This window comes from Erpetoichthys calabaricus, chromosome 8, assembly GCF_900747795.2.
Source record: "Erpetoichthys calabaricus chromosome 8, fErpCal1.3, whole genome shotgun sequence".
NCBI classification, from domain to species: Eukaryota; Metazoa; Chordata; class Cladistia; order Polypteriformes; family Polypteridae; genus Erpetoichthys; species Erpetoichthys calabaricus.
Genome location: NC_041401.2, coordinates 76,556,649 through 77,671,413, shown reverse-complemented (window position 1 = coordinate 77,671,413; position 1,114,765 = coordinate 76,556,649). Strand labels below are relative to the sequence as shown.

Below are 1,114,765 nucleotides of genomic sequence, written 5' to 3'. Positions count from 1 at the left end.
ATGGTTAACAGTTACAGAAGGTGAAAGAATATAAACAGTTTAGAAGATGGATTACAGACCAGTGGGATTGCTTAATGGAGATAAAACAAATAGATAGAGCAAATGAGTTTGTGGAACTGTAAAGAATTCCTGAGAAGGAATCTGAACATTGATCTTAAAAAGAAATTACTGATAACGTCCATCACCCCATTGTTAAGTTTTGGTAGCGACACGTGGCCATACGTTTGCATACACATTGGCTGTAAGTCATGCTTACAACTTCAGGAATCATCCATGCTGTTTAAAGAGACAGTCTCCTTGGTGTATATTAACTTCTGACCATCTGAAAATCTTACATAGTGGTTAAATGCTGGAATAAATGTATACATCATTATTGGGAGAGAAAATTTTACAAAAATTAAATGAATTGCTTCATAACATGGTATGTGTGAAGTTGGAAAATTTTGAGTTTCAAAGTCTTTAGCCAAGATGTATGCAAACTTGTGGTTGCAACTATTGGGGGGCCAAAAAGCTTTTAGACGTTGTGCTGAAAAAGGATAATGAAAATTAGCTGCACAGAGGAGGCGACACAAGAAGAAGTGATGAAGAGGATAGGCATAGAAAAGAGTATGGTGTAGGGGATGACAAATGGTGCAACTGGTGACAGAAGTAAGCCAAGAAGGAACAAAAGCCAAAGAAGAACATGGAATGATGAAATAAGCAGTGGTCAGCGTTGTAAGAATGGGTAGAAAGAAAAAAATAGGCAAAAGATAAGAGGAAGTGGAACATTTTGTGGTTAACCAGTCTTCAGATCAAAGAAGGAACACAAGAAGAAAATTAACTATATTCACCAGAACAGAGAATTCAATCAAGCTTGTTAATTCTATACACCTAATATCTCCAAAAACAACATCCATGCATCCATCCTTTTTCCAACCCGCTATATCCTAACTACAGGGGTCACGGGGGTCTGTTGGAGCCAATCCCAGCTAACACAGGGCGCAAGGCGGGAAACAAACCCCGGGCAGGGCACACACGCACACCCACACACCAAGCACGCACAAGGGACAATTTAGAATTGCCAATGCACCTAACCTGCATGTCTGTGGACTGTGGTAGGAAACCGGAGTATCAGAAAAGAACCCCAAAAACAACAACACATCGATAACTTTCAAAATCAAGAACCAAAAGCAGACAAACATCTGCTTAGTGCATCTCTGAATTTCATCATCACTAATAGCAGTGACAGATTGCATTGTAAACAAAGGCTGGTAGAGTGTGCATTTTTATTTTCAAAACACTTATGTTGAATTCCATGATATTTCTATAGGTTTTATATAAAAATCATTGGTGAACAAAGGTAAAAGGTTATTCACAGTAGCAGCGAACACTAATGCTGAAAGGAAAACGTGGCTGATAAGTGGACAGAGTGGATGGCTGTAAGGCAAGAATCATTTAGTTCCTCCAGCTGCAGGGCCACTAAAATGAATGTTGCATGCATGGAGATTAGAAGTATACAGCAGTGTGCATACGCCATCCCATGATTGTGCATTGCAGTATATGAGTAGCGTACACCCACTTGCAAAAAAATGAAAGATTGTATTGGATGTTTACTTGTTTAGGTACATAACAGCAACTTAGTCCACAATATGCCCTCGGGACTGTCCGAGTCTGCAAAGCTGCTGTAAACACAATGCAAGGATGCTAGCCCATGTTGACACTATTGTTGTTGGTGTTTAATTTCTGCAAATAACTTGCGATATGAACCCATGGGTTACATAGAACATGTTGGGAAGTCACCACATTGACATAAATGTATGGCCATGCTTATAGAAACATTACAGAAATACCTTAGCCTTGTTGCATTAAGAATTATCCTAACAAAACAGTCCATTTAGAGATGCTTACACTGTTTTGCAATGAGTAGTAATTTTCAGAAATATAGTGTCATTTTAGATGTTGTTCTGCTCCTACCAGGAAACCAGTATGTGTCTTGATAACACCACACACTATTACTTAGCTGCCATCGGCCTGCACTGTTCATACTTGGCATGTTAAATCCATGTAATCCTAAGGGTGCTGGCAATGTCCTGGTCCACCCATTAAGCAAGTCAGCGTAAAGATTTGTCAAGTCCTCCTGGGTACCCTTTGCAAATATGCCATTCTATTTTTGTATAGGAGCAGACCTCAGTTGGGTTATCTGGTAATATACTCCATTCATTACAAGGCATGTAATGTAGCTTCACTACAGCATTCAGGAGCCAGAAATCCATCCTGGACTGGATTCAAGCTTAAGTGCAAGAGCACTTACCAGGGGCCTCATGTATAAACGGTGCGTACACACAGAAATGTTGCATACGAATGTTTCCACGCTCAAATCGCGATGTATAAAACCTAAACTTGGTGTAAAGCCACGCACTTTTCCACGGTACCTCATGCCCTGGCGTACGCAGTTTCTCCGCTCGGTTTTGCAGACTGGCGGCACCCAGCGTCAAAGCAGTGCTACTGTTCCTGTGTGATCACCCTTTCTTTCTTAGATCCACATTCCTGACGCGGCTTTATAAATACACTGAAACTAACTGCATATTGTTTATTAGTGTAATGCATCTGATTGTAATTAACCTGTAGCAATATAATGGTCCAGGGAATAGCCATAGTATTCCAAATACCATAACTGCTTTAGTGTTGTTACTCTCAATGCATCTTCTTCTTCTTTCAGCTGCTCTCATTAAGAGTTGCCACAGCAGATCATCTTTTTCCATATTACTCTCACTGCACCACTCGGAGTATTTATATCACTGTATCTGAGTGGGGAATCACAGCAGCAGCTGATTGGAAAGAGAATTATTGGTATACATCATGAAGCAGACGCTGACTCAGCCACGGCAAAACGTTTCCGAGACTTCCCAGTACGGACATCGCGGTTTAGAAAAAGTTTCATCCCAAGAACTATAAACGCACTAAATCAGTCCATCAAGTGCTCCTTGTAGAACTGTTTGGACTCACCTCACTGTAAACTTGGGATACAGTTATAATATTGCACAACCTGCGCCACTTTATAAAGCGCGTATTTACATATGATGACGATATCATTTTTAAGATGAAATGCAGCAAAATATGTTGATTATATTATACAGATAAAACTAACTTCATTTAAATAATCTGTATTGTTAATAATTAAACATGTGAGGACAAGGTGCCGCAGCGCTAGCTAGTTCAGGGATTGTTCCTGCATTGCATTGTATTCTTGCTCGTGCTGACGCGACACTGGAAGGATAGACGGATAGAATAATTAAACATGTACTACGAAGATATTTCAATGTTCCTTAAAAGTTTTGAAGAATTGGGGCTCTAAGCTTACAGATGGCTTCACGTCTATTACAGAGCTGATTGTGTGGCGATTGGGTATTTGGAGAAAGAAAAGTAAGGACAGGAAATGGAGGTTAGTACATTTGAAAGAGATAGTACTGCTGCAATAAATTATTTCATCGAAGGTTGCGCATGGCGCAGCAAGCCTCTTGCGTGAGACATGAACAATCACTACGCCACCGTGTCCCATGTTTAATAACATGCTTTAACTCCTATCATCATGAAAAAGATATCACGTATACATCTCAGTATTTTAATTACAGTATTCAGAGAGCTGTAATATCACGAATGTAATGGATTCTGTGTCCTGTTGGAGAAAAGGAAAGCCCGTTTAAGAAGCAGGTAGTGATTCACACACAGGGCACATAGAAGATCAAATACAGAACAAAGCATTTAACGTGCTACTTGAGAAACTAGTAAAATAAACGATTTTAAGATGAAGTTTGTGATGTTCTACTTTAATGGCAAAATAAACTACGTGATTAAAGTGGAAATTTCGAGATTAAAGTTGACATTTCATGCTTTTTTTCCCCACTGTGTGCCTATTTTTTTTGTCTGTACCCTAATAAGCTTTCATATGACACTCAGACGGTGGGCTACGACTTGCCTTTTCACGGCGACTTTGATATGTGATTTCTTTTTTATTTCGGGCACCGTGTGACTTTGTGAACTTGAGCTTTCGAGTTTCTCCGACACTCTGTCACTTGATCAACTTCCTTTTGTTGATTATACCACTGTTTAAACCAACAAATTGTACGTTTTTCCTTTGCCTCCATTTGGTATTCACTGAAATTCTTATATTTTCCCCCGTGCTTTTCCCATTGTCTTTTCACAGAAGGCTATTTATATTGATTTGCATATTCAAAGAGGCGTAATTCTGGGAGGAGTTGGGGCGGGACAGAAGGCGTGTGCGTTACTTTTCATGCTGATTAGAATTTATGGAGCGGAAGAACGTGGAAGTTTGCGTACGTACAGATTCCTGCGTCTGGAATTTTCTGTGCGTACGCACATTCCTGCTTTTGTGCTTACGCCATGTTATAGTGTGAGTTCTATGCATTTTACATGTACCAGTTACCTAAAACACTAATCTCCAAGGAAAACAGGGAGACCATGCTAACCCTACATAGACGCAGGCAGCCTAATTGTATGCTTCCTAACTGAAGTCATGGTTTTAGAAACTTTAGTCGACCTCACTGCTACACTCATTATTACCTCATTATTCACTAAACAAGACAAAAACACGGTGCAGGTAAGGCATTGTTTAGATGTATCGGGTCAACCTGTAACAACTGAAATTCCCAGCACTTGTCCCAGTACAAACAGATACATTATGCAAATCACCGTGCAGTGTGGCAGCAGAATAGCCAAAGGTGCAAACAGTCATGTAAGCACTTTTGAGTGATTTACTTTGAATATTCAATAGCCAAAAAAAAAAAAAAGCAAGCAAATGCCACACAGAAGGCATGCCAGTCTGGTATTCAAAACAGGCCCTAATGTGTTAGCAATACTGGGAGATGTGATAATGGCTATGAAGGACATCCAGATATCCCTGCACACACTAGCTTAATAAAATGTATAGGAAAAAAGGCTTTTCATATCCGAGAAAGCCAAATGGAAAAAATAATTTTATGATTTTGTGTCCATTTAATCGGTGGAGGATCCTGAGAGCCAGTTGCTTTAGGTCAACCAGGCTCTAACTTCGCTAATTCCAAAAAGATCATGGTAACAAATGGTGGTTTATTTTTTCCATGAAGCTTTTGTTAACTTTATACTGTATTTCCTGCCCTCCTGTGCCTGTTTGCTTATATTGTTAGCTTGATTTCTCTTGTTTCATCACCTACCAGTATGATGCTTCCTAGGTATATGGAGAGGTTTCTGCGATCCTATGCTCCTTCTTGACCACTCAGGCTTGCTGTTTAATGGAATCTGATGCTGCCACCTCTACATGGTATCAAATCTCAGTACAAACTCTCTTCATGTGTAGCTCCTGGCTGCTGGAGTCAGCTATCCACCTCTGTATGACATTCTGACTCTCTTACTGGGATAAGAAGCTTTTGAAGACTGTTGTATGGTGAATTTCTGTCTGGTATTAGCCGTTAGGTTTTGTGTAGGGTAGCTCACTTACATTTTACTCCGAGCTGTCCACCAATGTTGATCAATTTTGTACCCTTGTCCTGTTACACCAAACGGTCTCCCACAGCGATGTTTACTTGATTATGTTGACTTCTTTTGTAACTCGGCTTGGATGAAAGTGTCTGCTAAGCAAATGGGATATTAACGTTGATTATTATTTTGGTAGCAGTCAGGAGAATGCATTGATTTTTTGTGCTCCCCTGGTCACCATTTAAATAGATATGTCTGCTTATCGTTATTTTTTTTTACTGTTATGTTGCTTTGACTGTTCATAAACGGGCTTCAGAGAACAGTGTTAGACAATAAAAAAACGAATATTTTGTTTTCCTGTACATCAAACATATGCTATTTTGAAAATATGGCAGTGCTCAGACTGGCAGCTCTAAGGAAGCTCCTAGCCATCATGCCTTGGAGCTTAGCCCCAAAACTTAATTTTATTTTTCTGCAAAATACTTTTGCAAAAAACGGGTCCGAGCAGTGACACAATCACTTATTCGTCGGCTCCTGGCGACTGCAGAGCGATCTCTGGCTAAGACACGTCGGGGAGATGCACCCCTGCTCCTCCTCCCAGGATCACTGCGGAATACAGTACTACCTCACTGGGTTGCTATGGAGATCCTTGCAGACTGCATGCCGAGTGGGGTCTGATACGTATATACGTCGTTTATTTCTTGGGAGGCTGCCAATTTCAAGATCAATATTATGCGTATCAATAAAGGTGACAATCAGACATAAGCGTTAGTTGATAGGACACAGTTACAAAAAGTCATAATTTTTCATAACATCCCTGCTCCCGGCAACACTGACGAATATAACAATGTGCTTCATTTTTTATGCGTAAGTTCTACGTGCAGGAGGGGCGGCTTGGCATTCCTGGACATTTCCATCGCATTCGAGCGGATGGCGGAAACGTGCGCTTACAGCTGGCCCCTCGCTGGTGTCCTTAGAAAACCCCTCTGCTGGGGCCTAGAAGAGGAGGTGTAAACGCACACGTGGAACAAGACGGGGCGCATGCGCATTACACTACCGGCGTTTGCACCGCGTGAAGCGGAGCGTAGAAACTACAGACAACATGCAATTGAATTCAAACGAGAAAAAAATTAATTCACTGAAAACGAAACGGCGGTTTCATATTTCAGTCTGTCTCTTTTTTTCATGCGCCACAAACAATGAGACTGAATTGAGCAAAGCAGAATCCTTGAAATATGGTTGTATTCAAACAGCGCATTTGATCTGCCGACGTCTAAGTTCTCAATCGCGCTTTCGACTCCACCGCACCTTTACCCGACACGAAGGAATCCGCGACTGGGCGTGGTCAGGAACACACCAGACTTGTGCGTCACGCGCTGCTCGAATGCCGCCCCGCTGGGGGCGCGTGGTGTGGATTCGACCACGCCTCCTTATTGAACTGGCTGGCCGCACCCAAGATTGTGCAACGGCAGTCGTTTGTGGCGCTCTTCCTGCTGTTGCTCCTGAGAACGGTGTCAGATTTCGAGTCCCCCCCTTTATTTCAGCAGGTCACTGACTTAAGCGTGGTACGGCAATTTTCAGGAGTTTCACAATGAATCTGCATGTTACTTTACAGACTACGGCACGAGCCGAAGGGGAGGGGGGAGAAGAATCAAAGCTGCTCCCGCCCACTTGCCGGACGCTCTTTGTTTCACATCTTGATTAACGATAACGGATTAGAATACTGTCTGTCTTCATTGTGTCATCCATTCCCTCCACCAATTTCAGATGGAAACGCGTCACCCGCAGCGGCGGAACATTCCACAGGACTTAACAGCGTGCTCTTGGTGGCTCCTTTAAATGCAAATGACGCCTTTGCAGGCTGAGCTGGGTGTCCATGTGGACGGGCACCATGCCTTGTTGTTCTGCGCGTTGATAGGCTCGCACGGTTCAGCGTGTTTTAATAAAATGCAAATACCCTGCCATGTAGGGCTAACGGTAAAACCTGGAGTGACATAGCAGCTTTTTCGCATCACATTTTTGGCATGCCGTTACAAACGCAAGCTAGTCGCAATCGAGCTTATTTTGTGCTTCTCTGCAAATTTTAATCGTTCCTGCACGGTGATATGAAAACATGTCGGGTATCTCTAGTTACAAAAAATCCGAACTCCACTACAATATGGAAAACCCAAAGACTGAGTGCTGAGTGGCGACCTTAAATTGTCAGTGTTCCCCATTATTAATTTGTGTATTATTTAAGACTAGTCCTTGCCAATCTTCCAGTACCCCAGTAAGGACCCTAATTTTGGAATAAGCAGGTTCTGAAACATTCCAGTGAATGCAAAAATGGACAGTTCTCTATAAATGTATGCCTATGGAATAATGTCTATAAAATGTCACAATCATCCCAGCAATCATAGGGAGAAAGGCCATTGCAGGGTAACATTTAAATGTGCCTCCTAAAATACATTCACACCTGGTCCTATGAAGGTTTATTACTATCCACAGGACCACCTTTTTGTCCAAGAGTCTCACCTACCATATTTCTTGTTGAACCTGTTACCTAGCTTATGTAGGAAAAAGCTGCAATTACAGAGTGCAGATTACTTGTTTCTGAACTATTTATACAATCTCTCACATAAAACCACCAAAGAAAAATAGCACAGGCTAAACTTAAGTCTTTAATAGGAAAGAAGAACTTGTTTGACAATTCCTACTCTCTGCTGACCAGCTTTTACACCCACTCAGGCATTCTCAACTTTTTACCTGCTCTAGTTTCATGTTTTTCCTTCTCTACTCTTCTTTCTTGTCTATAACTCATGCCTGCTTCACTTTACAAAACACCCTAATTACGCTTTAATAGCTGATGTGTCATTAAGTTCATGCCTTTTTAGTATAAACCTGACCTCATCTTACAGCCACCTTCAACTCTGTTATTGACAGCAGCAGCTCTCAAATATCCAAGCCAGAAGTACTTATTTGTATTTAAGAGTGAGTTATTGTTTCTAATTTACTCATGTACAGTATCTATATGTGTGTATAATAATAACAATAATAATTCTTTAGCTCTTCTCTCATATACAAATAATGTATAATTTATCACGTGGACATATGGTCCTATAATAAAATCCATCCATCCATTTTCCAACCCGCTGAATCCGAACACAGGGTCACGGGGGTCTGCTGGAGCCAAACCCAGCCAACACAGGGCACAAGGCAGGGAACCAATCCCGGGCAGGGTGCCAACCCACCGCAGGACACACACAAACACACCCACACACCAAGCACACACTAGGGCCAATTTAGAATCGCCAATCCACCTAACCTGCATGTCTTTGGACTGTGGGAGGAAACCGGAGCGCCAGGAGGAAACCCACGCAGACACGGGGAGAACATGCAAACTCCACGCAGGGAGGACCCGGGAAGTGAACCCGGGTCCCCAGACTATAATAAAATGCTACAAACAACCTTTGATTACCTTTTGTTTACAAACATAAGAACTAACCCTTGATTAAAAATGTTTAACACGTATGTACCGTGTCATGAAGGATTATCAATTGATGGGCTTATGAGGGCTGTGCTTTAATCACAAACTTTTCTCTCCACTAGTAAAGTGCACACCAGGTTTCCACTACCTAACTTTATCTGGTCATATAAACTTTCAGCAAAGATCAAGATCATGGTTCTAGCCCTATTTGTTTGTGAGTAATCTTGTGACAGATGGACAGACATTAATATTTTATATAGAGATTTGTGAGTGTACAGGTGCATTGCAATAAATTAGAATATCATCGAAAAGTTAATTTATTTCAGTAATTCAATTCAAAGAGTGAAACTCATATATAGATTCATTATACACAGTGATATATTTCAAGTGTTTTTCTTTTTCATTTTTCTGATTATAGCTTACAGGTAATGAAAACTGAAAATTCAGTATCTCAGAAAATTAGAATATTACATAACACCAATATAATAAAAAAAAAAAACATGAATACAGAAATGTTGGCCTACTGAAAAGTATGTCCATGTATGCACTCAATACTTGGTTGGTGCTCCTTTTGCATGAATTACTGCATCAATGCAGCGTGGCATGGAGGTGATCAGCCTGTGGCATTGCTGAGGTGTTATGGAAGCCCAGGATGTTTTTATAGCGGCCCTCAGCTCGTCTGCATTGTTGGGTCTGGGGTCTCACATCCTCCTCTTGACAATAGCCCATAGATTCTCCATGGGGTTTAGGTCAAGCGAGTTTGCTGGCCAATCAAGTACAGTGATACCATGGCCATTAAACCAGGTATTGGTATTTTCAGCAGCTTGTCAGCAGAGGGAAGCATGAAGTGCTCTAAAATTTCCTGGCAGTTGGCTGCGCTGACTTTGGACTTGATAAAACACAGTAGACCAACACCAGCAGATGACATGGCTTCCCAAATCATCACTGACTGTGGAAACTTCACACTGGACCTCAAGCAACTTGGATTCTGTGCCTCTCCACTCTTCCTCCAGACTCTGGGACCTTGATTTCCAAATTAAATGCAAAATTTACTTTCAATTGAAAAAAGGACTTTGGACCACTGGGCAACAGTCCAGTCTGTTTTCTCCATAGCCCAGGTAAGACACTTCTGACGTTGCCTCTGGTTCAGGAGTGGCTTGACACAAGGAATGTGACAATTGTAGCCCATGTCCCGGATACGTCTGTTTGGTGGTTCTTGAAGCACTGACTCCAGCCGCAGTCCACTCCTTGTGAATCTCCCCCAAATTCTTGAATGGACTGTGCTTCACAATCCTATCAAGGCTGCAGTTATCCCTGTTGCTTGTGCACCTTTTTCTTCCACATTTTTTCCTTCCACTCAACTTTCCATTAATATGCTTGGATACAACACTCTGAACAGTCAGCTTCTTTAGTAATAACCTTTTGTGGCTCATCCTCCTTGTGGAGGGTGTCAATGACTGTCTCCTGGACAACTGTCAAGTCAGTAGTCTTCCCCATGACTGTGTGGCCTACTGAACCAAACTGAGAGACCATTTAAAGGCTCAGGACACCTTTGCAGGTGTTTTGGGTCAATTAGCTGAGTGGAGTGTGACACCATGAGTCTACAATACTGAACTTTTTCACAATATTCTAATTTTCTGAGGTACTGAATTTTGGGTTTTCATTAGCTATGAACCATAATCAGCAAAATGAAAAGAAATAAATGCTTGAAATATATCACTCTGTGTGTAATGAATCTATATAATAATGAGTTTCACTTTTTGAATTGAATTACTAAAATAAATTAACTTTTCAATGATATTCTAATTTATTGAGATGCACCTGTAGAATACTTATGAGCTGATTTGTCATGGAGCAGCAACCTGTCCAGTTTGGACTTCTGCTGCTTTAGAATAACCTCCAAGCTCCTACAGACTAAATAAACAAGTTTGGTAAATTGATGGGAAAAATATTCAATATTTACAGTTAGAGATGCCAGTGTTAGCATTAATTGAGTATGTAAAACGAGTTACAAAGTCTGCTGTATTGGTGCAGGTGGCGGAGGTTCAAGCTGTCCTTTTCTTAGCTAGATCCACTAGTTTTTTGTTTTTAACAAGAATTGATTACGAATGCATTGAAATCGCTTCAGTTTTTTGTTTTTTAACCCAAAGTGGTTCAAGACACCCTCGCCCAGCAAACGATATACTAATCAATGCGTCTTGATGTCTAATTGTGCAAGACGTCAAGCTTTTTTGGTCCTCTACTCTAGATCCAAAAAAGCCTAATTTATATGCCATTTTTGGATCATGTTTTATGCAGGAAAGGGTACCCTTATGATAAAGGTGTCTTGAGAAAAAATGATCAAAAGGACTTGAAGCTGTGCATGCCACATCACCTGCAAATGGGATATAAGGTGTCAAAATTACTCCTTTACATAAAACTTCGAAAAAATAGGGATCGGTAGTATAAGCATTTGGAGTGTCACTTTATGCTGTTTCGAGGTTACAAGTTCTCTAATAAAGTAATATTTTTTGATATTGGATTCTTTATCAGTGGTCCCAACCCTCTAAGAACCACTCCCAGATGGGTGAAAACGACAAATTATCAACATAAGCACTTTTGGTTTCCTTTAAAACATTTTCAAGGACAGTGATTATTACATGATGTTATTTTTGAGTTTTGATCCTTTACTAGTGATCTAGCCTTCAAGTGGCCTCACATGATAAAAGGCAAATTTCTTTAACAATTGAAAATATTAAACATCATGCAGTAGATTATTACATTTCTAATGAGCACTCCGAATCAGGGCGTATTACGCTAATTCGGACTTTTTCTTTGCTTACGTACGGAAGGATAACTCGGCAGGAGATTTGTTCCAGTCGCTCCAGGGTCACTTAAGAGGGGATCCGCTCCAGGTCTCCACTCTTGCCATAGTATTAGGGAGGCGGGGCCACGAAGCCGGGGGGCGGGGTCTGCTCTGGGTAGCTGTTCATCTTGTGTTTTCTGTTACTCTCATCGCCATCTTGTTGCAACCCCTTTCCTTGTCTGGAGGATATTTCACACGAGAGGGGGATCCAGATTTCTTTCTCTCAAAGAGTGACTAAAATTTACAGGGGCAAGAATAAGTGAACGGAACAACAGAACAGTGTGACGCTCAGACAACCAGCCAGCCGCCTTCCTGTCCGCCCTATTAGATTCGCTCCGGAGGCGGTCGAGCTGCATCAAGGACGCGCGATGAGCATCGAGACGCTGTTGGAGGCAGCCAGGTTCTTGGAGTGGCAAGCCCAGCAACAACAGAAGACACGTGGTAAGCGGGAGGGGTAGAGAGTAGGGGGGTGGTGAGCAGACACGTTAAAGAAACAGCACTAGCTGCGACTTAGACTGCCTTTATGTCACAAAATTAAGAAGTCGGAGTGTACTGTGCAGTGGATTTCTAGCAGTGTTCTCGCTGTCTTTCTTCGCTGTAAGCCGCCAGTGTTCTAGTGTTCCAAAGAGCTTTGCCGCTTCAGTGCTAAAACTGCACGTAGACCACCCCCGCCCCCAGGGCGACCTTCATTGTTACCTCAATCGTAAAGGGTCCCCGTGCGTCTGTGGGAAGGGCCGTGGTAAGCACTCTACTACGGCGCCGCCTGACTGCTGCTTTACATAATGCCCTGTCATATGACACCCCGGACCGGCCTACTTATCCTTCTTTCGGCTGCAGGGTCTAGCCACGCGGGCTTTTTGTATGGACCGAATCTCTGCGGTTCCATTATCAATTCGTTTTACTACGGGTCTTAAGTTAGGAATTGGGCATTCCTGTTTGACATCTTTATTTACGCTTTCTACCGTGGTGATGCGCCGCCATTAGTGTTGCAACCCTGCGGAAGGATTTGGCTGTTCTTGACGGATGACGTGTCCACTCGGGCCCGCCTGCCGATCTGCAACCTCGTGGCTGGGCCCCGCCCTCATGACCACGTGCGTGTCGGGTGTGTCGCAAGTGGGAGGGCTTTCGCTTTGAGACTCTTCCTCTCCGCCCTCCCGCCTTTACATTATATAACGCGCGTAAATGTGTTCTCTTTCGGGGCCAAAAAGGGCAGTCCGCAGCAGCGTGCAGGTTCATTCTCATCGTACATGAAACAACTTTCATAGTAACGTGGGAAGAGACTTCAGATTAGTAGGAGCCAGGATCGATGTGCGATTTATAAACCTTTCCGCAAGTGCCAGATGGGAACTGAGCCAGTGAACTTTGCGATCTTACAGCTGTGAAAATGGAAGGTTTACTGTGATACTCTGAGTTTTAATTTAGTGATTTGCGTTACATTTATATTCTATGCAATACAGATAAGTCCTTAAGTGTATCCACAGTAACCATTCACAAAGCAAAAGGCTTATTTAGTATTAATCCATAGAATTAATTACCTATTTGCCAGCAGTGTGTCAGAAGCAGAGGAGACTTCAAATACAAGTTGGTCTTGCAGAATTCTTTCAGCATAAGGGTGAATCTGGCTGGCAATGTGGTGTAGTGGGTAAGGCTTTGAACATTAAACAATTAAGTTGTAGGACGATATCCAGCCGCTGACACTGTGTGACCCTGAACAAGTCACTTCACCTGCTTGTGCTGCAATTGGAAAACCGAAAGAAATGTAACCAATCATAAATGTTGTAAGTCACCTTGGATAAAGACATCAGCCAAATAAGTAAATGTAAATCAATCACATGCTTGAGGCAGCAGTGGAAATTAAGGGGAAGTACATTTAGGACTAAAGCTGGAAAGCACTTATTTACGCAAAAAGTTGTAGGAATCTGGAACAAAACGCAGAGCCATGTATTAGATGCCATGACACCCTTTAAGAAGCAATGGATTGTGGTATAGAGACAGCTTGGGTATTAGCTAAAGAGACAACCTTGTTGGGATGAAAGTTTTCCTTTTGTTTGTCAGATTTCTTATGTTCAGTGTGGCATAGTGGTAAAGCCTTTGAACTTCCAATCTTGAGGTTACGGGTTCATATCCCAATACTGACACTGTGTGACAATGAGCAAGTCACTTGATTTGAATACAGATAACACATGTTAGTATGTAAATTTGATTTAGATAATTTTTTGGATAGTTTCTCACAACATTTAGTAGGAACATAGATGTAAGCACTCTTGTTTTTCTTTCTCTTAACTGGAGAAGTGTGTGTCGCTGCAGACTGAATGATGGGGAGAGGATCCAGCCCTTCTCCCTGCAGTTCTTCATACACTGTGTGATTTTACTCAAAAGGTGCTATCACATATTTTCAGAATGACCATAAAGACACAGTACTCTGAAAGTGAACCAAATTATTATAACTGGCAAAAGTAAGAGTTGAAAATGTTTGTTGTAGTTTGTGTGAAAAAGTTTTACAATGATGTTATTGACAAAGTAATGCAGGAAATAACCAGAATGTACTTAACAGCAACAAAAACAAATATAATGTTCTTGTTGCATTATGGAAGTGCAGTTCAAACAATGTCATTATGGGTGATATTGGGCTTGGACTCCCAGAATGTTCCTAGAGTATCTAGAATATATCTTGTAATGTTAGACGACAATGATTTTATTGGAGGGCCAATTTAACATTAAGATAGTACCACAATTCTGGCTTTTCTTTTTGGACTATTTACTCACTTTGCATAAACCCTGTATTATTCTTCTGTTAACACTGTCTACATGATTAAATGAATGAGGGATTCGATAGGTGTCATCACATTTATGTTTTTTATATTGTGAGCCAAATGTCATCCTTCAAACTCCATCTTGAGTTTCTCCTTGGATACCTACTTGTTAGAAATAAAATTGAAATGCACATTTAAATGATTCAGTGGTTAGATTCCCATGTCCATATCTCTCTATTATAATAAAAAAATCCTGGGACTCTCTCTTCTGTTTCCTTTTCCGTTGTCCTTTTGGTGTCTACTCAAAGCACCGTGATGTTCCAACAATGATGGATGGATTAAAAGCCAGAAGTCTGTATGACCATCAACATCAAGTGACTCCGTGAGAACCCTAACTACAAAGAGGACTATTTCATTTATGTTAGGTAGAATGCCCAGAGGGGACTGGGCGGTCTCGTGGCCTGGAACCCCTACAGATTTTATTTTTTTCTCCAGCCTTCTGGAGTTTTTTTTTTGTTTTTTCTGTCCACCCTGGCCATCGGACCTTACTCTTTTTCTATGTTAACTAATGTTGTCTTATTTTAATTTCTTATTTTGTCTTTTATTTTTCTTTTCTTCATTATGTAAAGCACTTTGGGCTACTTTTTGTATGAAAATGTGCTATATAAATAAATGTTCTTGTTGTTGTTGTTGGGACAAGACATGACTTTTTAAGAGAGATACTTTCATGTCCCGCGAGATGAGACTTTGTGCTAAGAGATTTAGCCACGACCGGTGCCGGAAATAAAAGACAAAGAGTAGATGACAAAGTAGAACATAGTAAAGAATTCAAAAACTTTGGCGCAATACACATGCAGAACAGGTTCGAGATAATGGAAGTACGAAAATTTGAAAGTCTCAAAAAATGATAGTAAAGATCGCATTAGCACAAACAAACGGAAATTATTACTCGGTGAAATAATGGAACAGCGAAAAGAGATTGAATATATTGTTCAGATTTAAACTTTTAATTCAGAGACTTGTAGATCATCTAATTCGTTTTGCCATCAGGGAAAAAGTAGTGTTTCTTCCCAATTAAGAGGCGTATCCGCAAGAATTAAAAGATTTGTTGTTTGGTGAAACAATTTACTATTTAAAAATGTATTGGATGTGCCCAAAATCAAAACTGGGTTGAATGACGCTGGTGGTGTAATTTTCATGAGATTTTAGTGATTGTATGATGTCTTATTAATGTGCCCATTAGTTTTGTCCTTGGTTTTAAACTCTGTAGTCTTCTTCCAAGAAGAGATTATATTCTTAAAATCTTCCTTTCCTAATTACACTATGAGGTTCTGTTGTTAATTTTTTTTTATGAAGAAGGTAATGTGATTTGATATACTGTTTCTGACACATACCTATCTGCTTTAATGTGTGTGAAATTTCAGAATAACCTAGTAGCTCTACAGCATATATACCAGAACTGCTTAAAATGGTATCAAATTTCTGTCAGCTGAAGGGATTTAAACACTTTGATCCGAGTGTTCTAATGAAATTTGGTAATGCAATAAAACAGTATACACACACTCATGTACACAAACATTCATACTGTAGAGTTCACAAATAACAAATAATCTAACAAGTGTGCCTCTGGTAAGTGGAAAAAAAAAGTCTGAATTAGCATAAGCCACCCTAGTTCGGGGTGTTCATAAGAAATGTAATGATTTACTTCATGAGGTAGAAGTACATAATAAACAAGAATAAATTTGTCAAATATTTGAAATATTAAAATGTGTGTAACATCACTTACATACAGTCATATGAAAAAGTTTGGGAATCCCTCTCAGCCTACATAATAATTTACTTTCAACAAAAAAGATCTCAAAAGATCTGAAAACAAAGATTGTTCAGTATTATAGTTTAGGGGATGGCTACAAAAAGCTATCTCAGAGGTTTAAACTGTCAGTTTCAACTGTAAGGAATCTATCTTACTAAACCACAGTTAATTTAAGCACAGCGGACGCACCGAAGTGCATGCGCACTGCGGCCTTGGCGCCCACCCCAGAGTCCACAGTCAAACGCTGCCAAAATGCGGCGGCTTCCCAGAGACAGTAGGTGGTGCCCAAACAACACAACCTCTGAGCACCCAAACAACACAACCTGTACAGTCAAACGCAGCGGCTTCCCAAAACGTGGCGGATTCCCAGAGTCAGTAGGTGGCGCCCACACAACACAACCTGTAAAATACACTTGCTCTACTCCACTGTGCCAGGAGGCTCCCACAACGCGCTTCACACACACCAGAAGCAAAGACATCACGGCTCCACAATGAAAGAGCTCAACTAACGGAAAAACAAAACGACCCCGTATGGATAAACACAATGAACGAGCGCGACCACAACGCGCTTTTGACACAGCACAGGCAAAGGAGGCACGTATGCAAATGGAGGGAGCTCAACGATTAGTAATACAAACACGACCCTGTATGGCTATGACCTGTAAACGAGTCCGTATAGATACAAACAATGAACGAAGGCGCCCACACAAAGAAACCGCTTTAGTTCAAATAGGGTTATTGAATTAAGTGGAAACTTTACCATGCCTACGACCTGTGAACTAAACCTGAGGTAAAGCGTGCACGCCAGGTTGTACAACCGCCCGGACGCGACTGCCCACACCACCGCATATACCCTCCATGATATTTTATCATGCAGCGGCTTCCCACCGAGGCATATATTACGCTGTGGCGCACGCCGCAGAGTCAAACGCAGCGGCTTCCCAGGATCAGTAGGTGGCGCCCAAACAACACAACCTGTTCACTACACTTGCTGTAATCCACTGTGCCAGTAATATGGATCACATAACGGTCACAGACTCAAACCCAGCGGTTTCCCCGACTCAGTGGCTGGCACATAAACACCACATCCTGTTAACTAAACTTGCTGTGCTCCACTCTGCCAGCAGTCGGTGTCAGCAAAGGCAACAGAATCATGTCTCCACAAAACAAAACCGCTTTAGTACAGATATGCTTATTTAATTAAATGACATTTCCCCAGACGCACCCACCCTCCATGATATGTCATCCATCCAAATATCGGACGGAACAGAAACTGATTGCCATTCTTGGATTTCCGATTCACTAGCGAATCGCGGGCTTACTTGTGTAATCAAGAAATGGAAGGCCACAGGCACAGTCGCTGTTAAACCCAGGTCTGGCAGGCCAAGAAAAATACAGGAGCGGCACATGTACAGGATTCTGAGAATGGTTACAGACAACTCACAGATCACCTCCAAAGACCTGCAAGAACATCTTGCTGCAGATGGTGTATCTGTACATCGTTTTACAATTCAGCGCAATTTGCACAAAGAACATCTGTATGGCAGGGTGATGAGAAAGAAGCCCTTTCTACACTCACGCCACATACAGAGTCGCTTGTTGTATGCAAATGCTCATTTAGACAAGCCAGATTAATTTTGGAACAAAGTGCTTTGGACTAATGAGACAAAAATTGAGTTATTTGGTCATAACAAAAAGCGCTTTGCATGACAGAAGAAGAACATCACATTCCAAGAAAAACACCTGCTACCTTCTTTCAAATTTGGTGGAGGTTCCATCATGCTGTGTGGCTAGTTCAGGGACTTGTTAAAGACGAGGGTCGGATGAATTCAACCCAGTATCAACAAGTTCTTCAGGATAATGTTCAAGCATCAGTAACAAAGTTGAAGTTACGCAGGGGTTGAATATTCCAACAAGACAATGACCCAAAACACAGTTCGAAATCTACAAAGGATTCATGCAAAGGGAGAAGTACGATGTTCTGGAATGGCCGTCACAGTCCCCTGACTTGAATATCATCGAAAATCTATGGGATGATTTGAAGCAGGCGGTCCATGCTCGGCAGCCATCAAATTTAACTGAACTGGAGAGATTTTGTATGGAAGAATGGTCAAAAATACCTTCATCCAGAATCCAGACACTCATCAAAGGCTATAGGAGGCGTCTAGAGGCTGTTATATTTGTGAAAAGAGGCTCAACTAAGTATTGATGCAGTATCTCTGTTGGGGTGCCCAAATTTATGCACCTTCTAATTTTGTTATGATGCATATTGCATATTTTCTGTTAATCCAATAAACTTAATGTCACTGCTGAAATACTACTGTTTCCATAAGGCGTGTCATATATTAAAAGGAAGTTGCTACTTTGAAAGCTCAGCCAATGATAAACAAAAATCCAAAGAATTAAGAAGGGTTCCCAAACTTTTTCATATGACTGTATCTCAGTGGAGCAGTATATTTTAGTTCTCTTGCATATTTGAAGCTCTATAGAGTACCAACAAGGACTGTTTAAGGATGAGAATGTGTGCAGAGAAGATGCCATGAGGGACAGGGAGTCTACTTCATTGACAGATGTTTGTGAGAGTGTACATGCATCTGAGCATGTGTAAGAAGGACAATTATAATATTCCAGTCGGAAATGCTAGTATTGCTGTGGGAGGTGAGGTCTGAATGTGGTTCTGCTTTTGTAGATTATAGTAGAGTACTAGATACACATACAATTAGGGAATGAATCCCTGGTGTCTTGATGCACTTAACACATTATTTATGGCAAAGGGTACTTGGCTGGAGCCTTATGTAGTGTTTATGTGGAGAACATGCTTCTCGTTTACTTTGTGATTCTTCTCATTTCAGGAAAACTGCTATAAGTGCAAAATCCTATTTGGTTCATCCCATAGTGTCAGCATGTTATTGCAGTTGAGGCATCCTGCCAGATGCAAACCTGCAAAATTCACTGCTGGACGTTAGATCTTAACTGGGGTGTTGGAGGCAATGGATGTTTATTTCTTGGCCTTTTGCCTTTTTTAAATAAAAAAAAAATGTTAGTGCCATAACTGTATGAGACCGCAGAGTTGTTTCCATGTCTGGAGATGGTATATGTTTCTATAGCAACCCAAGCACTTGCCTTTTGTAGTTTTGTTCAGAGGTGGTTGGTAGTGTAGCTTGAGTGAGGGAGGGTCTTGGGCTGGTGGCTACTAAGCAGCATAGCTGTATTTTGTACATTTTGTACTTTTGTTTATGAACATCCCAACAATCATTGAGTACAAGGCATGGAACAACACAGCCCTGTCCTGGATAAATGCATTAAGAAAATGGATGGATGGATTTATGAACATTTCATTTTCCTCGAATGTCCTTATGATGTTGTTAGATGTCTTTTTTGTATATTTGAGCCTAACCAGATACTGTATGAAATCTACGTAAAAACCTCAGTCTCATTTAGGTCTGAGGAATGTGCAAATTCCTGGAAAATCTCACAGGGAAGCTGTGGCTTGTCACCCTGTTGTGGGTCTTATTTACTAGAAGTAATTTCTTTTGTGATTTTTAATGATTTTGTTTCAATAATAATAATAATTTCAAAATATAATAGAATATGCAACATAATGCATTCATGTCACAGTGGTGGGTTTATTATGTGTTAAAATCTTTCTTTATCTGAGTGGATTTATTGTAGCTGTTCTGAAGTGAGAAATACTCACAATAACTTTATAGATATGGGTGGGCATGCCCTGATCTAGAAGGTGAGATGAATTTTCATATTATATCCATGGCCTGTTAATTTCTATTTGTTTGAATTCACGTAAAAAAAAGAAAAAAATATCAACTTTTGAGCCTGAATGTGGGCCTAAGGGATCAGTTTAAGTGGAACCATGTTTACATAGCAAGTGGATAAATTTATAATTCATAGTTTGAAGAATATTACCGTAAATGGGCAAAGAAAGGACATCATTGAAAGACTATAGGCAGATCAGGGTAGGGTGGAATATCTTGGAAAGTCGAATAGGAGGAAAGAGTTGCACAGTTGGAGTAGAGTGAATGGAAATTTGAGGAGAATTGCAGGCATTGTTTTGTCTGACCTGTTTCCTTTTTTTTTTTTCTGTAGAAGAAAATGAGAAGAAGGACAAGCTGTGCTTGGATCGGGATCAGGAATGGAGACCAGTGGAAGTATTGGCAGTTGCTCCACCTTCTGTGTCAGTACGGACAAATCATGTAACTCATGAAGATGAGCCATGCTTAGAACATCAACCTGCAGCAGTCCCACCTCCAACGCCGCCCCCACCAGTTCCCTTGGTTTTTCCAATACCCGTCGTGACAAGCTCACCGGTGCTGACTACACCTCAGACTCCTATCTCCACTCTTTCACCACCAGGGCCACGGCTTAGTCCTGCTGCAAAAGACTGTCATTCTCCTTCTGTTCCACAACGCCTCCCTATTGGTTCTTTGTTGAAAACAGAGTCCAGTTCAGCTTCGCCAATTCATGGCAGCCCCAAGCAGTCCCAGTCACAGCCTTTGGTTCAGGCTTTCTCAGGCCCAGTTGTCACAGCCACCCAACATCATGTAATTCAACCATCAGTCCTACCCCAATCGCAGCCCTCTGCACATCTTTCTTCTAGTTCTGTAGCCAAGTTGGGGAGTGCTGAAGACTCAAGGCAGATGGAGCAGAAGAGACGACCTGGAGGGTACGTTTTAAGAGAAACAAAATCAATTGCTTTATGTGCAAATAAAGCAAATAATCCTGATATCCAGATAGTGTGGAATGTCAGAGAGCATAGCTGGGACAAATCTTAACTACTAAAGAGGAAATCCATGGCTGTAATTTACAAACAAGTTTAGTTATTCTGAAAAGGATAATAGTTTGGACTTAAACAAAAAAGGATGCAGCAAATGCTACAGAAACAGAGGAGATAAGAGTTAGACAATGGCAATGTGGCTGAAGCAGATTCAACTCCAGTTAGAAAGAGAGGTCACAGTAATATGTTTGTCTGTTAAACAAAGTATTTGTAGATTAAGAAAATGTAGAAACTACATCTGATTATAAACTGTATTGAGTGGCCATACACTACTTAGACATTCAGTTTGGTCTTGCTGAGGAGATTTTACTTTTGTTTCTCTGTTCTACATTGGCCGTTAAACTCAGATACTGGTAATTTAACTGTATGTGTTTTAATGTGTTTGTTTTGTAATCTGTCATGCACACTTGCAGATTTTTAATCCAGGGGCACTGCAACTGGTTATAGCAACCCACACTAGATTGCATCTAGTTCTTCCTTGATTGATCACTTTATGTGGGTGGATTGGCTATGTAAGCAGAGCGAACGTGGAAGGGCTTGTCAAGTTAGCATGATTCATGTCCGAGGAATGCTGCTGAACAGGCTGCTAATAATTAGCTCTCTCCGCTGGAGTTTATAAGTTGGTTCCTTTAAACTGCATCCTCAGCAATAAGTTGGGCAGAGACCACCTGAGAGCAATTCAACATCCACCAATGTCATCCTTTTACTAAAGGAGCTCTTAAAGATAAGGTTCTTCTCCATTTGCTAGTCAGAGCTGAAAAAGCAAAGCTACTGCCAACACCAGCACTGGAGCTAAACATTAAGGTCTTATGAATTTGTTATTGGCCATTGTACTCTGTCTGCAGACTTAAGCTACCATATGTGACGTTACTCCACTTTGTATTTACAGGGCTGGGACAAGAGAAGTGCACAACAAGCTGGAAAAAAACAGGTAGGTGTTACTCTTAAAATGTTCTCCATAAGTGGCACACTGAGACCCCTGTTTTTAATAACTGTGTTTTATTGATGGGTAAGCATTCCTGTACCTAAATTTCCTAGTGCCTTTATGCATACCTTTTGGTTTTGTCCTCTTGTTTATTCTTTTTTGGTCATGTGTTTATTATCTACATCTTTTAAATTATAAATTCCCTCTGTCTCCTCACATATTTATGTTATTAAATACATCTTAATTCAGGCTGTCCTCTTTCCAAAAGAAAGACTTTATTTTAGGTAGAATTGCTGCCAAATTGTTGTTAGCGTCCAGATGGAAATCACTCAATTTAGTTACTCCGTGTCACTGGATTTACTCATTTTATATCATTGACAGTTATCTGAAACTCGTATTAATAGAGCATCTGGTAAATCCTTGCATACCTGGGAAGAAGCTGCTGGGTTATTTATTTAGGCTTTTATTAGATAATGGCTCTTTAACTTTTTCGTGTCTCCCTGCAGGACTGGGAAGAGGGAGTGAGGGCAGTCTGAGTTTCTTTTAATATCTAGACTATTATATTTTGTGTACTGTTTGTCTCATTTTTGTATTTTTTCTGTTTGGTCTTTGTGGTCAGATTTCTCGTACTCACTGTATGTATTTGATTAAATGTGCAAAAAAAAATGCATATGTATTTTTTGAGCGTGTATGCACTAATTTATTTAAAATATTGTCAGTATATACAGTATGTAAGTAAACATCTTGGCAATGTGGTTCCAAAAGTAAAGTCCATAAATTTGATACTCTGACAACTAACTCCTACATATATTTGTAAACAAGAAATTCTTCCATTCTTTTCCACAGCCCATTAATTCTGCTCACTTTTGCAAGAAGCCAAAATGTGGTCCAGAAAAATTGCGCACTACACATTTACATTTGTAATGAAATACCAGTCACCGATGGGATACTTAAATCCATTCTAAAAAAAAACAAAAAAAACCTTATACATATTGTCCTTGAAGAAATTAGAATTTTTGAGTTCGAAATAGGTTTAAAATTTGTGTGAGATAAACATCTGGGTTCATTTCATTCTATGTTGCCATGTATTTTTTTTTTTCTTTTTCAAAATATTAACTTTTGGGAAGAACTCATTTGCCAACCCTCTGTTCACAGGCGGGCACATTTAAAGGAATGTTTTGAGACACTGAAGAGAAACATTCCCAATGTAGATGACAAGAAGACATCCAACCTCAGTGTGCTGCGGAGTGCCTTAAGGTACATTCAGGTAAGTGATCCAATGGTATGTGGAATGTGCAGCTGTTAAGAGTGAAGTGCAGGAGGTCTTGGCCATTCTCACCGATTTAGGGGATGGGATGTTGGAACACACACCACTGTAAGTGGACGTGTAGGGGTTGAACCTGTGAACTGTGAAAAGTGAACTGAGGCTAATAGACTTGCTTGCTGTAGTTATATTTTTATACAATTTAACATTTACACAGTTGTGTGATTAGTGTCATTTTTAAATACTATGGTAGGGTGAACAGATTAGCTGACTTCCTTTAAAATATCATTTCTGCTCAGGCCAAGGTTATTTTGTGTTTTGAAAGATGTAGATTTTATCTGTTCCATGTAGGAGTCACTTGCATTTTTAGCCATCATTGATATGTAATGGGGTGGCACGGTGGCGCAGTGGTAGCGGTGCTGCCTCGCAGTAAGGAGACCTGGGTTTGCTTCCCGGGTCCTCCCTGCATGGAGTTTACATGGAATTTACATGTCTGCGTTGGTTTCCTCCCACAATCCAAAGACATGCAGGTTAGGTGCATTGGCGTTCCTAAATTGTCCCTAGTGTGTGCTTGGTGTGTGGGGGTGTGTGTGCCATGCGGTGGGCTGGCACCCTTCCCAGGATTTGTTCCTGTCTTGTGCCCTGTGCTGGCTGGGATTGGCTCCAGCAGACCCCCGTGACCCTGTGTTAGGATATAGCGGGTTGGACAATGACTGACTGACTGATATGTAATGAAGTCAGTTTTGATAGACCTCATACCATTGAACTGTACTGGGGATTACTCATTCCCCCGTTTTGAAAATGTATTTGTAGTAGAGTCCCCTACCATGGCAGCTGGATACAAATAAATGTGTCTTAAAGAAGACTTACCGTAAAGCTGTCACTGGAACAGATAATGGGCTTAAAGCTTCCACTAGATTTAGTAGACTGTTTTTGCATCCTACTCATCATTTAAATTACAATTTTTCATAGAATTGCACTATTTAGTTTAGTGTAGCTCTCTGTTAAGAGTGTGGTTTGAACTGCTTGCATTCATTCGGAGATTTGTGTGAAGTCATGTTTTTTATTATAAATAACTTGCTGTCCACAAAGTTCTTTCTTGTAGATACAGCTGTGCAGTAATGACGAATTTTAGTTGCAAAGAGGCGTACACCTATTGAAGGCACCATGCTGTTTGCAACAGTTCTTTCAGCGTAACATTTGTGGATCAGATTAAATAAGGGAAAGAGTAGGAGTGAGATGGACTGGTGGTTTGTAGATGCCAAACATATATTCCCTCCCCCAGCTGTAATTTGCCCACCTTTTTTTTTTTTGGAAAGCAAGCCTATCAAATGAGTTAATTATGTCATTCTTGATTGAAAGTAGGGGGATGTCCAGGGGCAGATTTGCCCTTTTGACGTACCAGTGACCTACAGCTTTTTGATGAATTAGTCTGTGTGAAGGCAGGTTATCACCAGAATTTCTCACACAAAGAAAACACAGTTGTACTCTCCCAGGAACTCGGCTGGGCAGTCACTGTTGCTGGGAGCACAGTTGCCATAGAAACATGCACAGCTGCTTTATCACTGTAGGTGCAGCACCATACTGTGTGTCTAGGGGCCGAGAAACACGTGAAGATCTGCATGAATAATATAACGAAGTTGGTGTCTGTTTTGCTTGGAACACTCTTATACATAGAATTAGAAATCTTAACTTTACTGTGAGCTTGCTTATATAGTCTTGCCTTAAAAAAGACTTTGCATCAGGTGTATATCGTGTTCACTCGGTCAGTGGGTGTTTGGTACAATTCTTCCTGATAAATGCATCATAAAGGCAGAAGACGACTTTGAAATAGGGTATCTGCTGTTTAGTATATGGTATTTTACACCAAAAAGATCTTCTTGAGTATGGTATATCCAAATAGTGAACCACACCAAACAAAGCATTGCAATTACATATCAACTGCTGCACAACACTAGAAAAGCACTTGTGCATGAATGGTGGTGTTTGTCAACAATATCATCAAAAAGAAACGTATAAAGAGTCCAGACAAAGACTATTTAAAAAAAGAAGGAACAAAGATATCCCAAAAATATCACTGCTGCATGTAGCCTTCAGTTCTCAAAATAAAAAGAGTACAGCATTACTTGTGAACTGAAGGCAACGTGCAGCGGTCGTTAATATGGCTTTATATGGCTAAAGAAAAAGCAGACTCTTTTGCTCTCTGGCATTGTTTGAGGCTTTTTTGGAATACATTTTGTAGAAAGCACTTCACAAGAAAAATCACAACGCTTAGGCAAGTATGTGGGAGCAACTAGATACTTTGGGAGATCTAAGCTTAGAAGAAGTCATGTTGTTGCCTGCCCTCGAGTCTCTGGCTCGTCTCATTATTTGTCTCGCCTGCTGGCTCGGTTTCTCTCTCTCTTTCTCCCTCCCTCTCCCTTCCTACTCTTGTGATTTTTAAATCCCTGTCTGATATTTTCATTCTGGAGATCCCTCCCTCCCTCCTTCCCCCTCCCTCCTGGATTCCCAGACTGCCTCTTCCAGGAGCCTCTACTCCCACGTGAGAGCTGAGCACATGGCTAACTCGAGCTCGGTGACGTCACCAGCCGCGTGCTCGGATCCCCCCTCCTGCTCCATAAGCGCAGGAGGAGACATCCGTGCAGCAGCAGTGGAAGGCCACACCTCATGTTTTATTTGTGTTTCTTTGAAACATGAGCACTGCAAGTGTAATAGAGAAATTAAGCGTGCGCCTGAGGAGGTGGAGGTGAAGTGTGTACATTTACGGGAGAGGGAGAGAGAGAGAGAGAGAGAGAGAGAGACACTGCGTGCAGGAAGAGGGAGAGAAGGACAGAGACCATGTATGAGAGGGTTGAATGAAAAGGTTGCGCCCCTTTGAGTCTGAACTTGGTTACTGGCTATTCCGCAGAATCTTATTAGTTAACAACAAACTCCAAAGGTCTCCGTTGTTAATAGGCTATATAGCTTGTAATCTTTGATTTGCATTTGTTATAAAAGTGAAATGTACAGATACTCAGTGTGGGTGTCTTGGAGGTCAGTAAATAGATGTGGAAAGCGAGATTTGATTCAACTTTATATTACATTTTTTATCTAGAGTTTCAAAGAGAAATGGCTATGAAAAACAGTAAAGTCTAGTGTTTAAGAATCTGAATAACATTATGGGCTCAGATCCACACTTATCCTTGTGCGTTTTGTATTGTAGTCTGTAGTACTAGAATCCAGTAATACAGTCTTCTGCAGTTGCAGTCTTTTTTTTAATTTGTAACTGTAGATACAGTCAAATGTTTAGCATACAATTTTATCCAAGTTCCTATTTCTGCCTGCTAAGTGTAGCTGAAGTTTAGATATAAATCAATTAAAATGAAAAAACATACTTTCTAAAAACTGAATTCCCATCTTTTTCTGTCATAAAGCATAACTTGTAGAGAAAATAAAAAATTTGAGCTACTGAAAACTTGTACATGAAAAGCAGTCCTTCACTAAATTTCTTGTTCCTGATGCATGTTAAGATTTTATATTTTATTGGCTGAATGAAATAGTTGGTTTGGCCAACATAGAAATACTGATATTTTTTTAAACTGATATTACTATTAGCCATGTACCAGGATTGCAGGCAGTGAGTGAGTGAGTGAGTGAGTGAGTGAGTGAGTGAGTGAGTGAGTGAGTGAGTGTGTGTATGAGCGTGCCCCAGTGATGGACTGGCACCCTTTCCAGAGTTTCTGTTTTGCTTTGGCTTCTTGTGACAAGAATTGCATTAACTGGTTCTGATAATGTATGCAAAGTTTAGTTGAACATGAAACTGCAGATGTGATGTAACTGCCTCAATTTAATGTTTAATGAGAAATGAAGGTCGCATTTTAAATAACTTTTCCATGTACAACTTTTAATAATAAAGAATTTTATTATTATTGAGAATCACACACACTATAAATACATTTAAAATTCTGTCATTTTATCACATTATGCAAAACAGGATGGTTGGGCTTTTTCAAAATTTGGTTTATATTTTTAGGATAGTAAAATTCTGCTTGTTCTTTAAATTGTATGATTGACTAATATACGAATGAGGTGACACTTTGTGGAAAGATGATGATATAGTTCCTCCCACTGAAATTTTGAATGTGTTTGGTACATTTTGAAGTAGTATCTTAATATTTGAAGTATTGCAGATAAAGTTGGTAACTAGCTGCATGAATACTTGCATCTAACCATGAAAGAAAATGCAAGTAGTGGCAATTAATTGTCAGGTAAGCAGTCACTATACTATTTAGCTATTCCAATGAATTTTTAAACTTTGTCACCTTCATTAGACTTCCAATATATATGGTAACATTTGTAATGCTGATAATCCTATCATGCAATTTAAACTCTTTGAAAATTGTGCAGTTGCAGTTATTGCACCCTATATCAAGATGAAGGCCAAATGAAAGTGTAGTTGAGGGGACAGTTCTAACAGGATTAAGTAACGGTGAATAACCTGGCAAATGTCCACCTAATTACTTATTTTAATTTAAATTCAAGCAATTCTATGCAACACTTCAAAGAGAATTGACTTATGTATTAGTATCAATATTCTCCTAAATTTTGGTGTTTCCCACCCACATGGCTTCAAGTCCCAATAGGTCTCAAGTAAAAAAACAAAACATTTCAGATAGCACATTATATCTCTAGAGTAAGGCAGGCAAAATTAAAAGCCATGGCAAGAAAAACTTAGCGGTGTGTAGAAGGGCTTATAAATGTCCACCCATGTCTGTGTATGGCCTAAACAGTGTCTTTTGAGCAGCCCATCCTTTACATGTGACAAAAGTACTAAGTTTAACACTGGACTACACAATGTGTGACCCAGACTCAGGTCTGTCAAAGTACATCTTTGCATCTGGGAGTAGCACAGAAGTACTGCTATTTTTATAATTAGCATAAATTCCTAACTACAGCGACCTTAAATTTCAGGTTCAGCCATGTTGTTTGTGAGAGCAGTCAGATCCTTTTTCTTTGGAAATATTGAAAAGGGACATACAGTAACTCCCCACCCCTTTTCTCAACAGGCAAGCAAAAGAAGAAACCCGTCAGAGATCAAAAGTTATGCTCTGCTGTTTTAACTGTTTAAATAAACTAGTGACGGCAACAACAGCAGAAAAGAACTAGAAATTTGAGACTTCAGACTGCTATGATTTTAATGTAATAACCTAGATTGCCAGTTAAGTCACTATCATTGACCTGCATCAAGTCACTTGAATTGGCAGTGATATGTATCTCTGTAAAATTGTACTTTTCAGTGCAATGGAGTGGTGTTCACAACAAAAAATTGATAGATTAAATTCTATTTACAGTGATCCCTCGCTATATCGCGCTTCGCCTTTCGCGGCTTCACTCCATCGCGGATTTTATATGTAAGCATATTTAAATATACAGTATATCGCGGATTTTTTGCTGGTTCGCGGATTTCTGAGGACAATGGGTCTTTTAATTTCTGGTACATACTTCCTCAGTTGGTTTGCCCAGTTGATTTCATACAAGGGACGCTATTGGCAGATGGCTGAGAAGCTACCCAACTTACTTTCTCTCTCTCTTGCGCTGACTTTCTCTGATCCTGACGTAGGGGGATTGAGCAGGGGGGCTGTTCGCACACCTAGATGATACGGACGCTCGTCTAAAAATGCTGAAAGATTATCTTCACGTTGCTATCTTTTGTGCAGCTGCTTCCTGAAACGACATGCTGCACGGTGCTTCGCATACTTAAAAGCTCGAAGGGCACGTATTGATTTTTGACTGAAAAACAAACTCTGTCTCTCTCTATCTCTCTCTCTCTCCCTGCTCCTGACGGAGGGGGTGTGAGCTGCCGTCTTCAACAGCTTTGTGCCGCGGTGCTTCGCATACTTAAAAGCCAAACAGCCCTATTGATTTGTTTGCTAGAGATTGTTTTCTCTATCTATGTGACATTCTGTGCTCCTGACACGCACTCCTTTGAAGAGGAAGATATGTTTGCATTCTTTTAGTTGTGAGATGGAACTGTCATCTCTGTCTTGTCATGGAGCACAGTTTAAACTTTTGAAAAAGAGACAAATGTTTGTTTGCAGTGTTTGAATAACGTTCATGTCTCTCTACAACCTCCTGTGTTTCTGCGCAAATCTGTGACCCAAGCATGACAATATAAAAATAACCATATAAACATATGGTTTCTACTTCGCGGATTTTCTTATTTCGCGGGTGGCTCTGGAACGCAACCCCCGCGATGGAGGAGGGATTACTGTATTTTGTCTAATTCAGACTAAGAATTAACCTCTCTTCTGTTAATGCTACCCTAAGGCAACAGGAAAGAGGAAGAGCAGTTGGAGATAATGGGGATAATGCTATCATATTCAAATTACTTTTTACATAAGAAAATGTGTTTTATGCTCATTTCACATCTTTTCCTTTTCAATTCAGTTAATTTTTGTATAGTGCTCTTCATTGAGTGCAGACTTCCGAATGCTGTGACAAGTTCAAAGACTAATTACATAATGAGCATACATAAAGACACAAGATTTGTTTAAACAGACAGGAAAACGGAGTAGTTTGAAAATGATAAACATAATTGGAGCCTGGCATTATCTGTCAATTTAATTAGTTGTTGAACTATGACCCATTGACATCAGAGGAGAGGAAAACAAAAACTCCAGTCAACAGAAAATAAACCTCTGAGGGAGTCTACAGTCAGTTATAACCGACAAAGTCAAAGACAGAGTCAGACACCCTCAGTCCTAAAGACTAAGACCTAGGCCAAATGGCCACCCATTTTCCCTTGGGCATTCTTCCCTAGAGTCTGTGTTTGGGCATCTTACGTTATCACGACAGACTCTTTTCATCCGTTAATTCTAATGGTTTCAGTATTTTAGATGTCTTTCCATAGGCAGAGAAACAGCTTGGATGTAGAGCAGTGGCACCTAGTGCTAGAGCAGAATACCAAGAAGAGAGACAGAACAGAGGAGGGTTAATTAAAGTTCATACTTACTGTATTACCTATATTTAAAACAAATGACTAACAAACAGATGCATTATGTATAGATAATCAGTAGTTGAAATCGGGATATGCTAGAGTAAATTGGTGACTCTTCAGTCTGGACTTAAAAGTTGAAACTGAAAGGACATCTATTTTAAAATCATGCAGAGCCCTGCAACTAAAAGCTTGACCTTAAACTGTTATTTTATTAATCTTTGGAATCTTTAGTAGGCCGATGAGATCTTAATGTGCACTCCGATTTGTAAGTAATGATAATTTCAGATAAGTGAAGCAGGACCATGGCTATTTAAGGCTTTATATGTATAAAGGAGGACTTTGAAATCGGCCCACAGCTTAACTGGAAGCCAGTGTAAATATTTAGGAATAGGAGTATTGTGGTTGTACTTTATAGTTCTCGTAATAATGTTTGCAGCAGCATTTTGAATGAACTGAAAAATGCACATAGAACGATGCAGACAGCCTGTAAATAATGCATTACAGTAATTAATTGCACTAGAAATAAATGCATAAATTAATTTCTCTGTAGGCTTCATTTTTAAAAAATACCTTAATTTTCAAATATTTTTAAGATAGAAAAAACATCTTGGATAGTTTAGTAATATGTGTTTTAAAAGACATACTGGTGTCAAAGATACCAAAGATACAAATAGCAACCTGCTCAAACCCATTTATTTTACACTGAGAAAGGATTGAAAAGCTAATTTGAGGCAAACGTAGCATACCCAATAATAATAATAATAGCGTCACTTTGAATAGTTAACAAGGATGCAGATTTTTGCTGCATACTAAAACACATAATGGTTCCCAAGAGAAAAATGTTTGTAAAAACAAAATGAAACTTTTGATTATTGTATGCATTTGGAGGTACAGGACACTGATTAACAGTTCCTGATCCTGAAATTCTAAATCAGGAACCGGCTATGAGATTAAAGCATGAAATTACAGAAAAAGCTTTGTGTCATTTTTAGAACTTCTAGCTTGCACCCAATATGTGCTGTATAACCCTGTATTTTTCTGCAACCTGTTTCTGCTTTCTTTTTTCACTACCGTATGTGTATTCTTTATTTAATGATGCATAAGGTATAAGAGGATCACAACTACAGGAATTTTAAATGCTTAAGAAAAATCCAGTCAAGTTGGTAAAGCTGCTGAGTATTAATAGCACCTTTTTTAATTTTAGAAATGGCTGTCTTATTACTCCATGATTTTGTAAACTGCAGTTAGCTGTGACTTAAATGCAGAATTTGCAGATATACCGTAAATGCTTGATTGTGGACTATGATGGCATTACTGTATGTCCCCCAAATGTTGTTCCAGTTTATATTAGTACAGGGTAACATGAAGTTGTTGTGTGTTAAAGTTCTTTGGGCAGCAGAATTTTAGAATGCTTAGGGTCTCAAGTTCACAAACAAATGCTTCTGCTATGAGTCCAGAAAATGTTGCTCTATTTAGAATACTTTAATCAAATTATTTTTATAATGTCTTTGTATTGCATGCATCTTAATTACTTAATAGCTAGAATGTAATGTTTCCAGTAATGAGTGTATGTCTGTGCACTGAATACCTTGGCTTCAGAACAAGCCATTATTCAGAACTGGCACGTTTCAGAATGTAAATGAATACTTGGACAGTGTAATTTCTCAGAAACATTTTATTGTGGGAATTGATATACAAAGTAAATAGGGCATCGGTCTCCTTCCATCACATCTCCCAACGATCTATGTTATGTGTAACTCATTAGACCATTCAACTCTATTATATAAAGAACTATATTGTTGGGATATGAAGTTGCAAAATAAAGGATTGGTAAAGTCAGTAAGTGAACCTTCATTGAAACTAATGGGGTGCATGTCCAGGTTGTGGTTAAGACTGTATCATTCAGCTGTGTGCACTGAGTCTACTAAATAATTAGATCAAATTTGTACTTTTTCTTATTCTTTCACAGCTGAATAAATATCCACAGTGACTGGGAGGGAAAGTTGGTTGGAAGCGACTTGTTGCTCTGTCGACTGCAGATGAATACTGCAGAAAAAAGGGGGGGGGGGGGGCAGATAGAGCTTTGCTCCAAACAGCCTATCACAGCAGTGCAGCATGACCTAATGAATTCAGTTGTCATAGATACAGTGTGGGTTTGTCTGTTGTTGCTGTGGCAACAGGATGGAATATCTGTATCTCATTTGCTGGAACTTAAATGCTGTTCAGGCTTGAAAGCCAAGGGTTGCGAAGCATTTCACAGGGAGGTTGAGGTGATTCTTCTTTCTAGCAGTACCTTCCACCTGCTTGCATCATGTTGCATGTTTCACCATTCTACCTGGGCATTATAGATAGGTGCTCACAGTACAGCTAGGTTTCCAGATTATTTTGTGCTTTAGATGTTCAAGTGCTAGCTGATTTCCCTATCACAAACTGGTTGAGAAGATCTAGCTGCCAATTGTATACTTATTTGTCAAGGCATTTATAAATTACTACTGTCAGTTATTCATTGTTTTACACATAAATTGTGGGACTGAAAGCAAACATAAGTCATAAAGCTACAGTGTACTAGAAGGTCAAGAAGAGAACAGGTGTGGGGTTGAGGAGGAAATTGTGTGTTAAGTATGCAATAATTTGTTTTAATATTTTTCACAGAAAGCAATGTGCAGGTGAGTACACACTGTAAAACTCCGAGCTTTCTTCCACTCCTCGTGTTCAGAACTCTCATGCTGCCTAGTTCAATAATCCTTTCCTGGCTACAGATTTGCCCCACATTCCTTTCTGACTGAGTGTCCTTGGCTTCCCTGGCCATTGCTGCTCCCAGCTCAGCTGACTGCAAGGGGAAAGTGGGTCATTTTTGCCTGTCAGCAGGGCCTCCCTTGCTCACTCTACAATCAGCTTGTTGTTTTGACAGTGCCAGCCAAGTAGACAGTGGTGGGTGTACATCTATGAAATGAGGCCAGAGAGAGAGAGGGTACAATCAGTTGTTCTGTCTTCAGGCAAACAACAATTGATAGCCATAAGAAGACCAGTTAAACATATACATGCAGCAGGAAAGGTTTTAGTCTGCCAAAATATAAACTTATTTTGCTCACAGAAAACCTTCACATTAGAAAAACTAGTGTAATTTTGTTGGACTTTAAAGTTTAAGCAATGCAAAACTCTTGTTGAGAGAGAGAGAGATTTGTTTTATTTCATCTGGCTGGTAGTTTTCATTCATCCTTTTGCTGGTTTGCTGTATTCTCCTGTGTGAGAGGATTGCAGTGCAAATATACTGTATAACTCCATGTCACTGACAACCCAAACACTTTTTATACAGTACTGGTCATTATTATAGGAGACCAATTGGCTCAAGGGGCTAGAACTTTTACTGTCTGACCTCACATAGGTCCTCACACAGCATCAACGGCACTACATTTTTGTTCCTGTATCCCATTTATAAGGACAGTTCTAAGGAGATTTCTCACTTAATGCGTCAACAATAGGTGCATGTATGTGCATCAAATTTACAGTAAATACAAGTTTCTGAGTCAAAAAATTTATGTGAATGCCCTATGAACTCAGAGCTACAGCTGACACGATTCAGAGAATTTGGGTATTTTAGTTTTCTCCTAAGTGTGACATTAACACTTTGACAATTGTATAAAATAAAAAACTATAACCTGGGGCCTCATGTATAAACGGTGCGTACGCAGAGAAATGTTGCGTACGAACCTTTCCACGCTCAAATAGCGATGTATAAAACCTAAACTTGGCGTAAAGCCACGCACATTTCCACGGTAACTCATTCCTTGGCGTACGCAATTTATCCGCCTGGTTTTGCAGACTGGCGGCACCCAGCGTCAAAGCAGTGCTACTGTTCCTGTATGGTTACCCTTTCTTAGATCCACATCCACGGCGGCGGCTTTATCAAATACACTGAAATTAACTGCATATCGTTCATAAATTTAATGCATCTGATTGTAATTAACCTGTAACAATATAATGGTCCACAGAATGGTCAAACTACTGTTCCTGTGTGCTCATCCTTTCTTTCTTAGCTCCACATTCCTGACGCAACTTTATAAATACACTGAAATTAACTGCATATTGTTTATTAGTGTAATGCATCTGATTGTAATTAACCTGCAGCAATGTAATGGTCCAGGGAATAGCCAAAGTATTCCAAATACCAGAACTGCTTTAGCGTTGTTACACTCACTGCATCTTGTTCTTCTTTTTGCTGTTCCCGTTAAGGGTTGCCACAGCAGATCATCTTTTTCCATATTACTCTCACTGCACCACTCGGAGTATTTATATCACTGTATCTGAGTGTGAATCACAGCAGCAGATGATCGGAAAGAGAATTATCGGTATACAGTTTCAAGTACACACTACCTCAACCACGGCAAAAAGCGTCAAAGCCTTTCCTGTACGGACCTCGCGTTTCAGAAACAGTTTCATCCCAAGAACTATAAACGCACTCAATCACCTCACTGTAAACTTGCACTACAGTTATAATATTGCACAACCTGCGCTACTTTATAAAGCGCATATGATGACAATATCATTTTTAAGATGAAATGCAGCAAAATGTGTTGCTTATAGTATACAGATAAAACTTTAACTTCATTTAAATAATCTGTATTGCTAATAATTAAACATGTGAGGACACGGTGCCGCAGCGTATAGCTAGTTCAAGGATAGCTCCTGCCTTGCACTGTACTCTTGCTGGTGCTGACGCGATACTGGAAGGATTGACGAATAGAATAATTAAACATGTACTACGAAGATATTTCAATGTTCCTTAAAAGTTTTGAAGAATCGGCGTTCTAAGCTTACAAATGGCTTAACGTCTATTACAGAGCTGATTGTGTGGCGATTGGAGAAAGAAAAGTATGGACAGGAATTGGAGGTTAGTACGTTTGAAAGAGACAGTACTTCTGTAATAAATTATTTCATCGAAGGTCGCACATGGTGCAGCAAGCCTCTTGCGTGAGATATGAACAATCACTGCGCCACCGTGTTCTCATATTTAATAACATGCTTTCATTCCGATCATCATGAAAATGATATCACGTATACATCTCAGTATTTTAATTATTCAGAGAGCTGTAATATCTCGAATGTAATGCATTCTGTGTCCTGTCGGAGAAAGAGAAAGAACGGAAGCACGTAGTGATTCACACACATAGAGCACATAGAAGATCAAACACAGAAAAAAGCATTTAACATGCTACTTGAGAAACTACTAAAATAAACGATTTTAAGATGAAGTTTATAATGTTCTACTTTAATGGCAAAATAAACTACATGATTAAAGTGGAAATTTCGAGATTAAAGTTGACATTTCGTGCTTTTTTCCCACTGTGTGCCTATGTTTTTTGTTTGTACCCTAATAAGCTTTCATATGACACTCAGACGGTGGGCTACAACTCGCCTTTTCACAGCGACTTTGATATGTGATTTCTTTTTTATTTCGGGCACTGTGCGACTTTGTGAATTTGATCTTTCGAGTTTTTCCGACACTTTGTCACTCGATCAACTTTCTTTTGTTGATTATACCACTGTTTAAACCAACAAATAGTATGTTTTTCCTTTGCATCCACTTGGTATTCGCTGAAATTCTTATATTTTCCCCTGTGCTTTTCCCATTGTCTTTTCACAGAAGGCTATTTATATTGATTTGCATATTCAAAGAGGCGTAATTCTGGGAGGAGTTGGGGCGGGACAGAAGGCGCGTGCACGTGCGTTACTTTTCACGCAAATCGGGATTTATGTAGTGGAAGAACGTGAAAGTATGCGTGTGCACAGATTCCCGCATCTGGATTTTTCTGTGCGTACGCACAATCCCGCTTTTGTGCTTACGCCATGTTATAGTGTGAGTTCTACGCACGGCGTTATACATGAGGCCCCTGGTCAGCTAGAAATGCCTTTTTATTGGTTGAATTGTGTTTGGAATGAGGTCATACACATCAAAATCAATGTGTTGTTTTTCTGAAAAGTCTGGCCTGAAACCCACTTGAATGCAGTGATGAGGGAAGGCGATACGTCACAACTGGTAGTTCTGAATAGTCTGATAGCACATAAACGCAGCATCAGATTACTGCTAAACTCAGATCCACTTTCTGATGAGTACTCCCAGAAATATTATTTGAGAAGGAAAATAAATGTCTGCTGCTGTTCCTAGTTTTAACAATTCTTTACAAGTTGGTGTTTCATTTGAGAATTGCTTCTCAATATTTTACTTTCTCTTTTATCACAGACTTTAAAGAGGAAAGAAAAAGAATATGAGCATGAAATGGAACGTCTTGCACGAGAGAAGATTGCCACACAGCAGCGTCTTGCTGAGCTGAAAAATGAGCTTAGCCAGTGGATGGATATTATGGAGATTGACAGAGTACTGCGACAGACAGTGCAGCCAGAGGACGACCAGGCATCTACCTCCACTGCATCTGGTAGGCTTAATACCTTAGATACCTTAAGTATTAAGAGCCACATGAACTCTGCATAAGTTAGTATCACTATTACTAAAACTTTGGATATGTCTATTGAGAAATTTGTTTTTGTTATCTTTCAGAGGGTGAAGACAATATTGACCAAGACATGGATGATGGAAAGTCTCCTCTGCTGTCAAGCTCCTTGCCCAAAGTGCCTCCACGCCTCCAGCCTGAACTCCTGAAGTCTGTCCCTACCTCCTCCATCCTGTCTCAGCACATCCCTGTCCAGCACAAAGCCCAGTCGCCAGTGTTACCCACTGCTGCAGCGACTGCTGCTCCACTTCCTGCCCAAACTCTGGTAGCTCCGCCAGCTATGATGCCTGCTCACACTCATATTGTTACTACACCAACTGTCCAGCCTACTGTCATTGCTCATGCTGCTGCTAGTGCTTCACATGCGTCAGTCATTCAAGCAGTGAATCATGTGATTCAAACAGGCACTAAGCACATTGCCCACATTGCGCCTTCCAGTTCGAACTCTGTGCAACTTGCTGCAGCCACACAGCCAATTGGCCATATCACTGTCCACCCTGCTACCCTCAACCACCTCAGCCAGCATTTGCCTGCCATCTACCAACAGCCTGTAGCTGTCACTCAGCCCACTGTAATGAGCCACATTGCCCATACTCTCTCTCATCCCCAGGTCAATGGCACAGCCTCTAGCCAACAAACGGCTACAGTAGTTGGAAAACAGGCTACAGTAGGGACCCAGGTGGTGACGCATCACCCCCAGTTAGTGGGCTCCACAGTCTTAAATCCTGTAACCATGGTAACCATGCCCTCTTTTCCAGTGAGTACACTCAAACTGGCCTGAAAATGGAGAATTGGACTTGGGATCATTTTTAATGAAAAAACATGTGGAATAAAAAAAAAATCAGTGGAAAGAAATTCAACAAAAGACAGAATTATAAACTCCATACATTCCGAAGTAAACACCCCACTGCTTCGTCCTTGTGCAGTTCTCCCCACTACCTCGGACACCATCCTTGGGGCACTGGGCCCTACAGCAGAAGGGTCAGTGGTAATTTTGCCTCCGCAAGATCTGCTAATGTAGCCTGGAAATTATTATTTTTTGGCTTGTTTTTGTTAAAGATTGCCCTTTCGTTGTTCCATTGTCTGTAATATGGTGTACATGTAAATATATATTTAACTATGACAAACTGTATGTGAGGTCTGCGTTTTCCCCATTCCTGTGTGTATATATGCAAGAGGCTACAGAGTGGTGGTGGTCACTACTGCTGCAGCTGGCCTGATAATCCATGAGAACTGTCTAGAAGTTAGAGATGCCAAAAACTGAGCCAGTTTTAACTGTGCTTCGTGTGCTCAACTAAGAGGGCCAGGCTGCTTTACATTATTGCAGTTGTGTATATTTATTTGTATATTTGTGAAAGAAAAGTGGTAAATGTCATAGAAAAGCAACAGAGAGATAGATTGATCTTGTGCTTGCTTCTTTGTTTCTCTTGGATAGGCCACGTTAATGGGACAAATAAAAAGCAGCAAGTTATCTACCTTGGCCATCTTGGACCCAGGCTGTATATTTGATAACCATATTGGTAACAATTGGCAGATTCTTGGGTCTAATTGCCGTCATATAGCAATCTCTGATGCACTTCCTTGTAAAATTGACTAGTTGTGTTTTGAATCTGTTCTCTGAACCTGTTTGTCTCTTTGGATAAATAGCGTGCAAACCTATACAATTATGTGTATAATAAAGGTTTCTGCTGCCCCCTGCTGTTTTTAGATGGAATTTCAACCAGGTTTTATAAAAAGTTAATGGCAAAGGCTTTGTTCTCTGCCTTTTTGCTTTGCCTCCCCTTACGAAATGAGTAGCAGGTAGAGAAGGAACAGGTGCGTACTGTTGTATCTGAGCTGGAGGAGTCACTACAATATATGCTCAGTGTGGACCTTTTAAAGTAACCCTAGTTGCACAAGCATGAATTTGCCGGTTTGTGATTTTGGAATAAACGCATCTCTTCAAGTGCTTTGTACGTAAACATAGTGGTGAGCAGAAGAGTAAACAATCCTTTGTGAGTCAGGAAAGGGTCCTGCTGCATCCTGTAAGTTTGCTATGGAAGCTTTAGTATGGTTTATAATTCAACCCTGCAGGTGGAGCTCCAACAGACAAGGCACTTTTTTATGCTGGAATTAGTTTTCAGTCATTTCAAATAATGTAAGGTTATTCCATACAAGGCTCAACACTAAGATTTAGTTGCAACGTTTTATGAATAAATGTCTGCTGTAGCAATTGGTTATGTTTCCTTCTGTTCCTTTTAGACCTGGAATATGAAAGTGGTGTCTTTGTAAAAGTATATATGTGTACTGGGGAACTGTGTATCTCAAATTTGCACCAGTTGCATGAGGACAGACTGTGGTAAACAAACCTAGGGTTACCTTGTGCCAAAACCAGCTTAAGAACAGTTGCACTTTGGTCATCTCTCTTGGCTTCATTAGAATCAACCATGTTATTGTGACGAGTGTGTGTGCATTGTTTTGTACATGTCTGAGTGCAGATGTTAAGTTTATGTGAGTGTAATTGAGCACAGACCAACGCTTGTAACGACTCAGGCCAGACACTTAATGCTCTATTTTGGTTGTTATGTACAGAAAATGTGTCTCACATCTCCTTTTTTCAATGAAACCAAACTAATAAAGGCTGATGGCCAGTTGCTGGTGAATGGAAAATAATGAAATGCTGCACAATTTTACATAAAGCTGCTCTTCAGCCTTCTGTACAGCAAAACATATTAAAAGTCTCAAAGAAATTAGTTGGCCGCTTGCTTGTTCATTCCACAATTTGTATAAAATTAACTGTGTATAGAAATGTATATTTACACATGCATATATATATATAAATAAATAAATATATATATAAATAATTACATATGTGAGGTGCGATTTTAAGAATAGCACTGTGATTGCTGCTGTTTGACACCACAATCGCAAAGCAGTTTTACAATTGTGTGTAGCGGCGCTGATTGCAAACCACAAGGACATTTGTTCCTGTGTTGTGTGCGTGTGTGTGATCAAGAAAAAAAAAAAGAGAATAATATATTTTTTTCTAATGTTGTATAACTTTTTTTTTATGCATAGTTTCAAAAGTCAGTGTCAAATAAATCATTTTTATATATTTTTCAATTTTATTGTTGCCTGTTTTTTTTTTTTTTTTTTGTTTTGCATGTAGATTTTGATGATTTCCCTGTTGAGAGTTTCAAATTAATTTTTCTTTCTGGGACCATGTAAAGTACTGTAAACTATGGGGCTGAATTTACAGGCCTCTTTCCTCATTAATATTATATATATATATATATATATATAAAATAATGTGTGTTTTCCCTATGGAGAAAGTTTAAGTTATATATTGCCTGTACATTTTGGGCTGCATTTAGATTGAATTGTCTAGTATGTTTGAAAAAGAAAAAAAAAGAAAATTCTGAAAATCCTTAATAAATCTTACTACATTTATGACTAATGTGGCCATTTTCAATTGTGTGTTTGTCCATTTACAGCAGATAACTTCAGAACTGTGAGTGTATAAAACCCGTTGCTTTCCTCTGATATTTGTGGAGTCAAATGGGAACACATCCCACTCTGTATATACACAATAACCAAATGGTTAACTGCTCATCAAATTTAACTAAGTACTGGATCTCTGCGTTTGCAATGTCGATACATTTGCAAATGTGAGACATGTAACTAAATATCTGCAAACTCTAAAAGTCTGCATGTTTGACTTTCCAGGGAAACCCTTCTGTCACAGTAATAGCAAGTGTTCAATTTCAGTTTTTCTGTGGTATCTGTTTTACTTGACTGACGCCAACAAGAAGTTCAAAACATTCAATGAGACTGTATTATGTGTCAGAGTATCACAGTTAAGGGCCCCCAAAAAATCAGTTGCTTATCACATCCATAATTTGTCTAGAACAAAACTACAAGAAAAAAAAAAATTTTTTTTTAAAATAATAAAAAATAAGTGGTGGTGTTTCCCAGCAAAGAAGCCATTAGCCTTGACGTGCGAGTTTGTTACACAGTTTATATTAGAATTGCAAATCGGTAGGCTGGCAGTGTAGCTGATCTAACATCACTGGATTTTCTTCATATGTGGGTACATAAAAAACCCTATATAGTAATAGTAATGTTTTTTTATTTGTAGAGTAACTTTCTAATGCTCAAAGAAATACAATATTTAAATTGGAATAACGGAAGCAGATTTAGAGAGTTACAAAACAAAACCAGTAAATAATACTATTAATATTATAATAATTAGAAATCAAATGAACAGTTAAATGTACACTGCATTTCTTGGTCTGCACAATAAAACCATACACTGTAATACATTTCCAATGCATAAGACAAATGAAAAATAAAAACATACTGTAGACCTAGAATTAAATAATGGGGAACTGGTCAGTGGGGGTAAGAATGGTAGCACAAGTGAAATGCCTTTCTTAACACATGAATGTGTATGCTTCCCTTTAAGGAATCTAAGAGATTTAGTGAATGAAATAATAATTATTAATTTTAGGTTGGTCTGTCATCCATGGAGCATAGCTTATTTGGGGGCGGCACCACAAAATTGCCAGCGTCAGTGCACAGGAGGCTAATGATGTAGGAGGTTGCTAATTTAATCAGGTTCAAGGCAGATTATGCTGTAAAGGAAAGCAGCAGGATTTTACAACCAGCCTTACAAGATGCACAGAGTCAGTGGAGATTAATTAGGACACCTGGCATGTGCACCGTACTGCAAGTCTGACTGCAGAGTTTGGAACCAATTGAAGCGCAGATAACAGATTAGACGGGCACCTGCCCTAAAGTAGTTACGGAAATCTGTCCGAGAAGCAATGAAAGAATGGACCAGCTTCTCAATGTCAGTGGAGGTTATTATGGAAGTGAAAGAAAGAAACCTTCTTTGAGACTTTGGAGAGTGATGAAGAAAGACAAGAATTAAGAAATGCTACAAAGTTAGACAGGTTCTCCCATCACAGCAGAGTGCCTGTAAAGCTCTGTTAGAGTGACCGTTGGGTTCCTCCTTGACAAAGGTTCTTCTTGCTCATTTACTCAGTTTGTCTGGATGGCTAATACTAGTAAGAGTGGTGGTGGTTTCAAACTCTTTCCTTTTCACAAATATTGAAGCCACTGTGCATCTGGGGACACTGAAAGATTTAGAAATGATTTCATCCCCTTGCCCTAATCTATGCCTCACAATAGTTTGATTACTGAGGTCTGCAGAAGGTTCCTTGGACTTTATGGCTTGTTTTTTCTCCTGACACACAGTGTGAACTGTTGGACCTTATATACCCAGGTACACATGTGCCTTTGTAAATGATGTCCAAACAATTCCATTTGCTACAGTCAAGTTCTGGACACGTCTCAAGGACAGGTAAAGCAAACAGCATGAACCTGACCACAATTTGCAGTTTCACTTTTTGATTTTTAATACATTTACAAACCTTTCTGAAAACGTCTTCTCACTTTGTCATTACGGGTTATTGAGTGTTGACTGTTAGGCAAAAATGGCAAATGTATCCATTTAAAATTAAATTTACAACACAATGAATTGTGCAGAAAGTGAAGGGGTCTGAATCCTTTCTGAATCCTCTGTTTCTAGTATTTAAAGGCAGACACTGGTTTGAAATGTCATAATCCTTTCTGTATTTACGTAACCATCTTTCACAGTTTCTCATATCAAAATGTGCAGCCTGTAGCACTGAGCCTATTATGCAAATAGTTTAAAACGCAAGGTCCTGTTGTATCATGGTACTGTTATGGCAGCCATGGAGCTTCTTAGCCACAACCAAAGCCATTTTCAACAGCTTGCAGTTCCTTAGCCAGTAAGCCATACCCTGAATAAAACAGGTGGGCCATGCAGGGTCTAATCCTTGAACATTTGCAATCAAATGATCTACTCAAGTTGTCTCAAGATCACCCCTGTAAGCAATATGTTATATTGTATAAGCTGTAGGTAGTATCCATCCCTATTTAATTTTATAAAAGCTGTAAAATAAAATGTAGTTGCATTACATATGTTATTCTTTTTCATTCACTATGACATACAATGTCTGCTCTACACATCTCATTGTTTGATCAGCTGATTTTTTCTTCTTTTACTCTGCTTTTAAGCAAAAGGAGTAGCATAGTCTTTACATTAAGATATTTGAGAAATTTTTGCAACTGTTTTTTTAAGTTCTTAACACTGGTTTCTGATTTTCCTATTAATTAAATTTTTTTCCTGTAGAGGTTTCTCTCTAAATTGTATCCTAATAGAGACAATTAACAAAGAACAGACAAATGAATGCAAGGTGGGAACAATCCTTTGATAAACCTACAGGGTAAATTCAGTTAACTGACCGTGCACATCTTTAGGATGTTATTTTGCTGCAAAATACAATGTAATCTATTGAAATTTAAATTAAATGTCTACATCAGTCATCATCTTTCTGTCTACTGTAAAATCGAGAGAGGAAGCACCAAGCAAGAGAGGCTGTGACACACCAGAATACCAAGGAAATGCACAGAAGGTACCTCTAGGGCAAGAGATATCAAATATTTTTAAATTTATTCTATTATTTGTCATGACAGGTAACATGGCTACTTTTATATAACGCCTTTCACAATAAGTACAATCACAAGGTGTTGTGTAAGAATAAATGTGGTATAAGCCTAGCACAGAATCTAAGCAAGCTAACACCATCCTTGGTGAAGCATGGCAGTACTAACATCAGAATAAAAGAATTATTTTTACTGATAAAAACTGGAAAGCGTTTCAGTAAAGGGGAGAAGTAAATAAACTGTAATACTTGAAAATCCCTCCGGAAAATGTACTTCAATCTGCAAAACAATATAAAATGAATAGATTCACATTTCAGGCTGACAATCCATATTACTAACCGAGAATGCTAAACCGGATGGACGCAGGGACATCCGGCCATGGGCCGTAGCCGCAAAAAGACGTACTGCGCAGGCGCACCAAGAAATGAGGCGCCGCGAGAGGCGGACAAGACCACAGAAAAAAGGAGTGAGCACAGAAAAAAGGAGTCAAACGCAGGCGCCGCACACAGCGCCGCACGAGCAAAACCCCCATATCCCCCCCCCCACACACACACACACAAGCAACGGACGGGACACACAAAGAGGATGATTCAACAAGCCCCTGGCACACAAAAAAAAGCCCGCAAACCCCCCCCCCCACACACACACACACACAAGCAACAGACAGTACACACACAAAGAGAAGGATTTAATACCTTTGCACACGAAACGGGACGCACACAAAGAGGAGGATTCAACAAGCCACAAGCACACAAAAAAAGCCGCGAGCACCACACAAAGCCCATTGGACACGAAACGGGACAGACTACGGACATAGCAAACGAAACGTACACAAAAACGACGATTCAGACCCACGACCACAGTAACAAATAACAAATGACACACAAAGCCCCATTTCTAAATGAACCGTCCGTATTAAACATACGTCATCTCAACACGTTCACAATATGCAGCATAGGTAGATCTCATTACAATGAGGCACTATTAACCGTTCAACCGCAGAAAAAGCTCCATATTAACAGTGAGTGCGATCCTCCTTATTACTTATCCATATTTCTCACGCTCAAGAACAAACAAGTCATGAATTCACGATCACAGGTACAAAACAATACCGCTCGGATAACGGGACCAAACACAATTCACACTATGCAGCATAGGTGGATCTCATTACAATAAGGCACTATTAACCGTTCAACCGCAGAAAAGGCTCCATATTAACAGTGAGTGCAATATTCCTTATTACTTATCTATAATTCTAGAAGAAAAAATGTCTCGGCTCCAAAAACGCAAAGCTCAACTAAAGCTTCTAACTAACGATGTACCTAAAAGTAAAAACTTTATGAACTGCATTAGATCCTACAATAGTTCATTTGCTTTTGCATCTACCGGAGTAAATATCAGGCCACCAAAAGGCAATGGCCCATACTGCTTTCGCATATGTGCACAAATACTGCATCGCATTGGAACAGTGCACCCTGAAACAAATCAACAACGCAAATATGCACAAATCTACATCCTAGATCCACATGACGCAATCAATCAAAGTGCTGCATCGCAACAGGCACGGATTCAAAACGAAACACCTCCCGTCTCAGACATACGTTAACGGCAAGGAAGGCTACAACGGGCTTCTCACAAAGCACAGGCAAATCGAATACAGCTCCAAAACAACACGTCCCAAGTACTACACATGCAACAACGCGCCTCTCAAACGGCCCAAGCAAAACATACACCAGGAAAATTCATTCGGATTAATGAATGTCATTTGCAATCATTGTCATTCAGTTCACTTCCCTGAAGAAACAACTGGCAATACAAGTAATGAATTTACACGTTGTTGTCAAAAGGGTCAAATTAGACTGCCTCCTTTACATTCATATACTGAATATCTACAGAAGCTTCTAACTAACGATGTACCTGAAAGTGAAATCTTTATCAACTGCATTAGATCCTACAAATCGGTATCCACTATGAACATTAACGGTGGCACTGCACGTGACATCCGTCTTGCAAAAATGTTAATTATTGATGAATGTACAATGGCATCCAGTCACTTACTCAACACCATTCATAAACTTCAACAAACGTTTATGAATAATAATATTCGCTTTGGAGGAAAGTTAATTTTATTAGGAGGAGATTTTAAACAGTGCTTAGCTATTCTTCCACATGCCATGCGCTCAGCTATTGTTCAGTGCACCTTAAAATACGCAGACAATTGGCATTGCTTTCAAAAGATACAGTTAGTAAAAAAGATACGATGTCCAGAACCAGATCATAACAATTGCTTATTACAACTGGGAGATGGTACACTCACCAATACAGATGGACTTCACCCACATATTATTACAATTCCTCAAGCCTTTATCTGCGACGACTTAGTTACAGACAGATTTGGAACAGCAATCTCATTAGACCAGATGCCCCTTTTAACAAAACACACTATATTATGTCCAAAAAATATTAATGTGGAAAACATAAATACCCAAGTCATTCCATTACTTCCTGGAGAGACACAACTCTTTCTAAGCTCTGACAAACTTGACTCTGATCACAACAATAACCATCTTCATTGACATTACAAGTTCTGACCTGGAATTACCTTTTACACTTAAACGGCGTGTACAGAGAAATTTTCAAAAACCTTTACACTGTGCCAGACACTTTATTGTTTGCTTTCTATTTGCATCATCTAAACCTTCACACTATTCTATATCTCATTCATACATCATGCTCTGTCATTCCCAACACCAGGGGTTGGCGAGCGAAGCGAGCAGGGGGCGGAGCCCCCTAGTAACTGAAGAACCACAGCCAAAGAAACAAGAAAATGGCTTAGAAACATTTCAGTGAGAAAGCTCTGTCAGATAATTCAGATTTGAGATGACTCTTGGTTAAAACATCTCTGCCAACGTGTGTAAAAGATATAAATATTAGCAAACTGTATAAGCACATGAAGACTGCAGCTTTCCTCCACAGGATGATCTTATTGTATGTTTAAGTGATGTTGTCAGTTCAAGTTTTACTATATAGACATGTACCACTCTTAGACTTGAATTGCTCTTTTTCACAGCGTGTTTCAGGGTTTTAAATCCAGAAAAGAAGTGTGTCACACCTCTGTGCTTTTTATTTTTCACAATTTTATGAAATGGATCTTTAAATGTAAAAATAGATTAGATAAAGGCTTTATTTCTCCCTTATGCCATATATGTCATTTTACTAGAAAGGAGGGATTTCAGTGCTACCCAGGATTTGCTTCCTTTAAACAGCACCAAACATTCAGTTTAATGAGCTCATAAATGAGATGAAGGTTATGATGCTTTTAGTGTTTTTATCTGGCAGATGTCATTGCCCAAGGCAGCATAAATAAAAGCTGATATATTTCAATAAATTTTTCATTTTTTTTTTTTTTTTTTAACAAGTGGAACATCATCAGGGAAAGTGACAAGCACAGGTTCACACCGCAAGTCATAATTCTTATTAGAATTCAACATTCAGCACTCCAGCCACTAAGCTGTACTTCAAACAGCCATCAAACAAACATGTAAAGCAGAATGAAAATAAGCAGCAGCACAAAGTGAACATCGCCTGACACAGATGGACATACCCGGACTTAAAGACATATAACTTACTGAATTACTATCAAGGGTGGGTGGCAGATACATAAATTGTGTTCCATGCTTTTACAGATGTAAATTAAGCTGTGGCTGCTTGCTACTTTGGAATTATTGCCAGCATTGCCATGTATCTCTTTAATGAGAAATGCTGACGGGGCTGAGTGCAGTGCTCCAGTCCTCTGGTCTTTCCTGAATGAAGACGTATTAGCCATCAGCCACGCACCTTTTTGCTCTTATACACTAAATGGTCAAAAGTTTGTGGACACCTGACCATCACACCTATATGAGCCTGTTGGACATGGTCATTAATATGAATTTGGCTCACACTTTGCAGCTATAACCAGCCACCAATCGTCTGGGAAGGCTATCCACAAGATTTTGGTGTGTGTCAGTGAGAATTTGTGCCCATTCATTCAAAACAGCATTTGTAAAGTCAGGTACTGATGTTGCATGAGAAGACCTGGTCAGCAATCGGCGTTCCAGTTCATCCTAAAGGTGTTCAATAGGGTTCGGCTCAGGGCTCTGTGCAGGCCATTCGTGGTCCTCCACACCAAACTCGTCAAACCGTGTGTGTGTGTGGTCCTGGCTTTGTGCACAGAGAACTGTCATGCAGGATCAGAGAAAGGCCTTGCCCAAACCGTTGCTACAAAGTTGGAAGTACACAATTGTCTAAAATGTCCTTGTATGTCGTAGCATTAATTGTACCCTTCACTGGAATGAAGGGGCCTAGCCTAAACCCTGAAAAATTGCCAAGAGACCATTAAAAGTGCTTCACCAATCTTTACAGTAGACACCATACAGACCAGAAGGTAGTGTTCTCCTGGCAGCTACCAAACACAGTTTCGTCCATCAGACTGACAGGCAGCGTAGCGTGATTCATCACTCAGAGAGCATGTACCACTGCTCCAGAGTTCAATGGCGGGCATGCTTTACTCCATCCCAGCTGACAGCTGGCATTGCACATAGTGAACCTAGGTTTGTGTCAGCTACTAGATTATGGAAACCCACTTTGTGAAGCTCCTGGCGCAGTTCTTTTGCTGACATTGCTTTCAGAGGCTGTTTAGAACTCTGTTATGAGTGATGCAGCAGAGATTTTTATATGCTATGCCTTTAAGCACACAGCAGCCCTGGTCTGTGAGTTTATGAGGTCTACCTACCACTTCATGGCTGAACTGTTGTTAATCCTTAATGCTTCCACTTCACAATAATAGCACTAACAATTGACTGGGTAGATCTGGCAGAGTAGAAATATCATGTACTGACTAGTGGCAAAAGTGGCATCCTATGGCAGTGCCACATTTAAAGTTACTGAGCTCTTCAGCATGATCCATTCTATGGCCAATGTTTGCCAATGGACATTGCCCATCTATGTACTTGATTTTACACACCTGTTAACAATGGGTATGGTTGAAACACCCGAACTTAATAATTTGGAGGGGTGTCCAAGTACTTTTGGCCATATGGTGTACATTAATAAGCCAAAACATTTTAACTATTCCCGTATGACATGAATTACGTTCATTATCTTGTAATAATGGTGCAAGTCAAGGGCAGGGATATATCAGACAGTAAGAGGATATTAGGTACTTGTAGCTAACATGCTGAATGATATGTGCGGGTTTAAAGACCTCAGTGACTTTAATAAGGGCCAAATCTTTAAGGCCAATTGACTGGGTCAGAGCATTCCTGAAATGGCATGGCTTGTGAAGAGGTCACTAGTCAGATGTGGTCTGAGGTGGGAATACCACAAAGCCAAAACGCATCAATGCAAGAGATCAATCAAGACTATATAATCTGTTATGAACCAACAGAAAGACTACTGTGCAGCAAACCGCCGATAATTTTAATGATAGTTATGTCAGTCATGATACACAGTCCATCAAACCCCTCTGTGTATGGGACTACATAGCAACAGGTCAGATTGCCCACACTAACCTCAGTCCACCATCAAAATCAACTACAATGGGCAGGTGAGCATCGGAACTGAACCTTGGATCAATGGAAAAAGCTGACCTGGTCCAGTGAATTCTGTTTTCTGTGGATGGCAGGGTATGCAGTGGCGTCAGGAGGGTGGAGCTTAAACCCCTGCTCTATTGTGGCCAGTCCCTGATTCCCAGCTCCTCACTGTCATATGTGACTATCAACAGCCTCAAAACCCCAAATGGAAGTCCCCAACTTCTCTTTGTCATACATGAATATCAACGTCTTCTGAACTTCTGTGCTTTCTCCACCTTCTATATTATTGGATAGATTGACTTCTACAATCAAAAAATAGTCCATCCATCCATCCATCCATTTTCCAACCCGCTGAATCCGAACACAGGGTCACGGGGGTCTGCTGGAGCCAATCCCAGCCAACACAGGGCACAAGGCAGGGAACCAATCCCGGGCAGGGTGCCAACCCACCGCAGGACACACACAAACACACCCACACACCAAGCACACACTAAGGCCAATTTAGAATCACCAATCCACCTAACCTGCATGTCTTTGGACTGTGGGAGGAAACCGGAGCGCCTGGAGGAAACCCACGCAGACACGGGGAGAACAGGCAAACTCCACGCAGGGTGGACCCGGGAAGCGAACCCGGGTCTCCTAACTGCGAGGCAGCAGCGCTGCCACTGCACCACCGTGCTGCCCCTTGAGCAATTCCTTATGTAAATTTGTTTTAGTCCATGTACCAATCCCTTGATAAATCTTGCAATCAGCTTTGAAAGTGATGTATCATGTCATCAGCCCATAAGAATATACTAGACACTTACACCAAGGAACTCAACCTCATTTAGGTTAGAATTGGGTCTTTATAGAAGCCATAACCATCAAAACCACAAGAAGTATTTAACAGACATATACTGTGCTTTCTTAGTCACAAGAGGTGTCAAGAGAAGAGAGGCTACCAAATCAAATTAATCCTGGAGCTTTAACAATTTGTTTTCTTGTCTGCCTATTTTAAATTTAGTTCTGTTCCTTTAAATATCCAAGCCTTGCGAGTTTTTATTAAACATTTTATGGCAGCTTTTGCAATGGGTCAGTGTGAGGTGAGGTACCACCCACCATTGTTATATATAAAAAGAGTTGAGAAAGCTCTTTACAGCCTTAAGAAAATATGACCCCTGAAAGTAAAAACCCATATTTTTTCCTGGCCCAAAACATTTGCTTAGTTGAATGGTCGAGGATCTAAGTCATTAACTGAAATCAATTTCCACATTTTAGCTCTGTTAAGGTAAATACTAGCTTTTTATGGAAGACATACTTGAATATTAAAGGTCAACCTAGTCTTATGTGAGGATGGGTTGAAGTTAACCCTCTCCAACTGTAATAAGACGACTAGAATTGCTGAACAAAAGTATACAGAATATGCTTCTCCTGATGTAATTTTTAACCCTAGCAGCTGCTATCTTAACTATGGTTGACAAATATCATGATAATAGACTGATCTTGGTTAACTTATATGCACATCATATAGTAGTGGTTAAGGGTTTGAACTTCAAACCCTAATGTTGTGGGTTCAAATCCTGCTACTGACACCATGTGACTATGAGCAAGTCACTTCACCTGTCTGGTCTCCAGTTGGAAAACCAAAAGAAATGTAACCAATTGTATCATAAATGTTGCAAGTCGCCATGTAAACCCATCAGCCAAATAAGTAAATGTAAACATCAACAAACAACAATGAATTTTTGTGCAACTTCTTTACATGCGCAACAACACGTAACATTAGATTCTCCTTAGCAAGGATAACTTCTCCCAAAGTAATCCTTGAATTAAATATTGAAGTTTTCAAGACCATACTCCTTTTGTAAATCATAAGTATTTAGGAACTATTTTGTTCTTAAAAACAACTTGCTGTCCTTAGTCAAACTCTTGTAACTATGATGCCACTATAGCTTCATAACTTTAGAGAAAATTGTAAGACGAACAGGCCATTCAGCCTAACAAACTTGTCCTTTTCACCTAGATTGTCCAAAATAGTACAAAGTCAAGATTTAAAGGTTACCAAATCCTATACTTCACCACACTACTTGGTAACTTATTCCATATGTCTACGGTTGTTTGCATGAAGAAAAACCTTAGAAGAAATTTGTCCTGAACAAGTTTCAAACTATGGCACTGTGTTCTTTTTCAGGAATTTCATTTTAATGTAACAGCTGGGATCTACTGTATTAATTCACTTCATAATTTTAAACATTTTGATCGTTTCACCTCTTAATTTCCATTAGCTTAAACTGACAAGGTTCAGCCCATTCAGTCTTTCTTCCTAACTCATCCCTCTCAGTCTTGGAATCAACCTAGTCACTCTCTTCTGGATTTTTCTCTCAACACTGCTATGTCTTTTTTGCAATATGAAGACCAAAACTGTACACAATACACCAGGTGAGGTCTCACTAGTGCATTATATAACTTAAGTGTAATCTCCTCTCATTTATACTAAATGCATTGTGATACATAACCTAAAATCCAGTTCACCTTCTTGTTTTCTTCTGTACACTGTCTTGACACAGAGACTCCTACATTCTTCTCATAAGGGGTACATTCAACTTTCAAACCTCTAACTGCTTATTCATATCTAAAATTTCTATTACCTATTATGAATAGCTTATATTTATTTAATTTACACAAATCTGTCCAGACCTATATTCTGCCCAACTTCCCCTATAACAATTTAGCTGATTCTGCATTAGATAGATAGAGATAGATAGATAGATAGATACTTTATTAATCCCGATGGGAAATTCACATTCACGGAGCTGCTGAAAAAGGCTGCCACTCACAGCGGCGCTGGATGCAATGAATTATCAGTACCGCTTCCATCTAGTTGGGTATCAGCTGCAAATGTAACGAGCCTGTTATTTATATTATTGCCTTGATCATTTATGCATATCAAAAACAGCAGTGGCTCCACTTACAACATCACCTAATTCTGAAAAAGTCCCCTTCGTCATAATTCTTTGCTTCCTGTGACCAAACCATCCTGGAGATCACAATCACAAGTCAGTCAGTCAGTCATTATCCTAACTACAGGGTCACGGGGGTCTGCTGGAGCCAATCCCAGCCAGCACAGGGCGCAAGGCAGGAACAAACCTTTGGACTGTGGGAGGAAACCCACACAGACACGGGGAGAACATGCAAACTCCACACAGGGAGGAGCCAGGAAGCGAACCCAGGTCTCCTTAATGCGAGGCAGCAGCGCTACCACTGCGCCACCATGCCACCCTCAATCACAAGCCTATTTAACTTAATGGCCTACTAACAAATCAATACATTATTACTAGCAGATGATTATTGTATACATCCATATGTGTTAAATGCAATGGAGTTCCACAAACTCTTGAGTTTAAGATTAACTTAAGCAAAAGTGTATTATTTGCACTTAATACTTCAGTACGTAAGTCAAACTTCCTTTAAATGTGTTGCATTAATTCTCATATCTAGAAGACACTACCACACATCATCTTAAATATTTAAAAATAAGTTTAATAACGGAACATGTAAAATTAGGTTCTTACTATTTGATTACTTCCTCACCATATCAACAATCCAACAATAAATAATTTTGTATATATTCCAATTTACATAAACAAGTCTTTCTTTATAAAACTGAATGCAGGTATGTGTGTGTTTATGGAATGGTAGAATTCAACATCTTAAACAAAATCTAAGAGACCAAAAACAGAAAGAATCATGCTCCTGTTTAATTTTCAATTTTATTGTATTGTAGTGACAAGCCATTCCTTTACAAATCTGCAATTTAAAAATTAATCATCACCCACAACACTTAGAATACACTACATTTAACACATGGAAAGTTCATAGCATGATACCTTTAGAGACCTGTATGTGTACATAAATATTGTATTTCCTTTGAACAGTAGTGCCATTAATATAACAATCACCAAAACATAATGTATTTATATGTAAGTTGGAGATTTTTCTAAAGACAACTTTTTTATTCTAATCTACTTTATTTAATCATTACAGAGACTCAAAAACACTATTAATACTGAAAAGATTTTCATAATAACACATCTGTTAACAATGTGTAAAAGTTAGAACTTTGATGTTGAATGGAAGTCAACACCTCATTGAGTACCCTCTTCCTTGTTTTGCAGCAGGTTGGTGTAATTCAGTTTAATTTTTTTCTTTGCATACACATCTTAATTTAGAAAGCCAAAGTACATTCTGGACTAGATCTAGATTGGTCAGAGATGTTTTTAGGTATTTATTTCCCTCAGCTACATGAGTGTAATATTGCAACCAAATACCAAAAAAACCCCATCAATCAAGAGTAATTATAACATCAAATTTAAAATTAAAAATTAAGCACACCCTAAAGGACTGAAGACCACAGATAACTGGAAAACAAAAATGCCAGCATGACATGAATGATCCTAGCATAAACTAAGCTGTTCATCATGGAACACCTTGGGTATTCAACAGCCTCTAAACACAACTGCAAAAGTAAATGCTTAATTTTATGGTATTCAAGAAGGAAATAGTAACAAACCAGGTTCACTTTTAGAATTAAAATAATGATGAACAGGAGCATTAAGCAATGAAAAGATAAGAGGGTCCATTCCTGTAAAGAAGTTTGTGCTGCCCTAGTCAGTTGAATGCCAAAATAACTGTCTATCCCAAGTCTTCCTGGGTACTATGCATATATGGGCATCATGATGTCAGCTTCCATGACTAAGAACCATGTGCAGCCATCATGTGACTTGGATGTCTTGTGGTCTCTTACCAGACATCCAGTCTCTGTTTTTGTCTGTGATGCTCCCTGCAGTTTAGCTCATTTCATCAGTAGTCTTGTGCATGCTTTGCACCCAAAATCTTCAAAACAAGCATAAAGAAGCATTGTCTTGTAAGTTATGGGTAATGTTACATTTGTCAACAAGTTTTATATGTGCCGACTTCACCATGTCCCACCTTTGTAAATATTGTTGAGTGATTTTAACATTCATTTTGATGGTTCCAATACCCCCCTTGCTCTTTATTTTGTGCAAGTGCTCAGAAGACTTATACACATTCAGCATGTTAATTAGGTCCTTGCCATGACTTAGGACAACTTTGCAGTGTTTCTACCAACACGTACACCATAACGTTCAGCAGTTAAGGTGATTAACTCTGGTTGTTTCTCATCAGAATTGCCTCTGGCCTGTCAGTCCATTGTGATGCACTGTCAGTAGGAGAGATTGCAAACTTTATAACAACATTTTGCAGGTCAGTCTTACAAGGCTCACTTTAGAGAAGAAATTAACCAATGGTCAACACTGTCTTCTTCTTCTTCTTTCGGCTATTACAGTTAGGGGTTGCCACAGCGGTTCATCTTCTTCCATATCTTTCTGTCCTCTGCATCTTGTTCTGTTACACCCATCACCTGCATGTCCTCTATCACCACATCCATAAACCTTCTCTTAGGCCTTCCTCTTTTCCTCTTCCCTGGCAGCTCTATCCTTAGCATCCTTCTCCCAATATACCCAGCATCTCTCCTCTGCACATGTCCAAACCAACACAATCTTGCCTCTCTGACTTTGTCTCCGAACCGTCCAACTTGAGCTGACCCTCTAATGTCCTCATTTCTAATCCTGTCCATCCTTGTCACACCCAGTGCAAATCTTAACATCTTTAACTCTGCTACCTCCAGCTCTGTCTCCTGCTTTCTGGTCAGTGCCACTGTCTCCAGCCCTTATAACATAGTTGGTCTCACTACCATCCTGTAGACCTTCCCCACTGAAAATCTAGTCTGCAGTCATGTTATTGTTATGTTGTTAAAGAGAATTCAATTGTTTCTCTCTGCAATTATGTCTCCTTTGGGGTTCCCATTAGCAGGTAAACTACAACAAATAGGAAGTTATTTGTGTTGACATTTCTTAGCAGGTGAAGAAAATGGGAATTAACCCATACTTCTGTCAGTGCTAGCCTACCTCTCTGCCTCTCAGGCTCCTGTTTGCCACATCCAATGAGTGCTTAGCTCAAATGAAAATGCATACAACTATGTTGTCTGCAACCAAACAATGTGCTCTTCTCCAGATTTTTTGATACATCATCTTTTTTAGGTGCATTTGCATATAATGCAAGAAGCACCTGCTGTGATAGCCATGTCTGTCTGTCTGTCTTCCTGCCAATCTGTCTGTCCACATGAAACAACTAAACTTCCTTGTGTACCAATTTTGTTGAAATTTATTCTTCAAAGAAATTTCTAGGGACAGTTTAATTTTCTTTGAGATGTCTCAAACAGATCGTGATGTACAAAGTTTTGAAACTGCAAAATCCTCCATGGAAAAGCATTAATGAATCTGCAAACTACTCAGTCTTAAAATAGAGATACTTCTTGCAACTTCAACTATGAATTAGTTTACTGTTTCAATTTTACCTTGAGAGCGGTTACATCAACTTGTATATTTTACATATTTTCCTTATTTACTCATCCATCAGCCTCTTTGATCCACAATAATATGGCAGGAAAAAGGAGTGCACGTATGTACAAACAGCTTATCCAGCAGCGCGCTTCTCCTGCTGCCTTAGGTGAGTAAACTATAAAAGTACAAAAAAAAAGTCACTTCTCTGGAAATGAATGGAACAGGAAATTATTTAGGTGTACAGTATATGTAAGGATTAATTGACTAATATTATCTGTAGATTATTATTGTAAAAATCCAACATTGTTTTCCTGCATGTTGATAATGTTTGACATAATTAATTACATGGGAAAGGTGCAGCTATCCTAATTAATATAAACAATAGAATGGGGTTAGAAAGGGAACTGCATTTGATCTGCTGCTGGGCACAGAACAAGGACCTTGCTATGGTATTCAGTTTCCACAGTGCACAAAGAGACTGATTATGCTGCACATAGCAAGAAGAGGATTACAGTTTGCTAGAAGAGTTACTTAGCAGTATAGCATACAGTAGACTGAGGTTGTGTTACAGTTTATCTTTACACGAAGAACTGCTCTTGCATCCATATCTTCAGATAAACGTCATCTTTGGTTATTTCAGTTATATAATAAATCAGTCCCTTCCAAAGTTTTTCAGTTAACTTAGTTGCCGAATGCATCTGTATGTTATGTCATGCATCCATGTTCTTACTTGTTTTTCATTACAAAGGAAGGCAAAGACAACAACGGCATCAGTGACTACTGCCTGGGTATTCCCCCACTTCTTATTCCATATTAATTCATGTTAACTGACCTTGCAATATTTTCAGATTCACATTTGCACCACAAAAAAGTTGTGGAAAGTTATGTCAGACTCTCATAAGTGGTTATCAACTGTGATTCCTAGTCATTTAATTTGAAAACCTCAAGGCAACAAAATCCAGCACCTGAAGTTGTGCTCTCCAATTTAAAGTCATGTACTGTGACAATGATCTTAGGAAGATACAAAAATTTAGATCATCTTTCTTCATGAATGTTGCATGCTTTTATATCATCCTGACTTTATTATTTTAACTTACTGCGTGTTTGCAATAAAAACTGTTTGGAGGATACAATTTATTCAAAAAACATACATTTTTATCTAAACAGGAAAATCCATTGATATCACTCCTGTCTTTTTACCCCTAGACAAGTCACTAATAAAAGACAGAACACATTTCAAGATCCTACATCTAGTTTCTGGTGTTCTAGAATATAATACAGTTAACTGCTTTAGTCTTTCTTCAGGACCTACTTAGCAACCATACATTGCATATTTTCCTTTAGATATGGACCATGTAAATAAACCCTTGTTAGTCAAAAAACAAAACTATGGGGAATTTGAATATTCGCCCTGCACATGGATTTTTCCTGTGTACTTTGGGTTCCCAACACATATGAAATACATTTGTTAGTTTACTTAGTGACTGTAAATTTCCTTGATGTAGGGGTGTGGGTGTACTTAGGAACAAAATGACAGTTGAGTCATTTCTGATTCCTGTCTTTCTCAGATAGGCACCAACATCCAGGAATACTTTTAATGGAAAATGGTTCAATAATGGATGATTTAAAAAAAAAAAAAAAAAAGTAAAGATCTGAACTTGACAAGGTTAGATGGTAAGGATGATACAGGGCATACTTGGAACATGTTTTTGAATAAATGTTTCACTCAGAGAATATATTTAATCTCACATAAGCTATACATGGAATGTTTCAAGAAGTGCACTTGGGAGCTTCATATTTTACTTCATACTTTTTAATAATACTTAAAAAATTACAAATAAAACAAAAATATGAGGGAGGCAAGCCATATTGGAGAGCAATCCTGGCTTTGTTACACTCAAGGGAAGAGCCTACCCAAAACCATGCACCAGTCTATTAAAGTCACACTCATGTACACAAACATTCATACTGTAGATTTCACAAATAACAAATAACCTAACAAGTGTGGCTCTGGTAAGTGGAAAAAAGTCTGAATTAACATAAGCCATAAGCATAAGTTTGGGGTGTTCATAAGAAATGTAATGATTTACTTCATGAGGTAGAAGTACATAATAAATAAGAATAAATGTGTCAAATATTTGAAATATTAAAATGTGTGTAACATCACTTACATAACCAGTGTCCTTGAAACAATCTAAAAAGACACCCCACAGGGTTATGTTTGAAATTTGCAATTTTTAACCTTTTGGAAGTGGCTCTTAGTGAGCTAGGACTGCAGATAAAGAATCAAACATCTTTGCTATATATATATATATATATATATATATATATATATATATATATATATATATATATATATATATATATATATATACAACAAAATGTCTGTTGTTCGTGCATCCACAAGAGGGTTGGAATGTCAGATGAACAAAGGCAACAAGGCACATAAAGAAAGAGGGACGTAAGGACTAGAATATCCAGTGAAAATAGGTCCCTAAATGCACAATGTCATTGAAATAGATGCACTTACCATTGTACCGTGGTGTTTGTCTTATTAAACAGACATTTTGCTGTTGCTAGTATTATCATATTTGTGATCAGCAACCACAAAATACCATAATACAACTCTTCGCATGCCAATATTACCAATCCCAGTTTTTCAAAGTTTTGTGAAAAGAAGTGACTTTGACCTCTTGTATTTCATTAGAGGGTGAACCTCAGGGGGTCAGTTGACGTGTCATACATAACCTCTAGTCTTTCTGATCATTTTTGCTGGACATCTATCAGTTTACTCTTTATCATAAGGTGTGTGATTTCCTGCAGAAAATAAGGTCGAAACATGGTCTAACAATTAGAGTTTTAGGGTCTAGATTGCCAAAAACAGGAGCGAATCCCAAAAAGTCTGATGTCTTGCATAACTAGACATCAAGATGAGTCAAAAGGTACATCATATGTGGGGGTTTTCAGTATCAGGAGGCGAAGGGCAAAAAAAAAAAAAAAAGGAAACAACTTAAAGTGATTTCAAAACGTTCTTAAGTATCTCTTACAAGGACAAAATAATACCAGGGATAACCTCAACATGTACAAGGGGAGAACATACAAACTGGACATAAAGAATTCTGGCAGGAATCTTAAACTATAACTTAGGCATTATATGGCAACAGCGAAAGCCCCACTAAAATATGTAATTCCATATGCTTAGAATCATTGTTGGAAATTATTCATAATAACGTGCCCCGCCGATCTGTAATTTGTATATTGCAAATTAATGTCGAAATCACTTGATTAAAAATATATTGTTAAACCTTTTCCTCACACTTACCTCTCACACTCAGCATACAGTACTGTGTATCTGTTTCCAATCGTGTTTTACAAATAGAGCCTTAACGTGAGATTTTTTTGCCCCCTTGTGCATAAACCCAGTTTACCCTAATCTCCTTCGGCTAAACGTCAAGCGGCGAACTCTCGCAGACAGCCTCGCGTTGTTGTGACGTTGGCTCATTTAAGCGCCCGCGGGCTTGCGATAACAAAGTGCATGCTCCTCAACGTCGTAAAGCGAAATGTACGTGTGCTGTTTCATGTTCAATGTGGCGCTGGCAGCGCTGTGGCAGACTATAAATGCTAATGTGCCGGCCCGTTCTTTTGTCGTTCCTTTTGAGGTTACCCCTTTCCCACTGCGTCTCATCAGCCCACGAGTGAAAGTACCATTTGGTGACGAGATCCCTGTGGCGGTGCGACGCGTCCTAACACAACCTGTCTTGCTTCCGGGGGCCGCTGCCAATCCTGGCGTGTCGGTAAAGTGTGGAGCAGTCATGATGGAAGTCCGTGTGCGGAAGAATTTCCTTGGCGTGGGCAGTGTAGCCTCGGAGCTCAAGCTAGGGTCTCACTGTCGGAGCAATGTGGTGGACCGGGAAAGAGGAGATTTGTTGTTCGTCTACCCGCTGCGGGCCTGTGAAACCAGACGTCTGGTGGGTTTTTTTTGACCGTAAACACCAAATACTGGCAAAGTATGAGCTATATGTAAACAAGGAACAAATGTTAGTTTGACGCTCAGGTCTTTGTAATTACTAGTGCATTCATTTCAACGGGGGTAGCAAAACAGGACACTGCCGACAAATCCTTTCTTCTGGTTCCCTATGATTCTTGACAAATAGAATTTGTTTTGTTTATAACCTTACTGCCAGATTTAGGAATGCTCAAACAAGTCCTTTTGAAAAGGAAAAAAATTGAAGCTTTTAAACATTTTATTACATAAATGAAACTCCTTTTCATAAATAAGCATTTGTTTCAAACCTTTTTTTAGCTTGTCATTAACCACCTTTTCTCTTCAAGGCTAGCAATAATGTTTGCAATGAACTAAATGTAGCTGTTGACTGTATTCAATGCTGATGTTTTTGTTGTAACTATGACGTTTAACAATATATACTAGTTTATTATTATGTAGCTCTGGAATTCAGTATCCTCTCTTTGTTCCTCAAGTTTAACATAAACAGTTTTTAATGGCATTTGCAAAGGTCTTCATGGAAATTTGAGCTGAATGATGAAACGTAACTTTTTTGTTAGGTGCTTCCTGGCAAGGTGATCTATAAAAATGTACTTCATTATGTCCCAAGAAAAAATTTGGGAATTATTCGGAGGAGTCATTCAGTTGCCATCCCCATTGAGTGCTTCTATTACAAGTAAGAAATCTTTTCTCACAGCCCTTTTCAGGATGCAAAAAACATCCAGATATGGTCACCACAGCATATCCTAGTTGTTCCAGTTTTTTTTATGAAATATTTGTAATGTCCCAAATGGATAGAATACCATATGTTTTGGACATTCATGTGAAGAGAGGAACAAAGGTGTCAACTGATCACCACTTGGTAGTTGGATTTGAAGCGAGGGGCGTAGGCCAGTCACAGCAGGGAAGCCTGCATAAGCAGTTAATGTTTCCAGAAATGTGTGACTGAGACTATAGTTCGTGAAGTTCCTACCTCCAAAAGAACTTCAACTATGTGCAGAGTGAGGTGAGAAACATCAAGTCCCAGTGGTTTCTGGATTCCTTCACAGTTGCTGTAGTCACTCTCACTCTGGTGGTCTGTGGAATCCGTAGTGGTGAGGCTGCTGGACTTGATGAAATCCAACCAGAGATGTTGAAATCTCTAGACATTGTTTGTATAGTGTGGTTAACAACATCTATTTAATGTTGCTTGGAAGATGAGTAAAGCACAGGTGTGGTGGTCTCCATATTTAAGAAAGGAGATCTGGGGACCTGGGTTCGATTCCCGGGTCCTCCCTGCGTGGAGTTTGCATGTTCTCCCCGTGTCTGCGTGGGTTTCCTCCGGGGGCTCCGGTTTCCTCCCACAGTCCAAAGACATGCAGGTTAGGTGGATTGGCGATTCTAAATTGGCCCTAGTGTGTGCTTGGTGTGTGGGTGTGTTTGTGTGTGTCCTGCGGTGGGTTGGCACCCTGCCCAGGATTGTTTCCTGCCTTGTGCCCTGTGTTGGCTGGGATTGGCTCCAGCAGACCCCCGTGACCCTGTGTTCGGATTCAGCGGGTTGGAAAATGGATGGATGGATGGACCAGAGGGTGTGCTCAAACTGCACACTTCTCAGCCTCCAATGTAAGGCAAAGGTACTGGAGGGAAAAATTCGTCCCAATTAGTTGAGCCAGAGATACAGGAGGAACGATGTGGATTCCATCCCGGCTGAGCTCAGTAGACCAGCTCTTCTTGTTGGAGGGTGCAGGGTAGTGTGATAACCCAGTCCCGTATGTTGTGGGAGGTGCTTCAGGAATATGGGGTAATAGGGCTGCTCTTGCCTGCTATTCTTTCCCTGTATGAACGCCGTGAGATCTGTGTCTGAATACTTGGCATTACGTCAGATTCATTCACTGTGGGTGTCGAATATCATCAAGGCTGTGTCTTGTCACCACTCACCACTTTTGTTGGCTTTCATGGCCAGGATATCAAGACACAGCCAAGGATATGAAAGTGTCCAGATTGGGGGCTAGAGGTAGTATTGATGCTTTATGCAGAGAATGTTGTTCTTTTTGTCTCATTTGACTAAAAGCCTTCAGCATGCCCTTGAGCGATTCTCTGGCGAGTGTAAAGCAGCTGGGATGAGGATTAGTTCCTCCAAGTCTGAGGTCATGGTTCTTAATCGGAAAGGGTAGATTGCTCTCTCAATAGATGAGATTGTAGGGGACAACTGCTCTTAGTGGAGGAGTTCAAGTGTCTTGGGGTCTTAATCTTGAGTGCTAGAAGAAAGGAATGTAAGATAGACAAAAGGATTGAAGTGGTGGCAGCTGTTTTGTGGGTGCTGTACTGGTCCATGGTGGTGAAGCTAGAGCCGAGTCTAAAGACAAAGCTCTCAGTTTACCAGTCAATCTACATCCCTGTCCTCTCCTATGGTCATGAGCTGTGGGTAATGACAGAAACAGCAAGATTATGAGTACAAGCAGCAGAAATGAGTTTCTTTCGCAGGGTGGCTGGGTTTACATTGTGTGATAGGGTGAGAAGCTCTGCAGTTCGAGAGAGCCTCAGAATAGAGTTGTTTCTTCTCGTGACTGAGAGCAAGTTGAGGTGGTTTGGGAATGTTTTTTCCCCAGAACTGCACCACACACATCCCACTTTAGCAGAGAACCTGCGGCAGACCAAGGACACCCTGTAGGGATTATATCTCTCGGCTTGCTTGGGAGTGCCTAGGAATTCCTCAAGAAGAGCTGGAATCTGTAGCTGGGGACAAGGAAGTCTGGGATGGCCTGCTGAGATTATGATCCCCACCAGGAAAAGTGGATGGGAAGATGAGAAGTTATGTCCAATCTCAGTTTTTGGGTTATGCTCACTCTCCAAATTCTTTAAGGTTCATGCACCACCCCAGTTTTATTAACTTTAAGTCCATTTAGATATTGTTTTTGCTGTCCATCAGTATCTTCCTGCCTAAAACCGTCAGCCTTACTCTTGATGATAGACAAAATATGATTCAAGTTGTTTAATGGCCAGCTTCTGTTTTGTCGTCTTTCCAACATTTTGTCAAGTAACCTGCACTCTTAAATGGTATTGTTTCTGTTTAGGTTGCCTTTAGTTTAAGAAATATTTTAGAACTTTTTTTTTGGAATCTGAGTGCTTTAGCTTGGTTTTTGTTCGTTCCTATCTTGAATCTAATACTTCTAAGCATAGATTCTAGCTCCCCACGACTCTTTTTTATTGTGGGGGAAAAAGCTTCAGAAAATAAATGAATGGCACACTAGAAGTTACTGATATGAGTGAGTATTAGAACTACAAGATGCACTACCTGATGAACATTGTTTATGGAAGTTTTTTTTTTTTTCATTTTAGGTTTCATCATGTTTACAAGCTTGTGGCACACCCTGTTTTTAAAACTGCAATTGTTGCAAAAGCACTAGAAAGCCAGCTTGGTTTCCAGCTAAAATTAATAAACAGTAAGTATAGTGGAATTTATGTTGTCATCTAGTGGTAACAATTTAGCTGTGGAGCCAAAGCCTGCAATCTGTTACTGTATTCCAGGGAAGCTAGTGCAGTGTAGACAGGTAGAAAGCAATTTTTCCACTTGAAATCTGGAACCGGACTTCAACTCCTCCACTTTATTTTTTTTTTGTGTTTAAGATTCCTGAAACTGGCCATGAATTTTCTCTGCATGTTTGATTCCTGTGTTATTTGTGAGATCGGCACCTAGTAATCCTTTAGTAAGACATTTGTTATGTTACAGTTACAGACTGATTGTGCTGTTCTGCAGACTACAGTCATGAGAAAAAGTAAGTACACCCCATGAATGTTTTTTTCTTCCTTTTTTTAACATGTATAACAAACAACATTCCACATTTACATTTTGTACATGTGTAATTCAAATAAACATAAATTCAGATTTCACATTTGGAAAAAATAAGTACACCTTTACATTTCTCACTACCTCAGATACAGTACCTAAAATAAGAATAATGTGCACCAGATCAAGTGCAAATGATTAGAACAACATTAAAGAGGATCTTGCCTTAACCTGTCTTCTTTAAATATCAGACATTTAGTTTGATTTGCTATTTTTCGTGTGTGTTGTCACCATGCCTAGATTGAAAGAGCTCTCTGAGGCCTTTCAGGAGGAAGGTAATAGATGTCTGTGGGTCTTGAGAAGGGATGTAAAAAGATCTTCAAACAATTGGAAACTAACCATTTCACTCTCCAGAAGGTCATCTACAAGTAGAGATGATTTTAAACAACTTCCAACTTGTCCAGGCCAGGCCACTCCGACAAGTTTAGCCCAGAAGCAGAATGAAATCTCACAATTTCATCTCATAACCTACAGGTAGCTCTTGCCACTGTTGATGTCAAAGTGCATGAGTTTACTATTACAAAGAGACTGCATAAATTTGATCTACATGGGAAGTGTGCCAGCAGGAAACATTTGCTACCCGAAAGAACAGGGCAAGGCTAAAGGTTTCCCATGGACATCTTGGCAAAGGTTTGAAACAGACTGTGCACACCAGACATCTTTCAAGACCTCGCACCACTGTAAGAATTCTGCATGGAGGAGAGGGTTAATCTTTCTCTCCGTTGATATCAGGGACTAGTCATTTATAAGAAGCATCTACTTGAGGTTGTTTCTGCCAAAGGCAGCAATACAAGCTATTAGAACCAAGGGGGTACCTGCTTTTCCCAAAGATGGGAATGGCATATCTGTTTTTCATTGACTATATCATTGCAAAGTCAAATTTTCATAGTTGTTTTTTTCCCTCAATTACATAAGCTTTATCAAGAGCAGGGGTCTCTCACCTTTTTTTCTCTGTGAGAGCTACTTTTACAAAATGAAAATGACCGAAAGCTACTCATGTTTTCTAACGTTTATTCTCATAGCTTATTTCAACCCAAACAAACTGAATAAGCTTGTTTTGCCTGAAATTTACAAAATGTTGGTGTCCACTACTCACATTTTGCATTAAAACATCACAAAATAATATTTAGTTCACCTGCAAGTGCATTTTGTATGTCTGTATGCATTTTCTAGTGTATCTCACACTACTGAATTAAAACATGAATGCTGTCAAAACAAAACAATGCAATTACAAATACAGAGATATTACTTATTCATTTGTCACTTTATTACATGTCACTGTTTCACTTCACAAGAGTATTCACATGTCCAGTTGCATGTGTGATGTGTTTTTTAGTTAGTGAGATGACTGGCGCTGCATGGAGTCGACAAGAAAGGTGTACTGTATGGTGGAGTGTAGCCACTTTGGTTCACTCTTATGGAGTCATTTAAATGTTCATCTGTCAGTCTTGTTCTGAACTTTGATTTCATGTCAGAAATGGCAGACTCACAGATGTCTGTAGACCCAAACAAAGCAGACATTTTCAGAGCTGCTTGGTGAAGATTCATATAGTTATCTTGTTCTACTAAGCTACAGAAATGCTGAGAATGCTGTTGAGACTTTAACTGCACATTATTTTGAAGGTTTACTAATCTTATATATATTATAAAAGCCTAATAATACTGACACACGAAATCTCCCGAACCATGAGGACTGGGGACTTGAAATTTGGAATGTAGGTTACCCTTGGCCCATAGGTGCTCACTAAGAAACGGTTGTAAAAATTTCGTGATCCAAGCGCAAAATTTCTTAGTTTTTTTTTTAGACCTGTTTGTATGTCTGTCCGCTTTTCATGAGAGAACTACTTAACGGATTTAGATCAGTTTTTTTCTATAATTTGCTTGAACATTCTGTTGATTTTGCGACTTTCTCATCACGCTAAGTATCACAGTTCGCTTGTGGTACCGATTTATTAGCGTGAATCTGAGAGAGACTCTCTCATTGCGCTAAGAATCATAGTTCGCTTGCAGGAGCGATATATTTGTGCTAATCCAAGACGGAAGCTGTGGGCTGAGGGGAGGGGGAAGAGTGACGTCAGTGCTGGGCCCTCCTTACTATCCTGTTTCACTAATACATGGGCAAAGCCACGGGATGGCTAGTATATAGTATATAAAATCCAATGTCTATCTGTCTATATGTCTTTCCGCTTTTCATGAGGGAACTACTTAACGGATTTAGATCAGGGTTTTTTTTTTTCTATAATTGGCTTGAACATTCCGGTTGATTTTGCGACTTCTCATTTCGCTATGTACTGTATCATAGTTTGCTTGCGGTAACGATTTATTTGCTCGAATCTGAGAAACACACAGCGGGCAGAGGGGAGGGGCCTTCCTCACTCACTCGCCAGCTACGGGATGTGTTCCTTAACTCAGCTTAGCTAGTGAACGAGAGAACAATTGAATTCAACTTTGTTTGATATTTAAAATAAAGTGTTACATAGATCTTGATGAGTTTGAGTCCAGATATTCTCTTAAGTGTATGCCACTTTGCAAAGACAGATTGCAATTCAGATTGTGGATCACGATTTTTTTTTTTGTTAAAAAGATCTTGATATGATTTTTTGGAAAGATCGCCCACCCTTAATTTGATTAATCAAGTTTTCAAATTTATGTAGGATTCATTAACCCTTTGGTGAGCTACTTGGAAAAGGGTTGCGAGCTATCGGTAGCTTGTGAGCAACGTGTTGGAGACCCCTAATCTAGAGATCCTGATTAAATGAAGATGAAATCTTGACATGTCTGCGTATGTTAATGGAAAATAAAAATGGGGTGTACTTTTTCACTTGACTGTATATTACTAACCTTGAACTTCTAGACATCCCATTTTTATTTGGATTTGTTATGCTTTATTCACTTATAAGTCAAATAAGAGTAACATGTTATTTTGTCAATAAGAGGAGGTTGCACTTAGTTAATAATGTTCAACACCACTTGGAGAGTTAACATCTGTGATGAAGTATTGCATGTAGGTGAATATCAAAGAAGGTGGAGCAAAGCATACTATACAATGTACACAGTGCCGAGGAAAAGATTACATTAAAAGCAAAAAAAGAGCAATTGGCATTTTGGTAATTTTCTTTCATATTGTCTCTGAAGCCAAGTCCACAAATAAGTTCCACATTTCATGTAGTCATTATACTAGTAATGCATTTTCTTAAATAATTGCTTGTAATGGAATATGCATGAAACTAAGATTATTCCACTGCCTTCTAATTTCTTGTACTAGAGAGAAACAACTATAAATGCTGTCACATTCACATATACTCTAACATAAATAGAAAAAGACTAAATAAATTTTAGCTGTACAGTACTATAAGTGGTGAAAGATGTTTTTTTAATTATTTATAAAAAAAAGCTATTGCATTGGTCTTTGCTAATGAAAAGCTTTTACTCACTTTTTTAATAGATAAAATAATTGTGTCCAGAGAGGCAGCTGTTCAGTTGAAGTGCTTCTTGAATATAAACTTTATTATACTGAAGATTAATGTTTTCTTTTTTTTTTTTTTGGAAAAAGTAAGTTACCATTTGTAAATGATGAATTTTCTTTGCCAGGCACATGGATAGATTCTCGGAAGAAGGAATACCAAATTGGACAAATCGTGCAGTTGCAGGCTATTATTAATCTTGATGATAAAAAGAAAAAGCTTTATGTCAAGTATTGTTTTGCAACAATGTCTCCAAATCATCGTTCAAAGCCTCAGTACGTCTTGGTTGATAATTATGGGTAAGACTTTAGTGCCTCACTGATCATTTACAATTTGCAATCAAGTCTTAGGACAAGAAGAATCACACTTTTACCATGATTTCTGTTTTCCATTTTTATATTGTATGCTATCTCCATAGACCAGCTCCAGTCTGGCTGTCCATTTTCTGTTTGACCTCCTAAGCTATTCCATTTCCAAGTTGTCACTTGTTGGTAGTGAACCACCTCTATTAGAGGCACAAAATAATTTTTGCCTTTTCATTAATGTTGTTGCAAGACTTTACGAAACTCGTATAGCCATTTCAAGCCTGACATTCCTACGAATAAAAAGCCCTCCTACTTTTCTAGGAATATTAAGTAATTTGTATTGGGGTTATAAAAATAAATTTGTTTTTCATTCAGATGCTTGATGGACAGTAAGTTTGGATCTGGACAGTCCCGTTTTGTACCCCCTCGAAAGTACAACATGATTAGAATGGATGTGAAGGCTTTTCAGTTCAACCGAAAACCAAATTCTGAGGTAGGAGTTTGATATAAAATGGATCTCTCAGTATTAGGTTAATAATGGTGTGCATAATGGTTATAAAGAAAATAACTGCTTTCTCTGCACATGTGTTCAGTTAGTCTTTGTGGAGAAAAATTGCAGTTTATGACATGGATTAAAGTGTTGCACTATTGTTGGAAGCCAAATCGTCAAGTTCTCATGATGGACTTTGGTTTTAATACTTGTATATTTCCATTTCAATTTACTTTAAGTGGCAAAAAGTATGCTTTTCTGTTTCTGAGTTGAAAGAGGATTCATTGTGCAGTTTTTGTGTACATTTATCAACATTAGTATGTGGCTGTAACAAAGATTTTTTTTTTTGTCCTTTTTTAGATCTATATTCACTGTTCCATGGTTCTGACAGATAATCATCCACCAACAGAGATGACCAAGTCCTGCAGCTATAACCAAGTCACACAGAGGTATCTCTTTATAAGGATCCAAGTTCTGCATCATACAAGTTAGTGGGTATCACTGGCATGACTATTGATATCCACTGGTAGGGAAGATATACTTAACGTTAATCATTTCTTTTTCCAGATGGGAAGAACTGGAGGGTTTGGATGAAGTGTGCCAGTGTTGTGATTCTACGTGTGGAGAGCGCTTTCACTCATCAAATCCTGGCAAGTAATTAAAACATAGTTGGAGGAATGTAAAGACCTAACAAAAATGCCTGGAGTTTAGTTGGGAAGGAGACTTTAGGTAGGTTTTGGTATATGCTGAGTTGGCACTGATGGATAGACAAGATTCTATGTTCTGTATAAATGTTCTACCACACATTATAACACAAGCTGGTTCTCCATATGTTGTGTTCATGACCCAACTTAATACACAAAACTGATTTCCCCGTTTTTCTGCAGAGCCAGGAGTTGTGGCAAGCAGTACTGTTACGGCATTATTAGTTGCTGGAAACAACAATCAAGAGGCCAGTGGTCTGGTCTGACGCAGGACATCTTTGCCAATGCAGAAGTGACTTTGAGTAGCAGGGCATAAAATTTGCACAGCCTGGAAGAAAACATTGGAACACATTTTGTTTGTATGTTCTTATCTGCAAGATGGTGATATTGCAGGAGCATTCTTGGATATGAAAAACTGGTATGTATTTTTGTTAAACCAAAAAAAAAAGTAAATGTGCTCTGAGTGAGTCTCCTTGGTGAGATGTGATTTTTGATAAGCAACAGGTCTTGATTGCAAAAAGTATGTAAATTGTTATGGGGTAGTTTCAGTATTGCATCTGAACAGTGGGCAAACATCTCGTATGATTAGGTCCTAGTCTGCACTGTTCTTAAAACTGGTTACATCTGAGTTCAGCTAAAAAGCAGGTGCCCATATGTTGTCTTAAATTTGTTAGACTTCTGCACTGTTTTTAATTTTTGAGCTCCTGTTGCAAAAGACTGTCCCTATGACAGAGTAGATAGCAGAGAATTGCTGGACCTGGATATGTACAAAATATTATTTTTGTTTAGTCTTCACAAATTTGACTTGTCAGGCATATACATTCATTGCCTTCATTCATTTAATGCAGTCTTGTTTCGGTCTTGTGACTCCAGTCAGATTTATAAAATCTAATATTTATTATTACTTGAGTGATTCCAGGAAGAGGACATGGATGTTTTCCTTCTCATAAAACGGAATACTTGGGCCCAAACCACAAAGCTAGTTGCCAAGAGTAAAGCAATTTGATAAGACTGCTAAAGAGTACACTTAAAAAAAACATTTTTTTAACATCTTTATTTTATGCAATAGTTTGCAAGTAGAAATAGTTAACATTTCTATATGAATATAATATATAAAGTTATCTGTTACATGAAAGTATTCATAAATGCAATTTTGTATGACAAATAAGTCTTTTAATAAAATAAAATGATTATAAGTTTGCTAAACCCTCCATAGAGATGTGATCCCCGGAAACAAATAAGCAAATGTGATCACAATAGATGTAAAAATCAAATAGTCTTGTTTTATGACAATAAAACTTACATCCTTGCAGAGTAAGAAGACACAGGGTAAATGGCGATTCATTACAGGGCAAATTAATGTTCATCTGCCCCCCTGATGTTGAAGCTTTGTGATTTCTCTTAAGGTGACACACAGTACATTTTAGCTACTTTTACTGTGTCCTGACTTGTTTCCTTGCAAGGAAAACCGTACTTCTAAAACGATCAGTGGTAAGGGCAGAATAAGATATAGATACTGACCATTGGTGGAAGGAGGCATCCCTGCAGCATTCTGTGCTGCAGTGCTAAAAATAGCCTGGCTGACAAACTCAACAGGCTGAGAACAGCAGGGGTTATACTTGTGAATCTTTTGTGATTCTTATTGGCTGTACAGACAAAGTATTTAATTTGGCTCACAGTGTATTTCTCAGAAGTGTGGGAGTGCCATCTACTGGCAAAACTGTGCATTAGCTGAGCACACTGGATTTGTTTTAGTAAATTTATCTACATTGATTTATTTTGTGGTTGCATTGCTGCTGGCTAGGTGTTTAAGAGTGTTTCAAATTTTGGTGTAATTAACAGAAATGCACATGATGGCTAGTTACTCTTTTAATGGAAAGACTAATCAATATTATCTATAAAACATGCATTTTAAGATAACAGTCTTGTCCCTGTTTTCATTGCCATGGTTATGATGCCAGGTGCACATGGGAAAACCAGCTCTGCAGTGTATAGAATGAATGTAGTGTTGTCTCTGTTTCAACATGTATTTTTGAAATCCACAGCCAAACTGGAACTTGGTAAACATCAATATTGACAAACGAGTGCAAACAGAATGGTACTTTCTGTACTCTTTTTAAATCTGTATACACCTGCTATATACATAAGACATTAGCAGAAGGTCATTTTTTTTGTTTCTATTGACAATTGATACATTACTGAAGCATATATGATCGATTCTTTTTAATGTAAACAGATGAGCATTACAACCAATTAAAGAGGTGGCTTGCAACTGCAGTGCACTTAAATGGTTGATCGTCAGCGAAATGTTCTTAGTTTTTAAGCACCTAGAAGGAACTAATCAGTAACTGGGAAGCCTGGATGATGCTGAACACACCATGGACTGCTGAACCGTTACACTGCAGCTGTTTTTAAGCAGTCCACCTAAGAACGCTTGGGCTGGTAGTATCAACAAGAAGACTCACGAGGTACCACTTTCTTGCGAGTTTTTTGCTTTAAATCTGTCACAACTCTTTGTAGCTAATGGTATGCCATGGGAGATAATGAGAGTAGAGAGGTTTGTTTCCTTCAAAAAATTGTCTCTCTGCAGTCCTTTCTTTATACTTCATTCACTGTTCAATGCAGGGATGAAAAAGGTAGATCAAATCCCTTGAATTAATACGGACGTTTAATACTCCTTTTGGCCATGCATCTGCTCCTGGATTTTCTGAAGCATTTCCTGCATTCGTCTCAGCTGGAAGAAAGAAATACATCATTAAAAAATTAGAAACAATGCAACTGTTACAATAGTATACAATTTTCTGTGCTTAGTTATAGTAGGGCCATACTGGAAGTAAGGCTTTGTGGCTAACAGGAAGAAGAGTATGTGGGTATTTTTTGTTATTGCTCAGCTGCTAGCAGCACTTCTGGCATACTGTTAGTTTTTAATGGAAATAAAGGCTCCTGTGTTCAGAAGGAAATGTCATGCTTGCATTTTCCTGTGGACAGTAACAGGGCACTAAAGCCTATCCATGTATCAAAAAGTACAAAGCATGACCGTTCCTGGACAATGGTAACAATTCATAGTTTTCACAGGTAGTGTATGCAGTATAATTCACAAAGTTTTTGTAGCACAGATGCATATCTTGTCGGACTTGTACTAAGAATGAGTGCCCTTTCTGTCATTGAGAAGAATTGGGTAACTTTAAAGAAAAAGAAACCAGTTTATACTAGATTAGAAAGGCCTTATTCTAATCTTAAATCTCAAACGCAATGATGTTATGGCAGGTACAATATTTAAAAGCTTTCTTACTACTTAGTTGGTATCCTATTTATGAATTAGCTTTCACAAGGCTTGTGAAGTATCTGCATCCTCTCAAACTGTGTTACGTTTAGGTTTGAAGTGAGTTTTTTGGCTTGGCCAGAGACTGTCCAGATACATGAATGGACTGTGATAAATTAGAAAAGCTACAATACTTTTACTAAAAACAATGTCAGCCCTGAAATGTGTGAACATTGTAGATCTCTCTGTTGACTTCTAGGGCTAATCATTACACTTTAGGCTGTTTACTAGTGTAATAGCAATTTATACCTATAAAGAGAATCCTTGGCTTGTTACATACCTGTTTAGGAAGTAAATAAATGGCTATCTTTTAATCGTACTGATGCAGGAAAATACAATACTGGTCAAAAGTTTTGGAATACCTGTTTTTTTCCAGTTTTTATGGAAGTGCACATGGTTTAATGTCTGAGTGTTTCAAGAAATATGAAGGCAAAGAAGAAATAAGCAATGACAAATAAAAAAAAAATAAGTAAAGGAATCATTGTGTACAAAATTTTATTCAGATTTTTGATTTATTAATGTGGCCTTCTTATGTTGATATAACAGCCAAACTGTGGTAATCCTTTTGATTCAGAATGCCAGTCAATCTGTGCAAGTCACCAAAAACCCAGACCATCACACTTCCTCCCTCCATGTTTGACAGTTGGCGTCACATACTCAGGAACCATCCTTTCACCAACTCAACTGCGTACAAACACCCTGTGGGATGAGCTGAAGATTTCAAATTTTGATTTGTAGGTCCATAAGAATTTCTTCAAGTGTGCAGAAGTCCATAGCCGGTATTTCTAGGCCCTATTTTGTCCTTTTTAAGGAATGGCTTTCTTCCTGAATCTCACCTTATCAAACCTGCAGCACAAAGTCTTTTCACAGTTGAAACTGAGACTTGTTTTTTTGACCACTGTTTAAGCTGTGTTTGAAGCTGTTGTGCGGAGAGGCAACTATCACGCAAGCTGGTGACCCTCAGAAACTTGTCTTCTGATTGGCTTGTCACTTTGGCTCTGCCAGATCTCTTCTTATCCCAGTTTCTTCCTGTTTCCATTTGCCTTTGGATTGTGCAGAACACGGCATTCACTGACACTTATTTTTTTTCCTAAACCAAAGACCTGCACTTCAAAAGGTAATAATGTTCTGTCATATTTTATTTATTAAAAAATATTTATTATTTGCTGTTCTCTTGCCATTATCACTGGAATGGACAACTTTCTACAGTGTAATATTATCCAAGTGGCTGCAGTAACAGTCTGTTCCAACTCTGCTTTAAAACTGATAGAGGGTTTTTAAGTAATCAACAGAAGTTGGGACACTCGTGCAAACTGTTTGCTTCAACTTCTAAGGCTTAATTTACTTTAATTGCTGCAGAACATCTGTAGGTTGTAACCTATTAAGTGTTCCCTGAGGAAGGCCCATTTGTAATATTCTGAAATTTCCTTTCAATTTTTGCTAACCTAAACTTGAAATTTAAACCTCTGGCAGTTTACTGCTTACCTTTTCACAATTTTAGGCCATTCATTGCATTTCCAAGGATTACATTTGAAGAAAAACTGTAAAAACTGAGGTGTTCTTTCTATGTTGAAGCTCATCACTTTTGAAACGTGAAGATTTCTTGAGCAAATAAGCGCTGTTAAGTACCAAGACCATGCTAAACAGATATTAAGCATTGCTCTTCCAAAACGGCTATGCATCTGAATGACTGGATTTTATACATATTTTAGCCCTCTCGAGTTTGGGATAAAAAGTCTTTAAAGTAATGTTTGTCTGTATATGCATTTTTGGTTGCTGATCCTTGATATAATGAGACCGTGTTGAACCAGGAAGTAAAATTGTATTTTAACTCTGCATTGTTTAATTTCTTCTCAACTATTCTTGCTCATGTTTCATCATTCAAGTAATGTACAGTTGCCAGATGTTTTGTGCCCGAGATATTACTGTCATAGATTACTCAGTCTGTAGCTCTAAGTTTTGATAGACTTGGAGTTTGATTAACAAACTTAAAAACAATGAATTGGACTTTTGGTCTGCTGAACTACATTAATATGGTTTCTTGTTCTGTCATATGTAAAAAGCTGCATTATTATTGTCAGACACAGGTGTAACAATTGAATCATTTCAACTGGGGTAAATTATCAAAAAATAGTGAAAGAAATTACCAGACTGAGCCTCAGATTCAAGGGCTCAGTTTTGGTTAAATTCACCACACCCAGTAATACAGCTGAAATAATGCAATTTTTTAGCAGCATTAATTCAACCTGCAACTTGCACAAGTATTTGTATATATGTTTAGTTTTAGGGGGTACAGTATAGTGGCATAGAAGCTGGATTTGTGACAAAAATATTGTTGTAGACAATTTTACCTCCCATATCCTCAAAGATGTGTTAATCGGATTGAATGGCTAATCCAAAGTGAACCCCATCCCCCATGCCCAATGTTAGTGTGTGAGTGGGCAATGTAATGGATTGGCACCCTCTTTAGAGTTTCATGCCCAGTGCTGCAAGGATTGCTTCTGGCCTCCTATGACCCTGGCGCGGATTAACGGATTTAAAACATTTTTTTTGGCATATTTATGGACATCCACATGCAGGAAAATTAAAACTCATAAATGCAGGGTTTCAGCAAATCAGACTGCAGTTCTACTGAGAATGCTTGGAGGACACTTTCCACTCTAAGCATCGTGTCCATTGTGTCCAGCAGAGTGTTGCTTTTTCAGTGCTTGCAAATGAAGAACTTCTTTTTAGTGACTGTTATATTCCTATGCTTGAAGGGCTATGTAAGCCTGTAGTTGTCTTGTATTATAATCTTTTAGTTGACCCCTAACTCATCATTGCAGGATCCCTTGTGGGGTTTTGCCTTATTTGATTATCAAGAAGAATAATCCCTTTCTTCAAAGGGGGCAGTGGCAAGCACATTTGTTACATTAAAATGTTCTTCTTAGGTCCACCACATCTTCGATGCTATATTCGACTGAAAGCTAATTTGTCAATTCATGATGCTTTTTATTAATGAAAAGCTTTGACTGGTTAAGAGTCTTAAATTTGGACAGACATGTGTAAATTAGAGGCTGATGTGGGATATAAAGACTGCCTCTGGTGATTAAATCAATTTTCCACAACTTGTGAAACTGACCATTGCCATTGAAGGAGTTGTGTCAGAGGCAGTTTTATTTTTGAAAGTTTATATTTTTTCCAGTTATTTGTTTATTTGGTATATTTTTAAACCCAGAAATGTACAGTATATTTAGTGAGCTACATGAATACAAGTACTTTGGAAGAATATCTGTCCATCCAAGTTGGATTCAATTAGTTAATTCCACTGATGAATGAAAATCATGATTATCCACATCATCATCTTCCATATTTAATTCAATAGTTTTAATTATCTTTGCTTAATAAATATCACAAACATTTAACATAGCTTTTCTTGTCTCCAAAAGTACTGCATACACTACACTACAGTGTCTTTAACATTCAAGTCTTAGGTGTTTCCAATGTCTGTAATAAAGGAAGGGAAGATGGGTTTATAGGGTTATTATTGTCATGTATGAAAGGAGACCGAGAACCTCAGGCCCTGGGTGCTACAGTACAAAATGTCACCCAGTAAATACTAATATTCCCCACCCTACATAGTATAATTTCTCCAGAAGAACATAAGATAAAATGTAATAATGGCTGCCATGTCTAAGACTTTAGTTAAGAGGAGGGAATAAGAGTACAAAAGACTCTGGCATTCACATAACCATTTTTAAATTCTCATACACCACCATTGGAAATAAATAAATGAGTGAGTGAGGTATAATGAAACTTAGGAATAACGCTGCTGAATTTTGAACATACCTGTTATCCAGTAAAGTAATGAAGGTAACATTAGTACTGCAGTACAATTCAGAAAATGACAAAAACCGTACTATGAGTATTTCTTAACGTGGACCTTCAATTACTGACTAAATTGAAAGAAACCCGAATAAATTATTTTTTGTACAACTGTGTTCCGCTTTAAGCCTGTGGTGATGCAGTGACACCCTACAGATATTTCTGGTATTGGTATTTTTAGTTTGAGGCAGAGTTGGTGAAAATGAAGGTCTTGTCTTGTTTACAAAGTATTCCTTAATAGGTTATGTTCATAATTGCTCCAAATGTTTGACTTTAGAGCCTGGAAATGTTATATAGTTATTCATATATAATGAAATAGCCCATTAATATCTTGCCTATTAATACTAACACAACTTTATTCTAATTTAGGTCTTTATTTACTGTTAAATATTTAATATACTGTATTCATTATCAGGTACCTGGTTATGCCAAAGGAAAATTAAAGGACATTTTTTGTGGATATGAGAATCATCGTAAAAATAATCTCAAGTCAGAATGTAAATAATAAAAATGTGACAAGCAATACATTTATTCTGTTTACAGTTGATGTTTGTGGGCTCAATTATTGTATGAATTGAATTCATTTGATTCTTTAGATCATAAAATGTACAGCAGGATTGGAAATACAGTATTGCATAAGAACAATCTGTGTGCATTTGAAAAAAATAATTAAAACACTTAACCCATTATGAAAGTTGAGTCTTTATAAGGTCAGTTCCAATAAACAAGGACTTCTTGCCCATGATTTGACTCGTGACACATTTTGCAGGAGAGAGAAGTACTGTAATGGATAGTGATCATGTCACTGACTCTACCAACCAGACAGATCCCAAGCGGAGTCTGAGTCCTAGTAGTTGGTCATTTTGTATCTGTTAGTCCCATCCCCCCGTTGCATTAATTTCCATTTATTTGATTAATCTCAAACATGACAAATATGATGAAGGCCCATCACCTAAAACTTGGTGTTCTTAACTGCCTTTTCAGTTTTTTGGATGGAATATGCTTTTACCTTCATTCCTTTTCACAAAATTGAACTATATGGCATACAGATATATATCTCATAGAACATAAAGTGTGCAACAGGTTTTATTTGATTTTATGAATGTATGAAAACAATGAATTGGAACCCAGCATTCTTGGATAAGGACACTCTCGCTGTGTCCACTCATACAAAAATAAATAGATAACCTAGAAACCTGTCATGGCTGCAGTCTTTGAGGTCAGTCCCGATAAACATTGACTCGATTCCATACTGCTGAAAGCTGCTGCATGTCCATGATTTGACTTTCAGATGAGATCAGTGCTCTCTCCATTAGGGTACATCACTGATAACACCAAACCTGACTGATATTAAGCAGAGTTTCATACCCACAGCTTCAGATACTAAGGAGACCATTTTATGATTGTAGTTACAGGAGTGGGGAAGTCTTTTAAAGCAGCAGCCTCAATAGCAATATCACCATTTGAAATTGTTAGGTTATTAACATGGTACCCCTCCTCGAACCGCCACCTTATCATGGTGGAGGGGTTTGCGTGTCCCAATGATCCTAGGAGCTCTGTTGTCCGGGGCTTTATGCCCCTGGTAGGGTCACCCAAGGCAAACTGGTCCCAGGTGAGGGATGAGACAAAGTGCGGTTCAAAAGACCTTCTATGATGGATAAAAAAGTTGGACGGCGTTTTCCCTCGCCCGGACGCGGGTCACCGGGGCCCCCCTCTGGAGCCAGGCCTGGAGGTAGGGCTCAATGGTGAGCGCCTGGTGGCCGGGCTTGCACCCATGGGGCTCAGCCGGGCACAGCCTGAAGAGGCAACGTGGGTGCCCCTTCCCATGGGCTCACCACCTATGGGAGGGGCCAAGGAGGTCGGGTGCAGTGTGAGTTGGGTGGTGGCCGAAGGCGGGGACCTTGGCGGTCCGATCCTCGGCTACAGAAGCTGGCTCTTGGGACGTGGAATGTCACCTCTCTGAAGGGGAAGGAGCCTGAGCTAATGCGTGAGGTCGAGAGGTTCCGGCTAGATATAGTTGAGCTCACCTCGACACACAGCTTGGACTCTGGAACCAATCTCCTTGAGAGGGGCTGGGCTCTCTACCACTCTGGAGTTGCCCAGGGTGAGAGGCTCCGAGCGGGTGTGGGCATACTTATTGCCCCCCGACTTGAAGCCTGTACATTGAGGTTTACCCTGGTGGACGAGAGGGTAGCCTCCCTCCGCCTTCGTTTGTGCGTATGCACCGAACAGCAGTTTGGAGTACCCACCATTTTTGGAGTCCCTGGAGGGGGTGCTAGAGGGCATACCTTCTGGGGACTCCCTCGTACTGCTGGGAGACTTCAATGCTCACATGGGCAATGACAGTGAGACCTTGAAGGGCGTGATTGGGAGGAATGGCCCCCCCGATCTGAACCCGAGTGGTGTTTTGTTATTGGACTTCTGTGCTCGTCATGGATTGTCCATAATGAACACCATGTTCAAGCATAGGGGTGTTCATATGTGCACTTGGCACCAGGACACCCTAGTCCTCAGTTCGATGATCGACTTTGTGGTCGTGTCGTTGGACTTGCGGCCACATGTCTTGGATATTCGGGTGAAGAGAGGGGTGGAGCGGTCAACTGATCACCACCTGGTGGCGAGTTGGCTTCGATGGTGGGGGAGGATGCCTGTCAGGCCTGGTAGGCCCAAACGTGTTGTGAGGGTCTGCTGGGAACATCTGGCAAAGCCCCCTGTCAGAAGTAGCTTCAACTCCCACCTCCGGCAGAACTTCGACCACGTCCCGAGGGAGGTGGGGGACACTGAGTCCGAATGGGCCACGTTCTGTGCCTCTATTGTTGAGGCGGCTGACCGGCGCTGTGGCCGTAAGGTGGTCGGTGCCTGTTGTGGCGGCAATCCCCAAACCCGTTGGTGGACACTGGCGGTGAGGGATGCTGTCAAGTTGAAGGAGGAGTCCTACCGGTCCCTTTTGTCCTGTGGGCCTCTGGAGGCAGCTAAAAGGTACCGGCAGGCCAAGCGGAATGCGGCTTCAGTGGTTGCTGAGGCAAAAACTTGGGCATGGGAGGAGTTTGGGGAGGCCATGGAGAACGACTTTTGGATGTCTTCGAGGAGATTCTGGTCCACCGTTCAGCGTCTCAGGAGGGGGAAGCAGTGCAGTGTTAACACTGTATATGGTGGGGATGGTGCGCTGCTGACCTCGACTCGGGATGTTGTGGGTCGGTGGGGGGAGTACTTCGAAGACCTCCTCAATCCCACTAACATGCTTTCCAATGAGGAAGCAGAGCTTGGGGACTTGGAGGTGGGCTCCCCCATCTCTGGGACTGAGGTCACCGAGGTGGTCAAAAAACTCCTTGGTGGCAGGGCGCCGGGGGTGGATGAGATACGCCCGGAGTTCCTCAAGGCTCTGGATGTTGTAGGGCTATCTTGGTTGACACGTCTCAGCAACATCGCATGGACATCAGGCACAGTGCCTCTGGATTGGCAGTCCGGGATGGTGGTCCCCCTCTTTAAGAAGCGGGACCGGACGGTGTGTTCCAACTACAGAGGGATCACACTCCTCAGCCTCCCTGGAAAAGTCGATTCGGGGGTTCTGGAGAGGAGGGTCCGTCGGATAGTTGAACCTCGGATTCAGAAGGAACAGTGTGGTTTTTGTCCTGGTCGCGGAACAGTGGACCAGCTCTACACCCTTAGCAGAGTCCTGGAGGGTGCATGGGAGTTCGCCCAACCAGTCTACATGTGTTTTGTGGACTTGGAAAAGGCGTTCGACCGTGTCCCTTGGGGAATCCTGTGGGGGGTGCTCCGGGAGTATGGGGTACCGGACCCCCTGATAAGGGCTTTTCGGTCCCTGTACAACCGGTGTCAGAGCTTGGTCCGCATTGCTGGCAGTAAGTCGAACCCATTTTCAGTGAGAGTTGGACTCCGCCAGGGCTGCCCTTTGTCACCGATTCTGTTCATAACTTTTATGGACAGAATTTCTAGGTGCAGCCAGGGTGTTGAGGGGGTCTGGTTTGGTGGACTCAGGATTGGGTCACTGCTTTTTGCAGATGAAGTTGTCCTGTTTGCTTCATCAGGCCGTGATCTTCAGCTCTCTCTGGATCGGTTCGCAGCTGAGTGTGAAGCGGCTGGGATGGGAATCAGCACCTCCAAATCCAAGACCATGGTCCTCAGCCGGAAAAGGGTAGAGTGCCCTCTCAGGGTTGGGAGCGAGATCCTGCCTCAAGTGGAGGAGTTCAAGTATCTCGGGGTCTTGTTCACGAGTGAGGGAAGAATGGAGCGGGAGATCGACAGGCAGATCGGTGCGGCGTCCGCAGTGATGCGGGCTCTGCATCAGTCTGTCGTGGTGAAAAAGGAGCTGAGCCATAAGGCAAAGCTCTCAATTTACCAGTCGATCTATGTTCCTACCCTCACCTATGGTCATGAGCTATGGGTAGTGACCGAAAGAATGAGATCGTGAATACAAGCGGCTGAAATGAGTTTCCTCCGCAGGGTGTCTGGGCTCTCCCAAAAAGATAGGGTGAGAAGCTCAGTCATCTGGGAGGGACTTGGAGTAGAGCCGCTGCTCCTCTGTATCGAGAGGAGTCAGATGAGGTGGCTCGGGCATCTGATCAGGATGCCTCCCTGGTGAGGTGTTATGGGCATGTCCAACTGGGCAACTGGGAGGAGGCCCCGGGGAAGACCCAGGACATGCTGGAGGGACTATGTCTCACGGCTGGTCTGGGAACGCCTTAGGATTCTCCCGGAAGAGCTAGAAGAAGTGGCTGGAGAGAGGGAAGTCTGGGCATCTCTGCTCAAGCTGCTGCCCCCACGACCCGACCTCGGATAAGTGGAAGAGGATGGATGGATGGATTAACGTGGTATTTAGCATAAAATGATGGGCAACACCATAAAGTAGACCAACATAAGAAGATGTACCCTTTGCTATTGCTTTTAGGAACATAAATGTAAATCACTTATTTTTTAAAAGGGAATCGAGTGGACTATGTTGCTATGACATCATTTGAAACCAATAAAAGTGGCTTGCACATTGCTGCCGATCCATTAATATTCCAAACCTTTAGGATTGTAATTTGTATTCAGCTCCTTGAAAACAGATTCATGATTGAAGGATAGCCTGCATGTATCTTATCTACCACCAGGTGTATTACAAAAGTGTTTCACTTCCTGAAAACTAATTATTTTCTTGCATTGGTTATTGTATTGGCAAGAGGTCTTAGAAGGTCCAAAACAATGTGGTGGGAGAAGATGTAATTTCTTCAGTTCTATGGTACTTTTTCCAATGAATCATGAGAATTATCTGGAAATTACTTCTCATGCCTAGTATATGACAACTAAATGCATAAATTCATCTACTGCATGTTTCCTAAAAACATAAATGTATTTGCAAGAAATTTTCAAGTAGCATTTAACAGTAGGAAATGTAAAAACTATAGGATCTTTTGGATTTTAAAATGTGAGACTTTGATATCTTGCACATAACAATCAAGAAAAAATGTCAGTCCATACTATCCTGTACCTCTTCATCCTTCTGTCGGATCAACTTCTCCGTCTCACTGTCTGTTACACCAGGGGCCACAGGAATTGGAAAATCCGTTCCACTTTCGCGTGTTAATTTACTGTATATAGACATAAGAAGAGAGTTACAGTTTACAGCACAAGTGCAAACATTTATCATCCTTGATTGGTTTCCTTTCTTTGGAATTTAATTTAGGTTTCTGTTTCAATCCACTGAATCCTTCTTTCTCATTTTTCTATCGTGAAGGTGGTTGTTGCCTTCTGCAACAAATAACAAAGCTTTAAATCTAATGACTGCTAAAGTTCTAAGAAAAAAAAAACAAACAAAAAAACAACAATATGGTGGCTACCCTGGATTTGTAACTTTGGGACACTTTTTTCTTTTTGCACTTAAAGCATTTTAAACGTATTTAAATAACATACACTTCTAACCTGTAGTATCAAGAGATACCACTGTAGAAAGACAAACATTTGTTTTTGCATTTGATTTTCTGTTAATTTAACGTAATTGTGCATACTTTGCACAGTATTATTTTGTAAAGGCAACTTGTGGGATGTCTTTAAAGAAAAAATAAATAAATAAAACACTACAAATGAACAGCACTTTAACTCTTACTTGCGATTCCTCTCTTTGACCACCATCCTGGTCATGCTTTGAATGCATTGGGCACGGTAGTTTTCATAGTGTGTCTCTCGAGTTACATCCTTCAAGTCTTGCATGTGGGTGCGCACCAGCATGTTCCTGAGCTTAACAAAATCACAGTGTGCGCTGTTCTCAACTGTAAAATAGGAGAAAAGCATTGGTGTCAGGGAGTCTAGACTTGTAGTCCAAACTGACTTTAGCAGAATGACTGCACTGAAGGGTTATTACTACTGCCCTTCCATATGAAGAAGGCTTCCCTTATTTGGCACATTTGCACATCTATTTCTTCAGTGCCATGACTTGCATTGTGGAAGTAGGGAAGTCATAGGATCTTGGTGCAAAGAACGAATAAAACTGTAGTGGTCTTGTCTTTTAAAATTCCTTTCTTTGTTACTATGAATCCAGCAACTGTCCCACTGCATTGTACACAGCTGTCTAAATTTACTGCATTTGGGGAAAATGTTTAATCTAACAGGTATGCTGTGCTGTGTGGGTGTGTTTTGTTTTTTTTGACCTCCCCCCACCCCTTCCTTACCTTCTACAATGCCCCATGGGTAGAGACGGCCTCGCACTCTCTTTCCTTTTGCTTCTACCACAGTGTTACTGCCAATCACGGCAAATGGAATGCTTTCCTAAGAGTAACATGCAGACAGGTAACATTATTTATAGCTTCACTTATGTTCATATATTTTTTTTAAATCAACCAGATAATACATGAGACATAACCAAACCAACCTCACCAACTCTGTAAATTTACAGCTTCAGTCACTTGGCTTTTCTCTACATTCATAATGGCTAACACGGTACAACACCCTAGTACTACAGCTTCAGTCACTGATATTTCTGCCCACCTTAAGCTCATGGTCTTGCTGCTTGAACTCATCATCTTCATCTGAGTCACAGTCAGGAAACTGATAAATTTTAATACTGTACTGTTCTATCTCCTCTCTGATCTGAAAACAAGAGAAAGTACAGGTTAATTTATAAAAAAAAATATAGATCTATCCCAGTACATAACCACATTAGACTACCTTCCATCATGATTGAATTCAAATAAGCCGTTATCTATAGCCGCCTTTGCTTTGACTGGCAGAGGTTTTAGATGGTTACCTTTGTTCAGCTTTTTGGCACTGAACTAACTTTCTTGCTTTGCAGTGAACATTATAACTTGCGCTTTAGCAATAAAACAATATTCATTCAAAAGAAATTTTGTCCATCTTCATGTTTGAACTAACAAGTCCTTATCCCGTTTTTCTGTGCATTGTCTCTCTCCATGCATTGCATATCGACAGGCAGACATCTTGGTAAGAAAGAGCTGTAATGTATAGTTAAAATGCAGTTAACTTCTCTTACCTTCATTTTTTTTTTCTTCACTTCAGAAGGCGTCAGAGTGTCTGCTTTTGCCAGAATTGGTACAATATTAACCTTTTCATGAAGAGCCCTCATAAATTCAACATCAAGAGGCCGAAGCCTAAAACAGAAATCATCACATAATGTCCTTATCAGTGCATACATATCTATGATTCAAGTTTACAGAATTCGATATAGACTTGAATTAAACAAAAGATCATTTGCAAACAACAAATTGATCAATCAGTTTCCACTGTGGGTTCAAGTATAGGATAACATTGACTGTGCTCTGTTTATGTTCCTGGAGTGTTACAAGAATGAAGGCACTCATTAATGCAAAATTTATTTATTTGGCAAGTGCCTTGCTTTCATATCCCTTCTTTTTCTCTATTGTTTCCTGTTAATGCTTTCTTCAGTAAAGCATTAATAAAAATTAGATTATCACTCCGAAAGGGAGAGTATTCTGTGAACTTTGTAGGAAAGTAAAAGTAATGTTGGTTTCCTGTGATAATATCTAAAATAAAGCAAAAACCAATGCAATAAATGTAATTGTATCCTTAATGGTACTCTTTGGAAGAATATGGTGTACTAGCAGCTAAGAGTAGTTGTATTGTTCATAAGGCTATAAGGGATATGTATCTTTCTATTATTACAATGTTGGATAAAATCTATAGGGGTCAACAGGCCTGTCAGTCTTACAATTGCTACGGTTTTAAGGCTTGTTACTACCCCTTGTATATTTTAAGTTAAGAGTAGTGGAATCTCATAATTAGCTGCCATCCATCCATTATCCAACCCACTATATCCTAACACAGGGTCATGCTTTTTAAAAATTAATTGTAACATTCTGAAATGTGTGAGCAAATTAAACATGCCTTCAAATATATTAATACTTTTTTAGGTGTCACATCACTAGTCCTTTTTTTTTTACTTCTGTTTGTGTAGGTTGTACTCGGTTCCTAATTAGGTAGATTTTATATAATGTTGATATATTTTGCTTTTTTTTATTAGTTTACTAAAAAAGTAACTTTTTTTTTTGTTATCATGCTGCCATGTTTAATAAAGATGGTCTTCTGCAAGTGGTTGAAATCACAAGATTTTGAGGATTTCACCTGCTCTCTTCAAGCTGCAAGTCCTCCACTTCTGTTTATCAATTTATCTTTCCAGTGTTAAAGTGTTTGTGTGCACTATTCCTTGTTCTCTCAGTTTCTTTTTTCCTTCTCTTGAATTGAAATTGAATTTATAATATATAGTATTGGGTGGCGCAGTGGGTAGCGCTGCTGCCTCGCAGTTGGGAGACCTGGGTTCGCTTCCCGGGTCCTCCCTGCGTGGAGTTTGCATGTTCTCTCAGTGTCTGCATGGGTTTCCTCCGGGCGCTCTGGACTGTGGGAGGAAACCGAAGACATGCAGGTTAGGTGGATTGGCGATTCTAAATTGGCCCTAGTGTGTGCTTGGTGCGTGGGTGTGTTTGTGTGTGTCCTGCGGTGGGTTGGCACCCTGCCCGGGATTGGTTCCTGCCTTGTGCCCTGTGTTGGCTGGGATTGGCTCCAGCAGACCCCCGTGACCCTGTGTTCGGATTCAGCGGGTTGGAAAATGGATGGATATATAGTATTTAGGTACAGTTGTTTATATGCTAGCTGAGTGATAAGGACCAAAGTTTGACAGAGTCTCAGCTCTATTTGATCTATAGTGGGATCCTATATACCGGTATGTTTTTGCATATGCAGCAGTGATAAACAGAACCATTTTACATATTACAATTCTTAACACAAGGTAATGCTTAGCTATATGCATAATTAACTGTAACAATATTTAGGGCCGTCTTAAAATATGGGCATAACAGGCACTGGCTGGGGGCCCAAGGAACACAGGGGATCAGGATGTTTCTGATGTTTATGAATGTTTCTGTTTTGTTATCAAAACAGGGGCCCAAGTGCACTACTTTGCCCCGGGGCCTATGGTACTGTTAAGACAGTCCTGACAATATTGGTAAATATGTGTGGTCTACAATCTACATTACCATCTTGAGAAAAATATAAATTTGAAAATTAACTAACTATTTCAGTTAAGAGAACTCCCTATAGTGATTACTGGAAATGTTCCTAAACTTACACAGCAGCCACTTGGTGCGTCTTTTTTTTTTTTTTAAATAGGTGTTTTTTTTTCATTCTGGAAAACTGCTTTTAAAAAAAACTAAATTCTCCCTTCCTAGACATTTGTTGTACTGTTTCTAAATTGAGCTGTTACATGGTCATCCTTCAGCAATTATATCATTCAATACTGGGGGATATAAGTTGATTTTGTTTTGCAATTAATTTACAGAGTTCTGGCTCTAGTGTATAGTTTGCATTTATGAATATAACCCAATAGGGATACAACTACCTGTAGATAGAAAAAAAAAAATGGAACGTCCCAAACTGGAATATGCTGACCATTTTACATAAATGCACATTTGTCTAAAACTGTGACTATTGGTGATATTATACTGAAAATGTGTGCAATAAAACTTAGCTGGGGGAGTATCTGACATGCTTTGTAACCCCTAGCAGTAACTTCTGCAAAGGCAACTAACACAGGCTTGTATAATGTCTTACCCATGGCCAAAAGGAGAGATGAAATAAAGGCAGCAGTGTACTCGGTTGTCTTGAATGTTTTTGCGGTTTAGGCCACTTTCATCCCTGAAGTACTGTTCAAACTGCTGGTCGATGTAGTCCGCAACTGACTTCCAACTAAGTAGAAGAGAAAGAGCTGCCTTTCAGATGGTAATTAATACAAGAGGGAATATATTCTCCTCTGACCTATGGGGGGGGGGGGAAGCCAGAAATGCTGCCTGCATAAACACGTCTTCTTTCTGACCTTTTGTGTTCCCTGCTTTGAGGTAAAACATTAAGACAGTGGGACCCTGCCCTCTAATTCCTAATACATATATTTTCTCTCAAGGCAAGTACAGGCCCAGAACAAGACCATACAATTTTGCACAACTAGCTGCTGTCTGGCATAGCTGGCATGATGACGTGAGAGTTGCAGACCAGCTTCGAGAACTCCACTTTGTTTTTATAGTTATAAAACAGCTAAGCAAAGTGCTTTTTGCCCAGGGAGCCAATACTTTTCTTTGCCTGAATAACTTTTAGGTTACTATAGAAAATGTGTGGAGACATCTGTTCAAGAGGATCGTTGCTGACATACCACTCTGTGTTGTTCACTGCATCTCCAAAGCCAGGTGTGTCTACGATGGTCAGTTTAAGCTTGACCCCTTTCTCCTCAATATCCACGGTGTGTTTAGTGATTTCAACGGTCTGTGTGATTCTCTCTGAATTAAACAGAAGGAAAAATTATTACTTTGAATGAAGCAAAGTGGGCTCAGTTGGAAAAAGAAAACCTAAAAGAAAGGCTGAGGTATTGGGCATCCTGACCTTCAGCATTCAGTAGCTTCCTGTCTTTGTACAAGTCAGTCAGAAAAAGACTGTTAACCAGTGTCGATTTCCCCAGGCCAGATTCTCCTAAAATCACAAGAAAAAACTTGAAACAAACTTTATCTCGCTATCTATAAAGCATAATCTCTTTTTGTTTGTTCTTTATGCACTTCGTTGTTACAGGTATTTCTCAACATAATTCTGGTTTTTACATATAACTTTTTAATTTTTTCCAGAATGGGCAGCCTGAGGTCAGAGTGAGTGGCTAGAAATATTAAAATGTGATCCATTGACAAAGAAACTATGCTGCCATTAGTGGTGTGATGGTTAACACGCCTGCTTGATAACCAAGAAGTCTGGGTTTAGTTTCTAACAATTATATTGATCTTTTTCTTTAATCAAGCATTTCTCTCACTAGTCATGGCTGTGATCTGCTTTTGTTGGGGCTACGCTGTCTCCTGAGTTTTGTGTTCTTAGGAAAAAAAAAAAAAACTAAGAATATTGCATACAAAAAAGGTTTTCAGCACTAACAATACTTAATTTCAATAAGTTTAGGGGTAATAAAGTTTGATACTAAATCACTTTTTCATTATCTCACCATGGGAATACTGGGCAATTTGAGTAGATTTCTATAAAACTTTGTTAAAGTGAATACCATCTAAACTTACTTTACAGGTACAATATAAAACCACTGTTTTTAAATTTATATAAATGGGGACTGGTAAGGGAAGTGAGATGTTCTTTGTTATTAAATCAGTGGTGTAGACAAGCGTGTTTCTTTATAGTCCTACATGTTAGCCTACAGCCTACACTGCCAGTATACTGTATACCCAGCATAGCCACATATTTGTATGTGTGTGTTTTTTAATGGTGTTTGAAGTTTTTCTGGCACGTTTATTCATGCAAGATTAATATTATTCACAGTTGTTACAGATACTTTTTACAGCTGGAACAGAGACAAGTTGAGTGCTCTGTTGACGGTCCCGCAGTGAGATAGAGGCAGGTCACGGTGTTTAAGGTTCACTGGCTTAGCCACCTCATTTGGAAAGTTCACCTACCAGCTAATTAATGGGTTGAATTTTCATTTGTAAAATTCATGATATTTACCTCTAAACCCTTGCAAACTACATTAAAGTAAAATTGATCACTTAGTAGTCTATGTTCAATTTCTGTATTTGTGGCTGTTTTGTCATTAGGATGGTGTACTCTTTTACCTAAAAACGTAAATTAAAAGTCATCAGTTTGCCAAAAAATATTACTTTTTATTAAAAACTGTGTGAAATTTATAGTTTGTTTTATGTTGACTTGTTTTAACAAGTTACCTGCCACCATAAGTGTGAAGTCAAATCCTTTCTTGACAGACTTGCGATGCACCTGGTTGGGCAGAGTGGCAAATCCCACATATTCCTTCTCCTGGTCCTGCCGGCAATAAAAGAATGACAGCGTCAATGTGTTGCACAATACTGGGTGCAGGAGAAACAAACACTTTTCTTTGGTACACCCAGAGACTAAAATAGCTGTGCTGTGTTCAGCACGCTGACCGAGATCCCAGAAGCACAGCCCACTGTGTCATAGACCTCAAGTGCAAGGACCTACACAACTCTGAACCATGCACTTGATGTTTACAAGTTTACAAATACACAGGTGTTTGCTTGAACTTAATATTCTAGTAAAGTGTTATCATAAAAAATAAGTTTTTTAATGAAAAGTGATCCTGATATGGTATTCCCCCCTAGCATTTCTGAATGGATTGGTACATTCCAAGGAGAAACACTAAAGTGAGTGGAATGTTTGAGAGACTTTTTCAGTTATATGCTGCATACTATGTCTACATGTTTTATATATTTTATTTTTCTTTTCTCAAGTCAACTGGAGGTGAAATGATCATTATATATCTATGAAAGAGTTCTGCAGTCACTCCAGCAGTCTGCAACCGTACTGCTTTTTTTACCTAGAAGGCAATACCCTCTTTACTGGGTATTGTACTGTACCACCACAAAGACAAACAAGCCATTACCTGATTTGTAACACCCCTCATTTAAAAATGCTTTTGAGTTTATCCCAAATGCACCACACTTCCACTGAGACATCCAGCCTCCTTTTACATTTTTAAGTGAGTTGAGAAAAAGAAATAGAGACATTCCTGTAATTATCTTAAATTGAAAGGAAGAACCACCCTGTCAAGGAAAGTAATGGGTAGGCTGGAGGGTATGCAGTTGTGTGCTGTAAAGTTCATGTTCAGCCCTCAACCAGCTGCAACGGGCATATCAACAACACAGGCACTTTGGCTAAACTTGTGATTTACACTTTTGTTAAATAAAATTCAAAAGAGGTAGTTAATGTTAGTGCAGTGCAGGTCCTGGAAACATGGTTCAGTTCCTTTCCCTGGCCATTGACCGTGTGGAGTTTGCACATTCTCCCTGTGAGAGGGGGATTTCTCTGTGTTGTATCAAATGTCAAAGACATGTATGATTAATTGGTAATGTCAGTCCATCTAGGGTTGTTTCCTGCCTTATGCAAAGGGCTGTTGGAACAAGTAGACAGAGCCAGAGATGAACCAAATTTGACCTCTGGTAAAACTAAGCCATTGACAGATTTACTAGCTATACCATATGAAACAGGGCAGAGTGGCAAAGGTCACATTCGGACATCATCAATGAGACTAATATGAATGGACTACAAAAGGCAAAGCACAAATAGTACCTAAGATCTCTGCACTTCTTCCACTGATTGCATGTTTGTGTGAAGCCTTACTGACTAGTTATTGGACTTTTCCTCTGCTAAGACTAGATGGTTGACAGGTGTGAAATTTCCACAAGTGACTTTATGTTACTAAGCTTTGCTCAGATGATATGTAAAAATATGTAATATCTTACTGTTTCTTTCCAAACCCCAACCCAAGTCTAAAAAACTAAAGCACGCGATGATGGGCAATGATGCGCCAGTTAGAGTAACATCAGCGTTGCCTGCATTACCTCAGCAGAGTCATATGGATCAAACCGGGCCCAGGGGCTCTTTGGACGGGAAGGGCTGGGTGGGGCCACTGGCGTCTGCGAGTTCAACTGCCCCCGATATCTTTGTTCGCTGTCTAACACTGGCTCATGGCCAGCCTTGCCCGACACTGGAGGTCGCAACAAGGTTGGACTATTAGTCCCTTCCACATTCCCATCAGGGAGAATTTTCTCATGCTGGTGAAAGTCTTTCATGATCCTCTCTAATTCGGCATCTTCTGTATCTTCCTTCATAAAGTAGGAATGTGGCTGTAAGGTTATAAATAGACAGATGTTTAGGGTAAAAGAAAGAAAACAGAAGAAAATGTTAAAAAAAGTCAGAAGAAAAAGCAGGTTCAAGCATTAGAATGATTTCTACACTAAACTCTAGAGAAGAAATAATGTCATTTGGTTTAGTACATTAGAGACCTGGGAATTACAGTGAAAGGTAGCCCTGAACCAAAAAGCCAACAAGCCCAAATTACCCCTAGCAGGTTCTTGACACCCTGATCAAAACAAGTTCATCAACCAACTGAAGCATGCTGAAACAAGATAGCAGTTGTAGTGTGACTGCTTAGTGGCACTTTGTAGCACAAAAACCTAATGGGCATCACCAACATGACTACCTGACTTCATCAGTTGCATACTGGAGACACAGATGCCCAACCTTACACAGTCTTGTATGATTTTTCCTGCACAAGTCTTGGATGAATAATCTACTCGCTCTCTTTCCCTGCTGCTTGACATTGCTGTAGGCACTGTCGTCTTTCTTCACATTTTCTTTTTCTCTCCCTCTGCCAGATGCTCTGCCCACACCACAGTCTTTTCCTGACTCCAAATGGGTGGCTGAAACTGGAGACACTAGAATATGAGTGGCTCTCATCTGCCTCCAGTGGCACCCTAGCATTCCCATAATGGTTAGGTGGTTTCTGGCCCAAACTACAATTCAGTGAGATTGATTTCCTAAGAATAAAACTTAATTTTACACTAGGCGAGCAGTACCAAAATTCTCTGTTAACTGATTATTACAGCTTCTAGTCGAGAGATCTGTGTTGCCTGTTTCCTGTGTATTCATGTGGGAAGAGGGAAGAAGAGTAAAGCGTAGCCATTGCATTACAATACTTAAGCATTTAAAACAAAACTACATTAAAAAAATCTACATTAACAATTGGCATATAATGGTCACATTTTGGAGGCATATTCAAAAATATAACCCAGTCTTTCTGTGAAATAAAATGCAGCTAATATATTGGGGTTGAAGGAAAACCACACTGGAAATTGGGATAGGAGGTGACTAAAAGGGATGCAGCGAAGAACTTCCAGGTTTAAGAGAAAGTTGTAATGTGGAGATATTAATGCACAGGTGATGCGAATTGGTTGCTTTTTCTAGCAAAGAGAGAAGTCTTATAGCAGTAAAGGAGAAGATCAGGTAGGAGAAAGAACAAATCTCTAGGTGGTCTGCATGCACTTCTTGGATAGAAGTCCTTATACCTGATTTTGCCCACCACCTGGTGGCATGAAGAGGTCACTTTTGCTCCAAGATAATTCCCCAGAAATCTGCAGCCCATCCAATGGTGCCACAATATTGCCATCATCTTCAAAGCCTGGTGGAGCAGGGGGGCATTCTGCCATCTCAAGGCAGATATTACAAAAGAGGGGCAAGCAACAGACAAATGTCCAGACAAACACAGGTTCAGATGATATGGGCAGAGTGGGGAAAAGAAGCAAATAGATGAAGTGATAAACATGAACCTAGCTTTATTACCAGAAAATGTATCCACTAACACTGACACATTAAAAGAGTGAAGAAAACACAGTTGTGTGTTCCAGGTTTAGAGAAGTTGCCATACTAAAATCTCAAGAGATCTACTGCAGGAAGCTAATCTGAACAACCATGTGACTTGGAGTAACATCCGGACATTTGCTTCTGCTTGTGCAAAGGTCTCACTAGGTGTAATCATGAAGTGATGCACCACACATTTTGGTAAAAAGCTAATCATACTGCAGAGAATTGTCACCACATATACAGTTACTGGCTTTTGCCACTGTGTTATTCTGCCAAGCCACCCCACCACAACCACCATTTGTGTACACAACACATTTTCATTCAGCATAAAAAAGCAAGCTTCTGAGATTGTGTAAATTACATAGGAAATTGGAAGAACTTGCACCTCTGCACTTATAAACCACACAAAGGACATATCTCACCTTCTGTCTGGGGCTTCCTGATCACTCGCAGAATAGCGGTCTTTTTCTTCACTTTTGACCAGGGATTCATGTCTCTTCTTTCGCTACCACAGATCTGATTAGTGCCGTAAGCTGCACTCTTATATATACAAATCACAGGCACAATTGCCCATCAGGACACAGTGTCCTTCAACCCTATTGCACATGGATATCCCTGTAGGCAATTTCAATTTCAATATGTGCTGCATTATCCCCTCCCTCATATGCAGAGTGTGTCATTCTTGCTTTCTGAGCACTGCAATGCTGTCAGCAAAAATGCTCACCTGAACGAGCTGGTAAGCTGCATTCTTTCTCATTTGGAAAGAGTGGGCTGCTCTGAACACTCTGGTCACATGCTGGCAAACCTCTGCAGTTTGTGCTCTTATAGAACAATGTCTGTACAGTCATAGGCCTTGGCGTCTTAGCAGAGACTCTATAATCTCATCCCTGGTGTGTAGATACTGAGCAGAAGTGAGTGTGAAGTGGAGTGAGGTTGAGTGGAAGGATATAATCTTCTATCATTCATGTGGTCATGATGTGAACATCTGCAATTCATTCAGGGGCAGAAGTACCTTGTGGTCAAAAAAAGAAAACCAGCTACTTGGCTGTCAGTTTTGGCTCCAAGAAGGAAGCAGAAAAAAATTAGTACGCTGTAAAAATGAGTTGGTTAAGCCTGATTAAAAGCTTTCACACTTGCAGACTGAGTTTGTGAACGATTGCCTAGCTAACAAGACGTTGTCAGGGCAAGGCCACAACTAAGGCTGCAAAGGGTAGTTTAAAGAGAAACTCACACTGGCGGGGAGAAAGCAACTTGGCATACAGTAGGGTAGAAAACTTTTCCAGGGTAATGGTAAAGGCTGAAAAGCAGGCTCCTCCATAATAATACAAGGCATCTAACATAACATGGAGGATTGGCTGGTGGCCGCAAGCCATGCTGGTCAATAGGTGGCAGCTAAATATGCCTAACTGGGAAAACTGGTGCCAAGTATGACTTAAAAGAAACAACTGTCTTCCCTCCATTTACTAGGGGGGCACCATATGGCTGTCCCTCCAGTGCAGGAGTATCAAATTCTGCTTTTGGTGGGCAACAGTGGCTCAAAGATTTTGTTTGAGTCAATTATTATTGCTAACAAAACATCTTGTTAGTGTATAGAATTTTAACTGGTTCTTTTCTTCTCATCCAGCAACAAGCCACAGACGCAGATTGTAGCGAGATTGTAATCCTCCTTTGTGTATCTGTTTGTTTTACTGGTATGTCAGTTTTCCTCCTACGTTCAAATAATGTACATGTTAATCATCAACTCAGATTTGGTTTGGTGTGAATAAGTGCAAGTGTAGCAGTGTCACATAAGTGTTGTCTTATCTTATTGTGTGTCTAATTGTGTGATGATGTTGTACTGTCCATAACTAGAAAAGGGAACTGCACCATTAAGGGGCACTGAGGACTGGTCAATGCATGGGGGCAGGAAATAGAGAACAGATGAGGGATTTTCAAAACCAGAGGAGACAGACATAGTGGCAGTTAATTGTCTCTGTCAATAAGGCAGTTTCTCTACACCAAAACTGCCTACTGAGAAAGAGACCTATGGTGTACCTTTCAGAAGTGTTTCACTGAAAGTGTGCTCTGTTCAGGTCTGACACATCCAAAACAGGAATAGCCTAAAAAAATGGGCTGCTAACAGGCTTTGAATATGCAGTAAGAGACAGAGATGTCATTTTCTTACTAGGAAGAGGCTTTGTGGCAGCAGACCTGATCTAATCTTTTCTCATGATAGTATTGGATTGGTACACATGTATAATCGTGTTGTTCTAAACGGGGGTGGTCTTTGATCCCAAAGTGATTCCTGGGATGGGGCAGAAGTGAACCCACAGTAATATTATAGGTGCTTCAAGCTGCAGGGAAGTCAGAATCTGGACGAGAGTTTAAGTGTGAACAATAGGAGTAAGAATAAAAGCCACTGTTTGGTGTGTTTTATGGTATTTTGGAGGTGAGGTGGCCACCTCACCTAGTAGAGATGATTATGTGAAGGCCCCAAGGGAGAGGGTTTTTGTTGTGTTGTTTGATCATTTATTTCTCTCCTTCTGGTCTCTTTAGTTTTTACCTTTGGATGTGCGCTATACATTCAGTTTAAATGGTGTGTGCCCAGTTCTACAAGTGTGAAAGTGAATTACTTAACTATATAATACAACGATAATCTATTTCTGAAACTGTCATATACTCATATAAGGGTAACACTTCTTCTTTACAGCTCCAGGCCCCTGGGCACATGAAATAGTTCAGTCATGACCTGTCTGGAGTATGTATGTTCTCTTCTTGTTTTTTGTCAGTTTTCTGTAGGCCTCCACTAAAAATGTATTTTAAAATGTCTATCACGTGTAAACTGATTTGTGTGTGCCCTGCAATTGTCTGTCTGTCCTTTCTAGGGTTGATTCCTGCTTCTTGGTCTGTACTCCTCGGGTAGGCTCCAGCTCCTTGCAGCCCTTTTATGCATAAACAACGTCTGAATTTTAACGGGTAACTGGCACAGTTGGAAAGAGGGATCACTTTGCAGACAGGATGAATGAAAAATGCAGCCTGCTATTGATGATGACCTCTTCTAAGCCTGTAGGCACAAAAGCACTCTAGACTGGCACAGTGGATCAATCATTTCTAAACCATTGGAAAAATGTCCCAGTGATTCTGGCAGAAGCATCACTCTGTCAGACTGCTCCACCATATGGAGAGAAGAATAGCAAGGTCAGATCACAGTACCAAACCTTCAGAAACCTGTGTTAGTGGATATCACCCATCCTTCCATCTATTTTTATGTCTGCATTTTTGGTCACAGGCCCATCAGCAATGAACTTCAAACAATCAGTCTTTATACTTTATACTGTAACTTTCACTGCAAGTAGCATAAAAACACACTTTATAAAGCAAATAAAAAGACCAATGCACGAGATCCAGTAAGCATTAACTACAATGCAACTTATTTTAAAGTCTAAACTGCATGGACAGTTGTTGTGGTTTATAAAAGTGTTCATGACGGGTACTTTAACCGCTATGGCTCTTTTATACTGGTGAATAAGTTAATACAGTGATCCCTCGCTATATCGCGCTTCGCCTTTCGCGGCTTCACTCTATCGCGGATTTTATATGTAAGCATATTTAAATATATATCGCGGATTTTTTGCTGGTTCGCGGATTTCTGCGGACAATGGGTCTTTTAATTTCTGGTACATGCTTCCTCAGTTGGTTTGCCCAGTTGATTTCATACAAGGGACGCTATTGGCAGATGGCTGAGAAGCTACCCAAGTTACTTCTCTCTCTCTCTCTTGCGCTGACTTTCTCTGATCCTGACGTAGGGGGTGTGAGCAGGGGGGCTGTTCGCACACCTAGACGATACGGACGCTCGTCTAAAAATGCTGAAAGAGTTGCTACCTTCTGTGTGCAGCTGCTTCGTGAAGCGACATGCTGCACGGTGCTTCGCATACTTAAAAGCTCAAAGGGCACGTATTGATTTTTGACTGTTTGTTTTCCTCTGTCTCTGTCTCTGTCTCTGTCTCTATCTCTCTCTCTCTCTCTCTCTCTCTCTGCTCCTGACGGTGGGGGTGTGAGCTGCCGCCTTCAACAGCTTTGTGCCGCGGTGCTTCGCATACTTAAAAGCAAAACAGCCCTATTGATTTGTTTGGTTTTCTCTCACTTTCTGACATTCAGTGCTCCTGACGCGCACTCTTTTGAAAAGGAAGATATGTTTGCATTCTTTTAATTGTGAGACAGAACTGTCATCTCTGTCTTGTCATGGAGCACAGTTTAAACTTTTGAAAAAGAGACAAATGTTTGTTTGCAGTGTTTGAATAACGTTCCTGTCTCTCTACAACCTCCGGTGTTTCTGCGCAAATCTGTGACCCAAGCATGACAATATAAAAATAACCATATAAACATATGGTTTCTACTTCACGGATTTTCTTATTTCGCGGGTGGCTCTGGAACGCAACCCCCGCGATGGAGGAGGGATTACTGTACTGGAAATGCCTAAATTATTAGCCTTGATTTACGTATACACTCTGTATTGCTTACCTATGTGACATTCACTCATCACTCATGTTTCAAACTCAACAATGGTCAGTGGCATGTCACTGCCCCTGCCAGGCCACAGGTCACACTTCATACCTTAGCAGGGGCCTATCATTGCCATGGACACTTACCCTTCAAGGGCTACACTTCAGAATACCTTAGGAAAGGCCAGGAGCCATTTAAAAGAGCTGCACTGCTACTGGGACCTGCCAGTTAAGCATGAGGCTAGCACAAGTCATACAGAGCAATATGACTAAGGCTGGCGACCTCAGTTTTAAAATCTTAGGGGGGACCAGAAGCTGACTAGCTCATCATTACTTCTGAAAGGGCTGCACAATTCTAACAGAACAAGCATACCTCACACCTGAGCAAACCTTCATGACACACTTCAACAAGGCCAGATCTGAAAGAACTAAACAAATAACAAATCACTCAAACAAGTGGACTGTGCAAATGGCATTAATAAACATGGCAAATTTTAGTCAGGAAATATTCAAACTTTCATTATTTTTTTCATTCATTTAATCATTACTTATGTTTACTTGCAGAGAAACCAGGCATTACATAGTATAAGTCAAAAGTAGAAGAAAACACAACCTGAACGATTTAAATCAATGTTTATAAAAGTGAGCTTGGCTCAAGTACAACCAGGAAAGAGGTATTCACGTAAATTAAATAGTCTGTTCTTTAAAAGTATCATGGTGCAGCGTTGATCTGCTTTGTTGTTAGGGCGCATTTTAGGTGGTTCTGCTGCACTTTCATAACATAATGGTTTGGTGTGGCTTCAGGACTGTCTCTCCCATATCAGCTCTGCATTGTCATCCCTCTATTTCATCTGCGTCATGTTTGCTCTCCCAAAAAGCGTGGCATCTGCCTCTCTCAATGGCACTATAGTGTCTTTTATAATACTGTGGCTAGTTGGCTATTTGTAGTAAGATATATATTTGTCAATCTGAAGTTACTTTAAGATAATTACAAGATACAAATGAAACGGTAAATTCCCTAAAAGCCCGTATTTCACATCATCTTACAAGCATGAACACATTGGTTAGTTTATCTGAGCTAACCCTAAACACAGATTATGGTACATCTTCCTTACATTTAATTTATATTTGTATATCCTTCTCATAATGCTATTTACAATAATTTTGGTTACATACACATAATTAAAATTATCTATAGTATAGTTATGTTCTTGGTCACACGATTTATTCATATTAAAGCTACACCTTATTAGAACAATAAAACAATTTAGAGGAAAACGGGCCATTCTGCCCAACAAGACTCGGCACTCCTATCCACTTAATTCTTCCAAAATAACATCAAGTCGAGTTTTAAATGTCCCAAAAGTCCTACTGTCTACCACTCTATTTGGTAGCTTACTCCAAGTGTCTATGGTTCTCTGTGTAAAGAAAAACTTCCTAATGTTTGTGTGAAATTTATCTTTAACAAATTTCCAACTGTATCCCTGTGTTCTTGATGAACTCATTTCATCATTTTTTGATGCACTGTACTAATTTCTTTCATAATTTTAAACACTATTAATCTAAATAAATCACTCATAAATGGTGGGTATTTGAAAAAACAAAAAAAATCTAAGTTTTAATCCCCATTTCAACAGTACATGAAAAGAACAAGATTAGGTTAGCATGAGCAACATGGTGGCAAGGTACTGTCATTGTGGACCTTAGGTGTCCTCACCATGTCCATACTGATTTTCTCAGAGTATGTAGTTTCTGCCCCAATATAAAAGACCTGCATGTTAAGTTTGAATGTTCAGAATGAAAAAGCTACACAGTCAAACTTATGCAGAGAACTGGACAGCAGATGCCACAGAGAAGAAGAAACTTTTGAGGAGAGCCATGTTGGAATCAAGGTTATTAAAGGTCTTTCTTTTTAGGTTAATTTTTATTTCTATATTATTGTTGATCTTACTTGGAAACTCAGTTTAGTTTTATTTTTTCTTCCTAATGTATTTTTAGTTTTAGTTTAGCTTTTACTTCACAAATATAATTCTATTTTATTTTTAAACTAGTTATTTTTTAAGCCAGTGAGCCACAGTTGTAGTGCCATTGATTAATTGGATGTATCAGAAGTACTATGTAACTAAGTACTTTTCTGTATACAATATTTGTAATTTTCTTTTTTAAACCGGGGCTAATAGTATTAGTTCACTTGATCGGATTACTGTGTGTTTGTGTGAAAAAGACTGCAGCAGACCTCTTTACTAAAACATCACTTTGTCATGTTACAAAGGGCATTTTAAAATTGATTTATTCAAAGCTAAAAACTGCTAAAAAAATCTCTACTGTCCATCAAAGTCTAAAATTAGTACTGCCTCAGTATGCAGTGGAATTGAGGAAATTCTACCAACAAAAAAAAAAACTAAAGTTTCTGATTACTTTTATTCATTTCAAAGCACCAACCAGTTGTCTTCTTTTCACATTCTGTAAAACAGCATCTCCATCAGCTATGGAACAAAACAAAAAAAAAAATCTCACTTCATTCTATTCAATAGTGTCATGGCTTCATCGGTTAACTTGTGTCTTTTCTTTTTCACTGATTGTTAATTGTTATTGTAAACTTAATGACTATATGAAGGTGGACAATAGTGTAGACTTTTTCAAAAATACAAGGCTATATACTCATTAAAAAAGGTAATCAGTTTATCCCAGATATACCGTCAGACGTAACACTGCCCCAGTCAACTGATGTGATCAACAGCGCTGCGTGATATTTTTCCCCGTTTCTAACTACGCTCACTTCACTAAAAGGATTACCTCCCCTGCTCTTCTAATTGTGCTTGATTCATGAAGGGAGTAAATGCTCTCTGTGGGTTGTCCATGCACTTAAAAAGGTGGCACTGGTAAGAAACACTGTAATAGCTGCCTTTGATGACACAGCGTTTTTATTGATGCTCTGCCTGATGGGAATTGTAGTCCCCACTTTGACATTTCCACAAGGTTACAAATAAAATGAGGTGGGTGGGGGTTAATATACAGTATATTAAATACACTTCTTACTGGATCAGTTGCGCAAAATTTACAGGTGGCCTCATTTGCATAAACAACCAGCACACCCCATTCTCCGTGAGATCACTGTCAGTGCTGTAGTGAAATGGGTCATGTGTTGCATTAGAATGTCCAATTTGCTGAAACATTATTAATGACATAACAACAAATAAAAAATAAAAGTGTTGGCTAATTTTGTTTTTTCTATAATGTCACCAAATTTCAATTAAACCTGTCAAAGGATTTTTTCAGATTTTGGGGTATTTAGTTTTTCTATTGCAAGTGACTTTTTATCCCTAAATATTGATATATCAAGATGTTGTTTCTACTGTATACAGATAGACAGATAAGTTTTAGTAATCACAAAATGGTTACAGCGATATTATAGAGTTTTGTTTTGAGTCACAAACAGAGACTTGATGAGTACAGATATAGTATTTTTTTTTTAGAAGATTACCCATTCAAAACAAGAAAAAAATAATACCACATACACAATATGTACAATTTTGTAAGATGCTTATATTTTTGATCATTTGCACAGAACAAAACTGTACTTTTCCGTGAAAATTACCAATCCAAATTTAACTGGTATAAAGCAAACAAGAAATGGCTGAAATAGACTAATACTGCAAAAAGAGTAAATGAGAGGAATACGTCTTTCTCCATTACACTATTTGCCTTTCTACATTCGCACCATAAAATTTACTTGTTTATTTTGAGGTTGTGAAAAGTAACAGCTTTTTTCAACTGTGTCACACATGCATGTTTGGGGACCATCTGGAAGGCTCAGGTAGGCCGACTGGCACCATCACTGGGCAAGAGTGGATGCTGTTGCTAACAGTTATCTCTTGTCCCTTCCACAGCGCAGAAACTTCAGCAAGAGGGGGACGCTTTGCCGTGGCCCTTCTGGGCTCAGGCCGATATAAACCGGAGCCTGGCCAGAGAAGAGCCAAGCAGACAGCGCTCACTGAAGCCCAAACAGAACTTACAAGTGCAGGAGGCTCTACCACTATTTTTGTTTGCTGTCTTGTGGACAGTTTATTTTCAGTTTGCTATTAAATGGGGTTGTGGCTGTAATGGAACCTCAGCTGTTTGCACCCGAGTCTGATGAAATACTTGACATGTGTTATGTCACAGTGCCTAGTAGATGAAGCTTGTCTTTGTTCGGCTGAGTATGTTCCCCAAGCTTCTGCCCTTTGCAAGCTACCAATAAACTTTACCTGTAATTTAAAAAGCATAAGTGATTACAAGTAGTCAACAACTACATTCTATTCAGTATGTAGATGTACTGAATCTTTCAACCAGTGCATCAAAGATCTGTTTGTTCTATTGCAGGGCATTGTTAATGCCACAGCACACAAAGACATTTTTGACAATTGTGCACTTCCAATTTTGTGGCAACAGTTTAAGGAAGGTCCTTTTCTGCTCCAGCATAACTGAGTCCCTGTGCTCAAAGCCAGGTCCACCAAGACATGGTTTGATGCATTAGGTGCGGAGGAACTTGAGTAGCCTGCAGAGAGCCACAACTTCAATTATACTGAACACGTTTGGGGTGAATTGGAACACTGACGGAGAGCCAGGTTTTCCTGTTCAACATCAGTACCTTATCTCACAATTGCTCTTTACAGGAAAAAGTTAAGCAGGACTAAATAGTGTAAATATTTATTCATACATTTTGTTAAATTTCAGAGCTGCTGCAGCCCATGCTAGCGCAATCACTGGTGTAAAATCCTTTTTACAATTTATTATTTTATTTTAGTCTTTCAGCTACTTGAATGATTCATTTAAATAGTTTATTTTTCATCTTGGTTTTATTTTTTTTTTTTTACTATTTATGAAATTTTTTATTAATAGTTTTTGTTTTCAAATACATTAATAACCGTGGTTGAAAGGTTATGGTGCATCAAATAAGTCACTATCAGTAAACACATATTAATGCAGTTAAAAAGCTTGTGAAGGGCTCCTCAAACACAACATACAAGTATACAAGCTTTGCACAATAAAAAGCATAAATATAGAAACAAAAAGATTGCTTAGAATCAAATGTAAATCTAACCTGGGTCTGCTCACACGCATGGAACGCCTAACACAGCATGTCTCTAATGGTCTCCCAGGTAATGAAGCACAAAGCATTTTAGTCAATCAAGCCAAAGAGGAGCTCTTTCAGCTCAAGCGACTAACCAAGCTTCTCAATGTGAGGGTATGTCTTCTTCATAGTGAATGTGTTGAATCTGAGTTCCGTTACAAACAATTTCTTTCTCTCTAGATTGAATCAGAGTCAATTACAGCCACAATGAGGGCAACTCAGAAAACCAGTTCTTGTTGGGATGCCACTTTGTCTTCATACGCAATCACAACAAAAGCCATATGCTGAAACCAATCATTCACTGCCTCATTCAGATCACTGCAATTAATGAAATATGGAAAAACAGGATACATTCAACCCCTGCACTGCACCTAATAAAATCAAACTTTCAATAGAACTTTTACAGTTTTTGACATGTGGGCTCATTATAGGGTGGCTTAATGTTACAGTGGATTTGAATCCTTGGCCTGGTCATTGTCTATTTGTTTGTATATTACCCTTGTGCCTGTATGCATTTTTTCCAAAGGTAGACAAAAATGTGTAGGTTAGGTTAGGTTAACAGGTTAGAAAGTGTCACACACATGTTCATGGAAGGTAGCAGGGGGTAATCAAGTGTGCTCCCATTCTTACAGGAGCAGTAAGACCTAGTCCTCTTCCTCTTCTGGCTCCAGACCACGCCCCCTGATGACCTCACTTCCACTTCCCCTCCAGATGAGTCACCTCTTCCATTCCCTTAGCTATAAAAGCTTATCACCTTTGCTGTGCAGTCAGTCCTAGTTTCTCTCGACAGAGTATGCAGCGGAGTATCACGCAGCTCTTTTTCACAACCTGAATATCACAACCTTTTTCTTTGTCTCTCTTTACACAAGGTATATCAATCAAATTAACATATTAAAAGGTTACAATTTTTGAAAACAAAATCCAAGCAATGGATATAAAAGAACGTAATGCAGGATCACACAGCCAAAATACAGGGTTCAAGGATCAGCTTATTCATGTAGGAGTCCAGCATTGGATATAGGATGGAAGGGTGGCACACATGATCCATTGCTCAAGATAGATATCTAATCTTGTGTAAGGGGGAGTGTAGTATCTGTGATTTTATGTTTCTATTGGAACTCTAATTCTCTGCATTTTCATGAAATTGATTAACAGGTCACTGCACACAATCAGAAGGTATACTGTACGGGCTGTGCATAACAGAAAACATAAAACAGTACGATATGAGGGATGGTCTGCCTGCTCCTAAACCTTCAGCATATGCACAAAACTTCCCCTTTCTCACTCCAGGCTCGTTGGCTGTCAAGTATTCTGAGCACACATTCTCTGGTAGCAATAACTGGGACTGTCACCTTGGAATGGTGGAGGGTCTTGTGTGCCTCTGTGTTTGGGACGTGTGCTCCTAAAAGGGATATCTGAACCAAACTGAGGGACCATGGTGTAACAGGAGTGAGTGAAAAAATTCCAAGCATACTACACCTTAGCAATGGAAATTAGCTCATGGGACATGAAAAGTAACCATTTTGGTGTGAGGTGAGAGCTAATGCAAGTGGATAAGATATACTGGGTAGAGACAGTTGAACACATATCTTTGCACACCATTGGCTGTGGAACTAGTCTTATTGTTCAAGGATGTCCTTTATGCTATTCTGGAATCGCCACAAAAGAAAGACGTGAATGCTCATAACCTCCTGGATGGTTGGGGTCCAGTTGAACATTGCTTCATTGAACAGGGCAACTGCCTTAATGTGATTTTGTGCTGTGAAGGAGAAAACTTTGAATGCCTGCCATGCATGTGTATAACTACTGTACTATTCAGCCCGTTTGTTTTTTTTTTTTTTAAATATACCCCCAGACATGGATTCAGTGCTTGTCATGTGATGGATAGACTTGCAAGACCTAAATAATAATAATAATAATAATTCATTACATTTATATAGCGCTTTTAAATGGGCAGTGAGGTTGTGCAGGGAGTTAATAGTAAGATGATTTCAAAAACTTCTCAGTTTGTAGCATCTTGGAAGAGCTTGGGATTATGAAGTCTCACTGGACAACAGTGCCTGATCCAGCTGATGGGACTGTCTTCTCATGTTCATGATTTTCATTGACAGGATATCAAGGTAAATCCATGGCTCAGATAATTTCCTTTTTGACAGCCTTGGCTTACATCTGTTTGTGGGTGATGTTCCCTTAGGAGTGTTATCTCCAGCACACACTGGCGTAATTTACTGTGGTGGTGGGGGGGAGAAGGGCTGCTTTTTTCCTACAGGTAAGGAGTGAGCAGCTGCCCCAAAGTGGAGGAGTACTTCATGCTCTTGTTTATGAGTGAGGGTAAATGCCACAGTGTGTATACCAGAATTGGTATACCAGTGGAACTTTTGTCAGATTGGATCATGGTGCTGAAGTAGCAGTAGTACATGTAGTTGTCATGTGTACAGAGTACATTGAATTCCTTACTTGCTACATGCAATACATAAACATAACTCTCTGAAGCAATAATAAACAATAATGAATTAAAATACATTACTTCATGCTGTTTATTAGTATGCCTGCCCAAGAACAACTGTTGTCCCATCTATGTTTGGTAATACTCCATTATGTTTGAGGAGGAGCTAATCCCTCAGATGAAGTTTCATTTACTGGACTATTTAGATCCCCATCCACACCAATGGTAATTTTCTCTACTTACTAATTAAAAGGATAAGCCTGAGAGCACAATTGGCAAAAATTTGCTTTGTGTGTAGGGTGGATGGGTAAAGTCTAAGGATAAGTGAAGGAGCTTGGGAGGACCCTGGAGTTGAGCTGCCATTTCTCCAGATCGAGAAGAGCCAGTTCAGGTGGTGTGGGCATGCAGTTTGGAAACGTACAGGGAGGCTTGTGTAGTAGTCATGACCTATTGGGAGAAGGCTACCAGGCAGACCAAGGATGTGTTGTAGGGATCATATCTTTTAACTAGCCAGGGAACCTCTTGGAGTTCTTCTGAAAGAGTCAAAAGAAAAGAAAAAAAAATAGAAAAAACAGACTAGGGGAAGGGATTAAAGGTGTCTGTTCAGCCCATCATGTTACTACTGTGTCATAATAATAAGCAGAGGGAAAGTAAAGCTTATAGCCACAGGCCAATTGAATATAACCATAAATTGTATACATTTATGTGCCTTTGGGGTACAGTAGGTGTGACAAAGTGCAAGCAGGCACTCTTCTCTCTGGCTTCTTGTTCAGTTGTACACGACAACTGGAAAAACAACTTCAGGAAGACAATTCCTACAGGGCACAGCAGGGGGAATCCAACCAACTGAATCTAAGGAAAGGAAGCAGAGGCACCACTTCAAGGATAAACAGACATTCTGCTTGTACACTCCCCAGTGTCTTTGTGCCGACTGGCCTTAGGTGACCTCCTCTTAACTACAGTATATAGTTTAGCTAAAGAATACCTTTATTTTCTTAACCAGAAACCACAATTGTGGCATAAAGTATGGAGTCCACCTTTTGTTACTCCTACACCTGCCCCTATCCACAAGAAGCTCCTCAAAATAGCTAAACTGCTCTGCACAGACCCCAGACCACACAATAGTGAGCACTTCCCACTATAGCATCCAAACTTAAGGCAAAAAAAAGACCCACTCTGACAGAGAGAGACCCTGAAGAAAGACACTACACGGCTTCAAAGGAAAACCCATTACAGCAAGTATGCATTTTGAGTGCCTTATCTGCACAGGAAATCTATTCTGAACAAAATTACTGCATTAGGCTCCTTTACGCCACAGCCTGGGCCCTCTAGCCAAGCTGAAAAACAACTCTGCACAGCATTCATTGAGGAAAACAAAGCAGCTTCATGTGCTTCGCAGAGCTCTGTAAGCTGGTATCACTGTGTTGCTGGCACAATGTTGAATTACTGGACACATCTGTCGGACAAAGCCTTCATGGATCAAAGTTTCTTCCATACAGAGCTGTAACCACAATGCACTGGGAGCCAGATGTCAATAAACAGGGCTGAACCCCTCCTAGGTCTTTGAGATGCCTTTTACATCTGGTCACAGATTGCATAGTCTGCTTATAGACTTACAAAATTCCAAAATCAAGAAGTACAAAAGGTTTGGAAATGTTAAAAACCAAAAAACTAGGGGTTCTTGCAGGAAATGTCAAACAATTTAAAATGTGTGGAACTAAGTACAGGATTCAGATGACTAAAAAGGCAATATTCTCTCCAAGTCTCCCCATAGGATGGGTGCAGGATACCGAAGTTCTCTGCAGAGGTATACGAGCAGCTAGAACCCACACAGGAGAAGGAAGGGCATGTCTGATCAAGGACTAGGCATACTGTAGAGTACAACCCAGTGTCTGAAGAGGGCCAAGGGGTCAGTTCCAGAGTGTCTATTACAAATGGTATGGGGTAAAAAGCAATGGTCAAAACAGCAGAATGGGAGGGATGATGGGGCCAAGAGGTAAAATTGTAGCTGACAATGGATGAAACATTAGTTTGGAGGGAAATAAAGCACGAAAGGGGAAACTGGTAGCAAATGAGTGGCAAAGGTGTGGTGTGCTCAGTGTGGTAGGTCATTAGTTCAGGAGTTGGGTTTAGGAAGACCATGGCAGCTTGACAAAAGGTGTGAGGGACAGAGGTGATAGTCAGCCAACATGGGGCGGATGCAACAATGCAACTGGTGTTTCTGTAGGCCAAACCAGTTTTTAGATGTAAAATGAAGAGTGCATTGAAGAAGTAGGGTGACCGCTCAACTGCTAACTGCTACCTTGACATGTGGGGTGAAGCACATATTTCAAAAACATGGGCCTTCTTGCAGTCAATCAGACTCCAAGAGCAGGATTTCAATTTCCCAGAAATCTCTTCTGAAAAGATTTTTAGCCAACATTCCTGACCTATGCTGAATAGCTCAGTGCTCCCTCTTCTGCTAATCTAAAATTAGATCTGGATTAGAGCTCTGGAGACCAACTTGTTTCTTCCCAAATCCATTTGCATTAAAGAATCTTTAAAAAAAACAGGCATGCACAAGACACTAAAGTCTACAACAGAAACACCCAGCTTTGTGTGCACTGGTGCCTTCAATGAAAGTAGACAAAAAAGTGTGTAAGGAGATGTGCAAAGCTGTTGCTGCCTTTATTATTAATTTATATTTCCCAGATGCCATAATCCAAGGCAATTTACAAGATCACAACAACATTTTAATTCTTTATGTACAGTATTTAAAAAAAAAAAAAAAAACACAAAGTGAAGTTAAGCAACTTACTCAGAGTCGTGTTGTATATCTGAGGCTGGGAATGAAGTCCATCCACATTAGCCACTATATCACATGGTATTGTCACAACACTGGCATACAGTGCCAGCCTCTCAACAGCAATTAAGAATAACTTGTGACCCACTTGCCTGGTCCTCTGGCATTATGACACCAGATAGCACAATCCAATTCATGTTACTGTAGGTGTTCTCTCTGTGCCTACTGAGCCAGTACAACACAATCAGTGTGTGCTTGCAGGCACACAATATGGTGGGGGCTTACGTACATTATCAGTGTTACAGAGGATCATGTGTCTCATTCTCTCGCAAGTAACCATTTATTATGAACTCCTGCCCCACAAAAAAATGTGTCACTTTTAAATTTAACAAAAAAAAAAAATGGGCCATTGTTTCTGAACCAGCTTTTTCAATTACATAGACAGGGAAGTCATTGCACATTTTTGGGATGTTACAGGAAGTCACAATCATTAACTGCACAATCATACGTTTATCTAAATGTATTCAATTTCAGACAGTATGGGTGTAAACATAAAGTACATACCAAGACAATTTTTTTTAAAATATATATTACTGCACAGACTGCACTAGCATTAACTAGTTTACAGAAAACATTAGAATTTCACATTGGCACAGAAGGGAACTTTACAATCTTAAAATGCCAGATTAAAACTAAACAATGAGGACCATGCAATTGTGTATTTTCCAGACTCTACACAGAGGGAGAACATATGTTGGATGAGATACCAATCTCCTTTATTCACCACAATTCAGGTCACAAAGCAGGACTCTTGTCATGTCTGGCTTGAAGAGGGGCAGGTTCCTCACTCCTTCCACAATCACTTTCTTACCAAGCAGGTTAAACATCCGGCCCACGACAGACTCAAGCTGCTGCAAATGCAAGCAGGTCACATTTTGTTGCATTATAAAATGTCATCCCATGAATGGTGGAATGTAGCCAAGTTTCTCCTTATGGCAGCATTAGATGCATTGTGAACAGAGGGGCAGTCAGGTTGCTCAGTCCCAGAACAGAACAGTAGTTTCAGCCAACTTCTGGGAAGGCTGCTAGACAGCAACACTGCATTGTTTAAGTGGTCACCATCCCATCACCAGACTGCAGCATGCTCAATGGCTTTAGATGAATTGTGAATTTCCCCTTGGGATTAATAAAGTATCTATCTAGATAGAATAACTGTTGCATCTCTGCTTTACACAAGTCTTAAAACACAGACTGTGCGATTAAATCAAAGCAAACATGACAATCTGTGCCACAACACATTAGTTATTGGTGCAGATGACTGGTTAGAGGATACAGACACCAGAGCTCAAGGACTCCACATCACAGCAGATACTGGAACAACCCTCACCCAACAGCATGGCACAAGAGGAAGATGCTAGAGCTACCATTTGATCCTCAGCTGCCACCACTTTGGGGCAGGGTGAGGGGGAAGCGGCATACCATTGAAAGTGGGTCATTTTTTTTTTCTTTGAGTAGCTGCTTGAAAACAGGAGGATGACGTCTGTGGGAATATGAGTGTGCTGAGAGCAGAGTCAAGCCCTGCAGAAACATTCCCGTCCCCTTGTGCTCCTGCCCCAGTTTCACATCAATGCAGCTGCTCCGTGTGTGAACAATAACTCCTATAGGCTACTCTTTCGTGCCCCAGGCTTGAGGTGGACTGGGTGGTGGGGGATGGGGTAGGAACTTTAAATCTATTTAAAGCCCTCAAATTCTTCAGCATCATTCAGACATGTAGAGGGGTCAAGGTCAACCCTGCATCACCTTTAGTGATGGTAGGTGTTCATTCCACTGTACTGTGTTAAACAGGCCCAGTCACTATGAAGACTCTGTACAGTATAATCGTTGCATGAACTTTCTTGATTGCCTTCCCAGAGGTGCACGTTGGGAGAATGAGCCAGTTTAAAGTAGTGTTTGTGTTACGAGGAAGTAAGCCTATCTAACTCCACTCAGATATGCTGCAACACTCAACTAAATAGTAGTGAAAAAATGCTTGGAAAACTTTTGGATGTTATGCATGCCAACTAAAGTAAATAAGAACTTTAGAAAGTTAACAGAAAAATTGAATGTGGCAAGATCATGCTACATAAACTCCAAGAGATCCTTTTAATTCATACATAATCGTGCTGGTCAATTTTTCCTCCATTCTTATTCAGTCCATGTTATTAATAACTCCTGCAAATTGTAAACAAAATTTCAGTTGTGGGCAGCAATTTGGAGTGTGGAAGATTAGAGAGGTCAACAATTCAAAAGTTTTAGGATTGCACAGATCAGCAATTGTGGTGTTCCAATGTGACCAGAGTGTGATGGTTATGAGGGTCTCAACATGCCAGGGTATGGTGTCACCTTTTGCAGCATTTGGATAATATGGTTTAATTTTCAAGATGTGTCTTCATAACTAAAAATACTTCCCAAGCCTTTCTCCCAGCAGAGCCAAAGGAATGAAGTATATCTTCAGATGAACACTCCAAATAGGTAATCATGTAAGGAATACAAAAGCTCATTACCTGGTACACACCTTATTATTAACCATGGCTCAAGGGTGTGTGGGCTTGAACATTCAATATAAAATGTTAAAACTCTGAATACAATGTGTTCTCCAGGATGTCCTCATTCTTGGAATGGCTTGCCATTTAAGATGGTGACCACATATGTCTAACCCTTCAAGGAGTCGTTTTAGCAAATCGAGACAACAAAGTTGAATTTGCTAGAGTACTACAGTAGTATGTCCTTGGAAGGTTGCCCTTTAATGTCATTTGTTCAGACAGCTTTGTCAGATTCTGGACCTCAGGCTGCTCTTTTCAGTTTATAGACCTACACTTACAGAACTAGTCTCCCTTAATAAATCTCAAATGGTCAATTTTTTCATCTGACCAAATGTGATCCAATTCAAATCTCTTTTGACTGTGGTTCAAATTTCTTTCATTTCTTTTGAAGACAGCATGTGCACGAGCAGCTGTACTCTGGCCATGCTGCTCAGCTCATCACTTTTGCCATCATAAACCCTTCAGCTCTTTCAGCCACACAGCAGAGGTTCCAAATTCTTTTTTTCTTATTCCAGCTGCACTGCTGAGGTAGAACGCACAAACTGGCAGCAATCCAATTGTGTCAGGCCTTAATATTGGCGGGATCCAGAGGCAGTGGTGTGCTTGACTGGGACTATAGAAGTCAAGGTGGAAGCAATTTATTTAATAATTTCTTTTTTACAGACCAGACTGTTATTCTGAACAAACTTATAAAAATGAATAAGATGGGAAGCATCAGAATCCCACACCACAACACAGACAGCTAACCCTGCTGGGAGTTTTCTCTCAAGAGGAACTTGATGCACTCATGGCAACCAGACCTGGGGATACTTTAATATTGTCATTTGTTGGAGCTCTGAAATGTCCCTGTACTAAAGGGAGTGCCTGCAGTTGAAGAAAAAAAAAAAAAAAAGCTGTTTGTCACTCAACTGTAAAGGACAAAATACATGGAAAACTAAGTCTTTAGCACATACTGTGGCCTCTTCAGAATACTGGCCCAATATGGGAAACAGCTTGTGTACAAATAAACAGCAAGCTAAAAGGTGACAATGGAAGGCAAGCCAGAAATGACAAGTTGAGCAATGACAGATTGCATGACAGATGGTCTTGTGAGTATACGCTGAAACAGTACTTGACAGTCTAGGAGAGGGTTCTTCAACTACTTTCTCTTGAGGGGCAGATTACCAAACGATAAAATGTTGGGAGGGCCAGGCATAATTCCTGGCTCTCAGCAGTCACATGTGAACATGATGAACAACACTAAATATATTAGCATGTATCATACGTATTCAGTATTAATGTCAATAATCCCCCTAATCATTCACATTATTACTACTGATATTTAAAGCAACATGAATTACACAAGTAGAGAGAGAAAAAAAAAAGAAAAAACTACTCAGATTTCCTTTAAATGCCATTTAACAATAGTCTGGAGTAACAGCCCCTTGACACTATAAACTATACATAAACAAAAAGTAATTACATTTTATACATTTGTTACAATCACTTAATTTTAGGAAAATAGAATACATCCATTGGACCACATGTTAAATAAATAACAAAATGTTCCCAAATATTAGTTAAAACTCATTCTTTACGTCTCTTCCATCCATTATCCAACCCACTATATCCTACCTACAGGGTCATGGTGGGTCTGCTGGAGCCAATCCCAGCCAACACAGGGCGCAAGGCAGGAAACAAACCCCAGGCACTGCACCAGCCCACCGCAGTACTTTTTATATATGATACACATTTAAAACAGCCAGTACTATATTTGTTTTCTAATGACTACTGTAAAATTGCACTTAATTGATATTGCAAGAGCATGAAAAAGTTAGGTTCCTATGAAGTGAGAGCAATTCGTAGACATCGATGGAGGTGGGTGATATGAATGCTCATTTTTATTACATTAACATGCAAAAGCTTGACTCGCATGTATACGCTGTGGCAAACGTTGTTAGACGAAAAATATCCAGTCTTCTAGGGTTTGGGAACTGGGCCTGGTTCAGTTCTGCTCTAAATTGAACATCCTACAGATTAAAGCACCCGTTTCAGTTCCGAGGATTCTTGCAAGTCTATTCGCTCTAACTGCAGGGAACCTTCATCAGGTGACACAAGCACCAGTTTGGCTTGTAATGCCAACTCTCCTCCCACAACAGTCGTAAAAAATTTCATCACGTCCATGGGACTGTCAAAGTTGTCAAACCTCACTGAAAAGCTTGTGCTTAACTTGTCTAAACCTTCTGCCATTGTTATGGTCATTTGTGCAGATGGAAAGTTATTTATTAAGTCATTATTAAATGAAGCATTTTTGCTGTAGTTAAATCATTTGAGAACAAGTCCAGTTTCTTCTTAAATCCTTTAAGTTTTTCCACAAGACCGCTGACCGTTTTGTTCTTTCCTTGCAAACTAAGATTAAGTCCATTTAAAATGCTGTTCTTCCTGAATGACATGAAGTTCTTGTCTAGCATTTTGGATATAAATGCCTCTGCTTTAAGACGACAGCTGCAGAGAAAAACAAACAAACAATCTTCTACCCGAGTTCACAAACCCATTTAAGTGCATTGCCCTTACTTACCAACCTAACATTGTTATGCACAAGGAAATTGTTATGTTTGGCTGACATATTAGACAGGAGTTTGCGAAACAAACGGAGCTGTAGGCTCAAAGTTGCTCTGATGAAATTGATCATTAACAACACTTTCTATTGTTTATTTTTTTGTTTTTTTTTTTTTAACTCTTCGCCGAGTTTTGTGCAGGGAGAATGCTTTGATGTATCGGGCAATGTAAAGACTTCATTTGCAGTGCAAGTTAAGCCAGGCAAGGACCCTTCCCGCCATGAAAGGGGCGCCATCTGTTATTAGCAGGTTTACTTGCTCCAAATCTACTCAGTTTTCCTCAACAAAATAAAATTTCCCCTGTTGTCTGTCTCTCCTGTGCAATTAGACTAAGCAAGCCCTTGCGAAAGCACTCATCGAAAAATCTCACATACAGACATAGTTGTGCGATTTCACCGCCATTTGGGGATCCGTCAACAGCTAGTGACATTACATTTGCCTTTTTCAATCTTTCTAAAAGGGGTTTCAAAAAACATCACTTGCTAGCACTTCAACTCTCCTCATAATTGTGCTATTGGACATTAGTATTTTCTGAATGGATGAAGTTGCCGTTCCTTGCCTTGTCGTTTGTCACTGCCTCCGCTACAGAAGCCAACATGCATTCTTCCAGTCTGAGTCGGTGAACTCCCAGAGAATCCGTGCTACACGGAGGGTGGCTGACGTAGCCTTTCTTGCTCAGAACATGATTGAATCAGGAGAGCTCGCTTGCCGTTTATGTCTACGAACATTTGAAACTGCTAAAAAATGTGTCAAAGTTTGAGTGCTTTGTATTAAACAGCCTTCTCAAATTATATTTTTTTCGTAACGGCAGCAGACTTGTTAAAGCAAGTGCAAATAGATATTTCTCAGTCACATTATTAAGCTGTCTATTTTCATCGTTGACTCTTAAGGTTTAAAAAATAAATAAATAAATAAAACACACAACATTTGTAGATATTTGCTAGCTGGAAAACAGGAGTAGTGGAATCTTGTGCGCCTCGAAGCTTCACTAGGGGCCACTTCAGAAGCGTCTAAACCTGGTCTGACAGTAAGGGTGGGGGCAAAGAGAACAAGCCATTGATCTGTGGTGATAAACACAGTTGTGGCCCACGGACCGCCAGTGGAAGAGCCCTGCTCTAGGACTAGCAGGAACTGCTTTCAGTACAACTGCACAGTTTTCTCTTGTACATCCACATGAGCATTCATTCAGTGAGAATTCATTCAAGTGTGTATGTGTGTATTCATCTCACGTGCTGGCTTTCCATGTCCTCCTGCCCCAGACGGCACTGAATTCTCTCCCAGAGGATTTCAAAGACTTACTGGTAGTAGGGGATTTGGATACTTGCATTCTGATTACCAGTACGGAGTTCACTTTCATCATCTTGCTCTTAGTCCATCCCCGCCCCCAACACTCTAATCAAAATGCACTCTGGCAGCGCCTCATCATGCAACAAGTTCTGGCTTCCCTTGGGGTATCAGTACAAAAGTGGCCAATTTTTCAGCGGCATCTTTTGGTTTTAGTGTGCCACACTATTAAATAAAAGGTTCAGCATAAGGATTACTAAACTGGGACAAAGCTGCACAGTAGGACATAAATACATAATAGGGTTACATAACTATTTTAGAAGTTTGGATTTCAGAAGAGCTGGGGGGGGGGGGGGGGGGGAACACAAACAAAAACAACACAGAGTAGGGAAAAGAGAACTGTCTGTGCTATCAATGTGGAAATGGCAGAAGAAGGTGGTGCCACTCTTCTCTATGAAGAGGACTGAATGTTACAGTGGCACTTTGTGACTGGCAAAGGGATTCTTGCAGGTTAAGACAGGCCATAACTTAAAAAGTCTGTACACACCATGCCATCCAATGCACTATTCATGAGATATGCAGCTGCACTGGCATAATCAACCTTTATGGATATTGCACGGGGTGGGGGGAGTTGGGGGAAGGGAGACCGACCGACCATACTTTACTGCACAGTAAAAGGCTGCTGCTCAGAAGTAGATTGCAGGATGTAGCTGTACCACTTGCCACCAATAAACAGTCCCATTTCATTTTCAGCAATATTCCAAAAAAAAAAAAAAAAAAAAAGCTTGAATCTCAGGAGGTAGTCCAACAAGCCCTTTTGAAGCGAAGGCCTTTCAGGCAATCTTTAGACACTGGCAGCATTTTTGAACAGCGGAGCAGGTTGATTGAAAAGCAGCACAGCACACCATTTCTTTGAATGACAGTCTCTCCTGCTGCAGCTCAGCAAAGGCTGCAAAGCCTTCGGTTGTATTTTATACAGCAATTATACATACACTGCAAAGCCACTTTAGAATATAGCATTGAACACAATGGCAATTCTTCTCAGAAAAAACAATCACTTTTCACATATAATATGAAACTGTGCAGTAAAAATGAAAACTGAATGAATAGGAGAAACAAGCATGCATTATTTGTAGACACTAGGAGCCTGAAAGAGGCTGAATAGCAAGAAAAGAACAATGCATTGTAGAAGCAGAAAATCAGCGGAAATAAAAAGCTGCAGGACATTAAAGCAAATTGAAGACTGTTTCAGACAATCCAGTAACCAAAAAAAAAAATCTAGAAAGATTGGTGTCTTTAGCTTTGATTTTGAGGATATAATTGTGAAATATAAACAGAAGCCACAGCCTTGCTTTAATTGCCATTTTAACCTAAATCACAGCCTCCATCCTTCAAATAACAAAAGTAAACAAAACGGCACCATTAGGATAATACCAACTGCCAAAGCCCTCTACTACAGAATGTTTGGTTTTTTTTTTACAATTTTTCTTTAAGCTCCTGAGTTGAGAGCCCAGTGTATTAGTTATAGCATTATGTGCATCTTGCATGCCCCGATTAACTTGACTAATTGGAAGCCAAGAGGTTTACATCTGGACACGAGTCCCTAAGGAAGCACTCAAGTTGCGTTTCAAGCAGATCAGGTTTACTGTCAAAATTCACACTAGCAATTAGCTAAAGGAAACGGGGTTTACCGTGGCCCATGGTCTGCACACAGTCCAACTTTGCATCACTGAGCAACTAGGATTGGCATTAGTCCTGGGAGAATGGTGTCAACTGCACATGCTGTTGCTTGTAGTCACTTATGCACAAATTGTCAGACACTGCCATGTTTCAAAGTTGTTTTGTGTACATTGCAGTAAATCCACAAGTCAATCAAAAGCAATAATGGTAGTTTTACATACCCAATGGTGTCTTCTTTCAAATAAATCATAACTTTCTATGTCACCCCTTCTCCCTCTCATTACTAAAATATGCAATTTTCACACGTATATGCCAAGGTGAGCAGTGCATCACAACTCTCTGAAGTCGCTTTTATCCAAGATCCCACACATGATGAGCCACATACAGTGGAAGGCTCATTACTATTGGATTGCTGAGGTTCAAAGCATTCCAGTGATGTAATATGAATGAGCAAACAGACAACTATACATGTCACAGGTGTGTGTAAACAGCAGGAAATATTACATTTTTAGGCACACACTTGTGTCAAGAATACATGGAAATTGTGTGGTCGACTCGCAACAAGACCCGAAGTTTGTGCTGGGGATTGAAAAGAAAACCACAGTTGAGGAAGTCCAAGAAAAAAAGTTACAGAACGCTAGCGACAGGGAAAATGAAGATCTACAGTCAGATTCTGATCAGTTTTGTCTCTATTGAGAACACATTTTCTGAAGGACTCTATGCTATGCTCGATTTGTATGTACTATTTAACTTTGAAGCATTGTGACGTTTCCAGTTCAAGTGTCAATCACCACACATGGAGGCTGTCTGCTGCACTCGCTCCCTATGTTAGTTTTGTGAGCAGTGCCCTTCCAGTTTCACTTATAGTACTGGCAGTATACCTGCTCACAGTTTGACACACCATATGTAGTACATTACAATGAGGAATACTTTAAAATGGTTACATTCTCATTCAAGCTTTGTTTCAGTTCTACAAAGTGTGTCATTATAATTTTTTTTATATTATATAAAAATGAATAAAATAAAATCTGCCGGCATGCAAAGACAAAAAGGAACTGCATAATCCTTCAATCTCATAATTCACCTGCTGATCGGACATAAAAATACAACAAAAAATGAATTAAAATGCTTTATACTACAGTTAGCCATCAATTACAACAGCCTACACTGTGGCTGCCTGGAAGGCCTTGATAAGTTAAAAGGCCAAGTCTACTTGGGGGAGGTTAAGTGCAGTCAACTGCCTTTGACATGAACTCTAAACCTTGCTTTAGTTTGTTCCTTCATCCCCAGCATGCTGTGTAATAGTAGCATGATCCTATCACATCTCATCATCCTATACTCCTCACCACAGAATATGATCCTGTAGATCAATAAACTTTATTGCCCACCACGTCTGCTGTATCCTTCAGAACAGATTCTCTTACTGTTTTTTTTCTGATGAGTAATGAAATATACATGTTCAATTGCAGAAACATTAAGACTCTCTACACGATGGAGTCCTGCAGAAGGACAGCAATATAACTTCATTTGCTGGGCTCTGATAATTTCTCCTTTGGTCCCAGAAAAAGACCTGTGTGCAGCAGGCAAAGTTCCAGGCAGCTTGGCGTTTCCTCTCCAGGCCGCCCTTCCACATCTGTAAGCGTTTAACTCTGAGCTGCCACAGATCGCAGCCGAGGAAACTTCACACAGGGAGCGGCAACTCCTGGCGAGAAGGCTGGGAAAATGAGAACAGCTACAAAGCAGCAGAGATTACACAGCGCCAATCTGTGACAGAACAGTGGTCTTATAAAAAGAAGCTCTCACTATAAAATGAGGAAACACCCCACTCGCCATTTAAAATCTCATGATGGTGAAATCTATACAAAGTACCAAAATTATCCAGGAGGCTATGCTAAGACAGACTTCCCACATGCTCATAGTATTGTTAGAAAGATAATCACAGAGCCAGGCTGAGAGACAGGACACAGCCACCTTTGGCATGTGCTTACAGCCCATCTCCAAGCTTAATCCATTACTGCTGCATAACATGGGTTAGTCGTCTTCAAAGCCCTCATCATTCTCCAGCTAAAGAGAGATTTAGTGGATTATGTCAAATTTGGCTCACACAGCAAATCAAATCCTCAGTATTTTGATTGTGGAATTATGGCATGGTAAGCTTTACCCTTATGGTATTCGGTCAGCAGGATGGCCTATTGCCTTTCAAGCGGTCACTCACTAAGGCACATGGCTTGGTCCTGGAGACTTGTAACGTGGATATCACTAGAGGCAAGCCCATTAATAATCAAACATCAAGAGTGATCCAGTCTGTTGTTGCAAGCCATACGTAAAATCTCTTCAGATTTGGTCAATAGTTTTCCCTTCACAGGATGAAATACTTTCAATGGGAGGGCAGCCCTCTGGTTAAAGGAGTTGTTTTCCTACAATCCAAATTCCACCCCTTACAACTCCAGGCACTCCCAGTTAATAACATATGCGAAATACAAAGGTTTGTCATATGCAAAAGACCTCACCTCTAGGAGTGGCCATATACAAGAGCCAAAAGATGCCCTGAGCTACCAGGTGTGACCAACTGGCCATTAAAATTGTTGCAATTTGTGTGCCAAATGGCTATATTAAGAAGGACGTAGACGCGACATTGAGCATTTAAACAACTTTGGCGCTTTTCATTACATTCCTGCTTCATCTCTCAAGTAGCACAATGATAGCAGAATCATCTCTGCCTTGCTGTGCACTTTGATTAGGAATGAAGTCACGCAATATGGACACAATCATTGATTTACCAAACACTTACAAATAAGAGTAATGCCATATCCGATTCCATGAGGTGTCAAAACACTTCCTAAACTACATCACAACCGGCATCAGAGCTACTTTTGGAGCGGTTTCATTCCCCAGCCCCCCCCCCCCCAAGCACATGCTTTCTATTGGCTGCTCACAGAATAACAGTCAAACACACAAGGAACCCGAAAGGATAAAACACATCTTCACTGGCCATTTAGCGCAAGCAGGATAAGCCATTTTCAGAAATTTCCAATCCAGCATGTTCACATCCTCTATTAGAGCTCATTAAATACAGTGAGGGCAAGGCAGTGAGGCAAGGGTTACTAGCACCCATGCTGTCAAATCTCATTACTCCCAATGCCCGTAGACTTTCAGCTGCACTTAATCCTCTTGGAATCCCTTGCAGGCAAAAGGAAACTCAGGGACTTCACTGGGGGGTATCAAACACAGTCAAGCAGCTGAAGACTGAATGCACTAGGTCCGCTCTTTGAACTCAGACTTTGCAACCAGCTCACTACATGACAGACAGCCACGGTCCCAAGACTCTTACTGATATTTAAAGTTCATTATTTTATAATGCTCCTTTCACAAAGTAATGTCAAAAAATTAAAAAAATTTCACATACAAAGTAACACAACAGAACAAGGTAGTAAACCAAAGGGAAATGCACTTGGACAAAGCAGCAGTGGGCATCTTTACGTTTAAGGCCATGTTACCCATGAAAATATCAGTGAAAAGTAGTCACTTAAAGTTAATAAAAATTCTCACAATACAATACAGTCAGGATAAGCAACCTGGGCGAGAATAACACAGGAAGTTTACAAGACTAAAAGCCTTGTCCCCAACAAACAACAGCAGGCATCAATCTTGGTCCTAATTTTATATAGCTCCTTCCATGGCATAGATAATTCTAAACATCTTTACAGAAAAACAGTAGTGAATTGCAGTTGTAAACTTGGATTTCTGTGATTAGCTGGGTCACCCAATGGCGTCTGTAGAACACATGACATTACAATGCTGAGGTTCTCTAAAGTCTCTGCCTTCATTCGATTTCCAGTCCCCTCTGAAAGCATGCCCAAAACCACAGCTGCCTGGTGACCACACCCTGGGGAGAGTCGCAGTGAGTAACAGAAAAGGAGGCCCACAGGCAAACAAACAAAAGGGAAATAAGAAAAGAGGTAGCACTGTGGGGTCAAAACAAAACCAAAAATCTGGAGTAGGGATGCCCCAATCAAGTTTAAGGCCAATACTAATCACCGATTTCATGTTACTTGATTGGCCGATACGGACTTTTTCCTTTATCCAAAAAAAAAAAAACAAAAAAAATAAAAACACACACCACACACAACTTTCATACTAAGGCACCACCATAACAAGATACACAGAAGCTATATGTCCTATATTAAAAGTATTTTTATAATTAAAACTAGACCAGAGATGTTAAACTTTCATTTTTATTAACAAAATGAAATCCTGTAGACTTACTGTTCAATGACCATAAAATACTAAAACAAACTTTCCTTTAAAATACTGTATATTTGTACATATTTTATTAGTATGTACCTATAAAACCAGGCAGAAAAAATAAAAATGCTTCTCATAATTATAAGCTACAACATTGATTTTTTTTTCCTGTAATGTACCTATCTGAAATAAACCTTTTTTTTTTTTTTTTTTTTTTTTGTCAAAACACACACACACTCAATTTGTATTGGCAATTAAACATTGTTTAAAATTATACATGCACATATATAGGTTTTAATTATTAATTGCACTACAGCTTTTTTTCTGCTAAAGTATACATTTACAATTTTTATACAGGTGTGTTTTTTTTTTCTTCAGTGTGTCAGCTAGACATTCATAATCATTGAAGTGCTATTGTAAACATGGATTACAATTTTAACATTCCAGTACTTATTTCTTACCAAGATGTGTATTGTATGATACATAGCAACAAATGATAAACAAATGTGAATTTCCCCTTGGGATTAATAATGTATCCATCTAAACACATTACACATCCTTAAAAAAACCCCACAAATGTATCAAGTGTGCATACGTTGTTCAACAAGAAAACAAGACTAACATGTTTAATAGATTTATAAGAAAGAATAAGCCTATTGTTTACTAAGCAGCAATTTTAAATTCATCTCCTTTTTGTTTTCCCCAATTAAAAATGTAAGCTGCTGCACTTAAAAAAAAAGCGTGCTGTCCAAACTCATAGTGTCCGTTTTAACTTAAAGGACAAAATTTAGGATCTGAATTATTTTTCTTGTCATATATGTCTAGTTGCACAGGAACACTTCCGATTCCTTTTGGCTGGCTCAATTACCATAATACCCTGCATAAAGGAACACTACAACTAAATTACTGTAAAGCCTAAAAAAGCAGGGGCTGAAAAGATCATTTTTTGTTATCAGCCAATTTACCAATCAAGTCTTTTTCAGTGAAAATCGTCCGCCTTAGATCTGCAGCCAATCGAATGGAGCATCTCTAACCTGGAGGTAGGTCAGTAACACAATGAACTAGGCAAGCTGCAGTGTGGTGGCAGGGCAAGTGCATGAGGATAATCTGCATCAGACACAAACTGCAAAAAGGCATCATGCTGTTCCTCGGGCAAGTGATACATAGAAAAAAGGAGTAGTGGGTTGTGATGTTGGGTCTGCGTAAGCCACATGAGCAAACTGGGTTTTGAGCTCAAACATCTGAAGGAGGAGCTATAGGTAAAATGCAAGCTTTGGCAAGTAGAAAATTTGCAACTTAGCTCCTTTCCTATTACTGCTTTTGGTTCCAAGGGCCGAATTGGAGACCACTAGGTAATAGAATTATCTTCAGGCCAGAAGATAATCTGGCCTGACACCCAAGAATTTAATTGTGTATGTGACATTACCACTGCTCTTACATGCCAGGTCAGACAAAGGCCAGAATACACTAACCAAGAAAAAAAGCCATATTAAATGTGCCCTTATACAGTCATATGAAAAAGTTTGGTAACCCCTCTTAATTCTTTGGATTTTTGTTTATCATTGGCTGAGCTTTCAAAGTAGCAACTTCCTTTTAATACAGTATATGACATGCCTTATGGAAACAGTAGTATTTCTGCAGGGACATTAAGTTTATTGGATTAACAGAAAATATGCATCATAACAAAAATTAGACGGTACATAAATGTGGGCACCCCAACAAGAGATATTACATCAGTACTTAGTTGAGCCTCCTTTTGCAAATATAACAGCCTCTAGATGCCTCCTATAGCCTTTGATGAGTGTCTGGATGGAGGTCTTTTTGACCATTCTTCCATACAAAATCTCTCCAGTTCAGTTAAATTTGATGGCTGCCGAGCATGGACAGCCTGCTTCAAATCATCCCATAGATTTTTGATGATATTCAAGTCAGGGGACTGATCGCCATTCCAGAACATTGTATTTCTCCCTCTGCATGAATGCCTTTGTAGATTTCGAACTGTGTTTTGGGTCATGGTCTTGTTGAGATATACAACCCCTGCGCAACTTCAATTTTGTGACTGATGCTTGAAAATTATCCTGAAGAATTTGTTGATATTGGGTTGAATTCATGCGACCCTCGACTTTAACAAGGGCCCCAGTCCCTGAACTAGCCACACAGCCCCACAGCATGATGGAACCTCCAAATTTGAAAGCAAGTAGCAGGCATTTTTTTTGGAATGCGGTGTTCTTCTGCCATGCAAAGCGCTTTTTGTTATGACCAAATAATTCAATATTTGTCTCATCAGTCCAAAGCACTTTGTTCCAAAATGAATCTGGCTTGTCAAAATGAGCATTTGCATATAACAAGCGACTGTGGCGTGAGTGCAGAAAGGGCTTTTTTCTCATCACCCTGCCATATAGATGTTTTGTGCAAATTGTGCTGAATTGTAGAACGATGTACAGATACTCTTGCAGGTCTTTGGAGGTAATCTATGGGTTGTCTAACCATTCTCACAATCCTGCGTATATGCCGCTCCTGTATTTTTCTTGTCCTGCCAGACCTGGGTTTAACAGCAACTGTGCCTGTGGCCTTCCATTTCCTGATTACATTCCTTACAGTTTAAACCTCCGAGATTACTTTTTGTAGCCTTACCCTAAACCAAGAGACTGAACAATCTTTGTTTTCAGATCTTGAGTTGCTTTGAGGATCCCATGCAGTCACTCTTCAGAGGAGAGTCAAAGGGAAGCACAACTTGCAATTGACCACATTAAATACCTTTTCTCATGATTGGACACACCTGTCTATGAAGTTCAAGGCTTAATGCGCTAATCCTACAAATTTGGTGTTGCAAGTAATCCGTATTGAGCAGTTACATGCATTCAAACAATCAGCAAAATTACAAGGGGACCCAAATTTTTACACAGCCAGTTTTTCACATTTGATTTAATTTCATACAAACTAAATACTGCTTCACTAAAAATCTTTGTTCGGAAAACACCTCAGTACTCAGATGTTCCTAGGAAGGGAGACATACCACTGTTATCTTTTTTATTGAAAGTGGAGTAAATTATTATGCAGGCTGAGAGGGGTTCCCAAACTTTTTCATATGACTATGTGAGAAGACCTAGGTCATCTGTAGGTCTAACACTATGCAATACATAAGAGGAACTGCCAAGTTCACTGTTGGCTCTCAGATTGCAGAGTTTTGTTTGGATAAAATAGCCCCAAGAAGCAGCCGAGTAAGATCAGGATCACTGAGGTAGAAGTGCTTGGAGGAATGCAGCCTTGGTGTCCAGTACTTTAGCCACATATGCACATAGACCTTATAAATGCTCTGCAGAAGAGGAACACGATTAATTAAAACACACATCTTAAGGTGTTCACTAGATTAGGTAAAACATCTATATAAAAGAAGCATTTTAAATTTTAACTAATAAGTTAAATTTCTTAAAAAGCACAGCACATCTGAATCGACGGCCAGAAGATATACAGACGGAGATATTACAGGTCAGGGGTGTGTCCTGCCTACTTTGAAATGACCAGTCACTGACTGTTTAGAGACCAGACCCACTGACCAATGTTCTGAGATACTTAAAATGCTATTCCATCTGTGCTTCAAATCCCAGGACCTCAACAAGCTGCTTGAGAACAAAAAGAAAAACAACAACAACAACATTTATATATATATATATAGCACATTTTCATACAAATGATGTTGCTCAAAGTGATTGAAAAAAGTGAAACAAACATTGTCAATTAAAACTGAGAGGGAGAGAGAAATGAAGAAGCACCAAATCCTACGTCTTGTCCCCACCAGTAGCCAGCATTACGAAAACAATTCAAGGTGTGAACATCTTCTCTGAGGTTACACCCATTGCAAAGGTCATTGCTCTAACTGAAATAAATCTATGGGCACCCACATACTGCATAAGCAAAGTGATATTTCATACTGGGGAAGAATTTCTTTTGGCAAAATAACACTAACAAAAAAACAGGCCACCCTGTACCCCAATGCAGACGGGCACTTCTGCCAAGAAACCTTCATTTGTCAGAAACAAAGCCCCCACTCAAGCGCCCCAGCAACAAGGGCCTGCATCTTAAATTAGACGGTGGCAGGTCAGAACAGCACAGGACCCCACTGGCTCAATTAAATCCAATCGCTGGCACAAGCCACTCGTTTCAGAGATGGTTTTACCATTGGCACTCCCAGCTATGAAGAGTTTTTTTGTGTCCCTAGTGCACAGCCCAAAATTTACAAAGAAGGCTATGTTCAACTGGCATTGGTCATCACCTACCAGGCGCATCCAATAGCAGAAAGAAAAAGTATCAAATCCCAGCAGCCTACCTCTTGGTCTGAGGGAGAAGGATGGCATTCCACATGAAAACAGTAGAATTGAGATGCAGTCGAATCACCAGACAAGGAGGAGTTGGGGGTCAGGGGAGAGAAAGAGACAGGGAAAAAACACATTATAAAAAGGAAAGCTTCAGGACTACAGAAAACTAAGGCTGTTTTACAAGCACCTGTGAACTTTGGCACTGTGGCCCTTACCCCATTTGTCACCTACACAGCAATGTTGTTTCAGCTGCTGGGGTTACTGGCTTAAACCCACAGCTGCAGTAGCACACTTCAGTACGACAGTTGCAAACTCTTGGCCTCAGTGCCACAAGCAAACCTCATGTTGAAATAATCAATCATTGCCATATTTGAGTAAAACCTTACTTTAGGTATCCATTATTAGCAGATTTTAACATCTTTAATGTTGTAGTACATATTGTAAGCCTTTTATGCATGATAAATTAAGAAAAACTAAAGGAACAGATGTTTCAAGAGACTTATTTTTGCTGATAATTTGTTGTTGTTAATAGCATAGTTAAAAGGATTAGAGACTGCCAACATGGGTCTGCAATACATTCTAGAACATCTTAAAAACCCAGGAATCTATGCAAGTATTCTGTTTATGGACTTCAGCTTAGTTTTTAACACACAATCCTCCCTGAACTCCTCTACTCTAAACCCACCAGGTTTTCTGTTCCTGCCTCCACTGGTCAGTAGCTTACCAATTTCCTGTCAAATAGGAAAGAGCAGGGGAAACTCACCTCTAGCTCCCGTATAATCAGCACTGGTACCCCACAAGGATGTGTGCTGTTCCCACGGCTCTTTCCCTCTACACTAAATGACTGCACCTCTATGGTCTTGTTTATACTTCACGCTCAGAATGTGTACGTGCACGCATCTTGGCTGCCACGCATTCATTTGACCCATCCTCTGAGCACATCCTCAGAAATTAACGCGTGCACAAGATGCAGTACCAGTAAAAAGTTGGGCGGGGGCGCAGTGTGATAAAAGGGACGCCAGAGTCTGTTTACTATCTACATGCGACAGAAAGCCGCTATGCGGATCCTACAGGATCGATGTGCATGCTCCGAAGTTTGATGAATGGTTCGATGTGGTGAAGCAAAATGCCGACATACAGATGCATTTGTCATGCTTTTGTATTCAAGCATCGCATAGTCCCGATCGTAATGACACGACACATTAAGTCTCACATACCATGTTTTGTGCCGTCTTTATTTTTTTGCAACTTCACAACAGCAACATAATGTAAAGTGCTGTATTTGAGCCACAGAGAGAAAAAATTAAGGACATGGTAAAAAGGTGTATTTTGTGATTAAAATGGAAATTTCGGCTTTAATCTCAAAATGTCCACTTTAACCTCATAGTTTACTTCATCATTAAAGCAGACCGTCGTAAATGTCATCCCAGTTATTAATCGCTACGAGCTTCTGGGGCTTCCTCCTAACCTGACAGCAGTGGCAAACATCAATAGATCACCACACAGAACACATTAAACATAAGATATTTCAACTCTGCACATTTAGAATCCTTAGATTTATATAGATATCATTTTCATGATGCATTAAAGTACATATGTTATATTTTACAGATAGTATTCATTATTTAAACGAAATTAACTTAATAATTACACACATGGGGTGACATGGTGGCAGAGCAGTAGCACTGCTGTCTCGCAGGGAGTCACATTGTGGATATTCTCTGCCTGGAGTTTACATGTTTTCTTGCTGGGTTTCCACAGTGTGCTCCGGTTTCCTTCCAAAAGATATGCAGATTTGATGACACTAAAATGACGCTAGTGTACGAGCGTGCTTGTATTCACCTTGGGATGAGCTAATGCCCAGTCTAGGGATTGTTTCTGCCTCGTGCCCAATGCTAGCTGGAATGGGCACATCCCTGGATTGATGGATTTAATCATTAAACATCCTTTTCAGAGATATTGCGGATAGGCGTCATCGGAATTTAATGGGTATTTCAGGCAATTCACAACACAGTGAAACCGAACCTGTTCTCAGTGTGATAATATCTTGCACTGCCACCTGGTGGATTCTTCCAGATTTACGTAAAGTACGCATGCAAGTATAAACAGTAAAACACTTGCGTAGTAGGAGTGTCCGCTGGAGCATGCGTTGCGTGAAGTATAAACCTGCCATAACTCCTCAACATGCAAATAGCACAACCATCATTGGACTCCTCAGAAAAGGAGACAAGTCTGTATACAGATTAGTGTAGTCAGAATAATCTGAAGCTAAACACACTCAAAAATGTGCAGATGACAGTGGACTTCAAAAGCCTCCCATCCATATTACCTCTCCTCTTAATACTTAAAAGGTGTCAGTTATGGAAACCTTCATGTTTTTGGGATTTAATTATCTGGGGCTTGACATGAAAGACCAACTGAGACTCCATCATTAAAAAAGGCACAGCAGCAGATGTACTTCCTGCAACAAATGAGGGAATCCAATCTACCACAGAGCTGCTGATTCAATTCTACACAGCAATCATGAAGGCTGTCCTAAGCTCATCTGTTACAGTGCATTTTGGATCAGCAACTAAACAAGAACAGGCTACAACAAATAGTCAGGTCTGATGAAAATATCACTGCCACTAGTTTTCCCACCTTACAGGACTTGTAATATTCTAATTTCATGAAGTGGGCAGGGAAAATCGTCAATAAACCAGCCTCATCCTCTTTGAACTTCTCCCATTTGACAGGTGTTATAGACCAAGCTAAACAAACAATCAAATTTACTTTTGCATTTTCTGTCTTATTGGACACTATCCAAAATTACGAAGGAAAAAAAAAAAAAAAAAAAAAAAAAAAAAAAAAAAACATCAACATTACGGAATAACATCAGTCTGGGGACAAGTGTAATAGGGCAAAGGTACAAAATTGATCATTCCAAGTGAAGAGCCGAGAACAAAATACATGTCAGTTACAAGTCCCAGATTAACAAAATTTAACAGCGAATTTCAGCTAAGATAAAAATTCACAAAACAAGTGATTCTTAAACATTTTGAGTGAGTCGGAGTATCGAATGGAGGTGGGCAGCTCGCTCCCCCAGCAAGGAGCGTCACATGAAAAAGCCTGGGCTGAGATTTGATACCATGCAGAGGTGGCATCACCAGGCCATATTCATAAGCAGATCTCAGTGGTTGAGAAACACAGGACCACAAAAGTGTACCACACACACAATTTTAATTTTTTTTTATATTTGTATAAATTTGTATATAGCCACTTCGTGGATCTGCTGCTCACGTATGGGGAAGCGGATGTACAATTTAAACAGATTGTTATTTTCATGGGAATTGTTACATATGCATAATAGAACTAACTATTTTACATTACAGCGAGTAATTAACCATAGTAAAATGTAATAAATTGAAAGAAAAATTATGTTTCGTGTTGTGTTAGAGGTATTCATTGTATTATACATTTTTGTTCTGTTTGGCTTTGAAATTAACACGCAAACACTTTTTAAAACTTACACTTTTACTGTAAAACTTCAGTAAAAACGATTTTTTGAATTAACTTTTCGTCAATATCGCATTGAATGTTGATTCAGTGCTTGGACTTGCGTTGTCACAACGGAATGTAGAACTGCTCATGAGTGAATATCATTTCTTTCACTCTAGTAAATAAACCAACTTTTTCGAATGTTTATCCTTGTGATTTGTTAATTGTCATAGCAAAAGCTATTCTAATGGGAAACTAAACTTTTTAATACAAATGGCATATCGAGATCACCTTTGGTGTCTAATGTTATCCGCGGAAGATGTACTACATTACTTTTGTTGCCTGTTAAAAATTGTACATGTCAGAATTGTTGGACCAATTTTGAATACAACTAATCTTGTCCTATTGCATAGCCCATCACTCATACATAAATTATGCAACATTACAATACATCCTTCTTTCAACAGTAAGTTGGCTGGTGGAAGACTGGACGGTGTTAACGGTTGTAGATATTTATGGGATAAGTTGAGGTTTTCATAGTCCACAAAAATCACCAACTGTTCCAGCATAGTCTATTGATACGCACCGAACCATTTTGCCATGTAACCGATCGTTAATTTTCACATAAATTCGTATGACTTCATTTCTCGGTGATAGGATTAACAACAGAAGAAATGAGTACACAGGCAATCCTTCGGGATTAAATTCTTCAATAAGATTTGGACAGAAGTCTTCTTTAATTAGGAACTTAAAAGTGAGGAAAACGTAAAAATTTGTAAGAGCCGGGAACGCAGGAACTGTATCTGACAAAAGCATTCACACCAATGAGGCAAGAGGACTGTGGCTGTGGTTGAAAACGGTTGAGAGGAGGGTAGGACTTTAAAAAAATCTCTTGGCAAAAGTCTAGTCTCACAATTTTCTTTTATGTGAGAGAGAGATGGCACAAACCTACTGACCATTCTGTAGGTGACATCAAGGATTTGATCTTAAAATGTGCCACTGTGCGTAGCGTAGTGATCTGAAGAGAGGAGTTACACATGCCCACCTCAGCAGAGTGAAAAACTGATGTGTTGCTGCAGTTTGAATCATCTGCACCGGTCTAAGGACACAAAGGAGTACCCCTGCCAGCAGAGAATTGCAGTAGTCTATCTGTGGGGGGGGGAAAAAAACACAGCCTGGACGAGGAGTTGTGCTGCACATTCTGTCAGATATGGTCTGACCTTGCAGATAAAGTACAGAATGAATCTGCAAGAGTGAGATTGTAGCAACATGGTCCTTGAAAGACAGCTGATCATGAATCACCACCCCAAGGCTGCCTACCAACAGACAGAAGAGCAGTTTCTTTCCACAAGTCAAAGTCATAAATGGTTAATTCAGCTGCCCTTGCTCAGCCCGGGCTCACAGTATCATGCAATATTCTTACATATTACTAGTGCATAATTCAGTATTCATTTAGTTCGTTCTATACTGTATTGCACTTTATATGCATACGTTTACATTCTTTGTCTTGTATTTATCCAAGGTGTTTAATTTCTTATCAAATACATAAGTCTGTCATACAATTATCCTTGGTAGAGTCTATTAAAAGGATTTGGATCCAAACCTACCTGGCCAATAAATGTGATTCTGATTAATAGCGGATTTGTAATGGGCACCTAAAGTGTAACCAATATTTGTTTATTAAAGCTGGACTCTCACTTTTGCAGTCTTACAAAAGTGTTATAAATAATTGTTCTATAGTTTCACTCTTTTTTGTGCAGATCTTAATTTAAGAATTATTGCGGTTTTTTGTTGTTGCAAAGCACTTAGAGATACTTATATGAAAATGTGCTTTATAAATAAGTGTCATTTACAAGCTAAACTTGCATACCCAGAAAACATGACACCGCTTACAAACCGACTTTGCACACATAAAATGGGCAATGTTGGATTGTTAGCAAGTAGGCCTTATCAAGGGGTTCATCTTCACAGGTCATGCAAACCACTCTGTCACAAGAAATTTTTGCAAATTGACATTCACATATTCACAAGTGAAACTAAAGCCTAGCCCCTTCTACCGGGCTGGTTGTTGCTTTGCATTTTATGCTCCCTAGATCAGATCATCCCCCTGCAAATGTAAACTGGATTTGACAATGTTAAGTAATCGTATCCTTTCTATGTGGGTAAATAGAAATTACAACCAAAAGCAAGAGCTGCAGGGGTCTTAAGGGCTACCAGCCTCCTTGAAACAGGTTTCACATAGCCCTCACAAGTCAGCCAACGCTACAGGTTGTCAGATTTCACAGATATTCTTGAGATGATGTGCTTTATTTAGGGATTGGGGGTGGAGTAGATTTACTTGTGTAATTCCAAGTGTCAGTGTTCTAAACTGCACTCTATTCTTTCCAGGATTACTCTAGCTTTTTAGGGGAAAAACTAAAATTTTGGTCTATCCCCCTCATGGGTAGAATTCTACAGTATAGGAACTACTACATCCATTTCGCTCCAACTCTCAAAACAAAGTGATCTTAAACATTAAATTGTAAAACATGACAAATATTTCTTTTCTTTCTTCTCACCAAGAACTCATGGTTTATTGCCCAATTATATTTTTCCTTTTGGACTCCTTTATCTTTAAACCTTTTAAAAAAAAAAATAATAATAATAATATTAAGCCACATGGTCTGTAGCAGTAGGATTTATTGGGAGTCCTTTAAATAAATAAATAAAAAAATCAATCACTTTTCAGTCAAATGAAAGACTCAACCAGAATAAAATCTGTACATAATTTGCACAATGTACAGGTCACTAATATGAAGTTCATTTTACAGTCGTGAGGTGGTTTCATTAGTATTAGATCTCAATAAAAATGCTACCAGATCAGAGACTTTGCATTTCCACTACAAACCAATCCATTCCTGCAACTGAACAATTCCAATGGTTTTGCATGTACATTGCTACATATTTAAGGCCATGCTTAAATCCATACAAGAGCTACAAAAATGGAGTAATGATCAGGTTATTAAAATAAAAATAATGGACACAGTATTAAACATTTATGTCCACGATATGAGATTGTACACTCTCGCTTTTCCATTTCTCCCTTTATGCCTTTACAACTTCAGGGCTTTGCTATCAATTTTGTTATACTTCCATTATGAAACTCTTCACTTTATTCATGGTTTCACCTGCTCTCTCAAAAGGTTTGTTTTATAACCACATCTTCCTTTGTCTTCCTCTTTCTACCTCATCATGTTCTCTCTTCCAGCACACTTCTAGGCATTCCATCATTTTTCATTCTTAACACATTACCAAACCATCTTGGTTCCTTATCAGAAGGTTCTTGGCTTAATTCTTCCCTTATTCTTTGTGTTCTTAATTCTGTCCAACTTTGTTTTTCCTAATACTCTTACATATTTAATTTCTGCTGTTTGAATTATTCCACTATGATTTTCCATCATAGCCAGACTCGGCTATATAACCCAACACAAATTTGGAGAATTTATAAAATGTGTAATTTTGTCATTCTTCCCACTCCACCCCCCTTTAACTGATAGTAAACGTAGCTGGATTTATGTATTCTGTTAAATATTTCCAGATCTATTTTACACCCATTCCAAGTCTATTTCCTTTAGTCTTATTCTTTTTAACAATTCTCCTTTATGTTTTACAAGCATCACTTTACTTTTGGTTTTTATTTATAATCATCTCCTTCTATTTCAGCTAAAAACTTAAATTAAAAACTCTCGACTAATACCATTTGATCCAGGTTCACTTCTGTAGCATGAAGTGTGCTTAATAACAGTCACTAGAACAAAAATGGCCCCAAACTGTTAAAACACACATCACACAGACAATCCACTGCAAAACCGAATGCAAATATTGTTTTAAAGGGACACATCTGTATATAACACTCCGCTCTTAAATTGCTATGTTCAGACCTTTTAGGCCATGAATGTCAAACTCTGGTCCTGGAGGGCCGCAGTGGCTGCACGTTTTCATTCTGATCATCTTCATTAGTGACCAGTTTTTGCTGCTGATTAACTTGTTTTACCTTAGTTTTAATTGACGTGACTCAGGCCCCTTTGTTGTTTCTTTTTCCTTAATTAATTTTCTCGTGGCCTGGAACCCCTACAGATTTTATTTTTTTCTCCAGCCTTCTGGAGTTTTTTTTTGTTTTTTCTGTCCACCCTGGCCATCGGACCTTACTCCTTTCTATGTTAATTAATGTTGTCTTATTTTAATTTCTTATTTTGTCTTTTATTTTTCTTCTCTTCATTATGTAAAGCACTTTGAGCTACTTTTTGTATGAAAATGTGCTATATAAATAAATGTTGTTGTTGTTGTTGTACTTTATTAATCCCAAGGGGAAATTCACATACTCCAGCAGCAGCATACCAATAAAGAAAATATTAAAGAGCAATAGCAATGCAGGTATACAGACAGACAATAACTTTGAATAACGTTTACCCCCCCCAGGTGGTATTGAAGAGTCGCATAGTGTGGGGGAGGAATGATCTCCTCAGTCTGTCAGTGGAGTAGGAAAGTGACAGCAGTCTGTCACTGAAGCTGCTCCTCTGTCTGGAGATGACACTGTTTAGTGGATGCTGTGGATTCTCCATGATTGACAGGAGCCTGCTCAGCACCCGTCGCTCTGCAACGGATGTCAAACTGTCCAGCTCCATGCCTACAATACAGCCTGCCTTCCTCACCAATTTGTCCAGGCGTGAGGCATCCCTCTTCTTTATGCTGCCTCCCCAGCACACCACCACTTAGAAGAGGGCGCTCGCCACAGCGGTCTGATAGAACATCTGCAGCATCTTACTGCAGATGTTGAAGGACGCCAGCCTTCTAAGGAAGTATAGTCGGTTATAATTAATTAGCAGCCAAACAATAATGAGCCACAAAACAAGCCGTCACATGACCAGCTCACTTGTGCCAATCACACAGTATCTGAAAATAAAGTGGAGGTCTCAGTAAGGTTGATCTACAAGGCCACGAAAACATTTTGGTGGTGTTCTTAGAAAAAAAAAAAAAACTAAACAGTTTTGGAAATGTCTGCTGTAGCTGAAAGAGCAGCAACAAGCCGAGGAATTAAATAATGAGTTTAACAGCAAGAGAAATTGGTTGGATTGAAACCGATTGGAGTTTGAAGCCCCAATCTGGCTGGTCATCTGTCAGCTCATGTCATATCTCATTTCTGTTTGGCTACCATTTAATGATGGAAAGAATCAATTCAGAGGACTGGATCCTTAAAAACAGGGCTATTAAACTGAAGGGAAAAGGAGTTAAGTAGCAGTGAAACCTGGTCACGGATTAGGAAAAGGGTTAGAAAGAAAACCTGCAGCCACTGCGGCCCTCCAGGCCTGGAGTTCGACAACCCTGTTTTAGGCAGTGAATCGTGTGAAGTTGACTACATCAAACATCCATAAGCCACAGCTCTAAGGCATCTGTTCAACTGAAAGATGGGTGCGTCACGAAAAACAGTCCATTGTTATTAATATTCCCTTGCTTATTAGTTACCTTTAGAGTGTTTGAGCATATTATGTATGGTTATGTCTTCACACTGATGAACAAGCAACAGAATCTTCTCTTGAATGATCATAATGAACTCATTATAAAGGCATCTAGGGTTTGAATCCTGTGTCTTGCTGATGTTAGACGTTTGCTTGTTCTTTTTCTGTAAACTTAGATTTTCCTCCCACATCAAAAAATACAATTGTATTAACTGAATAAATAATGCTAAAACGACTGTCCCATCTAGGGTTGGTTCACATGATGTGTCCAGTGCTGCTGGGATATGCCAAGGCTCCCTTGCTTTGCAAATCTCATTGCTTAGCGGGCAGCATTAAAATGCCACTGTTCATGTATTTGTTAAATTCGCATCCTTGCCTAAATTTAAAATGATTGTGAGCATTTTTGTGATAGAGATTAACACGGCACCGTGAGCACTCATTTCTTCCTTAGTGAGCCTTATCAGCAGCCACTCACGCTTCATCGGCCTTGTGGTGTTCAAATGTGCACTGGATGTCACAATGTTCAAGCAATATTGACATCATTGAATCAGTGACTGAGCAATGACGACATACTTCACACCTCTAGACTTGCAGCACCCGCTGCTTACTTGAGCAAGCCAGCTCAGAATCCTCAAAGCGATGCTGCGTTGTTCATGATCCTCCAAGGTCAAAACTTTTGTACTCGCCAGTTGACTTTATACCATCCTACATTTAGAGCAATGAAGGGGATACATTACTAGAATCAGCAACTGCTACAGGTTTGACATTTGGCACTTCTACAGAGTCCTGGGTTCCAACTCTGGCTTGTAGTTACGATTTTCACATTTTCTCCAGGTGCACCAATTTTTCCTCCCACATACCAAAAATGTGGTGGATCAATTTAGAGCTTCATCTTACAAGTGAGCATGGGTGCGTGAGAAAATATTTTCTATTATATTGGACAGCTGGCTTATCTTGTCCCAGTGTAGCCAGAATAGACACCAGCTCCCCATTACCCAGAATTGGAGAAGCAGATTAGAAAATAGATGGATGTATGCAAAAGCAGCTTTGGAAGAAGTTGGGAAAAAAAATTGAACAAAAAGATAACCTGTCATATAGCAATTGAGGTATTCCATTATTGCCCAGCTGAGTAATGTATACTCAAATTAAAACCTTGCAAATTTTCCCTGAAAGATTCAGAAAGTTGATTTAATTGGAGTGGAGGAATGAATATGTATGCTCAAGGAGGCTCTCAAAGCAGAAAGTAGACATCCCTGGACTGAGTGTGGCACTATGACACACAGGGCCATAAATTCCTCGTGTAACAGTTCAGTTCTACCTTCATGAATTCCTCCCTCAACTAAGCAAGGACGTTTGTGGTTTAGCGTCACAAATTCAGACAGGCTATATACAGTGCATGTGGAAAGTATTCACAGTGCATCACTTTCCACATTTTGTTATGTTACATAATAAATTATGTTTGTTTTGTTATTTCCCCTTTGGATTAATAAAGTATCTATATCTATAGCCTTATTCCAAAATGGATTAAATTCATTTTTTTCCTCAGAATTCTACACACAACACCCCACAATGACAACGTGAAAAAAGTTTGAGGTTTTTGCAAATGTATTAAAAATAAAAACACTGAGAGCACATGTACATAAGTATTCACAGCCTTTGCCATGAAGGTCAAAATTGAGCTCAGGTGCATCCTGTTTACCCTGATCGTCCTTGAGATGTTTCTGCAGCTTAATTGGAGTGCACCTGTGGTAAATTCAGTTGATTGGACATGATTTGGAAAGGCACACACCTGTCTATATAAGGTCCCACAGTTCATGTCAGAGCACAAACCAAGCATGAAGTCAGAGGAACTGTCTCGAGGCACATATCTGGGGAAGGTTACAGAAAAATTTCTGCTGCTTTGAAGGTCCCAAGGAGCACAGTGGCCTCCATCATCCGTAAGTGGAAGAAGTTCAAAACCACCAGGACTCTTCTTAGAGCTGGCCGGCCACCTAAAAACTGAGTGATCGGGGAAGAAGGGCCCTAGTCAGGGAGGTGACCAAGAACCCAATGGTCACTCTGTCAGAGCTCCACAGGTCCTCTGTGGAGAGAGGAGAACCTTCCAGAAGGACAACCATCTCTGCAGCAATCCACCAATCAGGCCTATATGGTAGAGTGGTCAGACGGAAGCCATTCCTTAGTAAAAGGCACATGGCAGCCCGCCTGGAGTTTGCCAAAAGGCACCTGAAGGACTCTCAGACCATGAGAAAGAAAATTCTCTGGTTTGATGAGACAAAGATTGAACTCTTTGGTGTGAATGCAAGGCGTCACGTTTGGAGGAAACCAGGCACCGCTCATCACCAGGCCAATACCATCCCTACAATGAAGCATGGTGGTGGCAGCATCATGCGGTGGGGATGTTTTTCAGCGGCAGGGACTGGGAGACTAGTCAGGATAAAGGGAAAGATGACTGCAGCAATGTACAGACACATCCTGGATGAAAACCTGCTCGAGCGCTCTTGATCTCAGACTGGGGCGACGGTTCATCTTTCAGCAGGACAACGACCCTAAGCACACAGCCAAGATATCAAAGGATTGGCTTCAGGACAACTCTGTGAATGTCCTCGAGTGGCCCAGCCAGAGCCCAGACTTGAATCCGATTGAACATCTCTGGAGAGATCTTAAAATGGTTGTGCACCGACGCTTCCCATCCAACCTGATGGAGCTTGAAAGGTGCTGCAAAGAGGAATGGGCGAAACTGGCTAAGAATAGGTGTGCCAAGCTTGTGGCATCATATTCAACAAGACTTGAGGCTGTAATTGCTGCCAAAGGTGCATCGACAAAGTATTGAGCAAAGGCTGTGAATACTTATTTATGTACACATGATTTCTCAGTATTTTTTATTTTTAATAAATTTGCAAAAACCTCAACTAAACTTTTTTCACGTTGTCATTATGGGGTGATGTGTGTAGAATTCTGAGGGGAAAAAAATGAAATTAATCCATTTTGGAATAAGGCTGTAACATAAAATGTGGAAAAAGTGATGCGCTGTAAATACCTTCCAGATGCACTGTACATAGCATGTGCTTTACTTGTCCAGGTAATGGAACGCAAGTGCTGTAATACAGACTACCCTTTCCTCCTCGACAGGGAGGCATGCACACACACGTGTAAAAGACAGCTGCTGGATCACTGTCAACCGAGTTGTACTGTCATTTGTATCTTTAAAAGGAGCACAGCTGGCAAAAATTGTAGAAAAGGCTGCAAATCTGGGAATTAAAACAGTTCAACAATCAAAACATCAAGGGATTCCTCAGAGGTATGCATCTGGTTCCCTAGATTTACATTTCTATGTGCATTTTCTTACACAGGTGTAAAGTTTGCTGTCACCTAGCTGAGAGCTGTGCCTTGCACCATCTTTGGGGTCCTCACAGAGCAATGCATTCTAAACCAAGAGCTGCCACTCACTGTTTAAGGTATTTTCAACCTGCTGCCTTGCCTGTCAGCCTCCTCTTTATTCACTCAGCTTCTTTTCTCCCATCACAGACCCTTCAGCACCCCAGAATGGCTCTTTTACTGCCTTGCACGCTTGTTTGTGTTTAAGCAGATGGCGTATTTCACATAGTTTAATTAAAGGCAGGAATGGTTGACGAAACCACCAGTGCCTCAGAATGGGAATGTCTGCAGTATGCCACACAGGGAACTCTGGCCCCCTGAGAATTGCAGGCTAAATAATTTTCCTTCTGAGGTGGGCTTCAGCTGAGGCTTTAAGAAAAGGGAGGCTCTGATGGTTAAAAAGCTGGATGGTTGTAACCCATGAGAAAGAGGGCGATGGCTCTCCAGTAGTATTTTTGGATAGTCAAATTGGGCCACATGTGCCACAGAGCCACAAGTGTTCAGGTGCTCAGATGTTTGTGTATTTTGTTTTTTAGTTAAATAGACAAGAATAGAAAAAAACATTCAGAGGACTGAGCCCAAAGTTGCAGCTTTCAGCTGGGACAGGGTGTCAGCAGTCAAATATCAGAAGGGCTGTTGTGTCTAATGAGCAGGAAATGACTGCAACAGAAATAAAAAGAAAAGCCAAGGAGCACAATAGAGTAAAACAAACAGAATTCCTGCTCGTCTGAGTTTTTTTTTTTTTTTTTTAATATATATAGCAACAGAACAACTGCAGAAAGGTCATAAAATACATATATGTTTGTGGCACGAGGGGGTACAACACAACAATGAGAACTTATGGCCCAACCACAAGCACACATCCATCCACTTTATAAGCCCACTGCATCCAAACCTTTCAAGGTCACAGAGATAGAATTTGTATTTTGTGATAATCTGTGGGACCCACAGTCAGGGGAAATGAAATAGCAGGAAAAGGAAAGTGTAGGGAGTTGCAAATATAGCCACATTCCCCTGGTACACAAGACCTTTTTCCTTCCAAGTGGCCCAAGGAAAAGTCAAAAGGCACAATTTGGCAGACAAGGTGCTAAAGAAAATGACAGGCCTCAACCGTAGTGTCAAAGTGGCATGGACAAGGAGGCCGGAGGCAGAAACATGAGGTTGGGTGAATTAAATTTGTGTTGCAAAGTGGTTCCGGACAGCAGTATTTCTTGCCCACTGAGCCCCTTCTTCACAACTGTGACCTTGTCTGGTGGAGGAAGACGCTGAGAAAATGACCAGATACCCTTCTGCAGGGATATACACTCAGTAACAAAATTTCTTGGGTGGTAGTAACAAGATTTCTTGGGTGGTGCTAGACTGACAGTAAGATAAGAATTGAGATTGTGTCATGCTGGCAACCAAACATCTGTGCAATGCCACAGATAGAAAGTCGTGCTTCTACACTAGGAGCAAGTACTTTTATTCTCTTGCAAACCTCCTTGTGCACAGGTTTGGCAAGGCAGGCTCGGATTTCAAGTTAGACAGATTAGGCAGGATGTTTGGTTTGTTGTTTTATTTTCATTTTGTAAGCACATTGTCAATACTTGTAAAAACCTGATCCAAGAATAATGCTGGTTGGACCGGAAAATTCAAATTGACAATTGCTTAACAACTGAATATTAAAGGCGTCAGAGAGCTTGTAGAGATTATCAAATAGAAAGCGAAAAAGGCGCACACACGAGTTTGACGAGCAAGACAAGACAACAAATGCACTTCATAAACGGAAAACACTCCATTGGGTTCATATTACATGTGACTCGCCAGGTGCCTCCAGTGCTTGGGGTCCGCTGCGGTGCGCGCTCACTCGCGGAGTGGCACACTGCCCCATAAGGCGCAACCCTCCATTAACTGCGCACCTTGCTTCTTGCTGTGGCGTTGCTAATGCTTTGGGGCACTCGGGAGAGGAGAGAACCAATTAAACGTTCCCGCATGAAGTGTAAATTGACAGTGCTGTGTGCTGTTAAACACAGAAGAGTCCCGTTAGAAAAGAAAAAAAATGATTGCCCTGCTTACCATGAATCATCTGGCCTCGATAGCGGTTGCTAGACGGTGAATTTTCCATGGCGGTTTTCCTTCGGGACAGAACGTTCGTGTGTCTTGCCTCGACTATTCAACGCGTTTCTCGCTGCAGTTCCCGAGGGGTATTTGCGCACATCAGCAACAGCTAAGTCCCATAGCGCCTCTTGCCGTAACTCTGCGACTCTGCCTCAGCCGGCGCCGTGGCTTTAAATAGGGCCGGGTCAGTGACGTCACTGACATGAACCCGCCCGTGCCGGAACAAAAACAAGACACACGTGCGGCGTGCGGACAGCTTGCCGTGAGCGTCGAGTCTTGGCTTGCTGTGAGGATGATTCCTCGGTCAGAAATGGTCACAGTAAGTCTCGTGAAAAAAACGTGAACTAGCACCAGCCTAGTCACGTATATTACTGCTTACTGGTGCAAACTTAATGCCTCGAACTTAAAGCTAAACGGAAGTGGGCGGGTCAGTTTTGTTTCTTATTGTGACCGGCTTCAAGTTACTGAGACTAGAAATGTTTCCCTGCAACTCTCGCTTAGCTCCAAGTAAGTGTGCCCTCCTGCGGGAAGTCGGTCAAAATAATATGGAAAGCGTCGAACTGAGGGGTTTGATATATTTCTTCTGATTTGTTTCCCATTCTGTCGTGAGATAAACGAACCCTTCTGAATGGCCCATAAGCGGCTTAATGTTGGCATATCCCAAGATTAATGTGGGAAGAATCATTGACTGTATACTCGATGTATTCTCGAATTTCAGTTCGCCTATCTTATTTGCTTTTTAAAACGAATTGAAAAAAAAAAAATTAAAATATTGTATAGACCAGCAATGGTCCTAAAAGATTAGACTGGGAGTTCATGTGTCCATCGATCTCTCTATTAATTTTCTAAATCTCTTTTATTCACTTTTAGGGTTGAGAAGAAGGTGAAACATATCGCAATTGCATCGGCCCATAAGTAAACAAGCAATTCTTGTTGGTATTGTAGCATATGTGGATGGTGAGTATCATGGCACACACAAGCTTTCTTCTGCCAACAGTTCCTACAACACAATCCAGAGAGTTGCCTTGAAACCTAACAGACACGGCATAGCCCATCTCCTATCACTTTTATTTTGCATAACAAACTCCGACCTGCTTAATCCAATTCCAGTAGTTACGAGTGGTCAGAGCCTTACCTGGCAGACTGGTTGCAATGCAGGAAACTGCCCTGGACGAGTGCATCAGTCCATCACATGGACCACATTCCCACAGCCACCCTTACTCAAAGGGAACCAATTTGGAACTGCCAAGTAACCATACCTGTACAGATATATACACAAATTAGCCACAACATTAAAACTACCTTCCTAATATTGTGTCGGTTCCCCTCTTGCTGGCAAAACAGCTCTCACCCACTATGGTGTAGACTCCACAAGACCACTGAAGGTGTCCTGTGATATTTGACACCCAAGATGTTAGCAGCAGATCCTTCAAGTCCTGTAAGTTGCGAGGTAGGCCCCCCATGGATCTTATTTGCTTTTCCAGCACATCCCACAGATGATTGAGATCTGGGGAATCTGGAGGTCAAGTCAACTCCTTGAAAACTTTGGAATGTTCCTCAAACTATTCCTGAGCAATCTTTACAGTGTGATAGGGCACATTATCCTGCTGAAAGAGGCCACTGCCATCAGGGAATACCGTTGCCATGAAGAGGAGTACGTGTTCTGCAACAATCTATATCTACGTGTTATGTGTCAAAGCAATATCCATATGAATGCCAGGAACTAAGGATTCCCAGAAGTTCATTGCCTCTGCTTGCTTGCCTTCTGCTCATAGTAAGCAATGCACATGCACCTGGCCATTTACATAACCTTAAAGAAAATGTGAATCATCAGACCAGGTCACCTTCTTCTGTTACTCCATGGTCCAGTTCTGGTGCTCATGAGCCTATTATAGGCATTTTTGGTAGTAGACAGGGTTCAGCATGGGCACTCTGACAAGTGTGTGCCTTTGCATCCCCCTATGCAGTAAAGTTGCATTATGTTTTTCAGCAGTTTGTGCTGCACTACTTCTTCTATGGGGTCAGACCAGACCAGCTAGCTTTTACTCCATACAGGCACTAGTGAACCTTGGATGTCCATGTCCCTGTCGCCAGTTCACTCTTCCTTGGACCACTTTTGGTAGGTATTAACCATTGCATACCAGAAACTTCCCACAAGACCTGTCATTTTGGAGGTGCTGTGACCCAGTTGTTTTGCTGTCATAATTTGACCCTTGTCGAAGTCACTCAGCTCCTTAACACTTGACCATTTTTCCTGCTTCAAACACATCACCTTCAAGAACTGACTATTCACTTGCTGCCTAATACATCCCACCTCATGACAGGTGCTACTGTAATGAGATAATCAGTGTTATTCACTTCACCTGTTGTGACAGATCAGTGTATAACATAAGTATGGAAGCGAAGGTTTGTGATACGGTTTGTATATTTGTAGCTAGAAATCCACAGAGAAAATTAATCATGTACAGTGGTGTGAAAAACTATTTGCCCCCTTCCTGATTTCTTATTCTTTTGCATGTTTGTCACACAAAATGTTTCTGATCATCAAACACATTTAACCATTAGTCAAATATAACACAAGTAAACACAAAATGCAGTTTGTAAATGGTGGTTTTTATTATTTAGGGAGAAAAAAAAATCCAAACCTACATAGCCCTGTGTGAAAAAGTAATTGCCCCCTGAACCTAATAACTGGTTGGGCCACCCTTAGCAGCAATAACTGCAATCAAGCGTTTGCGATAACTTGCAATGAGTCTTTTACAGCGCTCTGGAGGAATTTTGGCCCACTCATCTTTGCAAAGTTGTTGTAATTCAGCCTTATTTGAGGGTTTTTTAGCATGAACCGCCTTTTTAAGGTCATGCCATAGCATCTCAATTGGATTCAGGTCAGGACTTTGACTAGGCCACTCCAAAGTCTTCATTTTGTTTTTCTTCAGCCATTCAGAGGTGGATTTGCTGGTGTGTTTTGGGTTATTGTCCTGTTGCAGCACCCAAGATCGCTTCAGCTTGAGTTGACGAACAGATGGCCGGACATTCTCCTTCAGGATTTTTTGGTAGACAGTAGAATTCATGGTTCCATCTATCACAGCAAGCCTTCCAGGTCCTGAAGCAGCAAAACAACCCCAGACCATCACACTACCACCACCATATTTTACTGTTGGTATGATGTTCTTTTCTGAAATGCTGTGTTCCTTTTACGCCAGATGTAACGGGACATTTGCCTTCCAAAAAGTTCAACTTTTGTCTCATCCGTCCACAAGGTATTTTCCCAAAAGTCTTGGCAATCATTGAGATGTTTCTTAGCAAAATTGAGACGAGCCCTAATGTTCTTTTTGCTTAACAGTGGTTTGCGTCTTGGACATCTGCCATGCAGGCCGTTTTTGCCCAGTCTCTTTCTTATGGTGGAGTCATGAACACTGACCTTAATTGAGGCAAGTGAGGCCTGCAGTTCTTTAGACGTTGTCCTGGGGTCTTTTGTGACCTCTCGGATGAGTCGTCTCTGCGCTCTTGGGGTAATTTTGGTTGGCCGGCCACTCCTGGGAAGGTTCACCACTGTTCCGTGTTTTTGCCATTTGTGGATAATGGCTCTCACTGTGGTTCGCTGGAGTCCCAAAGCTTTAGAAATGGCTTTATAACCTTTACCAGACTGATAGATCTCAATTAGTTCTGTTCTCATTTGTTCCTGAATTTCTTTGGATCTTGGCATGATGTCTAGCTTTTGAGGTGCTTTTGGTGTACGTCTCTGTGTCAGGCAGCTCCTATTTAAGTGATTTCTTGATTGAAACAGGTGTGGCAGTAATCAGGCCTGGGGGTGGCTACGGAAATTGAACTCAGGTGTGATACACCACAGTTAGGTTATTTTTTAACAAGGGGGCAATTACTTTTTCACACAGGGCCATGTAGGTTTGGATTTTTTTTCTCCCTAAATAATAAAATCCATCATTTAAAAACTGCATTTTGTGTTTACTTGTGTTATATTTGACTAATGGTTAAATGTGTTTGATGATCAGAAACATTTTGTGTGACAAACATGCAAAAGAATAAGAAATCAGAAAGGGGGCAAATAGTTTTTCACATCACTGTATCTTGTATATGTTGTAACAAGGCGTTATATTGCGCCCGTCCCGACACAGACTGACACTGAGGCACGTACAGTTAGGTCCATAAATATTTGGACAGAGACAACTTTTTTCTACAGTAATTTTGGTTCTGTACATTACCACAATGAATTTTAAATGAAACAACTCGGATGCAGTTGAAGTGCAGACTTTCAGCTTTAATTCAGTGGGGTGAACAAAACGATTGCATAAAAATGTGAGGCAACTAAAGCATTTTTTGAACACAATCCCTTCATTTCAGGGGCTCAAAAGTAATTGGACAAATTAAATAACTGGAAATAAAATGTTCATTTCTAATACTTGGTTGAAAACCCTTTGCTGGCAATGACAGCCTGAAGTCTTGAACTCATGGACATCACCAGATGCTGGGTTTCCTCCTTTTTAATGCTCTGCCAGGCCTTTACTTCAGCAGCTTTCAGTTGCTGTTTGTTTGTGGGCGTTTCTGTCTGAAGTTTAGTCTTCAACAAGTGAAATGCATGCTCAATTGGGTTAAGATCAGGTGACTGACTTGGCCATTCAAGAATTTTCCACTTCTTTGCTTTAATAAACTCCTGGGCTGCTTTGGCTGTATGTTTTGGGTTATTGTCCATCTGCATCATGAAACGCCGCCCAATCAATTTGACTGCATTTAGCTGGATTTGAGCAGACAGTATGTCTCTGAACACCTCAGAATTCATTCGGCTGCTTCTGTCCTGTGTCACATCATCAATAAACACTAGTGTCCCAGTGCCACTGGCAGCCATGCACGCCCAAGCCATCACACTGCCTCCACCGTGTTTTACATATGATGTGGTATGCTTTGGATAATGAGCTGTTCCACGCCTTCTCCATACTTTTTTCTTGCCATCATTCTGGTGGAGGTTGATCTTGGTTTCATCTGTCCAAAGAATGTTTTTCCAGAACTGTGCTGTGCAATCGTTTTGTTCACCCCACTGAATTAAAGCTGAAAGTCTGCACTTAACTTTATCGGAGTTGTTTCATTTAAAATTCATTGTGGTAATGTACACAACCAAAATTAGAAAAAAGTTCTCTCTGTCCAAATATTTATGGACCCAACTGTATAAAATAACCAAAAGACTTTTATTTTTCTTCACCTGTGGGGCACGTCTTCCCCGTGAACCCCACAGGTGATACACAGTCCCAAAACACACTCTTCCCATCACAACACTCCCTTCTGGTGGCGGCACCACCACCACCACCTCCTCCTCCTCCTCCTGTCAAGCTTTGTCCTCTCCTCTCGACTCTGGCTGTTGAGTGGTGGTTGCTGGCTCCTTTTATGACCCACCCGGAAGTGCTCCAGGTGCTGGATCACCTGTTTCCGGTTGCACTCCTGGGTGGGGCTGAAGATTAGCCAAGCTGGGCTCAGGGACCCATGCAGCGCCCCCTGCAGATCCCAACAGGGCTGTGGAGAACTCCATCTCCCATGGAGCCCTGCAAGAAGCTGAGGCACCACCGTCAGCCAGGGAGGCTGCCACCAAGTGTCCCTGGGGAGGTATTGAGCAGCCCATGTTTGCTCCCCCGGAACATACTTCGAGGGGCCGTGTTCCTGGCCATCCGCAACAATATATTATATATAATACTGTATATAAACACACACACAACAGTTCAAGATTTCATAATGAGAAGTCAAATTTTGTTATATCAATTGAATTAGGTTCAGTTGAAGACAACATCAAGACTCAAATTTCCACAAGCAGTCTGAGGTTCAGTTTAAAATTTAGGATACTTGATTACAGGCAACCTCTACTTGACTTCCTTGCGGTGCTGTTCATGTTGTTTTCCTTGTGCTAACTGTTCAGACTAAGAGCAATTTCACTGTTCTCTGTGAGGAAACAGCAGTGAGAAGATTAAGATAATGATTGAGTTTGGAGCTAAGCATCTGTAATGTGGTAAGGAATTGTTCCAATAAAAACCTGATAAACAAAACTGCTGGGCACAGATTGTCACCATTTTAAAGTAGTCATTTGAGGAGTGTAAAGGCAGTGACTGTATTTCATAGCACACAGGGTCAAGAGAGATGGCATGGTTCCTGGGTTTTATAAGTCATTCTGTAGGTTTGACAAAGTTGTATTTTAAAAATGGAATATGGTGGTTATTATTAAAAATAACACCAAAAACAGGACAAGCACTTTGTACATGGAGCCTTTATTAGTTCAGAGCAGGGGCTATGGTGGTTAATTAAGGGAGACTCCTATAGAACTTTGCAACCCTGTCATTCTCACTAGTCTGAGATCCCTTTATCATTTATTTCACTCATGTTACAGGATTCTTGCTATCAGCAAAATGATCAATCAGTGTATTTCAGAGTGCTCATCTGCACTAGAATGCAAGAGTCAAAAGAAGTAACAGGTTTAGCACTAAAACAGTGGCATGCTAATAGAACACTGCCTTTTTCTCAGCATTTAAACTATCCCTAAGCATACAGTACATAGCTCAGGTCATAATTACTCCAGGATGGAAGTCCTAGGATGAGAAGTAAATACCTTCATGATTCAGGTACTTGAGCTGACGAATCCAGTGAACAGCTAAATGGCAACAAGTGACAATGAATAGCTTCAATTGATGGTATGGCCTTACATATCATCAGTACAGGTTTACAGTAGAAAACTGTGTTGTTGTGTTTTTTTGTCATGACTAGTATAATGCATTAGTCCAGAAACAGTAATATTCTTAAGCAGCCTCGCTGTTCTTGATTCGTGTATCGTTAACTGTCTATTATTTGCTACATTGTCTTTTTTGAGGTATGACACAGCTTTGAAAATTCCCATTTTCCTTTCTTTTGAGCCATATTTGTTTACTCATTTAATTAAACAACAATATCATTAAATAAATAAAAAACAAAATGGTAGATTAAATATTCTTTGTTAATCCCCAAAGGGAAATTCAAATGTAACTGCATTTAAAATATGAAAAACTATCAAATATGTAATTGTAAGACAAATCACTGCATTTATCCTACACGAAAAATGACATTCATTTTAAAGTAGGCCGGGAAGGTTAACGCATTAATTTTTGCAATTAATTTGGCCTGTTTAACGTGTTAAAAAAATATTGTCACATTCAAAGCTGGCAACGAGGCGATCGTGTCAGGCAGTGCTTTGGTCAGGGTGGCATTTTCATGTAATTTTTATTTTTTAATAATACAAAACAATACAAAAAAAAGTTGTTTTTACCTAAAGAATCGCACACACATCCAGTACCGTATTTATATACTACCTTTAAAATTTTATGAAATAAAATTTATATTTAAAGGTTTAACATTTCATATTATGGGGTTCACAACGATACGCCACCTGGTAATATGTAGCACTGGTGTTCATTTTCTAGATTTATACACACTGACACAGGTGCAGGGGAGTGAGAGGAAGGGGGGGGGGGGGGGAATAGGGGGTTTTATGGCATTCCTGAAGTAATTGCTAGAGAAAAGTTCCAAAGGTAAAAATGACACTTTTTTTATTACTTAATGTTTCTGTAAGATGATCAGTTCAATGTCACATCATACAAGTGCTAAATAAGTTATCTTTGAGTGGCCCTAAAACCAAAAAAAGTCACTAGTATTTCTGTATTTAACTCGCCAGTCTGCCAGCCAGCTTACAGTGCTAAGTACCCCTTATATAATGACAAAATGGTACAAAATTGTGTAATGATTATCCCTACCCATGCTCAAGTTTACAGTATCATTTTATGCAAAGAACGCTGCATAACCATCCACCTAATGCAGTGTTCGTTTTTAAGCGAGACAGCAGCATCAGAGTTTTTTTTTAGGGTGCCAGAAGCAAAGGTGTAGGTAACCATTTCTGTGGTAGCATGTTTTTGTAACCCGAAAAATCCCAAGGCACAGCACAATTCTACCAACCACAAAAGAATTAAATGTCTTAGACATGTTAAACTAAACTGGATCTCAGAATAACTAAACTATAGTGTATTTGAAGTAGTTTCTGATTTATGAGCCACATACACCTTTTTAATTTCTCAAATATACAGTAATTCATATATACTTTAGACCACATTAATTATAACTGTGCTTTTGGCAAAGGTAATGCATCGATCAGTAAATACTAAATAGCAAAGGCATAGCAGATGCAGCTGACTAGCCCCCAAGAAGGCTTCACAGTGACAAAAAAAGCCTGTTCAGTAGCAATGAGATCACTGCTAATCAAATCCCCACTAAATGATTTATATAAAAGACAAAGCCTGTCACTTAGAAAAACATGAAGGGGGAGGGTAGAACATCTAGGCAGATGTTGAAAACAGGGATGCAGCCTCAGAGACACAGTTACTCAGTACTTGAGAGTAGGCAGATCAGAACCTTATAGACCAGGAGTCTCCAACTCCAGTCCTGGAGAGCTAGTGTGGCTGCAAGTTTTCATTCTAACTCTTTTCTCAATTAGTGACCAGTTTTTGCTGCTAATTAACTATTTCACTTTATTTTAATTGACTTTTCTTGAGACTCTGACCACTGAATTGATTCTTTTTTCCTGAAACGGAACCTAAACATAAATTTGATGTGAAGTGAGCCAACAGATGACCAACTAAGCTGGGGCCTCAAACTCCAATCAACTTCACTTCTTTCAGTTTCTTGATTTGAAGCTAATTCTCGTTGTTAATTAAACCCATTATTTAATTCCATGGCACTCATTCTGCCATGGCAGACATTTCCAAAACTGTTGATATTCTTTTTTAAGAGCACTGTCAAAATGTTTTGTGGACCTGAGCAGATCGACATTACTGAGGCCTTCACCTTTCTTTATTATCAGTTATTGTGTGATGGACGCAGGTTGTTGTTTATGTGTTGGTGCATTTTGTGTCTTAATATTGTTTGGTTGCTAATTAAGGAAAAAAGAAATAATTAAGGGGCCTGAGTCTTAAGTTGTGCATCAATTAAAATTAAGGCAAAGAATTAATTAGCAGCAAAATCTGGTCACTAATTAAGAAAAGGGCTAGAATGAAAACCTGCATCCACAGTAGCTCGCCAGGACTGGAGCTGGAGACCCCTATTATAGACGGTAGGGTATAAAATGTGAAAGCTGCGCATGGCCTTTACAGAACGCGTCTGTGGCACATATGCTTAGGAACCCCAAAGAAACACACACACATGCATTGAGTAACACTTTTTTATTTTTGAGGGAATTTGTTTATTCCAGCATTATCCAAATACACGTTTTCTTCCCTCGACTTTCACTGTTCATTTCCTGAATTAAAGTGCAAATGTTTTTCACAGCTTTCCAAAAAACTGAAAAAGTAATAAGTATGATGTTAAATATATAAAATGCAAAATAATATGACAATAAAAGATAAAAAGGCAAGATTTGAACAATGGTATAAAATCTTTACAGGCTTGCATTGCTCCTATTAAACAAAGCTGACAGACTGGCCACACGGTGGCAGGGCCAGCCAAACACAAAGGCACGGTTGAATTCAAAGATCATCAACCTGAATGAGAAAAGACTAGGTCACATGTACAGGTGCCATCACAACGTCTGAGGATCAAGGACCTCAAATGTCACACTAAAGTATTTCCCCCTTTGGTGTTATCTACACAGTATGTTACAAAATGGCATTCCAGTGATTCTGAACAGGCACAATTGTTATTTTTAACAGAATCTGTCTGCATGTATAGGTGAGCTCAGGGGAAGCCATTTTCTATCTGCATCAGTTACATTAGGTAACATGCTTCCAAGCTTTTTGTTCTTATCCAGTGGTATTTTCATAATAATCTGCTCCCCACATCTTTATTTCCTCCCTAAAGGCCTAGGAATACTTTACACACAGAAAGTGTTCAGCTGTCATGGATGAAACAAATATTATAGTGGAGGAATTAAACAAGCTTTGTATAGCATGCGGTGCACATCATAGATGAATGAGCCTTCCATAAATAAATGGACACAACACTGGCATCTCCTGCTCTGGTGCAATGTGGTCCAGTTTTGCAGTTGGAAAAAAAATGAGGACAATAATCTTTTATTTAAATGCAGATATAAAACAACTGACTTCTCACATTCTTTTATTCTCAAACCCACTTAATTCAATTTAGGGCTGAGGAGGCAAGAGACTATCTTGGCACATTGAAGGAAACAGCCCTGGAAAGGGTGCATGTCCATCTTAGGGCCTACTCAAATTAACCTCTTTATTCACATTAACATTCACATTAAGGCCATTTTAAATGTGTTAGTTAACCTAACCTCTGTCTTTTGGGATGTGACTAGAAAACTACAGTACCAGGAGGAAGGGAGGAAACCTCACACAGGCACAGGAAGAACTTTTAATATTTACACAAACTACATTCTGGCCTGGGATACCAACCAAAGACGCTAAACCTGTGAGGCAGTAGCACCACCTACTACTTTCAATAATAAATGTCAATTCTGGCTGGTCACAAATTTCCAAAATACCTCCCATTATTTTCTGAACCCATAGAGTCCAGTATAGGGTTGCATGGAGGCAAAATCTTTCCTGGCAGCAAAGTGTAAAAAAAGAATTAATTGCACTTGAAAAGGATGCTAGTCCAGAGCAGGGCATGTTCACACACACAGCGACTCAAACAGGATCCAATAGTCAACCTAACATACAGTCTATGGCATGTATCAATTCAAACATAAGCTTCTAAAGCTGACATCTAGGAATGCCTTAAAATTCTGATTTTTAAAATTAGATGAGACTCTGACTGCAGCAGGATCTTAGGGGGCTACCACTCTAGGAGTAAGTACATACAGTATCAGTGGGCTTAGGCTATGTATACTGGGTTTGGCTTCATCCGCACCACCTGAAGTTCATCTTGCTTGAAATATACCTAGACCTTTAGCCAGGTTCTCACTTTGAAAATGCAATCTGGTTGGCTGCTAAGAATACGCCAGACAGACAAATGGAGGTCAATAAGCAACAGCTCACAGTGCCAATTAAATGGCACAGCAGGGACTGAAGCTACTAGTATGCTATGTTAGCATGTCTTAAAGTTTTTTTCCTGGTATAAATAGAGAAAGCTTCCTTTTCACTCATGTACCTTTCGTGCCCTCAATAATTGGTATACTTGCAATATTCTGGCTTTTGCAAGACACTTTTATGATTTTACTATACAGAGGTAAGATTCCCCTGAGCTCTTTCATATTTATAAAGGCTCATTTAGTGATTTGCATTCATAAAATGATGAGCAAGGGCACAGCTTCTTGCTAAATCCCTCACCCAGCCGAACTTAAAAACAGGCTGTGCAAAATAAACTTTAAAGCTATGACAAGCCACAGAGGAATTGGTTTCAACATTATAAAGAAAGGTATTTTGTTTCTGACATGATGTTTCAACTCACTGCTTTTTCAAACTTCTGTTTATGTTGTGTAATCTAGAAGAACATGGTAATCAGAACTACCAAATAAACTTCTTCATTCTGCAAGAAATGCATGGCATATTACTCATTTCATTATTGTGTGTATTTATGTACAGAATATAGTATGGAATATATTTGTGTCACAAAGTAGAAATAAAATCTTAAATATAATTTTCCACCAGTTATACTTCAACATCTTATGTTAAAACTGAAGTAAGGCGTTTCTAACTGTTTAAAGTAAAAAAATAAAAAGTTCTTATTAGAAAGAGAACTTTAAAGTCGTACCACTTTAAGTCTCAACTGTGAATTATCATGCTTCGATTATGTTTAATTCTGCACTTGAAACATCAACTCACATTTAAATAAGGACAGAAAGAAAAATTTACGAGAATGCACCGAAAGTTGCAGCTGTGGTACCAAAGGAAACAAAATGACAGATTATTTCTACTCATCAGTGAACAATAATCTGGGTTGCTAAACTAAGTAAGTCTTTTTTTAAACAGACTGAAAATTAAAAAATTAAAGGCAAACAATTGTAACTATCAAGTTTCCAAATTCATGTTTGAAGAATGTTAAGTAGAAAGCATACTGGAGTGTGGATTAGTAAATATTGTTTGTGGGAATCCCTTGCCCCTCAACCTCAGTTAGGTAATGCAAAGATTTCCTTCATTTCATTCCATTTTTAGGTTTTGTTTAATACAAACTGCAATTTTGAAAAGAGACTATGCTGGCAAAATATGGTGTGCATGCAAGTCACACTCGGGTCATGCTGACCAGACATAACAGCAATAGGTTCATTCGGTTTCTAGTGAAGCAGGCCTACTCTTACGTTTTTTTGTCCTGCATTACGGTATTTTGTGTTTGATCAACAGTGTGAGTGTGCTGTCTCACTCTACACAGGCATCTATCTACCAAGTGTTTTTGGGCAGGTGCCGATCAGGACAGCACAAAAAAGGGCAAATTAGCTATAGGCTAATCAAACTGAACGTTTTCTTTCTTACAGGAAACTACTTGCCTCTAAATATAAGATTACATACGCATTTCTCGTGAAATTCACATTTTTTTTTACAGATACAATTCTAGAAAATAAAAACCCCTGAGTAATGTACTATGACATGGATTGCTTGATTTTGAGAGGATAACCTATAAAAAAATGTGCAAAATGAGTGAACAGAAAACACCATAGCTGGAGTCAAACACAATAGTTTAGCAAAAATACAGAAATGCTTCCTAACTTCTGGTTCCATTTCATTATATGCACTCAACTTTCAAATCTGCCACTGTAATTTTATTCTAAGAAAATTTTTAAATGCAGTTTTTTTTTATTAATAAACATTTTCACTTTGAACTACTTAAGTAAGCCACTATATTCTCTTTAAATAAAACATCTAAGAGAGGTGGGTTTCCATTCAAAAAAACATGTTAACAGATAGACAAGGAAGTGTGTGCAAAGGAAAGTCAGAGATGCAAGCACATCACTCGCCAGAATACAGAGAAGAACAGAGAATAGTCCACTAGATTAAGACAGGCCATACTGTGCATTTCTCATAATGATACAGTTAAACAGAAATGCTCTCTACTTAATGCTTTTGGATATTCAAACCAACTATGTTTCACTGGGTTGCCATGTACACATTCCTAGGTAAAACGAAGATATTACTGTATATATTTATTTTTATATATATTAATTAGATGTGGTTGTTCTATTGTCTGCCTTAGTGTATAAATATTTTAATTAGAAAACCTCTTTTCTGATAATAGTAAAGGTTTGTTTTGCTATTCTCATTACTACTATAAATCAATATTTTATGTTTTGCTATTCCTATTTTCTTATATGTTTTAGCATTTGTAATTGTTCAGGTAAGACTAATTTCATTTGCAACATTTGTTAGCCTTTAAAACCTATGTTAGTAAACCTTTAGTACTGAGGCAGAAGATGGGAAAAAAATGGTTACCTTACTGGAAACACATTAATAAGACGAAATGAAACTCAGGAGGTGGTACAGCCCAAATTATATACACATTTTAACCTTAGAAGGACAGTGTGGAGACCACCACAAAGGTAATAAAGTAAGTTACAGAACAGGTATGCCTTGGAAAGACAACATCCTTAAGTCAAATACATCTGTGTGTTTGTAAACTGTGGTTATACACTGTATTATGGTACAGGTTAGAAATATCAGTGAGGCACCAGTAATGAAAGAAGTATGATAGCAGTCTGGTGTAAATGTGCTGGAAAATTATGTATTATACTGTACATATGTTGTCTTAATAGGCCCTAGTAGTGTATCTTGCATGCAAGCAGCAGAAAAAGAAAGGCAAGTTTTTCAGTACTAGAGAGTCGCATGTCTTTGTATGCACATCAGTAATATGTATCGGGATGCAGCAAGAACATACTAGGCACAAAGAAAACTCCTGAAAATGTAGAGGTTGAACGTATGTATGCCTTTACAACAACAAAAAAGGGTAAGACTGAACATGCTACTCTGCATCAGTTTCAAGAACTCTCGATTATTTGTGCATGCTGGTAACTTTTCTCATTCTCGCAGTGTCAGCCAAAACGTTTTAAAAGGAACTGCTAACACAGAGATGTTACCAGTATATTACCAGTATATGCACATTTTGAAGCAATTCACAGTGTTTACTGTACTTGTGAATCACATAATTTTTGGATTAATGTTGATGAAAGTCTGAATGAAACATGAACATCACCACCTTTGTTTATTGTTTGTGTAAAAAATAAGATGCTCATTATGAAATAAAAAAAGATATATTTTTGTGTCTTAGACTAGGCGAATACCATATGGAACAAACAATACTGCATGTATACACTATACCACCTAATTTGGAGATGAGCCATTCTGTACCCGTTTTCAACACTAGCCTACTGGTTGTATTATTGTGTAAAACTCGTGTTTTGCAAGTATATCATTGATATGGAAACATTCTCTAGTGCTTTTGCCACCAGAAACTTCATTAACAATTTTTAAATCACTCTGCAAAAATAGCTTGCTATTGTTGAATATGCAATATAATGTAGTCCTTATCATGCGCGGAATGCTAGTAACAGTGGCATAATAAACAACAATGGAACCAGAAGTACGGTTGCAAACTATAAAATAACACAAAATGCCCCTAACAGTAGAATATCGTTTGTTTATCAAGTCTGTTGTATCCATTCACATTTTCATCATACATATGTCACATGACTAAGTAAAAACAGTAATTTAGCTAAACAAACTTAAACCGAAATTATTAAAAAAAAATATCTGAAACTCACTATGGATGCATATGAAAATAAATCCCCAGATGTTCTGACAGACATTCGGAGTTTTTAATGTGATAGATGCACGCAAGTATGATACATGCCGGGGAAAGTGCTTCCAAACAGGATAAAAGAATACGTTTTTATGTGTATTGGAGCCCATAGGCAACTGAGCACTGCATAATGTGACCTAAAGATAGATTTTTTTTGGATTCTATAAAGTTATACTGGATGTTTCTTTGTGGCTAAAGGTGGAGGTTTAAGTATAGGGAGAAATGACACTTTGTTTTAAAAAAAAATACAGATATGCAGCCTATATATATATATATATATATATAAAATATTTCTGTACATATTTTCAAATAATTTACATGATAGCAAATTATTTACAGTAAACCAGCCACTAAAATCATAAATATGGAGTTGTATCCAAAAAAAGCTTCAGTATTATGCAATTAAAAAATACTTGAAAATTGAAAAGAAAAACACACATAAGCTTACACTGGCCACAGGCTGCAAAAAACATAGATATGAGCATCTCAGGTGACCATCAGGTAAGTGACTCAACTATATTCAGTCATGCATGTCTCAGTTACAGATTGTACTTTGTGTTTTGATAAAACTAAGCACAAGTAAAACAATCTGATAGCAGAAGTGTAGTCAAAAGCTGCCCATATTATTGGTTAAATAACCCACTACTTCCCTTCACAGGATGTATTCTAACAGCAATGATCCTATTACTGTAATACATGTAACAAATTGACAAGTTTACTCTAACATCAAATAGGCAGTAAACAACAATTTTGTGAAGACTTTCTGCAGTGCACTATTCTGAAAGAGACCAGAGGTCTGTGTTTCTTTACCTAAACTAATGCCAAACAGCCTGTATAACATTGCCCAGTTAGATATGAATTTCCATGAAGCCATGGTAGTTCCGTACTCCATATTATTCTGGCTGCTCAGTGTGTGTAGGGAGGCCATTCTCTGACCGTGTGTGACTCTCCCAGAAAGCCTGGTTGATCTGCTCAAGCTCAGACTTTAAAGGGAGGCGAATTTCCAGGTGCAGCTTCAAGTTTTCAAGCCATTGTTCCAGCTTTGCAAAAGAGGGTCTGCAAAAGACAATAAAATTAATTGTTGTGTACTTATTTATTAAAACATAAGCCATCGTTCACATGACAAACATGCAGTTTAATGTATTTTGTAGTATGACACTTAACATTTTTAAAATGAGAATCCTGGATTCTGGTTCTCACCTTGTATATGCCTCTGAATCAAATAATCATAACAACTTGAACAGGCTCCAAATGCATTTCTCAGTTCAGTTACCAAGTCTCTTATGTGGCTTACTTTTTTTGATTGAAAATTTACTGCATAGTTTCCATATACTTTTAAAAGTTGTTTCATTACATTTTTCTTATTAATTTCTCCCCACAACGGGGGCTAAAATTGAATTATTTGGCTAACTTTGGAATTCTGCGTCTTTTCCATTGGCCTTTGCTACTTTTCTGATTGTTATACTTGACAGACTAGTTTAATAACGCTGCCAGCAATGGCACAAATACAGTATAGAGTAGTGTAGCATGTATGTTCTCAAATTATCTAGTTTTCACATATTTAATGCTTATTTATATATTATTTAGCTCACATAATTGGCCTGTTTAATTATTTACCGTTTCTCTGGATCAAGATCACAACACAGAACAGTAATTGGAAAGAATGAGACTGGGCAATCTGAAGGACAGTAGCGATCCAAGAAACCCTTCACATTCAGTCCAAAGTCCATAGTCCTGGGCAGGTAATCAGGATCAGCATTCACACGGCCAATAATCTGAAAAAACAAATAAATTTATTACAAATCATTAAAACGATGACCATCAGAGAAGCTAGCTGAGGAACACAAATTTTCAAATATTTTGCAGTAGGCTTGTCTTGAAGGACAGAAAGAGGTAAAATTGGGCCTTCAAACTTGGGATATGGGAATAAATGCAGGGCATACTACTTAGGCAACAATGCTGAGAACATAAATTGTGTTTTGCTTAACTGAACTCACCTCACACAAGACGATACCAAAAGAAAATACATCCACTTTTTCATCATAGCTCTGACCTGCAAAACAAAGTGATGTAAATACTGCAGTGTGCACAATAAACTTCCATTTGACACAGTATTTGCATAGAATACAGATATTGTATGTTCTTCAATGCTGTACACTATCTGTATATACTTAAGTAGCACAATGAGCGTTAGTTCCATGCCATATAATCTGTCTTTCCACCAAACAACCACTATACTATGACAGATATCCATTATCTACAGATTATTTCTGCTCTTCTCATCCTGCATACAAGGAAATACTGCATACCGTATGTAGTGAACATACCACACAGAATATGCAAAGAAAAAACATGTTTCATTTTCCATGTAGCTAATATCACAGTAATGTTTTCATTAGGGCTGTACCTACCAGGTTTTCACTATTTGGTTGACTACAAATAGCACATTAATGGAAATGGGATCACTTTCTGACATTATTATGTATTTAATATTGCATTTTTATGAAATTGTATTTATTATTATTAATAGTAGCTCGACACCAAATTAAACAAAAATTATACATTTAAACAGAATTGAAAACTGGAAGATTTAAAAAATATTTTGTATCTCAAAAACATAATCATAACTCAACAGCAATGCAGTTTAATTTTGGAGATAACCAGTATTTCTAGATTCTACCTATGTAAAAACTCCATGTTCTACTTCACAGATATCAACTATTCAGCTTGATCTGGAAGAAGACTAGATCTTCTTGCTGAACAAATATTACTAACAATGCTGAATAATCTTTCACGTTGCTACATATAGCTGGTGTTCCCAAGTATACCTTGGCTACTCTACTGAGTAAAGGAAATCTGAATTGATTGTCTTTCCACCAAGATAAAGAATCACTGTCACACTGTAAACAGCTCTCTGAAATATAATGTAGATTGAATATTATTACTCAAATGGCAACAATGATCAAAGTCCTGCATTGGTTTTTAGATTTTTTGCAAGAGGTTCTGTTGTCACATATTAACTTTTTTCATTGTTATTATTGCAGCTAATGTAATTTCTGAAGTGAAACATTTTACTTTAAAATGTGGGTCAAGTCTAGTTGAAACAATGCGAAATGGATTTGCTTTGAGATCCCAGAATCTTTCGTGGACAGACTTCAAATGTTCCTGAACCACTTGTTTTACTCCATCACCACTTGTACTAGACAACTGATTGTTCAAATACTAAGTGAGGGCCTTACATTCTTCATATGATTGCAAAACAGTTAAAAGGATTTGCATTAAATGGAAGTTAAATTCTTACCTGAGCTTTTCTCATTTATAAAAGAGAATAATCACATGCTTTTCTTTCAAGCATGGAATATGAAGAATTCCATACTGTGACATCTTGCATTAGTTCATGTTTAGGTGGGTTGTGTTGTTTTTGTTTTTCAACTAGTCAAGCCCTAGCATTTGTGGATTTTTCTTTTACATCATGTTAATGAGATTGTTGGCAGAATTCTGAATAAACAGGGAGTCACAAATACAAAACTGAAGAGTGTTAGCAATGTAGCCTACATTTTCTTGGTTTGCATCTCACATAGTGCCTCCTATATTTTATGCATCATCACTGTATTCGCCATCATTCTGTCATTGCAGAAATGGGATTTGCAAATATTTTAGCAGTATGTCTACCAATTACATTTTCACAATGGAGCACAGTTAAGCTCATAAAGGGCCATGTGCTGCATTGAGATGTCCATGAGTCTATTGTAAATGAGACGTCCTTTGCATCATGCAAACAACTTTTAAACTTTTCACAGACATTTTCATACATCTGCAGAAAAATTTTTCAGGAAAACATTTGTGAGATAACATCTCGTAATGGGGCTCACGAACAGCAATTAAATATCCAAAACTCACATTTTCAACTATTGAAATAGGCTGTACACATCTTGTTAATATCAACTGAGCTATTACTTTGTGAACCTTTGAAGCTTCAGTGCTGCTGATTTCCCATGCATTGATTCATTTTACTATGTCAAAAAACACAGTTGTTTTTTGTGAGCAACATGTACTATGAAGCTCACTACTCCCATTGTCCTTCAAGCTCTGATGTTTACATTTTATTTTTCTCATTTCTATGGGATGCTTTCATTTAAGATGGTTTAACAACAGAATTACCAAAGCCTACAAAAAAGCTTGTAATCCCGGCCCACCTAAAATCCTAACCCTCTCCGTCAGCATCTTTTGTGTTGTAAATGTGTCGATCAGCACAAGCAGCAAGCAGCCTGCTATCCCATCCCACCACCAACTCAGAAAGGGCAGAAAGTTCTCTCAGCTCAAGTCTGTTTACTGCGTGTCAGTTGCCGGGAGTTGTACAGGGTACATAATATATCGTTATTTGGAATACATGCATTTCATGTGTGTTCTGTGTACAACAATCTATGTAAACACATCGTTAAAATAGAAATGTTTTTCAAGTTTTAGTAATAATTGACAAAATGTAGACATGAAGTGTATAATGTGTGAAGCCTGAAGTCCAAATATCAAGTAAACACTTTCACAAAAGGTACAAGTATAACAGGACAAGTGAGCTTTTATTCAAGAATATAACTGCAGAAAAAGAACTTGTGTTAGGGTGCGGCATTGACACACCTTTAATACAACCACTTTGGTGGATCAGTGGTAAGAACTATTGACTGGTAATGAAAATGTTGCCGGTTAGATCCCAGAAGCCTCCATTTTGAGAAGTGAACTGCTCTTATTCTTACTATTATAAAATAAAAACATACATTTGTATGTCTGTAACAGCCGGTGTAAATTTATGGCACTTGTAAAGGTTAGCATTTATTATTTTTTTATTAATTCAGTTTTATTCTTTCAGTCACGTTCACGTTTGCCCCAGTCTGACACTGCTGTTTTCAAATAAAGACGTGCTATAACAGAAGTGAACTCGGATGAAGATGAGGGTTCTACATTGGAGAAAGAGAACAGAAGCCCTCCCTGCAAGAAACGTCCGCTCACATGCAAGAACAACACAGCTGCACCAGATGTAAAGGCCAGTCAGTCTGTCCCACACATTTCCTTCTACGAAACGGCACAGCTTACAGAGCTTGCCAAGGTATCGTGCTAAGTACTGTTTGTGATTATGTTTTGTGATGGTCTTTACATGAAAACCATGTATATGTTACTTATATAAAAGCCAGATCGAATGGTATTTACCTATATTTATTTACTTATCTTCCTACAGCGTAAAGTCACAAGTAAACTGTAGAGCTTCCTCTGTTTGATCGACACGGGAATGCTCACAAAGTACATGTGTACTGAAGTGACTGTAGCTGCAGTGGACTTCACTGTACTCGCCTGCCTTATGTATGTCCACAACTCTATCCCTGAGATCTTTAGAAAGTGGCTTGCCACCCATAGTCAGTTGTTTGCTGTCAGTTGCACTACCAAGCAAGGGAATGCTCCAGGAACAGCTGTTTATGCTTCACCAATCACACTGATTACAACTGATCACAGGTGGAAGCTAGTAATCATGGTCTGCAATGGAAATGGTGGTTACTTACACCTGATTGAGTTTGCAAATTTTGTTTAGGAGGGGAGGTGATCCTTTATTAATCTCAGTATTTCTTGTTTTTTATTTTTTAAAATTCCTCTGAACTATAGCTGTGATATCTTTAGGGCTGCAACTTATGATTATTTTGGTAGTCTACTAATCGTTCAATTTATTTTTCGACTATTTTGATGCCTGCGACCTGTGGTTGCACATCCTGTTCTGGGCTCTACTGCATGTCTTACCTCACCTGCACATGTCTGTCAACCTGTGAATGTCACCCTGATGTCTCTGCATTAACACAATTAAAATTAATAATAATCAAATTAAAATAACAACCAATGAAATATATGAATTTTAAAATAATCAGATGTTTTTATATTAGTGTGACCAATAAAAAATAATACATTAAAAGAAATAAAAAAGAACTACATTAAAATAATACAAAACTAAAGTGCACGTAGTCTTTAAACAAAAAACGTGCATTTAACTTAATCAAAAAATACATCGTTAAAACTGAAACGTTTTTCATATTTTAGTAATAAATGACAAAATGTAGACATAAACTATATAATATGTAAAGCCTGAAGTGCAAAAGATCAAATAAACACCTTCACAAAAGGTTCGAGGACGATACAACAGCTTCTGTGGTGCAACGTTAGGAATTGCTGACTTATAATCAAGAGTCCCCCGATTCAATCCTGATTGCCTCGTATATTTACCATTTTGAGTAGTGAACTGCTCTTATTGTTAATATTATACAATAAACACATACATTTGATTTGTGTCTGTAACAGCCACTGTATTAAATGTATAGTACTTGTAAAAGTTACCGGGTTTTTTTTTTCACTTTTATTCTCTCAGTCACGATCATGATACATACTACCACCCCCCCAGGGATCTGACGCTGTTACTTTTTATGTGAAACTGGGAATAACTATAGATGTGAGTGTTTTGAGACAATCGAACTGGAAATTCTCTGATCTGGATGGATAAAAGCTGACAGACCAACGCTGGTGAATCTGCCTTATTCGTATCTCATTGTCACTTGGCTTTTTTTTTATTTAGTTTTGAGTGTTCCTGCTTATGCTGAATTAGTATGCGCCTGACAGAAAACCAGAGACATAGGTATATATGATATTTGGAATTATTCATTTTATGACCTAATAGTACATTTCGGAAAACATTGTGGCACAGATGCAACATTATTCATATTCATTTGCATACCTTCTTGCGGTTGTAATCAGTGACCACATTTTTTTTCCCCCGATCTTGCCCAATCTGCACAGGACTCCAGGACATGCAGAGGAAAGAATGTTCCTCTGCAAGGTGAGCCATGAACGCTCTTCTTTTCTCAGTGGACCCCATACATGCCATGCACAGTACATGTGCTTTGATTGCCACCAGGTCAAGCTTGTTATAGCACAAGCAACTGGCCACCTGCGTAATGCTGCTAGCACTGAATAAGCTCACGCCTTCTAGTGCCAGCGCCCAGCACCGGGAAAAAAAAAAAGAAAGAGACAAGTATATTTGACATTTTAAAGAAATCATTGTATGACCTGAATAGTACCAATCAGAAAACATCATCGCACTAATGCAATAGTATTTGAAAACGAACAGATCGGGTATAAATTTGTTACGTGTAAAAGTTAGCTTTTTTCATTTTTATTTTCTCAGTCTCGTTCACGCTCTCCCTCCCCATCTGATCTGACCTTAACTAACTAACAAACAGCACCAGCATAAATTCTCAAGAGACGGCGGCATCACATTTCCAGGATGCTTTCGTTTCAGTTACTCATGCATCACGGTGCTGCTGCTGTGAAAAGAAAGCTCCGCTTTGCATAATCTGTATTCAACTTTTTTTTCTTTTTCAGTGAAGTGCTCCCACACTTTAGAAAGTTTCTGTCTCAATTTTTTTCCATCTCCTTCCCCTTCCTCTATCCGACTCGCCATTGCAACCACGTTTATTTTCCTCTACATTCTTCTTCTCCTCAGACGTTCTTTCTTCGTTGGTAGGACTGTGTGCAGTCTTGACAAACAGTAACAAACGATACTGCCCCCAGACGTTCATGTAGTGCATTGCAGTTACAAAAACCAATGTGGTTCTTTGTGATTGGGGCCTCTATTGAAGGTTCTGTTTATGACGCGTCAACAATAAAAAATCCGCGTTGACGATTTTTGTAGTCAACATCGTCGATTACATCGACTAATTGTTGCAGCCCTAGATATCTTTCACTTGGATGTTATAGATTACATTGACTAAGTAAGGCTGGAAAAAATATTGGGTTGTGTTTTCATTTAAGGCTGTAAAGCAAAAAAAAATTAGAATATTTCGAAGTGGGTGATTGTTTTTTATACCCAGTATATACTCCCGGAGTTAATTGGGGGTGGGGTTTAACAGGTGTGGTAAGCAGAAATGGAAATATCTGTGAGGTTGATATGTAAAGGCAAAGAAAAAACTTTTGGGAGATTCTGCAACCATGCAGTGTTGCACATTTACAGTTGTAATGTAAACAGACCAATGTGCACATCCTCTGTGAGCGACTGTGTCTGCGCCGCAGTATAAATGGGCCTTTAGAGTACACAACAAACATGCCTTCTGGCTAAAGGTTTTACAAAGCCTCTGGGAGCAGGTGTTACTTTAGACTGGAAGCAGTTTTGAAATAGCAAAAGGTGATTTTAAAGGCCACTCACCAGCAATCGGTATAAAGAGGTTAATTGCATTCCTCCTTCTTTCGCACCCCGGGTCATTATAGCATTTTTAAAATATGATTAACTACTCAAATTTAACAATTAATACCTCATTATCTGGCCAAATACTAATTTGAATATAATATTCAGTACAGCTGTAGTTTTCAATGTCATTTAATTTAGAGACATGTAATCAAAATTAAATACTTTAAACACCAACATCTGCTTTCAAGGAATATTTTCCAATCCTTCCTTACTTTACAGCCTATTCCAGGTCTTGCTATAATATTTTAATTGGGGTAAGACAAGTGGTTTGACATGGCCACTCAAAAAACATGTTTTTTTTTACAAAATTAATGGGAGCAGGCTTTTTTTTGACAGCCTATATGTTCAATACACAGAAATATGTATTTAAATTGATTTTCAAATTCAAGTTTACTGTCTTGTGTACATAGCATATATTGTACATAGTACAATTAAATTTATACTTGCATGTCTCAACAGAACAATAACAATGATCCAAGAAAAGACATACACACCAAGAAAACGTATAGTGTGCAACAGACACACTATATACTGTTTATATACACACACAGTATTTGTAGCTAGAAATCCACAAAGGGAGAAAATTAATCATGTATCTTAAAGTAGTTTTTTATTCCTGAGCTTTCAACAACCTATCAGGTGTCATCATCAGAGGAAAATGATTAGACATACAGGAATCAAAGACAATACTGTATATAGTAAATGTCGGGGGGTAGGTGAGTGTAAGCTTGGCATTAAGAAATTGGGGTTTGGAGGGTGTTGATCATAATGTCTTACTTATTATGTGGGCTCAAGTCCACTGTTAATGGCACTGTCCACTACTGTTAATGGCATTTTCATTTGAAAGCCAAGATTCTGCCAGCTCTCAGGCATTTTTGGTATTAGCCCAGAGTTAAATGTGTGTCTGGTTGAACTTGCATGTGTGTATATCAGAGATTGTGGGTTCTTCCTTCTGACAGCATTGCAATGTTCCTGTATATGTGTTCCGAGTGAGTATACCATTCAGTTCATGCCCAGCTCTATATGCTGGACAGACATCTAAAACACTCACAACACGTATGAATGAAATTAAAATAATAACAGTTTGGAAACAACAATGATAACTTGGGAGACAGAAGGTGATCAGCGCAATTATGGCCTTTTCATGTTCATGTTTGTTTATCATGAAATAGCTCATTTTAACCAAATGCTTTGAAAAATTAGAAAGAAGAAAAGAGAACCGGAGGGCTTAAATTATCTTTACAATTTTCCTATAAAAATAAAATACAAGCTTGATGGAAGTTTGATTTTTTTGTCCCTGTAGTGTGGAAGGAATAAGTGAGTTTTGTAAATGAATACATAATTGGATGTAGTAATTTCCCAGTACCTAAAGGACACTGTCAATTTTGCCTTATGTTTTATTGTGCTTTAAAGTATCAGAGAATATATTTTTTCTTTATCCTTTTAGTAAATCAAGCTTTCTTTACATGTATCTCTCCCCACCTTATCTCTCTTTACTCCTTACCATGGATCATTTCAGGAGCCATCCAGTATGGATTCCCCACCACTGTGTAACGTTTCTTGCGATCTCTGTTCTTCAGTGCTGGAAGTTTGTTAGTGGATAGTTTGTCTGCTTGTTTCTTGTCATCGACCATAAGGCGGGCAAGTCCAAAATCAGCTACAACAACACTCTTATTCTACAATATAAGTGAAAATACCAGCCTTTATGTGGAGAACTGGATAGACACCTATTGCTATGCATAGTATTAAGCTAAAACTTTTACATCAATGAACTTTGACTGGTTAGATAAGGGCCTCAGCTTGAACTTAAACAGAGGAAAGTTTAACAACTAAGCCCCCACATTAAAACAAATCTCATTAGACGACAATCAATACATGGACCTACATACTAACGTCACATCAAGAATATGTCTGTCTATTATCGCACAGATGGCAATTAATATTATAAATTAATATAATTAAGAAAGGATACATAAACAAGGAATGCAAAAGTGACACCTATTAAAATAAATATCGCCATACTGTATGCTAGCAGTTATAGAGACATTACGCCACTGGTATACAGTAGATTAAACTTTATTGTTGTGCACTTTATAATGGTGTGCTCTATGAAAGGAACCGTATCAAATAAAGACTGACTAAAACTAGTACTTACCTCACGGACAAGGCAGTTGTGTGAGTTCAAGTCCCGGTGGATAATGTTCATTGAATGCAAATATGTCTGAGAAAATAACATCACACTTAGTTACTAGTCTACATAATTAGTTCCAGAACTTGAATGTGAAAGTTAATTTAACTTCCATCCATCCATTATCCAACCCGTTATATCCTAACTACAGGGTCACGGGGGTCAGCTGGAGCCAATCACAGCCAACACAGGGCGCAAGGCAGGAAACAAATCCCAGGCAGGGCGGAGTGAAATGAGTGAATTTAATGCAATATGTTCAAAGTAACAAGTGCAGTGGTGATAATATTAGTGACAGAAACAAATGGAACTTCACTACTGGTTTTGTTCACAACCTTCCATCTCAAACAATTTTTTTCTGATAAAGAAAGAGGACACTATAGAGATTGAAGAGTGGAAACATGCTGCATGTTGATCAGACTTGTACATAAGAACTTCACTGTATTCTTCTGTAGACGTGACAGTAAACTTAAGCTTGATACATACTGTATGCTTTATTCACTGAGATCATTGGTGTGAACTGCCTCAGTAGTTCTAAAGGAAATACGTAAAAGGCAAACCAAATGCCAAAAACATTAATAGCATTACTGAAGAGGTCATAGAGAGAAGGTGAAGCCAAAAAAATAACAATACAATCACTTGTCCGTGTTCTACAAAACGGTCAAGTAAAAATGTTATGTACCAGATTGTATGTTATTTCAAACAGAATTTTGAATTCAATGAGCAGAAAACAGCAGGGGGCAACAAAATACAAAAGGGCTTTGCTAAGAGTGTATTTCGCCACAAGATGGCAGCACAACATAAAGCTGAAAAACTGCATCTTTTCAATATTGCTATTTTGTATCAAAAGGCAAAACCAAATAATGAATAAAGTGTGCTTTTAGTTGGTGCACTGGTCTGTGTAAACATTTCATAAGAAAAAAAAAATCTCACCATTCCAGCAGCAATGTCCTTGGCAAAGCTCACCCGTTGATTCCAAGGGTACTTGCTGTCCTGTCAAGAAGATGATGCATTGTATGACAAGTCAACGCAGTACATACTCTTGATTTTTTTTTTACTTGATCAATAGTTCTTGAATTCAGTTCTGCTAATTGCACCTCTGGTTCATGACTGGCTTGTTTTGCAGTCCTGAAACAGGAACTCACCATTTTTTTGATAATGTCTCGTAGTGTTCCACCTTTGATATACTCTGTAATGAAGTTAAGCCTTTTGTCCTTATAAAGAACTCCAATGAATTTTAGTACATTAGGGTGATCCAGACAGCGCATTACTTTCACCTGAAAATGTGAATTCCACAAAAAATGATATGCAATTTTAAACACACTGTCACCACTTGTATTACTCTTGACACAGAGTCTTCCAAGAAAAAAATAGCTTTTATTAAAATACACCCAAAGCAACTTTACTAATTCACTCTACATATAATTTTACTTTAGGAACTAAGAGACAAAAGAAAGCAAATTACTGGGAAATATCATCTGAACTGATATTCCAGTAAAGGTATATTTGGAACCACTACCATTCTGCATCTGGTCAAAATGTCCTTCTTCCACTCACCTCTTTGAGGAAAGTCTTCTGAGTTTCATCATCAAAACGAATTAACTCCTTCATCACCATTACTTCCCCAGTTTCTTTATGTGTGACCTAACCAAAAAAAAAATCAACATACCTATAAGTACTATGAAACCTGCTTTATTAATTTTTTTCTATAAAGTCTGCCTCACTGCTACCTTATATTTACAACAAAAATAATTTTGCTTCAGTGAAGTACTTCATAACACTCTTATTTGACATATAGTATATGCTGCTATTCATACAATACATGCTCTTACTTCTGCACAGCACTTTGATAAAGAGGCAGCCTAGTTCACTTTATACTGGAGCTTGCAGAGGTAATAAAAATGCTGCAACACTGTATTTACCATTACTGGCATTAATAATTTTTGCTGAAAGATTCTTAGAAAACAGCCTAGTTATGTGTTAAGATGCTAATTACAGGATGTCTAAGAATTCTTTTGCTAGAAGGTCAACATTGTGTTCTGTTGTAAAATCCATCCATCCATTATCCAACCCGCTGAATCCAAACACAGGGTCACGGGGGTCTGCTGGAGCCAATCCCAGCCAACACAGGGCACAAGGCAGGAACCAATCCCAGGCAGGGTGCCAACCCACCGCAGTCTGTTGTAAAATCTTTGCATAAATTCACTCAGTTAAGAAGAAGATCCTTTACCTTGATAGCCTGGCCAAAGCAGCCTTTTCCCAGCACTTCACCATGTATGAGGTCTGAAGGACGGAAAATGCGGTGTGTCCTACTTGAGACCACACGCAGGGATTCTGAACGGCCAATATCTTTCTTCTGTGAGTGAGGGGAGCCTGTATTACTAGCACAGGGTGACTTGTCAATGCTGCAGCTCCTCCTGTGTGGAATAAAAACACATCAATATACTTTTTTTATGTTTTAACACTTTCTCTAGTAAATATAGGCAGCAAGATGGTGTAGTTTATAGTGATGCTACCTCTCGGGTCCAGAACACAAAATCCCAGCTAGGTCATTGTCCATATGGAGTTTCCACTGGCTGAGGTTAAGCCAGTTACCCTACCAACAAGCCAGCTACCACGTACAGTCCCCTTGACGTCTGTCAAAGCTACTTTGCCTCAAAAAAATGAATCATCAGTTGACCCAGACCACTGAGTCACGGCATCTCATTTTAACATCACAGATGTTGTGCATTAATGGAATGTAATTGCTTAGAGTTAACAAAAAGCTGCCTCATTCTTGCTAGGCGCCCTTATTGCATTATGAGTGCATTAAAGTGCTCCATTACATTAGGAGAATCAGACATTGCTGCAATTGCCCTTATATGTTGGCAAAAAATTTTTTATGTTTTATGCATGTACACCCACACCATACCAAAACTGAATGTAGCACCTCGTCAGTCAGTTAATGGCTTCTAGCAACACAGACATGACAGAGTAAAGCTTGGCTGAAATATTCCTGACCACTTGGTCAGTTCTCTGATAAGATGAAATAGGCAGATGATATAAACTGATGAAAAAACAAGAGTTCTTCAGTGCAAATACACAGCAATGGCCCCCATAAAATGTACCTAAATGCAGTTTGTATATCATATTCATCACTTCTGAGGTTTAATATGTTTGACATGTCAATGCACATTATAATAATGGCTTGGTGATTTGAATTATTATATACGTGAGTCATCATTTAGCTGATTTGGCTGCATTTCCCTTTTAGATCAAGGGTGTCGTCACTTCCTCTGAACTATTGCATACATAAGGGTCAGAGTTGCCATAAGTATACATCCTCCTGTCAGATTTTCCTTCATAAATCCTAGCTTTTGCAGGGAAAGCTGCTTATGCACATTTTGAGCTTTTTTGTACAGACTCAAGTTTTAGAAATCTGACCCCCAGATCTGTGTGTGACATTCATATTAGGCTAAAGGATAAGTTGGAAGTTATTTCTTCAAAATCAAATATTACTTTGTCACATAAAATTGTGTTTTAAAGTGAAGGATTTTATAATTTTAAAAAACTAAAATGCTATTGTGCTTTAAAAAGGAGGTTAAAGAATACCAAAGTCCAAAAATGAAATCAAAAGCCATACAACTTACTGAATACATCCACTTTGAAGCAGCAAAGAAAACACACCTTTCATGTTTCTGAAGCATGCTTGTGACAAAAGTCCATCCATCCATCCATTTTCCAACCCGCTGAATCCGAACACAGGGTCACGGGGGTCCGCTGGAGCCAATCCCAGCCAACACAGGGCACAAGGCAGGGAACCAATCCTGGGCAGGGTGCCAACCCACCGCAGGACACACACAAACACACCCACACACCAAGCACACACTAGGGCCAATTTAGAATCGCCAATCCACCTAACCTGCATGTCTTTGGACTGTGGGAGGAAACCAGAGCGCCCGGAGAAAACCCACGCAGACACGGGGAGAACATGCAAACTCCACGCAGGGAGGACCCGGGAAGCGAACCTGGGTCCCCAGGTCTCCCAACTGCGAGGCAGCAGCACTACCCACTGCGCCACCGTGCCGCCCTGTGACAAAAGTCATCTTTACGTATTAATTTTTATTGTGCTATTATGCAAAGATATTACCTGATACAGCTGGTATCAAGATGCACATTTGCTCTTCAGTAGTTTAATAACAGCTAGTGAGAGTGGTTGAGCACATGGGTAGCATGCAGTCAAGCGACTAGAACTGTGGTAGTACAGTCTCTTTTTAAAATTGTGTTGCCCTTTGTTTTTTTTTTTTCTTCTTAAAATGACATGAATATGCTGTTGGGGAATATGTGTGCAATCTCAAGAGACAGATCAGTACTCACTTTTTTATACAACTTGCCAGAAGAAGCCTAGACCAGATGTAATGAAAAATGTAGTGACACATACAAGGTACATAACTCTGAATTCAGCAACATGGAGTGCAAACCAGGACTGGTCACCAGTTCACTGTTGAACACTTGCAAACACACATCAGCACACACTCAGGCTGAACTAATTTAGAATCAGAAACAGAAAACCGAATTACAATATGATGTTACACACAACCATGACAGGGAGAGAACTGATTAACACTAGAATTACCAGAGCCTACGAGAAAACTCGTAAATCCGGCCCACCTTAAATCCGTTCGCACCTCTCTGTCAGTGTCTTTTGTCCTATAAATGTGCCGATTAAGACAAGCAGCAAGCAGCCGGCTATTCCATCCCCCCACCGTCGCAGAAAGTTCACAAAATTCTCCCAGCTCATGCCTTGTTTGGTTATCTGGGAGTGAGTGAACTGCTGGAGTTTTAGAGTGGAAATAATAGATCGTTATTTGGAACACATGCATTTCACGTGTGTTCCATTTCTACGGTAATCTGTGTAAACACATTGTTAAAACAGAATCTTTTTCATATTTTAGTAATAAATGTTACAAAATGTAGGCATAAACTATAGAATATGTGAAGCCTGAAGTCCAAAGATCAAATAAACACGTTCACAAAAGGTTCAAGGACGATACAACAGCTTCCGTGGCGTAGCGGTAAGATTTGCTGACTTGTAATCAAGGGGCCACCGGTTCTATCCCTACTGCCTCCTATATTTGCCGCTTTCAGTAGTGAGCTGCTCTTATTGTTAATATTATACAGTAAGCACATACATTTGGTTTGCGTCCGTAACAGACGGTGTACATTTATAGTACTTGTGAAAGTTACCATTTTATTTTCACTTTTATTCTCTCAGTCATGATCACGATACATACTACTCCCCACCCAGGGATCTGACCCTGTTAGTTTTTATTTGAAACTTGGGAATAACTGTAGATGTGAGTGGTGTTTTGAGACAATGGAACTGGACATTCTCTCATCTGGAGGGATAAAAGCTGACACACAAACGCTGGTGAATCTGCCTTCTTTGTATCTCACCGTCACTTTATTTTTTTTTTATTCAGTTTTATTGAGTGTTCCTGCTCACGCAGAATTAGTATGCACCTTATGGTGTATGATGTCAAAAAAAAAAAAAAACACAGACGTAGGTATATATGATATTTTGAAGAAATCATTTTATGACCTGAATAGTACCAAGCAGAAAACATCATCGCACTAATGCAATATTATTTGAAAACGAACCGCGTCAGGTCGGGTGTGACTTTACGAGTTTTCTCGTAGGCTCTGGTAATTCTAGTGTTAAGAGACACAACACAATATTTTTTCTGGGAAGCAATTAACAAAAAAAAAAAAAAACAGCCTGCAAAACATTTAGCTCCTAGTCTACCAGTATTAACAAGCCATCTTCTGACAAAAACACATAACCTGTCTTCCAGATGTGCCTTTAATGTTAGGACTGTCAGATAATAAAAACAGCTATTACACACAAAATAGTGATGCTCTGATCTAAATCGGCCAATTTTTCACTACAAAAGACTTGCTGGTGAATTGGCCAATCACATCTGCTTATTTTAGGCTTTACTGTAATTTAGTTGCAGTGCTTCTTTACAAGAGGTATTATGGTAGTTGAGCTTTCGCACATCTTTCTGTAAACAGAACAGTTAGACCATAGGGAGAAAGAAGACTGGACTATTAGTTTTTACATTAAAGAAAGTGGAGTAATAAACTGAGAAAAAAGGAATTTGAGAAAACTCCTGTACAATTAAACAAATGTTGAGAAAAGCTACCTTAGGGAGTTCAGACTGTTTTATTTTCTAAATTAATTAAAATGAACACTGCTTGTCCAAGTTTGGACGATGAGCAGGCTTGTGTTAAAAGCAGAAGCTTACATTTTCATTTAGAAAAAGAAAAGATCAAGAATTTGAAATTGCTGCTTAGTAATCAATAGGTTCCTTAGCCTAACGGCTCATTTATACTTCACGCTCAGAAAGCGTACGTGCCCGCATCATGGCCGCCACGCGTTCCGAGCGTTCATTTGATGCGTCCTCTGAGCAGGTCCTCATAAATTAACGCTATGCGTGTGCGAGTTGCAGTACCAGCAAAAAGTCGGGGGGGCGCAGTGTGCTAAAAGTTGGAATGTGACGTCATAGTCTCTGTTTATTATCTACATGTGACAGAAAGCCGCTTTGCAGATCCTATGAGATCGGTGTGCGCGTATTGATATTTGATAAATGGTTCGATGTGGTGAAGCAAAATGCCGACATACAGATGTATTCATGGTGCTTTTATATTCAAGCATCGCATATTCCCGATCGTAATGACACGATACATTTTAAAAGTCTCACATACCGTCTTCTGTGCTATCTTTTTTTCTAGGGCTTCCTCTGCTCCTGACAGCAGCGAATCGCCAGCAATAGATCGCCACACTGAGCACATTAAATGTATGATATTCCAACTCTCTGCACATTTAGAATCCTTAGATTTATACTTGACATCACTTTCATGATGAAAAGCATTAAAGTATGTATATTACATTTTACAGATAAATCGTTAATTTCGTTTAAATAATGAATACTGTTAATAATTACACACATGGGGTGACACAGTGGCGGAGTGTTAGCGCTGCTGTCTTGCAGGGAGTCACATCGCTGATATTCCCTGCCTGGAGTTTACACGTTTTCCTGCTGGGTTTCCTCAGTGTGCTCCAGTTTCCTTCCAAAGATATGCAGATTTGGGGATTTGGTGCCGCTAAAATGACGCTAGTGTATGTGTGCTTGTATTCACCTTGCGATGAGCCGAGGCATCGTCCAGGGATTGTTTCTCACTCGTGCCCAATGCTTGCTGGAATGGACACATCCCTGGATTTAATCAATAAACATCCTTTTCAGAGATATTGCGGTAAGGTGTCATCGGAATGTAATGGGTGTTCTAGGCAATTCACAACACAGAGAAGCCGAACATGTTCTCACCATGATAATATTTCGCACTGCCACCTGGTGGATTCCTCCAGATTTACGTAAAGTACGCATGCAAGTATAAGCACTTCAACGCTTGCGTAGCAGGAGAGTCCGCTGCAGCATGTGTTGTGTGAAGTATAACTCAGGCCTAAAAGCAAAATTTGTCTATTTTACTTATAAACCTGTGTGATGGATGGCCGGCAGCTCAACCTGGCCGACACATCCAGGACACTAGATGGCGTCTTCCCTGCAGCCTAGAGGTGCCCCGGATTCCCGCAGGGCATCATGCAAGATGGAGTTTTGCTTCACAACCCTGCTGGGTACCATGGGGACCACCGTGTGACGCTGCAGGGAGACGAGGGGATTTTTGTTTCCTGCATAGCCCGGAAGTACTTCCAAGTCATGGGGACAGAGGAACAGAAGTACTTCCGGGCTGAAGAAAAATACAAGTCTTCATCTGACCCGGAAGTGCTATTGAATCACATGGACAGAAGAACAGGAGCACTTCCGGGTCAAGAACTATATAAAGGACAGGTAGAGACCCAGCAAGCTGAGCCTGAGTTGGGAGGGTTTGCAACGGAGCTGCTGGGAGTGGAGGATTGTGTAATTGTGAATTGTGATTATTGGTTATTGGTTTGGAGAACTGTGGCAATTGTGGTGCTTTGTGCACTTTATTTAAGAAAATAATTAAATTATACTTGGTGCTTTTACAAGTGTGTCCTGAACGTCTGTCTTTTGGGTTTCACGGGGTAACAGCAACCCCTAGCGTCCACTCATTGACACCTGTTAAGAATGTTAGGCTTCTTGATAAACACCTTATGAACATAAGATAGATTTGTGGCTCCTTTAAAGGTTTGTATTGTGTTTACTATCTGTGTGTGTCATACAGTATAAGTATTGGTTAGAAATAAGTACTGCATAATTAAAATGATAATCCATACTTATAATTACACCTCAATAATTATGTCTAGCTGGTAAACTGAAAAAAACTGTTACAGTTAATGATTAACACTGATAAATACATATATATTTACATTTAAGTAGTGTTTAACTATAATCTCAAATAATTTAACTGTGTGATAAATATATTTTCTTATTATAAGATAAGAAAGTGACATGTTTACCACTGATCACAGCTTGTAAAGTTGTTTGAAAAAGTAGCTGTGAATATGCACTTGACTTTAGACTATTAAAACAGGTTCAAATATTCAGCTCAAAATATTACTTGGCATTGCTTTTGGCTTTCCTTGTCAAAGTGTCAAAGTATTTCATACTGGCTCATTTGCCTTGTGATCATCTTCTCTGATACACCATATACAGTCATGGCCGAAATTATCGGCACCCCTGAAATTTTCCCACAAAATGCACCATTTCTCCCTGAAAATTGTTGCAATTACAAATGTTTTTGTATATACATGTTTATTTCCTTTATGTGCATTGGAACAGCACGATAAAACAGAGAAAAAAAGCCAAATCTGACATCATGTCACACAGAACTCCAAAAATGGCCTGGTCAAAATTATTGGCACCTTTTCAAAATTGTGGGTAAATCGTTTTATTTCATGCATATGATTCTCGTTTGAACTCACCTGTGGCAAGAAACAGGTGCTAGCAATACAGAAATCACACCTGAAGCCAGTTAAAATGGAGAAAAGTTGCCTCAACCTTTCTGTTGTGTGTGAGTGTGCCACGCTAAGCATGGAGAACAGAAAGAAGAGCAGAGAATTGTCTGAGGACTTGAAAACAAAAATTGTGGAAAAATACCAACAATCTCAAGGCTACAAGTCCATCTCCAGAGATCTTCATGTTCCTTTGTTCACTGTGCGCAACATAATTAAGAAGTTCACAACACATAGCACTGTAGCTAATCTCCCTGGACGTGGACGGAAGAGAAAAATTGACAAAAGACTGCAACGAAGGATAGTCCGAATGGTGGATAAACAGTTCTAATCAACTTCAAAACATATTCAAGCTGTTCTGCAGACTCAGGGTGCAACAGTGTCAGCTCGAACTATCCGTCGACATCTGAACGAAATGAAACGCTATGGCAGGAGAGCCAGCAGCCAGCGAATAAAGGCGTTTGTAGATAATTTAGATAATAATAGATAGATAATAATAAAATATCTACGTGGCATTGTACATAGTTGTGTTTGCCTTTATTCGCTGCGCCCAATTGAGGTCGCCCTTTTGAAGCTCGCCTTTTTCTGCGCGCCCTTATTGAATAGAACCCTCAGAAATGGTTGAAGACAAAGCACTGGAGAGTTCTGAAGTGACCAGCAATGAGTCCGGATCTAAATCCGATTGAACACTTAAGGAGAGATCTCAAAATTGCTGTTGGGAGAAGGCGCCCTTCAAATCTGAGAAACCTTGAGCAGTTTGCAAAAGAACAGTGGTCAGAAATTCCAGTTGAGAGGTGTAACAAGCTTGTTGATGGTTATAGGAAGCGCTTGATTTCAGTTATTTTTTCCAAAGGGCGTGCAACCAAATATTAAGTAGAGGGTGCCAATAATTTTGTCCAGCCCGGTTTTTGAATTTTGAGTGAAATTATATCAGATTTGGCTTTTTTCTCTGTTTTTTTGTGTTGTTCCAATGCACATAAAGGAAATAAACGTGTATACAAAAACATTTGTAATTGCAACAATTTTCTGGGAGAAATGGTGCATTTTCTGGGAAAATTCCAGGGGTGCCAATAATTTTGGCCATGACTATAGATCTGCTATCTGTCATACTTTTAAACTGCTTGAAAGAAAGTGTTCTATTGACTCAGCTAGAATGTCAAATGATTGAGGAGTATCCAGGGCAGGTAGCTTCATCACCTGATCTGGCGTATAGCATAATCCAGGGCACCAGTTCTTCAATGTTTTCAAAAATATTTTTATTGATATTGTAATCTAAAAGGGCCGTCAACATTGTAATTTCTTCTGATAAATCTTCAATTTTCTCTCTGACATACGTGATAACTTTGGCAGAATCCATTTCATCGACAGTAGTAAGCATTTTTCAAATTAATTCTTGTGCTACCTTATTTAGTACAATTTCTTGCACTGTCCCAATCCAGGTGGTTCATCACACGCTATCAGCGCATACTCCCAACCCCTCTCTCTCTCGCTCGCACTAACATATTGAATTAGCATGAGCAATCAACAGAAGACAATTCACCAATCAAAACACAGTTATGTGTTTGACAAGTGAAGTGACCGTTTTATATCAAGCCATATTTCATGATGTGTTTGGAGGAATATTATGGACAAAATAAAAATATTTTGTGACATATTTATTTATTTACGCTTACATTTTGCAGTACTTTTATTTGTGCATTTATTTAATATTGTCCAAAACAATCCTCCATATATTAACTCCCACCTAACTTATTAAAATATTTTGTCCTCAAAATAATTTTCAAGATATATTTTTTTTTACATCAAGAAAAGAGAATCTTACGTGATCATACGAGAACCGATACTTCCAGCCTCTGAACGTGGTGTCCGCTCTACTGGCCTCATGGGACTGCACAGATCAGAAAGTGGACTTACTCCATCAACTTCTTCCCCTGACCCTGAATCTGAGTTATGGGGATCATGCTCGATTGTTAGCTGCAGCAACCGACTTGTTTCCTGAATAAGCAGGTCAATCTAGAGAGAAAATATGAACACTGAGTCGTAAGTGTAAGGCCAAATTTGAATCCGTGGGCTTAAAAAAAAAAAAAACAACCACACACAACTGATGAACTACAGCCTAGTGGCTCAATGGTGAATCTTGTACTTTTCAAAACAAACATTTTAGAACTGAGCCAGGCCATTAGATAAGCATTTTGATCCACAAATCCATTTTATTTTATGGCACTAAACACTAAAGATTCTTTGAACAACACATACTTTTCAAAAGCTACTAAAGTCACCCTTCCTTATCATTCCCTAGAGTTTCTGGATCAGTGTAGATTTATAGGAACAGTTGCATGGTATCTTTATACCTCATCTAGTGGTACGTTTTTGATTGGAGTGCCATTAATCTCAAGAATCCTATCCCCAACATGAATGGAGTTCTTTACATCAGGGCTGATGCAGTCTGGATCAACTCTGCAGGAAACAAGAAAACAAATTCAAAGAGTTTAATATTATGCTGAAAAGCTCACTTGTACAGCTGAACTTGTGATATAGTAGTTAAAGCTAGGATTGAACAGATGGATATACCCAGCTCTGGCACAGCTTCCCTGAAATTTCTCTGGTCAAGTCACCCTGTCTCACTTCCTTGTCTTTGTTAAATAATTCCACATTGTCTTATTAATTGAAGGATGTGAAATCCAGAGGTATCCAGAGAGAATGCAAGCTAAGATACCAACTAGCTGTGTGTTTCCAAAACTGTTGTTTTAGTATCACTAAGTCAAGACTTGCTTCATGTAACCCCTTTCCATCCATGAGGACTTACTCCTTTACTCGTACTGTGCGATTATGGTCTACTCCACACCCTCCTGGACTGCAGCTCTGATCAACAGACACTGAGAAGCCACGTTTTCCATCAGATGAAGCAGGAATTGATACCAAAGTGACTGTGTGAGGAATCCGAGAGCATGGTGAATCTGGAAGAATCTGTTCTATGACTGGAGTCACAATTGTCTGGTAGTAACAGCGCCCACTACGAGAAGAGAAGACACAATTACTAAAGAGGGCAACAGATGATACTTTTTATTTAAATGGGCAAAGATACAGAGTGAAGGGTGAGCCAACAAACAATAAAATGCAACTAGTGATGCAAATAATGATTAGTATTAATTAAGACCACTATATATCCTAAATATTTTAGACAAGACAACATAATCAAAATACCTTGAATAATACAGCAAGCCAGAAGGAAGTGTAATGACAGAAAGATCTTCTATAACTGAAACTATTTAGGGTTCATTCACTACAAGTATGGCTCCCTATTTCTATGCTTACTATACCATGTGTATTACTATTACTATTATTATTCTGTCATATATACATTGTAAAACTATCAAAACAGAAGGACCCTGAGTTTTGATATTTGATCTAAGTATAAAAATGCGGTAAGTTGCCTATTATATTGGTGAATTTGTGTCATTGTGAGAGGGCTGACTTTTTGTCATTTGCGGGGACCTTATTGTTTAAATATGAAGGGACTTTTTAAATAAATATCATTGATAACAATTAATGTGTCTCTGTGAAGCGTTATTTATGAAACAAGCAGTTGGAGATTGTTAAATAATACTGGATATTCTAGCAGTATGTACAACAGGGTGTAAGACACAGTGGGCACTGGTCATTCTGCTAGACTATAGTGGCACACCAGGCCTGCTAAAAATGCGGAGTTAACAGGATTGTAGACATCCAGCTGCGTCTTTCCCCACTTGCATTCCAAACTAAGTGAATGAACTCCAGCTTGTACCAGGATCTGCTTGGACTTCATCTGATGACAAAGGTGTAAATAACATTTTGAGCTGACTCTCCAGAGGCCCCTCTACAGACGTCTTGAGCCAAAATTTGCAAAAATGGACACAAGCAAGAACAAAGAGCTATTACACAAGGAATGACAACTGATGGACAGAAGAACTTGTCAATGACAAAACACTGATTTTGTAACTGGAAGTAACTTTAATCCAATCAGGAGAAGTTATACATTCCCTTAAAATTCCCTGCACCAGCTTTTGGGACATTCTCAGTCTCTCTCAGGTGGCTCTCTCAATATATGTTTTTTGTATTTACTTATAAGAAGGATACAGCTGTACCTTTAGTTTGCAAAATATGGACCACCTCATATTTTAAATATGTATTTTTCTCCACATGAATAGTTGAAAGTTCTATGTCAAAATATGTAAATAAACTGAAAATTGTTCATAAACTAAAAAAATAAGTTTTATTTCTTCTTCTATATCACCTGGTCCTAGCGTACAATACTCTTCCTCATCTCTAATGTGGTTGATTGCGTTTGCACAAACTAAAGTGCCTTCTGCATAGAGTGCCATGTTTATCAGATGCACTTGCAATGCCTTAGTGTTGTCTATCTGTATTTTAGACATCTTTTTCCTCTAACCACTTGCCAAAATGAAAAAGATCTGTTATCACTTTTGACTAGCAGTAGTCAACACTGCAATTGATTTTGGTGGTGTCATTATGTGAATATTATCTCTTTACAGCTGATGATGAATATATGACATCTTGTGGGATCTGTACTGTTTGAGGTCTTAATCCTGTCTGTGTGCAAGCTGATTTAATAGGTCTCCTGTATTTAGTAGGGCTGAAAAAAATGAACTTGTTTTTAATTTATATTTTATATTATATTCCAAAACAGAACATTACAATGGCATGCTACTCAATTAAACATATAACATTTAACTCCCACCCAAGGGAAACAGATAAAGAAGAGAGACACAAGAAAAAAACACAACTTTTTTAAAAATATGATAAAATATTTATTGGATTAGGTAGTCAAACACAGGCCCAGCATGCATAGTCAAAAGTAATATCAATTAATTCTTGTCATGTTTTAAAAAGTTTTGGATGTATTCTGACACTGAATTTTATTATTTCCTGATTTGAGATAATATAGAATGTTTCTTCCTCCCAAGTTATTGAAAGTGGGCTGGGATGCTTCTAGTTGAACAAGATAAGTCTGCATGCAAGCAGTGTGGTATAGACTGTTACTATTGACTTTAATGCCATCTGGGAGTCCACCAAATATCGCTGTTAATGGATTAGGAGTGACTGAGACATTGAGTCTGTTTAAGAAATAACATAATTTTGTGCAAAACTCCTTATGTAACTTAGTGTATTCCCAAAACATAAGGCCTAGTGATACTGCAGCAGGATGTCAACACTTACTGCCTTGGGTACATTTTGGATACATTTACAGTCATATGAAAACTCTTGGGAACCCCCCTCTCAGCCTGCATAACAATTTACTCTACTTTCCACAAAAAAGATAACAGTGGTATGTCTTTCATTTTCTAGGAACATCTGAGTACTGGGGTGTTTTCCGAACAAAGAGTTTTAGTGAAGCAGTATTTAGTTGTATGAAATTAAATCAAACGTGAAAAACTGGCTGTGCAAAAATTTGGATCCCCTTGTAATTTTGCTGATTTGAATGCATGTGACTACTCAATGATTACTTGCAACACAAAATTGGATTAGCTTGTTGATCCTTGAACTTTATAGACAGGTGTGTCCAATCATGAGAAAAGGTATTTAAGGGTGGTCAATTGCAAGTTGTGCTTCCCTCTGACTCTCCTCTGAAGAGTGACAGCATGGGATCCTCAAAGCAAATCTTAAAAGATCTGAAAACAAAGATTGTTCAGTAACATGGTTGCAAGAACATCTTGCTGCAGATGGTGCATCTGTACATTGTTCTACAATTCAGCGCAGTTTGCACAAAGAACATCTGTATAGCAGGTTGATGAGAAAGAACCCCTTTCTACACTCACGCCACAAACAGAGTCGCTTGTTGTATGCAAATATTCATTTAGACAAGCCAGATTCATTTTGGAACAAAGTGCTTTGGACTGATGAGACAAAAATTGAGTTACTTGGTCATAACAAAAAGCGCTTTACATGGCGGAAGAAGAACACCACATTCCAAGAAAAACACCTGCTACCTACTGTCAAATTTGGTGGAGGTTCCATCATGCTGTGTGGCTAGTTCAGGGACTTGTTAAAGTCGAAGGTCGGATGAATTCAACTCAATATCAACAACTTCTTCAGGATAATGTTCAAGCATCAGTCACAAAGTTGAAGTTACGCAGGGGTTAAATATTCCAACAAGACAATGACCCAAAACACAGTTTGAAATCTACAAAGGCATTCATGTAGAGGGAGAAATACAATGTTCTGGAATGGCGATCACAGTCCCCTGACTTGAATATCATTGAAAATCTATGGGCTGATTTGAAGCAGGCTGTCCATGCTCGGCAGCCATCAAATTTAACTGAACTGGAGAGATTTTGTATGGAAGAATGGTCAAAAATACCTTCATCCAGAATCCAGACACTCATCACAGGCTATAGGAGGTGTCTAGAGGCTGTTATATTTGCAAAAGGAGGCTCAACTAAGTATTGATGCAGTATCTCTGTTGGGGTGCCCAAATTTATGCACCTGTCTAATTTTGTTATGATGCATATTTTCTGTTAATCCAATAAACTTAATGTCACTGCAGAAATACTACTGTTTCCATAAGGCATGTCATTTATTAAAAGGATGTTGCTACTTTGAAAGCTCAGCCAATGATAAACAAAAATCCAAACAAATAAGAGGGGCTCCCAAACATTTTCATATGACTATGTGAGAAATGGGATCTGTAAAATACATTTAGTTGAAATGTGAAATGCTTGGCACATATATATTCTATGCATGGCAGAGTTCCACTCCTTTTCTGAGATGTTAATTGGAAGGTTCCTTTCCCACAATTCCCTTGGATTTTTGAAGAGTAGATTCTGAGACATTTTTATATTTTGTTGAAATGATGACAGAGTCTTCATTAGAGCTAACCAGTATGGTCTCTGGGATTGACAGGGGTGAGAGATGTGGAAAGCTGTTTAGGTTTTTTTTAACAATATTTCTAATTTGCATATAGGAAAAAAGTAAGTAGGTGGAAAGTAAAATTTGCAGCGTAATTATTCACAATTAAAGAACACTAAGTGTTTTAATCTCAAGTGTTATCCGTACTTTAAACAGAGAAAAGGTCTGAGAAGGTGGAAAAAGGTGATTATTGTGCATAAGAGCTTCTCTTCCTTGAAATATGTCCATATTTCAAGCAACTGGTGGACAACTGGATTTCTGGTAAACTGATGACAGTGTTGACTGGAGCATAAAGCAGGGCATACAAGAGAAATTTAGAACAGGATTTGTTTTCATTTGCAAGCTAAGCTTGTGTGAATTCATGAATTTTTGCCAATTTCCAAGATTTCATTGTGCATATATTTGCAGGCCAGTAGTAAAACTGAAAATGAATTAGCGCCCTGCCACTTTCAACAAAAAAAAAAAAGAACATTTTGATAATCAACTATTTGGGTAAATATTATAATGATTAATCAGCGTAGCTCAAAATTATAGCCTATAAATGATTAAGGCCTTGACAATAATGTTTACTGTTGTATAGTAGCTATATCTATTATAGAAAAAAATCTTTCGACAAGACTTTTTAGGAGACGAGACAAGACTTTTTGTAAAAGATTTTTTCAAGTCCCACAAGACGAGAATATTGCCATAATATTTTTAAAAGTCATGCCCTCCTATCAACCATTTTCAAACAAGTCCACGGTACTGTCACCTCTCAGTCTTGTGAATGCTCTTGTCAGACACACTTCTTGCACTCTCAGCTCTTATAAATTTTACCATTTTCCTCACTTTAAGATCCCAATAAAAGATGACGTATTATGTCCAAATCTTATTGAAGAATTTCATCACGAAGTTGTTATCAACAGAATAAATGAGTACACAGGCAATCCTAGACAAGCTAGACTCTCTTGCAACTAATAAACAGTCCGTGCCTTAAAAACATTTGAACCATTACTCCCTACTCCCCCTTCCCTTCCTGTTTTTATTAAAGAGCTTTTTACTGGGCATTCATTTCTATACAGGGGGGAGGGTTATGTTTCAAATTTGGCTGCATATTAAATCTGAAACTAGAATTGGTATTATTTATATTTAAATGACAATGTCTAAAATTACTTCACATTAGGAAAATTTATAATTGTTAATCAACCTGAGTAGCAGAAGAGAAACCATGCAGGCACAGGGAGAAAATACAAAGTCTATACAGGCAACTCCCAGGCCCAGGACTGATGACAGGACTCTGAGCAAGGAAGGTGACAGCAGTAGCCACTGAACCACAGAACCATCCACAATAACAACAGGGAGCCTCCAGGGACATTAATACTTTGGTCACAGTACAATAATATTTAGATTTTTTATATTACAGTATATATTACTAGGGGGCTTTGCCCCCTGCTCACGGCGCTCGCTAACCCCCTGTCCTGCGCTAAGCGGCAGCAAATTCACGTCTCTGCTGTGGAATTCACTTTCACCAAACAACAAATCTTTTAATTCTCGCTGATACGCATCTTCATTGGGAAGAAACACTATTTTCCCCTGATGTCAACACAAATTAGACGATCTACAAGTCTCCAACTTAAGGTTTAAATCCAAACAATATATTTGATCTCTTTTCTCTAACCAGTTCTGCATGTGTATCTCAACAATGTTTTTCAATTCTTTATGACGTTTTACTTTGTCATCTTTTATTTCCGGCCCCGGACGTGGTTAAATCTCTTGGATACAAGTTAAAATCATATTCCTATAGGCAGAAACATTTCCACCTATTACACCTAGCAGGACTCGACTTAATTCATCCCACTTAAATCATTCTTTAATTATGGAAATGGATTTCCAGTACTGCATCATCCAACTCAACAGCAAAACTGAGTATACTCAGCTATGATGCATAACTGTCTAAATTCATCTCCGTCTACGTCATTATGAAATTGACTGTTATGTTTATGGTAAAAGTCTCACACTTCAAATACCATATGAATATTTACAAATTTGCGTTTTTAAAGTTTAACAGCCTTTACCCTGACATTTTAACAAAACATTGTTAAACTTTCACACACAAGCATGTAGTAAAACGTGTCATTTCACCCTACTTTCTCCTGTTCCACACACAAGTGTAAAAACATAAAATGATGTAATTGAACAAAATGTATGTGTGTAAGTACAGAAAATAGGACAGAATGATCAAACTTGTTTGTGTTTTGCGTACGTGACAAAAAGCATATATACTTTCTGGAAGTTTTCTTTCAATGATGTGTGTGACAAGAAAATATACCTTTAGGGTAAGGACTTTACCATTGGAATAATACAAAATGAGTCAGGACGCTATTTTTATTGCTTACGTGGTCAACGATCAGGAGACTAGAAAGCTATAAAAGAACAAGGATATCTGCGCTCGAGGCAGATGAAGTGCGGTGTCCTAGGACTGTATTTCTCTGTCATTTTACCCTTGCCTGGTATGTATCAATAAAAGGTTTTTACTAATTTTAATTTTCTTCTCTGTCTTCAGTCACAAAAAGTGTCCACACAAGCAAGACATAGTGAGCACTATTCAGTTTGCAAATACTGATATAAATTCCACATTAAGTACCTGTGCTGGGGTTCTTTCCTTTTACTTTCCTTCTTTTATCTTTGCAGCTCAAGATAAAACAAAGTTAATAAGGTTGCATAGGGTCCTATCTCTAAAATCATCAAAGGAACTTGGTAAATTTGTGTGTCAACATTCTTTCTTTTAGTTATAGTAAATCATGCACTTGAGGACACTTGTGGAAATTAAAGGGAAGCACTTCTTCACAAGAACAGTCAGAGGAACCTGGAACAAATTACCTGTAGTCATGAGGTTGAAGCAGAAACCCCAACAACTTTTAAAAGTATTCAGATTTTGGACAACGTAACCATTGGTGAACCAAGCAAGCAAGATGCAGTGAATGGTCTTGTCTTATTTGTCAAACGGTTTGTTAACTACAAAAGCAGGTAACAAAAAAATATATTTTTTCTACATTCTGACAGATGGCGCACTGCACATTTTAGCACTGCTGCACATAATATCATACCTATACATTGCACAAAAACTTGCAGAAAAAAGCAATGCACTGTGCATGAATGATGTATCACAATGAAGCAAAAATATTGCAATACTCTACTGGATTGATTTTTTTTTTCCTCATTTTTTGAATTATACCATACTAATACAGGTTGAGTATCCCTCATTCGAAATTCTAAAATCTGAAATGCTCCAAAATTAAAAATTTTTTGAATGCTGACGTGATTTTTTTAAAATTGCTAAGCATATGTAAACATTATATGTGGAGATTCCAAACATTTTTTTTTATTCTGAGTGTGGGGTGGTCTGGTCCCCTGTGAAGCACTGAGTACCACAAAGCTAAGTCACATGAACAAGGACTGGGGGTTGGGTTGGTACGGTGGTATGGTTGTCTCCCATGAATTGCCACTGAGGTTGGGGTGCCCCGTGAAGCGGTGAGCACTACAAAGCACCATCACTCGATTGACTGTTTGGGGGTGGGCACGGGGGGGCTTTGGTGGGGTGCAACCTGGACAGAGGCTGCTTTGAGGAAATTATAACACCTGTGCTACAGCTCAAGTCAAACTGTGTACACAACAGTCAATCCTGAAACGCTGAAGTGCAAAGAGATTTCTGTGGGCACTGAAATACCAGCTAATTGTTAAAAAAAAAAACCAACTGAGATGAGGTCCAAAAACAGGCAAGAGTCAAAGCCATGACATCAAACTACAAGAGGTACCCAACAACCAAGGAACAAGATGTTACTTAAGAGCTGAAGTCAAAAACCTAAATAATAATCCCACTGCTAGGGACTACTTGAGAGAAAGACTGGCCATTACTAAAAAGAATGACAAAGTTGTATTATCCACTGAGAGATGAAGGAAAAGGAGTCCCATCTACATGTCACATCCGGTAACATGACTGTCCTGACTGTTGTGGTTACCCGATTAGAGAAACAATACAGTTAACTAAAAATAACTTTCTCACCACTTAGTCTACTTAACAACAAACGGGAACTGACTCCCAGTGCATCAAAATCCAGGATAAACCCAGAACACAAATATCACAATGTATGGGAATTACACAGTGATCATCTGGATTTTAACCAACTGTAAAACAAATCATGTTCCCCTTGATGTTCAGACAAATTTTGCACTTCCCACTTGTTAATCATTTTAATATAAAGATTTCGGATTTCTTAGTGAGAAGTAGTCAGGATAACTAAAGTGAGCAAGAAAACAACTTTTAATAGTCTGATGTACTGTACTTAGAAACATTTTTCCAAATCCATTTACAATTCTTTTGGGAGTTGTTACTATCCAAAAACACTTTATGTTCTATACACTCCAGGGCAATATAAAAAAGATTAATATCAACCAAACCTACTCACCAGTACAGTTTGGAACGTTCCACAAGTGCATATGTGTCGCCATCTCCAATGAAGGCCCGGCAGTTCAAGCAAGTAAAGCACTCTGGGTGATACTTCTGCTCCCCTGCAACCTTCACAGACAGCAACAAGAGACACTAGTTGGTAGGATTCACATTCAGCTTCATCACATATTTATAGTGTAACAAAGTAGAACATGGAACAAGAAGTGTCAGAATATGTCACCTAATAAAATGTGTAATCTTATCTTAATAAAATATAATCTAAGATGAAGTGGTGTGTTATTTAAATGAAAATAATAAGTACCTGGTACAGAATGTGTTGAATGTCTGAGCAAAACTGATCTCAGGATGTCAGGCATACCATGGTCTGGGGAAGGTAAATGCTATCTAATAGCAAATTTGGTTTGCTATTACTGTATAGTCAATTTGTCATTTATACTCTTCTCTTGTTCATAAATATTTGAGAAAATTAATTGAAATTCAACTGTAGATTTCAGGGGAGAAACATTAAAAAAGAGTCTGGTGAGACTGCAAAAGTAGTCATAAACTGTAAGGGTGAGTGAGCAGTGCCAGTGCATCACAAAACAAATAGTTGTGTGGGTCCTGTTAAATATTTTTTTAAGGATGTATATGAAGTATAAATGTGCACAATACCTAGGGTGAATTGTCCTTTCACTCATGTACAGAAAAAATTATTAGAAGTCTTCTCCCCACCAGTAAGGTCAACAGTTATTCAAGAACAATGTACAGAAAATCAAAGAATCCAGTCAGACATCTTTACATGTCTGTGTCATATAAGAAGTTACATATATTAAAGACAAGAAAATCAACTGACAGAATTCAAAAGTCTTTAAATAAAGGCCAACCACAGAGTGGGAAAATATAACCCAAATGATAGATGCAGTGGTACTTTCCCAGGACCACCCACAGATGACCATCTTTGTCATGAAGCACCTACATGGAGGCCAAAAATGATCACGTCTAGCAGCACTTTTTGAATGTAAAAGTTCTTTACAGTTATTACTTACAGTAAAGTCCCCTGTCCAAAAAAGGGAATTTGGAAAGTACAGAATACATAGTGTGTCTATTGTGAATGTTAAAAAATGTAATATAATAGTGTAAGTGTATACACACAGAGTATATCAACATTAGTAAAAGTGGACAAGATCCAATATTGATCTCTTTTTATTGTGTAATATTTATAATTAATGGCTTTGTAATAATGCTTACACATTATTTTGAGACCATACATTTTTGACATCTAGGATTAAATATGCCAAGTTCCATCTTCCTAAAATAAGTCTAAACATTTATGACATCATTCCCAGTAAAAGATGAATAAGCCATCAGTATTCAGAAAATAAGCTTTATTACAGATTGTGTATTTTCCTTATTTAAACAAAAAAACACAAATTTAAAAGTGACAGCAAATAATATAATTAATTTCACAGTGAAACAGAGTCTATGTAACAACAGAAGTAGCAATTTAACAACATTATAATTCAAGATTAGAGTGAGAAATGCACCATATGCTCAGAAGACAAAACATTTTTGAATATAAAGATGTCGTTTTGCAAGAAACAAGAACAGAATTTCACTTTCGTCACATGGTAATGACAACATGCCATGACACATATCAGAAGTCCCCAGTTATATTCAGTATATTCACGTTATCTCGCTAATTGAAACTGGTGTCCGTTAAGATGATCTGCTGAATTTTTTTGGGTTAATAATAATAATAATTCATTACATTTATATAGCGCTTTTCTCAGTACTCAAAGCGCTATCCACACAGGGAGGAACCGGGAAGCGAACCCACAATCTTCCACAGTCTCCTTACTGCAAAGCAGCAGCACAACCACTGCGCCACCTGTGAGTACAATATACAAACCTACATAAAAACAACATAAAAAACCTAGGTATCCTCCATCACTAGATTGTCAGAACAGAAACATTGTAAAAGGAAGCAGGCACACTTCCTGAAGAAATTAAAGTAACAGGGCCATCAAAAGACATTTCTATCGACTGTGTTAATAAAAAAACAGTAAATGATTACAGGGTTCCGATAAAAGCCCAAAAAGGACAATCTATCTTCAAAGAAGGATAAAGGCATGAAACAGTCATGATACAGTTTTTATAATTAAGAATCGGTAATTTTTTAAAAACGTACCTGTTTATGCTTTCCAATCCACTTAAAACAACAAATCACATCAGCTAAGTCCCAGACATCCACTTCACTCACCATGGCATCACAGAGTAGCATAAAAGAAAAGCAATTTTGTCATACGTGAAGCTGTAATAATGTAAAATAAAAGCTGGTCTAAGAATGGAAACAGTAACTCCTTCTGTTGACATCACTGGACAGCGCATATGCATGTGCCTGTTCTCACACACACACACACACACACACACACTGCTCTGAATGATTCTGCGCTTCCAGCTCTCACTTCCTGCCTGACTCTGCCCACCACTCCCACCTGAGACAGACACACCAAAGAGACAGCCTTTAACTAAGAAGCTCAAACTTAAAGACTGCCAACTCAGTCCTAAATATACACAAAAATATACATGAAACTTCAACAGAATGTCTCACAGCTTTCACCATGAAATTCGACTTTTATTCAAAAACAAGCAAACAAAAAAAAATAACAAACTACCTCTCATTGGCATGACAAAGATGTAAAAACAGACTCTCCTCTTCTGAACATATTTGTACATCAATTGCTAAACCTGTGCTAAATCTCCATAACAAACCAACAAACATTTACGTTTCTGAAAGCCAAACCAAAACAGCCCTGCTGAGTTTTTTAAGCAGAGCAGCAGGAAGAATCATTCCATAACATGATGCGTCACATACATGAAACAGCGGGAAAAGAGCACACTACTCATGGAGGGGCCGCACAGCTTCATCATATTAGTGTGTGATCGGGAAAATATCTACATACCCACAGCTAAATCTCTACTCAAATTTACATATAAAGTGCAAATTGACAGGTGCTCATAACTGGCAAGAAATTATTTATGGCATGCCTGTAAACACAGTTCTTGACAAATGTGAAGAGGTGTCAGGATGGCAAAAACCTGCCAAAAGCAAGGATGCCATAAAGGTGGCAGTGGATAGTCTCCCTGAAAATCTCCACATGAGAGGAACTGAGGACAAAAACACAACTTGACATTCTAGTGCAACCAGGAAAACCAGAAAACAACCTAAAATAGTCAGATGTTATACTATAAAGGCCTCTTACACTACAACTTAACCTTTTGGGCACTACTGTAAGGAGTTTCTGCCATTATTGCAAATGGCTGATGAATAGTGAGCATAGTAGATTTTAATAGAAAGTATTATATGATTAAAAACCTTTATGAACTGAATAAAACACAAAATATTGCTGCTTTAGGGATTCCTCTCCAAAACAAACTGGATTTTACGGTACATGTTATTATGCACAACCCTGGAATCAAGTTTCCATTGTGCCCCAATCTGTCAGCCATCATTGTACCAAGTTTGGATGTCATACCCACAGCATTGCAAAGTTATACTGTTTGGCACATATTGTCCCCCCATTTAGAAACAGTGTCAGGCTTTTGCACTTAAAACAATTTCTCAAAACAGGTATTGCAGCTGCAGCTATATTTTTATTTACTTTTAATATATACACATTAACATGTATGCACACACACTATATGTCACTCTGAAGCAACAAGTTAACAATTTATAACTATATACGTATAACTGCATACTCATTGTGAGATATGGCCGGTCATTCACCCCGGCCAATACCCCCAGGCTGCTAGATGGAGCCCTCCTTGCAGCATGGAGGTGCCCTGAATGCCAGCAGGGAATTATGGACAATGAAGTTTTTATGCACAGCCCTGCTGGCTACCATGGGGACCGCCAGGAGTCGCTGCAGGGAGGCACAAGGACATCTATTTTCCCTACACCCCGGAAGTACGTCCCAGTCACATGGACAAAAGGAATGACGTGCTTCCTGGATGAAAAAGAAGAGTTTTTGATCTGACCCGGAGGTGCTAAGAAGTCACATGAATTGAGGGTTCAGAAGCACGTCCGGGTCACGGACTATAAAGGACTCTGGGAAATCCCAGACAAACGAGCTGAGCTGGGTGGAAGGGTGGCAACACGTCTGGGAGAGTGGAGGATTGATTATTGGTTATTGTTATTGAGTATAGTGGAGTGGTGGTGCTTTGTGCACTTTATTATTATAATAAATATTCATCTTTGGACTTTTACCTGGTGTCTGACGTGTGGTCTGAGGGTTCAAGGGAGCAAAAGCGCCCCTATCTGTCACATCATCCAAACCTTTACTTCCAACATTATCTATCTTGCTAGTCCTCAAAACATTTCTGTTAACCACTTGAAATGGAGACACATTACATTTTGAACAATACTTTAGGGTTTTTTTTTGTCCTCCCATATATCCTCCTGCCTTCTGTTGCTGCTGTCCCACAAAGGCTTATTTATTCATTTTTTGTTGTTGTTGATTTCTTGAATTTCATGCCGAAGTGAACAAAGTACATTTACATACCAGCTTCTTCCAGTGCTGGATTGTGGACGCTGGAACAATGCGTTTGCTGTCAGCCCTGGGCCCCCAGTGCTAGTCACACACCCCACACATACACCTACACCAGTGTTTCTCAGCCACTTTTGGGCTGCAGGTGCCCTTAGTTGCGGTACTAACATGCGACTTGTTCACAGTACAATCCAACTACCATTTCACTGAATGGATCGAAAGCTGTGCAAGACTTTTTTTTATCCTGTTTCTAACTGCACTCACTTCACCAAATGCTTGTTTCATTTAGAAATGGGACACACTAGTGAGTCGTCTACTTGTTCCCATGAGTTTTAAGCAAAATTCATTCATGGTTGTCTCCAAACGTATATATTATACGCCTGGTTCAGCAAAACTAACTCAGCTGTGATGTGCTGCTCACTTCGGCATATACTGTACATGTGCAAATCGCATATTTACTAAGATGACAGATAACATAGAAATATATGATTTATTTGAAAGAAGACACCCTTGAGTATGTTAAAAAAAACAGTACTAGTTTATTACAATGTACACAAACAACTTTAACATATGGCAGTGTCATGCTGACAGTACACCTCATGCCTACTCGTACACCTCATGGCTACTACTGAGCATTTCCATGCTGTGGGTAATTAAGGGGTATAGGATCTACTTTACATTAGCTGAATTTTTAAGTGTAGCTCGTATTGGTCTCTAAATTTATGAAATAACGCTCTCTCACCCCCAATATTCTAAGATCCAGTGGTACACAAAAGGATCTTTCCACTAGCATCCAGGCCTGCTGTTTCACTCCCAAGGAGATTTTTGCTTAATATGTAAAACTGAAGCAAGTGTTCTGGTATCTCATTGAGGCCTTGGCAATGCTGCAATTACCAAATTTCAGTAAATATTAATTGAAAAAGTATTGCAAACAGTATACAATAAAATATTAAAACAAACAATAAACATTCAAATAAAAATAACATTGATGTGGTCATTTGTAAACAATTGTTCAGAAAAGTAACACACAAGCAGTTCAATAATTGTTAAAGGCTTTGCATAAACACTAACAGTGCACATTGCATTTTTGTGTACATAAACTATGACGTCTTTGTAACTTCCAAGTTTTTTTTTGCAAAAAAGACTAGAATGCAATTGAGTCCTAAAGTACTAAATACATGCTTGGAAGCATAACTGGAAAATATATGGGCACAGAGGAATCATGCCAATGTTTATGCAGTTGAACACTGAACATTTATAGCGTCTTGCATCATATTGTAAATGTGATGAAACAGAATTGTAAAATTGTACATAATTAAAAGAAAGTAATGCATTACAGCAGCACACTCTGTGGTGAGGGAAAAACAGAGCCACACTGCTGAAGACTGTTGCCCCTGAATGAACAGTAAAGAATAAAACTGTTCCAAAGGTATAAATATAATTTAAGAGCCACTTCTTGAGATGTTAACCGTTTAACTGGCTACAAAAACCAGTAGAAAAAAATAAACATCACATCACCACTTCAAATGCAGAAGTTCACAGGTTTATACTTGTGCTTCTGGAATTTAGAAATAAGATTCCTTTCAAAATGGTTTGTGTACAGACTTGCATGTTGGTCCTTCAAGTGTTTCAATTTTGCATGTATCTTATGGTTTTCCCATCCCCATTTGCCACAAAGCCAAAGTAGTTCCAGACACCACTCTGGATGCCCTCTTTTTTACCAGTGAGCTGGTAAAAGTTCTCACAGAGCTGAAGCTGCAGTCTTATAATACCAATGAGTGGATGGAAATGGGGCTGCAACTACGGCCATGCTGATTGAGAGCCTACATGGCTCAACTGTCAAAAGCCAGAGTGAACTACAAGTCCATTTGTAAAGTAGACTGTAGAATTGATACCATGAAAAATGAGCACTTAAGGTTTTAAAATGTCAAAATTGATGCTTATCAATATTTCAATACTTTTCACAACCCTAGTACATTATGCTCTCAAGAGTGAACATTAGTGAATTCCTTCATTAATAGATATGTAATTCTACACTCCACAGTGAAATGGATGAAGAGTCAGGACTGTTGATTGTCAGGGGTTAAACACAGAATGATGTGGTTATGACTATGTAACCATTCAAAAGTTTGTGTACAGCAGATGGTTACTAGACTGTCTTTAAGAAGCCTTTTAAACTGTGGCTAAGCTGTCAAATTACCCTAAAATAGGAAAATAAAGGCTTCAGAAAAATAAACTGTATCAGAGGTGGAACTAACTATGGTGAGCATCACTAACTTCCAGGCATTAGATCACTTGGTCCTGCAACAGATTTTACGGTAACTTTACTCATAGTTCAGAAACATATTGCACCACTTTATTTCCCAAGACATAGCAATGACATGATGAAATGTTGAAAAATCTGCAAATTGCACTGATAACTTTCTAGTGGTTCACTTGACAGAGAAATTCAGTCAATCCCCTAGGAGGAATTTCACTCATATTATGCTAACATAGTGTAGCTTTCAAATTGATTGTAACACGTTTTCTTGAAAGCTTTTCAGAATATGCCAGCATCATGATTTTTTTGCCCTTTTCATGAGTCAGAATTGGAGAGAGCTTGTCTGAAAGAGAAACAGGTCAGTTTGCCCAGTGAGGGCTGGGTGGTCTCTTGGCTTTGGAACCACTGCATATTTTGTTTTTTTTTCTCCAGCCCATCTGGAGTTTAGCTTTTTCTCTCCTCTTGGCCACCTGACCTTACTTTATTCTTTGTCACTTAGTATTGCCTAATCTTATTTTTGTTTCATATAAACTACTCTTTCTTCATCTTGTAAAGCACTTTGAGCTACATACACCATTTGTATGTAAATGTGTTATATAAATAAATTTTGTTGTTTCAGACAGAAGTAGATGCTGGAGAGAAAGTATGAAGAACTTATTAGAAATATTTGTTATCATGGTTTTAATGGGAAATTTCATAAGACAACAGGCCTCAGTTATAGTGCCTTTCAGTTAAACGGGTGCATCAGAAGTACTATAGAGTACTTTTCTGTATACCATATTTGTAGTGCCACTGTTATTGGCAGGCAGGGTGGAGAACTGGTTAAGGCTAAGGGACCTAGGACTTCAAACTCTGCAGTTGTGGGTACAAATCCTGCTGCTGACACCATGAGCAAGACACTTCATTGGCCTGTGTTCCAGTTGGAAAAACAAACAAAATATAACCAATTGTAACTCCATCCATTTTCCAACCCGCTGAATCCGAACACAGCGTCATGGGGGTCTGCTGGAGCCAATCCCAGCCAACACAGGGCACAAGGCAGGAACCAATCCCAGGTAGGGCGCCAACCCACCAATTGTAACTCAAATGTTGTAAGTCACCTTGGATAAAGGCATCACTGATATTATTAGGTCGCTAGAGCTACTTACTCTTGAGAATGCTATTGCCCATGAGTAAAACATTCCAGCATTAGATCAATTCCTGTTTTTCCTAGTGATTTGGCTTTTGTTGATGGACATTGCAAAATTTGAATTGAAGCAGGTATTCAGTAGGAATACTGTGAAATCTGACCATATATTATTATATTTACTAGGTGTTTATGATTTTCATTCACTCAAGTACAGTGTTTCTTTTTGTGTTTCTTGTGAGTTGCATGGGGTCCCCCCTTTGAAGTCCACAGATGTGAATGTATATACAAAGAAGTGTTTAAAGTGAATATAAATTAATGCAGGTACCCTGATGTATAATATGAATTGACCTTAACATTTTCTTTGAGCTTTGTCTATCTTTCTACTTCAATTTCATACCTGAATGTAGGCAACATACGTGATCACATCTCTTTTTTCCCATCCAGGACACCACCTCCTCTTCAGTCACCCTGTTGGCTAGTGCTTCTGTTCGGCTGCTGTGTCCTTTGTTTGCATAAAGCACACTCTCAGAGCAGCACAGAGCAAGTAAGTTAGCATAATACTAATAAATAGCAACAAATAAAAGCATACAGGTTGCCTAATTTTCTTTTTTTTCTATAATGTCACTAAATTTCAATTAAATCCATCCATGCATTTTTGAGATTTTGGGGCATTTCTTAGCGGATACCTACTGTTCTAGATTAGGGCTGGACAAAATATCCAATTTTCTATTTGGTTTTTAATAAAAATCAATATGCAAAAGTCATTATCACGATGTTCAGCACTTTGCATTTTCCACAACTTCTTCTGAATTTTAAATAAAATCCACATATTCTTCAGCACTCTTTTTAAGCAAGTTTACACTGACACCGCTCATGTTGCCTGGCAGTGATGAGCATGGGAAAACCAACAAGGATCAGATTAGGAAGAGTTTAGAACAAGTAGGATTAGTGCTGCTGTGTGTAAATGGTTTTCCAGGGATGACAGTTCACGGAATAAAGCCTTTATGGATTAAAAGTGTTACTGCATATGAAAACACATTCCAGACACATGTGGAGCCTGCAATGTGCTCTTCTGCCTCCTCAGTGAAATGGGTTCCTTTTATAAAATGCTTGCTGTTCCTACTTAACTCGTGCCCAGACAATACTTGTACTATGTTAATATCTGATTGGGTAGCTTCTCAGCCATCTGCTAATAGCGTCCATTGTATGAAATCAGCTAGGCAAACCAAATGAGGAAGCATGTACCAGAAATTAAAAGACCCATTGTCCACTGAAACCCACGAACCAGCGAAAAATCCACGATATATATTTAAATATGCTTACATATAAAATCTGCGATAGAGTGAAGCTGCGAAAGTCGAAGCACGATATAGCGAGGGATTACTGTATACAGTATATTTTGAGGTTTCTGAACTGTTTTGGGACCATCTCCACCCCCCCAACAACAGGATGACAAGCCGAAGTGTGATTGTCATGTCTGTGGAGGACTGATTGTCCGTCACAGAGACAATCGCACATTCGCAGCTGCTGCAGCATAGCGCAGCACAAACAACTGCAAACTGATTGTGGTCATGCTGTAAGCACCTGTCGCCGATGCAAGGAACATTATAAATGCAGGGAACAGTACAACTTGGCCATTGAGCTGGCCCCAGCCCTGCCCACTTGCTGTGTCTGCGTATAGGAGAGTGGTAGATCCCACTACAATAAATAACCCTGCCATTCCTATTTCAAGTGGAATAAAGCTGGTTTTGTTAAAGGACAGAGACTCAACCTCATTTTCGGGGTGCAAAACAGTGACTCACGTGCCACAATACACACAGCTCTGGAAAAAATTTAATTACCACTTCAATTTTTTTCTTAAATCAGCATATCTATTTATGACAACCATTTCATTTTAGTGTCTTTGGTGGAATTCCAGCTTAAGCACACCTCATTTGCTTATTTAATGAGGAAAAATATAAAAACCACTGCTGTGGTCATTACTATTCTCTTGCAATAAGACTAGTTTGGATGGCAAATACAGTGCTACTAGTACCTTATATTTAATTGGAATACAAAAATATCTATTCATCATTGCCAAAAGAGTTAAAAAGAAAAGTTCTAGTAAGGAAAAGAAGGGTGCAATTCTGGCTTTACTAACAGAGGGATAAAGTAAGCATCAAGTTGTTTCCATCTTTAAAATTTCAAAGACGGCAGTTCATAAGAACAAGGTCAAGCAGCAGACAGGGGACAACAAAGTTACAGACGGGCAGAGGGCGAAAACGACTCTCCACTGACCAGGATGATCATCAACCCCCTTCAAATGTCACTCAATAACTATAGGATGACATCAAGTGACCTACAAAAAGAATGGCAAACGGCAGCTGGGGTTAAGTGCACAGCAAGGACAGTTCGAAACAGGCTGCTCTTGGCGAGGTTGAAATGATGCAAAGCTAGAAAAAAGCCTTTCATCAATGTCTAGCAAAGAAGAGCCAGGCTGAGGTCTGCTAAAGTCCATAAGGATTGGATCATTGGGGAGTTCAGTTTTCAGTTTTTCCCATCACCTGGTCATCTAATGGTTAGACGGAGATCTGGAGAGTGCTACAAGTCACAGTGTCTAGCACCTACTGTGAAATTTTGTGGAGGATCTCGGAGTGCTTCAGCAAGGTTAGAATGGGGCAGATTTTTCATTTGTGAAGGACACATGAATCAAGCCATGTACATGGTTGTCCTGGATGTAAACTTGCTAACTTCTGGTTTGACCATGTTCCCTAACTCTGAGGATTGGGTTTTCCAGCAGGACAATGTTCTATGCCACACAGCCATGTCAATCAAGGGGAGGATGGAGGACCATAAGATCGAGACCTGCCATGGACAAACCAATCTCCACACCTGAACCCCATTAAAAACCTCTGGAATGTGGTCAAGAAGAAGATGGATGGTCACAACCCATCAAACAACAGTGAGCTAACTGAATTTTTGCACCAGGAGTGGCATAAAGTCACCCAAGAGCAACGTGAAAGACTGGTAAGAGAGCATGCCTGGAAGCATGAAAGATTTGATTAAATGTGAAGAGTTATTCCACCAAATAATAGATAGATAGATAGATAGATAGATAGATAGATAGATAGATAGATAGATAGATAGATAGATAGATAGATAGATAGATAGATAGATAGATAGATAGATAGATAGATAGATAGATAGATAGATAGATAGATAGATAGATAGATAGATAGATAGATAGATAGATAGATAGATAGATAGATAGATAGATAGATAGATAGATAGATAGATAGATAGATAGATAGATAGATAGATAGATAGATAGATAGATAGATAGATAGATAGATAGATAGATAGATAGATAGATACTTTATTAATCCCAGGGGGAAATTCACATACTCCAGCAGCAAAAAATATTAAATTAAAGAGTAATAAAAAATGCAGGTAAAAAAAACAGACAATAACTTGAATAATGTTCAACGTTTACCCCCTCTGGTGGAATTGAAGAGTCGCATAGTTTGGGGGAGGAATGATCTTCTCAGTCTGTCAGTGGAGCAGGACAGTGACAGCAGTCTGTCGCTGAAACTGCTCCTCTGTCTGGAGATGACACTGTTTAATGGATGTAGTGGATTCTCCATAATTGATAGGAGCCTGCTGAGTGCCCGTTGCTCTGCTACGGATGTCAAACCGTCCAGCTCTATGCCAACAATAGAGCCTGCCTTCCTCACCAGTTTGTCCAGGCGTGAGGCATCCTTCTTCTTAATGCTGCCTCCCCAGCACACCACTGCGTAGAAGAGGGCACTCGCCACAACCATCTGATAGAACATCTGCAGTATCTTACTGCAGATGTTGAAGGATGCCAGTCTTCTAAGGAAGTACAGGCGGCTCTGTCCTTTCTTGCACAGAGAATCAGTATCGGCAGTCCAGTCCAATTTATCGTCCAGCTGCACACCCAGGTATTTATAGGTCTGCACCCTCTGCACACAGTCACCTCTGATGATCACGGGGTCCATGAGGGGCCTGGGTCTCCTAAAATCCACCACCAGTTCCTTGGTTTTGCTGGTGTTCAGTTGTAGGTGGTTTAAGTCGCACCATTTAACAAAGTCCTTGATGAGGTTTCTATACTCCTCCTCCTGCCCACTCCTGATGCAGCCCATGATAGCAGTGTCGTCAGCAAACTTTTGCACGTGGCAGGACTCCGAGTTATATTGGAAGTCCGATGTATATAGGCTGAACAGGACCGGAGAAAGTACAGTCCCCTGCGGCGCTCCTGTGTTGCTGACCACAATGTCAGATCTGCAATTCCCGAGACGCACATACTGAGGTCTGTTTGTAAGATAGTCCACGATCCATGCCACCAGGTATGAATCTACTCCCATCTCTGTCAGCTTGTCCCTAAGGAGCAGAGGTTGGATGGTGTTGAAGGCGCTAGAGAAGTCTAGAAATATAATTCTTACAGCGCCACTGCCTCTGTCCAAGTGGGAGAGGGATCGATGTAGCATATAGATGATGGCATCTTCCGCTCCCACCTTCTCCTGGTATGCGAACTGCAGAGGGTCGAGGGCGTGTTGGACCTGTGGCTTCAGGTGGTGAAGCAGCAGCCGCTCCATGGTCTTCATCACATGTGATGTTAGAGCGACAGGCCGGAAGTCATTCAGCTCACCAGGACGTGATACCTTTGGGACTGGGGTGATGCAAGATGTTTTCCAAAGCCTCGGGACTTTCCCCTGTTCCAGGCTCAGGTTGAAGATGCGCTGTAGAGGACCCCCCAGCTCTGATGCACAGACCTTCAGCAGTCGTGGCGATACTCCATCTGGACCTGCTGCTTTGCTGGCACGAAGTTTCCTCAGCTCTCTGCTCACTTGCGCTGCTGTAATTGTGGGTGGGGATGTCTCTCCTATGTTGGTATCAGCAGAAGGATGTGTAGAGAGTGCAGTACTCCGAGGTGAGAGTGGGTTAGGGTGGTCAAACCTGTTAAAGAAGATGTTCATTTGGTTTGCTCTCTTCACGTCTCTCTCGATGGTGGTACCCCGCTTTGAGCTGCAGCCAGTGATGATCTTCATCCCATCCCACACTTCCTTCATGCTGTTGTTCTGCAACTTCTGCTCCAGCTTTCTCCTGTACTGCTCTTTCGCCGCCCTGAGCTGGACTCGGAGTTCCTTCTGCACGCGCTTGAGCTCATGCTGATCACCGTCTTTAAAGGCCCTTTTCTTCTGGATCAAAAGGCCCTTGATGTCACTTGTAATCCATGGCTTGTTGTTAGCATAGCAGCGTACAGTTCTTACTGGAACTACAGTGTCCATACAGAAGTTGATGTAGTCAGTAGTGCAGTCAACAACCTCCTCAATGTTCTCTCTATGTGATCCCTGCAGGATATCCCAGTCTGTAGTTCCAAAACATTGTCTCAGAGCATTCTCAGCCTCCGGGGTCCACTTCCTGAATGTATCTATCTAAATTCTTCCTAAGTTCCTAACATTAATATTGTGTTGTTTAAAACTGAACATGATCTTGACTTTGGTGCATTAATCAAGGTCTAAAAACACTGCATCTTTTTTGTTATTTTGACCAGTTGTCATTTTCAGCAATTAAATGCTCTAAAATGTAATGAATTATTATTATTATTATTATTATTTTTATGTGGAATTTGGGGTAAATATTGTCAGTATTTTATGGAATAAACCAAAATGTTCATGTTTCTCAAACACATACTTATCAGTTGTGAAATCAGAGAAATGGATAATTTTGCAGTGGTCTCTTAGTTTTTTCCAGAGCTGTATATATACTGTATCTGACCATGCACCAGAATGACTAAAAAGGGAGAAAATTAAAAAGAAAGAAAACATCTGACATGACAGTCACAGATTAGATATATTGTCTTCCTCTTCTCCATATTCCTTTGACTCTCTGACCAGAGAACTATTATGAAAAAAAGCTATAGAATATACACATGTACATGTATTCTATTCTGTGGTTTGCACTGTAATGAATCAAGAAGTTTCTTTTTCCTTATATGAAACAGTCAAACAGAGAGAGGGAGAAAGAGCAGTGTTTACTAACTGGTAGACACAGGAGTGATCAATAAGTTTTGAGCCTAAAAGGGTGATTTGTACTGTGCTCATTTCATACATGGCTAAAGATTGTTGCATTTGTAGTTTATAGTGCAGAACCAACTCATGCTACATTTACTCATAATTGTTTTAGTTTGTTGTCAAAGTTATATGATCACTTTAGATTATGTGTCTAATACGTTGTATTTACCATGTAATTACCTGTATAATTAGAGTAACTAGGCATTATTACCTCGTACATACTGTGCAATACAGTATAATGTTATAATTAAGTATTCAATTGTAATTGTTTTTCCACAATTATTTGTATTATACAAAAAAGTATGTATGTATATAAGTTGTACAATAACAATTACAACTGAGTGTTTAACCACACCAGTTACACAGTAAACAACCTTAAACAACACTTTACTTATTATAATAAAAAATGTAATGCACCTATAATGTGACATGATCATCAATAAAAACAAGAGTATCAAAAAAAAAGTGTACATGCCAGTCTAGTACTAAGTAACAGTTAACAATCAAACAGTAAGTTCCATTCTACACTGAATGTAAAGTACAACCTCTTCTTTTTAGAAATACAAAATTGTCCATTCCTATTTTTAGTACCCCTGGTTTTAAACAGATGGTATTAAACAATGTTTTTATTTTACACCCCTGACACTGTGGAACTAAATTTTGTTTAAGATAAGGAGCATGATAAAAGCAAGCAAATACATGCTACAGTAAACTTACAACAGGAGAGCCTGTCCCAAAAAAGGAAATGAACTGGACTAAGCAACTTGGTATTCAGTCTACATCAGCTTATTGTCTTGGCAGTCTACACAACTTGCCAACACTGAGCCCATAAAAATTGAGAGCTGTGGGAAACAACATATATTCTACAGATTATTGGTTTTGTTTGTGCTGCTAACTGTTGATTTTGCAGATGGGGTCTGTGGTAACTAAGCTGTGAAGTGTTACAGAGGGAAACCTACATAGTTCTGGGGATGACATAAAACCGCACAACAGAACTAGTGCTACACAACAGGAAACATTCCAGCTCTGCCACAGACCATATTGCTTCTGGAAGCTGATAGTTACTTTTATCTTAAAAAGGATAAAGTCTAAAATAAGAAATTCCCCCAAGAACAGAAATAGTTGCTTCCTGTTAATAATACATATTTAGACTATCCCAGCACCAGAGTCGAGAAAATTGCTTTCTAATGCACTAAAATATCTGACTAGTATTTTCTAGCTTCAAATAATACTGCACTAAGTTTCTGGGAGGAAAAAAAAAGAAAAAACTTCACTTGACTTGACTGTAACATCATTGTTCTCAATAATTTTCTGGAAAACAGACATATGCTCAATAGGATTTGTAAGATGTACCAAATAAGTGATTTATGAGACTCAGGTAATTATGGGGTGGACCAAAACTGGAAACTGTTCTTGTGCTTCCTAAACAGTGGGAAAGGGTTGTGTCTCATAGAAGTTTGCTTTGTTTCTAATAGTCCTAAGATCTTCCAACACCACAAATTAGCGAAAACTGTAGTGCATGATGCTCAGCTGAACAAATGGTTAAGGGAAAGAGGCCTACTGCTGATATATAGAGAAACAAAGTTTCTTCTTACCATGATGAGACCAGTGGTAATGTGTTCTGAACAGCCATGACACAGTTCACCAAACAGAGTCCAATAATCCTTCTTGCAGAAAAGACGTCCTTCTTTTTCATAATACCAGTGGGACAGGGAGGTATTACACTCACAGCATCTGCAAGGATGAACAGTAAATCAAGTTTAACCAAACTCATTGATGTTTGGACTGCAAACTAACCTTCGCCTCATGAGTACCACACAAGACCTCCTTTCATACATGTTACCGATACAGTGACATGAATGTTAAGCACTTTAAGAAAACCCTAGACAAGTACAGCATAAAATAAAATTATATTTTAAAAACAAATGTAAACTCTTTTCCAATGAGGGTGATGGTGGGTTTTCAAGCTAGAATTTATTTGAACTAGGGATGTCTCAAGAATCAATACTCTGATACCAAACATAGTGATATTATCTTTTTTATGGTATCAGCACTACCGAATAAAAGAGGGCACTGCACTCATGTGAATGCAAGTAGAAAAATTACTATGTAAAGTACAATAATACATGACATAAACTTGAGCTTAAAACTACATCTATATTTACTAAACCACAGTTTAATTTATGCACGGACGGCGGACGCACCGCATGCGCACTGCGCCTCAGAGTCAAACCCAGCGGCTTCCCAGAGTCAGTAGGTGGCGCCCAAACAACACAACCTGTGAACTAAACCTGCTCTAATCCACTATGCCATAATGGAAATTCAGTATTAAAAGTAAGAGTTGTACCTAAGGACACAGCCACAGAGAAACAAAAACGAGACCGCATGGATAAAAACAATAAACAGAGGCTCCTACGACGCGCTTCACAAACACCAGAAGCAAAGAAGTCACGGCTCCAAAAAGAAACAGCTCAACTAACGGAAATACAAAAATGAGCCCGAAAGGATAAAAACAATGAACGAAGGCGCCTACAACGTGCCTCTGAAACAGCACAAGCAAAGGAGTCACGGCTCCAAAAACAAACAGCTCGACGATTACAAATACAAAACCGAGCCCGTATGGATAAAAACAATGAATGAAGGCGCCTACAATGCGCTTCTGCAACACCAGATGCAAGAGAGGCACGGATCCAAAAAGAAACTGCAGAAAGGCTACAAAGTCCTTTAAAAGGTTTAAGACGTTCAGTATTCCAACGAAGAAAAAGCCAAAGACAGGAATGACAGACAGACACTGAACAATTCCGCCAGGTAGCTGAGAACGCATTCTATAATGAGTCCACTGTTCATGAAAATTCATTGGGATTAATGAGTGTCATTTGCAGTCATTGTTTTTGACTAACAATGTACCCGAAAGTAAAAGCTTTATGGAATGCATTAGATCCTACAATAGTTCATTTGCTTTTGCATCTACTGGGGTTAATATCAAGCCACCACTTGGGAATGGCCCATACTGCTTTCGCGTGTGTGGACAAATATTGCATCGGATTGGAACTGTGCACCCTGAGCCAAATCATGACCGCAAATCCGCACATATCTACGTGTTAGATCTAGATGACGCAGTTTATCAACGAATGAACCTGCCTGAAAACAAGCAATGCACAGAGCTGATAATGAAAAACGTAGCTGAACTCATAAACAATCACCCATTAGCTAACTCTATAAAAATGCTACGAGGTTGAAAAAGAAGCCAATACAAAAGCCGAGGCGGAGGGTGTGGCACCAACTAAAATTGCCTTAGTGCTAATAAAGGACAAAGAACAGGACCCGAGACGATACAATGTTCCCATCGTTAATGAAGTGGCAATTGTGTTTCAAAGTAAAGGTGGTGAGCCTCTGTTTCACCGCGATATTGTCATACATTTACATCCTGATGGAACCAACCAACCTAAATTCCAACGCGTGGACATTTGTTTTCCTAAACTTGATACTTTGACATACCCCATTCTGTTTCCAACTGGCCAGGAAGGATGGAGTGCTGGCATTTGCAGATATAAAAAAAAATCAAGCACAGAAAGGATCACGTGTATCAATGAAAGAATATTTTTCCTACAGACTCTCAGTAAGACACAAGTTTAATCCATTAATCAATGCAGGAAAGCTAACTCAACAATACATAGTTGATGTTTACGTTCGAGCTGGATTATGATTCCTAACAGTACACGACATCTACCTAACGACACAGCCACAGAACAACATAGACGAGACCGCATGGATTAAAACAATACACGGAGGCTCCTACAACGCGCTTCAGAAACACCACAAGCAAAGACGTCATTAAACGAGCCCGTATGGATAAACACAATGAACGAAGGCGCCCACACAAAGAAACCGCTTTAGTACAAATGTGTTTGGGAATAGAAAGTGATTGCCATTCTTGGATTTGCGATTCTATCGGGAATCGCAGGCTTACTGGTATAAAAATAGCTCACAGTGGAGACGATACAGCACTGCACTAACACTGTGAAAATAAACCATGTCTGGAAATGCTTTGAGTTTCAGGTGATTGTGGGAAATGTGCTTATACGGTTAGGTCCATAAATATTTGGACAGAGACAACTTTTTTCTAATTTTGGTTCTGTACATTACCACAATGAATTTTAAATGAAACAACTCCGATGCAGTTGAAGTGCAGACTTTCAGCTTTAATTCAGTGGGGTGAACAAAACGATTGCATAAAAATGTCAGGCAACTAAAGCATTTTTTTAACACAATCCCTTCATTTCAGGGGCTCAAAAGTAATTGGACAAATTAAATAACTGGAAATAAAATGTTCATTTCTAATACTTGGTTGAAAACCCTTTGCTGGCAATGACAGCCTGAAATCTTGAACTCATGGACATCACCAGATGCTGGGTTTCCTCCTTTTGAATGCTCTGCCAGGCCTTTACTGCAGCGGCTTTCAGTTGCTGTTTGTTTGTGGGCGTTTCTGTCTGAAGTTTAGTCTTCAACAAGTGAAATGCATGCTCAATTGGGTTAAGATCAGGTGACTGACTTGGCCATTCAAGAATTTTCCACTTCTTTGCTTTAATAAACTCCTGGGTTGCTTTGGCTGTATGTTTTGGGTCATTGTCAATCTGTATCATGAAACGCCGCCCAATCAATTTGACTGCATTTAGCTGGATTTGAGCAAACACTATGTCTCTGAACACCTCAGAATTCATTTGGCTGCTTCTGCCCTGTGTCACATCATCAATAAACACTAGTGTCCCAGTGCCACTGGCAGCCATGCACGCCCAAGCCATCACACTGCCTCCACCGTGTTTTACAAATGATGTGCTATGCTTTGGATAATGAGCTGTTCCATGCCTTCTCCATACTTTTTTCTTGCCATCATTCTGGTAGAGGTTGATCTTGGTTTCATCTGTCCAAAGAATGTTTTTCCAGAACTGTGCTGGCTTTTTAGATGTTTTTTAGCAAAGTCCAATCTAGCCTTGAAAAGTCCATATAAGCCTATTCTTGAGGCTTATGAGCGGCTTGCACCTTGCAGTGCACCCTCTGTATTTACTTTCATGCAGTCTTCTCTTTATGGTAGACTTGGATATCGATACGCCCTACCCCCTGGAGAGTGTTGTTCACTTGGTTGGCTGTTGTGAAGGGGTTTCTCTTTACCATGGAAATGATTCTGTGATCATCCACCACTGTTGTCTTCCGTGGATGTCCAGGTCTTTTTGCGTTGCTGAGTTCACCAGTGCTTGCTTTCTTTCTCAGGATGTGCCAAACTGTAGATTTTGCCACTTGTAATATTGTAGCAATTTCTCGGAATGGTTTTTTCTGTTTTCGCAGCTTAAGGATGGCTTCTTTCACCTGCATGGAGAGCTCCTTTGACCGCATGTTGTCTGTTCACAGCAAAATCTTCCACATGCAAACACCACACTTCAAATCAACTCCAGGCCTTTTATCTGCTTAATTGATAATGACATAACGACGGACTTGCCCACGCCCGCCCATGAAATAGCCTTTGAGTCAATTGTCCAATTACTTTTGAGCCCCTGAAATGAAGGGATTGTGTTAAAAAAATGCTTTAGTTGCCTCACATTTTTATGCAATCGTTTTGTTCACCCCACTGAATTAAAGCTGAAAGTCTGCATTTCAACTGCATCTGAGTTGTTTCATTTAAAATTCATTGTGGTAATGAACAGAACCAAAATTAGAAAAAAGATGTCTTTGTCCAAATATTTATGGACCTAACTGTTATTAAAAACAAAAGCCAAACACACACACTCAGGTTATTGCCACTCATATCTCATAATAGAGTTAGTTTAGAAATAGATTTGTGAGGACAATGATGTGATCCATCAGAAGTGAGTTGTAATCGTTTAGCTTGTAGTGTCACATATTTGTAAATGGAGATGAAATAACAGCAAGATTGATGTCTTTTTAATACATTGTTCCTACACAATCCAATAAAGGAACATAGCTTTTGCATTCATCATCTGATTTTGGTGAGCATGTTTACAGCTGTTTGTCCAAATATCCATCCATTTTCTACCCAGCATACACAGTTCAGGCTTGGGGGAGAAACTTTGCCTACATTTGCAAATATGTATATAGAAAAGTGGGATGTGGGAGGAAATTGCATACTGGCAATGCTAACAACTACCAACTACCAAAATAAATTATTTACTGCTTCAAATTACAAAGCAAGTCTCCCTATTAATACAACATGTACTGTTTAAATAGAAACGCATAATTCATGAGACACACATCAGGATGTGCAAAACAGCGTACTTCATTGCTGAATACAAATATGCAAATGCTAAATCTTTGCAATTTATTGCTTATTGAAGGCAAACATAATTTTCACAAATTTTACTCATTATCTTTAAAATGTAACTAAAGTATTAGATGCACATACTGTATATCTGAATGGTCAAGGAAAACTGACTGAAGGTAATGTCAGACCAGTAAATGACCTGTTTCTGGATCTGAATGCAGGCATAAGCAGTAAAAAAAGTGTGATCACTCATATAGGATAACTTTGAAAATAGCACAACAAAAGCTTTTTTAAACAAGAATTCTGAAATAACTAGGGGGCTCCGCCCCCTGCTCGCTTCGCTCGCCAACCCCTGGTGTTGTGAAATTACGAAGAGTGTAATGTATGAATGAGATATAGCATAGTGTGAAGGTGTAGATGACACATATAGGAAGCAAATAAAGTTGTCTATGTCCAAAAACGGGTGGACATAATATAGTGTGTTGTGTTAAAAGGGGTATTTGGTCTAATGAGATTGCTGTTCCAAATATGTCCGTAACTAAGTCGTCGTAGATAAAGGCTTGAGGAATTGTAATAATATCTGCGTGAAGTCCATCTGTATTGGTGAGTGTACCATCTCCCAGTTGTAATAAACAATTGCTATAATCTGGATGTGGACATTGAATGTTTTGTACTAACTGTATCGTTTGAAAGCGATGCCAATTGTCTGCGTATTTTAAGGTGGACTGAACAATAGCTGAGCGCATGGCATGTGGAACAATAGCTAAGCACTGTCTAAAATCTCCTCCTAATAAAAGTACCTTTCCTCTAAAGGGAATACTACTATTCATCAACGTTTGTAGAAGTTTATCAATGGTGTTGAGTAAGTGACAGGATGCCATTGTACATTGATTAATAATTAACAGTTTTGCCAGACGGATGTCACGTGCATTGCTACTGTTCATGTTTATAGTGGATAGCGTTTTAAGTTTCAGGTACATCGTTAGTTAGAAGCTTCTGTAGATATTCAGGATATGAATGTAAAGGAGGCAGTCTAATTTGAGCCTTTTGACAACAACGTGTAAATTCATCACTTGTATTGGCAGTTGTTTCTTCAGGGAAGTTAAGTGAATGACAATGATTGCAAATGACATTCATTAATCCCAATGAATTTTCCTGAATAGTGGACTCAGTATTGAACGCGTTGTCAGCTAACTGGCGTAAGCGTTTAGCAGGTGTCTGTCGTTGATGTCCGTGACGTGTATCTTTTGCTTGTGCCGTTTGAGAGGCGCGTCGTTGTATGTCCAGTATTTGGGACGTGTTGTTTTGGAGCTGTAACCGATTTGCCTGTGCTGTGTGAGAAGGCCGTTGTAGTTTACGGCGTGCATTGTTTGTATTGAGCCTTGGCCGTTTTTGTATGTCGGTCAGTTGAGCTTTCTGTTTTTGGAGCCTTGCCTGCTTGTTCTCCGGCATTTCAGATGCGCGTTGTAGACGTCTGCGTTTATTTATTTTGTCCTTTCGCTGCCGTTTCTGTATGTCTGAGACGGGAGGTGTTTCGTTTTGAACCCGTGCCTCTTTCGATGCAGCACTTTGAGACGCGCGGTGTATGCGTCTACGTCTATTGTGTCTGTTTATCTGGGTTCGTTTCTGTAACTGTGTCAGTTGAGCTTTGCGTTTTTGGAGCCGAGACATTTTTTCTTTCAGAGTTTTAGAAGCGCCTTGTAGGGGCCGACGTGTATTGTTTTTTTTCTACGTGCATTGCTACCGTTAATGTTCATAGTGGATAGCGATTTGTAGGATGTAATGCAGTTCATAAAGTTTTGACTTTCAGGTACATCGTTAGTTAGAAGCTTCTGTAGATATTCAGGATATGAATGTAAAGGAGGCAGTCTAATTTGACCCTTTTGACAACAACGTGTAAATTCATTACTTGTATTGCCAGTTGTTTCTTCAGGGAAGTTAAGTGAATGACAATGATTGCAAATGACATTCATTAATACCAATGAATTTTCCTGAGTAGTGGACTCATTATTGAACGCGTTGTCAGCTAATTGGCGTAAGCGTTTAGCAGGTGTCTGTCGTTGATGTCCGTGACGTGTATGTTTTGCTTGTGCCGTTTGAGAGGCGCGTCGTTGTATGTCCAGTATTTGGGACGTGTTGTTTTGGAGCTGTAATCAAGCTTTTTCTGTGGTTGAACGGTTAATAGTGCATCAGTGTAATGAGATCGACCTATGCTGCATAATTTGAATGTGTTCAGATGACGTATGTTTAATACGGACGGTTCGTTCAGTAATGGGGCTTTGTGTCTCATTTCTTATTTATGTTAGTGTGGTCGTGGGTCCGAATTCTTCTTTTTGTGTATGTTTCATGTGCGATGTCCGTAGTCTGTCCCGTTTCGTGTCCAATGGGGTTTGTGTGGCGCTCGCGTCTGACTTCTTTTTTTTTTTTGTGTGCTAGGGGCACGTTGCCTCACTTTTTTTATCTCTGTTAGTGGAGGGGATGTTTGTGTGTCGTGGGTCTGAATCCTCTTCTTTGTGTGCGTACTGTTTCGTGTGCTATGTGGCGCTTGCGTCTGACTCCTTTCTTTTTGGTGTTCTAGGGGCGCGTCGCCTCATTTCTTATTTGAGTTACTGGAGGGGGGCTTTGTGTGTAGTGGGTCTCAATTCTCTTCTTTGTGTGTGTTCCGTTTCATGTGCCATGGGCTTTGTGCGGCGCCGGCGTCTGACTCCTTTTTTCTGTGTGCTATGGGCGCCTCATTTTTTATTTTACGTTGCATTCCATCCGGTTTCCGTTGCTTGGAAGGGGGGGTTTTGTGGGGGCGCCTGCGCAGTACGTCTTTTGCGTCCACGGCCCATGGCCGGATGTCCCTGCGTCCATCCGGTTTACCATTCTCGGTTAGTAATATGGATGGAATGTTGATTTCACACAGGAAGTCTTAAGGTTTGGACAAATGTAAAAATGGAGGTACAGATTCAGACAATCGAAGCACCGGGAGTTTGTGGCACTTGAATTTTGAATTATGACTCATCTGTTAAATATTACTCTTAGTACGTATGTTTAACCATCTAATTATATAAATATAAATGTTTCACACCTAACAGAGATATCTTCTGACAAACCCAATTTTAAAAGCATTTTGTTAGAAAAATAGCTTTAAAGAGAGTTTGTTAAAAATAAAATATCCTGAATTATTTTAGATTTTACTATTTCAACAGTACAGATCCATATTACTAAACGAGAATGGTAAACCGGATATGGATGCAGGGACCTGCCCGTGGACGCAGGAGACATAGTGCGCAGGCGCCACACAAAGCCCCCCTCCCCAGAGTGAAATGGGAGAGACTACGAACCGTCTGACATGCCGCAAGCAGGATAAAGCGAGGTCAGAAATAAAAGATAGAGTAGGAAACAAAGTAAAACGTCATAAAGAGGTTAAAGAACGGGGACAAACACATGGAGTGCAGGTTACAGATGATGAAAACTGGAATGCAACAGCTTCAAAAAAACCTAGGCACGAAACACATGCACAGCGAGGGACAGAATATAAAGGCGGAAACAACGACAGTTAAAACGTCCACACCACACAGCGGAGGCAGACCCGGAAGGTGCAGGCGCCTACATCGCGCGTCGGAAGGCTCGGGAAAGTACGAAAAGCAAAGGCGCCTACACAGCATGGTGAAACCCGACATAATACGGAAGGCGCATGCGTTGCCGCCATATTGTGAGTGACACTAATGCGTAGTGAAGGCGCAGGCGTCACCGCCATATTGTGCGTGGCACTACTGCTGAGTGAAGTTAGGAATAATGTGCTGCTTGGTGTGCCACACAAACCCCCCCACAGACTACGGAGTCCATAGAGACTACGAACAACATAACCACACAAACAACAGGAGTCAGTGTCCAACCCCAGAGTAAAACGGGACAGACTACGGAGTCCAGAAAGGGTCACAAATCAATTGGAGTACGGAAAGCGCAAGATAGTACGCAAACACACTACACATCATGATCCACGCACCTCTAATGACCCGCAAGCAAAAACACGATATAGTACAGAAACCCAACAAATACGAACTCCACAACATATCTGAATCACATTACAGTGATACAATCACACAAACAACAGGAGTCAGCGGCACACCCCAGAGTAAAACGGGACAGAATACGGAGTCAAGAAAGGTTCACAAATCAAACCCGACATGATACGCCACCCCAGAGTAAAACGGGACAGACTACGGAGTCCAGAAAGGGTCACAAATCAATTGGAGTACGGAAAGCGCAAGATAGTACGCAAACACACTACACAGCATTATCCACACACCTCTAATAACCCGCAAGCAAAAACACGATATAGTACAGAAACCCCACAATTACGGACTCTACAACATATTTGAATCACATTACAGTGATACAATATTAACAGTGCAACCACACAAAACACAGGCACAACACCTGATGGGTAATAAGAATAAACGGACACTCCGTATTAAAGGTTCGTCATCCTCACACGTGAAACCTATACAGCATAAGTGAATCATCACATTACAGTCATACATTATTAACAATTCAACCACAGAAAACGCTACGTATTAACAGTAAGTGCAATCCATTATCCATATTACTAACGCTAAACAAGGAAGAACTAATGGAGTTACGCTCACAGCTCCAAAACAATAGACCAGATACTGTTAACGCAACGGGCTATATTATGTCCAAAGAATATTGATGTTGATCACATAAATAACCAAGTCATTGCATTACTTCCTGGAGAAAGCCGCCTCTTTCTAAGTACTGACAAAGTTGATTCTGAAGACGAGATTGAACATCTTAATTTCCCCTTAGAATATCTGAACACTATTAACCCAGCCAGATTACCACAACACAATCTTAACCTTAAAATCGGAACAATTGTCATGCTATTAAGAAACCTTAATACTAAACAAGGTTTATGCAACGGTACACGTTTAGTCATCAACACCATGACAGACAATGTTATTGAAGCAAAAATACTTACAGAATCACATCCTAACAATACTGTTGTAATTCCTAGAATTGACCTTACAAGTTCTGCCCTTGAATTACCATTTACACTTGGGCAACGCCAATTTCCCATTAAACCTGCATTTGCCATGACAATCAACAAATCCCAAGTACAGACCATGGAAAAAGTTGGCATATACCTCTCTGAGCACGTATTTGGACATGGACAACTTTATATAGCCTTCTCATGAGTTTGGCGTTCATCTGACATTAAAGTTAAAGTTATAAATACTCCAAACCAAGGAAAACTCATTCAAGGACAACAAACCATCTTTACTACAAATATTGATTTACCATACAATACGTTCTTTACTTCCTATATGCATCATCTACACCTTTACACTCTAATGTATCTCATGCATACATCAAACAATTTCGCGTTACCCAACACCAGGGGTTGGCGAGCAGGGGGCAGAGCCCCCTAGTATAATAATGTTTGGATTTCTATATTTAGTACTAGTTTTAAGCACTATTTCACTATTTTTCAGTTATTGGATAGGAAATAGTACTAGGGTGTTGTACCGTGTTAGCCATTATGAATGTAGAGAAAAGCCAAGCAAAATGACACCTTTTATTGGCTAACTAGAAAGATTACAATATGCAAGCTTTCGAGGCAACTCAGGCCCCTTCTTCAGGCATTCAGGCATTACATCTTGCCTGAAGAAGGGGCCTGAGTTGCCTCGAAAGCTTGCATATTGTAATCTTTCTAGTTAGCCAATAAAAGGTGTCATTTTGCTTGGCTTTTCTCTACATGGATAGGAAATATAAACACAATAAATTTAGAATATGCAAATGGTATGAAAAATCAGGTAAGTCCACCATAATATCATCCTTTATTAACCCTATGCTGAAATTGTACCTAAGTTTATATACGTGCTGATAATTCTAAAAAGTAACTTTTTACCAATACTTTAGCAATAAAAAAAAAAAAACAATTGTTTTGCATATTTTGAACAAATGACTGGATAACAGACACATGGATTATGAGTCGCGAATAACACAAGTGTTTTGTTTTCTTTTTTCCATGGACATTTTTCACATCCACTGATACTGTACAATGCTGCTCACAATCGAGTTCTGTTATGTAATGAACTTTTCTCTCCATTCTGCATGAAAATATGAGATTTGTTTTCAAACTGCCACTACAAAGTACATGTTACTTTTTATATTTTCCTTACACCATGTATCATTTAAGGTGGAGTACTCTTTTAAGCTACTTAATTGGAAGAATCCTAACTACTTGACAATCTTAGGAAAAGGGCCTCTCAGACAAGGAACAGAATTACACATAATATACATTCATTATTCTGCTCAAGAAATGGTGTAAATATTTACACATCTTTCAGGATTATATATACCTGTATCAGGAATAGGACCTTAAAAGTGAATGATGCCATAAACAAGATTAAATTAACTAATTATAAATTTCAATCAGGTTTTAAAACAAATCACAGTACAGAAACTGCATTAGTTAAAGTAGTAAATGACTTGTGGGTAAATGCAGACAGAGGCCATGTATCTGTTCTCATCTTCTTAGATCTGAGTGCCGCATTTGATACCATTGATCACAATATTCTTAGAAATCGCCTTAGTCAGTGGGTGGGCTTCACTGGCAGTGTCTTAAATTGGTTTGAGTCTTACTTAACTGATAGAAAATTCTTTGTTAGTTGTGGGAATAATACTTCAGAGACGCATGATATTCTATATGGTGTTTCACAAGGATCTATCCTGGTGTCCACTGCTCTTTTTGATTTACAGGCTTCCATTAGGTCAGATTATCTGAAGGCATAACATGAGCTACCACAGCTATGCTGATGACACACAACAATATTTATCAATAGCACCTGATGACCCCGACTCTCTTGGTACACTGACACAATGTCTCATTTGTGCTTCTGAATGGATGAATAGTAATTTTTCAAATTACATAAGGAGAAAACAGAAAAGAATTTAGGAGTAATTATTGACTCTGACCTAAATTTTAAATCACATACTAATCAAATTACTAGGACAGCATTTTTTTCACTTAAGAAATATAGCAAAAGTTAGATCCCTTATAACTTTTCAAGATGCTGAAAAAATTAGTTCACGCTTTTGTTTTCAGTCGCCTACATTACTGTAATGCACTCCTCCCAGGACGACCCAAAAAAGACATCAATCGATTGCAACTAATGCAGAATGCATCTGACAGAATTTTAACTAGGAAAAGAAAATCCGAGCACATCTCTCCAGTTTTGATGTCACTACACTGGTTTACCTGTGCTATTTAGAATTGAGTTTAAAATACTGCTTATGATTACAAAGCCTTAAATAATCTCACTCCATCCTATATTGCAGAATGTCTTTCACCTTACACTCCAAACCTCTCCAAATCTAACCTTAGATCTTGAAATGAGTGTCTGCTTATAATTCTAAGAGCTACACTTAAAAGAAGTGGTGAGGCAGCCTTCTGCTGTTATGCATATAAAATCTGGAATAGTATACTGATAGAAATTTGCCAGGCTAATACAGTTTAAAACACTTTAAAAAAAACTGCTAAAAACTCAGTATTTTTACATGGCTTTCTCATAGCTTCATGTTAGCTTAACCCTGATATTCTGTATATGCATTTAATCATCATTTTTTCGTGGCTCCGAAATCCGTACTAATCCGTACTTCTCTGCTGTTCTTTTACCTGTTTTCTGTGGTAGCAATCTGCGCCATCACCACCCAGTCAAAGCACTGTGCAGTCCCTACATTGATGGAATGAAGGCCAGATGTCCACATGACCATCATCATCAAATTCTTCCACGTGAAGCCTGAAAACCATGAGATTGAGATCATTTATATTAGGTAGAATGCCCAGTGGGGGCTGAGTGGTCTCGTGGCCTGGAACCCCTGCAGATTTTTTTTTTCTCCAGCTGTCTAAAGTTTTTTTTTGTTTTTTTCTGTCCTCCCTGGCCATCGGAACTTACTTTTATTCTATGTTAATTAGTATTGCCTAATTTTATTTTTATAATTTGTTTTCTTTCTTCACCCTGTACAGCACTTTGAGCTACATCATTTGTATGAAAATGTGCTATATAAATAAATGTTGTTGCTGTTGTTAATATGATTTCCAACCCTACATTACTTGCTCATCGACTAATTTTGCTTTACTGAAACAATCTTAACTTGTACTCTATAATTAATTATAAAAAACACACTAGCAGTTTATTAAATTTCATTTTTTTTCAACTGTTTGATTTTTAATGAGTCAAATTAAACATAAACACACAAAAAAGTAATAATAACCTGCTTACGAAGAGTACAATTACAGAGAAAGGTAAGCAGAACATAACAAACACATAATAATTTGAAGCATAAATCTGTCTATTTAATGAAATCTTTGCATAGTTCATAAGAAAGGAATAAGCACAATAAACAATGAATTTATAATGAATATATATGTATTAAAATAAGGTATATACAAAATATAAAGTATTCCCAAGACCTTATATACTACCCTCTTTTGATTATCTAACACGTCTTGCAACAAAACATAACAGCCCTAATCAAGAAAACATTGTAGTTTTACAAGTGCCAAGAAAAATACAAAGTAAAATACTTATGAAACATGTATAAAGATTAACAAAATGAAAAAATAAAAAAATACATAACCATCAGAAAATAGATACAACGGAATAAAACAATAGGAAAAACAGACTAATCAGAAAAAACTGTGAGCATAATTAAATCAACCATTCAGTCCTAGATTTATATAGAATACAAATGTAAAAAAGATCTCATGAAGCCTAGCTAGGCATCGCATTAAGAGAAACCAGACACAGCATCACTGGAATCCTGTCTGCTTCACATGTAGTGAAGTGTGGATCTGGCCAGCGCATTTCAAGGAAAAAAAAATCAACTGACCAAAAACAAAAGCTGTTTGAAAAATAAAATTAAACAGTAATCATAAATCAATACAACCAAATTTACAGGACCAAAAGGAAGAAAACTATTTAACCAGAAGTGAAACTAACTTCACCAATGTATAAATAATGAAAAAATCTCGACTGAAGGGCATGCACCTAGCTGAGAAGAACCAAACAAAACACACTTAAAATAAAACACAAAAACACAATTACATGTGGAATGAAAATAAAACGCAGTTTACCTCACACAATCAAAACACGACACAGAAGTCAACGACTAAACGGAAATGAAAGCAAGAAGAAGCAGAACACTTGGAGATACATCACAGAACACACGCCCAATCAAGTGACTCGTTAAAACCAATCGAATGTAAAGTTTTTCACTGAAAAGTCCACTGTGCTTCCCTATGTCACAATATGTTATCAAAGTTACCCCAACAGGGGTGTGGTTTTACTATGTCACAGACGGTGAATCTAAGGTCTGAAACTTTATTAGTAGTGAAGTGCCTAGACACAGAATGTTTCAAAGATTTGGTCCTAATATTGCTTTTATGTTCCACAATACAATGAAGAATGGAGTGTAGGATTTTACCTATGTACAACAAAGAGCAGAGACATAACCAGAGATAAATCACACCTTTGAACTGCAAATCAATCTATGTTTGAGAAAAATATCACCCTGTGGAGTGGAAACAAAATTACCTTTTAGAACATTTACACAAACTACAGATCAAACAGGGAAAATATCCAGGGGAAATATGTTTAAGTGTCCTCACAGAGGGAGTAGAAATAGCCCCATGTAAATAATTACTACATGGTTCTGAAGAAAAAGCAAAAAGAGGAGGATCAGAAAAACCAGGGTGTGAACTTAATACAGGTATATGCCAATGTTTCAAAATAACGCGTTTAATCTGATTAGCATAACAAGAATATGTGAGATTGCACACTATCCTATTAGTAGTCGCGGATATCTTCTTAGATGTAAGTAATAACTCCCTGTTCATGTAAACAGCATATTTAAATACTGTCTTAATGCAGGCTTTAGAGTATCCTCTACTCAAAAAAAAACAGGCTTTCATAAAACTAGCTTGACTAATGAAATTATCCCATTCGGAGCAAATACAATGAATATGAAAGAATTGAGACACAGGTACGCTATATGGACAAAAGTATTGGGACACCTGACCTTTACACCAACAGGGACTTTAATGACATTGCATTCAAATACATAGACTATAATATGGAGTTGGTCACCACCTTTGCAGCTATAACAGTTTCCACTCTTCTTGGAAGGTGTACCCAGAAGATTTTGGAATGCTTCTGTAAGAATTTGTACCTATTCATTCTGTACAGCATTTATGAGGTCAGGTACTGATGTTGGACAGGCCTGGTTCACAGTCTCCATCCTAGTTGATCCCTGTGGTATAGCAGGTCCACAGCTCATGTCAAAAGGGCCAGTTTTAAATAAATAATCGCCAGGCCAGTTTTAAATAAATAATCGCCGCATAGAGAGGGGGGCGTGGTAAATGTGGCAGATCAGTTCCCGGGGTGATTCGTTGATGCGGGCGATTCTCACTTAAGTACACAAGTGAGGAGTCGTCCACATCCGTAATTGTTCCCGGGAGCTGCTGATTGCCACAGCTGATCCACGTCCCCGTAATATATAGAAGCGCGAGGCGGCTAGTAGGGGAGAATGACAAAAAGTAAAAGAAAAGGAGGTTGCAGGAAGCAGTGTGGAGAGAAAGCCGGTGTGTGTGAGAGAGTGAGCAAGAGAGAGAGACAGCGAGCGCAGGCTCGCAGGCAGCTGGACAGTTGAGCCCTAGCAGGGTGTTTGGCCAACACCGAGGGCAGTTGGTAGTGGTCGCTCCCGCTGAGCATTGTGAAGAGTAACCAGTGAGAAGGTTGGCTCACCGTGGAAGACAGCGGGAGTCAGGAGGCTTGGGTGATGGATTCCCTGACGTGAGCGTCATGGTCTGGAGAGTGCTAAACCGAAGCCAGGAATCGGGAAGCCTCCAGACCAGATGAGCGGAGAGAAGGTCAGCTGCAGGAAGGGCGGCTCTCCTGTTGAGAAGCCTGATGGGAGAAGACACTGGGCTTTGTGTTTTTAAAGGACTGCTTCCAGCCATTGTTTTAACCTCGTTTTAAAAGATTTATTTATTGTTTTAACCTCCACTTCACAACTGTTTTATTGGATTATTTATTTATTGAAGATTTAAGGATTTGATAGACACTGCACTATTTATTTGGACACTTTGTTTTTGTTGTTTTAATAAACAACAACACTTGGCACTTTTTTACACCATCCCCTTGGTCCATCTGTTGTGCCTCACTGCCGAGCTCATCGGTGACATTACTGACAGTGTCGGGTTCAAGGGCTCCCAAACGCAAGATGGGAGCATGGAGCAGAACCCGCATCGTCACAATCCCAAAGGTGTTCGATGGGCTTGAGGTCAGGGCTCTGTGCAGGCTAGTCAAGCTTTTCCACACTGAATGCATCCAACCATTGTCTTTACAGATCTTGCTTTGTGCACTGGGGCACAGTCATGCTAGAATAGTAAAGGGCCTTCCCCAAACTGTTTCCACAAAGTTGGAAGAATAGCATTGTCCAAAATGTCTTGGTATGCTGAAGCATTAAGATTGCCCTTCACTAGAAGTAAGGGGCCTAGCCCAAACCGTGAAAAACAGCCCAACACCATTATCCCTCCTCCACCAAACTTCACAGTTGGCACAATGCAGTCAGGCAGGTAACATTCTCCTGGCATCCAGAAAACCTGGACCCGACCATCTGACTGCCAAACAGAGAAGTGTTATTCGACACTCCACAGAACATATTTCGCATATTAAATGCGAAAAAATTTCAGCCTAGAAGAATCTGCAAAAGTTGTACAATAAAATCAATCATATTACTTTGATAGGCCGATAGTTGTAATAAGGTAGTCTGGTTTGTGAGAAAAGCAATATCCTGAAGGATGTTAGTATATAAGGAAGTAATATCCATGGTAGCCATAATGAGGCCATCTTCATATCCTACAGTATATCCTGTAGCAGTCGAATGGAGTGTGCAGAATATCTAACATAAGTGACAATGACACAAACCGTGAAATATGAAAATCAATAAGTTAACAGTTGTAAAATTGAATTCACGCAAGAGTGGCAAGGAGGGTTCTCAAGATTCTTACATATTTTAGATAACAAGTAAAACATTGGGATGCTAGGATGTAAATAACATAATTTTTTCAGTAATCATATTAGCTAACATGGCATGATTGATCATAGAATTAATCAGAGAAGAAATATGAGGAGTAGGATCTCTCTTAAGTAACTCGTAACATGAAGTGTCACTTAATTGTCCAAGACCCTCCTGTATATAGAAAAACATATCCATAACTACAATTGCACCCACTTTGTCAGCTGGCAATATCATATTAGAATCATTTTTCAAATTATTTACTGCATTTAATTCATCTCTAGAAATATTAGTAAATGTTTTATGTTTAATTTGTTCCATGTTATCTATGTCTCTAATCACGAAACAGTAAAATGTAGCAAATTTCTGGACTCACTGGACAGAAGGCATAAACTTATTTTGAAGTAAGTCCCATGTGTTGCATAGCGTCGTGATCTGATAGGGTGGATTTCCCTATAGAGCTTAGATAATTCAACACATGTGTTGAATGGTTGAAATTTAAAGGAGGGTACACAGGTGAAGCCCTTAGACAACATAAAAATATGACGCATAGTCAAAATCTTAGAGGAAATATTAATTATTCCAATCTAACCTGCTTCTTCCTTGTATGATTTTCATGGTGCTGGGGGGAGAGCGCTTGATAAGGTCTGCCTGACCATAGCGTACGTTAGTTTAAAAAAGAAGAAGCAGCTGCAGGCATGTTGTCTCCATTAGAGTCAACAGAAGAAACCGAAGATGAATTGTTTCCTGGGGTTAAAATATTATCTATGTGTATTGACCAGGGCTACCCACATATACATGAAGGTTACAGAAAAATTTCTGCTGCTTTGAAGGTCCCAATGAGCACAGTGGCCTCCATCATCCGTAAGTGGAAGAAGTTCGAAACCACCAGGACTCTTCCTAGAGCTGGCCGGCCATCTAAACTGAGCGATCTGGGGAGAAGGGCCTTAGTCAGGGAGGTGACCAAGAACCCGATGGTCACTCTGTCAGAGCTCCAGAGGTCCTCTGTGGAGAGAGGAGAACCTTCCAGAAGGACAACCATCTCTGCAGCAATCCACCAATCAGGCCTGTATGGTAGAGTGGCCAGACGGAAGCCACTCCTTAGTAAAAGGCACATGGCAGCCCGCCTGGAGTTTGCCAAAAGGCACCTGAAGGACTCTCAGACTATAAGAAACAAAATTCTCTGGTCTGATGAGACAAAGATTGAACTCTTTGGTGTGAATGCCAGGCGTCACGTTTGGAGGAAACCAGGCACCGCTCATCACCAGGCCAATACCATCCCTACAGTGAAGCATGGTGGTGGCAGAATCATGCTGTGGGCGTATTTTTCACCGGCAGGGACTGGGAGACTTAGTCAGGATAAAGGGAAAGATGACTGCAGCAATGTACAGAGACATCCTGGATGAAAACCTGCTCCAGAGCGCTCTTGACCTCAGACTGGGGCGACGGTTCATCTTTCAGCAGAACAACGACCCTAAGCACACAGCCAAGATATCAAAGGAGTGGCTTCAGGACAACTCTGTGAATGTCCTTGAGTGGCCCAGCCAGAGCCTAGACTTGAATCCGATTGAACATCTCTGGAGAGATCTTAAAATGGCTGTGCACCGACACTTCCCATACAACCTGATGGAGCTTGAGAGGTGCTGCAAAGAGGAATGGGCGAAACTGGCCAAGGATAGGTGTGCCAAGCTTGTGGCATCATATTCAAAAAGACTTCAGGCTGCAATTGCTGCCAAAGGTGCACTGACAAAGTACTGAGCTAAGGCTGTGAATACTTATGTACATGGGATTTCTCAGTTTTTTTTATTTTTAATAAATTTGCAAAAACCTCAAGTAAACTTTTTTCACGTTGTCATTATGGGATGTTGTGTGTAGAATTCTGAGGAAAAAAATGAATTTAATCCATTTTGGAATAAGGCTGTAACATAAAATGTGGAAAAAGTGATGCGCTGTGAATACTTTCTGGATGCACTGTAGTAGCATTAAGTCAAGAGAACATCTACTGAGTATAGAACACACAACCTGCAGACAAAATCAGTATTAGTTTTGAAAAGAGTGGGCCTTTTTGAATATGTAATCCTCTGGGAATACAGTACATTGATTTACACAATAATCTTTCAAATAACGAACATGTAACTCCAAACATAATTGTTAATCTTTAAGATTAGAAGAAAAAGCATTAGTATCAGACAGTATCTAGAATATAAGGGTCACTCCTTAGTATATCTATGATTTGACCGACTGAATAACTATAAAGGTATTTTTCCAGTCTAAAGACATGACTTAAGTATCTGCATCTTCTTGCTTTCATTTCCGCTCACTCGACTTCTGTGTTGTGTTTTGATTGTGTGAGGTAAACTGCATTTTAATTATTTTCATTCTATTTGTAATTGCTATTTTTGTGTTTGATTTTATTAAGTGTGTGTTTTGTTTGGTTCTTCTTCAGCTAGGTTCATGCCCTTCGGTTGACTTGTTTTCATTATTTATTTACACATTTTTGTTTCACCTCTGGTTATATAGTTTTCTTCCTTTCGGGCCTATTCTCTTGATTTTATTGATTTATGATTACTGTTTATTTTTATTTTTCATACAGCTTTTGTTTTTGGTCAGTTGAATGATGGATTTACTTCTGTGAGTTACTGTACTTATACATTAGGTAAGATGCATAAATGTATATATGTGTATTTTTCTCACTGTTTTTTGTTATACATATATTTTTTAAGTTAATATTGTGTTGCTGTGCCCTGAAGAAGAGGTTTTATTTTTTTCCTCAAAATGTGTCAGCCAGATCCACACTTCACCATATGTCAAACGGATAGAATTCCAGTGATACTGTGCTTGATTTCTCTTAATGTGATGCCTAGTCAGGCTTCATGAGATCTTTTTTACATTTGTATTCTGTATAAATCCAGGACTGAATGGTTCATTTAATTGTGCTCACACTGTTTTTTTTTCAGATTAGTCTATTTTTCCTATTGTTTTATTCACATTGTATCTATTTTCTTATGGTAAAGTATTTTTTTATTTCTTTATTTTTTCATTTTGCTCATTTTTATACATGTATCACAGATATTTTACTTTGGATTTTTCTTGGCATTTGTAAAACTACAATGTCTTCTTGACTGGGGCTGTTATGTTTTGTTGCAGGACATGTTAGATAATCAAAAGTGGATAGTATATTAGGCCCTTGGAACACTTTATATTTCGTATTTATATACTTTATGTTCGTACATATATATTTCATTATTATTTAGTAGTTTAGCTGATTTATGTCCCACTTATTGTGTATTGTTAGGTTCTGCTTACCTTTCTGTGCTATTGTTTTTAATGAGGGCTTACACAAAAATTTATTATGTTGTTCTGTTGACTTTACATTACATGGCTAAAACAACCAAGTAATAAAATCTTTTTACCAAGAAAACTGGAAGCAGAATTTGTTTGCAATAGCCAGACGAAAGCAGGTAAAATGTTAAAAATTCTTGTATACCAAGAGAACAGCTTAAAAAAACTCATTATTGAAACTAACAAAAATCCAGGGGATCTCTTCAGTCTACTATTGTTCTTTGAATTCATGTCTCCACTCACAGCTGGCCAACTATAAACTAACCCTAGACTGAATTGATCCTAAGAAGTAGTATATGCAGCACACAGTTTATTTGGAGTCTCCTGCAGTTCAAGATTGCAGGAAAAAATAGACATATACTTTACAGTAATATACAGTACAAATTTAACAGTGCATGGATCTTAATGATGGAAACTCAGTTATTTTTTAAATTTGATTATTAACCTATAACAGCAGTTTAATTTTACACTAAATAGATAGCCAATTATAAATTCACACTTAAAATTAAGAGATGTTTTGCACTTTTCAACTGCACTGACTGTCTGGAAAGAAGCCTTTTTTTTTTAAACATCCTTTATATCTTGGGTATGAGAGCTTGGCTTACATGCTTCCTAAGTAACACATGGACCCTTGAGATATGGAGGACAGGCTTTAATCTGAACACTCAACTTTATAATTCGCTTTTATCACACTGTTTGAGAAACACGAACTGAGAACTTTTTTAAGTGGTGTTTTTTTCCAGAATCAGTACACATTGAATAAAGGGTCAATGCTTATAGATTAGCATGCGTATTTTCAATAGGTTAATATCTAATTCAATGTAAAAATTTTACAACTTTTAAAATGTTACTAAAGATAACCTGAAGAACAAAGCATTTATCCCCACATAGTTATAGCAACAGTAAATGGACTTATACAGTGCTACAATATATCAAAATTCTTTACTACTGTATTTTTAGCCTACATAATTGGGTTTACGAACTGAACTTGGACACTGTTATCAAGGTAAGGCACTGAGCAAATTATATTTTTCTCCTATTGCTGTGTTAAGGAATATTAGAGAATTGAGAATGAAACACCATATACTCTACTACAAAGCACAGGATTTGAAAGGTAATTACTGGAGTTTAAAAGTCTTAAATCTGATGACACATTGAGGGAAATGATAAAGTCCCTTTAGAAGTCTTTAATTAGGAGGTAGACTTAACTAGCTCTGGTTAAATACAGCAGTCATATTAAAACTTATATATAGAATCCTTTCAAGGATGAACAACAAAGAAAACATTAGTGAAATGAAAGACAACAGTAAAAGCTTTCATGTAACATCTCCTGAATCCCACAGATGTTCTAGGGGCTGGCAGTTTTAAATGTTGGCTGGATGTTTTAAATCCCCCTAAAAGATACTGTGGTTACTGTGAGGCTAAGTGTGCATGTAGTTTTCTGACTTTTATTAAGGCAGCAATGACCCATCTGTATACAAATCAAAAATAAGTTTTTTTTTTTTATTTTTTATTTAAATACATGGATTCTGTTTCCTCCCACAGTCCAAAGACATGCAGGTTAGGTGCATTGGCAATTCTAAATTGTCCTTAGTGTGTGCTTGGTGTATGGGTGGGTGGGTGTGTGCCCTGCGGTGGGCTGGCACTCTGCCCAGGGTTTGTTTCCTGCCTTGCACCCTGTGTTGGCTGAGATTGGCTCCTGCAGACTCCCGTGACCCTGTAGTTAGGATATAGCGGGCTGGATAATGGGTAATGGATACACAGCTTCTAAATTTCCTGGCTGTTGTCAAATTAACAAAATGTTTGCTAAGTAAAGATCAAACAGTTTGAGTGTATGGTTTGTACACACTGTCTGCCAAAATCCAACTTCTGTGATTGCATGTCCACTAATTCCAAGAGCACATATTGTTCCTTGCCATCAAAAATCAATAACCAAAATCAAAATGATCTCAGCCAAATTTTTTGATGGTGCCACACCTTCTAGCTTTACTGAGTCATAAAGTCCACAAAAAACATGGTTTCTAAATATTTTTTAACCCCCTTAATATTCCGATTTAAAAATCCCCTTTACTAAATATAGCCTACAATAATTTAGAAAGCGAAAGCAATTGACAAATTCTACCAGGAATTCCCCACAGTAATTTCTTTTCTAGCAAATTTAGAAATAAGGGAAATATTTCTACTAGATAGATAGATAGATAGATAGATAGATAGATAGATAGATAGATAGATAGATAGATAGATAGATAGATAGATAGATAGATAGATAGATAGATAGATAGATAGATAGATAGATAGATAGATAGATAGATAGATAGATAGATAGATAGATACTTTATTATACATACAATCTAAACTTGTTGATTGAAAAGAACATGCTAAAACTGAACCTGAATTAACCAGTGAGTTCCAACTTGTTATTGCTGCAAACCACAGGTAGGGTATGGCCCCCTGGTGTCTATGATTACTGCAATCAATCAGTTCTTCCAGCTTGCATACTTGAATCTCTACAGTAAATTATTACCTCCCCTCACTGCCTGTAGTAAATGGAAATGTAAGGATTACATCACCCTTCTGCAGAAAGCATTACCTCATCCTCGGCAAGCTCTTTTCTAACTGGTCCATTTCAATGCCTCCTGAGACAAAAACAGCCAATGGGGAACAGGAAGGCAAAGCAGTGCATTTTAACTCTTAGTGATACACATGAACCTGAATATGACCATGCAGTCACAAGTCTAACTCAAGCAGATGTTATGCTGCTTATTTATTACATTTGTTGGAAAACACAAGACAAAACTGAATATACAGTTTTTGCAACAATAAAGGAGCACCTTTTTAAAATTTTACTGCATCTATACTAGTACTATGGACCTGAGAAAGAAACTTACAGCCTACTGTAGCATAAACTGGGCTGAGAAAAAGAATGGTGAATTTAAATCATTTGCCTCAAACTCCCAGCCCCCCATCCCCTTCCTATCAGCCAGTGTATGACGTCAACAAAATAATAGAATTCGGCCCGCAAATGAACATTCATGTGGCCCCTGTATGACATGACAATACCAGCAGTGGCCCGAAGCCAATTTGAGTTTGAGACACCTGATTTAAATTATCAGCTTTCCTGCAATGTCTAACATGATTGTCACCAACACCTCAGCAGTCCAGAAACAGATTTCAGAATTACTATGTTTCCATTCATATTACTTGATAGCACATTAAAACACCAATTACTAAAGGGCTAAATTTCAAATATGTGCATGTATCCTGAACAACTAACTTATTGACAGCATTTAAAGTTATCACTTTCAGATTTATACACTTTTGATTTTTCACTACCAAATGCTTGTGTGCTTTCCAAAGAAGACTAATGTGAAATGAAACTGAAAATGTATGTATCAGAAAGTAAATAAATGAAAAGACTAATAGCTTCATATAAATCACCTGCAATGAATGCTAGAATACAAAATAACTGACGGTGTAGAGAAGGACAAAGCCTGAGGTGTATGAACAGCCCGAATGGCAAAACAAAAAATTTAGATTTCATATAACATCTTTCTTACCGTGCACAACCACAAAATGATTTACATACAGTAACAGTTGATGATCAAGTAGAGAAAACATGGTAAGAGAAAAATACAATGAAAGAAAAAAAAACAAATCAGGGTTAATAGAACAGAGGTTTTTAGCATACAGTTCAAGGAAATGCTTCAAGGAATGAGGTCCAAAAACAGTAAGAGTAAGAGCAAGCAATTCCACCTTCAGTGTAAACTATGGTGGCCAAGGGTGACTATCAAAACACAAAATGGACACATTATTTAAAGATACAAGCTAGAAAAAAAGTTAGAACCACTGACACAGAAGAGTATGTTGTTTTATACAATGAACAACTTATACAGTGTAACATTCTTACTGAGACCAAACACATTACATTTTTTTAAATCTCATCTTTCTACCTTAAAACGTGCAAAACACTAAAAGTACAAAGTCAGAAGTATAGAAAGTACAATAATGATAAAAATAATAACAATAATACGAACAGCACTCTGCACATGTGTGAGTGACGAAACCCACTTTTGGTTTCACTAACCATTTCAATTTCACTGCCAGACAAATTTAACTTTGTCATCACTGCTGATGAGAGGTGTTCCTTATGAGGCACCATTACTAGGCTAGGAGAAGATGCGTCTACACCGATGCCTGGGTAACAATCGGGCTCGATGCTTACACAAGACATGCCTATACCGTTGCCCGAACAACGCTCAGCACTTACACTGTTGGCACTTCTACAGCCTGAGTAAACCTCGGGTCTTACACGAGACGTGTCTATACCACTGCCCGAGTGACACTTGGGACTGTTTTCACCACTGTTTTCACAGCCTGAGTGACGCTTGGGTCTAACACTAAGGAGGTTAAACCCTACCTAGCAGATACTACTAGAATGCCAAAAACCATTTCCAGAGTCAGTAACATTTTGCCCCTGAGATCATCCTTATAGAACTTCCTCCAGTAGCACCAGGTATTAATGTATTCCTGAGCCTCAATACACTGCAAAATGGCCAATTGATGATAAAACTGTGACCTATTCTAAAATATGCATCAGAGCATAGCATGTTTATTGCTGGTGCTCTACTGCTGCAACTCAAAGATCTGGGGGATCTTCCCCATACTCTTGAGGCACACAGCCATCCATGAGCTGCTCACATACACATCTTCTCTCTTGGCCTCCAGATAATCTAAACCTAGAAAACAGACATCTCTCTAACAGTTTTCAACCCCCATTACCATAGCTGTGAACTCAGTCTGTATCCTGTTGACCTGAGATTTGCATCCTTTTCTAACCCTCATGCTGCCTTGTCAGTCCAGCACCTTGTCTCGAAAATGTTATTTTTCTGATTTGATGCTTGGACAGTTAAAGGCTCTTTCCAGTGTCCAATTATCTGTGATTTATCTTGTGCTCCAATTATCCTGCACTCTTCCTCCTTATATTTTGTTGCTATGAACTGAAATTTTATCTGCTCCGCGTGGAGATTTGTAGGATTTGTGGAACAAAACTGGGATTTGTATAAATAATATTTCATAAACAATTCATGCAGATTACTACATGAAAAGCCTTAGCCTCTATCTCTATAACCTGGATTACGGAGGTTAAATGATGGATGGCTGGGTAGTCAAATGAGGCTCCAGAATGTGTGCTGTCACTGCTTGACAATCAAGGAAGAGAAGCAGTGTCTAGACTTGTAATTCACAAATATCTTAACGGACACTAATTCCTTGGTATTTAAGACAGCACATAGAGTGAAGCCACCAAAATCTGGAGAAGACACTCATAGCACACACAAGTGCCATTATTTTGATGATCTGTGCCTAATTCTAAGACTGCTGGATCATTTGCACCCTGCTGACCTGGTCCCATAATGTCAAGTGCACACCTAATATTAAATTATTCCTTCATCATATATAAAGGTGATTGTTTTAAGTGTGCCTTCTGTTAAGTCTTTTTCATTAGTTTGATCTGAAAAGTATGCAGGAGAAAAGGCACCACTTTGGAAAGTGTTACAGTTACACATTCCACAAGCAATTTAAATATGAGAATTTGCACAAGCTCAGGGAGAAGCACATGCAAAACGTTTATAACTTTGACAGCAGACAAAGAGTTTTCCAAACTGGGTGTATTTTTTATAATCTACATGCCCATGATTCAAACTCTTAGCTTAATTATTTCACTTCACTGTCCTTTAAAAATATTTTAAATATAAGTTTTTGTGAAAAATAAGTAACAAAACATTTTGCATTTTCCACAATTTCCCATTACTTATTTCCCAGCTTATTTAAAAAAGTGGGTTTTGAACATTTGCAGGAATGGAACTTGTTCATATCCTGAGGTCCACAATGTTGTGCTCGTGTGCATAGGTGACAGTATAAGGGCTCTGGTGACGGTAATTCTCTACTGCTCCAGGTAATGCCTTTTCCATTGCTGATGTCACTTCCAGTGTTTGTCCACCTGTAATCTCTAATAGCCAGAAGAACTGGCGTGTTTGGTAGTTGTAACCAGACTTTTATCTGAAAAGACACATGTTAACGCTCTTACCCACATTTTTTTCTCTTTTTGAAATATCAATTATAGGGGGTTTGCCTATGGGTGCCCTAATACTTCTTACGGTCTCTGCTTCTTCATTTCAATCCATATAAGGATCACAAAGAAAGTGTTATAACAAATTAACTGACAATAATAGATATACAGCACAGTTAGTCAAAAATAGTCCATACCATTTAAATGAATTCATCTGAAAACAAATTATTTATAGTTCTTACTTAATGTTGGCAATTTAAATATATTGTATCTCTGGGATTAAAATAAAATTCATGCAAAATTCACTTGGTGGATTAAAACTGATTAGTTTTCATTTGAATAATTGATTACTAGGGCTGAAAAGAAAATATGCTCAATTATTAAAGGATATGTTTGGTATTTTTCATGTCAAAGTTATTTCTTCACAAGCATATTTATTGATTTGCCACATACAACTGTTCTCTAAACTGAAAGTTTTTAATAAATTTAAAAAATTCCTTGTCTGCTCTTGTAGTGTACAATGTGGTTTAAGGTTACACGGTTCCATAGGTGAATGCAAAAGAGCTACAACTCACCAATTTTTCAAGCCAAAATGATGCATGAGTATTGACCCCTATCTTGAGATGGCATACATATAGCAAAACATGTAAGCATGTTGTTTAAGGAAGGGATAAGGCACAAAGCAAAACCTGTTGTGACATTCAGCCATTTTAAAAGGAGACTGGCTATGCATGCCATTCCTGCCTCAGACCACCAGGGTCTGCAGGAGTTTAATACATTCTACCTATGTATTTATGGATTAATTGGTATCAGTGTATGTCAGTGAATTTATTAAATCAAATGCATTGCTATAGGTTCTTTCATTCATGTTCTTTCATTACAATATCCTCAACAACAGCAAAACAAAAAAAGATAATCAGTTTGTGTTGCTTTGATCTGCTCTATAATACATTTATTTTTATTGTTTTTTTTTTGTGTATTTGCAGAACACCACGGAAACTGCAACATGCACATGGTTTGGCGCTTTAGTCAGCGCAAAATTACATCTTGCCTGAAGAAGGGGCCTGAGTTGCCTCAAAAGCTTGCATATTGTAATCTATTAGTTAGCCAATAAAAGGTGTCATTTTGCTTGACTTCTCACTACATTCATAATAGCTAACATGGTACAACACTCTAGTACTATATACGGTAAATTGAATTACAGCTTGGCCTTATGAGAATACTAGCAAAATACCCGCTCTTCGCAGCGGCAAAGTACTGCTTTAAATTTTTTATTAAGAAGAAAAGTAAACCTTTTTAAACTGAGGGAAAATATACCAATAATTATTTGTTAAGGATGTCTTTGTATACCACGTTGTCAGTTCGGCCCTCCGGTTGTAATATGACCAAGCTGTGCGCTGAGCTCACTCTTGAGCATGCAACGTATAGTTGGCCATGTGAAAAGCAATCTTGCCTCAAATCAATGCCAACCCTTTGTAGGGTCTGTCCCTGAGACTTATTAATTGTCATTGCGAAGCAGAGCCTTACTGGAAATTGGAGGCGTTTGAATTGAAATGGGTTTCATCGATAACTTTTCATCCAGCTTATGAGAGTTTAAACATTCAAAAACATCAAAGTGTCCACTACTCAAATCGTCACCTGTGAATCTAAGATGTTTAAGAGGCATTGGCGGTTGTCCAAAGGTGTAAAATATTTGGCCATTTCGGTACACTTGAAAGCGACAACCGAACAATTCAGCGGCAGCCATCAACTCACATGCAGAACCATAGGTGAAGGGCTTAAGCATTTCACTCTTACAGTGCTCCTGTGTAGTATAATTATCTCCTGTACCGTCATCAGTCCACACCTTGAACCTGTCCCAGTCATTCAATACATAAGACACAATGTTCCTCCGGATATCAAGAGTGAGCCTGATATGGCCATGCAATATGTAACACAGAGCATGGAAAAGGCAGGGCATCTCCGGGCATGGAAACCACTTGGTAAGTGACAGTTCTTTGATCGATGGTGATCACCTCTATAGACATGTTAATGGGGGTTCGGTTGGAACGATAAAGGAAATGGGTACCTGAACAATGTAAACTAAGTCTAAAATACCTACACAATAACTACTGTATAATCGTAATAAACGAACAATAAAACAGCGGAGAAGCCGTGGATTAAATAAAAAGGCTGCAGTTATCAGCAGGGAGACGTGAATACCGTGGCAAAGCAAGGAAGGGAATGAAGAGACCGGAGCGACGGACGGCCTTATATAGGCAGGGGGTAGCATTGTAGTGTGCTTCGGGTGGCTGCCTGTTGAATGGGAGCGGTGGTGGGCGATTCACTACATGTCGTTGGCCGCACCGTGTTCGTTCTTGGTGGGCGAACGCACGCTGCAGGCTGCATAGAGTAGTGGAGGTGACTGTGTGTTGGGTGGGTGGTGAACCGCCCCTCGCCACCCCCATTCATTCTCAATAGCAAGCCTGCTTGTACTGTTACGTACATAGCAGGAAGTTGTCTCTTGTCAGTACATCAGACGTGTTGACGACGGGTGCCTTCCTGCTGTTATAGCGTGTACAGTGCTGTGCAGAAGAGCTCATCTTAGCCTTTTGTCTTCACCCTTCAAGAATGTCTCTGAAACACAAATCTGATGCAAGTGCTGGTGATACAGTAAAGAAGAGAAAAACCATCACCATTGAAAATAAAGTAGAAATAATAAAAAGGACAGAGAGAGGTGAAACTCCATCATTCATTGGCAGAGCACTTGGTTATAGTCGGTCAACAATAGCATTTATTAAAATAATGTACCTGTTCTGACTTACATACAAATTCAACTTAAGTACAAACCAACAGTCCCTATCTTGTACATAACCCGGGGACTGCCAGTATAAGGAGGCTCCTTCCAAACAATAACCACCTTCCGTTTCATTCTCCTCCTCCTCCCTTCCTGCAGCCCAAAGATGTCAAATTAAATGGTGAGTACAGTATGAAATTGTTGTTTCTGGTAGGCTAGGCACTTTTTACAACTTTTTGGTTAGTACATTAGAAAAATTATTGGTGTTTTGGTAAATTATGCACATTATATAACCCTTTTTTATTATGAAAAGGTTAAGTAAGTGTTGCTGTGGAAGGTTCGGAACGCATTATGGGTATTTCCATTATTTCTTAAGGGAAAAATAGTCTTGACTTACAACCAACTTGAGTTACAACCAGCCCTCGTGAACAAATTGAGTTCGTAAGTCAAGGGTCCACTGTACTCAGGTGCTGACCCACTAACTACTCTGTAGGCAAGCATCATGGATTTGAACTTGATGTGTGCTGCTATTGGAAGTCAATGTAGTGACCTGAAGAAAGGAGTGACATGTGCCCATCTCGGCTGGTTAAATATAAGATAGGCCGTTGCATTCTGGACCATCTGCAGCAGCTATCACCACCTCACTCCAATCACTTCACCAACTTTCTATTACAGGATCAGGATGATGCTTGGTACAAAATATAAATGAATAAAAAACTCTCTTTTAGTAATGTAAGGATGCAAACATTGCATAAGTAGTTTTGCTCCTCAATGAAACAATTGTGACCTGCGCATCAGTGTTTCAGTCCTATTGTAATTGTACTTGTTCTATTCTATGGAGGTCAAACTGCTATATGGTAGAGATATAAAAAATATTTTGTTGGTGTGGATAAGATGATGACTGTTGATTGTAATTATCACATTACAGGATTTCACGAGTGGGGTTCACCTCAGAATATATTGAACAAAAATGTCATAACTTTCTTTATTTTTTGACATATAAAGGTGACTGGGGGTGATGGCAGGTCCTTTCAGATACTGAGGTATGAATGAGATTTTTCCATCTCAATTATTACTACATTACTAAAAGAAAATATTAAAAAGTACCTAAAACTTAAATGCATTCATTGATCCAATGTTAGGAAAAATCCAAATATCATAGTTTGAATTTTTCAGTCTTATACAGTTTTAAATGATGAATTGTATTGGAGCAAATTCTGCAGTCACTTGATGCATGCAAAAGGTTCTGTTCAAAAGTGACTTAAGATTCTTCAAAGGAGATTTCTAGTTAATCAGCAGTTATTAAGACAGTTAACTGCTGATCATCTTAAATTTGTCTTTAAACTTGGCAACCACTTAATCACTGTAGGTCTTTCACCAATTCTTGTCTATTGTTGAAACATTTTATCCACTGATAAATGATAATCTTACTTAAGCAATATTAAATGTGCATTTCAAAAAGCATTTTAATGAGTCATACATAGTTCATCTACCAATAAACATGCTTAGAACCTACCATTGTCTGAGATTTCAAAGATGTTTAGTCTTTGCCTGCAATATTATTTTAAACTGACATCAAAAACTGTAAGAAATTTCTGCCCTTTAGATTTTGAAGATTTTTTTCTATCAGTTAAATATGGTAATAAAGAGTTTGGACTAGCTGAAATTCAATTGTTACTGCCATTTGACACACTTATATCAGCATTGACTAATAATGTACACTGGCTGGCTATTTACTTTTGATTCTGTGGATTACCATAGCTCTGACAGAAGATTGCGATCAACTCCATGAAACAGTGAAGACTGCACAAAATTGGAATGATTTTACTGTTTTAACAAAACAAAGGACTTTACTGCTTCAGAAAGAAGAATATTCTTCATTTGTGTGAATGTTAACAACATTTTTACATTTTTCATCTAATTTTTCATCTAAACTCTTTTCTTTGTGCATGGAATTTTTAGGAAAGAAGCACCTCTTTTACACTGAATTCGTTATTTAGGTATAACCAGTGCATCAACAATGCTTGCAGAACTGAGGTCTTGGTCACTCCTTTGTGTTTTGGCTGTGGTGGAAGTCTAGCTTTATGGTGGCTGATAACATTTTAATTATCAATTCTTTTATTAACAGTAAGTTCCAAGAATTATTCTACCATTTGAGATTTTCAACATGGTTGGACATGATTCAGTTTAAACTAGTCAGTTTTAATGATATAATTCTGTGACCAAGCTTGAAAGCTTTGTGCATTATAAGACAAAAGGGGGCACATGACAGCATGGGTACAAACAGTGTAGACATGTATCATCCATCCATCCATCCATCCATCCATCCATCCATTATCCAACCCGCTATATCCTAACTACAGGGTCACGGGGGTCTGCTGGAGCCACTCCCAGCCAACACAGGGCACAAGGCAGGAAACAAACCCTGGGCAGGGTGCCATCCCACCGCAGGGCACACACACCCCCCACACACACACTAGGGACAATCCACCTAACCTGCATGTCTTTGGACTGTGGGAGGAAACCCACCCAGACACGGGGAGAACATGCAAACTCCATGCAGGGAGGACCCGGGAAGTGAACCGGGGTCTCCTAACTGTGAGGCAGCAGCGCTACCCACTGCGCCACCGTGCTGCCCACTACTTATTAATAATATAAGCAGAATAAGACTAGCTTTTGAATACATCATCAAGGAATTTCACTCCAATAACAGAGAGTGGATGAAAGAAAAAAAACATCACTTTGACAAGTGTCATTTTTTTTGTTATAGACATTATGTCTTTAGCTTTAAAAGAACCTTCTCAAACATAAAAATAAAAATGAACATGTGAGAAGCAATCAAATTACACACGAGGAAGCATAATAGCAGATGTGATTTATTCTTTTAAATATATTAGGGTTTACAGTGTACCCCTGAGATTCTCAGCTTTCAAGACATACACCCACAAGTAAAGTCAAAAATACAAGCTCAGTTGTTAAGCTATGGCCACTAAGACTGCTGCTAAAACCGAGGACACAAACTTCAATATGGAGACAAACATTAGGGCTGAGCTCTTGCTGCTAAAGTAGAAAAAGAAAAAACTCCCTTGAACTAGGTCAGTCAATCTGAGTTATATCTGGTTCAAGTTACTATTTATGTTTCGGAACAAACTCATCTTCATAGCTAAGCAGATGAGCCCTAATTACAACCATAATGTTAAACAGGTGTCTGTCTTAAGCCAATGTTAACAGTACGTGACTTTTACTCTCGGGGTATATCACACTATGTAAATTTGCACAACTGAAAAATGAACACAAGTCACATTTACTGACTGGGTGCAGACCTTCCAGGTATGATGAATTCAGGCATAGTCTCTGCCCTTTTTTCCTTTCTGTTTTAGTATGTAAAACAACAGACATCAAAAAGACAAACCTTTCTTGCATTGATCCTTATTTATAATCACTGAATTATACACACTGTACTTCCACTCATTGGTTCATTGGTTGTCAGCTCTCATGCACACAGACATTCAGCTTCATGGAAGCATGGCAACAACTGCCAGCTCGACTTGCCAAGATTATGAAAATGAAGGCTATGATTAAAAATCGCTAGAAAAGTCACTTAATGTGACAGACCTGTCTCGAAGTTTGCAAACACATCTGTTGCTCTGTTGATATTACTAAATTCACTGCTATGACCAATACCTCCAGCAGTGGTGAAAACAGCACTAGGGAATTATTTGGCATACATCAGTAATACTCTTAAAAATAAAAAAAGGCAACCAGATACATCCTGGTCTTGGTTATCTGTTACGATCTAATCCTGACAAGATAGTTGTAACTCTAACTCCACTGTGTAGAATCAAATTCATAAAAGTAATATTGTGTCTGACACATAAACAACTCAACATTCTCAAACCACCTTAATTACACTGATGATTGGCAACACTGGGCACAAGACAGGTTGTGGCACCTGTCCGTAGCATTGCTCACACCCATGCAGGACCACTTTGGATAATGTTTAAGCATGTGGGAGAAAAAGCCTACCAGATATGGGAAGAATGTGCAAAATGTACAAAGACAATAACTGGGCACAGGATTTAAATCTAAGATGCTGAATCAATGAGGCTAACCACTTTGTAATTCCTCTACCTGTGAAAGATACAGTTATATGAAAAAATATTCAACTTCTATTTAAAAAAAATACTTTTTTCATACAAAAACAAAACTCACCCCTACAATTTTGCTAATCAGTCTCTTACATCACTGTGAAGGAATTTTTATCCATTTTTTAATGGCAATCCGCTTCACCTCAGTAACACTACAGGGAGCAATACTTGACTTGCTGGAAATCTTTTAGGTTAGATTTGATCACTGCACTACACTCCAATTTCCTCTTTTCTTTAGTCATGCTAATGTAGACTTGCTTCCAAGATTCAACTGTACTTCAGCTTCAGATGTTGGATAAATAGCTTGACAATCTGACACAGAATTCCCTGATGCAAAACAAAATTCATGCTTGTTGCAATGATAGCAACTAATCCAAAACCTTTAATAGAATTCACTGAAATATGAGGATGGTCATTTTTTACCCAAGAAGATTGTTTAATGTAATTACTGATCCAGCCAAAATAAGGAAAAGGGCATATAGAACTTTGTTTCTTTGTTTACATTAATCTTAACTTAACATGCAAACAGAACAATTTCACAATACAGTAATAAAACCTCAATTATCCTTCAGGGTGTGACGGATAACAGAACAGCTGCTTTAAAAATGATATACAGTAGATTAGTTTAGCGAATAGTCATATTTATTTACAAAACAAAACCATTAACAAAACATAGTATTAACAAAATTAATCAATCATATACTATTGTAACAACCAGTGTAATAAGCAAATACAACTCAGAGGTACTGGAGTTTTCTACGTTTTACTTGAAGTCTTCATTCCATAACAAACAGCGCCCTGTCTTATATTTAGTTGTCTAGGTTATGGAGCACACCTCCAAAACATTAAAAGAAAGCCTTCCCTACGAAGTTATCTCCTGCCACTCACGTTATTTCTTTCTCTATACAGTGATCCCTCGCTATATCGCGCTTCGCCTTTCGCGGCTTCACTCCATCGCGGATTTTATATGTAAGCATATTTAAATATATATCGCGGATTTTTTGCTGGTTCGCGGATTTCTGCGGACAATGGGTCTTTTAATTTCTGGTACGTGCTTCCTCAGTTGGTTTGCCCAGTTGATTTCATACAAGGGACGCTATTGGCAGATGGCTGAGAAGCTACCCAGCTTACTTTTCTCTCTCTCTTGCGCTGACTATCTGTGATCCTGACGTCGGGGGTGTGAGCAGGGGGGCTGTTCGCACACCTAGACGATACGGACGCTCGTCTAAAAATGCTGAAAGATTATCTTCACGTTGCTATCTTTTGTGCAGCTGCTTCCTGAAAAGACATGCTGCAAGGTGCTTCGCATACTTAAAAGCTCGAAGGGCACGTATTGATTTTTGACTGAAAAACAAACTCTGTCTGTCTCTATCTCTCTCTCTCTCTCTGCTCCTGACGGAGGGGGTGTGAGCTGCCGCCTTCAACAGCTTTGTGCCGCAGTGCTTCGCATACTTAAAAGACAAACAGCCCTATTGATTTGTTTGCTCTATCTATGTGACATTCTGTGCTCCTGACAAGCACTCCTTTGAAGAGGAAGATATGTTTGCATTCTTTTAATTGTGAGATGGAACTGTCATCTCTGTCTTGTCATGGAGCACAGTTTAAACTTTTGAAAAAGAGACAAATGTTAGTTTGCAGTGTTTGAATAACGTTCCTGTCTCTCTACAACCTCCTGTGTTTCTGCGCAAATCTGTGACCCAAGCATGACAATATAAAAATAACCATATAAACATATGGTTTCTACTTCGCGGATTTTCTTATTTCGCGGGTGGCTCTGGAACGCAACCCCAGCGATGGAGGAGGGATTACTGTACCGCAAACACTCCTGCTTATAGACTCCTGAGTCCCTACTCAAAACTTCCTTCTGCCACACCTTCCTTTTTCTCCCAACTTCTCCTGTCACTCATCTCGTAACAGACGTGTCCGTCTCTTACAGAACAGAAGCTCTTCACCCATTAGCATTACTTATGGCATTCATTACACACTTTCTGCTCCCCAACAGCATATCACAAGCTACCTGCACATCACAATATATGAGCAAAACATACTATAACAGAATTTAAGAAAATTACAATACAGGAGAACATTAAAATTAATATATTAACATAACTGTCAGTGGTGTCCATTTTCAACAAGTTTTTCAATGTTTTCAGCATCTTGCTTTATATCGTTCATCGTTGTTATTCCTACTCTGTAAATTGAAGCAATACTTGAAGCACTTTCACCTTTTCATAAACGTTTAATAATTTGTTTTTTGTGACAACTCCAACACCACACACTTATGTTTATCTGCCACAACAATATATAGTAGATTAATTACAACAAAAGAGAAAAGCTATGAAATGCTATTAAAACTGAAGGCCCTGACAGTTAACGGAGACTGACAGTTAATCGAGTGACGGATAATCAAGGTTTTACTGTTGTGACGGATGGCCGGGGCCCATTCCTGGCCGGGGACGCCTCTTCACCACATCTGCCAGGGGGACAAGGGTGGGAAGCCCAGTATCTCCCCCTGGACGCTAGATGGCAGCCTCCCTGGGTTGCAGCGGTGCTTCGGACTCCCCCAGGGCTTCATGGGGATTGGAGTTCTGTGCAGCTCTGTGGGGTTCCGCAGGCGCCGTCAGGGGGTGCTGCTACAGGAGCTGCTGGGCCCTTTTGGGCACTGGTATCCCCTTACCCAGAAGTGAAGCCGGATGTAAGAAATCAACCACCTGGAGCACTTCCGGGTACCCAATAAAAGGGAGCCAGCGACCATCACTCGGCGGCCAGAGTCGGGTGGAAGGAAGACAAAGCTGTGGAGGAGTGGTGGTGAAAGAAAGAGAGGAGTGTGGTGCCTCAGTGCTTGGGACTGTGTTGTGGCTGGAGGGATTACGGGGAAGACGTACCCTCCAGCTGAAGAAAAATAAAAATCTTTTTGTTTTATACGTGCCTCCTGTGTCAAGTCTGTGCCGGGTCGGGCGCAATATAGTGCCTTTCTTACACTGTACTTAGAAAGGCATCATGTATAAATATTTTAGGGTGGAAAAAATGCTCAAAAACACAAATCCAATTATTAACCTGCCTTACAGTCCAATTTATATGGGAAAAAATTCTTAACAAAAGATTTCAAAATCGGCACTATTTACAATTGCACGTTTCATGTCATTTTACACAATACAAATAAAACAGAAATGTCTATGTGGAAAACAAGTAATAACAACATGGTAAATTAAATGACACTGTACAGAATACTTACTGCACATCATACTTTTATGTTCCAATTACATAAACACTCTTTATGGGATTTCTACAGAAGGATGTGGATTCATGAATAGGCTTTCACAAATTAGTTATTTGGGAACAGGACAATTCAAAGCACAGCTGCGATGAGATGCAGAGAATAATGAAAGAGCTAAAAGGAGTGTAAAAGTCTGAAAGTCTGTCTTTTACACGCTGATAAATTGCCAGACATTAGAAAATCCAAAATATTTTCAAGTGACATAGACACTACGCATTTAGTTTCATTCAGCTGTGCAGTGTGAGTCTGTTCCAGTAAGCAAAATTGGGTTTCTGCATACTCTGTATTATTACATGATAACATGTTAAGTATATTCCACCGAACTTACCTTGCAAAAATACATAGCGATCAGAGCTACACAATATTTCAAAATTCAAGCTTGCCGTACGTTGTATTTTACACATAGGTAGTGATGAGCAAACCCCACTGAATTTGCTTTGCCTGGGGTTCTGTGAAATCATGAAACTTTCTGGGAACTTTGTCAAACTCAGTAAAATGCATTTAAGTCAGTTCTGAAGGATACAATGACCTAGTTTTGAGTGAATTATAATAGTGCATTGGTCTTTTAAGATCTCTAATAGATAGGGAAACCCATGCCACCTATGCTGGACTGATTATTGTGGGCAGAAATGTGACCTGAGCTGTGAGGCAGCATAGCTAACCACTACCATAACTCCCGGAGATAAAATTAATAGAATTAAACATCAGAACACTCAAATTTCTTATAGAAAGGAAGCATGAATTCACTAAGGTTCCCCCCAAACTCCTCCCCAGATTCGACTGCGCATACTCAATTCTATCAAACTGAAAAATACAGCTTGCTTTTTTTCACACTTAATGCTTTTGCTTGTTCACTGCCACTGCTATCAAATGTGTAACACGTACTTGGATTTTTTCAATCTACCTATTTGCATTAACTGCACAGCACTCTGAATAACACTAATAAATAGGTACGTTGTTTTACACACAGGTCAAACACAAGTATAAAGAGGCATTGCCTTTAGGACACGAACACACCAAAACATTGCCAGTTTCCTTCTATATGAGCATTTTTTGTTTAAATGAATTTAGAAGTTTTCAGCTAATTTTTAGCCCACAACTGGGATCTGCATTACATACCCTAGGGTGCTGTATCATCAAGCACTAGCTGGTCTGTGATATGAGGCTTGTCTCGCAAAGCATCATGGGGTGCTGCGAAAAAAAGTTTGTCAAAGCTGACCACACAGCGAATTTCCAGGAAAATGTCTGATGAGCAAAGTCACTGGTGAATGCAGCATATTTGCTGTGAAAAACCACTGACGATTTTCGGTGATCAACACTACTCATGAATAACTGCCATTTCAAAAGTCATTACTCATGAATGGGTCATTGAAAAAGTCGCCAGTTACTATTTGTAAAATAAAACACTAATTTCAATTTTAGTTTGTTCTTACATAGCACATTTACACTGGAAAGTTTAAATATAAAATTTAAATTTGATAAATATAAATTTGCAGATGGTGTAGATCTATCTATATATTATATAATTCACTAAGCCAACAGGGCAAGCAAGACAACCATGGGATACGCACGACATAACCACGCCCGCCAACTCACAGAGACCCGCCCACCAACGCTAAGACCATGGGATACGACGACAACTTACAGAGCCACACCCGCCGACAACTCACAGAGCCACACCCACCAACTCTAAGAATTCACTAAGCCCATGGCAAGCAAGACACACACAAGACAGAGCCACGCCTGCCAACTCACAGAGCCCCGCCCACCAACAATTCCAGCGAGAGTGAAAGCATTTGCCAAGAATGTTTTCATTAATCAAGAACAAAAGTCGGAGGTTCGAAGACGATCACAAACCGTCGTAGTACCGACCATAAACGATGACAACTGGCGATCCGGCTGCGTTATTCCCATGACCCGCCGGGCAGCTGACCGGGTAACCAAAGTCTTTGGGTTCCGGGGGGAGTATGGTTGCAAAGTTGAAACTTAAAGGAACTGACGGAAGGGCAACACCAGGTGTGGAGCCTTTCGCTTCATTTGACTCAACACAGGAAACCTCACCCGGCCCGGACACAGAGAGGACTGACAGATTGATAGCTCTTTCTCCATTCTGTGGGTAGTGGTGCATGGCCGTTCTTAGTTGGTGGAGCGATTTGTCTGGTTAATTCCGATAACGAACGAAACTCCCTACTGCTAAATAGTTACGCGACCCCCGAGCAGTCAGCGTCCAACTTCTTAGAGGGACAAGTGGCGAGGAATTCCCAGGAAGTGCGGGTCATACGCTCGCACTGATTAAGTCCCTGCCCTTTGTACACACCCCCCGTCGCTACTACCATGGTCGGGTGACTTGGTGGATTATAAATAGAAAAGCAGCCGGAACCGCAAAGAACACTGAAACATCAACGTGGCTCAGAGGTGCATGTGGACTGTAGCAGAGACGAATGCGACTGAGGCGGTGTTTGGAAAATTAAACGTCAACGCAACTCACAGGTGCATGTGGACTGTACACAGACGAAAGCGACTCAGGTGAGGAGTTGGAGGCGGGCACATGAGCGACACCCCCCATCGCTACTACCATGGTCGGGTGACTTGGTGGATTATATATAGAAAAGCAGCCGGAACCGCGAAGAACAATGAAATGTCAACGTGGCTCAGAGGTGCATGTGGACTAGTGCTGGGCGGTATACCGGTTCATACCGAAAACCATTTTTTATTTTTTTTTATGATATGGATTTTTCTTATACTGCAACACCGGTTTAAATTGCCTAAACGACGTTCGGAACGTGGCGCAGCAGGAAACTGTTCAAGTGGGGACCTTTTTCACTGCTACACCGCTAAACACAGATTTGCTGCACTAGGGCTCTTTTTCACTACTACACCACCAAATACTGGGCGGTAGCATAGGTATGCCGCGCGGTGAAAATGGACAGAGAGCATTCCGAAACTGAAGCTGACGATAAAGTTGAACATAATCGCACAGAAGAACTTTTGCCGAAAAAAAAGGAATCACGTCCGTTTCCTGGAGATACTTTGGTTTTAAAAGGTCAGATGTGTAAATACTGTTTCTATACTACTGGATAACACTGCAAGCCAAGTTGTACTTGTTTTTGTACTTGCTAGTGTATGTTTTGCTTGTATTGATCCTGCGATGTGCTGGCGACTCGTTCAGAGATGGGCACAACTCTGAATGGATGGCATAATTAAACATGTATAACAAAGATATTTTTAAAGTTCTGAACACTCCGTCGGCTAAGTTAATAACTAGTTTTCATTTCACAAAGACGTTTATCTGTGCGGTGATTGCTGCAGGCGCCTCCTCTTAGTGCGGAGGAAGTCAGTTTAAGAAGCGTAGTGATAAACAACTGGGTCGGGGAACACTTAACACAAAGTATTTGATGTGCTGCATTAACTTGTGACGGGGTTTGAGAAAATCTAGTAAATTAAACATTGATTTTAGGATGAAGTTTAGTTTACAACATTCTACTTTAATTATAAAATAAACTATGAGAATAAAGTGGAAATGTCGACTTTAATCTTGACATAGTCAACATGTCGAATTTATTCTCGACATATAGTTTGTTTTTTTCTTCCGTGTCCATATTTTTTTTTCTTCACAGTGGCCCTAATGTGCTTCCATAGGGCTATACCACAAACAGCATTATAAATGCAAGTTGCAGTTTTTATTATTTATGTATATAGCTTAGCTTGAAGCAAGGTCCATATTAATGCAGTTTGCCTAAATGATGGTACAGTTGGTAAGATGTCATCACCAAGTTGCACTTGTTTTATTTTATTTTAATTTGGTGAATACTGTGTAATGCACCTGGGCTTGAAGCCTTGAAGTAATGGTGTAGCTATCAGTAATACTATTATGTATTTTATTGTTATTATTTATTAGTTTAAATATTATGCAGTTTAATGATGGTAAAATTGTTTAAAAAGTCACTTAAACATGTCAGTGGACAGAGATTGTTAACAACAGAAAGTGTAGTTGGTTTACAAAAAATATTTACTATTTATTCCTTTTCTAAGACGTGTTCAGTGCAATCCAACTTTTGACAAACACCTCTGGATATTTTACTAAGTCTAAATGCCTCTTTGGATGGTTGAAAATATGTTGTCAAAATCATAGTTTAAGCTTTTGCAAAATTTGTTCAATTAAAGGTTCTATATTTTGACTGCATCTGTCATGCAATGTGATTCCTTCTCTTTAGTGCCACCCCCTTGAAAACTATCACTTTATGGGGCCATGCAAACCTGGATTAATACTTGTGTGCACATTAAAATTTCTTTTTGTACGATGTACAATTCTCATAACAGTCTAATAGGTTATTCTTAGCCAGTGTACTGCAGTAATTGCAGTGGAAAATGTGGTTAACATCCACTCATGCATGGGGAAAAAAATACTGTCTAATACCGTGAAACCGGCAAAATTTAGAAAAATACCGTGATATAGAATTTTGGTCATACCGCCCACCTCTAATGTGGACTGTAGCAGAGACGAAAGCAACTTGAGGTGGTATTTGGAAAATGAAACGTCAACGTGACTCACAGGTGCATGTGGACTGTACACAGACGAAAGCGACTCAGGTGAGGAGCTGGAGGCGGGCACATGAGCAAGCGTGACGGCGGTCCTCCAGTTTTCAGTCACGGACAATTGTATGTTGCCCTCTCCAGAGTTCCATCTTTCATTCACCTACAGTCGTATCCTCAAACCCACCCCATTTGGACAACTGTGTCTTTCAGGAAGTGTTCACCCATCAATACATAATTATGCCGCGGGTTGGCTAGTTTCAAATAAAACATAAGCTATTTAACATTTATATGTTCTATTCTGCTGCCAACTGAAACTAGAAAAAGGTGTGTCCATTATAAGGCAAATATGTATTATTCCCTGCCTTTTGGTTGCGGTGTTGGGGGTTGAAAGGACTTGCTTAAAGATTTCAGCATTCAGTTGTTAGTTCTTACCTATCTTAATCCTTGATTTAGAGATGTATCTAATTATTAACTGCCATTATCAGCATTACATCATTGCTTAAACTGTTTGGACAACAATCAGTTCTTGAATACAGTACTAACCTTCTAAGAAAAAAATCCAAAACCTCATCCCAGAGTTTTGAAACATGTGAACTGCATGCCCTCATGAACAATACTTTAAAATATAATAATAATTAAGACACTATGTTACTACCATATTTTTAAATTCAAAATAAAAAGAAAACTGTAGAGAATTATTTGCTCATTGTGTTAAATGGTGATGAAGACAATTTTCTCAGCAAAGCAAATTAACATGCTGGTAAAAATGTGCCAAGATACAACAATGGCCCTTACTATAGGGACAAAATAAGGGTTATAATGCTAATGAGAATTCCAGCAAAACATTACTTCTTGGCACTTTTACACTGCCTACCAGTGTATAAAAAATATCCTGCCATCATATACGGAGAACAGTTATCAAAGGGAAAGCTTTTCTGATCATCCATTTAAGATTTAAAAAGAGCTTTTAAATAGGTAAGATACAAAACAAGTATTAGCTTAGATTTCCACTTTAACGAGGGAAAATATAGTACACTGGTTCTATATACCATCCAATATTATATTTTGGACTCTACAGATTTAACATTTAATGTTCATTAGTTTCATGGTCCTTTTTTATAATTTTGGTGAAATAATAAATATTAACAGTGTCATAAATTAAATAGAACAGGAGGTGGCCCTCATATACCTCGAAGGATTCATCATGGGCAATTTGTTTATAGCTAAAGAGTTCATAAGTAATAATTAATTAATTAATTATTTAATTATTTAATTAATTAATAAAGTTATTTTGAACCCAGGACATAAAACAGGACTATCAATCATTGAAAAATTTTCTTCATTAAATTAGAACAGATTTGAATCCATTTTAAACTGCTTGTAATTATTATTAGTATGAATACATCAAAGTTAGATGCTATGAGTAAAAGTTTCCAATGAATGGAGCAGAATTTAGTGTTTACTGTCTAGTATGAAATTTTACACACTAAAGTAACTGTAATTATCTAACAGAAATATACACATTCTGGTTATGAATAAAAAGCATTGTAATCGTTTGCAGCAACTGAATGACCTCTTACAATGGTATGGTAAATGTCAGGTAGGTAGAAGAATGTTAGCAAACACAAAACAATATTCCACCTTTTCGTCTACAACATCTGCAGAAAATCTTTCATGTTTTGTTATTCATTTAGAAACATTTGCCTTCAGTATAGGCAGTGTGATGCTGTGGATAAAACAAGACCTTAAATAGCAGAATGAGAATTTATTCAATTCCTATCTCTGACACACTGTTTGACGGTAAGTAAATTACTTAACCTGTTTGTAGAACAATTGTAAAACTGTTCTGATGATTAACAAAAATCTGAACTTAAGCCTAAATAATGTGTAATTCCATCCATTCATCCATTATCCAACCCACTATATCCTAACTACAGGGTCACGGGGATCTGCTGGAGCCAACATAGGGCACAAGGCAGGAAACAAACCCCAGGCAGGGTGCCAGCCCACTGCAGGGCACACACACCCACACACCAAGCTCACACTAGGGACAATTTAGGATCACCAATGCACCTAACCTGCATGTCTTTAGACTGTGGAAGGAAACCGGAGCACCTGGAGGAAACCCATGCAGACACAGGGAGAACATGCACACTCCACGCAGAGAGGACCCGGGTAGCGAACCCAGGTCTCTAAACTGCGAGGCAGCAGCACTACGTGTAATTCAACCAATTAAAAACATTTGCTTTAATTTATAAAATTAATAAGGATCCAATATGATTTATATGGTTTTGTCATGACTTCAGGATTATAAACCTTTAGTCATTTGCAGTATGCATAGAAGCAGGTTTATTTAATAAACAGGCAGTGTATCCTATATTTTCCAGTGGGAAGTTATTCATTCATTCATTTTCTATTCCTGCTTATCTAGTTCAGGGTCGCAAAAGGCTACAAAATATCATAGCATCATTTAGTGTAAGGCAGGGCAGTGTGCTAAATTTCAGGGAATGCTCACACACAAATTCATACCTACGTTGCTATTGTGATATAAAATCTAATTTCACTTCCATAACAGACATATTTTGAGTATTTTCTTCTTGTGGGAGAGGTTTTAAAGCAGATTTGAAATTTCAAGAATGTGTATTTTTTCCTTTACTTTGGACAAAAGTTGACAACAAATTTAACCTTTCATTTTTTTTTATCACAAAACAACTGATATTACAAACCCAATTCCAAAAAAGTTGAGACACTGCCTAACATGGAAATAAAAACAATGCAATGATTTGCAAATTTCATAAATCCAGATTTTATTCACAATAGAACATAGAAACCATATCAAATGTTTAAACTGAGAAAATGTACCATTTTAAGAAAAGAATGAAGTCAAATTGTGAATTTGATGGCAGCAATACATCTCAAAAAAGTTGGGACAGGGCCATGTTTGCCACTATGTTGCATCCCCTCTTCTTCTAACAAACAGTCCATAAATGTCTGGGAACTCAGGAGACCAGTTGCTGGATTTTTGGGAGAGGAATGTTGCCCTATTCTTGTCTGATATAGAATTCCAGCTGCTCAACAGTCCTGGTCTTCTTTGTTATATTTTTCATTTCATGATGCAGCAAATGTTTTCAATTGATGAAAGATCAGGACTGCAAGCAGGTAAATTCAACACTCGAACTCTTCTATTACAAAGCCATGCTGCTGTAATAGATTCAGTATGCAGTTCAGCATTGTCTTGCTGAAATATGCAAAGCCTTCCCTAGAAAAGACATCATCTGGATGGAAGCATATGTTGCTCTAGAACCTGTATATACCTTTTAGCACTAATGGTGCCTTTCCATATGTGCAAGCTGTCAATTCCATAGGCACTAATGCAACCTCATACCATCAGAGGTGCACATTTTTGAACTGAGTGCTGGTAACAAGCTGGATGGTCCCTCTCCTCTTTAGTCCAGAGAACACGGCATCTATGTTTCCCAAAAAGAATTTCAAATGTTGATTCATTTGACCACAGAACATTTTTCCACTTTGACTAAGTCCATTTTAAATGAGCAAATGAGCTTTGGCTCAGAAAAGACAGCAGTGTTTATGGATCATGAACTGCTTGATAGAGTTTTAACCTGCACTTGTGGATGGGATGTGAACTGTGTTCACAGACAATGATTTCTGGAAGGGTTCCTTAGCCCATGCAGTGATTTCCATGACAGAATCATGCCTGCTTTTAATGCAGTGCAACCTGAAGGCTCAAAGATCACAGGTATCCAATTTCGGCCTTGTCCCTTGCAAGATTTTTCCAGATTCTCTGTTTGATAATATTATGTACTGTAGATGATGAGATATTCAAAGTCTTTGTAAAAGTCTGCCTGTCTAAGATTCGCTTTTTATACCCAATCATGTTACTGACCTGTTGTCAATTAAATAAATTAGTTGCAAAATGTTCCTCTAGCTCTTTCTTTTTAGTACCACTTACTTTTCCAGCCTTTTGTTGCCCCCGTCCCAACTTTTTTGAGATGCGTTGCTGCCATCAAAATCAAAATGAGCTAATATTTTTCATGAAATAGTAAATTGTCTCACTTTCAACATTGGATATGTTTTCTATGTTCTACTGTAAATAAAATATGAGTTTATGAGATTTGTGATTCATTGCATTCTGCTTTTATTTTACATTTTACAGTGTGTCCCAACTTTTTTGCAAATGGGGTTGTATTTGTGCCCTACATTACTTTGGCCCCAAGTATAAATCTTGGCTCCTCTATGAAGAGTCTGCATGTGTTCTCTACAGTATGTTTATGAGGGTTTTAAACTTGCCCAGTGTAGATACACACAAGCAAGATAAATTATATCTGTATGATAATTTTACTTACTATACCATGTACAATTAATAATTTTAAGAACACCCAAATGTACAGTAATTTTTCCATTTACAACAGGTTTAGACTGGCAGTAAACAGCGTATAGTAGTACATGCACTAAATGGCAGGGAACGCAGATAATGTTCACTGGAGCAGCTTTATATCCACCAAAAATATCTATTTAAAGCAGACTTACATGCTTATTCATGTATATTTTGTACATTTTATTAGCCAATCACTATAGGATTCTAACGTGCAAGTCATGCTCTCCCACAGCATTTCAGTTGGAGAGTGTTGGCATAAGGTAAGTGTCAAACAAGGAGAGAAGAATAGAGTATATCATATTTATGTAAGATTTAAAAAAAACATAATATCAAGGAAGAGGTAAATCTTAAAAGTGAACAAGGGAAAACATGGGATGCTCATGGTCCAACAGGTAAATTCTGCGTACAAACTTACCAAAAGGAGAGAGAAATAACTCCTGTTTTCAAATGATGATTAAGAAAGACCATTCTAGGGTACAAGATGAAAACAGTGTGCTGCTGTTGCAATATTTAAATGGTATCAAGAACCATGTCAAAGGGATTAAACACAAAGAATAGCTCAAATGCCTGGGCCCAACCCACAAATCCATACTTGACTGCATGAAAATAAGCTCCGAAAAATGGAAAATGTTGTTGAAGTGCCAGTCCTTTCTGATTTTTATGTATGCTGCCAGAACTCTCACAGAATTGCCGATCTAGAAATTTAAAAATGTTTAATTTTGATGATACAATTCTAAGTCACATTGAGTGTTTTATTTCTGCTTTCATGACTGACCTGGGATCACAGGTGCTTTATCTTCCCATCTTTCCACTAATGCAGCATGAACCATGGATACTAGATCAAAATAATGCTAATCACATTCAGGCAATAGATAATCAGTAGCGACAGCTCATGCTTATGGACCTGCTTTGCATCAACCTAGAAATGGACGTGGATACATTCTGGTATACTGCTTCTACAATGGGAACTTGAAGAGTTGGCAGCCTTTGTACCGGATGTGCTTGTTTTCTGTCTTTTAAACATTTCTTGTGGACGAGCGTTTTCAAGAAAAGTTAATTAAAAGAAAGTCAGAAAGCAGGCTAATTACAGATGCACTTAATAGACTGATAGAAACTTCAGAATGTGTGAAGGCTAACTGTGAAACAAAAAACATTAAACTCTAGGACATCAAGCAAATTATACCATAACAGGGAGGTAAATTTTCATTTATTCTACTTAATGGAGTCGGAAGGGGACTCTCCTGATGCCCCAATAAGGAATAGCTGGATTACAAAATGTACATTTTGAGTAAGGAATATATATATACAGTATATTTTTATATATTTTTTTAAATTATTCCACCATGTTTGTGTTAGGCTAGGTTGCTAGTGGCCTACTATCAGACGGTGTTGTCAATGCCTAAGTACGTGGACGGAACATTTTAAAAGTGACAATCGAATAGATAAATGTGTTGCAACAAAGTAACACTGCCCCAACCTCAAAAAAGAAAAAAAAAAAAATCATACATACCTACTAATGAAGTACTGTGGTAGAATTGTATTGAGAGACTGGTTCAGTAGTAAAATCACTACTGAGCAGCGCGCAAAGCTGAAACATACCTTCCCAAAAAGACTAAAATCTTTTATTGCTAAAAAATATGGATTCATGAAACACTTAAGTTTGGGGATTTAACACATACTTAAACACTACATGTCCTTTTCTGCTTAATATTTAAAAAACTGATTTTCAGTGCCTGAAACAAAAATATCATAAACAACAAAATTACTGTGCTATATTTGTTATTAAGTAAAATTATGAAATTGCATGAGTGTCTAAAAAAAACCTTGCATAGCACTATCCCGCAAAAACACTGTGACTACTTTGGGACCACTCACGCTAGGACAGTCTCAAGCAACTCATGCTGAACAGGAAAAAGAGAATAAAGCTGCCGGATGGATGAATGGACACTTTTTTCTTTTTTAATATTTTTCTTAATGTATTAGTTCTTTATAAAAAAATATTTTTTGACTACAGTGATAATTAACTCTACATCACTTCAAAAATCTTACAGAAATCTTGCAGAAGTGCAGCCCAAACATAAAACACATGATCAAAAGGCTAACAATATAGCAAAATGTGTTGCAATAATGTACAAAAAACATGCCATGTTTTCAAACCAGAAACAGCTCAGAAAAACCATCATACCTTACATATAAATTTAGCCCTTTAACACCAATTAAGAATATATGGTTTTTGAAACAGCTATAGTTGGAGTATCTTTTCTTTTCATATTTTGGCTGGCTGCAGTTTTTCAAACATCCAGCTGCATGGAAATGCAACAAAGCAATATCCAGTAGCCCTCTTTTACACATTTGATGTAAAAGTTGACAAACCAACTTACTTGACTCTGTTTGCTTGGCTCCTGTACCGCTGATCTCTTCTTGACATGACTATCATGAACTGGGTTCTGTCTGACCATTGGAATCTAGAAAGCAGGTTGTAGCATAGCAGTGGCAACTTGATAAAAATTAATTTTAATCTTAGAAATAAGTACTATCAAAAAAACAGTACTTTCAGTACTTTAGCAGAAATTTCCTCTGTCCTTAGTTGTTCCAGCAGCACTATGCAATTAATAAACGTTTTCACAATTTCCTTTGCTATTGCTCACAGGCTGCTGAAGAGTAGCATCACAGCTGTATGACTTGCAAGTCACACCACACTGCTCAGATAGATATGAGTCTTATGAGACACACAGCTTAAGGGGTGGGGAGTGAGACACACATAAGTAAATAAAGGAAGAGAAGCAGCAAACAAGCACACACAAGCGCGCACACACACACACAAATGTGTGCATACACATTCAGTCAACATATGCTATAAATATATACATACATACATGCACACAAACATTGATAAACACAGATAAGTCACATGTAAACAAACAAAGGAATGGCCATGTGTAAGCAAAAATAACAAAACATTCACCCACAGATGGTCTCATACTAGTCTGTTCAATGCATGTTCACAGCAGACATCCATGGTCAAAAACAAGTACAAACAGATTGAAAAGCTATAAAGACATAAAAAAAAACAGATGCAATATGCAAACCTCCTATTTCTCGTAAAAAGATTAAACTTTCATATGCAAATATTAATAATATGTTTTCAATAACTGAACTGTTGTTTAGTGTCCACAAGCACTGAATAAATAAACTGAATGCCAGTTTTGCCCAGACGATTTGTGTATAGCCAATGAGAAGGGGTAGGGGTGTAGTACTGTTCTTTGAACATTTTTGCAGCAAAAGGTGCATTGTAGGCCGTAAGTCAGACTCAAAATAACTTTTTAGAAGACATTAAAAGCCTTGTGCAAAGGTAATATGTTTAAAAAACACTGTCAGGTTGCTTCTTTAAAACAGTATTAACTACTTGATAAATATATTGTAGTTTGCTTTATAAATGGCAACTCATGTCTAACATCAACATATTAATTGCAAAGAATTACTCCTATAACTATATCCCTTGGCCAAACTACAGTATACAGGCTTTCGCAATGCACTCCTGGATTAATACAGTGCAGTAAAGAATTTTTTAAAATATTTTTTGACATTTTTATGAACACAACAAAACAGATTATCTTTTAAAAAAATAAAACGATTTGAAGGCTAAAAGAAACTGAAAAATTAAGAGATTAAAAAAAGCACAAAACCTTAAGGAATAATATACCAACAATGATCAGTAAGTACAGAAATGTTTCCGACTTTTCAAATATTAGAGAAAAAAAAAATCAAACAGAAAAAATTATCCAAGTCATTCACACATATCAAGGTATCAGGAACATTTAGTCACATATTAAAAATTTGGTAGAATAATACCTGCGTCCTGTCATTTTTCAGTTCTCCGTTGTGCTTCTCTTGTGGCTTAGTCTCTTATGAGTGAAAACAGGAAACCTCCATTAAAGAGAACTATTTGTGGTATTTTGCTTTGAGGTGAAGAGACACATGACACTTCTACACAACTTCTGTATGTTTCTCAGTTGATCGTCAGTGAAAATGTACACTTTAAACTGTAACTTTAAAAAACTACTATAAACAGACATCTGTTACAACAGGCGCAAGATCTAAAGCTTTCTGAAATATAGGAAACAGTGCAGGAAACTGACAGCTTTCCTCTGGCCCCCAATCTCTGCACAAATTCCTCCGCCCCACTTCCTCCTATTTCAGTGAATTCGCACTCTAACTTTCAGATTCCAGATCAGTCCTTATAACACACCCATCTGCCTCCAGATTCCACACCACCTCTGTATCTCACATATCCCAATATTGAAACATTTGAGCTTCCTCCCTCTGTCTGAATATTACAAACCTCTGAATTGGATGATATTAAAAGATAAATGGATTTTACCTTAATTTGTAAAAGAGACACCAGTATGAAGGGAAAATATATAATGTAAACTAAAGAGTGCCTTCACAAGCACCATGTGTAAATAAAAACTAAAAATAAGTTTTAAAAAGATACTGTAAAAGGGAATTAAATAGCTAAGATATATAGCTACAAGATAGTTTTTAAGTTTATTTTTGCAATAAGACGGATAACAAAAAAAAAAAGTCCATTCAAAATGAGTACCATGTAAACTAACCAACTGCAACATAACCTAGCTGAAAAACAACTTCTTATAAAAATAAATGCATGCTTTTAAAAATTGCCAGGGCAAATGTGCTCATGTCCCTCAAACTGCTACTGGCAAAACAAAATTGTGCATTATTAGAATCGGAAAATGACATTCACTCATAAAGGTAGACAAGTATTGAACTAAACAGTTCCTCCCAGTGCAAAGATAAACTTATTTGCCTTGTATCAGTCAAGCTTAAGCATTATCTCATTTTGCAAATATCAGATGCTACTTACTGTAATGCATATAATGTAAATGTGAAATCGTCAAAACTTCACACACTGTCAAAACACCATAAAACTTAAGACCCATAAATTAAAATGCAACAAATGAACACCCACAAACATTTCGGAGGAAAGCACATACTGCTGGTTTATTGGTTCACAGCCTAAAATATTTGCTTCTCTGGGGGCAAAACCTATGTTCAGATAATAGTCAGGGTCGTTATGTTATTGCCCACACCAAAGGTAAATATCATCCAACCATCGACACTACTCCCACTAAAATTTGTTTAGTTACAATGGATAGATGGATAAAAAAAAAAAAGCTAAGCACTATTTATTAGTACTATTTTATTATTTTAAAAGGTCCATCAACCAAAAATGCAACTTTTACGCTACTGAAGTGATAAGAAAGAAGACAAAGTTCACAGATCCTTTTGTTTTGTAGAAGGTAGGGGAAGTACAAGTGGAACTGTATGAATATAGGAAGCTGTGTCAGGTGTAATTTATGTCACTTCTACATTCCAAAAGGATGTACAGTTTAAAATAAAAAAATAAAAACTACAAAATATATAAATATGATCTCTCAGGTGGCAAAAATATATATTACATCCCAACGTAACAAAGTTGGAAAATATAGAAGTAGTACCTCTAGTTACTACAACCAGACTACTTTTATATACAGCCCCCTCCAAAAGTATTGGAACAGCAAGGCCAATTAATTTGTTTTTACTGTGCACTGAAGACATTTGAGTATGAGATGAAAAGATGAATATGAGAGGAGAGATTAGAGTTTCATCTTTTATTCCCTGGTATTTACATCTAGATATGTTAAGCAGCATAGAACATAGCACAATTTGCATCAAACCACACAGCTTTTTAAGTGAGCAAAAGTATTGGAACATGACAAGCGACAGGTGTTTCTTGCTACCCAGGTGTGTGATATAAGATTGACTGTTTATTCATTAAGTAGCCCTGGATATCTACTCTCAGTTTAAGCTTTGGCTTTCACATGTGAAGACTGCATCTGTAGTTAAGAAGGGTAGACCAACATGAAGACCAGAGAACTGTCTTTGGGAGAAAAGCATGCCATTCTGAAGCTGAGAAAAGGGGCAAAATCCATCAAAAGTATTTCAGAAAAATTGGACATAGCCAGTACTACAGTTTGGAATGTCCTGAAAAAGAAAGAAAGCATTGGGGTACTGAGCAACATGCATCAAACCGGCTGTCCAAGGAAAACAACAACAAGTGAGAGCAGTAAAGAAAAACCCCAAAACAACAGTCCGTAACATCATGAACAACCTACAAAGAACAGGGGTGGAGATATCACAGTGTTGGAAGGAGACTTGGAGAACAACAATATAGAGGCCATACTGCAAGATCCAAACCTTTCATCAGCAGTAAAAATTGGAAAGTCAGATTGGAATTCGCAAAAAAGTACGAAGTTGAGCCACACCAGTTCTGGAACAAAGTTTTCTGGCCTGTTGAAACAGACATTAACCTCTACCAAAGTGATGGAAAGGCCTAAGTATGAAGAAAGAAGGGATCTGCTCATGATCCTAAACATACAAGCTCATCTGTGAAGCATGGTGGAGGTTGTGCCATGGTTTGGGCTTAAATAGCTGCTTTTGGAACAGGCTCAGTCATTTTTATTGATGATGTAACTCGATGGTAGTGATGGTAGTAGCAGAATGATCTCAGAGGTCTGCAAAAAAAAATACTGTTTGCCAGTTAATGACCCAAAACACACTGTCACCTCAACAAAGAATTTCACCGGGGGTATTGGACAGGCCAAGGCAACCACCAGATCTTAACCCAACTGAACATGCATTTCACCTCCTGAAGAGAAGACTGAAGGAATAAACCCCATAAAACAGACAATAACTAAAAGATGCTGTGGTAAAAAGCCTGTAAAGGAATAGCCAATGAAGAAACAAGAAATCTGGTAGAGTCAATGGGTTGTAGGCTTGATGCAACCGCAAGTAAGGGATACGCAACCAGATGCGAAGTATTTTTGACTTTAGTTTAGTTGAACACATTCTGTTCCAATACTTTCGCTCACTTGAAAAAATGGGTTGTTTGATACAAAGTGTGATATGTTACTGTTGCTTAACATATATAAATACCAGGGAATAAAATCTAAAACTCTGATCTTATCTCATATTCATCTTTTCATCTCACACACAAATGTCTTCAGTGCACAGCAAAAACACATTAATTGGCCTTGCTGTTCCAATACTTTTGGAGGGGGCTGTACTTACCTCTTCATTAAATACAATATACTGTAAGTAAGTCCTTAAAACAAAAGTCTTTTAAAGTCCTTCTATGTACCTTAGAACCTTAATGGATAATAACACAAGGAAGAACCAACATTATCTTCATGAGAAAAAATATTCGATAAATCATACAGCAAGCAAAAAATGTGGACAAAATCTGGCACAGCATGAAATATAGGACAGAGTGCAAGTTTTCTATTTTTCTTTGGTGATATTTTCATCTTACCGTCAGCTTGGAGTTTATTCTTGTTACTAAAACTATGTACCAGAGTCTCAGCATAAGGTGAAGGACACCATGCATTTTTTCTCCTTTTTCACACCAGACATTTTAACCATATTCTTTTCTTAAGCATTTATAGTTCTGTCACTAAAGTATTATTCCAGGGTCTTCTTGGAGCAAAATTACTCTTTTTTGAGGACTGGCCCTTTCACTGCAGCCCAAACCTTCTTCCCACATTACTATTCTAAGCAATAAATAATTCAGCACAATCAAACTTGTAAATAAGAAAACATTAACTGATACTGTGCTATCACAGTGCTATCATAATAATAAGGGGTTCTGCCAAAAGCCAGCTACTGCCCAATCAAACCAAATAACTTTTCCAAGCAAACAACACACTTTTAACATTACCTTTATCTGACATGCCATCTATCACAAAAGAAATTACATATTGCATAGATAATATATTTGATATGAAAACTGTAATTACTGAGGAAAGACAAATTCATACCATTATATCAAAAAAAGAACTACTGCTTGAGTTGTGAACTATGTGAGTATTGAAAGACTGACACAACACACAGCAATATGCAATTTATGACCTTACTCTACTATCTAAGTATTATGGGACATACACTAGTCGGCCTGTGCTGACACAAAATAAGCATGTTTATGTTAAATGCCTGGTAATTACATGTAAAAAAGTAAATGTTTCAATGTAAAATGCATGAATAAACATTTTACAGTTTCATATACAGTGGAACCTCAGTTCACGAATGTCTCTGAACACGTACAAATCGGGTTATGACCAAAAAGTTCGCCAAACTTTTGCATCTGTTCACGACCACACACTCGGTATACAAACAAGCCAGTTTCCCTTTCGGTTTGTACGCGCCGATGATTTCCGCACGTGTGTTCAGTCTCTCCCTGTGCAGCAAGCAAGTGAGAGTGTGCGCGAGACAGAGACAGACACACATGCGCGTGCGAGAGAGACACGCACATGCACGAGCGAGAGACACAGACACACACACATACATGAGAGAGAGAGAGAGAGAGAGAGAGAGAGAGGGTTGGCCGCATAAGGCCGAGAAGGCAGTTAAAGAATGCACCGGGCTTGTTTTTAAAGAGACTGATTCTAGCATTGTTTTAACCTCGTTGTATTTAATGAAGACTTTTTTCTATTGGATTTTAACCTCCACTTCACTTCTGTTTACAGCGATCGGTTCGTAGCATGCATTGTTGCAATGTTACTTTTCTTGGTTGTTTATTAAATTATGGATTTTTCAAATGTTTAGTTTTTCCCCTGTGCTTAAAACTCATTAAAAAAAAAGTCTTTTGAGCGAGCGGTTCATAGCGTTATAGCGCGAACTCTCGCAATGTTAGTTTTCTCTGTTGTTCAAGGTTTTCTCAGTGTTATTCAATGTTTTTACATTTAGTTTACTATTACATTGTGAATTCTATGATATAATTAACTATATTTGTGCTTAACAATCTTTAAAAAAAGATAGATAGATAGATAGATAGATAGATAGATAGATAGATAGATAGATAGATAGATAGATAGATAGATAGATAGATAGATAGATAGATAGATAGATAGATAGATACTTTATTAATCCCATGGGGAAATTCACATACTCCAGCAGCAGCATACTGATACAAAAACAATATTAAATTAAAGAGTAATAAAAATGAAAAAATAATAAAATCTACATACAGCTCATACGGTCTAGAACGGATTAACTGTATTTACACACAATCCTATGGGGGGAAATTACTTCGGGTCACGACCAAATCGGGTTACAACCAGAGTTTTGGAAAGAATTACGGTCGTGACCCGAGGTTCCACTGTATATATAACAAACAGTAGTAATATGCTTTCTGTTTCAATTTTTCTGTTCATGTATTGCATGTAGGACTGCTCAATTAATCGTAACTTAACCTCAAGTACAATTACTTCTGCCACAGCATACAAATCGCAAAATGTCCCTCACATGCCAGCCACCGTTCCAGTCAGTCTACATCTTGCCACGTGTTGGAGCGTACCTTGCCTCTGCTTAGCTAGCGATACCTGAAACTAACGTTTAACGTTTTTGAGAGGGAGATCAGAGCTATGTATGTTTTAGAGTGATAGCTGCTAATTGCCAGAGATATCACGGCCATGTTCTTTTCTCCCCACGTGGGGGACACTCTCCCATCAGACCTGAACACGATCAGATACAGTGCCAATGTCTATTGATTTTTAAACTTTGTCCTGTTTCACTACTACGTGAGCACAACCGTGGGGGACAGCTAGTAGTGTATAAAAAGAAAGTGTGAACAAAGAAAGAACTGGATCACACTTTAGCATGCCAGCTCGGCATCATCAAATCCTACTGGTTATACTAAGGAATGCCTGCCAAACCTGACTTTCTCCTGCTTACCATGGACATTGTAGTTCCATTGTGCCCAGCCAGCAAAACAAGCCGCAGACAACGCTCAATATTTAGGCCTTGCAGAAGGATCTTGCCATAGAACATAACTACAGAATAGTGGTCAAGAACAAGTTCTCAGTGCTGGGTGACCCATCCAGCAATGTTAATGAGGTCTGGCATACAATAAGTAGTACAATTTGAAAAATGGCAAAGGGCATTACAGATTACAGGAGTCTCCACAGAAAGCTTTGACTGTCCAAAGAGGCCATGGTTGTGCTAGAAGCAAAGGTGCAGGCAAGCCAAAGCAACAACAAGGAGAAATATAAGTAGCTACAGGGCACTTTCTGGGTACTGGCAAAACGTGATAAGGGGAATTGCTACAATTCCATTGCAAGAGAGACAGAGAAAGGCCTAACACACAACCACCTTCAGATAGCATATCGTGCTGTCATGATGATAAGGGTCTCATCAGGTAGCCAAGGGATTGCATTAATTATGAATACAGATAGAACCACCTGATCCAACCTGGAAGAGATACTGCAGCAGAGGAGCACGCACTTTTCCACCATCTTAAACCAGCTGAGCCAAGTGAGGAATTGGACAGCACTGCTGTATCAGCTAGTGATAATCAATCTGTGCACATAGACGTTTCAATTCCCGATGAGGTGCACCCAGCAATATAGAAACATCATTATGACTAAGATGTAGGTCCAGATAGCATCCTTCCAGAGCTCTTCAAATGAACAATGATACCGGTGAGTGTCGCCTACCACAAACTGTTTCTTAAGGTTTGGTCAACTGGGAAGGTTCCAGCAGAGTGGAAAGAAGGTATCATTCATGCACTGCACAAGGGCAAAAGACCCATGACAGAATGCTCCACTTATAGATGAATCAACCTGCCCACAGTCCATGGAATGGTCTTTGTTCATGTCTTTCTTGTAAAACTCAAACTGTTAAGGTTTACTGCTGGCTACTCCACAGAGAATGCTATTCTCACCCCCTGGGTGTTCTCACATATATAGAGAGTTTAATTGTCCAATGCATGTTGGTTATGAAGATGTGAAGGTAGCCTTTGACTTAGCAGACCCGGTGTCCCCCTAAAATTTTTACAAAAAAATACTCCTACTCCTACTCAACTTCATCAAGGACCTCCATGAAGGAACCATTGGCAAGATTAGGATTAATGGTTGCCTCTCCCAGAGTTCTTCAACCTCCTCTGGAGTCAGACAGGGCTGTGTCCTGGCTCCTGCACTCTTTTGCAAGGTCATGGAATAGATTCTTGAGTGCACTGGCCAGAACAATAGTGTCACCTTGTCAAGGCACCACTTTACAAACCTACAAACCTCACTGGAGCAATCTGAAATCAGAGTACCCAGTCTGGATCAGCATGTGTTCAAATAAAAAATGAAACTGCAGGGTTTAAAAGTCACGAACAACATAGGTAACGTCATTGTCAAGGGTCAGAAAGTGGAGCAGGTCTTCGAGCTCAAATACCTGGAAATTGTACAGCATTTTGTGGGCAGGTGCTTTTGGACATCACACACAGAATTGACCTTGCTGCTTCACCATGAGGTCACTACAAGAACTCTGGTGCCAGAACAATATTAAGATCAAAACCAACACCAGAATATATCAAACTTGCATTCTGTCAATCTTGTTATATGGCATGGGGAACTGGACCACACTGGCTTCTGACATACAAAGGATTAATAATATATTTTATTTATATAGTGCCTTTCCAGTACTCAAGGATTTAGTCTTTCCACCTGTGATGTCAATGCCAGATACTTTGGCTTTATTAGTATGACTTTGTGCAGATTTCCAAAGTCATCTCCGTATTGCCCTGAAACCCATCAAGGATATATCATTGCCAGCTCTCACTTTTTGGCCATATTACACGTCTGGACTCTGCTGTCTCAGCTCACAGTGCTGCTGTGGTTGCAACAGCCCAAAAAACTAAAAGGCGTTCACCCGCAGGCTGGAAAAGACCTACAGACATGAGTACAGCAAATTGGTGACAGAATATCATTAATCTTATTTCTGCATCGGAATGCTGCCATCAACCGACACCATACACAATCGGCGCTACAGACCACTGTTGTCGAGGAGTGGCAATGAATGAGATATGCAAATTTGACAAGAACAGGCAATTTTGTTTGCTCAACATTCTCATTTAGACTGAAACCCTATGTTTTAATGCTGAGTAAATGACTTTCTAAGGGCACTGCATCCCACGTAGAAAGCAATTGTTTATGAAGAATAAATAAACATAAAACCCTACTGCAGTGTTCTGCTTCAGGGCCGCTAATATCAAATACCTGAGAAAAGGCAAAATGTATCTGGGGCTATCTTAGCAATAATCACCCCTGAGAGGGTTCCTGAAACTGAACAACTAATTTAGTGGGTATGTGTTGCATTTATAAAAGCTATTCATGGCTAGATATCTAATTTTCCATCTAATTAATCTCGAAGATCCCATTTCAAATGGGCCATTACATTATACAGTCTACTGTTTAAATTTAGAGTAACTACTGCTGAAGGCATGTGTTTATTTCCTAAGGCACTGTTTCTCAACCTTTCTGGTGTCACAACCCACTTTTTCACAAGTTAGTGTCTTCACGACCCACCAAAGAAGGTGGGGCGTCTCCCTTGGTAAATTGAGCACAAACGTCAAAGCATCCCCCTAGGTGAATCAAGCACGAACACAGTGGGTTCTGACCCAGAGGTCAAGAAACACTGTCCTAGGGCATTGACCATGTTTCATCTCTATATGGTTTCCTGCTCTATACAAAGATATTTTACTTCTAAAACTGTGGTCATTATTGAGTGTGATCTGACTTTAAGAAACATCTGTATGTCTCCTGTTGCAACCAATTGACTCTATAATGGTTGAACCTTCATTATATCATAAAACACATAACCAAGAATTTTGTCTAGTTTGATTATATATCATAATAATGATGAGATTAACACCAAGACTCACATTTCTAGTTAGTTACTACAGAGATCATAACTATAGCAACCTATATGTCAAATTACACTGCAAAGAGATGCTAATTCTCTGATTTACTTCATGATCTTTCTTAATTTATGTTTCAGCACTGTGCTTATATTCTAGGTCTTTTGGCTATTTTACATGTCCAATTATTGAACTTAAGGATAAATTAATTCAAGTAATTTCTGTAACTTTCCCACCTAAGTCAGTACTGCACTCATTCATGACTATAAGTAGACAAATTACTTCAGAAGGCACAATAACAAATTAGAAAAAAAGTGAGTACAACTACATGTAAATTGACTCTTAGTGGTTATACTACAGCACTACATCAACACATGTCAAATATAAAGTATAATATACAATATATACAGTATATAGTATAATATACAGGTTATATATATATATATATATATATATATATATATATATATATATATATATATATATATATCCATCCATCCATCCATTATCCAACCCGCTGAATCCGAACACAGGGTCACGGGGGTCTGCTGGAGCCAATCCCAGCCAACACAGGGCACAAGGCAGGAAACAATCCTGGGCAGGGTGCCAACCCACCGCAGATATATATATATATATGTGTATATATATATATATATATATATATATATATATATATATATATATATATATATATATATATATATACATATATATATATATATATGTGTGTGTGTGTGTGTGTTTATATATATATATATATATATATATATATATATATATATATATATATATATATAGATGTATTGTGAGCTGGGGGGCTGATTACACCCTCAGAGAATACAGACACTCCTGGGAAAACCACTGAAAAACATTGACAGACTACCTTCACATTGCTCCTTACCTTACTGGCGGCTTTGTCGCGTGATAAGCCTCTCGCGCGGTACTCTGCTTACTTAAAAGCCTGTACGGGCACCTGTCAGATTTGGAATTGATTTGTTTGCTTTTCTCTCTCTCTCTCTCTCTCTGACATTCTCTGCTCCTGGCAGAACTGTCATCTCTGACTTGTCATGGAGCACGTTTAAACTTTTGAAAAAGAGACAAATGTTTGTTTGTAGTATTTGAATAAAGTTCCTGTTTTTCTACAACCTCCTGTGTTTCTATGCAAATCTGTGACCCAAGCGTGACAATTTATATAAAACACACACAGCCTTGTGTTATTGCCACTTTTGACCCCTTACAGAATTAGTTCAGAAACAGATTTATGTTTGCTTTGAGTACAACATAAAAGCTACCGATTAGATGAGCTGTAATTGTTTGGCTTGTAGCATCACACATTTTTAAGAGAAGATGAAAAGATAATGAGATATTTCACTTTTAATTGTGTCCTACATTGTAGCGTTCATAACAATTAGCCACATGGAACAGCAGCAATCAAAACAAACCTTAAAAAGCCCTCCAAGAGTCACAAAATATTATTATTATAATTTCACAGGATTTCACAGGATAACAAAAGATAATACCGAAGACAGCCAAGAGACTACAACCTCTGCAGCTTCACCATTGCTTCTCCATCTTCTGAGTCACTGGCAGAGCTTTGCTGGCTCATGGAGCTGGGGGAAAAGTGTGGCAGATCAAGTTGCCAGACCCCAGGTAAGAAATGTGAATCAGGGCCTGTGGTAAGACTGCACAGGCAAAGATCAAAGCAAATTACTGAGATGTTACGGAGCAGCAGTGGAGGAGAGTCTCAAAGCTGAGATCTTGTCCTGAAACACTGTATGCAGCATCAGTTCAGTGAAGGAAGACAGTCAAGAGACCAGCACAGCTGCAGCTCCACATAATGAGGTTCACCTGTCCTCACATAATGGACAGATCACAGTGAAGAAGAGTGTTTAACACCTCTGCTGCACTGTATGCCAGCACAGCACTTAATATCCCTGCTGTGTCAATACTCACTTCTGAAAGAGCTTTTCCTATGTTGAAAGAGAGGTCATGGACATAAGGTTTGAATGGACTCTGGTCAAGAATTCTCTGTTTAATGCACTGTAATAAGTTCTGTTTAACATAGCTATCATGTAACAAAATATTCTTTAAACAGGACTATACTCCAGAGCTTGCAGAAAATAAACATCAATTTATGTAAGGCAATCAGGCAAAGAGCGTAAGACTTTGTCACAGCGCATGCTCACAGCACAAACTTCCCCAAATTCAACAAAAGTTGTAATATTAATAGTTCTTGCGAAAAGTCTTTAGTAACATCAACATCTCAAAAAAATAGGCACACCTTAATGTAATAACTTTCTTTACAAGCCAAATGACATTATTTCAAGTTCTGAGACTCTGGGAGAGGTCAATGTTGCAAATGGAAAGGTCATGTCTTGGTTACTTCCTACAGCATTGGTTAACATTCCCACAGTCTTGTAACTAATGTTCATTACAAGCTTAGAAAAACAGTGCATGTTAAAGCACCGATAGTGGAACGCTGCTCAGAGGAAGAAGCTCACTCTGACTGAATAGAACTAAGAGATAAATACAGTTAAAATATGACACGTTTTACCAAAATTCATAAAATTAGAAAAGAGATTACAGATTTGCATGCCTAAAATGAGAAAGGGTAGATTTTATAAAAAGTGTTTAGCTTTAGGCTACATAACTTCATTGTTCTCAGCTATTGGTTGACCAAATTAAGACACCTATGGCACATGTGAAAACCTACAGCTGTTGAAACTATAGCATCCCCATCTCAGAGATCTCGGCTAACCTGATACATTGGACTATAGCATTGCTTTTTTATTTAGGTGACTGTCATCAACAACTTTGCTAACATGCCAGACTGCTCCACTTTAACACTAGAATTACCAGAGCCTATGAAAAAACTCGTAGATCCGTCTCACCTTAAATTGCTTCTTAAATCCGTTCGCACCTCTCCACCAGCGTCCTCTGTCCTCTAAATGTGCAGATAAAGACAAGCTGCAAACAGCTGACTATTCCATCCCCCCACCGACTTAGAACGTGCACGAACTTCTCCTAGCTCGTGCCTTGATTGATTATCTGGGAGTGAAGTGGAGTTTTAGAGTGTAAATAATAGATCGTTATTTGGAACACAGGCATTTCAAGTGTTTTCCATTTTCTACAGTAATCTGTGCAAACACATTTTTAAAACAGAAACGTTTTTCATATTCTAGTAGTAAATGACAAAATGTAGGCATAAACTATATAATGTATGAAGCCTGAAGTCCAAATATCAAAGAAACACTTTCACGAAAGGTACAAATATAACAGAACAAGTGCGCTTTTATTCAAAAATATAATGGCAGAAAAAAAAAGATGCCTTAGTGTGCGACATTGACATTCATTTACTATGACTGCCCCGTGGCGTAACAGTATCAGTTGCTGACTGGGAATCAAAAGGTCACGAGTTCGATCCTGCTCGACTCCCTTTTGAGAAGTGAACTGCTCTTATTTTTACTATTTTAGAATAAAAAGATACATTTGATTTCAGTCTGTAACAGCCGGTGTAATTTATGATATTTGTAAAGGTTAGCTTTGTTTTTGTTTTTTTTATTCACTTTTCTCTCAGTCGCGTTCAGGATCCTTCCCTTCCCCATCTGACACTGCTGTTTACACATAAAGACGCGCTATAGCTCTGCAATGTATCACGATACATACGACCGCGTGTTTTTTTCCCCCAATCTTGCCAGTGCCCACGTGTTGCTGTATGCTTTTTCTTTTGTACTCCAGGACATGCGGAGGAAAGCATAGTAAAGAGCAGTAACTTCAGCGCTATATGCAATCATCAGACACTCCCCATCTGACACTGCTGTTTTCACATAAAGACGTGCTATAGCTCACCCAAGGACCGCCCTTCCTACATTTACGACATGTGTACTTGTGTTGCAGTGTACACACCTCTTTGTGCTATGGTTCCTATTACATTGAACAAGCACCTGTAATTTGCAGCTCTATTCATTATCTCAAAACAAATATATGTGACGTTTTGAAGAAATCATTTTATGACACAAATAGTACCAATCAGAAAACATCGTCGAAGTAAAAACGAACAGCGTCAGATTGGGTGTGATTTATACTGGCGCTGTTACTTAGAGTCAGATCAGAAGCTGAATAAGCTCCTGTTCTGACTCTAAGTAAAAAAGCATGAATTAATCAACAGAAATAACCACGATCAACATTTTAAACTTAACGATTTACAGTGCATACCAATGTATAAATTTTATGTCCGTTTGAGGCTACAAAGAAAAAAAAACACTTCCTCCCCAGCGGGGAATCGAATTCAGGTCTCTACGGCACGGCAGGATTGTCAGTCAGCAAATCTCAGCGTTACACCACGGAAGGTGTTGTAACAGCCTTGAACCTTTTGTGAAAGTGTTTATTTGATGTTTGGCCGTCAGGCTTCACACATTCTATAGTTTATGCCTACATTTTGTAACATTTATTACTAAAATATAATATAATAAGTTTCTGTTTTAACAATGTGTTTACACAGATTACTGTAGAAACGGAACACACATGAAATGCCTGTGTTCCAAATAACGATCTATTATTTTCACTCTAAAACTCCAGTTCAGTCACTCCCAGATAATCAAACAATGCATGAGCTGGGAAAACTTAGTGAACGTTTTGCGATGGTGGGGGATGGAATAGCCGGCTTTTTGCTGCTCGTCTTAATCGGCACATTTAAAAGACAAAAGACAGGTGAGAACGGTTTTAAGGTGGGCCGGATCTACGAGTTTTTTCGTAGACTCTGGTAATTCAAGTGTTAAAAGCTCCTTACAAGGGTAACAGATGAACAATCATGTTTGGCATAAACCCTAGTTTTAGAAATGTTTTCCATGTGCTCCAATGTAATGAGGGCACTTTTGTTTGAAGTGGCATATAGATAGCTCAGCTTTAATAATACAAGTATGTATTTGTTAGTGATACTGTGAAGTTCAGATCAGCTGGGGGTATCAGGGACTTGTGTTATGTACAAGACCCTGTTTTATATTATGGACAGACTCCTAGAGGGTTGCAGAGACTGCAGGCACATGTTGAGGAAGCTCTAACCTGCTGTCCCTGATTGAAGGGGAAACTTGCTTTGACCTGGAAGAGAGCCAGTAAGTGCTTAGAGGTTATTGTTTAAAAAGAAATGCATGTATATAGTTTTTTTTTAAATATATTCATTCCCTTGGCATAACTGCAGACTTTTTTGAGTCACTGATTTTTTCACACTCTCACTGAAAATAAACCACTGTTACCATACAAGATGCCTTCTTTTCATATTACAGTGGAACCTCGAGATACGATCACCTCTGTATACGAGAAATTCAAAATACGAGGAAAGTATGAGCGAAAATTTCAGATCTAAATGCGAGCATTGGCTAACTTAACGAGCCACGACCCAGGCTGTGGGTATAGCTCGCGGCTTAGCGAGGGGGCGTGGTAGCAGTTGCGAGCCGCAATCTGCGGTGTCTGCGTTTCTCACTTAAGTGCACAGGTGGGAAACTGCCCACATCCATGATTGTTCCTGTGGCTGATGGGCTGCAGCTGCCATGTCCTCCCCGCATATATAGATAAGCGCGAGCCGGTTAAGGGGGAGAAGAAGTAAAAGAAAAGAAAAAAGAGGAGAGAGAACGGAGGTTGCGGCAGGCAGGCAGGCAGGCGGGCGCTGTAAGTCGGTGCGGAAGAGCGAGCGCAGGCTCGCGTGTAGCTGAACAGTGAGCTGAACAGGCGAGCCAAACAGCTGAAGCAGGACGGTGTAGAGAAGGTCAGCTGCATTAAGAGTGTCTCTCCTGTTGCACAGCCCGCAGGTGACACGCTAACAGAGAAGAAGCACCGGGGATTGTCATCTGTTTTTTAAAGACTGCATCCTTTTGACATTTTAACCTCGTGTTAAAGGATTGTTATTCTTGTGTATTTTAAACCTCCACTTCACAACTGTTTTAAGGATTATTTATTTAAAGATTTATTGAATGCTCTACTGCACTTTGGACACCTGTTTTGATTCTTTTAATAATCAGTTATATTATTTACCAGTGTTATTTATTAAAGGTAGACTACAGTATATATAATTTATCAGTGTTATTTGTTAGGAAAATTGATTTTTATGTTAATATATTTGGGGTGCGGAACGGATTAACTGGATTTCCATTATTTTCAATGGGGAAGTTTGTTCTAGATACGAGAAATTCGCTATACAAGCTCAGTGCTGGAACGAATTAAACTCGTATCTAGAGGTTCCACTGTACAACAAACCGCACATTAATGCAAGGCATTCAGTGCAATGTAAATAAAGTAGGAAAACAGGGTCTTAAGACTTAGTGCTGCAGACTGATTCAAAGACAAATTCAGGAAGAAAATGTGTTTAGTATAAACACACAGACTCGGAATGGAGAGCTTGCATATCTAAATCAAATCAATAATGAGCAGGTACTGTTACTATGCATCGGTGCTGCTTCCTCTCTGTGGTCATCAGTAAGCCAAGATGGCCCTTATAACCAGACACTTCTCCTCTAACACCTGCCCCTTGCTTAAGAAAGATCATTAGAAAGAGGCATCTAATTTCCTGTTACCAACACCACAGCACATAAACAAGTAGCAGTTACAGGGAATAAAGTTGCTCAATTGCAAAGAAATTTTCAATAGTATGGAAAAACTGTGAAATCACTCTATTCCTCCTAAAGTCGTAATTCTGTTTTTCAAAATCAAAGCAATGTGGGTCACAGACTACTTTGAGAACAGATATTCAAAACATCTATCTTCCAAATCCACTAATTCAAAACAGGGTCACAAGGAAGCTGGAGGTCATCGTAGAAAGCATTTGGGATAAGGCACACACAATCTCAGGGTGAAAACGCACACATATAAAAACACACTAGTGTAAATTTAGCATAGCTAATCTACCTGTCTTTGGAGACAGAGCACCCTCAGGAAACCCATGAAGATATGGGGCGGACATGCATTTAGCACCTAAGATGTGAATCCTGATCTTTTTATTTCAGGGTAGCAGTGCTACCATTGTGCCACCATGTCAGCCAAATTAAACACAAACTTAACACTAGATTCCCTGAAGCCTACATAAATATTTGTAATGCCAGACCACCATAAATTCCCTCGCACCTCCTCATCAGCATCTTTGTTTAGTAAATGTGTCAATCAGCACTGGCAGCAGGCAGCCTACTCGCTCATCCCCCACTAAGGCAGCTGAAGTCCTGTCAGACACAAAATTCTCAACGTGAAGTCACTTTATCTAGGAGTTTAGGTGTCTGGAGTTGTACAGGGTAAATAATATATCATTATTTGGAATACATTCATTTCATGTGTGTTCTGTGTATACAACAGTATAGTAATAATGGACAAAATGTTGATGTAAAGTGTATTATGTGTTAAGACTGAAGTCCAAATATCAAATAAACACTTTCAGAAAAGGTCTAACAAAACAAGTGCGCTTTTATTCAAGAATATAACCAAAGAAAAATAAATTACTCAATTTACATGTTACTGGCAATGTGTACAAATTGAAGCCCAACTATCAATCGATACAAAATAGACACATCCGCTTGGATGGTGCAGAGGTGAGGACTGCTGTCTCGTAATCAAGAGGTTGTGGGCTCAATCCTGAGTCCTCCTTGAATTTACTGTTTTAAGTCGTAAGCTATCATTGTTACTATTATATAATACTAGCAAAATACCCACGCTTCGCAGCGGAGAAGTAGTGTGTTAAAGAGGTTATGTAAACATACTGTATATATACATATACATATATACATGTACACATATCTACATATACATATATATATATATATATATATACATATACACATCCACAAATCTGTGACCCAAATCTGCAAATCTGTGACCCAAGCATGACAATATAAAAATAACCATATAAACATATGGTTTCTACTTCGCGGATTTTCTTATTTCGCAGGTGGCTCTGGAACGCAACCCTCGCGATGGAGGAGGGATTACTGTATACACATAGGAACTATTCATTTATTTTCAGTTAAGTCATCTGCAGCAAACCTTTATAAATGAGGGTTTCTCCTTTTTAGATAGTGCAAACTGTTTCTTCTTCATTGAGGTTTTCTCTTGGAGAGCTTTTTTCATTTCATTGAAAATTAAAGCAGCAACTGCCAAAATATGTAGCTTTCTTAATAATTTTTCAACATTGTGTAAAATAACTTTATAAAGTAACATAAAAGGTTTAAATACTGGTTATCCTTTTACACTAAAATATTACTAAAGAGATACAAAAAAAGTAAAATGTATATGTTGTTTTTCTTTAAGGAGATTAAATATTACTGAAGAAAGAAAAAAAAAACTAAAACAGCCAAATGGGGCTATGCATACGAACTTAAAAGGTTTAAATAAAACAGAAATATATACCTTTATTTTTACTTCCTTAACTTGTGGAGGGTGTATCCTGTAGCAAAGCCCTAAGTTTTTTCGTGAAAGCCCATTTCAGTCAATAAGTCTTAAAAACAGGTGTAAAGATATTGACAATAAGCTACGCAAACCCACCAAGACATGGAATCATTTAAATCAAGGCGCGAGTCGAAAAACACCATCCCATACTATTAGTTAACGATTAACACATTTCTATATGTATTGTAAGCATACAATACAACCGATAATATGTTGAGTTTATTTATCTGGTGTACCGACATTTTTGCGCGTTTAACGGCTGAAATCCAACGTGGTTTGTGCCCTTCAGAATGAAAACAGTTTGCATTTACCTTTTTAATAAAAGGCGAGCTTTTAAGCCTGAGAAATCACCCCGTAAATGCACACGTTTAATTGCACATGTGATAATACTGGTTATCCTTTTACACTAAAATATTACTAAAGAGATACAAAAAAAGTAAAATGCATATGTTGTTTTTCTTTAAGAAGATTAAATATTACTGAAGAAAGAAAAAAAAAAAACTAAAACAGCCAAATGGGGCTATGCATAAGAACTTAAAAGGTTTAAATAAAACAGAAATATATACCTTTATTTTTACTTCCTTAACTTGTGGAGGGTGTATCCTGTAGCAAAGCCCTAACTTTTTTCGTGAAAGCCCGTTTCAGTCAATAAGTCTTAAAAAGAGGTGTAAAGATATTGACAATAAGCTACGCAAACCCACCAAGACATGCAATCGTTTAAATCAAGGCGCAAGTCGAAAAACACCATCCCATACTATTAGTTAACGATTAACACATTTCTATATGTATTGTAAGCATACAATACAACTGATAATATGTTGCGCTTATTTATCTGGTGTACCGACATTTTTGCGCGTTTAACGGCTGAAATCTAATGTGGTTTGTGCCCTTCAGAATGAAAACAGTTTGCATTTACCTTTTTAATAAAAGGTGAGCTTTTAAGCCTGAGAAATCACCCCGTAAATGCACACGTTTAATTGTACATGTGTTAATATGTATGCTTACACAGTATTAAAAGACACTCAACAATTAACGTCATTTACCATCGTTCCCGCGTTTGATAAAAGGCGAGCTTTTAAGCCTGAGAAATCACCCCGTAAATGCACACGTTTAATTGCACATGTGTTAATATGTATGCTTACACAGTATTAAAAGACACTCAACAATTAACGTCATTTACCTTCGTTCCCGCGTTTGATAAAAGGCGAGCTTTTAAGCCTGAGAAATCACCTCGTAAATGCACACATTTAATTGCACATGTGTTAATATGTATGCTTACACAGTATTAAAAGACACTCAACAATTAACGTCATTTACCTTCGTTCCCGCGTTTGATAAAAGGCGAGCTTTTAAGCCTGAGAAATCACCCCGTAAATGCACACGTTTAATTGCACATGTGTTAATATGTATGCTTACACAGTATTAAAAGACACTCAACAATTAACGTCATTTACCTTCGTTCCCGCGTTTGAGTCGTGTTGTAAATCTCTTCCTTGTTTTCAGTTCACGTGATTACGTAGGAGGCGTGATGACGTGATACGTGACTCCGCCTCCTCCACTAGAGTATATGGACAAAAAAGAGGTTCCAGTTATGACCATTACGCATAGAATTTCGAAATGAAACCTGCCTAACTTTTGTAAGTAAGCTGTAAGAAATGAGCCTGCCAAATTTCAGCCTTCCACCTACACGGGAAGTTGGAGAATTAGTGATGAGTGAGTGAGTGAGTCAGTCAGTCAGTGAGGGCTTTGCCTTTTATTAGTATAGAAAAACATACATTTGATTTGAGTCTGTAACAGCCGATGTAAATTTATGGTACTTTATGGTACTTGTAAAAGTTAGCGCTAAAGAAATAAAAGCAGACATGCAAATGCAGCTCAATCATTTCTTCTTGGTGTCTTGTTGAACAAACAGACACCGCAGTGTCTATGGTGGATGTTACTTCTCCTCACACATAGACATTCACATCACCATGTCATTTGAGTGATTTTTTTTATTCAAGAATACAAGAATACAACTGAATAAAAAAATCGTTCAAATGACATGTTAATATGAATATCTGCATGCGAGGAAAAGTAACATCTTTTACAAGTACAGTACCATAAATTTACACAGGATGTTGGAGATTCACATCAAATGTATGTTTTTATTATGTGATAATAATAATACCAGCTCACTACTCAAAGCGCTAAATTCAGAGATAACACGGGATTCAAACCTATTACCTCACCATTGCCTAAACAGTAGCTCATCCACTGCACTATCTGCACAGATTGGTGATGCAGCAGCATTACCACTGTGACAAATGGTTCAAAATGAAATGCACAAACACACATGTATGTAACCGTCTTTTACTTTGTACCGACTGAAAGCTGGGCTTCAGCAACATGTCAATTGAGCTATTTATTTTTCTTTGGTTATATTCTTGAATAAAGGCATACTTGTTTTGTTATACCTTTTGTGAAAATGTTTCTTGGATATTTGGGCTTCAGTCTTCATATATCCTACACTTCACATCAAAATGATGTTGTTATTACTATAACATATGAAAACATTTTCTGTTTTAGCTGTGTGTTCAGCATTTCTTGCCTCGCATTTCCTCTGTCATTCTATATTTACACAGATCATTGTAAACACGGAATGTATGTATTTCAAATCACGGTATTTCATTACAGTAATCCCTCACTTATCGCGGGAGATAGGTTCCAAGGCCGACCGCGATAACTGAATTTCTGCAAAGTAGGGACACTATATTTATTTAATTATTTAACGTGTATTTGGACGTTTTTAAATCCTCCCTGTATTGTTTACAACCCACCATTTACTCTATTAAAAACAGGGACAACTGCTAAGCAATATGAAATCGGTAGATAAGTTTACACTTACTGTATAGCGAAGTACACGTAGCAGCTTGTAGGCGGTCATGACGTCATCGACCTTGTTGCAAAGATTCCTAAAGCAGATTCCATCCAGACTACTGCCTTATCACGTCCACTTGCAACTCATTTTGCACCCTGGTTAAAGGACACTGCGGCCATAGATCTTATATGCTTTTCCTCCTTTTTAAATAAAAAGAATCGATGTCCTGCAGCGGTGTAGCTGTTCCCTTCCTTCAACATATCCAAAACTTTTACCTTTTCTGCAATCATTTGCATCTTCTGTTGGTGCTTGGACACGACCCCTGAAGCATTAGCACGTTAATGATGAATGAGTGAGATGAGACTTCCTAGTTAATGCAACACTCCATCACTGAGCCAATCAGCAGCACACAGGAACTTAACTGCGTGCCCTGATTGGGTAGCTTCTCAGCCATCCGCCAATAGCATCTCTTGTATGAAATCAACTGGGCAAACCAACTGAGGAAGCAAGTAAAAAGACCCACTGTCCGCAGAAACCCGCGAAGCAGCGAAAAATCCGCGTTATGTATTTAGATATGCTTACATATAAAATCCGCGAAGTCGTGAATCCGCGAAAAGTGAACCGCGAAGTAGCGAGGGATTACTGTACCTATATAATTCCTTATAAATGCATCGCCAGATAAACACTTCATCACAGACTTCAGCTGTGAGGATTACAGCAGGGCGATGCCTTCATCTGACAGAATGTGGGGTGGGGGTGTGTAGCAGGCTACGTTTTACTAATCCATATATTTGCAAAACAAAGTGGGCTATTAGCGCAGTGATTAGGAGTTATGAGCTTCTTGGTGTATGTCAGGAAAATTTAAGGAGTTAAGGCACAATGAAAAAAATCGTGAACTTCAGGGATTTTAGTGTTAAAAATGTAAAAATATATATTTTATTGGTCAGTTTAACAATCATTATCTGAGTTTACCACTGTTGTGAGCTTAACCCTCAAATGCTGCTCTATTGCATCAAGAGGCTCTGATTAATAATTTCGGCATCATTTTGAGGGATCATTTTTGCTTATTGTCCAATTCTCAATTATTCCTATGCCCTAAATGGAATTGCTTTCCATTAACACCAGACGGATAAGATTATGAAACTATGCATTGTACATTGCTTATACTACTTTCCTTGAGTGTCAACTTACCTTGCTGAAATGAAAGAATTCTATACCAACCTTGACACCTCAATGGGAAAGCACTGTTTTAAAAAAAAATCTAATTTTGTTTGAGGAAACAGCCTAATGCTTTATGAGAATTTGGCAAGAATGTATTAATGTTGCTTTATAACAGGCCTGCTGGGCCTCTGCCTCTGTTCCATTTTCCTTTTGATGTTTTAATATATGTGAGTAAGTACTTTATAAGGGTACTTTTGCTCACACAGCTCTCTCAACAAGGAAGGAATGGGGATTTATATATAGATAATAGTTGATTCATCCCAGATCTCTTCAGGAAATGGTGTATAAATTGTATTTTTGACTGGATTGTTTTACATATTGTAATATAATCTTTAATGTCAATTAAATTTAACAGGCTATCTAAATAAATACTCTATGGTTAAAAAAACAAAACAAGAGCAGCTTTTTAAACAGATCTGGGCACAATTTATATTAAAAAAAAGATATTGCACAAAAGACATTTAGCAGCACAGCCTGGTCTTGAAGTAAAAATCAGAGCTCTTAATTTGCAATGGGACATAGGTATTTTTGATCTAGAAAAAAAATATACGACAAGCTGCAAAAATTATTTTATCTCCAGCCAAAATGCAGCTTATAAAAGCGATGCAGGAAGGAGAATGAATGTACCAGATGTTCCCAAGTAAAGAATAACGATGCCAAACTTTTAATGGTAAATCTAGCTTCCTGAATATTTATACTCGTAGCACAGTGGCAGCTGCCTTATATGGTAGCATTAGGGCTAAGGTGTATTGTGCTGATGATTTCTTTTCAGCATTTAAAGCATTGCTTTTCAGGATTACTAATTTGAAAGCCAAAATGTGTGTTGTGTTTAACTACAAAACAAAAATGAATAAAGTATATACAGTACAAATGTATACAGATCAGCATAAACTCTAAATGATGTACACCATGCAGACTACAGCAGTACATACATACAGTAACAAGAGGGATACTTTAATTGGAGGGAGACAGCACCAACCATGTGGGTAAGGAAAAAAAACCTGGGGGTTACAAAAAGTGGGCAAAAACTTACAAACAAGATGGCACAAGCAAAAAGTAACCTTTATTTATACAAAGGTTTGTTTTTCATTTTTTTTATTCAATTACATTAATTCTGTGTTCGCTTTGTTTTAACAAAAAATGTAAAACATGTATTTCCAGCTTTGTGTTTTTAGTCTGATTGCACACAGTTTTCAGAAGACATAAAGAAACATAATGACAAAGTGAAATATGACTACAGTAAAAAATACAAAGATATATTCAGGGCAATTTTGAAGTCTACGACAGCAAGTGTTAAGAAGTACATTGTGTCAATGTACTTTCTATACATAATACATTTAACAAAACATTTAAATAATAATCTAAAAATATATCTTAAATTAAACAGCGTCTCAATTTTAACATAAAAATGTATTACAATCAGTGTTGCTCCGATCAGGTACTTTAAAGTCCAATACTTATTACCGATTTCAAGTTACTAGATCGGCTGATTCTGATTTTTTTTTTTTAATATACCTCTTTAAAAAGTTTTACACTAAGGTCCTAAATGGCCAGAGAAGTCTTATTTTCTACATTAACCTGGTATTTTTATAATTAAAACTACACACCACGTGTAACCTGTTGATTTTAATAAACAAAATGAAATAATGAAAATTCTATAAGCTAATTGTTTGGTGACCATAAAAAAAAAATCAGGGGATAGGTCATCAGAACCACTTCCAGTTGCGCAATATTTCTCAAATACAGTGGTACCCTGGTATACGTCTACTTTGGAATAAGTCCAACTTGGTATACGTCCTGTTTGGGCGCGAAAAATTTTGCTTGGCATACGACCTTTGTTTGGAATACGACTCGCGTGCTAGAACACCGCGTGTGGTATAGCGGGTCTGCGGCTTCAAAAAAAGGGCCAGATTTTAACCCGTATAGCCGTGTCGTTCTCCGTGGGCGCGACTGCACAACTGCGGGGAACTTAATGAGGTAGTTGGAGCGAGTCACACCTGCACAGGTGGGCTGTGATCGGGAAGAGTGAGACTGCATTTTTAACCTCGGATTTTATCTGATTTATTTATTGTTGTTTTTATCCCCACAGAACACTTGTTTTTATGGGTATTTGTTAAATAATTATTTATTGAAACCAGATGCACTGCACTTTTTGTTTGGACACTGGTTTTTGTTTTAAATAAAAGCACTTGGCATTCTTGCACTATCCCATGGCTTCATTTGAGAATTGTCCTCATTTGTCAGCTCATCTCGGTGACATTACTGACGCTGTCGGGTTCAGGGCTCCCCGAAAGGACGTATGGGAGCGTGGAGCGAATCTGCATCGTCACACCGCGTGCTACCCTACGCTGCCCACGAGCGTCAGTATGCCAGTTGCTAGCATTCAGTGAACAACCCGCGCTATAACTCTATGTGAATTTTCACGTGATTTTGTGTTTTTTCACGTAAATTTAAATAGATTGTTGAAAAGTATGAAGGTGGCATGCGTATCGAGGACATGGCTGCTACCGTATGCTGAGAACGATGTATCTGCGACTGTAAAAAACAAAGACGTTATTAAAAAGTAAAGTGAGGTTAATTTTTAATTTATTTCATCTAATTGCTTTTGTATTTATGTATTTTAGTATTAAGCAGTGTTTAAATTATTTTATACAACCCCATCAATGTATAATATGCCAATAACAATAGGATTTTTTTTCATGGGAACAGATTAATCAGTTTCCCTTTATTTCTTATGGGAAAAATTCGTTTGGTATACGTCCTGTTTGGTATAAGTCAAAGGATCTGGAACGGATTAAGGATGTATACCGAGGTACCACTGTATAATACCTCTTTGTTTCTCATCATAACTAATTGATAATATCAATACACAATCATTTATCTCTATTTACAATCAAACTTTATTAAAATTATATTGTTGACTTAAGGAGGTTGAAAACGGTGGTGGAATTTTTTCATGAGTACACATGCATTACCTAGATTACATGCAAAGTAAGAAAAGTTACAGTCATCTAAAAACATAGAAAAAGTGCTTAGTATTATAGAATATTTGTTGCAATAAATTGCTAGAGGTAAAACTGCATTAAGCTACATTTAATTATGATAATGATGGCAGAGATAAAAAAAGCATATCATAAAATTAAATGTATTACCATGAACACAATGGGGACATAACTGCTTATTGTTCCCATTGCATCTTTACATGGCATGCTCAATGTTTACATGTTATTGTTAAATTGATGATGTATAAATTAAAATAAAATTGATAATAGTTATTGAAAGAATATAAGTTATATTGAATAGAGTTTTTAATATTGTGTACACATTTATATTTCCATGATACAAAAAATGTGGGTGGTTGTTTATATAAAATAGTTCTTCCAACTGAGTAATTTTTCTCAAATTTCATATCTGTTTGCTTTTTATCATTATAAATATTTAAACAAAATTTTAATCATCTATCTGTAATTATAGCAATAGTTTACTTGAAAATTCGCAAAGGTATTCAGTTAAAGTAACACTTCCAGCAAGCCCAAAAGTTGACAGGATTGCTTACTTTTGATATACTGTAAAGCAGGTGTACAAAATCTTATTGACCTAGGTCAACACGTTTGAGTTTTCATGTTTACACAAGACAGACATAATTTCAAAAATGGTATTTTCTGACTCAGGAAGGTCTAAAACGTTAAAATCTCAAGGTTGAATTTTTTCATGATTCCTATACAGTGGAACCTCGGGTCACGAACGTCTCTGAACACGTACAAATCGGGTTATGACCAAAAGTTTGCCAAACTTTTACATCTGTTCACGACCACACACTCGGGTGACGAACAAGCCAGTTTCCCTTCTGGTTCATACGCGACGATGATTTCCGCACGTGTTCAGTCTCTCCCTGTGCATTCCCTGTGCAGCGAGTGAGAGAGACAGCACGACTGAGTGAGAGCGCGAGAGAGAGAGGGTTGGCCGCGTAAGGTCAAGAAGGCAGTTAAAGAATGCACCAGGCTTGTTTTTAAAGAGACTGATTCGAGCATTGTTTTAACCTCGTTGTATTTAATGAAGACTTTTTTCTATTGGATTTTAACCTCCACTTCACTTCTGTTTACAGCGATTCGTTTGTAGCGTGCATAGTTGCAATGTTACTTTTCTTGGTTGTTTATTAAATTACGGATTTTTCAAATGTTCATGTTTTCCCTGTGCTTAAAACTCATTAAAAAAAAGTGTTTACAGCGAGCGGTTCGTAAGGCTATAGCGTGAATTCTTGCAATGTTACTTTTCTCTGTTCTGTTTTTTTACTTCTAGTTTACTATTATGCTGTGCATTCCATGGTATAATTAACTATTTTTGTGCTTAAAAATCTTTTTAAAAATATATTTACATACAGTTCGTACGGTCTGGAACAGATTAATTGTATTTACATACAATCCTATGGGGGAAATTACTTCGGGTCACGACCAAATCGGGTTATGACCAGAGTTTTGGAATGAATTACGGTCGTGACCCGAGGTTCCACTGTACTTTCTCTATATGAGAAAGTAAAAATTAAATTCCCTTAAAATACATACTTTTTCAATGAATAAAATAGGTACAGAAAATATTTATCCATAATACATACGACATTAAAGAAAATAAAATTCTGCTCATTATATATATTGTGAACTAGACGCTGTATAGCGCCCGATCTGGCACAGACTCAGACAGAGGCATGTGTAAAAAAAAAAAAAAAAAAAGACTTTTATTTCTCTTTGTCTGTGAGCTACGCCTGCCCTGTACCCACAGACACAACACAGTCCCAAAAGCACTTAAATCACACTTCCTTCTCGAACCACCACTTCTCCCTGGCAATCTCGTGCTCTTCCTCCTGATTCTGGCTCCTGAGTGGTGGTTGGCGGCCCTTTTTATAGCCCTGCTTCTGATTGCACTTCTGGGCGGGGCTGTACAGTTGTCTAGGCCGGCTCAGGGACCCATGCAGCACCCCCTGGCGGCCACCCCAGATCCCAACAGGGCTGTGGAGAACTCTATCTCCCATGGAGCCCTGCGGGAAACTGAGGCACCATCGTCAGTCAGGCAGGCTGCCACCAAGCGGGGGAGGTACTGAGAAGCCCATGGTTGCTCCCCCAGAACATATGTAGAAAGGGTGTCCTGGCCGGGCATGGGACCCGGCCGCCCACCACAGTGCACCCCTCTCAGATGAGCTCCATGGGGCTCAGCGGCACGTCCCGCAAGTGCAAAGCTGGAGGGGGTCAGCCTTGCTACAACTGCGGCCGCTGTGGCCACTTCTGGAGGTGTTGTCCAGGGAGGACGTCCGAGTGGCAGGGATGTCGGGACAGCACCCCCAGATCATTTGCTTGTATTTCCACAGGGCAGAGCAACAGATCCAAGGACGCCGACTCCCTTTCCTGGAGAGGACTGGCCCTCGCGGGACATGCCACTGAGCCCCACGAGGCTTATCTGAGAGAGGGGCAATGTGGCGGGCGGCCGGGTCCCATGCCCAGCCGGGACACCCCTTCTACATATGTTCCGGGAGAGCAACCATGGGCTTCTCAGTACCTCCCCCGGGATGCTTGGTGGCAGTCTCCCTGGCTGACGATGGTGCCTCAGTTTCCCACAGGGCTCCATGGGAGATGGAGTTCTCCCCAGCCCTGATGGGATCTGGGGTGGCCTGGACAACTCTAAAGCCCCGCCCGGAAGTGCAATCAGAAGCAGGTGATCAAGCACCTGGAGCACTTCCAGGTGAACTATAAAAAGGGCCGGCAACCACCACTCAACAGCCAGAATAAGGAGGAAGAGGACGAGGTTGCCAGGGAGGAGTGGTGGTGCCAAACAGGAGTGTTTTGCTAGTGCTTAGTACTTGGGACTGTGTTGTGGCTGGGGAGTTCACAGGGAAGACGTACCCTCCAGCTGAAGAAAATAAAGTGTCAGTGTCAAGTCTGTGCCAGGTCGGGTGCTATACAGCATTAAGTTCACTATATATATATATATATATATATATATATATATATATATATATATATATATATATATATATATATATATATACACATACTGTATATATATATATATATATATATATATATATATATATATATATATATACAGTATTACACATACACTCACATATTGATTCAATTAATAGATATTGGCATTTAAATGCTGCTCAAATGTAAACATACATACACTTACATGATTTAATCATTTTTAATCATTAATTGCACTACAGCTTTTTAGTGTTTATACAGCTATAAACACAGTGCAAACCTTTAAAGGAGCCACAAATAGATAGATAGATAGATAGATGGATGGATGGATGGATGGATGGATGGATGGATGGATGGATGGATGGATGGATGGATGGATAGATAGATAGATAGATAGATAGATAGATAGATAGATAGATAGATAGATAGATAGATAGATAGATAGATAGATAGATACTTTATTAATCTATCAAATGTTCATAATGCTAACATGCCTAACTGGTCTAAAAGTAAAATAGACACATTTTGCTGTTAAGTTAACAAGCCTATTGATTACTAAGCTGCAATTTCAAATCTTCTTCATCTTATCTTTGTCCGATTGAAAATATGAGCTGGTCGTATATAACCCAAGCTCACTCATCATCCAAACATAGCAAAGCAGTGTTCATTTTAATTAAAGGACAAACTAAAAAGAGTGTTGAGTTCATTCATTAAAGCTTTTCTTGCCATTTGTCTGGTTGCACAGGATGACTCCTCCAATTCCTTTTTATGTTTATTAGTCAACTTCCTTTAATGTAAAGGCTAATATTCCATTGTTCTCTCTCTGGTACAATCTTCAATTACTGCTCCCACTTTATAGAAAGCTTATAGCAAAAAGACGTATGCTCACTTAACTGACGTAATAACACATGTAAAGGAACACTACAACAAAATTCCCATAAAGCCTAAAAAGGCAGATGCTGGAAATTTTTTGTGATTGGCCAATTTACTAATCACCAGTCAGGTCTTTTTAGTGAAATTCACTACAGGAAACAGTCCTGGACACTCACACTGACCCAGGGCTTAACCTGCATATCTTTGGGATGTGGGAGGAAAACCCTCACAGTCAAACTCCATACGAACAATAACCACGTGTTGGATTCAACAGGCCTCAATGATATTGCCACTGACTTAAATCTCTTATTTCTAAATTTTTTTAGGCACATGCAGAGGCAAATACCGCGGAGGAAAGTTTATACAATTTGTGCAAGTGCATTTTTATTGCCCTCAAAGTTTTAGACAACATGGCCCAAATGTCTCATAACTTGTTCACTATACAACATCAAGTTACATGTGTGGCTGTAATATTTGTTTTCACACCTAAGCATGCCAATGAAACAACTGTTAGGCTAGATTTCCTAGATTACTCAATTTTTTATTTTACATTTTATCACACAACTCACTGATCGAGAATTAAGTAATAAGTTACAAAGCTGGCCTGCATGTGGACAGAGGCAGCTCTGTTTACAAAATGTGGGTCTGTCCTGGCATCACTGTTTTATGTTATGAAAGTATAACTTTACTATAAGATTAATACAGCACACGAGGCAAAAACATCTGAGCATTATGAACCTAAGATGCATCTGACAGATACCAAACCGAAAAAATAACACCACCACACAATATCTGTATCTTTATAAAGAAAACTAAACACATACTGTTACTGCAAAAAACCTTACCACCAATAGAAACGATGAATGAAATTCCCACAGGCTCCACTCCTCTAGCTTTCCAGAGTCTCTGCTGGATCCTGCACAGACAGTCTAGAGGTTTCTGTCATGTGAACAGGTTATTCCTCTCCCCCATAAACCCCCACTATTCTTCTTCTACTTCGGCAGCACCTTACTGTACTACTCTGCTTCAAGCAAAATACTGTGCAAGCACTCTGCCAGGGCGTAACGGATTACATTTTGTCCTTTTCCTCCAGCCCTATTTTAAATCTTTTGAAAAAATTTAAACCCAGCAACATTTCACAAAGCAGACCTACAAGACAGTCTCCTGTAAGTATGCTTCAGTTACCATATCAGCACAGGTAAGGATTTAAGGACTGATTTGTCCTAAATTGTTTTCATTTAGACTTCTTTCAAGAATATCCACATATATCATAAATTAATAAACAATTAGCTGCATCCATTAAAGGGAAGTAAATTTGGCCAAAAAACAAATTAATAACAACTACAATGACCCTGGAGCAATGGAGTGCAAGAGGTTCACAGATAATAGATCTTGCGTATTAAATGAGGATGCACTTTCATTGATCCAATATACTTCCTTTCCAGAGGACATTAACTCTTCTCTCTTTCTCTCCGTGTCCCGCTCTCCCTATCTCCATCTCAAAACTCACAGTACACTGCTCACTACCTCTGCTAAGTCTAGCCAGGACTTAAATTATAAAGAAAAATTGTGGCTACTTAAAGTCAGCACTTTGCAAACTGACTATATACAAACCATTTACCATACATCTTCACTGCAGTCATTCACTTGAAGTAAGGTCAGACCTTCAATCAAGGCTTTGCATTCTCAAAAACTTCAGGTGTCGTTCTTTTTACAGGCTTACAAACTAATTATGCAGTTCTTCCTTTATCCCAATTTTTGTGCACCATTGAGGCCAACAGTTTAGTTTTAATAAGCATGTAGAAAATGAGAGCGGTGGTGTTACGGCAATTTAACCATTTCTGTAAAGTGATATTGTTTCAGGTCTGCCACAATTCCCCTATCACTTACAGTGTCCCTTCCTCTGATAACCCAATGGAAAAAGAACCCCAAATTCCTACCTAAAGCAAACTGAGTGCCAGTCTGTGTTGAGAGCCTGTAGATATTGGTCATCATAAATGCTGTGTTGGCACCCTGCACACACAGGTAAACTGGTTCCTGCTATAAGAAAGAAAAGAAGGGCAGGGAAGCAATGGAAAAATGGAAAAAAAATGTGAACATTTGTAAATTTGACTGGCTAACAGCACATACTCATAAAAACATGGATACCCGTACCACACTTAAAAACTTTCAGCTCTCATTTGCTTTTACTTTTTTAGCGGTTATGCTAAATCACAGCGATAGGACTACTTAGGTCAGTGTTGTGACTATTCACTTATTTTTACAATTGGAACATGGTCAGTTTAAGTCATACTCTCAAAAGCTAATCAGACATGGGCTTAAAATTGGCTTGTGGTTCACAGTCTAATTTCCTGACCACTAAAATGCATATACATGATTAAACATATATAAAAGAAACACTCCTACTTCTGTAATGTCTTAAATAATTCATGATTACATGACAACCCACCAACTGTTAACCCCCCATCCAACAAACCACACCACACCCCCAATCCCCCCCGTCCACCCATCAGCCTACAAACACAAAATCGTCCCTACATACTAAACGAAGACACACATAAGCCTACTGTTTATACCAGGGGTGGGAAATGTCGATCCTGGAGGGCCGCAGTGGCTGCAGGTTTTTGTTCCAACCTTCAATTATTGCTGATGAAGCATTTACTGCTTAAGTGACATTTTGATTCTTCATTTTAGTGGTCTTGCTTGTTAAGGGTCCCCAACCTTAATTGCTTATTTCAGTCCTAAACAGCTGCATTCGCTGTTTTAATGGCTCCTTATTAGCAATAAGACGTAAATGGCAAAGCAGCCAGCAGTTCTCCATCTAGTTTGTTTCCATGTACATCTGTGTGTGTTCATCATGCACTGTTTGATTTAATAAAACACTTAATAGAAAAATGTGACAGACTGAAAATTATCCGTTTTAGGCTTCAAATCATTCGGATAATATCTTTGGAAAGGAAAAAAATCTGTGATATAAGAACCTTGCATTGCAGACTAACAAGCCATAAAATTAAATAAGGGCTGAGACTGGCAAGGATTGGTTTCTAATTAAGCAATTGGGTTGGAATGAAAACCGGTTGCCACTGTGGCTCTCCAGGACTGACATTGCCCGCCCCTGGCCTATACCATTCAGTCATCTGAATCTACTTAGTCCAATTATGGGATAGGGCACCATAGACTGAAGTGGCAACACCGAGCGTGAGGCAGGATCCAACTACTGGTAATGAGCCGACAGCTTAATATCCAACATGCACGCAGCCAATTGAGAACTGACTATCAACCTCCAGTGCATGTCTTTGGGATTTGAAAGGAAAGCACAGAATCATGAAAGCATCCACGTGGAGACTGTGCAAGCTCCACACAAGTAGTGACAAGGCCAGGAAGCAAATTCACATATCGGAGGCATGTAGCAAATCACTGGGCCACTGTTACGCTTATGGCTAAACCTGCATTTATTAAACTTGGTCCAGGCTGCTGTCTCTTCCAACTGTATAATGAGAGGCCAATTTCTTCGTTTGATTACCATATGTCCTTGATTAATGAAGCTTCTTGTTTACTCGTTTTGTTGACATTTCACTATTTTGTATAAATGTCAATACACACTCTAAATACAACAAAAACACAGTGTTTCCAAAATTATTTAATGTAGGAAAATAACGCAATGGAAGACATATTACTTGGAGGAGTTAGATTACCTGTGTTAGGGCAAAACACAAATAACTAAAAAAAATCGAGTGGTCTCCCCTAGACTTTCTCGTATACTCAGATATGGGGATGGATATTTGAGGAATAAACCGCAAGACAAAGATTATATTATGTACATTAAAGACCCATCAACAACAAATCAAATTAATAAAATATTGAACAATTATTATAAAAGTAAAGTTGAATAAATCAGACTCTGCAGCTGCATGAATAAAAGGTAATTAGCAGAAATAGCCCAAACGTTGACTGAAATCTACGTTTAATACCTAATACTTTGGTTGAACTAAATGAAGGCGTACTCAAGTTATCGTGTTTACACACACACACACACAGACATAATTCCAAAAATGGTATTTTCGGAATCAATGAGGTCTGAAACATTGAGATTCATCAAAATAGAATTTTTGGAGGATTCCAATACTTTCCCTATACGAGAAAGTTAAAAGAAAAATAAACTGGTGAAAGTTAATTTCAAGATGAAAAATAAAAAGCTATACACAAAACGTCACCAGGTATGCGAATAATGTGAGAAGACAGAGGGGGTAAATCTAGATAAAGAGAGCTTATATGGATAGTCAAGTGTTGTGGTCTGATGTAACTTTTGTTTTTCATTTCTTAATACTACTGTGATTACAATACTAATAAATTTTCTTGAATTCTTAAGTAATGTATAAATTTTCTGAATGCAGATGAACAATGATATTCTCAAAGCCCCTTCATCCAATTCGGATATGCAGAGATGGCCACCTACCCTGGCATTATTGGATGCAAGGTAGGACACAACCTCGTACAAGGTGCCGTGCCCACTCTCACACTCATCCATGCCAGTTTGGAATCGCCTCGTGACCAAACCTCCATTCCAGCCTGCACCCAACGGTGAGATGGGGTTCTTGGTAAGAAAACGCTTGGACTGGCCAAAGCCGTCGAATATGGATTCACTGGCCCGACTCTGTAACGTGTATCTTCGTCTTTGTGGTGCCTACCTTCCAGAAATCTCTATCCAGGACCTTTCCATGAAATTCGCTTACTCGTAGCATTAAAACTATGCCTGGAGCTCCTTCATTTTCTAATGACAGACAACTTTATTTTTCAGCCTGTGATAATTCATTGTGTGATGCTGCCACATCCCCGCCTTTAAAGCACCACACTATACGCACCATTGCCTGTATCCACCTGCTATCACATGCATCATGCAGTGGAGTGGACCGTTTGATTTGGCAATATAATCCGATTTAATCTTTGAAACGTTTTTGTCGCCGCGCTCGTGAAAGCGTCGTATAACAAAGATTTATGGCCGTTTTTGCACACACATACAGCACTCACGCGGTTCTGCAGTAGTACGCAGACAACAGGGTCACACACTCTTGACACTCTCCTCTACAGACTTGACCACTCATTCATATCTGCCCGAGTATGGGTGGCCCGGGCACACCTCCCAGACTGGACAACACCAGTCCCCCACCAAACCCCCCAACACTGGCCGAATGCTCTCCCAACCCAATGCGCCAGACACGAAGCCGCAAGAGCAACACACCTTCCTCCTCTCCCATGCGCTCGTCCTTCCAGGTGCAGCAGAGCAGCATCAACCGCATTCACCGTCCAGATAGGAGCTCAGAGAGCCGGGCGCTGACAGGTAGCCCTCTGCAAGAGCAGAACCGGGCAAAGCTGGGGCCGGGCCGCGTAAACGCGAGCCGAGCTGAACGCAGCACTGAGAAGCCACAGAGACGCGGGTGGCCGACTGAGTACAATCCCTGGAAAAGAGCGCGTGAGAGAAACGGGAGGTGCGCGCCTACACGGGAGCGCGCTGCGCGAGTGTAATGTAGCGTTAAAGCCGTTGGTTCGCTCTGTCAATATAGAGGAAAAAAAAGGGGGTGGTTGGCAGCCGCGTGGGGGTTGTAAAAAAACAAAAAAATAAATGGTGACGTGTAGTTAATAAATGGGCGCATCAGATGGCACTTGATGAGGTAAGTTGGAATCAGAGTTGTCCCCTACCCCGCCACTGCAAAATTCACGTAAACAGCACGAAATGGCAGCGATATGTTAAGTTTGATGAAAACATCTTCAAACGCATTTTCATTAGCTCCTCTAATTCTCAAATCGTGATCGTGAAAGGCCCGGTATACCCCATGTATTGTGGAAATAAAATTATAGGTTATTCTCCTCATGAACAACGTAAAATTGCTTTAAAAAGTTAACAGCTAACTTCTCCTTTTAACGACGTTTTAAGCGTATGCAGTAAACAGTATACACTTTAGGACAATGACGCTATATTTTAATAGCCAAAACATCCTTATTGGCTTACTTACTTATTTTGTTTGTATGGGATTTGTATTTTTCCCATGCAAAGGTTTGTGGTGAGCGACGACACGGCCTCCTTATTCACAGGACAGTTTACCACGGAGTGACCACCACAAAGGTCATGCGCTGATGGCCGGGATCGTTACCCTTCTACATTCTTCAGTAATTTAACGTGCTATTACAATGTTTACAACAGCGCTCCATTATGTCTTCTTAAACAATTATTTTCCAATATCTTATTTTAAAAAAACATTGCTTTTTGTAGTATGTGAAACTACTAGGTGCTTCGGACCTATTTTCAGCTGAGGGACTGGCTGCATTGGCCCTGCAGTGTTCTCCGCTCACCCTTGTTTGTGTATGCGTGGATATGTACAACATAAATGTTGCAGTGCAGTGATGGGGTTTGAAGGCTATAGACCCTTATTCCCAGCATTAAAATGAGGACCACTTTTTTTTTTATATCACACACTTGCGCTTAACTAAGTTGAACTTTTCTAACTCAAGCCGTTGCAGCAAGATTTATGAGAAGTCCATCACCACTTACTTCCTTAAAGGTAGCCATAGTAGTTTAACAAAAGGAAAAAAAATATCCATATTGAGCACAAGACATTATTTTGTTAGATGATGATAATGTCAGAGAGTATCGCAATGGCCTGATGTCCATCAGACCAGGCACACCACCATCCCATTGTTTGATTTTTTTTGTGAAAGGTGCATGAACTTGCCCAACTCACAAGTCATTAGCAAAAAAGGAACAAACATTATTAGCTAGATAAGTCTCTGTTTATATTGGAGAAGTCAACACTCTCAAATACTGTGGGAAAATTCTGGTATGATGTCTGAAAAATAAAACACGTTAAGCTGTTTATTGTATTTTCATTTTACTTCCGTTATCATTTTCATCAAAAATTGCTTGATGACGTTTGTGGGTAATTTCTACATAGGCCGTTAGAATGCACCTCCCTGTCAGTAAATGCCTCTTTTTATTTCATACTAGGGGGTTCACTCCCTTCTCGCTTCGCTCGCCAACCCCCCGGCCTGCAGAATGCACCAGCCACTTCACATCTCTGCTGCTCACGTTGTGAAGAGGGGAGCTGAACGCACCCCAAGGAGATGCGGCCGCTCCTCCGAAACCCCCTCTTAAATGATGATACAATGGGAAACAAATACAGTTTTTTTTTACCTCCTCTTTGCTTGATCAGCTGCTGTCTTGTTGCTGCTGCCGTGCCGTTGTGGTCTGCATCTCGTGCAGCGCTTCAAACGTTTAAAAGCCTGTACAGCAGCTGCCCTTTTGTTTCACTGCCTTCTCCCCCAGACATCCTCAAACACTGTTCGATTTGTTATCACTATTCCGTTATTTCACCGAGTTATATTTTCCATTTGTTTGCGCTAATGAGATCTTTACTATCATTTTTTTGGGACTTTCGAATTTTCCTACTTCTATTATCTCTAATCTGCTTTGCATGTGTATTGCGCCAACGTTTCTGAATTCTGTACGACGTTCTACTTTATCATCTATTCTTTTGTCTTTTTCTGGCCCCGGGTGTGGTTAAATCTCTTGGCACAAAGACTCGTCTCATGGGACGTGGAAGTGCCTTTCTTAGAAGATCACATCTCGTCTTGTCCCTATTTTTTTTATATAATAGAGAGACATCTCAGTGTCTCAGAAAAAATACCTAATTAATACCAGGAACCAGCTGGAACCAGAATGAAGCAGGCAGCCCGGTTCCAGGGTCTTAATTGATGAACCATAATATTTGCAATCCTGGATTAGATTTTTCCATTGTTTTCCATTGTTTTATGAATTTTATTGTGATATTTTGTGACTCTATTTTGTATCCTCCTTTCTTATGATCACGTCTGTTTTGTGACTGTTGTTGCATTGCCCCCTCCAAGTTGTTTGCGGTTGTTATGCCCTTGAGATCGTCAGACACACTTTCGTCGTGTTCTGCCTGTTTAAGATGGCAGTGTTCATGTTTTGTTATCAGAACACTGTTAGAAAACATTGGAGCTATTTAGGGAAAATCAAACAGGTAAGTGCAGTGTTTGCCCCCACATTTTTGGCTATGATCTTGTTTTTCATACTGAGTTTGACAATCATTTTCATTCATTCCTCCAAATGTTTCTTTGACTTCTGCCTCTTTTTTGATGATTAATGATTTGTGGGAGTCCCCATCATTTTCTGGTCACTGTCTTGCTGAGATGTCTTCACTGATGATCTTGACGCTCTCAATATTATTATTACAAACACAAATCATAAAGGAGGCATTACTTGTACTTGAACTATAGGGGACTGGTTGGCGTATATGCCCACATACTTGCACCAGCATGGGCTATCTAGCCACTGCAGATGATCCAGAATGCAGCGGCCCGTCTTGTATTTAACCATCTGAGATGAGCACATGTCACTCCTCTCTTCAGGTCACACCATTGGTTCCCTGTATCAGCACACATTAAGTTCAAATCCCCGATACTTGCCAAGGGGTCAGTACCTGAGTATATGGAAGCACTGGTGAGGTGCTGGTCAGGTGTGCCAGTGAACAGCGTCTGGTGATGCCGCCTCTGTATGGCTTCAAGTCTCAATCAGGACTCTTTTTCCTGTGTAGTTCCTAGTTGGTGGAAACTGCTGATTCCCTTTAAGAAGTCATTGAAAACCCACCTGTTCTGCGAAAGTCTGTCAAATGGCTAAGGAATGTTGTTTTTGGTCTGTGGACCTGTCATTGTTAATTAATGATTTTTGAATTTGTTTTTTTTAATATGGAGCGCTACACTTGTGATGATCACTTTTGTAACCTGACCTGCTACACTTGTTACTCAATTATGTTGTCCTCCTTTGTAAGTCACTTTGAATAAAAGTGTCTGATAAGCAAATAAATGTAAAAATAAGCTAAAAGAAATTACAGTAGTGCACTTTATTCTTTTTATGGTGTATATTTGTGTTTTTACTCTTCTTTCTGTACACTGTTTGATGCTGTATAGCACACCACTTTTCTGACTATGGCCTACAGCCTACAGTCAGTGTTTCCTTCAGGCTTCAGTTCTGAAGCCTCAATAACTGCTTTTAATTCAGTACATTTCTTAATCCATTTTGTACAAAAGGCATTTATTGCACAGAATATATCTAAGTAAATTAAGCTGGTGTTTAAAATTACACAAAGGGCAAAAAATAATTTGAGCCGACTTGTAATGAGCAGGTTGAAATGCTCATTTGGAAAAGGAATGACAAATAACTAGGAGCTAAAAGCATTGTTTGAGGGGTGAAATGAAAGAAGAGTCAATGGGAATGTAGTGGGTCAACCTTTGCAATGCTTGGCTGATACAATAAAATAATAATTATATTACTGAAATATCAATGGTAAGAGCAAAGTACAGGGGAATTAGGCCATGTCTCTATTTTCATTTCACTCGTCTGCCATTCTTGCACTCTTCACTTCAGAGCTTAGCGGCTGTGGTCAGGGTGTTATGTGGGTGAAGGAGGTGCCGGTCGGTACCATCTCAGTAACATCCGTGTTATCTCAGTGTCCTTCATGTCATTTGAATGGTCACAGCTTACAGTAAAGTGCCACCTTGTTCCTGTTAAAAGGATGCTTGCACTTCTTGATTGCTTTTTGTTTTTTATATGCAAACAATTCTGAGTCCACAAAATTTGTTTTTTTCTCTAGAATTCACGTCATACTGGAGCTTATTTTACTCTGTTGCTGTTAAGCCTTCTATAGTTTCGCTATATTTATAACTTGTGTGGGCAGCATGGTGATACACTGGCTAGCTCTGCTTCCTCACTGCTGCATTATGGTGACACAGTAGTTTGTGCTTCTGCCTCACGGACCCTCTTTTTGAATCATTGTCATTGTCTGTGTGGAATTTGCATGCTCTTTTTGAGTTTGCATGGGTTTCTCCCCACATCCCAAAGACGTGTATTCATTTGATTGCTTTTTCTACATTATCCCCAGGATGGTCTGGTGTCTCCTTCAAGGTTCATTCCTTGTCTTGAGCCTGATGCTGCTGTCTTAGTCTCCATCCCCTCCTAAATCTAAACTTAATTAGGTGGGTTTGGCAGTACTGCCTTATGTAGCTTGTACACATCTGTTCTCTGCTGTGGTCATGTGAGGAATGACAGTTCCATAGGAGAAATGCTAGGGTGCCAGACCAGAACGTCCCCATTTACTCTTTTTATAAATAAAAAAGGGCACTCGATGGCCACTCTGAGCCTCTCAAGTTTAGTTTGCCTTCTTGGCTTTTGGTCTGGCTAGGGATCTCCACCATCTTGCAGACTACTCGGTCAGCAAAAGATGCCCACCTCCAACCAGCTTGGAATTTATGGGCCGGTGGCCACAACAGACAGAGTCAGTTGCTCTTACTGGAGCCTTCTTCTTGGGACTGTGGAGGGATGACACGTGCCCCCTCTTGTCCAACACGGGTATATATACCTCGGAGGAGCCCTGAAGGTGATTCTCTGACACACATGGGGGACACCTGACTCTTCTGCTGGGTATTACAGCCATATAACTATGAACAGAGCTATCTACATTTTCTAGTTGGTCATGGCTGGGGAGGAAAGCCATGTTTTCCTTTGACTTGACATGTTATTTGTTGTTCTCTGTTTAATTTATTCTGGAGATGGATTAAAATTGATCACACCAACAGCAGAGTTGACTTGTAAATAGCAAAGATGAAACCTTCTGCTCCCAAGGGAAGGGCTGCATTACTTCGGCTGATCACTTGTCTTAAGAAACAAATTGCTGTGAATAAAACAGCTCCAAAATGGTGTGGAGAAACAAAGGAGCTAAACAAGACGGTCACAAAAAATAAAAATAGCTTTTCACAAGGTACAAAGTGTATAGGCTGTGAAAAATGAATAAATAACAAACATACAGTGCCAATAAATAAAATGCTACTTAAGAGAGCCAAGGTGCATCCAAAATTCAAAACACACACTGCACATTACAAGTTAGTGGTGAAAATGTACTCATCACAAAATAAAGGTCCCTTCTCAAGAAATGGGGGGCACAGTAGGACCAGCCACTCACAGGTCAATCACTATCACAAGGTTTAGAGAGTACAGGAGATCAGAGGCACAAAAGAGAAAAGACGGAGAAGATGACAAAACATGCAAACCACACAAGGAGTAGCGACATGGAGGATGAAAACTACAGCGCTCCTCAGAAATGTAAAGGGGGCGTCATGCTGCTAAATTAGAAGGCACCTCGCCTGCATTTGGAGCAGAGGGCTGCCAGCTGCCTAATGTCTCCTCTACGCCTCCGGCGTGTGACCGCCAAGTAGCTGTATGATTTTTAAACACTAAAACTCAAATACAAGTTTGATTCTTGCTATTGCAATGTTTGTCAGAGCCGTTACACCCACTTGCCTCATTGATTTGTTGTTTGAATTGGTGCATGTTTATTTCTAATATTTTGTCGATTTTATTGTAATTCTACAGACCCCATTTTCCAGAGCTTCAGGGAAATTGGAGGCTTTGTGTGCCTTAAGGTGATTCCACAGCAGTCATATTTCACCGGATACTGGCAGCCACTGGTCAGATGTGGTGCACCCACTAGGCCCTCTCAAGAGTTCTCCATGCAAGCAGAACCATTCCATTTTACTCTAATGTAATAAGGATGGAAATTTAATCTCTCACCTGAAAAACCAAGGCAAACGCTGTGTCAGCATGTGGAGGCACTTCAGGGAGTATGTCTTTGCAAATGAACCTGACCTCTGACCTCCAGCCTTTCCAGTCATGTCTGTTCTAAGAGCAATAGATTCTAATCAGCAGTTCCTCTTGAGGTCAGGATAATGAAGGTTACTTCACAAGCCAGAAAAATACAATGAATACTAATAAACTACTGACGGATGCCGCACCTTCAGCTAATATCAGAGCACCTTGAACTGGACCGGCTTTTTATGGCCTAGCCAGACAATTACTGTAGAGTGTCTCTGGAAGACTCGCTTCTACTCATTTGGAAGTGACTTCTGGGTTCCATTACCTGCTAAGGTTTTGGCTTTGGTGCAGATTTTACAATTTTGTAGTGAGGGTGAAGGGACAATATGAGGCTATTACCTTTCTTATAATGAAACATGTCCACCTAATAGAAGATAGAAGTGACATTGCAAAAAAGAGACAGACAACAAATCAAACAGTAAAATTACAAATAGCACAATTACATATGCTAAATCATTATCTGTTACAAATCCTGAAAGTTAACTTAAGAATTGGTGTATTCTAGTGGATATGCTTCCCAACTTTGCTCACAATTAGCAGAGTCCTAAAAATTATTCCTAAACTGAATTGTTGTGGGTGTGCTGCCACTAGCTGAGGAGTTCTACAATCAGTTGTGTGGTATTCTTAGTGGGATCCGAACAGTGATAACTCAGTATGTGTTCAGACATTTTTGCACAAGGACAATTGAAATAACAAAGAGTCAGGCCAGGTTCAGCAGCAGTGTACGGCACACCCTGTTTTGTATCTTAGCTGTTTTTTAATTATCTTACAAATAAAACTGAGCTTCTGAGGCTAGGGATCTGCGATTGCCAGTTCGAATCCTCTAAATGTCAGAAATGAGTCTACTCTGTTGGGGTCTTGAGCAAGGACTTTAACCTGCAATTGCTCCGTCCTGGGTATAACGGTAATTTGCATCCAGCCCTGCAGGCAGGACTGCCAATTTACAGGGAAAACGTGGAGGTTGGTGGCAGGATTGGCAATTCAGCCACCTTAAAAAACCTTACACTGTTTCAATGTGGTGCTGAGGTGTCACCCATTGCACAGCTGCACTCGAGTCCTAATCCGTGTAGTTCGTTGTGTGGTGGGTGCAGCGATACGCTCTAAACCCAGCGCATGCTCCCAACCTCTCTCTCTCACTCTCGTGATTAACACCAGTTAATTTTAGGACTGCATCTACGTAACACGATTTAGATGAAGTTTAGTTCAGTTATTTACGGCTAACATCTGACTTAACAGGAGCCTAGTGAGTAGTAACGTTGCTGAATTTGCTAGATATGCAAGAACATCATGTTAGAGAGAAAGATGAAATGTAGGCTAGACAATGGTGAAAATGTCTCAATAAATTGCATTTAACTTTTATTCGTTAAAGGAAACAAACACAATTGCAAAACATTACAGAGTTGGACGCTCTAAATATTATAGTGATGCCCCATAGACAAAAGAAAACACTGCTGCTAGCTGAGCTAGCAACACTACTACTGAGTAGGATGAAAAATCCACGACCGCTCCGTCGCCAGATATTGAAGGTTACAGATTTTTTGGATTTTGACAAACCACTAGCTGAGCTGACTGAAGTTTCCAAATTTTAACAAGCTGGTAAAACATATAGGGTTATTGCTAATAGACGCATGTGAAACAGTGTGTGGCTAGAATACAATATATTAAATGAAAAAAAAGATATGCAGGCATTTCAGGGATAACTTAATTGCAAACACAGACTGGAAATGCAAGGCGCACATGAAGATTATCGCAAGGTAGGGAGTCTGTTTACTTTCACGAAATGGCAATTTAGCAGTGCATTTAAATTAGTGTAAAGAATGATGCATTCACGCTAGATGGAGCAAAAACAACAACCAAAAATGACCCCCCACATTTATATCAGTGTGACTGCATTTTTGAAAATGTATATTTTTAAAATGATTTTATAGGTAACTGTCATGTCTCAGCCAGTGTTCCTCTCCTGGCTGGTGTTCAAATTCATGTTTTATGTCTCTTTTATTCATTCTTTTTTATGTTATTTTTGTTTTTGTCTGTGTATGTAATCTGCCTTTGTTATGCTTCATGTGTTTTGTGGATGGACCTCAAGATGTGGCCAATCACCTGCCAATCACCACCAGGAACTGCCTTCCGCCCTGTAAATCCAGAGGGTCTTCCACAGTTCCTGCACTCTACAGTCAGTGAGTTATCTGAGTTTTGCTGCAATTTTGCCTCTTTGCATGTTTTGGAATTTTTGGCCTTTTAGATGTTTTTCCATCAACTCTGTTTGGATTCTGTATTGGAACATTGTTCTTCTTTGATTGCTTTCTTACAGGCATTTCCATTTTGCCTCTCTTCTCCATGGAGATTCGTTGGGATTGGAGTCCTTTTTGTGAAGAACAAATCTTTTATTTTATGATGATTTTGTACTTGTCTTTAGTACTAGCCAGGGTTTAATGGTGATACCCCCTCTAGTGGGAATCACTGGAAGTATTTTAGACTTTGCTCTTTGGAACTCTTTAGAACTCGAGACTCCTACTGTAGTTCACGAGTGCTAATGATAGATAGATAATGATAACAATGATACAAGGCCTGACAAATTTTTGCCCACTCTGTTCTGGGTGTGTGGCGCTCCTGATATCTATTATCTATGCAAAAGGACGAAGGTCCAAGTCTTTAGAGTCCTGGTGCTTCCTGTCTTGCTATATGGTTGCGAGACATGGATGCTATCTAGTGACCTGAGACAAAGACTGGACTCCTTTGGCACTGTGTATCTCCAGAAAATCCTTGGGTACCGTTGGTTTGACATTTTGTCGAATGAGTGGTTGCTCACGGAGTCCCGAATGAGGCACATTACCTGCATTGTGAGAGAGCGTCAGTTACGGCACTACAGCCATGAGGCGCGTTTCCCTGAGGGTGATCCAGCTCATAAGATCCTCATTGTTGGGGACCCAAGTGGCTGCACCAGGCCAAGGAGTTGCCCACGTAACACCTGGCTGTGGCAGATAGAGGGTCATTTACACAGAGTGGGACTGGACCGCGTGTCTGCCTGGGGGGTTGCCAACCAGGATCCCGAGCTGTTTCATAGTGTAGTGGGTGCAGCAACGCACTGTACCAGTGCATGCTCCCCAACTTGACTTGACTTGTTCAAATTATTCTGGTGACACTACTGGGTTAGGCCTTTTAGATAATAAATACTCCAGCTGACAGAACAAGCTGTTTACCACAGAGAGGAGTGTGAGGAGTGGTGACTGTTTATCTGGCTTCAAGGTAGGAGACACTGGATCTGCTAATCAAACCTCAGTGTTTTGCCTGGTCCACCGCAGAGACCACTTTTTCTGTTGCATCATACTGCATGGTTTCCCTTTGTCCCATGCAGAGGTCACTCTCTGTAATCTATACTGCATAATTACCCGTCTAAGGAAGAAGCAGCATTTTTCTGTTAATGTATTCTGCATATGTTTTTGTCCAGAGCAGACAATGCACCGTCTGCATTAACCAGTTCTGCATACTATATTTTCCATGCATGATGGAGGCCCATTGTCTATTTAAATTACTCTGCATTTGTTCTCCTAACTTGTACTGAGAACATTTTCTGTATTATTTAGTTTTGCATATTTTGTACTCACTGGCAAATACCTCCAGCACATCTAAGTCTCTTTGCTTTTTCTGTTTCCATTGCTGGTGTATCCTTTGTACTTCAGGCTAGTATGGAGCAGTCTCAATGTATTCACCCCTACTGCACATATTCTATTGTCCAGCACAACAGATTCTCCGTATGAGCTCAGTGTTATTGTATTCTTCTTTTCAGTACAGATGTCACTCTATTAATCCTTTCTGCACATTTTATCTCCATCAAGTGCTTAGGGTATTGTCTGTGTTAACTGATTCTCAGTGTTTTCATCCGTTAAGTCCACACGACTCTCTCTGTATTAACTCATTGTTGCCTATTTTATACTATACTCTGAAGAAGACCCCCTGTAGTAATTAACCCAATCTCTTTCAGAGTAAAGAGGCTTTGCTCCTGAGTATAAATTCACAAACCAAGCAGAAACACTGATCCAAGAAGATATTTACGTTTGTTTATTAAAGCAGTTACAATGATGAATTTCCCAATAATATTCAAATGTGCAATGGAAGAAGATTCAATATGCCTTTACCCCGTCATTACAAAAATCACCCAACCCCACACTAGAAGGCTAGACAAAACGAGTTTCTGGCAGGGCGCAGAGACACTCCAAGTACAGTACAGTATATCATAATTAGACAGTTGGACAGGAGGACACACCGACAGACAATAAAAGCTCATCGGCGTGAGCCTGAGAGACACAGCCATGTAGGAAGAAGCTCTAGCACTAAAGGTGGCTGGGGGCACTTTGGCAGGCAAGAGGTGCTGTTACCACAAATGGGGATGACTTTCCAAAGGAAGTTGAGACCCCAATTGTGTGAGCGCAGCTTGGATGCTGTGGCAGAAAGAAGAGGGATAGAACACAATGACCAATTTTCTTATATAACTTACAAAAAAGTAAGAAATCTAAAAACTCAAGTTTACGATGATATAAGTCACCAGCCAAGTGTTCTAGGCTATAATAGCTTCAGTCACCTCCCTCCCCTCCTTCCACCTTTGAAAAAATCGATTAGAGTGTTTTTGCATAACTGGTGGCAGCTCAATGCCCTCTTTGTTTGATCTCAGGCATCTTTTGCTCATACAGTGCTTCAGTCCAAGCTTACAATTCAGTGAGGATCTGAGCGGCCAGTGCAGACATAATTAAGGAAGGAGATGACAGACTGAAGCATTAGTAAACTTAGGATGGGCTGCACCATGGTCTGACTGGATTGGTAGGGCAGTGCTCAAACTCTGTATATACAGAGATTAATCTTCTTTGACGGCACAGAACTAAAGGCTGCATGTCAGAAAGAGGAAATGAGCAGAAACCACCAGGCAGGGAGTTAATTCTGATACAAGCCCAGTTATGTGCCTCAGAGAGAATCAGCTCTGCTGTCTAAAATAAGAAAGGTAGGGTGGTGGCTTATGCTTAATTTTCATAAGAGCCACAGAACTTTTTACTCTGCATGCAAGTCTTAGAATAACACGCACGTGGTTGTGACCCAGAGTTGTGGTACACAAATGTATAGGGCTTGTGGATGTGCAGAGTCTTGTGAGTTGGTATAGCAAAGACACTGCTCAGCCGTGTCCAGTTTCACTCTAGGGAATTTGTGAGAAGGAAGCAATCTTCCCATCAGAATTTACATCACTTAATTTGGGAGGGATGATGAGGCGGAAAAAATACTCCGAGGCCTGGAACTGTGGGGGACGTGGGAAACGGTGGCTTTTTTTCTTTCTTATTTTGTACATTCTAGATCATGCAGTAGCACCATAAATCATGAGGTCACTTAATTCCCAAACTTTCTTTTATTTTCTTTTTCTTCCACAGTATTGTCCTTGTGGACAGCCTGCACCTCCTGTAAAACAGGGTACAGTAAACAGCATTAGAATCAAAACATCTGTGTCCGCGGGGAAGGAAAATGAAGAGCAAATGTTACATTTATCAAGTAGCAATTTTATAGTAAGTAGTACAGATTTTAAAAAGTCATATTAAATTTTCTTTCTCTGCCCTTTACTTAAGCTCATCTCACAAATGTGATCTTTAGAAGCTCAAAGCATGTAACTCGCTTTGAAGCTGGGGTCTCAGAGGGCAGCAGTGGATGCTGGCTTTTTTTCTAACCAAGCTTCTCAACACAAGCTAACTCTGCCATCTATTTGAAACCTTTCCTTTATTAGGCTTCTTGTTTTTCTACTTCTGAACTTGGTATGTGGGTTTAAAAATAGCCTGCAATATCTTGGCTTAAGCAAGATGATGGTTCTTGAAGTTTAATTTTAGCTCACTGATTTGTTTTTCTGTCTTTATACTATTCGTGCAAGGGGGTTTGGAGAGAAAGATGATTCTTTTTAAATACTTTATCACAGTAGTGCCCGTTTTTCAGTATACTGACACAAGTGAACAGATGTGACATCCTGATTTATCAGCAGCTACTATGACATTAATCTGCTTCTGGCTAACGTTTAAAAGAAATTTCAGCATTCAATTTAATCATTAGTTTCATGAAATTGAAAAATTTATTTCAGCATTACTAAGCAATCCCTGAAATATCGAGCTATCTCCATCACCAATTCACAAAAGCCTTCATATATTGTTCAGTGTGTGAGCACTCATGATATCAAGATGCCTTATTAGGAAAGTAAGCAGAAATGTAAAACAGGCAAATGTCTGATCACACGAAAATATGGAAAACTGCCACCTAATTTAGTGGGTCAGATAAAAGTCCGAGGTAGTCACTTTTAAAAGTGAGGCAGGAGTGAAATTCTCTATTTGCTGTCATGTCGCTTGACACAAAGATTCTATAGTTGCTGTCCTGTTGTTTGACACCTATGTTTTAAACTGAACAGTTGAGTATAGAAATGAAAGAACAACAAGCCTATTTAAAAACTAATTCTATTTGCAAGGCCGAATCTGCCTTATTGAGAGCCTGGTGGGAAAAAGCCAGAAAATGCTATGGAAGTCCAGCAGTTAAGCTTGGGACCTCTGATAAAATTAAATATATGATATTACTTAATGGATTTACAAAACACAAAACTTGGTATTACTTTTAGTATATGCATGTCTTACCTCTGTATCCTCCTAGCATGGCCAAGGCCTTATATTGCTTTGAGGGTTTTGCTGTAAAATAAAAAATTAAAAAGAATAAGTAGCCCAATGCTGGTTTGTATATTATATGAAAAGCTGAAAAGGTTTGGCTATGGGATTTGATTTTTGTATTTTTGACCTTGCCTGTATGCGTTCTATGGCTCTTATGACAAACACCTCTTTATTCTACATCCCCTGAGAATGGAAGGTCAAGTCATACCAAATCCATCTAGTATTTACATTCAGTTGCATTTACCTTTTGAATAATTTTATTTATGAAGTAAATGCTAAACTTGTGGCATTTGGATGTGGATCTGACAATATTCAATGCCAAAAATATGCAACAATAAAAAAAGAATAGGTATAGATACTCTATATAACCATAGCCAATAGTATTACAAGTTTCCTTCCATGTCATGAACCTATTTGAAAATATGGAAAATGTCTGAACAAAATACTTGAAACACATCTTTGATTGCTTAGAGCAACCTCTTAAAATTCTACAATTTACGTTATTATAGCTGCAGAAATGGGCAAGGGAAAGAAATGCAATGCAGCACCCACATAACCATTGATATGGGAATAGTATTTCATTTGAAGGTACTACTCAAGTTTTCATGTCAAGTGGAGTCACATTGACAGTTTTCCAAACTGGAGTTTATATTTATACTTTACTTCAAACATTAACTACAATATGTACTTTTGCAGAATATGCAAAATGGACATGTCAGTGCAAATTTGGGTGTTCTGCTTCTCCCCTTCTCCTAAAGCTAGGGAACCAACATTAACAACAAAAATATTCTTTTTTATATTTAGATATCATTTTGTAAACATACAGAGCTGAAGTCCAGTATTTAAAAAAAATGAAGTGTTTATTTCCTAAGGAAATCTATGATTAAAATACTATATTAGGCTTGCTTCTTTTTCTATTTAGAATACACAATTGTCTCCAATAAATGAGTCAATAACAGACAAGAAAACAGATTTATCCTCACCTAGTTGCTGGCCAAGTTGTCCTGGAATGTAGCCATATCCTGAAAAGAATATAAAAAATTTAATTTTCTTGATATAATGAAAAATCTAATTGCAATATGGAGGCAGGGGTATAATGTGTAGTACTGTGAGATGAATAACACTGAGCTTTAGTCAAGGATGTTAATCAATTGGAGTTGATCTCTCCTGGTACATGACTGGGTGTGGGAATGGGGAATAAAAAGGTGACTGCTAGAAAGGCCTTCAGGAGAACTCTTGTAATGGATGGAATTCCTGTATGTAATGGCTGTGGCACAATATCACACACTCTGTTTAACAAACATGGTCCTCAGATTGTAATGATGATGAGGACAAGAGGTTTCTATTTCCTGCCAGTGTTCCCTGGGTCATTAAGTTTTCACTTTACCATCAGTGGATGTATGGTGGTGATACATCAAAAGCAACCTTTATTACCCCTTTTAGCAGTAACCAAGAAAACTAACAACTAAGTAACTAAGTAACAGATTAGAGAAATCTGATTCATCACTGTGCAAATTCCAGTTTACTATACCTCTGCATTTCATCCCCTTTGTACTTAAATTGGCAGCAGTGAAAGTGCATTGTCTTACCAACTGAGTAAACCATCAACTGCAATACTACAAAGGAATGACTTAAGTCTTATGTGCAAGTCCATAATGAAAACAGAAGCAGAAATGGTAGTGTATTTATAATTTTGACTTAAAGGCAAAATTAAGCCTACTTTACTCATAAAATACAATTTATTGATGTATTTTCAAGTAAAGAAATTGTGCTTGTGGGTACATTTTACACAGGTTCTTAAGCTATAGGACATAAATGATGACTATGAGGAAGCATAAAAAAGTTAGTTCCTCAAGCCATTGTTATGTTTGGCTAAGTAATCCACTATATTTACATAAATGGCCTGGTAGAATAAATGTGTGAATAGTGACACTGTAAGCTGCTTCACTGAAACAATGACAGACACAGAGACTTTGCCTGAAGTTTGCATTGACAGACTGGTTGTGTAACAACTATAAAAACTCATACAGATCTGGTCACTTCTCTAGTGTGTCAATTTAGACTAAAGTGATGATGCAGCAAAGCATATGATAAACTGTCCCCAAACCATACATTGCTCATTTGTTACTCAACTTTTACTTTCTCTAGCTATCCAAATACAAATTATTCTTTGACATTATCTACACCCACTGGTTATATTTTACCAGCTTTACTTAAAACCCAAATCTTGAAGTTGATCTACAATAAAGTATGAATCCAAGATGCAAGCAGGCCACTTCTACTAAAAAACTTTGTTTTTATTCATAGAAAAAGTCTATATTCTTCATAATATAAAGTTCTAATTTCCCCTTAGGGACACATAAAGTACATCTCTATCTATCTATCTATCTATCTATCTATCTATCTATCTATCTATCTATCTATCTATCTATCTATCTATCTATCTATCTATCTATCTATCTATCTATCTATCTATCTACAGTTAGGTCTATAAATATTTGGACAGAGACAACTTTTTTCTAATTTTAGTTCTGTACATTACCACAATGAATTTTAAATGAAACAACTCAGATGCAGTTGAAGACTTTCAGCTTTAATTCAGTGGGGTGAACAAAACGATTGCATCAAAATGTGAGGCAACTAAAGCATTTTTTTAACACAATCTCTTCATTTCAGGGTCTCAAAAGTAACTGGACAATTGACTCAAAGGCTATTTCATGGGCAGGTGTGGGCAAGTCCGTCGTTATGTCATTATCAATTAAGCAGATAAAAAGCCTGGAGTTGATTTGAGGTGTGGTGCTTGCATGTGGAAGATTTTGCTGTGAACAGACAACGTGCGGTCAAAGGAGCTCTCCATGCGGGTGAAAGAAGCCATCCTTAAGCTGAGAAAACAGAAAAAACCCATCCGAGAAATTGCTACAATATTACGAGTGGCAAAGTCTACAGTTTGGTACATCCTGAGAAAGAAAGCAAGCACTGGTGAACTCAGCAACGCAAAAAGACCTGGATGTCCATGGAAGACAAACAGTGGTGGATGATCGCAGAATCATTTCCAAGGTGAACAGAAACCTCTTCACAACAGCCAACCAAGTGAACAACACTCTCCAGGGGGTAGGGCGTATCGATATCCAAGTCTCCCATAAAAAGAAGACTGCATGAAAGTAAATACAGAGGGGGCACTGCAAGGTGCAAGCCACTCATAAGCCTCAAGAATAGAAAGGCTAAATTGGACTTTGCTAAAGAACATCTAAAAAAGCCAGCACAGTTCTGGAAAAACATTCTTTGGACAGATGAAACCAAGATCAACCTCTACCAGAATAATGGCAAGAAAAAAGTATGGAGTAGGCGTGGAACAGCTCATTATCCAAAGCATACCACATCATCTGTAAAACACGGTGGAGGCAGTGTGATGGCTTGGGCGTGCATGGCTGCCAGTGGCACTGGGACACTAGTGTTTATTGATGATGTGACACAGGACAGAAGCAGCCGAATGAATTCTGAGGTGTTCAGAGACATACTGTCTGCTCAAATCCAGCTAAATGCAGTCAAATTGATTGGGTGGCGTTCATGATACAGATGGACAATGACCCAAAACATACAGCCAAAGCAACCCAGGAGTTTATTAAAGCAAAGAAGTGGAAAATTCTTGAATGGCCGAGTCAGTCACCTGATCTTAACCCAATTGAGCATACATTTCACTTGTTGAAGACTAAACTTCTGACAGAAAGGCCCACAAACAAACAGCAACTGAAAGCCGCAGCAGTAAAGGCCTGGCAGAGCATTAAAAAGGAAGAAACCTGGTGATGTCCATGAGTTCAAGACTTCAGGCTGTCATTGCCAGCAAAGGGTTTTCAACCAAGTATTAGAAATGAACATTTTATTTCCAGTTATTTAATTTGTCCAATTACTTTTGAGCCCCTGAAAAGAAGGGATTGTGTTAAAAACATGCTTTCGTTGCCTCACATTTTTATGCAATCGTTTTGTGCACCCCACTGAATTAAAGCTGAAAGTCTGAACTTCAACTGCATCTGAGTTGTTTCATTTAAAATTCATTGTGGTAATGTACAGAACCAAAATTAGAAAAAAGTTGTCTCTGTCCTAATATTTATGGACCTAACTCTATCTATCTATCTATCTATCTATCTATCTATCTATCTATCTATCTATCTATCTATCTATCTATCTATCTATCTATCTATCTATCGTTTTGAACAGACATATCTGCACATACTTGATTTGTCTTATACAGTAGGTATCTTCTCCATCTAGTGGATGCAAGCTAAAAGAAGATAATCCACAACTAGAAAATTAAAAAGTTGAAACCTCAGTATGCAACGTCTCACTTAGAATGTACTGAAGCCTACCCTGATGATCTTGCTCTTACTATTTTGTCTCCCAGCCTGCAGCTTTACATCCTTACAACCTTTGTGGTAAAGTTTCTCCAGTCCAATCAGACCTCACTTCTGTTTACAAGCCAAGAATATTGCTGTTGCTTTGGGTCGTGCCTGGACCATGTGAGAGTGTTACACTTCCATATTTATATATATATACTAGTTGATTACCCAGTGGCTTCGCTCAGTGAGTGCAAGGGAAAAAAAATAAAATGTAGTCTATATGTCATTAAATAGTAAAACATTAACATGTAAGAAGTAAAGATACATTAAGCACTACTGGAGTGGTTTTGGGTAAACTACATTTTAAAGGCGCTACAACACAACAGGCAAGTAGTAGATCCCTTGTGAAAGGCGCTACACGACCGCTGTGGTATAGAAATTACATTTTCTATGTGATCGTCCAAATTTTTGCCTGACAACCTTGCACTACATGCCTGTGATTTACTTGTTAAAATAATTAATCACAAAAGCAACCTTGAATGTTGTGGGGTTTTAGTGACTCGAACTTACCTTAAGGGACAGTAAGTAGTTGTGCAGGGCAATTTACAAACAGAGTCCTGCTTCGATGGCACCGATTACACTCATTCGCAAAGATTTCCACTCTCCCAGGAGCCGACAGGGGACTTGAAGTGTCACAAACAGTGCAAGAAGAGAGGACACTGCCCGACATTCCGCACCTCCCAGCATCCACTTTGTTCTCACGACCCCTCGCAGCTGAAGGCGGTCTCGTCTTCACATTGTTTACAGCTCGGCGCAGTTAAAAAGTAGAAAGACGCAAAGCTGTTTTCCTCATCTCTTTTACTATCAAGTAGTGCCAACTAAAAAAAAGTTACAATGTGGCAGTTTCAGCGACAGTCATGTGGATGAATAAATAAAACTTCTCTGTCAGAACGCACCTGGCAGCGGACAGCTCAGTGCTGTAGTCCAGACAGGAGGGGTGGGAGAGGGTGACGCGGGGCGTACACAAATAATAATAATTCGTAAAGACGATATAAAAATGGCGTCCACAAACGAAATGATTAGTTCCTGTATTATAATATGTTCTGTGGTCATAGGTAATTTCCATATCGTGTGGTCATACTTAATTTCCGTTTCATACGTAGTTTCCATATCATGTGGTCATACATAATTTCCGTTTCAAAAGCGAAAAGAATTTTATATATATATAGATATAATAGCACAGCAATAATCTCATTTATTAAAATGGGCACACTGGTAAGTCCTTCTGTTTTGTTCACGTCATGCATGTAGGATCTCTCTTACTTAGTGCATCTTGCTGCTTTTGTTCATCAGACACTGCAGTATTCTTGTGGATTACATTACACACTGGTACACACACTGCACATTTTATCATTTTAAATATACATTATAGCTGTGCTACCTGTCTAGGATGGGGTGTTTTATTGGATTTAGGTCAGGCGTGCGTGGGGGCCAGTCAATGGTATTAATTTCTTCATCTTCCAGGAACTGCCTGCATACTCTCGCCACGTGAGGTCGGGAATTGTCATACACCAGGAGGATCCCAGGACCCACTGCACCAGCATAGGGTCTGACAATGGGTCCAAGGATTTCATCCCAATTTCATTACCCAGTCCATATCAGTATAGATATCCAGCATGATTTTTTTTCCCATTGAGATCTGATCACTTTGCTTGCCCACCCCCAGGTTTGGTTTACCAGATATACAATTTAAAGAGATTGTTAGTTTCATGTGAATTGTTACATATGCATTATTTTCACTTTTACTTTAAAAATTTTGTAAAAACAATACTTGTCCTTTATTTCCGGCCTCGGCTTGGTTACATCTCTTTCTCGCAGGACGTATAACACTGCTCGCGTTGTGAAGGGGGTACGGCTGAACGCATGCTAAGGAGAAGAGGTCAGATCATCTGCTGGCTTTCTGCTGCTGGCAAGCTGCATGTTTTGCTTGTCGCTTGTCATTGTTTTAAGAGGTGGAAGCACATGAAGCGTGTCTGCCAACAGCAATCCAACAACTGCTCTAGGTTAGATGTCCGTGGACTTGTTTTAAATGATGTCTCACTGCCTTGTCTCACGTGACATTGTAAAAACAATACTTGCCCTTTATTTCCAGCCCCGGGTGTGGTTAAATCTCTTTCTCGCAGAACATATAATGCTGCTCGTGTTGTCAAAGGGGAAGGGGGGGGTGGCTGAACGTGTGCTAAGGAGATGCTGTCGGATCATCTGCTGTCTTTCTGCTGCTGTCGCTGCCGACGCACTGCCCGTCGATCATTTTAAAGCCTGTACAGCAGTTGTCCTTTTGTCACTTCGCGTCTCTGCTGCTTGCGTTGTGAGGGGGGGGGGGGGGAATTGGGTTAGGGTGGCTGAATGCACGCAAGGAGAAGCGGTTGGATCATCTGCTGGGTTTCTGCTGCTGGTGAGCTGCATGTTTTGCTTGTCGCTTGTCGTTGTTTTAAGAGCTGGGAGGAAGTTAAAGTGTCTTTCGCGGGACTTCAAATTGTCTTCCAAGAAGATCACATCTTGTCTCCAGCTGTATAAGACAGAAACATATTCCGCACATCACTGGACAGAGGAAAGTTCAAAGTTTAAAAATTCAACTTCAAGAAGATTCGAATGACTTCATTTTCATGCATGATGGTGCCCCGCCTGATTTCCACTTGGAGGTCCGACGTTACCTGAATGACACCATTCCAGGACGATAAATTGGAAGAGGTGGACAACAAAATCTTACTCATCGTCTATGGCCTCTCAGGTCTCCAGACCTTAACCCCTGCGATTTTTATCAATGGGGGTACATTAAAAAAAAAGTGTTTTGTTCCACTTATGCCCGGTAATCTTCAAGATTTGTGACATCGAATTGAGGAAGCTGTGAATTCAGAGACTAGGGGACAGTTGACTCATGTGTGGCAAGAAATGGTCTACCGTTTTGATGTTTGTCATGCTACACAAGGTGCTCATGTTGAGTGCATGCAACCTCAAGGACCATAGGACCAAACTTCGAACTTTTCTCTATCCAGTGATGCGCAGAATGTGTTTCTGTCTTATACAGTTTGTTTGAAATACATTTTTGAAATCTGCTCTTTCATTTTGAATAGTCCTGTATATTTATATATATATATATATATATATATATATATATATATATATATATATATCCATCCATTGTCCAACCCGCTGAATCCGAACACAGAGTCACGGGGTTCTGCTGGAGCCAATCCCAGCCAACACAGGGCACAAGGCAGGAACCAATCCTGGGCAGGGTGCCAACCCACCGCAGGACACACACAAACACATCCACACACCAAGCATACACTAGGACCAATTTAGAATCGCCAATCCACCTAACCTGCATGTCTTTGGACTGTGGGAAGAGCGCCCGGAGGAAACCCACGCAGACACGGGGAGAACATGCAAACTCCACGCAGGGAGGACCCGGGAAGCGAACCCAGGTCCCCAGATCTCTCAACTGCGAGGCAGCAGCGCTACCCACTGCGCCACCGTGCCGCCCCTATATATATATATATATATATATAATGATTATATATATAGGGCTACAAAATAATAAAAAATAATGTTACCTTCCATTTCAAACAATATCACAGCACCAAGATACACACAAAAAAGATAGCAATGTATAGCAAATTTTCAATACTGAACCAGGACCAAATTTCACAAACAGCTGAACAATCTGACCAATATGGTGAAACAGGTAATATTATAATTGTTTTAACGGTGTGATCTCATAACTGTAACTGTAGCTGAATATCTGTTTCTTTGAAATAACGGTAGTTTCACTTTTGGGCAAATATTTCCTGTTAGAGTAGGAAAGATCTAGTACTGACTACAGAATCTCTTCCCCACATTTCACAACAATGCACTTCCACAATGCTAATGATATAGTGTTGTAATTATGTTAACAAAAAGGATGTTTTGGAAAAAACAAAGTTTCTCATTAACAGTTTAACAACCTGTACTCTTTACCCTTTAAAATAAAATAATGCTAAAAGTTAAATAATTTCACATCTTCGTCCGTCATTGAACTGGGGGTAAAACAAACTTCAGGGTGACAGGGTGCCTATTTTACACTAGTGGGTCTCTACATGCGAGAGTGACATCTAAGCATCTTTACAATAAGAATGAAGGAAAGCAAAAGTCTTCCCCTACTTTCTGAAAAATTCAGGAATTTTAAAATTTTAAAAGCATGAGACTCAAGAAGCAGGGATCCACGAAGCATCAGATATTTACAATCTGCAAACTAATATATTGTGAATCCCAGAAGCTAAATACTTAAAACTCCCAAAGTGCTTCCTCCTGTAGCAGATGTTTGACATCTATGGCCCCTAAGTGTTGAAACATCTCTCTGGGTGTGTTATGACTCCCTTCCTGGTAGGGGCGTGGCAGGTGAAAGATCAGCAAATGCAAAATTTCACTTCTTTTTGTCATAATTTCCAGCTATATTAGCCCTTTTCCAGTATCCCTTGTACTTTGAAGACCATTCCACTGGGATTTTGGCTGAGCAATTTAATGTTATAAAGCTAATTTTTGATTTTTGAGTAAATCCTACCATAAGGCACATCAGAAAAATAATATAATGCCAATTCCATGCACGCATTAGAACTTAACAATTTGTTAAGGGTTACACAGTAAAGCAGCAGTGGAATTTGAGTTCTCTCGATTTGTAGTCTAGACCCTTAGTAGCCATATTATATGCTTTAGATTCAAAGGGACTCTAGTTGACATACCTGGATATGCCTGAGGATAGCCACCATATGATGGGACACCACCTGGGAGGAAAGACAAAAAATCTTTAGATTTGTTGAAATCAGTCATGTCATGCCATGCTGAATTATAAAACATTTCAACTCAACAGCAACAACAGGAAAGTGGAAATATTATCTCTACACTGAGCCAGTATTCATCTTTGAAGCATGTGGGTTTTGTTTGTATTATCTTCTTCTGTTTTAAAGCTGACAGAGAAAAAGTAATCTTCCTCACCTTGACCTGCCAAACTTCCATAACCTGAGATCATAAGAGAAAATAAAGTTAATGAATGGATGCAGACAGGTTTTAACACAAAATTTCAGGGGAACGCGAAACAAGAAACAGTAGTGATTAGCAAAAGAATTGGTTTTGGACAGGCTCACTGCTAAAACCATTATAGTCAGGAACAGAATGCTTATTGCTTTGATTTTGTGTCACTGCTTCTTGACTTCTAAATCCATGTGGCTACTAGCGAGGAGATGCAAACCTTACCTGGTTTGTATGCCTTGCTACCCAGTCCAGTTGGATATCTCACACCTGCAAAGAAAAGAGCTGGTCAGATCAGCGACTAGACAGTGGGATAGAAGCACTAACATCCAGAAGAATGTCAATTGACTTATGCAGAAAGATTAGGTCTCACCACTGGATCAACAACAATTAGTACTGGAATTGCTAATGAAATAGCTTTAGTGGCACCTCTGTACAAATCACTCAAATACTGTACCTGTGCAAAATGACTTCGGATGATATTCTTCATCACTCTTTATTCTGATACATCTGCTTATTCTAATACAAAGTCTTGTTGGCCAGAGTCTGGCTTGATGGTATTGCATGAAGATCGGTAAAAACTCATTCAATACTCACACAGACACACATAATCATACAATATTAAACCATTTAGAGTTACCATTTAGCCAGACATACACAACGGAATATGAACTAAGCTGAGAAAAAAAATGCAGACAAGGTAAAACATGCTACTTTAACACAGTCAGTTCCTGGGCTAGGATTTGAAGAATTAGTGCTACACACTCCATCATCATATTTTTGATCAATTAGATTTTATTGTATATATTGCCTTTAAGATACCCTTACAGAACCTTAAAATAGAAGGAAAATAAACCTTTCCAGTGTGTTTGTAGAAGTGTACAGACCATTTAAAGGAGATGTGAACCTACAACCTTGATAAATGAAATCCTCCCTCATAGCCACCATGTCATCCTGCTGACCATTCTTTTTCAGAGCAAGATTTATAAGTTTCAACAGAAACATTTAGCTAAATTACTATAGATGTGAGCCAGACGCTCCATATAGCACAGCACTGAGCAGCTCCTACTTTGTAGTGTAATTATTGCAGCAAACAGGATTTGTTGCCAAGAAATGATTTGCAGCACAGATGGCTACACACTATAAATATAGGCTGATATGTCACTAGACTGACCAGATTCTAAAACATAGATTTTCATTAGAATGTCTCTAAAGAACTCTTTCAGAGCAATAAAAACAGTGGAGTCCAGTTATATGTGAGAAACCATGTTCAATTAATTGCCCAAGATTTTATGTCATTAACATGAGGATCAAAACCTTGTAATATGTAACTATATTTATCTTATAAATATTTGCCCATACAAAAGTCTGAAACTGAGACTGTTAGTCTATTATACCCTGTATGTCTGTAATTTGTTCTAAGGGTCATGGCCTGCTACATTTCCTCAGATTCCAGAACAATACTTAATCTGAGAGCTGCTTGTTGTGTTATTTATTTTTGTTTAGCATTATAGCTAAGTTTATGCTTCTGTAGAACCATCCTCAGTGATCAATTTCCATTGACATCACAGTTAGATTGGCCACTTTGTGCATGACTTCTGTAAGTTCATGTCAAACTTCCTAAAAGTTTAGACTCTCCACCCAAACCACCAGGATCAAGATCTTATACCATGCACTTGGTGAAAAGATAGGAAAGAGGAAATTAAAATATTGCGGTTTATAGAGTGTCCTACCTGTTCCTGGCTGTGCTCCTATACCAACTACACCTTTAGAAAGAACACAGGAAAGTGAAGAAAGGATGAGGCTTCATTACAAAGAATGTTCAAGACCATCCAAGGCAAGAGATGCATTCCTTTCGACCTCCTTAGGGTGACCTACCTGTTCCAGGCTGTGCTCCTACCCCCACGACACCTGCAGAGTGCAAGAAAGAAAGTGAAATAAAAAATCAACTGCCTTATACTGCTCTGAATTGCCTTGACCTGCTTGAACCCATGGTGTGCCTTAGATCATTTCAGTTAATCATTTTATGTCAGGTCACCAAGGCAAGAGCCACATTCTTTTCAACCTCCATAGGGTAACCTACCTGTTCCAGGCAGTGCTCCTACCCCCACAACACCTACAGAGTTCAAGAAAGAAAGTGAAATAAAAGATCGACTACCTTATACTGCTCTGAATTGCCTTAACCTACCTGAAACCTCTATGGCAGGCATGTCAAACTCACTACCATTGGTGGGCCGCTTCGACTGCCATACGTGCATCAGCAGGCCGCACTGTAACAAATACTATTATACTATTATACAAAGTTACTGTAGCTTTCTTTCCAATACTGAAAACTTTAAAAAATGTAACACTTAAAGTTTAAAGATAAGCCATTTATTTCCATACATTCTCCATACAACAGTGTAGAATTAGAGTCTTAGCCTCTTAGCTAGGTCCTTATTATATTATACAATGGGGCTCCACCCCCTGCTCGCTTCGCTCGCCTACCTCCGGTGTTGGGTAACCCGAAATACATTGATGAATGTATGAGATATGTGCCTGCTTTGCTTGTGGCATTTCAGACGCGCGCTGTAGGCGCATGCGTTCATTGATTATATCCAGGCGGGCTCGTGTTTGTATCTCCATCAGTTGTAGTCGTTCATTTTGAACCCGTGCCTGCTTTGCTTCCGCTGTTTCTGACGTGCGTTGTAGGCGTCTATGTACATTGTATTTATCCATGTGGAGCTGTTTGGTTTTGGAGCCGAGACAGTTTTGCTTCCGCGGTTTCAGACGCGCGTTGTAGACACCTACGTCTATTGTTTTTATCCATGCAGGCTCGCTTTTGTAGCTCCGTTAGTTGAGCTGGATCGTTTTGGAGCCGTGACCGTGACTCCATTAGTTATCCGTTGTCTACCGTTAGTAATATGGATAATTGCACTTACTGTTAATACGGAGCGTTTTCTGTGCTTGTACCGTTAATAATGCATCACTGTAATGTGATTCACATATGCTATATGGTTTGGACGTGTGAGGATGCCGTACGTTTAATACGGAGAGTTCGTTTATTCTCATTACCCGGACCATGCTGTGTAGTGTGGACGTTTAGTTCAGAAGCGCGTTGTAGGCGCCTGGGCCTTTCGTACTTTCTCGCGCCTTCCGTACTATCTTTGTGGACCTTTGCGGACGCCGTAGTGTCTTACGTGTGACTCTGGGGTGCAGTGCAGAATCCTCTGTTCTGTGTGGCTGTGTCGTTAGTCGTTAGCTATGGGCGCGTTGTTGCTTCATGTCCTATTCAGAAGCGCGTTGTAGGCGCCTGCGCCTTTCGTACTTTCCCGCGCCTTCCGTACTATCTTTGTGGACCTGTGGGGCCTCCGTAGCCTCTTCCGTTTGACTCTGGGGTGCAGCGCAGAATCCTCTTTTTTGTGTAGCTGTGTCGTTAGTCGTTAGCTATGGGCACGTTGTTGCTTCATTTCTCATTCACGTTAGTTGAGCTCTTTCGTTTTTGGGCCGTGACTCCTTTGTTCGCGGTGGATAAGACTTCGCTTGCGGTTTATGAGACGCGCGCTGTAGGCACCTGCGCAGTATGTCTCATGGTCCCATCGCCATGTACCTGCGTCCATGCCTTCCGGTTTACCATTCTCAGTTAGTAATATGGATTCATTGCTTATATAGGAGCCTTACAGTGTGAGATTTATTTCTTTTGTCCCGACACTTGGCATCTCTTGTTATTAACCAGTTCGTCAATATCAGGCTTGAAATCTTGTGCAGCTGCAACTTTTATGAGGGATGAAAGGTGCTCAACGGTAAGTCTTGAGCGATGTGGGGTTTTGGTAGCTTTCATTAACGAAAACAGTTGCTCACACGGATCTGCACATACGAGGGTGGCAGGTAAGCATACAAGCCTGGTACACCAAATTCATTGTATTTTGCCTTCAGAATAGAATCTGACTGCACTTCAATCAATTCCATTTGGATATTCTCAGGCGCATTCTCAACGTTGTAAGAGAACAGCGCAATGCCCTGTTTGTGTGAACTGAAATCACGAAAATGCTCACTGAATTCATTGCTCAGTAATTCAAGTTGGAAAACAAATCCTCCAAAAATCTAATTTTACTTTACTAAGTTTACTTCAAAGTTTATATTGTAAAATAAGCCGATATGTAAAAATAATTTTACAAACTCAAAATCACAAAAATATGTTAATAAACAACTCACCAACTTCTTGCGTCCACTTCAGATCTTCAGCTGTAGTCTGCACTAACTGTTCGTTACAATACTAGCACAAAATTACATGAAACTAGAGCAAAAAAACGTGAAAATATGTGGGCTATTACTACTCGTGATGGTCAGTTCTGCCCAGTGGCCAGTCTCAGCAGCCCAGTCAGTAGTGTAGCCTTGGCAGGGGCGGCTCTAGGCTTGTGGCGGCGCTGGGCAGAGAAAGAATCGGTGGCCCCTTCGCCTGGCAATGTCAATACGGTATCTTATGCACGGCGGATGGCCACATCCATTGCGGACACTGCATAGCCACCTCGTTCTCATGACATGCTTCTATATACGCGTGTCCGTAATTTGAAAACCAAGTGCCGGCCCATGATATTCTCATTACAGCAGAATGTTATAATACTACATATAGCTTACTGCTCCGACTCTAGCAACATTTGTAAATACAGCGTACTAATTAACAAGAAACACAATGTTTTTCGGCCACATTGCCGTCAGCTGTGTCGTTATTTTCTCTTTCTGTTTTATATTCAATATATATTGGCGTGGCGGCCCCTGGGATTTGGCAGCCCTGTGCAGGTGCACAGTTTGCACATGCCTAAGGCCGTCCCTGCTGCCCGCTGCTGCAGCCTAGCACTTCAGTTGTGACGCTGCGGCTCATTAACTTTGGTCAAGGCTCGTGGCTATACTAGCAGATACTAGCATTTCCGGTACCGTAATGCCATGGGAAAACATGCTTTTGTCAGAAGGCAGAAGTAAGAAAAGTCAATAAGTAACACCGAAGATGCAGAATGATTCAATCACAAACGATAGTAATCATTTTGTACAAGTTCAGTGCTAACTAGAATCTGTCATGCGGGCCGCACAGATTTCTGTTGCGGGCCGCATGCAGCCCGGGGGCAGCGTGTTTGACATGCCTGCTCTATGGTGTGCTTTAGGCCATTACAGTTAATTATTTTATATCAGGTCACCATGGGACTCTTATAAACATGCAGAAAATACAAGAGTGGTGATGGGTATTCTTGTCCACATGCTTCTTTTTCATACCTTGTCCAAGTTGATGGCCATATGGATAGATACCTATACAAAACATAAGAAAGGCAGGGGTGTATAATTCATCTACCTTGTCACACTCTTGAAAAATCACATAGCAAAAAATGGTACTGAATGGTATAACTGGGAAAGGAGGGAAACAGTCAATGTTTGCACTAAGTAAAGCACATCATCAGCACAGACTCTGATTTAGTAATTTCCATGAAACAAAAATATTCCAGAAAAAATAACTTTGTGGGACTTATCTGGTTTAAAAAAAAAGAAGGAAATATGTATTAAAGAATTGTGAAAGTGCTTTGCTTGTTTTGAGAAATCATTACACCCAATTCATTATACCAAATTCAAGGTACTTGTAAGCAAAGGAATATAAACAGAAGTCTATGGGAGCCTCTAACTGTATTCTGTAGATTTCTTGAGCATTAGCTGAGGTCTTATTTTAATTCTGTGAGGCTAATCATCTTCTTCTTAATATTGTGGCCTTCAGGGAATTTCTCCTCTAAGCCACAGTTATATACCTCTCTTTGATTACTGTTTGGACTAATAACCTTAGCAAGGGATGCTAGCTCTGGCCTTTAATATGTTAGGTAAAACTCTACACACTGTTTGGATGTACTGTACATGGAACAATCAAATATAAATGGTGTAGGAGTACCAAGCTTGTTACAGGATGTGTCTCTCTGCCAGTACTAATACCGTAACTGTTCCAAACTGATGCTGACTTCAGACCCCTCTGCCTGTTCTACCCACCAACCACCTACCATCCCAACCTATCTTTTCGTTATTTGTTTTAGATCTGCTACTGATATGTTTATGACTTTTAGAGACCTGTTCATGAATATATTTTTGTTTATATGGGAGATTAGTGGTATTTGGGCTATATACAGTAAGTAGAGACTGAAACAATCCCATCAGTGTGAAGGCCAAACAACATGTTTGTTTCAATGTCTTCTACAAACTCCTGGCCACTTGGATAGGTGCCTGTGCAAAGTGTGATGTGGACAAAAACTTATAAAACCTCTTCATCATCTTGACTCACTGCTTCAGCTAAACAGGAGATATTGTGAGATTAATTTATGTTCAGCATTTGTTGGCTACATAACCAACAGTTTGATTAAACTAATTTGAAAATGTTATGTTATTGTTTTGTTGACCTTTTAACGCTAAATTTAATTGAATGAATACCTGCTTGCTTCTGAGCTTTAGCTGAAGCCACACCTGAAAAGAGACAAAATGAACAGATTGAAACTGAATACAGAAGAACAGGGCACTGAGGCTTCAGGATAGTCTAACTACAAGTTTTAGAAGCCTTGCATTCTCAGTCCCTCCCAAAGGATGACTGGAATTGCTCACATAAAATTTACCACAATAAAGAAAGGAAGCCATACATAATTCATACACACATTCATTGTGCAAGCTACTTATCCAGTTCAGATTTATGGGATGTGCATTTTGTACAGTGGTCACAGATATAAATATATCCTTGTATGCAGAAAGGAAGTATTCTACAATTATTGGGATTCCTTGTATGATAGATACCCTTTGTCTTGCATTTACTCACTTCAAAACCAGAGCACGCACTCAGGGCCCACCCATCCTTTACAGTTCAAAAGTAAGCCTCTCAGACAGCTCATAGATAAACACCCTTAAATCACATGAATGCTAGGTTTTAACTGCAAGGGGTGGGTGGCATGGTAACACAGTAGTTAGGATTGCTGCCTAACTCTTCTAGAGTTCTGGTTTTTAATCCTGGCTCTGGGAATGTCTTTGAGTAGTCTCCATGTACTCATCTTGGCAGCGTGGGCTTCTCCTCTGGGTGTTTCATTTTTCTTCCCACATTGCAAAGATGTACAAAATAGGTTGGGTGGTAATTCTAAATTGGCTGAGGTTAGGATATATGTTTGAGAGGGCCACATTTAGGACTTGTTCTTGCCTTTGCACTTAAATATCTGCAGGCCCCTCACAACCCTGTTTTGGGTTAAGTGGATTCAAATAATGAGTAGATAAAACTGCAAGGAATATAATGTCAATTTCACTTTGTAAAAGGCACAAACAACATGGGCCTTTTTATGAGTGCGCTTACACAGTCTTTTACTGTACATAGCAAAAGACACTCTCTATGGGTCTCCTTAAACACAGCAGTTCAGTGAATATCAATGAATTACTTGAACTGCTAGATAATGAGATTATATAGCACATTTCCAGCAAGTACTACAAGAGCATTACAGTAATACAATACAAAGTCATAAAAATAATGGTATTGATGGTCATGCAAGGACATAGTTGGCACATGGATGTGACAGGACAGAAATACAGATTACTAATTAGCAATCATCAAGCATATTTAAAGGCAAGTGTAGTTTGGTAGACTTTGTCCTGGAATTAGACACTCTATGGATATGAGAATAAAAGAAAGACTTTGCAGGACTCGTGTAAATCCAAGGAAACTCCTTTAATCTGGTAGGGGGCATCAAGGATATCCTATAAATATAGCACCCTGTTGTTGTGTATAGAAAGCAGATAGCTGAGAAGCTGCCATACAGGCCAGGCATTCTCACTGGTTTCAGGAGCTATCAGGTTGTACTATAGCCTGGTAACCTGATATTATACATTCTCTGGAAATGAATGTCAGATGAAGTTTAAAGGATGTTCCTTGCTAGAGAGCAGCCGAATCTAGACTTAAGTGGTGGGGTGGTTGGTACTTAAATTTACAGAGAGGAACAGAAGCCAAGGAGGTGAATGGGACACCATTTGTTTGTTACTGTGAGGTGGAAAAAATGGGGGAGCAATCTTACCTTAAAGGCAAAAGTCTTTTGTCTTTTATTTTGAAACTTTGTGTTCTCCCTTGCTTTGTTCTCTACTGGCAGCAATGAGTTCAAGCCAGGAACCAATCCTGGACTAGACACCAGTACATCACATGACACTTTCACTCATGTGGCCATACTCACTCATAGAAAAAATAGAATCTCCAAAAAGGTAGAGAACCTAAGGAAAAATACACACAGACACAAGGAGAACCTGCCAGATCTGGACTTGTAAGGTAGTTGAGCAAAATGCTGTTCACCGTGTAAGTTTAATTATTCACAAAATGTGAATAATCATCTATAAGAGTTAATGGTTAGACATGCCAACATGCTTGAGGGAAGTGGAGTAGACATCATGAACTGGGCATATGAATGCTACCATTTCCATTGTTCTCTTATAGGTTTATTGCATTTGCCTCTTACTGTCTACTGTAGTACTCAGCCAACTACAGGTATTTGAATGCACCTGAAAGGTTATGCAGTACTGCTCAGACAGTGAAGCCATGCTTCATTCTACCTTTGTCCTGGACTGGCCTTGGTTTGAGATTATAGAGTAAGTAAATATAAACAATGAAAGTTCTGACAGAACATTAAGAAATCACAGAGAACAAAAAACTGCTTGTGGTATGACTGGAAGCCCTGAATCTCAAATAGGGTTATTCACAAGCTTTCAGTACCTAAGTTTACAGATATCCATTGAAATGCTTAGGTGTCCCAAAAAACAAACAAAACATCAGAGCATGCAGATGGTGATTGAGCGGGCACAGCTGTGAATAAAAACATAAATGCTTACCTGCCACTGGCTGACCTGTACCACCTGCAAGATAAAAACACAAAGATCTTACTCCTAGGTTTTTAATGTTAGTCAACTTGATTTGATTCAAAACTACTAATTAGGAGTCATACAGACATACACAAATGACACAAAATTAATATTTAGAGAACATTGAGAAAGAATACCAGTATGACATTGAACAGTTAGGCAAATATAGGCTGTCCAATTGATTTCTTCCTTTCTATCCATCCATCCATTATCCAACCCTCTATATCCTAACTACAGGGTCACGGGGGTCTGCTGGAGCCAATCTCAGCCAACACAGGGCGCAAGGCAGGAAACAAACCCCGGGCAGGGCGCCAGCCCACCACAGGGCGCACACACACACACACTAGCACACCAAGCATACACTAGGGACAATTTAGAATCGCCAATGCACCTAACCTGCATGTCTTTGGACTGTGGGAAGAAACCGGAGTACCCGGAGGAAACCCATGCAGACACGGGGAGAACATGCAAACTCCACGCAGGGAGGACCTCTTCCTTTCTATTTTTTTCTAAAATTGCTTGTCATGTTGTGACAGGGAGTTTTGACACCAGCTGAATGAGTATTACATTTTGGCCTTCAGCTCTTGGGCTTGAACAGTCACACTGAACATTACATAGCTGAGGGATATAAGAAGACAAGATTGTATTTCTACTTGAGGTATGGGGAAGTTTGAATCACAAAGTACAACACATTAGTCATGACTGGGTTAAATATTCCTTAGTGTGAATAAGCCTGGCTTTATGCAAACATACTATATCCATGCTACTCCACAGGGTGGTAGGGTGTGTTCATGGTGCAACATTGCAGAACAAAGACCTTGTCTTTTGAAAACACTCAGTTTCTACTGGTTTCCTTTAACAAACATTGTTTTCAGAATGAGTGGCTCCATAAAATCACATTTCTAGCTATGCCACTTGTTAAAGACACATGCATAGCCAATTAGATTTTTTCTTTTTGCCAAATATTATCCTGCATGTATATGTGTGTGAATAACATTCATTGCATCTTCACATTTCACACTGCCATTGTGGAATTTTGCAAGAAGGATTAGTATCAGGGCGGCACGGTGGCGCAGTGGGTAGCGCTGCTGCCTCGCAGTTGGGAGACCTGGGGACCTGGGTTCGCTTCCCGGGTCCTCCCTGCATGGAGTTTGCATGTTCTCCCTGTGTCTGCGTGGGTTTCCTCTGGGTGCTCCGGTTTCCTCCCACAGTCCAAAGACATGCAGGTTAGGTGGATTGGCGATTCTAAATTGGCCCTAGTGTGTGCTTGGTGTGTGGGTGTGTTTGTGTGTGTCCTGCGGTGGGTTGGCACCCTGCCCAGGATTGGTTCCCTGCCTTGTGCCCTGTGTTGGCTGGGATTGGCTCCAGCAGACCCCCGTGACCCTGTGTTCGGATTCAGCGGGTTGGAAAATGGATGGATTAGTATCAGGAGAAGTATAGTGGTACAATGGTTATTGCTGGCTTCACACTTCTCCAGGGACTTGGGTCCAGTTTCAAGCCCCATCACTGTATGTACTGTATGCTATTTGAAAATTCTTAATATTGATGTAGTGCTTCTTTTAGGAGTGTACTTTTTCTTAACATTTCAAACAATTTACTCTAAATTAGCCTTGTATATGTGACTGTGGTGAGACTGCCCTGTAAATGGTCAGCATGACATTCTTACATTGTACTCATTAGTACTGGTATAGACTCCAGTGTCTCATGACCCTAGAATGAAAAAGGCAGGAAGAAGGAATCATTTCTGGGTGCCTTTCTCAGAGCTGCCTTTGTATTATCCATGTGACTTAGTTTCAAAATAGATTGAACTAAATTTCAATTGTTGAATACTTTGTTTTTTACTTTGTCATTTTGTAAAGGGCTTTTGGTTCCATGTCGGAACTTATCATGACTTACAAACCAGAGCGCACACTAAGATCTGAAGATGCCGGTCAGCTTATGATTCCAAGGATTAATAAAATAACAATGGGAGGTCGAGCTTTTAGTTACAGGGCCCCTAAATTGTGGAATGGTCTGCCTGCTACTATAAGAGATGCCCCTTCGGTCTCAGCTTTTAAATCCCGGCTGAAAACTCACTACTTCAGTTTAGCATATCCTGACTAGAGCTGCTGATTAACTGTACAGACTGCATCTCTGTTGTTAGTCATTAGCACTAAAACATAAGTAACATGATAGTTATAATTGGATACTAACCCTCACCTATTCTGTTTCTCTTCTCGGTACTCAAATGTGGCACTTGGTGCCACGGCCCACCTGTCAAGTTGTTTTGCCTAACTAAGGTAAAGTCATCCCTGATGGAGGATCGCAGGAATCGTAAGGAGGGGTCCTTTCATTGGATTGGCTGGCCCAGCGCTGTTTTAGCCATGGAATGACCAAATGGGGGAGGCAGCTTGATGGATGAGGTCTTCAGGACTCTAAATATATCCAAATCTTCTTATGTGATATCATCTACTGTTAAATTCTGCTCCGTACTTCTAAATTTTTTATTTTTATACTGTATTGAGGATTTGTTCTATTCTGTGTATTGTATTGTATTGTATTGACCCCCTTCGTTTGACACCCACTGCATGCCCAACCTACCTGGAAAGGGGTCTCTCTTTGAACTGCCTTTCCCAAGGTTTCTTCCATTTTTCCCTACAAGGTTTTTTTTTTGGGGAGTTTTTCCTTGTCTTCTTAGAGAGTCAAAGCTGGGGGGCTGTCAAGAGGCAGGGCCTGTTAAAGCCCATTGCGGCACTTCTTGTGTGATTTTGGGCTATACAAAAATAAATTGTATTGTATAGTATGTTTACCAGGAAACTGCCTCACAGCTCTGGAAACCTTGGTTCAATACCCAACCTGGTAAATGTCTATATAAAGTAATCACATTCTTCAAAAATCTGTGTGAGTATTCCCTGTCTACTGTGGTTTCCAGGGTTTTCTCCTTCTGAGTCTCTCAATTGTCTGTGTTTTTCTAATGTAGGTGAGCAAAATCTAACTGTGGTGGCTTGGGTGGTGCTTGGGAAGGATGCCAATTCTAAATATTATCCAAGAAGATATTTAGGTATAGAAAGCCAGTTACAGATGACTGAGCACCACCAGGCATGCTGAGCCTGCCATAATAAATAAAATGATACGTTTCACAGTTCAGAATGACTGTATCTGAGTATCATGACTTGGGTGCCATTCTATAAATAAGTCTAAGATGATGGAGTCAATATAGTATTTATCTTTAAATAGCACAAATGTAGAGTTAGTAGTATTTAAAAACATAGTTAGATGTGGTGATGCAGTAGTTAATACTTTGATTTGGAGAATTGATTTTTCTTCAGGCATTCTAATGTACAAAAGGATGGCATTTTGGTGCAATGGGATGTGCTGCAGCCTTATCAATCCAGTGTCTTTGTTTGAATCCCACACTTAGTTGTTGTCTGTGTGGCGTTTGCTCATCCTCTCAAAGAAAATTTCTCTATGAGTACTCCAGCTTTCCTCTCACATCCCAAAAGATGTATGTGTTAGCTTGATGCTTGATTCTAAATTGTTGTGAAGTATCCAAATGTGTAAATGGGTCTTGTGATGGACTAACAGGTTCCTCAGGACTGGTCCCAGTCTAATCTGTGCATGATACTGCTAGGATAGGCTCCAGCAAACCACAGCTATGACCTGGATTAAGTGGGTGTAAGAATTTTATGTTATTTCAAAGACATTAATACCGAGGTAACTGGTAACTCTACACTGGACCTGTAGGAGTAAATGTAAATCAGTGTGCTTTTTGATCAACAAGAGTGCTCTTCAGGGTTGCTTCCAGTCTTTCATGCAGTGTTGAAAGGATAGTCCCTGTATTTAGAAAATGACTCCTGAAAATGGATACCTGCATGTAGATGATTGACCACTAAGCTGCCGGAAATATTGTGGGTATTAAAATGTTGCTTCTTGCATAATAAATACCAACTGAGCTTGGGGATGTGAGACAGAATGTATATACCTTTATTTATAGTTTTTAATTTTAAATTTTTATAATCACCAATATTTTGCAATTTGTCTGATAGTATTAATGTTACAGAAACAACCATTGGAGAAATAACATTTCCAGTCTATTTTAGGAGAGGATGACCAGCCAGCTGAACGTAAATATGTCTACCAAACATGTTAGGTCTGCAGAAGTGCACATTACTAGCCTTCTACTGAAAACCAGTTGATTATTGTACAAAAAAGATGTGAGGAAACAAAATTATAAGGACTGTGATAAAAAAGCTATTTAAATCTCATAGACGAAGAAAAAGGAGTTTTTATCACCAACCAAAATGGACCTAAACAAATGTACTTTAGAAAATGGTAGTTTCTTTCAGATTTGCCCTGCACCACAACAGCCTTCAGATTTTTTGTGACCCCACTCCCAAAAAGGTCAGGGTGTACATTTCCTTAAGGCCCCTGCACAATTTACATGTTCTGTAATGGAAATGGCCGTGTCATAGTAGTGACAGTGAGATTCAAAGCAAGCGAGAACTATGAATCAGTCACCTGCCCACAGCATTTATTCATTCACTTCTCTCTCTGACTTCCTGTAACTCAACTGTTTTTAACCTTAACCTTTTTCCTACCACAACTCTTCTTTGACACATACGTCAACATATGTTGCCACCCCAGCACCATTTGACTATTTTTGTTTTTAATGTGTGATTCTGACTTTTCAACTCTATCAACATGTGATTATTTTGAGGGTTCAAATGAAGATACCAGGTCAACGGATGAGTGCTTATTAGTAATTTTAAGTAAGTGACCTGCCCATTTTAAAATGTTTGTCTGTGACTCTCTAAGATTAAGACAAGCTTAGAAAAAAGAATGGTACTCTCCTTTATCTCCAGTATATGCTTAGAAGTACTTTTTAAAAAGTACAAAAGAACAAAAAGAATTAAACAGCTATAAAATACTGAGCTGCCTGAGCTAGGCTAATGAAGAACTTTACTGCCATCTTGTGGCAGAATATGATTGGGTGCAGTTACACAGTTTGTAGTTGAACATGTACCGAAACATAACAGACAAGTGCAGGTAAGACAATAATATCAATATCTGACTCTGACAAGTTACAACACACAAACAGAGGAAACGCATGTTTCTTTGGTCAGTGAAACTTCACAACACAACATAAAGAAGCAGACAGGGGAGCTACATGCTAAGGCACAAGATTCTAGATAGATTTAGCAGAAATGAACAGTGAACCATAACACCACCAGAAATAATAAAAGTAACATCTGGAAAACACAGACTCTCTGGCTGGCCACTGGACAGGACTGGGTGTTTCATGGGTTTGGCTGCTCACATGGCCTCTACTTGCTCCAGTGGGGCCAAATTCTTAAGGCACTGAAATATAAACTGCACAAGATGCTGGCGTAATCTGTGTGGCCCTGAGCAAGTCCCTTAATCTATCTATGTGGCGACTATAAAAAAATGTAATTGTACCAAACACCATGGGGTGGTGTGCACTATATAAGGTTCTTTAAAAAATAAGGTTTATAGAACAAAAATATTGAAGAAACAAAACCCAAATCACATTTATTGCAGCAATTTTCTTTCTATTTTCCTTCCACTTTAAATATATTTACATCAAAAGTTCATTACTGGCAAATTCATGGAAGAGTAAATCTAGTCTAATGAAACATAATCACAACCAAGGTAGTTCTCAGAACATGACTTCCAGGCAGTGTGAGGTTTACTGTACAACTGAAAAGTTCCACCACATCAAGTTACTTGCTCAGACCTTCTGCCTAGTGAGCAGCCAACCCAAGGAAGAGACACTGAGGAGAGGTGGAGGAGGAGACACTTACCAACACCAGTATGACCAATCACTGTCCCTTAAAACAAAACATGACACAAGTCATGTTTGAACTTTAGAAGGAAGAAAACTGAAAACCACTAAGTAATATAAAGCTATACAAAAATCATCCGGCAATCCTACTGCAGTGCTGGCTTTGATATTGGTTTATTTGTTGTGATCAGAATTTATAGTAAGTGTGATGGTCATAGGAAGGGGCATACAATGAAATGGCACCATAGACAGCAGCACTTGAGACCTCCTGTTTGACTAAGGCAGGAGTTTCTAATCTCAGCCCTGCAGGGCCACTAAGCCTTCCCACAGGAGGTACTGTTAAACCTCTAGGAGCAAGGTTTGCGAAAACTTTGACTAAATGACACCCTGAGAAAAACAAAAGCTACAATATCTGTAATGCTTGACAAGGTGGGATGAAAGAACTGATGACAAATACAGTAACTTGTTTGACAGAGAGCAGGAACTGATGCTTAATGTGAATATTGGTTGGAGTAATAACTTACAACTTTTGGCTCTCTAGGACTGAGATTTTTGATCTCTGGAGTGCTACATCTGACACAGAGTTTCCAATGTATCTCAATCAATGGAGCAACATGTAACAGTGCACTGGACAATTACATCTACAGAAATGTCACCTTAGACACAGGCATCTCTCATTTTGAACATCAGTACCCAACCTTAAATCTTCATGCAGAGACTGCATCCTCGGACCCAAGCATTTGGGGCAGCAGTATCACAGACAGTAGCACAGCAGTCACAAAAAGTGGCACATCAACAGGCTTAAAAAACAGGGCAGATCTACAGTATGTCCATTATAGACTGAACTCGCTTATACCACCAAGCAACTCATTCTAACTCCCTGTCACATGTAAATGTATGTTTCTTCATTTTTTAGACAAACGACATAGCTTCACACAATATGAGGCTTGCCTCGTTGACATCATGGGGTCTTAACGCACCACACAGCCCAGTAAAGCTTTTTTTTAGCTTAGCAGATGTGATAGGATACCTCCAGCCTGGTCAGGATCAAGTAGCCAAATAGGTGACAATGAGGTTAGTTCCTACAGAGTCTTTAAGTGCTTGAAAGGGCTGTCTATTGGCTTGAAGTATGGTGGATACATCTTTTTAAAGTTCTTTACCAAAAAAAACTATACAGTAGCTCTGGCATGATTGGATAAAGGCAATTTACTTTGATACATTTAGACATGTCAAAAGGACTCCTGCCTTCAACATATAATAAGTGCTTGTTGTTTGACCCAGGCTATGCCAGAGCTAAATAACTATGATAAGAGATTGTTCATGATCACTTGGTGTAAATTGCTGCCCATTACATGGAACTGCATGTTCTAGCTGGTGCCTTATAAAAAACACCTTGAATCTATGGTGCACTCATGTTGGATACTGTGCAGTTCTAACAACAAGTCAGCCACAACAGAGTCACCAAGAGCAATGCGCAGCCACTGCAGCCAGAGCCATTCCCCAGTCATGCTTCGACGGACCCCATCTCAGGACAAAACACCACTCCTCCATTTTTATTCTATACCTGGCATTTGCGTTCCTCCAGGTGCTACTGTTGGCCGCCTGGCTGTAAAATACATGGTGTGACAAGACATTAATTTGAGTCTTATATAAAATGTGTTTTCCTATATTTGATAGTGTGTCTTGAGTATACAAAACTGTCTGTGTTTGGATAGTTCTGGCACATGCCTGTAAATGGGGGTGTTTCATAGTAATATGAACAGTATACTGTATATCTGTGAATTTTGATATATACCTGTATACGTGTGTTTGTATATGTATATTCACTAACATACTTGTACATACATCTGTGTATTTTTTTTACTAAGTGTGCATAGGTTTGTGTATATGAGTTTTTCATACATGTGTGTGTACATGTTCATCTGTGAGTATGTGTATGGTTCTATTTTCTGCTGTCTTTCTGTGCATCAGTCTTTTTATAAATGCTAATGCACTGTATCAGTATTTATGAACATGCTTACTGGCATTTGAAAATGCATGTCAATTTGTGGCAGGAAGTACACTTTTATAGTCTCTCAAGTTTCACTGTTTGTAGTGTGAACAAATAACCAACATCATCCATCTTTATTTTTTCATATCATTGTTTACTGATTCAGGGTTGCGGTGATGACCAGTGTGAGTTAGAGTTCAGGCATATAACCAACATTGGGAAAAAAACTTTCAAAAGAAAGTGAAAAAGCCCTCCTCTCATATTAAAATGCTGAAAGGAAAATCTTGCAAAACTTCATGACAAGATCAAATCCTCTTAGGTGATGACCCAATTGAACCTTTTTGATTCAATGCACAAATCAAGACAACATAGCGAAATGGTCAAAGACAGACCACTGGGCATCTGTGGAGGTGCAGTAAATGGGTGCTTAATGGAAATGTTATCAGTAAATGTAACCAACTGATGATTTAATGCCATGATGTGGAATCAGAGCAATTCCAACATCTACCAGAGAGCAATGTTAGATATTTTGTGACTGAGCAATTAAAAAAAGCTCTTTTACAGGAAGCAATAAATGCATTTACAGTATGATGGGGCCAGGTCTACAGGTTATGACTCAGAAAAGCTGATTTTAGACCAATAATCTTAATCATTTCCACACTAATCACTTTCAGCACTTAGTAGGCTCCAAACACTTTTATTTTAGTGATCACAGTGAAACTTCCTTTTTAATATTTTATTTGTTGATCCCATTGGTTTGTGTGACTGTTGTTTCATATGTGGCATATAGTAAAAAAATTGTGTTTGTGCCTTTTCAAAGTGAAATTGACATTTTATTCCTTGCAGTTTAATCTGCTCATTACTTGAATCCACTTAACCCAAAACAGGGTTAAGTGAGGGGCCTATAGATATTTAAGTACAAAGGCAAGAACAAGTCCTAAATGTAATCCTCTCAAACATATATCCTCACCTCAGCCTATTTAGAATTACCCCTCAACCTAGTCTATATATCTTTGCAATGTGGGAAGAAAATCAAAACACCCAGAAGACAAACCCACGCTGACAAGATGAGAACGTGTTTTGTGTTTACAGTCTCATTCGACAGTGAACAAATACTACAGCATGGGACTAATCTTAATATGTACTACACTGTGAGAAAGATCATTAGAGCTTTTACACTACAGAGTATTAAACTGAACCACATCAGAAATTACAATGTAAATGCATTTTGTTAATTAACATGGGAGTTTAGCTTCTGTATGTGTTTTAGTCCAGCATTTGTTTTCCATTACTAAATATACATTACAATATCGATCAGTACAGCTTTTTAAAATATTTCTTTAACTATGTTTTCCCTTAGATGCTGATTTAGCTCAAATTATGTAGTGTAAATGTGATTAATTTATCACAATAGCAATTTTGCTTCATTATGCATGTTTTACGGGTTCTTTTTCTTCTGAAATTGCTGGTTATGTGTTCACAGATCAAACACTACATTTGTAACAGTGTACAAATAACATGACCAAGACAGCCCTGTGTAGCTGTATGTATAACTCTCTGCTTTATATATATTTAATGAATTACTTCTGTACAGCAAAATTTGTATATGCAGGCTGTGCACAAATAATAAACATGAAAATAATTAAAATTTCTAAATACAAACATATACAATATGATACACATACATAAAGAGAAGCAAAAATCCAGACCAATATGCAGTAGTCTGAATATATGCACGTGCAAATATTGTATGTTGAATTTACCATTTGTGTGTGTGTTTCTAAGAATAAACATGCATACATATGAAGGTAACTTTGCGCACAAGGCTAATACTTTTCTGCTATATGACCATTGCTTATGCTGTACTTATAAATTGCACAGTATGTGTCTGTGAAAGTGCATTTATTTCTTACTGTGTTCTCTGCTTATAAAATACACAGTGCTTATTATCCTTTGTAGCTGCGTCTTGAATGCAGTTTTGTATCTACATTTTACACTCATATAAAAACGAGTCACAGTGACTGTTCTTGTATATTTACAGCTATTAGACAACAGGGAGGTGTTTGCTAAAGTAATTCATGTTTTTAACAACATTTTTTGTAAACTTTGGTGCTTTTCAGTTCTCTCTTTGAAATGCTGCTTAAACACATCAACATATTAGGAAGCAGAAGAAGACCCTTAATGTTGCAAGTGTAATGGAACTCTCATTTTCATGTGAGTGCCTCCTCTTTAGTTATCATGACATTCTAGCAAACAAATTAAAAAAGGACATGAAATACATTGTGTTACGAAGATACAACTAAACCCCACATACATAGGAAAATGAGACAAATGACTGCATGTTCACCACTAGCCAGCAGGCCTGGTTAGTTAGAAACAGAATTCTTAGTTGCTGAAAAATGACAAAGTTTACTTGTAACATTATCAAAAAAAAAATGAAATGCCCCTCTAAGTCTTTTTCCCAATTTCCTAGTGAATGCAGATTGAATTTTATGCTCAAGACTAACAAGGACCCATAGAACCCATTAAAGAGTAAAAGTAAGAAACATTCAGTACCTGGGATCTGGCCCACTCCAGTTGGGGTTCCTGGGGAGACAAACAAAGGAGAAGACAGTCTACTTTAGAACCAAAGTCACATGTAGAAAAAAAGAGGTGGTCATTCTACTCTACAGAATGTAATGAAACTACACCACTAGAATAGCATATTATTTTATCTCTGTCTAGAGTTCAGATAAAGCATGCTAAACTGGTTTGTGAGTGTGGTGTTGCAATCCAGAGAGAATGACTCAGTGTTTTATATTGGGATCCTGTGTATAACAAAGTGTTTGATGATTTTAAGCATGCTTGAAATATATTTTAAGACTCTCATAGAGTAAATCAGAGTCTTCATTAATTTTGAATCCAAACTAGACTGGCATGGTGTTCAAATTTAGACTGAGATACTCACCAAGTATTTTAAAACCAGTCTTGGGGTTTGTCGGAGTGTTCTTAACACAGAAGGAATTTCTTCTGTTGGACAGAAAAGTATGACCCAGTGGCTGATACATTAGTTTTTAAACTCACAGTGTGACTTTGGTCAAGTCACCTGTCCTTTCTATAACTGCAAAATATATAACTAAAACTATGTTATTGTTCTGTATTTCTAAACTCTTGCAGGGTTACAAATGGTGTAATATAAAATAAAGGCTTTTGTCTTAAACAGGTTTACAATTGTGGAAAAATATTCTCTAATGATGAAAATATTTAAAGTAGTTTTTCAAATAGAAAGCAAGCTAGTTTCCCACCTGCTCCTGTTACCACAGGAGCGCCTTGTCCTGGCACAACTCCTGTTCCGGGAAGTACACCTGCTCCAGGCACAATTCCTTTTCCTGGAACTCCTGCTCCTGTCCCAATGCCTGCTCCTGGCACAACTACTGTCCCGGGAAGTACACCGGTTCCTGGTACAATTCCTCCCACGGGAAGTAAACTTGTTCCTGGTACAGTTCCTGCCCCGGGAAGTACGCCTGCTCCTGGCACAATTCCTTTTCCAGGAACACCTACTCCTGTCCCAATGCCCGCTCCTGGCACAACACCTGTTCCGGGAAGTATGCCTGCTCCTGGCACAATTCCTTTTCCAGGAACACCTGTTCCTGCTCCAATGCCTGCTCCTGGCACAACACCTGTTCCGGGAAGCACACCTACTCCTGGCACAAATCCTGCACCGGGAATAACACCTGTTCCTGCTCCAATGCCTGCTCCTGGCACAACACCTGTTCCGGGAAGCACGCCTGCTCCTGGCACAAATCCTGCACCGGGAATAACACCTGTTCCTGCTCCTGGCACAACACCTGTTCCTGCTCCAGGGATTAAGCCACCTCCTGTAGGAATCAAAAGTCACGTTCTACATTAAGTTTATAGTTTTTGAATCAATAATATAAACGTTACTTGACCTGTCCAAACATTCCTACCATTCTGTACACTCACACACATTGCAGCTTCTCCCTACACCTTCACTCTAAGGCATACTCTAGTCAAATAGTTAAATAATAATGCTTCTCAGTTTAGAAATGGAAGATTCCTTCTGACTCAGTGAATAAGACATTAACCTATCCGTGTTCTAAATAAATAAAAAATATACAAAATAATATATAAAATATATTATATACAGTATATATATATGAGGAAAGTTAAAAAAGTTTCCGCACTTTTTTTTAACTCTATTTATTAAGAACTTCAAAAGCAAATTCCATCACTTTTTTAAATAGCCACCTTCATTTGTGATGCAATTTTCCCAGAGTCATACCAACTTTTTAATGCCAAAGTACTACTTCTCCTGCCTTCACCATTTCCAACGAAAATATAAAAGTGCGGAAAGTTTTTGAATGTCCCTGGTGTATATATATATATATATATATATATATATATATATATATATATATATATACACACACATACACATACACATACACATATATAGTTGTGTGCTTGGAATAAGGTTCATTGTATATAGTGTATATATTAATGGTTTGCGTATTCTCAGAAAACAAAGGAATAAGGGTCTCATACCATATTTAGGAGGCTTGGCACCAATCTGAGGAATTCCTGAGAAAGTTAAAAAAAAAAAACCTAAATGATTTCAGCTCAAATCAACACTTGAACACTCTGGACTATGGTATCTCATGTGAAGTCCCTTTGAGTCAAATGAAATAAACAAGGCAGCCAGGATGTCACATATTGCCTGATTTGCTAAAAAATATTTTCTAATAATTACAAATTTCATTATACTGGTGTGTTTATCTAGATAATAATTCCAAATGAAATAGGAAAGGTTTTCCCTAAGCAGAAAAGACATTTTTTATCATGTTTTACTGTTTGGATTTAACTATCCAAGCAGTTTAAGTGAATAACTTCATTCAAGTTTGTGTTACAGAAAAGAGTGGGATATAAATTGGGAGACAAAAGGTGGTCTGACATTTCTTTCTTAGGATGTTTAAACGTAAAGAAATCCCTGACAAACTTCTCCCAATAAACAGCCTGACCAACAAGTAACAAAAACACTCGACATATTGTTAGTTAAGGATGCTACAAACTAAGTTCCTGTATCCCCAGTTGTGTTTACCTTCTCATTTACAAGACAAGACAGCCTTGAAAAGAGAACTCTAGCGTGAAGATTTTGCAGAATCCCTTACTGATGTTACCAGTAACTGTATTATATTTCCAACCAAAGGCATTAATGTCTATTGTACCAAGCATCCCCTGGTCAACAAAACCATAGTCTCTATTGTTTCACAGCACCTAGGATATGTGTTCAGATTTCAGTCTGGTCAATATCTTTTGTCTTTGCAAATCTGGTTAAGTGCCCTCTGCAAGGGTCTTGTGTCCCACCTGGGGTTGGTTCTTGTCTTGACATCAGTGCCTCATAGAATTTCACATTTTCTGTCTCTGCTTTTGTAATGTTACTTACTGTGTGTCTTAATTATTTGAATACCTTGTCCAGGATAAACACCAGGGATACCTCCAGTTCCAGGGATGGTGCCAGGAATGCCTCCAGTGCCAGGAAAGGTGCCAGGAATACCTCCAGTGCCAGGAATGCCTCCAGTGCCAGGAAAGGTACCAGGAATGCCCCCAGTTCCAGGGTAGAGACCTGAAAATTATTAAAATTTGGAAATATTATCTAGAAATTATTGTAATACATCTCATTTTTCTTTGTTTTGGTATTAAGCAGGGAGCTCACCACTCAGAGACTCCACTGCATCAGTCAGGCAATTGGACAGCAGCAAGGACACAAGAGAAAGCAACAAATGTCTGTTTTCGTAAACATAGACTGTCTTCAGTAGAGCTCTGAGGCGACCTTCCCTTAATATTCTTCCTTTATTTTGCCAGAATTGTCATAACATAGGAACCAGCTTCTATAGGATCCCAACTGACAGGGTACATCATAATTTCACAATGGGGCAGTTTGAAACTGCTCATTAACCTAACATGGACTTCTTCAAAATGAAGAAAGAAGCCAGAGTACTTAAAAGACAGTGAATGGAAGTTGAAATTTAAGTTTACTGCCACATGTATACAGTATAGTCAACTTGTTACTTGCATGTCTCCCATAGGCAGATCACTGTAATAAATCCAGCAACAGTCAATGAACGCATGCACTATACATCTAAAAACAACATTCAATGATATAAAGTATATTGCACAACAGACATTCAAGTACTTGTCAGTATGAATGGCTGCATAGTAACTTTATGAGCTGTGGATAAAAACTGTCGGTGTTCATATTGTTGAGAGTGCAATGAACCTCTATCATTATTCAGCATGGAGAGTAAGAAATGTAACTGTGGAGAATGTGTGAGGGCTTTAATAATACAGTTTGTCTTTCTAAGATCACTCTCTGCACAAGCATAATAACATAATATTCTCAAACCTTATTGTCTTCAGGTAAGGAAGACAGAAGTTACTAGTTAAGGTAATTATTTAAGGAAAGTAAGATGGAAGTTGTGAGGTAAGGTAGATATAGTGATTATTAGGGCCGAACGTGCAACGTTATGCATGTTGATCATCATGTACAGGTGAGAATTTCACTGTACTCTGTACATGTGAAAATAATAATCCTTTAACCCTATTAAACTATGCATTAAGAGGCAGCAGTGCTAACCCCTTGACCCCTTGTCTTGGTGCATACTATTTTAGACTGATTATGTCTTGCCATAAGTACTCCAAGCATTCCATTTTTGCACCATGATATACAAAAAATAGAAGATAGAAAAAAAAAGAAATAGTAAAACGCATGCACTGCTCACCATATTTAGCAGCTTTTGCTGCTGCTTTAGCTTGCGCTGCTGCCGCAGCTGCTTGAAGTCCAACACCTACAAACCAACAATACATTAGACCAGCAGGTGGTAGCACAACACCAGTAATACAGTATACAGTACGGTATATGTATTTGCTGTTTCTACTGACAAAAACGTTTCGGGGGATCATAGAGCTCTATTGAAAAAAATTAAAGGTGATATCGCACTGCAAGATAAGCATATAAACATTAGCTTAAGCAAACAAGTGGGCACACAAAAACAAACTTTATAGCATCTTTCAATATGAGCTAAACTCATAGCTAAAAAGGGAAAACTTGTGCTGTCTCTTGTTTTCCACTGTTGATGAACACGGAGACTGAAAGCTCAATTTTATTTTCATGCTCTGGTTGGAGCAGCTTCAGTCTAGTCATTAGTTGGTTCCTATTCTCAAAACAGCTTGAGCTTTTGTAAGTCACAGACTGAATTACTAAATAGGACTGAACAAGCACTGCACAGCCTAAAGCCTAGTCACAAGGCCACACTTCCTCTAGAAGAAAAAAGAGAGAGAAAAATAAAGTGGCATTCTAACTTCAATCAGCATGAAATAGTAAAGTTAAATGAAAGATCAGAGAAGTCTAAAGTTTGTGACAATTCTTACTGATGTGACTGAAGAGCTGCATTTCATCCCTGTGTTTCTCCATATATACCTAAATTAATTTTAGTAGAGTAAAATAAAAATATTCTTCCCACCTGTAGCAGTGGGATACCCAGGTTTTCCTCCAGCTCCAAGGCCACCATAACCTGCACAAAACATAAATTCAAAGTAACATAGCGGAAAGCTTTACTTCTAGGAAAGTAATAATGGAAGCAAACAGAACTTCCCAGATTAATTCTAAGTTTCCATCCCCTTCATGCAAAGCTCTCCCACATCAAGGCCCCATAGAATACCACATCCTGCTTACCAAATGGGTATTGTCCACCATATGGGCCACCGAAGACTCCTGCAGGAAGTAAAGGTGCATTTGTAAGCATCCAGAATCACTTTCTTCAAATTTTCATTTGATTGACAGAATCTTTGGAACCACCAATTCAAATAAAGAAACTCACAATATTTCACCACCTGAACATGTCCACATTTTGGTGAAAAAAATCCCATATACGGTAAGCTGGCATACTGTTAGTAACTACATCTACAACTATATCTTTATCAGTACATACTACATCTATGCACTGATAAATCAGTTAATGTAAAGGGGTATGTGAGAGCTGAGAACTTAGGTCATTTCACAATCACTTGCCAACAACTTGCTCAGTTTCTGCTTGGTGGCACTCCCATAGTCCTTTGCTTGTCAGTAAAGCAACCTTTGACTTTTGAGAATCTTCTCTGATGTGCTTATGCTATATCCTCTACATACGAGGTACATTGGCAAATGGAATTAGGTATGGTGAGTCACAATTGGACTACTGTTCATTGAACTTTAATAGTGAGTGGGAATGTTTATTGAAATTATTGAGCGATGTTTGGACTGGGATTTATGTATACTACAGTGGTCAAAGATAAAATGGTATGTGGACAGCAGAGCACAGGTATTCAGTGGTGGAGCCAGGTGGTCAAAGGAGTGCAAACGGAGTAGTGGAAATCTGAACTGGGAAAAGATGTCTACTTGTTGTCACTTCAAACGTGATCTGGCTTTAATGAAGCATCTCTGGTCAGTAAAAATCTGAACATCATCAAAAGAGCATTAATGATTAGTGAAAATAAGAACCGGGAACACCAAAGGCATGGTGGTCAGATAATGTTGACACTGGAAAAACACAGTGAGATCATTGGGATATCTGTATATAACCATCAATGGACCAATGTAATTGGACACCACTCAAAAGTGAAAAATATGAAATAGAGCAGTTGGAGCCCCATTAATCAGTGAAAATGTAAAACAAAATAAAATAATCTGGACCATTGAGACAGCAGTGACTAACCTGGAGTCAGAAGTGTACCAATGGCGAGGGGACAGAGAAATAGGGTCATGGGGTACATACAAGTGGTGAATACAAATATGCAGTCAGGTCAATGGAGCTTCTGTGGTGTGCAGAATTTTTCCACTATTTTACTGGTCACTGGAAATGTGAACTGGGACAACTGAAGTCACAGTTGTCAATGAAAATATAAAACTGATTCAGAGGATCACCTTTGGAAAATAAAAAATTGGGAATAAGAAACTGTGGTCAAAAGAGTATGGGTGATCAGTGTGGCATCATTGGTTAGAAAAATATATAACTGGTCAATAAAAATATAAACTGGGTTTGAAAGGAGTATTAGGGTTTAGGAGAAACGTGAACTAAGAAGTACAGTAAGGTCAGTAAAAATATGAGCAATCCTTACTGATGCTGAGTGGTTAATAGAATTATGAACTGAGATTAACAAAAATGCCGTAGTTAGTGAAAATGTGAACTGTTATGTCCATGAGCTAGAATCAGAGGAGTACTGGTGGTTGATGAAGTAATTGGATTTTGATTAATTAACTGATTGAAATGTTAGGCAAGGGACTCCTGTCAGGGCCAAAAGTTGACATCTCCTGTTAAATTTGGTTCTGCTTACATTTTAAACACCTTTTGAGTTTTTGAAGATTGTTCAGCAGAATTCCAGAATAATTCTCTACCTTCCCTAAAGCCAAAGCATATTAGTAATGCCACCCACTACTACAGTTACAAACAGGTTGCAGAAATATGGGACAGATAACTCTGAAGGGTCTTTTCGTTTAAACTCTTACTTAATAACTGAATGATCTTAGTTTAGGTAGACAAAACTTGATATCCATTATTCCATCACCTCCTGGTACAGGACTGGGCCACCATGAAGATGATACTCAGACACTAATTAGAAGGCCTCACTGGCTTTTGTGTTAAAGGCCTCTCATCGGGATAAGCTAGAAAAATACATCCATTTAATAAATAAAAGTGGCGCTCCTGTCTTTGTCTTGCAGTGTGGCAAGATCTGTTTGTCTTTGGCCCAACCCATGCTTCCTTTTGTTCAATAATTTGCCATTTTATTACGTATCCTGTCATTCTTGCATTGTTTTTAAACCAATTTTGGCACTACATGTTCACTGGGGTACTGTGCGAATCCCAGCAACATCAGGTGGAATACATGGACAAACCTTATGGTGTGCCACTACATCTCAAGGTCCACTCACACACAAATCAGCATGCAGCATACATAATCAAGCAGCGATTATGGACAAACTTTTTTATAACAAAAAAGAAAATATAGCATTAAAGCCAACTAGGAGAAATCAAAATTTACTCTGAAACCAGAAATGCACCACCAATAATGCTCATGAATACAGAAATTGTACCTAGCACTGCAAGTTTCATCATTTTTCATTTTTGTCATTAATCTGCAGCTAGACTGTCTTTTCAGATTCCTGCTCCAGATAAAAAATAATAGCAAAATTGTTACAGTGAGAATGTATGCAATGATTAATCAATTAATTTAAAGGGAAGTGTGAGATGGCAACTTGTCCCAAAATTCTATAGCCTGCTGGCAACACACCAATCCCTGTTTGCCTTGTAGCTGGCAAAGCAATGGATGTGATGTCTATCAAGCTTTCTAAGACTAAGCAAACACAGTGAGTAAGCATTTCCTTTGGTATGGTGGTAAGATGTAACTCTTGCATATGCATATAGGGCTGCCAAACCCTCCTCACATGATAGTGGGGAACCCTATTTCTTTCAATATTTATGGACCCTGACGCACCATACATGACCTGTGGCCGGAAAACATAACCGTAGTCCCTGATTCCATACTGAGCCTGGTAGGGTCTGTAAACTGAGGTATAAAAATAAAATGAGAATTAAAAGCATGACATTGAAGTAAGACTCTATGCCCTTTTTGATGAGAAATTATGTCTACCAGATATTATCTGTATTTGTTTATCATACAGTATGTCATATGAATAACCTACATTCACTGAAAAGTGTGATAGGCTCACATACAAAGTGCAGAAAATCTTACATTATTACATTAAGACACATTAAACCTCACATTAAGTGTTGTTAATAGTCATCCCAGCTCCTGCTCTATACACCCAGGGAGAGTTTGCAAGTATAACAGTCTAATTTCACCCAAAAAGGATTCAGATTGCCCTAATTTTGAGACCACATGTTTGGTAAAATCCAGTTCAAATTATATGGAATTCTGGGGGTCCTTTTGAGTCATTTAGACTAAAAGGGGTGTTTAATTCTGTTAATTACAATATGGACAGCTCATTTATACAGCTCTATTCACAGATAAGGGCATTCCCTTCAGACTGTCAAACCTGAATCCTGGTAGTGCCCTACTCTTCCACCTGTAAAAAAGACCACATAAAATATTCCATACTTCTGAAGCTGAACTGATTTCTGATCATTTTCATGGCTAAGCTGAACTTCTGCTCACACTCACAACAGCAGATGCAAGCCATTCTTTCAGTTGCTCCTGCACTTGCTGTTCTGATTCCATCTCATATTGGCTGACAACTGTAAAATCTCATTTTGACTCTGATCATCTCCAACCTCAAACAGTTATTTCTTGTCTGCTCCAAGATGACAATGTGTTACTAAAACTATGTGGCATGACCAACAGAGTGTGCCATACCTTGTTGCTTGGGCGCTTTGATGGGGTATCCAAAGGGAACTCCTGGCAGCTGTCCACCTCCAAATCCTGTAGATGTCGAAATGAGAATATGAGTTTGGAAACTTACAGCAGCTTTCTTAAAATCTGCAAGTCATGCACAGAGCCTGGTAACTGTTTTGCATTCATAACTTTGAACACACAATCTTGGATAGTGCTTAGTGTTTATTTTAATGAACGTGAGCATCCAACAACTCCTTTTACTAAAGGTGTATCTCTAAATGCTTACCTTACTAAAACACAGACATCTAAATATTTTTCTTTAAACATGTTTATTTTACAAATCAAGCAGAGGCACACAGTGAATTATGTTGGAATGCTTGGAGCAGACTGAAAGCAGGGGGCCCTAGGGAGCTGCATTTATTATTTTAAGAGGTATACAGTAATTAATTAAGGTGGTACATAATAATTAGCTAACATGAAGTAATTTGTAATGTTAATACATACCACCAAATACTGAATATGGACCTCCAGCACCTAGTAACAGATACAAACACATTATTTTAAAATTATTACAATTTATCCAGGATTTACATTTCAACATAACAAACGTTACAGTTCATACTGTATGTAGTCAGACTCTGACTTAACTAACATGACATCATCCTCTGGCACTCATGCAGATGTGAGACCCGAGCAACTGTCCCCTAGGTCAATGCTGTGCTGTGCATCTGCAGTTCTTGCTCACCATGTGCTCATTCAAGTCTGGCACGCCTAGTAATGCGTTACTCCATCTCCACATCTTCAGATACCAGACCTCAACTCTACAAATTCTGCAAATACTTTGCCTTGCTTGTGGCCCTTGCACAAGTATAATGTCCCATTATCACTCTGTCACTCCTACTAGTGCCCTAACTTTGGCATGCCTCTAAATGTAACAGTTATTTTCCTGCTCTTCCATTTCACATGACACTGTTTACTGGCTGTGGTGGGCTGGCGCCCTGCCTGGGGTTTGTTTCCTGCCTTGCGCCCTGTGTTGTCTGGGATTGGCTCCAGCAACCCCCATGAGCCTGTGTTAGGATATAGCGGTTTGGATAATGACTGACTGACTGACTGACTGTTTACTGGTTTTTGCATTCTTATCTTGCATGCATGCTTAAAATTATGCTGTTGTGCCCTAGAAAAGCTGCAGTTGCTTTAACACAGCTGTTTCCTGTATATGCTGTGTTTTGGCTCAGACATTCTTTAAACATTATACCATAGCTTTCACACGTATGCTAACTCTGTGAACACTTACTATTTCTATGGCCTAGTTCCTGCTGTTCAATATTAAAATTTCTTCCTATGTTGAGCTGCATCTCTGATACTACTGCTATGCCCCACACTATGCTCCATTTCAACCATTCCTATAGAATCCATGCCTCTGTTCTGCTATTCTTCATAACCTTTTGTCATAGTTGCGGCACTACATCTGTGCTCCAACTTAGGCTCTAGCACTAATGGCTCTAGTGCAAGATGACTTTAGATTACCTGGTTTCGGCTTGACTCCAGTTCCAGTAGGAACCCCAGGTACAACTCCAGTTCCTTGATGTGCAACACCTATATTAAAAATATAAGTAGTAATATCTGTGATGTAGAGGAAAAAGATATGTCTGTACCCTTTAACAGTAGAGATGTGACAGTGACACTTTGAAACAAAGAAAATCTTCACTGTTTAGGTGGCAAAATGCATGACTTAAATTTGGAGGGAATGATAAACTTAATGACTACAGTTGCTGAAGTTGTCGCCAAAGGATGGCAGATTACATAATTAGAAATTGTAGGAGACTGCAAATTACATGACCTTCCAAAGTATTATGAACCTGTACCTTTCTGACAGCCAATAATGAGCTATTTGTTAATGCCAGTGCTGTACAAAGGCTTTAGAGATGTGGCGAATTCAGCTGCAGCCCTGGCCTTTTTTCATCTTTTTTCTAATCTAAAACAATGGTATACTGTATATAACAAGTGACATGATACTGATAACTTTTCTTTTGTAAGAGTTTGTAAGAGATGCCCAGAACACCTGCATTCCTTATTCCTCATAGTTGTATTATATACATTGTGCTCAGATGAGCACTAACACACAGAGCCCACCCTATGACTTAACTATGACAGATTGGTACATGTCACAGACTGGTTGGACTGAGTTACTTGGAATATCAAACTATAGAAGTGATAGTCATGGGAGCACACTTTGACAGACCAAGATTATGTAAATGAAGTCTGTTACTAAAAATCTCTGGAAAAAATCATAAAGTGTGATAGGTTTACATGAAAAAGGGGACTTTTAAAAGACTAAAAAAGTAAGACTGCTTTGTAAAGTATCCCTACCTGGGCCCCCAGGAATGATGCCTCCAGGATAGAGGCCAGGGATGCCAACACCTGTGCCAGGAAAAAAGTAGAAATAGCATTATACAAAATACAGAACCAGATAGCTTTCTGAATAATATAGCTAATGATAAAATATCATCCTGTTGCCATAATGTAAAGATACTTTTGACAAGAAAATAAAGATGAATATTGTTTTCTCCTGTAGCTGAACAATAAGCTAGTTCAAAACATTCTTCTGCCACTTCACTACTCACTAAGAAGGAATGCTGCCAGCCCCTCAGTAGGAATGCTGAAAAGAGACTACTCAGCAACTTCATAAACAAGCACCAAAGGAAATATGTTCTTTCCCACTATTCAAACAATTACATTATTGGTTAAAAAGGGGAGACAATAATACATAATTTGACCTGAAAAATCCAATTTAAGATATAAAATTTCAATATCCTATTGTATAGGAACTCATGCAGACTCAAAATATTGCATTCCTTATTGAAATCACAATTGACAGAAGGGAGATACTGTCACACCAAGAGACTCGTAAAAAAGAATAGGTGGCTTTCCTTTCTAAATTATTAATTACATTAATTATTACACTGCTTAACAATATGGAAATACATTACTGAAGTTTAATATGCCTTTGTGGACAATTACACAAACTGCAATACCTTCTCATGCTCTACTCAATGATGACAGGCATTCAAAGAAATACTAAGATCATCCTACCTGGTATTTTTCCTGGTTTGGCCCCAACTCCTGGTCGGACTCCTGTCTGTGGAATTACAGATCCTGGGGTAGAAACAATATAATGGACAGAATAAGAATATAAGAAGTCTTACAAGTAAGCAGAACACCATTCAGTTCATCAAGCTTATGTGGTTTACTAAGAGCTAAATTGTCCGAATATCTTATTCCAGATGAAAATGTTATGATCTCTGCTTCAAGCACATGATTTGGTAATTTCTTCCAAATTCCCAAAACTCTTTGTGTGGAGAAGTGCTTCCTGGATTCAGTCTTAAATGCACTTCCCATTAATTTCCACTCATGTTCTCGAATATGTGATTCGCTAATTAGTTCAGAGAATTTTGTTGGATCCACTTTACCAGTACCTTTGAGAATTTTGAAAATCAGAATTAGGTTCCCGAATAGCCTCTTTTGCACAAGACTAAAGTGAATTAACTTCTGGAGCCTATCTGAATATGACTTTCCAGGAATAATTAGAAAATGAACTATATGCTGCCTAGCCCTTCCCTGTAGTGCTATCTTGAAATTAGGATGCTTGCAGTTTGAACACTATTTCGGTGGTGTGCCCAATGGGTCTAGTTCTGTTAACCTCTTCAAAATGTTTTAGGTAATTTGGAATTTCTATTTGTCTATCAGAGAAGGCATACACTTCTTCAATCCTTCCTTTGGCACCTAATGTACAGAGTCAAGTAATCTCCCCTTCTTTTCTTTCTCTCATTTTCTACCAGTCACAGTGTATGCAAGAACACTATAGCAGACATGCAATTTGTAGACAAAAAGTTAGCAACTGAAATTCTACAGAACATAACATTTTCAGCTCTGCTTAATCCAAATCAGAAACTCAGGAGAACCAGAGCCTATAATGGAAGCAACTGGCACAATGCAGGAAACAGTCTTGGATGGGATGCCAGTGTAGTGTAGATGTTACCTGGCTGGAGTTCAAATTTGTCATGTATGCCTCGTTTTGTTCATTGTTCATGTTAACAGTTTTGATCATTTGGGTTCTATGACGGATGGCCGGGGACCATGCCCGGCCGGGACGCCCCTGCTGCATATGTACCAGGGGAGCAAGCATGGGAAACACAACATCTCCCCCTGGATGCTAGATGACAGCCTCGCTGGGTTGCAATGGTGCCTTGGACTCCCCTAGGGCTTCATGGGGGTTGGAGTTTTGTGCAGACTGTTGGGTTCTGCAGGCACCGCCAGGGGGTGCTTCAGCAGGAGCTGCTGGACCCTTCTGGGTACTTATTTCACCACACCCGGAAGTGTAGCCAAATGTCAGCAATCAAGCACCAGGACCTGGTGCCCAATAAAAGGAGCCAGCAACCACCATTCGGCGGCCAGAGTCGGGTGGAAGAGGACGAGATTGCCTGGGAGGAGTGGTGGTGCAGAGGAAGAGTGCTTTGCTTTTGTGTGTCTGTCTTTTGGGACTGTGTTGTGGCTGGGGGACACGGGGAAGACGTGCCCTCCAGCTGAAGAAAATAAAAGTTTATTTATTTTATACGTGTGCTTCTGTGTCCAATCTGTGTTGGGTCGGGCACATATGTAGCGCCTTTTTACAAAGTCTATGTATTGTTTTCTATGTGCCATATGTTTTATGGGTAGTTTCCCAACTGATGCAGCCACCTGCCCATCAACATTAGGGGACTGCACTCAGCTCTATAAGGGATGAGGAAAACTCACTGTCCCTTGCAGTTTGTTGAATGCAGTGGTGTTGGTGAGTTATCTGGTATTTAATTACTTATTTTTTGATTATGGATTTTTCTGGATTTCTGACCCCTGTGCTCTGTCTTTTGACCATGCTTGGGATTTACATAATGGGACTTGTTTGCCTCTGGATTGCCTTGTTCTTTCAAGCAACTCAGATCTTATTTTTGATCCATGGAGCATATAAAATAAATAAATAAATAAATCTTTAATTATAAAGACTCTATATGTTTGCCCTTTATGCGACTAGCTGGGATTTGAGGGTTTTATCTTCTCTAGTAAGCATTTTGAGTCATTTTGGGGACTATAGTTCACAGCAGCAGGGCATGAAATCTTTCCTGTAAATGAGCTTACTTTAAACAGATAAGTCTGAGTTGTTACAAACACACATGCATCCAGTCTTTTTCTAAAGCCATCTTTTCAACTAATAAGCTACAATGAGCTGAAACCTATCTCAACAGCAAAGGATGCATGGCAAGCCATCACAGTATAAAAGACAGGACATTCCACTCATTGGATCATTTTGTAGCAATCAGTAAACACAACCAAAGATATTTTAAGTTTGGATAAAAATCCACAAAATGAGTTCAGAGCATGGTGAAAAATTAATGTTACCTTCTGCTACACTCTTCTACCTATATAAATCACTCAATAGGCAAGCTTTTTTAATCTTATATTTAAGTATTATGGAGTCTATTCTTTTGCATTGACAACTCTCATAATACAGTAGACTTTGCTGAAGTAATTAAACACAACTGCACTATTCCCCCACAGAAGTTAGACTGCAACCAGAAATGTTCAACATGGTGCCTCTTTGGGACCAGAAACAAGCTATAACATGTTTAAGACCTATCTACACAGGGACTAGAGATTGGTACCATATATATCACAAAAATGTACATATTAGTTTGATTGGAAATTCTAAGCTGGCCTTATGTTAGTAAATTAAGGTGTGTACAGAACATGCACTGCATTGAACTGATGTCACATGGTTTGCTGTTTCTTGCCTTGCACCTGATAGATGTGATTGAGTTTAACTCCCCACAACCTTAAAATCTAGCTAAATAGGTTGAGTAAATGGTTTAATAAAGGGGTATAGATAAATTAGTTTGGAATACATATGCCAGAGCAGTAATGGGAGGAGATATTTTCTGTAGCATGGAAGTAAATGGCAGACTCCGCTAGAAAGAAAGCTAAAAGTTATTATAGCCTTCCAAGAGCTAAACACAACTGATTTACAGCCCACTATGTCCTTTTCACATACATGATTGGTTTAATTAAGTACCTGGGGACACGCCAGGCTGTCCTCCTGTTCCTACACCAACACCAGGCACTTGCCCTGTAAAAGAAAAATTACATGTATTTAGTGAAAGCTTTCAAGTTCACTGACTGCAGAGATACATGCAGAGGAGTAAAACTTATGGTAAGTTTCTGAAAGTAGGGGTACATCTTTTATACCTTTATTAAAGTTCTATGATTTTTTTTGTTGCTCTTTAATCCCATGTTTCTGTAATAAAATTATGATGTAAGCCAACCAGTTGATAAGCTTTACATGTTTTTGGAGATTGAACAGAAAGGAAAAATAATATATTTAGTGGCTGCATCTGCAGCATTACAACTCCTTGTGGCCCAGGCTGTAATAAGAAAATTCAGAACAAGGGTGAATATGTTTATGCTGTCCTCTGTTATCTAACTGGCATTCTATGGTGTTAATTAGGTGAAGGTCAAGAAGCCTGAAAGAAGGAAACAGATGTGACCTTAGAAAAACACCATCTGGAGTTCAGCAAGCATTTTAGCTTTATGTCTGAAGAGGAGGACTATAAACCATAAAGTTGCAAATGCCATTACTACCACTGACTCACTGTTTGACCCTGAGTAAGTCATGCCACCTGTCAGGGCACCACATGTATGAAAAAAACAAATATGACAAATTTATAAAACACCTAATGATGACATTCACTGTGGAAGGGACTCCATCCGCTTAATCTAATACAAGGTGATTTGGAGGGTCAAGAGCCTAATGTGGCAGGTTTGCTTGTGTAAACTGGGTGTGTTTTTTAAATGGATGGCATGGCAGCACAATAGTTACTGTATTATTGTTGCATCATGGCTCAAAAGATCGTGTTGATCCTCTGCACATTTTTCCTATGCTCACATGTGTTTTCTGCAGATATTTCCCATTTGTGATGCCCTTTTTCAATTTATTGACATATATAAAGTGGCTGTCTATGAAAGAATGTATATGTGTATACAAGTGTGTTTTGAAATGGACTAGCATCCTTGGCAGGTTTGCCTGCTTCATTTTTAAAACATTAGAACAGAATGGTGGTTTAGGGACATTTGGGAATATTAGGCTTGCCAATCCTGTTCAAGTCATATCTCCAAAATGACATCAAATTCTGTTTTGAAGATCCCTAAGGTATTACTCTCTACCTCACTACTTAGTAATTTACTTCATGTGCCTATGGTTATTTGTGTGAAGAAAACATTTCTATTATTTGAATGAAGTCTACTCTTAGCAAGTTTCCAACTGTGTCCCTATGTACTTGTTGAAGAATTTGTTTTAAAGTAACAGCTGGAATCCACCACACTAATTTCCTTCATGATTTTAAAGAATTAAATCACCTCTCATTATTTTTGCTTGAAATACAAATGTTTAACTCTTCTCTGTATATTCTGTATTGCTGCTTTGTTTTTGTTGTAAATAATAGTGCAGGAAATACTTCAAGTGAGGCTTCACCAGTGTGCTGTAAAACTTGCGCATAACCTCCTTTGTCTTGTACTCTACACATTGTGCTACACAACCTATCATTAGCCTTTACACTGTCTGGATGTTGAAAGTGATGAGTCCACTACAACTCCAAGGTCCTACTCATAAGAGGTCCATTCAACCTCTCATTGTGTATGCAAATCTAAAGTTCTTACTTCCTACATGTAACATTTTACATTTATAATGTGCAGTGAAAATAAGAGACATGTGCTTTATTGTGTTATGCAGTCTTTCGATATGCAGATGTAACTTACCATTTTGTTTGTAAATTTCATTCACCTACTGTTTTACTTCTATATGTTTTAAAGTGAATGAGAAAGCACTGACAAACCTAAAATGAATTAGCTAATGCTTTGCAGGACTGCTGTGACTAGTAGAAGAGCCTTTTCTGCCATTGTCAGATATAACTTAATTTAAATCAGAGTACTAACAAAATGAGCCATTATTTAAAACAGATACAATAAAATGCATTAAACTGTGGTCTTGTCCAAATTTCTTGGAGAAAACAACACACAGACTCCAGAAGAATTTAAATCCATCTGAAAAGCAGTTACATTAGTCAAGGGGAAGTTACAGTAATACTTGCAGAAATTCACTAAAAACAGGGAACAACATCTGATTTAAGAACTTAGTCTCAGTCTACCAGCACTGTGGCCCTTCAGGACTAAAACTGAGTTGCCCTTTCCAAAAGAGTACAATGACAGTCAATAAGCTTCTTATTAGAGATACTGGGATTCCAGTTCTCATATTAGTTTATTTGCTGCAGCTCATAGCCCAGCCACTTCACAGACTGTGAAACCTCATGATATTCAAAGCTTCTTACCCACTTTAGGGGGTTTAAGTCCACCGAGTGCTCCAGTGCCACCGATCCCAGTGCCACCAACTCCTGTGCCACCAATCCCTGTGCCAACACCTCCTGGATAGAGTCCACCAAATCCCTGGCCAATACCTAAAATTGCAAGCGCCAGTGTAAACAAACATTAATTCCCAACCAGTGATATTTTCATAATGAAAATGAGAACTAAAACTAAAAATATTGTTTTTCGTTTTGCAAGAATGAGAATTGAAATTAAGACAAACAGAGAAACTAAAACTAAATAAAAATTAGTGATATGTGAACAAACTAAAACAAAACCAAAAATTGAGTAAAAAAGAAAAAAACAGCAATCGTATTTTTGTTCAATCTGGTTCAGTTGTGCAGAGGGATTGTTTATAGTACAGATGATCATAAAAGCAAATGTAGCATACGAGAAGAAGAAAAGAGTCTCGGAGTTTTAAGTACAGGGCCAGCTGGATCAGTACTTAGTGGAAGTCCAGCACTTCTCAGGCACCAGAACTGCGCTTCAGTACTGGAACGTGCGGTCAGAGGAAACAGGTGAGGCTCTTCATGAAAAGTAAAAAAACTAATAATGATAACATAAAATACATTTGTCTACTGGCCTGTGTTATAAATTTGTTTTCTGTATGATTCCAATAATTGCGATCATTTTTATAGTCCCCTGTTCAAATACTGGGGAGAAACGACAAGCCTCACCTCACCTTGGACTGCGCTGTCCCTCACACACTGGGTTGATGCATGCAATTGGCATGTGCCTGTTGCTGTCTCTCTGCATGTCACCAATATAATGTTTGCAGACACGTTTATTATACACCCTGACTTTCCACAGTCTGGCTAATATCTTTAACGAATGTGTGTGACATATCTAGTCTTGCTGATGGGACATAAAACCACAGTGAAAAGGCACAAGGTGAGGCAGACATTACTGTGCGGCTCCGAAGGGGGCGCATGTGAGCCCAACAGGTGCTTGTTGCTGCTGTTCTTCTATGGAGAGGCTCTGGGCGCCAATATGTTAGCGATATCAGAAAGTCAAGTGCACTGCAGTAGCCCGTGTATTTTTATTTTATTATTCTGACTGACTGCCAAAATGTAAGATTAAGGCTTTTAAAACTAAAGGAAAATAAGGAGGACTTTTACAAGAAAGTGACAGAGACTTTTCGTGGAGAAGGATAGGAGCTTGGACTTCATTTACAAATGACCATAAATGGTTTTCAATTTTATAAAAAATGCAATCAGACTAAGAAAAAAAAATCCAATATTTAAAAACTAAATTTTGAGCTTAAATAAAATATTCTTTTGTTTTTCTTGTTATCCATTTGTTGAATAGTCTGTATTAAAATTGATTAAAGCATCAGAATTAAGTCTGGAATAAAATTATTTTATTTTGTAAGCCGTGGCCTAGTATATTTGATCTGGTCACAAATCAAATATCAAATATACAGGAGATTTATTGATTCAGCAACACTACTGGTCAGAGAAGGGAGATCTGTGTAGCAATCATGCTATTTAAAATGTTTTGGAAAGCTTGAATTAATGAGCAAAAATATCCTGCGGTGGCGCAAGGGCATGACAGGGAAATGACAACAGGAATCATTGAAGTCAACAAATGAAGCTGTACCTGCTTTGCCTGGCTTGTATAAACCTCCAGTACCAGCTATTCCACCAAGTCCACCAAGTCCACCAAGTCCACCAAGTCCACCAATTCCACCAACTCCACCAGGAATTACTGTAAAATAAATGTATAATTATTAGGATTATTATTATTAGACATCTTCCAAAGGTTAGCCTCATGGAAATCCATTTAAAACTACCCTGTTTGGCCCTCTTTGAAAAGATTAATTCTAAGTATAAATGTAAAACTTATGTCATTGTGGCTCACTTGAAACTGACTTTAATATGCAATTAAATGTGCTTGTCTTACAATAACCCATGTAAGTACTTCTATGATTTGCACTGTGTTTACTTTTAAACTGAAACAAAATGAGGAAATTCTCATTTTGAAATTAAAACCATGTTATAAGGGCCCATTTTTAAAGTAATTCATACTGAAGTTTACACATTTAGACAGCCTTCCATATTAAGGCCAGTTAGAAAGTAAGACAAATTTTGAAATAGATTACAATGACATCGGTTTCATTATGAGTCAGAGATCTGTTTACATGTGAAATGGAGATATTTGTCAAATGATGTATTCTGAATTTTTTCAATGATAAAAACAAGCTGAGGAAGTCATATATTGGCCTGGCATATGACGAAAACACAGAATATTCTTTTTATTGCTATGTTGGATGATTCCATCCATTTCACAAGCCATATCTTCTTCATGTTGAATGTATGTTGAGTTCTGTAACTAGAATTAGTAAGTCAGCTAAATATCACCTCTAGACTTTAATTTTTTCATCACTCCTTTTCCTATCACAAGTTAAATGTAGACTGTTCTTGTGTATATTAAATGTACAGCAATCACATTCACTGTGTATGACCTTAAATCTTGATAAAACCATGGTGTTTTGGTGTGAAAATTCTGGTGGAGCCTGTGAGTATGGGAGAGAGGTGCTATCAGAAAGGAGAAGGCATGCAGTGTGTGTGTGTGATTGACAGAGAGAGACAGATGATCTAGAACTTATAAAGAGCAGGGATTATGAGACCTGCTCCTCTGATTAAATCCATCAACTGCTGAAAAGCCTTGGGAAGCATCCTGGCTTGTATTGACTCACAGAGTTAGGGAAAGTCGAAGCATGTTATGTTACCCTTGACTCTGAGTGAGTGGTGTGAAGCAGAGTCAGCAGTGTGAATGTGGAGGCAGGAGGTATAAACAGATGGGGCAGTATGGAAGGATTTGTGGAAAACTGGTGAAGTGGCAGAGGCGTTGAAGGGTGGCTGATGAAAGAGATGGCCTTCAGTAACTGTAACTTGAGGAAGTAATTGGGAAACCCTGTGCTGCACAAAGTATTAAGCTACCAGTACCAGTGATGATAAAATATCAGCTAAATAATGCTTTAAAAATTACACAAAAAGAAGATCTATAAGTGCATTATCATACAGTTTTAAGCAGCAAAAAGTATATACATCAAATACTCCCCATCAAAAGTAGAAATGAAAAATAATATTCATAAATTTCTAGTTTTTGTTTAATTGGGTAACTGCTAAATCATAATGATGACTACTACTCCAAAATGGTGATATGTACAAGTTCACTCACCCTTTTAAATTGTGCCACCAAAGTCACTTTAAAAGGACTCCAGCCTTCAGTCCCTAAGTCAGAACTGAAAGGTTCAGGCTACTTATGCACATACTGTACATGAGAAGAGGCACACTGAGAACACTGTAGTGTTAAAGAACCATCCCAAGCAACCCAGAAACAGGCTAGCAGCCCAGGCACAAAGAAAATTTCACATACTCCAAAAACAAATATTTTCCTAGATAATAAAATTGCAGTGAACAAATCATGGAAAGCTGAGTTTGCTAAAACATTTTACCAGTATGTAAATTATTGAGGGAAGTTTACTAATTTAATCTTTGCACAATAATGCCATCTGGTGGGAGATGGGGTCAGTGCTCTGGATAAAACAAACATTTTTATCTAAAAAATGCATTTATTTTATGTTGTTATGTTATAATGTCAAATTCCCATAAAAGCAACATAATATAACATTCTCAAACCTGCTCAATCCAATGCAGGATTACAGGTAAACCAGAAGGCATGATTGAAAGCAGAAACCATCCCTAGACTGAGTGCTAGTCCACTATACTACCCACTCCCATAAACCCATATCCACAGGACCAATCTGAGGTCAATAATAATTCCTGTAGCTGTGTTTGTCAAGGGTTTGGAAATAGTTCAAATGCAGCTACCTGAAAGTCTTTGAAGCGGTTATTATGACGTGTATAAAAAAAATGTTTTAGTAAAAGCAGTGAAAGTTCAAAGCAAACACTTCACTCAAAAAATAAGGAAGAATGTTGATAATATGTACAAAAAAAGAAAAGATCTTTTTGTCAATGTTGTTTCTAAAGGATTAAAGTTCTTTAAGTTTATGTATGTTATAACATACACTAGACCTACATTTGGCATATGTACTGTACATATGGACAGAAAAATACATGCGCCTAATGCCTTTCTGTTTAACAGTTCACGTTTCTAACTACAATCCAAGATCATTCTGTTGTCACTCAGAGATAGAGCTGAATAGAGTTCTGTGTACTGTGTACTGTACTGTATTGTATTGTATTGACCCCCTTCTTTTGACACCCACTGCACGCCCAATCTACCTGGAAAGGGGTCTCTCTTTGAACTGCCTTTCCTAAGGTTTCTTCCATTTTTCCCTACTAGGATTTTTTGGGAGTTTTTCCTTGTCTTCTTAGAGAGTCAAGGCTGGGGGGCTGTCAAGAGGCAGGGCCTGTTAAAGCCCATTGCGGCACTTCCTGTGTGATTTTGGGCTATACAAAAATAAACTGTATTGTATTGTATTGTATTGTAATATTAAGATCATTCCATTAATGTGTCAGCTTATGGGGTAAAATGGAATCTTCTATTATCTATGTGAAAGCTACATTCAATCCAAATTAAGGATGCACTATTACAATATCTTCAGGAAAGATGTTGCCTCGAAAGCTTGCATATTGTAATCTTTTTAGTTAGCAAATAAAAGGTGTCATTTTGCTTGACTTCTCATTACATCCATAATGGCTAACACGGTGCAACAACACTGGTACTACAATCCAAATTAAGCAAAAGCTAAGGTAAATTTACAATTAACATTAACTTAAAAGATAAGAAGCCCTAACAGGGATTTGGGACTAAACTGGAGTAGAAATGCATGAACATCTTATATTGGTGTATTTTCTTTAATTTATTTCAGCCTTTTTATGAAATTATTGCTGGGATTTGTGCACTCTTATTGGATTTTTTTATGTTCAATGAATTCCTCTAAGAAGTTATTTTCTAATTAAGACTGTATGTAACAATATGTGAATTTCTACTTTAACTCTCCAATTTAGACATTGTGTTTTCTTACTGGTGCATCCACTTGTTTGTGTTATGCCATAAAGGCAATGGGATAAAAGATTTTTATTTAGGACATGTCTCTGTCCGAGGTTGTGTATATTAACCTTGCTTCTTGCAGTTCAAAATTCTTTTTTTTTTTTTGTTCTTTGGCTCTCCTTTTTATCTCTGAAATTTGCTTCATGTCTTATGGTTTTGGTGTTTTGAAATATTTAACTCCCAGATTCAGTCCCTGTTTGGTCTCTTCTCCTGATCCTTTTTCTCATTTTGTCCTATTTATTCCACCTTATCATAAAAAAAAAAAATCACACGATCAACAAACAGACGTACAATTTTAAGTTACGACTCTCCATATGAAAAGCTGCAGAGCTAAGAACTAAAAGCAAAGAGATTTCAATTTATTTTATATGGCACCTTTCATGTAGTATGGGTTAAAAAACGAAAATATTTCAAACCATTTAGTAGCTAGAGCAGTAGCTTTGATAATCGGACACAGATACAGTTTAAACATAATGAATTAAGCTCTATCTCCCTGAATCTCTGAATTGGATCGAATACATCTGAAAATGTTACTTTATGTTATCTTTTGAAATCTACTCCAAATGCATCAACTATCTAAATTACACAATCGATGTCTCCCTGCATCCTTCAGATATAACTTTAAGCAATGTCTGCGTTGCAATACTTTGAACAAATTTGCTTTCTTGGTCTTCTTTGCCCAAGGTGGCCCAAGGGTGTATATGCAAAATAAAGTAGTCAACTGAGCACTAGCAAGAAGGCAACAGAAAATGAGCTCATAGCTATAAACATACATTCAACCAAGGGAAAAAAACTTAAATCTCCAAGCAGTCTACATGTTTTAAATTTTATGTTAAACTTTTAGGCTTACATAAGCCTCACTATCGCTTGTTCATTTGCTTTGACCAAAAACTGGGGAGGGTGAAGACAATGACAAAATGATTCTTGTAGATTTAATACAAGTGATGGTAAACTAATTGTATCAGACACCCACCTTCCTTCAGAAATGTTTGAGAGGGAACACTAAATCAAGAAGGTCCAGAAAAAATAAATAACATTACCGAAGTGAAATTAACTTAAAGTAAGTCCATCTCCTCTGAAGAATGTAGTGGGGGGTTGGTTCTTACAATGTTTCGAAATTAAAGGCTGGCTAGACTAGAAGGTGGGACGCATGGACTATAGCAAGCAGCCCACTTTCCTCAATGGTGATTTAAGAACCATATCAGACAAAATTTCTTTCATGTGAAATTTTTCAGTAATTAATTTACCTCTGTCTCCTTCATTCATCTTAAAGTAAAAATAAAAATGAATTAAAAAGCAAAAAGAAACATGAAGGCTAACAAGGATAACCTTAGAAAAAATTAAACAGAAAAATTCTTTGGCAGCTTTTTTTCCATTTCCTTGCTGTTAGATGATTTATGGCCTTCGTGACATAATTATGGCACATGGAGAATAAAACAGTTTTCCTAAATCTTGAGCTATTATTCATTAGTTTATTACAATTTATTACAAAGCGTTTATGTGTGAAGATACTTTACAATTTTCTGATAATTTTTATTCCAAAAAATACTTTATGTAGCACTAATCTGAGATATTTTCCATTATAATATCTCTCAAAAAGTAAACACAGGTGTAGGGTTTCAGTCTAGTGACAAACTTGGTGGTCAGTGACAGATATGTTAACTTCATAATTTCAGATATTTTACTCTAGGAGGAAGTGCAGAGACATGGCTCATGACAACAACAAAAATTATCAAATGAGAACTAAATTGGGAGCACTTGCTCCCGGAACAAATGCCATATTTACATTGAACATCTGCTTCTGTCACGTTCTTCTTCTTGAATAGTTCTGCACTTTTACATTTGCAAATTTTTGCTTCTTCTTGACCTGGTTCTGTTTTAAAGGAAAATGGCTTATAATTGGCTGCTCATGAAAGTCCAAAACACTCAGGAGGACTGGTTATCACTGATCTCTGGTGATTCTGCATATAACTATTGGACAATTATAGCACACTCCAAGTGTGATAAAAAAGAAAAATCAAATTAAATTATCATAAAGGAGTAGTATGTAGGACAAAAAGACTATCTTTATTAGATGTAAAACTGCCAGCCATTAGTAAAATATTTTAAATAGCTTATGATGAACAGTTCTCAAACAAGCTGCGTTTGCATGGAGCACTTCCAAATATAATAATAACATTAATAATAATAATAATTCATTACATTTATATAGTGCTTTTCAAAGAACTTTCACTATAATAAATAGGTATGGACATTTGAGCAGTTGCAGTCCATAGCATAGTTCTAAGTTAGAAATGATAATGTTCTGGGTGGTGTGGAAATCTAGGGTAAGAAATGTCAAAATATTTCATTAATATAAGGAATAATCATAAACCCATTCCATCCCTCCTTGTATATCTTTTTGGAATGGAAATTTTGATGATATAAATTGAAAATTATTTGGGTAGTTCCTGTTTTGTATATAATGAAATATATACAATACATACATTATATAATACAATACATATATACAATACAGGCATTTTTTGAAAATAAGACTAAAGAGATATTATTTAACAATGTTAATAAATTGTATCCAGTTAAGTTAGTACTTTCTATTTAATGCAGGGTAAGTGTGATCGAGACCTTGAAAAACTGACTGAATTTGTCTACGTTACTGCCTAGAAGTGGTTGCATCATCCTGTTGATGTTTAATTTTAAACACTATCTATCTATCTATCTATCTATCTATCTATCTATCTATCTATCTATCTATCTATCTATCTATCTATCTATCTATCTATCTATCTATCTATCTATCTATCTATCTATCTATCTATCTATCTATCTATCTAAGTTTAAACACAATCAGAATGACTGTGTACGGCTGAAAGGGAATCTTTGGTGTATGTGTTTGCTTGCTGGATGTTTTCAAAATTGTTTTGGTCTGATTTGAAAAGTTTTGTTCGTAAGCACTTAAGAATAGAATTTTGACATTTTTTTGTATTTTGTAAGTGAAAACATGATAAAATAATATTTACTTAGTAAATATGTATCAGCAGCATGGTGGTGCAGTGGTAGCACTGCTGCCTTGCAGTAAGGAGACCCGGGTTCGCTTCCTGGGTCCTCCCTGCGTGGAGTTTGCATGTTTTCCCCGTGTCTTCGTGGGTTTCCTCCGGGTACTCTGGTTTCCTCCCACAGTCCAAAGACATGCAGGTTAGGTGCCTTGGTGATTCTAAATTGTCCCTAGTGTGTGCTGGGTGTGTGTGTGCCCTGCGGTGGGCTGCCGCCCTGCCCGGGGTTTGTTTCCTGCCTTGCGTGATGTGTTGGCTGGGATTGGCTCCGGCAGACCTTGTAGTTAGGATATAGCAGGTTGGATGATGGATGGATAAATATGTATCAATTATTATGGGTAAAATTCATTTTCATAAATAAAAGTGGTTCAACAATACACCCTCTTTCAGGGCAATTGAGGTGAACTTCAAATATTGTTTAAAGTCTTTAAAGGATTTGAAAAATGCTAAAGCAAACAAAACTTCAGCTGGAGTCTTTCTCAGCAACCATTATTACTTACTTAACAAGCCTCATTGGGATAATCAAAAATCCCAAATCTCTAATAGTACAATTGGTGTGATAGCCAAATGGAGCACTCTTACCATAATAGCTTTTGCAGTGCTACTAGATTGGCCCCTTATTCTACTCAGCTCTACCACTCTATCCCTTTCCTACTTATAATTATAAAAAAATATGTTCACCCTACAAGGAACAACTGAAACATTTTCTGGTATATGGCAGCCCTTCATTAATGTCATCCTTAGCTATCATTGTTCCTCAAGGTATCAAAATAACTGATCACAATTCTTAATTCTCTGGCCAAGACTTTATTTTTTATCTTTATTTTTTTATTTTGCACTTCAGATTTTAAATGACTTACACACATGTGTGTGTGTGTGTGTGTGTCAGGGGCTCATCAAAAGTAAGCACTACCACCCCAGCACACAAGGGGCCGTGATCTAAGAAGACCTCCATTGAGGGCAACAGACCCCACTCCTCCTGGTGCATGAGTTATAAAAGCAGGGCATGAGTCAGATATTACTGTAGTTACTTTATACATATATATATATATATTTTATATATATATACATACAGTATATATTTGTAGATCATTTAGGCCATGGTAGGCAATTTAGCCTGGACATCAGGATACACCCTGCTCTTTACGAAAGATGCCCAGGGATCTTTTATGACCACAGAGAGTCAGGACTTCGGTTAACTCATCTGAAGGACACATTGCCATTTTTTCAGCACCATGCCCCCATCACTGGGCATTAAGATCCACACTCAGACTGCAGGGCAAGTTCCCCTGCTGGCCTCACCAACACCTCTTCCAGCAGCAACTCAAGCTTTTCCTAGTAGTCTCCCAACCAATTGGTCGGGCCCTAACATGCTTAACATCAGGTGGATTACCATGTTCTGAAATGCATGTGATATGGCTGTGGGTCACTTAATTGATCAACACAATAGAAGTAACTAGGTGAAGCATCAACAATTTGATTTCAAATCTCTTATGTGTAGGCTCACATGGGCCTTTGAAAAAAACAACATGTACTTAGGGAACTTGGAATATAGTCATTTTACAAGTGGTTAGCCAATGCATCACGTGGGTTGTTCTAAAGGGAAAAATGGAGCTGGAGAATATTGGTCCTGTGGATCATAGAAATTGGTAGCTAAACAGGAAAGAATCAAACTGGTCCTTTGGGATGAAGCAAATATTAGAAAAGCTGCAAAAGCTCAAGAGTCTTCTCCTGTCTTGATGCAGTCTGACTTCATCCCCAAAGCCAGCACTTGGGAGGAGATGGTAAACATTCAGTAGACAGCAGAAATGTAAGCTGAGCACTTGTGACATATCTACAGCACAAGAAAACTACAGAAGCAGCGTTGTTCAGCTCCTCCTCCCACCCTGTAGCTGTTTATTGACACAGATGGTCATTCCTGATCTGTTCTACTTTAATGGCCACCTCTGCTTCTTGGCATAAGTCTAAAGACAGATGACTAAAGCTGCTGACTCTGCTTGAGGCAAAAGTGTTAAAGTTCACTCCCTGCATTTTTGCTTACATGTGCACTCCTAGATTCCAGGATGGTTTACCTCCCTTGGGTGGGTCTGGCTATCTCATGTTGAATGGCAATGTCAATGTCTCAGCAACTTTGACTCTGCTAACGGTGGACACTTACATATGTCAGGTTCAACTATGCTGGTGAGGAACTGGGTACTGTTACCTTATGGATTTCTTATTAACCCACTGGGCAGTGCTGTACCTGAGAAGTGTACTCAGGACTCTCCATCACCCTGTGTCTCCTTCTGATTCTGGTGTGTCAGAAGAAGCTGAACTTGCCTTCTTTATACCTTCTGATAATAAGAACTGCTAACGTAAAGTTGTCATTTTCATTAATCAGAATGTGGAAAACAAATATAATCATTCTCAAGTTAAGGGATTGGCTGAGAAGATACCGACATGTTGCTTTCCAAAAGAGAAGCTCATACTGCTGGCTTCAGACATTCACTCCATGTATGTGACAAAAGGGCAAAGTATAAAACCTTTAAATTTTGAGCAAAACTATTGATAAAGAGTGGCGTGAATGAAGATCAGTAGAGACAGTTGAGCTAGCCACACTGACACTTGTAGAGTTAACAGGCCATACATTGATAAACTGAGTGTTTTGAACATAGCATAGCACTGAGCCATGCATTCTCCCATTTTTCATGATCTTAATGTGCATAGATTCTGCCCATCAGCAGCACGGACTATTTCAAGTGCATTACAAGCTTTTTACAGAAAACTTATTCACAGTGCCGTGTGAGGCCACTGAATTACTATTAACACTGTGGAGGTATAGTGTAGGGCAGGCCATTACTCATCTCAATAGCCCAAAGCAACTCACTAATTAGAAATTGATGGTTTTAAGGATGAAGGTCAGCCTCTGTAAAACGAAGCAGATGTGCTCTGGGAGAAAGCCACTTGCTTACATAAACTCCCCTGTGGCCTCAATAACTGTTACATTGAAGACTGATATGAGAGAGGCTTCTAGGAGGTGGTCTAAAAGTGTGCCTCTCTCAGAATTATCCTAATTTAAAAGCCCCAATTTGTCTCCTCAGTGCTTTTAACACTCTGTGATCAGTGAAAAGGTTTGTTCTCAGTTGGCAAGAGATATTCAGCATGTGTCAGTGTTGCCTTTATCCTTATTGTAACAGGTCTACCTCTTATGAATATGTTATGAGGTAACTGTAGCATGATAAGCAGTAAGAAAAAGTATTTTTATTGAAGACAGCATGTTTAAATTAGAATGGGGAGACACCACATGATCCTCAGATTAAAGGAAGAAAAAAATGAAAGAAATATCTGGTTGTACTGATGACCAACTCAGGTATAAGAAGAAAAAAAGAAAACTGACACCCCACACTCCTTAGACCTAAGCTGGACTGGCCAACACTGGTGCAGTGGTAGCACTCACAGTGACGCTGCCTTGGAGCAAGTTCTACAGATCACCATTGGCAAGGCACAAAATTTGATAGGAGCTTCCCTCCTAGCTACACCTAAGCCAGACTGACAAATCAGGATGGGGAGCATCTCCCAATTATGCTTCAGTCAGCCCACCTAGCTCAGGCATAGTGGGAACAAGAAAGGAAACAACTCCCAGTTATACATAAGATAGACTACCTTCCAGTTCTGAAATAACACTAAAGCAATTGAATGTCACCTTTCATTTATGCCACACTCAAATCAGTAAACTGTGGTCCAGTGGAGGAAAAGGGGATTTTACTTATGGGTGACCTTGGGTATGATGGAAGACATAAAAAGAGATTCCCCATCTGTAATGAAAAGAGTGACTGCTGCATGGCTCACAGGAATTGATGCATCAGTAGACTTTAAGGTATGTAAAGTGTAAAGCTTTAGTTAGAAAGCTTGTATACTATGTCAAGGCAAGACAGTGAAAAATGTGTTAATGGCACTGGAAGAAAAGACATGGTCAAAAAACAGGTAGGGGTCAATACCAAAAGAACTGCCAAATTAATAAAAAAAAATTAGAACACTAACCCAAAAATCAAAGTCTAAAGCAAGAAAAAACGTTCTGTTTGCAAAACCATTAAGTCAGTTTAAAAAACAGCTGTAAAATCAAATTTGGAATACTAATATCAGATCCTTAGGAAACCATTGAGCTGAATGACGTCAAATGCTGCTCACTCCATGGAGCTGTTGGGATGTATGAGGGTGGCAATGACTGGCGCAAACTCAATAAACACTGCCAGTAAATAACCAAAATGGCATCCCTATAAGACGTTATAAAATTTCAAATTATTATTAACCCTTGCAAATCTCATAAAATCAATGTGAAATTCACATTCCTTGGGGTTCAAAAAACCAGCAATTCATATTAAATTGGTGTCAAAAACTATGGAGAAGGCAGGAAAGAGTAAATGAAAATCAGTCATTATAACAGCTTGTGAGGAAAGCACAATGTGTACTGGACAAGACTGATAATGTAAAAACAGGCACACATCTAGGACTGCACCAGCCTATATCCAACACATACCTGAGACTTGGGAAGAAGGCACCAATGAACAGAGAGAAAGAGTAACATATATACCCTGTTAGAAACCAATCACTAATAACGTTATGAGTCACCATTTTATAATATAGAAAATATGAAGAATAAATGTCTTATACTTATTTCTACAAGCACTATTAACTCCGATACAATTCAGAAAAAGAGAGTGAACGCCTTCTAGAAACATTTGAACAAGGTCACTTCTTGTAGCTCAGGTACTGTGTGAAATAAAACAGAAAGTGTCTCCTAGATACACCTCAAACAGATTGGTCAGATCTGAATCTGTAGGATATAGGAAAGTAATAAATGTAAGTTAAATCTTGTCAGGCTCAGCTTTTGGGAAACCGGAGTGGAAATGCCTCCCAGTTAAATCTTGTACAGCTTTTAGGTGTCAAGCCTGGTCAAGGGCTTGGATGTTTTAAAATAACGCTAAGGAAACAGAAACAGGGCAATGATGTAATCCCAGTGATAGCATGTTTCAACTGCTTTGTGCCACCATGTTGGTGACCTTATGTGTAAGTGGGAGGAGGTTTCATTCTCAGGGGAAGTGTCTCTTTTTTAATGCCATTTTCAGCATATTTCGCACATATCTGTTGCTGTAATCTGATTTTTGCTGTTGGAGGAAGCTTAACAATGCTTTCCTGATTTTACAGCACTCTGCTAATGTTTGGGTTTGTTTATAGAATTTTCCAATGAATCAGGAGGAATGTCTCTCCTCTTGCCAGGTCAATATAAGTGGGAGTGGGGGCACCTTCACACATCAGCAGTTGTCATGCTGATAAGGGACAGGTTTATGAGGAAGCGGCAGAGCCAGACAGGAAGTCCTGGCAAAAATCCATGCCTCCTGAGTTGAAATACTAGAAAAACAAGGCTTGCATGACAGCCATTAAAATGATTCCTTATGCAATCTGTCTAAGTACACTTAATATAAAGACTCACTGAAAGTCCAATATGGGCTATTACCACTTTTAATAAGAGAAGTTATTTATTTTGATTTTTAAAATTGCAGTGTGGTAATGAGATATTTTTTGATTATCTGTAGTACACCTAGACATGAACTCCCTGCTGCATTGATAGAATCTGTTCATCCAATCCCATTTTTATTTCTGCTGCCACCTTCAATAAAAATCATTCCTCAAGGCCTTTCTACTGTAAGGGTTAGCTGTCCTGCCTAACACAATACCCCATGGAATTATTAAAGTTTACCTAATCTAAGTAGTAAATAAGGTAATATCTCACAAACCAATGGACACAGCAACTACAGACATCAGCTGGTTCATCACAATGATTTAGTATCATTGGCTCATATAACCTGGGGTAGACATTCTGAGCAACCTTATGAAGCAACAAAACAGGTTTTCATACCCGGTTTTGGGGGTTTTCCTCCAGCACCTACTCCAATCCCTGCAAAACACAAAACAGACCCATGACAAAGACTAAATAATTGAGTTTATTCATAGCACTAGTGTAATAAAGGTTTCAACCCAATCTCAAGGGTAATGCTGACAGTTGTATGCATCACTCACTAGCTCTAAATTCTCACTAAAATGTTTTGATAAGAAAGGCTGAACCTATGGTACCAAGTGATTATTGCACTTTATAGTACTTTGGAAGATCAATAATAGCTATCTTTGGCACAGTATAATTAATGAGTTGTGAAAAGATGATATGCAACAAGAGATCTGAGAGAGATTAAAACAGACACATGCTGATACAGACAGCATGTGCCAAATTAGAAACTTGAAGGATAGCCACACCATGATTATGTACTTTTAAGAAGACACAGTTTGCTTAAACTCTACTTAACTATCAAGGCAGTTCTGGCAGATCTTTTGAATGCGCAGCAATAGCCATTGTTTAGTAACATGAAATAAAGCTCTCTGAAATGGAGTATAATCAAAGGTGAAACAACCACTTGGTTTACACAAAACATTGGAATTGAAACATAATAGTTTCAAAAAACATTCAAAAATGAATTTTATATCAGTGAACAGAAAACATGATTACTTCCTGAAACAGAAATGTTAAAATACTATCTTACCTGTCCCTATTCCAGGTATACCCCCTCCAATGCCTCCAGTACCACCAACACCACCTATGCCACCGATGCCTCCAATGCCACCGATGCCGCCTACACCGCCGACCCCACCGACTCCGGCAACTCCTCCTGTTCCCAAACCACCTGAAAGAAGTGAATTTTTTTGGACAAAGGAGACTCAGTAAACAGATTCTAAACAACAACAACATAATGACAGTATTCCATGAAATGAGCCACTGCAGTTGGTGATGGCTCTGTGTAAAAGAGGTATTAGAAACCAGTTATAGAACTACTGCATGAAAGCCAGTTTGTCATGAGTTCAAGGCAATATTACAGGTATCACGCAATAAAACTAGTTAGACAGAAGCCCAACTTTGTAATAAATTAAAATGTACCTGGAGATTTTGCTGGTTTATAACCTGGTACCCCAAAGCCTCCTGTGAAAAGAAATAGCAGTTAACAATGATGAAAAGGTTCAGAACAAACAACAGCACAAAGCTCACATGCAGGCACCCCTACAGGACACAAGCCATAGGTCAGCTATTTATAACAGCAACAAAAGTATTGAAGAAGGCCAGTCCAAAGAGTATTTTTCTGGGCCTCAGTCTTCACAAATTCCATGGTGTCACGGCTGACAGAGTCCAACTCCAGAAACAGGCTGATTTGAGTGCACTTTCTATGCATGCAGGCAATAGCCAAGTACCTTTCTTGCAAAATTAGGAAGCTTGTCACCTGGGTAATAAATTTAACTTGGAAGTGGCTGCTGCTGTTTTAATATTTACTGGTCTATGCAGCCCATGGGAGCTTATTGGCGGCTCTTGGCTTTTGACTTGCCAGGTCTGTTAGTGCAGGCTGAGCACGGTGATCCAATTAGAACTGGGAGTGAGTTGCAACAGCCAGTATAAAGCTACACAGGGATCAGACTCGATTTCAAAAGATAATGAATCTGGCCATTGAGAATGAAACACTGAACATTTTATTGTCTTTACAATTTTGGAGGAAAAGTGCAGTTTTTCTGCCTAAAACACAGATAGGTAAATTGATTTGGAGGTCAGAAAAGGATCCTGTCTGTGTATGGTAACACAGAAATGGGAGTTTATAGCATTTCAACAGCATACAGTAAGAATCAGAGAAGGTAACAGGTGTAATAAGTATCCCTCCTAGTTTCCCCCAATAGATTTTCCCATCTTAAGTGAGCCTCAAGGTAGATTGTGATGTCATATACTATTTTGCCATTTCTGGAGACAGGCCTCTTACCTGGATACAGAGTTCCAGTGCCAGGAGGAATGTAGACACCTGCAGAGAGAGATGTGTATTAGAATGGAAGCAGATACTCCATGGGCCGAATTCAGCACCATGGACAGAAGTCAAATTAGCTGGCTATCAGGATCTTACATTTGAAATCAAGCTTCATCATAGTCAAGTGCTTTGAAGGATAAACACATCACAACAAGCATCTTTTCATTTTGATAATTTTTGTTATGGAATATAATTAAAATAAAGTGCTTTTTATTTATTTGTTGGCTGCTTTACTTTCTTCGTTTTGTTAATTTCTGCTAACTAAAGCATGTAGTGTTTTAATCTATGCATACTTAGACCCCAGTATTAATTCATGAATGGGGTGCCTTTTTTGTGGGATTTGAAAGTTTATACTGGTGTCCTCCAATGGTCTACGGTTGTTAGGTTGATTGATGTCACCAATTTTTGCAAAGTGAACGTATATATGAGAACTAGCCATAATGGCACAGAAGAAGGCAGTAATACTGGAAGACAGCACACTGCTTATGGCTGCAAGTTCAAAAGAAAGATTTAAGATTGAATTAAATAACATATTTAAGGTGAAAATACTTTCCCATTTAGAACATTCTGAGTAAGCACTCTATCGTTATTCTAAACTAGTCTTCCTTGCTTTTCTGTATCATGAAGTTTTACTTTAACTTTTGCTCACGAGGTTGCTCTAGACCAAGTTACATATACTTGGCCATGTGTAAAAAATGGTGATGATAGGGCTGCCAACCGTCCTCATTTTCCTGGACATGTCCTCATTTTTAATGCGCCATGGACTGTCCGGGAGGAATTTATAAAATTTTGAAAATGTCCGGAATTTTGAAATTCTCCATATCATTATCATTGGTAAAAATTGAAAGCTGTACACCAGTCAGCATTTGTGGAAGTAGTGCACACAGTTTTTTCCCAGAATATTCACTTCCATTCCGGTAGTAAACAATGCAGATATTGACGAAAATAGTCAAAATCTGTCCAACGTGGCTTTTTCACTTCATCTTTTGAATTCAGCTTTATATTCTTGGCGGGTAGACAGTTCATTATAAATGTTGTTCCTTTCCTTAATTATTTGTAATCCTAATTCACTGTTGCTAAATGAATTTAATCAAAATAGTAATTACAATTTCACATTTTCTATCTGAGATCTCATTTTCAATTCTTCTTTCAGCAACTTGGTTAAACAAGAAATTTCATACAACCAGGAACAGTCCATCATATATAAGTGTGAGTAAGTACTGCTTTGTAATATTTCAATGGAAAATATTGTTATTATCACTTGTTGTTCCAAAATGGATTTATATTTATAAATGAATGAGTCAACTATTAAAGTTTCAGTTACTTAAAAAAAGTCACATATTTATTCTGTCTTATAAATGCAATATGTTTTTAGTTATCAGTTGATCAAGTAATAAGTCACTGCTTCAAGTAATTTAATAATATTTTCATAATTCTTTCATTTACATAAATTCACAAATACCTATTATGTTGAAAAGAAACTGCAAGTTCACAGACTACTTGAACAACAAATACCCTTGTTTTCAAAAGAGCAGAACTGATCAATTAAGGGACTAATGCTGAAAAGATTCAATTTCAGTAGCATGCTATATAAAGATTTCCATTTATATTTATCCAAGAACCCGGATTTACTGAGAAAACTAGCTTCAGTGGAAAAATATAAAAGAATGTGGATAAACGCAAATAAACTAAATTGAATTGAAAAGAGTAAAATTTATTTTTATTTTGCTAGAATTTACCATGTGTATCATTTTGTTAGGTTTACGACAGTTAAGCTATCCAAATAAGAATGGAAGGAATGAAGTCTGTTAATTTAAGAGGTTTGACATATTCAAAATATTTAATGGGTTATTAGTTTACCAGTGACTGTGATTGTGGCCATCATATAATAATTATACTGATAAACTGTTACTAAAGGTGTATATCATTTTAAAAAACCATAAGACACTATAAAGGTGTATTATGGCATTATATGGAAAGGTGACCTCAAAAGTCCTAATTTTTCGACCCAAACGTCCTCATTTCCAGAAAAAGAGAGTTGGCAGCCCTAGGTGGTGATGAATAAATGCCAAAATGTGTAAAGTTTGTCAAGCGATGTAAATGTGGGAAATGGCACATGTGTTTGCATGCTGAAATGTAGTATAAAAATAAATACAGTAGCGAGGTTATAAACAGGTAGGCAATGTGGTGTAGTGGTTAAGGTTTTGGACTTCATACCCTCAAGTTGTGGGTTCCAATCCTGCTTCTGTCACTGTGGAACCATGAGAAAGTGATTTGATCTGCCTGTTTCAGTTTGAAAAACCAAAAGCAATGCAACCAACTGTATCATAAATGTTGTAAGTTGCCCTGGATAAGGGTGTCAGCTGAATAAGTAAATGTAAGCACCCTCATCTGCATTAAGCCCAAATAACTCTTGAGACAGTATCTGTTTCCATCTAGTGGAGAAAATAACATGATGCTACAAAAAATCATGAATATTTCTGCGTTTTGCCATGCTAAGGTGACTCATTAATATTTGTGAGTGGAATGGAGACTTCAGCTAAAACACACAATGCCATGTAACTGAGAAGCTGTAAGGCCAATTTTAGAACACACTGAAAATGAACCGTTAGTTGAATCACGTGATAGTGATGACATTGTGAATTGGCCATTAGAGTTTGACACGGATAGTGAAACTGATGCATACAGCACTAAATGATTAAACCGCTGTGAAATACCTCGTAAATTCAGTTGCATAAAGCTGCAGTGGGGTGCTAGCAGCCATGTGGCAAAAGGGCAAAATGATTGCAATCAAGTAGAAAAACAGAAAAAAATTAGCCTCTTAAGCACCGTTCACAATGCAGCTACTGCCATCCATGTCAGAGGAAAATTGTAAGTCACTAGGCTTACAATAAGAAAAGGGGCGCATCACTTGTGTAGATCAGATGCTGACATTCTACCCTCTTATGCTCAAGCAAAAGAAAAAATATTTTAAGAGAAGTGCTCAAAAGTACACTTTCACTGTCTCGATTGCAATGCGTGGCTGTGCGTAATATCACACAAAGGATGTGAACAATATCTCCATCACTACAGCAGTGGATACTCAATATATCTTTCCTGTTGTATTTATGTTCATATTTTTGTATTTACATGTTTCTGTTAAACATAATAAAATTTTTTTCTTCTTGAAAAAAATTCAGTGTTTATAACTTGTTTTTTCCAGGCTTAAACATCATGGTAAGGAGGTTAATAACTGAAAAATTAAATATTTTTCTATCCATCCAGTAGTTACACCATATTGGAATGTATTTTGTAATACATATAATAATAAAATGGATTGCACTTTTGGCTTAATACTATACTAGCCATGTTACCTGTCAAAGACAGGTAATAGAACGTACTAAAAAATATTTGATATCCCTTGCGCTACATGTACCTACAGTGCCTTTCCTTGGTATCTTCATGTGTCTGAACCTCTATTGACTCTTGAGTGCATTCCTGTACAGCCTGCTTCTCAGACTCTGTCATTTTGGGGCTTCATGCTTGCCTCCTATCCTCTTTTCATGTCTTCCATCATTGAAGGTGACTCTCAGTGTACCTTTTACTCCTTCTCATGTGTTTCACAGTTGCATTTGGATCACAAAAGCCAAACTAACCAGTAACACCAAACCCAAATTGACCAATCAGATTGCTCATAGAGACCGGACACACACAGATCTTAGCAAATAGCATGAGGCATGGTACACCAGTTCATCACAGTGTCCAGTTATACACATAGCAAATTTAGAATCGCCAATTAACCATATATGTGCATCTTTTGGGATGTGAGAGGATATCCGAAATACCTGGGGAAAAACTCATGCTGGTATGTGCATATGTAAAAACTCCTAGCTGTTGTGGTACACAGTAAGCCAGCAGGGCTAATCTCTGCACTGCTGATTGACGCAGCTTTTGGTTTCAATTTTTTACAGCCATTCTTTGATTTCTAAAAATGTTGGAAACATCATTTTGGGAATTTAAGAGACCATGGAATCCAATGGTCACATTTAGTTTTTATTTGTTTATTTTTACTCATATTAAAAATAATTTACATGAAGTTTTTGCATAGGCGCTGCCATTTTCAGATGCTTTTTGTGTATTATGTGTATGGTGTTGCTAGGTAAGTGTGACCAGGAGTGTGTGGCACATGCCATCATTAGGTCAGAAGTATAAAGGTTAGCGTTCTGCATCTCCTGGCGGTCCACTACAGGCTTTCTTTCTTTCGGACTCAGTGTACCTGGTGCACAACACTTTTGCTTCTGAATTATACCTGTAATTTATTTTAGTGCTTTGGTCCAAACGTCTTGAATAACAGATTTGTTGGTATAAACTTCAGCCTGTTTTGTCAATGGTTATCCTCTTTGTCACATGTCTTTTAGACATCTCCTATTCCATTTTCTTTCCTCTCACTACTGCCTGTTTCTGTGCAGTCAGTACACTGCGCTCTATCATTGCTCCAGTATTTAATAAAAATGGTCTTGAATTAATTTTGTTTTTTTCTTTTTTAAAAGCTGCCACTACCAGATTTGCTTTCTTTTGTATAGTGGCTCTTGGCTTTTGGTGGTCTTTTCAACTATGTAACACTGATGAAAGATCCTCTTGTTGTATCCTCAGTCATTCACTTCCACACCTTTTTTTATTACCGAATGGGTTTGATCATGTACCTTTGCTTTGTCTATTATTTTGGGTTGCCTAGCAACTGCAATTATTTGACAATCAGGTGATGCTTGGGATGGTGGACTGATTCAATTTTTTGAGTTCTAGTTATTGCTGGGTTTTAAAATTAAATTAAATTGAAATTTAAATTAAGTTGAAACCTTTTATGTCCTATGGAATTCACATGGTCTTGGCAATTTTGACTTTCACTTTATGCTGTCTATGTCCGCACGCTAATATTTTTGGCAATATGTACAATTGTGGATTTTGACCATCAACCTGCTTTGACTACATTTTTACCTCATTATATTTTACCAGATTGCTGAGTACATTCTTGTGTTCTTTTTTTAGCAGTTGTGAAGATATGCCTGCTAATCTCTGCCTTAGATATGGCTCTTACTAAAAGTCTGCTAGCATCATGGGCAGGTAGTGGCAAATCCAACTTTATTATCACTTGCTCTGAACATAAGATGTGCAGTCAAAATCCTTTGCTGTTATTAGCAGGATAGCTGTCACGCAGGGATATGCAATGAGGACTGAAGAGGAGGTGAAGCATGGTCATGGATGATTACAGAACCAATAAATATATAAAACAGAGCACATCACCTTTCTTGTGTCTGTTCTGTGTTTACTAGCCACTGCACTTTCCTATTGTCAAGCGTACCCCGCTCTTCCTCAGCCTTAACTTGTGTATCTCAAATCCATAAGTTTTTAATAATATGAGAATTGAGTTGAATTGCTGCAGGCATTTAGGGTGTGGTGGGTAAATGAGAACAATGTTACGTGGAAAACAAATATTTATGACTTCAGATTTTGCATAGGGGGTTGTTGCGGGGGTTGTTGTTTTCTATAATTCACATAAAGGATTTCAATACACATATAACAAACAAGTTAGTTATGGATGAAACTAATTTAGGCAGATTAAATAATAAACAGAAGGCACATAAATCAATGCAGATGGACCTGGACAGAATTCAGAATTCAGCAGATGTGTGGGAAGTGAACGTTTATATATATAAATACAAGTTTTGAAATGTATTTTACTATATATAGCTCTAAGTAATAGAGAAAATGGGAGATACAGTAACATAATAGATAACTTACAACAAAACAGTGCAAACTTACTCTACACTAACCAAGTAGCATAACTGAGAGAAATTCAAATTGAAAATGGGAAATTGTGCTCTTCTGCTGGGTTCTTCTTATTCTGCATGCCACTGTAGCTTTTGCAGTGTGTATGGCTGATCTCCAAGTTTACAAATGGACAGAACATCATTACAGAAGATCTCAGATCATGCACTGGAGCAGAAACTGTAATCAGAATCAGAATCTGAGAAGCATTCAAATGCAAAACTTTAAGAGGTTTAAATATGAATAGAAGAACTTTAAATCAAGTCTAGATGATGCTGGTAGCCAATTGTGTTATATCAAAACAGAAGTAATATGTGATCTCTTTTCAGCAGCATTTTGAACCAACTGTAGAGGCTGTAGTGTCTTTTTGGGAGCCCAGAGAAGAAGTCTTTGCAGTAATCAAGACCACAGGTAATACAGGCTTAAACACATTTCTCAGCATCTCACTGGGATAAGAATGAACTAATTTTGGCGATATTTCCTACATGATAAAAGAAACCCCTTGCAACCTTATTTAAATGGAGGACTAAGTAAAGAACAGAATTTAGGAAAACACCCAGGTGTCTTACCACTGGTTTAACATTACATGTAAAGAAACCCAGTTTGCCATAAAAATTAACTATTTGAGCTTTTCTTCCCACAATTTTCTCAGTCTTATCCTGATTTAATAATGAAAAAAATGGAAGAATCAACAGAATTGCATCTAACTTGTAAGAAATTGGCTTGATTACATAAACTACATCAATAGGTGAGACAGAACTATAAATGTGTGTTAAGTTACCAAACTTATTCCACACAAATGTTATGAAAAATATGATGAAATTGAATTATTTCTGCCTAAGGAAATGGAGGCTAAGTGGATAACTGTTAGTTGCTTTTAAAATAGAATGTTGTCATAGATTGCTCCCATTGTAGGCTGCAGGTAATGTCAAGTGAGAGGGTGACCAGATCACAGAAGGAAAGTCCTCACTGCCTAGTCCTGCACGGCATTTGCTAAGTTTAGTGGCACCAATGTGTACAGTAAGTGATAGGAAGTTCTTAGCCTAAAGGGTGCTGCCCTGGAGGCCTGAAGGTGGAAACGAGAAATACTGTACCAGGTAAGAACAACTTGGCACATCCATTTTACAGAACTAGAGAGGTTGCCTGAAGCACTTTGAGCCATTGTTTCCAATTAAGTTTGTCTGAAGTTTGTTGAGTTGCCTTACAAATGATAATGCAATATGATGAACCTGTGACTTTGCAGGGTAGTCACAATCTTGTATGTACAATAATGCCTAACACCACCTCAGGCTATAATAGCCAACATATGCAACTGTACTGGAAATATTAGATCTGGAAGGTATGTTTGGAGAAGGCTTATGAGCAACAGCATAGGGCAGCCATAGTTTTTGAAGAGGGAGGAATATTGAAGGTGAACTTTAGTTTTTTACACTGTTTTTGCATTTAAGGGCTTCCTTACCTGACAGATCGAGGTAATGGCATGTGATTAGTGAGGTTTACGTTTACCACTGCCATTTACTTTATTGTGGAATCATTTTATTTCTGTTCCTCTTATCTTTTGCTTTAACAAAGCTGTTTACTTCAATTTGAGCCTATTTTGGCCACATTTATTCCTAGTTGGAGTGAACCATTGGAGACATTTTGTTACAGTGTTGAATGCCAATTGTTATGTTTCTGTAAGAACATAGTTGCTCAACAGTAAGCTGGCTGAAAGTAAATATTTCATTAACCTTAAGCTTGGCAGTTTTTCACAGAGACAACTGTACTCGATAATGTCTGTTACTAAGAGATCTATTTCCAAGTACCGCTTTGGAGTCTTTTAACCACAATAGATCAAAGCTGGGTCTTTCCGACTTGATCAAACATTGACAGAATATATACTTACATAATAACTGTAAGTAGGCACAGAGACTGGAAAGTAAAGGAGTGACCAGATTTAATGAATGCAACATTAATCAGGTAAACAGGTACCATACAGTCAGTATGTTTAAAAGGGTTTTAAAATGACAAATGCCAGATAGTGAGACCAAGAAGCCCTAGAGACATAAAATTGTAAGATCAGAAAAGTTAACTGAAAATCAGAAGGACATGTACCATCCCAGTAGGCTAGAATCAAAAGCATCAAGATAAATAAGCATCCAGATATATCTTAGTAGGATCAACAATGAAACTCTAGTCTTATTCTTGGGCTGACAGCACTGATACAACGTTTTAGCCTGTTATACAATGACATGACATGACCCAGTCCTTATAGCTGTACATATGTCAGAAAAGCTTTTATCCTGAAGTTCAGCTACATTAACTTTGTTGTTTCATGCATATTTTTACATTAAATTTTAGACCACATTTAATCACCACTTTTTCCTCAATGGCAAAAGTCTGAACAAGTATGCTTCACCTGACAAAGCTAAGGCTATATGGCAGCAGCAAGGATTACACACAAGTTTGCAACATGACAGAAAAGAATTGTCCCGACACCATTAAAATGTAACCTTGAAGTCATGCATGGGTGGTAAATATTTAGTCTGCAGTCAGTCAGGGAACTAAGGGGTTAGCTGCATGGAATGTATGAGCATGGAGTCTTAGTATGAGGCCATACTGAGACAGAAACAGTTACCCAGGGGTCATCCGGGGCCAGCATGTATTAATCTGGGACACTAAAGGTTACCCTGAGGTGATATGCTAGCAGAGAGTGGTAGTATGGGGTCTTGTGCCAGCTGTGTGTTAGAATGAGGTCAAGTCAAGGCAGAAAGGGTTACCCTGAGGTCATATGGGGCCAGAGGGTGTTAGTCTGAGACGCAAAGTTACCCTGAGGTCATGTGTCAGCAGAGAGTGTTTGTCGGAATCCAAACCAAGGCAGAATGGGTTATCCTGAGGTCATGTGGGTTCCAAAATCTACAAGTCTGAAATCTTTACGTAGCAGTGGGGAGGCTCTGCATGGCCTTTAAAAAGTGATATCTATTTGTTTTGGCCTTTCTTTAGAGTGTGACTGTTGAGATCCAGGCCACCTGCCCTACTGCGTGACACCACTGAGTTTCTACTACCCAGATTACAACTCATTTTCATTATTTGGAGCAGGAGTCGCATTCCAGGCCCCCAAAGCCCTCAAGCTGGATAGTTTCCCTGAGGTGTGGGCCTCATTTCCTGTTGCTGTGTTTAGTCTGGGTTCTGTGGACAGTGTGATGTACCTATTTTATTATGCCAGCTTTCCTTTCAAATTTGGCTTCTTACTCCTGCTGCCAAGGTTTTAGCTGCACAAAGGAAAATGAGCAATTCCTCCAATATGTTTAGCTTACATTTATTACAAATGGAGCATGGAACTAATTAACAAGGAGCAATCACTGGGCATGAAGCTAATTAGCATTTCTGTACAACTCTATTCCCACAATTAATTTCCTGATGCAGTCACGGCTTATGTCACCACAGGTCCAGGTTCATTAATAAGACGTACTAATGGCTGAAATAAGCTGTAATTTATTGTCTGTAATTCATTCATTTTCTGTCATTGGATAGACTTAAGTTGTTACTGAGAGGGCAGAATGTGTAATAATGACATTTTTTATTCTCTCTGATTGGCTAGCCACAAGGGTCAGTATTGGGGATTCATAGAGAAGTAATGGTGGTGCAATTTTCTCCAATTGGTTAGACTTTGGAATGCCTGCTGTGATATCAAAAAGCTGTGACAGCAGCGTTAAAAATCTTTAAATTGGTCACATATAAGCAGCGATTGAGAAGACTGTGAACATGATAGCACAGTTTCCTAGATTTGAGGAGTCTGGCACAGAGGTCACCAGTTAGGGGACAGAGAGAAATAATAACATCATTAACAGGTTTTGATTAGCTAGGCATGCTTAGAGGGTCTGTGAGCAGTGAGTATAGGTCATCACTTAAGGGTCGGTGAACCTGATCACAATGTTTTTGTTCTTTGATTACTCAGATGCAGGGGTAATTTCTGCAAGGTCAGTGCACATTTCTGAGTAGCAAAGCAGAGTGGCTATCTTTGAAGAACTCTGCCAGAGACTATAGGGAAAAAAGTGTTCATGGAACAGCAATATGGTTTTCTGATTCAGTGAATATTATTGTCACTTCATAGCCTTTCTGTGGAATTTCTACAGTCTTCCTGTGTTCATATTGATCTATGGTGTCCTCTCACAGTTCAAAGATCTGCTGTTTGGTTACTTTGTGACTCTAAACTGATCTAGTATGATTATGTGTGGGTGTCACCATAATGAAGTGGCTCCTAGCCTTCTTTAAGCCCATTTTAAAATAATTTAGAAAAATTAAAATAAACTGGCACTTCCTTCAATTTGTGAAGATGTGTGGAGAGGCATTTTATTAAGGGTATTGAGGAGTATTCAAATCTTTCCAAATAGTTAGTGAAATCTCTTATTGTGAGTTAATATCAAAAAGAAAAGAAGCAGTGCACAATTATCTTTGTTTTCTTACATAGTATTCTCAAACCCTCTTAATCAAATTCAGTGTTGCTGGGAGCTGGAGCCTGTACTAGCAGCACTGGACACAAGGTATGAAATAACCAGGGCATACATATATACAGTTACTCATACAAATACAAATAGTATGTACAATTAGCATCACCTGACAAGCTTGTATTTGTAGATGTGTGAGGGAGAGTTGTGTACCCAGAAGAAAACCCACACAGACATGAGACACAGATGTAAATTCTGTCTAGACAAGGCAAAGGATTTTAATCCACAATACTTTATCCATGTAGCAACTATGCTTATTTTAAAATGGCAAAGTATACCAATTGAATGTTTTTTAAATGGTTTTAGTGAAATCAGAAAGAATTGAAGGTACTCCTGGATGAGGTGGCAGTTTTGATTACCTATAACAAAATCCATACCTCAACTCTGCACACAATCAGGTGGTTAATTTTCTACAAAAACAGGGCAGACAGAATGCACTTGGAATCTTCTCAGTTGTATGTGAACGGATAAACAACAGGCTGAATCCTGCACAATAAAACTGACTTTGCTGGGGACTGATTGTGCTGAATTGTAAACCAGTGACACACCATTGTCTCTCCTGTACTTTTATGATTTTTGAGTTACTTTATTGAAGTGAGAGTGATGGGCATAAGAAGCTGTAATACAGATACTGAATCCCTTTCACTACTACTCCCTTTGTTTTACCTGAATTGTCCTGGCTGTTTGCTTCATGACACACCCTCACACCTAGTTCTCATTGCTGAACCGTCTTTAACAACTCTTCAATCAAACTCCTACTATTCATCCTTCCTTTTTTAAAACTGCTCGATCCAACATACTGGCAGCACCAGACAATCCTGAATGGTGTGTTAATTCATTATGACAGACTCACACACATTAGCATGCAGCATAATATAAGGTCACGAGTTAGTCCACATCTTTAGAATGTAAAGAGAGAAACTCATGCCGGCCTGAGGAGAACACAGATATACTAGAGTGACAGGAATGGGATTTGAACCCAGAACTCTATAGCTGGGTGGCAGCAGCTATGCCATCCACTCCTATACTCCCAGTATATAGAAACTGATAGGTTTTTCTTAAAATATCTTCTTTTGCAGCTAATGCCAATTTTACTTTAAGTAAAGTCAAAGTTAACATAAAGCAAGAGTCACTGACAGATGTGCAAATGGCATGGAGTATCAGTCTTGCATCCACACAAGGCAGTGATGGCTTGTTATATATCCAGATGTTAGAGAATGAAATCTATACAATGTGGCTTTAAAGCAGGAGCAGGAGAGGGAGAGATGTACTTGGCTGGGAGGTCAGATGCACGCACATTTGCACATGCACACAAATATTTGTGCACACACAGGCATGTATGCACAAGTCTATGACACTGTACTTGGTGGCAGTGACTTTAACAGCCACTCATGCTTTATTTTTATTTTTATTCCTAACTTTTCCACAAACAAAACTTTTCAGCAGATGAAAGCTGAAAACAATACCAAGAAAAAAAAACTGGCACTTTCATTTCTTAAAGAAAAGCAGATGTACATTTATTAAAAAAGCAATTTGCGAAGTAGGGAGGTCCTAACATTGTAGACATTTCTTGGGCCTATTATTTTTGACAAAAGATTTTCTCCAAATATTTTCTTGCATTGACAGCAAAACCTGCCAGCACACTGTGATCTAAGGTGATCTTATACATTCCTATATCTTGTATTGTAATGCTCTCAGTGATACCATTTCAGAATAAAGTATTTAAACAGTAAATAAAAATGGGTAAAAAGGGGTAGTCAGCAAGATACAGTCAGTCAGTCTCTCCCGAGGGTGGCAAACATTTGCCATTCCCCACTTCACTTGTCAGCTGGGTAACTGCTCTTTCATGACTTTCTGAAACTGTTAATTCTCTTGGAATCAGAAGTGAAGAATATTCTGCAGGACTATTCAGTTGCTTACTTTCAGATCTTTTAGGAGTGCTACGTAGAGCATGGAGATATAGTAAATGAAAAAAATGAAAAAAAATCTTTATAAGGCAATTATTATCAGAGATGCATAGCAGATTTCTATATGATTTTGCTGTAGTAAGCTACATTAGTTAGACTAATGCAATGTAGTGAGTAGCTTGACTGGCAAAAGGCTGACAGTAGTAAAGACAGCACTAAAAGTGGCCAAGGACAAGAAGGGAGCCCCCAGGAGTCCTCCAGTTGTAAAAGCAGAGTCTCTCTATTCTTCTGGAGATGGTACACTCTGCCTTGTGTTACTGTTAGGGGTCTGACAGGAAGCCTATAGAATCTTATATATGGAACTCTGTTATGCAGTACGGAAAGTAGACTTCCTGATAAGTAACTGCTGTCCTGACAAACTTTCCTGAAAATAACTCTGCCAGGGTGTAGAATCATCTGGATGGACCTAGAGAGTTTTCTGAAGAGATTGCTGCAGGGCCGTGAAAAGTATGGAAAGTCCTTTCTATGCAAAGTGAACCAAGTACAGTAGGAAAGGTTCTTGCAGTATGTGACAGTGGAGGGGGTAAGGAACTGTTGTCTTCTAGCTGATGTCTAATGGCAGGCAACCTGACAGCCTGCTGGTAGGAATCAAATAGGGATCCACCAGACAGTTATAGGAGCTGCAAGTCCCAGAGGTTTATAGGATGCTACAGGCCTCAGATTTATTTTGAAGTACTGAACCCCCCCCAGTGGAACTCTCTTCCTCAAAATACAGGATATACACAGCAGGCAGAGACATGTGTTGCAGACACTCTAAGTTCACTGGGCTGAATGGAGATACCAAAGTGATACTTTATATTAGCACATGGCTGCTGAACAATACAACCATCAGTCTCAGACATTTCAAGCTAAAATGCCTTATCTCCTACTAATTTACTCCTACTAATTTACTCCTACTAATTACTACTACTAATTTAGTACTGATTTACTTTTTACTTTTTTCCAAACACTTTAAACAAACCTCATAACTACTGTGATGCTGTTTAGCCTTTTCCCAAAGTCATGAAGCACCTGTGCTGTCTTAAAGCTCAGACACAAATGAGAAGGCCAGCATGAACAGCCTGCAGGAGGGTGATTGGATGGACACATCTGACTGACCTAAAGGTAGTTTGAAGAAATAAGAAAAGACAGCAATCAGTGACACACCTCTAACATGTGTGAGTTGAAATATTTAAATGATTTAAAGGAACTGGCAAGACTAGAGCAAAAGAATAGGCTGAAGATTGTCAGTTCAGAGCAGTATAACAGAGACTAAATAATGAAGCAGGAACATTACCAAAATATAAACACAAGGGTCAACAGTAACACTTAACAACAGGCAAAGGTCCTCATGGGAGTCCAAGGATTCAGAACACTCACTAACTGGCCACTGAAATGTGGCTACATGCTCTCTTATAAATACACATTCCTGGCCTATCATATGACTGCCCAATAATGGATGTGGCTGGGCAACTCAGAATGAGAGCTTGAGCCAAGAGCAAGTCACAAGTGAAGACCACTGCCAAAATCATTTAGCGTGTTGAAAGTAGGGGAATGGGCATGGCTCAGACATGTCAGTGTGACAAAAAGCACTTTGAAGGTTTCTGTCCAACTTTACTACTCATAGGGTTTTGCTTTGATGCATACAATTTACACAGAAAATCCTTTTCACTTGAATACTGAAGTAAAAGGCATCCTTTAGGTTTATGTGTGGCACACACACTGGACAAGGATAAGGTTATGTACATCTCTGTATTTTACTGTTATGCTCCCAAGACACACATATACCCATGTCCATATGGACGTATGGAGTGAGGATCTAGAGGACTGTGGAGCTGACAAGTGGTGATGTAATGCAGAGCAACAGATGAAGGAGTCTCTGGGTTTAATTATGACAGCTAAATGTGATTTTGAGAAACACAATATGTTCCTGTCACATGGCTTTATAATGTCCATCCACCACTTTCTGCAACAGAGATAAATATACAAGTGATTTTGGCTACAAACCTTTGACTCTAACATTGCTTCAAGTGATCACACAGAATGAACCACAGCAGAATACAACAGAAGCTAGTCTGGTCCCTCAAAGAATTTGCATGCAATGAGCCATTTGAATCACTTTTTTGTTTCAATTTAAGAACATAAATAAAGTGCCATTTTGTTTTAACAACACCTGGAACACATTAGAATCTTTCCATCTGCGTCACAGAACCTAAAGTATTTTAGAAATTATGCATCAGTGGCATGACATCTGAAGTATTTTAGAAGCTGTATATTAACTTAATAACACCTGAAATGCTTTAGGTATGAGGCCTTAATGGATTTGTGTTTAGTATCTGCTTAAGAAAGGGAATGAAGACTATTAATGCAGCAATAAACTCAGTGGAGGAAGGAACTTAAAACACATTGCTCTTTTAAATTACATGTAGATATAACAATGTTCCACAGGAAATGTGAATCAATACAATACCAACATATTATTGTTTTAGTGTCACATTTATTATAGAAAGTTACTTGATATAAAAATGTCATTTACTGCAGCTATTCCTTAATAGAAATGTCACGACATGAAGTATATTAGCCTTTAGTTTTTAAGTACTCTTATGACATACAAAAGTAAATTAAGATAATATATATATAAAATAAGTTCTAAAGCATTTGTACAGTTATATATTAGTGTCATGAGAATGCCATCAACTAACTTGTACAGTATGAGCTGTAAAGTACTTATGCAGAAACACTGCAACACTCCACCAGTGTTATACACTCAATGATCCAAGCAGGGGTCATATTTTATTAGAAACACGTGTAAGTCATGAACTAGTATTTTGCATTTTCATGTTATCTAATACATTTTCATCAGTCATGACACTGGACATTTTTTATAAACCCAAATGTATTTTACGGCTTTTTCGGTCATGGCGCTAATTATATTTGTTACTATAGTGTATTTCTCAAATGTCAGACCAACATTTGATGCACACTTAATGTGATTTGCAAGGCTTTCAATCAAAGTTGAGATACCAGGTATATTTCACAAGTTTTATATTAAGAGCTCTTTCATAAAGGAATTTCAATTTAATTTCATAACACCTTGAGTAATTTAAAAGCTTTATTTTCCTATTGTGACACCAAAGGTAAGTATGAAACATTTTATTATATGTTTGTATTTCACATATTATATCAATGTTATGGCATTTTCTCAATTTTATGGCTTTTTTATGAACACCATAATGCCAAACAAAGTCCATAAGCTTCAGAATAAGATGTATTTACCAACTAAAGATCAATCTCATTCCACCTAACATAATTTATAAACATGATACCAGTGTTGTAACACTGAACATACGCTGAAGCTGACAAAGGTAGTGAAAGGCTGCGTCACACCTGATGAGGACTATGCAGCCCTGTGTCTCTAACATTCTTTTCAATGGAAAGAACCTCTGCCTATTTTTCCTATATTTTGTAAGTTCTTCATTACTATATTTTCACCAAATACGTTTCAGAAACTTTATGTTATGCATTTTTCAAATGTTATATAAATCATATTTTATATATTTTTAACATTTTTAATAGTTGTTATGACACCCAACATGCTTTACATACTTTATATTAAGGAAGCTTTCCCATATTTTGTAAAACATTAAATAAAGTGTCATGACATCGATTAAAAGGTTTTTGAATACACTGAATCAAATCTTACAAGCTTTACAATATGGTATACTTCAAACACTTTATTTCTTAACAACTAATATTTTTTAAATATTTATATTACAGTGTATTTCACAAACTTGAAATCAACATCAATATACTTCTTTACAATTCTGGACCTGTAATGTACTGTATTTTTGGCTATTTTGCAAATGACAGATCAGTGCCACACCAGCTAATGTATTTTATAAACTTTGACTTAATATCAAGGCACAATGTGTATTATTGAACTTTATAAAGTGTATTTTTCAATTTCTACCTTAATGCCAGGGCATTATGATACTTAATGTATCTTCTTGTTCTTGATGCCTAATATATCCAGCAATGTTTCTATCAAAGTGTTCCACACAAACTTTGCATCTGTGCAACTTTGTAATGGAAATGTGGAAACAGAAAATGAATGGAGAAGGGGATGGATGAATATAACAATGTCATGATTGCTAATGCATTTTTCTAGCAGCCTAGATGTTTATCATCAGTATCAAAGCACCTAATGAATATATATATTTATAAAGTAATTCTAAAAATTGAATTTTTGAGCAACCTGTTATCTCTCTAACTAGTACTAATGTATTTTAATGTATTTCTCAATAATATAATCCCATAAATTTTCACATAGAGGTGCATCAATATTAAAGATCCTTGAACATTTGGAAAATAACACCAATTTCACATCATTTTAAATTTTTTGCAAATTCTGCATTATTGTCATTACATGCACTATATTTTAGAGAATATAGCTAATTTGTAATATACCATAAACATTTTAGAAACTTTGATGCCTGAGGAAATGTTGTTTATTTATTTGATGCCCATTGTGTGGTAAAAGCTGAGCTGCTGACTCAAGAAAATGTACTTAGTTGTCGGAAGGAACAACAAGATAACCAGTTGGCTCCTGTAGTGAAGTTTCTCCTACATGTATTATAGCCCTGTATCAAAGACGGCTTTTAAATCTACTTTTACATTATTTATATATAATAAAGGAGCAACAGTCACTGGTCCTACTCAGTAGTCATTCTAACACCGAAATTGAGAAGACAATTTTTCAAAATTATTTTCACTTTCATTCTAATTTTTCATGTTATTGACTCTGAATTTAACGGCACTCAGGGAATTTATTTCCTTATTTCCTTTTATTTTTTCCTGACGTAACCAAAAGTTTGAACCATCTGGATCACAGAATAACATCAGTAAAAGTTAAATAACTACCTACTGCACCCTCACTCATTGCTTTCTCACAGCTGTGGACATACCTCCTTGCAGTGTGGGCCGGTACAGAGCCAAGAGTAGGAATCCATGAAGGATGGACGCTGCCTTTCTGCTTGCCATCTTGTTACTAAATGCCCCAGACCTGTTACAACCAGCTGGTTTTATCCTCAGCTCGCTAATTACCTCTCACCAGTTTACAAAGGGAAAAAAAAAAAAAAAAAAAAAAGGAAAACACAAGTTGAAAGACAGTGGACGCTACGTAATTAAGAAAGGACGAAGACGCTTGCTTCTATGGTTCATTGCACTTTTTTTCCCTTTAGTCTGCCGTTGCTGTTTTTATTCTGGTCATTCCTGCCAAAAGAACAGCACCGACTGCCAAAAAAGACCCCCCTTTCACATAGCCCCCTCCCTCACTCCACCCCCTTCTTCAGGCAGTTCTGTCTGCCAGACCTTTCTGCATGAATTTGAAGGGAAAGGAAGCTAAACAAGCCAGATAAGGCAATTAGATTTTTGAAGAAGAAGTCTGCGTTAGATTTGAAGCCAATAGAAAATCCAAAATGTCTCAAACACGCGGTTTTACTGCCAGTGCAATCAGAGATGGAGGCTGAAGATGAAAACTGTCCTGTCTGTGTGCACCTGACCTCCCTCTGTCCATGCTGATGGACACTTGATAAGTCAGTAGAAGAGTAGGGCTTTGCTGCAAGTACATTCTATTAGAAGGCTCATGCTTGGAGTAAATTCTGACTTGCACACTAGCAATCCTAATATAGGAAACTCATTCAGCTCTTCATTCACAAGTAAAGAAGAAAGAGAGAGGGGAAAAAGAGACCAAAGTTCAGCCTCCCACTATTCTTCACAGGCCTGTTCCTAGTTCTTCACTGAGGAGAACTCAAACTTAATTAAAAATCCCATCCCAGGGAGATCCAAGTTTATAACTCAGGATTGCATCACAATCCATCCATTTTATGAAGTCACTTTTATTAATCTTTGGGTGCCATAATGCATTTTCACAGTTATTTGTTATTTTTCCTGTACACTTTGACATTTTTGGCATTTGGCAGACTGGTCATTTCTATTACATAAGCACTGTTACTATACAGAAGCATGCTAACACCAGTGTATGATGCTACTAATTTGGATGTAATAAGATCAAAAGCACAGCATGCAGTCATATCTTCACTTGTCTACCTTTTTTGTTGCAAATTAAGAAAGGCTTAGTTAGACAGTGGACTGCTCAGTGGTAAGACCAACTGTGATTATGAGCTGAAATCAGTCTTTGGCTGTTTTCTTGATATTAAGTCTGGTTTGGCTTTTGGTTTGATGCATTAGTCCCATTTGACTTTCTGGCTGTTGAATTGAATGTTGATTTTGCTTAGCTCTGCTACTTAAACAATAATTACCTATCTTTCAACAAAGAAATAAAGCAAAATAACTATCTTTCAGTTGTTTAGGTAGTGATTGCAGGAGTTGAAGTCTATTTCTGAAATGACAGGTGCATGGCAGAACATGGAGTGCCAGTCCACGAAAGGCTACAATGTGCTTTAAAAACCCATTTTAAATCAACCATTTAACATCCTCCTCTTTGGAATGTAGGAAAGAACAAAGAAATCCTAAGAAAATATATATTAATACAATGCATATTTGCAGACTCCACACAGATACTAATCAGGTTATTATACTATAGTCACTGGAGTTACAAGGCAGCCACCCTGACCACTGCATCACAGTGCTACCCAATGTTGGGACGAATGTGAACTGTCATAGATTGATTAAGAGGAGCAGTGGACATCAAAGGTTTAAGATAACACCCTAAGCAGGTATAGAAAATAGACAGAAGCACCACACGTTACCCCAAATGTGAATCAGCATGCTGGGTTTGCTTTATTAAACACAAGGAATATCTGTCCTACCCTTTGCTGACACCACTTCTTGATGAACTGGGTTGTGATATTAAACATTAAAAATTTAAGAAAAAGCAACTGATTGCACAAAAAAATGAAAATGGAATCTGAAGAGCTTCAACAAGTGTTCATTTCAGTTCCTGGCATACAGCTGTTGTGGTCCTTACTCAGATTGGCCATGGTGTTATATCAAGGATGGAGTCACTTGGCTCTCATTGGTCCAAAATGGCATACTTGCATGTTCTGGAATTTTGTAATTCAGTTCATTGTTCTTTCTTCACGTTGTGTCCAGATGAGCTTATATTGGCTCTAGTCTGCTGGTTATCTTGAAATGAATCAATTGGGTCTGACACTGTTAAGCTGTACTGTCATAGACTCACACCATGAAGCATCTCAGTTTGCAGATTTGAACTGTAATGAGCTGCCAGTGGTCAGCTCCAAACCTACAACATCTGGTTTAGAAGCAGTCTCCTTACAGTGTGAGCTAATAGGAAAACTCCTTGCATTGGCTGCACAGAGAGTGTTTCTAAGCGCTGTAAACAGAGCATTTCCTGGTGATATCAGCTGACCTCTCTTCTCTTTCAGCTTCCACCATTTCTGGGCAACCATGCCACTACATAAGGTATGCTGTAATCGTATTTCTTTTGACTCTCATCACCTTTTCCACTTACAGAGGTACTAATACTGGTACTGGGTTTGATTCCTTTGTGCTACTGGCTCAAAAATCAGCCTTTAATTTCAAATTGTTCTGATCCCATTAAGTTTTAAGGATAGTTTTCTCTCTTGTCCTTTGTACTCAGTGTTTACTCTGTGTACCTAATTTCTGCTTTGTATGAGGAGCGATTACATCATGAAAGAAAACATTAAAAAACAAAGTGCAGAGCGCGAAAAAGATAGACAAGCTGGAATGTTGAATGAACAAAGGCAAAAAGAACCACAAAGGATGAGGCATGTCAGGGCTGGCATATCCGGTGACCAGTGGTTCAAAAACAGGGCTGAAACAAACTGCTGCTCGCATTGCCACCACTTATCACCTTGCCTTCAATGTTCCCACCAATGAAACTATTGTTATCAGTGATAGCTGTGGACCTTTAAAAAATCTTGCGGTGGAAAGCATTTTGTTGTGGACCCAGCACACGGTGAGGGATTTACACAGTGCTCTCAAAGGGAAAAGTAATTCTACAGCCCATTCAATCAGAGAAATTCATCCACCAGTTAATAACTTGTCTCCATTACCTTGTCTTGGTTTACAACACATGCTACAACATCTGTCAGGTGTTTTTTTCACTAAATTAGGCAAAATGTCATTCTCCAAGATAAAGCATGAGTGATTATAAAAAGTGGGCTTTACTGACTTTTGCGATTTCAAACTAATCTACAGGTCTGCTAGCGGAAACAGGTTTCCAGACCCCTCTAACTACAGCCCAATTTAGATCCTGACAGTCTTTTTTTGACTTCATCCTCAAAGAATGAGAACTTCTTATGGCAGTTCTGCTCAGACGCGAGAAATTAAGAAATCTTTACATGTTTGGCCAGACTGTTTTTCCTAAAAATAAAGACATGCATTTCTGAAGAGTCTGTCTTAGCTTTTGTAATATTTACTTGACTGTTTAATAAGAGATTTTTCATGGAGCTCCACCATTAATGGGATATATGAATTCCAAACAGTAGAAACACCCTTGGGACATTTTTCTGTGTAGCATACTTTCACACTGGGGAGGGGAGAGGTTAATCACACTTATCCAGGCCCCTGTCTCCTGTCTCCAAGGCCAAATCATGCTGTCAAGATCATAATATACAATCTTTTGTGGTGGACTAGTCCCATTCTGGACATTTGCAAGTGCAAGTTTTTATTTGAGATAAATAAGGGCTGATTAGTTGTAGATAATTGGAAAGATTAAATTTTGAAACAAAATGGTGAAATCATAGTAGAGATAAAGACCAAATGACATTGTGGAATTAAGTGGGAACATTATCCTTAAGAGGCTGAACTATAAAAAATACTGAAGGTTTAAGTGCAAAATAAACAGAAAAATAAGGGACATGCTGATCATATCAAGTGGGAAACATATGAGAGATAGTAAAGCATATGATACCTAGAACTTACTACTACTAAATCTGATATTGGAAAATTAATTAACTGGAACCAAAATAAGTATTTAGGATCAACAGAAGTTAAAACAAAGGTGTAACTGGGAGCTAACATCACTCAGAAAACTGTCAAGGCACAGATAGACAAGAACTAGGTGAAAATTAAAATAACTGATATATTGTTTATTGTTACTAGTGTTGATTAGTGAAATTTGACAAAGTGTTTTTTGTAGCCAATGCCCTGTGTATTTACCCGAGACCTTGTTTGCCAGATTTTTCTGTGAAATCACCTTACAGCTGGATTAGTTGAACATTTTTCCCATCACCCCACAATACTTTGTAAGGCTAGAGTGACATCACAAAGTTGTGGCAACCATGCTCATAACTTTCATGTATGCTTAATGTAAGATCATTGCTGAGCATAGAACTCTAGACTTTCATCCTGCAAAATAAAAACAAAAAACAAAAAAAAAACCTTGCAGTATTTGCATTTGAGGGGTATATTAGCTGACCTTAGTGAGAATATTATAAATACTGCCAATGGATATATAATACTGACACAGTACTGCTTGGCTAATTTGCATGCATAATTAGCCATGTGCTAGGGCTACAATTCAAAACAAACATTAAAGGAGCCCTCCCACTCCCTGAGAAAGAAAACAAATGTCACAGGGTAATAATAATAACGAAAGGCTTATTACTGTTTGCAAGACATTTCTGTCTTCTTCATGGTAGAAAAAAGTGCAAAACATGTGCAAAGAAATTGGAAACAAAAACGAAAGTGCTGTGACTTAAAAACATAGGAACAAGCCAGTCTCACACTTTGCTAGTTTGTGGCCGTTTATTGCATTTTGTTTGTGGTATTGTTGTGTCTGTGTCTTTTGTTGTTTGAGGCATGGTAGTGCAGTGGTTAGCACTGCTTCCACACAATTTGGTCACATTTTTGGCCACAATAAATAGTCCAAAATAGTTGGCAGATACTTTAAAACACCATTACACTATTATAAGCCACTAAAAGTAATTCAGTTCCTCCTTCCCCATTGACTTCAATACATTTTACCAACTTCAGCAAAATACCCAGATATTTCTGTGATTTTGCAGTACTCCCCATGGTTCACTCATCACTAATTGTTATGGTTACGAAAGAAAACAAAATGTTTCCTAAAGAACAAAATATGCTATTGAGTCTACTTGCAGTTGCAGTGACAGGGATGTTTTATTTTAAAAGAAACAGCTAATGGTGCAGACCTATCTGGTTCTGCTATAGCTTTGAGTAAAGGAGTTATATCTGTTTTTATTCTAAAACACACAAGGGTTTTTATAACCCACCTACCCATATGTGCTCAGCGGCCTACCTAACTTAACAAAAGAATGCATGAATTGTAACAAGAAATATGAAAACAAAACAAGGAAATGGAATATTCAGAAAGAATACATAAAGAAAGAAACCTCCAAAAAATGCAAAGGATAACCTCACAAAAAAGCCCACCTTTATTGAAAAAAAAATCTGAAAATGTGGGGTTTACAACCCATTTTTACAAGAGCAAATATGAAGTCAACAGCCAGAAATTATATAATTGTAACCGCAGCACTACAATAGCTTACCAGAAAAATTTAATAAAATAAATAAATATTATTTAAAATTAAAAACTTGTTTCATTAGCTACAGAACTTGACAGCTATTGCATGTGGGCAGCTGATACTACAAGAAAAGTTCAAAGAACATTCTGTTTTTTTTTAAAAGTAGACTGTTAGGTACTGTTCAGATCTTTCAGTTAAATGACTTTTTTCACATGATGTTACCTTTGTAAGTGTAAAGATTGTGTTTAAAGATGTCTGACAGAAGCCCAGATCACTGACATATTGCAGAATATCAAATACTCTGTGTAATTCCAGTGAAAAACTTCTTAATTAATACAATCCGACTGCAAGCAGTTGTGGAAAACCACTGGCATACATAATGAAGCCTGGAAGAAACCTGAAGTACGGTCCTGCTGGAGACACATTTGGAGAATAACTTTAAACCAAACTGTGACACTTTCAGGGAACATTGCTTCATAATGACAGTTCTGTTCATCTTCTTTATATTTATCAATGCCAGGACCTTTGCTCTTTGTGGCATGACATTTAAAGCAAAGGGATGCTTGTGCAAAGCTGACACGATAACATAGGGCCTTTTTAATCTAATGAATGTCAGAGACCCAGGGAATATACTTATGAGCAGATTCGTGAAGAATGATGTGTTCTAGAAATATGAGTTTCATTTCATCACCACTGCAGCAATTCTTGGGTCAGTGCCTCATGCTTTTTCTGTAGCTCTTACTTTAAAAGGCTCAAATGGAGTGGGTTACATTCCTATATGTCTGTATATACAATAAAACTGGACTGGGATAAAACAGGATACAGACACCACTGGAACAAAGCAGTAAAGATTTTGGCCAATCCACAGTTTACGTAATAACCATAATGGGAACAGCCACTTGGGAGGGTGGTATGCAAGACACCTTTCTGTGCTTGTACTAAAGTAACAGATATAGACTGCAGTTGACAGACAAATATAAAGACACACTTACAGAGCCACATCAGAAACAGATGTTCAGACTACTTAGCGCATTGCAGTAATGAGTGAATTACAGAAAACTACATAAACGTGCAAAGCTTTCACCCCAATTTCCAAAGCAATAATATCTAAATGATTACTGAATATCAGTCTTTGAGACCAATTCCTGAAAATGAGTAAAGGTAGATAAACCATTCCAGAGTCTGGGGATCTCTAAACAAAATAATAATTAATATTTCACATGCTATCCAGGTGTAACACTGGCTGGACCAATCTGAGGATCAATAAAATACAGTGTCAGGAATGGGCTTGGTTTCTCTGCTTAGTCCTTCCTTACACCTGCATTTTTGCCTCTGGTCTCTTCCATCTTGGTCTGTTTTGTAGCAAGACTTGTCCATAATGGAGGGACTCGGAGAGTCTGAGACAGTGGCTTCACTTGAGCATTGTACTGTATTTATTACTGAAATGACAGCCCATCCCTAACTTTCTTGTGCAAAAAACATGTATAAAAAGGATTGGGAAAGAACTCATTCCTGACACACAGCTTCCCACAGTATGATAACAAGAAAATAAACATAATTAAAGGAATGTCCTACCCAGTAGAATCAGACCTTGCACATCTTCCATCTCTGTCAAATGACTAGGGGGCTCCGCCCCCTGCTCGCTTCGCTCGCGTTGCAACCCCTGGTGTTGGGTAATTACAAATAGCATGATGTATGTATGAGATATAGCATAGTGTGAAGGTGTAGATGATGCATATAGGAAGCAAAGAATAAACTGCATGGCACAGTGTAAAGATTTATTGGAAAATTTCCTTGTACACAACATTAGTAGTAAAGATGGTGTATTGTCCTTGAATGAGTTTTCGTTGGCATGGATCATTTATAACCTTAACTATAACGTCAGATGAACGTCGAACTCGTGAGAAGGCCACATAAAGTTGTCCATGTCCAAAAACGGGCTCAGAGAGGTAGATGCCAACCTTGTACATGGTTTGTCCTTGTGATTTGTTGATGGTCATGGCAAATGCAGGTTTAATGGGGAACTGTTGCCGTTTAAGTGTAAAAGGTAATTCTAGGTCAGAACTTGGAAGGTCAATTCTAGGAATCAGAACAGTATTGTTAGCATGTGATCCTGTAAGAACTTTTGCTTCAATAACATTGTGTGTCATGGTGTTGACGACTAAACGTGTACCATTGCATAAACCTTGTTTAGTGTTAAGGTTTCTTAATATCATGATTATTGTTCCGATATTAAGGTTAAGATTGTGTTGTGGTAATCTGGCTGGGTTAATAGTGTTCAAATATTGTAAGGGGAAATTAAGATGGTCATTGTCGTCATCAGAGTCAACTTTGTCAGAGCTTAGAAAGAGCTGTGCCTCTCCAGGGAGTAATGCAATGACTTGGTTATTTATGTGATCAACATTAATATTTTTCGGACATAATATAGTCCGTTGTGTTAAAAGGGGTATTTGGTCTAATGAGATTGTTGTTCCAAATATCTCCGTAACTAAGTCGTCGCAGATAAAGGTTTGAGGAATTGTAATAATATCTGGGTGAAGTCCATCTGTATTGGTGAGTGTCCCATCTCCCAGTTGTAATAACCAATTGTTATATTCTGGATCTGGACATCGCATGTTTTGTACCAATTGTATCTTTTGAAAGCAATGCTAAATGTCCGCGTATTTTAAGGTGGACTGAACAATAGCTGAGCGCATGGCATTTGGAACAATAGCTAAGCACTGTCTAAAATCTCCTCCTAATAAAAGTACCTTTACCCCAAAGGGAATATTATTATTCATCAACGTTTGTAGAAGTTTATCAATGGTGTTGAGTAAGTGACTGGCCCGTTTCACTGTTAGGCGGGGATAATCTGATTCAAATATGTTGTGTTGTCCGTATGTGTTGGGTTTTTGTATGATCTCGAGTGTTCGTTTTTGGTTGCTCTTCCGTTTTTGAGCCTCAATCTCGGGCTCGATGGGTGACCATGTGTGGAGTCCGTAGTCTGTCCCGTTTCACTTTGGGGTGTGTGTCTGACTCCTCTTTTTTGTGTGATATGGGCGCGTTGCCTCATTTCTTATTTCTGTTAGTGGAGGGGTGCTTTGTGTCTCATTTCTTATTTATGTTAGTGTGTGAAATCCGTAGTCTGTCCCGTTTCGTGTGCTATGGGCTTTGTGTGGCGCTTGCGTGTGACTCCTTGTTTTTGTGTGCTAGGGGCGCGTTGCCTCATTATTTATTTCTGTTAGTGGAGGGGGGCTTTGTGTGTCGTGGGTCTGAATCCTCCTTTTTGTGTACGTCCTGTTTCGTGTGCTATGTCCGTAGTCTGTCCCGTTTCGTGTGCTATGGGCTTCGTGTGGCGCTGTGTGCCATGGGTTTGTGTGGCGCCTGCGTCTGACTCCTTTTTTTTGTGTGCTATGGGCGCGGCGCCTCATTTCTTATTTTCCGTTGCTTGGAGGGGGGCTTTGTGTGGCGCCTGCGCACTACGTCTTTTGCGTCCACGGCCCATGTCCCTGCGTCCATATCCGGTTTACCATTCTCGTTTAGTAATATGGATACTTAGTTTAACACGATTCCAAACAATACCTAAAGAACACAGCTTTCATGTTAGACTCAGTTCACCTTATTATGTCTCTCAAAATGACTACAACTATACTTTGTCCAGCCCATTAACATCAGTACCGGAAAGTGAACAGTCAGAACATGCACTCAACATTCATAACTGTCTCTGAGGAAAAGAGATCTTGGTTGATATAAAAATGTTATGCAGCTTTCTATTCGATTAAAGCAGCAATCTGAAGAAGCCCACAGTCAAGAGCCTTCTTTAGAGCAAGTGCTTACAAACAATTATTGGTCTTTGTCAAAAAATATCAGGAAATATTCAGAAACTACTCAAAAGGACCACTTACTGTGACGCAGACGTGTTGAAGGGTTAATGTAAGCGCCTGAACTGACCAGAAGACAGCAACGTAAGGCAAAAATCATAGTCAAAAAGTAAAATCTAGGTCACAGCCAAAAAAGACCATCAGGAAGGCAATGAAAACCAAGGAATCAAAATGAAAAAGAGACATAGACAGGGGTGTGTGAATATATGCCTTGTGAACCTGGGTTGGTTTCTGTCTTTTAGCACTACTAGGAAAGGCTTTGCTCCACTGCAACCTCATATTGGAATAAGCAAGTCTGGATAAGGTACCTTTCTATTTCTTGGTCTGGTGCTTTTGGGTAGGATCTACTTCCCTCAATATTTTTAATTACCTCAAACTGGCATACAGCAGTGCTTTCTCTTCCTTTTTTCTTACTATTATGTTTTCTAGGCAACAATCCCACAACTTGAGCCATTTTTGTGGAGGTCCTCCTAACTGGGTACACCATCACAAAAATATAAATGATGCCATGCTACCTCACAGCTCCAGAGATCTTGATTTATTTCCTAGCATAATCATTGTTATTCATTAGTTTAATTTGTTTATTCTTCCACTGCCCATATCAAAATAATGTTTATATTTTTAACTCTAAACGTGCCTTCTATAAGTGTTAATGTTTCTGTGAATATCCCTTTCCATTCAAGCCAATGCAGGCTTGATACCTGCCTTGAAGCCATAGTCCATCTAAAATGGAAGAAGTAGTTTCCAAATTTAAGTGATTGATGGATACATCCTCATTCTCACATTCAGTCATGAACATTCAACAGAAAATAAATGAGATCACAGACTCCTTCTCATGGTTATGGAGCTCACTTTGTGGACCTTTATGAAAGCCTCTATTATGCTTTGCAGTGAAAGGTGACATCTGTAGTACTTAAAGCATCGAGTCAGGAATCCCATTGAGGGTACATGGGTGATCTCTCTTCACTGCTCCGGACAGAAATGGAGATACTTCTGGGAAAAGGAAGGTCTAATCTGCATTGCTTGGTCAGTTATCATGCCCTTTACCAGGTCAAAGACATACATTGTAACTTAATATGTGGTGGTCCTAATGCCCTAGGGCTTGCGGTTCAGAGATTTTGATTACTATGTGGGTAAAGTTTGCACATTCTTCTCACTTTCACATGGGCATTCTCCAAGTTTTCACTCAACAAAACTGCAGGTAAATGCCCTTTATAAGTGAGTGTGTATGTCGATTGTGAACTGTTATTCCACAGTAACTCATATCAAATGAACATACCTTCCTGCCTCTTAGATATGTAGTCTGCATTCTTGTTATCCAGCACTGATCTCACCTACCCCTAAGAAATAATGACATTTAACCTTATCCTGCTGGGTGGCATGCTAGATGGATTTATTTGCCAGACACTGATGCTCTCTAACAGCATGTAAATTTTAGACGCAAAACTCTGCACTGTCTAGTTCAAATTAATCAGCTCCACCACCCTCCCTTAACAGACAGCAGTAATGTGGTGGAGCATGGGAGGCCAAATGTCAGATAAAGCCTAATTAATTATTTTCTATTACCTGTCATATGTGAAGTATCTACAAATACAGTTTCAGTGGTCCTGAATCAGATCATAAGCATTCCCTTCCTAGACTGCATAGTCTTCTCTCCCTCTATCTGCATTCCTCACCCACAACCTGTCTAGCAAGGACTTTTTCTTACATAGTTGTTTTTTAAAAGCAAATTATGTTCCAAAAAATACTTGGCCAGAGCCAAACAGTGACATCAGGATTGTAATAATAATTTCAGAATGTTTGTGGAATGCAGAGTGAAACATGTTTCACATGAGCACTCTGTGGATTTCTCAGGCTTTAGCATGTGTCTCTTAGAGGAAGCAGGTCCTTTACAGAAAAACACAATAGTATCAAGTCCAACACTAGAACCATTGTGGCACATAGTTTCACATGTGACTCTTCTTGGGGCAACTGGGTGGTGCATAAGCCCTATTATATTAAAGTGAGATGCAGATTTAGAAATAGACACACTGCACAGACAAGTCCCTGCTCCACAGCAGCAACATTGTGCAGTGCAGTGACACAGTGCCAAGTCTCTTTTTCAGAGCAGCTGGTTCTATGTAGGGCATTATGACATTGCCAATTCCTTGTTCCAATTTCTTATGCAGGATTGCGTGGTAGCCCACAATGTTTTGGTAAGCAGAAACAGATTTGGTGCAGGTTCTTCTTGTCTGTATAAGGATTTTGTTCAAGGCTGCAGGGTAGAAAGAATATGAACCACAGAAGCCTATTATGTGCAGGGTAGTGTGATGATGGAAATGTTTTAAACAAAGAAACAAGCTTTCTAATACGCAGGAAAACCCACAACTTCTGTTCTGTGTGATTATTTAGTACAGCTTCAACACTTCCTTTACATAATTTGATTAATCAGCTTTTGATATGATTCAAATTTCATTTTGAACCTATAGCTGGAATTAATCAGGTCTTGGCTTACAGTAGTGGTTGGGAGTACAGATTGATATCCATTAAGTGAGCTAAGTATGCTTCTATATTTGTCCCTGCCTTATCCTTCAGTTAAACTGGACAGCCATTGATAATCAAACTAGTATTTATTGGGTCATACTATTAGTACACTTCCAAGGTCTTCATCTTATTAGACACTACTTAGCAACAGAATACTTCCAGTAAAATGGAGGATCAATTGTATAAGTAGCCGCAAGACACCATCTCACGCATCTGTGATCTCCTCCACAATTCTTTACTTAACATGTTTGTCATTCTGATAACATTGATGATATTTCCAAAAATCGCTAATTTGAAAGCAGCTTGCATTTTTTAGACAATATATTTATCAAACAAAAAAATACAAGAATGATCTCATTATGAAAATACAGGGGACAAGAACATTCTAGAATTACTCAGTATAAATTATGGTAAACACCTAGCACTTTTGTTTGGCATTTCACTGATTACATCCCTTAATATGACTTACTAGGACTGATTAAACAGATAAAATTTTGTATGAGAAATATAATGTACCCCTAAGTGTGATGTGAGCTGATTTAATAGCTAATAGCTAAGTGTTATCCACTATGACTTGGTGTGAACTGATAGATCATTGCCGGAGTAGGTGTGACCTGGTATATGGTGATGGAAACAGGCCATACTGAAGATTGTTTTAATAAAGTCTCAAATTCTCTACAATGAACTGTGAGTTTAAAAATATATGAAGTAAGAACTTTAACAAAATTGAAAGGCTGATTAACAACATACTACACTGAAAAAGTTCAAAACAATCCACCATAAAAACTAAGACTGATTAACTACCACTAGATAAGTGCTCAAGGAGCTACTGTTTAACATGTTGAAATCTTTTATTCATACTTTGCTTCTTTTAACTGATAACAGTGTAAACTCTGTATTTATTTGAACTTTGAACTGTTAGAAACTTCTAAAAAACAACCTTTTATTAGCCAGGAGAAATTAAGACTAGCATCAGGCTGGAAAAGAATACACATTTGTAATGTAACTTGACAGTGGCCTTAGGATTATTAATTATTTTTGTAATCAATGTTAATTCAATGTGGAAAGGGGCATTTTAAGTTTGGGATACATGATGCACAGAAAAAAAAAAACACAAGAGCAACAAGAGAAGATCTTCACCATCAATCCATCAATCATACAAGATGTTTGCATTCTCATTGAAAGTGGCAGATAAAAGGCCTCCTCAGACTGAAAAAACTTTTAAGTGGCTATGCACCCAGGCTTGAATAGACTTCTTGTCATCATCTGTAACCTTACAGAAATCTTCCTTAAAATACTCTTTTAAATGCATGTCCTACTTTTTGTTACTATTGGTTTTACTGTGTTTATTAATTTTGCTTTATTTGCAAGTGAGGTTAATATTGGTTCAGCCAAGGTATAGTGACCACCCAGTGCGGGTGACTTGTCATATTCACAACAGGGGGGTTAAAGGGGATAGAAGGAACATCTTTAACAAAACAGGCACGCTGCTTTGCTAAATGGCACTGGTGTTGAGTAACGCTCAGATCTGAAGACACCATTTGGACTGCTTATGCCCAAGTAGTAAGTCTCTCTGCTTGAGTGAGCTGTCCAACAAGTGGATAAACTGTACACATGGGGGCACTATAAAGCAGCTACACAGAAGTCTCATTTTGCTTAAAGCAGCTGTCCACATGCTGATAAAACTATACTCATGGGGCACTATAAGCTAATTTACCTTGCATTCTTCCACATGCCTATAGTTGACCATAGTTATGCAGCATAAGTGAACCAAAATAACAAACAGAGGAACTTCCAGACAATACACCTAAAGCGGATCATTGATGAGTTTTTTTAATTGACTTTGTATTAATAGTGAAACAAGACGCTATATTGGTGCCCGACCCGACACAGATAGACACGGAGGCAAACGTAAAACAAAACAAAATATTTATTTTTCTTCAGCTGACATGTCTTCCCCGTGCCCCTCAGCCACAGCACAGTCCCATAAGTACAGACAAGTCACCAAAAGCAAACACAAAGCACACTGGTCTTCACCACCACTCCTCCCGGCAAGCGTTGTCCTCCTTCTCCTGGCTGGTTCCCAGAGTGGTGGCTGCTGGCTCCCTTTATAGCCCACCCGGAAGTACTGCATTGCCGTCCAGATGGGGCTCAGCAACCCGTGCAGCTCCCTCTGGTGGTGGCCACGGAGGCCCAACAGGGCCGAGCTCCGAAGTCCCATGTCTGTGGCCTCGATGCAACCCAGGTGGGGCTGCCACCAAGCGGTTCCGGGGGAAAGTAGTATGACACCCATGGCTGTTCCCCCAGACCAAATATCGAAGGGGCGTCTCGGGCCGGGCATGGGCCCCGGGCGTCTGCCACAACAGATACTACTACAATATTGGCTATTATTCAGTGCAATTTGGTATGACAATATAACTTGTTATTTGACTTAATAAAGATCAGCACGGAACGTTAGGATAAGTGTATCCTATTTTAACTTGTTCTAACTCACATTTTAGTGTGATTCATTATGATACCACAGCATGGTGACATCTGGTATGATATACTGTGTCTCAACATGACACTTAACTGCACCTCGCTGATTTACTATGAATGATTAAGTTCATATGTGACACTGCAATGAATATACTATGAGTGCACAATCTGTAGAAATGCATAGTATAATATCACACACCTTAGTATGAACTGGTGTGGCACAGCATGGGCTTGGTGTAATTCATTTTGAATTGATGTGAGCTGATGGAACTTGAATCTGTATAACCTGGCTTGAATGAATGTGATGCAGCATGACTGTTTCATGTTGTATGAAGTTCACAGATTTGCTTATAACTCTATATAAAACTGGTAGAGTTTGTTATAAAAAAATTGATTGTTATCATTCTGGGTTTTAAACAGTGTTATTTCATTGTTGTACTTGTTTTTTATTTTCATTTTTACTTATTTTTGCACCTCCATTTTATTTCCACAGGGACTGCTATTTTTGGTTTATTTTCTTAGATTGGTGGTCATATATTAATGGTAGTAATGCATTCCCTGTTGCTACCATGTGATACCTGGAAGTCATGGTCCATGCAATGTCATTGCCTGGGGTGTATTTAACATGGCGGTACTCTACCCACAGCACCTAAGATATTGGATTAGTGACAACCAAAACTTTTTTGGTGCTAGTTAGAGTGAACATCTATTCAAGAAGTTTGGACTTTGCACAACTCTGACTGCAGTTTTTGGGTTAATATTTTTGGCCTAGGCTGCTTGACATTTTGGCTTTGAACTATGGTGGTTTTTGATTTTGCCTTCTCATATCCTGATCGGTTTCTTCCCTTTTCTTACGGTCAATCTATCATCATGGCAGTACAATGACTACATGACATAATGGAACACAGCATGAAGCAATATGATAGGACATGTCTATGGAATAAACTGGTTTGATTTAATGTAGCTCTTTGTAACTCAAGGCTTTTGCATGATTCATAATAATCCAGTGTAATACTGTAGGACTTGATGTTATCAGGGCTCAGGCTGGCACAAACATAAATACATTTTTTAAAAACAAAGACCAAAGTCCTTAAAGGTTCTATTAGTAACATGAGAGCAAAAACAATGGGCTTATTGACAAACTTACTTCACTCAGCTGGTTCTACATGAGAAGTAAGTTAGCATCTGCCAAATTTAACTGACTCCTAAAAAGCACACCCATTATTACCTTACTAAAAAGGCAATCACAAATATAGTGCAATAATTAACACTCTAAGAAGTAGAAAAATCATAAACAAGAATTAACAAAAAAGCGGGTGAAATTGTTCATCAAAAAAGATGCATTGAGTAGACATTTTACCATACTTTCAGGCCTGTTTTAATTGAGGTTGGTGAGAAGTGGCTGTCTTGATGTCACACAATGTTATATAATCACACACATGAAATGTTATGACATGCCAGCGCTCTTCAGTCCTGAAAGAGAATGGAAGATAGCCATTCAAACTTGACAACGTAAGAAAAACAAACAAAAACAGAGCAATAAATGAGCCCAACTTGCTGTAGAATTTGACAGATGAGACAGAAAGATGAGAAAGAGACAGAGTATAGGACTCAAGTAGAAAGGTTTGTTTCTTGGTGCAGAAAGTAATGTCTCTAACTTAATACTAGCAAATCCAATTAACTGGTTATTGACTTTTGCTGAAAGAGCCTCTACACTTGGTCACTGTTCTGGGAGTGGATGTAGAGGTGGTGCATTGCTGCAAGTACTCGGGAGTCAACATCAAAGACAAGCTGGACTGATTTTGTAACATGAGGAACTATATAATAAAAGGGCAGAGCAGGCTCTGTTTTTTAAGAGACTGTATTCCTTTAAAGTGGGTAATGAAATCCTTCACATCTTCTATAATTCTTTGATGGCCAGTGCGATTTTCATGGCTTTGTTGTGCATGGTTGGTAACATTACTTCAAGACAGGCCTACTGAATCAACAAGTTAATTAAAAAGTCAGGTACAATTATGGGATGCAGCTTCTATCTGTCTGTCTGTCTATCTATCTTGATTCATGTCTTGGAGTGATCCGTTTAGATTGAGTGTGACATTTGAGTGTGATGTGGTTTGGTTATATAATTTAATGAAACTTGGCATGGCACTGTGTTCTGGGGAGTCTCAATATATGACTGGTACAAATGAGCATGAGTTATTAAGACTTGACGTGTAGCTTTTCAGTATTTTATCCTCAACATGAGGACTGTGATGCTGTATGATTTCATATACCTTGAATCGCTTTGAGTGATTCTATTTAGCTTAATATGGCTTGGTGTCGGACTCGGTGTAATTAAAAGCAGGTGTCATTTAAATACTATATGCCCATTATGAAGAGAACAAATCTTTTTAGTTCTGTTTCTGTCTCTCCCTTTTCTTTTGAATTTCTTAATATAAAAGAGGGGTGCAGATGGCTTTGAGTAGAGGCACTCAATTCACTTGTTCTCGAGACGCCTTCCTTAGGTCTCAGCTGAAGCCAGTTCGTCTAAACTTAAAGTCTAGGAATTTCACATATCTCCACATATCTTTACAATAAATAAGTCTGTTACTGAAAGTATACATTTTAGTTTATTTAATGTCTGATGCCCATATAAGGGCACAGATCATGTTCAATAAAGGTCTACACAATTTCCGAATGAGCAAGCTATGAAACAGATAAGCTGGCACAGTCTTGCAGCCCCTGCATTCCAAGGAAAGGGTGGATACCCCCACCCACCCAGCCATCCAGCCCGAGCCAGGAGACTCCCATCCCTGCCAACAAATGCCATGGTATCAGTTCTAAGCAGTCCTCAACTTACCCTCAGCTTCCCTTGAGTCAAATCCATCAGGCTGATCGCAGCACTTAGATGTAAAGTCTTCCTGGCAGGATGAGGCAGCTGGACGCCATAACAGAAAAAGTATACATTTGTGTTAAGGGTTCTGCGAGTTCCCTTTCCTTATCACTGAAGTAGAAACGTATGGGTGGGTGAGGGAGATCCATAAATGTGCACACACTTCCTGCCCTTGAGGTACTGGTCTCCTTGCTGTAATTACACAATGGTGTTAAGGTCAGAGCTAAGAAAACATTTCAAAAGGAAGCTTAATTCTTGGTGGTAAACTCATTCTCAGACCTGGTGGACCTACTTCATGTATGATGGCCACAGTTCTGGTTATGTCTTAAATGTGTACATGCTGTTACCAAAAGAATTGTTTCAAATCTCAACTGCTGACCTGAATCATTCAGAGTTTTAGAGCCATGTGGGTACCTACATTTAGGAATGGTAAACTCAATAACATAATTGACTTTGTAAGGTTCTGGCAAACAAGATGTTTCTAATCTAAGGTTGTGAGTGGAGGAATCTCAGCATCTCATTATTTGCTGCTTAAATTACAGGATGTGTAAAGTGTCTAAGTTATGGAGCCCTTCTAAATGAAGTTTCACTGCATGGTCTGTGGCACTAGCTTTAATGACATTTTTTAATAAGGCAGGATGTGATTGGTTACTTCTGAGTCTACTGCATCAGCAGGTGACATGTTCAGAAGATACTTTTATGATAAGTACATATACCAACTGAAAAATCTTCTTCAGCTGACTGATCCGTCCTTTCCAAGTGAGCAAATTTAGCGGTGAATGATTTCACATGCAGTTAAATGACACCCTAAGTATCTAAGCAAAAATACTATTTGACAATGTTTATGTGACAGCAGATTAACAAGATTTCTGAAATTCTTTAAAATGTATATGTTGGTACAGATGCTTTCAAATGTAAGTGATGCAAATAACTTGGCACCTCCCCACCAACAACCCCATTCTAATCCAGAATTAATTAAGACTGACGGTCCCACTTTCATACCACCTGTAGGTTCCACCTGTTTGGACTGCAACTAAGCTGGCCATGAGCAATGCTGTCAGCCCCGGCAAGGAGCAGAGGTGTTGATGGATTGGAGAGACAGCATGATAACAGTAGACAGGAAAGCTAAACACACAGCAAGAACATATCTAGACTTGTTGCCCTCCCAGCCACTCCACAGCCTTCAGTCAATCTGACAAGAAAAACCTCAGGGGGCCACAACTGGCAAGGCATGAGCCCTTTTGACAGGAAGCATGTCAGTGCTTAGCAATGCAGAACCGAACCCGGAGAAGTTTGCCGTCCGCCTTTGAAAAGCAAACAAACCCATAACTGACATAATCAGCTTTATCCATGCTGGCAGACGAGCGATGCAAACATGGGAGCCCAATCAGGGAGCTGTTGTCGTTGGCATTGGAGCAAAATTATTGTTGCAGAAATGTAAACAGTGGGGAGCTGAAACATTTCGCTCTGGGATTAGTGTGGGAAAGACTTTGATGAAGGAAATGGGGTGCTCTGGGGCTGCCAGTTTGATTTACTGCTTCGTACCTGAGTGTTTCCAATTCTTTTCAGTTTCATTGAAGGAACAGGAAGCCAGGAGACTACACAGCCAAGGCTAGGCTTTGCACAAGCATCCAGATTTTCTTCTTGCCTTTTTCACAAATGCTGGCCTCATGCTCTTATACCTCATCTCTCCATTATCATAGCTGCACAAAACAAAGACCTTCAGGACCTTATACAACATTATTTTGTGATATAACATTTGAAATTCTCAAAGACCATACAGCATCAAACAGAAAAAGTTAATATCAAACTTTGTCACCTGATGACTCTCGTGTTTGTTCTGAATAGCAGGGTACTTGAATGGTTAGCGCTGCTACCTCGCAGCTCCAGCAGCCTTGGTTGAGTACAGGCCTACAGACTGTATGAAAATTTCATGTTCTCCCTGTTATAATGTAGTTTTTCTGCTGCATTACAAATACTTTCAGTGTAGGATACTGACACATGTACTTTGGCCCACTGTGAGTGAGAGTTGCTGTGTAAATGAATGTGCTATTTGAGGGATGTGACTCCTATCTATCTATCTATCTATCTATCTATCTATCTATCTATCTATCTATCTATCTATCTATCTATCTATCTATCTATCTATCTATCTATCTATCTATCTATCTATCTATCTATCTATCTATCACATCCAGTGAATACATTGGTCTTAACTGATGTCAGGATTGTGACCACTAAGCACACTTCATGAGGAACAAATAAAAGGGGACACAAGACACAGCAGAGCCCATAAACCCAAAGCCTGTTTTTCCTTCTTCAGTGAAAATGCTGACTTGTATAAAATCATGAGCATAAGGCTAAACCTCACCATTCAGTTTGCTTATAAAAAAGGCCCAGTCCCCAAAGTGACTAACTCATCCAGTATGAGCTTTGACTCTTCATAATTCAGCACTAGAAAAGAAAGGATGGATGAATGTTAAGGATATCCCTGGGCAGAATTATTAGGATCACCCAGGAGGATACTACATGGGCTTTGATTTTGCCCAAAGACTTGGCATGCCAAGACTTGTCATTGTACATGCTTTAAGACTTGTGAAAAATCAATTGAAGCATTAAATGTTAAAAAAAGCACACCATAGTTTAGTCTGTGAATGTCAAAGTGGCTTTACCAGCAGAACCTCCAGCATAGTCCACATTGTAACACTGTATGTGGAAAAAATGATGGATGTCAGTTTTTAACACTCATATATTAAGAAAATGAAGGAATGGACATCTCTTTAATGGCTAACAACCATCTCTCCCTGTTGTTATGATTCTGTGGACTTTAATACTTCTCAATTGCCTTTCTTAGCTTCTACTATTAATGTTTTAAATTATTAGTAAGAATAATTATGTGGCACATTTTTTATGTGCATCGTCATGATGAGTTAGTTGCTATGGACAGCTAATCTGTAAATACCATAATTAACACTATTGATTCAATTATATAAAAAGCGATCCATCAGACATGTGATTTTGTCAATATTACAGGCGTGTGTGTTTAATTCTTGTGCTATAGATTCATGAGGTCAACCCCATCCCCAATGAACGGGTTACACGTGGCTAGATACATATAAAAAGTGCATATAAAAAAATTTACCCCTTGGAGGTTTTCAAATTTTATTGTTATACAACACTGAGTCAGATTGGTATTAATTTGATTTTTTTTGAAACTGATCAACAGAATAAGTCAATTTAATGTCAAAGTGAAAGCAAATTTCTGCAAAGTGGCCTAAATTAAAATTGCATATAAAACACAAAATACATTATTAGAACATTAGAAAAAAAACTATCACAAGAGCAGGCCGTTCAACACAACAAAGCTTAACAACCCTATCCACTTAGTTCCTCCAAATCAACACCAAGTCTAAAATTCTTCTGTCCACCATACTACTTTGTAATTTATTCCATGTGTTTATGGTGGCGGCACGGTGGCGCAGTGGGTAGCGTTGCTGCCTCGCAGTTAGGAGACCTGGGTTTGCTTCCTGGGTCCTCCCTGCGTGGAGTTTGCATGTTCTCCCCGTGTCTGTGTGGGTTTGCTCCAGTTTCCTCCCAGAGTCCAAAGACATGCAGGTTAGGTGCATTGGCGATTCTAAATTGTCCCTAGTGTGTGCTTGGTGTGTGTGTGTGCCCTGTGGTGGGCTGGCGCCCTGCCCGGGGTTTGTTTCCTGCCTTGCGCCCTGTGTTGGCTGGGCAGACCCCTGTGACCCTGTAGTTAGGATATAGCGGATTGGAAAATGGATGGATGGATGTGTTTATGGTTCTCTGTGTGAAGAAAAACTTACAAATGTTTGTGCATAATTTAACTTTAACAATTTTCAACTGTGTCCCATTTTAAAATAATAGTCTTAATTCACTGTACTAATTCCCTTCATATTTTTAAACACTTTCTCTTTTTGCTTAAACTGAAAAAGCTCAGCTCTTTCAATCTTTCCTCGTAACTCATCCCCTGTAGCCCTGGAATTAGCCTAGTTGCTCTTCTCTGTCCTTTTTGTAGCCAGGAGCCAAAAACTGCACAAAGTACACCAGATGAGGTCTCATTAGTGCACTATAAAGCTTGACCATAACATTCTTGGACTTGTACTCCACACATTGTGCTATATGAGCTAACATACTGTTAGCTTTCTTAATTGTGTCAGAACACTGTTTGGAAGTTGATGGTGGTGAGTCCACTATGACTCCTAAATCCTATCATCTTTCTGACCTCCAATTGTGTACACAAATCTAACATTTAATTTCCTGCATTTAATAATTTACATTCACTTACATTAAATTTCATCTGCCACAAATCTGCCCAAGCCTGTATGTTGTCCAAGTTCCTCTGTATATGGATTCTAGATTAAATCTGCCATTCCACCCAGCTTGGTATTATCTTCAAACTTAACTGATAATAATAATAATCATTTATTTAAATAGCGCCTTTCCCATGCTCAAGGCGCTTCATGGAGTCTCAGAAAGAAACCACAGGTATATGTAACATTTGATACAAATGTTTCGAGAATAGAACACTAAAACATATAGATACAGGATACACAAAGCATTAAACAGAATAAAAGACAATAAACAAGAGTAAAATACTAAATTCAATACTAAAAGAAAAGCCCAGCAGATAACAATGTTTGTGATATAACACACACACAAATTATACAGAGCATCTTGACAGAGAGTAGGACTGAAGAGGGGGCAGAATGTCGGGTTAAGTTAAATGCCTTCCTGAACAAATGAGTTTAATGTCATTTATAAAAGAATGAATTGAGTCAGCTGATGTAATTAATTATGGGAGGTCACTCCAAAGTGGCTGGATCATGGTAGTACTCTTGTAGGAGAGTTTTGACTCATCTGGAACTGTGATATAGGATCAGAAGTGGCACCTGCCAGTAGGGAGCTACAATAATCAATGTGGGATGTGATAAAAGCATGAACAAGTTTCTCAGCATTAGAAAAGGAGAGGAATGAGCGACCACGGGTTATGTTGCAGAGGTAAAAGAAAGTACGTTTCTTAATGTGGCTTATGTGGGTAGAATAAGAAAGGAATGAATCAAAAATGACACCCAGTTTCCTTGCATCAGAAGAAGCTCTGGTGAGATCACTGTCAAGAGTGACTGAGAAAGAGCTAATTTTCTTAAGTTGTGCTTTAGTGGCAATTTGCAGGAGTTACGTTTTGTTGCGTGGGTGGCGCAGTGGTAGCGCTGCTGCCTCGCAGTAAGGAGACCTGGGTTTGCTTCCCTGGTCCTCTCTGCGTGGAGTTTGCATGTTCTCCCCGTGTCTGCATGGGTTTCCTCCGGGTGCTCCAGTTTCCTCCCACAGTCCAAAGACATGCAGGTTAGGTGAATTGGCGATCCTAAATTGTCCTTGGTGTGTGTGTGTGTGTGTGCCCTGCAGTGGGCTGGTGTCCTGTCCAGGGTTTGTTTTTGCCTTGAACCCTGTGTTGGCTGGGATTGGCTCCAGCAGACCCCCGCGACCCTGTGTTAGGATATCACAGGTTGGATAATGGATGGATGGACGTTTTGTTGCAATTTAATTTTAAAGAGTTCTGCTCCATCCAGGTTCAAATCATTGGTTACCTGAAGCAGAGCAGTTTTACAGCTGTTCTGTGCCCTGAAACCAGACTGAAAGGGTTCCATCAAATTACTAGAAGTTAAGTAATTATTGAGTTACAAGGCTACAACATGCTCAAGAACGTTTGACAGAAAAGGTAAGTGAGAGATGGGCCAAAAATTGTTAAGATTGTCAGCATCAAGTCCAGACTTTTTTAAGCAATTTTAAAAGTGACTGATACAAAACCAGTGTCAAGGGACGTATTTATTATTATCATAGGAGTCGGGATATGGCATGAAGGCAGGATTTAAGAAGTGTGGTGGGGATGGGTTTACAGTACTCAACTAATTGGCTTCATCTTACAAAGCAGGTCTTTAACAAATGCAGATGTGACTAGTGAAAACTTAGAAAAAAAGCTGAATGAAGTTGGAAGACAGGGAAATGGATTTATATTAGTTGAATTATTTACATCTTTAATTAATTGCAGCAAAGTGAAGAAATTTTTCACAGACTTCGGTGGAAGATGTAATTTGGCCACATGCAGGTTTTAGCAGTTTATTAACTATACATAACAAAACCCTTGAGTTATCATGGCCAGTTTCTATTATTCTGCCACAACGTGTGTTCTTGGCTGCAGTTAGTGCATCCCTGTAACCCCTTTGATGATCAGAGAAAGTCTGGATGTGCACGGTGAGGTCAGACTTACGTGACATTCTCTCAAGGCGTCGGCCAGCTGCTTTCATAGATCGCAATTCTGAATTATACCAAGGAACTGAACACTTAAAGGAAACCTCCTTGTGTTTTAAAGGAGCTGTTTTATCTAGTACTGAATGAAAGGCTGAGTTATAGTAGTCAACAAGACTATCTAGTGTTAATGGAATAGGGGAAGACAGAAAAAGATCAGAAATGGATCCAGCAAAGATAGAGGGACAGATATTTTTAAGGTTTCTGGCAGAAATGTGATGTTTACGGGTAAGAGGGAGAGGAATGAGACAATGAAAAGTACTGTTTTATTATCAAAGAATCCCATTTATATTAGAAACAGCAGCTACCCTAGCACTGACCCCTGAGGGATACAACTCTTAACATCACCAATTCTGATAAGGTTCCTCACACCATCACCCTCTGGTTCTTGTGTTTTAGCCTGCTCTGCACTCATCTACAAACTGAACCCTGAACTTCCACTTCTATTAGTTTGATTTGCAACCTCTCAGGTGGGACTTTATCAACTACTTTTTGAAAATCAAGATAATTAATTTCACATGCACTATTCTGGTCATATATTTGTGTTGCTTCCTCATAAAATTCCAGCATGTTGGTAAAACATCACCTCCCTCATCTGAACTCATGCTGGCTGTTTTTGACATGTGCTGCTTAATCATTTCTTTCATAATTTCTACCATTAAAATACCTGTGATACATGATAAGCTTACAGGCCTATAGTTACTTGGATCTGCTTGATCACCCTTTTTATATAATGGAATAATATTTGCAATTTTTCAGTCTTTTGGGAATTTCCCTAGAGTAAGGTGGACTTTCAAAAAATATGCGTCAAGAGCTTGTGTGTGTATGTACTCACTAACCTCCTTAAGCACTCAAAGATAAATATTATCTGGCCCTGGTGGTTTCTTAGAGTTCACAGTATTTAAGCTAAGCAGTACTTCTCTGTCTACAATATCCAAATCACTCAGCATCTCCTTAGAAGTCCCTGTTACTTCCTAGAGGTTATATTCTTCCTCACATTTGGAAAAATACAAGTTTACAGTATTAGCTATTTCACTGTCTGTATTTTTAAAATTCCCTTTACTATTCCTGATATACTTTACCTCCTTGACTGTTCGTTTACTACTAAAATACTGCAAGAATCTCTGGTCATCTTTCGCCTGATCCGCCATATTCCTGTGTAATTGCCTTTTACCTTAACTAATATAATTTTTTAATGGTGGCCTCATGCTCTTATACACCTTAGTAAGTGTTCAATGTTTTAGTCTTCTATGCCTTACATATATGTTTTTTCCTTTGTAGTTTATTTTTTAAACTTCTTATTTACCCACTGCAGAGTTTTTTTTAAATTTCTCACTAGTTCCAAATGTTGGGGTTAACCTGTTTTGTCTCATATGCAAAACGTTTTAAATCTCGTGCCACTTATCCTTGACTGTCTCTATACATAAAAGCTCAGCCCAGCCCTTCTAGACTTTGCTGCATCTGTTCAAAACTTGCCCTACTAAAGTTAAACTTAAGAGTTTTAGTCTTTGCATCTGCACTCCGCAAAAACACTGAGAAGTGTATTATATCGTGGTCAATTGACCTTAGCAGACCTATCACCTTGACACCCTAAATTCTAACCTGGTTATTAAAAAATACTAAATCTAGACAGGTTTCCCCTCATGTTGGTGCATTGATTACTTCTAAAAAGTCCTACTCTTCTATGCGGCAACTTGTTAAGCCTAGTCCAGTTAATTAAAAATTTAAATCCCCAATGACTTATAGTATCCCTTTCAGAACTTGCTTTTTATGTTCATGAGAATTATTAATGATGCTTTGAAAACACCAGTTTTCTTTGTCTACTGCCTCCCGACTGACTGGTACAAGAAAATCCCCACATATGAGACACAGGTCAACTCATCTTGAAGCCCAGTTATGCAAGACATGTTTTGGGGTTCTCCCCTATATTTGGCTCTCTAGACCCAAAACCCCTCATTTTTAGGCCATCTTTGAACCAAATTTTGTACAAGAAATTGTAGCCTCATGATAAAAAGTAAACCAACAGATGTTTTCAGCAAAAATGATGTGAATGACTTCAAGAAACATCAGCCAATCCCAGGGCTCACCCCATAATGGCAAACAAGAGTTCAAAGTTACTCCTCTTCATAAAAATTTGAAAAATTAGCGATCGGTAATATAGACATGAGGAGAGTTATTTTATGGTATATCAATGATTATGATCACTAATTTGATTAATATTTTTGATATTTGATTCTTTACCAGTGGTCCTAGTCCTATAAGTGCCACTCTCTGAAGGTTACAAATGACAAATTTCAAACATAAACTGGTGGGGTATCGTATTAGACTATTTCAAGAATCCTAACTCACCTATTTTAAGTCAGTGGTTAAATGATGTTATATACTATTTGAAATTGCAAAAAATCTAATTCTCACTGAGAAGATCTGTACAAAACTTTTTCAGAACCTTACAGGATCTAATCAATAGCATTTTAGAATAAGCATTTAAATTGAGGAAGCTGATTCTATCCCCTTTTTTATTCTATTTATTTTTATTTATTTATTAATTTATCTATTTACTTATTTTTAGTAGTTTAAAATTTTACTCTGCTGACCTAGCTGTCTTTTTCACGGGTGGGGGTTGATTTATTTTGAACCTAGTTTTGTTAAACCTGACTTGCCTGTATGGAATGTTATTTGATTTTAATAAAATCAATAAAATGCAAAAAAAAAAATGAAAATCCCCTTTGGGTTGGGTCGAACTGTGAGGTTATGAGCCCGAGAAAGAGCATCATCACTGACATGGAGACAGCCACGATGAGGCTGCAGATTCTTTGTGAAGTCCCATCCACTGTAATTGTGTAACTGTGAACTCACAGCCCATGAGGTAATACCTCAGCTGGTTAATAGCCCATTTTATTGCCAGGGCCTCTCTGTCCACTGCCACATACTTAGTCTCCCAGTCCAGTAGTTTCTAGATCAGGAACATGACAAGGTGTTCAACACCTACAGTCCTGCGTCCAAAGCGTTGGTCTATAAGATACAAGGCAGAGAAAAGTCAGGAGTTATCAATACAGGTGCTGACGTAAGGGTCTGTTTTAAGTTACAGAATGTGGTGTCAATTTTAGTATCCCATACCACCATAATAGGGGCCTGCTTCTTTGTAAGCTCTGTCAAGGATGCTGTCGTTTTGAAGAATTGGGGAACAAACTAACAGTAGTACCCCACCAAATACAGGAACTCTTGAACCTGCCGCTAGGTCTTCAGAAGGGGCCATTTCATGATGGCATCATCTTTTGCACATAGTGGTCATATTGTACATCTTCCCAGCAAGTAGCCTAAATATGTCACCTCCGTCAACACAAAAAACATTACTTTGGGTTGATCAAGAGACTGTCTTCGCATAGTGCCAGGAGTAGAGCTTGCTGTATGTGTTCCTTTTAGGTGTTGTAATAGATGACAATGCCATCAGATTCCATTAAAAGAATTTGCCAATACCCTTTTGTCATATCAAGGGTGGTTTGATATTGAGCATTCCTGAGTCATTCAAAGAACTCATTCAGAAGGAGGTATGTGCATTCTCAGATGACAACCTCTGACTCTGTGATAATGTCAGGTGCAATCAGAGAGGTTCTTCCAAGTTGTTCATTCACCACTTCCACGACAGACAAGGTAGCTACTTCGAACTCTTGTTCTTTGGGAGTCAAATCCATGCCGAAATTAAGGGTCATGTTATGAGCAAAGGAACTACTCTGGCCGGAACAGAGTTTCATGGTCCCTGTCATTCCACGGTTTCAGCAAGTTCATGTGATATACTCATTCCACTGGTCGATGATTCAGTTATTTAACTAAATAATCAACCAGTTTTTTCCCCTCCTTAATTTTGTACGGGCCTTGCCAATATGCAATGATATGATAATTTGGAATGTGAAGTGGGAATGAGAACCATGACTCAATCATTGGGACAGAAGGGTTGAACCACAATTGTAATTGCGAGCCTGTGCAGTTTGCTCATGCTCCATGTTTTCTTTTAGAAAAGGTCTGATTTTTTCAAATCTATCGCTTGTGTGATCTTTTCCAAAATATTAGTGGACTGGAGTGCCTCTTTCTCCTAGCCCTCTTTTAGAATGTCCAATAATCCCGGGGTTGTTGTTCATACAATAATGTAAATGGGGATAAGCCTGTGGAGGCTTGTGGGAGCTCCCGGTATGCAAATAACATGGGGGGGGGAGGGGGTGTTAGCTAATCCCAGTTTAGGGATGCGAACATGCACAAAGACCTCTATTAATTCTTGTATGATGCTTTCAGAATATATATTTATGGCCACAAACTGAGGGTTCAAGGGATTCTACAATATCAACCCTTATATACTCAAATGGAATGTTGATGAGCGAGATAGGGACGAGAGTAACACAATTCTTCCAAGGAATCTGTCTCAGTTCACATTCCAAATTGGAAACATAAAAAAGGTGGACTTCCTCATTAATCCCTGATCAAAAACATCGGAGCTTAATCTGCTCTAGGGTCCTCCTAGCTCCCTAGTGGATGCCTAGTTGGTGGGCATGTGCTAATCTCCAAATTTGCAGGCTTAACAGCAATGACCTCACCTCACCCTTGTGCTTGGCTACACAATACAATAAATCATTATTAATCTCAAAATGCAGACCTGGTGGCATTGGATAAGATGTTCATTGTCCATCTATTATAAGAACTGCATTTCCATTGTTCTCCTTTGAAAGATGCCAGTGATTGCCGAAATTAAAAATGTAAATCTGAGAATGGGTGCAGATTGATGATCCATGATGACTCATTGTCCATCTCCACAGAGATATCTGTGCGAGCCGGTGTTATGTCACCCTCATTATAATGGGTAGCCACATAACCCCACTCTTTGGCTGGCTGATAGCATGGCATTGAGACAGATGAGATTGGTTCTCACCATCTATTATAAGGCCCAGTGTTTTAGAAGGGGTGGTTTGTACTTCTCCGCATTTACTTTGTGACCAGTCCCTCCCCAGTTTTACAGGATAAGGTGGGCTGCATAAGACAACAACCCTAATCTTTTGAGTTGTCCCTTGCTAGGTGATTATACTTGAGGCAGACCTATACCATTAAGTTTCCCTGTGGATACAAGTTAGACTGGTCGATCCAGATTCCCATTGTTGTGTTAGCTGTGACCATGTGCCCATTGATAACTACCACCTTGGTGCAAGAAAGGGATAGGAGATTGGCAGTGAAACAATTATGGTGGCTCTGAAGTGCAATGTGCAAAAAACAAGTTAAATATGCAAAAACACATCAGAAAATGCAAAAACACTGCAAACAATTTGAAACACTTATCAGAAAATTAAAAAACAAAGCAAGATATATAAAAACAAATTCAATACACAAAACCAAACCAGAAAACACAAAATAAATTGAGAAAATGCAAAAACAAATGAGAAAACACAAAAACAAATGAGAAAACAAAAACAATTCAAATACACAAAAACCAAACGGAATACGCAAAAACAAGAAAACACAAAAACAAACTAAAATGCAAAAACAAATGAGTAAATGCAAAAACAATTCAGAAAAAACAAATGGAATAGCAAACAAAACAAATGCAAGCAAAACGACAACTGTGCAAACAAATTGGGAAGCATGAAAAATACAAGATCAGCACATAACTCAAATTGGAGCAGAAAAATCAGTGAAAACTAAACATACTGTACATCACGATTCGATCCCAGCTTTTCAACGAGTGGTGTGGTGGAAGTGAGAATGCAGAAAGTCATCTCTGCTACTCAGCTTGGCACCTGGCTCTTTAAATTTGGATTACAGTACTGACAACTTGCCCTTATGCATGTCATTTGTTCCAACATGGACAATGACTACTAGATCTACCCCTGCTCAGGCCAAGAACATTTCCACTGTTCCAGGGAAGTCTCCTACTTGTGCACCCAGTAGGCAACACACCATTTGACACTATCTGTCCCCGGAGAAAAACTGTGTCTCAACCCAGTTAATGGTTGAGTCCACTACTATGACAACCTCTCTCTTTCTAGGGACTGGTTTTGAGGTGTCCCCATTGGGGCTCCCTATGCCTGCCTAATACCTCAGAGTTTTCAGAGTCACCTTTCACCTCAGCATGGTCCTGAAAATGCTCTCAATTTGTGGTTGATGCCCCAGACAGTGTGCACCCTTTACCTTATGCCTAATTCTATGACCCACCTATCTCTGCATCTCTGGTCTTGAGTCAACTTCTGCACTAACTTAGGGGTGCACACCATCTCCATAAATGACACCTGGGTCAAGTCTACCAATTCTCTACTACAATGCAGGCCAGTTGCTTCTTCCTTCACTTCAGTGACCCTGAGCTCAAAGTACTGGATCAGCTGGCATCTCCTGAAGACATTGCCTTTGAGGAGGATTGACTCATCCAAGCCAACCTTCCAAAAAAAACCAACATATAGGATCAAATCAAATAGAATTTGCATTGTACTAGCCTCATTTTTAATATTTAGCTTTGGATTACTTAAATGCTCAACCCCTATCTATTAAATTTTAATTATTTAATTTAGATTGTTAAAATAATATGCTGTTGCTCTCTTACTAGTGTTAACTTCTCTGAGCAATAAGAACTGTTATATCAAGTAAATCTTTTTACAAACTGCTTCTTCTTACTAAGAAAACTCACTTACTAAATACTATCCATACTACTTTCTTACGAATGAAGGCGTATGCCCTTGCCCTCTACTAGTGTTAACGCTTGACTTTTTCCTAGTGAGGAATTACACTTAACTTTTAGCTGTTGGTTGTTAAGTCGCCAGTTATTTACTCACTGACTTTAGGTTTCTGCAACTGCTTTTTCCACTTATCACTCTGCAGATGATACAAGTTTAAGCACATGTACCATTCTTAAACACTCAGCTATACAGTATTTGCTCCTGTGCATACTGTGAAAAAGCAAAAAAAACCTTCTAATGAGAAAAAACCTACAAAAATTTCCGCATGGCTCACGGCAACAAAAAAAAAACAATTTTTAGGAGCAAAAGTTGTATTTTAATTAACTCTCACACAGCTGTAACACACAACACTCAACACCTCTTCCAAAGGGATGCAGGGATGATGTTGATATACCTGTCTCAGTTTCCAATCGTCCAGTCTCCTTAGAGAATTGTGATTGAAAGTTGTATAACAATAAAATGTGAAAGACGTTAATACTGTTTGTTGGTACTGTATACAGCTTAACTCTTGTAAATGGGCCCTTCAAGTTGCTTTTGATAAAAAAAACTTTAAAAATCATGTTCAAGCTATCTTTAGGTGGCTGACAACACATCAGAAAGTACTTGTTTTAGGCACCCATTCTTCTGCACGGTTCACACGTTCACATGTACCCATGGAAATGAAAGCTGGTCAACTGTGGGGTGTGAGCCATGATGCTTAAAGAGAACCATACTCACCTGAAGTCTTTAATTGAGGCTTGTTGCATGTGCCTCACAAAACCAGAAAAGAGGTAAAATTAGTAAGCAGCCTTTGTCTAGCCAGAGATATCCCCTAACATAATTGACAGATAGTTGGAACAGATAGATATGCCTCAAAAACCCAAAAAAAAGCATTTTATAGCGTGACAACATTTTCGGGATAAAGAAGAGTAAAAAATAGAGTGACAGAAAGGAAAAAGCAACAGAATTAAAGCCACTTAAGGTATCATTACCTTAAGAGTAACAACTATTCTGAACATGCAATGGACTCAAGAAGAATGGAGACAAGGAGGTGGGCACAAAACTTCTGCAATTCAGTGAAGGGCGTGGGTGGCAATGGCCACTTGGGAGGAGGTTGTGCAAAGAGAAGTACAGTGAGGCTCTTGTCTCTCTTCCTGTGATCTAAAAGGTTGGTCAACATCCACATACCGTGCGACTTTTAACAGCTCCTGAGTACATTTTTTCCCTAGAGAAAGTATAAGGTGTTGCTAAATCTCTACTGGTAAGCATAGAATTGGGATAATGCTTTCTATTTAACAATGATGTGATATACATTCTGGCACGCTTTGTACAAAGGTGATTCTGAGGCTCTGAAACAAGCAGCAACGTGAGTGAAATGAAAGTGTGTCTGTCCATTGCCAAGACCCAGTGAAGACTATGGTAAGTCTTACAAGAGGCAGTTACAGACACCATACCCTGTTTGCACCCTCACTTCAGCCACCTTCTTACTGGAGCAGCATTGTGGTTTCCTTGCAGCTGTTCCTCAGTCTGCCCTAATGTACATGGCTCGGGGGCAGAGAAACATAGAACTAACTGACTAAGTTGACAGCACTGCTAGCAGATCAAAGCTTCTGACTGCTTCTGGCTGCGCCTTTATGAATATAAACATATGAATCTACAAAAAATTGAGCCTCTTGAACTTCCTCCCACCGCCACATGCCACCCGTCTCCTCCTTGATGTGTGCTGGCCTGGAGGCAGGAGTGCAGGGAAGAGGAAACCACAAGAAAAAAGCCTGAGAGTCGGGTGACGGTCTTGATTGACTGCTCCTGGAGCGGCACTGTAGGGCTGGCAGACATGAACACAAGGCAGCCACAATAAGAGACATGCTGCACTCCCATCACAGAAGTCACTGGTCAGGTCAGCGGAACTCATTACCAGTGACTGAAGTTACTCATCTGGCACGGTGCTGCAAGTGTATAGGCTACAGGAGGCTACTAAGTGTGGACTCTGGTAGCTGACTAAAACAACACAGACTGCCTCCAGAGGGGTTGGGTTTTATATACTCCAAAGGGGGCCTTACTGCACTCACCCTTCATTCTCACCTAATAATTCTTTACATTTATATAGCACTAAATCTCACTACTCAAAGCACTACAGTGAGTGGGGAGCCATTTCAACTGCCACTAATGTGTAGCATTCATCTGGATGATGTGACGGCAGCCAGTTTTTGCGCCAGTAAGCTCACCACACATTTGCTGTTAGGGAGTGAAGTGGTGAGAGAGATAGCCAATTAGAGACAGTGGATGATTAGGAGACCAGAATGACTCTTTACGAAGGATGCCCAAGAATCTTTAATGACCACAGAAAGTCAGGACATCATGTTTTTTATATCTCATCCGAAGGATGGTGCCATTTTTACAGCACAGTGTCTCCATCACTGCACTGGGGCATTGGGGAAGTGTTCCATGCTGGCTCACTAACACCTCTTGCAAGTAGCACCCCAAGCTTTTCCTTGATGGTCTCCCATCCAAGTACTGACTGGACTCTAACATGCTTAGCTTCAGGTGGATGACGTTTTCTGAAGTGCATGTAGTATGGCTGCTGACCTAGCTCTAATCAATCATATGAGCTGTCCAAGAAACAGCAATAACATAGCAGCGTATCAAGTTCTTTTTTGTTTTTGTGATCATTTTTTTATTAATAAAACGAATAGGAGGTCAACATGCAAGAATGACAAGCAATCAGTATGTGAAATAAACCCAAATTGCACCCTTCTTCCATTCCTCCACTCTGTCCCATGTTCTGCACCATAACACCAGTTACCACAGCAGTGCAAAGTGACACCACTACACCCAACCAAGGAAGTGACGGTATCAAACATTTGGAAGCAACAAAGTATTAGTCATGCAGGGAATCATTGGATGCTCCACTCATTCATGATGCAGAAAACTCCAAAATAATCATATCCAGACAGCAAGTTCTTCAGTCTGTGCCACGACTTTAGCAAAACGTTTCACATTTTAATTTGTCAGGGATAATGGACTAAATTGACACTGGGTAGGGTTGTTTTAATGGGAGAGTGATGGCTACAGCGTTGAGTCTAGGATTTAAATACTGTAGAAGGATAATAGAAGTATAATAGAAGGAGACAATGGCCGACAGTGAGATGAATCGCGTTGCAGTCGTAGTAGAGGAACTCCAGGCACTCGACGAACAGATTCAGAAACTCCTGTCCAGACGAAGATACCTTAGAGATCTGAAGGCTCGGCTGCTGGATAAACCGTCCTCGCCATCTGTAATCGGCGTAACATCAACCCCACGTTGTGCCGCTCAAGTGAACTTCACCCCCGCACCTCGTAGGAGCATCACCGATGATGAACTCGGCGTATTTCAGCTATGCAGGCGGGGGTTCAAGGCCAGAACACCTCCATCGGCACAGGCAAGCATCTTAACTCAGAACCGGTTCGACCCTCTCCGCGTCCCCAGTTCGCCTTCAGCCCCTGGTGATGTAATAGTGGTAGGTGATTCTATTGTTAGAAACCTCAATATCGCATGCCCTAATAGAAAATCGTTTGTTTCTTGTTTTCCCGGTGCTCGTGTCCGAGATGTGATGAGACGTGCACCGGCAATCTACAAGAAGCACAAGAACAGGGTGATTGGAGCAATTGTTTTGCATGCCGGCGTAAACAATATAAGGCACCGACAATCGGAAATCCTCAAGGCTGACTTCACAGCATTAAATTAAAGACACGAAAGAGAGGACCCCATCGGCAAAGATCTTCATTTCGGGTCCACTGCCTCTCGTCAGACGATCAAACGAGTACTACAGTCGTCTGCTAGGATTAAACAACTGGCTGCAGGGCTTCTGCAAGAATCAAGACATCGGATTCATCAACAACTGGGACCTCTTTTGGGAAAGACTGTGTTTTTTCAAGCGAGATGGCCTGCATCCGAACAGTTTCGGCGCCCGGGTCCTCTCCGAAAACATATCTAAGGTAATTTGTTTATCTTGACTATCTATCTCTACTTTTAACCCCTTCCGAAATGCTACTGCTATGCTTGGACATGATAATTGTTTAATAAAATTTTCCATAAATGTGCAAAACATAAATACTGTAATAACCAATCTCAATGCACGTAGAAAATCTAGGCAATACGGCATAAACACCAATAATTTAATTAAAGTTACTACTTTAGATGAACAATGTATTAAAACTATAAAAACAGATTATAGATTAAACAAAAAATACACACAGAGCGGCGCAAATAAAAATAACTTAGTTCCTGTTCCAAATATCAATAACGCACATAGTATTCATCTCTGCCCCTCTGAAACATTAAATATGGCTCTATTAAATGTTAGAGCTTTAACTAACAAGATGTTTTTTATCAATGATCTTATTAGTGATAAAAAAATAGATTTTATTGCACTAAGTGAAACGTGGCTTAGCTCAGATGGTGCAGCTGTTTTAATCGAATCTGCGCTTCCGGATTACAGTTTTACTTGTGCAGATCACCAAGGGAAAAGAGGCGGCGGCTTGGCAAACATTTACTCTAGCCGGTTAAAATGTAAAGATGTCAGTTTTGGTAAATTCAAGTCCTTTGAGTATCTCGCCGTTGTTATCCATGGAGATTCTCATGTTCTAGTATTATCCGTGTACAGACCTCCTAAATTCAATGCGTCTTTCTTTGAGGAATTCTCTGACTTAATGTCAATTTTAATTACGAACTATGACACACTCTTAATAGTCGGCGACTTTAATTTTCATATAGATAATCAGTGTGACCAAAAAGTAAAAGAATTTATGAACCTCCTGGACTCTTTTGATTTGAGACAGCTTGTTAATCAGCCTACACATAAAGCAGGTCATACGTTAGACTTAGTGATTACTAAAGGACTGAAAGTTGATATAAAGCAGGTCATTGATACAGGTCTATCAGACCATTTTCTTCTACTTTTAAATATAGAAATAATGATAGAAAACACTCATGAGAAGCATATTGTTAAAAAACGCTTCTTTGACTCATCAGCAGCTTTAAAACTTACAAACATTCTAAGCAATCAGTCCATTTATAGTGGCAACTATAATAGAGAGGATAATGTAAATAGTAAGGTGGAAAGATTTAATACTAAGGCGAGAGCTGCTGTTGACATAGTTGCACCTGAAAAGACAGTTAAAAAATTTTCTAGCATTGTTATACCATGGAAGACCCAAAGAGTGTCTGATTTAAAGAGAACATGCCGTAGAGCTGAGCGTAAATGGAGGAAGACTAAACTAACTATCCACTATGAAATATTAAAAGTTAAAATAACAGAATACAATAACACAGTCCATCTTGAGAGGCGCTGCTATTTCTCTAAGATTATAAATAACAATGCTAGTAATCCCAGAGTCTTATTTTCAACGATTGATCGTCTGTTAAACCCAGGTAACTCAAAGGAATGCCTCCTAAGTACTTCCAGTAAAACATGTGAGGCTTTTGCTGTATTTTTCAATCAAAAAATTAATGATATTAAAAATAACAGTATATCTCCCCAACACTAAGGATCCTCCTAAACCCCAGTATTCCGTTATATACAAATTAAACTTTTTCACTAGGATACATTTACCTGATTTACATAAAATAATTTCTCAAATGAAACCCTCCACCTGTGCCCTTGACCCAATACCAACAAATTTTTTCAAAGAAGTATCGGGCGTGCTAATTGATAATGTTCTTGACATAGTAAATTCGTCATTAGATACGGGGGTCTTCCCAGACTGTCTTAAGACTGCTGTAGTTAAACCCCTACTTAAGAAAAATAATCTCGACCCCTCTGCTCTTGAAAATTATAGACCCATCTCTAAACTGCCTTTCTTAAGTAAAATTCTAGAGAAGGCAGTCATTATGCAGTTAAATGACCACCTCAATAAACATGCTATTCTTGATAAATTTCAGTCAGGTTTTAGAACAAATCACAGCACAGAAACTGCACTCGTTAAAGTAGTAAATGATTTGCGGGTAAATGCAGACAGAGGTCATTTATCTGTTCTCATCCTCTTAGATCTGAGTGCCACATTTGACACTATTGATCATAATATTCTTAAAAATCGCCTTAGTCAGTGGGTGGGCCTCTTTGGCAGCGTCTTAAATTGGTTTGAATCCTACCTGGCAGGGAGAAAATTCTTTGTTAGTTGTAGTAATAATAATTCAAAGACACATGATATCCTATATGGTGTTCCACAAGGCTCTATCATGGGTCCACTGCTCTTCTCAATCTACATGCCTCCATTAGGTCAGATTATCTCAGGGCAAAACGTGAGCTACCACAGCTATGCTGATGAAACACAGCTGTATTTATCAATTGCACCTGATGACCCCGAATCTCTTGATTCACTAACGCAATGTCTAACTTGTAGCTCAGAATGGATGAATAGTAACTTTCTCAAATTAAATAAAGAGAAAACCGAAATCTTAGTGATTGGCAATAATGGATACAATGAGGCTATTAGAAATAAACTGGATGCATTAAGATTAAAAGTCAAAACGGAGGTAAAAAGCTTAGGGGTAACTGTTGACTGTAATCTAAATTTTAAATCGCATATTAATCAGATCACTAGGACAGCATTTTTTCACTTAAGAAACATAGCAAAAGTTAGACCTCTTATATCATTGAAAGATGCGGAGAAATTAGTTCACGCGTTTGTTTTCAGTCGACTAGATTACTGTAATGCACTCCTCTCAGGACTACCCAAAAAAGACATAAATCGTTTGCAGCTAGTTCAGAATGCAGCTGCTAGAATCCTTACCAGGAAAAGAAAATGCGAGCACATCTCTCCAGTTTTGATGTCACTACACTGGTTACCTGTGTCATTCAGGATTGACTTTAAAATTCTGCTTATGGTTTATAAAGCCTTAAATAATCTCGCCCCATCTTATATATTGGAATGTCTGACACCTTATATTCCAAATCGTAACTTCAGATCCTCAACTGAGTGTCTCCTTAGAATTCCAAGAGCAAAACTGAAAAGAAGTGGTGAGGCGGCCTTCTGCTGTTATGAACCTAAAATCTGAAATAGCCTGCCAGTAGGAATTCGCCAGGCTAATACAGTGGAGCACTTTAAAAAACTGCTGAAAACACATTACTTTAACATGGCCTTCTCATAACTTCACTGTAATTTAAATCCTGATACTTTGTATATCCAATTCATTATAATAACTATTCATGGTGGCTCTAAAATCTGTACTAACCCCCACTCTCTCTTCTGTTTCCTTTTCTGGTGTCCTTTTGGTGGTGGCTTGCGCCACCACCATCTACCCAAAGCACCATGATGTTCCAACAATGATGGATGGATTAAAAGCCAGAAGTCTGTATGACCATCAGCATCAAGTGACTCTGTGAGAACCCTAACTACATAGAGGATTATTTCATTTATGTTAGGTAGAATGCCCAGAGGGGACTGGGCGGTCTCGTGGCCTGGAACCCCTACAGATTTTATTTTTTTTCTCCAGCTTTCTGGAGTTTTTTTTTTGTTGTTTTTTCTGTCCACCCTGGCCATCGGACCTTACTCCTTTTCTATGTTAACTAATGTTGTCTTATTTTACTTTCTTATTATATCTTTTATTTTTCTTTTCTTCATTATGTAAAACACTTTGAGCTACTTTTTGTATGAAAATGTGCTATATAAATAAATGTTGTTGTTGTTGTACTCTCATCATTTGGAAAAGAGGTAAAGAGAACTGCTCCCAAAAGGTTGAAAATAACTCAGGAGAAATGTCATCAATGCACGTGCCTTTTCATTTAGTCACAGAGACCAGAGATTCCTTCAGCTCATCCAGAGTTATAGGAACATCCAAGCACAATGTTTCTTAGTCTGAAGTTAGGCAAATTCAATGAATCTAAGAAAGATAAGCAAACTGAAAAGTAAGAAATGGGCATCTCAGAAAAGAGAATGGAGTAGTAATTAAGAAACTGTTTACTTACAGTATTTGCTTAGAGACATTAGTGATTGTACCAGACTCTATTCAATTTGAAGAAATTGTATCAAATGATTCATTATACTGGAAACAAACTGGCAAGCGCTTACCAGGATTGGCCCTCATAATATTATAATAAGCCCTGGTGTGTTAAATCTGAAATTTTGTTTGTTACACACATTTACCTTAGCCCTAACAGTTGATAGTTGAAATTAATGTTTCTTTTCCAGTAAATATAAGTGAGACCACTCCAAAGCAGAAAGGTGAGAATCAAGTTATAGCTGTCTTTTTATTATTGCATAGGTTAAGATGTGATGAAAAAGAGACAGAAAAGTGAGCCCTGGATAGACTCCCAGAGGATTCCTGCATCCTCCACAGAGCCAGTATTTATCTCCAAAAATTCTTTTAATTTAGCAGCTAATTGATCACAAAATTGTTTATTATTTAAGAGTAGTACATCTCCATCTGCTGGCACAAGTTTTAAGTTAGGATGATGGCATTTAAGAAAAACAGGTGTCTCATAAAAAAAAGAATGCAAGGAAACTTGCCAGCTCTGCTACTCCAGAGCCCCTGCCAGCTGCAGCATCCACCAGACGCCTCGGGGAGTGAGGTGGGCGGTAGGCCATTTATCACTGCATGCTGGCTGGTTGCTATTCAAATTAATTGAGTGGTAATTAAGTTTCAAAGACCTAACTGCTCCTTCCCAGGCTTCGGAGAATTTTCACAGACTGTGACACTAGACTCTACTAAATCTGTGGAGCGACTCCATTAGAAAGTCTCTAAGAAACATTCACTCCCCTCAGTAAATCTGTAAAGATAGTAGTAGGAAAAAATCCACATTATCCCATTAGGGACTTAATGATGCTTCAAGGAAACTCCAACAAAATGTCATGGATCTCTTCACACATGGAGCTTGACACAAAAAATGCACTTTGGTTGACTGTTTCTTAATTCTTGTACTACAGTAAGCCACTTGTACACATACAAAAATACAAACACACCTTTTAGTATATTGCAAAAGCAGTCAGAACCACTACGGAGCAGCAGAATTTGCTTGAAATGCCCACTGTGTAACCCCTGTTTACAGCATGATAGAATGGGGATTAAGCATTTATTTACAGTCCTCAACCCATTCTCACCCAAAGCAGCATATTGGTGCAGTGATTAGTGCAATAGTATAGTACTTGCAGTCCTGCCATACTTACAATATCACTCCAGTTACACCTACAGACATCAGTGATGATGCAGCCAGCCAGTTGAATCATTTGCAACATGTCAACTCCAAGGCATACCTTGCGTACTGTGGTCATAAAACATCCTTGTACTCCTCACACTGTAAAGTTGCAATTGTGTAATTACAGTTAAAGTTATGGTTGTGAGAGGCTTATCTTACTCTATAGTATGTATAACTCTATCCTATTCGTCTTTCACTTTTATCAATAAATTGACTGCAAATTGCAGTCAATACATGATCTTAAACTGGATAAACTGTTTGGACAAAGGATGGGGCCTCTTGAGCAAAGCAAGTGGCTTCCCTAAATTTTCTGCTTCTTGGTTTTCGCTGATCATGATTGTCTAGATCAGCGTTTCTCAACCTTTAAGTACTTGCGACCCGAGTTTTCATAACAGTTTTAATTGCGCCACCTTAACGTTTTTTTTGAAACCCTAATAAAATTTATTCCTATATTTTTTGCTGCTGATACACCGCTACAAGTTTAAAATTTTCCTATGAATGGCGAAATTACGCCACATATGGAAACATTCGCTACCCCTTTTTTGTTACTTTGCCCCACAGTTTGAGAACCGCTGGTCTAGATCTTCACTGACCATGTTACCCTTTAATCATTAAACTATCAACAGTTTGTTACATTAATACTCTATCCTAATGCCGTCTACATCCAGCATCATTGGGCCATATGCTTTGGGAAGGCACTAAATTAACATAATTTTGGACAAAATACTTCTCAGACAGCCTTGGTGCTACAATAACTCCTAATTTATTAACGCCAATGTTTGGTGGATTTCTGGATGGCATTAAAATACACAGGGATATACTGATTGTAATAGCCTGAATCACACTGCTATCATGCAGTCTTATATTGCTTAAATGGAAAAATCCCAACCCACCTTTTATAACTCAGTAATAAAAATAAAAGGCAAATTTCATTTATGATGGTCTGTCTAAAACATTTTTAAAACATGGAAAGAATTAATAGGTATAATTTTAGAATATGTATGCTGGGCCAGTGGTTCATTCTGTTATGTTATTAATTGCTGTGTTATATTAAAAAGATGAAATTTTTCTGTTTGTGTCCATTTTCTCTTCCTCTTGGATGGGGGTTGAATCTTGCTTATTTCCCTCAGTATTTCTATTTATCTTTTGCTTTCTCTGGACTGATTTTAAAGTAAACTGTTGCATCTGTTATGTTAAGATCCTAAGTTTATTTGAGCAGTATGCTATTGTAATTTTCTGCTTTTTGAAAACAATTTTAGAAACAATTTAGCAAGACAGTGATGGAGATGCTAATTCTAATGATTGCACAAATTTTTAATCTTACAAATGCTTGCCAATCAAGTGGCCATGAGGAACAACATTTAAAAATGGTATGGGGAAAATAGACTTTGGGGACATCAAAAAAAGAAATTATATACCCATAGTTCCTCCGTATAAAAGAAGCTGAATTTCGTTAATGTCTTCAAGTTTTCCCGATTGTTTAAATCAGTGGATTGGAAAGACATTACATAAAATAAAGGCTGATTAAGTGATTACTATCTTTAGGCAAAATGGAGAGACATAACAAGAAGTCTTCAATGTAATGAGGTTTTAAATTTGACGTATATCTACTATCAAGTGAACCCCTACCAACACACACCTTAAGTGTCTGCCTTGTGTAAAAGAGCCACTAATTACATGCAATATCACCCCTGCAGCCTGGAAGGACAAGAAAGAGTGTCCAGCCTGGCTAAATATTTCCCATAAGTCTCTGATTATTAATATGGCCAGATGTTTCTAATTGTAGTGTTTTATCATCTCCTATCATATTGATTCATGATTCTTGAGGCTCATTATTGCAGTACTGCTTTTTTAAGAGCGTCTGAGCAGCAATAACTGACAGCAGTGCCACAAATTGCAAGCTGGGCTTAAGACCGTCTACGAAAAGCACAAGAATTTACTGGCGCATGCTCAAGAGTGTAAAATGTAAAAGGTCCAAAAGTTCAAGTCTAAATAATAAAAAGGCTAAATAAGATATCAAACAAAATATGGCTGTTTATGAATTTTATGTGTCTACAGGCAGCAGAGGAAAGACTGGAAAATGTAATGCAAGCAGTGTACTGGGCCAACCTCAGCCAGTTTACTCTAACAATATTTATGGACTGACTAGAAAGCATACATACAGTATACAGTATATATCATTCTCAGTATATATATATATATATATATATATATATATATATGTACTATATATACAGTGATCCCTCGCTATATCGCGCTTCGCCTTTCGCGGCTTCACTCCATCGCGGATTTTATATGTAAGCATATTTAAATATATATCGCGGATTTTTCGCTGCTTCGCGGGTTTCTGCGGACAATAGGTCTTTTAATTTCTGGTACATGCTTCCTCAGTTGGTTTGCCCAGTTGATTTCATACAAGGGACGCTATTGGCAGATGGCTGAGAAGCTATCCAGCTTACTTTCTCTCTCTCTCTCTTGCGCTGACGTAGGGGGGTGTGAGCAGGGGGGCTGTGTGCAGCTGCTTCCTGAAAGGACATGCTGCACGGAGCTTCGCATACTTAAAAGCTCAAAGGGCACGTATTGATTTTTTATCTCTCTCTCTATCTCTCTCTAACTCTCTCTCTGCTCCTGACAGAGGGGGTGTGAGCTGCCGCCTTCAACAGCTTTGTACCGGCGGTGCTTCGCATATTTAAAAGCCAAAAAGCCCTATTGATTTTTTTTTTTGACTGCTTGCTTTGCACTCCTTTGAAAAGGAAGATATGTTTGCATTCTTTTAATTGTGAGACAGAACTGTCATCTCTGTCTTGTCATGGAGCACAGTTTTAAACTTTTGAAAAAGAGACAAATGTTTGTTTGCAGTGTTTGAATAACGTTCCTGTCTCTCTACAACCTCCTGTGTTTCTGCGCAAATCTGTGACCCAAGCATGACATTCTAAAAATAACCATATAAACATATGGTTTCTACTTCGCGGATTTTCCTATTTCGCGGGTGGCTCTGGAACGCAACCCCCGCGATGGAGGAGGGATTACTGTATATATATATATATATATATATACTGTATATATATAAATATATATATGAAAGCAAAGGTCCGTGATATGGTTTGCAGATTTGTAGCTTTTGACTCCTATTTGTAGCTTTTGACTCCTATTTGTAGCTTTTGACTCCTATCAGGGATCATCATCAGAGGAAAATGATTAGACTCAGAGGAATCCAAGGCAATATATAGCAAACAAGGAGGGGAGGATAGGTGGATGTGGTGGGGGGGGGGGGATTGATGAGGTGGAGTTTGGTGGGTGATGGTAATAAAATTATACTTATTATGTGCATGTTCTTCTTTTCAAGCCTGCATATGCTGGGTTCATGTCCAAATGTCTGTTCATGGCATTTTCATTGGATAGCCACGTTTCAACCAGTTCTGTGGCACTTTTAGTATTAACCTTGAATTTTACTTGCACTGAGTCCCATTCAAATGTGTGTCCAGTCAAACTTGTATGTGTGAAAATCAGAGACCGTGGGTCCTTTCTTCTGACCGCATTGCAATGTTCCTGTATACATGTGGCAAGTGTTTTTGATGTTTGTCCCACATATACCACTGAACATACATTACATGGTATGCTGTAAACTGCGTTCTGTGTTTCTGATGCCGATTTCTTGCTTTTATATATATAAACAATTAAAGCACAACTGGATATCCTTAAGTGGAGCTAAACAGGAAACCATCTGGTTTATAGTTCCAAACCTTTGCAAGGAAGCCACATTGATCCCATGTCAATTGATGGTTTTGCGGTCTATGCAGAGCTCTATGAAGTGCACTATATAAAACAAACTACACCTGGTGTAAATGTAAATGAGGTTGACCTTTTCTCATAATGTTTTTTTAGTTTCACAGAGATACAGTGGCCAAGAGAAATGGGACCATGTTGTCTTTTCAAAAGTGGGCCTGGTAGTAGGTCAATATAACAACCTGCAAAGCGAGACCAACATGGTGGCTTCAGCATAGAATAAATATGTATAGTTATGTATAAAGCCATAAAAACTTGTAATTTTCCTTTAGAGAACTTTCACATGTGGTTTTCCTTTAGCAACTTGCCTCCTATGAATTAGCAACAATTGCCTATTGGTTTGAACTCTTGGTGGCCCACATCATTGACTGACTGGACTTGTCTCAAACGCTGAAGAACTATACAAGAAAGGGCACAGCAGACTCTTTTTTTCTTATGAGACTGCACTCCTTTAATTTTGGCAATGACATCCTTTACATGTTCTATAACTCTGTGAGAGGCATTGCAGTTTTCTGTGCTCTGGTGTGCTTGGCTGGCAAAATCACTTCTAGAGTGGCCCACCGAATCAACAAACTAATTAAAAGACCAGGCTCAGTTATGGGGCAAACTCTCGAATCCCTGGAGGTAGAAGTGAAAGAAAGAATGAAGACAAAATGAGTGCCATTATGAACAATGATACAGATCCTCTCTCTTACACACTAACAATGAGTACTTTCAGTCAGCAAATTATTCAGCAGAAGTGTGCCAAGAAACTCTACTGGGGCTCCTTTATGTCAAAGACAATTCACCTGTATAATGCCTCACTGTGACTGTGACTGCCAAGTCAGAAGATTTTTTCTTAATTTCTCTTCCTTTTTTAGTCATTCTGATGTGTGTTCAGACCATAGCATGTCTATCTATCTATCTATCTATCTATCTATCTATCTATCTATCTATCTATCTATCTATCTATCTATCTATCTATCTATCTATCTATCTGTCTGTCTGTCTGTCTGTCTGTCTGTCTGTCTGTCTGTCTGTCTGTCTGTCTGTCTGTCTGTCTGTCTGTCTGTTTATCTATCTATCTATCTATCTATCTATCTATCTATCTATCTATCTATCTATCTATCTATCTATCTATCTATCTATCTATCTATCTATCTATCGAGCCTCTGTAAAAAGCCAAATTTCTCCCTGGTGTTAAATACAGTTCAATCTATCTATAGGCCCAGCCAGCCAGGGACTGAACCAACAAACAGTGTCAGCCATGCCATGATGAGTGTTTTATTGGGATTGATTTCAAGTCACATCAGGAGAAGTTACAGGTTTAAGTGACTTCACTAATGTAGTCTCAAGCTTACTATTCAGATGTGAAGAAACCCTAGCAGAGGAAAATGAGTGACATCACATCCGGTCTTCCTTGTCCCTAATCCATCTGTCTATTCAGCTTAAAAACATGACATTACAGCAAGCAGACATTATTTGACCAACAAGCTTTTTTTAAACTTACCTGTAGTAACACTCTAATTAAATGGGGTGTTTCAGTGTTATGATTTGTTTATAACCTTAATTTTCTCTATGCTTTATCAATTTTCTGGACATTTCCTTTAGTAAAATTTTATTTGGTTTTATTATTTTATTTGGTTTATGTTTAAAATGTCAACAAATTCAAAAATAATGTTACTTTCCTAATTTAGTGTCAATTTCTATTAGAAAGAAGTCCCATTTTGGTTTGGTATTTTTTCCTAATTTAAAGTTGATGTCTATTAAGTAGAATTTTGCCATTTTTGTCCTGTGTTGGTATTTTTTTCCTGTAACACTCTCTTGTTTGCTATGACATAAATTAGAGTTGCTGGGGACATGCCCATCAGAATTGGCTCACAAGCATATAATATCAGATTGGACACCCTACCTTTTACCATAGCAGATCAGTTTAAATACCTAGGGGTAATTATCACAAGTAAACATAAAGCTCTCTATCAACAAAATTTTGCCGTCTGTATGGAAAAAATTAAGCAAGACCTGGATAGATGGTCAACCCTTCATCTCACTCTAGCCGGAAGAATTAACACTGTTAAGATGAATATCCTTCCTAAACTTCTTTTTTGATTTCAAAACATTCCAATATATATCAATAAATCGTTTTTTAAATTTATTATTAAAGTTATTAAAATTTATTTATCAATAGCACCTGATGACCCCAAATCTCTTGATTCGCTAACACAATGTCTAACTTGTATCTCAGAATGGATGAATAGTAACTTTCTCAAATTAAATAAAGAAAAAACCGAAATCTTAGTGATTGGCAATAATGGATACAATGAGGCTATTAGAAATAAACTGGATGCATTAGGATTAAAAGTCAAATCAGAGGTAAAAAGCTTAGGGGTAACCGTTGATTGTAATCTGAATTTTAAATCGCATATTAATCAGATCACTAGGACAGCATTTTTTCACCTAAGAAACATAGCAAAAGTTAGACCTCTTATATCATCGAAAGATGCAGAGAAATTAGTTCATGCGTTTGTTTTCAGTCGGCTAGATTACTGTAATGCACTCCTCTCAGGACTACCCAAAAAAGACATCAATCGTTTGCAACTAGTGCAGAATGCAGCTGCTAGAATCCTTACCAGGAAAAGAAAATCCGAACACATTTCTCCAGTTTTGATGTCACTACACTGGTTACCTGTGTCATTCAGAATTGACTTTAAAATTCTGCTTATGGTTTATAAAGCTTTAAATAATCTCGCCCCGGCTTATATATCGGAATGTCTGACACCTTATATTCCAAATCGTAACCTCAGATCCTCAACTGAGTGTCTCCTTAGAATTCCAAGAGCAAAACTTAAAAGAAGTGGTGAGGCGGCCTTCTGCTGTTATACACCTAAAATCTGGAATGGCCTGCCAGTAGGAATTCGCCAGGCTAATACAGTGGAGCACTTTAAAAAACTACTGAAAACACATTATTTTAACATGGCCTTCTCATAACTTCACTGTAATTTAATCCTGATACTCTGTATATCTAATTCATTATAATAACTATTTATTCAAAATCTGTACTAACCCCTACTCTCTCTTCTGTTTCCTTTTCCGGTGTCCTGTTGGTGGTGGCGCATCTACCCAAAGCACCATGATGTTCCAACAATGATGGATGGATTAAAAGCCAGAAGTCTGTATGACCATCAGCGTCAAGTGACTCCGTGAAAAACCCGAACTACAAAGAGGACTATTTCATTTATGTTAGGTAGAATGCCCAAAGGGGACTGGGCGGTCTCGTGGCCTGGAACCCCTACAGATTTAATTTTTTTCTCCAGCCTTCTGGAGTTTTTTTTTGTTTTTTCTGTCCACCCTGGCCATCGGACCTTACTCCTTTCTATGTTAATTAATGTTGTCTTATTTTAATTTCTTATTTTGTCTTTTATTTTTCTTCTCTTCATTATGTAAAGCACTTTGAGCTACTTTTTGTATGAAAATGTGCTATATAAATAAATGTTGTTGTTGTTGTTGTAAACAGTTAGATTCAACAATAACCTCATTCATTTGGAACTCAAAACACCTATGTATCCAAAGAGCGACCCTAAAAAGACCTCAGGCAGAAGGTAGCATGGCTTTACCTAATTTTCAGTTTTATTACTGGGCAGCAAACATACAAGCCATAAAAACCTGGACACAAATAAATGAACATACACAGGCTTGGTCGGCAATAGAAACAAATTCCTGTAGTACTTCTTTATACTCCCTGCTCTGCTCTCCAATAAATACAAGTTATCGCAAATATACTAATAACCCAATTGTGCTTTACTCACTTAGAATATGGAACCAAATTAGAAAGCATTTTAAGATGGAAAATATTCTATCGGTGGCACCTCTGCAAGAAAACCACCTCTTTCAACCCTCGCAAACATATCCAGTTTTTAATACCTGGAAAAGTTTTGGGATTAAAATGCTCAGAGATCTTTATATAGACAACATATTTGCATCTTTTGAACAATTACGTTCAAAATTCAACCTCCCAGCTACACATTCCTTTCACTATCTTCAAATTAGAAATTTTGTTAAACAGAAACTGCCCGATTTTCCCCACCTTGCACCCTCCACAATGCTGGAAAAAATACTGCTCAATTCCGAGGAATTAAACACCATTTCCGCATTATATAAAATCCTATTAGAGTCCCTACCTTTCAAAGATCCAAGAGGACATTGGGAAGAAGATCTCTTAATCAATATATCAGAAATGGAGTGGAAGGTAGCAAAGCAGAGAATTCACTCGAGCTCCATATGCGCAAAGCACAGAATTATTCAACTAAAAGTTATGTATCGAGCTCATCTCTCACGCTTAAAACTGTCCAAAATGTTTCCAGGGCAAGATCCAACCTGCGAACGCTGCAACCAAGCTCCTGCCTCACTGGGTCACATGTTCTGGGTCTGCACCAAATTAACATCATTTTGGACAAAAAATTTTAAGTGCCTTTCAGACAGCCTTGGGGTCACAATCCCTCCTAACCCATTAACAGCTGTGTTTGGTGTTCTTCCAGACGGACTTGAAGTGGAAAAGGACAAGCAAACGGTGATTGCACTCACTACAGTTTTGGCACGCAGACTCATTCTGTTAAATTGAAAGAATCCTAACTCTCCTCTGATAAGTCAGTGGGAAACCGATGTTTTATATTATTTGAAATTGGAAAAAATCAAATTCTCAGTTAGAGGATCTGTACAAAATTTTTTCAAAACCTGGCAGGATCTGATCAATATTATTTTAGAATAAGAGAAACAACCATTACCGCATTTAACTCCCTTCTCTATCTCTTATTTACATATATATTTATTTCTCCCTTTCCTTTGCTTAATGTTGTCTTATTAAAAAGCCCTAAGCAATTCTCCTTTAGCTAAGCTCTCCTTCTCAGGGTTGGGGTTTGATTTGTTTTTAATTTGTTTGGTTATAAATTGATCTGTTTGTATGGAATGATTACAATAAAAATTAATAAAATATAAAAAAATGAAGAAATTGCATTTGGTTACATTATTATAGATTATGGTTTGACTGACCATATTTGTGAATACTGTGGCAATTTCTTGAAATTTAATCATTTGTTTTTCTGTCTAATGACTTTCAGTTCTGTTCTTTGACTTTGATTTTTGAATCAATCTTTTTGACAAGTCAAAAAATTGGCTTGAATTATTTTATTTAGACCTGTGCTTTGTTCTGACTATGTTTCCTTTTCTTCCATTAACCTTCTACACACTTGTGTGGTGTCAGAACATCTGGCTGGAACTCTAAAATTTTGATGTCTCCTTCTGCTCCTTTTTAAAAACAGAACAAGTGTTACCTAGTTAAAAAATTCAAAGCAACCTGTCATCCAAAAAGATTTACTGGAATAAAATGACTGAAACTGATTTAAGCAGGGGGGCCTGGGGCAAGGGTTGGAGCTCATCCATGGACAGAAATGCTGTCAATCACACAGGCTTGGGAAAAATCCTCTCTCAACTTCTCTGAGATGGTGCGTGACAACTTTGAAAGCTACATGGCCAGGATCATTACTGTAGACAATGGTCTCCCGTCAGACTTCTAATTATCATTGAAATGAAATTCTTCTTCTACCGTGTTAGGATTAGGGAGCAGGTTATTGGGTTCTCTGAAGGAGCAGTGGTGAGAGAGAAACAGGGAAAGTTGGAAAATAGAATGAGCATGCTTACTGGTACTTTGAAAAGTGTATAGTGGATGATCACCCTACCAGACAGAAAAGACAAATTCAAGATCTGTAAAATCAGCCAGAGAGGGTCAGCAGCTTTGTTGTTTTGTTCCCTCTTTTATTTGGTACTTTGTGTTCTCCCTCTCTTCACCCATGCTTTGTTATTTTATTTAAAAAATTATATTTTATGAACATTATTTCTTCCTTGGAGATTTTTTCCTAGATTTAAATGTCTGTTTAGATTCTTCCTAATTCAATGTGACAACAGGGACAAAGGTGTTGGTACCAAAGTATCAATTTTATTAATCTTAATTATCTATTACAGGGTCACAGACAGAATAAGAACCTAGAATGAAGCAATAGTTCATCTCAGAGCAAATACACACTCATTAGGAAAATTATTTGAAATACTATACTAATATTCATATGACCCTCATTTTACTCTCAATATAGTCTCAATTGTTTGTGGCATGAATTTCACAAGATGCTAGGAACATTCCTTTGAGATTCTGGTCCTCTTTGACATGACTCTATTTGTCAGCAGCAGAGAATGCCACTGAAAAACACTGACATTTTCATGAATCCAATATTCTGATGATTTTTGCTTTATGACATGGTGCATTATTATGCTGGAAGTAGCCATTAGAAGATGAATAAATTGTGGTTATAAAGGGATACAAATGATCAGCAACAATACTCAAATACAATAGGGAGTGGAATTTATGTGATAATTGATTGGTATTCATGGGCCCAATGTGTTCCAAAAACAACATTTCCCACACTTTACACCACCACCACCAGTATGGACAGTTGACACAAGGCAGGTGAGATGCATGAATTCATGCTGTTGTCTCACAGGAGTCGGACAAGACACTGTCCTCTGCTCTATCCACCTCAAGGTTCGGTGTATTCTTCATTCTGAGATGACTTTCTGCTCAATACAGTTGTACAGTTGTCTAAGTTACCATAGCCATTCTTTCAAAACTAACTCTCCTCTAACTTTTGGAAGTTTTAGAAAAATTAGAAAAATTGTGACAAGAACAGGCCATTCAAACTAACAAGATTTTCCAACCTACTCATCTAAATTATCCAAAATAACATCAAATAACATCAGCCCCATACTACTTGGTAATTTATTCTGTGTGTCTATAGTTCTTTGTGTGAAGAAAATCTTTTCAGCATTTGTGCAAAATCTACCCTCAACAAGTTTCCAAAAGTGTCCATGTGTTCTTCTTACATAATTTAACTGGGATCTGCTGTACTAATTCTTTTTATAATTTTAAACACTCCGAGCATGTCTCTTCTTAATCTCTGTTTGCTTAAACTGAAAAGGTTCAACCCCTTCATCTCTCTTCCTAGGTCATACCTCTCAGTCCTGGACTCTGGACTTTCTCTAGCACTGCAATGTCTTTTTTGTTATATGGAGACCTAAACTAAACACAGTACTACAGGTGAGGCCTCACTAATGCATTATTTTACTTAAGAATAATGTCCCATGACTCCTTTTGATATATAACCTAACATTCTATTAGTTTTCTTGATTGTTTCTATACACAGTCTTGATGTATATAGATAGTGATGAGTCAACTATGACTTCTAAGTCCTTCTCATAACCAGTATTTTCAACTTTCAGACCTTCCATTGTGTATTCAAATCTAACATTTTTATTTCCAACATGTAATACTTTACATTTACTTACATTAAATATCATCTGCCACAAATATTCCCAAGCCTTTATGCTATCCACATTGCCCTGTAACAATTTAGCTCATTCTAATTCTGAAAATGTTTCCTTCACCATATCCTTTAGCTTCCTGTGTCTGAGGCAATTTCGTACCCATCTAAAGACCACACGCTGAATTCCCAGTTTTAGTTTGATCGCTAACTTTTCATGTAGTCACTAGATCCTAATGGTTCAATCACCTTTACCCCTTTAGTTCTGTCCTGATTATTACAGAATACTAAATCTAGACAGTCTTCCTGCTTGTTGGTACTTATCATATTGTCACTGATTACGTCTAAAAACTCCTGTTCTAGTGCTCCTCTAATTGTAAGGCTAACCCATTTAATATTTGGGTAATTAAAGTCCCCCATGACTATAATATCCGACTTTAAACTTGTCTTTTTAATATTATTAAATAGATGTAAATTTAAACTAGTGTCTGCATTAGGGTGTCTATAACACACCACTAATATATGAGGCCTCAATCAAATATTCTGTATAGTTGAATCCAAACATTCAACCAAGCTGTGGCTCACCATCTGACTGAAAAAGTCTTGCATTTAAATTCTGTTTAACATAAATAACAGCTCAATCACCCTTTTGGTTTTGCCTGAATTTCCTAAATAATGTGTATACATCAATGTTATACTCCTGTCCACCCCTAATAAGCTTATTTAGTCAGGTTTCTGCCATTACTAAATTATTATTATTATTAATATTATTATTAATACTCCTAGCATTAAGGCAAGCAGTTTTAAATGCATTACTTATTCTACTGTGGCACTTTGACTTTGGGCTAGAAGTGAAGTTATTATGTGTATCTGATATTATACTAATGTTCGTCCCATCATGTGAAGTTCTAAATCTGGTCTGTCCTTAACTCTTTGCCCCGCAGTTCCCTACTTTAAGCAATCCTCATTAACCTTCACATTGTGAGACCATGAGTCTCATGGAGATACGGGTAACGAGCCTCTCTGTGCCGTGGATATGGTGGTAATAGAAGCCAGTGTATGCTTTGGGGATGCACATTTACCTGTTTCGCTAGGAGGGGGTTATAAGAAAAGGAAGAAAAAAAAAGAAAAGAAAAAGAGAACGAAGAGTTTATTAAACATACCATCATGGAGGGCTTCGTGCACATCATGCTCGTTCTGTTTTTTTTTTCTGTTTTGTTCACTGGGATTTGCACTGGCATGTGGCACAGGAAAAAATTCAGGGAAGACCACTTTGTCAGTTATACCCCTCAGCATAAGCTGAGCAATCTTAAAATTTAAATTGCAGAACTGAAAGCTTGCCCTCATTTATGTAATTTACTCCAATATGGACAATGACAGCTGGATATTCCCCCACTCCAGCTAAAAGCCTATCCACCCCTTCGGTGGGTTCTCCTACCTTTTACATCCAGTAGGCAACACACTCTACAAGATTCTCTGTCTCTGGAGCTAACCTGGGTTTCAATCCTATTAATGACTGAGTCCTCCAGTGTCACTACTTCTCTCTTTTGGACTAGTTTTAAGGCTATCAAAAAATCTAACTTCATATAGGACTTGCATTGGACTGATCTCATGATTACAATTTGTTTGTCTGACATTTAAGCCCTTTGAAAATTGAATATAACTTAATTATGAATTTAACAAACCACAGTATCTGTTTAATACTTACTGTCTCTCTCTAAGCCCCTGTATTAACTGTTCATGGTATTCTCATCACTTAATACTTTCTAACATCTGACTTACTTAAGCTGCCTGATGAAAGTGTTTTTAATTCTCAGCAGAAGTTCTCATATGCCTGTCTGTTACCCTAGGAAAATCTCTTTGACTCTTCCCCTTTTTTCAATCCAATGCAATTATAAATACTATGAGCGTGTAAACAATCTGCTATTTAAATTTGTGCTGTTTACCTCTCCTTCTAACATCAGTGTTCGCTGGCTTGCACTTAATGTACCCGAGTTTATGTACTTATTTACTGCAAAATCTACTTACTTATTCACTTTACTTATAACTGATATTTATTAGCATGTGCTGTTGACACCAAGACTCTAAACACACTCACACCTGCCTTTGTTCCTGGGTAGTTGAAAAAACAGCAAAAACCCTTGTAAAGAGGAAAAAAGCTAGAAAAAGATCTATCTAATCCCTCTGTGGTGACCAAAAACAACGCTTTAAGAGGCAAGTGCTGTATTTGAATGAGGTTTCAAAGGCAAACAAAATGCAGCACCAAACTCTCCTCTGTACAATCCACCAGCAAGGATCATGTCATCACGCAGTACACTGTATGTTAGGAAAACAAACTCCCGTCTCAAAAGCCTCTCTCATTAACAAGACATTTCTGTCTGTGAAACTGCCACACAATGCATTTTTTAGTTTTTGCACCATTCTGAATAAACTCTAGAGACTACTGAGTGTAAAAATTCCTGAAAGTCAGCAGTTATGGGAATGCTCAAACAAATTTGTTTGACATTAACAATTATGCCACATTCAAAATCACATTTATTTAAGCTCCTGATCTGTATCTGCATGATTTTATCCATTGCATTGCTGCCACATGATGGACTGATTAGATAATCAAATGGATAAGTACACATATAACTACACATTCATACCAAGATATTCATCCTTATATGTAGATTTTTATGTTATTGGAAGAAATCAGCATGGACTTGAGCAGCACATGCAAACTAAACACAGACAATAACAAAGTCAGGAATAAGACCTGGCTGTTTGTAGTTGTAATACATTATCCGGCACATCGCTAATAGGTTTTACCAAAAAATATTGGAAAACACTTTCAGAGGAGGCAAAATGTTCTAAGACAGCCGAGCTGTTGCATTTGAGTGAAGACATTTTGCTTTTATACATATGGAGGTCAAGTAGGCAGAAAGGTGCTGACTTCCTTTCCAAAATGAAGTTTAGCTTTTCAAATTTACAGAATAACTTTGATAGATCAAGGGCTAAAGGTCAAATAGTATAGTTTCATAAATGCACAGATTACATTACAAAGATTCAGTTTCACATATATGCAGATTGGACAGAATGAAAGAAGGGTGGTCACACTTTGGTAATATCAATTCACTTTTTACATTGTAAAGTAAATGTAATCCTTTCAGGAAAGCCACTTTAATGTAAAATCTAGACAGACTTACCAGACTCATGGCACATGAACAGGCTGAACAAACAGTTTGAGGGCTGGAGATTCTCTTTAAAACCAAACAAGTGCTGTGCATATTCAGACTGATCTGTTTCTGAGTAGGAGTGAAGAGATACATAGGATCAGAAATTAGTTGGTAAAACTGTTTAATTTCACATACATATTGCAAAGGCAGATATTGATGAACAAATGCCTAACAGTCTGTAAAATGCTGTGCATGTGCAAAGTAACATGAACATAGTTCAAACAATTCACAGTGGTGTAGAAGTTAGTGTTGGTACTTCGCAGCTGTAGGCTAAATTCCAAGCCTAATGCCTGTTTGTGTGGAATTGGCAGGTTGTCCTGTGTTTACAATCCCAAATGCTAATTAATGCAATTAATGCTAAATGACTCCCATGGAATGTAGTTTTAGTTTCTGCTTCCAAGTAGTAGACTGGCATCTCATTTAGAGTTAATAATAATAATAATAATACAATTTATTTATATAGCACATTTCTCACACTCAAGGCACTTCACAGAGTCTTAGAAAGAAACAGAAGATATATGTAACATTGGATACAAGTGTTTTATGAACAAAACACTGAAATAGATAGATACAGGATATAGAAAGCATTAAATAGAATAAAAGATAATAAACCAGAGTAAAATACTAGATTCAATACTAAAAGAAAAGCCGAACAAATAAAATCATTTGTGATATAACACACACATAAATTATGCTGAGCATCTGGACAGAAAGAGGCTACCACACGCTTAAGACATTTTGACAGTAAAGGTGATTAAGAAATAGGCTGAAAGTTGTTAAGATTGTCAGCATCAAAACCAGACTTTTAAAAATGGGGTTACAGAAACAATTTTATTAGTGGCTGGCACAAAGCTTTTGTCAAGGGATGTATTTATTATTGTGTAACAGTCGGGATTATGGCATGAAGGCAAGACTTAAGAAGTGTGGTGGGGATGGGGTCCAGTACACAAGCAGTTGGCCTTTTCTTACAAGCAGGTCACTAACAAATGCAGATGTGACTGGTGAAAATTTAGAAAAAATGCTGGATGCAGTGGGAAGACAGGGAAATATATAACTAGATGATGCATTTATGTTAGTTGAATTATTTAGATCTTTCATTTTATTGTGGAAAAAGTGGAGGAATTTGTTACAGACTTTGGTAGAGGAGGTAATTGGGCTAGATGCAGGTTGAAGTAGTTTATTAACTATAGAGAACAAATGTCTTGGGTTATCATGAACACTTTCTATTATTCTGCCATAATGTGTTTTCTTGGCTGCAGTTAGTGCATCCTTGAAAGCCCTTTGATGGTCAGAGAAAGCCTGAATGACCACAGTTTGGCCAGTCTTATGTGACATTTTCTCGAAGCATTGTCTAATTGCTTTCATAGACTGTAACTGAATTGTACAACCTCTGAACACTTAAAGGAAATCTCCTTATGCTTTAAAGGAGCTGTTTTATCCAGTGGTCAACAAGACTATCTAGTGTTGATGGAATAGGTGAAGACAGAAAAAGATGAAAAATGTTGTTGAGTTAGGTCCTGCCTTTTGTTTGAAGGTGAAAAGCTTTGGCTCAACCCGACTATGCGCTGGAAAAAAATCTATTTAAAAATAAAGGATGTAAAAAAAAAACTGTAATCACAGTGGGATCAGATTTTAATTTTTATAATGTCTTTCAACCTAAGAATTGATAGGAATTAGACAAGCAGCCAAAGAATTTACACTTATTTTACGTTGCACATTTCACATCTGTTTCCTGTGCTGACCCTGAAGGTTTAGAACATTTCAAAACAAATGATAAATAATCTTTTAGGTATCACATGAATAAGGTATCATACAAGAAAATGACCACATATCATGAAAATTGCCACAGACTGAATGCAAGTCCCAATGAAAATAAATAAAAAAAGAATGAGAGCCTAAATGAGTATGCAATAAAGGCAAATGCAAAAACTCTAAACATGACTACAAACATTCTAAAAATACAATGTCTTTTTACCCCTAGTTTCAAACTTTCTAAATGTTGAGGCTAAGAAATAAATTTCAGGAAAGGGTAGGGCAGTAAAGAACAAGACTGCATTTCTCAAAGATTCTTGGTTTCTTCTTCACAGACACCCATATCTTACTACAAAAGAATTAATGTGTATTCATTATGGCTGCTACAGCTGTTTACATTTGTCATCAAATACATGCAATATGACCAACAGGGGAAAAGTCACTTGGAAAGTCAAATATAATTACATAGGAAATAAGCAAGCGATCTATGACAAAGCTAGAGAGGAATTCTTTTTAAGACAAAAAAACGAAGGATTCACAAACCAGCAACATAGAACTAAGAGCAAGGAAAATTTAAATTATAAAAAGAAATTATATAAAAATCAAACACACCCATGTCAGACTAAACATAAGTGAAGCCTCATCAGACAAATGTCACAAAGGCTAGCAGCCAAGATCCAACAGCCCAGCTGGGAGCAGATGGATAGGCAGGCAGAAGATTAAAAATAACAGGGTGGATCATTAAGACCTGAAGGTGTCACAGTATTTACTTTATAAATCTAAAATGCTTCTCTTCTTAGTAATTGAATAACGTAATCACATCCTGAAATGTTTGACTTAACACCTTCCAATACAGTAAACCTTAGATGCGTTACACTGTGTGATATTTGGGAGAAGTGTTGTACCACACAATGTGTAATACTTCGCTGATGTTCCAAGATCCTATGTACAGTTGTCACAATGATATGGCTTGAATTATACATAAGTCACTTGTTTTGTGTCACCTTATTTTCACACTGAATTCTTAAAGAAAGGTGCTAACTGATCTAGTTAAATTAAGATACTGTGAGCAGAACAGAATCTGGTGGAATATTTCTAATTAGAAATCCAATGTCATGTAAAGACCCCCGTGACCATGTAGTTAGGATATAGAGGGTTGGATAATGGATGGATGGATGGATGGATGTCATGTAAAACTTTTTTTGTAAGGTGCTAGTGGAAATTCACAGACTCCCTGATACATGATCAAGGCAAATCATAAAATGTCCAATGTTGAAAAAGACAAACTTTGAAATAAGTTCAAAGAGAGACACACTTATAGAAACTTTTGGGCTCAAAGAATCCTTAAGGACATGATGAGTCAGATAAAACATAGGAATGTGTGGGTGCTCAACACATAAGAATCCAGTTGCCCGTCTGTCGATTAAATCTCTAGCCAATACTGCATCAACGCTTTCTTTTATTTATGTGACATATGGACTCTTGGAGAGACTATGAGCTGTTCTTAGCAGCCAATATCTGAAGGTTGTCTCCTAGCCTGCTGGATTTATCTGTGTCTATTACCACAAGTACACTGCCTTTGTCAGTTTGACAGATTGCGATTGTTGAATATGAACATAAGCTTTGCCAAATCTCTATGTCCTAACTTAGATATATTAGAAAACCATGTTCTTTATATTGCTTCAATTTTAAAGACATCATTCAAAACCGATTTACAGAAAGTGTCCATATTGGGTTCTAAGGGGACCAAGGGGAGTAACTTCAGACTTAAAAATGTCCAAACACTGTATCTCCTATGATGAAAGTGCATCCCCTTTCCACATTAACGTTTAAATCCAAGTATAAAATTTACCAGTAAAAATCTACTCCAAAAAACTTTTAAAAATGGATAAGAATTTATGAATAAATATTCAAAAGAGCTCAAAATGAACACTCACTGAATTCTTATACCACTTATTTCAAAATATATTTTCTCAGTATGATGGTAATAACTGTTGCTTCATAAAAGAACTACAGAACTACACAGTAAGAATAGATTATAAATTTAAATAAATCAGGAAAAAGTGATTCTTATTCAGGGAGTAATTTAGGCAAACTAAGCCTCCACAAATATCATGTGAAGTCCCCCAACCCGGACTGTATGGTATATTGTTACTTATTGGATGTTTGGGGCTGTATCACACCTAGTATTTCAGAAGCAACTCCTTTCCCCCGCCATCTGTTTAGGTCTGGAGCCAGGACAGTTTTTGTTATGTTCTTTGGCAAAATGCAACATTCCCACTGTTGGTTTTTGACAAAATGTTTCACAAAAGATAAGACAAAGTAAAAAATGTAATAATTAAAATACTAAGAACAATATAGTTAAAACTAAAATGCAAAGGAGAAAACAGACTGAAATTACTTTGAGAACATACAGCAAAGAATATAATGAAGGCCACATCAAGCAGAAGCACAAAAATGTCAGAAAATCATTCTTAAGAGTACACATAAAACGTAGAACACACAACACAGAAATTCATTCTCAGCTGTTATGTTGAAATAACTTCCTGCATATTCTAAAATATCTTAAAAGCATTTTGTGATATCTTATGAATTACACAATTCAAGATATTTCAAATTACTTTCTGTAAAAGTTCCGATATTTTCAACAGGACTTCCTGTCATTTGATATTATCTTGTAATACTATGAAATATTTCCGATTACACAGGAGATTATTTTTAAATATCTGGAAGTGTCTTTGAGATATTTCACAATACATCTGATATATCTCAAAATGGTCCGTGTGTTATGTCACAGTATCACAAACTGCAATCAAGACTTCTTAAAATACATTTCTGATATCTTTCTATTAACTTACTGTATGTTTGAAATATCCAAATTGTATTTTTTGATATCTCAAATGCATTTAACAATGTCTTAAAATGAGTTTCTCCTTGATTTGAGATACATACATTAGATACATTTCAGGATATTTCAAGACATCCAAAAAAATAAAGTTATTTCAAGATATCTGAATATAATTGTATAGATTTATAAAAAGAAAAGTACAAATGTGCTTCTAAAATTGATTTTAGATAATTGCTATACAGGTATATTGACTTTAATTCTGTTATTATTTAACTGTAATTAGCTACAACTGACCGACATCTGAAAAAAGGGATGTAATTTCAAATAATTTACCAAACCAATTGATTTTGTAATTCTATTTTGCTGTATATGCTAGTTTCATTCTACTCTTGCTCTTTCCACTTATTTAAATTAAAACAGTCATAGGGATTATCACTCAAACCAATTACTGCCTTTTTGACAACTGTATGATCTGTCTCTTGGATGGATAACAATGACTCTATAAATGCTTTTCCAGAAATCTTATAATAACTTAATGTGCATTTTATATATTTCAACTGCTTTTCAATATATCTCAAAACAGACAAATTTTACGGTGATTTTGAAAACACTCAAAATGAATTTAAGGTATCTTAAAATGTAAAGATAAATCTTTTTAGATATTTTGAATTGTGTTTCAGATATCTGAAAAGGTAAACTGTGATTCAAGATATAATTTTCTCTCCAACTGCATTCTTCTTTCAATGACCAGTCTCTCCCCACCATCCCTACTACACCTACAACTCTTATCATATCAACTGGAATGGCCAGTGACAAATCCACTTCTGCCTATCAGTGTGGGCTGTCCACAACTGAAGACCAAGCAAGCAGACAACTGAGGAACCTACAGTCAGTAAAAGCTGCAGGACCAGATGGAGTCAGTCCTTGAATTCTTAAGACCTGTGCTGACCAACTTTGTGGTGTCCTCTGTCACCTGTCCAGTCTGACCTTAAGGCTCCAGAAACTGCTGCCGCCATGGAAAACATCCTGCATTCTTCCTGTTCCAAAGAAGGCAGGCGCCTCTTCACCTAACAACTACAGACCAGTGGCACTTATTGTATGCCTCACATCCTGAAGACCTTTGACAGGCTGGTCCTGGAGTATATGAGACCTGTTGTGAAAGACCACCTGCACCCACTGCAGTGTGCCTATTGGACAAAGATTGGAGTGGAGGATGCAATTACCTATCTGCTCAACAAGGCTTATTCTCACCTGGACAAAGCTGGCAGCACTGTGAGGATTATATTTTTTGATTTCTCCAGTGCCTTCAGTAGCCATCTCTCTTAAGGGTTAAGCTCAGAGATATGCAGGTGGATGATCGTATAGTGTCCTGGATAATGGACTATCTGTCAGGCAGGCTGCAGTTTTTGAGACTCAAGGACTGTGTTTCTGATATGGATGTGAGCAACACTGGAGCACCACAAGGAACAGTCCTGTATCCTTTTCTCTTCACTCTGCACCCCTGAAACTACAAATATAATACCAGGATATGTCAGTTGCAGATGGTTCTACACTTATGAGGTGTATTTATAAGGGGGTTGAAAAACAGTATAGGAGTCAGGTGGAGAAGTTTGTTTCTTGGTGTAAAGAGAATTGTGTGCATCTTAACATCAGAAAATCTAAGGAACTGGTTATAGACTATTGCTACACCAGTCTCTTTGTCCGGTCACTATTCAGAGAATGGATGTAGAGGTGGTGCACTCCTACATGTACAGTACTTATGAATCCACATCAGTGACAGGTTGGACGGAACTATAATAAAGGGAAGAGCAGGCACTTTTTTCTTAAGTGTCTGAGTTCCTTTGTTGTAGATAGTGACATCCTTCACATCTTTAACTCTGCGATGGCAAGTATGATTTTCCATGCTGTCATGTGTTGTACTGGTAACATCACTTCAAGATAGAGCCCGGAATCAACTAGCTAATTAAAAGGCGGACTCAGTAATGAGATACACTTTCGACCCCCCTGGAGGTAGTGGTAAAGTGTTAATTAAGTGGTAATTAAAACAAAACTGAGTGCAATTATGAACAATGCTGCACATCCTCTCTCTAGAACATTCAGCTCATTAATTATTTAGCAGATGTGTATCAGGACATACTAATGGAGTCCTTTATACAAACAGCAATATACCTATTTAGTGCCTCTTTGGAACTGTGACTGCCTAATCAGAAGTTTTTTTTTAAAATTGTCTTTCAATTTAGTCATTCTGGGGTGTGTTCTTATGAATGTATTTACAGTAAAGAGCTTCTATAAAAAGCCAAAAAAAGATCCATCAATCTGTCTATCTATGGTTATTTGGCTTACCATATTCCATATGTCTATGGAAAGCCATTGTAACATTAAACATCTTATAGTAATTCCTATGTTACATCTTTATAATTACATTTCACTTGCCAAAATGCATATTAGGGATGTCTGTATACAGATATCAATTAATGCTGTGCTAGCATGATAAGAGTCCAGCTCTCACTGACAATGAACTGGAAAAGGATATTTAAAAATTGTTGGATTGCTGCAATTATATTTTTATTAGTCATAATTATGGCTAGGGTGGCTGGCCCCCTCATAGCTTTAGGAGACTTGCTTTAAATCCCAGGACTGGTCACAGTGAGGAGTTTGCATGTTTGCCCATCATCTACGTGGTTTTACCACCAGATATTCTAGGTTTTCTCCTACATGTCAAAGTAATTAGTTAACTGTCAAGTCTAAATTGGCCTGGTGTAAATTAACCCATGAGTATATGTGAGTATGTCCTGCAATGTGCTGCCGTCCCATATCTAGTTCCTGTCTTGTATTTGCTTTTACTGGGGAATGATCCTGAATTGGCTAAAGCAGGTGCCAATAATGAAAGAAAAAAATGACAATTAAATATATTATTGATGGGTGGCGCAGTGGGTAACGCTGCTGCCTCGCACTTAGAAGACCCGGGTTTGCTTCCTGGGTCCACCCTGTGTGGAGTTTGCATGTTCTCCCCGTGTCTGCATGGGTTTCCTCCGGGTACTCGGGTTTCCTCCCACAATCCAAAGACGTGCAGGTTAGGTGCATTGATGATTCTAAATTGTCCCTAGTGTGTGCTTGGTGTGTGAGTGTGTGTTCACGCCCTGCAGTGGGCTGGCACCCTGCCCGGGGTTTGTTTCCTGCCTTGCGCCCTGTGTTTGGCTGGGATTGGCTCCAGCATACCCCTGTGACCCTGTAGTTAGGATATAGTGGGTTGGATAATGGATGGATATTATTGATGTGTTTGAATGAAAGATATCTAAAGTGCAATCGAACTTTCACCATTCTGTTATTTTTTTCATACCCACATATTCTAGGTCACAGGAGAATCAGGTATCAAGTGCAACGTAGGAACCAACCCTAAACAGAGTAAAAAGCATGAGAAAAGGAGAGTGAGAGAGAAGCCAAGTGGAGTGGTTTTCAGATAACTTGCACATTTTCTAGCAGACTTTGGACTATTTGTAGCTCAAAAGACCAGCCTCTAACCTGAAGTGATTCTTTTCTAACTCTGGTATATGGAGTTATATCTGTTGTGGAGTGCTAGAGTGAAACAAAATATATTTTGTAAGTGCCCATCCTACTGGATAGGTGTGCTGGGTGATCAGACAGATGGACTACTACCCACTAGTCAAAATGGTTTAGTAGCACACATATGCAGGTGGTAATGGAACTATAGGGGCTAGCATTGTCCAGTGAATATACTTCAGAATGTCACACCATATGACTCACAAGAACAGAATAATCTATTCACTTATTTTTCAAACAGAAAGTAGAGCAGAGACAATCCAATACAACTAATTAAGTGTTTATTTTTCAATGTTAATTGTATAAAAAGTTAAATGGGGCACAGGAAGGATAAGGAAAAATGTGAGAAGCTTGTTAATGTGTTCTTTTCTGATAGAGACTGATGCTATGTTCACCCTAAAGCAGAATAATGAATGAAAAGAGAAGCCACACTCACTCCTCAGACTGATTAGTAGAGGCAGGCAGAAAAAAGCTTTTAAAAAAAGACACTTTTTCTATCTTGCCATGCCACCCTTCTTCAACTAACATGTTAGAGATAACAAGTCATAGAGGCTCTCTAGTACAGCTAATTTACACTGTTGATTGTCCAGGCAGAGCGAAGGGGGTCGACTTTCTCCTCTCCATTTATTTAATTTTTGTATTTTGGGAGAATTCCCAAGTAAAGAGGGAAAGATTAGCAAACAAGGCTTTGAAATATGTGACGTCCCGAGACCCAGTTCCTGTACTCCTCTAGGTGAGGTGACTGACTTCCAGTGCGGTTTCACTTCTCTGAAATGTCACATTGGTAAAAATTTCCTATTGTCAAATGACTTGCTTTTTTAGTTCTGGTCATGGATTCTCAGTGGCCTGATCATGTGGCTGTCTTTTGCAGTTTTCTTCAGACCGCATTCCGGGATGTGAGCTACTGCCATGTTTTGGAAAATGAGCAAAATACACACTGAAGAGATTAACGATTTTGCTTTTCTGCCTTCCACATGCCGCACACATGTCAAGCACCCTTTGCAAATCTCTTTCCTTCACTCCTAAGGCCCTCTCAGGCCTTTGATCTGATAATCCAACAACTGAGTTCTTGCTTCAAACTATGGTGACCTTTAGAAATGTATGATAAAATTAGCTAAAATGCTCTGCACTAGAGTGGCAAAAATTTTACTTGCCTGCTGCTGTAATGTTGAGTCATCCATCCATCCATTTTCTAACCTACTTCATCCTAAGCCAAATTGAAAAAAAAGAAACAGATGTAAACTACAATATGGATGTTAGTTCTGAATGCTAAGAAACTAACAAGCATTTTGTAAGAGTCGTCCAAGAGAGGCATGTTAGTAAGAAAGAGGCAGGTGGAGGAAGTGTCAGATGCAGAGGGAGCAATGCTATGTTTTAAAGGTACAACTCTTGTGAACAGGGGCACATTAGAGGTGTGCCAGTGGTACATCAAGCATCCTAGAGTAACCTGCATAAAGAAAGAAACCACATAACTGGTAAATGACAGAACAGAGGTAACTGGAGAATTAAATTGGATGTATCTAAGCCTTGTGTATGAATGGGTCCACATCAACATTTTACAGTTAAAGTGGCCAAGATTGAGCAACAATATCATTCACTTTTGCATTCCAAGGGTGGGGATCTTCAGCTTTATAATGAAACTGAAAGGACACAAGAGCAAGAACGAAGAAAGAAGTGCAATGTTGTGCACTTCAAGGTTGTCCGATTGTTGACAAATATAAGCAGCTGCATTGATTTTGAATAAATTCTATCTTGTGGAATGAGGCTGTAAATGGTGCCCCTTGGGCATTTCTCCTGGGACTGTTAATTTTTGATGATTTTAAAATTAGAGGAATGGCAAACACTGCTGAAACAGCAAAAACAATTCAAAAAGACCTGAACAAGCATCAGAACTGGTAAACACTTAGAAAATGTAGTTTAATGTAGAAAGGTGGAAAGTGATACATGTGGGCAAAGGAAATGCCAATTATAAATGCTAGATGAGTGACACTGGCCCACAGGAAGCTACCTGTAAGAAAGGATTTAAGGGTTTATGTCCTCACCACATTTTCAACATCTAAACAATGTGCAGATTTTATTAAAAGGGTAAATTAAATGTTAGATTAAATTGTTAAAACTGTTAAATATAAACAGAGAGATGTTATACTCAGACTATATGATGCAGTGGTCTAAAACTCCATTCCTGGAGGGCCACAGTGAATGCAGGTTTTCATCCTATTCCTATTCTTAATTGGTGACCAGTTTTTGCTGCTAATTAACTCCTGTTCCTTTTATTTTAATTGACTTGTTTTTAAGATTTGTTTCCCAGATTGTTCCTCTGATCATTCCATTGAATTACTTCATTTCTTTCCTTAAGTGGCACTCAAACTGAAATAAAATGTGCCGTGAGTGAGCCAACAGAAGACCAACTAAGTCAGGGCCTTCAACTCCAACCAGGTACTTAATTAAGCACTGAGTCTTGTTGTTAATTATACCCATTCTTTAATTTCATGGCTTGATGCTGCTCTCATTATGCAACAGCATACATTTCCAAAATTGTTGATTTTCTCTTTTCTAAGAGCACTGTTAAAATGTTTTGGGGCCTTGAGAAGATCAACATTCCTGAGACCTTCATCTTTGTTTATTTTCAGATATTGCATGATGGACACAGTTTACTGGTCATGTTATGGCTCATTTTGTATCTTTTTATTGTTTGGCTGCTAATTAAGGAAAAAGAAACAAGGGATCGAAGTCTTCAAGAGCAAGTCAATTAAAATTAATTCAAAAGAAGTTAATTAGCAGCAAAAACAGGTCACTAATTAAGTAAAGAGGAAGAATGAAAACCTGCTGCCACTGCGGCCCTCCAGGACTTGAGTTTGAGACCACTGATATAATGCATCTGGAGTACTGCGTGCAGTTCTGGGGCCTCATACATAACGGCGTGCGTAGAATTCATACTAAAACATGTTGTACGGACAAAAGTGGAAATGTGTGTACGCAAAAAAAATCCAGATGCATAAATCTGTGCATACTCCAACTTTCACGTCGTTTCACTCAGTAAATCCCGGTCAGCGTGAAATGTAACGCACATGCACACGCCTGCGGACCCACCCCAACTCCTCCTGGAATTATGCCTCTTTGAAAATGCAAATCAATATTACCTTACTGCCGGCATTTCAAGAAGACAATGGCGAAAGCATGGGGTAAAAAAAAAAGGCCTTAAGAGAATGCGAAATGGAGGTCCTGCTAAGTGAAGTAGAGGCAAGGAAAAATGTACTATTTGGTGGCTTCGGCAGTGGAATTAGCAATAAAAGGAAATTGATGGAGTAGCATAGTGTGGCGGATGCACTCAAAAGCTCAGGATCAGAAAATTGCACCGTGTCCAAACTAAAAAAGATGATGTCAGACATCAAAGTCGCTGTGAAAAACAGAGTTGCAGCCCATCGTCTGAATGTCAATGCTGTTTGAGCAGCGAGTTGCTGCAATTATTAAGGACATTCTTGTTATTGGCATTTTAACAGTGGGGGAGGGAGATTCTGACAGCACTGCAGGTGATGGTGAGTTGTAATTTATGTTTTGCTTAGCATTAATCATACTCGTGTAAATAACTTGCATGTGTAAAAAGACAAATAATCAGACAGAAGATGCAGAATGAATTACTGTTTATTCAGTTCCAGACATTATTACAAAAGCTGACCCCCATACTGAGGAAATGGCTCCAGGCAATGATGGCGCGGCTTCTGTGCCAAGCTCATCTTTGGGCACTGGCTGCTCACACACCCCTGCCTTGGAAACCACTGGGCGATCATCTGGCTGTGTGCTAACGGATGCTGTTTTGGAATCACAAAATGCATTAGTGGATGCAGTGACAGATGTTGCCAACAAACTATGGAATATTAAGGAAGTAATGTGTGATAATGACCACAAATTAAATGAATTTGTGAAAAAATAAATGATGCATCTGCTTACTTGCTTTTACATTCTGTTAACTACATTCAATTGACGTTGTAACGCTGTCCTATGTGACTTATTATTTTGTGGGTCAGGGTCAGGTTCATCATACCGCATCTCTTCAGGTACAGGCAAGCCATGACTGTGTTCCATATTATGTAGAACGCTACATGCTTGCATGATGTGACACACTTTCTGTGGAATATAGAGCAGCACTCCACCAATCTTATCCAGGCAGAGCCAATGACCCTTATGTTGCGTTATAGTACGTTCTACCAATGCCCGAGCCTGAGTGTGGAAGTCATTATAATGTTGATCTCGTTCAATCAGTGGATTGGAAAGCCACATCTTCAGCGGGTACTCACTGTCACCTAAGTAATTGTGTTATATGGTTACATCGTACAGATAACGTACAATTTTGACCAAAGGGGTAATATGAAATGTCTTAACTTACCAAGAAGTCAGCCATCACACACAGCACCATTTTCAAGTTTGTTCTCCACACTACTATTTCTCAGGATGAATGAATCATGGGTTGAGCTGGGCCATCTCGCAAAAAAATTAGTGAACCGCATTTTCACATCACAGATGATTTGCACATTAATAGAGTGAAAATGCTTTCTATTTACATAAACAAATTCATTCTGTGAAAACACCTTTATAGCAATGTGTGTGCAGTCGACCACTCCGATTACACTGGAAAAACCGAACGTTGTGGCAAATTGCACTTTGATATTTGCCTGCTCAACCACAGTATACGGAATTCTTATATATCTGCTTGGCAACCAGATAATACCATCCCATACAGCTGGCATGGCACGACTCAGTGATGACCAATCGGTCAGCCAGTTCTCGCTAAAAAGCTCCTGTGGCTGAAAACCTGAGTGTGGACAAAACTTGTAAAGGAGCAGGTAGAGCACAATTCCTCACAGTTTGCCTTTGTAAAGCCGGCACCAATTTAGCACACAGCTCCAAGAGGATAGCTCTTGGAAATCTAAACCGACTTAAAAGCCAGTCATCATCATGTGCCAAGAAATCGGTATGATCTTTGAATATGCTTTCTCTTCTGATTTTTCCATTTGCAATGTCCACCAACAACGCTAAAGCAACCATGGTAGTGGAATAGTTTGGCCATTCTGTACATCATTATAGTGTTACAGATTGATTACAATAAAGTGCCTTAAATTTATAAACGATATACGGTTAATATCAGTGTATTTGATAAAGCCTGCATCATGGATGTGAATCTATAAAAGAAAGGGAAATCACACAGGAACAGTAGCACTGCTTTGATGTTGGGTGCCGCCAGTTTGCAAAATTGAGCAGAAATTGTGCATGCAAGGGAGGGTGCTGGCATGAGAATGTGCATGGCTTTACGGCAAGTTTATTTTTATACATCATGATGTGTGAAAACGGGCGTACGCAACATTTTTGTGCATACGCACCGTTTATACATAAGGCCCCTGGTCACCACACTAAAGACATAGCAGCACTTGAAGCTTTGCATAGGAGAGTGACCAAGTGCATCCCAGGACTTAAGGACTTGTCATACTTCAATAGACTCAGATAATTTAACCTATTAAGTTTCGAGCAGAGGAGAAGGTGTGAGGGACTAACCCAGGTCTTCAAAATTTAAAATAAATGATAAAGTTGATCCAGTGAAAATCTTTCATCTTAACAGTAAATCACAAACTCAAGGACACCAGTGGAAATGAAGAGGAAGTGCATTTTGGAGTTGAGTCAGGAAGCACATCATTACTCAAAGAATGTGAGAATGGAACAAATGGCTGAGACATGAAATTGAAGTAGAAACTTTGGCATAATAATATGAGAAATATGACAAATGAGTGAAGACCATTCAGTCCATAAGGCTAATTTGTTTAGATAATAGCTAAGCTGTCCCAATATCTTATCCAGACACTTCTTAAAGGTTGCCCAGGTTTAGTACTTAGGGATTGGTCCTCCATATTTTTCTGAAACTTAAAAAAAATTAGGAATGTCTCTTTCCATCAAGTCTTGTGTAGTGATTAGTTGTTTTGGGGCACAGCTTTGTTTTCCCGGTTTATATGGTCAAATAATGTCACATGTACACAGTACAGTGATATTCTTACTTGCATGTGCAAGTGAGCATCACAACCTTACCTTGAAATGTTTGTCTTCCTTACCTCAAGAATTCTATCTTCCTTTCCTCAAATATATGTTTTATTAGAACAATTTTGACTTAAACAGGACATTTAATACAACAACATGCATTAGACCTATTAATCTAAAACAGTGATATTCACTGATATGATTTTCAAAATATGACCGCACAAACTCAGCATTAGATTTATAGTAAATTGTACAGCCATCCCCTCCCTATAACATTCTTATCTGTCAGATAGTCTTAGAATCTTTTTTATATACTGTACAAGAAGAAGCACCTCATTTTTATGTGTTCTGACTCCTTACTGGTTTATTGACAATGTTTTCATCTCCTAGTCCCTGAACCTCTTAAAATGTTTACAGTAGCCTTGTGTCAGTATATCAACATTGTAAAGCAATAACTATGCGGGGATGTAAATCAGGTCTACAGATTTTTCAAATGATAAAACAAAATTGATTCATTGTTTGTGGTTTCTAGGCCTATTACTGGTAACATTAGTGACAGACTATGCTCACTCTCTAACTATATAAGATGGAAGAACATACAGTTTTAGTTACATGCAGTTAGTGTTCTAGTTAGTGTCCTAGTGTTTGATCTTATTGAAAAGTTTACTTCATGGCAAATTAGTTAGAGGAAAAGAGCCCAATTTATTTTAAAATAACTGGCTAGAATCTCCTTTATTAAAGATTATTCTTGCTAGTTAGTGCTCTGTTTTTGGTGTTTTGGTTTAGTTTTACTTCTCAGGTTCTGTCTTCTGTCCTTACAAATACAAACACAAATTCCAACCTCTTCCAGTCTTAGGTTTTTTTGCCCAAAGCATTTCCATACAAGTGCTTTCAGTGAAACTGTGAATTGTATATTTCTAGACACTTGTGGAAACTGAGGACAAGTGCACATAAGAAAAAAAACAGGAGATGTCCCTTTATATTGTCATGAACACACAGAAACACACATACACACGAACTAGGGCCAAGTTAACAATGCCAATTCACTTGTACTGCACATTTTTGGACTGTGAGAGGAAACCCATGGATATGAGGAGAATATACAAACTTCAATGTGGGGTTGTTGGTGTAAGTGTGTGTGTGATTCTTCTTTATATATTTCAACACCCTTGGTTTAATCTTAACAAAATTTTGCACACATATTCCACTTTATTCCTTGGAACCCAAAATTTTCACCCTGGAGGTATCTTTTTGGTTGGCGATCCTTTTTACTATATTTAGTTTTAAGGAGAGTGCTTTGTCCTAGATTTTGTGCCTTGAAATTAATTAAACTCATTTATATTTGACTCTGGGAAGGTATACTTTAAGAACACCATTTAAGGAAGTTAGATAGTTCTGCCCTAAAATTACTTACCCAGGCAACGCTGGGTGCTGCTGCTAGTTTATGATGAAGTATATCTATGAAGGATATGCACTTACACAAATTAAAAGATGGCAATAACATAACAAAGCCTAAAAATACTACAATACTATTTCATCATTTGCACTTCTCTTTGGAAATACTGCATGCGCAATTGAAATGACATTATGCTAATACAATAATGTATACTGAAATTACACCTTAGACAAACTCCTTAATTAAACGTGAAAATTTAGAAGATAATGTTAAAAAAAACATTTTGATTGAAATAACCATGCTGATCCCAAATTGCAAACAATTCAAACTTCTGTTTTAAATATATTTTAGCAGACTCTGCCATGTAAACTGATGACGTTATTGAACAAGAATGGTGATTACATTTTTTGGAAATAATGCTTTGCAAAGCAGGAAAGCATAGGAACAATTAGCAAAAAATGGAAAATATTTTGAGATCTTTGGAATTAAATATCATTATGCCGGGGAAGAAAAATGCCCCCACACCCAAGTTCTCTTTGTTTTCATGTAGATTTCCTCCTTCAGATCAAAAGTGCATTGTTAGATAAATTGGTAACACTAAATCGGCCTTGAGAGGAGGAATGTGTGTGAGTATACCCTACAAAGGAGTGGAATCATGTCCAGGATTGGTTTCTGTCCTGAGCTCGTTGCTGCCTGGTTAAGCTCTGATTTCTAGTAAGCCTATAAAATAAAGGGATTCAGAAAATGGTTGAAAGGTGTATATATAATGTGAGAAATCTTCAATAAAGAATGAAGCGTTCACAAAAACAAAGTGTTGGGGACCGTCCCCGTATATTGTCCTGCAGACAAAGTAGCAAATAAATGACCAAAAAAACCCAAGAGGTAACATTTGACAATGTTTATATTACAAAATGGCGTTTTTATACAGAGTTGTATTGTGGGAATAGGAAATGGTTGGCAGAAGGTGACATTGCAACAGGAAGCGGAAACAACGTCGTTCAATGAAAACCGGAAATGATGTATTTTGGAAGCGTTGGAAGTGACGTCATCTCATGCGACCGGAAGTGATGGCCATATTGGAACCTGGAAGTGGTGTTATTTATTTTTCTTCGGTTTTTCTGTGGAGAGAAGAGATTCCAGTAAGTACCACGTGACAACCCTTCATCTTGCGATGTTTCACTCACCTTTAGGCTTTTTGACTGCCTCCTAATCGCACGTGTGTGACATGACCCCCCCCCCAGCCCAGCCCCATCGGGTCACGTGACCTGCACCGGGAGGTCGTTTGGCTCGGGACAGAGCATCCGCGTTGGCCTGCAAGGAACCTCTACGATAAACAACACTAAAATGATAAGGTTGAAGGTCTAAAAACCACCTAGTGACACGGGGATTAGACTCACGGTGAAGTGACATCCACTGCAATGCGGCATGATCAGTCAACAGAGTAAATTCCCAACCCAATAGGTAGTACCTTAACTGCATGATAGCCCATTTAATCGCCAAGGCCTCTCGCTCCACCGCGGCATACTTGGTCTCCCGGTCCAGCAGTTTCCGGCTGAGGTACATAATGGGGTGTTCAGCACCATCGACGCACTGGCTTGACACGGCACCTAATCCTGTGTCCGATGTGTTGGTCTGGAGAATAAAAGAGGAAGAAAAATCAGGTGATTTCAAAACAGGTACTGACGTAAGGGCCAATTTTAAGTCATTGAATGCCTTATCAGCCATGTCATCCCATACCACTTTTAAAGGTGCTCTTTTCTTTGTCAAGTTAGATAAGGGCGTAGCAATTTCGGAGAAATGCGGTACAAAACGGCGATAGTAACCAGCCAAACCCAGAAATGCTTGGACTTGCCTCTTAGTCATCGAACGGGGCCAATTAATGATGGCATCAGTTTTAGAACATTGGGGTTTAACAGTACCTCTGCCCACCAGGTAGCCTAAATATTTGGCTTCACTCAATCCAAAAAAACATTTTTTTGGATTAATATAAAGCCCTGCTAATGCCAGTGTGGAAAGCACTGTTGTAACCTGCATTACATATTCTTTCCATGTGCCGGAATAAATGACAACATCATCCAGGTAGGTGGCACTAAATGAATTGTGGGGCCATAGCAGTGTATCTACCAGACGTTGGAAGGTTGCTGGTGCCCGGTGCAAACCAAATGGAAGAACCCTGTACTGCCAATGTCCACTGGGAGTACTAAACGCAGTTTTTTCTTTAGCGGAGGCCGTTAAGGGAATTTGCCAATACCCTTTTGTCATGTCAAGAGTAGTTAGGAACTGCGCGTACCCAAGCCGGTCAAGCAGATCGTCTATACGCAGCATTGGGTACGCGTCAAACTTAGAGACCTGATTAAGCTTATGAAAGTCATTGCAAAACCTTCATGAGCCATCAGGCTTAGGAACCAAGACAATTGGACTAGACCAGGGGCTATAACTTTCTTCAATAACTCCCAATTCTAGCATTCGTCTAACTTCCAACTCTACTTCCGCCTTCTTTGACTTCGGGAGCCTATAGGGTCTTTCCCTGACAATTACCCCCAGGTCAGTAATGATATCATGCTCAAGCAGAGCAGTCCGTCCTGGTATCTCATTTACAACTTCTGGTATAGACAAGATAGCCATTTCTAGGTCTTGTCGTTGTTCGGGGGTAAAATTATCTCCGAAGTTAAGGTGAGAATGAGACATGAAAAGGGAATGAGGCTGTCCGGAGGAAGGCTCAATTTCCCTGTCCTTCCACGGTTTTAGCAAATTTATATGATATACTCTTTCACTCGGTCAACGATTTGGTTGTTTAATCAAATAATCAACGAGTCCTTTTCTTTCCTTAACTTCGTAAGGTCCTTGCCAATGGGCCAACAATTTAGAATGTGAAGTTGGAACGAGAACCATGACACAATCACCCGGGACAAATTCCTGAATGGTGGTGTTTCTGTTGTAACATCTGGACTGCGCTGCTTGAGCTTTCTCCAAGTTTTCTTTTAAAATAGGTCTAATTTTTTCTAATCTATCGCGTAATTGTGCGATATATTCCAGTATGTTTGAGGTAGGAAGGACCTCTTCTTCCCAACCTTCTTTTAACATATCCAATAGCCCACGGGGCTGTCTTCCATATAATATTTCAAAAGGGGAAAAACCAGTAGAGGCCTGTGGGACTTCCCGATATGCAAACAAGACAAGAGAAAGTAACTGATCCCAGTTTCTCCAATCCTTATTAACTACTTTATGTAACATCTGTTTTAAAGTTTGATTGAATTGTTCTACCAACCCATCAGTTTGGGGATGATAGACCAATGTTTTCAGATGTTTTATTTTGAGTAATTTAGCTACTTCCCTGAACGTTTCCGAAGTGAAGGAAGTCCCTTGGTCTGTTAAAACCTCTTTGGGGATCCCTACACGAGCGAATATCCCTACTACTGTAATTCCCGTGCGATATTTTTTGAATTAGCTGAGCGCAAGGGAACAGCTTTGGGAAATCGAGTGGCATAATCTACTAAGACTAAAATATATTTAAAGCCTTTTAACGAGGGTTCTAATGGTTCTACGAGATCAATAGCGACTCGTTCAAAGGGAATATCAATAAGGGGTAAAGGAACGAGAGGAGCTCGGTCCCTCCTAGGAATCTGACAAAGTTGGCATTCTGGGCACGAAGCACAAAAACGTCGGACCTCCTCATTAATTCCTGGCCAATAAAATCAGAGTTTTATCCTGTCCAATGTTTCTTCGGAGCCTAAATGGGCTCCTAGAAGGTCAGCATGTGCTAATTCACACACTTGTCGCCGAAAAGTGCGTGGTATTAGCAACAACGCATGCACTTCACCCCCGTGTTCTGCCACTCTATACAATAATTAATTTTGTATTACAAAGAAAGGCGTCGGTGGCATGGAATCTAGGGTTGTGTAACCCTCGGTAGATAATATTGCATTCCTTGCAAATTTTAAGGAATCATCGTTCCATTGCTCTCTTTTAAATGATGAAGGGGTAATTAGAAATTGGGCTGTCAAATTTTGTATAGGGTCTCTATTGACCTCAATGGGAGGAGCTTCTGTCACCACGTCCTCCACGTTAACTGTACTAGCTCCCGTAGAGGACGATGGCACATTGACTCCTCCACACTGGGTACCTGTATGGGTCCTAGTGACCGTTGTACACGGTGTGGAAGCAGTCGGAGCAGCATTCTCCTTTATTAAGCCTAAACTTTTTTCAGGAGCAGTTACGTTTTTACCGCTGTTAATTTCATTCCAATCCCTTCCTAATATGACTGGAAATGGAGGATCCTGTAATACAGCCATGGCTATTTGAGTTATAGTGTAATCCACCGAGACCACACATTTAGCTGTTTTATAATACCGGATGTCTCCGTGTATACATTTTAGGCTGGTTTTTATTTTTAGCCACTGTTGTGGTAAAACGAAATGGGAAGCAACAATGGAAATGTTACTCCCGGAATCGAACATTGCCCTCACCTTTCTGCCATTTATAATAACTGCACCTGTATAAAGAAGAGACAAAGGGTTAATCACAGTGGTACAATACCTTTCTCCCTTCACCAACGAGCAGTCCATGGGCTCACAAGTGCAATTGGGTGACAGATGGCCCATCTCCCCACACTTGAAACAGCGGGGAAGGCGGAATGGTTTATCCCTTCTACGGATGGCAGGCTCGGGAGCTTGTCGGGGGGGCTCAGGAGCTGCCCCACGTACCTGTTGGTTACGGTGAGAGAACCGTTCTGATCACCCCGATTTGCAACCCGTCCAGTGGCACTCCACTATTTTAATCAAGGTGTCCATATTATCACAGTGTTGTTTCCGGACTTGCTGGGCGATATGGTCAGGGAGGGCATGAACGAAAGTTTCACATGCCAGTAATTCACCCATTTTATGGGAGCTATTTATGTCAGGCCGTAGCCATCGACAAACCTTGCTCCAATCCTCAAAAGCTTGGGTTCATAGAGGCCGATCTGGCTCGAACTGCCACTCCCTCTCGCCTGCTGTTCCGGAGAAATGCCGTAGCGCTTGAACACCTTGACCTTGAGAGCATCATAATCAGCAGCCTGCTCCTCAGTTAAATTGTAATAAGCCCTCTGCGCTATTCCCTTCAGGTAGAAGAGCCAGTAGGTACGCCCACTCCGACCTCGGCTATGCGTTCTGCTTAGCGGTACGCTCGAACACCAAAAAATAGGTTTCGATGTCATCGCCTTCTGTCAAATTGGTCAACTGCGTTGGCAATGACCAAGCGGTCTCCGTTCGTATGGCAGCGGCAGCCTCAGACTCAACTAATTGCGTCCGAGTTTCACCCATCTGGAGTTTCAACGTGCCGAGATCGCCCATGATCGTCGTTAGGATAGTGGTGAGGTCCTGCTCTTCAGACATTGTTTACAAAAGCAGATCCTACCGGCTACACCAATTGTGAGAAATCTTCAATAAAGAATGAAGCGTTCACAAAAACAAAGTGTTGGGGACCATCCCCGTATATTGTCCTGCAGACAAAGCAGCAAATAAATGATCAAAAAAACCCAAGAGGTAACATTTCACAATGTTTATATTACAAAATGGCATTTTTATACAGAGTTGTATTGTGGGAATAGGAAATGGTTGGCAGGAGGTGACGTTGCAACAGGAAGTGGAAACAACGTCGTTCGATGAAAACCAGAAGTAATGTATTTTGGAAGCGTCGGAAGTGACGTCATCTCATGTGACCGGGAGTGACGTCGTGACGGCCATTTTGGAATCCGAAAGTGGTGTTATTTATTTTTCTTCGGTTTTTCTGTGGAGAGAAGAGATTCCGGTAAGTACCACGTGACAACCCTTCATCTTGCGATGTTTCACTCAACTTTAGGCTTTTTGATTGCCTCCTAATCGCACGTGTGTGACAATAAATATAACCTTGTTCAGGAGCAGACTGCTAAAGTTGAAATTTGTTTTATTTGTAATGTAGGGTGGAATAGATAGCTCTGAATCCAACTTCCACTTTCCCTCTGAACAATAGTTAAGGACGAGTATATCTATCGTTTCAGTTTCCTTTATGTGTGCTAGTTGAAAAGGAGTGGCAGCAGAATATGCCCAGCAAGGAATAAGGTGAGCTGGCAAACACATTATGAAATGGTCAGTGTTGTGCATGAACTAGTTCAAAAGAGTGCATTCATTAAACAAGCTCATTTTTCTAAGAACAGTGAACTTAATGTAACGTATTTGCAAGTGAAGAACTTGAACGTGAGCTAGTTCAGTTATATGTGACATTCTGGATCTGGTTTAGGTGCAGATTAAATGTTTTGCCTTACTCTGTAATGTAAGGGTGGAGCCGAATCCGAATATGGTATTCGGATAAGCACAAATAGTGGATTTTTACAAATATTTATTTAGTACGAATGTTTTGCCATTTATTTGTATTTAGAAAAAATAACGTAAAATCAGATTGACACTGTCTGTGTCTGTCTGCTTGCGCTTAATACTAGAATTACCAGAGTCTATGAAAAAACTTGTAGATCCGGCCCACCTTAAAACCATTCGCACCTCTCCGCCAGCGTCCTTTGTCCTCTAAATGTGCTGATATAAACAAGCTGCAAGCAGCCGGCTATTCCATCCCCCCACCGACTTAGAACGTGCACGAGCATCTCCCAGCTCATGCCTTGATTGATTATCTGGGAGTGAAGTGGAGTTTTAGAGTGGAAATAATAGATCGTTATTTGGAACATACGCATTTCATGTGTGTTCTGTTTCTACAGTACTCTGTGTAAACACATTGTTAAAACAGAAACTTTTTCATATTTTAGTAATAAATGTTACAAACTGTCGGCATATTTTTTAACAATTGAGACTGCAATTAACATGAACAAGTGTCTTTATAACTGTTATTTTTAAGATCCATAACACACAGACAGACAGAGCACTGTGTAATAGAGAGACAGACAGGCAGAAAAGTCACTAGATATATAAATAAACAGAGAAGGCACATGTACTGAAAGAAGATCAACATGTGCGTTGATCCTGCTGCACTGAATAAGCTCACATGCTCTAACATTCCCCCCACCCCCGATCTGACTTTAAGTAACAGCACAAGTACAGATGCAAACCAAGTGTATGTGTGTACTGTATAATATTAACAAAAAGAGCAGCTTACCACTGAAAACAGCAAATATAGGAGTGAGTGGGGATCAAACCAGGGACTCTTGATCACACTTGGTTTGCGTCTGTACTTGCGCTGTTACTTGGAGTCAGATCGGGGGTGGGGGGAATGTTAGAGCGCGTGAGCTTATTCAGTGCTGCAGAATCATCGCAAATGTTGATATTTTTTTTCTTTCAGCAATAGCGCCAGCATAAATCTACACCCGATCTGACGCTCTTTGTTTTCAAATAATATTGCATTAGTGCGATGATGTTTTCACATATATTGCCTCTTTCTTTCAGGTGTGTAATAGAAACCACAGCATAGAGAGAAGCGTGTACATTGTGACAGGTACACACGTTGTAAATATAGGAAAGATGATCCTTGCGTGTGTGTGAACAGTTAACATTTGAATCTGATGATTGCATATAGCGCTGAAGTTACTGCTCTGTACTATTCTATCCTCTGCATGTCCTGGAATACAAAAGAAACAGCATACAGCAACATGTTGGGACTGGCAAGATCGGGGAAAAAAACACGCAGTCACTGATTACAAATGCAAGATGTTATGCAAATGAATATGAATAATATGAATAATGTTGCATCCGTGCCACAAAGTTTTCCGAAATGTATTATATAGGTCATAAAACGAATAATTCCAAATATCATATATACCTACGTCTGTGTTTTTTTTTTTTTGACATCATTCACCATTAGGTGCACACTAATTCAGCATGTGCAGGAACACTCAATAAAACTGAATAAAAAAAAATCAAGTGACGGTGAGATACGAAGAAGGCAGATGAGAGAATGTCCAGTTCCATTGTCTCAAAACACCACTCACATCTCCAGTTATTCCGTTTCAAATGAAAAATAACAGCGTCAGATCCCTGGGTGGGGGGTGGTGGTATGTATCGTGATCGTGATTTAGAGAGAATAAAAGTTACAAAAACACTAACTTTTACAAGTCCTATAAATGCACACCGTGTGTTACAGACATAAACCAAATGTATGTGTGTACTGTATAATATTAACAAAAAGAGCAGCTCACTACTGAAAACGGCAAATATAGGAGTGAGTGGGGATCGAACTGGGGACTCTTGATTACAAGTCAGCAAATATTACCGCTATGCCACTGAAGCTGTTGTCTCTTCCTTGAACCTTTTGTGAAAGTGTTTACTTGATCTTTGGACTTCAGGCTTCATACATTATATAGTTTATGCCTACATTTTGTTATTTACTACTAAAATATGCAAAATGTTTCTGTTTCAAAAATGTGTTTACACAGATTACTGTAGAAACGGAACACACATGAAATGTGTGTGTTCCAAATAGCGATTTATTATTTCCACTCTAAAACTCCAGCAGTTCAGTCACTCCCAGATAATCAATCAAGGCATGAGCTGGGAAAACTTAGTGAACGTTCTGCGACGGTGGGGGATGGAATAGCCGTCTGCTTGCTGCTCGTCTTAATCAGCACATTTAGAAGACAAAAGACGCTGGCGGAGAGGTGAGAACGGTTTTAAGGTGGGCCAGATCTACGAGTTTTTTCGTAGACTCTGGTAATTCTAGTGTTAAGCTGCACCTCCGCTGATGCGAGCATGTGGTGAAGCTCCGCTTTCGCTTTTAGGAAAATGTTGTACTTTGCGAGGCCACTTTATATTTTTCCCTGTTGGACATGCAATACGTGACGCGAATTTTGACTGGCAGCGTAATAGATTAGTTCACCTACATGCTGGTTCCACAGTCACCTTTTGTGTCACACAGTTGGAAATAGAGCAGTAATTTATATGTATATTTGCATCTATTTAATTTGCTTTTTGAATGCAAGGATATTAGCATATATTGTTATACGTGTTTGTTGCTGGGTATAACTCAATAAAGTGTATTTAAATAAAAAAGTCTTTATTATTAATTATTACATAATTATTGTATTTTATTCAAGAACACTGTAATAGCCTAATATAAGGCATGCAAAATTGCCTCACTCCTTAAAGAATACAAAATGAACTGAACATGAACTAGTTCAAAATTGAAATGGTGAACTATTTATTCATTTTAATCTATGTGAACTGAACTTTGAGCTAGTTCTTGTGAGGTGTAATCTTGCACAACACTGGAAATGGTCTTTACTATTATTATTATTTCATATTTGGCAGACTTTAACAAGATAAAATAATTTATAATCATTTACACACACATATATATACTGTATACGCCAAATGTCCCAAAACACACGTTTAATTTCTTCTCTGCACAACACAATGAACAAAGTGCACAAATCACCACCAATAAAGCTCTCAGTCCCTTCTCTTTCTCTCTTTTATCTCTTTTCTTCTGCCACCTCCACTCCTCACTTGCAAGCTCCATCTTCTTCCACCCGACTCCGGCTCCCAGAGTGGAGTGAGGCGGCCTCCTTTATACTGCACCCGGAAGTGCTCTAGGTGCTTCCCAATCAACATCCAGCAGCGCTTCCAGGTGTAGCGGAAGTGCAGCATGTGAATTCAGCTCCTCTTCTAGCAGCACTTCTGGGTGTGGTGGAAGCGCTGCATGGCAATGATCCAGAGCTGTCTAGGAGCCCCCTGATGGTGGCCATGGACCCCCACAGGGTTGAGCTTCTAAGCTCCAGTTATGTGGCCCTGATATAAACCAGGGGGGCTGCCCTCTCATGTCCCAGGGGAGGTACTGCTGGTTATATGACCACTTCCCATTCCAGCGCCCAGACTTAGGCTACTTCTGGTTCCGGCACCAGAGATGTTGTCAGAGGAGGGTCATTTCCGGTTCCCCTGCATCACTTCCGGGTTTTCTCCTTAAATCCACAATCTTCCCAAAATTAACTCAATTCATGTCCGGACTCCAACCATGACACTTCTGTCTACCAAATCAACCCATTGCAGCCAGGGATAAAACCTTTTTAAGTGTGTCGAGTATAATCTTTCACAGTGTCGGCAGGATAATGACCTCCTCGATACACCGGAAGTCGAACCTAAACTAAGACTTGAGACACTATACAAACCTGCAACCCAAGAAAGGTTGGATGGGTAAGTACCGCTCTCGAATCACCAAGAGGGGGTCAGTCGGGGTGTGTCGGGGAAAGCTTGAGTGTGCTTCGACCCACCAACCTGTTAAAGGTCCATGGGAGTATAGAACAAGGACCCACAAGATAGAGACTGGTGTGCCTGGGGACACACTGGGGACTTATTATGGGCTCCCGAGTTTGGGGACTGCCCCTAAACATCCCACTAGAGGAAAGCCTTTTGCTAAAAGTGGGAGAACCCCAGGTTGGCAGGTGAGAAATATGATGGCCTGGACTTTCAATAACACTAAGGCAACTAAAAAACAGGAAGTGGCTTTGTGGGCTAAGGTGGTCAGATGGTTAAGACCCCATGAGAATACTATTTAACAAATAGCGGAGTAGGTATCTTGTGCTTTGCTGCTTCATGGAGTCACACAGACATCATCTCCCTAGCATTGGGTATAGAGCACCTCAGGGCAGAAACTGCTCAGGTGGAATCTAATGCACGTCGGAGGGCTCCGCGAAACAACAAAGGGGTCTGTGGAGTAATACAGAGGAAAGGGCAGTGTGCACTTGCTAATCTGCTAGCCTTTGCACATACAGGAGAAGTGGAAGTTAATGGTCATAAGGTTACATCTTTATTTGACTCTGGCAGTAACATTTCCATTGTTGCTTGCCATTTAGCGTTACCGCAGCAGTGGGTAAAGATTAAGACATGTCTAACCTGTACTCACGGCGATGTCTGGTATTACAGATCCGCCAATTATTACATCTGTTATGATGGTGTTTTGAAAAGATTGGTGGTGGAGGTGATGGAAAACCTTCCATTTCCCGTGGCACTACGGAGAGATTGGTCAGACAATAATCGTGTTATCACAATCACTGCTCCTACAAGAACACTAGGTCACTGGGTCTAGTCACAGACGCAGAGCCAGCGCCCTCAACTTCCTCCACGCCGTGTACTGTATACAACCGGCAGAGAGATGGAGCTTGGCTTCTAATGATGATGGGGAAACACCCCTTACGTTGCAGCGTGACACCTCATCAGTAAGCACTGAGGTCAACTTGATGTCGATTCCGACTCTCTCACACGTCTGCAGTTTCAATTTATGCAGACCCTGCCTTCATTTTAAAGGGAGCAATGGAATGACGACTCCCTTAAATTTACAAAGAATGCAGTCGTTCGGATAGATGGCCAACACACAGCACATCCTATGCCACAAGGTCCCTATTTTGTATTAAATAATGACTTTTTATATCGGTAGCCGAACATGAGGGAGAGGTAAGATCACTGCTGTTAGTACCACTGACTTACCGTTGTCAGGTCTATGAACTAGCTCATACCCACTTCCTGGGAGTCCATCTAGGCCCCAAAAAAACACTGGAGAGGATCAAACTCCGATTTTTTTTGGCCCGGAATAAATGAGGAGGTTCGCTGCTTTTGCATATCCTGCCCAGAGTGTCAATTGCAGCAGATTCCTAGGAGGGATCATGCTCCTCTAATTCCATCCATCCATTATTCAACCCGCTATATCCTAACTACAGGGTCATGGGGGTCTGCTGGATCCAATCCCAGCCAATATAGGGCGCAAGGCAGGAAACAAACCCCAGGCAGGGCGCCAGCCCACCACAGGGCACACACACACACACCAAGCACACACTAGGGATGATTTAGGATCGCCAAAACACTTAACCTGCATGTCTTTGGGAGGAAACCCACGCAGACACGAGGAGAACATGTAAACTCCATGCAGGGAGGACCCAGGAAGGGAACCCAGGTCTCCTAACTGCAAGGCAGCAGCGCTACCCACTGCGCCACCATTCCGCCCTCCTCTAATTTCATTACCCTTAATAGACGTCCCGTTGGAAAGAATCTGGGTAGACCTAGTAGGACCCCTCAAGCCCTCGGCCAGAGGCCATAAATATAATGGTTCTGGTAGATTATGCTACCCCATATCCTGAAGCTGTTCCATTGCACTCAGCCACTTCAAAAGCTATCGCACGGGAAATAGTCTTTGCGTGAGTTGGCATAACTAAGGAAATCCTGACGAATTAAAGGACGCCTTTTACTTATATTCTCTACATTAAGGGAAATGGCCAAATTACTGAAAATAAAACATTTAAAGACATCGATATATCATCCTCAAACTGATGGTCTAGTAGAGAGGTTCAATCAAACTCTCAAACAGATGTTACGCAAGGTGGTCAATGAGGATGGATGGAACTGGGATCATCTCCCCCCCTCATCCTTTTTGCATATTGGGAAGTGCCACAGGCCTCTACAGGGTTCTCACCCTTTGAATTACAGTGAACCCTCGTTTATCACGGTTAATCCGTTCCAGACTCTACCACGATAAATGAATTTTCGCGAAGTAGGATTCTTTATTTATAAATCGAATATTTTGCCAGTTAAGAGTATAGAAAACCTGTTTATGACCTTCTAAATACGTTTTTTAACATTATTAGAACCCTCTAGACATGAAATAACACTCTTTAGTCACCATTACACTCGTATTACCCAATATATTAGACAAAATAAGACATATTAGACGTTACAAATATCATTATTATTATTGTACTGTACATTTAATTACACACACACACAGTTCTTACACACAACCACTAACCTATGAAGGCACGAGCTCAGTAGGAGAGTCTTCAGGTTGTAAGCTGGAGCGCTGATCGCACCCTCAGAGGACACAGACGCCCCTGGGAAAACCCCTGAAACAGCTGACAGTCTACCTTCACATTGCTCCTTACCCTTCTTACTTGCGCTATAATGCGCGATAAACCTCTCACGCGGTACTCCGCTTACTTAAAAGTATTGTGCAGTGCCTCTCAGCTTTGGAATTGGTTGTTTTGTTTCTCTCTCTCTCTCTCTTTCTCTCTCAGACATTCTCTGCTCCTGGCAGAACTGTCATCTCTGACTTGTCATGGAGCACATCTAAACTTTTGAAAAGAGACAAATGTTTGTTTGCAGTGCTCTGAATAAAGTTTTTTTTTCTACAGCCTCCTGTGTCTCTGTACAAATCTGTGACCCAAGCCTGACAAGGTGGTGCAGTATCTTCAGCAGGTGCGTCGTTGTCTTCTTCCACTGAAGGAGTACTAGGAGTAGGCAGTGGGTGTCTGGGTGCGTGGCTGAAGAACATCTTGATAGGCAGTTGCTGGCGCTGTCTTTTCATATGCGTGAGGAGGCTTTTGTAGGGTATTGCCATCTTTGATCATATCCAAGAGTTTCACCTTCTCCTGGATGGTAAGCATCTTCCTCCAGCGCTTAGTTTCATTGTCAGAAGGCTTAGAAAAAGCAGCACGTTTAGGAGCCATCGTGGGGCTTAGATAAAAGTTCTCAGAAAGCGCATGCGTAGTGACGTAAGCGTGTATGAGAAAAAATCACGATAGAGTGAAGCCGCGAAAGTCGAAGCGTGATATAGTGAGGGATCACTGTACTATGTGGACGACAACCCCGAGGTATACTGGATAAATTAAAAGAAGGCTGGGAAGAGGAGGCACTTGCCTCCGTAAATATACTTGAATATATCACACAATTATGCGATAGATTTGCAAAAATTAGACCCATTTTAAAATCTCACATGGAGAAGGAGCAAGCGACTCAGAACCGCGGTATGTCTCTTCAGGAATTCCACCCGGGAGATCGGATCATGGTTTTGGTTCCGGTTCCTACCTTGAATTCTAAATTATTGGCACAATGGCAGGGCCCATATGAAGTTAAAAAGAAGAAGGGCCTGGTTGATTATTTGATTAAACAACCAAATCGTCGACCCAGCGAGCGGATATATCACGTAAATTTACTGAAACCATGGAAGGACAGGGAACTTGATTCCTAAATCTGGTCAGTCCTGCTAAGTCATCGCTCACAAATTAACTCTTAACTTCGGTGATAATTTGACACGCCATAAGAAAACAGGAACTCAAAGCAGTTATCCTGTTTGTCCAAGAGGGAGTGAGTGAACAACCCGGATGGACCTCTCTGGTTGCACATGACATTGTGACGGAACCCGGGGTGATAGTCAGAGAATGCCTTTATCGTCTCACCGAAGCTAAAAAGGCAGCAGTGGAGTTGGAGATCAAATGCATGCTGGACCTTGGTGTTATTGAGGAAAGTTATAGTCCCTGGTCCAGTCCCATCATTTTAGTCGGAAAGCCTGACAGGAGCTGGAGGTTTTGCAATGACTTCCGTATGCTTAATCAAGTCTCCCGATTTGATGCCTATTGTAATAAGAATGTAAGTTTAATGTCACTGTGCTCTATACAAGAAATTATTTTATAAATCCATTCACATGTACAGGCCAGGCCAAAAGGGGCTCTCAGCATTTAGAAGTACTTAGCCAAGCATAAGACAAGATGGACGGAGACAGCTTGAGGAATGTGTAGTCAGCCTAAAGACAGGTGTATGCTATTTTGTCCTCTGTTGGAAGTGAGCACGGGATCTTCTTTCCTTGTTTGGAAATGGACTATTTGCCAATATGGGAGCCTGCACGTGGAGGAACCAGTATAAAAGGCTGGACAGCAGCCAAACACTCCGAAGCCGAAGGACAGATGATGTCATCCGCCCTGAAAATCCTTTCAGCGCAGTGATGAAAGATGGCAGACTGTATAGATCAAGATCCCACCTTGATAAAGTTTGTCATGGCTTCCTCGTCTGTTATGCCGTGTAAATCGTCATTAAAGAAAGCTAAGTTATTTTCTTTTATGTGATTTTTACCGCCGTATTACTATGGGAGGGATATCGCCTTTTATATCATATCTATATATTTTTCAGTTACTTAAATTTCAAAAGAACTTATTCCAACTAGGTAGCTATATTGCCCCCTAAAAGTAAACACCTATCCAATGCAGCACGTGGACGACCTCCTCGAGCAGCTAGGACATGCCAAATTTTTGACCACCTTGGATATGAGAAAAGGGTATTGGCAGGTTCCTTTAACGGATTCTGCTAAGGAAAAAATAGTGTTTAGTACCCCAAGTGGACATTGGCAATATTGTGTCCTTCCATTCTGATTACATGGGGCACCTGCGACCTTCCAACGTCTGGCGGACAAAGTGCTCTGTCCTCATAATTTGTATAGTGCTACCTACTTGGATGATGTTCTCATCTATTCCAGCACCTGGAAGGATCACCTACGGCAGGTTCAAGCTGTATTATGGTCGCTAGCAGAAGCCGGTCTCTGTATTAATCCAAAGAAATGTTACTGATGATTGAGGCTAAATATTTAGGGTACCTAGTGGGCCGTGGTAAAGTGAGACCACAGTGTTCCAAAATAGATGCCATTCTGAAATTTTGACACAGGTCTTGGAGTTGCGTTCAGCCAGAGTGTTGCCAGGGTTGAACACCCCATTATGTACCTAAGTCAGAAACTGCTGGATCATGAAACCAGGTATGCGTCAGTGGAGCAAGAAACTTTGGTAATCAAATGGGTGATTACTCAGCTGAGGTGCTAACTCTTGGGATGTGAGTTCACTCTTGTAATGGACCAAACACCTTTACAGTGGATGGCATTGCACGAGGATTTGAGTCCATCTGTCACAAGGTGGTTTTTAGACCTACAGCCGTACAAGTATTTGGTTGTTTATCGCCGGGGTGTACTGCAATCCAGTGCCGATGCCCTTTCCCAGTGCCATGACTTCATGGACAGGCACACCCAACCCAATGGGTCTGGGCTGAGGGTGGGGTCATGTCATGCACGTGCGAGTAGGAGGACATTGTATGGACCAAGAGAAGGTAATTCCATGCCAGGCCAGGGTGCACTAAACCTTCTTCTGTTGTCTTAGCAGACCAGCCACAGGAAAACCTGTCTGACCCATCCTTGAAGACATTACTTCCAGTTCCTAAGACAACGTCACTTCCGGTTCTGACACCTGAGGCAACGCCACTTCCAGTTCTGGCGCCTAGGCTGAGGTCACTTTTAGTTCTGACACCTGTAGACCCCTGTGACCCTGTAGTTACGATATAGCGGGTTGGATAATAGATGGATGGATGGATATTAGTCATCAGATTTGGTCATCTGCAAATGTTACCATTTTATACACTTTATCTAAATCATTGTGTTTAAAATACTTTGGAAAGAGTACTTTTTCTAAAGCAGGGACTCCACTAATGACCTTACATATATCTGTTTCCTTCCCATTGCACAACCTGCAATCCATCCAGCCTATATACATCGGACTTCCAATACAACTCGGAGTCCTGCCATGTGCAAAAGTTCGCTGATGACACTGCTATCGTGGGCTGCATCAGGAATGGGCTGGAGGAGGAGTATAGGGACCTAATCAATGACTTTGTTAAATGGTGCGACTCAAACCACCTACACCTGAACACCAGCAAAACCAAAGAGCTGGTGGTGGATTTTAGGAGGCCCAGACCCCTCATAGACCCAGTGATCATCAAAGGTGACTGTGTGCAGATGGTGCAGACCTATAAATATCTGGGAGTGCAGCTGGATGATAAATTAGACTGGACTGCCAATACTGATGCGCTGTGCAAGAAAGGACAGAGCCGGTTATACTACCTTAGAAGGCTGGCGTCCTTCAACATCTGCAATAAGATGCTGCAGATGTTCTATCAGACAGTTGTGGCGAGCGCCCTCTTCTACGCAGTGGTGTGCTGGGGAGGCAGCATTAAGAGGAAAGACGCCTCACGTCTGGACAAACTGGTGAGGAAGGCAAGCTCTATTGTTGGCATGGAGCTGGACAGTTTAACATCTGTGGCAGAGCGAAGGGCGCTCAGCAGGCTCCTATCAATTATGGAGAATCCACTGCATCCACTTAATAGTATCATCTCCAGACAGAAGAGCAGCTTCAGCGACAGACTGCTGTCACTGTCCTGCTCCACTGACAGATTGAGGAGATCGTTTCTCCCCCAAACTATGCGACTCTTTAATTTCACCCAGAGGGGTAAACGTTAACATTCAACATTATACATAGTTATTGTCTGTTTTTCACCTGCATTGTTATCATTCTTTAATTTAATATTATTTATTATATCAGTATGCTGCTGCTGAAGAATGTGAATTTCCCATTGGGATTAATAAAGTATCTATCTATCTATCTATCTATCTATCTATCTATCTATCTATCTATCTATCTATCTATCTATCCATTTTCCAACCCGCTGAATCCGAACACAGGGTCACGGGGGTCTGCTGGAGCCAATCCCAGCCAACACAGGGCACAAGGCAGGAACCAATCCCAGGCGGGGTGCCAACCCACCGCAGGACACACACAAACACACCCACACACCAAGCACACACTAGGGCCAATTTAGAATTGCCAATCCACCTAACCTGCATGTCTTTGGACTGTGGGAGGAAACCGGAGCGCCCGGAGGAAAAAACCGGAGCGCCCGGAGGAAACCTACGCAGACACGGGGAGAACATGCAAACTCCACGCAGGGAGGACCTGGGAAGCAAACCCAGGTCCCCAGGTCTCCCAACTGCGAGGCAGCAGCGCTACCCACTGCGCCACCGTGCCGCCCACCTGCAATCCAATTCTATAAATTATCATTGGTGCTGATGGCTTCTAACTTCAAGATTAATTTTCAATAAAGCTATCAATCTTTTTTGTTTTCCAGTCCTACAATCCGAAACAGAGATGGAAGATATCAGGCCGTCCAAAATGGGCTTTAGCATACTGTATGTCTTAGTTCATGACAAAACAGTGGAAATACAGTATGTCAGTGGCAAATAGAGGTGTATGGTGTTGGCGTAGATCTGAATTTTTGTCAAGTGGTTTCAAGGATATACAGCCGCCTAAAGGATGAAACCCTGTGTGCAGCATTTCACAATTAAATGTTTCAGTTCTGCAGCATTTAATATAACATTCATTGCCTGGTGTCTGTTGCCACACCATTGAACCATCTTTTTGACTCTGGCTGCGGTGTGCAACATTCCTGTCTGAGGCCCTTATTGGCCATGTTTGCTTTTCACATGAGTGATAAATCCACTCTGCATCTGGCATTAGAGCAACAAGATTTATGTCCTTCCCCTAACCTTATTCCGCAGTAGGAGGCAAAAATAAACGACCACGTCGTTGAGGTAGCTGGCGACCAGGAGGAAAAAATAAAGCTGCGGAGGGGCTGTGAATTCCTAATGACGATATTCTTGTGAAGCCCAAATTCTGTCAAAAGTAGGGTGTTTGCTTTATTTTTGCAAAAAGCAGGTTTCAAAGGCAAGAAAAATCAGATGCTAGAGGCCAAGGTTATGAACATGAGGCTTGCTGTTCAACACAGTTTTTGGCCAGCAGAGTGCACTCTGTATCTCTCTTTACTTAGTCAGCACCAATGAAACAAATAACAGCTTCTTTTTAATGGCCCTCACATGAGTGTGTGATCAGCATGTGCCTTTTCCCATGGGCCAGGACCACCTTATCCACTTTCTCCATAGAAGACTGCATTCGTTTTCACTTGTGTCCAAGGATACTGAGTCATGTGTCCACTTTCATTTTGGTAAAGCTACTGTATGTGAACTGAGACCTGTATGAGTTACACCTCTTCAGTTTCATGCTCAGTGCTCAATGAAAGAATATCCTGCCCTTCCACTATAGCCCCACCTGTTTTTATTTCATAGTTTTAAAAGGGAACCACCATTTGATTATTCTTTTTAACAATAAAATGTTTAAATATTATGTGTGTTATTTTAAACCCCAGCAATAATGGTTGTCAATCTCTCCCAGCCTGTGGGTGGAAAATACATACTGATTCTCATTTTATCCCCATTTAAGAGTAATACAGTTATGGTCAGGGATACTGGGTTTAGGGCTGTTTGTGTAAATGTGTGAGTCGGGGACAGGCTCTGTGTCTGAGGGGGTATGAAACAGAGAGCTCTTCACTCAATCCTATTTCAGCAAAAGGCATCCACCTTTACTGCAGTCTGTGGAAAGATGTGATGTAGGGTTTATAGTCATCCCACCTATATTAAGATGTCTTGTGACAGTTTTGTAGAGACTGGGACAGCCTTGAAGTTGTTGCCCTGAGATAACAAAATCTTTGGTTGCACTTTAAGAAATGTGAAGGTTTTACTATTATCTTAAAGCAAAGTAAGCATTTCAAGGCATATGATGAAAAGACAGGAAAAGGCACTACACCTCTGCTAGTCTCCTAAAGTTTGAAAAACCTGAGGCTACTGGAGAGAACTAGGCCTGAAAGTAGTCTTAACAGAGCCACAAGAACAATGGAAATTCTGTATGTGGGAATTTGGTGTATGTCTTGTCTAAGATGTCTTTTTGTAAGGGGCAAGGTTGTTGAACTCTGATGTGCCTGGTCTAACATTTGTAATGATAGATGGAGATACCACTTGGAAACACCTGCGGTACCAATGTAGTTCAGGGCAAATATAACTTATAATTACTACATCGCTCTGTAATCTGTGTTTTAATTGGTTATGAAAACATATAAATTCTTTTTTCAGAAGTTTCATATTTTACACAGTTGAGGTAATGCAGCCAGAATTTGGGAGCAATAGTAGACAGAGGATTGAAATTGTGCTTCAGAACTGTGCTTTCAGGTGGATAAGTTGTTCAGTTTGAAACCTTAAAGTTATGGGGACAGTGGTGTGGTTCAGTGGTTGGCACTGCTGCTTCATGGTTTGTGAATCTTGGTTTGGATTCCAGCCAGGACACTTTTTGTGAGGAGCCTTTTGGTTTTAGCTACATGCTCTACCTCACACAAACCAAAGACAGAGAGGTTAGATTCCCTTCATCCTCTATCTTGTCATGAATGGGTATATGACCCATTATTAGACTGGCATTTCATCAGAATTGGTTACTGCCTTGTGTCCAGTGCTGCAGGACGAGGCCTTAGATCTCTGTAATCCTTATTTGGTGGTTTCATTAAATGTGGCTAGATTTTTTCTATACCTGTTTAACTTTTAATTAAAACCGTTGCTTTAACACTTTAACACTCCTTCAACACTTCCCTTGTGTTGGAGAGGTGCCTTTGTTGACACTGATGAAGTTTGTAGTGCTTCTTCTTCTTTTGGCTGCTCCTGTTAGGACTCACCACATCGGATCATCTTTTTCCATATCCTACTGTCCTCTGCATTTTGCTCTGCTTTACCCACCACCTGCATGTCTTCTCTCACCACATCCATAAACCTCCTCTTAGGTCTTCTTTTTTTCCTGTTACCTGGCAGTTCCATCCTTAGCATCCTTTTCCCAATATATCCAGTATCTCTCCTCTGCAAATGTCCAAACCAATGCAATCTCACCCCTCTGACTGTCTCTAAACTGTCCAACCTTAGCTGACTCTCTAATGTACTCATTTCTAATCCTGTCCATCCTCATTACACCCAATGCAAATCTTAACATATTTGTCTCTGCTTCCTCCAGCTCCGTCTCCTGTTCTTTTGGTTAGTGCAAATGTCTCCAATCCATATAACATAGCTGGTCTCACTACCGTCCTGTAGACCTTCCCTTTCACTCTTGCCGATACCCATCTGTCACAAATTACTGCTGACACTCTTCTCCATGCACTCCATCCTGCCTGCACTCTCCTCTTCACCTCTATTCCACACTCCCTGTTACTCTGGACTGTTGATCCCTTCCAGACACATTTTCTCAATCCTCTCCCAACAACATGCCAGAAGTATATAATAAATATTCAACAATCCACAAATGATCCACTTTCTCCACCTCCATTGAGTTTTGTCCATTGCCTCCCGACTCTGACCCCCTGAGCTAAGGCAGCAGGTTTCCTTTTTAAAAGGACCCAGGAGCCTTGCTGGTGAAATGGCATGGCCTTTTGGAAGTATGTCCAGGTTATACACTACCCAGGGAGGTCCTCCCCTGGCAGCTCCCTCTATCATCCCCCAGGCTTCCCTACAGTGATACTGCCACCTAGAATAGTGAGGGATGAACTGCTCCCTTGCCAGTTTCTGTAGCCTTTGGGCATCCTGATCAGGATGGGAACAGTAAATTGTCCCGGCCAGGTATTGGCCCACTTCTTCCATCCCTCTTTTGTGGCATCCCGACTGGGTAAGGAATCCTCTTCTGCACTGGGCAGGATGCCCATCCGTCCTGTGGGGCATGTACAACATGTATTCTGTTTTGTTCCTAATGAACTTCATTCTTCTCCTCTCTAGAGCATGTCCTCATCTTTCCATGGTCTCCTCAACATGGTCCCTACTCTTGCTACAGATCATAATGTCATCAGTATACATCACAGACCATGGGGGACTCCTGTCTAATTTTGTCTGTCAACCTGTCCATCACCATTGTAAAAAATGAAAGGGCTCAGAGCCAGTCCCTGATGTAATCTCACCTTCAATTTGAATGCATACGGCACTCCTACGACAGACCTCGTCACTGTCACACTTCCCTTGTACATATCCTGTACAACTCTTACATACTTCTCTGCCATTCTCAACTTCCTCATACAATACCATAACTCCTCTCTAAGAACTCTGTCATATGCTTTCTCCAGATACACAAAGACGCAATGCAACTCCTTCTGGCCTTCTCTATGCTTCTTCATCAACACCATCAGAGCAAACATCACATCTGTGGTGCTCTTTCCTGACATGAAACCATACTGCTTATCACTAATCATCACCCCCCTTCTAAACCTAGCTTCCACTAGACTTTCCCATAACTTTATGTTGTGGCTCATCAGTTTTATCCCTCTGTAGTTACTACAGCTCTGCACATCCCCTTTATTCTTAAAAACCATTGCCAGTATACTTCTTCTCCACTCCTCAGGCATCCTCTCACTTTCCAAGATTGCATTAAACAATCTTGTTAAAAACTCCACTGCCATCTCTACTAAACACCTCCATGCTTCCATGTGTATGTCATCTGGACCAACAGCCTTTCCATTCTTCATCCTCTTCATAGCTGTCCTTACTTCCTCCTTGCTAATCCGTTCTACTTCCTGATTCACTATCTCCACATCATCCAACCTTCTCTCTCTCTCAATCTCTTCATTCATCAGCCTCTCAAATTGCTCTTTCCATATTCTCAACACACCCTCCTCACTTAGAAATATGTTTCCCTGTTTATCCTTTATCACCCTAACCTGCTGCACATCTTTTCAGGCTTGGTCCCTCTGTCTAGCCAGTCGGTACAGGTTCTTTCTCCCTCCATAGTGTCCAACCTCTCATACAGCTCATCATACGCTTTTTCTTTAGCTTTCGCCACCTCTCTCTTCACCTTAAGCCTTATCTCCTTGTACTTCTGTCTACTTTCTGCACCTCTCTGACTATCCCACTTCTTCTTCCCCAACCTCTTCCTCTGTATACTCTCCAGTACATCCCCATTTTACCACCAGCTTTCCTTTTCTTCCTTCTTCTGTCCAAATGTCATGCCAAGCACCCTTCTTGCTGTCACCCCTACTCTTTTACTGTGGTTGCCCAACTGTCTGGTAAATCTTCACTGCCACCCAGTGCCTGTTTTACCTTCTCCCTGAACTGAACCTTGCAGTCTACCTTTTTCAACTTCCACCATTTGATCCTTGGCTGTGCCCTCACTCTTCTCCTGTTTTTGATCTCCAACGTCATCCTACAGACCAGTATGTCAAGAGTGTTTTAGAGGTGAAAAGAGTGTCATTCAGAGTAATGATTTTGAAGATGGAAATTGAAGGTATGATTACTAATGTTAGTGCATAAGCCCTGCAAGTTGGGTTTGCAGTGGATGAGAAAGAAGATTTCTAGAGTGAGTTGAATGAAGTGGTGGAGAGTGTACCCAAGGGAGATAGAGTGGAGACTGAAGCAGATTTCAACAAACATATTGATGAAGGGAATGGAGGAGATGAGGAGGTGATGTGTAGGTATGGTGTCAAGGAGTGGAATGTAGAAGGTCAGATGTTAGTGGATTTTGCGAAAAGGATGGGAATGGCTGTGTTGAATATGTATTTTAAGAAGAGGGAGGAAAATATGGCTGATGTACAAGAGTGGAGGAAGAGGCACACAAGTAGATTATATCCTAGGCAGAAGGGTCAGTGTAAAGGAGATTGTAGACTGTGTCAGAAAAAGACTCCAGACAGTCAAAAAGGTTTGGGGCAGCCACCCGTATATCATGATCCTGGCTGCAAAAGGTTGAAAATTGATTGAGTTGTTTACAAGACTGAGTCCAAAACAGAACTGAATATGTTGAGGTAAGACAGCGGTTTTAAGGGCTGGTGGAGGAAATGATGTCATCTATGCCAGAAGTGACGTAATCAGAGGTGCCAGACCTGGAAGTGCCGTCATCAGAGGCGCCGGAACCGGAAGGGACGTCATCAGAGCTGCCGGGACCTGACGGGATTTCCCGGGAATGGTCTGCAAAGAACTGAGAGAGACAGTCAGCCCATTCCGCCACCCCCTGCTCTGATGTAGCATTACACCTACTCAAGCCCTTTAGCTGCCTCCTAATCGCACGTGTGTGACAACTGTTAAGTGATGGCTGGTAATGTAGTATAGTTTGGCAGCATAGGATGGTGGTCTGTACGATAACACTGGAGATAAAGAAGAGGAGAGTAGTGCTGAAAACCTGTTTATGCTTATAGCTGGTAGATGGTGTCATATCAAGTAAATAATTGACATTTTGTGCTTTTTGACCATTAGATTAGTGTTCTGGGAGGCTGAATACTTTTGCCAACACAAAATGAATAGGATATAGCATCTTTAGGAAATAAAAATGGCAATAAGAACAAATATGATATCATGTTTGGGGGAAGGGATATATGGCAGCTGTAAAGTATCTTTTTCTTTCCTTCTGGTTTTGTTTTTATAGGCAAAATCACAAGCAATTGCAAGCAGATGAAGGAGCCATACATGTCCAGTGCTGCATATGTTTAAAAAGCAGAACCCTCATCCGTCTACATGTTTACCAAAACAAATTAACACAAGAGGGAAGCTGGTAACTGAATATCCCTCAGAGAGTCAACTCCAGTACTTAAAACTTTGTGGATGAGATCAACACTGAGGTCAATGTCAGGGGAGCCAAGAACACACAGGATAGGGGGAAGGGGATATGCAATATAAAGAGAACAAAAAGCATGACCTGGCTGGTCAGCTCCAGGTAATAAAGTCCCTAGGGCAAGTTGTCCAAAAACTCTAAAAAGCAGGTACAATCCCAGTAAGAGTCACAGTTCTATGAAAGCGCAGATCATCAATGACATGGAGTGTCAGACCAAGCATAGGATCAACCAGATAACTTAAAGGACCCTTCAGAGCCAGAGGGACACATGGTTGTCAGACACCCAAGTACCTCAGAACAAGAAAGGTACTCAATAGTCTCACAAGCCAAAACTTGATCAAAGCTTCTAAGGGGTGCTACACTGTAAGTACAACACATGAAACTTTCCTTACTGAAATGAAACCAAACACTCACAAGATGATTGTAAATTTCCAATTCCAGGGCAACATAATGCCCACTTGGTGGGCCCAGGGAAAATCATATTATATCACATGGTTTCTTTGATGAACCTGAGAAAGCAGTCTAGCAGGAATGTTTCACCCAGAAGAGAACTTCTCCTGGAAGAACAACCCTGGACAAGGAACTACAGCCGCCTGGCTCCCTCTCAATGGAACCCAGGGCACGGAGCTGGAATGCAAACCATCTGGGAGTATGCGTTCTTCCTTAGAAAATCATCTCCAGCCCCAGCGCCCAAACCGAATCAACAATCAGCACATAAAATCAAAAACGTCTGATGGACTCGATTCATCTTAACAGCTGGCCAAGAGGTGAACTCACTGCTCACTGCACAATCGAAGCTTTTTACTGGGAATATTTAAGGGATTCATTATATTACAGGATTTTTTGTTTTTTTTCTGGTCTGTCCGCTTTCGTGTCTCCTGTAACATGTTCCACTTGGAAAGATACAAACAATTGGAGTCAATTTCACAAAACGCAATGCGGTAATAACCCTGAAGGGCAGCACGGCCCCGTAACCTGTGCACATTCAGTATGGATTCTTGTCGCCTGTGCATTTCTGATAAGGCAGATCGTTGACATAACTGCCTGGCGGCTTGCCAGGCATTCAATGCCTTCTCTCTTACTCATGTTTTTACTGAGAGCAAGACGGCTGTTTTTTGTCAGTGCTAATCAGACCCTCAGCCTCTCTGTAGGCCTTCGCCAAGTCTTGTACATTTTGAACGAGACTATGGCAGGCAGATAGGGGGGCTGCTGGCAGGGCCACAATGTTAGATAAAGTTAGGAATTCAGGGGAGTCTCCAGCCAACTCTCTGCAGCCATTTATTCCTTTAATGCCAGGAGTGTCCATCTAATAGTACACAGGTAACACCCTCTCAGACTGCCATACTGGTCATAAGTTGGGCACTGGAGAGGAAGCCGACTTTGCTTAATATTGCATACTGTACTTGTCAGTTAGTCAGTCTTTATGTTAGAGTATAGCAGTAACGTCTTCAGATTGCATACAATTGGTAGGACATGAATACTGCAAAGGCTAGAACAAGAAATGGCACAATGTTAAGGCAAATTCAGAATCAGCTGAGTCTTGTACCAGAAAGATGACAACACACACTCTGCATGGAGATGCAATGTAAGGGGTGCCAAGTCAAATGCTATGACACAAGACTTAAGACATTTAAAGTAATCACATATGAGCAGGTCTGCAGTGGGCTGGCGTCCTGCCCGTGATTTGTTTCCTGCCTTGCGCTCTGTGTTGGCTGGGATTGGCTCAAGCAGACCCCCGTGACCCTGTAGTTAGGATATAGCGGGTTGGATAATGGATGGATGGACTTGCACACAGTATGCTAGTACAAACACAGAATACGTTTATATCAAAATTAGAAAAAGCTTGTATAAATCACTGCCATTTTTTTCTAAACCCCAATGATATCAACTAAGCAAAGCAAAGCTGTAAACCACACCCACAATGTCTTTATTAATATGTGTACATCTACTTCCTATCAGCAAGGTCTAATATATCCACATCTATTTCACTCTTGCCTGTTGCATGATTGCCATTGCACTCAAACCTCACCATGGAGCTCAGCAGTATGGCAGACTCTCAGAGAAGAACAACTGCTTTTCCACATTATGGGGAAGCCAGATAATTTGTAAAATGCATTGGGAATGTAATTAGGGTTCCTCTTAGGAGCGGCCCACTGGAAGAAGTTCTGGAGGAAGACCCAGGACATGCTGAAGGGGCTATATATCTTGACTAGCCTAAGACCTTCTTGAAATTTATGAAATAGTTCTGAGGGTACCCTATCATGTTGCCATCACCACCTGCATGAGGAACTACTATTAGAAAGTGAAAAAAGTTATACACAGGTACAGTACATACATTTGGAAAATGGATTACTCAGGTGTCTTGCATTGCTTAGTGCTACTGTGTCACAGCTCCAAAAGAATGGGTTCAAGTCCTATCTAGTCACTGTATGTGTGGAGTTTGTACCTTCTCTCCATGTTTGTATGTGTTTTTCTCTGGGTACACTGAGTCCCAAATATGTGTGCATTAGTCTGACTGGCAACTCTAGATTGCCCCTTTGATGCATGCATGAATGTGCCCAATGGTGAAATGGTGGCTGACCCAGGGCAGGTTTGTGCCTTCTGCCTAAGGCTACCAGATTGAAGTGATTGATACAACATAGTAGCAAAGGTGAAGGTTAGTGGCACCTGAACGTTTGGTTCCACTGTTCTTGTGTTTTCGTCAGACTGACGCTTGACTCATACTGATGTTTATTCTCCAGGCTCCATTCATACATTTAAATATCATGACTTTTTTTCAATCAGACTTGACTGCTCACTTTCATTCACTGCTGGCAGCCGCCCTTATCTGGCTGTAGCATGAGCTGCATTGTGTGATAAAATGTAGCCACTGACACAGCCTATTATTTGCAATTTTTTTAACAGGATTTGGAGACACAGAACATTCTAATTTAATGCAAAGAAAAAATACTGTTTTAAATAATATGCATCCTTTCTTTCAAAAGCAACAGCACATATACAAAATATTCAACTTACTATGTACAATATACAGGAATAAAAGCAGTTAATCCATTTTATGTATTAAGTCTACACCATATTGAGAAGTGACCTTAACCACAATAATGCTAACTATTAAGAAAATTATGTTAATGTAAAGGCATGTTCTCCCTTTGTCTATTTGGCTTTTCTCTGCCTATTCCAGTTTTTCTCTCAATCCCATTTGCACATTAGGTTAATTGATGAATGGTGTGAGACTGTTCTCTTAAATGCAATGAAGTTCTGTGCTAGTTTGGTTCCTGCCTTAAGCTCAATGAAGTTTGGATAGGGGCCAGCTTTCCAAACCTTAAATCAAGCAAGCGAATTAAAAAAATTAACTGATGAATGTCATGTGACAGAATCTGATTAAAGGACTAACACTCAAAAAAGCATTTTCTCCTGTGTCTTGGAAAAAGCATGCGAACCTCTCAATATGGCTATAGTTAGATAATTTAGAGATGTGAATTGAGAAGCACAAAGTCTAGTGTGAGATGGTTCTGGGACATTCATAGAAAATGGGTGCAGGTTCTGGGGAAATGTGGACATGATTTTGGAATAAAAGTTGATCAAGGGGTTCTTTCATTTTCCCCATTTAAGTAATTTTTGAGATGAAATCAAACCAAATGGGTCATCTGTAAAGCTTCCCCCCCTTGTTTCTGACACTATGTGAGCCCTAAAGTATATTAACAGATGGATCGTCCTCGTTCAACAGCCATGTCTTCAACTAAACATTTTCTGTACCTGCTGTTCAATCTGGCATGTCAGCACACATGAATTTGAACCAATGCACAAATAGATATGTTCAGGACTTGCAGACATGCAGATGTTATTAGGGCTTGTTGAGACTGTATATAAACACATAATGGTAATGCGTGTGCAGATGTATGTCAGCATGTCTACCTAGACACAAAAATGGTCAAGTATGCAGGTATAGTATATTTAATTACTGAACAAACAGGACTTGAGCCAAATGTATAAATAAAAACTGTATACGTTCAGGTGCGAGCAAAGCCTATGGATGTTCTTAGGGCTTCCTGACAGTTTTAGGACAGATACCTGAAAAGCTGCCAATACTATGCTCAGGTTAGGTCAGGTTGGGAAGCATGCACTGGTACTGTGTGTTGCCGCAACCACCACACGAAGAAACAGCTCTTTGTTGTCAAACCCCAGGGAGATACGCAGTCCAATCCCACCCTCAGGAAATGATCAACTCTCTGCTGCAGCCAGGTGGTATGTGGGCATCTCCTTGGCCTGGTTCAGCCTCTGGGGACCTCAACAATGAGGATCTTGTGAGCTGTATCACCTTCAGGGAATCACACCACATGGCCGTAGTGCCATAACTGACTCTCCCTCACAATGCAGGTAATGTGCCTCATTTGGGACTCCGCGAGCAACCGCTCATTCGACACCAAGTCAAATTAGTACCAAAGGAGTCCAATATTTGTCTCAGGTCACTAGATAGTGTCCATGTCTTGCAACCATAGAGCAAAAAACAACAAGCACCCTCTTCCAGCAACCTCGTGACCAGAGGTGAGTAGTAACGTGTTACATTTACTCTGTTACATTTACTTGAGTAACTTTTTAAAAAAAATGTACTTCTAAGAGTAGTTTTACTACACCATACATTTCACTTTTACTTGAGTACATTTGTGAAGAAGAAACGCTCTTACTCCGCTACATTGGGCAACACTCGAATCGTTACTTTTTTTCCATTGTATACGCTAGATTTTTGCCAGAGAGAAGCCGCCAGTGGATCTACTGCATGATTGTTTCACCATTCAGATGTAGCAACAATAATCACAAGACTCCGTTTCACCAATCAGACGTTTATTTTTTTATTTGGAAATAGCAGAATTTGCACATTATTTTATATTTTTGTCTGTCTTATTACAACATTTCTAAAAAATAAATAATTTATTATGATCAAACAGTTACTCAGTACTTGAGTAGTCTTTTCACCAAATACTTTTTTACTCTTACTTGAGTCATTTTTTGGATGACTACTTTTTACTTCTACTTGAGTAATATTTTAAAGTAACGCTACTCTTACTTGAGTACAATTTTTGGCTACTCTACCCACCTCTGCTCGTGACCCCCCATGCTCTCCCAACCTGTCTACTGACTTCATAGGAAAAGTCACCAGAGACATGATTGTTGCTGCCGAGGTAAGTAAACTTTTCAATGAGGTCGACATTCTCTCCGTAGACAGACACACTGCTAATGACTGTGCCTAAGATGTCATTAAAGCCCTGGATCTTGTTTTTTATCCAGGACACTTGCAAGCCCAGACATTCAGACTCCTCACTCAGTCTCTCAAGAGCCCCAATCCAAGCCTCCATTGACTCCGGTGAAGATCACATCATTGTTGACAAAATCAAGGTCGGTGAATCTTTCTTCACCAGCAGATGCCCCACAGCAGCTGGACCCACAACCCTTCCCGACACCCAGTCCATGCAAACATTGAACAGAGTAGGAGCAAGAACACACCCCTGATGAACCCCAGAAGCAACTGGGAAAAACAGAGAGGTTCTGCCTCCACTCTGCACAGCACTCACAGTACCAGTATACAGGCCACCGTGATATCCAGCAACTTCAGTAGGATCCAGCGAAGTCTCAGGATGTCCCACTGAGTGGATCATTTTACGAAAATCAACAAAGGCTGCAAAGAAACTCTGCCGATATTCGCATTTACACTCAATTTGAACCCTCGGTGTCAGGATGCGGTCAATAGTGGACCAGACTGGTCGCTGGCAGGTGATCAGGTGATTATGGATCTAATTGAGGATGACCCTAGCAAACACCTTACCCAGCACAGAAAGCAGTGATATCCCCCTGTAGTTGCCACAATCCAGGCGACCACCCTTCCCCTTCCACATAGGAACGACAAGTCCCACCTTCCGGATAGTTGGGATGACGCCCATCTCCCTAACGTAAGTAAAGAGTGGTTGCAACACCAAGAAGATAGCCTTACCACCATCCTGGAGAAGTTCACTCAGGATACCACAGATCCCTGCAGCCAATCTTACCTTCAGCTTGTTCACCACCTGTACAATCTCAGTGAGATTTTTTAGTTCACAGCTAATTGGAATGTCAGCCTCAAGAACCATGAACCCAGAGATGTCCAATGTCCTAGCCAGAAGATTAGCTTTTAAAAAGCTGCTCAGAGTAGCAAGCCCAGTGGGTCACAATTGCAGCATTATCCATAGGGACCATTCCATCAACTGCCCTGACTGCGACTCTCCAAGAAGGAGATTCAGATGTGTGTAATCATAATACTTTAATTCCTCTAGACGTGTTTCACTAGACCGTAGATGGTGTGTTACTTGCTCCCAGATTCTTCTAACAAACGCCTCCTTATCTGCCCTCAGTGCCTTCATAGCCATCTATTCAGTTCCCAGTACAGACTGTAGTTGCCATCAAGCTGTGCGTTGTGACTCCTCTTCATGATATCCAGGTGCCCTGTGAGATTAAATACCTCCTTCTGGGAGCACTGGCAACATCAACACAACCCTCAGCAGCCTTCAGGATCTTGTAACGGAAGGTCTCCCAAATTACATTAAGATTGCCAGACTCATTAGAAACATCCTGATCTTGCAGTCTGGCTAGGTCCAGCCTCATTTTCCTGGTAGGTGGTAGCCTACTGGACCTAAGCTAGATCTTCAGAGCAGCAAAATCTGTGGTCAGAATTCACAAACTGGGCACTTCTGTAAAACCTGCAGTTCTGAAGGAACCTCCAGTGTCTGCCCATGACAATGTGATCAATCTCCTTCACTGCACAACTAATATTGGAGAACCAAGTCCAATAATCTGGTTTAGGACGCTGGAACCAGAATCCAGTGATTCATAGACCCTGACCTTTTGAAAAGTCAAGGAACATGGAGCCACTTTCACCAGATCCATGGGGACCGACACAATCCATATAGCCAGCTCTGTCAGTTCCAGTAGTCGCATTGAAATCACCCATGACCAAAGGATTGTCACCTCACAGGTAACCCATCAACCACCGAGTGAAGTTGCAAAATAAATGTCTCCTCACCAAGACATCACTCATCGTGGTCAAAAGCATAGACTGAGACACCAGACAAGGCACCCAGGGAGTGCTTCAATCTGAGTCTCATAATATGCTCATTGAAAGGAGTGATATCAGACACCATTGGGAGGTTACGATCTGCTACAGCAACAGCTACTCCCTGAGCATTACAGCCATCAGAGCAACCAGACCAATAAAAGGTGCATCCACCTACCAAAATCTAGCCAGTCCCTGGTCTGCATACCTCAGAGAGTGCTGCCACTGAAATGCATAGTTTACGAGGCATCGCCAAGAACAGTACAAAGCCCATTGGCTTTCTGGGTGTTTCGACTCTTCCAGGGATGAGACTCCTGAGGGCTTTCCCCCAACCCCTTCATAATGAGAGCAGCCTTCCTATGGGCGGCTACAGCAGAACTATTCCCACGGAGAGCAGAAAGAAGTCCTGTTTGCCATTTTGGAGCTGTGTGAAGTTCTTGTTATGTTAATTTTGCTTCCCTCATCATGAATCCTTCCAATATGTTCTTTCTCTCTGGCTCAAGTTGGCAAGTGTTGTTACAGAAGAAACCAAACTTAGCATCCTTCTATTGGGCATATCTTTCTCTCTATTTAATACATACCTTCATTGTCCAAAACATTTAAAAACAGTATTTCTTCCTATATTCTGTAGAGAAAAGCCAAGCAAAATGACACCTTTTATTGGCTAACTAAAAAGATTACAATATGCAAGCTTTCGAGGCAACTCAGGCCCCTTCTTCAGGCATCTTCTGATATATTCTGAAACATACTATTTGAATATTTATAGGCTGAATTTGAATCCTATTACTGCACTGCAAAGATACAAAGTCACAATAAGCTTATGTTCCACTTGCATGTTGTAGACATTCAGCTCTTTGTGAGGATTACATGTATTGGATACAATGACTGCTTACCTGAATGACATAAGATGTTTGTAAACTTTTGGTTCCGTTTTGAAAGTGATTTATTCTATTGTAGTGATCCTCACGGAATACAGGCTCAGACCACTTACACACTTTTACAATAATGGAAAAAATACAAAACCATGTAACCATTACAAAAAGCAGGCATGTCTTTTCAAATATACAGTTATAATGAGTTATAGTCCGGCAGACCTTGGCCAGCAGGCCCCTATCAGCACTGGGGTATCCTATTACATGGTGTAGCACCCACTAGCATCCTTCAGTGTGTTATAACTATCTATCATCATTGATTCCAAAGTTTCCCAACCAATCTGACATTTCGTTCTATGGCCAGGACTAGCCGCTTGGGCAAGGCAGCAGTAGCACTGCAAGATACTGATGAGAAAAAGAGAGTGAGTAATGATGACTGCCATAATTTATTTCAAATAAATAAGTAACAGATGTTTCTACAGTACGAACAGATGAACTAGCAGCTCTTACAAGGGCAGTCCAACCTAAAATAAAATATTGTCAGCCTGGATTCAAATAATCAAACTGAAGTGGCATCCCTTACACCATTGGGGAAGCCATTTCAAAGTCTGGGAGGATTTCTAGTTAATAGCTCTTCATTTGACATTTTCTTATATAACCCTGAGATTGTAAGCAGGCTTCTTCCTGATTGCTATACACTTTCCGAATTATGGACATTAATGAGCCCTCTTAAGCAAAGGGGCTAAAGCCACTGACAGCTTCACATGATTGAAGGAGACAGAACAGGGCCATTTCTAGTGTAATCTTGTACTGAATTCAATGAGATTGGTTCTTTCAAAATGAACCACAAAATCATCTTATCTCCTTCTGTGGCCATCTGTGGAGTTATATTTAATGGTTGCATGAATTTTCCCTGTTAAATCCTAACTGCAAGCCTTACAACAGGTCTAGTTATTTTGTGTGAAGTCTATAAATTCTCTTTGTGCATATGCAAGTTTTTACACATTCCAAATTGTAATTCTAAACTTGCCCCGAATTAGTTAGTGTAGGTATTTGGTATTGTGCTTTGCAATGGACTGGCTTCCCATCCAGGGTAGGTTTTGCAATTCACTCTGCCTCTACTTCACCCTATCAATAGACTAACCAGGTTTAAAAATGACTGACATCCTGTGTGTAGAAAAGAAGTGAACACTTTTGCATGCTTTCATAACTTCTTTGTTTCTCTCTTCCATGCTTTTGTCAAAAGTATCAAGAGCTTACAACAGACTCCAAATGCTTCTTCTAGCTTTCAGTTGATTCAATTAATATGTACACATGACCCCTCAGATATCTTATCTTGCTCAACATAGCTTCACTTTCAAAATTTACTTGCAAAGATGCAAACTATAACTTTCAGGAAAACTGTTGAGCATTGGCAGAACATTACCTTTTAACTTGGTGCCTATTGCTCCCTAGAGATTTGTTCCTGGTGATGCTCTTTCTGGAGACTCTGTCTTTATGGCTTGCTCTTCTACATATAATAATTTAAAAGTCATTCTCCTATTCAGTACTTGTAATGATACTTGCTAGAAAATGTGATTTATAACATGAAGAAGGACTGACTGAATGCCTACATCTTTCCCAATGGTATCAACTTTTTTTGTGCCTCTGCACTCTAGAGCTTTGGCCAGAGAAGTGGCTTTACCCTAAGGGCTTAATTCACTAACTAGCATTATAGTACAATGAATTTCCATCACCAGAACACTGCTTTTTAGTTTGACATTTCCTGGATCTTTTTCTCATATTGATGATTAGTTCCAGAAATTTCTCTGGCAATAGAAGAAGTGTCAGTGATAATTGCATATTATACAGAAAATAACTGATTTAGAACAAACTACCTCACTCTGAAATTCTGATTCACAAGTCTGACAGAAACACTGCCAGTAGAGTAAAGCTAAATAACACTATGAGCTAATGCGATCAGTCTCATTGAACTAAAGACACAGGATTACGGAGACCGGAAGGGTTGGCAGTAAAACTACTAAATGACATCTAAAGTAACCATACTTACATTGGTACAGTTCCAGAACACTCAGGAATGACAGGATTTGACTCATTTTCGTAAACCTGCAAAATACCAATGCCTAACATGATCACATCATGCATGAGTCATAAAAGTAGAATTGTGTGATCAAGAGCTAGTATTTTGCTGACAGGATCAAACTCATACACATTAAGTTCAGGACAATGTAATTAATGTGTGATCCATCACAATAGGATAATCCTGACTATCAGTGTCTGGTAGGATCAAACTCATGGGAGGAAATTTGCTAATTTATGCAAATAACTCAACATAAACACCCAAGTAATGCACAGTGTTAGTTTTTTAAGCGAGATAGCTGCTACAGAGGACTTTTTTAGCTTACCAGGATCAAAGTTGTAGGTAGAGCAGTGTTTTCCAACAGTTTTTCTGTGCTGCCACACATTTTGTAACCTAAAAAATCCCAAGGCACACCACGATTCTACCAACCACAAAAGCATTATATCTCATAGACATGCTTAAATTGTCTGAAGGGGCAAGATTATCAGAGATGCAGCTTGGAGGTTGGCATTTTCAGACACAGCACTTACTGAGCAGTTTGGATGCATTTTCCCAGCTGCTTCGTCCCTATGGTACACCTGGGTAGCTCTCATTGTGCACCAGTTGAAAAACACTTGTTTAGAGTATAATTATAAAGTTGACAGTGATGAACAACTGAAGATGGCATTGGCAGAGTTTTAACACAAGTTGTAATGTATGACCACTTAAGAGATGCTTATTTCAACTAAGTCAGTCTTTAGCAGTTCAAACTCTACAGTCATGTTGATCGTTTAATTTTACTTTGACACATCTGTATTTCATATGCCATACCAATTTGAGAATTAATACATTGGCCTTATTTTCTTATTGCCTTCTTTTCAGCTTGCCTTTTAGGAAGACATTTAAATTCATGTTGTGCTTGCTCGAGTAATATTTTGTTAAAAACTCAGGTTTCAGGTCATTGTTTAAGTTTTTAAAGTTTAAACTAGATAGATAGATGCTTTAGTAATCCCAAGGGGAAATTCACATACTCCAGCATTAAATTTAATGCCATTAAATTTTTAAAAATTCCTTTGCGTTGATTCTACATTAATTTTGTGATTCAGTATATATTTACTTTATGATTTATGTATTTATTTTATGATTGCATGTTTTAATCAATTCCATACAGTTATGTGATTAATTAGTTAATTTTTTTAATCAATTCCAAGCCCTAGCAGAAACACAAACTGCTGCACCACCATACTACTCATCACTAGATTAACGAGTGAGTAACATTTCAGTTTATTTCTCAGGTGACTGCTTTTTGTTGACAGAAATTCACCTGCCACTTTGTGCAGGAGAAATCACTTTTACTTCCTTATATACGAAGTATAGAGAAAGTATAGTAATCATGAAAAAATTTGACCTCGATATTTTGATGAATCTTGACATTATAGACCTCCTAGAGTAGATCGATGGATGAAATTCGGCATGTGGTTGTTACACCACAATTGTAGATCTGTATTAACTTTTGGGCCAAACCCACCACCTGGAAGTGGTACTTTACCTGAACACATACTCGATTTGTTTTTATTCATGCAGCTGCAGAGTCCAATTTATTCAACTTTACTTTTATAATAATTGTTTAATATCTTATTAATTTGATTTGATTTGTTGTTGAAGGTTCCTTAATGTTGTTGATGGTTCCTTAATGTACATAATATAAAAATATATCATTGTCTTGCGGTTTACTCCTTAAATATCCATCCCCATATCTGAGAATACAAGAAAGTCTAGGGGAGACCACTCCCGGTTTTTGAGAATAAAACGGCACTGAACGAGAGACTGACAAAGGTCGTCATACAAGATCAGCATATTGTTGCTGACCAATCACTTTTCCTTTAAAAACATTGTTTAACAATGAGATACAAACAAAAGTAGGTAGGCAAAGACAGTCTGCCAAGTGATGAAAAACTAAATATATTAATGGGTTTTTGTATTTATTCTCTATTTATTAATTTATCTTTTTTAGTTCATATTCACAACTCAAAATACCTGATATTGTGAAAGTAATCCATTAGCAGAATTATATTTTAAAATATTTGTCTCCCTTTTTTCAATGTTTTTCTCTCTCTTTCTCTCTCTCTCTCAAAATACATAGATGAAATATCATATTCATTTGTTCTTAACATCAGCCTTATCATACATATTGCACACCGTGGATTTTTTCTGCCTTGCATCCAAACCTGCAAGGGTAGGCTCCAGGTTTCCTGCGATCCGGCTCTGGATAAATAGGTTTAGATAATGTATATATTGTTCTTAATCTCAGATGCTATCTCTGTCGTTTTATGCCTGTCCATACTCCTATTACCTACTCTTGCTCTGCTCATTATGGGTTTACTGTGCTGCATGTTGGGCTGTTCAAGTTTCACGCCCCTAACCTTGACACTTCATGTTTGTTTTTCTTTGTTTCCCTCAATACAGCTAGGTGGGGTCTGCACATTGATTCAAGTCTAAGAGCCCTGTTCTTCCTAAATCCCTGTGATTTTCATGAGAAAATATTTTTAAAATTATAAAATTGTGTACAATTGTTCATATTCGGTATCTAGTTTTGATTATGCTTGTTTTTATCAGACAAAAACAAAACCAGATAGTAAACCATGTAGTGTAGTAAGCCACTAACATGAAACTCGTATCCAAATCTGTTAAGTGTACTGTACAGTTCTGTATGATTGTGACTAAACTAAAACTAAAAATACACGATGAAGGAAAACTACTACTAAACTGAATTTCCAAGTAAGGTCAGAAAAAATATAGAAATAAAAACTATTATAAAAAGCCAAAACTATAATAACCTTGTTTTGGGCTGTTTAAAAAATAAATTGTATTGTATTGTAATGGCTAATTGGACCCAGTACAATTGGGAAGAGGAACAGAAGAGCATTTACATAATGAGTTATGTAAAGCCTCATGACACCAAGGTCTAACAAGATCATTTTCAGTGAAACAGTGCAGCAGAATACTGGCCAGGACACCTTGACATAATGTAAAACTAGAGAATAATGAATTAACAGAATTATGCTAAAGCAAGGATAAAATACCAGATTATTAGTGAGTCTATGAAGCAAAATGCTGTCTTAATTTCATAGAACAATTTAAAAAACTTCCCAATGGCACATATTATGCTAGTTGTACCACATCCAGATTAAGTGACCTATAATGACCAGCATCAATAAGTAGCCACTTGCCTACATTGGTGCCTGGAAAGAACAGTACAATGAGATTTTATCCAAGATAAAAGAGTGGAATACTAAGGTCATGACCAAGAAAATACGCATTTTATTTGTAAATTGCAGGTTGTTAGACTGCCTTGTCTTGATGCAGTGCTCCAGCTAACAATTTATATCTATAAGTCAACTTTATGTAGAGATTCTGTCTACTTATGTAACTACTTTAGGATTAGAACAAGGCCAGGTTAAATAACTTGTTGAGGTCTGCACAGTGAGTTGAACTGACAGCCTTGTGGTTTTAAAGTTACTAGGGCACACATGCTGCCGAGACCGCACTGTAATCCAATAACATGGCCTACTGTCCAAGATGTATGAGGAATGCCCAAAACATTTTGCAACATTTTTTTTACCTTGGTCAGAATTAACAAGAAATGTCTGAAAGTTGTTCTGTGACTAATTTGAAATGTCCCGCTTACTACTGTAGCACAAAGAACTATCAATTTCCTAGCTCATGCACAGCTGGCCTTCAAAAATGATACAGCATGGTAATGGGTATTCTAAAGTACAGGCAATTATTGAATTTGTTGTGTCAGAAGAAGTACTCAATACTGAACATCCATCCATCCATTTTTCAACCCGCTGAATCTGAACACAGGGTCACGGGGGTCTGCTGGAGCCAATCCCAGCCAACACAGGGCACAAGGCAGGAACCAATCCTGGGCAGGGTGCCAACCCACCGCAGGACACACATAAACACACCCACACACCAAGCACACACTAGGGCCAATTTAGAATCACCAGTCCACCTAACCTGTATGTCTTTGGACTGTGGGAGGAAACCGGAGCGCCCGGAGGAAACTCACGCAGACACAGGGAGAACATGCAAACTCCACGCAGGGAGGACCCAGGAAGTGAACCCAGGACCCCAGGTCTCCCAACTGCGAGGCAGCAGCACTACCCACTGCGCCACTGTGCCGCCCCAATACTGAACATTTATAGGTTATTAAGAAATCTATATGGACAAGTGATAAAAATACACGTAGTCGTTAACTTCTGTGCGATTATACTGACTCACAAGAGACAGTAAAAAAATGAAAACGTCCAGGAAAATCATAAGTCAAAGAAGAAGCTTAATAGCAAAACTGGGAGGCAAGAAAGATCTTTTGTCAAAGACAAAACACAATCAGAAAATTCATCAAGTCATAAACAAATGCAGGGATTGGAAAAACGAGGAAGGATTAAATAATGATCTTTTCATGCAGCAGAATAAGGTTCATCCATCAAGTTCGTATACCCCAGAAATGCCTTGGGTGACCTTTATATCACCGCAAAATTGATGTTACAAATGAGAATACCCTGGGGAATTCTGGGAAAGTTCACCATTGACATGACAGAAACAGAAACTTAAAATGTGGGAAACACCATGCTGTCACGATAAAACAGAATTAAATGATGAACTTTTTCAAAACAGGCAAAATAAAGCCTCAAATTCAAACACCTTGAGGATCAAAAGCTTATAGTTAAATTGATAGGTACTAAGCTGTAATTTACACAAAAAATGTATAAAAGTAGTAGATCACAAGAGTAATCTGCATGCTAAAATATGTATATTCCATCCATCCATCCTCTTCCACTTATTCGAGATCGGGTCGCGGGGGCAGCAGCTTGAGCAGAGATGCCCAGACTTCCCTCTCCCTGCCCACTTCTACTAGCTCTTCTGGGGGAATCCTGAGGCGTTCCCAGGCCAGCCGAGAGACATAGTCCCTCTAGCGTGTCCTGGGTCTCACTCGGGGCCTCCTCCCAGTTAGACGTGCCCAAAACACCTCACCAGGGAGGTGTCAAGGAAGCATCCTGATCAGATGCCCGAGCCACTTCATCTGACTCCTCTCGATGCGGAGGAGCAGTGGCTCTACTCTGCGCTCCTCCCGGGTGACCGAGCTTCTCACCTTATCTTTATCTTATATGTATATTGTATTTTTGAAATGTTTGGGGTTTGATGCACCTATATTCTGAATCTTTCATTTTCTTTGTGTTTTTTGTGTAATAAAATTTTTTATTTTTGTTACTGTCTTGGTTTCACATATATACATGATGCTGTCAACTGTATCACTTGACCAATGTCTTTGCACTGGTGTCATTACAGAAGGTTTCTATAAATACGGCAGTGCTGGCACACTGTATACTAATGTGTATACTAATAATTTAATAATTAGTTTCTAATTCAAATAGGCACTAATGCTAAATTTGTTTCTTTGTTTATAACCATTCCTGACTTTTTACAACAATTTAGAATTAAATTCTGCTACTTGTTCCTGGTTGCCCATACTCGTATTGTCTCTGTTGTGTTTTTTAACTCATGCTATTACTTTTCACCATGGGGTCTGGGTTTCCTATCACACCCTGATCATTTCCTGCTTGTAGTAATTCTCAGAAACTCAGCATGTCCTTAACATTCATGAATTCTGAGTTCTTAGAAAGGATAGGCAGAGCTTCTGAACGCATGTTACTCTTACCGGCCAATGTAAGCAGTCACTTGGGCTTTGCCTTAATGTGCTGATGAACTCTTTCAAGGCAAATGACTGATTACAATAAAAAAAATTGCAGCTGAGCTCTTAGTATCCAGGAGATATACAAACAACATTACTGATGTTTTAGGATATTTAAAAGTGTGCATACGTTGAATTCTATGAAGTTTATCACAAACTTAACCTCAAATCACAGGAAATAACTGTGTTTGGATTTACTCCTCCATTACAAGGCTAATACTGTAAACTTGTCACAGATTGTCACTGATAATAAAATATGGATCTCCCACTTTGAACTGGAGACCAATGGATGGTCAACTGAATGGCATCATCAAAACTTTTTTACATTTTTAGCAGGAAAGTAGGCCTTTGTTTTTTGGGATACAGAAAGAACGATTACATCATGTGGTCAGTCTGTTAATATACTGAATGTACATTCAGACTCTTAACAAGTTCCACAAACATTTATGCAGAGCACAACCTCAAACAACTTTTGCTGAAGTCCAGCTTCAACAAAACAACCCATGATGTAACACAAATTGGAAAACACATGAAGCAATTACAGTACTGGGTGGAATGTTCTTTGCCATGCACTTTACAAACCAAATCTTGCTCCCTCAGATTTCCACCTCTTTTTGTTTGTGTGTGACTGGACCCTGGTGCCAATCTAGGGCTGGTTTTTTGACTCTGGAATCCACATAACCTGAAATGTATAAAATGATTTGGAGAATATTACTTTATGTTTAAACAAATATAAATTTGTTGAAAACCTCCAATAGCAGTCATCACTTAGTGATTTTCTGTGACCTGTAGTTTTAACACAAATCCAAATGGAATGTGAAGCATAACACAAAATAATTATGTCCATTATGCCCATTTAACTGGCTTGGCAAGTGTTTGTAAAACTTCAGTCTACTTGACCACTTTGGTTTCCCAGCATTCATCCTCTGCATGAACATTTGTTTATTTATCTGCTTTATTTTGTAAGCAATTAACATTCTAGTCACTTTTCATGCTTTGGTGGGTCATTTTACGGTCAGTTTGTACCTCAATTGTACTATAAGCAGCTGTTAGCAAACATGACTTTAATACACAACTCAGAGTGATAAATGACAGTTGGGTCTGACCCATAAGGTCACTGATGAGCCACCCCAGGCAGGCTTCTCCTAATTTATAACATACGCTAGGCTTGGCTGGCACATGTAAATCAATCACGATGCCATCATCCTGCAGGCATTTGCTTGTTGTATTCTACTGCGGAGCGCCGGCAATGTTAAATAAAATAAACCCCCTGTCAATGGTGTGCGAAGCACAAAGCCAGCACCATTCCAAAGTGAGAGGGAAAACAATGTTGCTATTCATAAAAAGTGTGCAAAATGTTTACCGCCTCACATGTGCTTATGTGACTCTTACCACAATTTTCCTCCGTCTTAAACAAGATTATAAATGATGTGGGATGGTTTTCATTACATTTTCAAGGCCGCAGTGTTCTTGCCTATTCGTGAGCCACAATAACCGCAGGTTGTAGTGACTGTATTTTTTAATGACCACCAGCTTCAATGATACCTTCCCTTAAACTGACCACTGGTCACAGTCTTTTTTGCCCTTAAGCTAAACAAAGTCCACAATATTTTTTAAAACTACGGTATTCAGCAGTGATTCTTCTTTTAAGGTGGCCACAAGCAACTGTCTTGGCTTTTAGCTGACCAGAGGATGCAACATTCCTGCTCTTAAGGTGTCACAATCTGCATTAATACTGCTCTTAAGCTAAGTACACTGCCTTTCATTTAAACTGACCATAGGATGCATTGTTTTGCATTTTAGTTTACCACTGAATGTAGTGTTTCTTCCATTAAGCCAACTATAGGCCATAATATTCTTTCCACACATTTCTTGCCCTTATACTGACTGGTGGCTGTAGTGGTCTTTCTCTTGTCATATAACTGATCACTGGCTGAAGTGATGTGCTTGTATTGACAACAGTCTATAAACGCTTTGCTCTTAAACTGACTCTCCAATCCAGTGTCCTTGACTGTAAGCTGACCACTGCCAACAGTGTTCTTGCCATTACACTGACTGCAGGCTGTATTTTATCACCTTCAGGCTGGTTATAGTGATTAATACAACTAAAGGCACTCTTGCCTTTAAACTTAAAATGGGCTGCAGTGATTATTTTCTTAAGCTGACCACAGGCCACAGTGTCTTTCCCTTAAATTGACCACAGGTTGTAACGACCCATTCTTAGAGCCGAATGTAGATCCAAATATTTTTCTATATTGTATTTAACTGGCAGCAGGCAGCAGTGACATTGCTCTTAAGCTGATTATTTGGTCAGACTGTATGTCTGACCAAAGACTATATTTTTAAAATAAAGACGCTAACCACAAATACAAATTGGAGGTAACAATTTTCCTGCTCTCAACTGATGAAAAGCATCAGCATTTTAACTTACAGCACAGGTGTAAACTTCCTAATGTCTGTATTATACTGATGCTTTGCCACCTTCTTTGAAACCCCAGGCTCACTCATCTCATATAAAACAACAGTGTCTCTTTCCAATGCCCTTTAATTGCTAACTCAATTACTATAACTTATTCAGATACTTTCTGGCTCTGCTTTTTTCTGTTGCCTGTGTCCCCTATGCTTTCTGAATCATAATGCAAACAATCTCAACAGGTATAACGCGAATTTTAGATGATACTGAAATGGAGAGCTCTGCACAAATTCATAATTATTTCCCATTGATGTGGACCACAGAGGAGGTGACTGCTTTAGATGGAATGGCTATGCTGCAACCCTGACACCTATATCTATGATGCAACTAGTTTTCTTGCACAAATACAAAAACAAAATACAGTTTTCTGACAACTGATTCCAGACTGCATGACTGTAATTTAAATTTTAAATCATCTAAGCTCACAATGTCATACAGCTGACACCTATTATTAGACATGTATGACCTGCCAATTTTGTACTCAGGTATCATAACAGTGAAATGAAGTTGGAGACTAGTTGTATTTAATAACATCCATTAAAGCATCCAATTTTTTAAACCCACTCAACACAGTTTTAGTATTAGAGATAACAAACAGTGCAGTAAAGTGATTCATAAAAAATCTAAATCATAATGAATAAATAGGCTGTTTTGAAATAAACATAAATAGTAAGAAGCACCACCAAAGAAGATCACAAAACTGAAGTTCAAGTCCAATAGTTTTTTTAAGCATTTCCTTGTATTAAAAAAGTAGATGTGGTTCAAAAATAAGGGTGTTGTGGAGGCCCCATTTTGACACACTACAGACTACAGTGATGCTGCCTATGCAATTAGAATAAGCAGTGTTTTTCTTGTTACTAAAACATACTATGCATTAAAAAGGCACAGCATAGATCACGAACTGAACAAGTGGTTTAAAAATAGATTTATAGACATGATGAATTACTGCTGCAGACCTATAATTTGCCACAATATAATGGGAACTCTGAGAATTGGTGAGAAGAGGCCATATATAGATTTGTGCCACTAATTAGACAAATGTTACAAATAATATTTATACATTTTTGTTTATCCTGCTTGAAACCCAGCCACAGGGGAAGCACAATTCAGTGTGTTTCTTCGTGCCGGTCCCAAGCCCGGATAAAAGGGGAGGATTACGTCAGGAAGGGCATCCAGTGTAACATTTTGCCAGATCAATATGCGGACAACAATACAAATTTTCATACTGGATCAGTTAAGGCCCTGGTTAAAAACGGCCGCCACCAGGACTGCTAGCCAACAGGATGCTGGCGGAAGTTGGGCTATTGTTGGCTGAAGAAGGAGAACAAGACGTGGGAGACGTGTCCGGAGGCAGGAGGAGAGAAGGAAGGTAAAGAGTGTGGAATTGAGGGTAGGAACTTTGGATGTTGGCAGAATGACTGGTAAGGGGAGAGAGTTAGATGATATGATGGAGGGAAGGAAGTGGGGGTAAGGCCAGGTGGATCAGAGGTGGATTCAAATTGTTCTCTCATGGTGTGGATGGGAGGAGAAATGGGGTAAGGGTTATTCTGAAGGAGCAGTATGTCAAGAGTGTTTTGTAGGTGAAAAGAGTGTCAGACAGAGTAATGATTATGATGCTGGAAATTGGAGGCGTGATATTGAATGTTGTTAGTGCATATGCACCACAAGTTGGGTGCGCAATGAATGAGAAAGAAGATTTCTGGAGTGAGTTGGATGAAGTGACGGACAGTGTACCCAAGGGACAGAAAGTGGTGGAGTGGATTTCAATGTGCATGTTGGTGAAGGGAACAGAGGGGATGAGGAGGTGATGGGTAGGAATGGTGTCAAGGAGAATGAAGAAGGTCAGATGATAGTGGATTTTGCGAATAGGATGAACATGGCTGTGGTGAATACATATTTTAAGAAGAGAGAGGAACATAGAGTGACGTACAAGAGTGGAGGAAGATTAACACAGGTAAATTATATCTTATGCAGGAGGGTTAATCTGAAGGAGATTGAAGATTTCAAAGTGGTGGCAGGGGAAAGTGTAGTTAGGCAGCATAGGATGGTGGCCTGCAGGATAAAGTTGGAGATCAAGAAGAGGAGGAGAGTGAGGGCAGAGCCAAGGATCAGATGGTGGAAGTTGAAAAAGGAAGACTAAAAGGCTGATTTTAGGGAGGAGGTAAGGCAGAGACACTTGGTGAAAATGAAGAGTTACCAGACAGCTAGGCAACTACAGCAGTACTGGTAAGGGTGACAGCAAGAAGGGTGTTTGGCGTGATATCTGGACAGAGGGAAGGAGGAAAAGGAAGCCTAGCAGTGGAATGGGGAAGTACGGGAGAGTATACAAAGGAAGAGGATGGCAAAAAAAAGTGGGATAGTCAGAGAGATGCAGAAAGTAGACAAGAGTACAAGGAGATAAGGCTTAAGGTGAAGAGAGAGGTGGTGAAGGCAAAAGTAAAGGCGCATGATAAGTTGTATGAGAAGCTGGACACTAAGAAGGGAGAGAAGGACCTGTACCGATTGGCTAGACAGAGGGACCAAGCCTGGAAAGATGTGCAGCAGGTTAGGGTGATAAAGGATAAAGATAGAAACGTATTCACAAGGAGGGTGTGTTGAGCAGATGGGAAGAATACTTTGAGAGGCTGATGAATGAAGAGAATGACAGAGAGAGAAGGTTGGTTGATGTGGAGATAGTGAATCATTAAGTGCAACGGATTAGCAAGGAGGAAGCAAGGACAGTAATGAAGAGGATGTAGAATGGAAAGGCTGTTGGTCCAGATGACATACCTGTGGAAGCATGGAGGTGATTAGGAGAGATGGCAGTGGAGTTTTTTTTAAAAATTTTATTAATTTTATTGTAATCATTCATTTTTACAAAAAATAAGATTGAAAAACAAGTCGACCCCCACCCCTGAGAGAAAGAGCATGGCCAACGGGGTAAAACTTAAATTGATGAGTTTAATAGGCCAGTAGAGATGAATGAAGAGGAAAAAGAAATGCAGAGATAATTATTTCCTCTGTGCTTTAAGAGCTTATTCTGAAATTTTATGGATTACATCCTGCCAGGATTTAAAAAAGATCTGTACAGATCCTCTAACCGAATATTTGATTTTTTCCAATTTCAAATAGTATAAAACATTGGTTACCCACTGACTTAAAAGAGGAGAGTTAGGATTCTTCCAGTTTAGCAAAATAAGTCTGCGTGCCAAACGTGTAGTGAATGCAATCACCGTTTGTTTGTCCTTCTCCAATTTAAACCCATCTGGAAGAACACCAAACACATCTGTTAATAGGTTAGGAGGGATTGTGACACCAAAGCTGTTTGAGAGGCACTTAAAAATTTTGGTCCAAAATGATGTTAATTTGGCATAGGCCCAAAACATGTGACCCAGTGAGGCTGGGACTTGATTGCAGCGTTCGCAGGTTGGATCTTGCCCTGGAAACATTTTGGACAGTTTTAGGCGAGATAGATGTGCTCAATATATAATTTTGAGTTGTATAATTGCATGCTTTGCACATATGGAGCTCGAGTGAATTCTCTGCATTGCTACTTTCTACTCCCTTTCTGATATATTGATTAAGAGATCTTTTTCCCATTGTCCTCTCGGATCATTGAAAGGGAGATACTGTAAAATAATTTTATATATTGCAGAGATGGTATCGGAGTCCTTGAAGTTGAGCAATAATTTTTCCAGCATGGATGAGGGTGCAAGATGAGGAAAATCGGGCAGGTTCTGTTTAACAAAGTTCCTAATTTGAAGATAGTGAAAGAAATGTGTAGCTGGAAAGTTAAATTTGGAATGTAACTGTTCGTAGGATGCAAAGATGTTGTCTATATAAAGATCTCTGAGCAATTTAATCCCAGATTTTTTCCAGATATTAAAAACTGCATATGTTTGCGAGGGTTGAAAGAGGTGGTTCTCTTGCAGAGGTGCCACAGATAAAAGCTTCTTCATCTTAAAATGCTTTCTAAATTGGTTCCATATTCTGAGTGAGTGAAGCACAATTGGGTTATTAGTATATTGCCGATACCTTGCATTTATTGGGGCACAAAGCAGGGAATATAAAGAAGTACTGCAGGATTTTACTTCTATTGCGGAACAGGCCTGTGTATGTTCATCTATTTGTGTCCAGGTTTTTATAGCTTGTATGTTTGCTGCCTAGTAATAAAACTGAAAGTTAGGTAGAGCCATGCCACCTTCTGCCTTAGGTCTTTGTAGGGTCTTTGGATACGTGGATGTTTTGAGTTCCAAATAAATGAGGTTATTGTTGAATCTAATTGCTTAAAAATTATTTATTGATGTATATTGGAATGTTTTGAAATAAAAAAAGCTTAGGAAGAATATTCATCTTAACAACGTTAATTCTTCCAGCTAGAGTGAGATGAAGGGTTGACCATCTATGTAAATCTTGCTTAATTTTTTCCATACAGACAGCGAAATTTTGTTGATAAAGAGCTTTGTATTTACTTGTGATGTTTACCTCTAGGTATTTAAACTGATCTGCAATAATAAAAAGAAAGGTGTCCAATATGATATTGTGTGCTTGAGAATTCACTGGAAAGAGTACACTTTTATTCAGATTAATTCTGAGACCAGAGATCTTTAGAAATTCTGTAAGTGCTGTTAAGACTGCAGGCACAGAATTTTGTGGGTCTGATATATACATTAGCATATCATCTGCATATAGAGAAATTTTCTGTTCCAGTCCTTCTCTGATAATCCCATTTATTTGATCAGCATTTCGACAGTGAACCGCCAGTGGTTCAATGGTGATTGCAAATAGCAGTGGTGACAAGGGGCATCCTTGTCTGGTACCACGTTCTAGTTTAAAGTAGTCTGAACAAATGTTGTTAATGCAAACTGAAGCTTCTGGATTGGTATACAGTAGTTTGATCCATGCACAAATGTTCGAGCCAAACCCAAATTTCTCTAATGTAGTGAAAAGGTATTTCCATTCAATCATGTCAAATGCTTTTTCTGCATCTAATGATAATAATATTTCTGGGGTGTTTGACTTTGTTGGTGAGTATATTACATTAAACAGGCATCGAAGACTGGAGGATAAGTGTCGACCCTTGATAAATCCAGTTTCATCTTATGATATTACTGAAGGCAGCACTTTCTCCATCCTTCTAGCTATGATTTTTGACAGTATCTTAACATCATTATCCAGAAGTGAAATTGGTCTATATGATGCACATTGTAAAAAGTACTTATTTTGTTTAGGAAAGACGGTGATTAATGCTTGGCGAAAAGTTTGAGGTAGCTTCTGTAAATGTTGCTAATAGGAGGGGAGCTAGCTGAGTGGAGAATTTCTTATAAAATTCTGCAGGGTAGCAATCAGGGCCTGCTGCTTTCCCGCCTTGAAGTGACTTTATAGCAGGCATGTCAAACTCACTACCATTGGTGGGCCGCTTCGACTGCCATATGTGCGTCAGCGGGCCGTACTGTAACAAATACTATTATACAAAGTTACTGTAGCTTTCTTTCCAATACTGAAAACTTTAAAAAATGTAACACTTAAAGTTTAAAGTTTACAGAAAAGCAATTTATTTCCATGCAGTCTCCATACAACAGTGTAGAATTAGAGTCTTAACCTCTTAGCTAGGTCCTTATTATATTACTAGGCTCACCCGCCTTTTAAGGCGACCGACTTTTATCCTCAATTTGTGTGTGCTCCATGTGTACATCAGGCATGTAAGTAAAGTGAATGAGAACATCAAAGTGCCCATTCATAACATGTCCCAAAAACCTAAGTTTTTTTATCCCCTCGAGTGCCTGTCCAAACTTGGAGTGTAGGACTCCTTAATAATATACTTGAAACTCATAGAAGAACAACTCTCCCGGTGCCATTAGCTCATAAATGGTACCATAAGTTTGAGACTTTGACATTTCAGTGAGATACTGAAGCTCATTTGTATAAGAGATTCCTGACAGCATCATTGTAAATGGCTGAAACCTTGACCAATTAACTTAAAACATGTCGTACAATGTCAGCCTGAATCTGTACCGCTAAAGACGGAGTTTCATGCACTAAATAAGCTATAGATGAGAATAATCAAGCACCATCTCCCCTGATATTTACTACGCGGTGAGGCATTTGTACTCCATCAACATTAATTATTTCCAGAGACATAATTTTGTCTATTTTTCCGATGGGAGCACCAGAACTCTGCTCACATCGCGTCGCTTCGTACCGCAAGCTGCAAGTAGTAAGTCTGTGATAAGCGGAATACTGTTACGCTTTGCACTCACGGGACGGAAGGACAATGCCGACCGCTTTTATATAGTGTCTTGATGATTGATATTCATTATATTATATTCATTGCTTATATAGGAGCCTTACAGTGTGAGATTTATTTCTTTTGTCCCGACACTTGGCATCTCTTGTTAGTAACCAGTTCGTCAATATCAGGCTTGAAATCTTGTGCAGCTGCAACTTTTATGAGGGATGAAAGGTGCTCAACGGTAAATCTTGAGCGATGTGGGGTTTTGGTAGCTTTCATTAACAAAAACAATTGCTCACAAAGGTAAGTGCTTCCGAACATTGACAGTACTCTCGATGCAAACTTACGGATCTGCACATACGAGGGTGGCAGGTAAGCATACAAGCCTGGCACACCAACTTCGTTGTATTTTGCCTTCAGAATAGAATCTGACTGCAATCAATTCCATTTAGATATTCTCAGGTGCATTCTCAACGTTGTAAAAGAACAGCGCAATGCCCTGTTTGTGTGAACTGAAATCACGAAAATGCTCACTGAATTCATTGCTCAGTAATTTGCAAGTTGGAAAACAAATCCTCCAAAAATCAAATTTTACTTTACTAAGTTTACTTCAAAGTTTATATTGTAAAATAAGCCGATATGCAAAAAGCCACCTGACGTACAATAATTTTACAAACTCAAAATCACAAAAATATGTTAATAAACAACTCACCAACTTCTCGCGTCCACTTCAGATCGTCAGCTGTAGTCTGCACTAACTGTTCGTTACAATACTAGCACAAAATTACATGAAACTAGAGCAAAAAAACGTGAAAATATGCGGGCTATTACTACTCGTGATGGTCAGTTCTGCCCAGTGGCCAGTCTCAGCAGCCCAGTCAGTAGTGTAGCCTTAGCAGGGGCCGTTCTAGGCTCGTGGTGGCCCTGGGCAGATAAAGAATCGGTGGCCCCTTCGCCTGGCAATGTCAATATGGTATCTTATGCACGGCGGATGGCCACATCCGTTGCGGACACTGCATAGCCGCCTCGTGCTCATGACACGCTTCTATATGCGCGTGTCTGTAACTTGAAAACCAAGTGGCGGCCCATGATATTCTCATTATGGCAAAACATTATAATACTACATATAGCTTACTGCTCCGACTCTGGCGACATTTGTAAATACAGAGTACTAATTAACAAGAAACAGAATGTTTTTCGGCCACATTGCCATCAGCTGTATCGTTATTTTCTCTTTCTGTTTTATATTCAATATATATTGGCGTGGTGGCCCCTGGGATTTGGCGGCACTGTTCAGGTGCACAGTTTGCACATGCCTAAGGCCACCCCTGCTGCAGCCTAGCACTTCAGTTGTGACGCTGCGGCTCATTAACTTTGGACAAGGCTCGTGGCTATACTAGCAGATGACGTTTCTGGTACCGTAATGCCATGGGAAACGCGCTTTCGTCAGAAGGTAGAAGTAAGAAAAGTCAATAAGTAACACCGAAGATGCAAAATGATTCAATCACAAATGATAGTAATCATTTTGTACAAGTTGAGTGCTAACTAGGATCTGTCATGGGGGCCACACAGATTTCTGATGCGGGCCGCATGCGGCCCGGGGGCCGCGTGTTTGACATGCCTGCTTTATAGCATCTAGTAATTCTGATAGCGCCAGAGGTTTATCCAGATCCTCCGCACTAAAAGTATCTATTTGTGGTAGCTGTAATGTATCCAGAAATGCATTAGATTGTGTGTTGTCTTCTTTAAACTCAGTAGAATATAAGGATTTATAGTAGTCTCTAAATGTGTGCATTATATTTTTATGGTCAATGATTTCATCTCCGTTCGTGTTGGTGATTACTGGGATTGCATTGCGAACTTCTTGCATGTGGATTTGTTGAGCTAAAAAGCTTATTAGCTTTCTCTCCGTGTTCATAGTAATGATGTCTGGATTTATAAATTAGTTGTTCAGTTTCTTTAGTTGTCAGGAGGTTGAGTTCTGAATGCAGAGCCTGCCTTTTCTTATGTAGAGCCTCGCTTGGAAGCCTGGCATGTTCTTCATCTATTCTTGTAATTTTGCTTTTTAGTTCTGATACTTTCTTGGTTTCTAATTTATTCCTGTGGGAAAGATGTGAAATAATCTGTCCTCTTAAGAAGGCCTTTAGAGTTTCCCAGAGTATTCCTGCAGAAACCTCTGAGGATATATTTGCCTCTCGGGAGAAACTGATTTGTTTGGATATAAATTCTGTACAGTTCTTGTCTGCTAATAGAAGCGGGTTAAGACGCCATCTACGAGGTGTTTAGGAGAGATGGCAGTGGAGTTTTTAACCAGATTGTTTAACACTAGAATTACCAGAGTCTACGAAAAAACTCGTAGATCCGGCCCACCTTAAAACCGTTCTCACCTCTCTTTTGTCTTCTAAATGTGCCGATTAAGAGGAGCAGCGAGCAGCCGGCTATTCCATCCCCCACCGTCGCAGAACGTTCACTAAGTTTTCCCAGCTCATGGCTTGTTTGATTATCTGGGAGTGACTGAACTACTGGAGTTTTAAAATTGAAATAATAGATCGCTATTTGGAATACATGCATTTCATGCGTGTTCCGTTTCTACAGTAATCTGTGTAAACACATTGCTAAAACAGAAACTTTTTTCATATTTTAGTAATAAATGTTACAAAATGTAGAATGTGTAAAGCCCGAGTTCCTAAGATGAAATAAACACTCCCACAAAAGCTTCTCATAACCATATAACAGTTTCCATGGCGTAGCGTGCTAAGATTTGCTTCTCAGACCAAGTGTAATCAAGAGTACTGGTTCGATCCCCACTCACTCCTATATTTGCCGTTTTCAGTAGTAAGCTGCTCTTTTTGTTAATATTATACAGTACACACATGCACTTGATTTGTGTCTGTACTTGCGCTGTTACTTAGAGAGTCAGATCGGGGGGAGGGGTGATGTTATAGCGGGTGAGTTTATTCAGTGCTGCAGAAACAACGCGCATGTTGATTTTTTTTTTCTTTCAGTACATGTGCCTTCCCTGTTTGTTTGTATATCTCTGCCTGTCTGTCTCTGTATTACGCAGTGCTCTGTCTGTCTGTGTGTTATGGATCTTGAAAAAAATAAGTTATAAGGACGGTCTGCTGACTTGGAGCACCACTGCCTTACTGTGCCACAGTGACGCGAGTTCGATTCCCAGCTTTGAAGAAAGTGTTTTTTTTTTCCTCAAACGGACATTGAATTTACAAATTGGTATGCACTGTAAATCGTTAACTTTAAAATGTCAATCGCGGTTATTTCTGTTGATTAATTCATGCTTTTTTACTTAGAGTCAGAACAGGAGCTTGTTCAGCTTATTCAGCTTCTGATCTGACTCAAACAGCGCCAGTATAACTTCACACCCAACCTGACGCTGTTCGTTTTCAAATAATATTGCATTACTTCGACGATGTTTTCTGATTGGTACTATTCGCGTCATAAAATGATTTCTTCAAAACGTCACATATATTTGTCTCTTTCTTTTTTTAAAATGTGCGTTGTAGCACTCAGCAACTGGCCACCTGCATGTTCTTGCGCACACTAAACAAGACAGCGCTATATGCAATCATCAGATTCAAATGTTAAGTTATATAGCACAGAATGGAAATCAGCAGTTCTTAGCATTCCACCACGCAAGCTGTCATATCAACCGCCTACTGTAACTTGCTTTCTTTTTTCTTCGGTTATAGTCTTGAATAAAAGTGCACTTGTTTTGTTATACTTTTACATCAACATATGTTCCTGTGTTTGAGCTACATGGGCATGCTCAAAAAATACACGTGTAATGCCACGAAAAGTGCATGCAGACACTTCAGTTCGCAAGCATTGGTACGACAATGCAGTCACAAGTACACTGCAGAGCTTTAGCGCATCTTTATGTGAAAATAGCATCAGATGGGGAGTGTCTGATGATTACATATAGCGCTGAAGTTACTGCTCTTTACTATGCTTTCCTCTGCATGTCCTGGAGTACAAAAGAAACAGCATACAGCAACACGTGGGGACTGGCAATACTGGGGGAAAAAAACACGCGGTCGTATGTATCGTGATACACTGCAGAACTATAGCGCGTCTTTATGTAAAAACTGCAGTGTCAGGTGGGGGGCGGTAGGGATGGATCCTGAACGCGACTGAGACAATGAAAAGTGAATTTTAAAAAAATAAAGCTAACCTTTACAAATATCATAAATTACACCAGCTGTTACAGACTGAAATCAAATGTATCTTTTTATTCTAAAATAGTGAAAATAAGAACACTTCTCAAATGAGAGTTGCGCAGGATCGAACTCATGACCTTTTGATTCCCAGTCAGCGACTGATACTGTTACGCCACGGAAGCAGTGATAGGTAATTTATATCAATGTCTCACACTAAGGCGGGTTTTTTTGGCAGTGGCTTTTTTTTGTATCTTTTGTGAAAGTGTTTCTTTGATATTTGGACTTCAGGCTTCATACATTATATAGTTTATGCCTACATTTTGTCAATTGCTACTAGAATATATAAAACGTTTCTGTTTTAACAATGTGTTTACACAGATTACTGTAGAAATGCAACACATATGAAATGCGTGTGTTTCAAATAACAATCTTATTATTTCTACTCTAAAACTCCACTTCACTCCCAGATAATCAAATCAAGGCAAGAGCTGGGAAAAGCCTGTTTACGTTCTAAGTCGTTGGGGGGATGAAATAGCCAGCTGCTGGCAGCTTGTCTTTATCAGTACATTTAGATGACAAAAGACGCTGGCGGAGAGGTGAGAAAGGTTTTAAGAAGCGATTTAAGGTGGGCCGGATATACGAGTTTTTTCGTAGGCTCTGGTAATTCTAGTGTTAATGCAATCTTGGAAAGTGAGAGGATGCCTGAGGAGTGGAGAAGAAGTGTACTGGTACCGATTTTTAAGAATAAGGGGGATGTGCGGAGCTATAGTAACTACAGGAGGAAAAAACTGATGAGCCACAGCATGAAGTTATGGGAAAGAGTAGTGGAAGCTAGGTTAAGAAGGATTAGTGAGCAGCAGTATGGTTTCATAATGTTTGCTCTGAGAGGTTTGATGGAGAAGTATAGAGAAGGCCAGAAGGAGTTGCATTGCGTTTTTGTGGACCTGGAGAAAGCATATGACAGGGTTGCCTAGAGAGGAGTTGTGGTATTGTATGAGGAAGTCGGGAGTATCAGAGAAGTATGTAAGAGTTGCATAGGATATGTACAAGGGCAGTGTGACTGGTGAGGTCAGAAGTTGGAGTGACACATGCATTCAAGGCAGAAGTGGGATTACATTAGGGATCGGCTGTAAGTCCTTTTTTATTTGCAATGGTGATGTACAGGTTGACAGACGAGATTAGACAGGAGTCCCCGTGGACTAAGATATTTGCTGATGACATTGTGATCTAGATTGAGAGTAGGGAGCAGGTTGAGGAGACTCTGGAGAGGTGGAGATATGCTCTAGAGAGGAGAGGAATGAAGATCAGTAGGAACAAGACAGAATACTTGTGTGTGAATGAGAGAGAGTTCAGTGGAATGGTGAGGATGCAGAAAGCAGAGATGGCAAAGGTGGATGAGTTTAAATACTTGGGATCAACAGTGCAGAGTAACAGAACTTTGGAAGAGAAGTGAAAAAGAGCGTGCAAGCAGTGTGGAGTGGGTGGAGAAGAGCATCAAAAGTAATTTATGATAGATGGATATCAGCAACAATGAAAGGGAAGGTCTACAGGACGGTATTGAGACCAGCTATGTTATATGGGTTGGAGACAGTGGCACTGACCAAAAAACAGGAGACAGAGCTGGAGGTGGCAGGGTTAAAGATGCTAAGATTTGCATTGGCTATGACGAGGATGGATAGGACTAGAAATTAATACATTAGAGGGTCAGCCCAGGTTGGACGGTTGGGAGACAAAGTCAGAGAGGTGAGACTGCATTGGTTTGGACATGTGCAGAAGAACGATGCTGGGTATATTGGGAGAAGGATGTTAAGGATAGAGCTGCCAGGCAACAGGAAAAGAGGAAGGCCTAAGAGAAGGTTTATGGATGTGGTGAGAGAGTACATGCAGGTGATGGGTGTAACAGAGCAAGATGCAGAGGACAGGAAGATATGGAAAAATTTGATCGCAGTGGCAACCCCTAACGGGAGCAACCGAAAGAAGAAGAAAATGTTTATCTTGCTTGAGAGTGGTGACATGTTGTATGCTTGTGGGACAAGCAAAGTTTTCACTGTACTCTGTACACTTGACATTACTACTACTAGAACTTAGGCAGAACTGTAACATCCATAATGCTTGCTGATTCTAGAGTGACATATTGCAGTGGTGTCAGCTACTTCCAAAGAATTATTCGATTTTGCAATCTGTGCTTCCCCAAGGATTCCCAATTTTATGGTACTGGTGATGCATTTATCTAAGCCACCACCACTGGTTTTTAGTTTCATAAGTTTTCTACTAATTTCCCTTGCAATGGTGTCTGAATGAATGAAAATTACCTAATGTTTTATGTGACACAGTGGAAGGTTGAGCTTTTAGTTACAGGAATGTATTGTTGTGGTGTGATTATTACTGGCTGACTGTTGTGAGCCATGCTCAATGTTGGAGACAGCCAAGCTGATTGAATGCAAAATTAATTTTTCTGTGCTGTCGTTTACTTTAGTGAATGCACATGTACAGGTTGTGGACCACCAAGGCGGGCACCGCTGCCCCAACCTGACACAGATATATGCATAGGCATGACTTCAAAGCACACAGGAATTTTATTTTTCCTTTTCTCTTGTGGGAAACGCCTTTCATGTTCTCCACAGGTATAACATAGTCTCAGTAGCACACAGCTCAACACAGTTCTCTTCCTTTTCTTTCTCTTTTCCTCCTCCACTCCTCCAGACAAGCTTTGTCTTCCTCCTCCCAACTCTGGCTCCCACAGTAGTGTCTGCTGACCCCTTTTATAAGGCACCCGGAAGTGCTCCAGGTGCTCATTTCTGCCAGCACTTCCTGGTGTGGCAGAAGAGCCGCCAAGAAGGGCTCAGCAGCAGCTGCAGCACCCCCTGCCGGCGCCCACAGATCCCAACAGGGCTGTATCAAACTCCAACTCCCATGGATCCCTGTGGGAGTCAGAGGCACTGCTGCAACTTGGGGGGGCTGCCACCGAGTGCTCCGGGGGAGGTAATGCTCTGGCTATGCTTCCTCCCCTAGTCCTTTCAGCGTGGCAGCATCCCAGAAGGGCAAGGGACCTGGCCATATCCCACAAGATATAATGCATTTGATGAAACAGAGCTAATTCCACAATGATACAAACATTAAGGGATGATGCATGATGTAAGACACAATGTGAAAAATGTGCAACAAACAGTTGTAAACTAGCACATAGATCATATGTAGCATCTGATTGACATGGAGGTAACAGACATTACTTACTGAACCAGTAAAGCTCTCATGCAAATTAATAGACTACTACTACCAAGGTATTCAGGGCTTAATCCAAAAGGAGGACTATAGGCTGCATACTTCCAACGTACATCTCACATTTGCTGCAGGCTCTGCTCTTTAATGGTGTTGCCAATAGACAATGGTGTTTCTGAATTAAAAAATGGATATGTGCAATATTCTTCTTCCTAATTTGGCTCCAAGTTGCAGTACTCTTTCTTATAGTCACAGGTACAAGTTTCAGTGAGTCCATAAAAACAAATCAAATGACCTGTGTGTTTCTTCACTGTCCACAACAGGAAGAGGTGTGTGCCAGTGGCCAACATAGCATCCAGAATTCAGTAAAAAGAGGAAATTAGGAAAAGTGAAGTTGTCAGAGAAAGTTTAGTTTCATAAAGTTTAAATAAGCGATGTATTAAACTATCACAAACAGACAGCCCTTTGGTTGTACATGAACCTGAAGTATATTTATGAAATGACTGCATGAGAAGCCGAGGAGTTGAAAAAATGACTTCACTCTAATAGTTCCCTTCAAATTGTAAGGTCAAATGTCCAGCAAAGCTTTGCAACTGAAGAAACAAATATGTTGATTTTCCCATAGCATAAAACAAAAAGAAATCGAAATAGGCTTACTTAACCATGCTATGTGTTGACAGTAATATTATCCAGCATAACTAAAGTTCTTACAAGTATGTGCACATGTAATGCTACATTTACTCAAACATGGATATTAGACCTTGAAATTCTATGGTAACATAATTAAAAGAAACAATTACTGGCCAACATCTAGAAAAGAAAACTGACTGGGCCTTTTTGACACTGTGCAGGTATGTCTGGACAACATCTAACTTATTAAGACTTAAACACTGACTTGTGTTTGGATTTTAGTAGATTACTTCAAAACATGTGACAATTTTCTCTTAATCATGTTGTCAAGTTAGAAATGATCCCACTACTAACACCAAAATTGTGTATCCTTCCTAAGAAACAAAGACCTCATCATTGTGCAGCATATTCAGAACAATAACTCTAACAGTCTCCTTTACAATTAAATCATATATTTACAAACACACTTACAGTAAAGTGAAAAAGTATGTAATATTTTCTGGCTTTACATATCAGGATATAACTAAAAAAATTAAACAAAGTACTCACCAAGCCCTACAGATTTAGTAGATTTAGGTTTGCAATGCACATTGAAATATATAAGCATTTGTTTGAAAAAGTCATGACGGAATCTACTAAAATCTCCTAGTCCTCTTAAAAAACTCACTGTCAGTAAATTTATTTTTTTTATGGACATCCCCATTTTGTGTTCATATTGTTAGGATGCAAAATGGCATTACTATCCCCAGAAGTTTCAAGCAATGGAATCATTAATGCAAAGGCTTATAAACCGATGCCACAGGATTCTCAATCTCCAAGTCTGTGGATAACTAATAAGTACTCTACATGACTTTTCTTATAGATTTTTCTGGAAATCTATCTAATGTTCTGTTCTCTAGATTTTGAATTTTGCTCTCCCTAAATTTGTTCCTGGTTTTAATCCTTGTGCCTAATTTTAATGTTATACTAATTATACCTTCTGAACTCTCTTCTATTACCATGACTCTCATCTTTTATTTCATCAGACAGTCCAGTACGGAAAACTGATATGAATACTGCCTCATTCCAACCAGTGTTAGGAGATACTGTTTTGAATGTACAAGGTAATCCTTTATTGCTTTATATTTTCTTTTTAATTTAAAAATAATAAATGGTTATTGCTTTTCTGTCATGTGCATCAAATATTGTTTTGAACGGCTACAAACCTCTCCTCAATTATTAAAGCTTTCTGATAATGCAGTAACTCCAAAAGAGCAGTTGAGTGTAACTGCAGTCTGCAATGGCAAAAATGGATCTGGATTTTAAGGTAGAGTGGCCGGTTGATATGTTAAAGCCCACTACCATACTATAAAAAATAATATTCTGATCTGATTAATCCAAGATGGAACTGTTTGGCCTATCCATATTACTAACCGAGAATGGTAAACCGGATATGGACGCAGGGACCTGCCCGTGGACGCAGGAGACATAGTGCGCAGGCACCACACAAAGCCCCCCTCCCCAGAGCGAAACGGGAGAGACTAAGAACCGTCTGACATGCCGCAAGCAGGATAAAGCGAGGTCAGAAATAAAAGACAGAGTAGGAAACAAAGTAAAACGTCATAAAGAGGTTAAAGAACGGGGCCAAACACATGGAGAGCAGGTTACAAATGATGAAAACTGGAATGCAACAGCTTCAAAAAAACCTAGGCACGAAACACATGCACAGCGAGATACAGAATATAAAGGCAGAAAAAACGACAGTTAAACGTCCACACCACACAGCGGAGGCAGACCCGGAAGGTGCAGGCGCCTACATCGCGCGTCGGAAGGCGCGGGAAAGTACGAAAGGCAAAGGCGCCTACACAGCATGGTAAAACCCGACATAATACGGAAGGCGCAGGCGTTGCCGCCATATTGTGAGTGGCACTAATGCGTAGTGAAGGCGCAGACATCACCGCCATATTGTGCGTGGCACTACTGCGCAGTGAAGTTAGGAATAATGTGCTGCTTGGGATCCTACAAAACGGCGAACGCGACCCACCGTCTGAAACTGCAGAGGCAAAGCAGGCATGGGTTCAAACCGAACGAGCTCGACTGACGGATATATGCCTACAATGCGCGTCTCAAACCGCAGAAGCAGGGCAAGCACGGGTTCAAAACAACGCAAGCTCCTATAACGCGCGTCTGAAACTACGGCTGCCCAGTGGGCACGGGTTCAAAACGCCGGGGGTAGGCGAGCGAAGCGAGCAGGGGGCAAAGCCCCCTTGTTTCAGTCATATTTGAAGAATAATAACCACCATTCATTAAGTATCTGTTACAACAGTGAAGCATGGTAGTGTCAGCATCGTGCTGTTTGGTTGTTTTTCAGTGGCAGGGACTAGGAGACTAGTCAGGTTTGAGGTAAAGCTGAACAGAGCAAAGTACAGAGAGATGTCCTTAATGAAAATCTCCTCAAGAGTGCTCTAGACCTCAAACTGAGCCACAGGTTCACCATCCAACGTCACAGTGACCCAAAGCACAAAGCAAAGACAGCACAGAAATGACGTAGGGTCAACTCTGTGAATGTTCTTAAGTCGACCAAACCAGACTTGAACTCTACGAGAGACCTTAAAATAGTTTTCCACTGACAGTTACCATCCAACCTGACCTAATTTGAGAGAATCAGAAAAAGAACGACAGAAAATACTCAAATCCAGGTATGCACAGTTTGTCACATCACACTCCAGAAGACTCCAGGCCATAATCGTTGCCAATGGTAATTCAATGAAGTAATTAGAAAGGGTCTGAGAACTTGTGTCAGTGTAATATTTCAGGGTTTTTTTTAATACATTTTCAAAAATGTCTAAAAGTCATGTTTTTGCTTAGTCATTCTGGGGTACTACTTGATAAGGTAAAATCTGAATTTTACAGATTTTAGCATAAAGCTGCAACATTACAAAATGTGAAAAAAGTGAAGGCATCTGAATACTTTGTGAGAGCATTTTATACTGTACTAATGATAATATTCAAATGGAGACTACACTGCATCAGGAGATTTCAATAAATTTCTATAATACTCGACTTAAGGCAGAAAACATTTCAAATATGACTGAAGATCATTCACATAGCACTGATGATACTTTTCTTAACGTTAATTTACATTTTCAGCTTGTCTGCCTGACACAGAATGATAACTAGTGGTTAAATTATTATTTTTTTCCCTAGTTTAGAACAGAAACCTTGCCAGAACTGGGAAATGAATTGTGGTGCTGAGCCAGATGCAATTGAAACAAGGAAACTATGAAGTTGGAAAACTTCTGCAATAAAAATTTCAACTAATTTACAAGCTGTTGGCAGCTTTTTCAGAGGTATAAAATGGGCAGCTTTAGAAAACCTGTCCACAGCTATTAAACCTACTAAGAGAAAGTGGAAGATCTATGATAAAATCTACTGAGATATACACCCAGGATCTGTCTGAGATAGGTAATCGTTGAGGCAAACCAGCAGGAGAACAGCTAGTGGTTTTGGCTCTATAGCATTTTTCACATGCCTAAACCTAATCAGTAATATCTTGAGTCATGGTTGGCAACTAGAAATGTCTGTTAACAAACTCCTTAGCTTTTAATATTCCAGGATGACCTACAAGATAAGAATTGTGACTTGAAAGTAAAACTGTTTTACAGGCTACATCTTTTACATACAACCCAATCACGCTTGTAGGAGGTGCTGCAGTCTCTAAGGATTGCCTAACCTTTTTTTTGAATGCCAATTGCCTACGTTATTTCAATCTTGGCAATAAATCTATCAATCAGTATTAAAGGTTTTAGATATTTTCTAATTTCTCAGAGTGCCAAATAAATCATTAGCCTTAATAAATTTCCCAACTTAATAATATGCAATTACAAAATGAAATCTACTTACAAATAGAAACCATTTAGTTTGACATGAATTTCATCTTTTACCCATTGTAAGACATGTGAATTTTTTTCCGTTGATATAAATAATGAAAGGTAATTCAGAACCTTCTAACCGATGTTGCTAACCTAATAGCTAACAATTCTTTATCTTCAACATAATATTTGTTTTCTGTATCATTAAATCACTTAGAAAAGAAACCTGATGTATGCAATTTCTGTGTGTCTATGGAGTAACACCAGACCATAACAAGAACCATCGAATTTGGCCTCAGTATGTAAAGATGGGTCTGCATGTCTTAGGTCAGGAGACTTAATAAACAGTTCCTTTAAAAAACAAATACTGGCCATATATGATGGACTGAAACAACATTTTCATTTTATTTTCTACTTTTAGTTTTTACTATATTGTTGTGCACACTTACAAAATTAAAATAAGAAGTGTACATTTAAAAGAAAAATAAGAGAAATGATAATAACAAGAGAGAAAACTAATTGTCAAAAGACAGACAGGAATCATTATACCAGAAAATCAATGAAAAACTTCAAATGGTGCAAAAGTCTATGCTCAAAATGGCAAAAGCAAGGTCAATACCAGAACTAACAAACTATTTCCTTAACCTAAAGTAATAAAAATGCAAACACAAGAGATTTGTTTTACAAATACTCAAAACCTTGGATGCTTTAGATATGTTGTCATGTTAAACAGTATTACAGGCTGATGTTACATTATGATGTCACACATTGAACCTCCAACAATCATGTGGGTGAAAACCAGCATCGTAGCCACAAACAGCATGGCGTGAAAAATAGGCCTGAAATGGCAGCACTCCATGATAAAATTCTAATCCTAAATACAGTAGCACAGGAATTGTCATAGCTACTCCTAGATATTTTTGTATTGTCTGGAATTCCCTAGCTATGCACTTTATATGTTTTTTATCTGCATTTGTGCTTCCTAATGCATTGCATTTCTGCAATATGATGCACATGACATTATGATATGACTACATGATGACATCATTATCAGACTATATAATATGGTGGGGTATTTGTATAAAATGTAAGCCCAAAATAATATATATATAAAAAATACTTTTTAAAAACCACGCTTATATTAAGTTGAAAAGTGTACTAAAAAGTAAAAAATAAGTCTCTCATACATCACTCGTAAAATAAAAGCGTGGGTGCTTTTGCTAAGATTATATTGATTGATGAAAAGCGCCCATGCTTTTATTTTATGAGTGATGTATGAGAGACTTTTTTTTTACTTTTTATTACACTTTTTAACTTAATATAAGCATGTTTTTTTTAAAAAGTAATTTTTATATATATATTATTTGCAACTTTTTAGTCTTGGGTTTGTTTTAGTATAATTTTGTAATCAATATTTTAACACTTCCTTTAATATTTCTATCCGTCACTAGCGCCATCTATTGGTGAAATCTTGAACTATTCTTCATATGAAAATTTCATTTCTTAATTAACATGGATTAATTGAAATAATTAGTGAAACTGATTATTGATTCATGTATTGTCATCGGAAGTGAGTAAGTGTGCAAACTTTCAAATCATTTGGACAATAGGAAGTGGGTTAAATATTGATTACAAGATTTGTACCAGACAACAAACAGATGAAGTTAAAAGAAGCGTGGTAATAAACATTGAAATCTATGAAGATTTTTTTCAGATGTTCAAATTTTCCTCTTCTTGTTTTGTTGGTTTAGCAAAAGTCTAAATATTCTTATTTTTTATTTTTAGTTTTTTTGAGAAATGTTTTGAGAGGCACATTGTCCTTTGTGTTGCTCTTTTTTGAGTTTAAATATTTTTCTAAAGGAAAACAGAACAGACAAAATTAATATCAATGTTCTATTAAGAGCTTTAGTACAATTATTGTTTACATCACTTCTCAAACCAAATTCTCTGATAAAAATTGCATGGAACTTATACACTCGGCAGTCTTTTTAAATTTTAAAAGAGCCGTTTACTACAACACCATTTTTGTATCACCTGTACATAACTTTGCCAAGTCAAAGATGATGTAAAAGTGGATGAAGTCCTATCACAATCTTTTGCAGAAACTTGCAGATTACATCCATGGGCCTATCACTCCAAGAAGATAACATCTACTGAGCAAAATTATGATGTTTGTCATAAGAGGGATGATGACCTATCACGATTTCATAGCTTTCCATTATTGTCCAGGTTTGTTAATAATACAACCTACTCTATTTCCGCTCTGTACTTTGCTGCACTTTTTCTTCCCTTTCGTTCATTTTTAAAGGATACAGCTGTCAGGTAAGAGGAAAAGAGGAAGGCCTAACAGGAGGTTTATGGATGTGGTCAGAGAGGACATGCAGGTGCTGGGTGTCACAGAATAAAATGTAGAGGACAGGAAGATATGGAAATAGATGATCTGCTGTGGCAACACCTAACAGGAGCAGCCGGACGAAGAGGAAGAAGATACTGCTTTTAGCTGTTAATCATTCCTTCTTTTCCATTAAGACTAGTGAATTAATGATTTTTGGGAAATCCTGATAATCATGCTATTGAACAGACAAAAAATACAAGTTTAGTAGTCAGAAATTTCACATGAGCAACCTTCAAAGAGGGAACACCTAGTCAAATGATTCAGAAAAAAACATTGCTACCCAGATTTACTAATTAATGATATAACACTGACAATTTTGCCTCTGTCAATAATAAAAAATAAAGAAAATAACTGTTTCAGAAAAAGGCTTTGTGTGTGCAAACCAAGTAGCAAATCAACAGCAGCCTTGTATTTCTCCCAAACACCCAATTGGGAATTCATCTGAATGCAATGAAGTGGAAGGTTAGATGTCACAAATAGGAAAACTCCTGTAATATGTCAACATAGAAATAATGCTATCATCAGAGGACAATCAGAAGAGAGAGTTAGCTTTCAGCCTAGTCCTTTGATATGGCTCTGCTGTGTGCACCTTTTTAAGTGCCAAGCATCTGGGTTATCTCAGGTTTTGCTATCTCACCTTCTGGTCTTGGTTTTAGTGTATTAATCAGGTTTAGTGTTTTGAAATGCAGAATTATTGTTTCTTGATATTCATGATCTGGATTGTGTGTTTTTTAAAACTAATTTAATTTCTGTCTGGGTTTTTGTGGCCCTAGTTTATTTAATTAAATCTTTGTGCTGTTTCTGCTCTTTACTTTTACTTATTTTTACTAGTTTTTGTGGGTTTAGTGTAAATGTATTAATTAATGAAGTCTTATTTCAGTGTCTCTTCTTCCAAGTTTTCTTTAACTTCTTAACTGGTTGTAAATATTACATATTTATATAATCAATCTCAGGTGTGTTTAATTCTGGAATATTTCTTTTTTGGAGACAGGGTTTTCACGCTTTTTGCCTTTTCCTTTACATACTCCCTAGTAAAACCGATTACTTCGTCAGTGGAGTGACAAATCCAGCTGCAGAGGATCACCCAGCAGTAGTCTGACTCTAAGACGGTGAAGCAGCGTAGTTAATCTGCAGATTGCATTGCTTAACTAAATAGGAGCTGGCAATTTTCTCTGTTGCTCCAGAATCAACTAGGACATTAAGAAAAATGTTTTTTTCCCTAAGGTCATCAGTATCATAAGAAAGTTATTTCTTTACTGGATAGAATTACAACTGTTCACCCAAATCACAGGATCTTCAGGCAAGCTTACACGCAATCCCCATAGTTATGGGCCATGATTATGCAAATGGACAGAAATCCTGCAGTAAAAACAAAATTCCTCTTTTTCTGACAATTGACTTTCCCAATTCCACTGGAGATTCCATTTTTTCATCTACAGAGGTAAGTTTAGTCATTAAACTGTAATACATTGTTTTCCAACTGTTCCTTTTTTAATTTTGTGGCTAACTTTAATGTTAGACTAATTAAACCTTCTGAACTCTCTTCTATTACCAGAACTCTCATCTTTTAATTCATTAGCTAGTCCTATAGGGAAAACTGAAATTAATACCACCTCATTCCAGCCTGTGTTACTAGATATTGTTTTGAATGTAAGAAGCTAATCCTTTATTGTTTTATTTTTTCTTTTTAACTTAAAAATTATAAATGGTTATTGCTTTTCATTCATGTGCATCAAATATTGTTTTGAATGACTACAAAAACTCTCCTCAATTATAAAAGCAAGGTCTAATGCTTTCTATTAATGCAGTAACCCTAAAAGAGCAGTTGAGTGTAACTGTAGTCTGCAATGGCAATAATGTTATTTTCATCATGCCTATAAACGCCTCCTGCATAATCCTGTGTACAGCAAGTGGTGAAAAGTAAATGGTCTGGGGTTGCTTTTAACTATTTGGGCTAGGCCCCTTGGTGAAGGGTACTGTTAATACTGTAGCATACAAAGGTATTTTAGACAATTCTGCAATTCCACCTTTGATGCAAACATTTGGGGAAGGCCCTTTTCTGTTCCAGGATGTCTGTGTCTCTGTGCACAAAACCAGGTCCATAAAGATATGGTTTGACAAGTTTGTGTTCTCGTTCAACATCAGTATGTGATCTCACATATACTCTTTTGACTAAATGGGAACACGTTCCTAATGACACACTCCAAAATCTTGTGGAAGGCCTTCCCAGAAGACTGGAGGCTGTCACAGCCACAAAGTGGAGGCCAGGAATATATTGATACCTGTGGTTTTGAAATGGTAATGTCCAACAAGTTGAAATAGATGTGATGTCCACAAAGTTTTGGCCATATAATGCATAAGAAACATTTAGTCAACTTTGGCTTAATTACTGGTGCAATAGTGGCTCCATTTGCAACAGCCTTCTGCAAAGTGCCACATTTTACATCAAGCTGCTGCACCTTTCTGATCATCTCATTAAACTGGACTATGTGGTTTTCCTACCAAATGCTAAACATGTTTCAGGCAACTGTAGGTTAACTGTAGACTGTAAATCATAAAAGATGTGAGTGTGCTCTGCGATAAATTGGCACCCCACTGAGTACTGGTTTCCACCTTGTGTCCACTGTTGCCACAATGGGCTCCTTGTGATCTTGCATTGGATAAGTATGCTAGAAAATGGACAAACTAATGAATAATCCAATTTCATTAGTCATTCCAAAAGCCAAGATGGATTTTGTACATGTAGAAATTTCAAAAGCTTTTGGAAAGTCTACAGTAAATGTGTTTTATACGGATTAGCTTTGTCAATGTCAATTTATTTATACAGCACATTTAATCTGTTTCTCAAAAGAGAGGTTACTGTCAAAAGCAACCCCAAGATTCTGAACTTGAGGTTTGCAAAAGTCCATGAATGAGCCAAGAAGTTCAAGGCCAATTTGAGCTTTGGCTGCAGCTATCAGCACTTTCATTTTGTTTTTATTTAGATCAAGACAATTGTGCAGCCGATTCATTACCTAATTGCACACAGGAATGTAAACCTGTATGTCATCATTGTAACAGTGAAACAAAATATTAAACTTCCTAAAAGAAGCTCCTATAGGATAAAGATATATAGAAAATAAAATAGGACCTAAAATGGATCAAGGATGAACACCACATTTAACAGGATCAGTAGATGAAAAAGAGGAATTGGAAGTCACTGAAAAGTGTCTACCAGTAACATATGACCTGAACCCGTTAAGAGCAGCCCATTTAAGTCCCACTAGATGCTCAAGCTACAACAGTGAGGTCTCATGATCAATAGCGTCAAAAGCTGTATAAAAATCTAGGACGACAAGAGCTTTACATAAATACCTCCTCCATATATTTTGTCCAAGAAGTCATCTTAAGCAGAGTAAAAATCTCAGGTATGCAGCACCAGACAGTTCTTTCAGGCATGTTAAATATTTGGCAGGCTACAAGGGCAAGATAAAAGGAAAAGGAGATGAAATCGAAACCAAAATACTAGGAAAAGTCAAAACTAAAAAGACAAATGATCAACCGACTAAAACCAACATGTGATCAAAACTCAGAAGAACCCAGCCAAAACATCTATTAAATGACATTAAAGCAGCACTTTCAAAAGATTTTTGCATTGAATCCATAAACTTGGACAAAAACTGACTTGTGTCAGTGATGTGATTTCTGAGAGGCTTGAATTTGACAGTAGACCAATGTATCTTAGCAATGAAATCACAAAATGGCGCTGTTCACTAAAAAACAATACAGTGTCATGAAAGAACAAAAATACAACAATAAAATAAAACTATAAGCCCCAGAAGTAAGGAAACTACAAACAACAGTGAAGTTAAAATCAGCATACTGTAGTTCAAAGTCAAAGAAAACATGTAAAGTCCCCAAGAAAAATTGCATTAAACCATGGAAAAAAAGTTACAGGAATTCGCAACACAAAGTCTTGGCAAACATGCTGTCTCTTAAAAGGAGAAGTGAGGCTGTGCAGACAGCAGCAGACAGAACACCAAGGAGAGAACACAGATTCCTCCTACAGAATATAAAAGATTAAGGAAAGGTTGTACAAAATACTTAATCAATGATCTTCTCAAAAGCTATTCTAAAAAGGTCTTCAAAGCTCATCTAAAAGACTAATTCTAGGTACTGAAGTCAGAGGTAAGTTTCTGTTGTCTGAGTAACTCCAAAGTGCCATATTTATAGTTACAGTATGTCTTACATTAGGTCACCTTTACCTTCTGATAACAGTATAATGAGAATCAGAACTCCACATGTTCATATTTGCTAAAAGATAACCATTTCAAGTGTAAATATATCTGGAAATTGTTTGGAAATTGGCCTCTAATGCAGCCAGGCTAAACTCCTGGACAGGATTAAGTGGGGATGAGAATGGATAGATGGATGTTTTTAAATAAGTATGAGGATTGATAACAATAAAAATACATTTTTTAATTTATTTTTTGCTCCTGAAGAAATCAGATATTTGCCTGTTGTCCCGGCAGGATTATTGCAGGCAATAATGTAGCATATGCTAGGCTTGTACAGTAAATTTTCTTCCACAGTACTGTAGGCTAACAGACATATTTTTTCAGCCTTTGCATGGCCCACTTTGAAGGGCCATTTGCAGAACACAATTAAATATGCATTAGTGAATTCAGCCTCTTAAAGATAACCACAACATTTTAAGTGTGAATGCCTTTACAATATTAATTTTAATTACTTAGAATCCAGCTGAGGTATCATTAGAGCATTTACCTGGGAAGAAGTGACCTCTGTAGCTGAGAGACCAGTTTTTATGACAAAGTGCAAGTCAGCTGAAACAACTCTGAGTAAACAGTCACTGAAGTAAGTGACTTCCAGTGCGGCACCTGTAGTTGGGTCAATATGTGGTTCAGGCTAGGTCATCAAGTCTATTTTTTCATGATTAACGTATGAAGTCACTTTCAGCTCCAACCTGGGCTCTGACTCTCTCTCTTAGCTGTTTTTAATCATAATTATAACACCTACTTAATATGTCCAAAGTCTGACCTAATGTATCAGAAGCATTGTGGGCTTTTCTTATATTATAGGTATTTCCGTGGCAAAGCTCCAAGATAACCGCCGAGTATCAGCCAGAAGTGTTTACGACGGTATAGTGAAGCAATAGCTGACATTTGATTTTTGTCTGACAGTTTATTATTTTTGCCTTCCTTAGATTGACAGCCAAGCTATGGTACAATGGTTTAGATGAACCCCCTGTCTTCAAAGCAATAATTGTAGCTGGCTTTCTGCAAAGAGCAAGAATTTGACGAATGCTTAAATATCAAGTGTCACACAATTGCGCATAGGAGACAGCTTATGGTCTCATACACTTGTATTTCCATGCCAGACAGGTGTTGATGCTGTACTCTAACGCTTTCTCCTTTTCCCCCGCAGACTTACAGAAGACCCAGCATCCCAAGTCCTCTTCCGGTCCCCAAAAGTCTCCACCAACCATTTCCTCTTCGGTGGCACTCAGTTCCATCCATCCATTTTCCAACCCACTGAATCCGAACACAGGGTCACGGGGGTCTGCTGGAGCCAATCCCAGCCAACACAGGGCACAAGGCAGGAACCAATCCCAGGCAGGGTGCCAACCCACCGCAGGACACACACAAACACACCCACACACCAAGCACATACTAGGGCCAATTTAGAATCACCAGTCCACCTAACCTGCATGTCTTTGGACTGTGGGAGGAAACCGGAGCGCCCGGAGGAAACCCACGCAGACACGGGGAGAACATGCAATCTCCACGCAGGGAGGACCCGGGAAGCGAACCCAGGTCCCCAGGTCTCCCAACTGCGAGGCAGCAGTGCTACCCACTGCACCACCGTGCCGCCCGGCACCAGTTCTCACCTGCAAAATATTTCATCCCACCATTGGATCCACATATGTAACACTTAGACTCTGGGGTAGTGAGATGAGTATGGAGGGTTGATTTATATCAATGTAAAATGTTTCTGTGTTTCTTTATAGAACATTTATACTTGAACTGGCATATGACTGTGGCTGTATATTAAATGTTCACACTTGGCCACTTTAGAACCATGAGTCCTTAGTCCTGGACTAACTGGTGTATGCTCTCAATGAAGGGTATTTAATGGATTCTGCAGTGAATGCTTTCAATTGGTTGTCTATGTATCTGTTGTCGCAGATATGCCCTCGATCCACCTCTCGGACCCTCAGGTACCACTCCAAACACCGGATAAAAGTGTAATTATTATTTATTAAATAATAATTCTGTGCACCAAGCACTCTACACTCCTCACCACACATATACTCTCAATAATCACTAACAATACCAATCCTCCTCTCCCAGACACTTTGCCACCCTACCTCCCAGCTCAGCTCACTGTACTGGGCTTTCCCACAGTCCTTTTATACACCCTGACCCGGAGGTGTTCCTGCCCAATCAGTCCACAGTTCCTTATTCCTTCCAGGTCAGGGTAAACAGTTCTTTTCTTCAACCCGGGAGCACGTCGTTCCTTCCTGTCATGTGACCGTGACGTACTCCCGGGTTATAGGGCACATAAGAGCCCACGAGCCCCCCTACAGCGATTCCGGGTAGCCCCCACACTACATAGCCCATGAGGCCCTGCTGGAACTCGGGGCACGATCATGCTGTCTGGAGAGCTCCTCCTGGCGGCCTGGGGGTGATGGCCAGAGTAAGAAGCCGGCAATCCACCACACTGTATAATCTGAGAAAGACATTTTTCATATGTTATTCTAACATTTAACTGGAAAGCAGCAAAATGAATGTAAATCAGGGACTCCATATAGTAGTCAGTAAGAAAAATAAGTAGTCATAAGAAAACGTCATGAAGCTCAACAGCACACACTTAACATCTCCAGTATTCATGTTATCATTTTCTGCCTCAATTTGGAAGACACCCCAATTAAAACCTTTCACAATACAGTACTGAAATTTTCAAGGATCTGACACAAGAACTCACAAATAAGGATTTGATGCGCCGACCTTTGTGGGCCAATTCCGAACTTAAGTCTTGAGAAGGGTCACTCTTGTGCAGAAAGCGATTTTTCAGTTATTTTTAAGCTACTCAACATTTACAGTCAGCTCCAAATGCCGAAGAGCAAACATTTCCATATTTCAAAGCCAGGAATGAGAGGCATTCTGGCCTGATGCATGCTAGCCTTGCCCAGTTTTGTCAGTTAAGCACAATGACCTAATTTTTGTGGTTGGGAGGGGGAATGTAGTTAGGAGGAATCTGGAAGAAATCTCTAAGGTGCTGACAAGAACTGTAGAGAATGGTCAAAAAGATATTACCTAGCCAATAGGAAACAGAAACACTAGTTGCTCTTCCTTTTCCAATACCTAACCTTTTGTTCCTGAGCTCCTCCATAATATACAGCTTCAGCAATGGGTTTATTAAAACCATGTAAAAGAAGCATGCTGATGCATTCATTAAGGTTTCTCTCCCCACTGATGTTTCTCTTTTGGAACTGCAGGCAATAAAAGGATATGTCAAGTTTTGTGTCAACCAGTCATATTGAAAATGAAGGTAATGGTTGTCTCATAGTGTGGAAATATTCTGGGTAGCAAACAAGGGATCCATGCATTAACAGTGAGGTGAGGGTCCAAACTCAAAGCATATTCCAAGGATTCTTTCTACAAAGTAAAGATTGTTTACATGTCATACTCTATGGCCATTCCCCGAGATTACTAAAGGATGTTCACAGCAGTTTGAAAGAGCCTTTTGAGTGTGTCTTCTTTTAAGACATGTTGAGGTTTCTTCTTAAGCATTCAAGAAGTTGTAGTTAGCACTCCTTAGTTGTAAGTTGGAAGCTGAGTTAATTGTTCCAAACATGGTGAAAGGTACTTAGGAATCATTGTTTCACTTTATTAGATTCACCTTTAGAGGGAACATCAGTAACCTACTAGTAGTCTCTACTATCAGTGTTTGGGTTTTTGTTTTATTTTTAAAAAATATCAGTTATTTATGCAATGGATGGAAATTGAGCTGAGTTTAATTCCATTCATCACAGTAAGTCTGTGATGGCCAACCTCAGTCTGACCAGTGTTTTTCTGAAGTGAAAATGCAGAGCACCTTATAAAATGTTTGTATTTGAAGGTTTGGGAGTGTATGGGGTGTGCGTGGCCCATTGTATCTGAAATGGTACTGCATCTATGACTATGCTGTACTTTGGAATATGTAATTAATTAAGTACGATACCTTTCATCTATCAATCCAACTTACCATCTATCCATTTTCCTAACCAGGGCAGGTCCACGCAGAAGTAGGATATCCTAAGAACAAAAACATGCCTACTGTATGATCTGATCACAACGGGCATACAAGAATGGGTAACACCATTGCTGTTTCAAATACGAAATCTCAACAGAGGGCATATTCTAGCTTCATTAAAAATATCATGAAATTTTGATGACGGGAAGTTGTCCTTTTGATGAAATGAATGAAAGAAAACTGCTGCAAGGACTCTCAATTGCATATGGTACCATCTATAGCACCAGTCTAATGCTACTGTGATGCATTTCAGCACTCTCACTTCAGGTTATCGTTACACATGTTCAAACCTTATTTGCAAGTGTGGCCATGCAGATACCAGGAAAATAATTGAGTGCAATGTTATTGTCTGCTCTCAAAAGTATTTTAATCCATGTAACTTAAGTTCTGTATGAGTCTGGTGAGGATAAGTGAGAAGTACGAGAAATGTGCTGCCCAAAAGCCTTGCTTTCCACTCTATCCAATCTGTGCCAGTTTAATTGATTTATCTTACTCTCTTCCCACTGTGATATCCTACTCCAGTCGCTCAATTTATTTCATTTTTCACTTTGTCCACTCTACAATTCCAGTCATTTCGTTCACTGCCAATTCAATTTTCTTGCCCAGTTCTACTATTCCCAGTATGTGTGCATGTGCTTCCCTATCCTATTCACTCTTCTCTTCTTGTCATGTCTTATTTCACTTACTCCAAAATGTCTGTGATGGCCAGTGTTAGTCTACTCTCCTCACTCTAGCAGGAGGTATTAGCCTACTGACTTTAATGTTACTCCCACTTGCATATGTCACCCCTTTCCTATTGTCTCCAATGGTCTTGTTTAGACATACAACTCTTCAGCCATATTTGACTGCAAACAGTAAATGTGAAGTGCCCACACTTTTGCCTCACTAAATGACTGAATATAAAATACCAATATAACTAATAAACCAATATAATTAATAATTTAAAGTGCTACCTTTAAAATGATGATACTAATTGGATGATTACTTGACTCCTCTTCCTATATCTGTTGACTTGGATGTAGCATAAACAGATGAGGACAAAGAATTAGTCCCAAAAGTAAGGTTCCATTTCGATTGTGTGGAAATGTTTTCATTTGTGAAGTCTGACTTGAGCCAATCCTGCATGTATTTTAAAAAATATTATTCGTACAACTGGCGGCAACACACCAATCAACACATCAGTCACACCAAGTCATTTGAATAGAAAGCACAAAAAACGGCTTGTGGACAGTCTAACAACCTCATCCAAACAATCTGAGATAACAATTCCTAAGCAAACCCTTCTCACCAAGGCATTTGAAGTAGAGGTGACAGATGCTGTAAGTTTTTACCTAGCCAAAGACGTGGCCTTGGTCAAAACATTTGAAAACCAGGGCTTCAGGGGACTGATTCAAATTGTTTCTCCATGTTTTGACATGCCCAGCCACAAGCACTGTTTCAAATACTGCTATTCCACATCTATACACTGAATGCCAAATTCAAACTGGTAAGAATCTCACTGTTAAATTTTTTTTTGATCTCCTTTATGAAGAAGTTTTCAGGATTGAAAAGTATTAAACCTCCTTTTAATTGTTTTTGGCAGCATTTTTAATTATTTTATACGTGTTTAGCCTATTAAAAATATTTTTCTGTTATTCTATTCATATTTATTACTGAAATATTTGTTTATGTCACTGCCACAGCAGAGCTTTAAAACAGAGACTGAACAGGTTGTTTTCTTTTCAGATAATCTGTAATGTTACTTTTCTAAAGTCTCATACAGTACATTTTGAATGTTATTGTTTTGCACATATCCACTTTATTATTGACATTAGAAATATCAGTCCACTTGGGACAGACATCCATTTTCTTTGTTTTATGTTTAGGTATGTGACTGTGAGCAATGGAGAGGAAGGTAACTGTCTGAAAGAGAAGGTGCCACAATTATTAAATCTAAATACTTTTTAAAGCTGCACCAAGATTATTTGTAAAATTCTTTGGTATTGCACTTTTTGAAAACTAGTTTGGTATTAATTTATATATACTTTTGCTTGTCTTGATGATCTTGTTATGTTATGTTATGAACAGCATTTTTGTAGAAACAGATTTGCTGAACAGTGGTGTGCAAGTAATTTATTACATAATTTCTAGTTTTGTTGGTCTGCCAATTAAAAAATAAAACACACAATCAATATTATGGATCATGTTACTAACTAAAAGTACAGTATTGTGAAGTAACAAAGTACTTCACTGAACACATACTAAGCATGGTGTATGGTGCCCTAAATCAGTCATCCTAGTCTCTGTTTGACACCATAATCCACTCACCCTGGGCTGCCTGTAGTGCCTTCTCCTACATGCTCCATCATTTACTTGATACCCTAAACCTCTCGTTCCATCTCACCCTTGGTGTCCATCCCCACTAATTTCTAGTTTGCCTATAGTGATCATGGAGCTGATGTGAAAGCTTTGGACTCATTTGTGACTTGGCTTCTAATGCCATTACCCCAGTCTGTGTGAGAAGCCCTATCTCAATCATCCTAATCAGTATATCGCATTCTATTCCACTTAAAGAGAGGCAAGAGTGTAGTGGGATCCTCATAACCAGTTTATAGGCACATTAAATTATATATTCAGCTTTCTCTTACTACACTGTTTCCTGAATTAAACATTTGGAAAAGTTTGAGCCTGCAGGCATCAAGTGCATTCCAGCCTGCAAAGCGAAGCTGACAGGATTCATCTGCCTGCAATAAAGAGCTCAAGTCATTGAGGAATAACGACCTACGGCTTGCAAGAGCGAGATCTTAAAATGAAATCATAGGAAAGAAAGCTCCACAAATTGCACAAGCTGCTCTCTTACAGCGAGGGCTTCCTGAGGCGGCACTTTCTAAAGCGTGTGACCGCAACATTTATTAGAATCCGCTTTTGCTGTCTTTACAAAGGCTAATATGAAAGTTTTCCTGTAAGCTGTGCCTTTTCTTGTCTGCATTGCTGGCTGCCTTCTCCGGAATATTTTAAACAATACTTCCTGTTGCCTTTGAGCTTCTACCAAGTCTGTCTCTCTCTAGTGGCTAAATGTTTCTTACATGATTTGGAACAAGAGGGCCATCCTGGAAACATACAGCAGGATATAAACAAGTGTCACAAGGGTACAAAGCCAAACATTCATCTGCTCTCGAGCCTGGTGGCACAAATGAAGTTGAGCCAGGTGGCAGAGCATGAGGGTGAATGGGCAAATGTGAAACGAGTAGCACCAGATCTGGAGATTAATCTTTTCCTTGTATTACATAAAATCCAGGTGAGAATTTATGGATTATACTGAAACCTAACGATCTTACTTCTGGGGTCATCACATATGGCATGGTGTATGGGAAATTATCCATTTTACTTTGGTTGTTTTACCAGTCAACATCAGCCTGCATAGTGGCTTTTTTGCTCAATATTTCATTGAAATAAACTCCCAATTGCAACAAATCTTTGTCTCCCTTATTCCTTCCAATACTACCCATAACACACTCTTCTGCCTTTTCCAAATGAATGATCAACAGTATCACAAAGACGATCATAACTTATCTAGAGCTCCCTTTTCAGTCAAGAGGTTTGACAAGCCTGCAGTTCAGAAAGGACTAGGGAATGGTAGTATTATGCCCAGCCAGTTCACAGAAACCCCCACTGCATATGCCTGTCATGTTAGTCTTGAGATTCAGATATGTATATCATATTCATATTGTGTGCCACCTTTGCAGCTTCTTAAGAAATGCCCATTCACTTCCATAGCTAGTTCTGTAAAACAAAAGTAGTTATCCCCCTCTTCCTCCTCGAGAGGTAAACTATCTAGCCTTTTAAAACTATGTAGTTTGGAAGGGACCTGCCAGGTTACATGTGGGGGTCAGGTCCCAGTATCACTCCATCAGTGCTATGTGCTATCTTTGCAACTGAGACCACCCGAGTGCAGCTGTCCTACTACCCCCCCCCCCCCCATTAGTAACTCCTCCATTTTCAAAATGTGCTCGTTTTTGGCATGCTTTGGTGCAGGAGGAGATTAGCGATCTCTGGGGAAAGAAAGTTCAGATGTCCCTTTGCATTTGGAGCAGATCAAAGGCTTTCACGCCTGAGCAGACTTGTCTGTTTGTTGGACTCAAGTCAACATGACCATCTTTATGACCTCAAGAGGCTGCATTTCAAAAAATGTTTTTTTATTCTTCTCTTTTTAAAACCGATTATTATTCTGATAATCAAAGCAGACTCGTCTAAGGCAAACCTGATATTCAGTTTGATAGGCCAACAAAATGAGACCTGTCTGTAAGATTACTGATATTAAAATACAAGGGTGGTGAATTCAAAAAAGGTTTTGTGCCAGTGTCAAACGCAATCGGTGCTGGATACCTTCAAGGCGCGATACCAGATTTTAGACAGTGCGGCTCTACAGTTAAGAGCCCCGACCTGTACTGAAAGGTCTCAGCTTCTAATGCCATTCTTGCCTCACTGTAAGCACATTTCCATCCAGGATGATGTGCCTTTCTATTACATGCAATACACTGTACATTTAAAATGTGTTGGTATTGTGCTACTTACTGTATGATAGATAGATAGATGTCATGCCATCACTGTGCCTTCAGTCCCACTTTCCTTGGACTATTTGCCGCAGGCCACACCTTCTACTTGTTTAATTGCTCCTGAATCACTTGAGCCTGTTCAGCATTATTAGCTCTCTTATATAAACAGCTTTAGGACACATGTTCAGTGATATTAAACTGGGACTTAATGCCAATTTCTCATTCTCCTTACAAGCCTCTTGTTAAATTTAAACCTTATAAGCTAGCTTTTGATTATATACTTGACTACTTCATTTTCTTTATTTATTCACTTTTGTTTTTTAGACCACATCTCCACCTTATCCAATGATTCGATTCATATTATTGGATCCATCAAAAGGCAATGTCTAGTAATGCTAATCATTCCACTGTAACAGAAGGACTATGAACTGGTGATTGACTGACCTTTAGGGATGAATTATTTTAACAAATGATCCAGAGGTACTGAAAAACAGGTGCAGGATTGTAACAACTGCTTAGAGAACCCTGTAGATTGAACAAAACATTTGTTTGCAAGCATGAAGGAAGAACTGGCTAAGAAACAGGGTGACTAAATTTCAATACTAAATAATATGAGGTGGCACAGAGGACAAATTCCTTTGTTCATTCATCAACCTGGGAAAGACAAAAGAACACACAATTCTTATGAAGGAAAAGTGTTTTTTGACTATTATAAATTGGGAATGGTTATAGAAAAGAGCTAATAGCGTGAAAATGCCCATATACAGTTATGTCAATAATTAATAAGTTCAGATCAACTGGAACTGTTACCAATTTGCCTGAAAGAGGACTTCAGTTTATTTTGCCCCCATGCACAATGAGAATGATGGTAAGAGAGGTATAGAATCACTTTTGGATAAATATAAAAAGCTAGCATCTTGAGGTCACAAAATCTCCAAAACTGCCATCAAATGCCACCAACATGTCAAAAGATTATTTGGAAGGCATGCCAGAAAAAAAGCCTTTCCTGCAATTTAAGCACATTCATCCATTATCCACCGCTTATCCGAGGTCGGGTCGCGGGGGCAGCAGCCTAAGCAGGGAAGCCCAGACCTCCCTCTCCCCGGCCACCTCCTCCAGCTCCTCTGGGACGACTCCAAGGCGTCTCAAGGCCAGCCGGGAGATATAATCCCTCCAGCGTATCCTGGGTCTGCTCCGTGGCCTTCTCCCAGTGGGGCATGCCCGGAACACCCCCCAAGGGAAGCATCCAGGGGGCATCCTAACCAGATGCCCGAACCACCTCAACTGACTCTCAATGCGGAGGAGCAGTGACTCTACTCCGAGTCTCTCCCGGATAACTGAACTCCTCACCCTTACCTCTAAGGGAAAGTCCAGCCACCCTGTGGAGAAAACTCATTTCGGCCGCTTGTATCCGCGATCTTGCTCTTTCGGTCACTATCCAAAGCTCGTGGCCATAGGTGAGGGTAGGAACGTAGATCGACTGGTAAATCGACAGCCTCGCCTTTTGGCTCAGCTCTCTCTTCACCACGACAGACTGTTGCAGAGCCCGCATTACTGAGGATGCCGCACCGATCCGTCTGTCAACCTCCCGCTCCATTCTTCCCTCACTCGTTTACAAGACCCTGAGATACTTGAACTCCTCTACTTGAGGCAGTAATGTGTTCCCAACCCGGAGAGAGCATTCCACCCTTTTCCGGCTGAGAACCATGGCCTCGAATTTAGAGGTTCTGACTCTCATCCCCGCTGCTTCACACTCGGCTGCGAACCGCTCCAGTGAGAGCTGGAGGTCACTGTCCAATGAAGCCAACAGAACCACGTCATCCGCAAATAGCAGAGACGAGATTCTGAGGTCACCGAACAAGACCCCCTCCACTCCTTGGCTGTGCCTAGAAATTCTGTCCATATAACTTATGAACAGAATCGGTGACAAAGGGCTGCCCTGGTGGAGTCCAACCTCAACAGGAAACGAGTCTGACTTATTACCGGCAATGCGTACCAAGCTCCTGCTCCTCCTGTACAGGGACTGAATGGCTCGTAACAACGAACCTTGTACCCCATACTCTTGGAGCACACCCCACAGGATGCTTCGAGGGACACGGTCGAATGCCTTCTCCAAATCCACAAAAAACATGTGGACTGGTTGGGCAAACTCCCATGCCCCCTCCAGGATCCTGGCCAGGGTGTAGAGCTGGTCCAGTGTTCCACAGCCGGGACGGAATCTGCATTGTTCCTCTTGAATCCGAGATTCGACCATCGACTGAACTCTCTTCTCCAGCACCCCTGAATAGACCTTACTGGGGAGGCCGAGGAGTGTGATCCCCCTATAGTTGGAGCTCATCCTCCAGTCACCCTTCTTAAAAAGGGGGACCACCACCCCGGTTTGCCAATCTAAAGGTACTGCCCTCTATGTCCATGCGATGTTGCAGAGACGTGTCAACCAGGACAGCCCCACAACATCCAGAGCCTTGAGGAACCCAGAGTGAACCTCATCCACCCCAGAGGCCCTGCCACCTCGGAGCTTTTTAACTACCTCGGTGACCTCTGCCCCTGTTATGGACGGGCCCCCCCTGGAGTCCTGCAGGTCTGCTTCCTCTAAGGAAGACATGCTGGTGGGATTGAGAAGGTCCTCGAAGTATTCCTTCCACCGGTCAATAACGTTTGCAGTTGAAGTCAGCAGGGCCTCATCTCCACTGTACACAGTGTTGGTGGAGCGCCGCTTTCCTCTCCCAAGGCGTCTGACGGTTAGCCAGAACCTTCTCTGTACCGACCAAAAGTTGTTTTCCATGGCTTTCCCAAACTCCTCCTATGCCCGAGTTTTTGCCTCTGCAACAGCTGATGCTGTCACACGCTTGGCCTGCCGGTACCCCTCAGCTATCTCTGGAGTCCCACTGGTCTACCAGACCCGATAGGACTCTTTCTGCAGCTTGACGGCCTCTTGAACCTTAGGTGTCCACCACCGGGTTCGTGGATTGCCACCACGAGAGGCACCGACAACCTTGCGGCCACAGCTACGTTCTGCTCCTTCGACAATGGAGGCTCGGAACATGGCACAAACATTTAAGCACAAAGTTTGCTAAATGCTACTGTAACTTTGATTAGAACCATGTTCTATGGTCATACAAAGTGAAAAACTAACTTTTTGCCAACAAACACTCAAAGTGGGTGTAGCATTAAAAAGGACAGCTATACCAAAAACAGCCTGATCCTCAATGTCAAGTGTCATGGAGGCTCTGTGATGTTTCGGGGTTGTTTTATTCTAAAAGCCCTGGCAACCTTGTTAGGGAACTTGGCATCACTGAATCTATCAAATTCTAAGAGATTTAAAATTTAAAATCAACACCGCCTCTTCAAAGAAACTAAAACTTGGTCGTTGTTTGATGTGTTAGCGGCAGTGATCCAAAACATATGTCTAAATAAATACAATAATGGTTAAGGAACACAAAATCAAGCTCCTTCTGTGGCCATCTTAGTCCTTGGACTTAAACCCCATTAACAAACTGTGGGGAGAGCTGAAGAGTAGGGTGCACAAGAGAGGACCTAGGACCCTGGATGATCTGGGGAGATTCAGTAAAGAGAAATAGTCTCAGATTCTCTGCTCTTTATTATGCAACATTACAAGATGTTACATGAGAAAACTCAGTGCTGTTTTACTGGCAAAGGGAGGTTGTACAAATTATTAAATGCAGGGATGCAAATAATCATGGCATTTGTGAATTTGTTAAAAAATAATTATTTCTTGATGAGGAATTATTTTTTCTCAGAATAAAAAAATGTTGGTTTTCCCTTGTTTTTTTTTTACACTAATGTAATTCATCAAAAGGTGAAAATGTTATAACCTTTTTATTCTACTTTCCCAGGGGTACCAATAATTAAGGGGGGAGGGGGGCATGTAGATGTTAACAGAATGCTGCTTCATTGACACTAGAATCTTGGATGAGATAATACTCCTCAGTTATTTATCATAATATAACACCGTCAAATGTGCTTAGACCTGTCACAGGAAACAATCCTGAACACGGTGCTATTTCATTTAAGAGCCCACTCAGACACACCAACAGCAACAGGGTGAGTTTGAAATTGCCAATTAACGTAACCTGCACATATCTTGGGGTGACAGAGAAAGCTGAATGTGGGTGTGTAAAGTGCGTGAAATAGAAAGCGATTTACTGTGCAGCCTTTCTTTGTGTTTGTTGTATATCAAGATGTAATTCAAATGGCTGAAATCGGAATGTGATGGTCAACAAAACCATATGGACAGAAAAATCACAATAAATAATGTTTCAGTTTATTCTCAGGTGCATGTGTTTTGTTGACAATAATTCACCTGCCACGTGGCACAGGAAAAATCCTTTCTGAAAATAAAACGGCACCAATCAAGAGACTGACTAGATCATACAAGATCAGCATATTGTTGCTGACCAATTACTTTTGCTTTAAAAAAATCGTTTAACAACAAAGTGATACAAACCTTGTAAAATTCTGGAGCTGACAATGTCTCTACAGTGTCTAACTATGGGTAGGTAGTCAAAGAGTCTGCCAACTGGTGAAAAACTAAACCTACTAATGGGTTTTTGTATTTATTTTCTATTTATTAATTTTCTTTTTAGTTTATATTCACAGCTCAAAATACCAGATATTGTGAAAATAATCCAGCAGCAGAATTATGTTTTAAAATATTTTCCCCCCTTTTTTCAATTTTTTTCTCTCTCTCTCAAAGTAGATAGTTGAAATATCACATTATTTTTGTTCATAACATTAGCCATATCATACTTATTGCATACCAGGGATTTTTCCTGTCTTGCATCCAAACCTGTTGGGTTAGGCTCAAGGTTTCCTGCCATGTGGCTCTGGATAAACAGGTTTAGATAATGTGTATATTATTAATAATCTCAGATGCTGTCTCTGTCGTATTGTGCCTGTCCCTATTACCTACTCTTTCTCTGCTCATTAAGGGTTTACTATTCATATGCATGGACTATTCAAGTCTCACTGCCCCTAAAATTGACACTAAATGGTTTTTTTCTTTGCTTCCCTCAATACAGCTGGGTGGGGTGGAGCCCTATTCTTTCTAAGTCCCTATGATTTTCATGATCACACCTGTCAGAACACAGTACAATCTATTTTCTGATTTTTGATACCTTTTCAGGCCTGTAGGTGGCAAAATTCTGTCTATAAATTGTATGTGCCTGAGATTAAATCAGGGATCAATATAGCTGGTAGAAAATAAAAAGCCCATTATGGGAAATTTTTGAATGCAGTATTGAAGGCATTCATTATAAGCACATTGTCTTGGAGCAAAATATGTTGTGTGGTATAGACATTTAGAGTAAAATTCACCTAAATTTCATTACAAATTAGCCCATGCTGGGCAATAAAAGGAAAAGATAAAAAAGTGCCAACAATCAGCACACATTTGTTCAGCACAAATGATATAGAAAATATTTTAAAAATTATGAAGTTGTATAAAACTGTTCATATTCAGTATCTGTTTTTGATTATACTTGTTTTTATCAAACAAAAACAAAACCAGATAGTAAACCATGTAGTGTAGTCAGCTTCCACTGACATATCCAAATCCATTAAGTCTACAGTTCTGTCTGATTGTGACACAAAACTAAACTCCATAGTAGCTATTTAACCATACCATCTCTCTCTCTATATATAAAATCCAACGCCTGTCTGTCTGTCTATATGTATGTATGTCCGCTTATCACGAGAGAACTAATTAACGGATTTAGATCGGGTTTTTTCTATTATTTGCTGGAACATTCCGGTTGATTTTGCAACTTCTCTCATCAGACAACATATCATAGTTCACTTGCAGCAGCAATTTATTCGTATGAATTCAAGACAGAGGCTGCAGGCTGAAGGAAGGGGGAGGTGGGACCGCAGGAGTAGGAAGCCAGGTGGGGCCATCCTCACTCATGCGCCAACCTCAGTTTGAATCGGTCTGCCACTCTCCACGTGTTGAAGCGTACCTTGCCTCTGCTTAGCTAGCGATACCTATTTGTTCAGGAGATATTATCATCTAGAGATTGTTAAGGAGTAACATTTAACGTTTCTGAGACAAGAGATCACAGCTATGTGTGTTTTAGAGGGTAGCTGCAGATAGCAAGAGATATCTCGGCCATGTGTTTTTAATTTTTTATCCTTGTACACTATTACAGCAAGCAAGTCAAGTATAACCCAGCTCCTGCAAAGTTATGTTCAGTTCAGTTATGTTTGTATCTGTGTCGAGCATTAACTCTTATATGTTTTTAAAATATTATAATGTTGAAAGTAGTTAAAATAATGTAAAATACAAACAATTCTAAGATTCAATGTTTAACTTGTAAATTTGATCAAAATGAATATGTAAACAGTTAAGAATAATTACTAATAGCAAGTTTAATTAAAATGAAGATAAAGTGTTAATTCTTTTGCCATATTGCTGGAAAGGTGGCTGTAGAGGAGTTATGTAAGATTGTGGAAGAGAGCAGGATAAAGAAGGGGAATGGAAGATGAACATGTTGGATGGATGATATCTAGGAAGTGACAGGTAATCATTACATCAGGCAGAATATTATCCTGCCAAATGATGATTGCATGAGCAAAGCAATGATGAAAGCAAGGTTCAGGTTTGAAGTTTACCTATGATCACAAGCGGTTATCTTAATGGATGGATGGAGGATAATTATAAGTAGGTGTGGAAACCAGGGGCGCTCCAGCTCCCCCAATCCTGACCTAGACAGGCAGAGACATACGTTCAAGCACAGAACACATTTATTATAGTGGTGAAGAGCTTTTCCCCTGCTTCCCACAGCAGCACAGTACAATGCACCAAGCACAATACACACTCCTTCCTTTCTCTTTCTTTCTTGCTTTGCCTCCACTCCTCCTCCAGCAAGCTCTGTCCACCTCTTCCCAACTCTGGCTCCTCGAGTAGGGACAGCTAGCTCCTTTTATAGGGCACCCGGAAGTGCCACAGGTGCTCTACAACCTTCTTCCAGCATTACTTCTGGGTGTGGCGGAAACTGTGCCACAAAGGGCATAGCCGTACCTGCAGCATCCCCTGGCGGTGCCCATGGAACCTAACAGGGCTGCTCCATGGAACTCCCAGCATGCCCTCCAGAATATGTGGTGCTGCAGAAACCCGGGTGGGGGGGCTACCCAATAGTGTCCCAAGAAAGATAATGCCCCAAATGTGCTCTCTCTCTCAATCCTTCCACCCAGCTAGTGTCCCGGCTGGTGAATGGCCCTGGCCATCCGTCACACAGGTATAAAATGCAAACATTAAGAAAACCAGATACATAAAATATCTGAAATAACGGGACATTTTTTTAGCTAAAATGAAAACTCTGCCATCTAAACCATTTGAAACAAAATGAGAAAAAATTCAGATTTGGAAGTCTTCCAAGCTTCCAAAAATGATACCTTTTTAAACACTGTAGAAATTCAATTCAGTTCAAGCTTTATTGCCTCAAGAGGGAGATTTGTTTGCTAACAGGGTTGTAATGAATAGCCCAAGACATTATGTAAAGTACAACAGACTAATTTTAACAAAAATACATATTCTCATACATAATAAATACCAGACAGTTATGACCAAGGGTACATGACACAATATTAAACTGTTTTGAATAAAAATAAAACAAATTACTACCAGAAATGGAACGAATAGAGTCAGTAAGTTAGACCTGCAGCTGCCTATTAAAATAAAGCTTATTAATAAGATTAATAGTTGTCGGAATAAAAGAACATTTGGTGCTTTTTCTACTCTGTATCTTATTTGACTTTGGTATCTCTGCATCTGACATGTTGGCAGAAACTGTAATTATGTCTTTGATGAGTGGATGTTTTCTGAAATGATACAATTAATTTTGATTTCCTCGCTCTTTGTTAAATAGTTTAGAGAGGTTTGCTTTTTTGGATTATGATAGTTTTGTTTATTCTGCTGTTTTGATTCAACCAACCTAATAATATATAAAGCTATATGTGGTGCTCTTCAGCAGCCCTAACATAAAAATGTTAAGGAGGCCAATATAAAAAAGGAAAAGCATTACAAAAAGTAAGTAAATACAGAGTAAAGAGTTTAGGAAGTACAATACAATACATACAATCACAATTAAATTAACCCAGGACTACACTTTTCTAGGCCTATATACAAGAGACTTTAAGCCCACAATAACTGGGTTTGACTAACATACTTACCTAGAAGAGCTCACTGCTCCCATGTAGTGCTATGATCTTTGTTTGTTTCTGTTTGTTTTCTACATTTTGAATAATTGTATTCTTATTGTGACCACAACACTACTGCACTATATTGAATCGGTTACTTTTAGGCTGGTGCCATTCTGTTGTTAGCAGCAACATTCATTGTTAATCATGTGTTCAAATATTGTCCGGACGCCTGATGTCACTGCACCATTCTTATTTAAGATGGTTGCATTGCAATGTACATTCAGATCAAAGAAAAATAATTTTTTTCATTTCTCATAGGAGTTAAAGAAAGGCATTTTTGACCAGGGACTGAGTATTTTTTTACCTTGATTTTTTCATTTTTATGGTAGAGGCTAGAAAAACCAATGCTTATAACATAAAAATGAAAAATTCTGTCACTCTTTTTTAGTCACTCCCATATTAAGTGGTATTTTATTTTTCTCTGTGCTTCATTTCAGTATATCACAACACAGACTTCTCTGCTTCTTCTTCTGACCCTATCCTCTCTTCCTCCCAGATGATTCCTTTTTTATCTTCCTCCATCCAACTCCATACTGGACTAGACACCCTAGACAGGACCTTCTGTCAGCAGGCCGAGACCATGTTTGTGGTCAGGAATGATGGTGGGATCTCTAGGCTATCATTCTACATCTCCTCCTACGGGACCTAGGTGGCTATGAAGTCCTACCTGTCTTTACCTGTCCTCCCTGGCCATCGGACCTTACTCTTATTCTATGTTAGCTAATGTTGTCTTACTTTAATTTCTTACTTTGCCTTTTATTTTTCTTTTCTTCATTATGTAAAGCACTTTGAGCCTACTTTTTTGTATGAAAATGTGCTATATAAATAAATGTTGCTGTTGTTTACAAATGATGAGGGAAACCACTTTATGGTATAAGGAACTCCAGGAATCATTATACCTAACTTCCAGAAAACACCTTATGAAAAGTAAATCTAATTGTTCATTCTCATTTTTGAAGTCCAGTTTCCATGCAAGTTGTGTTATTTTCCCCTCAATAACAAATGATGCTGGAATGGAGAGTCTGGGCAACAATTTTCCCATTGATTACATTTTAACTTTAGCAGATATCAATTATCCAACAGTGTTGATTATAATATTTAATAAAGGAAGAGCTTCATACTCTGCACTATGGCCATTCTAATGCTTCAACATGCCTATATTGTACATAATGTGTTTCGCCTACACACACAGTATATCCTTGGCACAACCTCTTTACTGTGATCCCAGAAAATATCAGTTATGAAGGAAATGCAAGATGCACATAGACTTGTGTATTAGAAATACCAAGAGTTTGTAGTCTCAAGCTTTCAAGTATCCTGCATGTATTTTGATTTATGATGGGAGATTCTGGTTTGATTTCTGCCTCATTTCTGACTTCGGCTACTACTGTCCAATTGTATACGGTTTTTGCTTGCTGCAAAGTGCTTCCTGACTACATCCATCCCTGCTGTTTGTTTTTGTTTAGTATGAACTTTCTAATTGATGTTTATCTTTCAGTTTCACCCTTAGCCATTGTTTCCAGTCTAAAGCTATATAACCTTACACTAACTACTAAAGGCTTGTCAGAGAGTCCTTCAGCTGTCATGGCAGAAAATGAAGAGATACATGGTAACATATGGGGCAGAATATGCAACAGCCTTACATAAAAACTGAGCCTTCAGGTTACATGGGCATTTTTACATTGTTTTGTAGTCATTTCTTATTTGCTTTTATCTTGCTGTTTTGCTGGCCTGGTCATTTTATATTATCTTCTAAGATCTAAGAAAGCCACTAAAGGGTATTATCACCTCATTTTTTTTAGTTTGTAATTTTTAAGTGTTTCAGCATTGTTTTGATTTGAAGTATATTGATGTGGTGAATTTACATTTTTAAACTGCCTTAGTCAAGTCATTTGTAAAGTTCGCATGTTTTTTTCTTCTTGATAATTAGTTGATCATTATTCTGGATATGCCAATTTTTTTTTTTTTTTTTTGTATGGTCACCATTTTGTGACTGTTTGTGCATGGCTGCAGCCATGTTTACAACTGTGGAAATGTTGTGACATTTGTGTTATCTGAGTAGTGGATTCTTTAAAAAAACAAACAAACTTTGTAGGACTGGTCACAGGAAAGTAAATCAACTTAGTCAGAAGATTGTTCAATGTTTTTCCTTGTTTCACAGTATTTAGTACACTGTTAGGCACTCACTCAGACCACTTTGGGTTATGGTGTGCAAAGCAAGCCCTTTACAGGCATTACCATAAAAGCCTTCATTTACTCCTAAAAGTTTTTTTGTTATTTGTATTATTATTATTGCATGCTTTTATTCAACTTGCCCTCTCTGTTTGTCTGGGTCAAATTTGCAATCAATTTTTTTCCTACTTTTATTGAACCGATTTCCTTCAAACTTTGCATGCATGCTGATCTCCAGTGACAATGCAACATTCCATCAGTTTTGACCTGGGACCTGTACATTAATTATGTCAAATTTAAATTTCTCATTTCCTTTTATTATACTTTTACTGAATACACATTATATATAGTGCGTTTAGCCAACACACATGTATATGAATTAGTGGTGTTTGTCAAGTGGTTAGTGTGTTGGACTTTCAATCAAATGGTTGAATGATTGAGACCAATGTACACAAACTATTTTTTTTTTATTTTACCAATTTTTCATTATTTATATACAAATTTGGCAAAATACTTTTTTCATTGATTTAGCGATAGTGACTAAACTCGTGGGATGCCCATTAAAGAATTAATTTAATTCAATTAAATGCATAGATTCCTCAAATGATTAAAAAAAAATAACTTACAATTTGAAATTTTCTCTGATTATAGCCATTATCCTACATTATAGCCATTCTCCTACATACTGTAATCAACTTTGTGATTTGTCATTTTCTTTCCATTGTTAAACTGATTAGACTGATTTCACTTTAACAAATCTATGCATTTTCTATCTATGCATGTTCTTCTTTTTGATTCACTACGTCTCTCGACTTACACTTTTGTCACAAGTCCTGAACATTCTTTATTTGAATCAGGTCCTCCCAGTTTTAACAATGGTTCATTAAAACTATTATGTTCCATCTCTGATTCCATCCTATTGAAAACTGCTGCTTCCCTGTGTGGTCATTACACAACTGTTATGATAGTTGTTTTTCAAGTGTTTATAGGACTTCCTCAAGGATTTTCAGCAAAGGATATGTTTGTTTTGGAGCTTTATTACCTGAAGAATTCAATTCCAGCCTTTGCTTTTATCTAGATGTTTTCCTAAATAAGTTCAACAATTTCACCATTATGTCATGATGCCATTTTTAGCATTATCACTTGCTATGGCAATCCATCCAGAACTGGTACATCATCAGAAAAACAGTAGAACAACATTGGATAATGTACCAGAATGTTGTTCTGCAGGTTCTAAATTTAGGCACAACTTTCCTTAGATGGTTTCTGTCCCGAGTTAAGTACACCTCAACAAATAATAATAAAGTGTTTCTCCTTTCTGCTGATTCTGCTCTTTTCTTCCATAAAAGACATATTTAACTTAATACAGTTACTATGGTACTTTAGTTGCCATGACATGTCCATGGAAAACTACCAGGCAAGATGTTTTAGTCTTTGACCCCTATGTTCATATGACTTGCCCACAGAGAAATATCTCTCAAGATATAACAATTTCAGGTCCTGTTTCTGATTATGCCACACCGGTTTGTGATTTGGAGGAAAATGCATTTTTTGTGCTTCCCATTCTCAGCTCTAAACTATTAACTTGCAAAGAGCTACTATCAATCTCACCTCACTCTATTGCTTTGTATTGACATTTGATGCTAATTAGTAGGAATCCTCTGTTATTAATTTTAAGAATATTATTATTTTGAAAAATAAATGATTTGGAACTTTTCTTTGCTTGACTCCTTTTTACTGCTCTGCCATTCACCTTTTAAAAGAGGGAATTTATATTTTTTATAAATTAATAATGATTAATAACACACTTTTTAAATAATATAAAGTTAAAAAGTCATTAGCAAGTGCAATAGTTTCTTTTGCTTTTACCAGGCAGTTGCTGTGTTCTGAAGGTATGCACTTGCCATCTGTTGTGACTCTATATTTGTTTTTACATTTTTTAATACTTTTTTTCATCTTCAGGTTTTTCTTTTGTTATGGATCACAAAGAATTAGAATTTATTTTAATTTTCTACATTAAAACATTTTACCAATGTTACTATTTTTTACTGATTTATTTTTATTTTGCTCCCGCTACACAATATTACCATTTTAAGCAACCATCAATAGTGCATGAGATTAGGACATTAGAGGATTGTCCCCAGAAGTCCCACATAATAACACTATTGACACAAAAGTATATAAACCCGTGTCACGCTTGTCTTGTTTTCTGAGATTGTAGATTTGTGGAAAAAGACTCTCTGATGTTCTATGTTGATGTTTTTCAGGCCTAATGAAATTAGCATTTATGTATGATTTTAATTCTAGTTTGTTTCTTTGGCTTTGACAATAGTACTTTTTGACTTCTTTAACTTATGTTTCATTTCCTGGATAAGTCTTTCACTTTCATTCTGCACATTTTAGCAGTGTCAGAACACAATTCATGTCTCTTTTTACAGAAAAAAACATGAAATGTGTCTTAAGTCACTTGTTTTGACTTCTGCTTTATTATTGATTTCTTATCCTGTTTTATGGTCTTTATTTTATCTGCCTTGGATTTTTGCCATTCTGTCTACTTTTTGGCTGTGAATTTTCCTACTTGTGTTTGCTTCTAATAATTTTGTTATGTCCCATGACCTTGGCTCATGTTGATAAAGCCAAAACTGCAAAGTTGAGGTATATTGTATCTTCAATTTCACCATAAGCAAATTTTCTCGTCTTCAAGATCTGCATACATTTCTAATTATTGGGAAAGTCATGCTCTCAATGGGATTATAGAAATATACACAAAGGATGAGATTTGGTTGCAAAAATAAAAAAGGACCTGGACAAAGCCATAAATTAATTAGCTCTTAAACAGCCTTAGAAGCTCTAAAAACTTTAGCTTCTCATGCGAAAAAATACTGACATTAGAAATCTTCTTTTTCATTTACTTGTCTCCTTGTAACAGCACAACCATCTTGTGCTTTCTTTCTTTTGTTTTAAAAACATGAAGTATGCTCAAGTCTTGCTTCTAGTGAGAATAATTTGATTAGGGACATTTCTGCTCTCTGTTAGTACATTTTGTCTTAGGCAGGTTGTCTTTTTGAATAATACGTAGTTTTAGCTTTAATATTTGTACACTTGGATTATGTGTTATGGCTAAGGCTAATTAGTTCTTTATTTAAATTTTTAGGGTTTTGTTTTTTGCTTCTTAATTTGATTTTCTTTTATATGTACTTCTTACTTTCAGCAATTATTGAAATAAGAAAAATCTTTGTGTGGGACACCGAAAATTGTAACTGTTAATAACAGATTGAGGTCAGATGCCAACAAGACAAAAAGACTGATCGTCTGAACCAAAATGAAGGTCTAAAATCAAAGCAAATATTCAATCTAGAATGGTCTTACTATCAAATCATGTGTACTACAATAAATCTTGGTGAAGCAGCAAAACAAAGTTTTTCTTTATGGAAAAGCATTGGCATATGACAATGCACATTACCAACTGTAAACGGCGCTGCCTGGGAACCTTTCCCAGGATGCCCACAGTGTAGAAAGACAGAGGGAGACAGCTTACACAGGGCTTTGTCTCCCCACTGGGTTATGGCAGTGCCACAGAATCCTACAGGGCATCGTGGGAACTGGAGTTCCTTGACTTAGCCCTGATGTGTTCCATGTTTGCCACTAGGGGATGGTGTTGTGCCTGGGGAGCCTTGCTTTGTCAAGCTCTTGCCTCACCCGGAAGTGTTTTCGGAGTACAGCTTCAGAAAACCACAAGTTGCCTGCCACAACTCCACGAGCCACAGTCAGGAGGAAGAGAACAAAACTTGCTGCAAGAAGCAGAGGAGGCAGGGAGAGAGACAGAGAGAAGGCAGAGAGTGCTTACAGTATTGAATTGTACTTGTACTTGGTGTTGTGGGAAATGCTTAATGGGAAGCATTTTACACCAAATAAATCCTCATGTTTGCCGAACTCGTGTCTGAGACTGAGTGTGTCGGGTGTTTGGGGAGCTGGAAATGAACACAAGTGGCAGGGAACTGTTCCAAGAAAATTCTTGTGTCGAAACCCCAACGCAAGAGCTCTGTGGCATATACAACTTTACCAAGAAGGAGAAAGGAGGGCAAGCAGACACAGAGATAGGTATGTGATGTATTTTAAGTACATATGCACTGGGAGTGTTATGCTCATTCATACCCCCTAGACAACTGATATCCAGACTCCCAATCCCATCCGATGCCCTTTTGAGACCATGGACAAAATGATGACGGTGTCCATTCAATCTACTCCAGATGGGAAAGCCTCTGGGCCCTCTTTGTGAACTATGGCCTCGAGAGCAGCTCAGAGGAACCTGGCAAAATGTGTGTGGCCTTCATACTGCCTGATCCTCAGACCAACAGACAGGAACCTGCAGAAGGGAAACGGGGAGGTGAGTATTCAAACCATCACTTCCAAAGCAGTTAAAGGGTCAGGGAATATGTGCCAGACTCCCGCCAGTAAATTGGTGAAGGTGGGACCAGATAGCCAGCTGAATGGCTGTCCCGAGTCTCTGAGACACCCAACTGAGCATGGGCCAGAGAGGCCAGCCAAAATGACTAACTGTGTTGGGGACATACAGGAGAAGGAAAGAATGTTCCAGCCCATACGGTCTCTATTACAGGTGCTTGACCCTCTTAAGAGACAATCAAGGGGATGGAGATGACGGTCATGGTGCCACTGAAGATGGTGTAGGAATACCTGAGGATGTTTGGGGCAGGACTCTCCACCCAGGTAGATTTGGTGGTGTAGGTGGGTGTCACTGGTACTGTACAGGAACGAGGAACCCAGAGAGAATTGACCCTGGATTGGACTGAAGGGTGGCAAGTAGCTGGGCTTCTGACAATGGACAGGAGTACAGTGTCTGATTACCCGGAGTTGGCATGTCCCACCAGGGAGAACAGCACTCCGAGGGATTTGAGAGAAATATGGAGTTCTGGGTTTCTGTCTGATGCATAGAGTAACCCACATGGTCGTTTTGACTCAGAGCAGAAAGGAGTGCCACATGAGGAAGATCAGGTTTCCTGACACTGCAGGGTGTGAGTCCGTACACTCACGTTCGTCAGATACCATTATCCAGTGACACGGAGAGCCGAATAAAGCTCAGCTGAGCATAGGTAGGGGCAGGGATCCCCATACTACTTCCAAATACACAGGTCACAGGCTCCAAGAAAAGGGCAATGGTTCTACAAGTGCCATTGGCCAGAATATGGCTGGATGAGCTTCCCATATACAATAATAACAACTTTTATTTATATAACATATTATCATACAACAATGGAGTTCAAAGTGCTTTAGAAGTTGAAAAATAGAAAGTATCTATTTTGAGAATGTATCTTTTTCTTGTCCCCTTTCTCCTTTTCCTTGCTTATTCACAAGCTCTAACCTTCTTTCTCCTCCTGCTCTTCTGTTATCTTTTGCAATCCTTTAATCTGAAAAAATTGCTTTTTATTTAAAAATTAATTGTCGCATTTTTGAACGGGCTGTGGTGCCCGGCGGGCATCCATGCCCGGCCGGGACGCCCAGGAGGAGTGGAGGAGGGCTTGTGCCTCCTCCAGGACACGAGGGGGTGTCCTCCCTGGTTGTATTGGAGGCCACGGGTACAGAGCTTGGAAGTTCTACCCTGTAGGGGCCCGTGGCCACCGCCAGGGGGTGCCCTGATGCCTTGGGGACCCTGGACCCCAGTGCTTCCGCCACACCAGGAAGTGCTGGGGGGAAGAGAAGAGGGGACACCCGGAGTGCTTCCGGGTACACAGCCGACACTTCCGCCACACTGGGGAGTGTCTATGGAAGATTGCCGGGGTGCACCTGGAGCACATCCGGGTGTGGATAAAAGGGGCCGCCTCCCTCCAGTCAAGGACAAGAGTCGGGAGGAAGGAAGATGATGTCGGGAGGACGGCAAGGAGGCGGCCTGAAGAGAGAGAAGGCATTGTTGTGTGGCCAGGACTTTGGGGTTTGTGAGCACAATATGGACAATGTCCATCCATCCATTTTCCAACCCGCTGAATCCGAACACAGGGTCACGGGGGTCTGCTGGAGCCAATCCCAGCCAACACAGGGCACAAGGCAGGAACCAATCCCGGGCAGGGTGCCAACCCACCGCAGGACACACACAAACACACCCACACACCAAGCACACACTAGGGCCAATTTAGAATCGCCAATCCACCTAACCTGCATGTCTTTGGACTGTGGGAGGAAACCGGAGCGCCCGGAGGAAACCCACGCAGACACAGGGAGAACATGCAAACTCCACGCAGGGAGGACCCGGGAAGCGAACCCAGGTCCCCAGATCTCCCAACTGCGAGGCAGCAGCGCTACCCACTGCGCCACCGTGCCGCCTATGGACAATGTAAATAGTGAAAATAAACGTGTGTTGGGTGACATGAACGTGTCTGCCTGTCTGTGTCCGAGCCAGTCTCCACAGGGCGTACAAGTCGGGATCAGATTATATGATTGATTGCTTTGGGTTTCGAGACCCGACTTATACATGAGTATATACGGTAATTAATGTCCCTGGCTAATATTTGCATGTATATCTAACATGCTTTGGAGCACTGTATATACATTTAGAATTTCTTATTCTTTTACATTTCAAAATTACTACTTTACCTTCATGACCGGATTTATGCACAGGCTAACCTGGGCTACAGTTCAAGGCCCTGATTAAGATAAATGAATAAACATTTTTTCTATGTTTTTTTCAAAGAAATATTCTTGCCAATCAAGTCCTCTTTAACACCTTTCAGTTAGCCTTGAGATAACTCATTCACCTCTAATTGCACGCAAACCATTCATAAGTTTACCCATCTCTAGTAAACTGCAGGTACAGACAGCTGGATTGCTGAATATGGACTATTGGAATGAAAGTGCATGGAGAAGAAAGAGATTTCTACTACTCCAATAATGACACTAATAGCAGGATAGATTCTAGTTCCAGTGACAGTCATTGATAGATGATCTTTTCTGTCCCAAAATCTTGGTTCAAATGTTACAAACCTGGATCTTACAAAGATCATTGAGATAATCTTCTCACAGACAGTTCCTAGTGCATTACTGTGGCTCACAGGTTTTTACATAGCTAAATGCTTAATCATTTTTCTGGCAGACATCACAGACAAACTGATATAGCGAAGTTCTACTTCCATCTTGGCATTTGGCCATTTTTGCTTTGATATCTTTCATTTCACATGGCCTCTACACCAGAGTATTTCTAAATACATATGTCTCAGTCACTGGAGCGATTGCGTGGTGTTATTTGTTACGTCAACAATGTATTAATGTGAAGACAAAATTGAGTGCTATATGATGAACAGTGCATACCAATTCTTCTGAGACCAGACCATAGCAGACATTCACTCTCTCCTATTCGTAATTCAAGAGGGTCTCATATTTCATATACAAAATGGGGAGTGTTTATAGGTGATCATTGTTGAAGTGAGAGAACATGCTGAAGGTAAAGGAGCATATTCTTTTAAAAAATTTTTATGATTTGCTTTCTGCACATTTTATTTATTTTGATACAAATAATGCTTTTTTCGTAAGCTTAAGCTCCTTTTTGCCCACTTGCAAACCTGTGCTCACTGCAAGGGGCTGACCATATTCACAACTTCCTCAGGCCACGACTGTATTATTGCTGTGCTACTTCAATAGGTAATGCCAAGGTGCATTGTACTGGTGAACTGTTACAGTAGCAAGACTGCACTTATGTAGGTAAGCTCAAGTTCGTAGCAGAGATTCGACAGTCAGTGAGAGGGCTCAGCCTACAAAGCCAAATAAAACTGGTGGTGGCAGAATGAGTACCAGTGTTTTCATACAAAACATACTCTGTGATTCTGACAGAATAACCCTGGTGGGAAGTAAGGGTGCATATACTCTACTGACAAAATGTTGCATACCATCTTCCTGTGATTCATAGCTCATACTACTTGAAAACTGAAATCTCCAAAACCCAATTTCAATGTCATTGAGAGCAATCAATGGATCAAAGTTGTTTTTACTAGGCATGAGGTAAAACATAAATTCAAAAATATGTAAAAAACTTTTTCTGCCCTCTTCTAACAAGCACAAATATGAACCTGAATGCACACTGAGTTAATCTCAAACCAAGTCCTGAACATGTACAGTACGTTAAAAGAAATCCTAAAATTCATAAAGTTCAAAGTAAAGAAAAACAAATTGGCAACATATTATAAATCTTTTCATTTTAAATGCTACTGTGGTAGAGATTAGCCAAATAAGTATCTATTCAGTCGACTAGCAGGTTTATCATTAATGTTTGGTAATAATAATCATTTACAGTACAACCAATGTAAAGGATATATTGTATACAGTATATGAACACACCATTCTGTTTTTCCATTTATTTCGATGATCAGTAATTTTATATGTGTGCTACAACAAAGAATATCGGACCTCATTAACCAAGTCATTGTATGTGGTAATTTGGAAACTGATTGCACACATATTCCTGTAAAACATGAAGCATCCAAACCCACATCAAGTCCTGCATGAGTAAACAAATCAGAACTGGTGGCTTGACAGTATTAAACCATTGCAGATTCTCCAAAATGCTTTCAAAAATTTTAAAAGTAAAGATGACAAATATTTGCCAATACACATTTTTTTTTTTACTTTTGAAAGCTTCTGTGGGGCATTCCATCCACACAGATTTTCTCAAATTACTAGGATGGTTTAATCATTGTGATTAACCACAATTAAAAAAGGTGGGACAGTATGGAAAATGCTAATAAAACCAAAAAGGAATGATTTGTAAATTTTATTCATACTGTAGAATATTGAAAATACTACAACGCATTATTTAATTTTTATGTTATGAATTTGTTTTTTCGAAAATTTACACTTGAATCTGATGATGAGTGGCAACACACTCCAAAAAAGTTGGGCCAGCCAAGTCATTACCACTGTGTAACATCACTGTTTCCATTGCTAACATTTATTAAGTGTTTGAGCACTGAAGACACAAGTTGGTTCACATTAAGCAAGCAAATTTTCCTCCATTCGTCCATTATGCAGGTCTTCATCTGCACAATCCAACAGGGCCTTCATTTCCCATATTTAGTGCTTCATAATGTGCCACATGTTCAGAGACAGGTCATGACTGCAGACAAACCAATTTGGTACTAATGTTCTCCACTTACACAGCCATTTACATGTTATCTAGGCAGAATGTGGTTTGCCATTGTCATGCTGGAAAATGCAGAACCATACATGGAAAAGACACTGTCTGGATGGTTTTCTAAAACTTCTACACATCTTTCTGCATTAATGGTGTCCTCACAGATATGAAAGTTACCTATGCCATGGGCACTGACACACCCCATACCATGGCTCACTGGCTTTTGGACCTGATACTGATAACAGCTTGGATGATGCCTTTCTTCTCTGGTCTTGGGAACATGATGGCTGTTCTTCCAAAAACTTAAATGTCAACTCGCAGGACCGCAAAGCATGAGTTTAACATGGAGAGAACATTCAAAAGTGGCTTTTGACCTTACCATTTAAATACCAAGATTCCTAGAATCCTTAAATTGTATTGTGTACTGTAGAGGGTGAAAGCAAGTCAAATTACTCCAGTTTTCTTTTATTGGCTTTTTCCATACTGTCCAGCTTTTCTGGAATTGGGGTTGTAATTTATTATCAGTGACGTAATGACAAAAATGGTAAAAGTTATGATGTGCATCAAAGATGTTTTACGATAACATAAATGACTGCAGCATAACTTTGATTTTTACTCTGTAATTGATGTCCAGTAATGCTACCAAAACACTGACATTTGTGTTTGAATCAATAATAGACTCATGTCTGTTGACATTTCAACATTTATCCAGAATGCCACGATAATGGGATGACCAAACCCCATTTCAGGTCTTCAGTTTGCATGCATAACAGTACTGATGTGTTTGTCTTGAAGGCATTGAATGCATCATTTAAAGCAAAAGCTGCACTGCTCTGCCAATGTATACATAATGTAAAGAACCAGAAAGAAAACGGGACAGGAAATGAGGAGAAGAAAAAAAAGTTTTCAATTATGTATCAAAGTTGTAAACCAAAAGTTCAGCCCAACCAAATCTCTACCCCAAAAATGTAAACCAAAAACCACTGTAGAATTCAAACAAATGCCATCACTACCAAAGAGTTTGAGATAACTACAACATGAGATTTTCACCAAACCATCCACAAGCTTGGATGCTAGGAAATTTGCAACACCATTCTTTATACCGTTGTGTCAATGCTGTTACATCTGGTCATCAAGGGATAACAACAGTGGTCTTTGCCTACAAAAAAGACTGCCTGAATTACAAAATATCAACACTCATAACTATCATAATGGCAGCATGGTAATCACAAAATATAACATTAAAAGATAACAACACTGCCCTGCGGTGGGCTGGCGCCCTGCCTGGGGTTTGTTTCCTGACTTGCGCCCTGTGTTGGCTGGGATTGGCTCCAGCAGACCCCCGTGACCCTGTAGTTAGGATATAGGGCGTTGGATAATGGATGGATGAATAACAACACTAATAAAAAATTAAAAAGGGCAAAAAAGTACAGAAATGCATTTTGCACTTCAAAAAATCCCTAAACCATGAGAAGCACTAACCATAGCATAATATTTTCAAAACCACTTAATGAAATTCAGGGTCATTAGAATCTAGGGTGACAGCAATAGACTCATGTGAGTTAACAGTTCCAGATAGGGTGCCACTTCATCACAGAGCTCATTTGTGCGCTCACCCATACTCATACCAACAAAGGATCAATTTCCAACCACTAAATAACCTAACTTAAATATCTTTTTGGATGTGTGAGAAAAATCAGAGTACCCAGAGGATAAATCATGTGGTTTTTGGGGAGAAACAGCAAAAAACACAGACAAAGAGCAGACATGAAATTGTAACACCCGACTCTTCATCTGTGAGGCAGCTAATCATCTTGCTGCTGCACATTCTTTTGTGTTATGCTTTATGTTAAATACAGTAAATATTGTATACTGTGACAATCTTAGATCTGTGATCAGAATGAGAACAGCAGTAGCAATCCAATAAACTTCTAAAAGAATAAAATAAACTTTTTACTATAATTGCTTTATTGTAATATAAATCTGAGAGTGCATGTGTTATTCAACAGACTTGGGTGATGAAACATTTTCTGAGATGTTCAGTTTCCACTTAATTTTCTATTTTTTTTTTTTATTTATCTTTCATTTTTATGCTAAATTTTTGCCGTCCAATTGTTCCAAAATTGCTATACATGTATGGGGTGATGCAGGCTATAATGCAGCTGATCCTCTCATCAGGGTTTAGAACTCCTGACAGAGAAAGGTGATCTGTTTTAAGCAGGCATTAATAGTATATATACAGTATAACTGATTTTATGGAAAGAAATTGCAGGATGGTAGTTATTTCAGGCAATGAAAAATGATACTATGCTTTGTGAGTTAATGCAATTAAAAAAGCATTCAAGATGTCATATAAAGACTTATTATATAACATACAATAAGGTTTAATTGATTACTATACTTCAGCCATGTGCTTTTGACTTAGTGTCCATGAACAGAAACTGTCCAGTCTCCAGAAGTCTATAAAACAGGCTAATCTGACCTTATTTAAAGCAGTTTGAAATTTTGTAAATTGTATTTAGTTGAAGCAGCAACCCTTTACTGCAAATTGTATTAGATTTATCACTCCCAAATACAAATATTTCCTATTCTGGGTCATTTTTACAAGGATTTCAGGTACATTGCAAAAAAAAACATTTTTACATAAAACACATATTCAAATTTTACAAAATTTTCATGTTATTCCAAATAACTGATATCTTCTTGTATAAAAACAGCATTGAACTGAAATTTAATATTTTCTCTATTTAACAGATTTTGTCTGTCACTATAAAATACAAAGATATCCTCCTTTTTAAAGGAAATCATATGAATTTTATACACTGAAAATGAAATGTACAATGAAAAAAATAAATCATACATCAAAAAGTATGGCAGCAATGAGTGCCAACCACAAAACCACAGTCATTTCTATTAACATCATTAAGGGACAAAAAGGCTGTTAATTCCTTTCTCTTTAAGTACCGATTTTAAATAATTTAAAACCTTTAGATATTTAAAAAAACATTTATTACAATGAGTATCTGTGAATTAACAGTCTTTTGGCACTTAATGATACAATAGAAATTGCTACGATTCTAGGGTTATGTTATATTATTATCAATATACCAAATGATTGTCATTTTACATTTTTTGGTTGGCACCCATTGGTGGCATACTTTTGCCCATATTATATACCCGTATGCCTATCAGATATCCTTGGTGTCTCAATCACTCCTAACTCTTTAACAGCTGTGTTTGGCGTACTCCCAGATGGGTTTAAAGTGGAGAAGGACAGGTCATAATTGCCTTTATATCACTACTAGCATGTGGACATCTTGCTCAGCTGGAAGAATCCCAACCCCACCACCTTTAAGTCAGTGGGGAACTGATGATCTATACTATCTGAAGTTGGAAAATATCAAATTCTCACTCAGTTGATCTGTTTGAAACTTTTTTAAAATGCGGCAGGATCTAATCAATAACATTTTACAATAATCTTCTGTATCAGGGAAAAGGATACTCTTCCTTTCTGCTTCAAAGATTTGCTTTGTTGGCTGACTCTCCTCTCTTTCGTTTGGGTGGGAGTTGAATTTTGGTTTTGTTATGTTTGATTTGATTATATGGATTGTTATTTGATTTTAATTAAAATTACTAAAAATTAAAAATACAAAATATTAAAAAACTAAATACTGTACATACATTAAAGCCACTAGGCATACATGCCGAAAAATATGTGAATCAGCTTCCTGATTCCTCAAAATAGGGTGAAAGGAGAGGGAGGAAAAAAAAGGAAATGATTGTTCCAGAATGCACAGTACAATAACTATTCCAAAAATTAAGAACACAAGGTAGGACTTTCATCTAGACGTTCTGTGTTCTGCAACACATTATTATTGTATACTAATTAGCCAATTCCTTTGTGCTGCAAAGTGTCAAAGAAGCTATTATCTAACATCTGTTAATATTATGCTAGTTCACATTAGTCAGTTGATAAATGTTGGTTGAGTGTCCCTCTTGCTTCTCAAAGATCATTGTTATATTAGAGTCAGGTGTATTAAATTAGGCTGGTAAACTCGATAGTGGTGTATGGAATGCTATTTGTGCCAATATGAGATAAATAAAAACATAATTACAAAACAAATAAATAATAGTTTATGCATTTTTCTTTGAAAGTAACACTAATTTACTTTTTTAACACTAATGTACTTTTTTAAGAAATTGAATGTGGACAAAGCTATGCACTGAATAATAATGTCACTGTTTCAATAGGTCTGTCTTGTATCTCTGTTCATATGAACCCTTTCACAAGAAACCCTTAGGCCAGTGAAATATACTGAAATGAACAAAATGGTAAGTCGTTTAAAAAATCTTTGGAAAAAATACCCAACCCACCGGGAGGCTGGCTACGCCCCTGTGATGTGCATAACGTATGAGAATACACGGTTGCCTGGTAGGGGTGTATTAGGTAGAAGTACTGTAATGAGGTTAGAGTCTTAGTCCCGCCTTGATTGTATGACAGTTAAATCACTATTTGCTTCAACAAATGTAATCGGCGCTAATTTTATTCGAACTTATCAATAACATTAACAGTTTATTCTTATAAGAATATTACTTACTTGAACACATTATGTACGCCCAAATAACGTGCATGTAAAGTACTTGTCCCCAACCCAGTTTTCACATTTCTCACGACTTTTCCAATTCGAAAACTGTTACATTTAATGTTACAGCAGTATGAATGGCTCCTCGAATAACCAAGAGAAATCGATGTACGTTTGCAAAGTCTGACGTTTACATGTTAAAAATTAGTTGAAACCAATTGCAGGCTGTAGTCGTACTTTTATAATGTCTATGCGTTGTTAATGTCAAGAAAGTTCACTGCCTCCGATGTTAGTTATTAACCAGATTAATAAAATATCTACAGAGACGGAAACACCTGTCCAACGAGAATCTCTGTGTAATATAACGCATCTCAAACACTAATTGCCTACTTGCTTAAAACTTCACTGGCTCAAGAGTGTGTATGGTAACAAAACGGAGTAACAGAATTAGCCTTTTGCACTGATTACTGGTGAGTGGCCCTGAAAGGGCTTAACAAAATATAATTTTAAAAGACTGGTTACTTACTGACTACAAAAACTGAACAGCGTTTGAGTCCACTTTCTTTGTTAACATTTTTCACTTAATGATTTTCATTTAAATCCTAGTGAAAATTGAAAAGCACAACGGCGAGAACACAAAACGCAGCCTTCAGATACGACAGCGCGTGGCGCGCTCTTCCTCTTTTCTGGACTGGCGCACAATTTAAATTTATCGCTGGCGCAAGCGCATTTTTTACTTTTTCTTTTTTTTTTGATCGCAGATTCAGAATAGGCGGTTACGAAGTGGCTAGTCACAGATGGATATAGATATAACAGAATAAATTTTGGATTAGAGTGGTTAAAAATAATAAACCATTGGTGTGCAGTAAAGCAGTAAACGGCAGCCTTGCAAAGCAAAACTTTAAAATGCAATATAATTAAAAGCTTTGCCTAGGTAATTCCAGTCCATATCCGATATTGTAAATACAGCAATAATGAGAGCATGGCTTATGTCAAAGTCAAAGTGAACTTTATTATCATCTCAACCATATACAAGTATACAGATAGTCGAAATTGCGAACCTCAGGGTCCATTATGCATGTAAATACCTTGAGAAATCATGTATTTTTTAAAAAAAATGCACAATACAAGTATTTGTATTATACATCGGGGCAATATTTTCGACCTGTTCTCAGAATCCACTGAAAACGGACTTTAATTTTATAGGCAGCTGGAGCATTTGCACCACTATTGTGAAGACAAGAGAATGGAGACTTTGGACTGTATAAACTCTTTCCACCAAAAAAGACTTTAAGGTGCTGCTCACATAAGAAAACAGGAGTAACCAGCAGAATTCAGTTTTTGAATTGTTGTAGAGAACAAACATAAAACACAGTTGTAGTATTCTCATTCCTTGTGAACCTCAAGCCTGTCTTTTTGATTCAAGGGATTTTCACATCAATCAATGAGACAGGACCTCTTCTTTAACACTAGAATTACCAAAGCCTACGAAAAAACTCATAGTCCCAGGCCACCTTAAATCCCTTTGCACCTCTCCATCAGCATCTTTTGTCTTGTAAATGTATCGATCAACACAAGCAGCCTGCTATCCCATCCCCTCACCCACTGCCGCAGCTCAATTTGCAAAGAAGGTTCTCAGTGCTCAGTGTTTATCTTGGAATGAAGTGCTGGAGTTGTAGAGGGTAAATAATATATTGTTATTTGGAATACATATATTTCATGTGTGTTCTGTGTCTACAACAATCTATGTAAACACATGTTTTTCATGTTTTAGTAATAAATGGAAAACTGTAGACATTAAATGTATAATGTGTGAAGCCTGAAGTCCAAATATCAAATATACACTTTCACAAAAGGCACAAGTGTAATATGACAGCTTCTGTAGTGCAGTGGTAAGAACTGCTGACTTGTAATAAAGAGGTCGCCAGATGTATCTTGGCTACCTCCCAAATATACCATTTTTAGTAGTGAGCCGCTCTTATTGCTAATATTATACAGTAAACACATATGTTTGATTTGCATCTATAACAGCCACTGTAAATTTATAGTACTTGTAAAAGTTAGCGTTTTTTTTTTTACTTTAATTCTCTCAGACACGAACACGATACAACCCCCCGCCACCTCCACCTCAGATCTGACACTGTTACTTTTTATTTGAAACTGGGAATAACTGTAGATGTGAATGGTGTTTTGACACAATGGAACTGGAATTTCTCTGATCTGGAGGGATAAAAGCTGACACACAAACGCTGGTGAATCTGCCTTCTTCATATCTCACTTGAATTTTTCTTATTCGGTTTTATTGAGTGTTCCTGCTCACGCTGAATTAGTATGCACCTTATGGTCCATGATGTCAAAGCCGCACTTACAAAAAAACAGAGACATAAGTATACATGATATTTGGAATAATTCATTTTATGACCTGTATAGTATATTTTGGAAAATATTGTGGCACGGATGCAACATTATTCATATTATTCATATTCATTCACATGCCTTCTTGCGCTTGTAATCAGTGACCCTGTTGTTTTTTTTTTCCGATCTTGCCCACATTTTGATGCATGTTGGTGTTTCTTTTGTACTCCAGGACATGCAGAGGAAAGAATAGTACAGAGAAGTCAGTTCTGCGCTATATAGAATCATCAAATTCAAATGTTAACAGTTCCCACACACCCAAGGACCACCCTTCCTACATTTATGATATGTGTACCTGTTGCAATGTACACACTTCTCTCTATGCTGTGGTTCCTATTACACTGAAGGTGCGCCTGACACTGATTGAGTTTGCTTTCCTGTGGGAAGCAGAAGTCTTGGAACAGAAGCTTGTCGATGTTGCATCCTCTTTTTCTTTTTCCAAAGCTTTTTCTTGTAAGAAGCAACAACGACGTTCCTCTGCAAGGTGAGCCAAGAACGCTCTTCTTTTCTCAGTGGACCCCGTGCATGCCTTGTACAGTACATGTGCATTGATCGCCGCCAAGTCAAGCTTGTTGTAGCACACAGCAACCGGCCACCTGCGTGCTCCTGCTCGCACTGAATAAGCTCACACCTGCTGGTTCATGATGTCAATGCAGCACCAGAAAAAAAAGAAAGCGACAAATATATGTGACATTTTGAAGAAATCATTTTATGACCTGAATAGTACCAATCAGAAAACATTGTTGCATTAATGCAATATTATTTAAAAACTAACAGCGTTAGATTGAGTGTAAATTTATGGTACTTGCAAAAGTTAGCTTTTTTCAGTTTTATTTTCTCAGTCACATTCACACTCTCCCCTCCCTCCCCAACCCAGATCTAACCCTAACTAATAGCACCAGCATAAATTTACACACAATCTGACGCTGTTCTTTTCAAATAATATTGCATTAATGCGAGGATGTTTTCTGATTGCACAGATTTCAATCACTAAGAACAAAGTATGATAAACTCTCATATCAACTTTTCTTAATGCTATGTTAGATAACACCTACATTTAGAAATCAGCAACATAGTAACAGGGATTCACTGAAAAAACACTGCAGAGCTTTTCTACACACTTCTCTACCAGTGCCATTCAATGTGATAATGATATCATATTTACAGTAAGGAGCATTAGACTGAAAAAAAAATACATAAAGGTGGCAACAGACCACCAGGCCCACAATGTACATGGCCAAATCCATATTACTAACCAAGAATGGTAAACCGGATATGGACGCAGGTACATGGCATGCCCATGGACGCAGGAGACATAGTGCGCAGCCGCCGACAGCGAGCGAAGTCTGATCCACCGAGAACGAAGGAGTCACAGCTCAAAAATGAAGGAGCTCAACTAACGTAATTAAGAAATGAGGCAACGTGCCCATAGGTAACGACACAGCCACACAAAAAAGAGGATTCCGCGCTGCACCCCAGAGTCAAATGGAAGAGGCTACGGAGGCCCCACAGGTCCACAAAGATAGTACGGAAGGCGCGTGAAAGTACGAAAGGCGCATGCATGATGCAAGCCCACATGGATGAAAACAATAGACGTGGGAGCCTACAACGCGCATCTGAAACCGCGGAAGCAAAACTGTCTTGGCTCCAAAACCAAACAGCTCAACTAACGGAGCTACAAAAACGAGCCCGCATGGACAAATACAATGTACATAGACGCGTACAACGCGCGTCTGAAACTGCGGAAGCAAAGCAGGCACGGGTTCAAAACGAACGACCACAACTGACAAAGATACATACAGAAGTGAGCCCGCCTGAATACAATTAATGAATGTAGGCGCCTACAACGCGCCTCTCAAACAGCAGAGTGAATAGATAAATGGCAAAGAAAGGAACGACAGACGGCCGATAAACAATTCCACCAATTAGCTGACAACACATTCTGTAATGAGTCCACTATTAGTGGACATTCATTAGGATTAATGAATATACTTCCTTTGTTCGTCATCTACACCTTTACACTCCAATATATCTCATACATTCATCAATGTATTTCGGGTTACCCAACACCGGGGGTAGGCGAGTGAAGCGAGCAGGGGGTGGAGCCCCCTTGTATGTACAATAATGTGAACACAAAGCTACCGCTGCTGCACTATACATAACAGATAGTTCATTCAGAGTGTGCATATACATTACTGCCAATGTAATATTATCCAGCAGTACGTCAGAAAGTGTAATAATGCAGTCTGTTCCAACTCTGCTTTAAGATAGACAGAAGTTTTTGAAGTAATCAAAAGAAATTGAAACATCTGTGCAAATTGTTGGCTTCAATTTGAAAGGCTTAATTTACTTTAATTGCTGCAGAACATCTTTAGGTGGTAACCTATTAGTTGGTCCCTGAAGAAGGCCCATTTGTAATAGTCTGATATTTTCATTTTCAGTGTTTGCGAAACTAAATTTAAAATGTAAACCTCTGGCAGTTTACTGCTTCTCTTTTCAGCATTTTAGGTCATTGATTGTATTTCAGCTGATTAAATGTTAAGATAAACTGAGGCATTGTAAAACTTTCGAGTGGTAGTGTATATATATGCATATGCACATTTTGACCTAAAATTGGGTTTTGGGTGGTAATATATTAGTCTAAATTACTTTGTCCTAAGATTGGGTTTGGCCTGTAACATATATATATAGGGCAAAGTCACACAATGGAGGAATTTGACATACCTGTCAGGCAAGATTCAACCAATGAGTTTGCACATTGTTACTCAGCCTGAGCAGTGAACTGAATACAAAGGCAAGTGATGAAGCTTCTGTGCCTACCTGCTACCCAATGGAGCACCATGGAGGCAACTGAAGGAGCAGAGGAAAAGGCAGAGACATGGAGCAGGAGGAAGGTCTCGTTGAAGGAGACAAAGGGTCTCAAATGAGATGCAGGCAACACTAGTTGACCATGTCATCAACCATGGCTTGAACATGAGAGAAGCAGGTCAACATGTGTGGGCCAATTTGTTGCATTTTACCATGGCTGGCATAATGTAATAATTTGGAAATGACAATGGATACAGTAACTGTGGCCTCTGTAGTGCAATACTTATAGTACCTGTAGATTTAGATATGGTACATTTCACAAAAAATACACAAAGATGAGTAAATGTGTGTTTTTTCAGAAGTGCCAAAAGACTCTGAAAGAGGAGAGGCAGCTTGTATTTAATCCATAAGCAGCAGACCGCAGAGTTACATGCGGACACCAACAATTTCACTGCACACTGAAAAGCAAAATGGATTGCATTTTCCTATCATTGTGTAGTTGGTGTTTATAATGAACTATTCATGTGATGTTTTGATGTAGAGGTTTGATATAAAATACAATTTTTAGAAGAGTTAGTATGGTTTTGAATGAAGTGTGTGATTTACATGAGATGTCTGACTTGTTTTGGATTGTGTGAGTGTTTATGGGTATTGTGTATAGAGTTTGGATAAAATGAGCTATAATTTCAGAAGTGAAGTTTAAGCAGTCAGAAAGAACTGTAATAGAATGTGAATTGAGCAGCACTGCAGAATAATGCTCAGAGACACTGTACTCTACTGTAGGCGTTATCATACACATGCATTTCATTCTGGAAATGATATCATTTCAATTGTAAATCTTAGCTTTTCAAAGCTTGAGAAAATGTAATGATGTTAATTTAATATGCTTAGTCTGGTGATCACTGTTTTCCAACTTCTGTGGGTGCAAGAGGTGTCCAACTTAAGGAACTCTTAGTGACTGCTGATTGGTTGGAGTAGTGTGGAGATAATGAAAGAGCATGCCACTTTTGTAACAATGGGATTTTGGAATCGGTTCAGTGGTGAGATTCACGTAATGGGTGCACCCTTTGTGCAGTGTCCATGTTTCCCTGTGTGGGTTTTCTCCAGGTGGTCTGGTTTCCTCTCACAGTCCACGGATGAGCATGTTACTTGGATTGTTGATGCTAAATTGTCCCTTAATGTGTGTGTAGCTGGTGCCCCTTTCCAGGGATTGTTTCTTGTGCCCAAGACTTTCTGGGATAGACTCACAGTTTCTCTGCATTTCTATTCTGGATAAGCAGGGTTAAGTACTGATTTCAGGAAACAATTGTAAATTAATGACTTACCTAAAGATTACTTTCATGAGGTGTGGATGGTGGCATAAGAAGTGTACTGGTACCGATTTTAAAGAATAAGGGGGATGTGCAGAGCTGTAGTAACTACAGGGGAATAAAATTGATGAACCATGGCATGAAGTTATGTGAAAGAGTAGTGGAAGCTAGGTTAAGAAGGGAGGTGATGATTAGTGAGCAGCAGTATGGTTTCATGCCAGGAAAGAGCACCACAGATGCGATGTTTGCTCTGAGGGTGTTGGTGGAGAAATATAGAGAAGGCCAGAAGGAGCTGCGTTGCATCTTTGTGAACCTGGAGAAAGCATATGACAGCGTGCCTTGAGAGGAATTGTGATATTGTATGAGGAAGTTTGGAGTGGCAGAGAAGTTGTACAGGACATGTATGAGGGAAGTGTAACAGTGGTGAAGTCTGTGATAGGAGTGACAGATGCATTCAACGTGGAGGTGGGATCACATCAGGGATCAGCTCTGAGTCCTTTCTTATTTGCAATGGTGATGGACAGGTTGACAGATGAGATTAGACGGGAGTCCCCGTGGACTATGATGTTTGCAGATGACATTGTGATCTGTAGTGAGAGTAGGGAGCAGGCTGAAGAGACCCTAGAGAGGTGAAGATATGCTCTAGAGTGAAAAGGAATGAAGGTCAGTAGGAACAAGACAGAATACATGTGTGTGAATGAGAGGGAGGTCAGAGGAATGGTGAGGATGCAGGGAGTAGAATTGGCTGAGGTGGATGAGTTTAAATACTTGGGATCAACAGTACAGAGTAACGGGTATTGTGGAAGAGAGTTGAAAAAGAGAGTACAGGAAGGGTGGAATGGGTGGAGAAGAGTGTCAGGAATAATTTGTGACAGACGGGTATCAGCAAGAATGAAAGGGAAGGTCTACAGGATGGTAGTGAGACCAGCTATGTTATATGGGTTGGAGACGGTGGCACTGACTAAAAAACAGGAGACAGCTGGAGGTGGCAGAGTTAAAGATGCTAAGATCTGCATTGGGTGTGACAATGATGGACAGGATTAGAAACAAGTACATTAGAGGGTCAGCTCAGGTTGGACAGTTGAGAGACAAAATCAGAGATGCAAGATTGCGTTGGTTTGGACATGTGCAGAGGAGAGATGCTGGGTATATTGGGAGATGGATGTTAATGATAGAGCTCCCAGGCAAAAGGAAAAGAGGGAGGCCTAAGAGAAGATTTATGGATGTGGTGAGAGAGGACTTGCAGATGATGGTGTAACAGAGCAAGATGGAGAAGACAGGATGATATGAAAAAGGATGATCCGCTGTTGCAACCCCTAACGGCAGCAGCAGAAAGAAGAAGAAGAAGTATGGATGGTGATAGAGCATGGGGTCATCCAACAGAAGAGAGACTGTACAGTTGTAGAAGTGACCAGAAAGAAGAGTGCATGAGAGGAAAGGCCAGAAAAGAGCAACATGTTGTGAAATTGTATTCTGTTTTGAATTTGGGGGAAATCTTACTTAATTACAATCTTAATAAGAAAAATGAAAAGCTACTGTGTTTGTCAAATGTGCATGTAGCATGCAAGAACTGAAACGTGGCCCCTGAATTAACAACTGTGCTCCCTTTCCACTATGCTACTTAAACTGGTTTGTTTGTGAACATGGAGTTGTGAAAGTAATCTCAGAAGAAGGCAAAATCATGCAGAGGAGGATGGAAGAAACTTATAAGAATACTATTTCTTGATCAACTGCTGAAATATTGTCTTCTAATATATGACAATTAAATAAAGCTGTAATGTTTACCAAGTTGTACTGTAATACAACATGGATTCCAGCTTGGCACTTAACGTCACAGATGTTTATTATGAACATATTGCACTTTGCTGTGCTTTTTGAACTATGAGAGATGTTGGTGATGATTTGTTCTTGTGGCTTCTCAATGTGAATATCAGGAGTGTACACATAAATGTGGATTGGTAAAGCATTTAATGAGGTAATGAAGAACATATTTTGTGTGTGGAATTAACTAAGCCTTGACTAGAAAACAAAGCATAATCAAACAAGACACAGAAAACCTAAAAAGGAGTGTCATGGAGGAATAACAAATATGGACGAGGTATTTTTTTTTATTTTGTTTAATGTAAGGAAAGAAAATGCTGCCAGTCACCTGTGGGAATTGAACTCAGAGGTGTTGGTTCATAGACGTGTATCCTATCCACTATGCTACTTTTAAAACCAGTCAGCACCTCTTTCTCAGGTGATACTGTACATTGTACTGTATAATTAGAACAAAGGGCATTAGACCGAGATGGAAGGTAATAATGTAATGTTACCTTATATATATCTATATATATATATATATATATATATATATATATATATATATAAATATATATATATATATATATATATATATATATATATATATATATATATACAGTATATATAATAAGTTGTAAATAAGTTGTAAAAGTCACTTTTCATTATTTTTTGGGAGCAGGTGGAGGGCACCATGTGATAGTCAAGAAATAGTAAAGTTTTATCTGTGCCAAAGAATTCCCCACCAGTTTGTGGTGCAGTGGTTAGCATATCTGCCCTTAAATGAAAAACTATGTGGTCAAATCCTGCCCACGAAGGTTTTTTGTTTCAAAATTGGTTGTTTTGTATGTGGGCGGGGTCATAGTTTATCAGGCATTACCTAAAGTTACTTGGGAAGCAGGTTCAAGGTGGCAGTATGAAAACATTTTTTTTTGCACTAATGAACTGTGAGAGATGCAAGCTGACAAGCAGTGGCGAGCAATAATGACAGGTATATGGAAATAATTGTTGATCATTTAAAGGAAACAGTACAGGTAATAAATGGGAATTGAACTATAATGTACTGTATTGATTGAGAGGCATGCATGCTAACCATTACACCACAAGTAAGCCTCATCTTCAGTTTTTTCTCAGTTGATACTATATATCAGACTGTATTATCTGAACAAAGAGCAAGATAGAGGTGAAAGGAAATAATGGAACTGTGCCTCATATGTGGATTGAGTTCTAAAACTCACTTTTACTCTGTTTTGGAGGCAGGAGAAGTACATTGTTTGACTGCAAAATGCTTCCAAAGGTGTAGTGGTTAGCATAATGGCCCTGAAAAGAAAGGTTTTGGGTTCAAATCCTGGCCATGATGTATTCATTTTTATCATTATGAAATATTTTCTCAGGTATTGCCCATTGTTATTTGGGGAGCAGCTACAAGGTGTCAGCATGAAAACATTTCAATATCCTGGTGACAAGGTAAATATAGAGTAACGTGTTGAAATCTGGATTTTCAACAGATGTAGTTGTGATTCTGAGCCTTAAAAATTGAACATTTTGAAAATGGTATGTGTCCATTGCTCTATGGTGTGTTTCTGTGAAAATAACAAGGAATTGTAGCTGTGGGAGAAATACGGAAAATTCATTTGGGGTTGCCACACTATGACAGAGGGTGTAGTGGTTAGTGGTAGTTGTGTGTTAATAATTCCTGTGATGTCACCCTATGGGCTCATGGAGGAGCACTAAATTGAGGTAACCACACATATCAAATGCTTCTTTGTGAGAGTCCAAAAAGGATCATTTTATGCATTCCTCCGACATCACTAGACCCAGGTATGCTATGCAATTAAACTCAACAGCATGGAAAAAATGAAGATGTCTTTTTTTTCCGCATAAGTAAAATTCTTTGTGTTGTCTGTGTGGTAATAAATGGTCAGTGCAAGTGCTTGGGTGACTAGTATCACTGTTTGTGATCACTGGTGTTGATTGGACAAATTCGCCAAAGTGTTTCTCACAGCAAATATGCCACATTCGCCGGTGACCTTGTTTGCAGTGTAATTTCCTGAAAATTCATTGTGAGGCCAGCTTAGACTCACTTTTATCTTCTAATGCCCCAGTATGCTATCACAGAAGTTTAGCAGCCAGTGTTGCTATGTTAGATGGGACAGCCCCTTTAGTATCCTAATAATTGAGTAAATATAGGGTAAAATAAATATAGTGTAAAAATAGTACATTAATTTTAGAGTCCGGAGAGTACACTAGAAATGACTGGAAAATCTGCAAAACATATAAACACAAAACATGCAATCACAGGGCAACTGGCAAATCGTTGGTGTATTTGTGTCTTAAAAGGTTGTGTCTTTTTGTATGGACTTGTATGTGAGCTGTGTTGAATATGTATGCCTACCCCTTTAATAGTATTACCCAGAGTGCTATTCATTTGATCAAACAGGAAGAAGTGAAATTTCCACATGCTTTAGTGTTGTGCCTATTTGGTAGCAGCAGCAGTGAGCGAGCAAGTCTATAAGGGAAAACCAAACAAATTGAATGTTTGAGTTTGAGAGAGACTAGTACCTGCTAACAAATCTGTCTTCTTTACCTCATGAACTTTTCCACTTCTGAAATTAAATTCTGTCAATTTTATCTCTAGGGGTGCCTGGTGGCACAGTAGTTGGCACTGCAGCCTCACAACTCAGTTCACATTTTTGGACACAATTTTTGGTCCAGAATAATTTGCAAACACTTCTGTAGACTTCAGAAACTCTTTAAAGATTATTGCACCTTAATAATCCACTCAAGTTCAATTTCTTCGTACCCACTGACTTCAATGCATTTGACTGAATTCTGCAAAGTTCCCGAACATTTCCCCAATTTCACAGAACTTAAGAAAAAAACAATTCAGCCAGGTTCACTCATCACTAGTGAGCACAAACAACACATTGCTGATGCCAAACAAACAGAATAAGTACAAACATATTCTACTAAAAATGCAATATGAGATGTATAAAAGAAGGACTTGGCACCAAGAACAGCTTAGTAAAGAAACGTTAGTCTGAGTGAATCTGCCATTCTGAGGAGATTTTCAGGAGCTAATCATTTTCTTGCAACTCCTTTTGAGGAACAATGGGTACAATGATATCACACTTTTCATACCCACTCTATCTGGATGGCATGTCCGGTCATGGTCATTGGAGCCTGGAATATAATGGGAGATCACCAGACAGACAGAAAAATGTGAAAAAAGAATAGTAATAAATGATAACATTTAGTAAAAATTGAACTCAATTTTTGTTAGAACCAGATTATTTTCAAAGCAGAGAAAACTAGGACTCAATTTTGTGCCAGAAGTAAGGTGTCTGTAAGTTTGATTTCTTAATTTACCATGGATGAGGAGGTCCCACTTGGAGTGTAGAGCATTGTGATATTCTTACATTAAATTGGGGTGGAGGTTTCTCCCCCTTAAAGTTTTGAGCACAAACATATATGTAGTGTTTTATGTGTGGTATTGTATATTCTATCGGGTTTGCCTCTGTGTTTGGGTTTGTGCGTATTTGTTCTGTGATGGACAGGCACCTTGTCCTGCTTTGTGCCATTTGCTTTCTGCAACAGGCTGCAGCTGCCCCGTGACCCTGCCCTGGGAAAGCTTAGGAAGCTTAGGTTTGGTAGAGGAATGGATGGATAAATGGAGGGATGGATGTTATGGTAATACAACGTCCCACTCACATAGTATCTGTGATCTCTTAACCTATGAACAGAGTAGACAAAAACGTCATTTAACAGGAATGAACAGGTTTCATGGAGAAAATAAACCTATTGGGATTCCATGATTGGTTATGTTAGGGGAAATGCTCCGTAAATAAAGAATAGTCAAGAGCCGCTGTTAAAAATGAATCAAAAGGTGAATGTTCTTGTGTTACTTTAAAAAATAGTACCACTTTGTGGTCTTGTTTAGTGCAGCATGGCAGACTCACTTGTCTCAACTGAGCAGCCTCTTTTACAAGTTGGGTTCATTTACACAGGTATAAAGCATTTTCATTACACTAATCAAAGAACAGATAAATGGAATGGTCTTCAAACAGACCTATCTCTTGAGTATTATCTCAAAGTTACAAATAGTTATACAGAATAAAACTCTGGTAAATATCTGGTTCATAGAATAAGACTTCTTATTTGTAAACTAGCTCTATTTTGTGGCTTTGCCTGAGATGTTTGTTAAGAGAGTGGGTGTTATTTATACTGCTGTTAATCAGATGTATCAGAAGTGCTGTGTAAGTAAGAACTTTTCTTTTTACAATGTTTGTACAGTAGATTTAGTTTTTTTATTTTTACCATAGGCAAGTATTATTGTTTCTGCATCTACTTTTTTCTTCCTCCCTTTTTTGCTTCTAGTGAAATAATGTCTACACTCACAACCACAGCACCTGGCACCATCACTGGAGCTTTACAGTGAGTACTAACCTTTGAGCTTTGTGTCTTCCTTGAGCTTCCGTGAACTTTGTCCTTCCATTTCACACCTCACTGTACATGCCAATCATGATCCTGTCTCTTTATTCCTGCCAGGAGCACCGCCCCCTTCTTAGTTTTCATTCCAAACAATTGGTTAGTGGTGCTATTTATGTGGCCTATTCATCCCTTTATTTGCATGGATAGGCCCATTCTGAGCGCTGCACAAAGCATGTACATTAACACCATAATAATAAATATTAAAATAAAAATGACATTTGAGTTTAAGAGGTGAAATCTGCATATCCACCCTTAGTGTTCATTGCTGAAATTTAGCAAAGCATTTTTCGAATGAATATGCAGCATTTTCTGGAGACCTTGTTCATTGAATATATTACTGGAAATGCATTGTGTGGCCAGTTTAGGCGAAAATTTTTTTCTAAGCATTCTTGGTGTAGTTGATGGCAGTTGTGTTATGAGGATGCCTCGATGATGGGCCATCAGTGAGAACAGATGCCACTTGCTGTTGGTTTGGCAGTTATTATACTGGAGAATTGTGTGGTAGTTCTAGTAAAGAGGGACAACTGCACACCTCAATAATGAAATGCGTTAAGCTCATTATTATTTTTATAATAGTACATACAGCGCATCCGGAAAGTATTCACAGCACATCACTTTTTCCACATTTTGTTATGTTACAGCCTTATTCCAAAATTGATTAAATTCATTTTTTTCCCTCAGAATTCTACACACAACACCCCATAATGACAATGTGAAAAAAGTTTACTTGAGGTTTTTGCAAATTTATTAAAAATAAAAAAACTGAGAAATCACATGTACATAAGTATTCACAGCCATTGCTCAATACTTTGTCGATGCACCTTTGACAGCAATTACAGCCTCAAGTCTTTTTGAATATGATGCCACAAGCTTGGCACACCTATCCTTGGCCAGTTTCGCCCATTCCTCTTTGCAGCACCTCTCAAGCTCCATCAGGTTGGATGGGAAGCGTTGGTGCACAGCCATTTTAAGATCTCTCCAGACATGTTCAATCAGATTCAAGTCTGGGCTCTGGCTGGGCCACTCAAGGACATTCACAGAGTTGTCCTGAAGCCACTCCTTTGATATCTTGGCTGTGTGCTTAGGGTCGTTGTCCTACTGAAAGATGAACCGTCGCCCCAGTCTGAGGTCAAGAGCGCTCTGGAGCAGGTTTTCATCCAGGATGTCTCTGTATATTGCTGCAGTCATCTTTCCCTTTATCCTGACTAGTCTCCCAGTTCCTGCCGCTGAAAAACATCCCCACAGCATGATGCTGCCACCACCATGCTTCACTGTAGGGATGGTATTGGCCTGGTGATGAGCAGTGCCTGGTTTCCTCCAAACGTGACGCCTGGCATTCACACCAAAGAGTTCAATCTTTGTCACATCAGACCAGAGAATTTTCTTTCTCATGGTCTGAGAGTCTTTCAGGTGCCTTTTGGCAAACTCCAGGCGGGCTGCCATGTGCCTTTTACTAAGGAGTGGCTTCCGTCTGGCCACTCTACCATACAGGCCTGATTGGTGGATTGCTGCAGAGATGGTTGTCCTTCTGGAAGGTTCTCCTCTCTCCACAGAGGACCTCTGGAGCTCTGACAGAGTGACCATCGGGTTCTTGGTCACCTCCCTGACTAAGGCCCTTCTCCCCCAATCGCTCAATTTAGATGGCTCTAGGAAGAATCCTGGTGGTTTCGAACTTCTTCCACTTACAGATGATGGAGGCCACTGTGCTCATTGGGACCTTCAAAGCAGCAGAAATTTTTCTGTAACCTTCCCCAGATTTGTGCTTCGAGACAATCCTATTTCGGAGGTCTACAGACAATTCCTTTAACTTCATGCTTGGTTTGTGCTCTGACATGAACTGTCAACTGTGGGACCTTATATAGACAGGTGTGTGCCTTTCCAAATCATTTCCAATCAACTGAATTTACCACAGGTGAACTCCAATTAAGCTGCAGAAACATCTCAAGGATGATGAGGGGAAACAGGATGCACCTGAGCTCAATTTTAAGTTTCATGGCAAAGACTGTGAATACTTATGTACATGTGCTTTGTCAATTTTTTTATTTTTAATAAATTTGCAAAAACCTCAAGTAAACTTTTTTCACATTGTCATTATGGGGTGTTGTGTGTAGAATTCTGAGGAAAAAAATGAATTTAATCCATTTTGGAATAAGGCTGTAACATAACAAAATGTGGAAAAAGTGATGCGCTGTGAATACTTTCCGGATGCGCTGTATGTATAGTATCGTATAATGCAGGGGTGTCGAACTCCAGGCTTGGAGGGCCGCAGTGGCTACAGGTTTTCATTCTAACCCTTTTCCTAATCAGTGACCAGTTCTCACTGCTAATTAACTCCTTTTCTCTTCATTTTAATAGCCTTGTTTTTAAGGATTCAGTCCTCTGAATTGATTCCTTTTTTCATTAAATGACAACTGAACAGAAATGAGATGTGAAACGAGCTGACAGATGACCAACAAAACTGGGGCTTCAAACTCCAACCAATTTTACTCCAATCACTTTCTTAATGAGAAGCTGATTCTTTCTGTTAATAAAACCCGTTATTTAATTTCATGGCTTGTTGCTACTTTCATTCTGCCACAGCACACATTTCCAAAACTGTTGCTTTTCTGCCTTTTTTAAGAACACCATCATAATGTTTTGGTGACCTCAGAAACCAGCCTTACTGAGACCTTCACCTTTCTTTATTTTAAGGTATTGTGTAATGGGCACAAGTGAGCTGGTCATATGGCGGCCTGTTTTGTGTCTCATTATTGTTTGGCTGCTAATTAAGGAAAAAGAAACAACTATGAGGCCTGAGTCAAGCAATTTAAAAGAGGTAATCAGCAGCAAATAGTGGTCACTAATTAAGAAGATGGTAAGAATGAAAACCTGCAGCCACTGTGGCCCTCCAGGAATGGAGTTTGACTCCCCTGGTATAATGCATCAGGTTTGTCACTTCTGTCTTTACTTTTCTCTACCCCTCTTTGTGTCTGGCACCCTCACTGGGGTTTTAAAGTACGCTTGCTAAGCATTGAGCTTTGCATCTTCTTTAAGCTTTCCTGTCCAGAACACCACTCCCTTCTTAGTTGTCCATCCAGCCTATAGATTAGTGGTACTATTCACGTGGCCCATCCATCCCTTCTGCAGCCTCTTTCATTACATAAAAACCATTCTGAATATGTACATTAGAATCATATTAATAAACATCAACAAATAAAAATGATATTTGGCATTAAGTGGCAGACATCTGCTTGTTTGCCCAGAGTGGTGTAAGTGAAATTTGGCCAAAGTTTTTGGTAGTGAATATCCTACATTTACAGAAGAATTTGCCTTTGTTGGGTACTTTCCTGGAAATGTATTTTGTGTCACTCTTAGCTGTAAATATTTTTCTAAGTGTGCTTGGCAGAGTTGACACCAATTGACATTGCATGTTTAGAAGTGTTACCATAAAAAAAATAAAAAAAATAATTGGCTTCTAAGTCATATATTATTTTTGTATGCCCAGCTGAATGAAATGTGTTATTTTTACTTTTCAGTAATAAGCATTTTTCTGTCCTAAGGCTGCACAATCCTGAAGTTACATATGTATGCTTTTGACTAAAAATGTATGTTAAGATGTAAGTGAAAATATATAAGAGCAAGATATGGTGTGCGCCTAGAAAAGCACACACCATATAACAATAGGGCATCTGTGGCTTTTGGGTGAAGGATAGCAGGGATGTGCTATGGGGATGCCAAGCTGATGGGCTGTTAGTGAGAACAAAAGGAATCAGATTTCCATTGGTGTAAGTTTGGTAGTTATAGTACTGGAAAATCGTATGGTGGTTCAAGTGTTAAAGTGATGCAATTGCACATCTCAATAATTGAAAGCATTCAAGCTCATTATTATGTTTCTAATTGTGCAAATAGCTTTGTTTCCTCACTAGTAAGATATAAAATATATGAACTATTTTGTAATTGAGGATCTACCTGTAAAATTGAAGTTGACAATACAAAAAATAGGCAAATATGGTGTGATGCCGGCAAAAATGACTTTCACAGAAATGGCTCAGGTTACATAAAACGTATTGCAGATCACATAGATTTTGAGAACACTGTAGGATCATGCATAGTCTGCCCATTTCATGAAAATTCTCACGCAAGAGGAGCATTGGACTGTCCTTAAGAAACGTTGTTATAATCATTTGAAAACCCCACAAGAAGTGGCATGGAGTAATGACAGGTGTAATTAAGAACATTTTTTTATTTAAGACAGTTTGGCCCGTCATGAATGGGAATTGAACTTACACTTCCCAGTGGATAGGCGTGTATGCTACCCACTACACTACCGTAACTGGCCTGTGAGTCTGTGTCAGTTGTTATGGTACATTAGACTGTGATAGTTGATCAAAGAAAGAGATTGGTGTGGCAGATAATTGTTTAACATTATCTCATATTTGTGTGGAGTTCTTACCTCACTTTCAGTCTGTTTGAGTGCAGATGGAGGCCATTGTTTGATTGATAAAAACAGGAAGGTGTGAGCTGTCCAAGGAAAAGCCCACACCAAAATATGGTGTTGTGGTTAGCATAGCTGCCCTTAAAGTGATAGTAATGGGTTCAATTCCCAGCCAGGTCAAAGCTTATTTCTTTTTTATGACATATTTGTTATTATATTATCTATATTATCAGAGGATGGGGCCATATTCTATCAGGACGTGACTATTGTTATATGTGGAGCAATGTCAGCATGTAAATATGATTGAAATCTTTTGGGTACTATGTATCTAAAAAGCAATTTTTTATCATTTGGATATTAAAGAGACTGTTAGTTATCCTGGACTCTTATTAAACTGCAAACTTTAAACTGTGAAATGGAATGTGTGCTTTCATATGTGTGTGGTGTGCTTGTGTACAAATGACATTAAATATACTTAATGGAGAAAGAGTGAAAAATCAAGAGGGATTGTCACACCAGGACAGGTGGTATGGAGGGAAGTGGTAGTTTTGTCTCAGAGATTCTTGCAATCTCATCCCACAGGTTCAAGCCCAGGAGGAGTCAATTCCTGAGGTGTGGAGAGTAAGTAGAGACAAGAGATACACTCCACAGGTTCCTGGAACACCCAACCTTCCCTATTTTACATCTTTCCACCATATTCTCCCTTCCTGAACCTAAATGATGAATTATTTTCATCATGGCATTGGAAGGTGTGTGATCAGAGTCCTCATCAGCAGGTGTCCCTTCTTCAAGGAATGGAGGACGCCTGTGAACACATAAGAGCTGAGGATAAGTAGAATGGGTAAGGCATTCCAGGAGGATTTTACAAACATTTTGTGTTAAGAGTAAATCAACTATGTGATGTAAAATACATTCTGTGGCCAAACAGACATGAATGGTTCCAGACTTTTAGCGTAAAATGTGTTTACCTTTTATGTAAACTATAAATATAACTTGCTTTACCCTGGTTCACCATTCACCAACTGTTCTCCCTTTCCTCTATGCTATTTTAAGACTATGCCTTTGACTGGTAAACAAAACATAATCAAATGAGACACAGAAAACCAAAAAAGGATTTTAATGGAGGAATGACAAATATTAAGAATTTTATTTTATTTAATTTTAGGAAAGAAAAAGATGTTGGTCATTCGTGGGATTTGAACTCAGAGGTGTTGGTTCGGAGACATGTACCCTATCCACTATGCTACCATTAAAACAGGTCAGCTCATCTTTCTCAAGTGCTACTGTACGTTATACTGTATAATGGGAACAAAGATCATTAGACCGTGATTGAAGGAAATAATGTAATGTTAACTCATAAATATAATAAGTTGTAAAACTTATGTGTAATTAAGTTTGGGAGCAGGTGGAGGCTACCATGTGATTGCAAACAAGTAGTAAAGTTTTATCTGTGAAAAATGTCACAACCAAGCTGTGGTGTAGTGGTTAGCACATCTGCCCTGAAAAGAAAAGCTTTGGGATCAAATCTTAGCCATGATGTATTCATGTCTATTATTATGAAAACATTCTCCTTCTCTTTATTAAATGTGCATAATTATTTATCCACAGGTATTGGCCATTGTTATTCGGAGAGCAGATAAAAGGTGTCAACCAGAAAATGTATAAATTTACAGGTGAGGAAATAAATATAAACTAATGTTTTGACATTTGGGATTGCAACCGTTTTGGTTTTTGATTCAGGGCTGTATAAAAAGCATATTTTGAAAATTGTATGTGTCCATTGGTCTAATGTGTGTTTCTATGAAAATAACAAGGAACTGTAGGTGTTGGAGAAAAACTAAAATTTGCTTTGGGGCTGCAACACCAAGACAGATGGTGTAGAGGTAAGTGCAAGTTGACTGTTAATCATGTAATATCACCCCACAGGTTCAAATCCAGGAGGAGGCAGTTCCTCAGCAGCAGAAGGAAGAGAAGGCAGCCAAAGCTGGCCCTCCTCACCCTAAAGTATACTGCATCCAATCTGCTTCCCTCTGGGTTACAGTTGATCAAAGTCTTCAGCCTCTGTGAAAACAGAGATGAAGAGCTTTGTTTTGACAATTTTTTTCTACTTTTAACTTTGAGGAACTGGTTGTTCTAAGAATCCACACGCAGACGACCTTTTGTTTGTTTTGACATGAAATACTTTTGGATACAGTGCTGCAATAACAGTCACATCTTTATCTTCAACATTTTGGACTACCTATCTATTGTACTATGAAAAGATCATTAATGACACATACTCACCCCAACCCTCACATACCTAAATGATCTGTTTGTTAACATTAATAACTCCTGGCAAAAAGAAAAAAAAGAATGCTGGCTGCCATCACACCCGGTGTATATCATCATGAGATTCTTGTCTCAGCTGGAGAAGCAAAGGAATGAGTGGTGGCTCTGAGGCTAGGGATCTACACTGGCAATCGGAAGGTTGCTGGTTTGAATCCCGTAAATGCCAAAACAGACTCTGCTCTGTTGAGCCCTTAAGAAAGGCCCTTAACCTGCAATTGCTGAGCACTTTGAGTAGTGAGAAAAGCGCTATATAAATGAAAAGAATTATTATTAATGTGTGCCTCTCTCCAAGGCTGCTTCTTAGCTTTCCATGCCAGAATGTCTCAAGTAACCTAGCTCAGCTTCTCTTTCAAATCAGTTCACATTTCTTGTTTAGGTTAAATACATCAATATGTTGAAATATTTTCCATTGAATATTTAAAGGTTAACCTTTTTGGTTTCCAGAAGAGTCTGCAGTATTTCAGCATCAAATATGGGTGTGTACAGTTACAATACAAACGGATGGATGAAAGCATTTCCGTTATGTTTGTAAGTGTGTGTGTCCTAAGCCAGAAGAGATTAATGACGGTTACTTTAGAGATGTCAAGGAGAAAGCTCAGTGATTACACACTAATGAGAAGATTAAAATATCAGCCTAGCTTTTATGCCTATAAGGAAATTTCTAGTTGTTCACACTCAGTTGTTTTTAATGCTTCTGAAAGTGCAAACTCCCTCATCACATTTTTTATTTGCTACCTTATGTTAATTATTGGCAAGTGTAACTCCTTTTGAAATTAGTACTCTCTGCGCCTGTTTCATTGACAGAGGAACAACTGATAGCTGTTAACTCCAAATCTAAAGTTTCTCCTTTATCAGCAGTAGCATGCTGTGCATCAGCAGCATTAGATCAGCCAGTTAGATCTGTACTATTCATCTGAATTGTCTCCTATGTTCCAAGGTTACAAAAGTGTTCCATTGTTCACTCCCTGTTTAAGATCTTTCATGTCAGTTATTACCTGAAGTATAACTGAAGCAGGATGCCCCACTAATCATTTAATTCATCTATGCATAAACACAAACACTATCTTTTGCAGATTATAAATTTCTGGTTGAAGAAGCACCAAGGCATTAAGTAGCATATAGCACACCTTAATCATGACTTTTTTGTAGAGATTTAGTAGTAAACACCTTTGATTTTTAGATATTGTTGATAGATAGATAGATAGATAGATAGATAGATAGATAGATAGATAGATAGATAGATAGATAGATACTTTATTAATCCCAAGGGGAAATTCACTAATTATGAATCATTATGTTGCTGCATAATAATAACATTGGAATATGAATACTTGACCAAATTCTTTAGATCACAGTTTTTAAAGGTTAACTAATTAAGATTGTGCTAAACAGATGCAGTACCACATCATTTTCTTTATAAGGCAGCTGGTTTACCATCAAGAAAAGCACTCTGCTTAACCCACAATACCATCAAAAAAGACAAACTGAGTTACTGCCTCTGCATTACAGGGATGGTCAGTGGCAGACCCAGAGTTTTGAACTGAGAGAGGCAAGCTCATTATTGGTTTGTGAACTATTCATTCTTTTTGAATGACTTTTTTCAGTGAATCATATGAATCAATTTGTGAGCATGAACACATCGGTTCAATGGAGCTCAACAGGACTAAGGCTAAACCACATGCATGTCCTGCGTGGCGTCATCATTGTCTTCCGTTTCGCTGCTGCTGCCCACTTGCGGATTTGTGAAGTGCAATGCATAAGAACTGCCTGACTTATCAGTTGTTTACTCATTGTTTCATGAACGAGTCAGTAACCCACAATCAGTCTTAACAATTTTCATTTATTTAATTCATGAACAAGACTCTGTCCAAGGATCAGTCTGATTCTCGTTCATTTGATTTGTGAGTGAATCAGTATGAGTTGCACAATTCTCATTCACTTGGAATTTTGTAATGTAACATTCTATTTTAAATTTACACCTTAATATTGTTTTCTTTTATATGAATTATCATAATGGTATAATTAATTATATATGGACACACACACAATTACACATATATATGTAAAAAAACTATCTCTAAAAATTAATCAAAAGAATTGATTCAATAAAATGGATAATTTGAATTAATTCAGTATTGAATCAAAATGCCCATCACTAATTAGTGGGCCACCCTAAATCCCCCCTACCCTGGTTGATCAGTTTTGGTGGATGGTAAGTGGTTTGGTGGTTGATTGGTTGCAAATGATGCTTTGTTGTTTGGTTTTTGATCGGTTTTGGAGAATTAGGGATTTGGAATTAGGGTAGCACTCAGGGTGAGGGTTTATGGGTTTTGATGGGATTATGGTCTATAGAGGGGTTTTTCATGCATTGTTTTTGAATTCCTTACTGTTTATTTAGACTTTTGTTTTTATTTTACTCATGGTGACATCACGTCAATTAGGCTCAATATGCATCATACATTGGTAGTCCATGAGCATAGTTACTGTATGTGTAAGCAGGCATTGTTTTGAAGATAAGCAAATAAAAAACATAGAATGCTTTGTTTAGTGCAAAGGGAAGTAGGGCCAAATACCAGAGAGGAAAAGGCTTAAAGAAAAACCATCCATCCATTTTCCAACCCGCTGAATCCAAACAGGGTCACGGGGGTCTGCTGGAGCCAATCCCAGCCAACACAGGGCAGGAACCAATCCACCGTAGGACACACACACCCACACCAAGCACACACTAGGTTCAATTTAGAATCGCCAATCCACCTAACCTGCATGTCTTTGGACTGTGGGAGGAAACCGGAGCACCCGGAGGAAACCCACGCAGACACGGGGAGAACATGCAAACTCCACACAGGGTGGACCCGGGAAGCGAACCCGGGTCTCCTAACTGCGAGGCAGCAGCGCTACCACTGCGCCACCGTGTATAAAAAATGTTCTATATAAATAAATGTGGTTATTTGAAAACTGATTCAGGCTGGTACTGGTCCAAAGGAACACTAGGACATTAGTTTAGCAATTTAGGGTTATTGACCTTTGCATTTCTGGATTCTGTCTATGCTAAGATACTCTGAATTTGACAGAAATTTATGGAATCACCCTTGTTTTGTATTTTTGACTGACAGAGGCTGCCTAAGTTTTGGCATACAAAAAATAATAAAGCAAATTTTTAGAAAAAGTTATTATTTTTATTTAGTCTTTTGTGCTTTGCTATGCTATGGCACTTAGTTATTATTTTTATTTAATCTTTTCTGCTTTGCTAGGCTTTGACAAAGTGCCACATCTCATTTTCAAATGAAAGCATGTTGCTCTGTGTTGTTGAATGGTGGCTTTTAAATCACATGCCTGTAAAAATGAGTGCTAATGTTTAAGTGCTTAGTGTTTTTTCCCCTGATTTTCTGATGCCTCACATTTCAGATTTGGTATGATTATACTTACCTTTCCCATGTGCACATGTCTATGCTCTTCAGTGAAATTTCACCTTCTCTGTTTCACTACATCCCCTTTCTTTAGTTTTTCCCAAAAAAAGTCAAGACAATGTCAGAATTCTCCCCAAGCTCTTCCTCTCACTGCCCCTATCACATGCTGCTAATAGCTGGCCAAAAATGTGTCCTTTAGGTTGTGTTCTTGGCTCTGTCTGTCTTGTTGCATGACACTGTTACTTTAATTATCTAGCTGTTGTGTAATGAGATGACAGGGTATACTTAAGCTTTGCATTTTCATTCTTTAGCTTTCAGTCAGTGTGCCTTTTTGCCCATGTTGAACCTTCTGTGGATTGCAAGCTCTGTTTATTTTTAGCTTTTGAAGGGGAAAAGGTCAAGGAAAAAACACTTGGTGATCATGGCTAACTGCAGACTGTGTGTGTAAAGAACGGCAAAACACAAAGATGTAGTAAAACCTGTCCTCTAGTCTACACAAGCCCTGATGTAGATGCATATACCTGAAGATAAAATGACAATACCTACAGGAACATGTCAAAGAAAATCAGCTGGTGAGCAGCATTTACTCTAGCTGTGGCTTTGCAAGAACTGAATAGTATGAACTGTAGTTTTCAGTCTGACAAGTTCACATACTGTAGTAATAGGCTGCGCTATAGAGCTGCAAGTGAAAGATTTCCTTAGGATCATTAGCTACATTAGGTCTAGTTTTTTTCCTATTTATCCTTCTCTACCCGTCTTGCAAAACATCAATTCAAGCATAAATGTACAATGTGCTTTTATTTTTAAAAAAATTGGCATTTGCCACTTATTGTTTTTTTTTTTTCCCAATAGACATGCAGCAAGCAGCACCACAGTTACCACGATGCCAGTCACAACTCTATGGACAGCATGGTCAATCTATTGAGTTGATGTGAAGGATTGTAAAAATACTATTTTCTGTATAAGATACCTAAGCAGGTGGAGCATTTACCACAAAGAAAAATAATATGTACATATATATATATATTGTACTGTAAAATAAGGACACAAACACCGTCAAAGGTTTTGGGGGATTCCCCCATATGCTGTAGTGCAAGCAAAGGACATGATGTCTTCACAGACAGAGTTCAAATCAGAACTGACAAAAATGGAAATGAAGGCGGTATAAATAGTAGATTTGCAGAAAGTGATGTCATGGGTGAAAGGCATTCTGTAACCGGAAGTGACATTATGAAGAGGAGGGGTCTTGAGGGTTGGAACCGGAAGTGATGTTACTGTGTGGATTCTCCAGTTGTTCTGACGGGAGAGTGGAAAAAGATAGAGGGCAGTGCCAACCCCTGGTTCGGTGGGTAACTGCATCTATTTGAGCCTGTAAACTGTCTCCCAAATGCACGTGTGTGACGTATATCAGGCCTTGAAAAGTTAACACTTTCATTTTTGTAATCAATGTGGCCAATTGATTGTTGCATCAAGGGCAAGCAATGAGGCGATCGCCTCATACTGGTGTTCATTTTCTTGATTTATACATACTGTGACAGATAGGGGCGCTCTCGTTCCCTTGAACCCTCAGACAATACGCCAGACACCAGGTAAAAGTCCAATAATAATATTTATTATGACAATAATGTGCACAAAGCACCCTCCTCTCCACAATACACCTATAAATCAATACAAATAACCAATAATCAATCCTCCACTCTCCCAGACGCGTTGCCACCCTTCCACCCAGCTCAGCTCAATGTCTGGGATCTCCCACAGTCCTTTTATAGTTCTTGACCCGGAAGTGTTTCGCTCTCTCTGTCCATGTGACTAGGAACACGTCCGGGTCAGATAAAAACTCTTCGTCTTCATCCCGGAAGTACGTCATTCCTCCTGTCGTTGTGACTAAGACGTACTTTCAGGTTATAGGGCACGTAAGAGTCTCTGGGCCTCCCTGCAGTGTCCTCTATTGGCCCCCAAGATATCCAGCAGGGCTGTAAAGGAAATCTCCACTGTCCATAATTCCCTGCTGGTATTTGGGGCACCTCCATGCTGCAGGGAGAGCTCCACCTGGCGGCCTGGGGGTATTGGCCGGGATGAACGGCCGGCCATATATCACAATACCGACATAGATGCAGGGGAGTGGAAGGAAAGTGGGTGGGAAGGGGGTTTATGGCAGTCCTTGTGCAATGCTAGAGAAAAGTGGCAAAGGTAAAAATTGCGCTCATTTTTTCATTTCACCTTGACTCAATGTCATACCATATAAGAGCAAAATCAGTTAACTCTGAGTGGCACTAAAACCAAAATAAGTCTCTAGTGCCTCTGTGTGTAACTTGCCAGTCTGTCAGGTAGCTTGCAGTGCTGAATGCCCTAATATAATGATAAAAATTTTAAAAATACAAGTATAATATTATCCCTACCCATTATTCCATTTTGCAGTATTTTTCGCTAATTTACAGTGGTGTGAAAAACTATTTGCCCCCTTCCTGATTTCTTATTCTTTTGCATGTTTGTCACACAAAATGTTTCTGATCATCAAACACATTTAACCATTAGTCAAATATAACACAAGTAAACACAAAATGCAGTTTGTAAATGGTGGTTTTTATTATTTAGGGAGAAAAAAAAATCCAAACCTACATGGCCCTGTGTGAAAAAGTAATTGCCCCCTGAACCTAATAACTGGTTGGGCCACCCTTAGCAGCAATAACTGCAATCAAGCGTTTGCGATAACTTGCAATGAGTCTTTTACAGCGCTCTGGAGGAATTTTGGCCCACTCATCTTTGCAAAATTGTTGTAATTCAGCTTTATTTGAGGGTTTTCTAGCATGAACCACCTTTTTAAGGTCATGCCATAGCATCTCAATTGGATTCAGGTCAGGACTTTGACTAGGCCACTCCAAAGTCTTCAGTTTGTTTTTCTTCAGCCATTCAGAGGTGGATTTGCTGGTGTGTTTTGGGTCATTGTCCTGTTGCAGCACCCAAGATCGCTTCAGCTTGAGTTGACGAACAGATGGCCGGACATTCTCCTTCAGGATTTTTTGGTAGACAGTAGAATTCATGGTTCCATCTATCACAGCAAGCCTTCCAGGTCCTGAAGCAGCAAAACAACCCCAGACCATCACACTACCACCACCATATTTTACTGTTGGTATGATGTTCTTTTTCTGAAATGCTGTGTTCCTTTTACGCCAGATGTAACGGGACATTTGCCTTCCAAAAAGTTCAACTTTTGTCTCATCAGTCCACAAGGTATTTTCCCAAAAGTCTTGGCAATCATTGAGATGTTTCTTAGCAGAATTGAGACGAGCCCTAATGTTCTTTTTGCTTAACAGTGGTTTGCGTCTTGGACATCTGCCATGCAGGCCGTTTTTGCCCAGTCTCTTTCTTATGGTGGAGTCGTGAACACTGACCTTAATTGAGGCAAGTGAGGCCTGCAGTTCTTTAGACGTTGTCCTGGGGTCTTTTGTGACCTCTCGGATGAGTCGTCTCTGCGCTCTTGGGGTAATTTTGGTCGGCCGGCCACTCCTGGGAAGGTTCACCACTGTTCCATGTTTTTGCCATTTGTGGATAATGGCTCTCACTGTGGTTCGCTGGAGTCCCAAAGCTTTAGAAATGGCTTTATAACCTTTACCAGACTGATAGATCTCAATTACTTCTGTTCTTATTTGTTCCTGAATTTCTTTGGATCTTGGCATGATGTCTAGCTTTTGAGGTGCTTTTGGTCTACTTCTCTGTGTCAGGCAGCTCCTATTTAAGTGATTTCTTGATTGAAACAGGTGTGGCAGTAATCAGGCCTGGGGGTGGCTACGGAAATTGAACTCAGGTGTGATACATCACAGTTAGGTTATTTTTTAACAAGGGGGCAATTACTTTTTCACACAGGGCCATGTAGCTTTGGATTTTTTTTCTCCCTAAATAATAAAAACCATTATTTAAAAACTGCATTTTGTGTTTACTTGTGTTATATTTGACTAATGGTTAAATGTGTTTGATGATCAGAAACATTTTGTGTGACAAACATGCAAAAGAATAAGAAATCAGGAAGGGGGCAAATAGTTTTTCACACCACTGTATGCAAAGAATGCAATATAACCACCCAGGCGAGAGAGATGGTACAGAAATCGTTTGTATGCCAGAAGCAAATGTGTAGACCAGTGTTTTCCAACCTTCTTCCTGTGGTGACACACGTTTTGCAACCCAAAAAAATCACAAGGATTCTACCAACTACAAAAACATTAAATGTCTTACACTTGCTTAACTGTCCGAAGGGTCTAGAACATATTCTGAAACTCCTGAGACTATACTAATATAACCCTTTCTGTCTTGTTATGCTACAGTTGGAGAAAGTGCCAGGCCACAAGCACACTTGAGAATTAGAAAGAGATAAAAGTGATCAAAAAGGCTGGTGTGAAAACAAGAACACTAAGATAATCAGTCAAATAACTAAACAGAATTTCAGAAATCTGAGAATTCCTACTAGAGGCATTGAACAAGAGTTTCAATGGTCATCCAAAGTCTTTTATGTCAGGGGTTGCCAACTCTGGTCCTGGAGGACCACCATGGCTGCAGGTTTTCATTCTAACCCTTTTTTTAATGAGTGTCCTGTTTGTGCTGCTAATTAATGTTTTGTGAATTAATTTTAATTGAATTGCTTGTTTAAGATTTGCTCCCCTGAATTTCTTCATCATTCCTCTGAATTGTTTCATTTCTTTCCTTAAATGGCACCCAAACAGAAATAAAATGTGAAATGAGTGAGCTAACAAAAGATCAACTAAGTCAGGGTCTCAAACTCCAACCAATTTCACTCCAGCCAGCTACTTAATGAGATGCCAGTTCTTGTCGATAATTAAACCAGATCTTTAATTTCATGGTTTGTTGCTGCTCTCGTGGTGCATTAGCAGACATTTCTGAAATTGTTGATTTTCTCTTTCTAAGAGCACTGGTAAAATGTTTTGTGGTCCTGAGCAGATCAACATTCCTGAGACTTTTATTGTTCTTTATTTTCAGATATTGTATGACGGACACCAGTTTTTTTGGCTCATTTTGTATCTCATTATTGTTTGGCTGCTAATTAAGGAAAAAGAAACAATTAAGGGGCCTGAGTCTTCAAGAGCAAGTCAATTCAAATTAGCTCAAAAAAAGTTAATTAGCAGCAAAAACAGGACATTCATTAAGAAAACTGTTAGGATGAAAACCTGCAGCCACGGTGGTCCTCCAGGACCGGAGTTGGCGACCCCTGTTTTATGCTGCCATGCTTTTGACGATGGCATTTATATCTTTGAATTTGTAATGTCATGTTGCATAACTTCAAAAGCCATGCCTCCAGCTATGGACTGATGAGCCATGCCAATAGCACCACAAAATTAGTTTAGCTAATAGCTAAGATACCCTTATATTTCATCCATATACTTCTTAAAGGTTGCCAAGGTTTCAGTTTTAACTACATGTTTTTTCTGTTGCTGGCCCCTTGTGAACTGTGATTATCTTTGCACTATACAACCAAGAAACCTTCAAGGAGATCCAACAGGAACAGTTAATTCTATTTAGGAGTAATCAGTATCACTGTAGTTGATGTTAAGTAAAGGCAACTTATGTGTGCACCTGATCTGAAATATGATTGGTTAAATTAGAGCTCAATTACGATACCCCTTTACAAATGGTATGCACACTTAAGAAATCAATGAACCATTTTTTTTACCCTGAAATAACTAATTTGTTTCTCAATTAAATATAATTTATGTGAAAATCTAGAGCATGAAAAAGGTCTGACATGATGGTCTGATTTCAAACACTTCTTCTTATTAAGAATATTTGTTTAAGCATTTTCTTTTTTGTTTAAATTCTTTTGGTAATTTGTTTTTGTTTAGTATTTTTTTTAGATGTTCTCATGCAGGCTATAATCACAGTAGGATAATACTTGTACTGCTTGCTAACTCAACAAGAATGAACAAGTACTTTCCTCAAAGCTACAGGAATACTAGTGAAGCCCAATAAAGCCTTCATTGATGTGGAAGAATTAAAAATGGAGTTATAAGTATCAATGCTTGTGTGTGGTAGTGTAATTGAACCTGTGAAACATGTACCTCTGTTAATTGCAGCTGTTGCAAATCATGTTCATGTTTTGGCAGGTAGTTTTCAAATTCAGATGACAGATACTGCCCTTCAGTCTGACAACGACTAGTCATTGATGTGGTGACTAAATGGACAAAATTTCCTTTGTGGCAAATAATGAAACAACCAATGAGTGATTACTATTGACTTGGGAGAGATTTCAGCACAGCCTTAATAAAGAATAATATGAACATCAGCAATTCTCTTGTTTGTTTTACCATGTGTATATACTAAATGTTTTTTATTTTTTAACCAAACACTAAACACTGCTTAAGATCAATAAAAAAATTATTATTCAAACATTATACTATCAGTGCCACATAAATTGGTGAATACCAAGATTATTCTGAATATTTTCAGTTGCACAAATTATTTAAAACTAAATTAGAAACAACACTTTTGTCAAATTAAGTTTCATTAGAAAATCACTTTATCAGGTTTGTGACATTTGCTGTTGTGAATTTATGTTTTCATTATTATGTGAAGGCAGGGGTGGATCTACCATCAGGACATTCTGGGGTGTGTTCCTAGGGGCCCATGATGACAAGGGACCTTTTTTCCCAAAGTTTCTGTGTTTCACGTAAATTACCAAAGGGGGCCCCACTTGATGAAGAGGTTGAGTCTTGTGCCATAATCAAGAGTATGAAATACTGTTTTTTTGTTTAAGGTGCTACACATAATCAATAAGACTCTGCTATTGCTTAGCCTGTGTTCTAAACCACAATTAGCCAGTGGACTGAACTAAGCACACCTACAGTAATTACTAATGCCTAGAGATTGCATTTCATTCATTCCATACTAATCAGTTATGTGTCATATACCTGTAACTAAAACAGATGGGTGAAGGGTTAATTGGACAAAAATTGTGGTCATGTCCACTGAATTAAGAACTTTGTTATCACAGCTAGATGGTCTCATCGTTGCACTCTCAAAGCAAACGCAAATTATTTATTTTTATTTCTGCACTAATTCTACAATAGGATAAATTTTATAAAAACTGAAGGTTCTTTTATCTTGAAAGTGCAGCATGATTTAAACTTTTATAATAAGAGGAGACAATGAAGTATGATGAGTTGGTGAACCATCTTAGTAACACCGTTTAATCAACTGAAAGAAAATGAAGAAAAAAAAATAATGAAAACATGCAAGAATATAAGAATTCTGGAGGCTGCAATGACTTAGAAAATATTCAAGTAAGATCTCTGCTGAGCAGGAGCTACTTCTCCCTCAGAAGGGTTCAACAATGAATGCCTGCTTTTGATGAATGGTGTAGGCAAAGGTTTTAAGTGTGCCACTGTGCAATCTGTGAGGTTTATTACAAAACGCATTATTTTACAAATGATTATTTCTTTATTGAAGACACACACACACCAGCTTTGGGGCGTGAAACTGGCTAGGAAGATGGACAGAAATATGTGAAAGATAATCCACGTAGGCTGTTTTAAAATGCTGACGTTTGCTGACCAACGGCTACTGTCTGCAGAAGCCATGAAAACAGGGGAAGGTGTTATTTGGGCATAGACTGTTGGAAGTTGCCCATACCTGGCAAATATGTAAATATGTTAGTGTTTACATGGAAGAGGATCCATCACAAAGCAAGAAGCCAACTTAATGCTGCACCCCGCCCTGCTTGTTCGTATCACAGTTAGTATCCCCACACTGAAGACTGAATGACACCTCTACATTCCATTGGCTTCTCTCCGGGCTGGATATGTATGTATAAATGAATTATGCATTGTATTCTTTGGGGTGGAAATTAAAAGTAAGTTAAATATACAGTATATATATCTCTTTTTTTACCATATTGCTCTTGTCTGATTATTTCCACCATGGTTACTAAAGGGATATGTATGGTTCCAGTTTGTTCTGCAATAATAAAAAACATAATTCCAGGAAGCGAGCGCCCCCTGCTTGATACAGATGGCTTGCTTAAACAGAGAGGTTCCAAAAGGTACAGGGGAAACATGTCTTCTGACTGGCATACTCCAATAATACAGAATTAAACGGGGAATGTGTTGGCAACAGTGCTCACTCTTGACTCGGAATGGTGTGCTTACCTTGCGAGAGCCCTGCAGGTGTCCCCTAAGTATATCTACCTGATATTTTAATAAAATAAACCAAGCATGATTTATATATATAATAGATGTGATACCTTCAATCTCATTCTGAAATTCAAAGGCTGTATAACTAAATGGCAAACCTGTAATAAATTATTTCATTTCATTATGAATTCTTTACAGGACTTGTATATATTGTTAATCTGAATTGAATGCATGTCCTTTTCAGACTCTCTGTGAATGCCCGAGTTCATGGATGCCTGACATTTACAGATACTATATAATTTAATAAAACTGAAAAAATATCTTAGAAGAGGAAGACTTGGGGCCAGAGTAAACTTACATGTTCCCTAAAAAGGCTATGGAATTTGTTAGGAGCATAATTTTCATAGACTGAGACACAATTATGCACATCTAAGCAGGGGAAGCCACCAAATGTGACTTTCAAGGGACTCTTTAGCTCTCTTGATCCGGAAATGTTCAGACAAGAGACAATCATGGCACACTGTACCTAAAAGTGTCAAGAACAAATATACAATCTAGAGGAGTTTGTGTTGGCAGGTTAAATTCCGGAGAGGTATGAATTTTTTCTAAGGAATATCAGTTGGATTTTCAGCCTCAATCCAGGCTGTAAATCTTACAGGAGGAAGGACAGTCTTAGGCCTTGAATACTCATCATCTCATTCAAATTGTCTGTACAAACCATCAGACTTTTGATTGTTGTCCCTGTGATGATATGAAATGATGAGGTTCAAGAGACGTAGGAATAACATCCATGTAGCATTACAAGCATTTAGGTGGGTACCCATGTTTAGATACACCAAATTCTTGTTAGATGTGTAAAGAATTAAAGGATTTTGACTGCCATCTATGCAATACTACTATTTTGTAGAACTAACTTTATAGAGAATATTTCTTGTTTCTTAAGGAGTGGGAAAGCCCATCTGCCTCAACCAAATCATGAGCGGGAAAGTTGTCATTAAGCTGGAGACTAATTGACCAACATAAGAGCAAGGGTGATGATTGAAAAGAAATGACGATTAACTAAAACCAACTACAGAAGAGTGAAAATTCAATTGTATCAGCAAGAAGAAAGAGGTGGCTATCGGTGCCAGTTCTTCAGCACCAACCATAAAATTAGCCCATCTCACAGAACATTAGATAATTGAGGAGCTTTTTGGCAGGTTAAGGAGGCCAAATAATCTGCAATGGAATGTTCATGTATAGTGTGTATGAGGAGGGTTTTACTGAAGTACACACAACTGAAGTTCCAGTTTCAAATGGGTGACTGTGGGAGAGTAGTTAAGGTAAGCCTAAAAGTAGTCTAGGAATTGTAAATTTGTTAACATGATTGGATTTGATGTACTAGAGCAGGGGTAGGCAACGTCGGTCCTGGTGAGCCGCAGTGGCTACAGGTTTTCATTCCAACCCAATTGCTTAATTAGAAACCAATCATTGCCAATCTCAGACCTTATTTAATTTTATGGCTTGTTAGTCTGTGCAATGTAAGGCTCTTATATCGTAGATTTTTTTCCTTTCCAAGGATATCATCCAAATGATATGAAGCCTAAAACAGATCATTTTCAGTCTGTCACATTTTTCTATTAAGTGTTTTATTAAATCAAACAGTGCATGATGAACACACACAGATGTAATTGGAAAAAAGCTAGCTGGAGAACTGCTGGCTGCTTTGTCTTTTACATCTTATTGCTAATAAGGAGCAATTAAAACACTGAATGCAGCAGTTTAAGATTGAAATAAGCAATTAAGGTTGGAGAACCGTAACAAGCGAGACCACTAAAATGAAGCATCAAAATGTCACTTAAGCAATATGTGCTTCATCAGCAATAATTGAGTTCTCGTTAAGGAACTGGGTTGGAACAAAAACCTGCACATACTGCGGCTCACCAGGACCGACGTTGCCTACCCCTGTACTAGAGGGTTGGCTCTGGCTGTAATGTACTAAACCTTTTTCATACCACCTGAACAATAGAAGAGGACATGGGCCACCAGATGGCTTCTTTCAGTGCTCAAGGGCTATGATTTCAATCTTGTCTGGCACTATTGAACTGTCACTACTGAATTGAGTGAAAGCTTGGGAGTGTTCTTACAACTCTAGTTCCTTCTTTTGTTCACTTTTCTATTTCAGTGCAATGGAGGTAATGAGGTGTATGAGAACATGATGATTGCTACATTTGCTGTGAAAAACGGTCCATGTGGCTCAGTCACACAAAGTACCTACAAGTAAGGCTTGGCTGGGTTGGCTTGTCAGCTCCACTTTGATCTGTTTGTCACTGTCACTGTCATCTGTGGTTTGTCAGGTTGTTTCTAATGCAACTATTCAGGAAACCAGAATGTCAGTGTCGAAGCCATTGTGTATACAGTAGCACCACCTCCTCCTGTAATGAAGCTTTGTCCTCTGGACTTGGACATTCACATTGCAAAAAAGTACACAACTCCTTAGCTCTAGGTTTGCCTTGGGAGTGGGACTTCTTCCTTCACCTGTTTTCAAGTGAACGAACTGCTATAGAAAGGGTTACTGATGTAGTTAATTGGAGGGACCATTGTCTTTGGCATGATCTTAAAAAATACTTGGATAATAAGATATAGCATTGATTTGACTTTATTGCTAATGTTAAGGTTTTTGGCCCTTCAGCTGTGGACTAGTCAGAGTAGACTCCTGTGCACTATGCTTTAGGAGTACCACTCCCCTGGATGTTGGCATTATTAGGCCATATTGAAAGTTGACCTTTTGACAGCTGAAATCCAAAAGGGCTATACTTACCATCTGCAGTAGTTTGGCTGCAGCATTCCGTCCCATTTTCCAAAGAGGCATTCTTCTCTTTCTAGATTACTCTTACTACTCATACTATACTGCCACAGACTACCCTCTCTACAAAGTTATTCGAGACCCTGTGTATGTAGAAGTGCATGTCTTGTATTGGACTAATCCTAACTTTGTTCTGCTGCTGGGTGACTGCTGGGCCACACTTTCTCTTGCAGGCCCTAGTCAGACCTGCTGGAGTCTTCTGGTTAATACGCAAGGGTGGCAGCTACTGCTTGGAAAAGTCTTAAGGTTAATGTTCTAGAGCTAATATTATAGTGTTTGCCCAGATGCCCATATGCAAAGGATGACTACTTGACCAGCTTGGTGGCTGTAAATTACAGTGTTGGGGTTGCATATCCCAGTCACTACTGGAGATTTGTCTTGAAAATGTTTATTTTGTCAATCCAGCTGCTCAGCAGGCCCTGGCTTAACAGGTAGGTTGGAGTAAAAAGTGGTGTGTGCAAATGGAATTGGAGTACTCTGCTTGTGAGATGAGCAAATGTGGGTGGTGATGTGTTGCCACTGCCACCTTTTGAGGAGACTTGAATCCTAGTCCAGGAAAGTGAAGTGAATCCTTGTCTCACAATGCTGGAAGTATAGGGTTTGTTGTTCCTGGGAAACCACCCCTGCTCAAGGGAAGGCAACCAGATTTATTTCATGATCCTCACTAGTTTGTCTTCTGCAGATTTACATCTGCAGAAATCTACATCTACTGCTGCAGACTGCTATCATTCTGCAACACTGGACTGTGTTCAGAGCTGCCCAGGAACACATGAGTAGTGCCCAGCTAAACCAGGTTGGAAAAGGGCAATATAAACACTCCAATAGAACAGTTGAAGCTCCATCTGTATTCATTTGCTGTAGAGGTGGGAGATCCAGCACCTCCAAACAGGCATTTGTTTGTGTTTGTCCTAGGAGTTAAATCAGACTAGTAATAGAAGTGGTAACAAAAGGTTTTTCCCATCTTAGGATTCTTCAGAGACATAGGCCAGTAAAGGAAAGCATCTGCTTCTGGGCGGAAATCACTAGTACACAGTGGTGTGATTGTCCTGAATGCTCCAGGTGCATAGACCTCTGAACTGAAGCCAGGAGGTGAGGAACTTTTCTATCTACCATAAGCTAAATTGGTATGGCAAGGGTTTCTGTTGGCAAGTGACATGTCTTCAAGGGTCTTAACTAAAGGTTTAAATTGCTTTCACAGAAGTGTTGTCTAGCTACCCTGTCTTGGGAGTGGCTGCTGGCATGATATTGGTCTTCTTGGCTCTCCTTGTTGGAATGAAACTCTATAGGCAGAGAAATGGGAGAAACTGTGATTGAAAAGTTTTAAACAAGAGATTAACTGAAAAGGTGTGTAGCAATTAATGCACTGACTGTTTTGCAAAAGGCTCTGAGTTGGGGGGCGGGGTTCAAATGTAAGATGTCCAGAGCCAATGGGATTCCCGTTTATTGAAAGCACCTTGTTTGCTGTCAGACTTGCACAAGCTACAGATACCATTTAATCACAATTTTCAGTTAGTAATTCTCTGCCCTGGATTCAGTAAGTGCAGACATTTCATATTTGTGGTCAAACTTGTATGTGTCCTACTATAGATCAGCACATTAGATGGTGGGTTGTTTGTTCCGCAGTTCGCAATCCTCTTTCCCAGTGGTATTCCACAAAGTGTGCTTATGAGATGGACACTTGGATCAGTAAGCCTAGTTTTCCAGTTGAGGCTCAGTCAGTTTATTAGAGCCAAGGGTTTCTCATAACTCAAGGCAGGCTTTGGCAACCCACAGTTATGCCTGTACTCGTGAGATTTAACTAGCCCCAGCAACTGGTCTAACATCAATCAGGACTCAAAGCACAGAGGAGGTTGCAATATCTACAGATTGAGTACCTGTGACAAAGTGTGAAACTGAGATGTATTATGGGACAGCTTTGAACAGTTAAGAGTTCTATTTGTCAGAAAATTAGAACATTTACCTGAGACAGTGGTGGTCTTAACAGTTGATCAAGAGATAACAGTTGATCTATAACACAGATGCTTTTGCTAGTAAATATAGGGAGGTTGAAAGGCAATCTAAAGCAGACCGATTACTTAAGTACATTATGGTTCATAATTTGTTGCATAATTTAAACAGTATTAACATTTAAAAACTAATCATTAGTTTGTGAATGATATCCTTGAAATGCTTAACAAGTCATCTGTAACACTATGAAGTGTATTTGGCAGCAAATGAATTATATATAAGAACATACTTCCAAATTACTACAATATACAGTACAGTCATTAGCAAACATTGTGTATTTGCCAACCTAAAGTAAAGCTCCAGCTTCTAACACTGGTGTGATGCCTTAATGTCCTTCCTGCTGAAGGAATTTCCCCTCATCAGAATGTCAGATTAGCTATGACTTGTCATACACGTCAATGTCTTTTAAAAGGACTGAACTGTGTATTTTAAATTTTGATTTGATAGCTTAATTAGCTTGGTGGTGGTTTCACACAAGTGCTGCTCCTATGATAGTTTTGGAGAGCTTAAATAAGTTTAGTGTAGCTGATACAGATTTCTGGATGCATTTTACATAGATTAATTTGTAAAAAGAAATTCAAATTGATGGAAACATTTTGTATGGAGGTCCTGCATTGGCTGCAGTGAGTTGACTTTGCAATGTATGTCTTCATGTAATTGCATAGTAAGTTGGTTTTTGCAATTCTAGTCATCTGGAAATGCCAAAGGGCCACTGCTGTCATTTTCCTAATTGTTATAGACAATGAGTTTCCTCATTCATTGGCTTTTAGACGTATCATGGCTGAGTTTTAAAGCAAACAGATTTGTGTATTGAATTTAACCACACACATCTGTATGAAAATTATCATTAGTACCAGACTTGACAACCTTTGTAATGAGTGTTTCTATTTTACTGGCATATCTTCAATTACAGAACATTTTAAATTAATATTTTACTTGGGACACACACTATAAACTATTATAAAATGATGAAATCCTTTTAATTGAGCTATGGAATTTAATAGTTGCTCTATTTTACAATGTACATACAAACTACCATGACTTGTACCAAATGATGAGGGGCTTTCTTTGTAATACATATTTGTGCTGGTTTAAGTCCTTCATAGTATGCGACAGCAGCACATGATGATTGGTCCTAGAATTTTTGCTTTTGTACAATAACATTAAAGTAATTTCAGTGATGTGTAGAGGTTTACTGACTTTGAATTGCTACTTTTTTATAATTGAATTTTAACATTGTGGAACATACTTCTTATAAACGTTTCTTTGTCTTCCTGACAATATGGGGATGGATGAAAACTTTACTGTAATATATTGCCCATTTTTCAAAAAACAGTATATCTTATAATGCTTTACAACGAACATCAGATTAAATGGCAGTGATAATGCAGTGATATATAATTTAAATTCCTGTCACTGACAAAAGGTGGTGATAAATGACGTTTAATGACAATTGATTCATTTCTTCTAATGATACTTCATGTTGCAATGTTTTATCATTTTGTAACGAACATTTAAGATTAATTTAAATGAGATTTCCATAACTTCAGATATGCTACAAAAAACTCTTGAACCTTGCTCAGTGGTGGTTTCTCATTGAACAGGAATTTTATGAACTCTCAATCCCCAACACTCCTCTAAGCTTCATCTTTAGCCTGGTAAGGACCAGGCTAAGACATGTCTCTTAGTTGCCTTGGTTATCAAGTGTGGCTTGCTGTAATCCTCTTTGGTGGAACAAAATGCTGCTCAGATACACACAGCGTCTCAGTTTAAGCGAGGATTACTCTCTAAGCGTGTTTCATGGAATACTCCCTTGATGCACCCTATAAAGCCTAGTCTCTCCATAGCTAGTCATATTTACATTTTAAATCTTTCTACAATGTTTGACTTGTAGTCCAGCTCACTCATCTGTGCTCAGTTTTCTCTTAGCATAAAGATTGGTGGAAGCTTGACTATTTGCTTTATCATTCTGCTGATAAAGTATAGACAACATAGCTTTTCCATCTGCTGTGATTCTTGACATTCAAAACTAATATATTTTGAGCCCTGCATACATTTGAAAATATCTAAGAAGTAGCTGTGGAGATTTTTGTTGTCTAAAGTTCACACTGATATTATAGGCTGTGTATAAATCAAAGTTATATGCAGTTTCAGTCAGTGGAGTATGTCAGGCTATTGGTCAAAAAATAGCCTACATTGTTGGGTGGGTTTAAAATTAAAAAAATAAAAATAGTGATACAAAATTGATGGCTCTTTGCTTACACCACCATTTCTCAGACTGTAATGGAATGGGCACCAAAAATATCAACCGAGATAGCAGTCAATTTCTCTGACAAGTTTGGTACAAACCTTTTTTGCCAATGAGTTGCTGATATTCTGTAATATGAATTCTGGTTGCCCTACAGGGGAGTACTGTGGTATTGCTGGTAGCACACCACAGAATATGTAGACTTTAAGGAACAAGTAAAAAAATAACCCACACTCAACAGCAACTAGTTAATGATGTCACTAAGATGCAGGAAAAATAACAGGAATAACTGCCAAAGAGTGCTGTTATTTGTGGTCCTGGCATTGGAGGTTAGAAAACTACACAACTTCATGTTTGCTATGATTAGGAAACCCAGTTCTTCTGAACATTGAGAACACATGGTGGGGCACAAATTGCTCCAAAGCTCCAGAGAAACTAAGGTGCCCTTCTAAAAAAGGGTTGGTGATATGGACTTTTTTGATCAAATGTAACTGGAAAGCAAATTTGTTTCTAGCTGTAACAATAATGAATAGATAGATAGATAGATAGATAGATAGATAGATAGATAGATAGATAGATAGATAGATAGATAGATAGATAGATAGATAGATAGATAGATAGATAGATAGATAGATAGATAGATAGATAGATAGATAGATAGATAGATACTTTATTAATCCCAAGGGGAAATTCACATACTCCAGCAGCAGCATACTGATACAAAAAACAATATTAAATTAAAGAGTAAAAAAAATGTAGGTAAAAACAGACAATAACTTTGAATAATGTTAACGTTTACCACCCCCGGGTGACTAGACCTGGGTAATTTCTAGTTCTTCAGAAAACTTTATTTGTAGTAACTTTGCCAAGGAATGTGGTCTTGAAATTAAACTGTTGAAACTATCACTGTATGTTGTGTGTATTCAATGGGGCTGAATTGAAGAGGGCTTAGTCAAGTTTGTCACATTACAAGCCAAAGTTAGATTTGGTAGTTAGTATTTGGAGGCCATTCTACATTCCTATGTTGTTTTAAATGTGCTATATAAATAAATTGACATTGACACTGACATTTTGCGTTGCATTCCAAACGGCACCTCATAACAAGTAATTCTAGGTTTTCCATGGCTTGGTAGACATTTTCCTGTTGGCTGGGAGAAACAAGAGCGTATAGTTTGGAGCCCATACAGTTTTCAGAACTAATTTCAAATTCTATTGGAATATTTTTGTCCTTCAAAAAGTATATTAAAAATTCAAGGATGTGTTTAATAAATAAGAGTCCCTTTCTCTTCCCCCTTAACATTACCCATGTAATTGTTCCATAAATCTTTTATCTGGTGTACTTCTACCTATCAACTTCCAGAAAGTGTTAAGGAGCAATTTAGAAGGCTAACAGCCACATTTAACTTCCCAGCAACACAAATTTTCCACTACTTTCAAATTAAAAAGTTTGCTAAAATAAACTACCCAATTTTTCAATTAACATCTCAGAAAAGGAGTGGAAGGCAGTCATGCATTGAATACAGTCTAGCTGTATATGTGCAATGCATTCAATAATTTAACTTTTAATCTTTTATCCATCACATTTATTTCATGTATCCAGGGCAAGATCCAACCTGTGAATGGTATAGTCTATCTCCAGCCTCACTGGGCCATATGTTTTGGGGGTGCATTAAATTAAAATAATTTTGGACAAAAATCTTCAAATGCCTATCAGACAGCCTTGGTGTCACAATCACAATGTTTGGTGTACTTTCAGATGGGTTTAAGTGAAAAATGACAAATTAAGTGTAATAGCCTAAACCACATTACTTTTTGCCCTTGCTCTTGGCTCTCGTTTCTTTCTTCTCATTCTGCTTTGTTAGGTTTTGTCTTTTTTTTGTTCCTGCTTTCTTTTTTAACTTTCTGATTATTTACTTTCATTTTTGTTGTTTCACTATGAAGCCATTTGTTGTGTAACTTTGACGAATTGTATACATTGTTATTTTCTTCAAATAAAATAAACAAAAAAAGGCTAATGGCATATTAGGTTATATAACACAATATGTAGAGTATAAGTTCAAGGAAGTTATGCTTAATCTATTATCATGAACTGAAGGAAATCAATATATCAAGGACTCACTATTGGGTATAGTTGTCCATCCAATATGTTTATAGGGATGGTTTAAAAAAAAATTGCACCTTTGCATTGATTACTGTGAGCCTACATCTGCCTTTGATTTCATCCAATCTTGATCTAGTTACTGGGTCTACCATCTTCACCAAACCCCAACTTTGGGGTACATATATTTTCATACATATCATAATGGGTAATGATATGAAGACAGCTTTTAATACTACCTAAGGCCATCTTGTCATGGGATATGGATCAGATAATGCTCCACAAGTATTTCAATGCTTTGTTAATTATATTTTTTGTGATTTATTGGATCATTCAGTTCATTGAACTGAGGAGCCAAATCACTGGAAAATACATAAGAGTCCTGCTTCTCCAAGGGGTGAGTCACACTAGCATAATATGAACCTGAAAGAAAGGCCATACTGTCTCTGCTATTCCATCCATATAGAGACTGTGCTGGAGAAGTGACCATGCCAGACCAGAGACCAATCAAAATACTAAGACAGTGAGATCCTAGTAGTCTAAGCTTTGTGATATTTGCCCCTACACCACCAGTCAGAGACCACATCTTTATAGAAGCACATGTTTATTTTAAGCACAAATAACACAGTCCCGCACAACACACAGTGCTCCCAGCACACAATCACCCCTATTCCGGGCTTCTTTCAATGTCCGTGGCCGCCTTTCCTCTCCTCATGGGAGCTTTGTCCTGCTCCCACTCCCGACTCCAGCTCCCAGATTGAAGGGAGGCAGCCCCTTTTATTTTCTCTTGGATGTGCTCCAGGTGCCTGACGACGTTCTTCCGGCAACACCTCCTGGTGTGACGGAAGTGCTGCCCTTTGCACCGGAAGCACTCTGGGCGTCCATGGAAGGATCATCCTTCATCTTCCCGGGTGTGATGGAAGTAAATATTTTCCCGGGTTCCTTGAGGCTTGAGGCGCCCCCTGGCAGAGGCAACGGGTCCCAACGGGTTGGAACCTCCTTGCTCCTCTCCCGTGGCCCTCTCCTGATCCAGGGCGGTTGCCCCCTCATGGCCCGGAGGACATAAATGCCACCTCCTGGTCCTTCCAGGCATCCCGGCTGGGTAAGGACTCCAGCCTCCTGTGACAGCTTATTGAATTTTGAAGACTTATTGCAAGATGAACTGCTTATTATCCATGTTGTATCATGAAATACATTTTATTCTGCTTGTATATTGGGCACAATTACAAATCTTAAGCAAATTTTTGCATGAATAAAAATATAAACCTTCTCTCCTGCCTGTTTTGCAACTTGGTCTTGTTACCTGTGGTTATAGATATAAAAGGGACAATAAACATATTAGGGTGATTTTTGGGATTTGGGGGGATATATTTAGGTCTATGTAGTATTTATTTATAATATTTATTCATTTATTGTATTTATGAATAGCACCTGATGACCCCAACTCTCTTGGTTCACTGACCCAATTTCTTACTTGTGTTTCTGAATGGATGAGTAGTAATTTTCTCAAACTAAGTACGGAAAAAACAGAAATCTTAGTTTCTGGCAATAATGTACATAGTGAGGTATTAGAAATAAACTTGATGCACTAGACTTAAACGTCAAGATGGAGTTAAAGAATTTAGGGGTAATTATTGACTCTGACCTAAATTTTAAATCACATATTAATCAGATTACTAGGACAGTATTTTTTCACTTAAGGAATATAGCAAAAATTAGATGCCTTATAACTCCTCAAGATGCTGAAAAATTGTTTCACACTTTTGTTTTCAGTTGACTAGATTACTGTAACTCACTCCTCTCAAGACTACTCAAGAAAGACATCAATCACTTGCAGTTAGTGCAGAATGCAGCTGCCAGAATCTTAACTAGGAAAAGAAAATCTAAGCACATCTCTCCAGTTTTGATGTCATTAAATTGGTTTACCTGTGCCATTCATTTAATTGACTTTAAAATACTGCTTATGGTGTAAAAAGCCTTAAATAATCTAGTCTGCCCTTTTGGAATGCCTGTCACCTTACACTCCAAATCGTAACCTTAGATCTTCAAATGAGTGCCTACTTATAATTCCAACAGTTAAACTTAAAAGAAGTGGTGAGGCAGCCTTCTGCTGAGTTTTTACCCCCAAGCTGTTAGACTCCTTAACACCAGGCTGCCCCCTGGGACCTTCCACACGGCCTCAACCACCTCTAAAAACAGAACTTTTATGCATGTGAGCCACTGTCCTGCAAAGACGAGTGTGCAGGTAGGAAATAACTGAAAATCTTCTACCGACTCTTGTTATCCTTCTGCTGTGAAACATTCTGACCTGTCATTGTTTACACATGTCTTAAACAACTTTTATCATATACTGATAATTTCTGTATTATCTATACCTATTATTTATTTATTATATTACATATCTTACACATCGATATTGCTGCTACTTCTTTGTCTTGTCTTTGCACAATGCCTTGTCTTGTTTGTGTTTTAATTTTAATTTAAATTTTAATTCTATTTTTAAATTATTATTTGCACGTCATGTTGTTACACTGTGGACCCTGAGCTTCACAATTTCGTCTATCTGTATACTTATATATGGTTGAGATGACAATAAAGTTCACTTTGACTTTGACTTGACTTTGTTATGCACCTAAAATCTGGAATAGTTTACAGATGGAAATTCACCAGGCTAATACGGTGGAGCATTTTAAAAAAACTGCTAAAAACCCAATATTTTAACGCGGCTTTCCCATAGGTATATTTTAGTGGATCCCTGTTAAGCTATATGTGCATTAAATGATCATTTTCATCAATCCATACTAATCCCTATTCTATCCTGTTTTTTTTCAGTTTTTTCTGTGGTGGCGATCTGCGCTACCGCCACTTGATCAAAGCACCATGCAGTCCCTACATTGACAGATTAAAGGCCAGATGTCCACACTACCATCATCATCTAATTCTTTCTTGTGAAGCCTGAAAATCATGAAGACTGATTGAGATCATTTATGTTAGGAAGAATGCCCAGTAGGGGCTAGGTGGTCTGGTGGCCTCGGATCCCTTGCAGATTTTGTTTTTTTTCTCCTGTTCCTCTGAAGTTTTTTTGTTTGTTTGTTTGTTTTGTTCTGTCCTCCTGGCCATCTGTCCTTACTTTATTCTTTGTTACTTAGTATTGCCTAATCTTATTTTTGGTTCATATAAACTTTTCTTTCTTCATCCTGTAAAGCACTTTGAGCTACACCATTTGTATGAAAATATGCTATAAAAATTAATGTTGTTGTTGTTGTAAAGAGTCTAGGAGGGAGAACATGGTTACCTTGAACCCCTTTACAATAAAACACTTTCTTTTTACATAATGATTGCTATTTTATTTGTTAGCACATACAGAAAATAGTCAACCATGATGTATGACAGAAGCCAACATTTAGAGTTTTTTGTTTTAGATTTTTCATTTATTTATCATTGCTCTCGCTTGTTCCAGTTTTTCAACAGGAAGACATTTCACCATTACCAAACAACCTATAACTGTGAGATTATGTCTGGTTGCTGTCAAAAGACCAAATATTAGTAATACTACTCCTCCTGATCAGGACTGGCCATATTTTCGAGTCTGTAATGACCATTTTCTGCTAGGGGATTATATATGGTATCTTTGCCAAGAAAAGACTCTTTTTAAGAAGACAGGATTTCACTGGTAAGCTCCACATACTGCAAAGTATTTTACAAGTTTTTTTAGGGTGAAATATTGCAGTGATGTATTATTTTAATTTCAGCATAATAATAGGTCTTGGTATTATAAATATATCTGCTCTGATGGCAGTGCACACCATTTTTTACAATTTTACCACCGAATATCTCCGAGTTTGTATTATATTATAGGAACTGGGTGATATTTAGCAATTCTACATGCTCTTTTTTGCTTAAGAGTTTTATATTCTCAAAGTATCTCTTCTGGATACTGTTGTTAATATATACATTGTTCTGTCTCGTGGAGACATAATTTCTACTCTTCTTCATCCTTGAAAAAAACTATACCCTGCAATCAATGATTTAAAGATAGGATGAAATATGTACATATATTACAAAAAAATCATGAATGTGTAGCTGAACAGCCTGCTGATGTAATCGGCAGTTTGGCCACTATCAGTTCCTCCACACTTTGAATCTATTTATCATGCACACCATACATTACAAAAATTATCTGACCACTTGAACATACTTTAACTGCAGCAAGCAAGTTCATGGAACTTATCTTATGTGTATGATCCAACATCATCAGAATGATGAAATTAATCAAAGGGTAAAAAGATGCAAATTTAGAATTGTGTAGGTTTGAAAAACCTCAGGAATTACTCAGAATCAACACTAGACTTTAAGGTGCGAGAAATCTATCAACTTCATTTTTTGTGTACATTTTTAGAATTTTTATTTAAAAATTAGCAAAGTATCCCTTTAACAATTATTAGAAGAAAAAACATAGTGACATGAAAATGTTATGCTCTCTGTTCCCAAATATAGAATTTAATAATACAGCATATCAGCAGTGTTAGTGAGTATAAGTCCATCCATCCATCCATTTACCAACTCGCTGAATCCGAACACAGGGTCACAGGGGTCTGCTGGAGCCAATCCCAGCCAACACAGGGCACAAGGCAGGGACCAATCCCGGGCAGGGTGCCAACCCACCGCAGGAGTATAAGTCTATTATTGTAAAAATTGAAACAAAAAAATTAAAGAAGCAAGTAATTGGTGCATTACATTCACAGAAGGGTTTGAATACATTTATTTCAAGACTGTAGGGTTCAAAATAAGGTAATGCTGAGGAAGCCAAGTATTTTCAGCCAAAGCAAACTTAGTGTTAGAAGGAAACAGCTACAAAATGTCATAATTATGAATAGAAAATAAAGTTAATTCCAGGTACTGCTTTTAAGTTCCTTTTAGTATAGACATGGTGGCACTGTTGGCAACTGGTTAAGAGAACATTTTATATAATGTTACTCCCCACTGAAATTTTTCAATATATGGAATCCATCTGTGTCCACATGATATAATTTTGGAAAATGTTTTTGTATAGAAATTGGCAAAGTAATTCCAGCTGAATGTCCTATTTTTGTCAAAGCTGTTTTTATATTCTTACAAGAACATAACAAGTTTTCCAGGATATTGTCAACTTAAGATTTGATGGTCCCCAAGGTGGTGCTTTCAAATATACTACATGGTAACTTGTTCCGTGTTTTGCAGGTCAAAGTGTGAAGAAATATTTTCTAACATTTGTGCAAAATTTACTTATAACTAACTTTCAACTCTGTCCCGATGTCCTTGTTGAAGGTGTATTTTAAAGTAACAGCTTGTACTAATCCTACTATCTCCTTTTATAATTTGAAATACATCTAACATGTCACATCTTAATTTCAGTTTTCTCATACTGAAATGATTTAACTTTGTCACTATTTCCTTATAGCTAATTTGCTTCACTACTTGAATAAGTCTTAAACAATTGTCCTTGGACTCTCTCTAGTATTATTATGTCTTTCTTTTAATTAAGAGTCAAAAATAACACTGGAAATTCCAAATTCCAGCCTCACAACTATATAGTATAGGTTAACTATTACCCCTTTAGTACCCCACTGAGTACAGGTGCCATCTAACAGAATTAAAAATATAGCGGAATCTTGTCTAATGTAAATTTAAATGTCAGCAGAAAGTAAATAAGAATGATAAGCACAAATAAAATCAGTGCTGTGTTTCTTTTTATGTATGGCGTGGAAAAGAGCAAGAGACTCTTTTCTTATACTGTTGTAGTCACTCTCCTCACTTTCTCACCTGGATAACAGTTTGTGTACTTGAAGATATTACTTTAGCGTATTCTTGTATGCAAAAGCTCCCAAATGCAAGTCAATCGCTAGTTCTTGAGCTAAATGTAAAACTAATTTCAGCATTGTTTTACTCTGCATGCTGTAGACCAGGGGTCTCCAACTCCAGTCCTGGAGAGCTAATGTGGCTGCAGGTTTTCATTCAAACTCTTTTCTTAATTAGTGACCAGTTTTTGCTACTAATTAACTATTTCCCTTTATTTCAATTGACTTTTCTTGAGACTCTGACCACTGTATTGATTCTTTTTTCCTTAAATGGCACCTAAACATAAATTTGATGTGAAGTGAGCCAACAGATGACCAACTAAGTTGGGGCCTCAAACTCCAACCAACTTCACTTCATTCAGTTTCTTAATTTGAAGCCAATTCTCGTTGCTAATTAAACCTGTTATTTAATTCCATGGTGCTCATTCTGCCATGACAGACATTTCCAAAACAGCTGATTTTCTTTTTTAAGAGCGCTGTCAAAATGTTTTGTGGACCTGAGCAGATCAACATTCACTGAGGCCTTCACCTTTCTTTATTTTCAGTTATTGTGTGATGGATGCAGGTTGTTGTTTATGTGTTGGTTCATTTCGTGTCTTAATATTGTTTGGTTGCTAATTAAGGAAAAAAGAAATAATTAAGGGGCCTGAGTCTTAAGTTGTGCATCAATTAAAATTAAGGCAAAGAGTTAATTAGCAGCAAAATCTGGTCACCAATTAAGAAAAGGGTTAGAATGAAAACCTGCAGCCACAGTAGCTCTCCAGGACTGGAGCTGGAGACCCCTGCTGTAGGTTATTGGAGATCCAAAACAACCCCACAGGAACCCAATGCTTTGCCATCATTTAATTCACCTTGATTTCAACTTTGTGATTAACTCAATATACAGAATTATTTAAGAGACTTTAGAGGAAAATGTGCAGCCACCCATCCAACACATTAAACCTGACAAAAAATAAATCATGCCACAATTAAGAACAAATTCCAACCTGGAGGTAAATCGCTAAAACAGAAGCAAATTGAGATTCTGGAAAGAAAAAGTCCAAGTTCACACACCTGCACCTGTAAATAATATGGAGGAATCTTAATAGAAATGTGCATAAACAATTGCATACTAAAATCAATATACGGAAATAGTATTGTAATGAGGATTAAGCCAAAATTTATTCAGTAACAAGTAAAAGACTAATTAATGCACACAGAAAAGTATGACATCAAGTCATTTGTGCTACATTCTCTGTCTCCTTTTTGGGTCCTTCAGACAGAGGCCAAAAAGGGAGAAACATTAAAGTTTACATTTACTGCTTTTGATGTGGACTAAGCAAGGTGTTTCCTCCTAGCTAAAACATAAGGAAACTGAATCATATAAAAAGGGGTAATCAGTCACTTTTCTGTTGGTGGGTTGTGTGTATGTGGCAGTAGCTTTAAGCAAAACCAGACCTTTTCTTCTGCAGTATTGTTATATTTTACAATATGCTATAGTCTCCACAGTACCTGAGAGCTTCAATGGCTAGTCCTACTGCCCTGAAGCTAGAGAGTCCTAGAGGCTAGACTTAAATCCTGGTCCAGGAACAATTAGTATGGATTTTGTACATTTTTCCTGTCTGCAGTCGTTTGCTCAGAGATTTAGATAGATAGATAGATAGATAGATAGATAGATAGATAGATAGATAGATAGATAGATAGATAGATAGATAGATAGATAGATAGATAGATCTTTATTGTCATTGTCACTTTTACAAAGGAACAACGAAATTGAATTTCCAAATATTTACACCCTCAGCCCCACAAATCAGCCCTATATGAGTGTGCCTTGCCATGGACTGACACTCCATCAAAGGAACATGCCCAAAAGCTGGCGAGTGAGTGAGGAAGGCCCCTCCCCTTGGCCCACTGCGAGTTTCTCGGATTCGCACAAATAAATTGGTACTGCAAGCGAACTATGATACATAGCAAAATGAGAGAAGTCGCAAAATCAACCAGAATGTTCAAGCAAATTCTAGAAAAAATCCAATCTAAATCTGTTAAGTAGTTCTCTCGTGAAAAGCGGACAGACATACAGACAGACAGACATTGAATTTTATATATTATATATTAGTAAACCTTCAAAATAATGTGCAGTTAAAGTCTCAACAGCATTCTCAGTATTTCTGTAGCTTAGTAGAACAAGATAGTTATATGAATCTTCACCAAGCAGCTCTGAAAATGTCTGCTTTGTTTGGGTCTACATACCTCTGTGAGTCTGCCTTTTCTGACATGAATGTCATGAAATCAAAGTTCAGAACAAGACTGACAGATGAACATTTAAATGACTCCATAAGAGTGAACCAAAGTGGCTACACTCTGCTTGTTGACTCCATGCAGCGCCAGTCATCTCACTAACTAAAAAACATATCACACATGCAACTGGACATGTGAATACTCTTGTGAAGTGAAACAGTGACATATAACAAAATGACAAATGAATAAATAATATCTGTGTATTTGTAACTGCATTGTTTTGTTTTGACAGGATTCATGTTTTAATTCAATAATGTGAGATACATTAGAAAATGCATACAGACATACAAAATGCAGTTGCAGATTAATGAAATATTTTTTTGTGATGTTTTAATTCAAAATGTGAGTTGTGGACACCATCATTTTGTAAATGCTCAGGCAAAACAAGCTTATTCAGTTTGTTTGGGATGAAATAAGCTATGAGAATAAAAGTTAGAAAATATGAGTAGCTCTCTGTCATTTTCATTTTGTAAAAGTAGCTCTCAAGGGAAAAAAGGTTGGAGACCCCTGGTCTAGACAGTCAGTCATACAGAGCAGTCATACAGTGCAATGTGATTAAGCAGTCAGCAATGTAAAAAAATAGATGGACAAGAACTCCAGAAAACTAAAATTAAACATATTAGTCTTCATTTTCTACAACATTATTAACAGCATACAAGGCACCTTTTAAAGGACATAAGAATGCAGCATTACACTCATAGACCAATTAGTACATTGGGTAACACTTTAGTTTAAGTACTGCAAAAATGCAAGTATTACTCATTTACTCTTATGGAACAAGACCTTAATAAAGGTTTCTTTTGGTCTTCGTAACACTTAAAGCATCAGTAGATGGGTTATTCATCTCTGTGCTGTGCAGCATATTGACATGGTGGTAAAATTACTTGTTAATATGAAAGATTCACAGGGCTTATACTAAATATGGAATAGGAAGAGAAACATGTCTCAGTTAAGACACCTCAGACCAAGTAGGTGACGTTGCATAGGTGAATAAAGACTTGAGTGATGCTCTATAAGTGTTATGAAGATCCAAAGAAGTGTATTTTAAGGTCTTGTTATATAATTGTAAATGAATAATAGATGCATTTTTGCATTACCTAAAGTATTACTGTACATTGAATATCAAAACAACAAATCGACGTTCTAAAATTAAAAAATGAACCTCAATTACATACTACTAGGTGTGACGATGCCGGTCCCCTACATACTCCCTCTTCCCACATGGGAGTCTGCTGAACCAACACCGTTGATAGTTATGATCGAGATGAGCTGACATATGAGGACAATTCACTGATGAAGCCAGAGGACAGTGGAAAAAGTGCTCAAGTGCTTTTATTAAAAACCAGTCAAAACAAAAGTAAAACCAACAAGTGTCAATTGTGCAGTGTTCAAAACAGTACATAAGTAAATCCATAAAAATCCAGTAAAAAGTGGGGATAAAACAAAATCAATAAATAAATCCATTAAAATCTGAGGTTAAAATACAGACTAACTCCCCCCGATCTCAGTCCACTTCCTTCTCTTTCACCACGACTCACCCATTGCGGAGACTCAGCAGCCACAAGCTCCTTTCGGCTGACCTCCATCTTGGCTGCCTCCAGGCATCACGGCCAGACGCAGCGCCTTAATCACATGCCGCAGGAAACCAATGAAGCAATTAAGAACGATCGCACCCGCATGTGCAGATGTGACTCGCCCAACTACCTCAATAACTCCCTGTGGTTGTGCAATCACGCCCAAGGAGAGCAACATGGCTCTGTGGATTTATAACTGGCCCTTTTTTTTTGAAGCCGCGGAGCCGTCATACCACACTAGGTGGTACTAAAACCCTTAACAGGAAGCAGTGTTGTCAAACATTAATTTATCAATATACTAGCTATAAGGACAGGTAATACAAAAATGTAAATTACGTGACCTTTGCTATCTCTTGCCTTATGTTGTACCCTCAGAATTCCACCTATGTGTGACCTCTGTATCCTTATGTATCTCAGCCTTTCTTGCCCAGTCCTTCCTCCTTCAGTTATATTCCTGTAAAGCTTGCTTCTCAAACTCTGTCATTTTGAGGTGTGTTTCTCACCTCCTGTCCACTTTTTGACTTCAACCAGTCGTTGATGGACCCCCATTACTCGCTGTGGAAACATCTTTTAAATTCTTGCGAATAATTGAATACTTCCCATGTTTGAAGGTGATTCTTAATGTTCCTCCTATGCCTTTCCTCTTTATCCTTGTATGTGTCACCTTCCCTTGCTTTCCTGTCTTGATTGTGTTTGACGGAGCAATCACAGCGAAATGGATTACTCAGACCAAAGCCAAACTGACCAATCAGATTGCTCAGTGGAACCAGACACAGATAAACGTTAGTGTTTTATGATATAGATATTGATTCTGAAATTTTGAATTGGTACCAATTCTCATTTCCTGTAATATCGCTCATATACATATCGGATGTCCTTTCCTACCTTTTTTTTTTTTGACAGCAACTTTAGACATATTGATTACAAGACACACGCACTTGTACACACACACTCACTACCTTCTCTTACACACTGTGGTGTTGTTCAAAATTAGCTTTCGGCTTTCACAAATACATCTGCAGTAGGGCTGTCAGATTATTCAAAAATTAAGTTTCAAATGCTCACAATAATAATAAAAATCTATTATTTGAATGTAGTTTAAATATTCTGGTTGCTGTATATATGTTTGAACTATATGTGCTTTTTCATATGTCTTAATCTTATACATATTGTTACTTTTTACTTACAGTACGTCTGCAAGAAAAATAGTGCTTATGGCTTGTAATCGTGAACAGGTGTAAAACTGCTGTATTCGAATGAAACCGACACCTAAGTATACAGTCCTTAAAAAAAGGATTCTCTCTGCATATAAACTGTAGTGTGATTTGGAGTTCCAAATATGGCAAAAGAGTGTGTGAAGTTTCCAAAATATCCATAAAGCTGGCTAAGACCTTTACTTTTCTATCCAGCAGAGCCTCACCTTAGCCTGACTAGGACCCAAATGCTGCCTGCTGGTTAGTAGAACAGCTGTACATATCATAAAAATATGGGTGGGGTGAACCTAAATACTTGGCTTGTATAAAATAGGACAAAGAGGAATCTGCTAAAATGAAGGATTTATTTAATGAAAATAAAAAACAGAATTCATAAGTCAATAAGGTAGCTTTGAAAAAAGTTTGAAAAACACCAATTTAGTTTGAAACAATGTTTACAAAAAACAATATTGTTTTTCTTGCATTTTTTGCGTTTTACTAACATAAAAGTTTCAGAAACTTTTGAACCAGTATACTACCTCAACGGCAAAATTATTTTATTAATGAAATAAATTAATACTGTTATCAGTGTTTATAGAACACCACACCAGTGTCATTTATGGCATTTTAAGTAATTTTGGTAATATTTTGGAGCATTTTGAACAAATGCACTCCATCAAGAAGAATCTAGTCATCTTTATATAGTTTTATCTTTTTTAAAAAATACAAAGTGATCTTTAGTTTTTTTGTGTACCCTCATCCCTGTTGTAAATTTGGGGTTCCTTAGTACAATAATTCTAAAAAATGATTCAAAATACCCACTAGAGAGAGAAAAACCATCAAACTCTGACTAGTAATGAGAGGGTAAATGTAAAAGATTTACTGCATTTACAACAAAAACGCTCTGTAATAATATCCAAAGAGCACAAAAAAGCCCAGAAGGTGTTGCCTAGCAAATGAAATCCAATAGCAAACAATTCCCAGAAACACAAAATCGAAAAGAGGTCATAAAACAGAGCAAGAGGTAAAAATCCAGAAAATCCACCATTAGTAATCAATAATTAAAATCTCAAAAAATCACCAACACCACAAGCGCATTCTGTGAATCACAAGGGACTGTAGGTTTTCCACAGCTTTTATAGGGCTGAGGGAAGTTCCTTTGTAGGTGGCCTTGCCTCTTGGGGACTTCCCATAAAACACATGGTACATAGAAAAAGATACATAGACATATACAAACTAAATGACTGAGAATGTTAACATAAAATGAACAAAACAGACATAAATGAGAAATCTGAACCATAACACCCCCAAGGTACCCAACATGGTATTTAATATTGATACATTTTAAAATATTGTATCAAAGCTAGAAATTTCAAAACAGTGACTATATTAAAGGGCTGATTCTACCATTTAGGCAAAATACAATTAAAATTTGAGGAGGCAGCATTTTTTTAAACAATACAGATTCTAACTTATAAACACTCAGATTCGATACAGCCGTCCTGTTCCCAAAATTCCTAGGCTACAATATAGAAAATAATAATAATAATAATAATCCTGAAACTAGTATAGCTTATGATATGCGGACACAGCAAAATTAAATTAAATCAAAACAACAACAGGACAGCAGCTCCTTTATGTATTTCTAACGGCTGATTTATATAATATTATAATCACTTTGAAATGGGCTTACATTAAAACTTGTGTCAAACTTGGCAAATATTGTTCTCTGTTGTTAACGACCATCTATGATATTTGGTGTTGTCAAGCTAAAAATGTTCTCCATAGTCCTTCCTTCACAGGAAAACCTCTCAGAGGTCACACAGTGATTGGATAGTTATATTGCATTATTTGCATACATTAGTGGGTATACAGTAAATAAGAATCATGGGTCAATGTTTAAAGATAATCAGTATGGCAAAAATGAATTGATTTATTGTGATTATATGAAGCTTGTGAAGTTATTTCAGTAAACTAAATGAAACTTCACAAGGATATAATGAAGTATTACACATATAACAGTTGGAATATCTGTTCTGATGCCATGGAAAAAAAAACTGTAGTAGAAGGTTTGAAGACAAGAGCAATAAAGTGTATAACTGAAATAAAGGGTAAAAAAGTCTAAACAGGTAGTGCATAATGAGGACTAAGCCATCCATTAATCGTTTGTCATACCCATTAAATCCTGTCCTAGCATCTGGTAGAAAGCAGAACCAACCCTGGATTGTGTATTGATCCATCAGAGGGTACGGTCATACAAAGTGGTATAATTAAGAGTGACTATTTAAGCTAAGACACTCATGTTTTTAATATGTAAAGTCTTCAGGATTCTCAAAAACATCTATAAAGTTGATTCAGCTGATTACCTCACGTGAATAGTGGAATGCATTCTTGAAAGCACCCGTACATTTTAAGTGGAAATGCATTCATGACAGAAATGAGAAACACAAGTTTACACAAAGGGTCCTGGGAATATGAAACAAACTACTAAGTGATGTATAAGCATGAATGATATATTAGCATTTAACAACTTGTTGGAAGATATACTGGGAGAAATTAGCTGTTAGATAATCAAATGAATTCCATAGACTAAGAGGCCTTCTTTCATGTAAAGTCTCCTAAACTGTTATGATCTTATTCAGTGTAATTTATTTAATCTTGCTATCACAGCAATGTGATTCAATGACAAGTTAAAATACTTATAGGAAAACTCAGTCTTTATAAATCATGCTCGGGTCACAGAATTGCACATAAACACAGGAGATTGTAGAGACAGGAACTTTATTCAAACACTTCAAACAAACATGTCTCTTTCAGAAGTAAAACAAGCTCAGTATGCGGTTAGTTCTCATTTAAAAGAATAGACAAACATCATAAGGGAGCACAACAGGAGCAGGACCCCAAACAGGAGCAGAGGATGTCTGGGGGAGGGGAGAGAAACAAAGCAATCAGGCAAAAAGACAGGTGCTGTTCAGGCTTTTAAGTATGCGTACTGCAGCACGAGAAACATATCACATGACAGAGCAGCCACAAGTAAGCCCAGCAAGTAAGAGAGCAATGTGAAGGTAGTCTATCAGCGTTTTTAAGAGGGTTTTTTTTAGGAGCGTCCGTGTCTTCTAGGGGTGCGTTCAGCCCCCCTGCTCACACTATATACACAATGTGTGTGTGCTGCAGTGTGTTTGTGTAGGCATTATTATAATTGAAACTGCTTAACCCAATTCAGCATCATGTTACTTTGCCAGACATTATTGGGATAAGGGATAAGTTGGCAGGAACTGACTCCGGAACAGGGTACCAGTATATCTCTAGGCACACTCATGCAAATACCAACACTTCATAATTCACCTCAGGACAATTTAGGGTGTGAATATACTGCATGGTTTTAGTCTGAGTTGCAAGCCACAAAGTGGTTTTTCAGATGATCACAAAATTGCAAGAAAGTCACTGAAAGTCGCTACTTACAAGGTGTGAAATACGTTACTACCCAATCCAGTGTCCCTCCTTCACATCCAGGGGATCCATAGTGCATCCCATAACTGAGCCAGGCTTTTTTTATTTAGCTTGTTGATTCAGTGGGCATCTCCTGAAGTGATGTTACCAGCCCAGCACACCACAGCATAGAAAATCCCCCTGGTCATCACAAAATTTTAAAAGATGTAAAGGATGTCACTCATCACATTAAAGGAGTGGAGTGTTTTAAGAAAAAAGTCTGCTCTGCTCTTTCTTATATAGTTCCTCTTTGTTATGTGACCAGTCCAACCTGTCATTGAGATGGATTCCCACGTACTTGTAGGAGTGGACCACCTCTACATCCACTCCCTGAATAGTGACTGACACTTTGGTGCAGTGAAAGTCAATAACCAGTTCCTTGTTTTTTTCTGATGTTAAGATGCAGAGAATTCTTTCTGCACCAAGAAACAAAGTTTTCCATCTGTCTCCTATACTTCTCATCTGCCTTATCAATACACCTCGTAAGTGCAGAATCATCAGAAAAATTCTGCAAGTGACATGACCTGGTGTTATATTTATAGTCTGAGGTGTACAAAGTGAAGATAAGGAAAAGGAGACGGGACTGTTCCTTATGATAATCCAGTGTTGCTCACATCCTTGAGTCTCACAAACTGTGTTCTCCCCAACTGACAGCCCATTATCCAGGACACCATTGGCTTGCCCACCTGCACATCTCCCCTTAACATGTATGGCTGGGTGGTATTGATGGCACTGGAGAAATCAAAAAACATAATCCTCACAGTGCTGATGGCTTTGTCATGGTGTGAATAAGCCCTGTGGAGAAGACAGATTTAGATTTTATTTATCACATATATACTCATAGGCAAATACCATAAAATGCAGCTCAGTGAGCAACCAGTACGGTGCAACAAAATTAAAAACTGTACATTAAAAATAAATTTAAATATTAATAGGTGCAGATTAAAAATCCTCAAGTAATTGTATATCACAAATACACATTAGATGCAAAATAATTGTTAAACAATTATTAAATAATAAAAATATTTACAAAGAAGTAATAAATTGATTATTTTTACAATTTCAGGAATGCCTGACAAGGTGACCATTTGTTATTTTTATTGCCTGTGAAATGAAGCTCTTTCTTATAATTGAACTCTCCACTCCAATCGTTGTCCAATAGACAAACTGCAGCGCAGTTCAGGAAGTTAACTTTGTTCTTCTAACACCTGAGCCCTGGATTGTTTGAGTCCAGTATTTATGCCCAGTCCATTCCAAACCTCTTTCATGTTTTTCTCAGTGAATTTTTTTTCTACTTTAGCTTTGTAAACTGTTCCTTCAGAGCATTGTAATTATCTGTAAATGTTTAGTCCTCATTATATTGTTTTTAGCAAACGGTTTCAAAGGAGCTTCAATTCTGTAAAATGAGTATGAGTGTTTACCAGGAAAGTATTGTAATGGTGCAGACAAGTTACATCATCCATGGAAAAGTCACCCATAGTATGAGCAGGCATTCCATCACCAGCTGCAGGGGGTGCCTATGAAAATGGCAAGTCTGCAGTGTTGTAAAAAGAATTCAATCTAGTCAGGCAATGGTGAGTGATCCTTTTAAGGATAGCAAGCCACTTAAAAGAGCCATGTAAGAAGCATGAGGATCCATTCTGGCACTCAGATAAGACCTACCATCCAATTCAGAAAAGTGCAAAGTACTGCAGAGACCGCAATGGGCCTGTTTGGGTCTTTGGAGGAGTTGTTAGTGAATCTTAAAGCTGAGATACAGAACTGGAATGTTGGTTGTAGTGTCAGTACAGCGAAGGAAAACAGCCAAGAGATATATCTGCAGCTCTACTCAAGAAAGTTCCCCTGTTCACTTGTAATCAACAGATCACCGCACAGGAGTGCAGGTACATGACAGCTCAGCATTTAACATCCATGCTGTGGGGCGTAACAGCAAGGTGCTCAAAACTGCTGCTGATGTGCTTTTGTCACAGGCTGCATGACCACAGTAGAAACAAAGATCACATTTCAAAGAGTTGTGCTCCATTTGAAGAATTTGAAAGTGATCGCTGGGGACAAGGACTTCAAAAGGAGGGCTATGTATCAGCTAGAGATGAACTACCCATAATATGACCTGGCATTCCAACACCAGCAGCAGGGACACATATGAAATGGCAAGCCTGCAATGTTGCAAGCAGAATTCCATCTAGTTTGGCAATGGCAAGCAGCCCTTTTAAGAATAGCAAGCCACCTAAAACTGCCATTGAAGACCCGGCGCTAAAGTACCAACTGTATAAAAGCTGTTTACCTTCAAACTCATTAGCAACTGAAATGGTTCATTTTCTGTTTACTATGTTGTAGCTCATTTGTTGCGGATTCCTTAATAATAAGCATATGCCTCATAATCAAACTAGCTTCTAAGTAGACTGTTTTGATCTTTTGGTTGTTAGGTTAGACTGAATGATCCTATAAACTAATTTGTTTGCACCACGTGTAGAGAATGGACTAACGTGAATAAACTGACCTTTCTTTGAGAAAAATTGTGTTACCAAATGACGCTAGTTCTTTTCTTGTGCAGACTCAAACTTTTCTTGTCATTCTTTTCTGTAACACTCAATACGACTTTCAATTTCAGCAAAAAGAAAACACATTTAATTAAGTTTGGATAACAGGTCTGTGGAAAACCGCTGTACGAATTCAACTTCATTAAAAACCAGGCTGAACCATTCTGCTAAAAGAAAGGGGGGAAATTTTATGTAGAGACTGCCTGGATTCTTACTTTTGGCAAAACAAACATTAAATCAAAAGTAATTTGTTTTTAATTTAATTTCAATGACTAGCTAATAAATACTGCTAAAATTATGTTCCAATGTTTTTGACAGCTCCTGTCTGATATGGGCCCTTGAAATTATCATAACCCCTGCTCCCCCCCACTTATCATGGCACTCCTGTTGACAAGATACAATTTTAATTTTTGGCAAATACAGGCTGAATGTGATGTAGCCCACATCAGAAAATTGACATGTTATGGATTGAAAATATGACAAATTTAAAAGCCCCTGTTGTTGACCAAGCATTGATACCCCTTGCCTACAGCAAAATAATTAAATTCCTCTAATGGAAATATGTGGGCTGTCAATTAAACTCTAACTTGATTATCCAGCCTGTCTGCACAACTCTGGCTCTCCCTCTCATCTGCCTCATTAAGTGCATTTTTATTGTACAAGGAAATAAACATTAATAGTAATGCCTTGGAGAAGTGTATACTTGAAAGAAAATGTTATGAGATAAAAATGGCCTGAGGTAGAGGGTTTCCATATGCTTCCAACCACAGATTAGTAGGTTTTCAATAAAAGTGTCAGCAGCACTTGTCCTCATGCCAAGAACCCCTGCTGTCAATATAATTTTACCAGGGTTTATAGCAAATGTCAAACACTAACCAAAGCCAAAGTTACGAGATGTATAATGTATGTTTCATTGGTCTTCTTTTCTTCTCTTTAGAACAGATAACTATCCAATTAGAGTTGTGGTCTATAAATATTTAACAAAGAGGAGATCATACTTCATGAGAAAATAATGTGGTTTTGGAAAGGTCACAGGAGTGGCTGACATTTTAGCAAAGGAAGTTTCTTTCACACTTTGGATCACTTGGATTTGCTGCAGAGAATAGCCATAACAGAAAATTACAGCAGAATTCTTTGCAATCTACTGACCACACAGATGTGTTACAGATCAGCTCCAATCCCATTTCAAGGCAAAAATTCCATCTTATTTGGAGTTGGTTAAGTACTTCAGAGAAAGTACTTTAGTTTTGCTAATTAATAAACCACTGTAATTAGGTATGTTTTTGAATTGGGGAGGGACGAATCTTAAATCTGGTCACACAGTGTGACAGTGGCTGACACAATTACTTCACAGCTTCAGCACAATGGGTTCAAATCCCCAGCTTGTACTTCCTTTACTCATGCAAGTTTTCCCTACATATACCATATAGGTCAAGTTAATTGATACTTCAAGTTGAGTTAGCAAATATGACCTAAAAATGGACAGTTGCCACTTTAAAGGTTGATACCTATTTTGAGCGCAACGCTGCTATGAGCCAAGGACAGAATCAAGAAAGGTTAATAAAAGGGTAAGTGGAACTAGTGCATCAACAACTCCTGATATTTCCAAGATCATTATTGTTAAAACTGAGGAGTGCCCTTTGTGCTGTCAGAAAATAAGAAATTTGATGGAATTTAACTGAAATTGACTCTTTTTAAGTTTAAGTCAATGAGGCACATGTTTTGGCAATTCTATCAATCAAAAACCCTGTTTGAAAAAATCTTAACAATACCACAACACAAAGTCATCTGCAGTTATGACACAATTTGCTTCGGGCAGCAGCAATGTAGAAGCCTGCCTTCTCTGATTCTTCTGTCTATAAGGGAGTTCCACCTTCCAGAAGTCATGTAATGCAAGCAAGATGATCTTTCAAAGATCTCAGAGAAGACTGAAGTGTTACTCAGAGCAGAAAGAAAGGATCTTTCATTTAACATTTCAGAAAAGGGGTGGAAGGCAGCCATGCATAGAATACACTCTAGTTCCATATGCACAAAGAACTCCATTATTCAACTTAAAATCATCCATTGAGCGCATGTATCTCAATTACAACTATCCAAAATGTTTTCAGGGCAAGATTCAATCTGTGAACATTGCATGTTTTGGGTGTACATGAAATTAACATCATTCAAGACAAAAATCTTTGGATGCCTGTCAAACAGCCTTGGTGTCACAATCCCTCCTAATCCATTAACAGCTGTGTTTGGTGTTGTTATGGTGTATAAAATCTGTACATTTTGGTTTAATTTTCCATTATATTTTGGTCAAGATAAAACAACAGATGAACATAATTAAAGACAAATCAAAGCAGGTTTTATTACACCTCACTTTTAAAACAGCTGTTTCCAACATTGAAAGGAAGACATTTCTGGTGGCTCAATTACTTTATAACGTGGGAAAGGAAGCCTGAGCTGATACCTCAGGCTATTGATTACTTTATGGATGGACATCTGGGACAACAATTGGGTTTATGGCCTGGGAAAGGGAAACTGAGGCAATATCAAAGAACTTTAAGAGTTTGAGCAAAATTCATCAATCACATTGACAGCCAGCCAATCAGGTGCGTGTGTTGTGAAACCAAGGCATGACAATTCATAATAAATATGCCTTGGTTTGAAAGAGGAAGAAGAGCAGAAAGAAGGAGAAGAAGCAAAGAGAAGAAGTAGAAGAAGAGGAACGGACGAAGACGGCACTGGTTGTCAGAAAGGTATCATGAACATCGATTGCTAAATCAAACGCCTTCCTGGGACATTCATCCTTGTCATCTGTAACTTTTTCGTAAACTTTTCCTAAAGACTATATATATTCAGACTTTCCTATCAGTACCTATTTTCTATTATTCTTTGTTCCAGTGGTATTATTATTATTCTTGTAATAAATACCATGCTGCTTTTAACTTTTTATGCTTTGTCTTAATGTCTAGAGTGATTGAATTAATAAGTTAGATTTCTTTGAGCACCTGGTATAGCCAGATTTTTTGCCATTATTTCTGTGCTGTGAGGTTTAAAAGGCTGAGAGTGAGGGCGCCACTCAATAGAAGGGACAGTAAGATAAAAAAAAGGTATTCTTGGCTGATGAATGGCCTATAGTCAAGAGTGCTGAGTCTTTGTATGTTTAAATGTATTCTTGTAGACCAAAAGTAATATTTAGGTCTGAGATATCACTAAAACATCGTATGTTGTCCGTGCCGATAATAATTAAGTCTCTTGAAGTGCTGAGTGACAGGCTGATGTGTGGTTTAAAGTGCTAAGGGTTAATCAGCGTGTGTGTGTCATTCATGGGGAACTGTTGTGGTTAGGGTCTGTGTGTGTGTTTATCTATGTGTGTGTGTGTGTTCATTTTAAAGTGCAACAGTAGACCAACCCGATAACGAACTTGACGAGAACATTTACCCTTGAGAAAACAGGTAAAGGGTAAGTAGAGGGAAATACTATGATAATACAAGTGTACTTCCAGACGGGCTTAAAGTGGATGACAAACAAGCTGTAATTGCCTTTACCTCACTACTAGCTTGAAGACTTATCTTGCTCAACTGGAAGAATCCTAGCCCACCTCTTTTAAGTCAGTGGGTACTTGATGCCCTATATTATCTGAAATTGGAAAAAATTAAGTTCTCAATCAGAGGATCTGTTCAAACTTTTTTTAAATATGGCAGGATCTAATCCATAACATTTTACAATAAGCTTCTATATCAGGGATAAGGGTACTCTTCCTTCCTTACTGCTTCAAAGATTTGCTTTGTTGGCTGTATCTCATCTCTTTCTTTTGGGTGGGTGTTGAATTTTGGTTTTGTTTAGTTTGATTTGATTATATGGCTTGTGAGTTGCTTTTAGTTAAAATTAATAAAATAAAAAAAGAAAAGCAAGATTATAAGGAAAGCAGACAAACTGCTGGATGATATGAAAGGTATGAGAGACTGTTACAAGTAATATTAAAAATGGGAATGTTAGTGAGCATAAGAAACGTAAAATTTAAGAAAATATCACAGAAAATAATGGTCATTGGGAAAATGAATTGAAATTTGAAGAGAATAACAGTGATAGAAACATAAGATAGATTTGACCACAGTTAAGGAGTGGTGCTGGAAAAATGAAAAAAATAATGGTTTTCTACAGGAATATGGAGGGCAAGCAGAAGTAAGACAAGAGTCAAGGAGTGCTGTTGGTGATGAGATGTGAGGAGAAGCTGTATTACATACAGTACACCATACAACTAGAGAATCATATTATTTAAGCAAAAAAATATTATCTGAACATCAACTAACGTTTCATTGAACCAAATTTAGAGAAGTGAACAGTGAAAGAATGTTTTATACTGAAATTGCCTTAATAAAACCTCACATTGTTGGCTGTTAATGAGCGCTTTCATGTCTCTACATCAGTATATAACTTCCTTCCCATTTTGGTCACCTCCACCCACTTCTGACTTAAATATGGTAACAGATGTGAGAAAAAGACACAATCCTGCAAGCAATTTATCTTTACTGCTCCTGGCTTGAACAGATGTATGATTAATTATTCTATTATACCAAATTAACCTTATTAAACCAGCAGAGAAAAGCATCCCCGTGGGCTCATAATATTGGTGTAATGCTTGAAACACTTCCATCTGTTTTTTTGTTATGCATGTGTTTTGATACACTGTCATCACTGGGCTGTTACATAATTGTGAAGTCATATCAATTGTGAGTAGTGGTGTCTTTCCTAAGATACATACAGTTATATATATATATATACTGTATATATATATATATATATATATATATATATATATATATATATATATTGTGACACTAGGGGTTGCTGTTGCCCCGTAAAACCCACAGACAACACATCCAAACACCAGGTAAAGGTCCCAGTAATATTTTTATTATTACAATAATGTGCCCAAAGCACCTCCACCTCCACAATACTCAATAATAATACAATTATAATTAACAATAATCCTCCTCTCCACCCAGCAGCTCTGTCACTCTTCCTCCCAACTCTGGCCCTCTTGCTAGGTTTCCCACAGTCCTTTAAATTGTCCTTGACCCGGAAGTCCTCTTGTCCTTCAGTCCACGTCATTCTGTAGCACTTCCGGGTCAGATAAAGAGTTATACTTTTCTTCAGCCCAGAAGTACTTCAGTTCTTCCATCCCCGTGACTTGGGAGTACTTCTGGGTTAAATAAAAATCCCCATATCTTCCTGCAGCATCCCACGGTGGCCCCCAGGGTCCCCAACAGGGCTGTGAAACCGAACTCCATCTCCCATGGTGCCCTGCGGGAATCCTGGGTACTTCTATGCTGCATAGGAGACACCATCTAGCAGCCTAGATGTGTCGGCTGGGATGAGTTGCCAACCGTCCATCACAATATATATATATATATATATATATATATATATATATATATATATATATATATATATATATATACGGTATATATATATATTTATATACTAGTTGTGTAAGCCCATGCTGTAAAAAGCCCAGAATCCTAATCCTATTGTAATCGTCAGAAAAAAAATTTAATTGTAGAGATGTCAGGTAATTAAAAGGAACACTCTGGGCATCTCTCTCCTAGGAGGTTTCGTTTTGCCGACGTGCTCACATCACTTGTGCATTAGCGGCTAGGCGTGTGTCTCTTTCTTTAGAGGTTTCATTTTGCCAATGTGCTTGCCTCATTTGTGTATTAGCGGCTAAGCGAGCATCTCTTTCACCGGATGTTTTGTTTTGCCGACGTGCTGGCCTCGCTTGTGTATTAGCAGCTAAGCAAGTTTTCTGTTTTCTTGAATGTGGAGCCCTTACCCAGACTCCACCTCTCACTTCATGGACAGACAGACAGACACACACACAGAGCGCAGGGCTTTGAACATTTACAAGCTTGTACAGCAGCTGTCCTTTTGTCTTACTGCCTTGTCTCGCTGGACATTAAAGTGTCTCCAAGAAAATCACATCTCGACCCAAGAATTTTTTTTTATAATAGATAGATAGATAGATAGATAGATAGATAGATAGATAGATAGATAGATAGATAGATAGATAGATAGATAGATAGATAGATAGATAGATAGAGAAGGCATGGGCAGGCTGGCATACTGGCTAGAATGGATGGTGGTTCCCCAACAAGCCAAAAGATGTTTATAATGGAAGGATATAGGAAGACATCCTCGCAGTGACGTGTATTCCCCTGTACACTGAAGTGAAGTATCTCTCTTGAGGAGCTTCCATTTGTGTACCTGCAGGGCAGCATGAGAACTGTAGTCCCAATGGGCAGCTCTGTTGGGGTATTTGAGTGATGCTAATGGGGACCTGCCAAAAGGACACTCCTCTGTCCTAGGCAGTTTCTGCCTAACTCAGAAATGCTTCTTGGTGGTAACAAAGTTGCAGCAGAAGCACTCCCAGGTACTGGCTGAAAAGGAGCTGCTCTGTGACCCCCATGTGAGTCAGATTGGGGTGTAAAGTTGGGCAAAGAAAGAATTAATAAAAAAGAAAGGAAACTAGTTTAAAGAGATAATCTGTAAGAAAGTATTTGGCACAATAAGTTGTCGTAGTTGTGTCAGGAGGTTGGGGCTCAGTTACACCTCCTATATATAATCTATATATATATATAGATAATAGAAGCACACTCAAAAACCTGGAACTTTTGACTATTTTTCACTTTATCGGCTTACAGAGTACAGTATATAAACAGAATATATTAAGTGACTGAAATAATATAGGAAGATGTGTGTGTAGTTTGTTCTTGCCTCGTGCTCCTCCAGTAAGCTCTGGCCTATCCCAACAACCCTGTTCTGCAGTAAGAGAGTTAGATGAATGATTTTTCTAAGTTCATTTTTTGATTCCTGGGTATTCTTTGTTACTAATCAACATCCTCTTTTCAAAGGGCTTCCTGTTTTTTAGTAGACACAGCACTTTAAAGGATCAAGTTTAAAGATAATGTTACATACAGTAGTCTTGAGCTGTATGTGCATCTCAGATTTAGTGTTCCTATTTTGTTTAATGTTGTATATCAGGTCATTGTTTCCTTTCATATGTTGTTTTTACATGTACTGCATGTGTCTGTTATTAAGGGGTACACAGTTGGTTATGAACAAAGGCATAACAAGGTTATCACAGAGCAGAATAAAGTTCCATGATAGGCTTTCTAAACATAAATAGACACATATTAGCATAGAGGGAAAAACTTTACATGCCATTTTGGGAAGATAGGGACTCCAGAAGGACAGGAGGCAGGGGGTAAAAAGACAATCTAAGTTGTAACATGTGATGTTCCTACAGCACTAGAAGGTGGACAACCTAGTAGTACTATACAGACATGAGATTAGACCTCCTTCTAATAGCTCCTGATGTATCTCCACACTTCAGAGCATTCAGCTTTTCAGGAATAGTTCTGCAAAACAGGCTCTCAAGTGCTCATTCCCTAGAGTGTGTGCCCCCCAGCACATGGATAGTGAATACTGGCTTTCTGTCAGGTCTTCCTAATTTTGTCTTTATTTGACAGCCTGGACTTAATGTCCCCCAGTCAGATATCATTCTAATAGCTAAAACAGATAAGCTTCATAGAATGATGACACTACTTGAGGAGTTTGTTATTACCCAAGAATCATATGATTGGCATATTTTGTGAAGACTCGATAACATCTTCTGTGCCTAAGTGTACAATTTATTGATTTCATTCTTACATACAGAGACACTACAAAGTCCCAAAAATAATACAAAGTCTTAAAGTGGGGTATTGTTGGGTCTGGTTTGTAGAACTGTTGGCTCTGTTATGTTCACACATGCACTCAACTTGGCAATTTACTGGTGAATTTCTGGGATAGCCTTTTCTTTACAGTTTTATTTCCAATTCAAGTGTGTAGACAATGAGTATGGAAAAGGCATGGCCAGTTTGTCTGTGACATCTTCTTTATCTAGAAAACCTGGATATTGTTGTGACAATCATCATGGGGCTGAAGTGGGTACCCTTCAAGTTGAAGTATCATGACCCTCTTTAACAATGATCATTGACCCTTGATCATGAAAACTTTGAAGTACGTGGGGAGTGGCAGATACTTCACTTTTGAAAATGTTACCCAGCAAGTAAAAAAAAAAAAATCACAACTAGTAATTAGAAATTCAGACCCTTGACCTACCTGGAATTAGTCTTAGTTAGTAGCTACCAACTTTGAATACTATCTCCTTATTTATGCTATTATTTATAATAATATCTGTTTGCTGTCCTACTTTATCTGACTCTAGTACAAAGTCATATATGTTTGTCTTCTTCATTTGTCTTTTTCCATGTTAAATGTTTTGGGGAAGAGTTTTGCAGTTTAATAATTGACTGAAGTGTTACTCAGTATATCCAAAGAAATGTATACATAATAATGGGACACCTGTTCTGCACAGAGACAGGGAAACATAATACAGTTCAAATTCCATAAACCAGTGTCAAGTAACTAGGTCAAAACATGTGCTTGTTCAAAATCCAAGTAAATAAAGAAGTAAATCAATAAATAATAATTTGGTATGCATGGAAATATTAAACTATAAAAATGTTATAAAACATATATTTGCAGTGGTAGTACTACTGCCTTGCAGAAAGAACATCATAGGTTTGTGTCCCGGGTCCTACCATCATGATAGAGCTTTGAATATTATTATTATTATTATTATACTCCCAAATTCCCATTGGGATTAATAAAGTATCTATCTATCTATCTATCTATCTATCTATCTATCTATCTATCTATCTATCTATCTATCTATCTATCTATCTATCTATCTATCTATCTATCTATCTATCTATCTATCTATCTATCTATCTATCTATCTATCTATCTATCTAAATTCAATTTAAATTTGCATGTTTCATGAAAATTAAAGCATTAAATCAGTGATACACTTTCAGAAACAATGGAATGAGTTGCATCTTCATAAGGTACTTTACCCCTGGGATGGGTAGAATATTTGTCCTCTTATAATATCATATATGAATATGATACCCATGATGGTGGTAGAGTTCTCATACCCCATGAGGATGCAGTCCCAGGAACAATTCATTCTGTTTTTATCTGGGAGTACACTTTGAAGGTTGAATGGAGAACAGGCTAGTCTATAACAGCCTTAGTCCATCCAAGAGACTCAGGTAAGTAGCAGGAGGAGCACCTCTCCTATTCAACTTGTATAACTTGTATATTTCCCATTGGGATTAATAAAGTATCTATCTATCTATCTATCTCTATCTAAAAGAGGGAATGCTGGAGATGAGTGGAGCTGCAACACATTTTCAAATATCTTTATGGGAATGCAAATGGCAAATACTACAGATCTCTTAATGATGATATTATAATATAAATTATTTTTCCTGGAATGCCTTGTATTTGCAAGGTAGTGATCAAACTGTCAAAATATCCGAAACCTTAACATCTGAAGTACTTTTTGGTGTCTCATTTATTTTATTTAAATCTACATTTTAACAACTAATGTTAATTTAAATAATAATGATTAATATGACAAATGATTTCAAATGTTTGTCAGGTAGTATAAATATAGTCCCATCCAGTTCATAAGCATTAATATCCTTGAAGCCTATTTTGCACAGAGTATTCTTTAAACCATCCATCTGTAGTTGCAGAAGCTGCAATTTGACAATATGGTATTGCTATAACCTATAGATAGAGTTACATTTTTTGGGCTGATGTCTTTATCCAAGGTGACTTACAACGTTTATGATACAACTGGTTAAATTTCTTTTGGTTTTCCAGTTAGAGCACAGGCAGGTCAAGTGGCTTGCTCAGGGTCACACAGAGTCAGTGGCGCAATTTGGATCCACAACCTGTGAGTTTGAAGGCCAAAGCCTTAACTACTACACCACACTGCTTACCTACCTGTAGAAGCTGCCAACAGCTTATTATGATAATTATTGTTATTAAAATGATATGAAAACTAAAATCTAAAATATCATTTTATGTTCACACAGCAAACAGTGAATCTTTAATAAATACTATATAGAGCCATGAATCCGTTTACACAAATCAATATATGAATATATTGCTGTTTATATCTGTATTTGTTGCCTGACAGATTATGTTAGGTAGTTAACTGGGAAATACTAGAAGTAGAAAATACAAATTGGTAATAATTCTTCATAATATACACTATTCAAATGAGAAGTTTACTGCACTGAAATGGTGGCGCTGTTGATGTACCCAGCTATATATATATATATATGTTGGATGTCTATGGGAGATGGTCGAACCAGCAATATGCAAAGTACAAGTTGAACAATGCTATGGTGACAGCAGAAAGGAGCTGGAGGGTCACCATTCCTCACAAAGAACAGGATGATCATAGGCTTATCTATGAACCGCATACAAAACTCTGGTTGATCCTGCAGCTATCACAGAGTGTAGTTAAGCAGGCATACTCTCATAAAAGTCAGGTTATTAAGGCAGTTCTTTGAATATGCACCTAATAAATTATACTTTCTATTTATGAACTTTGGATTACATATGTTGGCTAAAACTGAAACATTAGCTATTAAAAAGGAAAACAACCTCAATAAATGGCAAAAAGTTCCATGTAATTGTCTTCAAATGTCTGGCCGCTTTGGAGAATAAACTGGATTTGGCAGAATAAACAGCTACACCCCCAGCACTTTTTTCTCACTGCCTACATTGAGAAAGTCAGAGAAGTTAGGCCTTAAGATTCAAAAAAGGGATTTGTTTGGTGCCCAGTAATTCTGTTGTAATGCAATAGGACATAACAAAGGCTCAACATCTGCGGGGATGAATAATAAATATTGAAGTTCAGCTAAAGCCTCTTTGTTTGTCAGAGGACAAAATATTTGTTTAAAGTGGTCAGTTTAAATTTGCACCACACCGCACCCCCGCACCACAACCCCTTTTGCAAATAGTATATCCACGTCATTCTAAGCAGTCACTTTAGGTCACTTAGTTCCAGCAGACCAGTTCATGGACATGTTTTTTTTTTTTTTCTTGCAGTAGGTTTAATTCAATAAACTGACCCCATATGACTGAGTGTGAGAGGGTGTGAGTGTGCCTTGCAATGAACTGGTACCCCTTCCAGGCTTGTGACATTGGGGTGATCACATCTGGATTCGTTTCAGTGCTTAACTGAAGGTTGTTTGGTTTTAATCGGTCACATAAGGTTGTGAGTGGCACCATGGCAATGTTTAGTGCTGGGGCCTCATTTCACTTTGAATTCTGGACAGATTATTGTTTGTGTGTAATTTTCACATTTTCACTGTGCATGTGTTTTATCTCCAGATCGTATGTGCTTTATTCTCCCATGATATAGTTCTGACCTGGCTGTCATAAATAAATGAATGTTTGGGAGTAACACCCTATCCAGAGTTGGTTCCCATCCTGTACCCAATGCCACTGGCATACAGTAAGACACCAGTTCCTCATGATCCTGAACTAGAGAAGCACACTGGAAAATGAATGGGTGTAGCATTCAGCCTTTATTTCATATAGGGCCATTCATAGAATTATCCATCTCAAGGTGCTTAACAAAGTAAACAACAGTCCATTTCAAGATAAACAGTTAATAATATATCTTTCAAAAACAAATTGACAGTCTGAGATTCATGTGTGGTAGCATTAGGACAAGTTACTGTAAGTTGTAACAGAAAAATGAAGAAAGAATAACATTACAGTCAAGGTAAATTAAATTCAATAGTGAAGATGTGAGTCTTTAGGCGAGATTTGAAAAAATCTACTAGAATAGATTTACATACAAAAGGGCTAAGACCTAAAAGGAGAGCTCCTAAGAGCAGGAGCCTACAAATCAAAATTAGCGTTTGCCAAAGGTTGTAACACGTGGTGCTGGAATTTTGACAAGGCCTACAGCAGTGGATTTCCATTGCCTGGTGATTTCAAATGATAAAGGTAACAATGACAGGTAATTGAGGGTGCTGAAAATAATGGCATGGTAAGGATGAAGGAGAACAGCAGTAAAATAAAACTCTATTTGTAATGTAAAAAAAAACAACAACATTCAAAATCCTTAGAGCTTGGAGGAGACAAATTAGTCATCATTTTAGTTATTTACAGAGTGTGGAGTTGTGTGCCTTCATGCATATGGTCACTGCATTATCATCATTGGTTAAAGGTGTATCATTTGATGTGATCCCAAGAACAGCAGAAACCAAACAGAGTCAGATCAACCCCAGGGGGCAATTTAAAGTTAATCGCTTTATTTGTTTTGACCACACTGGCTTCTTATTTTTCCCTCTCAAGTGTTCAGTTTAAAGTCAATTAATTTTAATAGGTCACATTCGGTTGGCTTATCGTAGTTTCAAAGTAATCTGTTTTTTAAGTGGTCACATCAGTTTTGGTTTGTATTAATTGGACCGTTCACGTTCAGCTCTTTTAATCAATTGCAACTACACAGCCTGTTTAAGAAGAAAATTAAAGAAATGTAGTTTCAAGTGCAAACGTCCACCTAAATCCATCAGCACAATGACTGCAGTTCTTTTAGTTGCATTCATATATAACACAAAAGGATCTACAGCAAGAGCCATATCTGTCTGTCTGTCTCCGTGTATAACACATGAAACTACTCAGTTTCTTGTGGACTGATTTGGTTAAATTTTGGCACACTTATTCTTTAAGGAAATTTCTTAGGCAGTTCAGTTTTCAATGAAATTTCTCAGTCACGGCATATAGATAGATAGATAGATAGATAGATAGATAGATAGATAGATAGATAGATAGATAGATAGATAGATAGATAGATAGATAGATAGATAGATAGATACTTTATTAATCCCAATGGGAAATTCACATTCTCCAGCAGCAGCATACTGATACAATAAATAATATTAAATTAAAGAACGATAATAATGCAGGTGAAAAACAGACAATAACTTTGTATAATGTTAAATGTTAACGTTTACCCCCCTGGGTGGAATTGAAGAGTCGCATAGTTTGTGGGGAGGAACGATCTCCTCAATCTGTCAGTGGAGCAGGACAGTGACAGCAGTCTGTCGCTGAAGCTGCTCTTCTGTCTGGAGATGACACTGTTTAGTGGATGCAGTGGATTCTCCATAATTGATAGGAGCCTGCTGAGCGCCCTTCGCTCTGCCACAGATGTCAAACTGTCCAGCTCCATGCCAACAATAGAGCCTGCCTTCCTCACCAGTTTGTCCAGGCATGAGGCGTCTTTCCTCTTAATGCTACCTCCCCAGCACACCACCGCGTAGAAGAGGGCGCGCGCCACAACTGTCTGATAGAACATCTGCAGCATCTTATTGCAGATGTTGAAGGACGCCAGCCTTCTAAGGAAGTATAGCCGGCTCTGTCCTTTCTTGCACAGCGCATCAGTATTGGCAGTCCAGTCTAATTTATCATCCAGCTGCACTCCCAGATATTTATAGGTCTGCACCATCTGCACACAGTCACCTTTGATGATCACGGGGTCTATGAGGGGTCTGGGCCTCCTAAAATCCACCACCAGCTCCTTGGTTTTGCTGGTGTTCAGTTGTAGGTGGTTTGAGTCGCACCATTTAACAAAGTCATTGATTAGGTCCCTATACTCCTCCTCCAGCCCATTCCTGATGCAGCCCACGATAGCAGTGTCATCAGCGAACTTTTGCACATGGCAGGACTCCGAGTTGTATTGGAAGTCCGATGTATATAGGCTGAACAGGACCGGAGAAAGTACAATCCCTTGTGGCGCTCCTGTGTTGCTGACCACAATGTCAGACGTGCAGTTCCCAAGACGCACATACTGAGATCTGTCTTTAAGATAGTCCACGATCCATGCCACCAGGTATGAATCTACTCCCATCTCTGTCAGCTTGTCCCTAAGGAGCAGAGGTTGGATTGTGTTGAAGGTGCTAGAGAAGTCTAGAAACATAATTCTTACAGCACCACTGCCTCTATCCAAGTGAGAGAGGGATCGGTGTAGCATATAGATGATGGCATCCTCCGCTCCCACCTTCTCCTGATATGCAAACTGCAGAGGGTCAAGGACGTGTTGAACCTGTGACCTAAGGTGGTGAAGCAGCAGCCTCTCCATGGTCTTCATCACATGTGATGTCAGAGCAACAGGCCGAAAGTCATTCAGCTCACTAGGACGTGATACCTTTGGGACTGGGGTGATACAAGATTTTTCCAAAGCCTCGGGACTCTCCCCTGTTCCAGGCTCAGGTTGAAGATGCGCTGTAGAGGACCCCCCAGCTCCGATGCACAGACCTTCAGCAGTCGTGGCGATATTCCATCTGGACCCGCTGCTTTACTGGCACGAAGTCTCCTCAGCTCTCTGCTCACTTGCGCTGTTGTAATTATGGGTGGGGATGTCTCTCCTATGCTGGTATCAGCAGAAGGATGTGTGGAGGGTGCAGTACTTCGAGGTGAGAGTGAGAGTGGGTGCACATTTTAAAAATTCCAAAGAAATGGCAAATTTGAGAACTCATTTGTTTTAAAACTGAAATATTCTGTGTGATTTAGTAAATTATTTCACTGTCTCAATTTTACATTAAGAGTGGTTGTTTTATTTTTAATGTAAAGTATATGTATTTTTTTACCCATTTAACAGCTGTTCGTGGAGGCAAAACAGTTAAACACCTGTAGTCGTTCATGCTGAAGCAAGTTTACCCCGCTGCAGGACATTCGATAGAGTGGAGCCAGATTGTAAAGATGGAGAGCCAGGTGTTACCCTAAAAGAAAGGTATGATATTATATGATAATGTATTTTTTCAATCAATACAGTAGCAAGGCGGGATCTAGGGGAGAGTTCAGGGGGGCAATTCTTCTCTAAAAATCTGCATTGTCCCTCCAATCACATTACAAACGTGTAATTGTGCCACATGAAACTCAAAGGGGGCCACCCTTGCTATGGTTCTCAGTTGTGCTTCTGGCAACATCAAGGAAAACATCCCACCCCCGCTCTTCAAACCTGCTCCTCAAAACATCAAAGTGGATCCTAACTACAAAAGTAACCCCACACCCAATCGCATTACCAACTCCCCCACCAGCCTTACCATACCAGGGGTAGGTCTTATTATATACTAACGGTCTAGCTTCTGCTTCATCTCTGTGGTTGCACAGCATCAGGTGTGAACGTTAGTAACAGCAGCTCAGCTCTTCTGCTCATTGAAATCAAACCACATAATTGGCATGGTGTTCATATCTGTAAACATACAAAATAAAAGCAACTTAACCTATGTAGAAATGTATGAAAGATTATTTAGTGACACTACACTGACTAAACGTATACTCAGTGTTTCTGGTACCATAAAGACAACTTCACGGCTGCATTATCTAAAGATTATATGATTCAGTATTTCTGTGACACTGTAATTTATCAGCAAATGCCACAATGATCTGCTAACTATCATGTTCGAATGTAGCCAACAATTTTAGCTTCTAACTTGAGCATGTTAGATACTTTTTTGAAAAATATTATGTTTAAAAAATTTGAACTACAGTTAGCCACAGTCCCTGGACACTCTGCCCATCCAACAACATCTAACAATAGCACATCAATCTTCAATCACTTGAGTTGGAATCTCCTGTTTATGAAAGCAATTCCAGCCACATGACATTGTAAAATCAAATGAATATGATTCACTGTTGCTAAAATATGTAATACAGAAAATGGTCAGAGCAAACTCTTTGATGTAGTGGTTAGAAAATTTGAAAATGCTCCAACTTTCAAACCTGCTAACCAAGTCTCCAAATGCAGCTGAATGTTGGGACGTGCATACATTTTCATACTGCTGCTTCCAGATGGTACAGTGGTGTAGTTACTCCCTCACAGGTCCAGAAGTTTTACATCTAAACCTGGTCAGTGACTGTGTGAAATGTGCACATTCTCCCTCGGTCTGTGCAGGCTTTTTTTCTAGGTACATCTGTTTTCCAGTCACATCCAAAAAATGGATGTGTGAGATTAACTGGGGGGATAAACTGGCTGCCATTAATCAATATGGATGTGTGCTTGAATGTTCCCTGCCATAGACTGCTGCTCCGTTCATGACTTTAGTCTGCTGTTGCAATCCTGAATTGGATTAAGCAGGTAGTGAAATCGGATGCATGAATTTCTGCTTCACATTTCACTATGGTAGATGGAGTTAATGTACTTTCCTGTTTCGTGTGATCCATAACATTTGTGTAGAAGAAAAGAGTTTAATTACATCAGCTATCTCTAAGAACAACACATCAGTCTGACCAACTTCATGTCGAACATCAGGTCAGTTCAGCTTATTCTCAACTTGTTTGAAGGACAACATGTTTTAAGTAGTCACATGAACATGGACTAATTTTAGACATCAGACCAAAATTATTTGTTTGAAGCCATTAAAATAGATTATCTTGTGTCAATATATTATTTTTAGGGGATTTGTTTCAGCAGTCTAGTTTATTTCCTTTCATTTTACAGAGGTCACCATTGGATCACTAAATTCTCCCAAAGTCTCTTTTAGGGAGTCAGTTACAGCCATAACTATGCTCTACATTTCTGGTCAGTGGCAGTTTTACAAATCTGAGACTAATGTAGGATTTTGGTTGAGAAGTATCTTTATTGCTATGTGTAAATATCTAAAATCTTGATTAGACTCCAGTTTCACATTATTAATAAAAAGAGCTTGTATGGGGAGGATATGGTGGTGGTGTAGAAGTAAATTCCTTGAGAATCATGGGTGTCTTATTACTCTGCTCTTCAGTACACTCTGAAATCATTATCCTTGGCAGGATTAGGCCCTTGTTTCAAAAGCTTTGCTTTACTATGTCATTTTAACAAAGCATTAATAACGTTACATTATCTATCCTGCAATTAATCTCTACTAATTTATTTTAGAACCTCTTCACAACTGCTGGGTTCTGCATTTTTGCAAAGCAGTTCTGCATGTAAACTGGAGTAAGTCATCAGACAGTCTTGCATAAACACTGAATAAATTCAATTTTAATAATACTTCTCTTGTAATGAAAAGCATGGAAAATTCTCTTAGTTTAATGTCTGTTTCTTGGCCTCCATCTTCTGTTGTATTAGGATCTACTCCAGACCTCATTCTCCACTTAGCCCTGGCACAGAGACTCCCCTGAATAAATCTACAAAGAATGGCAATGACCGTCCAGTAATGCAGCTGCAAAGATTTCTCACAAGGACACAATCCAGTCTCCTTGTGGTGTCTCCACATGTTTATGGCAAATGTCATAAATGAAATGAACACTTGTGGACGAATACCTGTCTGTTTCAGCTTAAAGTTATTCCTGGTGTGCTATTCAGAAATTGTTTCACCATGAGAAAGGTTTCATATAAATAAAATTTGTTATTATTATGTACTCCAAGAATTTCCAGATCACCACACTTTTAATAGTTTCTGCTTTTATTTAGCATTAGTTAATCTCAGGTTATGTTCATTGAGTATGAGTTGCTCAAAGGAAAATGTCTGTGCATGCAGTAGAGACTGCTGTAATGGTGTGCGCCAGATGAAGATTCAGCATGCCCATCAAGTGTATCAAGAGCAAAACTCTGACATATACTTACTACATGCTGTACATTGGCACAAACATATACATTTGTTCTTAAAACTGTTCTCCTAACACATGGGTGTCGAACTCCGGTCCTGGAGGGCCACAGTGGCTGAAGGTTTTCATTCTAACTGTTTTCTTCATTGGTGAGCCGTTTTTGCTGCTAATTAACTTTTTTGCCTTAGTTTTAATTGACGAGACTCAGGCCCCTTAGTTGTCTCTTTTTCCTTAATTAGCAGCGAAACGATAATGAGAAATAAAACAGGCCACCACATGACCAGCTCCCCTGTGCCCATCACACAATATCTGAAAATAAAGAAAGGTGGAGGTCTCGATAAGGTTGATCTGCTCAGGTGACCAAAAAATTTTGACAATGTTTTTAGAAAAAACAGAAAAATCAGCAGTTTCAGAAGTGTCTGCTGTGGCAGAATAAGAGCAGCAACAAGCTGTGAAATTAAATAATGGGTTTAATTAACAGCAAGAATCAGCTTCTCATTAAGAGACTGGTTGGAGTGAAATTGGCTGGAGTTTGAAATCCCAGTTTAGTTGGTCATCTCTTGTCTCGTTTCACATCTCATTTCTGTTTGGCTCTCATTTAATGAAGAAAGAAATCAACTCAGAGGACTGAATCCTTAAAAAAGGGCTTTTAAAATGAAGGGAAAAGGAGTTAATTAGCAGTGAAAACTGGTCATTAATTAAGAAAAGGGTCAGAATGAAAACCTGCAGCCAATGCGGACCTCTATGCTGGAGTTCGACACCCCTGCCCTAACACCTTAGAGTCTTATGGGTAAAAGGAAGACTAAACAGCACATTGTGTTTTGTAACTGCTGTCAACCCTTAAACAGTAGGCCAGGGAAAAAGGAACTAAAGAAAAACTTTTGAATTTTTGTGATCTTTTGCCAAAAACCAAAATAACACAAAACATAAACATTATGAATGCTTCAAGTAAAAATTAAAACCATAGTTCCCACTGAAGTCAAAAATTAAATCTATACAAACATTAATCTTGTAATACAGGTAAAGTAATACTAAACACAAATCTCTTTTGTTGCAGATATACTGTAAATCCAAAGCAGAAAAAGCAGGGTCTTTGTAAATTAGGGTAAAGAAAAACAACTGTGTAATCTGAAATAAAGTTGGCACATACAAAGTTATCTGAAAAAGAGAATTCAAAGTCTCGAACACTCCAGCCAGTGCACATACAGCCAACAGCTTCATCCCACTATGGCAACATTTCATGTAAATATTGGATAAATGTAATTTGCATTCTAAAAGATTATTCCGCTTCTGAAAGAGTATAGTATGTAAGACTGATCACCATGTTCATTTTGACTCTTTCAAAGAGCTTGTTTAACACATTTCAAAAATAAACCCATAGCTGCTTAAAATTTAAATACATAAATAAACATGATTATATATTTAAATAAATAAAGATGTGAAGATATAAAGCAATTCAGAACTGAATGAAAATATATGTGTAAGGTAAAAGCAACCTAAAACTGAGAGCATTCCGTTCTTCATGATTAAAATCACATTATCACCTTTAAGGACTGTTAATGGGTGCTGTAGGTTAAAGGTAACTTTAGCAACAAACATGCAGAAACGGAAAGCTGCTCATATCCACCACATGCTAGCCCGACCAATTCACCTTAAACAGCCAATATATATAACCAGAGAGATTGCTGATATGGTAAATGATCAAAAACAAATCTACAAGTGTAAGACAGGAAACACTTGCTATGTCACGTTACATGACATTTGCATTGATTTTCACTTGTAGACTTCATTTATATAAATAATCTTAGTGAGTCAGGTGCTGTGAGCAGTTACTCCCAAGACCAGTTCTCATGTAGTCTGACATCCCCCACAACTCATTGCAACTAGTCTGTGGCTCACCCTAAATTGTAGGGGAGGGTTCTGAGATTATTCAGTCATTTTCTAACCTGCTTAGTCTTGAACAGGGTCGAGGGGGTCTGCTGGAGCCTTCCCAGCTACCATAGGGCACAAGGCAGGAACAAACCCTGGACAGTGCCAATCAATTGCAGGTTGAACACACACACATCCACACACTAGGGCTAATTTAGCAAGCCATTTCACCTAACTTTGAACATTGGAAGGAAACTGGAGCACCTGGAGGAAACCTACACAGTCATAGGAAGAACATGCAAACTCCACACAGGGAGAACCCAGGATGTGATTCCTGGCCTCCTTACTGCGAGGCAGCAGTGCTACCACTGTACCACCGTGGTGCCTCATCTAGAAGTACAATGCATAATTGTATTGAAAGAGGTCTGTGGCAACACATGTTTGAATAAACAAAAACAAGTCTGAGGATCTGTGGGTACAGCCATATGGTGTTTGGTGAGGTGGTGAACTGATTGTTAAAATTAGGTTAGTTGCCCTGTATTGGCACTCCACAAATAGTAATTAGGTTGCAACATCCACAGGGGTATTAAAGGGAGCCATGATGAGAACAAAATGAAAGGGGAATAAGTAAAGATGAAGTCCAGAGGTTAAAGGAAATAAAGACAGAAAAGGAGTCAGCATTGTGGTGGAGCTATTGCCATTATGGGGAGAAATCAAGCGTTTGGGAAGTGAGCACAATATAAACTAGTGATTAGCACTCTTGGGGCAGGGTTGCTCCTGCTGAACACCTTAGGAGTAGAAGTAGCCAGCTGCTAAGAGTGGGTTCTCGCAAACGTCAAGGGAAGGCAGTGAATACATGAGCCAGGCTTGGGGTGCTCCAGTGAGTACTGCGTGAGGTGACTGAGGCCCAAGCTGAAAAGAAAAATGACTGTGCTTGTTGGTCGATATCTGCTCACGCTGGGGAGATTGATAATGGTGAGCTAAGGAGACATCAGTTTTAAAGAAAGGCACTAAGGCTCATGTGGTTTTGAAAGAAGATCCTGATTGTGTTTTAACCTTCGGATTTTAACTGCTTTGTTGGTTTATTTATTTTTTGGACTTTTTAACAGCAATTTTGATTCTTGTTTTGTGGATTATTTATTGAAGAAGACTTCTACTGCACTTGTTTTTGAACACTGTCTGTGTTTTAAATAAAAGCACTTTATATATTTGCACTAACCCCTGCTTGTTAAGTGTTCTCATTGCACTGGCTCATCTCGATTCATGACTATTGAGGTCCTGGATTCATAAGGGTTAAGATAGCTGCAACCAACCAGTCATAATGTATTAGTGTAATTAGGAATATTTTAGACCTCAGCTGCAGAAGAGATGGTCATCTATCTGATGTCTTATTTTTTTTACAACAATACAATGAAAAAAAGATAAGGCTGTGACATCTAGAAACCCTTTGCATGTCACCACTTCTGTCAGGCAATATGTTATTGGCTGTCAGAAAAAGATGTGATCTTGTAAATCTTGTGAAAGTGAAACTGTGCTGGAAAGTCATCATATAAGTGTATAGTCTGACATCCCCAGTGATTTCTAGTCATGTAAACAGGCATATTCAGGCAACAAGATCAGAGAAGGCAGTCGTCTGACTGGAAGTCATATAATGTGACATCAGCCTAAGAAGAATCTTTCAAATGAGTGTTCAGTTGTATGCAGTTTGTTTAAATGCAGCAACTCCGCATCTGTACCTTGAAACACTGACAAGATTTTAATTTATCTATGGTTGATCTGAATGTGTATCTCGTTCAGCAGAAAGTGTCTAAATTTGTCACATTTAAAAAGAGCTGTTTAAGACTTGATCGCTTTGCTGTTTGATCATGGGAACACCCCCATGTTTTACAAGTCATGTTATTAATGTGGCCACACATCAGATGGTTAGGAATCTATGAATTTTCTCACTATAATCTAATGGGAGTTAAATCTTACTCTGTATAGCAAGACAATGTTAATATTGTATTTCAAGAGGCTGACATCAAATTTAAAATGGAAATATCAAATATAAACCATATTATAACAGCAGTTTGAACTATAATATCAAGAAAACTGTAGAAATGCTAAAATGATCTACACATTAAATAGCCAGGTTTCAGCTGATCGCTTAAGAGGGTTCTTTAAAGTAAAGAGTTTGTTAGGGATTAGGGCCTGAGCAAACAATTCACACTAAAAATATAATAGTGAATGTTGTTTTGACTGTTGTTTTATCTTCTTTTGTTTCACCTTTTAGATAAAAATGTCATGATTCTGAGTTATAGCTTCTTTGCAAACAGTTTCATTATTAGATTTATTGTTGTTATTTTCAAGTTTATGACCCATTTTGGAATGTTTTCTAAAGTGACCTACACCATTTTGTAGTAACATTGCATGTTGCTTGTGTTAGCTATTCCAGTTGCCAGTCATGTGTCACAGAGATTATATGATAACTCAGTGTCATCACACTTCACTTATTTAAGATGGTGGTGTGCAGCAGTCATCCTCTGTGATGTCCAACTGAATGTGGACTTGTGGTTTAGCTATTTGTGTAGGAGCAGACACAAATAGTTAAAACTGTATGTTCTAACCTTAGAAGTGGGGAAGTGCAGGTGGTGCTGTCATTCATGAAGTGGCACAGGAGTGTGAAGCGATAGTAGACATGGCGAACAGACCCACAGATGGGAGTAGCAGATGTCAGGGGTTCTGAGAATGAGGAGAACTGTGCCAGAGTATCGAAGGGGAGGAACACATTGAGAAGTACTCTTCAACATGTCTTGTAGAGAATAATCGGGGTAGAGACGTGTGTTGGATCTGGAGGAGATGCCGATTTGGTGTATTTCTGTTTTTGGGGTCGTAGTAGGGTATTTTTGGGGTTGAGATAAATGATTTCAATTTTCAATTAGGTCTTGTGCATTTTAAGATTTTCTTTTCTTTTTTTATTTAAAGTGTAAGCCTATGCAAAAAATAATCTGCCTGAAGAAAGTGCACAGTGACATTTGTGACATTTAACATAATTCATTGCACTGCTTTTAATAAATGAGAATATTAAGTATCACTATAAACCCACTTGTCTGTATATGTCTTAATCTCTCTGACACTCACTTGGTTTTTGAAGTACAAAATGCTCCAACATGGTAATGTGCCCAAAGTCGTGACAGTTTGTCACATCATCCTAATGTTGGATCTTAATGAAAAAACATACTTTTCTACAGATTGGTTAGGAGAAAGAAACCTAGCTTAGTTTAGGGTCTCTAACATGAACCTCATTTGTTAAACACTATTGTTCCTGGAAGATGCTTTTTGGTCTCTCAGTTTAGTTTGACTTCTCAGTTAATAGGTCTTCATCCTATCTTCTAAACTTTCATTTGCCTTTTGCCCTTATTGTATTTTCAATTTGGCAGTATAATACCAAAAATGTTAATCTCTTTCAGTCGTTGGTACTGTATGTTGTGGCCAAATCATTTAACTGAAAAAACTTATCTTGATTTTTTCCACAAAACAAAAAGTCCAAAAAACATGCAATGAATTACCAGTTCAACAATACAGAGTTCAACTGGCTTAGAATCCTCTTCATGCAAAGTGAACCTTGGTCAAGGCTGGTGTGTTTGAAGGCACAAACAAAAACTGAATCTGTAGCAATAAAGGGCCATCATAGCCAATTCATTAAACTTAGAAAATTCTGTCTTTTTTCCATAGAGAGCAAAAATGAGCGTTAAACCAAAACATGTAAAACACAGCCAGCAACTGGAAAATGTTTGTAAATGCCTATCAGCGTCCTGTGTTTCCATTAGAAATAACATTAGCTAACTTATCACTGTTGCTTTGTGTTCTCTATTGCAGCTGCTATGGAAAGCCTTTACCCTTAATGGTTACCTTGTATTAGTCTACTTTTTTCCTTAAAGAATTTATGGCACATGAAACAATCATTATTGAAGGATGAAAATTGTAAGGATGGAAATTATTACATTTTGTCCAGAAAAAAAATACACTGCACAGAGCTAGCAGCAAAGGTGGAAGAGAGGTGTTTGACATTCAAGTCAAGTTTTGACCAGAGCAGAGGGGCTCTCTGAGCTTTGTATAATATCCAATGAATCTTTCCCTAAAGCAACTCGTTAAATTAGTTTTTGTGCAGAGCGGTACACAGGATGTAAATATTGCAAGAATAAAATACACATTAAGCCAAATAAAAAAAAAATATATATATTGTGGCACGCGGCTGGGGGTGTCATCCACCCGGGACACCCAGGAAGACAGGAGGAGGGCTCACGCCTCCTCCAGACAGCGAGGGGGCAACCGCCCTGGTTCTTTTGGGGGCCACGGGTACAGAGCTGGGAAGCTCAACCCTGTAGGGACCCGTGGTCACCGCCAGGGGGCGCCCCCATGCCTGGAGAACCCTGGTGTGGCGGAAGTGCTGGGGGGAAGACGAGTGGGGACACCCGGAGTGCTTCCGGGTACGCAGCCGTCACTTCTGCCACAGTGGGGCGTGTTGGTGGGAGATTGCCGGAGCACACCTGGAGCACATCCGGGTGCTCATAAAAGGGGCCACCTCCCTTCACAGGAAGGCTGGAGTCGGGAGAGAAGCAGGACAAGGTCTCTGGAGGAGACAAGGAGGCGGCCTGAAGAGTGAAAAGGCAGTGTGGTTTGGCCTGGACTTTGGGGGACTTTGGGGTTGTTGTGCACATAAACTTTGTATATATTAGTGTAAATAAACGAGTGGTGGTGCTTAATAACATGTCTGCCTGTCTGTGTCCGGGGCTAGTTCAACTATATATATATATATATATATATCTATATATATAAATAAAAAACACATCTTTTGTCACGCTTTAAGTCGGGCTTATTTTAAAACCTACATATATATGTTTGGTATCATTCTTTTCAGAATTTATCAAACTTTAATGTGATGTTGTTAAAAGTTCAGATTCTTATTCCGTTTTTAAATTATAAACTAAAAAATATCAAGAACTCATGTCCCGCAAGACGAGACTTTGTGTCAAGAGATTTAACCATGCCCAGAGTCGGAAATAAAAGACAAAGAGTAGGACAGCTGCTGTACAGGCTTTTAAATATTCGAAGTGCCATGCAAGGTGCAGATCACATTGCATGGCAGCAGCTGATTGAGCAAAGAGGAGGTAAAAAAAACTGTATTTATTTCTCATTGTATTACCGTCTCCTTGGGGTGCGTCCAGCGTTCCTCTTCACAATACGAGCAGCAGAGATGTGAAGTGGCTGGTGCATAGCGCCGGCAAGGGGGGTTGGCGAGCAAATTGAGCAGGGGGTAAGCCTCCTAGTATATATATATATATACTGTATATATATATATATATATATATATATATATATATATTTATTGTGACAGTAGAGGGCGCTGTCACTCCTCAAACCCAAGAGACAAACGTCCAGGACACCAGGTAAAATCAATGAAAAGGTATTTTAATTCCTTTTCTTTTATATTAATAGTGCCCAACCACCATACACAGGTAAGTGACAATAACCATAATAATAATGATACACAATCTCTCCTCCACTCCTCCCAGCAAGCTCTGTCATCTACCTCCCAACTCTGGTTCCCTTGCTGGGTTCCCAACAGTCCTTTATATAATCCTTGACCCAGAAGTGCTTCTGTTCTTCCTCTCACGTGACTTGCCAGCACTTCCGGGTCAAATGGAGGGTTTCAGTTTTCTTCACCCCGGAAGTACTTCTGGGCTTCCGTCCCCGTGACTTGGGAGTACTTCCGGGCTATACGGAAAGTAAAAATCCACTGGTTTCCCTGCAGTGTCTCTTGGCAGCACCCATGGCACCCAACAGGGCTGTGAAGCTGAACTCCAGATCCCATGGTGCCCTGTGGGAATTTGGGGCACCGCTAAGCTGCAGGGAATCCAACATCTAGCGTCCTAGGGGAGTCAGTGTCCCAAATTAGTTGCCTTCCCCCATCCATCCGATCTTTGGGCGTCCTGCCTGGGTTGAGTTGCCGTCCATCCATCACAATATATATAAATAAATATAAATATCTCTCTATTATAATAAAACAATATTGGGAGACAAGACTTTTTATCCTGCGACGAGATGTGATCTTTTGAAGAGAGACACTTTTATGTCCCGCGAGACGAGACTTTGTGCCAAGAGAATTAACCACGCCCTGACCCAGAAATAAAAGACAAAGAGTAGATGACAAAGTAGAACTTTGTAAAGAATTCAAAAAGTTGGTGCTATACACATGCAGAGCAGATTAGAGATAATGTAAGTACTAAAATTCGAAAGTCTCAAAAAAATGATAGTAAAGATCGCACTGGTGCAAACAAACAGAAATTATTACTCGGTGAAGGAACAAATAACAAGCAAAAGAAACTGACAATAGGCATAATGAGGTAGACAGGTGGCCAAGTCACCCTACTAGGCAGATAGGGTACAGAACCCAAGTTAGAAAGGCCCAGAATGACAATTGTATTTTGTTTATTGTTTTTTGGCATTTTTGACTATACTGTACTTGTTTTATGCAGGTCTTCCAGCAATGGTGAAAACAATGAACCACAAAGCAGGCCAGACCATTCACTGGCCTAGCTTAATGTACCCTAACCCCTAGCCAGCCTTTCCACACCTTCTACCTTTAGGCTTTGGCCTAAGCAGGCCCAAAATAAAGAGCTTGCTTTTAAAATGAAAATCCCCCCAAAAATACGAAAATGTCATCAGAAGAGTGAAAGCAAATGTAAAATGCTGGCTTGTAAATGAGAATCTTTATAAGTTAAGCAATTGTTAACAAAAATAGAAAAATGATAAAAAGGTCACAAAAAGGGTAAAAGGATTTTCCCAAACGGCAATCTGAGGCAAGCAAGTCTCAAATCACAAACCAAAGAGTAGCATCCAGTAACCAAAAGTAAAAATCCAATAAACCAGATAGAACAAGTGAAAAGCAATATCTAAAAAAAACACTCCTATAAGAAACTCAGTGATCTACTGAGAGGTTCCTCTCTCTGTCTGAATATCAAGGGAGCAGAAGACCCAGCAGCATTATTGTCATGATGGACCAGCCTCCTGTGGCTTCACCCACAAAGTACAGGGAATGGAGCAACATTTACAGACACACCACATACAGTAAATATTATATAATAAAGCAACATAACAGAAATTACATACATATATGAAAAATTATAATTTTGACTGTAACACAACTCCCAATATAGATATTTTTGCAAACAAACCTTTTCTTTTTTATTTTATTTTGCAAGGGCAGAATGATAATGTAGTGGTTACTACTGCTGCTTCATGGACCCAGCATACTAGCCTCGAATCTGTCATGGACTAGGATATAAACCCCAATACTCTTCAAAAACACTTCCAAAAATGCCCACTGGTGGGGGGTGGGGGGTTACTACCGTGAAACCCCGGCTAGTAATAGGGAAAGCACTAAATCTTTATAACATAAATGTATATTATTAAAATGCTTTTCAATACAAAGAAGCTCCATGAAGGATAAGAAGCAAAGGAAGTGCTCAAAACTGCTAAGGCAATCCAGTGCAAACAAGTCCCAATACAAATATCTAGAAATGTAGTCAAAATAGAGCAACAAGGTTCAAAAATCCAGAAATTGAATAATTAAAAAAAGAAGTAAGCTAATCAATTCCCTACCATGTTCAAAATTAACCATCAGGATCTGTGGAAGACCCTTCAGATTTATAGGGCAGTGTCAGTTTCTGCTGGCGATTGGAGGATGGCCCCACCTCTTTGGGGAGACCACTCAAAAAACACATGGGACTTAACACAGGAAGCTTAAAGAGAAGGTTAAACACAAAAAACAATGTGCATAATCAACAAAAGCAGCATCAACATAACAGATGGCACAAAAATAAACAAAACAGACGAGATTTTGAACATCCAGCCTAGGGAGGAACCCTTACTGAAACATGACAAATCCTAATTATTGTTCATGTGGAGTCTGCAAAAGTCTTCTGTTGGGTAGTTTGGTTTCTTTCAACAACAATGAGCAAGTTAAGTTCATGGTTGACTCTAAATTGATCGTTGTGTGTGTGTGTGTGTGTGTGTGCGTGTGCGTGTGTGTGCGTGTGTGTGTGCGTGTGTGTGTGCGTGTGTGTGTGCTTGAGTGGACCCTATGATGCACTGTCACTCTCTCCAACACCCCATGATGTGAAATTCAGTCAAGCTGATTTCATAGTTTATGTTATTTCATTTTGTATACTTTCATCACCTTAGTGTCATGGTGGCAACTTGAGAGCACATCTTAGTGATCACACTGTGCATACAAATCTGGCTTCACTGCTGAAGCTTTGTGTAGATGTCTGTATTGGTATATATGTTTGGACTGTATTGGTGTATAAGGAATAATATTTGAGATACAGTACCTTAGTGTATTTATTTCAGGCCACATGCAGCCTCTGCATGCCAGGCACTGGGGTTGCACTTTAATTTCAGGCTCTGTTTTGGAGTTTTGTTGCTGACTATTGGATAGAAATTCCTCTACAACAACAGGCTCATCAATCTCCAGAGAAACTTGTGGGTATTCCTCCTCATAAACACTTCTGGAAATTCTTTTCGTAACTCCCAGTTGATGAACTTATTTATAACATGCACTAAGAACCGTGAGAAAATTTGTATTAGGAAGACTATTTTATTAACACAACAAACCTGCTAATGTAATGCAGCTGTTTCTAGATTTTGGGTGCAGGAACAGCACACTTTCTATGTGAGCCAGTGCAGGTTTGGGCACACACCTTTATGATACTCATTCCATAATTCACTTTGCTGTGTCCTGTTATGCAGAGACTTTTTATCCACTTTTTATTTTTGCATTTTTTATTGTTTTTATATTTTCTGTTTTTGTAAACTGTGGACAATGCAGGGGTTTGATAAGAATGATAAAGAGAGCTTTATGTCTGGACCTAACATAGATGCTCAAATGTATAATATGCTATTATAATTTCTTAAAGTGTGAGGAATTTGACAAATACACCGAGGATCAGCCATGTCATGTTTAAAATTTGCAGACTAGAATTGAAAGAATTCCTTTGTAAGCTGACATCCAGTATCTGATGTTCCTTCAAAGACATGAAACAAAATCAATCCTAAATTCTAAAAATCTTTCCTTGTTAATTTTTCGTACAATTCCTGTGGACCTTAAGTGTTTTTTTTTTTTTTAATAAAGAAAAATGACCCACCTGATGATTATTAGTATACTCCCTTTAATAAGTTTTCAAACATGCATTAGTTGTCGAAGATTATTCTAAAGTGGATAAAACTGGGAATGGCTGTGAAACTTCAGATATTTGCCGTCATTTTTGAATGCCCCAGTGGGTATGCCCAAGGGGCTGAGGAAATGCTTTACTTTTTCTACTGGTAGGACCCTTTCATGTAAGTAATATAAAAAATGAAAATGGTGCACACACAATGGAAAGTAGACTTCACAAAATACATTTTCTTCCTCAAAATCTATGTAGAAAGCACAATTTACCCAGTCCCAATTGTTTTCAAAGTATAATGGTAATGGTAACCTCATCAGAACTGGCCGATGTTAAGAGTGTTGTTCCACAGGGTCAGTGCTAGGGCCACTGTTATTTTTAATATATATAAATGATTTAGATAGAAATATAAGTAACAAGCTGGTTAAGTTTGCAGATGATACCAAGATAGGTGGATTAGCAGATAATTTGGAATCCGTTATATCATTACAGAAGGACTTGGATAGCATACAGGCTTGGGCAGATTTATGGCAGATGAAATTTAATGTCAGTAAATGTAAAGTATTACACACAGGAAGTAAAAATGTTAGGTTTGAGTACACAGTGGGCAGTTGGAAAATTGAGAGTACGCCTTATGAGAAGGATTTAGGAGTCATAGTGGACTCTAAACTATCGACTTCCCAACAGTGTTCAGAAGCCATTAAGAAGGCTAACAGAATGTTAGGTTATATAGCACGATGTGTGGAGTACAAGTCCAAGGAGGTTATGCTCAAGCTTTATAATGCACTGGTGAGGCCTCATCTTGAGTACTGTGTGCAGTTTTGGTCTCCAGGCTACGAAAAGGACATAGCAGCACTAGAAAAGGTCCAGAGAAGAGCGACTAGGCTAATTCCAGGGCTACAGGGGTTGAATTATGAGGCAAGATTAAAAGAGCTGAGCCTATACAGTTTAAGCAAAAGAAGATTAAGAGGTGACATGATTGAAGTGTTTAAAATTATGAAGGGAATTAGTACGGTGGTTCAAGACTGTTATTTTAAAATGAGTTCATCAAGAACACGGACACAGTTGGAAACTTGTCAAGGGTAAATTTCGCACAAACATTAGGAAGTTTTTCTTTACACAAAGAACAATAGACACTTGGAATAAGCTATCAAGTATTGTGGTAGACAGTAAGACTGTGGGGACTTTCAAAACTGGACTTGATGTTTTTTTGGAAGAAATAAGTGGATAGGAATGGCGAGCTTTGTTGGGCTGAATGGCCTGTTCTCATCTATATTGTTCTAATGTTCCCTTCATATGCCTGCATAGAGGTCACTTCTTGTCTTAACACTTTCTAGAGATATAAGTTTACCAATGTCTTTCCTGACGCCCTTCTGATTGCATGAAGAAAATCACATTTCTCTTGTGCTTCTATCCCTTCAGCTGCTCCACATCAGCTTTTCTGTGCAGCAATAGTGACCATGTATTTTCAAATGAACTTCTCTTAGATTGTGCGATCATCTGTTGTGAACAGGACTGGCTGGCAGCCACAACATGCCACTTGTTTGCCAACTATTTCAATTCTTTCTTGTTGGTGTTCTTCTAAGAAGAGGATTGAACACATTCAGGTTTCTTCAGTTTCCCCAAAGCACAGGAAATAACAATCAATCACCAAAACTCTCAAATAATGAAATACGTGGGGTTTCCATAAAATCCATGGAGAGAAGAGTGACTTTACAAGACTTTTCTGATTAGATTTCAAAATAAATAAGTCAGGATAATTCCGGCACATTTTAAACGTTTCCAGCCTCTCTCTGTCTCCAAGGACCCCCTCTTCTTAAATAATACTTTGGATGTCGGAAAGAAAACTCAAACCCACTGGGCTGTCTGCCGCAGTGATGCACTTTGGCTTACATACATACTTGGAAAGTGGTCACCTACTCCTCTGTGTTTCGGTGGGGCTGGAAGTGATGAGGCTGTGATAGAGTACAGTGACTGATTCATATGCAAGAGAGCAAAAGAAATGCACAGACTGCACTGCCAGAATCTAAATGAAGACAAGTCAAGGGAAAAGGGCTCTTTGGGACACACTGAACAAGGGAACTATTATTTAAAATGGACGTTGGAATGACTCATTTTAGTGTTGCAGCTTCTTATATAAATGCATCTTTGCCTGGAAATAATATTTATAGAGAAAAGGGCTCCTGGTGCTGGGGAGGACCAGCCTCACCCCTTGGCTTAAATTCATGCTTAAACGCAAATGGTGTAGTCATGCAACTCAGTCACACTCTTAAACATACATGCAGCCAACATCTCGTCCAAGCACTGCTCTTACGTGCAGACATAACCAAGACGGTTTCAAACTTAGTTTAACAGCTAGACCCATGTCATGTCTTAGCCAGGATTCCACCACTTGCTGGGGTTGACATTTTGTGTCTCTTTTGTTCGTTTTTGATTTTTTTAGTTTCATTATGCACACCAGGCTTTTTCTATGTATATCTGATGCCTTTGTTATGTTCCATGTTCTTTGTGAACAGTCCCCCAAGATGCAGGGCTGCCTGCCAATCACCACCATGAACTGCTCTCTGCCCTATAAATCTGAAGGGTCTTCTATGGTTCCAAATGTTGCTGAATTTTCTTGCGTTTCTTTGATTTATTGGATTTCTGGATTTTTGAGCCTTGTTGCTCTGTTATTGAGTACATTTCTGGATTACTGTACTGGAACTTTGTTTGCATTGGATTGCCTTAGTGTTTGGGGCAATTCTATTGCTTCTTTTGCTCCACTGAGATTCATTGTTATTGAAGAACATTTTGTGAAAATTAACTTTCTATTTTATAAAGATTTAGTGCTTGCCCTCATTACTAGCTGGGGTTTGACGGTGGTATTCCCCTTTTGGCATTTTTTAGAAGTGCTTTTGAAATTTACTGGAATTTATGTGCTTTGGAACTCCTAGATCATGACAACCCACGTACAGGTATCATTTTATGCCTAGATGGATGGAATGGTTCAATTTGTGGGGGGAGTTTTGTAGTCAAAAAAGGGAGCTAAGAAGAATCATTGTTTAGTCTTTATAGCTTCTCTCATAAGCATTTAGTTTGATTAGCTGCTTTTACATGGACCATCATTTCAGCAAGTTTCCATTGTAAATGATGACACAAACAAAGATAAAGATTTGAGGCGCAACCGTATAATTAGATGAAAAAAATAAACAAAACATACAATAAGTGTGGAGTAGTCTTTTCAGGCTGGAGTTCTCAATTGAACTGAAACAAAATGGATGATTTCCAGTTCATGAGTTCAACTGACAGAAAGGGGAGGATCCAACCAGACGGACACAGATGGGACATCAGAAATGGAGTGGCTCTCAATCTTCTGTTCTGCAGAGGGAGGGAAAGAGGAGGCATTAATGCACAGCGCCAACCTCGGATCATGCAGGTATTTGCCATCCCCAAAGCCCTTAAGCTGCCTCCCATGTACATGCATGTGACACCATCCATGCCCAACCCTGGACAGAGCAACATTTTGTCGAAGATACACATAAATACACTCACATATATTGAGACAATTTTAAAGTTATCAAATAACCTAACACATGTGGGAGGAAATCTTGCTAAAGATAAGTCCATTTAGATATGGGGGAAAACATGTTAACATACAGTATACCACATAGCAATATGAGGCTGAGGTTTGAACCTAGAGCTTTACAGAAGTAAGATCACAACAATAACTGCTTTGCCATAAATTTACAATAGAAAGTTAAAATCACAGCAATGGTGAAAACTCTGTTTCATATAGTAGCTGAGTGCTGAACAACAGAGGATCTATCTGCATGTAGCTGGGAACTGGACATGCATCTTATTTTAGGTTTCCTATTCTTGTTCACACACTCATCTTTCTGTTTTTTTGCTGCTTGACAGTGCTTCTGTTTGGCTTTGCTGTCTTCCACTCCATCCAATTAAATGCTGGTATAACTGATTTTATTTTTATAGCCTTTAACTTAAACCTACCTTTATTAAAAATGGGTTACATGGGTTAAAACTCAGTGACAGACAAAAAATGCCATCCATGAATGTAATAGCTGCAACTTTAAGTACTTATATTGTGCAGTATTAGAGGTAAAGTTAAAGAAACTTAAATGTATTATCATCTACCATCTTTATATAACTATGACTCTTCTGAAATTGATTTAGATTGTTTTCCTTCTGACAAAGCAAGACAAGCTTATTCAGACGAGTTCAGATAATAAAAAGACATGCGAATGGAAAGGCCTTCCAGAAATCAGTGTGAGGAGAGTTTTTCTATAGGGAATGTTAATTCTGGCATAATAAACACATTTACTGGGCAGCAGGACAAAGGGACTAAACTGGCAGAATGACATTTCTAAAGCTGGGACATAATGACTATCTTACTATTAAGGCAGACTTGGGTTCAGTCTGAAGCCTAGAAAAACACCTACTGGTGCACCACAATAGGCTCATTCTCACACCTTGTAGCAACAGAAATTAAAATTTTATATACTGCACTTCTCATTATATCATGGGTTGGAGTACCAAATAGAGCACAATAAATATAGAAAAAAATATATAGCTTAATGGCAACAAAAATGTGGAAACAAAACCTTCAGCATCAGGCAAATTCTGAGAAAAACAAAACCCCTGTAGGCCCACAGTTTGTGCATAAATTATACATGCAACAGACCCAAGCCAGATGGCCGCTCAGCTTTTATCTGAGCAATACACAGAAAAACTGCTCAGGCAAACATTCAAGTCTGCAGTGTTGATGTGTGAAGTGACAAAGTAGGTCCAGCTCTGAGATTAACCTGTAACCATGCCACATTTCTCACCTGCTCTGAGGACATGTACCATAGCTAAAAGAAATTGTTTGACTTAAAGTTAAAGTAGTGCAAAGGCATACTCCTTATCTTATTGCAGCATGCAGATTCAAGTTAGGCCAGCCTTGTATATTGTTACCAGCATAGACCTTTTCATGCATTTTGTAGCAATTGTAGGCCTAATCATTTGTTTGAAACATGATGCTGCATAGACATTATGTCTGGTAATAGACAGAGGTGATTAGATCCAGTCTGGCTGCTACATATATATAGGAATGTAGATGCATTCTGACATAATAGCCTTTTTTTGTTGTATGGTGTTGAGTTGTACTTTAGCTGTTTGGGTATATTTGTCAGCTATGTCTCTGTATGCCTGTTGCCAGTATTTGACTTCCACTAATGCTGGTATGAATGCTAGAGACATTTGAAGCCATCTGTGAACTTAAAATAAAGTTCAAGGAGAACAAAGTACATAAAATGAATGTTCTTGTTCTAGATAAAAAAGACAAGGGTGGGAACAATAAAAGGAGTGATTAAAGTATACAAATAAATAAAACATCACTCTGGAGTCTGTCTACTTTACATCTTCCTATAGAAGTCAGTCCCATGCCTATCTGACAGGGTGGCTTTTTGACTAAACTTCACATTATCACACAAAAAACTACTCTCATTCACTTCTAGTAGCTCTTTCTTCAGTCCTCTGGTCTCTCTTCTTTTCACCAGTCTAGTTCTTACCGAGCACTGTATTTGCCTGAGTTCTGTTCTAAACCAGTCCTTTTAATCTCTTGGCAGCCTATATAGTGGGGGACCCATCTGTATTGAGTAGAAGATTCCTTTTGCTACATAACAGTTACCACTTATGTGCCCCAGAAATAAACATTTGTAAGGCATTCTCTGAATACATTTTAATCCCCAATGGTAATCCTTCTTACATGCTTCTAGAAGGATTTGTTTCTGCCAAATATTCTCCTAATGTCAGTGCCTTGTAAGTCCATGCCCTTGTCCAATAGTACTTCATGTTCTATGCTATTTCAGTCTCTACCTAATCATCCTCTACACTGGTAATCAGTGTGGGGAACATTACTTTTAAAAGTAACTTAGTTACATTATTCATTACTTACAAGAGATAGTAACTAAATATGGTATATAGTTACTTATTACAAAATGTGATGCATTACAAACAGTGCATTGCTTTTGTGTTACTTTTTCTTTTTTTGCATGAAAAACTGCACATTTCACTGGCCAACATTAGTAAATCCCGTGCTTGAAGTGGGTGTACAACATATCAGTTTTATTTCATTATTCATCTCAGTGTACCTGCACTAAATGATTGCGTACCAGCATATCCCACTCTAACCTTCAAGGAGAACAATATTTAAACCCTGCACATTCTCCCCTACTTCTTTCATTTCTAATTGACGAAATAACATCTCCATCAACACTCCAGGAGGGAAGCCCCCTCCCCACCCCAATCTTATGTACGTATGTCAACACAAAACTCTGAGGGGGCAAAGCCTTGATTAAGAAATCGTGTAAAATTTGTAATGCATTGCAAGGAGGACCAAGGACCAAGAAGCTGACATAAACAGAATTTACCGACACTTATTTGTTTCAACTTCAGACACTGAATAAATTCATAATCCAAAATACGAACCTTCTTAGTCTTATAAATATGTTTAATACTTTGTGTGCTGTAAAGCAAATAACATTCATCCTTTTTTTCCATTCCCATGCTGAGCTCCTGAAGATTAGAGGTATAAACACTGGCCACTGCATAACCAGATCACACAGTTTCAACATATCTATAGCAAATAATTGGATGGAAACTGACACTTTCATTGTCAAGATTTATGCAGAAACTAGCTGTTCCTCATGGCTCTGTCCAAGTAGTAATGAAACAGGGCAAACTTTAAAAATCAATAAATAAACAGGTATCACTTATTAAGCAGAGGCAAGGTATGCTCCAAAACATGGCCAGAGGTAAGCCAATTCGAACGGAGGCTGGCTCATGAGTGAGGAGGGCCCACTCCTGACATCATGCTTCCCCCTCCCCTTGGCCTACAGCTTCTGTCTTAGACTTGTATGAATAAATTGCTCCTGTAAGCGAACTGTGATGCTAAGCACAATGACAAAAGTTTAAAGTTGCAAAATCAACCGGAATGTTCAAGCAAATGATAGAAAAAAACCCGATCTAAATCTGTTAAGTAGTTCTCTCATGAAAAGTGGACAGACAGACAGACAGACGTTTGATTTTATATATAGAGAGATGGAAAGATAAGAAAACAGCATCTGAAGTAAAAAACCCTAACAAGCTGTAACATTATCCTAACAAAAAAATCATTAACAAAGGCCTCATCATCAACAATCTGTAAAGGTTTGCTTCATTCATTGTGTTTTAGGTCCCTTTTTGAACAAACATGAGTGCCTACAGAAATAACATAGCTTCTATAGAGCGTGTTAAATACCAAATAGCTGAGAAAGACAACAATAACAGAGAAACAATAAAACACCACAACATATTTTAATCAAAAGACATAATTAAAAATAATGAAGGGCTTGATGCTACAAATACAACAATTATGTTTTCAGAAGAAGTGTTGATTATTGTTTCAAATATTTCTGCATGTTAATTTTTCTTCTGGATTATTTATATTTTTTATTGATAATTTCATAACATCCTTTTGTTATTATTTTGTACACTTGGTATTCATTGGCACTGTGTGTGATGTTGTCCTGGTCATTCTTTAAAAGCTGGCTGTACATTTTAAATAGCTTCCAGAATTAAATAACTTCAGATAGATTCTGGTTCCTGTCTTCTTTCTTGACTTCGTGTTTAATGAAGCCCTTAGTACTTTGGCTACAAATCAAATTAGATGTTTCCTTTAAAAACCCCTTTTGATCTCTGCAGCGCTTTAATCCTATTTGAGTGGATCTGTTTCTCAGTCCACTTGTAACATGACATATAAAATTCATGTAGCTGACTATAATAATCAAGACAGCTGGTTATCTCTCCACTTCACAACAAAGAGAACTTGACTCCCTTGATTTTACACCAAAGCACAAGGACAGCACAATATTGTCAGCACATGAGTCTATGCCCAGTAACATTCACAAGTACGGCAGTTACCACAGTCATGCAGACAGCATAAAAAACATAGGAGTCCAGAAAACCAGAGAAGAGCTTGATTACTATAAAATGGCCCTAAAGCAATAGGAAAGTGGAATTATAAGAAGTAATAATAATGAAAGATCAGCATCTAAAAGGCATTCAGCACTACGGGGAGTGAACACAAGACTATATAATCACTGAATGCCAGCAATTCATACCTTCATTTATATGATCAATCACTATTAATTAAATATAGAAGGTTTTATGAAAACTCAGAAACAGGAAAAAAATGAAAATGAAAAGGCTAAAAGAAGTATGCAGTGGTGTAGTCAAGAACAGGAAAAGGTCAGAATACCAGAATAACTTATTCACCAAAGCTAAAACACTAAATCAGAATTTCAGTCAGAGAGGATAAACAACAAGTTTAACATTCTTTCAAGAAGTTCCCTTTAGCTTCCACTAACACTAAATCAAGAGGTTGAGAGATTAGAGGAAGAGACCCAATACTCTGGTAAAACAGTTAATAATAGAGTCACATAATGACATCACGCATCGCTACAGGAGAGATCACTGGACCAGCAACAGAGCGCTGTTGCTACCAACAACATGGTGGTACTTGCAGCAAAGCAGCAATCCAAAATGGTGACATCACCATCATAACAATAAAAATTAGAAATGATATGAACTATCAAACTACCCATAAATGAGATCCTCATGAGCAGATATTTAGAATTATTAGAGACAAATGTATACAGACAAAAATATCCAAAACATCATTTAGACAGACAAATGTGAAACCAGAAATGGTCATTTCCACCGCATTTTATGGCTGGCACTTATTACAAAATTCCCCAATTAAATAATTACATGACTACATAATGGAAATCACAACCTTTTAACCAAGCTGTTCTCGGGAATGTGGCAAAGTCATGGTGATTGGTTTTACCTCAAAGTGGACTGTACTGAGGAGGCAGTGAAAAGCAGAGATGGTGCTGTTTGTTGGCATACAGTTTGGCTTGACCTGTAAGTAAAAAAAAAAGTGGCCTAGTTAAATACAAATGTGGCCCCAAAGTTCCTAACCCTAGACCCTGGTACAAGAGCGTATGGGTTTAATTTCTAGACTCAATTCCTAGCACAGTTAAATACCTGGACTGTTTGCATGGTAGAGTATGTAGCATTTACACATAGTGTAGGGTGTAAAAAGGTAGGACCTAATTGTTGCATATTGATGAACCAGCTAAAGTCAGTGGTAGCTTTATATCTCCTACATAGAGATGCTTTCATTTGATTGACAAAATCTTTAAAGCTGCTTTACTGTACATCTCCATAGTTTAAAAACGAACCCAGATTTCAGGATCTGTCGTACCTACTGTGCGCAGAACTGCTGTCTGACTCACCTGGTTCTGTGTGTGAGCTGCCTCAAAGTGGCACCACCAGCCCCCTCTATTCTCTTTTAATCCTGAATGTCAGCTTTGTTTCCTTAAAACCCATCTGTTTTCAGTTATTTTATTTGCATATAAAATATTTAAGAAAGCAGCATTGACTTCTCTCACTCTGACTACACGATAAATAATACAGAGTATTTATAAACGATATATTTGTGTGTGTGTCTATAAATCTATCTTCTTAATGGGCTACATCTCATGTGTATGGAATGTCTGGAGCCTCAGGGAAGTAAGGAGAGATTAACTTACTCCCTTGTTTCTCTACTTCATTTGCAAATGGAAAGACCTAAAAATGAGTAAATCTAGCTCTTACCCATGTTTTGGAAAATGTTCTTTAGTAAATTTGAAATAAGATTGAATCTGTAGGCAGGGTAATGAGCTTTGGGCCTTCATCCCCACCTAGCTGAGTTAGTGGTGTCTGCTGAGAAGTCAGGAGCTAGGAGGCAGAGTAGCCTTGTCTGGTTATCAGACTGCTGACTGGAACCAGGAGCATCATGGCTAGAGTCCATGCACTTGTTACATTCTGTGGAGCGGAAGACACAGGTTCTTTTTGTCTTTAAAAGAAACTTTAAAGAGAAAAAAAATAAATGTTAAAACAGGGAAATATTATAACAAAACAAAAATGTCTAATGTCCTAAACAGCCATATAGTTCACCTGCTGTGAAACAGCTCAAGATGGTCTGCTATATGGTGGTGCAGACACCTGTGATGACAGCATTGGCCAATCACAGACTTTCACCCAACACAAGAACCAATCAGCTGCTCTATTGTGTCTGCGCAAACACCACACCTCTTCTTTTCAGAAGTCTGAGAGTTGAAATCTTTCATTTTTGTATTAACTTTCTGCTATGAAGAAAGCCTTAGCCTTTGACTTATTCAGGAACCTAGGAATGACAGAACTGCGCAGCCCACTCAGCTCTGTCTTTTATTTCAGTATGGGGAGACAGACACACAACAAGAGAGAGAGAGAGGGGGAAAGTGAGAGTGTGTACCCTCGATAATGGGTAAACTTTTTGCTGCCTATTGAATATTGCCCTACAATGGGTCTTTGCCCGCATCTCCTGATGTGACTGTTGCAACAATTTCTCTTCCAGACAGCCAAGATGAAATTGGGCCCGCATGGCTTCCTGTAGAACCCCTGAGTTTAGTATTCTTTTTTACTATATACTGTTCAATATGTGAGGTACTTCACATAGTAGACATGCAGGAACCTTTCATTCAAGTGATTGGCTTTGAGAAAAGACAGCAAAATGTGACTTCTGATGTTTTCTCACTAATTTATCTGATTTTCTTAAAGGTAATCACAATTTTGTTTTTGACTAAGAGAGTTTATTTTCAGATACTAATAAGAATGCAGCCAAATCTTAACAAAATAACTTTTCACAAGTTGCATTTATGTGTGATCACTAAAAAGATTTTTTCATTAAATTATTAGAAAAAAGAAAATCTGGATGCTCTGTGATTAACACCTCACATCTCTAGTGGACTAAGTTCAAAGTTGGCAGAACCACTGCCTTGATAGAGTTTGTGTTTTCTATCTGTGCGTGCATGGGTCTCAAGTTTAATTCCACCTCATAAAGACATGCAAATTTAGTTGATCGATGACTTTGAAATGGCCTTAAATGAGTGAATGTCTTATCCAGGGCTGAAATGGAATAAGGGAGTTTAGAAAGTGGATGGGTGGAAGAAAGAAAATATGGTGAGACTGAAGTGCACTTTTGTCTTTTTTGTGATTTAAATGGTAAGATTTTCAGAGATGAGTGAAGGAAACCAGAAGCAAAAAATCTTTTCAAAAGATGCCTATAAAAAATATTCACCCTCTGGAAGTTTTCACATTTTATTGCTGTACCAACCACATGACTTGTTGAGGTAATGAAATACATTTTAAAATACAGGTATGTTGCTATCTCTTGTCTCCTATATGAAGCCCCAATGTTCCTCCTATGCCTTTCTTTGGTATCCTTTTGTGTCTCAGCCTTTCTTGTCCCTGTCAAGTATATTCCCATTGTCACAAAAACAGTCACAAGACATCAAAAAGGTTTGGGGCAGCCACCCGTGTATTATGCCCTGGCTGCAAATGGGTAATTTTGTTTGAGTTCTTCACAGGTTTGAGTCCAAAACAGAACTGATTTGAGTTTGAGAATATAGAGGCTTTAAAGGCCGGGTACCGGACGTGATGTCATTGGGACCGGAAGTGATGTCATCAATGGCGCCAGAACCTAAAGGGATTTCCCGTGGATGGTCTGCAGAGGATTGAGAGAGAAAGTCAGTGTAGCTCGCCAGCCCCTGGTCTAATGTGGAACTACTATTATTGAGGCCCTTTAGCTGCCTCCCAATCGCACATGTGTGACACCATAAAACTTGCTTCTCAGACTCTTTTCGAGTACCTTGCTCTCCTCCTGTTCGTTTTTTGACTACCATCTCTGGTAGACAGGCCCCCATTACCCACATTGAAAATATCATTTGTATTCTTGCAAATACTTCCTGTCTTTGAATGGTGACTCTCAGTGAGCCTCCTAAACCTTGACTCTTGCTTGTGTGTCTCAAACCTCTCTCTTGACTCTTCCTCTGTCAATTACTTCATCAAAGCTAAACTTACCAATCAGACCAGAGCCAAACTGACCGATCTGATAGCTTGGAAGGACTGTAAAAAACACCCACGCGCACACACAAACAGTAGTGTTTTATTATACAGTAGAAGATAATATTTCACAGTGAATTTAGTTTGGCTTTTTTGACTCTGGTCACCAATAAAAGACTCTTTAATATCAAACAGATCTCTGCACAGTGATCTAAATTAATTACAAATATAAAACAAAATAACTGATCATTTAAGTATTCAGCTCCTTTAACATGGCCCAACCTAAATCAGCCAATTGGTTTTAGAAGTTACATAATTGGTTCAATGTAGATCACCTTTCTGTGGTTTCAGTTGATTGTAGTATAAATGCACCTTTTCTTGAAGGTCCAACAGGTGGTAAGTCAATGTGGTGAAAACCTACACAATGAAGACAAAAGAACACTCCCGTCAAGTGGAAAATAATATTGAAAAGCACAAATCAAGAGGATAGAGACAAGAAAATATCCAAGTCACTGAATATCCCAGTAGTTAAATCCATCATTAAGAAATGGAAAGAGTATGGCACAGCTGTAAATGTGCCTGGAGCAGGCTTTCCACAAAAAATCGTGACCATATAAGAAGTAGACTACTGAGGGAGGCCACCAAGAGACCAAAGAGAATTCTGATGGAGTTACTAGCAGCATTAGATAAGATTGGAGAGACTGTGAAGACAATAGCTTTAGCTAAAGTGTTTCACCAGCTGCAGCTCTATGAGAGCATGGCGAAGAGCAGAAAGCACAAGTCAGATGGAGGAAGGTTCTATGGTTTGATGAGATCAAAACTGAGACTAAAAAAACACTGTTTTGTATAAACCACATACTGCACATTATCAAAAACACACCATCCCACTGTGAAACATAGTGGTGGCAACATCATGCTGTGGGTACACAGGCCTTGGAAGGCTTATAAGGGTAAAAAGAATGGATCAAAACACAAGAAAATCCTGAAAGCAAACTTGATTCAGCCTGTGACTAACTGCATCTTCAGAAAAGATTTTATTTCTAGCAAAACAACAAGCGCAAAGATAAGCCAAAATTACATATTAAAGGCCTAAAAACAACAATGTAAATGTCTTGGAGAGGCTGAGTCTGAGTCCAGACCTCAATCCAATTGAGACATTGTGGCTGGAATTGAAAAAGGCTGTTCACTCACAATCCCTATGCACCCCGACAGAATGTGTGCAGTTTTGCAAAGAAAAAGGAGGAAAAATGCAGTGCGCAGATGTGCAAAGCTGAAAGAGACTTGTGCACATCGACTTAAGGCTGTCATGCTGCCAAAGGTTCATCTACTAAACACTGACTTGAAAGAGGTGAGCACTTATGCATATCAATTATTTTGTGTTTTTTATGTGTAATTAATTTAGACCACTTTGCAGAGATCTAATTTTCATTTCAACATTAAGGAGTTTTTTTTTTCCCTGTGGATCATTGTCAAAAAAGCTAATTCAAATCTACTATATTTTAATTTTGCATAGTAATAAAATTTGGAAACTTCCAAGGAGCTGAATACTTTTTATTGACACTACACTCTGCACTCTGAAAATCTGCAGGCTAAGGTAGTCATTTGGAATTGATTTGATTATAGCTGCAATATGGACCCTCATGCCACAAATATTACAAGAGCAGGAGGCTTCAGAACTTGAAACAACAGGAGGGCCCTATAAACCAACTAATGTACCTCATACTCACTTATTACCTCACATCTTAGTGTGAAATACTTTGGCAGGGTTCTGGGTATGTAATTTGTAAGACAAATGAGTGGTGATTTCACTTTCATGCTGGGAGCTCACACAATAAAAAAAGGTGACAATTTGCCATGCAGCAGTTTTGAGCCACTATGTTAGGCTCACACATTGACCATCCTGAGTTGCTCTGCTTGTATCTGTACATGTGACAGACATCTGTGCTGAACCTCTGCTAATGATTAGGAGGTTCAGGGGCTTTTTAGCACAGACTGAGTCTGAATAATTGGGCTTCTTTGGCTCTTGGCTGCCTGTGTAGCATCACAGAAGCAGATGGCTGTAAGATGTAGGTGTGGCGATTTAGTCGGATTCTCACATTAGGGATAGCATTTGAAGCTCAAGGGATGTTTCCCATTCTCCATGCCTTAATCAGACAAATAGAAAACTCCCACTGGAGCTATGAACTTTTCTTGTCAATGATTAAAATTATTATTTTGCACCTAGGAGAGGGGCTTAAACTGACTAGTACAAATGAACTGCATAAAAATACTGTACTTTACCAGCGATGCAGGAGAAGCCAGTGTCCTTGTGGGACTGTCAACATATGGCAGAGGCTAACATGTAATCTTCTATACCCTAACTTCTGTAGCTGGGTGTCTCGTTAATGGAGCTGTCTCTGTCCTCTTTGGCAGAACATCCTGAGGTCACTGCCATTGCTTACAAATAAATGTTAAGATGGATTTCCAGATGCTTGTAAAGTTGCAGGAAAGCACATTGCTTCATCAAATAGTTCCCACATGTGAAGTAAGACTACAAATCTCCAACATTCTGGTCACTAGTTGTCCCTTCATAGACAGGTGTTTTGCCAGATCAAACAAAACAAGACTTTTCCACAGTAAAAGGCGCTCCAGCGGTCATGGAGGGGGTGACATGTCCTGTCACTAAATAAGCAAATATCTCATTTTTAAGTTATTTACAACCCACTGAGCAGTACTCTTAAGTTGTTACAAAGATCAACATGGCTGGATATGTTAAAAAGTACTTGCCGACAAATATGATTTATTAATCTCTGCCTACATCTTGCATATGGGCTAAAAGTGACCACACCTTCCATTCATGCAAACATTGATGCTTCTTGAAATTAAGCATTTTAGAATTCATAAGTTGGGAAAATTTTGTAAATAAGACAGAGTGGTGCATGTCTTTTTATTTGAGAGTCTGCAGCCAGCATTTTCATAACTTTCATTCTGTATACAGTCATTCATACATCCATTTTATGAATACAGTGCCACATAGAGGTGGAGTTGTCACACACGTGAGTTTGGGAAACATCTTAAAGGCCTTAAGAATAGCACTACCACGCCAGACCAGGAGGTGGCAAGCTGCACTAACTCTCTTTCTCAATCTTCTGCAGACCAACCACGGGAAATCCCGCTAGGTCCTGGCGTCTGTGATGATTTCAGTTATGTTTTTTTAAGTGATGATGTCACTTCCGGTTCCGGGGTGGGTTGGGTTTAGGGGAGGGGGAGTTGTTATTGGGCTTGCGCCATAGATTATGTCACTTTCCGGTGCCAGTGATGACGTCACTTCCAGTCCAGAGGATGTCACTTCTGGTTCCGGACCCAATGATGTCACTTCCAGCCCCGGGCATCTTTTCCTGTTATATTCAGTTCTGTTGTGGAATCGAACCTGTGATCATCTCGATCAATTTAAAACCCATTTGCAGCCAAGGCACAATATATAGGTGGTGGCCCCAAACTTTTTATGTCTATGGTCTGTTTTGTGACAGAGTTTACAGTATTCTGGCAGCATCAGACACCAGACAGGAAATAATCCGTTACAGGGTATACTGTCTGACAGCCAACCAATTTAGATTCATCTATCTACTTACCCTGCAAATCTTTGGGATGTGTGACAAGAAGCCTACATATCCCCCATGGACATGGGCAATCAATACATATTCAAGGTTCAGACCAGGATAGGAACCTAAGACTCTGGAGCTATAAGGTGGTAGTGCTAACCTTTGCTAAAGAAAGGCTTTCTCTTTTCTTTCTTCTAGCACTTGGAAAAACAACTTCTGAATTTAATTGCAAGCTAGTTAGGATGAAAAAGCAAAAATTCAAAAGTCATCTCCTAAGGGCTTGAGCGTCTGCTGTACTCTGAGAACATTGTAACCTCCAAAAATTTTACAGGTTCCTTCAGAATCCAAAAACCTGAATCCCAATTAATTTTGAACTGCATGTTTCATTTATCCATCTGACTTGTCACAGAGGACAGCCGAGTCTTCCTTTGACTTTCATTGAAATTCTAGATTGTTACCCAGTATGAATCCATTTACCCTTTCTTTGGTGCACATTCTGATATGTCCATGCAAAATCCATAAGAAATTTTGACCCAGGAGAGATAAAGTTTGTCATTTTCTTGGTCTAGAGTCATACCTCTTTTGAGTTTCCTGACTGTCCAAGAGGAGCACTTGTGCTTCCATGACTTCTAAGATGGTACCTGGTACAGTGTACCTAATGTCACCTTATTGATTAACATAATGAGACACAGTTGTTCCACCTGAATAAGTCCCTCATTATATCTAGAATATGTTTTCTTTGGAAACACTATGTGAGTCCTGCACTGTTCATCTAACGTGCTAATGTGAGACATTCTATTACTTGTCACATTAAATATTAACTGTGGACTTCATATGTGACCATATGTTGTGCCACAGAGTAGCTGAAACAAGTTTCTTTTGACACCTTGTTCAAAGTAAAGTTGATTCATCTATCTGTAACCTGTCAGTGGATTGTTGTTTCTTCTGAAACTTTCTTTGACACCTACTTGACCAAAAAGTTGTGTTCTTTGACTTCCACAATGAGACTTGGTTTGTCCACCTGCTGTCCTTAGACATTTTTATTTTAAGTATGATTTTTCCCAGAACTTTCAAATGACCTGTTAGAAGGAATGTTTGCCCTTAAATGGAGAAAGCACTGGCTGCCTGCTGGTATGCGTGATCCTCCTTTTTAGCTGAGCATGGAAGGCAGATTTTGATTTTTTCACACCAAAGCTGCCTGCATTCCTAGCGGTCCGGCTTCTATGAGTTGCTGGCTCACAAAGAACCCAGACATGAGGAAGTGCAATAATTCATTGTGGAGGAATGAGACTGAGCAGAGCACAGCCATACTTTTCCCGGGAGGCAGGATGTAAGCAGCTGCTGGCTTATTGAAAGGAAGAGGAACTGTTAGGAACACTAACAGCGGCAGAGTGGAGTCACATTGTGGTGATGAATAAGAGGACTGTGGCATGTAGGAAAAGCACAAGCATCTGAGGCAAACACAGCAGATTTGCAGGTTATATAGAGCAGCAGGTGGTTTTGATTGAATTTGAATGGAGTTTGGGGGCACAAAGTTGGTGAAGAGCCCCCATTAGAGCGTAGCCCCAGCGATATAAGCTGTGAAAACAGGAGCTGTCCATGGTGGCTACTGAAGAGACCACAGGAATGAACTGGCAGCTATCTATCTTCCCAAAGTTGTCTGCACTGAGTTAAGAGATAGTGGCTGTCAGGGAGGAGTGAGGCAGACAATTCTGATTTAATGCTGAGCATAATGTTCGTATTTTTTAGCACTGTTATTTCTGTTTGCTTTCCTACTTTTGATAAGACAAGGTTGTCCTGGCACCTACTGTGTTCCTATATGCAATATTATCTTCCCAGAAGTGGCTTCTTATACACAGGTTTCAAGAACACCAAGTATACCACTTCAAATGCCAGACAGGGACTTGTGAAGAATGATACCATTTTGATGTCAGATGCCTTTGTTGCTTCTTTGCGGAATGCAGGGGACAAGGCATCTTTCACAGCCAATGGTGGTATGTGGGTGGAGAACTTCAGTCTCCACTATTCATCCAAAACATTTCCATATTTTGCTTTGTCTCATTTGTGTCTGGCTGCAGCTTGCAGTCTCTTTGATGCCTTCAGTAATGATTTATATTTTCGGATTAAAATTAATCCATCCAAGGAGGAGATTTCAAATTCCATCTGGGCTGAAAGTTCCTTTTGAGCCAGCATGTAGAATTTTACTTCTCTTGCAGCCTTTAATGTAGGCCACAGTTCTTTTCCTAATGCAGTTACTGTAGTCATCATATAGCAGATTGCTCAAAAATAAAGAGGGAGATGTGCGAGGAGGCGATATACTGTAGAAAACAGAGTGAGCAGGCAGGCAGGCAAATAAAAGTAATGTACAAGAGCAGCGTTTGGGGGTGGCAAGTGGAGCAACCACCTCAGGCCCCACGCCTAAGGGGGCCCCATTTTTGAGGTCCGTGTGTCCCGTTCAAGTGGATTTGTCAAGTTATATTCTCTAGTTATGTTTTGATAAAGTCTGTGTGTTATCTTGCAAAAATTTAGCTGAATACTGTATTGAGAATGTTGACATTATTTTTATTAAATTTGTGCGCAAGTTTATACAGCCCACACATACTGGTAACAGCGTTTGACGTAACCAGCCCAGCGTGGGGTTGGTCAGCCCTAGGCCCTGCACACCCCTAAGGCCACCTCTGGGAAGGCATGACGGTGGCTTTGTTCTGATTCTAAAAAATCCACTTTCATATTTCATACAGAAGACTGCTTTTTACCCTTATCCCATCTTAAGGCCCACTGCATATGTGCCACACGGAAAACTATTTTTTTCTTCTTTGTACTCATATAAGTTTTGCTGAATCCACATATCATTTAGTTGTTATCTTGATTTGTTCACTAGTACTCACAGTAATCTGCTACCAAAAATGTTTCTTCACATGTTGTCTCCTTTGGGGTTCAACAGGGGTCAGTACTCAGTCCAGCTGATTTTTTTGATTTCCATAATACCTATAGGTAAAATCTTATGTCAGCACAAAGTGTCTTCTCATTGCTTTCTAGATGACACAAAGATCTATTTCCAGAACATTCCTGATTGTAAATCTGGGATCATCACAGGCCTGCAAATGATTGGATCCTGGATGAGGGAAGACTATTTGACATTGTTGTGGGTGCTCCATATCAGATAAAAAAAAATATCTGCTTACACTCATGTTACTGTGAATGACCAGGTGATTATAGATATAAACCTAGGTGATACGTTTGACCCCATTCTGCACCCACATTATCTTCAGAACCTTTTTACTTCATCAATGTCTGCTGTCTTCAGTCTGCCTCCATTAATTTCCTGACTGTCCTGTGGATATAAAGCTGTCTACAGTGGATCATCGAACCATTGGTCCGCCACTTTGGAACAAACTGCCACAGTCTGTGCAGAGCTCACCATTATTGATTGTTTTTAAAAAGTGATTGCAGGCTTATTTCTTTTAATGCACTTTTAGAGATAGTCATTCATTTATTGATTCTATGATTTGAATTTTAATATTCAATTTGTGTTAAGTGTTTCACTTATTTATTTTTTATATTATGATGTAGAGCATCTAAAAATAACATTGTTTATACTGTGTGCTATATAAATAAAATGCATCATTGTTATTATTTTCTTTCAATTGAGAAGCATATTGTAAACATTGTTTTTCTTACTATATAGATAAAGTATATAGAAAAGTTCGTTCAACCTTCCATTTTCAGTAAATTTAGGTGGTGCATTGGTAGTGTTGCTTCACTACAGTAAGGGGACCAGGGTTCATGTCCCAACTCCTCCATGTGTGGAGTTTGCATGTTCTCTCCATGTCATGTGTAGGTTGCCTCCCATTGTCCAAGGACATGCAGGTTAGGTGAATTGGTGATGCTAAACTCTGTCTAGTGTGTGTGACCTTGGTCTGGATTAAGTGGGTTAGAAAATGACATGACATTTTAAGTAAATTTGACATCTGCAATATTCAAAAGCTGATCTAATCAATCCATTTTCAGCCTGCAGTCAATTCGAATGGCTGCACAAAAAATCTTTGCTAAAACTAGGAAGGGTGACAATATATGTAACTCCTGTTATTACAGTATATCTCTACACTGGATTCCAGTTTAGTTGTAAAAACCTCCTTCTAATACTTATAGCTGTTAAGGTCATTAGTTTTATTTATATAAAAGATCTTACATCGAGTGGCATTGTTAGGGGCTTTAGCCCCTATATTCGAGAGTTCCCCCCCTCTACCTATTCATTGCACATATGCCTGCAGCCCTTGATCTCCTATAGGCTAACCCTGATTTCTCCCTTTTACCATTTTGATAATGGCTGCTGACAGTGTGAAAATGTCAAGGGGTAAGTCAGGAGTAGGAGCTGAGCCTCATATAAGTGCAGAAGCTTGCAATTCCCCTGCTTACATCTATAGTCCAGAGCATAGCCTGCAATCAGAAGATGCAGGCTTTCTTGCATATCTAACTACAAGCTAATCTACTGTTGGAGGCTGGGCTTATAGCTACAGGGCCAACAAATTTTAGAATGATCTGCTTACTATAATGCAAGGCGTACCCAGCATTTAAAACAACACTTGAGTCATTACTTGAGTCTAGCATATTCTTGGTAGAGTTGATAAATAGGCTGTTCATACTGTAAAATATAGCGTAACGCATATGTGTCACCCTCCAAGTTCTTCCCAGGTACGTGATACCAACCTGGACTGAGAGGGGACGCTTCTGCTAACTGTCTTGTCCTTTTCTTCCTCCGGAGTACAGAGAAACTGCCCAGTGAGGGCAACTGACTTCGCCCTTTCTTTTGCCTGTGCTATAAGAACTGGACTGTTTGGAAGGAGGCAGAATTTCTACCCAGAGCGACCAGAGCTAAGCAGCTCTGGGACATTCAGAAGACAGACAAGAAATCCTGATTAATTCCAGCCACTTTATTCCTGTGGCAATACTTTTGTTTCCTTTTACTGTATACCACCTAGTGTTTGTTTTTGTTTTGAATTAGAAGTAAATGGGTATGGCCGAGATGGTGTCTCAAAAATGTTTTTTTTTTTTTTAATTCCTTCGAGGACCATAATAGCTACATCTTCAATAAAACTTGGGAAATGATCTGATGCTTTTTCATTTTCTATCTTTTCCCAATACGTGCTCTGCCACTTGATGTCTATGCAACTTTGATCAAACTATTTCTCCTGAACATCAAGGAATACATTAGATTGGTTGGAAACATCAACAATGACAACACAGTACAGACCCTCATATTCTACATTTTATAGGATGATGGTGTGGGGAGCTGGAGTGGAGTAGTGATTTCAGATCACTCCAATTTACTAATTTTTTAAGTATATTGGAATCACTTAATATTTATTTATTTTTTTCAAGAATACTATTCATTGTAGATTTTTTATTCTGCGTATTCGCAGTTAGTATGATTTTCCTGGTATAGCTAAAGTAAAATTAGTGATCTAATCTATGGATCCTTTCTTAGTCTATTATTATACTTGTTGTGCTACCCAATTAAGAGAGGTTGAAATTAAAGTAATCAATGTAGAGCTCTGCATTAACATTTGCAGAGTACCATCTATTGGAATGTAATGCAGTAATAAAATGCATTGCATTTGTCATTACAGCAGATGACACATTACAAACATTTGTAGTAATATGATGCATTACAACAAATGTTTGTGATGTGCCATCTGTTGGAATGATAAATGCAATGTGTATGTCCTTGCTTTATACAAATTGGCATGGCTTTCGCAAAAAAATCAGTGTTAATATTTGTGATGTGCCATCTGTTGGAATGACAAATCCAATGTGTTTTATTTCTACAAATGTGTATGATGCACCATCTGTTGGAATGACAAATGTGATGCATATGTCTCCGATATAAGCTATTTGGTATAGGATTTGTAAAAGCAGTGTTAATGTTTGTGATGTGCCATCTGCTGGAATGGCAAATGCAATGCATTGTATTACTATAAATGTTTGTGATGCACCATCTGTTTAAATGACTTAGACATAGCAACTGGAGAGACACACAGACACTTATCCTTTTATTATGGCGCCTATTTAAATAAATGCATGTAATATGCACATACATTTAGCATTTCTCCCTTAATGTTTCCTTTTTTTACTGTATATGTGTAAGTGCCCAGAGCCTAGGTTTATAGAAGAACACTATATAAATTGAATATCTGTTGGTGAGGGAGATTAAAAATTTTCATTGCTCTATTCTCATATATGAATTAAGAAACTAATGTTTTGCTCCATTGCAGCCATATGTCATTTAGAAGGCTGTGGTTTCATACCATCAAACATTTTTGAGACAGGACACTCCACTTTTGTTGCACCACATATTTGTATGTCAATCAGGAATGTTCTGTTTCAGCCAGTTCTCTTCATTGTACTCACATGTGTACCACAGGAAGCATCACATTTGTCATGACACTACGGTTGTGTCAATCCAGTGGTTCCATTTTTATAGTCTTCATCCTATGTGGCAGCCAAGACAATCCACTTTTACCTGTTTAATGCATAGCTGCCCATTTGAAGGCATTTTTCCTATATCATAATAAAAATAATACATCACACAAATGCTCCATTCCATGTTTTTAATTGCCACAGGTTCTTTGAAGCTTTTTACCAATCTTACCAAAAGTGTGTCACATAGATTTAGAGCCTGTGGGTTTCCTTAAAGCACAGAATTTGCCCTTTGATTAGAACACATGTACAACACCAGCTTGTAACAGAGGGTTGGAATTGTAAACCATTTCATCTTTGTACCATATATAATTTTAATGCCTGGTTTGTTTCCCAGTTTGAAGTTATGATACCAAGGACCTGACACGCTAAAACGATTCCTTCTAATCTGTAATGAAGTTCCAAGCATTACAGATAATGCAAGTTAGAGTAAAAGGAAATACAAGCCTGGGAACATCATTAATCTCCACAATTTGTTAAAGGCACTGCTCCCCTTGGGAAACAGAGAGAAGTATTGGCTTTCTGTCCCAGGTGTCCACTAAAATAAGTCTTTCTTATTCCATTTTCTCCCTCTGCCTTTATGATTCAGTCTTATCTGTATTTGCTAATTTAAAAAATGCACATTTGCATTCCAGACCCACAACAGCATTAAAACAAAATGTACTAAGACATTTCTTCACTCTCTACTTATTTAATGAATTATTTTTTAGGATGAACTTAGCTGAAATGCAATATACCATCACCCTGTTTAACCCCCTCTGGAACTGAATTTTCTCCCACCAGACTCTCTCTGATGTCTGGAGGCTGCTTTGAGGGGGATCTAAATAAGTCCTTGATGGCAAAACGAGATAAAGAGCAGTGCCGGAAAGCATATACAACATCTTGAGAGAGAAACTAATGTGAATTAGAATAGAATCTGCCTAAATATTACACAGAAAAGGAATTAGGGAAGCTTATCACAAAGCTTTTCATTTGCAACATTAAGATAACACTTAATTGTGGCTGTACCAGTGTGTGGTAATATTTGAAAGAATTTTAAACATTGTTATAAAAAAATCACAATTCAAGGAATCATTTCATCATATTACATCTCATTTTAAGGTGTATTGCAGATAATGCAAACAGCACCTACTGCAATAGTCATATCGCCCACAAGTCACTTGTACTCCAGATCACATTTTATGCTGCTTGAGGAAGTTAAATGTAAATGTTTTTTAAAAAAAGTCTTTTAACTGGAAGTGAATAGAAGTGGAAAGGAATTATGTAAGGTTAGCTCTATAAGCATAGATGTGAACAAATAAGTACTCAATATTTACATTTCAATAAAAAAAACTCATGGCTGCATTATCTGTACATTACTATTGTACAGAACAGACATTATCAACTTGAGACTATAAGGTTGGGCGGCACGGTGACGCAGTGGGTAGCGCTGCTGCCTCGCAGTTGGGAGATCTGGGGACCTGGGTTCGCTTCCTGGGTCCTCCCTGCGTGGAGTTTGCATGTTCTCCCCGTGTCTGCGTGGGTTTCCTCTGGGCGCTCCGGTTTCCTCCCACAGTCCAAAGACATGCAGGTTAGGTGGATTGGCGATTCTAAATTGGCCCTAGTGTGTGCTTGGTGTGTGGGTGTGTTTGTGTGTGTCCTGCGGTGGGTTGGCACCCTGCCCGGGATTGGTTCCTGCCTTGTGCCCTGTGTTGGCTGGGATTGGCTCCAGCAGACCCCCGTGACCCTGTGTTCGGATTCAGCAGGTTGGAAAATGGATGGATGGATGGACTATAAGGTCTTTGAACTAATCAATTACATGGGAAAGGTACAGCTCCCTTAATTAATACAAATATAGTACTGGTTTAGAAAGGAAACTGCAGTTGATATGTGGGTAGAAGACAAGGATTGCACTGTGGTGTATAATATCTGCACTGCACAAAGAAGCTGATTGTGCCACAAATAGCAAGGATGGAGCAGAACTGCAGCTTGTGACATGCTGAAACAATTGCTTTGCTTTAAAATGTACAACAAAGACTGAGTTGGGGTTACAATTTATCTGTGCCTGAAGAACAAAGTCAGTCATAGTCTATCCCGCTATATCCTAACACAGGATCACAGGGGTCTGCTGGAGCCAATCCCAGCCAACACAGGGCGCAAGGCAGGAACATATCCCAGGCAGGGCACCAGCCCACCGCAGGGCACACACACACGCACACACTATGGACAATTTAGGATCACCAATGCACCTAACCTGCATGTCTTTGGACTATGGGAGGAAATCACAGACATGGGGAGAACATGCAAACTCCACGCAGGGAGGACCCAGGAAGCGAACCCAGGTCTCCTTACTGCGAGGCAGCAGCACAACCACTGCACCACTGTGCCGCCCTCTGAAGAGCAGACTGAAATTAAAATCTTTATAATTAGTGTCACCTTTGGTATTCCCCCTTACACAACAAATCATTTTCTTTACTAGTTCTTAGTTATTTGGATAATTTTAATAAATCACTGTTTTTTACTTAGAAGTAAGCACATGTATTCTCTGCCTGCTGGGAATTACTGCCTGTTGGGCCTCTCGGTCAGTAGAAGGGTCAGAAATCAGGGAGCTACCCTTTGCAGATGTGCTCCTTTAAACCAAGAGCATCTCCAGGTGGTGGGGTAGCCATAGGGACGTCTCCATATCATTCCCTATAGCAGACCATAACATCCTTTTTATCCCACCTTCTTCTGTCTAGACACAGTGATTCTGAGTGCCTTCAGGAATTGTTGGGTGGATTTTCCAACAAAGCCTCTGCAGTCAACCTCTAGGTAGATGTCATCCATTTTGCTTCTGTGCATGTCATGGACAGTTTACTGTAGTTTTCCTTCTTCCTCTCAATATCTGCCTGCATACCTTACTCCCATGGGACCACTGCACTGCCAGAGGTGGATCAAAGGACAATATTAGGTCATGGGTAAGTTGTGATGATTTAACATGGGAATTTCAGCTGTTGGTCCAGGTTCATGCTCATATTCCACTTGCACCCAGCTGTCAGGAAAAACCATTCCTTCTGGATGATGTTTTCTGCCCTGGCTCCTTGCCTGATGAAGTGTATTCACCATTAGGATGTTGACAGTGCCATGCGGTGGGCTGGCGCCCTGCCCAGGGTTTGTTTCCTGCCTTGTGCCCTGTGTTGGCTGGGATTGGATCCAGCAGACCCCCGTGACCTGTAGTTAGGATATAGCGGGTTGGATAATGGATGGATGTTGACAGGCTAGGCTTATTCACTTCACATCCGCTTTCCACCAATACTTCTGCATTATTTTGCAGCACCATGATGCCATCGACACCAGCTCTGGGTCAAAGCTCTCTTGCAGTCTAAAAGAATGTGCTGCAAGCTTGGGTTCTGGGCATCACAGAGATGGCAGTTCTTCTTTGATCCAGATGAAGATGGGACTTGGGAAAGTGTTGTATGTGGACCTAATGAGGAAGCCCAGTCTTGCCTGTGGAGTCTCCCACACGTCAGCCCATGTTGTAGCACTGCTGGTGACTGCTTCCCAATTTTTCCCCCTCCCTTGTTGCAATTTGTTTACAGCTTACAGCATCCTCCATTCTGGTCAGTTCTAAAGCCACCAACTCTTCCATCTCCCTCTTTGTGGCTTTGACCACATCCTGTGAACTGGTTAGATGGGGAAATAAATGCAGTTGCTTTCCCCTTTCTTGCAGTAACGTTAATTGTGAGTTCATCCAAATCTTGGGCATTTTGCATTTAGTGGGTAGCTGAGTGATTTGTTATTGTTACTATAGTTGAGAAACAGTAGATTGTACTCACTGCACTAAATACTTGTTGGTGTGGTTATTATTTTTTTTGGGAAGGAGGGATCCTTTTATAATTAAAAAATAATTTTAAAAACTTTCATATTTTTAAATTATAAACACTTACATTATATAATAATACAATATTTATCCTGGTCTAAAGCAGCTGATAATTTTATCTTGACACTTTAAGAGAGACTTTAATTCTTTATATGGTACTTCTTTTAAAAATGTCATGTTTAAGAAATCTGAACAACATTTACTCATAGACTACTTCATTTAGTTGCTTACACTTGTGACCTCGCTCTTTCTGCCTAAGGCTTGGGACCAGAGGTGAAGCTGAGGAGACAGATTGACCAATTCAAAAGTTTTATCAAAGGTCTTAGTTGTAGTGGTGTTAGTCTGCACCTAATCCAACCTTGTGACTTTTGGTACAATTCCCAAATTTAATAAAAAAGGTTAACAAAAAGCTAAACATCCCACAATCTGTACAGCTTCTAAAATGTTTTTACTTTGTCATGTTTTTCAGGTCAGTTTTATTCCACCATAGACTTTAGCAAATGTTTTGCTGCATTTAGGGTAGTCTGGTTGTTCACTACTCGTTAAAATATCTTAAATGTCATCTTATCAGCTCAGAAATGTGATGGATTTTATTAACATGACCTAACTTCACAGAAATAAAAAAAAAGTTTCAAAATGTCACATTTTTATACAACTGTTACAGATTTTTGAATACAACCATATGCTTCTGGTCAGTTTTGACCCACCGTATTCTTTAGTGGATTTTACTCTTCATTTAGGGTAGTTTCTTTGTTTACAAACCCACACGGACATGTAAAGGTAATGTAAAGCGACCTAACTTTACAAAAAGCAAAAAACTTTTCAGATGTCACATTTTTCTTTATAACGTCTACAAACTTTGGGTCATGTCCATGTTCTTTGGGTTAATTTTGACCCACCATTGTCTTGACTTTCCAATTGGATATAAGGTGCTTTCATTGTTCTCAACTCATAAGACATCCTAAAAGGTATCTTTTATTAAAATTACGATCATTGGTACTACAGTTTAATAAACATAAAATAGCTTTCGGGGTAAAAATGTGAGATCAGAATTGGAACAAAAAGATCCAGAAGGCACTGCATTGGTACACACATACACAAAAAAAAGAGAAGCATTTGGAAAGGATAAAAATCATAATTCTAGACATTAAAAAAGCAAACTGCCTGCATGTTTGTTCGGTATACTTTCATTCTATTTACATATCATTGAAAAATCAGAATCTTCAAATGTCAGCTCTCTATAGTTCAACAGTGTTATTAATATATAAATTAATTCTTTGGAACTACTGTTGAAGGATGAAGCAGAACTTTTTTTGTAACACTTAAAATGTGGACCTTCACAAATACACTTTATTCTCTTTCTGTGCTGAAACAAGATGCTGTTATATTACTTTGTTACTGAAAATTGAACTTTGTCTGTTAATGATTGTTTCTTTGCTTAAGAACTACCCAAATGGTTGGATAATTAGTTTAAAGTGTAAAGGTGCTGCAGCATGTAAACCTCAGGTATTGTTTGGCTATGCCTGTTTTTGCTGCTATGTATAATGCAGAACTATCACTATAATGCACAAATTGTTTCCTAAGCTGTGAATAAGTTATACAATCATGCTTTGATGTTGGCTCCCAATTATGGTGTCAAAAGAGTGAGTTAAAACAGCTCATTTTGGAAATATGATTCTATTTTCATGAACCTTGGATTATGCCATAGTGTTATATAACCTTAGGGACAAGACAGCGACATCAAGAGAGAAAGCGATGTCACAGACAGAGATATGTCAGAGAAAGATATACCAATTTATCTGGAAGTTGGAGAATGCAACTCATGTATCAGCCTGATTGCTGAATCTAAAAACATTCTCTTTTGATGTTTTTTTGTGAATCTTGAGAGTTTTCAAAGCACCAAAGTCCCAAACAGTTCCAGAAATGTCCACTAGTGGGGGGGAACACCATCAGAAACCCAGGGTAGTAACACAGAGGGCCACAAAGAATCTTCATAAATAAAAGATTTATTTAAAAAAAAAAGACTGTTACACAGCGAAACTCTGAACACCATAACAAGCACAGCAGGGAATGACGGTAGAGGCAAGGCAAACATGCCCTAAACACAAATCCAGCAAACAAAGTCAAAAAATAGAGCACAGGTCAAAAAGTTTAGAAATTCACAAAATAATCAAAAGCACAGAGAATCACAGAAGAAAACTAATCACACCCAAGCACATTCAAATGAACCACAAGGAACTCTGGGTTGTTCCTGCATTTATGTGTTTGTGGACAGTCCCTTACAGTGAAAGGCAGGTGGCTGCACCGCTTGGGGGAACCACCCACAAAACACATGGAACATTATAGAACACACATGGATATAAAGAAATTAAATAATCAATACTGTTAACATACACAATCAACAAAATAGACATAAAAAACATCCAAATCCCAATCAGGATAGGACCCCTGACTGAAACAAAACAATTGCTGTTATTAATTCAGTAAGTTTTCTAACACTACTGTATATCTTGACTTTGCTATATTTTCTTCTACTGCTATTCTATTTTAATAAATCCTACTTTGCTTTTAAATTTGTATACTTTGTTTTTCATCTCTAGAGTGACTGAAGTAATAAGGAAAATACAGGGCACCTAGGGCAAGAGGATTGCTACTATGTTTCCAACAGGGTTTTTCAGATTGAGGGGTGTGCCCCAATAGAGTGAGCCTCACAGTAATCGGTTGGTAAGTGGTTTTAACCAAGTGTGTTTAGGTTATTCTCGGAGATCAAGGTGTGTCAGCCTTTCTGTTTGTAGGTTATTCTTAGACATCAAGGCAGCCTTAGGTCTAGGTTATATCTGGGGACACCTGTGTGTCCTCATAGGTGGTGCAGTGGTAGTGCTGCTGTTTTGCAGTAAGGCGACTGTGGAAGATTGTGGGTTTGCTTTCCGGTTCCTCCCTGTGTGGATAGCGATTTGAGTACTAAGAAAAGCGCTATATAAATGTAATGAATTTTTTTTTTTTTTTCAGGCCATAGCTATTGGGACCCCATGTGGAGTACTGAGGAGAGATAGACTGTGCAAGCATTAATCATAATCAGTATTTGTGCGGATTGAGTCAGTTGAGTGTGTGTGTGTGTGTGTGAATTTAGGATGTGAGAGTACACCAGTCCAATAAGGAACTTGATGAGTTCCACTCGTCCCAAGATAATACATTAGTCAAACAGTTCCTCTGAGAAAATAAAGGCTACCTGACTTTCTCATCCAATTGCAGCCACACAGCATCTAGCGAAGGGCTTGTGAGTATCCAAACACTTACCTTACCCACCTCATCATAAAGCCTGTTTCTAGAGTTAATGCTGAGCATAGTGGTCTAATTACTGTATATACTCACATATAAGTCTGGTCTTGAAACCCAAAAAATTGGCCATAAAATCAGACCCCGACTTATACACCCGTTCAAAAATGCGACATTTAATATTTTTTTTTACATCTTCTTGCTTCCTTCAATCTCGCACCAGTTTCTCTGATACATCGAATTTTGTTGCAGCAGCACAGTTACCAGTTTCTTTCGCTACTTCAACAATGTTTAATTCAAAACCAGCTTCATATTTTCTTCTGCTTGAACGCTCCATCGTAGATAAGGGATGCTCTTAAGATAAAGGTGTATGAGGGTGTGAAATACAATAAACACAAAACAGTGCAAACGTCGCTTCAGAATAGTTTGGATATTACCGTGTAGCCACGTAGGCACAATAAAGAGAGAGAGAGAGAGAGAGAGAGAGAGAGACAGAGAGGTTAGGGACACACGCTAATACAGCGTATTGCTGCACCCACATTGAAAAAAAAGGCAGTGTGCTCGGTGGTTACTCTCTCAGGTGGGGGTTAGCATATCATAATCCCTTGTACCAATAGCATGAGTTTTCCGCAATCAACTTATACGACTGACATTATAAAATACCAGAAATTATATGGTAAAATCAAGTCCTGACTTATCCGCGAGTATATATGGTAAGTTTAACATTGATTTTTCAGCCTCCTGCACAAGCTTTGGCTCCTGCTGGATAATGTAATGACATTCCACACCTTAATAGTCCGTTTCCATCATTAAAGTCTAACTCTTCCAAATCATGATTGGGACATCACTGTTACTGAACTTCTCCATCAATCACCTTCTATGAGGTGAATAAATACGGCAGCTTGATTCAGGATGAAGCCTACGGAAGCGTATTAGGCCTGCTTTATTTTGACATTCAGTTTTGCTAGAATATGCAGAAATGGTCCAGACAAATACAGTATGCATAACATTTAGGTAAGAAAATTGCATGAAGCTGCCTAAGGCAACTTTCCAAGCCAACCTAAAATCATCACAAGTCTTAGAAGCATAGTCTGAAATTAAAAATGCTAAGAAGAAGTGCGATTGCAACTGTGAGGTGTCATTTTATTCTGAATTTCTCAATGAAGCTGAATAATCTTGCTGTCATCAGTATGCTACAAGAAATACAGTACTCCTCATTTTTGGAACGTAACACGTTGTTAGTAAAATTGCGTTTTCCTTGTTATGTAAAGTACATCCACATTAAACTAAAGGTACATCTGTGATTCTAAGACCACCAGGAATATGCAACAGTGTAACATTTCCAAAAACCTACAGCCATCCGCAAACTACTGTACATATCAACAACCATTATGGCTCTTAAAGTATACCTTGTCAAATAGTGAAGAAAGCTGCATTTTCATTTCCAAGTCAGGAAAATTTGTTGAAAAGCATAGTACCAGTAACAGACTGCATGTACAATCTCATAAATAATGTTTTATTTCATATTTTATGGATCAAGTTATAACTGCAGTGTCTCCAAAATAGTTTGTTGTGGGTGTGGGAGTGAGCATGAGGGAGTCTTATGATGGATGGACTGGCACCCTGTCTAGGGTTGGTTCCTGTTATGAGCCCAGTGCCCCCCACATGCTCCATGCTATTGTGATCCTACATCAGATTAAACAGGTTTTAGAATGTATGTTATATGACTGGATGGAAGTGGATTGTATGTTTTTGTCCCATGAGGCACTGGAACACTTAATAAAGGCTTAACATTCCATTATAGTTAACCATAGTGCTGAGGAACCCCAACACACATGCACATTTATTTAAGGTGCTACAGTTTAATTAAGTGGCCTTTTCCAATATGGGGATGCAAATAACTGAAACATTCAAAACATCCTAAAGATATGCATGATCAATTAACCAACAACAACCAGTTGGCTCAGTTTGAATGAGTGTAACTGTCCATGTCAGGTTTGATTCTTACCTTCTGTCAGTTGTTACTGGAATATGTTTTGGGTCCCAGTATCTTATCCCACTATATGTGTGTAATGAATAAAAGAATTTAAGTGGAACTGGTGCTGAACATATATGACAAGGTGAGAGTGTTACTTTGGATGCCAAATTCATTAGTCCTTGTTTTTTATTAAGCAAAAATACTATGCTCAGCATAGCTGCAGCTCTGCGTTCCACTTGGTGACACTACAGACTCATAGATCCAGTGTGTTTGGTTCAAATCCTGTGGCTGAATGTTGTCTGTATGGATTCTGCAAGTTCTTCTTGTGTCTGTGTGGTTTTCTTTCTTGGGTGCTCCGGTCTTCCTCCCATATCTCCAAACACATGGAACTTAGGTTGATGGGTAGTTCTAAACTGAGTGAGTGGGCCTTATGAAGGACTGTTCAGGACTGTTTTCTGCTTAGCATTCAATGCTGCCAGGATAGGCTTTGGCCTGCCATGAACCTGAAATGAATTAAGCAGGTATGAGAATGTGATCACAAAATAAAATATAGCAGTAAATCCCAAACAGTCGTCGCATAATATAGTTTGCGTTCCTTTCTTTAATCTATTGGAATAATGATATATTTTCTATTTAAAACACCCTGTTTTAAAATGCATAACTCATTCAAACACATAAGACACGACAAACAGACAATTAAAGCAGGCAATTGATATAATTATTGTACAGATGTCTCCATTTACTTGAGCAGGGCATTTTCATAAGACTGTGATTTTTCAATGCTTAGAAATTACATGGATGTCTTGTAACATCGTTCATTATCATTGAGACATTCTGACTGGGGTGCCAAAGTTCACTGGTACACTCTCTTAATTTAATGCCTCATTATAAATTGCATTCAAAACTTGTTCTATATGTTGCTTTCAAGTCCAGGTAGTAATGCCTTTGATTGCACCCTTCTTTTCATAGCCAACCTAGTCCCATTTCACTCACTATTTTAACATTATTACATTATGATATTAATTCTCAAAAATAAGGTAAATTATAGACACCTTCAGCATAAACCTTCCTATCTCCTTGCATAAATTCTGTACTACCTTGCAGGATATTTCACATCTACACATCTGAGCACACAGCACCTCCTGCTGCTGAAGCAAGGAACCTACATGAAGATGTGCTTGAGTGTTAGTGCTCTGTGGTTAGGAGAAAGAATCACGAATGCACATTGAGGATTCTTCATTCTTCATGGTCTAACCTCAAATGGGCACATTGTCTGTGTGTTCAAAATTATACCTTAACATTGTCATTGTAGAGTCACACGGGCTTTTAAACTGAAACCCTTTACAGTCAGCTCAAGGCACTATAAAGTCATGTCTCAAGGGAGCCATCTGCATCATGGAAAATCTTCACTGCAGGAGGCAACTAAATGAATAAACCCCACAGAAAACAACCACAAAGGGACTTAAATCCAAACGTCTGGCTGACGCTGTACTGTCCTGGCTGGTCCAGAAAGCTTCAGGCCAAGATCTGTGGAAGGAAAATTGTTAGCAGGCCTCAACTTGGCCGGCGTTCCCCACAGCCCCACAAACCTGAATACCCAGCTGCAGTCGGCGCAGATCTGTGCCAGGGTCTGATTGAAGACTCAGGCAGACAGTGCCAAAACACACAAGCTTTGGAATGCCTGGACTGAAAACACTTTTCTCAAAATGTTTTGCAGAGTGACCATAAAAGGATGAGCAATTTGCTTAAGAACACATACGCACACTGAACCACAGACCTCAAACTGACTTACAGGGAACCTAAACATCTAATCAATAAAGACAGATGGCCATCACTTTTCTGCTGAGCATGAAGGCCAGCTGCTGCATACAAGAGCACAACCTGACAAGTCTGAATCTCCTGCATTGACTGATTGAGAGGCAGGCTTAAAGTCTAAGAAGCAGCTCTGCCTATAACTCCACCATCATGCACCTGCTTAGTAACAAAAAGATGCCTGGTTTTCTTTCTCCATGTTGTTTTAAACCATTATGATGCACGTCATGTGTATAGACACTTTTAAACCAGTGTGCTCGTTTCTAAAATGACTTTGGCAGGAAATGTGTGTTTTGTTAGACAGTGTGCGCCATCTGGTGGTCAGTTTGTGTTTCAGATCTGTGGTAGTCTAAAGTAAGAAATTATGTCTCCCACAACCCTAAAACTGAACGAAGTGGATTCAGAAAATGTTCAAGTGAAGTAGGATGGGTGACATATCACAAGTGGCATGTTTCATCTGCAAAAAAAAACAATGACTCCAGACCCATCACTGCCAGTATTTTCTCATGATTTCAATATACTTACAGGATTGCAGCACCGTTTTCATTATTTTATTTTACCTAATAGAAAAAAATGTATGTAAAAGATACCAAAACGCAGCCCAAGGCCATGAATTCAATCAAGAACCATTTGCAAATGAGTTAATCTGTATTTTATGCCAATTTGTGTCCCCAAGTGTCCATTCTAGATTAATTTTAATCAGTGATTTGATATTCTTCCTATACCCAATGGCACTTATTTAATATTAACTCTAATTGCCCATTTTGATGATTGCAATATGTAGTTTGCAACGGACCTACCTCATTCAACGCCCAGTCACATGCTGACAGATATTTGCCAGAATTAAAAGCACAATCACTATATTTATATATTTAACATACTCAAACTAATGTTTGAATAGATATATCAGGTACATGTTTGTCTGAACAGATTTATCTCTGACCTGGAATTTCACATATAACCCAAGAAGTGAAATCTAAAACTGTGCACATTTAATATACTAGCAATAACGACTTCATCCCTTTGTATGTTTCTGCTTTGTTCTGTATGCATTGTTCCTATGATCCTTTTGTAAAAATAATTGACCAATATCAGCTTTTATATTAGCATAGTTCTAAATTGACGGGATCAATTATATTCTATAACATGTATGTTTAGTTTCACTCTACAAACAGCATTTATTGCCAATAAAACTCTAGTACCTTCATTATACTGTAAATGGACGGGAGCAGTGGTTAACATCTGTGCCACACAGGTCCCAGGTTTGAAATTCCGCACAGTCACTGGACGTAGTTTGCAGTCTTTACTCAGTGCCCCCCGAATTCTCACTGGGTATAGACAAGAAACTTTGATTGGCACGACAACTTTCATCTGGCCACTGTGACTGAGTATGGATTTGTGGACGTGACTGGTCGCACTGGTGAGCTTTGCCACATCACCGGTGACACCGTACAGGTTTACAGAACTGATGGTTGAACTGACTGTAAATATAATTATTATCTTACCATCGTTACAATTCCAGTTTATGTAATTAATTAACGTAATTCAATTACAAAGGAAGAATATAATTATACGTTCTAAATCAGTTTAACAGAATCTTATCCTAGCAGCCCAGTCCATACCAGGGCAGTTACTTAATAATATCATTTAAATCATTACCTTAAAACCGCATTTACTTAAAATACAGATTGTGTTTGCATTGTTTTATTTGTGTTTCTGTGTTTTAAAGCATCGATTATCTAACCCCCTTTTTACACTACAGTGTCACGGAACTTAAGCTGACAAAAAACAATTTTGGAGCAACACCAGCCCACCGTACTACACTTTCTTCAAAGATATGTTTAAAAAAAATATAAAAATCACGTTTAGCGAATTTATAGCACGACGTGAACTCTTCGCGCTTTGATTGGACAGGCACTCTTCCACGCGCAGGCGCAGACTTTCACGGTACTTCCGGTTTCCCAGCGCGTTGTCTGACCTTTGTTACCTGCAGTGTTGGACAGAAGTCCCTTTTTTACTGCGTACTCCAGCATTTCAAATTTGACCTGCAACTGCAATTTTGGGAGTCTGTGGTATGGCGAATCGCAAGTCCTTCTCCGAAGTAAAAGAGACGGTCCTCGCAGCCCACAAAGACGTAGACCCGGAGGGTAAAGTTAAATTTTACGATAGCTGGGCTGATAATTATGAGCAGGTATCTCTCTCTCTTTCTCTCTCTGTAATTTTTCATTACTGGTGAATTACTGTTATCAGAATAATTTATTGAACAGGTATGCTCGCATACAAGGGAGTTGACATTTTCTGATGATTCTCCAAATATAGTTACATAACAGACATGCTCACATTTGACAGGTAAATAAACAACTGAAATAAATACAATGCAACATATTCATACAAAGTGCAATGCAGTGCAAGAAATACTGAAGTAAATACTTAGCTAAGCATTAGCTGTATGGAAGAAAATTGCAAGATATGCGTGCGCAGACTGAGCAAGGACCTCTGAATTAACCATTTGTGAGCTTGATGGCCCGTGGAAAGAAACGGTGCGTTTATCTGCTTAACACCTGGCAGATGGGAGAAGTTCAGAGAGGTTGTGGCCTGGATGTGAGACGTTGGTGATGATTTTTCCATGCCAAGTGATGCCAAGCTTAATGACTCTGGAATAATACAAGACCTGTAAGGTGGGAAGACTAATGGCATTTATCTTTTGGGCAGACCCAGTTATTTGTTGTAGCCTGTAGTTGTGTTTAGTTGCTGATTCAAACCACAACTGTAATGGATGAGCTTCGAACAGAGTAGATGATTAAACTAGAACTGAATCAGCAGCTGCTCTGGTAGATTGAACTCCCCCAGCAGGATGTATATCCGCTGCTGTGCCTGTTTAGTGGTGGAATCTATGTAGGTATTACATGTCAAGTCCCAGGTGATTCTATATCCCAGAAACTTGCAGCTTTCCACAACTGGCATATTATTGCTAAGTATGGAAAGGGGCCCCTCCTAAAGAGCACAGTTTTGAACACGTTTAGCTCAAGATTGTTCTGACCAAATCCAAAGAACCACCTGTTATTGTTACAGGAACTGGTAAGACAATGACAGATGGAGGTAGGGACAGACAGTTGGGTGATATTGTAGAATGGAGGAGTTCAGGGATGATTGTGTTAAACACTGAGCTGAATTTCACAAATCTAACACTTGCATAGGTCCCTGGGTTGTCACGTTCAAACCCCTTAATTATAATAATAATACATTGTATTTATATAATGCCTTTCCCATGCTCAATAACTTCATTATCCACTGAGCTGTTTGATTGGTAGGCATTCTGAAGGGGGTCCAACAGAGGACCTGTGATATCCTCCAGGTGACCTAACACTAGTTTCTCGAAGGTTTTCATGACCACAGATGTCAAAGCAACAGGCCTGTAATCATTCACTCCTGTTACGTGAGATTTTTTTGAAACATAAAGGAACTTTGCACAGCACTAATGATTTATCAGTGTAAAGACAAGGGCCAGTTGTCAGCACGGATTTTAAGCAGGAGCATAAGATACACCATCTGGACCTGCTCTTTTCTTGACATGTTGTCTCTTGAAGAGCCAGCACTGATCCTCTTCACAGATACTGTATTTATAGCAGATTGAATGGTAGAAGGTATGTGGGCGAAGGTTGCATTTGTTTGTATACTGGGAGGGCTGGAGCCAGAGTAGGGTGTGACCACAGGCTTATCAAACATACCTACAGTCACGTTGTCAGTCAGCTGATTGCTCTTTGTAGTGTGGGGGGGAATGATTTCCTGTAGTTGGTGATATCTAGCAGACCTTTCCACACAGATGCTTGGGCACTAGTTGGGAACTTTTTTTTCCAGTTTTTCAGAGTAGCTCTTTTTAGCTTGTCTGATTTCTTTTGTCAGTGTGTTCCTTGCCTGCCTTATTAGACAGCTAACTCAAGTTAAATCATTATAGACAATCTGAGTAACACTACAATTCTATGCTGTTTGCAGTAGTGTTTGTCAGATATTAACTGACTATCTGCAATGTATACTAGAAACACCTGCTAAACTAACTTGTTAATGTTTCAGTTAATCCTAAATGATATCCCAAATTGTAAAAGATAGAGAAGAGTAACATTTTACATCCAATGCAATGTGATATATATGAATTGTTACAAAAATATAGAGAAAGTGTAACTGTAAATTTACAGAGTGTCTCAAAAATGTGCACACACTATGGCTGCTATTTCATAAAATGTTTTGTTTTTGTTTTCCCTGGAAAATTACCAAGTACATAATTTAGTTGTTGTATAATAATGTAGTAAAATTAAGACACATTGATGGTGAAGAGGTTAGAGCAGGATCCAATGTCCTGGACCTGAATCCCTCACCCAGTTGATGTCGCTGTGAGGATTCTCCCTGCATCGGTGCTTTTCTGGGTATTTGAATTTCCCCTCCCACATTTCAAAAGACAAGCATGTTAGTTTTATCGGCGATTCCTTATTGACAATATATTAGTTGGGCTGGATGTTTGTATGGATGTTGTCATAGTTTGGTGCTTTGTCCAGGGTTGTTTTCTGCCTTCTGCTACCAAGATAGGTTAGAGCTGCCCATAAACTTGAATTGGATTAAGTGCATTTGTGAATCTTATACTGTTCTATCAATATACTGTTGCCCTTTTCAGTTAAGTGATTTGAAAACATCCAGCAAGGGATCAGTCCACCTTTTGCACACGTCTCTTCTTTTACTACTGTATATTTCTTCTTTCAGTGCAACCTCAGTATATTGTATCCATTTTTAGGACACCATGCATATGCACAATATTACGGGAGCATGGTTGCAAAATGATAAACACTGCTTCCTCTCCGATCCAAGTTCCTTGGTTCAGAATCTCCACCCAGTCATTGTCTATGTGGAGTCTGCACATGTTCCTTGTACTTTCTTGGATATGAACTAGTGAAATATGAAAGCTGGTGTGAGTTTTAGCGGGCCCTGAAATTAATCTAGTGCTGATTCCTGCCTTGTGTCTAGTTTTGCTGGGGTAAGCTTAGACTCACATGGCTTTGAATTGGATAAAGCAGGTTTGAGAATGTTATGTATATACATGACAGTCATTTGTATTAAGTATATCCTGTTTCACTTCTATGACCTTACATATCAGGGCATACAGTAACTAACAATCATTTGACCCTTACCAAGTCTTAAAATTAGACATAACTGTCCTCTGGTGACAGATTCCACATACATTTTATTGTGTCTTGTAGGTTCTTTTAACTAAGGAAAGATTAACTAGTTTTGTGTTCTGTTTGGTTTAAAGCTCATCACTTATGATGATCAGTTTTGTAACCTTGTCCAGTAGCACTTGTTCCTAAACAGTCCTCCAGACTGATGGTTACTTGAATATGTTGACCTTTTTTGTAACTTATTTTAAATAAATGCTTCAGCTAATCAAATAAATGCATATGTGATCCTTTTTATTCAACAGAAACGTGGGAGAGACAGTGGTTTGGTGGTTAGCAGTAGTGTTTCACAAATCATGTGTCTTCCCCTTCAAACCCCTCAACGGTTTAAGTGATAGTGTTTTGTGTGTGAGTGAGCCCAGTGATGAATTATCAACCTGTCCCATGCTAGCCCTTACTTTGCACCCAGTGCTGCCATTATGTGATCTGGCCCTTACAACTACGATTTGGATTATGTGGGTTTGAGAATGTTATGTTATGAAATCTATACACTGCTGTCAATATCAAAAAGTGATAAGCAAACATCCATCAAGGTCTCTGCTTGGGCTGTTGCACTCAACTGTTCAGTTGTTCAATACTTGTAAATAATTCAACATGCAGAAGCCATATGTAAAAAATTAAGTACACTCAATCAGTGCATTTACATGAGATTTAATAATCCAGTTAATCAAAGAAAAGCCATTATTTTGTTTAGATAAACTGGGTTAGCTTTAGCACGCATAGACTTCTGTGTGTGTAACCTGGTTATGTGGCATGTAAACCTTAAACTGGGACACAATTAAGGATTTCGTAGTCAGCGCATGTCTGTTGGACTCTGCTACCCTGTGCATGTGTTAGCTTCACACATTCTTCCAGATGCCACAATAAGTACCAGCATGCAGTCAGGTAAAAATAAACATGATAGCATGCTTAGTGTTCTGTGTATCTCAAGAAAAATGATGAATTGTTTTCAAACTAAAAAGGTTATTACATGCAACAGAAACCTGTAAATACCAAAACATCCGCATAAATACAGTAGGAAAGGTATGTCTAGTGTGCACTGCTGCAGTAATGAAGATTTAGTATACACCTCTCATATTATATGTTATAAAGCAGTCACCAACATACAGCCCAATTTTCCAATTGTGACAGTAAAAGTGTGTTTCTTTGCACATTTTTTGTATAATGTTTCTATTGCTTGAGCATGAGAGGGTAGGATGTCAGTGCCTGAACTGCATGGTCAAAGCCCCCCTTATGTTATTGTAGGATACCACAGTTCAATGCTTAGTGACTTCCACATTTCCCCTGAAATGAATGACAATTGCCGCATAGTCAACAGTGCTTGGGGGCTAATGTGTCTTTTGTCCTTGCACTTGATCACATTCATTTTGCATTTTTGCCACAGATCTACTCTCACACCATGGTGAACTTTCAGGTGATGGAATTCACCACACACAACAGTTCGGTCATACAGTGCCAAATGCATCATTTTAACTTCCATGTCAATGTCTGATGACCAATTCACATTGTTATAACTATTGCTCGATTCAACTAATGGTGCAGTTTCAGTTTCTTTTAAAGTTGACTCTATAGCTTCTTGTTTCCACACCATTGTGTTTTGATTTAAGGCTCTGCCCACTCATGAATACTAAGGTTTTACCTTTAAGTGACAAAACTCATATATATATATGCAGCTGGAGATCCACAAAGGGAGAAAAATGAATCACATATCATAAAGTAGTTTTTATTCCTGAGCTTTCAACCCCTGCCAGGGGTCTTCATCAGAGGATAATGCTTAGACTTGCCTTTGATTCTTGTAAGTCTAAGCATTATCCTCTGATGAAGACCCCTGGCAGGGGTTGAAAGCTCAGGAATAAAAACTACTTTATGATACGTGATTAATTTTTCTCTCCTTGTGAATCTCCAGCTGCAAATATGCAAACCGTATCACAAACCTTCTCTTATATATATATATATATATATATATATATATAATATGAATGATTTTTTTTTCAGCATGATATTATCTCATTCATTAAATGGCAGAAGAATACTGTCCCGAGAGTTATTCGGGCTTAACACTCAAAAGTGGATTACACGTCTCCTTCAGCCATTCTCGGGAATAACAGTATTTACGATGAGTTCCAAAACCAAGTCACCCTCGCGGTTAATGCTAAGGAGGTTAAGCAAGTGCCAGTTTAGTTTTCATCCAGATATTTGTTAAAGATTTGTTAAAACAGTGTCAACTGGTGGCATAGTCGCCAGTCTTCATACCATGAATAATTTGTGAACTAGGTCAGGGATATAAAAGGGAATGAATGTGATTTATTTCACAGCATGAAGAACTAAAAAAATTAATAAAATACAAGAAAATGATCACATTTGGCAGTGTTTAACTATTTTTTGCTCAGTTTAGTGACATTGGAGCATTTTGCCAAGGGAGAACTCCATAAAGGCACTCTTGAATGTAAATGGGGGGTTTTAAGAAACCCGGTTTCTGCCTCCAGTCATTCACCTTATTCTGGTTTTCTGTGCGCATATAAATGCACTCATTTATTCAGTTTTTGTGGAACCACCTTTAGTAGCAGTAACTTGAAGTAATTAATTGTCTGTATTAATCTATCCCTTATATTGTATTGGAGATATTTTGGCCCACTACCCCTTACAAGACTGTATCAATTTATCAATATTTGAAAGAATTCCTTTATATTTAGCTCTCTTAATATTCTGCCTCAACATCTCCGTGGATCCGATGTATGAACTTTGATTCTCTTTAAGGCATTTATTTCTAGATTTGCTGGAAAACATAGGAGCATTATACTTTTGCATGATCCACTTTTTATCATTTTATAGCTTTTAGACAGATTGCTGCACATTTTCGTTCAGAATGCACTGTTCTAAAGGATAATGGTGGACTCAAATTATTGTCACATCACATGGCTTCAAAACTGTATCAAACCTTGGCCCACCCACCTCTGTCCCTGATGAATGGTATGAGAGTTTTAGAGTGGTATACTACACTCAGTTTGGTGTTTTTCATAATAAGTAGATAATTGCATTTTGGTTTTGTCTGTCTAATAGAAATTATCTCCGACATCCTGAGATTTTTTTTTTCCAATGAACTTTTCAATCCTAAGCAAAGATGACATGCTATTTTGTAGAGCAGGGATCTTTACCTTTTTCTTTACGTTTCCACAAAAGCCATCCTTGTTTTAGTGTTCTGCACATCTCTTTAAAATAATTTTTTCTTAGATAAATTTTTTCTGTTCATTTGTTAAATATATGCTTAGGATTAGAATTGTGTATGTATTTTGAATTAATTGTTTAGCTTGAAAAATTATATTTATTTTTTAGTTTTTTTAACCACCATTTTAGAGTCTCAATGTTTTGTAGGTGAGTTGCTAGATTTCACAAGGCCTTTGCTAAGGAATATATCTCTAGAGGCACTACATCTCTCGTGGTAATTATTCCACAATAATGCATCACATGAGCTCTCTGTTCAAGGGTACAGAGTTAAACTTTGAATAGGGCTTAGTCTTGATCTTACAGCGTTTGGTTCTCTACTTGACGATGCCTAGTTTTCCACTTCTTGGTTCTTTCCATATTCTTAGAAGTTTGTTTCTGGTTTGATTCTGATCATTTTGGCAGTGAATCCTGGCAATTTTGTCTTTGAGTATGCTATAGCCCTCCGGATTTTGTTTTTGATACAAATTCTCAAACTAGAGTACAAATACTGCAGTTTTTCAAAAACGTTCATGTCTTTTTGTCTGTTTTTAACATCTTAATAGTTGCTTACTGTCCACTCTGCCAGCAGTCTATACAAAGAGGACTGCTGAAATTACAAAAAAGGCAGATGAAGAAAGTCTGTACTGCAGTCCATCTGAGCCCCTTTCAGTAGTCACAACTGGAATAACAGTAAAATCATGAGTTGAGACATTTACCATGTTAAAAGAGGCCTGAAGATTCCTGGATGTTGCAATTTGTCAGAGCATCATTCTGCTTTTTGGCAGAATTTACTGGGAAGCCTCGATCTTGGCAACTGTCTTGTATGTTCTGCATTTAAAAGTAATCTTTTTTGCTGCAGAATGTTGGACTGGTTGGAAATGGACTGATAATACATGCCAGAGTGAGGAGCAGCAACAGTTAACTTTTCTGAGAGTAACTGCAAATGTCCTAGACCAAATTGTGAAAGGATATTTTATTATAAATGTAGTAGTATAAAGTGCACTTGATTAGCAGCACCTTTCTGTAAATTACTTTATAATTACTTATTATTAACTAAATATATTATTTCACATGGGCATATTTGAGCATATACTTTTTCACAAATTGTTTCTGTGTTAGTTACTTGAAATTAAAATTGTCTAATTTTAGGAATTTACAATCATGAAACCATTGTTAGATACTATATATTATAAACAATCCCTAATTTGCCATCAGAATATATTTATTTTTTTAATCTGTAGACTCAACAAGTTGTCAAAGAGTGCAGAACAGGCATGCTGCCATATGTTGACTCCATTATTTCCTGAAATTCATAGCTGATGCAGGCAGATTCCAACTATAAGTTGTTCCTTCTAGATTATGATCTGCTGATTGGGAAGGCCATTTCCTTAAAAATTCACTGTCGTGTTTCTGGAAATATGGTGGGACTTCACAAATGGGTTCACTATAAGTGTGAAATAGTCTACCTTCTAAATAATAATGTCCATACATCCTGTGGCATTAAAAGTTTTTCAACCATATTAAATAGTCAAATTTAAGTCAGAAAGCACATCTCATACCTTTACACTGAAATGTTAGCAGGGACTGACTTTTTTGTTAGCAATGTTTTTTACATTCTCCATTGTCCAGTTTTAGTATTCCATACCCTAATGCAACTGCACATTTTTATTGTTGTTTTTATTTTTCAAAAAAGTGAAACTCAATTGGCTTTTGGTCTGCACCATTTCATCCATGGCGTGGTATGATAAGCTATGTATTCTGATACACATCTTTCCACACTATTACTGTGCTCAGTCATTAGTTCACTGACTAATGCCATTAGCTACTTTACATAACTTAGCCCAGCTTCTTTTGGTCCATTTTATCAATGGTGATCTCCAAACACAAGATTACACTTAACTGAATCTTTTGAGGGTGCTGGTCCTCTCCCAATACATTGTTGGCACTCTTATGCATGAAAGTCTCATGAAGATTACTGTTTCAATTATCCTCGGGCCACCACTCTCTCCTCTGAACTGCACAGATCTACCACTTGGGCTTTCATATCAGCTTTAAATAGTATTGTTTTCACAATAAATGAAATTGTTATTGAAAGGTAGTTATTTGCATGTAAAGGACAGGTATTCCTACGTGCTTAATCTCTTTAAATGATAAAAAACTAAATTAAGTTTTTAATGGACACTTTAGTTCAATGTACTGTAACTTGCAATTCACAGGGGCACAGTATGGCCATTTACGTACTTCTATTGTTGACAAGTTCGTGGATTAAGTGAATTCCTCAGAATCCCACAATTAAACAGTGATGGTGAATGACCAGTAATCTTGAAGTTTACAGTTAGTCCTTTAGGCAATGGGCTTCATTCCTTTCATTTTTATTTATTGTTTTTAGTTTTATTTAGATACTCATCTATGATCCATTTTTCTGTGACTACTCTTTCCTGGTCAAAATGTTATTGCAGTGGGTGTATGGAGTAACCAGCCCTGGATGTATTACCTATTTGGCCTAGGTCACACTCACATTTAATCATAGCTGTCAAGTGTTAACAAAACAGTCTATTTTCGGACTATGCAAGTCATGTGAACACATCACTGAAAGGTCCAGGCGATGTGAGTTGCATTACCAAACATTATACTACTGTGTTATTGTTCTTTTATGTAATGTTATTTTTTAAAATATTTTATATTTTTTCAAAATATTGTTGTACAATTTCTTTACTGTGCCATTAGGTGGGGTAGTGTAGCATAGGTTTGAGTTGTCTGCAAGCTTTGCCTTTGAGTTTAAGAGATTGTTTCCTTATCCCTCCTACAGTCAGCTCAAAACAATTGCCTGCTTATGACCTAGTATATTGTGATGCATATATTAAGTTCTATGTAAAGGCTTGAGTGGAAATCAATTTGCAATGACCCTGTTTTATCTGTGAGGACTAGTAGATCCACTGTGTTTTTAGCTGACTTTACTTCATGGATAAAGGTTTATTTAATGTTATACTGTACATTGAATACTGGATAAGCATTTGTGATGGACATTCTAAATTACTTGTTTCATTTTCATTTTGTCAGTTATTTAATAATGACTTACTATCCAATCTGTGACATATCTTAACTGTTTATATTTTGATTTACAATGAGCAAACCTTTCCAGTCAGATGCAGATAAAGTGTTCAAATAGTACAGACCTTAGGGTAACACTTTAGATTTGGTACTACCTATAATGCATTTATCAGTCACATACTGTTGTGTAACAAGACAAAGGCTTCTTTTGATCATAACACAGAACATCAAAAAGTGGCTATTTACCTCTGTGCAATGTGAAATACTAAAATAACTTCACTTTGGAGGAAGTGGATGATAAGTCTGTCAAGATGGCATACTTCAGAATAAAGCTTATAAGATTTATGAATCCTTAACTAATGCTTAGTGAGACCAAGTGAAGTTCCCATTTACACAAGTAATTTTACCAGCATATCACCTGTTAATATGCCATACTGCACATATATGACTAATCGCTTCATTGAAGCTTTGTAAATTTTATTAAAACCCAAAGAAGCCTTTATTAAGATCTTATTACAGTATGTGACTAACAGATGCATTATAGGTAGTACCTAAACTAAACTTTTACCGAACATAGTCTAGACTGATGTTATGCCATAAAAATTAATGGCAAATGGTAATATCAGTCTTGTGCTATGGGTGCTTTGCAAGCTGACCAGAGCATCTTTCAGAGTGTGTGAAGTATTTCAGATGCAGGTTGCATATATTGTAAAGTACTGAAAGCATACATGCACAGACATCAAGAAGCAAGACAGGAAGCACCAGGACTCTACAAGAGTTGGACCTTCATCCTTTTGCATAGATATCAGGAGTGCCACACACCCCTTTCCAGCGACCTCATGACCCATCCAATACAAATACCCAAATACCACAGATCTCTGCATTTGTAAAAAAAGAAAAAAATCAGTTAGTAGTTAGAAAGGACAATCATAGTGCTGGTCTACAGCTGATGCAAGTGGTAGTATATCTGACTGCAACTCTGCAGCATTGTGGCTTGAGTTCCTCCTGTATCCTTTTTTACTTCCACGTAAATGGAAGTTTGGTCATAGGGTTAAATATTTGCTGTTGAGTTAAGTTGAGATTCTATTGCATGATGTTCAAATCATCAAGAAAAATACATTATTAACATCATGTCTGTACATATATCTGTGTGTGTAAAATCAAAATTAATTTTCACATCTTAAAGTTATGACTTTTATCAGAAAATGATGCTTTTTTGTTGTTTATTGTGCCTGAATGAATATATCCCTGCAAAGAGAGAACATTTAAGAACAAGCAGTTTCTGAGATTATCAGCCCTGGACACTAGACCTATGTACAATGACAACTTTCAAAAAATTTGATTTATCTTTTTTAAACAAATTGCATTGTGCTTGCCTTGTTAGGGCTCCAAGTCTCTTATTTCTGTTCCAGTGTTTATCCCCATATCCTTCAAAAGCATTTGACATGCAGTATGTCAAATAAACTGACATGAAAATTTTTAATTCGACCAGAATTTTGCAGATTGCTCCATTACTGCCTATTGATTTGTAAAATTGTCGAAGAAGTAGTTTTCAATATACATAATTTATTTAAATATACATGTACACAACCAAAGACGCTTGCACAAATCAAAAAAAGTGAAGATAGCTAGCAGCTAGGGCTTGCGATATGGGCTTAAATTGATATCATGATTATTTTAACAACAAAATGCAATGTTTCATATTTTTCAAAATGTTTTCAAAATAGCTTAAAGGCTCAAGATCAGAACCATTTAGAAATGGATATACTGTACAGATTTTCTATACAGGGTCTAAAATCTAGAGTATGAAATATTAGCAAAGGAAACAGTTCAGTTTTTTTGTCTTTTCAAAATGAAACAATTTCAGTAATAGCTGTGCCTTGAAGAAACAGCTCAAATAACTGTGACAACCATTATTGCCTGCCTTGCTGACATCTGTGTGTTGCAGTCAGAAAACATTGCCCCCCCACCCCCACCCTACCTCAAATCAACCATAGTCTCAGCCTCCTTTTATTCCCATTTTGTTTTGTTCCTGTAAAACAAAAGACATGAGAAAGAAGAGTCTCTCTTCTGTTTGTGAGGTTCAAATTGTATGTTCCTTTGTCTTTATCACTAGATTCTATGCATTGTACTACTGGTTGAGCATTCATTGGTTGTCAGTTCTCATGCACACAGAGCCCAACCCTATGACTAAAGACAAAATCAAACCTGTTTGATTTTATTGAGGTGGGTCGCATGCTAGTTGTAGTGAGTCACTGGATATGTCACATTAGATGATTGGCTTTATGGAAAAATGCTGCCGACAGCCTCCATCTTGCTACAATTTTCTAAATGAAGGCTATGACTGACAATCACTGGAAAAGTCATGTAATGTGACATGGCTTACAGACAAAGGCATTAAGATTCTCCAGTACTAACCTGTCTATCTATGAGCTTATTTACTTAATTTGACCCAATGTGTTTAGTTTAAAATTAAATAATATTTCAGTTGTTCATATGATTCCATTTTCTATTAATTTTACTCTTAAACACAATGTATTTTCTCCGGGGGGCATGAAACATAGCTCAGATAGTTCAGCTTCTTTAAATCTAAATCAAACGCCAGTGAAATCTTGGTAAAATTATCTGGTTTACCTGTCATTTTTGCTATGCCATGCTGGCCAGTTTTAACTGTCTTTTGCACTTTTGCCACTATTTTCTCAGTATGTTTTGAATATTTGTTACTCTGAAATGTTATCTTAGAGAGAGTGGTTTTATGATTGGATTTGTAATAAGTAAACAGGACATACCTTTTATAATTTCATTATTTTTGTTTATATCCAAAGCAATAACATTTTCACTGGAATTTTGCTGCCAGGTATAGTAAACTTGTCATCACATATTTCTCAGTACCGATTTCCATCTCTTGCCAGTATTAGAATTAAAAGGTCCTAAACCCTCACTTTTTACATGGAGAGCCATTGGATTTCTGTCTTGATGCACAGTACTAATGCATACATTTATTCACTAGCACCTAGTACTGGGCGGTATGACCAAAATTCTATATCACGGTATTTTTCAAGATTGTACCGGTTTCACGGTATTCGATGGTATTTTTTTCCCATGCATGAGTTAATCACATTTTCCACTGCAATTACTGCAGTAGACTGGCTAAGAATAACCTATTCCACTGTCATGAGAATTGTACATTGTACAAAAAAACATTTTAATGTGCACACAAGTATTAATACAGGTTTGCATGGCTCCATAAAGTGATAGTTTTCAAAGGGGGGGGGGGCACTAATGAAGAGAAGGAATCACACTGCATGACAGTTGCTGTCAAAATATAGAACCTTTTTATTGAACAAATTTTGCAAACCGCTTAAACTAAAACTTTGACAACAAATTGTCAACCATCAAAGAGGCATTTAGTTGTATTGCACTGAACATGTCTTAGAAAAGGAATAAATGGCAAATATTTTTTGTAAACCAACTACACTTTGTTAATGTTAACAATCTCTGTACACTGACATGTTAAAGTGACTTTTTAAACAACTTTACCATCATTAAACTGCATAATATATAAACTAATAAATAATAACAATAAAAGAAATAATAGTGCAACTTCCAGTAATAATACTATTACATCAAAACTTCAAGCCCAGGTACATCACACAGTATTCACCAAACTAAAATAAAACAAGTGCAACTTGGAGATGACATCTTTACCAACTGAACCGTCATTAAGACAAATTGCATTAATATAGACCTTGCTTCAAGCTAAGCTATATATATATATATATATATATATAATATATATATATATATATATATAAAATAAATAATAAAACTGCAACTTGCATTTATAATACTATTTGTTGTTTAGTGGGTCAAAAAAAAACATAAAAAAAAAAAAGGTCCGATTTTAAATCCAGTTCGCCGTGTCTGTCTTCATGGGCGCGATTGCTCGACCACAGGGAGTTGATGAGGTGATTGGGGCGAGTCGCATCTGATTATTCTCAATTGCTTCGTTGGCTTAGTGTGGCGTGTGAATAAGGCGCTGAGCCCACGGACAGAGATGTATATTTATGGGCCGGCAGGATGGGAGAAGGAAAAAAGAAAAGATAGATCACAAGGAGGTTAAAGAAGGGAAAAGGCAGTCATGGGAGACGATCCAGACACCAGGAAGGAGAAGGCAGCACGAGCTGGGGCTCCGTGAGGGAGTGCAGGCTTAGGCGATCTAGGGGCTGGTTCACCCCACTGAGTAAGCGTGTGGAGTGGGGCGAGCGAAATGTAAGACCTCCAAATGGATCTGAGGAGTGACTGAGTGAGCACGATGGAAGACGGGAGGTGTGCCGACCTCGGACGGTCTGGCTGCGCAGTGTGGCGGCAGCCAAAACAGGGGTTGGCAGAAAGCAATTCGTGCTGCAAAGGCTCCGTCAGCAACGCCAGTGAAGGGTGAGCCGTGGAGACAGAAGGTGGTGTGCTGCGATCGGGCGAGGAGAGAGACTGCATTTTAACGGATATATTTATTATGGATTTTATCCCCACATTTCACTGGCTTTATGGATTTGCTATTTATGTGGGTACTGTATTTTTCTGAACACTGTCCAACGGACACTTTTGGTTTTACTTTGACTGTTTTTAACAAAAGCACTTGAGCACTTTCCAACATCCCCTAGCTTCAATGAGATTTCTCAGCTCATCTCGGTCATAACTATCGTCGGTGTTGGTTCAACAGACTCCCATGTGGGAAGAGGGAGTCTGTAGGGGACCGGCACCGTCACAGTATTACACAGTAACCAGATACATTACACAGTATTGAAAAAAAAATAAAATAAAACAAGTACAACTTGGCTTGCAGTATTATCCAGTAGTATAGAAACAGTATTCATACATTTGAACATAATGCTCCACATCCGACCTTTTAAAACCAAAGTATCTACAGATAACAGACACAGCACCTTTTTTCGTCAAAAGTTCTTCTGTGTCATCATGTTCAACTTTATCGTCTGCTACAGCTTCAGTTTCAGAATGTTCCCTGTCCATTTTCACCGCTCAATACCTCCACTAACACATGTACTCTGTTGAATGCGTATTTTGCGGTGCACCAGTGAAAAAGGACCCCCTTAAACAGTTTCCCGCTGCACCACGTTCCAAATGTTGTTCAGGCTATTTAAACCGGTGTTCCGGTATAAGAAAAATCCATATCATAACAAAAATAAAAAACGGTTTTTGGTATGAACCAGTATACCGCCCAGCACTACTAGCACCCTTATTTGTTGTTTGCACAATACCTTTATCCAGCCATCAATTCTCTAAAAGGCCAATATTCTGTAGCAGTAAAATGTAGAGTAGTAATACACTAAAGATGTTACCATTAGTAATATTTATGATAATTTGTTGACTGTGCCATACCACAATTTGTGAGGTAGTGCAGAATACATCAGGAAAGACTTAATTTACTACTTGATGTTTGGTAACTATTTTGTGTTTCCTGTAGACCCACTAAGATATTTATTTATTTATTTTATTTTGTGTGTGGTGATATATAATTCTTCATGATAAACAGATATATTTACAGTTATACATGCATTAAGTTCTTTTGTTGTCATAAACATATCTCACAAACACGAAAGGCACAACTTCTGAAGTTAATACCTTCCTATACAATTTATCAGAAGGTAGGAGTGAGGATGGCTAAAGTCTTTAATTATACTGTTTGCCTTTTTAAGACAGTGAGTGTTATATATGTAATGAATAGAAGGCAACTGGGGACAGGTAATATTCTGTGCTATCTTTACCACCCTTTGCAGGGCTTTATGATATAAAGCCGAGTAGGTGCCTTGCCAGGATATGGTGTAGCCAGTGAGGATGGATTCCACTGTCCACCTCTTAAAAGTTTGTGAAAACAGATTCAGAAGTGCTTGCTGTCTACATACATCTGAAGAAGTAGAGGTGCTTGTGAGAGTTTTTGAAAAGAGCTGAAACATGTTGTGCTCACTTCAGTTCATCAGTAATAGTCACTCCAGGAAATTTAAAGCTGCTCACTTTTTCAACAGCATCTCCTCCAGTGCAATTGAAAGTGTGGTCTGCTTTCTGCTTCCTGAAGTCTCTGGTTTTTCTGAACATTAAGAATCATATTGTTTCCCTGGCACCTCCTAATCACCAAGTAAGTCCCTTCGTTGTAAAATGGCTCTTCATTGTTGATGATCAGCCCTATGACAGTAGTGTCACCAGCAGATTTTATGACAGCATTGGAATTGTGTCTAACCAAACAGTCTTAAGTGAACAAGAAGTACTGAAGAGGCTTCAGCACACTACTTTGTGGAGTGCCTGTGTTGAAGGTCTGTGAACTTGGAGGATGTAATGCTGCTCCTCTGTACAAGGTTACGGCTGTTGATTAGGAAAGTGAAAAAAACTCCAGTTGCAGAAGATTGTGGTGAGTCCTAAACTGAGGAGTTTGGTAGTCAGTTTTGCTGGTACAACAGTGTTAAATACTGGTCTGTAGTCTATAAATAGAACTATGCCATAACAGTTTATTATTATCCAGATTTGTTAGGATAGTATGAAGTGCAAGGGATATACCATCCTTTGTGCACCAGTTGTGGCAATATGCAAACTGCAGGTTATCGTGATTATCTGGAACTTTTTTTTTATGTGTTTCAACACCAGTTCCTGATTGCATGTCATCACAATTTGGATGAATGTGACTTTTATTTTCTTAGACACAGGGATAATTATTGTTCTTTTGAAGTATGCAGGAACAAAGGATTCACTCATGCAAAAACATCAGATAGTTGTTTGCTACAGATTTTCAAAACACACCCTGAAATTCCATCCAGACTAGATGCCTTGTCGACAATTACACATTTAAAAGTCCTCCTTCTGTCACGTACAGAAACAAAGAAGGATTAATCATTTGGTACTGAAGGCAATCAAGTCATAGGCTGTTTGTTATCTAAATCTAATTAATTTATCTATGATTGAGATTTTATTTCACAAAGATTTAATGTATTGACAATGATAAAAAAGGAGGTAGAAATTAGCAAAGGTAAAGCATAAGTAGTCTATCGCATTTGGAATTTTAATTTAGTTTGACTTTTCCATTAATTTTTCATACTTGATTTGAACCTAGTTTTGTAAAATCTGACTTGCCTGTATGGAATGTTGTTTGATTTTATTAAATTCAATAAATTGTTGATAATAAAAAAAAATTTCATAAGTCTTATTAAACTTCTAATGCTTTCAGTCTGTACTAATACAACCAGAAATTTCACCACACTAAAAGTCGTAATTCTGACAAGCTTAATTTTAAAAGTGTCACTTTACAAAAATAGTTCTAAAGAAATTTTTCAAATAAAATGTTGGATTGAAAGTCTCTTGAAAATATCAAGATTACTTAAATTCATGTGACAGTGGTATGATAATGTAATTTAAATAACATTTATTTTTTAATTAGTGAACAGAAAATGTCAAGTGAATAAATTTGCTCTGTACCCTATAAATTCCCCCTTTTGTGGTTCTATAGAGAAAAGCTCCTGCACCTCCTGCCCCTGACAGTCTTCCAAGGCATTAAAAATGCAGTTCCTGCCATGAATAGTTGCTGAAAATGAATCTTACCGGTCTAACTACTACATAGAGATGGAATGTCAACTTTAATTTTACTCGAAACCGCTGTGTTCTCTGATGTTCTAAACTACAAAAGCACTAATAATGAGCACTTTGTTGTGTGCATTTTTTATTTTTAGACCCATTATCATTAATTAATTAATTAATTAATTAAAATTATTAGTGTTCACTGTAGCTATTTATGAATTTCATCATTGACAAAGATGTTAACTAAGCTGTAATTAGATGGCCTGGATTATTACTTTCTCACCCAGCCTTTTGGTTTCTACACCTGCTAATGCCACCTTTTATAGATTTTTCCATTTACTAATATGATACATGCCAGCAGGCTAGTGCCTATATAAAGACATATTCAAATGTAATTTGCTGTGACATATGGGTACAAACAGCCAAAAATTAATCAAAAAAGTTTATAGTACATTTTGGAAAAAGCTTTGGAATTTCCCCTCTGATCAAATGAAACTGAGAGAATAATTTGCTCTTGGAAGTAATTATTTAGTACTTTGCATTTTTGAAAATTTCTAAGACTTCTTATTTAAGACCCAAATGAATAATGTACTTGGTAATTACATACTCAAAACAACTATGAATGAAAGATGGACAAAATTGTCTTCTACAGACATTGTTATAATTAAACTTTTTCAGTTTTCTAATACATGGTAATTCCAATCTATTTCTAAAGCACAGCATTCTCTAAGGATGAAGAAACTACTTCTAATTTATTTTCTTAAACCTATCCTCCGGCATAAACTCAAAGTAAAGAATTTCCCATTGGGATTAATAAAGTATCTATCTATCTATCTCTATCTAAATGTCTAAGCAAATCTTTTGATATAATCTTTATTTTGCCTAATTTATGATTGTTGATGCTTGATTGGCTAAAATTTTCTTTTAATCTGTTTTTTTCACTGACTGGAATTTGGCCTTAATATACCTGTTGCAGACTTTCCCAACTGTGAGTAAAATACTGATGTAAAATGATTCTTCCCAGGCCAGGGATCAAGCAGATTTATGCCACTTTATAGTTTAGCAGATTTTCTAATCTCTATGCTATATACAAGTTTAAATTCTTTATTGTATTGAACATTTTAGCTTATTGTATTGCTGATGAATATTAACAAAAAAACACAAGTTAATACTGTATATTTTGGAGAAAATACTGCTCAATGAATCAGCACAAATTGCAAAATAAATAAGCAGTGGAATTTGACCTCTCTAACTGGGAAGGAACCTGAGCTAATGTGGAAAATAGAGAGGTAATGTCTAGATATAGCCAGGCTCACCCCAGCTTACACCACAGGCTCTGGAACTGAACTCCTGGGATGGACTCTGTTCCACTCTGTAGTTGCCAAGGGTGAAAGGAATCGGGTATGTGTGGGCTTACTTATAGCCCGCCTGGCTTGGTGTGTGTACATTGGAGTGGACAAGATATTCCTTGGGGTGAGTGCTGAAAGGTGCTGCCTCTGGGGACTCTATCGTTCTACTAGGGGACTTTTGGCCAATGACAGTAAAACCAGGAAGTCTGTGATTGAGAGGAACGGCTTACCCAGTTTGAACCCAAGTGGTGTTTTGTTATTGGACTGTGCTAGTCACAGTTTGTCCATAACAAACACCATGTTCAAGCATAAGGGTGTTGAACACTCTAGACCCAAGGTCGATTTTATAGTTGTGTCATCAGACTTTCAACCATATGTCTTGAACACTTGGTTGAAGAAAGGGGCAGAGCTGTCAACTGAACACTACCTGGTTGTTTGTTGGATAATTTACATTACATTTTCTTATTTGGGTGATGCCTTTATCCAAAGCATTACAAAGCTTACAACATTTATTATACATTTGGTTGCATTTCTTATGGTTTTCCAAATGGAGCACAGGCAGATCAAGTGACCTGCTCATGGTTACACAGTGTCAGTAGCGCAATTTGAAGTCCAAAGCCAAGCTCTACAAACCCTAACTTAACCCACTACACCACACTGTCTGCCCTATCAGGATCATATAGTTGAGGGTGTGCTATGAACATTTGGCAGACATTCATGTCTTGGAGGTCTTCAATTTGCACTTGGTCATTGGTGCCTCTTGTGGCAATAATCCCCAAACCAGGTGGTGGGGTCTCCCTGGGGAGGTGTTTTGGGCATGTCTAACTGGGAGGAGACCTCGGGGTAGACCCAGGATACACTGGAAAGATTATATGTCTCTGCTGGCCTGGGGACAGATGAGTTGGAGGTGGTTGTGAGAAAAAGGGATGTCTAGGTATCTTTGCTTAGACTGCTGCTTCTGCCACCCAGACCTAGATAAGTGTCAGGAGATGGATGGGTAGTTAAAATAATCAATAACAAATATGTGCATCATATTCTGTGATCTTACAACTGTCTTATATTGCACTGATTTTTTTGCTTACAGAAAAAAAGTTTACTTAGGATGCTCTCACATTAGGCACGTTTGTTCCATAACATGCCCAAGCGCGATTGGTTCCACCACCCCCCAACCCCCCTCGCCTGCACTCACACTGCGCTTAACGTTTTGGGCCCGGACACGCTTTCATCAAGACCATAAGACTTTGTGTAAAGCCAAAACACGATCTGAACACGGAGTGACAGCATGCATGTCAAAATGACTTTATTTATACATTTATTTTTGGTGGTTGTTTTAGGGTCGTGTAGGACAGGATAATGCTCTACCTACTCTGTTGAGTGTGCTGCGCGGCATTTTGCTGTTAATCATACTGCGCATACAAGAAGATTTTTACAGTGACAAATGACTTGTTGCATCATTGATGTCATGTCTGTTTTCCGTGCTTGGGTATGTTTAGCGATCACACTGTTGCTGAATGCTACTGAACTGTGCTTGGGCCCACCTCTTCCAAGTGGGCCAGGGCACAGTATGATTAGACTGGCACGGAGCAAACACACCAGTCAAACGAATTAGACTTTGCCGGGTTACATGCGGATAAACATGCTCGGGTATGGAATGAATTGCCTGTGTGAGTACACCCTCAGACTTTAGCATTACTTTAAAGCAGGGTCTGCCAACTCCGGTCCTGGAGGACCACCATGGCTGCAGGTTTTCATTCTAAACCTTTTCTTAATTAGTGACCTTTTTTGCTGCTAATTAGCTTCTTTTGAGCTAATTTTAATTGATTTGTTCTTTTAGACTCGTACCCCTTAATTGTTTGTTTTCCTTAATTAGCAGCCAAACAATAATAAGATACAAAATTAGCCAAAACATGACCAACAAACTGTCTATCATACAATATCTGAAAATAAAGAAAGATGAAGGTCTCAGGAATGTCGATCTGCTCAGGTCCCCAAAACATTTTAATAGTGCTCTTAGAAAGAAAAAATCAACAATTGTAGAAATGTGTGCTAATGCACTATGAGAGCAGCAACAAAGCCATGGAATTAAAGAACAGGTTTAATTAACAACAAGAACTGGCACCTCATTAAGCAGCTGGTTGGAGTGAAATTGGTTGGAGTTTGAGGCCCTGACTTAGTTGGTCTTCTGTTGGCTCCCTCACTTAACATTTCATTTCTGTTTGGGGGCCATTTAAGGAAAGAAATTAAGTAATTCAGAGGAATGATGAAGGAATTCAGGGGAATAAATCTTAAAAAAGCAATTCAATTAAAATGAATTCACAAGAAGTTAATTAGCAGTACAAACAAGGCACTCATTGAAAAAAAAAAAAAAGGGTTAGAATGAAAACCTGCAGCCATGGTGGTCCTCCAGGACCGGACTTGGCGACCCCTGCTTTAAAGAATACTCATTAGCACAGGACATCACATGTCTTAAAACAAACAGTTGTACTTGAATATGACCAATGCACTGTTTTGGAAAAACTTGATTTATTTATATGACGAACAGCACAAAAAACTCGAGCCTTAATTGCTATTAAAAGCAAATACTAGGGAAAGTCATAAGATTGTATAAAACATTTATAAAGAGTATAGAAAAAGATTTACTGTAAAGTTAAATTTTTTGGGAGTGTGGTTTATAATAGATTAACATGGTGCATCACAATGTCAGCTTTGCACAATTTGGGTCTGGGGATTGCCTGGTAAAATTACATATACAGTAGCTTCAATATCCAAGAGAATTAACACATTTTCACTATAAAATCAGACTACCATTAGCATTTAGCATTTAAACCAAATGACTTGGATAAAAATCTTCCTTTTCAACAAGAATCCAGATCCATTTGAAGCAGCTTTATCTTATCTCTCTCACATGGTATCATGCCGATCCTTTTTTTATCACACCCAAGCCAATCCAGTATACCCCCAGACTTTCCCTGCTCATGAAGTAAATGTTTCTTTAACTGCATTGTTTCTCATAACTTGACACAACATAAACAGGGACTAATATATCTGTGCTAACAAAAATAATTCATTTCAAATTAAGGAATCCGCTGAAAGTAAAGTGACCAGCAATAAGAATGTCTGGTTTAAAAGAGTTGCACATTATGATCCTTTAAACTGGGTATTCTTAATGCTGGCCTCCTCACCATAAACCTTTTAAGTAAGATGTGATTTTAGAAATCGATTTGATACTTATATCCATAGCTTGTTGCCTTAACAGTATTTTTTAATGAAATCAAGTGCACAATGAATGGTATTTCCTGATTACTGTATTTATGTATAGTTTTCTAAATAAAGAAACTTGTTGAGAATATTTTGACACTATATTTAAAATTCAGACCTAGTTTTCATTAACACAGTTTTCTTTGCAGCTTTAAAAAAAGGTTAAATAATATATAAAATATTTATAGTATTTGTATAAGTAAGGAAACTAGTAATATAATTGGAATGTGGTTATATCAGTTTTGTGGAATGTGATAATATCTTGGTAATGTCAGTAGAAAAGCTTTGTCTTTGTACAGCTCAGAGCCCGGCGGGTATGTTCACCAAAAGAATTGAAACGTGACATTTGGTTGTTTTTGTTTATAGTTAACTTTAAGTAAAAGTTGTAATTTGAATTCCTTTTTTTTCACATTCTGACTGTTAGGATGTAGAAACACTGGAATACAGGGCTCCTTACCTGGCTGCAGAGACACTATCATCAGCTTTCCAAGGAAATCGAGACCTTGCTGTGATACTAGATGTGGCCTGTGGAACAGGCCTAGTAGTTTCCTGGGTAAGCAGTTAAAACAGTATACAAAATTTAGAGTTTGCAAGAGGAATTTTAGACAGCAGATTTACTTTTGTGAAAGACTGTGATTACTCAGCCTACAGGAACAATCACAAATGCTTTCATGGCCTGAATATTGATGGTTGTTTTGAACATGAAATCATTTAAAATAATGTGATCTTCATAAACCAGTATCAAGTGTCAAAGTAAAGAATGATTAATTGTAATGCAAAAATTGACATTTGGTATTGCTTGTTAAACACATTACAAAAAGCAGCAAAAGCAATTATTTTATTTGGGGGGGATGGTTAGGTTACTATGGACATAATAGACATATCCAGTTTTAAGTTCTTTAGGAAAGCTTCAAAATGTTGTTGACAAACTGAAACAACATAAAAGGTTTGCAAAGTATTATTCTACTCATCATCCAACAACATGAACCTGCATCTTCCGCACTACCATAACACAAGAATTTGCTGTCTGAAAGCTTACTTAAAGAGCACAGAATACTTTATGGAACTTTTTTATTACAAATTACCTCTTTATCCACTTGAACAAAAGAAATAATAGACTAAATGTATACCGTCATTGTTCAGGAGGGAGAGAGATTCTCACGCCTTGTGCTTACTGCTGGGGTTCACAAAAATTATGCCTGAAGCCTCATACTCCTGAGTTTATGTATGTGATTACCACCGTCTCACTGCCACTGTAGTCCCAACAGTGAACCACAGGATGAAAACTACTGGTTCAACATATCCAAATTATTATTATTTTTTCTGAATGATTATAATTTTAAAAAAGTACATTTACAGAATAGCAGCTGCCCTTTTGTCTCACTGCCTTGTCTCACGGGACGTTAAAGTGTCTCTGAGAAAATCGTGTCTCTTCTCCTTCCAATCCTTCCAAGATTATTTTTATAATAGAGAGATTACCCTCAGAAAGGCAGCCAACACGTTTTTGATTTGTACATCATTTATTTAAGATAGTTTTTCATTTTGAATTATGAAAACACATGAAACCATATTTTTGGATTACTGTATATGTTGAGCAACTTTGCACCATATGATACATTGAATACTTTTTTTTTACCAGGAATTATAATGTGTTTTTATGCTCAGAGCATCTTTGTTAAGCCATCATTTATGCTGTTGCCTTTTCTTCTGCTTGCTAGTGTGCATAACTATCCTCATTAAATTACAGTCTGTCTCTCAGCAATTTTTGCTTTATCATTTTTTTTTGTTTCTTGGATGGTATATTAGTTCTGTTCAGATTTTTAACTGTCACCTTTATTAATAGAGTCTAGGATGTAACTATGTTCTACTACTCCCAAACTTATTTTTTCTTAAGCCTGACAAGTATTATTTATATTTTTGGAATTCAGTTTGACTGAACTAAATGTCTGTCACTACTAATGTATTTTCTTCAATCATTTTGTTGGTTTAGCTACACAAAATGGGCTTCAGAAATTTCCATGGTATCGATGGTAGTGAAGGAATGCTTGAAATGGCCAAAACCAAAGGATTATACCAAAATCTGAAGTGCTGCATGCTCGGAACGGAGACTCTTTCATCTCCCATTTGTATGTAACTTCATATGATTTCTTTAATAACTGTTGTTTCTAGATGAGAGAAAATTGGAACAGATCTGTGAAACACAGATCATTCAGCAAGGTGGATGAAAATGCTAATTCACATTTACTTGTGTCACCACAATACAGTGTTAGGTGTGGCAAATGTTGCTCAGGTTATAATAATAGTTTTCACAGCTTATTCATGGCCAGATCCATTGCTATAAAGACATATTTTTATATATTACATAAACAACTGCCATTTGGTGTCCACAAACATTTTTTCTAAGGATCTACAATGTGCTTATTTTAGTCAGCGAGTTATTGTATGACACATATTGGGGGGAAAAAAGTAGAATTAACATTTACATTTCTTTTAAACAATTCTTGAGAGATGTTTAATTTATGGGGGCGGCACGGTGGCGCAGTGGGTAGCGCTGCTGCCTCGCAGTTGGGAGATCTGGGGACCTGGGTTCGATTCCCGGGTCCTCCCTGCGTGGAGTTTGCATGTTCTCCCCGTGTCTGCGTGGGTTTCCTCCGGGCGCTCCGGTTTCCTCCCACATTCCAAAGACATGCAGGTTAGGTGGATTGGCGATTCTAAATTGACCCTAGTGTGTGCTTGGTGTGTGGGTGTGTTTGTGTGTGTCCTGCGGTGGGTTGGCACCCTGCCCGGGATTGGTCCCTGCCTTGTGCCCTGTGTTGGCTGGGATTGGCTCCAGCAGACCCCCGTGACCCTGTGTTCAGCGGGTTGGAAAATGGATGGATGGATAGATGTTGTTAATATTTGGAGAGGGTAATTGTGTTTGTGGATAGTTGCTCTGTGTCCTGACTAGTAATGTTGTTATACACTAAATGTGGCATTGTAAGGAACACCTTATTGTTAAGCAACAAAGTAAAGAGGGTGTTTAATGGTGTAAATAAAAAAGTAGGAAACATAAAGTTAAGAAAAAAACTCTTAAGGAGTCTTTATGGTCTTTGTTGCCGGGGCTGTAACAATTAATTTCTTTGCGTATTTTTTGCATCTATGGTTATATTGTGTTTTTTAATTATTTGCAAGTGATCACAAGTATATGTAACATATTGTATTTGGATATTTAATATATAGAGTGTGTGTTTTAAAAATATCAGTACCATTGGTGCAGTGTAATAAGAAACAGGAACATAAGAAAAATCAGTGTTCATAAATAGCTTGTGTAACTAGATTCTCTCTGCGTAGATAGCCTTCATGTTATGAGCCATTGCCATAGATCTGTGCATGTGAAGTTGGTTCCTCACCTCTGCTCTCTGACAGCAAGTGGTTAATTCTGTTTGAAATCAGCTACACTTGCATTACTCAGACACAGGTGATGAAACTGATTGCCTTCCACATTAGAGCAATATAGGCTCAAGTCATGCAGCAGGTGCTGGAACGATTGCTTTAAAGCAACCCAATGCTGTGAAAGACGTTTTACAAATTTGTAAGCATTATATGTCACGAAGTGCATTTGATTTATTGACTTTGTCCTGTCTAGCCCTTCATTATGATTTGGGAAATGTGTTCATCTTGTACATGTCACATCAACTCAAGCTCAATATACTGTAGCGTTTCTGCAATCTGAATTACAAGGAAAGTGGTAGGGTATGGGTCAAAATCCTTCTCCCAGGACACACCGTATTATCTGTATTATTAATAAAGGTTTTACTTCATTATGTTTTTCTCACTCTCATTGCTGGTTTTGTACAGGTTTATATATATATATATATATATATATATATATATATATATATATATATATATGCTTCTTTTAAGGGTGGCACCCTTTATATGCAACCGGCAACCTATGTAACGTTTCCAACAAATTTGCTTTTATATTCAAGGTCCTTGAACTACTACACTAAAATTAGTATAACCGTTTTGAAGTACAATTTAATATATTTCATTCTTAGGTATTGTTATTTAGTTCATAATAAGGAAATGTCTAATTCAAATAATTATTTTTTCCCCCCTTATGCAGCTTTTTATGATGCAGTACTTCTAGTTGGTGCACTCAGCGTTGGACATGTGCCAGTCGAAGTAATTTGGGAGCTCTGCAAAGTAACAAAACCAGGTGTGTTCTTTATCTTCTTCCTTCATACTTTTTATGTTTTTAAAAAAGAAACATAACCAGAAAAACTAAGCAATTTCAATGTCAAACTTGTTTATGTTCATGGTGCATGTACATTTATTTTACTATTACATTTTTTCCTGAGGTTGTATTTTGCACATATCAAAATAAACTACAATTGTCAATAGCCAGTAGTATGGATTATTGAAGTAAAGTCCCTGTGTAACTCAAATTTTTACATTTTTGTTCATCCCAAGGTAGAGATTTCTCAGATATTCTGTGATTTAGGGCCATGTTTCAGAGAGGTAGTTTAGATTTCTTCATACCAAAATTAAATATGCAACTTGAGATGGTACTGGATAACAGTGTAGTTTGCTTAGATTGTTTTTTGCAGTTCAGTTACCTTGGTTTTGTTTCCAAGATGGAAAATTCTAAATAATAGCTTACCTTTCAATATTCAAGGTTAAGAGTCATTTTGATAATTTTTTTGGTATTTGAGCAAATATGTCAGTTTTATACAGAATACAGCTTTTAGCAGTTTTTCAATTTCTAACTTGCTAAACCCAATCCAATATAGTTGGTTAACCTGTTACTTTTAATTATATGTTAATAATGTACAGTACCTTTGTATTTAAATCATGCCTGAAATACTGTCAGTAGCAGGGAATGTTTAATTATATAGTGTAGTTGTACTAAAAACTTGGGATGAGCAGTAACTTAAAGGAGTGCATTGGGTCAGGTGTTCTGCTGTTCCATATAATAGACATAAGCAATATCTGTGTGCCATTTGATGTAGTACAGATTTTTTTATATTATTACCTCCCATCTGTAATAAGCTTAATTTTGTATATTTGGAAAAATCCTATAAATAATAAAATTACATGACAATTTAAGTATTGAGAGTTTATTATTGTATTGAATCTGTGTCATTTAATTCTTAATTAGACCTATTAAATTCAGTACAAATATTTTCTTCAAAGCATAATACTTTTCATTTTAGTCTCATGTATTCTATTTTTAAAAAATGGAAAACATCTCTGTTTTAGGTGGATATATATGTATGACAACAAGAGCCAACAACACCAATATACATTATAAAGATCAGCTGGAATCCCTGCAGAGATCAATGGAGGAAAAGGGATTGTGGAAAAAAATAGCAGTTCGAGAAGTAGAAAAATGGGAAAGAGCAGTTTCGGAGAGTGACTGTGTGTACATCTCTGGAGTGGTATATTTGTATAGAAAAACCTGTGTGGAATCTTGAAGGGAACAACAGCAATGCCCTTATTTTATTCTTGCCACAAACTGTCATGTTGATATAGCAATTTATTGCTGTACTATTTTAAATGTACAGTAATAAATAGTCCCCTTTCTTTTTATAGTAAGTGCCTTATGCTAAAGTTTCAGAGCTTTAAAATAGTGTGTAGTGAATTTGATGAATTCCCTCAAGATAATGTATATTTAGATACTCTGAAATATGCCATATGTTTAGAATACTATACAGTACATAAATCCAGTTGCTAGCATGAATGCTGTTTTTTGTCTCAAACTATAGTCAAAAATCAGTTCTGAGGAAAATTGAAAGCCTAAAACTAAATGAGTTAACCAATATTTATGATTTTAATCATTATAAACTGTAGAAACTAAAAACAGGATGAATATGATCATTCTTTAAATCTCATTAATTGGAATTTCAAAAAATCAACTGTAGACAGCTCAACCCTTAAAAACATCAGATTTTCTTTGAAAAATGGTCTTGTGATTGGCACTTCCAATGAGTGGTGAGAACTGTGGTAGTACAGTATATAGGTATAGGTAGAATACAGACTGAATTTTTTAAATGTAAAAACTTTTAATAATAGTTGTGCCAATGTGCTGGCTTCTCAGCCAGCCTCACCCTTATATTTTGGTGTTTGGAATACTGGCACAGGCTTTTTTTAGTTGCTTCCTTTCTTAACATAAAAACAAAACCTTCAATAGCCACTTTAGGATATCCCACATGACTCTCTTAAAACAATCTCTTATTTCATGTACAGATATTTAAATCTTTGTTAGCATGCAGTCAAATCCTCTTGTCCTGGCTAACCCTGATAGACCCCTGTTACATAAACATTAATAGAAACTTGAGTATTTTATATAAAATAGAGGAAAAAAAATTCAGACAGTCAATGAAGAATTTTTATTATTGTTGGATTTGTTTTCTCTCATCTATTCATCCAATTTCTGAACTAACTTGGCCCAGTTCTGGGTTGTGGAGTGGCCTTACCTTTGATGCCATCATCAGATCTTAGCAAGAACCAACTCTAGGAGGAATGCCAGTACATCAAAGAGTCGCATCCTTCATGTTTACTACCTAAAGACTAGAACAATCCTTTAGTTATATCTGGATTAGTTTCACAGTGTCAACAGGGAGTGATCTTCTTAACACAGAATGTGGTCCTGGATTATTTACCTTCAGTCATGTTTGAATATTTAAAATGTATTGACTTATTTTCACTCCCTGTTTTATATTTCGTCATACATTTTTTACTACAGAAAATTTTATTATTACAAAAATAATTTGGAACAGTGAGATGTATTAAAGTGGAGAAAGTAAAAAGAAGTGGGAAAATAGCAGAAATTAAATATCTGTGTTTGATATTCAGATATGTTTAATACCTTAATTATTGTTTAAAAGCAACATGTAATGTTTATTACATTTCTGATTAAAATGTTTTGATTTACATAAGTGTAAGTACTTAAATTGCAAACAGGTTTTAGGGCACTTGTCAGTAAAATTGACAGTAACTAGATACAATACAAATTGCTCAGTTAGCGTTAATATTTAATAGGGAAAACTGCGTTACTGTAGCATTAGAGAAAGGGAGAAATCTTGATATTTTCTGTTTTGCTGAACTGGTAAAAGTACTCTAAAATCAGATTTTGACTTCTCATCTATGATATACTGTATATAAAACTATGTAAATTTTATATTTGAAGACTTAAAGTAATTTCATTTAGGCTCTCTTTAGGTTGCATACTCTTTAAACAAAAGTTTGTTTTTATACTTGTAGGAGATTAAGTTTCTGAAAATGCAGGTGTATAAATTCACCAAGAGCTTGCTGCAAGTAAACAATATCAATGTTAAGAAGGTAAGACACACAAGGTAATTTTATAATGAGATGCTGAGAAGAGGAATATATTAATAGATACTAGTAGCAGAATGTTATTTACGACTGTCCAACAGTGGTTGGCTAAAACAGAAAGAGACAAATTTAGTTATGTTATGTAAATAATTAAAAAATAGCACAAATCTAAACCCCTGAATGCAGGAATATTGTGGCATATATTCATGTTTTCATGTGTCAACTATTGAAATAAAAATGATGCTGATGTGGCATTAAATTATTGCCAAGTTGTAGATGTTGTACGTGCACTGGTGCTGAAACATAATTCATGTAATCGTAACATTTTGAAGACAAGTAAATTTTGAGTGTTTATATGATTAAACTTGTAAAAACAAATGTTATGGTAAAGCAGAGTCTCAGTAAGGAAATGGAGGTGTTAAGATAGAAACTATGAATTGGTCAAGCTGTCCTTTTAATGAGGTATCTTTCATTGAGCATCACTGAATATATAAACAAAACAGATTTTCACATTCTGTGTAAATATTTTCTGATTTACAAAAAATCTGAGAAAATACTTATTTTATGACTACAGCAATAGTCAATATCTGAATACATCAATTATCAGTTATGGTGAGTCACCTAACCTACATGACTTTCCCCACCAACCACACTGGAAACTTGGTTATCAGTGAAGTCAGTGCATCATTCATTACATGAAAAGTCTCCAAATGGCTGCATGCTTGTCTGGTCATTTAACGTACCATGTTATTAGAATGTGTCAGTCAGTATATAATAGTAAAAGTGACAGGAGATTATACAACCTTTTTCAGGCATGTAGTCATGGATGGTAATGATCAAGATCCCTTCGAAGCCCACATTTCAGCTCTTCTGACCCTACTTATTCCAGTCTTTCTTATTACACTGTTTCTTAAGTGTTAAAAGATAGAAGAAAATATAAACTCACAAATGTCAAATTTTGTGATCAGGCATACATATTTCCCCTAAGTCTTTACATTCAACAAACATTTAAATATTGTATTTACTGTAAAAAAAAATATTTTGTTTAATGTGTTTCATCCTCTAAACTGTTCTTTTGTCTTTTTTTTTCTGGGGTTTTACTGCTTCTGCTTTCCACAGCCTTCTTTGACTTCACCATTCAAAACAAACCCAATGAAGAAAATTTTGCCACTGAAATGTTCTTTCTTCAAGTTCTCATTATTGCTATTTTCACATGGTCTGTTCTTCATACAAATTGACTTAGCAAGTATTAAACACGTAATGAATTCTTCAATAAGACTAAACATATTTATAGAGGAATGTGTTGGGAGTACCAGGATAAACTGTGACCTGTCAACCACTCCTCTCTACTCCCTTCCCCATGTAATAGTCTGATGGGATTAGAAGACTATTAGCAAATCTATCTTACATGTTTCAGACTGCCAAAGGAAACCCGTCACAGATTTTCACATAAGTGCCTTGAGCATGGGAAAGGCGCTATATAAATAAAATGTATTATTATTTTAAAAGACTCGGTAGCATTCAAAAATACAAGTGATTTTAGTAATAAAGTCCATATTTTTCTGTACAGATCCTTCAGGAATCCTATTCCAGTGTATATATAATTGTGGTCTGGTAACTGTTTTCATCATCAGAAAATGGTCTAGAAAGCACAAAAATGTAATTTAAATCAGTGAAAGACAGACACTGCAGGACACTGAAATGGAGTACATAGTAAATCTCTGAGAGACAGAAATACTGTGAAGAACACACAAAAGTTCAAACTCCAACCAAACGTGATATTTTTAAATGTTACTTACCTCATGTCCTTTGTAGTGGTGGCTGAAAAAAGATGTTAATCGCAAGTTTTCATGTAGAATGGAGAGAAGAAAGTTTATGATAGAATAGGAGAATATGGTGACCAATGCTGTACAACATCAAATGATATGAAAACCATCCATGAAAAAAGAAAAAAAAATACTCGTCACATACTACACATGTCAGTTATCCAGTCATATGCTCATAATTTGCAAAACATATGCATTTTTGGTAAAAGATTGTTAAATAAATACTTCTTGAGAAATCAGAGCACATCATGAACTGGAAACACAAGTCACATGGGATTGACTTTTTGAATTGAAGATCACCTCATTCCCTTGTCAAGAGTCCTGTGTCTTTATTCTTGTTTAGAATGACCTTAAGTTGCATGTCTGCTTAAACGATCAATGTGAACCACTAGTTATCCAGTGGAGTAGTGATCAGCTGATGCATTTAGAGCCTTGTGACTTTAGTTTGAATCCCAATATGGGAGACAACTGTGTTTCATTTAAGTTGTCATGTACTTAATATATCTAGTGTTTCTAATTTGCTTAAACTGAAATGTTTCATTTGGAGTATTCTATGCAGTTTTGATAACCACACTACAAAAAAGACATGGAAGCACTAGAAGCTGTGCAAAGGAGAGCAACCATGTCTATCCCAGGACTTAAAAGACATGGTCTACTCTGACAGTCTCAGAAAATTTAAACTTGTTTAATACTGAGAAACCTGCATGGCAATGTAATCCAGGTGTTTAGAATTGTTGAATGACATTGATTAAGAATTCTTTAGACTAAACAGTGAATTCCATACTAAAGGACACCAATAGTTAAGGGGATGTGTATTTAGAATTGAAGCCAGGAAGCACTTCCTTATGCAGACAGTTGTGGGAATCTGGAACAAACGACCAAGACATATATTTGAAACAAAAACATTGACCACCTGTAAGAAGCGACTGATGAGATATTGGGACAGCTTAGTTTTAGGTAAACAAGCCTGGTGGACTGAATGGTCTCCTCTTGCAGGTCAAATGTTATTAGTCAATGTCTTCAGATCTTTGGATTCTTATTTTCACAGATTTTTTTTTTTTTTTTAATAACCTGAAGTAACCTCTGCTGCTAATTTGACATCCTAGGTTCACCTGAAGTACACACAGGCACTTTATAAAAAAATCAGGTATATAAATAAAATCATTAACCAAGCTGATTTTTCATGGTTATGGAGATAGACTCAAGGGTGATTTTATGTGTGCCGCTAATGCCTCCACTTAAGCATAGCAAAGTTCAGTCAGCTTGTCGTGTGTGTGCTAATAATTTCATCTCATATTATCTTGAAAATTGAAATTAATCAAATTAATGTTGATTATGTGTTTATTACAGATTAATCACTGTACAAAGTGGAATGGATTAGCTCCTTAAAATGGAGAAGCCTGTAGTTATCTTAGGCTTAAGTTCTATTATGACAACATTGATTGGAATGTTTTTAACTGTGAGAGTGTTATTGGCACACATCTTATCTTACTGGCAGCCAGTTTACAGTTTAAGCAGATGTCTTTGTCTTCTTACCAGCCATATTGCTGGCCGTATTTTCTGTAATCTTTACATATCTTTATTGCTGTGCAAGTGACATCCAAATATGTTTGTCTAGCAACTCTATCTTTTCAGTGCCAATAAAACGTTTTCACACTGTTAGAGTTTATTGTTATACAACATTAAATCACAATGGATCTCTGCAGACAGGTCTGAATTAGAAATATAAAACACAAAATAATTAATTGCATATATTTTCACCCTCTTTAGGTCACTATTTAGCAGATGCGCCTTTGGCAGCCATGACAGCTTTAAGTCTGTGTGCACAGATCTCTCTATGAGCGTTCCACATCTGGAAACGGCATTTTTCCCCATTCTTCTTTTCCAAACTGCTGAAGCACTGTCAGGTTCCATGGAGATTGTAAATGAACAGCCACTCCACTCCTGGACATTAATATTGTTGTTTTTAAACCATTCCTATGTAGCTGTAGTTTTATGTTTGTGCATGTTTTCTTGCTAGAAAATAAATCTCCTACCAGTATTTTGCTGCATTCATTTTACTCTTCATCACATGTGCATTCTTCAAACGTGGCATTTAATCTGATGGCCAAAAAGCTAAGTTTAGGTCTACTCAGACCATAGACTTTGTCCAACTAACAGAGTCTGCCATGTGCTCACAGGCAGAATCTCTAGCTGAGATGACGTGTATTTTTTAACAGTGGCCTTGTCTTTGCCATTCTTCCATACATCTGTGAGTGGTGAAGCACCCAGGCAACATTTGTTGTCTGCACTGTCTCTCCAATTTCAAATATTGTAGCTTGTAACATCTTCAGAAATATCATAGGTCTTTTGGTGACCTCCCTCAATAGTCTTCTTCTTTTGATCACTCAGTCTTTATAGATGGCAGGCTTTAGGCAGGTTTACAGCTGTGACATACTGTTTCCATTTCTTAATTACTGATTGAACTGGTGTCCAAGAAATATTAAGACACAGGTTTTTTCTTGTCTCCATCGCCTAACTTGTGCTTTTCAATCACCTTTTCACAGAGTTGCTTTGAGTGTACTTTTGTCTTCATTGTGTAAAGTTGGCCACCATACTGACCCACCACAAGATGGCCCTTCCAGATAAGGTGCATTTATTCTACAATCAACTGAGGTAATCACCATTGAACTAATCGTATGACTTCTAAAACGAATTAGCTACACCAGTGAAGATTTAGGTGGGTCATATTAAAAGATGTGAATACTTAAATTTTTAATTATTTTTGTGTTTTCTATTTATAATTAATTCAGACTGTTTCGTAAAGATTTGTTTTCACGTTGACATTAAAGAGTGTTTTCCTGTGGATTGGTATAAAAATGACAAAATAAATCCACTATGATTCAAGCAATAATGTGAAAACATGAAAGGAGGTAGACACATTTTATGAGCACTCTACATTGAAAATTGTTTAGTTGCTAAATGTTTGCAGTGAAACTGGTAAGTTGGAGGTCTCGCAATGCATGTAACTCAACATTTTCATACAAATATGAACAGTTTTGCTTTTTAACATGTTTTTCACAACCTTGGTGTGATCTTTCCTTGATTTGAATGTTATCCGTCACAGCTGTTAAATGTTACATTTAGGCCATGTTTACCTTTCTATGATGCTTCCAAAATGATTTATCCATTTATTTAATCCCAACTGGATTCTTTGTGTTGGGATTTTGATTTCATCTTGGTGCCAGTTACTCCACATTTCTGTGGCAAGGACCTTAACTAAAAAGAATAGCCAAGCTCCTGTAACTTCTTTTCTTGGAACTCCTCCATTAGCCTTGTATTATTACTTTTCACTTTTTCTACTTAATTTAAAGCTCTTCATAGGTGGCACCTGCTTCTGTCAATGGACAGTTACTGTCCACCACCCAGAAACAAAGACAATGGGGGGGGGGGGGGGGGAGTGAGTGACAGATAAGAGATATGTCAGATTGACCTCATGTTTTAAAATGTATATAAAATTGTATGTTTTTTTAATCTGGCTCCTCCTGACTCACCGGTATGAGAAAACTCCACATACGAATACAATTCGATTGTCTTGATGTCTAGTTATACAAAATGCCAAACTTTTGGAGACCACACAACTATTCTTCTTTATTATGTACTTCTACCTTAATTTCTTTAATTTTTAGTTGCACTTTTATCATATGTGTCAGTGTTTTTTTGGCAGGTAAACATTTTACTTGCTTTGCAGTTGGAATTCAGTGCGGCATGTGTTTTTAAGTGAAGTGCAAGTCTTTCCCATAGTGCAGCTCTGAGGCTTTGGGTTACTTATTGGTGTTTGACTCAATCTGATGGCTTTTCTGTTACTTTCACAGAATACACTCACCATTAAAAGCAACTTACTTAAGAGGTTTGTAACAGAAGTTTCATTTCCTCTCTTTTGTAGCAGGTGTCAAACGGCTGGTACATCAGTGTCCTTACAATGCCCACAACATGCTGACTGTCACTTTAAGATACTTCTTATCCATAGTGTCACACAAAGAGTGCACCCTTAACCAGACACAGCACAGGAAAGCTTTAGCTCAGAGTTAAAATGTTGTTCATTTGCGTGACGTTGCTTCCCTCTGGTGGCAGCCATTAGGTGAAGGTTGACTTTATTGTCCCAGAAAGAATTTGCTTGTTGCTGGAAGGAGCAAACATAAAATATTGTTCCACAGATACAATAAAATAAGCTAAGTGCCATGAAATGCTATCCATTGTTATAATCAGAAGATATACAGTGCCTGTAAAAAGTATTCTCCCTCTTGGAAGTTTTCATGTTTTATTGTGTTATACATCAGTGAATCACAGTGGATGTAAGATGGCTTTTTTCAGGATGATGATCAACAGACTCTTTAATGTCAAAATTAATTACAAATCAAAGCACAAAATAATAGGTTGCATAAGTATTCAGACCCTTTAACATGACCCACCCAAATCACTGGTGCAACCAATTGGTTTCAGAATTCACATGATTAGTTCACTGGAGATCCTGTATGTAGAAAGGTCAACTTGTGGTGAATCAGTATGGTGACCTAACCTACACAATGAAGACAAAAACAACACCCAAAGCATCTCTGTGAGAAGGTGATTGAAAAGCACAATTCAGGGGATGAGGACAAGAAAATATCCAAGTCACTGAATATCCTTTGGTGTCCGGTTATATAAGTCATTAAGAATTAGAAGGAGTATGTCACAGCTGTAAACTCACCAAGACCAAGCCATCCACAATTACTGTGTGATCAGCAAGAAGACAAGTGAGGTAGGGCTCCAGGTGATCTATGATAACGCTGAAGGAGTTACAAGCCACAGTTATTCAGATTAGGGAAACTGTACAGACAAAACTGTTGCTTGGGTGTTTCACCAAGTCACAGCTTTATGCAAAAGTGACAAAAAGAAAGCCACACACATTACATCTCGATGGAGTTTTCTAGAAGGCACATGGGACACTCTGAAGTCAACTGGAAGAAGCTTCTGTGGTTTGAGGAGACCACAATTGAGCTTTTTTTGGCCATCAGACTAAATGCCATGTTTGGGGTAAGCCATACATTTCACATGATCAAAAACATTCCATCCCCTCTGTGAAGCAAGGTGGTGGTTGCATCTGGCTGTCGGGATGCTTCTCTGCAGCAGGCTCTGGAAGGCTTGTGAGGGTAAAATGAATGTAGCAAAATACATGAAAATCCTGGAGGAAAACTTGATGCAGTCTGCGAGAAACCTGCACCTTGGGAGAGGATTTGTTTTCCAGCAAGACAACGGGCACAAGCATAAAACCACAGCTACACAGGAATGGCTTAAAAATGTTTTACTACCCTGATATTAAGATCTAAATCCTGTTGAGACTTTTTGGCTGGCCTTAATAAAAGCTGTGTTTACTCACGATGTCCATGCAACCTGAGAGACTTTGAACAGTTTTATAAAGAAGAATGGTGAAAAATTGCAAAGCTGACAGAGACCTGTGCATACAGACTCAAGGTTGTCATGTCTAACAAAAGTGCATCAACTCAATACTGACTTTTGCAATTAATTATTTTGTGTTTTACAGTGGTGTGAAAAACTATTTGCCCCCTTCCTGATTTCTTATTCTTTTGCATGTTTGTCACACAAAATGTTTCTGATCATCAAACACATTTAACCATTAGTCAAATATAACACAACTAAACACAAAATGCAGTTTGTAAATGGTGGTTTTTATTATTTAGGGAGAAAAAAAAATCCAAACCTACATGGCCCTGTGTGAAAAAGTAATTGCCCCCTGAACCTAATAACTGGTTGGGCCACCCTTAGCAGCAATAACTGCAATCAAGCGTTTGCGATAACTTGCAATGAGTCTTTTACAGCGCTCTGGAGGAATTTTGGCCCACTCATCTTTGCAAAATTGTTGTAATTCAGCTTTATTTGAGGGTTTTCTAGCATGAACCGCCTTTTTAAGGTCATGCCATAGCATCTCAATTGGATTCAGGTCAGGACTTTGACTAGGCCACTCCAAAGTCTTCATTTTGTTTTTCTTCAGCCATTCAGAGGTGGATTTGCTGGTGTGTTTTGGGTCATTGTCCTGTTGCAGCACCCAAGATCGCTTCAGCTTGAGTTGACGAACAGATGGCCAGACATTCTCCTTCAGGATTTTTTGGTAGACAGTAGAATTCATGGTTCCATCTATCACAGCAAGCCTTCCAGGTCCTGAAGCAGCAAAACAACCCCAGACCATCACACTACCACCACCATATTTTCCTGTTGGTACGATGTTCTTTTTCTGAAATGCTGTGTTCCTTTTACGCCAGATGTAACGGGACATTTGCCTTCCAAAAAGTTCAACTTTTGACTCATCAGTCCATAAGGTATTTTCCCAAAAGTCTTGGCAATCATTGAGATGTTTCTTAGCAAAATTGAGACGAGCCCTAATGTTCTTTTTGCTTAACAGTGGTTTGCGTCTTGGAAATCTGCCATGCAGGCCATTTTTGCCCAGTCTCTTTCTTATGGTGGAGTCGTGAACACTGACCTTAATTGAGGCAAGTGAGGCCTGCAGTTCTTTAGACGTTGTCCTGGGGTCTTTTGTGACCTCTCGGATGAGTCGTCTCTGCGCTCTTGGGGTAATTTTGGTCGGCCAGCCACTCCTGGGAAGGTTCACCACTGTTCCATGTTTTTGCCATTTGTGGATAATGGCTCTCACTGTGGTTCGCTGGAGTCCCAAAGCTTTAGAAATGGCTTTATAACCTTTACCAGACTGATAGATCTCAATTACTTCTGTTCTCATTTGTTCCTGAATTTCTTTGGATCTTGGCATGATGTCTAGCTTTTGAGGTGCTTTTGGTCTACTTCTCTGTGTCAGGCAGCTCCTATTTAAGTGATTTCTTGATTGAAACAGGTGTGGCAGTAATCAGGCCTGGGGGTGGCTACGGAAATTGAACTCAGGTGTGATACACCACAGTTAGGTTATTTTTTAACAAGGGGGCAATTACTTTTTCACACAGGGATTTTTTTTCTCCCTAAATAATAAAAAACCATCATTTAAAAACTGCATTTTGTGTTTACTTGTGTTATATTTGACTAATGGTTAAATGTGTTTGATGATCAGAAACATTTTGTGTGACAAACATGCAAAAGAATAAGAAATCAGGAAGGGGGCAAATAGTTTTTTACACCACTGTATGTTTGTAATTAATTTAGATCACTTTGTATAGGACCATTAAGAGTCTTTTTCTGCTGATCAATGTAAAAAAAAAGTGCAGTGTGACCAAAAGGTGATAATAGCATTTCCTTGGACAAGTGGCAGAGAAGTGATACTGAGTTCACGTGCATTCCATGACAAAAGCCAGAGTAGAATACTGAGTAAATCATCCATTGAAGCAATCTATCCTCCCCTCGTGGGCCCCCTCTACTCGTCCCAATGTCGAGGTGTTAACATTGATTGCTCAAAGATGCAGACACAGGAGGTGATCCTGTTCTTGGAATGTCTGCAAATTATTTGCTTAATGTGCTTCATCTCTGTCTGGAAGGCACAGCTGTTAAGTCTGAATCCCTCTTTGGACAGGAAACCAATCCATTCTAATTGAGTTTTATTCCAAAACCTCAACTGGCTTTTCTTGTTGCTGGCTGTATGGATACTAATATCCTGCACTGTATATAGACATATGTTGTGTTAAAAGCTGCTCAGTATTTCAGACTTGTATTAGTACTCATAATTTAGGAAGCCACAAATATTCTCCAAACAATAATGGAGTTAACATGCTTTGGAATAAAGCCCTTGAATTCGCTCTTGTTTTATGCACAGGGAGAGTCAATTTTGGCCAGTTTTTCCAGGCTGTTCTGGTGTGTAGAAGTGTCCATGAAAGGCATTTGAACCTCTAAGATTCTTTTCATATTAGTGGACAAGTTACCTATTGAAATGCCTAAATTATTAGCCTTGATTTACATGTACACCCCGCAATACTTACCTATGTGACATCCACTCATCACTCAAGTCTCAAACTCCCAAATTGAGCAATATGGTCTAGGCTGGCCATGTTAGCTTCAAAACAGAGCAAGCAAGTATACCTTTACAGGGACCATAAGATCACTTCCCCTTGGGCGCCTCCTCTTAAAGAGCTAGAGTTTAGAATACCTTTCCAAAAGCCAGGAGCCAGTGCAGCTATTTCTGACATGTTTCCGTATCCTGATAGCTACCTTTGAAAGGGCAACACAAACCAACAGAAGCCAAGGAATAATTACTACCTCTAAAAGAATGTAACCTAATTCATTAACAGTCATACATCCATTTTAACAACCTGCTGAATCTGAACACAGGGTCATGGGGGTCTGCTGGAGCCAATCCCAGGGCACAAGGCAATAACCAATCCCGGGCAGGGTGCCAATCCACCGCAGGACACACACAAACACATCCACACACCAAGCACACACTAGGGCCAATTTAGAATTGCCAATCCACCTAACCTGCATGTCTTTGGACTGTGGGAGGAAACCGGAGCACCTGGAGGAAACCCACGCAGACACGGGAGAGAACATGCAAACTCCACGCAGGGAGGAACCGGGAAGTGAACCCGGGTCTCCTAACTGCGAGGCAGCAGCGCTACCACTGTGCCACCGAGCCGCCCTTAACAGTCATCAATAATACTAAATATCAGTAAACAGCAGGACTCAAACTCTATCACTGCTTATGTTGATTTGAAGGAGAAACCAGGTGTTAATGTTAGATATGGAGACATACAACTTGAACATTTCAAATCAGGGTCACAGAGCAAGCTGTCAGGTGACTGTAACTTTGGTTTTTGCAGTCCTTGTTTTCTTCAGCTGGGTATGAGGCTTGGGAGTGGAAGGGGCAAGGTGCAGGTGGCAAAATCTGACTGAGTGGTTTTCTCTCTGGCAGTTGTTTTCCTCTCTCTCCTAATTTTTGTAAATCCTTTGAACTTAGTCTCTTGCTGGCTGCCTCATGAAAGATAGTGCATCAGTTTAAAAAACTGGAAAAACTGATGCGTTGCCACGGTCAGGTTGATTGTTGATTAAGTTACTTTTGAAACATGTTGATCTTAAGTCCTGAGCCTCCATTTCACTTCAATTTCTGCATCCATCCTTAAATATGGGTTTGTGAGGTTAGATTGTGTTTCAGAAATGGCCCACGATGTGTGTGTACAAGAGTGTGGCCTGCGATGGGCAGCACCAGCCCATCCAGGGTTTGTTCTTACTCTGTGCCTGTTGCTGCCAGAGTAGATGACATCTTTCGGAGCCCCTGTAATAATAAAGTTTAAGGTCACAAAATCGATGGATAGATATAATGTATGGTCAAGGCTTTAGTGCATGGCCATGGGTGCTACTTATGGATGCTGCTACAGAGTTATACAGATGATCAAAAGCTGTAAATGAATCTGATGTAAATATCTCATTATAACGAACAACATGTTCATTTTCCAGTTCTGTCACTGAAGATGCAACAAGCACAACCAGAATCCAAACGTATTGCAGCACAAAGGATTATGGAGAAAAAGTTACTGTCAAATGAAAAGGGTGAAACATCCCAGAAAATAAGTGTCATCTAAGTTCTGAATTGAGCTTGAATGTCAGTGTAATTACTGATAATGTTCTTTACAGAACTGTGCTCAAGACATCTAATGTGTATTACAGCAGGACAAGTTTTCTGATGCTGCTGTTAAACTTCTGGCATTAACCCCGAACTTAGACTTCTGTGTAAATGTAGTTAAGCCTGAGTGTCTCTTGGGTTGAGCTGTACTGTTCGGATGCACAGCGTTAAACCCAAACAGAACCTGGGACAGTATTTTGTTGCCATCCAGAGGAAGAAATAACATGCTGAAAAAAAATTATGAATATTGTTTTGTGTTTTGGGTGAAAGCTACACCCCACTCATGAATATTGTTCTATAGTATCACATCAATATTCCTGAGTGGGGTGTAGCTTTCACCCAAAACACACAATTAAGTGTAAATGAAAAAATGTAAAGTCCATTTTAGAACAGACTAAAAATGAACCATTAGTTGAATTAAGTGAATATAATGATCAGGTGACGTTGACATCATCAGACGTTGACACAGATAGTGAAACTGATGCATATGCCGTGATATACCCAGTGAATTTGGTCACGTGAAGCATCAAATGGCAAAAAGGTAAAATAATTGTGATCAAATGGAAGGACAAGACAGATGTCTGCCTCATAAGCACTGTTCACATTGCAGCAGCTGTCATTCATCATGTCAGGGGAAATGTGGAAGTCATTAAATATTGTGCTGTGGTATCCTGCAATAACACAATGGGGTGCGTTGAACGTGTCAATCAGGCACTAACATTCTCCCCTGTCATGCACAAGCAACAGTAAAGATATTTAATAAAAAAAAAAAAAAGTGCAGCAAGTGTGCTGGTGACTGTCTTCAAACATGTCACACCATGGACGTGCACTAAATCTGCATCACTGCAGCAATCGATGCAAGGAATGCCTTTCCTACTGTATTTATGTTGACATTTTGGTATTTATATGTTTATGTATACACAATAACATTTTTTCTCATTGATAAAAAATTCTATGCTTTTAAATCATTTTTTCAGAGGTGAGCATAATGTTAAAAGATTTTTTTTTAATCCTTTACTCTCCATATATAATTTCTTGTATTAGGAATTTGTCATTTTTCGCATACCCCAACTTGCACCAGAGATGCACAGAGTTTTGGTGGTCAGAGCACAGGGTCAGCTATTTGTATAGCGCCCTGGAGCAATATCAGGTTAAGTGCCTTGCTCAAAGGCCCAACGCAGTAGCATTCCTTCCGTCACTGCCAGGATTTGAACCGGAAATCTCAAGTTATCAGTCCAAATCCTTTTAGCCAGAGAGCCACCACTCTGAGTGCAAACATAGACAAGCTCACCTTCCTCAAGCAAAAATGTATTTACTAGGATGTTATGCAGCTTTGTGGACAAATGAAACCGTATTGTAATGGCATGGCTCACATTGCTGAGCACAGATCTAATTGTGTTGGAGAGAATTGGACCGACTCTTGTGGTTAAGCCTCGTCTCTGTGTACCACCTGTGCATGAGGAACTTTTGTGAACAGTGCATAGACAATTACATTTTACATGTATTATATGGAATATGTATAATCCTAGGAAGGGTAGTAGAGAATTTATATTTCATGAGACTCACTACGCTCAGCCCACCGGAAGTCTGAAAGGATTTTAAATCTGTCTTTAATATGTCTGTGCGGGCTGAAGCAAGAAATCTACTTGTGAGATAAAATGTGTTCAAGTTGACCTCCTCAGTCACTATCTGTATGATGACATCCCCACTGCATCCTGTGCAGCCTGATGGACCAACTGAGATCACGGGATAAGGCCATCACTCAATCACAGAGCATATATGAAGAATGAGTAACAGCTTTAGGTGAGTCAGTTCTTTATAGTGTCAAAAGTGATGGTACCAAGGCAGAGCTTCAATAGGGGGTCATGCTTAAGTTTCTAGTTGGACCAGATAGCTCTTAACCAGCAGAGGTCTGGGTCCATCTTGACTAATGCTGCACTTGACCCGCATTTTTCAACTTGTGGACAATGGCATGGCAGTTCTGTGTGTTTTCTTCTACTGAACCTGACCAGGTTAAGTGGGTGACCCAGCTACTCACGATGGGCTATGGCCAGACAGCCAAAGCAAGGAGAGCTGGACTATGAAACATCCATTTAGGAACTCGTAAATAATTGGAAAAAATATACAATAATAACAGAACACTATATTTAATACAAGACCTGTGAGTAACTAAAACTATTTTAATCACAAGATGACATAACTAAGATCAGCACACACCACTTGGCCCCCGCTTTAGGCCCTGGCTAATGGCAGCAAATCCCAAAGAACTAAAGCCCAAAATGCTTACTATGGCATAGTAATAAAGTGATCATAAGCCAAAAATGAGTAGGGAGCAGGTGTCCATGTCCATGTGACTGAGGGAAATTCGAAATAAGCAAAAAATCTGGAAAATACATTGTGATTATTACAGTAGTTATACTGAGGAGTCGGGCAATTGAGCACCAGGTCAGTTGTATTTAGTTTAATTACATTTGTTCTTACATAGTGATTATATTCAGGTATACAAATATAAAACAGAAACAGAAAAATACAAAACCATACCTCATTTACATGTATAAAAGTACAAATGACTATTAAACTATACAAAAATAAAGTAACAAATGAAGAGATCTATAGAATATCTAGGGCTGTGATTTGATATAGCCAATTGCTTTTGCTTTGTAAATTTGATAATAAAACTGATAAAACTCAGATAAGGGAGGCAGAAAGAGTAACAGCTTTAATGAAAGTGGGGCAATGGAGACTGGCATTCAGAGGACCATCACTCTTGCGTGCTGAGATTGTTCGCTTGTACTCAGGGTGACAAAGCCAAGGCCTTTGTTAGTCTGCATGAGGTAGACAAGATTAGTAGACTCTCAAGAAAATAAATGAATTCAGCCTAGCTGGAGACTCTTGTCAGCTGAACAATGTCCTCAAAGTGACAGCAGCAGAGTGAAGAACACATACTTGAGCTTTTTCAGCTGGTCCACTAAGTGACATGCAGAAGTAATTAAGAGATCAGTAAGGAAGCAAGAACTCTCTTCAGTCTATTTCAACTGGTGGGATAGAGCTGGTGACAAGAAAGGGGCAGGGAGGCTCAGACATAGTTTTGGGAAATGTAGCTATTGACAGTATTTGGCTTGGCAGGTGTGTACCTCATGGGGTAATGCTCTTTTTCTGGAGGGCAGGTCCAGCACAACATGGCCCCTCCAATTAGCAAGAAGGCTGCTGTTGCCCAACCGGCGTAGAGAGCAGCACCTAGCTCTTTCTTGAGAGCGTTAGGTACCAGAGGGTTGTAGAAGTCACGGATGATAGTGTTTGCTGTCCAGCACACTGGTACTAGTGTTGTAATGCCGGTGAGGACATAGGTGACTCCTGACACCACCACAATTGTGGCTTTAGCACGCTGATTTTCTAGACAGTTGGTGCACTGGGCACCCACCACAAAGATCAGGAATCCAAGACAGGCCATGACTATACTGATGACCACCAAACCACGGGCAGCCTGAAGATCAGGAGACAAATCCAGCTGTGAATCATACATCTTGCACTGCATCTGGCCTGTGCTCTGGTACACACAGTTCATCCAGAGACCCTCCCAAAACACCTGGGCCACCACAATGTTGTTTCCAATGAATGCTGTCACCCTCCACATTGGCATTGCACAGATTGCGATGGTGCCGGCCAGTCCAATCATAGACAAGGATATGCCTACTGACTGAAGCGCCATGTTTTGAATAGCTGGAGAGACATAAATGCATAAGAAGAGTTTAAATTAGTGACCTTAAGAGAGCAAAGCAGGTCCGTGGATGTTTTTTTTTCCTGTGATGATCAGGTGGATTATGGGTCATCAAAGGTATAAAAGGCCATTGGTGAGTCTTATTGTAGTCAATTCATTGTAGGCCCTCTTCCACCTACTCCAATGATGTTGAGCTTGTGAAGTGAAAGTTACAGGACATTTAAAATGTCCTTGGGGTCTATGAACCATGGCCTGATATCACCTTGAGCTTTAGTGTGTGAGTGTCTCTTAGACTTACCATGAAGAGAGTACAATGGCAACTTACAGAAAGTCTGTTCTACAATGAAGACCCCTTGGTAGAGTCGATCAGTATACAAACAAATATCTTTGAGAAGTTAAAACATCTCACACTTGCAAACTTTTTGCAAAGAGCACTGAAGACAAAACTGATGGCCATTATGATCAAGGCTGCCCATCCTCTCTCTGACACAATAACACAGGACTTTCAGCCAACAAAATTTTCAGTACAGGTGTGTCAAGAAACACTACTGGGGCTCCTTTATAGCAATGGCAATGCACCTTGTAGCCTGTGGGGAGTATTTGTGCAGTCCCCAAATCCCAAAAATGCCAAAGAAACTAAAAATAAAAGGGAAGGAAGATTTCATTACAACTGAGTAAAGAAAGTTACAGGACTTTGGAGGTGAAACACAACAAATGAGGTAGTAAAGCAAAAATGAAAAGACTGTTCACACCTCCCAGTTTAAACCTTCTACTTTTCTCCCTCCTTGTACCTCTTGCCTTCTGCCAAGTGAGCGCTCATCCACACTCCACCCAATTCCAAGTTCACGGAAGCAGTGGCTGCTGGCCTCTTTTATCCCCAGACCACTTCCAAGGTCTCTTCCAGTTTGCTCTGAAGTATCCCTGGGTCCGGTATAACCCTACAAAACCCCTGAGGTTGTCTACCCAAGGCTCCCTCTGGTGGCCCCAGGTATCCCTGCCAGAGCTGGTTATGTTTGGCCTTATGTCCAGGATGTGTTCCAACACCTTTTGACCCCATTTACCTTTACAGCCCTTATAATGTCTCACTGTGACTGCTCTCCTATCTTTAAGTCAAGTCAGAAGTTTTCTTCCTTTTGTAATTCTTGTGTGTATTTGATTGGGGGTGTTGTTGCTGTTTGTTATTTCTTGAGCTTTTGTAAATAGCTAAATATCCACTATCTATCTATCTATCTAAACAGTTATTGAATAGCATGACCACTAAAGGCTACAAAATGACCACCAATGCCTAAAACTTTGCAATGATTTGTTGGTGAGTTTGCTGTACCACTGCCATGTCAGGAATGGAAAGCCTTACTAAGTATGTAAAATGGCATGTTTGTTGAACCTTTTCACTTAAGGCATTCATCACAATGGATTTATCACAAAACACAGATTGTCTACTTCATTAGGTAGATGTCCGTAAGAGTGACATAATTCACATTTTCTCAAAGAGCAGCCTGTATTCATTAGGACATAGACGGACACACAAAGTTATCAAATTGCTGTCCCATGTTAACTCCAGTCTGTCCCATAACATTTTCAAACACATCTAATACAGTTCTCAGTTGCTAAGGAACAAAGCCTATCCTATAAGTATGGTTGGGCAAGGCAAGAATGAGCCCTTGACAGTGCCCCGGTACATCATGGGGTCCAGTTCCACTCATAGGTGTTTCCTGAGAGGTTTATTCAAATTAGCTTGCAGTGGACCTCATTTGTTCCATCTAATCCCACAGATACTGAGCTGACTGGATAAGCCAGCGTATTGAAATAAATTCATTTTATTTTTCCAAGATTTTCCTACCCTTTGGGCATGGAGAATTACCCTACACTTCACTCTTTGTGTCAAATCTAGGGCATAAAATCAGTCCGCTTTCATCATCCTCTTTAATCTCTGAGCCCGTCCATTCTTCATCTAAACTGTACACACACTGTCTGCCTACTTTCAATGGCACTGAATCCTTACATACTGTATGTGAGGGGCATGTACACATAATAAAGTGGCCACACTTCACTCTTGTCCTGGTGGTGCCATGTGGTGTGGGACAAACAAGCCCACTTGATCTGTAGCTGTGGTCTCCTTGTCCTTCAGAGGAATTCACAGGTGCTCTTTCTACCTGCCCTGCTTCTTCTTCCAAAGGGTCATACTTGCTAAGCCCTGTTGTGAGAGTCACCCGTAGGTTTACTCAGACCACCTATAACAGGGTTTAACATTTTTCCCTTGTACATGACTTTAGCACTTGCATGGTTAGAAGTGGTGTGGGCTGCGGGATGAAAGAGAGTACTCTTTTCAGTTCAGCTTTTAAAATGAAGTGCTCTCTGAGGCAGCAACTGATGTTCAAATCCCCTTACTGATGTGTCTCAGGGTGGACATGTAATGACTGAAGAAGTGGGGCCGACACACCCTGAGAGAACTTCTCGTCAGGGACATCACATCAATTTTTGCCTTTCAATCCAGAAAAGTAGCAGTTCTCCTTTAACATTCCATCATACAGCTGAATATGTCAGCCTAGCGAGGAACATGAGCAAAGCATCCCAATTCAGGAACACCAGACTTCAGATGCTTGTAAGTAAAATCTTGTTGTTCTGGTCATTAATTATCCTAAGCTTGTGAACATAGGCAAGGATGGTGATTTAGACTCAATGGTAAATTGAAAGCTCTGTCCGAAGACTTGTAGCCCTCTACGCCCCTCCTGCTTTAGCAACTTGCTTAACTGTGGCCACTGCTGTCATTTTTAGTCAACTTTAAGATTTCCTCTATCCTCACAAATGAAGAAGACCCTAAAATGTTTAAATTCAGTTATTTGGGGTACATACTTCTTCCTAATTTGCAAAGAGGAAATCATTCTTTTCCAGCAGAGTACCTTCACCCCATATTGGAAAGTGCTGATTATCAACCTTCAGAGCACACATAGACAGGGTTGGCAAATTCCTAAATAATTGGGATACTCCCTTGAAAACTCATGTCTCCCCTTTGAGGACCACCACTCCAGTCTGCAAATCTGGAGGCATTGCCCTGATGTAAAGAACGATTTGAAATTCGCAAACCATGATTGAAATTAACAGGGACTGTACACATTGTTTTAAGTGGGCTGATGCTCACAGAACTGGCATCTCTTCCAATTTCTATTTGGAGTACTAGCAACATACCTTAGTTGAGTTTGAAGTTTCACATGGGACATCCCACCCATACTTCTGCTCTTTGAAGTCTAGTGGTGGACAACCATAAACAGAGCACCACCAGTAATTTGGTGCCATTTCAAACACTGGCTGTATCTTAACTGCTCGGCCATTCTGCTTTGGGGAAAGTCAGGCATCCAAGTGGCAAAGTCAAGAGAGGATTATTAACACAAAGGGGGAGAATGCAAGGAGTTCAAACACAAATACGAAGCCACCTAAATGTCTCAAAACTCACAAGGTTGGCAAATTCACAAATAATTGGGATACACACTTGAAAACTGGAGTAGAAACTCCTGTCTCTTCTTTGAGGACCACCACTCCAGTCTGCAAATCTGCAGGTGCTGCACTGACTCCCATGTATACTCAGCTCCAACAAACTTGAAATGAAACTATAGTAAATTCCAAATTTTGGAATGAAAATTCCTTTGTAAAAGCAGAGAACGTGAGGTGGCTGCATGCTGACAAACCCTCATATTCCCCTGTGTGATCGTCACAATTGTCAAATGGATAACTGGCTCTTACCTGGCCACAATAATGAGCAATCCAAGTTTGTAAGAGTCAGTGTGTCTAAACTCAAAAGAAGAGCAAACCTGGAGAGATTTTTAACTATACTAAAGATCAACAAAAAGTTAAAAAAATATTCCATTCTTGTAATCTGATGGAAAAGATAAAACAGGCTAATAAAAATGTTGACTCAGCGCTTCCTTATTCATCAACGACAAAACCAGAGGAAGCAGAAAAAAAGGGGACTTCCTTCTCTTTCTTTCTTTCTTTCTTTCTTTCTTTCTTTCTTTCTTTCTTTCTTTCTTTCTTTCTTTCTTTCTTTCACCTCCTATTAAATTCAAGTCAACACTTAATATAAAGGTTTTTAGGCCTTACTTCAATTCTTTTTCTGACCCTCAACACCTCATTTCAAGCCGTCATTCCTTTGTGCCACCCCTACACTATTGCACTACACCTCTCTTTATTGTATGCCAACCCCCGGTCCCTGCACACAGCCCTCAATGCCCACAGAATGTTCCCTTTTTTAATTAATTTTTGTGTTCTAGCTGCTCCAACAGAACACAACCTTTGTAATTTTTTCTTCTGTTTATGAGTTTATAGACATGAAAAGAGTGAAGATGAGCCAAAAAAAAATACATCTTTCATATAACCTGCTGGCAGCTTACATGTAAACAGTAAAGTGAAATGTTTACTGGAGCAGCAAGAGGAAAAAGGCTAGCAACACCCAAAGACAAACAAATAGAACAGAATTGCACAAAGGGTGCAGAAACACACAAACCCACAGCGCAGATTGGCAGTAACAGTGGAATCAGTGGTTTGTCTACACACACACACAGACACGTCTGTCAAACCCAAGAATGTACAGAGGCACGCGTCAGTGGGATCTTCACAAATAAAACAAGCCAGAGCGCGTAGCACAGGACTAAATACTGTACAGGTGCACACAGGCAAACAAGAGCACATCGAGACACAGCGTTTCCCAAATGCTTGCACAATATGGACACGAGGTCCAGTGGCATCTACATTCATAAACACAAATGGTGAGCAGACATGTCGGTGGCATGGTGCTCCCTCTTCTGACCTTCAGTGTGACTTCTGAACAGCCCATTAAACCAGCCTTGTGCCAGAACTAAAAAAAAAAACAATGTATTTATGAACAATTGTAATGAACACCGACCCTATCAGTGTGGTGTAGTTGTTCAAACCCTGAGGTTGTGTGTTCAAATCCCACGAAACATCAGCAAAGTCACTTTACCTGCATGTGCTCCAATAGGAAAAAACAAAAGAAATGTAACCAATTATATCTCAAATGTAAATGTCTTTTCACTTGCCTTGGGTAAAGGTGTCAGCCAAATATACAATAAATGCAAATTTATAAGTGAACCAAAGTACACAGAGATATGTATTTAGTGTCAAAGACACATCTAAGTGGTGGTTCAAGCACACAGACAAATCAGAACGTGTGATGACACAAGAAAAGGTGGCTTGCCCTCACAGACGCAATCGAAGAAGTGAGAGCACATAGAGAGGAAAACCTCAGGTGTGCCCAAACCCAGCGACAAACAAGAGTGCCTGGGCGCGCACACACACACACACACACACACTATATAACAAAGAAAACACGACTCATGAACAGCTACACCAGAGCACACACAGACACATACAGCCAATGCTCAGATGTACCGACATTAGCACACCAAGTCCCACGTGCAGAAAGCCAGAAAACACAAGGAGAAATGTACCTGGAGGTGCCCACACACACTTGGACGGCTCTAAATGGGCATGTGTGATTTATGAGCTTAGTGAAAACCCTCATGAAAATTGGCTGCTGCGAGAAAGATTGCTGCAATGTGTCGGTGCTCACACAAATGAAGCTTCACGTCAGGGCTGAATGATTACGTTTTCCCATTCTTGTTTAGACTACAAGATATATTCTCGTTATTTAAAATGAATTTGAAGAAGAGCAAAGGAAAACCAGTCATTAAGATTTTTTAAGCATCATTGTTTGTTACATTTTTTTAACATTTACAATAAATCACAATGCACAATCGAAAAACGTAAAAAAAGTCGCTCTAGAGTAGATAAGTCTGTTAAGTGATGGAGGCCATGCAGGGTACCAAAGTGACCCTTTGTTGACTGTGACCCCCACAGCTCAAGACCCAGTGCAGGAGACTACTGAGAAAGTGAATAACAACCCCATGAAAGCTCAAAGACGCTCAGATCCTAAGCAGTCATTGCTTGTTCTTCGGCCTTTCCCACTCCAGCAGTTCACAGCAATGAAACTTCAACTCAGTGTCTCTTCAAATCCTGGTCACTTTTACAAAACTCTCAACACTCCTGAAGCTCTCCACTTCAATTCCCTTTATAAAACTTTTCCCAGAGTATGCAGGAACTATTTACAAAGCCACTGAAAACAAAAAAATAAAAACACTTAAAAAAGATGAATTGGCACATTCGACAAGATCCTGATTATCAGGTTCTTCCAATTTTTCATAAACTGTTTGAGGATCCCAGTCCATGTGATTCTGTTGCTATGGTTTCTGTACCTGCACCCATTACACGTAGACCTTACTGGGAGCTGTGGATTTTGCCACTGAATACTTGGTAGAGTAGTGGTTGTCCTCCTTAGGTGGACAGGTGCAGCAGAGCAGAGCACCACCCGCAATCAGACCAGCCGAGCATGCCCAGCCGACATAGAGACAGGCTCCGAGCTCCCTCCTCTGGGCATCTGTCAGCAAAGGGTTGTAGAAATCTCTGATGACTGTGTTGGCCGTCCAGCACACAGGAATCAGGGTGAGAAGCCCGGTGATGATGAACATGATGCCCGTGGTAATGCTGATCCTGGCCTTGATACTCTCCTCTTGTACGCAGTTGGTACATTTGGCTCCAACAATTGACAGCAGGATACCAAGGAAGCCCACAGCAATAGAGATGGTCACCATGGCACGAGCAGCTTGCAGATCTTGTGAAAGAGCCAGTAAGGAGTCATAGACCTTACACTGCATCTGCCCAGTGCTCTGATTGACACAATTCATCCAGAGGCCTTCCCAAAAGACTTGAGCCACCACGATGTTGCTGCCAATGAAGGCTGTAACCCTCCACATAGGCAAGGCGCAGATTAGGATTACCCCCATCCATCCGAGCACCGACAGAGCGATGCCTGCCATCTCAAGAGCTGCGATAGCCATTGTGATGCTTTGTGTATGTCGAGTGAGGCTGCAGTGTTTGACAGGTGGCAGTGAGCTCAAGGAAATCAACCCGATATATATTTGGAAGAAAGGCCAGGGGGGTGGACGTTCTGGTTGCTGAAAAGAAGAACACACCTACTTATGGAAGAAAAAAAACACCTGGTTTCTGTCTCTTTGAGCTGACTGGGTGGAGATGTTGACCTACATGGACTGTCATTCTTGTTTTTCTTCGATGACCCCTTTAACTGCTTCACATTCCTTGAAGCTGGTTCTACCACCCTGCTTAGTGTGCTTGTACTGCCACCCGACACCTCTGATCCATCCAGTTCTGCAGGAAGGTGCACAGATTAATATCTTATTTTAGCTGTACTTCAAGAAAAACCACAAAGAACAAAACTAATTTATAAGGGAGGAATTAAATCAGACTTTTAAAGATGAGACCATTCAAGGCTGTGCCCTTCTCAGCTGTGGTAAATGTAGGTGGCACAGTGGTTAGCATGGCTGCTTCACAGCACCACAGCCCTGCTCTGGTCACACTCTTGTGGAGTCTGCATTCTCTCTCTGTCTCCAAATGATTTCTTTTTTTGCTTTTTAGTTTCCTCGTCCATCCCAAAGACTCGCATGTTCATTTAATTGGCTGTGTAGATGTGAGCCACAATGAATTGCCACCCAGTTTGGGGTTGACCCCTTGCTTGCATTCAATGATGACACCACAGATCATGTAGCTGTGACCCTGATTTGGTTAAATACATTTGTTAATGGAAGGAAAGGGTAAATGCAAAAGACTCGGTCACATTTCTTAACATCTTCTAGGCTCCTGTAGATGCCCACAAGCACTGACTGAATCGAGAGAACAGGAATCACAAAGGATGGGTGGACTGCTAAAGTTACGGCAGGCCCTAAAGCCCCACGCGTTAAGCACAAGTCACAGCACGTGTCCCGCCCCAAATATAAAACCACTTCCTATTCTTGTTTTTATACAAAGGCTTTCAAGGAATGACAAGTTTATCTTTAAAGAGATTACTTAACCAAAGTAATCAGAGAAAGGAAAATGCACAAACTTTATAGCAATATGACAATGTGGGTTCTGCTCCATGCCCCTTATCCAGCTTCTGGGAGCTCTTGAACCCGACACCATCGGTAATGTCACCGATGAGCTAGGCAGTGAAGACATCAGCAATGAAGCAAGGAGATGGTGCAAAAAGTGTTAAGTGCTTTTATTAAAAATCAACAAAATCAAAGTGTTCAAATAAATAAGTGCAGTGTCTCTCAAAGTTAATAAATAAATAAATAATCAAATAAAAACAAGTGAACTGTGGAGATTAAAAACACAATAGAAAAAAAAAATCCTTTAAACCAACGAGTTTAAAATAATGGCTGGAAGCAGTCCTTCTTTAAAAATCTGGTGCGTACTTATTCCTTACTGGTGACTCCCCTGATTCTCCCATTCGGGCCCCACAACAGGAGAGTCGCCCAACCAGCAAATGCAGCTCCTTCATTTCTGGTCCAGTAGCCCTCTGATCCCCGGCTACGTTGGGCTCCAGCCGGACCGAGACTTGGGTTCCTTCCCCAGCGGCCAGGACGCTCACGCTGGGGCCCAAAGCCTCCATGACTCCCGCTACCTTCTGTGCTGAATCATTTCCTCTGCCGGTCACTCCAGCTCCTCAAAACTGCTCAACTGGAGCGACCGCTTCAATGTGCCCCCTCCGAGAGTTGGCCAAACACTCCTTCGGGGCTCTTCAACCAGCTGCATTAAACTTTCATGAACCTGCTCTCACTCTCGCTCTCACTGACTTTCTCCGTACTGCTTCCTGCCATCTTCTTCACCCTTAACCTCCCTTCACGTTCTTGTCTCTCTCTTCTTTCTTTCCCCCTACTGACCACCTCGTGCTTCTATTATATGCTCCGGGGACGTGGATCAGGTGTGGCAACAATTACAGATGCGGACGACTCCTCACCTGTGCACTTAAGCGAGGACCGTCCACATCACAAATTCACCCGGGAACTGCTCTGGCCACACTACCACACCCCCCTCTTTAAGCCGCGGCAGTTATTTATTTAAAAAGTGGCCTTTGATCTGAGCAGTGGACCCGCTATACCACAAGCAATAACTTACTTTGGGCACTTTTAAAGATCCATAAAACTGGAAACCACAAATTTGGCAGTTTGGCTTGGCATTCATTTAAAATCAGAGATGGGCACGATAGCCTTCAACCAAACGATTGGATCTTCTGGGTCAGAGGTGGCATGCAGGGGTGGACTTGGTGATTTGGGGGCCTTAAGTGAACACAGGTATGGGCCCCCCTCCCCCCCCCCCCAACACGTATCATTCCCCATAACAGCTAGTGCATAAATTATACTGCCTGACAAAAAGTTTAAAGCAACATTTTTTATACTTCGCCTGATGGCGAAACATTTAACAAATGTTCAAATGGAGAACAGCATCGTTAGGAGAACAAGCCTAACAGCAGAACAAAACACAAACAGAAAAAAAACAGTATATTAGAAAATGACATTAAAGCTGTAGATAACTAAGTGTGTGTGAGGCAGAAGAGAGCTGACTAAAACTTGACTCTGCATGCTTTGGTCTCAGCTGGCATCTCCTCTAAATCGATTACTATTTCTATTTTCAAAAAGACAAGAGCAGAATCGTACCACACCATCATTCTTATCGCTCTTCACCATTCATGATGTACTTATCCTTTCTCCATTGTCATTTGTACATAATAATTGGTGTTTGTCAGCCTTCGCTATTTACAGGACAAAACTTTATTTTTCACCAGAACCGGCCGTCTCCTCACCAGTGAACAGCGGTCCTTATCTGATAGCTGTTTTGGCCAAGACCAGGGTAATTATTAATAATGCCAGTCTTATTGCGTTGGATGGGAAGAGGCTCACCCACATTTTCATCTCGTTTTTCACTGTAGGGCTGCTAATTTCATTGCTGACATTTTCACGTTCACTTAGTCAGAGTCTGCAGGACGGGTGGCTGCTAGGGATCCACATGCAGCACTTGTGGGACAGACGCAGGGGGATCACAGAAGAAAGAGGTATCTTTTTATGACAGAATGGATTGCTAAGCTTCATTTGGTTGTTACAAGCCTATTGTATTATGCCTTCAAGGTTTATATGGTTGCTTCTGGAGTTGCGTATTCCTTGCAACTGTTCTATACTAGTGGTGGGCTATTTGCAACCGATCCGTTCTTTTTGATTCAGTGAAATATGTGAACCGATTTATGCGGACGAACGAACAGAAGCGCTAAAGCGTATGCGTATCCAGCGTGATGTTGTCGGCGGTAGATATTTAAAGCGCATGCGCAACATTCACCTTGACTCGAGGTCGATTCTCGTGCATGTGATTTGCAAACGGGTCACTGGGACTTCCGCAATTCTCATTCATTTACGACGACGTAACGAAACTTCGTATTTAATTATGGGTCATAAATGTGTTATGTTTTGTGTACAGGGCAATGACATATTAAATATTATGTTAAATATATATTGATATATTTATATTGAATCAGCTCTATATAACTTCCATCCATCCATCCATTATCCAACCCGCTGAATCCGAACACAGGGTCACGGGGGTCTGCCGGAGCCAATCCCAGCCAACACAGGGCACAAGGCAGGAACCAATCCTGGGCAGGGTGCCAACCCACCGCAGGACACACACAAACACACCAAGCACACACTAGGGCCAATTTAGAATCGCCAATCCACCTAACCTGCATGTCTTTGGACTGTGGGAGGAAACCCACGCAGACACGGGGAGAACATGCAAACTCCACGCAGGGAGGACCCGGGAAGCGAACCCAGGTCCCCAGGTCTTCTAACCGCGAGGCAGCAGCGCTACCCACTGCGCCACCGTGCCGCCCTCTATATAACTTCATTTTAAAAATAGTATTTATATGCACATATACCTATACACCTGAAAATAATGTGCGAATTATTACATTTCATATTCGTGATACGTTTCTGGGTGGTAGGGGCTGTGACGCACCATTTTCTTAGTGTTCAGTTTCGTATCGAGGGGTTTTACGGAAACGTCCCATCCGTGTTAATTAACAGCTGAGTGGCAAGACGCTGACAAACTGGCCTGTCACACCTGCCACTCGGGTGTGTTCTCGTCTGTCAACTGCGCATGTCAACTTCGTCAAGCCGCTAGTTTCAGCTTTCACAGAGAAGCATGCATTTTGATGTATGTACTAAAAATCGACATAAACAACTATTAGATTCGGATTTGTTCATAGATTTCAATAAGAATAATAATGCCGACGTTTGATATTCAACCCATAAAGCGCACACGCAAAACTTAAGGCAGCGCTGTTTTTGTGAACTTTATTGTCTATGGTTTAATGATTGATAGTGATGCTCATACACATGAACATCGCATCTAATATTAATATCATACTCTGAAACGTAATCCATTCAATACATCCATCTATATTATCACGTTTACAAAAACAAAAAAATATATAGTTTTCCTCCTAATGTGATGTTGCGGTTTGACTAAGATAGTCCTGATTTCAAGCTATGCATCCAGGTGTCTAGAGAAATAACTGAAATATAACATTATGATAGATAGATAGATAGATAGATAGATAGATAGATAGATAGATAGATAGATAGATAGATAGATAGATAGATAGATACTTTATTAATCCCAAGTATGTCCCGGTTTGAACGAGTTGTCCATCTAAGGAAAGAGTATTGTGCAGGAAACTCAGCCCAGCCGACACTGACATTAAACCACCAATCAATCACACAAAAGAAAAGCAAGCTGTCAATCACAACTGGTCGTTTACACTGCCCGGCAGTTTCGATGGGAAAAAAATGCAAAACACGAAAACGTATTAGGGCCACATAGAAGCAAAAAAGACTATGTAGAGAGAGATTAAAGTCGAAATGTCGACTATCGTTTAAAAATTTCCACTTTAATCTCATTTTATTTTGTCATTAAAGTAGAACGTCGTTGACGTCATCTTAAAAATGGATGGTTTTTTTTTACTCTCAACCCCCATCGTAACTAATGCAGCACATTAAATGCTTCACATTGTAAGTATTCTAAGTACCCGGTCATTAATCGCTACGTGCTGCTTAAACTGGCTCTCTCTTACCCTGAGGGGAGCCGAGGGGCAGCGATCGTCACACAGCATGCATTAACTTCATGATATTACAGCTCTCTAAATATTTGAGAATACTAAGATGTATGTTTGATATCATTTTCATGATGAAATGCCTTAAAGCATGTATTAAACATGTGGGGGCACGGTATGTTCCCTGCCTGGAGTTTGTATATTTTACTTCCTCCGCATGCTTCGATTTCCATCCAAAGCCATGCAGGTTTGGGGATTTGCCGCTACTGGTTGTATGTGTGTGATCGTCGTCACCTTGAGATGAAGTGGCGCCCCGTCCAGTGATTGTTCCTGCCCGATGATTGTTGGGACGGGCGCGACCCTGCAGTGTATGGATGGAATAATTAAATTGACATTTTTCTTCACAATGCCCCTATTTTTCTTCGTCTTCTTTTTCTGCTCTAATACGCTTCCGTAAGCAAATCTTCAATGCAGAAGAAAGCATATGTTTTAATCAGGAGTGTAGCATGCATTCATCCCCTTTTCTCGAACCAATCAATATCTAATTGTGCGACTGCATGAGGCGTTGTGCGCTCATCACAAAAGCGATGGTCATCAAAGCGGTCGCGCACTTTGATGACCATCCGTCGTCTTCCAGTCGAAAAACCTATCGAGGAGCAATGGATTTATTCTTCAGGTGAATATTCTACTACATCAAGTTAGGAAGGTAAATGAACCTGATGTTTACGGAAAGCTGTAATTCAAGGCATGTAATAGCGCATTAACGTTCATTATGGACCTTCGAAAACAAACAAATTGTACCGCTCTGAGTTTGTAATACCTGCGCTGAGATACTTAAAGGAAGGTCACAAACGTCTATGAAATGCAAAATCCAGTTTCAAAAAATGTGTGGTGATTTGATGTACAAGCAAATGTTTCTTGGTGTGAAAATGTTTTTTTTCTCTCTCTCTTATGCCGCTGATCCCTCTTTGATAATAATGAGACAAAGCAGGCACTAAACAAATAAGGATGGGCATTATGTGTGGACACAAGTCAATGCACATACATACATACACACTACACAAGTGGCCTCCTTGTTTGGGGCTTTGAAAATCTGGTCACCCACCCCAGTTTTCCCATCATTATCCATCATCCCAGTAGACCAGAGCTGCTAATCGATTCAACATCCTCTACCCTATGAATGTGCCAAAGTGGTTCTTCAGAGTGCGCTCAGAGGGGCACCATTTTTGGTTTCCAAAAGAACCAAACCAGAAAGAACCTTTTTTACATTTGAAACAGATTCCATACTGATTCAATAACTGTTTTGTGAAATAACAATGGATTTGTGGACTCTTGCTGCATACATTAACAGGCCGGGTTCAGGTTTTCTTGATCTACTAGATAGCCTACTATATACTAAAGATTTTTGGTGTATTAGGAAACTTTTCAAGTGCAGAGGGCCATCTTCATATACAAAGAACCCTTCCCAGAATTAAATGAATTTGTCGAGCAATGAACCAGACAACCCAGTAAAGTGGCATATTATTTTTAAGAGTGTACCATTCTTCATATCACCTATTCCTGTTTGAGGTTGTGAGGTCAGGGACCAATTCCTGTGGCTACTTCAGTGACATCTTTGACTTTAAACAATTAAGGCTTCTTGTTGAGTTTGTCCCAAAACTTACAAAGTTTCATTACATATCATGCACGAAGAGAAATAATTAAAATGCCAGTGTTGAAACTGATACCCGAAAAGAAACAAAAAGGCCATTCATTTACTTTAAAACCTGCTTAAGCCAATTCAGAATCGCAGGAATTGAAGTCTAGGCATCTTTGTGCAGCATGCACAGTGCAAGGGTCGCCAGTTTGTCGCAGCATTGACTCGCAAATACAAGGCCCACATAGAACCGCCAATGAGCTTAAGACCCCTGAGATATGAGGGAGAGAAAAAAAAAGAATAAGACACCCAGAGAACGTGCAAACTCCACACTGGCGGGGATCTGACCCATTCTGCAGCGCTGACTGCTGAGCCACCCGTCTGTTCTCTTTACAGAAATGTGCATTTCTTAGACTTTTTTTTTTGCATAAAAAATTGTTAAGATAAGGTTAGTTCATACAGTTACTGTTTAAATCGTTAGTCTTCATGTTTAATGTGCATGATCTTCCATTTTATAATTTGCATCAACTGTTGTCTTATTTGTATGAGATCTGAGATAACGTCATCTCACCAAACACAAACACGGCTAACTAGTTAGGTTAGTTTGTGTTGTCACAGTCATCAAAAACACCAAAAAAAAAAACCGAAACAAAACAGACACTCTTACATTTTTGAGCATTGTATACAAATACATTTTTAATAATAAAAAACAAACTCCGGATTAGCTCAACTGGGTTCCTCATTCTGGAGTCTCAACTCTTCCCTTCTTTTCAGTTTTATCTATCTAATATTGAACGCATCAATTTTATTTGTGCTCTCCATGCGTTCTGTTAATCGCTGCCTGTAGATTGTCTGAATGTTTCTTGTCAGAAAGCAACTCCAAACAATTCAGCCTTTACTTTTGCTCGCAGAAAAATGGACTGTCAGAATGAAGCCATTAAGCAGCCATCGAATCAAATGGGTTTCGTTAACAGCTTTAGGAAATTGACTGGAGCGAAATAAGTGGCGGGTCTTCGAGTTAGCTCGTCATCGTTTGGCTTACTTGGCATTGTATTACTATTTGGCCCCTGTTTAACGATTCAGAATGTCAAAAAGTCCATCAAAACGATGAACATATCAATAGCAGCAGTTTACCGGCCATTAATGGCGAAAATTGATGGAAAAAAACCTGCAGTCACTGCGACCCTCCGGGATCTGACTTTGACAACCCTGCTTGAGGTCTGCCATTTTATTACTCAGTAACACCAGCCTTGGACGTTTAACAAGATATTAAATTACAAAGATACAGAGCGCCTTCTGCGTTGCGATGAGATGGTCGCCCTTCTTTGAATAATGGCGACTTACTGTAGGTATGCCCTGAGATTGTCTTCCCAAAGCCCCCACCCCCGGCCGACCCAGGTATACCTGCATCTCCACCCGGTATCCCTGTCAGGGCAGGTTACGCTTGGCCTTCTGTCCAGGATGCGTTCCCATACCTTTAGAGCTCCTATAATGCCTCACTGTGATTGCTCTCCTATCTTTAGCCATGTCAGAAGTTTCCCTCTTTTTGCAATTCGTGTGTGTATCTGTTTGAATAAATAGCTACTTGGGTATACGCTCTAATGGACTTGGTCGACTGGCGTCCCGTCCAGATTTGGTTCCTACCATTGCTCCCGATGGTGCCGAGTGTGAACACCGGATCGCTGCTGCCCTGAAATGGGCTTACGTCACTTTTGAACATGGAGGGACGATAAGGAGGGGCGCCTGTTTATCACCGCCGGGGTATTGCCTCGTGTTTGTTTGTTTTTTTATGCGCATTTGTTAATCTCCAGACTTTGTTTCAAGGCAGACCGAAATCTAGTCAATCCAACACAAGCTAACCACGGAATAACGATTTTCTCTGTTAATTTATAACGCTGCTCCGCCTGTTACCTGGTTGATATGTAAATACGGATTTCTGCTCCAGCACAATGAACGCGGGCGCCGAGCTGCCTCCGGCAGTTTTTAAAAACCGGTCGGTTGACCTTAGCGCAGTTTCAAATCGTCCCGTGGGCATTTGTCACCAGCACACCCATTGTCGCAGAGGGGACACTCCAGGCCTCCTTCATTTTAAACAAAATGAGCGCGTCTCTGCCTCTTTTTAAATGTAAATCTTCTTAGTCAAGGACCCCACATTAAAAACACTGGAAATCGAGAAAAGAAACAACAGGTGGTGCACAAAAAATTGAAATCAACCTAATCGATGATAGATGTATGATTGGTGCAGTGATTTAGCTGATAGCTGAGTATTGCTATAGAACCTCTTACCCTGAATTAACTGAGTATCGGGCTAATCAAAGCAGGGCAGCTACGTGACAAAAGAGACCACGCGCAAACACCAAAACTAAGAAAGAGTGTGAGCACAGGGCGTAACGCTATACATATTTAAAGGCAACTTTCTTCCATATTAAAGTGTGTTTCACAGTTAAGTAATGCTATTTCTAATAATACGATGCCGATCTATGTAGAAATACAAAGAGACATAACCGCTGTTTAAGTACACTTTCCATAGTGCCGCGATGTCTTAAAGGGCCTCCTTCCATCAGTTCAGCTTCGAGACGGCCGCCTAATCCGGACACCTTTAGTTCTGTTGGCCGTACCTGTCTGGATGTCTAGAGCACCAAGGGGGCCCGGAAAACACAGTCCACAAGGTGGGCAACCCTGCTAGGGACAGAGCCGAGGACCAAGTCCTGACATATTCTGGCATTGCTGCCCTCACTCCAATGGACTCGCGACTAAGTTGAAAGTTTGTTCAGTTACCTGTCCTTCCCATTAGTATTGTTTTGCAACGTGAACGTTGTCAACTGTCACAATAATAAGAGTTCACTTATGTCTGCCTGCCTGCTGGATCACAATGACTACTTAGGTAAGCTAACAGAGAGAAGAAATTGGGAACCATTAAATAAGAAAGAAAGAAAGAAAGAAAGAAAGAAAGAAAGAAAGAAAGAAAGAAAGAAAGAAAGAAAGAAAATAAATCCCTTTCTCTTCCTATTATAAAATAAAACAAATGCAATTAAGGAGGACTCAATAATTCTTCATTAGAGTAAAGGTTGTTATTCATCAATAGCCTCATTCACTTATTTTAATTTGTACACAAGACAGGAGCTCATCTTAGAAGTATTTCAAAATAATAAGGCCCCTTTGTTTATTAAGATCGACAGAATTTAATAATCAAAATGCCTTTTTTTCTATGAAAACACAGCCCATGGAGACATTTCAGGTTGGTGCTGTCTTACCAGAATTTCTAAAACAGAACTGAATAAAAAGGAAGGAGTGACCCCTTCATGAATCCCCCAAAGTTGTTATGTTAGTTATGTTACATTTCCACCACTTTCAGTATTTAGTACCAATGAAGACATGAAAAGACAGGTAAAGTACAAATTAAGCTTTATTTTTATCATTTTTTTTTAAAGATTATCAGCATTTGCACACTAATACAATGTTTGTATAAAAAGAGTAAGCAAACAAAACTATTTAATATAAATGAATGCTTTACACAGTAAAAATATAAAGATTTTACTAGAATACAGATATTAATGTACTTTGAATGATTGAAGTATTAAGTATCAGGTCTCAAGTATTAACACAAGCTTGCTATCCAAAATTCTGACTTCTCAAACATTGACCCCATATCACCCCCCCCCACTCCCCCCCCCCCACCCCCTACCACACCACAAATGGGTTTGTGTGCTTCAGATGTGAGTGGCCAGCCGCTCCCCATTCAGATCAGTTAACAGACGCAGTCTCTGGTATTCAGGAGGGGGAGGACATGATCACTTCTAGTGAAACATAACACGACAAAGGAAACAAACGATCAAAGGGGGTGCAAGCACCAGTCCGTGCACTCTCTTCCTGGAATGATTTGTGGCACCAGTCTAATCACAAAGTCCACTCCTCGGCTCTTCACACGTACTCTTTGCTTGGAGCAGCAGATCTTGCAGCAGAGTATTTGGCAGAGTAGGGTTTCTCATCCCGAGGCGGACAGGAGCAGCAAAGCATACCTCCTCCCAGGATGAGAACTGCAGCTGCCGCCCAGCCGATGTAGAGTGAGGCTCCCAGCTCTCTCCTCTGGGCGTCTGTCAGCAAGGGGTTGTAGAAGTCCCTGATGACGGTGTTGGCAGTCCAGCACACAGGGATAAGGATGAGCAGGCCAGAGAGTATGAAGGCAATGCCGGCAACGATGCTTATCTTTGCTTTGGTGGACTCATCTTCCACACAGTTGGTGCATTTGCCTCCCACAATAGACACCAATATAGCAAGCAGCCCCACCACAATTGAGATGACAGAGAGGGCCCGAGCGGCCTGGAGGTCTTGAGAAAGGGCCAGCATAGAGTCGTAGACCTTGCACTGCATCTGCCCCGTGCTCTGCACCACGCAGTTCATCCAGATGCCTTCCCAGATGAGCTGAGCCGTCACAATGTTGCTGCCGATAAAAGCTGTCACTCTCCACATTGGCAGGGCGCACACAACGATGACAGCCAGCCAGCCAAGCACAGCAAGGGCAATGCCCAAAATCTGCAGTCCAGTAGAGGCCATTCTTTCTAGGCTTTGGTAGCTTTCTTCTGCTTTGACTTCAGAGGTCTGAGTCCCAGATAGGTGCCTTCCAGTGTCCCCAATGAAGGCTCACATTGAGGTTTTATACACAATGGGAGGAGCCTGCCAGCTCATAGACAGAAACTTGTGATGAGGTCACAATACCAGTAGATCAGGTTCTGTGATGGTGAAAATAGTCGTTCTGTCCCTCTATTCCGAGTTCATTAGGAACACTGCATGACACTGTCACTAAAGAACAAGGGGCGGGCAGGGCCACACCCAAGCCAAATTTGGCAGTTTCCCTCACAAGCTCTTCTGGTTTCTGTCTCTCAATTGTGAAAACTGCCCAGCAATGCAGATATTTAATATAGAAACATATTTTGTTTTCATGAAAGCTAAACCTTAAAATATTACCAGCATCTTAAAAGAACAACTAACAATGCCTCTTCATGTTTTTGAGAAGATCTGAGAAACACCACCGAGCAGACTTCATTGATCTGCGACTCATTAACACAGTGTAAGCACTGAACATTAGACCCTCATGAGGAAATACAACTTCAGACCCAAAACAGGCAGCCATGGAAGTGTAGGGTGCACAAGCTGTAGCTTCGAATTGCACCTGAATATAAGTCGGGTCACTTAACTGTGATTGAATATCTGATTACGGAGTTTATGGAGAGACTAAAGAAAGGCCTAAGCACACAGTAGATAGGAGCAACGTCCTTTTTTTTTAATTTAATTTCTGTTAATTGGAAACAAAACATTGTAATAACTGTGGTGGGCTGGCGCCCTGCCCGGGGTTTGTTCCTGCCTTGCGCCCTTTGTTGGCTGGGATTGGCTCCAGCAGACCCCCCATGACCCTGTGTTAGGATATAGCGGGCTGGACAATGACTGACTGACTGACATTGTAATGAAACACAACTCATTCAAACAAATTAAAATGATGTAGCAAGCACAAAAGTCCTCTTTGAAAACAATCCAAGAAACTGAGCATCCAAAATTCATTCGTGTAAGAGAGCTCCTCGGCCATTGGGCCCCCTCTCAAGTGCTTCTTGTAAAGGAGAAAACAACAAAGAATGTGAAGAGGCTGAGCACAGGCCCAGCATGTCTGATTTAGCACTACGTTAAAGAGTTCTTGTCAAGTTTTCATTTTGAACAGATCCTCATACAGAGAGTTTGATTATTTGTAATTTGACCTAACATTGAGCGCGGCTATCCTACTGAAGTGGAGCGGATGGACTGGGATTCTTCCAACTGAGCAAAATAAATAAGTCTTTGTGCAAATACTGTGGTTTAGCATATTACAACTTAACGGAAGTTTTATCCCATCTGTTATTATGCTAAACAGTGCTGTTATGGTGTTAGGAGTGATCTGAAATGCAAGGCTACCCGAGAGATGTACAGATATTTTTACCCACAATGCCCAGGGCATTCCCAATATGTATAGGCACTTGACGGCATCGCTCACTGTTTGAATCTTGCTCTGGGTACATTTTAGACGAGATATGGGTCACTGGTGAACAATTTCTAGCTTAATTATGGTGTGCTTATAATCTACAGTGGAATCTCGGTTTGCGAGCATAATTCGTTCCAGAAACGTGCTTGTAGTCCAAAGCACTCGTATATCAAAGTGAATTTCCCCATAAGAAATAATGGAAACTCAGATGATTTGTTCCACAACCCAAAACTATTCATATAAAAATGATTAATACAAAATATAAAGTAAAAATACATAAAACAAATTAACTTGCACTTTACCTTTGAAAAGAATCATGGCTGGTGTGAGTGAGTTTCTAAACTCTTGTGGGATTGCACCCAACGGGACGACACGCGGAAAAGCATCCCAAAGCAATCGCAGTCTCCCAGCGCTGTAGCAGTTCTCCATAAAAGCGAATCCGTAAAGATCGCGGACATGCTATAAGCGCCTGCCGTCAATGGGTGATACAAGGAACAAGGAACATTATAAATTTACAGGGCCCTGCCTGACTGCTGAGTCTGTGTATAAATAACCGCACTGTTGCTGTTTCAAGCAAAAAAAGCTTGTGTTGCTAAAGTACTGAGACTCAGCTTCGTGTTTTAGGGTGGAAGACGGGGACTCGCACGTTACAGCACACACACACACATGAGCGCGTGCGAGCACACATACACACACACACACACACACACACGAGCGCACACAGTCACAATGCTAATGCTGTAGTAAACACTATACGCTCATACGGATGTTGACTATATGAGTGAGGCACACTGACTCAGAAGGAGAATAGGAGACGATTGCCCACAATCCCGCAGTGACAGAGAGAAAAGAACCATCAGCTCAGGTGTGATCACATGACGCTCAGCAGACAAACTACTCGTACTGCAAGACCTCGCTCATTTATCAAGTGAAAAGTTATTAAAAATTTTTGCTCGTCTTGCAAAACACTCGTAAACCAAGTTACTCACAAACCGAGGTTCCACTGTACTCTCTAATAACAAAACACTCACACTTCCATAAAGGTGTTGCAGGTTAAGTAGACTGGCAATGATAACTTGGCACTAGTGTGTGGGTGTGTGTTCACCCCATGATGGGCTGGCACTCCATCCATAGATTGTTCCTGCCTCGCACACAGTGCTTGCTGAGACAGGCTCGGGCTTTGCCATGACCCAGCTCTGGATAAGCAGGTTTAGAAGATGGATGGATAGATGTATGATGATGCAAGCTCCAACTAATCATTATCAAAACTCTTATAACGACGTGCAGGTTAGGGTTGATGTGCCCCTTGGTCTTGTCCAGGGTTGGTTTGTGTCATGTGTCCAACTCTGCTCATTTGTGGTCTTCCGCAACAGCAATTCAACCTCATCATCCATTTCTTTTTTTAGGTTGTATGTGGCATTATGTAAAGCAAAGGGAGCTGGAAATGCTAAAAAAAAATGAGCACTTGAGACCACCAAGGCCTATAATGAAAATACGAATATCTTTTTGTAAACTGAGCTGTAAATTTGAACAATAATCATAGCTGACAATAAAAACAGCAACATTTATTTATATAGTGCCTTCCAATACAGAGTGTTTTATAAATGGTAGTAAGTGGAAACAAAGAAAAAAATAATCAAATAAACAATTACAGTAAGGGTCAGGTGGTCAGTGGGCAAAGATAAAAACTACAGTGGCCAAAAAAAAAAAACTCTGGAATTCCACAACCTAAAGCCCACCCAGGGTTACAAAAGATACAAAAATAAAGGAATATACTGAAATGATGGCAGCTCTGAACTGAAGGAAAGACTAGCACATTTTAATAACCCATTACTGCGTCACAGGCAGTGGGAGTCTGTCTTAGCAGTATTAAGAGCCAGGTAGTAGCTGACATTGGATAGGCATCCAGTCCATCGCCAAGCAAATTAAAATCTGCAGCCACCAGAGTGCAGAGAGCAACGGCAGTATGTGCCAACGTCACCTTGGCAGTAATCCAGGCTGGATTTGAACCCAGGTCCCTGAAGTGGGGTAGTACAAGCGCTAGCCACGGTGCCACCCTGCCACCCGTAATTAGAAGAACATCAAAATGACCTTACTGAAACAAGCAAATCATCTCAGCTTACCGTAGAATTTCCCTTCCTATTCTTGTAGTCTTTCTAAAAGAATATCGATTAAAAGTTAGTAAGTCATCAAGGTGCTGTGTTCCCTTTCAGGCTAAATAAATTTTAAAATGTATCTTAAACCTGCTTGCTCCAGTATACAGCAATGGGGGCCCAAAGCCGACAAGTCCTTCCACAGATTTATGTCTTTATCTTTGAAAGTCTGTAGTTGTGTTATCACCACAATGATATGGAGCTTCTAGTTTTATATGGAGAAAGATTTCCTGGAAATGTTAACTGAGCCTTTGAAATGTGAACAAAGTCCATCTATGCAGACCCACTTCATCCAAGTCAGGATCGAGGGGGTTGGAAATTATTGTGACAGCATCAGGTGCAAGGCAAAAACTAGCCATTTGTGGGGTTACAGTCCAAACCGGCACACAGGGTGCCAGTTTAAGACTGCCATTCAGCCTAACAAGCACAGGAGAAGACCCTGCACAGACACGGTGAGAACGTGCAAACTCCACGCATACAGAGAGCAAAATGGCGATTTGAACCCAGGACTCTGGAGTTGTGCACTCTGTCTTTACACGGGTATTAATACAAAAAAGCTTCATGTAGTCAACTAAAAGAACACCACCAATAATGTAAGCTTTATAGTTTTAAGTAAGACATCCTTGAGTCTCTTGCCACCTTTATTAACTCTTTTAGGCCATCAGCTTTGCTGGAGTCACTTGGGGAGTGTCTGGGTGGCTCCCAAGCTGCGCTCGTTTTCTAAATAAAGGATAACGCATTTCAGGCCCCCCTAACTCTTCAATAACAAAAACTCAGCAGGATTAGTCAAAAAAGGCAAAGGAGTCTGACTGCAATGAAAGGTGTGGTGCGAGAGTCGCTCGTTGTTGGGCTGTTCCCACAGATGCCTTTGCAAATACTCGACGGGCGGGTGTTCTATGATGAAGTGATCTCAGCCACACCTTGTCATCTTCATGCGGTTAGTTTCTCTCAAAGTAAAAACACTGATCATCCAAAGCATTTAAAGATTGTGGAAAGTATCATCATATTTTATGAGAACTGAGAATGGTCAGCTTGTTTAGTACAGGCTTATTGAGCAACATGGTAAAGAATGTTATGGGCAGCATGATGACAGAACAGATAAAGCTGCTGGCTCACAGCTCTGGAGACGTGGATTCATCTCCTGATGTCTCCATAGCCCGCGTGCACATTAAGTTACTTGATGCCTGTGTGTGCGAGTTATGCTGCCCTGTTACTGGCACCCCCTCTGGAGCTGGTGCCTTCGGCATAGACTCCAATTCTTTAAGATACCATAATGTGAGAAGTGTCTGAAAATGGATGTGTGCATAGAACCAGCCCATCTGTTAACAGTATTGCCATAAAAATCTCACAATTCTAGGGTTAATGTGGGGCATAAATGCCTTCTGACTGGAGTTTTCATGTTCTCCCCTCATCCATGTGGATTATTATTCTGTGCTTGTTTTAATTTTTCTATCACGTAAGGAAGGTTCTTTTGATGGGACGGTTATGTTGTTCATTTGTGTGTGTAGATATGTACATAGGCTTGAAGCAAACAGCCATCCTCTCAGGGATGTGTTCTCATCTAGTGCTTTAGCCATTGGCATTCAGGGTGTGACCTGGCTTCCAAAAAAGTGAACCATATGCAATGAAAATGAACAGACAACGCCACATCCAACAAAATATACAATTTACTGTGATGACACTGAAAGTCACAGTTATTAAAAATTGAAAGGACTTGAAAGTTCTCAATGCTTTATAGCTAACTACCTTTTTTCCATATTGTTAGTGTACTGAGATAATCAAATGTGTCACACCTTTGTGTCAGAGGATCAGCTTCTGGGTACCTAGTACCTACTACATAGGACAAGAGGGGGCACCAGTGCTAATCCCGTACTCTTTCTTTCCCTCCACAGTACCAAGAAGATGCCCAGTAAAGGAAACTGACGCTGCCACTTCCAGACCCCAGCCTATAAATCTCAAGCCCACTAGAAGGAGGTTTCATTCTGTGATCCGAGCATCCCACTGGACAGAGCTCCATTCCTTTGACCGACGTTCAGAGAACGTTTTGCTTAAGCCCTATTGCTGAATATTTTGTTTCCTTGTTTGTGCCATAGTGTGCCTTTTGGTTGCATTTGGACTGACGGAGTTAAACAGGGACAGCCGAGCTGGTGCCCCAACATTTATTCTTTATGACTTGTTATTCCTTGCATGACCACAGATGATAATAACAATAATTATTATCACCAATCTATGGCAAAGGCCAACTAGGTGACCACCCAGGCCCCTTGGACTTCCCACAAGGCCCCACATGTAAAATTTTGAATTGGGTGGGCTACTTGGTTGTGTTACAGTACTAATGGTGGGCATACACTGTTCACCTGTCCTTCAGAAGAGGTAATCCACCCGAAGCTAAGCATGTTTGGGCTTGGCCAGTATTTGGATGGAATACCATCCAGGGAGAGCTTGGGTTGCCTCTGGAAAAGATGTTGGTTAGACCATCAGGGGGAGCTTGCCCTGTGGTCTGTGTGGGGATCCCAATGCCCCAGTGCAGTGATGGGGACACTATGCTGTAAAAATGGTGCTGTCCTTCAAATGAGACATAAAACTGAGGTTCTGATTCCCTATGGTCATGAAAGATCCCTGAGCATCTTTTGAAAAGAGTAGGGTCTTTTTACATGTCCTAGCTAAATTGCCCACCATGACCTGATCATTCTGGCCCCCTAATCAGCCCACATCCTTTATTGGCTAACTCACTGTTTCACTACCCAATAGCTTATGGGTGGTGAGCATACCGGTGCAAGAATGGCTGCTGTCACATCATCCAGGTGAATGCTACACACTGGCGGTGGCTGAAGTGGTTCTTCACTCTCTATGTAAAGCACTTTGAGCAGATAGAAAATTGCTATTTAAATCTAATTAATTATTATTATTAATTTCCTTGCAAGTTGGGAGTTTCTGAGTGTTTTTTTAAAATAGGCAGAAAATTGTGGAAATATCATTGAAGGTTGTATTGTCACTGCTCTCAAGAGGGTCCTCGCTGTGGAAGGGTGGCTTTGTATGTCCAGGTGTTGCTATGTGAGACTAGTTGTTCGTTGATAGACATGAAATTCAGCAGGCACAGCCGCTAAACTGTTAGCATGTGACAGGACCTACCCTGGCATTCTGGTTTAGTAGGGGATGACATTTACCTTTTACGGTAAGGAGTAAATGAACAAAACTATTACTAGGGAACTGAATAAATAATTACAGATCTTATGTCATAACTTCCTTACATGATTATACACAGACATTTAACCCAATGCAATCCAAAACTATGAAGTCAGTAGATGGATTGGGAGAGCATGGGGGGGTCATGAGGTCGCTGGAAAGAGGTGTGTGGCGCTCCCAATATCTATGCAAAAGGACGAAGATCCAAGTCTTTAGAGTCCTGGTGCTTCCTGTCTTGCTATATGGTTGTGAGACATGGACGCTATCAAGCGACCTGAGACAAAGACTGGACTCCTTTGGCACTGTGTCTCTCCGGAAAATCCTTGGGTACCGTTGGTTTGACTTTGTGTCGAATGAGCGGTTGCTCATGGAGTCCCGAATGAGACACATCACCTGTATTGTGAGGGAGCGTCAGTTACGGCACTACGGCCATGTGGCGCATTTCCCAGAGGGTGATCCAGCTCGTAAGGTCCTCATTGTTGCGTACCAGAGTGGCTGGACCAGACCAAGGGGTCGCCCACGTAACACCTGGCTGCAGCAGATAGAGGGTCATTGCCTAGGGGGTTGCAAACCGGGATCCCGAGTTGTTTCATCGTATAGTGGGTGTGGCAACACACTGTACCAGTGCATGCTCCCCAACTTGACTTGACTTTGAATCCAAAATTCAAGTTTAAGGCTCTGTTCCCATTGACCGATCCTTAAAGCATCACCTAAGAGCTATCTTAGTTACCTTTAAACTCCTACAAAAAACAAACTTACAGCTTATCACCTCATTCTTCACACTGTTGAACCGCACTGGTGCGCTGAGGCTCGTAGAATGGTCCAGAAGGATCTGCTTGCAGTCATCATTAGTGCCGCCATCTCTCACAGTGGATATCTTGAGGTAGACTCTATTGGAATGTTCATGTCATGCAATTTCAAGTGAGATTATTCAAAATGCCTCAAACCTTTCATGAGCCTGTAACATTAGATAGGGTGTGCCAGCCTGAAATCGACTACCAGTACAAAAGAGTCTTTAATTGTGAGAGGACATATGAAATCCCAAAGCCATTACACCTGAGAAAAACCCCATTGTATAAGCCTGTAGCAGGGTGAAGGTAATTGCTGTGGAGATGTTTGATTGTGTAGCAGGGCTCAAATGCACTGTGCCCACTGTAAGGTATAGAAATCCTCATAGTCAGAAGCGTGATTAGTCGGTTATTCTGATGAAGTTTTCCATTGGCTCTATTGACTAAGGGCACTTTTTTTACTGCACTCCACGTGGGTGATGGCGGGGATGCGCTGAGACTGGGGCACTGTTTGAGAGAAGAAAACACATTTATAATTCCTTGCACCAGCTAAGCGTGACATGACAGCAGCGGTGGTACGGAGTGAACTGCTAGACTATACATAACTATCATATGAAACAATACAAAAGCAATGTCTGCCTCTGGGTTAGTGCTGTTCCTTGCTTTTTTTTTAGCTGGCGGTACATTTTGGGTTGATTAGGCTGAGGAATGAATTGGCTGCTTATTCATACAAGTCTGGGGTGTCATGAAGATACAATATTTTAAAAGTACATACCAGTATAGTTTATTAAATGACATTAATTACTCCAAATAGAAAACACTACATTTTCATCTCATTGGACTTTTGCCCTGCCCAATGTGGGAACAAGTTGCTCAATGCACCAGCAAACCCGGCACACTCTCAGACAGTGGCATGAGTAGAATTTGATGGGGTCTAGGGCAGAAAAAAAAAGAATAGGCCCTGCCTCACGTGAAATTAAATTAAATCCAATTTAAAAAGACCACCATTATTGAGATAATCAAACATATAGGCTACATAAAAGGTCAGTAGTCAAACTAAGTTTTATGGAGTTCTGGGATTGATAACACCATTAACATGTTAATGTTTTCATTCTGGTTTTAAGCAGACAACTATAATAAAGAATTCTGGAACAACAACCATGCAGTCACTGTGGGCCCCTCGGCCCCTCAACCACTGCTCTCGTGTGTGCTGCAGTGGATGGGACAAGTTTCAATATGTGTATTAGTCAGTCAGTCAGTCAGTCATTGTCCAACCCGCTATATCCTAACACAGGGTCTGCTGGAGCCAATTCCAGCCAGCAAAGGGCGCAAGGCAGGACCAAATCCCAGGCTGGGTGCCATCCCACCGCAGGGCACACACACCCACACACCAAGCACACACTAGGGACAATTTAGGATCGCCAATGCACCTAACCAGCATGTCTTTAGACTGTGGGAGGAAACCGGAGCACCCGGAGGAAACCCACGCAGACATGGGGAGAACATGCAAACTCCACGCAGGGAGGACCTGGGAAGCAAACCCAGGTCTCCATACTGCGAGGCAGCAGCGCTAGCACTGCGACACCGTATGGCCCCAGATGTGTAGGTCTATCTGAAAATAAAATTGACCCTTTTAAGCACTTTATGACTAACGAGCGGCCCCACACCCTAAATGCCACCTATACCCAAATGTGCAATGCAGTGGCTTGGAAGGAAAAGCTCATTTGGCACAGTTTAGATTACAGGGATGTCAAACTCCAGTCCTTTAGGGCTGCAGTGGCTGCAGGTTTTCATTCTAACCCTTTTCTTGATTAGTGACCTGTTTTTGTTGCTAATGAACTTCTTTTGAATTCATTTTAATTGACTTGTTCTTGAAGACTCAGACCCAATAATTGTTTTTTTCCTTACGTAGCAGCCAAACAATAATGAGATACAAAATAAACTGAAACTGGGACCATCATACAATATCTAAAAATGAAAAGGGTGGAGGTCTCGGGAATGTTGATCTGCTCAGGTCCCCTAAACATTTTACCAGTGCTCTTAGAAAAGTACAAAAAAAAAAATCAACCATTTTGAAAATGTACGCAACTGGTTGGAGTTTGAGGTCCTGACTTAGATGCTCTTCTGTTGGCTCACTCCCCTCACATTTCATTTCTGTTTAAGGAAACAAATGAAGCACTTCAGAGGAATGATGAAGAAATTCAGGGAAACAAATCTTAAAAAATAATTCAATTAAAATGAATTCAAAAGAAGTTAATTAGCAGCAAAAACAGGTCACTAATTAAGAAAAGGGTTAGAATGAAAACCTGCAGCCACTGCGGCCCTCCAGGACTGGAGTTTGACATCCCTGGTTTAGAATGCCAGTTGTGTTATGTTGTCAGCTTCTGAAAGAATATGTAAAATTAGACAATTAGTGAGTAGTGTGGCAGACAGTTAGGACTTCAGGGACCTTCAAATCTCGACTTGAGGAATCAAGTGGATAGGACTAGCTGGCCTTGTTAGGCTTATCTAAATGTTTTTAATATTCTAATATTAATTTAAATGGTTGGCTGTGTGCCCCTCCATGTACTGTCGTCCAATCCATGCTTCATTCCTGCCTAGTCCTAAATACATTTTCAGTCAATTAAGCGGACTCATATTATAGGTAGAATAAGAATAAGATCAAGTACTGTACGTTTTACTGATCTGGAATGCATTATAAGGAAACCTTCTAAAATATTTGTAAAAGTGGGCTTCAGGCAATACGTGGGTGAGCAATACAGCATATTTAGCACCTCTCAGCAGGTGACCACCAGAGTAGTCACCTTCACCGTATACCCTTCCCTCTGCCAAGATGGAAAACCCAATAAGTGCAAAAAAAAAAGACAAAGAGTGAACTGGATGAGGAGTAAGTGCTAAAGGAAAATCAAGAAAACCATTGTTAAAAGTATTTACATCAAAACTAGCAGCGGCTAAATGGGGGCCAAAGCGGCCTTTTCCATTTCAAGTGAAAGCTGAAGACGCAGAATTGTAGCAATTCTCACAAACCTGGGTCTGATGCCATATTGAAAGAGTGATATTACAGGCAATCGAAGAAGGGGCTCCATGACAAAAGACGTGTTACGAATAAACTGCCTGGCGGCTAAGGAGAGCTGTCGAATGATTTCTGGGAGCAGAGGACAGCTGAACTGCCAGCTCGTTTTCTTGGAATCAGTGAAAGACAAGCTCAGGTTATTATAGATTTCATGGTATTTGAACACAGAGAAGGTCTGTTCAGAATTGTTAGAAGATAAAAATGAAAATGGACTCTTGAGAAAATAAATCCTGGCCATAATACACCTGCATTGTTAATGTCTTTAAAAAGTGAAACAAAGGACTTACTGATTAAGAAAACGTAGCCTTTTATTTTGTGTATTTTTCTCCTGCTCTTTATGTTACACTTTTGGAGTATTCTATTTTTTTTTTCAAATAGCCCCAGCACATCAGGGAATAATAGACATGATTTATTTCCTCAAGAGAGTTGTACTTTTTGAAGAGCTGAATAACTAATCTTCTTTCTATTCAAGTATGGAAACTAGCAAGTTCCCTGCAGGTAGGTAGGACCCCCGAGCTTTACCTGTGCGCTGTTCACAAGTAGGTGTTACTTGTAAGTAAAGCTCTCCACTTCATCCTGTTGCTGATTTCAAGATAGCACACCAGAAGGTGTTACTGGTGAAAGCCACTGGTGGGCTACCCCAGTAACCAGCAGCTAATGCCCCCCTCAGCCTGTGGATTACATTTGACTGCCCTGGCACCACTTTCAAAAGAGTTTGCCTTTTCTTTTAGATTTCTAGCTGCCGTACCCCCACAATGTGCCCATTGTATTGTGCCCTTCTCTGTGTTTTAAAAGCGAAACATTACTCTGTTTGGGGAAAAAAATCTCTAAAATGATCCAAAACTAGAAAATTACAGGAAATCAGCTGGACACCCAATCACCTTCCTAAGGCATTTCTGTTCTCAACTAGATGTGAAACAACAAAAACCTGCCCCAAAAAACTTCATTTCATGCAACTAAATCAACACATGGCAGGTTACATATTTAAATTTCAAATTTGTCCTTTGATTTCTAACAGCATTTGTTTTATTACTAATGTACTAAAATGATTTCCATGCAGCAAGTCATTTTATTTCTTCTTCCCCTTTAAAACTCAACAGTCTTCGTGTGATATAGCACCTTTCAATAGTGAACAATTTCCAAACACACAGCGGAAGGCAGATAAACAGCTCACTCGAGTGTAAAGTTCATCTCTGGGGTGCTCACTCACATTCTGATTGGGGAGACACCTGATTCAGTCTGCAGGGGGCCACCTTGTACGTCCAAAATCTCCATCCCTTCATCCCGGACAGATCATTGGCTGACTGCTGCTGAAGCCCAGCGGGGCTTTCATGGGCTCCACATCAAGGTCTCCTACGTAAGTATGCACAACGTCTGCCCCACTGACACTTCCTCATCAGTTCATTAATACTCCCTAAAGCATCCTGGCATGGGCTCAAAACACTTTAGGATCTGGATTGTCATCAGCATCTTCACTTCCTCCCATTTGTGACAAATGTGACAGTAGGAGAAGCCACTTCAACTAAAGAGTGCTTTAAAAATCAGCAACCTACTGGCATTTCACAAATGTGTTATCATTTATTCATTATAATACCCGTTATGGGCCTAAACCAGTACGGGCTCTTTCTGAAACCTTCACGTGGATGGTTCTTTTAAGACTCAAAAATAATTCCTGATGGCATCACTGTGAACAACCGTTTTGGCACCTGCATTTTTAAGAGTGCAGTGATACCCTATAGGTGTTGACCCTCATTACACCGAATTAAGATGAACTACAACATTTACAGGATTTCTTTTAAAAGCTAATTTAAAAAAAAAGCCAAGGCGACAAATGAGACACTGAGTTAGCTCACCTGGATGCTAAGCCGATGAGGTTCTGGTCTTCTTTTCTGACTGAGCCGTGAATCTCTCTGGACTTCTGTCAGATGTCTCCTCTCTGGCCCTCCAGTTACTGGGATTTAAGGGACGGGCCAAAGGGACAGACACGCAGCACTGTTCTGCCTTTATACACTGATTTGTTCCAAGAGTGAAACAGAACACGGTCTGTAACACAAAACCCCTCCGAGAACAATCAGGGGACTCTTTTTCTGAGACAGCGCGCATCACAGTCCGTATCACTGGGCTGGAGTAGCGCGTCCAGGAGCAGGTAGGAGCGCACGGGACCACCGGGGGCGTTAATGACAATCGCAGTGACCGGTCTATAGAATGCGAGTGATCAGGAGTGTGGGAACGGAGTCAACCTGATGAATCTGAGGTGTCGAGCAGCGCCAAGCGGGGCGGAATGGCCACAAAAGAACTGACAGTCCCCGTCAGGCGAAGCGCAACCGACTGGTTGATGCCAGATTAACGGGGAGTTTATCCGACAGCGGATTGTCATAAATTTGGGCCATTTGGTAGTTTCCGGCATCAGGACGGTGGGAGTGTCAGCATCACTGAATGAAGCGGTCTGTACATCTTAGTGTGTGTGCGCGCGTCTGTTCGGGATGTCCCCTCCATTAGTGGAATTCATCAGGAAGTTAAAGGTAACTGGTGGTGCTGGCGTGCGCCGAGCATCGTCTGATTCGTACTGTGTTGAGCTGCGAGCCCTGGCCCGCCGTTTAAGGCTGTGAGGGGCACCAGACTGAATGAAGGGCAGAGGCGGGCCCGAGGGGGCTTTAGCAGTCAAAGAGGAGGGGGATACATGGCTTCGTTATGCGTCAGGTAGATGGAGAAAGGCACAAGATAGATAGATAGATAGATAGATAGATAGATAGATAGATAGATAGATAGATAGATAGATAGATAGATAGAGGCACTATATATCAGATGTATAGATAGAGAAAGGCCCTATATAGCAGAGACACACATAGAGAGGCACTAAATAGCAGACTAAAACAGACGATAGATAGATAGATAGATAGATAGATAGATAGATAGATAGATAGATAGATAGATAGATAGATAGATAGATAGATCACTACTTCACCGAATTGCATACTTTTAATTGATTATAGACTCTTCCGTGCCCTTCACCGTCACATTGTTGCTTTTTTTGTTTCACTAAAGCCTGTGGTTTTAAGAACAGGTCTTGTATTTAAGCTTTGCTTTGCTAGACGTGGCATTTTATCCAGTTTTTCCCATCCAAATATTCGGCTATATTTCATAAAGTTTATAAGAGCTGTTCTTTCTATTTTGGCATCATAACCCCAGGCAGGTTTTAATAATCGGTGGGTTCAGAATGTGTTTCTGCGACAACTAATAAAAGAACAAAACTATGTCAAACAATTCTAACTCAGAATTTTTCTTAGATTATTGCAAACGTTTCTTTTTTAAGTTTATAAGGAAACTGCAATGAGATTTATTTCATAAACTTTATGTAATCTGTCTTTAATCTTAAAAGCTCTGTCTCCTCTTTTACATTAATGTCATATACTCTGTAAACACTTGAAGGCTGGCTTGAAAACGACAAATTACATCCACTCTAACCGTTAAGGTGCTATTGATGGTATCCTCTGTTTAGCAGACGGGCAGTATTACACACATGTAATTACACAATCCGCCTCTTTTGTTGATTTGTTTAATACAGAACCCGGCCCAGTACCATTAGCGGGCTTCCTTAATCTTTTATACCAATGATGCGAATTGCTTTTCAAGAAACTATTACTGCTGCTGTAACAAATATTCATGGTAATAATAATAATAATAATTATTATTATTATTAATATTATTATTATTATTATAATCGATCATCAAGTATTAGACTGTATTAACAAAAACTAATCCTTATCAGACTAAGCCATCAATTCCATCCAATTTTTTTGTAGAATCGGTTTTTTTTTTCCAGTATTGCGTAGGCGGAGCTAATCCCAGAATCCTGAAGGCACTACAAAAACGTCAATACCCAGAGGAAGTGCTACAAACGTGTCCTTTTTGTAAGTTTTCATGAGCATCCCGTGGTCTTCCGTAATGCCACGGTGGTTGCCACTGCAACATCACAGCCCCTGCAGGCTCATTTGCAATGACAGCCCGAGCGTTTGTCTGTGTGTCTGCCATTTCTCCAGGTGTGTAGCATCAAGACGTGCAAGTTAAGGACACTGGAAACGCGAGTGTGTCTTGCAATGGGCTGGTGGGCTTCGTTCCTGCCCCATCAAGTCACTATCGTGATAGCCGCAACTAAGCTCTTAATCGATAGTGTATTTTTGTACCAAATGTAAAGAATTACAACGAGCAGATCTTCAGCAAGGCGACATCGAGGACGGGAAAATTTGGGGGACGCGGTTGAATGGCGGAGAGGTGGGTTAATGAAGCGTTCGTTTAGTCTACGATACAATTGGAAATGGATTTAACGGCCTTGAGAATTTAAAAATGGTTATTTCATCCAAATAAACACCGAGTGAGTTTTCTTTCTACACTGTATAGGGGGCACAGTGGCACGTGCACATTTTTCAGCATTTATTTATAGGTACAGTATAAGTCACCGCAGAAATATGCGCTGAATCAACCGCCAAGGCAGAGAATGACAAACATATAATAAAGTGTATGAAACCAAATAAAATAAAGGATAGAAACTGCGTCAGATCAGCCCACTGTGGATTTGGGGTAGACGGCTAAATCAGTAGCAGGTGGAGGGCGTCACCCCTCGCCCTTCGGTCCGTTCAGTGGTGGTGGCGATGGCGGCGGTCACACTTTGAATGGCAGCAAAAGGTCCCGCGTGTCAATATGCCAGCCAGAGAAGACCCCAAAGAGGGTCGGGAGTCCATCTCTAAAGTGACGAGAAGAGACACGCACAACAGAGGGGAAAAAAAGAGGTGCGATCTCCAGCGATGTCTGCTGGCTGTCTTTGATCCTTTCTTATTTGTGCCTGTTTGTGAACTCGTACTTCGGTGGCTCCTGTTCCCAGAAGAAAAATTAGATGGAAATAACTTCATTTGTGATTTCTTAAGAATTCTTCATTCTTTACTATCTAATGCAGATTAATTACTTCCTTAAAGGCAGATGATTTTTGAAGAATAAATATGGGCGTGGATAACCGTTAACAACTGATACATGTACTTTTACTCTTTTTTCTGATCATTGGAAATGTGATGAAATATGAATATTTTCATTACTGAAAATAATGTGATATAAAACCCTTAAAATATGTGATCAAACTTCAGCTGATGAAACTAAAACATGTGAGCGTCACCATAAGAAAAAATGTCCTAATATGTGATACAAATGATTAAAGTTGCACTTCCAATATGATTTGAATATATGCTTCAATAAATAAGCAGTCAGAATCAGTCAGTTCTTCATAACTTTCTGTGACCCATGTAACCCAATTCTGAGTCATAGGGACAGGAGCCTATGTCAGTCATGGACAGGATGCCAGCCCATCGCAGGACTCATCCATATTCACTCACACAGAGACAATTTAGAGTCACTGATCAACCTAAGCTGTATGTCTTTTGGGATGTGTTAGGAAAACATCCTCAGACAGAAGGAAAATACGCAAAATCCAAATGGATAACATCCTACGTTCTTTCTTCTGGCTCAAGTCATTTGATTGATTGACCAACTGAAATGAAGTAGTCTCTGAATAAGTGCACACCTTGCTTTAATGAATTGAAACATAATCCCTACCATCAAGACAAATCAGCACAGCGCATTCATCAGCATCAATTACTAGTCTAATCCTAATTCCTTTTGTCACCAGAATAAAGCACAGGTTGTTTCTGTGACAACATTTAGGAAGCCGAGACTATTTAGTCTTTGGGATTTCAGAGAGAAGGCCATAGTGGAACTTAATAGAGGTCTTTGAAATTCTCAAAGGCATTGTTAATACAAATTAAGATGAATTCACCCAGCTTTACACTAAAATACATACCATATTGAAATATTCAATAATACAAATGGGGATTAGGATTAAATATATTCAATTTGGACATGAGGATATATATATAGGCGGCGCGGTGGCGCAGTGGTAGCGCTGTTGCTTCGCAGTTAGGAGACCCGGGTTCGCTTCCCGGGTCCACCCTGCGTGGAGTTTGCATGTTCTCCCCGTGTCTGCGTGGGTTTCCTCCGGGCGCTCCGGTTTCCTCCCACTGTCCAAAGACATGCAGGTTAGGTGGATTGGTGATTCTAAATTGGCCCTAGTGTGTGCTTGGTGTGTGCTTGGTGTGTTTGTGTGTGTCCTGCGGTGGGTTGGAACCCTGCCCAGGATTGGTTCCCTGCCTTGTGCCCTGTGTTGGCTGGGATTGGCTCCAGCAGACCCCCGTGACCCTGTGTTCGGATTCAGCGGGTTGGAAAATGGATGGATGGATGGATATATATATATTGTGATGGACGGCCAGCAGCTGAACCCGGCTGGGACGCCCCTGGAATAGAGGGATGGGGGAAGGCAGCTACTTGCCAACACTGCTTCCCCCAAGACACTAGATGGCAGCATCCCTGGAGTGCAGTGGTACCCCGGATTCCCACAGGGCACTATGGGAAATGGAGTTTGGACACACAGCCCTGCTGGGTGCTGTGGGTGCCACCAGGAGGAGCTGTCAAAGGACCTGGGGACATATTCTTTCGGTATAGCCCAGAAGTACGAGGTAATCACAAGGACAGAAGCCCTGAAGTACTTCCGGACTGAAGGAAATCCCTGTTCTTTCATAGACCCGGAAGTGCCAATCAGTCACGTCGTCGGAGGGACAGAAGCACTTCCTGGTCAAAGACTATTTAAAGGACAGATGGGAACCCAGCATGCGAGCCGGAGTTGGGAGGGAGTGTGAGAGAGCTTCTGGGAGGAGAGGAGGAAAAGTATTGTGTTTCTGTTTTGATTTATTTGTATTTGCAGTGGCTAGGGTGCTTTGGAGGCACTACAGAGGGAAAAAAGAATAAAAAGAATACTTCTTAGTGCTTTTACCCGGTGTCAGCATCTGTCTGTTGGGTCCAACAGGGCAACAGCGACCCCTGGTGTTCACATCTGGCGTAGCCAGCAGGATTCTGGCCATCAGTTTCGTCAGAAAACCTTTAAAATTAACATGAACACTAACCCAACAGACAGCGCTGCAACACAAGGAAGCCCGCGGAAAGCCCCAAACAGAACTGAAAATTAACAAGAACATGGCCATTATATATCTGGCAGGCAGAAAGAGGAGGGCAGGACTGGAAGTGGAAGTAATGTTTCTAGGAGGCCAGTTCTTCTGATGGTGTGCAGAGGAAAAGAGGAGAAAGTGTTTGAGAACAGCATTAAACCCTAGTCCGGTGGAGAAACACATTTATGTGAGCCCCTAAACTGTCTCCCCTGCACACATGTGTGACAATTTAGATAGATAGATAGATAGATAGATAGATAGATAGATAGATAGATAGATAGATAGATAGATAGATAGATAGATAGATAGATAGATAGATAGATAGATAGATAGATAGATAGATATTGAATGACTGATATTTGAAGCACATGCCCTGATGGTATTTCGGGTGGGATATGGTGTAAGTGAGCTGTAAGCTGTCCTGACAGAATGATAGCCCTGTTGACCAGACTTGCAGCCATTCTTCAACCCTGAGTTTTAAGTTTCACAACACAGCAGCATTAGTCCCTTTTTTAAATGCAATCCAATTTATTCATGTAAAGTGAACTTCCATTTATAATTTCAATACACTATACACTATTGAAAGTATGGAATAAATTACCTAACTAATGCAACATCCACCCTACTACATTTTCATTTAAATATGGCATGTTTGAAATATAAACAATCTCTGTCAACACTAGTGTTTTCACATCATTTACAAAAGTATCTCCAACCTCACTAAAATGACCAGAAATGCATATGATGTAGATGTTCACCCACACTGTGAATGCGCACATAGGTGGAAAAATCCTTGAAGGGGCAGTAAACCCACCAGCCACAGCATTTATCATAAGACTGCAGCGACCAGTTAATGATTTGCCGTATGCACGTGTATGCAGCATTCAAACTGTAGAAAAACGCAATTTAGATGCATTCATGTAAACAACACAAAAGGGCAATGGAAAGCAACTCCTCTATGTCCATTATGTTAGAATATGTTTGTCTTCCATGAAGACGCTGTAATGAGCAGGATCTAATCAGGGAAGGGCTAGTAATAAGCACAAACAAATCAAAGCGCAATTAGAGTCACCCTTCCTCATTACAACACTGAGGCTGTGTACGGCTCTCAAGAGAATTTTGAAAAATATTCATTTTCAGGGGTTGAAAACACAGAAGGTAGTGTGGATGAACAATGAAAGCGGAGTATAATATCTGTGTTTTTAAATGAAAACATAGCAGTGTGGACTGCGCCTAATACTGAATTAGGAATATCTGACATTGGGTCCATCTTTGATGACATCACATTGTCTCCAAGGCAAATCAAGAAATGAAATACAATTAGAAAGACAGTAATGGTGAATCTAAAAGGTCACTGCAGTGATTAAAAGGCCATGCAAACCGCTTCTGCCAAGAGAAGCTGTACTAAATTAATGAGTTTTCAGTCTTGAATTAAATATTCAGAGCAATGCCGCCTCTTTAGTATTGTCAGGTAGATCATTCCAAGTTTGGGGAACACAGAGCTAAAGGCTTGGCCTCCTGTAATATTTTTATGTCTCGCATTTTGGGAATTTGTTTTCACGCCTGCATCCTGAGACCACTGTTTGGTGTGAAGCATTAATAGCATCTGTGACATAAGGGCAGGGTAAGCGGTTTATGACTTTATATGTCAAAGGGACAATTATAAAATGATATCCAACCCTAAATTGAAGCCAGTAAAGTGATTTAGAAACTAAACTTAAATGGTTGTACTTTTTACTGGTCCTTTTTGTCATATTTTGCAATAATGTAGAGGTGTAAACAAAGAATTTGAGCAACCTGACCATAAACTTTATAACCTTCAATTTCTGTCGAAACAAATAAATTAATCAGCTTTTCAAGATCCCACAGTTGAAGAAACAGCCTTCATTTTGCAATATGTTTTTATAGTTTTCAAGCACAATGTGTTAACAGGTTCAGCCTCGACTAGATCACTCCTGCTGCGGCTGGTCAGTACTGGCTTCTTGTCAAATTGAAAACTGTTTTGGAAAGACTGCTGCTTACGGTCAACGTTGTAATTACTACTGCATCCCAGAATATCTGTCATCCCCAGTTGCCCCTTTTAAACCTGTGACCCACCTGAAAGATTCCAATGGCGACCTTCTCGCTCTCTCTACCTAAACTTTCATTCACCTTTGCGGAAATCTCACATTCAAACAATTTTGAGCAGAACAGGCCATTCAGACCAACTATTTTGCCAGTCCTGTTCGCCCAGGTTCTCCAAAATCCTTAAAGTCCAACAATGCTTGATAATTTATTCCATGTGTCTATGGCTCTCTGTTGAAGAAATACTTTGCAACATCTTCCCATAACAAGTTTCCGACATTGCCCCCGTGTTCTTGTAAAAAAAATATTTAAACAAACAGCCGAGATTCACTGTACTAATTCCTTTTATAACTTTAAACATTTCAATCATGCCACCTACTAGTTGCTTACACTAAAATTGTTGAGCTCCTTTAATCTTTCTTCATAGGTCATACCTCAGAGTCCTAAAATCAGCCGAGTTGCTCTTCTCTGCATTTGTTTTTATAATATGGAGACCAAAACTACACACAATATTCCAGGTGAGACCTCACTTATATAAGTTAAGCGTAAGCACCCCTAACATGTACACCACACTTTGTGCTATCTAACTTAATATCCTATTAGGCTTCTTGATTGATTATGAACCTTATCTTAATGTAGATAATGTCCACTACGACTCCTACATCCTTCTCATAAGAGGTGCTTTCAAGTTTCAGACCTCCTATTGTGTATTCAAGTGTGACATTCTTACTTCCTTCATGTAATACCTTGAATGTACTTGTGTTACATTTGTGGAGCTGTGTGGAGAACAAGTTAAAGGAGGTTATGCTTCAGTTATATAATGCACTGGTGAGGCCTCACCTGGAGAACTGTGTACAGCTTTGGTCTCCATATTACAAAAAAAGACATAAAAGTGGTAGGAAAAGCCCAGAGGAGAGCAGCTGGGCTGGTTTTGAGACACAGAGAGACATTCAAGGAGTTGAACCTTTTCAGTTTAAGCAAATGGGACAGGAAGGTGACATACTCAAAGTGTTTAAAACTAGGCAGGGAATTAGTTGTTACTTTGAAATAAATTCTACAAGAACATGGGGAAATTATTGGAAACTTGGTAAGGGCAGATTTCAAACAAATGTTAGCATGTTTGATTCACAAAGGACAATAGACATATGGAAAGAATTACCAAGTAGTGTGGTGCAGAGTAGGACTTTAGGGCCTTCAAATCTCGACTTGAACTTATCTTGAATAATCTATAGTAAGTAAGTAGGATGGACAAGCTTGTTGGGCTGAATGGCCTGTTCTCATAAGAATTGTTACTCAATATTTTCCTTAATAATTGTCTCCATTATTTTATCCTTGTTGCATGTTAGGTTTACTGCCTTATGATTATCGGCATCAGCTCAGTCACTTTTTTTATAATGAGGCAATATTTGCCAGCCTGCAGTCTGTAGGAATTTCCACTCATGTCCAGTGATTTGAGTGTCAAGGCTTTATGACTGTACACACTTAACCTGCTTAAGGTGATCTGGTTCCTGATTATCACTTGACAACTGGCCTTTACATCTTTCCATTCATTTTCTGTTGTAATTCATTCCAATCAAAATCAGAATCAGAGTCACGTCTATTAGCCAGTACCAAATGTACAGGAATTTAAATTGGTAGATTTGGAGCTGCTTATAGCACAACACAACATCACAAACAACATAAATAACACACGTTAAACTACACATATTATAAACAGTAGTGCAGTTATAAAGGAGATGTGCCAATAATGTGCAAGTGAGAGAGTGTATGTGTGTGTATAGTGTGTTTGCACATAGACACCCATACATGTGCATGTACTGTACACACACACTCACACCTTCATACAGTATAGGAGAGAACACACACATAAGCAGGAGGACAGTCTGCAAGGGCTATGGGCTCTGGGAAGAAAAACGGTTTAGCTGTCTGTTAGTTTTGAGTTTTACTTGACCTAAAGTGTTTACCAGAAGGGACTTTTAGGAACAAGTGATGACCTGAGATGAGTCAGTGATGACCCTTTTGACATGATTTATCACACAAGATGCAGACAGGTCTGCATCAGGAGGAAGAGCATGGCCAATTATTGCAGACCTTTCAACACGCTGTTATTTATTTTTGGAGTAGACTGCTGCTGAATCAAACCAGACAACAATTCGGAATGTGATCACACTTTCAACTGTGGCTTTGTAGAACTGTGCTAGGATGGGTTAGGAAATATTTAATTTCTATAGTTGGCGCAAAAAAGTACACTCAACTGCTGAGGTGCTTATTAGTGGTGTTAATGTCCAAGGTGAGAGTGTCGGTGAAAGCTGAGCTCAAGAATTTCAAAGATTTCACCATATTTACTGTAGTATCATTAATTTCTAGGAGGAAGATGTTGTAACTGTTGTTTGCAGAAGTTAATTGCCATTTTAACTGCCTCAGTGGTATTGAAAAGCATTTTACTGGTGGCACTCCGAGCCACAAGACGAGTCACCTCCTTCCATATGTTGTTTCGTTTCCATAAGTAATTAGTCCAATAATGGAAGTGTCATCAGTAACCTTAATGATTTTTACAGAGGTGGTCAGTGGATACAAGAAATAAAGTAGGGGGAGAAGTACAGGTATATAGACTCGAGGGGTACCTGTACTGATATAGTTATTGGGTCACAGGGAGCTGGAGTCTATCTCCACAGCATTGGGTGCCAAATAGGAACCAAAATGAGAGCCCATCACAGGACACACTCATAAATACATCCACACTCACCCATATCAGACCAGTGTAGTGGCCTATAAAACAAAACCCTTTAGGATGTGTTGAAAAATGTGGAGCACCCAGAGAAAACTAGGTGGACACAAGGAGAACATCATTTGAAGCCAGGTCACTGGAGCTGTGAGGCAGCATTCTAATCCCTGTGACATCCTACTGCCCAGCTCAATTCTTCTTTCTTAAAATTTCAATTGTTCTATATGATATTACCTACAGATATGACTACTACATGTTGTGACAGTAAGAGCACTGACAGGTGAAGGGAGTCACTCAGGTCCATGTAACATGGGTTGAACTGGCATCCACATGTCTTGTAGCACAACACCTTAGCAAAAAGGCACTGCAAGCCATGGATTCACATCTTAAACAACTGACATTGTTGTACTTAGTGTATTGATGCTGACCTGACCAGGCTCTGGTCAGATTTTACTGACAACTGAAAACATTTTGAGTTTAGGCCCAGCAGAGTTTGTGGGTCTGATAATAATAATAATAATAATAATAATCTCATTTCTATTAGCTTCCCCATCAAACTGAAAGAAAAGTAATGTTCAAACTCTCATATTAAAATTAAGTAAAGATTTGAATATATTCAAATGTAGGTTAAAAGTTCTAAGACTACATGTGTGTTTGTACTTAACGTGCCTTTGTATTCTTTATTGTTATTATTAATATCCTTGTTTTTACTTTCTTATATACGAAGTATAGAGAAAGTATTGTAATTGTCCAAAGATTTGATGTCGAGATTGTGACGTTTTAGACCTCCACGAGTCCGAAAATACCATCTTTGGAATTATGTCTGTGTGTCTGTCTGTGAGTGTATGTAAACAGTATAACATGAGTACGCTTTCAGTTAGGTCAACCAAATTTTGCATTCAAGTATTAAGTACAAAATGTAGATTTCTATCAACTTTTTGGCTATTTCCATTAACTGGAAGGTTGTAGTGGTGGTAGTTTACCTTTTATTCATGCAGCTGCAGAGTTCAATTTATTTAACTTTACTTTTATAATAATTGTTCAAAATATTAATAATTTGATTTGATTTGTTGTTGATGGTTCTTTAATGTACATAATATAAAAATATAATCATTGTCTTACAGTTTACTCCTCAAATATCCATCCCCATATCTGAGTATATGAGAAAGTCTGGAGGAGGCCACTCCAAAATTTGTTTGTGCTGTGTCTGCAAAGCACGTAGCGCTTATGAGTCATGCACTGATGCAGCCTTAACTTGGAACATCCCTTCACAAAAAATGTAAGGAAAGCAACAAGATCAAAGAGAAAAGTGGAACCAGGACACTTCTCATGCGTACAATTCATATATACACCGATCAACCACAACATTAAGGCCACAGACGGTGTAATGAATAACACCGATTATCTCGCTACAATGGTACCTGTCAAGGAGTTTGATATAATAGGCAGCGAGTGAACAGTAATTTCTTGAAGGTGATGAGTTGGAAGCAGGAAAAATGGACAAGCATAAGGATCTGAGTGATTTTGGCAAGGGTCAAAATGTAATGGATAGATGACTGGGTCAGAGCATCGCCAAAACGGCAGGTGTTGTGGGGTGCTCTGAGTATGCAGTTGTTAGTACCTACCAAAAGTGGTCTATGGAAGGACAACCACAAAGGGACATGGTTTCCTAAGACTCATTACTGTGATTAGGAAGCAAAGGCTAGCCCACATGGTCCAGTCGCACAAATTGCTGAAAACGTAATGCTGGCAATGACAGAAAGGTGTCAGAACACACAATGAGTTGCAACAGATTGGTCAAAGTGCCAATGCTGACCTCTGTCCACTGCCAAAACTGCCTACAATGGGCATGTGACTCTCAGAACTGGACCATGGAGCAATGGAAAATTGTGGCCTGGTCTGGTGAATCATGTTTTCTTTTAGGTCATGTGGATGGTCAGCTGCATGTGTTTTTGTTTAGGATGCAAGATAGAAGGCAGTGTGATGCTCTGGGCAATGTTCTGCAAGGAAGCCTTGGGTTCTGGCATTCATGTGGATGTTACTTTGACACGTACCACCTACCTAAAGCTTGTTTCAGGCTTTGTACAACCATTCATAGCAGTAGTATTCCCTGATGGCAGTGGTCTCTTTCAACAGGATAATGCACCTCATCACACTACAACAATTGTTCAGAAATGGTTTGAGAAACATGGCAAAGAGTTCAAGGTGATGACTCAACCTCCAAATTCCCCAGATCTCAATCCTGTCAAGCATCCATGGGATGTGCTAGAAAAACAAGTCTAATCCATGGAGTCCCTACCTCGCACCTTATAGGACTTAAAGGATCTGCTGCCAACATCCCATAGGACACCTCCAGGGATTTTGTGGAGTCCGTGTCCTCCACTCTAGTGTGTGCCTTTCTGGTCCTTGGTTGCAAAAGGTGTGAAGTTAGTGCCCGTTTATGTTTGTTTTGTATAAGTTGAGGCATGCTGAGTCTATTTGTGTTTCACAAATGGAGTTACTGAATAGAGTATATGTTGCATTGTAACAATATTGAATTATTTTCTCATCACTATATTTTTCATTTGGCAAAAACATTCATTAACAGAAGCTTCACAATTTGACTACTAAGTTAAAAGTAATACACATGGGTATCCAGTGGACAAAGCATAACATACAGGATTAAACTAAATGGAATTATTTTTCTCCTGACATGTTACAGTATTAAAAGGAATATCAGAAAAATGTCCATTATTTCCCATTATATTTAATGAGAAGGGAAAACAACTTTTGTTTGTGATGATGAATGCAACAACAAATCAGGGGTGTCAAGTTCAAAAGTGACAGTGCACATACTATAATTTGAACTCAAGATGCTAGATCCATGAGGTACCACCAGTGCTCCAGCTCGAATAAAAGCCCTCACTGATAATAATTTGCCATGAAGGTGGTGAGGAGCTGAAAACCTCTCCTTCATAAGGCCGTGCCCATTATGTAAAGCCACTTTTACCATGGGAAGCACCTGTTCAGCGAGCAGACTGGAGAAGCCGGTTTCTACCGGAAGGTTTTTTTGTTTTGTTTGTTCAGGAGTGAAACCACTGAAGAGTTGCTAGTACAGTATCAGTCTGGCTTGTCAGAAGCGGTTTGACACTGGAAAGTGGTCCAAAGCCAGCCTGAAATCTCTTTAATTATTATGAGGTGGAATCCAACCCCACCTGCAATAGGCCAGCAGCCTGAGGGATGAATGGGGGGGTGTGGGGGGGTGTGAGTGACACTCCTATCTGTGTAAGAGAGTGTCACCAGTGTATTACCGGAGCTGTCTTTGTTTTACAGGGCTTTGTTGACAGGAGCTGTCACATTATTGGATGCTAATGAAGGGTACAACCATCACACCACCCTCATTACACCCTCATTCGTTTTGTTAAATTTTTGAGGTTGACACACTCTACAATTAAAAAAAATAGAGGTTCTACTCTACAAATGTCTGCTACGTGAATCTGTTGTGAGAGTCACATGCAGGAGAGAACAGTAGGGCAGTTATAAACAGATCCTCCTTCCTATTTATGTCACAAGTTTCACTAACCTGAAAACATGTTACATTGTGTTACCTGCAGAGTGACTTGTCTACATCTCATGGGCATGTGACTAAGGAAGAGATGTCTGTGTTATGTCAGCTATTTGGAGCAGCTAAAGTGGAACTGGGCGGTGATCAAATGCAACATGCTAGAGCTTGCATGTTATTTAACACAACCTGTTAGGGTAAAAGGTCTCATTGAGACAGGCCCTCGCCTAAAGTATCGCTGTAAACACACAGATGACAGAAGAGCTATAAAAGTCACATGGTCCATTAGCCTGCGAACTACTATACGTTTGCTGTAATCGTAACAGAAAAATGGGAAAACTGCAAAGGGAGGTGGGCTTTCTAAGTGTAAATGTGATCATTTTGGCTCTAATCAGCCCGGCCATAAAGTTTATACAGCAAAATAAATGACAAAGTGGCAAATCCAAAGGAAAGTCCAGTTAAAGAATGCCATGAGGCACACCCTTCTTAATTATGTGACCCTAGTGTCAATGGTTTCATCCACAGCCACAATGAGAACCAAAGAGAAATGCCTGAAAATGTTGTGGAAATAGGAAATCTGCCATAGTAGCCCTCATGAGATTAAAGTATATCTCCTTTAACAGCCATTATTGCCTGGACTGCAAAATCAGAATATCTAAAGTACATTTGAGGTGCACTTTTAGCCAAAGGGCACAAATGGTTACATACAACATACATTTTTTTACAGTTGGAGCACAGGCACGGTTAGCAACTTGTTCTGGGTCACATATTGAATAAGAGGCAGGAATTGAACCAGAAACCTTGTAGTTTTAAAGTCTAATAACTTAGCCACTTCACTGGGTATGTAGCAATAAAGACATAAAAAGTAAAGATAAATGAACAGAAGTAGACTTGAGTGATTAGCATAGACACAGTGAGTCCAGTGACCACTAACTGAAGAAAAGTCTTCCTGGTGGCTTCTTTAGTCACTCTCACACTCCCAAGACCTCCTGCCCTGAAAAGCCATGCTCCTTTATGTAATTTTAAAGCTGCACAATGCACTTGCAGTGATGCCTCTCAGTTCATTCTCTCCCAACTCCATGACCAATAAGCTTCATTTCAGCATTACATACTGATGTTGGGGGATGATATGGTCTCTTTTCAAGGGGGTGGCCAATTGCTAGTATGGCTCTGCCTGAGCATAAATGGTAGAGGCAGTTCCATGTGCAGCATATGGCATTCAGTCATCTTAATGCACCACCAATGACTTATAGAATGAGCTGAAATGTTTAGGGTCTCACCTTCAGGAAGCAGGTTTGTATGCCCTAATCCTTACTAGAAGAATTTTCCTTCTAGGCTGATTTGTACAATGTTCTTCATCCTGGTCAAATTCATTCCCGGATGTTGACTCACTTTTTTTTAAGACTTAATTATTTGCATGCCAGTTGCTTTCATCAGACCTGGAAACCAGACCTGCCACTCTGAGGACTATGCCTCAGGAGCACTGATGCATAGAACTGTAGGGGAAATACTAAAAACTAGGAGCCAAAGTCCATGTTTAAGTGGTGAAAGGGGGCTGTGCTTTGACTCTTCTCTTTTTAGACTCCCAGCATTGCAGATTGGGAGTTGACAAAGGTCTGGCACTTTATACAATGTAAGAGGCACTGCCTCCTGTTTTTAGAATAAAGTTTTGATACACAAATGAATTTCTGAGAATCATGTGTTTTCAGTGTCTCCTTTTTCCATTACGAATTACACACAAATAGACATATAATGAGTCCAAAATAAACCTTTTCACAGGCTAGCACGCTAGCTGATATATGATCTATATGAACTCTACACTTCAATGGATGCTTTACAAATTGTATTATAGGGTTTATACGGTCATCATTGTCACGCATGCAAAGTACAGGGAAATTCCTACTTGTATGTGCTAATCATGCAACACATTGTCACTCTCCGACTCTACGATTAGGGAACATAACAAATTTACCTTGATATGTATGGCTTCCTTACCTTAATAATCTTAGAATACGGTATAGAACATTAGCGTCTAAATCTCTCATGACAGCCCAGTGTGACCAGCGGTGGATCACATATCTTCTTATATAATATGTTACCGTGGCTGTCCGTTTGTCTGTCCAGGATTTTAAATCACCTGTAGCTTACAAACTGTTTGAACAATTGACCTGAAATTTGGTACACATATACTACGTGACCTCTACTGTCCGCTTTTGGGGTGATGATTTTTATTACTCTTTTTATTTTTATTTTATTTTATTGTAGAATCAACTCTTGGCAGTGGGCAGCAGGGCGGCTGTGCAGTGCCGTTTTCACCCCTACCACTTTTGCAGTCACTTCCTCTACCTCTTCATATCTTAAATCATTCTTAAACCAGATTGAACACTTAATAGCTTTGAGCAAACGAATGCTAAACGTACAGAGAAAGAGTATGAAAACTATAAGTCAAGTATATTTACTACATGTTATCGTGCAGTCCGACGTTACTGGTACAGTATATTTCTAAAGCTGCACACAATGGTGTAAGCAGTGGGATGGATTCTGCAGATCTGCACAAAAACATGCTGAATGTTGTTAAGGCTATGCATAGTTGGATTGATTTGATTTTTTTGATTGGATAGACTTTATTAATCCCCGAGGGGAAATTGTCTTTTTGCATGATCTTTGGGGGTCAAAGCATGGGGTCAGTCATTGTACACCACCCCTGGAGCGATTTTCAGGTTAAGGGCCTTGCTTAAGAACGCAACCGAAAAGGATACCTTCTGGCAGTAATGGGATTTAAATCAGGAACCTTCCAGACACCAACGCAGGTCCTTAGCCTCAGAGCCACCGATGATGCTAGGATGGGCTGAAAGTGCATTAATTCTTTAGTACAATTGAATGGTTATGATGGGAGTTATTCTGTTACAGGCAATTGCGCATTTCACTGTGCTGTTGGACAACTATTGTTAGAACACACAATGGTTGTTATGGGTATGTCCTTGGAGATCGTGACCTGAGTATTGCTGTGCAACAGATATAAAAGGTCTTTCCCTATCCAAGGTGCAAACTTTTTCTTAATCAAACTTTCACTTATGTACTTGTCTTTGTTTCTTGTTCTTTGTTTTGAACTTGAAGGATGTTTTTCTTTGCTCTCCTGGTTTTGACCTGTTTTGACTTCATATCCATCTGCTAATTATTTCAGATCTCATCAGCCCTGCCCACATAACAATTTATCAAGCCTCATAATCAATGGTGCAGACCAAACTTGCCAGTTAGGCAATATCATGAATATTTGAAGTGCATTTTTAGCAAAGTTATGTGCATGAAGAATAGTGGCACTGGTCTGAATTGCTGTAGTGGACAGGTAACAGTCAACTCAGGATGGCATTAACAGCTAAACAGTCTATCACAAGGCACACACACACTGGGCCAACTTGGATGTGCCCACTCAGCTAACATGCACACATTTGCAATTAAGAAGAAAAACAGAGAACCAGGAGAAACCTGTGCAGAAATAGAGAGAAAATCCAGTCAAGCAATGATTAGGAGGGAAGTCAGGTTCTTTAAGATGTGAGGCAGCATTGCTATTTACTGTGCTAGAGGCTTCATTCATGTATCTGTCTTTATCTTCTATTAAAAGCAAATTTCGAATCACAAAGGGAACCATGCAAGCATTAAACCCTACAACTAAAGAAAGTGCTTCATTGGTGTAAGTCAACTAGGCACTGCACAAGTTAAGCAATATAAAATTCATGAGATTGTAAAAGTTATAAGTGCAAAGGTGACAGCTAGTGCATAAACAGTGTATGACACAATCTGACCTTGCTCCACATGACCCATGATATTAGTAGAGAAAGATAAGGCAGTGTGCAGAATAATTCAGACCTCACGTCTCCTATGTAAGGTGAAGGAGGGCACTCTGGATACAAAGCAGGAATAAAGATAATTCAAAAAGCAGCTCACCCCAAGGCAAAAAATGAGGGTGACCTCATGGAAGATCCTCATGAATATAATAATTCTTGAATGTGTTCCTGCTGGCTACAGATTTGACTTTGTAACCAGCTGCCCCTCAACCTGTTCTCTCTGCATGGTCCATGAACTGAACTGTGTAAATGTAGAACACCTCTGCACACTATGATGGACACCAGAAAGATGAAAGATGGGCAGACTGAGCACTTGATTATCACTTGAGTGAGTGAATGAGTGAATAATTATAATCTTGTCTCATTCTTCGACCTGAATAATCCAGTTTGTGGAGGTCCAGAGCATGTCCCAGCACCACTGGAAGCAAGGCAGGAAACACTCCTGGACCCATCACAGGGTTCGCTTACACTCAAACCTACTTATCGTACTAGTTTAGAAATCCAAATTAACCCAACATACAAATCTTTGGGAATGTTGGAGGAAAACCTCTTCACTGAGTAAAAAGATAAGATGTGGGAAGAATGTAAACAATGTGGGATTCGAAACATGGATGCTGGATCTGTGAGGTGCTGATGCTACCATTGATAAAGCCTGACTGATTCACTGATTGAGCTCTTCATTGACTGGTTAAAATTTGCCACACACAGTCATGATTCCCTTCAGTAGTATGAACTGAAACTGCCCAAGATGGGTCTAGTGTTATTCATACATACATTTTCAAGCCTGCTTACTCCAGTTAAGGGACTTAAGAAGTCGGAGTCTTTCCCAGCAGCAGTGAGCATAGCAAGAAACAGCCCCGGAGAGGATGGCAGTCCATTTGGGTTCATGCCCACACTCAATCACACTGGACCCCATTCAGCTTTTCTACTCCTACTCAAGCCTGTACTAGAATAAAGTCTTAGTTATGGCATACAGTTTGGTGTAACAGCTAAAGCGTTTAGACCAGCATGTGAAATAAATACCCTTTGGTAATGGGGGGGGGGGTCCTTGTTAGTTTTCCATAGATGGCTGAAGTCTTACTCTGGTTCTGTAGAATATACAATTAGCTTTACAGAATATGCATAGCTCCAACAGACTACTTAAAATGAAAGCTACATTTCCTCTTACTTCTGACCAGCATCAAGCAGAGCATCCATTTTTTGTGCTACACACACATACACTTGCACTTTTATGTGGTAGAGCAGAAGCTGCTGACTCACTTGCTGTAATGGTGATGCTTCAATAACAGCTAAGCTTCCATTTAAAATTTCATAATTTGCGAGTAAGATCCAGGCCTTTAATGACCTCTTGGGCACAGCCATTGGCAGTGTGTCTGTCTGCAGAGCGAGTGTCGACCTTGTCGAGAGGTTTACTTACCTCGGCAGTGACATTCATATCTCTGGTGACTCTTCCTATGAAGTCAATGAGAGCATGGGGGGGTCATGAGGTTGCGGGAAAGGAGTGTGTGGTGCTCCTGACATCTTTGCAAAAGGATGAAGGTCCAAGTGTTTAGAGTCCTGGTGCTTCTTGTCTTGCTATATGGTTGCAAGGCATGAATGCTATCCAGTGACCTGAGACAAACACTGGAGTATTCAGAGAATCCTTGGGTACCGTTGGTTTGGCTTTGTATTGAATGAGCGGTTGCTCACGGAGTCCTGAATGAGGCACATTACCTGCATTGTGAGGGAGCGTCAGTCCCTGCACTACGGCCATGTGGCATGATTCCCCAAGGGTGACCCGGCTCTCAGCATCCTCATTGTTGAGGACCCAAGCAGTTAGACCAGGCCAAGTGGATGCCCACATAATACCTGGCTACAGTCAGATAGATGGTCATTTCCAGAGGGTGAGACTGGACAGTCTGCCTTGGGGGCTGCCAACCAGGATCTCGAGCTGTTTCATCGTGTGGTGGGTGCAGCAACACACTGTACCAGTGCATGCTCTCCAACCTGACCTGATTTGGGACATTTTTATTGCTCCTTTTTCATTTTTTAAAATTTACAAGTAGAGAACTTTTTTCCTTTGTTCATTTCAAGCTGAATTAGGCTAAATGAATCACCATTATGGGCAGCATGGTGGCACAGTGGTAGCGGTACTGCCTCGCAGTAAGGAGACCCGGGTTTGCTTCCCGGGTCCTCCCTGCGTGGAGTTTGCATGTTCTCCCCCTGTCTGCGTGGGTTTCCTCCGGGTGTTCTTGTTTCCTCCCTCAGTCCAAAGACATGCAGGTTAGGTGCTTTGCCGATCTTAAATTGTCCCTAGTGTGTGCTTGGTGTGTGAGTGTGTTTGTGTGTATCCAGCGGTGGGCTGGCACCCTGCCCAGGATTTGTTCCTGCCTTGCACCCTGTGCTGGCTGGGATTGGCTCCAGCAGACCCCCATGTCCCTGTGTTAGGATATAGCAGGTTGGACAATGACTGACTGACTGACTGAATCACCATTATTGCCACCCTGCCACAGACCAGCACTGCAGCTCTATAGTTGAGGGAGCACGGTGGGCAGAAGCAGATCATTTAGAGGGTAGAGCAAGCCAGACTCCCCCTAACAATGACCTTCTTCAGAATTCATATTTTCCACATTTGAGACTATTTCTGGACACTAGGTGATTTAGAACATCATTATATTATTAAAAAATATTATTTTCATGATAACAACCCCCCCCCCCCCAAGCAGCATTTTTGATTTTGAGACTTTCAGGAGGTCCAAAGGGTTATTTAGAGTGTCCAGAACCCTCCCTGGAGCCCTGTTTATTTCACTTCAGCTCCAATTTACAACTCACTTTGTGACTCTGAACCAGTCACCTGTCTATGCTGCATCTGTAAAATGTCTTGTAAATAAACACACCTCATCCTGATCTCGTACTGTAAGTCACAAAAGGTTGAAGGTATCAGCCAAATACTGTACATATTCATTCTCATTAATTCAAGTCAAGCAAAGCCTAAAGAATGTTAGCTCATTTCTTGTAACCTAAGGTCTCCATAATGCAGCTTCTAGTTTTTCTTTGTTTTTCCTGCTCCAGCTTAGATATTTGATTTGAATTTCATAAAAGAAAAGCACCCAACCCAGATCAAACAGCAAGCACGGGTCAACCCTGAACTGGTTTCCGTTGTCTGGGTCATTCCTTGCGTTCTTGCTTCACAGGAGGAGAGCAGCTCCACTACTTCCATTTTATGTCTCACTGGTGCAACAGAGAAAAAAAAAAGCTTCAGAGGGGTGGGTCTATCGTGAACACATTTGCATATCTGTGAGTACAGGCATGTCATTGGCAGAGCTCCTTACGTACAGTAAAAATGACTGACCACCGTGGGGTTAGAAACGCCACAAACCTCTGAGCCTGAATAAAGAGACAAGCAAATGTCTTCCAGCTCTAACAAAGTGACTGAAATGAGTAACCTGAGGAACCATTTTGCACACACTAGGTGAAGAGAAGACAGACCAAGGAGTGACTCTGGGACAGACAGACTATTGTTGTCAACACTTTATGCTTTACATCTTAAAATAACACTGTAAAAAACTGAAAACAAATCAGATTCAGACTAACACTGTCTTATCCATTCAGTGCTGGAAAACCCATAATGAAGTCAACAAGGAAGCAACTCAGGAGAACATCAGGCAAGAGAAATGCAGACAAACACTCCCCGAGGAACAGGCATCTTGGCCAGGGCTGTGCCCTGTGTAGTAATCTCAGAATGTTACGTTATCTCCCAGTTTACAGTTTCAGTGTCATGAAAAATCAAACTGCCTTTATAATAGTATTGGAGCAGACAGAAGTCACGTCAGCTGTTTAGGAGCACTGCTGAAAGCAGCAACATTTTCTCTAATTTTGTTTTTAATGAAATGTAGCTGTAAGGCAGGGATGTGAGAAGCCAAATTAAGCAGTGGGCTTCCTTAAAGATTAGTGCGGCTGCCATAGAGCTCTAGGGGACTGCATTCAAATCCCAGTCCGGTCCCTCTCTGTGTGGAGTATGCATGTCCATCCTGTGTCTGTGTGGGTTTCCCTTCGAATTTCAGTGCCACTTCTGTTAGCTCTAATGTGGCAAGGTGCCCTGCAGTGGACCGTCATGCCATCTAGAGATGGTTTCTGTTTTGCGCCCTGTGCTGCCAGGCACAGCCTGTTAAGGGCAGGTTAAGGAGGTGAATAAATAAATTAAAGACACGGAATGAAAAGGCTCCAAGACTGAAACACATTCCAGTCAGGTATTTACAGTTTGTAGCTTAGGATTTGTGTTTGCTGAGCGTTTGGACTCTTGAATGAGTGTAAGTTTAAAGTGTCACTCTGAAACATTTTCAGAAAGTCAATGGAGTCGATGTCTCTGTCACACGTAGTCACCACAGCTTCATTCAACCTGCACTCAGGTTTCCAGTCTACTTGTGGGTGGAGGAAAGCACCTGTCAGCTGACAAACCAGTGCGGCAAGTTTCTGGGCCAACAGCAGATGGATTTTCCGAAACAATATTCTAGTTTCACTGAGAACAAATTAAAGCAGCCATTGTGCCATTATAACAATATGTCTTTGCTAAAGGATTCAGTTAAAAAAAGCCAATGTGATATAATAAAGAGGAGGGTTCCTAGAGCTTTTGAAATTCTGTGGTTAATAGCAAGGCAGCGCAGTGCTTAAAGCAGTCATCTCACCTTCCCAGCCTGGGTTGAGTTTGCTTGTTCTCCTGATGTTCAACTCCCACATGAGTGCACGTTGTGCCCTATGAATGGCTCCTGCCATGTGTCTTATTCCTAAACTGCTGTTTCTAATTTTCAGCACAACTGTACATTGGACTCTAGAAAGCAGGCTTGCGTTTATTCTGGCAGGGCACTCTAACTGCCTAAGAGAAGCCAACCCTTTGCCTGTCTGCAAGCTTTTCATTTTGTGTTAAGGATGATGATGACTGGATTTGTCACCCTTTTAAATTTCCATCATGATGGTACGGTCTCAAAGCAGACATATTTCTGGACCTCATTCAGTCATTAATAATCCATGTCTCCAAGTTAGCAGAAGAGGAATAGAAAAGGAAAGAAAGAAAGAAAGAAAGAAAGAAAGAAAGAAAGAAAGAAAGAAAGAAAGAAAGAAAGAAAGAAAGAAAGAAAGAAAGAAAGAAAGAAAGAAAGAAAGACCTGTTTCCGCTCAGGATGAATTTGAAAAACAACAACATTCAGCTCGGCCAATAGGAAGGTGAAGTTTTGTTTTAAAATTGCTCAGTCCTCTGCTTTCTGATCGCTTCTCCCTGGGGGAGTTAGTCTAGCATAGCAGGTGAACAAAGTAATAATGGCAAAACCTAAGGACAAAAGGGCGTAGGCTTTAAAGTAATCTGGGTGAGGAAGATTCCGTCTTTGTTTAGAGATTAGTTCCCACAGGAGCCTACAATCGAAACATTAGATACATGACTGGCTTTCACTGCCACCAGAGATCAGCGTGTGGCCAGTCACCATGGTGATCAGCGCCTGTTGACTTGCTGCACTTATTATAGCTTAACATTCTCAAACCTACTTAATCCAGTTCAGGTTCACTTTGGGGAGGGGGGCTGGAGCCTATCCTGGCAGCACTGGGCACAAGACAAGAATCAATCCAAGTCCTGGTGCCAGTCATTGCAGAGCCCACTCAAAAACGACTACGCCAGGGCTGATATGGAATTAACCATCACCCTGACGAGTCTGCCTATGGGGATGTAAGGAAAAAAAAAACAAAGACAGGGAGAACATGCAAACTTTAAATGGATAATGGAGGCAGGATCTAAACCCAGGATGCTGAGCCCAAGAGGTGCTGCACTTAGTTTTCATCAATTTGTCTATTTTCTGGCCCACTTACTCAGTTCATTCTCACCACACAAATTTAAAGTTGCCTGTTTTTTTTGCCAATATGCTGGAAAATTTCAGCTTTAGTCTTGTGGATTCATGAATAATCAAGTGGATAAATTATAGCACAGGTATAAATTTACAAAACAGTGAGGTGGATGGATGTGTTTCTTCTGTAACGTACAGTAACATCGTACAATAATAAAAACCTGGCAAATTTATACCAGTCAGTATATCAAGCTTTCCTCAAAGTGAGGTTCATCAGAACTGTAACTCCATAGCTGTGCCATATCAAGCACATTAAAACATATGTTCATTTGTCCATTATTAATGTCACCAAATCTAGGGCCTGGGGACTGTCATGGCAGCAGCAGGTACTCCTGGATGGGGTGCCAGTCCATCACCAGGCCCACTCACACTGACAAGGGGCTAGTTTAGACTCACCACTTAATCAAACATGCATGTCTTTAGGAAGAAGAACAAAAACTCACATAGACATGGAGAACATGCAAACTCAACACAAGGGTTCAAAGCCAGGACCCTGGATATTTGAGGTATGAGCACTAAACACTGGACCACTATAAAATATTATACTTGATAAACTTGTACTGTACCTTATTCCTAAATGCATTGTGTCCGAGGATCTATGCCCTGTAGCGTAACAAAAGTTTAAGAAGGTGGACTACTAGTCACAAGGCTGTCAGTTCAGACCCAATCATTGATTTATTGTGTAAGCTACTTCTCTTACCAGGGTGGCAGTTTAAGTTTAGAATTATGGAACCAATTATAGCATGTGTCTATGACTTTGAATCACTTTGGATAGAAGTTTCAGATACATAAATAAAACATAGATTGCTGTCATGGCATAACTATGTCTTCCTGTCCACCACACCCCTGTACTCTTATCACACCAATTTGTCAACTATTGTCTCTTTGTTTCACATAAATAATGTAAAACTGGCTAGTAGATTTCAGAACTTCTGCTTTGTAGAGCATTGTAACTTGTACTTTTTGAATTTGAAACGTGACCTCTCATAGTGGCCCAGTGGTTAATGTTGCTGCCTTGCAGCTCCAGAGATCCGTGGTCCTTGTGTATGTGGAGCTTACACACCAGCTCTGTGTCTGCGTAGACCTGTGCCAGGGTCCAGTGGCTTCCTTCCATATCCTAGAGATATTATTTTCAGATTATTTGGTGATTCTAAATTGGTCAGTGGGGTGTGTAGGTGTGTGTGTGTGAGGATGTATGCTCAGTGAGGACTGAGGTCCCATTCAGGGTTCACTTTTGCTTTTCTCCATTGGTACTGAAATAGACTCAGGCTCACTGTAGCCTTTTAATGGACTAAGCAGGTTCATAAAATGGATGGATAAATGGAATACTCCAAGGGCACTAACCTGATGAAGTTCACCCACAGATTTGATCTTCTTCCCCTACCACCACTACAGGTGACAGATTGTGGGACTTGTCAATCATCCTACTCCCATACTGTTTAGTATTTCAAACACTGCAATAAAATAAAAATGTATTAGCTATTTGTCTTGTAACCACAAGGGGGTGCAAGCGAGCCCCAAACCGCACATACAATGTCACCCAACCCAACGCCGGGCTCAAATAAGAAGATTTTTTTGTCTTCAACACCTCCTCAAGCGGAACTCTTCCAACAGTAATACAACAGTACACACATTAAATGCTGTTTTCTCTCTTACCTCTCCTCCTGGTGAGTTTTGCCCGCTGCCTCCCGACTCTTGACTCTCAGAGGTGAGTTAGCAAGCTACTTTTAAGCCAGATCTGGGAATGCTTCCAGTGTCACTGGCTATCCAGAGCACTTCTGGGTTGTGTGGAATCCAGGGCAGTCCTCTCCTGGCAGCTCTCTCTGGTGGCATCCGCGGACCCCAACAAGACTGCACTTCCACACCCCAAATCCAATTCAACACTGTGGGAGTTCTATTTGGGATCAGACGAGAGGAATACTGCCACCTTCTGTGTGGGGGAATGAACTGCTCCTGGTGCCTCATTTCATCCAGTCCGTCCATTATTATTTTCTTCCCATGGGGATGATGATTGCAAGTCATCCCAGCCAGGTTGTGTCTCCATCTCCGCATTCCTTCCATTACAGCCTTCCAGCCAGGCAACAAATCACCCTCTTTCCCCAATGCCTGCCCATCCTTTATGACACTCGAAGTCTACAAGGCCTGTCCTTTGTGCAAGATATTTTTGCCCAGAAAAAGTGGATTCCCGTGGATCTCAAAGGAGCCTATTTTAAATCAAGCATCCGATCATCTAATCATTCATTTTTTAAGCCACATTTGGTCACAAGGAGCAGCACCAGACACAAAACAGCAATCATCCCTGAATGGGGTGCCAACAGCTGCCATTATTAATGAGCACAACCAGGGCCATCTTAACAGCATTATAGGCCCCCGGGCAAAACTGTGCACTGGGACCCCTACCTACACAACCACTCAGCAAGTCACAACATACATAGATTAGCATGGGGCACCCCTGCTCGTGGGCCCCCAAGGCAACTGTCCAGTGTGCCCATGCATTAAGACGGCCCTGAGCGCAACTGCAGTAGCCACTTTCAAATGTGCAGGCTGTCCCATCCTTTAATTATTAATTAGATGTCATGTATGAACAAAAGTAGGAGTCAATGTTATTCTGTCAATAGTATTCTACCCATTCAAGACCTTCTTTGATTCTAGAGAATCTATCACTCTCCTCAGCGTAAATGAGGGCAAAGCTGTAAAATGATCACCCTGAGAGATTTATGCAAGGTGTTTAGAAATCTTTTACTAGTTTGACAGTTTTCACAAATAAAAAAGTGTCCCTTTTGTATGGATAATATCTAGATATTAAGAGACTGAAATATACAAAGCTGCTTCCTGTTTGAAGTAACGTGGAAAGAGTTTAGTAATTCAGTTCAGTTCAGATGGAGCAGCCAGACACGATCTGTGTGCAGTGTGACTCTTCTCCTGTGCCTGCTTGAGCTTCTTTCTTTAGGTTTTCCAGTTTTCTTCCCACGTCCACAAAGACAAGCAAATTAAGTTAACTTGTGACTCTGAATTTGAGAGTGGGTGCATGGGAGAATGTGCATGTGATAGACCGATCCAGGCTTGTACCCAGTGCTGCTGGGATGAACCCTGAGTTGGATGATGAGCTTTTGACATTGTATGAAGGTACAAAACATGTCAACAGTACAGCATATCCCAAATCAAAGATGTCCTGAAAATGTATGGTGTTAACAAGACTTCCTTGTAACTGTGAATAAGTGAATCAAACTAAACTTCTACAAAATCGCCAAGCAATGTCCTCTACTGTATGTAGCATAATTGTAAGTTTGCCTCTAGCCATTTTGCTGCTATTGCCTAAATTAATGAGGCCATTGGAATTACTGTGAATTGCCTGGCAGGACTAAAATACCCTGTACTGTAACTAATAGTTTTAAACCTAAATGGCAGCATGTGCTTGTATTTTAGTGCAAGAAAATGTCTAGTAAATAACATGTTGTTTAGACTAGTGGTGGCAACTGAACTTCTTGTGCCCCCACATCATGGTATATTCACGCCTCCCTTGTCTTTCATTCGAGACTCTCTCATGCGATGAGTACATCGATTTTCTTCTTTGTAGGTTTTGAAAGCGAAGGCTACAAGATGACCACCAAGAGGTGATCAGCAGTAACACTGAACCATTCTACCCATCGCCTGACACTATTATCTCACATGAAGATTCACTTAATGTACATTGTCAAAACTACATGTCCCATGTTGGCCATCTTCTCACACTGAACTATGAACACATGACAGACGTAGGCAACCACATTTTTAATTCAAGTGTGAGATGATAGGCTAATCATTTCAATACCACATATGTCAGTACTGTGCACTTTGTCTTATTTCTTCAAATATTCTCTTAGCTTTTGTTTCAGCCATTGTGCATTTTAGTTCTCTTCAGAATTCATAGGTTTCAAATCAAAGAATAATGTAGATTTATTCATAAAATATTCCACTATCCACATTCTCAACCTATGTTTTCTGCTACATGTGTTTGTAAATACGTACACTGTGTGTAACAGAATGGATACCGTAAATGATGACTAATTATGAGGCAGACATATTGACAGCCATATGGACTAACAGACATTCAAGTCAAACAAGCAAAGACAGGGAAGAAATGAGGCTGTCAGGCAGGTGGAAAGACAAGCCAACAGGTGTCAGAGGACGGTCTTCACATTCAAACACAGCACTGTTTCTCAGGTATAACATACTGCCATATAATAATAATAATAATAATAATAATAATAATAATAATATTTTATTTATATAGCGCCTTTCCCATGCTCAAGACACTTATATAATAGTCTCAAACTAATTTAATCCAATTCAGGGTGATAGGGGCCAACGCCAATCCAAAAAGTGCAAGGCAGGATCCGTCTCAGCATGGTACACCAGCCTAACGTAGGACCCACTCATGCACTCAGCCTACACAAGGCCAGACAACGTAACACATATTTTTTTGGATACGAGGGGGAAAACCAAATACCCGCAGGAAAGCCCACACAAAACAAGTGAGAATGTGCAAACACCATACATTCAACAACACGGGCATGGAGTTCTAGCCCAGGACTCTTTATCCATGAGGTGCTAACCACTGTGCCACCTCAGATAAAAGCAGTCACTAATAATATCCTGCCATGGAGGAGCTGAAGGCTTCAACTGAATAACCCCTACCTATGGAGTAGAACCACTTTCGCAATAAGAAACACCTGTTTAGCAAGCAGATCTGCAAGGCTGGCTTCAAACGGATTTTTTTTTTCAAACGTCAAACCACTGAGGCGTTGGTGCTATCAGTCTGGCTTGTTTTGACACTTGTGATACAGTATGTGCTGCTCACATGTTTGGGTCCAAGCCCAGCCTGAAAATGGTTACAACACACCATAGGCCAACAGTCAGTGGCATAAATGCGGGTGGAGGGTGAAACCCTGCTGGCAGTGTGAGTGCGAACTGCATGTGTCTTCTGCGAGTGTGTGTGTGTGTGTGTGTGTGTGTGTGTGTGTGTGTGTGTGTGTGTGTGTAGGGGTGACACTCTCATCAGACACGAGTATGAGGGTGTCACAGTGTATGCTAGGAGCTCCTTTGTTTTAAAGCATACTGCTGAGAGAACTTATGGGGCCCTGAAAGGGAAGTTTGATGAGAGAATCGACAAATTAAGATGGACACAACACAAAAATGCTTCCAAATAGAGGTGAGGGATTCCTTAATTTTTTAGCAAGAATAATCGGAGGATACAATCATCATAGCCTTCTTGTGAGATCCTGGCATAACCTGTATGGAAGCCAGAGTGTCATCTTCTTTGTTGACCGAAACCTGTTTAACTGGGAGCCATCAGCAGATACTCAACAGAAACTCATTTGCATAGTATCGTTGCTACACACAGATCTGTGTGCGTGTGTGTGTGCGGCACCTGCCGATGGTGTCAACCAGAGACAGCCTGAGCACACACAAGATGAACTGCGGAAGGACAGGCCTTATGCACAGCAAAGCATGGGTGATACAGTATGTTGCATGTGGCCACAGGTCATTTAGAAGCAAGCAATGTAATAGGCATATTATCCAGCTCCCCAGTGGTCTCCCAGAATGGGACACCATATCTATATGATAACTGACCAGTGATAACCTGGAAAGGGACATCACACTAAATAGCTGACCGGTGGTGTCTTACAGAGAAGCAACATATTAGGCAGCTACCAGAGGCCACTTCAAAAAAGAGGCCATATTAGAGATTTGAGTGGTGTTCACATAGGGCAAGGGTGTAGCCAGAAAATAATTTCATGGGGGAATTGAAAGCACATGAACCATAATTTCATGTATGATAAGTCAGTTGTCATGAAATATATTTTGTGGGGCTAACTTGGACACCAGACAGCTGACCAGAGTTAAGGAAAAAAGGACACAGCATTAAATAGCAGGCAAGCGATCTACTGAACTTCTCCTGCTTCCTTTGGCTGTTCCCATTAGGGGTCACCACAGCAGATCATCTTCTTCCATATCTTTCTGTCCTCTGCATCTTGTTCTGTTACACCCATCACCTGCATGTCCTCTCTCACCACATCCATAAACCTCCTCTACTGAACAGGGACACTGAATTAGCAGAGTAGTGATATCCTGGAAAGGAGCCCCTGTATTTATGCAGCTGAGTAGGGGATTTGCTGAAAGAGGAACAAAATATTTGACTGGTGACTAGCATTCCCTCCAAAAGGGGCCACTGTGATAAGCAGCTGACCATTAATCACCTGGAAAGAGACACTGAGCAAGAGAGCTAACCTGAACACACTTTATTAGACAGTTAGCCAGAGGTCACCAGTTTAGAGCGTAAGTGTCAGGTAGCTGTCACAATCTAGAACTGTAAATTGTTAAAGAACTGACTCCAAGTGACCATTTTAATGTCTAACTGTCCTATATTTACAGTAAGGAGTGCAAAGTCACTCACTCCAAACTTGGAACTCAGCATGAGAATGCGTTCACCCACAACACGGGCTGAGAAACAGCAGGGTGACAGGGAGTGGCCATTACTGGCGCAGCAGATTTTAGACACAGAAATCAGCTGAACAAGTTTGAGACAGCTTACAGTGCCCCCCACTGGCCAGGCTACGGTGTAGTGCTTGCAGCTCACTGCCTCTCCCTCCTCCTCCTCCTCCTCCTCCTCCTCCTCCCTCAACTCTACCTCAGTGTGCAGATAGTGAGTCCCTTTGTTTTGCTTGGAAGCAAAAAATAAAGAAAATGAGCCTAAGCAGTGGGAGTCGAATTCTGCCCAGTCTCTGCTTTCACCACTTTAATCTGAACGTAGAAGTGAACTGTAAACACGGGTTGAATTTCATTGGAATTCAGGCAACCTTGTGTTCTTTCCAAAGTTCTCTTTTTCCTAAACAGATTATCAAGAGCATTTTAATTTTACCTTGACTTCGTCACCCATGTCCTGTGCTCAGATACCAAATGCTACTCCAGTGGTTCTCAAAGTAACAAAAACGGGGGCGCAAAGATGTGAAAAAAAGAAAACAAGAATCGAAAATATGACAAATACATCTATTGAAATCAAAACAAATTAACTTAAACTACATTCTGATACTAGAAAAATAAATATAGAGTTAAATAAATGTTGATAAAAGTTAAGTAGGTATAATAAAATATGCATCATATATCATTAATTAAAAAAGAACAAATTGGCATTAGTGTGCTCGTTTCAAAAAAACGTTAGGGGGGCGCGATTAAAACTGTTATGAAAACCCGGGTCGCAAATACTTAAAGGTTGAGAAACGCTGTGCTACTCCAACCACCTAATATGACAAGAGTCCATGTTTCTAACTGCATTCCAGCTCCCTTGTATCCACCTTAGTCAAGCTCTGTAATAGCAGGGGTGCACTGCTGACTGAATTCCCAAACCAATAAGGCAGTCAGAAGCAGGACCCCCCTAATGTCCCCTAATGTGTACAGAGCTATGTCCTCAGGAGCTGAAAAATTACATTTTTTCTCTTTTGGCATTGGGTTGTCTCCCCTACTTTCGTGTAACTTCCATGAGATTCAGGGGTAGGGACTCCCCATGGGCTGCCATCAAAAATAGAAACGAAATAGACACAAATAATCGGTGATATATGTCAACATTCTTTAGCCATGGCCAGGCAGAACATTGTGGCCAGTTTGTCACACAGAAAATGTCAAAATCAGTAGTTGACGTTTGTCTTTATAATTGTGCATGTGAGCTGCTCTGTTGTCAAGTTTTTCACTTTTTAATATTTGGGTGGTTCAAATTTGTGATCTCTTTCCTTTAAATCACATGACAGCATTTGACATCTTTCTAAATTCACGAGACAAGGAGATTTTGAGCTGAAGACATCTTTCACAGACTAAACATAGCAACAGGAATGAGATACACGAAGAAAGAATTGCATTATGGCTTAATATGTTTTCAGTAGCTTTGTAATGATTTGGTATGAGTTTGGGTCTTTAAAGGCCACCAATGTTTTTCCATCGTTAGGTCTGCCTCCAGCGTTGCTAGGGGCGTGGCCTCTGTGGTCGGGAATCATGCATAATCGATGGGAGGCCATGGGTGCTGTCCTTATTTGATCTGTGTACATCAAATCACCAAGATATTCAAAGTTCATCTTTGTGCTTTTTTCTCATGTGTACTACCAGTTTTGTTCTTCCTGTTCTCTCAACCACGATTATTGTCACTTGTGTTGGGCTTTAGTTTTGTTTTTTAATTTTGTTTTGCTTTTTACGTGCATCTGCCAGTTTTTGCTCAAAATATTATCTGTCAGTTTGCTGACAGAACATGTTTAACCGCATCAGACATTTGGATTCAGGGCCCAGCCTGCATTCTCTCGGTGTACATTTTGCATGTTCTCCTTGTGTCCATGTCCATTTTTTCCTCATCTCCTTTCCCCTTTGATCCCAGAGCTATACAAGTTGGCTACTGTAAATTGGCTCAGGATGTATAAGTTTAGCCTTTGGTCGATTGGCTTTGCACTTGATGCTGCTGAATTCTTCACACCATTTCATAAAAATTAGATTGACAAAATTGTATATTCATATTTACTGGTACAAACCTTGGCCTTTGCGTTTGCTTCACATGCCAACAGTAGTTCTTTCAAGCCAAAGGAAAGGAAATCAGTGTTTATGTTCAGATTCATCACCTTATCAAAAGCTCACATACTCCCGTGTGCTGACTATGTAATGAAGATATTTAGTCTCTTTCACCAATACTGGGCATTCAAGGTCCAAGAGCTTGGCCTAACATGCCAGTAGAATTACAAAGATATGATTCACTTGAGTGTTTGGCTCAAATAAAGCCACAGATAAGCTACACAAAGGGTTTATTAGCTTTTCAGCGATAAATATATGATGAAGGTGGCAAACAATGTGCACAATGCTGATCCATTACAAAAGATTGAATACCAATCTCCCACGATGCTAAGCACACCAGAGAAATCAGCTTGACTGAAATATATAGGTCTTTTGAGATATTTCAGTCATGATAAAATGTGCTTCTTCTGGTCAGGTGCTCAAATTCTGGTCTGTTTCCTGCCAATGCTGTCTTTGCATGTTATCCCTGTGTCCTTGGGGGTCTTCCTCCAGTAATTCCTGTTTCCTTCCAGACACCAAACATGTAGGTGACTCAAAATGGGTCATGGGGGTGTTCAAAGCTGCAGGGATGGGCTTCAGCTGCCTAAAAGCCGGAGGTGGGCAAAGTGGGTTGAAAAAACGAATGATCTGCATGCTTCCCAGTGTGCACATTTACAAATGTAATGCACTTAAGTAAAGCATAAAGCACTGCTTCCTCGTCCAGAGGTGGTCCTTGCTTTGTGCTTGTTGCTGCTTGGACTGGACGCATTATCCCTGGCCCAGATCTGAATTAAGTTTTAACAAGTGAAGGAGCAAGAAGTGCTAATCTGCTTCGGTCCACAGAACACCTTAAAGGCATCTTCAGTACAACCAACTCTGTAATATTAGAAATGCCAGCCAGGCAGGATGAAAGCCCTAATGAGGCACAGAATTAAATAACTTGCTTCATTAACAGAAGGAACTGGCTTCTAATGTGGGTTGGAATAACAACCACCGTGACTGCAGGCGCCACCACACGACCCATAATGAAATGCACACTCACTCACAGCAGCTTAATGAAGCATTGCCAATTCACAAACTACTACTGCTGAGATTTGAAGCTTTCAGATGTGTGAAGAATCCAGTATGCCAGATGCTAATTCATGACATGAGGAGATTATTACAGCTGAAAGACTCAAAAGTTTTGACATTTTTTACCTTTCTTTCTATATTTTTATTTCTATTATTTGAAAACCCACAGCAAACAAAAAATGTGTAATTTATGCTCCTGTTTATTTTATTTTTGCCAGCCCTGCACTGGGCATCTTCAGCCACATTGCCCAGGACATCCTGTTCTCTGTCTTCAGGGTCATAAAGAGTTCATGTTTTCCATCTGTGCTTTCAGGTAAGGAATGTAATAATTTGGTTATTACCCATAATCCACAGTTTTGGAAGATGTATTTATTGTCTTAATTTGTCCATTTTATAAACCTGATGATTCTTGTTCAGAGTTGCAGGTTTGGAGGCTGGCAGCATCAGATGCAAGGCAGGGATTAACCCTGGGCAGGGCAGGCTATTAAAGGTCATCAGTAGCATAAACAGGGTGTGGAGAAAGCCAGGTACAGGGAGAAATGGGAGAAATGTGCAAACTGCCATGTCCAGGATTTTGGAGTTGTGCCACCCTACTTTGTTAAAATACTTTATAAGTATGTACTCTTTCTGTATTCAGGGAGAAGCAGGTGCAGAACCCGTTAGCCATTGTGAAACTGAACAGCTGATCTGTGAAAAGTTAACATATAGGCTGGATGTTGTGAAAAGAACACAAAAACAGTGGCATGGAGAGTTGAGATTCAAGTGGGAAAATCCTGGAGTTTTGAAGACATGTGCAGGCACATGGCCAGTGGTGACCACTGTACTTAGTGCTTCTCATGACAAAAGAGTGACATCAATCAAAAAGCATACTGGCCCACAAGCAGGGACTCTTTTAAATGATGTGCCATGGGATGAAGACAGGTTGAGGTCACAGTTCTGATTCAGGTCATATTTCTGTCTTTGGCCACTGTGTACCGCTCAATTTGATTCCTGTACCCACGGCAGAATTGTTACACCCCAGACCTTATATTTACATGTATTTGCTTACTGGACAATTCTATCCAAAGTCACTTACAAAAGAGGTCAACATAACTGAGCAAACATCAGTCTGGGTGACAGATTGAGAACAAATATCCAGGACGAGGTAACAAAATTGATCACCAAGTGAAGAGCTCAGAACAAAATACAAGTTAGTATTCCTTGGTTACAAAAACCTAACACTTAATATCAGTTACAAAGAAATTCACCAAACAAGAGAGTCTTCAAAAGGTTCAGAATTTCAAGGAGTCAGAATTTCAAATGGAGGTGGGTATGGAGCTAAACATGAAACGAGTCTGGATTAAGATTTGAGGTCACACAGGGGTGGCATCACCAGAAAAGAATCTGGATTGAGGTTTGGGGGCATACAGAGGTGGCATGAGTGGTCGAGAAGGAGAATAAACCTCAGAAGAGTCTCCATATATATATATATATATATATATATATATATATATATATATATATATATATATAGGTGCTGAATCCATTGTAGGCAAGCATCAAGGATTTCAACTTAATACATGCTGCTACAGGGCGGCACGGTGGCGCAATGGTAGTGCTGCTGCCACGCAGTAAGGAGACCCGGGTTCACTTCCCGGGTCCTCCCTGCATGGAGTTTGCATGTTCTCCCCGTGTCTGCGTGGATTTCCTCCAGGTGCTCCGGTTTCCTCCCATAGTCCAAAGACATGCCAGTTAGGTGCACTGGCGATCCTAAATTGTCCCTAGTGTGTGCTTGGTGTGTGCTACAGTGGTCTGGCGCCCTGTCCAGGGATTTGTTCCAGCCTTGCACCCTGTGTTAGGATATAGCGGGTTGGACAATGACTGACTGACTGACATGCTGCTAGAAGGAGGCAATGTAGTGTGGAATGATAATGATTCCTCTAAAAAGAGAAGTGACATGTGCTCACCCTGGCAGGTTGACCACCAGATGTACCACTGCATTATGCATCATCTGGAGCAGCTTGGTGACACATGCCAGTACTCGTTCCAGCAGAGAGTTGCAGTAGTAAAGACCTGATAAAACTAAAGTTTGACCCAGGAGTTATGCTGCATACTCTGTCAGGTATGTTCTGATTTGGCAGATGTTGTATAAAGTGAATCTGCAAAACTGAGAGGCCATTGCAACATGTCCAGGGCAGGACAGCTGGCCGTCAATCAACACCCAAGACTGCACACACACTTGGCAGGGTTTGTGATAATGAGCCAAGCTGAACAGAGATGGGGTGCTGAATAGACAGACAAGCTGGTATAAGAAGAATGTGTGTCTTTGCCAGCTTCGGCTGGGAATGGTGTTCGTTCATCCAGGTTGAAACACTAGTGAGACATGCAGAGATTGTAGCTGATACCATGTGGTCCTCAGGAGGCAGCAACAGGTACAGGTGAGTATCACTGTCATAACACTTATAAGAGGAACCATGGAACAGGATGATAGGGTCTAGTGAGGAAGTGTATAGAGAAAAGAAGAGAGGGCCCAGCGGCAATCTTTGGGGCAGCTCTGTGCTCACCTGGTGCACCCTTGACATTTCTTCTCACCAAGACACATGGTAGGATCTCCCCAAGAGGCAGAATTCAAACCACCTGAGGGCAGTCCCAGTGATTTGAAGGTCAGAGAGGGTGGCAAGGAGGATCTGGGGCCTCGTGTATAATGCCGTGCATAGAACTCACACTATAACATGGCGTAAGCACAAAAGCAGAAATGTTTGTATGCACAAAAAAATCCAGATGCATAAATCTGTATGAACACCAACTTCCACGTTCTTCCGCTACATAAATCCCAGTCAGCGTGAAAAGTAATGCACGTTCATGCGCCTGCTGTCCCGCCCTGTCTCCTCCCAGAATTACGCCTCTTTGAATATACAAATCAATATAAATAGCCCTTAAGCTCAGCATTCTGTGAAAAAGCAATGGCAAAAGCACGGGGGGAAATAGAAGAATTTCACAGAATACCAAGTGGAGACAAGGAAAAACTTACTATTTGTTGGTTTAAACAGTGGGATAAACAACAAAAGGAAGTTGATCGAGTGATGGATTGTCGGAGAAACTCAAAAGCTCAAGTTCATAAAGTCACACAGTACCTGAAATAAAAAAGAAGTTGTCACATATCAAAGTTGCTGTAAAAAGGCAAGTCGTAGCCCACCGTCTGAGTGTCATATGAAAGCTTATTAGGGTACAGAGAAAAAAAAAGGCACACAGTGGGGAAAAAAGCACAAAATGTCAACTTTAATCTCAAAATTTCCACTTTAATCACGTAGTTTATTTTGTCATTAAAGTAGAACATCATAAACTTCATCTTAAAATTGTTTAATTTACTAGTTTCTCAAATCCCATCGTAACTAAAGTAGCACGTTAAATGCTTTGTTTTGTATTTGATTTTCTATGTGCTCTATGTGTGTGAATCACTACGTGCTTACTGACTTTCTCTTCCTCCGACAGGACACAGAATTACATTCACAATATTACAGCTCTCTGAATAATTCAAATACTGAGATGTATACGTGATATCATTTTCATGATGATAGGAGTTAAAGCATGTTATTAAACATGGGAACACGGTGGCGCAGTGATTGTTCATGTCTCATGCAAGATGCTTGCTGCACCATGCGCGACCTTCGATGAAATACTTTATTGTACCAGTACTGTCTATTTCAAACATACTAACCCCCAATTCCTGTCCTTACTTTTCTTTCTCCAAATATCCAATCGCCACACAATCAGCTCTGTAATAGATGTTAAGCCATCTGTAAGCTTAGAACTCCGATTCTTCAAAAATTTTAAGGAACATTGAAATATCTTCGTAGTACGTGTTTAATTATTCCATCCATCTTTCCTTCGAGTGTCACATCAGCACCAGCAAGAATACAGCGTGAGACAGGAACAATCTGTAAACGCTAGCGCTGCGGCACCGTGTCCTCAGATGTTTAATTATTAACAATATAGAATATTTAAATGAAGTTATAATGTTTTATCTGTATAATATAATAAACATATTTTGCTGCATTTCATCTTAAAAATTATATTGTCATCATATGTAAATACGTGCTTTATAAAGTGGCTCAGGTTGTGCAATATTATAACTGTAGTATAAGTGTACAGTGAGGTAATTGTACTTATAAGTACAAACAGTTCTACAAGGAGCACTTGATGGACTGATTGATTGCGTTTATAGTTCTTGGGATGAAACTGTTTCTGAACCACGAGGTCTGTACAGGAAAGGCTTTGAAGCATTTGCCATGTGAGAGCAGTGCAATAGACAGCATGGCTGCGGCAGTGTGTGCTTGATGTGCTGTACACTGATAATTCTCTTTCTGATCAGCTGCTGTAGATCTGTGATTGCCCACTCAGATACAGTGATATAAATACTCCGAGTGGTGCAGTAAGAGTAATATGGAAAAAGATGATCATCTGTGGCAACCCTTAACGGGAGCAGCTGAAAGAAGAAAAAGAAGGTGCAGTGAGAATAACAATGCTAAAGCAGCTATGGTATTTGTAATACTTTGGATATTCCCTGGACCATTATATTGTTACAGGTTAATTACAATCAGATGCATTAAACTAATAAACAATATGCAGTTAGTTTCTTTGTATATGATAAAGCCACGTCAGGGATGTGGATCTAAAAAAGAAAGGGAAACCACACTAGAACAGTAGCACTGCTTTGACGCTGGGTACCACCAGTCTGCAAAACCGAATGGAGTACTTGCGTACGCCAGGGTTGGAGCTACCATGGAAATGCGCGTGGCTTTACGCCAAGTTTAGGTTTTATACATTGTGATTTAAGCATGGAAATGTTTGTACGCAACATTTTTGTGCGTGCGCACCGTTTATACATGAGGCCCCTGGTGATTGACAATGTCAAAGGCAGAGGAGAGATCTAGCCAGATAAGGACAGATGACATCTTGGTAGCTCTAGCCAGCCGCAATGTGTTGACAATCTTAATTAGAGTCGTCTCTGTGGAATGGCCCCAGTTGAAGCCTGACTGGTTAGGATCAAGCAGTCTGATCATAGCGTTGGTAGTATTATATTGAACTACATTATACAGAATAACATTCTCTCTTATTGTTTCATTACTGTCTTTAATTTAAGGACTCTGTATTTGGCCTATACAATGTACAGTAAATCTGGCCAGGTTTAAACACAGGTAAAGTGGATTAAAAAGCATATCAAATACTGATGTGGTTCTGTCCAACCTCATCTAGGAGGACACTGTTCTTGCTGGAGGCTGGTTCTGTGACAGAATTCACATTAAAACCTTTAAATGTTGCCTGTGGAAGAGAGAAGCCAGCAAGGCACAGAACTGAATCTCGATACAAGCACTATGAAGTGGAAACACTGCGCCAGGCAGTATCTTGCAGTGGTTAAGACTTCAGGGGTCAAACCATGAGGTTGTGGGTTTAAATCCTCCTATTGACACTGTGTGTCTATGAGCAAGTGCTGCAATTGGAACAACAGAAATATAACTTATTGTGTGGGAAATGTTACAAGTCACCTTGGATAAAGGCATCAGCCAAATAAGTAAATGTGAATGCAACTCGACCTGCAGTGTCACCCCAATCCAGTTCTCCACTTTGGTGAAAGGGTGCAGGATTCCACTACATTGATATGGTTTTCTTGAAGACACCCAGCTTCTTCCAACTTGATACTGAACTATAATCTTGTAAGTATTAAAGTGTGATTCTATATAATTTAAATAGCACTATACAAAATAAAACTTAATTAATTTTAAGCAAATGAAGATTAAGAGGTGACACGATTGAAGTGCTTAAATTATGATGGATGTTAGTACAATGGACCCCAGCTGTTTCTTTAAACTAAATTCTTCAATAAGAACCTGGGGACATGTTTGGAAATTTGTTAAAGGAGAATTTTTCCCATATGTTAGAAAATTTCCCTTCAAACAAAGAGCCATATGTATACTGTATACATAAATTACAGGTAGTGTGGTAGACAGTAGAAGCTTAGGGACCTTCAACTTTTGTTATATACCTTCAGCTATCGTCAACTTTTTGGTTATTTTGGAGAATCCAGGCAAATAGGAATGGCAAGCTTGTGGTTCTAATGTTTTAACGCCTGATTGAACAAACAGATTGGTTTGATGCCAACTCAAAGCTTGAACAACATGAATAAGTATGGACAGCATTATGAGCATGGAGGGCCATTGGTGTCCTGCCCAGGGCTCACTTCTGCAAGGACTTAGCTTCCTTGGACTCAGAACAGGACAGGATTAGAAAATGGCAGGAGCGATAAAACTTGTTGCCAATTTCTAAACTGTCTTATTTCTTTCCTGTTTGACAGATATGTTCATTTAGATGTTTCACTTATTACAATAATAATATTATATCAATAAAAACATTTCTTTATATATAGCACATTTCATATATTGAGTATAGCTCAATGTGCTTTACATAAGAATTTTGAATATCAATTACCATTCAAATATATAAAGAAAAAAGCAGATACTAGCAAGGTACTACTAAGGTAATAAGAATAGTAATACATTAATTGAGTAATTTATTATTAATTACAAGGGGAAGTCAAGCTAAAGTTAGAAAATGGGATTTATTTGAAAATGGAATGAACCTTAACAAAACTGATAATGTCATTTCTTAATGTAGCCTCCACCCTTCTAAATACACTTGTGCCACCTGCCTGGAAATGCCTGGATTCCAGCAGAATAAAAGGTTTTGTTGTGCACCCAAGTTATTGTCGAACACTACATGCCGAGCGGTACTACAGTCACTAGTGCAAGTTACTTTGACTTGCTGGAGACCAAGGTGAAGCCTGCTATTTGATCCAATCGGCAGGGACTGCTGTCACAAGGAGCCCTTTTGCAAGACAATGCCCGTCCACACACCAAGGCTTGTCTGGAGAAACTGAAGTTTGAGGTATTGCCACATCCACCTTATTCACCAGATTTGGCATTGTGTGATTTCCACCTTTTTGGACCACTAAAAACATCTGGGTGGTCGTCAACATGAAGAAAGCGGTGCACAAGACATTATCAGTTTTGCTAAGGTTTGTTCCATTTTCTAATAATCCCATTTTCTAACTTTAGCTTGACTTCACCTCATATTAATAAAGTATTACTAAAAACTTTCTAAAAGCTACTACAGATTTTTACTACAAATGTCAGTAATGTAGCTTATTTGTTTTCACAACAGCTATGGATATAACTAAATGGCAAAAAAGGAGAGGAAAACAAAAACTCCAGGAATATGAAACCTGGAGAAAATTAATCTCCAGGAGCCCACAGTCACCACTACTTCAAGAATACAAAGTTGTATGCACCACGACCAAATAGCTGCCCAGCAGCACCTTGTAGGAACTTAGCAGGACATTGTCTAAATCACTCTCAGTCATGAAATTGTAGAGCTCTGATGTTGCCAGATTCACTGTAGAAGTGTCCTAGTGGTGGGTAATGTGTCTTCAACTTCAACAACGGTGAGGTGCCACAGGAGGATTTCAAGAAAGAAAAGGGAAAGTGAAGGGGTTAATAACCAAACATTATGCTGACTATCTCAAATTTAACGTCACAGTACTAACCTAGACAAACAGCCAATAGAGGCTTTTGATCATGTTAATACTGGAAAATAAACTTGAATTGCTGGTTGTTAACTCACTTCAGTGCTTTCCTAGACAAATGCTAGTTGAATTTCCAAACTATGGCAAGACTGTTTGGGCGATTATGTTAATGCATGAGAATAAACTTGAGCTGCAGTTCAGGGCTCCACTTCCCATAAGCTCTTTCTGTTGGTTGAGACTTATAGTCATCTAACTTTCTCTCCTTTTCTCTTTTTCCTTCCCTTATTTCAGAAGATCTACTGCAAGCAAACACAAGAGCAATATCCAATAATTGATTTCATCGCCTTCCATCTTCAAGAAACTAACCAAATAGCTGAGTTTCTTCAGTGAAGCTGCCAATGTATTCTGCAGGAGTAGAGATCCTTGGGGTGACCTTGTGCGCGATGGGGTGGCTAGGCGCTATGACTGCCTGTGGCCTGCCCATGTGGAGGGTGACAGCCTTCATTGGCCAGAACATTGTGGTAGCACAGGTTATCTGGGAGGGCCTCTGGATGAACTGTGTGGTTCAGAGCACAGGGCAGATGCAGTGCAAAATTTATGATGAGATACTAGTTCTTCCACAGGATATTCAAGCAGGACGTGCCCTTACCCTAATGTCCATCTTGACAGCTTTCTTTGGGATACTGATTTTCATTGTTGGAGCAAAATGTACCAACTGTATGGAGGCCACTGAAATTAAACCAAAGATCATTGTCACCGCTGGAATTGTCTTCATAATTTCAGGGTTCCTGATGATCATCCCTGTTTCCTGGTCTGCCAACACTATTGTCATGCAATTCAATGACCCAGATCTAGAAGAAGATCAGAAAAGGGAATTTGGGAATTCATTATATTTTGGATGGGCTGCTGCTTGCCTTTTATTATCTGGAGGAGCTCTGCTCTGTTGTTCCTGTCCTTCAAAAATGCCTAAACATAAACCATCCCAAGTGACCTTTAAGTCAGTAAAGTCTGCAGATACTACTAGCTACAGCAAGAAGGAGTATGTGTGAACATACTATTATTCTGATAGACCGTATCATGCCTTCATGATGAACACAGATCAATCTTAAATGACGAGTCCTTCTCCCTCGAGCAGTATAGATAATACTCCATTTCTGTATCTAAAGTGTTAATTGTTCTTGTGCCTTTGAACATATAGAACTAGACTACAAGCAACTTCTGTTTGCAGATGATAGACAGCATCAAATCTTTAAGGAATAAGGACAGGGCCACCCACACAATGGCCACAAAATAATGTTAAATAATGGCACTTTTACATGAACAAGGGCACAACAAGCATGCAAGGTGAAGGTTAATTTAATATTAACCCACCCTATCTGTCCAGCCATAAAGATTCCAAAAAAAAACCACCCAGCAATAAAAGCAAGTAATTTGTGCTAAAACAAACAGCAACAGATGTGCCTCAGGGTTTGGAGCCAGTATGGGGGTGGTGGCTGTTGAGAGACAGAGGAGAAGTGAGATACTTTAGATAAAGAAAGCCAACAGTAGGCTACTCAGAGAATGTGAATATTTTCAAGGATACATGACAGAGATATGATTCAGCTGCTGCATCAAAAATAAATCACAATTACAACATCAGTGCACTTGTCTAGTTGTTTGTGCCTTTCGAAATTCTGCTGATGAGTTTTCAGATTTTACATTACACATTTCCTTTCCACCTCCTTATTGATATGAATGTCTATAAGTATGCAATCAGAAGCGTCTCCTGAGTCTTCATACACTGATTAACATGTTTGCTTTGTTAGTACTAACTGCTGAAAGCCTGGTGGATTATAATTCTGTGCTTCTTTAAACAGTCTGTTCTTGTTATTAAATATTGCAAAATGACCAGTAGGGAATGGCATGATAAATATACTTAACTAATTAAATATGTCCGTCCATAAACAAGGATGTTTGTTCTTTATTTTTTAACTAAAACTGCTCCTGCATATAAGATATTGAGAATTGGAAACTCCAGTGTCTGAAGAAGAAAACTGATAAGGCTGCTTTGAGGCCTAGCTGTGATGTTTTTAACCATTTGATAGTTTACAAGGGCTTGCTGGGAAAATGTAGAACTAATGAGAACAAACATATAGTAGTTATTTCTATAGCATAGTGGTGAATTCAATATCATTGGTGAAAATTAAGAGGAAAATGATCTGGATAAGATTTTGGGACATTTTTGATTATTATTATTATTATCTTAGCTATTTAAAAACCAAAAAACCTTGATGGACTCAATGGTCACCTTTTGTTCGTCAAAACCTCTTTCCCCTTCTTCCTGGAAACATAATTGATTAACTAATAAAAATAAATAGAGCTTTTTGTTAGCAGTTCCTCTCTGAGGAAAATCAAAACAAATAAACGGTTTGGTGCTTTTTTTTTTTGGAAACACTTGTGAGTATGGGATGTGTTTTTGTATGCGAGTGGGCCCCGTGATGGACTGTCGTCCTGTCCAGAGCCTGTTACTCTTTTTCTTATTATGACAGCTTCTAATAACAGCCTTTCTTCTCGTGAGCCCTGCAGCCATGGACTGGGTTAAGCTGCATTGGAAATAATATATTATAAGTCCACAAATACAATGTAAAAATGGGCAGGGTATCTCTAAAATGGCAACAGAAAAACAAATTAGAAGCTTACTTTCCTAACCCAAAAAGCAAAATATAAATGAACCAAAAATTTTTCCATACACTTACATATTTAGCATAGTAATAGGATATTCTACTATTAAGAGACTAGTAGCTGGTCTGCTCCTCTCCTTTAAATGTCATTAAAGGCCAAGACTTAGGAACTATGTTAGTATTTCTTTCAAAGACAAAGAGAATCCATAAACATAAACTGTAGGCACAGTTACACATTTTTGTGACTATATATTCCATCTACATGGTTACATTTGCACAAGTGGTTTACAAATTAAACATAAATACATGTTTAAACCTGCTAGGTTTAATTCAGGGTCAGAGGCGGCCAGAGTGTATGCTGGCAGCACTGGGTGTAAAGCAGTAACAGCCTGAGCAATCTACCTTAGGGCTTACACATGAACATCCACACACTGCCCAGACACACACACACACACACACACACACACACACACACACACACACGCATGCACACACACACACATACACACAGTTTCACTCATAGTGGGGTCAATTTGGGACTCTAACAACACATCCAGGGCCGGATTTTCCTATAGGCTAACTAGGCTTCAGCCTAGGGCCTCAAGATCAAGAGGGGCCTACATTCAAATTGTTAGCAAAATTAAAATTACACTATTCTAAAAACAGTGAACACTAAAATACTGAACCGAAAATAAGGAGAAATTCTACGCATATGACTAATAAACAAACATAAAAATGTATTGGTTAAGATCAACGCGTTAATTTTCCACACAGGTTAGTACCAATCACAACATGTTTCATTTAACATATTGATATATATCACAGTAATGATGTATTTTATTATCTCTCATGTAATTTACAAACTTAAAAATGGAAGGTGAAAGGGCCTCATAAGTAGAATAGCCTAGGGCCTCTTTTCATATAAATCCGGCCGTGAACACATCTTTGGGAAAACAGAAGGAAAATCCATCAAGAAGCAGGAAAATGGACAATGACCAAATAGGATGCTGGAACCAAGAAACAACAGTACTAACCACTGTGCTACCATACCAGTCATATGTTTATAAAGTAAATAGCTATTTGAAATGCATGAAGTCGCTGGTTGATGTCCAAGCTGTGGCTCACTGTGTGATTTAGTGTGCTACTAAATTTGACTGTGCAATAAATGTCAAATATCACTGTTTGCGGCATTGTAATGTAATTGGTTTTAAAATGATGAATTCCCAAATCCTGGTCTACACACTCTGGTATTACAAAGGAATTTGTCATCATGGAACCCTCAATGGAAATAGCAGTTCACATTCTTAAAGGCTGAATTTCATTTTAGTGGAACTACCAACAGGAAGGGCAAGAAGACATGGCCACACATCAAGATGGTGGATAAAAATCAATTACATTAGCAGTTGAGGATATCTTTGAAATGATACATGAAAAGAGGCTGAGCACTGAGTGATAGTCAAGAATATATTAAAATCGTGAAAGGTGTGAGCCTGAAGAAGCTCCAGAGGATCAAGTGAAAGAAGTAACCAGAGACCAAGTGCACATAGCAGGACTACTCAGGGTGTAGCAATGAGAATGTCCAAGAGTATGGGGCGACAACTTGATTTATTTAGGGTTAATACACTGATTGATTTTAAGATGGTTCACTTCCACTTGTACTTTTACCACAATAAAATTCTTAGGCCTCCTTTATTTTATTACTAGGAAATTCTGTAAAGTTTCTTGCAACTCTAAGTGCTCTTCTTTTCATTGAAGTGACAGATACCCCACAAACAGCATTATAAATAAATAAGAGACCACACTTTGGCTTAGACCTCATGAGACTCCCACATTTGACCACTTGCACTTGTCTGTCGCCATGATGAAGACACCTTATCCAGATAAGAAATAGTGAGACAAACTGAGAGCCATCAGTGAAGCTAGCCAGGCAGCTATAAAATAAGATACTGTTTCACTTTGTTAAAAATGAGGTGTAATATTTTTCTGCTTCAATCTATATCTCAGGAAACATATCAACTAGAGAAAAAAAACATAATTTCCACACCATAGGATATATTAAAAACATGAATCATTGGCAACATCCCATATCATGAAAGGGTGAGGACAATATTTAGGTTTTACCAATAAAAGCAAACCCAAAATGAGCATGAGAATGAGTATAGAGTCATTGTAGAGTGGATCACACAGCAAAAGGAATGTACATAAAGCTAGGAAAGCCAGGGCCTTTCCGTATTTTCATGAAAAGTCATATAATTGCCGAAAACAATGCAGCCAGCCAGTGGCCAGAAGATTCAGGAGATCCTTTGAATGACACAGACAGGAGATTGATCTAATAATCCTTCCTTATCTCAGTAGCCTTGAGCATCTTTATGCAAACGGGATAAAGAGCTTCTCAAGTCAATGAAACATATCAGAGGCCAGACAATGCCTCATTTGTGAGAATTCCCTAGATAAAGTTATGAATGTTCTCTTTGTCTGTAGTGAGATGCTGAAACATTCTATAGGAGTCAAGCTGACACTTCCTCATTCTTGACAAACTCTCTGATCACTGATTTGGAGGTGCATTTCAACAGTAGGAGAAGCTTGTGTACTGTTAGCTGCCAAGTGGATGTGAGGCTAAAGCAAAATAGGCTACCGTCCTCTATTAGCTCAGCAGTCTTCTTGTTCACATATATTCAAGCTTACCATGCATACTGTTGAAAGTCTGCTATGGTAATATCTCTCTTGCTATATACCAAACTTTGTCCTCTAGAAGCATGCTTGGTGTTATTTATGAGGCTTCCTTTGTGACCCATCCCTAGCCAAGACTGTCACATAACATTATGCAACAATAATTGCTTCACTGTCACCTAGGTCCCATTCAGTCCTAATTAGCCATGTAATTAAACAAAGTCCATCACTTGAACGTTGAGTCAGCTTCTTTTGTCTCAATGTGTAGGATCAGAGTTTCCAGTAGCTAAAAAAAAGCCCTCTAGTTCCTAGCTCACTGAATAAATAGAGGTGCACAGCCAAGGCAGCAATTATTTTACTTAAAATCTGATACTAATTTCTTGGGTTTCTCCTTTTTGAGTCTGACCTAAAATTTCTGAACACTCGTTTGTTTTTTGAATTTGATTTTTGGATGTTCTAAAGGTAAATTCTGATCTAATAGGCATGAGGTCTCTTCTTGCTAAAATCAGATCTATTATTAGATTCTAGTTTCAGATCCAGCATTCTCATTGCTCATCTGACATCACATAAATTAAATACAGAAGGCACTCCACAAAAATGTGGATTCCAGCAACACTTGAAGGTGTGGGGATTAACAGGTCTCATTCACTGAAATATACTGTAATTCAAAGTTATGATTGCTGCACAAAAGACTCAACTAAGGAGTCAGAAAGACAGCTGAATGATGAATTGGCCACTGTGCTTCAGTTAATCATCTTTATGAATGAATTTATTAATAATCCAGGCAGGCACTTGCACTGCCAGGTCATTGGCTATTACAAAGGAACCCAAATTCATTCCGTAGTTTTAAAGAGAGAGGTTAGGAGCACATACTGATACAGCGCATTGCTGCACCCACAACATGACAAACCAACTCAGGATCCCAGATGAAGACCCGAATGCAGCCACGCAACGGGTGACACCTCAGCACCACACAAGTTCAGATGAAATGGAACAGTGTGAGGTTTTTTATGGTGGCTGGAGTGCCAATTCTGCCACCAACCCCCAGGTGTTTCCCTGCAGGTTGGAGGGCCTACGTGCAGGGCTGGATGCAGATTAACGTCATACCAAGGACGGAGCAATTGCAGGTTAAGGGCCCTGCTCAAGGGCCTCCAATTTTAGTATTATCTGCAAATATCACAAGTTTACTAACTACACCAGAATCTATACAATTAATATAAATAAGAAAAAGTAGAGACCCCCTGAGGAACTTTACTGATGACCTCATTCCACGTGGAGCATTCTCCTCTTATCTGTAATCTTTGTCTCTTGCCAGTTAGATAATTATACTGAGCATATGATTGAAAATTGAAAAACAAATGCTTAAGAAGACAAAGTTGAGGTTTGTTATTAACATTTTAGTAATAAATTAAATGACTGAGGGAAGCTTGTTGCTTCTTTTTCACAATATTTCATGGGGCAAATACTGCTGCTCAGTAATATCATCTTCAGCACAAGGTAGAAAAACTCTAAATACCTCTAACCATATGCAAATGAGAACCAAAAATAATGTACAAGTCCTTAAAAATACACCAATGATGAAAGAAAAGAACTTTACAATTAAATGCTAAGATAATCACTGATAAAAAATATAAAGTAAACAGAAGTGTCCACTAAAAGAAGTTCAGAGACAAGAAGTTCATCAGTATTTGTCAGTCAGTCATGTCAGTCATTGTCCAACCCACTATATCCTAACATAGGGTCATGGGGGGTCTGCTGGAGCCAATCCCAGCAAGCACAGGGCGCAAGGCAGGAACAAATCCCGGGCTGGGCACACACACACACACCAACACACCAAGCACACACTAGGGATAATTTAGGATCGCCAATGCACCTAACCTGCATGTCTTTGGACTGTGGGAGGAAACCGGAACACCCGGAGGAAACCCACATAGACAGGGGGAGAACATGCAAACTCCACACAGGGAGGACCTGGGAAGCGAACCCAGATCTCCTTACTGCGAGGCTCATCAGTATTTGGCAAGTTTAAAATACCATTACAGGATAAAAGGTAAGCAAGAACAACATCAGCAGGTCAGGTTCAGATACATTTTACCACCTGGGTCACCTAAGCCATACAAACTAGCTTCAAAGACCCAGGGGGCCTGAGCCTATCCCTGCTACGTGAGTGAATAGGCAGAGTGGTGGCTCTGAGGCTAGAGATCTGCACTGGCAATCAGAAGGTTGCCGGTTCGAATCCCGTAAATGCCAATAGGGACTCTGCTTTGTTGGGGCCTTGAGCAAGGCCCTTAACCTGCAATTGCTGAGCGCTTTGAGTAGTGAGAAAAGCGCTATATAAATGCAAAGAATTATTATTCTTATTGAATGGCATGACCCAGTCCTGGATAGTGTCCCAGTCCATTGAGGGGTCCACTCAAGAACACACTGATGTGGGTCCAATTTACAATTGTACCTTATCATATCATACCATTTTCTAGGCTCGCTTAAAAAATCAGACAAATGAGACCATTCAGAGCCCAAGCTCATTTGTTTAGATCCAGACACTTCTTAAAGATTGCCAAGGTTTCTGCTTCAACTACATGCCTTGGTGAGTCCAATTTACAATTGTACCTTACCATACCATACCGTTTTCTAGGCCTGAGCAAAATCCTGGGTTTCTGTAGCCTGTCCCCACAAGCATAAGGCAGAAAGCTGGAACAATCTCTGGACAGCACTCCAGTCCATCACAGCATGAACACACTAGGGCCAATTTAGCATCACCAATCCACCTAACCTTTACAAAGAACATATGATCATAATAAATTGGACAAACGAGAGGAGACCATTCAGAGCCCAAGCTCATTTGTTTAGCTAATAGTTAAGCTGTCCCAATATCGCATCCAGACACTTCTTAAAGATTGCCAAGGTTTTTGCTTCAACTACATGGCTTGGTAGTTTGTTCAAGATTCCCACAACTCTTTGCATAAAAAAGTTTGGTATAGTTTTAGCCCTAAATGCACTGCCCCCTAATTTCTACCGGTGTCCTTGACAAGTGTAATTCACCATCAAACAACTCACATTTGGAATGTGGAAGCAAAATCAGGATACCCAGGAATGACAACACAGACAACAACCAAGTATGGGATTCCAACCAAATACCATCATTATAACTGAATTTAAACCCTAAAAATCAAAAATAGCAGAACACTATGGAATCAATGATTTAATGTGAATCAATACAAAAGAGAAATTCTAAGGACATTCAGGGTAATCCATCCATTCATTGCTAAACCTATTTAGTCCCTTTCACAGTAATGGATCAAACAGTGATCCCATCCCGGCATCATTGTTTTCGGGGCAGGAACAAGCCTTGAAAACGTGCACATTCACGCACACACAAAATTTAGAGTTACCAATCTTAGAAACGTGAGAGGAACACCAGAGTACTGAAGAAAACTCCTCACAGGGAGAGCATGCAGTCTCCACAGAAACGGGGGGATAATGTGATTGAAATTACTCTCAAAGCACCAAAGTGCCTACAAAACACAGTGCAGTACAATTAAATATAAGAAAACATTAAAACATTAGATGTGTTTATTGGAAACATTGACATTAGAAAGTTGTATATGTTGACCAAAGGACAAAAATCCAGATCAAACACATCAAAGCTCCATATTGAAGGCAATGAAACATCCAGGGTGGAGTTAAGAGTTTCATGATTAGCGTGTATAATGAAGCAACACAGCAAAGGCAACCTTTCTCTTTAGGGACCTCTACACAGAATTCCCGAGGGGAATGAAGCACAAAAACAAGAGCAGTACAGGAGAATCAATAAGAAAGATGGAAAATAGACGTGAGGTTGCTTCAAAAAATGGACGCATGACAATCCTGAAGACAGTCCCTAGCTTGTCTCTATTTACCACCTTTTGAATTTGAAGATAAACTGAAAATATGCCAAAATAAAACACCTTTGACACTTGCTGGCTGATCTGTAGTTAAATTCTCAAATGTCTCTTTTTTGAATTTGCAATTCAGAGCAGCAGTGAACAGCAACAAAAGCCAGGTGAGGTGAGAGGCCTGGGAAAGCAACACAAAGCACGATCACATTACGTCACGTGTCAGATTTCAAGAACAACGACCGACTGCTTAATGAATGCAACTTGGAGCTTCTGGGGACAGTTTACATTAAGATACTATGTAACTTCTAAGAAAAAGCCAAGCTGACTCCGTAAAGAAATGTTTCAAATTCAATAGTCTAATTCTTGTAGAAAATGTAAAATATTTCACTGATGAATGAGTAATTAAATACTTGTAAACGTCTTGTTTCAAATACTTCAGCTTGTATTCAGTGAGGGACCCATGGGGGCACAGTGGTTGGTGTTGCTGCCTCACTACTTTGACTGCTTGCCCTGTTACTTCCTGTGCCGAGTTTGCATGGCCTTCCAATGCCCATTTGGCTTTTCTCCATGCATGCCACTTTCCAGTTACAAATCAAATATCGGCATGTTAGGTTAATCTGTAATTCTAAATTGAACCAGCATACGTGAACATGCCCTAGTGGAGGACTGACACTGGATACACTTCAGTTCTAGTAAAGAGATAAGTTGATTCAGAACATGAATAGGTAATTGAACACTAAATATATAATGGAGAGCCACTCAATGGGATGACTTCACATTTTCCAAGAACGTTCCCATTGCTGATCATCTCTACATGTTGGGTTTCTGGAATGAGCCCTTTTCTGCAGTGTTTTGTATGCTTTGAAACTTAATGGCATGATTGCATAGACTACAGTTAAGGTGCTGAGGTCATGCTTTTGTGTTTCAAAACTCTTTTGTTATTTAATGCATTGGTTATTTGGCAGTTACCTTTGAGGTGTTCGATGTAACACACACACATAAACCTGAAACTACAGTACTTTCTCATACATTTTAGAAACGGCCAAGAAAGCAGTGTTTGGAACATAGATCTTTCTCAGCAGACATTCTTCACACAAAAATCTTGAGAGACCCTGTTACATAAAAAGTGGGTCTAGAAAACAGAAGGATATTGATTTGTAATTACACTTTGAGAGTCCATCCTCATTTCATCTGTATGGAGACTTTTTGGTGTAGTCACAGAGACAGTGAGACAGTGTGCTATTTTGTGAAAGCCAGGTTGCTTTGTTTTCTAACTCCACTCAAGTCAATGAAGATAACTAATGGAGTACACTTGATATCCTTACATCAAAACACAACACTGGGTCACCTGGGTCTAAAAAGAAGTGAAATCTTTTATTTCTCTTAATTGGAAAAATCCATGCTCACTTGGAAATGGGTAGAGCAACTTGTGTTTATTTTAATAGCTTCGCCAATTCATGTATTTTCCTATAGGTACTGCCATGTTAGAACTCTTGTTTTTTTCATCAATAAATCTGTCCAATAGAACTCACTATTGAACATGATAGAGGTGGATACCACCAGTCCTCCAGGAAGTTCTAACAATTCCACTCTTCCTTTGTGTTCCACAACCAGCTAGCTGATTCAGTAGATCCACTTGTGAGGGCCTTGACTTGCCCAAGAAAGGCTCCCAGCATTCTCTGGTGTGTTTTCTATGGGCAAGAAAACATCTTGGCAGTAGAGCTGAGGCACCAAGTGTCAAATCAGTCACATTAACATTCATTTCATGTTATTCAATAACTTCAGCATAGCTGATGGACTAATAAATCATGTTTTGGGGCAGTCCAGCAAAACCAATTTCAATTGCATCAAACCTTTACATCCAGAATCTAAATGTCATTTGAGGACCAAAAGCTGGATAACATACAAATGGTAAAATCATATGAAAACCTTAAAAGCAAATTTAATAGTAGGCTATCCACAGGAACAGAAGATGTACCTAAACAGATTTCCTCTGTTTAGACAATGTTATATGTGAGATTTAATTCCAATAATTAACCATATATTTTTCAAAACCCTGGTCAGTGACAATGACTTTGATTAACAAAAATCCCAAATTGACTCCAATCCTAAATAAAGCTAGAGAGACTAAAGAAACTAGGGGAATAATTTTATCACAAAATAATAATAATAATAATAATAATAATAATAAACAGAAGGGTATAGGGTGATACAGCTAGAAATACAAACTCATAGGAACCACTTTAAACATAAAGGCTTGTTAGGTCTAGCCATATTTATCAAGTAGGGAGATTGGTCCACATGTCACCCCAAACATGACCCTAACCCTAACCTCCATACAGTCAGGAACTTGCAAAAACTAAACCTCTTGGCTCTAAGCACAGTGGCCTTATGGCTAGAAGGGGCTTTTAAGCCCTAGCCAGGAAACATCTTTAGGGGAGGCCAATAAACCAATTCCTGCATCAGGAATAGCCTTGGAAACTCTTACGGCCGTCCTCATAGAACTCCTTCAGTATCCCATCAAAAGGCCAGACATTTCCTAGGACACTTGTCCACAGTGGGGATTAGAGTGCCACCTACAGGTCTGGGAGACTCCTAACCTATACTCTGTGGTCTTCCACTGTCCTTCATTCTTTCTGTCCAAGAATTAATCAACCTCTGGACAACATCAGATACACTGGAATATATCACCCAACAGGTGGTTTTGTGCCATAGTTACCAGTGCCAATGCACTTACAACCAAGGTCCAGGCCTGCACTAATGTATTCTGCCTAAAGTTTCTATTAGTCCCTAACTCACAATGAACTCTCAGACCACCCTCCCATCCAAAGTACAGCTTGGAAGGGCAGCATCAAGACATTTGTTATCATTGCTTTCCTCAAAGATCTCACTAATGTCTGCTCATGGGTTTTCTCCTTCAGTGCCTGAACATTGAAATTCAGCCCGTCTTTGTCATGCACAGTTCCAGAGATAGCTGCAAATATGAAGATGCCTCTCTTTGCACCCATTTCACCCTGTGGGAACCTCCTTCACAAATTCATCATCAGCAAATGCTCTCAGAAGACTTTTTTCACTTTTACTTCAGCATTCTTCCTGACAAACCTCTTGAGAATGCTTAGTATGTTTAAGTTTGGCAATTTGAATGATAATATGTTTAAGGATCTTCTTTAACAGATCTGTTTAAACCCAGAAGTTGCACTTGAAGGTGGAGGCCATTTCACTAAAATGTAACACTAATATTATCCTGCATGTTGAGGCTGCAATTCCAGTAGAGACTCGTGTTCTTTGGCATCCTGACAGTTGCTCAATATGTTCAATGAAGGAGCATGCTGTGCAGCCAGCCATCTCCTTGCTCACTGTCAGATTTAAAAAGCAGGAACATACAGTGGTGTGAAAAACTATTTGCCCCCTTCCTGATTTCTTATTCTTTTGCATGTTTGTCACACAAAATGTTTCTGATCATCAAACACATTTAACCATTAGTCAAATATAACACAAGTAAACACAAAATGCAGTTTGTAAATGGTGGTTTTTATTATATAGGGAGAAAAAAAAATCCAAACCTACATTGCCCTGTGTGAAAAAGTAATTGCCCCCTGAACCTAATAACTGGTTGGGCCACCCTTAGCAGCAATAACTGCAATCAAGCGTTTGCGATAACTTGCAATGAGTCTTTTACAGCGCTCTGGAGGAATTTTGGCCCACTCATCTTTGCAAAATTGTTGTAATTCAGCTTTATTTGAGGGTTTTCCAGCATGAACCGCCTTTTTAAGGTCATGCCATAGCATCTCAATTGGATTCAGGTCAGGACTTTGACTAGGCCACTCCAAAGTCTTCATTTTGTTTTTCTTCAGCCATTCAGAGGTGGATTTGCTGGTGTGTTTTGGGTCATTGTCCTGTTGCAGCACCCAAGATCGCTTCAGCTTGAGTTGACGAACAGATGGCCGGACATTCTCCTTCAGGATTTTTTGGTAGACAGTAGAATTCATGGTTCCATCTATCACAGCAAGCCTTCCAGGTCCTGAAGCAGCAAAACAACCCCAGACCATCACACTACCACCACCATATTTTACTGTTGGTATGATGTTCTTTTTCTGAAATGCTGTGTTCCTTTTACGCCAGATGTAACGGGACATTTGCCTTCCAAAAAGTTCAACTTTTGTCTCATCAGTCCACAAGGTATTTTCCCAAAAGTCTTGGCAATCATTGAGATGTTTCTTAGCAAAATTGAGACGAGCCCTAATGTTCTTTTTGCTTAACAGTGGTTTGCGTCATGGACATCTGCCATGCAGGCCGTTTTTGCCCAGTCTCTTTCTTATGGTGGAGTCGTGAACACTGACCTTAATTGAGGCAAGTGAGGCCTGCAGTTCTTTAGACGTTGTCCTGGGGTCTTTTGTGACCTCTCGGATGAGTCGTCTCTGCACTCTTGGGGTAATTTTGGTCGGCCGGCCACTCCTGGGAAGGTTCACCACTGTTCCATGTTTTTGCCATTTGTGGATAATGGCTCTCACTGTGGTTCGCTGGAGTCCCAAAGCTTTAGAAATGGCTTTATAACCTTTACCAGACTGATAGATCTCAATTACTTCTGTTCTCATTTGTTCCTGAATTTCTTTGGATCTTGGCATGATGTCTAGCTTTTGAGGTGCTTTTGGTCTACTTCTCTGTGTCAGGCAGCTCCTATTTAAGTGATTTCTTGATTGAAACAGGTGTGGCAGTAATCAGGCCTGGGGGTGGCTACGGAAATTGAACTCAGGTGTGATACACCACAGTTAGGTTATTTTTTAACAAGGGGGCAATTACTTTTTCACACAGGGCCATGTAGGTTTGGATTTTTTTTCTCCCTAAATAATAAAAACCATCATTTAAAAACTGCATTTTGTGTTTACTTGTGCTATATTTGACTAATGGTTAAATGTGTTTGATGATCAGAAACATTTTGTGTGACAAACATGCAAAAGAATAAGAAATCAGGAAGGGGGCAAATAGTTTTTCACACCACTGTATATCTGTTGGTAATTGAAATACTTAAAATAATTTAAATTTAATGCCAACACTGTGACAAATAAAGAGATTTCTTCATAGTGTTATCTTCATGTCATGCCTCACAACAATTTCAGATTGCTGCATTTTAATCCCTTTTTCATTTAAGATCTTTACCATGAAAAGGCTTGCTTGTCTATGTTGGTTGTCCTAAACAGCAAAAGTCTTACTGTTAAAAAGTGTATATGTATTGAAAATATTTTTTCTTATCTACCATTTTGCCCAACAGCTAATGCCAACACTCAAATGCTGTAGATTGTAGACATCAAAGTTCACAGAATCCCCTTTTTGTTGCTTGCTAGTAGTACAAGGTACATTACTTTTTTCCTTTTCAAGGACTGAAAATCTTCAAGGTACTTGGCCTTTTACACTTTGACCAAAGCTCAGTGGGCTAAGAAATGACTCAGTGTCTTTAAGGGCATCTCTCTGAGTGCTCGATTCCATAAGAATCCTGACATTCACTTGGTCAGTTAAGATATATATATATATTGCTTTGATAATAAACCAAAAAATGAAAATGTTGAAATTGTATGCTTTCTAAATTCATCACTAAGAGCTTAAAACCTGATTTTGACAAACAAGAATATTTGGCCTATACTGCAATGCAGATTGCCAAATAGCTAATGAACTGACTACACATGGTTTTTACAACCACTCCAAACTATTGCATTTCAGCTTTCACATGTCTTTGCTCCCTAACAAGAGAAATAAAAACACACAAATCAGAGTCTTACATTATACATACATGCCTCTTGGATTCTCTTTTACTTCGTGCACCTTTCAAAAATATTTGAACTGAAATCTGCTTTGTTCAAAACTCCCAGCTCAAGAAAGGTATTTTGCCATTCTGCACTTCTCTGTGCTGTGATTATTTTGTGACTGTTAAACCTTTATCATAATGTTCAGGCACAGCCGCTACTATATTGTTTACCGTAATAAAGTGTGATCATTATGTTACTGTTGTTTATGATGACAGTGAGCAGTAAATGACTCTCAAGATTTGGACTCTAAAACTAATTTGTTTTCATTCTTAGTGTAGACAGGGAATGGATAACAGGCCGATTTTATGCAAGGTGGAAAAAAAACATTTGCCCAAAAGGGCACACTTATAATGTTAGGTTAAAGATTTTTTTAACCAGAAGCCATACTAGGAATAGGGGTTCAACAGTAGGATACTCAAAAGACATACTGGAATCTAAAATAGATCATGACCAAAACCAGACAGGCTAACTAAAACTCATTGTCAAAAGTGCCAAAGAAAAGTTCAAAAGTTGACTAAAAACTGGTTCTTATGAAGTTTGACAGATATTCACTGTTCATCCAAAAGCGTGGGTACCTGGAGCAAAGCACTGCCATCTTAAATAGGAAAATGGATGACTTCCAGTTATGTGGGAATAAAGGCTACAGCAACTGTTAACAACAGTGTCATGCAATAAACAAAATGGAGCCAAAATGACATCATCACAATATTATGAAAATAAAATAACAATAATAATATTTAAAGAAATTAAAAATGAATGAAAAAATAAATCAATGAGGCTACAAATTAAGAATACAACATGTGTGCAAGTTTTGCTTGTTTTTTACTTTATTGACCAAAGTTTTGAAACTGTAACAGTTGTCTGTGCCTTTATTGTTTGATATTTGACATAAGGTAGTTTCTGACCATTCTTATCAGATTGTTCCTCTGATTGTTCTTTACTTCCTTAACAAAAACATTACATCTTTACCAAACATGAACATGAATTCTCATTGTTTTCCTAATATGGAGTGAATAAAAACATCTTATTACTTTATATCCCTATTGCCGAAGCTTATGAGGTCAGTTGCCGCATACCTGAGATAGTAGAGCACTAGCAGCGTATTAAGACCAGAGTATGTAGTAAAGTGCTTAGAGGAGATGACTCTCAGGTGTTGTCTCTGTGGAAAGTGGAACAAGATCTGCTCCAGATTTAAATAATCCACAGGGGATACACAGGCTAACACCGAACTTCTAAAAAACCCCTTTTTTAATTAGTTTTTGTCATGGCTACATTTTAGTTCTACTGTTAATAAACTAGATATACACAGGATTTTCATTCAGTGAATCTGCAATCATTATTAGTTTTTACTTTTTTCTGTTTTCTTTTCCTTTTCTTCTATGGTGACATTCTGCACCACCACCACCTGATCAAAGTGCTGTGTGTAGCCACCTGTGATTTCGGAATGAAAGTCGATATCCCAACCTGCCAGAAAACCCACTGTGACAAATCCTCAAAGACAAAGCCATAAAAAAAATAAATAAAAATACTTAAGAACATTTATGTTAGGCAGACTGCCCAGTAGGGGACTGGGCATACTTTTACCCTAGAACCCCTAGAGATTTTTTTTTTCAGGTTATCTTGAGTTTTTGTTTTTTTATGTCCTTCTTGCCAAATCAACTTATCATCAGACTGTCATTTAAGATTTAAAAAAAATCTATATTTAAGGGCTCTGTTTCTCTTAATTATATCTATCTTATGTAAGTGTGTATTATTGATTTTTTGTATACTATTTATGCATTATTATGCTCATCTAATTTAAATTTGTTTTTCTTTGCATGTAATTGCTTATTTGACATTTTGTAAAGACCTCTGAGCTACATCATTTGTATAAAATGTGCTGCAGAAATAAATGTTGTTATTTTGGCCTTGTGTTTCTCCTCAGTTGGGTCAGCTGGACATCTGATTGCACGTTAACTGAGGTGCACCAGCAATTAACATTAAGCCCTCTCTTAATTAACGACATGTCACTACACATTACTCTTGATTTAAAGGGACAGAGCACAGGGCAAAGAGTACTACCTCCTGTAAATGTGATACAAAATTACTATACATGTAATTGTTAAGCTTCATTAGATCAAAATAAGTGTTTCTGTCATTATTGTAAACATTATTCATTTCAAGTGAATGAAAAGGCCCTGAAATCCCTATACAGAAAGTAATGACAATGAGAGATACAAGTTAGTAGAATCATATCTGAAGCATAATTGTTTCTCCATAATTCATTTCCCAATGATGTATATAAGACAGAAGAGCTGTTACTTGTCATTCACGATATTCTGAGCTTTCCCTAATAACCAGATTAATGCAGCAGTTACCAAAGTACATGAAATACCTTGTCAGAGGTGGACAGTATTTGTAAGGAGTGTCTCATCACAACAGAAACTTCACAGTAGAGCCAAGACTCTATATAATACATATTGTATTGTATAGATATATTGTACTGTATTATAATGTGCATATTGTGAGACATCTCATATGAGAGAAACACCCACAAAGATACCTCCACAACACTCCGAAAGAACAGAGCATGGAAGAAACTGACAGTATCATTCAATGAGCATTTTCTGAACTGGTGGTGAAGCAGCATATTATGTAGTATAAATATTTCCAAGTTATTTTTGGGTTTTTTTATGGCATTGGAATTTATGGCGTCCTGGGTATATCTGAATCCAGCCCTGCATGTAGGCCCTCCAACCTGCAGGGAAAAACCTGGGTTTTGGTGGCAGAATTGGCACTCCAGCCACTATAGAAAACCTCACACTGGTTCCATTCCATCTGAACTAGTGTGGTGCTGAGGTGTCACCTGTTGTGTGGCGGCACTCGGGTCCTAATCTGGGATCCTGTGTTGGTTTGTCATGTGGAGAGTGCGGCAATGCGCTGTATCAGTGTGTGCTCCTAACCTCTCTCTCTTTATGGCATTGAGGTAAATATGTTTGATTCATTATGAAGCTATTCTTCAGTCCAAATATAAATATAAAATATGGTCTCCATATTTTTTATTGATTTTATTAAAAGGAAATAACACTCCATACAATAAAGTCAGACTTAGCAAAACTAAATTCAATTGAACCCCTACTCAAGATGGTCTCCATATTTTTTAATGGTATATAAGTGCTTTTTCATTTCATAACTGCCTGATGCGTGTGGAATTCAATTTGTAACATTATCCACTGAATTTTATGTTTGTTAGTTCTGCTTACAGTATGGTCTAAGTTAGTATGCAACTTTGTTCCAATTCTTGTGGTGTTCTTATAAATACGTACTAAGACCAAATCAGCACAGGATCACCCTGAGCTAATAACACACTGCAACTGACTCAGTCTTGTTATCATGAATTTGCAAGATTAATATAATTTGTTATGAACTTTTGTTCAACATTAGAACTTTTTTATTAAGTGATTTCATAAATTATTTTATATGACGTTATTACTCTCTGAAAAATGAAACTTGATTATTTATTATTTTCATCTGTGCCACCATCTTGGGTCCTGGTCATTAGTGTGAGGTCAGTGACAAGAATTTATCAGCGTCACACTACAAGTAATCGTCCAAAATTCTGTATAAACTGTTAAAAGATTTTCAAGAGGTTAGGTTCCTTAGTGTTTTCTGGTTACAGACTCTACATGATTATTTTTGATTTCAATTTCTGGATAGAATTTTATCTATGTTAATTAGTATTTCTAACTTTCTAGTTTTAACCCAACTCCTGGTTCACACTTCCTTATCTTTTGTTCCGAATGCACTTCTTGCACACTTATCTTCATGGATTGTGCTCAGTATTCTAATAATAAATACAGAGAAGTGTCTCAGTGGCCCTCTGAAATGGCTTACCTAAAAAATCTTGATACCAATATCAAAAGCAAATTTAGGCAACTTTACATCCTTTGAGGCATTCATTTTAAATATTAAAACAGATTCCAACATTCCATATTCATTGTTCATGACTGAATTTAGCATCCTTTTATCTGATTTGGCTATAAATTATGATCACGTAGTATTGATGGGGGATTTTAATGTACACATTGATGTGGAAACTGACACTTTTAGCAAATGTTTTACTTATTTGTTAAATTCAGTAGGATTTTGTCAGATTTTCAAAGGTCTAACTCATAATCATAACCACACATTAGATTTAATTATAACTTATACAAAGTTGAAATTCAAACTTTAAATATTACTTCATTAAATGAAGTTATTTCCGATCACTACTTAATTACATTTGATTTAGTCCTGCCCTTTTCAACGCACTCACAGATTAAAACAAAGACAGTGCGACATCTAGATTGTAATTCTGCTTCAAAATTTATAGATACTTTGAGTAAGTCGAGTGTAATTGTGGAAAGGGGTCTCTTTTTGAACTGCCTTTCCCAAGGTTTCTTCCATTTTTTCACTACAAGGGTTTTTTTTGGGAGTTTTTCCTTGTCTTCTTAGAGAGTCAAGGCTGGGGGGCTGTCAAGAGGCAGGGCATGTTAAAGCCCATTGTGGCACTTCTTGTGTGATTTTGGGCTATACAGAAATAAATTGTATTGTATTGTATTGTAAAAGCAGATGCCATTCACCAAGTGCTGCCAAGTTAGCTTCTTTCCTTAGAATGGCACTGTGCTGCCCAATTAGTTCCCACTTTGTCACAATGATTGCTTCAAACGGTGGATTCCTAAAGCCTATTGTGAGACAGTGCATGTTTAAGCACTTGCTCACATTTTTATGAATTCTGAGCCCCAAAAACTTCAGAAAGACTTGACACCACAAAACAGGCCTGAAAACTCAAAGTACGCCTGATCCTGAAACTCTAACACAGGTTTTTGGCCTCTACTGACAAAAAAGGCCCAGACCTACAGTATAATTCCCAATGGAAGGGAAACTATAACACTAACTCAAAGAAAAGAATCAATATTTCTTTAGTAAAATTAAAATTGTCCAAAAAACAAATTAGTAACTTAAGCTAAAAGTTACAAAATAAAAAAAAAACTACAAATAAAAGACAGACTAAAACTAACAAACCAAATCTGCTTAATAAAAAAGCAAAACCAAAAAATAAAAGCAAAATTCCATATACCAAATAAAATAAGGAAGGGGGACCAAACAGCACAAGCAGGTGCTATTGCCTCAGCAATGGCTAGAGAAATCTCTGGTCTCTAAATAGGCCTAGGCAAGCAGCCTCAGGTGCAGTATCGGGAGGCCCTGCCCCCTTGGGCTTAACATATAAATGAAGGAAGAAACAACAAAACACATTGACATTATAGAGAAATTGAAAGAGAGTAGCAAAAATATAAGACTAAACAAATATAGAAAATCTAATAACGAAAAAATAGCAAAATTAACGAACAATGGTCAAAGTAATTAAAGGCAGGGAGGAAACCATAGCTAAATCATAACATTCATCATCTTTGTTTGTAAATCATTTTAGCTTTACCAGACCCACATTTGTTATTTGTGAAGTTACTTCTTCTTCTGCAGTATATTATTCTCTCACAAGATTTTCTTTTAAACGCATCTAGCAGCCTGTTTCACTCACACCCATCCTTCTGTTTGGTTAACACAAAGCTTTACCATGTGCCTGGTGGCTTTTGATTCGGTCACATCTACACATATTCAGGACATTTTACACTCCTCACCAATCACAAAGGGCAGCACAGTGGCAGTAAGGAGACCTGGGTTCGCTTCCCGGTGTGGAGTTTGCATGTTCTCCCCATGTCTGCGTGAGTTTCCTACGGGTGCTCTGGTTTCCTCCCACAGTCCAAAGACATGCAGGTTAGGTGCATTGGCAATCCTAAAATTGTCCCTAGTGTGAGCTTGGTGTGTGTGTGTGCATGTGCCCTGCGGTGGGCTGGCGACCTGCCCAGGGATTTGTTCCTGCCTTGAGCCCTATGCTGGCTGGGACTGGCTCCAGCAGACCCCCGTGACCCTGTAGTTAGGATATAGCGGGTTGGAAAATGACTGACTGACTGACCGACCAATCACAAACTTCTTATCCAGCTAGCTACTATTGAATCAGCCCATTACTCTCTTTGCATTTTCATCCAGGCTAATAGGTTTTCCTAAAACTAATTTTTATTTTTGTTTACCCTGACAAGAAATACAACTGAAGCTGACCATGTCTTTGAACAAGGTGGTTATGTTACCATCCAGTGTAGAAGATGATCTAATTCATTTACAACACTCCCCTCTCATGGCTAAGAACTACATCTTGGAAAACACAGCTCTTCACAATCATCTGCATCTGTCTAAACACTGAATACATTGATCTCACTGACTCATACCTGGAGTCTTTTTCCCAATTGATGGAAAACAAACCCTGCATTTCAAGATCTGATGTTACCCTCATTCCAGATGAGCGCCTAGGCTATGGCTTTTCCAATGACCTCAAAGTTTAATTGGCGTCTCTACAGGGTAAAGCAAGAATACTTGGAATGAGTCTGATAGCCTGGGTGTCACATCTTGTTACATTTCCTCACACTGACAACCCTGAGGATACAGATGAGACCTCTGAAAGGGGATTGAGAAGTCCAGATTCCTCAGGGACTGTCCAATTCTCCTTGTATCAAGGAACCAGAAGTACAAGCAATAGGACACACTCAAGAAAGGAATCCCAAACAGTCCAGTAGAGCTTAGAAAGATCCACTGGGACATTTGAGGACCACTTTTTCCAGTTACACCCTTGGACTGGAAAATAAAAGGCCATATACCATGAGGAGGATAGCAGTTTGCTTAATGTTAACAAGAGGACAGGAACTTTGCCTAAGAATCATTTTCTGGCTTCTCAAAGGAAAACACAAAGAAGCTGTCAACAAAGACAGACGAAAGAGGAATCATGGACAGGTACTATAAAATAAATAAATCTGAATATCTGAGAGAATACTATAAATGTCACGCCTGTAGTTTTATGAATACACCCTTGCTGTCGCGCAGATATATACTTAAATCTGGAGATGGGAAGCTTGGATCTTGACTGGCAAGACAAGTGAAAGGTTTTCTGGCGCTGCCTTTTCTTCAGTCCATTGCTTATCCTCATTGTGAGTAAGTGTTCAGTGCAGTACTTAAAGAGAGCTGAACGATATTCTACACTACTGAAATTTAATTGTGCTTAAATTTTTCTCAGTGGGTTCCTTTGTGTCTGTAGTTCATATGAGTGTTGGAGACTGTCAGGTCACAGTGTCAGATTAGAATAACCAATGGATTCTCTTATCTAAAATACACCCATAAATGCCAGTGGTGAAGATAAAAAGCATTTGGACCAGACCTTGAAAAATACTGTCATTGGCCACTTCACCCAAGGGTTTCATTTTAACTCAGAATTCTTCTGCACTGAAGGGAGTCCAGCCCTAACAAAAAGGGAGACTTTAAGAACAGGACAGACAGAATCTGAGGCACAACAACAGCTGATCCATCTTCACTATCAGTTATTAACAAGAAGTCACCCAGTGTAATAAAAGAAGTCTTCCTTTTAAGCCACCACTATTGCATGTTGCCTGCTGTTAGAAAATGTCTCTGGTTGATGGGAGAACATGCTCAACATGATAGTGATTAAAGAAGGGCCCAATCAGAATCTTCAAAAGTACAAGTCCATGGTCCACAGTCAGTTGAGTTTTGTCTTTCTTTAACCTTCGGTGTCTTTTTCATCTTCCTTGTTTTCTTCAGTGGTGTCAATTGAGTGCCCATTTCTCATTTGTTACACCCAGATTGAGAACACTATTATCTAACAACATTCTATCAGCTGTATAGACAGACATTTATCTAAAGAGCTAGGAAAGATGTGTTAAAGAAGTGTGTGTTGCCAATAGTAGCAAGTATGGAACTGGAATATGGTCACTGCTTTAACGTGAAAGTTCCCAAAAAAATCACTATACTAGCTTCCTATGTTCTTTTTTATTGGTAAACAGGAAGACATGCCTTTATACTGATTCTTAGCTATTACCTTGTTTTACATGTACACCCTGCAATATTCACCCCTTTTCACCTTAGCAATAATAAGCTACACACTTCCTGGGCCACAAATCACAGTCTGCTCCCAGTTTTCCATCACTGAAATAACTGTACATGTCATTGTTATCCTACAAGACCTGGCTTAGATAGGAACATCGAATCATTCTGCGATTGCTAGTGTCATTAAACACAAGGCAGTTTCAATAAAATATCAACAAACTTCATTTCATCTAAACCTGTGTTTATTTGCAGGAGAAACCAGACATATCAAACACTAGGAGCTGGAATGGATGAAAACATACAACTTGAACAATTCAAATCAATGGCCTACTGCAAGCTGGGTAGTTCATGTTGAGCAGCTGCAGAGTCAGCACTTTAGCCTCCAAAGGCTCTTTTTTATTGGTGGACAAGTTAATCCTGGAAATGCCTAAATTCCTGATCTTACTAACCTTGTGTCACACCCCACAATACTTATCTCTTGAATCCTTAATAAGGGTAATCTACATGCTGCTGAGACCAATTCAGTTTTCCAAACAGGAGTACTGTACTGTATATGTTAAAACAAGGTTAGTAATCTCAGCAACATTCTTTAGGCATTTTCAGGATTAACTTGTCTACCAATAAAAAAGAAACTTAAGAGGCCAAGGACATCTACATGATGAAATAGTTAGTGTTGCAGGTAGAAAGAGCCAGAAGACCAGATGAGCCTTTTTAAGTGGTAAGTCTGAGAAAGAGAGGATTTGAAGAATGTTCAGGAGAATCATATGGCAAACTTTGTGTCAGGAGAACAAAAGAGCCCAACCTCTATCAAACAAGGAACCTAAAGAACTTGAAATGCATTTACACTCTTTCCTTGGTGGTTAGTCACAGAAACATTTGCAAACAGGAAACATTTCTATCCAATGTTACATATACCTGCTATTCCTTTCTGAGAAACTGTGAAGCGCCTTGAGCATGGGAAAGACGCTATATAAATTAAATGTATTATTATTATTATAAGAATTAAAGAAAAAAGCCAATAGTTGAATCATGCTTGAACTTGAACAACTGATAACTTATCAATGATCATGTTTTTTATACCAATTGTTACTGCATAGCTAATACAATTATACAAGCCTATACACAATATTTTATCTTAACCTTAAAGCTCGAACATTCTACTAGCTATAGCACTATATAAGTACATGCTTGAGGTTGTTTATTGGTTTTTGTATATTTCCCAATATCCATCAGCTTATTTGCATACATCTCATCAACCTATTGATCCTCAACCTCTCTTTCTCTCTCTTCCTGGAAAATGCTTACTCATCCAAAATACTTTAAGTTCTTTAGCTTTTTGTTCTAGCAACTTAAAAATTTCATATTACCTACATAATCCTATATTCCTATATTAACACACTACACAAATGAAATATTATCAGTCTTATTTAATAAACTGTAAAAAGCACTATTTTCCACCCCAGTACAGTCAAATGTCATGGAGCTGCCTTAGTGTAAAGTTTACAAGTTTGAAAGAATAGCTTCTCTTTATGTCTCACTGATTGTTCAGTACCAATGGCTGCCCTGATACAGTATTGTGTTGTTTCTTCTTTATTTTGCCCATTCAGAAAAAATCAGATTTTTTTAAGGGCCTTTAAGAAGTATTTTTGCATGAAAAAACCGAGCAGCTTACTGGGGCTGAATATGTCTATTTCCTAAGTATATAAAGCACTTTCTTTTCTCACTGCCCAAACACTCACCATTCTACACGGAGCTGCCCTCTCTTCCTTGCCCCAACTAATCTCAGGCTGGATAGTCCACCCTCCAGCATCTTAATGGAGATCTGTATGTTTTCTCAGGTTACAACACTGTTCTGTTTCATCATTTTTTGTCTGGCAACCTTAATAAGAAACCCTTCACAGTGTAGTATTAAAGCAGCCATGTTGCAGTCAACACACACAATTGAAGAAACTGAACTGGGAATCCTGCACTAAGGCACACACACCCATACACCAAGCACACACTAGGGACAATTTAGGATCACCAATGCCACTAACCTGCATGTCTTTGGACTGTGGGAGGAAACCGGAGCCCCCAGAGGAAACCCACGCAGCTTTTGTTAATTATTAGAGATAATCAATTGAAAACTGCTATAAAGAAAGTTAGACCTAACAATGAAAATAGTAAATTAATGATGAAGTGGTGACACAGTAGTTAACTATGAAAATGAATGAAAATCCCTGACCTTTGAACTGCCTATGTAGAGTTTCAATGTTCTCCCATACATGTGTATCTCTTCCTTTGGATACTCACATCTTCCACCAACTCTCCAAAAATGTGCCAATATGAATGACAGGTAAATCTAAAATCTAAACAAGTGTGGGCACATGTGCAGAACCTTGCCCTGTGATAGGCTGCCATGCTGTCCAGGGTAAATTTTGGCCTTACACCTAATGCTGCCTATATAGGCTCTGGATACTGTAACTTTGCATTTTGGAGTAAGTGGATTAGGGCATAAATGTTACATTGCACCCATTTGTTTTACCCTTTATTGTACATAGGCACGGCCCGTACGTAGATTACACATTTTTCCCTTGTCTTTTTCGGTTTTCCTCCCACATGTAATAGAAGTGTGCAGGTTTACTTTCCTGTATGACTAAATGTGAGTGTGTGCGTGAGACAGCAGTGCGGCCAAGGGTTGGATCGGTGAGCACTTCCATTATCTTGTCTGAGCCAGTGTTTCATCGAAGAGCAGTGAGGTGCTTAACTGCCTTCCTTCCATTCCAGGGAGAAAGTGTCAAGGTCCACTCCCACAGACAGTGACTGGAATAACAAAACAAAATTCTGAAATGACCTCGAAAACCGATAGGCACACATCTTACTTTCTCTTTAGACTCTCATGTTGAAAAGGCCAATGTTAATCTTTAACTCTAGCCTGCCTGAACCACACGTTTATTTATTTTTTCAGTTGGGATATTCACAGACTTTTATATTATAATATCGGGATTTGCTAAAGAGTAGAGATGTCCACCCACTTCCTGTGATGTCACTGCCCCACCAGCCCATACCCCCTGTATTAATAGAGCAGCCAGCCTCCTCCGTCAAACACTCAACCTGCTGCTTCAGAGAAGCCTGGCTTTGACTCAGTCTGCGAGCAACGTTTCTTTCACTTGTACAAAGCAGAATCCCTAAAAGATGGCTTCTGTGGGTCTGGAAATACTTGGAGTGGCTCTTTCTGTTGTTGGGTGGATTGCAAGCATTGTTTCCTGCGTGCTGCCAATGTGGAAGGTAACAGCATTCATCGGCATGAGCATAGTGACTGCTCAGATCACATGGGAAGGCATATGGATGGAATGTGTGGTGCAGAGCACTGGCCAGATGCAGTGCAAGATATACGACTCAATGCTGGCTCTCCCTCAAGACCTACAAGCTGCCCGTGCCTTGATGGTCATTACAAATGTTTTGGCCTTCTTGGGTATTTTGGTTTCCATTGTCGGCGCCAAGTGCACCAACTGCATTGAAGAAGAAGGAGCCAAAGCCAAAGTCATGATCCTAGCTGGGGTGGTATTTATAATTGCCTCCATCATGGAGTTAATCCCTGTTTCTTGGTCTGCTAACCAAATAATCAGGGACTTCTACAACCCTATTGTGCCCGAAGGAAGAAAGAGGGAGATTGGTGCATCTTTGTACATTGGCTGGGCCTCTTCATGTCTCCTGCTACTTGGAGGTGCCATCCTCTGCTGCTCATGTCCACCCAAGGAAACCAAGTATGTTCCACCCCGAATGACCTACTCTGCTCCTAGGTCAGTAGCTCCAAGTGGCTATGACAAAAAGGACTATGTTTGAAATGACCAGCTGGCTTGCAAGTCGATAACTTTTCATTTTATTCCTCTGACTCCAGCCTACAGCCTTTCTTCTGAGGAGAAGCCTTTGTTATTAATTCACAGCCAGGCATCTGCATTGGGGTAACAGCCTTAGCCTGATAGTGGACTTGCACTGACTTCCACAAGAATGACTGTGGCAGGTTCATGAAGAGACACCTGTGGCCTCTTCTCATCTGCTCTCTCAAAGTCCTGTGACAGTTGCTCAGGGGCAGCAGAGGAGTAGCCACCAGGTTATGAAAATGGGCAAGGATTCTGTAACGAATGATACATGGGTTTCCTGAGCTATTAGTAAATGCCTGTAAGTGTGTTTCTGTTTACTGATAACATTTTGTTAAAGAAAATGAAAACCATTTATACTGTTTAATTTATATTTTATTTGCAGCCTTCATTTTCTTACTCTAATGTCACAGAAGGTCAGTCATTTTTTAAAGATTTTCTTGTGTAAGTAGCCATTGGGTTTTGAATTGTTCATGGTACTCAGTGTACAAACAAAGGTGTCAGCCTTGTGACTCAGCAACAGGCAGCAAAATGCATCCTCCTTTTCCGCCACTCAGCTTCACTTCATTTTGCTATTTTTATAAAGTCAGTGCTAAATGTAAGTATATAGACTCTTTTGTCCAAGAAGCTGAGTGACATTTTAAAGTTTCTGCTGTTTGTTCTGCTTTTCTATTAGAATATCAAAATTTTCAAAATAAAACAATTATTTTCCTGTTGTCATTTGCCTATTTTTAGTACGCATACATAATTGTAATGTAATGTAGATAATGGATACATAATTAAAGCCATTTTTTACAGTATGCATTTATATATTGATATTCTCTCCTGAAAATTTGATTCTAAAAATGGATTATATCTACGCATATGTTAATTACAGACATGATCAAATATATTGTGACTCTTGAATTTTATTTAAATATTGTAACTTTTACTCCTGAAACGGATTGAAATTAAAAAGATCTGTTGTCATTGATACATATTTCTTTGGTTTGCAGTGGAACAAACCAAAACACCTTTTTGAAAAAAATTAATTCTTGCTTATTCTATAAAGACCTTTCAAAATGGTCTGGATACATGATTGGAACCCTTTATAAGTTAAAAGAAATAATTCTAATAGGCATATTAATATTTTTTAATTCATATTTATTTTTGAACCCTGGTCTCCTTGCTGCAAGGCAGCAGTGTCACTGTGTCACCCGGATATTAACCCTCTTAATCCAATAGAGATGGCCTATTTGGTAAGTAGTAATCAATCCTAAATGGTGTTTGCACACTCTCTTCAGGATGTTAAAATAAAAAGTGAAGTATTCAAGGAAACCACACACAGAAATAGAATGTGTAGACTGTGATCAGACCGGTAATCAAAACTGGGTGTTTTGAATCATAGTACTGAGCTGCCAAGGATGATTTTAATTTAACATTGAGTCATGGGGACCTGTAGCCAGTCTGGACAGATTTGAATCAAGGCAGGAACCAAGACTGGATGGGTATTCAGTCCATTGCAAGGAAACATCTGTTCATATTTAAACCTTAACCAACCAACCCAAACCATAATAAACCTTGGAGTGAGAAATCAGCAATACAGAGGGAAAGTGGTGAATGGGACAAGTGCCAAAGCTCGGATCACAAGAGCCATGAGCCAACAGCGCTATGATCTATCTATCTATCTATCTATCTATCTATCTATCTATCTATCTATCTATCTATCTATCTATCTATCTATCTATCTATCTATGATCTGTCATTTCTTTTAAGGCTTTTGTTTATACCTATTTTTAAGATTAAGCAGATACAATAGTGGAGGGATGAGTTCTCATGAACTACACAAGTCATAGAAAATGAATCATCACATAAATGACTCTCTAATAAAGAAGGCCATAAGTTTTAAAATTTAGGCATACATAAACCAAAGAACACCTCATAATTCACGACACAACAGGAACTATCCTTTTCTCTTCATCCTGTACTTCGCATACTGTAAATATAACAAGTCATGTCAGTTGCACACATTCTCAGATGATTCTGCACTAATTAGATGTATTGATAATGGGGGCAAGACAGTATAGGAGTCAGACAGAGAATCTTGTTTCTTCATGCAAAGATAATTGTTTGCAACTTAATATCAGCAAAACCAAGGAACTGGTTATTGACTTTCACCCCACCAAAGAACCTCTACACCTGGTCACTATTGAGGATGTGGAGTTGATTCACTGATACAAGTACTTGGGGGACCACATCAATGATAGTAACACAGGAACTACAGTATATAAGGAAGAGCTCAACAGTCTTCTTTAATGTGGGTAGTGACATTCTTCACATCTCCTACAATTCTGTGATAGCCAGTGTGATTTTCTATGCTGTGTTGTGCTGGGCTGGTAATATCAACTAATTAAAAGCGTAGGCTCAGTTATGTGTTGCAATTTCAATTTCTTGGAGGCAGAAGTGTAGGACACGTTAGACAAAACTGAGGGCCTTTATGTACAATTCTGCACATCCTCTCTCTGACACACTGAGTACTTTTCAGCCAACGAATTGTTCAGTATAACGTCTCACTGTGACTGTTCTCTTATCTTTAGGTAAATCAGAGATTTTCTTCTTTTTTTGTCTTTTTTTTCAAATTCTTTGTATTTGTGTATTTGAAAGGGTTTATTTCTTAAGCTTTTGTAAAAAGATAAAAAAATTTCCATCTATCTATGTGGTGGCTCTGAGGCTAGGGATTTGCACTGGCAGTCGGAAGGTTGCCGGTTCGAATCCCATAAACAATAAAAGTGGCTCTACTTATTTGGGCCCTTGAACAAGGCCCTTAAACTGCAACTGCTCCGTCCTGGGTATGACGTTAATCTAATCTGCATCCAGCCCTGCATGTAAGCCCTCCAACCTACAGAGAAAAACCTGGGGGTTGATGGGAGAATTGGCACTCCAGCCACCATCAAACACCTCACACTGTTCCATTCAATTTGAACTTGTGTGGTGCTGAGGTGTCACCCATCGCACACGGGTCCTAATCTGGGATTCTGAGTTGGTCTGTCGTGTGGTGGGTGCGGCAATGCGCTGTTCACTGTGTGCTCCTAACCTCTATATATCTATGCTTATTCATTGATGTGTGCACTGACAAATGAAAGTTTATTTTTATTTTAAGTACAAGCGCTGTCTTCTTTTGGTCAAATGACAACAACTTTGAGAGAATCAACTGAGCCTTCAAATGCTCCTGAAGAAAGCAAAGCAGACATTCAGAAATGTGCAGAAACAACATAAAGAAATGAGGATTCTAAAAAGACAGAATTTTGCTATCACAGAAGCACATTTTACCCTTTTTATCTTCTGTGTCACTGCTTAGTCAGTTGGGGCCCTGGTGTCAGGAGTTTTGTGACCTGGTCATCCTGTGACACAATCCATCTGCGTGCATCATCCTCCAGCACTCATCTCTGCAGGGAGTTGGAGGAACTATTTTTCCATTATTCAACTCATGGTTATGATTCCATTGTGTCATTATGGATTGTTACCACCACCCCACTCTTCTTCCTGTCTTTTTAAGGTGCATGAGCACATTATTGGAATCTTTATTATTAAATTTCTTTCTTTTAGGTTTTCAGTTTTGCTTATGAAGTATTATTTTGGATGCCCTGAAGTACTGAAAACATATTTTTTACAGTAATTAATCTTGCTTTCATTAAAGAGATTAATGTTGATCTACAATTCCTGTGTTTTGGCAAAAGTAAAAAATAAACCTCTTGGTTGACCTTATTACACAATGTCAATTTATATAAACCCAGAAAAAGGCTTGGCTGAGCTGGCACACTTTATGTAAAACAAAAAATAGCCAGTATTCAAACACATTCCCAGGTGGACATTTTACACTGTCTATGTTTGCTGTGACTTTTTGCGTCTATAAACAGGTTTAAACTGGAGTGTAACTGAAATTGAGCAATGCAAGCCACAGCAGCTTCAGCAAACAGTCTTTTATTTTCTGTTTGTTCACATTCGTCTAAAGCCGACAAGAATGCAGCAATTGCTGCCACTTTTATGAACAGTCTATAAAAGTCGCCAATATAAATGCTGTTGCTTTCTGTCTTCCCACGAGCTAGGCATTTGTTAAATATGCTGTCTGTTCAGAGCAAGTTAAGGTTAGATTTGGGTTAGAGTTGATTGATAAAACTACATACTTTATATTCATTGTGTGTTGGTTTTATAAAGGAATACATTCCTAATACATTTAAATTGTTGTAATTACACTCACAGTGCTGATAAAACTCTGTCATCCCTTGACAAAGTACCCTCCGTTCTTCTGATTTGCTAAAACTGACTAGTTACTAACTCAGGGTCCTAGTAAATATTTTCTAAATACTTTAAGACTTTTAATTTGACACTACAGTCTGCTTAAAGGCTGTCAAATGAAGAGAACGGGCAGATGTGAAGTGATGCCAACTGATAAAAAGATGCCCAGATAAGGGCACGTCTAAAATGGCACAAAGGAAGATAAGGTCTAACATTGAACCTCCAGGCAAGAGAAAAAACTGCACTTAAAAAAGGAGAGGCCCTGTGTATTCCAGAGTGGGCTCAAAACCTGGATGGGAAGTTTGCCCTTGAAGTGCTATGGGAATGGGCACCAGTGTATGTGGGGGGGGGGGAGATGGATCAATGGACAGATGCTTCCCTGGTACACTGGTTTGTAGTTGGCCCATCCATCATACCCTAGACATGCACAATCTGCTTAATATTGACTGTCAAACATGTGAGCTTTGTGAGTATCTTACGGGCGCCAGCTTCCATGGACAGAACGGGTTGGAAAAAAGGGTTACATATTTGCGGCACTAACATTTCCACTGTTGATCTCAGGCCAGAGCAAGTGTACTCGAGAACCCTTGATGTAACTTTTGCTCCGTCCAGACTATAAAATAACCTGACATAGGATTTCAGTGTTGTTTGAGGAGAAGATGCCCAGGGAACGCTGTAGTAGTAACCAAAGGATAATTCTAGTTACAAAAGGGATTATCTGTCCATTTTTTCCCCCAAAGTCCTTCGTTTCTACAAATTATTGCTGAATTAAATGGGGAATGCCAGCAGCAAAGTTACTACCTAGATAGGAGCTGTATATGGTCACAAGTAAAGAAAATGGGACCGTGTATTCAATTTCAATTAAAAGATTAGTGGGACTTGCAGTAAACCAGTCATTGTATTCCACCCCATTAACTGGCAGTAAAAAAATCCACAAACAGAAAGAATGGAATTACATTGTTCTTTTAAGACCAAGGAACATGAACTTTTTAAGACTATTGAAGGTTCAAAGCTGAAGAGACACAAGGCCATCAATGAACAAATTCATCATCCAGGGTTCAAACCCCCTGTCTGGTCAGTGTCTGTGTGTAGTTTGTACATTCTGTCAATGTCTGTGCGGGTTTTCCTTCTGGTACTACAGTTTTCCAGCTGCGTGCCCAGGGATGTGCAGGTTAGATTGACAGGTGATTCTAAATTACCCCTGTTGCTGTGTGTGTGTGTGTGAGTGGGCCTTCCAATGGACTGGTGCCCTGTCCAGTGCTGTTTCCTTCACTGGTAGCAAGACAGGCAGTGGCCCTATAAAACCTGAACTGACAGAATGTTATGTTGAGTAACTAAAATGTTCAAGAAACTGGAAATCATTGGCTTAATAGTCTTAAATTTCTTAAACATGTGGGAGCTCTGCTGACAACTTTAACTCTGAAGGAAAAAAGCTGAAAGATTATTTACAAGTTAAAAAGAAAAGAAGGTAAGAGACACATCGGTTTGCCTGTATAGCCTTCATTAGAAAGCACACACAAATGAAACGTTCTGTCTCTTACATTCTTTTCTTCTTAGTATATAAATAACCTTTATTTTTTTTTTCCTTTTGCAGATGAATGGTAAATCAGTCATTCTCTAACACAAATGTAACTGTGTTTGCATAATCCATAAGCAGCTCCCACCTAATATTTGGCCCATCTTCTCCACCAAAATGCACCATCAAATGTTAGGCATGCTATACATACCACACATGAGCTGCGGTTAAAAAACTGTCAACATTTGTTGGAAAAAAGAATGCAACATAGCAGATCAAGGTCAATAATACCGTATAGTAAGACAATATGGCATGATTACAAAGTATGTAAAAATAAATTAAAGTACATTTAAAAATAATCTCTGAGCAAAACTACTATTGGATTATCCACACTATTGATTATTTTTGGTATTGAATTTGGTCAGCATGCAATGACTAAAAAACATGGATCTTGTTTCATCTTGTTTGGCATACAGTGAGTTAAAAAATGCTGCCCCCGAGGAACTCAGCCCACATTTTAGAAATACTTAGGGTCAGTTATTTCAGTACTTTTGTAAATAATCTGGCAGCTCTTCCAAATATACATCTGACTAATCTGTTCATTACCATCAGAGTGAAGTGCTCAGTACAAAGGTTATAATAACTCACCACACTATGTCCATAAAAATTTCTAGAAACCTGTGGAAAGAAGCTGTTGGCATCTTATGATACAGCAAGTCAAGGGTCCATGATGGAGCATGATTTTTACAAAATCAATGTGGCTCAGGATTTGTGGGAATGGGTGCATGCTGGTGGAAAGCCATGCAGCCACGGAGTGTTCAACAGGGAAACTGGCTAATTGCTAGATCACATGCAATCGTGATCAGTTCAGCTATTCCTCATTGATGTCAGTAAGGAAAGCACCTACACCCACAAAATATAAAAGGAGCTGAGCAGAGGAGGCTAGAGGAAGAGAAAGGGGGAAATCAATAAAAATGATTTGGAGAGATCAAAGCATAAAATTGCAAATGTGAGCCTGTGTGGTGGAAAGGTGAGCTGGTCTGGTGGCCACACATGGAGTGACAGGAACAGCACTACAGGGGTGGGTCACTGTTGTTGAGTATCTGAAGCCAATAGCTTGAGGGTCGTTCCACATACGTTAATTGAGGGTAGTGGGATGATGGAGTTGGGCTTTGGGTTTAACAGTAGATACTGGCTGAGGCGGCTGGGATAAAAGCCTATGATGGATTACCACACTTTCTGGAATCTGCGAAGACTGAGAGGGTGAGCAGGGGAGACAGAAGAAAGAGAGAACGACACAGTGGGGCTCAGTAAGAAACAAACATGCCAATTTTAACTCTGTTATTGTAGAATTGAATTTAACATTCATTTGATCTATTTATTTGTTTTTAACTCACACAAGAACACTTGATTTTATGGATTAGTTATTAATGGAAGAACTTATTTAATTGAACTGCCAACACACTGCAGATACTTTGGATTATTTGCGACTAAATAGCACTGAGCACATTTGGCACCATTTCTTGTTGTTTGTGTCCTCATTGTTCAAATCCATACTCATACACGACAATTAGTGTCCTGGGAAATGGAAGATGCCCAAGATGTGGGCACCCACAACATCAAACATCTATTTATCAGTCTGGGAAGGGTAACAATGGCTTGTGCTGCTGCCTCATGCTGTAAAGTCCATGGTTCAAATTCAACTCAAGAGCCTTCTGTCTCAAGAAATCCTACTTAGATGCAGTTACCTAAGATGAAATCTAGCTTCCTTTTTACATTTTGTGTATTACATTTTTGTATGTGAGGCACCTTGGTCAGACACATAAGTAAAAATTTCTTTGAACTCAGCACATATGAAAATACTAGTACTACTACTATATATTAATATTTTTCATTCACAGACTTGGTGGGTACTGTTATTGCTCCTTCAATACCAGAGCCCAGGATTTGACTTACAGCTCGGTTATTGTCTTTGTAAAGTTTGCAGTTTGTTTCTGGATTGCAAAGCTGTGTGGTCTTGTATAAGTGATTATGCATATGTGTAAATGTGCCCGGTGATCAACTGGCTCCCTGCTCACACTAGGTTCCTGCCTTTGTACTCTGTGCTGCCCATACAGACCCTGGTCTCTGCAACCTCTATAATGAATAATTGCATGAACAGGTGGGTACATTGCTGTAGGACAGATTAGATCACTTTAATTTACGCTTGATTCTGTATCTTAATTCTGATGTTTAACTGTGCTATTCACATTGCTCATGGACTAGCTTGTACTGTATCTTATACATACTCCAGATGGGTCACAAAAATTAAAGTCCGCTTCCTTCTTCACACAATATAACTGTACAGCTTGGAAGACACTGTCCGGTTGGAAATGTGAGGTCCCGTTCTTTCTAAAGAGTCCATCGACAATGCAAAGACATATAGTACAGTATCCTTAAGTGGAATCAGCCTTCAGCACGAGCAGTGGTGACAATGACAGGTCTCCAGCTGCTGAGGGGACATGAAAGAGGCAGCATTAGTTGAACAAAAAAACAGGGTTTGAATGGAAGTGGAACAGAAGGAACAGATATGCTCTCAGAGAGATCAGAAAGTTTCTGACATTTTGGACCTCTACAAACTACAGACATTCTTGAAAGGTATAAAACTAAAGTCTATACTAAATCATGTGATGTTCACTTTTGATGATAGAAGGAACCTGTAAGTTAGAAAAGTAATAAATAATGTGCATCTGCATGGAATATATTTCATGTACGGCATACACAGGAAACACAAGTAGCAAGTGGTAGGTGAAGACCTGTCATCAATAGATGACAATGATTTGGTTTGTTAATAGACAGCCACCCCTGCACAGGAAGTAATACTATAGATGGACTTTTTTTCCCCCAAATGCAGGATGTTGTGTAAATATTGTGAATCACATAATGAACAAGTTCTTCTATCGAACTGGGAAGGAAATGAGACTTAGAAATCAGTGAAGTCTATGAAGTCCTGTTCAAAATTATAGCATAGGGTAATATATTTTTGACTAATTGTCACTCTAAATAATTAGAATTGGTTTTTTGCAGTGATTATTCATATTGAGCACTTTAACAAAGTATTTTGCAAAGCAATAACTGTACACGGTACAATCTATACATCAGGTGTTGTAAATAAAAGGCAGGGGGCACCATCACATAAATGTGGAACCTAATGGAGCCCTGGAATGTATATTGTAGAACAATGTGTAACTCCTCTTAAAAAGCCAAGAGACCTCAGGTTGACAGAGGGTAGTGTACAGCTGGACTCCTATCTGGGGTTCGAAATATTGCTTCTAAGGTGCTCAGAGCCCAGTAGGGGAGAAGCGCTGAAGGCTACTTTAAGGAGCTACTTACCCACGGCCCCAGGGTTTTCATATGGTGCCTGATTTCATACAGTATTTCATGGGGTTTTACCAGAAGTAATTTAGACTTAAGTGTTCAACCAGTATCTTGTGAAGTTTGGAGTTAGGAGAAGGGTTTGATAAGGGCTCAACTGACAGATGGAAGGAGAGGCCAGAAAGTGATGGAGGGAATGTTGTGGAAAGTGAGAAGGCAGAATTTTTGGTTGTAAGATCGGGTAATTCAACCAGTGACCCCTCATGGCAAATTACCCTAAAGAGTACAGGTTATGTGTTTATTTACTTTTCTGTGACATGTTGTGTACTCCCTAGTGTACAGTATATAACCTTATCTAAGGTGTGCACTGCAGATTTATTTTGAGAGAATATAATGCACTGAAATTATTATTACCAGGGACATATCCTAGTACTTTTTGAGAAGTTGGATGATGACACTATGCTCCATAAACATCATTGCTTGTTTAAATTGTCCTCCTACAGTAAACACAAGTAGCATTGCTCTTTAATAAACTCATTGCTTTACCTAGAGGATCTCTTGTCCCACCAACTTTTGAAATAAAAGTTAAACCCTGACGCAATAAAGTGTTAACTTCTTCATGCTCAAGATTCTTAAATTGCTCCTTTTTATTTCCACTTTTTTAACTCATGTAAGTTAATGTTCGAGTAAATTCATTATATTATTAAACATTTCTAATACTTTACCACTTTGTTTCTATATTACCCCGTAACTCTGTAGTTGGGTAAAGTGGGTTTAAAAGTGGATGGATGGATTTTTAACATAACTCTTTGCCACCCATTTATTTTCTGAACCTTGTTTTTGCACTAAAAATTCCTCTCAATTGTTTCAAAAAATAAAAAGTATTCTCCTAGCAAGTAGTTAACCTATATTCAGAAATTATCTTCATTTTGTGCTTTGTGTCTATTCATAATTTTAGTTTCTAAACACTTTGGTCCATGCCACTGCAATCACAGCTTACGAATTCAAGCCCTTACTTCAGACTTGGCACTGCCTGTGTGCAGTCTGCAGTTTTCCCAATACCCATGTGGGTTTTCTTTGGGTTCTTCAGTTATCCTCCCACATCCCTAAAGATGTGCATATTAGATTAACTGCCCACTCTAACAGGCCTGTTGTAATGAGAGAGACTATGATTAGAAGGGTTTGTGGCATGTTGTATATTTTGAATAAATAATCAAGAGTCAGGTGGCATGGTGGCACAGTGGTAGTGCTGCTGCCTCGCAGTTAGGTGACCTGGGTTCGCTTCCCAGCTCCTCCCTGCATGGAGTTTGCATGTTCTCCCCCTGTCTGTGTGGGTTTCCTCCAGGTGCTCCAGTTTCTTCCCACAGTCCAAAGACATGCAGGTTAGGTGCATTGGCAAACCTAAATTGTCCCTAGTGTGTGCTTGGTGTGTGGGTGTGTGTGCCCTGCCCAAGGTTTGGCCCTGTGTTGGCTGGAATTGGCTCCAGCAGACCCCCGTGACCCTGTATTTAGGATATAGCGGGTTGCACTTGTGAGTGTGCACACGCCACTCCAAGGTTAATTGGGGTGCTTGGCTGATTGCGCAAATGCAAGTGGCTCAGTCAAGTGCTTCATTCACACCTCAGAGTAGGAGGAGGATAGCACCTGTACCCTATCTGGGCTATAAAGGAAGCCAGCATGGTAGAATCAGGAGATGAGAAAGAAAAGAAGGAGAGAAAAGAAATCAAGAACGGAGGTTAGGGAATGAGAAAGAGGCAGGAATTTGAGGAGCCTGTGATATAAGGAGTGGAAGCAGGTGGTACGGAGTATGCCCCAGGGAAGTAAGCGTCAGGCCTGCGCTTGAGAATGGAGCTGGAGAAGGGATGCTCCTTAGGGCTAGATAGGGGAGTAGGAGCAGCCCTGTTGTATAGTGTAGATGCTGACAGACTTGCTGAGGAAGACGTGAGTGATGTTTGAAGGGGAGTTTTATTTTCACCAAGGGACTGGTGGTAGGAACCCAAACCTGGGATCAATGGAAAACTGAAACTGTCAGTGAGTGTCTCCTCGATGTGCAAGGTTCTGATGGGATAAACTGAGGAGACACCAGATTTTAGGAAGAGGCACTCGGACTCGTGACTGTTTTTAGGAAGAGTCTGCCTGTGGTTTTTAACCTTTTATTTATTGGATTATTTATTGATTTCAACCTCTACAATTCATGTCATTCGGTTGGATTACATATTTACAGACTAATTGGAAGCATAGCACTTTGGACACTTTTATTAAGATAAAAGCACTTAACCACTTTGTACCAAACCCATGCTAACTGTGTGTGCCCTCATTTTCCCAGCTTATCCTTGGGCACATTATCGATGGTTCCGGGTTCAAGAGGCTCCTGGAAGCAATCAGGGTGTGTGGCACCGACATGGACCATCACCGTGATAATATGGTCCCTTGATGAGTGGATGTCCTATTGACAGTTAGCTGCTACCTTGCACCCAATGCTGCTGGAATACACTGAGACTTCTTGTGACTCTATACTGGATAAAGTAGTTGGAAAAGGCATGGATGAACTATATCTTCAAAAGCTCGCTTCACTTGAAGCCTTTCCTTTTCTAGCACTTAAGGGCCTCACTCACCTATGCTATTTCTCTTTTTGTTAATGGAATTAAACTTCCACATTGAATCTAACAATCTAATGCCTATATTTTACATTTCATATTTTTAAGTAGGGTGTACATGATGGTATAGTGGTTAGTGTTGTCAGCTCCCAGATTCAACTCCCTGCCCAGGCACTGCCTAAAGTTTGCACTTATTCCTCCATATAGGGGTCCACTCATAGCCCAGGGATGTGCATTCAAAGCTAATTTTCTTGAAATTAGAGGATGTGAGTATGTCTCTTAGTGTGCCCTATGATGGACTTACCTCCCAAATAGCATTGCTTTATGCAGTGAACCTGATGTTGCCTGAATTTACTCTTTCCACAACCCTGAAATAGAAAGAGGAGGTTCAGAGAATGAATAGGTCATTTTTTTCTATGGGCAAAGAATTTTTCTCTGGAGTAATATAGTTTCCTACTCATGTAAGTTTATTTTGAAAAGATATTCCATGACAAAAAGCAAAAACTCTTGTGAATTGAGTATAACATGCCCATGATATATCTACTGTGAATGGAAGGATGGATGGATGAATGGATCACACTGAAATTGACAAGATGCAATTTACTCTAATCTGTATGTTTTGACAGTCCACAATAGAAATCATTATTTCTAAATCTTTATTTGCCAATATAAGAAATGTCTTATGACTGTTAGTCAAATTCCAAGAAGCTTGAAGAGACACGTTGCCTGACTCCTCCTACTGCCATCCCACATAGTTCACGCAATATCCTGTCCTCGTCCTGTACTTTATATAGAGGTCTTCATCACTGATTTATTTTTATACAAACCTCAAACAAAACATATTTTTCATCAATTCTGAAAGGACTGCGAAATTCAAGAAATGACATCTGCTGGACTGCAAATTGCCGCAGTGGTGCTGGTGGTGGTTGGATGGTTCACTGGCATTATCACCTGTGTGCTACCCATGTGGAGAGTAAGTGTTGACAAGACAGCTGTAACCATTCAGACAGTCTGGGAAGGACTTTGGATGAAATGTGAGCAACAGAGCACAGGAGTCACAATTTGCAGAAGATATGAGTCTTTACTGACCATGTCAACAGAAATCCAGGCTGCCAGAGCACTGACGGTCATTTCCATTTTTTTGACTTTCCTAGGAATCGTTACCTGCCTTTTTGGTTTAAAATGCACCAACTGCTATAAAAACATGGCTATCAAAGCATATATTGTGATTGTTTCAGGTATTATCTTCATTATTTCTGGTATTATGGTAATGATTACAGTCTCCTGGACAATTAATGATATTGTGCAGGAGTTCCATGATTCAAAGCTGTCTCAGACTCCAAAAATGGAACTTGGTGCCTCATTGTACACTGGATTGATCTCTGCGATATGTCTTATTTGTGGAGGGGCTTCCCTATGCTGCACGTGCCCCCAACGTCATTCAAGAAACACCCAAACCTTTAATATGTCAGAGACTGCAGTATCTAATGAAAATTATCAAAAGGAATATGCGTAAATGAAAAAAGAAGCAGATCACCTCTCCACTCTGTAGTCTGTAACAATAGCAGTTGGCTGAAGCTTTGGACAACTACATCCCAAGTGATGAGAACTTTGAAAAATGCACCAATGATTTCAACCCAGACTCTTACCACAGGTGTTACACATGGATGAGACCTGAGAAGATTAAGGTACTTTTGAACTCATTGGGATGAATGTTGAAAAGCTGCCTTTACCATTCAAGCAGATGCCACTAAAATAATACAGATGCACAAAATCTGAGGGATGATTTAACACTCCACACTGATGAATTCATTGAATTATAAATCTCAATTAGACATTCTGAACAGAAAAAAGAAAGATGTCCTACCATCTGTCATTTTAAGTATATTGATGCCCTGAGCATCAGAAGGCCCATTCGCTGTACAGCTTTTGATGATCTCTCCAGATTTCATTACCTCCAAGACTCTGTGTTATACTTCCACAGATTTCTTCATCCAATGATAGCCTGTTCTACTTGGTATTTGCTGGACTCCATTTTATTGGCCTGTGTTTAAGAAATGGTATTAATTTTACTTTAGTTTGCAAAGCTTTTTATTTATTTTCATTTGTTACAGACTGATAAATATTGAACATGTGAGGTATTTCATGATTCATTTTGCTATTTCCTCATCATATTTAGAAGTTTGTTTATTATATATATATATGTATAATATACACACTCATATATAGTACTCTCTTTGTATTGGTAACTTGAATACAATCAGAGGAATCTGTGTAATGTACAAACCATCTAATAATAAATTCCATGCTTTTCCACTGCTGAATTTATTAAACATATGACTTATCTCTGAATTTAACTATTGATTAACTGTCAAAAAAATGGAAACATTGCTCAATAAATACATTGATCAAACAATATCATTGTGTTGGTTTATACTGTTTCTCTTTCAGCATAAATGAGTCCACATATTTCATTTTTTTTTGTTAAACATACAAAAACAACACATTATATGTCATTAAAAAATGATTGTTCAGTAGGTTTTCCAGATACTCTGGTTTCCTCAGACTTTCCAAAGACGTTCACATCAGGTTAATACAGTAGGTGACACTAAACTGGCCCAGTGAGTGGCTACAGATGTGTTCATGAATGTGTCTCTATAGCCCATCACTTTTTAAAAAGCAGGATGATAACTTTCTGTCATGTAGACATTATAGCTTGCTTACATTTTTTTAAGTCGCATCACTTTTAGATAAGTTCATCACTTATCTCACATGAGTATTTCTTCATTTAGATTTTATAATGAAAATTATATCCCTAGTGGATTGAGATCATTTCTTCCACGAATAGAACTTTTTGGTTACTCATTTATATTCACAATATGGTAAGTAGATTCAAATAGACCCTATACAATTATATTTGAGAATTTTTATTAATGTGGGCAATTGTTCAAGTTAATTGACTACATTACTAAAATTACTGCTATTTTCCACCTTGTTTAGAAAGGGATGGATGGATGGAATTGTTCTTAACATAACTACAACGTATATTCACCTATCCATTTTCCATTATAAATAGACAAAGCATGTTCTGGGGGCATTAGGACCAGAGCAAAAATCAACTCTAAGTAGGAGATATATCCACTACTGTACATTCATTCTCACTGTGCCAATCTGCTGCAATTAACCTAACCTGCACATGAGGCCCTAGGATGCGAGAGGAAACCAACAACTTGGATAAAGACCAACTCATACAGGAAGTTCATAAAAACTCCAAAATCAAACAAAATCAAACAATTTTTTTTTGCCCAGTGATTTTGGAATGGATTTTGCTTAAACAAGGCAGATTCAGAAAATTGATAAATAAATATTTTCCCAGTTATTGCATCTGTGGCTTTTGTGTGTTCTGACTGTTTGTGCATTTTGGTTTTCTCTGGATAGTCTGCCTTTCCACCCACATCCCAAAGATCAGGATGTTCAGTAACTGATGGTTCCAAATTGGCCAGTATGAGCGTGTGCAGATTTGTGTGATTGTGCCCTATTATATAATAGACTGGCATTTCATCTACGGTTGCAACTGTCCTGCCACAGTACTGTAGATCAAGTTTTGGAGCAACACAACCTTGGATTGTATTGGTGGGAAACAATGGATGGACAATGGGCAGATAAACTGAAAAATGAACATGCCAAATTTGAAATGTATACAGAGTGGCCACCTTCCAAGTTACACATACCTAATAGCAAGGTAGTCTCATATTTACCCTTAGAACATCCTCAATTCACCAGAACATGGACTTAGCAATCTGTTGCAAATGCTTTGCAGGTATACTGCACAATGTTACAGTCATTGTGTTCCATGGTTGGTACAAACAAGCTGCTGGTGATGAGTCTCTAATCCACAAGACTCTTTAATCACCTTCTGCTGATTCTTTACAGGGTGTTGATCTTATTAAGGTGTATTGAAGTAAATTTAATATTATGTACCTAGAAATACACTATGACTTTATAATAAACTGCTGCCATTGAGAGAAGCACCTGAAGCACAGTAGTGTTTAGATGTCCCAGAGTTGATGTATTTGTTTCAGTGGACTCAGTTTGTGCCATATACTGTATACTGTAACCATATCCTACACCACTACACCATCATCACAAGCTCATGTCCAACATTGTAGATCCAAAAAATAATAGGGTTTTTGTCAAAGTCTGGTCCTGCCTTCACAGAGAATCATTACACACTGCAGTCTATTAGAGTTGATGATGTGTTTCCATCTCTTCAGTTTCTTCTGTTGGTGTTCCTTAGACCACTACAGATACACTTCCTCCTTTTTTCACTAGAAACAGTAAACTTCTGTTATGTAACAAGCTAAAACATAGCAAACTGCAATGTCTGATATGCCTCTTTAGCCACCACTGTTTCACTTGGCTGTTTTCGTAGATTCACTATAGCTCACCTATTACTCTGCACAAGATGTCTTAGCCTTCCTTTATTGCCTTTCATCACTAGCAATTGGCTGAATGATCTTTTAGATGGTGGCCAATTCGTTACATACCCATTACCCTAAATAAAGATTTGCTATTTCTGTTTCATGCCTAAGCTCCTTACTCTACAACTAGTCTATCACTTTCTATTTGTTTAAAATTTTACTCATGCCCACTTTATGTCTAATTTACATATAAGCACACATACTGTATGTAATAGTCTGAACATGCTAAACTATCATATGTAGGGTTTTGCTCACTTCAGAAGGACAAGCAAACTGGCCATTAGTGTATACAAAAATTGGCTATCGGACATGTTAGCAATTAACACAGTAATGCCTTGGTTAGCACTCTTCTCTCATAGCTCCAGAGACCTGAGTTCCATTCCCAACCCAAGCATTGTCAGTATACTCCCTGTATCTGCATGGCTTTTTTCCAAAAAGTTTGTGACTCCTTCCAAATACTAAAGATGTGTATTATTAATTTGGGGAATTTAAATTGGGATGGTATGACTGTGTATGGTTGTGTGTCTATGTGACTTCTGCATGCCTCTAGACCAGCTATCTATGACTCCAAGTTGGAAGGGTAGTTATTAGTTGAATGTTTTAAAATGTATTTAATTCATGTGTTTTTCATATAGCATTAGCATTAGTATTGTCAGGTGTACAGAGTACAGTGAAATTCTTACTTAAATGTCTGACTCACATACAACATGCCGGCACTCTCTCTTAAATAAATACAGAGCTTCATTTTACTAAACAGAAAACATACATTTTCCTGTAGTACATGGTCTCCTCCTTACTCCAGTTTTTATCCTCCCTGAAACCCTGGTAAAGAAAACATTAAGCAAATTCCAATTAAAAAATAAGACGGAGCACTGGATAAGCTGACTGACTTTGGCTAATTGTAACTAATGCAGGAGATCATCTTAGTTCTTAATATGGTTTAGCTCCTGAGGGTCATTGTTTACAGTGAGTCATATTTTGATACCTTACAAGATGTGACCACAGCATGTTAGTGAGAGATGTAGAATACTTTAATCAGCAGGGATCTTCTTCCAATGAAGAAAATCTGCAGAATTTTGAGAGCTATCAAAAATTAGGCTTGAGATAGGCCAAGATACATGATGAAGATGTGAGAGAATCACTGTCCAGTGGGGAAGCTACAGCCAGAAAGAGATCTTTCAAAGCTGTTTAAAGCTTTATTCTTGCCCATTTTGGGTCTGAATTGCACACACACATAATCCATTAGTCTTATTTATACGGAAAAGTAAAACTGCAATAAACTACCCAAGATTCAAGGAATGGCTAAAGTTTCAGTCTCTTACACTTTGATGTTACAAAGCTACATATATAGAGATCTACAATATTGCTTGAATATATGTTTAACAACAAGAACAGGAGATTAAATGACAGAGCTTTGAAAGGGTGAATCCTGTCCATAAGGATGTGAGTGAAGCTCCGGTTACTTCTGCAGCAGCAGCACCTGCCGCCACTGAGGAGGAGGAGGAGCCTGCAGAAGTTGGCTTTATTCTCCAGCATCTTGACTTGTCTCCAGGGGAATTTACAGACCTGTTATCTTGTGCTGCGCAGTGGGAGCCTGGCTTAGTTTCTGTACAGTAGTGGAAAAGATTTCTCATCATCAGTAAAGACCATCTGCCTTTTATTTAATAACTTACTTTTAATTCATTGAATATGCTGTAAACTTCTTGAGACTAATAGTGTATTTTTAATTAAATTATTTTTTGTATTAAGTTGATATTTTTCACTACCTTATATGCGCAAGTGATTTTGAACTTGTGAATAAAAGCTCTACTTGTCATGGCCGCACTTGTTTAATTCTAAATCAGATTATTTTAAAAATGTATGTCGTGGCAGCAGAAAGAGAGAGACCTTTTTAATGTTTTGTGGGTACTGGCGAGTAATTATTAGACACCTGTCAGGGCACTGGAGTGTGGCGAGCTTAGGCTCTAAAACAAGCCTGTGCATTCATTCATAGCGTCTCTTTGGAAACAGCAGGAAAGGGCACACCCTTGCAGGCATCATATTGAAAGAGGATAGCCTTTATCCCTCCCCTCTTCAATCTGCTTCCCAAAACGACTCCACCCTCCACCTGGCTAGCCTATAAAGTTGGCTGTTTTCCTGTTTCACCTCAGCATATCCTCGGAAAACTGCTACTTTTCAGGCCTGTGCTGTTTTAAGGGAAAGATGTCTTCAGCTGGGTTGGAAATTATTGGTGTGGCCTTGTGTGTTTTTGGCTGGATTGCTGCCATTGTCACCTGTGCTCTGCCTATGTGGAGAGTGACAGCCTTCATTGGGAGCAACATTGTGACCTCACAGGTCATTTGGGAAGGCCTCTGGATGAATTGTGTGGTTCAGAGCACTGGACAGATGCAATGTAAAGTCTACGACTCCATGTTGGCTCTTCCCCAAGACCTCCAGGCTGCGCGAGCACTGACTGTTATCTCTATCATCTTGGCCATCCTTGCAGTGCTGATTTCTATTGTGGGAGCAAAATGCACCAACTGCATTGACGATGAAGGAGCCAAAGCCAAAGTCATGATAATAGCAGGCGTTCTTTTCATCCTAGCGGGTCTCATGCAGTTGATCCCAGTGTCGTGGTCAGCCAACACCATCATCCGTGATTTCTACAACCCTCTGTTAACCGATGCCCAGAAACGGGAGCTTGGGGCATCCTTATATATCGGATGGGCTGGGGCTCTTCTTCTGCTTCTTGGAGGAGGATTGCTCTGTTGCTCCTGTCCTCCTCAGGAGAAGAAATATGTGCCCTCCCGAATGGCTTATACAGCAGCACGATCCAACGCACCCAGTGGCTACGATAAGAAGGATTATGTGTAGTTACCTCAGGAGGCTACAACACACATCAAATGATTGTACCTGCCGTTTGCTAGAAGGAGGGCGGAGAAATCAATGGACCCAAGGCAGAGACTCCAGCATAAAGGACTTCTTGTTATGCACCTTTTTGCTTTCTACTGGACCCCTTCTTCATTACTTGAATTCACAGATTTGTGAGTTTCACTTGCACTGAAAAGATACTGGCGTAAGGAGTTGTAGTTAGGGAACAATGGAACAGCTCATTGCTTTTGGGCTGTTTCTTGTTTCAAGTACACTGTGTGTGTATATTCAAGAGCTGGGCAGTAGAAGTGTGACTGTATTTGTTAAGTAGTTGGCCTGCTCTGTTTTGTTTTTTTCATCATTTTGGTCTCCAAACATGCTTAGAATCTGTAGTGGACACATTCCATTATTCCTTTGTATTATCATTGTTTACTCGTGTGAATTATAGTAATAACTGGGAAACAGAACTTTAGCCTTTTTAATGTAAACTGTTTACTAGCGCTTGTGCTGAAATGAAAGGTAAATAATACTTAAGCACTTCATTGAAAAAACACTGGTAAAATAAGCAGTCTGAAGCAAAAATGGTGGCTTTTCTGGTTTTTCTTTTTTGGTATGTGACTTTTTTAGTTAATAATATTAAAGTAGATTTTTAAGATATGTAAATAAAGCTTTGTTTATGACACTAAGTATCTCTCCAGCGTATTAATAAACCCTCAGGCTGGGAGGCTCTCCAGACTCACACACAAATGTAATGTATAGCCACAAGCCTGTGATCACTTTGATCTCTCACAACAAAAGACTGTGGAAGTTTAGTTTAGAAGAGCACATTCTTAAAATGTGCTAAATATATTTATATGTGTTGAATGGAGGTGTTTTAAATGTAAACTTGGGAAAAGCAGACATTATCATTATCTGTCTTTTTGTGTCTCAGTATGCATGCATGGTTCACTCTGTCCTTAAATTAAATAGTGAGCATAAACGGTACCAGTCACATTTTTTATACTATTATGAATGAATACACTGTTTAGCCAGTTATATGTATATATATAAACATGAAGAAACTGTGTATTTATGAATAAATGTTTGCATATATGGGTCTTATTAATAATGAAAATTGTAAAAAAAAACAAAACAAAAAAAAACAGTACCTGATTTTTGCTAATTCCTTGTTTTGTTATCTCATTACTGGTAATTCAAAATAAAACACACTTTATAAAATAAACTTTTTTCCTTAATTTTCCATAAATAACCCTTTATCCTCCAGTTTTTATAAACCAAAGGATTTTTCTTTTTTGTTTTGATCGTGAACATAATGGCACTCAATGCTCATCTGGTAACACTGAACGGAAGACAGGAGCATCCCTGGATGGAAATGCCAGTCACAATCACACTCTTTTGAAAGATGCCATTTAACTGAGCGCTCATGTTTTGGAATGTGGGAGGAAATCAGAATATTGGAAGAAAACCCATCACAGATACAGGAAGAGCACACAAACCCAACACAGACTGGAAATAGGGCACAGGTCCCTGGAACTGTCAAGCAGGTGCATGAACCATAGTGCCACCATACCATCAATTTATATCTATCCATATAACTTAATTATAGAAATGTCTTTGATATTTGCATAAAGTGGAATGCGGTTACACAAAGGTTTAGATATTGAAAACTTAATGAAACATTAGCATATCCATACTGTATATACGAGTGATATACATAAAACAACTTTTTCTGTAATCTGTATTCTTAAATACACTTAACTCTATTACAATCTTGTTTTTTGTTTTTCAAATGCCAATTTAGAAATTTTAGATGTTCCTTTTTTATATATGTATTACTTTATGTCAAAATATCTATTAAACATACACCCACCTTGCTAATTCTGCATGCTGTGCTGAGCAACACCATCTACACATCCATCCATCCATTTTCCAACCCGCTGAATCCGAACACAGGGTCACGGGGGTCTGCTGGAGCCAATCCCAACCAACACAGGGCACAAGGCAGGGAACCAATCCCGGGCAGGGTGCCAACCCACCGCAGGACACACACAAACACACCCACACACCAAGCACACACTAGGGCCAATTTAGAATCACCAATCCACCTAACCTGCATGTCTTTGGATTGTGGGAGGAAACCGGAGCGCCCGGAGGAAACCCACGCAGACACGGGGAGAACATGCAAACTCCACGCAGGGTGGACCCGGGAAGCGAACCCGGGTCTCCTAACTGCGAGGCAGCAGCGCTACCACTGCGCCACCGTGCCGCCCCCATCTACACATTCTGCTGCAAAATCCATTGTGTAGACTAGCAGTATAATTTGCAGATGGAGGCAATGTGTAGATCACTTTGCATTTCAGAAGCTGCTAATCAGTGGCATGGAGGTTAGATATGTTTTTTCACAGTTCCAACCATCTAGATTTAAATCCTTCCACTGTCATTTTCTGTCTGTCTGTTTCATGCTATGCCCACCCCAGAGATGTGTGTAAGTGCGTAACTGTCAATTTTGAATTGGCCTGGTGTAAGTGTGTGTCCGTGAGTGTTCCCTGCACTGATGTAAACTCCCCTTCAGTCTCAATTCTTGCTTTCCTGCTGATGCTCCGTAGGCAGATACCAGCTCTGTACAACCCTAAAACTGAAAAAGCCAGCTCAAAAAATTAATGCATTTTTGTGGAGTACATAAGCAAACAATAGGTATAATTTACCTGACATGCAGAACAGCATATCCAGTGTCAGTAAAGCATACAAATATATTCAGTATCATAGGGACCACCAGTTAAAAGCATCAGAACTAATACCTTAGCACATTAACTTTCACAAAGAAAAATGTTGTGGGTGCAATTGAAGGATTTGATGGTAAGAACAAAAGAACATAAAAACTTTGATAATCAATACCATTTTAGAATAAGCTTTTAAAGAACTGAGGAGGCAGATTCTCTCCCTATTTTTTTTAATCTATATTCACTTATTACTCTATCTATTTGCTTATGTTTACTAGGTTTAAGTTTTATTCTGCTGGCCATGCTCTCTTTCTCAGGGGTGGGAATTGATTTGTTTTCAATCCTATTCTTGTAAAATGGATGTATTTATATGGAATGTTGTGTGATTTCAATAAAATCAATAAAAAATTTTAAAAAAAACTTTGATAAACAAGAGGAGGACATTCAGTCCATCAACCTTATTTGGTAAGTTATTTAAAAATCTCATTGAGATACTTTTTACAAGTTGCCAAGTTTTCTGCTTTAACTGCATGACTCAGTAGTTTATTTCATATTCCCACAATTGTTTGCAGGTAAGAGTGCTTTCTCCCTTCAGTTTTAAATACACTTCCCCCTAATTTCCATTACTGGTTTTTGAGTAAATAACTATTTAGTCAAAAGAACTCTGCAGGAAGAAATTCATCAATGCATTTGAGAATTTGGAAGAACTGGATTAGGTCCCAACAGGGGTTTCTCTGCTCAAGACTAAAAAGGTTTAACTCAGATTAGGACATGCCCTTTAGTCTTCGGATCGACTCCGTTGCTTTCCTTTGCTTAGCTTCAAGTGCTGCCTGGTCTTTTTTGTAGCCTGGAGACGAGGATTGCACACTGTATACCAGATATGGTCCCACTAGTCGATTATGCAGTGTGAGCATAATGTGCTTTAATTTATATTCAACAGTTAATGGTCAGTATACATGTTAGAATATGCTAGTGTGCATGTTTATGAACACGTGTGTACTGCATATGTGTATATTTATGGATGTGTTAGTATATGAGTGTGTTCTTAAGTGAGCAAGTGTGACATGAGCATGTTATTATCTGCAGTACCTTAAATGACAAGTTCCTGAACTGGATTAAAAATGTTTGGGAATGTTCTGTTAGATCTTTTTAAATACAAAATTCAAATACTTGCATTAATCATTCTAGCAGTTTGTTAAATTTCTGTGTTAATAGTAGCATATATTTAACAAAAGCTTATTTTATTAAATACTTCCAAAATAAAACAAACAAGCTATCTACTTAATAAATTGTAATTAAAGAAAAGCTAATATCTTTGTATTTAATTGTGAAGTTTGGATAAAATTGATTTATTAATCAAGAATTAAAATAACAGAATTATTATTAAGCCTGATGCAGACATGTGCACATTTGGAATCAGCCATCTATCCTGCAGTTTCCTGGATTCATTTATTCTGTTTCTGCATTGGAGCATATTATAACTTTGGGTGCAAGGTAAGATGCAGTTCTGGATAACATACTAGTCCATCTCAACACACAAGGCCAATTTACAGTCATCACTTAACCCAACACGAGGAAGGACACCTGAGTATCCAAAGAAAGCCCAGGGGAGAATCAGTAAACTCTGGCCAGGAATCAAATTGTGGTCCATGTGGCTGTGAGAGTGCCCTGAAAAGCCTCTCAGGTCTTGTCAAATGAAATTTTACAACCTGCAGTGTACTGAATACACATCCTTATGATGAGAAATATAGATTAACAAAGAAGTACTGAATAATGTAAGACAGAGTGACATGGACACGCAACGCCAGATGACCAGGGTTATCACTGGCACACAAAGCAGCAGTCTCATCAAGTTACTGTTCCAGGAGATTGCTGTGCTTCCTAAGCTACTCTTTTATGCAAACTCTACTTTCTTCATGACACTAAATATAAGGGTGTGTAGAAGAGCTCTGCCACCTGTCTGCTTTACACCTGTGCCTTTGTCGTAGACTGCAGCCATACTGTGGTGAGTTGTAGCAAACAGGGCTTTAGTACAGTAGTTTCCCCCAAATCCGTAGTGAATACATTTGATGCCCTCCGCACATGAGTTAAATCTGCAAATAATACTGAAACCTATATATATAGTCAATCTGCTGGAGTTATATTCCCAAAAAAACAACAGATATAGAAACTATACATGGATATAGAAGAAGCATTAATCCTATGGAAAAAAATGGGGTAGGATACCATCTTGAGGGCAAGGACAGAAGTGGGGAAGATGGGGTCAGGTGGATACACTTGCCCTCTATTCTTGTACCTCGAGGCTCAGTAATGATCCTTCTGCAGGTTTACCTACAGAAAACATATTACAACTTTTAGTTCCTCTTTAGTCAAGTTCAGTCGTCTTCTAGGGTTCAGTCATCTTCTAGCTTATGACCCACACTTACTGAGAATTCCTCATTCATGGGAAACAATTGCAATCATGAATTGGGTTCAATGACTTATGCATGCCACTTGGCGCCAGGTAGACACACGTTGATCCATTCAGTGCAGTGTACTAGCAGCATCCAGATATCTAAGGGCATCACAGAACTGTTATTGCTGCAGTGCGAGAGACCTCTCAGAATTTTTTTTCTACTGTATATGGCCACGAATAAGTATGAGTAGATTGTCGGAGTTTTGAAATGGTTTACACTTTTGTGGGTGTGGACATCGAATCCATCGGGAGGTTTTACTGTATTAAGCAAAATAAATGTTACATTTATAGCAATATCACAAATGTGGATAACATTTACAACATGGATGCTACAGCATGACTTACAGTGAGAGGAAGGCTGACTGGAATGGGTGATGTCAAAAACAGTGGACAACAATTAATGCTGGATGCAGTTCAACAGGCAGGTGTATAGTTAATTTCATTTTGTGAATTTTTAATTTTTGGATTTTCTTTTATTTAACATTTTCAAACGGCAGATAACTCAAATTGCAAATGGAGAGTCACTGTTGAGTGGGGGAACACTGTACTTTCTCTCTGGAGAGAATGAAAAGTGGTCTTATCTAAAGTGAAAAAGCATGTGCTATTACAGAAAGAGAAAGAAACCGTCCTGCTAAGATTTATACAGATTGTCATTTTGAGAATCATTCCTTTCTTCATAAACTTGTTTTCCTAGTTGCAGTCCTCAGGAGAACAGAACATTTAAGATCCATTACTTTGACGCACAGTGAGTCCGGCACATAAGCCGGATGAGGCTCAAGTCACTGTGGACATTCTCCAAGGAATGTGATTTCTAAAAGGCTTCCACAAAAAAACTAATTTCTCCAATCCATAGGTAAATCTCTTGGTCTTTAGCCAATGTGAATGCTGGATGTTAATACGAACTCACCCTGTTCCTATGGAAACCAAATCCCACAAGCAGCTCATTTTTTTCATTCTGAGCTGAAAGGGGGAGCCTACTGTTTAATGTCAGAAACTGGGTCTGTATAGTTAATGAATTGCCACTCTAGCTTACTGATGGCCTTAGTAGAAATAATGCTCACTTCTGAGACAGTCTTCCAAGGTGAATAAACCATTTTTAACAATTCTGTAGTAAACATTCATCCATAAATTTTCTGGGCATATTCACTCCAGGATCAAAGGAAGTCAAACTTGAAAAGGACACCAGTAGCCAAGCAAATTAACCTAACCTACATGTCTTTAGAGACATGATGAAACTGGAATATTAGAGAGAACCAATGAGGACATATGGAGGACATTTAAAGCCAACAGACAGTGACCTAACCACCGACAAAGACCAGATCCTTGGAACACTAAACTCTGAGCCACCCAGCCATCAATCTGTAAACATTCTAATTGATTTTCAGGTTGAATGCAGATTATTGCAGAAGAAACACAAAACAAACGATGGGCATGACTATCATCAGTCTTAAGCTCTCAGATGACAGTTTTAAATTAATTACTGTCAGGGCAGCACTGTGACATACTGTACTTCGGGAGATGGGTTTGAAGTCTTTTAGATCTCTGTCTTTGTATGTGTGGAATATGAATATTGGCCCCATGTCCACATGGGATCTTCTCTGAATACTATGGATTTCTTCCCACAGTCCAAAAACATGCTATTAGACTGATTGGCTCAACTGTGGAGTCAGTCAAGAGCACAAAGTTCCTTGAAATGGAGATAACAAATGATCTCCCCTGGACCCTACACATATCCTCTCTAGTCAAGAGAAGACAGAAGCAATTGAACTTCCTGCAGCACATGAGGAAAGCTAACCTCCAACCTCCCACCCTCATCTCCTTCTGCCAAGGCAGTGTACTGACCACCTGCATCTCTATCTGGTTTGTAGATTGCCTCAGACAAGATATCCCTGCAGAGAGTAGGAAGAATGACTAAGAATATCATTGGGACATCTCTCCATTCCTTACTGTAAATTTACAGCAAACACTGCAGAAACAGGGACATTATTAAAGATCACACTCACACAATGGATTGTTTGTCCTTCTGCCCTCTGGCAAGCGGTGCTAACTTTTACAGTGCAGAACTGCCAGATATCATAAAAGTTTTGACACACAAGCTATTAGACACTTCAACAATGAGCAGTCCATTAATACAGTGGAAAATACACCAATGAACCACAAAATTAAAATCACTGAAAGATGATGAATAACATTATCTCATTACAATGGCATCTGTCAAGGGGTCAGATATTTTAAGCAGCACGTGAACATTCAGGTCTTGTAAGTGATGTGTTGGAAACTGGAAAAATGGGCAAGCATAAGAATTTGAGCAGCTTTGACAAATTGTGATAGTTAGACAACGGGGTCACAGCATCTTGAAAATGGTAGACCTTGTGAATTATTCCTTTTATGCAGTGGTTAGTACCTACCAAAAGTGGTCCAAAGAAAGAACAACTGATGAATTGGCAACAAGGTCATGGGCTCCCAAGGCTGAATGATGCACCAGTCCACCTGGTCCGATCCCACAGAAGAGCTACTATAGCACAAAATGATGAAAACCTTAATGCTGGCCATGACAGAAAGGTGTCAGACACATAGTGCGTCACAGCTTGCTGCGTATAGGGCTATGTAGCCACAGACCAGTCAGAGTGCTCATGTTAACACCTGTCCACCTGTGAAAGCATCAACATTGGGCATGTGAGCATCAGAACTGGACTACAGAGCCATGGAAGAAAGTGGCCTGGTCTGATAAATAACATTTTCATTTAGATCATGTGAAAGGCTGGGTGAGTGTGTGTTGTTTAATGGGGAAGAGATGGCATCAGAATGCACTAAGGGAAGAAGGCAAGCCAGCAGAGGCAGTGTGAAACTCTAGGCAATGTTCTCCTGGGAAACCTTGGGTCCTGGCATTCATGGGGATGTTACTTTGACATGTACTGTACCACCTACCTAAAGATGGTTGCAGACCACATACACTCCATAATGGCAATGGTGTTCCCTGATGGTGGTGATCTCTTTTAGCAGGATAATGTATCCTGCCGTACTGCAAAATTGTTCCGGAATAATTTAAGGAACATGACAAAGAGTTCAAAGTGTTGACTTGGCTTCTAAATTCCCAGATTTTAATCTGATTGAGCATCTGTAGGATGTGCTGGATAAACAAGTCTGATCCGTGGGGGCCCCAACTTCCAACTTAAAGGGTTTAAAGGATCTGCAGCTAATGTCTTGGTGCCAAAAACCATAGGACACCATCAGAGGTCTTGTGGAGTACATGTCTCAATAAGTCAAAGCTGTTTTGCTGGCACAAGGGGGGCCTACACAATATTAGACTGGTGGGTGTAATGTTGTGACTGATAATAATTTAATAATATAATTTTTGTCTGCAATATGGTGGTGATTTTCTTCTCTGTTCCTTAATCTTGCTTATTCTAGTTGTAATTTTTGTTTGTTTTCATTGTCTATTCTTGCACATAATTGGGCTGGGTGATGCAATTTTGCTCTGCTGTGCACTGCTGGATGTTGTTTCAAATGACAAATAAAGTTAGCCTTGAACCTTAATGTGTGTGATTATGCCTTGATATCCTGTTCTAGGTTGGCTCTCTTGACCTTGCAGATGGACAGAAAGTGAAAAACTTTAGAATTCTAAATATGGAAACAATACTTTATTGCAGTGCTTCTAATGCTTCACTCTTGGCATTGCTGTTGGCTCTTGTACTTACTTTTACTCAGAAGCATATACTTTATAAGACACATAAAATAATTCATTACGCTGTACACCCATGTCTTTGGAACAAGAAAGTTCAGAAAATGAATGACTGAAATTTTCAAAGCCAACACTAGGTACTTCACAATGCAAATAATAAAATGAAAAGAAAAATAACATGATAAATTCAATTACAAGATCAGAAAAATACAAAATAAACTACAGAATAATGCATCAATATTAAATGTCTAAGTATCAAAACAGAATATAATAATAATTCTTTACATTTATATAGTGCTTTTCTTGCTTCTCAAAGGGCTTATGAAGTGGCTGCAGAGGGGAGCCACTTCAACCATCACCAATGTGTAGCACCCACCTGGATGATGCAACGGAAGCCATTACTGAGCCAGTATGCTCACCATACATGAGCTATTAGTGGTGAATTGGTAAGAGAGAGATAGCCAGCTAGAGACAGGGGATGATTAGGGGGCCAGAATGACTAGGTCATGGAGGGGAATTTAGCCAGGACATAAGGCTACACCCTACTCTTTTCAAAAGATGACCAGGGATCTTTAATGACCACAGAGAGTCAGGACCTCGGTTTTACATCAGTTTTACATCTTATCCAATAGATAGCGCCATATTTACAGTATGGTGTCCCCGTCTCTGCACTGGGACATTGGGATCCACATACAGACCACAGGGTAAACACTCCATGCTGGTCTCACCAACATCTTTTCCAGCAGGATCCCAAGCTTCTCCTAGAAGGTCTCCTATCCAAGTACTGGCTGGGACCAAACATTCATCTACGGGTCAAAAGTGATAGATGGCAGTCAGAATTGATGTGTTATATAATGTTGGGTCAGTTTTAAAAGAATTGTGCCACACACTGCAAGGTCAGACTATTCCCCCTGCAAACCATTGTAAAAATAAATGAGTTTAGAAAAATAGCAAATTAATAACGGAAGATACAAATCACAACAGTGAAAATGTGGGACTTTAGGTGTAAATTGGTTATAATTATGAAAGGAGACTGACAAACAGGGGTATTTATCAGTGGTCCAGAAGGAATAAGTGTTAAAGGGCCAAGATCAAAAACATACTTCAGTACATGAGAGCATTCGGCATTACCTAAAATGATGGACTCATGCTGTGGAGATCCAGCAGAAATGTATTTGTACAGTAATTGAGAGCATAGTCTACAAATAAACACTTTTGGGGACTCAGAGCAGCCAGAGACAGCACACTTGTTTAAATTATGTTTCCACCTTTTTAACAGTCCCACAACTACTCATTTTTCATATGGAGTTTGAACTTTTCCCTGTGTCTATATGGGTTTTCCAGTTTTTACTACTGTTCTGATTCCATATTTCTTAATATTTGCAGTTTAAGTAATCAATGACTCTAAATACTTCACAATAATGACCCTGTAAACCTATAAATTGGCATTTTGTGAGTGAGTGTGGGCATGTGTGAGAATGCGCCTTCCATTGGACTGGCATCCTACCCAGGGTTAGTTAGCTCCTGCGAATCGCCCATAGCTACAGAAATAGACTATGGCCACCCTTAACCCAAAAACTGATTAACAGGGTATGAGAATTTTATGTTATGCTATGTTATCATTGCTATCTGAGGCTACTATGTTTTCATATGAATCAGTGATCTGAAGCTGAAACACCCCCATACTTCAATTAAGAAAGTAACCAGCATCTCAACCAGAGCTAATTCCTCCATTGAATACCCTCTTGCCATCAGAATGCTTTTAGGCCTGGTAAATGTATTATGTAGAATATTCCTGTCCAGGTGACTTTTGGCTTTTCTCATTTTAGTTTGGTATATTTCAAATTAGTACATTTACCTGTTGGTACTATTTTTTTCTTAGAGGTGTTACTGAGATGTCGCTTCTGTAGAAATATCTTACTCTAAACAGATCTATTATTCTTTCCACGGTTTCTAATTATCCTGAATTTTGTGATGCTTAAAGTCTATCCCTTTGACCCTCAGCCTTATCTATAGCAGTTCCTTAGAGGATTTTTCCATATCAGCCTATATTTCTACAAAAAGACATTTCAAGTCCTTTAATTTTCTGACCTGCATTTCAAATGCAGGGTGGCTAGGAAAAGGGGCAGAGTGGTAACTATGAGGCTAAGGATCTGCGCTGGTATCCCAAAGGTTGCCGGTTCGAATCCCCGTCACTGCCAAAAAGAGATCCTACTCTGCTGGGCCCTTGAGCAAGAACCTTAACCTGTAATTGCTCCAGGGGTGCTGTACAATGGCTGACCCTGTGCTCTGGCCAAAAGGAACCTTAGCAGCACTAAGCATAAAGCACATATAAGTCCTCGATTTGATGAGACATTCATGCAGACACCCACAACTAGCATGACTTGAACGGTGAGAGGAAACTATCATACTTCCCTAATTTATTTCCAACAACAAAGATTACTTTATGACGATGGGCTTATTTCAAAGGTTATTTGTGTTGTTTTTATACTGGATGCAATCTCTCACTCATAAGGGTAACTCTTTGACTTTTTAGTCCTGCAGACTGTAGACGGTCAGCATTCCTGACACATGGGGCTGGAAGCAGAGCTGAGGGAAAAGGTCAGCAGTATCAGATTACAAAGTAACTCAGTGGAGTGGGTTACAGGCAGTTTTGGCTTAATAGTCATGGCAGACTCATTACCGCCCACCTGTACAAGGATACTAAGTCTAGCATTCTTACTCAGCTCACTGTAAGTACTAGTAGGCTGTCATGAATTTCATTACCCTTTTCAGTTAGAGCTGCTGCTCGACATTGAGACAGCTTGTAAATAGAACATGTTATGTTCACTAGAAGCAGTCATAAATGTGATTGGTCAAGTAGGTTTTATTAAACCTCACAATGCCAGTCACTATCTAAAACTTAAAGCAGTCTTATATAAGACATAAGTATTCTATATTAGCAATATCCATTTATAGAAAGAAGCACAGTTGTGTCGATACCAACTGAGTTAAATAAATAATCTAAGAGTTTTATTCAAAGTCAGTAACAGAACACATTACTCTTTTAAAAGTTAAGAAGTAAACCAAGATTATGAGGATGTCACAGTGGTAAAAACAATTGTATTTAAATTTCATAGAGCACACGGTCTCTAAAGTCTTTACAAAGAACACATAAATTACAATTGCAGCAAAAGTTGAACTGAGAGTATAAAAGAAGAAACATTTTATCTATAAGAGAAGTGAAACAACAACTTTAGAACAACACAAAAATGAGAAGGCACAACATGCAATTGTGATAAGCACCAAAAATAGGATAATCATTGTCTCATGACTTAAAATGTATCAACCATATAAACTGATTTACTGACAAACACATTACCCTTAGGCATCTTATCATATTTCAAAAGACTAGCTTATACATCTTGTCATCAGACCCTGACAGATCTTAAAATCCAATGTTTACATTTCTACAAAATGCAACATTAATTGTATTGTAAAATGTAATGTGATACTGAACAAATTGAAAGGTGCTGTACAAAGATCAATTGATTGACAGACATGAGGTACACTTTGTTATGAAAGCTATTGGACAATAAGAAACAGCAAGCTGATTTCCATCCAGTATTTGTGGCTAAACATCTTTCAGTAATTATACACAATAGTGGAACAGAATACACGGCACTATATATGTTAATTTAGCTAACAGCTAACTGTACAAGCTTGACGAACTCACTCTATCTATTAGCAGATCTACTTAATCCAATTCAGGTTCACAGGATTAGAGCTCACGTCAGCATTATTGAACACAAGGTATGTTGCAAGGCACATGCATTAACTTGAGGATTAGCCAACTAACCTTTTGAAGGAAAAGCAAAGTACCCTAAGAAAAAAATAGGAAGACATGAAGAGAACATGCAAACTCTATACACACACACACACACGCACGCACACAGATTCTCCCTAAGACAGTTCTGATCTACTTGGCACAGTGCCATTCACAGCACGGTGGCGTAGTGGTAGCGTTGCTGCCTCACAGTAAGGAGACCTGGGTTCGCTTCCCGGGTACTCCCTGCATGGAGTTTGCATGTTCTCCCCGTGGGTTTCCTCCCACAGTCCAAAGACATGCAGGTTAGGTGGATTGGTGATCCAGCAGACCCCCATGACCCTGTGTTAGGATATTGTGGATTGGACAATGACTGACTGACAGTGCCATCCACTTGATGGACTGATTGTAATATGTCTTAAGTTGCTGTTAATGAATCCTAATACTATCATATGTCAAAGGCCTGTTGTGTAAGCACTGCTGATCTTTGGTTCTGTATCCATCTAAAACTGGTCTGTTAAATGTGAAACATCAAATGTCTTATAAGGAATAGTGTTCTATACCAAATGCCACACTATATTTATGCTCTAATTATAAAAAGTCCAGAATCCAGCAATACTTTTAATTAGATACATTTACCTTTTATCTTTACTGCATATTGCATATACGGTACATTTCTTGCTGGAATGACTGCATTATTCTTACTGTCTTTTTATTTATTGTTGCCTTACAGCCATCCACCCAATTTTGGAAATGAGTTTCTCCAGTATAGGCTTGCAGAGAATGTATTGTATCTCATCATCAATGGACCATATTAGTCAAGTCTATCACAGGGCACAATCAGGCACATAGCCAACACTTAGCCCTCCTTATATGTTGTTGTATATTCCCATCTATAGCTCTTCCTAAAACTACAAACACAAATAAAGATTTGCTAGTATTTAGTTCAAAGAGCTAATAAAACATTGAACTAATATAAAGAACAATATGCAACTAAAAGAAGCTTGGCTAACTGTATTGTGCTTTTAAACTATGATTCCATAAAGGGTTTCTCCTAGCACTCAACACTGTTTGATTTTATAAAGCAATAATACTGAACATAAAGTTTTGACCCATTTGTCACTACTATATTTCACCCCAAGCAAGTTTTCAAGCTTTTGGTGATTAAGCTGCTTGTTTAAGCGGTTGAAGTGTTTTCTTATTTCAGGCTTGAAACAAGTTGATTTCTTTCACATACCAGTCTTCAAAACTTAAACTTGTTTTTTTTTAGTGTAGGGTCAACGGGAGCATGAAACCTATTCTGTGATAAAGGCGTGTAATGCAAGAAGGAGTCCTGGGTGTATCTACAGTTCATTGTAGGGCACTTGTAGCCTTTTGAATGTGGAATGATGATTACGTCCCCATCTAAACATTGTTAGAACAGCTGTAACCCTGACATTTCCTTTGGGATTAGTAATGTTTCTATCTATCTATCTTGGACAGGTTTCACTCAACCAGCACCTCATCAGACCGTTTTTTCAAGTACCTCACTCTGACACAGTTCTGCCAAAATTTCAAAATAAATGCACATTAAACATTACATGTGATCAACACAGCCTGAAGTAGGGGGGGGAATGGCTTTTGGAATAGTAAACAGTACAGACATATCAGGTAATCAGTAACTCACTCTGAGCAAAGGGCAGAACAGCTATGCAAGTGCAATGAGAGCCCTGAATTACATGAGCTCTTCAGTTAACTTTATAGTAAGCCAAAGCGGCTTATCAGGCTGTTTACATTCTGAGGCACACTGCCCTTTTGGTGAGAGGCCAATGGCAAAACACTTCCAGTTAAGATTAGCATTGAGAAAAAGGCAGAGTCACTTGATTTTGATAGAGCTATGGCGTTTGTCTGCAAACTGCTTATTTATATGCTATCCCAAAGAAAGAAAGACTTTATCTAACATATAAAGCTGAAAGTGTGTTTATCTGATAGGAAAATTCAGCACTGTTGAGCCTACCTGTTACAAATTTTACAAAGATTTCCCATTTGTACAGGGGATGAACACAGGCTATGTTTCACTTTGAAATTTAGTTAAAGCCCCCCCCAAAGAGTGCACTTTTCAGTAAAGTAAAAATGTTTTTTTATCAATAAATTAAATTTATAAGTGTTAGTGATACACTGTATTTTCAGAAATCGACATAAGAAATGAATATGGTGCCATGTGATAGGCTGGCACTCCATCCAGGGTAGATCCTTGATTTACCCCAAATGCCACAAGGATATAACTCCAAATTGGAATAGTTTGCATGTTCTCCGGGTGTACATGTTTTTTCTTCTTATAACCAAACGATGCACGTTTTAATCTTTACTCTCAAACTTAATTGAGCCCAACACTGTGACAGAATAGCCATGTACTGTACATTCTACAAAGGTCTGGCACGACATCTGGGGTTGGTTTCAGTTTTACATCCAGTGTTGCTAGGACAAGCACCAGCTCCCAGGCCCGGTCTTAGGTATTATGGGGCCCTAGGCGAAAGGGGGGTCCAGGGGCCCCCTGAGGGGGGGCGGAGCCCCCCTGGAAGCTCTGTGAAATGCGTGAAAATTAGACCAAGGTGTCGATCCGGGGCCCCCCGGACGCTGGGGCCCTAGGCAGTCGCCTACTTCGCCTATGCCTAAGGCCGGGCCTGCAGCTCCTCAAGACCTCAATCTAAATGACGGGTTTTGAAGGGTGGATGTTTTATATGCAGTGCGCGTTAAGTTGAGCTAGAGATAAGAACATTCTGCACACCGTAATGACCGGTCTGATTTTCAAACAAATTGTCAGTTGGCAGTTTAACAGTTCAAACCTCGTACCAGGACAAACAGTCCCGTTATGATTCCTTTTTGAAAAATGCACTTCCATACTGAATGTACAGCTCTGTCTGTGCTATGTGACGCCACGGAGCGAAACTGGCAGGTCAGGTGACCGATACTGCCGCTGCTGAGAGGAGGGGCGGGAGAGGGGGTGAGCTGTTGCTTAGTAACCGCTCCTTATGCGTGCCTTCGAGACCATTGGTTTTCATTTTCCCGTTGTCTGCAGAGGACCTTACAGAACAACTTTGTTTATTTCCTTCAGTGATGACCGCGATGTTCGCTCTACGGAAGCGGGGTTGATCATAGTCTCAGAAAGTCCCTCGTTTACTTCACTGCGCTTCTCACATTAGTCATGCCATGATATACATATTTTCTTTTTTATTGCTTTTGGTAAGAGTTTCAGTGGCCCTTAATCCCGATTAGCGTTTTTATGGTGTAGTGATTCATCCTTAAGATAAAGTGACGCGGAAACTGGCTGCGATTCAAATCTTGGCGAGGACAGAGCCGAAACGAAAAGTAAACCTTGTGCAAATAATAATGGGAGCACAATGCAATTAAGCAGGTCCCAAAACTTAACTCCTGGGGAACTAATCGGGGTGCGCAAGGTGTAGCTAGACCCTTCTCAGCTCGGTTTTGGGGTGTAAAGCAAGTGAAATACAAAATAACATTAATGATGACCTCTTTTAAAATGCAGTTTAGATTTTCAGACATCTGCTAATGACTTTAAAATACTCTAGGTCGCAGTAAGATCCTTAATATAAAGATAGCTCAAATACATTTTCAGATGTCTCAAATAACCTCTGCATGTTTTAAGATATTTAAATATATTTTGAGATAATCTCACATTTACCTTGATCTAAAATTCATTTAGAGAACTTAAATTCGTTTTCTGTGAAATTTTCAGTTCTTTCATGAGGACTCGTCCACTGTAAAATATCTCAAAAACACAGTCCATAGTTCTGAGACATACTGACACTTGAAAAGCACAATCCACTCTATTTCCATGCTACATATCTTAGTGGAACAGCAAATTATTGCACACTAGTCCTTTACATAGTTCCCTGACATACAAAACTTTTGCTAAAACGATATGATGCGACCTTTTGGGGTGCCGTGTGAAAACCAACAGTTTGGACTCTTAATTTCTTTGAGGTCAGGCATTCTTTGTCAATTATTTAATAGTAAAACAAATGTGTCTTAGACGACCCTTTTGCTGGCCCTTCTGAACTGTTATTATTTTTCAATTTGGGATGCCTACAGATACCTGTAAGGCAGAATTGTTTTCCTTTTAATGAGGTCACATAAATTGTCATCCACCTTGGCCTGAGGCATTTTCTATCCTTTATTGGGGGACAACTGGAAGAGTGGTCCTGAAATGCCTCCATGAACCTTCCTGTAAAAAACAGTGCAGAATTGGCACCAGTGCTTCTGATAAGTTACTGTACAATTAACAGCACTTACTGTTGCTAAGATTTATGGTTTTATATGGTTTTTACATAAAACAGGAGAACAATATTTTTATGCTGCTACTGGTAACAGTTAGCAGTTCATTATTGTTTTCCATTACCTTTCCTGGGATGTACTGTATACTAAAAGGACAGGAATGACAGTATATTGAAATTATGGCTATATAACAACAGTTTCAACAGTGATCAAACCATTATGATGATAAGCTTCAGTTTATCAACCCTGGCAAAATAAGCCACTTGCATCCTTAAGCGAACATTAAATTATTGCCTTATCAAACCACATTAATTTTAAAAGTAACATAGCTTCAGATGTGTATCACATACAAATCTATTACTTTATAGTCTTCAAAGCATTTGGAAAACATATATTTGTACTCAGGTCTGAAAGAATATAGGCTCATCTAAAAGCAGATCATTTAGGCAAAAGAACTTAAACTGAAACTATTTAATCAATGGGACTGTTCATTACCAAAACTAAATGAAATACTCGCAGCCTGATGGTTGTCCATTGTTGTCTTCTTACGAGAGATTTTTTTCCTGTCTCCTTGGAAAGCACTTTTCCCCCACCAGCCTTAGATCCCCTCTCTGGGTTTATACCCACAATGTGCCTGAAAACTAAAGAAAAAGGACAGTTTGACTGCTCTTGTTGGCCTGAAAGACAATAAAGAGTGCACTCTTTCCAAGTGATTACTAAATAAATTCATTTAATTATTAAAGACCAGCTGAACAGACCTGTTAATATTGGTGACAAAAACAAAAGAGAAAGAACACAGAGTGTAAACATAACTCTACTGGGCAGGCCACTTCTTTTTGGTACTGAAGACTGAATATATAGAATGTGGAAAGTACAGCAGCCAGTCCAGTAAACAAAGCAGGCTGGACACTCTCACAGGCGATGTGTCCTTCAAGGCTCACCATCTAGTGTTCAATGCCATTTATTGCTGTTTCTTCTAAAACTAAATACAAAACATCACATCTCTGTCGGAAAATGTGTGGGTATACTGAAAGACAAAACAATTAATACAGTGAGCCAAGTACCAAAATACAAATCTTGGTTCAACAAGTGATCTGAATACTTTATAAACATATCAAGCAGCATCAGCCAGGTAGAGTGTGTGTCCACTTGACATGAGTTGCAGTGGCAAATACCTATGACAAAGCCAAAATTAACTGAGCTTAGTTTAACCTGATTTACGCTATTGACAAAAATTACCAGTAATCTACCAAATGTCTCCAGTGTTTCCCCTTACACATTTGTACATAATTGCAATAGCAAAGATTTATTTATTTGTTTTTATATAAATTTCGTTACGTTCCTGAGAATTTTTGTAGATTTCCTTTTCTCAAAGAACTTTGAGGTGAAGTTGAGACTTTAACTGCTTCAGCCTCTATCACAATCGGATTCTTTAGCTCCATTCTAGTTGCCTCACCATACATTTTTACAGAGGTAAAAAGAGTCACACATCTGTATTTCAGACAGGTATTTAAAATAAAACTTGATATACTGTTAACAAAGTACACCTAGAAGCAAACATTTTTCAATTTTACCATAAAGCACATAAGATAAGTAACCTGATTATACATACTGTGCACTCAAAATTCCTCCCAAGACTCCATATTAAACCTGAGTCCTAAGTACTTAAACACTCCAAATTGAGACAACAGATCACTTATTAAAAAACTCCATTGATTAAATTCTCTGTTCTTAGTAAAGTGTTGTCCATCTCTCACATCAATGTAACATGTTCAAGCAGCATCTGTTGTGGGATTCAAAACTATGGCCTTGTACTTACAGTCATATGAAAAAGTTTGGGAACCCTTCTTAATTCTTTGGATTTTTGTTTATCATTGTCTGAGCTGTCAAAGTAGAAACTTCCTTTTAATATATGACATGCTTTATGGAAACAGTAGTATTTCAGCAGTGACATTAAGTTTATTGGATTAACAGAAAATATGCAATATACATCATAACAAAATTAGACAGGTGCATAAATTTGGGCACCCCAACAGACATATTACATCAATACTTAGTTGAGCCTCCTTTTGCAAATATCACAGCCTCTAGACGCCTTCTATAGCCTTTGATGAGTGTCTGGATTCTGGATGAAGGTATTTTTGACCATTCTTCCATATGAAATCTCTCCAGTTCAGTTAAATTTGATGGCTGCCGAGCATGGACAGCCTGCTTGAAATCATCCCATAGATTTTCGATGATATTCAAGTCAGGGGACTGTGACGGCCATTCCAGAACATTGTATTTCTCCCACTGCATGAATGCCTTAGTAGATTTCGAACTGTGTTTTGGGTCATTGTCTTGTTGGAATATCCAACCCCTGTGTAACTTCAACTTTGTGACTGATGCTTGAACATTATCCTGAAGAATTTGTTGATATTGGGTTGAATTCATCTGATCCTCGACCTTAAAAAGGGCCCAGTCCTTGAACTAGCCACACAGCCCCACAGCATGACGGAACCTCCACCAAATCTGACAGTAGGTAGCAGGTGTTTTTCTTGGAATGCGGTGTTCTTCTTCTGCCATGCAAAGTGCTTTATGTTATGACCAAATAACTCAATTTTTGTCTCATCAGTCCAAAGCACTACATTCCAAAATGAATCTGGCTTGTCAAAATGAGCATTTGCATACAACAAGTGACTCTGTTTGTGACGCGAGTGCAGAAAGGGCTTCTTTCTCATCACCCTGCCATACAGATGTTCTTTGTGCAAATTGCGCTAAATTGTAGAACGATGTACAGATACACCATCTGCAGCAAGATGTTCTTGCAGGTCTTTGGAGGTGATCTGTGGGTTGTCTGTAACGAATCTCACAATCCTGCGCATGTGCCCCTCCTGTAGTTTTCTTGTCCTACCAGACCTGGGTTTAACAGCAACTGTGCTTGTGGCCTTCCATTTCCTGATTACATTCCTTACAGTTGAAACTGACAGTTTAAACCTCTGAGATAGCTTTTTGTAACCTTCCCCTAAGTCATGATACTGAACAATCTTTGAGAGTTGCTTTGAGGATGCTGTCATGCTGTCACTCTTCAGAGGAGAGTCAAAGGGAAGCACAACTTGCAATTGACCACCTTAAATACTTTTTCTCATGATTGGACACACCTGTCTATAAAGTTCAAGGCTCAACGAGCTAATCCAACCAATTTGGTGTTGCAAGTAATCAGTAGGGCGGCACGGTGGCGCAGTGGGTAGCGCTGCTGCCTTGCAGTTGGGAGATCTGGGGACCTGGGTTCGCTTGCCTGCGTGGAGTTTGCATGTTCTCCCCGTGTCTGCGTGGGTTTCCTCCGGGTGCTCCGGTTTCCTCCCACAGTCCAAAGACATGCAGGTTAGGTGGATTGGCAATTCTAAATTGGCCCTAGTGTGTGCTTGGTGTGTGGGTGTGTTTGTGTGTGTCCTGCGGTGGGTTGGCACCCTGCCCGGGATTGGTTCCTGCCTTGTGCCCTGTGTTGGCTGGGATTGGCTCCAGCAGACCCCCGTGACCCTGTGTTCGGATTCAGTGGTTTGGAAAATGGATGGATGGATGGAAGTAATCAGTATTGAGCAGTTACATGCATTCAAATCAGCAAAATTACAAGGGGACCCACATTTTTGCAGACACTTTTTCACATTTGATTTAATTTCATACAACTAAATACTGCTTCACTAAAAATCTTTGTTTGGAAAACACCCCAGTACTCAGATGTTCCTAGGAAATTAAAGACATACCACTGTTATCTTTTTTGTTAAAAGTAGAGTAAATTATTATGCAGGCTGACAGGGGTTCCCAAACTTTTTCATATGACTGTATAAAGTAGCCATGTAGCAGATTAATCTGTAAAGTATTCTGCCCAAGACAGAAAGCCACAAAGACTGAAACCATTTCAGTAGCTTGATTGTGTTTTCTTAATGCTTACTCTTAATATTTGTTTGTACATGATTAACAAATGTTTTAGATGATGTTATATACTATACAGAGGTATTGTTTTGATTCAGCTTACCATATAGGTATCACTTCCTTCTAACTCTAATATAGCGGAATTAATATTAATTCCAGGCAAACATAACAATTTCATTGTACAGTAACATCTTTCATTATTCCTTTTTTGTTGCAGGATTGTTTCACTTTTTTCATTTTCCATCAATTGTATAGATTATGGCTATACAATATTTTAATAAAATAGTTATATTATTTCACTTTGATTAAAATGTAATGATTGATAGTTCCCTGTGTTTTATGTACCTCTTTTCAATAATCAGTCTTACTTTGCATTGTTCACAGTGAAAGCTATCATAGAAAATGAGAGTAATAAATACGGGTGAGTTATAATTCAATGGGTTGTGATGAGTAATTTCCTTAATGTAAAAGTAACATAATTAATTGAGAAATGATTAAGAAGGAAATAATGAGTCCAGCAATACAGCCAGTCTTACACGTATGCCTCTGCCAACAAAGTGCAACCTGCAGCAACCTGCTGTTAGTCACTCAGGCAGTTTTACCAGGGCAGTCCCCTACGTAGGCTTGTTTATTTTTCATGTAGTGTGGTTTATTATGTTTCAGCCTGATGTCACACACTCGAGCCTGGCAGGGGAGCAGGCAGAGAAAAAGAACACTGTCAATAACAAGATCTCTGTTCCTTTTTCCAGCATGGAAGAAAAGGCAGTCAACAGTAACTGATGATATCATCTTCAGGTAACTGCCACCTTCGCCACTTCCAGGCAATTAGAATAAAATGTTAGTGCTTACCGAAAGTCGGCTGTAATTTCATAGAGGACCTTCAAAAGAGGAAACATCGGCAATAGTGCTGTCGCTTATTATACTTTAAAATTTTAAATCTTTTGTTTTGTGGAGCTTAACTGGGGTTTATCCCTTGAAAACCCCAACTCTGACACTGCAGTGTATGTTCTTTTCTTAAATAAATTTTTAAAATAAAAGCACATTACTTTTTGCCTGATTAATACAATAAAATGGCACATATTTTCTAAGTAAAGGACAGATAAAAAGAGTGTTTTACATAAAGCAAACTTCTTTTGCAGATCATACATCTCCTGGGTCAAACACACTACCTTTGTGTCTTTCAATGAGCACTGTTTTGTTAGTACAGAATGAGTAATTGAAGACTACAGATCAGTGTTCAAATTTGTGTCAGTGTGTAGAAGCATCTACACAACCTCCAGCGTGTACAGGAAAAAAATGTTAAAGTGAACAAAATTATTTTTACAATTTCAACAGACTGCTGCTAGCTCTAAATAACTGGGGTATTTAAAGTGAATACCTTTGAACGAGTAATAGGATAAAACCTTTTAAATTACCAAAAGGAAAAAAGAAAGCAGTTAAAATAAAGAAACAACAGGGACCACACTTTGTGCATGGCCCCTAGTTATACATCTTTATTACATTTTAGAAAATAAAATCAAATATAGATTACGAATATATAAACTGCAAGTAATCAAATAAAGGAATGATTGATTAAAGACAAGAACTGGCCTCTGGTTGACATGGTAATTGAAAAAGAAAACAGCAACCAGTGCTACCCAATAACTGATTAAGAGAACCTCTGCTCATTTGCATGAAGTACAAAACTAGTATTATTTATCTGTTATTAACTGACATTATGTGGTACAGAATCCAAAGTAGCATATTAAAACATAACATGTGCAAAAAAAAAACTCCAGCAAGAGGCAAAAACAGTGAAGATGATGTATATATGTACACTTTACACCAGCTGCTTTAAATAGTTTTTGCTAAAAGGTGTCACTGAAATTCCAGTTAACTTTAGGAACTTTAATGTATTCAAATGTTTTATGTCATACTTCTAAATAATAGATCAAAGCATATCATGCAGGTCAGCAGTTAGCAGCACACAACAACATCTACCCTAATTATTTTACAGTTGCTTTGCCTTGGACAAGACTTCTAATCCATTAAGGAGTTACTCACAACAATATTCTGCAATTGAGGGTGTGACTATACTGAAATCCAGTTATGCAGATGGTTACTATCAAAGGAATTTGTAAATATTAATTTCAGAATGAATAGCAGCACTGTGGTATAAAGTTTATGATCAGAAAAATGAAGCCTTTCAAACGCTAAAAAAAGACCATGAAATTGCAAGGTGCTAATTCAGGGAGAAAAACAAAGCTTTATGGATGACAACTTTTTCACCTTTTGCCCTCTGGACAAACATGGAAACAACTTTTAATGAGACCTAGAAAGCTGTAAAACAACACAGCGTGTCACGCACATGATGACCCATCTAGGTAAAAAATTAACCTGAAAATAACTGCCACAACCAATCACTAAAGTTGTGACAGAACCTTTCAAATACAAGGTTTTTACAAAATTACAATTTATTTACTTAACCAAGATGTAGAGCTTATTTGGAGTTATTTATATAAGATGCCTGATTTTACAATTTTAGCTTCTGCAGGAGTGTTACAGAACAAGATGCAGAGGACAGAAAGATATGGAAGAAGATGATCAGCTGTGGCAACCCCTAACGGGAGCAGCCAAAAGAAGAAGAAGAAATTTCTGCAGGCCTTTCAGCCTGCAGGGCAATGTTAAATTTGAGAATTAGGGCAGTATTATATAATTTACTTCTAAATATCACAAAACTAGATAGCAACAACTTCGTCTTCATTTTAAATATACTGTACAGTAACTGGTTTGCAAAGCCACGGCCCTTCAAATTAGCTTGAGTTTGGTAAGGAACACCATGAGCATTTCACATATCATCCAGGATAAGTACAATATTGTCTCCTTTAGAGGGACACCAGACCAATTGTAGTTCCTTTGCCTTTGCTTTCCATTATATTTTCTTTAAATTTCAAAGCACACAGAGTGTCACTTCAGTATTCAAAAGGGTCATATGGTACTTTCTAAGACAATGATAAAATAATCAGCTTGGCAGTATAGAAGATGCCCCACAGTTCTCAGCATTTGAAGCTAAAAGCAACCACTCTTCTGTTGCTTACTGGCCTAATCTCAGTTTTATTTATTTTATGCTTCACCGCCATTTACTTACATTAGCACATTTAGGAGTATTTTAGTAAATCAATGACTGAAGAAAATTTAAAAAATCATAGGAATGTCCATATATATCCAAATAAATGTCCACATGCATAATGGTCATTCAATGTCAAATCAACCAAAGGCCCACACACTTCGGACTCAAAAACTTCTGGAAAAATTACCAGTTGTGCCCATGTTAGTCAGGAGAAACCCTGTAAATATTTTTTTGATATAAGATCAATACTTTCCGAGATACAGCCAGTTTACCAAGGGGAGGGGGTGTTGATTTTATCCGGCCTCATGTTTTCATTAAAAGTCCATAGCACAAGAACTAAACCACCGAGCAGGCTCAGACTTTGCATGCTAGTACATTAATTGATAAAGTATGTGACAAAATTAAAATATTTGGTCCAGATAACCCAGCATGATCAAAGCACTACCTTGAAATTGACCAAAATTTAATTTTAGTTTTTGGCTTAGCTATGTTTATTCCTAAAAAAACACAGACTTTTGATATTTTTCCCTTATTCAGATAACTATATAGGCTTTCTGAAAAAGCAATAAACAGAAAAGTAACTGTATCAGGGTTTAAACAGCAGACCTCTCAAATCCAAAAAATCATTTTGGATGTCATTTTCAGAGCACCCTAACAGCATGTGGGAATATTCAGATAATTTTTACAATATTTTTCATTTCTTCTACATCGTCCATTCTTTTCTTATGCAAATCTTTCATGTGTATTTCCCATCCTAAACATAAGGGTGAATGTGCCATGTGTCAATAATGGTAATCATTGAGTTTTCAATCAGTAAGTTATAAAAAATGTCAAATTTGTTTTCATATCAAATGATGATGTTCTATCTCATGTTGCTGAATAGAGAATGTGATTCTCCGTGGCCAAAAGAGTACCTTGTACTTGAGAAAACCAAACTACAAAAGATGGCTGAAAGTCAGCCAGGAGTCTCGTGAAGACAGCCAACTGACTGTCCAAATATTCACCACTGAAGCAGCAGCTGAGATCCTGCCCTCTCACAATCACATTCCTGATGGGTCAAATGCATCCCTCACATTAGACCAATGTCCTACTGCAGGCTATGCTGGGTGCATGTATGATGAAAAATGTTGGATTGGCGTGATTCGTGACAAGAGTGAAGTGGAATCAGACATCCCGATATGTTTCATGCATCCAAACTATCCTATACAGTCTTTCCATTGGCCACCTAGAGACAATATTTGTTGGGTGCCATTACAGTGTGTCAATGCACTGCTTAGTGCACCTACAATGGTCAGTGGGAGGCAGTACCAACTTAATCTCATAGACAAAGATGCCCTACACTCTGCACTTCAGTTGAAACAGAAATGAAATGGGTCATATTCCTGCTGCTGCAATAACAAGAAGTTAACCAAAATATTATAACTAGTGTTGTATCTAAATACAAATCAAGCATCTGTTGTGCTTAATGTGCCTTTGGTGATTTATTTTTTTCCAGTAATGCTATACCCAAGATAGTGATGAAAAACTTGATGATTATCATTACTGAGAAATGGTGAATTTAACCCATGTTTAGAAAGGAAAATAAAAAAGAAAGATTCACATACGAAAAGTAAGACTTTTTTGAGAAAAAAGGACCATGTAGCATACAGGAAAAATAATTTTTAAAAGGTTCATTAAGGTCATCTTAAAATTAGACCCAAAATGATTTTTTCACATTTGAAAGGTCTGCTGGTCAAACCCTGATGCCATATCTTATTTGTTTATAGCCATTTGAAAAGCCTTGTGTAGGTTTCTAAACATGGAAAAAATTCCAGCAGGCTGTATCAGTTAGAAGTATGCTTTCTGAAACCTTAAACATGGCAAAGCCAAAGACACAAAATATTTTTTTCCATTTTTGAAGGTCTGCTCTTGCCGTGTTGTGTCATCTGGACCAAACATTTTGATTTTGTTACGTACTATAAGTGCCAGACGTGATACCACTCTGTTGAGCCCTTGAGCAAGGCCCTTAACCTGCAATTGCTCCGTCCTGGGTATGACATTAACCTGGATCCAGCCCTGCAAGCAGGTCCTCCAACTTGCAGGGAAAACTTGGGGGTTGGTGGCAGGATTGGCACTCCAGCCACTGTAAAAAAAACTCACACTGTTCCATTCCATTTAAACTAGTGTTGTGATGAGGTGTAACCCACTGCATGGCTGCACTTTTATCCTAATTTAGGATCCTGAAATGGTTCACCGTGTGGTGACGCAGAACGCACCGTATCAGTGCATGCTGCCAACCTCAACCTATAAAGGTACCAGTATGCAAAATTTGAGACTGTGAAGTGATTTAGTTCTTGAGATATGTCAAATTTGACACCCTCTCCCCTCACCCAATTGGCTGTATCTTGGAAAGTATTGATCTTACATTAAAATAATTTCACAGGGTGTCTCCTGGATAACATGGGTACACCTGGTATTTTTTCAGAATTCTTAGAGACCGAAGTGTCTGGGATTTCTAGAAAATTGTTTGAATTGACATGGAATGACCTATAAATGTATATTGTTATATGAATCTGAATTTCATGTTTTCTCTTTAACTGTATATTTTATTCATAAATATGCACAGTGGTCTGAGCCTGTCCAAAGGGAAGGGCATTATCTAAAAATAAACTGAACCAGACAATGGTAGTGGTCACTGCATGTGTACACTTAACATGGTCATACATCATAAAAATTTTATCAGGTAACAGACTATCCTTTCAAACTCCCACCCGCTTTTCTTGCATCGTGCCTCATTGTGCTCTGGTATTTCACAACCATGAATTGAATTAAGCAGATTCATAAATTGATTGATGAATAGTAAATATCTGAAGTACAGTTAATTCAGTAGTGCCTCACCAATAACAAGTACTTGGTTATTACTCCCCCATGACAAACAGTCAGTCAGTCATTATCCAACCTACTATATCCTAACTACTGGGTCACGGGGGTCTGCTGGAGCCAATCCCAGCCAGCACAGGGCACAAGGCAGGAACATATCCTGGGCAGGGCACACAAACACCCAGCACAATTTAGGAATGCCAATGCACCTAAACATGCATGTCTTTGGACTGTGGCAGGAAACAGGAGCACCCAGAGGAAACCCACGCAGAACATGCAAACTCCATGCAGGGAGGACCCGGGAAGCGAACCCGGGTCTCCTAACTGCGAGGCAGCAGCACTACCACTGCGCCACCCCCCCATGACAAACAATAAACATAAAATATACAAAATATTTTAAAAATTCACATAACATCAGTGTTGAAGAACTTACTTTCTAGGAAAACACAGAGTCAATTTCTCTCTTTCTAGCTGTAGCATGCCTCCCTGCAATCTGTGGTTTGGACAAAAGGTTTGGCAACCCAAAACCCACAAAACGTCTAAAGAAACTAAAGCTAAAACCTGGCTATATATGTAAAACAATTAATCTGCTATATTTAAGACCACTTAATCTAATTTCAGGTTTGCAAGTGATCAGAGTGTATCCTAGCATTACTTTGTACAAGGCAGAAACCAACCCTTAAAAAGGCTTCAGTACATCACACTCACATGCCACCTGAATTCAGGGTCACCCATTAAGTAAACACACTTGTCTTTAGGGTGAAGGAAGAAAACCTGAGCACAAGGAGAAAAATCCACACAGTCACAGACGAGTATGCAGAATCCACAGAGACCATGACCTGGCTAGGATCTGAACCCAGGGATCTGGAGCTGTGAGGTAGCTGTGCCCCAATTTAGGATAACTTGTGTATTTTAATGTTGTTTCATTTTAAAATTTGAAAGCATAATCTTAATATTTATTCTAGATAAATGTTAATTTAGGTAAGACTTTATAAAAGATGCATTAGGGGTTTGCAGAAATGCATCAATTAGCCACTCACTGCTATATTAAACAAACATTTGTTAGGGCCGTGTTATATGTCAGTAACCTGCTACTTCATGTAGTTAGTAGACGCTATTCCGAAGTGCTACCAATAAACTAGGGTGTTAAGGGTTTGTAGTCTGCATCTATTAATTATCTCATGGGAATATTTCAAAATATTTAAAAATGTTTTTATATCTGTTGAAGAGGAGCTGAAGAAGTGTAAGAGCTAGGAGAGGTACACACAGTATACATTGCAAGCAGATCCTTATCTAATGTGCAGTGCATAGTAATAACTACATTAATTTTGTCAGCAAATAACCATGACAGAATATATCTCCCAGAACCATGAAATGCTGCAGTCTGTGTACAATATAATTTTCTTGGCCAACAATTGGCAGGGACTCAGAAGTCAAATATGCCAATATCTAAAGTGAAGGTAGTACCAAAATTCAGACAGTGCAATTAAGAACTGCAATTAACAAGTGGCTCTGAGGCTAAGGATCTGCGCTGGTATCCAGAAGGTTGCCGGTTCGAATCCCCGTCACTGCCAAAAGAGATCCTACTCTGCTGGGCCCTTGAGCAAGACCCTTAACCTGTAATTGCTCCAGAGGCACTGTAAATATGTCTGACCCCAAGGGGTATGCAAAAATTAACAAATTCCTAATACAAGAAATTGTATAAGGCGAAATAAGGAACAAAAAAAAATTAAGCATATTAATTGCACACATAAACTCTGAGTCAAATATTCAGTTACACCAACACAGAAATGATTACCTTAAGAAAACCGTGTAAGAACTGGTTATTTGTTAATATCACACCTTACCATTACCAGTTTTTGTAACTGAAGGCAGACCTTGGACCACTGTAGGAGTATACTATGTGACTTGGAAAATCGAATATGTAGAGTCACCAGAAACTTGATTGTCAGCACACAAGTGTTGCTCAAAACACACCGGGTCTCGCTCTCAGCCCAAATGATGTAAACAATAATTAGACCCCTTAATCACAAATAGGGAAATCACATGCTAATAGCAGCAGTTTGTTTGTGAAAGCCAACAACAACACAAAAAAGGTTTTTCTAGTTTTTTCTTTTTTTTTTAAGAAGTCAAATAACAAAGTTATGTTTTTTTTACAGGGCAGCACAGTGGCACAGTGGTAGTGCTGCTGCCTCACAGTAAGGTCTTCCCTGCGTGGAGTTTGCATGTTCTCCCCGTGTCTGCGTTGGTTTCCTCCGGTTTCCTACCATAGTCCAAAGACATGCAGGTTAGGTGCATTGACAATCCTAAATTGTGCTTGGTGTGTGTGTGCCCTGTGGTGGGCTGGCACCCTGTCTGGGATTTGTTCCTGCCTTGCACCCTGTGTTGGCTGGGATTGGTTCCAGCGGACCCCCAGGACCCTGTGTTAGGATATAGCAGGTTGAAAAATGACTGACTGACCATTTTTTTACAGATCATGTCCCTTATTTCTTACTAAAGGATCTTGTATTAGTCTGTTCTGAGTGTATGTTTTAGTTAAATGTGCACTCTTTAATTTATTCATTTTCTAATCATAATTATTCTAAAATCGAGTTTCATGAGGCCAGAGCCAGAAGCATCAGGTGTAAGGTGGAAAGTAATCCTAGAGAGGACTATTCATCAAAAGGCACACTCATTCTCACACCTATGCTCACTCAATGCAGATATACTCAAGCCAATGTGCACAATGTGGCATATGGAAAGAAAATGAAGCAGCCTTGGAAAACCCATGCAGAGACAGAAAGGATGTGCAAAACCCACAAATCAGAATCCTGGATTCTGAAGCTGTGTGGCACCATCTCTAACCACTCTGCTGACCTTTAAGAAATGAGAACTGGCCATTCAGTTCATCAGGCTTATTTTTTTAGCTAATAAGCTGTCCCAGTATCTAACACAGATACTTCTTAAATGTGCTCAAGGTTTCTGCTTCATCTACATGTCTCGGTAGCTTGTTTTGAATCCTACAACTCTTTTCATAAAGAAGTATTTCCTGGCTTTAGTCCCAAGTGCACGTCCCCTTAATTTCCATTGGTGTCCTCAAATATGTGATTCACTGTTAAGTATAAAGTATTCTGCTAGATCTACTTTATCAATACCTTTGAGGATTGTGAAGATATGTATTAGGTCTCCGACAGTCTCTTCTGCTCAAGACTAAACAGGTTTAATTCTCTGAGTCTGTCAGAGTATGGTATATCCTTAAGTCCTGAGATGCTCTCTTCTGCACAGCTTCAAGTGCTGCTATGTCTTTCTTGTAAGTCTCATTAATGCATTATTTAATCTGAATATAATGTCCCTTGATTTACAGTGCCCTCCATAATGTTTAGGACAAAGACACATTTTTCCTTGATTTACCCTTCTGCTCTACAGTTTAAAATTACAAATCAAACAATTCCTCAGACATGATTAAAGAGCTACAAAGGTAGTTAAAGGCAGTCTGCAGGTAGAAACAAGCCTAGGTATCTTACGGCTGCACTGAACCAATGAAGCAATGAAACAAACCCAAGTAATCATAAACATCTGTAGTGCCAATTGTTCCAAAAATGATGGTGCCCTGAAATTGGGGGACTATTTATAAAAAGTGTTGTCATTTCTACATGGTGTGACCAAAATGTGTGCAAACGCCCTTAAATTAAAGTCTGCAAAGTGCACTTAAAAGCATCTGAATTGTTTGATTTGTAATTTTAAACTCTGGAGCAGGGGTTAAATCAGGGAAAAATGTGTCTTTGTCCCAAATATTATGGAGGGCACTGTGTATTCAGCAGCTTTTATGATACAACCTAACATATTATTTGTATTTCTAATAGCTACTATGCATTGCTTCTTCTTCTTCTTTCGGCTGCTCCTGTTAGGGGTTGCCACCGCAGATCATCTTCTTCCATATCATCCTGTCTTCTGCATCTCGCTCTGTTACACCCACCACCTGCATGTCCTTTCTCACCACATCCATAAATCTTCTCTTAGGCCTTCCTCTTTTCCTTTTCCCTGGCAGCTCTATCGTTAACATCCTTTTCCCAATATACCCAGCATCTCTCCTCTGCACATGTCCAAACCAATGCAATCTCGCCTCTCTGACTTTGTCTCCCAATCATCCAACTTGAGCTGACCTTCCAATGTACTCATTTCTACTCCTATCCATCCTTGTCACACCCAGTGCAAATCTTAACATCTTTAACTCTGCCACCTCCAGCTCTGTCTCCTGCTTTCTGGTCAGTGCCACCATCTCCAACCCATGTAACATAGCTGGTCTCACTACTGTCCTGTAGACCTTCCCTTTCACTCTTACTGATACCCGTCTGTCACAAATCACTCCAGAGACTCTTCTCCACCCATTCCTCCCTGCCTGTACTCTCTTTTTCACCTTTCTTCCACAATCCTTGTTACTCTACTGTTGATCCCAAGTATTTAAACTCATCCACCTTCAACAACTCTACTCCCTGCATCCTCACCATTCCTCTGACTTCCCTCTCATTCACACACATGTATTCTGTCTTGTTCTTACTGACCTCAATTCCTCTCCTCTCTAGAGCATATCTCCACCTCTCCAGGGTCTCCTCAACATGCTCCCTACTCTAGCTACAGATTACAATGTCATCAGCAAACATCATAGTCTATGCATTGCTTAAATGATGAAAATGTTGTGTCAACATAACCTTAAACCTTTTTCAGATGTTGCTTCCTGTAAGACAGTGTCTCCCATCTTGCATTTATAATATGACATTCCTTTTGCCTATACAGTGAGGAACATAAGTATTTGAACACCCTGCGATTCTGCAAGTTCTCCGACTTAGAAATCATGGAGGGGTCTGAAATTCACATTGTAGATGCATTCCCACTGTGAGAGACAGAATGTAAAAAAAAAATTCAGGAAATCACATTGTATGATTTGTACAGAATTTATTTGTATTGCACTGCTGCACATAAGTATTTGAACACCTGAGAAAATCAGTGTTAATATTTGGTACAGAAGCCTTTGTTTGCAATTACAGAGGTCAAACGTTTCCTGTAGTTCTTGACCAGGTTTGCGCACACTGCAACAGGAATTTTGGCCCACTCCTCCACACAGATCTCCTCTAGATCTGTCAAGTTCCGGGGCTGGCGCTGAGCAACACGGAGTTTCAGCTCCCTCCAAAGATTTTCGATTGGATTTAGGTCTGGAGACTGGCTAGGCCACTCCAGAACTTTGATATGCTTCTTACGGAGCCACTCCTTGGTTATCCTGGCTGTGTGCTTCGGGTCATTGTCATGTTGGAAGACCCAGCCACGACCCATCTTCAGCGCTCTGACTGAGGGAAGGAGGTTGTTGCTCAAAATCTCACAATACATGGCCCCATTCATCCTCTCCTTAATACAGTGCAGTCGTCCTGTCCCCTTCGCAGAAAAGCACCCCCAAAGCATGATGTTTCCACCGCCATGCTTCACAGTAGGGATGGTGTTCTTGGGATGCAACTATTCCTTCTTTTTCCTCCAAACACGGCGAGTGAAGTTTAGACCAAAACGTTCTATTTTGGTCTCATATGACCACATGACTTTCTCCCATGCCTCCTCTGGATCATCCAGATGGTCATTGGCAAACTTCAGACGGGCCTGGACATGTGATGACTTGAGAAGGGGAACCTTCCGTGCAATGCGTGATTTGAAACCGTGACGGCATAGTGTTCTACCGACAGTGACCTTTGAAACTGTGGTCCCAGCTCTCTTCATGTCATTGACCAGCTCCTCCCGTGCAGTTCTGGGCTGATTCCTCACCTTTCTTATCATCTGTGATACCCCATGAGGTGAGATCTTGCATGGAGCCCCAGTCTGAGGGAGACTGACAGTCGTCTTTAGCCTCTTCCATTTTCTGACAATTGCTCCAACAGTTGATCTATTTTCACTAAGCTGCTTGGCAATAGCCCCATAGCCCTTTCCAGCCTTGTGGAGGTCCACAATTTTGTCTCTGGTGTCTTTTGACAGCTCTGTGGTCTTGCCCATGGTAGTAGTTGGAGTCTGACTGACTGTGGGGTGGACAGGTGTCTTTAAAGAGCTCAGACAGGTGCTACTAATTAAGATTACTAAGTGGAGTAGAGGTGGACTTCTTAAAGGCAGAGTAACAGGTCTTTGAGAGCCAGAATTCTTGCTGATTGCCAGATGTTCAAATACTTACTGTATGTGCAGCAGTGCAATACACATAAATTCTGTACAAATCATACCATGTGATTTCCTGAATTTTTTTTTTACATTCTATCTCTCACAGTGGGAATGCACCTACAATGTGAATTTCAGACCCCTCCATGATTTCTAAGTGGGAGAACTTGCAAAATCGCAGGGTGTTCAAATACTTATGTTCCTCACTGTATGTAGCATTTGCACTTTTCTATGTTAAACTGCATTTTCCAAGTGCACACCCAGTCCTGAAGCTTGTTAACGTTTTCTTGAATTGTTCTTGCTGCCAGCCGTTCCTCTAATTTTAGTATCATCTTTGAATTCCATAAGTTTACTAACTACACCTATTCTACATCATTAATATAAATCAGAAAAAGTAAGGTCCCTAGACAGACACCTGAGGGACTTCACTGATGACCTTGCCCCCGTGGAGCATTCTCCTTTTATCTCTTTAGTAGGACATGACATATGTATGAGAAGTCTAAAGTCAAAGTTATATTGTCTCAAAAATGCTAAAATGCTGTCTGGCACAAAGTTTTGCCAAAGCTTTTTAGCTACAACTGCTTTGCCACTTCCTGACTTGATATTATTATTAGTTGTGAATTTCATCTTGGTGAAAGGCTTCTTCACAGAAAGTGTCTTATTTTATTTATGTTTTTTTTTGCAGAAGTAGAAATACTCACTATTTCCCAGTTTCAAAATAATTTTAACAATAATTTGCCTACTTTCCCTAACTGCCCACATGCTTCTATTATGCTGTGTTGATGGCTATGTGGTGATATTTTTTAGTTTTAGCTAGCTATGCAATTATTTAGAAGCAGACAACAAAACATAAAAAACAGATGCAGTTGACATGACTTAATAAGGAAGTATCAGTTGAAGAACTGCTTCATAAATGACGCAACGTGGCCCTGCTCACTAGTAAGCAGGCTTAGAAAATGGTACAGTACTGTATGGCACTTTATGAGAAATAAGGCAGCAGTCTTTCTTCAAGCACTCTTTACAGACAACATCATTTTTTATCATTTTAAGTGCTATTACATTTTACATCTGTGGCAGGCATTTAACATAAGAAAGATAATGTAAACCTTTTCTGAATCTATAGATTTGAGAACAGAAATGGGGGACAAAACTAGTATTGTTGCTTAAAGATGTTAGCCAAGTACACGCTTTTGCTTCTAATACAAAGAGAGATTGGTAGTAAGAAAGCCAAGAGCTGTTGTAACCTGAAATGGCCACTCAGTATAAATCAATCACTGCCTTGCCTTGCTGCTTATCAGTAGCCATGGCTTGCCTTACTCTTGCAGTCCATCTGGGTTTAGTGCTGGTTGTGACATTCAGTCATCCTTTGGGGAATTAATTCTTCTGGCAGCTAATCCGTAAAAATGTCTTTCCAAAACTGTGTGCCTGAGCCATTTACCATTTCAGCCCAAATAATAAACCATCTACTTACTGTAAATGTATTATAGTGTACATTAAAGAGTGTTTCTAACCCATTGACTGTGAATTATGTTTTCCTATTAAGAAAACTGACTGTCACCGGATGCCAAAGCAAAACTTTAGAAACCAAATAATATATATATATATACTTTTTTTTTTTTGTTCTTTTTATTTCGTCTTATACGATTTCTCGTATTAGAAATTTGTTAGTTTTCGCATACCCCTTGGGGTTAGAGCGCAGGGTCAGACATTGTACAGTGCCCCTGGAGCAATTACAGGTTAAGGGTCTTGCTCAAGGGCCCAGCAGAGTAGGATCTCTTTTGGCAGTGACGGGGATTCGAACTGGCAACCTTCAGGATACCAGCGCAGATCCTTAGCCTCAGAGCCACCATTCCGCCCCATATATATATATATAAAACTAACTATTCAAAAAAATTAAAGGAACACTTTGAAAACACATCAGATCTCAATGGGGGAAAAAATGCTGGATATCTATACTGATATTGACTGGGTAATGTGTTAGGAACAAAAAAATGCCACATCGTTGGATGGAAATAAAAATTATCAACCTACAGAAGGCTGAATTCAAAGACACCCAGAAAATCAAAGTGAAAAAATGATGCGGCAGGCTAGTTTTGCAGAAATTTCATTGCAGCAACTCAAAATCGTACTCAGTAGTTTGTATGGCCCCCACGTGCTTATATGCATGCCTGACAACATCAGGGCATGCTCCTAATGAGACGACGGATGGTGTCCTGGGGGATCTCCTCCCAGATCTGGACCAGGGCATCACTGAGCTCATGGACAGTCTGAGGTGCAACCTGGCAGTGTCAGATGGACAGAAACATAATGTCCTAGAGGTGTTCTGTTGAATTTAGGTCAGGTGAGCATGGGGGTCAATCAATGGTATCAGTTCCTTCATTCTCCAGGAACTGCCTGCATTCTCTCGCCACATGAGGCCGGGCATTGTCATGCACCAGGAGGAACCCAGGACCCACTGCACCAGCATAGGGTTTGACAATGGGTCCAAGAATTTCATCCTGATACCTAATGGCAGTCAAGGTGTCATTGTCTAGCCTGTAGTGGTCTGTGCTTCCCTCCATGGATATGCCTCCCCAGACCATCACTGACCCACCACCAAACCAGCCATGCTGAATGATGTTACAGACAGCATAATGTTCTTCATGGCTTCTCCAGACCCTTTCTCATCTGTCACATGTGCTCAGGGTGAATCCTGCTCTTGTCTGTGAAAAGCACAGGGCGCCAGTGTTGAACCTGCCAATTCTGGTATTCTATGGCAAATGCCAATCAAGTGCCACAGTGCCAGGCAGTGAGCACAGGGCCCACTAGAGGACATCGGGCCCTCAGGCCACCCTCATGAAGTCTGATAGATTGGTCAGAGACATTCACACCAGTGGACTGTTGGAGGTCATTTTGTAGGGTTCTGGCAGTACTCATCCTGTTCCTCCTTGCCCAAAGGAGCAGATACCAGTCCTGCTGATGGGTTAAGGAACTTCTACGGCCATGTCCAGCTCTCCTAGAGTAACTGCCTGTCTCCTGGAATCTCCTCCATGCCCTTCAGACTGTGCTGGGAGACACAGCAAACCTTCTGGCAATGGCACATATTGATGTGCCGTTCTGGAGAAGTTGGACTACCTGTGCAACCTCTGCAGGGTCCAGGTATCGCCTCATGCTACCAATAGTGACACTGACCGTAGCCAAATAAAAAACTAGAGAAAAAACAGTCAGAAAAGATGAGGAGGGAAAAATGTCAGTTGCCTCCACCTGTTAAATTATTCCTGTTTTGGGGGGCGTCTCATTATTGCCCCAAGTGCACCTGTTGTTAATTTCATTAACACTAAAGCAGCTGAAACTGATTAACAACCCTCTCTGCTACTTAACTGGCCAGATCAATATCCCAGAAGTTTGATTGACTTGATGCTATACTCTGATTAAAAAGTGTTCCTTTAATTTTTTGAGCAGTATATACAGTTTATGTAATGAACACCCTCCGAACAAATTTTAGTTACAATGCTGCAGTACAATTGTTTATATATAAAGTGTGTATTATTTACAGAGAGTCTGAGGTGGGGACTAAAACATTAGTCCTGTATTCTCTAGCCCAACATCTTTTCCACTAGGCTACACTGGCTCTTAAAATTTGGCCCTGGAGTTTTGACATTTTTAAAATGGTATTCATGTGGTCATGACTAGCACAGGGCTTCCGCAGGGAACTGTATTGGCTCCCTTCCTGTTTACTGTGTCACCTCAGATTTTAGATACAATGCAGGATTATGTCATCTGCAGAAATGTTTCGATGACACAACCATTGTTGGGTAAGGGGAATGAATACAGCTCTCTAGTAATCTACTTTACTGAATGGCACAAATTGGACCACCTGTGGCTTAACATCAGTAAGACAAAGGAGAATATCATAGACTTCAGGAGTTTCAAACACACTCTGCTCCCATTAATGGTCAAGGGAGGCGGTGAGGACATATAAATACCTTGGGGTCCATGTGAATGACAGGCTTGAGTGGAGTACCAACACAGAGGCTGTATTCAAGAAGCGTCAAGACTTGTCACTGTTTCCTGAGGAGGTTGATGTTTTTTGTTGCATGCTGGCCACTCTTACATGTTTTCTATATATGTAGTGGTCAGTGCATTTATCTATATGCTAGTGTGCTGGGAAAAGAACATTACTGTAGGTGATTCTAATCACACTAAATAATTTAATTTAAAAAGGTTAGTTCAATCTGTAAGCCAGGCTGGTCCAATTGAATGAAGTGGTAAAACAGAAGTCACTCAGCAAACTGCTTACTATGCTGGACAATGATGCTCACCCCCTGTAAGAAGCTTGGCCAAACAGTGGAGCACATTTAGTAACAGTCTGAGACAACTGTGTTGCTCCAAGGATTTCTATATAAGGCCATTTCTACACTCAACCATCAGGCTCTATAATGAGTCACCCATCAGTCAAGGTTATCTTGTTGCCTGGGAGCGGAATGGTACTAAGCTGGTCAAGCAGACATCTTAATAGACAATGGTGCTATGGGTAATAAATATACTGTGACAATGACAAACATCCTGTACTGTAAAACTGTAACTTATAAGTATGTGCAATTCTAATTACTTTACATTTAGTAAATATCCATACTTTGCTATTTTACTTAGCGATAAATTAGATTCTTGCTGTATCTGCATTTTTACCTTTGTAACATACTTCAAATTATTATAATTTTGAATTATGATTATTTGTGCCTTTTGTCATTTGACATTTTCTTAAGCAAATGGGAAATACAGTAAATAAAATGGGAAACTGTGTTTTATGATATGCTACACCGCACAGAGTAGAAAAAAAAAAAAACAGAAGAAACATTCAGCAGTGTACACCAGTGTGCCACATATCTGATGTTACTGGATAGCACTCACAAAATAAAACTGCCGTAACCATAAATGACAACTGTTTATTGAGGACAGAAACTGTTTTTTGAAACCTACTTGAGTGGGTTTTCATTCTATAGACTTTCAGACCACATTGGAAAGAAACATTTGAGCCCAGAGGGGCTGAATTCCTATAAAATGTCACAGGCTTTATTATGGCAAAGTTTTGGGAGATAACCGATGATAAGTAAAATCCTAAGAATCGGCAACTCCATAACGCTATGGTAGCATTTCTCCCATATATGGTGTGTCACAATGCCTCACTCTGATGCCTCCACATGTTCTGTAGAGTAGCAGTACGATTTCAAGTCCATCAATCTGCCTTTTTCCTAACACCTTCAATGCTGTGTTTTAAACTCAGATTATCTGAGATCTACTAGCCAAAGTATCTGCAGCAGTTAGCCGTTTCCCCTATTGCTTCATTGACCAGGGCATGACTATATGTATGTTAAGGTCCATGATGAATAATTTGGTTTTGGTGATACTCAGAACTCTTGTTGCAATGGTTTTGTCACCTTATTTTTATCTGCACTCTCATCCTAGCTATTGGTCAATCCAGTCACAGCAGTGTGATGTTCAAAATCTGATGACAGGGTGACTACTTATATGTGGTTGTAGAATCATGAAGGAACTGCTGATGGATTTCCTTCCTTTCTTGCTTTGATGAATATTCTGTAGTGGCTGCTCTTTGCATTTCATTTTTATATGATTAATTATCATCAACCGAGCTAACAAAGCCATCAGAATGGACTGGATGGAGCACATTATTACTGTAAATTACATCATAATCCATAAATTCATTTTGAGACATGCTTCATGTGTAATTGCAATGGGTCATCAATTCCCTTTCTGAAACAGAATCCTGACATTCACACGTAAGAGGCATGTTGCCATCTGAACAGACAAATACCCTAACTTGGTGGCCTAAAGAAGATCTAGCCTGGCCCAGTTTGTTAGCATCACCATTGTATGTGGAGAGGTTGGCCACTGTAGGTGCGAAACAACTTGCGGCTACAGCAGGAACTTATGCGTGTCCAGTCCATGGCGTTTCACATTAATCCAATCCATTGTTTTATAAAAACAAATGTTTATTTTCCACATTATATATTTCCACAGTCAAATGAAACTCAAGACAGACACGGTAAGAAAACTGTGTGTTTCTACGGCTATATCAATCCACATAAAAACTTACAATAACTTCCTAGTTCTTGTAACTCCCTCTAACCAGCACCCCTTCTTAAAGTAACCCCCCATTAGAACTGAATAATTATCTAGCCCTATTCTTAATATATAAACTAATCTTGAACTACAAAATAAATTTAACATATTTTCAAATTAACTGAACATAAAATCGTTAATAGAGAACTTGGCTCATACAGCCATTGTTCCTTACCTGGCTTGTTTACACAGAGCTTTTATCAAAAAATAAACAACAGTCATAAGACTGAAATGTTCATTATTCTCAAAGCACTTCTTATATATTTAATTTCTTTTTCTGGTCATAATATGGTTTTAACTTTAAGGACATCACAGTTCCCCTGTTGAACCACCTTCAGTTTGCCTACCGAGCAAACAGGTCATTGGATGATGCAGTCAATATGGGTCTGCAATACATCCTGCAACATCTTCATAATGCAGGAACCTATTAAGGATTCTGTTAATGGACTTCAGCTCAGCATTTAACACAATCATCCCTGAAATCTTCCACTTTAAACTCACTCGGTTTTCTGTTCCTGCCTCCACCTGTCAGTAGATTACTAATTTCCTGACAAATTGGAAACTGGAGGGAAAAATTGCCTCTAGCTCCTGTACAATCAGCACTGGCATCCCACAGGAATGTGTGCTCTACCCACTGCCCTCTTCCTTCTACACTAATGACTGCACCTCTAAGGACCCCTCTTTCGAACTCTTCAAATATGTGAATAGCGCAGCCATCAATAGACTCGTCAGAAATGGCAAAAACTCTGCATACCAATGGGAGGTTGAGCAGTTGGCCCTTTGGTGTGGTCAGAACAGTCTGGAGCTAAACACACTCAAAAATGTGCAGATGACAGTGGACTTCAGAAGTGGCCTCCCAATATTACCTACCCTCCCCATACTTTACAGTACTGTGTCAGTTATGGAAATCTCCACATATCTGAGATTATTTGACTTGACAGGGACGACCAACATAGATTCCATCACAAAAAAGGCACAGCAGCAGATGTACTTCCTGTGACAGTTGAGGGAGTCTATTCTACCACATAACTGCTGACTCAGTTCTACACAACAATCACTGAGTCTGTTCTAAGATCATCCGTTACAGTGCGGTTTAGATCAGCAACTAAACAACAAGAACAGACTACAACAAATATTCAGGTCTGCCAAAAAGATCATTGGCACAATTCTTCCCACTTTACAGGAACTGTAATATTCCAGAGTCATAAAGATGACAGGGAATATCATCACTGGCAGTTCACATCTCCAGGCCACAACATCTTTGAAGTTCTCCCATCTGCCAAGTGTTAATATAGACTAAACTACACTAAAACAAGTAGATATTAGAACAGTTTCTTTCCACAGGCAATCAAGCTTACAAATGGTTAATTCTGTTGTCCTTGCTTTGTCTGTACACATACACCCATATCTTGCAATATTCTTAGTATATTGCTAATACGTAATTCAGTATTTATATCAGTATTTCTTGCACTGCCTTGCATTATGCATGCATTTGTTTACATTATATGTCTTAAGTATTCATCTCAGGTATTTACCGATCAGTATGTGTGTATGTCTATCATGTAACCACTTGGAGAGTCATAAAAAGAGCCAAATTTCTTGTATGCGCACATAAATGTGATTCTGATGATGCTACCTGAAAGAGTGTGTAATGCAACGCTGGCGCTCTCTAGTGGTAAACTGATATCCCCTTCTCAGCACCCAATGACAAAACACACAAGGTACTGTAATTACAAAACTACACTTTTGCTTATAAATATCGCCTTCTGAGTCCGCTCCATCTAAAACTGAGTATGTCGCCACAGCTTCACGCGCAAGGCAGGACCAGCCCTCTCTGGGACCCCAGTTTATTGTCGCGCACACACCGACACTTACGAAAATGTAATGCCTTTGGGCTACAGAAGACTTGACGTCTCCAAACAACGGGTCATGATTCGAAGTCTAAACCAATGGCGCTGGAGTTTTGTGATAAATTGATAAGGCGTAAATTACTATTGCTGGAATTACAACTAGTTAACACAGCTATTTTAAATATAGTGTCATTGTTAATTTCTAAATAACAATTAATGAAACTGTTCCTAAGTTATAATACTCATTTGTGACCAGTGGAGTTGTTCATAGATTTAACTAAAATCAAGACATTTACATTGATGCAAATCACGTCTAGTAAATGTTACCTATCCCCTCAGAAAAAAATACATTTTACGCTGTAACCAAGGCTGTAAATGTGTGCGGCTGTAAATTGGGCTGTACATTTGTTTTAAATTCTTCATTTTGAACATGCATGCCATGTCTTTTACCTGAGATTTTTAAAATGTGCCCTCTGTTTACTACTTGCACCATCGTTTTCCATCTAGATTTTAAAATATTTTTTCTTCGTAAACCCTGACCAGTTGCCAGCTTATCCCTAGCTGCTCTCGCAGACTGGTTTGTTTTGCTGGCGCTGACTTTCACGCGGTTGTCCAATAGGATCGAGAGGCGTCTGAACACTCGCTGTCAGGCCCAGCCTATGTGTCGCGCAGCGTGTTAGTGACGTCATCACCCCGCGACTTGTCTTTGGATGAAGTGCATTTTGCAATGACTGGCAACGTTTGTTTTTCGTGAACATAATTAAAAAGTTCTTTTTTTACTGTAGACATTATGCGACTGGCCTTTTGGTATGGCTGTCGTTGGCTGCCCCTCAGAAGAACTCCATACAAGTTATTTCCTGTCTCAGAGATTGGGATCCGCAGGCACACGACTGGAGCCAGGTGGTCATTGCTAACTTATTACTGTGAATAATCTTGAGTATTTGTACTCATTTAGAAACTGTATATATTATCTACGTATTTGGTAGTTGCCGAATCGTTGTAGCTTGTAGTATACCTTATGGTTTATGTCAAGCGCTGTTTTTCGGACAGTTTGCGTGACAACATTGTCCTTGTCTCAAACAATTTACATGACATTTGTTTAACTAACGCTGGTATCTGAAAACACAGTTGCAGAATTGGCAAAATTTAGAAACACATTTTTTCTTTGCACGTTGCATTGCGAAATGAAAATTCTTAGTTATCATTTGGGGTTAAAGTAGGGTGACCGAGCCCTGTTTGTATGCATGCAGAAATTGAATAAAACATACCACTTGTACCGTTTATAGACCGCCGAAACTCGAAGGAGGAACTGGGACTTCGATGTCATGTGCGTTTTTACAAGGCGCACGATACTCTGTGGAGAACTTCAGTTTTAGCACACTCCCTGGATTGAGAAGTTGTGTCCCCTTCTGGAACCGTGACAATAAAATATGGTCGCCCTAGTTAAGGGCATCGCGGTTTTTTTCAGTTTATTATTATCAGCCTAGGCTTGTCGTAACAGTGAACATCCTGTTATCCACTTGTACCTTAGGAATGGCTTCGTCATCTTTTAATATTCTTAAAGAGAGTTTTGGATTTTTCTTGATTCTTTAATGAAGCCTTCGTTTTTCCCTTTCAGCCCTGTGAGCCTCTCATATGATGTGTTTGATGGCAGGAGTACAGGAACCCCCCTGGTTTTCTTACATGGCTTGTTTGGCTGCAAATCCAATTTCCAGTCTATAGGGAAGAAGCTGGTGCAGCAAACTGGTCGAAAGGTGCGTCCAAACAGGCATTTTAGACTGCTGATCTTCTGTGTCAATATTGGTAGGATTTTTGCAGTCCCAATTTGTTACAAAGTTGCAGTCTAGGTTAATTAATGTGTTGCATTCAATAAAAAGGGGTACCACAGAAAATGAGTACCATGAAAGTAGGTTAGAGAGCAGTTGTAACATAATCCCTGTAAAGCTGTGTCTACTGTTTCCCAGGGAAGCATCAGAAAATCATGCATGTATTAGCAAGCTCAATTTATAATTTTTAACACATTTGTAAAACCTTGTAATATATAGTGACATCTGATAGACTGGCCCACAACTTTCACAAAAAAGCAACCAAAACATCCCAAAGAGCAGGAAGGAGACCCTCCAAGACTTCAGACAAAGCCTTAATTTTTCAACTTCAACCCTCGGGGACCTAAATGACTGCAGGTTTTTATTTCAACCAGTTTCATTTTTACTTTTACCAGCAAGCCCGCGATTCTCAAAAGAATCGCAAATCCAAGAATGGCAATCACTTTCTGTTCCCTCCGATACTTGGAGGGATGAAATATCATGGAGGGTGGGTGCGTCCTGGGAAAGTTCATTTAATGAAATAAACATATTTGTACTAAAGCGGTTTCTTTTTGGAGCTGTGACTCAGTTGTAGGCGCCTTCGTTTAACACAATGAGCCGTGCAGGCACAGATTCACACAACAATGAATGTTAAATGGGGAACTTAACTTCACTGCCATTTTTCACCCCTCCTCACTAAGAACTGTTTCGTAAAAGTGAGCAGACAAGTGAGTATGTCACTGAAGTAGTTGTTTTCCTTATCATTTAGTGTTGTCAACATTTAGATATAATTAAGGGTGCAAAAATCTATAGAAAAGAGTGAATCAAAGCGAAAATGCCAAAGGAAACATATGCACTTGGCTTAAATACAAATATTTCAGAATTTGTTAGGATAATAAAATGGAAAAGGACAGCTTACTAAACAATGACATCGATTAAAAGAAAGAATGACGCGCGGATTGTGAAACTGGTTGGAGTAAAAAAACCCACAGTCACAGTGGTGCCCTAGGACTGCACTAATCAAAACATAAAAATTAATGTACAAAATGAGACAGTTATTTCATAATTCTGTCAGACTGTAAATCCAACAAGACAGAATAACGGCTCATCTGGCCACATAAGTCCATTGATGATTTTCCCATCACGTCAGCTATATGTTGAGATCATTTTCCATAGATTGAAGTAACTAATACAAAATGCTTATCAGTATTACTTCCTCCAAGGCATACAGTGAACAAGTGCATGTCTGACATGTATTTAAGAGTGGTTTTCACTAACGGCGTGTACATGCGTGTTTCACTTTTTTTCAAATTTGTCACCTGATGAAGGTATTTACGCATTTGAGCTGAACAAACTTTGGATCCAGTCTGAGAAAGTAGTGCCCTCTTCAGGGTGCTCCCTGCCTTGTACACTAAAATAAATGGATTTGAAAATTGATGAATAAAAGTTCATTCTCCAAAATTGATAGTCTTCTTTAGGTAATGATGCCAGTTCCAATACTATCAAGAAGACTTTTTTTGGTCTCCAAGAGACATTCACTAATGCAGGCTCTTTGAGAAGTAACAGTGTTGGTTTACAGTTTTCCAGAATTCAAAGTATTGTTAATCAGTTCCACTCATTAAACATCAATAATATAATCTGTAATTCATGTAATTACTTGCATTGTGGAAGCTGATAACAAGTTGCCATTGGTGTGTGTAAATTATTTAAAATAAGGTTATGGCATACTCCATGTACATCATTTTTACCCATATATATATATTTTTTAATAAAAACTTCTATTTTTGGATGCTAATATTTACTTGTCCAGGCAGGTGCTGACAATTGATGCTCGTAATCATGGTAACAGTGCACACAGTTCTGTCATGACTTATGAAGCCATGTGCAGTGATCTTCAAAAACTGATGAGTCAGCTGCACATACAGAAGTGCGTTCTCATTGGACACAGTATGGGTGGCAAGGTGGCCATGACAACTGCATTGCTCCAGGTAACAAAAAAAAATGTTTATTTTATATATTGTCTGTCTTCAGTGATCACAGATCCCAAGAACTATACATTTGCTGGTCATAAAATTAGAATATCATGACAAAGTTGATTTATTTCAGTAATTCCATTCAAAAAGTGAAACTTGTATATTAGATTCATTCATTACACACAGACTGATGTTTAATCAAATGTTTATTTCTTTTAATGTTGATGATTATAACTGACAACTAATGAAAGTCCCAAATTCAGTATCTCGGAAAATTAGAATATTGTGAAAAGGTTCAATATTGAAGACACCTGGTGCCACACTCTAATCATCTGATTAACTCAAAACACCTGCAAAAGCCTTTAAATGGTCTCTCAGTCTAGTTCTGTAGGCTACACAATCATGGGGAAGACTGCTGACTTGACAGTTGTCCAAAAGACGACCATTGACACCTTGCACAAGGAGGGCAAGACACAAAAGGTCATTGCTAAAGAGGCTGGCTGTTCACAGAGCTCTGTGTCCAAGCACATTAATAGAGAGGCGAAGGGAAGGACAAGATGTGGTAGAAAAAAGTGTACAAGCAATAGGGATAACCACACCCTGGAGAGGATTATGAAACAAAACCCAATCAAAAATGTGGGGGAGATTCACAAAGAGTGGACTGCAGCTGGAAAGAACCACCACGCACAGACGTATGCTAGACATGGGTTTCAGCTGTCGCATTCCTTGTGTCAAGCCACTCTTGAACAAGAGACAGCGTCAGAAGCGTCTCGCCTGGGCTAAAGACAAAAAGGACTGGACTGCTGCTGAGTGGGCCAAAGTTATATTCTCTGATGAAAGTAAATTTTGCATTTCCTTTGGAAATCAAGGTCCCAGAGTCTGGAGGAAGAGAGGAGAGGCACAGAATCCACGTTGCGTGAGGTCCAGTGTAAAGTTTCCACAGTCAGTGATGGTTTGGGGTGCCATGTCATCTGCAAGTGTTGGTCCATTGTGTTTTCCGAGGTCCAAGGTCAACGCAGCCGTCTACCAGGAAGCTTTAGAGCACTTCATGCTTCCTGCTGCTGACGAACTTTATGGAGATGCAGATTTCATTTTCCAACAGGACCTGGCACCTGCACACAGTGCCAAAGCTACCAGTAGCTGGTTTAAGGACCATGGTATCCCTGTTCTTGATTGGCCAGCAAACTCGCCTGACCTTAACCCCATAGAAAATCTATGGGGTATTGTGAAAAGGAAGATGCAATACGCCAGACCCAACAATTCAGAAGAGCTGAAGGCCACTATCAGAGCAATATGGGCTCTCACAACACCCGAGCAGTGCCACAGACTGATCGACTCCATGCCACGCCGCATTGCTGCAGTAATCCAGGCCAAAGGAGCCCCAACTAAATATTGAGTGCTGTACATGCTCATACTTTTCATGTTCATACCTTTCAGTTGGCCAACATTTCTAAAAATCCTTTTTTTGCATTGGTCTTAATTGATATTCTAATTTTCCGAGATACTGAATTTGGGACTTTCATTAGTTGTCAGTTATAATCATCAACATTAAAAGAAATAAACATTTGAAATACATCAGTCTGTGTGTAATGAATGAATCTAATATACAAGTTTCACTTTTTGAATGGAATTACTGAAATAAATCAACTTTGTCATGATATTCTAATTTTATGACCAGCACCTGTAGTTTACTTGGTTAAGGACTCTCTCTCTCTCTCTTAGATGAGTTGGGACAGGCGTTTGACAGAATGTATTTTTTACATCATTGGGTGAACATGTAATCTGTTTGTCTATAAAATGCAATTTATTTGGGTGTTGGTTCTTTATGAAGTGTTTTTTTTTTTTTTTTTTTTTTTTTTTTTTTTAAACCCACAGACTTGTAATTTGGCACACAGGTACTTCTCACCATAAATCAGGTTTTGACATGTAACTTTTAGCTGTATGCCACCAGAGGGGGCTGTGGGGTGGTTCTGGGTCAGAGTGACTAATACTGCAATGGAAGTCTAACACCTTAAATCGCTAAGGAGCTTGTGATGGTTAGAACATGTGCTTTTAATCCGTTAAAAGTGCTCATTACATTTACAATTCTTTTTTTTAATCAAGCTTAGCTTCTTCCTCACTATTTTTGTCCTGGCCTTAAGTCCTATTGTCTCCAGAGTTATTTCTTTCAACTTAGGATTCTTTGCACCAGAAAGAAAACAAAGAATATTGTATACACAGAACCTTTTCAATAATAGAAGAAGTTAATGTAGTAAGTTCTACAAGTTTAAAAGGAATTATGTTTGGTAATATAATTTGTAAGTACATTTGACCTTTTGACTTTTTCAAGGGAGCCAATGGTGGGTAACTCTAGGAGTTTTGAAACAAAAATTAAAACATTAGGAAATGTGAACACAGTCGCCATTTTTCTTATTTTTTTTGTAATTCTTGCATGTGTTTGACTGAGTTTCTATAAAATTTTCATTTGGGACAAATAAAGATTTATTTATAGACAGATAAGAAGGGCATAATATACCTGTCTATATTGCTGTACGGTGCCTATAAAAATTATTCACCCTCAAGTTTTTGTTTTTTTTAAATCTTATTATTATACAAAATTGTATTACAGTGGATTTAATTTGGCATTTATGACATTGATCTTTATCTTCATTTTGTCCCACAACATGTTTTGCCATGAAAAAGTAAACAATTCTAATGTCAAAGTGAAAACAGATCTCTGCAAAGTCATCTAAATTACTTACACATATGAAGCCCAAAACAATTGATTGCATACAATTATTACCCCCTTCAAGTCAGTACTTGGTAGATGCACCTTTGCTAGCTCTGACAGCCATTAGTCGGTGTGCACAGGTCTCTGTCAGCTTCACACATCTGAGCTCTACAGTTTTTCTCCATTCTTACATGCAAAACTGCTCGGGTTCTCTGATGTTGTATGGGGATTTGGGAGTGAACAGACTTGTTCCTGTCTAGGCAGAAATGTTCAATTAGGTTAAGCCAATTTAAGACATTAACATTGTTATACTTTATTAATCCCATGGGGACAGTCATGCATACAGCTGCAGAAATACAAAAAACAGGGATAAAGACTCGTAGGACAAATATTGCAGCCAATTAATCAATAATTAAATTAAAGGAGGTTGTGCAAATATTTCAAAAAGAACTTAATGGGTACATTGGGAGGGAGCATTGAAATGCCTGATAGCAGTGGGCAGAAAAGACCCCAAGAGGTGCTTTCTCCGCACACCATGATTGAATAAGCCTGTAGCTAAAAGTGCTCCAAGAGAGTGCCTCCTAGAGGGGATGGAGGGGATTTTTCATAATGCATCTAATTTTGCCATCATCCTCTTTTCTATGACAGCTTCCAGTGTGTCCAGGGTTTGCCCTGTGATGGAGCAGGCTTTCTTGATATGTTTATTTACCCATTGTGCTTTTGTACTCTGGTTGCTTGCCCAGGAGACTACAGCATAGAATACCACACAGGCTACTATGGACTGGTAGAACATTTTCAGCAGCTTGTTGCATTCATCAGAAAAACCTGAGTCTTCTTAGCAAGTGCAGTCTGCTCTGGCACTGCTTGTACACTGCCACTATGTTGTCAAAAATGTCCAGTTTTTCATTTATGTGAACCCCCAGGTACCTGTAGCTCTACACCACCTTCACATCCTTCCCCCTGAATGGTGACTGGTCTCAGAGGCTTCTTGGCATGTAGAAAGTCCACCACCAGCTCTTTTGTCTTGATATTGAGCTGCAAGTTGTTGACAAAGTCCTCCACAACTTTCCTGTACTCTGACTCATCTCCATTATTATTGCAGCCTATTGATGGACAAGTAATCTGAAAACTTCTGTAGATGGCAAGCACTGATATTGTGCTGGAAGTCTGTTGTGTAGAGGGTGAACAGGAAGGGAGATGGGACAGTTCTCTGAGGTGCTCCAGTATTACACATCACTATTCCTAATACACAGTCCCTCAGCCCCACAAACTGCTGTTTGTTGGTCAGGTAGTCCATGATCCAGGAGATTGTGGGGGCATCAAGATTTAAAGCCTTGAGCTTTTCACCCAGTCAAAGAGGCATAATGGTGTTAAAAGCACTGGAAAAGCCAAACAACATGATCCTCACTGTGGTACAGGCTTTGTCCAAGTGAGAGTAGGCTTACTGGCGCACGTCGATGAGAGCATTCTCCATACCTATATGTGTCTGATGGGTAAGCTGCAGAAGATACAGATGTTCTGAAAATATGGGTCATAGCTGTTTTAGGATCAGCCTTTCAAAGGTCTTCATGATGTGTGAAGTAAGAGCCACTGGTCTGAAGTCCTTGGGATCACTGGAATGTCCTTTCTTTGGCACTGGAACCACACAGGATGTTTTCCACAGCAAGGGAACCTTCTGCAAATTCAGGGAAAGGCAGAACAGGTGCTGAAGGACCCCGCAGAGCTGGCTGGCACGTTTTCAGTGCCCTGGGACTGATTCCATCCGGCCCTGAAGCCTTGTTTTTGCAGAGTTTTCTCAGCTCTCTCCTCACTTAATCAGCAGGGACGTGCAGTCCAGGAAGTTGGGGCTGGAGACCACAGGTGTGTAATGTCATTACTGTGTAGTTTGTGCATTATTCTTGGGGTTGTTGTCTTGCTGGAAAACAAATCTTCTCTCAAGATGCAGTTTTCTTGCGGACTGCATCATGTTTTCCTGTAGGATTTCCCTGTATTTTGCTGCATTCATTTTCCCTTGCAACATTTACAGGGCCTGCTTCAGAGAAGCATCTTCACAGCCTTATGTTATGACAACCATACTTCACGGTGGGAATGGTGCGTTTTTGATAATGTGCAGTGTAATGTGACCTTTGGTCCGATAGCCAACAAGCTCAATTTTGTTGAAAAAAGCTGTTTTTCCAGCAGACTTTTTCCAGTCTAACGTGCACTCTGGCAATTTCTAGCCAAGACGTCAAGTATTTGGCCTTCTCTTTTGTCACTCACCCGTATAACTGCAACCGATGAAGCACTCTGGGCAACACTTGTTGTCAATAAAGTCTCTCCAATCTTAATACCGTAACTTGTAACTCCTTCAGAGGTCTTAACAGGTTTTCTGTGGCCTCCCTCACAATCGCTCAGTTTTTGTTCACGGCCTGCTTTAGCTAGATGTACGGCTGTGCCACACTCTCTCCATTTCTTAATGATTAATTTCACTGGACTCCAGGGGATAGTCAGTGACTTGGATATTTTTTTTGTCTCCATCCCCTGACCTGTGCTATTCACTCACCTTTTCACAGTGCTGCTTTGTCTTCATTTTGTAGGTTAGGCCACCATATTGACTTATCACAAGTGAGATTTTCCAGATAAGGTGCATTTATAGTGCAATCAACTGAAACCCCCACACAGGTGGTGTCCATTGAACTAATCATATGACTTCTAAAACCAATTGGTTGCACCACTCATGATGTTGGTGGCTCATGCTAAAGATGGTGAATTCTTATAAAACATAAACTAATACATCGCTTATTTGTAATTAATGTAGACCACTTCACAGAGATATAAAATCCACTGTAACACAATGTTATATAACGATAAAATGTGAAAACTTCCAAGGGGGAAATATTTTCATAAGCACTTTATAGCCATTTTCTCTCTCTCTCATAATTAGAACTCAGTCCTTGCTGATAATAAAACTTGGGATTTAACTATATGATTTGTTAGCACTTTCATTAATCAGAGTAAAATGTTAGTTAAATTGTAGATCAGAGGTCCTCAATTACAGTCCTGGAGGTCCACAGTGGCTGCAGGTTTTCACTTCAAACAATTTTTTAATTAAAATTCCATTTATTTACTACTAAAGTAATTGGGCTTAATTTTAGTTATCTTACCTGTCACAATTCTGAACCTTTAATTGCCTATTTTAGTTTTTAGCAGCTGCATTTAAGTTTTAATTGTTGCCTGTTTTTTTAACCAGACATTGTTTCATAATGAAATGCAGATAACCAATAAACCAGCAGCTCTCCAGCTAATATGCTTCCTTTTACACCTGTGCATGTGCACCATGAAGAATCACTGTTTAAAAAAAAAAAATGAAAGGGAAATTGGAAGGAGTATTAAGTTTAAATCTGTTTTGGTCCACAAAACACATGGCTAATGTTCTCAGAGAAGGAAACTCAACAGTGCAATTGGAATTTCACTTAGAAGAATGAAAGCACTAACAAGCCAAATATTTAAGTCCCGAGTTTCATTGTCAGCAAGGACTGTCTTCTAATTAGGAAATTAGGTGGAAGGAAAACCTGCAGCCACTGTGGCCCTCCAGGACCGTGATTGAGGACCCCTGGTCTTACATATATACTTAAATAGCATGTCAAACAACTCTGTTTCTTACAGCCAGATTTGGTGGAGAGGCTGGTAGTAGTGGATATTAGTCCCAGCAAAACATTCACCCAGACCAATTTTCCTACCTACATTACTGCCATGAAAGCAGTGAAGACGGACAGTAACATCCCTCGGTCGACAGCCAAGAGGCAGGCAGAGGACCAACTAAAGTCTTTTGTGAAGGTTTGTATTAGATGACTTATTTAAAATTCATGATGTTCAGTTACTCAAGTGCCAGCTACATTAAAACATTAGGAAAGGCAGCTGGTTAAAAAAAAAAAAACAAGTGTCTTGAAGGAGGCAAATTCCCTTTTTCCAATGATTCTTTTTAAATTTAATTTTATTCTAGTCTCTTTTCTGTTTCTTAAGTGCCAGCCCATGGCCTCCTAGTACCCATGTGAGGTACACTTGCTTCATCCAAAGTCATGTGTGTGATTCATTGGTGCCTCCTGATTGGTCAAGTATGAGTGTGGCTTTGTTCATGAGTGTTTCCAGTTGTGGAGTTGTATCTCATTCAGGGTAGGCTCTTACAGTTGTGCTTGAAAGTTTGTGAACCCTTTAGAATTTTCTATATTTCTGCATAAATATGACCTAAAACATCATCAGATTTTCACTGAAGTCCTAAAAGTAGATAAAGAGAAACCAGTTAAACAAATGAGACAAAAATATTATACTTGGTCATTTATTTATTTAGGGAAATGATCAAATATTTCATATTTGTGAGTGGCAAAAGTATGTGAATCTTTGCTTTCAGTATCTGGTGTGACCCCCCCCTTTGCAGCAATAACTGCAACTAAACGTTTCCAGTAACTGTTGATCAGTCCTGCACACCGGCTTGGAGGAATTTAAGCCCATTCCTCCGTACAGAACAGCTTCAGCTCTGGGATGTTGGTGGGTTTCCTCACATTAACTGTTCACTTCAGGTCCTTCCACAGCATTTCGACTGGATTAAGGTCAGGACTTTGACTTGGCCATTCCAAAACATTAACTTTATTCTTCTTTAGCCATTCTTTGATAGAACGACTTGTGTGCTTAGGGTTGTTGTCTTGCTGCATGACCCACCTTCTCTTGAGATTCAGTTCATGGACAGATGTCCTGACATTTTCCTTTAGAATTCTCTGATATAATTCAGAATTCATTGTTCCATCAATGAAGGTAAGCCGTCCTGGCCCAGATGCAGCAAAACAGGCCCAAACCATGATACTACTATGTTTCACAGATGGGATAAGGTTCTTATGCTGGAATGCAGTGTTTTCCTTTCTCCAAACATAACGCTTTTCATTTAAACCAAAAATTTGTATTTTGGTGTCATCCGTCCACAAAACATTCTTCCAATAGCCTTCTGGTTTGTCCACGTGATCTTTAGCAAACTGCAGACAAGCAGCAATGTTTTTTTTTGGAGAGCAGTGGCTTTTTCCTTGCAACCCTGCCATGCACACCATTGTTGTTCAGTGTTCTCCTGATGGTGGACTCATGAACATGAACATTAGCCAATGTGAGAGATGCCTTCAGTTGCTTAGAAGTTACCCTGGGGTCCTTTGTGACCTCGCCGACTATTACACGCCTTGCTCTTAGAGTGATCTTTGTTGGTCGACCACTCCTGGGGAGGTTAACAATGGTCTTGAATTTCCTCCATTTGTACAAAATCTGTCTGACTGTGGATTGGTGGAGTCCAAACTCTTTAGAGATGGTTTTGTAACCTTTTCCAGCCTGATGAGCATCAACAACTGTTTTTCTGAGGTCCTCAGAAATCTCCTGTGTTCATGCCATGATACACCTCCACAAACATGTGTTGCGAAGAGCAGACTTTGATAGATCCCTGTTCTTTAAATAACACAGGGTGCCCACTCACACCCGATTGTCATCCCATTGATTGAAAACACCTGACTAATTTCACCTTCAAACTAACTGCTAATCCTAGAGGTTCACATACTTTTGCCACTCACAAGTATGTAATATTCCATCATTTTCCTCAATAAATAAATGACCAAGTATAATATTTTTGTCTCATTTGTTTAACTGGTTTCTCTTTATCTATTTTTAGGACTTGAGTGAAAATCTGATAATGTTTTAGGTCATATTTATGCAGAAATACAGAAAATTCTAAAGGGTTCACAAACTGTCAAGCACAACTATATCTTATGACTGATGGCATACAAAAGTGGAGTTAAGGAATGGATGGATGGATGTTTGGTGTGTACACAAGATTTGTTAGCGATAGTATTGATCATAAACATTCAGTTGGTGACCTTTAAGTCCTAACTATGTATTTTGAAAGCATATAAAATATCTGCAGCCAAATTAAATGTGAAAAGCTCCATGTTGGGTGGCTTGTGTTTTTCTTTTGAGTTTTTTTTGTGTGCATTCTTAACTAATACATTAGAGTGTTCTGTTTCTTCCATAGGACCATTCAGTTAGGCAGTTTCTCCTCACTAATCTTATTGAAGAGAATGGACTTTATATCTGGAGAGTGAATTTGGACGCCATCACCAAAAATCTTGACAACCTCTTGGGATTCCCAGAATTTGACACATCCTATTCTGGTCCAACTCTCTTTCTAGGAGGAGGGAATTCACCTTATATTTGGTATGGCTAGCCAGGACATTTGTGACTCTCTGAATAAGCCTGATAAATTTGTCAAGGTTTAAATCTTCTTCTTTTCTGGTGTTTATATTTAACAGTATTTTAAGTATGTACTCAGTATAGTGTATTACTTTTTATTGTTCATTTTACCATGCAAAGCCAGTCAGATGCACCTTAATATTTCTGGATGCACTATAAATGGGAAAGGCGCTTAAAAATAATTCATTCTCATTTGCCTTTTTCCATAATTACACCCATTCTGCCTTTAGTATATCTCCCATCATCTGTATTTTTATGTCATCTTTGTACATCTGTTTTTTTTTTTCTTAGCTGAATTCTCTCCTCTTGTATTTTTCATACAGCTCTGAAGATTTCCCAGAGATACAGCAGTTGTTTCCTTACTCTGATATCCAGTATATCGAAGGTGCCAGTCATTGGGTTCATGCTGACAAGCCTCATGACTTTATAAATTCTATACGCACATTCCTATGCAGTCCATAAAGTCTAACTAAAGATGTGCAAGGCAAAAAAGAAGGTAAACCTTTGTAAGGTTTGGTCACCAAACAAAATGATAATTGAAGCACAGTCTACAGGAGTCCATAATGTCCATATGCAGCTGTGTATTTAATTTATTTTCATTTTCCACAGAAATTGAACTGAATGGCCATATTTAAAATGTTCAACCAGCAGCTTAACACTAGAATTACCAGAGTCTACGAAAAAACTTGTAGATCCGGCCCACCTTAAAACCATTCTCAGCTCTCTTTTGTCTTCTAAATGTGCCGATTAACACGAGCAGCAAGCAGCCGGCAATTCCATCCCCCACCACCGTAGAACGTTCACTAAGTTTTCCCAGCTCATGCCTTGTTTGATTATCTGGGAGTGACTGAAGTGCCAGAGTTTTAGAGTGGAAATAATAGATCGCTATTTGGAACACACGCATTTCATGTGTGTTCCTTTTCTACAGTAATCTGTGTAAACCCATTTTTAAAACAGAAACATTTTTCATATTTTAGTAGTAAATGACAAAACGTAGGCATAAACCACACAGTGTATGAAGCCTGAAGTCCAAAGATCAAATAAACACTTTCACAAAAGGTTCAAGGGTGCTACAACAGCTTCTGTGGCGTAGCAGTAAGATTTGCTGACTTGTAATCAAGAGTCACCGGTTCAATCCCCACTCACTCCTATATTTGCCGTTTTCAGTAGTGAGCTGCACTTTTTATTAATATTATACAGTACACACATACATTTGGTTTATGTCTGTAACACACGGTGTGTATTTATAGGACTTGTAAAAGTTACCGTTTTTTTTTACTTTTATTCTCTCTAAATCACGATACATACTGGGGATGTTAGAGCGCGTGAGCTTATTCAGTGCTGCAGGATCAACGCACATGTCAATCTTTTTTTCTTTCAGTAATAGCGCCAACATAAATCCACACCCGATCTGACGCTGTTCGTTTTCAAATAATATTGCATTAGTGTGATGATGTTTTCACATATATTGTCTCTTTCTTTCAGGTGTGTAATAGGAACCACAGCATAGAGAGAAGCGTGTACATTGTAACAGGTACACACGTTGTAAATGTAGGAAAGACTATCCTTGCATGTGTGTGAACAGTTAACATTTGTATCTGATGATTGCATATAGCGCTGAAGTTACTGCTCTGTACTATTCTATCCTCTGCATGTCCTGGAGTACAAAAGAAACAGCATACAGCAACATGTGGGGACTGGCAAGATCGGGGAAAAAAAAACACGCAGTCACTGATTACAAACTGCAAGATGTTATGCGAATGAATATGAATAATATGAATAATGTTGCATCCGTGCCACAAAGTTTTCCAAAATGTACTATACAGTTCATAAAACGAATAATTCCAAATATCATATATACCTACGTCTGTGTTTTTTTTGTTTTTTTGACATCATACACCATAAGGTGCACACTAATTCAGCATGAGCAGGAACACTCAATAAAACTGAATAAAAAAAAATCAAGTGACGGTGAGATACGAAGAAGGCAGATTCGCCAGCATTTGCGTGTCAGCTTTTATCCCTCCAGATGAGAGAATGTCCAGCTCCATTGTCTCAAAACACCACTCACATCTCCAGTTATTCCGTTTCAAATAAAAAATAACAGCGTCAGATCCCTCAGTATGTATCGTGATTGTGATTTAGAGAGAATAAAAGTAAAAAAAAACGGTAACTTTTACAAGTCCTATAAATGCACACCGTGTGTTACAGACGCAAACCAAATGTATGTGTGTACTGTATAATATTAACAAAAAGAGCAGCTCACTACTGAAAACGGCATATATAGGAGTGAGTGGGCATCGAACCAGGGACTCTTGATTACAAGACAGTAAATCTTACCGCTACGCCACGGAAGCTGTTGTATCATCCTTGAACCTTTTGTGAAAGTGTTTATTTGATCTTTGGACTTCAGGCTTCATACACTGTGTGGTTTATGCCTACATTTTTGTCATTTACTACTAAAATATGAAAAATGTTTCTGTTTTAAAAATGGGTTTACACAGATTACTGTAGAAAAGGAACACACATGAAATGCGTGTGTTCCAAATAGTGATCTATTATTTCCATTCTAAAACTCTGGCACTTCAGTCACTCCCAGATAATCAAACAAGGCATGAGCTGGGAAAACTTAGTGAACATTCTGCGGCGGTGGGGGATGGAATAGTTGGCTGCTTGCTGCTCGTGTTAATCGGCACATTTAGAAGACAAAAGAGAGGTGAGAACGGTTTTAAGGTGGGCCGGATCTACGAGTTTATTTCGTAGACTCTGGTAATTCTAGTGTTAAAGAAGGACGTGTGAAGACCATGTCACATTAGGTGGCTTTTCTGGTAAATTTTCAGCCTTCGTTTACATAAACCTAGGGAGCTGGCGGGCAGTCATGTAGTCTGACATACCCAGCGGCTCACTCTGATAAAATCAAACGAGTATGATTTTGTCTTTAGTCGTAGTGGTGGACTTTTTGTGCATCCGGAAGTTCACTGCAGTGTGATGCAGCAATGAGGAATAAGGAGCACGGGGGTTTTGAACCTGACAAACAGAAGGGATGCTCGTCTGTCTGATGTCTCCTGTTTTCAGTGCCATGACAGAATGGGGAAAACTTTTTAAAAAAAAAAAAAAAAAAGGCCTGAGATTGCCATACCTGTTAACTTTTGGTACAGCGCCAGCCTCTGCAGGCAGTGCATTATTGTACATCATGAAAAGAGACAAGCACGTCTGCGCTGAATGATGGGCACTTGGTTAGTAAATGTGACATGGGCAGCGATTCTCAGCCATGGTCCACCAACGAGAACAGCAACTGCAGTTGGCAAGTCTGACGTCCCCTGTGACTCGAAGTTGCGTAATATGACATCATCTTAAAACATCTAACTGGATTGTACCTAGTAACTGCGGCAGACCTTCAACTGCAAGAGGATTCAGCTACTGGGGTCAAAATTATTTACTTTAATTATTTCCAGTGCTAAGAAGGTCTTTTTTGTTTCTCTTTCTGATTTCTGTACAAAGTTACATGCAAGTCATCACAAAGTCCTTTTAAACTAGGAATAAATTAATATTCTAATAAATTCAGAATTGATTGTCATTACTTTTACTGTGTATGCTCTCTGTTATATCCTGAACAGAATTTATTTCTGTAGCACATTTTCATACGTAGTATGTAGCTCAAAGTGCTTAACAAGATGTCAAAAGAAATACAAATTTAAAATTAGATAAGAATGATGAGTAAATAGTATACAAAATAAATAAATAATGCATGCTTACATAAGATAAGATATCATAAATGAGCAAAGTCGGATTCTTAAATATAGAATTGTTTTTTTAAGCCTCTAAATGGCAGTTAGATGGCCAGGGTGGACACACAAAAAATTAAAAATCTGTAGGGGTTCCAGTCCAGAAGACCACCCAGCCCCCTCTGGGCATTCAACCTAACATAAATGTTGTTTTTTTTTTTAGGCTTTGTCTTTATCTTCTGATGGCACCAGCTGTATCTTAAAATGTTTAAGTTTGTTGCATTCTATTCATTTAAGAAAACCAAATAACATTTTCAGAGCCACTTAATGCAGTGTTGGGTCACGGGGTGCCAGAGCGTGTCCTGCCAGCACTGAGTACTGGTCCATTACAGATTTAAATATAATGAAAATTGAAATGTAAGCTGATTTTACATTATTTTCAGGTGGTCATGGGATCAGATTTGAGGCAGGGATGAAAGTCCCTGTGTGTGCAGTGAAGTGACGCCGCCTGACATGAACGAATAAGGCACGGATATGAATACAGCGTTGTGCAGTAGTAGGAAACCTGCCAGGTAGGTTTTTGCTTAAAAGTTTAATTCATCAATTTTCTGGAGTGCAAGTAAGGAGTACTTGGAGAATATTTTAGCATAATGTACTGCTGAATGCACTAAAATGCAATATTTAGGCATTAAGTGCAGTTATTTCATTATTAATATAATCCTTAACATTTGTGATTTCATTTAACTCAATACCAGATCAGAATAATGATAGAAATGTTTGAGTAGGACCGTGATTGCAATTTTGAAAAAGAGTGCACACACTAGCGATATCTAAGATAAACTGAACAAAATACAGTAAAGTGTTTGAAACAAAGAGATGTCTGACTGTCACTAGTTGTCAGGTATGCCTCATCAAAGTCGTATTTTTTTCTGATATACGTCCAAGGTTGCTTGTATTTATAATCCAGTTTTGAAGGTACCCTTTGACCGATTTCTCACCCCTCGTGTCCTGTTTGTGTTTAAACCATTAGTCAATCTGACTCGATACTGTTACTATGAAGAGGGAGTCAAGTGTCTGTTCCTCTTCGCTGCTCACTTCTCCACAACATGCAGTCGTGATCACAGTAATCCAGCGATTCGGAACGCATTGACCATTTGGTATCGGTACAAAGGTCAGTTTGGTTTGATGTCAGTTGCACATTTAAAAGCAAATTGCATGGTACGCATTTAATCTGTCACACATGCGTGATTTGAGGCCCTTAAATGCTTAACTAATGGGTGGTATTTTTTGTGTCATTTGGGCTACTTGGTGAGAAATAGAAGTTGCTGCAAGAAATATTCCTTCATTATGATACTGCGTACAATTCACCTGTCTACATGGGAGACATTGCTGCTACAGCATATAGCTCCATGAATAATTTAACATGTTAATGTTTACAAAGAGGAATACAGTATTTTATCTTTCACTTTAAAAGTACAAAATGTTAGGAGTATTTGGGCAAAGAAATGTGGAAAATTTTATCAGGTTAGGAGAGCAGTTGAATGTCAGAATGAAATTTGGAAAAGTTGTTTATGATACATAAATAGTTTCCCGAACTTCCTAGCTCATTCAGAATTGACTGGCATGGCACTTTGAGGTGGGCACAGCATCCTAACAGGCAGACATACAGTGCATCCAGAAAGTATTCACAGCACATCACTTTTTCCACATTTTGTTATGTTACAGCCTCATTCCAAAATGGATTAAATTCATTTTTTTCCTCAGAATTCTGCACACAACACCCCATAATGACAACATGAAAAAGTTTACTTGAGGTTTTTCCAAATTTATTAAAAATAAAAAAACTGAGAAATCACATGTACATAAGTATTCACAGCCTTTGCTCAATACTTTGTCGATGCACCGTTGGCAGCAATTACAGCCTCAAGTCTTTTTGAATATGATGCCACAAGCTTGGCACACCTATCCTTGGCCAGTTTCGGCCATTCCTCTTTGCAGCACCTCTCAAGCTCCATCAGGCTGGATGGGAAGCGTCGGTGCACAGTCATTTTAAGATCTCTCCAGAGATGTTCAATCGGATTCAAGTCTGGGCTCTGGCTGGGCCACTCGAGGACATTCACAGAGTTGTCCTGAAGCTACTTCTTTGATATCTTGGCTGTGTGCTTAGGGTCGTTGTCCTGCTGAAAGATGAACTGTCGCCCCAGTCTGAGGTCAAGAGCGCTCTGGAGCAGGTTTTCATCCAGGATGTCTCTGTACATTGCTGCAGTCATCTTTCCCTTTATCCTGACTAGTCTCCCAGTCCCTGCCACTGAAAAACATCCCCACAGCATGATGCTGCCACCACCAAACGTGATGCCTGGCATTCACACCAAAGAGTTCAATCTGTGTCTCATCAGACCAGAGAATTTTCTTTCTCATGGTCTGAGAGTCCTTCAGGAACCTTTTGGCAAACTCCAGGCGGGCTGCCATGTGCCTTTTACTAAGGAGTGGCTTCCTTCTGGCCACTCTACCATACAGGCCTGATTGGTGGATTGCTGCAGAGATGGTTGTCCTTTTGGAAGGTTCTCCTCTCTCCACAGAGGACCTCTGGAGCTCTGACAGAGTGACCATCTGGTTCTTGGTCACCTCCCTGACTAAGGCCCTTCTCCCCCGATTGCTCAGTTTAGATGGCCGGCCAGCTCTAGGAAGAGTCCTGGTGGTTTCGAACTGCTTCCACTTACGGATGATGGAGGCCACTGTGCTCATTGGGACCTTCAAAGCAGCAGAAATTTTTTCTGTAACCTTCCCCAGATTTGTGCCTCGAGACAATCCTGTCTCGGAGGTCTACAGACAATTCCTTTGACTTCATGCTTGGTTTGTGCTCTGACATGAACTGTCAACTGTGGGACCTTATATAGACAGGTGTGTGCCTTTCCAAATCATGTCCAATCAACTGAATTTACCACAGGTGGACTCCAATTAGGCTGCAGAAACATCTCAAGGATGATCAGGGGAAACAGGATGCACCTGAGCTCAATTTCGAGCTTCATGGCAAAGGCTGTGAATACTTACGTATGTGTGCTTTCTCGATTTTTTTATTTTTAATAAATTTGCAAAAATCTCAAGTAAACTTTTTTCACGTTGTCATTATGGGGTGTTGTGTGTAGAATTCTGAGGGAAAAAATGAATTTAATCCATTTTGGAATAAGGCTGTAACATAACAAAATGTGAAAAAAGTGATGTGCTGTGAATACTTTCCGGATGCACTGTACATTCAGAATACATTTACACTGTGGGGTCCTTGGTTTGCTTCTTTACCCCGTTTCCTTTTGTTCATCCCTCTCCATGTTAATTTGTTTTTAAACATGCTGCTTTTATATACTTTTGGCCTTCTTCTTCGTATTGTTAACGGCATGGTCCCCTCAGGCACAGGATGACCGCATACTATGAAATATAACCACACAAATGTTTGTTTATTTGTAATGGTTTGAAACATTAGAAGTGCTATTTTAGTGTGTCTACTGTGGCTTGTTCAATTTCAACATCCATGAAACTATTGTGGTGGATGCCCCTTCTGTATATGGTCCAGGGGAACAGACATGGGCTGCATAACACCTCTCCTGGGTCGCAGGATGGCAGCCCCCCTGGGTTGCAGCGGTGCCTCAGACTCCTGCAGGGCTTCACGGGAGTTGGAGTTGGTTACAGCCCTGTTGGGAGCCAAGGGTGCTGCCAGGGAGTGCTGCAACAACTGCTGAGCCCTCTTGGGCAGGTTTTCTGCCACACCCGGAAGTGCTGCCAGAAGTAGGTCAACGAGCTCCTGGAGCGCTTTTGGGGGTGTTATAAAAGGAGCCAGCAGTCGTTACTGTGGGAGCCAGGGTTGGGAGGAGGGAGACAAAGTTGCCAGAGAGGAGTGGAGGAAAGAAGAAAGAAGAAGAATTTATTTTGTGTTGTGCCGTTTGAGCTTGTGGGACTGTGTTGTGCCTGTGCGACACGGGGAAGACGTGGCCCCCAGGTTAAGAAACTAAAAGTTTATTTTTATAAGTGTGCCTCTGGTGTCAAGCTGTGTCAGGTCCGGCGCTGATATAGCACCTTTGTCACACTATTTACAACTAAACATGTCCTTGAAGTTCAGTCATAGTTGCCCATCCAGGCACTATGGCATACTGGTTCAGGCTTTGGACTTCAAACCCTGAGGTTATGTGTTCAAATCCCACTAGTGGCATGCACTGTGCAACCATGAGCAGGTCACTTCATCTGCCAGTGCTCCAATTGTGTCTTAAATGTTGTACATCGCCTTGGATAAAGGCTGCAGCCAAATAAGTTAATAATCCAAACAAATATTAAACCTGCTTGATTGACTTTTGATTCCCTTAAATTCCCCTGTCTCACATCCACTCAGCTGTTAAAATGGAAACTCGGGTGTCAAGCAGCATTAAGTCACGAGAGAGTGCAAAATGTACAGTATATGTGGATAAAGTGTCACATAAGATAATGTAGACAGCGATTCTTGTTTCCCTGCTTCAGTGATTCAGCGTCCTTTTCACATGTCCCAGATGTTTCTGAAGAGTTTTGAGATGGCATGCAATACATTATGTATATTTGCTTAATGTCATTTTATAAACGAGCGTTTTAAGAAAGCTTTGTAAATGAAGTGGGTGAGCAGTAATTCAAGAACTACTTGTGGTGTTCTGCTGTACCTGCACATTCGCAAAATCTACTTGACTCTTCGTAATCCTTAAAGATCACAAGTACATAAATTCATTTGTCACCAGCATTTGCTGTTTGAGACTACATTGCCATCTTAGGCCAAATTTCATATTGGGACACCAACATCAGCATTTCTGGGAAACAAATATGGAGTGTGAAGCTTAATACAAATAAATACTACAATGCACTGCAGACAGTCCTGTGCTCTCCTTATGTAATCAGTAATTTGTATTTTCATTTTACCTGAGGACTTGTCACAAGGCTCTGCTCTTGCACTCGATGAAAAGTGCTGTACACAAGAAACTGAATTGAATTAATGGCCTGGCAACTTGAACTAAGCTGCACGCACTCCCTTTGAATCCCTGCAGCCCTGACCAGTGATGGACAGATGTCACGAATGTACAAAAAGTATTTGTTTTCAATTACATATAATAGGCACACAGTAGAAAACATCTGACATGGAGTCTTCTTGTAGCAACACTTCACATTAAGTACCTTCTTAAGGAGTCGCTGGGCAGCGATTTGTCAGTAATCGCCACTAAAATATGAAGATTTAGCATCTGTTTGGTGAACGCTAATGTGCTGTGCTATTCTGGTAAATCTAATGAGGCTTCTTAAAATGTTTTTGAAACGTCTGCTGCATGTTGGCAGGCAGTGTTGCATAGTGGGTAAGGCTTTAGACTTTAAATCCTGCTACTGACACTGTGTGACCCTGAACAAGTCACTTAACCTGCCTGTGCTCCGATTGGAAAACCAAAAGAAATGTAAGTCGCCTTGCATAAAGACATCAGCCAGGTAATCATACATGTTAAATTGAAAGATGACATTTAAATTGTAAATTGATGCTGACTTCTGCGTGTTATTTTTATATCAGTGGTGTGGGTCTTAACTCTGCTGTCGTGGGTTCAAACCGTTGGGTCCTTGTTTTCTGCTGTTTCCTGTCACCTCTCAAAGACCACCAAGTTAGGGTGACTGCTGACTTTAAATGGCCCTGAACTAAGTCACTGTCTGTCCATGTCCCCCATATTGAGCTCCCACCCAGTTATCAGAATAAGAAGATTCAGAAAATGAAGGTATAAAATTTTGGGATACGCTGCACTGCCTATGACCCTCTAATAGAGAAAGTAGACTTGAAAAAAAAAAAACTGATGATATTTTGCAGTATATTAAAGATTTAATCTTATTTCCCCTACTAATACACTGTAGCCTTAACACATGTTGTTTTGTTATAATTATACTTACAATTATACTTACAAATAAACTAAATTTCCACTGACAGATTGAGGAGATCGTTCCTCCCCCAAACTATGCGACTCTTCAATTCCACCCGGGGGGGGGTTAAACGTTAACATTTAACATTATACATAGTTATTGTCTGTTTTTCACCTGCATTATTATCATTCTTTAATTTAATATTATTTATTGTATCAGTATGCTGCTGCTGGAGAATGTGAATGTCCCATTGGGATTAATAAAGTATCTGTCTATCTATCTATCTATCTAAATAGGCATTTGCCAGACAACATCAGTTGCGTGGAACGAGGGCAGCCTGTCGAAAGTGGTGCCAGGACATCCAGTCGTGGTAGAATACGCTGCTACCCACCTTTGTCACTTTTCCTGTGTACTTACCCCAGTTTACATAAATGTATCCTACTATAGGCACTTTAAATTCAAATTAAACTCCTTCAAGGAATATGTGCAATGCATTGTTACAATAAATAAATCTTAAATAAAAGGGAACATCAGGCTAAGCACAGTATATAAACAAGCCATCCTTATCCCCTTTACAAACATGTCCTGTCCGCTCACAATAAAAAAATAAATAACAGTTCTAAGGAAAGTAAATATAATTCCAGATTTAGTGTGATTTCCACAGTAAAAAAAAAAAGTTTACAACAACCACAAACATCAGCTTGCACTTCATGAGAGGCCTCTGTCATGTGCAGCACAGATGCCTGGACACCGTTAACAGTTTTGTGTTTAAAGTGTGAAGTGGCAGATCAGCCATCCTCATGTCACACTTCATAAGTTCTTTAAACATTTTCATCTGTGGATGTCATCCTGATGATCTGTTGCCACATCCTTCGCCCACTGCCTTGCCAAGCACTTTCTTAAATCTGTACAGATTCACACCAGAAGATATGCAGACTGGGGATTAATCTGTCAGATCTCATCCAGCTAAGTCATGGAGTCCAACCCCGTATGCACTAATAAAACAGCTGAAGCCCTGCCATGTGCTAACCATGAATCCATGACTTATGGGGACAATTTATCTAACAGCACTTAAAGATATCCACATTTATCTTCTAATGGTTGGTATATATTCTTGAACCATAGGTACCATTTTTTTGAGTCACATTCAAATTAATGCAAGTTCTACTTTGTTCAAATGCTCCATCATCCAGTCTTGCAAGTGATGATAAACACGGGGTACTTCCATAACCAACCTCAGTCTCTTTCTGTTGTATCCCATAGCTCCATGAAGGTCTGCAGTTCTTCCAAAGTACCTAGCTTGTTGTTCTTGCACAGTGATCATCATCCCATTTCCAGGCCTTGGACACACTTCTTCCTCATAAACTGGAAATGCTCATCCTCTGACTTCAAAACAAGCCTTACTGAAAATTGGGCCCATTTCACTTAAGTCCTTGGGTTCTTGTGGCCCCCCTCAAGTCCTAAAACGTGAGAAGAAATTCTTCTCAGTAGAGTGGCTGCCAGGTTTCTGCAGGAAGCCCAGTAAGCTAGTGCTTGTGCCATTGTTTTGTCTTTTTTTGTCATTTTGTTGTTGCTGCTTTAGCTGCTGGTTGATGATGATCTGAATGTCCTCCTGTCAAAGAAAAGAAAAAAAAAAGTTAACTCATTGCCATTCCATTTTAATTGAACAACTTAAGTTTCAACTGCAAAGGAACATGTGAATGGGTACCACACAAGATACAGATAATAAACAAAAGCAACTATCGAGAGACCAAAACCTTAAGGAGATGCTCACACAAATATTAATTAAGTATTTCTCTGTCATTTTTTTTCTCACACTTGACTGGTGATGAGTGAACACTGTGAAGTTTGCTGTTCTATGAGTTCAGTAAAATCATGGAAGTGTTGAGGAACTTCACAGAATTCTGAGAAATACACTGAAGTCAAAGGGGAAGGTGGAATTGAACTAGTTTTGAGTGCCTTATAATGGTGTCTGAGGGTTAGGGAAGCATCTGCAAACTATGCTGGACCGATTATAGCCAAAAATATGATATGAGCGCTGAGGCAGCAGCGCTAACCACACTGTGCAACAAAAACAACAAGGTGCAAATGGACTGATAACCACAAACAAAATAAAACAAATGGCCACAATCTAGCAATAAATAAATACTGTATATATTTACAAAGTTCCAATCTTGGGACACACATTAGCTGTGTGACAAATGACAGTGTGGGAATGGCTCTTTCCATTGTTTGAATTTGCGGCTCCAGACACAGCTAGAACATCTCTTTTGATTGCTCTTTGTCTGTGCAGATACTTTGCACTTTTTTCTTCCATGATAAGATAGAAACTCCTCATAAAGAATAATAAACCTTTCATTATTACTATAATTTGACAGGGTAACGGGTCTTCCTTTAGGCTTCTTTAAGCTTGTTTTACATGGTAACTCCAGCACATGGCTAATTATACGTGCAAATCAGCCTTGCCCTGCTAGCCACTGGGGTCAGTATTCTATATCCAGTGGCAGTACTCCTAATATTCTCATTAAAGTCAGCTAATGTACCCGCATGCCTGAAATGCCTGAAGCTGATTGGCAACGATCTCAAAGTATGCATGCTATAGCTCTGTGATGTTGTATTTGCCTTGCAAAGCTTCATGGGGCACGGTAAGGGGGGAGTTTGTCTAAGCTGGTGAATTTACTGAAAAATATTCTGCAAACAAGGTCACCAGCAAATACAGCATGTTCACTGTGAAAGACGCATCGGCAAATTTCACCAATCAACTAAACTGAGGTCTGATTCATATCCCAACTGCACTATTGGGCAACACAATGGGTTTAACTGAAAATTATATTCTATATTATATTATAGTCCCCTAATGAAGGTTTCAGTCACCAAGAAAAGAAAGAAAGAAACATAAAATAGAATGAGCTCTCATCTTAAGGCAGACTCATCTAAAACACATACTGTACTGTATATGTAGCTAGGAAGGGCATTTTACTTTTATCATAAAAATGAAGGCAGTGCATCTTCAGGCAAGTCAAGAGCAGCAGACATTTAATTTACTTTATGCTGTTGCCGTAACCTTATCAGTTGCATGGAGTATATTTTGTATCCATGCAAAATGTATGAGACTGTTGTCTGTGAAAGTTGAGTAACCACATAACCCGTCCGTATATCACAGACCCATAGAGAGAGCATTCAGCTTACGTTTTCTCCTCCATTAAAGTCACTCCACCCTTAATTACAATGAAACAGAGTGCATGTTTGATCTGAGCTGAAACTGCTGTGTCCTTACCTGCCAGGCTTCCAGTTCCTGGGACAGTTCGAGTTTACGTTGTACAGCCTCCAGCAACTGGTTATTCAGCAGCATCATGTCGTTCTTGCACCTGAACAATTCAGATTCCATAGCCACCTTCCTAAAGAATTACAAAGGCACACAACTGTCACACAAAGTGAGACTTTTCAGATACACCTGAACTGTTAAGTATTAATCTGAATTTTTATATTTAGTAATTCCAAACTTTCTACCCCTAGTGAAATCTACCATGTTAGACATTATGGATGTGGTGAGAAGTTAAGCAAAATGACACCTTTTATTGGCTAACTAGAAAGAGTACATCTGAAGAAGGGGCCCGTGTTATCTCTAAGCCTGCATATTGTGGTCTTTGTAGTTAGCCAATAAAAGGTGTCATTTTGCTTAACTTCTCACCACAGCCCGAGTGAAGAATGTAAGCACATATTACTGAACAGTGAGTAATTCATTTTAAGGCAGTAAAATCAAATGCATGTCAGATTTTTCAAAGGAGCATTACATATTCTAATCTCATTTTTTCAACTGCTTCTACTGGTGAGGGTCATGGATATATTATTATTTTATATTATTTGTTTTGTTATTGCTGCATTTTTGAGTTGGTGATATGCACTAATCCTTGTCAGCATGCAGCTTGACAGCAGTGCTGTGCAGACTCTTTCTTCTGCCATCTTAATCCTGTTTCTCTCATGCCCATTTCAAGTGCTGTACCCCTAAACATCAACCTCTACTCGTCAGACCATCACCCAATTATGTGTTCAGTGGTCACACAGCCAGATGTTTCTACAAGGACACTTGTGAAGTTACTAAATAAAATAAGGATATATCTTCATAGCAATCATTATATATAACTATATTTATACTCGGTGTAATAGATGGCAGGCAGGGCAGATTCCCTTCCCGTACCAGGCTGATAGGCCCAGATGGCAAATAGACATGAAAAGAGGCAGGAAGTTCCCTGCCTACACAAGGATCTGGGCAAAGTATGCCATCTGAAGAGTGAGTACATTGGCATCCTTGCAGTATTAGATGGAGGAACATTACCCGGCTGGGAGGACAGCTTCCAGCATGAAGTACAGAGGAGAGCTGAACTGTTCAAGCTACATGCTCCCCCAAACTGCTAGGTGGCAGCAACCCTGGAATCAGGTACACTAATGGACACCCACAGGGAATGCTGGGAGTTGTAGTGCCATAGAGCAGCCCTGTTGGGTTCCCCGGGTGCAAACCAGGGGATGCTGCTAGGAGCTATGCTCCTAGGTTTTTGTGACTTCTGATTGACATGGAAGTACTTCCATCAGGCTGTGCCCTGGCACTGGAAGTTCAAGATAAAAGGAGCTGCTCTGCCACATCCAGGCAAGTTGGAGTTGGGTGGAAGGAAGTCAAAGCCCTCCTGGAGGTGTGGAGGAGGGGAAAAAGAGAAATAAAAGATGAATTGTGTTTATGGGAGAAATCATTGTGAAGGTATTGTTAATAAATCACTTATTTGAACATGGGACTTGTATTTGTGTTGTGGTGTCTGAGGTTTGAGGTTCTGCAACACCCCCTACTGGTCACAACAGTCCCTAATCCTCTTCCTTGTGTAAATCATTAATGTACATTTATCAGTCTAATTATCAAGGCTTCATATAAAGAAGTACTGTATATATTTTAATATATTCACTTTTGTATTAGAAGTTATCTAGTCAGTCAGTCAGTCAGTCATTATCCAACCCGCTATATCCTAACACAGGGTCATGGGGGTCTGCTGGAGCCAATCCCAGCCAACACGGGGCAAGGCAGGAAACAAACCCCGGCCAGGGTGCCAGCCCACTGCAGGGCACACACACACACTAGGGACAATTTAGGATCACCAATGCACCTAACGTACCAATGCATGTCTTTGGACTGTGGGAGGAAACCGGAGCACCCAGAGGAAACCCACGCAGACACGGGGAGAACATGCAAACTCCACGCAGGGAGGACCTGGGAAGCGAACCTGGGTCTCCTAACTGCGACGCTACCACTGTGCCACCGTGCTGCCCCCAGAAGTTATCTATATCACTCATATTTGTATTTATTTTACTTATTTTATATGTTCTCTGTCTACTTCTGCACAAGGATTTTTTTTTTGCAATATTTATTTTTTATATTCTGATGTTAAAATACATATTCATTTTTTTTTTTTCATTTTTAACTCACCATGAAATTTATCATGACATAACATTATCAAACTCATTTATAATCCATGTCAGAGACATAGTGGGACACAGGTGCAGTGCAGATACCAGTCTTGGACAAGGCATCGATTCAATCATGCACGTGCCTATGGGGGTAATTTAAAACCTTCAGTTGACCCAGTAGGCCCATTTTTGAGATGTGTGCGTAAGACTGGAGCGCCTGGAACAAAACATGTGCACAGATGGTAAGCAGGTATGTCATTCAAATGCAGGATACTAAATCTGTTAAGCAGTAGATTCTGGCATTCAGTGCCGGCACTACATTGGTGTCAGCAGTGGGATAAAGTGCTGCAAAAACCTAAAATAAACTTGTTTGGTTCTCCAGATGCAGGATCTAGAATGCTATTGCAACTTCAGTATGGTAGGGTTGGGGGCTGCTGGGAAACTGGTACCTCTTCCATCAGGGAGAGTGGAAAAAGCAGGAGGTGGGGCTGGACAATTAAAACTAAAATGTGTTATCCAGACATTGAAATGTGGGCTGAATTTACCCACGTCACTGCCCAGGGAGATACGTTACATTATCTTGACTGACTTATCAACAGAAATGATCCACTCTGTACCAGTACCTTAATGGTGAATCATTCTGAATGCTGGTGACGTCAAACAACGAAACATGCTTGCATCAGTATGTTCTATTCCTGGACATTACAACTTGGATCTCTTCTATTGAAACGTTAGTGACTTTAAATGTAAACTTGTGGTACAACCTAGGCAAATATGACTTTATTTTACTGCCAGGTATAAGCCTGTTATTCGCAGCAGTGGCTCTCTATTGTCCAGTGTAGGTACCTTTCTTCACCTGTTTGCCGGCCCTTACGTCCCTTTCTCTGTGTGTCTTGTTGCCTTTGTTAGAAAATATGATAAATAAACTGGGGAATTACATACTGTACTAACTGAAATGATAAATCGGGTTTGAAAGTCTTACAGTTATAAAATGAAAGATGAAAAATTAATTTGCGCAGAAAATGTACATACCTTTATTTCTGTGATGAAATAAGTTGTTAAATAATGAAGCTTCTAATAATGTTCAATTCAACCAGAAAACAATTTGAGTTCAAACCAGTTCCTACAAAAAATATTCTACACATTGCATCTGTGCTTTGAAGTCGATCACTCAGCCAAACTCACAACCCAGACATCCAAAGTCCCCTTCTCCCTACAGCCCCAGCCCTTGTATTAATGTGTGCCCTCTGGTAGACACTGACACAAATATATCTTCTCTTGGTGATTGTTATACTTACTTTGTAATTGCTTCATCCCGGTCTCTGATGGCCTGTTGTAGCAGTCTTTCATATTCTGGAGTTTTCACCTCTGCTTCATCCTGCATAATGAATTTATGGAGAAAGAGGCTTGTTAACAATGTTAAAGGCTTGGGAGTAAATAAGTTTTTCTGTGAATTTCCCATTGGGATTAATAAAGTATCTATCTATCTATCTATCTATCTAGATGTACCTGTTCTGACATTTCTCAGTAATATACTTATACAGTACAGTACAGTAATATAATTGTACAACTTGAAACTGTATCCCACGTGAGTACTTGGTTTGCATGTATGTTGTACATATCTACTGTTTTGTGAGGTTTAATCTGTGCATATCAATTTAAAACTTGTGGCAAATGTCAACAACATGGAGAAAGTCAAATAAAAACATAGCAAAAAATAAGCACAAATTTTCTGATAGATTAACCAACTGCCTGCTTCAGAAACCAAATACAATACAAAGCAAGCATGGGAGATATATAGTGGTATGTTCTGGAAGTGATTTATGTGCAGAGTCATGGTAGGGCCTCAGCAAGGAAACACTAAATTACTGAAACCTACAGGCCCACTTCAGTAAAGAGACACAAGAAGAATCCTGTCTGCTGCTGGTTTTCTTTTTAACCTAAGAAAGGTCTCTGTCTACCACAGTGGCAGCCGTCTCACGGAGATCCAATGTCACACAGATACTGTAACACTTTAGATTTTAGAAGAGAGGACAATGGTCAGGGATTGTATGTCAGAGAGTATAGGGTAACAGAAAGAAAATCACCCTTGAAAGGCCTTCTTTATTTCTCAGAAACAGTAGTGAAGTGAGGTGAGACGGCCAGTATGTCAGCTTAGCAGGGTCCAGTTAAGGCACACTGGCAACTTGTACAATAAATTATTCTTTTGAATACAACTTCTATAAGAACAGGAAAGCTTTTCATAATCAAACTATTGAACTTGCAAAAATTCAATAGATAAGCTCTGGGAGTACATAATGTATATTACTAAATAAAAATAGACAACTTATATCACAATGAGAGGACGCTCAAGATAAAAGAGAGAGAGAAACATCCTACAAGCTGCCAGATTCTAAACTACTCGACTTACACCACACTCTTGACTGATACTCAGCCCATCATCCAAAAGGCTAAGCAGAAATGTCACACTATCGAACGGTAGATTTCTAGTTAGTATATTTTGTTTTTGGAAATCAGCTCATCATATAACACCATAGAAGGATGGAGGAAGTACAGCATAAATGAATTAATAATGGAAAACAAAAATAATTCTGTGCTTAGCCCCTCAGCTGTGACACGTCAAAACAGATGTTAGTACCACCAAATGCTGAGACACCACACTAGTGTGCCACTGGAGTCCATCTGTGTGCAGTGAAGACTGTTCACAACATTTGAGGCTGGCGTAGCTCCAAACAGATACCACCTTATGGGGAGAAGGGAACATTCAAAGCAAATGTGCTGAAAGGTAATTCAAAAGCATCATTCATGGGTACGGTGTAAGAAAGGCCAGACCCCAATTCAGTTAAGCATGTGGCAAGGACTAAAAACTTGAATAATTTGGGCAACACTGCAGTATTCAGGAGTTCAAAACTAGCAGGGACTTGCTGCGCAAGGTTCTAAACTCTTGATTTCTATCAATGGAGCCTGTAAGGAATATCTTGTTTTTGTATTAAAATGTCATTTAAAAGGACCCTCTTACTGTATATTTAAAGGGGTACCCAGCATAGTCCAGCGTGTTATAAAATACATTTGCAATCCATAAATAAATTCCCCAGGGAAAATATTTTGATGTCAGGGTTTTTCTTATGATGATTAAAGGCAAAAAATCCCAATTAAACACAAAATCTTCCATTATCATAACAAATACATTCAGAAACAATCTTAATACTTGTGAATATTTTATATGTCTACTGTGCAACAAATGTGACTCTACTCTTAGATGCTGCCCGCCCAGCACCGATGCTGGCCATTTCCAAACTCCTCACGTCATGATTTGGTACGATTTTGGGTCGTCAAAGGCACCCAGTGTATTTTCCGTCGTTAGGTCTGCTTCCAGCATTCCTAGGTGGCGTGGCCTTAGAGGTCGGGACCCATGCATAATCGACACGACAGGATAAGAGGACAGCTATGAGTGCAAATCCTTATCCCATCTGGGGATACCAAATTTCTGAAGTATTCAGAGTTTATCTTTGTGCTCTTTTCTCACATGTACTTTCAGATTCGTCCCTCTTGTTCTCTCGATCCATGATTACTGTCTCTCGTTTTGGACTTTGGTCTTGTTTCGCTTTATACCTTTTCTTGTTTTCTTTTGTTTTCTATGTGCATCTCCTGGTTTTTGTTCAAAAGTTTACCAGCCAGTTCGCTGGCAGAACATCATGTTTCACATTAACGCATATGTAGGTGTCTAGACTTACAGTGGACTAGAGGAAAGACAGCTACCGGCATTGTTTAAAATGGATCCAAAGACGGGAATCTTACACCTCAAAGGCAAATAAAGGCATGTTTGGAAATGAATTAAAGCCAGTACCTATGGAGTCTAGAAATGAAAGACAGATTTCTTTTATTGAAAAAAGTCAACACAAAAGAAACCTACATCCATCCATTTTCCAACCCACTGCATCCGAACACAGGGTCACGGGGGTCTGCTGGAGCCAATCCCAGCTAACACAGGGCACAAGGCAGGAACCAATCCTGGGCAGGGTGCCAACCCACCGCAGGACACACACCCACGCACCAAGCACACACTAGTGCCAATTCAGAATTGCCAATCCACCTAACCTGCATGTCTTTGGACTGTGGGAGGAAACCGGAGCGCCCGGAGGAAACCCACGCAGACACGGGGAGAACATGCAAACTCCACGCAGGGAGGACCCGGGAAGCGAACCCAGGTCCCCAGATCTCCCAACTGCGAGGCAGCAGCGCTACCCACTGCGCCACCATGCTGCCCAGAAACCTCCAGAAGAGAGAAAGAATCAGAAAAGATTTTGCATGCTGTAAATATTATTCTAATTAATACAAACTGGCACATGTGAAGGAACTGTGAATGTCACCACCTGGCAGCCGGAGACAAGGGAAGTGACCTTGGCAGAATTAGCACAACCACAGAGAACTATCAAAAGCACGGACAGCGACAAGAGGAAACCTCACCTATTGAGGATGGCTACAGGAAAAGGGATTCTCCAGAAAATTGTGCTAATGGTCAGGGTCCACTTAGCTTCCCTGTGGTACTGCTTTTATTGGCAAAATGTCTTACCTGCAAGGAGTGGCCTTTGACAAGTTTTTCCACAAGTTCATAGAGATGCTCTAGTGCTAAGTGGAGGCTGTCAGAAGTGCCCGATTCTGCTGAAATGTCCGTGTCTTCACCCCCCACTAGAGGTAAGAGCTGCATGTTCACTGTTTCGATCTGTCTTGTAACCTGATGTAGGCAACAAATGTAAAACTTAGTTGGACTTCATTCCATAAGTAGCCTTTTTTCAATGAAAACTCTATTGTGATCTTCTAGACCAAATTCCTCATGCATTGACTTATCGTTGTCAGCTGGAAGATTCCTAACACACCCTTTATTAAACAAAAGAAAATGATATCCTATATTGTCTAAAACTACAAAAAAACAGATTTTCCTTATGAGAAACAGGGCAAAGCTTATTTAGAATCTGGATCTGGCAAGAATTTGTTAATACTCGTCCAATATAAAAACTTTTCCAGATGTCTGCCATGTATCTGTTTGTCATCTGATGCATTTTGTAATATCTCATAATAGACTTTCTTTTCAAATACTGTAGCTCTGTAAACTGGCAAGGTAAGGATATTGATTGTTGATTATGATTTTATGCTTTTTGAATTTTAAATATGAATTTCTTCAATACTGCATTGATTGAATTTTTAACTGTACTGTGCTGTACAAATTATAACGTGATCTATAAGCTCAATAAAACATGCATATGTACTGAACACTAATACATACAATTTTTTATCCTTGTTTTATAGTTCCTCAGCCTTTTACAAATCACTGACAACATTTTCAGTTTAGTTACATTCAGTCAAGCATGTACACTTACGTCTTCAGGGCTCTCACAAGGTTAACAATACCACTGGGAGTTGAGAGGGGGCGCTGCTGCTGCTAACACATTCTCCTTTTCCACTGCATTGCAGTGGGTTGTCAGTCGACCTCACTTCCTCTCTACTCCCGGAAGTCCCATCAGGATCCCTCATTATAAACAGTACAGCCACCGGAAGTACACGTTCAGTGTTAACTTACGGAGTCTGAATTCCTGCTAAGAAGCAACCTGAAATAACCCGGACCTTTTCTTTCAAGGCAGATGCTGTTAGTGCTGGGCGGTATGACCCAAATTCTATATCACGGTATTTTTCAAAATTATACCGGTTTCACAGTATTCGACTGTATTTTTTTTCCTATGCATGACTGGAAGTTAACCACATTTTCCACTGCAATTACTGCAGTAGACTGGCTAAGAATAACCTATTCCACTGTCATGAGAATTGTACATTGTACAAAAAAACATTTTAATGTGCACACAAGTATTAATACAGGTTAGCATGGACCCATAATGTGATAGTTTTCAAGAGGGTGGCACTAAAGAGAAGGAATCACACTGCATGACAGTTGCAGTCAAAATATAGAACCTTTTTATTGAACAACTTTTGCAAACAATTTAAATTATAATTTTGACAACATATTTTCAACCATCCAAAGAGGCATTTAGACTTAAAAGTTGTATTGCACTGAACATGTCTTAGAAAAGGAATAAATAGTAAATATTTTTTGTAAACCAACTACGCTTTCTGTTAATGTTATCAATCTCTGTCCACTGACACGTTAGCTATATGGATTGTAACGGCGTTGGTTATCTTGATCCACCGCTTGCTTTTTTTGTCGTAGGCAGTGCTCTAGCAAATGCGTCTACAAGTGACGTCTGACTTGAGTGTCGTCTAGCTGTTTCAATTTTACCCGAGGACGTGGAGGGTGCCAATCTTAGTTCCATACATTCATGGCACTCCAAAGCATGTTTGCGGCTAAGGTGGTGCAGCAAATTGCTTGTGTTACCGCCTCCGGCGACAACTTTAGCTCGACACCATTTGCAGTAAATAGTTGTTTGGTCCACATCCGACCTTTTAAAACCAAAATCTCCAGACAACAGACACGGCTCCTTTTTTCGACAAAAGTTCTTCTGCTTCAGTTTCGGAATGTTCTCTATCTATTTTAATTCATAATTTTTTTTAATTTTAAAAATTATTATTATCTATTTTCACCGCTCAATACCTCCACTAACGCATGTACTCTGTTGCATGCATGTTTAGCGGTGTAGCAGTGAAAAAGGGCCCCCCTTAAACAGTTTCCCGCTGCACCACATTCTGAACATTGTTTACGCTATTTAAACAACAGTATTGCGGTATAAGAAAAATCCATATCATAACAAAAATAAAAAGCGGTTTTCGGTATGAACCAGTGTTCCTCCCAGCACTAGATGCTGTTGACTTTGTTTTTCTGTTCACTTTCCATTTCTTAGGAACTTTATTAAATGGGGTTCACCAGGGTGGTACCTCAACTCATCATGCTGTCTGATTATCGGTTATTACAACTTTTATGTATTATATTTGTGCTTCATCTGTGATGGTTCCTGCTTTGTGTCTAATGCTGCTAGGAAAGGCTCTGGTCCCTACAAAAATAAAGGATTAAAGGGATTTTATACTGGATAGATGTATTACCCTTTGCTTATCTTATACATAAACGTCTACGCGTGAAAGTGTGTGTGTCTGTCTGGCCCGGATGCGAGAGGTGGAGTTGGGGTAAGGGCTCCACCTGCGAGGAAACAGAAAACTCACTTAGCCGCTAATAATACAAGCGAGGCCAGCAACACGAAACCTCAGAAGAAAGACAAAGTCGCTTAGTCACTAACATCAGCAAAACGGTACCCCTTTTACTTTTCCTCCCACCGCTAATACACAGGCGAGCACGTCGGCAAAACAAATCCTCCTAAGAGAGAGATGCCCAGAGTAGTTCCATTCAATTACCTGATATCTCTACATTTCAGTTTTTTTCTGACTATTTCAATAATTTCTAGGACCCCAGGCTTTTTACAGCTCGGGCTTACACAGCTAGTTTATTTCGAAATACAGGCAGAATGCCCAGGGCATAGTCAGCATAAGATTTACAGAAGACATGCTAAGAGATCTAGCAGTAACAAATGAAAAAAATCTGTAACAGACGGTGTTGTCAAGGAGGTGGGAGGTGGCAGGGCAAGTACCCATGCAAGGCCAGTTTTCAGGAATCTGATATAGATGGGACAAAAAGTAAAAGGATGAGTGTTGGGGAATTGGCATACAGTTATCTCTGGTATATTTACTCTTAAGGGAAAAACAGGTAAATACTTTGAATAATATGCTGTGGTCTTGCTGGCAACACCATGGGAAATAGGATGCCTGGGTGGAAGGTAATATAGAGGATGAAAAGTGTGAAGCATGTGAGCCTCTAAAGATACTTTAACAAGCTTTTTATGTGGCTACTTGAAAATGTCATTTCCTCCATAACTCATCCTTTGCTTAAATTCAAGGTGCATGTTAAAGTATTTAGGCAGGATACCTGTTTAGCTCTGGACTCTTACTGTTCTTGTTTAGGAGTACAATGTCTGTGCCACGGTTGCTTCAGTGAAGCTGATTACCTCTAACTACACCTACATATTTGGTATCAGTATCACAGATTCAATGAATAGTGAATGTTAGCGCAGACTCACTGGTACAGCAGGTAAACAATCCAACCCTCCACAAGTCACTTCCACTGGCCACCTGGGATATGAATTTAGATCATTCTCTGCTCAAAGAGAGCAAAAAGCTGTCGTGCCAGTAAAGCCAGAGAAGATTTTATTATGTTCCTAAGAACAACTGGACATTTAACAGTGCAGCTCTTTTTTCTACAGCAGGCTAACTCCATGAGAGGGGTTACATGTGATTGTATCACTGAAATTGGCTGCCGTAACTGAAACTAACAGTGCATTAGTTTGGTGATTGCAGGAAAAGATGTTATATAATAGTTGATTGAATAAGAAAATTAGGCAAGGCAATCCAAGCCAAGATCCAGTTAATTCATTTTAGTTCAAGCACATACAATACACTGGTCTGTAAACCTACGAAAGTGTTACTTCCTATTTTCAGGGATACATTTTTCCAGTTACTGTTGTGTTATGCAATTACAGATAATAAGGCGGAGGACCAGTAGCAAACATGTACAAGTCATACCTGCTCTACCTCCTGTGTCCAGGATGCATTTTCACTCTCCAGACTCAGCTTGATCTCGGACTGTAGAGACGTGTCACTCTGGGTGACCAGATGGAATGAGGCCTCTTCTCTTAGCTCATCCAGCTGTGCCTGCAGCTCCTGGTTTATATTCCGGGATTCTGCCAGTGCGTTCTGGCACTCACGTAACTGCATGCGATACAGCCAAAGATATTACTTTAAGGTTTGCTTTTCAATCGATGGCAGCTCTATTTACAGTACTATCAAGCTGGCCTTGCAAAGTTGAGGATTTTCTATTCAGATTTTTACAAGGCTCATGTGCACCAGCAGTAGGAAAAAAGGAATAATAGAGCACATTTTCTTAACACTTTTCCTTTCGGCCTGTCTGTTGTACAAGTCTTGTTTGTGTAGCACACTCTAACAGTACACAATAACACCTCACAGGAGGTGATGTTATCAGTCTATCTGAGAGCAGGTCTGAGCCACGATTATCTGGTGAAAGTCTACAGAAACAGTGAGACCAACTCCATAGCGGAGATATCTCGGCCCAGAGTCCAATGATAGAAGTGCAAGTGTACTGCTCCCAGATTTGATCTGCATATCAGTATCCACTTGCAGTCCCACAGCAGATAAAGAAAATAAATTAGGGAATGTATACAAAAGTACGGAAGCGAAAGAGGACGTACAATACATTTTTTTTCTTGAGATAATATAATTTTGTACAGAAAGTGTAACATCATTTTTTTTATTGTTTTCTCAAGATAACAGAATCATTTTCTCGAGATGCAACTTAGCCTTTACTCCAGGCGAGCTTGCCAACAGATAACAACAATGATAGCAACTGAGGAGAACTCATGTGATATGTGCACAAACGCAAGCCTATTTGCATTATGCATTTCTGCTACCAGTGTAATCATGCTGGATGATTTGTTACACGTCTGCTTTGCATTGCTTTGTGCCAAACTGCAACGGCCAACATAGGCACATTTTCAGTATCGAGAGACAATCCCATTATTTTTGAGCAAACGCCGTACTCACTGACAGCACTGATGAAGTAAGATGGGAGAACTTCAGGTTTATTGTTAATGAAGTGCACTTGCATCCAGGTGATATGGCATGAGAAGCCAATGATACATCAGTTTACACCAATGCCAAAGAGTGTGAGTTTATCATAGCTGTTTACGTGCTAATTTTAATTCGGTTTCCTTCTTTAGTCTTCTGCATGTTCATTTCAGGATACATTCTGGGTTTAAACGTGATTGTACTTAACACATAAGGTCTCATTAAGCTATATAGACTTGATGCTATTTTAAAATAATGAAGTGTTTAGGACTGGTGTGCTTTGTTGGGCTGAATGGCCTGTTGTCATCTACATTGTTCTAATACCCTATATTTATCTTTGGGAAACATTTCATTTTCTCAAGATTACGAGGACATTTTTCAATTACCTCAAGAAAACGAAGTGTTATTTTATCGAGATCTCTAAAAATATTCTTTTATTTTGAGAAAATTTTAAAAAATGAATGATATCACACATCCTCTCTTGGCTTCCATACAAAAGAACAAAACAATTTATCCATAATTTAATACAGGCAAAAATATTTCCTCCTACAAAAATTACACAAATACAGTTTTTTTTTTCCTTTTTTTGTCCAGGAAACTGATTTTAAGTTTGTTCTATGCCCTATGGTAAGACAGAAAAGAATGTGTTCAGATTTTGATTCTTGGGTCTTTTTCTCACCTGCTGCATGTGTTCCTGATTTCCTTCTTCCAGCTCTGTAATCTGCTTGTGTAAGGAGCTTAAACTGGCCTGCAGATATGAATTCTCCTCACAGACTTTTTTCATTTGATGTTCCAAGGTACATTTCTGCTCTGACAACATCAGTACCTGTGTAAAAAAAAAAAAAATACATATCTCATTGTTCTTATGAGGGCAGTAAAATTGTGTCCAAGTGTCAGTTGCTCTGTATGTCACTACCAAGAGATTGTGTAGGATTATTTCATGTCAGCCTCCTAATAGTCCAACAGGTAACCACTGAAACTGCTAGTAGCTTTAGCAGGCTTGCTATCATCAATTTAGTTTTTGGTAATTGTGCTAATGGATATTGAAACTGAGTAAATATTTAAGGAAGTATAAGGTTACTCACAAACATTGTTAATATTGACCATAGGGTAATCATTATTCATATTACAAGTCCATTCAGTCTTCCAATAATTTCCTAAACCTGCCTAATCCAATGCTCTACAGTCACAAAACTCAGGAATCTATCCTGGCAGCACTGGGTAAAAGGCTTACGCTAACCCTGGACTTCGATATTTAATCATTCACATTAATGCCGAGATTAACTTAAAGCAAATATAAACAGCAAGTAACTATTTTTTTCTATGAAAATGCAGTTTTAAAAATTCAATGTCAATTAATCGTTTATAAAAGAACTTGTTGTATACAGGTTAATACACAAAATAAGTAGCCTCACACAGGCCAAGAAGGCCCACCCTGCTTTTAGCAATAGAAACCACAGGATTTGGATATTATGCCTTCTGGTCTTTGTAAAAAAGGCATGGAACGTCATTGGTCCAAGCATTTTATCAATAGTAAATTGTTGTTTAGTGTCAGGTACTGTGCCAACCAGCCGCAAAACTGCTGTTGTCCAGCCCATTCTTAAAAAAAACTAATCTTGATCAATCAGATCTTAAAAGTTTTCACCCGATCTCTAAGCTTCCCTTTTCTTAAACTAAAATCACAGAGAAGGCTGTGCATTTACAGCTCATGACTTTCCAAAAACAAACATCAGCTCCTTGAAAATTTTCAATTGCGTTACAGAGCACTCCACAGGACAGAATCCGCTTTGTTAAGACAGACTAATGATTTGTTGTTGGAAGATGATACTGGGACTGCATCTCTGACCCAGCTAGACCTTAGTGCTGCTTTTGATACAACTGACTTACCATCTTGGTAAATCGTCTGGAGCATCTGGTAGGCATTCAGAGTACTGCCTTTGCCAGGTTTAAATCCTGTGTTAATAATAGAGCTTTTTCTGTAAATATTGGTAGGTTTTCTTTTTCCTGTGCTACTGTGACCTGTGGAGTCCATCAAGGGTCTGTTTTGGCCCTCACACTCTTTGCCATATATATGCTCCCTGTCAGATTGGTAATTCTTTTATTAGGAAATAAAGCTGTTCTGGCTAATGAAATTATAAAATGTGTGATCACGGTTTACTGACTGGATTTTTTCTTATTGATTTTTGTGAAGAAAAGTGGAACTCCTTGCAAAGGACTAAGGATTTTGTGTAGAAATTAAAAAGGAAATTAAACCACCTTGGCCAAATTAAAGAATTGTCTACAGTGTGCCTTGGTCGGTACTAAAAGTCGGGAAGCATAATTATCTGAGCCCAATACACAAGGTCAGAAAAACAAGCCAAAATGTCCTCAGAGCCTAATAAGCCTCCCTCTAAATAACAGTGCCCCTTCGGTCTCAGCTTTTCAACCAAATGTGTGTAATGTCACATTTCCCGGAATCCCTCGTGTGTTTTAACATAAACTAGGGAGCTTCTCCCCCTGCTCGCTTCGCTCACCAACCCCCTGCCTGCACTACGCGCCAGCCACTTCACGTCTCAGCCGCTTGTGTATGTGGATTTCACTTTCACCAAACAACAAATCTTTTAATTCTTGCGGATATGACTCTTCATTGGGAAGAAGCACTACTTTTCCCTGATAGCAACATGAATTAGACGATCTACAAGTCTCCGACTTAAAGTTTAAAGCCGAACAAAATCTATATACTTCTGTCATATCACCTATGTCCATATATTCGATCTCTTTTCGCTGTTCCGTTATTTTAACGAGTAATAATTTCCGTTTGTTAGCACTAATGCGATCTTTACTATCAGTTTTTTTAAACTTTTGAATTTTTGTACTTTCCTAATCTCTAACCTGCTCTGCATGTGTGTCTCACCAATGTCTTTGAACCTCTTTACGACGTTCTACTTTGTCTTCAACTCTTAACTATGATTAAAATGTGGACTACATCGAAGGAAACGAGTAGACTGAATGTCTAAAAGTACTGTTCAGAAAAGCATCTTTAAAGGATGTTGAGTACTTTTCATAAATGAATTTAAATGTGTTAAATGTAAAAATTTATAGGAGCTGAGAGCACATGAACTGTGTCTGACAACACACACGAATGACAAATGATTGTACCTTGTGCGTGGTTGTAAATGTTTGAGAGGAGGGCAGGAAGGACTTTTCAAAATCTCTTGAAATTATCTCTGAGAATGTCTCGACACAGGATTTCCGTATATAATAGAAAGATATGGCTTGTCCAAGTGACTATCTATCTATCTAAAAGAGCAGCGACAGAAGGCAGTAATGACATAGAAAGTAACGTCAGAGATCGAGACACGCATGACCATTTCATGTGGACATAGGAGAATTCAACCAATGAATTACACCGATTCTAAATCAAAATGCCATCCAGGACAACATTCACACTTGACAATGCTGATTTTCAGTAAGCTTTTTTAAAATTATGTCCAGATTTTTCTTTCGGTTTTATTTTGATATACTTATGACATTTATTAAAGTGTAATAGTACTAAAAGAAATGTTGCTTTTGTACTTCTATACTTTTTGTATCTACTGTATATACTTCTATTCTATTTATATCTTAAGTAAATCATAGGGCGCCCTAGTGTAGGAAGATTACTGTTTTCTTGCCGGCAAGGTTATCAATAATAATAATAATAATTTTTTGCATTTATATAGCGCTTTTCTCATTACTCAAAGCGCTCAGCAATTGCAGGTTAAGGGCCTTGCTTAAGGGCCCAACAGAGCAGAGTCCCTTTTTGGCATTTATGGGATTTATCAAGGCTGAGAGGTGATATCTTGACATTTAGAACAAGTACAGTTGAAATAAGACACTGTTGGTTAGAAAGTAGCCGTATAACTAAAGTGATTCAGTGTTTGTGTCTCTCAAGGAAAACCGTACGTTTCTTAGTGCTAAGAGTGACAGGCATTTGGTATGCATTTATGTGAAGGTGGTCCTATGTGGAATATTGCAGGGTGACTTGTAATTGTCATCACCTGAGACTTTGTCTGAATAGGGCCTCTATGTGAACGTGTGTGTATCTGTGTTAATCATAAAGTGCAGGAGTAGGCCAGCCTAGTAATGTACCTGGTAAGTATCTCAAATTTAATGATAATTCACCCTGCTTTCATAATATGTATGCATAGGCTATGTTTTTACACTTTTGTACTGCTTTATATGTGTTACTGTATATGCCTATTTTGTGACAAACATTATGTCTATTCAATTGAACTGAATCATGAACATAACACTACACTCACCTTCACTTGCCACCCTTTATATTCGCATTTCCATCCATCACCATTTTTTCTTCTGAGCTGTAGTTGTTACTCATTCTAATCACATTCATCTCAAACCCTTACAGTTCACTTGAATTAAAACAACCTCATGTGGTATTTCAGCCTGATGTCGATTCATCTTTCTCCTAAGCACAATAATTATATCTTCTCTTAGTATGTTCTGTTCAAACTGACCAATAACTTCATGAACAGGGTACAATCCAAGGCCTAGTCAGTTAAAGCACAAATGAAGTCTGCTTGGCCTTCAGATGTGTTACAGATATACACCCTGTTAGCTGCAGTCGTCATTCTTCTAGAGGTTCATACATGGAAGAGTGAAGGCAGTAGTTAGTTACATGGTGATCTAAATAATACAAGGTCCCTAAAACAGCCTGAACCACTCAAAAGGTTATTTACTTCTGTCACATTATGTGACTTGGGAGAAAAGAGAAGAAAATGAGTGTTGCTTACTGCCGAAGTATAATTGAGAGTTTTGAGAAAATCATTCATTTTATATGTCCAATAGGATGCCATTTTAAGCTGTGTATTTTAGAAAACAGCATTGTACGCACTGCACCTAATTTTGAGCAACAAATGACTGGAGTATAACCTACATTTTTACTCAAAGAAAAAGGGTTTAACGAGTGAAAAATTCCATAAATAAACATAAACTTTACAGCTGATGTTATCAGAGGATGTGCTAAGCAGTAATGGTAAACCTAGGAAAAACATCCAAACTCTAAATGCAGAAGATAAAAAAATAAACACATACAAAGAAACATCAGTTACCTCCTTTTTTAGTGAATGTACAAGACCCTCCTCCTCTTGCAGTGCGAAGGCCTTCTCTCTGAACTGCTCTCTGAGGACAAGTAACTCGTTGTTGAGCATCTTCTCATTCTGCATTGCCTGTGTAGGGGAAGAGCGTCACTTAGAACAGTCACAAATGCATGACAAGGCAATGGTGGTGCAATTTCTCTTAAACATGCCTCAATGAGTACTTCGTTGGCATACTGCTTCTTCTTCTGGAAAACCACATACACAAATACGACTACTTCAAAGGCCAACTTGTGATTCATATTTCCTATTTATGACACGGTAACCATTTATAGAATAAGGGGCCACATATGCTGTGACATCAAAGTCTTGTGCCTTTTCAGAAACGGATGTGAAGAAGTCTTTTTTCTCTGATTGGTCCTAGTTTTGTTTGCAAATTCCAAATTTGTTGTGCCTTTATTATAATAGAACCCAAAAAACTGTATTGAGTGTCACAAATGTCATCAAAATTAAGTGATACAATTTTATTTCATATGCTTGTGCTCTCCTTACCCTGACAAGATAGTATAGCTAACTATAAGCCATCTAAAGCCATGTTGTAGATAAGACCAACCTGGATTTTAGTGGGTACAGCAGCTCATTCTTACTTATGAAGTTCACTTATTCAGGTAATTTCCTTCTGGTGTTAATGGCTAATGTTATAACTACTTAAAAGAACACATCACAACCCTTTCATCCACACTGTTAAAAACACTTCAGACACTGCATGTCTGTATGAAGGCCTGAATTTTCATTGTTGTTCATGATAACTCTAACAGACCACTAGTGAGAGCATTATGTGGCCTGGACTCTTGACCATGGTGAACAACTCGGCTTCAGTCAATGTTTTATTCCATACAGTATGGAGACAAGCCAGTCTCTAAATATCAATATATTTACATGACACTGTTTTTGTCCCAGTCTCAGACAATCTACCCATTACACAATCTAATTCCATCATCATTCACTGTTATCCAACTGTGTAAAAATTGTCATTACTACCAAATGTTCCTTACAAAGAAATAAAAGAGACTACTGGCAGTGTCACAACATTATCATCTTCCAAAGCAACAGTGGTGTCACCACATACCGCAGATGATCTTACCAGTTAATTATTAATATGCTATTATTTATTATATGGTTTCCGTAAACTGACATCCTGCTTCAATATGCCTTCTTCCTGCTGGATGTGTTTGTTTCACCCACACTTTCACAGAAACAAGCTTTTCAGAATATTTCTGATGGATCAGTCAGATTTACTGAACACTTATGTAGAAAATGTACATCAGACATTCATTGCAAAATTAGATTCACTATTGTGAAATGTATATAGCTACTGCAGTCAGTGAAAAATGGACAGCCTGTAGCTTAGAAAAATATCTGTTTTCCATTGTGTCGGTCATATTTTGTAAGGGTGAAAAGCCTCCCTCCTTGAGCAAGGCCGTTAACCTGCTATTGCTCCCTCCTGGGTACAACACTAGCCTGACTCCAGCCCTGCAAGCAGGTCCTCCAACTTTCAGGGAAATCTTGGGGGTTGGTGGCAGGATTGGCTCTCCAGCCACTGTGAAAAAAAAACAAAAACCTCACACTGCTCCATTGCATTGGAGCTAGTAGGTTACTGAGGTGCCATGTGGTGTGTGTGGCAATGCGCTGTATCAGTACATGTTCTGTCTCTCCCTCGATGGCTCAAGTGGCCACAGTTTTTAATTACTACCACATTCATAATCTGTTGCTAAATAATGCCTTTACTTTTGCATGCTGTCCAATTAGTTTTCCTGTTTAGCTATTTCTGCATTTAAGATATATTTGCATTAAAGTATAGTCTCCCCAGATTCTAGGCTGGCATTGTTAAAATGTTATACCTTTGATTGTTTCTGACTTGAACATCAGCAGAATCTGATCAACATGTTAGTCAACTCCCAGAACTCAGAGTAGTGAGTTAGTGCCTTCCCATAATGCATCAAATACACCATCTCAGGAGAACACACTGAAAGGCTGACATTACACATGAAGGACACTGAAGAAGCCAAGGGTTCAGACTTGAAAACTAAAGCCTTAAACATGCCAAATATGTCAATTTTTCAAGCCAAGTTATTGAGTATTGATCAGTGTCTTGAAATTTCAGACACATTGCCAAGCAGCACATCTGTGTTATTTTAGGAAGGAATAGGGCAAAAAAGCAAAACTTTTTTGAGCGATTCAGCCATTTTAAAAGGAGACCGGCTGTGTGCTTCTCCTCACTACTTGTCTTTCTCAGCACCAGGGACATGGTTTCCTCCAGTGTATACTTTTCACCTCAAAAATTGTCTCCAAATGCCGTTATTGAAAGTATTAAATGTTGATGTGAATTACTGTGTCTATTCTTTTAAAAAGTAGACAATATTATCTGAAAAGTGTAACAGTCACTCACAGTTTTTACATTTCCATACGTACGACACTGTACAGGTGTACCATGGAAAAAGGGGATGTATGTAATTTACTTCACAGCACAAGAAGGACTACATTTTTGGTAATTGGCAAGTGTTACTCATTTCCATTGCATACTGACTGATATCAATCAATATGTACTGTAAATATAATAAAATATGCGACCTCAATGCAGATGCTGGTGGTGTGAGGCAGGAATGACAGTTCTGTGCTACTACACTGCCTGTGTTAAAACATCTGTACATCATCCTTTCTCGAATGGACAGATCACTTAATTTTGTAATTACTCTGAGGATTGACATTTTAGATGTAAACAGTTATCTGTCTTGCATACAGGAAGCAGTAAGATCACATAGATAGATAGATAGATAGATAGATAGATAGATAGATAGATAGATAGATAGATAGATAGATAGATAGATAGATAGATAGATAGATAGATAGATAGATAGATAGGAGTTCTTTATCAATACCAAAGAAAATTACTGGGTTACAGCTGCAGAGATAAAATGTACAAATATATATACAGTGGAACCTCTAGATACAAGTTTAATTCGTTCCAGCACTGAGCTTGTATAGCGAATTTCTCGTATCTAGAACAAACTTCCCCATTGAAAATAATGGAAATCCAGTTAATCCGTTCTGCACCCCAAATATATTAACATAAAAATCAATTTTCCTAACAAATAACACTGATAAATTATATATACTGTAGTCTACCTTTAATAAATAACACTGGTAAATAATATAACTGATTATTAAAAGAATCAAAACAGGTGTCCAAAGTGCAGTAGAGCATTCAATAAATCTTTAAATAAATAATCCTTAAAACAGTTGTGAAGTGGAGGTTTAAAATACACAAGAATAACAATCCTTTAACACGAGGTTAAAACGTCAAAAGGATGCAGTCTTTAAAAAACAGATGACAATCCCCGGTGCTTCTTCTCTGTTAGCGTCTCACCTGCGGGCTCTGCAACAGGCGAGACACTCTTAATGCAAGCTGACCTTCTCTACACCGTCCTGCTTCAGCTGTTTGGCTCGCCTGTTCAGCTACACGCGAGCCTGCACTCGCTTGCTCTCCCGCACCGACTTCCTACGCCCGCCTGCCTGCCTGCCGCAACCTCCGTTGTCTCTCCTCTCATTTCTTTTACTTCTTCTCCCCCTTAACCGGCTCGTGCTTCTCTATATATGCGGGGAGGACATGGCAGCTGCAGCCCATCAGCCACAGGAACAATCATGGATGTGGGCAGTTTCCCACCTGTGCACTTAAGTGAGAAACGCAGACACCGCAGATCGCGGCTCGCAACTGCTACCACGCCCCCTCGCTAAGCCGCGAACTATACCCACAGCCTGGCTCGTGGCTCGTTACGCGAGCCAATGCTCGCATTTAGATCTGAATTTTTCGCTCATACTTTCCTCATATTTTGAATTTCTCGTATACAGAGGTGATCGTATCTCGAGGTTCCACTGTATATATATATTATATATATATATATACTAGACAAAGAGCCCATTTCGACAACGTAAGATGAAACGGGCACGAGTGCAATAGTAGTAAGTATAAGCACCACAAACCTGATATAGGTGTATTGAATGAATGCGTAATTAGGCCTGGAGCTGTAGTCGAAATCGCCGTTCAGGCCTCTAGAGCTTTAATCGAAGTCGCCTTTCTCTTTGAATTTTCGCGGCCATAAATCCGCTGCCTGCCGCGATGTCGGTCTCGTAAGGTTTTTTGGGCAGCTGCGCAGAAGGCAACTGCACATTTGGCTTCGGACAGACATGAGTGAGTGAGTGAGTGACTAGACTGGCGAATTATATATAAGATATATAACAGGAATTATAATAATCTTAAATATGCTAACAAGGAACAAATACACATAAAACTTGAATGATCTAATAGTAGATTGATAAAGTGTGGGCATTTACTAAGTGTATATTGATTAGTATTTTACACATTGTACTCATAATTTTACAGTATAGGATGTCAGTCATTGTAACAGTATATTACCCAGAGCACTAATGTCTACTAAGATAGACCAGCTCAGGACCATTCAGCACACAGCTAATGAGACCACCATGGCCGAGGAGCAATTCCTTATGGCTGAGGGTAGAAACGACCTTATATAGGTCTCCTTGGAGCAACACAGTTGTCTCAGACTGTTGCTAAATGTGCTCATCCTTTGTACTATAAGACCTTAGGTTTTTTTTTTTTTTTACACATGTTCTAGCAGTGTCCCACAGTTGGTGGTTCTTTGGGGCCTGGAGGTCAAACTTTCTCTCATCTATTCTTTCTTATAAAATTCCTTTATTGCCTCAATTATTTCTTCTTCTGGACTTTTCTGCTGTCTCTCTTTCTTCTTTCCAGCAAAGGTTATTCTCTCTAGGCACAATTGCTGCAAAACTAGCCTTAGCCTCGTGCTGGAAATCACCTATTGTAGTTTATTATCAATTGATTTGTGGAAAACCTCCTTTTTTAATCTTATTTTACTTGAATTATCTGCAAAAATTATGAATGGTTCATCTAGCACCTGTATTTTAAACTGGAAGTCAGCCTCACAATTTGTCCTAACTCATATAGAGGGAAACTGCATACCTAGATTTACTTAGGTTATTTAATTATTTATTTAGTTATTCTTTTTTTTTCATTGTGCCTTCCACTCCACGACTATCTTTGTTCACATAAAACCAGGGGTGGGGGGGGGGATTTTATTGGTATATTATAATATACCTTTCTGTGAGCTGTTGCAATTCTTTATAATTTATACTTTGTTAATAAAAATTTGATCACAAAAAAAATTTGCTCCTCTGTTCGGTCAAAGGGGGTGAGCGTCAATGTCCAGGATAGTAAGCAGTTTGCTGAGTGACCTCTGTTTCACCACTGTGTCCAGTGAGACCAGCCTGACTCATAAGACTGAACTAACCTTTTTAATCAGTTTATTTACAATGTTGGCACCACCTGCACTAATGCTTTTTTTCCCAGCACACTACAGCTTTGAAAAATAATTTGGCCACTACAGACTGGAAGAAAACATGGAAGAGTGGCCTGCATGTAACAAACAACTTAAATCTCCTCAGGAAATAGAGGTGACTCTGACCCTTCTTGTTTATGGCCTCTGTGTTGTTACTGTTGCTTGTCATTGCGATGCACCCATCATGAGGCACATGTGCTGACTTCGAGGATTACAGAGGCAACATAAGATGCCTTAATCCCCTAACAAGAAAAGCAACAGTAAACAGTTTTATTAGATCAATCCAAAATATATAGAGATATATGAAAATCTATTCAAGGCGGACAGCAGTATGGATTTAAAATTTTGCTGTGGTTATTAACACATTTGAATTTGTCCCCTATTTTCAAGGGCCCATGACAGAGTAACATAACATCAGCTGACTTTACTGTGTGGTGGTCCTGAAAATGAGCTTATCATAATCCTACCGCTGCCACACTACAAGACCTTAAGAAGCCTCCTAACTTGCCAGTGCAGTGTTATGTTTTGCTTTGTCTTATGCAGTGTATGCCTGTTAATATGCTGTAAAGCTCTTTGTGATTTTTTTTCAACATTAAAGGGACTACATACTGTAATGACTGACTAATCGGAGTTCCTGGCAGGTAGCTCAATCTAATGGGTAAAAAACTGGAACTGGAAAAATAATAAAGTCACTGGTTAAAAACTACCACTAGATAAAAATGGCATAATTCATACAGTTCATACAGCTTAAAACCTTCACATCCCAACCCACCGCTGTTACTTCTGGTGTGCCCCAGGGCTCTGTCCTGGGGCCTCTTCTTTTTATTATTTACCTTCTTCCCCTTGGCAATATTTTTCGTAAATATAACATTAATTTTCACTGTTATGCTGATGACACCCAGCTCTACCTTGCTGGTAATCCCACCTCCTCTTTTCCACCACCCTCGCTTATTGACTGCATTGCTGAAATTAAATCCTGGTTTTCTTCGAATTTTCTTAAATTAAACAGTGACAAAACGGAGGTTCTCCTCATTGGTTCAAAATCATCATTATCCAAAACCAATAATCTTTCTCTTATTATTGATAACTCTGCTGTTTCCCCATCATCTCAGGTCAAGAGTCTGGGTGTCATCCTCGACAGTACTCTATCTTTCCAATGTCACATTAATAACATCACCCGGTCTGCTTACTTCCACCTACGTAATATTAATTGCATTCGCCCCTCCCTCACTCCTCATACTACTGCCATTCTTGTTCATAGTCTTGTCACTTCTCGGCTGGACTACTGCAATTCACTCCTCTTTGGTCTCCCTAATAAATCTCTTCATAAGCTTCAGTTAGTCCAGAATTCTGCAGCACGTATCATCACTCAAATCCCATCTATTCACCATATTACTCCGGCCTTGCAGCAGCTTCATTGGCTCCCGATCAAGTTTCGTATTGATTTTAAGATTCTACTATTAACATTTAAGGCCATCCATAACCTCGCCCCTCCATATCTGTCTGACCTTCTTCATGTTGCCATTCCATCCCGTAACCTTAGATCCTCTTCCTCCACCCATCTGACTGTCCCTCCCGCCCGTCTAACCACCATGGGGAGCAGAGCTTTCAGCCGTTCTGCTCCCAAGCTCTGGAATTCATTGCCTGCGGATCTCCGAAATATCAAATCATATTCATCCTTCAAATGTAAACTTAAAACGCATCTGTTTAAAATGGCTTTTTCTTTTTCCTCCTGATTATAATGGTTTTGTTTGGTTTTAATTTCTAGATTTTCTGATGTTTTAAGTTTTTATAATTGTGTCTTTTATTTAATTAATTATTTATTTATTTATTGTTTGTTTGTTCGGTGTCCTTGAGTTCCTTGAAAGGCGCCTTGTATAAATAAAATGTATTATTATTATCCATCCATCCATCCATCCATTTTCCAACCCGCTGAATCCGAACACAGGGTCACGGGGGTCTGCTGGAGCCAATCCCAGCCAACACAGGGCACAAGGCAGGGAACAATCCTGGGCAGGGTGCCAACCCACCGCAGGACACACACAAACACACCCACACACCAAGCACACACTAGGGCCAATTTAGAATCGCCAATCCACCTAACCAGCATGTCTTTGGACTGTGGGAGGAAACCGGAGTGCCCGGAGGAAACCCACGCAGACACGGGGAGAACATGCAAACTCCACGCAGGGAGGACCCGGGAAGCGAACCTGGGTCTCCTAACTGCGAGGCAGCAGCGCTACCCACCGCGCCATCATGCCGCCCATTATTATTATTATTATTATTAATTATATATTTTGTTAAAAGTACTCTGTGCTTCACATGAAAATAGTTTTGAAATATGGCCAACACTGAAAGGTGCTATATAATAACATTAATGATCTATCCTTCAGTTGACACAGGTTCCCTTGACTTAGCATGCCTGTAACATTTTGTACTTCATAATCAGATGACAATGACAGCTTCAGACACAGCATGGCATCTTCATATCATAAGACAACCGCATGGAGTTGGCGGACCTGGATGGCAGCCACAGTTCACTGCCCTAAGTCTCTGAAGGCCCCTTGTAGGTGAAGCATTATTGGCACACAATGGAAGGACTCATCTGCACACAATGCACCATAGGGGGTCTCCCTTTGTTCCAAGGCCATTAATCTCTGAGCCTTCAGTAAAAATGGATTGACTGACCAGACTAACACAGATGACGCCGAGTGCATCCTTACATGGTCAGACGGCAATATTCTAAGTGGTCTAAACCCTGTCACAGCTGGTGGGTCAGTTTCTGCCTTGCTACACTACACTGACCTGAGAGAGAGAAGAGAGGGATGGTTCAGAAAAACTGGGGGGAAGGGAATGAGAAAAAGATGGAGGAGGACTTATAGTTGCTTGGGACAGCAATTATCACACAGTTGGCTTTATGTCCAAACTGGAGAATTTTTTGTTGAAGGTCATGGAGCCCAAACAAACACAAAACAGAGATAGCTGCCTTCATGCCTTACACTCGAAGAAACACGTTTGCTCTTTTCTGCTATGACTGGTCTGCAAGGCTTTCACTACTTGTTCACTGGAAACAGTTCTGCGTATTAAATCAAAGTGGTTAACTCAGCTTCTTCTCCACCTTAACTCAAATTTATTTACCCCCCAAAACCTTTTCAAAGCATTGTGATTTTCATACTATAAACGAGGAAACAAAGCTGTGAAAGAAAAAGATAGTCCTCAGCCCAGATTCATTGCTCCTGGTGGACCCAAACTCTTCCAATTCCAGACAGCAGAAATCAAAAGTGCTCCTGCTTTAAACCTGTAACGCTCTTTTATGTATTTAGAAATGCCGAACCTCCTCCACAACAACAGGAGCCTTTCTTGTATCCTGAACTGTTCATTTTAGCGTGGTATAAGAGTTGAATTCCCCCCACACATTCTGATCGTTTTACAAACATACCACACATAGCAGAGCATTACCCAAATGTAAAGTACACAGTTATAGAATTTTGTTATTAGGAACTAGAGGCCTTCATTTTGGGGAGACTTTCAAAAAAGAAAGTTTTGTGATTTGCTTTCAGAAAGCGGGTACAAAATAAGTTTTCAGATACAATAAGAATGTGATGTAGTGATTGGCTTACGCCTGCGCACCTTGTCAGTATCTACAGTATATACACTTTGTGCAGCTTTTCAGTCAGTAATGTCACAATACGATTTATACATCTGATCACATCAGACTATCTAGCAAAAACATCAATTACTAATCGGTAATTCTGAACACATTATATACTAAATGTGATATTTGTAACGTCACAATAGATATATGTAATAAAACCAGAACTGGTCCACTTTCATTTTTACATAAACCTCCAATCCTCCAATACCGCTTGAGACCTTACAAAGGTAAATGATGATCCCACAAGCTTTTCCCCTACTACTGCTATGGTACTTTAAGCCTAATGCGACTTCCGTCCTTCCAGTTTATGAGCCCACTTCATCTAGTTCAGACTCCATCCTAGGAGCACTGAGCACAAAGCAGTAACCAGCCAGTCCACTGGATATCAAGCCTGCACACAAAGCACATTTACCCCATTTTGAGCATCCTAGCCTAATACATTATACATTAGATGACATACAAGCCACACAAACAAACTGCATGAACTGTACACAGAAAGCCCAGTCTCCTGAAGCTTTGAGGCTGCACCACTGGGCTGTCCACTGTTGAGATAATTCTCCTTTGTACCAAGAATTAAAAACATTCAAAAACACACTTGCATCTGCCTTTATGCCTTATTACAATCACTTTCTGTTTTGCCTGAGCTGTTACCTGGCCAAATTGCTTGTAAGTAACCTGCACTTAGTGCTATGTCATTACTTACAAAATCAGTAGCTATAAAGAAATAAACTCTGACAAGTGTGCTTATCTCAGTGGATAGCAGACAGAGGTATTAAGAAATAAACCCTGCACCCCGTGACTGATTATTCTTACACAACTCAAGCCTCCGTCTCCCTTATACATACCTCAGACTTTCTTCTAGCTTAACACTTCTCGGCTTTTCTGCCTCTGTGGTGTACGGAGACAGGCTGGCAGATTGGCCGAGTCAGACAGGACCGCCTTAGCTTCCCTCTCTCACTGTCGCCGTCTTTCTCTCCGGCTCCCTCCAAGCAGTGTAAAGTACACCAGAATTGAGGAGGATTTTCCACGCAGCCCAACCAAGCAGCCACTTCCTGCTTGTTATATGCTGAGATTAGCAGCTATCTTCTGGCAAACATGTTTTTCCTGTACGATTCAGGACTGCCCTTTCAAGTTTACTAACATTTCTGAGAGGTTAGAAGGAGAAGACAACGCTCAGCTTCACACCTTCCTTCTCTCTACAAAGCCAGGCTAGAATGATGTTAGAAATTACACATAAACTTTGTATTATGGCATTCATAACCTGTTCACCCCCCCCACTTACACTTTGACCCTGGGCAACATTCCAGCAGTCTCCATAACTAAATCCATTTGGCTAATTCTTACAGGAATTCAGTGGCATACAACACACTCATGGAACTTCAAATAAAGACATTTTTTTTTCCAAATACCAGACAACTGTAGATACGGAAAGCTGACTTTGTTTTTCCAACATGACCTGCTGTGCCACACCAGGCCATCAAACGCCAAATACAATGAGCTTCCTCTCTATCTGTCTGCATCCACCCAGAAACTCCTGACAGTTTCTGGCCCTTTTTATGTATTCATTTCCTATCATTTGCATTGATAGTTCAAGACTTAAAAGTGTAACAAAAATGGTGTCGTGCAGATTATCTCAGTTCCAACATTGTATTACATTCGCCTCAATACAGCTCATTCAGTTTTAGGGCTGTACTTTGGGAGACGTGGTCTTCTTGCAAAGTCAGTGCGCAAACCTCCTTCAGCCTCAACTTTCCAGGTTCACTGTAAAAATCTGCACCTTTGCATTTTGACATTGACATTGATTTATAAGATTATATCTTCTCCTTTTATCATACCTTCCACCTCTGCATTGTACAGTTCAGATGACTTTACTGACCATGCCTTACCTTATGTACACTGTACATAACTCTGTCCAATCTTAAATTGCTCTCAGTCAGAAAAGTGAAATATTAACATTGGCTAATTTTACTGTCAGGAAAATATAATGGCGTTGTTCTGTGTGATACAATCTAATCCAAGATATTACATTCAAATGATAACAACTGTTGAAGAACTAACATACTGTATTATTCATCTTTCTATCATGTCCTAGCCTTTCTGAATGCAATGTAAGTTCACTTTATTTTAGTATCTGCTAATATGTACAGCAATGTACAGTGCATCCGGAAAGTATTCACAGCGCATCACTTTTTCCACATTTTGTTATGTTACAGCCTTATTCCAAAATGGATTAAATTCATTTTTTTTCCTCAAAATTCTGCACAGAACACCCCATAATGACAACATGAAAAAGTTTAGTTGAGGTTTTTGCAAATTTATTAAAAATAAAAAAACTGAGAAATCACATGTACATAAGTATTCACAGCCTTTGCTCAATACTTTGTTGATGCACCTTTGGCAGAAATTACAGCCTCAAGTCTTTTTGAATATGATGCCACAAGCTTGGCACATTTATCCTTGGCCAGTTTCGCCCATTCCTCTTTGCAGCACCTCTCAAGCTCCATCAGGTTGGATGGGAAGTGTCAGTGCACAGCCATTTTAAGATCTCTCCAGAGATGTTCAATCGGATTCAAGTCTGGGCTCTGGCTGGGCCACTCAAGGACATTCACAGAGTTGACCTGAAGCCACTCCTTTGATATCTTGGCTGTGTGCTTAGGGTCGTTGTCCTGCTGAAAGATGAACCGTCGCCCCAGTCTGAGGTCAAGAGCGCTCTGGAGCAGGTTTTCATCCAGCGTGTCTCTGTACATTGCTGCAGTCATCTTTCCCTTTATCCTGACTAGTCTCCCAGTTCCTGCCGCTGAAAAACATCCCCACAGCATGATGCTGCCACCACCATGCTTCACTGTAGGGATGGTATTGGCCTGGTGATGAGCGGTTCCTGGTTTCCTCCAAACGTGATGCCTGGCATTCACACCAAAGAGTTCAATCTTTGTCTCATCAGACCAGAGAATTTTCTTTCTCATGGTCTGAAAGTCCTTCAGGTGCCTTTTGGCAAACTCCAGACAGGAGTAAAACCAACGTCTGGCCACTCTACCATACAGGCCTGATTGGTGGATTGCTGCAGAGATGGTTGTCCTTCTGGAAGGTTCTCCTCTCTCCACAGAGGACCTCTGGAGCTCTGACAGAGTGACCATCGGGTTCTTGGTCACCTCTCTGACTAAGGCCCTTCTCCCACAATCGCTCAGTTTAGATGGCCGGCCAGCTCTAGGAAGAGTCCTGGTGGTTTTGAACTTCTTCCACTTACGGATGATGGAGGCCACTGTGCTCTTTGGGACCTTCAAAGCAGCAGAAATTTTTCTGTAACATTCCCCAGATTTGTGCCTCGAGACAGGTCTACAGACAATTCCTTTGACTTAATGCTTGGTTTGTGCTCTGACATGAACTGTCAACTGTGGGACCTTATATAGACAGGTGTGTGCCTTTCTAGATCATGTCCAATCAACTGAATTTACCACAGGTGGACTCCAATGAAGCTGCAGAAACATCTCAAGGATGATCAGGGGAAACAGGATGCACCTGAGCTCAATTTTGAGCTTCATGGCAAAGGCTGTGAATACTTACGTACATGTGCTTTCTCAATTTTTTTATTTTTAATAAATTTGCAAAAATCTCAAGTAAACTTTTTTCACGTTGTCATTATGGGGTGTTGTGTTTAGAATTGTGAGGAAAAAATGAATTTAATCCATTTTAGAATAAGGCTGTAACATAACAAAATGTGGAAAAAGGGATGCGCTGTGAATACTTTCCGGATGCACTGTATGTCCCTCTTAAGCTACGTCAAGTGTTCTGTTCAGTACTTCATGATAATGTTCCCCAAGGAATATGCTATATACTGTAAAATTCCGACTGATTGATTGGTTAATCATCTAGTTAGTACTTCTTGTCAGCTTTTTATAACAAGACCCAAACTTTATTAGCAAAATTCAATTTCAGGCAAACACCCATCTTTAGGAGTCCTTGCTTTTTTGAATGGAGACAATGCTAAAAGTGCACAGCATTCTTTTCCTCCTTCCTGAATTGTTAACTTAATTTGGCAATTGTGAAATTCGAGCTCTTTAAATGATAGAAATCATATTACTCAATCTTTCAGGATACAGCCTCTGGCAGTTAATATTTCTCATTTGAAATGTGGGGCCACATGTCCCATTGAAACATACGAGTTTAAGTCTAAGCGTGTATTTATTTGGCCTTTTACAGCATTCACACAAACAAGAAATAGGAATATCCAGAATTTCATTATTTGTTTTGCACTAACACTGCACTGCAAGTGTTAAGTAACTTCACAGTCTCTTTTCTTTACTGGGTACAAATGATTTCAGCTGGTTTGGACCAAGGATTTCTGGACTGTTGTCACTTTATAATGTAGTATATTTTGGTTATACTATTAAAAACAATGAATTGTGAATCAGTTATAAAGTAGGTTGTGCATGAATAACAAACAAGTAAACATTTACGAGATGGGCTAATCATTTTGTATCAGAACTCAGCTCAAACTAAATTTATGTTTTGCGTGAACAAAATGGTTTCAGCAGTCAAGCCTTACAGAAGCATGTTGACCTTAACAACAACAGTAAGAATGGATTTTCTTAATCTGCAACACTGTGTACAAAAGCAGAAGGGCAGTTTGCACTGTTTTAAAAATCACTGATGCCAAGCATTTTATATTTGCAAGCATTTTATAGGTAAGAGACTGGTGACCATGGGAGTGGGCTCACTCTTCTTCTGCCACAGCATGTCAGTCAGTCTTCTACTGTTTGTCTTCAGTTGTTTGTCTATTTAATTGAACAGAAAACATTGCACATGTTTTCAATATTCCCATATCTATCTCTGTACCCTATTAAGCCAACTCATAGGTTTCCAACACTTCTCCTCAACTTCCCTTGTAGTTTTTCAACCATTTTATGTACCTCAGATGCAGTGCTACAGCCTATGGCACTCCTGTCTAATTTGATGGCTTAGTTCTGCTTTCTGTTTGTATATCATATTTTTTTTTTTATAAAACATTTGTTTTGTTACTGACTTTTAAATCAATTATTTATACAATTCAAACTTTTTTTTCCTAAGTAAATTATTCATCTTAAGTATAGGTGAATCAAAGCTGTTTGCTTTTGTATTATTTCTACTGAAGTAGCGTTCAGTTTAAGTTACTACTCTCTACTTCATATACAGTATGCTATACTATAAGATTAGAAAATTGTTTCATGTTTACTATTACTTTGGATACTCCTTCTAATTAAATATGTACTCAGTTCTCTGCATTTTCCATTGCTAAAACAATGATGAATACAATAAATATTTGTTATTTTCCGCCTCCAGTATGTCTTTCTGCATTGTTTCTTTACTTTTATACTATTGAGCAATCTTGCACACTGCATTTCACATGGTAAGCACAGGTCATTATATTTGTTTTGGAATATATCTGGGAAAAAAAATGGTTTTATGGACTCAGACAAAACAGCTACTGTCTTCAGGGGCAGGGAGCAGGGGAGTGCAAGCTAAATTTGTCCCCCTGGGAGACCATTCAGTATCTTTGAAGTACGTAACAAAAATCACTTAAATGAGCTCTTGGCAGCAGCCCCCTACAAACCCTAAATGTCTACAATAGGCATGTCAGCCCGAATTATTATGATGTGTGGCCACACTCTGGTCAGTGACAACTCTGATCAGGTAGTACGAGGCCTCCATGTGGGAATTCCCCGGGATTTTTGTTGAACTTTGGAGTTTTGTGTTCTGTCACACTGTGTTCTGTGTTGAAAGGTTTTATGTATGCTGTTTATGTAACCGACTCCTCTCTGTTCTAGCAGTTCTAGAACACTCAGAAGGCCATTTTGGCTGTTTAGGGCATTGGAGAAACTGTGTCCTTGAAGAATTAAGACAATGTGATCTAGAGCCACTTTTAATTCCTAGCATCATTTCAGTGCAAGATCCTGAGCCAAGCTGTACACCTGTAGCAAAAATACATGTCCCTGTAGAAAATGACGTAAATCACTTTGGAATAGCATTCAATTTGACATTCACTATGTACAGATTAATCAAGTCCTGTTATGCTTGATTAACCATGTCCACTGTTAGAATTTATTTTAAAATCTTATGTATGGGTCATCATGCTACATTACCGTTTCTGTTTTTGTGCATTTAAACTTTGAATCCATTTCACGGTTCTCTCTTCTCTGAAAACAATCCTCTAGCTTTGAGAGGGGACAATAGTCAGAAAGATCACTGAGCATTAAAGCATGTCTGAGCTTGAAAATTTCCACTTTGAAACCATTACTTGCCTGACTGTGATCCTGTTTATCATTATTAATATACATAAACAAAATCATTTCCACTTGGAGAGATTAATAAAAATTCTAACTAAACACATAATTTAATGGGAAATTGGAGATTGTTTTGATTCAGAAAGATATCAGCAGGCATTTGCAATTTGCAATAGCTGGAAAACAAAAGCTAACAATGAAGGTGCAGCTGGCACTGATCTCAAGGGCAGGCGACTTAAGGAAGGGCAGAGCCACCTGTGCTGTATTTACAACGCAGTCAAGTTGGGGAGGAGCAGTGCTAGCTTGGTTACATTGTCCGTGCGAGCCAGAAGTGCTGCTTGATCAGCTTCACAGTAAAATGTCACAGCGTTTAGCTTTCTAGCCAGGAAGGGTATGGCTGGAGGTTCCAGCATGCTGGCTTAATGTGACCCTGAGTCGCACAGCATACTGTGTATATGATATATACAGTCAACCTTTCTCATAGCAAATGATTTTAGGTGGAGTAAAATAAGGAAAGCATGACATCTGGGGTGTCCTGGAATGCTTCTGTGGTGGCAAGTTTTCATTCTAACCAGCTTCTTAACTAGTGACCACTCTAATTAACTTATTTTGCTTTAATTTTAATTGACTTGCTATTTAAGACTCAAGACACTTAATTGTTTCTTTTTTCTTTAATTACCAGCCAAACAATAATGAGATATAAAAATTAGCCAACACATGACCAGCTAATCATACAATATCTGAAACTAACAAAAGGTGAAGGTCCTGGAGGGCCACAGTGGCTGCTGGTTTTCCCTTCAACTAATTTTCCTAATTTGCTGATAGTAAAACTTGGTATTTAACTATTTGGCTTGTTAGTGCTTTCATTCATCCAAGTGAAATTTCAATTGCACTGTTGAGATTCCTTCTCTGAGAACATTATCCATATGTTTTGTGGACCAAAACAGATTTAAACTTAATGCTCCTTCGAATTCCCCTCTCATTTATTTCTAAACAATTTTTTAACACTGATACTTTATGGTGCACATGCACAGATTTAGAAGGAAGCACGTTAACTGGAAAGCTGCTGGTTTATTAGGTAATCTGCATTTCATTATGAACTAATGCCTAGTTAAGAAAACAGGCAACAATTAAAACTTAAATGAAGCTGCTAAAAATTAAATAAGCAATTAAATGTTCTGAATTGTAACAGGCAAGATAACTAAAATTAAGCCCAAAAAAAACAAATTGCTTAGGTAGTAAATAAATTGGTTTTAATTATGAAATTGGTTGAAATGAAAATCTGCAGCCACTGCAGACCTCCAGGACTGTAATTGAGGACCTCTGATCTACATTGTAATTAACATTTGTCTTTGATGAATGAAAGTGCTAACAAGTCATAGAGTTAAATCCCAAGTGTCATTATCAGCAAGGACTGAGTTCTAATTAGGAAACTGGCTGGAATGAAAACCTGTAGCCACTGTGGCCCTCCAGAACTATGACTGACGACCCCTGATCTCAGTCATGATGATCTGCTAAGGTCCACAAAACATTTTGACAGTCTTCATAGAAAAAAACCCCCCACAGTTTTGGAAATGTCTGCTGCGGCAGAAAAAGAGCACCAACAAGCCATGGAATTAAATAACAGGTTAAATTAACAACAATAGTTGGCTTCTAATTAAGAAACTGGTTGGAGTCAAACTGGTTGAAGTCTGAGGCCCTGACTTAGCTGGTCATCTGTTGGTTCTCTTCACATCTCATTGCTGTTTGGGTACCATTTAAGGAAAAAATGAAGCAATTCAGAGGATTGAATCTTAAAAAGAACAAGTCAATTAAAATGAAGGAAAACAAAGTTAATTAGCAGCAAAAACTAGTCACAAATTAAGAACAGGGTTTGAATGAAAACCTGCAGCTCTATCACTTTGAGGTTCATCACTTGTATGAATATGTGCAATAGAAATAAACGTTGTTGCTGCTACAGTAGCCCTCTAGGACCAGAGTTGGACACCATCTTAAACTGCATTTTCTATTTATCTGTTTTACTGTATAAATTCTGTCACAAAACATTGATTGATTAACAAAGAAAGAAAGAAAGAAAGAAAAGAAAGAAAGAAAGAAAGAAAGAAAACCAAGTTAGTTTTCTGTCAAAAACAAAAGTAAGGACCAGTGAGTATAATGATAAGGGATTTTACAAAGAGGTAAGACATGCTCTGAGGCTCTTCCACAGACACTACATTTATTCAGGCTTGTACCTCACAAATCTGCTCCTGAAACTTGTGGCTTTGCGCCATCTTTTCTTGCACTGCCTCCCTTTTGTCCCGCTCTGCTTCATGCAGTCTGTGCGTCAGCCTCTCCACCTGCTGCTTCAGGTCTGCAGCATCCCTCTCTAGCTCACACACTTGGCTCTCCCATTCTGCTTGTCTGCGCTCCAGCTCAAATCGCAAAGCATGTTTATCCTGCTGCAGCTCCTGCAGAAAAAAAGAGAAAGGCTAAGATGATCAACAAGACAAGATAGAGAGAGAGAGAGAAACACTTTCTTTCTTTCTGTCTTTTGAGAAGATAGAGAAATCATAAGGGATAAACTCTTTAGATTCCTACTGAAGGCTTGAGGAGCAAGTTCATCCTGAATAGGAGTTGGAGTGGTGTGCTCTGTTCATTCACTCAGATCTTAGAATTGACATAAGGCACAATTTCATGCAAACATTTTGATTTGCTATTTCAAATAATTCATTTTATGTTTAGTGCCTGTATTTAAAAAGAACACCTGCACTGAAGATGAAAGTATGAAACAAAAAAGAAAGTTTGGCCCAACTTGTGTGAAGGCATATAATTTATTCAGCAGCCTTAATCAAGACTTCTTTTTTGTAACTTTTTAAACCTCAGTTAGGGGAACTCCAGACAAATGGAAAACGTTCATATGCAAGCTTGAATGATACAAGAAACACGATGGTGGATGGACCATCATCAGGAAGGAAAATCCCATTAAATATTTCCTTTGACGTTTTCAGTTAAAACGATTCTAGCAGGTCACATAAACCAAGCAATTTAATCTTAATCAGATATTTTTAGGAAAAAGCTGAATGTGATAAAAGGTCATATGACTTCTCCGCTGCTGTCCTGGTTATATTACGGTGTGCCACTAGTGGCACATACACAATATGATCAAAACAAAGGAAAAATACCAGACACCAATGCTCTTCGTGTACATGACTAACAGATAGCGCCTGGCCTTCATGGTGGGCATGATTCATTTAGATCCAGCCTATGACTAAAAAAGTTTTATTTTTTGACAGGAATGGAAGCAAAATTATAGGCAGCCAAGCCTTTGCTTAAAGAAGATAAAAGGTAAATGTGTCTATATAGTGTCCACGTACCGTAAACAGATACTTTAACACCCTTGTAGGTGTTTGTTTTACAATCATTTTTTTCCTAAAGCAGGCTGCATGCATATGTATTTTTTTTTAAAGGTGTTTGGAAGGAATGCTGTTTCACCTAGTAAACTGAATGTTGCTGAATAAAGGCTAGCAAGAATTCCAGTGTTTATTATTTTTGTATTATCATCTTTGCCCAGTTGTATGACCATTATTAGCCTACAAGCTTAGAAATAAAATGAAAGTGCTAAAAGGAAAACAGATGTGCCAGTTTGTTTAGGATCATGGGCAGACGTAAGGAGTGGCATTGTTACAAGAACATTAGAAGAGGCCATTGAGTCCAACAAACCTTGTCAATCCTGTCTTACATGTATTTGCCTATGCACCGTATGCACAAACACAAACACACAAGTGTATATGTATTTGTATAATACAGATATCTGACATCAATAAAATAAATATTTTCAGTAGATTGTGATTCCCGCAGCACAGTACACATTTGCCGGGAAGTTTCATATCTTACACTTGATATTCTATGCGTATCACAGCTTACTCCCTCACTCTCATAGGATATTTATATTAAACAAAGATTGGCAGAAGGACTCATTTCCTCTCAGCCCAGATTTTCTCAAACAGATACAGAGCACCCATTGATGCCAGACCTCCTAAAGGAGTGAAAATTTCATTTTGCAGACTAAGGCGTATACCCATCAGAGATAGTTCCACAAAACAATGATTACTATTATTACCCATCCGTCCATTTTAATAAACTGCTTTTCCCAGGGTGGGTGGTGGGGTGGCTGGAGACTATCCCACCAATCCTATTCTTAATATTATTATTCTCTGCTTCACAGAAATACAGCACAGTAGCTTACTGGTCAGCGCTGCTGTCTCACAGCTCCAAGGACCTGTATTCAATTTTCAGTCCATTCACACTGTGTGGAGTTTGTTTATTACATTCATATACCCTTGAGTGTTCTCCAGGCACATCTCAAAGATAAGCATGTCACATAAAATGTCACCTCCAAACTAGCCTGGCATAAATGACAGGGAGTGCAGACGTGAGGATACCCTGTAATGGAATTGGGTCCAATCTAGTTATAGGTCCTGTCTTGGGCTCAGCACTGCCAGGATCCTTCTCCCATCAATAATTAGTGAAGAAAGCAAGTTTAAAAACTGGATAAAATGATATTTCTAGAAGAGGGTCTATAAAATCTGCCTAAATTTTGTAGTTTATAGTGATGAAAGAATACAATCTGAAAATGCAAAATTCTAAAAACCCTTTGAATCCAATTCAGGGCCACAGGCAGGATCAGGTTCAAAGCAAGAACCAACTGTGAATATAGCATCATCCCATCATAGAGTCCGTTCACGCAGCCACACTAACATGGGGTCAATCTTAGAATCGCCAGTCAATCTAACCAGCATGTCTTTGGGGATATGGGAGGAAACTATAAAAAATATCCACCCAGAGACATAGAGCAAATGCAAACTCCACACTGATAATGACCAGAGGCTGAATGTGTGCTCCTACTGCTACCTACTTTCTCAACACTACATGTCGCTTTAACTTTGGTAAAGTTTAAGAACTGTAGTACTGCACCTAGCGCAAATAATATATGAAAGAGAATCAACCAATAAACAAGTACAAAATAAATCAAGAGCAGATAGGGTTCGAAAAATCTTTTAAAAATTCATAGCAGAGACATATAGTCCACATCTACTGTAGACTCATTCACTTTCTTTGTTATTCTCAGGATTTCTTTTCATGAAACACAACATACAATGTTTGGACCTTTTTTTTAAGGTTCTGTGTCAGCAAATCACAGCTTACAATTTAAGAGGTCTTTGTCTAAAGAACAGTCTCACCAATAGGACTTTGTCCAACACACAAGACCTGTGAGCTGAATAGACATTACGTGGAGGATGTGTGGCCATTCTACAAAGACAAGAGTTAATCTCACACTAAGTGCATACCCACTCCTATTCAGGTTGACACATGAACCCAAGGCCCCTGTGGTAACACTTTAACAAAATATCAAATTACAAATTCACCAGCATCGAGCATACTATAAAAGATTAAATAAAGTGTCCAGCCATTAGACAGGAGACTAGCGTGTCTGAGCTTGTCTGCCAGGGATTACAGGAGAATCGGATTAAAGTTTAATACCACTCATAAATTACTTCTTACCTTCCCTCTCCCCCAAATCTCTACTCATAACTGTTTAAATTATATGTAAAAAAGTTGGAAGAAACTTGTCAAAAGCTTTGCAACGCAGTTATAAAAGGAGAATACATTCACTTTAATGAAAAATTAGAGAGCAACATGGGATTTACGTGCTTACTATCATGCGTCCTTGCTTGATGTCCCAGTAATGAGGTAATGACACCCGGTGTGCAGCTAAAGCCACTGCAGAAACATTAATCATAGCTGAAAGGCCTTCAATGGCAAACCAATTACTGAAAAGCAACACCCTTGTTGTGAGCCGTCGAACACTTAAATGTCACACTTGGTTTGTGTGACCCCGTGTCTCGAGCACAGGCCCAAGTTAACCGAACTGACCTCGTTTCTGTCCTTTCTCAGATCTTTGAATTTTTTTCTCTGAATTTAAAATATACTTTATAAAAGGCAAAAAACTTTCAGAAAATTTGATAGTAGAAAATAGGTTTCAGCCAAAGCTCAGCCTGTTTTAAAAGTCAACAAATTATTCCATAAGTAAGTTACTTGAAGTGGGAATTAGAAATCCTTAAAGACGCTATATTACAAGTCAACAAAAAACACGCCCCCTGCATAGATTCAACAGTCTATATAAAAGAACAAGAATTTTAATTTACACCCTGTTTTTACAGTCCTCAGCTTTAGTAAAGTTTCATTTAACTTATCCTCATCTGAACAAACCAGTTATACAAGTCTTAGTAGAAATATTTTTACTCAGCCATAATTGGTGTAGAATGTCCCCACTCGATCATTTTTAAGGTGTCTGGGTGAGTGGCACAGTGGGCTAGAAAGATGGATGGATAAGTGAAGTGTGGTCAGTATGGAGGTACAGAGTTTACCACTGCTGTCTAACAGATTCAACATCCTTAGTTTAAGTCCTACACCCCGTCCCTCTCTGTGTGGAGTTTGCATGTTCTCCCTATGTCAGCATGGCTATTCCTTCTACACTCTTAAAAATAATTGTTCTTTAAATCATTATATAGTTCTTTACAATGTTGTATCATTCCTCACATCTCCATTGCTTGACCAGGTTCTTTGCATGGAAAGTTGGTTCTTTGTGCTTTGAAAAACGTCCTAATATCTAGAAAAAAAAAATCTTGAATGTATGGTGGGCTGTAGGACACTAACAGATTCAGAAAACCTGGATTTAGTCTGTGTTACTGGATACATGCAGTAAGAGTCCTTTTAAAATCATGACATATTGGTATTTGACAAGTCTGCTCCCATCTGTTCATGGTTATTTACTGCATGAAGCCTGTTATGGATCTAAATAAATAAAGGTTCTTTCTGGACCTTCACGTGGATGGGTCGTTTAGGCAACCAAAAATTGTTCCCCTATGTCATCACTCAGAAGATCCACTCAAGCACCTTAATTTCTAAGAATGTAGATCTTTCTCCCCCATCCTAGAGACACACATATTAAGTTACCTGATGTTTCGAAGTTGGCCTGTTATGGGTACAGTATGTTCATGACTGGTACCTGCAATGGCTTCTGCCTTGTGCTTGGATAGGCACTGGGATCTGGCCATTATGAACTGGATTAAGCAGGTTTGAAAATGTTATGTTTTCACTGAGCGCTGCTGCCTCGCAGTTAGGAGACCTGGGTTCGCTTCCCGGGTCCTCCCTGCGTAGAGTTTGCATGTTCTCCCTGTGTCTGCGTGGATTTCCTCCGGGTGCTCCGGTTTCCTCCCACAGTCAAAAGACATGCAGGTTAGGTGCATTGGCGATTCTAAATTGTCCCTAGTGTGTGCTTGGTGTGTGGGTGTGGGTGTGTGTGCCCTGCGGAGGGCTGGCGCCCTGCATAGGGTTTGTTTCCTGCCTTGTGCCCTGTGTTGGCTGGGATTGACTCCAGCAGACCTTCATGACCCTATAGTTAGGATATAGCGGGTTGGATACTGGATGGATGGATGTTTTCACTGATGGGTGCAGGACTTAACTGAAAGATTTCAAGCACTACCATTCTAAAACAGAAATGGAATTCATTAGAGTGAATATGCTCCAAGTTCTTCTTTTCAACTAATAATAATTTTCTAATGGTATGCATTTTAGATAGATAGATAGATAGATAGATAGATAGATAGATAGATAGATAGATAGATAGATAGATAGATAGATAGATAGATAGATAGATAGATAGATAGATAGATAGATCAGACTACGGTCTGACCACACACCAGAATGTCTAAAAAGGAAGAAAATGAAAAAGAATGAAAACATCTGACTTGGCTTTCACAGTCCCAGTTAGTCATTTTGCTTTTAGTACAAAAGAGGCCCAGTATCGATTCCAAACACACTTCTGCTAAATTATTTGTTAGCTCAAAGTACTCAGTGTGAGTGTGTCAGGGAGAGGATGTGCAGCATTGTTTATAATGGAACTCAGTTTTAATTCTCTCCTTTACTGCAAGATATGTCTTCTATATGTAACACAAAGGCACTGTTTGATTTTGCTAATCAGACTTGTAGGAAAGGGTGTTAGTACTCGCTGTTATGCCAGTGACTGCCACAGTTTCTATTAAATGAATTCTACATACAATTTCTAGCCACTCTGTGAGACCAGTTTTCCACCATAGGGCTGAGATGAGCCAATGTCTATTCAAGTATCATCAGACACAGTGCAAGATGCTGTCTTGGAAACGATGCCAGTCCATCACAGGGCAAATGCACATACCAGCATTGCGCTAGTTCAGAGTTGCCAGTTAAACGAAGTGAGGAAAACCCAAGTAGACATCTTCACAAAGTCCATGGCCAGGCCAAAAATCAGACTGACATCCATGGAGCTGTGATTAGGGAGTGCTCAACTACGTGCTACCCTCTACATGAAGTATAGTTTATTTTAATTCATATACAATATGTCTCTGTGTTTTTGAGGGTGGTTCTCTCACATAAAAGACTAGGCAAACATTTTAGACTCTAATGGAAAAAACACATCATCTATATGAAGGACCATTTCGCAACAACACCAAAAAAAGTAATTAAAGTTTGATAAATTAGTAAACAGGAAATAGTCTATAGTGAGGAGGTGGAGGATGTTCCACTGGTAAAACTAACGCAAAGGATAAACCCCTTATACTTACATTTAAAGCACACACTTTTTTGTTTTTTTCCCCCCAATTCTTTGAATTTCAATAGATTTCTTATTCATCAGTGTGTTCAATCTGGTCTTGTCTATTTCAGGGTCATAGGACATCAGCACCTGCCCCAGCGGCTTGAGGTGAAAGCTATAAATCAACTCCACTACGGGTCACTCATACGCACAATTCACTCTCATTGGATTAGCATTACTAGTTATGTGCACATCTTAGGGATACAGGAGAAAAATGCAAAGCAGAAGGAAGAAGCATTTACAGACATAAGGAGAACCCTGTAAATTCCATATTCTGGCCACTATAGTGCTGTGAGACAGTGACACCATACCCACTGCAGCAACATGCCACTCATGGCACTTTGAATCTTTTCTAAAAAGCAGATGTACTGTGCAGCACTGTGTGAATAGCACAGCTTCTCTCATATTCTATATCCCTGGGCAACTTTGCAAAAAAAAATGTGCACTTATAATGGAAGTAATAAAGTCAACACTACAAAATCAGACCACTCCACATGAGCCTGCAGGATCACAATCACATCAGTATACTGTTTGTGTATAACAATCCTCTGCTTGGACTAAACTCTGTATGTGTCCTTGAGTTTGTTGCTGTCATTGACGCTGCGCTTATTATCTCCAAACAGGATGTGCTGTGGTTTAGTGTGCACCACAAAGAGGGGGTGGAAGATTTTATTGACAAGTTATTTGTCTTTATTGTACTATTTATATATTTACTAAAACAAAGAGCACTACTAAATGCATGAAGTGCTGTACTATAAGATCAGGTGCCATAGGAACAAGAGATCCTAAGCAGCATAAAAGACCTTCACTACAGTCAGAGCAGGATATGTTTTTACTGCAGGTAACATGTTCTCAAAATATGATTCATTGCTGTGTGATTCAATTTAGAACACCATCTACAAGGTGTTGGCTTCCATTCTTTCTTTAGTTGATTCACATTTTCCATCCATTTTCAAAATCCTTTAATATCCAAACAGTTCAGAGTTACCTTAAAATGTGGCACATGTTGCCTGCCCAAGTTTAACCTGTTAACACCCAAGTTTACATTCAATCGAGCCAAAACACTGTGAACTTTTCTAGAATCTCCTCCAACCAGACAGACTCAACTGGTTTACGAAGCCACCTGTAAATCGCCTCAGTCACAACAATACCCTGATAGGGCACCCACCCTTTGGCAGTCTAATTTTAATTTTGAGTCCTCCCTGATCTCCCATGGACCCAGGTAATGTGCTCCTTTGTTCCACTCTTACCCTTCACAGACTGTACAATGCCAAGTAGTGCCAGTTCGCCCGAGCCATGTAAGGTGCCTCTGTTGAAACTGTCGGGTTTAGGTAGCAACTGCTTTTGCCCAGTTTGTCTTAAAGGTGTCCGTGGCGGACGGTGACGACTAGCCCACCTATCAGACAGCATACCCACCTAATCAACCCAGAAATGTGTCCTCCCATATGAACACACGGCTTTCATGTGTTCCCTCGTCCCCCAGCTGCCCCGTCTCACCTCCAGACGCTCGGCGTGTTCCTCCTGCAGCCGCTCCTTCTCGCACCTCAGCTGGCTGTTCTCTGATAGCAGAGCGTTGCCCAACCCGGCCGCTAAAACCAGCTCTTCATCCTTCTGTTTGAGAGCGGCGAGAAGATCCTGGTACTCGCGCAGCTCCTGGGCTTCGAAAGACAACGAGTAAAGTTCTTCATCCTTTGAGTCCGAGCGGGTCTTCATGTCCCATAGGGTCATTCGTGAGGCACTTAGAAGAGAAGCCGCCAGAAAAACGGCAGGGAATGCAAAGTGCTGATAACCCGATGGCACGGACAATCAAAGAGCAGCGCCAAGGGCTGGCTGCTGAGACTTTGGGCAACTCCTCAATCCTAAAATGTCAACCTCGATAAAAAAAACAAGTTGATCAACTTTTTCATCCCAGAGTTGGATTAAAAAACAACGTGTATCTTGGACACGGAGCGCAAGCAAGGTAGAAAAAAAAGGAATAGATATACTAAAAACATTTCACGAAATTAGAAACGATGTGTCCACCTTGTCATTCCAGCGATATGCTGAAGTCTTACCATATGTTAGCCACGCGTGCGGCTGTGTCTGTTGCCTGTGGGACTTCTGCGGTGTAGCTTTCAGGTGACTCCAAAATAAGGGGGCGTGGCCAGCGGTGGTGTGTGAAGATGAGGCGTGTGCTGAACTTGAGATTTACCGTGAAGAGCTGAAAACAATCACACGTGATACGAGCGACCACACACTCAACTAAGTTAGTTGAAGCCAGAGTGGGTACCGGCGAGTCCTAAACAGGACGATGGTCATTGTGGGGTGCAATACACATGTGTCTCCACATTAAATCATACAGTTTACAGTCGCTCAACAATGAACTCACATCGTGTAGAGTACACGTTAAGCGTATGTGCACCTGAGGAACTCCTGTAACCTCCGCACAGACAGTGGACTGACATTCGAATCCAGGTCGTGGAGATTGGAAACTGCTGCATCAAGAGGTGAAAACCATGCTCCCGTTTTCTCAACCCCAATTCTAAAGCGTGACAGTCATATTTCACCTAGAAATGGGATCCCCGTGTACTGCATGCACACAGTATGTCTGTGTGTGTGAGAGAGCGATTGTACCCTGCGATTGTCCAGGGGCTGCACAAATTACACCGGCTGGTTATACAATGGACACATTTGAAACGTCAAAACTCATCGAGGCATGACTTGTAATATAATGTCATCAGCAGCTACAGTCATGGCGGGTTTTACTTTTAACAGCTGAGCACCGTAAAAAATTCATTATTATTTACATTTTATGACATATATTAACCATATCATATTGCGTGTCTTGGCAGCAATGTCAAATATTTTAATCTCAAGAAGTTGTAATCAATAAACAGCAATGTATATGAAATAATGGGATGAATAACAAGAGTACAGTGTCATATGACTTTATAACATTCCTAACGTTTATTTGACAGTCCATCCAGTTCTCGTCAGGTGCTAATGCCAAATAACACTAACCCTATTTGACAAATAATGCATAAAGATTTCATTTTTCATTAAACTTGTAACCTTCAGCTCCCTTGTGAAATCAGTAAATATAGTAGTCTTTTTCTTTCGTCTTGGCTTGCACCTCATTTCTATCAACATCTTTTATTCAATAATTAACAAGAATGAAACGTGTTTCTTAAAAAAAGAGAAGAAATATTCAGGTCCAGCTCCTGTGTTACCAAACAATTTTGTCCTAAAGTTTACAGTTTTTTTTTTTGTCTGCCAATAATCACAAAGGGGCGGCACGGTGGCTCAGTGGGTAGCGCTGCTGCCTCGCAGTTGGGAGACCTGGGGACCTGGGTTCGCTTCCAGGGTCCTCCCTGTGTGGAGTTTGCATGTTCTCCCCGTTCTGCGTGGGTTTCCTCCGGGCGCTCCAGTTTCCTCCCACAGTCCAAAGGCATGCAGGTTAGCTGGATTGGCGATTTTAAATTGGCCCTAGTGTGTGCTTGGTGTGTGGGTGTGTTTGTGTGTGTCCTGCGGTGGGTTGGCACCCTGCCCGGGATTGGTTCCTGCCTTGTGCCCTGTGTTGGCTGGGATTGGCTCCAGCAGACCCCCGTGACCCTGTGTTCGGATTCAGCGGGTTGGAAGATGGATGGATGAATAATCACAAAATATAGCCTGTAGTTAAACTACTGTACGTAATTAACTGCCACATAAGCAAACACTGGCATTTCGTCCATTATGGGCAGTAAGGTGCCACCCAACCTGTTCTCATTGTCAAAAAGAATTATAAACATACTTGAAATCAAATATTTTTATCAAAATAGATTGTTTTAGACTCTGTTTAATGATGTTTGTCAGATATTATCTTATTTTCAAAAAAAGAATCCAAATATACTGTATATGTAACTGATGTGGTCCTTGGGTGAAGCTATGTGGAGTCTTTCAGGGACCCATCCAAATTATGTTTCTACTTGGTTTATGCTACCTATTAATTGTCAATTGTTAGAGACACTAACCTCCAAGGGGACCTCCCTAAACCTTACATCGACTGTGAATGAGTGCAGTTAATCTAAACTCAATGTTATCCCCCCAAACCCACATCCTTTCCACAATAAGTGTTAGAATTTAAAAACAGTTTATGACTTGCCCACCCAGTTATTTCCAGCAAACATCACTTTGCAATTTCTACACAAACAAAATCTCTAAATCCATTAGGGAAGAGGACGCTTGCCAAAAACGTAAATTTTAAGCAACTGAAGCCAGATAAAGCAGATATTCTACTAAAACAGCAATTGGGTGACCATGGCAAAGTGGCCAAATTAATTTAAAGATGTTCTGTTTATATGAAGATAAGTCCACTACTGCGATAAATCTGTGGCAGAGTGACAGAGAGGATTTCAGCCCCCAGCAGTCTGTTGGAAGGCACAGGGGTCGACAGGAGGCCTCGATTAGCACACAGTTTAAGCAGAGTCAGCGCTCAGCAGCAGGAAAGAATTAAAGCAGAGCTTCAAAGGTTTTTCACACATAACACCTAAGTGTGTATGTGTTTCTCTTCATGGCGAGAAATGCACAGTGCCATGGCTTTTGCTTGTAGAGTGCCTACCTGTGTATGACATGATTCGTCTACTAACGATTTGCATATCCTGACTGACAGAATTCCCTACAGCTGATTAACTGTAAGTTCCATAGCACCAGAGTAAGATTTCAATATTCAGAAAACACTATGTGGTAACAAAACCTCCTAATTTCTATGGGATATTCCACACACTACTAGAAATTCTGTGATTCTGAGGTATAATAAGAAAAATCATCAGTTGCACATTGTTATATTAGGATAACAGACTACATGCCACCTCAAGCCACACCATGCCAAACCACACCACTGTAGATAAATACCAATAATTTTTCTCCAAAAATCTGTGGCCTCCACAAAAAGCTGCTTCTTCAACCACTCAGAGGAAGCCAAAAGCAGAAAGGGTAGTGGAGCTGAATGGCAAGAAAGCCAAACTGCAGCAAAGCATTCACAGCAGCAAAGATTCATACTGGAAAACAGAGTACCCCTCTAGATGCCAGTGTGAATAAAGAGCTGCTGCCAGGGTGTGGTGACGCCTCGGAATATATTCTGAGGGCACAAGGATAACAGAAAGATACTGGAGGACTGGCAAGAAGCCAGCTGGGCAGCACTGATGACATCTCCATGCCAAGAAAACACATTAGATGTTTAATATTAAAAAAAAACAATACATTGCTTTTCTATTCAATGACAGAGAGCACTTTATAATGTTGATGTGAAAAGTCTTAGCTTTTTAATGACAATGGTGTGTGTCTTTGTAATGTTAATGTGCCCATCCACAATTGTTCACTGTCTGCACATATTGCTAACGGAATTCTCTCCATTCGGCATCAAACAGGTTCAGATAATCGATGGATTGATGTGTAAGTAATTGTTTTTCACCTTTTACGTTAAATTTTAAAAACTTTTGAATATAAATTGAGGGACATTATGCTTGGACTACATAATGCACTTGTGAGTCCACATCTGGAGTATTGTGTGCAGTTCTGGTCATCACATTACAAAAAAAAGACACAGCAGTATACCTGAAGTTGTGCACAGGAGAGTAACCAGATGTATCCCAGGACTTAAGGACAGGTCCTGCTCTGACAGACTCTAGACAATTCAACTTGTTTAGTCTCAAGTAGAGAAGACTGCATGGGGACCTAATCAGGTATTCAAAATCTTCAAAGGCTTTGATAAAGTTGATCCAGCAGAATTCAGAAGTGAATCACGACGTTAAGGACATGAGTGGAAAGTAAGAGGAAGTGCATTTAGGACTGAAGCCAAACAGAACTTCTTTACGCAAAGAGATGTGAGAATCTGGAACAAACTACCAAGACATGTAGTTGAAGCAGAAACCATGACAACCTCTTAAGAAGTGTCAGGATACGATGTTGGGCAGCTTAGCTATTAGCTAAACAAACAAGCTTGATGGACTGAATGATCTCTCTTGTTTGTCAGATTTTGTTAACATATTCTTGTGATATGCATATTGACCACTGGAAATGCCCAAATCATGACTTTAAAATGTCTGGATCATTCATAAAGCAATACAAATACCCAGGGCTTGAAGTGGGCAAGTACACTCTGCCAACCCCCCAATACTCCTACCCCCACTCTCCGATCTGATGTAAGTATATCTATGAGTTCAAAACTCACCACACTATTAAAAAATCATACTTAAACAGAGAGTAGTAGCACTTATGTGTCTCCACTTCAGGAATTGCTAATATCCAGAATTAAGTTTAAAAACAGGTCATTTACATCAGAGTCTAATGTCTTTCGCATTCAAAGTTTACTTATCTAATTTCCGGACAGTTCCTTTGAAAGCACATGCAATATACTTTTGTTGTATTCTCATATTTCTTGTAGTTTGTATAATAAAAGCCTGTGTCAACTGTATTTACTGATACATATTAGAATATTAATTGATGGAGGAAGCAATACAGCAACAGGAGTGTTAAAAAGTACATAAATATGCCTGCTATAGCTGGTTTATTCACAAAAGAGATACAAGGAGATGGAATTCGTTTTAGAATGAACATATACGCACCTCAGCATGGCTCTCTTTCTCCTGGAGGTTTGCATGTAGTGACCACATCATACTTTAGAAAAGCTTCTCTTTCTGAGGCTCTGTTAGATCTGTGACGACAGATGGCAAAATGAACATGGCAATGTATAAAGAAATTCTGGAGGAAAACCCAAACATCTGTCTTGATGGGATGAACAGTACTTGAAGGTCACTTCCTTAAGCAACAGGACGAAATCAAGTAAAGTTACTTGCTCAGAGTCATCTTGTACTGAAGTACATGTCATGACTGTGCAAATCATTCTTACGTGAAGCAGTCTTGTAAGGCATGTTGCAGCATTGTTGAGAAACATGCAGCAAGCTAAAGAGATTTCAGTATGTAAAAACCATAACGCATGGAGTGACAAACAAAGGCTGAAAATGTTATGGTCCATTCAGTCCAAATTAGAAAAGTTTGTTTCTCAAAGAAACCAGTAAGTCAGAAGAAGAGTTAGCAAAAGGTACAGGTATATTTATGCCTGTTCTTGTCCTTCTGTGACTGGTATAATCTGGTGGTGCTATGTAGGAGATCTGGCCAAAAAGGATGAAATGATAACTGCTAAGAAATCAAAACAGGAATTTATTCATCATGTTGTACCACTTGGGAAACGACTTCATGAAAAAAATGTTTCAGCTTCAGACATGACCACAGATTGACTGCATACCCAATTCAAGGCCTACTTGCAGTGACAGTCTGTAGATGAAACACAAACAGTTTTAGATCGACCACCTCAGTGCTCTGACCTCACCAAAACTGAAGCTGCATGAGATCACTTAGACAGGGAAATGGAGCAAAAGACAGCCAAAGCCAAAAGAAGAGTTCTAGTAAATCCAGCAAGATCCTTGAAAGAATTCATATATCACTACTTGGAAAACTATTCAACTCTGTGTCAGATTGCTCCAGTTTTAACAGCACAACAGCCATTCTTAGTAATTTTCATTTTCTTGCATTTGTCACAATGTTATATTTCCTGCTACCAGGTAACTTAGCTTTAAAATTTTCTTGAGATGCCTAACCCTTTTGCCAAGTACTGTATATATGAATATAAAGGGACCTAACTCAGCAGATAGTACGAACTGGCCAAATACAAGCACATTTTAAGAAGGTGATACTGTGACCCTGCTCAAGATTAAGCAGGTTTCGAAAATGGTATGGCATGGATATTGCGCCCTCTTGTGGACATAGTCAAATATTATACAAACAGACTCCTGCTGGTATTTATACTTAAAACTGAGTTTGGATTCTACTTTGGACTGCATTACCAAAAAAAAAAAAAGACAGTGGGAAATCCTATTTGTGGTGTGTCAAGGGGCGTCCAGCCACCCCTTCAGGGGACTCTGGCAGAACAGGAGCCATTGGCAGTGCACTGCCTTACATAAAGGAGTCAGTCAAATAATAGGTAATAATATTAGGACCTAAATGCAAAAGAGAAACATTCATTCTTCTGTTTGCTGCTTTCTAGCTTATCATTAAACACAGCTACTGGAAAATTGTTTTAACAAAGGGAAAGATTCTAGTCAAAACTACACTTGTGACAGACGTCACACTGAGACTGGCATCCCAGCTGGAGGGGAATTGGTATCTTTACCCAGTAGGGATGTGAATATCATGAAAGGACAGGGGAAGACAATTTATTCAGGGCATTGTCTTCCCCAGCATACTAGGTGGCAGGACCCTAGGTTTCAATACCACTAAGGAGGACTTCAGGGCATTTTGGGAATTGTAGTTCTTTGGATCAGCCCTGCTGAGTTCCATTGGTGCTGCCAGGGTGAGCTGAGGGGATTTGTCAGCCATACTTTGTCGGGCTTCAGACATAAACAGAAGTACTCCCAAACCACAGACTCAGGACACCGGAAGGTCTCCCAGGTTTTATATAAAAGGAGCAGCCTGCTCAGGAACGGTAAGCCAGAGTTGGGTGGAAGAAGATATAGCTTACCTGAAGGATCAGAGGAGTAAAGAAAAGAGACAGCAGTTCTTTGTACAAGGTTTTAAAAGGGTTACACATATAAAGCACACTGCAACTTGTGTCCATACCATTGTGTTGGGTGTTTGGGGTGCTGTAACGCTCCCTGGTGGTCACACACTATACACAAAAAATACTTTTCAAAAGCACACATAACTAGGGATTATGCCACTACAGTGTAAGACACCATTCTGAGGTGAGATTTACTATGGCATCCAAAGAGGACTAGTACATCAGTATCAATGAAAATAATAGGCCCTGGCTCTCTACAAACCTTTATTGGGAAAAAGGATTTCCAAAATGAATGGATTACTAGCTGCTGTCCATTTATTCACCTACTTTCTGACATACCTAATGGAACTGCACTGTTGAATTTGGTTTGGCACATAAGAGTTCAAAGCTATATTTGAAAGTATCCCTTTTAGCTTTTTATATATATATAATACATATATTTTCACACAGAGTGAATAGCAAAGAACTTCTAAAAGTAATTTCTGGTTGTCACATGGTGGCAGTAGGAGAACAAAATGAAAGACAAAATGGCAGTGAGAGAACAACAAAATGAACAACTTCAAAATGAAACTAAAAGTAAAAAAGAAGTTCATAATTCAGCATGTTGCCAAACTTGTTGTGCTCTCTTTAACTCTGTGCCTTTTACAGGGGCCCAGCTGACATGATAGGTGTCTTCCCAGAAGTTTAAACACTGATATCCCCCTCTTGATATAAGACTTCTTCTCATGTTTGTGTTCAGTCACTCACACTGACCCAGAGCTTGTAAGAGCTGATCTTAGGCCTAGAGAAGAGATCCCCTACATAGTTCAGAGAAATTTTACAGAGTGAGTGTCCAGCCATAAAAGAGACATTTAAATTGACATACACTTAGTTTTTAACTGAAGGTGTAACTTCAAAAGATTGCATTAGGCTTCGCTTCCAGGCACATGTCAAAGCCTTCTCATAGATGCCTGAGTGTTCCCACCAGAGTAGGCACAATAATGTAACTTGAAGGTGAAGGTATTTCTGGGTGCATCTTCATTTGTCAAAGTTTGTAGACATGTCAACTAATCTTCCAGTGAAGCTGGTAACACTCAGTTGAAATTCGGAAGGATCACTGAATACCTGTTGACTAACAGTAAAACTGCAGGAGGATCTTAGCTCAGACTTAGCAAATGAATTAAGTGTCTATTCTTAAACAGAAAAAAGGAAATTTAGATTTCTGCATTTTTTTCAATCTCCTTCTCTTTTGAAAGAGGTTTTTGAGTGCCACTGAATGTCTAGCAAGAGGGCAACTGACCCTCTGGCCTACATCCACCCATTTCATAGTCATTGTCTGATGCATGTCCTGCTTTAAAACAAAGATATTCATTAGGTGTTGACTATTGAATGTCTTCAGAGTAGAGGACCATTGTTACATACCTGTTAGGTGAAGATAATTAAGTCTGCCTTTCACACTAACTAAGCCATTCTGATACTGTTTGTTCACACTGCTTACACGATTCCATTTATTACATAGATTGTAATTATGCCCAGACAATTTTGCTGCATTTAGTTTGCATTACTGAGATGACATTGCTCTTTAAGTGTTTCCCTACCACCTCAATGGTGTCTAATGTTTTGCTCAAAGCAGAGGAATGTGATGCAAGTAGGAGAGATAAGCAGTGCTCAGCACAAATTTGACAGAAAGAACAATTGAGTGTGTGATGTGTGGCATCTGGCTACCAATGAACAACTTTGCAAAGTTTGTTTTAGTTTGAGTTGGTGTGTGTTAGTAGAATATGCAAGTTGCCACTTGTTTATAGTTAGGTCTTACTTTGATGTTTGATAATGTTAACTGGTAAATGCCCCACTGTTACAGATCAGACAGGATTTTATTCCTGAGTTAAGTGTGTTTTCTATTTTTTTTTTTTGTTGTAGTTTGAATATTATTTTAGTATTATTTGTTATGAAATTGAATACACCTCTATAGTGAAAAGGATAAAGACCTTCAAATAATTCACAAACAAGTCCTACCCCAGGTAGCCTGACCTCAGACTCCAGAGGCTGGCTTGGGCCTACACAGGACTAAAAGGGACCCTGGCTTTCAAAGTTCCAAACACCTTTATTATAAAAAAAAGTAGCGCAAATACATAAAAATGCCTTTCTAAGGAGAGGAACCGTTAAAGGCTCTGGCTAGGGTAGAACAAGGCCCAAAATAACCCTTATAAATGCAATAATTTACTTAAAAACAACTATAAAATCATAATGGAAAAAACGCTAAAAGTGTTAGTCTAAAAAGCCACTCAAAGGTGAACAACTCCCAATACATGAGCCAAAGATCAAAAACCAAGAAAAATAAATAAATCAAATAAACCAGAAATCCAATACATACAAACATTTGCACTCAATGAACACTAAATAAACCACTAAATAACAGCAACATTTATTTATATAGCACGTTTTCATACAAATTCCCCAAGCTCAAAGTGCTTTGCAAGATGAAGGAATAAAAAATATAAAAATAAGATTAGGCAATACTAAGTAACACAGAATAAAGTAGGGTCCGATGGCCAGGAGGACAGAAAAGAAAAAAAAAAAAAAACTCCAAAGGACTAGAGAAAAAAAATAATCTGCAGGGGTCCCGAGGCCATGAGGCAATCTACCTAACATAAATGATCTAAATTAGTCCTCATGGTTTACAGGCTTTACGTGGAAGAAATAGATGATGATGACCATGTGGACATCTGGCCTTCAATCCATCAATGTAGGGACTGCACTGAGCTTTGATCAGGTGGTGGTGGCATAGATTGCCACCACAGAAAACCGGAAAAACAACACCAAAGAAAGTAGGGGTTAGCATGGATTGTGGATCCATGATAAAAATGATAATTAAATGCATATACACAATATCAGGGTTACACTAAAATGAAGCTATGAAAAAGCCAAGTTAAAATAATGGGTTTTCAGCAGTTTTTTAAACTGCTCTACGGTATTAGCCTGGTGAATTTCTGTTGGTAAACTATTCCACTTCTTTTAAGTTTAGCACTTGGAATTCTAAGCAGACATTCATTTGAAGATTTAAGTGTACGATTTGGAGTGTAAGGTGAGAGGCATTCCGAAATACAGGATTGAGCGAGATTATTAAAGGCTTTGTAAACCATAAGCAGTATTTTAAAGTCAATTCTAAATGGCACAGGTAAACCAGTGTAGTGACATCAAAACTGAAGAGATGTGCTCAGATTTTCTTTTCCTAGTTAAGATTCTAGCAGCTGCATTCTGCATTAGTTGCAATCGATTGATGTCTAGTAGTCCTAAGAGGAGTGCGTTACAGTAATCTATCTGACTGAAAACAAAAGCGTGAACTAATTTTTCAGCATCTGCAAAGTTATAAGGGATCTCATTTTTGCTATATTTCTGAAGTGAAAAAAATGCTGTCCTAGTTTATAATTTAGGTCACAGACAATAATTACCCTTAATTACCCTTCAATTCTTTACCTCTATCTTGACTTTTAAGCCTAAAGATCAAGTTTATTTCTAATACCCTTATTATATCCATTTTTGTCAATCACTAAGATTTCTGCTTTCTCCTTATTTAGTGTGAGAAAACTACTACTCGTCCATTCAGAAACACAAGTAAGACATTGGGTCAGTGAATCAAGAGAGTCGAGGTCATTGGGCACTATTTATAAATACAGTTGGTATTCATCAGCATAGCTGTGGTAGCTCACATTATGCCTTGAGATAATCTGACCTAATGGAAGCATGTAAATCAAAAAGAGCAGTGGACCCAGGATAGAGCTTTGTGGAACATCATATAGAATATCATGCATCTCTGAAGTATACAGTGGTGTGAAAAACTATTTGCCCCCTTCCTGATTTCTTATTCTTTTGCATGTTTGTCACACAAAATGTTTCTGATCATCAAACACATTTAACCATTAGTCAAATATAACACAAGTAAACACAAAATGCAGTTTGTAAATGGTGGTTTTTATTATTTAGGGAGAAAAAAAAAATCCAAACCTACATGGCCCTGTGTGAAAAAGTAATTGCCCCCTGAACCTAATAACTGGTTGGGCCACCCTTAGCAGCAATAACTGCAATCAAGCGTTTGCGATAACTTGCAATGAGTCTATTACAGCGCTCTGGAGGAATTTTGGCCCACTCATCTTTGCAAAATTGTTGTAATTCAGCTTTATTTGAGGGTTTTCTAGCATGAACCGCCTTTTTAAGGTCATGCCATAGCATCTCAATTGGATTCAGGTCAGGACTTTGACTAGGCCACTCCAAAGTCTTCATTTTGTTTTTCTTCAGCCATTCAGAGGTGGATTTGCTGGTGTGTTTTGGGTCATTGTCCTGTTGCAGCACCCAAGATCGCTTCAGCTTGAGTTGATGAACAGATGGCCGGACATTCTTCTTCAGGATTTTTTGGTAGACAGTAGAATTCATGGTTCCATCTATCACAGCAAGCCTTCCAGGTCCTGAAGCAGCAAAACAACCCCAGACCATCACACTACCACCACCATATTTTACTGTTGGTATGATGTTCTTTTTCTGAAATGCTGTGTTCCTTTTACGCCAGATGTAACGGGACATTTGCCTTCCAAAAAGTTCAACTTTTGACTCATCAGTCCACAAGGTATTTTCCCAAAAGTCTTGGCAATCATTGAGATGTTTCTTAGCAAAATTGAGACGAGCCCTAATGTTCTTTTTGCTTAACAGTGGTTTGCGTCTTGGAAATCTGCCATGCAGGCCGTTTTTGCCCAGTCTCTTTCTTATGGTGGAGTCGTGAACACTGACCTTAATTGAGGCAAGTGAGGCCTGCAGTTCTTTAGACGCTGTCCTGGGGTCTTTTGTGACCTCTCGGATGAGTCGTCTCTGCGATCTTGGGGTAATTTTGGTCGGCCGGCCACTCCTGGGAAGGTTCACCACTGTTCCATGTTTTTGCCATTTGTGGATAATGGCTCTCACTGTGGTTCGCTGGAGTCCCAAAGCTTTAGAAATGGCTTTATAACCTTTACCAGACTGATAGATCTCAATTACTTCTGTTCTCATTTGTTCCTGAATTTCTTTGGATCTTGGCATGATGTCTAGCTTTTGAGGTGCTTTTGGTCTACTTCTCTGTGTCAGGCAGCTCCTATTTAAGTGATTTCTTGATTGAAACAGGTGTGGCAGTAATCAGGCCTGGGGGTGGCTACGGAAATTGAACTCAGGTGTGATACACCACAGTTAGGTTATTTTTTAACGAGGGGGCAATTACTTTTTCACACAGGGCCATGTAGGTTTGGATTTTTTTTCTCCCTAAATAATAAACACCATCATTTAAAAACTGCATTTTGTGTTTACTTGTGTTATATTTGACTAATGGTTAAATGTGTTTGATGATCAGAAACATTTTGTGTGACAAACATGCAAAAGAATAAGAAATCAGGAAGGGGGCAAATAGTTTTTCACACCACTGTAATTACCACAACTAACAAAGAATTTTCTACCTGTAAGACTCAAACCAATTTAAGGCACTGACAAAGAGGTTCACCCACTGACTAAGGCAATTTATAAGAAAGTTGTGATCAATGGTATCAAATGCGGCACTAAGATCTAAAAGGATGAGAACAGATAAATGGCCTCTGTTTGCATTTACCCACAAGTCATTTACTACTTTAACAAGTGTAGTTTGTGTACTGTGATTGTTTTAAAACCTGACTGAAACTTGTCAAAAACAGAATATGTATTCAAGTGATCATTTAGCTGCGTAATGACTGCCTTTTTTACGATTAGTGACATCAGGGTGGCCCTTCCTCCTGGAGTTCCACCCACAAAGTACAAGCAAAATAGGAGAACCATACAAAATACAGAAAAACAAAATCGTAAATAAACATGGAAAATTTAACAAAAATGCCTAATTACAATAGACATATGAAACATAATACTTAAAAATAAACATAGAAAACACAGAAAAGGAAAATAAACAGAAGCCAGGGAACACAATCTGGCTGTAGCATGACAATTATTAATGTATGTTTCCTTTTTTATTATATGATTTGGTTAACATTACTTTGTTTATTGATAATTGTGTATTTCTAGTATGACTACTTTTTGTTTTCTGGTGCCTTGTCCTTAAAATGATTTTCATGTGTCTTTATGTCAAGCCCTGGGGGCAGGGCCACCTAAATCTACAGTTCAATAACCACCCCATTGCTACTTAAAAGAAGCAGCTCGACACAAAGGATTGTTTTTGTGATTTACTTTTAATTCTCTGGCTTTACTGTTGCAGGAAACATAATACCTTAACTAAATGGAGGGATACTACTCAGAGCATGACCCAGTTCTGACAAGGTTCCTCGCACTCTTGTGTTTTAGACACTTTTGCACTCATCTGCACACACACAACGCCCTGAACTCCCACTTCTTTGACTTTGTTATTCAACCTCTCATGTGGGACCTTATCAAAAGCTTTCTGAAAATGAAGATTAATACTATCATGTTCGCCTATCTGATTGTATGCTTTTGTCGCTTCCTCATACAATTCCAGCATATAGCCTCCCCGTCTGAACCCATGCTGACTGTTCAGTAAAACTCATGTTCTTGCCATGTGTTGCTCACTCTTTCCTTAATAATTCTGTCCATTAATTTACCTGTGATGCACATTAAGCTTACTGGCCTACAGTTACTTGGATCTTCCCAATCACCCTGTTTATTAAATTAGATATTTCCCTAGTGCACAATGCGTCAAGAGTTTACTGTATACATGTAAGCACTCATTAATCCCCTTAAGCTCTCAAGGATAAATGTTATCTGGTCCTAATGATTTGCTTGACTTCAACCTCTACTATTTCCAAATCACTCAGCACCTGCTTGGTAGGCCTTGTTAATTCTGGGCGGGTTACTTCCTCACATGTGAATACATCAGAAAAATGCAAGTTTATGACATTTGTTATTTCACTGTGTATTCTAATTTACTATTCCTGATTTTTAATTTTACTGTACCTGATGTGCCTCATCCCCTCCTTGACTGTTTTTACACTAAAATACTGGAAAAATCACTTTGCATCATCTTTTGTCTTACCTGCAATACTCCTCTCTAACTGCCATTTATCTTCCCTAACGCCCTTCTTAATGATTGCCCACATGCTCTCACGCGTTTTATGCATTTAAGTTATTTGTCTTATACGTCTTTTACATAACATTTTTAATTGAAATCATATTTTAATAAACGTTAAGTGTAAATGTGCGATTATGAACTCTGGGCCTTAAAAAGACCTCGCACTCAGTTCCTCTCTCCTCAAGGCAATTTGCTTGCGTTTTGCGCAAAAAAAGAAACGCGCATGCACGAGAGCGCGCGTAGGTTTGTAAAGAGCGCTTTTTTAATTGAAAGTAGTTTTGGCCCTACAATTGAACTTTGAAACGAATATGCTCGCATATACTTATAAATACACATAAATGAAAGGCGTTCATTTCCAAACGGGAGCCGGTAATGAAACGTCACTAGTTTGTGAACTCGACTAACATTTTCTTAGAGGGGACAGAATCAGACGTAACACTGGAAGTTAAACGCGAGAGCGCGCGTGGTCTTTCGGACGAGCAGAGTATTTCTGACGTAACTTCCGGCCTGTGCTAGAAAGTTCCTGTACTCAGGGCACATTGAGAGTGTTGCTGTTCTACTGTCATTTACCTGGTAAACAGAGGATCAAAACCAAAGATGCCGAGAGGAAACCGGAGCAGAATGTCAAGATCTCCTTCCCCAATGAGGTACGATGAAGTAGAGCGAGGCCACTTACCCAGTTAACGAAACTGAGGCACCGTGGGTCCTGCGTGAACGCAGGACTTAAGGTTTTTAATGTGAACTCCAAAGTTCCCGGGATGGGGAGGAATGCCAACTTATATTTGATCGGGTGAATCTTTAACTCTGAGGTTACAAAGAATCCTTGAAGGAAGAAAACCGGTGAGGCCATTTACAAAGGTCTGGGTTGCATGGGGGAAGGGCTCGAAATCCCAAGGTGAACTGTAAATGAGAGACATGATTGAACGATGTTTGGCCCATGTTTTGTGAGCCGCGCAGTTAGAAGGGATGCAGGCTGTTAGTTTTTCCAAGGAATGCCACTTATGTAAAGACCGCCATGTAATACGGCGGTGACGTCCATTCAAGGAGACATTGCATAGAAACCAGACTTAAAAAAATGTTTTTTGACCTCCAAAATTGAAACTCCTGTTATACATTTAAGTATCATGCATATCAAGAGAAACTGTCGTTTTAAGAATAAAATTCCTTGCTAATGAGATTCTGATAAGTTAGAGCCAGGTCTAGAATACCGAAGAGGCAGTATATGTAAATCATAGTACAATGGGATGAGGGGGAAAATCTGTTTTAAGTATTAAGTATAGTTGCGAGGTATGTTTAAGTAATCCAGAGAAGGCTACTTAATCATAAGCAGAGAGTAGTTGTTACAAGTAAGGCAACGATCATTTCCCAGTATATGAGTAATCATTTTGTGTATAGATAACGGAGAACATGAAGGAAATGAGAAGGCAAAGACAGAAAGGAGGCTTTGTAGAGAGCTACTGGGGGGTTGTAGGTACCAAGAAGTGGAATTAAACAGAGACCTCCAAGCCTGTACACCGACTTTTTAACTTCGTAAGAACGGTGGAAACCTAACTGAAAGGGTAAAGGAGACCACTTATGTCACCAGGAGCATAATACACGAGGCAAGGAAATGGGTAATGGGATGTCATTGTGGAAATAATGTGGTACTTGATGCTGTACACCTGCCTGTTCTATGCCTCACATTTTTGGAATAGATGATACAATCACTGATTATTGTAGATATTTAGAGTATTCTAAAAGCTCTTTTTCAAACTCTTATCTGCAGCCGTGCGCCTTCCAGACCAATGGCTCCTGCTGCCTCTGCTTCATCGGTTCCTGCACACCCACCTCCATCAGCAGTCGCTCCCCCTTCCACAGCTCCTCGCCAGCCTGGCATGTTTGCTCAGATGGCAACTACTGCTGCTGGAGTTGCCGTGGGCTCTGCCGTAGGACACACTATTGGTCATGCGATGACAGGTGGCTTTGGCGGAGGAGGAAATGCTGAACCAGCAAGGGCAGACATCACTTACCAGGTATGCAAACTGTTCTGTTTACCAGGCGTATTTTACTGTTAGTGAGCTGTTTCATTTTTTTTTTGTTCGATTTCTACATCCATATTACACCATGATTATTTCTACCATCTGTAGTATAATATACATAGAAGTATTTGTGATACTAGTCTTTGTATGGTTCCTATATGTTGGGTTCAGAGCAGAGAAGCAATGTGTAAAAGCCATAAAACAGGACTTGATTTTTATGACATGAAACAGTGTTAAATACAATGCAGAAGACTTGATCTTTACTTTCAAAATCCAGCATGTAGCATTCAAGTCAATTTGTGGTTTTTAATGACTAGCAAAAACAATTTAACAATGATAGTGTAATGAGTTTAAAACATTGTAGAAAGGAAACAGAAGTGGATTGTCAGGAAATGAAAAGGTGGGACTTTCTTGGCTCTCTACCATAATTTTACATTTAATTGTAAACATGTGGAGGTGCTTATAGATTCATTCTTTATATGCAACAGAAAAAAGCACACTGGTGGAATGTGTATGGGATAAGTCTTCGTGGTTACATTGTGTGCTCAATTATAACAAATTATGCAGTACTTAAGTATAAGGTCTAAAGTGATTGTTCTAAACTCATGAAACCAAACCAATAAAACTCAAGAAGGAAACGTAATTTAACATTATTAATCCAACTAGGGGAAGGGTCTATCATGGCAGCACTGGGCACAAGACAGGAAGCAGTAGCCCTAGATAGGATGCCATTTCATTCAGAGTTGTCACGCGCATGCACACATACACACACACACACAAAATCACTTACAGAAAGAAAATTTAGAGTCACTAATTGACTTGACCAGCACATCTTTGGCAATGCAGTAGAAAAACATGAGTGACTGTATTAAAATCCATGTAGACATGAAGAGAACATGCAGACTCCACACAAACATCTGGATGTATGGGTTTTAACCACTGCATCAAGGAAAATTTTAATTTATTTTTTGGCTCCCTTGATGATCTAGAAAGGTTGGAAGAATGTTTGGTTTTCTTTTTAATTGGCTTGATTTTTACATTCTGATTATGAGTGAAATCAATACGAAGAAGAAAAAAAGTCCTCACAATTTTTTGTCCTCAGTTATTTGCAACTTTACAAAAACAAAACTCAAGGACAAAATCCAATTAGCATATATGCCAAATTAGATTTTACTTTTTGTAACTTAGTTCTTGATGCACACCTGAGTCTTTAAGGACTCTTAATTGGTGATGTATGACTTTTTGTTTCTCCTGAATAGATAGATAGATAGATACTTTATTAATCCCAAGGGGAAATTCACATACTCCAGCAGCAGCATACTGATAAAGAACAATATTAAATTAAAGAGTGATAACAATGCAGGTATAACAGACAGACAATAACTTTGTATAATTTTAACGTTTACTCGGGGTGGAATTAAAGAGTGCAATAGGGTGGGGGAGGAACGATCTTCTCAGTCTGTTGTATTATTATACTTATAATATAAGTATATGGTAAAATATACTTTTGTTACCATATACAGTAATCCCTCCTCCATCTCGGGGGTTGCGTTCCAGAGCCACCCGCGAAGTAGAAACCGTATGTTTATATGGTTATTTTTATATTGTCATGCTTGGGTCACAGATTTGCGCAGAAACGCAGGAGGTTGTAGAGAGACAGGAACGTTATTCAAACACTGCAAACAAACATTTGTCTCTTTTTCAAAAGTTTAAACTGTGCTCCATGTCAAGACAGAGATGACAGTTCCGTCTCACAATTAAAAGAATGCAAACATATCTTCCTCTTCAAAGGAGTGCGAGTCAGGAGCAGAGCATGTCAGAGAGAGAGAGAGACAAAAGCAAACATATCAATAGGGCTGTTTGGCTTTTAAGTATGCGAAGCACCGCGGCACAAAGCTGTTGAAGGCGGCAGCTCACACCCCCTCTGTCAGGAGCAGGGAGAGAGAGAGAGAGAGAGTGAGAGACAGATAAAAATAAACAGTGAAAAATCAATACGTGCCCTTTGAGCTTTTAAGTATGCGAAGCACCGTTCAGCATGTCGCTTCAGGAAGCAGCTTGCACAGAAGGTAGCAACGTGAAGATAATCTTTCAGCATTTTTAGACGAGCGTCCGTATTGTCTAGGTTTGCGAACAGCCCCCCTGCTCAATCCCCTTACGTCAGGATCAGAGAAACTCAGCGCAAGAGGGGGAGAAAAGTAAGTTGGGTAGCTTCTCAGCCATCTGCCAATAGCGTCCCTTGTATGAAATCAACTGGGCAAACCAACTGATGAAGCATGTACAAGGAATTAAAAGATCCATTGTCCGCAGAAATCCGCGAACCAGCAAAAAATCCGCGATATATATTTAAATATGCTTACATATAAAATCCGCGATGGAGTGAAGCCGCGAAAGGCGAAGCGCAATATAGCGAGGGATTACTGTACTTATATTATCCTCAATCAACACGGGTAGGACAAGTGAATAAATACATGAAATTAGACTCTGGCAACTAGCTGTAGTCCAATTTAATTTCCAGTTTTAGTTCAGTAATTAAAAAGCTTCAGATATCAGGAGGTGTGATACACCTACCTAGAAGAGTTTGCCTTGTGCAATGAGGAGACTGGCTCAAAAACCATACTTTTCTCCTAGAAACACCTTTGGACAGTCACAACATTTAATTGCTTCTTGGGGCTACAACGTGTACAAAGCTACACACAGACGTACTAACCTCTATTACCAACATTTGACATGCTTTCTAGAAGAAATTCTCTGCTGACAACAAAATATAAAACTAATTATTACTTGAATTTTAATAGGTACTGGGTTTTATAGTCGGATGAAACAAAAATAGAGCTTGTTTGCGACAAATGTCATAGGTGGGTTTTGGTATACAAATAAGTCATGTCTTTAATTCCTACTGTGACACATGGTGGAGGATACTTGATGTTGTGGGGGTACTTTTCTTTCAAATGTCCTTTGATGTATGGCATCATTAACTCCATCAAATTGGGCATGGTTGTGGTTGGATCTTTTAGCAAGACCATGATCCAAAGCATATTTACAAATTCACACAAAACTGGTTTACTGATGACTGAATCAAGATTCTACAGTGACCATCCCAGTCTCCTGATCAAAAGCCATTGAAAACTTGTGTGGTCAGCTTAAGAGTAGAACATACAGGTGAGGTCTGAGGATTTGGAAATATATTGTACACAGCAATGGTTTGGAAATCTTTTTATATGTGTTCTCCTATCTCATTTAGCATTATATTAAAATACTTTGCGCACTCTCCCTTTGCCAAGAAGAAAGCAAAGTACTAAATGCATGAGTGACCATAATTGTGGCACGTGTGTTGAGAATAATGCTTAATTTTTTTGATTTTTTTCTTTGAATAATTATACCTTAGTGAAAGGTTAGATTTCTGTAATCATTTTAATGCAAACGCAAGCTTTTGAACAATAAAGAAATTTTTCATAGTCTTTTTTTGCTTGCCATTCAATAAGTGACAGCATTGTATGTCTTACTTGTAATCCATGCATTGTAATTTAAAAAAAGAAAAAGAAACAAAAAATGGTATTATCAGGTTTGTTCTACTGCCACATTGGCATAAAACTAAAGAACAGGTGAAGCCCATAATATCTTTAGTCATTAATATTAGAAAAAGGAAGACTATTTTCAGCAAAATATATATAACCTGCCTAATCCAGTTTAAGGTCACATGGAGCCTATTACCTGTCACGGCAGCATCAAGTACATCATATTTTACATGGATGATCCTGCTTCTTTTGAACAAAAAAAAAAAATCAGAATAAGATGGAGTAGTAAATAAGTAAATGGTCATGTTCCTGTTGCTGCTAGTATGAAAACACTGATATTGAGTACATTTCAGTGTACAGTCATTGTATGTCTAGCTTGAGTTTTCAGATAGGTTCTTAAATGTTTTGTCCTTTTATTATGTACCTAATGTTTAATGTAGTTAGTTATTAGAAAAGTATTAAATGAGTGTTAATTTTCAACTGGTCAATTCCCTTCCACTTTTGAATTTGTTGTTTTAAGGAAAGATCCTCAAAGCCTTATTATGTGTTGATTTCATGCATTCATGTGTTTGCGTTCTTTCTACCTTAAGATTTGGATTTTTTTTTTTTTAACACAAACTTGAAAAGGATACATACATCCAGAAACTATATTACAGGGTCATGTGAGACTGGAGCATTTGGGCATTGAATTTGAATCCAAGATCCATGGGGCATCAGGATCAACTCATTTGAAAGCAACTATCTTGAAATTGAGTATATTTTACTCAAATAATGGGTTAAACGGGGCATGTTTTTCAATTAAATGATGCTATGATGTTTATTTAACCCATTTTAATAATGGTGTGTGCCTTTCAGGAGCCTGTTGCTGCAGCGCCACCCATGTATCAGCAGCAGAGCCAGCGTAGTCCATGTGAATATGAGCTGCGTCAGTTTATCGAGTGTGCGCAAAACCAGAATGACCTGCGGCTCTGTGAAGGCTTCAGTGAGGTGCTCAAACAATGCAAGTTTGCCAACGGTAAGTCTTCTCCAGACCCATAGTAGGACACTTGGTATTCTTATTTGATATGTCTGAATACATCTAGCCAACAGAGAGAGCTTGCATTGATAGCGTGTTGCCACAAACCAACTGGATTGGAACCGAGTGCAAATAGGTGACACCTCAGCACCACACTGAAACTGTGTAAGGTTCTTTTTAAGGTGGCCTAAGTGCCAATCCTTCCACCAACCCTGAAGTTTTCCCTGTAAATTGGAGGACTTGGACGCAGATTAACATCATACCCAGGATGATTGCTCAAAGGGTCCAATGGAGTAGTTACTTCTAGCATTTATGGGATTCGAAACGGCAACCTCCCAATTGCCGGCACAGATCCCTAGCCACCACTCCGCTATCTACTAGTTGTGTATTAAAGAGGACCAATTGTTTGTGTTAAGCCAGAAATAATCTTGTTTACATATCTTGTAACTTTAGTATGATTGGTAGAGAGAAAACCTCTCCAGTTTGTTTTATGTTTGTGGTTGTGTTGCCGAGTCCAAAAGCAAGTGGGGCAGGTTCTGTTCTAACACAAGCAAATGCAATGTTCACATTTAAAGAAAGTCCATCTAATGGCACAAATTCTGTTTTTCTTTTCAAATAGTAACACAGACATCTAAAAATCATACATATATAAACCCTTTTCTCACCAGTAGTCTAGTACACATAGTAACTCAGCATGTATTTCTTTTGTCTAAAATTGATCGGCTCACTTTGAGTCAGATTTGCAAACTCCAAAAGACGTGTAAGTTGTAAACAATATATGCAGTAGTATTATTGTCTTGTACAAGTACATTGAAATCCCTACTTGCATCTTTGACCAACGTGTGACACATCATAGGATTTAGTTTATAAGTAACCATCTTTTCTGATGTGAAAAGAAACATGTATTGTTGTTGCCTCATACATGAAAATTGTTTGGCTTCCTGTAACTGTTTCTGTAGCTTCATATGAACTATGAGGAGAGGTATAAAAACAAATTACAATTTTAAACCTCTGCATAAAATCCTATCAGGAGTGTAATGCACGTGTGGTGCTTTTTATAATTCAGATACACAAGTAGATGATTTCCCATTAGGAGTAGCTTTAGTGTGTAGGTTGAACAAATAATGGCTTACAACACACAATAAATTGTAACTCCCTGAGTAACCTGGGTTTTGGAAATGGAGTATTTTCATTCATTTAATTCATGTTTGATGGACTCTGTTTGTGTGCAAACAACATTTTCACTTTCCTTTTTTTTTTTGTTTTGTTTTTTTTTTGCAGGAATGTCATAAAATAATTTGAAGCTCTTAATGCTGGCTGTATGTTTTGAAGTTCTGATGAATTATTCTGAAGATAGTAATATAAAGAAATGTTTTTTTTTCCTTCCATTTCCTGTGGATGAAGTTAGACTGTTAAGTAAAAATTTACTTTAGCCAAGTATTCAAATTCTCTCTCTTCATGTTTTAGTAGAACTGACAATAATGTAATTCTATTTTAATGTGTTGACCTGGATGTAGCTTGAAACAATGCAAATGGATTAAAATAAAATCGTGCAGTTCTAGCCTGAATCCTAATTTTATTTTAGGACAACCTAGAATTGGACTCACAATAAAGGTCTTTGGTAAACATTGTTTATTGTCTCTTTCTTTTTTTTTCTTTGATACTGTAGCTGGAAGAAATTGTTTAGATGAGGTGTCCTCAAGACCTAATAGCATGGAATATATGAATAATTTAAAAATATATATATTAAATAAAGGTAAAGTTAAAGACCCCTGAGTTGTGTAGAATACAGTGGCTGCATTTTAAAGGAATACACCTGACAAAAATATTTAATTTTATGACCCTGTGTATATTATTGGCATGGTTTAGAAAAGGCTTTTAATCTATGTTTTAGTGTAAGCTGGACATAACATTCTGATGGAACAGCAGCCAATGGTGAGCAACGCTGGACAACAACAAACAATATAAAAACATCCATGAAAAAAAACTAATGTTATTTGTGTGGCATAACCCACATGTCAAGTCATCCAGTGGTATACTCGCGCTGTGCAAAATGCATGCATTTACTGCTAATCTCTTTATTATAATAAAAAAAAGTCCTGGGATGAGATGTGACTTTTTCAGAGAGACACTTTCACATCCCATAAGACAAGACTTTGTGCCAAGAGATTTAACCACACCCAGGGCCGGAAATAAAAGAAAAAGTGTAGATGACAAAGTAGAAAGTCGTAAAGAGGTTCAGAAAACATTGGTACGTGATACACATGCATAGCAGGTTAGAGATTATGAAAGTACTAAAATTCGAAAGTCTCAAAAAAATGATAGTAAAGATCTCATTAGCACAAACAAATGGAAATTATTACTCTGTGAAATAATGGAACAGCGAAAAGAGATCAAATATATTGTTCGGATTTAAACTTTAAGTTGGAGACTCAGATCGTCTAATTCATGTTGCCATCAGGGAAAAATAGTGTTTCTTTCCAATTTAGAGGCATATCCGTGAGAATTAAAAGATTTGTTGTTTGGTGAAAGTGAAATCCACATACGCGAGCAACAGAGACACGAAGCCCCCTGGTATTCTGTTAAGTAAATGCCTTGAGAAAATGAAAGTGTCCACAAGTACGAAGCCTTTTTACATGGGATAATGCTTTTGAGTTGAAGACAGGACATTTACAGTGCATCCAGAAAGTATTCACGGCACATCACTTTTTCCACATTTTGTTATGTTACAGCCTTATTCCAAAATGGATTAAATTCATTTTTTTCCTCAGAATTCTACACACAACACCCCATAGTGACAACGTGAAAAAAGTTTACTTGAGGTTTTTGCAAATTTATTAAAAATAAAAAAATTGAGAAAGCACATGTACAGTATTCACAAACTGCGCCGTGAAGCTCAAAATTGAGCTCAGGTGCATCCTGTTTCCCTTGATCATCCTTGAGATGTTTCTGCAGCTTAATTGGAGTACACATGTGGTAAATTCAGTTGATTGGACATGATTTGGAAAGGCACACTCCTGTCTATATAAGGTCCCACAGTTGACCGTTCATGTCAGAGCACAAACCAAGCATGAAGTCAAAGGAATTGTCTGTAGACCTCCGAGCCAGGATTGTCTCGAGGCACAAATCTGGGGAAGGTTACAGAAAAATTTTTGCTGCTTTGAAGGTCCCAGTGAGCACAGTGGCCTCCGTCATCCATAAGTGGAAGAAGTTCGAAACCACCAGGACTCTTCCTAGAGCTGGCCGGCCATCTAAACTGAGCCATCAGGGGAGAAGGGCCTTAGTCAGGGAGGTGACCAAGAACCCAATGGTTCCAGCTCCAGAGGTCCTCTGTGGAGAGAGGAGAACCTTCCAGAAGGACAACCATCTCTGCAGCAATCCACCAATCAGGTCTGTATGGTAGAGTGGCCAGACGGAAGCCACTCCTTAGTAAAAGGCACATGGCAGCCCTCCTGGAGTTTGCCAAAAGGCACCTGAAGGACTCTCAGACCATGAGAAAGAAAATTCTCTGGTCTGATGAAACAAAGATTGAACTCTTTGGTGTGAATGCCAGGCGTCACGTTTGGAGGAAACCAGGCACCGCTCATCACCAGGCCAATACCATCCAGCAGCATCATGCTGTGGGGATGTTTTTCAGCGGCAGGGACTGGGAGACTAGTCAGGATAAAGGGAAAGATGACTGCAGCAATGTACAGAGACATCTTGGATGAAAACCTGCTCCAGAGCGCTCTTGACCTCAGACTGGGGCGACAGTTTATCTTTCAGCAGGACAACGACCCTAAGCACACAGCCAAGATATCAAAGGAGTGGCTTCAGGACAACTCTGTGAATGTCCTTGAGTGGCCCAGCCAGAGCCTAGACTTGAATCCGATTGAACATCTCTGGAGAGATCTTAAAATGGCTGTGCACCAACGCTTCCCATCCAACTTGATGGAGCTTGAGAGATGCTGCAAAGAGGAATGGGTGAAACTGGCCAAGGATAGGTGTGCCAAGCTTGTGGCATCATATTCAAAAAGACTTCAGGCTGTAATTGCTGCCAAAGGTGCATCGACAAAGTATTGAGCAAAGGCTGTGAATACTTATGTACATGTGATTTCTCAGTTTTTTTATTTTTAATAAATTTGCAAAAACCTCAAACTTTTTTCAAGTTTTCATTATGGGGTGTTGTGTGTAGAATTCTGAGGAAAAAAATGAATTTAATCCATTTTGGAATAAGGCTGTAACATAACAAAATGTGGAAAAAGTGATGCGCTGTATGTATGTATCAATTAATAATTTACTTAACTGGATCTAAACTCTGTTTTCATATTGATTGTTGAGTGTAAATTGCTTGTATCTTAATACATAATTTGCCTGCCTCCTCACTCACTCGCGTCCATCCGAAGTCGAATACGCAGTCGCCTTCTGCGCAGCTGCCCGAAAAACCTTACGAGACCGACATCCAACTCCAACATCGCGGCAGGTGGCGGATTTACGGCCGCAAAAATTCAAAGAGAAAGGTGACTTCGATTAAAGCTCTAGAGGCCTGAAAGGCGATTTCGACTACAGCTCGAGGCCTAATTACACATTCATTCAATACACCTATATCAGGTTTGTGGTGCTTATACTTATTACTATTCCATATTGTACTGGAACATTCATCATTCAGTATTATACTATAGGCCTGGAAAATTCATCAATTAACAGTACAAGCCTGTGCAGTAATAAGTAAAGCGGACTACAATCATTACAAAACAACTTCTTCGTTACTTATCATTTGTTCTTCATACACTGCTGACACAAACTCGTGCCCGTTTCATCTTATGTTGTCGAAACGGGCTCTTTGTCAAGTCATTAATAATAGTGATACATTAAAAACCCTGAACCACTAACATCATTTTGCAATACGAACGCAAATCATGCCAAGCACCTGGACTGAAAGAGAGGGTCCATAAAAGATGCTTTCTTGAACAAAAAAAAGTTTTAAATTGTTTTTAAAAAGAATGTATTGCATTGGCTGATCTTGTTAATTGAAGGCTCCCTCACCCATAGAGCACAGTGAAATTACCAGAATCAGTAGACTGGAGTGTGGTGATAGATAAGGGTACTAATGTAGTCCAATGTATGGCCATTTTAAGCTTTATAGGTCAGTAATGGGATTTTATATTCAATCCTACGAGACACAGGAAGCCAGTAAAGGTGAAGTGGGTCAATGTAAGGATTTTTTGCCTGCATTGTGATAACAGATTAGAAGGGGCACATGCAGTAGTCAGTGCTGGATGTAATAAAAGCGTGGGCAAGTTCCTCTGCATTAGAAATGGACAGGAATGTGCAAACGTGGTATTAGATAGATACTTTATTAATATGCTAAGGAGGTGGAAGTAAAAAAGTTTGTTAATGTGATGTAGATTCATAAATGACAGACTGCTTATAGAAGAAGAAGGCCTGATGATACCATCAGCAAGAGTAATTGAAAAGTAGGATATTTTCTTTAGATGAGCTTTAGTGCCCGTTAGCATGACTTTGGTTTTGTTGGCAATTTAATTTTGAAAGAGTTATGTTACAACCAGGATTTAATTTCTCTCATGTTTTAGGCTGAGAAAAAGGGAACCTGCAGTATCCTGTAATTTTTATTACAGTTTCAGGCTTTTGCTTCTTGAATTCTGCAATTATTCAAAAAATTATAACTGTAATACTGTATTAAGTCTACACTCATTTTATATTTGAAAACCTGTAAAAAGTTTTTAATGAAAATGATATTTTGGATAGAAGTGGCTGTAATTGGTTCTTTTCCAGAGCAATTTTAGCTTATGCATCCTTTAATTGATATACTCAGTTCATAATCAGGTGTTAAATTTTTATAAATGCATTGCCCTCACTGATAAAGAGTACTGCATTTTCCTTTCTATTGCCTTTCTCCAAGAAGCATTTCAGTATGTATTACAGGAGCCAAAATTCAAATTAACTTTCTTTCATCATTCTAAAAACACTGAACTAGTTGTCAATAATGTTGAGGCTAACACAGTAAGTGTTAGAAATGGTATTGGACTTGTTTTGTTAATTATTTACCAAATGTGGACACAACAAAAACATTAGTTTTAAAACAATAACTTCTATTTGTGTTGTTACACTGTATCTGCTTTATCTATAAGGGAATTTTTATAATATGCATCATTTCCCCTTAGGTATTAATACAGTGTACCAAATACAAAAAAAATAATAATAATCAGCATCAGCCAGCCAGTGTGCAAAGTACAAAGCACAAAATATTCTCTTCAATGCAGTGTATACATAATTAATAGAACCACTTTCCTATTTATTTTTCCAACTCTAGATGGGGCATAGAGGACATTTATACATAAACATGCCAATTGACTGGTGCCACACGTTTGGCATGCAGGAGGAACATACGGAAAACATACAGGCCATGACTGCTCAGGGTTTCCAACCCAGGACTCAGTACTATCCAAAGCATTGCCCTTAAAGATTTTCACTAATCTGATCTCACAATGAGGACCTCCTCTGCCCGTCTAATTGTTAGTTTATTTTAGTAGTGAATGCTTTATATGGATCGAGTCCTACTAATTTCATTTTCCTGAATATCATGGGGGCGGCATGGTGGCGCAGTGGGTAGTGCTGCTTCCTCGCAGTTAGGAGACCTGGGAAGCGCCCTGCGTGGAGTTTGCATGTTCTCCCCGTGTCTGTGTACTTTTCCTCCGGGTGCTCTGGTTTCCTCCCACAGTCCAAAGACATGCAGGATAGGTGCACTGGTGATTCTAAATTGTCCCTAGTGTGTGCTTGGTGTGTGTGTGCGCGCGCGCCCTGCCCAGGGTTTGTTTTCTGCCTTGTGCCCTGTGTTGGCTGGGATTGGCTCCAGCAGACCCCCCGTGACCCTGTAGTTAGGATATAGCGGGTTGGATAATGGATGGAAGGATGGATGAATGTCATGGAATCTGTAATTTCCTCCTGTTTTAATGGAGAAGCTCACTTCTGACAAGAAAAAAAAATAATTATTCATACCTGCTGCTGGCCAGTAGGGGGTGCTTTGTCAATCCAGAATTAATGGTTCCACTCAAGTTGTCTTGTGCTGTGTAGGGCTTGGCTGCAATGTCTGCACATGTGCTTGCGAAAGGCTGTCCTTGGCTCTTACTGCATAGCACTTTAATTTTAGCTCTGCCAGTACGGACTGACCAACATTAGCTGAGGTGTGAGCTAAATTCAATCTCGTCTCGGGATACAGTGTGCCTCTTTGCAAAACTGGTGACTTTTTTTAATTAAATAATCTTTTTTTTTCATTTGTACGATTTCTCATGCGAGGCATCATTTAAACTGAAAATGGAAAGTATCCTGTAGAGTGAATGGTAAGTCCTTAAATTTATTTATACTACTGATTTTTAAATGTCAGTTCAACTAGGGGGCAGAGGCAGCTCCAAAAGGTCAGCATGCTGCTTCCAAGCCGTAAACTTAATTCAGTTAAAGGTCCTCACCCAGGAAAAGCTGCTGCTCTGATGATCACTTATGTTTTAATTATTTCTTTATTAAAAATAATATTTTGCAAGCATATTTTATTCTGCTGTTTTACTACGTGCTATAAAAATTGTGACTTAATTTTCATTTTTTCAGAAGTGAACTGGTGACAAAATTCAAAACACTCCTTAATTTTAATGAATGTTAGTAAATTCTTAGTGAATGTGGCCTTTCGTCTGAACCATAGTAAACGTCAACAGATGCCGCTCAGCTCTTCAAAGGCTACATTGATTTCTTTCTATTTATTTCATTCATTTATCCATTTTCTAACCCACTTCTCCACATTAGGGTTGAAGGGAGCCAGTAGATAGGGCACTAGTCCATTGTAGGGCATACAAACACTTTCTCATACAGCGTAAATTTAGAGTGGAGGATTAACTTCATTATTTGAAGTCAAAACCTCTTTCATGTGTTGATTGATTTTATAAAGCTGGTTTTCACAGCACATGATTTTGAGAAGCAAGGGTCTATCATGGCAGTAACAAGTTTCAAACAGGGTCCAACATGAGACAGGGCATTGCATTGTTTGATTCAAATCCACACACATACTCCTACTCACTTGCATGTGCTCAAGGTAACATTACAAAGCAAGCAAACTGTCATGTGAACAAATGGACAACACTGAACTTCCACAAGGACGGACACCCCACAAGAAAACTAAACCATGACGCACAATGATGTTGCAACAGGCACTGGGACTGCTGTGTCCTCATGATCTTGTGGGTTAGTGCCAGCATATACAGCCATCTAAAATGCAGTATCTTTTATTTTATCCAATATCAGATAGTATGAAAGTGCTCTGCTGACATATACTATCACAAATACTGCCATCTAAAAGACAGTAAAAATAAGGGAGATGAAAAATGAAGTTTTTTTTTCTTGCTTAAAAATCACAAGTTGGAAATCAATATTGCCAGCATATCACTACCACCTGTGGAAGCCGTCATGTTTCTCCTGGCTACCTTTCCATACTGTGGGGTAGACAGCAAATGTGTTTTGTCACTTGCCTCATGGCTTGCTAACAATTCTAAACAGACTGCTACAAGTGCTTGAGCTGCTGGCTGAAGGTTGGTGCCCAATGAAGACGGATTACACAGAGAACTACACTCAATATATATCTCAGCTTTGCACCACACTCGGTTGAAGTAAGTCCGTCATGGAATTTGAGATGAGGGACTTGCATGTTCATCAAATATCCAACTCAGTCTGACAAAGCCTGCACCCACAGTCACATGAACTATATCTCCCAAGCACAGGGAGTTCATCCCTCTTGTTGAGATCACTGTTCAAAAAAACAGAGTTGTTTGTTCATTCATTCATGAATCCAATTAATGCAGTTCAGCATTGAAAATGGTGGGGTTAAATTTACGATGGACCATCTGAATGATTATGGGAATTTTGGAACATGGTGCTCTAAAGTGAACCTTTTTAACAACAGCAGGAAATGTCATGCTTGGCTACCAGCGCCTACTATTAAAATAACTTTATAATTCATGATCAACTGTGGTGGTCTCCTCAGGGTACTCTGGTTCTCTCTCACATCCTAAAAATGTGCAGCTTAGGTTGACTGATGATTCTAAGCCAATCTAGTGTGCATAAGTGTGCCATGCAATGGTGCTGTAGGGATGGCAGGGTGACCCTGTGTTGTGTTCTACATGTTTAGAATATGAATGAAACATGGTAGTGGGATTGTCGTAGCTTGGGATTGTTTTTCTTCACACATACCTATATTTAACATAACTGAGGGAGCTGTAATTGAAAGATTATACTCAAACAATGTGGTGGTAGTAGTAACAGTAGTAGTACTATTGTCATATGTAGAAAGTACTTTGAAATTCTAACCAACATGCAACATGTTGATATTCTCCAGCGTCATGATACACATCAGACTCCCTCCTTTTAGCATGATGCTAAATTGAAATGGATCCTCCAGAAAGATAGGAATGCCAAACATCCCAACAAATTTACAATGGAATGGATTAAAAGAGAAAGGAGATTTTTATTTTAAACAGGCTTAGACTCAAAATCCAGTGTCTTTACCCAGCAAAGGCAAAACCTGAACTATTCATACAAGGCAGCTTGAAAATCTTGACTAGTCAAATAAATGTGAAATGCTTTGTATTTGTGTTGTGTGGTATGGTTGTGCTGAAACTAACAAACAGAAGCACAGGTCACACAGGGACGTCCCAAGTACAGAAAGTACACACTGGCAGGAGGAAAGACCCCATTCATGCATACATGACTTGGTGGGAAGGTATAAATCACTAGCCAGAGAGGGATTTTGTCAAGGATCAGTGAATTTACAATAAGCTAACAATTTATGAGTTAGTTTGCCTCATAGGTCTCATTCTGAAAATGGAAAAGATAGATAGATAGATAGATAGATAGATAGATAGATAGATAGATAGATAGATAGATATACACACACACACACACACACACACACACTAGGGGGTTCCCTCCTGCTCGCTTCACTCACCAACCCCACCGGCCACTTCACGTCTCTGCCACTCACATTGTGACGCAGTCGCTCCTCCAAAACCCCCTCTTAAACAGTGATACAATGGGAAACAAATACAGTTTTTTATTTTTAACCTCCTCTTTGCTCGATCACCTTCTGCCCTGCTGCTGCTGCTATACCGTGTGATCTGCATCTCGCACAGCATTTCGAACATTTAAAAGCCTGAACAGCAGCTGTCCCACTGTTTGTCTTTTATTTCCGGCCCCGGGTGTGGTTAAATCTTTTGGCACAAAGTCTCGTCTCACAGGACATGAGTTCTTGATATTTTTTAGTTTATAATTTAAAAACGGAATAAGAATCTGAAAATCTAACAACATCACATTGAAGTTTGATAAATCCTGAAAAGAATGATACCAAACATATATATGTAGGTTTTAAAATATGCCCGATTTAACACACAAAATCGTTGCACTTTTAGGCTTAGGATTTTATATATGTAGAGTAGATATATATATATATATAAACTGTATATACCAAATTAACTAACAAGAAAGAACCTCTCCTGTTATGCGTCTGTTGTTAAAGTTGTTATTATTGCATACTGCAATTCAAATAAAATTCTCCATCCATTTAAGATATCAATATACACATATAAATAAACATTTCATATAGCTTTTTAGTACTGTATATATCATGAGTGTAGCAAGAGACAGCAAGGCTGAAAGAGAGAGATTGTTATAATGGTGTTTCATATTTATTGCATTCTGGTCTTTTCTGGTCTGGGAAATTCTGGGAATCATTCTCAAGGCAACAAATCACAACTGTCTGAACATGGCGGCATCCAAGATCAACACGGAAAAAATGAGCAACATTTCAGTGAAGTGAGATAAAATAAAATATCAAAAAATCACTCTCTGAGGTGGAAAACCTTAAAATGAGTGCAAACCCTGACCAAAATAGCCACAGGAAAATGAATAAAAAACTAGCAAAAAGTATCAATCGTGACAGATTGGGGTTTTGAAATATAAGGATTCTGTTTCTTATGCTGGATTTTGGTTTTGAGACATCTGCAAGATTTGTATATTTTTATTTTTTTCATTGCTAATTTGTGTAATGGAGCCTGCTGCTACTTGTTTAGAGGTTTCCTTGGTAATAACCCAGACATGCACAGCCTGTGACGTCATTGAGGTGACAGGATAAAGGGACATCTTTTAAGTCACGTCTCTATTTGAAATTGTGAATAACAACCTTTAATTCTTGCAGTGTATTTGGATCATTTTTCTCTGTTCTGTGGTAACAAATTTTAGCTTTCCTTTCGACTTTGATGTTTTGATATTTGTCCAATGGGTTTGGTGCTCATATTTTTTCTCTTCCTGGTTATGATCTTTGCTTGCCTCCTTACAACATTTCTTCTCCTGTTGTGGTGCTATATTTTCTATCTTAGCACAACACAGAGCTTGCCACTACATAACATGACACCCTCACAGTTACAATTTAGAAATCAGTGGTCCACTAGCTAGCTGAACTGTGGGAGTCCCCTTTAGCTTTACTGGGTAAGCAGGGTTCTTTCTTAATGAGTGGCCCCAAGTCCACAGTCAGCCTACCTGCGTGAGGACTTAAAATGAAGTGATATCTTGCTGGTGTCAATAAGCATGCTGGAGGTACAACACAGAGGAGCAATCTCGCAAGCAATCATGTCCATTCTCCAACATTTACTTACAGGGCAGAGTCAATAAAAATCCTCATAATAAGGCACTGTTGAAAACATCAACCTTATCTAACCTTTGCAAGGGCAGCATAGCCACATGACTCCAACTTTGGACTTTAAACCAGACAGTCAAGGATTTGTTTCCACTCCTTTCTCACAATATAATTTACCTGTGTTCATATCAACCAAAATATTTATATAAGGAGTATAATCTTTGTAATGTAAAGCACTTTGAGCGTGGAAGTAAAAAAAGTAAAATGTGTCTAGGAAGAGCATTTTACCACATACAGTTGGTGCAAGTTTTGATATTGAGGCAAAACACGTAAAGGGACCATAAAACTGAACAAGTGTTAAACGCCATGTCCTGTCATAGAAAGTATGGGTGAATTTCTAGGCAAATGTTCAGAACACAAATTGAGAATCAATTAGTTCTGGGTGCTGCTGATAAGAAGGTCGGTGGGACTGGCCCACCAACCTTCTGAACTGAAATGTCTCTTACAGTTTGTTAATCTATCTGCAGGCTAACCATTATTGCTAAAAAAAAAAACATAAGTAATGCCACATCAGTCAATACATTATGTCATTGTTAAATGTTTGCCTTATATTTTTTGAGTAATTTGTAGACTTTTTGTACTGGAATGCCTTGAAAATCACTTTTTAAAATTTAATAGGAAACTAGCAATTTTTTTAGCAATCTTTACAAACTAAAATTCTTAAAAGATATTTTCGGCCATTCACAATACTTAAGTAGTATCTCAACTAGATTTGAATCTGAAACATACACTCCATCCATGGAATGACTCCAAGCAGGTCACACAGTTCTCAAGTATTAAGACTGTTATAGTACGTGCTGTACTAGGATTACTATACTGTATTAGGAGTTGTGAAGAATTTTAGAAGGTTACCATAAAGTGAAATACAATGAACTGTTTAAGTTGACGGAGTACATCCAAGTACAAGGGTAAGTTATAAAGCAAATGCAATAAAAAAAATTTTAAAATTATGCAGTAACTGCAATGGATAGAAGCTGACACAATTCAACATGTTCACAATGGCTAATGGATAGTTTGAACAAGCACAGTTCAGTGGTCAAGGTCAAATGAACATGGATGCTCCACTGCAGGATTGCACAACTGTTGAACAACACGCCATAGTGAGATTTCTCTGGGCAGAGGGAGTGAAACCTGCTGAAATTCACAGAAGAATGCTGACTCAGAATGGAAGTGAAAACAGCATGACTCAATGAAACGTACAAAGATATAAAGCAAGAAGAACAAGTGCAACCGACAAAGCTCGATGTGGTCAAACATCACGCACAGAACCCCGCATCGTTATGGAGAATGCCTTCATCAGAGAAGACAGACACATTACATTGTCTGCTGTTGCTGCATATTTAGATATCAGCTTGTGCATGATGACTTGAGGTACCGTAAAGTTTGCACAAGATGGGTACCCAAAGAGTTTACTGATCTGCATAAGTCAGCATTGTTCAGTAAATGTCAGTAGGTTTCACTTGCTCTCCCCAAAGAAACCTCACTAGGGCACATTGTTCAACAATAATGCAATCTCACAGCGCAGCATCTACGTTCATTTGACCTTGGCTTCAACTAGATTAACGACAGAGCACTGCACTGTGCATGGTCAAACTACCCATAAGCAATCACAGACATGTATTGCATCACTTTTTATCCATTCTGGTTAGCACATAGCTTTCATACTGTCATTCAGTTTTGATTTACCCTCATATTTAAATGTATAAAATAGCAATCTCAAACCTGCCTAGTCCAATTCAGGTTTGCAGAGGGAAATACAGGTTTGAGGGAAGAAGCAATCCTAGACAGAACTCCAGTCACTCAGAGGGCCCACCTATGCTCACACTTTCACAGGGTTTAACTTAGAGTCACCAGTTAACCTGCACATTTTTGGGAACATGTAAGGAATATTGAAGGACCCAGGAGAAAACCCACATAGAATACAGAAGCACATTTTCACTATTTTATAGCCCATCAAGTTTTCATAGAAATAAATTTCCAAATTAGAATGTCTTCCAGCAGCCTCTTCATTAAGTAAGGCAAATATCACATTTAATCAACTCCTTGTACATTTTGGCTTTTTGATGTCACTAAGAAAGGTTTGTCTGCTTCAATTATAATCCATATGCACAATAATCTGCTTTATTTGCTAACATCTAATTGTCTCACTGGTTAGGTTTGTGACATCAGAATATAAACAAATTGGGACTCCTGCAGCTTTTGCAGAATGACTCGAGAGGAAGAGATTCCAGACTGGGTAGGAGCCAAGGAGTTCTACGACAAGTATGTCCCAAAGGAAATCCTCGGCAGGTGAGGGCAACTTCTTTGTTTTCACTTTTATTTATCTGACAGCAGGCAGTGGGTTCAGGTTTTGGGTCTTAATGTTCATCCCATGACAAATTACTCAGCATGAGCCTTCTTGGTCACTAGACTAAACCAATCTAGCGGATGACCTGACAAACATTAAAGCTACTTCTGTGCAATCCTCAAATAATGTAACTCGCCAGGTCAGCAATTATTTAATGAAAACCCACTCGTCACAACTTGAGTTGCATCAGCAAGTCAGGTGTACATGTCTATCACATTTTGGAGGATTAGAAACAATAAACTGTTAAGGCCAACCTATTTGCTAAATAAGTGTATTTTTTGAAATTTGCTAAATAAGTGTATTTTTTGAAAAAAATCTGTTTTTATTTGACACTGTTTTTTTCCTTACCTTTTTGTTTGTCTTCATTTCAATTCAACAAAAGGCCCAGAAATACCATGGTATGGTCATGCTGTAGAGAGGAGTAAAGCAAATGACTAAGAAAGTGTGCAATGTTAAATTTCTTCAGACTCTTGACATCAACCTATGTAATAAATACATAAAGATACATAACCAGTATATCTATGGCAAGGAACAAAAATCACTTAGAACCACTACTGTGTCTAACTCACCCATGCAACACCCACTTTCAAGGTTAATACACCTTTGTATTAAAGTTGTACAGTTTACAAAATGCTCTGCTTGGAGAGATATAATGATAAATACATGTTTTTATTTCAGAGGAGTAAGTAGTGTTGTGCGCCGATGCATAAGCAAGCAAACGGGCCATGAGTACGCTGTAAAGATCATAGATATCACATCAGACAAGCTGACCCAGCAAGAGATTCAGGAACTCCAAGAGTCAACAGCTAAGGAAATAGACATCTTGAAGAAGGTGCGTGGAGAGCAAAATATCAGTAAGTGAATAATGCCTCTGCACTCTGCTTGTGGGTGTACATTATTAGAAATTACGGTAAGAATGCATCTTATTGTTCCTTGTTTTTGTTGTTTTCCAGTTCAGCTTATTGATTACTTTGAATCAAAGGCTTTCTTCTTCCTGGTATTTGATTTGTAAGTACTTTGCTTGTTTTTAATAATAATAATAATAATAATAATGCATTTTATTTATAGGGGCACTTTACATTAGCAGTAAATCTCAAAGTGCAACATAAAAAGATTAAACAAAGGCGAGGCAAGATAAAAACAGAGATAAAACATCTTTCACATATATGGATTCAAAAAGTATTCATATCCCTTCAGATCTTCATATTTTGCTATGCTGCCTGTAGTCTTGTGCTAAAATCATTTTAATTCATTTTTCCTCTACTTCAGTCATCACTCAATACCTCTGAGTGACAAAGTATAAACAAGATTTTACACATTTTTGCAAATGTATTAAAAATAAAGAAACTGAAATGTCACATCAACATATCATTTGCTGTGGCACTTGAAATCTGGCTCAGGTGCATCCCATTCTATTGATTATTGTAGAGATGTTTCTCCACCTCATTTGGACATGATTGAAGAAAGTCACACACATGTCTGTAGAAGGTCCCACAGCTGACAATGTGCATCAGAGTAAAAACCAAGCCATGAGGTTGAAAGGAATTGTCTGCAAAGCTTATAGGCAGGATTGTGTCAAGGTACATCTGGGGAAGGCAGCAAAAATATTCCTGCAGCATTAAAGGTTCCCAAGAGCACAACTGCCTTAAAAATTCTAAAACTGGAAGAAGTTAGAAACAACAATTTTTCCTAGAGTTGGTCACCTAGCTAATACTAAATATTTGTGGGAGAAGGGCCATGGCAAGAGAGAGATGACCAAGATAGTTACTCTGGCTGAGTTTCAGGGAACCTGTGTGGAGATAGGAGAAACTTCCAGAAGGATAACCATCACTGCAACACTCCACTAATCTGGTCTTAATAATTAAGTGGCCAGACACATGGAAACCTACTTGGAGTTGGCAAAACTACACATAAATGACTCTCAAACTGTGAAAAACAAGATTCTGTGGTCTGATTAAACCAAGGTAAACATCATGTCTGGAGTAACCCAGGCATCATTTATCACCTGTGCAATACCATTATGACTGTAAATTCCTGTGGTGGCAGCATCATGTGGTGTGGTTATTTTCCAGTGTCAGGAAGTAGGAGACTAGTCAGTGTTAAGGGAGGGCTGAACCAAGCAAAGTGCAAACATATCCTTAATGAAAACCTGCTCCAGAGCGCTCTGGACCTCAGACTGAGCCAAAGCTTTACCTTCCAACAGGGCAATGACATTAACCACAAAGCATAGCCACCAGAGTGGCTTAGGAACAACTATTGGAATGTTCTTGAGTTATCAAAGCAGAACCCAGGCTTAAACCTAGTTGAACATCTCTGGACAGACCTGAAAATAACTGTCCACCAACGGTCTCTATCCAAATTGACAGAGCTTGACAGGATCTGTGTAAAGCTTGTCTCATCAAACCCAAGAAGACTCCAAGCTGTAACTGCTGACAAAGGTGCTTTAACTTAGCTTGGAGAAAAGGGTGTGACTGAATACTTCTGTCAGTGTGATATTTCAGTTTTTTTACTTTTAATAAATTAGCAAAAGAATTTCTAAAATCCTGTGTATGCCTTGTCATTCTTGGGAATTGAATGTTGTTTGAGCTGGTGGAAAACAATGAATATAAATGATTTTGGCACAAGGCTACAATAGAGCAAAATGTGAAAATAATGAATACTTAGTGAATGCACAGTACACCTTGCGTCCCTAGGACATGTTCAGTCAGTAATTCTTACATCTCACCATCCCCAATATTCTTCACTTTACAGCCAAAAAAGATGTTGGATAAGTAATGGATAAAGATGCACTGCAAATAACTAAACAGGAATTTGTGTAACACCAATATTAAAGTTTACACCGCAGACCAAGTTAAAACACATCATACAGCAGAAGGACTACAGCAAGCACAGAGAGGCACCGTTAGTTTCTGTCTTTAATAAGGCAGTGACATGGCCATTATTTAAGAAATATGAAAAGTATGGGAAAGATCTGACCTTACCGCCATTCTGACTCCGTGAGAGGACGGCACCCCCAACGCCTTTGATGTGCTCTGTTTCAGGATACAAGTTTCAGAAGAAGGCTCAATATCTGTAAATATATTTCTTACAGTTTATATTTTCCTGAGCTGTGTATTTTTTTCCAGAAATATCATTGACACAGAACATATCACACAGGAAACACCTACAGACAATACAAGTTCATTCTCTAACACCCATCTGTCATGTGACATAGAGACACAAAATTGTTAACAGCAGAAAATTCAGCACAAAATAAAATTAACTTGTTCAGTGACCTATGTTTGAAGTTTGTTACAGTTAAGATGAAACAAAGATTATACTATGATAGGCACACATTGGTCAATTTAACCAAATAAAAATGGAGGTTAATCCAAGCCATAGAAAACATGTAAGCAAACCAACTTTGAGGAGTCTTTGTAATGTGTTGCGTTGCTGTCTCAGCACAGTTTCTTTTCAGAGATGCCTTCTTTGTGTTGTCCCTCAGTACTCCCATCTTGTGCGTCTTTCATGGCCAGGTCTTATTACAGCAGAATGATATTTAGACACTGGGAATGAAAGATGAAAATGTCACGCAGGATAATGGAAATGAGGAGTAGGAATCATCTTTCCCCAGTGCCAGTAGCAGGTGTCATATACAGGTTTGCTGTAATGTGCTGGTGACCTTACATAACTACAGCATCACATGATGCAGGTCTACTGGGCCACTCCAGCTCTTGCCATACAGAAATAGCGACACTGGTTGGTGTTGTCCAGCCAGCAGAGAGGGAGCAGATCAGATTTCCAAAGTTCTGGAGAAAGCCTGTTAGCACAATCCTAAATCTATATTTACATGTGGTGTCTGTCTTGTCATTCAAGTAGGAGCAGTTTCCAGTGTAACAGCCTGTTATTGCATTTCAGAAAGAGCAGTGAATTTTCCAGGAACTTCCAGGTCTGCTGTTGGAATATAAACACAAAGGCATCCAATAACAGTCAATACAATCATTGAATTAAATATACATGTGTTGTAGGTTTTATAATAAATGTCACTTTAGCTAGGGATGTCTCCTTAATTTGTTTTCCTATATATTCAAGAATATTATAACCCACCCTAATTCATTTTTGCAACAGACCACAAATTAATCATGTAGCATGTTCACTTATTAGGATGTAGGCTGTTAAGGCTCTCAGATTATGAGTAAAAATATTTCTAATTTGTGCACAGCACAGCACAGCACTGGCAGTCCCAGTTTCAAAGCCTTAGCTTCAAATCATGGCCTGCATGGTTATTGTCTGTATGGAGTTTGCACATTCTCTCCATGCATTCCAGTTTTCTTTTCACACTCCCAAAGACATGCATGTTAGGTGTACTTGTGGGTTTAAACTGGACATATCAGTTAGCATGGGTATGTATACAAGTGTATCCAGCAGAAGCACTAGTGCCCAGCCTAGGATAAGTTGCTGCCTGTTGTTCAGTACTGGTGGGATAAGCACCAGCCCCAGCAACATTTAATCAGACTATGTGGGGGAAAAATAGGTGAATTTATGAGATGTGGTGTATTTCACTATATTGTGTCCCCCAAGTCCCACAAATCATTTTGTGTAATGACACATGCAAGGTTTCCTTTGTGGTTAATCAGAATGTGATAACTTTATGGACTAAGGAAGCTGATCATTCACTAATTCTGTCCTCTTTCTTCTTTTATCAAAACAGCCCTAGTAGAGCACCTTTATTTATTAATAAAATTGATTTTTTTTAATTAACTTTCTCCTTCATTTGAGTTTTATATAATATGAAATAGTGGTTAGGTGCAGGAGGGGAATTAGGTCCATTTAATCAAAACAACTATTTAGTCTATTTATCTACTGGTAGTAATGTACTGTACTGACAAGCCAAATTATGTTGGAGGTGACTGGCATAAACTCAGAAGGGCATTTCTATTGTGTTTATTTCTTTCTTTATATTATTCACCTTCCATTTTGTGTGAAAACACACATATAAGAAACATTACACTTTAAAGCTGTTCTCCTCATGTCCTGTTTACAGATACATTCATATTGTAAAAGTATAGAGTCAGTTTGTATGTTCACTTTAATGAGGGCACCTGTATGATACTCTGACCCAAAGCACAAGGTTAGATGAAACTGGAGTATATACATACTGATGTTTTGTTCATTTTAATTACTAAATACATACGAAGAAGTATTAGAGCTAGGAGCATGAAATATCAAATAAAGAAAATCCTAATTTTTCCATTCATTCATGATGCAAAACAGTTCAGTCTGAGACTGAGTAGTGGAGTGACTTATCCACGTAGGCCTATGAAAAACTTCAGATCTCTCCATCTGCTTTATTCTAACTGCCTCAGATTACATCCTGACTTCTAGACTTGTTTAACTCCGGTACAGGGTGTCCATATATTGGTTCCCAGCCATTTTTGGAACTGATTCCATAACTATATGAAATGCTGAAGCCACCAGTCTCCAGCACTCTTGCAGTGGTCTCAGTAACCGTGCACCTTTTATAGCCAGTTCTACTTTAAAGGGCCAGAGGCTCATATTAACTCCTCAGCTAACTGTTAATGCCACTTGTTAATAGGTCAGTATTTCTTCTTCAAGTCCCCTGCTGGGTGCTTTTTGGGGGACATTATTATACACAATTCCAAACTTATTAAGCTGTACTATTTTAACTTACAAGCTGTATATTGAAATGGTGTGAGGAAATGTCAGGGGTCACTTACCCTTAGAATATAAGATGCATCAAAACAGGCGTGTTTACTTCTATTAAGCACACACACAAATTAGGGATAAAAAAGACAAGAGCTCAAATTAAAAAAGACAAGCAAAACCTGCTGCTCCGCTGGTCTTAACAGCTCTGAACCATGATCTGTCAGGTGAGATGGCTCACCCACTTACCCACCTCTCAAATGCTCTTTTTCATCTCATCCTGCCTTAACTTCCTCTTGCCAGCAAGCAATCCCCCAATTCTTCTCTCCACCCTAAACTTCAATTGCCTTAGCAATAGGTGATCTGTAAATGCCATCGTGAGGTTACTTTCAGGTCAGACCATGGAAATATTTTTGACGTCAGGAGTGGCCCTCTGTTGGGGCTGAAACTGTAGGTTCTCACAGTTTCACTGTAGGTTCTCTATCTCTAGCAGTCCCCATTGTCTCTGTTCCCTCAAGCTTTGATTAACACTTAATGGGCCAGGTTTCCAGGGCAGTTCCTCTGCTAAGCCTCAACCATCTCACTTGGCCTGGAGTGCAAATTCTGGTCTACTATACATTGTGTCAGGTACGGCTAGCTAACCTGGGATTTTTAGAGCAATCAGGAGCAGTGTCGTTTTTTGGGAAGACAATTCTGGTGTAACATTGAATCTGCAGACTATAAGAAGCAGGGAGCCATCTTGAGATGGCAAGCATAAAAGGATTGTTCAACATGTGTAAATACAATTTGTGTGAGAAGGAACAAGAGCGATAGAACGAGGGAGACAGAGAGAGAACAAGTAGGAACAATATTTACGATTCCATTGGATAAATAGGTACATGAATGCTGGCAAATCTTGGGAACCATAGTGGATTGGATCAGCTCACAGAGTCAAGAAAAATGGGTGCAGTTCTGTTGCTTCTGTGAGATGAAGTCAGTGGCATGAATATACAGGTTGTTACAAACTACCCACTCTAGATAATCTCAAAAACAGCGCAGACCTAAAAAAACAAAGACCCAAAAATGTGGCAGATTTAAAAAATAAAAACATTTGCAAAAAGAGGAAGAGGGAAACCATAAAGGCTCAGACCCATATAAATAAAGCAAAGTATTTTTAATATGAAAAGATTTATTAAGGTTTCAAAACTAGAGCACATAAAGCAAGGACAGACATAAACAAAAAAGGGGAAGAAAAAGGCAAACATGAAAGTGAACAAAACCAATCTGAAAGCCAAAGCACAGTACCTTACAGCAAGGCTAGAAGTTCAAAATATTCAGAAATCCAAAGTTACAAATGTGAAAGATATTAAGCCAAAGAACAGTTGAAAATCCCAATGTCAAAGAAGCCATAAGAAGAATAGCTACTTCTCCTTAAGTATGGCCAGAGACAATTCCTAAGCTACAACATTAGGTGGCTCCACCACTTTATGCTTGTCATAAAGAAGACGGGGGAAAAAAACACACAAAACTATAACATGTATTAAAATAATTTCAGAAATGTACAATAATGAATAAATAACACACTATTCAAAAAATAAAATATAGACAACAAAAATGGTTAAATGAAAAGAAAACACACTTGCACCAAAGACGAGACCCTGGATGAAGCATAAAACAGGCAATGAACACAACAGAAAAAAAGATTACTGGAACTACATTGAAGGAGCTAAGGAAGATCATGTCGGTCGGCAACATCAGGGATGATAAAATGTCGACCAAATACTGCCATAAAACCACAAAAATGAAGATATATGAACTTGTTATTTTGTCATACAGTACAACTACCAAAGAACAGTATTAAAATATATTTCAACACTTCATACACTTAACATTGAAAGCAGACATATAAGAGATTATTCATTCAGTAAATGGCACATTGTTCACCTAATACATAACAGTGAACACTCAACACAACCACAATTTTTAACCAAGAATGTGTGGTCCCAACTGTTTCATTTCCAGTTTTAGATCACTAGTTCAAAAGTTAAGTCATATTGTACTTAAATAATCAATGTGATTAATGATAATACTGATGATAGGTGTTCCAGTGCAGTAAGATGTACAAGTTACTGCAGCCTTTAAATTGTGTCATGGAAAATTCAAACAAAAGTTGCATGAAATGGCTCTATCTTTCAAGCCCCGGGGTGGAATTTAAAAAGTTCAGACTGCTTCATAAGTGCAAAGTTATGCCAAAACTGTGGGGTCTAAAGGCATGACAAAGCAACATTGAAACACGCTAGTGATGCCACTAACTAAACAAATTCCATTCCACAGAAGCTGAAAAAAATATTTTGTTGACTAAGTCTGCTTAGCTAATAAACATATTAACAATCAATGTGCTGTGATAAATTTACTGCTCATTTAAATTTTTGCATAACAGTGCAATCGGGGTAGGGGAGTGGTAGTGGAGGGCGCAGTTCCCAACTCACCCCTGATGTATAGATGCCACTAATCAGGAGGGACTGACAGCAGTAGAAATGTGGCTTCAGGTGCCAGTAAGGTTAAAACAATAAGGAATACTAATTTAGCAAAACAGCCAAAAATAATATTGACTGTTTAATGGACAACATTGGCCTTAAAACTGAATGTTAAAGCAGCTGCAGAAGAGCGGGTGTTGTGTTTTAGAATCTATGTGTAAACTTAAAGCCTGGAAATGTGAATAATACATTTGGACTTTTGATACCATCAGTTCCAGGGAGTAGAGATACTTAAAAGTATTGCTTTCTTATATAACATGTATCATGCAAAGTTTAACAGATTAAGCTCCTGCATAGAGGTGGCTATTGGTAAACTCTAGCATCACCTATATTTGGTAAACAAATTGCAATGAATACATGTCACCTTTTTCTAAAAAATTATAGAATTTGATTTCCATTTAAATTACAGGATGAAGAAGGGCGAGCTCTTTGATTATCTTACAGAACAAGTTACCTTAAGTGAGAAAGAAACAAGGTTAGTAAATAACTCATTTTTATAGAAAGGAAAGTATGCCAAGCATAGAACAACTCCATCAAGAAACACAAAACTTAGGTGACAGCCTTGCTTTAACTTTTTTTCAAAACAATTTTACTTATATGTCTTGTAAACAGTACAAACCAGAAACCACTGAAAATGGAGTGCCATGCTGGAACAGAATACCTTATGTCCAGTATCCTCATGTACACATGATCAAACAAGCAAAGAAAACCTTGAATACTTTCAAATGTGACCAGATACGCCAAAGGAAAATCACAGCCTACAACTGGTGCCATTGGTATTATTTTACATTGTCACCACTAAACCTTTCAGAAAGCATTTCATTTGACTGCTTTTCCTAAACTTGAGCAGTTTACAAGTTTTTTTTTGTAGTTGTTTCGTCATGACCAAAACTGTTTTGCAGATTAAATGTTTGACTCTTTTATCAGGAGTTTTTATTAAAACATCAACAGGTATCAATACAGATAAGACTACCCTAGCTGTGTAGCATTTGCAAGTTATTTTTCTCAAGGGCTCTTCTTCTTCTGCCTTGCTAACAATGCCTGCTATCACCTGAGCTTATATATCTGCAAAATGCATAAAATCTATATGAAATCTACAAATTTCTGACTCATGCCATATACTGTATGTATTGATCCCCATGTACAAATCCATTCTAGTCAAAGTTTGCAGGTTAACTTTTATAGAAAAAGTGCACTTGAAATCGGAGGCTGAGCTGAAATAATAAGCTGTAACATAAACTCAAGTGCAAGGCTCACCACTAGATTCCCCATAATATGCAACTCTCATTTTCTAATTAATAGGAAGATAATGCGTGCTCTGCTGGAAGTGGTTCAGTTCCTGCATTCCCAGAATATCGTCCACAGGGACCTGAAGCCAGAGAACATCCTACTAGATGATGATAGAAATATCAAGCTAACTGACTTTGGCTTCTCCTGTCAGATTGATCATGATGAAAAGCTGAAAGGTAAATCTTCACCTACCATAATCTCTGTTAATGAAATACTCATCCTTTGACATTTTACTCATTGTGGTGGTGTATGGAACCCATCTAAGCAACAAATTAGATGTAAATGAGCAAGCACACATTACATTGGTAATTATTTTAAACTAGAACACTTCAGATACTGTAAAAAATTATGACCTATGCACTGTACTTACCATGGCTGATAAACTATGCATTTTATGCTAGGGTCAACTCAGGCACAATTTGTGATGAGTCTGCATGTTCTCTTGGGATTTTTTCAGTGTACTCCATTTAGTAGTCCCCACATCTCAAGGATGTATGTATTAGGTTGTTTGGCAACTCTGAAATGTGAGTGAATGTGAGTGTATACATGAGTGGGTTAGCATCCCATCCAACCTTTGTATTGTCAGGAGCAAGGCAGAAACTGAGTTAGGCTTGGGTGCTCCATGACCCTGACTAAACAGTAATTGATAATGGATGGACAGATGGATATCATTGGCTGTGAAAGGCATTACCAGCAGAAATCATATTTTGCATAAGTCAAAGTTTGTCAACAACTGTGTTGCAACTCAGGTTGCCACCACTAATTCACAGGTTGTCATCATTGGTTCACAAGAGAGTCGTCTAAGCCATCGACTTTGCTGCACAATGCTTCCCATTTCTAAGTGAGCTTGTTTCACCAAGGGGGATCCTCAATCACGCTGGTTTCACCAAGAGGACAGTTTACAATTGCTGCTAGTGGGCTGTCAATGAACTTAAAGAGGCAAAACCGGTTCACAAGACCAATATGGTTGAGAAATACTGTAGTAAGGGAAGGAGGTGCGGGCTGAGAAGTAGTGCCGAAAATATGATTTTGTACTGTTTGAACACAAAATAAAATTGACCCTTCCACGTGCTTTTTTCTTTTCAGAGTCCCAGCAATATCTGAAGAAGTATAAAGTACATAATTAGAACAAAGAGTTTCTTACATTAAACAATAAGCATGAAAGTGACACTATTAAGGTATTAATATATTTAATAGTTATAGTTACTTTTCAGACCATGTGGAGAAAAGTAAATAGTCCTTTTTTTAATATTAATGCAATAAATGTTCCCCCAGAATATATAGTACTGCTAATTCAACTGTTCATTACAGAGTAGACATTTGTTTCTGAAAATTCTGGTCCAGGTTGCCACCTGTACTGTTAAATGTTTCTTGTACTTTACAGAAATATGTGGCACTCCAGGGTATCTTGCTCCTGAAATAATCCAGTGCTCCATGGATGAAAATCATCAGGGATATGGGAAAGAAATAGATCTGTGAGTACAGTTCATGATAAATGCAAGTTCAAGTTTTCCCAGAAACCTGTTTAAAAGAGAAGGTGTCCACAGCACACTATGAAAATACTAGTTATAAAATAATATAAAAGCATATGTCACCTACTAGTGTTGACAGTCTGTCAGGATAATAACCATCCAGGAACTGAGGTGCGAACCAGCCACTGCCAGATACCTCCTCCCTATCAGTCAACTAGACAGCATAGTCAATGGGGCAATCTGTGGGCATTTCCTAATTCTTTACAGTCCCTGTAGTCTGAAACTACCCATATTTCCTTTTTTTTTCATTTTACCTACAACTGACAAAAATTAATTTTTCCTACTTGACCCAATGACTGCCATTCATCATCTAAAAGATAGCCAACTCCTTCTTTAGACATTTATTAGGCTTGATAGAGCCTATAAAAATAATACTTTCAATTGTTAACATACAGCACATTCAGTATTGTTCATAAAATACCCATTTCTCAAACAAAGATATAACTTGTACTGAAAGCAATGATTAGCAATTATCATGCAGAATTTCATGTTGATTTACACATGCAAGTAAGAATGTCACTAAACATGTGACAATACCCACCCTATGAACCTATGGATATAGAACAATACAGATACAACTACTGATATCTTTAGTAGTAGCAAGTTCAACCATGAAACATATGAAATCAAAATAAAAAAAATCAAAAATGAAAAGGAACACTGGCAGAAGTTTGAGGTATATTGATGTGACATAGCCAATTAAGTAAATAAAGTGTAAAATAATACAAGTTGTTCAATAAACGTTATCAATGCCTCTCAGTCATCATACTCGCCTAAATATTTTGTCTCCACAGATGGAGCTCTGGGGTGATAATGTACACCTTATTAGCTGGTTCACCTCCATTCTGGCACAGAAAGCAGATGTTTATGCTCAGGATGATACTTGCTGGCAACTATGAATTTGGGTCTCCAGAATGGGATGATAGATCAGATACAGTCAAAGATTTGGTGAGTCTCCTCTGTTGCGCCAAGGTAGTTATTAATTTGGCTTGACATACTATTGATTAGTAATACAGGTAATAAGCATATCTGCAAGGAGAGAATACTCTCTGGAAATACACAGTTTGAGAACTGCAGCCCTACTCAAACCAGTAAATCCCTTCCCCAGCGTCCACTCTGGAAATACTAAGACAATGAAAGATTGCACTACATAAGTATATGTTTAGCTTGCCTGTGTTTATTTTTAAATAGTTCTTTAACTGCGGAAAACCACTTTTTCTAGAATTTTACTTTAAAAAGGCAGGTTAAAAATGGGTCTAAAGTTGTCAAGTACAGAGGATTCAAGATTAAGCAACTACTGCAGTCTATAGACAATCTGGAAAGACCCCGGCATCTAATGACAAGTTCACTATTAACTAGCACATCCTAGACCTCTTTAAAATATCCTGTTGGGACTGGGTCAGGAACATGACTAGAAGATTTTACAGAGAATTATTCTACGTCATGCAGGAAAACCTATTTCAGTGTTGGAATTTAATCTTCTAAAAAGAGCATGGTGTGGTTAAGCAGAAAAAGCACTTTGAGCTACATTATTTGTATAAAAATGTGCTATATAAATAAATGTTGTTGTTACTTATTATTTTTATAGGTATTATATTACTTCTAATATCAATCTGACTATAATTTCAGATTGCACTGCAAAAAAATAAACACTTTTGCTCAATATTTGTTCATTGGCTACAAAGGTGTCATTCACCTCTTCAACAACCTTCTTTCAGTAGCAAAATATTAACTTTCTAGAAAATACCAGCATCTCCTATTTTACCTCTCTTGTGAAGTACAGAGAATGCTATGGAGCCAAACTCAAATGTTTCATGTGAGGCAAAAATAAGTAAAAAGAAAAATCTATTTCAATACGTGAGAGTTTCACTGGGTCGTTAAGTATGTAGGTCCAGTACCTCCGAATCAATCAAATTATATACAGTGGTGTGCAAATGTATTCAATCCCCTTGGAAGTCATCAGAAAGATTTGCACATATATTTATCGATTCAGTATTTTAATGTGAACTCTTATACTCTTAACAATACATTTCCAAAGTCAAAATAAACCATTTTCTGTAGATATTCAACTGAAGAAAAACTCAAAAGTTAGTGTTTGCATAAGTATTCAAGCCCTAGACATTAATACTTTGTCGAGAACCCTTTTGCTGCAATAACAGCTTTAATTCGTTTGGGCTAAGTTCAGTCAGGTCCATAAGTATTTGGACAGTGAAATAATTTTGGCTCTGTACGCCACCACAATGGATTTGTAATAAAGCAATCATTATGTGATTAAAGTATAGACTTTTACCTTTAATACAAGTGACTTACCAAAAGTATTGTATTAACTGTTTAGGAACGACAGACATTTTAATACATGGTCCACCCAATTTTCAGGGGCTCAAAAGTATTTGGACAAACTAACATATTTATAAATATAACAATCATTTTCAATATTTGGTTGAAAATCCTTTATAGTGAATGACTGCCTGAAGTCTGGAACCCTTGGCCATCTCCACCCTACTGATACTTCAGTTGCTGCTTGTTAGTGTGGTTTTCAGCCATTAGTTTTGTCTTCAGCAAATGAAATGCAAGTAGAATTGGGTTGAAGTCAGTTGATTGACTTGGCCTTTGAAGAATATGCCATTACTTTGTGTTGAAATGCACTTTGTTTGCTTTCATAGTATGTTTTGGCTCATTGTCCATCTGTACTGTGAAGCGTCTTCCGTTCAGTTTTGCAACTTTTGGCTGAATCTGAGCAGATAGTATAGCCCTATACACTTCAGAATCCATCCTGCTATTTCTCCTACCAGTCATATAATCAATAAACTGTAGTGACCAACTTACATTGGCAGTCAGGTATGCCCATGCCATAACACTGCCTCTGCCATGTTTCACAGATGATGTGGTATTCATTGGATCATGAACTGTTTCTTCTTTTCTCCATACTGTACTCTTCTCTTTCCATCATTCTGGTATATATTGATCTTAGTTTTCTTTATTCAAAGAAAACTGTTACAGAATTGGCTTTTAAAAAATGTTTTCTGGCAAAGTCTAATTGGTCCTTCCTATGCTTGAGGTGTACTCTCTCTACTTTTATGAGGTCTTGGTTTGGCCTAATGTTGTGAAGGGGTTCTTCTTCAATAAGGAAAGAATTCTGCAATCATCCAGCACATTTGTTTTCTGTGGTTTTCCAGGCATTCTGGTGTTGCCGATTTCACTAGTGCGTTCCTTCTGTTTAAGAATGTTCCAAATGGTTTATTTGACCACTCCTTGCGTTTCTGATATCTCTCTAAAAGGGATTGTTTTGTTTTCTCAGCGTAATGATAGATTGTTTTTACTTGCATGGACAGCTCTTTGGACCTCATATTGGGAGTTCACAGTTACAACTTCCAAATGCAAATTCCACACTTGGAATTAATCCCAGACCCTTTACCTGCTTAATAGTTAATGAAATAAAGGAACTGCTCCCACCTGGCTATGGAACAGCTTTTCAGTCAATTGTTCAAATACTTTTGAGCCCCTAAAAATAGGGGGACCATGTATAAAAATGCCTGTCACGGCTCATACGATATTTTTGGTAAACCCCTTAAAATTAAATCTGAAAGTCTACACAATCACATAATGATTGTTTTATTTCAAACCTATTGTAGTGGCACAGAGAGCCAAAATTATGAAACTTGTGTCACTGTCCAAATATTTATGGACCTGATTGTATGTACCAGTTTTGCACATTGTTTCCGGAGTGTTTCTTTCCCATTTTTCTTGGTAGAACTAGTAGAAAATTTACTTTTTTTTGGTTCCAGTATATGCTCCATCTCCCACAACCTTAACTTGGATAAATAACAACTTATTTCTTGTATAGCCCAAAATCACACAAGGAGTGTTGCAATGGGCTTTAAAAGGGCCCAGTTTTTTGACATTCCCCAGCCTTGACTCCCTAAGAAGACAAGAAAATATTCCCAAAAAATACCCATGTAGGGAAAAAAATGGAAGAAATCTTGGGGGAAGTCAATTCAGAAAGAGACCCCTTTCCAGGTAGGTTGGGCATGCAATTAGTGCCAAAAGTGGGGTAAATGCAACACAATACACAAAACAGAACATGTTTCATAATGTTGTGTTACTCTTTTAACCCGTTTATCTTTTGCTTTTATAAACCTCAGTGAGGCTATGGATCACCATCCAAAACTGCATAATTTTTGCACTGTGCGCATCCAGGCTTTCTCTGACCACCAAAGAGCTTACAGAGAAGCACTAACTTCTGCCAAGAACACCCATTATGGCAGAATAATAGAAAATGGCCACGATAACCCAAGGGTTTTGTTCTCTGTAGTTAATAAACTACTCGAACCTGCATCTGGCCCAACTACTTCTTCTACTGAAGTCTATGAGGAATTCCTCCACTTTTTCCGTAACAAAATTAAAGATCTAAATTATTCAACTAATTTTTCTGTAACAAAATTAAAGATCTAAATAATTCAACTAACATAAGTACATCATCTGTTTATATCTCTCCCTGTTTTCCCACTGCATCCATCTCCTTCTCTAAGTGCTCACCAGTCACATCTGCGTTTGTTAATAACCTGCTTTGTAAGACAAGGCCGCCTACTTGTGTACTGGACCCCATCCCCAGCATACTACTTAAATCCTGCCTTCATGCCATAATCCTGACTGTTAAAACAATAATAAACTCATCCATTGACACTGGCGCTGTGCCGCTCACTTTTAAAATTGCTTCTGTAACCCCAATGTTAAAAAAGTCTGGTCTTGATGCTGACAATCTTAACAATTTCCGGCCTATTTCCCACTTACCTTTCCTGTCAAAAGTTCTCGAGCGTGTTGTAGCTTCCCAACTCACCAATTACTTAACCTCTAATAACTTGATGGAACCTTTCAGTCTGGTTTCAGGGCGCAGCACAGCTGTGAAACTGCTCTGCTACGGGTAACCAATGATTTGCTTATGGCAGCAGACTCTGGACAAACCAGCATATTAATTCTGTTAGACCTCAGTGCAGCATTTGACACTGTCAGACATTGCATTCTACTGTCCAGAATGCAGAATATGCTGGGTATCTCTGGCATTGCCCTCCAGTGGTTTAAGTCCTATCTGACTGATAGGCAAGAGTTTGTTAGTCTTGGCAACAGCAGATCTAGCTCAGCGCCAGTCACACAAGGAGTCCCTCAGGGCTCTGTCCTCGGCCCTCTTCTCTTCTGTATTTAGAGGCTTCCCCTTGGCCATATTATCCGTAGCTGTGGACTGGGTTATCATTTTTATGCAGATGATACTCAACTCTACTTCAGTGTTAAAAGTGAAACTTCATCAGAGCTTTCTCAGCTCACAACCTGCCTTAGTGAAATTAAAACCTGGATGGAGTAGAACTCTTTAAAATTAAATTGCAACAAAACTGAACTCCTGCAAATTGGGACTAAAATGCAACTTAATAAAATGAACTCCTTCCCAGTCCATCTTGGCGGTGATCTCATCAGACCTGCCTCTACTGTAAAGAATCTTGGTATCATTTTTAATTCCTCCCTCTCTTATTCCGCCCACATAAAATCACATTAAGAAACTTTCTTACTTTCACCTCCGTAACATATCCCATGTTTGCTCCTTCCTCTCCTTCTCTAATGCTGAGAAACTTGTCCATGCTTTTATCACATCCCGCATTGACTATTGTAATTCCCTACTGGCAGGTGCCCCTTCTAATCTCATATCACAGCTCCAGCTTATTCAAAACTCAGCTGCAAGAGTCCTTACTTGAGCTAGCAGCAGCGAACACATCAGACCCATCCTGCTCCGTCTTCACTGGTTCCCTGTGTCTTACAGAATCAAATATAAAACCCTACTAATAACCTACAAAGCCTTAAATAACCTCGTGCCAAACTACATCAGTGACCTTCTCCATCACTATGTGCCTGCCCGCCCACTAAGGTCCTCTGATTCTGGCAATCTTGTTGTACCCCACACTAATCTACACTCCATGGGTGACAAAGGCCTTCAGCTGTATAGCACCCAGACTCTGGAATGACCTACCAAAATTAATTAGATCAGCCGACTCCATGAATTCTTTTAAAAACAACTCAAAACTCATCTGTTCAGGAAGGCTTATAGCTCCACTTGACTTTATTACCCTTCTTTCAGTTTACCTCTATGTCAAGATGCTCATGTAACCTGTATGTGTGTGTGCTAGACCATCAATTATGTTGTCTGTTTTTTTTCCTCTGAATTCACTGTCATAATCTTCTTTATTTATTTATCTGGTTTGTACAATACCCTGCCATTCTTTCTTATATTCTGTAAGTGCCTTGAGCATGGGAAAGGCGCTATATAAATAAAATGTATTATTATTAATTTTGGAGCTGTACTTTTATATATGTAATCCCATATACTAGATTTTTACAAGCTTAGCAACAATACCATAATCATTGTAAAAATTTTGGAGCAAGTTCTTTTCTATAGAAATACTGAAAGTTTGATGAAGCTTTCTTAATATGAGCATATACCTTTAAAACAGGAATGTTGTTACACAATTTGACAAATACCCTACTGACTAATATATATTGTATCACTCAGATTTTTATGTGCTCTTCTGCAGATCTCCCGTATGCTGGTCATAGACCCTAAAAAGAGATGCACAGCATCTGAAGCTTTGGCCCACCCATTTTTTCAACAGTATGTGGTGCAGGAGGTACGGCACTTCAGCCCATACAGGAAGTTTAAGGTAAAAAAAAAAAAAAAACAAGATTCAATTATACACATAAATAATCAAGCAAAGGCTGGTCATGGTGGATGATAGCTTTCCAACAGAACATTGCTAATTTTTTTTGCTTTGTGCTCATTCTTATCTCTCAGAAGAATTACATTGTTAATTCTGTAGTCATTTGGCCAAGAGGGATCCAGAATTAGGTACTTGTAATTGAGTACAATATAAATGAAAATGGAATTACAAGTATGTACTCACACAGAGAATTTGGGCATTGCTGGACAGTTCTTATACAAAGGTGTGTTGTTTTCAACAAATCTAAAAGGTACTAGAAGAAATGTTAATGTATGCATTGCCTACTTAATGAATCTTAACGATTTGACCTTTTTAACTGTTAACAAACTAAAAACATGACCAGCTTCTGGCAGTTGAACTCAAAGTCCACAAAACGTTTCAATCTCATCTTCAAGAATGACACCCTCAAGAAAAATCAGTAGTCAATATATTTACTTATCTGACTTAATCCAAATCCTAAATCACAAGAATCCAGAGCTTATTCTGAAAATATTGCACACTAATCAGTATCCAACCTCGGATGGTTGGGGAGTCCATTATAGTAAATGCGCTTCGTCTCACACTTAACTTAGTGTGCATGTCTTTGGGATTTTGAAGTGAAACACCACCAATATGCCACACACATACACAGGGAGAAGATGCAAAAACCACAGAGGCAGTGAAGTAGCTGAGAGGAATAAGATTTAGGAGTGCAATGGTCCCTGGTGTCACCAGATGGCACCAACTTTTTTTCAGCAAATTATGTTTTTAGCCATCCTCTTTCATTCTCACACAGGAGTGAATATGAAGTAATGTCACTTACTATTGGCCTTAAAGACAGGAGTTTAAAGTAGTTGTGCATTAATATTTTGTTACTTTCAACAGTTCCATGTAAAACAAAATATAAATGTTATCTTGGAAACAGTTAAATACTTTAAAATAACAAGTAGAGAGAAAAAAAGTGATATCCGACTTTAAAACACATAGGAGACTTGGGTATATTAACAGGAGTTAAGAGGCTTAAGAAATAAATATCATTTGGTCTGTCGACCTTGTTGGGTCAGTTAAGAGCTAAGTTGTCCCGATATTTCATTAAGATACTTTTTCGAAGTATTCAAGGTTTCCGATTCAATTATATGTTCCAGACTCTCAAAACTCTTTGTATGAATGCATGCTTCCTGGATTCCATTGTGAATGAACTTCTGATAAATTTTCACTGGTGTCTCAAGTATGTGGTTTACTAAGAATTAACCCCGATAACCTTTGAAAGTAGACACCTTATTACATTATCGCACTAGGTTACTCTTCTCTTCAAACGTGCAGTGCATTTTTTTTGATAGTGACAAAAGCTGTACAGATTACCCTAGATGTGGTCTCATTAATGCATATGTGTTCTCAACTTTTTAATGAATTAAATTGTTTAGGAAGTTGTATGCATTAGCACACAGTATATAAACCGTATATATGCCTCCATGCAATTTCTAACTTGTTCATCCACTTCCAGGTTGCAGTAGTCGGCACATATTCTAACAACACTGAGTGCTGGGCACCTTCACATAGACACACACGGTAACTCACACTGGGCTAAATTAGAGGTGCAAGTTATCCTAACATTCAAAGGAAAACTAGAGAGCTATATACAGACATCAGAATAAAAGGCAAAATATTTTTCTTCAAAGAGTAAATCCACAAAACTGGTTTATATGTGAGCTAAATTTGCACATTTACTGAAAGGATCCTAGACACTACACTGTTAAACTTACTGAAATCTATCACGTGCAGAAGATTGTTATGAGTATACAAAAAACAGCAGCCATGAGTTCTTAGATGTTAACATTTTAACATACAACTGATCATATCTTCTCTGCTTTTAGGTTATCTGTACAACTGTCCTTGCATCTGTGAAAATATACTACCACTACCGACGAGTGAAGCCAGTCACTAAGGAGATTGTAATGAGAGATCCCTATGCAATGAAGACAATTCGTAAGATGATTGATGCCTGCGCTTTTAGAATTTATGGACACTGGGTGAAGAAAGGACAGGCACAAAACAGAGCAGCCTTGTTTGAAAACACACCAAAAACTATATTATTGTCCCTGACAGGAGAAGCTTAAGGCTTGCTTAAATTTTAACAACTAGGCTGATTATAGAAAAAAAAATGTACTTGAGGCAAAAAAAAAAAAAAACAGAAATAATGAATTTTTCCCAGAACACTCATTTGTAGTGTTCATAATGGAGAAACAAGAGCATCAGCATGGGGGCCAGAGAATCATGCACGCTACAGATTTCAAAGTTGTTCTGTAGATATGGTTAACTGCTCAAACAGTATACTTGTGTAGAAATGCATTTTTAGAAACCAGGAAATATTAATAGTACTGGTAAAAAAGAAATGGGTGAAAATCAACAAAGAAATTACTGGAAATGTTATTTATTGTAAGTCATAAGCTTGTGATTATACCAGTTTATTTTTTATGTACAGTAGATATGGTTTTCAGGTACCTAAAATTTTAGTTTAAGAGGGATGTTAAAAATGTGTATTTTAAAGAAAAACATTGTATTGTGAATACTTTTGTGCACATTCATCAGTGAGGAAACCTAAAACAATGCCCCCTTTGTATCAAAAGGTTATAAACTATATTAAACAATAAGTGTTATTCTCTCCTATCAATAGAAAAGAATAAAATATACAGATCTTCCAATTTACTTTTTTTTTTATTGACCCTTCAACATCAAAAGAAAATAAAACTGGTAATTTTGACATTTTATATTGTTCATTACTGAAAATGCAATACATGGCAGCCATGTGAGCTTTTTGTATTCAACAGTCCTAGGATTTGCTCTCTGATAATGTAAAGACTTCACTGCCTAGGCAGCTGCAGGTAATATCCCACATTTTCTGCTGGTGATATGCTAAAGTAAGTCTAATTAGGTAAACAATCAAAATTGGTTTAGATAGATAGTTTATCTGGTAAATGAGCATTCTGAAGACCTAAAAGCAACCAAAGGAAAACATTGGCTACATGTTTCCACTTTTCTTATAATGTTTAATACTGTATAAAACCTAATAAGTCATTGAAAATGCAGAACAGTGCTAACTGGGGAGACAGACTTTCTTCAAGGAAAGTAAAAACAGAACCCCAAAAGGCATATAATGTGGCTTCAGAAACATCTTTTGGATGGGGCTAATTTGATCATTTACAAGTAAACACCACTAGCGCTGTCAGACAAAGACTAGTTATATAGCCTATTTAGACAAACTAGACTGGAGGGTTGGGAGGTTTCAAGTATATATAGTACATTGTTTACACTGAAGTCATTTTCTTTGAAGGTTGCTTTCTGATCAATCAATGAGCATTTATGTATGATTCAATTTCACCTTCAGAGATAACTGGCTTACAATGGACTGTTTATAATTTTAAATCAAGTTTCAGCGGTTGTTGTATAACATGCATGCAATTCAATTAAAGAGCAAACCTGCATTATCATACGACCACTATGTCTGAATATTTATCACATCAACTGTCAAGATTAATGAGCAAATCAAAACATTCACATGATTTAAAATAACATTTAATATACTGTCAAGTAGAGTATGAGGCAAACAAAGGGAACCTGAGACTTTAGTGTCGGCTAATTATTAAGGCCAAACTAATCTGCCAAAATACAATGTTAATAGATGATTTTGTACTCGGTCTCCAAAAAAGTAAGTAAATAAGTAAGTAACTATGTAATGTTAAAAGAAATCAAATATATACAAGTGTCCTCTTCATTGAGTAGGACTGCTTTTCTGAAAAAGATGACTTACCTTGTAAGCATTCTAATATATTTTTCTCACTTTCACTATATCCTTTGAAGATACCGACTACAAATAAAGCAAAGTTGCTTTGCATTAATCAAATACTCATAGCTGAATCCTTTTGTTTTTATTTCTTCATTGCAGTGTTGGCAATACAATGGAATCCCAGATTATCAGAGGAATAATCTGATTTTCCGTTTCAGTAAAACCAAGTATTTATAGCTCTGTCCTGCCATTACTTTTTTGATTTTTCATTTCAGTAGAGACAGCACAACGGAAACCTAGATTATCAGAGGCAGAATCTGGTGTATTTCCCATTCTGTAAAACCAAAAGAAACATTTTAATCACCATGGACTGCACTTACTCACATATTCAAAACTAAAAGTTAACAAACTGAGCAAATACAACCAAGTTCAAATTTTAAAACAAAGTGAGGAAATGTAAAAGTTAAGACAGCAATAGTCTCTGAATACAAACCTGGTGGTAACACGGGCTTTATGATTGGCTGACCCATCAACGCTGTCGATCCAAGAAGCTCCACGTAAGACATACATTTTCTGAGGGCTACGGTTGGACAGCTGACCTGCAGACTTATACGCAGTATCTGTCCACTCCCAAGTATTCCCAAGCATATCAAAGAAACCTGGAGGAATTTACAATTAACTTAAAAAGCAGTGCAAAGGGATAAATATTCTTATTTATGAAGCCTACACAATTTTATTGAAAAGCATAAAATATTAAATGAAATCAAAACGTTTTATGATTAAAAAAAGGAAGATCATTTCAAGAGTTGGATGATATGTATCTGGTAAATGTTTTGCAAGCAACTGTATCTACTTGCAGTATATTTATCAAAAACAAAGAAAAATATTAGCTTTCTGGAGTAAAAATGAAATAAGAAGAAATGTAAGGAAATTACACATATAATCTTTAATCTGAATATTGGACAATTCTTCCAGGGCCACCAGAACTTACATTAGTTAACTAACGAAACAGATGATGATGCTATATATCTTACAGTTACTCTTTCTCACATCTTACTTCACATTTAATGTAAAGAAACCCAGAAATCTTTCTTTGTAGAAACGTTTGCTCCTTATTTAGCCAAAAAAAGCAACTAATTACTTATTGATGTTCTGTGTTCTGTCTCATGTTCAACATAGTACAGCAAATTTTGAGGAAGGATTATTGAAAAATGTTTTCATTGCATTTCTAGCATAGTATGTTAAGCATTCAGTACTTATTCTAAAACTGTATACATTATTAAAGACCACTATCCTCCACTATTTACAATAGAAAGCATCCACACCCCAAAAAAAAAAAAAAATCAATAACCATGGTTTAAGTCAGAAAAATAATCTAAGTTATTGTCATGTCAGTTTCTAACCCGATTAATTCCTGAACAGAGTTGCAGGGGGTGCTGGAACTTATAGGGTGCAAGGCAGGAACAGACCCTGGACAAGGTGCCAGTTCATCAAAAAAAAATCATCTGTTTCAAAGTACAGTAAATTATAAAGTTATATTAGCTTTTAATTAACCTTGGCACAAAACATACCATAGTTATTCTGGGAAGGAAAGGCTGTCACTGGAGAAACACCATGATAGCCATCTTCTGATGTGTCTTTTTCTGGGAATGTACCCTAAAAAATGAAATTATACCTCTTTTTATAGGTTATATAAGACCACTACGTTTATGTGCCATCTGTAATAATCAAGTAAATGATGCAAAATTAATGAACAATAAGCCACAATCAACACTATACTTTGAAAGGATTAAGGATATATACAGAAGAATAAATACATCATTAGAAACTGTTTGCAGCTAATATCTTTTTCCAGACTAATGACAAGACAATTTATTTTTGTTTGTAGTAATAAAGTACACAACATGAGCCATACTTTTTCTGAGACCTAAACATTTCTCCAAAACACTGAATGGTATAAAATGTAAATATTCATACAGACCTGCCAGAGGTTACAACGTTTGGCAAGAAACTTGTTTCCCCATGGGTAAATACGGCCTAGAAAATACAGTAAGATCTCATTAAACACAGAGGGTAGCAAATGTAAAAGGAAGCCCTGCAGAATCTTGTACTATTGTCATAGCTATTTTACAGCTTTTATGTGTAACAAATTAAAAATAAAATCTTCTTCTTCAGTGGTCTATAGACAGTTTAACTCAATATATTTTTAAAAAGTTTATAGCAAACTGCTTTCCAGTTTCTGTAAACTTTATTCTCCCAAAATGTAAAATAAGTGATGTTGAATGAAGTACATTTTTTTCAAAGATTTATGTACACAGGGACAGAGGAGAAAGTGGGTGTGAGACATAGAAAAGAGGTTTTAACATAGGTGAGGGAAGAAATCAGAGTTGTGAAGTGCAATAAAAAAAGGCGAGTTTTTATTTTATGTTAGGTCTATGTCTAATAACAGTGGCTCCATCCTATATTGCATCCTTATTAGCACCTACATTTAACACCTTGGTAGATGTGGGGAAGGGAGCATTTGAGAGCATAAAGAATTCAGAGGTACTTGATTTTGAAACAGTCCTAAAAAATATAACTTTAAATTTAAGTTAAGTGAAAATTAATGTATTATTCTAAGAGTTTCCGTACAAGAAAACATGGTCAGGAGCCAAATCAAACTAAGAACATGGTTAAGCAAAACCAGAAAAAAAAAAAAATTATGCAAAACCTTAGTCTCTCTGCAGGGACACTGAACTGGCATTGACTAGGCTGAGACCCCAATTTAAGCACAACTATAAAATAATTGCAGTATTGCAAAGAAGTCAAAATGTGAGAGTGTGAAAAACAGTTAATTAAATTAGAGGTTCACCTTCTAAGCCACCCCGAGCAGCAAATTCCCATTCCTCTTCAGTTGGAAGCCTCTTTTGTCTCCACTTACAATAAGCCTGGGCATCATTCCAGCTCACCTGAACCACAGGAAAATTCAGTCTTTCCTTTATACTGGAGCCTGGACCCCAAGGCTAAAAATTATAATAAAATGAAAACGACAAATTATGTTCTCAGACATAGTACAGTACATGTGAATTTAAACAAATATGGCAAAAAACAAAACTACACTTTGCATGAGATAAATATTTCTTAAGATACAGTAAACAAACATTCAAAACAATTATAAAGTTTATATTGATTATTTAACAACTTATAGCCAGATTCATTAGAAATATCATATTTACCAATGATCACCCAAAGAGCTGAAAAACACATATTACCTGTCTCCAAAATGCCTTTTCCACGGGAAGCCACCAGGGTGCAGACTAAAAACAAAGATGTTATTCCACTATATAAATATGAAGAATATGATGTGTAAATTTAGTAACAAGCAAGTTACAAACTTTTCTCGCATGTTTATTTATTTTGATATTTGGTGTATTTATATACAAAACTGAAGTATTAAAAACAAACATATAATGGAAAAACAGGGAACAGAATAAGCAATTTTTAATCCCAATACTTTGACTACATGCAGATATCATGTAGTGTGTACTTATTATAGGTTAACATAAAATGTTCCCAAAGTCATCTTTTAACCCACATTCAGTCCAAAACAACAAACAGAACAATTTAAGGGTGTTTGAAAAGGAAGAGCTAAATTTGCCACAAGTAGCATGATAGACTACAGTACATCTGGCATTGAAGTCAACCGAATTAAGTCATATAAATAAACCAACCTCTATGGTTTCAGTCACTTTGTTTTTTAATTCATTAGACACAAAATCCTGGAAAACAAAACTCCACCCAAATGTTTCTGCTTCAGTTCGGTATTTTTGCGCCCTGACAAATTCTCTGCAAGAGTTCAAACATAAAAGAAGAACATGTAAGGAATGGATTATATTTGACAAAAACTTAATAGTGATGAAGCAAGTAACATATTGTATACAGTATATAAACCACACAAGATTTACTAAAGGAAATAGTGGAGAGTTCTTTATATTACTAATGGATATAGAAATATGAAATTTGAAGACAAGACAAAATAATGGTTAAATATGTAACAAATCTCAGATGTGTTGCCAGTTAATCAGGATGGATGATCTTAGCCCATTTCATTTAGCACCTTTAAGGTGTCTTTTACCTTACTTCTTGCAGATCACTGAATCAGTTTTCTCTACAGCTCCTGCGATATCAATGTTGTACATTTGCAGAAGACTGGGCAATTGAATTGTCAAAAATGCAATCAACCCACTAAAGACATGTAAAGACTAAATGCTGAATTGTAGCATTGTAGTGTGTTGAGTGGGAAGCTCTGGTATCTTACACCTCCAATACAGTTTAAAATAAATTGCAAAAATAACACTACACGTGTTGATCCTGCCTTTAAGTCAAAGCCATAGAATTACTTTATCCGGACTTTCATATTCTGTCATATCCATTCCCTAACCATTTATAACAATTTCCAACATCTCAATGACAAGTGGTAGAAAGTCAGTATAAAAGTCTAAGTTTAGTTAAACATTGATGTTACCATTTATACCATTTGTCACTCCATAGTGTCCAGAACCTCCTAGTGTTGCAAACCAACCCCTCTAGCATTAAGTCTAACAGGAGGCGGATCAAATGGCCTGAAGCAAACATGTCAAAACTGTGGTAACAGTTTGATAATGATATCAACAAAATTCTGGAGGCAACAGTGAAGAGAAGGGCCGATGGGAAGCTACAAGCCATGACCACCATTATTGTCAGCATAGCTATGGAGTGGTTTGGAGAGGAGGAGAAGAAAGTCTCCAGAACACCCTGCATAAAAATCATAGAGCAGGTAGGATGTACTGTATACATCATCAAGCAGGAGATGAAGGTACTGAAGATCTAGTACAAAGAGGCAGGGCAGGAGGAGCGCATTGGCTTGGCCCAGCTGATGCGCATCCTTCACAAGAAGATCAGGGTCCTCCGTTGGACCGAGTGGCATCAGAGATGACGGTGCGAAAGGGCCCAAAAACATGTAGCCTTTATTGCCAACCCCTTCAATTTCAGCAAGGACCTGCTAGGACAAAAGTGGAGTGGGAAGCTGGTCTGCTCGCAGGAAGAAATAAATCAACATCTGAGGCAGACATACAGCATCCTGGAAAGAGCAGGAGTTGGGAGAGTGCAACATCTTAATAGAGCCCCCCCAAACTGGAAGTGCAGTTTGACTTGTCAGAGCTGCAGCTCAAGGAAGTTAGGGAGGTTGTCCGTGAAGCAAGGGCGAACTCTGCTCCAGGACCAAGTGGCACGTCATACAAAGTGTATAAGAATTGTCCCAAACTCCTGTTACATCTGTGGGTCTTCTGGAGAAGAGGAAAGATCCCAAATCAATAGAAAGTAGCTGAGCAATTCTGCATCATCTCATTGCTGTGTGTCAAGGCAAAGATCTTCTTCAGCGCTGTTTACAAGATATTGTGCACCTGCATGACAAAGAACACCTATATCAATACATCATTCGAGAAGGGTTGCATTTTAGGGATGCCAAGCTGTCTGGAACACACGTGTGGTGACACAACTCATCAGGGAGGCCAGAGACAGCAGAGGCAACGTGGCTGTGTTGTGGCTCGACTTTGTGAATGCTTATGGCACCATTTCACATACACTTGTGCAGCTTATGCTGACAAAACATTGTGTCCCCAGCAGGATTCGAGAACTCATCGCTGATTATTATAACAATTTCAGGATGATGGTCTCTTCAGGAGCAATAACATCAAGCGAGCACAAGGTAGAGAATGGCATCATTACAGGGTGTACAATCTCTGTGATGCTATTTTTCCTAGCCATGAACATTCTCACCAAGTCTGCTGAACCAGAGTGCAGAGGGCCCAGAATGAAATCCGCTCAAAGGCAACCACCTATTTCGGCATTCATGGATGACCTAACAATCATCACAGAATTGCTCCCAGGTGGCCAGTAAATTCTGAAGGGGCTAGAAAAGCTGGTGGACTGGGCTACGAGGTGTTTCAAACCAGCCAAATCAAGATCCATGGTGCGGAGAAAGGGCAAGGTGGAGGACAAGTTCCGGTTCACCATCACAGACACAGCCATCTCAATCATCACAAAGAAACCAGTCATGAGCTTGGGCAAAGTTTTTAACAGCTCACTGAGGAACACAGCATCCATCCAGTCAACTCGTGCTGAACTGGATGGCTGGCTGAAAGCCGTGGACAAGTCTGGCCTACCAGGGAAGTTCAAAGCCTGGATATACAGTACCAGCATGGCATTCTACCTAGAATCCTGTGGTCCCTCATTTTCTATGAGGTCCCACTCTCAACTGTTGAGACCTTGAAAAGAAAGGTCAGCAGCCACTTCAGGAGATGATTGGGGCTGCCAAAGAGCCCAAGCAGCACCTCATTCTATGGCAACAACAAACTGCAACTACCCTTCAAATGCTTGGAGGAATAATTTAAAGTTTCAAGAGCCAGAGAAGTGATATAGTACAGAGACTCAAGTAATCCGATGTTGGCCAATGCAGGGATCCAAGGGAAGACTGGAAGGACGTGGAGGGGAGAGTATAAGGTTCAGGAAGCAGAAGCAAGGCTACATCACAGCAAGCGACACCAAGCCAGATTAGGATCCTTTCCAACTTCCCAATCAGATACCACCAGAGGGAAGGATGGACACCACCTAGTGCAGGAAGAAGTGAGAGTAGCAATGGAGGAGAGAAGATCCTGCAAGGCTGTGAGAATGAAGCAGAAGGGAGCTTGGATGAGATGGGAAAATGTGGTTGAGCGGAAAATGAGTTAGTCTGAGCTGTGGAAAGCCAAGGCTCCCCGCATTAGTTTTCTCATCTAGGCAGTATATGACATGCTACCAAGCCCATCAAATCTACACACACATGCCATAGCAGTGTCACCAGCATACCCACTGTGTTCCAAGTGACGAACCTTAGAACACATCCTCAGCAGGTGTACAAGGGCACCTGGAGAGGGAAGGTATCGATGGAGACACTATCAGGTCCTGAAGACCATTATTGAAACAATCAGCACAGGACTTGAGTGGGCAAAGCAGTGTCAACCCTCCAAGAAGACTATCACCTTTGTAAGAGCCAGAGAGCAGCCAAATCCCACCAAATGATCATCATCTGCAGGCATTCTGGCATTAGCAAGTGATTAGCAGTTATTGGTGGACCTCAGAGGGCAGCTGAAGTTCCCCAGCCACACTACAGCCACATCCCTGAGACCAGACATAGTCCTGGTGTCTGAATTCACCAAACAAGTCATTCTTCTGGAACTAAAAGTCCCTTGGGAAGATTGTTTGGACAAATACTTCGAAAGGAAGCTCTCCACTTATGCAGAACTTGTCAGCATGTGTCAGCAGTCAGGATGGAGAGCTAGGTGTCTCCCAGTGGAGGTCGGGTGCAGGGGATTTGTGGCCTGTTCTTTGGTCAGAGCCTTTAGCAGTTTGGGCATCAAAGCAGAGAGGAAGAGGAGAGCCACCCGCAGTACCATCGAAGTGGCAGAGAGAGCCTCAAGATGGCTATGGCTCAGAAGAGAACATGCATGGAGTCAGAGTAGCTAGCCGTCTGGATACATGCTGGGGCCTGATCAACCCTGGTGGGAATCACCTGGAGGAGAGGGTATGATGTTGAAAGCCCTGAAACACTCGATGATCCCAGTAACATCACTAATGAAATGTCCAGACTGAGGCATCACCAGATGTACATTCACAGGTGTGTTAAAACAAAAATATTGTTAAAGCATTGCAGCTATTTTTAGAAACTTGTTTCAAATGATTGTTATCAACCTTTTCATATAAATATAAGTATCCAAAGTTGCAGGGATAGTAGAGACATTTCCAATGCTGTGGCAGAGGTCTTATTAAGTAAATAAATTAAACCAATTAAACATAGTTAATGAAAAAAATAAATGATATATAGGCATCCAGATGGCCCAGTGGTTAGTGCTGCAACTTAACAGATTCAAGGTCCGGGGTTTGAGTCTCACACCCATTTGTTTTCTGTGTGCATATTTCTTGTTCTCCCAGTGTATGTATTGGGTTTCCTCTCACATCTCAAAAGATGCTTCTAAGTGTTAGGTTGATTCGTGATTATAAATTTTCCCAGTATTGGGGTGTGTGTATGTGATTGTGCCACACCGGCACCCGCTACAGGACTAATTCCTACCTTACACCCAATGCCACAGCAATTGAATTTTGTCTCACTGCAACAATAAACTGAATTAAGCATGGCTGCAGAATGTTAGGTTAAATTACGTATGCGACTGTTAAGATTAGTTCAATATACTTTGTTATAAAAGCATTCGGTTTAAACCATTTACTAGGTGAAGATGTGGCTAAAATTAATTACTATTTTTTAATTTACCTCAAAAAGTCTTGTAATAGTCTTTTTCTATCCATTTTGCTGGACAACTTTTCACCCACCAATAAGTTACTTGCTGCTGTAGCTAATTATGAGCTCACTGATTCTCTGAGGGCTGACATTTGAATCACTCTTAAGGGTAAGATTGCTAGAGTCTGGATTTTCCCAAACTGACATAAGCCATTGATATGGTACTGTCTTCTTGGTGACACCAAAACTTAAATTGATTATATATAACTTTTTTTTCCTGTAACAGTTCAAAGCTCCTAGAACATATGTCCCTTCAAAAAAAATCTACTGAAGCTCAGCAAACAACTCTCTGGGGTTCCTGCTGCATCCAGGGGGAGAAAAAGAGGCTATTATGTTCTCCTGTGTTGTACTGTAGGCCACATTAACCATGCACTCCTCCAAATTATTTCTGCCTTTATATAAAACTGGCAGCTATCCTGCTTACCAATTTTTTTCTTCTAATTGGTTATACTGTATACAGTACTGTGCAGAAGTTTTAGGCAGGTGTAAAAAAAATGCTGTAAACAAAGAATGTTTTCAAAAAAGTGTTAATCATTTATTTTCATCAATCAACAAAATGCAGTGAATGAACAAAAGAGAAATCTAAATCAAATCAATATTTGGTGTGACCACCCTTTGCCTTCAAAACAGCATCAATTCTTCTAGGTACACGTGCACACAGTTTTTGAAGGAACTCGGCTGGTAGGTTGTTCCAAACATCTTGGAGAACTAACCACAGATCTTCTGTGGATGTAGGCTTCCTCACATCCTTCTGTCTCTTTATGTAATCCCAGACACACTCAATGATGTTGAGATCAGGGCTCTGTGGGGGCCATACCATCACTTCCAGGACTTCTTGTTCTTCTTTATGCTGAAGATAGTTCTTAATGACTTTGGCTGTATATTTGGGGTCGTTGTCCTGCTGCAGAATAAATTTGGGGCGAATCATACGCCTCCCTGATGGTATTGCATGATGGATAAGTATCTGCCTGTATTTCTCAGCATTGAGAACACCATTAATCCTGACCAAATCTCCAACTCCATTTGCAGAAATGCAGCCCCAAACGTTAAAGGAACCTCCACCATGCTTCACTGTTGCCTGCAGACACTCATTATTGTACCACTCTCCAGCCCTTCGACAAACAAACTGCCTTCTGCTACAGCCAAATATTTCAAATTTTGACTCATCAGTCCAGAGCACCTGCTGCCATTTTTCTGCACCCCAGTTCCTATGTTTTTGTGCATACTTGAGTCGCTTGGCCTTGTTTCCACGTCAGAGGTATGGCTTTTTAGCTGCAACTCTTCCATGAAGACCACTTCTGGCCAAACTTCTCCGGACAGTAGATGGGTGTACCTGGGTCCCACTGGTTTCTGCCAGTTCTGAGCTGATGGCACTGCTGGACATCTTCCGATTTCGAAGGGTAATAAGCTTGATGTGTCTTTCATCTGCTGCACTAAGTTTCCTTGGCCGACCACTGTGTCTACGATCCTCAATATTGCCCGTTTCTTTGTGCTTCTTCAAAAGAGCTTGAGCAGCACATCTTGAAACCCCAGTCTGCTTTGAAATCTTTGTCTGGGAGAGACCTTGCTGATGCAGTATAACTACCTTGTGTCTTGTTGCTGTGCTCAATTTTGCCATGACATGAAACTGTCTTCCACAACCTCACCTTGGTAGCAGAGTTTGGCTGTTCCTCACCCAGTTTTAAGCCTCCTACACAGCTGTTTCTGTTTCAGTTAATGACTGTGTTTCAACCTACGTGTGACATTGATGATCATTAGCACCTGTTTGGTAGAATTGGTTGATCATACACCTGACTAGAATCCTACAAAATCCCTGACTTTGTGCAAGTGTACCTATAAGAATTGATGCTGGTTTGAAGGCAAAAGGTAGTAACACCAAATATTGATTTGATTTAGATTTTTCTTTTGTTCGCTCACTTTGCATTTTGTAAATTGATAATAAACAATCATTATTTATATTTTATATCTTTGTTTACAGCATTTTTTCACACCTGCCTAAAACTTCTGCACAATACTGTATATTGTAGAGCTATTTTTTCATATTAAAAACTGATAAGTTGAAAGCAAAAATATCACTTCACATTTCAGTGTCTTATTTGCATGATTACACCAATGCACAAGTGCTGCGTATTTTCTCTTTATGAAAGAAATTTGTACCACCAAGTACAAATCAGATGACAGTGTTCATCATTCCATACACCTTCTAAGAACACTGCCATTGTATTTTTGTGCCATACATTAGGTTATATATAGCCAAATATCCTAATCAAATGAATTATTTGCATTTGACAGTGTGAACTGTATATATTACTAATAACAGTTTTCCAGAAGAAGAAGAAAGACTGACAAATCACTGCTCTGCTTCCAAATTACTGCAAAAATGCTTTGGAATTCTGAAGATCCACCTATGTGCAGTAGACCTAATATATTTCAGCACAGATTACACTTTTAAATATTCCACTTTTTTTTCCAGAGCAGCAATTCTTGATGTAAAGCTCTTATTGAGTCTATTACTAAACCCAATCCCAGCAATTCATTTCCTGGACCCTGCTATTACATTACCAGAAAGCACTGAGGTGACGCCTATGCCAGACATTTTGAGCTCAAATTTGGGACAAGTCAGGATAGGCTGTCAGTCCTTCACAACAGACGTTCTCACAGCACTCAAACTGGCACAATCCAGTGTTGCCAATCAATCCAACCTTGAAATGTATGGAACATGGAGAGAAAACAGATTACTGAGATATAACCAACATAGACACAGTGAGAGCATGCAAACTCCGTAGTGACTGTGGCCAAGCAAGGATTCAAACTCAAGTCCCTGAATCGGAGTCATGGCAGAAGTAAAAGTTGTGCAATCCCAAAAACAAATTCCTTGTGTCCATAATAATCAAATGCCTGACTAAACATGTTGTCATATCATACACATCTACAGTATTACACCATAATATATCCAGCTGTTTTGAAACGCTACATGTAAACTTGAAGTTTCATACAAATACAAAATGATATCTGAAGATTTCAATTTCCATACTTTGAGTAAATACTGCATGACCACTCTGATTAAGATTCAGCAACTCACAAGAAAGGAAAATAAAATGTACTGTCAAAGAAGATTTGTACACAGATTAAGAAAAAAATATGAGCATAATTTAACCAAAAAAAAAAAACATGCATCAATTGTCCCACTTACCTGAACTCTGCATTTGTTACAGGATATTTGTCCAGTGCAAAAGGCTTGACTGTTACCTCCCTGACTGGTGCTTCACCATCCCGAGCGTCAGCTGCATCACATCCCATTTTAAATGTACCCCCTGGCAAATGGACTATGGCGCCAATATCTGTTAACAGTTAAAATGCATACAGAGAAAAATCAATGAGTAAAACTACATAGGTGCCATAACATGTCTTTTCCAATAAAATAGAAATATATTGTAAACAAGATATTGCTTAAACATTTCTCTTCCAAACTGAAGTTAAAAAAATGTCCATTTCAACTTATTAAAATGCCCCACTTCAAATTTGTGTTTGTTCTTTTCTGATATTCTATCTCCCAACTTTCTGGACTGCCTGCACTTTATTTTTTCTCTATACTCATGCATGGTTACTAGGATTGTTTGGCCTATAATATTATGACTATGGTTGTAAAGCATGTTAAGATTGTAAGGAAAGTAAGTTGCAGCAGTAATTTAAGTGTAGGTAAAGCTAAATTCCTCTGTTGTGTTCATGCCATGATTGGCCAACACCATATTTAGTGTTGGTTTTTGCTTTGAGTTTACTGCATAGTCCTGTAATGGATAAAGTAATTTTAGAAAAACACAAGGATGTAGAAATAGCAACCAATATGAAAGACTGTAGGTCAGGTCAGGTTGGGGAACATGCACTGGTACAGCATGTTCCTACACCCACCACACAACAAAGCAGCTCAGGATCCCAGTTGGCAACCCCCCAGGAAGACACGTGGCCCAGTGCCACCCCATGGAAATGATCATCTCTCTGCTGCACCAGGTGTTATGTGGGTGTCCCCTTGGCCTGATCCAGCCTCTGGGGTCCTAAACAATGAGGATCCTGTGATCCGGATCACCCTCGGGGAATCGTGCCACATGGCCGTAGTGCTGTTACTGACGCTCCCTCGCAATGCAGGTATTGTGCTTCATTTGGGAGTCCATTAGCAACCACTCATTCGACACAAAGTCAAACCAGCGGTACCCAAGAATTCTCTGAAGAGACACAGTACTGAAGGAGTCCAGTTTTTGTCTCAGGTCACTGGGTAGTGTTCATGTCTTGCAACCATATAGCAAAACAGAAAGCACCACAACTCTAAAGACTTGGACCTTCGTCCTTTTGAAAAGATAGCAGGAGTGCCAGACATTCCTTTGCAGCGACCCCATGACCCCCCATGCTCTCCCAATACAGCTATTACTTCATAGGAAGAGTCAGCAGAGACATGAATGTCACTGCCAAGGTAAGTAAACCTCTCGACAAGGTCGACACTCTCTCCTCAAACAGACACACTGCTGATGACTGTGCCTAAGAGGTCATTAAAGGCCTGCATCTTGGTTTTTACTTTGGACACTTGCAAGCCCAGACACACACAGATGACTCTTCTCAGTCTCTCGAGAGCCCCGATCAGAGCCTCCATTGACTCTACGAAGATCACAGCATCATCAGCAAAGTCAAGATTCGTGAATCTTTCTTCACCAACAAATGCCCCACAGCTGCTGGACCACACGAATTGTCATTGCAAGCATTGCATAGAGTAGAAGCAAGAAAACACCCCTGACGAACACCAGAAACAAATGGGAAAAACGCAGGGGTTCTGCCCTCACTCTACACAGCACTCACAGTACCAGTGTACTGGCCATACAGTTACAATTAAAGATAAGTGACTAAAATTCAAATCATAAATGCCGCTTAAAATTTGTTCTGAACTGTTCATTTTAATACAAGAAAGAAAAACAGCAAATTGCAACTATATAATTTTTCTTGGAAAATTTTCTCTTTCATACCAACAAAATATAAGCATTAAACTACTAAAGAATACAGCCAAGCATTATAACTTTACAAATTCATAAAGTTGAATATGTACTGCGTGTATAATACAAGTAAACTAAAGGACTTCTGCTTTGACAACAACACTAAACTACGAAAATTCACTCTTTCCTTTATTACTGGTGCCTGAACCCCAAGGTTAAAAATTCTAATGAGATTACAGTGTAACGCCTGGAGTACAGCAGCAGCGCAAGTTTCCTTCCCTTAAATCAGGGGTTCTAAATCACAGTCCTGGAGGGCCGCAGTGGCTGCAGGTTTTTGCTCCAACCCAGTTACTTAATAAGAATCCATTATTGCTCAAGTAACACTTCTGTTTCACTTTAGTTGTCTCGCTCGTTAAGATTTTGAACCCTTATTGCTTATTTTAGTTTTAAACAGCCATATTCTTGGCTTTTAATTGCTCCTAATTAGCAATAACATGCAAATGACAAAAGAGACCAGCATTTCTCCATTTACCTTGTTACCATTTACACCTTCGTGTATTTATCATGCACTATTGGGTTAAATTAAATACTTGGAAGGAAATTGAAGAGGAAAAAGTGAAGGACTGAGAATTACTCATCCATTTTAGCCTTCAAATCATTTGGATGATATCCTTAGAAACGGAAAGAAAATCCAGGATATAAGACTTACCTGACATAGCAGAGTTAAAGCACTAACAAGCCATGAAATTAAATTATAGGCAAGAATTGCTTTCTAATTAAGCAACCAGGTTAGAACAAAAACCTGCAGCCCTCCAGGACTGTGATTGAGGAACCCTGCCTTAAATAATCCATCCATTTTCCAACCCACTAAATCCGAACACGGGGGTCTGCTGGAGCTAATCCCTGCAAACACAGGGCACAATCCCAGGCAGGGTGCCAACCCACCGCAGGGCACACACACACCAAGCCCAATTTAGAATCGCCAATCCACCTAACCTGCATGTCTTTGGACTGTGGGAGGAAACCCACGCAGACACGGGGAGAACATGCAAACTCCACGCAGGGAGGACCCGGGAAGCGAACCTGGGCCTCCTAACTGCGAGGCAGCAGCGTTACCACTGCGCCACCGTGCCGGCCTTAAATAAGTGATTGTGTGATACTTAACTTTAAATGCATGCACTAATATTAAACGTTTAAGTATATATAGTATGTGTGTGTTTAAATCATTTTCTAAATCTTAAGTTTACATCTTAGTAACTCCCAGTCGTTAAAACTTAATATAGACATGTAAACAAATTTATTTATTAATTATTAGGGAAAATAACAAAAATTAGTTATAATAGTAATGTATTACTGGGACGAGACAGTTAAGTCAGAAGGGCCGATGATACCACGGATACTTCGACAATTAGATCGTGAGTGAAACGCAGAAGGGACGGCTACTGCACCCTTCTTGCCTGCTTTACTTCTACTAGACATGCAGTTCACCTCCAGTTAGGTTGGTCGAAACCGTTTTATTATTGACATTTTCATAAATTAGTAGGAACATCTCTACGTAAAACATTTTGCAATATTTTATGTATACTGATTCAAAATTCGCTGGGTCCAAATAAAAATACGAACCTGCGGATACGCAGGCGACGATCCCGAGGAATGCCAACAGCAGCATAAAAGCAGGGGTTGCTCCTCTTTTCAACATTATGTTTACATTCCAATGAGAAGGTATATCATAATCACAACCAAAAAGTTACATTTAATCTGACTGCTCCTTCCCGCTGACACTACCCGACTGTCCTGATTGGACTGCACAGTGGCGCCGGGCTGCGGAGAAATACTTCCGGTGAACAACTCGGGGTTAAATGTCACAGATCTACTTCTTATGCGAACCCAACGCAATAGTACAGAATTAGGATAAATGTACAATATACTAACCAACAGTAATCTCCGGTATTTTAACTTAGTTCTTTTGCCTTTGCTTTATATTTAATTGTCTACATTCAAAACTAAAATATCACAACAACAAATCGTAAAAGACAAATACAGGCATATAATATTTAATAATAATAAGGTTGTATTTATTTAGGTACTTTCCCATACTCATGGCTCTATACAGAAGTTCAAAATGAACAACGGGGTATATACAACAAGTGATATTCACTTGAAACGCAAAGTATGGATAAATCCAGAAAACACAAAGCTTTGAATTAGATTTAGGAGACACGAAACGAGAATAAAAATGCAAAATACTACAAGAAAACCCAGAACAAATAACATAATTTGTCATACACAAGCAAATCATCCTGAGCACCTGGGCAAGGCAGGTCAGAATATCAGGACAAGTTAAATGCTTTCCTTAACAAGGGTTTTAAATTATTTTTTTAATGAATTGATTCTACTGACTTCATTAATTAGGGAAGGTTATTTCAAAGTCTGGACACTACAAAAAGTAAGGGCTCTGTCTCCCATATAGTGCAGGTTACTTGGGGGCATAAAGAGATTACCATTAGTGGGCAGACAGGAACACGGTGATGGAGGATTTCACTGACTTTGTCCTGTGCAAGGCCACTTAAAGCTTCTTCATAGGTTAGTAAAAGAATTTTATATTCAGTCCTATCAGGCACAAGGAGGCAGTGAAGGTGGAGAAGGATGGGTGTTATGTGCTCACTGCTGCGGGTCTGTGTAAGGACTCTTGCAGCAGTTTTAAAACATCTGTTATCTGTGATAACAGACTAGAAGAGGCAACTGCTAGTAGCTGATGCAGTATGCAATGAAAGCATGGACAAATTCCTCAGCAACAGAAAAGAAAAAAAATGTGCAAATACGGAATATGCTACAGAAGATGGAAGTTGAAAATTTCTTAATGTGATTTATGTGGGTAGAGTAACAAAGAACGGTATCAATAATAAGACAAGAATCCTGGCAAATGAAGAAGGTCTGATGATATCATCACCAACAGGAGCTCACTATCATAAGCTGAATTGTAGTGCCAGTTAGTATGGCTTTAGTGTTGCTGCAGTTTAATTTTAAAGAGTTATATGCCATCCAGGTTTTAATTTTGCAGAGGCAAGTTGTGAACACTGAGGAACTTAACACTGAAATAAATCCGAGTGGTTCGCTTCCTGGGTCCTCCCTGCGTGGAGTTTGCGTGTTCTCCCCATGTCTGAGTGGGTTTCCTCCCACAGTCCAAAGACATGCAGGTTAGGTGCATTGGTGATCCTAAATTGTTCCTAGTGGGTGCTTGGTGTGTGGGTGTGTGTGTGTGTGTGTGTGCCCTGCGGTGGGCTGGCACCCTGCCCGGGGTTTGTTCCTGCCTTGTGCCCTGTGTTGGCTGGGATTGGCTCCAGCAGACCCCCGTGGCCCTGTGTTAGGATATAGCGGGTTGGATACTGGAGGGACGGATGGATAGATAGATCTGAGTGTCATGTGCATAAAAATGATAACTCAGTGGAAAAAAAACTATGAATAATTATGTGTACATTTTTTAAGGGACTGTTTAACATCATACCCTTGGTTTATTGTATTAGGGCTTACTATGCTTATCCAGGGCTACTGTTCAACATCATTCCCTGGGTTTACTCTCTCAAGACTGTTTAAGATATTTCATGCTTATAGCATTTGGACTGTATTGTCAATAGATATCTCTATTTTAATCTTTATGTGCCGCTGCTGGGAGGCTTGTTTTGTTTTGGACGTATTGTGTCTCTAGGTATGTCAGAGGACTGGGACTTTGTGAAGTGTGGTCCACCCTCACATGGGGAAGCAAAATGGGGGGCGGGGAACTAGGGGGGGAGAGTAAGAGAGCAAGCTATTTCTTATCTATCCTTTTAATCCTTATAATTATAAGTGCCAACACAACAATACACTTCATGGCAATAACTCCTGGGAAAATTGGAAATTAAGGTCAAAGCTGTCTTATCTTAAATTAAGACTACAAAATGACAACAAAAGTTCAGAAGCAGTGTCTCCATGACCAAACAGTTAACTTTGTGAGCTCAAATGTTAAAGGTCTCAATCATGAATTAAAGAGAAAGAAAATATTCTCTCACCTAACAGGTCTAAATGCCAAGATAGTATTTTTACAGGAGACCCACTTACTAAGCAAGGGACAGTTTTGGCTGCACAGAGACTGGACTGGCCAAATATTCCATTCCAACTTTACAAAGAAAACTAGAGGTGTGGGAATTCTTATACATAGAACAGTCTCATTTGTAGTATCAGATGTAGTATCTGATCCTGAAGGGAGACATGTGATTGTCATGGGCAATTTATTTAATCGTTGATGAATATCTATGCACCCAATGTGGATGAGAGGGACTTCATTCGAAACGTATTTGCATATATTCCCAATGAACACTCATAAAATTATAATGGCTGGGGACTTTAATTGTGTTTTAAATCCAGACCTAGATAGGTCTCCTACCTCAGGGGCAACAAAATCTAACACTGCAAAAACAATTACACAGTTTGGGTGGGGGTTGCATGTAGATACAGAAGAGCAGAGGGCTGAGAACAAAGCCCTGAGGAGCCCCTTGTGCAACTGGCGCAGAGCTGGACCTGCTGTTACCAAGACTAACAAGGTCTTGCTCATCAGTCAGACAGGACTTAAACTACTGGATGGCACTGCCAGAGATACTCAGAATTCTCTCAATTCTGGACAGCAGAACGTCACTTTTGACAGTGTCAGACACAACACTGCAGTCTAATAGAATTCATATGCTGATCTGAACGGAGTCTGCCGCCATAAGCAAATAATTAGTTATTGAAGCAGAGCAGTTTCACAGCTGTGCTGTGCTTTTAAACCAGACTCATGGGGTTCTAAGGGGATACATTATACAAGTACAGTGGGATACATTATACAAGTACAGTACTTTAAAATAAATAGAAGTTCTCATAGTTTATGTAGCTTTATGGTCAGTAGAGGTCGCTATTAAACTAAAATGCAGCCTAATCCCTTAATCTTCTTATTTCAGCTGCTCCCGTTAGGGGTTAGCGGATCCCTTAATAAAAATTATGAAACTACTTTTTTCTGTTGATAAAATTACATCTATTAATATGATATGTAACAAATAATATTATATATAATGTATCAAATATAATTTGTGCTGGTTTTCACAAGCCAAGCAGAATATCTTCAGAGTTTATGTAAAATTCATTATACAACCTTAATAAAATTTCTTACGGAGTCAAACTGAATTGCTCAAAAAGAACATTCAGTTTCAATGTCATGCATACACATCAGAGGGTCACCCTCCGAGTTCCTCCCAGGTATGTAATTCCACCCCAGACGGAGAGAGGGTGCTGTTGCTACCTGTCTTGTTTTCCTTTTCCTTCACAGTACAGCGAACCCACCTAGTGTGGGCACCTGACTCCACCCCTTCTAACCTCTGGCCATAAAGGCACAACCGCCCAGAAGGATGAGTCGCTTCTCAACCAAGAAGCCCAGAAGGATGAGTCACTTCTCGACCAAGCAACTGGAGCGAAAGAGCTTCTCTGTTACATATTTTATCAAGCCTGCATTATTTGTTGTCACTTGGTTTGGTTTCCAGACCATTAAGTGGTCCGTTTTTGTTCTTTCCTCTGAGTAAAAGTGGAGGGCCAGGTGGCGCATCACAATTTATTTTCTGATGAGCCTGTCATTCCCTTGGACAACCTCACCTGCTAGAACTTCATCATCTCCTTTGTTGCCAAACATTTCTTGACTCACAGCTCCAGGTACACCATGCGGTCCTCAGGAACGTTTCCTGCATTGTCAGCTTTCTGAGCTCATTGGCCTGCATGGATTTGATTTGGACTGTAAACTCGTCAGTCTTGGCAGATAAATGGCAAGCTTACAATCGTATTAAAATGACCACCTGGTTCACTAAACTGAATCTATTTAAATTGCTCCCTCTCTAAGAAATGGATACTGTACTTAAATCCTTACTCAAAGGTTTTATTTAAGGCACACATTACTAACATTTTAGATGCAAATACCTTGGGACATCAGAGTGCAAGCAAATATTTTGTTTACACTTCATTTGGCACCTCCAAAGGGTATAATTATGTCTTTTTTCACTACAACCTTAGTATTCTGGGACCATCTCAGGTCTTTAGAAAACCCAAAATCCAAATCTGATCATTTCCACTGCTGCTCACTGTGGAAATAATGGCCAAGATGTAGTCTGTGTCTTCTCAGATCTGAAATACCGCAGTGCCAGAAGGGATTCTTTTGCTCTTTAAGGTGGCCGACTATCCACACTGTTGACACACTAGATGGGATTCTGTTTGCCATTTTTATACTTGCACCAGTCGCCGGATTTGGTGCTGCTCATTGGATGATGGAATGCCAGCTCATAACTAGAGGTGGCTCATCCCTGACACTTACATAGCCCTCCCACTGAAGTTTCTGTCTCCAGTGACCACTTCCTAGCCTTCAAAACAGAGGGGTGGTCTTTGTTTCTGCTGTGGACATGCAGCTGGTAATAAAAGCACATCAGCAGGGTGTCTTGAGCATTTTGCTGTTAGGTGGTGTAACATGGATATTGAGTGCTGCACTGTCACAGGGTGTTAAATGCTGCACTTCTGTGTGCTGATCTGATAACTAGAAGTGAGCGGGCAAACCTCATTGTCTGGTGATGCAGATGTCTCTCGGCTGCTTTAATTCACTGAACTGACACTGCAAATTCTGCTCCAGGTTTGGGTCTCAGCTTTGAGACTCTCCCTCCATTATTGCACTTCAAAACCTCTATGATCTTTGCCTGTAAAGTTTTACCACCAGCCCTGTTTCACACGGTTCACTTAGCTGACAGTGGCAACTTGAAGTGCCATGCTTTTCCCCAGCTCCATGAGTTGGAAGCTCCACTGGCATCTGCGTACCCAGGCCAATGGACCTTAGCAATTGTAGAAGTGTTAGTGGAGCTACAGAGGTAGCCATTTCTCAGTTGTTATCTCCACCTTGTACTGATGCTGCAAACAGTACTCCAGATCCCGGATCTCAGCCTGAAGAGTCTCCAGCAACTCCTCGGAAAAGCCAAGCAAGTCCATTGTAGGTCTCCACAGCACTTGGTGCTTTGTCAAATCTGTGGTAGGCCTTCATTTTGACCTGCCTCTAACACCAATGTGGCGCAGAGTGTCAGAATGCATCCATTTGCTCCTTATGTGGCATATTTAGGTGACTCTATATCCTTAAATGGACTTCTCGCTGTTGCTGCACTTCGCAGGTTTGCCTTATTTATAGGCACCAATGCGGCTGGCTGTGAAGCTGCTCATTTGCATGACGGAGTCACTCATTCTTGGCTAATCCCACTTGTCAGCGCTGTTACCATACATTTTGTAGTCATTGTGTTGTTGTTTCACTACCCTATTTATGCCAGATTTGTAAGGAGGCTTATTCCTACCATGCAAAATATTTCAACATTATTTTGCAAAAATGTTTTGAAGGAGGAGAGTTAGGGTGATTCTAAGGGTCTCTGACTGACAGGAAAAACACCGGAACACAATTTAATCCATTTTTATTGGCCAGGTTTTTAAATTGCATTTAAAAAAATAATTTGTATATGATTTTAAAACTAATGGTTCTAGTGTTTCTTGATTTTTGGCCAAAACTAGCCATCCAGGCAGTATCTAAATTGTACACCCCATGCAAAAATGGTTCAGCCCTGTTCTCACAAACCGTACAGAAGTGTTATCTCACACATGAAAATTATTACATTTGTACAATAATTTTGCTTATTGTACAATGTTTGATCATTATATACACAAATTATAATTTTTGTTTATAACATGTTTAGCCTTGTAATTTTTGTTCAGTTCTTGTCACTTTATTGCAAGCTACATGCCTATGTGACCTCTCTCTCTCGCTCAATAGCTGTCACTAAATGACCAAAGCATGCACATTCCACAAGGTTACCAGCAGTGGCAGCCAACATCTTTACAAAATTACACTTTTGCAAAACAGCAAAATAATTATTGTAAAACCAGTAACGGCACACTGCACGATAGTGAATACACTTGACTCTTTCTCTATACATTTAGAATTCATTTGCACAGAGGTTGATGTGCTTCCTGAGCAGCTCTTCTTTTCCCCAACCTAGCGGCCCGCTTCTCTTCTTTCGTTGCCACCTTTTCACATTAAACCTGATTAAGTCAGTGTTTGTGTTGTAATTACTTAGAACGTTTTCCTTAATTTTTCACTTAGGCTGGCACTTAAATCATTCTTGAGGCAAACTGAAGACTTAAGATATGAAGAGTTAGGAGAAGTGATGACAAAGGTGGTAGGGATGAGAACGGCGCCCATACGCATGCGCCACACTGCCATCTGCCGCAGAGAGTTGATTCTACAATAAAATAAAAAAAAATAACCTTGGAGGTCAATCATCACCCCGAAAGCGGATAGTAGACGTCAAGTAGTTTGTGTGTACCAAATTTCAGGTCAATAGGTTTGCAAGCTACAGGTGACAATTATTCTACAAGCTTGGTGTTCAAGTATGTTGTCCTATTCATTTTAAAACAAGTGTGATTAATTACCTTGGATCAAGTCTTACCGCACTGAATCCCAAGTCAGATAAAAGCTTTGAAAAATTATAGCTGGATTATTATAAAAATCTTAACTTGTTACTATGTTTTGTTCAAAGTGAAGGTAAATTTCTTATATCAAAACAGGCTAAGCCCACCTCAAACTGCTTGTTGCTAGATAAACTGCACAAATGCAACAGACATCTAATTGTTTATAAATAATAATAAAAAAAAATGCTTGTAATGACAGGACTTCATTACCCATCATAATCAACATGCACTGCATGGCAAAAGTTTATAAGCAGCTGACCATCACATTCTACAAGAGCTTGTTGGACATCCCATTCCACATACAAAGACATAATACAGGAACATATGCAAATAAACTAAAGAATATTGGGAGATGGACATTCATTTTGATAGTAAGTTTAAGCTCAGGTAAACTAACCAGTGTGTGCATACTTGCTAGAAGATAAGGTGCTTAGAACCTTATTGTCAACGTTATCGTATTTAGCTAAAAGCAGCTTCACCAATAAACAACAAGACCATTGTAATTTATCAGTTTTCACTATTTCAGCTAAGAGCGAGACACATCAAAAAATAACAGGAAGTAAACACTTCCATGTCTCTGGCAGGCTAGCCACTTACGGCATCCCAATTTTCACAGCATTACTTGTGTTACTGGCTTAAAAGGAAAAACACCCTGCATTTTAAAAAGAACTGTTCAGCTGGATCAAGAACATGTAGACTGCAACAAGAAAAGAAGCCAAATGAACCATCTGATGTGAAGCTCACTATATGGACTTTGAATTGTTCTGGTTGCACATTTTCTAGTTTTAATTTTGTGTTTGATATGCCTGGTTTATATATATTAAAATAATAATACAACTTTAAGTCTGTTGATATCTCACCAAAACTGCCTTATTACTTACTGACACTAGTAATCACCGGAGGGTTGGAAGTTCTATAGGATGAGGGACGGAGAGAGCTGGGTTTGTTCAGATTACATCCTTTCAGAGATTGTGCTCTGGGAGAAGACCGAGGTCAGAGTTCATGATAGGAGCAGGCTCCTGGCCTTTAATAGGGTATTTAGTGGAGTCCATTCAGGGTAGCCAGTCCTGGTAGGAACGGTTCAGCCTTCGTAGTGGAGGAAAACCAGAAAGCAAATTGAAAGGCAGAGTGGTGGCTCTGAGGCTAAGGATCTGGCGCTGGTATCCTGAAGATTGCCGGTTCGAATCCACGTCACTGCCAAAAAGAGATGCTACTCTGCTGGGCCCTTGAACAAGGCCCTTAACCTTCAATTGCTCCAGGGGCACTGTACAATGGCTGACCCTGCACTCTAACCCCAAGGGGTATACGAAAACCAAGTAATTTCCTTCAGGATTAATAAAGTATAATAAAAAAAATGGTTTCAGCCATTGTTAAGATATTCAGATTCAGTCCTTGCAGGAGTGATTGATCTCAGCAGCATGAAGCCCGTCTTTAAGGATTCCAGAGATTTGTATTGCGAGATGTAGATCTGAAACAAGTTAGGCAAGCTCAAGAACTTTAGATGTTTCCAGGATTAACCTTTCAACCAATAAAAAAAACTTCAGTAGACTAAAGTGCCTTTCAGGGACACCTTCTGTAAAACAGATATCACACTAGTTCATAAAAAATTTAAGAATGGCAATGTAGGATTTATTAATAATTGCAAATACTCTGGAATAAACACTCAACTTCCAGGTGAAATTAGCGGTGCACTATACCCGCTTAGAACGGCACTGGCCAGTTTGTCGGTAGTATGTTCCCTTTTCTTAGAAAAATCACCTTAAATAGTGACACATAGTACACCTTTTAACGTTCTAAAAGCTTGTCCTCACCTCTTAGCAGATCAATTAAAAAAAACCACGTACTGTATACTCTGCTGATACTGGGTTGTGGAGTGATTCTTACTATGTTACTCAATTTTCACTTTTTCCTGCAGTAAATATCAGACAAGACTTACAAGAAGATGTACAAAAACAACAAATTGATTCTTGACACTAAATGTTTTAAACTGTAATGTCAGCATGTAGAGGTCACAATGCATAATACAATATATTCCAACACTAATGTGTTTTCAGAACCAAACTAAAATTTTATTGGGTATAAACAAAGGGCACTTTTTTTTTTATTTATTTTTTTCACATTATAATTCATGGAGAACATCATTCAAATAAATTACCGATATCAAAACTGTGGGCTCAACCATTTTTCATATGGGATAAATGAGATGTTACTCATACTACACTCCTCCATAGGCAAGCACTGCTTGACAAATCCCCCATTGTGATTCAGCTTAATGTCACAAAGTGCTTAAAATGCCATTTCCAACTACAAACAGTCATTTTTCTGTACTTGCAGAGTTTAGCCTTTAAGTGAAGACATTCCAGCTCTCATAATTTCATCAACAAGGAGAATGTTGCTTGCAATAACCGTGCTATGGAAAAAGAAAAAGGCAAAAATCAAAAGATGTTGGCTTTGCCTAATATTTACATCAATTAGAACATTTAAATACAGTAAAAGGTTACAGAACCATTCCACTTTCACAAACAAAATTAACTATTGCAATACGATGTTCAATTACAACAATTAATTTCACATCATAAAATGTATGCTGTGCAAATTGATAGGGGAGGAAAAGAAAAAAAAAAAAAATACAGACCATGAGTGAAGTAACTGCTTTTTGACACTGTAGTTGTCCCAAATTCCGGCTTCTGCAGCATTCATTGGTTCGCCTATTAAAAATAAGATTTTTCTTAAAACAAAATGAAAACATTTAAAAAAAAATAATAAAAAAAAAACCTTAGCAGATTTATGTACTACAATGCTGTTTATAATCTGTTTTTAATTTTTTTTCTATTATTTCTATAAGAACACACATGAAGAAAATGTTATCCTTGGTGCCAGAATATAGTGCTGTGTTATAACAGATTTAAAGAAATAAAAATACATCTAAAAAAGTCTAGTTGAGCAAGCTGAAGGGCAATGCATTCATTGTCTTTAGTCACATTTCATAGACATTCTCATATTGATCCATTACCTCACCAAAAAAAAGCAGAGAAGAGAGGGTCAAGTGTTCTTACAAACTCTGGGAAGATTACAACTTACATATGCACTTAACACAAATGCATAACACAAAGTAAAACATTTGTACTGATATATATCCATATTACTAACCGAGAATGCTAAACCGGATGGACGCAGGGACATCCGGCCATGGGCCGTAGCCGCAAAAAGACGTACTGCGCAGGCGCCCCAAGAAATGAGGGGCCGCGAGAAGCGGATGAGGGGCCGCGAGAGGCGGACAAGACCACAGAAAAAAGGAGTCAAAGAAATGATGCGGCGCGAGCACAGAAAAAAGAAGTCAAAAGCAGGCGCCGCATGAAACCGATTGCAAACGAAACTAGCACACACAAAAAAAAAAAAGACGCTCGCGAACAACAGCAAGGCACCCCCCCCCCACAAGCACCAGACGGGACACACACCAAGAGGGGGATTTAAAAAGGCAATGGAACACAAAAAAAAAAAAAAGAACACAAAACCACCACACACACCCTACAAGCAACGGACGGGACACACACAAAGAGGGGGATTCAACAAGCCCCTGGAGCACAAAAAGAAAGAAGACGCTCGCGCAACAACAATCCTCAACCACCCCCCCCCCCCCACAAAAAATCAATAAGAACTAACACCCAAAGCCACATATCTAAAGGAAACGTCCATATTAAACATACGTCATCTCAACACCTTCACATTAGGGAGGATAGGTGGATTTCCTTACAATAAAGCACTATTAACCGTTCAACTGCAGAAAAGGCTCCATATTAACAGTGAGTGCGATCCTCCTTATTACTTATCCATATTTCGCACGCTGAGGAACAAACAAGTCATGAATACACGCTCACGGGTACAAAAAGATTCGGATCGGATAACGGGACCAAACACACGAACACGAATGAAACAACAAAATAAACAGGGGGGGGGGGGGGAAACAAGGCACTAAGGAAACTCCGGGAGAAAAAATGTCTCGGATCAAAAAACGCAAAGCTCAAGTAACCCCGTTACAGAGACGTGCCCAAATGGACAGACACAATGAACGAAGACGCATACAGCGCGCGTCTCAAAGTACTGCATCGAAACAAGCACGATTTCAAAAGAAAGCTCGCGTCTCAGACATACAAAAAAGGGAGCGAAGAGACAGAATAAATGAACGCAGACGTGTAAAACGCGCATATGACCTGCCAGAAAACAAGCAAGCAAGACTCCAAAAGCAGAAAGCTCAACTGACCGACATACAAAAACGGACAAGGCTCGATACAAACAATGCACGACGTAGACTGAAACGGACTTTTGGCAAATCGGAGGCGAATCAATTAAAAATCAAAAATAGCGCGTCACAAATAATGGACATGCAACAACAACGCCTTCAATAATGAGTCCACTATTGAGGAAAGTTCATTGGGATTAATGAATGTCATTTGCAATCATTGTCAATCACTTAACTTCCCAGAAGAAACAACTGGAAATACAAATAATGAATTTACACGTTGTTGTCAAAAGGGGCAGATTAGACTGCCTCCTTTACATTCATATCCTGAATATCTACAGAAGCTTCTAACTAACGATGTGCCTGAAAGTAAAAACTTTATGAACTGCATTAGATCCTACAATAGTTCATTTGCTTTTGCATCTACCGGAGTACATATCAGGCCACCAAAAGGCAATGGCCCATACTGCTTTCGCATATGTGGTTAACAAAACACACTATATTATGTCCAAAAAATATTAATGTTAATCACATTAATAACCAGGTCATTTCATTACTTCCTGGAGAGACACGGCTCTTTCTAAGCTCTGAAAGTTGACTCTGATGACGACAATGAACATCTGAATTTCCCCTTAGAATATTTGAACACTATTAACCCAGACGGATGACCAAAACACAACCTTACCCTTAAAAACGGTGTTATTCAAGCAACAGTTCTTACAGAATCACATGCTAACAATACTGTTCTCATTCCTAGAATTGACCTTAAGAGTTCTGACCTGGATTTACCTTTTACATTGAAATGCCGACAGTTCCCCATTAAACCTGCATCTGCCATGACCATCAACAAATCAAAAGGACAAACCATGGACAAGGTTGGCATCTACCTCTCTGAACCCGTTTTTGGACATGGACAACTTTATGTTGCCTTCTCACGTGTTCGACGTTCATCTGACGTTAAAGTTAAAGTTATAAATGATCCATGCCAGGGAACTCAAAGACAAGACATCATCTTTACTACTAATGTTGTATACAAAGAAATATTCCAATAAAACATTACTCTATGCCAAACACTCTATTTTTTATTTAGATAGGCATCATCCAAACCTGCACATTCTATATCTAATTCATACATCTCACTCTTTGTCATGCCCCAACGCCAGGGGTTGGCGAGCGAAGCGAGCAGGGGGCGGAGCCCCCTAGTCAGATATATAAGTATCTCAAATACTTATTTTCCACCATAATTTGCAAATAAATTCTTTACAAATCAGACAATGTGATTTTCTGGATTTTTTTTCTCATAGTTGAGGTATACCTATGATGAAGATTACAGGCCTCTCTCATCTTTTTAAGTGGGAGAACTTGCACAATTGGTGGCTGACTAAATACTTTTTTGCCCCACTGTAAACATATACACAAACTTATCTGAAGGAGAATGTTTAAAAATTAATTTGAGAAACTCAAAACAAAAAAAAAAAGTTATTTCTAAAGGATGAACTAATATAGCTCCCAACAAATGTAAAGTTTTAAGATTGATTATAGTATGCTTTGCACATACTTAAGTGTATATTTTCTGAAGCGCCAATTTACATTAATTCTGTAAAATTCCAACAAAAAAAAAATACTGTTTCCCTTTATTCCTTTGACATTTTCTACAGGAGAATTCCTTAAAATATGTAAATAAAACCTATTGACATTACCCAGTATTGCTTCAGGTATAGAGACTGGTGGAAGGTGAAGAACAGTAGACATACCATTTTTCAGAAAACATGCAACAAATACAGAAAAATTTTTCTGTAGATTTACAAGACAGCAGTTCAAAACAAGCAAAAAATTCTCGATATAAAGAAAGATCGATAATGTAATTAATATCCAGTGATTTCCATATGACAAACTTAAATTAAGGTTGGAATTTGTGGTTATTATAAATACAGGTGTAGTTGGTAAAACCATCTCTGCCTTAGAATATATTTTACATCGATATCAGCATCTACAGAATTAAGTGTAGTCCCATAAAACTGCCTGCAGGCATTAAACAATCATCATAGTGGCAAAGTAGTTATCGTGCTAGCCCCACTTCTCGATGATTGGGTCTAATGAAATTTTGCACAATCGAAATATTTTACATATGCTGTACAAAGTTGCCCAGTGTGCCCATACTTTGGTGCCCCTTCTAGACCCATTACTTCTTTACTAACCAAAGCTACAGGACAGGTTCTGGTAGCCATGATCCTATAGTTTCATAAAGTGGGTGGGCAATAGATGGTAAAAGTAATTAACTGCTGTCAAGAAAGCACAACCTGGCAGCAAGTAACACACAGTGTTAAAAATGAAACACATACCAGTACTTAGATCCACACCAATGAGTTGACCAGACTCTTTGGCTTCTGTTTGAAGTTTCACTAAAGTTTCTTGTGGATCATACCCAGAGTTTTGTGCAAGAACCTGAATCAGAAAGATAAGTTAGTTCAAATCAGCAAAATATGCAAAAAGTCATGATATTAAAAAAAAAAAAAAAATTTACACACCCACCTTTGGAATAACAAGCAAAGCATCTGCAAATGCTTGAACTCCAAACTGGGCTCTTCCTTTGACCAAAGGTTTGTGCTTTACAAGAGCATCTGCCACAGCAACTTCAAAAGCTCCTGCTCCAGGAATTACACTGCCTTTTGGAAGAGAATGAAAGTGAAGGTGCCATATTTAATGTACAGAACAGCATGAAGAAGCAGTACTATGCATCAATTTATCACAGACAAGCCTAGACAATTGGCTAAAACTGTTATACAAGACAGACTGAGCAAGGCACTATAGACTTAAATTACACACCATCCTCAATGGCATTTTTTACAGCACGAAGGCCATCTCGTATTGCATCTTTTATTTGTGTTAATGTGTGCTTGTTTGGACCTTTGACCAACAGAGTTACAGAGAGTGGGTTGCTGCACTTTTCAATGAATGTAAACTTTTCTTCACCCTATAAGAAACAAAATACACATTACAAAAAGGCTTAGCAAATGTTATCATTAAAGCTAGTCAAAGCTGCTATTTTATTCAAGCATATGGGATAAACAAATATTAAGAACTGCATCAGCTACAACATACAGGGTAGCCACAAAATCCCTCTGCGTGCTAATTCATTTTTTATTAGAAGACGTCCATCTGTGCTCGTCCACTGTCCACAAAAAATTCATGTCTATGGTAGGATGTCTGAAAGGAAACATTTATCAACTGCAGCCAACAATAGTGCATCTGTTAACTTGGAAGAAATCCAGAAGAAAGGGTGAGGAAAAACACTTCTAAAAATGTAATCAGCATTTATAGTCTTGTGGCCAGCCTTTACAGATTTAACTCAGCTAGAGGTTCAGTGTTCATTATGAAATGTTTACTAAACTAAATGACAAGGAACATTATAAATTAGGCATATGCTGAAAATGTGGCATCATCTGCTTGAAATTTATTCAATCAGTAAGCTTAGACAGACTATACCACTATAAAAATAAAATATTTTGCAAATTTACTTACAAGAGTATACTCATACACAAGCCCAGCATGTCCCAAGCATTCTGGTGTTAGGTCATCGACCGAGTTCATAGCAATGCCACCACAAGCCAAGGTAAGTCTGAAATACATTACATTAAGAGGTGTTGGCATCTAGAACAAAGATTATTGGAAGTTCAAACATTTTAATGCAGATTGTTTAAGAGAAACAGCCACATCAGCCATTTTAAAATGTCCATTTACCAGTTACAAATGTGGGAGAGAAAAAAAAAGCCTTGGCCTCTAAATCCAATGTATCTTGAGAAAGTACAAATCCAGTATTTTAGTCAATTTTTGAAAGTGTATTACTAGTAGTGTTGGGCGGTATGACCAAAATTCTATATCACGGCATTTTTCAAAATTATACCGGTTTCACAGTATTTAACGGTACTTTTCCCCCCATGCACGAGTGGATATTAACCACATTTTGTACTGCAATTACTGCAGTGGACTGGCTAACAATCTTTTCCACTGTCATAAGAATTGTACACTGTACAAAAAAACATTTTAATGTGCACACAAGTATTAATACAGGTTTGCATGGCCCCATAAAGTGATCGTTTTCAAGGGGGTGGCACTAATGAAGAGAAGGAATCATATTGCATGAAAGTTGCAGTCAAAATATAGAACCCGTTTATTGAACAAATTTTGCAAACAACTTAAACTATAATTTTGACAACATATTTTCAACCATCCAAAGTGGCATTTAGACTTCGTAAAATATCCAGTGGTGCTTGTCAAAAGTTGTATTGCACTGAACATGTCTTAGAAAAGGAATAAAGATTTTTTGTAAACCAAGTACACTTTGTTAATTTTAACAATCTGTGCACTGACACACTAGCTATATGGATTGTAATGGCGTTGGTTCTCTCAACCCACCGCTTGCTTTTTTTTGTCATAGGCAGTACATCCAGCAAACGCATTTACAAGTGACATCTGACTTGAGTGTCCTCTAGCTGTTTCAGTTTTACTGGAGAACGTGGAGGGTGCCAAACTTAGTTCCATACACTCATGATACTCCAAAGCATGTTTGCGGCTAAGGTGGTGCAGCAAATTGCTCGTGTTGACAACTTTAGCTCGACAGCATTTGCAGTAAATAGTTGTTTGGTCCACATCCGACCTTTTAAAACCAAAGAATCTCCAGACAACAGATACGGCTCCTTTTTTCAGCAAAAGTTCTTCTGTGTCATCATGTTTAACTTTATCATCTGCTACAGCTTCAGTTTCGAAACGTCCGCTGTCCATTTTCACCGCTCAATACCTCCACCACTAACGCATTTAGCGGTGTAGCAGTGAAAAAGGTCCCCCTTAAACAGTTTCCCACTGTACCACGTTCCGAACGTTGTTTAGGCTATTTATACCGGTGTTGCGGTATAAGAAAATTCCATATCATAAAAATAACAGTTTTCGGTATGAACTGGTATACCTCCCAGCACTAATTATCAGCAAAAAGAGCAGTGAATATTTTGTGGTTTTCAGTTCAGTAAACATAATATGAAGGGTATGCGAGCATGTTATTCACCTATTTAGTGCCTGTTCCATATCTAGGCTGCAGACAATGCTTTAGACTTGTAGAAAGTGGAGACTGCTAAAAAGTATTATTTCACCAGAAACTAACACATACAGTCATGAAAAAGTCTTAATTCTTTGGATTTTTGTTTATAATTGGCTGAGCTGTCAAAGAAGCAACTTCCTTTTAATAGATGACATGTCTTATGGAAACAGTATTTCAGCAATGACATTAAGTTTATCAGATTAACAGAAAATATGCAATATGCATCATAACAAAATTAGACAGGTGCATAAATTTGGGCACCACAAGAGAGATTACATCGATACTTAGTTGAGCGTCCTTTTGCAAATATAACAGCCTCTGGATGCCTCCTATAGCCTTTGATGAGTGTCTGGATGGAGGTATTTTTGACCATTCTTCCATACAAAATCTCTCCAGTTCAGTTAAATTTGATGGCTGCCGAGCATGGACAGCCTGCTTCAAATCATCCCATAGATTTTCAATGATATTCAAGTCAGGGGACTGTGACGGCCATTCCAGAACATTGTACTTCTTCTGCATGAATGCCTTAGTAGATTTCGAACTGTGTTTTGGGTCATTGTCTTGTGTGGAATTCAACTTTGTGAATGATGCTTGAACATTATCCTGAAGAATTTGTTCATATTGGGTTGAATTCATCCGACCTTCGACTTTAATAAGGGCCCCAGTCCCTGAACTAGCCACACAGCACAATGGAACCTCCACCAAATTTGCAAGTAGGTAGCATGGTGTTTTTCTTGGAATGTGGTGTTCTTCCTCCGTTATGCAAAGCACTTTTCGTTATGACCAAATAACTCAATTTTTGTCTCATCTGTCCAAAGCAAATTGTTCCAAAATGAATCTGGCTTTTCTAAAGGAGTATTTACATACAACAAGCGACTCTGTTTGTGGCGCGAGTGCAGAAAGAAGCAGCTTCTTTCTCATCATCCTGCCATATAGATGTTCTTTGTGCAAATTGTGCTGAACTGTAGAATGATGTACAGATACACCTTCTGCAGCAAGATGTTCTTGCAGGTCTTTGGAGGTGATCTGTGGGTTGTCTGTAACCATTCTCACAATCCTCTGCATGTGCCACTCTTGTATTTTTCTTGGCCTGCCAGACCTGGGTTTAACAGCAACTGTGCCTGTGTCCTTCCATTTCCTTTTCCTAATTAAATTCCTTACAGTTGAAACGGACAGTTTAAACCTCTGAGACCGCTCTTTGTAGCTTTCCCCTAAACCAGTGGTCCCCAACCTTTATGACAGCAAGGACCAGTTTATTAGATGCAAATTTTTCCACGGACCGGTCGGGGGGGGGCAGTTTTATACACAATTTACACAACATTTCTATTATTAAGTTATTAAGCAGTTCGCATACGTTTGCAACCCGAGATTTTTCTTCTTTTTTTGCATATGCTTTGCATTTGCCATTCCAACAGATTGCACATCACAAACATTAACACTGCTATCTTTTTTCGTGTCTGCCGTTTCTATAGGAGGGTGACAATGAGTTAAATTCCAATGGATGTTTTTCAAATGTTGACAAGCATTAAGCAAAAGGTATCACTGAAAACCACAGAACACAAAATGTTTCTGTTTGGGGATTGTTGTGCAAACGTGCACAACTGAGCTGTGACCACAGATCTAACTGCTCTGTGGATGATTCGCTCAAGCATTTCAAGGTCACTTCGTTGTAGTGAAAGCATCTGCTGAATGTACTTCATAGTAACGCGATTTCTATAGACTCGTGTCATATGGGGAAACTGTCGGGACCATAAAAATAACTTTGTTGTAATACTCTCTCACCTCTCTCTGCGCCGCTGCAAAGCCCCGCCCGCCAAGCATTCTGAGAAGTCTGAGTGAGTCTCCATTGCCGGCAGTTCTCTCACGGCCCAGCTGTCAGATGGCTGCGGCCCGGTAGTGGGCCACAAACCGGGGGTTGGGGACCCCTGCCCTAAACCATGATACTGAACAATCTTTGGTTTTCAGATCTTTTGAGAGTTGCTTTGAGGACCCCAGGGTGTCACTCTTCAGAGGAGAGTCAAAGGGAAGCACAACTTGCAATTGGCCACCTTAAATACCTTTTCTCATGACTGGACACACCTGTCTATGAAGTTCAAGGCTTAACGAGCTAATCCTACCAATTTGGTGTTGCAAGTAAATCAGTATTGAGCAGTTACATCCATTCAAATCAGCAAAATTACAAGGGTACCGAAACTTTTACACAGCCAGTTTTTCACATTTGATTTAATTTCATACAAGTAAATACTGCTTCACTTAAAATCTTTGTTCAGAAAACACCCCGGTACTCAGATGTTCCTAGGAAACGAAAGACATGCCACCGTTATCTTTTTTGTTGAAAGCAGATTATGGAGGCTGAGAACTTTTTCATATGACTATCTCCAACACTAAAATCTTTGATACAGATCTATATTTTTCACTAAAACTGCTTCAATGTAATTAGGTTTCTCCTGCTATCACTGCTTACCTTTGAGGTCATCATATGCACAATTAAGACAAATATCTACACTGAGTGCAAAAAAGATCCTACTTGAATATGCTTGAAGCCCTGCTTGCAGTGGTCATAGTTCCACAAATGTTTAACCTATTAGACTTGTGTATGTTGTACACTAGGGCTATCAGAACAAATTTCGCACTTTGAACATGAATATACTGGGGGGAAAAAAAATTTCTAATGCAAAAAGGCACAATCAAAAGAATAACTTCAACTTGTTTTGAAGTGTGCCAACATTTGAACATTTTCAAAACGCCTTTTTGACCTGTTTTACATGATGTAGGCTTTTTGCATGTTGCAGCAAATAGCTCATTTTTTTGTACAGTTTGTGTTCACATAACTGCAAAAATGATAAAATGCATGATGGAAGGAAGAACAGAGGTAGCAGAATAACCACAACAAGACATGTCAACAGTAATGTTTAGCAGCTGTTCTATTAATGGAACAATGTCACACACTGTTGAATTCACAAAACTGGATTAAAATAATTCAAAGACCAGTAATTTAAGGGTGCTCTTACTAAGTTTGCACCTTGCACAGTTAAGGGCATTAAGAGTCTGAAGAACCGCAATCAAATAATTGTGGAACAATAGAACTATAAAACATTATCAAAATGCTCTCGGGTAAGGAAGTTGCATTTATAATACACCAGTGGACACCTCCCAAGACAAAAGCTTGTACAACCTCAAGTGCACATTTCATTGATAGCATGACATCCTGTAAATTTCAGTTAAGAATGGAAGAGCTAAAGAAAAACCATAGTGCGAAAAATGTTCCTTCTTGCATTAAAGGCGTTCTTCGTTAATTTAATATTAACCAAGAATATGTCCTTACTATTAAAATTGAATGCACGCAATTACATAAACGGTATAGAGCGACATTTAAAAGCAGTAAATGTTTTATTTGAGGCACACACAATGAACCCAGCTATTTTCAAAGTTTTGGCTATGACAGCTATTGAAAGGCCGGTCAGAAGATTAAAAGGCCGCAGTACTCTATTTCAATAAATCAACCTCAAACAGCTACCATTTTAAATGTAAATAAAGCTACTAGAAGTGAAACCTGTTAAATTAATCAATGACTGTGCTACACATTGGAACAGCACATATATATGACAAATAGGGTTAAAAAAAACATAGGCACCTGTGGCAACAGTCATTGCTTGGGGAATCCAATCATCTTGAATTGAGCACTAGTAAATGGATCCTCATGGAAAAGGTAACTAAAATATCTTAATTACATGCCACACTACGCAATTAATAGCTTGTTGAAAGTGTACAGGAAAAATTGCACAAGTGTATCCAGACGTCAGTGACAGCAGGCAGGAACTCACCCTAGACGTGTCTATCCTAGAGTGCACTCACACCAACCAGCATTTAACCCAACAGGCACACACATCTTTAAGTGGGAAGAAAAACTACAAAGAAAGAAAGAAAACACACTCCACCACAAACACTCTGGAAGAATAAGCAAATTTCTAATGCAGTGACTAAACGAAGATTCAAAGCCAGTCACATTAGGCCACGATAACCACTGTGAAGCCAAAACCATGGACTATCGTTGTCTTCCAACTAAAGTGATCTCTTAGGGCTCGTTTATACTTCACACTCAGAACGCATACGCATCATGGCTGCCACACACTCCCAACGTTCATTTCACATGTCCTCTGAGCAGGTCCTCAGAAATGAACGTGACGCGTGCGCAAGTTGCAGTACCAGCAAAAAGTCAGTGCAATAAAAGTCGGAACGTCATGTCAGAGTCTCTGTTTACTATCTATATGTGACAGAAAGCCTCTATGTGGATCCTACGGAATCGATGTGAGAGCTTTGATGTTTGATGAATGGTTCGATGTGGTGAAGCAAAATGCCGACATATAGATGCATTTGTGGTGTTTTTATATTCAAGTGTCATATATTTCCGATTGTAATGACAAGATACATTTTGAAAGTCTCACATACCATCTTCTGTACCATCTTTTATTTCTGGGGCTTCCTCCTGACCTGACAGCAGCGGCAAACAGCAATAGGTAACCACACAGAACACATTAAAATGTGTATGATATTCCAACTCTGTGCATTTAGAATCCTTAGATTTATACTTAATATCACTTTCGTGATGAAATGCATTAAAGTATGTAGGTTACATTTTACAGATAAATCGTTAATTTCATTTAAATAATGAATACTGTTAATAATTACAGACATGGGGTGACATGGTGGCAGAGCGGCAGCACTGCTATCTCGCATGGAGTCCCCATCACTACTGTTCCTTGCTTGGAGTGTACATGTTTTCCTGCTGCGTTTCCACAACGAGCTCTGGTTTCCCTCCAAAGATATGCAGATTTGGTGACACTAAATGATGCTAGTGCATGTGAGTGCTTGTATTCACCTTGAGATGAGCGGATGCCCCTTCTAAGGATTGTTTCTGCCTCATGCCCAATGGTTGCTGGAATGGACACATCCCTGGATTGATGGATTTAATCATTAAACATCCTTTTCAGAGATATGGTGTCATCGGAATTTAATGGGTGTTCCATGCAATTCACAATACAGCGAAGCCAAACCAGTTCTCACCGTGATAATATCTTGCACTGCCACCTGGTGGATCCTTCCAGATTTATGTAAAGTACGTGCGCAAGTATAAACAGTAAACCGCTTGCATAGCAGGAGTGTCCAGTGGAGCATGTGTCGCGTGAAGTATAAACCTGTCCTCAGAAGTCAAACAAGACAGCACCTAAGGATTGCAAATATCCACTAGTTCAAAAACTTAAACCGTACAAAACGTACGTTCTTACCGTACCACCACAAAAATGATAAAAATGTCAAAGTAGTAGTAGCAGCACAGATGCAAAAGGTCTGTTAAACAATCTTCAACAAGATGATGATTGTGTGTTTTTGGTTTTGCCCAAGGTGTTATCTATTACTTTATAAAAGTAATAAGCTATTAAGTAGTAATTAAATGTTTGATGCTTTACAATGAGCAGCATAGATATTTTGAACTTTTTTGCAGGACAGTGTTTATGTATTGGTTTTTCATTTACCATTACTCACATGCATTCACTGATTACACCGTAATGCCAGGAGGTTATGTAACCTGCACAGCTGAGGCCTGCATGTTAATAAGCAGGACAACTTTGCTCTGCAAGTTAGCAGTGCAAAAGCAAACAATACAAAGTCAAAGCTACAAAGTAACATATTTAAGCATGAAAGTCTCCAGACATGCTCAGGGAGTCAGTCAACTGTGGCAATTTGAAGAAAAAGAAAAAAAAAAAAAGAATACTAATGTCCTTCCAGGGCTTGAGGCAAATACATGAAAGTTAGCTTCTCAGGCTTATAAAAGAAAATTAGAGTTAAAATAAATCGTGCCTGTGTATGCAATAAAGAACCCTTTAAGCAAAGAATAATGCATGACTTCCAGTTGATGTGGAGATTTTCCAAAGATCACTGCCTTGTTCCCAGTTCTGCACTCTGACCAAACAGGCAAGCGTATGGACGTAAATTTTCTATTTACAGTCCCACCTTTAGGCTTTGTGCATGTTGTAAAGAAATCAGCAAGGAGATTGAGAAAGAGAATTTTCTGCTGGGTTGAGAAATTAGGATGAACCATAAAAATCATGATTGTTTCATAGAGATGCACCAATCTAAAAATCCAAAAACACTCTCTTGTTTTCACTTTTACCAAGCAAGAAGCATGCAAGCTTACCTGCAATATTTTTTTAAAGAAGTGAAAAATTAATTTTGCATGGTGTCTGACTGTAAATACCATTGAACAAGTAATACAGAATTCGTCCATGCAACATGAAATATAAAATAAAGCAATACAAATTGAAATCTCTGTTCACATAAAAGTCACATACCTTTCCATATTTCTTCTCTTGGCTCGTCTCAGTGCAACTATTCCTTCTTTTGCAAGTGCATCCAGAGACAGAGGGTCAATGCCCTAAAGACAACAAATTGCACATTAATAAGGTGTATGTACTCAATATTTTACACTTATGATTTTTGTTAACGATTTCTAAAATCTGACTAAACAACTAGAGGAGATGGACTTAATGCACATGTCCACTACTATGCTTAATCATGTAGATTGTAAGATACAGAAAGTGTTAATAAACCACACCAACACTACATAAAAATTGTAAGAAAAGCAGTTATGAATGGTGCTCAGATCAGCCAGCCAGTAAATTAAATACAGGTCTCGATACTGGCATTATCCTGTTATCCACTAGGCAAATCTTGCCGATTTCAGGTAATCTCCAAACTGTTATTATAGAACCTTCATATACTTCCAAAGAGAATTTCAAATCAGTAGGATAAGTGGCACGTGTAGGATGTGTGAAGGATCTCCGTTTCTCCTTCCAGGCGGATTGGCAGAAATAGAGAGCTATGTACAAGTAGGGAATGAAATTTATAAAATGGGTAAAAGTCTATATTAAACATTTTCTCAGCTCTGGACTGGACACAGTGATAGACAATTTTTCAGCAAAGAAACAAAACTCAATGGTTATTAAAATATCTTGGTTATGTAGTGTAAAATCCACTTTTTGGAGAAAAATCCTTAAAGCACCCATTTTTTTTCTATTAAGTAGATACTTTAAAAAAAAAAAAAAAAAATTGTGTATTATACTCACTTTTCAGCAATTGGCAGTTCCTTTATTACACAAGCAAAATAACAGCTGTTCATTTTTGGGTATGTAATGTAACAACTAAAAACCCTTCAGACATAAGGGGATTAAAAAGAAAAGTAATTCAACTAGTTGCTGCAGCAATGTAGCCTCATTAGCACTACACCTGAGCATTACTCGGGCTACCAAAACCATGCTAATAGCATTAGTCCCAAGTGTCACTCGGGCAACTGTACAGATGCGTCTTGCATAAGCGTTAGAACTGATAATCACTTGGGCTGTAAAAGTGCCGTCAGTACTGCCATTCTTTGGAGAAATTATGTCCAAGTGTAGGTTTTCACTAATTATGAAATATATGCACTTTACCAACTATTAAGAATACCCATCCAGCACCCAAAATGAAGAAAATTTTGGAGATTTACTAGGCCACTGTAGCAAAATTTCAGTGTTTACATTCCAGACCATGAGGTCAGCATCGATGAAAGTCTCATGGCTTATAAGGCCAGACTGTCATGGATACAGTACATTGTGTCAAAAAGAAGAAGATTTGGCATAAAGTTTTATGAGCATTGTTAATCTAAAACAAAATACATATGGAACTCGGTTCTGCACACAGGTAAAGGGACAATGTTTGATCTGAAATACAATTGGTAGACATAGCTATTTCATCTGTGCTGACTTTGATAGATCTGCTGAATTAAGTCTACTGTGCAACCATGGACAATTTTTATACTTTGCCAAAGTTATTTGACATCTTGCTGGTGTATATGGAACAGTGCATCCAAACCGTCATGGCATGCCTAAAGACTTTGGCAGAGCTAAAATTACAGTGAGGTGCGCTAATAGCTTGGCAAAAGTGCTTGTGCTGAAATGGATAGACAAGATGGATGTTTGTCTTTTTAGCACTGTACATAATGCAGCCATCATCACTGTACAGGCAAAACGCAACAAGCAGGTTACGAAGCCTTGTGCTGTGGTTGACTTATAGCACGATGACCAGTGAAGATCGTGCGGATCAAGAATTGACTATCCCGTTATGCAGAGACAACAAAAGAAATACTGCATTTGTCTTATACAAAGAAAAAGCTCACGAAACTAAATCTAGCAAACTTTACATGCCAGCTTGTAGAACAAATCACAGTACCACTAAAGAGACGCAGTCGACCTAGCACATCACAGATCAATCCAGAGAGTCTTATTGGAAGTCATTTTATTGATTATATAACTCCAACAGAAAAAAAACAGAATCCAACTCATACATGTGCAGTGTGCTGTTCAAAAACTGAAATCTGCAAAAATCCAAAAAGAAACACTATAATCTTATTGACTGCAGTGATATATTGTGTCTTTCAGCATGCTTTCACAACAAAGGACTCATTTTGAGATTATATATTGTTTTGGCATCATTAGAAGTATTATTATTGTTACTGTTCAATCCGTACTATTTTATTCATCATTACTATTATATGCATCATTTAATACTTCGATTTAATAAAAATTTAATTTTTCATGCCCAAAAAAGCAACGCTTTTTACATGTTTTTTGGAAAAAATGCAACGTTAAAAAGGAGGTTAAGGGGTGGACAGATTGATGTTCAGTATTATGGCCCTTGAACAAAGAAAACAATTTTGCTTGTAGCAAAATTTACCTTCAGTCCTGGGAAAAAACAAAGTGCATGTTTATATGAAATTAGATAGTCAGTTTTAAATAACTAAAAAAAAAAAACAAAAAAAAAACAGCTGAACTTTACTATTTTGCTTTCATTTATTCATAAGAAACTACTGAAGTGATATGAAACAGTGAAATGAATAAGTAGCTTATATGTATATGTAGACAGGGCCACAGATGAAAATTACATTCCTATGCCATTCTCTTCCACTACGCAAGTTAAATTCTTCCAAAACACTGCTCCAACCAACATACTTTATGAAAACCTCTGTAAGTAATAGTTTCCATGAATACAGAAGGGTGGTACTTAATTACAATAAAGGGGAAAAGAAATCTATTGTTTACTCACATTAAAATGTTTTCACCACAGCCACTACATTTTCACTCTTTTTTACTTTCAGATTTCAGCACACATGAAATTGGTTCCATTATAAAGAAGTTCTCCTCTAGTTTTAAACAGACTAATAACTATTAAGACAAATTAATGATTGCTACAATTTTGCATTATTTCTATACCAACTCACTAATCAAATTATCTGTGGAACACTACTTATTAAAGTAAGTCCTAAACTGTGATAAGAGTAAAGAAGTCTTTAATTATAATGAAGTCAGTCTTCAAGGCTTTGTACAATTTGGTAAAACTGACTGAACATATCTTATTTGCACGTTTGACCTATCGGGATAACCTACTGCTCCAAATAGCATGAATTTGTGGAAATATCAAAGTTTATCAATTGAAAAGACTGTTGGTGGCTGTGTAATGTAAAGCATATTATTTTCTTGGATCATATTAGGCTTCTTAATACCAGCCGAGGATCATCCGAATCATGGGACCAAAAAACCATGTAGAAACTACTGGAGGGTACTGAGGCAGCATGAACCAAAATCTTGAAGAAACATTTCCATTAATCCACTTCAAACCCAGTAGTAAAACAGAGTGTGTACAATAAAATGACAGATGGAAAATGTCTAAATACCCATGAAATCACATGAATACTTAACTATACTGATTATTGTTTTTCAAATTATTCATAATTGAGTTCTCATTTGCTAGAAGGCAACAAAAAACACACACACACACACACTCCACATCAGCTCCCATTATCACGCAGCTGAAATACCCATTTCAGCTCTTACCTTTTGGTTAATAACAACAAATCCTTTGTCTGCATCACCACACACTGCCTTTTTTAACTCAATAATTTTTTTTACACGGTCTTCAATGAATTTTCTCTCAGCTTTTACAAGTTTTTCTCTTTCATCTGCACTTTTGTAGAAAAATCCAGAATTGACTTCCCTATAAACAGAAATATTCGTTTAGTGTAATTTATTTTTTTATTTTTTTAACTGCAATTCACACAGGCTAAAATCATACTACAAAATGCAGACGTTACACAAAATGCAAAAAAAAAAAAAAAAAAAATGCGGATTTTACTATGTCCACATTGCAGTATACAGATCTAATATGGGGACAAAAATTTAGCTCACATTTAAGTTAAACTTCAAATAGGCTCAGTAGAAATAACCTAAGAATTTTTTATAGCATAACTGATTTTTAATCATAAGATGCCCAACAGGACCACAAAAACATACTTAAATCATCAAAGAAAGGAAGTCTAGTACTTACGTCTTTTCATATTCTAAAGAAACATTGCAAGTAAGAATATAGGCATCTTCCACTCTTTTCTTCATGTCAGGATGTCTTGCCCCATGATCCAACACCAAGCCCTTAATTAAACTACAAAGGAAAACCAACAATAAAAATAAAAATCTTAAGTGCATCACAATTACAATTGCCCTTTAAAGATCTTACAATGATTGAGATTATAGAAAAACGAGGTTTAACAAAAGAAAAATACACTAACTAATCGTATATTTTGTCTTGGACTATGGTCCCCAAGGGCAATTCAACAGGGCCCAATGGGCAATATATATCTGCACAAAGTGACATTTAAACCTCTACTGTTGCTCTATTGGGTACTTTCAGGATTTTAAAAACAAACATACCAACTATGTCACTATCAGGACCATAGATGAGAGACAGGCTGCTCCCTGCCCTGGACAACTATTTCAACAGTGACACTTTTATAGCCATAAACGGCACCTCTGAAACAACAAATTCAAGCACCTTATCCAGCTTCATAACTCTTGCTAACAGTGTCTTCTACTCTGCTTTATCTCTAATAGAATGTAGTATTTTTAATGCAATTGCAGCACTTCGTTCATCCCACCTTAAATATACATCTACCTGCTGCTACAATATGCACCCCTATATTCTGTATTAACCTAGTTTTGTCACAGTAAAAGTTAGAGCCATCAGATGAAGTCTTAACACAAAATTGTAACGAGCCACCTATTTTAACCTGGTTATTTAATAGAGAACCAATCTCTCTCACTATGCCTCCTCAACCACCCGAAAACCCATCCAATCCCCTCCACTACAAAAAAACATCTGACATCCATCTTGACATCTGCCTGGAGAGCATGCCCCTAGAAGAAAAGTTTTGAGACTAGTGATTCTCACCACTTCTACTGTAACAATGCTTTCACAGCTGACTTGCACTATCTTGAAGTCTGATGAGAGACTGTGGACCACTGGTTAAAATGTAGAATTAAGGAAAAATATTTGAACAACATTTATATATAAAAAATAAATAAATAAATTAAAAAAAACCACACACACACCACTTAACCAGAGCAATGTGAAAAGACCAGGCAGGTACCATTTAGAACAGGCCACCAGTCCATCATTAGTCAATCAGCACACAGTGTAAGGTATGTAGTGTCTGGCTAGTCCATCCTCTAACTGCCAGGTTGATCATGGTCTTCTAAAAGCTCAGCACTGGGGACCAGTAGCTTCACTGGCTATTTATGTGAAAACACTTTCACTTTTTTGTAAAAAGGTCTGCTCCAATTTATCAATATTGCCGTCACATTTTCAATAATTTAAGCAAACTGCAAAATAATCAAAGCTCTAATATTAACATTCAACAATTTTAAACTGCAATAATCGTAAAGTTAATACACTTACGTCGTGTCACTTTCTGTTTTATGTTTCATCTCCATGATTTCCACCATATACAGATCAATAGGTTCACTAGGCTTTCTAATAGCAAGGACAGCATCTACAACAGCCTATAATTCATAAAACATGCTTAAAAATGATAATTATATTGGAGTCAATACATTATTAGTCGATGAACAGCTGAATTTAGAAGAAGAAAAAAAAAAAAGTGTATAATTCTATGGAAATTCTTTATACACATAACCTAAAACATGTCCCCCAATTACCCTTAAAAATCTACAAATCTCGGAGGTCTTTTTCCTAATTATTCATCATGTTAAACTTTTGAAATTTAACAAACATTAAATGTAACAAAAAAAATTAAAAAAAAAAAAAAAAAAAAAAGAAATTTATTTTACATCTATTAATGTTCTAGTTGTAGGAACGGTTACTATTCTAACACGTTTAAAATGCAATGAAAGTAATATTAAAAAACGCACCAATAAGTTCTCTTTGTAGGTTTACAGTTAGTATTTATTACTGCATGCAATTTGAATTAAAATTCTTAAACTTAAGGGACAACAATCAGCCATTATTAAAAAAGTACCTACTTCAGTCAGAAGGTCTGCAAGCTGAGCATGGACTTTGGTACGAAGTGAAGTTCTTGCGACACTGACAAGGGTATCTCTATCCATTTCCTTGGACACTTTTACCTGCTCTAAAACCTCAAGTGATTTCTCTTTTGCTGCATCAAAACCCTCTGCAATTATACGTGGGTGAAGACCCTAAAAATAAAATGCTCAGATCAACTAACATTTCATACCTCCATGATAAATTATATTATCCAAAAACCATTTTCACACCTACGTGAACCTTATCTGTTTACTTAATAGTAGCAAAACCACCACATTTTAAAGAAAAAATCCACCCAAAAATATTTTTTCATGTTAGTCACCCTATGTTGTTTGAAAACTTCTCTCAGCCACCACAACGATCTGATGTTTTCACTAAGAAGTTACATAGAATATTGAAGATTAAAACTCAACAGAACCCTGCAGTGACCAGTTCTGGACAATGGCAAATGATGTGGAAAAACATCTATGGAAGGAAATAAATTCTCAGTACCCGTGATGTATAAAGCACGTCTGTTATCCATTTGTATGGTCAAAATGGGCAAACTATGAATTTTTAATAAAATATTACATTATTTCATGAAATATCCACCTCTCTCCCTCTTTGATGGTCAAGAACCCTTTCTTCAATTCAAACGCACATTATTGTGAGAATTAGTCTTTCTAGTTGACATTCAATGCAGGATTTTCAGTAAGTAACTTAATATTTTATCAAAAACACACACACTTTACATGTTCTGACCATACAAATGGATAACAGACATGTGGATTATGCAACACAGGATGCATGGAAGGTTTTGTTCTTCCATGGATGTTTTTCAAATTGTTTGCCATTATCCAGAACTAGTCACCACAGAGTTTCATTAGAGTTTGAATCTTCAATATGTTAATTTCTACACAAAAACACTACATTGAAAATTTTTCCACCACTACAAACTACATGGGGCAAGAAATATATATGAAAAACATTTTCAGGGGATTAATTCTTTAAATGCAAAAACAGAACATTCTTTGGCAAAATCAAACATTCAGTAAAAAAAAAAATTCTTCCAAACATTCACTTTTAACAGTAAGTGGACACTATAAATGAAACAGATCAGGTCTGGTTGGTTCATTTCCAGTATTTTCTTCTAGCATTTCCCTCCAAGTAATCAGTTTTGTTTTGTTTTTTTTTTGAATGCGAACAGAATGCCCACCAGCATTATTAACACACAAGGGTCTGCAGACTGTGAAACATAACCATATTTTATCAAATACTTACCTCTGACACATAGAGATCAGCTTGCTTAAGTAGCTCCCCAATAATGAGGACATTAGAAGTTGTTCCATCACCAGTGATGTCATCCTGTGCGGTGGCTACTTTGGCTATCAATGAAGCTGTAGGATGTTGAATTTGCTGTATTATAAGCAACACAAAAGATAAATCAAGAATTTCAGCAAAAGGGACCAATAAATATTGCATCTCTCTAGAAAGTGAAAAATGAAAGCGTCAGAATACCATCAAGTAAAAAACACATTTGTATGCTAAACAAATGCCATACATTTGGAGAGAGGACATGATATATAAACCAATTCCTGTAGTGCTGTGAAAGACAACATCTAAAACCTAAATATAATTTTAATTCCAAAATCCAACTAAATGCTATATCACCATCTCTACACAAAAAAAGGCCGAAACGTTTTAATTGACCAGTCCCCCCCCCCCACCACTAAATTATCAATTCCACAAGACAGGTTTTCAATAATACAATTCTTCCAGCTCAAAAACTGAAAAGCACAAAACATATATATATATTTTTTAATTGTTCAATTTGTACTGGTCAACTGAATACATTAAAAAGAAGTAATTTTCTTCTAATGCAGAGGTAAAGACCAGAACTTAATTTAGCACAGACTAAAAACCAAGGGAGCTACAAAGCACACCTGGGTGTTCACTGTGCAGTACAAACAAATCAATTTTAAAACAATCTTAAGTAGTGCTGGGCGGTATACAGGTTCATACCGAAAACCGTTTATTTTTGTTATGATATGGATTTTTCTTATACCACAACACCGGTTTGCCTAAACGACGTTCGGAACATGGCGCAGCGGGAAACTGTTCAAGTGAGGACCTTTTTCACTGCTACAACGCTAATCACAGAGGTGTTGCGCGGGGGCTCTGCTACACTGCTAAATAGGTAGTGGTAGTGTAGGTATTGCGTGGTGAAAATGGACAGAGAACATTCCAAAACTGAAGCTGTAGCTGACAATAAAGCTGAACATGATCACACAGAAGAACTTTTGCCGAAAAAAAAGGAGTCACGGCCGTTGCCTGGAGATACTTTGATTTTAAAGGTCGGATGTGGACCATTATGTTCAAATGTGTAAATGCTGTTTCTATATTACTGGATAATACTACAAGCCAAGTTGTACTTGTTTTATTGTTTTTCAATACAGTGTAATGTACCTGGGTACGGTGTAATAATGTGACGACATGTTGACTTTCGTAGAACATCGTAAACTAAACTTAATCTAGTAAATTAAGTATTAATTTTATGATGTTCTCAAACCCCGTCATAAGTTATGTAGCACATTAAATGCTTTGTGTTAAGTGTTCCCTGAGCCATGTTAAATCGGTACGTGCTACTTAAACTGACTTCCTCTTGTACTGAGGTGGCGCCAGCTGCATAGAATACATTAGCTCCATGACATTCCTGCTCTCTGAACATTTAGAATGCCAAGATAAATACTTGATATAAAGGAGGGTATCTCGGGTGTACCCTGCCTTGAATTTGCATGTTTTTCTACTGGGTTTACTCAGCGTGCTTCAGTTTCCTTTCAAAGTCACATAGGATGTGGGGTTTTGTTATGCTATATTGACCCTGCTAGTTTATGTTTTGCTCATATTCACCCCGAGATGTGCTGGCGACTCGTTCAGGATTTGCTCCTGCGTTGCACACAATGCTTGCTGGGATAGACGCAACCCTGAATGGATGGCACAATTAAACATGTATAACGAAGATATTTCTAAAGTTCTGAACACTCTGTGGGCTAAATTTATAACTAGTTTTAATTTCACAAAGACGTTTGTAGTGTGGTGATTGGTTATGTGGAGAAAGAAAAAGGAAGGATAGGAACTGGGGTTTTGGTACGTCAGACAGACAGCACACGTGCAATAAAGAAAGCCTGTTCAGAAGAACATCCATTGAATTCTGCATTCGTGTCTCCGACCACCAGATCACAAACCCAACATTTACACAATATTTAAGTTAAATCTTTGCGATACCCATTCATACATCCAGTTTTTTGGAGCCTCGTCAGACCTGCCATAAAGTTCTCTACACTGAACATACACCTGGGGACCCCTTACTGCGAGGGACCAGCACTACCGCCTCACTACCGTGCATATTTAATACCTACTTTAATGCATATTCTTCATGAAAATGATATCAAGTATTTATCTTAGCATCCTAAACTTTCAGAGAGCAGGAATATCATGAAGTGAATGGATTCTGTGCGGTGATCGCTGCCAGCACCTCCTCTTAGTGCGAAGGAAGTCAGTTTAAGAAGCGTAGTGATTAACAACTGGGTCGGGGAACACTTTAATGTGCTGCATTAACTTATGACGGGGTTTGAAAAAAATCTAGTAAATTAAACATTGATTTTGGGATAAGTTTTGTTTACGACATTCTACTTTAATTATAAAATAAACTATGAGTATAATGTGGAAATGTTGAGAATAAATTCAACATGTCGACTTTATTCTAAACATATAGCTTGCTTTTTTTCTTCCCGGTGTCCGTATTTTTTTTCTTCACCGTGGCCCCAAAACGACTCTGTAGGGCTATATCACAAATAGTATTATAAATGCAAGTTGCAGTTTTATTATTTATGTATATAGCTTAGCTTGAAGCAAGGTCCATATTAATGCAGTTTGCCTAAATGATGGTTCAGTTGGTAAAGATGTCATCACCAAGTTGCACTTGTTTTATTTTATTTTAATTTGGTGAATACTGTGTAATGCACCTGGGCTTGAAGTCTTGAAGTAATAGTGCAACTATCAGTAATAATACCATTATTTATTTTATTGTTATTATTTATTAGTTTAAATATTATGCAGTTTAAAGATGGTAAAGTTGTTTAAAAAGTCACTTTAACGTGTCAGTGGACAGAGATGGTTAACATTAACAGAAAGTGTAGTTGGTTTACAAAAAATATTTACTATTTATTCCTTTTCTAAGACATGTTCAGTGCAATAAAACTTTTGTCAAGCACCTCTGGATATTTTACTAAGTCTAAATGCCTCTTTGGATGGTTGAAAATATGTTGTCAAAATTATAGTTTAAGTTGTTTGCAAAATTTGTTCAATAAAAAGGTTCTATATTTTGACTGTATCTGTCATGCAATGCGATTCCTTCTCTTCATTAGTGCCACCCCCTTGAAAACTCTCACTTTAAGGGACCATGCAAACCTGTATTAATACTTGTGTGCACATTAAAATGTTTTTTTTTGTACAATGCTCATGACAGTGGAATAGGTTATTCTTAGTCAGTCTACTGCAGTAATTGCAGTGGAAAATGTGGTTAACATCCACTCATGCATGGGGAAAAAATACCATCAAATACAGTGAAACCGGGATAATTTAGAAAAATACTGTGATATAGAATTTTGGTCATATCACCCACCCCTAATCTTAAGCATTAATTTAGATACACCAAAACTTTCAGATGTCTAACATTTCTGTTTGTATACTTAGTTTCCTTTTGGTATTGTATGATTTATGCTATTTTTTTTGTACTCTCAAAAGGAGCTCAAACTCATTATCTTTGATATGCATCTGTTAAAAACATTTCATGACAAAAAATGCTTTATATAGATAGACAGAACTTTAGGGTGTCCACAGGGGTAAATTGCCTTCTTACAGAATATTTAAAGCAGCAAGCAGTTGAGAGTAATTATGCTCCTTCATGGATCCAACACCCTGGGTTTGAATTCCACACCAAGTCATTGGGTGCATGTGGATTTTTATGTGCGCTCCTTGTGTCTATGTGGGTTTTCCTACTTGTGTTCTGTGTTTCCTCCCTCATCCCAAGTTGGTATTGAGTGCTCCTTGTGTCTATGTGGGTTTTCCTACTTGTGTTCTGTGTTTCCTCCCTCATCCCAAGTTGGTATTGAGTGTAGGTGTGTGCTGGAGTGGTTAATTGGATTTAGAGTAAATAAGCAAATGACAGACTCATTAACACAAACCTTGAAGTGTTTGATTTTATACAAAAAAAAAAAAAAAAAAAAAACTACCAGTGCAGTGTGCATTAAGATTAATTTAAAACAATATAAGAATGAAAAAGGGTGTTCCATATCTCCCCATTTAATACTTTGTTCCAACAACAAGGCCTTACTCACCATTTCATGAAGTAGAACATTGCCATCTTTGGTAAGTTTAATGTCTCCAGCCCCAGAAACCAACCTGTCATAAAAAGGTGTCTAATATTATTATAATAAATTTTAAAAAAAGATTCGCTTAAAATGTGAACAGAACCCTAATGGACTCTCTAATAAGCATTACCTATTAAGACTGGAGTATGTAATACATTTCAGCCTTTAAATTGTACGTTGATGCCTTCCAAGGCTAATATCCACGTGACCGCATCGGGCAAATCAAAGCTCTTGGGTGTCGACCAAGTACTTACACACGCTGTGGTGATAGCAACCATTGAACGGATTAAAAAACGAGCTAGGATGCCTTCTTCATATAAAACGCAATCAACCTGACTAATTACTTATCTAAAAACGTGTCGAAATAAAGATGTTATAAAGATCATCAGCAAAGAACATCCCACGTAACCACACGCTTTCTTTAAACAGCATTTTGCCGTTTGGGCCGGCCCACGTGGTGTTAAGCCTGCCGGCTTCATCATTTTAACTACGAACAAGTGACAAATCGTAATGAGCCTACAGGTTACGACATCGTTGAGCATACTGAAACTGAAGAAGGCTACGATTCTTACCGAAACGGATACAAAAACTCAGCGTTATTTATTTTTTGTTTGGACTCCTGCAAAAAGGCAGGAAATAATGAGGCCTATAGAGTAATTAATTTTACAATTAATGACAAATAACCACATCTTTAAACGTTTTAAATCATGTTTATATTTCTATTTTATTGGGTTGAAGTTTGTCTTCTAGATATGAATCACAAACTATGCCCGTTTTCTTTTTAAAATTCACGCGCTTAACGGTAAACGCTAGCCATAACAGAACAACATCGACATCCCTCCTGGACTACGGGTCACTCACATTTTCATAGTGCCTTTCGGTCCCAGGTTGCTCTTCAGCACGTCCTGCAGCCCCCGAGCAGCGCTGATGTTCACCGCCAGGGCTGCCTGCGCCCGAGCAACCTCGGCTTTGGGGTTCAGTGCCTTTACAGCGGCCATAGCGGTTAAACTTCTGCCACTAGGAGGAACAAAAAGTCACTCAGGAACAGGAGATGGCAGAATGAATCAGCGCCACCGTACAAACTGGAACAGCCCGCTCACTCCCTTCTAGAATACTCTAAAAGGCTTTGTTAACGGCTGCTCTAACTGATTGGTTGGCTCCTGCTTACATCAACCTCTAATTGGCTGCGAGAGCGGTCAATTTTAGCTTCCGGGACAGGGTTACAACCTATGACCAATCGGAAGTAATGCGGCCATTGGGCTTTAGCGTAGGGCAAAATAAATTTTCCACGCCCACTTTTGGGAGCCATAAAGTTTAAAAAGATTATAAAATAAAAGTCTTTGGTTACTTTTCGAGGGAGTGCGTTTACCACTTGAGAGAAAATTGGGACGAACATCTTTGATGGCCTTTTTAGTTTTACTGCGTTCATGAAGCAATGATAGATACGAATCTCGCCCTGGGGTCTTTCTCGTGAATGACTTGAGAGGTGCCATTCACAGTGAGAGAAAGTAATTTAATTTTATTCTGTTAATTCTATTTCCATTTTACGTACGATCGAAAAGATCATTTGCTTACTGAATGCATTTTTTTTGTCCCCCAGTGTTTCCAGTACTACGGATAAGGGGCACGTTTATTTCCTAGGGAAGAAAGGTGTTTGTCACACCCTGCATATGCCATTAGGGCAATAATGCTTTATAACTAAAGAAAAAAATATAAATTACACAATACATAGGATAAATAAGATAAAATTAGGGGTATTTAGTTAATTAATTAATGTGAATTTCCCATTGGGATTAATAAAGTATCTATTAACATAAATAATTTAACATGCCAATGTCAGCTTTCTTATTTTAATATTGTGCATGGTTTTAACATAAAATTGCGTTTGTATTTTAAATAAAGTAATATTTCATGTGGAACTCATCAAATTCATTTTATGGATGTGGTACCTCTCCATAATCAATACTATATTTATTATAACTAATGTAGTGCCAAATGGACTCTGCTGTTTACTTGGCTCTTTTATTATCCTTAAAAGCACTGCTCGCCATTGCTGCTTGCAGGATTTCCATTTTTATAGGACTCCCTGCCATTGGCTCTAAAGCTGCTAATTTCCATGACAGAATGCCAGCTTTAGGTGAGTCATCTCTGGCTGATGTAACTTGCCAGAATCGCTAAATACCCCCCTCCAAAGTCGCTGTCCTTAGCAACTACTTCCAACTCCTTGAAAAGGTATGTAACTCTTTGAAACAGTATGGTGGTCTTCATTTCTGTTGTAGCTATTCAGCCGATGACAAAAACACCTCAGCAGGTGTCTTGAGCGCTTTGTTGACAGGTTGTGTAGCATTGTGTTGAGTGCTTTATTGACCAGTGGTGTAGCATGTTTGGTAAGCTTAATGTCTCCAGCCACAGAAACCAGCCTGTCCTAAAAAAGGTGTCAAGTGTTATGATAATAAATGCATGGATATTATGTGCTGTGCTGTCATGCGGTCCAACACTGCACCTCTGTATGGTGATCTGCCAATTGTAAGTGAATAGGTAAACCTCCATGTCTGGTGCTGCAGATTGTTATGCTTCAGCCATGCTTCCACACCTGGCTGATGTTTTAAGTATTGTTTAACGTCTTTTTTTATTCATTTTTCTGCCATTCTTTTATGCTGTCTGTTCTGTTTATCTGCATTGTATACTATGCCTTGGTTATGTTCCATGTATTTTATGGGCGGTTCTCCAAAAGGCGGAACCACCTGCCAGTAACCTCCAGGAACATAATACCAGAGGGCCTCCAATAGTTCCTGGTAGTTCATCGAATGCACTCTGGGGGTTTGGTGAGTTTTATTGTTTGTCTGTGCTTTGTACCTATTTGATATCTCTGGATGTTTGACCCCTGTGCTTTGTTTTTTCTTTTTACTTTGCTTTTGGATTTCTGTATTGGGACTATATTGCTCTATAATTGCCCCTTTTAGGTGAATCGCTAAATTGCTATCCTTAAAAAGACCACTCACTGTTGCCGCACTGGATGGAATTCTGTTTGCAGCTTTGCAGGGTTGCTTTTTTATAGGCTCCCCAGCTGCTGGATTTGTATTCACCTATTTACATGATGGAATGCCCACTTGTACTGTGGGTGACTAATCCCTGGCAGGTGAAACTTGTCAACATCATTTCAATATAAACATCTGGGCCATAGCTGGGCATGCAAAATAAAGCAAAACATCAAAATGCCCAAAAGATACCTGACATTCTAAAGGAATTTGTAAAAAAAAAAAAAAAAAAAAACATTTTGGATTGAATACATCGATAAAGCAACTGCAGTATAGTTTCTGTATGCATTTCTCACGAAGAATGAACTTGAATCTGGATAATATTTGCTTAACAGGGTAAATATTATAAGTAATCTTGTATGACACTTTCTTAATTTTCCTTCAGCACAGCTTCACTCCTCCTTATTTAGGAATTTTCATATAAAAAATTTAAAAGAATGACAGCCATTTGCTAAGTAGATACAGAATACACGACAAGTTAGTTTTAAAACCTGGATGTCCGTGCAGTCTAAAAGCAATAACCTACACCTTTTCAAGCATAAGAAAACGGGAAATGTGTTCACTTGCCAAGAGGGAGCAGTTCGGAAGTATCACTTCGGAAATAGTACCTCAAAAACTATCCATCCATTTTTTAACTCAGTTATCCAGTTCAGGCCACTGGGAGGCAGTATATATCCTGTTATGTTGAGTAAGAGTGCACTGTAATCTTCAAATACAGAATCATTTGAAAAGAGTTAATTATAATAGATAGATAGATAGATATGTCATCATGCTGAGGCCAGAAGTGATATTTTATTAATTTGTTATATATCATACCAAACACTGGCACACAGTTCATTTTTCAGCTTTTTAAAAGTATTGAAATAACAGATTTTTTTTTGTTTTGTACAGACATCACAGGAAATCTTTCATATTATGTGTTTCCTGGTTGGAGAATGATGAAGTTTGTTTTATTGTTTTTAATACAAAGATATCTTTTGTATGCAGTATTTCTATGGTACTTCATTCCCCCTATCCCAGTGAGAGTCACAATAGCTGCATGTCTAGCTTCAGCAACTTCTGTCACCTTCTATTGAGGAATTCCCAGAATATCCTGGATCAAGTCAACTCAAATGTATTGTTATGTGTTTGTAGTATAATGGAATTCTTATTTGTATGTCTCATCAGAACCATTGACAATAATGCAATACCAACAAAAGACACACAATAAAGTATATATAGTTTGTAACATTATACACCAATGAGCCAAAACATTAGGACCACTATATGAAGTGAATGACATCAAGGTATAAGGGGCAGCATAGTGGCTATAGCGTCCCCAGTAGAGCGGTTAGCTCTATTTGCGAACTGGTAAGGGATCTAGGTTGACAGAGAGCCTTGTCTTGATATGCTGCAAGCTGCTCAAAGCATTTCTTAACTATTGGAGTGAGGTCTACAGTGCAGTAGTAATTCAAACAAACATGGTTTGGCTTCTTAGACTCGGGTATTACTGTGGCACTCTCAACACAGGTGGACACTGTGGCTTAACTGGGAGAGCTCTTAAAATATACTGTATCTGTGAAGACGTCCACAGCTGTTCTGCACCATCCTTCAGAACCGATCTGGTATATTATCTGGTCTGGAGGCCTTCTGAGTGTTAATATTGGAAAAGACTCACCCGACACTATCAGTAGACAGATGAAGTACCTGATCACTGGGTAATGATGGCAGTCTTTGTATTCCCCCGTTTGTTAGTGGCCTCGAATCATTAATAAAAAGCATTAAGGTTACCTGTTAAATAGGTATCATTGTAAATTGCCCATATAGTAGGCCTACAGCATGTTACTGTCTGAATTTCTCAGCACATGCACCGTGTATCTTTGTTGTCAGCTTTTGACTAAACAGCCTTTTCACTGCTCTGATACCTCTTTTCAAGATGTTCCTTGCCACCCTATATGCTGCAATGTCTCCAAATCAGAAAGCAGCAAACCGGAGGCTTAGTAACAGACAGACCTCCCCAGTCATCCAAGGATTATTTTAACACCTGTCTTAATGGGTTTAATAACAGTAACATCATCTGTACATTTATTTTAAAATCCCATCACAGCCTCTGTTATTCCTATAGAACTATAATATCCTCAAAAGTAGCTGCATCCTTAAAAATGTGCCACTGTGTGCATTCAGAGCGCCTATGCAATGCTAGAATTGCCTCTTGTGGCCACACTTTGATCTCCTTCACTGCTGGTGGCTCTTGTTTCACTTGTGACCTGTATACAGGTGTGAGCTTAACAGTCAAGTTATCAGAGTTTCCAATGTGGGGTAAACAAGCTGCTCTGTATACATTTTAATGTTTGTGCACACAAGGTCCAGTGTGTTATTTCCTCTTGTTTCACATTCCACATGCTGACAGAACTGAGCTGTAACAGATTTTAGACTTGCCTTATTAAAAGTGGTGCAATAGACATATGAAAGACCATTAAGATGGACTTAAAGTGAGGCTTACAGAGGCATGCTTTCTTTCTTTGTCTTTCTGCTGCTCCATTCATGCAGAAAGACATTTCATCCAAGGGTCCTAGTGGACAACATAGGAACAGAAACCAAATCAACATACTTAGAAAGAGAGCCACCTGGTAATAAGCACATTTGATGCAAGATGATCAGCTCATTATCAAGGTTGAATTAATATTGTATTAAATTTTTACTTTTTTTTTGTATTTGGGGCAAAATTGAACACATTAAGTTAATCTGTGAATAAAAAGTGTAACTATTTATCCTGCTTGTTTTGGTGCTCAGTCTAATTGCCAGGGAGTACAGATGTAAAGTAAAGTGAGAAGTGCTTAAGTACAATAGCAGTCATTCCTGACGGTGTGGTAAGAGCAAACATACAAGGGCTAGAGATGTGATTTTGGCCATTCTGTTAAGGTCTACACAATGTAAAAATAGAACATGAAAGTGTTTTGGGGCACCTTGCGGCCTACCCCATTATATTAAACAAGTTGGTGATGAAAAATGTGTGTTAACAACACAAAAATCAGGTCTTTCTGATATGAGTTTAGGCAGACTGTCCGAGATCGTGTTCTTTCGATTTAAGAGGCATTCTGGGAGGAAGAAGTGGATCCAAGTGGACTTCATAGGTGGAATGGTGTCAGTGTACCTTTCTGCAGATGGAGGAGAAGAGCGATTGTTATTATGCAGTGCCACCTCATGTCTCTGTGGAGAATTACAATCACTCAAGCCCTTAAGCTGTTTCCCAATTGCACGTGTGTCACAACCGTAAAGAGTCTAAAAAGGAAAATATGGTCACCCTAAGACCCTACCATGACAAAACACTTGGCATAGTGAGCAACAGGATTTTAGGGTCTTCATGTTTTGCACCCTGTTAGCGAATATTGTTTTGATGGGTGTGTGTGTGCACTTGTGCATGTGTGATAATTGTTTACAGAGTACCTAGTATGAGGAGATTGCTGCTTACCTTTCTTATAGAGTTAGCTGGCTGAGGGAGATGTTCCCAGTAGGGTGAATAGCATCTGGGTTAAAATATCCTTGCTTGGCAAGTGGCTTTAAACAAGGTGTATCAGCCTCCATGCGTCTTGGAAACACCTGTGCGTGGTTAGTGCCAAAGCTAGTGAGTCCCTATGTGCAGTTCTGAGAGTGACAGGTGTTGTGGACATCACTCATAATCAGTCCTCAAGTGGATAGAGTGCGAGAGAGTCTGTGTGTGCACATGTGTAAAGCAGTTATAGGACACCTTGTGTAGAACAGATTGTCATTTTCTTTATTTCTGAACAGATTGCCATTTTCTTTATTTCTGAACAGATTGCCATTTTCTTTATTTCTACTGCATTAGCATACTGCAGTTCATACTTAAAGTTAGTGCACTGGTGCTGGGATTTGACTGGAACACTAAAACAGGGATGGATGATTGCCTGAAACTGACAAGAGCTCACATGAAAAGTGACAATGCAAGTGGGAGCACAAGGAATGGGCTGAAAGAAAGAAAAAAGAGCAAGGCCATTTCCTTCCATAATTTTCCACTGTGTCGCATTCTACCATCGACCATATCCTGGCACTGAGGTTTCTCATGGAGTGCAAATGCGAATATCGGCAGAGTTTCTTTGTACCCTTTCTCCATTTTTCATAAAACATTCGACTCATTAGATCAAGCTGCCTTGTGGGACATCCTGAGACTTCGCAGGATCACCCCTCGAAGTTGCTGGATATCAATGCTGGCCTGTATACTGGTACTTTGAGTGCTGTGCAGAGTGGAGGGAGAACCTCTTTGTTTTTCCCAGTTGATTCGTCAGGGGTGTGTTCTTGCTCCTACTCTGTTCAATGCTTGCATGGACTGGGTGTTGGGCAGGGTCGTGGGGTCCAGCGGCTGTGAGACATCTGTTGGTGAAGAAAGATTCACTGATCTTGATCTTGCATAAAAACCAAGATACATGCCTTTAGTAACCTGTTGGGGCCCAGCCATTGGCAGGGTTTCTGTCTGCAAGGAGAATGCTGACTTTTTCAAGAGATCTAGTTATCTTGGCAGCAATATTTATGTCTCCGGTGACTCTTCCCATGCAGTCTGTAGATGGATTGGGAGGGCATGGGTGGGTCATGAGGTCGCTGGAAAGGGGTGTGTGGTGCTCCTGATATCTTTGCAAAAGGATGAAGGTCCAAGTCTTTAGAGTCCTGGTACTTTCTGCCTTGCTATATGGTTACGAGACATGGACGTTATCAAGTGACTTGAGACAAAGACCTGACTCCTTTGGTACTGTATCTCATTGGATAATCCTTGGGTACTGCTGATTTGACTTTGTGTGTCGAATGAATGGTTGCTCATGGTTTCCCAAATGAGGCACATCACCTGCATTGTGAGGGAGCGTCAGTTACAGCACTATGGCCATGTTGCGCAATTCCCCAAGGGTGATCCGGCTCACAGGATCTTCATTGTTAAGGACCTGAGCGCCTGGACCAGGCCAAGGTGATGCCTGCGTAACACCTGGCTGTGGCTGATAGATGGTCATTTCCAGGGGATGGGATTGGACTGCATGTCTGCCTAGGGGGTTGCCAACCAGGATCCGGAGCGGTTTCTTTGTGTGGTGGGTATGGCAACGAGCGGTTACCAGTGTCAGGTAGAGTGGTGGCTCTGAGGCTAGGAATCTGCACTGGCAATCGGATGGTTGTTGGTTCAAATCCCGTAAATGCCAAAAGAGACTTTGCTCTGTTGGGCCCTTGAGCAAGGCCCTTAACCTGCAATTGCTGAGCGCTTTGAGTAGTGAGAAAAGGGCTATATAAATGCAAAGAATTATTATTATGCTACCCAACCTGACCTGACCTTAGCTGCCGCATTCTCTCTTTAATCCAGAGGTCTATCCGGTATTTCAAGAATACACTATACTGATAGCTTGTTTGCAGCTCTTAGGAGAGGTAACCACTGCTAGGACAGAAACAGTCATGTTATAAATAGATGTTAAAAGAAACATCAAATAAAAGGCAGAGCAAGGGTTTGGATGGCTGTTGCTGACTGCAAAGTGGAATTAAGAAAAAAAATACCAGTAATTAAAGAAGTGCATGTGCTTGAACGTTAATACTTTGAAAATCCTAATGTGAGAGGGAATGATCTGGAAGAAAAGTGTACAGCTTTGGCAGTTAGTTTGAATGAAACAGAATGACAGAAAAATAGGGGAAATGTATCCTATTTCATGTTTAAAAGTGTGTGCTCTAGGACAAAAATACAGCAAGTTTAGGAAAGTGGAATGTAGATGTTAATGAGGCTGATAGTTAGAAAGATAGAAATACCTTTTAGAAGAGTTGAATCATTGTTTCAGGAAGGAGAAGTTCTCAGACAGTTACTGTGACACAGTTAAAGAAAACAACCTATGCTAAAAGCAATTAAATATACAGTATGTGTCTAGAGAAACAAGATTTAGAATATCCAGAACCATTTGGTCCACTACAGTAAAACCTGTGTAACATGTGAGAGAAATACGCATGCAAACGGACAGCTATATACCATACTGACCAAGACAGGCAGATTACAATCACTGACAGTGAGTCAAGGATACACAGGGGCTGGGGGGCGCCACTAGGACAGTTAATGGCAAGAGAGTCACACACCTGTACGGATAGACTTTTCACTTTTTAGTTGAAAGAAGGTTAAGTATGTATACAGGGCAGAAAAAATAAGGAAAACGTTGACTGGATGCTTTTACAGAATTTAATACATGAACTGTTAAAAGTGGAAACAATGCATTAGAAAGTGACTAATTTTTGTTTTAATGACAGGGCGTTAAAACTGGTTATTTCAGTTTCATCTCGGAGCCAAAATGTATCTGTATGTGTGTGAAAAGGCAAAGCGCACACACACATCTTTTGTAGTAATTGGATTACCAGAAACCTGACTGACGACTTGAATTTTGAATCTGAGTTGTTATGGAGTTTGAAAAACACTAATTTAAAGGGGCAAACGTCAGATGATTGTGAGTAAAAAAAAAACATAAATCAGCTTCAGGAAAAATACTGGAAGCACTTGAACTTTGGAGAAGTTTTAGCCTACACATATAGGATTGATTCTCTGGCCACACTTTAACATGAAAAAAGACATGCAGGCATTAATAGAAAATGGAAGGATAGTGCAGAGAGTAAGAAAGAAGAAAATGAAGTTAGTTTTTTTCATTTTTACCTGGTCTTTTGCAAAAAGATTCTTCTGTTTTGATGTTTTTATGGACTTCAGGTAATGGGTAGGTGCAAAGTAATGTTGATGCTATCTAATAGAATGGTAATTTAATAGTGAGGGTGACAGGCATGGTAAAATACATGCAGGAAACAGGATTACAACTTTAACATTGGGGTGGAGTGACACTGAAAGTAGTGGCCAAGCCATTCCGATGAGTGCCCAGAAGCAAAGTTTGAGTGTTGGCACCAGCTTGACAGCCAAGAAAATGAGATGGACAGAAGCTACATTGTCACCTTCCTTTATGCAGAACAAAGATAAAGACAAATACAAAGACTTGGAAGAGGAACTGAAGACACAGAACTAGAAAAAGAGACATATTGGGTTTAAGTGACTGCAAGTCCCTAAGTCTTATAATAATGGGACTGGTCATAATAGTAATAGATTTAGAAAGTATGCTAGGGGCTGAGGGAATTTGAATCAGAGTAATTAAAACCAGAGTTCCAAGAGGTGGAAGCTGTGTAAACCAATCAGGAATATCTAAAGTGATGGCAACTGTTATCAGTCCAGACTGGGTATTAATGCATTGTTTGTAGTAATTAATACAATTAAAATTATTGCTAAGAGACAGTGTGTAGCAAATTAGAGCACTTTTCAGATAAGATGGTGTAGTTAGTTACAAGTTATTTTACACACAAGCCCTACTGCAGTTGCCAGCTGTGGCACAAGCTCAGGACCAGTGAACCAACTCTGAATTAAAAGATTGGCTACAAGTACTGGTAATGAACATAGTATCATGCAGGGACATATGTGCACTCACAAGGGCAGAGGTGGTTGTCACTGGCATCTGTGGAATATTACCTTCCAAATTTTCAAGGTAAATTGCACAGCTGCATGCACTTTGATGAGTTATTGAGATAGTGGTCTAATCAGTGGTTAGACACATGACCAGGATAGATTGGTGAATGAATAAAACAATTCATGGAATAGATTTTGTAAGGACGCTAGGGGCTGCTATTGCCCCGTTCAACCCAACAGACAGACACACTGACACAGAGTAAAAGCACTAAGAAGATATTTAATATTTTTCTTTTTTAAATCGTGCTCCTCCAGCACCACAGCCACCAATAAACACAAATAAATCCACAATAATACACAATATTCTTCTCCTCCACACCTCCCAGCAAGCTCTGTTCTACTCCTCCTGACTCCGGCTCGCTTGTTGGGTTTCCACCAGTCCGTTATATAATCCTTGACCCGGAAGTGCCTCTGTTCTTCCTCCCACGTGACTTGCCAGCACGTCCGGGTCAGATGGAGAATCCCAACTCTAATCAGCCCGGAGGTACTGTGGGGCTTCCATCCACATGACTTCCAAGCACTGTAAGGGAAGCATGACTCCCTAGGTCCTTTCACAGCTCCCCCTGGTGGCACCCAACAGGGCTGAGAAACCGGACTTTGATCCCCAGACACCACTACACTCCAGGGAGCTGCCATCTAGCGTTTTGGGGGAGGCAGTGTCCTGAAAAAGGTGCCTTTCCCCATCCTTCCATTTCAGGGGCGTCCCGGCTGGGAAAAGCTGCCGGCTGTCCGCCACGATTTGAAATTGGACTGGGCTAGTTGAGTGGATTGAGTGGACTTATTTTAAGCCACCAGACATGATGATTAATGAAGATCTTGCAGAAGGTAAAAAGAAGAAGAAACAGAAGCAAGCAGGAGAAGATAAAAGTCATTAGTCATCTGGAACACAAGCATGCCCAAGTACTTCAGATCATCAAAATTATGAAAATATCTCTGGTGGAGAAACTAATCACCTACAGCCAGTGATGTAGTAGACACATTGTGGTCACAGGAAAATCTATACAGCAAGTTAAGGAAAGATTTATGAAACTAATTGTAAGAACAATTAAGAATGTCGAATTGACTAGAGTAGACGAACAGACCATGATCATAAAGATACTAAACAGAATCTTTATCAAGAGGTGGAATGTAGTGGAGAGCAAACAATTAGTAATATATGGGATAAATGATGATGAATATTTTGTGGGCTGACTTTATCAAATAGCCATGTTTTTTGTTTTAAAATTTAAAATAAAAAGTAATGTTTCAGGGTGTAATGAAGATTAAATCAAAGTTTTCCAGTTTATTAAATAAAACTCAAGCTTTTAAGTGAAAATAGACTGTCACCACGACTATAACTAAATTACTGTAACTAAAAATAATAGAGCTCTTTTACAGAAAACTAGCATTACCTTTAATTGTGTGCATTTAAACAGTAGTTTAGCAGAAGGTTGAGAGAAGCAAAATGCAGGCACAGGACAGAAGGCTTGCAATTACTAATGACATCATGCTGTCAGCGAGGGGAGAGGAGTAGCTGCAAAGACTGACTCCCCATATGAGACGACAAAGATTTAAAAGTAAAAGTGTTATAAAAGGGGTCAGTTAGATCTGTTCTTCTTTTGAACCATTGAAATAACAATGTGTTTGAACAGAGTGTTGAATTCTGGGATGTAAATGACATAAGAATTATGGGAAGGATATGCAAATGTAAAAGAAATATTAGGAAGAGGTGTCATTATCAATTATACTATTTATGTTTAAGCTCCAGTAAACTAACCTGAGTATATATGCTTATAAAAAGATGTGAAATAGGGGCTTCTTGAGACTTTGCTGTTAGCCTAAAATAACTTCAGGATGACAGAAGACCAAGGATAAATTCTCATTCAATTTTTACTGATTTAACTTACTAAAAATAGCCATCAAGCCATGGTATAAAAGACATATCTCTATTGACAAAATATACCCGCTATACAGCTTTTAAGAGAGAGGCAGACGTGAGGCCAATGAAATGGGGATGGCATGCAACTTTAATAAGAGAACATGGTATTAATAGATAGATAGATACTTTATTAATCCCAAGGGGAAATTCACATACTCCAACAGCAGCATACTGATAAAAAACAATATTAAATTAAAGAGTGAATTAGTATGAGATAGAAAAGGTATAGGCAGCTCTGAAGCCACCTCCACTGCAAGGTTTCCATCCAAGGAGTTTTTGCAAAAAAATATTTAGCGCTTCAAATTTTTTTACCGATATAGCTGATGGAAATGCTAATTATCGATAAAATGTTGTACATGTCGACATAATATTTTTCCGTTTAACTTTAGCGCATAAATTCCATATCGATACTTCAGATGTCGCAAAAACTACATTGGAAACACTTTTTGTCGGAAAAAAGGGCTTTAGCGCAAATAAATGTGTCACAATTTTCATCACGTGCAATCAAAACGAGAATGGCGGAGCGGTTCTGAAGCTAAGTTTCCATCCAGTTTTTTGCGACGTTTTGTTATCGACAAACAGAATATACGTAAAAAAAATGTGCGAAATTTGCTGTCTCCAGCCTGTTTCCATCAAACTGGCTTTTTATCGATAAAATGGTGTGCGTGATGACGTCATCCCCCCAAAACGAACTGTTGCATAACTTTTGTTGTATCGCGAAAAAAATCTGCCCTTGAGCCGTTTCCATACATAATTTTGTGTATGTCGCAAATTATCTACCTTTTGTTTTCCACGTTACACCCCCACCACTAAACAAAGAAACAAAGAAATGGAGAGATTATTCAGACAGTTTTTTGAAATTTGCCAGCTTACTGTTATTTCAGTTTCACAAATAATTGGAATTGTACATAATATCCGAAGACGACAGCAGAATGAAGCAGTTGCTTGTCTGATAGCCCTAGAGCTCGAAGAAAGTACCCCAGTGCGACGAAACCCACGGGTATGGGAGAGACGACGGAATAAGACCTTCTGGGAGGAGGTGGTGGAGAGACACTTCACAGAAAATCTCTGGCTGCAACATTTTATAATGACACGGCCGACGTTTGAGATGTTGTGTGGATTCATCAATCCTGATGTTGCGCCCATCACAGGTTGCCACCGACCACCGGTTCCAACCCACAAGCGGATTGCCATCGCCCTTTACAAGCTGGCAACCTGCGCCGAGTATAGAGTAGTTGGAGAAACTTTCGGGGTTTGTAAAACTACCGTCCATCGATGTGTATATGCTGTGTGCACCGCTATTAAAGAAAAATTAATGCGGCGTTATATCTGACTTCCGACTGTAGCGGAGGCCAATGAAATTGCATACCGCAATTCCTTGGTGCATCTTGTGCCACAGATTTACGGAGCGCTGGATGGCACGCATGTGCCTATTCTTCCCCAGACGGAAGGCTACCGCGATTACATTAATCGCAAAGGGTGGCCATCTATTGTTCTCCAGGCCCTTGTTGATGACAGGTGCATGATACGAGACATTTGCGTTGGCACTCCTGGAAGTGCCCATGATGCAGCTGTGTTTGCAGCATCGGATCTGTACAGGAGAGCCTACCTTTCAACATCCCTTCTCAGTGCGATAACAACTGAATTAACCTGCATCCCTTAAGGTTTTTAATTAAAACTGAAATTTGAATTAATACAAAATAACGACGTTTAATCAAAAAAAAAACTCTCTTCATCAGACCATGAGAACCGCTCCGCCATTCTCGTTTTGATTGCACGTGAAAAATGTGACACATTTATTTGCGCTAAAGCCCTTTTTTCCGACAAAAAGTGTTTCCAATGTAGTTTTTGCGACATCTGAAGTATCGATATGGAATTTATGCGCTAAAGTTAAACGGGAAAATATTATTTCGACATGTACAAAATTCTATCGATAATTAGCATTTCCATCAGCTATATCGGTAAAAAAATTTGAAGCGCTAAATATTTTTTCGCAAAAACTCCTTGGATGGAATGGTCTGATGAAGAGAGTTTTTTTTTGATTAAACGTCGTTATTTTGTATTAATTCAAATTTCAGTTTTAATTAAAAACCTTAAGGGAAGCAGGTTACAGTACTAATTCAGTTGTTATCGCACTGAGAAGGGATGTTGAAAGGTAGGCTCTCCTGTACAGATCCGATGCTGCAAACACAGCTGCATCATGGACACTTACAGGAGTGCCAACGCAAATGTCTCGTATCATGCACCTGTCATCAACAAGGGCCTGGAGAACAATAGATGGCTACCCTTTGCGATTAATGTAATCGCGGTAGCCTTCCGTCGGGGGAAGAATAGGCACATGCGTGCCATCCAGCGCACCGTAAATCTGTGGCACAAGATGCACCAAGGAATTGCGGTATGCAATTTCATTGGCCTCCGCTACCGTCGGAAGTCTGATATAACGCCGCATTAATTTTTCTTTAATAGCGGTGCACACAGCATATACACATCGATGGACGGTAGTTTTACTAACCCCGAAAGTTTCTCCAACTACTCTATACAGTATTCGGCGCAGGTTGTCAGCTTGTAAAGGGCGATGGCAATCCGCTTTTGGGTTGGAACCGGTGGTCGGTGGCAACCTGTGATGGGCGCAACATCAGGATTGATGAATCCACACAACATCTCAAACGTCGGCCGTGTCATTATAAAATGTTGCAGCCAGAGATTTTCTGTGAAGTGTCTCTCCACCACCTCCTCCCAGAAGGTCTTATTCCGTCGTCTCTCCCATACCCGTGGGTTTCGTCGCACTGGGGTACTTTCTTCGAGCTCTAGGGCTATCAGACAAGCAACTGCTTCATTCTGCTGTCGTCTTCGGATATTATGTACAATTCCAATTATTTGTGAAACTGAAATAACAGTAAGCTGGCAAATTTCAAAAAACTGTCTGAATAATCTCTCCATTTCTTTGTTTCATTGTTTAGTGGAGGGGGTGTAACGTGGAAAACAAAAGGTAATTTGCGACATACACAAAATTATGTATGGAAACGGCTCAAGGGCAGATTTTTTTCGCGATACAACAAAAGTTATGCGACAGTTCGTTTTGGGGGGGGATGACGTCATCACGCACACCATTTTATCGATAAAAAGCCAGTTTGATGGAAACAGGCTGGAGACAGCAAATTTCGCACATTTTTTTTACGTATATTCTGTTTGTCGATAACAAAACGTCGCAAAAAACTGGATGGAAACTTAGACTTACAGAGGCATTCTATCTCTCTATGTTTTTCTGCTGCTCCATTCATTAAGAAGGATTCCATCCAAAGACCATGCTAGACCATGATGGACCAGTAACCAAATCAGTATACAAGCCAGAGAGCTACCTGTATTAAGCATATTCAAAGCAACATAATAAACTGGTCATTATCAAGTTTTTACTGATATTATTTTGTCAACATTTTTACTCTGTTTATATTTGGGTCACAGTTAGAAACCTTAAGTTAATTCATGGATAAAACTGTAACTTTCTCTTCTGCTTGTTTTGGTGCTCTGTCTAATTGCCTGGGATTACACATGTAATATAAAGGGATAAATATTTAACTTCAATAGCAGTCAATCCTGGCAGTGGTGCAAGAAGGGCTATAGATGGGATTTGGGCCATGCTGTTAAGGTTTATGTTGTAAAGAGTCACAAAGAGAAAATATGGTCACCCTAGGACCCTACCACTACAAAACACTTGGCATAGTCTGTGGCATGATTTTGAGGTAACCATGTTTTACACCCTGTTTGTGAATACTGTTTTGATGAGTGTGTGTCTATGTCTTTGTAGTCTAGGTCTATGTAGTGTAACCACAAGGGGGCACCAAGGAGCCCCAAACCCAAGACACAGTAAAGCAACAGACATTTTTAGAATAAAATAAAGGGTTTTTATTCACACCAAGCACTTCACAGAATTCTCTCTCCAATAATCCACCAACAAGCAATACAAAGTACACAATTATTCCTCCTTCTCCATCTCCATTGAGTGTTGCCCGCTACTTCCTGACTCAGACTCAACTGAATTGAGTCAACTTTTGTTACCTGTCCTACTACACTTGTGGCATGGTGGCTCTGAGGCTAGCAATCAGAATGTTGCCAGTTTGAATCTCATAAACGCCAGAAGTGATTCCACTCCATTGAGCAAGGCCCTTAACCTGCAATTGCTCTGTCCTGGGTATGAGGGTAACTTGCATCCAACCCTGCAAAGGGTCCTGCAACTTGCAGAAAAAACTGAACCAATGAACTAATGTATTACTGAGGTGTCACTCGCTGCATTTGGGTCCTGATTTGGGATCCTGAGGTGGTTTATCATGTGGTGGGTGCAGTAACATGCTGTATCAGTGCATGCTCTCAACCTCCTCTCTAATACACTCAATGAACAAACTGGCCGTAGCCTAATGTTACCTGAGTACATTACCTCTTTTGTAAGTCAAGTCTGCCAAGCAAATAAATGTAAATGTAAATCAAGATGAACTGTATGATATATCATATGTGGCTGATTTCTCATACCAGTGAGTCAGGAAGCACTGTAAAAAAACCTGAGGTGATTTCAATGGGTTCATAAATAATTCTTATGAACACAATGAAATAAGTAACCTTCAAGTTGGATAGATTTAGTTGGATTCTAAACTCAGGAAATGCAGATAACAAAAGCTGTTTACAGCTCTGCAGAAGCAATATGCATGTTTTTTAGGACAAGTCAAGTCAAGTTGGGGAGCAAGCACTGGTACAATGCATTGCTGCACCCACTACACGATGAAACAACTCAGGATCCCGATTGGCAACCCCCCAGGCAGACACGCAGTCCGGTACCACCCTCTGGAAATTACCCTATATCTGTCAAAGCCAGGTGTTATGTGGGCGACCCCTTGGCCTGGTCCAGCCACTCGGGTCTCCAACAATGAGGATCTTATGAGCCTGATCAGCCTCTGGGAAACGCGCCACATGGCCATACTGCCGTAACTGACACTCCCTCACAATGCAGGCAATGTGCCTCATTTGTGACTCCATGAGCAGCCGCTCATTCGACAAAAAGTCAAACCAATGGTACCCAAGGATTTTCCGGAGAGACACAGTTCCAAAGGAGTCCAGTCTTTGTCTCATGTCACTCGATAGCATCCATGTCTTGCAACCATATAGCAAGACAGGAAGCACCAGGACTCTAAAGACTTGGACTTTCGTCCTTTTGCATAGATATCGGGAGTGCCACACACCTGTTTCCAGCGACTCCTTGACCCCCATGCACTCCCAATCCGTCTAGTGACTTCATAAGAAGAGACAACAGAGACAAGAATGTCACTGCCAAGGTAAGTAAACTTCTTGATAAGGTCGACACTCTCTCCGCAAACAGACACACTGCTGATGGCTGTGCCCAAGAGGTCATTAAAGGCCTGGACCTTGGTTTTTATCTAGGACACTCATAAGCCCAGACACTCAGACTCCTCACTGAGTCTCTTGAGCTCCCCGATCAGAGCCTCCATTGACTCTGCGAAGATCACAGCATCGTCAGCAAAGTCAAGATCCATGAAACTTTCTTCACCAACAGATGCCCCACAGCCGCTGGACCCCACGGCCTTGCCCAACACCCAGTCCATACAAGCATTGAACAGAGTAGGAGCAACAACATACCCCTGATGAACCCCAGAATCAACTGGGAAAAACGCAGAGGTTCTGCCTCCACTCTGCACAGCACTCTCAGTACCAGTGTACAGGCCGGCCGTGATATTTATCAACCTCGAGGGGATCCGAGAACCCTCAGGATGTCCCACAGGGCAGCAAAAGTAGCAAGGTTAACAAACACGCAATACCCTTAAAGTAGAAGATCAAAGCAAATAAAATTGTATGCTACTAGTTTAACACCGTCCAGTGAGGGTAAAAGATACTCCACTGCATGTCAGTCTTTCCACTGATTTTTACTGTTCAGACTAACACATTGGCCCATCAATATTCTAAACCCATTTTATCCTGAGCAGTGTCAGGGAGAAGCTAGAGCCTATCCCAGCAAGCACAGAGCGCAGGACAGGCACAGTCATAACAATACAAATAATAATCATTAGTCAATTTTTTCATCTATATTTGTAAACCACTTATCCATGATATAGTCACAGAGACGCTGATGCCTCCATTCATCCATCCATCCACTTCCGCTTATCCGAGATCGGGTCGCGGGGGCTGCAGCTTGAGCAGAGATGCCCAGACTTCCCTCTCCCCGGCCACTTCTTCTAGCTCTTCCGAGAGAATCCCAAGGTGTTCCCAGTCCAGCCGAGAGACATAGTCCCTCCAGCGTGTCCTGGGTCTTCCCTGGAGCCTCCTCCCGGTTAGACGTGCCCGGAACACCTCATCAGGGAGGCGTCCAGGAGGCATCCTGATTAGATGCCCGAGCCACCTCATCTGACTCCTCTCAATGCGGAGGAGCAGCGGCTCCACTCTGAGTCCCTCCCGGATGACTGAGCTTCTCACCCTATCTTTAAGGGAAAGCCCAGACACCCTACAGAGGAAACTCATTTCAGCCGCTTGTATTCGCAATCTCGTTCTTTTGGTCACTACCCATAGCTTATGACCTTAGGTAAGGGTAGGAACATAGATCGACTGGTAAATTGAGAGCTTTGCCTTACGGCTCAGCTCCTTTTTCACCACGACAGACCGATGCAGAGCCCGCATCACTGCGGACGCTGCACCGATCCGCCTGTCGATCTCACGCTCCATTCTTCCCTCACTCGTGAACAAGACCCCGAGATACTTGAACTCCTCCACTTGAGGCCGGATCTCGCTCCCAACCCTGAAAGGGCACTCCACCCTTTTCTGGCTGAGGACCATGGTCTTGGATTTGGAGGTGCTGATTCCCATCCCAGCCACTTCACACTCAGCTGCGAACTGATCCAGAGAGAGCTGAAGATCACGGCCTGATGAAGCAAACAGGACAACATCATTTGCAAAAAGCAATGACCCAATCTTGAGTCCACCAAACCGGACCCCCTCAATGCCCTGGCTGCGCCTAGAAATTCTGTCCATAAAAGTTATGAACAGAATCGGTGACAAAGGGCAGCCCTGGCGGAGTCCAACTCTCACTGGAAACAGGTTCGACTTACTGTCGGCAATGCGGACCAAGCTCTGACACCGATCATACAGGGACCGAACAGCCCTTATCAGGGGGTCTGGTAACCCATACTCTTGGAGTACCCCCACAGGATTCCCCGAGGGACACGGTCGAACGCCTTTTCCAAGTCCACAAAACATATGTAGACTGGTTGGGCAAACTCCCATGCACCCTCCAAGACCCTGCTAAGGGTGTAGAGCCGGTCCACTGTTTCACGACCAGGACGAAAACCACACTGTTCCTCCTGATTCCGAGGTTCGACTATCCGACGGACCCTCCTCTCCAAAACCCCCGAATAGACTTTTCCAGGGAGGCTGAGGAGTGTGATCCCTCTGTAGTTGGAACACACCCTCCGGTCCCCCTTCTTAAAGAGGGGGACCACCACCCCAGTCTGCCAATCCAGAGGCACTGTCCCTGATGTCCATGCGATGTTGCAGAGGCGTGTCAACCAAGACAGCCTTACAACATCCAGAGCCTTAAGGAACTTCGGGTGTATCTCATCCACCCCCGGGGCCCTGCCACCAAGGAGTTTTTTGAAAACCTCGGTGACCTCAGTCCAGAGATGGGGGAGCCCACCTCCGAGTCCCCAGGCTCTGCTTCCTCATTGGAAGGCATGTTAGTGGGATTGAGGAGGTCTTTGAAGTACTCCCCCCACCGACCCACAACGTCCTGAGTCGAGGTCAGTAGCGCACCATCCCCACCATATACAGTGTTAACACTGCACTGCTTCCCCCTCCTGAGACGCTGGATGGTGGACCAGAATCTCCTCGAAGCCGTCCGAAAGTCGTTCTCCATGGCCTCCCCAAACTCCTCCCACGCCCAAGTTTTTGCCTCAGCAACCACCAAAGCTGCATTCCACTTGGCCTGCCGGTACCTATCAGCTGCCTCCAGAGTCCCACAGGACAAAAAGGTCCTGTAGGACTCCTTCTTCAGCTTGACGGCATCCTTCACCGCTGGTGTCCACCAACAGATTTGGGGATTGCCGCCACTACAGGTACCGACCAACCTTACAGCCACAGCTCCGGTCAGCCACCTCAACAATAGAGGCACGGAACATGGCACATTCGGGACTCAATGTCCCCCACCTCCCTCGGGATGTGGTCGAAGTTCTGCCGGAGGTGGGAGTTGAAGCTACTTCTGACAGGGGACTCTGCCAGACGTTCCCAGCAGACCCTCACAACACATTTGGGCCTACCAGGCTTGACCGGCATCCTCCCCCACCATCAAAGCCTACTCACCACCAGGTGGTGATCAGTTGACAGCTCCGCCCCTCTCTTCACCCGAGTGTCCAAGACATGTGGCTGCAGGTCTGATGACACGACCACAAAGTCGATCATCGAATTGAGGCCTAGGGTGTCCTGGTGCCAAGTGCACATATGAACACCCCTATGCTTGAACATGGTGTTTGTTATGGACAATCCGTGATGAACACAGAAGTCCAATAACAAAACACCGCTCAGGTTCAGATCGGGGGGGGCCATTCCTCCCAATCACGCCCTTCCAGGTCTCACTGCCATTGCCCACGTGAGCATTGAAGTCTCCCAGCAGAAAGAGGGAGTCCCCAGAATGTATGCCCTCTAGCACCCCCTCCAGGGACTCCGAAAAGGGTGGGTACTCCAAACTGCTGTTCGGTGCATACGCACAAACAACAGTTAGGACCCGTCCCCCCACCCGAAGGCGGAGGGAGGCTACCCTCTTGTCCACCGGGGTAAACCCCAATGAACAGGCTCCAAGTCAGGGGGCAATAAGTATGCCCACACCCGCTTGGCGCCTCTCACCGGGGGCAACTCCAGAGTGGTAGAGAGTCCAGCCCCTCTCAAGGAGATTGGTTCCAGAGTCCAAGCTGTGCGTCGAGGTAAGCCCGACTATATCTAGCCGGAACCTCTCGACCTCACGCACTAGCTCAGGCTCCTTTCCCTTCAGAGAGGTGACATTCCACGTCCCAAGAGCCAGTTTCTGTAGCCGAGGATCAGACCGCCAAGGTCCCCGCCTTCGGCCACCACCCAACTCACATTGCACACCCGACCTCCTTGGCCCCTCCCATAGGTGGTGAGCCCATGAGAAGGGGGACCCACGTTACCTCTTTGGGCTGTGCCCGGCCGAGCCCCATGGTTGTGTGCCCGGTCACCAGGCACTTGCCATCGAGCCCCACCTCCAGACCTGGCTCCAGAGGGGGGCCCCGGTGACCCACGTCCGGGCAAGGGAAAACGTTGTCCAAGGTTTTGCTTCATCATTGGAGGTTTGTTGAACCGCTCTTTGTCTCATCCCTCACCTGGGACCAGTTTGCCTTTGGTGGCCCTACCAGGGGCATAAAACCCCGGACAACAGAGCTCCTAGGATCATTGGGACACGCAAACCCCTCCACCACGATAAGGTGGTGGTTCAAGGAGAATACGCTGAAGCCTATCCCAGCAATAATCAGGTGTTAGGCAGGAGCAAAACCTGGACAGGGTGCCAGTCCACCACAGAATAATAATCTATTTACTTACATAAAATATGCTCAATGTACTTAAAATATACATTTTGAGATAAAAAATGCATGCAATAAAATAATATTGAAATAATAAAAACAACAACAGTAATAATCATACATGTAAAAAGATCTAATACATAAAATTTTTCACACAAGAAAAGGTTCTCCACACCATCTAGAAGAAAATCCGATTTTGCACTGTGGTGTGTACAGCTGCTTCACAACTTCAGGTGACCACGGTTCATTTTTTTTCGCCAGGTTCTACTTTGTGGTTTATATGCTCTCGCCATATACTCAAATAATTTATTTTAGGTACTCTGTATTTCTCCCACATTGAAACAGTGAACAGTTTAATTGTTAATGATATATAAATATCATGTGTACAAAATATTTTTTGCTTGTATGCGCACACCAATGGGCTGGGGAGGCCAAGAATGTCTCATTACTTGCAATGATACTACTAGTAGTATTCAATAGTATTTTATTGTACACACAAAGTCTGGTTACTCACAGTATTGTAACAGATATAGTACCCTCAGAAAATAAATAAACAGGATGATACTAAATTCTAGTTAATTGCACATTTCTACTCCAGTTTATAATTCACTTTCTCTTAGTAAGAGATTGACATTAAATGTCAAAATCAGAGCTCAAAGATGTTATATCCGATTTTAAAAACGTTGACACACGAATTTTTGAATTTTTAACATCAATAAACTGTGAAGCCAAAGGTGGAAACGTATAACACACTGCACCTCGTTCACTCGATCAAAAGGCGTGCTGCCGAATACTTTGAAGTAAGTTGAAAAGCAGTTACAACTTGGCCCCGCCCACTTCAAGCAGGGCAGAGTGGGAAAGGTGGGCGTGGTTTCTCCTTCCGAGTCCGTTTTTGCTGTGCACAGTAATTCTGTAAGGGAGGTGCTTGAAGTATAAGGCTGAACTTGCAGCCTTCTCGGTGCTACTCAGCTGATCATAACGTCAGGTGACGTTTCTGTAACCCAACCGCTAAGCCTGATTAAAAATGACAGAACCACGTTAACCCCTTAAAGGAAGACAGTAACACAAGGTACACTCTTTCTCTTTGATTGTGACAACTGAACAGTTTGCTTTGACAGCCGGCTTGACCGAAAGGCCGTATAGGGGATTTGTTATCCTTTTAGCTGCCACCTAGAAACGGTGAGTGAAAAAGATCACCTGTCTTGTGCCATTTTGAAGGGTCTTTTTGGGACTTATCTTGGGGGGTTGGGGATTGGGGGGGTTGTTTGCGAGCGTGACTTGTCGTTTCTCCGTGGGGGTGGGATTATAGGATAAAGGGGCCGCAACAGCCTGCCTGCCTCCGCCTCAAAGCCCGGCGAGCAGTCCTGTTGCTTTGGGTGAGATGATGCAACCCGGCTTGTGTAAGTCATCAGCGCCAAAATCGCCGGCGATTTTCACTCTCCAGCCGTCCAGTGTACCTCTCACCTCAACTAAGCTTAATGATACCAACTTATAGAGGCTGCGTTTCCTGTTGTACTCGGACAGCGCGATTTGTGCCCCAGCACTTTATGCGTCCATCTCGTTGTTATACAGGTAGCCAATACAGGAGTACAGGTAAGAGTCTGCGGTGCTTTAGGTGGCCAGTATGAATGTTTCATTGTTGGTTGCTTGTTCTTCTATTTCAGAGCACATGGTTCGTGTTTTTTTTTCATTCCTGCAAAATACACCCCGATATCGTTAATTATGTGAAAGTAGGACATACGGGAGAAATTCTGGGATTGACTTCCCAAAGATAATTCTGTAACGATACAGTGATTGTCAGCGAATGCCATTTCTGTTACGTAGTTTATACTTGTTTCCGATCCTCTCTTAGCATTCTTAGCGAGTTTCACGCAACACATATTCGCAACAGTAAAATCAAACTTTATACATTTTTTTTCGAAATGAAGTATGTGTCACGGTGTCATTTTTTGTACGGTCACAATCCTGAAACAAACGTTATATAAACTGTATCACTGTATTTGCAAATGTTTGGATTTATTTGAGGTATGGTTCCTAAGTGATTTTAACATTTTCCAAATGGCAGTTAATTGTGTGACTTTTCATGTTCTTTTTCAGATATGCGAGTTTGCAGTATATATGCGAGTTTGCAGTATGGGTCAAAAATGGACAAAACTGAAGATTATTAGAAAACTGTATTTATTTGTTTTCCCATAACATCTTTGCATATTTTAAAGCTGTAAGGTTTGGAGCTTATCCTGGCAAAAACTGGGACAAATTAGGAACCAGCCCTACATAAAGTGGGCGCCAGTCCATTGCACTGCACACTGATGAACAACAAGGCAACATGGAGCCTTGAATTAACATAACTCAATTATTTGCTTAAGTGTTTTTATAAAAATATGTTTGAAATGTTTCATATGATTCGCATTCATAATGGTGGCACTGTGTATTTATGTGTGCATTGTTTTTCCTCCAGCTTTTCCCATTTTCCTCCTGCAGTGTGTTGAGTTACTTGGTGGTTCTAAACTAGCCCATGTTAAGTGTTAGTGTGAGTGAGCATGAGTGAACTCTGCAATGCACTGGTGCACAGTTTCCTGCTTTGTACTCTGTGCTGCTGGGTCAAGCTCCAGAGTTTGGACTGACAGGAGTCCATCATTTTCCTGTAGCTTGTCTGGACAAGTTTAATAATATAGATAAATACCTCTATACAAATTAACAACATAAGGCAAATAATGATTATTGTCACCACAACACATTAGTGTATACCAGAAAAGAGCTCACGATGAAAAGGAAACAAATAATGTGAGGGGTATTAAAGAATTCTCATCACTGGGAGATGCCCCAACTCCTTCTTGGGCCACTCCTGAGTTTAATACATGCCCAGCTGGTTCATTGATGCAGGGGGATTTTTAAGGAGTACTGCAGAACCTGCCAAGTCCGAGAGAAAACATGGGATGAGAGGAGAAGAAAGCGCAAAACACTGAAGTCTTTGTTCAGTGCCTCAGTGGAAGCTAAACAAGTGGAAAAAAACTGACATTTAATGTGCTTTCTTTTCTCGATTTCAGTGCCAATGTTTTCTCAATTGTTTTAAACTGAGAGATGAAGCCTTGTTTAAGCTTTATTTCTAAAACATATATCAGTCATATACCATGTTTTATAAGCAAGGAAATATGGAATTGCTACTTAAAAATTTTGAGTGAAATGCAGAAGAAAATGAAAGAAATAGTTTACATTTTTCTACATGATATTTGGTTAATTAGAGAGCTTACATCATTCATCGGCTTCCTATATTGCAGCATACCTTAGCAGTAAAGATCTTCAAAATTTACGATCTTAACAGCTGGCTCCATTATGTAGGCTGGAGCTTAAAATCTGAATAGAAGTGCAAATGCAACTCTAGCTGGTATGTTTAGAGACTGCAGCTTTGGACAGCAGAAGTGCTGAGTGACCGCTAATTAGGGATTGATGAATAACCAGTAAAGAGCAGTGAAGCTGTGAGGAGACCCTTCTCGTTGCTCAATGCAATTCACAAAAATTTCAGGTCACTTTGCTCTAAAAAACAGTTGCTCCCAGTGTAGTACATACATAAGTACCTTTATTTACGGATCCAAGATACACTGTATGGACAAAAGTATTGGGGTGCCTGACCATTACACCAACAGGGACTTTAATGGCATTGCATTCAAATACATAGACTATAACGTGGAGTTGCCTCCCCCACCCACTTTGCAGCTATAACAGCTTCCTCTCTTCTTAGGAGGCTTTTCACAAGATTTTGGAATGTTTCTGTGAGAATTTATGCCCATTCATTCTGTAGAGCATTATTGAGGTCAGGTTCTGATGTTGGATGAGAAGGCCTGGCTCACAATCTTGATTCCAGTTCATCCCAAAGGTGTTTGATGGAGTTGAAGTCATGGTTCTGTGCGGGCCAGTCAAGTTCTTCCACACTGAACTCATCCAATGATGTCTTTATGGACCTTGCTTTGTTCGCTAGGGCACAGTCATGCTGGAATAGTAAAGGGCCTTCTCCAAACTGTTTCCACAAAGTTGGAAGCATAGCGTTGTCCAAAATGTCTTGGTATGCTGAAGCATGAAGATTGCCCTTCACTAGAAGTATGAGGCCTAGCCCAAACCCTGAAAAACAACCCCACCCCATTATCCCTCCTCCACCAACCTTTACAGTTGGCACAATGGAGTCAGGCAGGTAGCGTTCTCCTGGAATCCACCAAACCCAGACTCACCCACCTGACTGCCAAACAGAGAAGTGTGATTCAACACTCCATAGAACATGTTTCCACTGCTCGACAGTCCAGTGGTGGTGTGCTTTACACCCCTCCATCCGACACTTGGCACTGGACTTGGTGATGTGAGGCTTGTATGCAGCTGGTCAGCTATGGAAACCCATTCCATGAAGCTCCTTCCACACAGTTAATGCCTGTGGAAGTTTGGAATTCTTCAGCTATGGAATCAGTAGAGCGTTGGTGACTTTTCCACACCATGATCTTTAGCAGTCATTGACCTCGCTCTGTGACTTTACGTGGTCTTCCTTGTCGTGGCTGAGTTGCTGTTATTCCTAAAAGCTTCCACTTTCCACTAATACCACTTACAGTTGTTTGTGGAATATCCAGCAGGGATGAAATTTCACAAACTGTCTTATTGCAAAGGTGGCACCCTATCACAGTACCACGCTTGAAGTCACTGAGCTCTTCAGAATGACCCATTTTGTTCCACAAATGTTTGTAAATGGAGACTGCAAGATAAGGTGGTTGATTTTATACACCTGTGGCAATGGGTCTGACTGAAACACTTGAATTCAATAATTAAGTAAGAGCAGAGGCCAAGTCTGAAAGCTTCCTGCTATGCAGGGAAACTGTTAGCTCAAGCAGAGTTGTGTCACATTACATAACTTTTTCAGCAATTCTTAGCCACAGACTTCGTTTACATAATCTTAGTGAGTTTGTGGCACACTTCCTTGACCGCCAATCCCTTAGGGTGACATACCCAGCAACTCAGCTGGATAAAATCAAACAGGTTTGAATTTGCATTAAGTGGTAGAAGCTGGTTTTGTGCGTGCATGGGCTGAGAAGATTTGCAATGCATATAATGCAGCTCATGGAATAAGGGATTTGGGTGCTCTGGCAAATAGAAGAAAGCATAATTTGCAGCTGAACTCACTTAATCTGTGAACTCTTAGATGGCCACCTCATTATTGGCAGTTAGAAAAGGTGGATGGGGCTCGCAATACTTTGGAAATGTGAAACTGTGCTGGAAAGTCATCATGGAGTCATCTAATTTGACATGCCCTATGATTTCCACTTGTGTAATGTGACATGCTACAGCAACAAGATCAGCAACTGGATTCGTCAACTTTGACACCCACTTAAGATGGTCAATTTTTTCACCTTTGATTAAAGAAAACTCTTGATGACTCAACTTTTTAATTGTGGGGGCAGGGGTGCAGTTCATTTGCATAAACTTGTTTTAAAGACTCTGAATCTGAAAAACAATATGTGCTTCAGTAAATGGCTGATTCAACGCAAGACTTAAGAAGAAATAAGCCCGCCTGGACTTTGATCCCTTGGTTGTGTAAGCAAAGTTCACAAGCATTGTAAAGGCAGCATATGGATAAATATTCATGATGTTTAACTTAAATTTGGTATAAATGAACCAGAGATGATCCCCTATATTTTTGCTGGTTTGAGATTTTCATTATTTCATAGGGTTACATTAGGCCAGCCATTAATAATGCATGAAATGGCAATTTTTTTTAATTATGATGGTTGGGTGTACCATCTTGGGTTGGTTTCTGAATTGCTGCTACAATAGGAATAGGTTTAGGCTCCATGCAACCCTATATTAGAAAAAAAATGAATTCTGAAAATAGATCAATGGATAGATATTACTGAAAAACTGCTTATGGTAATAGTCTAAAATCAAAATGTCTGAAGGAGGACCTGATAGGTGGTACAGAAACCCCTTTGTAAAAAGGCAACAGCCGTTTTCTCTTGGGGATAAATGCCCACAATTATAGATCCAGATCTGTAATTGTATGTAATTTATAATACTTCCACGACAGGACCATGACTCAGAGGGAAATACACAGGCTTTATAGAAGTACACCCTGCCCATGAGGTGTTGCATGTTAAGTGTAGTACTTCTCAAACTCTGCAGAAGCACGTGCAGCAACAATCACTCAAGGATGCCTGAGGTCTGAGGCTGGTAGCCTAATATCCATGGTAATTTACATATGACACATTAACTCAGGAGATTATTTCAGGCTTGCTTCAGAATTCATCTCAGGATGGGATATATACATCAAACTACTCCCTAATCATGGCACTGGAGAGTGGTGACGTGTTGCATGTTCATTGGCATATGCCATACTCTGTACATGTAACATTAATGGCCTTATAAACCAGGTTCATATACAGAAGCATTATAGTGTAGACATGAGAGGACCTCAGAATATCAAAAGTCAGAGAGGGTTAGGTGCCATAAGTATTGGTTTGTTTTTGCTCTTTATTTTTCTCTTTTTATATTTTGATTTGTTCACATTCTTTAGAGTATAAGCTAGTCCAGGGGTGGGCAAAGTCATTCCTGGAGGGCCGCAGTGGCCGCGGGTTTTTGTTCCAACCCAGTTGCTTAATTAGAAAACAATCCTTGCCAATAACTACATTTCATGGCTTGTTAGTGCTTTAACTCTGCTATGTCAAGTCATTCTCATATCCTAGATTTTTTTTTCCATTCTAAGGATATCATCCAAATACTTTGAAGTGTAAAACGGATGGGTAATTCTCAGTCCTTCACTTTTTTCTCTTCTCTTTCCTTCCAAGTATTTAATTAAACCAAACAGTGCACGATAAATACACACAGGTGTAAAGGGTAAGAAGCAAAATGGATAACTGCTGGTTTCTTTTGTCATTTGCATCTTATTGCTAATAAGGAGCAATTAAAAACCAAGAATGCAGCTGTTTAAGACTTAAATAAGCAATAAGGGTTCAAAATCTTAATGAGGGAAATAACTAAAATGAAGCAAAAGTGTTTCTAGAGCAATACGTGCTTCTTATTAAGCAATTGGGTTGGAACAAAAACCTGCAGCCACTGTGGCCCTCCAGGAATGACTTTGCCCACCCCCGAGCTAGTCAAAACAGATGAACATTAATACATGAAATCTGCCAGAAATATTAAGCATTTCTCTGTTGAATGTGAAATTGTATTGGAACTTACACTTTATCTTCTCTCACTAACTCCTTTACTTCCTTAGATGTCTGAGGAAAGTATGGATGTCTTCATTTATGCTCACCTGCCTCTTTAGGCAGACTTGCAGTCTTTGAAAGGCAAACAGTATTATTACGGACCTCTGCCATTGTACACAAGTCACTTTTCTCCTTCCTTCATTTTGGTAAATGGCACGGGATCATTAGCACTGGCACCAGAAAATCCTTTTATCCCCTGGTTCTAAGGTTACTCAATACCCTACCACACTGACAAATACATTTTCTTGTAAATATATTGTATATTGCTGTTGCATTCATTGCCTGATGTTGTATTCACTTTTTTCCATTGTTTGTACTGTATTACTGACACTAGTCTAAGAGAGAATTTAATTTTTATTTCTACATATGATAGTTAACCTGAGCCTGAAGATATCATGTTTAATTTCTGTTTAAAGGCTCAATATAATTGCATTGTTGGCAGTTTGCAATTCTATTGCTTGTTGGTAGAAGCCTCCATATTATTTTAAATATTTAGCCTTCAATGTCATAGAGTGTGTGATTATTCTATCATCATGCTGGTTTTTCTTGCTTACTTAAGAAAATGAATTTATACTGCCACATCACACAGAAACGTGCCTTGTAACAATTGAGGTGGAATGCAAGCCACCATTGCAGAGTAATGGAGCTAACATGCTAAATAGGTGGAATAATCAATAACCTGCAGTATGTCGGTAACAGAAAACTTTTGTTATTTTATTGTTTCATCAAGGCTGTGTGGATACCATGTGAGAAAATAAACTGCTCAAAAGAAATTAAAGGACTTTGAAAACACATCAGATCTCAATGGGGAAAAAATCCTGCTGGATATCTTATACTGATATGGACTGGGTAATGTGTTAGGAACGAAAGGATGCTACATCGTTTGATGGCAATGAAAATTATCAACCTTCACTGCAGCAACTCAAAATTGTACTCTGTAATTTGTATGGCCCCCTCATGCTTGTATGCATGCCTGACTGCCTGACAACATCAGGGGGGTGGGCATGCTCCTAATGAGACGATGGATGGTGTCCTGGGGGATCTCTTCCCAGATCTAGACCAGAGCATCACTGAGCTCCTGGACAGTCTGAGGTGCAACCTGGTGGTGTCAGATGGACCAAAACATAATGTCCCAGAGGTGTTCTATTGGATTTAGGTCAGGCAAGTGAGCATGGGGGCCAGTCAATGGTATCAATTCCTTCATCCTCCAGGAACAGCCTGCATACTCTCGCCACATGAGGCCGGGCATTGTTGTGCACCAGAAGGAACTCAGGACCCACTGCACCAGCATAGGGCCTGACAAAGAGTCCAATGATTTCATTCCAATACCTAATGGCAGTCAAGGTGCCATTGTCTAGTCTGTAGATATGGATATGCCTCCCCAGACCATCACTGACCCACCACCAAACCGGTTATGCTGAATGATGTTACAGGCAGCATAACGTTCTCCACAGCTTCTCCAGACCCTTTCATGTCTGTCACATGTGTTCAGAGTGAACCTGCTCTCGTCTGTGAAAAGCACAGGGCGCCAGTGTTGGACCTGCCAATTCTGGTATTGTATGGCAAATGCCAATCAAGTGCTATGGTGCCAGGCAGTGAGCACAGGGCCCACTAGAGGACGTCAGGCCCTCAGGCCACCCTCATCAAGTTTGTTTCTGATAGTCTGGTCAGAAATATTCACACCAGTGGCCTGCTGGAGGTCATTTTGTAGGGCTCTGGCAGTGCTCATACTGTTCCTCCTTGCCCAAAGGATCAGATAGTGGTCCTGCTGATGGGTTAAGGACCTTCTACGAGGGGCCCTGTCCAGCCCTCCTAGAGTAACTGCCCATCTCCTGGAATCTCTTCCACGCCCTTGAGACTGTGCTGGAAGACACAGCAAACCTTCTGGCAATGGCACGTATTGATGTGCCATCCTGGAGAAGTTGGACTACCTGTGCAACCTCTGCAGGGTCCAGGTATCACCTCATGCTACCAGTAGTAACACGGAGTGTAGCCAAATGCAAAACTAGAGAAAAAACAGTCAGAAATGATGAGGAGGGAAAAATGTCAGTGACCTTCACCTGTTAAACCATTCCTGTTTTGGGGGTCGTCTCATTGTTGCCCCTCTAGTGCACTTGTTAATTTTATCAACACCAAAGCAGCTGAAACTGATTAACAACCCCCTCTGCTACTTAACTAACCAGATCAATATCCCAGAAGTTTCATTGACTTGATGCTATACTCTGATTAAAAAGTGGTCCTTTTTTTGAGCAGTATATTTTCACATTTTATTACAAGTAGGCTTTCACTGCAACTAGCCTCTTAACCACAAGCTAACCTGTCTTACTTGACCTCATTGATCCACTAGGCTAATCATAATGGGTGCATTACCGATTTTTAGACTTTGTTCATTTTTTGTGTAGATGTCTAATGATCACAAATTAATGTGAATCAGTTTATTGAAATATTAATGATCTGATTATCTATAAATTATCTCGCATTCCAAGTTTCTACATTTTAACTCAATGCAGGTTCAAGGCGTAGGCCAGCTACAGGATTAGTAGCTTCACTGTCTATGGTAGGAGCTCCTTCTGAAATGAGCCACAGCTAATCATAATCAGTTTTAATGAGACAGAATTGAGGACTATTTGGGAAAATTCAATTAGTGGCACAGAAGTCATCAGGGTATTTATTGAACACTACTTGCTAGAGTGACTTATTTCCTTAAATCCCTCTGGCTTCTAATTATTGTCAATTGTCTTTTGCAGTGTCCTTTTGCAGACATTTCCACCCCAACATGTCCACACTACTTGAGACAAAAGAAATGTTTCGCAATGCAGATGCTGTGTGCTTTGACGTGGACAGCACGGTCATCAAAGAAGAGGGGATTGATGAGCTGGCCAAGTTCTGTGGAGTTGGAGATGCAGTAACAGAAATGTGGGTGACCAGATTATGCTTGTAAATTATTTGTGTGTTGTTTTCTTTTAAGATGAAAGTGTTGAAACCCTCACAAATGCCTGATAGCCTTCCTTTCATATTATGCTGGCCTTGTTTTCTATTCTTCTGTAACATAACACATCAGGTCTAATGGAAGGTAATGACTAATGTGGCATGGATACTTCCATCAATTTGCGGGAGTGTAACCTTGGGAGTGTCAATCGAGCTGTTCAGACTAAAGAGATGGGAGAGAGAAATAGAGACAGAGAGAGCAGGGCCCATTGCAAAGCATGGGAGAACTTTAGTGACTAGCCTAAAAAAGGGAGTACTCTTAGGAGTGCTCCTTTGTGATGGCTCCCCATAGAATTACACCCTCAAGGCTAAAGCAAAAGTAACAAATACAGGGCATTTTAAAAATCATTTGATCCATTCATTATTAAACCAATTTAATCTAATTCAAGGCTACGAGTGAGCTGCAGCCTATTCTTGCATCTATGGGCAGAAGGCAGATATGAACTCTGGATGAAGTATTAGTCCATCACAGGCAATACTCGCTCCCTCTAGGCCAGTTGAGACTCCCCATTTACCCTAAAGTTCTGAGGAAAACTGCAGTTAACTGTAGAAAAGGGACATGAACATGAGGACAGCATATAAACTCCGGGCTATGACTCTGAAACTGTGAGGTAGCATTTTGCCATGATGCCACCCATATTTTCAAAAAATTCAGATTTAGTCCATTTTGTAGTGTAAATTTAACAATTCTGAACTTATTTTTTCTCAATTTGGGAATTCCTTTTATCTATTGATCTGCCGTTTAAGACTGGAGCATCAGTATGATGCCCAAATGCCAGTGTGCATGTGCATTGCCTTCTGTTGACTTTTTGCATAATGGGAGAATTTGGGTTTGGGGGTATGAGATATGCTCTTGTAAACCAAGACAATGGGGCATGTGAAAAAGATACAATAAGAGTAACTCAGATAGAGCAGAGAGGACTGTCGAAAGGAAAGGGATGTGTGATGGTGGGAAAAGCAAGACTGCCTAGAGTACTTTGTTTATTTAGGAATTACATTTTAAGTCCATTGCTTTACTTGTTTATTGTTGTTGTGATGTGAAATTTTGCATACAAGTTGATAAATATTTTGTATGTCTTTATTTTTAACTTAGACAAAGCAATGTAATATTAGTGTTACATTATAGATAATAACAGCAATGGTTTGATGGTTTAAGAACCCATTCCCCCCTTTTAGGACTGAGTCTCTTTGTAATTTTACAATAGGGTTGGGGTGGAAGTGCCTCAAACCAGTTTGGCAAGTGTTTCTCTGCTAAAGTCTCTCTGTCAACCCCCACAGGAAAGCCAGGCTGCCTAACTTCCAAAGCTTTACTTTAATATATGGTTTTGGGGGCAGGTGTGAAGGTATTCTATCCCCCCATTGGTCTGAAGTATGGCTGTTTGGAACTGGCTTGTATCAGAAGCCTTTAAATACCATGACGTCCTATTGGCTCTAGGGGTTGGACACAGAATCTATAAATTTGCTTGCATAACATCACTCTCTCTCTTACCAAACTGATGCATGAACTGAAAAGGACAACACAATGAAGAGCACAGCTCAGCAGCCATATTGAGACAGGCATGCGGCCTGTTCTGAAGAAAGCTGACCACAAATGATGCCTTAACTAGAGACATTTTAAGTAACTAACAAGTCTGTGTACCTCCTGAAACTACACATCATTTATCAGGTTGTATGGTTGCCAATATTCATATGTACTTTGCATATTGTTATTACAGTAGAGTCTCGCTTATCCGACATAAACGGGCCGGCAGAATGTCGGATAAGCGAAAATGTCGGATAATGGGAGGTGTTAAGAAAAAGCCTATTAAACGTCAAACTATGTTATAATTTTACACATTACGAGCCTAATACAGTGGAACCTTAGTTCACGAACATCTCTGAACACATACAAATCGGGTTACGACCAAAAAGTTCGCCAAACTTTTTCCTCTGGGCACAACCACACACTCAGTATAGGAACAAGCCAGTTTCCCTTTCGGTTTGTGTGCGCCGATGATTTCCGCATGTGTTCAGTCTCTCCCTGTGCATTCCCTGTGCAACGTTAGAGAGCGCGAGAGAGAGATACAGACAGACATATGCACGCGTAAGAGAGAGAGACACACTTACACACATGCGAGAAAGAGAGACACGCACGCACGTGAGAGAAAGAGAGACACACGCACACACACGCACGCACGCACACGCGAGAGAGAGACGCACGCATACACACACGAGCGCACACGCACATGCACACACACACGCGTGTGTGAGAGACACGCATGCCAGAGAGGGCTAGCCACATAATCCACTGCAATCATGTTTTACAACAAAACAACAGAAAATTTTTTTTTTGTTTTTTTTTTTTGCGGTGGGACTTCGGATATTACAGAATGTTGGATAAGCGACACTCTACTGTATTTATGAATATTATCAATAATACATTGTTTAAATTGTAACTTAACTCTTGCTTGTCTTTTACTACACCTGATTGCCTGAGGTTATAGATGTAGAAGAGAAGGTGGGTAGAAGTTATATACTAAAATACCTTATAAACAGTGGTAAGTCTGTGAGATTTGAGGCATTCTGACAAAGGCTACATACTAATAATACAAAAGGGGAAAGTAGAGTAATATATTACTCTGCCAAGACAAAACAATTGTTTTCTCTACCTAATTTCATGATAAGGAAATGAGCAAATTAGTGTTTTAAAAGTGAGCACAAAGTGAGGTTGTCTTTCTGAAGTCAGGTGTATACTTGCTACGTGAAGCTGGCGTGCACCTCAAACCTCAAAACATATACTTATACTTATTGCAGCCTGTTCAATTGCGTATTGATAGTATCCTAGTGAATATGTGGCAGTGTTTGGTCAGTGTCTTATAGTTATAATGTTACAGCAGAGCATGTCAGAAGAATTGTGCTTGCTATTACTTACTTTAAGAGGAAGAAAAAGAAGGGCAGTATCAGACCTATTGACCAAAAGCAATGAAAGAAGAAAAAGTGTAATATTCACAAGAGTCAAGGACCTACAAGAGGGGCAGATGCATTTCAGATGTTTTTGCATGTCTTCTATCTTTGCGTTTTGATGATCTGTTGCTTCCTATTCAGCCCTTCAATCATCATTCTAGCACTCATGTAACCAGCTTCTCCTTGAAATTCACCATTCTGGATACACGACCAGCAAAAAATTTCTGCTGTGCATGGTGAAAATAATGTGTGTGGGAGCGTGTCTCCAAATGTGATGTCATTTTCGCTGTGTGGCCCTCCGTTATAAAGGTGTCGTATAAATGGGGTTAAATGGATTCTGACAGTTTATGGTTTTATTGTTCCATTAATGAGTATATGAAACATTTCATTTTCAGTGGTTTTTTTTTTGGTTTTTTTTTTTGGTGTTAGGACTAGACGTGCCATGGGAGGATCCATGACTTTTAAAACAGCTTTAACAGAACGTTTGGCAATAATAAGACCCTCCAGGGAGCAAGTGAATAAATTAATCACTGACCACCCTCCTCAGCTAACTGAAGGCATACAGTAAGTCAAACTTCATGACATGGTCATGCAAGTGATGTTATAATCTAATTTTGTAGACAAGGCGAGCTTGGCACACAACTGAAGACAAAGCTACAAGTGAAGATTAGCCAGGCTGAACCAGTCCTGACCTGTGCAATATTCAGTTTTAATTTAAATATGATACTTGTCCATAAGCAGGATTTTTTACTTGGATACCTTCCCAGATTTTATGCAATTTCCACAGATTTAACACTATGGTAAACCACCTTTTAGGATAGGCTTTAGATGATCAGGGGGTGTCCTGGGTCAAAATGAATAATCAAAATCCTTACAGTGGAAGCTGCTGCTGGGAAGCATTAGTTTTATTAATTGTTGGTTGGGTTGCCTTGTATTGGAGTAACCAATAAGGTTTATTAGAGAAGAAGTTTAAACAGCTGTCATTTATTAGTTTCCAATTTTTTAAAATAACTATTTTATTGTAGTCATTTGTGGTGAATTTCTTTTACAATCTTTCAGATGTCTCACAGTTTTTGTTCTTCTCTTGAAGGGAATTAGTGGAACGTCTCCAACAGCGAAATGTTAAAGTCTTCTTAATCTCTGGAGGGTTCCGCTGTATTGTGGAACATGTTGCAACACAGCTTAAGATCCCCTTGGACCATGTATTTGCTAACCGACTGAAATTTTACTTCAATGGTGAGCTGATCTCTGCACACCCATGTTCATCGCGAAACACTACAAAAATCTGTCACATGTTTTAGGTTTTTGGCTGTGCTGCCAGTAAACCATACACAGAATACCTTTCCCGTAACAGTCCAAGAAGGTAACACAGGAAAGACACAGATTGTTATTGTGTAATCAGTTCATTATTAATACCTGTTTATTCCAACTTCTTTATCCCAGCTTTGCACCACAGAGCATCTGAGAACTTGTGTTTGGTTTATATAAATTCCCATAACTTTACTTAATCCAGTTCATTGTCATGGCAAGCCAGATTGGGGATAGCCCTGCACAGAGCAGCAATCCATCACCTGTTTTTTGAATCACCGAATAACCTAACCTGCACATTTTCAGGAATATGGGAAGCAAATCAGAGTATCTACTGGAATAACTGACCTAGACAAGGGGAGAACATACAAATTGCACGTGTCATTCAAATTGAGGACATTAGGTCCGAGAAGCAGCAGTGCTAATCACTGAACTGCTGGATATCTGTCATGATCTGGCCTATGATTTTAATTTATTTTTACTGTGCCTTGGCCACTAAAAATTATTTGAATATATAATTTCTGGGGTGGCACGGTAGCGCAGTGGGTAGCGCTGCTGCCTCGCAGTTGGGAGACCTGGAGACCTGGGTTCGCTTCCCGGGTCCTCCCTGCGTGGAGTTTGCATGTTCTCCCCGTGTCTGCGTGGGTTTCCTCCGGGCGCTCCGGTTTCCTCCCACAGTCCAAAGACATGCAGGTTAGGTGGATTGGCAATTCTAAATTGGCCCTAGTGTGTGCTTGTTGTGTGGGTGTGTTTGTGTGTGTCCTGCAGTGGGTTGGCACCCTGCCCGGGATTGGTTCCTGCCCTGTGTTGGCTGGGATTGGCTCCAGCAGACTCCCGTGACCCTGTGTTTGGATTCAGCGGGTTGGAAAATGAATGAATATAATTTCTGTTTCCTTCCACAGTCCGGCCCTAGTGTGTGCGTGGTGTGTGGGCGTGTATGTGTGTCCTGTGGTGGGCTGGCACCGTGCCCGAGGTTTGTTCCCTGCCTTTTGCCCTGTGTTAGCTGGGATTGGCTCCAGCAGACCCCCATGACCCTGTAGTTAGGATATAGCGGGTTGGATGATGGATGGATGGATTTCTGGAATTTTTGAGACAAAGGAGTCAATTGTTTATATTTGTTTGTTTTGAATGTTTTTTTTAACATCATTAAAAACTAAAATACATTTTCAATTATATATCTTCATGAAATCAAAAATTTTTTACCTTTACTTAAACCTTTAGCTGTCCTTTTTGGATTTGGCCGACAGTATATTTCCCCTATGCTCTGTGTTAGCCATGTTTTGACAGTTCATATTCCCCCAGAGCTGCAAAATATGAATGAGTCAAATTGAAGGGATTATTTTACACAAATATTAAAATTTTTGTCAGTACTTAACTGCAGTGCATTCTCAATTAATACAGAGTAAATTTAACTTGCCTTAAACCAGGGGTCTCCAACTGCGGTCCTGGAGGGCTGCCGTGGCTGCAGGTTTTCATTCCAGTAGTTTTTTTTTTAATTGTTGACCAGTTTTTGCTGCTAATTAACTCCTTTTTCTTTCATCTTAATGAACTTGTTTTTTAAGATTTGTTCCCCTGAATTTCTTCATCAGTCCTCTGAGTTGCTTCATTTCTTTCCTTAAATGGCACCCAAACAGAAATGAAATGTGAAGTGAGTGAGCTAACAGAAGACCAAATAAGTCAGGGCCTCAAACTCCAACCAATTTAATCCCAACTGGTTGCTTAATTAGGTGCAGATTCTTGTCGTTAATTAAACTCTTTCTTTAATTCCATAACTTGTTGTAATAGCAGACATTTCCAAAATTGTTGATATTCTTGTTTCCAAGAGCACTGTTAAAATGTCTTTGGGACCTGAGCAGATCAACATTCCTGAGACTTTCACCTTTCTTTATTTTCAGATATTGTATGATGGACAGTTTATGGAAATTTTGCCCCTCACATTTCACCCCCACTACATTTCGCCTCCATGATATTTCTCCCCCACCCCAGTAACTTCTAATACCCACACCCAGACGATTTAGTGTTGGAAGTTTCTAGAAAAAATAAACTGAATAATCATTCTCAGCGTTCAAAACTGACTTTCTTAATTTAAACATTTTTGTAGCAAAATGATAAGTTAGCAATAGTGCATCACTTAAATGAAACGCTCTGTAAACATATATACATTTTTTATTTCAATTAAACGAATCTAAACAATTTTACAAAAATTAATATCACATGCCATTGCGAAAAAACATACGTGAAATACAATTATGTACTAAATTAATATCTTTGTAATTTACCGTGGGGCGAAATGTGTTGGGGCGAAATGTGGGGGGCAGCTTATCCAGACACCATGATGGACACAGTTTGTTAGTCATATTTGGCTCATTTTGTATCTCACTATTGTTTGCCTGCTTCAAGAGCAAGTAAATTAAAATTAATTCAAAGGAAGTTAATTAGCAGCAAAAACAAGTCACTAATTAAGAAAAGGGTTAAAATGAAAACCTGTAGCCACTGTGGTCCAACAGGACCGGAGTTGGGGACCCCTACCTTACACATTTTGTCCAGGACTTTACACATAGATGTAAATGTAAGATCAGGCATTCATCCCTTTGTCTTTTTAAACTCTTCAGTCATTGTATTAGATATTTTAATAAAGAATAAATAATTAAGTTAACTTGTGACTAAGGATTTTTTCATTATGATTTCAATATTGTTCAAGTTTTTTATTATCTCAAATGAGAAAACAAGGCGGGGAACCATACAGAATACAGTGTGACAGTTGCCATCACTGCATTTATCAAATGAATCCGTTTTTTCTTGAAAGTTTCATGTAATTGTTCTGAGCATGTCTTTTGAGATAACATCTATAGAAGAACCAATTACTGTACATTGAATTATTACTCAACTAGCATTTTTCTGTTGGTGGCATGTCAAGCATTGTTTAGATTCAACTGTGTTATCTGTAATACAGCAGCCTCTAAAGGGAAGAAGAAAACATGGTCATTTTAACACAAAGCTGCCCTGTGGATCAACAGACAGAAAATACAACACACAAATGCTCATCATACCATAATGAGCTGTTCGATGCAGAAATTAAAACTCTCATTTTAAATGAAGTACTTTCTGTAGTGTATTCCATTTCATAAAGTTGCTCACAATTTAAATTTACTGAATTGTATGTTTCAGTAGTTCTTGAATGTAAAATGACTTATCACTGATTTCCCAACTTGTTGCACACAGGAGAGTATGCCGGGTTTGATGAAGGACAGCTTACTGCTGAATCAGGAGGAAAAGGAAAAGTAATCGGTTTACTAAAGGAAAAGCTTGCCCTTAAGAAAGTGGTGATGATTGGAGATGGAGCAACAGATTTGGAGGCCTGTCCTCCTGCTGTAAGTACCAGTATGGTGGTGGTCTTCATCAGACCTGGGATTTGTGCCATCAGTGCCACTGATGTAGAAAGGCATCTTTCAAATGTAAAGAACCTAATCCTTAAATGCAGAAGTCTGTGCATCCACCCATAAATGTTCTAATCCACTTATCCAGTTCAGGGTTGTGGGTGTCTGGTGCCTGTCTTGGCTGCACTGGGCGAATGGAGAAAACCCACCCTTGATGGGGTTACAGTCCATTACAGAACACACTCATGCATACATTCACTGTCACTTGTGTAGCAGTAATTTGTTTAACATTCACAGCTTACCATAGTGCCAAGTTTAAAAGTTGATGTACCTGTTTTTATGTAATCAACTGTTGCCTGCATCTAATCTATCGAGACAGTAATTTGCACTGCTATTCTTGGGTAGCAATCCAGCAAATCCCTGACAAATTTTTAACATTCCACACTAGAAGCTTGTGCAATTAGCCAACATTTACATTGTGTTTGCATCTCAACCATTTTGGTTCTTAAAAAGACAGTAATCAATATGGATTACCAACAATGAAAGCACAGTATGGTGCATACTTTCTCTGCTGGATGTGCTAAGGAATGCTTCTCCTTTTCCAGTTTAAATATACTTCTCTGTAGATTCCACAAGTACATGCCAGATAAAACTGCAGGCTTTATTTTGTTGATTACTTCTGAGGATTTTAAGTCCCCATGAAGCACTGTTTAGAGTCCTGCTGCCTTAGTCTGTCGGAGTACGTGCCCTTTACTGTAGAAACAATCTTCATTGTTTCTATTCAAACAACTCTTCACTACATCTAGTTTGGTAACCAGAATTACAAGTAGAACTTCAAAAGTGATCACACCAGCCTCCTTGACTTGCAGCATTGTCACTTTTCTTTGTGGGTTGGCAAAGACCGATTTTCCACGATGAATAGTACACATGGCACTGCTGGGCACATCCAGATGCAATGGGTGAAAAAATGATCATTTTAGACTATGGGAGGAAATGGAATGCTTAGGGAAAAAATATATAAATATATTGAGGGAAGAATTAAAAAAAAAATACACACAGATGGGATACACCAGGCCAAATTCTACTTGGAAGCTAGGGCTATGAGGCAACAAATGACAATACACTTATAAAAACTGACACCTATTTGTTAATTTTACTTTTCTCCAGTGTTGCTTCCCACTTGATCGACAGGATTACAGTGGAGATACTGAGCTCTTCTTGTCTTAAGTACACTGGAATTCTTTTTACATCAAGAGTCCACAAGGCTTGGGATGGATTATCATAATATCCAAGACTGTTTGCTGCCTTTGCACTCGCATAGCTGCCAAGACAGGCGTTTAGCTTCTTGGAGCAGCCCTGCATTAAGTAACTGTGCACATCTGCTTGTACACCACAGGTCTTAAACGTAGTTTCTGGTGTTTTCTTAAGTATCTATGGCTGTTAATGTAACATAACACACAGAACAACTGAAATCTCGGACATGTAAAATGAGCTCTGCTTTACTTCAGGAAAATGCTGACTGCAGGTTTAGATGTTACTGCAGGGGGGTACATTCCTACTTACTTTGCTTAACTTGCAAAACAGTTGTTGATTAAGCATCATCAGATGTGAACAACAAAACGGCCAGCAGGGAAGCAGTGTGTCTACCACATATTGAATATTGGAACGGTTACTAAGCTGTAAGAAAGAAACACATTTAGGACTGAGGAATACTAACAAATGCTCGGCTCCATAATTATACACTACTAGGAATTTCTTGTGTGACAAAATGACAGGTGCAAGAAGGCAACTAATTCAATCAAATTCCCCACTATTAATAACAAATGATTTCTAATTAATAAGCTTTTGGCAAATACTTGCAAAGCCACCATGCTTCTGGAGTTAAAGCTGAAACCTGCAGTGTACTCAGCACAGCATGATCTTCTTATTTTTGGCCAGTGTCTAAAGCGCTACCAACATTTTATCTTGCGTATTCTCAGTGGCCCTATAGTTTGGCATTACAATGGCACACTCTTTAATGGTGATGCAGGCTAGGCCAGAAAAACATATGTATCCACCATAAGCAATTAGTAAAATGAGTGACCATGTGCTGATGTATTTGCTTCCTTTTTCTGCAGAATGCCTTCATTGGATTTGGAGGGAATGTTGTAAGGCAGCAGGTGAAAGAGAAGTCAACGTGGTACGTTACAAGCTTTGAGGAGCTCATACATGAGCTGGATAAGATTTAAAGACCCAGTCTTTTTTATACATAAATTTAAAGCTGTGGATCAACGTTGTGAAAGGACTGTAACATTCCCCTTGGAGTAAGAATCTATGACTTTATGTTATGTTTTGCACGCAAAACTGTGTGTAATACGCACAATTTTATATACTTGTATCACCAGGGTTAAAAGCTCTGGCAGATAAAGAGACAATCTCTTTTATATGTTTAAGGTGGGCAGAGAAGAATCGAGTACCAGGGCATAGCCTCTGCACTTGAAATTCCAGTGTGCCTTACTTGAGACTCTGCTGTCACTGAAATTGCCACTCAACAAAGCTGGTTTTTGCAGCTCTTTACTAGTGAGGTCTGTCAATGCCATTTCTGTATCTCTTTAGGTCAGGCTGAGAAAGCCCAGCTCTGTTGGTCTTCCCAGACTTGCTATGTTACTGTACTGGCCCTATTAAGTTAAATTAGAAAAAAATATGCAACAGGCGATACTTAAAAGTCAGTACACTTTTAAAAAGAAATGATCTGAACTAGACATCACATTTTTTCCCTTTGTTTCTACCTTCTCAGTCCCCTGCACTTTCTGTGCCTCTTCTGTATTCTGTTTTGTCCTTGTATGTTGTACCAATTCTATCAAGACAAATTCCTAGTACACATTAGTGTACCTGGCCAGTAAAGTGAATTCTGATACAGATAAATTATGAAAAGAACACTGATTACATTGTAAGCACTTTATTATCTCTGATTTACAGATATTAGTCCTGCCTAGGTGTTGATACAAAACACATTTGTTTAGTCCGTGCAGTGTTAATGGTGCTGCTTCCTTGTTTAGTGCCTTTTCAGGATCTGACTAGTTGCAGATTTCCCAGATTACTTAGGTATCCTCTCAAAGTAAACACCTACAAATGGGTGTGTCATATAGCTTCTCTGAAGTGACCTCCAAGTTCTAGCTGCTTAAAAATGGTGGTCTGTAAAGAACACCGTCCAATGAGTACTTCGTTCTGTACTCATTCAAGGAAGTTGACAGCTGTATGCACACTATTAATGTACAAGGTTTACTGTTGTAGAGGACTTTAAAAAAAAAAAATCCTAGTTTTGTACAGTATAATTCAAAATGTTAAAACATTTTAAAAATCACCTTAAATTTCCCAGGCACACAGTTTGATCTTAAAATGGGAAGTGCACATTAGTTTACATGTCCGTTGAGAGTGCAATTACCACTATTTCCACCTTGTTTAAGCTGGGCTTGAAGATTCAATGTTTGTACTGTAGCCAAGTTGCAAGGCCTACTATTTTTAATGTTGTTCAATATGTAAACCAGCAACAGAAATAACTGATCTTTAGTAAGCTAAATGACATTTAAAAATTTTCTTCATACAGTAGTACATTTTTATAATTCTTAAATTGTGTTTTTGAAAAAGTAAAATAAAATAAATCAAAATGTTTAATACCTGCTTCAGTTCACCAAGATCTTTTCTTCTCTGACATACCACGTAACTTTTTATTTTTGGTTTTGCCATTTTCTCTGCACTTTCTGTGCATGTGGTGCCTTTTATTTAAAATGAGGTCCACGCGCAAACTGAAAAAAAATGTGCTTTTGTACTCATGGATGCGTGGACCACCTCATTAAAAAGCAGTGAAAGAGCTAGGTGTACAAAAAATAATTTTAAACTTTAATACTATCTCAACCCCCTATACTGCTCAATATGCCAGATGGTCAAGATCATTTTACCTTCCAGTTAAAAGGAAAATGTTACTAGAAGGCCAATATATTAGTGTTTCTCAAGACAGAAGAATCTTAAAATGCTAAAAGAGAAAACAAACTCACTCGGGATAACATGAAAGTCTAGGCATAATTACTGGACTCGGGCAATCCAGGACTCAGGTGCTAGCAGGGGACTTGAACAAAGCTTAACGTGCTGAACCAATTTTTTAAATAGATTTTCCATCCCACTGTGACCTTAAAATGATCAGCATTCTCACACCATCCCTGCTGCATCAACAACTCCTGCTACATCAACTGGAATGGCCAGTGAAGAGTCCACCTCTGACCATCAGTATGGGCTGTCCACAACTGAAGACTAAGTAAGGAGACAACTGAGGAAGCTACACACTGCGGGACCACATTTAATCAGTATTTGAGTTCGTAAGGCCTGTGGTGTCCTTCGTCACCTGTTCAGTCTGTCCCTAAAGCTCCAGAAAGTGCCACTGCTGTGGAAAGCATCCTGCATCATTCGTGTTCTGAAGAAGTCAGGCACCACTTCTTCACGTAATGACTACAGACAATTGGCACATACTCCTCACATCATGAAGACCAGTGACAGGCTGGTCCTGCACTATACTAGTTCCCTTGTGGTAGACGACCTGGACCCACTGCAGTTTGCCTATCAAATAAAAGATTGGAATAGAGGATGCAATTATCTTTCTGCTCCACAAGGCTTATTTTCATCTGGACAAGGCTGACAGCAGTGTGAGGATAATATTTTATTTTTCCAGAGCCTTCAACATCACCTAACCATCCCTGTCAAGGGTTAAGTTCAAAGAAATGCAGGTGGGTGGCCCTATGGCATCCTAGGTAATGTTTGTGATGAGGTGGTGAGCAACACTGGGGCACCACAAGGAACAATCCTGTCTTCTTTTCCCTTCACTCTGTACACCTCCAACTACAAATATAAAACCAGGTCATGTCACCTGCAGAAACTTTCAGATGATCCTGCTCTAAAGGAGTTTATTGATAAAGGGGATGAGACAGAGCATAGGAGTCAGGTGCAAAAGAGAATGCATCTTAATATCAGCAAAACCGAGGAACTGGTTATTGAATTCTGCCGCACCAAAAGGCCTCTATGTCCAGTCACTATTCAAGGAGTGCATGTAGAGTTCGTCCACATCAATGACAGGTTGCACTGGTGTCAGAACACAGGAATTACGCTCCTGGTCAAACGTTTTAGAACACCTCAGTTTTTTCATTTTTGAAGGAAATGCCCAAGCTTTAATGTCTTAATATTTCATGACGTCAAGGCACAGAACAAATAAACAAAGGCAAATAAAAAATGAGGAATCATTAAGTGTACAAAATTTTACTCAGATTTTTGATTCAAAGTAGCCACTTTTTGTTGATATAACAGCCAAACTGTGTTAACCCTTTTGATTCAGAATGCCAGTCACTCAGTGCGAGTCACCAACACTTCCTCCTCCATGTTTGACAGTTGGTGTCACACACTGAGGAACCGTCCTTTCAGCAACTCGATGGCGTACAAACATCCTGTGTGATAAGCCAAAGATTTCAATAAAACCTTCTTTCAGTCTGCAGTTGTTCACAGCTGGCATTTCAAGGTCCTATTTTGTCCTTTTTAAGGGATGGCTTTCTTCCTGCCTCTTACCCTGTCAAACCTGCAGCACAAAGTCTCCTCTTCACAGTAGAAACTGACACTTGCTTTTATTGACCACTGTCAGTGCCGGATTAAACAATAGGCACATGTAGCATATGGTACAGGCCCCGCAATTTCGGGGGCCCCCAAATGGTGGACCCAATATTTAATGAAAAAGTGTAGCATTGAAAAACTGGTCTTTAAAAATATTATCTTTACGTTTTTAAACTGTAAATTTCTTACACAACAAAACTTTAGTGGCCAAACACATAAAATTCACATAAATATTATAAGATTCATATTATAATCGAGAGTAAAATAATTATTTAGTCCGGTTTGAACTGTTCAGAATCTAAACTTCAGATGATGCAGACCAAAAGGGCCCCCAAATTTGAAATGTGCTACGGGCCCCCAAAGCTCTTAATCCGGCCCTGACCACTGTTAACCTTTGCTTGAAGCTATTGTGCTGAGAGTCACTTATCAAGTGAGCTGGTGACACTCAGAAACTTGCCTTCTGACTGGCTTGTGATTTTGGTTCTGCCAGATCTCTTCCTATCAACATTTCCAAATGCTTTTGGATTGTAAAGGACACTGTACGAACACTTATTTTTTTTTCTCCATGAAAGGCCCACAATTATAAGGGTGACAATGCTCTGTCTCATTTCATTTGTTGCTGTTTTCTTACCATTATCACAGGAATATTGCCAAATTAGTACTTCAGAGGGTGTAGTAACACAGTTTGTTCCAACTCTCCTTTAAGTCAGACAGAGGGTTTGCAAGTAATCCACAGAAGTTGAGACACCAGTGTAAATTGTTTGCTTCAACTTGCATGGCTTAATTTACTTTAATTGCTGCAGAACATATGTTGGTTGTAACCTATTAGTTGTTTCCAGAAGACCCATTTGTAATATTCTTCACACTAAACTCCTGAATAACCAGACATGTAGAAGCCTTATGTTTTATCTTAACCTCCTTAGAATTGTTTACCCCCCAGAAAAACAAGTCAAAAATATATATTTTTTTTAAACATTAAAAAAATACATGTAACAGAAGCATGTCAACTGTCCACTGCTGTACTGGTTTAGATTTAATACATAACCTTTGTATTGTTTTGAAACAGTCACTAATGTTAAGCTCAATGTTGCAATCAGGACTGTAGGAGCATGTTTCTTTGTGTAATTATATTTTTCTGTTGCTTGAACATGAAGAGGGTAAAAGATCAGTGTCTGATCCTCACCATCAATATGCCCTTTGTGTTATTGTAGACTACCACAGTGCATGGCTTAGTGGCTTCCACATTTTCTCCAACACAAACATCGACAGTTGCTGCTTTGTGAGCAGTGATTAGGGAGCCAACATTTTTCTTGTTGTTCCTCTTGATCGCAGCCATTTTGCCATTTTCCATCTTTCAGCCCTTTGTAGCGTAATGCAAATGAAGTCACCAGGTATATCACAGCGGTTCAGTCACATGGTGCCGTATGTATCAGTTTCACTAGCCGTGTCAATGCCCAATGAACACTACTGTAACTACCACTTGATTCAGCTAATGATTTAGTTTCAGTTTGTTCAAAAACAAACTTTATAGCTTCTCATTTATGCTCCATTTTGTTTTGGTTGAAGGCTCCGCTCCAATCATAAATATTGGAGTTATATCAGAGTGGCAAAATGCTTAGAAATACTCATTATTTTTTTGCAGCACGATGTCATTTCATCCACTAGGTAAGCAATTCTCAAAAATTTTCAGACTATGGACCCCTTAGAAAGGGGCGAAAATAAAATATGGATCCTTACTATAGGGAAACACCAAACAAATCATTTATCATCACAAAATGTATATAACTTTTTAAAGTAAAATACCTTTATAGATTGTTTAGCTCTAGAACTGCACTACACCATATTTTTCCATATACAGTACATTCAATGATTATACACCTGGGTGAGCTTGTCTCTGACTGTACTGTTTCATAATCCTGTGAGTAATGGATGATAAGCAGACTGATATCATCTGCCATATCATCTATACTTTGTGGCATTAACGGTCAGTACTGAGAATAAGGAATCTGAAAGCCAAAGTCTATGAGATGAAGCTGGCTTATTTTCACTTAACGATGTACACGCAAGACCCAAAAATCTACCCGTTACTCTCCCCCCCCCCCCCCCCCCCCCCAACTAACTGAGCAAAGCAGAGCAATAGAAGACTGATGCTCATGTCATTGACAGCAGTCTATGAAAAATGAGTGATGATTGGGCTTCCCAATGATTTTTTATTGGCTCAGAACATGGAAGTGACTGGCAAATGTAAGCTTGTGCGCTTATTATGATCGTGCTTGGTGTAAGGGGGTCTTGTGTTGAAATGGTCAGTGTTATAGTAAAGGGAATTAGAGCAATGAGACATACTTAGATATATAGAATACATCATGCTATGGCTGGCAGTGCTGCTGCATGCTCATTATAAATGGGCGTGTGGTTCCTATGTCCCTCGGCCATAAGTACAAATGGCCTCAACTTGGTCAGTTGTAAATTGGTGCATGACTGCATTTTAATGTTGGCAACATTTTTATATTATAGCTGCAGAATTTAAGAATGCCTTAAACAACCATTTATCCATTACAAGATAGTGAACTCCACGTATATACATATCCTAAATTGTTGTGACAATACTATTTATTTGCAGGAAAAATTTAATGATCACTGGTTCAAGTGCATAAACATGGTTATAATACTAAGGCATATACTGTATGAATTAAGGATAAGTTTGGTGTTAATGTTAGTTTCATTTAATACTTATTCTTTTAAGCAAAGCTGTCTTTAGCAACTATTCAAAAAAGTATTATCGCTTTAGAAAGCTTAGTACCAACATTTCCATTATTGTTTTTTCTCTGTTTATTTTGTCATCATATACAAGCTGTACCTTTAAAATTGGCACAGTACAATTTGTACTGGTCGTTTAAGGTAACAGGATGCTCCTTGGTAAGATTTACGACGGCAAAAAGTATAACAACAAGATGGTGAAAATATAATATTAAATAATAAACTTATACAACTAATCTTCAATTGTCAGCACATAATCAATTAATGTAATTTTTTTTTATATAAAATATCACAGAGTTAATGAGGGGTAAAAAATGAAATGTGTAAATCAAACCCAAACCTTGTTTGAGGACTCCCATAAAAGCAACAATTCTTGGCCTTTTTAAGGATGCACTAATAGAATTAGCTTTAGCTGTATAATTATTCTACAACACAGAGGTAAGAGTTTACCACACCAAAACTGAATCAATCACCTTTGTGGAGAATGACATATTGAAGACTTCATCATACCAAATTAATCTAGTGAAATGAACCAACATTCTTAGCATTTCATTCATGTTTAAACATTTTAAATGAACACTTAAATGTAATGTTCAGTTTTAAGCCATTTTCATTAGAATATAAATATGTACTCGAAGCACAGAAGCGCATGTCAAAAATAAGTTAAACAATATTATTTATTTTCCACTTAAATCCATTAACTCGTTCCAATTTTAATCCAACAGTGCTGGGACTTGAATAGCCGATTACTTTTCTTAAAGCTGAACAATACTAAAAAGTTGACAACTGACACATGTAATGTTACTTACAGAATAACAACTGGAAGGTATATAGAAGAAAAAAAAAAAAAAAAAAAACTTATTGAGTATGTCCTAAATGACAGACAGATGCAAAACCATTTGCTTAATAGGAACTGTAAAGCAGTCGCTCACTGTAGCCTAACATATCCACCATCATGTTTGGCCATATTTTTTTTTAAATGCCAAAATTGTAACCAATCCCCATTCACTGTTCAACAAACTGAACCATTCAGTAAACTCCCTTAAAAGAAGTCTCCAATATATTAAGGGTTTTAACTGATGTGTTGACTGTTCATTCTATTTTCCTTTACACCCATAAATAAAAAAAATATGTAAGGGTGGAGGATATGGGTAGGTTTGCTTCATCAAACCTAACAATTTTCAGACAGATAAAACAGGATAGCTTAAAATAAAATACTTTCAGATATGCAGTTTAATATTCCTACTGCAATGGTGAAATCTTTAGTGGGATCATAATCCTTGACTCCATGTGCTGAATGAGGGGAACTGCGGAAGAAAGAAGATAGATGAATCTTATTCTTTGTTTACCAACTTATTTACTTTCAGGGTTCCAGATTAAGAAACATTACTGTATCTGCACATTGTATATTATTCTACCAATACTATTTTTCACAACTAGTCTTACTGAATATTTAAGTACTTTTGCTCTAAACATTTAAAAAAATGATAACGCTCAGCAGTTTCTTTCGTAATGTATATAAATTGGCAAATTTTGTAACACTGCCCCAGAAGAATTTAGTTATCCCTTTGGTTCCATTTTCTCTAGCAAAAAACAACTATTCTGCCTGTAAATTTGTGGTGATCCTTTTTTCAATAAACCACTTGCTCAAATGCAAATACACACAAGAATTTTACTGGCTCACCTGTATAATAAACGCATTCATCCCAGCCATCCTTCTGCCATGCTGCATTCCTAGTATCTTCTCGTGACTGCAAGTCTTTGTAAGCTTCAAATAAAGAAAAATATGCAATTTAACACAGTAAATTAAAATAACCAAAACTAGATGTACAGTACTAATTTAACTATCCAATTTAAGATAAAGGAATCTACACTAACTACAGAAAACACCACTTTACTTCAAACATCTTTGAGATTCCTACCACAATAAAAAGAATCTATTGCAAAGCATTACTGAAGAAACGACCAATCAAATGGTCAGCCAGCAAAACACAAACTTGGCTCCATTTCAGCGCTGACTGCAGTAACAGGACATGGGTAAAACTCACCATTTTGTTACATTATCAAAATTTCAGTTTAGAGCCAGCATTTTATCTTCTCTTTTAGTTATTGAAAATGTGTTGCTGTATTAAGAATTAGTTTGTAAGATAACTACAGATGCAACATATTGGTGGGGGGCAATTGTATCTATGACTATGGCAGTTTTAAACAATATTTACATATTTTTCAAACAAATCTCACTTTAAAGTAATTCAAATTAACAAAAACATTTATTGAAATGATTTTTACAGCAGAATGTGCAATTTGGTCAAACATTGCGAGGTCTAACACAACACTACATAAATTGGGTAAACATTTTCTTTGAACCTCAGTGTTTTATTTTTACTGTTATTTCACAGATATGCAATTTTTACGAGTGATCAATAAGTTTACTTTTGAAAAGGTTCTAGTGCATTCTGTATGATCCACCTTGTGCAAAAGACAGACTTGTACTCGCTATTTTAGTAGGCCTCCTTTTCCTTAAAGATTAAATAAACACAGATTTGGAAAAAAGTATACTCTAGGAGCAATCTTAAAGTATGTTTACTGACCCCTTATTTTCAGATTATTAGTTTAAAGAATTTGTTTTCGTGCTCTAAAACATGGAAAAAAAATAAGTATACCACTTCAATCTCTAATGGAATATAGTAATTTGGCTATTATTATGTATCATTTAATTGTAAACCTTCATGAAAGCAAAAACATTGGAAATGTACTCTGTTAACATAATACTAAAGGGTTTTTCTGAAGTTTTCTTTATAAAATAGTTCAACAAATCAGCCTACTTTTGAAAAATTAGAAATAAAAATTGCATTTTGATTTGAGATATTTAACTAAAAAACTACTATAAAAGTTTTAACTGTAACAAATTCTTAATAATGATAAAATATAATATTGGTAGCATTTTTATATTGTAGTTGTAGAGTTTAGACCAGTCTTTTTTGGAGTTTGCCAAGGATGCCTTAAATAGCCATTTAACCATTACACTGGTACAGTCCATTCACAATTCATTTCCTTTAGCAGATAAAAAAAAAAAAAAAAGTCAAATAGTATTGTCACAACTACTTTTTTAAAAGAAAAATTTCAATGATCACTGGATGAAGCGCATAAAAATTGCTTATAATATTACAGTACATACACAATGTATTAAAGTGCAAGTATTAATGTTTATTTTATTTAACACTCTTAAGCAAAGCGGCCTTTAGTAATTATTCAAAAATGATTCTTGCCTGAGAACGGACAGTATTAAAATCTGCATTATTTCCAAGTTTGTTTTCTAATCAAAACAGCAATACTACAATTTATACTGGGCATTTTCGGCAAATGTATGTATGATACTTGGAAAGACTTGCTTGTTACAAAAAATGACAGAACTTTGCTCTTTAAAGCATGTACCTGCAGCAATAAGTACCACATGAAGATGGTGAAAAGATAATGTTAATAAACTTTAACTAATGCTCCATTGCCAGCACATATAAATTAATGCAAATTTCGTATAAAATACTAGTGAATGAAAGGAAAACAATTTATAAAATCAATCAATCAATCTAAAATGTTGTTTAAAGACTCCCACAAAAGCAACAATTACCCCTTCTGTTCCAGTATGCGCAAATAGCAATGATCAGATTTACAGTAGCTGCATAACCATTTAGAACAGAGCTAACAGACTGTCACTCCAAAGCCAATACAAATCACCCTCTTTGAGGAGAAAAGCAAATAAAAAAAAACTTCATCATGCCATATTCATTCAGAGAAATAATCCAATATTTTAGCATTTCATTCATGTTTATACATTTTAGATAGACACTTAAATGTAACATCCAATAGGATTACACACAATTTTAAGCCATATTCATCAGAGGTACCCAGAGTGTCTCTTGGGCTCAAATTCTGTCTACAAACAGTTAAGCTTGAGTCTCTCAGGTTAATCTGTTTTGATGAGATATGGAGCATTAAGCCTGGATGACGCTTGAAAACGGTATCATGCTGCCATCTTGTGGATAAAATAACATGCTGCAGAAAAAGGATGACTATTGCTATGCGTTTTGTCACTCTATGGCAACTCATCAATATTCATGAGTGGCAAAACACTCAATGACAAGTAAACAAGAAGCTGTAAAGCCAGTTTTAGAACAAACTGACACAAACCATTAGTTGAATCAAGCAATAGTGATGACAACATGAACTGGTCATCAGACACTGACAAAGATAATCTAACTGATGGATCACAGCACTGTATGACTGAACCACTGTAATATGTCTGGCGACTTTAGTTGTATATCGCTGCAGCGGGGTACAGTATATATGAAGCAAAAAAAAAAAAAAAAAAAAGGCAAAATGCCTTTCTTGTACTTCCACTTGATCACAGTTGTTAGCCCCCTAAGCACTGTTCACAATGCAGCAACTGTCAATGTTCATAACAGGGAAAATGTGGAAGTCACTAGGCCTTGTGCTGTGGTAGACTACAATAACGCAATGGAAGGCACAGCTCGTGTGAATCAGGCACTGACATTATATGCTTTCATGCACAACCAACAGAAAAATATTAAAAGTGTGCAAAGAAATATGCTTCTACTGTACCTACTGCGAAGTCAGGCTGTTACATAATGACCCTTTCTAGGCATGCCACACAAAGGACGAATACCAAATCTACATCACTACAGCAGTAGACACTAGACATAACTTTCCTACTGTATTTATGTTGATATTTTGGTATTCACTTGTTTCTGTGACATGTAGTAGCATATTTCTTGTTGAAACAACTTCCAACATTTTTGGCTTTATTTTTGTGGGAAAACATAATGCTAAGATGCTTTATGCACAGAAAAATGTCAAAATAGGTTAATTGCTTTCCCACTTACAGTCATTATACCATGTCCATAAAATAAATTAAAGTAATTAGAATTCTTTATATTCGTAGTAAATAAAAGATATCCTAGAGTGGTAGCTTAAAAAAAACCTACTCTCTTAAAATTATTTTAGTCTAGGCAGACATTCTGCTTCCGGAATTGCTGCTGCATATTTGAAGCCCTTTTAATGTAAACAATTCCAAAGTGCACAAACTGGATTCATGTCAATTTTAACTTAAACTACCAGGTTAATTAAGTATTACATACCCCAGAGGTGGTGTACCATATACAAATCTCCAATCTGTGAGAAGAATCCTCCCACAGCTTCACTGTTCTCTTGCCGGTACCGTATGGCTCGTGCCCTATATCAAAAAACAGAAAAAGAAAAGGCATTCAGTCACAAGTTAACCAATCCAGCTTTTGATTAACTGGGTTTTCCTCTTCATTCTACTTTGTGGAAATAATTTACAAAAAATAAGGAATTGGTATACAGAATTGTTACTGAACTGACTAACAATGCAAAACATTTTCCCTTTGTGGTAAGATAAATGGCACATTTTAGCAGTCAAACTGTAAAGCTCCACTTCTCTTAGTATTTTCTACATTCATTTGACCTTACATTCATTAGTCATCCAGAAACAGTGAGAATGGAGACAGTTAAGTTGCTTGATCACCAAAGAAACAGAAGTATAAATAACGTATCCACAAAAGGTTAATGTACTTCTCAGTGAAACTACTGGAGATAACACTGAAAAGTATTACTAAATTTATATGTGAAAAAAAAATTCATTTTTTAAAAGGAGAAAGTATGTGGAGGTGATTCAGTGCACTATGTGCCAAGACAGCTAGGCTAGAAACCACAGTGGGCACCTACTGCTGGACACAGAACATAGGATTAACATGCTTGATCCAGGAACACAAGGTTATTATAATGTGCTCCTCACAGCCCAGGACAATACTGAAATGGTTAACTGCCAAAACCTACTAATGCACACAATTCTTTATGTTTGAACTAATAGCAATATTGTATAAATGTTGTTTTTCAATATTACTGCTGAAGTCATAGTAACTTTTGCTTTTAGCTCTCTTACTTATCTATGAGAAACAATTTCAGTATTGTAAAAATTAAAAAAATCAATTATGCAATGTCTAGTAGGAAGTTTAGAGTTTACTTTGATAATTTTTCTTTTTGGTTTGTGTCTAAATATTAAGCTACGGCATAATGTCATGCACTATATGTGTGTCACTATCACACAATCTACAGTACATCAGGTTCAGAATAGTTACTTCTGGCTCTCAAGAAAGCGTTCCACATATCTTAGATTTAAACAGTTTTTGTTTTTCTGACATCTTTTTAACTGCCAACTTGACTGGCTACAATCCGAGTATTTTGTATGCATGTATGCAAATAACACCTCCAATCATACAAGTGTATTTTCATTTCTTGATTGTTCTTTATTATAGAAAAAAAGATTTAAATTTACATACTTGAAAAAGAATTGGTTAGCTTTTCAGTCACATTGTAAAATGCATTTTATTCTTTAGAAAGTTGACCCCCTATTTTCATCTTATATGAATGTATTATAATAACTTCCAGTTATCATAGACATACTAGGCAATCAAATGTCTGATATTAAGAATATAAATTCTCTTTTTCCAGTTATTCAATGTCTCTTTGATTAACACAAATTTATAGAAATCAGTTATCAATAAATTAGTATTTATGGTATACAGTGATTTTTAAAATAAAAAAAAATAAAATCAAAGATGAAGTCCATTTCAGAACACCACAGTTGCAGGTGTAATTCACATGGACGCATTATTCCAGGGATTCAAAATTAAAGAGTCAATTAGATCATTTAAGATTTTTTTTTTCTTTTAACTTTTTCAAAGTTTGACACACTTATCCTTTGCTGGAGGCACAAGATATCCCATCAGGCTCTAGGAGCTTAAATGTATCTGTTAAGAGGCAAGCAGAATAAATGTTCTTAAAAAATGATTTTAAAATATATATATTTCTCTGGAGAAAGCACTATACATCCCACCCCTTACTTAATTTACCATACTCCTAGCTGTCACAATCAAAGACAATATCCACATAAGCAGAGAGCCAGATGACAGTGCTCTCTCAACTGTAGGACATCATTTACAAGATCAAGAAGTGTTAGTAACTAGAGATTCGGAAACATGTATTTATTATTATTTTAATTATGTGCCTGGTTAGTAGACAAATCGATGGGATAGTTGGTGTCTTTGTTTAGCTGCTGAAAAAAATAGTAACCACATATCCTTTCTATTTAAGTTGGGGGAAAAGTGCAGTGCTCAATCAGTGGTCATTGTACCAGCAATCCACAATATAGTTTTCTATTAAATTAAACAGAGTTGGGTATATACATTTTTCTCTAGGCACCGGAAAGGTGAAGACTTGTTGCATGTTGTTTGAATATGTAAGTAAGAATTTCACTGTTCAGTACATGTGACAACAGTACAACAACAATCTGATAAATTTAGCAAAGGCACTCATTCAGCTCTTATATCATTACCAACATTGCAAAAACTTCTATCCATCCATCACATTTTACAGAAAAGAAAAACATAGTAGGCAGTAAAAACAGCCATCAAATTCAATGAGAAGCTCTACTTTCAGATGCCACTAATGATGGGGTTATTTTACTCTAGATCAGGGGTGGACAAAGTCAGTCCTGGAGGGCTGCAGGTTTTGTTCCAACCCAGTTGCTTAATTAGAAAACAATCCATGCCAATAATTAAATTTCATTGCTTGTTAGTGCTTTAACTCTGCCACATCAGGTCATTCTCATATTCTAGATTTTGTTTCCTTTCCAAGGATATGATTTTAAGTCTAAAATGGATCAGAAATTCTCAACCTTTCACTTTTTTCTCTTTGGTTTAATTAAATACTTGGAAGGAAAGTAAATAGGGCATGATAAATACACATAGGTGTAAACGGAAACAAGCTAAATGGAGAAATTCTGTTTTCTTTTGTCATTTGTATCTAATTGCTAATAAGGAGCAATTAAAAACCAATAATGCAGGTGTTTCTTGAGCAACAAGTGTTTTTTATTAAGCAATTGGGTTGGCACAAAAACCTGCAGCTACTGCGGCCCTCCAGGAACGACTTTGCACAAACCTGCTCTAGATTATATTTGAACTTCCATTTTGAAATGAAAGTTCCCATCAAGCAAGCCTAGGCTATTAAAGAAACACAATTTCATTCCAGAAATGCTTTGACTACAAGTCTTTGAACTAATTAGAGTGTGACAATGAAGCAATCTTTGATATGCACCTACGAACCTACCACCAAAAAGTGAAGTCAACTCTGGCTCAAGCCACTAAACAAAAAACACCAAAGAGAATGGGAAAGAAGTTAGCCCACTTGTTTGCTGCCAGGCACTTATTTGCATATCTAAAATTTTTCTTCTTCTGTAGTTTTCATATAAATGATTCATGTCATCCTTTGGAAAAGAAATCTGTAATGAAGGACATATTAACATGCCTAGCCTGCTTAATTGTTGATGGCAAAAGCTATCCATCCAAAATTAAAAATGGCAGTGTCTAAAGTAGCACAATGCTGAATGTACACATTAAATATTAATAATCAGACATTTTCAATTTTTTACATATTTAAGTACAGTTTAAACATGTAACAGTTTAAACTTGTATATTAAATTCTTATAAAAGAGGACAGGAAGGTAACAAAAACAAAACAAAAGTGTTTTTTACAATTTGTTAAAGAATACTTGTAACTTAATTTGTAAATATTGGGATTATTACATGAGTGCATAGATAAGGTAGTTTTTAAATGAATAAAATTGTGTAAACAAGACTGTATTGTAAATTTCATAAGGGAAAGCTAGCATTATTTTCTGACTGTGTATTTAAACAGGAGTAAACAGGCAGACAGCGAGATGAGTCAGCAAGCACTTGACGACTCATGAGATGACAATATGTTTTTTCAAATGAGGATGCTAGGATGCATACAAATAAATTCAAAAATATTGGGAAATAGTATAATTAGCAGATTGTACAAGTTTAAGCTCAGATAAACTAACCTGTGTGTGGATGCTTGTAAGAACATATGAAATAGGCACTTAGAACCTTGTAGATAACAAGTTACTGTATTTAGCTAGAAGCAGCTTTACTGACAAGTAACAAGATTATAAGAAACTAGCCGACGCCCGCCATAGCATACGGCGGTGTAAGAATAGGAATGGAAAACGGTGAGAAAGGAATTCAGAAATCAAGAAGAAATAAATACTTCTTGAAAGACGCAGTGTGCATGTAGAATTTCCGGTCAAGCAGGATTACATGTGAAAGTGATAAATAAATCGGGCTTTCCGAATTTACGTACTATGGCCATGGCACCCTGATAGTTTTGTTGCATGTATCTTGGACTTCCTGGAAATGTGGATGGTAATATGATCATTTTGCCTACACGTATGTTGTTATTTTCAGCGTTTGCTTCCAGTGCGTCTGAAAGTCCTTTGTATTGTTCCACGCGCAGATCTTGTTGATGTAATCTGAGATAGTTGACACACGCGCCCTGTTTTAACATACGCATCTACAACGTACTGTTGGAATAGCTTGCCGCTGGAGTGCAAAATACTAAATGTATTCCTCATTGCTAATCTGTACGCGTAAAATTGACATTGAGTAAGCCTTATTCGCTTGGCGGTTCTTTTATCGGGAACATGTTGTAAATCTTTGTGCCAGCCAATGTCTCTGTAAGGGAATAAAAGTAGGTAAACCATAGGATCGCAATTCATATTGAGCGTGGAAATCTGTTTACAGGAGTTGCTTATGGGATAGATGCAAATGTCCCTTTTGGCAGGCGTTTCGCCATCTTCTCCGACGAAAATTGCTGCAACATTGGTGTGATATGTCGGGGCATTGTATCGTCGTAAATCCTGCCTAGGGGTTTCCTTGAAAACCATTCGTACAGATGCTGATGGATTGGACTGAGCAATTTCATGCATGTGTTTGTATGATTTAGCGAAGGGGTTGATGGTTCTGAGCATGGAATCTAGCTGGAGAAGTACATTTTCGCTGCATGCAGAATTTGCTTTATTTTGTAAGCGTACTAGCTTGCGCTGTGTCAAAAACATACAACTGTCCATATCCTGGAGAGGTAGAAGTGTTAGCGTATAGTGGAGAGATTTGGTGATAAATTTGCCCATGTATTTTAAAACAGTATGGTCCGTGGCCAGGAGGTTGAGTTATCTGTGCAGCCATGAAAGCAAACACTAGAGAAGGGTTGTATTTTCGAATGTGTTCATGATAATTTTTAGCTTCTGATGTTTGCTGTGTAAGAAGCTGTTGTAAAGATACAGGTGGCTCCCGCAAGGGTGGTAAAGCTACTTTACCGTTGTGGCAGCACCTCGAGTACTTGTTGGATGTATTACGTTCAGCAGGCCAGTATAGTGAATGACATGGAAGACGACAAATAGGAATTGAGAAATGCCGTGTTGGCTGCGTGTGGGTGGGACCGGTTTTGAAGTGGAACCAGGACGAACCAAAAGAGAAATATATATAAGATTATCGGTTACCAGAAGAGAAATATATATAAGAGATTATCGGTTGTCCAATTTCAGCTGATGCAACTATTGCTAAATCTTGTATAATCAGTGACTGAGGCACTCTATAAAAGGAGAAAATGTAAATGTATATCTTCAAAATTTTTGTCAGGCTAACCACTTACAAAAGTGTGTTAACTGGAAAACTGGATTGTCCCCAGTAGTGTGCCACCAGCCACTGTTAATGTACTGAGAGTCTCCGTGTTAAACCATTTTCAGGGTGGAAAATTGAGAACAAGATTAGTCTTAGTGGTATTCTCCCTGCCCTTGTTAAGTATTTGAGAGGTTTAAAAAAAAAAAAAAGGTGGTGAGGTTGCTGTAATTGTAAAGTAAGGCAACTAGAAACAGGAGGAACTGTTTTTACAAAAACCCCTACAAACTGAAAGCCAACTTACAAAGCTGAATTGAAGATCAGACTTATAAATATGCAATAAATGTTTTGGGACATCAATCTTCTTGTTGAATACAGACATTGCCATTTTATATAAAAAGAATGTCTTAATTAACTGTGCATCGATAAACTGGGCAACACATGTATTCAAATTTAAATAGGCCACCATACAAACCATCTAATAAGTGGTCAATCGATTTTATAACATTATACAACAAACAAAAAAAAAAAAAAAAAAAAAAAAAAAAAAACAACACACATGTCAACTGCAAGCTCAGTTTCTTACCATTTCGGATTTGGTGGTTTGCATCATAATACATTTTGATAATATGCATGTTAAAATTATACTGTCAGCAAGGCTCTCTACCATAATTTCATCTACTTGAACTTCATATCATTAAAACAAATCATACTTGTGATTAATAAAACAAAACTTACCAATAATTTCCCCACTCAATCATTGTGCCAGGCTGTGAAAGGAGAAAATTGCTTTTTTAGATTTAAAATACATGACAACTAGCACATTCATCAAAATTAATTCACTAAAACTGGATTTGACTTTGATTAGGTGTATTGTTTCATTATAAGTATGCCAGCCACAAAAACTTCAACATTCCTCACAGCAGAACATTTTTAAAATTGAGACACCAAAAATACATCCTACTCTTTTCAAACATACAATGTTTACTGGGGTGCGCCACTTACCCTCAGCTGGTAAGTCCTCAGTTCATAGATGTTCGGTCCCCTCCGGGAGTTGGGCTCATTCCAGAAACTGAATTCTAGCAGTAGCTGATTCTTGCGAGAAAGTAACATTTTACCCCGCTCCTTTCGAAATTCTGTGAATTCCTAACAAACATTTGTGGTATTAGTGAAGTGTAATGAAAAAATAATATAGCAAATCCTATTAATGGCTTCAGATACAGTATCTTTAAAATGTTAACACAAAAGCACTACATTGCTCAAAATGGACACAACGCTATCAATGGAGAATAAAAAAAAAAAATCGAACATTGTATTGATTCTCAAAAGTACCTGTTTTTTCCGAAGTTTATTCATGACTTCTGTAAGAGCTGGATATCCACCCACATATTTCCATAAATGCACTATAACAAAAGTTGCAAAGAACAGTTTGATTTCACAAGAGACAACATATCTACACTGTCCTGACAAAGACATCAACAATGTAATATACAGTGGAACCTCAGTTCATGACCATAATTCGTTCCAAAACTCTGGTCGTAACCCGATTTGGTTGTGAACTGAAGTAATTTCCCCCATAGGATTGTATGTAAATACAATGAATCTGTTCCAGACCATACGAACTGTATGTAAATATATATATATTTTAAGTTTTTAAGCACAAATATAGTTAATTAAACCATAGAATGCACAGCTTAATAGTAAACTAAATGTAAAAACATTGAATAACACCGAGAAAACCTTGAACAACAGAGAAAACTAACACTGCAGTAGTTCGCGCTATAGCGCTACCAACCACTGGCTAAAAACACTTTTTTTAATGAGTTTTAAGCACAGGGAAAAAAATGAACATTTGAAAAAATCCGTAATTTAATAAACCACCAAGAAAAGTAACATTGCAACAATGCACGCTACGAACCGATCACTATAAACAGAAGTGAAAACAAAATCAAGCCCAGTGCGTTCTTTAACTGCCTTCTCTACCTTATGAGTCCAGCTCTCTCTCACGCGCTGCCTGTGTGTGTGTGTGTGTGTGCCTCTCTCTCGCGCTGCCTGTGTGTGTGTGTGTGTGTCTCTCTTGCGCTGCCTGTGTGTGTGTCTCTCTCTCGCGCTGCCTGTGTGTGTGTCTTGCGCTGCCTCCGTGTGTGTGTGTGTCTCTCTCGCGCTGCCTGTGTGTGTGTCTTGCTCTGCCTCTGTGTGTGTGTGTGTCTCTCTCGCGCTGCCTGTGTGTGTGTCTTGCTCTGCCTCTGTGTGTGTGTGTGTCTCTCTCGCGCTGCCTGTGTGTGTGTCTTGCTCTGCCTCTGTGTGTGTGTGTGTGTGTCTCTCTCTTGCGCGCGCTGCCTGGGGGGGGGTGTGTGTGTCTCTCTCGTGCTGCCTGTGTGTGTGTGTGTCTCTCTCGCACTGCATGTGTGTGTGTGTGTCTCTCTCTCACGTGCGCACGCTGCCTGGGTGGGTGTGTGTGTGTATGTATGTGTGTGTGTGTATGTGTGTGTGGGTGGGTGTGTGGGTCTCTCTCTCGTGCTGCCTGGGTGTGTGTGTGTGTCTCTCTCGCGCTGCCTGGGTGTGTGTGTGTGTCTCTTTTGCGCTGCCTGGGTGTGTGTGTGTGTGTGTGTCTCTCTCTCGCGCTGCCTGGGCGTGTGTGTGTGTCTCTCTCTCGCGCTGCCTGGGCGCGTGTGTGTGTCTCTCTCTCGCGCTGCCTGGGCGCGTGTGTGTGTCTCTCTCTCGCGCTGCCTGGGCGCGTGTGTGTGTCTCTCTCTCGCGCTGCCTGGGTGTGTGTGTGTCTCTCTCTCGCGCTGCCTGGGTGTGTGTGTGTGTCTCTCTCTCTCGCGCTGCCTGGGTGTGTGTCTCTCGCTCTCTTGCGCTGCCTGCGTGTGTGTGTGTGTGTCTCTCGCTCTGCCTGCGTGTGTGTGTCTCTCGCTCTCTTGCGCTGCCTGCGTGTGTGTGTGTCTCTCGCTCTCTTGCGCTGCCTGTGTGTGTGTCTCTCGCTCTCTTGCGCTGCCCGTGTGTGTGTTTCTCTCGCTCTCTCTCTCTTGCTCGCCGCACAGGAAATGCACAGGGAGAGACTGAACACGTACAAACCGAAAGGGAAAGTGGCTTGTTTGTATACCGAGTGTGTGATCATGAACAGATGCAAAAGTTTGGCAAACTTTTTGGTCGTAAACCGATTTGTACGTGTTCCAAGACGTTCGTGAACTGAGGTTCCACTGTAGTACTTAAACACTATAATATACAATAAATAGGGAAAACTGATTTAGTAATGCAAAGGAACATTTTCATAACTCAAAAAACCTCAAAAGAAAAAAGCACCACAATTTGTCAGTCCAGTCCAATCACATTTATGTATAAAATAGTATTTTCACCAAATTTTATTTTAAAATTTGGATCCTGAACTATACAAATTGTTTCAATAGCAATTAGTTATAATACAACATGCTACACAAATATTAATGGAGTGGTGGGGGGGGGGGGGGGGGGGTTAATAAAAGCCCACACTGAAATACCATTCAGTTCGAAATTGTTAAATGATAGATTCAGCATTTTTCAAGTTGAAGTTATTTTTTCATGAACATGGTATATATGCATTTGCCACACATTTTCTACACATTTTAAAAAATATCTTGTCCAATACTCCCGATCTAATAATTGTAATATGAAACAAATGATTTTACTTTAAAGTGAATATTAGCTTGCAGTATGTATTGTGGGACAATTTTACCAATATTGGTGCATAGTGCCACTGATTTTGTAGGTTTTTGTGATATACAGATAATTTAAAGCATATTACCTTTGATTTACTTAAGGTAATTCAGCAATCCATTACAGATTTTATATTAGATCACACTGGAATTACAAATAGCTTATTATACAAACTGTGTGTGGTTTAAGATACAAAACTGTATGCACTTTCACTTGAAAATGCAGCTCTGCTTACTTAAAAAAATAAAATAAAGATTCTCAGAACTTGAACTGGACCACCAGAAAACCATGTGTAGCACACAGAGAAATACTACTAAAGAGGAGATGAGATGCACAGCTATTTCCAGAAACTCATGGGAAGCATGGCACCTGAGGGCAGTGCTCTCTCCTACCAGCCTGATCTTGGTCTCCATACCAGGTGTTCCAGGTGCCCACCAATTCACATGGGTAGTCCTTGTCTGCATGAATGGCTGGAAGAATGCCCTCACTACAAAAACACATAAAAGCATTAGAAACATCTGCCAGTCTGACAATACAAAAAACCCTGTGGACAAACAGTACTTTTACTGGTATGATTTGAGATTTTTCTATCTAGGCTTTCAAAGGTCACCAGTTTTTTCCTGACAAGTAGTTCATTTTTACATGTGAAGTTCAATTTTACATTAAGGAACTTATACACTATCCTTTAAATCCAAAATTACCTTAACTTCACCCATACATTTTCAGAAAAGCTTTTTATAACTCAAGGATTATGATGCTACACCCTATCCCAGAATCATTGGGCATAGTCCTGGAAAGGATATCAGTCCACTGCATGGTAGTCATGCACACAACCACAACCATTCACACAGACAAAGCAGAGTTTCTAAATAGCTTAATGCACACATCTTTCACATGTGAGGGATAAGAAAAGTATCAAATGGAAATTGAGTTAAATTGATCAGGTTGGAATTTAGAAGCAGTAACCACTAAATAGACTTAAGAATATTAAGTGGAACAAGTATTTCCATGAAATACAGCATGTTTAAGCAATACATAAAGCTTTGTACATGGGAAATCTAACTGCAGATTTTTTCTCTCTCACAGAAACCTTTAGACAATGGCCAGCAAAACCTGGACCTGGAGGGTCACACAGACTGCATCCTTTCCTTACTACCAAACAGCTTAATGTCAATCTTCTTATTAATTCAACTAAAAGTTTAACCATATGGCTCAATTCTGCTATCTGCGAGCTCAGAAATGAACGGTCAAGTAGTATTTTAAATTTCAATTTGTTTGAAATTCAGAAAGATGCTTAATGCTGCCATAAATTTTGGTGCACAGGAATCTCTTACTTTCTGCCTTATTTTATTTCATGTGCTTCTCAACAGTTATTTTATTACCCAGATGTGGATTAGGCAAAGGTTGCCTATGTCCATGGAGACAACTGACCACCTAAATTAATGGAATTTCACATGCATAAGTCATTGCTATTTTTTGCTTTATATATGGAAATAAATTGTACATATATAAGCAATTTTAATCCCACCAGTAAATTATGCGGACTAAAAAATAAAACATTACTTTGAAGGAATTTGACACCACAGAATGATAACACAGAAATAAAATACTGCATCTAATTACATGTCATTTTAATATACCTGAATAATTCTAGTTTGTCATTTATACACAGTTCAATTAAATTATTACTTGCTTATGTGCTGAACTACCTGTCGCACAAGTTCTTTGTGCTTCAGTCTCTACTTAGATGTTTGAAACAGAAACAATGAGAGGTGGTTTAACTGTCCAAAGTGAGGTTATGGCAGTGGGCAGGAAGTTTTTTTAGACTGTGACAGTGATCCAGAATGTTTCCTGAAAGTATAGAAAATACAAACTGATGATATTCAGGATAAATATTTCATAAATTTGCTTTGTTGAAGTCTCTACAAACAAGCCCTCAGTATATAAACACTACAGTATGCGGATCATTCAGTGCAGTGATGGTAACGATTTGTTTAGGGATACAGGCAACAATGAGAACATACTGAAGAACTCTGTCTCTGAAAGTTAAATGGCCATCACTTGATCAGCAAATACTCCAGATCAGGTGAGCAGATTAAGATTTTACTTATCACCTCTGACAAATTTTACCCAACATAAAATTGACATGATACACCGAAATTATAAATCTACAGCTCCACCTCCGCTCCAATCCTGGATGTGTATTTCCCCTAATATTAAAGATGGCTTAACTGAATTTCAGTTTCTAGACAGCAAGCTAGATGCTGAGTTGATTAGTGAAATGAATTACTCCACTTATTCACTACATTGAATTCCTACTTAAAGTGTGCCTTTCTTTACATACCCCACTTTTTACTGCTACTATTAATTCTGCTCTGTCAATTGGTATTGCCCCAGACTTCCTTAAGGTAGTCACTGTTACTCCAAGAAACCTGATGCTAATCCAAATCATTTCAGTAGTTACCATTCAGTAAAAGAGGTTATTCTTAAGCTTAATAGCATACTGGTTAGACCTCACTTGGAGTATGGTGTACAGTTTGTGTCAAGGTTAATAAAAAAAATTAAATTAAATAGCACTGGACTGTAGTCGATGTGTAATGAGGAAAGATTAAAAGAGCTGCGCCATTTCATTTTCAGTCAAAGAAGATTAAGATGTGACATGATTGAACTGTTTAAAATTATAAAGGGAATTAGTACAGCAGATCAAGACTTGTACTATACTTTAAAATGAGTTCAACAAGAACACAGATGAAAACTTAACAGTAAATTTCGCACAAATAATAGGAAGCTTTTCTTCACATAGAAAACCACAGATATCATGGAATAAGTTACCAAATAGTGTGGTAGACAGCAGGGGCCTCATGTATAAACGGTGCGTACGCACAGAAATGTTGCGTACGAACCTTTCCACGCTCAAATCGCGATGTATAAAACCTAAACTTGGCGTAAAGCCACGCACATTTCCACGGTAACTCATTCCTTGGCGTACGCAATTTATCCGCCCGGTTTTGCAGACTGGCGGCACCCAGCGTCAAAGCAGTGCTACTGTTCCTGTGTGATCACCCTTTCATTCTTAAATCCACATTCCTGGCGCGGCTTTATAAATACACTGAAATTAACTGCATATCGTTTATTAGTGTAATGCATCTGATTGTAATTAACCTGTAGCAATATAATGGTCCAGGGAATAGCCATAGTATTCCAAATACCATAACTGCTTTAGCGTTGTAACTCTCACTGCATGTACTTTCAGCTGCTCCCGTTAGGTGTTGCCACAGCAGATCATCTTTTTCCACATTACTCTCACTGCACCACTCTGAGTATTTATATCACTGTATCTGAGTGGGAAATCACAGCAGCAGCTGATTGGAAAGAGAATTATCGGTACACAGCATGAAGCAGATGCTGCCTGAGCCACAGCAAACGCTTTAGTCCCTGTACGGACTTCGCGGTTTAGAAACAGTTTCATCCCAAGAACTCTAAACACACTAAATCAGTCCATCAAGTGCTCCTTGTAGAAATATTTGGACTTATAAGTACAATCACCTCACTGTAAACTTGCACTACAGTTATAATATTGCACAACCTGCGCCACTTTATAAAGCGCGTATTTACATGTGATGACGGTATTCATTTCTAAGACGAAATGCAGCAAAACATGTTGATTATATTATACAGATAAAACTTTAACTTCATTTAAATAATCTGTATTGTTTATAATTAAACATGTGAGGACACGGTGCCGCAGCGCTAGCTAGTTCAGTAATTGTTCCTGCCTTGCGCTGTATTCTTGCTGGTGCTGACGCGACACTGGAAAGATAGATGGATATAATAATTAAACATGTACTACTAAGATATTTCAATGTTCCTTAAATGTTTTGAAGAATCGAAGTTCTAAGCTTACAGATGGCTTCACGTCTATTACATAGCTTATTGTGTGGCGATTGAGTTTTTGGAGAAAGAAAAGTAAGGACAGGAATTGGAGGTTAGTACGTTTGAAAGAGACAGTACTGCTGTGATAAATTATTTAATTGAAGGTCGCTCATGGCGCAGCAAGCCTCTTGCGTGAGACATGAACAAGCACTGCGCCACCGTGTTCCCATGTTTAATAACATGCTTTCATTCCTATCATCATGAAAAAGATATCACGTATACATCTCAGTATTTTAATTATTCAGAGAGCTGTAATATCACGAATGTAATGGATTATGTGTCCTGTCGGAGAAAGAGAAAGCCCGTTTAAAAAGCAGGTAGTGATTCATACACATAGAGCACATAGAAGATCAAATACAGAACAAAGCATTTAACATGCCACTTTAGTTACAATGGGATTTGAGAAACTAGTAAATTAAACGATTTTAAGATGAAGTTTATGATATTCTACTTTAATGGCAAAATAAACTATGTGATTAAAGTGGAAATTTCGAGATTAAAGTTGACATTTCGTGCTTTTTTCCCCACTGTGTGCCTTTTTTTTGTCTGTACCCTAATAAGCTTTCATATGACACTCAGACTGTGGGCTACGACTCGCTTTTTCATGGCGACTTTGATATGTGATTTCTTTTTTATTTCGGGCACTGTGCGACTTTGTGAAGTTGAGCCTTCGAGTTTCTCCGACACTCTGTCACTCGATCAGCTTCCTTTTGTTGATTATACCACTGTTTAAACCAACAAATAGTACGTTTTTCCTTTGCCTCCACTTGGTATTCGCTGAAATTCTTATATTTTCTCCCGTGCTTTTCCCATTGTCTTTTCACAGAAGGCTATTTATATTGATTTGCATATTCAAAGAGGCGTAATTCTGGGAGGAGTTGGGGCGGGACAGAAGGCGCGTGCACGTGCGTTACTTTTCACGCAAATCGGGATTTATGTAGTAGAAGAACGTGAAAGTATGCGTGCGCACAGATTCCTGCATCTGGATTTTTCTGTGCGTACGCACAATCCCGCTTTTGTGCTTACGCCATGTTATAGTGTGAGTTCTACACACGGCGTTATACATGAGGCCCCAGGACTTTAGGCACCTTTAAACCTTGACAATGTTATTTTGGAGGAATTAAGTGGATAGGACTGACAATGTTTGTTTGGCTGAATGGCCTGTTCTTGTCTAGATTGGAAATTAATTAGAACTTTACAACAATTTTCCTTTTCTTGCTAAAAATTTTGAAGCACATTTTTTGCACATCAGCTCCTTGCTTATTCTAAATTGTAACAATCTTTTTGAACATTTGTAGTCAGTTTCTATTATAAACAGTACTGAAACAGCACATGTGAAAAATACAAATGAGATTCTTTGTGCTGCTAATGCTTATTTCTTAGCATTTTCATCCCCTTGATCTAAGGACAGTTTTGAACAGACTTTACAACATTCTCCAACATTGCTTTTCTTTAGGAAATAAAGGCACTATTTATAGTTCCAGTTTTATCTACTGTATGCAACAGACTCCAGTTTATTCATTTGAAAAAAATCTATATTGCATTATTATATTATTACTTATGGTGTTCTGTGGGGTCAGTATTAGACCCATTGCTTTTCACTATTAAAAAAATATCCACTCTATTAAAATCTAGTAGTGTTAGTACTTGGATTGATGGTTCTCCAATCCCACATTGTAGTTTGGTTAAAAGTTTAGGTGTTGTTCTTGATAATTGTATATATTTTTTAATTTCAAGTTAATTCTGTACTTCAGCTTTCTTATCATCATCATTGGAACTGCTTATGCTTTGATTAAAATATTGATTCATCCATTCATTACTTCAAGATTATAGTACTGCAGTGCTCTTTTGCTTCATATGCTGGACAAACCACTAAACAAGCTTCAGTTGATTCAGAAAGCAGTTGCCAGTTTATTTACTTTTTTGATTTTTATTTGATTTACTTTGTTAATCCCTGAGGGGAAATTGACTTTTCACATGACCTTGAGGTGTCAGGGTGCAGGGTCAACCATTGTACAGCACCACTGGAGCAGTTATGCTAAAACCTAAGATCACATTTAACCAGTTCTCTACAAACTACATCAGTGAACAGTTTAATATTGGATTAATGATAAGATTCTGTGACTTGCATACAAAACCCTTCATAACTTTGTCTTGATCTGCTTGCTTTTTCTAAAGGATTATATCTGTTATCTCACCCCATTCTTTTGATACTGGATTTCTTGGTGTCCCTTCTTTCTAACTTTTGACAATTGTAGGGAGAATTTTAGTTGAGCTGCACCTAAGCTTCAGAATTTGCTTTCACTAAGTCCTCATACTAAATTTTATTGTTTAAAAAGCAACTTAAAACTTTTCTTTTTAAACTTGTTTTTTCTATGTGTTAGTATTTTTCCTATTATATTTATAAGCTGTTCATGTTATTTAATAGTAGGTATTATTTGAGATATTGTTTTATGCTTTGCAATGTGGCCCGGTTTTAAAAGGCACATATAAATAAAATGTATAAAATAATACTATTTTATGAGCCACACATTATTTATCATAAGCCATGCACTACCTTTCAGCAGACAGTTTAGTCCAGTTCATATGCAGGTAGGAAAACTAAATAGCTGCATTGCAGTGCTTGGTGCTTCAGGGATAAGCTAGGATTCTCATGAAGCAAGTTCTTTCATGTCACATACTTGGTTATTTATGACTGTACACTGCCCCGAAAAATGCCATGCAGAGAAGGTTTCTTAATGCATTATTTGTTCCTCAGCTAGATACCTTCCACTTTGTGCACACTTCCTAGCTCAGGTTATCGGTTTTTCCCCAAGTTACTTATGCTGATTTTGTTGGCTATAGGTAACTGGTAATAGCAACACTATATTTAATGCTTGGAAAGTGCAATTCCGCACACTTGCTCTGATGATTAAAAGCTTTTACTGATCATAAATAAAAATCTATGTTAACTGGCTGCTCAAAAAAATAAGAGAAAAAAAAAATTAAAGATGTCTGCTAGGAGCAACACGTCACAACTCTTCAGTACCATGGCAGGCACTTTTGATAAGTATCTAACTAAGAAATTAGTTGAAACAAAATCCTACAGCCACCGTGACCCTTCAGAACCAGGAGTGTCAGCCACTTCCTTAAACACTGTTGATTCTGCAACAAAATTATATTGAAAAGGGACAGAAAATTAAACTCTAGTGGCAAACCAACATGATACCATGTATTGCCATCGGATTGTGAATGCACATTTAGCAGGAGCTGCAGTGATGAAGGCCACCCACCTTGCTTCTGTTTCAAAGAACAGTGACAAAAGTGACAGTGGCACAGAAGGATTCAGAAAAAGAGGAAAACCTCAAGCCGAGTCAAATCAAGCTTAACTGGTATTTCTATGTACTGCTCAGATATACAAGGGAAAAACAGACATGCAACTCTTGATCATTTGTCTCAAAGCATTATTCCAAGGCAAAAGGAAGAAGTCATATCATGAAAGATTCATCTAGAAATTCATAGAATGATACTGTGAAACAAGCAGTGGTTTACTAAGTACATCTGAACACTTCTGTGAAACAAACTGGAAATGAGAATCAAAGAAAAAAAAAAACTACATTTGTGCACATCAATCTATAAAGGACGCATATTAATGTAAATCTTGGGTAATTCACACAGTATTGGCAGACAGTGTTCCCCCATATAATGGACATACATCAATTCTGTTGGTACAATGAACAAATTAAGTCAAAATACTTTTACAAAAGTTATTAAAATACTATATAGGAAAAGAAAAAAAATCTACCAAAGCAAAAGTTTATAAAATATTATATAGGAGAAGAAAAAAAAAATCTATCAAAGCAAAGTTTATCTTAGGAAAACTTTACAAATGAAAGATGGGAAAAAAATATAAAACAAATGATTACTCACCAAAGTTTGTTGTAGGCATCCAGGCACTCGGGCTTTACATTGTGAACTGGAAAAAGAACAGCAGACAGCAAATTTAAAAAACTAAATTGAATTTAAAATTCACATTAAAAATCACAAACATTAATTCAATCAATCCTTCACTTATTTACTTTTCTTAATCCATATTTCTGATTACCGCTGTAGTAGCAACATACCTCAAACAGAAATGGTGAGATTAATGGACAAGTTAACAATATACTGTCAATTTATTTAAATATTATTCTGCAAACATCTCTAATGCATTTATACACCTAAATTTCACTGCATGCTACTTGAACCTAAAAATATACACAAGCGTAATTACAGGTACCATACAACATTAAAACTAATGGAATTTTTAGGGCAACACTGCCATGCTCCAAGTGTGTTTTGATAATGTATTTACAAATTTCTAATCAACTTTTTGTAAGCCAAGCTCTGGTCGTGTGATAAATATATTTTTCAAACTTTGTTGATAGGAGCATAATTTGGATAAAGTAAGACTACAAATCTCCTAAAACACATGCACTTCCCAGAAGAAACCAAAACTTACACTGAAGCTTGTAGAGATTACTTGTTTCCTTCTTAGCCAACAGGTTAGAATGGGCATCCTTTCTTGGATCTACCTTTCTGACAAACAAGGATTTAAACCAGCTCTCCTCTCCACCTCTGTTAGATGATGCAGATAATCCCCTAGCAAGCCTGAAAAATGAATAACTGTTTGTTGGAGTTTACAGGGAGAGAGCGAAAGAGATATTGGAAAAATCAAATAGCGCACCACTGCCAAACTACCAGTTTTGACCATGCATCACAGAATACAGTAAACTAGTTTTATATACACTGTAAACAGGATCAAAACATATATGCTAGTAAATTCATGACAAAAATCAAAATCAAGATATTAAAATGAATTTAAAAAGTCAAGTAATGATTTAGTTGACTATAGTTTTGCATTGGCAGATTATACTGAACTACAATTAGTATTTTCTTGTAAAAAGCTGAAAGAAGAAAGACATGTTGTCATCCATCTAACAATTCCCTTGACTGACTGCTCACAGAAATGAGAGTTCCTGTCAGCAAACAGTTCCCTGTGACAAGCTTCAAGTCACTCACAAATGATTTTAAGCAAGATGATTTGTGATTATAAATTAAAATCTTGGATGATATGAATGTGCTTCTTGTTTTTTCTTTATACTTTGATAGCATACTCAGCACAACTTAAAAACAAATGAAAACCACCATTTGCTAACAGAAGAGTGGTGTAACTGATTGGAAGCCATTGAGAGACCCAGAACTCTGCACACTGAGCTGTATTACAGAGTGGCAGTACAAATATCATCATGACCCATTTGCAGTTTACCATATTTCATAACAGAGAATCAGCTATATTTCAGGAAAGGGTATTATGGTCAGAGGCTAGCATTGAGCCTTTATTGTTAAACTTGAAAACCTTGTGTGATGCAAACCTACCACTGTACAAAGTAACACTACCTTAGGGCCCATTCATTTTTCTAAGCGTTTTTCTAGTATTTTAGCACTAGAGCAAAAATCTCCTAAACCTCTTAAGTTATTTGCTATTATTTTCAATGACATGATTCAAACCTAACCATTTTAGCATGCAGCAGTTTTTGAGTGTATTCAGCCAAACGCTTGTTGGTAATGCCCATAAAAGCTGGTAGAAGAAAGCAGAGTGCTTTGGAAGCATTTTTACAGAAGTCAATGCCTCTTCCTTTGAAACTAGAAAAAAATAAATACAAATGCTAGTGTCGTCATGTGTGCGGGTGCTTCATTCATAAATGCATGCCTTCCAATCAAGTGACAAGAATTCAACAAAAGTTACAGTATATGTATACATTTAGTTTTAATCAGATTAAAGCTTACGACAGATGTTTTAACAAATAGGCAGAGCAGTTGCGTACAGCTGCCATTACTTCTTTACAACACTAACTGTATTGGGTTTGCATGTTTTGCCTGTGAATTTCTGGACTGATCAATATTAGTGAATGTGTTTAATGGAGTATTATTGCCTGTTTTAACATTGAATACTGCTAATATATCAGCAGTACTTTAAATTAAGAAAATAACATTTAGTTCTTCATGAAATAAATAGGGGCGCAGTGGTAGCGCTGCTGCCTCGCAGTAAGGAGACCTGGGTTCGCATGTTCTCCCCGTGTCTGCGTGGGTTTCCTCCGGGTGCTCCGGTTTCCTCCCACAGTCCAAAGACATGCAGGTTAGGTGGATTGGCAATTCTAAATTGTCCCTAGTGTGTGTGTGTGTGTGTCCTGCAGTGGGTTGGTGCCCTGCCCGGGATTGGTTCCTGCCTTGCGCCCTGTGTTGGCTGGGATTGGCTCCAGCAGATCCCCATGACCCTGTGTTCAGATTCAGCGGGTTGGAAAATAGATGGATGGTTGAAATAAATAACATCTATCCCCTTTTCTCATCTCCAATCTGAGTCCCTGAGCAACCAGATCACACGGTTTCAAAACATGTTTAGCAATAACTGAATTAAAATTAAACAAATACTTTAATGAATTGCATGCAGCACACTCTTTTCTGCTTGGCTGTGTGATTGTGCCCTACAAAGGACTGGCACATCACCAGCACATTTGCTCCTTGCCTTACACCCAAATGCTGCTGCAATAATCACAGGCACATGGTCACCCTTAACTGGGCAGATTAAATGTACCCCTTAGTGCATGCAGGATTAAACGCATGTGAATACAACATATGTGCAATTCTTTTCATTTACTTACTGCTGTGCATGATAACCTCTTCCTCGCCAACTGTCACTAGACAACCAGATCACACGGTTGAATGATGTTGCACCGACAGCAGCGGGCAATTTTTTTTTTTTTTTTTTAACAAAATATCTAATACCAAACCCCCAACATATTACTACATATGTGCTTATCAACAACGGTCTGGAAATTTCTATGATGCAGGCAGCACACTGAGAGAGTCCAGAATTGCCCTCTCTACTCTCTATGCTGCAGAACAAGGTGAACTCAATATGTGCTCAGTATCACAACACTGATGACACCTGGTCTTCAATACTGTGATCAGCAGGATTACAAGCATTAAAGTCATAAGTCATTCTGGAAACATAACACAATCACCTCACAGCATATAAAATGGAAATTATATCAATAACATTTTCCCTGCAAAATGCTTTTAAAAAATTCTGGAAAAATGCTTGCAAAACATCTGAAAAGTACAGTAAACACAACCAAAAAAAATGCCTGATGAGCACCTGAAAAATTCTTGCCAAAAAACATTAAAAGCTTGAAAAATGCTAAACAAATGCTGGAAATTTACAGCCATCAAGTGTGAAAGACCCCTTACAGTAACGAATGGCAGCTACAGAGTAATTCTGTGGAGATTTTGTTTTCTTATTAACAGCAGGGACTTGGAGACTTGCAAAAGCTACTCAAAGTTTCAACATCAACCCAATCAAGAATTAGTGACACATTATGAAAATGGCAATCCAAAAGCCCTGACCTAAAAGCTTGAAAAACTTCTAAAAGGACAGGTGTTGGGAAGTTTAAAACCAGTGGGCAAAACCAACAAACATCTAAAATGATTACTACTCTAATCAAAGGTGGCTCAACCAAACTTTTTTATGAGGGATTTGAATATGAATATGCACAGCATGAACTTCTTCAAGAAAGTACATACTATAACCTAAATTTCAGTTTTTGTGTTGGATGTGTAAGGAACCAGAAATATCTGAAAAGATTTTCTAAACTTTATGACAAACCACTGTACATAGTACTACTCCTTCTATGAACTTCAAAAAATTATTAGTGCACTTATTTGTGGCTAAACTATATTTCAGATGAACAATACAGCAGCATAGTCACCAAATTGCTCCTTTGCAAGTCAAGAAGCCTAGGTTTGTCTTCCCCACACGTGTATGGGGCCACGAAAATTCAATTATAAAAACACTGGTGGTTATGAATTGTCTCACTAAAACTGGACATGTCCTACAACAGACTGCTATATTAACCAGCCTTGTCTCAACGACAAATGGCACTGGCTCTTGTTTCCCTCTTACAGAAAAAAAACAGGTTTGATTAAACTAGGATGAATATCTAACACTACTAACAATAAGTGTGTACAGTTGTGAATAGGGCAGAACACTGCAGAGAAAGACTTTGTATTTACTACAGAAGTATGTCTCATAACGTGCAGTAAATGAAGATGCACTACTCTTTTAAGGAGGTTTGGTGTTGAATGTGCCCGTGAATCTGGGCACACAAAACATTTCAGATGTATCATTTCCTAATAATCACCCAAGTCCTTTATGACAACTTTTTTTATCACCTGTGTTTCGGCCCAATTTAACAGGCTTTTTTGTGAACTGTTTCCCCTTCTTTCTTGTTTTTAATTTTTTGGACACCTGCATCCATCGTCTAACCCACATACTCAGGTTAGGAGTCAAAGAGTCTTAAGCCTACCCAGGCTGCATCAGAGGCAAGGCAGGAATAAACCCTGCAAAACTAGTACATCTTGCAGCCACACTCAAGCATACCAAACCAGCTTACTTAACATGCTTTTTTGGGAGACTGGAGCAAAACTGACACTTAATAACGGTGTCTGGGCAGGGATTCAAATCCAGGAGCAGTGAAGCAGTTGCAGTAACCTTGCTCTGCCCTTTCTACTCACAACTGTGTTTCTTTAATGTTTAGAACTTTACACGTTGGTTTATTCTAGTTTTTTTTTTTTATATATATATATATCTCAACCCTATTAATATAATTTCAAAGAATGCTTCCATTTTTCCCCAGATCTCACTTAGTGTTAATCGTATTTACATTCTTTACGAGATTAACGGACAGTCAATTTATTAAAACATATAATGTATATTACAGAGGCTGTGTTTCAAGCCAGTTGTTTCCATTAACGTCGTCTCTCAACCCGCAATTGTGATGCATTACGATGCTCACGTCTCCTGACGATGCTCAGTCATTCACTTGATGAATCTATTTTGTGAGTGCATGGTTACGGATATGTTTGTTCTGTGTTTTCAATACGTTGATATACAGTACTGTAAAGGCCAAAATTGTCGTTAACGTAACAAATCAGCACCCCCCCCGCCGCCGCCGCCGCCAAGCGCATGGAATGACCTTGAGGACTCTGCGCACTTCCGTACAATCACTGCGCGTGGGCCACTGGGAGGGCAGAACAAGACGTTCTGCAATCCGGCTGTGTAAGCAGCTGACACAACAGGCATTATTAAGCGCTCGTCACTATGTGCCCACCCTCGATACGAAGCAGCTTTTCGGCCGTTAGTAGGGCATGATGTGCGTGACTGAACGTCAGGAGATATATTCAGTAGTCCATCTGGAAAGGCCCTCGTACGAAAGTTGTCTTGGAGCTCACCTGGCGCTTGCAACCGCTGGTCCACAAACGACAAGGCGGCGTGCAGCCCCTTGATTAAGGACGCTCCCCGCACTCCATAGTACTCGGGTCGCCATCTTGAACCGCTTGGGCAACCCCGCCTGCTAGGAGGTGTTTTCAAAAGGCGGAACATCTCGGTACCTAGGAAGTGCTTTAAGGGGGCGGGGTAGCTCTGCTAGAACTTTAAAGGGAGGAGGTCAAGCGATTTTTTTTGCCCGGGAAGAGCCAAAGTAAGGAGGAGCGTCGTCTGATGGACAGCTGGTATTTTTAATAGGTGGGCGTGTCAGTGGCCGTATGGGCGGGGCGTTCCTCTGATCAGGAGGCGACTTCAAGGTGGTGTAGTAATTGCCTCGTCTTGTTTACGGGATTGTTCGTTTTCAAGATGGTGCCTTAGCTCCAGCAGATGTGGTTCGAATCTTGGATATGGCATAGTCTGCGTGAAGTATATATATTTCCCACTTACTCGCGTGGATTTTACTCTCACTTCGCAAATACTTTTAAATGACTTTCATTTCTAATTGGAAAATGTCCTGCGATGCAGCTGCCCCCGCAACTCCAAAACACCATTTAGGAAATTGGATGAATAATCCAGGAAAGCTGGGAAAACTAGACATGTACGTGCATATATAATATAAAAATATACATATATATCTAAAATGAACAACGTTAGAAAGATTTTACATGTATATATTACTGAGGGTGGCGCTGTGGGTAATGTTACCACCAAATGGATCCTGCATTATCAGTTCAGTTGTCCATGTATTCTCCAAATGTGTAGCTATCAGGTGCAGAATGAAGTGCAGAAGGAGTCACTGAATAAATAAGCCAGGGGAGAGATTTTGGTCTCAAATTTCACTCATTAAACCCAAAGTGGGGCGGCATGGTGGCGCAGTGGTAGCGCTGCTGCCTGTCAGTTAGGAGACCCT

The 1,114,765-nt window shown here is 39.1% G+C and overlaps 19 protein-coding genes and 2 non-coding genes across 38 annotated transcripts; 10 read left to right on the top strand and 11 right to left on the bottom strand.

Moving 5' to 3' along the window:
* Positions 1-11,837: 11,837 nt before the first annotated feature.
* mnta (MAX network transcriptional repressor a) lies at positions 11,838-40,069 on the top strand. The gene is made up of 6 exons (XM_028806877.2): positions 11,838-12,203; positions 20,430-21,006; positions 22,007-22,048; positions 23,198-23,309; positions 36,524-36,716; positions 36,839-40,069. Exons 1-6 carry the CDS (start codon positions 12,131-12,133, stop codon positions 37,570-37,572), a joined length of 1,731 nt encoding a protein of 576 aa, XP_028662710.2. The 5' UTR covers positions 11,838-12,130; the 3' UTR covers positions 37,573-40,069.
* Positions 40,070-58,305: 18,236 nt separating this feature from the next.
* On the top strand, positions 58,306-68,207 carry LOC114655696 (zona pellucida sperm-binding protein 3-like). Of its 2 annotated transcripts, none has more exons than XM_051931184.1 (7): positions 58,306-59,243; positions 59,839-59,954; positions 62,597-62,700; positions 66,696-66,843; positions 67,249-67,366; positions 67,724-67,812; positions 67,931-68,207. In XM_051931184.1, exons 1-7 carry the CDS (start codon positions 58,836-58,838, stop codon positions 68,019-68,021), a joined length of 1,074 nt encoding a protein of 357 aa, XP_051787144.1. In that variant the 5' UTR covers positions 58,306-58,835; the 3' UTR covers positions 68,022-68,207. The 2 variants fall into 2 exon arrangements, with proteins under 2 accessions (XP_051787144.1, XP_051787143.1); XM_051931183.1 differs by having other exon boundaries at positions 58,308-59,243; positions 66,696-66,867.
* Positions 68,208-70,275: 2,068 nt separating this feature from the next.
* LOC114655695 (septin-4) lies at positions 70,276-137,062 on the bottom strand. Of its 5 annotated transcripts, XM_051931179.1 has the most exons (13): positions 91,348-91,658; positions 90,631-90,764; positions 89,125-89,409; positions 87,472-87,568; positions 86,150-86,236; positions 85,923-86,046; positions 85,331-85,465; positions 82,740-82,857; positions 82,238-82,339; positions 81,922-82,018; positions 81,360-81,522; positions 80,745-80,844; positions 70,276-70,801 (listed from the first exon to the last, which is right to left on the bottom strand). In XM_051931179.1, exons 1-13 carry the CDS (start codon positions 91,415-91,417, stop codon positions 70,736-70,738), a joined length of 1,578 nt encoding a protein of 525 aa, XP_051787139.1. In that variant the 5' UTR covers positions 91,418-91,658; the 3' UTR covers positions 70,276-70,735. The 5 variants fall into 5 exon arrangements, with proteins under 5 accessions (XP_051787139.1, XP_051787141.1, XP_051787140.1 ...); XM_051931181.1 differs by lacking the exons at positions 89,125-89,409; positions 90,631-90,764; positions 91,348-91,658 and adding exons at positions 122,413-122,470; positions 136,854-137,062; XM_051931180.1 differs by lacking the exon at positions 89,125-89,409 and having other exon boundaries at positions 91,348-91,647.
* Positions 137,063-146,124: 9,062 nt separating this feature from the next.
* On the bottom strand, positions 146,125-280,954 carry limk1a (LIM domain kinase 1a). 4 transcript variants are annotated; one of them, XM_028806862.2, is made up of 16 exons: positions 280,660-280,954; positions 277,361-277,460; positions 198,018-198,156; positions 182,432-182,541; positions 173,887-174,093; positions 173,432-173,537; positions 172,903-173,093; positions 164,337-164,523; positions 163,664-163,750; positions 163,252-163,383; positions 163,040-163,099; positions 162,077-162,142; positions 161,426-161,597; positions 153,647-153,702; positions 153,267-153,424; positions 146,125-152,705 (listed from the first exon to the last, which is right to left on the bottom strand). In XM_028806862.2, the coding sequence occupies exons 1-16, from the start codon at positions 280,715-280,717 to the stop codon at positions 152,543-152,545; spliced, it is 1,992 nt and encodes a 663-aa protein (XP_028662695.1). In that variant the 5' UTR covers positions 280,718-280,954; the 3' UTR covers positions 146,125-152,542. The 4 variants fall into 4 exon arrangements, with proteins under 4 accessions (XP_028662695.1, XP_028662698.1, XP_028662697.2 ...); XM_028806865.2 differs by lacking the exons at positions 277,361-277,460; positions 280,660-280,954 and adding an exon at positions 247,187-247,487; XM_028806864.2 differs by lacking the exons at positions 277,361-277,460; positions 280,660-280,954 and adding an exon at positions 245,716-245,836.
* Positions 280,955-291,177: 10,223 nt separating this feature from the next.
* elna (elastin a) lies at positions 291,178-373,153 on the bottom strand. 4 transcript variants are annotated; one of them, XM_051930726.1, is made up of 34 exons: positions 372,839-373,149; positions 355,595-355,633; positions 354,733-354,774; positions 354,341-354,481; positions 353,665-353,703; positions 341,293-341,400; positions 339,660-339,785; positions 337,352-337,405; positions 334,342-334,404; positions 333,619-333,669; positions 332,776-332,844; positions 331,753-331,782; positions 331,270-331,335; positions 327,596-327,634; positions 327,384-327,434; positions 326,643-326,708; positions 325,331-325,486; positions 324,409-324,444; positions 323,541-323,720; positions 323,148-323,453; positions 322,420-322,449; positions 319,438-319,479; positions 317,893-317,919; positions 312,062-312,085; positions 309,650-309,682; positions 308,462-308,494; positions 305,093-305,125; positions 304,948-304,980; positions 303,440-303,484; positions 303,182-303,205; positions 302,929-302,970; positions 294,797-294,835; positions 293,784-293,834; positions 291,178-292,578 (listed from the first exon to the last, which is right to left on the bottom strand). In XM_051930726.1, exons 1-34 carry the CDS (start codon positions 372,912-372,914, stop codon positions 292,529-292,531), a joined length of 2,244 nt encoding a protein of 747 aa, XP_051786686.1. In that variant the 5' UTR covers positions 372,915-373,149; the 3' UTR covers positions 291,178-292,528. The 4 variants fall into 4 exon arrangements, with proteins under 4 accessions (XP_051786686.1, XP_051786687.1, XP_051786688.1 ...); XM_051930727.1 differs by lacking the exon at positions 317,893-317,919; XM_051930728.1 differs by lacking the exons at positions 317,893-317,919; positions 319,438-319,479.
* On the bottom strand, positions 360,141-1,039,157 carry cct6a (chaperonin containing TCP1, subunit 6A (zeta 1)). Of its 2 annotated transcripts, XR_007935564.1 has the most exons (15): positions 1,038,897-1,039,157; positions 1,038,003-1,038,066; positions 1,033,885-1,034,019; positions 1,032,603-1,032,776; positions 1,032,019-1,032,122; positions 1,030,615-1,030,725; positions 1,030,125-1,030,284; positions 1,026,552-1,026,634; positions 1,018,635-1,018,731; positions 1,017,939-1,018,086; positions 1,017,645-1,017,778; positions 1,017,455-1,017,557; positions 1,013,508-1,013,580; positions 1,012,991-1,013,282; positions 360,141-360,153 (listed from the first exon to the last, which is right to left on the bottom strand). XR_007935564.1 is itself a non-coding variant. In XM_028806836.2 (14 exons), exons 1-14 carry the CDS (start codon positions 1,039,031-1,039,033, stop codon positions 1,013,210-1,013,212), a joined length of 1,596 nt encoding a protein of 531 aa, XP_028662669.1. In that variant the 5' UTR covers positions 1,039,034-1,039,157; the 3' UTR covers positions 1,012,920-1,013,209. The 2 variants fall into 2 exon arrangements, 1 of the variants encoding a protein (XP_028662669.1); XM_028806836.2 differs by lacking the exon at positions 360,141-360,153 and having other exon boundaries at positions 1,012,920-1,013,282.
* On the top strand, positions 662,570-691,845 carry mettl27 (methyltransferase like 27). Its single transcript, XM_028806847.2, has 5 exons — positions 662,570-662,790; positions 684,686-684,814; positions 686,252-686,387; positions 688,370-688,462; positions 689,506-691,845. Exons 1-5 carry the CDS (start codon positions 662,674-662,676, stop codon positions 689,718-689,720), a joined length of 690 nt encoding a protein of 229 aa, XP_028662680.1. The 5' UTR covers positions 662,570-662,673; the 3' UTR covers positions 689,721-691,845.
* On the bottom strand, positions 705,519-737,524 carry LOC114655691 (claudin-4-like). Its single transcript, XM_028806853.2, has 2 exons — positions 737,418-737,524; positions 705,519-706,716 (listed from the first exon to the last, which is right to left on the bottom strand). Exon 2 carries the CDS (start codon positions 706,703-706,705, stop codon positions 706,073-706,075), a length of 633 nt encoding a protein of 210 aa, XP_028662686.1. The 5' UTR covers positions 706,706-706,716; positions 737,418-737,524; the 3' UTR covers positions 705,519-706,072.
* LOC114655690 (claudin-4-like) lies at positions 712,416-725,002 on the bottom strand. The gene is made up of 2 exons (XM_028806852.2): positions 724,413-725,002; positions 712,416-713,609 (listed from the first exon to the last, which is right to left on the bottom strand). Exons 1-2 carry the CDS (start codon positions 724,909-724,911, stop codon positions 712,990-712,992), a joined length of 1,119 nt encoding a protein of 372 aa, XP_028662685.2. The 5' UTR covers positions 724,912-725,002; the 3' UTR covers positions 712,416-712,989.
* LOC127525823 (uncharacterized) lies at positions 716,028-731,767 on the top strand. Of its 2 annotated transcripts, none has more exons than XM_051930736.1 (2): positions 716,028-716,672; positions 730,410-731,767. In XM_051930736.1, exons 1-2 carry the CDS (start codon positions 716,201-716,203, stop codon positions 730,580-730,582), a joined length of 645 nt encoding a protein of 214 aa, XP_051786696.1. In that variant the 5' UTR covers positions 716,028-716,200; the 3' UTR covers positions 730,583-731,767. The 2 variants fall into 2 exon arrangements, 1 of the variants encoding a protein (XP_051786696.1); XR_007935565.1 differs by lacking the exon at positions 716,028-716,672 and adding an exon at positions 723,540-723,744.
* On the top strand, positions 737,621-805,569 carry LOC114655687 (claudin-3-like). 2 transcript variants are annotated; one of them, XM_028806849.2, is made up of 3 exons: positions 737,621-737,710; positions 770,504-770,598; positions 778,135-779,601. In XM_028806849.2, the coding sequence occupies exon 3, from the start codon at positions 778,242-778,244 to the stop codon at positions 778,890-778,892; it is 651 nt and encodes a 216-aa protein (XP_028662682.1). In that variant the 5' UTR covers positions 737,621-737,710; positions 770,504-770,598; positions 778,135-778,241; the 3' UTR covers positions 778,893-779,601. The 2 variants fall into 2 exon arrangements, with proteins under 2 accessions (XP_028662682.1, XP_051786695.1); XM_051930735.1 differs by lacking the exons at positions 737,621-737,710; positions 770,504-770,598 and adding exons at positions 783,189-783,198; positions 803,992-805,569 and having other exon boundaries at positions 778,030-778,717.
* Positions 817,282-824,972, top strand: LOC114655684 (uncharacterized). The gene is made up of 3 exons (XM_028806845.2): positions 817,282-817,931; positions 818,074-818,107; positions 823,016-824,972. Exons 1-3 carry the CDS (start codon positions 817,300-817,302, stop codon positions 823,751-823,753), a joined length of 1,404 nt encoding a protein of 467 aa, XP_028662678.2. The 5' UTR covers positions 817,282-817,299; the 3' UTR covers positions 823,754-824,972.
* Positions 865,382-878,163, top strand: abhd11 (abhydrolase domain containing 11). Its single transcript, XM_028806843.2, has 6 exons — positions 865,382-865,599; positions 866,318-866,453; positions 868,319-868,492; positions 874,833-875,003; positions 877,225-877,406; positions 877,766-878,163. The coding sequence occupies exons 1-6, from the start codon at positions 865,490-865,492 to the stop codon at positions 877,902-877,904; spliced, it is 912 nt and encodes a 303-aa protein (XP_028662676.2). The 5' UTR covers positions 865,382-865,489; the 3' UTR covers positions 877,905-878,163.
* Positions 887,008-933,376, bottom strand: LOC114655682 (BICD family-like cargo adapter 1). Its single transcript, XM_028806841.2, has 9 exons — positions 932,740-933,376; positions 924,803-925,018; positions 907,240-907,356; positions 902,829-902,975; positions 901,091-901,276; positions 897,090-897,251; positions 893,815-893,894; positions 890,343-890,463; positions 887,008-888,677 (listed from the first exon to the last, which is right to left on the bottom strand). The coding sequence occupies exons 1-9, from the start codon at positions 932,968-932,970 to the stop codon at positions 888,519-888,521; spliced, it is 1,419 nt and encodes a 472-aa protein (XP_028662674.2). The 5' UTR covers positions 932,971-933,376; the 3' UTR covers positions 887,008-888,518.
* chchd2 (coiled-coil-helix-coiled-coil-helix domain containing 2) lies at positions 947,358-955,051 on the top strand. Its single transcript, XM_028806840.2, has 4 exons — positions 947,358-947,524; positions 948,643-948,889; positions 953,266-953,425; positions 954,707-955,051. Exons 1-4 carry the CDS (start codon positions 947,475-947,477, stop codon positions 954,715-954,717), a joined length of 468 nt encoding a protein of 155 aa, XP_028662673.1. The 5' UTR covers positions 947,358-947,474; the 3' UTR covers positions 954,718-955,051.
* phkg1b (phosphorylase kinase, gamma 1b (muscle)) lies at positions 960,589-987,863 on the top strand. Its single transcript, XM_028806839.2, has 10 exons — positions 960,589-960,765; positions 967,350-967,442; positions 968,179-968,354; positions 968,454-968,508; positions 976,069-976,134; positions 976,962-977,125; positions 978,334-978,424; positions 979,276-979,429; positions 985,057-985,182; positions 987,093-987,863. Exons 2-10 carry the CDS (start codon positions 967,360-967,362, stop codon positions 987,333-987,335), a joined length of 1,158 nt encoding a protein of 385 aa, XP_028662672.1. The 5' UTR covers positions 960,589-960,765; positions 967,350-967,359; the 3' UTR covers positions 987,336-987,863.
* On the bottom strand, positions 989,130-1,004,162 carry sumf2 (sulfatase modifying factor 2). Its single transcript, XM_028806837.2, has 9 exons — positions 1,003,952-1,004,162; positions 1,000,546-1,000,693; positions 992,713-992,827; positions 992,254-992,298; positions 991,854-992,004; positions 990,984-991,039; positions 990,574-990,658; positions 989,496-989,661; positions 989,130-989,336 (listed from the first exon to the last, which is right to left on the bottom strand). The coding sequence occupies exons 1-9, from the start codon at positions 1,004,025-1,004,027 to the stop codon at positions 989,234-989,236; spliced, it is 945 nt and encodes a 314-aa protein (XP_028662670.2). The 5' UTR covers positions 1,004,028-1,004,162; the 3' UTR covers positions 989,130-989,233.
* LOC114656821 (small nucleolar RNA SNORA15) lies at positions 1,026,356-1,026,489 on the bottom strand. Its single transcript, XR_003717109.1, has one exon. It is a non-coding gene; the product is annotated as a small nucleolar RNA SNORA15 (small nucleolar RNA).
* On the bottom strand, positions 1,034,433-1,034,565 carry LOC114656822 (small nucleolar RNA SNORA22). Its single transcript, XR_003717110.1, has one exon. It is a non-coding gene; the product is annotated as a small nucleolar RNA SNORA22 (small nucleolar RNA).
* A 21,829-nt stretch (positions 1,039,158-1,060,986) lies between the features above and the next one.
* psph (phosphoserine phosphatase) lies at positions 1,060,987-1,081,587 on the top strand. Of its 4 annotated transcripts, none has more exons than XM_028806835.2 (6): positions 1,060,987-1,061,142; positions 1,070,059-1,070,227; positions 1,073,672-1,073,806; positions 1,074,333-1,074,478; positions 1,077,773-1,077,921; positions 1,080,045-1,081,587. In XM_028806835.2, the coding sequence occupies exons 2-6, from the start codon at positions 1,070,088-1,070,090 to the stop codon at positions 1,080,153-1,080,155; spliced, it is 681 nt and encodes a 226-aa protein (XP_028662668.1). In that variant the 5' UTR covers positions 1,060,987-1,061,142; positions 1,070,059-1,070,087; the 3' UTR covers positions 1,080,156-1,081,587. The 4 variants fall into 4 exon arrangements, with proteins under 4 accessions (XP_028662668.1, XP_028662666.1, XP_051786693.1 ...); XM_028806833.2 differs by having other exon boundaries at positions 1,060,987-1,061,252; XM_051930733.1 differs by lacking the exon at positions 1,060,987-1,061,142 and adding an exon at positions 1,061,440-1,061,473.
* Positions 1,081,588-1,086,971: 5,384 nt separating this feature from the next.
* Positions 1,086,972-1,113,969, bottom strand: nipsnap2 (nipsnap homolog 2). Its single transcript, XM_028806831.2, has 10 exons — positions 1,113,822-1,113,969; positions 1,108,993-1,109,141; positions 1,108,422-1,108,467; positions 1,100,972-1,101,066; positions 1,098,216-1,098,286; positions 1,097,889-1,098,029; positions 1,097,622-1,097,653; positions 1,091,469-1,091,563; positions 1,087,997-1,088,080; positions 1,086,972-1,087,619 (listed from the first exon to the last, which is right to left on the bottom strand). The coding sequence occupies exons 1-10, from the start codon at positions 1,113,914-1,113,916 to the stop codon at positions 1,087,555-1,087,557; spliced, it is 873 nt and encodes a 290-aa protein (XP_028662664.1). The 5' UTR covers positions 1,113,917-1,113,969; the 3' UTR covers positions 1,086,972-1,087,554.
* Between the last annotated feature and the right edge of the window lie 796 nt (positions 1,113,970-1,114,765).

Coding starts and splice junctions, on each gene's coding strand:
- mnta (XM_028806877.2), top strand. CDS start 12,131: ATGAGCATCGAGACGCTGTTGGAGGCAGCCAGGTTCTTGGAGTGGCAA. Junction 12,204..20,429: donor GCAACAACAGAAGACACGTG/GTAAGCGGGAGG, acceptor TTTTTTCTGTAG/AAGAAAATGAGAAGAAGGAC. Junction 21,007..22,006: donor CAGAAGAGACGACCTGGAGG/GTACGTTTTAAG, acceptor TTGTATTTACAG/GGCTGGGACAAGAGAAGTGC.
- LOC114655696 (XM_051931183.1), top strand. CDS start 58,836: ATGTACGTGTGCTGTTTCATGTTCAATGTGGCGCTGGCAGCGCTGTGG. Junction 59,955..62,596: donor ATTGAGTGCTTCTATTACAA/GTAAGAAATCTT, acceptor TTTTCATTTTAG/GTTTCATCATGTTTACAAGC. Junction 66,868..67,248: donor GTCTTGGTTGATAATTATGG/GTAAGACTTTAG, acceptor TTTTTCATTCAG/ATGCTTGATGGACAGTAAGT.
- LOC114655695 (XM_051931179.1), bottom strand. CDS start 91,417: ATGAATCCCTGGTCAAAAGTGAAGAAAAAGACCGCTATTCTGCGAGTG. Junction 82,340..82,739: donor TGAAGAAAAAAAAAATGAAG/GTAAGAGAAGTT, acceptor TCTTGTTTTCAG/ATCAGAGAGGAGATAGAACA. Junction 80,845..81,359: donor GTCAAAGAGAGGAATCGCAA/GTAAGAGTTAAA, acceptor GTCTATATACAG/TAAATTAACACGCGAAAGTG.
- limk1a (XM_028806862.2), bottom strand. CDS start 280,717: ATGCGGTTGATGCTGCTCTGCTGCACCTGGAAGGACGAGCGCATGGGA. Junction 164,524..172,902: donor ATCGGTTCTCGTATGATCAC/GTAAGATTCTCT, acceptor TATTCCACACAG/GAGGAGCTGCAGCATTGACA. Junction 153,425..153,646: donor TTGGTATCGTCTTGTGTGAG/GTGAGTTCAGTT, acceptor TTGTTTTTTCAG/ATTATTGGCCGTGTGAATGC.
- elna (XM_051930726.1), bottom strand. CDS start 372,914: ATGGCAAGCAGAAAGGCAGCGTCCATCCTTCATGGATTCCTACTCTTG. Junction 332,845..333,618: donor CATCATTCCTGGGGGCCCAG/GTAGGGATACTT, acceptor TTTTTAATATAG/GTGTTGCACATCAAGGAACT. Junction 317,920..319,437: donor TGGAGGAACGCAAATGCCAG/GTATAGAATAAA, acceptor TTTTGTTTTAAG/GGACAGTGATTGGTCATACT.
- mettl27 (XM_028806847.2), top strand. CDS start 662,674: ATGGCGAATCGCAAGTCCTTCTCCGAAGTAAAAGAGACGGTCCTCGCA. Junction 684,815..686,251: donor CAGGCCTAGTAGTTTCCTGG/GTAAGCAGTTAA, acceptor TTGTTGGTTTAG/CTACACAAAATGGGCTTCAG. Junction 688,463..689,505: donor CTGCAAAGTAACAAAACCAG/GTGTGTTCTTTA, acceptor TCTCTGTTTTAG/GTGGATATATATGTATGACA.
- LOC114655691 (XM_028806853.2), bottom strand. CDS start 706,705: ATGGCGCTTCAGTCAGTAGGCATATCCTTGTCTATGATTGGACTGGCC.
- LOC127525823 (XM_051930736.1), top strand. CDS start 716,201: ATGCTTTGGTCTCAGCTGGCATCTCCTCTAAATCGATTACTATTTCTA. Junction 716,673..730,409: donor GGGGATCACAGAAGAAAGAG/GTATCTTTTTAT, acceptor TTCCCTCCACAG/TACCAAGAAGATGCCCAGTA.
- LOC114655690 (XM_028806852.2), bottom strand. CDS start 724,911: ATGGCCTCTACTGGACTGCAGATTTTGGGCATTGCCCTTGCTGTGCTT. Junction 713,610..724,412: donor GGGAGCCTCACTCTACATCG/GCTGGGCGGCAG, acceptor TGGCTATCGCAG/CTCTTGAGATGGCAGGCATC.
- LOC114655687 (XM_051930735.1), top strand. CDS start 778,242: ATGTATTCTGCAGGAGTAGAGATCCTTGGGGTGACCTTGTGCGCGATG.
- LOC114655684 (XM_028806845.2), top strand. CDS start 817,300: ATGACATCTGCTGGACTGCAAATTGCCGCAGTGGTGCTGGTGGTGGTT. Junction 817,932..818,073: donor AATTATCAAAAGGAATATGC/GTAAATGAAAAA, acceptor CTCTTACCACAG/GTGTTACACATGGATGAGAC. Junction 818,108..823,015: donor TGAGACCTGAGAAGATTAAG/GTACTTTTGAAC, acceptor CCACCTGGCTAG/CCTATAAAGTTGGCTGTTTT.
- abhd11 (XM_028806843.2), top strand. CDS start 865,490: ATGCGACTGGCCTTTTGGTATGGCTGTCGTTGGCTGCCCCTCAGAAGA. Junction 865,600..866,317: donor AGGCACACGACTGGAGCCAG/GTGGTCATTGCT, acceptor TTTCCCTTTCAG/CCCTGTGAGCCTCTCATATG. Junction 868,493..874,832: donor TGACAACTGCATTGCTCCAG/GTAACAAAAAAA, acceptor TGTTTCTTACAG/CCAGATTTGGTGGAGAGGCT.
- LOC114655682 (XM_028806841.2), bottom strand. CDS start 932,970: ATGACCCTATGGGACATGAAGACCCGCTCGGACTCAAAGGATGAAGAA. Junction 890,464..893,814: donor CGGGATGAAGCAATTACAAA/GTAAGTATAACA, acceptor GTAATTCTTTAG/GAAGGTGGCTATGGAATCTG. Junction 888,678..890,342: donor AGGAACTGGAAGCCTGGCAG/GTAAGGACACAG, acceptor TTTCTTTGACAG/GAGGACATTCAGATCATCAT.
- chchd2 (XM_028806840.2), top strand. CDS start 947,475: ATGCCGAGAGGAAACCGGAGCAGAATGTCAAGATCTCCTTCCCCAATG. Junction 947,525..948,642: donor AGATCTCCTTCCCCAATGAG/GTACGATGAAGT, acceptor TCTTATCTGCAG/CCGTGCGCCTTCCAGACCAA. Junction 948,890..953,265: donor GGGCAGACATCACTTACCAG/GTATGCAAACTG, acceptor TGTGCCTTTCAG/GAGCCTGTTGCTGCAGCGCC.
- phkg1b (XM_028806839.2), top strand. CDS start 967,360: ATGACTCGAGAGGAAGAGATTCCAGACTGGGTAGGAGCCAAGGAGTTC. Junction 976,135..976,961: donor TTAAGTGAGAAAGAAACAAG/GTTAGTAAATAA, acceptor TCTAATTAATAG/GAAGATAATGCGTGCTCTGC. Junction 979,430..985,056: donor CAGATACAGTCAAAGATTTG/GTGAGTCTCCTC, acceptor GCTCTTCTGCAG/ATCTCCCGTATGCTGGTCAT.
- sumf2 (XM_028806837.2), bottom strand. CDS start 1,004,027: ATGTTGAAAAGAGGAGCAACCCCTGCTTTTATGCTGCTGTTGGCATTC. Junction 992,828..1,000,545: donor GTAACAAATGCAGAGTTCAG/GTAAGTGGGACA, acceptor GAACTCTTGCAG/AGAATTTGTCAGGGCGCAAA. Junction 991,040..991,853: donor TGCTCGGGGTGGCTTAGAAG/GTGAACCTCTAA, acceptor TGTATTTTCTAG/GCCGTATTTACCCATGGGGA.
- cct6a (XM_028806836.2), bottom strand. CDS start 1,039,033: ATGGCCGCTGTAAAGGCACTGAACCCCAAAGCCGAGGTTGCTCGGGCG. Junction 1,034,020..1,038,002: donor ATGTTCTACTTCATGAAATG/GTGAGTAAGGCC, acceptor CTTATAATACAG/CAAATTCAACATCCTACAGC. Junction 1,017,558..1,017,644: donor CTTTGCTTGTTATTCCAAAG/GTGGGTGTGTAA, acceptor TTTCTGATTCAG/GTTCTTGCACAAAACTCTGG.
- psph (XM_028806832.2), top strand. CDS start 1,061,552: ATGATACCAACTTATAGAGGCTGCGTTTCCTGTTGTACTCGGACAGCG. Junction 1,061,667..1,070,058: donor TAGCCAATACAGGAGTACAG/GTAAGAGTCTGC, acceptor TGTCTTTTGCAG/TGTCCTTTTGCAGACATTTC. Junction 1,074,479..1,077,772: donor ACTGAAATTTTACTTCAATG/GTGAGCTGATCT, acceptor TGTTGCACACAG/GAGAGTATGCCGGGTTTGAT.
- nipsnap2 (XM_028806831.2), bottom strand. CDS start 1,113,916: ATGGCGACCCGAGTACTATGGAGTGCGGGGAGCGTCCTTAATCAAGGG. Junction 1,098,030..1,098,215: donor ATAAACTTCGGAAAAAACAG/GTACTTTTGAGA, acceptor AATGTTTGTTAG/GAATTCACAGAATTTCGAAA. Junction 1,087,620..1,087,996: donor TGAATGCGTTTATTATACAG/GTGAGCCAGTAA, acceptor TTTCTTCCGCAG/TTCCCCTCATTCAGCACATG.